The sequence below is a fragment of the Podarcis erhardii genome (assembly GCF_964252035.2).
Source record: "Podarcis erhardii genome assembly, chromosome: 1".
In the NCBI taxonomy this organism is placed as follows: domain Eukaryota; kingdom Metazoa; phylum Chordata; class Lepidosauria; order Squamata; family Lacertidae; genus Podarcis; species Podarcis erhardii.
The window spans coordinates 54,563,415-55,716,847 of record NC_138497.1 but is presented as its reverse complement, the minus strand read 5'-3'; the positions used below and the strand labels follow the sequence as shown (position 1 = coordinate 55,716,847).

The 1,153,433-nt window shown below is 41.4% G+C and overlaps 1 protein-coding gene and 3 long non-coding RNA genes across 10 annotated transcripts; 1 reads left to right on the top strand and 3 right to left on the bottom strand.

Moving 5' to 3' along the window:
* Nucleotides 1-197,656: 197,656 nt before the first annotated feature.
* Nucleotides 197,657-199,901, bottom strand: LOC309327584. The gene is made up of 2 exons (XR_014150581.1): nt 199,414-199,901; nt 197,657-197,806 (listed from the first exon to the last, which is right to left on the bottom strand). It is a non-coding gene; the product is annotated as an uncharacterized lncRNA (long non-coding RNA).
* Nucleotides 199,902-237,600: 37,699 nt separating this feature from the next.
* Nucleotides 237,601-852,380, bottom strand: LRRC4C (leucine rich repeat containing 4C). 7 transcript variants are annotated; one of them, XM_081835048.1, is made up of 6 exons: nt 851,606-852,379; nt 617,532-617,621; nt 527,201-527,371; nt 390,747-390,833; nt 329,928-330,100; nt 237,601-243,602 (listed from the first exon to the last, which is right to left on the bottom strand). In XM_081835048.1, exon 6 carries the CDS (start codon nt 243,558-243,560, stop codon nt 241,650-241,652), a length of 1,911 nt encoding a protein of 636 aa, XP_081691174.1. In that variant the 5' UTR covers nt 243,561-243,602; nt 329,928-330,100; nt 390,747-390,833; nt 527,201-527,371; nt 617,532-617,621; nt 851,606-852,379; the 3' UTR covers nt 237,601-241,649. The 7 variants fall into 7 exon arrangements, with proteins under 7 accessions (XP_081691174.1, XP_081691177.1, XP_081691176.1 ...); XM_081835051.1 differs by lacking the exon at nt 329,928-330,100 and having other exon boundaries at nt 851,606-852,380; XM_081835050.1 differs by lacking the exon at nt 617,532-617,621.
* LOC309327544 lies at nt 288,474-300,019 on the top strand. Its single transcript, XR_014150559.1, has 4 exons — nt 288,474-288,545; nt 290,719-290,863; nt 295,006-295,052; nt 299,639-300,019. It is a non-coding gene; the product is annotated as an uncharacterized lncRNA (long non-coding RNA).
* On the bottom strand, nt 719,639-745,073 carry LOC309335739. The gene is made up of 3 exons (XR_014153691.1): nt 745,005-745,073; nt 739,960-740,029; nt 719,639-719,784 (listed from the first exon to the last, which is right to left on the bottom strand). It is a non-coding gene; the product is annotated as an uncharacterized lncRNA (long non-coding RNA).
* Nucleotides 852,381-1,153,433: the final 301,053 nt, after the last annotated feature.

The following is a 1,153,433-nucleotide window of genomic DNA, read 5'->3' as shown; positions in this document are numbered from 1 at the left end:
CACTTAGTTTTGTCCATCCTGAATCTTCCAACATTCTAGTATTATGTCTTTTAATGTCTGATGCTGTATTGTTTTTAATATTCGGTTGGAAGCTGCCCAGAGTGGCTGGGGAAACCCAGCCAGATGGGCGGGGTATAAATAATAAATTATTATTATTATTATTATTGAAAAGGAGGGGGGATCCTGTCCACCATGCATAGTTTCATACAGCTGTCTTACTAGCCTTTCCTATAAATTAAAGAGCCCCAAAGGTTGTAACATTTCCTGATAGGGAAGTTGCTTATCTCCTTGATCATTTTGGTTGTTCTTTTCTGAACCATTTCCAGCTCTACAGTAGGAGGGCGCCCAGTGCCAAGGACACCCACAGAACTGGAACCAACCTTGCTTCTATCATATCACATTTGTCTTCAAGGGGGAAAATATTCTCAGGGGACAACTGCAAAGATGTGGGTGTTTCTTGATTAGTGTACAGGGCTTTATTTCCACTGTTTTGCCAGACAAGATTTGGTTTTCATCATGTTTTGCCTCCAGACCTTTGCTAGAACAACTTCTTCCCTCTACTACCTTAATTTTATTTTTGTTTCAGAAGTGTTTTTTTGCCTCATAAGGAAATGCATTCTGACAGAGAGAAGACAATAAAATAAAAGCTTCTCCTTGAGAACATAGCGCAAAGAAGCAGCTACCTTGTAAAACAAGAAGTCTGTGAGGATTTTTCAATCTCTCTTGTTATCACTGAAAGTGTAGAACGAGAGTGGGGAGTGATCGCTCAACAAGAGCCATTGATGACATGAAAAGTCAAGAGGAACAAGGACATAACACTGAACTACAGATAGTTACTTTCTCTTATCAGTCTCAGTCTTTTAGCACCCTCACTGTGATCCAGAAAAACACTTGGACAAATGCATTTGCCATTAATACACACAAGTCCCATATACAGGCCCAAGCTCCACTGCTGGTAAGGTAGTGGTGCTGACAGTATATCTCCCCTTCATTTCATTCCCCTCCCCATCTCCCATTATGATTTAAATAGAAGACTCTCAATGTGACACTAATGCAATTGTTCTGACAGTGCAAGTATTTCTGCTTTCCAGACAGAATGATTTTCCTCCTCCTCCTCCTCCTCCACCACCACCACCACCACCAGCTGTTATGGGGGTTCTCCCAATCCCACAGAGCTGGTGGTGAGGGAAATTAGGGCATGCAGGGGAGCAAGGAAGAAAAGCCACAGTGTGCTAGCAAAACAACGTGGTGGCTCCCACTATTTAGTTGAATCCAGCCCTTAGTCTCCGTGACACTCAGTAAGAACACTTGCTGGTGGTATGCCAGGGACATTTGCATGACCAGCTTTAACACAAGGGGAAGTGAGACAGGCCACCTCAGCAGACAAATTCTGGAGTATCAGCGAAGGGCAAATTGCCACCTACATACTTGGTTAAAAATAAAAACAAATACTAACAGGAAGAGACCAGTTCAAATATCTATGGCAGGAATAGGATACCTTAGGGGGTGAATGCATCCCTCCAGGCCCCTCTGCCTAGCTCCTGGGGCTCTCCCCAGGCCACCATCACCCACCAGGGGGCGTCACCTCGTCCAAAACCTATGGAGGCTAGGGCCTAAAGCGCGCTCCCGAGCGGTAACCCCTTGGGGAGTGCCTAGGGATGTGCATCTCGGGGGCTCCCCCTGTTGGTGATTAACCCTTCCCGGTTTTATACCGGTTAGTCTGATAGGGCCAATGCCTAAAGCCAATACCGCTCTTACCTGTAATCAATAATGTTGTGGCCATTTTTCGCCCATTAACCTAAATTCTTGTGTCTGGTGTCTTTATTTATTCCAACTGTGGGAGGGGCTTGAATTGAAGAGTGGGGTAGAAGACCATCAATAACATCACCATCCTCATCACATGATGGAATCCAGTAAATACTAGGGGCAAACCTTCAAGATACAGTTGCTTCAAGAGACAAGAAGTGACCCGCTGCCTCTGACAAACAGAACTATATATTGGAAACACTTTCGCGTTCTGCCTGCCTGATGTGGGAAGCTTCTTTGTTGGCACCCCAAGAGACTGGAAAGACACAAGGATGCATTGACTGTTCTGCCACAAGTGGTGATGGGAAGACGAAACAAGCTTAAGGCAGCCACATACTTTCCTGGGTCTCTTTCCTGTGGTGACAATGAGCTGCCTTAAGCAGTTTAGAACAGGGTAAGGCCAGACAATCAATTATTAAGGTAAAAAATGAGTACAATGGTACTTTGGTTCTCAAACGTCTTGGTACTCAAACACACAAAACCCAGAAGTAAGTGTTCCTGATTTTGAATGTTTTCAGAAGCTGAACATCTGATGTGGCTGTTGGCTATTGTTTTCAGGGTACCTGCACCAATCAGAAGCTGTGCCTTGGTTTTCGAACATTTTGGAAGTCAAACGGACTTGTAGAATGGATTAAGTTTGGCCTTTTTGTTTCTGCTATTTATTTTGTGTTTTTGTTTTTGAGGCTTTTTTGGTTAATTTGTTTTTGTGACTGTGTGGAACCCAATTCAACTATTGATTGCTTGATTGTGTGACTGTAAATTGATAAAAGCCCCCCATACAAACAATGACTATAATCAGTGCAGGTAAAAAAACAAATTAATTAATTTTTATCATCTACAATACTGTCTTATTTTATAGTACAGTACATTGATTATTGCTTTCATTTTATGGATCAATGGTCTCGTTAGATAGTAAAATTAATGTTAATTTGTTTTTTTAGGGGTTGTTTTTAAAAGACTGGAATGGATTAATCCATTTTGCATTACTTTCTATGGGAAGGCGTGCCTTGGTTTTGGAATGGACTTTTGGAAAGGATTAAGTTTGAGAACCAAGGTACCACTGTATGCTTGATTTCCCTTTAACATGGTCAGATGAAGGATGCCTTCTGTGGGGATGGTGCAAGCTATACTCCTTCTCTTAATGTCTATGTCTCTCCATTTCTTTTCCCACTAGCACCCCTAAAAAAGAACCTAGACCACAAATAAATGGCTGTCATGTGAGTGATCCACATTAGGTCAAAGCATAATCTACTCCAGGGCCCCAAGTTGTCAACTGAAGTCCAATGCATTACATTGCGATCGGTCTGAGTAATATTTGAGATTTTGTCATTTGATGCAGCAAATATTTCTCTCTTACAAGGCATGGAGAAAGAGCAGTCTATGGGTTGGTTTTGTTTGCAGGGAAGCAGAGATTTTACTTTTCAACTTGTTTTGTACGGCGGTGTTCAGGAGGCATAGGTAACCGCAGAGATTGGCATCATGATTTCATAGAAATAAGTCAAATGAAATAGATTTTCTTAGACAGATGGAAATTAGTGCTAGGTAGAAAATGAAGATGTGAAATTGGAATTTGACATTTAAATGAGAAGGAATTGCGTCTGCGATGATTTGACAGGATCTTGGATAAAATGACAAGTCATCTGTCTTCATAATACAAGGTAGAAATTGGCCATCAATTTGGATCAGGAATATGCTTCTCTTTCCTACCCCTTGCTGGGGAATTGTACAATGAGGTGTGTTGGGATTTTACATTCCTCTCAAGCATCTGCGCCAGAGGCAGGAGGACAGATTAGTTGACATCCCACTGAGTTGCTTTGGTATGATTGCCCCATGTAAGAGACAAAAATATTTCAATCCTAATTTATCAACATGATGTTGGTACAACAGAATCTACTTAAAAGCTTATGTATCCCAAGAACAATATTCATTGCTGACAATGGCACATGGAAGGCTAGGTATGACTCAACCACTTTTGACCTCAAATATAGCAAAACACAAATTGAGCAGAGGAACTTTGTAAATCCATAGTTTAATTCGATACCTTTCTTTCTTTCTTTCTTTCTTTCTTTCTTTCTTTCTTTCTTTCTTTCTTTCTTTCTTTTGAAGTGTAGAGGAGGAGGATATATCTGAACATGGGTTGTCCTTGGATAACCTTGACAATTAAGTGTAATGCAATTCTAAATAAAACAGGGGTGAACTGCTTAGGATACCAAACCAACAAACTAACAAAAAAGCCTATAAGTAAATGCAATAAATATAATTAGATAAGAATGTAGGGAGATGCCTTATACTGAGTCAAGCCATTGGTACTTAAAGCTCACTATTGCCAATGCTGACTGGCAGTATTTTTCCAGGTTTCAGCCAGGAGTCTATCTCAGCCCTGCCTGGAAATATCAGTGATTAACCCTTTGTATGCAAAGCGTGTGCTTTCCCTCTTGAGCCACAACCCTTCGCCTAGTAAGTTGGTTTAACTATAGAGTCAGGGTTCACGTCACTGTCTCCTGGTACTTACCAAATCTGGTGATACACTGACATTCTCTCACCTAGGAATGGAGGAGGAAATAATTTAAACAGAATTTGGTTGCTCCAAGCCAGTTGGGTTTTGCTGGCAGCAGACCACCTCCTGTGTCCAAACTGAGCACCTGCTTATGTCCAAACTGTGCATGATTGCACAACTAATTGTATTCAAACTTAAACAGTAAAAAATGTATATGTATACACAGAAATATGGATATGCATCATCCATATAAAAAAGTCAGGTGCCATGTGGTACCTAAATTTCTGCATGACGAGTTTATAAATATTAATAGATAAATGTTTTTAAACAGATAAAGGAATTTTTATTTTTTATTTATTAAATTTATATACTACTCTTCATCATAAGATCTCAGGGTGGTTCACAGGATTAAATACAAAATAAAAAGACAAATAAATAATTAAAACAGCAAAACAATAACTGCCCTCCTCCCACAGGCACACATTAAAAGGCTGTAGAATACTAACAAGACTGGTTGAAGGGGAATTGTTGTTTGTATCTGTTTTTGTGCAGATATACATAGAGGTCACAGGCAGAACTGGTAGAAAATAACTCACTGGTAGAAAATAACTCACTTCTTATCCACATGAAGGAGCAAGATTGGAATGGGGAGGAATCTCTGCAAATAAATTGAACATTGATGTTATCAGAAAACCCCACCCCTACCGTCGCTTTCCATGGTGCTGAGCTGACCATTCTCTCATGCTTTGATAGTGCAAAAGAGTTGCAGCTTGTACTGTTACAACCTGACTCCTCATTCTCAGCTGGAAAACACCATCTGGAGTGAGTAATTTGCAAGTGAGACATGACAGTAGGGAGTGGGAAAGCGTTCAGTTTAGTTTACAGTTAAATGTGAACCTACCAAATTTGCAGTTGCTGAAATAATACAATAAGACAACAATCCTTTGAAATTTGCACTTTTACGAATTTTTGCAATGCAGTTCTCCAGACAAGTAATGTGCACAGAAATTACATATAAAATGTGCATATATTAGTGAAAATAGCATACAAAAATGTATTCTACTGGTTTGCAAACATGAGTCTGTTTGGCAAAAATTCAACGTATATTGTTGTTGTTGTTTAGTCGTTTAGTCGTGTCCGACTCTTCGTGACCCCATGGACCAGAGCACGCCAGGCACTTCTATCTTCCACTGCCTCCCACAGTTTGGTCAAACTCATGCTGGTAGCTTTGAGAATACTGTCCAACCATCTCGTCCTCTGTCGTCCCCTTCTCCTTGTGCCCTCCATCTTTCCCAACATCAGGGTCTTTTCCAGGGAGTCTTCTCTTCTCATGAGGTGGCCAAAGTATTGGAGCCTCAGCTTCAGGATCTGTCCTTCCAGTGAGCACTCAGGGCTGATTTCCTTAAGAATGGATAGGTTTGATCTTCTTGCAGTCCATGGGACTCTCAAGAGCCTCCTCCAGCACCATAATTCAACGTGTATACATTCGGAGAACTTAGCAGTAAAATGCTGGTGAACGGTGAGAACATTTTTACTTTTTAATTGCAACCGGATATGGAAATGTGGAGACTTGAACCTAAGATCTGAAAATGAGAAACGAAGAGAGACCAAAATGGATCAATTTGCCCATGAACAGCAGGCAAAATAAATAAATAAATAAATAGTGGGTGAACTCAGTGACCACTTTCTCCTTGCAACTACCTCAGTCATTTCCTCTTTTAATAAAGGATTCTGTGCACCTTATCTCACCAACAGCTTTTTATCTTAAAATTGCCTCCTAGCGTTTAGTGACAAAGGTTGTGGGCAAGCAAGATAGTTCCACCTTTAGATGCTGGAGGACCAAGCTGGTGGACAATGAACCATTTTTATGGAGACACAAATGAGGAGAATCATTTAAAATTTAAAATCCAAATGAACTCCATGCTCTAGGTTTCCTACACTATTTAATGGAGGTGAAGAGCTCTCTAGAAGTAGACAGTATGCTACTTGAATACAACACATAGGTGAGTGTGATAGTCTTTTGTTTTTTTTTAAATTGGATCAGTTCTGAAAGTGAAGCTTTTCTCATCTATGCAAAAATAGTGGGAGCATTTGATGGAGTTCAAATATTTGGTACAGCACCAATAGGGATATAAGAAGGAAATGATTGGGCTCATATGGAATATTTTCTCATCTGGCCAATTTAAATTAGCCTGTGCAACTCTTCCATGCATTTACCATGTGCCCACACTCCTGCTAACTGAGTGCTAACTGAGTGGGAGATGTGCCATGGAACGAAGGCAGAGTTCATTTCCTAATGGTCTGTCTGATAAATGTCATTCAGGCTTTATTGACTTGTAGAAGGGAACTAATTTGCTTGAAGGAGGGTGATGGTCTTACATCACAAGTGGAAGATCTTAGGCAATCACAATTGCCTATAAACAATGGACAAATGTCATGACAAATTCAGTCTGCAGGCCTGTTTGCAGTAATTAACAGGTGTGAATTTCTATTTGCTAGTACAAACCTCCCACTGTGCAGGCTTCTGCTGGGTTTCAGCTGCTTCCTGACTGCATTTTGGCTTCTAAAAAAGTAGCTGTCACCTCACTGTTATTCCTTCAATACGTTAACTCAAATGCCTATTTTAAAATCATTTGAGACGTGTTGTATTAAGGACTATGTATTAATGGTACTGTGTGTTAATGCAATTATGAGCTTATAGGGGCTGTAAATGAATAAGTTTATATGCATTTTAAAAACATAGTAGCCTGGACATGTAGCTATAAAGTCTGTTTGCCAGACTATTTTACATGTTCTACCCCAATCACCTCTGCATAGAACATTTGCTTGGGTTACTGAATGGAGTATTATCAGGTATATTCAAAGATATCATTTATACTTGTTCTTCTCCTTTCCTCCCACTTCCATTCCTTTCCTAATTCCCTGGTGGACAAAACATGATGAATCAGCTAAATGAGCAACAGTAATGGCACTGTGATCTAAACCACAGAGCCTAGGGCTTGCCGATTGAAAGGTCGGCAATTCGAATCACCACGATGGGGTGAGCTCCCATTGTTCAGTCCCAGCTCCTGCCCACCTAGCAGTTCAAAAGCATGTCAAGTGCAAGTGGATAAATAGGTACAGCTCCGGCGGGAAAGTAAACGGTGTTTCCATGCGCTGCTCTGGTTTGCCAGAAGCAGCTTAGTCATGCTGGCCACATAACCCGGAAGCTGTCTGCGGACAAACGCCAGCTCCCTCGGCCTATAGAGGGAGATGAGCGCGCAACCCTAGAGTAATCCATGACTGGACCTAATGGTCAGGGGTACCTTTACCTTTTAATGGCACTAGAGTAGAGCTGGTGAGTTTCTTAGAAGTGTTCAATCACAGAACAGAAATATGTGTGGGGTTGCTGCTTCAAAGGAGAAAGGCAGACAGTACCTAAACATTGGCAAGACAAAGGGGATGGTGTTGGACTTTCAGAGGAAGAGAGGGGAACTAGCCCTGTTGTATATCAGGGGGGCTGTGTGGAGATAGTCTCTTGCTTTAAATTCCTGGGAGTCCATCTTAGTGAAGACCTTACTTGGAAGGTCAATACAACTCAGGTGGTTAGGAAGGCCCAACAGAGACTGCATTTCCTTAGGGTCTTGCAAAAGAACAATGTTAGACAGCAACTGATTATTTCCTTCTATCGGTCCACGGTAGAAAGTGTTCTCTCATACTGTATTACGGTGTGGTACACTGGTTTGACAGCCATGGACAGAAAGTCCCTACAGAGGGTGGTGAAGACAGCACACAATATCATGGGCTGCCCCCTGAGTCTGCTAGATGTCATCGTAGGAGACAGTTGCCTCAGAAGAGCGAGGAACATTCTCAGGGATGACTCACACCCTGGCCAGCACCTTTTTAATCTCCTGCCCTTGGGCAGGAGATATAGAAGCATAATAAGCCGCACCAACAGGTTAAAGAACAGTTTCTACCCATGAGCCGTGAGGCTGTTGAATGGAAGACAGCAACATTGCAGCTGACGTTCAGGGTTGGTGGTCATACGACAGCACACAGAGTGTAACAAGGACTGAGAGATTGGGGGGGGGCCTCATTTAATCTCACTGTAAACAAGTGGTACAGTGACATAAAGTATTTCTATTTCTATAGAACAGTTTACATACTGCAATGGGAAAAGAAATTACAACCACTTTGCTGCTCCCAAGGCTTTTTAGGAAGGATGGCAATTAGATTGAGGTTTGGCTTAGTGTATTATCTGAATTTAGGATTGTGGTTAAGATCCTTCTTAACCACAATATGTAGCCAAGGTTTGTTCTATGATTACAGACCTTAACCATGAACCGAGGTTTGGATAGCATAATCTGGCTTGCTGTGGTCTCATATGTACCATACATTTAAAGCAGTATTAAACCACTTTGACAGTCATCACTTCTCTCAGAGAATCATAGGAACTGTAGTTTGTTAAGGGTCCTTAGAGTCAGTGCTTTTTCTCTGGCGGTATACAACAGAACACAGTACTGGCATCATGGTGGATGCACCTTGCTGTCATACACACTGCCTTCCCACCCTTTAGTTGCTTCTGGGTGGGGTTCAAAGCTTTCAGTCAGTGTGGAGGGAGGGAAAAGAAGAAGCCTGGGGTGCAGGGGTGGGTTTGGGGTGGATGCGGCCTGTGCATGCGCAACTGGGCGATGGTGCAGGTGTATTGCAGCCTGGCTGCTGTGAGGGAACGATACAGGGCAAGCTGGCAGCTGGCTGTCTGGCTCCTTCACATATTCTAAGGTTGAACTACCTGTTCCAGCAAAGTAGTTTCTGAAACTTCCCTGGCTCAAATTCACTCTACCATACTGATTGGGGGGGGGGGATAGGTTAAGATATCCAGGATGCTTAAATTTCAAAAACAGCTAACTAATTAAAATTTCAGGGCAGGTTTCTGTGAATTTGTTGCCACACAATGCACCATCTATGTTTTTACTCATTCATTGCAAGTTAAAATGATCAGACATACCAGGTTGAAACTGTAGAGGTGAATCTCCTCCTGGTGTGTGTGGCCTGTTCCTTCCCCCACCCCCATAAGCAACCAAAAGAATATCCAATTATCTGCTGGCTCAGTGTACCTTAGTGAAGGAGGTGAGAGATGATGTGGTAACTTCAGACTGCTTTTAATAAAGGAGTGAGGCAAAATAATAATAACCCTGACATTTTATGTGTGATGGGTTTTGCTAATGAGTTTTCCTTCTGCCTTACTAAAAAGGATTAGATATAGATGCATCCCTTTGGTGTAAAGATTATCTGTAATCTGTGGTGCTGGACAGTTTGATGTTTTCACAGCATGCCTTCTGACATGCCTTTTAATGCAAAGCCCATGATGCTCATTTCCTTGCCTTGGTGTTACTAAAGGTTGGTACTACACATGCAGTAAAATAAAGGGTTAGAATGGACTGTACCATTTTGAAATGCATGGTTGGGATCCCAATGTTGAATTTTCCCCGTGAGCTTAAAAAAGAAAGAAATATGTTTTAAATGTGTATAAAACTAGCAAGCTGGGAGAGGGTAAACTAGAATCTCCCTCCCCAATGTGCTTCTTTTTTTAGCTGCAGGAGGTTTGGAAACTTTCCACAATCGGGGCCAGAAGTCTGAAGTGGAACAATTTGCTCTACCACCTCAGGACCTATTCTGTTGTATGTGTGGATCAAAGCTTAATCTACTGGTGTGTGGCTGCATGTTTTCCTTGGTTATTCCCAGTAAAGGATAAAGAACACATAAATAGCCAAGCTGAGAGATCCATTTGCTCAACAATAGTGGAAGAAATGCCACACTGAAGTGCATCAAGCCCATTAGTCTATGTCATATATTAGGTATTTTGCATCAAACACCATTATTTGTGAAGCAGTGCAGGAGAATAAAGAGCACGACTTCTTATAATTGCAGGAGAAAGAGCAGCAAGCTGCTCTCAGTTTTCTAGGTTTCCTTTTCTTGAAAGAAAAAAGCACTACCAATTATCAGTGGACATTGTGCAGTTTAGTTATAAATTAGCAGAAGAGAGTAACCCAGACAAAGCACTTAAAGCTCCTTAGCAAAACAGAGTAAAAATGTTGATCTAAATGAGGCCAGAGATATTCAATTAGAGAGCTTAAATCCTCTTAAAGGAGAAAATCTTGTTGCCTTCAAAGAGGCTTTGGGCTTTGTTTGGGCACATTTGAGTGTAATTGTGTTACTGGATCTTTTATATATTTATTAGTATAGAAGATACGGAAGACTTGTATATGATTTTCTTTTTAAAGCTCCATTATGCCTTCCCTTCCTCCTTCTGACCATGAACAAAAGTTTAAAATATTATTCAGGTAGATGGTTTCACTCCTTTTCCTCTCTTTTACTGTCCATTAGTTCAAAAGCTGCAAAAATGCATGGGCTTAACCATGCACACACTATGCTCACAAGGTCAATATGATACTCATTAACTCACTCACTTCAAATCAAGAAACGTGTTCCTTGTTAGTTTTCTTTTTTTTCTTGTTTTTCCACTCGTAAGTTCAGCTCTCCACATTTTCACATCAGTTTACTCTTTTTTTAAAAAAAAGTCTTCAGGAAAATTCATCAGCATTTTGGTGTTTCTTCTAATATACTTTCTCTTTTTCTTTTTTCTTTTTGCAAAATGGCTACCTTTAATACAAGCTATGTCTGTGGTATTTTCATTAATAGATGCACTTTACCCTAATATATGCATTTTTTTTTACGCATTATGTGGCTGGAGAACTCCACTGCAAAACACAGAGAAATGTGAATCTTGAAGGATTACTGTTTCGGGTCATATACTGATGTAGAAAGAGAACTGAATGTGAACTGAACTGAATTTCTCCCCCATCCTTACTGATGGTGAACTTCTGTAAATAGAGCCTAGCCACAGTTCTCCATGCTCTGGTAACTTTCCATTTAGATAACTTGTGACATATATTTTAGATGGTGCAAAATGTGACATTCATAGTTTTGATTGGGAGTGCTGTGTCTGACCATATATTGCCAATTCAGAGATAACACAACTGCCTTCCTGTCACAATCTCATTGGCTCCTTGGCTTAATTAGGCAGCAAGCAAACTCCGTCAGGTTTCAAGTAGTTTCATTATACACCGTATTGGCCTGGATATAAGCCCCATCCTCCCCCCCCAATTCCGGCTGTGAAAAGTTAAAGTACGGCTTATATTCTCGACCTTACGGTATGCAGCCAAGAGCTGGGAAACAGCACCAGGAGCGCGGCAAAGTGGCGCCCACCCCACGCATAGTTCCCCGTCCTCTCCCCCAGGGCCAGGAAGGGAGAGAGCAAGGAAGGGGAAAGGCTGCCGGAAATGCAGTGTGGCTCCACCCCCCTCCCAGTATGCAGCCAGGAGCAGCGAGGAAGGGAGCGGTTTATATTCAGGTATTTTTTCTTTCCCTCCTCTGATTTTAGAGGTGTGGCTTATATTCAGGTGCGGCTTATATTCGGGCCAATATGGTACAGTAATTACACTCAGAGCCGCTCCCACAGCTACCGACTCCTTTCAAGACATTGAGGCATCTGGGCATTTCACCGCTAACAGGAAGTCCTCCAGAAGCCCCCCTTTCGTTTATTTGATTGACAGCTTTCCTTGACTCTCATTAACCTACAAGCACAGGGGGATTCTGGCTGGCATTCTACTCCTTCCTCTGATGAATCATCCTTCTCTTGTGTTGTTGCTAGAGACCACTGATCAGTGCCTTGGCCTCTCTCCAGCCCTCTCTCTCTTCCCTGAGAACTTATCTCCTCTTCTCCGGCAGAGGAGAAGGGGGGTTGTGGGGAACTGTCTTCAAATGGCTGAGAAGGAAGGAGAACTATTCCTTCCTCCTCTAGCTCTCTGTCTCTCTGGGGAGCCCTGTCTCTGACACTTCCTTATTTGCTTTTGTAGGCTTAATTCAAAGTGCTGCTGCTTACATTGCAAGCCCTAAAAAGTTTTGGATCCAAGTAGTTGAGGGACCAACACTTCACATACCAACCTGCCCGCATGATAAGCTCAAGGTACAATGCCCTGCTCCAATGACCATCTCTGTGTGAGGTGTACTGTTCCTCAATATGGGCTTCTCCAGGTGTCCTGCCCAATTTGTGGATTGTCCTGGTGCCGGCTATGGCCACTTTCGCACCATACATTTAAAGCACTGTGATACTTCTTTGAACAATCATGGCTTCCCCCAAACAATCCTGGGGAATGTAGTTTGTGATTTTTGCATTTCTGTATGCTTGCTTTGCTGTTGTTGCTGTTCAGTTTTAAATTAATTATTTGTATTTTACACATTGTGACCAATTTTGACAGCTTATGGCTTTTAGGAATAAATATTTCATTCATTCAGTGTGTTAAGACTGCTGAAAGTTCTTAGGCAGGCCCTATTACCCACACAGGCAAGATGAGGGGAATAGGGAGCTCCTATCAACTCTCAGCAGCCACAACGCACTACAGCTCCCAGAATTCTTTGGCGAAAGCCATGACTGTTTAAAATGGAATCTGTTAAGTTGTGGGTGAACATATCAGACGACACAGCGATTCTTCAAACAGTTCTTGTTTATTTAGAGACCAGAACAGAACTGAACTGAAGGGCTCAGTCAGCCTGCTTATAAGAGCTCCAGTACAATGTTACTGTAGCAACTTTCTAAAACTATCCAATCACTGAACGCCACTTTCGATCCTTCATTTGCATAACTATCTACAGTATCCCCCTGCTGGCCCAGGGTGAGAACTTCAGTACATAACAGAATCATAGCATTTTAAATATATGGTATGAAGGAGACCCAAGTTATGTTTCAGGCACCAGGAAACTGCTATTTTATTCATCCTGGCAACTTGCAACAAGCCGCTGGCCATGACTGAAGAATACCCAGTGAAGAAAGATCAGGACAGAAGCAGTGCAGAAATAAAACATGGAAACCCCGCTCCCAATACTGAGAGTTTTGTATACAAAACCTGAATTAACATTGCATGGCACTCTGACAATTGGCTGGAAGCAGCAGCCATCTATAACAGTGACTGTCAGTAGCAGAAGAATGTGGTGGTCAAGCCTGGCAGAGACAGCATGCTGGGAGACTGATACATAATCTGTACATTATCAGGAAAGGCCGAGATTTTTGTGTACAATGTGCTGCAGCTTAACAGTCCCTTAGGATCAAGCAGTTAGGAAGAAATTGAAAGCAAGGAGGGGGCCCCTTTGGATTTTAAATAGAGAGCATTATCCTAATATTTATTTCCTATATGACCTGGGAATATGCAAGACTGGATAAATGTGTCAACAAGCATTTAATAGCTGGATCCAGCTTCAAACCTGAAATGGGATGGGGGTGGGGGGAAAAGAAGCATTCTGATTGGACTGCATCTCGGGGAAAAGTCTAAGAATTCTTTGGAGAGTCTGTATAAGTTGCCAGCTTGTTGTCATATTTGTAAATAAAGGGAATCTTTTATAATAATTCAGCAGCATGTGACGTTTATTCCAGCCATAGATCTCACACGAGCTCAAAGAACAGCTTTAGGGCTGAGCAACAGCTGTATAAATATAAAACCGAGACAAACAGGCAGATTTCTTCACTATATCACTGGAGCACAGATTCTGCGCCTGCACCAACAAAGAAGGCTTTATATATGCCAGCAGAATGTACTTTTAAAATGACGACCTTATGAGCCTCTGGCATTCTCGATTCATTTGATGAAGAGATGGTCTCACTCTTTATTGTAGGGAAAGTCTGCACGAATAATCACTCGACACACCCATTCCTTAAAGCTGCCGTTTTGCACTACAGGAAGAATCAAGTGTTTCATGCTAATCTGGTTGGTTTTAATGCACTGATAGAAAGCATCCATTATTTCTTGGATCCTAGGCACAAGCAAGTAAGTCCTGTTGATTGCAAATTGAACTTACTTTTGCATAATTGCTGTGATTCAGAGGACACTGGGTTCGGATTATATAACCAGCAGAGTTCAAGTATAGAGCTGGAAATAAAGAGGTGAGGTGTTTGTGTGAGGTTAACTAGGGCCTCAACTTTATTCAACCTAGCATGAAGATCTGCATTATTTAAAACTGTGTGGGTGCTGTCTTAAGTCAGGAAATGCCTTTCTTCAGTTACAGGCAAGCTTGCCCTGCTGTGCTGTGTCCAGAACCAGTGAACTTGCCCACACCAAAAACTCTGCCTGGTGTGTTGCAAGCGGCCTACATCATTCACTAGCATCCCTGGTCACTGTGATCTTACATGCCCATATTTTTGAACACAAGCCAATGGCCACGATTTAGCAAAAAGTTAGGCATATTTAAAACTAAAAAGAGATTAAGATTGCCAAAACTTTATACTGGATTGTTGCTTATGTGTTTCAATAGAGTACTTGGGGTCTATTGAAATCAGGACAAGGTAGGTGTGGTTTTTTAATCCAACTGAAGTGAGTCAATAGTTTCAAAAAACGTTTTTTTGTGGGAGTGCATTTGTGGGAAATGTGAGAAAAAGAAATGCCCCCAAAGACTGGGTGTTTGTGGAATTTCTCCAAAGTATTTTTTTTAAGGGTGAGTTTGCTACAGGTCCTATAATTATATGGAAAAAGAGATCATTGTCCTCATAGGTGCATGGAGACAGCCATCTTTTTCGTCTATATAATTACCCAGGAAAGGACTCTCATTTTCAGTGTCCTTAGACCTCTTCAGATGTTCACATAATTGGTTAAGCAAATATGCGGGGGGGGGGGGTGCATATGTGTGACCATCACTGTTCCTGTTCATCACAACCAATTTGGAGGGGTGGCTGTGTTAAGCAGGGAGCTTGTGGAAGCATTCTGCATGACGTAGAACCCAGTCTTCCAGCTAAGTAGCTAAGAGTACAAGATGCCATCAGCTCAGATGCTTGCCCATTGCCCCCAAATTTTGGGTGATGACTGGGAATGACAAAAGGGGACAGAGATGGCACATTCATCCTTGCATCCACTCATATACTGAATGCTTAATGTGATTATTATTTCGATGCCTTCCCCACCTACATAGTGGGAGTGAAATTTAAAGTTGTATATAAGTTAAACTATGACAAATGGGATTGAAAAGAGAAACCATTAAGATTGCCTCCTGAGTTTCTTGTTATTGAATCACAATCAGTCTTGCCTTGGCCACTAGTTAATGGCTTGGGGTACAGGAATCTAGTCTGAGTGCAAGGCAGATAAATTTAAGTTAGGCTTGCCATAAGTCTGGAAAATTCCTAACATGTCCTGGTGAAAATGCATGGGGGAATTTTGCTGAATTGGCAAAATGTCTGGGAAAACCCAATGTATGGCAATGTGATGGAAACAGCAGTGGAAACAGCTCCAAAAGCTTTTTTTTGAGGGGAGCGCAACATTTTGCATGTGTCAGGAATTTTACCTTTTGAAATATGGCAACCCTATTTTAAGTTCACATTCTGTGCAGATTTATTTTAGGAGTAGGAAGAACTTTCTGAACTGATTTTTGAAGTGGGGGTCAATTTCATCTTGATCCCCTATCCCTAATTAGTAAACCCATATTTAATTTATTTTCAGTTGTCTTCTGCTCAGCTGAAATATTAAAATACACATACAGTCCAATTCTCTTTTTGACTTGGTGCAATTTTATTTGCGCCCCCTTGGACTTGCTACTGTTGTAGTGAAGTTTCAGGAATTAGCCAAGCATTAGATACATCTTTTTTTTTTTTTTAAATATTTTTATTAATTTTACAAAATAAAAAAGAACAAAGAATAAAATACAAAAGTTTCATAAATCATATTTCTTTTACAGAATCTTTTGGACTTCCCCACATCTTCCCGAATCTGCATTATTTATAATACCAATTTCAGCATTTTGTTATCTTATTTCATCACTTATTGTATCTTTCATTTTGTCATGTTACCCTTTTCAATATATTTATAACCCAATGTTCATAATACAAAATCTTCAGCTATTTATTATCTTATTTCATTACTTATTGTATCTTTCAGTTCATTATTGTATCTTTCAATTTCATGTTACCAAAGTCAAAGTTATTGTGACCATGATCTTATATATTGTGATTAAAACGTAATACAATAAAGATTTTTCTTAATTTCACCTCTCTTTTCTTGTGCCTTAATTTTAATTTCACCTAATTACCATTGCTGGGGCTAATATTTCCTAAAAAGTGCATTTTCTTAACATTCATACAGCTTATAATATTTTTGTAAATAGTCCTTAAATTTTTTCCAGTCCTCTTCCATTTTTTCTTCTCCCAAGTCTCGGATTCTGCCAGTCATTTCCGCCAGTTCCATATAGTCCATCAACTGCGTCTGCCATTCCTCCAGTGTGGGTAAATCTTGTGTCTTCCAACACTTTGCGATGAGAATTCTTGCTGCTGTTGTAGCATACATAAAAAAAGTTCTATCCTTCTTTAACACATTCTGGTCTACAATGCCCAGAAGGAAGGCCTCCGGTTTCTTAGGCAAGGTATATCTAAATACCTTTTTTAACTCATTATAGATCATTTCCCAAAAGGCCTTCACTTTCGGACATGTCCACCAGAGATGAAAGAACGTCCCTTCCGCCTCTTTACACTTCCAGCATTTATTATCAGACAGGTGATATATCTTAGCAAGCTTGACTGGGGTCATGTACCACCGGTATATCATTTTCATAATATTTTCTTTCAGGGCACTACATGCCGTGAATTTCAATCCGGTGGTCCATAACCTTTCCCAGTCCTCAAACATAATGTTATGTCCAATATCCTGTGCCCACTTTATCATGGCGGATTTGACTGTCTCATCCTGTGTATTCCATTTAAGCAGCAAGTTATACATTCTTGAAAGTAATTTGTCTTTAGGTTCTAACAATTCTGTCTCTAATTTCGATTTTTCCACCTGGAACCCAACCTTTTTGTCTGTTTTGAAAATTTCCCGAATTTGAGCATAATGCAACCAGTCTCGCACCTTACTTTTTACATTTTCAAAACTCTGCAGCTTCCAATTGTCACCATCTTTTTCAATTAGTTCCCAATATTTTGGCCAGTAGGCCTCCATGTTAAGTCTCTTACGTGCCTTGGCCTCCGCCGGTGAAAGCCACCTTGGTGTTTTACTCTCCAATAAGTCTTTATATTTTGTCCAGACCATAAAAATTGCTCTTCTAACAATATGGTTTTTGAACATTTTATGAACTTTAACCTTGTCATACCACAAATACGCATGCCACCCAAAAGCGTTATCAAACCCTTCCAGATCTAGGACATCGGTGTTCTCTAACAAAAACCAGTCTTTCAACCAGCAGAAGGCTGCAGATTCATAATATAACCTCAAGTCTGGCAGGGCAAATCCCCCCCTTTCTTTCGCATCTGTTAGTATTTTAAACTTAATTCGGGGCTTTTTGCCCTGCCAAACAAACTTAGAAATATCCCTCTGCCACTTTTCGAAGCATACCACTTTGTCCACAATCTGCAGGGTCTGAAACAAAAATAACATTTTCGGCAAAACATTCATCTTTATAGCTGCTATTCGGCCTAACAAGGAAAGTTTTAGTCTTGTCCAAGTTTCCAAATCCCTTTTGATTTCTGACCAACATTTCTCATAGTTGTCCTTAAACAAATTCAAGTTTTTAGAAGTCAAGAACACCCCTAAATATTTTACCTTTTTAACCACATTTAATCCTGTCTCTTTCAAAAACTCATCTGTTTCTGTAGACGTTAGGTTCTTAGCTAAGACCTTAGTCTTTTGCTTGTTCAACTTAAATCCCGCCACCCGACCATAATCAGATATTAAATCCAAAACTCTTTTTGTGCTAGAAACTGGCTCCTGTAATGTTAGTACCAAATCATCTGCAAATGCTTTCAGTTTATATTGTTTCACTCCGACCTCAATGCCCCGAACTGACCGGTCCCTTCTAATCATATTCAAAAGCACCTCCAGGACCGAGATAAACAATAATGGGGATAGAGGGCACCCTTGTCGTGTCCCTTTTTCAATATTGAATTCCTCCGTCACCACATTGTTTACTATCAATTTAGCTTTTTGGTCTGAATATATTGCTTCTATACCATTTTCAAACCCCCGTCCCACTCCCATCCCTTCCAAATTTTTCTTCATGAACATCCAAGAAATGTTGTCAAAGGCTTTCTCCGCATCAATAAAAATTAACGCCGCTCTAGTGTTAATATTTGTTTGTAAGAGTTCCAAGATGTCAATAATGTTTCTCGTATTGTCAAACACATGCCTACCCGGGAGAAAGCCTGCTTGGTCCTTGTGAATCACTTCATTCAATACCTTTTTAAATCTATTTGCCAAAATGTCTGCAAAAATTTTGTAATCCACGTTTAGGAGTGAGATGGGACGGTAGTTCTTAAGTTGAGTCTTTTCAGTTTCTGTTTTAGGAATCAATGTGATGAAAGCTTCTTTCCACGTTTCTGGCGCCTTCTTACCCTCCATAATCTGGTTACATACCTCCATCAAGGGTTGTATCAAATAGTCCTTCAAAACCTTATAATATTTGGAGGTAAGTCCATCAGGGCCTGGAGATTTGCCTAATTGGAGGTTCTGTATGGCACTCTCGATTTCCTGCTGTGTAACTTTAACATTCAGGGTTGTTCTCATTTCCTGAGGAATTTTTTGTAATCCGTTAGTTTTAATAAATTGATCTATCTCAGATTCTTTCTGCGGCCCTTGTGCATAGAGATCTTTGAAATATCTCTGGAAACATTTCCTAATTTCTTCAGGCTTCTGAACCATTCTTCCTTCAATCTCTAGATTTGTAACTGTATTTAATTTTTGTCTTTTTTTCAACTGCCATGCTAGCAGTTTCCCACATTTATTTGCTGAATCGAAAGATCTTTGTCTCATTTGTTTAATTTTCCACTCCACTTCTTGATTTATCAGTTTCATATATTGGGCCTGGAAAAATTTCACTTCTCTCAGCACTTCCTTAGACTTGGGCCTAGATCTTAATTTCCTTTCACCCTCACTTATTCTCTCCAATATCTTCTGCTTCTTTTCATTCCAGAGTCTTTTCTTTACAGTGTTTTGTTGTATTAGAAACCCTCTCATCACCGCTTTACTTGCGTCCCAGATTGTTCTTTTTTCCACCGTAGTGTTCAGATTTATCTCAAAGTAATCTTTCAAAGTTTTTTGGGCCTTCTTCACAATCTCCTGATCTCTGAGTAAAGTGTCATTCATTTTCCATCTGAAGGATCCGGTTATGTTTAGTCTCAATTCCATTTTCAAAGCATTATGGTCGGAGCAAGTTTTTGGGCAGATTTCCACTTTTCTAGTTTTAGGTGCCAGTCCTTTAGTTATCCATATTTGGTCGATTCGTGTCCATGACAAATGAGCTTCAGAAAAGAAAGTTCCTTCTTTTCCTAGGGGGTTCTTGACTCTCCATATATCAATCAAATCCATATTGTCTGTCATTTCAAAAAAAGTTTTAGGTAGTCTGCCTTCTTTTGTTATATTTACACTCTGCGACTTATCCATATTTACAGAGACAACCCCATTCATATCTCCCAACATAATAATGTTGTTATAATCCAGATAGTCCAGTAAAGTCTCATGCAGCTTCTTAAAAAATTCCGATTTTCCATCATTTGGCGCATAAATTCCTAATATCAAAAATTTTTCACCATGTATGTAAATTTCAATAGCCAAAATTCTGCCTTGTTCATCTTTAAATAGAAATTTCGGTGACAGGCTCTCCTTTGCGTAGATCACTACTCCTCTTTTCTTAACTCTGTCCGAAGAAATAAATTCTTGGCCTAGCCTTTTATTGATTAGCACTTTCCGATGAAGCCTTGTCACATGTGTTTCTAGCAGACAAATAATGTCCAATTGCTCTTTCTTCAATATATGGAATACTTTCCTTCTTTTTTCTGGAGAATTTCCGCCATTTATATTCCAACTAAGAAGTTGCAGAGACATCCTGAGTCAATTTGTAGGCCTTACAATGGGGTGTCTAGATCTCCCGTTCCCGGCGGTGGCAGTGATGGTCCAGCTCCAGGCTGTTTAGTTCCTGGTGGTGGAGGTGGCCAAGACGCAACTGCTCCTTTCTGGAGGTCTTCCCCGTTGTCGTGAAGAAACTTCTGCTGGTCCTCTGGTGTTCTGATTCTTGTTTTCCTTCCTTTATAACTAAATGATAGTCCTTGCGGGAACTCCCACCTATAAGGGATTGTGTTGTTTCTCAACAACTTTGCCAGTTCTAAGTATGAGGCTCTAAGATCCAATAACAATTTGGGTATATCTCTGTAAATTTCAGCCTTTTTACCTTCTATCTCTAGAGATTTTTTGAAATGTAGGCCTAGTATCTTGTCTCTTTCCTCTCTTGATTTCAGAATAACCAAACAATCTCTGGACTTGTCTTTCTTCACCGATCTGCCCAGTCTAAATGCAGTCACAATTTTAAAGTCTTTATCCTCTTCTATTCCCCAAAATTTGGAGAATAAAAGTGTCAAAAATCCCTCCAAGTTGCCTTCCTCCAATTCTGGGACAGCTCTCAACCTGAGGTTATTCTCCTTGTTTCTCAATTCCACCATCGACAGGTAGGCCTGTTGTTCCCCTACCTGTCTTTGCAGAGGCTTGATTTCGCCTTTAATCTCATCAACTTTTTTACTTGCTTGCTCCGCTTTTTGATAGGCTTCCACAGCTAATTTATGATTTTCAGCTGTAGCTCCTTGTAGATTCTCAATTGCCTGTGTGTTCTGAGAGACCTTTTCAGAAAGTACGCCAATAGTAGTTGTTGCTTGGTCTATTTTTAGTGATTGACTGTCCACTTTTTGATTTAAAATTGCTAGTTGTTCTAAAATTTGTTTCAAAACTGTGTCAGATCCTCCTGTTGCCATGTCCTCTTCAGCAGGCTGTTCGGCCTCCACCTCCTGTGCTATCAGGACGGTTGGAACAGATGATCTGCGATGATGAGCTAAAGTTGTTTGGACAAGTTGCACAGGCTTCCTTTCTTTTTCTTTTTCTTTTTCTCTTTCTTTAGCTTTGGCTGCTCTTGTTTTCCCTGTGCCACTCATTCCACACCTGCCTCTTGTTCAAGGTCAAGTTATCCTTTATTCCATGAGAAAGCAAGTCCGGAGTACACACAATTAAACCACAGAAATTCCAAACAAAAAATGTTTCCCAGGCCTCTATAGCTCCACAGTCCTCTAGGGGGAGTATCTTAAAATTTCAGGGAAGGAAGAGGTTTTTCCGCCATTTAAAGTTTCTGTAATCTCTTTTTTAGTTTGTAATTCCAAGACAAAAAGGAAGATTCGCAGAGTCCTTTACTTTTTAAGCTAAAGCCACTAGGAGCCAGACTGGTAATTGCAACAGTATTTCAAACGTTTAAAGTTTCAATATATGTAGCAACTTAAAATCTTGTTACTGTAGTCCGCAGTTTGACAGCTCAGTTACATACTGACAGCCCGACGACTTGCGTTCTTAAAACAAAGTCCCAGATATAAATCCCATAGGCAAAAATAAAGTCTCTCTTGGTCTTTTAAATAAGAAGACTGCAAATTCTGTAAATGCACGATAGTTCCACTTTACAAAGTTCCCATTAAGCGCCTCAGCGCTCCTCTGTACTTTTGCTTTTGATCTTGTAAGCAGTATCGGGAGACGGACTTCCTTTTACTCGTCACCCGTTTTCAAACCCGGAAAGAAGGTATTTAAAGTCCAAATTGTAGTTCACTTTACTCACGGGTATGTTACTTGCCAAATTGATGTTCACAGGAAGAAAGGTCGACGCTCATCAGCAGCAGCTGCGCGGCTTCGCCTCCCGCAGAAAGAGCGATGAACTCACAGCGCCGCTCCCCCTTTCGCGCTCCGGAGCCCCTTACGGGGTCCCTTCCGCACTTCTGGGGAAGTTCCTGGCGCCCGCCGAGTCCCACGGCCACGGGCTCCCTCTGCCCGTGGTTTTTTCAAGCGGGTCGTCGCTATGCCGCAGCGAACGACCCTTTTCTGCGGAGCCCCTCTTCAGACGACGAAGAGGACCGCCATCGCTGTTTCGCGCCGCCTCCGGAAGATACATCTAATATAGCTTTGGCAGGTATAAGATCTGCATAGTAGCCTAGGGCCAAATGGTAATATGTACACTGTACCTCATAGTATCTTAGCACAGCAATCTCCAACATACACACGGTTAAAATTCCCTATTCTGCAATGAATGTAGATAATGAAGTCCTTGGACATCACTTGCATGCTCCATAATATATGCTCAGGTGATAGCAGACTACTTAATTGAGGTGAGCGAGGTTGAAAAAGCTTTTGATCCAGTCTCTTATCCACTTTGATTCCTGAATGGCGCTAGCATACTTGGTAGGCTGTTTATGTTTGTACTGCTAAATGCCTGCCCCCCCTCTCTCTCTCTCTCTCACACACACACACACCAACCAGCAGTCTCAAGAAAGACTGTTCCTCCTGCCCTCTGGTGCCTGTCATATCACTGCACTCATCCTTACAGAGGGCTGTGTGCACATTGCACAATTGAGCTAGTAGCATTGAAAGATTATCTGTCCTAGAAGTGATAACTCTTCAAAGAAAAGGAAAAAAAAGAGAGGAAAAAAGGTTTGTGCAGCAGCCTTGCTCACTGCAGATGACATAAATTCCTTCATATTTATTGAAAACAATCTGAGAGGAAGGTTGATTCTAGTCATATATCAGTTAAATTGGTATTTTTGTGATTGTAGCATTGGTCATGGGCACGGGAGTTTCTTTGCCACGCAATACCATTTGCCTTAGACCCTCAACATGGGACTAGAGCTTTGCATCCTCCTACATCATGTTCAAGGGCAGGGGAGACAAGAGCTTGCCATTCCCTTCCCAAATAGCACTGTGGCAGATCTTTGTTGGGCTGATATCGCATGAATATATGAAGCTGTCTGCCCTGTACAGTGAGGGGTATTGGCTGCTGTGATACACTTCGATCTTTCTGATTTGAATAATGGTATACATTTTTATTATTGATTAAGTGTGTGTGTGTGTGTGTGTGTGTGTGACCATATAGGCCACTACAGTAACCCTTCAAGGCTATTTCTCAGCCCTCTCACCTAAGACATTTCAAAATGCAAAGGCAAGGCATTGAACCAGGAGTATTCTTCATGCCAAACATGTATTCTGGTACATGTTTTATATGTACATCTGCTTCACACATTCCTCCAGCCTGTCACAACAGCCCTCTCTGTCTCCCACTGTATGCCACAGCCTGGATTCCCTAAGGAATTAGCACCTAGCACAGCCTTTCCTCAACCTAGTGTCATCTGGATGCTTTGAACTACAACTCTCATCTTCCCTAAGTATTGGTTGTGCTGGCTGGGGTTGATGGAAGTTGTAGCTCAAAACATCTGGATGGCACTAGGTTAGGAAACAACATTTTAGGTGGGAATTTGGCTACTTAAACCAAGCATTTTTACAAGCAAAACTGGGGGTCCAAACACATGGCGTGCTAGATCACTAATTCCATGCTTTCTTCACCTGGTATTGTAGGCTGCTGAAGGTGAGCAGACAATTTTTTCAGTAGGCACTTGCTGACCCTTGTCAAAGGAATAGGACAAACGAACAGGAACTCCACACACACACACACACACACACACACACACAGTCCAAGGCAGGATCATGTTGCTGCTGGTTTTGGAGGAATGGTATCATCTCACAGAGCGTGCCTAGAGTCTGTTTCGTCCTTCTCACCAACTACTTTACTTTTTAAGGATGGTTATTATGCCATAGTTCTTTGAGCTCCGTAAGTAGGAATGTGGCAAACACATAAATAGGCATGTTCTTCTAGTGTCTGAAAATTCATTTAGTAAGTTCTGGGGTACATAGATATAGATTCGCTCACACATTAGCAGGGATTTTAGCATTCAGGACTTGAAGCTTGGAGAATGTGATGTTTGCATTCTTAACCACACCGTTCCTCACTTTTCATGGACTCATTGCAGGGCATCTTTCCAAAAGAATGTTCTCTTTTCCTCTGCCGTGTTGCTTTTCTCTCACAGTCTGTGTGGGTGGGAAGCACTAGCCTCAGAGATAACACCTGGATTGCTCAAGTGAGCTGAATGCAGTGATTGCAACTCACAGATGTCAGAAGCTTTTTGGTATTTTAACACTTTGGACTTCAGGTTTTTTGTTAATGACCCAAGGTATAGCCTTGGGGTTCTGCTGTTCCCTGGAGCTATCCAGTGTGGGGTAATTTGAGTTGATCAAATGACCTGTCAGGGAACTGACATCGGAGCCAGAGGTGGAGGCAAGGCTCTCAAGCGATGCTGGAGAGGGGCCCAGCAGGGAAAGAGGGATCTCATCGGCTGGGGAAGGAAATCAGCGTGGCACCAGGGATAGAGGAGGGCAGATGGGAGAATCGGCGAGGGGGCTCCAAGACTCTTCGCTGGAGACCAGCGGGGAGAGCACGGGTCCTCCGCTACCCACACCCACCCTGCGCAGAAGACTTCCGCGCAGGGAAAGTAGGCGTAGACTTGGCGTCAAAGAACTTCTTTGCTGGAAGAAGTTCAAGAAACGCCCACTGATGGATTCTGCTAGCGACTGAACAGCCACGAAGTGAAGGGCTGTCCAGCCAGAACAGGTTTAACCAGGCTACCTAGCCAGGAGTGGCGGTAACTTACGCACAAGCAACCCCTTATAACCATTACATGACCCTTAACTGAAAACAGTTGGAGATGCGTTCTGCAGCTGAAGCTTGCCATAATAATATTGTTCAAGGGATTCATGCTGGTGGTCTGCTGAGCATTTGGGAGAGATTGCACTCTGATGCTGGCCTGAGATGAAGGAAATTCTTAAGTCATTGTTTCATTTTCTCTTCATTTAAGACAGTATTTGCATAGAATAAAGCCGCCACTATAGACACAAAGTTGAAGCAATCTTATTGTGCAATCCCTGGGAGGACATCTCAAGGACCATTTGATTTTGTGAATCTCCCTCTTTATTGACTGAGCAGGAATCTCCCTCTTTATTGACCGTTTGCCTGCTCTGAGGGATAGAGGGAGGTCTATCTTTGGAAGTCCTCTCCAGCTGCCATAGAAAGGACTTTTGCCATTGGTGATGCTCTGATGGCACAGGGGCAGGGTTTTGTGGGCAATCCACTAGATCCAAAGATCTCCTATCCCATTGCCATGTTCTCCATCCCTCACTGGCTGCCTAAAACCATTTGGCAGGTTCACCAACACAGATTTGCATGTGAAGTTCGTGATGTGTGTGTTCATACACCTGCTTTTGAAAGGCCTAGAATAGTTGCCATGAATCTCAGACTGCAACTTGTCAAAGCGTATCTACTAACCCCTCTTCTTTGCAACCATCTGTTCCTGCCCTTTTTCTGCTGGCCAGCTCAAGCTACATAGACAAAGAAACTGAAAGGCTCTGATGTCCTCTTGTGTTCATGTTCAGAGCATAATTTTATGGCAGAGTGAAGATGACAGGTCGGAGCATAGCAATCAAGTTTCCATTTAAACACAGCTTGAAAAGAGCTAAATTAATAATGAGTAGCTTGTCTGTCACCTATGAAGCAATTTATAAGAAATGTATTAATAAAAGCCTAAATCATGGCCTTTTATTGGAAACTGCTCAACATCAACATTGTGCTGCTACAATTCAGTACAAAGGAAATGATAAAAGATCATTATTGGCCATTTGCAAATGATATTTCTGCAGTCATATGCCAAACCACATAGTGCAGGATTCTGGACACCAATGATATAAAGGATTAATTGCATGTGCATAGCATCAGAAACAAATGCCTCCAGAAGCCTAAACAGAGTGGGTGGGAGTTGTAGATAATTTGATCCTTTTTGTTCTTCAGCATTGCACTGGTGGCAATGAAGCCTCTGAGATGGATTGGTTATGCTGGAGCGATGGCATGGATTGTTTACAAACTTCCCAAGTGCTCATGGAATCAGGCTGTTGACTGCCCTGTGTACCTGTGAGGGAAGAGAGGTTGTCATTTGGCTGGAATTAAAACCCCACCTAGGGCCTAAGAACAAAAGTACTTTTGTGGGGCATTCTGAAGATGAAAACTGAGCATGGATGAGAGTGGAACTAAGGAGCAGGAAGTCATAGACAAGGCTGCTGAAGGAATGGTTCAGAATAGGCAACAGTAAGAAGCAGGTAGGTGAAAGAGAAGATTTCTGGGGAAAGGCAGATAATGGACACGGGGGAGACTGTCAGTGTCATATATTAAGGTCATATTCACACAAAACATAGAAAGCACTATACTACTTTAAACAGTCATGAAAGAAATCCTGGGAACTGTAGTTTGAAGAGTGATGAGAGTTATTAGGAGACTCATATGCTTCTCACAGAACTACCATTTCCAGAGTGGTTTAACAATCAATCCCCCTTCTAAGGGAACTCTTAAAACTGTAGCTTTACAGGGGGAATAGGGGATTCCTAGCAGCTCTCAACACCTTTAACAAACTGCAGCTAAGACGATTCTTTGGGAAAAGTCATGACTGTTTAAAGTGTTATCATAGTGCTTTAAATGTGTGATTGTGGCCTAATTTGAACTAACCAACCTAGCATTTGGCTGCAGGCTTCTAGTAACTTCTGTTGATATATGTGAGAAAGTTGCTGCATTAAAATGTTTGTCAGCTAGGAACTATTACAAGTTATTTGCAAGTCTAGAATAACTTTGAAAATAACATTCAAATAAAATTGTTACCTAGTCAATGCAAGGCCTGTTAAAGATAATACCATTGGAGGATTTTGATACAAACACAACTAGCTCCTCAAACCAGTTGCAACCTACCATCAAAAAGATTTATCCTTGTATTAAATTGTCACTTGAAATTCTATTTCTGAAAGTGTTGTCTTACTTAAACCAAAACAAATATTTTCATACATTAAGTATGAATGTAGGAAGCTGTTCTTACCAATCCTGCTTTAAAATAGACACCATTGTCCAAATTACTGTTGCTCTAACAGTTGTCTAGGCAACAGGCCTTCCTCAAATTGGAGGGGTGTGTTGTACATCCCTTAAATAGCATAGCAGCCCACTTCCTAAAAGTGTTATTTCAACCTCAAACTCCATTGACTCTAATGACAGTAGGGTAGTTTGAGATTTTAACCTCAAGCCACTATCTAGTCTCTTAAATTCAATCAGTAAATTTTATGTATCAATTTAATTATAATAGATTATTTGCTTCTGCAGTTGCATTAAATGTACCAGCAGGAGGTCCAATATATTAGTATACATTCTGAATAACTAAGCATGTTATGCAAAAGCATAAAAGATGAGGTTGCATTATCAGAACTTCACAGCAGCTGTGGCTATCTTATCTGGCCAGCTGTTCTTTCTTGCCTTCTGTAAAATACAAAAGCAATATGTTTCTTGACATATATCAGAGACTTCAGCTTCTTGGACAGCGAAACCACTGACAAGAGCTTTATTTGCTAATAAATATTTATAGCATTTATAGCTTTTATACCACAGTGTTTAGAATACTGGAAAACATCACACATGTGGCAAATTCTGTCAGCTTGGGCCTAGGAAAGGGCATTCTGTGGGGCTCTTTTCAAAGAAGTTTTTCTTTTCCATGACAATCAATTCTTCAAGGTCAAGATCATAATGAAATGGAATGAACAACATGACTTGCTTTACTGCATATGTGAGTTAAAGGTGCACCTAGATTCCACATTGAAAAATGGCCTGAAGATAGATGAGATGATAGTTAGATAGATAGATAGATAGATAGATAGATAGATAGATGGATGGATCAAGATATTCTCAAATCCCTGAAGAGTTATATTTTGGACCCTGTTGGAAATGTTATGTGTGTCTGGCATAATGAGCTGGTGGCCATTGGCCAAGGCAGTCCTAACTGAAGCATGTATAAACAAAGTAGTGAGTAGTGTTCTAGAGTATCATGGGATATATTTGGGGTGCTCTACAAGGCTTGAGGAGACTCTTGAGAGTCCCATGGACTGCAAGAAGATCAAACCTATCCATTCTTAAGGAAATCAGCCCTGAGTGCTCACTGGAAGGACAGAGCCTGAAGCTGAGGTTCCAGTACTTTGGCCACCTCATGAGAAGAGAAGACTCCCTGGAAAAGACCCTGATGTTGGGAAAGATTGAGGGCACAAGGAGAAGGGGACAAGAGATGACGAGATGGTTGGACAGTGTTCTCAAAGCTACTAACATGAGTTTGATTAAACTGTGGGAGGCAGTGGAAGACAGGAGTGCCTGGCGTGCTCTGGTCCATGGGGTCACAAAGAGTCAGACACGACTAAACAACAACAACAACAAGGCTTTCACACATGCTCAGAGCCTTCAGCACAGCCAAGAAGTAGTGAAAACACATCTGCTCACTGCTCAAAAATGTGATCAGGACTAAATTTGAATGATCACAATTTGTTCCCATAGTCTGTCACACACTTAATATTTAATCTACTTTATTCATGTTTTCATTACTACCACTTTGTGGGATGTAACATTATTAAACCTCCCCCCCCTCTCTCTCTATATATATCCTCGTTAAAATTAGTCCAAGTCTGGCCTGCAGGCTGTTCCCCCACAAGCCACAGTCACCTGCCCCTTACCTGACATCATATGTCAGCTGTGATGTCACTTGTTAGGTATATATTGAAACAACTACAAATGAAGAATTGGAAGTTTCAAGTGAGCTCTGATTGTTCCTTAGGAAGCAGTCCTAACTGCTGGCACATTCCCCACCCCTGCTTTAGGAATGATCTACCTGCATGAAAAGTATAATAAGTGTTCTGAAAGTTCACAGGTAATCTACAAATTCTGGAAGTTACATTTGGACAATTCGGAGATCACAAAATTTTCTACAGCTGACATCTGCTGGGAGGAGGCCACTTTCATGAGTAACAATGACTCCCTGACAATGAATGACTAAAACAGTAAAAAGGAACCTGGGAGTCCTCAGCTAGAGAACCACAGGCCTGTTCTAGTTTACGGTATCAACAAGGAGAAGGGGACAAGACACACTTTTGATAAGCCACAATATGGTTCCAAAAATATTATATCCAGACTATCATGTACTGGGATACATAATTTGCTCCTTGTGGTTTAGTACATGCCATATGGCTCCACTGGGTCAGAAGAGATATTAAAATAACTTCTAAAAAATCCCACATTCTTTGGTAATTGAAGGCCATGCAGGCATACAGTTGTGACTTAGAGAAGAGTCCAAATGTGAAAAAGCCCATGTTAAACTGTTCAGTGTACATTAATGCAAAAAAAGTTTGCCCTTTTAGTAGAAAACAAGACATGGCTGAAAGGTTCATTATGAAAGTGTCATGTTGATGTCCTGATCCCTTCTGTCTTAGCAAGAAAAGAGAGATGACAAGAGAGGGGGAGGGAGAACCGTCACTAACCTAATGCCATAAGAAATTCATTTAAAAGACTTTTCATCCCTCGCCAACTTCTCTAAAAGAATGAATTTGTTCTTCACAAACCAGTCCTGTTCTACTCAGCAATATTATCTCTGTCCCCAGGGTTGTCTCTGCCTTTTAGAGCATGACAGCTTGATCAAACTTTTCAAATTGCATTTTTTTCCCTAATTCAAATAAGATTTTGCTAACATATAACTGGATGGGGAAGGGGGGAAGGAAATGAAAACTTCTTCTATTACATCAAGAAACAATAATTAAGCACAAAGGTCTAGTTCTAATGTCTAGTTCCCATAAAGAGCAGGTGTGCAGTTAACTGATTCTGGGTTTGGTACCAATATGAGCAGCAACTGGACACTGACGTGATTGAATGTTCCTCCATTTAACAAATATCTCCAACAATTAGAAAACCAGTATCTCAGGGAGAAACCTAGAACCCTTCTACCCAACATCTAATTTTCAATGTTCTAGACATAGGAGTATTGGGACATGTGACATGCCCCCTAAAGGCTGGCACGATACAGTCTAGAAAGAGCATTACTTCCTCATCTGCTATTGTTGTGAACAGGCCAATGAATCTGAGTTTTCAGATAACTTTGCCACATCCTCTTTGCACTGTGGCAGAATATAGAAATAACTTTATATTGAATCAAGGACACAAGAACCGGAGTTGTTGTATCCCTGAAAATGCTACTGCTGGAGGCAAATGCCCCAACAAACTGAACATAACCAAATGTGCATGACCTCAGTTTACAGATCACTTAAACTAGTGTGGTGCTAATTATTGCAACAAAATGTCCAGGCAGACATGAAATGTTTACAATGGCTTGTCGAAAATAAGGTGTTTGAAAGATTTAGGTGTCAGTTGGTCATTTTAAGTTGCTTCTTAGAACACGTAGGAGAATTGGCTTCACTCCATGGATATATTTCCAGTGAGCTGATGTCAACTGCCACTTTAGTGAAGCCTTTAGTGAAGGATGACCACCCTCCTGTTCCCCAAAAGTAGCTACACTAGGATTTATGCATATTCACAGGCACCATCTCTTCCACCACCTATCTCTGCCCCAGAACTTAGCTGGTGGCAGGTAGAAGATGAGGGAGCATCAGCAGAAGGGTTTGAGCATAATCAACTGTGCCCACTTTGATTCAACTTGCAATAAATCACTTATGGAAGCACCCCTGGTTGAAGGCCCATGCCACCCCTAGTCATTGATAAAGGTCCCACTCCATAAAGGAGGCACTACAGACACATACTTATGTATCTTAGCAAACAAGTGGATTGAAAAAGCCGAGTCTTTCATATGTAGTGAGATATATGGACCTTCTGTCTGGAAGACTGCCTCTTCAAGATGAAGTCTACAAAAATAAGAAGGCTGCCTCTTCAAGTTGAGGTCTACAAAAATAATAACAATCTGACTCAAGTGGAATAATTCTGAATATTACAATTTCCAAGCGGGCTGGAGTTTCATGCACAGGGATACTGCAGCCAGATCTGTGGGGCTGTGGAGCTGCAATGCTGCTGTAATAAGAAGGCTGCCTCTTCAAGTTGAGGTCTACAAAAATAATAACAATCTGACTCAAGTGGAATAATTCTGAATATTACAATTTCCAAGCGGGCTGGAGTTTCATGCACAGGGATACTGCAGCCAGATCTGTGGGGCTGTGGAGCTGCAATGCTGCTGTAAGACTATGTCTTTCATACTGTACTGAGAGAGAGATAATAGTCCATCTTGGTAAGAATAGGAGAGAACAAAGAGAACATTATCTGGAGAAAGGAGAGAAAAGTCCATGTCAGAGAGCAGGAAAGGAAAATAAAAAGAGCAATTTTGAATCTCTTAAAATAACCCAGTTACAGATAGGTAGCCGTGTTGGTCTGCCATGGTCAAAACAAAATAAAAAAAATCCTTCCAGTAGCACCTTAAAGACCAACTGAGTTAGTTCTAGGTATGAGCTTTCGTGTGCATGCACACTTCTTCAGATACACTGAAACAGAAGTCACCGGACCTTTCTATATAGTGAGAAGGTGGGGAGGGGTATTACTCAGAAGGGTGGTGGGAATGGGTGATTGGCAGATAGCTGCGATGAGCCTGTTGACGACTCTTAACGACTGCAATAGGTCTAACAGGAAAAAGCAAGGGGTGAGAAGGTGAAAAATGGCTTTGTCATGTATAATGAGATAAGAATCCAATGTCTTTGTTCAAACCAGGTCTCTCCATAGTTTTAAGTTTGGTGATAAGTTGCAATTCAGCAGCTTCTCTTTCCAGTCTATTTCTGAAATTCCTTTGTAATAGAATAGCTACTTTGAGATCTTGTATAGAATGTCCTGGGAGATTGAAGTGTTCTCCTACTGGTTTTTCTGTCTTGTGGTTGAGCCAGACTGATACCCAGAGAGAACTTGCTGCAAGACAGACCCAAAAAAGAAAATAACAGAACACCTCTAGTCATCACATACAGCTCCCAAGTTAAAACAGTACAACGCATCATCAGAGATCTACAACCTCTCCTGGACAATGACAGTTCTCTTTCTCAAGCTCTGGGAGGAAGACCTTTCATTGCCTCCAGACAGCCCCCCAATCTTAAACAACTCCTAACCCACAATAATACTATAACCAGACTTAACACGGACACTGGCACCAGAGCCTGCAATAAACCCAGATGCCAACTTTGCTGCCACATACACCCGGACAACACCATTACTGGCCCCAACAACATCACACATACCATCTCGGGACTATTTAATTGCTCATCGTCTAACATTGTGTATGCCATAAAATGCCAACAGTGTCCTTCAGCTCTCTATATTGGACAAACAGGCCAGACCTTACGCCAAAGAATAAACGGACATAAATCCGACATCAGGAACCACAAGACAGAAAAACCAGTAGGAGAACACTTCAATCTCCCAGGACATTCTATACAAGATCTCAAAGTAGCTATTCTATTACAAAGGAATTTCAGAAATAGACTGGAAAGAGAAGCTGCTGAATTGCAACTTATCACCAAACTTAAAACTATGGAGAGACCTGGTTTGAACAAAGACATTGGATTCTTATCTCATTATACATGACAAAGCCATTTTTCACCTTCTCACCCCTTGCTTTTTCCTGTTAGACCTATTGCAGTCGTTAAGAGTCGTCAACAGGCTCATCGCAGCTATCTGCCAATCACCCATTCCCACCACCCTTCTGAGTAATACCCCTCCCCACCTTCTCACTATATAGAAAGGTCCGGTGACTTCTGTTTCAGTGTATCTGAAGAAGTGTGCATGCACACGAAAGCTCATACCTAGAACTAACTCAGTTGGTCTTTAAGGTGCTACTGGAAGGATTTTTTTTAAAATAACCCGTTTGTTGTACCTGGCTTACTTCTTCTCAAGGATATGTGGCTGGTGATCAGCCTTGGCATTTAGGTTGTTTGCACATTGCAGTCCTTTAGAATTAAAGTGCTGCTTTTCCTCAGTTACCTGCAAGTGCAATTAAAGCAGAGGTTCCACACAAGAGGTTAATATAATATTATATTATCCAGAAATGTCCTCCCCGTGCCATGACCTTTCTATAACAAGCATGACCAAGTAGAAAACTTCACCAGTCTGCATTTTTAAAAAAAGTATTGCTTTTTATTCCCTGCCCTGGGTTCCTTTGGAGGAAGAATGGGGCACAACGGTAATAAATAAATAAAGTTTCTCATGTGGAAGGGCTGTTCATCAAAGGTCATCTTCAATCTTAATCAAATGTTTCCTGTTCACAGGTTCTGTCCATGTGGGGTGGGGTTCCAGTTGATCAAAATTAAAGTATTAGTATGAATTATGCTACTGTTACTTTCCTTTTCCGTAAATGGCGAATACTGATTCTCCCCCTACCCCCCTTTCCCAACAAAAAAAGAAGTATATCCTTCATTCTCAAAGAAAAAGTTAGAGGAAATCAGTACTTAAAGCCTCATTCTCCACAGACACAGAAACAGACACTAGGGCAATTAAGTGAGGCTATTCAGCTGGACATTTAAGTGATTATTCAAGATTAATGCTCAAATGATGATCAACAGGACACAATAAAGCCAGCAGAGAACCTGGAAACAAGAAACAGGACAGGCAACAGTGGACTGCAATGATTTGCCAACAATCAGAACATAAAAAGAGCCTGCTGGATCAGGCAGTTATCACAGAATTGGAAGGGACCATGGAGATCATTCTAATCCAATGTCTGCAATGCAGGAATTTTTCACTCAATGTGCCGCTCGAACCCACAAGCCTGAGATTAAGTGTCTCATTTTCTACCACCTGAGCTAGGCCAATAGCCCTGCTAGTGTTATCTGGAATCTCCATGAAAAGTGACTGAAGGATAAGGATGTTGGATAAAAGAGTGTTTGTGTAAGCAACATTGGTGAGCTAGCTGGGGGCGGGGGGCTTCCTACATATATGTAGATCTTGAGGAGAAGCCTGCCCCTAGCTGGCATGTAGGTCTGGAGCTTGCTAATACCCCACCACCACAAATGATTGTTCTACCTACGCTGAACATCTGAAAAGGATTATATAAACTTGGGTTTTAGTGGAACGTGCTGTAAAATAAGTTTGCTTAGGAAAGAAGTCTTACTCTTTAACATGGAATTCAATAGAATTGCAGCAGCCACACCAACAGTGGGCACATTTATTTATTTATTTATTTATTTATTTATTTATATGAAAGCAAGTCCTCGATTTAAATGAAATGTACTTCTACATAATGTGTTCAGGGTCAAAGTTCAACAGTCCTTAAATCCAAATAAAGAGGCATGACTCACATTTGGATTATGATTTGTGCTTGTAGCAACACCCAATAGAAAACCTATCCAGTATGAAGTGGGGAAACATTGTGAGGATAATTAGTGAGCAAGTTGTATTTCAGTTTGTCTTTCTTGTACTGCTGAATCAGTGTTTCTCAAACTTCCAGTGACTGAGACACATTTATGTCCATCACCTGAAAAAGTGTACATTTAGTGAGGAACTGCAAGAAGTACAAAAATAGTATTTCTGCTTTTCCTCCATGAACAAATTCCAGCAAAACAAAAACATCAGAGAGCAGACAAAGAAGAATATGCTCTCCCTTTCCAGTATACTTTTTTCTTGCAAGGTCCTCATAGGTGTTTTTCTTTTCTTTTCATTCAGACATAAAGCTCCTACCTTTATCCTGTTATGTACAAATATTACATTTGAAACTGGCCCACATCTTGCATCAAGACTTAAGAAAACAATGACTCACTGGGCCTTAAAACTTATTAATCTTCCCCCCAATTAGTTACATTTTTCAAGGGAAAATATATACGGTATCCAAAAGCATTGTGGTGCTAAATAAGCTTTTGAGTTTTACCAGCACAAAGTTTGCTCTATTGCTGTTAAGGCATCTCGGCACATTGCTGAGTGCTGTACAAAGGGCGAACCATAACAAGCAACATGTCCCTACCTCAAGTAGATCGATGTCTAAAGGCAAGGGAAGGTTCACTGAACCCACACTGCTGTGTAGAAAGCACATGCTTCTCATTACAGCAAGAGAAGAAAATAGCATACAGGAAATTGCTCTGTACCATTATTTTTGCCCTGTGTCTTCCTTTTCTTGTTTTGATTATTTTCGGCAAGTTCTTTTCTTTAAAACAACATGCATCATGGTGGGTGTGGACATGTACATATGTATGTATACACACAATTGAGGACAGCAGATGAAAAGAACATATATGTGATTTTCATCCACTGCCCTCAGTTTAGTTGGGCTTTGAATACAAGTCAGTTCTGAACATACCTGAACTTTTGATGTGTTTCGTACATGCAGAAGTCCCTGTCCATCCTCATATGACTGACTTGAAAGGTGAGCACCAATTTGCTAATGTACACATGAAGTTGCGCACAAAAGTGGAGGGAGAGAAATGTAAACTCTTTGTAGTGTGTGCTTCTGCGACCATATCTTCTGTTTCTACTGGTGACTTGGTTTTCACCACTTTCATATTTGAAGCTGGCATGTCTTAACTCAGTGTCTTTTTTGTTTTGTTTTAGTTCACTGGCAGAGCATCTGCTTTGCAGGCAGAACATCTAATGTTCCATCTCTGGCATCTCCATGTAGGGCTGTCTGAAATCCTGGGACCCACTGCCAGTCAGTGTAGGCAGTACTGAGCTAGGTAAAGGTAAAGGGACCCCTGACCATTAGGTCCAGTCGTGGCCGACTCTGGGGTTGCGGTGTGCATCTTGCTTTATTGGCCGAGGGAGCCTGCGTACAGCTTCCAGGTCAATGTGGCCAGCATGACTAAGCCGCTTCTGGTGAACCAGAGCAGCACACGGAAACGCCATTTACCTTCCTGCCGGAGCCGTACCTATTTATCTACTTGCACTTGACGTGCTTTCGAACTGCTAGGTTGGCAGGAGCAGGGACTCAGCAACGGGAGCTCACCCCATCGCGGGGATTCGAACCGCTGACCTTCTGATCAGCAAGTCCTAGGCTCTGTGGTTTAACCCACAGAACCACCAGTACTGAGCTAGATGGGCCAATATTCTGTCTCAGGGAAGGCAAACGTCTGAATCAGGGATTCACCTCTGTGACTAGAACATTCCCATGTGATTCAGAACCCTGGCCAATCTGGGTACAATGCACATCTGAAGAAGTGTGGGACAGTTAAGTTTTGATTTGCAAACTTTAGCATGGAATCGGATCATTTTGCTTCAGAATTCAGAAAGATTGAATTCCGCAAGCATCCCCGATTCCTAGAACTGCGAGACTCAATCCACCTAAATTAAGTACTGGTATTTAAACTGATTGACATCCTACTATAAAAGTCAAGTCCTACTGTGACAAAATAATTCCCAAAAGAGATATATATCCCAGTTATAAGATTAAATGTGAAGGTTAATTGTAGAGATAAAACCATGTTTGTTTTATCTTCACCATTATCCTTCCAAAATGAAAAGACACAAGTAAATGGATTTGGGAATTTCACAGTCCAAGATATATTGAGCTGGATTCAACTAAGTAGGTGTGCTAGCTTGAGTCAGGGCAATGAATCCCCCTAGCGCAACAAGGCATCACCTTCTCTCCTCCTCCTGTCCCCAATCAGCTGTTGGGGGTCTGGAGAAGTCCTAGAACATAGTGAGGGCAGATCATTCAACTGGGCAAGCTCAAATATCTGTGCTGAAAAAAGCAATAGGAAGAGTGTTATGTTGAATTACTCGTATTATTTTTCCACTGACATCAACAATGTAAATATATATCCCCAGGTATATAGAAAATTAAACAGATGAACTTCAGTAGATATAATAAACACAATGCTCACAATATGGCTGATCTAGAGCAATGCATCCTCAGTTACTATCCCCAAGTTCCTCCTTCTACATGTTGAGATGCATAATTTGGGCCCAAAGGATGGAGGACAAAATTGGTTGGTGATGCATATGCTGAATTCCTGCCAGACACCCCTCAGGCCACCATTTCACAGTTTTCAGTGGGCTCTGCTTCTGACACTAGACTATTTCCTGTGGATGCTGTTTTGCACCAATTCAAATAACATCCTATTTTTCTACAATTAGTCATCAAGATTTCACTGTTTGGTCATTATGAGATTTGAGTTCCACTGAAGTACAATTCACAAGCTCCTAAACTGCCAGGCCACATATAATTCATCTTCCACCGTTAAGATGCTGCGTGTTTCTCTTTCTAAAATGATACAATCTATTTTCGTAATTTGCCATCTCACAGAATGAGTCAATATTGTGAAATAAGCACACCCACAAAGTGGGTGAAAGCCCTAGAGCAGCAGGTGCTGTTATTAATAGAACCAGCAGAGTTATATATACTTGCCAGTCACAGTACATGACAGCCAGGGCTTCAAGCTTATGTTCCTGTGGCTATAAGTTTAGGAATTTGTCCTCAGAAGTTGGAGGTCCCGGCTGTAGTCCTCCTAGCCTGCCCCTTTTCCATAGCCATGGATTTGTTGAGTTCATTTAAACATGATCGTGGCTGCTTCCCTGTGACTGGAATCTATTACAATGCTATGAAATGAGCTTTGCAAAGCATATAATGAGACCCAGCACTATACATAAGCCTGATGGGAAAGTAAGGATAGAATAGTCAACCCCAGGAAGTTATGGAGAACCCAGCTGAGAATCTACTGACATAGGTAGAGTACAGTGATGTAGCAGAAGCTCATCATGATATTTTCCGATCGCTACACCCACAAGGAGACTCCAAAATTCAGGCAGCTATGTTGATCCATTATTGTACATTCACACATAATGAAATAGCAGCATTATATTTAGCACAATATGAAACATGTGCAGAGGAAATCAAGCCATATGAGGAACGGTTGAGGGAGCTGGGCATGTTTAGCCTGGCAAGAGAAGACTGAGAGGAGATATGAGAGTCATCTTCAAATATCAAAAGGGCTGCTACATGGAAGATGAAGCAATCTTGTTTCTTCATGCTCTGGAAGCTAGGACCCAAACCAATGACTTCAAATTACAAGAAAGGAAATTACAACTAAACATCAGGAAAAACTTTCTGACAGAGCTGTTCAACAGTGGAACAGACTCCCTCAGCAGAGTGTGGACTCTCCTTCATTGGAGAGAAGGTAGCCATTTTTAAGCAGAGGTTGGGTGGTCATTTGTCATTGATACTTTAGTTAAGATTCCTGTATTGCAGTGTATTGGACTAGAAGATGACCCTCAGGGTTCAACTCTACAATTCTGTGGTTTTATTTTATTTTATTTGGTTCAGAACAACTGTAATCCTGTGCATGGTTTCCTGGAAGTAAGCTTTACTGAACAATGTGGGACTCACACACTTATAAATATATCACTTCAACTTGTAAAAGACATTGAGCTTCTGTTTTCAAAAAAAGATTTTCAGCCAGCTGAAAGGCAACCTTTACTTTTTAATTATGAGTGCAAAAAATCTCACACAGAATTGTTACTTCTGGCATTTAAACCATGAATATGAAGTGGTTAGAAAAGGAAGAAGACAGCCTCTGCTTGATTATTTTCTTTCTTCCTCTATGTTAATCTGTCACAAACAAAAGCAAAAGCCTCATTATCATCACATTTCTGGGGCAACAGCAAGAAGGTGTCAGTTACCCCGCCACTTTAGCAGATGACTTTACTGTTGCTGCTGTGCAAAAACTCTAAGACCTGTACACTGAATTGTCCTTCCATTGCACCACTGGTATGGTAGCCATGCTTCTTACTTGGCAGAACACTCTCTTTTATTTCTTTTTTTACCTACTTACTTACTTAATTTTATATCCTGCCTGCCTTCTACCATGTAACCCAAGGTGGCATACATGTGGTTCCCAGGTGGTCATCTAATCAAGTAGACCTACTTAACTTCAACAAGGTGGCGGGCTCATTGCCTTCAGAGTGCACCTTGGCACAATTGAAAGGGACCTCTATTTGAAAGGCTCTCCAGTTATTGTGATTGAAAGATGAAGAATGGCAAAAAAAGAAAGAAAAAGAGGAGGGGCCTTGAAGATGTCTATCAACAGTTAGCGCTTGGACAGCACACACCGAGGAGGCACACAGGTTGCCTGATCCCATTCTTTCCCACTACGGTGAGATGCACTTCTAACTAAATTATAATACTTCTATTTAAATGTGTGTTTATGTAAAAAATAACATATGTAAATATATTCCCTATTTTGTCATCATTTTTAGTAAATACAAGGGGCAGATGTGGAGGGATCACTCTTTTCCCACTTTGGAAAGGCCCCTGAAATGCAACTCAATTTCAGCTGTGGCCTTGGGCTTCTACTTGAAGAGTTTTGGTGAAATGATATGAAAGACTGTCCCTGTATTTATACCATTCCAACATTTCTTATGGATGTTGAAAGCTGATATCAGTCAGGAGCAATGAAGCACAGTTCATGCTTTATCTGCCCTATACTTCTAAGAGAACAGGCTGAAATAAGCTCTTAGGAAAACTAGAGTTTTGTACATCTCCATGGCAGTTTCTGCTGCCTTAGGTATATCAAGCTATTCCTTAGTCTTGGTATTTTTGCCATAGGAAGATCAGCACAAGGGGGGGGGGAATACAATGGGTTAATCAGTTTAATCTTGCAGCCTCCTCCACATTACTGAAAGCTGAGTATAGGGAAAGTGATGCAAGCTGCACAAATGCACACATTTACACTTGTCATTGTTCCCACGTGTGTCTGTTGCTCAATGTGGGCAGTAAATCTGAAGATATTTCCATACAAGCACGAGAAAAGAACAAATGGAATTCACACACATACACTCACATCTCATAAAAAAATCTCCCAAGCATAGAACCTTTTTCTTGCAGCCAGGATCATCTATTGCTCTTCTTTTTCTGTTTTATTCTTTCTTTTTCACTATCAAGTATACAATTAAAAATGAAAGACACTTGAAGCTGAGCTAATGCTCCCAGTTTGGTTCCTTCCTATACATGTTAACTATTTACTTCATATATTTATATACTCTTCTCCTTCCTTCGGCAGGTGGGTGGAGGGCACCCGTGGAGACACCTCTTGAATTTTGCCACCTGAGGCAGCTCCTTCAGTCTGCCATATGGACAGGCTGGTCTGATATGAAGATAAAGTAACAATACATATACATAACAAACAATGAAAAAAATGCATTATGTGACCCATGAGAGCAGGAAATAACCAGACACTAAAATGGTGATGGGATAAAATCAGGCCAATTCTTTATTGACAGCAGCAGGCAGGGCAAGGGTTGGCATGGCATTCATCATTCCACAAACCCCAGATTGATTGATGGAATGGCTCTGCTGGTTTTAGACCACCCCAAACCCATTCCATGGGAATTTGCCAGTGTTGAACCTTGCTGTGTGAAAGCCAAGCAAGCAAGGTGTCACTGGGCGACCAGGGTACAGAATCAAACCAATCCTCCCCACAGGACCCTTATGAGCCCCCCCCCCCATTACTATGTTGATCCTGCCATTTTCCTATGCCATTTCCCTCAACAAACCATGTTCTTCCACCTAACAAAGGAAGGCCATAATTTCACTGAGGGAAAAGTGAAGAAAGCTCAACCAAGTACCAATCAGGTTGAGAGAGGAAAAAAATCATTTCCAGCCCGCCAATGAGTGATGCAAAATTGCTCAGTGAAGGCTCTAACTCAAGGGTGGGAAGTGGGAAGCTCTTGAGGGGAAATTGCCCTGAGCTCCAGAGGAAGCAACTTTATAAAGGCTTTTCCATCCCTTTTGCAAAGGCTCATGGGACAGCTTTTTCCTATGAACCCATTGCATGAGTAAAATGGCAAAACTTTGTCCAGTATATTGCTCCAATCTGTGGGCCCCAGTGTTGCTGGGCAAAGATGTCCCCACTTACTGGTTTCCATCACTGTGTTCTTTTGCATCAGAGGTGGTTTAGTCATGACCCGGAAAGCTGTCTGTGGACAAACGCCGGCTCCCTAGGCCTGAAAGCGAGATGAGCACCACATCCCATAGTCGCCTTTCACTGGACTTAACCGTCCAGGGGTCCTTTACCTTTACCTTTAGGTAAGTAGAATATAGGGATGTATATAGGGTCACCACACATGTACATACAGTTTCCTAATGTCATCAACCTCTTTTTCTCACTTGAAATTCCTCAAATGTTCTGCCTTCAAAGGAACTCCTAGTTTGATTTCAAATTTCACTTGCAGTAAAAATTTCAGTAGCTACTTTATGGCAGATGGATTGGACACATTTTTCTAGCAGTCATGTATTTTCTGAGTTCTTTTCTATTTTCTGAAATCCTGCAATTTTATTAGCCACTGGACTGAAACAAAGATTTTTTTTTACTGCTTATCATAAATTGAATGTGTTTAGCAACTCTGCCATATAGTCAATTGCATACAAATTGAGAAGCAGCTCCATTTATATCCATTTCATGAGTATGCAAACACACTGCATCAGCAGGAACTCAGCTTTTTAATATACCACAGAAAAGGCTTTGAGAGCATCAAAGTCAGTGGAAAGATAGGTGTAGATAACACCTGTGGTTTTTTGTTTTTTTTAAACAATACCTAGTTTAAAATATCAAAATAACTCTTGTAAATTTCTCAGGGGACAAATGCTTTATGCTTCAAATTTTCCTGGCATCATGAGTCAAAAATATGAAGGCAAAGACGCACAAAAGAGAGGTATGATAGTACTTGTCAGAAATGAGCATATAATGTACTATTAAGAGACAGTATATTAATGAATCATAAAGCTCAAGCAATATGAGTGGGTAATCTCCAAACTTTCTTTCAGAACTGAACTGAGGATTCATTATGACATTGTTTCTCTCTTTTTCTTTCTCTTTACATATTTTTGCCTCCTTTGGGTTCCTCTGTGTTCTTTTATTGTACCCACCTCCCAGTTTTGTTGTTGAGGCAGAGTAGGCTGCAAGTATTCTTCAATAAATAAATGATGGGTGGGATTCAACTAATGGGTCCCATTAGGGGAAACCCTGCACAAGGACTGCCACTTGTTCAGTGAGACTCCCCCATCTTTCCTTATGCTCCTTGCCCCTCCAAAAGTTTGCTCAGGGGGGTGTCAGGAGAATCACCAGAACAGTACAAGGGAGAGAAGAGGGCAATGCTTTTCCTGATGAATTCCTCCTGATTTCTGTAAGAAATGAATGCCCCAGCATTCATCCCTATGGAGGGCAGCTCCAGCCCACCATAACCACTGAGCTGAAAACCCCACACAAAGCTTTCCTTTTTTCCCCCCTAAGTCTCACTCAAAAACTGTATTGCTTCCTTCATCTTTTACTAGGGGAAAGGAGAGAAGCAAACTAGCTTTCACTTTCCAGCAGTGTTTCCAGCTATTTCCTAGTTGGCCATGTACAGTGGTACTTCGGGTTACATACACTTCAGGTTACAGGCGCTGCAGGTTAAGAACAGACCTCCGGAACCCAGAAATAGTACCTCGGGTTAAGAACTTTGCTTCAGGATGAGAACAGAAATTGTGCTCTGGCGTCACGGCGGCAGCAGGAGGCCCCATTAGCTAAAGTGGTCTTCAGGTTAAGAACAGTTTCAGGTTAAGAACGGACCTCCAGAACAAATTAAGTACTTAACCCAAAGTACCACTGTACCTAGGGACGCGGGTGGTGCTGTGGGTTAAACCACAGAGCCTAGGACTTGCTGATCAGAAGGTTGGTGGTTCGAATCCCCGCGATGGGGTGAGCTCCTGTTGCTCGGTCCCTGCTCCTGCCAACCTAGCAGTTCAAAAGCATGTCAAAGTGCAAGTAAATAAATAGGTACCACTCCAGCAGGAAGGTAAACGCCGTTTCTGTGTGCTGCTCTGGTTCACCAGAAGCAGCTTAGTCATGCTGGCCACATGACCCGGAAGCTGTATGCCAGCTCCCTCAGCCAATAAAGCGAGATGAGCACTGCAACCCCAGAGTTGGTCAGGACTGGACCTAATGGTCAGGGGTCCCTGTACCTTTACCACTGTACCTGTAATTTCCCTGCCAAAAATGTGACAGGCATGTGTTGCCAGTGTACATTTTAAAAGTCCCAATAAGTTGCTCTCGCTTCATTGACCCTCTCCCATTCAGATTCCCAAACACTAAGTAGCATTTCCTCTACCCCAAAGCATTTTTAAGCTAGATATAGTTTTTATATATAGTGTTCTTCCAACTTCTGATAAGTAAGAATCAAACTATTAACATGAAAAAGAATATGCAACTACAGGTGAGATTAATAACGTACAGGACATTTCAGTTGGCACTGTATGAATAACCAAATATTCATAACTTGCCTATCGTGCCTTGCTTTGGATTTATGTATATCAGAAAGAGAATAAAGCTTTTGGATGACATGGCTCACCAAAGGCATGGAACATTAAGCTTATGAGACCTTGGCGGCTCTGCAAGGTGAATTGAATGCTGTGGTGATTTTTCTCTTGGCCTCCACAATGAATCTTATTTCACTTTGATGTCTCTTCTTTTCTCTATCGAAAGGAAGAATCCAGAGAGCCTCAATTCAATTTTCAAATTGTACAAATTTGCCCATTAACTAATTTGTCATTCAGCAAGGAAACCAATCAGTTTTTATTGCTCCTATTGATTTCACTGTGATAAGAGTTTTCAATGCATTTCACTTCAGCTGAAGGAAAATTGGGCATGCCTTTGCATTAATGTTCAGAATTTTTCTCACGTACGCATGTACAGGCATGCAATATTTGGAATCAGTAGAGTTATGCCAGAATTACATTGATTTTAATGAAATTAGCTCCTGGCTTTGCTGCTACAGGTGGCCTTTTACTTATGCAGGTATTCTGGGTGAGTGATTGAAACTTTTGAAGAAAAGAACCCATATCATCTCACTAATTGTTGTTGAGCCTATCCCTTCAATGTTAACCAGGAATACCAGGTTCCTGGAAACATATGTCCTTCCTATATTTTGAGGACGTTGTCTTTTTTTCCATTACCCTCCCCGCGCCAATCAGGTTACCTTTAATAGGTAAAGTATAACAAATGACAGGTTCATTACCATGGTAACATACTTTTTTCTTACATGTGATCAAGCTGCCTGCCTCCCCCCCCCCCTTTATTCTTTTTTGCTTTGTTTTAGAAGAGTAAAGATCACAGATGTAAGGAACGTGGGTTCCCTTTGCCATTTAATACATGGAATAAACACATTTAAGGAAAGGATCTATACCCTAATAATAGAATATGCTTATACTTAATTACTCACTGCTGTTATTTTGAAAGCATAGTGCTGTTGACAAACAGGGTGACTCTCTGCTCCATGGAGTAATTAATAGTGTTGTTTATTGTGCTATAATTTTTCTCTTTTTGTCAGACACAATTTGTTAAGTAAATTAGAAGCTGAAATGCATATGGGCTTAAAATATAGCAAATAATAAAGCATTACCAAGGATTTAATGATACTAAAATAGCTTAAGGGAAAAATAGCATTCTGATGAGAACAGTTGCCATGGTAATGAGTTAAAACCTCCAACATATTTAATATGTGCACAATTTTGGAGCCTCTAAATTTCTACCTATGTTTTCAGAAGCAAACACAAACAGATGGGAGAACATGAATTGATGTTCCACTATGGACAAAGTATCACCATCTTAATCCCGACCCAATCCACATTATTTAGAACTTGCACTGAAAAGCATGAAATCTGTTCAAAAGAAAAAGTGTTTAAGACTCGAGATCAAGATATCTTCATGCACCAAAGCACAGACACTTGTAAGCAGCTATATCCTGGGGTCATTATGTGGTATAAAAGTCCCTACAGGAGGTCAGCTGCAGTCTGATTTTTCCGTGTGTGTTTTTTATTTTCATACTTTAGTATGGATTTTATTAATAGGTAGAATTTACTCATTAAACAGACAGAGTGCTAGATGGAAGCTAAATTTTCATCCTGGGGCAAATTGTTAAATACTAGTGCTGTGCCAAAAGGTTCTTTCACATTTTTTTACCTGCTACTGCCCTGAGACCTCTGGGTATAGGGCAGTATATAAATTCAATTAATAATAAAAATTAATGAGAAAAGAGATTGCAAACAAAAGTTATCAAATGAAAGATAATTTTGGTGCATCATTGCGGATGGGATGCAGGATTTTCATTGTTGTTGTTGCACTCACTTTTCTTTGGGGGTGGCCAAGGGACTGTGAGAATGTCCTTTCCTTCTACCAATATTTTCTCAGGTGGTCTGGATTAATTAGTTTGTGTTAGCTAGATAGGTGCATATGAAAATGCAAACCAAACTGAATTTCTCTCCCATCCGTATTGGTTTTTGTGCTGCACTGTGGAAAAGGGACTCTACATCCTCACAGCACCTTACAAAATCACTCAAGGCTTTCTCATGAGAACATAATCAATAGTTGCTCCATATAAACAGAGCAATCACTTTTGCCCTTAAACACAGAAATGCTGTTGTAAAATGTTTCTGTGGATGGGGATATATAAATATTCACCTTCATTTTATTCCACGCACTTAATAATTTTATTCCACGCACTTAATAATTGCAATGTAATTGCTCTTTCGCTTCCATAAAGGAGAATCGAGATTCCACCCCACGCCTCTGTTGTTCCAAACACACCCAGGGTATCTCAAATGGACTTATGATACAATAAATAATGGCCAATAACTGAGCATCTTTATAATAAAATTTCAAATTATTAATGTCCATACCCTGCTAGTTCTCTGCTGTAATACTCTCGCCCATCATTTATAAATTTACTCAGGTTCCCACAAGCATCTATTTTATATATTAATTGGTACTGACAAATAATAATAATAATAATAATAATAATAATTCAGCCAGAACAATTGCTGCCAATCTTACTATCTATTCTACCTTGTTATCTTTCTCTTAATTGAGTTCCTTTTATTTCCTTCTTGTTACCACCACACACAGAGATAAAATTAACTGGGACAGGGGTCCAGTGATTAAGGCTACAGTTTTACAGCAATTTAAGCTGGGTGTTAGCCCTACTGAATTAAATGTAACTTACTTCTGAGTACAACATGTACAACAACGAAACGATATGAAGACAGGTTTATTTTATTATTTTAAAGATAACAGCAGCAGCAACAACAATACTTGTGCTTGTTTGTAAATTTTGGGACCATGTTTTACAGGAAATCAAGGATATAGTGGGCATACTGATCTATTCAGATCCATAACTTTGTTTGCTGTCCATTTTCACAAATGAATTTGCTTGCAGCCACTCAACTAACCATTGCCAAGGGATGGAGGATTAATTCGGCCTTTTCTCTTGATACCTGGTTCAAGAAGGTCTTATTTATTTATTGAAATATCTGAAAAACTATTACTAATTGCAGTATCTGAAAAACTCACTCATTATTTTCCAGTTTCCAGGAGCAAAGCCAAACCTATGGATTATGCAGCTATATGGTGGTCATTCCAAAGACAAGCTTATGGCTGATGAGTTCTTGCAAAGTATAGGTTTGCCTGTATTCCATGACTTATTATTGCTGCTCCATTGTGCTCCCATGGAATCATGACCATATTATTGATACCATTGTTATTATCTCTCTGCAACATAGGAGCCAACCCCTAGGGTCCCTTTGCCCCCCATATAATATTTGAGGGGGCCACCTTCCCAATGTGGATGGGCATTGTCAATCAAATGGTGTGTTTGTGCTGCATCTTGCGATTGATTCTTCAGGGCAGGGCTTAGCTATGCCCCACCCCCAATATTTTATTCAGGTTGGCACCCCTGCTCTGCAATAACCATTTTTCCACTCTGCGCAATTTTCTTTCTTAAATTGTGGACCATATGATGTCAAACAGGCAAGCCATTGTTCATTTTTGTCAAACATTTGTATTGGTATATGTAGCAAAATATCATCATCATCATTGTTTTGTCTACAAATGGATACAGGAAATGGCACAAGTTAAGAAGCATAAGCTGCTTTAAGGGAAATCAAATAAGGTAGAAGTGAATTATTAACATAACAGTTGCCTAGGGATGAGCATTTACAGATTCTTGGGCAAATATAGATACAGGTTAAATGTTGTGTGGAACCATCAGTTTAATCCCATGGAGAAGCAAAGACTCTACAGAACGAAAGGGACTAGTATTGATCCATCCGACTTCCGGGTTGGCACCTCCAGGTAATGCCGGAGTTCCTCCAATCGGGAGGAATTTGCTCCATGGAAATTAGGGTCTGACCGCCATGGCGAAGGCGGAGACCCGTTGAAATCACAGGCGGGAGAAGCTTGTGAACTTGGGATTCGGCTGGCACCTTTTGTGCCTCCCCTACTCGCGGGGAAACCCTGATTTGGGGATCCGGAGCGAAGTGGGGTAAGCGGCATGGTGCTTTGAATCGACTGCTTCTTTCACGGAGTGAAGCCGCATTGCTGTTGCCGGAGAGCGCTTACTTTTTCCTGTGGACAATTTGACTTTAAACAACTACCCATGAGTAGAACGGAAAATTGGATCTTTAAATTCATTAATTTGGCATCGAAGCAGGAAGGTTTTAAACAGGAAGTCCGCCTTCCTCTTTTGTAAATAGATTGAAGCAAAGACGTTGCAAGTTAAAGCCTTGGAAAGTATTTTGTAAAGGATTAAATCTCCATCAGTTAAAGCTGTTAAAAACCCCCCTTGGAAGCAGGAGAAGAGGGGGAAAATTTTGGACTTAGTGAGCCTGCAGGAGAGAGTGAAAAATTAAATTACCACTGCTCTGAACCTGGAAAAGGGCTGCCAGCAGAATTAACGTTTTGGGAGAGTTCATTGACTGTGAACGGATAGCATGTTGACAGATGGCTATATAAGAGAAATATATTGTTTCCATTGTCCTGCGTTCAAAAAGGAGAAAAGGTAATTGAAAATTGAAACTAACTTTATATTTTAAAATGCGCATGAAAAGATCAATACAAGTGGAGACTGTTTCCCTCTAGAGGGAGCTTTTGAAACTTTTACAAGAGTGGGGTTTTTCCAGCTGCAAGATAAGAGCTGTGAGAATCAGAGATTGACCTTGGACTTTAAGAATGTTGACAGAAGGAGCTTTAGTGACTGTTTAATGTAAGATAAGCTACTCGCTGGAACAGCTTCACAAAAAGCGGATGTTATGAATTCCAAATCTGAGAACTTGGAACAAAAAGTGATAAATTTGGGACAAAAAGTGACCATTAATACAAATTGCTCAGGATTTGATACAGGAAACTACTTTGACAGGACAAACTGGGGAGAAGAAGGAGAAAGTTGTGGTTGTTGAACCTAAAGTAATACAAGTGGAAGCCCCAGCCTTTCAGAGGAAAATCGAGGACTGTAAGTGGAGGCCTCTTTTGAATGAATATAGAAAAAGACAGAATTTGAAGATTGGAGCCCTGCCTGCACTGGAGAAGGAAGGTTGGATAGACTCATTCATGCAGGGATTTATTGACCTTTGGGTTCTGAATCTGGGTCAGGAGGTGATTGGAGTTGTGGGGGTCTTTGGATCTGGAGGAGTCTTGAAACATGATTTGAGATATTGTATGGACCCTGGTTCTAGCTGTGGAGAGTTGGCTGGCCTGTCGAGAAGGAATGGGGGCATGGCTGGGTTGGGGCCTCCCCGAGACTTGCTCTTCAGCATTTTCAACATCAAAGAATATGAAGAAGAATTGCAGAAGGGACTTGGAAAAGATTTAAGAGCCTCGGACAGAAGATCTCCAGGTTGATGAACTATATGGAATGGATGGAAATGATTGGCAGAATCCGAGACCAGGGAGAAGAGATGGTGGTAGAAGATTGGGAAAGTCTAAAGTTTGTACATAGAAATATTGTGAAATTAATGAGTGTTTGAAAATTGTTGGAATGAAACTTTATGGCTTTAGCAGAAATGCTATAAGGAGTTAAGTATAAATAAGTATTTTAGTATTAATGGAAAATAAGGTTAAAAATATGTTAAGACATTCATAATGATAAAGATAGAGAAAGATGGAAAGGATTTGCTGAAACAAGTAACAGAAGTGGAATACAAAAAGGGAGGTGAGAGGAAGTTGATGAAATAAGGGAATGAAAGATAGACTAATGAAATGGTATGCTATATGTTTTTTATATTGTTGTTTTGTTTTGTTTAATTTAGTGTTAAGGTTGTGTTTTGTATTGTTTATTGTATTGTTTCTTCTTTTGTTCTTTTTTCTTGTCTGCCGTAAGTTTGAAAAGTAATAAAGATTATTAAAAAAAAAAATAGTATTGATCCATCCTTCCTCATAATGAAACTTGCATCAAGAGGTTACCATGTTTATTGTTTTTTTTATTTATTAAATTTCTAAACCACTCTTTATCCAAGGATCACAGGGCAGTTACTTTATCCATTAAGGTTTCATATGCTACAAATCCAATACCCTTTTTGTGGTGTCCAGACCAAGCAAGTTGCCAGGCCCCTGCAGGGGTGGGGCCAGGTGGGTACATTTGTCCTGGGCATTGGAGGGCTTAGCTGGCATGTGGGGGGGGGCTCCCAGGGACCAGCTGCTTTTTTGTTTGCGTTCATGACTTTATCGTAACAAGACTCCTGGATCAAGCCGCAGACAAGCTCTGCATGGCCCTGCAAGTTGCAGTTAGTTCTCATGGAAATCTGTGGAACATGTCACATTGATTTCCATGAGAACTAACTGCAACTAGCTGATTTAACACAGGACCAGGTGAAGATGGATTAAGTAGAGGTATCCTTCTGCTTACCTCCACTGGCTGAGCCAGTCACCCATTCCTCCTGTCCCACTATTGCCTTCTGCCTCAGTCTCCATGAGTGGCTGGTCTGCAGATGTGGTGGTCACCCCAACAAGCATCACCAGCATGGGAGGCTAAGTGATTCAATTGTGCTCTAAATCTAGCCCTGACCCTAACCCTTTTTCTCATTTTGGAATTCCCTTTTTTAGCTGCATCCTGTAACGTGGGATACACACACCCACACAAGTGCACACCCACACCAAATTTCAGCTCTAAAGACAACTCTAATGTAGTAGACTGATGTAGAACCAATTCACAGCAACGGTATCAGATCCTGGGATTTCTTTCCCAGTAACAATAAAGTTTAGCCTTGGGTTGTAAGTGCTTTCTTGAAAATATTTGTGTTGAATTGACATGTTGGTCATTGCACAGTCAATGCCAAATTATTTAATAACTTTTAAACTTTTTGCTTTAGGGTTGAATAATGTCTCAGCTTTAATATAGTCTTCCTTGCCAAGGGTTTTATTTATATTTGCTCATTTTCTCTTCTTGTAGCAAAACTAATTCATTACAACAGGAAATGCTTGGCTAAAGAAGGATGCTTTTGAAAAAGAAACTGAATTAGAGGCCAAAGGAAGCCCTGATACATCAGTAAAGAGCACACCATCTGCACTGCTGTGTCCCACTGGCTATAAAATATATAACCACCGTTCTTCAACTATACCGAAAAGGCTCTGCCTAACGGTCTCCAAAAAATATGCTGCTTTATCTCAGCTGTTTTACAACCTTAAACAATAGGGCAGTCCTCCTGGGAAAGTGAATGCCAATATGGTATATGATTACTGCATGAGTTACCTAGGCAGAAAAATGTCAAGAAAAATATAATAGGCTTTGGGGGCAATGGATCTTTTTTTAAGTAGAAATGTACGATTGCTTCTTCTGACTTACCGTATTTACTCTGTAACACTTTCCTGATTTAACAGCAACTAGGAAAACAGCCAATCAGTTACAAACAAAACTCCAAACATTCTGCCTTTAATAATAATAATAATAATAATAATAAGGGTGTTGTTGTTGTTGTTGTTGTTGTTGTTGTTGTTGTTGAAAAAGTGACCCCTACAACATGTTGCTCTAAAAGGGATGTTAAAGATACTTTTTCATAGAAAATCACCACCACCACCACCACCACACCAGTATATATGCTTAATGCTCAGGTAGATATCTGTAACCAGGGAGAGATATTTCAAATCAACATGTGAAATTCAAGCTGTTTCTCCTTGCTTTACACTAACCCTTACATCATTAGGTCAGTTCCTTCAACATTTGGTCTCTTCCATCTATCCTGCCCTCATTTTTCCCTGCTGTGATGCCTCAACGCACATTATCAATTGGTTTCTACATCTCCTGAGCTTCCCCCCCCCCTTTACTCCTTCACCCAACTGCCCTACGTTTGTGAGATCAAAACAGAATATGTTTGTGTCTACCTATCTATCTATTATCTATCTATCTATCATCTATCTATCTATCATCTACAGTGGTACCTCTGGTTATATACTTAATTCGTTCCGGAGGTCCGTACTTAACCTGAAACTGTTCTTAACCTGAAGCACCACTTTAGCTAATGGGGCCTCCCGCTGCTGCCACGCCGCCGGAGCACGATTTCTGTTCTCATCCTGAAGCAAAGTTCTTAACCTGAAGCACTATTTCTGGGTTAGCGGAGTCTGTAACCTGAAGCGTATGTAACCTGAAGTGTATGTAACCTGAGGTACCACTGTATCTCTCTATCTCTCATCTATCCATCTTCTGTTGTGATACATCCTGCTAATACATGTTACATCCACTCACACAAAATATAAATGCAGTCAAGGAAACCAATTGTTGCATTATGATGGCTTTAAGGAGAGCATTTCATAACTGTACACAATATAATGAATCAGGAGGCAGTGGTATACTTCTCAGCTAAAGATTCAGGGAAAATGTATGCTAAAAGATAACTTGGTCCCTGCCCCCCTAGCAGGAGCAGGGAACCAGTGGCCCTTCAGGTGTTGCTGGATCACATCTCCCATCATCACGTACTGTTGGCCATGCTGGCTGAGGCTGATGGGAACTGGAGTCCAACAGTTCCCATGGGGGGGCCACAGGTTCCCCATTCCTGCTTGGTAGGATTATTAGACAGAAACGTTGAACTAATCTTATATACTAAGAAAGCAACTATATTTTGAGCCTTATGCACAGAAATGTAGGAAAACAATATTCTCAAGATGGGAACCTGATTTAATGGGAAGAAAATGCTTTTCATGGGACACTCTCACTAAAGGCAGGGAGGAGGTGGTTTTTACCATTCCCTCCTTTCCCCTATGATTTCCTGAACCTCCTAAAAATCTACTCCAGAGGTTTGAGAGTTCCATTGGGACAATGTGGGAGGTGGCACTGGAATCTGAGGGAAATTGTTAAAAGTAGCCTCCTCTGCCATCTTTCCTCCACCAGAAGCCTGTGCTGAATCTCAGTCCCTTCCACAAATAGAAGACCATCCATTCCCATAAGGACAAGTCTATTTGATTATAACTTTCTGAAGGGTATCTTCTGCAAACAAGGTTTGACTTCACTGAAATGAATGAAGAAACCTACATGCACACAGAGGTTCCAGTGTCTTCAATGAGTCACTGGATCAGGATGCCTTTATGCAATAGTGAATGCCTTAGTGCAAGTGATGACTTTTTCATTAAAAGATACTGGGGAGACAATACCTTAGATTGCACCTTACGGTCACCATGCACTAGACCAGGGTGGTCCAACTTTTCATACCAAGTGGGCCACAAAAATACTTTGACATGGAACCCATGGGCCTCACACTGCCTTGACATGTAGTGGGGGAGCGAGGCCAAAAATTGATGCCTCCACCCCCAACCTCACACTGCCTTCTGACAGCTGGGAAGGTGCTATCTTGGCTTTGAGAAGGAAGCAGGGGTACTCTAGGACCCTGTCAAAGCCCTTGTGCCTCCTTCCCAGAGCCCAGCACTTTACTTACCCAGCTTTGGGAAGACAACATGAAGGCTGGAGGATAGGGGTATCAAATGTTGCTGAGGGCTGCCAAAAAAGGCCTTGAGGGTCGCATGGAGCCCTCAGGTTGTGCCTTTGCCTAGACATTTCTCAGACATTTCTCAGACGCATTCAAAATGGTGTCAGTTTGAGAATAACATCAGATAACAGTTTAGTCATTGAAACAAGTGCCAGAATAAGACATCAATAAGCACAGCAGCTGGCCAACTGTTTATGCTTTTAGGACCAGCTTTCTCAATCAAAAGCACAGACAAAGGTAGAAGTGCATGGTGCTTTTTCAGTTCACTGAAGAAAATGATTTAAATGCTGCTGCCAGATTTCTCAAAGGAACAAATAATGCTGCCAATACTGTTTATACCAAAATGTATGATATAGGATGGGGAACACTAAACCTCATACTTCAGAGATTTCTTGTATTTTCTTCAAGAAGCGAAAAGTAAATTTCCACCCTACTCCTCACATACAGAACTGCAGATGGACTGATTTTATGATGGGGGTGGTTTGTTTTCTTTCTTCCATTTTTCTTTGCTGAAGTGTTAGGTATTGATCACTTTCGGAGACAGAATACAGAACTTCATGGATCAATGGCCCAATCCGATATTGTATCCTATGGATTTATGTGTCTTTCACGTTATCACTTTGCCTCCTAAGATTTAGTGTGTCATTTGGGTAGGTACAAGTAGGTTGTTTGATAATTTATAATGCAGTGCAGGTAGGGTGAAAGTAGGATATGAATCATTATGGTTTTCCCAAGTACTGGAATACATCTAAGAGAGGCACAAGAATTGCTTTCCACCAGGTCAGGGGCAGGGAGATTCAGGAAGGTGGGCTTTATAAATATATGTAAATATAGTTAATGTAACCCAGTGAGGGTGAAAATAATAAAAACATACAATTCAAAACAAATAGAAGAAGAAAAATCTCTTTGTACAATGATAAGAAATAAAGAAATAGAACAATGACAAGTAAAGATTTATAATTAAAAAAAAGGTAAGGAGGGAGAGATTGTAAAGGTTATAGGATTATAAATGTGTGGAAAGGGTGAATAGGAAGAAGCTTTTCTCTGTCAATGAAGCTGAATGTTGGAAGTTTAAGGATATATATATATATATAAGACCTTCACACGTCATACCATTAAACTGTGGAATTCACTCCTGCAATATGTTGTGTTGGTCTCCAAGTTAAATGGCTTTACAAGAGGATTAGACAAATTGATGGAAGATTGCTACAAAAGTTGGGTGCCACCCCCACTCTCTGCCAAGTTTATAGCAAGAGTGGAGATTATTGTAGCTTTAAGAAATATGGTTTATTCACCAATTTACACCTTCAGTCTGCATGGCGGGAGTCCAGATCTTACAGCATGGTCATTTCAAAAGGGGCTTGTGCCCCACAGCAGTGCAGCCGTAGAATCCAAGACATCTCTCCAAGCCATCCTTCAGCCAGCCTGCCCAAGATGAATCCCAGTCTTTGTTCTTCCCTTTTTTAATTCCCAGAACATCTTGCTCAAAACTTGTCTGTCAAACACATGCCCTCTCAAATTGGCAACTTCTGTCTAATTAGTATCGGGGAAATTACTAGTGGGGAAAGTGATGACTCTGATCCTATTTACAGATTCCCCATGTCTGGCCTCTGTGAGAACAGAATACTGGACTAGATGGGCCTTTGCCCTGATATAGCTTGGGAATAAATAAGGCCCATGTGCTAATTTATGGGGCACCCAAATATGGGAATTGTGCTGGACGTGATGTGTACAGAGATCAATACCTGTTGTGAGATTATACTGCAAAGAGGAAGCTTTTTGAAACATTCATAAAAGAGATTGCTAAGGAGTATATCAAGAAATCCATAATTATTTATTGAGTTACTATGCAACAAACCTTCAATTTTGTTAAGAATCAGCTAGGAGTAAAGCAGGTTTGTGGATTTGCATGTATGAAGTCCAGGTCACTGTGTACAGTGGTGCTTCCCTCAGAACAATTTTCTTAGCACTGATGCATTCAAGCAATGTTGACAGGGTGCTACACCTTTACACTTTACAAGGATGGTAAAGTGGCTACGCTGGAACAAATGAGCTGTTCTGTTTTTGTTTTGCATTGTATTATGCAGTGCATGGAAAACTGGAAGCTGGTAAGCACGATATATGTATTGTCTATAGAAAAGCAGCATATCTTAAGATGACAGGAGGCTGGAAATCAGTTAAGACAACCTAAATTGTGGTCGTATAAAAAATAAAATATCTGACAGATCATACAGAGCCAGAGACGCAATAAATTTATTGGGTCAACGACTGATCCTATTTAAGCCAGTGTTAAAGAGGTAGCTCTATGAATAACAGTACACTTGAGCCTAGATTAACCTTAACATAAATTGTAGCACATTCAGTTTGCAGAGTTCTTACTGGTAATTCCAAAGTAAAACATTTGAAATAAGCAACTGCATCAATGTTGCTGCAGAACTCAAACAGGGAAATTGGAACTGTTAAATCTATGGAGACTAATATACTGTCTAATGCAAATTGCTACATAAACTCTCCCTAGGGCCACCCCAGGATATATTGCTGCTACATGAAAGGAGATATATACAGAACTTTCTGGTCTGACAGTGGGTTGCACTGGCTTGGAAGGTGGTAGATTTTCCTTCCTTGGAGGTTTTTAAGCAGCGGCTGGATGTCCATCTGTCATGGATGCTTTAGCTGAGATTCCTGCATTGTGGGGTGGGGGTGGCCCCTTCCAACTCTACGATTCTATGATTCTTCTGGGCAAGTTCAGCCTTCCTCTGTATTTTATGCACAGAAGGTAACTGGAATGGTGGTTGAATCTTAATAAAACACTGATGACTGGAGAACATCTTCCACTGCTGCCACTTGGCAAATGTTGTGTGCATGATTCCTGCTGGAGTGCATTGCCTGGGCCCCTTCTCTCTGCTTGTTCACAGTTGGTGTTGTGTTGGGAGAAGGTTATGAAATGAGAAACAAGGGCAGCTCAGAAGGTCTGCAAAAAGTATCACCATTTCTGGAGTGCCAGCTAGCGACTGCCAGAGAATGCACCCCTGAAATAGCTACTGGTGGAGGCAGTGGCACAAGTAAAGGGGGACTGAGAGAGAAAAGGGTGGGAGACAGACAGAAAGCCCAGACCCAAGCTTAAAACTAAATAATTGTTCTTCTAACAACCAGCTGCACAGGTGCAGATGATGCCAGATAGAGCTGAGGGAATTAGCCCTGCTTCTCACCTTTCCCACTTTTTTTCACTGAGGATCTCATTTTGAATTTCACGTTTTCTTGACGAGAGAGTTGTCAGTGTAGCCTTTTCAAAATGTAATCAAATTCAATTGTTGAAACACCCTTCAGTTTAACACATTGTGTTAAAACATTTCCATTTCCTCAAGAGCTTCACAGTTGGCGTTGTTTGATTGTTAACAATACAAATCTCATTAAAACAATACAGTAATGAAATAGAAGATTTGAGCTGAGAGATCAAGAGAATGAATGCCTGTATGACCATGGGTGTCTTCAGAAGCTGGTGGAATGCCAATACAGATGGGGTTGTATTTCATCAGGGAGTGTATTCCATAATACTACTTTTACCAGTGGAGGCAGTGCAAGACAGGAATGCCTAGCGTGCTCTGGTCCATGGGGTCATGAAGAGTTGGACACAACTAAACGACTAAACAACAGCCAGTGGAAAAGCCTGCCTCTGCGTTTTCAGAAGCCAATAATCATCAGACTGTGGCAAGGCTAAATGGGTTTCATTTGCTGATCTTAATGCCCTTACTGGGCAGTGGAAGAGGACATACTAACATTGGCCATTGGTTATCTCCACCTCAGTGCCATGCACCCTGTTATGAACCCCATGGCCTGGACATTAACCGCCTTGCACCTTGCACACCTTGTTATGTCCAAGGCTTTTACCTAATTAACAGGTACCCCTACAGCAACAGTTCACAAAACCTGCAGCAGAGGATGTAAAAAGAGAAGTGCAAAAGAAAACTACATTGCGGCATCAAGAGAACACCTGAAAGAGCTTGAGTATTTATTTAAAGCAGAAACGTTTTATTTGCAGTTTGATGAATTATGTATTATAAACAGCTTCAAATCTCCGAGAAAAGCAAGGTAAAATGCTCTAAATAAAGAAATGCACATAAATCATTCCTGTTTTAGGCTCACTTTGCTGCCACACAGTGGCAGAGATGGCAACACTAGGAGACAGGACGCAGGTGGTAGGACAAGTTCAAAGATGGCTCGCATGATATATATTACAAGTCTAGTGCAAATTTACCATGGTTATACTGGAGATGTCTGATAGCAAAGGTGGGGTTTTGGAATGTCCTCTGCTCTTTTCTTGTGAGGTAAACACGATTCAGAACAAAATCCATTGAGAAGACCTTGCACTGTCTTGAAATGTGGGACTTTCATAATTCTTTTGGGATTATTGTTTCATTTTTATTATAAAGGGAATGGTCAAGATTATAAACATCTTAGCTATGATTTTCTATCTTTCTTCCTTCAAGTTTGTTTCTGCATTTCTTCATGGTGTGTCCATTTGAAAACAGATGGAAACAGATTTGGGTGAGTGGTCCTCACCCAAATTGGGCCACACTTGCCCAATGACATTGTGTATACCAAAATCACAATAATCACTTCCTTCTTCATTCAGCTGGGGCATAGAATCATAGTTGGAAGTGACCACAAGGGTCATCTAGTCCAACCCCCTGCAATGCAGGAATCTCAGCTAAAGCATCCTTGACAATCGGCCATTCAACCTCTGTTTAAAAACATCCAAGGAAGGAGAGTCCATCACCTCTCGTGGGAGTCTGTTCCACTGCTGAACAGCTTACTGTCAGAAAGTTCTTCCTGATGTTTAGTTAGAATCACCTTTCTTGTAACTTGAAGCCATTGGTTCAGGCCCTACCCTTAACAGCAGGAGAAAACAAGGTGACAAGGTGACAACCCTTTAGATATTTGAAGATGGCTATCATATCTCCTCTCAGTCTCCTCTTTACCAGGCTAAACATAACCAATTCCCTCAACTGTTTTTTTTATAAGGCTTGGTTTCCTGATCCTTGATCATCTTGGTAACTCTTCTTCACACCTTCCAGCCTGTCAATATCCTTAAATTGTGGCTCCCAGAACTGGACACAGTACTACAGGTGTGGTGTGACCAAGGCAGAATAGAGTAGGACTATTACTTCCTTTAATCTGGACACTATACTTCTGTTGACGCAGCCTAGAATAGCGTTAGCTTTTTTTGCTGCTGCATCACACTGTTGACTCATGTTAAGCTTATGGCCCACCAAAACCCTAGATCCTTTCCACTTGTACCCCATCCAGGTGTCCCCCATCCTATATTTGTGAATCTGGTTCTTCCTGTCTAAGTGCAGAACCTTACATTTGTCCCTATTGAAATTCATTTTGTTAGCTTGCGCTTGGGGGAGGGGAATCAGACAGCCAATAAAAGAAAAGTGATGTTACTTTTAATTAGCAGGGGTGTTGAAATCAGAACAAACTAAACAGCAACCCTGGAAGCGAACCAGCTACCTTTTTACTATTAGACTGTAACAATGTTATATATTGTATAAATAAGGTTTCATGACCTTTGGAGCCAGCTCAGAATCCAATAAATGACATCAATCCTGGATCTGTCCATGGTGCTGTTTATTGGCACATATACTGGACTTCCATAATCATCTATAAATTTTATTTTTATACACAGAGACTGAATTATTCAATCCTTACATATTTACCATATTTTAAGAAGCTAGTAAGGAAAGCTAGCTGCCATGGTGAGAGGCTCTGTCTCTGAGCAAGGCCAGTTTTATTGTGCTTGATCATACGTTTTTGCTGCAAAAATATCCACATTTTCTTACTGAAGGGCGGGACTTGGGGAGGTGTGATTCTATTTCCCTAAGGTATACCACCACTTCCTCAAGGTGTCATTAAAGAGTGTAGGACCTTGTGAGGATATCATGTTGATGGGAATGAAGTTTTAATTTATATGGTATAAAGCAATGTACTTTATACATTTGGAAGTTTTCATGCTAGCTCAATGAAAGGGTGATTTAACTAGGACTGGGGCCTTAACAGACAGCTCTGAGGACAAGTTGGTGGTGGGATACTCAGCATGCAAAAGAGGGGTTGAAGTGATGCATATTTTGATTGGTGGACGTAGATGTGGAATTTTCAGCATGAATGGCTGGGGCTGAACTAGTGGAGGCAGACAGACAGACAGATAGAGTCAGATGCTGGCCAACAGGAGCGTTCAAGGAGTTTGAGCGTTGTGATTAAACAGGAAAAAAGGAGCCAGACAGAAGTAGACTGGGGAATATGAGAGAAGAAGGTTGAGTAGTTTGGTGGCTGAGGATTAGCTGAAGATAGCCAAATCACTTGGCTCAGACTGAAGAGACAAGGAGAGAATCTGTTGTGACAAACTCCCCCACTGAAATGAGTAGTGGGGCAACATGACTGAGTCTGTGTGGGGTTTTTTTAACCTTAGTCACTCCCTGTCTACAACAAATGAAAATTCTGAGTTTCTCTATACAGTGGTACCTTGGGTTAAGAACTTAATTTGTTCTGGAGGTCAGTTCTAAAAGGTCAGTTCTGGAGGTCAGTTCTGAAACTGTTCTTAACCTGAGGTACCACTTTAGCTAATGGGGCCTCCTGCTGCCACCGCGCCACAGCCACACAATTTCTGTTCTCATCCTGAAGCAAAGTTCTTAACCCGAGGTACCATATCTGGGTTAGCGGAGTCTGTAACCTGAAGCGTCTGTAACCTGAGGTACCACTGTATGTGGTAGCATATATTATGAATCCTCAGCAAGGACACTTGATATTGGGGGTTCCTATGACAACTTACCGTATTTTTCTGTCTATAAGACGCCCCCATGTATAAGACGTCACCTATTTTGGGGGACTCAGATTTAAGAAAATGGGAGGAGATGTATCCGTGTATAAGACGCCCCCTAATTTTTGACATTTTAAAAGAAATAAACCTGGTCTTATACAAGGAAAAATACGGTATTCCCTGAACTCAGTATCAATGAAAGCTGAGACATGTTGGAAAATGAAAACTGTATTTTTATTAACAAACACTGCATGAGGGAAAAAGCTGGAGTGTTTCAGTATTAATGACACAAACTTATTTTCTGTCAGAAGTACTTTTACTTCTAATTCTTTGCTATTCATTGAATATAAGCTGTTGGTAGTAAACTTGACAGTAGCAGGTTTCTCAATTTTAGAACGGCTGGGATGGTTCTACAGTGGTCATGTTACATTCTCTGTTAAAACCTGAAAATCTGCGTATTCAATTAAAATACTGACGACAGCAACAACAACAACAACTTGTATCTATTCATGACCTTCAATCGGATTCCCAGGGCAGCTTACATAAACATGGAATAACAAGTTTCAAAAATGTGGCATAGAATAAAAGCAACAGCAACTGTGGATATAGAAAAGCAGCAGAAAATAATTTGGCAGAGATTTGCCTGGAGAGATGGCTTAGTATATATAGCAAGGAGTTAGGACAGAGCCAGGGAGAGTCCCATAAAAACAAACAGGTAAGATTTATTTATTTAAAATTATTTGCAACTCACTGTTCCTCCCTAATGAGATCAGGGCAACATACAGTAAAATAATGCTATAAAATACAAACAAACAGTAGAAAACCCAGTTAATGTTTGGAAGAAAGGTTTTCTGGGTGCTATTGTAAATGTGCAGAGGCAGGGAGTGATGATAAACCAAAATGGAATAGAATAGATAATATTTTTAATTCTTCATTGCTCATACCTATAGCATCTTTAAGATAATTCTGCAGGGCTTACAGTGCAGTCCTAATATTGTCTACTCAGAAGTGCTATTGAATTCAGTGGGGTTTATCCCAAGGTAAGTGGGGTTAGCATAGCCATCTTTATTGTGCAGTGGGGTGAGGATAGACTATATTATTAGAACTAATTCTGTTTAAGAGATTGTTCTCAGATTTACAATGGAAAGCAGGTATAGGAATGAGAAAGTATGGGATAAAAGAAAGAAAAAATGTCATATAAAATTAAATCAAAACAATTATCTCTTTCTTAATGGGTATTCTAGGATCTGAAAATCTTTAAAAGATGAGCTGATGCTATCTACAAACACTGTTCAAAAATCATGGAGGCACCAAGTTAACTTTCCTGCCTTAACTTCCACAATATCTTTGCAATCGAGGGACATAGCGGCTGGACTCTTGCCGAAGGAGTGTGACTGCCCAGCTGCCAGATGACAAATGTGGTATTTCTAAGAGCACAAATTAACATCTCTGTGAGCATAACACAAAAGATAGAAATCTGATGTGGAAGAAAAACAGTAAATGAAAAAGAAAGGCAATGCAGTTGTGGGATAAAAAAAAGAGTTTGTTGGTGGGAAAATGATGCAGGGGATATGGAGATCATGGCCCTGACTAAGGATGGGTAAATCTGTTGGTTTTGGTTTCTGTCTGATTCTCATTTCTTCCAGTCCTCAGTGCAGTTCTCCTCATTTCCAAATCAGATTGTGATTATTATTATTTAGTTCTAATGAAAATTTATCAACATTTTAGTGCTCAAGTATCACATTATTGTGTGCATTTGCTTAATATACATCTTTCTGCAAGAGATTTGGCCTGATATAATGGATTGCTATTTGTTATGTTTTGAGGCACACTTTACCCTAGTATATGCATTTTTGTTCACATTCCTTGGCTGGAGAACTGCATTGCAAAATGTGGAGTATTGTGAATTGTTTCAGGAAGCAAAAATTGGGCAGGTTCACTTTTAGATGTTGACTGTTCCAAATTTCTCCTCCATTTCTAGTCCTTAATCTGATCTTCATGGTAATTGTGGATGCTTGTGTTTAGTTAAAAAGAAAAACAAAGAGATGGGTAATTCTGAGAATAAAATTAAAAAATGAATTTCAAGTTTTTGGCCTAACAACCAATATTCTGATTTTTTTTTTGTTTTAAACAGATTGCAAACACCACATACATGGCTGGTAAATTGTGTCAATGAGCAGAATTAAAAGGGGCAGAAGCTTAACTGGACCAACAACCAATTAAACTGTGACCCACAATTTGGTTACAATTTGAATTTCTAAAGGTGCTCTAATGTTCCAGGACCCTCTTCCCTTCCCCCTCAAAAAAAAAAAAACCTCAGGAAATTCCTTCCTGTTTCATATAAAGAGAGAGAAAATTATGTATTTTTGTGCTATTTGTGTTAGTAAACTATCCTGTGATCCTCAGATGAAGGGCAGTGTAGTAGTAGTAGTAGTAGTAGTAATAATAATAATAATAATAATAATAATAATAATGTGTGTGAAACATGGGCAAAAAGTATTCAACATTTAGCACAGAACTATTGCCTGAAAACCTATTGCTACTTTGTACTGAGAAATGTAGAAACTGCTACACAGCATAGAACAAAGTATCTCCTGTGCATACATGACAGGCATCAAATTCCCCTATTTTATCCCATAAATCTACCACTACCACATCCATTTCTGTCTCCAGAGTAACAGCAATGCTGTAATTCTGGAAAATGGCTTTTGTCTGTGACATTACCCATTTGACAGTTCCATTTGATCTCCTGGTTCTGTCAAGCCCAACTTCTTTCTGGAGCCAACAAACTTACCTGTAGAATCTTATTGTAACTGAAGAACAATTTCATCTATATTAACTGCTTCCTAAAAAGCTCACCACATACTAATCTGGCACATGTTTATGGCGAGGAGGATCACAACATGAGATGACCCGACGGTTCATTGATCGTTTATATAAATGTTCCCTAAGTCTCTGAAATATGCCCTAGACACTTGCAGTGATTTATTACAGTTTATAACTGTGTTGACTTTAAAACAGAAAGCTTGGCTCACAAGTTTTTTCAAATGTCAACATGTCTGCCAGGATGATGAACATAAATTTATATCACTGCATTACCTCATGGTCCGCACTGCCTCATGGTCTGCACATTGCATGGTGGAAATAAAAATTTTCCTCACTACAGTTCCTCCTACGCCATGGAAATCACAAAGCAAACTAGCACTGAAAGGCATTTTAAACCTCATTTTTATCACATTTCTCATTTATGGACAAAGGAGCAAAAAAATCTGTTCTTGAAAGCCCATGCTGTACACACCAGCTCCATAAATCTGCTTACCCATTCCACCACCCCCGATATAGGAATAAATGAAACTGCTTTATACCACAGGTCCATCTACCTCATAATATTTGGGTGAGGAAGCAGTGGTCCTCCAGATATTGTTGGGCCGTACTTCCCATCATCTCTGACCATTGTCCATCCTGGCTGGGCCTGATGAGCAAAGTCCAATATCTGGTGGCTTCAACTTCTGGTCTCCACTGACTGCTTTTAGCTCTCCAAGGTTTCAGACAGGGTTCTTCCCATACGCTATCAAAAGGTGTTAGAAATTTGAGATCTGGGTGACTCTTGATGTTTTATTTGAAATATTGTCAGGGTACCAAAATGTTTGTCAGACATGAAGAAAAAGACATTTACCTATAATAAGAAAAACCCATTTCCACAGACCAATGCTTTGGTGCATATCAGTTGTGATTCTCTGTGTTGGTCTGTGATGGAGACATTACTCCTGTTATTCTCCAATAAGTAAGAATGAAGCTTTCAGAAGCCAAAGCTTAAGCTATTCAATATTGAGTGTGTTCATTACTAAAAAGTGCATTAACATGTGAAATAAAAACATTTGGGAAGCTTTAAACATAGCACTAAGGAGAGATTGCTCCTCAGCACAAGCATTTCTGTTTTCTGGATGGAACAATCTCATGTCTATTTCCCCCCATGGTGTTCTGGGGGTAGTCTTTACCCCTCCCCCCAGGGCCATTTTGGGGTGGCTTGGGGGCACAGGGGGAGGAGAGGAGGAAAGCACTATTGCACTAGCAGAAATCTTTCTTCAGGCTTCTGCTAATGAGACCCATTTGTTGAATCCAGCCCATTTTGTTCTAATATACTCATTTTCCATGCATTCTGCACTTTTTATATATAGCTGAGAACTGCGTTGCAAAATACAGGAAAAAGGCAATGGCATTCTGATCCATGTATCCAAAAGGAACAAATTAGGTCAGATTGCTCTACAATATGGACTGGAAAAAATTCCCCATCCTAACTGTAAATTCCATCTTAATTTTGTGGATTTTTTAAAAAATAGAAATCATGTTCCTGAGCATCCAGCCCCGGTGACATGTCAGCTGGACAGCCAAATAAGAGTTCTGCTCTGATGCTAATGTGAGCCCATCAGGGAAGCGGGCCTGGCAATGGGAGTGTGCTGGGCAGATAATACACCATAAAAACCAGAGGGATAAAACACCTTACAGCCGCTGCCTATGCTTTCCCAATAAAGTCAGACAGAAGGGATGGAAATGAGAAAAGGGTGCACTTGCAAGGCAGTCATTCTTGCTTTCAGCAGCCTTTATGGCTTTTCAACAGGCCACAAAAGGGCATTCCTCTAGAATATGAATCAGATATAGTCAAGGCTTCAGACAGTAAAAGTAACCAGCACTAGACCTCCCTCTTTGGGCCCTAATAGCTTTTTCCACCTCAGTAACCTCTCCTGGTAAACAATGCAAGTGATTTTAAACAGCATTTCCCTTCTCTCCCTTTGATTATTATTCCAAGGGGGAGGAGGGTCTTGAGTAACTGTCAAAGATTTAGCAGCCATAAAGCAACCTCCTCCCCGCCTCCCCTGCTCCCTCTTTGGATTCACTTCACAAACACCATAGCTTGGGTTTCTGTGAGGAATACATGATTGACACAGAACTGGAAAGAGTAAAAAAGGGAATTCTAAAGCTTGGGTATTCTCTCCCCTAAGTACATCCCTCAGACACACAGGGCGATGATATTAGTTGGGGTGGGGAGAGGCATTTTATCACTGTCTCCGGAGAAAGTGTAGAAAAGCCCATTTGATTTATGCCATACTAGCCCGTTCCAAATCATCGCCCTTCAAGCGCCTTCAGTTGAATGCATTTGCAATCTAGATACAGGCTTTCCCAGGGCAAAAGAATATATCCCAATGTATCATGCCTCCACTATCACTTGCTCAGAGTACTTGAATGATGGATACTTGTCAGTCAAATGTCTTTGAAACGTCTAGCAGCAGAGCATTTATGCCTGCCCCTGTGATTCCCATGGCTACAAATCAGCTCTGAGGTTGTGAACTGGTACAGCACGCATACAGGGCAATGGCAGTTCTTGCTTTATCAGCATTAATCTGCTCCAGGATCTGTAAAGGATTGGTAGGGGTAGCAGCCCACATACATACTCTTTACAGTGGATTGGTTCAGCTCATTGTTTATTATTTTGCCACCATTTACATAAAGTTTGGCAACACCTGATGGGGAAATCTGCTCTTTTGCTATTAACAGAAGCCTTTCGGAGAAAGGTTCAGCTTGTGTGGCTTCTCTTGTTCCTGGGCAGTGTGAGAAGAGGAGAGCATGAACACTTCCTGATTTTGCAGCTGTAAAGGGCAGAGAAAACCACACTGGTTCAGCTCATTGGCATCCCTGATTCAAATATTCCCCCCCCCCCCCAGAATACTTAGATTATGTGTGTCAACTTGAAAGTATTTGGGGTGGGGACTAGAATATAATTTGCTTATTTTTATGTCACCTTCCACATGAAAATGTTGTTATATTTACATTGTACTTTATATAAGAAGTGGTTCTAACTTGTTCTAACTTGTTGATCCAACTGGATTGTATATAAAAGAATATATATATATATATATATATGGACAGAGTGGATTAAACTGATACACACAGTGGGGGGGCTATGGATTAAGGAGATTTCTGCAGGGTGAAAATCCAATCAGTTTATTTCTACTAACTGAACAGGGAAGAGTAGAATAATAATATTGAAAATTGAAGAAGGGAGGAGTTACGTCTTTGCAGAAAATCTTATTGATATTTCTTTTCTGTATGGACACTGGCACAGGACTGACTTTACAACTAGTCTCAGGAAGCAAAAAAATAGATTTCTCTCTTAGCAATATCTAGCTGGTGTACTCAGGTACAAGAAGATGTGAATTTAGGACAGATCTGGATAATGTATAGTTAATAGTCAAGGAAATCCAGTAGTACATACATTTTTTTTCCTGGAGTGCTTTTTCTGAATTAGCTCAACTTTATTTCACAAGGGGGGAAGTGCTTTGAGGTGGCATGGAACCAGCACAACAAAGCTTTCTATTTAGCTGGCAGATAAATGGCATTTTGTGACCTTTGAAGGTACCAAAGGAATAAGGAGAAGGGCTGGCTTCTCCATTTGCAAAAAGTTCTTGGAAGAGATTGCTAGTGCAAAAAAGGAGCAATAGGTTGCTAATGCTGCTCATAGGGTGGAAGAGCTCAGGAGCCAAAGCTCACAAGTTGGCAGTCACATTTTTCTACAAATGGAAATGGAATTAACTGGAAGTTTGCAGTGTGAGGTGTTTTACTGCCCCTTCTGCTCATAAAATTAAGTGATATCAATAAATGTTATTTTAATGGAAAGGAACGTCACGAAGGAAAGCTTGGCCCATGGAAATTGAAGAGGGCAACCCAGATGATCCAGGAGATGAAGCAGCTCCCCTCTTTGGAAAAGTTGCAGCATTTCAGACTTTTTAGTTTACTGAATAGGTTAAGAGGTGACAATATAAAAGTAGATATCATCATGCTTGGCATGGAAAAGTGGATAAATAAATGTTTTTACCTCTCTCTCATAATGCTAGAACTCATGGGCATCAAAAAAGCTTTTATTTGGTAGATTCAAGAAAGATAAAAATTACCTCTTCACAAAACACACATTTAAGCTACGGAATTTGCTCCTGGAGGAAGCAGTGGTGACCACTGTCATGGAGTCAGCTTTGCCTGCTGAACAGCAGCCTGAAGGGGGAGAAGGAGGAGTGACTCCATGTGCAGCTGATCAACCTTCAAAGACTCAGAGGAGAAGGCACTGATGAGAACCAGCTGGCTTCAGCCTTCTTAAGCAGAGCTTCCAGCAGCAGGCAGATGCAGGTAACAACGCTTGTAGATTCTGACCTTGCCTTGTTGCTTCCTGCTCGTCTTGACCCCATAATCATTGGATTCCCTGACCCCGGGACCATCTGACTATATGGATTGCTGTTCGCCCGATCCTAGGACTGGGCCTGACTTCAGATGTTGACTCTGCATCCAGGCAAGTACACCCCAGAGACTTTTCAGGCTCGCTGGCCTCCCAGTCCACTGAGCTCTGCACGTTGTTGCTCAGCCTGAGACTATGATAGCTGCCAGCTTGGGTGCTGTTGAAAGAGGATTGGACAAATTCAAGGATGACAGAGTTAGCAATGGCTGCTAGACATGATGGCTGTTCTCTGCTTCCATGGTCAGAAGCAGTCATGCTTCTGAATACCAGCATCTGGAAACTGCAAGATGGGAGAGCATTGTTCTGCTCAGGGCTTGTTTGTGGGCTTCCCAAAGGCATCTGGTGAGTCACTGGCTTGATGTGGGATGCAGGACTAGATGGGTCATTGGCCGGATCCAGCAGACTCTTCTTATGTTAATTGCTATGGGGAGTGGAAAGATATATGCACCTGAAATAGTTTACATTACAAAGGAACATAATGCTTTATTTTCTGGTGTTCAGTTAAAAACATAGAATCCATCATCAGAAGTGTGGAATGTCAGCAAATGATAAGAAAGGCATATCTATTATCCTTGCCTTACAAACTTCTAATTTTGTTCTAGTGACATTTTTATGCACGGACTGTTTTACTACATTTTTTTGCACACCCACTTCCTAGAGAAAAGGCCTATAGTAAAACTTAATGGGAACTTGTAAAACAGACTAATGACCTCACAGGTTTGGGGAATATGCTATTCAGATACCAGCTGGATCCCTCCACAGCAAGCTCAAAGTTTACTAACACTTGGACACCAGTTCACAAAAGCATGCCTTTCTTACTGTTTAAATGGCAAAAAATCTCATTTACCTTTTCCTTCTTTTTGGTGGGTGCTAATTAAATAGGTTATTCTGACAGAAAAGAGAGCCAGCTAATGTTGACTCATCTGTCACGGTATCCTGCAGCTTTTTGCTTTCTCTACTCTAACAAAGTACAAAACCAGAAACTCAACAATCACAATGTAGTTATTGAACGAGTTGTCAAATTTCAGAATTACACACACAAAGGCAACTCATTAGGTGTCTTCTGCTGTAGTAAATAACTTGCTGACTGAATTAGCTATGCACTGCATGTTTCAGGGAATAAGCCTGACATCTACTTCCTTCCAACTTCTCTGTAGGAGCACAGGATTGTTTTTCTTGTTGGATTTGGTTTCTGTGAGCATCTCTTGAAGGAGCTGACAGTTTTAAACTGCCTTTCAAGGGTCTAAAGTAGAGGGGGTGGGGAACACAATGGTGTCATCTCTGCAACAAATGAGGGAGCCACCAGTCCTTTTTCCTTTAAAACACCAAAGAAAGCAGGCTATGGGGATGGAGGGGGGACTGGAAGCCCTCCTAGATTAAAATGTTAGGGAGACTCTGTGAGTCTTTAGGAGTTGATGATGTCACATCAACAAATCTACCTTACATGTAAGGAGTCAGAAGTGACTTGCTGGGTAGAGCGCCTACACTACCTTTCTCCTTTCTTTTAGGAGAAAAGAAGTTTGGAAATGAGTATTTTTCACACCAAAAGAAGTCTAGATTTTTTTTTACAGGAAATGCTTAAAAACATTTAAATGCAAATATTCATGCAAATTTAAGGAATAAAAATAGAGAATCTGGTCCTGCACAGTTGCATCCAATTGCACATCACAATTAATGGAAGGCTCATTGTCCCAGTAGGAGCTTTCACGAATGAAAGGGAGAGGGAAGTGACTTTTTGCAAATCCTTCCTTTCTCCTGCAGCATCCCCACCCACCCCAGGCTCATGCCACTTCCCTAAAAATTCGAAAGGATCTCCAAATCCTCTGGAGCAGATTGGAGAAGAGCAGAACCATCCCTCTCCTGCCATTTACGGAACCCTTTTCTGGATCAAAGAGCTTTCTGTGAGTGGGATGACACCACTGGACACACAACCCATAGAGAGATGCTGTGTAATAATCTAACTTTATATGACTTCTTCCAGGTTGCCAAAGATGCAAAACACAAGCACTTTACAGCAGAATCATGCAAAGAAAGCAGTTCATTCCTCTGGAGTAATTTCTGATTGGGTCTTTTATTTCCTTGTAGCCCAATGGCCCTAATAGCCCTCTAGCAGGATTTCTGCATCTAATGTACTCTTGAAAATTGCTGTTTGTTTTGGTTGTTCACTTGCACAGATTTAGAATTTCTCAGGAGGGCCCAGAACCTTGTGAGATCAGCTTCTATATCTCCTTTATAGCCTGATTAAATTGTCTTTGCATGCCATGTTTTCTAATTCTGTTCTCATTCAAAGTGCTGTTATTTGAATGCTATCTAATTTGTCCGATGCCATTTATATAATGCAAGGGCCATTATTTGGAAGAGAATTACTTACATCCAGCTTATTAAAGACTCATTTGGTTGCATATATACCATTTCCCTCTAGGTTTCCCTGTGTGGTTATTAGCCATAACTGGTCTTTTCTGGTGTAAACAACACCACATATAAAGAATGATCTGATTTCCAACTTGTGCATTCCAATTTGTTTCTCTTATTCCATCTAATTCTTTTTAATGGCTTTCCCTAACAGCTTATGTAAACATAAATACTAACCTTTTGAAAACATTTTATGGACTCCCATTAATTCCTGAAAGCCTTTTCGACAGAACACACACCAGAGAGGTGCGTTGTGCTTTCTGTTCACCGACGCAAATAACACCACAGAGCACCTTCATTTTAAGAGGGTTTTGTTAGCCTTAATCTACTTGTAACAACTTGTTAACAAGTTACTGAGTGGTGTGGTAGTTGGGGTGAAACCCAGTGCTATCATTCTGCTCACATAATGGCTTTGGATCCAGCAAAGCAGTCTGCTGATGTAAAAGAAGAGTAGGTGATTTTCTTCAATGTGCTGTTCACTCTCCCATGCCCGCAACACTCTGGATGAGATTTTGGGGCATGTGGATGGTTGTAGTGGCAAGAGGGACAAATGGGTGAGAACTGCCTCCCTTTCTTTGTCTTTAAGCGAGCACGTTTGCTGTATCAAAAAAATAAAAAATGCATTCACAGAACACTGGATTTCAACCCACACAATAGCCAGTGTGATATCTTTAGGACAGTCACTATCACTCAGTCTAATCTACCTCACAGAGTGAGGCGCTGACCATTAAAAGCCCTAAACAGCCTCGGCCCAGTATACCTGAAGGAGTGTTTCCACCCCATCGTTCAGCCCAGACACTGAGGTCCTCCTCCGAGGGCCTTCTGGCAGTTCCCTCACTGTGAGAAGTGAAGTTACAGGGAACCAGGCAGAGGGCCTTCTCAGTAGTGGCACCCACCCTGTGGACCGCCCTCTCACCAGGTGTCAAGGAAATAAACAACTATCTAACTTTTAGAAGACATTTGAAGGCAGCCCTGTTTAGGGAAGTTTTTAATGTTTGATCTTTTATCGTGTTTTTAATATTCTGTTGGGAGCTGCCCAGAGTGGCTGGGGAGGCCCGGACAGATGGGTGGGGTCTAATTATTATTATTATTACTATTATTATTATGAACCATATATACTGCCTTGTATTCCTAGGAGGAAAGGTGAAATATAAATATATATTTTTTTGAAGTGTCAAGAAAACAGGCTAAACAAGTAAAGCATTGCTAAGCAAGAAGAGCAAGGTTAAGCAACAGGATAAAGAAAGAGAACAGGTTAAAAAAGCAGTTCAAGTTGGACTAGTTTTCAAATTCCTGGTACTATCTTCAAATTTACAGGTGCCAAGTGCTTGACATTTTTTCCAGACCAGTAACCGCAGTGGCTTTAACTAAGTGTCTGGAGGGCAGGAAACCTTGACTGACAACATTCATTATTATAATTGCTATATTGACAGCAGCAATCAAAGTGGTAAGAGCTGAAAAAGAACACAATTGCTGCTAGAGAATTTACTAAGGTAAATGAAGGCTAGGATAGACATGACTGTAAATCATATTTCAACAAGGCAGTTCTGTAAAGTTTTCTGTGGTTTTTCCCAACTAGTGTCATTACATCAAGCCGTAATGATATAGCTTGATGTAATGATTCTAGCTGGGGAAAATATACATCCTGTCATATTGGCACACAAAATACCAAGCATTCAATACAGAAAGATCCTATGTGAATTTCTATTTGAGAACATGCCTATTTAAGTAAATAGCCAGGGAATATTTCAAACATCTGGATGCTCAGAGCTCTAGATAACTAAAGGGGCTGTTTATATGGGTGAAGAGGTTCATAGTGAGGACACTCTGTGACTTAGATTAACAGGAGGATTTGGATAATCAAGATTTAGATAAGAGGGTTTCATTAAATTTAGTAGATGGTGTACAGGAATCATTTAATCTATACTCAACAAAGGCAGTCCATGATGGAACACCAACAGTACTTTTTAAAAGGAACTTTGAAATGAAATAGAAAAAGTGAGGCAATTCTAAAACATGGTGCAAACGTCTTGCAAAAAGCCTAGTAGGGGAAATATAGTCTGAGACTTTGATTTAAAAATTGCTTTTGAGTATTGTCTGGCAGCCTAATTGTTTATATGCGGATTTTAAAAAATCAAGCTACTACTATCAGATATTAGGTGCATGCTGGGTATGGAATTTGATATGTTGAATATGGAATTTTCTATAGCAAAATGAGATTTTATCTCAAACATGTAAGATTCCATTACAAACTGCTTTAGGGAAAGGAGTTATTGCTAAGACAGACTTCTGCAACCTGAGTTGGCTGGAGCTGGTGGGAATTGAAGTCCAAAACTTCTGGAAGGCACCAGATTTGAAAAAAGATGAGCTAAGAAGTAGCTGAGGAAAATAAACCTCTAGTTTGAATTGAAATCACTAAGATGTTCTCATGTTTATCTATGTTGTTTCCTCATAAGTATGCAGTAAAAATGTAGCAGAAAAGTCATCAAAGGCTTCATTGCTCCTAATTCTTTTTAAACATCTAACATAAATCTTACTAGCACATTTTATACATGCCAGGTTCCATTTTTATTGAGACTGAGTAGATTTAAATACCAAAGATATTAACTAAGAGTTTCGCTTAGCTAGTTCTAAACAAAATGAAAGAACTGAGATATTTTCAGAATTATTCTCATTGCATTTCAAGTCACTCAGTATGAAATTGTGATTAGGTCATATAGTAAATAGCATTTTTAAAAAGCAAATACAAAACCTTGCAATTCTCAGCTTGCACAAACAAGTCATCTGCTATTATTTCTCCGTCTGCATTCATTCAGCTTCATTACCAAAGCGCTTTGCAATGATGGAGGAGGAGGAGGAGGAGGAGGAGGAGGAGGAGGAGGAGGAGAAGAAGAAGAAGAAGAAGAAGAAGAAGAAGAAGAAGAAGAAGAAGAAGAAAAGATAGACATAGCAGTACGTTTCCGAGCAAAATTCAAAGTGTTGGTGCTGACCTTTAAAGCCCTAAACAGCCTTGGTCCAGTATACCTGAAGGAGCGTCTCCACCTCCATCGTTCTGCCCGGACACTAAGGTCCAGCACTGAGGGCCTTCTGGCAGTTCCCTCACTACGAGAAGCCAAGTTACAGGGAACCAGGCAAAGGGCATTCTCGGTAGTGGCACCCACCCTGTGGAATGCCCTCCCATCAGATGTCAAAGAGAAAAATAGCTACCAAACTTTTAGAAGACATCTGAAGGCAGCCCTGTTTAGGGAAGCTTTTAATGTTTAATAGGTTATTGTATTTTACTGTTTTGTTGGAAGCCGCCCAGAGTGGCTGGGGAAACCCAGCCGGATGGGCAGGGTATAAATAATAAATTATTATTATTATTATTACATAGCTGAACTCTGCCACAATGCTATTTGAATCCCAAGGCAGCCTAATTAGTTAGGTCCCATTGTAAGAACAACGTTTTGCAATTATTTCAGCCTATGGTTGCTCCTCAAACACCTGATGAATGTACAGTGGTACCTTGGTTTAGTAACTTAATCCATTCCAGAAGTCTGTTCTTAAACCAAAACCGTTCTTAAACCGAGGCACATTTTCCCTAATGAGGCCTCCCACCGCTGGTGCCCTTCCACCATTTGGCTTCCATTTGTAGCTCAAGGTAAAGTTCTCAAACCAAGACACCATTTCTGGTTTTGCGGAGTTCGTAAACCAAATTGTTCTTAAACCAGACTGTTCTTAAACCAAGGTACCACTGTAAATGTAAGTGCATTGGCACAGCTTGTGGTACAATCCAACTCAATCCATCCTAAGCATTTTGATGCCAGCAAAGAAAGACTTGGAGAGCCAATCTATGTATCTCTCTTTGTGTGTTCAGTTGATAATTGAAAGTGGCTACTTCTGTTACTAACAACTTCTTTTGTCAGTAACATGCACCTGGAAAAGAGGAGAGTGAGATGAGATATGAGAGTCATCTTCAAATATCTTAAGAGTTGTCACATGAAAGATGAAGCAAGGTTGTTTTCTCCTGCTCCATAGGGTAGAACCCAAACAAATGGATTCAAGTTACAAGTTACATCACGAAAAACATTCTGACAGTAAGACCTATTCAATAGTGGAATGGATTCCCTTGGAAGATGGTGGATGCTCCCTCCTTGGAGGTTTTTAAGCAGAGCTTAGATGGTCATCTCTCATGGATGCTTTAGTTGAGATTCCTGCATTGTAGGGAGCTGGACTAGATAAGTAGGTCAACCTTAGAAGTCTATTATTCTATGAACATATGCTGAACTAAAGAAAATAGTCTTAAACAGGTAGTCTACTACTGTCTGGAATTACAATTTTATGCAAACCTTCTCCAGCAATATGTTAAATGCTGCTAGGGCCACATTGTTAGTCCTCACCCACAACATTGCACATGCCTCTGGTCCTAATTATTGCTGTTTTGTGTCCAGCATACAGTACATACCTACGTACATGTCTACAGCTGTACATGGGTAGGCACCTCACACAATCCAGACACTTGAATGATTGTTGGTTGTCATTGAATGGTGCACCTACATGCGCACAGTTGTACATGGGCAAGTGCCTCTTTGCAAGATAATGTGCTGTGAAACATTTGAAGGGGCATGGTCACAATGTACAAATGTCAGGGAAGGGACCAGCAATGTGATTCCACTTCCACACACTTTAGAATACTCCTGGTCTGAAAAACCAGGGCTTCAGCTTCTAGCATGAGTCATGCCTTACAAATGCAGAGAAGTTGCTTTATTAGATGATCCAGCATTTAGATAGGGTGTGTGTGTGTGTAATATATTGAGACGGGGAGGATGGAAGAGTTATCATTAACACCCATATGCCCTTTTTGGCAAATACCTCATCAGTGCTGAATACTATATTAAACAATCACAGATGCATTATATTATTATTTTTATTGAACTGGTAATGTGTCACAGCTGGGCAATTTGTGCCTATGGGCTGTGATAAAGAGCCTTCGTAGAGGACTTGTGCCAAAAATGATATGATTATGGCTGCCATGTGCCAACTCTAGCAGTTGTCCATTTACTCAGTTCCACAACCCGCTCGACCTCCATCATTCTGTTTCTCCCCCCTCCCTTTTTGTCAAGACTTCTGGCCTAGCCACTCAGAAATTAGGCACATGCTGGAATTGTGTGACATAACCATGTATGGGTTGGCTCTCAATCCGTAATGAGAAGATCATATGGATCCTATTTTTTTCAAAGGGAGGAGGGCAAAGGTGACAGAAACAGCATGTGCTTTGCAAGCATAAGGTGACTGGGATTTCCAGTTGGGTAGAAGGGCTGCGAAAGATCCCTGGCAGAGATCCAGGAGATCTGCCAATCAGAGAAGACATATAGTGGGATTATCAGGCCAATGGTCTATATAAGGTAATTTCATATACCTAAATCCCCCCACATCAGAGTACTTACTAGGGAAAGTCACATTTTCAAGCTAAAAGACTCAAAAGAAGACACATGTATCAGACTTTCAAAGTGCAAAAGAAGGGAGGAATGGTGCAAATGCATCAATATATTAAGCACGTGGCAGAGAAAGCCCTGGAGGTTGTGTTGGGGAAGAAAGCAGAAGAAGTGGGTGCTGGAATTATGGTACAACATGCCTCCAGGATTGTTTTGAAGCAGGACTGATGACATCATAACTATTGTTAGCTACCCTGGACACTTTTTTAAGGAAGAGAGGGTTGTACAGATGTAACTAAGGCATCACTTATCAGCAGGTGTTCTGAATGAATTGATGGGTTAGCTTTGCTCTGGCAAGTGAATGAGATGATAATGAGGCTTTCAAGTTTGTGACAGATTGGCATAAAGAGAGTCAAAGAATGAGGAAAATAATCAAGTAGAGGTTGTATACTTCTTTCCTTTTATTTGACGAGGTTCCTGTTTCACACCAGCAATTTAAAGGGTAATGTTTCTTTGCAAGATTGCTTGCATTTTTAATTAAAAGGTAAATGTTACATTTCAGTTGGCTTTTGTTGGAGCTCAAAGTGCTTTAAAAGTTGAATCTAAGCAGTCAGAAGTAAACAGGAGGCACAACATCACAGTCCTGCTGATCCTTATGCTATGTTATACTTTGCTTTTCTTTGGTGTTTATGTGTGTGTGTGTAATAATGGCTCAACACAACACCTTTCATTTTTGAACTTGTAAGAGAAGCTTTCAGGGCTACCATGATGAACTCCTGCAGTTCAAAATTTACCAGTAAACAATTGCATGTTTCACATATTACATTCAGAGAGTGTGATAATCGGTTCAGCTGCAAATTTGTACAGTGATTCATGTGCAACATTCAGTGAATGTATCCATGTATACAAAGCAAACACTTCTATGGTGTGTAGAGATTTCTTGTACCTTTGTGTTCATTGTAATATGTGAACAAATTTATTATTTTTAACTGCTAGCAGATGAAAAAACCCCCAGTAAAGTACCCTTCCCAAAAATTAAATATGGGAATAGCAAAAAGTTTATTCTTTGCTATATTAATCACATTTACTATAGGGGTGCTGATTTTTTTAGTAGTGGGTAAGCACCCACCTGCTATAACCAATGACTTAAATAGACTTCTTGAATTGTGCAGCATAACCTTTCTATTTGGGGCTCATCAACATAATGTAGATCAGCGATTGCCTGGCCCCTGGGAAAAGTTCAGAAATGGTTACAAATCAAAGGTTAAGCATCCTTGCCATCTGATATAATTCTAATGAACAGAAAGTTTGGCTCATCACACATGGCTTTGACTTAAAAGGGGGAGGAAAAACCCAACTTATTTCTACTTTAGTGCCTTCTTTCCCATTTGGCTTCTCATTGCCCTCATTTTAAAACCACTTGTAATTTATCTGGTGGTTCTAATTAAGCTGTTCCTAGGGATTGTAAGCCTTATTTAATGAAATTCATTAATGTATTTATCTATATAATAAAACCTAACCTACTCACCGGGCTAGCTTTCCCAGGCTCCCATGGCTCTAATAGGGGAGAAAAATCAAATGTGCACAGCTTAAATTTTAAATACATGCCTGCAGCATAAGAAAGCCACAAGGTTCCTGTAAGAAGCTTAGATATTTGCAGACTCTGAACTTCTCAATAAATAAATCTAGACCTGATACAAAAGACACTGATCCTAGCAACCTAAACTACAGATAATCCACAGTGTCCTAGTAGACTGAATGTGTGTGCATTTTAGTGCTCTCTGCTCATGCTGCTCTGAACCCTTCAGGAAACCTTCTTGAACTTAATCCTGCCAGACATTGCATGTGGTAGCAGGATGCAGGTATTACCACAGGTCTACACTCAATGCCACCTTAGAGCTTATATTATTTATATTATTTAATATTTATTTCTACTCAAGGCGGCTTCAAGATAAAAATAAGAACAGCTAAAAACATAGGAAAAGCCAATCATATACACATTAAAAACAACTAATAAAACCATACACATAATTACCCCAACACCTCCAAAACAAAACTAAACTAAAAACCTAGCATGGGACCAGCTCTTTCATTAAAAACAGTCAGTTCCCTAAAGCCTGATGTGACAAGAAAGTCTTCTTTTTGCAGGCAGAAGGACAAGGAGGTAGTCAGTCTAACTTCTTGAAGGAAGGAGTATCAAAGTTTGAGAACAACCACCAATAGGCCTTTGCTGCATCCCTAGCAAATTCCTAAGCATGAAATAAAATAGGTGAGTCTATTGACCCAAGTTCTATCATATTGATAGAACAGCAAGGACAGCCAAAATGGTGCCTTAAGCAGAGCCTGCTGGATCAGTTCAGTGGCTCATCTAGCCCAGTATTCTGTTCTCACAGTGGGTAACGAGAAGCCTATGGTGAAATCTGTATGCTAGACTTGTGGGGCCACAGCATGCTCACCGCTTGTGATTCTCAGTAAGTGGTCTTCTGAGGTAGAATGCTTCTGACAGGCGAGGAGGAACATAATCACTAGGGTTAGGGATCATGGACAGCCATGCCTTCCACAAATTTGTCTAATCCTCTTTGGAAGTCATCAAAGTTGGTGGCCATGATTGCCTCTTGTGGGAAGACTACAACTACAGGGTTGGACTGCAACTCCCATAATTCCTGATCATTGGTCATGCTGACGAGGGCTGATGGGAACTGGAGTCCAACAACCTCTGAAAGTCCCCCATGTTGGCAGCCCCTTACTAAGCAGATGTCCCTTCCATGGACCATGACTTTGAATTGTTTGCTTGAGAGCAGCCTGAACAGGCCCGAATTAAACTGTTCTTAAATGGATGTTGAGCATCATGGTGGGAACAACAAAAGAATTTGAATGAGTGCCGGCCATGAAAGCTTCGTGACAGATGTGTCCATGAGGTAGTGAGATAAAAGCGAGGTCTGATCAGAGTACACTGGCAGTCAGTGAACATCAACGCCACGTACAAGGGCACAAACGGCAAAAGGAGACATCAATCACTTGTAGGTTTGGTTAAAAGTAGAGTTGGGTTGCCTGAAATAGTTGCTTTCCACTCACTCTGTCTCCAGCTATGCTGCATCTAACCAGTAGTAGAGGCATTTAAAAGAAAAGGCGCACACACCCCAAAAGAGAGAGCGAGAGAGCTTCTAACTGCAACCTCGCTTATGTGCGTCTTGCACTGGGAACTGCATTAATCATTTCCATCAACACAGCAAAGAGGTTATTAAGTGTTTGCCACACAAAAAGATTTAATTTCTCCAGCTGGACTCTCTTGCTGCTTCCTCCTAGCACACTGCTCCTGTCACAGTGGTTTAGCACCATTTTAAAATGCATTTATTTCAGCCTCGGGCTAGCATATGCAGCCATCGTGCTTGTTTGTTCTTCCTTCATCTTCACTTCCTCAGTAATTGAAGAGGGGTACTGAATGGAAAGGTCCTGATGAGCCGTGAGAAATCAAGCTTAGCTTAGGTGCGTATTGATGTGAAACGATTCATCTTTCCAACCATTTCTAATGGGAGAAATAAGACTTGATTCATCATGTTGCCTCTCTATCGCCCTTCTTTTAAAAATGCCTTTGATCAATGGCAGCTCTATAGATGAGGGGAATCAAAAAAATACTGTATGTATTTATATCCCACGGAATGAATGCATTCTTTTATTTGTACATAATAGATACGTAATTGCCTGTTGTGACATAGGCCATGTGTTTAGGCTGCTTTGTTATCAGGTGTACACGCTTGAAATATACTCAGAGTCGAGAGTGGATTTCATGCTCTTTATTCAGCTCATAGTGGTGAGGAGGAATGAATGTCCCCTCAAACTATCTGCTTTATATACAGTGGTGCCCTGCAAGACGAACGCCTCGCAAGACGGAAAACCCGCTAGACGAAAGGGTTTTCCATTTTGGAGGCGCTTCGCAAAACGAATTTCCCTATGGGCTTGCTTCGCAAGACGAAAATGTCTTGCGAGTTCCTGCGGGTTTTTTTCCCTCCCCCCCTTTTTCTAAGCCGCTAAGTCGCTTATCAGCTGATCCGCTAAGCCGCTAAGCCGCTAAATGCCGCTAAAAGCGCTAATCCGCTAAGCCGTCAATGGGCTTGCTTCGCAAGACGAAAAAACTGCTAGACGAAGAGACTCGCGGAATGGATTAATTTCGTCTTGCGAGGCACCACTGTACATTATTTACACAATGAGCTGCACTTGATTGGCTAATTCCGGAATTCTCCTGTAGGCCAATCAGGTTGTAGATTCACTTCCATCTGGAGCCGGATTGGGTGGCTCCTGCAGACCAATCATACTGCTGCATTGTTCTAGGACCAATCAGACTGCTGCATTCTGAATCCTATTGTTCTAGGACCAATCCGACTGCTGCATTTTGGATCCTATTGTTCAAGGACCAATCAGACTGCTGCATTTTGGATCCTATTCAACTCAGTACATAACAACGCTCAAAGCTGCAAGGAAAGGGCCTCAGCTGTGTGGTAGAACAGATGCTCTGCATGCAGAAGGCCCCAGGTTTCATCCCTGGCATCTCCAGTTAGGGGTGGGAGAGGCTGCTATCTAAAAGCTTCACCAGCCAGTGCCAGTCAATGCAGGCAACACTGAACCAGGGGGAGGAATGGTCTGACGGGTATAAAGCAGATTCTTGCATTACAAGCATCTGCTTGATGCAAAAATAAGACATACACAGATCTTCAGACAAATACATCCCTGCCATATACCTGCCAGATTCGTGAAATACAGAAAATGATAAGCACTGTCTGAAATTCATATGACTGTGTCCCATGCTTTTTCGTTACATGGCAATTGAAAATCAACAATTTGCATTCACATGAGAGTGCACACATACCTTCCAAGTGTCTCAAATTTTCAGGGACAGTTCTGGGATTGCAGAAGCCATCCCGCTTTCTGATTTGTTTATTATTATTATGATGATTTTCAGTTTTATAAAGTTCAATAATTTTACAATCATTTTAACATTTCTAAACTCGATTTCCTTCCCCCTCTTTCTGTGGTTCCTTAAAATTATTTTTAATATTTTCTGCATAGCCAAATTAACTTAATTTGCTCATTTATTAATCTACTTTAAATACATACTCTTATAAAACTGCAGGTTATTACAATAATTCTGCCAATGTTCTTATCTGTTTACAGTTTATTTCTAAATATTCAATAAACCATTTCCATTCTTTTCTAAAAAGTTTGCTCTCTTGGTTTCTTATTTTTCCAGTAAGTTTTGCCATTTCTGAATATTCCATAATTTTTTGTATCCATTCTTCTTTCGGTGACACTTCTTCTTTCCATTTTTGGGCAAGTAACAGACCTGCTGCTGCAGTCAAATCCCCGTTTCTGATTTGATCCTGGAATGTCCTGGGTTTTTTTCCTTTTTCCTCCTCTCCACATCTCGGAGAACAATTAAAAGTGGTGTGTGCGTAGATGCAAAAATGAAGTCCTGTTTACACAGAAAATCCCTGCACAAAATGAAGGAAATGTTGAAGCTGGCATACGAAACCCTTCCTATAATTTCAAAGAAAAAGGTCACCATCCCACTTTACTTTCTTTCACTGTAGTGCTTCAGCAGTCAGCCATTTCTTAGGAAACGTGTGGAGTTTTTGCTCCTTTTTTGTAAATGGAGCTCTAGTCAAAAGTAAGTCCCACTGTATTCAATGGAGCTTAGTCACAGGTAACTGGGTATAGACTGGGCAGCCTTACACTGCAGCATTTTTACACAGAACTAGGTCCCACTGAGTTCAATATGATTAACTCTCTGGCATGTTCCTAAACATTCTCTCTAATATTTTATTTTATTTTAATATTTCTAATATTTTCTAATATTTTATTTTAGTTAATATTTTATTTTATTTTATTCTGCCTTTCCCCTGACAGGGACTCAAAGCAGCTTACAGCTAAAATTTTGTTTCATTCCCTTTATCTGTGGAAGGTGTTGTACACAATCCCTTCCCTCACTTGTTTTTTTTCCTTCTTTATAACAATCCTGTGAGGTAAGTTTAGCAGAGAGGTTGTAATTGGCTAAAGGAGACCAATGTATATGATGTCTGAGTGTGCAGCGAGATCAAACATGGGAGAAGATTCCTAATGTAGAATAGCTTGTCCCTATTTTCATTGAAGAAATGTTGGAGGATATGGTGCACAGGGATTTTTTCGTCCCCGTACCTGGTTGTGGGCATTTCATGAACTCATAGAATTGCAGACTTGGAAGGCACTTAACACCCTGCTATACTCTCACACGTCTTCAATGAACAGAAGAAATTGTGCATGCAAAGAAGAGTTCGGTGTTTCCGAAGTCTGAAATGTCTGGTTGAGGAGCCTGGATCTTCTCCCCTGCCAAATGAGTGATCCCTTGATTGGAGTTTTCAGCCTTGGAAAACATTTATGTGCATCTTTTTTGGGGATCTGTTTAATAGTCTTCTTCCATGATGCATTCATGATCCCTGCAACAGGTGGAGTGCCCTGATGACAAAATGAAAAAGTTGCACAAAACTCAGCAACCAATGTGTTCTAAACCACTGAGCCTCTTGGGCTTGCCGATTAGAAGGTTGGTGGTTCGAATCCCTGCAATGGGGTGAGCTCCCATTGCTGTGTCCCAACTCTTGCCAACTTAGCAGTTCAAAAACACGCCAATGCAAGCAGATAAATAGGTACCGCTGCGGCAGGAAGGTAAATGGCATTTCTGGTTTCTGTCACGGTGTCCCATTGCACCAGAAGCGGTTTAGTCATGCTGGTCACATGACCAGGAAAGCTGTTTGTGAACAAAAGCTGGTTCCCTCAGCCTGAAAGTGAAATGAGTGCCACACCCCATCGTCGCCTTTGATTGGACTTGACCATCCAGGGGTCCCTTACCTTTACCTTTTTGCATTCTCCAGAAAGCCCAAACCGAGCCCTCAGACTGAAATTTTCAAATAATTAGCCATATTTGCCTATTACCTTCCCTATTTGTAAGAAATAAACAGCAGCATTTTTCCCCTGGCGTCAACGGGGCAGGGCGGGCGCGGGGGGGGGGGGAGGGAGTAAGAAAACGGATTTGAAATGTAATTGTGCCCAGTTGACTATAATGCAGAAATTAAGGAGCTAATCTTGAAATGAGACTTATCTTTCTCTAATCTGTCATTTACATTTCCGATGCAGGTTCAACAAGCAGCTGAGGTGCTTTTAAAATAATAATAATAATAAAATGTAAACCTCTTTCCTTTCCTTATCTCCACCCCCCCCCTTCGATTTCTGTTCGTTCAGCTACATCCTGTTTAATTTCACTAAAAATAAAGGACTAACTTCACCCAGTGATTTATGTGTAGTCATATCACCTTAGGCTTGGAGCTAAAGAAATCTGATAAAATTAGCAGAACAAAGCAAGGTTAAGACGTGAAAGGAATGAGGATGCTGGCAACCAGGCCTGCTAGAGCTGGCACTGGAGCAATGCAAAAAAATAAAAATGTATGCCTGCTGTTCCAGAAAGATACCCATAAGAATGCTGGCCACTCAATGCTAAAACATTTCCTTGGAAGTAAGACTCTGAGATAGCAATATAACCTACTTCCAGTGAAACATGCTTAGGACTACAGAGCTATGTTTTGGAGTTAAAATGGTAGACTGAAAACTCATCCTCTTTTCATATAGATACTACATGTCCTAAGTTGCTTGATAAAAGGGTCTGCTGTGCAACTTTTAGAAAATGGTATGTTTTAAAATTACAGCCACCTAGTGGTGGGAAAGAGAAATTACCTGGAGAATTGAAGGCACAGCTGGGTGAAACCAATTTATGTTTATTTCAAAATGATGTTTTAAATAAATATATGTAGAGCAGTAAAGCAAATTGGGAAAGTAAGAGATAGGCTTGTAACCCTTGATCAAATATTATTTAATATGGATTTTTGTTTTGGTCTTGTTCTATAATTAGCTGTGATTTAAGTGTTTGCTGTGAAATGACCTATTCATTCTGTTTTGCTTGCGCTAAGCTTATACAGAGGTGAGGTTATAGCTGGAGTTTATGGATAATTTGTTCTGAATTGTTTGTAGGGCAGTTATATAAGTATTCATCCTCATTTGCGAAGGGCATGCCATATTTTGCTTATAAAAATTCTCTAAGAGATTGCATTAGCCCTTCACGCAGCTTCAAGTTTCTCTTTTGTTTCCTTGATTACTTAATACACTAACTAAATTGGATTTTGGATTTGCTTGTAGGGTGTTTGTACACTGTCCCACTTGTTGTTCTGTCCACGCTCATCAATACATTTTTCTATTGCTTTTTTTAACCACAAAAGCAGTTTCTTTTAAAAAGTTAAATTTGTTGCACTAGGGCAACACAGCACTTAAATTGACCTCAATTGCACAAACCTTGTTCCAGCATGCACTTCAACCCTTCCTGCAGAACAATGTCAGTCTAGAGAGCCCCTGGATTATTGCGAGGTAGAGATTCTAGCAAGTATTTTTTGCTGGTTGTGTTCTTGTAAGTGCTACTTAGCATCAGCTCTCACCTTGCTATATTAAAATTTTAAATGAATTTCTACGTTGAAATATCCAAAGCCAGCAGCATCTGAGCTCTTCTGATGCCACTATGCCACTATGACTGATAAAAAAAAACCTAGCAAAAATCAATCCATCAGAAAGGGAAACCAAGCTCGCTAATGACAATTCACAGTATATAAATCACTTATCGCATGTAACGTTCCCTTTTACCACAGAAAGAGTTCCAATGTAAAATGTAGTAAATCACTTGCATCTAAAATATTCTACAAGGTTTAAACCAGGCATCACAGAGCTTACACAGAAAGAGAAAACTTGACGTGATGTAATGTGAATAGCTGCATATAAAAGAGAGGTCAGAGATATCTCTGACAGAGGAGGGGGTGGGCAAAGATTTTCATTCCCCCCCCCCACATTCTCGCTGCTCACACTCCTAGCTTCAAGCAGAAGGCTGAGGTCGAGTAAAATCTCAAAGCCAAATCAAATGTCTAGCAACTGGGGCATTTGCTAGTTCTAACCACTTGCTAGGTAAACTCTTCTTACTATTTTACTTTAGAAAAATAAAAATGTCTCTCTGATGAATCGCTTCCTGGGTCACTCAAATAGTTACCCCTAAGAAGGGGAACAATGATTTATTGTCTGCCTTTGCAGCACAATCTTATACATATTTAGCCAGAAGCAAGTCCCAATGTTTCAAAGTAGTTTACTGCCAGGTAAGTAGGCATGGGACTGCAGCCTGAAGATACAAGTCCTTTTGAGGCAACTTAGCATTAAGGCCAAATTCAATAACAAAGCCACATAAGACAACATAGGAACTCCTCAGAGAAGTCTGCATCAGTTGACAGCTGTAACTTAGGTCACAGCCACACCATACATTTAAAGCAAGTGGCTTTCTCCTAATGAACAACAGAAGCATAGAATTGCAGAGTTGAAAGGGACCCCAAGAGTCATCTGGTTTAACCCCCTGCAACGCAGGAATCTCAACTAAAGCATCCATCCAAACTCTGCTTAAAAACCTCCAAGGAAGGAGAATCCACCACCTCTTGTTGGTTTCTGTTCCAAAGACTCCGGGGGGCGGGGGGGGGGGGGTAGTTTGCCCTTCACAGAGCTAAAATTCCCAGAACCCTTAACAAACTACAGTTCCCAATATATAAATGTTATTTAGATGTATAGTGTGAGTGTGACCTAGTCATAGAGTACCTGCTTTGCATACATGTTCTTTTTTAAAAAAAATAATTTTAATTAACAGGCCAATCAAATCACATTAATTCCAAATCACATTAGTTCCAAATTATACAGCCAGATTTTTAAAATTTTATTGGGGGTTCCCATACTTCGAGCTCCGAAAGGGATCCAAACATCACTCTTGTTGCTGCTTTAATTACACAGTTCTGTCGAATTCTGTCCAGATAGTCTCTTTGTTATTTTCCTCATCTTCTTGTTGTTATCATATATTCCTTTCTTTGTGATCTCTGATAATCTTCACAAGCAGGTTGAAAACAAACATAGCTTTGCATACATTTTCAATCCTTGGCACCTTCATTTGGGGCTCAGGAAAACCACTGAAATCCCAGAGACCATGTTGAGTTGGATGGTGTGACTCAAGAATAAGGCACCTCCCTATGTTCCTATGTAGTCCTGCTGATGCAGGCTCTGGTGTCCTTTTTGGGCCTCTGTTCCTCATGCTCCTGTTTCTTATCACAGAGAAGTTTGCAGCAGATGGCCTTGTGAATGGGGGAATGGGGCATTCCAGCAGCAGCTGGATGCACAGCTGTCCCCTGCTAGCGACACAAGCCTATGTAAGTCATCCCACTTAAAATGCCACATGAGGGCAAGAACCGCCATAATAGGTCTCAATCACTTTCTAGTACAGGGCCATGCTTCTCTGTGCTTTCAAAGCTGCATAGATTTTGGTCCTATGTGCTGCTGTGGAAGGAGAGTGACTCATAGAATCAGGCTGCTAGTTGCATAAATATTCACTAATTAACCAATTAAAAATGACACATCTGTTTAAAACATAGTTTTTGTGCATTTACAATCTGAACATTTCCAAAGTGAGTAGAGTGTGTTATCCGGTTATAATGACAGGAAATTCACTATTCTGTTAAATCTTTAGGCTGCAGACTACCGTAAATCCCTCTTTGCACTTCTAGTGTCCTCTGCCCATGGGGAAATGTGGCTTCCATCCACTGTAAGGATGAGCCATCTGCTAGCTAAGAGCCAGAAGAGGAGATCCAAGAAAGAAGTCTGAAAAGAGAAGGAGGGGGGAGATGGTTGCGTGGCTAGCCCTTTGATATGGTCAGCTAGGGTGATTACCATCTACCTGGTCATACACAAGGGGAAGAGGCTTCAGAGCAGGTATGCCAGGAAATCCTCCCTGTGTGGAGCCACATTCCCCTGTGTGTCCATTCTAGGCAACAGGAAAATGTTGACTGCTTCAGTGATGATACATCCCACAAGTATTGAATAGAATTGTACATAAATTCATGAACCTCTTAGGGTCCTTATCTGCTGTTCCAGAATATTTCTGCCAAGTAAAGATTTCTGCTCAATTTGATTGGAAAGCAAAATAAATAAATAAATTCCCATCTATCTTGCAGACTCAAGTGATGCAACTTTAGCACTTAGGAATGACTGCAGTGCTGAAGGACAGCCATAGGCCAAATATGACTAAGAATGTATCTCTGCGAAGGGTTGGTTGGCATCCATCTATCTTGGGAGACAGTGGAGCAGTGCACCTTTGAGGGTGAAGTCAAACTGTTGGAGACTTACGGTGCTTGTTGTGGCTGTAGAGAGTGATGCAACAGAGACATGTTTTGTTGCAGGTGGGGGAGATGAAGGCATCCAGTTTGTACTGATGCGGGTGTACCATGGCCTGCCTTCTGTCTGCAGTCCTCCTAGTGGTCATTCCTCCTCTGGCTACTGCTGTAGTCACATAAATCACAAACATGCTGGGAATGTGGGCTTGGGAGAGCACATCTTTGTTTGAGACTGTCCTGCTGGACGCGGGTGGCGCTGTGGGTTAAACCACAGAGCCTAGGGCTTGCCGATCAGAAGGTCAGCACTTTGAATCCCCGTGACGGGGTGAGCTCCCATTGCTCGGTCCCTGCTCCTGCCCACCTAGCAGTTCAAAAGCACATCAAAGTTCAAGTATATAAATAGGTACCACTCCGACGGGAAGGTAAACGGCGTTTCTGTGCACTGCTCTGGTTCGCCAGAAGCAGCTTAGTCATGCTGCCCACATGACTTGGAAAAACTGTCTGTGGACAAACGTCGGCTCCTTCAGCCAGTAAAGCGAGATGAGCACCACAACCCCAGAGTCATCTGCGACTGGACCTAATGGTCAGTGGTCCCTTTACCTTTACCTGCCGTGGGATGCCCCAAATCTTGGCATAACGTATGACTGCTACAGGTTGCCTTTGTCAGTGGGAGAAATAATTGTGTCTCACTGGTTAGCTACCGCCTGTCTTAAGCTGGGCAGCCCACAGTCAATACCATTTTGACCTGCCACTGTCCACTTGTTTCAATCAGTGCTTGGAGCTCAGGGTACCAGAAAAGTTGGTGGTTTTTTGTTTGCTTCTGTTTTTGGTGGGAGAGACACATGCTTCCCCATCCCTTGGAAAACTAGCTTACTTTCCTCACCCTCATCACATTACTGGAACCCTACAGCTACCTGAAGGAAAAGTATATAAATGATTGGTTAATAACCAGCTGGGAATTCAAATAAGGCTGCAATCTTAAGCATGCTTCCTTGGAAATTAACTCCTCCAAAATCAATAGGATCACTTCAGACAAATATGTTCAGTATAACAGTTTTAAAGTGAAATATACCATTATTTCTCTTCAGAAATCTAGCATGCGGATCACTTGCCCCACCCCTTATATTACCTTTACCCGATCTGTACCTCCCAAAAAAAGATTTTCCCTTGCTGTCCTGACACTCATTAAAATTGTATTTTTCATTTAGTTGTTGCCACTTGCAAGCTCACAGAAACACATACTGTTAAGAGGTGTAGCATATAGCAATTTATTCTTTTTATCATTTCTGTTAAATAACTGAGGCCATGTGTGCGGGAGAGACATAGTATATCCATCATCTCCTGAATACTGAACATTTAATGCAGATCTCCTATCGATCCTTTTTCCTTCAAATACTAATTTTTATTTATTTCCCGTCCCTGAGGGGTTTAGCAAATAAAATATGATATCCCTTCCAAGAAGGATTTATAGAGCCTGAAGGGAGATGAAATAAGTAAGCCTAGCTTATTTCATCAATTCTTACTCATAAGCCCCTTTCAATTATTAGCTGCCTTAAAAAACAAAACAAAACCATCCTCTTTCAAAACATGCATTGCTGTGGCAAAAAGGAACTGTCCAGGGTGAGAACAGAAACTCCATCTTTACCTACCATTATCCAGAATTTTCCAAATGGAAATCTGCTGTGTAAAATGGTCTAATTAGCATGGAATTTGCATGAATGAAAGTTTGCTATATTGAGATAAAGAATGAAACCTAGTCAAGCCCAAGGAGAACTTGGTTCTACTTTATGCTTTTCAGGTCTTTCATTGAATTGCACCCTTTCATGCTGTTCTATTGATTTTATGTCAATATACTGTCTAAAGTTCAGTCTGTGGAGATGAGATGACACACGCACACACACAAAAGATGAAGTTATTTTACATTTCAAGAGGCTATACCAAGACTCTCTTCTGCTGTTAAACTGCCTATCAATCTATTCATTCTGTCATTCTCATTTATCTCCTATTTTGAGAGGGAACTCATTTAAATGAAACTGGTTTAAAGACTGAAGCAAGAGATTGATACAACCTTGCTCTTACTTCTGACTTTGGAATGGTATCAACTTGTTGCATCCGCTTGACATTTTCTTAGGCCAAGTTTACATTATGCTGGCAGAGTGGCTACCACCAGGATCCCAACGCACATGTCAGTATGCATGACAATCTGTTGATATGTAGACAGGCACTCAAGTTGTTTGGGCTTATTATAACTACTCCTGGGAAGCCCTGAGAAATAAGTTGTTTGAGTCAATTATGTAGCAACGCCTTGGAAACTCTATTAATGCAAGCAGGTAACCCCAAGAGAGGTAACTGGCTATGCTGCCAGCATAATGTAAATTTTGTGAACCTTACATCAACTCTAATAATCAATGGAAGCAATGTTATCTGAAATACATACTGTTGTATCTACTTCTAAAGTTACTAATACAGAAACTATTGTTGCCCATGATTGCATTAGGTACAATTCCAAATAATGATGCAATTCTTTGCATGGATAAGATAAGACAGGAATATATCCAGGGACTGACATGACTTATGGAGAAAGGACAATAAGATGCCAATGGAGAAACAGGGGTGATTGAAGCAGGATTGATTCTGTACTAGTGAAGAGCATCTTTGACATGCATCTGGGAATCAGTTTAACAGTTTCAATGATATGCATAGCTCAGAATAAGTAAACAACAAATATACCACGGATCTCAGACTGGTCTTACAGAATATTGCAATTTGTTCTATTAACTAAACTGATCTAAAGGTGAAGGTAAAGGGACCCCTGACCATTAGGTCCAGTCGTGGCCGACTCTGGGGTTGCAGTGCTCATCTCGCTTTACTGGCTGAAGGAGCCGACGTTTGTCCACAGACAGTTTTTCCGAGTCATGTGGGCAGCATGACTAAGCTGCTTCTGGAGAAACAGAGCAGCACATGGAAATGCCGTTTACCTTCCCGCCGGAGCGGTACCTATTTATCTACTTGCACTTTGATGTGCTTTCAAACTGCTAGGTTGGCAGGAGCAGGGACTGAGCAACGGGAACTCACCCCTTCGTGAGGATTCAAACCACCGACCTTCTGATCGGCAAGTTCTAGGCTCTGTGGTTTAACCCACAGCACCACCCGCATCCCATCTAAACTGATCTACTTTATGCAAATTTTTTTACAGAACTTGAGCAGATTCACAGGACAATAGTCACTTATTTTTATTTGTTTGTTTTACTTTTGAAGCTTTTGTTCTGATTTGGACAGTACAGTACAATCACCTTTCTCTCTAATACTATATTTCTAACTTTGGTAATGTTAGCTTTTTGTCAACAATGTTCCTTTATAGTAAAAATTATTTTTTATATATAGTGTAATAAAAATACATGGAAAAGTGTGGGTCCTGAGATAAGGTTTAAAAGAATAGGAAAAATTGCTTTAAGTGTATATTGCCTTTTCCCATCATAATTCTCAATTCGTTTAGAACAGCCTTTCATTTCCATGTTATAACACTTCAAACAGATATGGCTTACCCTGTGCTATTTTTCTAGAAAAATAGCTTCTGGAACTCACTATGAACGCCTCCTTCTTTCTCTTAGAATGGCAATGGCACCCACCTGAGAGGGGTTTCCGTGCGCTGCCCTGGTTCGCCAGAGGCAGCTTAGTCATGCTGGCCACATGACCTGGAAGCTGTACTCCGGCTCTCTCGGCCAAAAAGCGAGATGAGCGCCGCAACCCCAGAGTCGGCCACGACTGGACCTAATGGTCAGGGGTCCCTTTACCCTTACCTGAAGGAATCCAGGAAGCTGCAGTTATTTAAGGGTGCTCACAGGGCTACAGTTCTCAGAGTGGTTTATCAGTCAATCCCTCTTCTGAAGGTCATTCTGGAAATGGTAGCTCTGTCTTGGGAATAGGGGTCTCCTAAAAACTGAGCACCCTTAACAAAGTTCAGGTTTCAGGATTATTTGAGGGAAGCCATGGCAGTGGTATGCTACTGCTTTAAATGTATAGGACGCAGGTGGTGCTGTAGTCTAAACCACTGAGCCTCTTGGGCTTGCCAATCAGAAGGTAGGCAGTTCAAATCCCTGTGATGGGGTGAGCTTCTGTTGCTCTGTCCCAGCTCCTGCCAACCTAGCAGTTTGAAAGCATAGCAGTGCAAGTAGATAAATAGGTGGTGCTGCGATGGGAAGGTAAATGGTGTTTTCGTGCACTCTGGTTTCCATCAATGTATTCCGTTTTTCCAGAAGTGGTTTAGTCATGCTGGCCACATGACCCGGAAAGCTGTCTGTGGACAAACGCCGGCTCCCTCAGCCTGAAAGTGAGATGAGCAGAATACCGCACCCCGTAGTTGCTTTTGACTGGACTTAACTGTCCAGGGGTCCTTTACATTTAGCTTTTTACCTTATAGTGCCAATGGGAGAAATATACGTGGACCAATCATTTTATGCATTATGCATTATGCATTATGAAAGGACTGAGAAGAGTTTTTGAGTGATTAGTGAAGAGAAACAGAGGTGCAGAGATTTAGATAGGTTAAAATCCAAGGACTAAAAATTTGTGCAGGATAGTGCAGGAGCAAGCATAAGATGTAAAGAACAGGTGAGAAGATAACAGAATGGAACAATGACTTTAGAAGAAACAAAGCAAACCAGGAATAGAGGGCAAGAAATCTTAAATAGCAGAGTTGGTATAAGGACATATCAGAGATGGAGACCTATGACTCTCTGGGTGTCATTGGACTTCAATTTCCATCAGAGCCTCCCAGCATGGGGAGGGACACACATTCCCCATCCCTCACTTAATCAATAAGTTTAGGAAGGAATGGGTCATGAAGAAATTGCAAAAAAGAAGTTGTAGTGTGTGACTGAACAATGCTTTGGGTCGTCTGAAGATGACCCCATTGTATTGTCCTAGCCCTGATGAAGAAATTATAGCATTGCCAAAAACAGGATCAAGGGATACAAACTTAGCTCAGTGTCTTTTGCATCTATGCACCTTCGTGAGTCTGATTCCTAGCGTGGAACAATACTGAAATTCCTATGTTTCTCCCTGGTGCTTGAACATTTTACTTTTTTCAGATTTCATATTGGATTTGAAACTCCGCATTCCATGCATGGACAAAGTACAGGATTGGGCTCATGCAATATGCCACCACTAGTTACCTCAGCTTGCAGTCCAGAGCTGGAAATTTATCAGGCCTGAAATCAGTACAGAAGCTTCATTCGCATGACAAGTGCATTACAGCAAGAGGAGGAGGAACATGGAAGTGTGCTTCAGCCTCATAATCTCTCTATATATAGCCAGTGTCAGCCACTCTAAGGCAGAGAAAGAGAGTCTTAATGGCAAGCCTAATGAACACTATGGCAATCTTGGACCACTTAATCTGCCAGCGGCTTTATGAACCTGAATAGATTTTGCTTATGCAAGTGTTTATTTCCCCTTTACTCTTCCAGTTTTGCTTTTATATATTTTTAGTCAAGCCTCCTGCGTACTCGAGCTAAAAAATTGCTGAGGTTTTCTCTCCACACAAATTTAGGACATTTCCACTCATTGCGCCACATGAATCAGCAAACCTTCCTCCTTAAATACCAAGAAGGATATTCATTCTCTCTCTCTCTCATGCAAGAGCGAAAGCAGAATTGCTTGACCTCCATATAGACGGCAAACTATAGAAGTCCCAATTTCTTTCCTCCTGTTATGATTATTTATCCCTTTCTGTATAATACTATAAACCTACTAACTTACTTCTGAGGACAGTTGATCTAGAATGCAACTCAACTTTTTTTTAGTGAAACTGTCTTCTTTCCTTATACAACATGTCTTGAGCATGCCAATATGCTGTTGAACTATTTAGTTGTAAAGCTCATGTTAGCATACCTTAACTTATGTATGCCTTTCCTGAGGAAATCATCTTGTAGTGTTCAAAGTAGGACTGTTTCACTTAAAAAAAAAGTTGAGTTACTATACATGTTGTCATTTTTTGTATCTGTTGCCAGATACAATCCAGTTCAAGTCAATTAATCTTACATAACCGTTACCCCAGTGGTGCAGCCCTCCATGCCTCTCTATCTGCCCCTTTAAGCTCCTCCTACTCCATACTACTAGCTCTACCTCATAACCACAGTGAGAGTTTTTGCCTGGCTGGAACGTGTCCTTGCATTGCAATAACTTCTCCATAGTTGGAGGCACTAAAGAACACCAGTTGCTCAAAAACCTCAGGAATGTATTTTCCCAGGCTGGAACAAAACTAGGCTTTATTTCACCCGGGTCAAAGATCCAGTGAAAGAGGAGAGTGCAAAATATGGTCTGAAGCTCAACATCAAAAAAACAAAGATGATGGCCACTGGTCCCATCACCTCCTGGCAAATAGAAGGGGAAGAAATGGAGACAATGAAAGATTTTACTTTCTTGGGCTCCATGATCACTGCAGATGGTGACAGCAGTCACAAAATTAAAAGATGCCTGCTTCTTGGGAGAAAAGCAATGACAAACCTAGACAGCATCTTAAAAAGCAGAGATATCACCTTGCCAACAAAGGTCCGTATAGTTAAAGCTATGGTTTTCCCAGTAGTGATGTATGGAAGTGAGAGCTGGACCATAAAGAAGGCTGATCACCACAGAATTGATGCTTTTGAATTGTGGTGCTGGAGGAGACTCTTGAGAGTCCCATGGACTGCAAGAAGATCAAACCATTCTTAAGGAAATCAGCCCTGAGTGTTCACTGGAAGGACAGATCGTGAAGCTGGGGATCCAATACTTTGGCCACCTCATGAGAAGAAAAGACTCCCTGGAAAAGACCCTGGTGTTGGGAAAGATGGAGGGCACATGGAGAAGGGGACGACAGAGGACGAGATGGTTTGACAGCATTATCGCAGCTAATAACATGAGTTTGACCAAACTGTGGGAGGCAGTGGAAGACAGGAGTGTCTGGCATGCTCTGGTCCATGGAATCACGAAGAGTCAGACACAACTAAATGACTAAATAACTAAATAACAACAACAACTCACTGTTGGAACACACAAGAAGGAAAAAGAAGTACACTTTCTCTGCTGGGAAGGAAGGGAGGCTTCATGTATATAGGTCCCCATGCAAACTGGAACTTTGGTTGCTCATGGTTCCAGATCATGTTGAAACCTGTACATGAGAAGAATCTGTCCTTCAGACACGTGCTGTACACGTGGATGCTAGAGAAGGGGCTACTCGGCTCAGCCCTGCATTCATGTTAACCATGAGTAGAATGCTTGAATAAATATTTAAGGTTAACTCTATTGGATCTGGGTGATCACTGTAAGGCAAATGTGACTGCACACCAACATTTGTACCAGCGCTGGCTAAGCATGAAGAAGTGAATTCACCACTTTAGAGCAGCCATCCTACTTGGCACACTCATGGTAAGCTCAAGAGAGCATTCCCAAATCAGCCTTGGAAGTCATTCTAGAGCATAGTTTATGAAGGGAAACTAATATATGTCTCTTCACTGAATTAGATGTATTCACAAGAGAGTATTGGGTGTTGTTGCTGTTCTGAAGGAAGATAGGGTGATATTTATCAAAGCAAAAATAAATTTTACATCAGATATAACTTTTGAGTCCAGCAATTGTTGCCTTGTTTCTTGCTTCTTTTCACATTTAGCTGCACTCTCTGCAGCCACACAAACTCTCTGCCTATCTCCTTTATAATCATAAAGCTACAGCAGGTACAAGCCTCTGCTTGGGGCCAGCTAACTATATTAACATTTTTCCTTCCCCTGCAGCTACATTGAGAAAATGCAAAAATATCTCAAGGAAAGAGAAGTTGTCTTTTTAAAAACAGCAACAACTGCATAACCAAGTCAAATCTACCATTTGGAATTCCATGGAAATGGAAGGAAAATAAACACAGAAATTGCTCTTAAAATCAAGCATTTTGTTACTCCTACAGGTCTAGAATTCTCCAGAGTCTTCAACACAGTAAATATAAAACATTGAACACTATAGAATCTTTAAGCACATCATAAACATAGTGCTTACAACATTTTATGGTAGAAAACTCCCCAAAAGGCAACAAGTATAATAATTATCTTAGTAAACCACTACACAGAAGCTATATCTATTTTTGCAACCACTTGTATTTGGAAAGAGCAAAATTACTTGCAGTGGGTAATTAATGGAAAGGACCCCACTTTTTTTAAAAAAAACAACTATAAAAAAGATACTTATATAAATTGTTGTTTTTTTTCCTGTGCAGTGCCAATAATTTCCAGTTCTGTAATCAAATGATGTAGGCATGTGTGAGCAAGCTTGCACGTTTCCATACATCATGGGGCAGATGTGGGTAACTTTAGCCCTTCAGCTATTGCTGGATGACAACTCCTTCAGCCCCAGTATGCATGAGCAATGGCCAGAGATGTGAGGAGTTGTAGTTCAGCAACAACTGGAACTGCAAAGTTTCCCTCACACCTGTCACAGAGAGTACAATACACCCAGCCTTGAGAAGATCAAACTACAATTAACATTTGTGCATATAGTACTTCCTCTAGAGTGTTCTTTCTCTTGTATCCAGAGGAAGTACTTTATGATGCACTTTCATTTTTATTATATGTAAGGTTAGCTGAAACTCAGGTCTAATAACTGAACAACTACAATCAGTATCTCTAGCCATAAAGTTTTGAGAAAAGCTTAGGTATTTGCTAATATTGAGAATAGCATTAGTGCAACCTTGGTATCAATGAAAACCTTGCCAGTTGAAACCTATGTGCTTAATTAATGAGGAAGTGTAGCAGAAACACAGTTGCCAATTCCCAAATGGCTATTCTCAAATGGGGATGAGAATGCAGAACAATAACAGTTTCATCCTTATGGCAGCATTTAATTGCTGGCTGTTGTGCAAAAATGACAGAGAATCTTTCTGATGGACTTCCTATTTATGGGTAGGGGTAATAAAATTAAGAATATTGGATACATTTGCTACAATGGTCATTAGTAAGAACCTGATTCTCTCTCTTCCCCCGCCCCAAGTGTTTTCTACTTTCAATAGGGAATAAAAAGTATTGAGCAATGTATAGATACTGAGTACCTTCCAAGGCACAGCCCATTATCTGACTGCTTCAAGTAAAGCGGCAAAGCTAATTACTATGCATTGTCTCCTTCCTTGGCATTTGAGTTGATGTTATCTGTCTATAAACCTTATCTGATCAGATCAATTTCAAACCAAAACCCTGGCAGAAAAACAAGTTCAAGCTTTGTATGCATTTTGCTCAACCAACTCTCTTCCTCTAATTGAAAGAATTTGCATATTATGTACTTCTACTGCAAATCAGTTTTTAGTCAAGTGATCACACATAATATATCTGAAAAATTACCACTCCGCCATGGAAAATCAACAGGATGACTATTGATGAATTTCATTGATTTAGGCAACGCATGTAACAGACTGAATGTGTGATGCTCACAAAGCTAGAACGTAACCAATGATAATTAATTTTTTTTTTATGCTTTCAGACTACTCTAACATCAAGCAAGGAAGCAGAGCAGTATCATCACTACTGTAGAATGAGACTTAGAAGAACCATTATCCCTTGATGAATTTCACAGTAGCCATTATCCTATATGCTAACTGCAATTTATTCTCTGTATCTCTGTTCTTTTTTTTGTTGGCATCCATCTGTCTCAGGAAACAACAGAGGAGTGCTCCCTTGTGGATGAAGCCAAACTGTTGGAAGGTTGCAGTGCCTGCTATGGTTGTAGAGATCAATATGAGAGGAAAATGTTTTGTTGCAGCTGGGATAGATGAAGGCATCCAGTTGTGCTGTTGCAGATACACCATGCCATTTTTTCCCTCTTCACTCCTCCCACCAGTCATTCCTTCTCTTGTCACTCCTATGGATACACAACCTGACCATTTGTCTCTGGGCCCTGCAGTCATCTGCAAGGGGTGTTGCCAGCCTTCATTTCACATTGGATAACATCCTTGTAAAACAGAGTTGGTCTGCCAACCAGCCCGGGGCCAACTCCCTGCAGAGCACATCCTTGGGGATCCTGCCTTCTTCCATTCTGTGGACATGACCAAGCCAGCATAGACATTGCTGGGACAGGAGTGTGAACATGCTGGGAATGTGGGCTTGGGAGAGCACATCTTCGTTTGAAGCTCTGTCTTGCCATAATAATAATAATAATTTATTATTTGTACCCCGCCCATCTGGCTGGGTTTCCCCAGCCACTCTGGGCGGCTTCCAACAAAGATGAAAAATACACTACAATGTCACATATTAAAAACTTCCCTGAACAGGGCTGCCTTCAGATGTCTTCTGAATGTCAGGTAGTTGTTTATCACTTTGACATCTGATGGGAGGGCATTCCACAGGGCGGGCGCCACTACCGAGAAGGCCCTCTGCCTGGTTCTGTGTAACTTGGCCTCTCGCAGTAAGGGAACCGCCAGAAGGCCCTCGGAGCTGGACCTCAGTGTCCAGGCAGAACGATGGGGGATACCCAAAATCTTCCTAATGCACCACATGTGGAAGGCATTGAGGCTTCGCTCCTGACAGTTGTAAATTGCCCACGACTCACTTCCATAAAGCAGGGTGCTCAACAAGCAAGCCTGGCAGACGTTGGTGTTGGATGTTAGCACCACACTCTCCCATACCCTTTTGTCGAGGTGTGCCATTGCTATAGCTGCCTTGCCAATACAGTCGTGTTGCGTAATCTTCGGGTTACAGCCGTGGCAAACCTGGAAGTGTATACTTCCGGGTTTCACCACGTGTGTGTGTGCAGAAGTGCTCTGCGCGCCACATGCATGCGCAGAAGGGTGCCTCTTGTTACAAAGTGTTCAGGATACGGCCGGGCCTCCGAAACAGATCCTGTTCATAACCGGAGGTACCACTTGACACTTCTCCAGTTCAGCATCATTGGAGAGCTTGCTGGTTATGCTCAAACCCAGATAGGCAAAATCTTCTACCACCTCAAGCGTGTGATGCTGATGATGTTCTGACCCGGGATGTTGCTCTTCGCCATTCATTATTTTGGTTCAATATCATGCATTCTGAAATGACAGCATGGGGTAACAAATGGGTGTTAATTAGTGTCAAGTTCTCCTGTGATTTTTTTTTTTCAAAACATCCTCCATCAGTTTATGAGAAAGGAAATTGCATTTGAAAATTATGAATGGACTTATTGTGTGTCAAATTCTCATTGCCCTTTTTGTTGTGCATAACTTACTTTCACAGTGGCCAAGGGGTACTTGTGAATGACCTTTCATTCATTCTGCACATCACCTATCCACTCTTCTGAATTGTGCTTTCTTGGATGCCTACATTTCCTGAAAAACCCCTTGGCATCCTCAGCTGAGATCTCCTATAAGCACCTGGAGGTGGGTAGCCTCCCTGCTGTGCACCTGGCAACCATTCATTGTTGTTGTTGTTGTTGAAGTGAAACCTTCCTTTTAAATAAATCAGGGCAGAAACACAAAAATCAGCGACCGCACCTATCACAGAAATTCAGTAGACAGCCTCTCCATGCTCTTCAATTAAAGTTCAGGGGCAGATGTCATAAAGTATCTTTTCTCATGAGGATTTTTCAGATCAGAAAAAGCAGGTAGCTTCTTCACAGGCCACAGAGGATTGATGAAATATTTAATGGAAAATACACAGAGACACCATTCATAGCTAGGTTCAGCACCTTGAAATGCTAAAGCACTCTGAGAAAGAGGCAGAAAAAAATGGAAGCCTCTTTTGCAGGGAAAGAAAACTTGAAAAATTGGAGGTTCATTTTCAGTATAGCAGTAGTATGAATGAGCATATGTTTCATTATGTATATGCAACACAGCTACACTATGAAACTCACACTTCTCTTAATTGTGTGATGCAGTGTATAAAAATGTGTACTATTAAGGGAAAGCGTGCTTTAAAATGCATATATCAATGAAAGTAACATACAGTACAAAACTGCATATTGGGGGAAGATGCATGTTAAAATGGGAAGTGTGCACTAACTGCTGGTAAATTTCCATGAGGGCATAAAAAAAAATTACAAAGCAATGCAGAAATGTGGTAAGGTAAACTTAAGTTGGGAAAAATTGAGAAATGGAAAGAAATGGAAGATTTCCCCATCTTTCTTCAGTCATAGTTATGCAATTACCACTTCATCAGAGGCAAATTGCTGGATCAACACCATAACAAGTGAAGTGGACAAAGTTAGGCTGATGAGGAGGAGTTCATACAGATCCCTCCCCTTTAAATTTTGGAAAATGCATAGTATCCTTGTCTGTGGTACTCTGAACTATCCCATGTAGCTCTCTTGTGGTTGTCTATAGAAGCCCTAAAATCCATAGCTGTCATAGTAAGCTAATGATTGTGTTGATAGTGGCGAGGAGGGGGGGGGGAGGAAGAATTTGCCCCTCAGCTCACTCCACTAACTAAGAAGCTTTACAACAATGAAAAGAGGCTTTCTTTCCATTATCTGAGATTTATTTTCCATTTCATGATACTTACACAAAGCTACTGACAACTCAGCTCCCCTCTCAGGACTGGCATTTCTCTAAGTGATAGTATATTTAAGGCTAAGTTTGAGAAACATCATTTGCAGAAAATAATAATCATAAATACTTCATTTCATTCCACACCCTCCCCAAAGAAATAAGAGAAATGTTGGGAACATTTAGCAACCAATTGCCTAGTAAGAACATGGTTTGTCCAGTGATGGCAACTGCCCCAGTTTGTTGTAGCTGCCAACACTCTTTAATATTCTGAGTCTGATGCCTACACAGTTATCAAAAGCAGACACTTGTTCTTGCTCAACCAGGCAAAACAACATTTGAGCTGATTTTACAGCCCCCTCTTCCTGGGCTTTTCAAAATTCCTCCAGATAAATATGCATGTTGTCAAGTAAGGGGGGAGGGGGGACCAAACAGCAACTTTTTTCACTGACTAGGATTTTATTAATTAGCATTTAATAAACCCTGCATTTTTGGCAGAATATTATTTTGCACCTCCTGCATAGAAGAAAACAATCTGACCTGCATGGAACACTACTGTGTCTTATAGAGGGTTTTTTTCATAAATGGATAAAAAGATGGCAGGAAATCTCTAACTCAATCCCGAATTACTATATGGAGGATGTTAAGTCATACAAAAATCAAGATCTAATCAGGCTACAAATGCCTGATAATTATACATTAATTTCTCTCAAGTATAAAGGCCCTGATCCAACTGTTAGCCATAACTTCTGTCCCATTAAAAGCAATGAGGCTTTAATTGGTTGTGACTATTTTTTGTATTTGACTCAATTAGACACCAGATGCAGACCTTCTAAGCCCATCCCAAGATAAATAGATTTTCCTGGCAAAGGAAATGTTGCTTCTATGGACAGTAGCAACATCCTTATTGACCCCATGGTCTAGACTGGTGCTGCACCAAGTAACCTGAAGGACAGAGCTGAGGTAGACCAAGGCCACCCAGTCACTTATACGACTCATTATTACATGCCAGGTCTGCCCCTTCATCCACAATCATTTCAGGGATGAGCTTATTGCATTCAATAACAGGACCACCAAACCAGTGAGCTTAATGGATAAGCTACCAGTGGAGTAGTAGTAGGGCTGAAATGGGGGACAGGGACCAAACCTCTAGGCCTCCACCCCAGTGGGAAGCCACTTCACTCCAAATATACATTCCCCAACCCACCACCAAATCTCCCTGTTACATGTCCACCCAGACACACCCTTGTACCATTATCCAATGTCATACTATAGAGTTGGGAGTTTAGTGCCATAGGAAATTAAAAAGGTCAAGGAGAAAGAACATCCCACGCTGCCAGGCGGAAGACAGTAATTTCACTACAACTCTCCTACACCCATCTCACACTAGGAGAACGCAGAAAATCAAACTCCCCCCTTCCCCAAGGCTCTAGTCTTGAATAAGGATCACAGGCCTACAATTACATACTTTGACTGTTGGCATGTTCCACCTGTACTGCTCCAAGGAGACAGCAACCCTCCACCGCATGGACCAGTATCTGCTACTGTAGGAAGGCAAGCTCTGGACCACACAGGCATCCCAGCTGTATATACTTGGCCAATACGAATCATTGCAATCAAGCACAAATACTCTCTTGCTCGCAGGCAGAATCTATCAGCACAAACAAACTGGTACAGGCAGAATAGACATGCATAAGTTTGTAGTTGGTGTGATGCATCCCGTTTTGCCACTTGAGGCTCTGCTGTACTACTTGCCGCACCACCTCTGCTGCCATGCTGCTTCTGCTGCTGGTGGAGAAGGGGTGCCAGTGTCAGTGATGATTTCTCACAGTTCATGAGATTTGGGTGAGATCTCATCACTAATCCTGGTGCTGCTTCTCTGCCAGCAGTGGCGGGGCAGGTGGGGTACCTGAAGGGCTTCTCCCTCAGGGGCTTCTGCTGCCTCAGGCAGCTGCTTCACTCTGCTTCATGTAGTTACAATAGTTCAGTGGATCATTTCCCCCTGGGGGAGCCACCTGGCATTATGCTCACTGGATAAACTTGACACTATCGCTAACTTCCCAGGGACTTTGTGAAGATAGAATGGCCTCTTGTGTATGCTAGCCTGAGCACTATGCTGCCGCTTGTCCTTAACTTCCCAAAAGTTTTCTTCTCTTATGAAAGAAGCTTCGAGTTCTCTTCCCCTTTCTCGGGGAGTTTCTTTATCATTTCAGCAGGTGCAGGACTGAGCTCATTGTTGTGAGATGGTGGCGGGTGGTGTCTGTGTTGTTTTGTATTTCTAGAACTCTGCAGCCTCCCCAGCTTCTTGATCTGAAACAGCCCATGCTAGTGCCAAGTTATCCTGGTGACATTTCCCACAGAGCTTTAATTAACACTCAGGAAGCCAGAGAGGTTGGTTACTGAGCCCTGAGATTAGTGTAGCCTCTGAGTTTGTTTCAGAGCAGTCCCATGGTGTGTGTGTGTGTGTGTGTGTGTGTGTGTGTGTGTGTGTGTTTGTTTGTGTGTGAGTGAGTGAGTGAATGCTGATGTATTTGCACTTTTAGAAAGGTAGTGTCTTTTTTTAAGTCTGTAAAGGTTAAAAAACAATTAACAGCTGTTAAGCACATATTATTTTAGCTTTCCCATGTGTAATGATTTTGGAATGAGGAATGGCTTGAAACAACTTTATTCTCCAGAGCCTCTAAGACAAATTTTTAGGTCTTGGGTTTACCCGGGTGATATGAACTTAGGGCAAGTCTTCAAATTACCAACTTCTTTATACTAAGAGAGTGTCTCTAAATTAAGAACACCAATGTTACTGCATGTTTAGAGGAAAGCCCAGGTGATGATGCCATAGGTATCTTTCCAGGAAACATGGGCACCCAGGAAGCCTCCTGCTGGCAGACAACTAAACAGGTAAGTTGAAGAATGAAAGGAAGGAAACTCACATGTGGCTCTTGGCTACCTGGAAAGTGAGATAAGTACAAAACAACAACAACAACACACCACCATGTCCCATCCAAACAGATCCCCCCCCACACTCCCCTTTCATAATTTTCCAAATACAATTTCTGATTTCATAAAGAATGGTCAGGTTAAAAAAAACAGAAAAGCTACAAGAGAAATTTTGGTTCAGCAGTGGTTTGAGCTCCTTGGAGAAAGAGGTAGGGTGCAAATGTGATAAAGAAGGAATATATCAAGAGATTGAGGTAGTTATTACTGTATCAGCCTTCATAACGTGTATTTAGTGCAAGGATTTCTTTTGGAAAGATTAGCTAAGCAGGTTGCTGTTAATGTTTAACCATCCTTGAATTTCGCAAATGTGCTGATCCCAAAGGAAACTTCCTTTTCAACTTTTAGTTTCTCTTTGTGCCTTGCTGCTCTTCTCTCTCCTTTGTGCTTTACTCTTGGCATTCCAAAGCTAATCTGCATGAAGCATAGCAAGTACTCTTGAAAACCTTAAAAGAATACTGATATAATCCAAACATTTATAATGCTATTGCTTGCAGTGAGAGGAAATTAAATCATTTTTTCCCTAGCAAAACTAGGCTCCTATTAGAACACCAGCAAGCATGTAATGTTGATTACTACTTAGAGACTTCAGCAAATGTCTTTTAACTGAAGTTGTTTTGAAGCTGTCCCCTAGCAATTGTCTTTCTTTTTCAGCTGTAATTAACAATTAGCCACCCAGACAGTAGCTGTATTGTTGTTGTTTTCAGTGTGTTGAAAATGTGTTTTTTTAAAACAACAACATGGCTGTCCTTTTAAAATTAGTAGTAAACTTAACAGCTTTTCTAAAAGCAGTTGTTTGCAGTCCCTAGAGCCAGGGGTGGGAAACTGTTTTCAGCTGGTTGATCAGATACTAATGTCCCCCCAACCTCTGCGAACAATTTTGACGTATAGGTGGGACTGTATGTTTGCAACCATTGATGTTCATGGTGATGCTTGCAGAAACATAGAACTGTGCAGGCATTGCCGATAAGATGATAAGGGGTGCTGGCAGACCCCGCTTCTGCCAGGTTTATTTACCTGCCACACACTTGATGTAATACATAGTGTCAAGTGGGAATGGTCTGGAGAAAATGGCCTGATGTGCCAAATTTGGCTCCTTGTCAGGTCTAGACCTCTGGGTTCCCCACTGCTGCCTCAGGGGATGTTAGTCAAACGGAGCAATAATTATGTTTCTCACTATATGTTTCCAATGGAGGAGCTCAGGTTCTTCCTAGACTGTCTTGTAGTTCTAAACAACTGGGACAATTCTTGGATTGGGAGAAACGACAGCATAGACTTCTCCTGTGTGGCCAAGATCTCCTAACAAAGTTTTGCAACATGGAAAAGAGTGTTCTGTAGAAATTCTCATGACTGTGGGGTGAGAAGGGACCAACAAGGGTGACACCACTCCAAATTTGACTTCTGTTTCCAAGTGTGCATTTGATAGAACAGAATCCAAAACCTTAACTCAGATTTTATAGGCACCAAGATTTGCTTGCTGGCCGTATCCAGTGCAGGAGGAAGTCTGACTACTAAATCACATGGAAGGCTGTTTCGCGACGCTGTGTAATGCTCCATTCCAACACTAGAAGGAAATGCACAAAATAGATTATTATTCTTTAAACAGCAAACTGAGGTGATTGGATGATGGCAAGATTGGGGCCAAAATAGAGCCTCTGGGAAACAAGAGGTTGGTATCAACATGTTCAGGTTATTTACTCAGATAAAAATCTTTAAATTTAAATTTCAACCACCCCCACACAAGAGGACTGATAATGCTGAACTGGACAAGAAAAATGGGATGGGGTGAAGTAAACTGGCCTGTTTGATCCCCTTACAGCTTAGAATATCATGAAGGAAAGCATAGCTAGCTGGAAGTCTGAACAGGAGTGCTTCTGTTAGGCATTAGGGATAAAATGCCCTATTTTGTTTCAGGTCCACTTTATCTAGCCTAGGCTGTGTATGCACATTATACCTTTAAATCACATTCTTTCCTTCAAAGAATTCTAGGCATTATAGTTTGTTAAGGATTGCTGGGAATTGTAACTCTGAGGACTAAACCACACTGCCCGAATCCTTTGAGGGAAATAATGCACTTTAAGTGTGCTTTAAAGGCAATGAAAACTGGGAGGGAGAAGAACCTTTCAAACTCAACCTACTCTTCACATATAGCACATACAATCCAGCCCTGTTTTTGCCATTTTTAACTTCCATACAGAAAGTTGTTTGCAATCTGTTAAGTTTCTTGAGCAACTGCATATTCTAACCCACCACCAGCTGAGCTTTTCCATTACAGAGGTTTTTGCTGCCAGAAGTACAAAACTATATAGGCAAATCTTGCATATGGGCACTGCTTTTCAAGTGGTCCATTAATACAGTAATGTTGACAGCTGGGGGAAAAATCATATTATAATTTCCTGCAGTGCTTTGGAAAAGAAAAAAAAAATCCCCTTTCAGTCAAGTAGTGATTGAGCAGCTCTGTTTTTTTGTGAGGCAAACACAGCCTCTTGCTCTGCTGTTGCTTTTAATTTCTGCTAAGTCATTTCTGTATTTAGCCACCTTAGTCACCAGTTTTTCAAATGCACCAGCTCAGTAACAAACAAAGATGATTATATTCTAACTACAGCTTGACACCTGATTAGTAGACCAAATGTTTTAATCCTGCTACTTGAGCCACTAGTAGAAAATGTTGTAGAGTCTGGGAGACTTGAAAAGTGGAAGAAGGGGAAAGTACAGTTGGAAGAGTACAGTTGGTCACTGCAGCAGAAAGGAGCCAGGAGATGTTACCTCATGATGTCTTCCCATGAGACACCAGGAACCTAGGAATGCTGACCCCTAAGTACTAGAGTAGGCTTCCTCAACCTCAGCCCTCCAGATGTTTTGAGACTACAATTCCCATCATCCCTGACCCCTGGTCCTGCTAGCTAGGGATCATGGGAGTTGTAGGCCAAAAACATCTGGAGGGCCAAGGTTGAGGAAGACTGTACTAGCGAATGGTGCACTAACTGATTTGTTTTTAAGGAAAGTTCTCCATTTTACTTTTTAAAAATTATATATATATATATATATATATATATATATATATATATATATATGCTTTCGTAGATTTTCACGGGTACAGGAATGCAGGTTTTGGTGTCCTCGGGTGTCTTCCCGTGTAAAAGTTGGGGTGTCTAGGCGACGTTTCGACGAGGTCTCACTCGTCATCTTCAGGCTGGTGCTTTCGGCTTCTTGTTACTGGAACAGAGCAGGATCTCAGTGTTTGAGTTCCTATAAATACTGTAGAGGGGGTGTGGTGTATAGCCTCCAATGTTCTGGGCAGAGAGGAAGTTCCCAGGCTAGTGTGCCTTTTCTTCTTTTGTTCCTTAATTACTTGAGAGATATCTTGAGTGATTTCTTGAGTGATATCCTGAGTACCACTTAGGTGGGTCATTAGGTGTGGATTAGTTGTTAAAGTCTTTGTGTCTTGACCTCTTGAACTTTGTGAAGAGTTTTCCTGAGAAGATGGCTGTACTGTAAAAGCCTCTCCTATCAGTGAAGAAATCCAGCTAAGAATCATCCCCAGAGAAAAATCATCCAGATGCCCCAAACTCTACGGCCTCCCCAAGATACACAAAGAAGGAACACCACTCAGACCAATAGTCAGCTCCATAGGCTCACCTCTACAAAATCTCGCTAAATTTCTCGCCAAGCAACTTCAGCCCTATGCAGAATCCATCTCTTCACACGTACCAAACTCCTTCCAGTTCATAGAAACAATAAAGAAGCAAAACCTACATCCTAATGACCTACTTGTGAGCTTCGATGTTGTATCTCTCTTCACACAAGTGCCCATTAATGAAGCCTTGACAGCTATTCAAAACAAATACAATCCCCCCGAATACATCTTGGACCTGACCAACCACTGCCTAACCAACACGTACTTCATCCACAATGGACAAAGATACAAACAGATAGAAGGAGCACCTATGGGATCACCCCTCTCACCGGTCATCGCAAACCTGTACATGGAACACTTTGAAACCAATGCTTTAGACAAGTCAGAACACAAACCCAAACTTTGGCTCAGATATGTTGACGACACCTTTGTAATTTGGCCACACGGGAAAGAAAAACTGGATAGCTTCCTCACACATCTCAACAACTTACACCCCAAAATACAATTCACTATGGAAATAGAAGCCAACAACCAACTTCCCTTCCTTGACGTCCTAATCTACAAAAAACCTGATGGCTCCCTAGGACACACTATCTACCGGAAAAAAACACACACCAACCGCTACTTACATGCACAATCACACCACCACCCTGCACAAATAAACTCCGTAGCCAAGACTCTCATCTCCAGAACCAAACGCCTGGCTGACAAAGACCACTTGACAACTGAGTTACAGAATCTCTCAAACGTGTTAATTGCCAATGGATACCAGCAAAACAGGATTACGAAGCTAATCCAAAAGGAAACACCCCCCAAAAACCAAGACACAGAAGAAAACAATGGCATGGCCCTCCTTCCTTATATCAAGGGCACTACAGATAAAATTAGCAAAATCCTCCATAAACACAATATCAAAACAGCCTTTTGCACCAACCAAAAAATAGCCAATATCCTCAGAAACCCCAAGGATAAAATCCAGTTGGAAAACCAAGGGATCTATGAAATACCCTGCAAAGTCTGCCCAGCCACGTACATTGGACAAACAAACAGACGAATAAATGCACGTATCGCAGAACACAAGAATGCCGTCAAAAAAGAAGAAAAAACTTCCTCTCTTTTCCAACACATGAAAGAAACAGGACACGAAATTAATTTTGCAGATTCCAAATTGCTCTTTAACACGGAACATCACCACAAGAGAATAATCATGGAAGCCATCGAGATAGAGAAACACCCTCACAACATGAACAAGCGTGACGACACATCCCGCTTGCCAGACATCTGGAAATTAGCCCTCCCCACAAAAACTGACACCAGATCCAGAGGCACACAGAACGCCAACACCAATCAACCACACCAGACCCAAACCCAGACCCTCTCCACAGATGAATTACAGACACCATCCAGTAGCCAATCCATGGTGGCACCTCCGGATGCTGCACCCCCCTGCAATCCCTACACAGATCTGGCTGACACAAGCCACAAAACCACAGCTCGCCCCTATACACGAAGCCAAGCCAGAGCACAACTAAGTACAGTACAGCCATCTTCTCAGGAAAACTCTTCACAAAGTTCAAGAGGTCAAGACACAAAGACTTTAACAACTAATCCACACCTAATGACCCACCTAAGTGGTACTCAGGATATCACTCAAGAAATCACTCAAGATATCTCTCAAGTAATTAAGGAACAAAAGAAGAAAAGGCACACTAGCCTGGGAACTTCCTCTCTGCCCAGAACATTGGAGGTTATACACCACACCCCCTCTACAGTATTTATAGGAACTCAAACACTGAGATCCTGCTCTGTTCCAGTAACAAGAAGCCGAAAGCACCAGCCTGAAGATGACGAGTGAGACCTCGTCGAAACGTCGCCTAGACACCCCAACTTTTACACAGGAAGACACCCGAGGACACCAAAACCTGCATATATATATATATATATATATTCACTTGTACTTCTTCAACAGTAAAAATAATTTAAAATAAATGAACAGCTCTCAGGCACTGTTACTGCAGCATTGTGACTTATCAATCCTAAAGACATACGAAGGGCCAAAACGCATGGAGTAGAAGCTGAACTTCATACCTAATCTGACTTTAAAAAATATTCTTTGGCTGCAAGCTTCAAGTACACAGAAGCAGTATAATGAATATATCTCAGTATTAATCTGAACACTAGGTAACATTTTGGGAAACCATAAGGAGAGCATGGAGACTGAAGGCAGCTTTAGATGCTTTTAGAAGCAAGGACACTAGGTTGCTTGGGTTATTTGTGCATTCAATTTTTTGCTTCTGACATAAACCCACCCACCTGCAACAAAAAGGGATTTTAAGTTACAAAGATGTGCAAGGTCCCATTTGAGGTGTTAAAGCATCAAACATTGTGCAACATCCAACACTTCCTTAATAAAGTCAAGTTATCATCTTTTGTATCACTGGCCTGTAATAATGGTGTGGAACAAGTTCCAGCACTTAGTTTTATTCCATTGATGGAATATCTTGAATTCCAGTATTTCCTCCAGTACTGATTTTGCTGTTTACTACTACCTACCGTAGTGTATTACCTACAGTCCACAACTAAACTCTGGCTTGCTTCTTGAATCTGAATATATCAAGACACTATGGTGTAGTTTGGGGTGTCCAATAGCATTCTGGTCGGTGTATGGACCCACTGAGCATGCTCACATCAGTAGTTCCATATCACAGCTATATAATTATTATTTTTTTTAAAGTGGTTGCACTACAATGACAGCGCCTGCAGATCTGAAGAATTATGTGCCTTTTGAGAGAGTTTATGTCTTTAAAGTGTGCCAACATAGGAATAAAGATCCCAAGCCAGGATATGTAACCTAATACAATTCATCTGCTTCTGTTTTGCGCTATGCTTCAGTAATCTTCCATAGGTCTTGAAAATTCATGCATGTCAAGGAAACTAGAGCTGGTTTGGTAAAATAAATCAAATCTTCTTTGCCTAATCTGTTTCATGCCATAGAAGCAACAATATAGCAGAACAGCTATAGTCATACCTTCCAACATTTCTCCAATGAAATTAGGGACATCCTATTCCGTAATAATAATAACAAAAGTAATATTTACACCCTGCCCATCTGACTGGGTTGCTCCAGCCACTCTGGGCAGCTTTTAACATGTATAAAAACAGAATAAAAAAATTTAACTTTAAAAACCTTCCTATACATGGCTGCCTTCAGATGTCTTCTAAAGGTTGTATAGTTACTTATCTCCTTTGCTTGGAGATCACATAACTCTATACCCTCCAACATTTCTCCAATGAAAATAGGGATGGCCTAAGGAAAAGTGGGACATTCTGGGGTCAAATTAGGAACTGTAACAGCTTCTGTAAATCTGGGACTGTCCCTGGAAAATAGGCACACTTGGAGGGTCTGGCTACAGTTGCTACTTTCACTACGAAAATCACTGGGTATTGTCTTCGCAGCAGTGTTCACTTGGAACTTTTTTAGTAGAAAATGTCAGTTGTGTCTCAGCAAAGCTCATGCCATTCCTTTGTTGCCTGGACACATGCATGGTTGTTGTAATGTTTTTTCCTTAAAAAATAATAATGAATAATTGCTTTTAGGTAAACTGGCATGGCGAGAAAGAGGTCGAATGGCCCTACCGGCCTGTTATTTATCCTTCCCCTGGGCGTGGTGCCAAGCACTGCTAGTGGTCAGTAGGCACCGTGCCCAGGTGACACCTCCTACATACCTGGTGCCATTGGCCAATTTGGTGGCAGGGGTACAATCTGGCCAGCCATAGGCTGGTTCATAGGGAAGACATGGTGCCCGCCCATGAAGCCGCCCACCTAGGAAGGGCCAACAGACCTACCCTACTCCTATATCCGGTAAACTATTCACATGTAATCTTCAGGGATATGAGATAAAAGGCACAATATTGTTGAGAATGGATGGGGAACCTCAGGCTTGGAACCCAAAGTTGGCCCTCAATACATTTCTGTCAGGCCCTCAAGACTCTCACCTGGCCTGCTATTCAGCCTCTTTGTGGGCTTTTTCTTAGCAGGAATGTGCGCTGTGGTAATTTCTCTTACTTGCCTGGATGAAGAGGTAGAAGGGCACATGTAATCCTCTGATTTTGCATGGGTTCAGTCACATCTATTAAGCTGCTCACTTTTGCCTCTGGCTTTGACTATCACTTGTATGTGGCCCCTCAAATGTTGCCCACAGGGGAATTCAATCCTTTGCCCTAAAAGGGCTCCCCACTACTGGTTTTAGAATATACAAGCCTCTTTGGGGTAACAAATGTTGAAGCACAGCCCAGGCAGCCATTTTGCTTCCTTTTGAATCAGCCTAATAGAAATGAGATTTTATTCAGTGTTTTACTGATGCTCCCATTATACACCATGACAATCAAGAAATGTCAACGACAAGAGAATGAAATGAATTCAATCCCAAGCTCCAGTTCTGAAGCTGCCTGTCATTGACTCTTTGTTAATATATAAATCATTTAGTGAAATGCAGGCATTCTGAGGAGGCTATCATTTGTATGCACATGAGTGTCTGCCTGTTTTTGCCAAGAATGAGTCATGTTTGATGAACATCAAACAAATACTTGGTCAAAAATTGACATTTCAGGCCCCAATTCTGATTATAGAATCAGTATCTTCAAAACCATCACCAGTATACACTCTGTGTAACCTGCTAACAGAAAAATTATATGTTAATATAATATGCTGTAAAATTTTCCAAAAAATGGGATAATGCAGGGAACTATTACAGATGATTTGGATATAGGCAATTTGAGAGAATGAAGAGGAAAATGGTAAGCTTGGGTGGGGTTTTGTTTAAAAAACACTTCTGTAACAGGACTGTCTCCAGGTATTATTAATTTTTATCCATGTAGGGGCACAAAGACATACCCACTATCTTTGCTCACTCACACCTTACATTTCTGCATTGAGTAAGGTCTAAAGGAGAAATGTTATGAAGTTTGACTGACTGTACTTATAATCCTTCCAGCAGTTAGAATCCTGACCATACAGGGCTCCTGATTGTTAGTACCATCTGATCCTCCCTACATGTTTGTTCTTGTCCTATCAGTGCTCTTGACCTCTAATGTCAGGAGGTATGTTCAAGGAAGCTACATCTTAATCTTCTATGTAGCAGGATCTCAGAGAATAACAATGTTCTCATAGATTCCCTACATAATAATGACTGTGCCTTCATACCAATGATATTGATACTTGGAAGCTGAGCATTGAAGAGCATTTCTCATGTCTTTGAATTAGAAGACAACAGGTACAGATCAAGGGTGTGTATTGTGATATATTTCTCCATTACTAACATTTTCTATAAACTCGCCAAGCTCTCTGCTGACATGAACTGAAATATCCCCTATGCCGACTTCCACTCTTCTGAAAGATTTGAAATAGCACTTCCTCTTGAAATTCATCATCATTTTCTGCTAAATAAAAACCTGAGGGGAAAGAAAAAAGATGATAAACTTTGACTCCTTCTGACAGCTGACCTTTCAGGATTTAAAAAGGATGATAATAACAATGCAAAATAAGTCTTGACTTGGTCAAAACATTATCCATCATGTCAGCCAAGGTCCTTCTTGGATTGCCAGTGTTTAATGTTCTGTGTTCCATAACCCCCATAATTCAAAGATAAAGCTAGGTACACTCACTTGCCTCTTTTCTTCTCTTCTTCCTTCTATTGGTGTCACCAAGGGTTACTGTAATTAATACAGAACTCCCATTCAAGGGAATCTTGCAATGGTTGGGATATGTCACTAAAACAACTAAACTTGAAAAAAATAAATGAAGAACCAACAGGGCATCAGTCCTGCTCAGATCAGTTTGTAGGCAGAAAATTACCAAACAAACAAACAAACAAACAACCCCCCCCAAACTCCTCATAAAAGTGTTCATTTTCGTGACTTGACTCTTAACAAAAAAAAAATCCATCCTAAATGTCCTACTGACTAGGAAAGGAAGCTGCAGCAACCTTAAAGTTATTGCCCTGAACACTCACACTTTCCACTACATCCTCTCATATACATGATCACAGAAATATGAGAAAAGGTACAGCAGCAGTAATTTGTGAGTGTTGTAAATAATAATAGTGTGAAGAGGCAAAGATGTGCCTCCATGGGTCCCCACAGGAGACTCCACTGACAAAAAAAACACACCAAGGCAAGGCTGGAAGGCACAAACACCAAGAGGGGTGTAGCATCTTGAGCAGGAACACTGACTTAGGCCCCAGATGGGTGCCCAGTGGTGTGCGTGAGGTAATGTGACATCATGATATCACATTGTGTCGTGACGTCATGACATCATGTTACGTCGCGTGCAACAAAGCGCCACCTGGGAGTCCCGGAAGCCACCTCGGAGGCCCCGTGAGGCCTCCTGCAGCCCTGCAAGGTCTCAGATGCAACTTACAGTGCTTTGAGAGGACCTGGAAGTCACGTCAGAGACCCCACAAGGCCTTGGACACCATCTGTGAGGCCCTGGACATGACTTTTGGTGCTTCGCGAGGCCCCAGAAGTTGTGTTGGAGGTCGAGGTACCGAGCACCCACAACAAAATTTTGTATGTGCCTGGCCCCCCAGGGCCCCCTATGGTTGGCACCAGTGAGCTTGAGGGAGAGAGTAGAGGGAGAGACAACTGCAGGAAAATCCCCAAAACATTTGGAGCTTACTACAGGAGCCAAGTCAGGTACGGACAGGCAAGGATTAAGATGGTCCCTTCTATCTCAATGCTGCAGAAGACCAAATGTTGCAAAGCTAAGTGCTGAGGGTAGCAACATAAATTCCTAAAAAAGGAACACTGGGTGCATATTGAAGGGTGGCATTGAGGGAAGGAACAGTAGTAATTTCTGAAATAGTAAGTTGGCACGGGGGTGAACCTAAGAACAGGAAGCTAGGAGGAGTCCATAACAGGGTTCTCTGGTGAACCTGATTTCCAAGTTCTAAGAACTAAGAACCCACCATATCAATTCTGAAGCAAGAGTGGCATAGCATTCTTAGGAACCTCAAGGTTAGAGGGGAGACTATTCCATTGTGAAGTGTAACATAGAACTACTTCTACTAATAATTTAATATTAACATAATCTTTTTCAACATTTTCTCTTTTTTTCTAAGGTTTCTTAGATAATACGTTGCCATGCTTGAAGGCCATGCATTTCCCCCTTCATTGTTGCCATCTCACATCACACTTTGACTGATTTAGGTGGCTAGAGCATCACATGGCCTATGGCTGTTTGGCAACTGCTTTCAGGTGGCCAAAACATGCAGGAAGAAAATGCCTTTGGAAAATCAGTTGGATTTGAGCCATAATATCACTCGAGCACTTTCAAAAAGCCTACACTGTTTGTAAGCCATGTTGTTGATGCTGTGTGCAGAGAATTCCCAGTACTGAGCATATTGTGAATGTCTTGGCAACATTTATAAAGCAAAAGACAAAACTCTAAACAATTCAGTTCGCTGAACAAAATGCACCTCCCATGTTGCTTGCTGTTGCAGGTATGTCATGCTCCATTACTGCTTCAGTAGAACATCAATAGAACACAACAGCAGAGAGAATGCAATGGAAAACAAGCTGAGAATGTTCAATAAACCCATAGCCATGCTCTAGGCTGTGGTCAATAAAACTGGATGGGAGGCTTTCCTATTCTGCTTTTCTTTCCCTCCTCCTTTTGAATTTGAGAGTCACTTCTCCCTAGGAGGTCAGTCTAGTTCAAGAAACATAACACACCTTCAGAGCAGCAGTGCCAAAATTCTAGAAAAGGCAGAACTAAAATGTTCATGGGATAAAGTTCTCTGTGCCAAATGCTGCAGCCCATGAGGTTGGAATGACATGCCATGCAACATGTTATATTTCCTAAGCTACACTGCAAAGCAGAACGTGGGTGGCATTGTGGTCTAAACCACTGAGCCTCTTGGGCTTGCCGATCAGAAGGTCGGCGGTTCGAATCCCCATGATGGGGTGAGCTCCCATTGCTCTGTCTCAGCTCCTGCCAACCTAGCAGTTTGAAAGCACCTCAAGGTGCAAGTAGATAAATAATAATAATAATAATAATAATAATAATAATAATAATAATTTATTATTTGTACCCCGCCCATCTGGCTGGGTTTCCCCAGCCACTCTGGGCGGCTTCCAACAGAGATGAAAAATACACTAAAATGTCACATATTAAAAACTTCCCTGAACAGGGCTGCCTTCAGATGTCTTCTGAATGTCAGGTAGTTGTTTATCGCTTTGACATCTGATGGGAGGGCATTCCACAGGGCGGGCGCCACTACCGAGAAGGCCCTCTGCCTGGTTCCCTGTAACTTGGCCTCTCGCAGTGAGGGAACCGCCAGAAGGCCCTCGGAGCTGGACCTCAGTGTCCGGGCAGAACGATGGGGGAGGAGACGATCCTTCAGATATACTGGACCGAGGCCATTTAGGGCTTTAAAGGTCAGCACCAACACTTTGAATTGTGCTCGGAAACGTACTGGGAGCCAATGTAGGTCTTTCAAGACCGGTGTTATATGGTCTCGGCGGCCGCTCCCAGTCACCAGTCTAGCTGCCGCATTCTGGATTAGTTGTAGTTTCCGGGTCACCTTCAAAGGTAGCCCCACGTAGAGCGCATTGCAGTAGTCCAAGCGGGAGATAACCAGAGCATGTACCACTCTGGCGAGACAGTCTGCAGGCAGATAGGGTCTCAGCCTACGTACCAGATGGAGCTGGTAAACAGCTGCCCTGGATACAGATTTGACCTGTGCCTCCATGGACAGCCGTGAGTCCAAAATGACTCCCAGGCTGTGCACCTGGTCCTTCAGGGGCACAGTTACCCCATTCAGGACCAGGGAATCCTCCCCACCTGCCCGCCTCCTGTCCCCCAAAAACAGTACTTCTGTCTTGTCAGGATTCAACCTCAATCTGTTAGCCGCCATCCATCCTCCAACCGCTTCCAGACACTCACACAGGACCTTCACCGCCTTCACTGGTTCTGATTTAAAAGAGAGGTAGAGCTGGGTATCATCTGCATACTGATGAACCCCAGCCCAAACCTCCTGATGATCTCTCCCAGTGGCTGCATGTAAATGATAAATAGGTACTGCTCTGGTGGGAAGGTAAATGGTGTTTCCGTGCGCTGCTCTGGTTCGCCAGAAGTGGCTTAGTCATGCTGGGACATGACCCGGAAGCTGTACGCTGGCTCCCTTGGCCAATAAAGCGAGATGAGCGCCGCAACCCCAGAGTTGTTCGTGACTGGACCTAATGGTCAGGGGTCCCTTTACCTTTACACTGCAAAGCAACATCAGAAAGGATTGATTTGGGGGGAGGGGCGGGGGATGTGGGAGCTGGAAATACTCTTATCACTCAGCCTGCCTGCTGCTCCCCCTTCCCACTTTGCCACCCTGTGAGGGTTATGTCTATGCAATGTAAGCCTCCATGAAAAATCTCAACTTGGGGGAAAGTAGTGGGCATGGGAGCAACTAGATAAACTCCCCCCTGCATGCCAGTTATCCCCTGGAAATTGCCAAAGAACACTGGCAGCATTCATAAGAGCATAGGAAGAGCCTGATGAATCAAGCCAAGGACCAATGTAGCCTAGCACTCTTTTCACATATTAGCCACCCAGATACTTGTGGGAAACCTACAAACAGGACCTGAACATAAGAGCAGTCTCTCCTGCTTTGGTTTCCAGCAACTGGCATTCAGAAGCATACTGCCTCTGACTGTGGACACAAGGCATAGCCGGCATGACTAGTAGCCATTGACAGCCCTCTCCTCCATGAATTTGCCCAGTCCTCTTTCAAAGCCACCCAGGTTTATGGCCGTCACTGCCTCCTGTGGGAGCAAGTTCCATAGTTTAAGTATGTGCTGTGTGAAAAAGTATTCTTTTATCTGCCCTGAATCTTCCAATGTTCAGCTTTGTTGAACCTTTTCTCTATCTACTTTCTCCATGTCCTGCATTTTTTGAAATAACTTCTATCATGTCACCTCATACTCACCTTAAATTCCCAAATGATGCAACCTTTCTTCATTGGGAAGTCACTCTATCCTTTGATCATTTTCAAACAAGGGTGCTTATAAGCACCCTTGTTCCTATACTTCCAAGGAGGATCAAGGACAACAGAGCCCTTCTTGTTTTTTTCCTGTGGACACAACTGTTTACTCTGCTCTCCAAGATGCAGAAAATTTACCTCAATAAGAGAAGCCAATGGGGAGGACTTTATTCAGGGAATTGATGTCTCATTTTGTGTAGCAAAACCAACGAGGAAGGTCTTTTCCAGACTGGACATGTCTTTTTTTTCTAAACTGAAGTGCCACAAATGTTATATATAACCTTTCCTCATAGGGAGTTGTACCATCTTGCTTACATTGATTTTCACCTGCCATTCTACTGCCCATCCGCCCAGTTTGGAGAGCTCTTCACCATCCCTTTTGTTTTATTCACCCTGAACAATCCGGTATCATTGGAAAATTGGGTTTCCTGAATTTCAATCCTAGCTCTAGATAATTTATGAACAATTTAATAAGCATAGGTTGTCTAGGCAACACACTGTTTCCTCCAATGTTTTCAAATGGCAGTGGGAATCTGCACATATATTAAAAATTATAAAGCAAATTGTTTTTTATTTAAATTTTATTAGATTTTTCAAATGTGTACAATTTAAACAACTTACTTACCTCCCACATCAGCTTACATGGTTGAAAGAAATCACAAATTCTCTGTCAGATCCATCATTGTTTTCTCAGTACCAAAAACTGAGCGCACCTGAGAGTTACAGTCTCAGTTAAATCAATGTAAATGAATGTTCTTTCCAGAGTGAAAGAGAAATTGTGAAAACCAGCTAATTGTGTCCAGGGTCAAGTAGATGTTGGTGGAGATGACAGTCCATGATCTGCTATGCTAACAAGCATGTACCAAACAGATTTAAAAGTTTCTTTTTCTTTTTCTGCCCACAAGCAAACTCTTAACTTGTGTGTTAGCTTTTCAAGCAAAGCCATCTGCTTCTAACTCAACAAAATAAAGTTTGAAGACCTGGTCATTTAAAAATGAAGAATAATCAGAGAACACATTTCAACCAGTTGTGCAAGATTTTGATTGAGTTCATCAATTGTGTAAAGTAGCAATCTTTAAGAGTAAAGAAATGAAGAAACAAAAACATTGCTTTCCATCCACTCACCAGGCAAATTCTATGTGAAAAGGCACCTTGTTTTCCTATTTCATCTCTGCCTAGTGTTCTCTGCTTCATTGCTGGTGTCACAATTTTTGCTGTCTAGGAGTTTCACCTTTGTAATCCTCAGGGTTAACAACAACCAAAAGTGCAGCTTGACACAGGGGCTTTTTCTCTCTTATCTGTTCCATTTCCCTCTGCTTAAGCATATGCTTCTTGTTTTAGAATATAGATTTCTAGTCATTTTGTCCCATGATGGCATTATTAGCTGTCTCAGAGATATGCTATCTCTTCTATTAAATCTAACATCTCCCAGGCATTCTTCTCTTGCACACATAGACAAAGCCAAATATTCTCCAATATATTCTTATTGCCTTTCAGCTGAGCAAGCAATATAACAGCAGAAGGGGAGGGAGGCTGGCAGCAGACAATTGCAGAACCTGTTCTGTGTTTAGAAACATCATTGCAATTGCATATTGTGGGTGATAGGCAAATCAGTGGTGCCCAGAGTAGACTCACTGAAATCAGTGGATTTAAAGGGTCCTAAGTCTAAGTTGGTTAAATTGTGCTGTTTTACTGTATTTTTATTTATTTATTGCATTAATAATTCACCCTTCATCCCAAAGTAACCTAAGACAGCAACCATATCAGCATAAAACCATTTTTAAAATCTTTAAAAGAAATCCCAATACAGATGCAGACTGCGAAAGAGCTCTAGTTGTAAGGCTTGTTGGAAGAAGAAGAATTTCATTAGGCACCAAAAAGACAACAGAGATAGCAATAATCCATTATATTCTTCTCAAAATCCCTGGGCCTGCAATTTGGCAGGTTTAATCCACTCTTGAGGGGCTCATGTGCCTGCAAATTTAATCTGCTTCTGCCAAATAGGGGGAAAAAAGTTATGCTGTACTTATTTTTAGATTCCTCAGAAGAGTGAATGTGGTATACTAAAATAGGTTGCCATGCAAATAAAGTTTGAAGATATGATCATTTAAAAATGAAGAATACTGTAATCAGACAACGTATTTCAACCAGTTCTACAAGATTTTAATTGAGCTCATCAGTTGTGTAAAGAGGCAATCAACAGTAAAAAGTCAATAGTCTGTGGGCATTATTGAATAGACAAACCCTTTTATATGAGCTGAGGAGCCCCATAGTCACCAGAGCCCCTGAAATCAAGAAAGCTTGCTGTAAATATTATGTTAAGAGAATGAGTCTCAAAACATCAGTACGCAATGTCAAGTTATATGCACATGTATCAGAGTGGAGTGCAATCTTCTTTCTATATGTTGGTTATCCATATGCTCATCCCACTTGTTAAAGTATATCACATCTGAACTCTCTCATGCACATATTATGATATGTAATATGTGCATTTCTTTTAATGGTGGCAGAACTGACAGTCAGGAGATCTGAGTGTTATAATTATTCTGGCTAAACGCAAAGCAAACAGTTTCCTATTGCTACTGAAAGCACTTGAGCCAATTAATACAATAGTAACATTTAATCACAGGAGAAAATTACACCATTTCATGTGCTGAGAGCAAGCCAAGGAGAAAAACAACAACAACTGTGCCATATGGCTTATCATGATGCTTCCTGTAGGTTTCACAAAACACTGCAGCATTAAAACTGCATGCTCTGTTTAAAGATGATAAAAATTAAGGATGCCGACTATCTTAGATGTTTCCTCTGTTCATCCACAACAGTGATGGGGGAACATTGGCCCACCAGATTGTTTCTGAACTACAATTCCCATAATCCCTGAGTACTGGCCATGCTGGCTGATAATGATGGAAGTTTGAGTCAGACAACATCTGGTGGACCACAAGTTCCCGATCTATGAAGTGAATTATACCTGTGGATTCTGCACTTTAAAAAATAAAATAAAATTTAAAAACAACCACTACATCTAATTAAACTCAACACAGTGGCCAAATATTATGTTCCAATTACTCTGGGAAGCAAGTGAGAAGTGACATGCATCTTACCAGTGCAGTGAGGGGTAATAATAAATAATAATAATAAATTTTTATTTATATCCTGCCCTCCCCAGCCAGAGCCAGGCTCAGGGTGGCTAACACCAGCAAAATTACAATAAAAACATAATGGGGGGAGAAAAAAAGGAGGATTAAAATACGGATTAAAATACAATTTAAAATGCAGCCTCATTTTAATAGTAGCCCATAGATCAAAACCATAAGGGGAGGGAAACATAAGTCCAAACCAAAGGCCAGGCAAAGACAGCTTTGTCTTGCAGGCCCTGTGGAAAGATGTAGTGCATGTAGTTACGATAAGATGGATAACTCCCATTTCTCAGAATTTTTATAACAGTAGTACCATGAAACACAAGTCACTGTATTTGATGCAGGGTCTGTCTCAGAGATTCAAGCAACAGAAGTCACTATTGTGGATATTCTGATGATAATCACTTCCATGCCCACACTGCGGCTTCAGCAATTATTGGCACTGTTCGCAGATCCTTCTGATATATCACGATTTATAACTTACAAAGACTGTTGGAGTTTCATGAATGTATTGCTAGCTATGTGAAAGATGTAATTGCAACAAGGTCTTTCACAGTATCACTGTGTGATCAGAAGTTCTCTACACGACCCTAGGAATATAGTAAAAATGTGATGGGGTTGTTGGTAGACACTTTTAAAGGGATAACTATTGACAAAATCTATATTCTTATTGGAAGGCAGATTTATGTCCCTATTCTCTCTGCTTTCCTTTTATGCAGAAGTTTAATTGTGTGGTTGTTTTTCTATGCTGACTATCACTGATTATACAGGTCGTATAAAAAAGAGAGTAGTGTAACATATAGGCTGTAGTTAGCAGCTCTTCTCAACTTCTGTAAAGCCAAATTGGAGGACATGAGCTGTTGCAATATACTGGGGTAGCAAGGGCTTTTGCTTCTCCTTGAATCAAGTTTTAGGAAGCAAGGGTGAGGCTCTGAAGAAGCAGAAAGGTAGCCTTAGAAAGCACATTGAAGCACTGTAGCTCAGTGGTAGAGTAGGTGCTTTGTATGCAAAAGGATTTCCATGTAGGAACGGGGGAGACCCTATCTAAAATATTGGAGTGCTGAAGCTGGTAGGCATAGGTAAGCCTTCCTCAGCCTCATGTTTTGGGGTACAACTCCCATCACTCCCAGCCAGCATAGTCAATTGTCAGGAATGAGCAGAGCTATAATCCAAAACATCTGGAAGTCACCAGCTTGGAGGAAGGCTGGTGTTGACAATACAAATATATCTGGGTGAATGTTCTGACTTGGTATTAGACAGATCCCTATGGTTCTGTTGCAAGACACCAGCCTTGCATTATAATATAAATTATATAAGATTAGTAATATAAGGGTTTTTATAACCTCCCTGTTCTGTTATGTGTGATAACTAGATGGAGTGGGAAGTTTCATATGTCTGACAAGGCAACTTTCAACCACTGGTCATGAACAGAAACAGTGGCAGATGGTATCACTATCTTATAGATTCAGCTAATAGCACCTAAAGGAGCTTTCCGCTGGGTGCATGAGTCAGTGTAAGATTTGCTGCTTAACAAATAATAATAATATTGACTGTGACAACCAAAGTACCTGGAGATAGACAGTCAGGTCATGTATCCACAAGAATGACCAGAAGAGAAATGACTGCTAGGAGGAGTCAGAGAGCTGCCAACTTGATTATAATGGAGTCTATGGACATCTATAACCTTTTTGATCATCTAAGAAAATTAAAGCTGTATATCTTCAAATTTCTACTTCTCAAATTCAATAATTTATTAAACTGCATGTAGTGTTGTTGTTCAGGGGTTGGGGTTTTTTTTGGGGGGGGTCATTGCTATGAAAAAGAAAAACATCAAGGATAGAATATAATTATTCAGAACAGAAAGTGCTGAAGCCATTTTGATAATCAATAGCCTAAACCAAAGGAGATCAGAGTGTAACAATTTAAATGTGTTCAAAGTAGATTCAGAACTATTGATTTGATTTGACTCCAGCACTGCGGTTCTCTTTGAGTCATATGGTATAATTATTCTGTCCTTCAGGAGATTGCATTGGTTAAAAAAGAGACCACACAACTCTCTCTCTCCCCCCCCCCTTTAATTGTATTGTCACCTAATACTGCGTAGGAAGGTGTGTTTTTCCCCTCTCCATCATTTGTTCTGCATTCAAGAAAGAAGAATGATTGCAAGTGGGTGGCTCTTGACAATTTCCAAGTAGGCTTAGTCTCTTACAGACTGTGAATCTAATGCTTTTATATAAGCTTCAGAGAAGCATTTAGTTGTCAGGGACATCCCTAGCAATGTTGACACAGGTAGAGTGAATAAAACTCTTTCCCGATCTAAAAGAGAGAGTTCTAGGCAGTGCTTACTTACAAAAGAAATATATGAGACAGGTAATGGAAAACCTTGATGGTGCACACTTGGGTGAATGTTCCATTTGTCTGTCGCCTGCTGGAACAAGTGTTGTCTACATAACAAAAGTGTGAAATCAAGGAACAGATGATGCTAGAAAGGGGAAAAAAACAAAAAAACCAACCCTTGGTGGTTTCCAGTTGTGTCCCATCAGCACAATGAATTTCCCCCTCCATTCATGTGCACCTGGTGCCCTCCCCAAATCTGATATCTAGGATTGTGGAAAGTCTTCATTGCAGGGGCCACATGTGGGGAGAGTACTGTTGTGGAAGCTGAAATCCTTGCATTGATGGGACGCATTAGTTGGCTATTGTCCCCTTCTGTATATAGGAGAAAAAGAAGCAGGGACACCATCCCCTAGGGCAGATATAGGCAAATTCGACCCGCCAGATGTTTTGGGACTACAATTCCCATCATCCCTTACCACTGGTCCTGTTAGCTAGGGATGATGGGAGTTGTAGTCCCAAAACACCCCCAAGTCCAAAGGTCTCCTGAGGAGGCCAAGCATGGAGCTGAGTATGGCGTGGCCTCAATGGCCACAGCTCCCCCTCCGCCTCCTGCCTCATCCTCTCTTGCAATTTATTTATCTACTACACAGCCTCACAGGACTCAAGACTTCTTTAAGTTAAAAATAATAATGTGCCAGGGAGAATGTAATTCCCCTCTGCGTGTAGCATCTAGGTTGGGCCCAACTATTTGCATTCTTTCCTTCCTAATGAAAGGGAAGGTGTGTAAGGAAACAAACTTAAGTTGTACTTCTGTTTTGGTGCAATGCAGGAATAAAGTGATCCGTATTTTTAATGAGGATTTAGCTTTCATTCTCAAAGGGATCTTGGAAGCACAAACAACAGGAAAGACAGAGGTCTAAAACAATAGTAACAAGGCCAAAATGACTTTCTACTTCATGAATTTCCAAGAGCCTACTTAGTAGGTAGGGATCACTCCGTTCTCTTTGTTTAGTAATGAGCAAATGCCAAAGCCTGGCTAGTTTTGCCAGTAGACAACAAGCAACCTTCCAAGAAGCAAGTGGGGAGAGTTTCAGAAAGATTCCAGCTTCTGTTCTACAGGATCATTTTATTAGCCAAGTCCAACTCTACAGGTGCTTCATTAAAGTCTCTCACACCTTGATGTGTATCTGAGAAACTCTCATTGCAATTGGCAGCATTCTTTTTCCAAATGTTGTGATAAATGGTGAGAGCATCTACGAAGAAAGAAGAAGAATTTCAGCAACAGATTAAATAGGAACTGAAATTAATGAACTACTCAAGTATTTCCAGCAGTATTCTGGCACTTGAGCAAACTGTGTTCACAGAAATAGGGTCCTAGAGAGCTTCTGTTTTCCAGTAAACGTGTTGCCAACACACCTGTGTCAAAAGACACTGAAAGCCAAAGAGCAATAGAAAGTCCCCACAGTGAAACGAAAAGCAGCTAAAGCTGTAATCTTATGGCCACACATATGGAGAAGATCCTAGTAAAGTATCATGCATAGTGATGGGTAGGGAAGGGGGGGATTAAATTCAGTTTGTATTTGAAGGTGAATGGAAAGGCGAATCTTCACTTTCTAAAACAATTCACGAACCAAAACACAGCCGTCATTTGAAATTTATACTTTTCTGAATGTTGCAGTGCTGTTGTCCAGCAAGTAATGTGTATAAAAATGGATATATGAGGGTTATGTGTGCATCAAAATGCATAAATTAGTGAAAATTTCCTGCAAAAATTAGAGGTGTGCAAGGTCATCTGCTTCACTTTCAGGGCCCAACTCAGCACTTTGGATTGGACCCCTATTGAGTTCAGATTGCTTCAAGGGGGGGGGGGTCGCCTTTGTCCTTGAATATGAAGCAATATTCCAAAAATTGAATCTCAGATCCTCCCAATGAGCAGCACTAGGAAACCCAAATGGCCATGTAGGTGCTTCCACATAGGTGCATGGAACTTGCAGATGTGATAGCCTGCAAAGAAGGGGTTAGTAATGAATTTCAGACAGGTAGATCCACAGATGGTGGTGCTGGTGCTACTAGTAGCAACTCTACCAACTCTGCCTGTGGTTACACCATGGTTGCTTCATGGAGGCTCCATCATGCTACTAGTGCAAACTTTTTGAGTTTGCTTTGGGAATGTGCAATGGACTCAGCCAGCTCTGAAGTCACAAATTAAATCAGGCAGATTCAGAGAGATTTGGGTGTCACTTCATTTGCATTGGGACAGCCTCAGATTCTTGCAGGTAGGGCAGAGTAGTCCAGATTCAGGAAAATAGGCATCAGGGAGGAGGGGAGTGGCTCAACCTAACTAACTATTATTGCTAAAGACTAACAATAACTAAGATACCAACAAGAGGCAACAAATGATGTCTAAGATGGAAGAAAGAAGGGAACAGAATAAATTGGGAAGGGTGGGAAAGAACTGAGAGAAAGCAATCCAACCCCAACTGGTCTTTGCGATATTCAGAGGACTAGTCAAAAAGTGAAGAAAACAAGGTATTGGCTAAAGGTTTTATAGAATCACATAAGTGATCAGTTTATGGACCTTGCTTGTTTGAAGCTACACAATGATACTTATCATAGAACTGTCTTTTAGAATGTGTAGCCATACTATGAGTGAGAGGGAAATGTGGAGGGTGACTGGAACAGGAACACAGGCAAACATCTAGCACCCTCATCCCCACTACCCCATATCATGTGTCCACTCCAGACCCCCTGCATTTTGGCCCTTTTCCATACAATATTCTATATGCTGGGAAGGGCTAAGCCATATGCTCATTGCAATTGTAATCACCAATTAAAGTATATCATATCTGAACTATGGGTATGCATTAGCAGTGACTAAACAGATATATGGGGATGCAGGTTGCGCTGTGGTCTAAACCACAGAGCCTAGGGCTTGCTGATCAGAAGGTTGGCAGTTCGAATCCCCACGACAGGGTGAGCTCCCATTGCTCGGTCCCTGCTCTTGCCAACCTAGCAGTTTGAAAGCACGTCAAAGTGCAAGTAGATAAATAGGTACCGCTCCGGTGGGAAGGTAAACGGCGTTTCTGTGCACTGCTCTGGTTCACCAGATGCGGCTTTGTCATGCTGGCCACATGACCCGGAAAAACTGTCTGTGGACAAACGTTGGCTCCCTCGGCCAGTAAAGCAAGATGAGCGCCACAACCACACCGTCATTTGTGACTGGATTTAACGGTCAGGGCTCCCTTTACCTTTAAGCAGATATATGACCACAGAGTTAAGCCCAGTGCCACCAACCCTATTTATCTGCTTAGTTATGGGGACTAGTAATGCAGTTTACCACTTTCTCATGCCACCATAAATAATCACATTTATTTATTTATTTATTTATTTATTTATTTATTTATTTATTTATTTATTTCATTTATCTACAAGGTTTATACCCTGCCATTCATCACATACGATCTTACACTGGGTCACAGGAAACAAACAAATATAATTTAAAGCCAGAATTCATAAAATGTTGCCACCCCTCAAGCAGAACATAAGTGATCAGTTTGTGGACCTTGGTTGTTTGAAGCTACTCAATAATTCTTATCATAGAACTGTCTTTTAAAAGGTGTAGCTGTACCCTTAAAATTGTGTCATACAGACTTAGCTTTCTTTAAAAACAACTACTACTACTCTGTGCACCCAGTTACTTGCATTGAGATGGATTTGGAGCCTTATTACAATGGTCACTGAACAGTCTAAGTCGTACTGAGGTCTAAATAATGGCATGAGTATATACAGCCAACCCTTTTTCTTTTCTTTCTTTTTTATCTGCAAAAAAAATAAAAATGGATCTCTTTATTGCCTAACAGGAAAAGAAGAAACCACCAGAGCTCTACACAGAAGCTTCTTTTATTCTTTTTATATTTTGTGTAATTCATCTGTTGTGCTACAATATAAAGCTGACTGAGTCTAAGTGTGTCTTATTTGGGATTTTGGACCTGAGCATTCTGGGAGTTGGGATAAAGAACCAAAATCTTTATTCCCACATGGCTCCATCTTTGGATCCTCAGGCTTAGCTTTGTGTTCTGTTTGGTGTTTCTAGGCTGAATCAGTGAAAATAAAACTGTTTGAGAAAACGGTAAACCAAAATGTGGGCGCAAACATACCAAAGCAGAGGTTAAACATATCCCACAAAGGACAGTTTTAGATTTATTACAGCAAAGTTAACTGCAAGTCTATTTCAACTATACTATCAGACCAACAAAAAAATACCAATAAGGATACAAATATGGCACCCATGGATCAATAATGTATCTTTGTGCCAGGGTTCAAGATTTCTTTATTTATTTAATGTATAGCCCACTCTTCCTCCTAAAGCAGCCCAGGGTAGCAAACAACAAGTGAAAAAACATTAGAAATATCTTTAATAAAAATCCAATATAAATGCAGACTGTGGAAAATCTTAATTTAAAAGGCTCATTGAGAGAGAATGGGTCTTCACTACGTGCCCAAAGCAACACAAATGTTACCTGTCTAATATCAAGGGGAGTGCATTTCAAAGGGTAAGTCCGACAATGCTAAAGGCCCAATTCCTACCTTGCGCCAAATAGACCTTCTGATAAGATGATATCTGCAGGAGGCTCTCACCTGCAGAGTGCTATGTTGAATTGGGTATATAAGGGGTAAGATAAAATTTCAGACTCATCCAAGGGCTTGACAGTAGTTTATTTTAGTTTATTTTACTTTGATACCCATTGCATATTCCATCAGACTACAGGATATAGAGAGAGATGGGACGTCAGGGCTACTCTATCAGCTCTGCCAAGATACCAGCTATGTTAGACTTTCCTCTCAACTGTAATCTAGCACCAGTCTTTTCACCAGGGAGAGATAGGACTGTCAATGCCTCTCGATAAATTCTTCTTAAAGAAAAGCTCCATCAGGCTTCTCCCTGAAATGTTGTCTAGTAGCAGTTGTTCCATTGGATTGTAGCATATCTCCATTCACTCTGGTAAAAGACAAGCAACTTTTGGCTCCTTCTCCCCCAAATCCTTAAATTCTAGCTGGTCAATACAAGAATTTCATGACTAAGAATGAGTTTCTGAGCTTGGTTCCCCACTGCCACCGCATTCTCCTCTCCCAATCCCTTTTCTTTTTAAAAAAATCTATGTTACAAAGATTTCTGCAAACTTGACGTGAAGGCTGAAAACATCAACCTTGTCATGTGGGAATCCCTTGCAGATGACTGCAGTGCCTGGAGACAGTCAGGTCATGTATCCATAGCACTGAGGAATGAGCGCTGGGAGGAGTGCAGAAGAAATGCCGTGGTGCATCTGCAGCAGCACAACTGGACCCCTTCATCTGCCCTGGCTGCAACAAAACATGTCTCTCCCATAACTGTCTCTACAGCCACAACCTTTCAACATTTTGACCTCAATCCCAAGGCACACTCCTCCATTGTATCCCAAGACAGACATGCCAATCAGCCTATGGGGGGGGGATCATGCTTAGTGGATTAATTGTGGTATTATCTTAAAAGCAATATCCTTAAAAGAAGCATTCTCTTCGCTAGAATATAAGGTGTGCAGTATGTTATTTGGCTTGACGAAAGCTGAGGACAGCTAGCACTGCATCATGTCACAAGCATACAATTCCACTGTCTGAGTTTGCATGAGATGCAAGGAGCCTTTCTTCTCTGAGTGTTTTACATTTCTGCAATATTAAGTTGAAAGCAGATAATGGAGATTATTGAGCAAGAGACTGTAATTAACATGTTCTGTCAGACCTCAGCACTTCAAGCAATTAAAGTAATTGAATAGAAGGATGGTGTGTGGTTTTTTTATCCGAGTCTGGCAAACTTGAGCAATGCATACTGTCAACCAAATAACATACACAGCAGCGGCAAGGAAATTGGACATCAGATGAGGCAATGAGATGATCGCTGAGGATTTCATATTTTGATTTGGGCTTTAACCAGAAGGTTAATTTTGATTCTTAATACAGTGCTGCCAGCTGAAAGGAATCCAAGGCTCTTGAGAGTGTGGGGAGAGGTAGGGGAAACCCGTCCTGGACACAGCTTGGATTAATTGTGCAAACTGAAGTTCATTGACGTTTAATTAGGTCACATATTTTTACAAGAGAACTCAGAAACTCTGTTGCTTTATTATGAGCTCATAGTAGGGATGGAGGAGAAATTCAATTCAGTTTGCATTTAAATGTCAACTTACCTTATCAGCACTTTCTGGAACAGTTTGTGAATCAAAACACAGTCATCTTTCAAAATCCACGCTTCTCTGGCATATCCTAGAGGACACCCTTGTAACTTTCTGCTGAATTAACTGTAGTGTGCCAGGTGGCACTGTGGTCTAAACCTCTGAGCCTCTTGGGCTTGCCAATTGGAAGGTGGGCAGTTCGAATCCCTGTGATGGGGTGAGCTCCCGTTGCTCTGCCCCAGTTCCTGCCAACCTAGCAGTTCGAAAGCATGCCAGTGCAAGTAGATAAATAGGTACCGCTGCAGTGGAAAGGTAAACAGTGTTTCTGTGTGCTCTTGCTTCCGTCACAGTGTTCCATTGTGCCAGAAGCAGTTTAGTCATGCTGGCCACATGACCCGGAAAGCTGTCTGTGGACAAACACCAGCTCTCTTGGCCTAAAAGTGAGATGAGTGCCAGAATCCCATAGTTGCTTTTGACTGGACTTAATCATCAAGGGGTCCTTTAGCTTTTTTACCTATCTAAATCTACATACAGTATATACATTATCCTCTAATGTTTGATCCACAGACAACTGAATTTTGATTTGATAGGGGACACAAACTGTAAATGGTAATATGTTAATTTATATCAACTGACAATGTACATGAAGACTGCTTTATACTGCAGACTGCAGACATGCAAATGAAGTCCTTTCAGGTGCCGGGCAGTTATATGGTGGCATCAAGTCCCATGATGAAGAAGCATAACAGTGACTGGTTCCTCATCTTTGTAAATACAACCCCCCCAAGCACTTACCTTTAAGGCAAAACACAGAGGTTCTTTGATATGTCGGAAACAGGAATAAATAGAAACTAAGCAACCTTTATAGCAGAGGTGGAAATGAATTTTAGGTGGTGTGTCAGGTCAAAAAAAGAAAAGAAAAAACAAGAGGAATCAAACTGGGTAGTTTTATCTAGTGTTTGGGTGGAATGTTCCCTTAGATAAAATCTTCAAGTGGTATAAGATCTTCTTCCTCCAGTGTAGGATCCCACGGTTTAAATTGGTATTTTCTAAGTAACACAAAAAGTAATGGTAGCTGTGTGGACCCATAAGCAATCTGGAGAGCACTCTCAGGTCACCTTTGGTACTACATAAGATTAATTAAAATCAAACATATCACTGATTCTTTCCAGGAAAGTGAAGAAAGAGGTGTGCATATAGCAGCAACAGTCAGCAGCTAGAAAAGGAGAAAGAGTGAGAGCACCGAATAAACTAAGGAGTGAAATAGACACTGTCAGTAATATTTCTGTAAAAGTTCTTCATTTGCCTTTTTTTCAGAATTGTTCAATGAATCATGCATGTCTGTTATTACCAATTTTCTGGGAAGTTTGCAGCAAGATCACTGGCTCATACTTAGAGTTGTGGCTTGGGAGCACCAAAGTACATCTCTAGATCTGTTAAGCTGGTGTTATGTGCAGTGAGACAGAAATTGTAACATTTTTCACCAGGATGATTCTGATGGGCGAACCTAGTTTCATTAAGCAACTGGAACTAGCCGAGTGCTTTAGGAGAGTGTCAGTGGAGATTCATCACGCTGACTGCTTAACTGTTCAATTCCTCTGCCGTTTGCCGTTTGCTGAAGTGTATGCAAATAGATAGATACCGTGTGTGTATATTTTTCCTCCTAATATTATTGCATGAAATATAATATCAAAGGGAGCTGAGGGTTCTGCGAAAGAACAAATAGATTTGTCTACTGCTATTCATTCATGAGCTTTCTGGTTTTTTTTAAATGTTCCAAGCAAAAGAAACAACACCATGTGATTTAAGAGGCCAATCCAGCACTGTAAATAACATACAAAGAAACAGCTTTTGTGAACACTTCGCTGATAGCCCAGGGGCTGAAATGTGTTTGCTCAAACTGTTCATTAAATAATCATAAATAGGAAATAAAAGTCAGAGTGACTAGTTCATCTCTTTCTTGTACAACATGCAAAAGTGAATGCAGAACTCACACAGTAAGAATAAGGTATGTGAACCATTTTAAGGCTTCCTATCCTATGATGGAGGCTTGCTTTTCAAAAATAAAGCAGTATTTCCCAATTATACCAATCATGTTTTTTTTTAAGTGAGTAAAAGCTTTTGGCTAGTGCTTATTAATGATGTGCCCTGCAATGTGATTTGTTTCCATTATTTAAATTTGCACTTATTCATTTTTACAAATTACATTTATTCTGTTATTTTATTTGTTTTCATCACATACATTTTCTTTCTGCTAATTTTTTAAAAATAATAGCTTTATTTTCAACATTATAAAGAAAGTATATAATACTAAAATATGCATAAATGAGCACACTTCTAATGCACAGATTTACTAATAAATATATACCAGTAAATACTGTAGCATACCACCTTAATCTCTGAGTGGTGTGAGATTCCAGGGATTCCAGGCACTTACCCAAGGTCCGTGTTTCCCTTCAGAATGAGATGCAGTGGAAACTGTGTTGTCTTTATGTTATATGGTTTATTTACTCATATATATAAGTTGAGCGGATGGATGTGTTCAGAGCACTACCACCCCTTGCTTCTCTCACAGCCACAGCCTTGGATTCAAACAGAAATCAACCATTGTGCTCTGACTCTCTCTCTAGCTTGCTGCTTTCCCTCTAGTTCACATCACAGCCCAAAAACTCTACTCCTGACTTTGTCTGTTGAGGGAGGAGCTGCCACCCATTTTCCATCTCACAAGAAGCCCCTGAATACAAATGGACCGTTACCCAGGCGATCACCTAATCAAGAAGCCAGCCTGGATTATATTTTAACATTTGCTGGATCCAGGGGTTAGAGGTGTCATAACAAATTCATAACAAAATAGTCGAATTATACTTTATCAAGCCATTCTTAAGTAAAATGTGTGGCTGAGCAGTATGCTATACTTTCAGATTCTAATACTATTTCTGAACAAACCCATCCTTCCTTACTTTAAGAACACAAGAGGATCCTGCTGGATCAGACCAACGGCCAATTTAATCCAGCACCCTGTTTTTACAGCGGCTAGCCAGATGCTTATGGAAAGCACATAAGCAAGACTTGAACTCAATAGCACTCTCTGCTTCTACCGTTTCCAGCAACTGGTGTTCAGAAGCAACTGCTTCCAACAGTGGAAGTGGAATACATCCCTTAGAGTTAGTAGCCTTATTTTCCTATTTGTGCAATCCACTTCTAAAGCCAAGTTGGTTGGCTATGATCAGCAATTCAGGTTCCAAGCACAGTCTATGTAAAACGAAGCTCTGTGTTCCCCATTCTTTCATTTTGGACTCGCTTTTTGCAGAGTCCATGGACCTACAGAAACAAAGAGATGAGAGTGGAGTGTGGGGTGGAGATAGAGCTATAAACTACTGAAAGACAGAAAGAACAGGACTTCTGGGAATGCTGCTCCATCTCAGGGCACTTTATTGACCTTACACTTCATCTTGATAGATGGGGGTAGCCAAATCACCTTGCTTCATGTTACAATTAAGTATTTTTGGTACAATATTTTGTATACCTCTAAATGGTGAACAACCTTGAGAAAGGTAGCTGGTAAGGCATCTAAGTAAGAGATTGTTAATTAGATGTGTACAAAAGTATGAGCAGGGGTTGAAGATAGCTGAAAAGATGACTCCTACTAGGCATAATGATTTCAGAAGAGAAATAGAATTACATTTTTATAATGGGCCGTTTAAAATAAAACTTTTCTGAGGTCTTGCACTGTTGGTATATCATTGGTAAACTAAAAAAACAAAACAAGATATAACTTGATGTTAATAATAGCTGTTGGAAAGGATGCTGACTCCATTCACATACAGTAGTCCTCTTTTAAAAAAAAGATAGCAACTTTTAGAAGAATGTTGTAGAACAGATAATGCGACTGGACACTCTGTCCCCATTCATCCTTTGTACAGTCTAATTTGGGTTTCTGAAAGAAATAATAAAAAATGAGAACTTAGAGCCTCTAAGCAGTAGTATATAATTACTAAGTGGCTACAATCTAGCACTTCTGCTATAAAATAACGAATGAATGAAGTATGTTACATAGCCCCTATCATTAAATTGAGATAATGTGTCTACCTACATGAAGATAAGGACAAAAGGGAAAGGGTGAGATCCAAAATAATGTTAGTGTAATTAGCTGGAAAGCATTGTTGCTGCCACCAAGTACAATACAGTGGTACCTTGGGTTAAGTACTTAATTCGTTCCGGAGGTCCGTACTTAACCTGAAACTGTTCTTAACCTGAAGCACTACTTTAGCTAATGGGGCCTCCTGCTGCTGCCATGCTGCTGGAGCACGATTTCTGTTCTCATCCTGAAGCAAAGTTCTTAACCTGAAGCACTATTTCTGGGTTAGCGGAGTCTGTAACCAGAAGAGTATGTAACCTGAAGCGTATGTAACCCGAGGTACCACTGTAGTATTAATGGTTGTGTTAGAAGCTGCAACACATCTCTTGAAAGCACAATACACCACACTAAGTATAAGGCTCCTGCTGACCCAGGTATGAGAAACCAAAGAAACAGGGGCAGAATGTGGCCCTCCAGCCTTTTCCAGCTCCCCTTTGGAACTCATCCAATTCACACACTTTTCCTCACCAGGCCACCAGAATGTGTCCTTGGACTCTGGTGTCCTTGAGCCTCTTACTTGTCTGTATTGGAAGACAGAGAAGGCTGTGCAAATGTGTGTAGAAAGTAGCCTATTGTGCACAGGTGAAATTTACATTCATTGTATATCAGAAAGGCACCACAGTAGAAACAATCAAAAACACCCCTTGGCCATCTTGGAATTAACATCAGTGCAAGTAAAACCATACACACCACCTATGAGAATCTACCTAGAATGTTATTTCCCCTTTAATATTTTAATGAAATATATTTTCTCATAACTGATAGAATGATTGGAAAAGAAGACAGTGGAAATGTTGAGCACAGCATTATTTTCAACATACCAGCATACCTATGAGGTTATTTTTACTTAGTATTTTATTTTTTATTTATTAAATTTGTTTTTCACTCTTCACCCAAATCTCAGGGCAGTTCACGGCATAAAAATAGAAGTTAAAAACACAAATACACAATAAAAATAAGAACAGAAATAAGACAAAGCAATAACCCCTTTCCTTTTGCCTTCTTATGAAATTTGTTCGTTTTTAAATATCTCTGTTACCCTTTGGAATGCTGTTTCTGCTATATCATTTCGCACATCAAATCTTTGAGTCTTCCACATGCTCTTAATTCCTAAAAGAAATGTCATACACACCACCATGCAGATTTAAATCTTGTGGTGACACTGGGGGCTGTGTTTGGATTTATTTGCTTCATCATATTTCTCTCTCATGATACTTGTTTTTAAAAGTCATTGGCAATGCATGGTGTATGTGTGGGAGATGCTTTGCCATTTATTTCCTGAGACAGGAAAAAAGTGTCGACACTTGCTATCCTGCAGGGTAAAGCACCCTGCTTTGGGCGACACCCTGAGAGAGGACAGAGGAAGGCAGGAGGAATTGGTGTAGCAAGACTTTGCAAAATGCATTTGGCTGACACTGGATGTAAATAATTCCCATTTTTAGAAAAAGTGAAAATAGATGAGATCATCGTTAACAAGGGTCCTGGTTGTGCACGGGCCCCTGAGACAACCCCCACCAGGTTGAAGGTGCTGGGCGTTGCCCAGGCCTTATCTGTATGGCCCCACAATCACACCAGGCCATTTGAGCCAATCAGTGCAGGTGGCGCGATTGGCGGGGGCCTATAAAAGTGGCAGCGCGACGTGACTGAGACACTTGCTTCATGCTGCTGAACACCTGCCCTCCTGTCCTTATTTGTAGGTGTTGCTGCTTTGGCCTTGCTTTGGATATTGGTTGGTCGCCTGTTTTGGAACAGGTGCCGGATAGGAATTTTTCCATTTGGCAAATTGGCAGTGGCCACTTGGTTTGCACCTACCCCCTTAGCAATCGTCACAACTTTGTAAGGTTTGGCGATTAGGCATTGGCTTAATGAAGTGTGTGGGAGGGGAGGTGCGGCCATCACCTGCCCCTCCATGAATAAGGGTATTCCAGTAAAGGAATCTGGGGGTCCTGGATCTCGTGCGAAGTCTGCTTGAGGGGCTAGGTCCATGCCAGGACCATAGGAACCGCGGGGTGAGCTTCAGTTGGTTGCCATCGATGGAGCTCCCTCATTTGGTGTTTACCCTTTCAGACTACCAGCCAGAGAGGCAGGAGTCAGTTATAGTCTGTTGCCAATGCCTAAGCCAATACCACTCACTTTGCCGTAATCAATAAAGTTGTGGCCTAAATTTTGCCCATTAACTTAAACCAAAATTACGTGTCAGTGTGAAGTTATTTACTTGGGAAAGGGCTTGGGGGCCTTGGGGCGCAACATTGATTATACAGTGGTACCTCGGGTTAAGTACTTAATTCGTTCCGGAGGCCCGTTCTTAACCTGAAACTGTTCTTAACCTGAAGCACCGCTTTAGCTAATGGGGCCTTCTGTTGCCGCTGCACAGCTGGAGCCCAATTTCTGTTCTTATCCTGAGGCAAAGTTCTTAACCTGAAGCACTATTTCTGGGTTAGCGGAGTGTGTAACCTGAAGCGTATGTAACCTGAAGCGTATGTAACCCAAGGTACCACTGTGTGTATGTGTGTGTGTGTGTGTGTGTGTGTGTGTGTGTGTGTGTATATAATCTGCACATCCCACTGTGATATATTTGAGTGTATTTTTAAGAGAATAATTTTCTGTCCCCTTCCCAAGTTCTCTGGGAAGAGTGGAATTGTGGGTATGTGACACAGTTTGAATGTCCAGCGTTTTCCAAGCAAGCAGCACCCTGGGCAAACTGCTTTTTAGTGCACAACTGCAGCAAAGGGCAATTTGGTTTCCTGCAGATTGCAGTTTGTTCTGATTTAAAGCTAAAGAGTGGGTTTTCCCTGAGAAAGGAGTGGTTCAAAGGGGAAAACATTTTCACCCATGCCTAGAAAGCTCAGGTCAAACAGAAAACCGTTGGCATGGGAGAAGCAGAAGTGTGGAGAAGCCCATACCCTCTGAAGTGTGGTGATGGGTTTTTTCTCTTTAAAAAAAAACACAAACCAAAATCTCCAAAATGGTCCAGATATATTTAGAAGTCCTTTCTCTGTTTCAAGGTGCTTCAGACAGTGGCGGAGCTTCATGCTCTGGCACTGGGGGAGGGGGCAGATAGCAGGCGGGGGCAGGGCTGGCGCATGTCCTGGGGGCGGGAGGTGCTGCCTGCAGGGGCGTGGAGCCCAGCATGGGGGGCAGCCGTGATGGAACCCCACCAGGATCATGTTGTCAGGGGCAGTGTGCTCCTCCCGCACTCCTCTTCCTCCGCCAGTGGCTTCAGAAAGACACTAACCCTCAATCTGTCCAAAGCTGCCCACTTAGGTATAAAGGTAAAGGTAAAGGGACCCCTGACCATTAGGTCCAGTCGTGACCGACTCTGGGGTTGCGGCGCTCATCTTGCTTTATTGACCGAGGGAGCCGGCGTACAGCTTCCGGGTCATGTGGCCAGCATGACTAAGCCGCTTCTGGCAAACCAGAGCAGTGCACGGAAACACCATTTACCTTCCCGTTGGAGAGGTAACTATTTATCTACTTGCACTTGACGTGCTTTCAAAATGCTAGGTTGGCATGAGCAGGGACTGAGCAACGGGAGCTCCCCCCCCCCCCCCGTTGCAGGGATTTGAACCGCCGAACTAATGATCGGCAAGTCCTAGGCTCTGTGGTTTAACCCACAGTGCCACCTGCATCCCTCACTTAGGTATAAGGTAAAGGTAAAGGTACCCCTGCCCGTTCGGGCCAGTCTTGCCAGACTCTAGGGTTGTGCGCTCATCTCACTCTATAGGCCGGGAGCCAGCGCTGTCCGCAGACACTTCCAGGTCACGTGGCCAGTGTGACAAGCTGCATCTGGTGAGCCAGCGCAGCACACGGAACGCCGTTTACCTTCCCGCTGGTAAGCGGTCCCTATTTATCTACTTAGGTATAGGCAGTGTTTTTTTCTACTCCTGTTGAAATACTACCCCTCAATGAGGCCAAACTTAGATTCACAAAATGTTTAGGGGTATGTGTACTCCTGTGTTCCCCCAGAAAAAAAAGCACTGGGACTAGGATTTATCCAAATCTGATGCACACCCCTGAACTTTAGCAATTTAAAATGTTCTATATGCTGTGCCACTCTGAAAGGTTTATATATGCAGATGCATAGCACTGAGAGCAAAATGCATTATGGTTATTAGTGTTATGTAAAAAAATGTGTGTCCATGGTCTATTCTTCACTGTTAAAAGTTTTGGATCGCATTAGCTCCCGTGTCTTCTCAGAGCAAGCTGTTCTTTTGGCACAGATCACAGTACATCTTGCAAATGTAACCACTTATTTTTCTCTCCTTTTTTCCTGCAGTGACTTGCTTCACAGCAGACCTGTAACACTTAATTAACAAGCCTAATTTGAAGAACAACACAGCCATCATCCTTTTTTTTTAAAAAAAGGAAAAGTGTGTGCAGGAGGGAGACAATCAAGTTTTCGAGAGCCAGTGTGGTGTAGTGGTTAAGAGCGGTGGACTCGTAATCTGAGGAACCGGGTTCATGTCTCCGCTCCTCCACATGCAGCTGCTGGGTGACCTTGGGCCAGTCACACTTCTCTGAAGTCTCTCAGCCTCACTCACCTCACAGAGTGTTTGTTGTGGGGGATGAAAGGAAAGGAGAATGTCAGCCGCTTTGAGACTCCTTCGGGTAGTGATAAAGCGGGATATCAAATCCAAACTCTTCTTCTTCTGTTAAGCGTAAATGGATTTCCTTCAGTTTGTTACACTGCATTCAAAGAGATCAGTGAACATTAGAGAGGATCATAGGCACCAGTTCTAGGATGCCACGGTCCCTTGCCCCTCCTAATAATTTTCTTATTCTCAGCCCTCTCAACATTTTCTCCCCCCCCCCCATCTGCCAACCTTCCCACCTCCCTCCTTCTCAGCTAGGCACCCCCTCTGATTATGGCTTGCTTCCAGGAGGAGCAAGGGGGGCACAGCAGTGGCAGCAGGTGTGTGTGTGTGTCCATTGCCTGCCTGGCTGCTTGTCCCCCCTTCACCCGCTTGCTTGCTCCCTCCATGTGCTATGACATGGAGCATCCCAGAAGGAGTGCACAGGCAGGTGGGAGAGCCAGCAGAATACCTGCTGGTGGTCCTGGGAGAGACCAGCTTGAGCTTCTTTCAAATTCACAGGGGTGAGGCAAATGAGTTCCCAGTGAGAGCAGGCGCATCAATGTGAACTCAGTACTCATGCAAGTTTTCCTGCAACATCTGCACAGTCATTCTCATCAAAATGCCATCCCGTATTCTTTTATCCCATTTAATCATTTCTGTGTTGTTGTTGTTTTAAAAAAAAAATATTGGATTTTCTGTGGAAATGCTAAATCCAGATTTAAGAAATATGAGATAGCATTTTGATGAGGATGACATCATGTCAATGTTATGCAAAACTTTCAGGCATGAGCATCACTGGGTCCACAACAAACAACTGTGTAGTTGTGCCCTGTGTATACACCATGCATTTAAAGTACATTTAAAGCATCCCCAAAGAACCCCGGGAACTGTACTTTACACCTCGTAGTCACCAATCTATAATTTCCAGCACTCTGCAAAAGCTACAGTTCCCAAGATTACTTGGGTGCACTTTATATGTCTTTTACATGTACAGTGTGAGTGTACAGTGTGTACACTCACAAAGGTGCTATATAAATATACACAGTATATAAATATGGGCACTTTCATGGAATAAGGTCCATGGATGACTGCTAGACATCATAACTGCGGGAGCTGATTACTAATTGCACTGGAAGAAGCAATGGCAGAGGTCTCTCCTCCAGGCCCTTCTTGCAGGTATTGCAGAAAGCATTTGATAAAAACGGTATGTTGAACAAGATGATACTCAAGTATGATCCAGCAGACCTTTTGCCATGGTATACAACTTTAATTCTCTGTGCAGATACAAAAACTGATACACATGCAGGCACACTGCTGGAAACAGGGTGTCTCTGAATACCAGTTATTTGGAATCAAAAGCAGTGAGAATGAATGTTGAATATTAGTCACTGGGATCAGAATTAGGGAGAGTTTTGTTGGATTCATGCCCTGCTGGCGGGCTTCCCATTGCATTTCGTTAGCCACCACGAGAACAAGGTGCTGGGCTAGATGGGCTTTTGTCTGATTCAGTAGGGCTCTTACATTAATATGATTCTTTGCTGCATAATTCTTTGCTCCTCGAGGGCTTATTGCCAATTGAGAAAGGTGCTGGAGAAGTTCTCACTACAAAGGAATCAACAATCATGCAAATGCCAATCACCATTTCACTCCTTAAATTTATTATTATCGAGGTCCCACACTTCAATTATTTAGATCATTGAGCATTTTTGCTCCAAAGGGACAGTTTAGCCATTTCAATGCAATGTCATATTGTCTGAGGAAATTAAATGACATGAAATGAAATATTTTGGGGGCGGGGGGGGGGGGAATCACCCTAATAGAATGATTGAATTTGTTCAAAGAGTCACTCTGAGGACTGCTTTTACGCATACTTGCAGAAACGCACATGCTTATATGACAGTGTAATATAAATAAAAACAGCAAAAATGCCTGCTTCTCAGTTTTTTGAAGAAGTAAACATTCTTTAAAGTACAGTGGCACCTCAGGTTAAGAACTTAATTCATTCTGGAGGTCCATTCTTAACCTGAAACTGTTCTTAACCTGAGGTACCACTTTAGCTAATGGGGCCTCCCGCTGCCACCACACAATTTCTGTTCTCATCTTGAAGCAAAGTTCTTAACCCGAGGTACTATTTCTGGGTTAGCGGAATCTGTAACCTGAAGCGTCTGTAACCCGAGGTACCACTGTATTCCATCAAACAGTTTCACTGTTCTTTAATCCCTGGGACCTTGAAACTGACATCAGGACACTGACCATCTCCTTCAGGCCATAAGTGATGAGCACCCCCAGATTCTAACATCTTCTTGCCTCTCCTCCCCGTACAGTATATTGCTTTATGGACTAGGAAATTAACATGTATACCCACATTATATATATAGACCAATGGATGTCAGCAATAACAGTGACTATAATTTGAATGAAAATTGAATATGCTTCACCTTGGTGGGAACAATGGTGGACTGTGTGCCTGCTTAGGCTACTGTCCAGGTACTGACTGTTGATGGTTCAGTTCAAGGTCCCTGTTCTCCTTTTATTAAGGTTATTTCTCTTTTAAGCAGACTGAAAGCAGAGGACTTCTCTTTTAAGCAGATCTTCAAACAGATATCTTCTTCAAATGAAGAACTCTTCTCTGAAAGCCCTTCATATGTGAAGTAGGACACTAACACCTTAGGGCAGGTGGGTAGGTCTTCCTTGTAAACACCCGGGAGAGAAATGAGAAGGATACGGCACCATTTCTGAGGAAGGACTTGGAAGCAGCGGAGACATCACCGATGGAGAAGACAGATGGAGCAGCAATTAAATGGTGCTGGGTTCTTAGTTGCTGCCCAGCCATTGTGCATTCTGATTCTCATGTGCATGACCTCGGCATAACCATTTATGTCAATGAAGGGAAATGTATACATGGTGCCATTATGCTGTTAAAGTGAATGGGGAATCTGCATGAATCCATTATAGTTTGTATGTCTACAAGATATCACAGCATTTGTTTGTTTGTTGAGGGAAATGTATGAAAAATATGGTTGATGTCAGGGGCTCAGGAGCAGAGGCACAGGGGAGGGAGGAAATGGAGAGCGAGGGGGAGGAATCCGAGGGGAGCGTAGGCGGTGACAGTGGTCAGAGTGATTCCATGAGCCTCTCCAGCGAATCGGAAGATTCACAGAAGGGAGCGCCGATGGCCAGGGCAAGGGGGGTGCCAAGGGGGAAACACCAGAAGGAAGGGGCCAGCGGGGACTCCCAGAGCAGCAGTTGGAAATCAGGACCAGCTTCCCCACCAGAGCGCAGTGGGGGGGAGGAGTCCCAAGCATCGGGACCAGTGTTCTCACCACCAGAGAGAGGAGATGAGTCAGGATTGACCACGCCTCCATCGGAGAGCGGGGAAACGGTCAAGAGGAAAGTTACCGGCTGGGCACGTGCGCCAAGTTCAAATGTACAGGCGAGCGGCACAGCAGGTAGCCCGGATAGGGAGCCAGGTCCTAAAGCCCGCCGGAAGGAGGGGCAAGACTCAGGGGGGTCAGCGTCAGAAGAGTCCAGAAAGGAGGAAACCCCAGGGGGCAGAAGGACCCAGAGGAGGAAAGAACAACGGAAGAGGTGGAGTAAGGCTAGAGTCTTAAACTGGTGTCTAGGAGGCGGAGACTCAGATGGAGCTTCGCCGGTCTAGGTTCTAAGACGTGGAGTTGCACGCTGCGGTTTGGAAATGGAAACTAATCTTCAATAAAGACTTTTATAAGTTATTACTGACTAGCGTTGGTCCTCTGTGAGCTGGGACCTAGAGGCAACTCTGACAGTTGCATATATAAAGTAGTGTGTAGAATGCATTGCTGTAAGAAACTGAGGCTTCTTGGGTTCCTATCACAAGGGTGCGCATCTCTTAAATGCAGTGAACATCATGCTTTCCTCCTTTTCCTATGATCATCCATTTCAAAGGACAAAAGTTGCACAATTTTTCCAATGTTATGCACCCAAATAATGGGAATAATTTGTGAGAAATGATCCAGAAAACGATCTGGAACTTCGACTATCTTTTGTCTTTATTTTATCTCAGTGGTTGGAATGCATTCTTCCAAACAGATCCACATACTACATGAAAGTGTTCGTGCAAATATTATTGCCTCCAAACATCACACCAGGCAAACGGAATTCATAATTCACTGTGTTCCTGTTCAGATTGTGAGCCCTTCTGGAAGGGGCTTGCCTATTTCATTATTTGTATGAAGCTTAGCAGAACACTAAGTGCTTAACGTATTATAATTATAATAATCTTTTTTAATGTATGAAACTAATCAAGTAGTGAGACAATGCCCAGTCTTTGGTATGCACAGGTAGAGAGCAGGCAATGAGACAGAAAATGTGAACAATTCATAGGTTGAACAGTATTTTGACAATGTTTATAACACTAAAAACTTTATCAATGGTAGGCTTTGCAAACTGAATACAGAACTTCAACAATGCAGAATTACAGTGTGTCTGTGTATATTGTGGGTGGGGAGGGAGGGATATCAACCAAAATGGATGTGAGCATTATGTACTTCTTTGATAGACTTTGGGTTGCAGTCCTCATAAGAAATAATCAAAAGATAGACCTTCCAGTCACCAAGCAGAAGATTCTAAATTAAGTTGTCCACATAGTTACAAATTTTGTACCAAATGGATTGAATATGCAGGCATTCTGCACTCTGGAAAATTGTTTTTAAGTTTACAAATATTTGTTCTTCTGTACCTGTGCCCTAAAACCAATGATATTTCCCCCCCACCGTTTGATATGGAAGTTGCCAAAATATTTCAGTATCAAATATGGGCTTTCACTGTGGTCTTAGTTAATGTTTCAATCTGTGTATTACTGTTCGGCATTTGGTTAATATTAATTGTTCTGGTTTACCCATTTGGTATTGATGTATGTCATCACAAATATATATATATATATATATATATATATATATATATATATATATATATATATATATATGCAGGTTTTGGTGTCCTCGGGTGTCTTCCCGTGTAAAAGTTGGGGTGTCTAGGCGACGTTTCGACGAGGTCTCACTCGTCATCTTCAGGCTGGTGCTTTCGGCTTCTTGTTACTGGAACAGAGCAGGATCTCAGTGTTTGAGTTCCTATAAATACTGTAGAGGGGGTGTGGTGTATAGCCTCCAATGTTCTGGGCAGAGAGGAAGTTCCCAGGCTAGTGTGCCTTTTCTTCTTTTGTTCCTTAATTACTTGAGAGATATCTTGAGTGATTTCTTGAGTGATATCCTGAGTACCACTTAGGTGGGTCATTAGGTGTGGATTAGTTGTTAAAGTCTTTGTGTCTTGACCTCTTGAACTTTGTGAAGAGTTTTCCTGAGAAGATGGCTGTACTGTACTTAGTTGTGCTCTGGCTTGGCTTCGTGTATAGGGGCGAGCTGTGGTTTTGTGGCTTGTGTCAGCCAGATCTGTGTAGGGATTGCAGGGGGGTGCAGCATCCGGAGGTGCCACCATGGATTGGCTACTGGATGGTGTCTGTAATTCATCTGTGGAGAGGGTCTGGGTTTGGGTCTGGTGTGGTTGATTGGTGTTGGCGTTCTGTGTGCCTCTGGATCTGGTGTCAGTTTTTGTGGGGAGGGCTAATTTCCAGATGTCTGGCAAGCGGGATGTGTCGTCACGCTTGTTCATGTTGTGAGGGTGTTTCTCTATCTCGATGGCTTCCATGATTATTCTCTTGTGGTGATGTTCCGTGTTAAAGAGCAATTTGGAATCTGCAAAATTAATTTCGTGTCCTGTTTCTTTCATGTGTTGGAAAAGAGAGGAAGTTTTTTCTTCTTTTTTGACGGCATTCTTGTGTTCTGCGATACGTGCATTTATTCGTCTGTTTGTTTGTCCAATGTACGTGGCTGGGCAGACTTTGCAGGGTATTTCATAGATCCCTTGGTTTTCCAACTGGATTTTATCCTTGGGGTTTCTGAGGATATTGGCTATTTTTTGGTTGGTGCAAAAAACACCCGAGGACACCAAAACCTGCATTCCTGTACCCGTGAAAATCTACGAAAGCATATATATATATATATATATATATATATATATATATATATGTAAGGAAAAAACATAATAGTAAATGCCAGTGTGAAATGTGTCCGCTTGGATGTGAAATAAATTTTTATGTTGAGTTTTGTAAATTGATGATTAGATGCATTCCTTAGAAGGCCGAAAGATAACATTTCAGTATTTGAAATGAGAGAGGAAAACAAGATAAACTGATTGATCTAGATATTTTTTCCTTGTATTCTCCAGTGGTAACACACATAAATGCAGTAGAGGATAGATTACAACAGCAGGTCAAGTCTGCCAGCAAATGCCTGTTTAAACTAGTACAATTTCTGAAAACACTGAAAGAAATATACTACAGTCTTTGGGACCAACTTATTCCATTGTTCCTTTCCGCCATTTCTAGTCTTTTGGAACCATTTCTAGTCTTTCTAGGTTTTGTTTTTTTACAAGATAGCATCCAGGTTTTCTCCTGCTAGATCCTTTCAGATCCTTAATCTTCCCTCAAAATGCCCCTGGGAATAACACTATTGTATTGTATTCATTTGTATTGGTAGTTTTATTGTATTATTATTATTATTTTGAAAGTGTGTATGTTTTTATTTACTACACATTTATTGGAGGTATTTTATATATTAAATAGAATAAATAAACAAGTAAAATAGTAGTAGTAGTAGTATTAGCATTTATATGACTTCTACATTTATACCCTGCTTTTCCTCCAATGAGCTCTGGATAACATACATGGTTCTTCGCTTCTGCATTTGATCATCACAACAACACTGCGAAGCAGCTTTGTGAGGTAAGTTTAATAAATTTAAGAAATAAATAAATAAGGCTAAGAGACAGCAATTGCCCCAATATCATTCAGTGAGTTTCATCAGTGAGTGAAGATTCAATGCTGGTCTCCCAGGTCCTTGCCCAATACTGTACTTCCGCCGATATACCACACAGGCTTCTTCCAGCAATATTCTTGCTATTCCAGAATATTGTTGTTGTTGTTTAGTCGTTTAGTTGTGTCCGACTCTTCGTGACCCCCTGGACCAGAGCACGCCAGGCGCTCCTGTCTTCCACTGCCTCCCACAGCTTGGTCAAACTCATGCTGGTAGCTTCGAGAACACTATCCAACCATCTCGTCCTCTGTCATCCCCTTCTCCTTGTGCCCTCAATCTTTCCCAGCTTCAGTGTCTTTTCCAGGGAGTAGCCAAAGTATTGGAGCCTCAGCTTCAGGATCTGTCCTTCCAGTGAGAACTCAGGGCTGATTTCCTTCAGAATGGATAGGTTTGGTCTTCTTGCAGTCCATGGGACTCTCAAGAGTCTCCTCCAGCACCATAATTCAAAAGCATCAATTTTGCGGCGGTCCAGAATATTAATCATTAATAATTCAGACAGGCATCTACTTCTTTTAAGGTTCATCATTTCTCCATCTTTTCATACTCAGACAATAAAGATTTCTCCACAGAAACTGGGTTTTTCCTATATTTCTCTCCCTCCCTCTCTCTTTTTGTTTGTAAGATTTGCAATTTTGCTTCTTGTATAACTTGTTTCTGAACCTGCCAGATTCTCTTGAGTTTTCTCTTTCCCCCACCCTGCCCATCCCCTGTTTGATTTTGCTTATCTCTTCACAGGGCATTGCTTACTAACTCTCTGAATTTGTTGATGTTCTGCAGCAATCTATATAAAAGCCAACCTTGCATTTTCTATTGATATTTGATCAATGGCTCTGACAAAATATGTGAGTGATTATTCATAGCCTGGCTTGATACAGTGATTGATGTATGGCTATATTTAGATCATAAAGATGAAACAGTGCCCAGATAGACTGCATCTTGATATTGCCCTGAATTTGGAAAAGCAACAGATTCATATTTCAGCGACACAACTGAGCATTGCAAAGGCTGCTTTGGAATCAAACTAAAATTACTTTGCAAGGCGTTTCGGGTGGCTCCATTTCCTGAGCACCAGATTTTGGAATGGCTTCACTCCAACCAAGTTTCATTCATGTTCTGCCCCATTTCATACTACTGGGATGACTGTGTTGGGAGTGCTAGAAGTGAGGAATATGCAGAATTGTGATTCCTCTTTCAAGAACTGGCTCACCATCTGCATAGAAGCATATGAAAAGATAGAAAAGAAGACTGCATAACTGACCATGCATCCCATTGAAATCAATCAGCTGACTTTGTAAAAATGAATTATTTTGCAATGAAAAACATTTTGCTAAACTAAAGCTTTATATAAGGATATGACTAACTGTTGACCTAGAGATTGCTAGAGAACAACAATTATCAACCCTGACTATAGGCAATGTTGACTGGGCTGGTGGGAATTTTAGTCAAACATCATCCAGAGGGCCACACTGCTTTAAAGGTTAATTTGTCTGTTTATAGATGTCAGGGATCGTGCTGAGAAGGGCTGCACTGAAGAAGAATAGTGGGAGCCACCTCCTCCCCCTGATCCTGAATCTTCTCAGGAGCAGGAGGACAGTATAGATTTGGAAGAGTGGTTTACAGAGGGGCATAGTTCAGAAGGCAGAAGCTGGGAAATACTGGATAGGGAATAGCTAGCAGAAGAAACACTAGAAGAGAGAGAGTTAACAGATTCACAGTCTCTGGACAGCATTCACTCACACCCTTCCCCACAGAGAGCTCAGAAGATGTCAGAACAGAAAGCGCAGAGGGTACAAACTCAGATTACAAGACGTAGGAGTGACATAGATTAATAGGGATGGGGGGCGTGAGCCTTAACTGGGAAAACCGCCATTTCTAGGTAGACGTGCTCTTTTATCTCTCACTGTGATTATTAAAGAATCTAACTGGTAAGACGTTCCTTTTGATTGATCTCCTTATTTACTGTCAATTCCCCAAAGCCTGATAATAGAATATATACCACTAGGATGGTCTATTAGAACATATATTTTCAAACTGTTCAGATCCAGGATCCACTTTCAACCCAAATATGCATTTGGTGACTTGTTTCTTTCCTTTGTAAGATTTTTTATTAAAGCCCCCCCCCCCCCCCGCATAATGCCGTTTTTTAATCTTTTCCATTAATTTGCATGGTGGTGCCTCTGTTCTAACCCACCTTGAATCAGACCACAACCCACCAATGGGCCCCAAGCCACCAGTTGAAGACCAGAGTGTGAAAACACATACAGTGGTACCTCGAGTTAAGAACTTAATTCGTTCTGGAGGTCCATTCTTAACCTGAAACTTCTTAACCTGAGGTACCACTTTAGCTAATGGGGCCTCCCGCTGCTGCCGCACTGCCGCCACACGATTTCTGTTCTCATCCTGATGCAAAGTTCTTAACCCAAGGTACTATTTCTGGGTTAGCGGAGTCTGTAACCTGAAGCGTATGTAACCTGAAGTGTCTGTAACCCGAAGTACCACTGTACATATATATATCAAAACATCAACAGGATAATGCTTTTATTGGAAACAACAACAACAACAAAATCACCCAATAGTCAGCAAGTTTTGTTCGACTTGGCTTCAGGCTAGATGTTATGTTAAACAAAATAAAACCAAAATAAAAAATAAACAAAACAAAACAAAACAAAACAAAAATAAAAATAAAAATAAATGTTTCTGTGGTGGCGGCAGCAGCAGCAGCATTAGGTCGTGGCAATAAAGCCCCAGTGTGGGTGAAAGTATAATTTCAGAAATATAGAGAGGGTAATTTCAGAATTAATTTATTCTGGAGATGACCCGTGAAATGGTACTGTAGGAAGAACTTGTGACACAGGGGGGGCAGGAGGTCCATATTACAAGTTTGACAAGATTTGAACCCCGGATCTGTGTGTGGAAACGTGAATCAACACCTGTCCAAAAATAGCTACGCAACAGCCTCAATATTTCTTGTTTGCAAACGGAAACCGTCTACATGAAAATATACCTATATAACAAAACAGATATTAAATTCATTTCTAACATAACAAAAGATTTTTAACATCAGTTATACATCTTTAAATGTAGTCCATAGGGCTTAGTGGAGAGGCACATGTGGAGAGGCAGTCCTTAAAGTTTGCATGTTTATGTGGTGTGAGGAGTTGTCCTGAGGGGAGGTTTTATGAAAAAAGAGATAGAGCAAGAGGTGTAGATTTTGGGAGCAGACATTGATAAAGAAAGGATCCTTTGTTTACTGCAACTGAATCACTTACTTCCCTGGAAGATACCCGCTTGGCTGAGTAGACAGAGTAGGTTTCAAAGCTACTTAACACACTCTACTCTACAGGGTAATGCTTGGCAAAGCCTTTAAACACAGTCCCACTGCTACTGGCTGAATAACATGTTTTGAACAGGATCTTCAGCTGAACAAAGACCAACATTATCTAAAGACCCTCTGCCAAAATTGGTTTGAGAACAACTGAAAGTATCAAGTTTGTATCAGTCACGAATGTTGGGAATGACTTTGCTGGTGCATTTGCACAGCACAGACCTCCCCACCACCTTGCCCCTTCCACTCTACCTTCTAGTAAACAGCAGGGACTCCATTGTCAGGAGGTCAGGTAAGCACTGCCTTCCCAACCACCCACTACATGTTGTGTTCAGCAACAGGCAAGGGAAAGGTCTTAGCTCTGTTGCAGAGCACACAATTTGCATGCAAAAGGTTTTAGAGCCAATCCCCGGTGTCTGCTGGTAGGGTAAGGTTTCTCCTGAAACCTTGGTGAGCTTCTGCCTAGGCAGAAAAATGGTCTGGCTTGGTGTAAGGCAGTATTTTATGTATTATTTGAACATATTATTTATGTTCAAATAATAACTCTTTGTTTGCAAAAGTGATTCGGTAGATGAATATATTCTACTAATCACTCCTGTTTCAAGGAGAGGATGTGTTATAAACCTGAAAGCGTCACATCATGTTTAAAAGGATAGAAAGGTTGAGCCAGGATTGCTCTACCTCTTAAAAGGTTATCCCCCCCCAGAAAAAAAAAAACATTGTCAGATGAAAAGGAATTGTGTTCTAAATTAAACTGTCATTCTGCTGTTGTTAATAAAGGTTTAGCTTCCGACTGTGCCTCCTATTTTATTAATACTTTCAAATTTCACTTTGATTTTGAGGAACAACCAAACACTTCCTCATTATTCATTGCTATTTGCCATTCTTTAGATGTTACAGAGCTTATTCCTGTCATATGCCTTTGAAAAGAGATTTCCCTCCACCCTTCAGCATCAGATATGATGAAGCAGTTCAGTTACAGCAGCACACTTTGACGAACAAAGGGAAACTTCTCTTTTACCACCTGTCTAATAATTGTTCCTTGCACCTTCAGCATGTTTAGGGTTCCCCCCCTCTACTGTGTGAACATTGTTCTTTTAGTTTAAAAATAGCATCTCCCTGCTTTTTGCTTAGTTCCCTGCTGTTTTGCAACAATGTGAGGCTGCTGCTATTGCTAGAAAATAGACAACAAAGCATTTGGGCTTAGGTTTCATTTATCTCCAGGAATTTTAATACATTTTAGAGATTAACCTTGAGGCACCTCGGTTGTATCAGTTGTCTCATGCGATAGTAGACTAATTAGTGACTCCTACATAGAAATGGACAATCTGTCAATGTTGGTTTCTATCATTTTCCTGATCTTCAGTTCTTTACTTTCCCATAAAAAAAACCCTGTCCTCATGAAAAATTGTCAACATTTTAATGTGAATTTATCCTAATATTCATATTTTTGTATGCAATTTCCCTTAACATAATGCATTTTTAATGCTATCTGCAGGACCTACAGTGGTGCCTCGCAAGACGAAAAGACTCTGTTCCGCGAGTCTCTTCGTCTTGCGGTTTTTTCATCTTGCGAAGCAACCCTATTAGAGGCTTAGCGGATTAGCGCTATTAGCGGCTTAGCAGCTATTAGCAGCTTAGTGGCAAAGCGGCTAAGCGGCTAGTAGCGGCTTAGCGGCTTACAAAAAGGGGGGGGCGAAAAAAATCGCAAGACTCGCAAAACGTTTTCGTCTTGTGAAGCAAGCCCATAGAGAAATTCGTCTTGCGAAGCGCCTCGAAAAACGGAAAACCCTTTCGTCTAGGGGGTTTTTCGTCTTGCGAGGCATTCGTCTTGCGGGGCACCACTGTATTCTGCTATATGAACCTACATGGGCTTTGAGTTGGTTAGAGGAGGCCCTTCGCTTAGTCCCACCAACCTCACAGACACAGGGAACACAGATGAGGGCCTTCTCAGTGGCTGCTCCTGGGCTTTGAAACTCCATTCCTAGAGAGGCTAGATTGGCTCCCTGCTTGTTGTTCTTCCTCCAGTAGGTGGAAACTGTTTCATTCCAGCAGACTTTGGGGAACTGACTGCTTTTAAAGAAATGGTTCTGAATGGGGTATTGTACTGTTTTCCCCATCTCCAAAAAATTATCTGCATATTAATAGATTTTGTTTATATTGCTTTCATTCTCTAGATTGCTTATGTATTTTTTAACCATAACCTTTTATACGTTTTTAGCTAAGTTTTTATTTATTTATAATTGTTTTAATTTTTGTGAACCACCTTGAGTCCTGGTTCTGAGAGAGATGTCAATAAATGTAATAAAATAATTAACATAATGCATTTTTAATGCAAACTTTCCCCTAATATACTCATGTTTGTGCACATTATTTGGTCAGGGAATGATACCACAAAATTAAAAAGAAGTGTGGATTTAGAAGGATAGCTGCGTTTCAGCTCTCATATTGTTTGGGGAAATACAAATTACAATGGTACTTTGGGTTAAGAACTTAATTCGTTCTGGAGGTCCATTCTTAACCTGAAACTGTTCTTAACCTGAGGTACCAATTTAATTAATGGGGCTTCTTGTTGCCGCCGCACTGCTGGTGTGCGATTTCTGTTCTCATCCTGAGGTAAAGTTCTTAACCCGAGGTACTATTTCTGGGTTAGCAGAGTCTGTAACCTGAAGAGTCTGTAACCTGAGGTACCACTGTAGGTTTGCACTGACATGCAAACCAAACAGAATTTCTCCCCTTTTACTCCTACAGGTGCCTCTTGTGTTTTCCCAGACTTTCTAGTTTCCCAGGAAACCTCTATCTTGTTGCTATGGCCAGCATAGATCCTACTCCCTTCAAAGATCTTCCCTAAACTAGTCAGCATGGTGAAATGTAGTCAGCTCTCATGGGAGAGCTTTTTGCAAAATCTGCAAAATGATACTTTGAGCAGGAGCTTCTACAGAACTAAACATTCCCTGATGAATTACTGCCTCTCACTTCATCAATGCATTAGGTTTCCTGTTTTGTGATATATTGAATTCGGAGGTATCACTACTCTCTTCTGACCTTTAGTGATCAAGCATTACTGTATTTTGTGCCACACCAACACTAGATATGCCAGCTCTGCCATGGGCAGTGTCTCTTAGTATTATCAAAAGGATTAGAGCCATCTTTAAAACTCTGTGTGGGGCTTTCCTTGCACGTGGACGGGAAACTGTGGTTGATGCAGAATGCGGCAACGTAATTACTGACAGGATCAAAATTCAGATACCATATTTCACATCTACCTGAAGAGCTGTAATGGATGCTAATTATATATATATATATTTTACTTAAGTTCAAGGTGTTACTATTAGTGTGCAAAGTCTTCTGTTTAGTTGAAGGATCATCTTAGCCCATACGTGCCCATATCTGTGGAACTTGATTTGTTTTGTAATTCATAAAATTTACATACTGTTTGACTGTAAAAAAAGAAAAAAACAATACCCTCAAAGCATCTGACAAAAAGTTAAAACAAGAAAATCAATTCACAACCCTATTTTAAAATGTACAGAAGTTAAAATGCTGTAACAGATTAAAATCACCTCAACTTTCTAAGCATTTGAGTAAAGGTAAAGGGGACCCCTGACCATTAGGTCCCGTCATGGCTGACTCTGGGGTTATGGCGCTCATCTCGATTTATTGGCCAGCATGACTAAGCTGCTTCTGGCGAACCAGAGCAGCACACAGAAACGCTGTTTACCTTCCCACTGGAGCAGTACCTATTAATCTACTTGCACTTTTGATGTGCTTTCGAACTGCTAGGTTGGCAGGAGCAGGGACCGAGCAACGGGAGCTCACCCCGTCGCGGGGATTCGAACCGCCGACCTTCTGATCGGCAAGTCCTAGTCTCTGTGGTTTAAACCACAACGCCACCTGCTTCCCATTTGAGTAGGCTTACCTAAGTAAGGAGGTTTCTGGCACAGGCTGAAAAGAGTACAATGAATATGCCTCCTTGATCTAAATAAGCATATAATGTTTGTTTTGCACTTGTGAGAAAATTATCTTTTTTTAGTGTGACAGCACCCATTCTCTATAACTCCTTGCCTATTAACATTAGATGTGAGTCATGGTACAGTTTTCAACATACTTCAAAAGGGTTTTGTTTTTGTTTTGTTTTGGCAAGTCTACCAAGGCATGTAATTTTATTAAGAATTCTTTTTTTAAATTGTGTTAGTTTCATCTATTTATTTATTTTTTGATAATGTCATTATATATACTTGTATTTAAATTTTGTTAACTTTTGTGGCACCTTTCTATAAACACTATTTTATGCAAACTGTTTAGAGAGTTTTTACGGAGACTCCATTATACTATCTATAAATTTAGTCAACTAAATGAATAAAATTTATATATGACACATTCGATCTCCAAATGTCAAAGTTTTCTTTACCTGTCAATGACTTCATATTTGAAAATATGAGAGGAGAAGATGAGAATACAATTGATCTGCACTTTCTATTGTTCATTATTTCTGAATAAGTAACCAAAAAATAACTTCATGTTCTGTTATTTATAACAATCCTTTCCAAACATCTCTAGATGCCTGTCTTGATACATTTATACTGCTGAGAGCTGCATCACAACATTTGGAGAAGTGTGGAATCTAGTAGCCAAGTTCTGATCCACATATTAGTTTGAGAAGTAGAGATTGGGTCATTTTGGATTGGAATTCATTATGGATAAATTATTCAAGTATCCTTGCAAGATATGAACAAGACTTTCATGTGTCAATAGTCACGTTCTATGCTTGTTCTTAGACCCAAAGCTATTCTCAGTGGCTGGAAGGGCATCAAAGCCAGCTGACAATATGAAATTTGGGGAAACGGGTTGAGATAAAGGGCCTCTCCAGATTGGTGTTTTATTGTGTACATTTTCTGAAACATATTCTTAGCATAATAATAGTGCATTAGTGGTGGATGTAGTCTGCTTTAGTTTGTTCTGCAATGCTTCTCCAATGCCACTCCACTTTTTCTGTCCAAAGCAGGGCAAAAATAAACCAGAACATCTGTAGCATAAATGTTATATGATTTAAGGCAGAAGTTATAGGATATGCACTGACTGGAAATGAAGGATCTGTATAATGGAAATGAAGGATTTGTGTGAATCTATGCATATCCACAGGCCCCTAGTGTATACATATGCATGCAAGGACACACTTCAAAATCACTCCCTCTCATGCAACCACTTGAAATACCATCAGTGAAACAGAGTGCAAATATTCTCTGTGCTAATTTAACTATTCAGATGGAACGGGCAAGGACATTTGCAATGCGCATTGCTCGGCAGTCAGTGGACATGGATTACCAAGCGACAGGGTCATTAAAACAGTTCCTAAGGAGAAAGGAAGAAAATATACCTTACATTAGCATTAATCTCCAAAAGATTTTTTAAAAATAATAATTTGGCCATAGGCACTGCCTTCTCCTATTTTTACAAGTCATTAGGAACAAGTCCTGAATTGTTTAAGCCTGCAAGGGACAATGGACGCATTAGCGATAAACTGTCGTGGCTGCGGGAAGAATGAGGAAACATAATTGTAGCTGGGGGAAGCCCATGTTTTGCAATAGTAATTCCACTCCCATGCTTGCCCGTTTTTATGCATGCAAGGAAGATAACTGCAGACAAGGAAGATAGGTGTTGTGATGGTTTAAAGCAGGGGTAGGCAACCTAAGGCCCGTGGGCCAGATGCGGCCCAATCGCCTTCTCAATCCAGCCCGCAGACCGCCCGGGAAACAGCGTGTTTTTACATGAGTAGAATGTGTCCTTTTATTTAAAATGCATCTCTGGATTATTTGTGGGGCATAGGAATTTGTTCATTCCCCCCCCCCCAAAAAAAGTCTGGCCCACAACATGGTCTGAGGGATGGTGAGCCGGCCCATGGATGAAAAAGGTTGCTGACCCCTGGTTTAAAGCCCTAAACGGCCTCAGTCCAGTATACTTGAAGGAGCGTCTCCACCCCCCCCCCATTCTGCCCGGACACTGAGGTCTAGTGTCGAGGGCCTTCTGGCGTTTCCCTCACTGCGAGAAGCCAAGTTACAGGGAACCAGGCAGAGGGCCTCTTGGTAGTGGCACCTGCCCTGTGGAATGCCCTCCCACCATATGTCAAAGACAACTACCAGACTTTTAGAAGACATCTGAAAGCAGCCCTGTTTAGGGAAGCTTTTAATGTTGGACTTACTATTGTAATATTGTAATATTTTATGGCTGGGGAAAACCAGCCGGATGGGTGGGGTGGTTGTTGTTGTTGTTGTTGTTGTTGTTGTTGTTGTTGTTGTTGTTGTTTATTTCAGATCAAGCATAGCAGGTAAGAAATGATGTCACAAGGTACCATCCTGCACATGTTCCATTAAGTATTGGGGACTATGGACAGTTCAAATACAGCAGGATATAAGCTCTCTAGATACAGGGTTTTTTTCTCAGGGGGAATTTACAGGACCTCAGTTCCGGCACCTCTCTGGTAGGCACCATTGCCATTCTAAGAGAATGAGGTAGGTATTCATGGTGAGTTCCAGCACCTCTTTTTCTAGAAAGATAGCACTGTATAGATAGCTAAGTAAATAAATATGTGAAATGTGAAATATTTCCTCTGTCCTTGCTTGCTTGCTTGGTTAACATTCATCTGCCTTGGGAGACAATGGAAGAGTGGACCTTCAGGGGTGCAATAAAACTGATGGAGAGTTACAGTGCCTACTGTGACTGCAGGCACTGCTAAGGGAGTGACATGCTTTGTTGCAGCTGGGGCAGGTGAAGGCGTCCAGTTGTGCTGGTGCAGGAGTACCATGTCATTTTGTTCCTCCTCTGCTGTGGATACATGGCCTATCCTCTGTCCAGGTCTTGGGATGCCTAAGAAAACTGGATATTTATCAGCCTTAGGGTTGAATAATATTTCGTGGCTGCAATATCTGATTGATTGTGTCTACCACGATTTATCATTTTTGTTCATGTGCTGCCTTTCAATAAGAGCAGCATTAATAACCAACAATAAGCTCACATTTTAAATGAGCTGTTGTTCTCCAAGTCTGGCACTCTTCACTCCTTTATTTTAGTAGAGGATGTTTTGGTTGCTAGACAGAGGGGTGGTTGGGTGAGGAATGTATGATACACACTGCCATACAATAGAGTTGCTGAAGGCTTCTTGAAGTAAGAGGAAACAGTGATATTTTACCTATTCACCAGTACTTCATATCTGAAGAGAAATTTGATGGGGAGGTGTCTCCCAGATGACTGATTGCTGGTTCCCCAAACACAGTCTCTTCCCTTGCCCCTTCTTTTAGCTTTCAATTACCCCTATCCATGTCAATAAAGCTCTTCAGATGATGGCCAAACAGCACAAGAGGTGGCTCATGAGCACAAGAGGATAACAATCTATCTATATGGCCCTTTCTGACTGCTAAAACATGCAAAATCTGTGATAATTATAGCCATATACCGTAGGCCAACAAAATCATCCCCATATCACACAGACAGGGCAATGACTAAAGCTGGGAGAACATATTGTCTATGGCCTCTTAGCATTCGTGGGTCAGATGAAATTCAACCGAGTGCTCATTATTATTTTTATTATTTGACAGTAATTGTACTGAAAAGACTAGTCCAAAAGGAAAAGTGGGGAAGGCAGAAGGCTTCAGTAAGTTCAGAAACTACCTAACATAGAAAAGAGATATCACCAGGGCTTTTTTCAGCCAGACCTCACCTGAAGTCAGTTCCAGCACCTTTCAGATGGTCACCATTACCATTCTAAGAGAACGAGGGAGGTGTTCATGGTGAGTTCCAGCACCACTTTTTCTGGAAAAATAGCACTAAATGTCACTAACCTGAGTAAAGGCATCACAGATCTATGCCCTCTAGGAAAGTTTCCAACAGAACGAGTCAACCCATTTTGAGAATATTTTATGTTATCCATACCCATAATGTCTAGATATTAAATAATGGCAATATTCTCCTAATTCCACATGCTGTACATGTTGTTTCCATTAAAAAAGACATGTTTTGCTCTTCACAATGGGAACATGGTCAGTTGATGCCTAACTCTCATGCTGTACAATGAGCACAATTCTCTGTGTTGCCTCATAGCTGTGTGAGCGACCTTCAAGGCAAGATGGACAGAGGGTTACTTACTGACTTACCACTGAAAAATGCACTTTTCAAATTAGTCATCCTCCACATCTCATGGTGAGGAGACCTAGGCTGCATACATACCATATATTTAAAAGCACCTTTAAAATGCCCCCCCAATAAAACCCCCATGGCTGCCTCATAATAGCAAAGCTGAATCATGCACCTATTGAATTAGAAAGAAGCACTAAAGTGCTGTGCAAAAGAGGCAGGAAAATGTAAGCTCTTTTCAGAATACCTTTGAGAAATTGGAGGACAGGTTTCAGTACAGCACCAGTCTCTGTTTATATGCAGAATGCTTCATAGTGTTCTCCTGTTTTCAGCTCCCTCTAAAATTCCTCCTACATTTTTTATGATGGGATTTACTTCCTTATCTTGCCAACTAAAGATCCCCACGTTGGAGTGGATGTAAAAGTGGGTAGCCTGGCTATATACAATCCTAACAGAAAAAAAAGTGGTAGCTTTCTTCAAGCGATGATCTAATCACTGAGATTGTACTATGGGTAAACCAGGTTTGAGGACAATCTTCCACAGAATTAAAAGACAAGAATGAAATATTGCAGATGGGCAGATAGTAAAAAAAAAAAAAAAGTCTATGGAAACAAATTATCTCCAGATAATCCAATTGCCTGTTGCTTGCAGATATCCAATCTGTTAATTATTTCCATTCATCCTGAATCAGATATCTGCTACAGAGATTCATTAAAAGCCCATCCAAGTCTGCAGAACTATTCAGCATCTTTTATTTCCATCAAAGCTCCGCATCATCTTCATGCTAGGAAAGCCCTGAAGGCCGAGTTGCCTTCCTCAGATATATTGGCATAAATCTTTTTATTGAAGTCAGTGGAGCTTATTGGTGTGCATTTCCCAATGCCCCCTGTCACATCTGCTGCACCTCATCTGGAGGCAAGGAAGATAGCTGGGGCAGAGGGACTCAGAAGTCTACCTTACAATAACAAGATTCCACACCTGGATCACCTGCAGCTTTGTCTGCCCCAGCGTTTGCCTCTGCCTTTTTCAAGCCAGAAGGTAAAAAGGAAGCACCAAAGAAACTGTGGCTATGTACATATTAGCAGCTTAAAATGCAATGAGATCCCCACCACCACACACACTGATTTCAAGTTGCATTTTCATGTTGCTTTACACACCGGAGAGAGGGCAGGGATGTCTTCACCCAATGCATATTACCTGTTTTGTTTCTTCATGCCTGACCCTCACACCCTAACTCCTATTTATGAAGCTGTTATCTGCCCATAAGTCGCCATCTGCACATGTGCAATGGGTATCTTGAATGTACACAGCTCAGCTTAACAATGAAGTGAATGTGGCTTTCTTTTTCATATCAGAGACAGCCAGTGCATCATGCTCAGTTGGAACAAATTGCTTCTCTTACACTCAAACTGGAACCCTGTACACCAGTCGCTTCCTGTCACACAGAGCATCCAGTCCTCTGAAACCTAAATTTGATGGAGAAAAATCACAAAATCACATTGATATTAAATTCAACTTCTGGACTATTTTTATTCTAATAACATAGCTGCTGAAAGATCAATTGGATTTTTTTCTGAGGTCAAAAAGGGCATGCATTGCTATGTAAAAAAGCTTGTGAAAGTATATCCCAAACCACACCCTTGTTAAGTTGAAGTAGGGAGATTTAAGATGATTTAACCGCGTTGGCATTAATCTGTTTAAATTGACTTAAATCAAATTATTCTGATTTAATGGATTGGGGATGGAGTGTGCAAGTAACAGCCACAAAGGAGTGCAGAACCACAGCTAATTTATGGTGTCTTTCAATATAAATGCAAGGCTAGGGCATACAGGGCAGAAATCCTGAGGCGCTATTCCCTGATGGAAAACACTAGAACACTGTCAATTAGAATAAGGGTTCAATTCCTTTAAAATAACACACAGACTCTCTCTCCAGTCATATCCAGTGCTCAAGTGTGATTAGTTAATGACCACAGATCCATTGCCTACATGCTCTTATTTCTATTCACATTTCAGCTGTGCTATAAGGGAAAATTGGTGACCCTTGTTTTAATAGGTTAATCAGCACCTGAAAACCTGATTTGTGGACCTTTTTTTTTTTTTTTTTTTTTTTTTTGCTAAATGAGAAATATGCACAAATTAAACATTTCAGCGTAAGGTTTGTGTGTATGAAAATAAAGCTGGAATGAAAATGCCCAGGGGTGTCTCCAAATGGGCAGTACAGTATGGGAAAGATCCGAGCACATACTAGAAAAAATAGGTTGGTACATTTAAAGCAAAAAAGTACTTGTTGGCATAGTGCAGGAAATTCACTTGGGGGAAAAGAAACAGATCTTTTGAGGTTAGGAAAGGGATTGAGGAAATGCATTGTGTGATGAATGAATGAATGAAAAGTATGGCTAATAGTTTGTGGAATGCTCTCCTCAGGGAGGCACACTTGGTTCCATCCCCATTAGCAGTGGACAAAGCAAGGTCAAGTGGTACCCGGTGCGGAAAATTTCTTGTCACCCCCACCCCCCATTGAATATGGTTTGATTTTATTTCGTATTTTTTTGGGGGGGAGCCAAAGTTGATGAGCTTCTTTTGGGGAGATCACGTGTCTTGGACTACTGCAATGCGCTCTACGTGGGGCTACCTTTGAAGGTGACCCAGAAACTGCAATTAATCCAGACTGCGGCAGCTAGACTGGTGACTGGGAGTAGCCACCAGGACCACATAAAACAGGTCATGAGAGATCTGCATTGGCTCCCAGTACGTTTCCGAGCACAATTCAAAGTGTTGGTGCTGACCTTTAAAGCCCTAAACGGCCTCGGTCCTGTATACCTGAAGGAGCGTCTCCACCCCCATTGTTCAGCTCGGACACTGAGATCCAGCACCGAGGGCCTTCTGGTGGTTCCCTCAATGCGAGAAGTGAGGTTACAGGGAACCAGACAGAGGGCCTTCTCGGTAGTGGTGCCCACCCTGTGGAACACCCTCCCTTCAGATGTGAAGTAAATAAGCAGCTATCCTATCTTTAAAAGACATCTGAAGGCAGCCCTGTTCAGGGAAATTTTTAATATTTAATGCTGCACTGTTTTTAACATTTGATTGGGAGCCGCCCAGAGTGGCTGGGGAAACTCAGCCAGATGGGTGGGGTATAAATAATAAATTATTATTATTATTGGGATGAGGAGTCTGCCTGCCACCCTACAGCTGAGGGGGAGATGGCGGGTGGACAGTTTTGACAGTGGGAAGCCTGTGCGTGCCATACCCACCCACAGCATCTCTCACAGACGTTGAATGCTGCACTGCATTTTGTCACCCTCCTCGGAGGTGACTCCTGGGGCGGACCACACCAACCTTGCTCCACCCCTGCCCCTTAGTGGAGTGAAATTGAGTTGGTAAGCATTTTAGTTTGTTCATATACTTGTGTTTGATGTTTATTTTAAGCTCACCTTTCTTGCTGGGGGGTGGGCTAATTTATTGTTATTATTCCTACTGCTACTTCTATTACTACTTCATTACAGTTGCCTGTAAAATCACTGATGACGATGTATGAGCAAAGGCAGTTCATGAAGTGCCCTAATCCCCAACTGCATTTCAAATTGAGCCCAGAAATAAATAGGCAATCAGTGCAGCTGGTACTAAGTGACTAAATTCGTTTCTGAATCTCCAGCATGAATCTATAATCCTATGGTACCCGGAAGGATGTCCCAAAGGTCATAGGATCAGTTAGAACAAGCCAGCTAGGAAAATCCAGCCTCAGGTGCTTCCTCTGTAAGGCTACAAAGAGGCCTGCAGTTATTCCTCTCTAGTGTCAGAGAGGAATCCCGTTGGTTCCAAAGGAAAGAAATCTGAATGGGAAGAGAAAACGAAAACAAACAAGCCTTCTCTCCTTTAAATACAAAACCAGGAGATTATTGCAAAGGTATCTTTCAACCTTCAGTAATTTCTGTTTTTTGATTGCCTTACCCATCAGTGAAATGCAATAATTGTTGCACTTTGGATTGCTGTTTGCAGTTAGACCAAATCTAAAACTGCAGGATACAATATTTGTATAAGGTTAATGAAAACGTCAATATGCAATTAACAGCATTACCTTAACAGATCTGACCTATAGTAAGGAGACAAACGGCCAAACGGGCAGCAAAAATGAAAACTGGTTTTATTTATTTTTATTATTAAAAACATTTATATATTTATTTCCATTTCCAAATAAACACCCAAGGTGGCTCAGATTTTTCCTTTTAAAGAACAATAGTAGATAAGAAAACAGCACTACCAATAACTTGACAATAAAACAAATTCAAAGCCACAGGCATGATAAATTGATCACATACTAAGGAATAACTCTCAGTGAAATAGGTAGGATCTGCTTCCAGATATATGTGCATAGGACTGAGCTGCTAATGTGGAAGAACATGTCCCTTCTTGTACTGATTCCTTATCCACTGCAAGCTTCAGTATCTGCATCTTTAAAAAATAAATCCCATGATTTATTACTTCTATTTAACTGCCAGCTGTGGTTGGTATGCCAGCTTCATCTGTTCCTGGACCACAATAGCCTGACCCAGTTGGTAACCCCAAGGTTTGATTACTGTAACATGATTTAAGTGGGGCTACCCTTGTACATGGTGCAACAGCGGCAGCTAGCACAGAAAACAGAGGCCAGACTGAGAATTGTCTTTTAATCAAGCAGTGTTTAAGGATTTCTAAAATGATGCTTTTATCGATGTTTTCTTTATCACTGTATAGCTTTTGTATAGTCCACACCAGTGGTTCCCAATTAGTGATCTCATACCCTCAAACATTTCTCCAATGAAAATAGGGATGTCCTATTCCTTTTATTGTGTTGTGTTGTTGTGTTGTTGTGTTGTGTTGTGTTGTGTTGTGTTGTGTTGTGTTGTGTTGTATTTATATACCCCACCCATCTGGCTGGGCTTCTCCAGCCACTCTTGGCGGCTTCCAGCAGAATATTAAAATACAATAATTCATCAAATATTAAAAGTTTCCCTAAACAGGGCTGCCTTCAGATGTCTTCTAAAAGTCAGATAGTTGTTTATTTCTTTGGCATCTGATGGGAGGGCGTTCCACAGGGCGGGCACCACTACTGAGAAGACCCTCTGCCTGGTTCCCTGTAACTTGGCTTCTTGCAGTGAGGGGATCGCCAGAAGGCCCTCAGCGCTGGACCTCAGTGTCTGGACTGAACGATGGGGGTGGAGACGCTCCTTCAGGTATACTTCAGGTATCCTTCAGGGCCAAGGCCATTTAGGGTTTTAAAGGTCAGCACCAACACTTTGAAATGTGTTCGGAAATGTACTGGGATCCAATGTAAGTCTTTCAGGACCAGTGTTATGTGGTCTCGGTGGCTGCTCCCAGTCACCAGTCTAGCTGCCACATTCTGGACTAGTTGTAGTTTCCGGGTCACCTTCAAAGGTAGCCCCACATAGAGCGCATTTCAGTAGTCCAAGCAGGAGATAACCAGAGCATGCACCACTCTGGCAAGACAGTCCACGGGCAGGTAGGGTCTCAGCCTGTGTACCAAGTGGAACTGGTAGACAGCTGCTCTGGACACAGAATTCACCTGCGCCTCCATGGACCGCTGTGAGTCCAAAATGACTCCCAGGCTGCGCACCTGGTCTTTCAGAGGCACAGTTACCCCATTCAGGACCAGGGAGTCCCCCACACCTGCCCTCCCCTGTCCCCCCAAAAGAGTACTTCTGTCTTGTCAGGATTCAACCTTAATCTGTTAGCCGCCATCCATCCTCCAACCGCTTCCAGGCACTCACACAGGACCTTCACTGCCTTCACTGGTTCTGACTTAAAAGAGAGGTAGAGCTGGGTATCATCTGCATACTGATGAACACCCACCCCAAAACCCCTGATGATAATGGAGAAAGATCATAAATTGTATCCATTCTTTCATCCTGGCCAACTCTATTATGCTGGTGTAAACCCTGGTGCACCAGGAACCCAGAATAACAGCAAATAAAATCCGCTGATACGTCAGCGACTGATAAGACTTGTCAACCTGTTATTCCAAAGTCTTCCTAGATTATAAAGCTCCAAAATACAGGCCAAAAGAGAGCAGGTCTGGAAAGAGCGAGCCATACAATGGGCACCACCAGTGAAAAGGCCCTGCTTTGTGTAGCTCCTGCCTTGTCATTTTATAGGGTGCCCACTTGCCCTCCTTCTTGACATGGAATGCTCTCTATTGGAGTCTCCACGCCCAATATAAAGACCATAAAAAGGGAGAGCAGGGACCTTGAAGTTCCCAACAGCTGTTAAGCAAACAAGCAAGCAAGCAAGCAAGCAAGCAAGCACAAAGCTCACCTTTGTCGCAAGTGTGTCACACATATGTCCTGGCCAGGCCTGCACCCAATCTTGTTTCTGTACACTCTTGCTTGCTCTAAGTAACCAAAAACATATTATCAACATATACAAGGCGAACAGTTGTTTTCCTTCATTTGTAAGGAATTGTACAAAACAAAGTGGCACTAATAAAGAAAAGTTCCAGGGTGGCAACAGAAAGCAAACTAAAAATGCTTTTGCAGTTCATCAGAACTATCCAGCAATATCAAGTTATAGGAAAACTGGTGCTATTAACGGTAACCCTAGTTGGTTAATTTATTTGGCAACTTCCATGCACATGACGTGTGGTGCTAATTCCCCCCCCCCAAAGAGTTAAATGAGATTCAGGTGTGGGTCAGATGCCTTGTCAATCCCAGCAGGTATATAACAGGAAGACCCGATGGTCCGCCCAGGCCGATGGCGCAAAAATGTGGTTACAAAGCACAGATCCACATGGATCCTCAGGATTTTTACATTGGGTCACCCCAAATTCACCATCAGATCACATAGCATCCCCATGGCTACACCTGCACCAAAAAAATCACACATCCACTGTTTCATGGGGCCGCAATGCCACAAAAACATGGTTACAAAGCACGGATCCACATGGACCCTCAGGATTTTTGCATTGGGTCACCCCAAATTTACCATCAGATCACATGTCATGTCTGTGGCCACAGCATGAACCACAAAAATACATTCACTGTTTAGTTCAGAATATTTTTTTTTCTTGTTTTCCTCTAAAAACTAGGTGCATCTTATGGTCAGGTGCATCTTATGGGGCGAAAGATACGGTAACTGGGAACTATTGGTCAACACCACTTTGTCGTGTGTGTGTGTGTGTGTGTGTGTGTGTGTGTTTTCATAAAAGTGCAGTTTAGAAAGAAATAAATCAGCATAGAGGTAGTGGCAGCATCACCTCCCTATCCTAGCCAGAATTGGTCTGGAGCAGTAGGGACTCATTAGCAAAAAGCATATGAGAATTTTTCCGTGTTTGCAAGCCCTCCTCTTTTGCAATTGTTCTGTTGGCAGACTGTTAATAGCAACAGTGCAGAGGTCTGACATCAGTGCTGCTGAGGTTAACAGCATAGTAATTAGTTGGCAGGTGTGCATAAAGCAGAGGGCATGGCAGACGTGGAGGAGAAGGCACTGTCGGTGGAGAGGCCGCATGGATTTTTTAAGCTCAAAAGAAATGCAAGTTGAACTTTACTTATCCACATCACAGCCTTTGTTGGGAAATGGGAGAAAGGCTGACAGCCCCCTGCCAAGTAGTTGTATTCTGTCTGGTCTCTTTAAAAAATGCAATTAGCTGGAGGGTGAAGAAAGCAGAGAAAAAGAGGCACACACGAAAAGAGTTTCCCCATGCACATATTCTGGAATGGTCTTCTCAATTTAGTGGTGAAGATTCGAGATCTTCAAGGTTTTCTTGATATAACTATACAGTCATACCTCGGGATAAATGTGCTTCAAGTTAAGTATTTTCGGGTTGCGCTCCGCGGTGACCCGGAAGTAACGGAGCACATTACTTCCGGGTTTCGCCGTGCACACATGCGCAGACGGTAAAAATGGTGTCATGTGCAGAAGTGGCGAAACGCGACCTGCGTATGCACAGACGCGGGTTGCGTTCGCTTCAGGATGTGAATGGGGCTCCGGAATAGATCCTGTTCGCATCCCAAGGTACCACTGTATAGCCAGGAGGTGCATCACATCTAACTTGCAATGCGGTCTTAAGTATTTAATAACCTGAGAAGAAATGGATGGATCTAGACATAATTTGATCACCATTTACAAGCTAAGAGTGTAAATGTCCATTAGTTGTGGACATAAACTATTGGTGATGTTCTTTATTTTTCTTTTATTTAAATATTTGCTTAGTTCCCAATATCCAAAAAGAAGAGTGAACGTTGCTTTAACAATAATAGCAATAGCAATAGCAATAGCAATAGCAATAATACACATGGACAGCAGGGGGTCTTAGTAACTTTATGAACTGGTTAGGTATAAGAAGTTCATGGGTTATCTATTCTAACATGCATGTGATGGCTTATGACAATTTGTTGGTTAGATGAATTTGTTTTCTTGTCCAAGCTTTTGCTGCTGTTTCCCTAGTTTATTGTATATTTCTATTGTAATGTGTTATTGTTTATCTTCCTGATTGGTTTTATGTTATGCTTTATGTTTCAAAAGTAGCTTAGACCTTTTACTAGGGCTATGCAGAGGAAATGTTGTAGAAATGGGCGAACTAGGTATCTTCATGTAAACTGACTACATTTGTGTTCCAGTCTCGACAAACAAGTATAATGTATTGAAACACCTAAAATGACAGTGCCCAGAACAGCAAGTCATAAAAATGACCAGAGAAACAGCACTCTAAACTTATTCATGAGTGGTGTCTGGGACCTGGTATAAGATGTAAATGTTGTTCAACTAACTGGGAGCAGTGGCCATAGTGCTATTAATTTAATATACACATATAATAAATATACACATAAATGTCCAATTGTCGAGAAAATCTAACATGGTCCCATGAAGAACTGTAACAGTTCATGGGTGACTACCCAGTTACTTGTGAAGTAGCACCACACAGGTATGAATCCTCTGCTCAGCAGCTGTTACATAGCAACTAATAATAGCAATAATATTAATAATACCGGTAATTTCCCCTAATCTCAGCCTCAGAAGTATGCTGTCCGTTTGTGATTCTGGGCATAAAAACCATTTGGCTAAGAATTATTTCTAGCCCTGGTGACCGGCAACTTCAAAAATGTGAACACAATTCCATATATTCTTGTGTAGTGTAATACGACAGGTCCTTCTCTAATATTCAGCAAATATTCAGCAAAGCAGGAAATTGGTTGCTGCATTTCCAGATCAGTTATTCCACAAGAGTTTAAGAAGAGACTTTACTCTGTTCACTGAAGTTTTGTCTCCAGCTAACATGGTAATGCACCCCACATCAAGCCTTTATCTACGCGCTTCATAATATAAAAGTTCATTTACTGCACTGAATAATGGGCACATTATATTTCTAATTAAGATTACTCATCTGTTCACACCCACCCAGATTTCCACAGCTTTTAATTTATCATTGCTTAGTTAAATATACCAGGTTTAATCACAGTAATGCCAGGAATAAGGTTATTATAACCAAATCTGTAGTGAATCAGTATATTCTTTTGGAAGAGATGAGTAGATTTGGAAGATCCCACCCCACCCCCCACATAGTGTTACTCACCCAGCTCCTATTATATCCAAATGCTAAATTACAATTGTCACGCCAAAGTACATTTCACTGTTTTCTTTTTTTAAGTTTAACTTTCACTTCGACGCTGCATATTAGTTTAAACGTACAATGTAGGGTTCCTTAGTAGCAATGAATCAGGCTCTGTAAAAGCATCCTTCCCTTACAGAACTCGTCACATGGGAAGAACAAAGAAGACCAAAAACCGTTCTCCATCCTTCTGTAAAATTCTTTCCTTGAACTGATGGAAATGTTCAAGAATCCCTTCTAAATGTTAATACTCCATGTTTGACTGTATCATTTACATGGTATGTGCATGGAATGCTTCTTGGGAGTGCATATGGAGGGTGTCTGTTATAAGTATTTTCAGAAAAATAAAGTTAAGCAAAGAATCCCTTCTAAATACATTTTGCAAAATAAATCAGCCGTGCTCAAGAAGTAGGTTTTGTGTAGATTAGTTGTTGCGCATGCTGAAGTGAGTCATAAGCAACCTTTTGAACTGGGAAGGGGGAGAAAGCCTGCTATCAAAATTTAAAGAAAAGTGCTTATGGGGGTTGGCATATGGCAGCAGACAACATCCTGGATGGCCACAAAAGAGAATTGGGAAAATTCATGGAGGCTAAGGCTATCAAAGGCTACTAATCTTAATGCCTGTGTTCTACCTCACCTGTCAGAGGAAGTCTGCTTTTGAATACCAGTTGTTGGAACCACAGGAGTGCTGTTGTGCTCTGGTCCTGCATCTGGTTGGCCACTGAAAGAACAGGAAGCTGGGCCACTGCCTCACCCAGCAGGCTCTTCTTATATTCCTAACATTTCCGATCTACACATGCCCATTTGTGTGCACAGAATGCCCATGCATACAGAAGGCTCACAGTGATGCTTTCTCAAGGTTCCTGAGTGTAATGAGAGAGCCTTCCGCTCTTGTAGGCTCTCTACACCCACCATCCATTTGATTGTGGCGATGTTACAAGCACTGACATCATATATAACTATGTTCAGGCAACTAGCAATACAACTTGTCATCAGGTAAATGTTCTTACAATTTTAGTTAAACACAGGTGTCCAAAATTCTGTTCACCACTCTCACCTTGATAAGTGTTCTTTCACCCTTTAATGAGAAACCCAAGCATTTTCCTCCAGGTTAGAGCTGACGAAAGGGCAGGGACTGTCCCTGAAGCTTGGCTGAACTTCAGCATAACCACATAGAAGAAGAGCCTTATTTCCTTCTCTAAAACCGAGTTGGAGAAGAGCCCTGGGCTTGCTATTTTAATACAAAGCTATTGAGGTGCATGGAGCACTTCAGCTGTCCAATGCCAATAATAATAATAATAATAATAATAATAATAATAATAATAATAATTTATTTATACCCTGTCCACCTGGCTGGGTTTCTCCAGCCACTCTGGGTGGCTTCCAACAGAATATTAAAATACAATAGTCTATTAAACATTAAAAGCTTCCCTAAACAAGACCCTGTTTTCCCTACTGACTTCAGAAAGGAAGGTTGGAGCTGGTTGTTGTCATCTAAAACAAAGCAATTGGCAATCTAGCACCTTCTCTCTCCCCCCCCCATTAAGGTCTAAAATTGGAGGTGCAGAGGGTGTGGAAATCATCTCACATTTCTGCTGAGCTTGTGATGTTCTAGCACTTTTGAAGTCTAGTGCAACTGCATCAGCGATCTCTAGGATATTTGCTAGTTCCCACCTTGGAACAGTGGAATGGGAACAGGAGAGTATCCCGTCTTCACATGGAGATGCACCATGTGGTCAGGTACAAAGGATAAGAGCAGGGTTACAAATTTAGCCTTGCAACATTGCACTTGCAAAGCCAGCTAAAGGTTGTGGCCCATTAGTTAAACACAATGTGGAAAAGCAAACTTAGCAAGGCCTCAGGACATGCCAATGTATAAATTTCCAGCAAGGAATGAGAGTGGTGCTGTAACTGGGAGAGGATATTTGACTTGTTCTAGAATGGTTTCCAACACAGCTGGGAGTTTTCGTTAAACTTGCCCGATATTTACCTTATCACCAACTCTTAAGGTATTAATTAAAGGCTTTCAGACACCCAAAACTATAGCTATCTGCATTCTTTTTTCTTCAGGCTTTGCATGGTCACTACCCTTAGCAGCAGGCTGCTCAGCCACCATTGGTTCTCACACTATCAAGCTCAGTCAGCGTTAATTACTTATGGTAATGAATAGTTGTGTTCCCTCAGAGTTATTTCCTCTGGGTTCTTCCATGCTTGTTGTATCTGTATTGAAATCTCCTTGGCTGTGTAATAGTTGCAATTTCCCACTCAGCTTGTGACTTTTCCAGCCAAAATACATTTGGCAGCATCTGGGCCCAATGAACTGGGACTTTTGTTTTTAAATCCCCCATTGCAGATGTTCTTCAACCACTGGAACACTTCCAAAAGTCCCCATTAAAGCATGACCAGAAGACTTCACTTCTGTCCTTGGCAGACATGTGACGACTCTTGTATGATAACAGCTACATTTTTTTCCTGCTTTGAACCACTCAGAACTCAACTTCAGGATCTACGTATGCAGAAATATGGTAAGAATGGCATGGAAGAACAAGGTGGAAGAGCCCTGAAATAGCACAAATGACTGTGCAGAAATAACAGAAATGACTGGCAGCAGCTTACTAGGCTTTCTAGCAGAAGTATTCCCCGTTTTCACCTGAAGAAGACTGGAGTTGAACCTGTGACTTTCTGCAAATGAAACATGTGTACTACTGAATTATCACCTTTTCCCAAAGACAGTGTAGTGTGTTAGACAGCTTTGACCGTATCTGGATCAGGATAATCTGACCACTGTCATTCATGCATTGGTAACCTCCAGGCTGAATTACTGCAATGCACTATATGTGGAGCTGCTCTTGAGCTTGGTCTAGAAGCCGCAGCTAGTGAAATGTGGCTAAGATGGCTGCATGAAATTAAAAGTTGGCCTTTAGAGGAGACTCTTATGGGGGGGAGGGGTGCTAGCTCCACAAATATGAATACATACCCAAATCACACAAGTGAATATTCAATTGGGTGGGGGATTTAACTGAATTGCATGAGACAAGGGAAGTAATACTGAGATGGTGCTAATTATAGTGCATTGTTTTAGTGCTTTCCATTTTCGGAATGCAGACGTACAGGATGGTTCAGTCCTATTGTAAGATAACACAGTTGACAGAAATATGCATTGAACCAGCGTAGGATAGGAGTTCAGCACAGGCACAGCTCATGCCTTGCAGCAAAAGGTACTCCAGAATAAGCGGAATCTGCTTTCCCCCCGGGACACTTCCTCTGCTTCTGGCTGTGTACAACAGAAACCCAATTAGGAAAATCATAAGCTGCCAACAAGATAGGCCCCAAGGCCTCATATATATTCTTCCAAGAGAAGTGCTTTCCAATTCCAGGTGTTCTAGGCTGCAGGCTATTGATCAGCTCTGATGGTAATGATAAAAAGATGGTGTATTTTATGAAATGTGTTTATGTAGAAGTGTGTTTGTGGTAGAAAGAGGCCATTCATGTATGCTTTTTGTTTTACATGGTTCTTTCCCCCTTTCCCTGTTGCTCTCTTTTTTAAGAAAAATAAATTTTTATTAACCGGCCAATCAAATCAAATTAAATCACATCACATAAATTCCGAATTACAAAGCCGAATTTTTAATTTTTGTTGGGGGAACCCATATTTCAAGATCCGAAGGGGGATTCTGATCATCTTCTTGCTACTGCGTTAATGTCCAAATCAATCCAAATCAGTCCAAACAGAGTTCATAATTCTATCCAGTCTTATCTTGCTGTTTCCACATCACATCTTGTTCATATATTTTCTCTTTTTTCTTTATGATCTCTTCTGATAGTCTCCTTAAGCCGATAAACACCATTAATAATCCTGTGTGAATTTTTCTGTTCTTCCAATCCTCAAATTGAGATGGTTTCCATATATCATCGCCTTCATAAATAACATCGCTCTTTCCATCATTAATCTCGCAAAACTGTCGCTCTTAAGTCCCTTCTGAGGAGTTTCACCCACAATATAAAAACAGCTCTATTTCTCTATTTCTCTTCCCAGACTCAAGTCCTCCGACAGAACTTCCCAATATGGCGACGGCATTTTTAACTGCGTCATTCCAAAGCTCTTATACATTCCACGCTCTTAAAACATGCTTTGGTTCAAAAGTTTATCTCCACACAGCCTTAAATCCACAGCTTAAGTCCTTAAAACGACAATTCTGACTCGTGAGGGGAGGAGATTCTTGTTTAATCACATAAGGAAAGAAAGGAAAGTTTTTTCCCCCTTCCCCATCAGTCATTTGCCATACCGTGTCTTGGCATATCTTCTCATGATTTAATCTTATCTTGTTTTATCAGAGATCTCTTCTGTTAGCAGTCTTTACTCCCCCTCCTTCCTTGAAATATGTGCATTCCTTCATCCAAATTGTTTCTTTTGAAGTTCTTGCAGCTAGTGGCGCGGATCAGGGACGGCGTCCAGGAGTGCCTTAATCCCACAGGAGGGCTTTGTGCCTAGTGCCCCCATCCCCACAAATTCGGGGGTGGTATAGGGCACAGCAGGCAAGGCAGTCCCCCCACCATCCTGGGGGGGTAGGGAGGCTAATTACTCCCATCATAGCCTCCAAATTACCTCGTGTGGGTCGGAGAGATGTTATTGTCAGCCATCTTCCGATGCGCCCCCTAGTGGCCCCCTTTCCCTGTTGCTCTCATTCCCACTTTTCACATCAGGTTGGAATCAAATGAAAAGGCCAAATCAGTTTGTTTGTTCTGGGTTTCCTCCCTTGTGTTGAGGAAACATTAGCTCCAATGAGCTAACCGTGGGGTATATGGTCTTCCCCTGCTTTGTTTAATCCCCACAACAATCCTGTGAGGTAGGATCACATCACTCTGTTCCACCACTGCATTAGGAGTGACTGAATGTTTCAGGACTTCCAGTGTAGAGAGACACCAAATTTACCCAAGCTGCGGGGCCTGCAAAAATACAGTCAGCTGCCTCCCCTTTGGGTTGCTGGCAGTCACTAGTTATTTAATGTATTTGCTTCTCCTGGTGTTCAGGGGCAGATCTCTAATAGCATGTGTGTGTGGCCTGGCAAATACATCCTAGGACTGTCTGCATTAAAGACTCGGTATTCCACATTCCAGGTACCTGCAGAGATTTGTGAGTTCATAGCGTACTGTAGAAATTGTGATGATACAGCTGCAGAAATACTGTGCTGCTGCCAACTGCATCATTCCATCATTTTGAATGGTACCCACGGAATTAATAATCATTTGAATGGTTTTAGGGCAGGCCCAGTGTATCACTTTAAAAACCCAAAAACCTGTGGATTTTAAAATCCCCTCTAGGTTTCCTATTGCTTAAGTGCTTCTTGATACCAGGAGCTTGGTTAAATTGCTTATATGGAGAGAGCAGTGGTAAATTGCAAGTTGCATTAATTCCCCTAGCTGCTGAGGGATCTGTACCATAAGGGGGAAATAAAATGTCATACAATAAAACCTCAATACTAATAAGAAGCAGCAAGAGATACTTTCAGTAGGTTTGGTGTTTCATTCTTCCATTTACACGTACATGTTTTATCACTGACTTTGTGTCCTTTAGTAAAAGTTGCATCTCTAGACAACGTAACCTTTTATTGTTTTCTAACACTTAATGATTCTCTGCCTCTTCCATTAGGAGCTGGTGTTTATGAATGACTCCTGTATCTCACCAATGTCGTACATTTCCAGATAAGCAGGCAGAACTATTCATAGGCAACTGGACATGCTGGTATATAACAAAGGAGTGCAGGTACAGTAACAAGATATCCCAAGGGCTGTTGTTTCCTTTCAAGGAAAGGGTAATGAAAGAAAATTGGAAAGAGGAGACTGAAAACATCAAATAAGAAGCTAGGAGTCCAGAGATGAAATAATACCTATGCTAAGGGAGCGTGCATGTCACTGAGGCAAATTAAGAGTGGATTGGAACCATAGCAAAGTCAAAGCAAGCCTGGAAGATCAGATGCAAAAATCCCAACAGAGATTTCTATATCAATGTTGTTTACTGCTATAAAATTACCCATAGCTGTATTCCTGCTGAGTCAAGAACTTAATTAGGATACCTAAGCTGGTCAAAGCTCCAAAGGAAAAAAAGAGGGGGTGAGATAGAGTCTAAATAGCCAGGGAGAAGTGGGGGACATACTTAGAGCATATCTTGCTGCTGGGTTGGAAACACTAGAAGGTTTGCAACTCCATGATTATCACTAGTGCAAGAGGAATTCTCCCTCTGCTACCCACTGCACTCCTCCCACCCTCAAATCTGGTTGTGGGGAAACTCATAATGGATTTAGAGGGCGCACAGTGTGGGAGAACATTCCGCTCCATGAGGAGATATTATTGCAAAATGTTCACCCTAGCACTATATTGAATACAACCCAATGCATCATACAGATATAGGTCAGATCTTGCCTTTAAAGTATTGGTAGTTGGTGTGTGTGTGTGTGTGTGTGTGTGTGTGTGTGCATGTAATATCCTTGATTGCCGCTTGTTTTGAAGTCCAATAGCAAGTTATTGTTACTTCATATTTTAAATTTTGCAGTACTCATAAGCCGTCCAGATTTTGATTTCAGATATCTACATATTGACATGCAAAGGCCTAAATAACTAGGGCTTTCTATATATGTAGGAGGATTTCCTTCTATTTAGAGCTGCCCAGGGGTTTGCATATGCAAGGGAGACCTTCTCGGCAGTTGCTGCATACCTGCCAAATGCCCCATTTTAAGTGGGATGGCTCTGCTTTCTCTAAAGACACCCTGGGCTCCGCCTTCATCACAGAGTGCCCTAGTTTAGCACGTTGGGTAGGTGAAAAAGAGTGGCTATCATGTCGGTGGATGGGTGGGAGAAGGAGTGTGGAGATTGGGGTGCCGATGGTGGTGATAGGAGCACAGAGTTCCGGCAGGTGTGCAGGGCAAAAGAGCATGGAGATTGAGCAGCTCGGTTGGAGAAGGAACACAGAGATCAGGTGTGTGAGTGGGGGGAAGAGTGAGAGAAAGGCAGACGGGATGGCGTGAGGAGGGATTTCCCACTTTGCCTTCCCAAAATGTTGGAGGGTATGTTGCTGTGCAGTTTGTGGTGGTGTGTGAAATGGAGAAGACCTTCTCTCTGGTGCCCCCTGGGTTGTAGAATGCCCTCCTTTCTGAGGTACATCTGGTTTCATCATTGTATTCCTTTTGGCATCAATTCATAACATACATTTTTGCTCAGGCTTGTAGGGTTGGAGGAGATCAGAATATTCCTACCATTGTAGTGCTGTTTCTATTTCTGATTGTAGTTCAGTTTCTTCTATAGGCTACTAATGTCTCTGTGTTACATAGTTTACTTGTACTGAGCTAAATGTCACTTTCTTTGAACTCCATGGTGAAGGATGGGAAAGAGTCCCCAAGCACTGTTATCATGGTGAGGAAAATGAAATTCCATACAGTGGTACCTCAGGTTAAGTACTTAATTCATTCTGTTGGTCCGTACTTAACCTTAAACTGTTCTTAACCTGAAGCACCACTTTAGCTAATGGGGCCTCCTGCTGCTGCCGCACCGCCGGAGCCCAATTTCTGTTCTCATCCTGAAACAAAGTTCTTAACCTGAAGCACTATTTCTGGGTTAGCGGAGTCTGTAACCTGAACTGTATGTAACCTGAAGCGTATGTAACCTGAGGTACCACTGTACTAGTATGTAACCAAAGTTCTAGCTTTCATGATAATAGCAAGCCAACTTCTTTTATTCTACCAACCTCTTAAGGAAAAAAAAAAACTTTTAGCAAGTCACCTACATATGTAGACATCCATATAAGCTTCCATGATTTAGTCTATTGTCCCTTTAGTAGTTTTATCATTAATTCCCAGCAAGATATTTTAGTCTGCAAATGAGATAATCTACTTTTAGACTCCAATTATCTCTTAATATCTGCAGTAATTTTGGGGAGCCAAGTTCTACATATTTTTTTTATTCAAATGTGATATTCAATATACCATCTGTGATAACTTCAGCATATCTTTTTGAAAAGAATTTAGGGCATGTGAACAGTGTGTGGGGGAAAGTGTTTCTGCAATTGCAGTATTCCAAACTTCTTTTATTCAAGCAAGAGCAAAGAACTATCTGAAAATGTTGTTGCTGGCATCCATCTGTATCTTTGTCATTCTATTTGGAGGTATTCTTCCATTTCCCAAGTTTGTTATATTTGGCATGAGAATATTTATATCAGCTGTTTTGACTGCCAATAAACCAGCATCTATTCTGGCCTACTGCTGTAGAAAGACAACTAAAGCAGCATCTTTTTTTCCAGTTTTGTCTTAGTTATACAGGGTGGAAGTCAATGTAGCACTAAGTGGGATAAGTGTCTGTGGAACAAGTTCCATTCACTCAAAGGGACTTCCACTCCTCCCCCAGCATGCACCTCCACACCTCCTAAGCCTGTTCTATGTTTCCCCCCAACCATCCAAAGAAGATATAGGGATGCAGAGGAAGGAACAGAGGGAAGTCATGTTGCACATGCAAAAATATAGTTGACTCCTGCCCATAATCAATGAGCTTTGTGGGAAGAGATCCCATCCATAGCTACTAGAGAAAGATAAAAATGCCCATTTCTACAAATTGAAGTCCCAGCTTTTGGTGACCATATGCAAAGTTGATCAAAGTATGCATTTAATAATTGCATAGAAGAGAAGGCATTTTGGCCAGTGCAGCTTGGGTTGCAGGTGTCAGAACATCTGCACGTACTGAAATTATATTTCGTATCCTTTAAAGATAGGCCCAAACTGATACCTACACCCAGTGTTTTTTTAATGGGGATGCAGAGGCACGCATACCCCTAAACATTTGGTGAATCTAAGTTTGGCCTCATTAAGGGGCAGTATTTCAATATGAGTAGGAAAATGAGAGTACCCCTAAAGATTTTTTTTAGAAAAAAGCACTGCCTATACCAATGAAAAGAAAGAGTGGTTCTCTGCTGCTTTCAGGGCTGTTTGGGAGAAATGTTCCCTGTATATTCTTGAGATGAGGAAAGTAGCTGCTTACCTACTAACATTATGAAGTGACCTTTATCTATCATCTATCTATCATTTATCTATCTATCTGTTATCTATCTATCTATCATCTAGTTCCCGCCCTCCCACCAGATGTCAAAGAGAAAAACAACTACCAGACTTTTAGAAGACATCTGAAGGCAGCACTGTTTAGGGAAGCTTTTAATGTTTAACAGACTATTGTATTTTAATATTTTGTTGGAAGCTGCCCAGAGTGGCTGGGGAAACCAGGCCAGATGGGCGGGGTATAAATAATAATATGTTGTTGTTGTTGTTGTTACACATTTTTCCCTGACAGGGTCTCAAGGTGGCTTACAAATTAAAAATAAGAAAAACACAGAAAAAGCCATCATTAAAAAACAATTAAACATTGAAAGAATTAAAAAGTGCAAGACTACTTTCCCCCACTCCAGCTTTTTAAACTAAAAAAAAAAAAAAAAAAGATCACAACCCCTTACAGCGACATGAGACTTCCTCACCCACTCAGCACTTCCTGGAATGCCCATGAGAAAAAACACTACATCATATTGTAAAGCTACATAAGGCAAGCAACAAAGCGACTGCTCCAAGAAAATTATGAGAAAGAGAGAGAAAGAGAATTTTCTTGCCTCCAATGTTTGGGGCAAGGGGAGGCAGTGTCATCTTAGAATGAGTGGCTGAAAAAACTGGGACTAAAGCTTCAGCCCAGCTCTAGTTATACTATCAAAGGTAGAAATGTCTTATTTTCCTTTGCATCTGCTTTTTTATGACCTACATTTTATACAAAGAGGCCAGACTACTCCCTCACATGAGCCTCTAAGTCAAACGTCTCCAGCCCGGTGCCTTCCTGGTGTTTTTGACTACGGCTCTCCTCAGCCACAGACATCAGATTCTTAGTACTAAAAATGTCAGAATACTTTTTGTGGAGTTCTGGAAGTGTGCCATAGGATGGACTGGTAGCTGCAATGCTCATCATGGTGTGAAGGGCTTAAAGATGTGGCAGTGAGCGTTTAGGATTTATTCTGTCCTCACTTATTGGCAACTTCCCATGGCACTGCCATTTGAATTTTATTTTATGTGAAACCGTGAATCTTCTGTCTCGCCTTAGCCACAATTTGTGGCTTTTTTACACAATGTTTGGTATGATCCCTGTTGTCAGAGGTGCAGAGTGGAGGGTGTCGTGGCCCAGGCACAATTTTGAGAGGTGGATGTAAACAGATGTCCCCACAGCAGGCTCCTTCATCGGAGCCTGGTTTCACACCAGAAGGACCTGCGCCTTGGCTGCAGCGCTTGTGCCTGGCGCAGCTCTGCCTCCGGGTCAGGTTTGCTGGTGATAAGGGAAATCTAAAACCAACAGAAGACATAGGTTGTATTTGAGTAAAATGTCCATTAACTAAACAGAGAGAATTTCATTATTATGCACTTGCACTCAGGAAAGTGAAGAGGCTTCACTTGGTAATGCAAAACTTAGCATACAAAGGCTGCAGCCTAGCCGTAGCAGCTCCGCTGTTGGTATATACATTGGTGTATACATTGAGTCCACAAGGTTTTAAAGAATCAAGACAAAATAAAGATTCTTTGAATATAGATATAAAAAGGATAGTTTGCTAGCATGCAAGCAGCATCCCATTTTAGCAAAAGAACAGAATAAGGTTTAAGTGCAAATCCTCTTTCCTTGTGGGCAAAACTCCCCATTGCGTTGCGACTGTTCTTCTCTATAAGAACTCAGTATGGGCTCCTTGACACTTTTCTCCCAGGCCTATAAAACCTTTGTGCTCATCTGAGATCCACATTAATCTAAACTCTCAAAGGCAGCTACTCCCAGAAATAGCTTCTGGTATGTGACTTTCAATACATACACACAAAAAACAACAACAACAAGGGAGATAGAGGTTTTCCATTCACAACTCCAGATAGCCAGCCCCCTGTCTATCCAGTCCTCAATGAAATCCACCATCTTCCAGTTTGTTTTTGTTGCAGATAACAAGTTAATCCCATAACCCCCAACCAACAAACATGCAAGATATTAGATTGTCTTATAATACATAACAGTTTATAAAAGTAGAATCCATTCACATAGCCCATATAAGAACATTTCCTCCACAATCCCCCAAATTAATGACATCTGTCCAATACAGAAATGATAAGAGTTGGAAAGTCTTGGTGCAGAGAGAATTGCCTTCTTTTGCGCTGATGCTCAGCACATTTCCGTTGGGATTTTGCTGTGGAAAAGAAGAGTGCTTTTTAAAAGTAAAAATAATAAATGTATATGTAAACCAGCCACCTGCCTCCTCATTGTATACTTTTTGTAAGTTAAATTAGTGTTGTGAGGGATTTTTTTTTTGGGGGGGGAGAGTTAGGCTGTATGCCTGAGTCCCTTCTAATTCATGGATCCAGCAAATATTCAATTATTGAATTAACCAGGCATGGGGAATAATAGCTCCCTAAAGTATGTTAAGGTAACAAACAAAGTGGCTCTGTACCAAAAGGCAAATGGGTGGGCCCCATTCCCTCAGCTGGCTGGTAGTTAGGAGGACAAAAGCCAGAGTTGAGTTGTGTGAGGGAGCTGGAAGCTAGAAGCAGGCTGTAGGCTGGGTAGCTGAGAGACAGGGCCATGCATGCCAGAACCCAAGGCTGTGGCTATGGGAGAAGCAAGGCCTAAGTGTGTTAGTGCTGTGAGCCCCTCCATTGTAGGTTCAGGTTGTTTATATATGTAAATAAACCATACATCCTAAAGACACCACAGTCTCCAGTGTACCTCATTCCAAGGAAATTGAACCCTGAGCAAGTGTCTGAAAATTCTGGAAACTTGCACCGCTTGGAAATTAGGATGCTGTGCAACATTTTAATATAATTAAATTGAAGAAGAAGAAGAAGAAGAAGAAGAAGAAGAAGAAGAAGAAGAAGAAGAAGAAGAAGGGGAAGAAGGAGAAGGAGAAGGAGAAGGAGAAGGAGAAGGAGAAGGAGAAGGAGAAGGAGAAGGAGGAGGAGAAGGAGGAGGAGAAGGAGGAGGAGGAGGAGGAGGAGGAGGAGAAGAAGAAGAAGAAGAAGAAGAAGAAGAAGAAGGGATGATACAGTGCTCAGAATCTGCCCCAGAGGGTGGGACCAGATGCAGTTGTCGGACCTGTTTCTTACTGACCCTGCTCATCTGCAACTCTCACAGTGGGCATTATGGGGGTGTATTAGGCTGTGCGGCAGTAGACTTTAACCACAAGCTCCAGCTCTATCTGTACAAGTAAATATGAGCCCTTAGGCTTCATTTTACAGCCCACAAGGTCATTGCATTTATAAAGAAAATAAAGGCTTTCATCCCAGAAGTGCCAATAGGTGTTACATGATTCCCCCCCCCCCTTTCATTTTTCACGATGAGCCACATAATCTAAATAAGAAATGTGCAGGGCACATGATCAGCAGGAGGTTTGCTTAGTCAGAGACCAGAACAATCCTGCTGTTCTGCTTCTAACAGCCCTTTCTATCCTTTCCTCATTTTGACTCTTTCCACAGCTTGCAGCTGTTTATTTCCACGCTCTGGGTTTGGGGTGGGGGTTGGTTTCATAATGTTCAATTTTTAAATTGGTGTTTTTAATCTGTACTGTTGCTTAATATTGGATATTTTTATATTGTTTATCACCTCAAGGGTTCTCGTGGACAAAAACAATGTTTTCTCCTGATAATCTAATCAATGTTTTAAAAGTCTACCAAAATTGAAATGGAGGAAGGGAACCAATTTTTAGGATGCTGTATTTGACCATTACTCCAAATGAGATGAACTGAAGAAAAGGCACGTAACTATAATTCTGCTGATGCAACTACAAGATGAGCAAACACTTATTGACAGAATTTATACCCAAGATAGTATCTTGAATGATATACTTTAGGAAAATCATAGACACACTGAGAAAACAGATGTGTAATGGTCTCTTAACTTTTTCCATTATAGCTTTAAATATGCTGGAAATAGCAGAAAGATGTATGAACATAAACTGAACTTTCTCTCACTACCCTCATGTCTATGATAACATACTTACGTTATTGTATTGCTGATACTGTATTTTGTTTTGATGCTTCTTGCTTTATGTAGCTACCATTGTAATGTATCCTGGAGTCCATAATCATTCTTTCAGTCATATTCTGAAACAGCTGGAGTTCCTTTCTTTGAACAACTGTCTTCAAAGGCAGGCCCCAACAAACCATGTTACAATAATCTAGTCTGGACAGTTGGACGATGTTAGAACCAATCAATTCTTTTCAGTTGAATTTAGTTGATTACTGGGCTCTGCTCTACCCAAATGCATCACAGCAGGAATGTAGTACTGCAGAAATAGTTCACTTCCCAATTTTGGTTGCTTGTCCTGCACTGCAAATCAAAGAATTAGGGAGTAAACCAAACACAATATCAATTTGGTCAGCTTGCTCACATGACCTAGGAACCCAGCTATTGGCACAAAATATGGTTTAAGACAAACTATTTTATTTTATTTATTTTTTGACTAAAGAAAATTATACAGACAGCAAAACGAAGAAGGCTGAATTAACAATGCCTTCTACTGATATGAAATAATAATAACTGTTACAATAATGAAAATACTAAAAATACATTTACTTTTTAAAAAAATATATTTATTGAATTTTCCAAAAATTAGTTTTTTAAAAAACAAAAAGAAAGAAAAAACACCAAAAATACAAAAAACACAAAATACACCAAATTAAAACAGATACAATTTCAAAAACTTATTTCCATTAACTTGTTTCTCAGACCTCCTCTCACCTCCCCTTCCTGTATTCCAATTTAAATTTTTCATTCAACAAATCCTTATATTCAAAATTAGACATCAAATACTTAAACAACATCGCTCGTTACATTTTTCCTAAAGTCGACCAAAATATCCCTTCCATGGCTTTCCCCAATTCCAAACAAATAGCAGAACATAATAAAAATAAAGCAAGTTATAATTCTATACCCTTTGGATTCCCAGACCCCACCCACCCCTTTCCCGGTTTCAGTCCCCCCCCCCCAAAAAAAGTTCATCAATTCAATATCTTGTCTAGCCTGGAGATCTCACGTCCGAGGCTTTTAAGTCTCTTTCAGCCCCTCTCTGCCGGCCTTTTTGATAGTCCTTAATGTTAAACCCCAGATTTCGAAGAGGCTTTGGCCCAACAGGGTCCATATTCTTCCCAGCCAGCCCTCAATACTTGAAACCTCTAGGGTACCCCAACATACTCCTATCGAGTCCAAATGTCCCCAAAATCAAGTTTGTAATCCTTCGGTCTTCAGATCTCCACAAAAGGGGATCTCTTAATTTCAGGCTCACCAATTCAGGCCAGGCTTTCCACATCAGATTGTCATTCTCCTTTGTTGCCTTCATGTCAGGCCACCAATTGCAGCTCTCATAACAGCTTTCCTTTAACATCTGGGAAGTTACAGCTCCACCTTCCTTGGCTCCAGAAACCGCACATATCTCCTCTTCCATATTCTCATAACATTCAAGTTTGCCTAAATGTTCAAATATATGAGCTTCCTGCTTCAAATCCTTATCAGCTCCACCAGCATTGTTTACTGTTGAGGCCAGAGTTGTGACACTTGTAGCCAAAACACGAATTTCCCCTTGTAATTTTCCCAAGAGAACAAATGCTCTTTCCAGTTCAGTCTGGATTTTCCCTTCTCCAGCCATTATTGTAATGTCCAAAACCCCCTCTAGGGGGATTTTCGTTTGTTGATATTTCTCAGCTCCAGCCCAAAAGCCAATTTATTTGTATCAGTTCTTCCTTGTTCGCAGCAAATTATAACAAAAATAACCAGCAGAAACAACAGAAACAAGGTTTTCTTTTTCCCTCTGACAGTCAATTTGACAGCTGTCAAAGTCCTCAGTGCTTCATCAGCAGGCTCTCTCGCGGGACACTCCCAGGTCCAGGGGGGTGAAACTTGAGCTCCCACACTTTAGTCTTATATCCTCCGGTAAAATTTCTTATAATGTCAAACCATAAGGGTTGAAATCATTTAATTAAAAAAAGAAGATCCTCTCGACCTTAGGTAATAAGTTCTTTGCTTTAAAATTATCTACATAGAGGGGGGGGCGGACTTCCTTTTTAACCCTTCCCCGCTCGTTCCTGATTCAAAATAAATTTTTTCTTTAAATTCCAAATTCCATGTTACTCATGGGTTTTTAGTTTAAAGTCCAATTGATCCAAGGAAAAAGTCAGCGCTCTCCGTCAATGGCTTGCGGCTTCGCTCCGCAGAAGGAGCAGTGGACTCACAGCACCGCGCCTCTCCCCGTCTCCGTTCAGAAGCCTTTAAAAAGGCACCTTCGCGGTTTGGGGGGGCGCAGATGGTGCCCGCCGAGTCACCAAGTTCACAGGCATCCGCGCCTGTGATTTCTGAGGGTCCCCGCGTCGCTGCCGTGGGCGAGACCCGATCCTGCGGAGCCGATTCCCTCCGGAGCTCAGAGGGAATCCGCCATTAAACGATGGCGCTAACCCCTTTTGTACTTCTATTCTGGTTACAATATATTACTATTCTATAAGAATCTATTATATCTTTTGCTGTCCCATATATTATTTTATTTCCCAAATTCAACCTAACTCTCCCCTCCTCCCCACTGCTTCCCTTCACCTGTGTGAGATCTTCCCATCACAATATTTTTTCTAGTTGCTTTAATAAAAGAATAACATGAAAACTGTTAAATTATAATTACTTACCGGTATTTTGTCCTTACACACTTAGCAATTGCCTAATAAGAGTTCTGCTTTAACACAATATTTCTTCATGTATTCCCCTATGCATTCCTATTCTGTATAGAATTTTTGATTGGAGCAGCCCCTGACTGATGCAATCATTTTTGCCATCTCAATTCGGTCAGCTTGCTCACATGACCTAGGAACCCAGCTATTGGCACAAAATATGGTTTAAGTCAAACTATTTTAAAGACTTGTTCCCTCTGCTAGACTTGGGCTAGCTCAGTCAGCAATAGCCCTACTCTTGAAGAGAGTTTGGAATTGGTGTAAGCTGTCGCAGCATAAATTTCACTGGCTTCCTATAGTTTGGCTTGCTCTGCGCATGAGTCAAGCCCTTTAAAAAAATGCTAAGTGGACTCCAGCAGCCTCATGGAATTTGCATTTAGATGCAGAACCAGGCTAGACTTGAATGAGTCATTCAGAAGTCTACTTCAGATGATGAACAGAAAAGAAACGATCCTGAATTGTCAGATAAATATGTTGTGCTCTCCAAATATTGGACTGCAACTTCCATTATCCATGAAAATTGACTATCCTGACTGGGGCTGATGGGTGTTGGGAGTCCAAAATCCGGAGAGCACCTTTTTGGCTACAGAAAGGAACAGAGCACAACCCCTTGCCTGGCTGCTCAAAAGTAAAGCAAGACCTCACATAAATCACCATCAGCTTCTATGTGTTTGGTTGGGCAGGGCAGTCAGGTTTAAAAGGAACAAGGATGTCTATATGAGAAACGGTACTTCAGATACAGTGCATGGTGGAGAACATGTCACACCTTAGTTTTTATGGAAAGACATAACTCATCCTTCCTTTTAGCTACAGCAGGTTTGCTGGTGATAAGGGAAATCTAAAACCAACAGAAGACAAAGGTTGTCTTTGAGTAAAATGTGCACTAATTAGAGAGAGAGAATTTCATTATTATGCACTGGCACTCAGGAAAGTGAAGAGGCTTCACTTGGTAATGCAAAACTTAGAATACATGGGCATCTCCTGACCCATAATATTATGCTCTGTTGTTGTTGTTGTTGTTGTTGTTGTTGTTGTTGTTGTTGTTGTTGTTGTTTTCGGTATGAATTCCCTGAATTTCTGTACTTGTTTGTTTTTATATGCCTTTGTACTACCATATTACTGGCTTTATGTGATATTTTTGTTTAATGGCATTGTTTACTGTTTTTATGTTGTACATCACTTAGAGATTTCTAAAATATTAAGTGGATCATAAATATTTTAGAGAAATAAAATAAGTATTATCAAGTGCAAAACATTGTGCAGCACCCTACAAAAGGAAGTCCAAAGCAAAACATTATCTGACAACTCATTTGATAATCCTTTTTTTTTTTTTTGATAATCATTTGATAATCTTCCCCCCCCCCCGCATATTAATCAATATAATATGCAGGATATATATAATGAGCTACTCTGATGAAGACACCAATAAATTACCTTCAGGAACTGTTAGACTATACTGCCCTTCAAAATTTCTGTACACACAGAGAGAAAAATAGGAAAAGTTTGGTTCAGTAAGATACACAAATTTAGGATCAAAAAGCAAGGGTGGGCAAGATCAGATACTCATTTCACTATTTTGGGATCATGAATTGAACCTTGGTGGTTGAAGGTGTTTAAACAAGCAAGCCAATATTCTCTTTCCCCACATTCAGAAGGCTATTTAAGTAAATGGCCTCTAGAAAATGAACTGTTCATTGATCTTCTGCAGACTGGTTTGTACTCATTTAAGTGGAACTAGAAATGGTGGGAGAAAATCTGTTAATGACTGCAGCTATATAAATCTTTTGAGAATCCATTTAAGGACTCTCCTCCATGAGCAATTCTCAGATTAACTCAGAGAAAAATGATGTGCTAGAACCTGGATATATTATTTAGGCCTAGATTGACATGAAGGACTGCCTCCTTTCATATCAACCTGCCTAAGGTGTTAAGTTCAGCAGAACTGATTCCCTCTATAGTACATTAAAGTGTCTTCTCTATGGTAGTCCTCAGGTTGTGGAATGACTCCCCTCCAAGGTGTGCCTCAGATAATCATTATGTGGAGTTGTCTTTTTTGATTGGTCAAAATACACTTCGTCCCCCATGAGTGGATATTTTCCCACCTGCTGTTACACTATTATCCTGTACCACCTGTTTTGTTGATTTTTTATTTGTTGTTGTTGTGTTCTTTAGACGTGTCCGACTCTTCGTGACCCCATGGACCAGAGCACACCAGGCACTCCTGTCTTCCACTGCCTCCCGCAGTTTGGTCAAACTCATGCTGGTAGCTCCGATAACACTATCCAACCATCTCGTCCTCTGTCGTCCCCGTCTCCTTGTGCCCTCCATCTTTCTCAACATCAGGGTCTTTTCCAGGGAGTCTTCTCTTCTCATCAGGTGGCCAAAGTATTGGAGCCTCAGCTTCACGATCTGTCCTTCCAGTGACCACTCAGGGTTGATTTCCTTAAAAATGGATAGGTTTAATCTTCTTGCAGTCCATGGGGCTCTCAAGAGTCTCCTCCAGCACCATAATTCAAAAGCATCAATTCTTCGGCGATCAGCCTTCTTTATGGTCCAGCTCTCACTTCCACACATTTTTAATTAGTTAATAACAATTCTAATGAGGATAACAATAACAATACTAATGTAGTTTTGAGGTGGCAAATCACTGTCTTGACTGCACAGCTTCAGACTAAGGAGTTGTAGCCCACTACAGAGAGAACAAGGGTCTTAGTGGCTTTTATGTTCCTAAAACAGATAACGGAAGGGTGATTGTTTCTTATCAAAAAGCTGATAACTCTTGTTGTCTGCTGCTTCAAGATTTAAATTACACAAGCGTTGGAAAAATGTGAAGGGGCTTGAAAAGTGGTTCTCTCAGTCAGCACTTTCTATGTGGAAGCATTGACACAGACACTGCTATGAGCAATCACCATTCAGGTTTGCAATTGCTGAAAATGGAAGGAAACGCTACTTATGCGTCTAATGTAACCAAAGACTCTGTGCAATAACTAGCTCAGGTCTAAGTAAATGTTTTTAAACTGGAAATACAAATGATGATGATTAAAATTTGTATACCACACTTCATCCGGAGATTTCAAGGTGGTTCATAGCATAAAAGTACAAAATAAAAACACAAAATACGTAATAAAAACAATCACATAAACAAAGCAATAGCCCCCTCCCACAAACACATTTAAAAGGACGTCGAATTTTAATCAGCCATTGACATGGTTGAAGAGAAATGTTTTTGCTTGATGCCTAAAGATATGCAATGAAGGCACCAGGCGAACCTTCCTGGGGAGAGCATTCCACAAACAGGGAGCCCGTTCTCATGTTGCTGCCCTCTGGATCTCTCATGGAAGGGGCTCGTGAAGAAGGGCCTCGGATTATGATGGCAGGGTCCGGGTCATTTCATATGGTTCACAGAGCTGGAATTGGTATTGAAGATTGTGTATTGCAGTTATAGGATTCTCTAGAGCTAAACCTTAGATGGCAAGCCAGTGTGATACACATGCCCACTATGACGGAAAGTGTTGGGTGCATTTTTTCAAAGCCATGAACACCTGCATACAATTAAGAATACCTTACTCATTTGTCCCCTTGCTCATTAAGTTCTGCTGTGTTGATTCTCCATTCTTCCATGTAGTTAGAATGAAGAGCAGGGACTTCCGTGTTGTGGCCCTTTCATTCATGTATGTTGCGTGTCGAGGTCCCCAAGCCACCCCCCAAATAACTCACAACACACACTTAATTTTTGTTTAAGGTTTTTGGCATAATTTTGGCCACAACTTTATTTAAATACAAAACCGTGAGTGGTTGTTTAGGCATTGGTTAAGACTATCTGTCCCCCCGCCTGGGGACAGAACTGACTTCCGGGCACCACTGAAAGACAGTGTGGGGAAAAGCAAGTCAGGGAGAAATGGAGCTGAGTCACAGACCCTCAATTCTCATCCGCATGCTCCCCGAAGGCTTGCCGGCCCTAGTCCCATTCCAGGGATTGGACGAAAAGATGGCAAGCCCCAGGATTCCTTTAACGGAATTACCCTTTCCGCAGCAACCATGGAGGGGCAGGCCCAGCCTATCCTAACCCCTCCTTCACCAATTTATAACCAATGCCTAACCGCAACCTTACAAGTTGTGACGATTTGCTACGCAGTAGGCAAAAACCAAATGGCCCAGCCAATCAGCCAGATGGACAGAATTCCTACCAAGCCCCTGCCCCAACGGCAGACAACCCCATGACAGGCATAGCAAGGTCAATGCAACAACCCCTTACTCAAGGGCGGGTGGGTGGGTGATCCGTTGCACGCAGCAAAGAGAAAGCTCCAGGCTGCGTGCAGAGTATTTAAACATTTTACCCCTCCCACCAAAATTACCCCAGCAACCCAGTGAACCAATCACTGCCCCAGGCCATCTTTAGAGACCCTGCCTGGTAACAGAGGGGTGGCTCAGCAGACCCCACCGCAACACGTGCTCTCCATGAAGGAGAACACGCTTTTCAATAACAACTTTGGAAAGCCTTTGCCTGGTATGTCCTGGGGAGGTTTATTTGCTGCTTTTCAACTCTGCCATTGTTTCACATGATGATGGTTTGTTGGAAAGTGAGGACCATGGGATTGAAAAGGGTTCGTACCTTCAGCAATTGCTTCAGAGTTCCGTTTGGACAAGGCCAGTCAGATTCTGCTAGACTCAATCCTTGGCATCGCTCTTTATACCCAGAGTCTCCCTATCTTAAAGAAGAAAAAGAAAAACCAGTGAATTATGAGTAGATGCCATTAAATCTTGAAGCTCTCACCTATTCTCACACTGCATGTCTTTCAATGGCATGCAATATCTTCACAATCTCTAGAAACTGTCTGCTAGAATTAAGCAAAAGGTCTTAAGGGTTTTTGTGGGGGTTTTTTTACTCCTGCTTGCCTAGGATAGTGAACTGAACCTCGTTATATAATGAGCCACATTTGTTACAGTTCCAACAAAACGGAACTGAAATATCTTTTGATACCATAGCTTTAAAGGGAAGTGACTTCTGACTGTCGAGTTTTAGCCCCCTTGCCTCCTGGCCATTTACTGAGCAGCAGCAAATGAGTCATTTTGAAGAAACCAGATTCACCTTGCCTTTCATTAGCTTGGATTATTTGGATGGAAAACATTTGGGATGCAAATGCTAGGACGGCAAAAGCAAGCAGATAACCCTGCGGCTAAAGCAACAAGATCAGCGCCACATTTTGAAGTCCTATTTTCCTCTTTTAATACTCCGACTGCTGGTTCCCGATAATGAAGTTCTACCTCCTTGCATTTGCTTTTTAAAAAACTCATGAAATGGTGGTAGCTATATTGTCAGGAAGCCTACATTGTTGTGTTGTTGTTGTTTTTTTTTTAAAAAAAAGGGTTATCTCGTAGAATTTATAAATCTTCTGTTTAGAAAGAGTTGATGGGAAAACCAAGTCATTCTGTAAACAAATAAGTCAATATTTATAGCACGGGCTATATCCAAATTCAAAAGCAAAGGCTCGCTCTTTTTTTGGCTTTTATAACTTCCCATGAGTATTTACTAACACAAAAGCACACACACACAAAGAGTGAGCAAGTGAGTGAATGAGTGAGTGAGTGAGTGAGTGAGTGAGTGAGTGAGACAGGCGGGGGGGGGGGTTAAGTAGAAGAAATGGAGGAAAAACAAAAAAGGAACCCCAGCAGACTCAGTATATAAGCCCCACTGACAAAGTATAAAGCCACGGTAAGAAGTGAGTTAAGCAGCTGAGCAAGTTTTGGCAGTGCGGAAGGGAGACCAGGGCAGATTACTCCTTTCTGACCTGACAGATTTCAGACTTCCAAGTAAATTAAGAACAACAACAGCATTGATAGCTGTGGTGCCATAAAAGATATGTAGGTAGAGACAGTGGGGTGTGGAGGCTACCTAATTTATTATCCAGACTGTCCCATGTGACTACTGAACATGGTGTAATGAGCTCCTGACTCCCAGGAAATGAGTTCATTCCCTTGAGACCAAAGTGGCTGACTTGGAGAAGCTGGGAGAGGAAAAGAGGTTGACGGATAAGGCCTTTGGGGACGTGAAAGCTGTGTCACACTTTCAGAGGGCAGTTTCCACACTGCTGTTGAAAATAAGAGTCTCTGGAAAGGAGGGAAATGTTATCTTAATAGTGACCCATTCCTTGAAAGAGAGGTAGTTATCCCCTCATGCTAAGGATGCTCATCTGAGGGGTAGAGGGTTCTTAGTGATTTTATCATTATGGACATAGATAGCTGGGTTTGTGGCATCTACTTTGCAGTGGCGTAGAAAGGGGGGGTGCAGTGGGTGTGGTCCACCCTGAGTGTCACCACTGAGGGGGTGACAAAATGGCAAAAATATGTGTTTTTAAAATAAGAAATTTCCATCGCGAAAAAAGGTTTTAAGTGCTTATGCTCACAATGTTAAGTAAATAAACCAGAAAATAACACTTGGAACTGTAAGTATCTTTTTTTCCTTCTTTTAATAATTTCAGTGGAGGGCATGACAAGAAATTTTCCACACCGGGTACCACCTGACCTTGCTAGGCCACTGTTACTTTGATGAACGTGGAAGCTATGGCCATTTTTAAATTCCCCATTATAATAAATGAGGGAGGCAGATCTTCATTATATTCAGAGCAGCTTAGAAGCCAAATTGCAGATTAAAGGAAAGATAGAACAGAGCAACTCACAGACAGATTTGTTTTGTTGTTGTTTTTTAAAAAAATTTCTGAAACCTCACAGATACAAGGCAACACCAATTGTGAGACCTGAGCACATGTCTCCCATGTACACATATGGCATTAATTATGAAGGAGTCTGTGTGCATAGGTGCTGTTCATGTAATAAATGACCTTGCCAAAATCTCACACTCTTTTCAAGTTATACTGTAAAGGTAAAGGTACCCCTGACCGTTGCCTAGTAGCGGACGACTCTGGGGTTGTGTGCTCATCTCGCTTTATAGGCCAAGGGAGCTGGCGTTTGTCTGCAGACAGCTTCCGGGTCATGTGGCCAGCATGACTAAGCCGCTTCTGACGAAACCAGAGCAGCACATGGAAACGCTGTTTACCTTCCCACCGGAGCGGTACCTATTTATCTGCTTGGACTTTGACATGCTTTCGAGCTGCTAAGTTGGCAGGAGCTGGGACCAAGCAACAGGAGCTCACCCTGCTGCGGGGATTCAAACCACCAACCTTCTGATCTGCAAGCCCTAGGCTCTGTGGTTTAGACCACAGTGCCACCCGCTATACACATGTACAAAAGGACCCATCAAGGACAATCCTACTTCTTGTTCTGGATCCTTTAGAACATGCTGCACTTGAATATTTGTGGAATTATATCTGAGATGTTCCACCCACACAAAACATCATTTAATGCTGCTTCTAAAACTGATGGATGTGTATGTGAGATGATAGTGATAATTATATTATTTGTACCTCTCCCATCTGACTGGATCCGATGAAGAAAATAAATATATCTAGGTGGGATGATCAGTTTGAAACCTCATTCCAGGTTCTGATTCCATACATACTTACCTTTGAGTAAGTCCCACTAAACTGAATAGGACATACTTCTGAGCAGGCAAGCATAGGAAAACACTATAAATAGCTCTGAACATTTATTTATTCACAGCATTTATATGCCACCCTTAACAACAACCACAGTAATCTGGGCAGCTTACAACACAAAGATAAAGAAATGTTTTAAAATGCAAGGCCCACCACAGTAAAAAAATAAATCATATGCACCATTAGGACTCAAACAGTGGTGAATACAAAATGTGCCTGGCTATCACAGATTTAAATAGACCAAGACACATTTAAAAGGTTAACTCCAAAATAACTCCATGGCCTCACAGTTACTTTACATATGCATCAACCTAGGACAGGTGAGCCTCATAGGAAATATGAGGGAAATCACTCAGCCTCCCTCTTTGGGAACATTTTCTAAGAAACTGAGTAGATTCATTTGAGATAGCAACCCCACAAATGCCACTCAGGTCCTACCATTGTAATTTCCAGCTTTTCTCATAATTTAAAGTATCAAAAGACACTGAAATATCTATGAGATCAATAGAGACCCCAAATCCCTCTGTTGATTTCTAGTTGAAAATCATTGACAAGGCCGCAAGAACTATCTTACTGCCAGGGGCCATGAGCCAGAATGTTAAGTATATAACAGCTCAGTTTGCCAGAATGTGAATGGGGGCAAAGGAGACAAAGGGGAACTGTCAAGTAATCTCAAAATAACCAGATATTTGGATTTGCAAATAAAATTTGTGGAAGAGTGAAGTTCTGCAGCAGTCTACCACACTGACAAACCAGTGTGGCCTAATAGTGACCAGATATGTTGCCTGTTTAATATTTAATGGAAGAGAATTCCAAAGGGTAAGTGACAGGACACTAAAGGCCCAATTTCTATAAAGTATGGAATAGACCTCCTGATAAGATGGTATCCTCGGGAGGTCCTCATCTGCAGAGAGCAGTATGGTTGACTGGTTATATGAGAAGTAGGGCTCTATACATCCAAATCAGTACCTTAAACTTAACCCAGTAACTAACTGGCAGCCCCTGCAATTCTTTTCCACAGCAATGACATCATATCCCAGTGAGCAGTCGAGCTACCACTTTTTGCACTAGCTACAGCTTCTAAACCAGTGGTGGCCAAACTTGGCCCTCCAGCTGCTTGGGGACTACAATTCCCATCATCCCTGACCACTGGTCCTGTTAGCTAGGGATGGTGGGAGTTGTAGTCCAAAACCAGCTGGCGGGCCAAGTTTGGCCACCACTGTTCTAGACCCAGGACACCATGTGGGGGTAGAGTAGCACATGTTGAGAGAAGGTGTGTGACATTCCTCTGAAGAAGACTAATGGAATCCACAATTGTTTCCTTATCTCTCTATGGTTGATGCCATGGGTCTGTTGACAGAGGATCAGAGGGACAGCAGTAATGCAATTTTTTCTCATTTTTAACTAGCCTCATCATTTCACCATCAATTTAAAAATTTCAAACCAGTCAGGTTGGCAGTGGCAACAGCAAGAGAAATTATTCCAAATATTTCAGTATACGCTTATTTGCAAAACCGTAGATACTAGAACATTAATCTGGAAAAACGAAAAGAAAAGAAGCAAAGCCATTTGGAATGATAGGTTTGAAAAGCCTCTGTGTTCAATGTTAGTAATTAAAATAATACCGTAGGCACGTTAATATTAAGCAGTAGCAGAGCACGGAGAAACACCACTGGGAACATTATCCTGTGCTATTTCTTGCTGCTTATGTTTTGCTTGAGAAAATTAATGCTAACATTGATAAGCTAGACTCTAAAAGGCTCATAACAAATTCAGGTCAGACTGAGCTTTGCAGTCATATTCTGAGAGTGGAAATCATTTCAAAGACTTAGCAGCTCTTTTCTTAACATTCTCAGAAGCCTGAATAACACCCAAGGCGATCAGATAGGTGTCAACAGGGTTTCACCAATGGAACTTCAAATTAAGCTTTTATTGTAATGCTGATTTGGGAGGGGGTGGGAAGAACGTGATCATTTTACTTGATGTTTGGTTTCCGTAAATAACAAGTGGATTCAGCTTTTGTTTTTTTCCGAGGTAATTTTTGCTTTTAAAGTTGGGCTTTCAGCAGTTTGGGAGAATTTATCTTCCTTTAGAGGTTCACTCAATGGAGAGCAAACAGATAAATCTTTTCTTTGTTTGCAGACCCATCCAAAGAAAGCACATCTCTCAAGGTAAATAATTTCTTGAATCACAAATGGATTTTGCTGGGGTAATCTTAGGGGATTGGTAATAGGATTTGGAGCCTTTCACTTCTAGGATGATCTTGCCAGTGGCACAGGTGAGCAGTCATCAAAAGTAATTTCTGGCTGATAGCTGCCTGGTGGGCAATTCAAAAGGAACTGGCAGGGCTCTGGTAGGCTGTGAGGCACAACAGGGACAACCATATAAAAAGACGACTGCAGCAGTACCCTCACAACCACTTTTGAATCAATGAAGAATTGAGTGCTCAGAGTGCAATAATGATGAGTAGTTTGCTTAAGTACTTTTCAGATGTTACAGGATGGAGAGGTTTGCCTGGTTGCAAGTCCCTTTGCTTTTCCTTGGGCCAGCTAAAGCGACTAACAAATTTAATAAATAATTAAATAATAGCAATAACCATGAGCCCAGAGGCCAAACACAGCCCATTGTGCATCTCTGTTTGACCCTTGGGACTCCTCCCAGGCCATACCCTCACAGACATCCTTTCCCCAGATGACACACTGAGTATCCCTGCTTTGCACTCTCCTTCAGGGCTTTTACCTGGCTTGAAGTATCTATGAATTCTGATAATGCTTCTTGTTTGCCTGGATGAAGGATAGAGGGGAGATACGAGTACTAGTTTGCTAAAGAAATCACATTGATTGCTCTGCCCATTTTTGTGTCTGGCCCCATCCACTTCTGGCATCTGGCTCCTGGCAGGTTGTCCAGAAGTGAATGCTGAAAAGTCTTCTGTTACCTTTTTGTGTCGGCTTAAAACAAACATATATGAGAGCGAGCTGCTGCAGAGAACTGTTAGGAAACCCCTATTCCCCTCAGAGTTAACAGTTCCCAGAGTTCCCTGTGAAGAGGGATTGATTGTTAACCTCAGTCTGGGAATTAGCCCTGAGAGATGAATAGGATGTTCCTGACAACTCTCAGCACCCTTTACAAACTACAGTACACAGAATTCTTTGGGGAAGCCTCGGCTGTTTAAAGTGCTATCAGTGCATGAAGCAAATGTGGCCCATGTAAGAACACAAAATAGCCTGCTGCCTCCGGCCACTGGCCATATAATCCAGCCTGGGATGTGGGTGGTGCTGTGGTCTAAACTACTGAGCCTCTTGGGCTTGCTGATCAGAAGGTCAACGGTTCAAATCCCTGCAACAGAGTGAGATCCAGTTGCTCTGTCCCAGCACCTGCCAACCTAGCAGTTTGAAAGCATGACAGTGCAAGTAGATAAATAGGTACTGCTGTGGCAGGAAGGTAGACAGCACTTCCATGCACTCTGGTTTCCATCACGGTGTTCCATTGTGCCAGAAGCGGTTTAGTTATGCTGGTCACATGACCCGGAAAGCTGTCTGCAGACAAATGCTAGCTTCCTCGGCCTGAAAGCGAGATGAGTGCCAACCCCATAGTCACCTTTGACTGGACTTAACCATCCAGGGGTCCTTTACCTTACCTAATCCAGCATCCTGTTCTCACAGTGCCAACTATGTGCCAAGGGGAAGCCCGCAATAAGAACCTGGGTGCAGCAGTATTCTTGCCCCTTGTGATTCCCAGCACCTGGCATTCAGAGGCATGCTGTCTCCTACAATGGAGGTAGAATATAGCTATCATAGCAATTTGAAAATGTTGTACATTTGTGTGAAAATTATTATCTGAAGAAAGGAAAGAAAGAAGCAGCAACTGACTCCATACTGTTAATATAAGATTATTGCCTGTCTGGGTAGAAACACTATATACTTACAAGAGTGTTAACATGCCTTTGAAAGGGTTTTTGTTCAAAAGGTAAACCACAAAATACTGATGAAAGTTGAATGGAAATGAATCATCTTGCTTAACCCTTTGATTATTGGCATTTGAGAATCTGCCAACAAGGCAATTGCATACCAATAGCAGAATTAAAGAGCCCAATTAGGAAGTGTGTTGTGTAAATAAAATCCCACGGGAAATCAGAACAGTATTAGTAGCTGCTCTGTTGGCAACTCCCACAGTAGTTTTCCCCCCTTGCAGTTCACTTTATTTTTTATTCAAGACCAGATTATTACAGAGTAACTTCTGCATTTATTTATTTCAAAGTAATATTTGCAGAAGTTTCTGAATGAATCTGTGATATGAATGCCCCAAACAACAACAATGTCTCTTTTCAAAAACAAACTTTCTGAAGCAAAAACAATGGCGAGATCAGAACACGTCACTTTGAGAATACCATCCTGAGTCTCCAAATGAAAGGTAATTGTACTTTTTAAAGCAATTGCAGATTGGCCTGAAGCCTGGGCACAGCAAGAATTTCTGTGAATGTTGCTTAATATTATAGATAGAATGACTGGCACTCAGGTATTCTTAACAGACAAATCACATTCCTTTGTAGGATTATGTAGAGGTGATATTTTTCAAGCAGCATCATTGTTCCTAGAGCCAGTGTGGTGTAGTGCTTAAGAGTGGTAGAGTCGTAATCTGGGGAACCGGGTTCGTTTCCCCGCTCCTCCATATGCAGCTGCAGGGTGACCTTGGGCTAGTCACACTTCTCTGAAGTCTCTCAGCCCCACTCACCTCACAGAGTGTTTGTTGTGGTGGAGGAAGAGAAAGGAGAATGTTAGCCGCTTTGAGACTCCTTAAGGGTAGTGATAAAGCGGGATATCAAATCCAAACTCCTCCTTTTCTGATCTGCATGTGACCTGGCTTCATATTGTCGTCTGGGCACAATTCAAGATGCTTGCTTTAATTAATTAAACCCCAAACACAACCAAGAAATTGGAACCACTATTATATCCCAGTGTGACTGACAAGCATTAAGTAGTGATAAGAGAGGATGGAACTACAGTACATATGAAGTGTGGCGTGACCCTTCAAATACAATACCCTTTAAAGGCGTCAGAGAGAAAATCCCAGCAGGAATGTGCCTGATGGGTTCTGTTCCTTCATGTATCTGTAAAAACTTATAAAAGGTGCGGGGGACATGTGACAGAAGGAGAAGGTGAAAGACCTATTGTGCAAGCAGTAGTCTTCCACTGACAAGGCTGTTAGGTGAAACCAGCCCCCTAATTTTGGCAAGGTCCCCAGTCACATGGGGACATAGAGTCTTCCATAATTTATGCCATATATGTGTATGGGCTGCGCTTGCATAGAGCACAAGTAAGCACACTCCCATCTCTAGACATGTTTAATTCTTCCATATTGCTGTGGATCATCAGGCATGCAGTATTAGTATCTGCTCATATGATGCTTAAATTCCTATACAAGCTCCCTGCCTGCTACCAAATCCAGAACAAGCAACTTGTCCTTCAGCATTCTTCATGGCTCCCACAGCCATGTCTTCCACTCTTATATCCCTATAAATCCCCATCCATCCTTTTCACACCTCCAGTACCACTACCCTCCACCAGAGTGCATCTTCTTTTTAACAACAGGAGCAATGGAAGCTTTGCCCATCTAGATCAGTATTGTCCACACTGATTGGGAGAGATTCTCAGCATTTCAGAGAGGAGACATTTCCAGCCCTTTCTGTAAACACCAGGGATTGAACCAGAGACCTTCTGCATGCAAAGCAGATGTTCTACCACTAACCAATGGTCCTTCCCCCAAATGTTATACATGACAATAAGGTGCACAAAGATGGATTCTTGGTGCATTTCCTGCAGATATAGGAATCCCTTCCTTCAGAGGCCTAAAATCCAAGCAGGTCTTCATAGTATGCATTTATTCCACCCTCAGCCCTCCTTTTTAATGCATGCAAACATTCTGAATATATTTACGCTCTCCAAGGTTGCTTGATTCAGTGAACTTACACTGCAGCTTGTCCTTGTTTAGCATCTACCCACTCGTTCCTTGAGCTGTGTATTATGAATGTCTCACCCATCAATGAGAAATACACGAAAAATCCTGCCATTGTAAGCCAGGAATGCCCTTATTAGGATGTTGGCTTTGTGTGGGGAAACCCAAAGTTCAGTTCCTCACTCAATGGCAAAACACATTGGTGTTTTTCTAGGCCAAACCAACATCACAGACCAGATGCAGGGCCAAATATTACCCTGACACCCTTGTAAAAAGGGCAAGATATCAATTTAATAAATACATACAGAAGAATAAGCTATGGCTATGTTAGCTATTAGCCCATTCTCCAGAAGGGTAAAGCAGTCTCACCACACAGCATAGGGCAAGACATGTACCGTATTTTTCACTCTATAGGACACACTTTCCCCCCTCCAAATATTAAGGGGTCAGCGGTTCGAATCCCCGTGATGGGGTGAGCTCCTGTTGCTCAGTCCCTGCTCCTGCCAACCTAGCAGTTTGAAAGCACGTCAAAGTGCAAGTAGATAACTACCATATTTTTCGCTCTATAAGATGCACTTTTCGCCTCCTAAAAAGTAAGGGAAAGTGTGTGTGTGCATCTTATGGAGCGAATGCAGTCTGCACAGCTATTGCTGAAGCCAGAAGAGCAAGAGGGATCGGTGCGCAGCAATCTCTCTTGCTCTCCTGGCTTCAGGGATAGCCACACAAAGCCTCTTGAGCGCAGCGGGAGTGCTCCTGCCTCTTCGCTCAAGAGGCTTTGCGTTGCTTTCTTGTTTCTTGTTTTCCTCCTCTAAAAACTAGGTGCGTCTTATGGTCGGGTGCGTCTTATAGAGCGAAAAATACGGTAGGTACTGCTCCAGCGGGAAGGTAAACGGCGTTTCCGTGCACTGCTCTGGTTCGTGGCTTAGTCATGCTTAGTCATGCTGACCACATGACCCAGAAGCTGTACGCTGGCTCCCTCGGCCAATAAAGCGAGATGAGCGCCGCAACCCCAGAGTCGGCCACCACTGGACCTAATGGTCAGGGGTCCCTTTACCTTTACCTTTAGACCTACACTAGGATGAAAAGGTAGCTGGGTGAGTGCTGCAAAATCAAAAAAAGAGTGGGTCAGGACAGAGTGGACTTATGCAGCCTTGTAGGCTCTGACCCTGCCCAGTGCCAGTGTGGCATACATTTGCATTCTAGTGCCAAGTGTACCACACCCAGTTCCTTCCAGATTCGTCCTGACTTGAACCCCACCCAAACCCTCCTGAGATGGGCAGGCAGACCGGCTATGCTGTTACTTTCTCATTATGCAAATCTCTCTGTCTTTCTCACTCTTTTTGTGCCTAATTAAGTCTTTCCTTGTATGTCAGCCTAAAGCAAGATAATCTCTACTTTATAAAGATTAACCCCATTTATACCAATTAACACATGGTAAAGAAGGCTTTTAATGTTTTACACCAACAGAGAAAGGAGAATGCTGTGGAGCAGGATTAGAGTGGATCACCTATTTCTTTAGTTTGAAACGTCTTATTAAATAATATATTATATCTGCCAAATCTTTTGTACTTTGGAAATTGCAAGTGTTTAAAGCTGCAGAATCTATTGCAAGGGAGTTAAAGAGAGGAGAACACATAGTCACAGCTGCTATTCAGGAGTGGGAAGATGTAGGAGGGATTGCACTAAAACGTGATGACTGCAGTTCAGCATTCAGGATTCTGGGTTAATGGGGTGCCGCTACTCCATTTTGAAAGATGTATGCGAACTAATATTTCTTAGTGATTTTTACCAAGGTAGAAAGGGTAAGACTCATCCCAATGTGTGATATTACACAAATTTAGATAGCTAGACTCAGGTGTTGAGAATATTTCCAATAGTTGTTACACAACTGTGGAACTTCCTTTCCTTGCAAGATACCTAACATATAATGGCCTTAAATGGTCAAGAATCAGCCAGTAGTTAAGCAACGATGCGGCTATGTGAGGAAATGATTATGATCATATGTTTGGAACCAGAGCGGGATAGCTGATTTTAAGAAATTAAATTAAATTAAATTGGTTTGGTTTGTAATAATTTGTAAAATTAATAAAAATAATTTGGAAAAATAATCAGCCAGTAGTTGTGAGCATGTGTGTGGGAATGGGGCTCAGTGTGAGCAATTGTCATAGTTTTACATGTTCTTCAACTCCTGGTGAGCCACATATGGAACTGGGGCACATAGAAATCTACAGTGTTTTATATTGCCAAAATACCACGTATCAACAATCCTGAGATTTGCCAAACATGTTTTATTTTGAGCATCTCAAGTACATTTTAACAAAATACATATTTACTTATGGGTAGATATGGGCGAATGCATGCAGCATCCAGCCTTATAACAGAACGCTCACTTCAGTAGTGTTCATCTCTTCTGAATGTGATTCCATGCAATGGTTGGGAAGCTGTATCTGCTGGTCCCAGTTCCATCTGTGTCTCAACATGAACCGTTGTTTTTTTAACAGACTTTGTAGTGTGATAAAAATAAAACTAGCCTTAGGCTGCAGCTTTCTAAGAGGAAAGGGTTTCTGGACTAAATCTTGCTTAGAATTTGTGAGCTGCAAGGTCTAACTGTGTGTGTGTGTGTGTGTGTGTGTGTGTGTACTCTTGTGTACACATATTGTGTACTCTTGTGTACTCTTTTGTCACTTGCTGTGGTGCCAATGAGATATATCTATATCATCTCTATCATCTCTATCATCTCTATCTCTATCTCTATCTCTATCTCTATCTCTATCTCTATCTCTATCTCTATCTCTATCTCTATCTCTATCATCTCTATCTACTATATCTATCACTGGCACCACAGCAAGTGACAAAAGAGTACACAAGGTTGTTGTACTTCAATGCAATTATGAATAAAGAGGTTATCTGAGTGTCAAGCTCTGGAGAGAGAAATGTTTAAAAAAAAAAAGTACCAAGGTGGCTGAAGTTAGTGGCAAAGTGACCAACTCAATCTAATGGGAACTGGGCAGCTAATTGTTCTTTCTCATTCCTTTGAAAAGCGCTGTGTTCTGGCAGGAACCTCAAGGTCTTAAACCTCTTGGATGGAAAATGAGCTTGACTGTGTTAGTACCTGGCAGCATATTGACCGTTATTAATCAGCAGCATTAGTAATGAAGATGCTACTTCATTATGTTGACAAATTTTCAGTGCTGCATTAGAAACGCAAAGGGCTAAAAGCGTAATCCAATCCATGCAGATGTTGGGAGGTGAGAGGTGAGGGGCTATGGGTATAGTCCTCTCTCAGGACTGTGGTGCTTTTTAAATGTTACATTAGCAACTATGGGATGTGTTTTCTCTGGGGTTTCGTCCCACATAATTACTGCACTGCTGAAAAATCAACAACCTCATGTAGTCTTTAAACACTACAGAATATAGATGGAAAAGCACATTCACTCCTTTAATGTTTAAGGGGCACCTCAGTATGTGGAAGCACTTGTGCCTGAAAGCACTCTTGAGTCAAAGTCTCTGTCCTGACACGGGAATACTGTCTAGTGAACAAGTCACATCAAATATCCCTGTATTTGGAATTTCACCACCACCTCTGCTCCTGAATGCTCTGAAACATAGGAAGTTGACTTAGACTGAGCCAGACCCCTTGGTTCCTCTAGCTCAGGAGTGTCTACATTGACTAGCAATGGTTCTCTAGGCTTTCAGACAGGGCACATAACTAGCTCTACCAGGAGATGTCAGGAACAAAACCTTCTGCATGCAAATCAGATGCTTTACCAATGAGCAATGTGACCCCTTCTTTGTCTGTGGCCACTTGTATAGGAGGAGTCACAAGTATTTTCAAAAATATTGATACACTTCAGCTTTAATTGTTTTCCCAATAGTGCACAATACTTTAGCTTTATGAAGGTAATGTTCATTGAAAAACAAAACTAGAGAGAAAAGCTATGTGCCTGGATGATGATTTTCACCAAGTGCCTCTTCTTAGACTTTTCACTCTTGAAAAAGCTCAGTGTCAGTGTCATCTGAACCAGTGAGAAGTTTTCCTGAAAAAGGCATCTCATGGATGGTTTAAACATGCATGTTAGTTACTTGGCCTCACATCAGGATATTGACCTGCATATGTGAATGAACATCACAGGTCATCATGGAACATTACCTCACAATTCCTCCAACACTATGAAATTTGTTCACTCATGCAGGTGTCTGACATTCACATTTGAACCATCTTTTAGTTCATGTTCTGCTCCATAGTTATCTCTGTCACCAGGAAGAAGCAATGGCTCAAACAAGAGAATGAGAAGCAGGTTTACGATTTCCCAAATGCTGGATTGAGTTTGTGGTGGATAGGAATAAGAGTTTTAGGTCAGCAATGCAGGGACAGGAGCCTCAGGACCATGGACAGCAATCCTGCTACTGAGTGAAGAAGCTGCCTTATAGCAGGTTTGTTGCAACTGCTAGAATTTTATAGTGTGGCCTAGATTTATCAAGACCAAACCCCTGCCTGAATGCTACAAAATGCCAGTTAAAATGCTATGCCCTTTTGGGGAGCAGTTTGCTCCTTCTAAATGGCAGCTGTGGAAGCATTGTAAGACTTCACTGACCACCAGAGAAGTTGGTATCATCCATTCCTCAGGTTAGAGGTGCACCCTCAGGTTCAGGCTAATTGTACTTGTGCTTGCGGGTCTACTCATGATGGTTGTGGGTCCATCTCTTCCTTTGAACTACTGATATACATAAGCAAAAGTTTGTGCAATTATTTTTCTTCTTCTAAGATGAGTAGTTTCTACATGGAGTGATAATAACAGTAGGATATTGGGAGGATATTACCAAAACCTTTCTCTTCTCTCCTCTTCCTGGAAATGTAGTCTGTGTGTAGATCCTTGTTGTGCCACTTCCAAAAATAACTGGTATCACACAAGTATCAGCAGTCAAATATGCAAACAACTCACACATGAATAAAAAAAGGATACAGTCACCTGTTGGTTGTTGGCACATTCTACCTCTTGCATGGACAGTTTTATTATGGGTGGGATGGCAAGTATGTATTGTGTGATGTGAGCCAAATTTCCACTCCCCCTTTTTTTCTCTTTCTCTGTCTCTCAGGTTATACCAGAGCCCTTGTTTACCATCTATAGAAAAAAGAACAAAAAACCTGGTTATTGAAAGTATCTGGTTACCCTTTCAGTTTTCTGCTTAGACTGGTTGAGTTCTAGTTCAGGTTGAAAGTAAATACAGTGGTGCCTCGCAAGACGAAATTAATTCGTTCCGCAAGTCTCTTCGTCTTGCGAGTTTTTCGTCTTGCGATGCACGGTTTTCCATAGGAATGCATTGAAAATCAATTAATGTGTTCCTGTGGAAACCGCCTTCCCCCGACCTCTTCTGGCGGCATTTTAAAATCGCCCGGGACAGCGAAGGACTTCTCCGCTGTCCGGGCGATTTAAAAGCCCCTGGGAAGGCAAGCAGGGGGGACGAAGCCTGGGCGCTCCTTGCGGAGAGTTGCCAGCGCGCCCAGGCTTCGCGGCCCCACCGCCCGGCTTCGGGACATCGTTCCGATGCCAGGCGGCGGGGGGAGGCTTTCTCGCCCCGCCGCCCGGCATCGGGACGATGCCCCGAAGCCGAGCGGCGGGGGGAGGCTTTCCCGCCCCGAAGCCGGGCGGCGGGGGGAGGCGTTCCCGCCCCGCCGCTCGGCTTCGGGACATCGTTCCGATGCCAGGCGGGGGGAGACTTTCCCGCCCCGCCGCTCGGCTTCGGGACATCGTTCCGATGCCGGGCGGCGGGGGGAGACTTTCCCGCCCCGCCGCTCGGCTTCGGGACATCGTTCCGATGCCGGGCGGCGGGGGGAGACTTTCCCGCCTCGCCGCCCAGCATCGGGGCATCGTTCCGATGCCGGGCGGCGGGGGGAGACTTTCCCGCCCTGCCGCCCGGCTTCGGGACATCGTTCCGATGCCGGGCGGCGGGGGGAGACTTTCCCGCCTCGCCGCCCGGCATCGGGGCATCGTTCCGATGCCGGGCGGCGGGGGGAGACTTTCCCGCCCCGCCGCCCGGCTTCGGGACATCGTTCCGATGCCGGGCGGCGGGGGGAGGCGTTCCCGCCTCGCCGCCCGGCATCGGGGCATCCTTCCGAAGCCCGGCGGCGGGAGGAGGTGTCCCCGCCCCGCCGCCAGGCTTCGGAGGAGGTCCGAGGACAGCGGGGAAGACGAGCTGCGCTTCCCCGCTGTCCCGGAGATTTCCCTATGGGCTGTCGTCTTGCGAAGCAAGCCCATAGGGAAATTCGTCTTGCGAAGCGCCTCCAAAACGGAAAACCCTTTCGTCTAGCGGGTTTTCCGTCTTGCGAGGCGTTCGTCTTGCGGGGCACCACTGTATAAGATGCTAGGTTTTGGTCCTGTCTGGGTTTCAGTTCAGATCCTATTTGAGATGGTGCTTAAGGATACATTGACACCAGCTTGCAGAGAGGAGACCAAAGCAGAGTCTTGGATGAATAAGACTTTGTTAAAGGGATTTGAATGAGGACAAGGAAGTGGTCTGATGGACAGGGGGAACCTATCTCAGACAAAATGGCTCAGAAGCAGGAGCAAGAGAAGGAGATCAAAGGCCATACAGAATGCAAGATTGCCCAGAATAGGGGACTCAGAGAACCAATGTTAGTGGAGACAGAAAAGGAAGCAGATGAGAACAGAGAGCTTCAAAGATCATGAAAAGTAAATCTTAAAAACAAAAGTGAAACCAGCTTATTCACCTAAACGTGCTGTACTCTTCAATATCAGCAGAGGGGTAGAAAAACAGTCTTTCCCCTCCATCCTTTGAAGTTACTGAGCCATAGAGCTCTGATCAACAGCTGCTACTAGCTGTCCACAGAATGCCTGCCATTGTTCCATTTCAATAACAGTACGAGTACTCATATCACAGAGAGGCATAGAACTCATCTCTCAATAAGAGCCTTGAAGGCCCCAGGGCAGTGTTGCTTTCATAAAAGGAATAGATTTGATTTACTCTGCTATTTTTAACAGAATTGAAAAGGAGTGGAGGGAGAGTGTCTCATCACTGTATCAGTCCTGACATGCTGACACCCCAAGCTTCATTCGATGAACAGCCCTCAGTCAGCTGGCGTATGTCAAGAAAGCATGCAGAGTGGGGACATTTACCTTCCACTCCCATCTATTTTGCCTAAACTAATATCATAGTTGTTGACACATCCTTATTGATTCAGACCCAGCTTGGTCTATGACAAGCTTCCTGTTGGTTGCCTGGTAACCAAAACAATCTTGCAAAGGTAGCCAGGAGCTGACATTCCAATTCCAAGATGTAACTTTTAAACTTTTGTTAAATTAAGCATTTGATTGCTTTTGGGCAAACCACACTACTGGAATGTGTTTGTGGGGTATGTGTGTATTTGTGCATATTTATTTTTAATGACTGGAAGAACGAAATATATAATTCCCTTATAGGTACAGAACAATGCACACAACTAGAGAAAGAGCATTTATGCCTATTTGTGCAATATTTCTTAGGTAGAATTAATCTAATTTATCTCCACTAGCTCCCTCCCATAATTCCCCTGTGATTTTTGAGTTCAGTGAATGATCCAAGTGTCACATTGCATAAGGGGGCCTCTTGTGTTATAATGGCTAGGGAAATAGCTATGAGGTTTCTTCTTAAAGTTTGTGTTGGGGGTTAGAAGTTCATTTGCCTACACTTGTAGTATTGTTCATATGAAGGACATACATTTGTCAACTGCACGAGGGGAATGTGTGGTCATTTTGGTACTTCCTACCCACCTCAACTTACCAGTAGTGGAGAAAGCTGGGAAAATGTTTTGAAGCCAAGGGTCCCAGTCCTCTCTAGGCAACCTCCCCAGATAAAAGAATGGATGAAAAGACAATCAATGGCTACTAGCTATGATAGCTATGCTTTACTTCAACCGTCAGAAGCAGCATGCCTCTGAATGCCAGTTGCTGTGGAATCACAGCATTCAGGGCCTGTTTTTACCCTTCCCATAGGCATTTGACTAGCTACTCTGAGAACAGGATGTTGGACTAGATGAGCCACTGGTCTGATACAGCAGGCTCTTCTTATGTTCTTGTCCCTGGTCTATGCTCACAAGCTCATAGCGCTTGCAGAACATACAGAAGTAAGGGTGAGGGCTGCCTCTGCTACTGTGATTCCTCTTTCCCCCTCCTTCATCCAGTCAGTCAGTGAATATAAGAAGGGGACCTGTCTGGAATACTCTCCGGTGAGCAGCAACAATTCCGTTGATGAAATGAGTAGTTCTCTATGAATAGGAAACCCAGAACCTGGTTTAATTACCAGTCATACAGAATTTACCTGGAATAGGCAGAGCAAGAGAGACCTGTAAGAAAATGTTGCAGTGTGCTATGCTCCTGACTGGGGCACCAGCCATACTGGCTTCCATGATGCTCCATTCTATCCCCCCCCACACACTATTTTCTGTTTTCCTTTCCCTACAACAGTCAGCTAGCATTTTGTCATGACTAAGCATGCACATTCTATATTGGGCTTGTGTGTGTGCATGTGTGTGTTTGTACTTCAGCAAAATCTGAGGTTTTCCCAAGCCTGCTTCTACGCCCTCTTCTGTGTAGACGGTGCCATTCTGCTTTTCTAGGAATCAGCACTCAGACAATCAGTTCCCAAAAAGTATTTAGGGTTAGCTTGAGAATAACATCTACTCGCAAAAGAACAGAATGTACTGAACCTGACTATTGATGTGACGAGACAGGATTGAATAGTAGGTTGCTCGAAAGTGGTTAAGCCTTGAGCCTAATGAAAGTTGCTTGCCTTGGAAGTTACACTCTTTGTGCCCGATGTGGTACCAATACAAACTCTATTTGTAAAAGGCAGACTTTTTTCAAACCACCAAAAGTTTCCAGAGGTATTTCTTCCAAAGGAAATCAACCCTGTAAATCAGGGGTCAGCAAAAATGTTTAGCCGCGGGCCAGTCTACTGTCCCTCAGACCTTGTGGCAGGCTGCAGAAGTGGCATCGGGGGGGGGGGGCTGGAAGAAGAGGCAAGGGGGGCAAGTAGTCCTCCTTCTCACCCCCCAGCCCCAGCCCCAGCTGCTGTGCTTACCTTCCCACTACCACCACTGCTGCTGCTGCTTCTCGTGGGTAGGCAGAGCAAGCTTGTCCGCTCCACTCTCTGGCCCACAGGAGCACCAGGGAAGCGGTGGCAGAGGGAAGATGAGTGGCGCAAAAGGGCTGGCTCCAGAGAGGGGCTTCTTAAAATGATGCTCAGCCAGCCCCCTTCCTCCTCTAGGCAGGGCGGGGAGAAGCTAGGAGGAGGGAGGGAGAAGGCGCCGCTGCAGTGTCTGTGAGGGGGGGGGGAATGGAATGGTGCAAGGGGGGAAATGGCACAGCCCGAATGAACAGAATCCCCATGCCGATCCAAACACAGTCCGTGGGCTAGATCCTGAAGGCAATTGGGCTAGGTCTGGCCCGCAGACCTTAGTTTGCTGACCCCTGCTATAAATGTTCTATGTATATGATTTTGTTGTTGTTGTTGTTGCTGCTGCTTTTCACAATAACATTTCAGGGTGGGTTAACATGATAGAATATAAAATTATAAAATCAGATAAAATTTTTCCATTTCTACAGCTGGTTCCAAATGGGACAGAACAGTATAAATTCAGCAAAAGAGGTGGGTACCATAAAACAAAATATCTTGCCTGTCAAAGGCCAAGGTAAAATGGTGCGCTTTCCAGCATATGGCAAAATCTGTGCAGTGAAGAGATTTCCACTGTTCAGGAAAGGAAGAGCCAGACAAACTCGTGGGTGGTATTCAACTTAAAAAAATATGAGAGAGGGAGGATCCACCCCTGTGTGTATCCTGAACTGCCCCCCAAATCTGTTCCAAAGGGTTGGGGGAAAAACAGAACAGATTTCAGGCACATTGGAGGTGGGGGTGGGAGTTGTGCATGTGGAAACTGAGGGACAATCATATGAAGAATCCATTCATTATCACTTGCTACTGTGGCAAAACAAGGTACTAATGGATAGCTATGTAGTTAATTTGCTCTAATGCTACTGGTCACAGAGACTGTCACACTATGGACCAAATGCTGTTGTTTCTTCTAGACTGGCATAATGAAATTTGCGGCAATGGGGAACTGAAGCTAACACAGGGCTTTCCCCAGTTTTTACTCTTGTCATCATGTTTTGAAGGCACCTCCACTGCAAATCCTCTTTTAAAGGATACTCTCATGTTTCCTTTGCACCCACTGGTCTTTATTCCAAGTGCATAGACTGTATATTTATATTTAGTACCAGTTCTTAGAAAGTGACAAAAGGTTAAGTGCAGATAAGAACGTATGGCACTGTTTGCTTAAAACAAACATCATCCATATGTATCACACTGGTCCATGCAGTGTTCTGTTCAAGTTTACTTTCCCAGGCATAATGATTAGGTCTAAGTTAAATGGCATCTTTGCAGGGACTAACACATTATGCTGCTAATAATATTAATCCATAGCACTCTGGAAGAATTAAGTATTGTTATTATCGTCACTGCCTGAATTTGCGAATTGTGTGTTTATTCACTAAAGAGACTAAGCATATTACCACCAGTTAACACAACATTCCACAGTCTTTCCATCAGACTGTTCTTCTACCTTATTTCAAGGGAGGTGACTCAGACATTTAAAATAGCAAGATGTGGGAGGTAGAAAGTTTTGCACCTCAGAGCTCATGGTAACTGTGGCCCAGACTCAACTACTGGTAACCAAGTGCACTAGCAGAAGTCAGTGCAAGGATTCCCACTAGTGCAGCAGGATCCCCCCTCCCTGTGCACCCCCTCCTCGCCCCCAGACCTGCTCTTTAGGGTCAAGCAAACCCATATACCAGTGTGTGGGAGGAGGAAAGGGAAGGTTGTTCCACCAGGCAAACAGAAATGCTTGCACTGACAGAATGATCAAATTAGTGCTGTGACAAAAGACCTATGAGACACCACTAGAAACACAGCTTATATCACAAATCTCAAAATGTGGGTCCACCTCACTGTCTTTAGAACTATCAATGCTAATGTGAGGCCTTTGGTAATGGAGGACTTGGTGAAAGAGAGGCTTGCACAAATAGTAACCAGCTGAGGCTAATAGCAAGACCATGAAGAGCCAACAAATAATGACTGCTTTTTCAGAGCCCTTTGTTGCCCTCTGCTTTTATCCCTTAGACACATACCAAGATGCTCAAATCCACTGTTGTTATTGGGCTGCAAGGACAAGGCAAACACAAATAAGCAGTGGTGAGAGGAGGAGGAGGAGGAGGAGAAGACGAGTTTGGATTTGATATCCCACTTTATCACCACCCGAAGGAGTCTAAAGTGGCTAACATTCTCCTTACCCTTCCTCCCCTACAACAAACACTCTGTGAGGTGAGTGGGGCTGAGAGACTTCAGAGAAGTATGACTAGCCCAAGGCTATCCAGCAGCTGCATGTGGAGGAGCAGAGACGCGAACCCGGTTCACCAGATTACGAGTCTACCGCTCTTAACCACTACACCACACAGGCACATCAGGGAATAAATCAAAGTTATACGTCAGGGTTAGGATACATTTCTGTATCTTTTCCACTGCATGCCTTTCCTCCAAAGTTCTGGCACAACTGGTGGCAGGGCTCCAACAATGGAATGGCTAAAGGGCAGATGTTCCAGAAAGTGATTGGGATCCAAAGGATCCTAAGCACACCATGTACCCCAAACCAGGGGGAAATCTAGGCATGCTTCTCTATGTTGTCTAAACCTGCTCTTCCCCTTTCTCTAACATTGCTTCCAAAGGGAAGGAAAACATCAAAAAATAACAACAGGGAAACAAAAGAGGAATGGAGCCTTGTTCTTCTACCCTGCCAGCCTGATAGGATAAGGTGGTCAAATTTCCTTCATATTTCTACCACTTCCTTAGGATTTCAAGATAGTCAGGGTTAGGATAAACTGTGGATAAATGGCTCCAACCCACTATATATGTGGTGTGTGTGTGTGTGTGTGTGTGTGTGTGTGTGTGTGTGTGTGGTATAATTTCTGTGACAACGCTGTGGATTCTTGATGATCACTGCATGTTGATTAATGCATTCCATGCACGGGGGAATTATCAGCAAGCATGGCTGTGCCTGGTGGATGGTGCTGGAATTTTGAAGGAATTTTGAAGGACAGTTGTCAATGTTACTATGGTGACTTGTTTCTGCTGTAAATTACTAGCTATTCTGTTTAGCTTCTGAAAGTGCATAGGAGGTCTACTGTTATGGCCATACAGTGCTGGCTGTGGGACTAGCCTGTTAATATGTTCAGTTTTAGGTGGGGGAAAATAGCAACAGCACACAAGTTGTTGACAATTTTCAGATATTTTCATGTCTGAACAAACAGGAAACAGGGTGGTTCTCTAAACACCTGCTTCCTTCAGGCATTACACATGTAAAGAAGGAAAGTATGCAAAGAAAGGCTGTAGCACATGTTTTGTTAGGTTTTTTATATTCTGATGGAAGCCACCCAGAGTAACTAGGGCAACCCAGTCAGATGGGTGGGGTGTAAGTAATTTATCATCATCATCATCATCATGTGTTTCACATCACCCACAACAATGCACAGCTTCTCCTATTCCCTCTCAACATTTGAGGAAGTGGAGTCTTTCTACACGGATCTCTCTGTAGATTTTCCCGGGTCCTGAAATTCTCTGTGATCAGGTTTGCAGGATATGGGAAAGCCTTACACATGTTAGAAGTCTATGCATTAAGGCCTCCTTGCTTCTGACATTCATTCTGACACATGGATGGCTTGATTCCATTTCCATTTAAAGGCATTTACACTTTCTGAAGTGAAATAAAAGCAGAGCTTTCCTTTGAAATTCACACATCTTTGAATTTTGTAGTGCTGCTCACCATCCCCTGTATTTGTACAAAAGTGCACATTAGTGTAAAATGTACACTAAAATGCATATGTTAGTGAACAATAACATTCAAAACTGTGTTGTATTAGGGGGAATCTTTTACAAAAATGTGTATATTCGGAGAAGTTTACCGTTGAATTGGAAATAATTTTTTTAGAGGGGGGAAATTCAAACTGATTTGAAAATGTGGGGAACTGACATTTGAGAAACTGAGACAAACCAAAACTGACAGTTTTGTCCATCCCTAGCCAGGAGTGGAATCAGAGGGGCAGGTCTCCACAGACCAAGTTTACAGGAAAGTTATATGTGGAGGGGGCTACCGTTGTCTAAACTACTGCTTGAGGAAGCCAAAAAAAATTGTTGGGTTTTTTTTTAGTCTTTTGAGATTTTTTTTTTTACAGCCTTCTGGCCTGTTCTGTTCTATCTGCCTTCTGTCTTACCTGTTCCCTGTTGGCCTTCTGGGAAAAGAGTAAGGCCAGTCTGTCACGGCAGCTAAAGGAGGCATGGTACAGTGGATCCTTCATTTTATCCAGCATTCTAAAATATTTTTGTTCAACTCATCCCTTATGGAGGGGAAATTGAATGCAGCTAACATTGAGCTTGCAGCAGGGCAACCTGGGAATAAGTTCCAAATGTTCCATATTACTAAGTGCTTAAATTTTTATTCATGGTCTTGGTCCACTGAACTAGTGGAGGTAATCAGAAAGAGACACGAGTCAGACCAAATATAATTAAAAAATTGAAATGATTTATTTAAATCAAAGCAAAAATATGATGAAAATATCAAAATTCTGCAATATCTAAAAGATAAGAATAAAAAGAATGTACAAATGAACTATAAGAGAGCATTTCATAAATGTAATATGATATTCAACTGGTAAATAAAAATAGGTAACCAAATAGATACTGATAACGCATACTATTTCTAAGCTCTAAATTGTATTCTCTTAAACTTAAACTAGTTCAAAGCTTACTAAATTCCCAGCCTTATAGCAGTTTATACTAATGATTAATTTTGTAGCTGGGGTAGGCAATATTGGTCCAAGGAATTGACTTCTGTGCCCAAAGTGGGGAAATGATTCCAAGATCTAGTGCATAGGCTCCAGACTGGTTCAAATGGGAAATAGGTTTAGGTATAAGTACAGTGGTACCTCGGGTTACATACGCTTCAGGTTACATATGCTTCAGGATACGGACTCCACTAACCCCAAAATAGTACCTCAGGTTAAGAACTTTGCTTCAGGATGAGAACAGAAATCATGCTCAAGTGGCGCAGCAGCAGCAGGAGGCCCCATTAGCTAAAGTGGTGCTTCAGGTTAAGAACAGTTTCAGGATAAGAACAGACCTCCAGAACAAATTAAATTCTTAACCTGAAGTACCACTGTAGAGGGAAAATTGTTTCAAGTTGGAATAGTGAAATAAGAGCCTCACAAGGGAATAAACAGAAAGTAAAATTAAGATTAAAAGTATCTGGGGAAAGTTAAAAGGCAGGATTCTACATCTGTTCAAAACTGTTCATGAGCCAGATATTCAGGTCCAAAAAGACTGGCTCAGTAAAAATGACTTTAGAAACTGAAGGAGGGACATGCTCAAAATTAGAAATCCTTTCTTCTCTCAGAGGGCAACCAAAAACCTTTTAGAAACATTAAGCATAGAAGAGAGCAGTCAGGAGCACACACCTGTAAAAACAGAGGTTTTCTTTCCTTTTTAATTAATTATTAGGATGGATTGACATATTCCCAAGCCTTATCAGCGTACAAAGACTCTCTTAAAGGTCATTCGGAGCTGTTAAGAAGTCTTGTTCCCTTTTCATTCTGGTACATGATCTCAGCTTCACTAAAGCATTGCCAAGCCTTCTGTTTCTCATGTTCCAGCAGGGTCCAGGCAGACAAGAGACGCTTTTGCCCTTAAAGCAGACATCCAGGCATTCTTAAATCATGAGCCAGAGTTTGTTCATTTTTTTTTTTTTTGTCCAGAGTTTGCTTCCATTTCTCATTGTAGTTCTCTGTGACGAACATCTTCGCCATATATGCCAATTCGCTGCCGCCACCCTCGGAATGAGCAGAGTAAAATCTTCCAGGAAAATTCATGATAAAGAATAGCATTGTTGTTGGCATTTGCCTGTCTCAAGAGAAAACAGAGTGCACCTCCGAGGGTGAAGCCAAACCGCTGTGTCATGAGCACCAAAGTGACCTCCCTGGGGAGCAAAACTGGGCAGTGTGTATGGAGGATAAGAGTTTTCCTTCTCCTAGATGGGCTATATTCCCAGGTTGATGGGCCCCATCTGCTCCTCACTTCCCTCAATAGCATATGCAGAAACTGCCTTCTCGAACTTTGGAACCGCAATTGATATTGTCCACTTAATCTGCCAGAGCCTGTCTCTGCCTGCAGGGGACATCCCTAACTAGTAGAGGGTATGAGACTCATCAGCTATCCTCACCTGGTTTAGCTGACTAGTCAAAGTGTTATGTACATCCTAGAACAATAAGCAGGTAGGACTGTAGAATGCAACAACTGATTGGCCTGCAGGAGAAGACCAATCAGGCTCCAGGAGGGAAGCAGAATCAGCCAATCAGACAGGACTCATTGTGTAACTAATGTATATAAAAGCCTGAGGTTGGGGGGGGGGAATTCAATTACTGTTTTACAAGCTACAATAAAGAGCATGAAATTACTGCAGGACTCTGAGTATATTTCACAAAGCAAACATCTGAACATAAGAAGAGCCTGCAGGATTAGGCCAATAGCTCATCCTGTTCTCACAGTGGCCAACCAAATACCTATGGGAAACGTCCAAGCAATTTCCCTTCCTGTGGTTTCCAGCAACTGGTTCTCAGAAGCCCACAGGATCCTCAGCCCTGCTCTATAGATAAGTAAGTGGGAAGGCAGAAAACTAACAAAAGGAACAGGTAAACAGGGCTATAAATATATCTTAAACATATTTCCGTCTTAAACCCCGCTAAGAATTAGCTGGTGCCATTATGCAGGCCTTTTTAACAGAATAAATTAAATTTAAATTGGTTATATGATTCCCCCCAAAAAACAAATTTCATCAAAGTTTCCTTTAAGGAAAACAATTCATTGTTTCTGTGCTTCATATCTGGCTGAATAGGACTCGCGTGGCTGGGTATGATGTAAAGCAAGCATTGTACAGATGACTGCAGTTGCCAAGGGGATCGTGATGCAGGCCTTTCTTCTCTTGGAGGTGTATAATTGCAGGTACTCAGAATAGATATAAATCCTTATCCTACTTTCAGTGGTGCTCAGCAACCCACCACTTTCTTTGGAGACAAAAGTAGGAAGATAAAAAAAAAAATTGAAATTCAAAGCGGGCGGGGTGACATGGCAGGGCCAACGTGCAGAACCATCCGGTCACATCCCAAACATATTGGAAATGTGTTAAGTCTCTGGGGGAATTCAAAGGGTCTGCTCATACTGTCACTTTCTCCCTACATCCCAGAAGCCATATGCTTGCAATAGCATGGAGAAATGTTCTCGGGAACCAGGTTGAATAAGGATACACTGAAGAGTGATTCCACAACAAAGTGTTCCCTAGCATGGGCATTGCTTCTGGCAAGGCTCATGCTAACTTTTCCTCCCATTTGATCATAGCCATGTGCAGTGCCAATGTCAGACAACTGTTCGCACTACAAAAACTCAGTGTTTGAATTGGCCTAAAGATGTACGATAGAATGAATCTATTTACCATGTGTTTCCCATGAGGCAAATTGGAGCTACACGGAGGGCAACAGAGATCAGGAAAGCTGTGTGAGGAATGAGAATGGGGAATAGATTCAATGCAGTTCACATTTAAAGGCAAAATTATCTAATTTACACTTTCCAAAACAATGTGATACAAAGCTATCCTTTAAAATTTGCACTTCTCTGAATTTTGCACTGCCATTCTCCAGCCAAGTATTGTGTACAAAAATGTATCTACTAAAGTAAGATGTGCATGAATGTAACTTACAAAAATGTATTCCAGGGGAAATTGCTCTGAAAAAAGACATCTATTAAGATAAAGTGATGCTAAAATGCTGACAAGTTTTCATGTGGATTTTAATTATGAAAACAACATAGACTGATGTAGAAATATGGGTAACAGAACCTAGGATTTGAAAAATGATAATCTTAGAGAGATCTAAATTGATAGATTTACCCATTCCTAGTAAGGTACAGTGGCTAAACTCTTTTCTTCTTCTGAGATGGCCAAAGTATTGGAGCCTCAGCTTCACGATCTGTCCTTCCAGTGAGCACTCAGGGCTGATTTCCTTAAGAATGGATAGGTTTGATCTTCTTGCAGTCCATGGGACTCCTTAGGGTAGTGATAAAGGAGGATATCAAATCCAAACTCTTCTATGTCTCATTCTTAATTTGTATTGAAAAGCAAATATTCACGTTTTAACTAAATAGCAAGCTAGTATAAGCGAACTCTGTCTAACTGTTACTGGTGAAAATGGTATCATAACTGCTTTATAATATGCAGCTATTTCTTAAAGCATTGTTTAGTACAGTACACTGTACTTCACAGAAGAAGAAACAGAAGAAAAGCCTGTTTCAATTGAGAGGTACATTGTCTCTGTGTGGGTCTTTTTGAGATCTGTGAATGCACACCACCCATTTTAAGGCCTATCTGGTGGGAAACGCCATTTGAAGGAAAGAGCATATATGGCCTAGATTTGGAAAAGAAAAGAAAAAGCTGATAAGCTACTGAATATATCTTGCTTTGTTCATAAGACCTGGTTATAAATTACATTGTTTGAAATTTTCCCTTTCAGTCTCTTCACCTTACTATAGAGGTGGTTATTTTATTTTATTTTGCTACACTGCCCCTTTCCTTCTTCACATGTCCTTCTCCTCTCCTTCCCTACCTTTCTACTCCACTTGTTTCTTTTTTTCTTGACAAGCAAGGTTGTTTGATGTTGTTTGGCTCTGAAGTGTAATAATAAACACCTGGATAGCTCAGTTGGTTAGAGCATGGTGCTGATAATGCCAAAGTTGCAGGTTTGATACCGTTTGGGACAGTTTCCTGGTCCTGCATTGCAGGGGGTTGGACTGGATGATCCTTAGGGTCCCTTCCAACTGTATGATTCTAGGCTAATATAACATTCATTATTAAAATAAAATAAACTGCAGCAGGGGCTGGAAGAGCATGGCTGAGGTGGTTTTGCTGTACCAGCTTCCCACCGCCATGATTCGTTGCTGGTTACCAAGAAGGGAAGTGAGGCTCTGCAGGCATGGTGGCAGATCCAATCCAATGCTCCCAATGCTGTACCTCCACTGTGCTCAGCTCCCCACTGCCTTGTCCCTTCCTCCCTCATTAACTGGCAGTGACATGCAGCTTGTTAAATAGCAACACAGTGCCACCCATGGCATGGTGACAGCAGCCCCTGTTTACTGGTGATAGCAATTATTCCCTGGCCTGAAAGGTGGGTGTCTGGTCAATTCACAATGCCTGTGAACACTCAGATTTCATCATGTTAATTGTCTATGATTTCCATTATGCAGGGATATGTTCTTCATGCAAATAGGTGGGCTACGGTGTCTTTACTGTGTGGCATTATGACACCTTCCTGGCTTGACCTGGTCCCATTTTCCCATATTAGTTGGCTTTGTTTCTGACCTCATCGTGAGGCGTATTAAAGTTATGAAAACACATACCTAGAATAATTTGACTTCGGAATAAACCTATTATGTTCCTTAGGCAGAACTGGTCATACGCTCTCAATAGGAGAAACTTTAGTACAGTGACTTTGGAAAGGATTTCTTCCCAGCTGGCTCATAAACTTGTGGAGGGAGAAATTCTTTCCTTTCCTCATTTGGATACTTCCTCCTCGCTTCTTGATTTGTAGCATTCATTTGCTGGCTGCCATAACCCACCTTGTCCTGAAAGCTCCTGCTAAATAGCACTATGCGTATTAAAACAGCAGCTCTGTGATAAGTGTTCTTCAGCCAAGATTCAGAAGCTTTCAAAACAAAGTATGGCCCAAAATGCCCAGTAAAATCAAATTGTAATAGGGCAGAATAAAATGCCAGCATAAAACAATATAAGCATACTAAAGTTTAAGGGTGTTTCCAGATGGATTCTTCTATTGCAAGTTGGTCATTCAGATCTGATTTTTCCTGTGTGCGCGTCTGGCCTATGAGCTTCCAATACATTCCCCTTTCCTGAAATGTAATATTTATTGCTATTCTGTTGCTTGCTCCTCAAACCAGTGGGAGGAGCTTGACCAAATGTATCTGAGATGCATTTTCCTATCTTTTGCCTCAGACACTCCTCCCCTGCCCTCCACTACCTTCTTCCACTCTGGAATTTCAGTGTCCAAGTGCACAATAGCTAACTACTAGCCTTCTCAACAATGCACACAGTAGAAGATTGGGTTCTTTTTTCCGGGGGGGGGGGGGGAATAGCCATTTGCATTTTTTAATACTGAGGTCTTGTGCAGTATTCAAATCCACATGTACTGTGATTATACTTTCCAAGTAACCTCCTACATTTACTGTGTAGCGATCTTGAGAGAGTATCTTGTCTCTTCCAAACTTGGCATGCAGCAATCAACGGAAATACTATAGGTAACAAGTTTCCACTCCAGCAGTGACTACAGATGTAAAATATATTATTTTCTACTCAAGTTTCCACATTAAGGGGAAATGTAGATTAAACATTTTTAAAATTAAGGATTATCATTTTAATGGCATTGACAAAGGGTAGTATTCATCCCATCAGCACATGAATTTTCACTTGCACAATGAGACACCCCTCCCCCCTACACCCCTCACAAATCTGCTCCAAATGGTAGAGATTTAAGAGTAAGTGGGGAAGGAGGAGAGGTGAATATTCCATTGCTCAAGGGGAAATCGTTCTTCTGACAGAAGGTTCATTGAGTGCTACATTGGATTCCACTCACTGTGTGGATGCCACAAGAAACTTGTGAGAGTGAGTGGTATTGATTACACAATAAGTTTCCATCTGGAAGCACCTTAAAAAGATTGGGTAGCTATAGCTATATTATAATATATAATATACAACAATACAATACAAAACAATACAGTACAATAATACAATACAATACATTCAAAGACAGTTTACTTATTGACTCTTTTCTTCCAACCTGCATGCTACCTTCAGTGAGAGACTGTGGCAGTCTTCAGTATCACATAAGAATGTAAGAGCCTGCTGGATCAGGCCAAAGGCCCATCTAGCCCACCATTGTGTTCTTACAGTAGTCAGCCAGGTGACTATGGGAAGCTTGCAAGCAGGACCAAAGCTCAACCTCACTCATCCCATTTATAAGTACCAGAAACAAGTATACAAAGGCATAGGGTAGAGGAAGAACACAGTCTCCATGACTAGTATGCATCAATAGCCTTATTCTCTAGGAAATAGAATATCACATTTATAGGAGACATATAGAAAGCCAATTATCAATTTAGCTTCATAAAATGTGTGATATAATTGATTTCATTTATTTCTGTACCACCTTTTCACAGTGACCTGTGATCAAAGTGACTTGCAACAAACATATATTTATCAACATACATTATTATTATTATTATTATTATTATTATTAGGGGGGAGAAAAATCAGTTTACAAAACATAGTAATAAATTAAAATAGGGCAAAATCAACTATTCAGAAAACATAAAAGAAATTGAATATCACAAAAGAAAACTATCTATATTTAACTATATACAGTAGGTACAGAGAAAAAAGAATGTTAATAGGCAATTAAGTTAACATTCAGGTTTGACTATTGTACTGGTAAAAAGAGACCAACACATCTCTCCTATCTTTTCTTCACCCACAGCTTCCGAATCATTCCGCCTCAACAGTCCTGATGTCACAGTATATGCTAGGAAGCTTCATGCTAGAATACAAGGTGAGAATGAAATGAAGGTGTAAGAGTGTATCACTGACAGGCATAGAGAGACGGTATCAAGGGCAGGGATTTCTCTGCTCTCCGCAACTTCGGACAACTTATTTTGTTGTTTTTAAATATAACTATTCACATATTGCGCTACAAAAATACTCTAGGTGTCTTAAAATGAAAAAGCAAAATGCTTACAAAAGGACAACCAAGAGAACATAGATAGCTGTCAGGGAACCGCCATCAGCTCAGAGGCAGGAGGTGGAAGGGCAGTTGGGTTACAGGGAGCCGCCAAAGATCGTGAGAAGCGGCTTGTCCTCCAGGGAGGAGTGAAGCCACGCCTCCAGTGGGTAAGGGATGCAGGGCTCGGAAGATGCAAGGGAGAGTCGCAACACCGAAACTGAGCAAAGCAGGGGGGAAGCAGGTCCCCCTTCGCCCACGCCCTCTCTGCGCAGAAGGCTTACACGCAGAGAGGGGAGGCGTAGGATGGGGGTCAAAAAAAGTTTAAGGGCCTCCCACTCCCAGATTCTGCTAGCGACTGAGCAGACATGGAATTGAGTCGATCTGCATTGTGATTGTTGTGGACAATCACATGCATAAAGGCTTAAAAAGCTTAAAGGCTTAAAAAGACCAAAGGGGAGTCTTTCCTGATTGCTCTTGAGCAACCACGCCGGCACACATAACAATAGCCATTGAAATTCAAGCCAAACTAACTAACCCAACAGAGGAGAATAGTGAGTCTCTTGGTCTATTTAGCCCAGTGCTATCAATACTGACAGTGGATTTCCAAGGTTTCAGTCAGAGACCTTTCTCAGCCCTACCTGGAGATGCCATGGACTGATCCTGGGAACGCTTGCATGCAAAGCAGATACTCTGCCACTCATCTTGTTTCTTCATCTTCTTGTTCTAGCAGTAGCATATACAAGCCATATATATTGTTATGGGTTTGGAGGAGGGGGAGCAGGCTGTATGCAAGATTCTTCTAATGGTTAGGCTGGGCACCATCCATTCCACTTCACTGTCCAGGCGACTTGGGCATTTAGTGTCTTCTGTATAGTTGGCAATGTTTTGTGAAACAGGAGGAAGACATGTAGAGAAGACCTGTCAGGAAAGTGAAGGAGACAGCAAGACCAAGCTCCCTCAGAGGCTCTAGGAAGCTTCGTTTGGTCAGGGTCAAGTTTACACTTCCAGAGTTAACACTAAATACATGACTTCTGGTAAATGAATCACAATAGCTGCTAGAGGGCCATGAAAATGTGTGTCCTGTGCTTTTTAGACTTGTCTACCCATGTACTAAGGGATGCGGGTGGCGCTGTGGGTTAAACCACAGAGCCTAGGACTTGCCGATCAGAAGGTCGGCAGTTTGAATCCCCCTGATGGGGTGAGCTCCCATTGCTCGGTCCCTGCTCCTGCCTACCTAGCAGTTCGAAAATACGTCACAGTGCAAGTAGATAAATAGGTACCGCTCCGGCGGGAAGGTAAACAGCATTTCTGTGCACTGCTCTGGTTCGCCAGAAGCGGCTTAGTCATGCTGGCCACATGACCTGGAAGCTGTACACCGGCTCCCTCAGCCAGTAAAGCGAGATGAGCACCGCAACCCCAGAGTTGGTCACGACTGGACCTAATGGTCAGGGGTCCCTTTACCTTTACCCATGTACTATCTGAAACCAAAGGGACACATTGGTTGCCAGATGTGAAATATATTGGCATTCTTTTCAGCTCTCCTACTGCAGTAAAGTGACAGAACTCACAGCCTAAACATAGAAGGAAATAGGAGAAATGATACAATTATTCTGCGAACTAACATAACAAGTAGGAGAAGACCAGTTATGTAATGCTCTCACTATCGCTATGCAGTCGCCCCTAGGAGAATTATCAGCAGTTAGTAGTTAACCTTTGCCCTACTACAGCAATGAGTCCCAGCCAGCAAGTGGTCAGGCATGATGGGAGTTGTAGTCCAGTAATATCTGGAGAGCCACAAATCAGGTGAAATTGTATAACCAGTGCTTTTTTCTGGGGGGACGCGGGGGTATGCATACCCCTAAACATTTTGTGAATATAAGTTTGGACTCATTGAGGGGCAGTATTTCAATAAGAGTAGGAAAATGAGAGTACCCCTAAACACTTTTTAAAGGAAAAAAAGCACTGTGTATAACTCAGTTGCAAATTATACTATTATACTTTCCTATTAGATGCCCAGGGAGAGAGAACAACTTTTTCCTGCATGGCAACTCACAATTTTCTTGTACCCTCTTGGGCAAAGATTACATATATGAAACAAGCAATAATGGATTCTTATCACTCCTCCCCATTTTCTATCCATAGATTGAAGAGGATGTGACATAATTGTGTTATTTCAGGCAATAAAACAAATCATCCACTGCAGAGAAGTGATCATGCAATTTCAAATGGCTGATTAGGCACCTGGATTTTGAAGCTTTTTTTATGTTTTAAATAGATCCTACTGTATTTCCCCTTTCAATTGTGAAATATATCTAAAGAGATGTGGGAAAAAGAGGCTTCACATAATTATATATATTTGTTTTCTGTGGGAGGGAAGATATTTTTTCTGCCCTGTGCATGTATTTTTATCAATTTACAGTGTAATTCTATGCATATTTGGAAGCCAGTCCTACTTGGATTCATTTGCAAGTAAGCAATATACGTAGGTTTGCAGCCTGTAAGGATATTGGTGAATTGAATTGTGCATGTATGGTTATATGAAAGAATTGGAAGGAACACAGAAGGTGAGGGTGGGAGGAAGTTCCTTATGAAACTTTTAGGAGGAACAGATTGAGCTTCCCTGCCTCCTCCCTCCTTGCTTTCCCTTTTCTTTGTCCAAGAATTTCATACTGTGGGCTCTCTTGTTAATTTACTGTGATACTTTAAGAAGCAAGGAAAGCTGTTATAAATCCCACAGACAAAAGAGGAGCTGTAGGAGGCTGGAAGACAGATGATGATTATATCACAGAGTAGTGTGCAGTGTGGCAACCTATTTATATTATTTTGAAAAGCCCAAGGCAATGAGGTCAGATCAATTTGATTCAGTCTACATAAGGTCAGCTGTGAAGTTACGATCCACATCCAAATTCATCCTAAACTCTTAGGGCTGAGGGTTTCAATCCTAATTCTTATTCATTTGCACTTCAATAAAAATAGTTTTTTCATGTTTGGGATTGAGTGGGAGAGAGGGAGAGGGAAATGGAAAGAGGTGAAGTGATTGCCAACTTGACCATACAAAGGCCTTCACGGAAGGTTTTTTGGTCTAGAAATGGAATAGTAGCCAAGGCAGTGCCCTCCAGATATTGTTGTACTCCAGTTCCCATAGCCCTTGACCATAGGCTGTGCTGGTGAGGGTGGATGGAGGTTGGAGTCCAGCATCATCTGGGGAGGCACCACATTGGGGCCTCTTGAGCAACAACAATCAGCAATAAAGAATTTCACATAGAAGAAAACTCAGGACTGGGGTTATGAAAGTACAAAGCTGTTCTGTAGCATGACAGGTTGTGACTGGTCCCTCTGAAAGGTGCATATATTCTGCCAAGGTCATGGCACGGTTCTGCCCATAAGACAACCCAATGGTTCTTTGACCTCACGTGACAATAAATACTTCCAGGTCAGATTTGAAACTTTGTTTTGACAGCAGCCAATCTCTGGCCCTCTTGTGGCTGATTGGTCTGTCTGTCTGTCTGTTTCTCTTGTATGTCCTTGTCTTCCTGAATTATTGCTCCACAATTTTTTGCTGGATTTCAGACCGTGACCTTTATTGAAGCTCTTAGGGATCTGCCTCCATAACTCCATCCATTACTCTCTTGTCTAAATTCTAGCAAGATTCACTTTTCAGCTTGCTCTGGTGATAGTCATTAAGGCTGCAGATGAAAAACAGCAATTGTGGTGATCAGATTGGAATATAGTTAGCTTGCTCTTTTGCACGCTTCAGATCTTTCCCCCTTTGCACTTGAGAGCTGTAGACCAAGAACAATTATGTGTCCCTTCCCCAGCAACGCATATGAGCTAAAAGCAGGTCTCAACAAAAGCAAAGCATTTTTAAAAAAATCATTGAAATGATCTATAATCAAATTGTTACAGAACAACAACACCATATCATATCAGTAAAACAAAGAACAAGAACCCAAGAACAAACAATTCAATAAACAATAAGTTGATATCCATGTATTAATTAAGAGCAATCCTGGATCAGTTAAAAGGGGATAGTGGAGAAAATTTTCCCCCTTTCCCAGTTCATCAAATGCTAGTGGCCATGAAGAAGCAGGCTGGCAATCTAATTTATACACCTGGAAGTAATATCTTGGAATCTACTGTTTGCGGAAGAACTACCCATGGCAAAATTAAACAGTGACTGCTGTTACTATATCTGCTGGGCATGTAGTAGCCTATTCATAATTAATTTAGCCATCCAATTTCATGTCTAATAGACCCATTCAAGAGTCATCAACACGTCTGCCACTAATCACCTCATCCCCTCAGTTGCCCAAGGTCAAAGCAGAGAAGGAATGGAGACTGAGTTCCTCTCTCCCCTACAGGTGCTTTCTTCAGGTTAAACCAAAAAACAATTCTTTGGTGCCCATCAAACACATCAGTCATCTTTGGTTGGCAGTTAGTTACATTCCATAGAAACATCAGTGTCTATCACAGTTATATCCTTAAGGTGGTGTACAGTTGTGTTTTTTCTTCTTTTTCATTTTATCCTTACAATAACCCTGGTAGTGACTGGCCCAAAACTCACTTCATGAGTTTCTTGTCTGATCAGTAATTCCAATCACACTCTTTGGTTCTATGTCCAACAATCAAACCACTACATCACTTTTTTTTTTTAATAAGTAATAAGCTGAAGGAGCATCTCCACCCCCATTGTTCTACCCGGTCACTGAGGTCCAGCACTGAGGGCCTTCTGGCAGTTCTCTCACTGTGAGAAGCCAAGTTACAGGGAACCAGGCAGAGGGCCTTCTTGGTAGTGGCACCCGCCCTATGGAACGCCCTCCCACCAGATGTCAAAGAGAACAAGAACTACCAGACTTTTAGAAGACATCTGAAGGCAGCCCTGTTTAGGGAAGCTTTTAATGTTTGATGCATTACTGTATTTTAATATTTTGTTGGAAGCCTCCCAGAGTGCCTGGGGAAGCCCAGCCAGATGGGCAGGGTATAAATACATTATTATTATTATTATTATTATTATTATTATTATTATTATTATCCTAGAATCCACCCAGACATCAAAATCATTGGCCATATTAAATTAAAGTAGGCCTTGGTTATAGATCACAACAAATACGGTATGGTGTGCTGATTTCATTGCAATTGGTGTGTATTTGTTAACTACTAAGATATTAAGGGTGGAATTTAACATTGCTCTAAGGAGATCGTTCTGTCACTGGAAATGTGTTGTGGGCGTGGAAGCCATGTTGCATAATTCAGTTGAATCCAGCCCTTAGTAAACAGAAAGGGGGAGAATATTATCAATGCACAAAGAAATCAAATGATGCAAAAGCACAAATGCTGAAATGAGAGTGACTGAAGTTGTGATAAAAAAACCATTCAGATTATTACCTTATGTATTGCCTTTAGATTATAATCAGAATATACAGCTAACAAGCATAGAAGTTGTATTAACTTAAGCATTTGCATTTTCTTGCCAGGTAATATCTCTGTAAGGATAAAATACTGCACCTATTTATTTGGGAATGAATCTCAGTGAAATCAGTAGTAACTGGCATGTGCCCTTGCCTAATGTAATGGATGGATTCCTATGTAAATTTTAAGGTTGGCATGTTGTTGCTTGTGGTGTATTCACACGCAGTGAATTAATGGTGCACTTCTATTAGTAGAAGACCAGACCAGCTTCCAGACTCTACCTATTTCTACTGGTTCTTTCCTTCGACTAAGTAAGAGAAACCCTGCTGCAGGCTAATGATGTACAGCCCTGCCAGGGGGAGGTATGTAAAACCTGGTTTATCAGAACAAATAAAAAAATTCCTTCCAGTAGCACCTTACAGACCAACTAAGTTTGTTATTGGTATGAGCTTTTGTGTGCATGCACACTTCTTCAGATATGATATCTGAATAGATATCTGAAGAAGTGTGCATGCACACGAAAGCGCATACCAATAACAATGACCAATACTGGAAGGATTTTTTTTATTTCATTTCGACTACAGAAGACCAACACGGCTACCTACCTATATCTGGTTAATCAGGTGAGTTATGGAAACCTTTGAATAAACAACATTCATCAAACATCTCTACTAATCTGCGAAAGCTGTAAACCTTACTTTTAAAATACCAAGGAGAGAAGAGGTAGATTAAGAAAGTATATTGATTTGATTGCTGTATGTTAGTCTAGTCTTATTGGATATAGAACAACAAACAACAAACAACAACATAAAAACTGCTAAGTGAAATGCTGGTGTGACAAATTCTGGCATGACAAGTAAATATGGATCAGGATAAGCTTGAACTTCATGTATATGTGCTTACCTGTTTTGTTTTTTTACAAAAAAATTTTTTTGTAAACTTGCTGGTATTGACTAAAAGCTATTTTGCTCTATGTGAAGTGTCGCTGCTGCTACTTGTACACCTAGACATTTATTTAATACCAATGTTTTAGACACCAAAAGAATAGTGATCCTGTTGTCCACTAGTTTATAATCTACATTAAGTGAACAAAATAGGGAAGGGGATGAGAGCTCTGATATTGACAAATGACAGGAGGAAGTCATATGACAGTGGAAGTGTAGGAAATTGAGGCCATACCTGAGAAGAAAAGCTTTGCTGGAAAAGTGGATCTCACTTTGAGGAAGGGCATACAGGAAGTATGGGGCATCATTTCATGAGAAGTAATAGCTATGGGAAAGGAAATTGATGGTGAATGAGCTTCATACGTTTTTGGCAGTGATAAGTGGTCAAAGGGGAGACAGTCTGGACTGCAAAGCAACACACTTAGTTTTACAAAATCTATCAAGGGTTTTCTTCTGGTTTGTAATAAGAAAATGGGTGCTTCCAATCACACATTGTAGCAAATGGTTATTTTGCTATTAAGAGACTGGGCAACTGCTTCTTTCTTCCTTGCATGTTGACTAATGAACTGACATGAGATTGGGTATTCTGAACAGAGAATTAAAGAAAATAGATGTAACAGAGGAGATAATAGACATTCAAGTACTGATGGTGCCCGAGTGCAGCCCTAACCAGAGAACCATTTTCTTTTTAGAAACTGCTTCTAGGTAAAATGTCAGGTATGGTGCTCTTGCCATCGGTGGAACAAGACTGACAATATTAAAAAGAGACCCAATCTCTGAAATCAGAGACCTTTATACATGTGCTGATAGCAGGCACCCATCTTCAAAAATTAATCCTATCATAGGAATAGATACAGAGGTCTAGAAAATGTTGATTGTCCCTGCAGTTTCTATCTTGAAGGTGTGGTCTTTAGTAGAAAAGGATATTTTGTGACCTAAGATGGACATGGTAAGGAGGTAAGACAGGGTAGGGAAGAGGAGTAGGGAAATAAAATGGAGAAAAGCATAGGAAGTGCAATTTCCTGAGAGCAAAATCAGAATATTCCTGAAGTATAATGTACCATTTAGCAATAAAGCACATGAAAGACTAACTAGATTGCTTTTTTGACCAATTTGCAAAATCGGTGAATCATAAAAATAAGAGATAGGAAATGTCTATTAGATCATCTACGTCATTCCCCCTCCAATGTAGGGTGAAATTAAGAAATGGACAATATATGCTGTATGTTTGGAGAACCTTTCTAAAAGTTAGAACTAAGACTGGAACAATGTTCCGTGGGAAATGGTGGAAATGACATTGTTTGAAATAGCTAATGTTCTGTAGAAAAAGAGAGAGGGAGAGAGAAAACAGACTTGCAGATCAGTCCGAAATACGGTTCCCAAAAGAACTTGAGGAGTCAGTATTTTGCTCTATGTGAAGTTCCCAAAAGAACTTGACTTCAGTATTCCTGTGTAAGCCAGCCCTGCCCCCTATTCTAAACATCAAATGTTGAGCTTTCACCTGAACTTGGCTAGAACCCTCCTTTCCAGTGGGAATCTTTTTGCACAGGCTCCTAGTGGCAGAGAGAATTCTAACCACATTCAGTTAAAAGAATCCCCATTCAGACATCAGTGCATGAAGATCAGGAGCATAGAGCCAGCATATGTGGGGATGTTAGGAGTGGGAGTGGTGCATGCATGGTCTTGTCTCATAGCTTGAGTCCTCCCATGTTATTTTCCATATGCCTGAATAGAGGTAAAATTTCAATTTCAATTCAATACAATTTACTTTTAATGTATGTTTTAATGTATTCTCAAGGTTTGCTGCCTTAAGATATTACACTAGTCTGCCAGAGATTGAGGAAAGGGGGATTGTGAAAGTGGGATTGTGCGATTGTGTTGGTGCAATCCAGAGAATCATGGGGAAGTATCCAACCAAATAGTTGAAGACTATCACAATGATTAGTGCTAGCACCAGTGGGTTTTTTTCTTTTTCTGGGGGTACGCAGGGGTACGCAAACCCCTAAACATTTTGTGAATCTTTGTACTTTTGTCCATTTACTGTATTTACTTTTCCCGATTTAAACTATAAAATGGTGATTTTCTTGAGTCAAAATGAGAGTACCCCTAAACATTTTTTTAAGAAAAAAGCACTGGCTAACACTGTGGGATTTTCCTGTCCCTCCCCCATATGTGCCCTTTGCCATCCCCAAATCTGCTCCAGAGGAGTTGTAGAGCTGCCAGAACAGATTTATGGGGTACACAAGAGAAGGAGCAGAGAAGATTGTTCCATTGTGCAAGAAGAAATCTTTGGGCTGATAGAATGTTAGCCTTAATGCTACATTGGATAAAACCCATAAACATTAGCCAAATAATGTTGCAAACAGCCTGAGCTTCCTGTGAGCATTTCCCCTGCAGTCGGTCCCATTTAATAATAATAATAATAATAATAATAATAATAATAATAATAATAATAATAATAGAAAGCTTCTTTTTCAACTCGTTTTAAGGAGCTGGAGCTCCTTTTGAAAAAGTTTCAAAGACAGCTCCCACTGTTTTTGTATAAATGAAAATCATTGGATCGTAATAATGCAATAATCATGAATCATGGATCAGACCATTTCTCCATCTAATCCAGAATCCTGTTGTCATAGTGGCCAACCAGGTGCCCCTGGGGAATATGCAAGCAGCATCTGAGAACAAGAGCGCCCTCCTCTCCTACAGTCTCCAGCATTCAAAAACATGCTGCCTCTGATCAGGGTGGCAGAATTTAGTCATTGCATAGCCATAATATTATTGCACTATAATACTATATTATCCCGTTTTGGGGTCCCATTTTGCAAGTCAGTCTAACATTTACATTCTACGGTTAGACTTAGGCTTAAATTAATTCAAGCCTAAACCTAAGGAGAGACCCTCTTTTTATTAACATGGGTTTGAGTATGACATAGCTATTATTTTCAAACATAACATGCTAATGAACTCTTGTCCTCATGGGAATAAACAATTGCACCATTTCCCATAATGTGAAGTGTAAAGTGTTGGCACATGGAGGAATAGATGACAATAAAATAAAAATATTTGAGTTCCTTCCGCATTAAACCTCAAATTGCTTAGCATAGTTTACAAGATGTCCTTATTTCATTCTAGTCCCTCAGTAATATTTGCTTACTTGTATATAAATATTTTTGTAAATAAATATATAAGTATTCATTTAAAAAAAAATGGAGTGGTTGACAACAAATCATACACACACACACACACACAGAGAGAGAGAGAGAGAGAGAGAGAGTATACTTTTCTCTCTCTCTCTGTGTGTATATATATATATATATATATATATATATATATATATATATATATAACATATATATTTAAATGTAAAAATTGAGAATCAATGGACTACTAGGAAAAGATTTAATCAGTTTAGAAGCTGAAACAGAAGATTTCTGCTGAATCTTTATTGACACAGTATTTCAGAATACTGAGGACAATGACAAATGCTCAGTTTTTTGTTCTCAAATGAACATCACCAACTCAGGAAATGGCCAGTGATGTTACTGCAGATGTTCTCAGTGAATGAGCTGGGATACAATATCATAAGAGAAGAATGACACAGCAGAACAAGTCCTGAATCCAGGTCACACTGAATTCACTATAGCAACTGGTATTTAAAGGAGAGATGTAGCCAATCCTTTGCACATTAAACAATTTTCAGATGAGCAGTTAAAAATGCATACCAATATCATGTAATTGTTGGTTGCTTACACACCTAAAACTGAATTTCAAAAACTTCAAATAACTAACAAGCTTTCTAACCTTTGTTGGAGAAAAATAAACTTAAGTCTGCAATTACAGATAGGTAGCCGTGTTGGTCTGCCATAGTCAAAACAAAACAAATTCCTTCCAGTAGCACCTTAAAGACCAACTAAGTCAGTTCTTGGTATGAGCTTTCGTGTGCATGCACACTTCTTCAGATACTTCAGATGTATCTGAAGAAGTGTGCATGCACACGAAAGCTCATACCAAGAACTGACTTAGTTGGTCTTTAAGGTGCTACTGGAAGGAATTTGTTTTGTTAAGTCTGCAATGGTATACTTAACATTCACATTATGACAAATATAATGGATCAAGGCAATGGAAGACTGCCTTCCTTGAGATGTACTTACCCATGGAGCGATTCTGAGGGTGTCTCTGACATCTGAGGTGTTGAAAGTAAACAAAGACCAATGGGTTAATCAAAAATAACAGTCAACAGTTTCTCAATTGAAAGACCAACTCTTTCTCAACAAAAACACATATTTGATGACATGTACATTGTGCTGATGTTTCTGCTAAATCTAATTTTGGTGATTGCTGTCGGGTTGGGAGGGATATGCCATCCCTAACATGTATTCTGTGCTAGCTGCAGCTTCTATAGTGTCTTTAAACGTAGCCCCATATAGAGTGCACTGCAGTTATCTATTTGGCTGGTTACCAGAGCATGGACTGCTGTAGCCAGGCTGTCTCTGTCTAGGAAAAGTCCTAGCTGACCTAATGTGCTCTAAGCCACTAAAGCCACTAATCCCTTGAGCTTCAAGGGATAATAAGGTTGAGCCTAGGAGCACTCCCAGACTATTTATCTGTTGCTGCTCCACCTCTTTGAAGGCAGCATATACCACTTTTGGCACAATGAGGCATTACAATGAGGCATCACCTAGTCAATTGATCCACCTGCTAGCTCTTGTCAGCTGTGAAAAGTCAAGTGTGTGAATGGATTCCAGCATCTTGACTAGTTCCTCATGCCTAAACAAGTGAAACTGAATATCAAGAAGCCTGACTGGATAGCTCTCAAGATACTGCCCCCAGTTCTGGTGTCAAGTTGAAGTCTTATTCACCAAGGAGTTCTTTCTGAAGAAACAAAAACATCATGGCAGCTGTAGAGTTGTCTCAGCATTCCCTCCCTCCCTCCCTCCCTTCCTTCCTTCCTTCCTTCCTTCCTTCCTTCCTTCCTTGGGGTTGACTTCATTGAAGTGACTGAATGGGATGAGTGCATGTCTGTTTCCTTCACCTCCTTGGCAGCATGTTCTGCTTCATCCTGTTTCTGTCAGGCCCTAATCCTATCACAGATTTTTAAGCTGAGGTGGGGAGAAGAAAACATGGCTACCTCATTTAATAGTAAAGCAACCATACTCTGATCCTCTGTTGCAGCCAACCAGGCCGTAATGGCAAAGAGACCCCTGGTGCAGGCCCTGGCCCAGATGCAGGGCACCAGAAGTAAGGCAGTGGCCAATGGTTGGCACACAGCAACAGTGGGGGGATGTAGGCCAGGCACCCACACAAATTGTTTTATGGATGCCCAGGCCCCCAGGACCCCCTGGAGTTGGCGTCCTGTTTGTGGAATGGTCTCCCCAGGGAGGTGCAGCTGGTGCCTTCATTATACACCTTTAGGGGCTGGGCAAAAACATTTCTCTTCAGCTAGGCCTTTTGCTGATTCATCTTTTACCCCTTTTAAATATTTGTGGGAAGGGGTGGGAGAATGGGGGTATTGGTTTGTGGTTTTGTTCTTGTTTTTATTACGTATTTTGTGTTTTTACATTGTAATTTTATGTTGTGAATCACCCTGAGATCTACGGACAAAGGGTGGTATGCAAATGAAATAATAATAATTTTTTTAAAAAAAAAATCACTGCCACCCTGAAATCCCCCCTACCCCACCCCACCAGGCCCCCATAGTAGCAGAAATCACCCTGCTCTCTCATGGGGAAAGGGGGTGGGAATGATCCCAGGAAAGAGTCATCTTATTTTTCAGGAGAGCGAGAGTTGAAACAGCATCAAGGGCATCAACTATTTATCTTAGGTTGCAATTCATACACATTTACTTGGGAGTAAGGCCCCTTTTCTTAGTGGAACATATTTCTGAGTAAATATATATTTTGCCACATAATCCTTCACTTTTAATATTAAAGTAGGCAGGCTATGAGGAGATAACTGCTCATTTCCTTTCCAAAATAATTAGATTTAGCGATGTATGTTTTAGAAGTCAGATGATGGGGAATTTTTTGTTCACCAGTGTGGACTTCAAAGGGAATGCAAAGTGTGATGTACCAGTTTCCTGGGTATGTATGTTAGAAATGCAGAAAACAAGGTTACACGTGTAGGAGGGGAGGGCATGTTGTCAAGGGAGACATCTGTGTTGTTATGGAAACAATCCTAACACAGCATATGGACATAGAAAGATACAGAGCTGCTTTATACTTCGTCAGACTGGGACATAGCATACCCACAGAGTTTCACTTCCTCACAGCTTCATCCCAAACCTCCCCAGCAATCTATGCAATATTTAAACCACATGGGAAGGAAACTCTTGTGCAGATTTGGGGCACATGATGGGGAAGGAGAAAAGGAAAGCCCCACAGTACTAGCAGGAGACCTTGCACTGCCTTCCACTAGCATGCCAGGTTAGTTGAATCTGAGACAGTGAATCTAAGACACAGTAGGAAAAGAAATGTGTCAAAATAATTTGAATAAAACAGATCAAGAAAAATTGAAGAGAGTATTCCAAGCTGCAACACCACTGGTATCCACCTGCAACACCTCAGAAAACCCAGTTTCTTTGGTTCTCAGGGAAATGTGAACAAAACAGATGAAAGGGAACTATTTCAAATGCAAAAATGAAATTGTTGTTGTTTAGTCATTTAGTCATGTCCGACTCTTCATGACCCCATGGACCAGAGCACGCCAGGCACTCCTGTCTTCCACTGCCTCCCACAGTTTTGTCGAACTCATGCTGGTAGCTTCGAGAACACTATCCAACCATCTCGTCCTCTGTCATCCCCGTCTCCTTGTGATCTTTCCCAACATCAGGGTCTTTTCCAGGGAGTCTTCTCTTCTCATGAGGTAGCCAAAGTATTGGAGTCTCAGCTTCAGGATCTGTCCTTCCAGTGAGCACTCAGGGCTGATTTCCTTCAGAATGGATAGGTTTCATCTTCTTGCAGTCCATGGGACTCTCAAGAGTCTCCTCCAGCACCATAATTCAAAAGCATCAATTCTTCAGTGATCAGCCTTCTTTATGGTCCAGCTCTCACTACCATACATCACTACTGGGAAAGCATAGCTTTAACTATACGGATCTTTGTTGGCAAGGTAATGTCTCTGCTTTTTAAGATTCTTTCTAGGTTTGTCATTGCTTTTCTCCCAAGAAGCAGACATCTTTTAATTTCATGGCTGCTGTCACCATCTGCAGTGACCATGGAGCCCAAGAAAGTAAAATCTCTCACTGCCTCCATTTCTTCCCCTTCTATTTGCCAGGAGGTGATGGGACCAGTGGCCATGATCTTTGTTTTTTTGATGTTGAGCTTCAGACCATATTTTGCACTCTCCTCTTTCACCCTCATTAAAAGGTTCTTTAATTCCTCCTCACTTTCTGCCATCAAGGTTGTGTCATCTGCATATCTGAGGTTGTTGATATTTCTTCTGGCGATCTTAATTCCGGCTTGGGATTCATGGAATTAGGTGGACAAATTATCATACCACCAATCTGCACTAAATAAATTGGTAAATCTTTTTGGACAAGGCCCTTATGTGGTATTATGAGATTCCTCAACTAAACAGATTAAGAAACATGACACAGAAAGTATTATATATGAATATAACTGGTGGATGGTTGACAAGAAGCCATCTCACACTGAAGCAAAGGAACTTGTTTGCCTGAGTTAATTATGTATTACAAACCTCAACCGGCACAAAACTTTACCCATTTGCTTTCCCCTTGTTTATGAGATGGCTAAACACTGAATCATGGGGATAATGTGGCCTAACAATAAATGTGTTGAACTGAACATCACAAGCAAATAGAAAAGTGGCACTTTCACTAATGCTGCGCTCATATTAGTGAAAATAATGTAGAAAAAAATACTAGGGAAATTTGCTTGCAAAAAAGGACATGTTGGGCAAGATTGTATACAAGAATGATTGAATTAGGTAAAATGAGTATAGAGCCCAAAGTGGATTAAAAGGTGGCAGGTTCAAAGGTTTATTCACAGATCCAGCAGCATAGTTTAGCTTAAGGAGGAGCATAGTGATTTCAGCCAGAGCTTTAATGCAAAGGTTTCTTGGAGGCAAACACTTTTAAAAGGGGAACTATATAGCCATTTGCTTTTCAAGCAACTGGTCAAAACACAATTAAACAAACAAATTGCTGGGGACACTTTTTGAACTGTTAGTTGTAAATCGAGAGGAAGGACCTTCTAGGTAATAGCTATCCCACACATCGTCAGAGACAGTATGCTTCTGAATACCAGTTGTTGGAAATAATAATAGAGGAGAATGCTTATGGGCTTCCCATAGCATCTGGTTGGCCACTGCAAGAAAAGGATGCTGGATTACATGGGGCATTGGTCTGATCCAGCAGGCTCTTCTTATGCTCTTAAGCAGCGCTGTTTTTCTAGAAAAAAGAGGTGGTGGAGCACCTTCCTTGTTCTCTTATAATGGCACTGGTTCTCACCTGAGAGGTGCCAGAACTGAGTTTGAGTGAGTTCCAGCTGAAAAAAAAAGCCCTGCCCTTAAGCCAAATGTGATTTGATTATTCAGATCAAGGAAGTGCCGTGTGCAGCTATTCTGAGGGATAAATATGACTTCATTGATAGTCTGCATACCTGTTAAATTACAACCAGCCCTATGAATGTAGAGGGGAGAGACTTGAGACTGCTAAATCACATGTTCACATTGTTCTACTACCACTATAACACTTCTTCTTCTTCTCTCTCTCTTTTTTTACAATAAAACAAATTTCTAATTCAATACTGCAGTTGTAGAAATACTACAGTGAAGTTTGCATTTTGTAGCTTTCCCTAAATCTATGTCATGCAGATGCCATAGTAAATAGCAATATAAAAACGCCTCTCTGATACAGTGGTGCCTCGCAAGACGAAATTAATTCGTTCCATGAGTTTTTTCGTCTAGCGAGTTTTTCGTCTTGCGAAGCACGGTTTCCCATAGGAATGCATTGAAAATCAATTAATGCGTTCCTATGGAGACCGCTTGCCAGGCTGGCGGTGTGGAGAAGGGCTTTTCTCCCCACTGCAAGCCTTCAGGACAGGTACGGGAACAGAGGGGAAGGCGCGCAGCACTTCTCCTCTGTTCCCGGGGCTTGCGGTGGGAGGAGGGTTTTTCCTCCCCACCGCCAACATTCAGAACAGCATTCTGAAGGTTGGCGGTGGGAAGGAAAACCCTCCTCCCACCGCAAGTCTTCAGGACAGCCATCCGAAGGCTGGCGCAGGGAGAAGGTCTCTCCGCCCCACCGCCAGCCTTCGGAGCAGCCATCCCAAGGCTGGCGGCGGGTGGAGGTCTCTCCGCCCCACCGCCAGCCTTCGGAGCAGCCATCCCAAGGCTGGCGGCGGGAGGAGGTCTCTCCGCCCCACCGCCAGCCTTCGGAGCAGCCATTCCAAGGCTGGCGGCGGGAGGAGGTCTCTCCGCCCCACCGCCAGCCTTCGGAGCAGCCATCCCAAGGCTGGCGGCGGGTGGAGGTCTCTCCGCCCCACCGCCAGCCTTTGGAGCAGCCATCCCAAGGCTGGCGGCGGGAGGAGGTCTCTCCGCCCCACCGCCAGCCTTCGGAGCAGCCATCCCAAAGCTGGCACGGGGAGAAGGTCTGCCTTCGGAGCAGCCTTCCGAAGGCTGGCGGCGGGAGGAGGTCTCTCCGCCCCACCGCCAGCCTTCGGAGCAGCCATCCCAAAGCTGGCGTGGGGAGAAGGTCTCTCCGCCCCACCGCCAGCCTTTGGAGGAGGTCCGAGGACAGTGGGGAAGCGCTTCCCCGCTGTCCCGGAGATTTCCCTATGGGCTTTCGTCTTGCGAAGGAAGCCCATACGGAAATTCGTTTTGCGAAGCGCCTCCAAAACAGAAAGCCCTTTCGTCTAGCGGGTTTTTCGTCTTGCGAGGCGTTCGTCTTGCGGGGCACCACTGTATATATCTTTCCATGACAAAATACATTTGATCAGGAAAAAAAGAATAGAGCGTCATTCTGGGTTTTGCCTTCCTGTTTCAAAGTCAGGAAACAATGGATTATTACACATGCCAAATATTTTGCTGCAGAAGATGTGCCTCATAATTATTTGATCTCTTCCATCTTGTGCCATGACTTCCAAAACATAATTATAATATAATATCATTATAGGGTCTTCATTTAAGAGACTGATTGACATATGTTTGGTGATGTAATATACCCCTGCCAAGCACCTGCAAAACCATTCATCCAAAAAAAACCAGTGCCGATTGCAGGATCAGTCCATCGCAAGGCTACACTAAATTGCCCATGCAATAAACTGAAAAAAGCATAGCCCAAACTATTTTGGCTGTCATTGGTCTGTGATTGTGATGAGTCCAATCATCACTGGAAGCAGATGCTGCAACAAATTTCACATTTGATTTTGGCAATTTTGGAAATATCGGCATATATTGGCAAGCATAGGTAAAAGTGGAAGTGTGAAAGTTCCATTGGGTTTTGGGTTTCTTTTTTATGTAGATGTTATATAGGTAGAAAAAATGGATTTGTCACATGTGGAACAGGCTGTCTGCAGCAGATGGGTCCCACAGTTCTTAACACCTCATCAGTCTTGAAATACCATGACTAACCTGGTCTCCCAGGTTCTAGTACAACTCAAATGTGAATTTGCTGATATTCTAATAAAATTAGGTAGGTTGTCCCAAAGATCTAGACTCTAAACCAGAGGACTGTAAAGTGGCTTATGTAAACAGAGAGAGATCTGGGGTGATCTCGGAAATTAGATACTAGTTAGCTTAACATCTGTTCCAAGAAAATTGGTGGAAAGTATTATTCAAGGTAGACTTGCCAAAATAAAAAGGGAGTGTGAAGAAATGCCCAAGGATGGATTGACATTAAGATGACAAGTGCAGTTCAATATAAACAAGTGTAAAGTGATGCACAGTGGGGGGGGGGGGGAACCCACCCCTAACTTCACATATATGCTAATGGGGTCTGAATGGGTAGCCAACCCAGTGAGTGGCAGCTGTGAAGAAAAGCCAATTCCGTGTTAGTGGCTATGAAAGGGACTGAAAACAAAGCCACCACTTTAAAACAAATCTGTGGTGTGACCACATTTGGAAAACTCTACAGATCTGGTTGCTACACATCAAAAAGGAGATTGAACAGTTGGGAAAGATCAGAAAAGGACAATCAAGATCATCAAGAGGCTGGAGCAACTCCCCTCTGATGAAAGGTTGCAACATTTGAGGCTTTCTAGTTTAGTTACAGAGGACATGATCGACATATATACAATTTTGTATGGCATGGAGGTTTTTCGGCCTGTCTCATAATAATAGAACTTGGTGTTGTCCAATGAAGCTGAGATTTGGAATATTCAGGATAGTAATTCTTCACCCAGCACATAGCTATGAACAGTGGAATTCACTACCACAAGCTACAGAGATAATCACCAACTTGGATGGTTCAAAAATATCCATGGAAAATGATGGTTATCAATGGGGACTATCATGAGGGTTGTCTACTACATCCAGTATCAGTTTCAGGTGCACATGGTTAGGGTGAGTCCTACCATACTCATGTCCTACTAGCATATCTCCCCCTGATTGGTCACTGTGAGAATAGGTTAGATTTTGATCTGATCCAATGCAGCTCTTTCTCATGTTCTTATGTTGTAAAAATGAGGTTGACATTCAAGAATGGTCCATTTTGTACCACTGCTCCAGAAAGGCCACAAGTGGGGCAGAGAAATGTGCTGATCTTCTCACTGCAAATTGCTTCCTCTCAACTGACAAATTAGGTTCCACTGCAATATGCTAATTGAGAGTCAGCTCTCAGACAGTGCACACCTGGCTACAGAAATGGTCCCCAGGTCCAATAAATAAAACCCATTCTGGGGAATCATAGTATCTCAATTGTAAACACATATGTGCATAAAGATAATCCCAGGTTCATTCTTCAGCATGTGTAGTTAAAAGGATACTGAGCAGCTGATCCTTAGGGATTAGCTGCCAGTAACACTACATAATACTGGGCTAGATGAACTAGTAATCTGATTCAGCCTAAGCAACTCCTTGTGTCAATATGTCTATTCACTTTCATGGTATTCTTTGATGCTTCTATAAAAACAGAACTTTGTTGAGCCTATGGGAAATTCAAGGTGAAAATAAAATAAAGCAAATAGAGGAAGTCTTATCTCACTTTCATATATATATGTCTATGAGGCAAGGATAGAGCAGTCTCATTTTCAAGTTAACTTTGTCTACTCTGTCTCCAATGTCTTTGTTCTGAGTACTACATCATGACAGCAAGTCATGAGCTTGTAATGGAGGGTGGGGGGTTGCATCTCTTTAGGGTTTCTTTGTCCTAGAAATAAGAGGTTTGGCCCTTCAGAAAATGTATTTTGAAGCATGGATACACTTTGATTCTCATACTGTTTAGGAAAGATCAGGTAGATTCATCTTTAAATGTGAACTAATTCCAATTTCTCTTCCATCCCTTCCTCACATGCACAAAAAGGCGTAAGAAAACTTTTAGAAAATATAGAGTCTAGCCATATTAAAAGAAAGAACTTTCTGAAATGGCTAATTAGTTAAGAACTGATGAACTGGAGTGAATCTCAAAAGGTAATATGGTTCATCTACCTGAAATTGGGATATACAGATCCATTGAAGTTTGATCTGCTCCAGTTTTCTAAGATTTTTTTTTTAAAGAAAAGATCCATAGAAATCTACACAGCACATAATGGGTAAAAATACAGCACTTATGATGTGGTCTGAGGCGTGTAGTGCTGTTTCCATTCCTTTTCATTTTTTAAAAAGACAATCCAGCTCTTTAGAACTCCAAAAGGTTAGTGCATTTATCTCCTTGCATAAGGTATGTAAGAAATGCTCCAAGTCCCTTTAGAAGTTATGGGATTTGATAATGAGCTGGGAAACACATGCGGACAACATGGCTGACAGTGCTACAGCTCTCAGACCACCCCATAAAAGGATCCAGAGGACTGGGATTCAGAAGCAGATTTATTACCTGTTGTAATTTCGTGATCTGACCAGATGGAGTCAGGTGAGTCCTCTTGAGTTTGGCAGATTCCTTCCACATCCCCAAACTGAAGAAAATTCAGGGTTTGTTGACTGGAAATAGCTCCTACTGAAATGTGTAAACAGCAACAGCATTGCCCGATTTTCCAGTTGATCTGTCCACCAAGCTTTCACTGTTCCACAGACCATAGTGAAAGCCCCTCATTTTAGTGCACTTCTCCACCATGGAGTAGTTAGTTGAGCACAATATTTTAAAAAATAATATTTCACTCTTCATTTTTGTAGAGAGAACATTTTTCCTGGGACACCACGAGGAGCTTCTCTTAGGACCATATAAAGATACTAGTAGTACATATCTCCATTCTTTCTAATCCTATGATGCCAAAGCATTACCTACCAAAATGCTTTCCCATACGAGGTGGATGCAATACTGGGTGAAGGTATCTTTTCCACAGTAGGTCAAAACGAACTTGGGAAAGAGAATTCTTAGTATGCATTAAATACTTCATCTACTGCTGGTCCAATCAAATTTGGACCACACCACACCATTAACATGTCTGTGTGTGTGTGTGTGTGTGTGTGTGGTTGGGGGCGGGGAATCAGGAGATATACTTCATGTGCCCCTGACATTTCATCTAGTTTGACCCTCACAGCACCCTATCAAGTTCCAGAAATTCATTTTAAGGTCCATCTCAAAGGTGAATTGATGTTCCCATTCCCATTTGCACACTGAACATCAATTGATGTTAAACATGAATTTGTATATTAGTGATGTTATTTGAAAATGAAGTTTCAGGGCTACTTTATTATGCTGTTCCTTCTGTCACATAAGACAGTCTGATGAAAATAAAAAGCAGGAATCTTTAATTAATTATAATGATAATAAAGAAATAATAATAAATTGGGAGATAAAACATTGAAGATTTCCCTTTCATTTTCATCTCAATGAGACCAGAGAATATACAATTCAATTCGAGCTACAGAAATTTATTATAAGTTATTACATTTTTTTCTACCTTAGCACAGCCGCTAAGAGATAGGGAATGAGTCTGAACTCATTCAACTGAACCTGTCAGGGGCATCTGCTCACTTGCACTTGGATAAACCAGTAACATCATTTGCCATATACTGGCTGCTAGAACCTCTGGGCAGACACTGCATAATTGTAGCTGAACTAATCCTGGGCCACCTCTACCCATCTTTGCACTTTGCTTTCTTCTAGTGGTGCCATTAGGTTAGGACTTTGAAGTACAAGCTCAGGGTCACACTCACAAAAGTGAGCAGGGGAACCCCCAGATGCAGCAGGACTGGTGTACCGCATTTTGAAGTAAGTGAAATGGATTTTCTGCATCGACAGGGGGCTGGACTTTGAGGTTCCCTCCAGCTCTTACAAGTTTAAGTAAGGTAACAACCACACAATATAATTAATGCACATCTCATACACATTTAAAGCACATGGCTTCCCCCAAAGAATTCTCATATTTGTTAAATGTGAGGCCATGTCCTTTAAATGTGCATCAAATAGATGGTGTGGGCAGGACCTAATACACATTACTATCAAAAAAGAGCACATTGAGTCCTAGGTCTTAAATGACTTCACAGGACCACCATCTCTTCCTAGTGGTTGAGCTAAATGCTTGGACCCTCACTGCCCTTTGGGTTGCTGTTTTAAGATGGTTTCTGAGAAGAATATCTGCAGATACTCCTCCTCCTCAAGAGATGCAGTTGGATTCTTATGTAAGTGGCTCTAAATGCATTCGTTGTGTCTCTTCAAAATGCCCCCTAAAGATCTTTCTCCACAACATGGGCACATTGTACACATTAGAATTTTCTGCATTTTCTCAATTCAGCGTGAGCTTGTATATATGTAGAAAGAGTCTGGAATGCTTAAGAGCACCCACAAACTTAAAGGTGCCTGACAGAATCCAAGCATTAAATATTTTCCTGATTGTTAAGAAACAAACAGACAAAAAACCCTTTATTTCATTCTCACATGAATAATAGGAAAATTAAGGAAGCAATGGCAATTTAGACAGAAAATGGTTGAACTAGGACAGGGGTCAGTAAACTTTTTCAGCAGGGGGGCGGTCCACTGTCCCTCAGACCTTGTGGGGGGCCAGACTATATTTTTTGGGGGAAATGAACGAATTTCTATGCCTCACAAATAACCCAGAGATGCATTTTAAATAAAAGGACACATTCTACTCATGTAAAAACTCCAGGCAGGCCCCACAAATAACTCAGAGATGCATTTTAAATAAAAGGACACTTTCTACTCATGTAAAAACCCCAGGCAGGCCCCACAAATAACCCAGAGATGCATTTTAAATAAAAGGACACATTCTACTCATGTAAAAACATGCTGATTCCCAGACCATCCACAGGCTGGGTTTAGAAGGTGATTGGTCCGGATCCAGCCCCCGGGCCTTAGTTTGCCTACCCATGAACTAGGAAAAAGGTTTAAAAGGGAGCGGTGATGGTATTTTTTCCCTGGAAATCTCCCCGGTGTTGGATAATGCAGCTCAAAGTACATAGCCTGTCCTTTGGTATAAATCCAGTTATTTGGACAAACAGCAGCCCTGGGATGAACCAGATATGTTGAACAAACTACATCTGCACCTGCTGAGTAGACTACATCACAATGTTCTATTGATTTTGACTGGGGCTGCAGGAAAAATGTTAGCAGTTCATTTTTAATGGTGAACCAGCAAATAGACAGGTCATAGGAAATCTCTCTACTGAGGAATTAAATACATTGATTCATATGTCTCTCTCTCTCTCTGTGTGTGTATATACACTCTCTCTTTCTTAAATTCCCTTAGTCTTTAATGCTATTTCAGGAAAAAGAGAAAACAACGACATTTTGCAAAACGTTCCTGGGAGAGTATTACAAATTATATTTCTTGTGTCCCACACAGAGGATGCTTCATGGTAATCCACACTCAGGGTCCTTTTTACAGGTTTGCCCTTCTGCCTGCAACAGTCACTTGGCAGTCTTAGGAGCAAATGCAGCCCCTATCACAGCTGTGTTAAGCGTTTCAGTTTGCTCAAGAGACCTTCCACATAACAAGCAGGTCAGTTCTTCTACAGACTGTTGATCTTGCTCACTCTTAAGACTGAGTAGTGTGAATTAAAACTCTTTAGCAAAAAAAAAAAAAAAGTCATAAATTATAGACTAGATTGAGAAGGAAAAATACTTAGATAAATAAATTCTGATTTGACATACAAATCATTATCCTCAATTAGTTTATTAGATTTTGTTGCAATAATTTACCGCATGAGGAAGTGAGCCCATCATATGTAGATAATCCTACATCATTGACAGGCAACATTGGGTCTCAGCATTGATTCAATTAAACTCTGCGTAAACCCCATCAAAGGCATTTGATTTCAATTAGAAATGCATCAGACTCATGTTTGTAACTGAGCTCCATTTATACACTTTTGGACCTCTGAAGACTTGCTCAAATTCTGTTTTTAATATATCAACCTCTTGTGACCAAACTCATGGTTCTATAATTTGTAAATATAAAACAAACAAACAAACAAAGTTCAAACTAAACCTATATTAATTACATGGCTTCATCAGCAGCCACCTCAGTTTCTTTATTTAAAATTTAATCCTAAATGGGAACTAATTTTTGTAAGGACTGCAGTGAACAGGGATAGGTTAAATCTTCCCCGAGCCAGCCATGATCATGGAAAGAAAGAAAAAACTCCCAATAAGTTAATTATCCTTTAAAAAAAAGCACATAAAAAACCTCAATTTGTGCCAATAGGAGCTTTTCTTCTTAAGGTGAACTGCAACAAAGAAGGGGAGAGTAATGATTGGTTAAGCCTGTTTTCCCTGTGTGCTATGGTCCCAATGAAGGTCATCCTAATCTGTGCCTAGGATTAAATGTTTTGAAATCTGACATGGATGTTAGCTACACCATTACAATAGCATCTACTTTGGCCCCCAAACAGAAGACTTGTGAATGGCAAAGCCACTTCTCAAATTTTGTTCTTCATGGGTATCCCATGCCAACTTTCTTATAAGAATATAGTGATCCAGTTGAAAGTAGGAATGAGATCCTTTTACTTCTTTCATGCTGTAGTTTTGGATTCCACTCTTCAGCCAGAGCTCCAAATCTTTAAAATATGGTCCAAAATAAAATATTTTGCAGTGGCATGGGGGATAAATAAGATTAGCATACTTCTGCAGACATGCAAAAGATAGACAACATTAACATATACTGTTTGGTCTTCAGTTAACTTTACCAGAGTAGCACAAAAGCCAGGCTTACTTCTCCAAATCCATCCCCACCAGCTGTTGAGAAAGGGAATGCGACAGAAACTCTCCAGGAAAAGATACAATAGAGACAAGAATGTGGGAAGCCTATAGGAAATGCATATGGGAATGTCTCTTCCTTTTACCTACCCCTTTCCCCTCTCAGCTGGAACTCCCCTTCTCCAAGATTTCAAGTTTCCAGCCCCTAATATGTGGCGTTCTTTAGACAAATGAGCAAATACCCAACAGGAAACAATGTCAACACGTATTCATTTTGTCTGGTTGCAATCAACTCACAGTAATGCCAGTAACTTTTGACGCTATTAATTCAGTTAACAGTACAATACATAAAAAACCAGACTGCAAAGGTATTTATTTCAGCAATTGTAATGTTGACTATTTTATTAGCATCTCAACCCCAAATCAAGTTAATAAAAATGTATCAGTTAAACGGGTCATTCACGAGCCACTTTCTGGCTCCCATATTGGGTCTCAAAACCTTTCATTTTAAAACTTGCAAGTGGTCTGGACTCTGCTACAGACCTGTGACATTTTTGTTGTTTTAGTCACCAGCTTGATCCTCCAGTTCCTATTCTTAAACAGGCCACCAATTTATCAATATATGCAACAAATGGTCCAGCTCTACTTAAAAGGTGCAGATATTACATTTCTTCTGTCTGAATCCTGTCACGGGGAGTATGCTATGGAGTCGGCCACTTTACCTGCTTGCCTTCTGGATTTTTTCTCTTCCATAGATAAAAGGGCTAATCCTTAGGCAGATGGAAGCTGTCCTACTCTTAATTGGCTGATCACATCTTTTATCGTTTGTTTGAGGATCTCTCAGCTACCCATTAGACTGTGACAAAAAGGTCTGGATGTGGTCTACCAGTAATGACTGTTTGCTTTGCAAAACAGCAGGACACAAGTCTTCATGGAAGTTGCATTGCCTTTCTCCCTAGCTGCTGTCTTCCTGAGAGAATTCACTCCTAGTGAAGTACAGAGTTTTCCTGGAGTTGCCCACATCCCAGATTGTATACATCCATTTTGAAATGGCTCCCTCTTAACTTTTGGAAATGGCTTGAAACCGAATGATGCTTCTAAGACTACCACTTTTGAGGACTCTGGTATTTCAGCTTTGCCAGCCTGTGTAGAAATGCATTTGCACATATAACCTTTTGTTGTACTCTTTTAATGCTATTCCCAACTGCTCCTTTTCTGTAACAACTCTCTTTTGTTTTGATAAGAAACTGTCTGTTGGCACCCACCTTCTTAACGAAGGAGTCTGCCTATCATTTGGCTACATATACTTTTCTTAAGAGGAGTTGCTTGCCCAGACAAACAAGGAGGACCAAACATTCCTACCTCGTGGCTTGTGTTCCTTTCCCTTCATTGTTTGGAACACCCTGAAAGATCTCCAAGCTGTTGAAAAATAGTCCTTGCCACTTGCATAAGCACTGGGCAGGCTGAGAAGCTTTTCTCCCATTTTACACCCACCATGGGGGTAAAAGGGTTTCAACGGGCTAGAAACCCTTAACAGATGTCATGTACAAGTACCAGAAGGGGATCCTGACAGAACAACCCTGTGTAGTGCTTTGTCACTAGGATAAACTCAGAGACATGTGCTGGTAAGAGGTATGTTAATGGCAGCTGGAGTTGGTGTTAGACATGGCAGTGTCCTGAGTCACCTCAGACTGGCTTGGTTTACTACCAAATTATGTATTTAGAAATAACTTTATTTTCAGAGGCTCAAAACATAACTTCCACTGTCCACCAGCTTTCCATTCTCCCAAACATCTCCCAGTATACTCTCACTTCCCAAAATACCCCCTTTCCCTTTCATTCAAAGACTTACATGGAATGTGGAAGAGATACATTCTTTCCACTCCCCACCACCCAAGGCATCCTGGAGTCTGAGCTCATCAGTGAACTGTGGATCAGCATATCATTGTGCCCTGTAACCCATGGGAGATGGAGTTCTCCCAAGAGCTACTGCTGCAATTGTAGTACATAGCATGCCTGGATGGTTGGGCTCTAGGACACTGGCTGTGGTGAGTAGTTGGTGGGTGGGGAGATATGCAAAAAAACTCCTTACTTCTGCTCTTGGTACACTGAGTCATCTAAGCTGCTCCCCGTTTCCCCATTTTTAATGCAGGATTATTTCACCAGTGGATGATTTCCACTAAGATCTGCTTCCCACATCACAAAAAAATAGATCCACACATTTCCACCAACACGTTGATTGTATCACTGCTGTACAGCTGGGTGGGAAGACACGTCTTCCAAAATGTTCCACAGGGACTCCACATCTGCCTTCTCATTTGGGAACTGTAGCACTTATGGCTTTTACTTTTTCCATTCGTCTGACTCTAACCAAAACAATTTGTTAAAACATCTTAATTTCTTTGTTAACCCCTTGATGTTGCAAGTTGCTTCCTGAAAGTTATCAGTACCTTGATTGCATTTTAGCTCATCATGCTCAGACATCTTTTGATTGTGCTGGCTAGTTAAACAACATTCATATTTGCTTCCGTGAGTGTTTTCATTCAACCAAAGTAATGACCTGAGTGGATGTTTAGTTCTATATCAGTGATAGTAAGTAAGCCTAGTAAGCTTAGGACCATTTTTCAAAAATATTATACAACCAGCCCTGTCAAATCTAACTCCTCCCACCCTCGTTGCTGCCACATGTCCTCTTCCCATTCTGGAAGATGTCCCAAAAGCCAGAAAGAATTTAAAATGTATTCTATGGTTAATTATCTTTATTTGTTGCAGAAGGCACCCAGAAGTATGGATAAATCTTTGGGGGATGAAATTTACACACTTTTGGTTGGGGGTTGGCTTGCATTTAAGTCAAGGTGGATTAGGGGTTTGCTCTCTTTTATTTGACATGGGGGAGGGGAATACCAATGGGAAGCCCCCAAGAATCCACTTGTGATTGATGCTACATTATGACATAATTTTGCTCTACCAGGACAACTCTGTTCCAAATTTCAAAGGGAAGACTTCCAGGCTGCTGAACCCATCCAAGCTTCCAATGGAAATGGCGATAAAGCCTGTTTGTTTGTTTGTTTGTTTGTGAAGAAAACCCTCAGCCACCTCAACTTTAAGGTTAAGCCCAGCCACCACCCAAGCATTCTTCATTTTGTCTGTCACCCAAAAGCCACTGATACCCAGCCTTTTTTGTGGGGGATTAATGGTCCCATGAATATGGAGCATGGAGATCTCTGGCTCAGCTTGAGTTAAGACCCCTTTCCATGATAGGCTGGTGTTATGGCAGTTGTTGCATGGCTTCTTCCTGAACTGTTTAAGAAACATTAAAAAAACCCCATATGTGGAGAGAAGCCCATTCTGCAAGCCTTTCCCCTTGACAGTGTAGGTGTTTGAAGGGACCACAGCACGGGCTCCTTCCATGTGGTCCAGGACTTTTCACATTATCTGAGCAGGGTGAGATGAAATTATGCTGCAGCAGGTCACAAACCACCAATACAATATGAACTGGGTTGATTTTGGCCACTATTCTTCACACATGGTATGCTAATGTTTACATAGGCTAAAAGTAAATATATTACTAATGATGAGTTAAAATCCAAACTGTTGTAAGTTATAAAGTTTTCTTTTTTTAGGAAAATGCAAGAGAGGGGAATGTAGAATTTTTAACCACCTTTTGACATCAGAAGCCACACTAAAAATGATTTCTGTCCAAATACAGAAAAAACCAACAATATTTTATTTATAATCTTATTTTAGTGTTTGAACTACAAATCCTGGTTCTAGAATTGTTTAAAAGATCATGGGTTTTATAGATGCTCACATGAAAATTAATTTCTTGGATTGTTTTTGTTTTTGTTTTCTTCTTCCACAGAATGGTCCCTTCAGGAAATACAGAACAGGTCATTATGTGAAAAATAAAAATAAAAATAAAATATTTTGTTATTTTTGCTGTTGTTGTTCCTTGATTGTTCTTATGAATCTACCACTAACATCCATTTCCCTGTTGAACCATTTCAAAAAGGGCATGAGAAGAAAATGAAATGAAGAAAGACAAAATAGACCGAATCTCACCACTAGAATTCACCATAAAAATTCCCAAAGCGTTAACAGAATTCTTACAAAAATCCCTAGACCAGTTTTTTTTAATCTTTTTTTTTTTAGAGAATCAAGTTGTTCTATGAAAAATATGGCAAATGGGCTTGGGAAGGGGGAAGAAGAAAGGGGAGGAAAGAAGTAGGGTAAATAAGTGCAGCAAAAAGAGGTTCTGAGGAATACACATAATTTTGTCTGCTTTCTCTCACAATAGAATTTTTAATAAATAAATTTCTTTTTTTTGTAAAGACACTTTTTTTGAAACAGTAGATTTAGCCCAGTCATTTGTGTCATTTTTTTTTAATAAACTGTCTTGTGTTTTAAATCTGTAAATGTTTTAGATCTGAGTCTCTTGCACATTGTCTTTCGAGTTCATTCGGATCAATAATGGTTCATGCACTGAACTGTGTATTGAATTTATTGTGTTAACTGTTGTTGTGTGGTTGAAAGGAGACTTATAAGAGTTATAGTGATTTAGGTGCTCATGCTCTATTGCTGGCATGGGCAAATGACTTTCTATAGGCGTGTCACCTGTAAGCTCATCATCCACATTAATGATCTCTACAGTTCGTGTTGGAGCATGGTGGTTTTGCCGGTGATGTTGCTTTCTCATTTTGTAGAAAATGACCAACATCACCGCTGCCATAAGAGTGATTGCCACAAAACAACCAATTATGATTTTGGTAGTCTTCATAACCTCATCTATTCCTGGAATCCCATTGCTCAAATCTGTCACAGCAATGGTGAACGTTTTTTCCGTTGACCTTGTGCTCTGTGGTGTGAGAGAGGTTGTCACATTGGTGGTGTCCCATTCAATGACCGGTGTGGGCCAAACCTGCTCTGTTGTCCGCGCCTCATCCTGAGAAGGTTCCACAGTTTCTACTGTGATGGTTGAAAAATAAGTAATACACTCCTGTGCAGTTACATTGAGTGTTGCAGAAGCTGTGGTATTCCCAACAGAGTTACTCACCAAGCATGTATACAAGCCTGTGTCTTGCGCAGTCACCCTTGTAAAATTTAATGTGCCATCGCTGAGCACAGAAATCCGAACCCTATAAGCCCCATGTGTTATAACAGACCCATTTGGAGTAATCCAAGATATAGAGGTCAGGGACGTCGATGCTCGGCATTTCAGCTCTGCAGCCATGCCTTCAGTGACGTTGAGGTCTGTTGGTGGCTCCACAATTACAGGAGCGTAGCACGTGAAGTAATTCAGGTCCAGCTCACCAATGTACCTCCCTTTCAAGCTAGGAGGCGTGTTGCAACGGGCACAGCATGCAGTGTTCGAGGGCGCTTTGTCTTTAATCCACCAGCTGAGCCACAGGATGTCACAGTTGCAGTTCCAAGGGTTGTGATGTAGGTGGATCCTTTCTAGACGGAGAGGTGTAAAGAGGTCGTGAGGCAGTAGTGTTAGATTGTTGTGGGCCAGGTTGATCTCCACTAGCGACTGAAGGTTATCAAAGGCATTCCTTTCAATCACTTGAATCTGGGATTGGATCAGCCACAACTTCTGAAGGTGCATTAATCCTTGAAAGGACCCAGGCTTGATAGCAGTTAAGTGATTCCCAGAAAGGTCTAGCTCATCCAGTTTTACAAGTGGCGTGAGGTTAGGGATCTCCCGAAGGTTGCACATAGCAAGGTTCAAATACCTCAAATTGGACAGACCTTCAAAGGCACCTTCTGAGATATATGAAAGCCTTTTCAATTCCCCCAAGTCCAACCTTCGCAGGGAAGGGATTCTATTAAAAGCATAAGAAGGAATACTCTCAATGGGGTTGTTTCGCAACCAAAGCTCCTTCAGTTTTGACAAGTACACAAAAGCCCCATTCGGGATGGTGCTAAGACGATTGTCAAAAAGTTCCAAAGTATTGAGATTAGCCAGACCATTGAAGGCCCCTATTTCAATTGTTCTAATGTGATTTCTGCTCAGCTGCAAGACTTCTAGATGTCTCAGGTGTTTGAAGCTATTCACCTTAATGATTTGGATCTGGTTCTCATGGAGATTCAATAACCGTGTGTTTGTGGAGATGGCGTCAGGGACCTCTCTCAGATTCTTCCTCACACAAATTACTTTGCTAAACTGATTGCTGCAGGAACAGACAGACGGGCAAGTCTGAGCTCTGACCAAACCAGCCACCACAAGAAGTTGAAGAGCCAGTAGCACCACAAGCAAGGGGTCAAATAGGGCCCTGTTAAACCTAGGACCTATCATTATCTGCTGTGGATGTAAGGTCATCTTGTTCAACATTCATAATTTATTTGGTGTTGGTCCTTCAGGAGTTCCAATAGTCTGAAAGAAAGAAATAAAGAAGGATCATGTTAGCTCCAATTGTTAATTTGCACTACAATTTCCTCAACTTTATATATTTTTAAAATGGTAATTTTATGAAATACTTGATACACATAATTTCCCATTCACCTGCCTACAAATTTCTGGGGAATGCATCTTAATATACTAATGGAGGCTTAAAATTGCTACTTGAGCCTTTGAACTCTCTGTTGAACTATGCAGCCTAGTCACCAAAAGAAAATAACACATAAAATGGCATACAATTCTAACTGAAATATAAGATCGTTTCCAGTGGTGCCAATTCTTCCTCCCTTTTGCAGCGCTCTGCACCCCTTCCCACACTGTTCTGAAGGGCCATTCAATCTTCTGGAACAGATTTGCAGGGGCCACAAGGAGGGGAGAGGGAGAATTGGCAAGATTCTGCTGATGGAAGCCTCTGCTGTTTCTGGCAGCAAAGGAACATGATTGAATACAATATTGGAAATCATGAAAAAATTCTGCAAATGAATAATAATAATAATAATAAATGAAAATGCAACACTATCGTTGTTGTGATATATGTGATATATGAAACCATGCTTAGAATGGAACTGGAATGTCATAGCCCATGTTTGTTTTTCACTTGATACAGAAATTCTAACAATGGGGACCCAACGTGTCAGGGAATAAGTTCAGAACAAGAACCAAGAATGGTACATTTTGAAACTTCATTGCTGCTTAAAAACATGGAAAGAAGTCGAGACAATTGTTTGAATGTAAAACCAAAAATGTGGCCAATGTAGTTTACCAAGAGCAGTGATTAAAAGGCAAGCATGAGTATAGCATTGACATGCATGTATGGTCTATGTGACACAGTCAAATCTGCAGACTCCTTTACTTCTCATGCTATTTCCCCTAAAGGACAGTCACCATGGTGTACACAACATAGAACTGAGGAATGGTGCAAGTAAAGCTTTTACTACTTGAATAGAAATGCTCCCCAAATGCTTATTGTTTGCTTCTTTCAGGAAAGCAGATAAAAAGGAGTTTCTGTGAACTGCTGAGCTGAGCATCAGCTCTGTCCCACCATTAAGCAGACTCATCTGATTTCCTGATACACTCTCCACTATCTTTATATTTGGCCATAGCAGCAGAGAAAGTCTCATTAGTAAATGTGTGCTGAACACAGGAATAAAGAATGGCTATTTAAACGACAGAAAAAAATATATCTCCCATAGCTGCAGGGTTAGCAATTTCAGTGTTACCTCCAAAAATGTTTCTTTCGGATCTTAGTGTAAGTGAAAAAAGACCTTTCGACTCTGCAAATGATCATTACTATTCAAAGTCTCTCAGTGCTGATTCATTTGTGGTAGCTTCTAAAAAACCCAGCCCTGGCTTCATTTTCAATCTGCTACTCACTGCAAGGTCCCTGTGCTGTAGAGATTAATGAAATTTCCTATAAATCAGCCAAAAGTGAAGTCTTATAAATTACAGCAAGCGCCAAGCACATTTATAACCCAAAGCACACAGATGCATAATACATGCATTTAGTTGAACAAAAATACTATCAGCCAAAGGTTTTCCATTTTAAGCTTCAAATTGTTTCATTTTGTAGTAAGGAGGTGGAGGTGGAAATGGTATACTTTGAAAAACAGGGTGAAAATATATTATTATTCACATAGTAGTCTATTTAGTAAAAGGTGATTTTTATAATCAGATAATATATATTTATGAATTTACTTATGCATGTTTGACACTAGCTTCTTGCAGTAACAGAAAACTATTAAAGCTTTTGTGCAGCACTGTGAAGACTGTATTCCATACGTTTCCTCAGAGACGAGAGGTTAAAAGCACCGGGTTAGAATGAAAAAACGGAAAGCAGCACCAAAGAGCAAGAGAAAAGAGCAGAAAGAAGGAACCTCAGCAGGTGCTAGGACGCTGTTTATTGAAATGAATCTGGTGTGTTTTGCCATTTCTGACACTGCAGTCCTACACGTGTTTACAATGAGCTGGTTTGCAGAGCCAAACTATGGCTTTGTACAAATGCAGGAGTATGCAGGCTCCCAGAGAGGAAAGAATGGCCACGTTTCTCCTCCTCTGCGTCTTCTGCTGCCAGTTAAGTCTTAATTTGGTTCAGTGTGTTGCCCAAACCCAGGCTAATGGTTTATATTGCTTCAGCAAACCAAGGTTTGCCCCTGGGTTTGCCACTCATGGTTTGTTCTGAGCAAGACAAACCTTAATCCACAACAGTACAGCAGCAGCAGTTGCTATCTCCTCTACAGGAAACCTCAGGTTTGTGTGGTCACACCAAGCCATTGTTTGGCTTAGTGTCACATGGGAATCAGCTCTCAGTGTCCAACAGAGCTTACTCTCAGGCAGAGGTGGATTTAGGGGAGCACAACCGAACCAGATGCAGAACCTCAGGGGTGACACAGGGCATTCCACAACTATGAGGTAGAATGGAAGGCGAGAGGCGGGAGGGGAGGGTTAGCACTGCATAGGGGGCCACTGAAATTTGAGTCCCCCAGATTCGACACCGTCTCAGGAGTATTGTAAATGTGTTCTGGTATGTGTGTTCAGGAACACTCTCTTAGTGTCTGCTGATGTACCCCTGTTTATTATTTTGTTTTAAAGCACAGGTTTAATCATCAATAAACTTAGTTCAATTTGTTTTCAACCAACTGTATTTTTATACAGGGGAACAGGGGGCGGGCAGGTGGGGGGGCTACTCCCTGATCATGAATGAGGCAACTGTGCCCCTGAAGTACCAGGTGCGTATCCTGGGAGTCATTTTGGACTGTCCATGGAGGTGCAGGTCAATTCTGTGTCCAGAGCAGCTGTCTACCAGCTCCATCTGGAATGCAGGCTGAGTCCCTACTTGCCTGCAGACTGTCTCATCAGAGTGGTGCATGCTCTAATCTGCCGCTTGGACTACTGCAACACGCTCTACGTGGGGCTACCTTTGAAGGTGACCCGGAAACTACAACTAATCCAGAATGTGGCAGCTAGACTGGTGACTTGGAGCGACTGCCAAGACCACATAACACTGGTTTTGAAAGACCTACATTGGCTCCTAGTTCATTTCTGAGCACAATTCAAAGTGTTGGTGCTGACCCTTAAAGCCCTAAATGGTCTCAGTCCTGTATACCTGAAGGAGCATCTCCACCTCCATCGTTCTGCCCAGACACTGAGGTCCAGCACTGTGGGCCTTCTGGTAGTTCCCTCACTGTGAGAAGCGAAGTTACAGGGAACCAGGCAGAGGGCCTTTTGGGTAGTGGTGCCCGCCCTGTGGAACATCCTCCCATCAGATGTCAAAGAAATAAGCAACTATATGACTATTGGAAGACATCTGAAGGCAGCCCTGTTTAGGGAAGTTTTTAATGACTGATGTTTTATTGTATTTTTAACGTTCTGTTGGAAGCTGCCCAGAGTGGCTGGGGAGGCTCAGCCAGATGGGCAGGGTAGATATAAATAAATAAATAAATAAATAAATAAATAATAATTTTAACAGGGTTATGTGAGAGCTGTTTCTGACCATGACACCAATCTAATGTCTGGCTCACCTGTATATGCATAACACTTGATAGGTCATCATTCAACAGTAAATCTCTCAATCATTTCTGCTAAATATTTGAACCGCTTCTGTTGAAAACTACTATTTGAAAAACGGTATTAGGAGATCTGGAAAATGATTTGTGGTTTTTGATCTGTTGCAAGCAAGCCATTAAATGATGAACATGCATATGCAAATTATTAATAAAGGTACCTGCTGTACCCACCAGATATATGTCCATTTTCTGTTAACTTTTATACCATGCCTCAGGGAAGAGACTGCAGCACTTTGTGTGAAAAAGTTCTCAGGTTCAAACACCAGTGTCTTCAGGCAGGGCTGAGAAAGGCTCTAATCTGCAAACTTGTAAACCACTGCCCCTAGACAATACAGAGGAAGAGGGACCAGTGGTCTGACCTGTAATACAGCAACTTCCTCATATAAAAAAGGAACATCCTTACCAGGGTCCAAACCCATCCTAGGGTCAACCACTAATAATTAAAAATGAATATTTCATATGATCTTTCTAAAACCCAAGCAGCTCATTCCAATATCTCAGCTGCAGTCATGTCTACAGAGGAAGGATGGTGAAACTGTTCATTTTGGTTCTCTTAGTATCCCACATTTTCAGTCTTAAGTTCCTCAGGCATCATCAAAATTCTTTTTGTGTCTGTGTGCAAATTTCTCCTATTATACACATTTTTAATACATTTTCCCCAATATAGACATTCATAGTATTAATGCATTTCCACCAATATATGATTTTGTATGCAATATTTACCCCAGTATATGCATTTTGAAGGATGGCTGTGTTTCAGTCCTCATAATATTTCAGAAAGTGCAAATTAGGTAGATTGGCCTTTAAATGTGTTTTGAATTAAACTTTCCTTCCATCCCTACTACAAAGTAGTGGCCAAGCTCCAAATCAGAGTGCCTCTCTGAGCAAAATTGAGATAAGTGAACTATTTCTTAATTTGCAACACTTGAAGTGAGATAAAGGTTGTGCTTGCTAAGCCCCAGAAACTGTCTGGATGGCCATACTTATCTAGTCCAACCCCCTGTAATGCAGAAATCCCAGCTAAAGCATCCACAACAAATGACCATCTGCTTAAAAACCTCCAAAAAAGGAGAGTCCAGAACCTCCTGAGGTAGACCGGAACACTGAAAATTATCAAGCGTCTCTGTGCAAAGTGTTTTTGTTTGATGTGTTCTTTGCTTTGACATGTACATGCTCAACACCATGGCTGCAGTAGCATCCCTTGCAAGGTTGCTGAAATAATAATTGTAGTTAATAGATAATTGTAGATAATTGTTCTGGGGCGATAGTCATGGTTCCTGGGGCACACATACATGGTGTGTTGTTGTGTCCCTGGGAAAAGAAGGGAGTGTTGTTGTTGTTTTTGGCATGGAGGTAGAGATTTAACACTTCCCTCCTCTTTCATGATCTTGATGAAAATCTCCCCCCCCCCCCCCCCGGTGCTGCAGTTAGGTTTAAGGGGGAAACTTCCCATTATTGTCAACCAGAGTTTTTCGAGTTTTCTGTGTCTGCATATAAATTGCAAGAGGGGAAATAAAGGTCCAGCCTCCCCTGCAATTTAATAAAAGTTGAGCTCCATGCCTGAAATTAACTACAGAAAAACTAATAATGTGATTGCAAGTGACACAATTAGCATCATGTCTAGTTAGGTGCTGGGAAGAGTAGGAGATCTATGGTTGTATAAAGTGCAATCCTTGGCACAGGATGACACATTAAGGCTACATTTGTAAACACCCCACTTTTAACAGAATGGACCTATTTCCAAGTAAACACACACACACACACACACACATTTGTGCTGCACAACTTTTATGTTGAAAGACTAGCAGAGAAGCAACTAAAAAGAATGTTGCTCATTTGTCTTTTTGTTTTGTCTTGCCTACTCTTTTCCCCTAAAGGACTATGCTTGAATAATGAATCACACTAGCTAGTGATAAAACAGATAAAGGAAACATGGGACCAAAGTCCTCTCTCAATTATTCTATATTGTTTCCATAAAAACAATAATGTAACCAAACCCAGCTTGCTACAGTTCATATAAGAGCTGGGAACTAGCAATCTTGATATGATACATCTTATCATTTGGACGGGGCTGTTATTCAGTAATGTACGTTACATGTAAAAGGTTTCAGGTTCAACTTTTGACATGTAAAGTACATTACTGTACTGAACAACAGCCCCGTCCAAATGATAAGATGCATCATATCAAGACTGGATACAAGATTGTGGGAGGAATTATGGAAGATGCAGAGGATACTTGTTTTCCTAGTGAATTGGGGGTCTTTAAATGAATGGGTTCCACAATATGAGTAGTGCTTGGCTGCCAGGCAATGATGGAATTCAACATAGCAGTAAGGAGATTGTTATGCTTCCACTGACCTATATCCGTGCCTGATGCAGTAACCTCCCTTCCTCTCTTCCTACACAGAGTGGATTTCCCAGAGTGGATCCGTGGGAGTCAAGGGGGAAGAAGAGGAGAGGTAATCCCCATCACACTTGCAGAAGTCATTATGAGGGCTTCTGCTTGTGGAATGGGTTAGTTGCATCTGGCCCCAGGAGTTTCAAGTAGTTAGCACGTGGTAAACTAAATTCTGGTGTGACATTCATTTTTGTAACTACCAAAGATGCTTATTTATCTAAAACTATAGTAAGCGAGGAATGCAGAATGCTGAGGACCTTCACTGAAGAAGCCATAGCACTGTTTATTCCAGTTATAAGAATATCTATAACAGAAGATATAACAACACTTTCAAGATGGTGAACATAAAATGGGGAAATGTATATGTATTTAGGTTGTGCTAAGACAGGGGTCAGCAAACTTTTTCAGCAGGGGGCTGGTCCACTGTCCCTCAGACCTTGTTGGGGGCTGGACTATATTTTTGGGGGGAGATGAACAAATTACTATGCCCCACAAATAACCCAGAGATGTGTTTTAAATAAAAGCACACATTCTACTCATGTAAAAACATGCTGATTCCCAGACCATCCACGGGCCAGATTTAGAAGATGATTGCACCAGATCCATCCCCCAGGCCTTAGTTTGCCCACCCATGTGCTAAGGTCTACTAACTTATACACTTCCCTAAAGGGAAATGAGAATTCAAGTATAATCATCAGGCAGAGTTGTGCCAAAGGAGTTTAGGTTTTAACACTGTTTTATGATCTGCATTTTATTCTATTTCTGTACACCACTTGTGTATTCTCTGAATCTAGAGTCGTTTATAAATTCTAAACTAAACTAAACCAAACTAAAATAAATATTCTCCCCTCCCAGCATTTTGGAGTTTGAGTGTACACAGAACACCTTTAACAGAACATGTTCAATGGAAAAGTTATTTGCTAATTGAATACTATTTAGGGCTTATCCACACTTCTTGTCTTGCTGCTTCCCTCGGAGGAAATCTGCCAGAGTAGATTGCAATCAGGTTTTCCATGGACTGCCATTTGTTCTGATTTAAAGCTAAAGAGTGGGCTTTCCCTGGAAAAGGAGCAAGGCAAGGGGAAAACAGCTGATACTCATAGCTGTCAACGTTTCCCTTTTTTAAAAAGGGAAATTCCCTTATTCCGAATAGGATTCCTCACAAGAAAAGGAAAAAGTTGACAGCTATGCTGATACCCATGTCTAGAAAGCATGGGTCAAGTGGAACAACGCTGCTTGCACTCATGCTTTCTAGGCATGGGACAAGTCCTTAGAGTTTGACCTCTGATAAATTATCTATCATTCCAACTCATAACAATCTAGCCAAGTTACTTTAAATCAAGAGTTTCTAACTTGAAATTTCTACTGACCACTTTAAGATACAAATCAGTGGTTTAATGACACAAGGTTTTCTAATGGATTGTTAATCCTTGAGCTATCTAAGCCTCACTTCAGTAACTCCTGAAGGGAAATTGATCTTCTGAAGGCTTTTTGCTGTTTTTGAGTTTCCTTATTCTCAAGGACTACATCATAAGGAACAAACAAGAGGGAAATAAAGGAAGACCAGACAGCTAATCAAAGAAAAATCCAAAGTAACTCAGGAAACAGAAACCTCGTAAATATTCAGACCACCGAGTTTATAAACCACGTGTGCTCACTGAAGAGAATATATCAAAATCGCATCAGTGTATTCTGAATGCAGTGGTTTCATGCCAAGGAATATTTCACCTGGTAATGATTAAATAGCAACACCTCTGTAATTAAAGGGAGCTTCAGATACAGATTTGCTTTGTAAACAGTTATCAACATATTACTAACATACCTGCAGGTTCGTTTCAATCTGAGAAAAATAAAAATAGCCTAAAAAATAGCATAAGCAAATAGGTATGCTATCTCATCTACCTCTCTATCCAATGAGTGTATTCTGAAAAAGTAAATGACAGTGTATGTATCTATCTATCTATTATCTACCATATCTCACTGAATCAGCCCTCAAAAGTACTATCAAGGTACCTCACACGAGCATTAAATTAAGTACATATCAAAAAGAAGCAATGTCTAATTTCTGAATTTCTTTTTTGTTTTTGTTTTACTCATTAAACCAATATTCAGAAAGGTTTGAACACATATGCATGAAGTAGCACATAAACACAGCCATCCCACTCCACAAATAGTTAGTGTTGCTGGAGAGCACTATTCTGTCTCCATTTGTGAGTCCCATCATGAACACCTTGGCTGAAGATGTTGTTTTTTTTCTGAAAGGTTGGTTGGCAAGGATCTAGCAAACCAGGACAATGTGAACTGGAAAGTTTCCTGCCAAACCCTCTATTAAAATGGACAGTAGAGTGGAACTTCCTAAAATTGTTTGTGCTCAATCTTACTCCAGTTCCTAATTTAATCAAAGCCTTTTGACTGGCAATGGGGAATGCTGCTATTTTGGATGCCCTTTACAAGAAGTTCTTTAAAAGTCCACCTAAAGCATAGAACCAGTCTTCTCTTAAGCAAGAACAGAAGACTTTAGTCATCCAGGGCTATAACTAGTTTTTGATCTATGAACTCAACTAGTTTCTCAGTGTAATCTCTCTGGTAAAGCCCTGGCGTGGTTGAGGAAATCACCAATGGAATTGGATTTACCAAAATACACACAGCACTAAGGATATTGCTGTCCTCACCTAGGTTCTGACAAAGCATAAGGAAGTAAAGTTAAAGCTCTCCAGCATTTCAGTTCACACTGCAGCACCCCTCCCTTCCCTTTCTCAGCATCCAAGGAATCACCATGTAGCATCTGTGAGTGGCAACCCTGAAACCCCTCCCACTTCTGCCTTCAAAGTCAATTAGTAAATGGCCATTTTGTTTCCTTTCACAGTAGAACTTCATTTCTGTAATAGCTGTAATTTTTGTCACTGCCGCTTCCCTTAGTACCTTATAAGGGCACTCTGTTATTTTGATTAAATGGTCCAAAGTAATTCACATAATGTTCCTTTGTACTTGGAAAGAGTGTTCCTTTGAGGGCCAGCAATTCTAGACTGACAACGGCCTATCTTCTGGCAGAACAGACCTAGGGTCGCAGTGGGAAACAGATTTAGCACATTTGAACCAAATCCATCCAAGTCATTAATGCTCCAGGAGTTAGTCCCTTCCTTCTGTACTTTTGCTTCTAGGCTGGTTAAGAAAGCATCCTGCAGGGGACTGATTTGGCGTAGGTTCTCAAATAGCAAAGGTTTTCAGAAATGACTGGGTATTTTTGTTCACTTATGCCTTTCCTTTTCTACAAGCAGCTCAAAACAGCAGCATATATGGTTCCCCCTTTTTATTTTCACAAATTCTTATGAGGCAGGATAGTCAGATATAGTGACTGGCCCAGTGGGCTTCATTGCTGAATGGATGCTTGAGTTTTGGACTCTCCAGCCCTAACATGGCATTCTACTCAACACAATACACTGAGTCTCTGTTACTTGACAAATAGCTTGTTCATCTAGAAGTGCAGTTTAAAATGACCCCTTTGTGTTGGCTCTTCATGTGCAGCCAGTCTTGAATATTTAAGGAGTTGTGAAAGTTATCTGAATTTGATTTCAAACTAAGATATGTAAGTAACAGAGGTGGGTCAAAAGGGTTGTTTTAAGAGTATGCTGTTGAGAAATCAATGCTGAGCAAAAAATATATGTACAACATAACTTCAGTGAAGCCTCCAAAGCTTTGAACTCAGGAGTCTAAAGTTCATTTTCTGCATTCAGATGATGAGAAACCTTCATAGCAGGAGAGGGAAACATTTCAAGCAGAGGGCAACAATACCCCTCTGGCAAGTCATCTGGGGCCACATCCCAAAACTGGACAGGGCTACACACACACACACACACACACACACTACATCCCACAGAGAAATTGTCCATGGACATGTAAAAAGTCCTATCACTGCCAAGTAACTCCATCAGTGTCCATGCATTTGCACTATTTATTTTTATCATCATCTTCATTTTCATATCTGACATTCATTGCGAGGTTACAAGGCTGCTTACAGTGCTATAAAATACAATATTAAAGCCAGCTAAAACAATTTACAGAAGAATAGGGTTGGTCCTAAATATATATATCTGATGTCAAAGGTAAGAACAAATAGGTGCTTAGTCAGCATTTTCTGAACAAATGGATCATCCACACGTTCTATATTTACTCAAAAATCAAAAGGAAAGTCTCAATGTGCTCAATGGTTAGCTTGTAATAAGTTATCAGTCTGAAAATGCACACAGTTAGCTCCACACTAGCCCTAACTATTTCATTGAATTAAACCTACTCCCAAGGAAGCATATGCAAGTGGACTGGAGTCTGTCATGTGTGCCCAGTTGCGTGTGGAGTCTTGCAGAACATACACGAGGCCAGTTCTCAACTCACAGGAGGAGACTCTCTCCAGGTTGCAGGTTAAAGCTGTCAAAGGCTACTAGCCACAGTGGCTGTACTCTTCATTGATGATCAGAGGCTTCTGAATACCAATGGCTGGAAACCACAGGAAGGGAGAGCACTGTTGCACTCCAGTCCTGCTTACAGGCATATGGTTGGCCATTGTGAGCACAGGATGTTGGACTGGATGGGTCACTGAGCTGATCCAGCAGGGCTGTTGTTGTGTTCTTATGCACCAGAAACTGGGCTAATGCTGCTGCAACTGGGATGAGGCTGAGCAAGTGAGCAAGGCCAGAAAGTACAAGAAATGTGTGGGTAGCAGGAAAGAAGGGGGCCATCTGTGCGTTCTCCCAATAAATCAGATTCTGCCTTGGCTGGGGAGCTGCATTTCTCCTGCTGCTGCTTGAACATCCATCCAGGCAGTCTCCAACTGCATACTCCTATGGGGGAAAATCTGCATATCCCCATTCTTTTGAGCCATTATTTATGCTGCATTCTCACTTGACATTTGAATACTACTCTTACTACCAATTTAGCAACTCTAGAACCAGCCCCTGTATACAGGGTATGCCTCTATACAGGTATACCTTCTCTTTGCCCACTTCTTCAAGTCTCTTTCACACAGTGTGAGCCACCTTTCCCACGGTAGCCCCAGGTATTTCTCCCCAATCACTGATTATGCTGACTTCATAGCAGAGCAGAGTTTCCCCCATAGTTTGAGAAACAATAGTCTCATAAGAAGGGGGAACGTGAGTGGAGCACAGGAATATTTCCAAAAGTATATGTTGTTGTTGTTGTAAATTATTACCTGCCCTTCCCTCTAAGGTCCCAGGGTTTGTTTAAAAATGAACAATTAAGAATCGTATCTGAAAAAAATCACAAAAACTAGGGTGAATGCTAGGTCAGGGTAGAGAGGTGTCTCTTCAGCATGTGCTAAAAATTGTATAATGAAGATGCCAGACACACGTCTGTAGGGAGGGAGTTCCACAACTTAGGGGCTGCCACAAAGAATACCCTCTCCCAGGTCACCTGTCTCCTCCTGAGCCTCTGAGGGAGTGGAACTACCATAAGGGCCCTCTTTGCCCATCTTAGCACCTGTGAGAGGATCTGTGGCAAAGGAGGCCATTTTTCAGATACTTGGTGTGTGAGTTATTTGGGGTTTAAAGCTTTAATGTGAGCACCATGAACTGGACCTGAAAACATACTGGCAACAAAGTAGAGAAGAATACCTGACTGGGGCCTTACTGTGTCAGAGCACTTCTGAACCCTGAAGTGCTTCCTAGAGAGGATGGTAGCACACAGTGGGCAGACCAGAGCATGGATGGAAGCAACAACATACCCTCCACCATTTCTCTGATGAAAATAGCGATGTCCAGTTCCATTCTATTTATACCCCACACATCTTACTGGCCCAGCAATCAGGGCAGCTTCCAACATATATTTAAAAAATAATAAAACATTAAACATTAAAAAAAACCCCTTCCCTATACAGGATTGCCTTTAGACGGCTCAGGGGTTGGATAACTCCATTTCTCCAATGAAAATAGGGACACCCTAAGGAAAAACGAGATATTCCAGGATCAAATCAGAAACCCAGAGGATGGCTTCTCTAAATCAGGAATGTCCCTGGAAAATAGGGACACTTGGAGGGTCTGCAACAGTAAAACTGAGTAACAAACAATTCTTTAATAAACAGCAACCCATTCCTTTATCAGTAAACAAAAAGTTGGGAGCAACATTAAGCAGGAGGACAAAAGTTTAGCATGTTTAACTGAGAGGCACAGCTGGATGGAAGCAAACTCTCATGCCACTGCTTCCCTGCTTTACAGTCTTGGGAGGCTGGTAGGGCTGCATGTTAAGCTGTGTGTGGCAATAATGTCATGAAAAGAATAAAGGGGGAGAATATTTTTAGGGTTCAATCTTATAAACCAGGATGGCTAACCTGTGACCCTCCCTGACTACTGGCTTTGCTAGTTAGGGCCAAAATGGGAGTTGATATCCCAACCACATTTGGAGAGCACCTGCTATACACACATATTTGGGGAAATGAATGAAATTTGCTTCCAAGTATACATGCATAGGTTTACTCTGTGAGAGAACTGTACTTGCTAAGTGCATTTTGGAATTTACACGAGGATCACCCAGCAAAGAATGATGGGGTGGATAAAGTTAAGTCACCCAGGTTATGAAATTCTGGTACATACTAGAGTGAACTAACATAGCAAAATACTTCAGATCTGAAACAGTCACCATTCCATTCTATTACATAATGTCACATTATCGAAGCACCCAGCCTGGAAACTCATTGTAGGGTAGATATACTTGGGGGTGACGACCCTATATTGCATGAAAGGCCATGGATGGGAATGCTTAAAAACCTGCTGTCCAGCAAACAGTGACTATACCTCTTGTCCTTGGTAACTATGGAAACGTTCTGAATGTAAGATTGGAACATAGACATTTTGTGGTCTACAGTTTACAAGCTGTTTATGTAATTATGAATGAGCATTCGACTGTTAGGAGGGATAAAATTATTATACCGCTATGGCATTTTGGAGACAAAAAATAGGTATGGAGAAGCAAGAAGTTAATTTTTTGGAAAATTACTTGTTTTATTGACGTTTTATGTAACAGCGACACATTGTTGTTGGTTTTTATATTGGGATTTGGGGATTTTCTTTCTGTAGGAGGGACTTGTAAATCCAAAATTAGCAATATGACATTTTGAAATAATGTCTCTCAGCAGCTTCACGGCAATTATGTCCTTTCTATGCCCAGTGAACAAAACCAAGGTCAGAGTGTATTTTCAATTAAACTCCGGGTGTTACGAAGTACAGCACAGCCAGAATTTCAAGCACATTATTACCAGATCTATCACTGCTGAGCAATGAATAGGTCACAGGCACTCCTGCGTACAATATTTGTATCTGTTTCAATATTGCAACAGGGAAAACAGCTCAAGTTGATTTTAGAGGTGGCAAATGACATAAAATTAAGAAAGCTGTGTGATGACTCAGGGGGGAAACTAGCAGCACTCAACATGGATTTTGTGAGTTAAAAGTTGAAGAGCCATTGACACGGTCTTAAGGAGTTGCACAAGAGACAGTATTAGCCACTGAAGCCAGTAAGAAGCTTGGCTGTACAAAGGTTGAATGAAAAAACCAGAGCTCAGCTATTGTTTGTCATTTCTCAAGTGAAGTGGATAAGTTACAGCAACATGGAAGCTAAATTCAGTCCTGAGGACCTAACCAAAGGCTATATGAATGGCATGGTTATCAATTACCTTGTGGCTTTTAAGTTAAATACCAGGCTTGGGGAAGGGGGAAATGACCCATGAGGGGTTTGCTAAGGCTTCCCTCCCTAGCCACAATATTGACGAAAATCTGTCCCCTGTGGCAATTTACATTAGGAGAAAAGTTTCCATTAGCACCAATGGGAATTTTTTTCCTAATGCAAATTGCTTCGGGGGAATTTTCACTGAGAATGTGACTGGGAAGGGAAAATGTAAAACTCTCCTAGCCTGAGGACAATTGTACTCCTGAGGACAATCCTGGCCCTGTGTCTGGTATTTGATGCTTTAAGCAACACAACATGATTGCTAATCACATCATTCACATCAAGTGCAGTTACTAGGCCTTGACTCTCAGGACAGAGACAATAAGAAAATTTTCACTGGAGCCAACTGTTTGCTGGAGCAGCAAATTCTGATATGACAAAAATGAGCAGAAGCTTTAAATCATTAAAAAGCAGATGAGCACGTTACTAGATGGATTCAACTGCAGAGCTAAATAGGAATGCAAGGCTAAAGGATGAGAAGAAGTGACTAAGATCGTGGAGAGTAGGGACCTGGGCAGGTAGTAGCAAGAGAAGAGCCAAGGAAAAAACAAGGGCATTTGAGCAATCACACATTACCCCATTATGCTTCTCACTTACAAGAAAGGGGAAAACAAAGGGTTGCATCCAACAAAGCCTATTTGCACAATGACTTCCAGTTGAGAAATGAAACTCCTGCTGTCTTCTCTCTGTGGTCTCTAAGCATCCACCCCATCTGTTCTGGAGGGTTGAAGAAAAGCCCAGAACAGATTTGGAAGGTCCATAGATGGAGAGTGTGGTGTTTACACACCTTCCCATTAATTACGTCTTAACTTCATATTTTCCTAACCACAAAAAGTCTGATTTATTTATTTTTGGTTTTGTTTAAAAAAAGTTATTTAACGGTCTGAACCTAATTTTCTAGTGTTTATTTATTTAATATAATGTATACATCGCTTGAATGTAAAAAGTCACACATATATATATATATATATATATATATATATATTTGCTTTCGTAGATTTTCACGGGTACAGGAATGCAGGTTTTGGTGTCCTCGGGTGTCTTCCCGTGTAAAAGTTGGGGTGTCTAGGCGACGTTTCGACGAGGTCTCACTCGTCATCTTCAGGCTGGTGCTTTCGGCTTCTTGTTACTGGAACAGAGCAGGATCTCAGTGTTTGAGTTCCTATAAATACTGTAGAGGGGGTGTGGTGTATAGCCTCCAATGTTCTGGGCAGAGAGGAAGTTCCCAGGCTAGTGTGCCTTTTCTTCTTTTGTTCCTTAATTACTTGAGAGATATCTTGAGTGATTTCTTGAGTGATATCCTGAGTACCACTTAGGTGGGTCATTAGGTGTGGATTAGTTGTTAAAGTCTTTGTGTCTTGACCTCTTGAACTTTGTGAAGAGTTTTCCTGAGAAGATGGCTGTACTGTACTTAGTTGTGCTCTGGCTTGGCTTCGTGTATAGGGGCGAGCTGTGGTTTTGTGGCTTGTGTCAGCCAGATCTGTGTAGGGATTGCAGGGGGGTGCAGCATCCGGAGGTGCCACCATGGATTGGCTACTGGATGGTGTCTGTAATTCATCTGTGGAGAGGGAATAATCATGGAAGCCATCGAGATAGAGAAACACCCTCACAACATGAACAAGCGTGACGACACATCCCGCTTGCCAGACATCTGGAAATTAGCCCTCCCCACAAAAACTGACACCAGATCCAGAGGCACACAGAACGCCAACACCAATCAACCACACCAGACCCAAACCCAGACCCTCTCCACAGATGAATTACAGACACCATCCAGTAGCCAATCCATGGTGGCACCTCCGGATGCTGCACCACCCTGCAATCCCTACACAGATCTGGCTGACACAAGCCACAAAACCACAGCTCGCCCCTATACACGAAGCCAAGCCAGAGCACAACTAAGTACAGTACAGCCATCTTCTCAGGAAAACTCTTCACAAAGTTCAAGAGGTCAAGACACAAAGACTTTAACAACTAATCCACACCTAATGACCCACCTAAGTGGTACTCAGGATATCACTCAAGAAATCACTCAAGATATCTCTCAAGTAATTAAGGAACAAAAGAAGAAAAGGCACACTAGCCTGGGAACTTCCTCTCTGCCCAGAACATTGGAGGCTATACACCACACCCCCTCTACAGTATTTATAGGAACTCAAACACTGAGATCCTGCTCTGTTCCAGTAACAAGAAGCCGAAAGCACCAGCCTGAAGATGACGAGTGAGACCTCGTCGAAACGTCGCCTAGACACCCCAACTTTTACACGGAAAGACACCCGAGGACACCAAAACCTGCATATATATATATATATATATATATATGTAAAATCAAGAAAGATTCACAATCCCACGTTAAACCATACAAAAGTTAAAATACTAAAACAACTTTCTAAGCATCTGGGTAGGCATGCCTAAACAAGAATGGTTTCAGCAGGCACCAAAAAGAGTATACAGGGAAGGCACCTGTTTGATCTCAATAGGCAGGGAGTTCCAATGTGTAGGTGTTGCCATACTAAACAACCAAGTTCTTACAAATGCAGAACAGGTATCATGTGGCACCTGTAGTAAGCCAGTTCCACTGACTGCAGAAATTGAGTGGGGATATGTAAGGTAAGCAGATATTATGGCTAAACTGGTCTCAAGTTGCTAAGGGTTTTATATACACAAAGTAACATCTTGAACTTGGCCCAGTAACAATTTGGCAACCAGTGCAGATCTCTGAGCACATGAACTACTGCGGCAAGGCCTCTTGGGTCCAGGAATTGCGATAGCTGTGGAATCAGATGCAACTGGTAAAAGGCACTTCCAGCACCTCTAACCTGAGCTTCCAGTGACATAGCCAGGTCCAGAATCACCCCCCAACGTGAATCCCTTCTGCCAATTACTGACAGCCTGGAGATGACCACGGTTCTTTATCACGGAATAGTACTTGGGCCAGATTGTCCTTCAAGCCTAGGGCACCTTCAATTCTAAGGCACATAGCTTCTCCACATAATCCCAGGAACTCCAGTATACCCATCAGAGAGCTACATTTCCCAGCACTCCTAACAAACTGCAACTCCTGGGATTTTTTAAAAGTTACATGTTTACCGGTAAATATGCTTTAAATCAGGCTTCCTCACTCAACCTTGGCCCTCCAGATGTTTTTGGCCCACAACTCCCATGATCCCTAGCTGGCAGCACCAGTGGTCAGGGATGCTGGGAATTGTAGTCTCAAAACATCTGGAGGGCCAAGGTTGAGGAAGTCTGCTTTAAATGAATGGTGTAAACACAGCCTAAGTAGGACACATGGCCACCTTTCCTTGAATGATGTAAAAAAAGAAGAAAAACATAAAAAAGACAGAATTGTAGGTCTTAAGTATTCCTATCATGCATTTCCATTTTAAATTATTTTATCATTCATGTGACTAAAATAAACTTAAAAACTTAACATTCTTAATATATATTCTTCAGCATAGATTGTATGGCTGCAACATCAGTGAAGTCTATCATTTGGGCTTCAATACGTGCTCATTTTTAGAGATATAATCAATCATATCTAAATATAAATCATTGGGGGGGATTTTGAAGTGTCATATTGTCTCTCAAATCCAGTGATTAGACAAATAAAGAAAAGATATTAAAGAATGGTCTCTGTTATAGTTAACAATTATGGAAAGAACTGGTGCTATAAAGCTGTTAGCTTTGCCAAAATTAAAACCACTTCTTTCAAACATTCGCCATAACAACTGATTCAAAAGATTTGGCACGATGGCAAAAAAAGTCACAAAGTTCATTTATCAAGGGAAAAGACCAACACTTGCAAAGAACCTGAGGCAAAAGCAATTAGATCAATGGGGATGAGGAGAACTAAGTGTCCATAAATATTATGAAGCAAATAAATTAAGAATCATGGTGTCATAATTAAGAGGCAGCTTTAGAGAAGCTGTGTGTAGGCATGGAAGTAATGGGGACACATTTACAATTAACTGAAATGAATTCCAATGGGGACAAATAAGTTCTGGACTCATGCAGGAAGAACCAGATGCACAAGCATAAGATGGGGGACACCTGGCTAACTAGCAGTACAGGTGAAAAGGATCTAGGGGTCTTGGTGGACCACAAGCTTAACATGAGTCAACAGTGTGATGCAGCAGCAAAAAACAGACAGCAAATGGTGTTCTAGGCTGCATCAACAGAAGTATAGTATCAAGATCAAAGGAAGTAATAGTACTACTCTGTTCTGCCTTGGTCAGACCACACCTGAAATACTATGTTCAGTTCTGGGCACCACAATCTAAGAAGGATATTGACAAGCTGGAATGTGTGTAGAGAAGAGCAACCAAGATGATCAAGGGTCTGGAAACCAAGCCTTATGAGGAGCGCTTGAAGGAGCTGGGTATGTGATCAATTTATCATTGAAAATAGTTACTTCTATTACTAACTACTTGTTTTGTCAGCACCTGGAAAAGAGAAGACTAAGAGGAGATGTGATAGCCATTTTCAAATATCTAAAGGGCTGTCACATGGAAGATGAAGCAAACTTGTTTTCTCCTGCTCTGGAGGGTAGGACTCGAACCAATGGCTTCAAGTTACAAGAAAGGAGATTCCAACTAAACATCAGGAAGAATCTTCTGGCAGTAAGAGTTGTTCGACAGTGGAATGGACTCCCTCAGGAGGTTGTGGACTCTCCTTCCTTGGAGGTTTTTAAGCAGAGGTTGGATAGCTATCTGTCATTGATGCTTTAGCTGAGATTCCTGCGTTGCAAGGGGGTGGGCTAGATGACCCTTGGGGTTCCTTCCCATTCTATGATTCTATGAACAGAATTTTGGAGTGGGGAAAAAAGTAGATTTCAAATGGGGAGCAAACCCTTTGGAATTTTGGAGTGCTAATCAAAGAATTAAATACAAAATATGGATGACTCAGTGAAAGAAAACTATATCAACAAATCCTTAGGGAGAATTTAAAAGTATTACACCAATGGCATGTTATGCCAGTACATCTGGCAAGAATAACAAATACAAATAATACAGAATGTTGGTGAAATTGGTATCAATGAGGTCTATCTTTCTATCTAGAGAAAACATTTTGTGGTAATTTTGAGTAATCAATGGCAGGAAAAGAAATGCTTAAATAGTCTGCTAAATCCGACACTATCCACAGTGATAATAGAAACAGAAGTAAAGTACAACATGTCCCATGTAGTTTCTCCTTTGGAAGACATAATTAAAATATGGAATCCAAAATTTCATGGATCACTGTCAATAAAATTAAATGCTCATGTGCACAAAAATAGTCTTGTAACTACTGTAGTGTGTTAAACATGGGGTTATCTTTGTTGGCTGCTTATGAGCTTTACAGTTGCAAAATAGTGGCACCAGTGACATATCTTACCAATCCTAAAACAGCTCCACTGGCTTTCTGTTTGTTTCCAAGCACAATTCATAATGCTGCTGTTAACCTTGAAGTTCTTATGTGGCTACAGACCAGGATATCTAGGAGGAGTACTGTCTTCTGAACCTGCACAAGAGTTGATATCATCATCAAAGTCCCTTGGCCAAGCTCCTCACCACACATCGGAGATGCCCAGTTGCTGTTAGTGTCCTATTTACAGAATACTCTGGCAGGGACCCCCAACTGCTGCCTTCACTCTCGAGTTTCAGCCTTCAGGTCAAAACCTTTTAACTGATTCGGATATTTTCAATGTGTGTTTTTGTTTTCTTCATACATTGAGTGATTTATTTCCATTATTTATAAGTGATATTTTATATCATGTGCCTCTATTTTGCTGTTTAAATCTGCAGGGTGTTTGTTTGTTTGTTTAAAATGATTTCCTTGTTCTTATTTGTTGTGAAATAGTCACTTTTAGATTGTTGTTGTCCAAATTAGGCATTTTGTCCACATATTACATTGATATCTCTATCTATAGATAACATCTGTAAAAGGTTAAGGGATTGTGTGGAATCCTAGTTGTCAAACATTAGTTGAAATGGTGCATCGCCCAATACTCTTTTAGTATTGTTGACAGGGTACCCCATTGGAGGGGTCTCCTATCCAGAAGCCAAACATAGGGCAGATGAGCCATAGGGCTTCCAGCCGTAGCCTTAGGATGGCCAACTCAGTAGATCAACATATTGGGGAGGCCCTAATCCATGGCATGACCCTGAAGCAGTTCCAGCCCTCTGGCAGGAGGGTGAAATGGATATACACCCAATGTCTGAGCCCAAGTTCCACTTATACCTGTAATCAATAAAGTTGTGGCCAATTTTTATCCAGATTGTTGTCTGCTTGTGTTTGTTCTGTCGCACCTGACATAGTATTAGGCCGGGGAGGGAAGGCACTGTGACTGCAGTAGTTGCCTTTAGATTGTTGTTAGGTATGTGGACATTAGGCATTTTGTTCACATATTGCATTGTTAATATCCATATCTATATATCATATCTGTAAAATGGGGATTAAATATCTCAAAAACAAACAAACAAAAACCTCATGGTGATGTTAACAGACCATACATTGTGAGGTTATAAAACTTGGAATATACCTAAAGAAGTCAATAATTGACAAGTTTACAGCTACTACACTTAGGAAAGCCACAATCAGTAGCTTGGTGAATGAACTGTTGACTATGAAGTTCATTTCATGCTGGAAATCAGCAAGCTGGACCAATTCAGTCCTTCATAAATATGGAAATAATCTATGAAACTGGCCTGGCATTTACCAGCACAAATTACACTGCTGTCCACATTATCTCTTATCTCCTTTATGAATTTCTCAACAGTGAATCTTTACGGCGAGTAAAAAGCTGAAATGTAACTGCTACTTTTCCATTAACGATAAAAAGAAAAGGAGGAAATGGGTAATTTAATGCGCAGGGTCATTCATGTGCATGGCCTAGCTGGCTGGAGTCAAAAAATAATATAGACAAGTTGAAAGAACAGTTTATGCAGAAATTGAAAATTACAAATTTTTTGAAAGAAATTCAGAACCATGAAAGGGTGGAACAACAGTGCACAACCAATCCATGCAATATTGATTTTTTAAAAGGGAAATCTGTTTACTTGCTTGAAGATTACTAATATAAAGCAACTATTCTGCTGTTATTTTAGTCATATTTAAGTGTGTGTGTGTGTGTGTGTGTGTGTGTGTGTGTGTGTGTATCCAAAGGGGGAACTACAATGACTACAAAACTGGGGGTGAGGGAATAAAACAATATATTAAAACCATATACATTTTAAAGCATTTTGCTACCTAAATAAGTAAGCTGTAATTCCCCCACTTGATTTTATCACAATATGTTTAACAAGACACCTGCAATTTAAAGTATAGCAGAGTACGCATTTCCATGGATCATGTGCAGATCTTTACATGTACTTCATAGGATCTTGTCTCTCTAGCATGGGCATTTACAGTGCAGTCCTAAACATGGCAATTCAAAAGATAGTCCCATTGAGTTTACTTCCAGTAAACATATATATAGCATTGCAGCCTGAGTGGACTAATTGATAATAATGACTTTCATTTATAGAGCCTTCTGAATCTGGACTCTTCTCAGTGGACTTGCAGTTAACAAGCATGTGGGACATAGACACAGCATGAATATCATGTATCGACTGCTCAAAATGCTCTGAGATGTGCTACCTGAAACTAATAATAATAATAATAATAATAATAATAATAATAATAATAATAATAATATTTTATTTCTACCCCACCCATACAACTTACAGGAGCATGGCAGGGCTTGATTAAAAATATAGGGTGGTATTCAACTAAGTTTTATTCAGAGAAGTCCCACTGAAGCTATTGGACCTCACTTGGTCATGTTCATTAATCTCAATAGGTCTACTCTGAGTTAAATGCAGTTGACTATCACCCATAAGATAATTTGTCACAAATGTGTTAACAACTTAAAGCGTCTAAGGCGCTGTCTTTGGGTCTCGTTCAAATAAGTAGCCCTTCCGATGGCACAGTGCCCTCTGGCATGGAGCTACAGTGTTGGCTAACTAATAGAAAATGGGAAAGCTGCACTTAATGAATCAACAAAGTCATTTCCTGCAACTGTCTGCATTTCCCTGGACACCTTCCCCTCCAAGTGCTGACCAGGCACAATGCTGCTGTTCAGCACATGACAAATAGCAACTGCAGGATTCAAGGCTTTGTGACCACAATTCCATTACATGAGAGCAGGAGCAACATGCACACACCATGTTACCTAATCTATCCATCAGTATCTGCAATGATTCTTGACAGCTGGCCTTTGCTATTATGGCATTTGTCTTCATGAGCCCAGAGACAAAGGATTAGCTGAAAGTGGTTTGGCTGTGAGTTATCCCGTCTCTTATCACAATTGTGTTAAGATAAATTGTGCGGCAAGTCAGCCATTGTGTACTTGCAGGTTCTGTTCAAACCCTTACAGTAACATTTTTGGGGGTACCTCTATGCCTTTGTGGGACGCGGGTGGCACTGTGGGTTAAACCACAGAGCCTAGGACTTGCCAATCAGAAGGTCGGTGGTTCGAATCCCCGCGATGGGGTGAGCTGCCGTTGCTCGGTCCCTGCTCCTGCCAACCTAGCAGTTCGCAAGCACATCAAAGTGCAAGTAGATAAATAGGTACCGCTCTGGCGGGAAGGTAAACGGCATTTCTGTGTGCTGCTCTGGTTCACCAGAAGCAGCTTAGTCATGCTGGCCACATGACCTGGAAGCTGTACGCCAGCTCCCTCGGCCAATAAAGCGAGATGAGCGCTGCAACCCCAGAGTCGGTCACGGCTGGACCTAATGGTCAGGGGTCCCTTTACCTTTCCCTATGCCTTTAGGAAGGCTGGCAAGCCTACTCCTTTGACAACCACAGTTGACCACATCCACATGCAGTTACAAGGAGATTTGGTCCTAACATACCAGCTTCATTTTAGTAAATGAATAAATGCTTTCAAGGGCTCCTCCTAAGTGTCCTTTTAAACAACATTCCATTGATGTAGTCTACAGGAATAACCAAATAACCTGATAACCAAAGCAGCTATTCTTTACCTCTTTTGACCACTAGCCAAGCTCTCTTGAAGTTCTATGCTATGAAGGGCCAGATATCATTGCAGCAGAACTGAAAGATTATCATTTACTATAGCCACATAAATTTGGTGGCTTCCCTATAAGGTATCAAAGCAGTACAGGAATGTACCTTTCAGTTTAATTAATGGTATGTCAAGCATTTCTAATCTAAAACCTCATTTTTCTCCCCAAAGGGATACTAAATCTGCTGTTTTAAATTGCATTTACCTGCAGTTTGGTGTCCAAGTTGTCAGCTCTGGTACGATTTATTTTTTTCCTTAAACACTGTACAAATTACCTAGCCATTTTAAAATTATATAGCAGCAGGAAGCAAAGTTGCTGGGTTTTTTCTTTTTTAATGATTCAGGGTGCTTTATTTCACGCTCACTTACAGGTACACTAAAAACAACTACATTTTTCAAAAATGAAATTTAACAAGCAACACTTAAGAGTGAGAAAAATGCTCGCTAGACTAAACTTGATCACACTTCGCTCTCCTTTTTTCTTTTCTACTTAGAGGTGAGGAAAGAAGGAAAGGCAAAGTGTGAAAAACAACTGTGGGGATTGGGAAAGTCAATCCAATCCCAAGAGGGCTGACTAAATGCCTGCATGCTCTAGTTTAAAACTTGCCAATGCTGTATCTCAACAGTGCTTGGGATTGCAATAAAAGTCTGTTTGTGAAGTTAAAGAAAAACACAAGTTCTTTGAGGTATGTGATATTAATTTCATGGCATGTGGTAGTATTTCTTTTCCATCAACATCATGATTTGTACAAGCTATTCTGTTTTCTAGTTGTTGTTTTTTGCAGTATTAATACAGACAAACATACATTCAAGTACATGTGGTGCTCTCCTCAGTTAATGTTGGACCTCAGCTATCACATAAGTTACTTGAAAGTTGAGGATAATCATGCTTTGATTTTTTTTTTAACCCACCAGCAATATTTCCCTAAATCCATGCTTGATGTACAACTTATACATATGACACAGTATAGGTTTGTCACAAGTGTCTCTCTTTATTAGCCAGTGCAACATCAAAAATGCCTAAGATATCCCTACATCAAATTGCTTCTCCCCCTCTCTCTGTTATTTATGACTAATTACATTAATTCAAAAGAAAGAAATGTCCTCCCTTCTAAATTCTTTCTCAAGGCTTGGATAAATGATTGCAAATGAAAAATGAAAAGAACCCATGATCTTGTCTAAAAAATGATATCAATGATCCCCATATAGGACACCTGCATATTCCTGCACTTCAGGGGGTTGGACTAGATGATCCTCAGGGTCCCTTCCAACTCTACAATTCACTGATTCTTTGATATATAGCCAGGTAAAGCCTTTTCAGGGAAATTTGTATAACTTTGCATTTATAAAGTGACATTTATGAAGAGATTTTACTTTATTGGGCTTCATGATCACTGCAGATGGTGACAGCAGTCACGAAATTAAAAGATACCTGCTTCTTGGGAGAAAAGCAATGACAAACCTAGACAGAATCTTAAAAAGCAGAGACATCACCTTGCCAACAAAGGTCCATATAGTTAAAGCTATGGTTTTCCCAGTAGTGATGTATGGACGTGAGAGCTGGACCATAAAGAAGGCTGATCGCCGAAGAATTGATGCATTTGAATTATGGTGCTGGAGGAGACTCTTGAGAGTCCCATGGACTGCAAGAAGATGAAACCTATCCATTCTGAAGGAAATCAGCCCTGAGTGCTCACTGGAAGGACAGATCCTGAAGCTGAGGCTCCAATACTTTGGCCACCTCATGAGAAGAGAAGACTCCCTGGAAAAGACCCTGATGTTGGGAAAGATTGATGGCACAAGGAGAAGGGGACGACAGAGGACGAGATGGTTGGACAGGGTTCTCAAAGCTACTAACATGAGTTTGACCAAACTGTGGGAGGCAATGGAAGACAGGAGTGCCTGGGGTGCTCTGGTCCATGGGGTCATGAAGAGTCGGACACGACTAAATGACTAAACAACAACAACAAATATTTACCTCTTCCAATTTCCCTACTCTAAACAAGGCAATTATGTACTCTTTGTTCAGGTATATGATAGTGGTACTTCTGAAAAAGTAATGATTAAGTCTTTCAACATATTAATAACAAAGAAATACTAACATTCTCCCCTCACCCTGCTATGCAGTGGGCAGAAAACTTTAGTCTAGTTCAACTTCATAGATTTAACTCAAACATGAATTAGCAATACGTAGTAGAAAAGCAGGGGTGAAAGAGTTACCCATTATGCTCAAAGCTTAATCTTAATAGGGTCTGACTACACATCAAACGCGGTGGCACTGTGGGTTAAACGCGGGACGCGGGACGCGGGTGGCACTGTGGGTTAAACCACAGAGCCTAGGACTTGCCAATCAGAAGGTCAGTGGTTCGAATCCCCGCGACGGGGTGAGCTCCCGTTGCTCGGTCCCTGCTCCTGCCAACCTAGCAGTTCAAAAACACGTCAAAGTGCAAGTAGATAAATAGGTACCACTCCCGCGGGAAGGTAAGCAGCGTTTCCGTGCGCTGCTCTGGTTCACGAGAAGTGGCTTAGTCATGCTGGCCACATGACCCGGAAGCTGTATGCTGGCTCCCTCGGCCAATAAAGCGAGATGAGCGCTGCAACCCCAGAGTCAGCCATGACTGGACCTAATGGTCAGGGATCCCTTTACACATCAAATGAGTTATAACAATATTCATAAAGCTATCAGTACTTTATTAAAATCTGGAAACTGCAATCCTTGATGTTTTGATTCCTTTTTTATTCATATAAAGGGAAGAATAAGTGAACAGATTTTCCTCCATTTTACATATAGTGACAGACTGCAAAATCTGTCTGGAAAAGTTAAGGAAGCATTTTACCAAACTATATCTTAGGTATATGACTGATTGTAGGTGTGAAGGAAACTGCTCCACCATTTCATTTTCTCTCCTTTATTACAAGAACATTTTTTTCCCTTCTTTGCTTTTTGTTAAAGAAAATATGTGTCTGTTCTAAGTTAACAGAAGAAAAAAATATGCAGCCCAGCAACTTGGTAGTTAAGGAAACATGTATCCTCAAGATTTAAGGGAGAGAAATTGAGCAGGCTGAAAGGATGGAAACTTATCCACAAGTGTACTCCCCTTCTAACTGACCATGAGGTTCAGGGGGAGAGTGGAAATAATGTGTATAAGGAGACAGTTGAAACATAGTATGATCATAGTGGAAGAGAGAGGAAAAGGGAGTATTTGTGTGAATGCTGAAACGGTGGTGGTGGGGAAACAAATTGAAACATTGTGGAAGTATGTCAGTTTGCATTTCTTAGTACATAAAGTATTGATCCAATGTATCTTTCCCATTCTACTAAATTCAAGAGAAGCTTCTCTATGTGAAAGAAACAAGCAGAAGGTTCATGATGTTTGGGTTGTTCCTTCAGATAAGCTGAGTACAGCTGGTTTAAACTGGTTCTGTTATATTTTTGTCAAGGTCATGCTGACTATAATAATAGGCAAGAAGGAGCCTGGGTTTCACTTTCTCTTTCTGTCTCTCCTTCTGGTGTGGTGTTCTGTATATAGCATGCCTATTGTTAAAGTTTTAGACTTATTATAAGTTATCGTAAGTGTCAGAGCTGCCTCTAGGTCCCAGCTCACAGAGGACCAACGCCCGGTTGATGTAATGTACAAGAGTCTTTATTGAAGTTTAGTTTCCATTTCAAACCCCAGAGCGTGCAGCCCTACGTCTTGGCCCTAGACCGGCGGAGTCCCCTCTGAGTCACTACCCCTTCCGCACCAGTTTAAGATCCTAGCCCGGCTCCACCTCCTGCGCTGTTCCTTCCTCCTCTGGGTCCTTCTGCCCCTGGGGTTTCCTCCCTCCTGGACTCTTCTGACGCTGACCCCCCTGAGTCTTGCCCTTCCTTCTGGCGGGCTTTAGGACCTGGCTCCCTATCCGGGCTACCTGCTGTGCCGCTCGCCTGTACATTTGAACTTGGCGCGCGCGCCCAGCCGGTGACTTTCCTCTTGACCGTTTCCCCGCTCTCCGATGGAGGCGTGGCCAATCCTGACTCATCTCCTCCCTCTGGTGGTGAGAAGACTGGTCCCGATGCCTGGGACTCCTCCCCCCCACTACGCTCTGGTGGGGACGCTGGTCCTGATTTCCAACTGCTGCTCAGGGAGTCCCCGCTGGCCCCTTCCTTCTGGGGTTTCCCCCTTGGCACCCCCCTTGCCCTGGCCATCGGCGCTCCTCTCTGTGAATCTTCCGATTCGCTGGAGAGACTCGTGGAATCTCTCTGACCACTGTCACTGCCTACACCCCCCTTGGATTCCTCCTCCTCACTCTCCATTTGCTCCTTCTCCTGTGTCTCTGCTCCTGAACCCCTGACAGTAAGTTTAAGTTAAGTCTGCTGCAACTGGATTTCTTAAGGACAGTGCCAATCCTGAATGTATTAGATTTGTGACCATTATGCTCATTCAGTAGCAGTAAAGCTCTGCTGGATGAAATACAACTGCCTCTCGTCTATTTTGTGGGAATCCTGCAATGTGTTTAAATTTTTACTCTGCTATCTATACATTGGAGTTCTGCTCCGGTTCAATATCGAGCAGGATTTCAATGACAAAGTAAGGAAGCACAGTGGAAGCACTGCACAAGGAAGAAGCCAGGAAAGGAGGCTGCAAATGGAGCTGGAAGCTCAGCTCTGAGAAAGTATTGAGCAGGTGAGAAAAGTAATCTAGTCTAGCTTGAGGTGCATACAATTTCTTCTGTCATTTTGATTTTGCTCCTAGGTATCAACATTCAAAGTGTTCTTAACTTTTTCCTTTTTGAGATTTCCAAAACTGGAAAAGGTTTAGTTTTTTAAAAGTTTTTGTTTTTGTTGTTGTTGTTAAATTTGTCATTTTATTATTCACCCCATACCTAATTGCTTTCATACTCTACTGAGGATAGAAAATTGGCTGAGCCAGTGGGTTTTTCAAGTGCCAGAAGCATAGAATTGTATAGTTGGGAGATACCCTAAGGGTCATGTAGTCCAACTTCCTGCAATGCGGGAATTCTGCACACAGCTGTCCTAGGTGGGCTTGAACCACCAACTTTCTGGTTAACAGCCAGAAACATTGATCCACTGAGCCACATTTGGGGGGGGGGGCAGTTGGCATGCACACTATACCTTTAAAGCACCTTTGAAACTCATTTCGCTATCAAAGAATCCCGGGCATTGTAGCTTACTGCTCACAGTAACAGATAGGTAGCCGTGTTGGTCTGCCATAGTCAAAACAAAACAAATTCCTTCCAGTAGCACCTTAAAGACCAACTAAGTCAGTTCTTGGTATGAGCTTTCGTGTGCATGCACACTTCTTCAGATACCTGAAGTGTGCATGCACACGAAAGCTCATACCAAGAACTGACTTAGTTGGTCTTTAAGGTGCTACTGGAAGGAATTTGTTTTGCTCACAGTAACAATACCTAGAAACACTAGGACCCTCGTACCTACGGGACCACCTCTCCTGGTATGCCCCGTGGAGGACCTTAAGGTCCATAAATAGCAACACTTTAGAGGTCCTGGGCCCTAAGGAAGTAAGATTAGCCTCCACCGGCCTGGTGGAATGCTCTGTCTCATGAGACCAGGGCCCTGCGGGATCTGATTTTGTTATGCAGGGCCTGTAAGACAGAGTTGTTCCACGTGGCCTTTGGCTTGGAACCAGCCTGATCCCTTCCCCTTCCCCCTCTTTCCTTTTCCTTCTGTGATGGAACCCCTATTTGGGGACTTCCCTGGCTTTTCTGGCCCACGTAGGACCAGTCTGGATAGTTGACCTTGGTGAAGATTTGACGTCCCCCCCAAAAAACCAGTTTCTGATCTGAGCTTCCATTGAAATGAGCCTGCATTTTAAGTAGTATTTTAATTTTGTTTTTAAGTTGTATTTTAATCCATTGTTTTTATACCTGATGTTAGCTGCCCTGAGCCCGGTTTTAGCTGGGGAGGGTGGGATATAAATAAAATAAAATAAACTAACTAACTAACTAACTACAGTGGGCCTGGTTAAGTAAACAAGGTGGCGCAGGGATAGCTGGTCTGCTTGCCTGCCTTAAGGCAATATAAAAAGAGCTTGATGGCTAAGGGCAAAGGCCCATCTGGTCTAACTGTGTTATCACAGTAGCAACAAGATGCCCATAGGAAGCCCACAACCAGAAGCTGAGCACAGCAAACACTGTCCTCACCTTTAATTCCATGCAACTGGAATTCGGAGACACACTGCCTCCAACCCTAGAAGTGGAACATCCGTCTTAAAGGGCAAGTTGCAATCTTTGCCATCACAGTAGGCCTAAACATTTTGCTTTCTTTAATAAAAAAAAAGTATTCCTCAATTTTATTGAACCTCATAAATAAAATGTCATTCATATCATGTGCATGGGGAATATGTTAATTGAGAAAGAATATGTGATTTTGCAGGATCAAAAAACTGTAGTTAAAAAATGAATATAAACCAAAGTCTTACGTTTATACATATCAGTCAGTGAAATTAATTGATCCATGTATAACTCAGGTTAAAATAGGCCCTTTTAAATCAGCTTTAAATAAGATCTATCGAATGTGGGAAGGCATTCATTGGTTAACGTATTATTCCCTTGATATAGGAAATATTGTAAAGTTGATTTTTGAAGTAATGAATTGCCTGTGATTTAGGTGGAAGTTATACCCTTGAAAATTAAAATTACATTGAGACATTAATTTTAGTAAATTAATTAGGAAATAGAGTAAATGAAAGATAGTTAATTTGACTGAAGTAATGTAACAGTAAGAGAAATTTAACAGTTTAAGTTTCCCTTCTTATTATTCACAGAAATTTGTGTCTTCTACCACTCTACAGCATCTATTAATGACATCCACATATTTAGCCACACATGGATAGCATGAGAGTGTTAGAATTCCTGCTCCATGATTGCAGTCATGGGATTTTTGTCTATCACATGATGGTGTATGTTTTGACTCCACAGAGTGGGAAGTGATGGAGACAGGATGTTTGTGTTACTGTGTTCTGTGAAGTGGGACTATTGTCCTTTGTTCTTTTTTTCTCTTTGCTGTCTGATGCTAGAGAGAGAGGGAGTCGTGTTGCAGTGCTCAGTTTGTGTTTATACGTAAATAAAATAGATTAGCCAAAACGCTGAGTTGCTGAGGTCTGTCACGCATGATGCGCAAACCCTGTGGATCCCTAAGTGTGCCGGTGTTGGTTGGCATCGGTCGCTGTGATGTTCGGGCAGAAGAAAGCTTTTGAAGCTCCTGAACTATCAACCAGGAGGGAGGGAACATGTCAGTCGGGCATGTGTCTCTGCCAAGGTCCTACTCGAGTGTAGGCTGAACTCCTGACAGAGAGATCTCATATTTTCCTCATATTGTTTGTGCACTGTGTGTCATTCTCATCTCTGAGAAAGCTCTCTAGTTAGTTAGTTAGTTAGTTAGTTAGTTAGGTAGTTTATTAAATTTCTATACTGCCCTTCATCGAAGGATCACAGAGCAGTTTACAATATAAAAACACACAATTGCATAAACAAATACAATACCCCCAACCTACAATATTTTATTTATTAAATTTATATTAAGGGCAGGAAAATGACTTCTGAAGGGCTGGCAGTTTATGTATAATTATGCATCATAATTATGCCAATATATGTTGAACAATTTCCCAAAAAAGGGGGGGAGGGAGGGAGTGCAAACCTGAGCATAATAAAAGTTAACAAAGTGATATTTGAGTCTTCTGCGAAGATTTTGACAGAGGAGAGACCACTGTATATGAACCACTGGAGTACTGCACCCTGCTATAAGAGCACAGAGTCCAATCCCTCAAGATGCTGCACATATATGAAGTTCCCCCCTTACAATCCTGTTATTATTATTCTACAGTGCTTTATACAATTTTAGGCATGATCATCATATAAGTACTTTTGTCACCATTTGGCTGGATCAAAGCAGAATCCAGAATAGTGTGACCTACCAGTTTCTTTCACTTCCTTGGCCTGGCCTGATGGCCCAATTTTAATTTTTTTTTAACACAGCAATTTTGCAAAGGATCAAATTTCCCAAAACAGATGTATGAAAAATGAAAATGCAACAAATATCTCAGCAATCAAGTTCTCCCAATATCGACCACATCTGCCACTGCAATTAGTCCTCCCACAGGGCACATTGGGATTTACAGAGAAGGTGCACAGGATAGGACACAGGAGCAGCCTCCCGTCCCTGCTCTCACCCCACACATGTCCTTATGCTGAAGATGAAAGCTGAATGAACTAAAAGGGGCACTTTATGGTGTAGAGAGTGTTTCAGTTAATTGATGGGAAATGCATGATGGCTGGTGGGGAAGCTGTCTTAGATCCCTGTCAGGGAAAAATACAAGGTATAAATAAATACATAATAACAATAATTTCTCCACTACTTTGTAGGTTTTTTTTAAAAAAAATGCACAAGTCAGAAACACTTAGCACGTCATTTATGGTTTTGGTGTCATAGACTCAACCCTAACTCTGTTTAGGATCACTGCACAGACTGATCAGAAGGTATTCTAGCTTCAAAAGGCCACTCAAGAGTTAATCTCACAGCCAAAGCCAACTCAGTTGACTCACGTGGTGTGGAAACACTGTTGGAAAAACTTCCATAAACCATCTGAGAACACCGAACAAAATGCTCTTTAATAATCGTGAATGAAGTACAATCTTTGATTCACTGTTAATTACCTGTTTGACCCACCAGAATTATCTGCAATTTAACAGCATGGCAGGTAACAACTGGAGAGTCCTAAATGCCTGCCAGAAAGATTGATAATGTTTTCTTCTTAACAGACAGACAGACACAGTCCTCAGTACTATAAGCATGCTTTTTTTGGGGGGGGGGTACACAGGGTACGCATACCCATAAGCATTTTGTGAATCTTTGTACTTTTGTCCATTTACTGTATTCATTTTTCCCAATCTGAACTATAAATGATGGTTTTCATAGTATTGGGTTATAGAATGGAAAATACCATAGTGTGCATGCCATTCTTTTATACCATGTTGTACAGGATTTTAAAATGTTATGGCTATCCTTGTATTTCAGTTAATCTATGGATTTTAATAGTTAATTGTACCCATATTACTGACCTCTAGAAGATGGTTTGCAACATGCTACTGAAATGATGCAAGTGTTAAACAAATGCCAAGTGTTTAGGACAAACTCTCCAGAGAACCTAAGATGTCACTTTTATTCAACACTGCATGGTTTTACAGGGATGCAAAAGGTGAAAGAGTCTAATAAAGGACTGGGAGAAGCTTATATACTGCCAGGCAGCTTTGAAGAGGTAAATAATTAAAGCTCCAAGGAAAGCAAAAAAACAAAAAACAAAAAAACAAAAACCAGTTTAGAGGGCTATCAGAGGTCTAGCAAAAGATATATGATGGGCAAAAGATTAAAGATAGGATGAACACAGATGCTCAATGGAAGTTCACACAACCTCCCATGTGTTAAAACAGGGATCACTAATGTGGTGCCCATGAGCGCCCGTGCACCCATACTGGCCTTCTCTGGCAGCCACAGGGTCCCCTCCTGCTGTGGAAATTAAGGTTGCATGAAGTGCTCCGTTGTAGTCAGTAGAAGACATTCTGCTGTGTGTTTGGATGTGTATGCATACACACAGTGCCCAGTCCCTTATTTGCAAATGTGCTTATGGGCCCCCCAAAAAACTGGCAATGCCTGTGTTAAAAGGAAATGTGAAGGATCAGCTTCATTCCTTCATTCCTTCACACCTGCCCTACTGGCTACACATTTGGCAATGATGAAAAGGAGATGTACATGTGCACTAATGTATTGTGCAAAGTGCCTCCACTGTAGGGGGAATCCTGGGCTAACATGTTTGTTGGTATGTGTGTAGGGCCCTTTCTCAGGGCTGCCAACCATACAGCTCACAGAGGTGTAGCCAAGTGGACGTGCTGGAAGCAGGTCTCACACCCCAAGTAATTTATGGTTTCCGTTGTTCTACTCCTTGTTACCTATGAAGCGAAGAACTGTTTCTAATACACTAATGTTTTGTCGCTACACCCTGTTTGTTCAAGAAAGGAGTTGGTTAATATTTTCACATAATCTTAAAAGTTTATTCAAACTATAGTGCTATTGTTTCAAAGGGGCTGAGTAAAACATCAACAATCTCCTCCTCCTCTTCCTTGGGTTTTTTTCCCCCCTCTCTCTCCTAGGACAAATGCCTGACTCTTTAAAAAGAAGATTACATTGCTTTTTTGCCTGAGATTTCTTCCATTATGCGGCTTTTAAGCTTCAGTTTTAAAGCCTGAAAATCCATCTATTGTGTGCAATTTCACACCTTGAAATTAAGATTAGTCATATATATGTGAACCCAACACAGCTCCTTCATCACACAGATTGCTCAGAACTATAACCTCAGAGATATGACTACAATCTCTGCTTTAAAATAAATCCCTCAATGCCAGTACAGTGGTACCTCAGGTTAAGTACTTAATTCGTTCTGGAGGTCCGTTCTTAACCTGGAACTGTTCTTAACCTGAGGTACCACTTTAGCTAATGGGGCCTCCCGCTGCCGCCACGCGGCCGCTGTGCGATTTCTGTTCTCATCCTGAAGCAAAGTTCTTAACCCAAGGTACTATTTCTGGGTTAGTGGAATCTGTAACCTGAAGTGTCTGTAACCTGAAGCGTATGTAACTCGAGGTACCACTGTATTATAATATGAACATCATGGGGTTAAATTTAGAACCTGTCATCATCATCTAGAACACTGTGCCTTCCTGACAGAGGGCCTTCTCAGTAGTGACACCCACCCTGTGGAACGCCCTCCCATCAGATGTCAAGGAAATAAACAAGTATCTGACATTTGAAGGCAGCCCTGTCTAAGGAAGTTTTTAATGTTTGGAGTTTTATTCTGTTTTTAATGTTCTGTTGAAAGCTGCCCAGGGTGGCTGGGGAAACCCAGACAGATGGGTGGGGTATAAATATATTTTTTAATGTTGTTGTTGTTGTTGTTGTTGTTGTTGTTGTTGTTGTTGTTGTTGTTGTTGTTGTTGTTCCAGATGTTGTTGGGCTACAATACCCATCATTACCAGTCAGCATGGTAATACCCATCATTACCAGTCAGGGATGATGGGAACTGAAGTCCAGCAATATCTGGAGCGTACTGCTCTATGGACAGATTCTACGTTTAGTCCTCTCTGTCACCCCCCCCCATTCTCTCTCTGTTTCTTGTTTATACATAGCCTACAAATAAAGTGGGTATTATATGCATTTTAAGATTCCCATTCAAAACCCAAGCAATTATTTGAAATGGCTTATAAAATACCCCACAAAACTGCCAATATTTAACTCCTTCAAAATATATAGACCAACACTTAGAATATAAATATGACATTTGAAACTTAAAATATGAAAACTTTGGACCAAAAACAGTGAAGACAAACTATTCCTCAAAGCTACTCTGAGATACTCTATAGCAGATGTTGTAGGATACACATCCCATCAGCCCCAGCCAACATGGCCAATGGTCAGAGATGACCAGTCTTGCCCAGTCTGATAAAAAACAACACTGCTTTTACTGAATGTATTCCATTAGCCAGAATTAGATGAAATAAAGGTTTCATGAAGAAGTAATTCCATGAAAGAGTGATTTCTATGCAGCCCACTCATTTCTAGAGGAATGCAGCACCAAGCCCTTTGAAACAGGCTATCTTCCTGCTGAAGACAACAGCACAATCAATTTGATCTTGCGCGACTGATTTAGTGAGTTAATCTATTCACATATTTTACATATATACATATGCAAAGCCATACATACAATGCAGCAGAGATTGGAATTAGGGCCTCGGGAGAGGAGAGGAATCACTTACCTACTGAGTCACCACAGTCCAGCATTGTTCCAGGGTAGTCATATGTAACCCATTAATTTAAAATATAATTATGCTCCGCTACTAAGTACATATGCACAGAACCTTACACAGCCAAGGAGATATTTTCAAAGCTTTCTCCTCTGCAGAAACATCTGCAGTACCTATTTTTAAACCGAGGACCTAGCATTATGTCTTCACTGAAATTAAGCTAATCTCGGCACACTGAACCAAAAGAGCATATTTCTAATTAGTAGTGCTGCATAAGGAAAGAAAGAGAATTCCATTCAAGTCCCAAGGTAGAATCCAAATCTCCAACAGATATGTCTAATGTTTGCTGTGAGTGATTGACAAATGGATGTTTCAAGAAAATGAGCCAATTAGTCCAAAGCTTTAGTTACTGTAGCTGCTGTGGATCATAAAATGCAGGTTCATCTCTTTTATATCTATACCATAGAATGGTGTGTGCATTGAGGGAATGGGAGGTAAGTGGGGAGATGCCTGGGCAACATTAAAAATTCCATCACCTTGGCATGGATCTTGATGCTCAGGAACTACTTAAAGGGCAGAGTCAGCTGGCCTACAGATTACCACTGTTTTCACAACAGCTTCTTGTTTAAAAGAAAAAGAAGGGCTGACCTTTAGGGAAAGCATCAGAGTAGCGCTACAGGAAATACCTAGACGATTGCCAAACAAATACTGCAAGGAATCTGGAAATACAGAATGGAATCTAACCCAGACACTATTAAACACGTGGAATCAGCTGCAAAGCTGCCTGTAGTAAAAAGAAATAGGAAAATAGAGTCAACGATGAGCTCTTAACCAATGGGAAGGGGAATACAATGTTTAACATTTTGTACTCTCTGCTGGAAAGAGACAGCAAGATGTCTTAACTAGAATATCATATTTACTAAGAATAATTTACAATCCCAACAGGTTTCTTTTCTTTTCTGGTGCTCCCCCAATTTCCTGGACTTGATGTCTTCAGTTAAGTGAAGCTTGCCTAAAAGTACAGCTACAGATTTTAACTGCAGTGCATTACCCTTACACAAAGTATAATACCAATGTGCATTTGATGTTCAGACTCAGTTCTGTGTGGCTTTTCACATTCATGGAATGTGATTTGGCTTTCACACTGACATCTCACTCACCTCACCCTATTAATCTCCAAGTATTTACGTAAGTACCTGGCTGATATAAACAGGAGCCAAATTGATTTGAAATCTACATGCTTATTTCTTATTTAACAATGGGGACTTCCCAGCCTCCTCCGATACTATTAATTGATGCAATCTATGTGACAGTAAAATCATAGTATAATATTTACAACTAGTCAGTGTTCTGAATTGTCTGATCAGATTATACTATGGCATGCATATCTTAATCCAAAGGGAAAACCTGCTGTTGTCTTAAGAATCAATGTACTTATGTATGCTGCTTAATTAAAAGAAAAGAGGAAAAGGGGAAAGATAACAAATTGATGGCTGAAACAGAAAAAGTTTGATCCTCAAGTTTCTACATGATATATAGGCTACAATCCTAACCTCGATTACCAGAGAGTAGGCTCAACTGAATTCAATAGACTTGACTTCTGAGTATAAAGTACATTTTTAGCACTGTATGTTATTATATTGTTATTAATATAATACAAATGTTCATGCAAAAGATCCTCAAATAGCAATTTTTCCACGAAGGTGTAACTTCTGTCTTCTTGGATTCCCCCCGTTCTCCCCCCACTACAAAAGACCACAGACGGTCTGAAGCAGCAGGGCATTGCACTATGTACAATTTATTATAGCCGGCTTTGCCTGGTTAGGAAATCTTCATTAGCATACACTTCTCAACCAAAATTAGTAAAGCTGAAAAATGGCCATGAAAATCGCCATTTTGTGAATAACCATAGGCATCAGAACACACAATTTGCTATCAGTTTCCATGAGCTGCCTCAGGGTGGACAGTGCTTTTATAACCCATTACACTATCTTAAACTTGTACGTCCTTATCAAGGTTTTGCAGTTTCCATAAATTGGTTCAGAAATGTTTTATCTGAAGAACCAACGTCCCATACTACCGGGCTTGCAATAAGCAACCATTTATAATGAATCTATATTAATAGCTCAGTGTTCCTGCCTTAAAATTATACCTCATAATAAAATTCAGTAATTTTCCTAGGGTCAATGCCACTCCCATGACTGGTACTGTCTTTATCTCTGCTTTCAACTTTTTGGGTTAATACACGTCAAATCATACTGCCCAATTCCTACTTTTAGTCAATCTGAAGCCAAAGAGTTTAATCTACTGGTGAGACTTTCCAAAACAACCCCCTCCTCCACATCATCATTAGGGAGGTCATCCAGGTCCCTTTTTCAAGTTTATAGGGCATTTTCCATTCAAACTGAATCTCCCCATTCTCCCAAGTGCACAAATTCAAAATGATAGCCTTTATCTTGGAAATGTTCTGAAATTCACCATAAATGAAGCCTGCTTTAATCACACATTTCCCACTCAGTATTTTCAGCTATAGCAACAGCAGTTCTTGGCAAGGTGGCCAGATGGAAAAGAGGGAAAGGCTCCTGTACCTTTAATAACTGGGTAGTGCAGTGACTCACCAGGCCAATCACAGTGCTGCTTAAAGCAGAGCTCTTTATTAGCCATGGTTTCTGGGACCATAATCATTCCGCAACTTAAAACAAACAGAAAGCAGCAGTTGGTGGTTGGCTTAAGAGTTGGCAGGAAACAAGGGGTAACCAGACAAAGCTTTCAGATCCTTATACATAAAAGTCACGCTTTTTTTCGTGAGCAAGTGGCTGTAAATATAAAGGCGGGGGGGGGGGCTGCATTATGCTAGAGCTGGAAGCACCAAGACAGGTGTCTCAATGCTAGAGACAGATTTCCCCAAGCCTGCCTTCCTAGTGGACACCTGTCCCATGTCCTCTTATCAAGCTCAAGTTTCTGCTCCAGATTCCAAGGTGATGCATTAAGAATAGGTATCATCTCTCTTTCTCTCTGGACACTATCAATTCGTGAAGCACATTCTTGAATGGACCCTAAACAGAAATAATACATAGAAGGGTCTGGTGACTTCTGTTTCAGTGTATCTGAAGAAGTGTGCATGCACACGAAAGCTCATACCTAGAACTAACTTAGTTGGTCTTTAAGGTGCTACTGGAAGGAATTTTTTGATTTTGTTTTGACTATGGCAGACCAACACGGCTACCTATCTGCAACTGGAACATTTTGAATAGTCAGGACAACCATGACCAAATCATCTCAGTACGAGAATGATCAAATTCTTTGGTTCTTCAAAGACAACACTTGACATCCTTTAGGATCTCTTTCCTGGAATAAACCAATAAAATAGGGCTGGAGTTACCATAAACAAAAAATAAAATAAAATGGGTTGATAGATGGACTGAAGTCTGAGAAAGACATTTCTTAATTGAAATGTCAATATAAAACTACCATTGAAATGAAGAGAGATTCTGATTTTGGCCCACAGATTTGAGGTTTTCCACCAATCTAAATCAACATCGACAACTACAAGATCACCCCTTTATAATAAAGCTAAAAAGTAAAAGCTGTACTGTTGCCAGAGTTATCCATGGAGGAAATAAATATTTATTAAGATTTACGTGGATAACTCATATCTAAAATATTTGAAATGCTAGAGGAAATATTTGAAATGCTAGAGGAAATGCTAGAGGAAAATCTACCGGATTGAGGAAGACTGGAAGAAATTTAAGACGTATTTACAAAAACATTGTAATTTGGTTGAATGTTAAGAAGGATGCTAGATTATAAAAAATTGGCCACCACTAAACTAGATTTGAATTTGATGATAAGTGAGATTAAAGAAAACATAAACCTTTCGGAGAATTGCTAGATTATATTTAAATGAGTGGATATAAGATCGTAAACAAGTTGATAATTTGCTTGGAAAAACCTTTTAACGATGTAAATGGGAGCGGGAGACGTGAGGGAGTCCAAAGAAGTGATGAAACCACGTTATGATATAAGTAAGGTTGTTTATTATTTGTGCATTTGTATCCAAAAAATTTTAATAAATATTTATATATATATATATAAAAACAAAGTGAGGCATCTACCAACATATGCATTTCAGATGCTCATTAAGAAGTTGAGGAACACAAAAAGAAAGCTGAGGACTGACTGCTCAGCCTATAAGGAAGTTACCAGTGAAGATAGAGAAAAAGACAACAAGGAAAGCAGGTCTTCTTAAGCAAGCAAAGTAGCCTGGGTGGATAACTGCTAATGACATACGCACAAGTTTCTCTGATACGGGAAGGAAAACTTTGTATTGCTCTAAAAGGCAACAGACTTTTTACCTTTTGGATCTGAGCAAAGAGACAAATATCCTAATATGATGGCAGGCTGTCCTAATTCTGTGATTTCACAGAAAGCTTTAACCAAGTACTGTAATTAATTTCTACAAACTAAGGTTTGATTTAAAATATTTTGAGGGGAGTGTTGTTGAAGCTGCAAAATAAAGTAATCATGTAATTATCTAAGATCTTAATTACAGAAGAGCTTCTCCTTAATGCCAAACACTTGTGCACATATGCTAACATCTACTGCTTGTTATATGTAGGAGCAAAATAGCTTTCCCATGGGAACTGGGAGAGGGAATGCTGGTTGGAACTTTCCATTAACAAAGAGGAATCATCTAAGTTCATTGTTCACAAGCAAAGCAGCAATATGAGAAGAACCCAGACAGCAGATCCATAGACTTTCATCTTTACTGAAATAGTTTTTATTTCTCACATTTACATGTCACTGTTTACTCTCTCTTCGACCCAGTATTCATGTGCTTCCCAGCAACCTCCTATCTAGGCACTGACCAGACCTATACCTGCTTGGCTTTAGCAAAGTAGAGGCTTTATATGCCATGGAATCCTGTTTGTAAGTATATTCCAAGTTGTGGAACTATTGTCATGCATTTAACTCAACCCACATTGGCAAATATATTCTTTAGTCCACTTTCATTAGCCTTCTGGTGTTATGTGATACAATATAGGAATCATGCAAACTCTTCTCTATCTGCTAGGGGTGGGGTAGCTCTGGCCTATAGGCTAAATCCAGCACAGCACAGATTCCAGCTTGGCCCATGAAACTGTTTACCTTAACCTCCTGTCCTGGACAGGTGTGGTGTAGGTAGAGATCTGGCTGGATTGGCAGTTGCCATGGGGAACGTGGTTACGCAGCCAATCCCTGCAGAATGCAGAGGTGGAGTCACCTAATTGCCATCAGCTGATGGACAGAGAGTTCAACATTGCTGGATTGGCTAGGCAACAGTCACAATTTCTGAACACTGTAGTAGTAGATATGGATACAGTGGTACCTCAGGTTAAGAACTTAATTCGTTCTGGAGGTCCATTCTTAACCTGAACCTGTTCTTAACCTGAGGTACCACTTTAGCTAATGGGGACTCCCACTGCCGCCGCCGCGCGATTTCTGTTCTCATCCTGAAGTAAAGTTCTTAACCCGAGGTACTATTTCTGGGTTAGTGGAGTCTGTAACCTGAAGCGTCTGTAACCTGAAGCATCTGTAACCTAAGGTACCTGATAATCTGCTTCAGATAGTTCTGTCCAGATAATAACTTCTTGTTGAGCCTTACTGTTGCTCAGCCCAGCACAGAACAACCCAGACTATTTGGAGCTTTGTAGTGTTGCAGTTTTGTAGCCCACCAGGTCTATGAGCTATCAGTATAAGCAAGCTTGAGCTTGTGCCACCTAAAATAGTTGAGCTGTGCTCACATAAACTATTGGCAAAAGGCTATTCATTCATCAGCATGCTTGTCTCTGGTCTAAACCTTTGTCTGCATAAAGGATGCTCAAAAATATCAAATCAGTGGAGGAAAGGAATTAGCTATGAAGCAGTACACTTTAATGAGAGCGCTCACTACTGTTGATTAGTAGGCCAATGTCCCAAAGAAGTAATCCTCCTTTACTAGCCTTAGAAATCAAGGCAACATGCAGAAAATAATCTCTCAGTTCTGAAGGGCTAAAGATGTTGTCTATAATTCACAGGCAATAATGAATTCTAAATCCTAACTTTCCTGAAGGCAACTCTTGCTCTCACCACTAGTCATCAGTATGTTCTTGCTAAAAATAACTCTTCAGCTCAGCTACAGTTTTCCATAGTTGTGCATCATTCTGCCTCCCTTTAATGTGCTCATTTAGTTGCGCTAAGTGATGGCAACTGGGAAGATTGCAAAGATGCCCATTATAAAAGCAAAACATCTATCAGATGACATTTTTTTCCCCTAAAGCAGTCATTAAACTGGATTACAACCACAGCAGTTCAGCCTTGGGCTGCTGAAAAGCAAATTGGACATTAATTGCTGCATTTGAGTGGTTTCTCCTGCACGATTATCTATAATAATATTACCATAAAGGCCTCGTAAAAGGTGCAATCCACTGTCTCCCACCTACTAAGAAAATAAACACTTTGCTCAGCAAGTAGCATCCAATTATAATGTGCCCAACACTTTATATAACCTCGAGGGTGTAAAAAGAAGGCAGTTGGTCTTTGTTGGTGAAGTTCAAGCTCCCTTGTCTGGTGGCTTCAATTTAAACTGACCTACGAAACACTGAAGTAGCCCAATCAATCTAATACACCCAGACTGTACACAGTTCTCTAGCCATGCATTGTCTCTCAGTGCTTTGCTTGATGTGTCTCCTCTTTTACAGCCCACCATGTGATCATCTGGTTGGCTGTGATATACGGCTGATGTGTTGCATACAATATGAGGAATAGAGTAAAATGGTGTGGTGTAACATACTTAAGAGAGTGATCCTCTAGACCAGCAGTTCTCAACCTGTGGGTCCCCAGATGTTGTTGGACTCCAACTCCCATCATCCCTGAGCTCTGGCCTTGCTAGCTAGGGGTGATGGGAGTTGTAGTTCAGCAACATCTGGGGACCCACAGGTTGAGAAAGGCTTCTCTAGAACATGTTACTGTACTGTGAAATTGCCCTATTATGTACAATCTGTATACCAAGTTTAAACTGCAGTGGCACCTTCAAGCATAGTATGAACCAGCATTCCTGAGAGTGCAACATTCAAACACACACCAGGTGTCCTCTACATGTGTGTATGTGCTCATATGTGTGAATGGATGGCAATTTGGAAGGTGATAGTTAATGGCATGTTCAAGCAAGTGCAGCCCCTTTTTTACCTTCTTCAATATGCCCAATACTTTCTGTGGTGTTTTCATTTGAAGCCTCCACTATTGGCCACTGCCAGAGGCAATGGATGAGGTTTAATGGCCCAATGGACTGATCCAGTGCGGGAATATTTCTCCTCCTGTGCAGCATCCTGTGAGATCTCTCTATCTCACCAGCTGCTGCTGCAGTACAAATCATATTGTGTGTAATGGCATGTCTGCCTTGGGAATTTATGGGTATGCACTGCGGGCAATGGTGGCGATGACGACAGATCAGCCAGAATGCATACACATTTCAAATTGCTGGAAATCCCCACTGGGTTGTACTGCAGGAAAAATGAGAAAGCCTGCTGGCTGCTGCCAGCCCACACACTGGATAATCTGTTTCTCTCTGCAATGAGCAAAGTAAAACAACACTAGGCAATGATGAAAAGAGGAAAAGGAGCAGCCTTGAACTATCACTTCCCTCAATGTTCCAGAGGATAGCTCCGTACCAATGGAAACCAATCATCGTTGTTTGAATTCTCATTTGTTCTGGCAGAACAGCTGAGAAAGAAGGAAGGAGGGAGATTTTGCGGTGGGCAGAATTAGGGACGCCAAAGTTTCCTGTCATTATGTGACAGTGACAAGCAATTTATGAGCTCAGAGTTCAACACAGAATTATTACCCCTCCAGAAATAACACAGATACATGCATTTCACTAATTGCAGTTGTGCCGTGGCAAATTCATTTTATCTGCCATAACAGGGAAGCAAGCAGAATTCATCAGGCTTGCTCATAGTTAGAAATGGGAGAGAAATTAGATGCAGTTTGCAGTTAAAGGTGAATCCGTAAAATTTACACTTTCCAAAATACCATGAGAACCAAAACACCACCATCCTTTGAAATGCACACATATCTGAATTTTGAGATATAGCTCCCCAATGAACCAGTGTCAGCACAAATGCATCTGTTAGGGGAAAGTATGCATAAAAATGAGTATATTAGTTGAAAATAACGTAAAACGTGCATTATAGTAGGAGAAATCACTTGCAAAAATATGTACATTTGTCAAATGCTGATGGGTTTTCATGGTTTTTTAAAAAATAAAAAAGTTCAAATTGCTGCAGAAATGTGGAAAACTGAACTTAAGATAGGAAAAAATGAACCAAAATGGACAGCTCCTTCCATCCCTATCCATTGCACATTTTCCAGGCAAAAGATTGCTCATGTGAGTTATATGCTGTATTCTATGAAGCTGCAAGGATATGTTATGCAACTGAACTGCTTGCTTTTTTAACAAGAGAGTAGAAGCTGTCTGGTTCTGCAGATTACAGGTTTGAAATGGAAGTCATTCACTTGTGCAATATGCTCACACATATGCTCATGAGGATATTTTTTTTCCAGGAACAATCCAATAACTAAAACATGAAAACTATGATTTCATTCTTGAGCTATTGCCATCTTTATGCTTCAGCAGAAGCATAAAGTAGAAGCCTTTGATGATGACTGCAGTGTCTAGGCCGATTCATGTGTGGAAAGGCAGTATTTTGGGTCCTGGGGTCCTGTGGCTTCAGAGGTCACAACTAGCACTTTGAATTGAGCCCAGAAAGCAATTGGCAGCCAGTGCACTTGGGCTAGAATCTATGTAAAATGCTCAGATCTTCTGGTCCCAGTTAATAATCTGGCAACCAAGAGATTTCCAGGGCATAGGCGACTAAAACCATGTTATTTCTGTCCAAACAGGGAAACTAAGCAAGGGTCAGTAATGGATCCATAAGTATTCCCCAAGCAGAGGTAAGCTGAGTGAAACTTCTTCCGGAACAGATAGAACAGGATCCCATAAATATGTTGCTTCGGGGGCACTATGCTGGGCAACATATTCTTTCAGACAAAGCAGCACATTCTGTGTTAGTAGATGGGGGGGTAGGAGGAAGGGAAGGGAAAACATTGTTGATCTTAGTCCCCCTAGTTCCCTTCCCTTATCCAAAACTTCAACTTCACTTTCTTCATTTTTATTGCAACTTCTAGAGTCTGACAGAAGTGCCCTGCCTGTGTTGCGTGATGACAGGATTTCATTAGTCTATAATGACATTTTAGTGCTTGTTTTAATCATTTCAAGTGCTATTGCGTCCTGCTGTGAGAGATTGTTTTAAATACCAGAAGGTGCACTGCTGGGGTAAGGGCTTCCCTTTTCACATACCAATATATGCAAAAAGAAAAAGAAAAGCAGTTGGGTGATATTTTGCATGGTTTATGAGGAAATATTAAAAGCTATAAGACAATATGAATTGTTTTCAGATTAAAACCTGGCAATGGGTATGATTTACAAAACGTTAACATTACCAAAGCCACAGAATGTTACCAAAGTCACAGAATATGGGATATAATCAGGGCTTTCCCCCCAGCTGGACTCACCAGAACTCAGTTCTGGTACCTCTCAGGTGGGCGCCATTGCCATTCTAAGAGAACAAGGGAGGTGTTCCTAATGAGTTCTGGCACCTCTTTTTCTAAAAAAATATAGTAATATTCACCAGAGTGTCATGGAGCATGGCATAGCACTACATTGTTGCTGTTGTTATGTGGGACTGTGGCATAACACATTATGGCCATTGTACCACTCAAAACAGAAGAGTGTGTGCCCACTTCTAGCATCCAATGAAATGTGGCCATGTTTGAGGAGCCATGTTCATTGTAGGAGAGGGTGAGCCAACGGTCTCTAATTCACTGTGGATTTTTGAAGGGATATTTATTGAGATATTTTGTGGGTGTCATGTTGATGAACCTAGAATAACATGTTAAAATCAATATCTTATCTGTTCTGGAGAAAATAACATCACAAGGGGTGAGCGAGCAGAACCCCAACCCCCAACCCTCAAATATTTTGTCAATAAAATAGTGGGGCTTGAGTATCCTGGGAGAGTCAGGTCTATAACAATATTAGCAACCCAAAAAAGCCCCAAAAGAAGTTATGGGAACTGAAACCTAGAGCACGAGTCATTTTCAGATCAGTTGTAAGAAGAATTACACATCATCTCCATTTCCTGTAGCATCAATTGTAGTTTGCAACAGCAATTTTTGCATGCTCTCTTCATTTTACCCTTTCTTATTCTTTGCCCTGTCCTAGCAGTTCATAACATAAAAATCACAAGGGCTAAAGATTGAAGATGAGTTCAACTAACAGTTGACAAGGAGGCACAAGGTAAATGTAGTTTATAATAGGGCAGACATACGTCCTGAATAACCAGACGTAGATGGAATGTGGGAGTTGGAAACAGTGTCTGGGCAGAAATCGCTGAAATGTCCAGGAAAATGTCCATGATGTATGGCAACCCATGTTAGAAGTCTAGATTTTGGCAAATTTCCTTTACAACTAGCTCAATAACGTCAATATTTTAAGATTTTGCAAAGAAAGCTCAACAACTTTTGCATCCGGATTTTCACTTTCTGAAATACGGCAACCCTGGTTTCTAAGCACATTAATTCAATGAGTAGGAAGATGCTCACAAATCAAAGTTCCCAAGGAAAGTTAGGAAGCAGGCCCAGAGACAGAGGGAGGGTGTTTTGAATGATAAAGAACTTCTAAGTAGCAGCCAACTTGGACTAACAAGTTCCAGGCATGGAATGAGTCATTTTTATCTTCTTACCAGGTCTCCTGCCTTTATTGGGTTATTTTCTTTTTAATTGGTTTTTACCAATGATTTTCTTGTGTAACAAACAAATAAACAAAGAAAAGTACATATGGTGTCTCCACTTTTAATTCACAGTCGTTTTCACAGTTCGTTTGCATTCGGTATGAGACACTGTTGTCATATACATTATGCAGTTTTATGTCTTCCCTGGTCAATGTAAAGAAATAGCATCTTAGCCTGCAGTCTGGCACTTCATCATTCTTCAATATTTTCCTGGCAGGACTAGTGGAGCTGTGCCAGAAGACTGGAGATTTGTGTATATTGCATGGCAATTCTTCAAGAGATTTCATGCTTGGTGGCTTTGGATATAGGTGGATCTTCAGTCAGTCTGAGGGTCCTACCTCCCGAATCCTAGGTTAACAGTGGCTAAGGGTATGATTAAAGGGACACGGGTGGTGCTGTGGTCTAAACCACTGAGCCTCTTGGGCTTGCCGATCAGAAGGTTGGCAGTTTGAATCCCCGTGATGGGGTGAGCTCCCGTTGCTCGGCCCCATCTCTTGTCAACCTAGCTGTTCGAAAGCACGTCAAAGTACAAATAGATAAATAGGTACCGCTCTGGCAGGAAGGTAAATGGTGTTTCCATGCACTGCTCTGGTTTCACCAGAAGCGGCTTAGTCATGCTGGCCACATGACCCAGAAAAACTGTCTGTGGACAAACGCCGGCTCCCTCGGCCTGTAAAGTCCTGGGATATGTATATTCCTAGGAACCTGAAATCTCTATGAACAGACAAGCACCCTGCAAAACTACACATTCACAGGCATGCTGACAACTTTGATTTACATTCTGAGCGCAAGCAGAAACTGTCTGTGGACAAATGCCGGCTCCCTCGGCCTGTAAAGTCCTGGGACAGTCATTCATGATTAGACTTAACGGTCTGGGGTCCTTTACCTTTACCTTTTTAAGGGTGTCATTAAATTTCAAAGCTCATACCTAATTTCTCTGTATAAGACCTCAGCTGAATCAGAATCTAAGAAGCAGCTTGACATTGGAATTATAACACTCTTATCTTTACATTACGCCTATGTGGAGTTTGGCTGGAGCTGTTCCAAGTCAGGGGTCAATCTTTCACTATATCCTGAAAATATCCTAAAAAGGGGGCTATCAAATAATCTAAGCTTGTGGAGAAAGTAGTGATCTTCTTAAATTTCATAATTATCTGGCCCTTAATGCTCAGGTGAATTATGAATTATCATTTCCCCAAGAGATTCTGCTTGCCCTCAGAATGTAAATCAAAGTTGTCAGCATGCCTGTGAATGTGTAGTTTTGCAGGGTGCTTGTCTGTTCATAGAGATTTCAGGTTCCTGATACATATCCCAGGACTTTTTGGAGTTGATATGCTGGGGAGAGCATGGTCAGCAAAAACACAGGCAAAAAGAACACTTTGCATTACTTGGGGTCACTCTGCAAGAGAACATCATTAGGCACAAAAGCTTGTGTTGGTTCCCCTTTTGTTCTACCCTGACTTGCTACAGCAACCCACACAGGACATATGCTCTTTCTCCTGCTGTCTACTCCATATGCATCTCAAGATGGCTAGCTTTGATTAATTAAGATGATTAATCTGCAATCAAATGATGCCCCAATTTATCACAGTGTTTATTCAGTTAAAATGTTCATTCCCCAAAATCATCCTGTAACTCTAACATCTTCTACCTCAGTTTGCTTGTCAAATTTGCTTCCAGGGATCATGAGTCATATCTGGGGAATGAACATGACTGGCATTTTTGAGTCAAAGGGTTACTCCTCTGACCTACTTCCAATAGGATCAACAGCTGAAGGCTGGCTATGGAATGCACAGATAAAACACCGCTAGACAGTTATATGCAGGTAAGAAGTTTGGTTCCAGGTTTTCCCTCCTTAAAAATAGTAACAACAACTCTCAATTGTGCCTCTTACAAATGCTAAGATGAGCAAACATGCAACGTACTTGCACATCAAAGAGATATAAAGTGGCAAAATTTGATCAGTGCAGATCTTTTTTTTTCATTAGCAGATGAGGGGGGAAATAATCAGTTGAATTGTATATCTGAAATTGAAAGAGAAACTGAAAAAGAATCCTGCAATGAAAAGCCACTTCTCAAACCCCTGTCCACCACAATAATTTCACTGACTCATTTAAGCAACAATAGCAACACACTCCATTTACAACAATGCCATACAAAGAAATGCAATTTTATTTTTATGCTGTTGAACAGCCAGTAACCTTCTAAGACTATATTGTAAATTTCTAACAATAAAGTTTCCAACTATAAAGGAGGAAATTCTTTTGGATTGTTTTGATATGTGCAAAGGCTACTTTTTATGTACATATTTGATTTGCATTAAACATTCACCACTCTAATCATGTTACACATCTGCTAAGATGAAGACTGGCCCAGTAAAAGTTGCTGGCTGAGATAGAACAGAAAATGCCCCCTCCACATCAAATTCCCTGTTACTAAGACCAGTCAACTTATTTTGACACCCGATAAAGAAAATCTCTTGTCTCTACCACTTCCTGGCAGTAAAAATTTAATAATCGTAAATTGCTCCCTTTCATGACACCCAAAATCAGCTGTCCAAGGCAGCCACCTCACTCTACTTAATTGCTAGGCCATCTGTGGCTAAGGCTTCCCTTTCCTCTTTATTATCTTATTTACTTGCTACAGGTTAGTGAACAATAGAAAAACATATCTTCCTTAGCAACCTAGTATTTGATTTAGTGGTTGCAGCTTTCAGAAACAATTTAACATGTCGATTTATCCTGCATCCTCCTTTGCATTCAGTCCAAATCCATAATAATTTCTCAGACCTGAGGGTACATCTTTGGATTGTCATTGAGACGACAGAGCAAATTTATAAGAGCAAAATGCTGTAGGAATCATGGCATCTATTTATAGCCAAGTCCCCCAATATCTCTCCCATAGATAAACATTTCTACTTATAAAAACCCTTCCAAATATATTTGGTTCATGGACAAATATATTTGGTTCATATCTGGGCATTTTGCAGCATCTGCATTGATGGCCTAGGAGACCAGGCTCTGAAATCAGCCCAGTAATTTTGTCCCAGAATAACTGATGACAGGCTTCAGGGGACTTGAGCTCTGCTAACAGTGAAATCTTAATATCCTATACATGTCTGCTTATAAATAAGTTCTATTGTGCTCAGTGGGATTGGAGTGCACTGGATTGTAGCCAATATTAATGCTTTAGCTTAAAGGTGAAGGGCGCTGCGATACAATGTACTCTGTCTTTCTAATTAATAGTAGTGGTCTACAAGGCTGGGGTCATGGGTAGCTGTGCCAAAATCTTGGTTTACAACACTTCAGAACCTGGAGCATGGAGAGAAAGTTTTTAGATTAGGCCTGGCCAGAAAATTAATACTATCTGCAATTACAGAAACCTAGGCAGAAGAACTCTGTTATCTTCTGAAAAGGCCCCAAAGGCTGAGCACATGCATTTTATGGGTGCTCACCAGCCTCAGCCTTTAACATTCCCAGCCTCAGCCCTGGAACCATTCACAATATCATTCAAACCTATTAATAAAATACCCCTTTCAAAACAGTCCTGGACTACTGAAGTTTGCTATATGGGGGGCTGTCCTTGAAGACTGCTGCTATAAATGTGGATGCTAGGCTAGTAAGTGGGGCAGCCCAATGGGACCATGTTTTGCTGGTCTTTAAAGCACTGCGCTGGCTGCCAGTGAGCTACTAGGCCAAATTCAAGGTGGTAGTATTACCATATAAAACACTAAATGGCTTATGACACAAATATATCAAATTAGGTCCTTCCTCTGTATCAACCTTCTTGAATCCTAAAATAATCAGGTGAGGCCTTTTTGGTGCCCCTACCAATAATTGACCCATGACAGGGCCTTTTCAGTGGTGCTTCCCTGTTTGTGGAATTCCCTCATTATTGACTTTCAGGAGAAGGTAAGAACATTCCTGTTTAACCAGGCATTTGATGGCCAAAAGATGCTGTGCTTGGCAACCCTGAAAGAATGTTTCAAACTATTTCTAGAATGTTTTGAATTGTTGTTGTTGTTGTCATTGCGTTTTCTACCCTGTGCTCCTTCAGGATGAATGTCGGATATAAACTGAATCAATAAATACATAATATTCTATACCTTAACTACTGTATATTCCTCCATTAAAATAGAATTTCCTCCTGTCCACATTTTTATCTGTGATCCAAGTACATCTGCTCCCTCAACTTGGCAGCAGGAAACCATTCCCAACAGAGGGTGAAAAAGTGCTTATTCTAGACACACCTTTGTTGACAGTAAAGGGCACTTTTTGCAGACAGCCTGTGAGTAGGGAATTTTAGAGGCTGCCAGTTTGACGTTCAGGGAAAATAAAAACACCAGTTTAATAAAATGCTCCAACAGTGCAGGCAAACAGTATGGAATATTACATTTGTCCTCTTCGAGGGAAAAAAAAAAGCCCAACAAAAAACTTAGTAACATCAAGGTTTCAGGGTTGCAGAAAGTTTGTTGAGAAAGAGGAGCTTTGCTGGTCTTAAATGCTATCAAAGAAAAAGTGAGCATCACCTCAGAAAATAGTGTCCAGGTAGGAATGATTTTTAAATGGTTTTCTAACGGGGCCCAGCTGGTTCATTCTCAGCTTTGCAACAAAATACTTGTGTGTATCTGCACAGCTGATTTAATCTTGCCACACTTTGGTTTTACTGTTATAAATTGATAATCACACCAGAGCCCGAATTACAGAGGAAAGAAGAAGAAGAAAATAAGAGGACTTAACTCATGAAAGGCACTACAGAGGGGAGGCGGATTCCTTCTATAGTTAAATCCTGTATACTGTAGGATAAATATTTTGTCATTTAACACAATAATTCACTACACATTGTCTTGAATGCTAAAATGGCAGAATAGTAATACAACTCTATACAAACAATTACAAAATTATGGGGTAAAAAAAAATCTCCTCAGATGTTAATAGGTATGGGAACTTGAGTAAAATGTTTTTCGCCTAGTGCTGAAAATATATTAATGAAGTTAGTAGTACCAGGTGAGCCTCCTTGAGGCGAGAATTCCAATAAGTGACTAAGGATACTTAAGGAACTTGATCATGGTGAATTCTGGTACAAACTAAGGCACCATGTGCACTATATATTTAAAGCAGTATCGTATTGCTGTAAACAGCCATGGCTTCCCCTAAAGAATTCTGGGAACTGTAGTTTTTAAGGGTGTTGAGTGTTGTCGGCATGATTGTATTACCCTGAGAGAGCTACAATCTTCAGAATCTCCTGGGAAGCAGGTTTGAGTGTTAAACCATTCTAGAAATTGTAGCTCTTTGATGAGAATAGGGGGTCTCCATGCTCCCAGTTGCTATTGTAACTAAGTTAAAGTACTTGGAAATTAAGTAATCACTCATTCTTCTCCTGTCTACCCATGCCTCCAAGTCTCTCCTATGTCTCGTTTCAGTGAGTCTATTTTATATTGTGTGCATCTTAGGACTGGCATCTGTCATACTGGTACTATGTAAAGTCCTACATACATAAATATAATAGCAATTTGGTGTAATCTGGAACTTCTTTATAATTCAAATACCCATGAAAAGTGAAGGTGCAACACCATAAATTCTGTAGCCACATAATAATGATGTTTACGTCAGATGGTATTTTCAAGAGCACTCAAATATTGATCTAACTCTGCTCCAGTGGTGAAGTCAATGGGAATTTCACCATTGATTTCAGTAGGAGGAGAGAAAATCAATTCCCAGCACTTGTGAAAATTTCACAGTCGGTCATTACTGATTGAGAGAATATTCAAAGAACTAATGATGGGGGTTCAGTTTAGAGCTTCATATCCCATTGCGCACCCCATGAGCCACTTGACTCTCTGCTTTGTTTGGAAATCTATATGTTTAGCATTTAAAGCTTTTTTGCTTTCCTTGCTTCGCACCTAGCAAAGGCTTTCCCCCTATGTGCTAATGGTTTAATTATATTCTTTCCCCTTCATTTCTTTAGGAGTCATCACTAAGATTAAAATTCTTGTTCAAAGCAGATCTACGCAAGTAGGTGACTTTAGGGTTCATTTTCTAATTGATCAAACAAACTGCTAATTAAATGCATCTGTGCCTAATCAAAACATGGCTACATAAGCACAGTGTATCATTTAGCTGGGTGCATGAGATTGTATTCATCAAGGGGAATGAAGACTCAGCTTGATTAGTAAGTGGTGAAACACATTCAAATCCTTTATTTAGGCCAACTTATACCAGAAGCCATGTTTAATTATTTATGCAGATTTTTAAATAAAAGATATACAAGTTTTACTCCTCAATATGATGTGTTCCGAGTAGCCCAACAATGCTGCTAATGATGCTCTTGCCATTTTTAGTCTTTGCACCCCTTTGTTAAAGAATAAATTTCTCCATGTTTCAAAGAGTCATATCTATGTATGTGCAAGCATAGAAAAAACAGTGAGGGAGAGGCGTTCTCTTATATACTGGAAAGTGTTGTGTGGAACTATCTGGGCCTATTCTTTTGTGTTGCTGCAACTTACCTGTTTTGGTGCAGAGACAGATCTCCTGCATTGCAGAGACTGGAGAAACACAGGCTATTTAGCTTCCACTTTCAAGCTTGCTTAACTTTACTCCTGCATAGCTGTCTCTTGGTATCTTCTATTCTACACCACCCTTTCCTTTCACTTCCAAACTGCATGGGCAAATGGCTGGTAACTTTTGCCTTTGGCTCTGCCATTCTCCCCTTGGCTATCTTGACTCGTATTTTTACTAGCACTCTGTTTTTTAAAAAAATCTTCTTCTTCTTCTTAAACTCTTTTAAAGAATTCACTGCGGAAAGGCTTTGTCTTTTAATTTATTTATATTTTTTAAAAAAATGGTGAAAGGAAATACCGGTACTTTCCTTTAAAACAAAATTGATGAGTGCGTCGATCTCAGATCTTCAGTACCCACCCTCTTTGGCTTCCTTCACTTCAATTAAGGCACATGGGAAGGTGTCACGAAGTAATGTCTGCTTATTTGTAGTGATATGTAAATTGCTATACTATGGGAACCTTTTTAGTTGAAGAGAGGGATTTTTTAAAAATAACAGTATTTAAACAAAAAATACATATAGAAGAATTCCCGCAGGGCTTTTCAAATTATGAAGAAGTGTTTTATTGGGGGGGGATGTTTTATGGGAAGAATAAGAAAAGCCCACAAACACAGTGAGGTAAACTAAGTTGAATCCCACACCTATCAAAATTTTAAAGAAATTCTTTTTTAAATAAATAAATAAATCCTGAAGTGCCCCACAAATGACAAAGAAAAACAGAAACCTCTTTTGTGATGGAATAAAACTCTCAAGGAATTAGAGAACAGGTTTTTGGTACATTAGCGGTACAATTTCATCCTTTAATGGACCTGTTTAAAAGCACAGGACACTTGCTAGGAATTCCCTGACTTCCACTCTATTTCCGCCAAGATTCCACCCACCTTTTCTCAGACCTCTGCTTTCTCTTTCCCTCCAAAGTTGCTTCGTTTTATTCCTCTTTTGCAGCCAGCAATATGCAGTTTCTCCTGTCCTGAAGAGTGGAAGTTTGTGACCTTTCATATATCGCAGGGTGTGTGTTCCATGCTTGCTGCCTGTGCTCTGTGGGAAGCTTCAGACTGATGCACAATGTTTGAAGCTGCTTTCAGAACACTTGAGTGCATAATTCAGGGTGGATAATTGCATGTGTTGCAGCAGAAATAGCAAAGAGTCTGGTAGCACTTTAACAGATTTATTGTGGCATATACTGTAATGCAACAATTAATCTGTTAGTCGTTATGAAGCGGCAAGTCTCTTTGTTGTTTTTACCTTCACATAACTATGTCTGAAGCCACTTTCTAGTATGCATGGTGCTTGTCCTTGTCCTAAAGATAAACAAGTCGTTTTCATTTATCCACCATCACTTTGTTTTTCTCATTGCTCCTCTGCTGTTTTGTGTGTGTATATATATTGCAGATGTTCTAGTTACTGCTTATTGATTCTGGTTTGTTTCCACCTGTTGTTTCGTTTATTATATTATTTTGACAATACCAGAATAAAAGGGGGAAAGACACAAAAACCACAGACATACAAAAATCAAAAGTATAAAGAAAGTCAATTATTTATGCTATTTACTCTAAAGCATCTGTACCATATAAAATCTTAAAATATTCCAAGGCCACATTTTGATTGGAAAAGCAATATGCTTTTATGCAATGTCCAAAAAATGGTTCCCAATTTAACATAAAGGTATCTTGTTGCTGTCTTTTGTTTTTCCCATATAGTATGTCCACTTTGCCATTAAAGCAAAATCCCAGCTTTTTTAAGCAATTCTTTTGTTTAGTGTTCTTTGTGATCTCAGTATGCTTGACACAATTAACATATGAAACCCATTTTGTGTGTGTTTGTCATACTAAGCCCTCTATATAATTTGATAAGGAGAAAGCATGGAAGATAATGTTGTGTAGAACAAAATGCCCATTTTCACAATTACCTGATGCAACGTCCTTGCCCCCTCAGTAATAGCAACCTAGTTGTTGTATTTCAAACATCCTCTGTGTCCTGACCAGTAATTCTCTCCTCATGGCTCTGTTTTTCCAGAAATAGTTTGAAAGACTCTTTTACTTTCTGGGTGGTTGAAAGTTAACAGCAGACCATTTTCCTCTGTGCACATGTTGGATATGATGTGCTGTTGTACAGAATGTGTTATGATTGTCAAAACACTGCCCTAGAAGTGTGACCATGGGTACCCAGGGCCGCGCGCCATCACCAGGTCACATGCACACACTGAGGGAGGTGCGCACTATGTCATCACATCCCCCGGCATGTGTGTGCTATAGCATCATGCCGCCAGCATGCTCATGTCACTCGCTCACATAGCAGGTCATGGTGACATAGTGTGTGTACATGGGGGGGGCATGATGATGTAGCACATGCAACCCACGCCATGCACATGTAGCTGTGCTGCACCTTGTGGGTACCTGGCCCCTCCTTTAAAATGTTGTGGGAGCTATGGCACCCAGGGCCCCTTGGCCCCGGCACCTATGCTAGAAGGGGACCTAAGCACCACATGGCCACACTTGAATGAGGAATCCTCTTTGATATTCCTCTTCAGTTTAATTAGAGAATAAACCATTTTACTTTATTTTTATGTAACCTACCTGTTTTCTTTCTCATTTATAATATCAACAGAGCTTCTTAATATGGACCATAGGTTTGAATGTATTCCTTCTCTCTCTCTCTCTCTCTCTCTCTCTCTCTCTCTCTCTCTCTCTCCCCCCCCCCCCCCCGCAATGAGGTTCCTACTTTTCATGGCAAATTAGCCTCTAATCCCATACTGGCTGGGTGGCGATTGTGGCCCCTCGAAGGTCAGTCACTATCACCCGGGCAGCCAGGGTGTGGGGCCACTCCAACTGGTTACATTGCAGGGTGGGATTGCCTGCCAAAAGCCTAGTTTTTGAACCATTCAATCAGTGGGTCACTAGTAGGCAGAGTCTTGTGGTCGGACCTGGAGTCAGAAGCTTCCATTCTGGTCTGCCGGGCAATTTCATTACAGTGGGCAGAAGAGCACCTATGGTTCAAAGTGGTGTGGTTCTCTTTTTCATATGCGGATTTTACACTTATTCTGTTCTTTGCGTAGTCCAGCTCTTAAGCACAGCATTGGCAATCTCATTACTAGTGCTGTGTCAATAAAATCTGATTTTTAAAACCACCATTTAATGAGAAAATGAATTGTATTTGCAAATTATCAATGGGTCTAGAACATTTCACTGAAATTCTGAAGGCTTTTGAAGTGGCTGAGATTTTTTTTGTGATGTTTAAGTGTCTCCTTTTCATTCTACAATTCTCCTCTCTGGTGGTCTACGCTTTCCTAAGTGCCTCCACTTCTGGAAAATTCTAGGTGTCTTCTGATAAACTTTCCTGTAATGTCAGAAAGCTAAGGAGACTGAGTTCTTTTTAAGGAAAATGACTTTTCTTCCAAACAAAATCAGGGAGTGCACCAGTTTCAAGCATTTGATAACCACACTCCTCACCTTTCTTCATCAAAGGGGAAGGCATCCTCTTCCTATGGGTCTATTTTAGACCAGGAAGCACAGGTAGCTGGAGAGACTGCAGAATGATAAATATTTAACAGAGAACTGTTTTAATGAATGAAAGTGGGGAGGGAAACACACCTCTCTTGGCCACCTTGAAACAATAACGTAAGCCCAACATATGGAAATTATATAGTGCCCTGCAAACAAGGCAGGAAAACAGAAACATCTTTGGGGAATACAAAATCAAGGACTGTTTTCTGTACAGTATTAGTCCTTTCAGGGTTTTGGATAATTGTTAGACTGAAGTTCTTTGTTCTTGTTTTGTCAGCAGCACTGTGTCACTGTCTACCATTCACTGGGAATAGCAAGTGGGAAGAGTACTGTTGCATTCACATCCTGCCTGCAGACTCCCATAGGGATTTGGTTGGCTACTGTGAGAACAGAATGCTGGACTAGACAGTCCTTCAAACCATTCCAACAAGGCTCTTCTTATGCGCACATCAGTACATTTTTACTTTTCCATGTCGAATAACTTTAAAGTTGTTGCCATAGCTACAATCCATATTTTGCTATGTGTTCTTTCTTCCCAGAATTGACTCCCTTTGCCTTCATCCTTCAGACAGCTAAGATGCAACGCACACCTTTCATACCAAACTGGCTGTGGCGGTACAAGAGGCAAAGCTGTAATCACATAGACACTTCCAAGAAGACATGGCTGGTGCTCTGCAAACATGCCCTTAGAAAAGTACAAATGGGGATGCCAATTCTGAATGATTTAAAATTGTAGAAACAAACACCATGTGACCCACAGTATACATCTAGGTTCCCCAGCTACTGAAGTGTTTTTACAACCTACTTTCCAATGTTGCTGCTTTCCCTGTATGCCTCTGCACGGTAGACATAGCTGAAGGGCAAATAGGCTATGTTTTTCAAAAGGCTTATTTTATAATTAAAGACTCAAGTGCTTCGTGTGGAACATGAATAATGTATCTTATAAATCTTCTTTGATATATGTATACACAATACTGAATCGTTATTTAGTGGTAAAACTAAAACATGAAATAAGTAAAATATGGCCTAAAATGAATAAATGTGCATATGTGGGAGGAAAAGAGGCCTCCAAGATATGCAGCTCATAAAATTGCAGGAGGTTATTATTATTAGGTACAGCACCTTTCGAATGAACACTTTAAAGTCATTTTCAAATAATTAAGATTGAGACTCAATATTCCTGAGAATGAGTTCTCATGTTTTTCAAAGACTGATTCAGAGAGGTAAAAGTGGCACTTTCAGGCCTTTTTCAGTATGGTTTGAGCCTCCTTTACAAAGTTAGCCAAGGGTTTGCATCAATTGGGGTCACAATCCAACAAAAATGAAAACATTTATGCTTAGACACATGACCACAGCAAAGTGTTTTCCATAGGTTCACATTGGTAGGGAAACAAGAACTCATTTTTTCCAAAATATGCCGAGCAGTCCTAAGTAATTTCTATTTCCTCCTTCAACTTTCTGACACAAAGCAACAGCAGGAAGTATAAATATGCCTTAGGTGGCCTTCAGACACATAGTTCTGCAGTGCATAACTTAGCACATCTTCCTGTCAATAAAATGTTCACACACAGTTTATGTCCTCTCCAAATGTTGTATAACAATAGCTCAAAAGTTTTCATATAGAGTAGCCAAAACCAGTTATATATACAGCTCCGAAGGCATAAAAATAGCCACCCCTACAGAAATGCACAGTACTTTTGAGACAGAAAACACAGATACCATAATGACTTTTACTTATGCAATGTAATTGCTCATGGAGCCAGTATTATTGAATGGACAATATCTTAATGACTGAGTTGTTGGGCAAAAAATAAGTCCATATTCAAATATGTAAGAATATTCAAATATGTAAAAATAAAACAGTAATGAGAAAGAAAATACTTGATCAAGAATAGTGATTAGTAGAAAGCCACTAATATTGGTATAATGGAATCAGTGTAACCAAGTAAATGTTAAATCTGTTGGCACAGTGATAGATGAGAGAGTGGATAATCTTTGATAGCCTTGCAATGCAGGCTGCAGTCAGAGTTGAAGGATCCATCCACCAAATTCAGCCTTTTTATTATAAAGTAAAATGGATGCAATTAAACCTGCAGAATGCCCACATGCTAGGTTATCTACTTGGCAATTCTACTTATCACTTGATAACCTGCATTATATTTTGATTTTAAAAAAATAATTGCAAGTGCTGGAAAGTGACATAAAATTGTCGTATAAATATTAATATGGTTTACAAAGTTACAGCCACTGGTAGATTGTCTTTTGAAGATCATAGCTTATTTTCCCTTCAACTATGTCCTTAAAACTTTGTGACTAGCATTCTGTACTATTTGCAGGGTCTGAATGATATTCAAAGGCAATCCCCACCTAAAAAGTATTGCAACAGTCTAATATGGAAGTTGCCAAAGTATGGATCCCTATGCAGGAAAAGCTTTAGCTGGCGAAGTGCTGAAGCTGGAAACACACCCTCCTAGCCACTATGGTCACCTTGGTCTCAATGTGGATCAATGAAAAGCTGATTCTCTTGCATATATGGAACTCATTTTTGACCACATAAAAACTGCATGAATCTTGGTACAGCTGTTACTTCAAATGGAGGGTTCCTATTACTAGTACAGAGCTCAGGAAACACACGTGTAAACACTTTATTCCAGATTTCCCTAAACTGTTGCTTCTAGATGTTTCGGACTACAACTGCCATACGTCTTGATCGTTGGAAAGACTAGCCTATTCATGCAACGAATGAAATGAATTTAAAGGAAAGGCAGAAATAGGAGAGATTGAGCTGTTTGACAAGAGAATTTCCAAATTTTTGGTAGTGCAGAAGCCTAAAAGTTAGAATTTCAGTAGATCTGAAAAGTGGGAATTTGGGAATTTGAAGCATTTACAAATACTTGTCATAATGTTAGAAAGGTAGACCTTTTCTAGGTTAATGTATCCACATTCTTCACAATTCAACAGATGCAGAGAGGGTGCTGCTTCACCAAAATGAAAGAAATGAAAAGACTTCAAAATTCGTAACAATAGTGAAAGAAAATGCTAAACCAGACTAATAAAAGCAAACACCATGATCACAATATGATCATGATAATATCAGATTTTAGTTTCACCACTAAAACATCTATTCAGCATAGCCAATTATATGTTGAAACAACAGTGCTGATGTTGTCATGTAGCATAAGGAGCAGTGTAAGATTTAAATGAGACTCATCTGCAATCAGAAACCTGAGCACTGAATGTGACATGGAACCAGGGATGGTGTGAAATTTTCAAGAAAAATTCATCTGTCTTGCAGAATTCCCATTTGGATGTCAAATGATTCATCTCAAATGAGCTTTCTTCCAGAGTTCCCACTGCATGCTGCACAGAAAAGGATTCTGAATTGGACCTCAGGGCTTATTTTTCACATATCAGTGATTTGGCACAAAGAGAGGAAACTGTTGCCCAATTCCTGGATATATGAACATTCCACTTCTACGCCTTTGGATGCATATATTGTCTGATATGAAAATCCAACAGATGCCCAAAGTGCAGTTTTTCAGCAGCCCTGGAATAGGCAACCTGATTGTTTAAACACAAAAAGGATTTGGATTTTAAGTTCTGAAATGTGTTCAGCAATTTATCAGAGTAGTGGTCATGTGGAATATCCTTTTTACAAGGCTATTTTACTACTTGTATATTGAGGTTGAGAGTCACTTTGTGATGCCTCCATCACTTCAAAAAAAAATGGTTGCAATGTGACTCATTCCACAGTTGGCTAACCGCTATGAGATGGCTAACCAGCTGTAGTAAGAAATGAGGAGGCACATGCTACTGTTCTCTTTTTTGGGTTTAACACATCAATTTAGGAGCTGAATAACAAATTGAATTGGAATGACACACAGCAGCCCTGAAACAGGTCATTTTGTTTCCAAACACGTCAAATACAGACAGAAGTTGAATCTGGTGGTCACTACATACCCCTAGTATATTGGAATATCTGCTATCATCGTAGATAAAATGGGTGTTTATTATATTTCTGGTTTCCTACACAATATTTATGATTCTACTACATGAGCTTTACCTATATAATGGGAAAGGAGCATAACTCTTTTGAGACAGTTAGCAGATGAAATGGTCAGTTGAGAGTGGTTCAGAATTCTACTCATTCACTGTAGATCTGTCAAATCCACACCTGATCTGAAAATTCTGGAAGCCTTTCTGAAATTCAGTCAGTTTTCAATGTGTCATGCTTACATGAAGATGCATTATGTAATATCACAATATCCACATGTCCTGATTGTTTTCATAGCCAACCATCCTTATTCCGCAATATTTTAACTATTTTATGCCAAACACCCTTGAATCTCACAAGAGATGCTTGCATCTATTAAAGTGAAGTGTCTAAAGCTATACTTCAGGGACAGAACAGAAGGGTGGTATACAAATTTAATAAATGATAATGTTAATAATATTGAGCATATTCTATGCAGCCAGAAGCTGCCCTCAAATGTAGCACGAGTTCATTTATTGCCATTAATTAGCATTGGAAGTTTGTGGTGAAATGGAAGGCCATTCATGTCACATTTCTTCCCACATCTGCTTTGTGCCAGTTTGAAGAAGTGTACATCTGATGTGACATGGATGGATACACATCCAAAATACATACAACACAAGCACACCTCACCACAGGCTTCCAGTATTACCAAGAAGCATGGCAAAGCTTTTCCTGCAGATTTTCCAAATGGTAAAAAAGTTATAGTTTCTCCCTCCCCACCGAAAACTTGCCATGCGAGTGAATAGGGAAAACAAAGCAGATTGGAACCCAAATCACAGACTGAAGCAGTCTGAGCACATAGCGACTTGCTAAATGTAACATGAATAAAGGGCAATTAGAGGAGGAGAAAAACCAGTGTATGCACAGCTTGGAAGTAACAAAACCTATTCAGATCTCATGAGCATTTGAAAAATGGCAGACTTGAGCTCATTAAGTTGTGGACACGGAGCTATCTCACAATGGATCTGATAGCACATGCAAGAAGATACCATATTTTTCCATGTATAAGACATTGTTGTTTTATTTAAAAATTATGCTAAAAATTGGGGCTTGTCTTATACACGGATAGTGGAGAGTTGGGATGGGCGATTGGTGGCTGCAGTGAGTAGGAGATTGTCAGTTGCCTTTTTGTGGGTTATTGGTGGGTGTATCAAGGTCCTCTGGCAGTTGGCAGCTGCGGCAATAGGGCGGCTGATTGGTGCTTGCTCTCGGCAAGAGTTCAGACGTTTGGTGGCTTCGTGGGTGAGCGATCTTCAGCAACCCCCTCCCCCCCAAAGCTCAATGAGTCTGTGCATTCCCCTCCCTGAAAAAAAAGCTCAACAACACTGGGCAATTTCCCCCATTTTCTCAATTTTTAGTCCCAAATAAAGAGGGGGTGTCTTATACACGAGGGTGTGTTATACACGGAAAGATACAGTACCTTTGAATGCAAACAACATATATAATATACTTTAAAATATAACAAATATACTAAAGTTAGAGTCTAAGACCTGCAACATTATGTGGAGTCTAAAGGTGGGATCATGCAAACAGGCAAAGGACATCAGTCTGCCTTGCCATTAGCGTCTCCATGTGACAGCTCATTAGACTGGCTCCTAGCAATGGAGTCAGGACCTAAGTACATTTGTGTTAGCTGGAACATACAAAGCAAGTAGGAAACTCCTGCTGGGAACTCAGGGAGAAAAGCTCTTAGATGTCTCTGCACAGGGCTAAAGAAGTGTTCGGGGATAGGTTGCCCCATAGAGTTCTGTAGCAAAGTTGCCATTAAACAGCCAAAAGAAAGGCACCATCTGAGGTGAAAAACAAAAGAATAAAACCGGTAACTGGTATGAGAGCAGAATACCTGCTGCTAATAGCAACAACGGCAGCTCTAGGTAGCATGGCCATTAAAGATATACAGGGCTGCCAACCCAATTGTACAAAAATCCCAGCGAAAGAAAAAAGTCGTGCTTTAGTCATTTCAGCGGCTATGGCTTCTACAGGGGTGGTTCAAAAGGGGGAGGGTGTTGTTTTTCCTGAATATGTTTTGCAGAAGATGGGAACTGAAAAATGCCCCTGAAAGAAAGGAGAATTCACACCTCTCTAAAGAGGTAAACAGGCACACCTTTCATAAATTCATTAACAGTTTACGGCCATATTCCAGTTGGCTGCTGTTCTTCTAAGCTTGGGAGTACTTATAAACTGTGTGAATGAATCTGAAAGCGCTATTAGCAAAGCCTCTTGCACTGGCCAGATGAGAAGCTATTCTCCCCTTAAAATTTTGGATTAGGGAGCAAAGGACAACCAAAATGACCAAGGGGGTACAGGGGCTCCCCTATGAATAAAGGTTGCGGCATTTGGGACTTTTAATTTAGAAAAAAAGGCAAGTAAGAGATGATATGATAGTAGTTTATAGAATTATGTGTGGAATGGAGAAAGAAGGTAAAGGTTTTAGAAGAGGTGTAGAAGACAGATGGAATGATGACTGAACAACAGCTAACAGAAACAGAATAAAACATTTTTGGTAGGGTGTGTGTCATATTTTCAAACATAACCTAAATGCTGTACTTTTGTTCAAATGTGTTCACAGGCAAAATTCAGAGCCGCTCCATGATTTTAAGTATGATTTTCAAATAAAAATCCTTCCTCCTCTCTGCCCCACTCTGTGTGGTCTAGAAACCTGTTTCATTGAAATAAGTCCTCAGCCCTATTACTGAAAATATTGAGGAAAATGATCTAACATCTATAATGAAGATATTTACACTCTGAAATACTTCAATTATTGTTATTTTTTTTCTCCATTCAGAAATGAGTGAAGAATAAAGAGTAGATTATCAACTGAAAAGGAAGAGAAACACCTGTGGAAGGACAATTCAGATTCCTGCCAACATGTAGGTTGGAGCCAAATGGATGCTACTAGACAAAGGTGACTATTGAAAGCAAAAATAAAAACAAACCTTTTCCTCTGACATGACATTCCCACACCTGTTAAAAGCTACCTCTGAAATAAGAAAATAGATTATAATATATTTCTGTATGAATTCTGTGTGAACCTTCTAATAACATCCCAAAATTAAACTTGCATCCATTGCCCTAAATCAGCCAGTGTCCACAGCAGTCTGTGATATTGTCAGCTGGACTTCTGCCCCTTTTCAACCTGACATATATTTAACAACCAACCGCTCAATTGGCTCATTCTAAATGTTTCTACCTATACAGTATATGTGAATAAAGGCTGCCTTCCCCCCAACCCAAACAGGGAACTCACTTCTTTGAAGAAGATGCAAACATGGATCTTCATCACCTGACTCCGCCTGAAGAAAGAGAGTCAGTACAATTCAACTTCTTCTTTCACACAAACTACAATGAACATTTCAGTTCTTTGCATCTATAGCCCAAATCTTGATCTCAGCAGCTAAATACCAAGAGAACGACTGAGGAGGAGTCACATCACTGTTGGATCAGAACTGATGCTGTGAGGAGGAGGAAAGAGGAAAGCTTTGGCACACTTCAAATATATGAGCGTACCTCCCCATGCTGTCCTCTTCAAACATCACAAAGAATATATCCTTATTCCTTCATGCCACAAGATGAAGCACAAAACACTGCAGAGGACTCCAATGTGTTTTTAGGGAGATGACAGGAGAAAAAAGATGTTCCCTTTGCTTGCTACATGTGTGTGGTATAGATATATACTGTAAAATGTATATTGTCATTATATACAGTCATTATAAGTCATTATATTGGTTTTCTCAGTGCACTATGCATCAAACTTTCAAGGCTTAAACAACATACTCTAATTTGTTTCTTATTGAATTTACAACAGATTTTAACTTTGCTGATCTGAAAATCAAGCCAGTTGTCCATGTCATGCATTGAAAGGGTACTGACAATTCCTAAAATGGCTTAAAATGATATTATAGGTGACAGGAAATACTTTATATGCTGAAGTAAACTCGGAGGAGATACAATAAACTTTTGCATTCCTTCATCCTTGTTGGTACAGTATGCATCTAAATTATGCACCAACCCAAAAGGATGAAGCCAAAGGGTTGGAGTCACCCTTATCAATAGTCTTGAACAACCTAGAGTACCTTGGTGTTGGAGAATGTATCCCATGCCATTTCAGGGCAACTTGCTAAACTCTGTGATAGTTCCATCAGAATCAGGCTCAAAACTCAAGGTCAAAGAGAAAGGCCAGCAGATGCTATGTAACAAAAGATTAGTTCTCAGGGCAATGTGTGTGCCAGGGTCTCCAGACACATCAGTGGTGTCCAGGGAGATGCACAGTGGTTGAATTCTTGCTCCATCAGTGAAGTAGTGGTCATATTTCTGTGAATTACAACTGCTCTGGGATGGCAGGGCCACCCAAGTCTGGGGAGAAGGCAATGGGCTAAGAAGCTTTATCAGTGGCGTAGCGTGGGGGTGCAGGGGGGGCCGGCCCGCACCGGGTGCAACATCTGGGGTTAGGGCAAATCCACGGGTTAGGGGGCGCAAATCCACGGGTTAGGGGGCGCAAATTATTTGCCTTGCCCCAGGTGCTGACAACCCATGCTACGCCACTGAGCTTTATGTATTGGCTATTATGCTATTTCAATGAATGGAATGGGCTAATACACAAGAGCAATCAACTGCAAATGATCCTTGTACCACTACCATAGTAAATTGTAGCACAAATCTTTTTGAGGCAAATTGCAAGAACACCTTTAGCCAGTTAAGTTAAAAAAAAAAAAAAACTCAAAAGGGTTAGGACTTGAAAAATGGCTAAGCAAACAAGCATATATTTTTTTCTTCCTGAGGTACCATAACTTTGGTGTTAATAAAAAAAAAAGCTGAAATGAAATAAATGACACTTAAAAGAAGAGACCAAGCTTCTGGAGGATGAGTCTCCCAATGAACCACATGCACCACTTAATTCTGCAAGGGATGTGCATTTGGAATTAATGATGCATTCAGCAAATAAAGGATGGATTCAGATGGCAGCATCCTTCACAACTCATTTAGTGCTGTACACTGGAAGAGGGGCAAGGACTCACAAGAGGATATAAGTGGTGCGCATAGGAAATGTGCTCGTGTCTCCCTTCTGTGTGGTGTTACCCTAATTCCTGCATTCTGTGACATCCATAGCAAGCACAACTTCTGTCTCCACCATTAAATTGAATTTAAATTTAAATACTTTATTGTCACTTGTATACAGTGAGATTACATGAGCACCCCCCACTCAGCTCTCTTAGTCTTAATTCCCCTCGTTTACTGATGCACACCACCAAACCCAAAAGTCAGTTACCCTGTTGTTATCTTTTCATTCAGCAGCCTAACAGCCCACAGATAGAAGCTCTTCTTTATTACCCTGTTGGTGGGACTAATCATGTTTCTATATCTTCTGCCTGAGGGCAGGAGATCAAGAAAGTGCCGGCCAGGGTGTGAATCATCTCTGAGAAATTTCCTCACTCTCCTGAGGCAACGTTCTTCCGCAATGTCATCCAGTGGATTCACAGGACAGCCCATAATATCTTGTGCTGTATTCACCACCCTCTGTAGGTACTTCCTATCAGTTGATGTCAAACCAGCATGCCACACTGTGATGCAGTATGAAAGGACATTTTCTATTGTGGACCGGTAGAAGGAGATCATCAAATGTTGATTGACATCATTCTTTCGCAATACTCTGAGGAGATGGAGTCTCTGTTGGGCTTTCTTAACTACCTGGGTTGTATTGATTTTCCAAGTAAGGTCTTCACTGAGATAAACTCCTAGGATGGTAATGAAACCATGAGACAAGATTTCAGACTCTTGGGGGACAGGGGCTTTCTCCTGAAGGTTTGACCCTCTGGTCAATGTGTCTCCTGAGGTTTCCCTTTACAGTGCAAAAGTGCAAACTCCTCTGCCAGCCCATTTAGCTCCTTCTCTTCTCAACTGCCAATATTTTGCTTGTGATATTTGTAGGGGCCAAAATCATGAACCTACTAATCCTTGTCTAGCTTTCATTTGGATCAGCAAGAAAGGAACTGCACAATCTCCCTGTGGTTTTACAGGAAAGCTCTCCTTTTTTGAAGATAAAACCCTCCAAAGATAGCTCAGTTTCTCTTTAAAATAACAAGATGTAGAAGGAATCACTAGGTAAGAAAATGTAGTGGACTATTTCTATGAGACGGACTTAGAAGGATCTGAGATAAGAGTATACAATTAAAGGGGAAGGTAGAATATTAAGTACTATGTGAAGGAAAAGGTATATAAACATGAATAAGACAGCAGTCTCAGATACAAAAATGCAGTTTTTTTCAGTAGAAATGGGGGAATGTCAAATGATGAGGGTCACTCAGCAATTATGGATGGATGGATGGATAGATAGATAGATAACCAATAAATCTAAGCAAAGTGTTTCTCTGTTCTCGGATAGCTTTTTAATTGGACACAAATATGATGGCGTTCCCAAGTCAAGGAAGGACAGATCTAAACTGTTGGGGAGGGGGAGCAATTAGAATATTTCAAAAGAGATCAAGGGTATAAACCTCAGAGATGGCAGAGAAAGCCAACAGAAGGTTAATCAATTCTCCTTTTAACTTTCATAAATAAGATCACGTTTAAATAGAAAATGAGCTTATGGAGAAGACCATATGTGAATGGCATTTGGCGGGTGGGGGGAGGTGGACTGAAGGTTATGAAATAAGCAATTAGCTTTTCTAGTAAAGAGCATTTGAAAACTGAAATGCTTAATTATCTTGTGTCATTCTTTTCACTTTGCCTTCATATGGGGATTGGGAAGTGAAGGTAACTAGACAAGACAGTGCCATCATCCTGCCTCCTAAGTTATTAAGCAGCTACTGGTATAGGCATAAGCTTCTCCCCGAGTCACCTCTATATATAACTTTGGAAAGATCCACATATAGACAGATGTAATGCCTGTTTTATGCATGGGAATGTCAGTTTCAAGTAATCTAGGAAAAGAGGCAAGCTTATAAAATGAACAGGTTATGAATGCATGCTATTGCTGATTTCAGCACAGGCATTATACTATACTGCTTTTTTATAAAGAACTCACATAACTATGAAAGATTCCAATTAACTTTTGAATGATATATCCTTAGAACGATGTCAAAATCAGAATCATGCAGAAAGAGTATGATATATATTTTATTAGGCTAAATGCTCATGTGTCCATTTGCCAGGCACCAGCAAAACCAGTATTGGCAATATTGCTACGAGGACTATAAGCATCGTTTGATTTTAAATGCTGTACTGTACTAAAATTGGAGAATGTCCTGCATTTGTCAGAATCTGACTGTGGCAGCATCAGGCTGTAAATGGCTTTAAAGTCCTAAATGGCTTAGGTCTAGAATACCTTAGGGATTGTCTCTTTACATAACATCTTATCCACTCCTGCTTTTATTTTTGGATTAAAATACTAGATTTTTATTATTTTTCAGCTGCTGAGAGTCTGTTTTGTTTTGTTTTGTGGTGCTCTAATTACATTGTATTATTTAAAATATATATGCTGTAAACCACCATGACTAGCATATTTACCCTGGATAAATCAATCAACCAACCAACCAACCAACCAAAATCAAAAGGGGGAGGAGAATAAAATAAAAAACCCACTGACCCCATTTCTAGAAACCCCAAACCAGCCACCATGCCAAAATCCTGGCACAATGACTGCTGCTTCAGCATTCATTTTGTACAATACTACTGTACAATAAGCACTGTATTCAGTAGCATACTTCAACTTTGGATGAATGATTTACACATCATCTGCATAGATTATATAGAGTTCTAGAGGATGGGAGTTTAATACACACACACACACACACACACACACACACACACACACCCCTACATATATATGTGTGCAATTCTTTTCTTTTGGCATTTTGCATTAGGCTGCTTGTCAGCTAGTTTGAGAAAAATCAATGAGGCAAACAATGCAATACTAGCCTGAGTTATGCCTGCTGGACAGAGCTATAGGATCACAACCAAACTGATAGTAAACGTTCATAAAATCATGCACAACAATATCATTGTGTCAGAGCAATCCTGACCCAGCAAAAGCTAAACACTAGCAGGACCAAAAGTGGGATAGTGGCGCTGGGAAAACAATTAATGATGCTACAAAGTAGTCAACAGAGTCAGAATTTTTACTGTTATGAAATTAGCATAGGTAAAATTAGCTTAGCTAAAAACAGCCATCCACTAAAGTCAGGTGAGAGTCTTTGTGCCAAACACTTTACTTCCCACTTATCCACTTTACTTCCCACTTAACACACTGCTGAATGTGATTCCAACTAACTCATTAGTCTATCAGTGCATTAGGGATATATCAGTCCCAACAAAGTTAATACAGCTCACACTTAACAGACAAACAGCATCACAGTGCCCTGGGGATGTTTGCCTATCTGACTCCAAAGTATATGAAAAATGAAAATCTCCCAAAACCCATTCAAAGAAAACGGGGAAAATGCCCATGAACATCTTCTCCCTTGTATGTCAAGCAATTGTATTGCTGGGAACATAACATATCTCTACAGAAACATGAGTTTATAAGGTTAATTGCAACTGAGTACTTTGGCAGCATTCTGCAAATCATTTATACTTTAAAAAAAGAAGAGATAGCTAAACAAGAGATTTTTCTCTTAACATGCAGGGTTATATGAGCCCCAACCATTTTCCCCTGTTAAAAAAAGCACTCTAATCGTACTCATTAGCAACAAGATTTAAATAAGTAATTGGTGTTTTCACTTTGTGACCTTGAAGGAGAGCACAGCTTTCATGTACTTTGCATTCATTATTGCTAACAGAGTTCAGGGTCATCTGGCTTCCCCACCTCCACCCCCCGCTTTTCTTTTTTAAACCCACTTTTTATAGGGATACTTCCGTCCACTGTGATCTGTGTCAGAAATCTCATTTACAAGAAGCCAGCCGAGCTCAAAATTGTTCTGCCTGCTCTAAATGTACAGTTTAAACCTTTTCAGCTCTGGAGATTTGGCCCATTTTATGGCTTAATAAAGATCAGCAAATAAAATGAATTTGGGGTCTCAGCACAGTTGCTTGTGGATTCCTGCCAACATCACATATCCAATCATTCAATTAGTGTTAATAGCACTGTTTGCTTAGAATCTTATATACACAATAGGAGGGAAAGTTTTAGGTCATAATGTATTGGCAGAGGTTTAGGGACAAGCCTCACAGCATCATATATCTTCTATATGGCTGACAAGAGCTATTACCTCATTGATCTAAGCAGCATCAAATTCATCCTTATTTAAAACAACATGCAAACAAGCATTTCCAACGTGTCCACATAATAACTGCCACAAAAGATTTTTTTCCCCTCTGGCATATTCAAAAGCTGCCCTACTTTTCTGGATTACATGATAACCAAATAGTACAACCACTGTTTTGTTTTTGGAGCATTTGGCATAAAATGTCTGAGCTTTGTAGACAAATCAAATAAATTCACTGTTTCCACACAAGATTCTTAGGGTGGAATTCAATCGTGAACTATTACAAATGTTCTGTCTGCACAAGCATATCAGCTTGCCAAATGGAAAAATCCCCCCGCTGCTCCTCAGCTGTTGTAGGGGTTATCCCACCCACCCCCAGCCAATTTCAGGGGTGCGGGGAGAGGGGGGGGAAGCTTTATTGTGCAAGTGAAAACTCTCGTGAAGAGCTTCTACTGACTGGGTTCATTAGGTGAATCCCACCAGTTCTACTGGTGGCAATTTGTACTCTCTGCATAGCACTGATGCAAATTGTACATAGTACTGATATACCCTAAGGGTCTAACCAGATATGCCATTTTTCTCACCTATAGCCCTGATGGTCTTGCCTATTTGATCATAAAGAACTGGTGCAGCACACCACCACCATCCCTCCAGTTAGATTCACAGTCATAGAGCTTAGTTTGTATGGTCTTTTATTCTATCCCAAACAAACAAAACAAAAAAACCCACTTTGCCTAGTCTGTGCGGTAAGTTTTATTTCCAAGGCGATGCACTTCTGTCTTTCAGGAGATGAATCTTCTGGACTGTACTTGCTCTTTGATGTTAGGTTGGTTTGAATATTTTCAGTTGCCAGAAATCAAGAATGTACCTGGACCTGTATGGTGTATGTATGTGTTTATTCTACTCTTGATTGTCCTTAAATAGTCGTATCTTGAACTTTTGGGTCAATATCTGTTATACCACTAGTCCCAGGGTATCATCAAAAGTCAGCCAGAGGTTATTTCTCCTTAAATTCTAAACCTATTCCAATAGCATTTGATATACTGATGGCAGTTCAGATGTTTCAGTTGATGTAAAATGTTTCAGAAAGTTTATTTATTTATTTAAACTGCTTATGTGCTGCTGCCTTTTAGGGCAAAGCCCTCCTGAGGCAGCCTACAAAAGATCATTAAAACCTTTAAAAAACAAAACAAAACAAAAACACACACAATAAAGTAACTAAAAGCAGCAGCAGTTCAAAAACCCAGCTCAAAACATTTTAAACAGGACAGTTTGAAGCACATATGTTTTAAAAGTCCATTTGGTACTGTATAATTTTAGAAGAAAGAAAGAAAGAAAGAAAGAAAGAAAGAAAGAAAGAAAGAAAGAAGTAACAAATCTACAAAATGTTCCAAGCAATCTGATGAATATTGGCTCAGGAAACAGGAGAGGTTTTTCACGAGTTCTCTGTAGGGGAATTCCATAAAGAATAAAACAGCTCTGGGTTGTTGCAAGCTTTTTCCCTTTCAAAAGTTCCATTTTATTTCATGCTAACATTAAGCTCTGTAATGCCTTGGAAGTAGAATGTGAGAAATGTAAAGAGAAATAAGGCTTCTGTCTTTAATCTGTGGTATTTACTGTTTGGGATATATCTGGGCTGCCTGAATAACTTTATAGAACTCCATAGAACACAAATATAGAATGTATTATAAGCAGTCTGTAGCATTCATATTCATATCTCTATCTCTATCTGCATAATTGTATACACACCTACTCAAACATGAGCTCAATTGTGTATTGGATTGCAGCCTTAAACTGTTATATTGAAACATGACAATTGAATTTAATATTGTTTTCGACCTGGTATAAGGCAGGGGCAGCCAAGATTCTGCTCTCCAGATGTTGTTGGGCAACTCCTTTAACTCTAGACATTGTTGGGGGATGATGGGAGTTGTAGTCCAGTAACATCTGGAGGGCACCATGTTGTCTACCACTGGTATAACTTTCTTTTCTTTTCGAATAGTTGAGGTACTCTGTACATTTGTTGAAACATGTATCAGAAGAATGAGTGAGCAGTTGACTTTTTAATATGCTGAACTTTCCATTCTACTTATTTGTAATCTATCGTTTGTTCATTTTTTCATTTTATTTCTCTAGAAAGAATTTTTAAAAAATGTTTGTTTTGTTTTTTCACTTGATCAATAGCACGTTGTTGTTTTTGGGAAGTATCATCACAGTCAACATGCTCCCCACCTCCTAGGGTGATGCAGACAAATCTATATTACTTGCCTTTTTCTGTGACTAGAAAAATGTCAAGATGCCTTTGTTCTAGTCACAGAAGTGGCTGCTGCAATCAGCTGTGTGTCCCTGCTTCAGACACACAGAAAACCAAGGAGAAAATCCATCACAATGTTATGTTAGCACCAGCTCTCTACTTCATCGCTTATGCTAATTATTATATTTAGCCCACTTGAAAGTAGATCACGGTTATTTCTATCCCATTTTCTTTCAAGCTGTATACTTAAGGTTGGGGTGTTCATTTAATTTTGTAGATCAATAAAGTTTCAGTGTCCCTGGATGACATAGGAGATTATTATTCTGCTTTGATATATTTTATTTTAAGGATTTTCTTAGATAGTAAATATTTAATGCATATTTAATCTATGTGTGCTTAGATAGGCTTGTGATGAAAAATACAGAAAGAAATACACTGAATTAAATCAAGACAACAATCTATGCATTTCCAAATGAACACAAAGTAGTTAATAAACAGAAGGGATGCATCCTATAATATATTTTCCCCTAATAAATAAACAGGACATTTAAACATACCATTTATTTCAAAAAGTTACACACGGTGTTCATTTTAGGAGTTGCTTCCATGTATGTTTAATTTGTTTTTAAGAAATCAATCATATGCTAGCGTGGTTACCTATAATAAAGGATTGAGGTAGAAAGAGGTTATTTTGGGATTGAAGCAACAAAAATCCATCCAACTGTAGTTTCCCATCTTGAATTTAGCAGGGCTGAGTGACTCTCACATGTGGGGCATGTTAAAGCACCATCTTTTAGAAAATACAGAGAACTACAATGTGTATAATGAAGCTCTGTTTCTGCACTAATGTCCTCATCCAGTAATCCATATTTGAAAGCGAGCTCCTGAACATAGATTTGCATTGAGAAATCCTGTCCCCGATTTAGTGGCAGAAGCTGTTAGTTCACTGGTGAATTGCCTCATAAATTGCTGCTGTTGCCATGTCAGCCTGGGGGTTGTGCCAGGCTGTTTTAAACCAGCCTGCTTCAACCTTGGGTCTCCATATGTTGTTGGACTGCAACTTCCATCATTCCTGATCACGAAACAAGATGGGAGTTGCAGTCCAACAACTTCAGGTACCCAAGGTTGAAGAACTCTGTTTTAGATCCTATGCATGTGGTAGGTCATAGTCCTCATTTGGTGTTTGCTGTTGAGTAAAATGATACTGATGACTAAATGGGGGATATGCTAACAACTTCCTTGCCAAATTCTAGGCAACTCACTATCTTGCAAGTTTTAGAATCAGAATGTCAATAAGCCTCTACTTGGGTGTTGGACAACTGGTTTGGTTCACCCCCAGAAACTGATGGTTTTGAAGGGATTTCTAGCAAACAGTGACAGTGGCTTGGCTGAAGAATTTTAAGTTATAGAACTGTGGCAACTCCCTTGCATGCTTTATCTATGCCATCCCTGGCTCAAACAGCATTCCCCTACCTGTGTTGACCACAACTCCCACCAGTCCCAGCCACCATGTCTGCCTATTTAAGAGAAGAAATAGTCCCCAGGTGGCTTAGGAATTGCAGTTGTAAGACTGCTTCTGAAAAACGTTCTCTAATCCCGACATGTTACATAATTATCATTCAATCATCAACAAGGTTCTTAAGTGTACCATGGCAGCCCAACACCAGGGATTCTTGGATGACACTGATGATCTGGAACTCTTCCAGTTAAGCTTTTAGCCTGCTTTGGGGAATGAACCTGCCTCGGGCCAACTATTGTCTGAATGACCCTGTATGGTTTTTCACGCCATAAAGCATGGTATTATTTTGGATCTCCTGCCAGGGTTGGTAACTGGGGACATCACTTTGAGATGGCTCAGTCAACCTGATGAGATGATTCAAGTGATGGTCTTGGGCATTTCTGCTCCTTTGCTCAAGGGGAGCTGCATGCTTCTGTCTTGTCTCCCATATTATTTGATATAGAAAAACCTCTGGTAGTGTGCTAATCAAGTCATCCTTTAGGCACGCACAACCTAGTCACCATTAATTATCCTGCAAAAATGTCAAGGTTAGGTTCCTGCAATGAGTTTGATGTAAGGCTGCATGGTAGACTTATCTGGAAACGGCAACTGGTTCAGAATGTAGCAGTCAGACTCTTAGCTGAAGCCACAATGAATGTTTTATTCCAGTACTTTGAAACCTACGTCAGCATTCACTTCTTTCTGGGCACAATTCTGGGCACAAAGAGAGTGTGTGGGAGAGAACAAGCTGGAAGGTTAAGTAAAATGACCCATACTTGTATTAAAGCACAATAACGTGTGTATTGTTAGCATACAACAGTTTCCAGCCCTGCTTCCTAATACAAAGAACAGCACAGAAATGAACTTTAAAATGGAATTTCTCAAATAAAATTAAGACTGCAATCCTTAGTGCTCATTTAAATAGCAGGGGACTTTATGGCCTGTTTTTACATGAAGACAGCATGACATTTTTCCCCCAAATGTGGCAAGATGGAGTTGGGCCACGAAGAAGCCATTTCTAGCCATGCAGAAATGTTGGAGGCCCAGAAATGGTTCATGGCTCCCCAATGATGAAATTTTCCCCAGTTGGAGGTATGTTTATTCCACTTGCTGGCATCCTTTGTCCCCTACTGAAAATACATCTGTTCCATTTGACCTGTGGGGGTTGTAGTGCTGACAGTGCTTTTGTTTGTGTCTATGTATTCTGCTGCCACTGGTTATTCTTATTTTTTATTAGATTTATATACAGGGCAATTCACAAGATAAAAAATACAGGATAAAAGCACAAAATAAACAGTTAAAAACCATACCCCCACAAGCACATTTAAAGGCCACAGAATATTAATTAGCAAGAGGTTTGGTTGAAGAAGATACTGTTGTTTTCATTTTTTTATTGCTGATGTTTTATTTTGTATTTTATTGCCAAGTTCTCACTGCTCTGCGAACTTTTATAGAAGGGTGGGGGAGTCTACAACTGTAACAAGTGATGATGGTGATGATGGTGATGATGATTCAAGATGATGACATATATTTTCTTCCTATCAAATGCTTGTAAATGGAGGCCTTGCTTTGAGCACCTCACCATTAAAACATAGGACTGAACACTGGGCCTTTTCACTGACGACTGCTCAGACCTCTCAACTCAAAGGTGTTCTCAAAATGGAGGACACGAAAAATAAATAAGCCCCCAAACATTAAAAAAATCAAAGAAAATGCACACTAAAGGGAGAGTGAAACAAAGAACTACAAGCCATACTAGTCCACAGACACAGTAGAGGCCGATAGTCCTCGATCCTTCTGCCTCATGCAGTCTTGGAGAAGTGCCACGGCACTGTAATTATCTCTCCTCCAGCTTTAACTACAACTGGGAGTCCCAGCTATTCATTATGAGGTGATGATGACAGCTCCAGGAGGGCAGGCAGTAACTGACTTGCTGAAAATCACACTGAATATATAGGGTGGGATTCAACATCTCACGCTTCCAGTCCTTCTATCTATGCAAGCATTTCAGCTAGCCACCCTCCACTCCTCCTCCTGTACACTGTTGACTTACTGGTACAGGAAAGAGCTTTGCTGAAGCATCAGCTATATCCTAGGACATGGGGGTGGGGGAGGTTTCCATCCAGATGTTACTTTCAATTGGCTACACTGGCTTTAGGTCTAATAACACCTGCAGGGCCTCAGATTCCCCACCACAGTCCTGTGCCTTCTCATGTGACGTGTAGCTTGAGCCATTCGATTCCATCATCCCAGACAGTTTGCATGCATCTTTTATGCTCCTTCTCATTGCATGAAATACAGTGTGATACATACTTTTCAAATTAACAGGCAGGTTGCTATTGCTGGGATAAGAACTACCTTGCTGCATCAGATCAAGAGGCCAGCTGGCACTCTACAGAAAGCAGAGATCAAAGAAAGTCACACAGGTATGAAACGAGGGAGGCAGACATTTCCTGCTCTCGTCTCTAGGATCTGGTAATATGTACAAGGTACACTTCCTCAGAACAGGGAGGATTCAGTTTTAGCTAGTGCAGTTAGCAGCCATTAATAGACATCTGAAAGCAAACAACTATGATCACAGTTTGTGGCAATGAGTTCCATAAATTAATGCATTTTCATTGTCCAAATCTGCAGTATCTTTAACAAAACAAAATAAGAAATTGAGCTGCAAGAACTGCACACAGTATTCTAAAGTGGTCCTAGATTTATATGGGAGTATTAACTTACTTCCTTTTTGGAAAAAAAATCAGTCCCTCTCCTAATAAAGTTGCCTTTTTTTCCCCTGATGCCACACACTGAGCTGATATTCTAAGGTGACTTCAAGCTCTCTTTCCTGAGTTGCTGCAGCCAATTTGCACCCCATCATCATTTGTATGAAGTTCAGCATTTTTGTTCCACTTTTCACTTTGGGTGGGGAAATAGATATAACTATCTTCCTGGGTCTCTTAGCAGGCTGTGCGAATGGAGGTTAGAGAGAATCAAAGGCTCCTATTTTTTGTGATAACATATTTTATCCTCTGCTTTTTGTACTTCTAACCATGGAAGGCAAAAAAACCCAACAAAAAACAAACTTACAGTAACTTTCTCTTCTAATATTCTACATTAGGGTCCCCACCACCGCCACCTTGATAGGAGCTTTCCTTTCCTCTCCTTCTCACACAGCCTGTAATGCTTCTCCCTTAGCAGGTATTAAAAGTCACATTAATGAAATATGAAGAAGGCAAGCCAGTTTGTCAAATGTTTCCAAAAGCACCTGAGAATTAATTTTGTCTAAAATTGAAATTCTATATGGTGGGGTAGCTAGCATAGTGTTGACTGGGAGCCTGAGTGCAGCAACCTGTGTAGGGTACTGGGTTGGCTACCCCTGCTATATGCACCTACATGGGAGTAAGTCCCATTGAAGTTAGTGCTTGGACTAGCTGAATATTACCTAGCTTCAAGTGAAAGGTATTCTTCCCATAGTGCTTTATTTATTTATTTATTTATTTAAAATATATTTTTATAAAACCATTTTAACAAAACAAATTATCAATCAAAATAACCCATTACATTTCCCCCCTCCCCCTTCCCTCCCTCTCCCACCCCCTAAGGACTTCCCTTAGCTCTCCTCTCTGATTTGTTTGTACATTTTATTCTCTGCATGTTAAAATTGTACATATCATTGCCTTTTCTGTCACATATTCGACTAATAAATTTGTGGATGTTTATTCAAAACCTGCCAAGGAGTCCAAATCATTTTGTTTTGTTTTTTAGATAGTTTGTAAAAAGTTCCCATTCTTCCTTGAAGTCACGGTTGTCCTTCTCATTCTTCCATCCTTGTGCTAACAAGACTCCTGCCACTGTTGTTGCATACATAAATAAATTCTTTGTTTTTCTTGGCAGGTCTTGTCCTAAAATCCCTAGCAAAAACGCTTCTGGCTTCTTTGCAAATGTCATTTTAAACATTTTTTTCAATTCATTATATATCATCTCCCCAAAATTTTTAACTTCTCTACATTCCCACCACATATGATACAAAGTACCTTCTTCTTCTTCTTCTTTACATTTCCAACATATATTTGACCCGGTTTTGTACATTTTTGCCATTTGTACTGGTGTAATATACCATCTATACATCATTTTCATAGAATTTTCTTTCAAGGGAGAACAATCTGTAAATTTCAAATACACCTTCCACAACTTTTCCCAATCCTCAAATTGTATATTATGTCCTATATCTTGTGCCCATTTGATCATAACTGATTTGACCTCCTCATCTTTTGTTTCCCATTCTAGAAGAATACTACAGTATATGCTTTCTTCAGCAGCTTCACTTCTTCTTCTATAACCTCCTTTTGAAATCTGGAGGTCATGTATCTAAACCCTTTTTTATTATCTTCTTTGTACATCTCATATAATTGTCTATAATGCAGCCAACTCTGAAAATGGTCTTTAATTTCTTCATAATCTTTTAATTTCCATTTCCCTTCTTGGTCTCTCAGTAAATCTCTGTATGTAGGCCACTTCCCCTTTTCCCCAGCTGAATAGCGAAGCTTCGATTGGTGATAGCCACCAGGGTGTTTGTTGTTCTATTAAATCTGTGTACCTCTCCCACACCCTCCATCCCCACAGTACTTTAAATAACATTTACAAATTATGGTTGGACCAGTCTAAAGATCCATCTAGTCTGGCATTCTGTTCCCAGTGACCAACCAGATGCCTATGGGTAGGCTTCAGGCTGGACTTCAGTGCAGTATCTCTCTCCCACTCATGTTCTCCAGCAACTGATATTCAGAGGCCTGCTGCCTAGTAACCACTGATAGCCTTATTTCTCATTAATTTATCTAATCCCCTTTTAAAGCTGTTCAAGCTGGTGGCCATCACTACATCTTGTTATGCTGAATCCCATAATTTAACTATGTTCTGGTGTGAAGAAATACTTCCTTTCATCAGTCCTGAATTGACCTTCATTGGAAGACTGTGTTCTAATATTATGAGAATATTATGCTACTTTCAGTACTCTTTGACTAATTTTACAAATCTCTATCATGTCCTCTTTCAATAGCCACAAGATACTTGGATGGTGATACACTGGTGGTCTTCAAGGCTTTTGTTGTTCTTGGTTTGTTTTCTACTTATTTTTTTCAGACAGGAACATTTATATAAGGTGTGTTTGGACTGTACTCATCTTGAAAATGTGCTAGACAGCCCTCATTATAACATCACAATACAAATAGCAAATGTATCCAAGAACAGAGTACTTATGGGGCCAGTGAAACCATATAGGATCCCTAGAGTTTTCAGAGACTGAACTGCAAATTTGGAGGCTCAACCTTACTGATGACAATGTATACATTTTATTACATCAGGAAAGGTCAAATGAACAATTCTTATCTTTTAGATTGTGTTCCATGGCACCAACATTCAGTAGGCAAGAAAACAACTAGGCTTCATTTGCCCAGGCGAGATCTGGGGACTGGAATGTGTGCAAGGGCTGGTAAGCAGCTGATTTTCCCTATGACAAAGGTGTTCCCAATCAACCAGAAAAAAAATAATTATTTCATTAAAGGATTCTACCCCAAAGTGCAAAGGTACATCATGGTATGTAGGCAGTTAATGCTGTTCAGTTGACTAGTGTAAAATAACAAAGCCAAAACACACATCAGTGGGAAAAGTAAACTAGCATATTTATAAGATCAGATTCCTCTGTGTTGAACAAGAAGAGAGGTACAAAAACTTGCCTTTCAATGTTAATTGCCTAAAATACCCTCCCGACTAGCTGAAGAAAGCTGCATCCTTCATCTATTACTAGCAACAAAAGACAACAGAGTAAGCAATGACTCCAGTTAACCCACAAGTCACTGGTTCTGTTTCAAAGCCTCACTTGCTTTCTGTTCCTCTGGCCACTGCTGCTTAGCAACCTCAACAGTGCTTTCATAGTCTATATTTATTCTAGAGGGATTTCATTCCCCCCCTCCACTTCTTTTTCTTTGTGAAAGTCTATAACGGAGATTTTTATTTTTTTTCAAAGAAAAGAAAAAAAACGCTTGTTTTTCATCTCTTAACTGGGCATCCCAATGTCCTCTTTTTGTAATAAAATAAATACAATCAGATTGTGCTTGGCCAATAAAAGAAGTGCTGGACATCTTCTATTTACTTGGGATTAGAACCACATCTCACTCACCCCCTCCAGCCTTTGGTACCCATATCAGAAGTGTGCTTGGGCTTTGAATTCCCTATCTACAAATCATGGTCCCTTGTGGAAATGGACATGGGTCTTTTGTCAAACTCTCTGTTTGAACAGATAGCTCCCGAAGAAATCTTTTCATTGTCTTGGGGAATATCCTGTGCTCTACTTCACTAACGCTTTCAAGTAGTCGTGCAGTTTCTGAGTAGTTGGCATTGGAGGAGAGAGGGGGAGAGATTGTGCCGCATCACTGACTCACCGGCAGATCTTGCATCATGCAGAGTGGAGAGAAATGATATTCAGAGACCAGTTTTCACTCTGTCTATGCAACAAAAGGCATAGGTTTTTCAAAAGGTTTGTTTGTTTGTTTGAAGGGAGGGGGAATACAGTGGTAGAGGCAAATTGAAATGAGAGGAACTTCTCTTGCTTCACTGACCTGGGGGAAAACAAGGAAGATGACACATGGCAATATATATATATAGAGAGAGAGAGAGTGTGTGTGTGTGTGTGTGTGTGTGTGCAGGGAAAGTAGTGAAGGGCCCCACAATCCTAGAGTGTTTCCACACTCTTTTTCATGCATTTTTCTCTATATAACTTTGTCCAGCCTTTATTTATAGCAGGGGTAGTCAACCTTTTTATACCTACTGCCCACTAATGGATCTTACTTGATGGTAAAATTTCTTGGCGCCCACCAGTGCTCGATAGAAGGAGGATTCAGCTTGTGCCGTAGAACCCCATACTGCCCCCCCTAGAATCCTGAAATGCCCACTAGTGGGCGGTAGGGACCAGGTTAAGAACCCCTGATTTATAGGATGGGCACCAGGACAGCACAGCTATTGCTCTGTCATCATAAGATATGGGGGAATGGAAGACATGAAAAGGCAGCGTAAGAACCTGATAACTCTACATGAACTCTTGTCCACTTAACAGGATCATTATGTGATCTTGAAACCAGAGTTGTGACTCCAAATGTCAGAGAGCCCTGCCACTGGGAGCGTAAGAGGAGACACTGTTTATTTATTTGCTCTGTCTCACTCACTGGATCATCACCTTGTCATGGTGAGTTGGACTTACACATCACAGGAGAACTAATGCCAGTGTACTGGAAGAAGCAAAGATTGCCAGTGTCAAAGCAATGATTCTTCAACATCAACTTCGTTGGACTGGTCATTTATGAGGATGCCTGATTATTGTCTTCCAAAGGAACTATTCTACTCTGAACTTTAAAAAATGGAAAGCGTAATGCTGGTGATCAACAAAAGAGGTTCAAAGACTCTCTCAAGGCAAATATTTAAAAATATAGTACAAACACCGACAACTGGGAAACACTGGCCTGTGAGCACTCCAATCAGAGAACAGCCTTTACCAAAGGTGTCATGGACTTTGAAGACGCTTGAACACAAGATGAAAGGGAGAAATGTGCTAAGAGGAAGTCACGCTTGGCAAACCCTCACTGTGATCAACTCCTGCCCACAAACCTATGTCCCCACTGTGGTTAAGATCATGTTCATGGTAGACAATCTTACTTGGCTACGAGTGATCACCAAAGAAGAAGAAGAAGATTTGCTCTGTGTATCAGATGCTTTTTCATACAAAATGCTCAAGGCAGCTTACAACATTTAATTGAAAACAATTAACATGCTCAATTCAAATGCTAAGTATACAAATCCAAGGCCATAAAATACTGGAAGAAACAAGCTATTTCATAATAAAACCCAGAAAAACAGAACAAAACCCATTTAAAAAATATAATTGAAAACCAAACTAGAAATGCTTTCTCAGTCACTGGCAGTATTCCAGCAATGAAGAAAACGGACTAGTCTCCCTCAGGGAGGTTGTTTTATAACGTAACAAGGTAGGAGTGCCCTACCTTGTACACTCACTCACACACTGCACACTGTGTGCAAAAGTATTGCAGAGTCACCCCTCTGGCAGATCTAAATTGGTAGACCTAGTGTCCATCTACTGGTGGAGCTACATCCAGAAAACACCTTTCCACTCACTTTGGAGACTCTCAGTCCTTTCCTCGGCTCCTTTCACTTCATCCAGCCCTTAATTGATTTCATTACGTCCACAAGCAACTTTACAGCACCTTCCTCACTGCATCCCTAATCCCCCCAAAAGTCAGGTTAACAGTACTGGACTTCAGCATTGTCATGTATTACTTTCCATCTCCCTTCACCAAAATGGGTATAACAACACTATGATATTTTGCAGGGCTTCTATGATCCACGCTTGCTTAACCATAATCCTGCCCCCTGCAGTATGGATGTGATAATGATGAACTTTATTTGCATTGGCATTAAGAGAATACATTTCAAAAGATTTACAAACTCAGAAGAAAACCTTTTTTTTTTGTTCGTTTTTGTTTCTAATCCCAAGTTAAAAAGATCACAAGCCCCTACCTTTGCTACTACCTGTTGTTTAGTTGACATACTATTCCACAATCACTGCTACACTAAAATGCTGGATACCTGCTTTGGTTTCAATGGGGCGGCAATCACTTCTCCACTAGGAAAGACCAGCAGAAAAGGATTAGCAATAAGCCAAGAGTCTAGATAATGGAAGTTTCACTTGAGCTTTCATTCGTTGGTTCAAAACCACTGAAAGGTGGGAGTAGGCTAGTTTCTCACACACAAAAAAGGAATTTGTCCTCATATCTTAGGTTCTACAAATGGTAGAAGCACTCCTTTTCAATGAGAGTTGGGGAATTATGGTTCATCGAAGATTCTGAATTAGAGAAAAGTGAGTGATCTCTTGCTTTGGTGTGCATTGGCAGGATGCGATGGCTGCATTATGTGGCTGTACAGTATTTAATTCAAATCCTACTTAGTACTTCATATTAAGGCTAACAGTGTGTGTTAGTCATAATGAAGCAACTAACTAGAAAATCATTTCTTGATTATCTCAACTTTCCACAATAGATTAGTATTCATTTTGAAGAACAAAGGAACCGGGAGGCTTTCCCCACTGTATGTAAAGGCATATGATAATATATTACCCAATTCACACGTGAGAGAGGTGAGCTTTATGATCAATCTGGGATAATGCTGCTGAATAAATTGAAAGCGAAGCATGCATGAACAGGTTTAGTTGTTTTGTTTTTACCACATATGGTTATGAATGTGCTTCATTGCATAATGTAGAAAATGGGGTTAGTACCAAGCCAGATATTTAAAATAGAATAAAATGGAAGAAAGCAAGAGTCAAATTAGAATAGCTGACACAATAGCTGAAATTAAGATGCATGAAACAGGACTGATCTTCTAGGGTCAGGGAAAGCCTGGGCAAAAAGATAAGACTTCCCAAGACATTTGAAGTACGGTAAATGACAATTGGTGCTTGACGCATGACAGAGGGAACGGCATTCCGCAGTATGAGGCCAACAGCAGAAAATACAAGTTTTGGGGTCACTGACCTATGATTTTCTGTAGGGTACTGAGCCACAAATAGAATTTCCACAGATTATCTATATGATCTTACAGATCTACACAGGGGCAGGTGATCTTTCAGGTAACCAGTCTCAAATTTCTCATGACTTTAGGTTACGAAGACCTTGAGTATGGCTTGGTGACTGACCATAAGGCAATACAGTTCCCTCAGCACAAGTGCAATGTTTGTGTGTTCAGGTCCTCCACTCAACAACCAGGCCACAGCAATATGTATCAGCTGCATCTTTTGAATCAAACCTATGGAAAGCCCCCAACAAGAGGGTGTTTCCTTTTACTGTTGCTGTTGCCCCCAAAACAGGGAAAGGAGAATTCCTCTTCTCCTGCTCTCCACTGCAGCCATAGCAGCACTCATAGCAGCAGTGGGGAAGAGATCTGCCATCCCTTCCTCCTCTCTTGTTTCTCAGTTTTCTCACATGGAGAAAATTTTATTTATTTATTTATTTATTTATTTATTTATTTATTTATTTATTTACCACCCTATACCCAGAGGTCTCAAGGCAGTTCACAGAACAGGATGAGGTTTGGGGGAGAAATCTAGAATTTTGAGACTCAGAATGGAAGGGCTCTATATACAAGGGTACTGCCAATTATCCTACGCTTGATGAAAGGAGTTGGAAACTCATTTCAGATATGCAATGAATATCTATGAAGTAAACACTGTACTCTCTATACTCTCCTGAAGTATTCCTGACCCTTTGAAGATCTACCTAGACTCTGCATACCACATACAAGCATGGAAAGCACTATGGGTGAAAGTGCTCTCTTTAAGCAATTCTAGCTGCTCTGAACACCATGCAATGCATAGAAACTGAAATGTGGAATATATGTTTGGGGAGGGGAACCATGATCAAAGCGACATTCACATTTAAATCCAAACTAAGATGTACAGTGACAATGACATCATTTTGTTATTATTATACAGCCTTTTTCCATACAGGGAGGTTACCACAGCAGTGGATCATAACAGCTTCCCATTTCTCTTCCTGCTGTTAGGATTGCACATTTCCCCCCATTAAAAATTCCTGCTGGACTCAGCACATTTGCCAGGCCTGTTCTACACTAGAGGTTGGTTCAGGAAAACATTAACCTATGGCTGCTAAGAGCAAGGAAATCAATACTGTAAACACATAACGTAATCTCCACAAAGGATGCAGCTAATATCACATGTGAATAATGACAAAACCTTTATCTCTACAGGTGTATGGACCTTCTTCCCTCCCTCTGCTGCCTCTGTTCAGTATGATTGGTGGCAGATGCTTTATTGATGAAACCGCTCTGAGTTTCATCTGGTGGGGGTTCTCCCCGCCCTGCATCTTTCCCATAACTATAGGTTTTCTGATGATTTGAAATTTAAGTCTTGCCATTCTGCAGTTCTCCCAGCTGGTTTTGGCTTATATAAGAGCTCAGCTACAGCGCTGCTGAGCAAATTCAAAGAGGTTAGTCTGCTTTCTGGGGCTTAGGAGATAAGCTGCACAATTGTTCAGAGTTCATGGTGTTAACTTTCATGTATAGAACGTGTGGTGGGTGCTTTAACTCAATTAACTAATTGAGTCCATACTTCAGTGTCCCAGGGTCAGGGACCATCCCTTTCCCCCTATCTGTCTGTCTGTTTCTTCTCCTTACAATGAAGCCTAGCCTAGCAATGCCTTTGTACGTCACTGATTAACAGCAGCAGCAACAAGCATAATAAATCCAGTGCAAAAGAAAAGCAATGGCAATGGAAGTAGACTTGTATTTTGGGTCTTCAGCAAGAGAAGTTTATTAGCATATGCAAATGTGTTTCCACACAAAGACAAGGGCTTGGAGACAAGTCCAGTGCATGAGCTGGGAGATACGTGGGGGGGGGGCGATTGTGCACAGAAGCACTGCTCTCCTATTAAGAAAGCTGAGAATGGGGGGAGCACTAGTGATCTGGGCTCCATTTTTGTGTCCCTCCTCCCCCACCGCAAGACCAAATAGGTAATCAATATTGGCCAGAGTATTGGGCAGCACAGGTGGCTGATGGGAGTGAAGGAAAAGTGCATAAACTGAGATTAGATGTTGAAAGGCAAATTGGTAAGTCACACAGTGGTGGCTGGGATAGGGCAGGTGTTCAGCACAGGCATGCTTGACTGTGCCATTACCTCTGCTTGAGTTGCTGAAAGGAGTACTGAAGCAGTCACAGTTCATCTCAAATAGCCCTTTCACCTCAGTCCTGTTCACATTTGCTACTTCCAACAATAACAGAAGAATCCCAGATGTGTGTTTCCTTGAGCAGCAAATTACACACAGACCTTTTCTTTTCCTTCAGGGGCTGCTGCTCAGATTTACTAACCACATGGTACCTGCTCAGAAGTTTGAAATTGCCACATTTCCTCCATGGTTGACACAGAGTATTAGTAATGTTGTGTACAACTGAATGATCAGAGGCTTCAGAGGACTCCCCTGCCCGTAAACACACAGACTGAGGTTTCTGTCATCTGAATTCAGATTCAGTGACAGGACTATCAGTGTGCAGAGGCCTGGTGGTGAATGATCCTTCTGAGTACTCATTGGTTCATTCATTCATTTTTTTAGAAAAACTACCCTTCACTGGTTAGGATGCGAGGGGGTTACAAAATACCATTCAATGTTTTCAATAATAATAATAAAAAATTTACAATCTTAACAATGATTTAAAATAATGGTTTTAAATTCACACCATCCCAGCACTACAGCAGAAGGCAACACCCATGGCTGAAAACATATCCACCTCTTCCAAAAGCCCCGAGGAAGAGGAAAATCCACAGATAGGATGCCACCACCAAGAAAGCTCTGCCCTGAATCACAAGTCAATGAGGTTCCCCATCAGAAAAACAGCCTGGTACAAAGGTGGCCTGGTAGGGAAAGATGGGTCTCTATTGACTTGGGATGGTGTTGCATGCCAGTGTGTTTTTCTGATGGATTATGGCTATTATCACAATTAATGGTTACTTTAAGAATTGAGGCACATCTATGCTATTAAAAGACCTGGGCATTCACAGTGGGTTTCTGAGATGGACTGCTAAAATTCACATTAATAGGTTGGAGAGAAGACACAACTTTTTTTTGCTTCTTGGGGTTTTCTCACTCCTGCTATGCTTGTCTTTGTACAACACTGTGAAGTTCACTAGTGAAAGGGGGAGCAATGAGTGAGGAGTATTTAGGAGTGGTTTGTGGTCCAGCATGTTTAACCTAGTGAATTTATGGGACAGCTTTGCACCTGTCTTACTAACTCCTCAGTTCTGACTGGCTGATTTGAAAACAAGTAAGAGGAAGAAACAAAGAAAAATAATTTCACAAAATAAAATGTCAGATTTTCTAAGACATTATAGCAATATTTATGTACTCTCTGTTTCTCTTATAACAGGATCTTTAGAGAAATCCATCCTATCATCATCACCACCACCACCACCACCACCACCATCATCATATATGCCTCCATTTTATTTTTATTGTTTTTGCCTTCTTTCAGCAGCTTTCTGCATTCCAACAGGATCTCCAAACCTAGAAACTCAAATACTGAGCTCACATTGACAATCACAAAGAATCACTATCCCAAAGCTAAAATCACCAAGAATGATAATTCAGGTGGTAGAAACTGCACGAATTAAGAGGTTTTTGTATTTCATTTTTTAACCACCATGATCCTAAAGCCCTCTTTATATACAGTACTGCACTTCCTTATAATTTAAACATAAGTGTTATCATTAAAAATGAGCCTTCATTTGAAAATAAGTCATAAACAAGAGGGTTCATTTAAGCCTGCACAGAGTGTTTTTCCCCCTAACTTCTAAACACAGTTGGATAAAAGTGTAGGACTTCAGCAGATTGTGCATTCCTAGCAGAGATGAGCCTGGTGCTGTTACCACCACCAGAACTTTAATTGCTGAAGAGTCACACAACTATGTAGCAAAATGAAATAGCTGCTTCATCTTCTTGTGCCATTTCAAAATGTGCCATATTCCTGTCCAGCCAGAAACTCCATGGGGCTTACTTCCAATTCTGTTCACACACAGGATTTGTCTGCAAAACTGGACTAACCAGTTTCCGCGATCTTCTTCTCAAGTTGTGGTAAAAGGCTCTAAAGCCAAAAAAATCTCGCTCAAGGATTCAATGTATGATCATAAACACTCCTTCACAAAGAACATTCCTAGACACTGCATTTTTTGCAAAGCAAAAATGGATTTCACATAAATAGTTAAGAGATGGAAAATAAACCTACCAGAATACCTAGTCCATCTTCTGCCCTTCTCCATTCCTGGCCAATAATGCAGGTGCTCTAGTGGTTAGTCTATCTGCTTGAGTTACACAGACAAAGGACTTCTTTCTTGGGGCCAGCAAAATAGAAGCCAACCCTCTTGTTACAAACTGCCAGTCTTTCTTCATAGTCTCAATCTGTTTAAAATATGAAGAGAATATTTCATTCAGTATTATGTGGGCAGCAGGGGCACTGAATGACTGCTGCATTCATTCAAGAAAAGAGGAAGCTGTTGTGGAACCCATAGCAGAGCCCCCTCATGACAAGCGAACTCAGAAGCTGTGGTGGCCTTTCAATCAATGAGATAGCTCTTCACAAGTAAAACCTACCTAAAGGAGGTGGGAGTCATACAGAACTCAATGGTCTGCAACTCATGGATTACCAGGAGAAACCTGTCTGAGTATGAAAAATATAGAGGCCATGGAGTTCTGAGAAAAAAAAATGGGGGTGCAAAATGACTGCAATTTTTGTCTCATTAAACCCAGCTTGCAGTCGTCTTACTGAAAACTCGAGATGCACAGATCAGGTTAGGTCTGTCCTGTTTCATTTTTGCTGGCATTAACAAATAGGCCTGTTCTGTGTTTGAGGCTTGGAACTGATTTTGGAAAGTTTGCATTTAAACTGCATGCATTATTAACTGCATAATTGTACACATTTCACCCCAAATCCAGATTGTTCAATGGAGAATGACTTCTGTTCCCACCATGGAACTTCCCTTCCCTCTCCTCTCCCCACGTGCCCCTGGAGGGGAGAGAGGGAGGGAAAGTTCCATTGCGTGATTGCAAGTTGTCCAGAGGGAACAATGACTTTGTCAGATGCAACTCATAATTTTGAGAGCAATTTTTACACACCAAAACGGCATTGCAAACTCTGACTGGGAGTTGCACTTCCAACTGCAAGCATTGGACTGAGTCAATCTGCTGCAAAAAGCCTACCAAATTCCTCCTCCATCCTTATTGGGAACTGCTTTATTATTTTCAAAGGAGAAAAGTTGTCATGGCAGATCATTGGTGCCCATCTAATCTGAACTGAGCTAGTTTCATACATGGGATTCTCTAACATAGACTCTTCTCTGGGTCTCAAAAAACTCTAGTGGTTTTAGGGTAATGTTAAACCAACACCAATAGTGGAAGAAATATGACTTTCATTAATATGACTTCTGAATTCTCTGTGTCTATAGAATCCAAATGGATATGACCAGAACCTGCTCCCATTAAAGTCTGTAGAACAAATGTCACAGCATAATTTTCTCAAGACAAGTAATACAGTTTTTTAACAGCTTGTCCAATAGAGGGCAACAGTAGACACATAATTCTGAAAATTCCACCAGTCTATGAGTAGAAATACAACAATGCTTAAGGTATTGTATTTTTTGTTTTACACACAGCATGTTATGGGAGTTGCAATGCTGGGGCATGGTCCCAACTGGTCCCTTCATGTTGGCAGTAGGACTGGATTACTACTGCTTTACCAGTTGTCCCACACAAGAGTATTACTTGATTCCAATGGTGTGAGACAAAGGTGAGGTATTGTGGCATATCTGACACCCAACAGCCCAAGAATCCTGATGTAGGGTTGTAGTTCAGTGAAATCTGGTTTTCCTATACTCTGACTATGACTTTGTCAGATGCCAGACAAGGGGAGCCTTAGGGACATGAAGGTCCTTATGCAAATCTTGTATGTTTGAGCCTTGTAGAGACATAGCAGTTCTATCCTAATTGTCATTAAACTTTGAGCAAATTAAAGGGGTTTCGGTATTTTATAGAAATTAATATAGGGATGCTTTATATACCATAGGCTGTAACAAAAACTGCTTCTTTACATCAGTGCAGTTGGTGAAGATCCATAGGATTGATCTGTAATACACTTAGGCTTTCCCCTCACACTATATACGCAGTAACTGCTTTACTGTGGAGCACAGTGCACATCTATATAAGAGTAAAATAGGTATTTTAGTGGTGGTGAAATACAAACATATTGCTATAAAAAAATACTTTCCCCCACCATTCTCATGTTGTGTCTGAAGATCCTAAACCAAATTAAACATCACCTTAACAGCCAGCCTGGTTCCATTTAACTTTTGGAAGGAACTGAGCTAATAATGTGGTCAGATGAGCAGTTTATGGATGTGTATAAAGGACTGTGGCCTTTTAACACCTCCTAAAAATAAAGCATCACCAAACATGACTAGGTCAATTTCAGGAGGTCTTCAACAACAGTAGCATCAAAGTTTAATTTAGAAATATACATGATGAACTTTTCTCTTTCAGTGCAAGGAAGAGGTGAAGCAGAAGCCATTAAGAAAACAAAACTTAGATAGATCTTGGTCACTGCAATGTTGCACTACAAACAGCACAGAATACTGCTCTTATACAAAAGAAATGACAGGCTGGAAGAAATAAAAATGGTTTGAGAAATGGTCTATAAATACTATAAAAATTTGCAGGGTGCTTAAGAGCTAAAAAGGTTGTATTCAACTAAGTCTTGCTCAGTGTAAACCCATTAAAATTAATGAGCCTAAGTTACCTATGACCATTAACTTCAATGGAATTTAATACCACACTAAGGTGAACGGTGCATCAGGGCAAGCATTTTGGCTTGCCAGACCAACCAATTTCCCCTCTTCTCCCCTTCACACTATTCCAGGGGATCTCATGGCCCCTCTAGAGCCAATTTCAGGACATGTAAAGATGGAGGAGATGGGGGGGAATCCTCATTGTGCAAGGGGAAGCCCTTGTGACAGCTGAATCCTGCCCAGCATCTCCATATGCCTGAACATCTTTCTGTGTCATTTTGCTTCAGTAGTCTGAGCAAAGTAATCAAAGTATTTATGCAATGAATTCAGCCATTTGTCCCGGTTGATGTGTTTTCATGAAATGATCAGTTATAATATCCAAATATTATTCTTCATTTGTAATGACTTATGAATCATTTGACCAAAAATTACAACTTATGGAGGCTATGCTGGCATTTCTTAGTACAATTATTCATTGTGCATGGTTAGTCACAACCAGGCTTTCGACAGGGCACACTAGATACTTTACGGAGATGCAGTGAGGGGGGTAGGAATACGCCATATGTTAGTACATTTGTGTCATGGGAGCCATGTGCATAACTTGAGAAGCACCAGCCATATGGGAGGAGCTCAGTTTTACCTCATGTCATTTTTTAACATTCTAGGTCACACCCACAATGTACATTTAAAGCACCATTGTACCACTTTAACAGTCATGGACAATCCTGCGAACTGTAGTTCATTAATGGTCCTGACTTTACAGAGCTACAGTTTATAGCACCAACTCTTAGGGGTAAAGGAACTGTAGTCAGAAGAGGAGGGCACATCCTGTTCACCCAGGACCCACTGGTGCTCCCATAGCTAGCAACAGATATGTCCCCCTGAAACAGTGAACATCTACATGTTTAACTGTCCTGCAAGACATGAGAGTATAATGAGTAATCTTGCCTTGCAACATCTTTAGAAGCTTGGTGAGTGGATGTGCCAACCTGTTCGGAGAGCTCCATTGCTTCTGTGCAGTTTTAAACACCTTGTCCTGATCTTGGACTACACTTTCATCACTGCCTCTAGCCTAGCTGTGACTTGATACCCATGGCTGAACTTGTATCTCTTCTCTGTCTCAATAAAGATCTCTTCCTTACTCACAAGTAAAAGCGTCTGTTGTGGTGGTCTGGGTTGGAGCCATGGCAAGCTTCAAGCTTGAAATGTGTTGTAAAGTTACAAAATGGGTTAAAAAACATTCTAAACTTTGGAGAATAGGGTATAACCCTAAAGCATTTTAGGTGCAAACTATTCAAGTTCCGGTCAATAGCTTCCAAATTCAGGACATTACTCTTTCCTCAAAGGGACAGTTTTTAATTCAGATGCTCCTGACCATGTAGAGATTCAGGTTACACTATCACTGCAGCTATTCTAAAGTTACAAAAGCAAGGGAAAAAAATCATCACCTTAAGAGCTGGCCTGGTTCACTTTTCCTTCACATTAGTAGGAAACTGAGCTAATGATGTGGTCTAATGAGTGGTTTATGCCTTCTGACAAACCAAATGAGGTTTGTCAGCATAGGCTCTAGGCAGCATGGAACTGCTGCAATTTTACATCTCATTGATTACCAGAATGAGGATTGCAAAAACATTCATACAGCATCAAATATCCTTCACAGACCACAGAAATTCAAGCCTTCGCAGAGAAGAAATAAAATGAAGCAACTGGGTAGCACATTGTTTTCTATGTGTATATTGTGGCAAACTGACCTCTATATAAGCTAATAATAAAACAATGAGGTAGCAAACTATAGAGGCTGAAATTTCATGGGTTACATACAGAATTCCATGGGTTCTGGACTGGGTTACATGTTAACAGGCAGTTCAGGCACCAATGATACGCTTGCTTTTCATGAAAAGCACTAGAGTGTTTATTGCACAGTCACAGAGAATGTGCACTACACCAGCAATAAGGGTATATAACAGACAAGTAACATTAAAGAGGGGTCTACAAAATTAATACTATGATTCTAAGACTTTTATGGTATTCCTGCTATATAAATAGCAATTATTAGTCTTAATTATAATAAAGCAAAATTAACACCCAGGAGTTGATTTTTGGGTGAAAGGACTGTGAGATCAATTCAGTTTTTGCATTGTAAGCCATATCATATGCTCAGAGTGTTCTCAGAGGCACTCCGTTCTTTAATCCTAACTGTGGCTTTTGCACCTGGCTCTAGTTGGTAGATATTGAAGTTTTAGCAAAAAAATAAAGTAGATCTGTCAAGCCTGAAGTCTGCCCAAACCTGTCATAAAGTATGCCTCTGAATAAAAATATAAGAACATAGAACTGGCCTGCAGGATTAGGCCCATGGCCCATCTATCACAGAGGCCAACCAAATGTCTGTAGGAAGCCTGCAAGATGGACCTGTTCCGAACAAAACAAAACTTGGCCCACCTGTGATATCCAGAAGATAATGAATGCCTTAGGAACACAATTGCTATTTCATTCTTTTAATGGTTATCTCCAGTGTGTTTTTTCCTGGGGGTATGCAGGGGTATGCATACCCCTAAACATTTTGCGAATCTTTGTACTTATGCCCATTTGCTGTATTTATTTTTTCCAATTCGAACTATAAAATGGTGATTTTCTTGAGTCAAAATGAGAGTACCCCTAAACATTTTTTTAGGGGGGGGGAAAGCACTGGTTCTCTCAATTACTTACCTGTTAAAAAGTAAACTAACTAAGGCTACAATCCGATAACAACTTGCCAGGGAGTAAGTCCCATTTGACTCAATTCATGCATATGGTTGCTGAGCCACCTGAAATGAAAAATTCTCTTCTGCCACAACATTGCAATAATGCATTTTGTTATTGACCACATCAACTGATATACACAGAAAGCTTCTGTTGAGTTAGGTAGGAGCTGATTTGTAGATTGCATCAAGGGTGTGTGTGCAAAACAACAATGGAATCCAGCCATACACTGGAGGAGCCAACAGAAAACACAGCTACAAGTGCTCACAAGTCTACCACCATCATGGGAAAAAACCTATATGATACAAGGCTGACAAAGACCAACCTCCCCACAATCCATACCGCCAGATACAAAAACTAAAACCACTTAACTCAATCAGATGATCTCAGAGACAGACCATTGGTTGTCATCTGTACAACCTATTTATATAACACATGAATTCAGCATTATAAGATACTCTAGAAAACTATTTTACAGATGGAAAATACTGGGGGGCTGAGGGGGTCTTGGTCTAGAAAGGCAGTCCATCTATGACAGAGAACTCAAAACCTTGCAAAGCAGAAGTAAATGAGCCAAGTCCTCAGATCAAGGAGAAGCTCTATGCTGGAGACCACTCCAAACAAAGATCAAATCACTCAAATAAGCATGCCAATTTAATTACTTCTTAGAGGTAATAATTCTATGCCTTGCATAGTAGCCCAGACACCGAATGCCAATAACTTATGTTATTATCAGGGAGTAGTTGACTATATGAGCGTCATGACAATTGCTGGAAACTGGGCCATATCAGAGAGGCAATAGACAAAGGTAGTCATCATAGGTGTGGTAACCTCTCACATGGACAAGGCCTTTAGCTTCTTTGCAAGTGTAACTAAATCCAAGGGAAGGGTGCTGATCTAAATTAAAACCTCCAGCAAAAATAGCAACATCCTTTCATTAAGAAGCCTGAGATTGAGCAACATATTTTTAGAGGGAAAAGAAACAGGTATCTTTTTCCTTCAGAAAAGGAAAAAATATAAAGATGCATAAAACCAGGATACAGATTATAATGGGTATATAGCTCATAATGTACGCAGCTGAACAAATAAAGGGGCAAAAATGAAATCCCGTTTTAACTTTGACATTTGAGGCCTCACCAGCATATGCAGACTTAGGCAGTACAATCAACTATTGCACTTCAGACTACAGGCAGAGATACAATTTTTAATATGTAAAAACCTTTTTTTTGCAAGCAGTAAATAAAGATCAGTATATCAGGAGCAAGTATCAAAGCCCTCTTGTGCCAATTGTTTACGAGCAGTGTGCTGTTTGGAGTCACACAGAAAGCACACGAAATGTGACACCTGACTCTGTGCACTGACTCTGACTGAGCTGTTATTTTGCCAAACCCAACTGCGGAAAGAGCCACACACTGGAGAAAAAGAGGGAATTAAATTTTGGGCTCCTCTCTGCAGTAGAAGTCATGGAAATATAAGTGACCAAGTGACATAAATGCATATGTGACTTTGACCATGCTCTATAATACTCCAATACATGGCTTTGGAAAGGAATACCCCCTTTTCTTCTAAGAAGAGCTGGGGGGGGGGACAGAAGGGGGTTTGCCCGTGCTCACAAAATAAGGATGTTTTAGAAATATTGCTTTCTTGCTCCAACCCCTCCTTCCCCTTTTAATAAACTTTGCATGACTACGCTGTTTATCTTACTCATGTTCACAATTTTCACAAATCATTCTTTTTAGGGTGGTGGTGGGAAATCTCTAATAGAAATATTCTGTGATACATGGCTTTGGCATTTAATATAGTTGAGGGGTTTTTTTAATTAAATATGTATATAATAATAATTTATAAGGTCACACATCACACTGGCATCTGGGTGACCTTATAAAAATCTAAGCAGCAGGTAAATAAAGACTAAAGATACGTGTAGGGGATAAAATGTCAGATGTCATATTTCCCATCCCCCAATGTACATTTGTTAAACCTAAAACACAAGTTAAATATATATATGGCATTTATGGATGGGGGGGGGGAATCCCATAAACAATCATTGTGGTTACCCTTTTTATGTGAACATTTTATTCTGTATTGTAAAAATAATTTCATACGATAATTTCTGGCTTATCTGTGAATCTTTCAGAGCTCAGATATATTCAGCTGCATTGTTGTGGTCTTGCTATTTTATTGGCTTTCACTGATTATTACTTTTGTACTCATTACATTATAAACCACTCTGTAAAGAGCAATGCAACTTCTGTGAATAAATAAAGCAAGAAACTCATGCACAGGACTGGGCTAGACAGCACTTAAATCCACACGTGCCAGCAGTACTTTCCAGCTGCACATTTTCAAAATGATCTAGCCTGATTTCTCCTTTAAAAATTATGCTGTTCATTCACATTTTTCCTAGATGCTTACACATTTGAATTTATTTGAATTTATTATTTATTGAATGCTCCAGGGCCTATAGGCTATGTGTTCAGTAAAGCCCAGAGTGATATGAAAGCCCAGAACTAACATTCCCTGAAAAATACCATCTGGCCCATGTCACTGGGCATGTTGTTCATCCAACATGTGATAACAGCTTCTTTTTTCTTTGTGACAGTTATGACTGTTCTCTTTTGATGCTCCCTCAGCAGTGCAGCCTTATAAAACTAAGCATTTGCTTGAATCTCTGTAAATGCCTTTTCTCCTGAGTTGAGCAAAGATCTTAGAGTGCCCTTTGTCATTCTTTGACCCAAACAAATATAGTGGTACCTTGGTACTCGAACGGTTTGGCTCCACTGGCGGAGGAACAGGAGTGCAGAAGGAGAGGACCGCCCCCAGGCCCACTATTCTGGTAGGATGCCATTGCGGCGCCGCTCCCCGGATACGTGCTGTGCCCCCCCAAGCGCCAGGTACCACGCCCCCGGGGTGCACGCCATGCCTCCATTTGCTCTCCACACCCAGTAGTGGAGCATGCAGCTTTGCCATTGCTTGGCTCCCAAACAAATCGGCTCCCAAACGCTGCAAACCCAGAAGTAAATGTTCCAGTTTGTGAATGTTTTTCAGAAGCCAAACGTCCAACGTGGCTTCCGCTTGAGTGCAGGAAGCTTCAACAGCCAATTGAAAGCTGCACCTTGGTTTTCGAATGGTTTCAGGAGTCAAACGACTCCCGGAATGAATTAAGTTTGAAAACCAAGGTACCACTGTATGTAATGCAACCCCTCCAGATCTCCTACCGATGACAACTTCTTTTATACCCTTGCTTTTGCTGTCCACTTACTACTGTGTTTTGCTTCCTCTTCCATTTCTCCCCATCTTGGGAGACTGGCAACAATCACAAACTCTAAGGGCACTATTACCAGCCAGCAAATAGTGCAGCAACATATTTATTCTCCAAAATAAAATGCATTCTGACAGAGTTTTAGGACATTTGGAGTTACCAAGAGTGAATTCACAGCAATCAGCTCATCACTAAAACATTTATATTGCTACACATTTATGGACAGCTGCAACTTCATAGCTAAAGCGATGCTGCAGAGAGTATAGCCATCTGGATTTCACAGTTGCAGAGAGACTAAACAAGAAGTCCTACACTTCCAAACATCTGATCAACAGGGGACACTTATGAATAATTTCCATTAGCTGCACAGCACAAGCTTTTGTTGCTCAAGATTCCATACAGTATCAGCAATGATGGGCATACTTCTTTGACAGAACCATTTAGTACTGTAAGCAATGATTCATTATAGAACTCAGTGTATGGGCAAGCCTATTTATTGTGAACAGCAGGCAAAAGTTTATTGACTTCAGTGATTTAAAAACTGCAAACAGGATCTTGAACTACTTTAGCTTGCAGGGAAGGGGGAGGGAGAGGGAGAATCACCCAACACTTTCCATATAAAGTAAAATAGAAACATTTTAGCATCTCATTTCAGTTTATTAGTATGAATGAATGGTGGTTGTTTTGGAAATTCTTACTTGAATGTAGCCAACAATATGCACAAGTAGCATATAAACAAATATTATGTGAAACTCCAAATCCTGCACTCACTGAAATTTGGAATAGATTTGGAAGTGCCAGAAATGAAGCAGAATACGTCTCTTTTGTGGAGCAAGAAAAGTTCCAAGAAACTAGAGGGCAGGTTTTGTCAAAGTACTAATCCATGCTGGAGTTTATATTTTCCCATCTTTGTGTTAGAGTCCAGCAATGAATTTCAGTAAATGGAAAGATCCTCTCTTAAGCACTGATTCACTCTTCAGAAGTGGTGGTCAATGCAATTATTCACAAAAAAGGATACAATTATTATTTTAATTTTATTTATTAAATTTCTATACCGCCCTTCATCCGAGGATCACAGGGTGATTTATAATATAAACATACATAACCACATAGCAAGGCAACAAACCAAAAGAAGAACACCCCCCCCACACACACACACCATTTAAAAGCCCATAGATTGTTTAATTAGCCAAAGGACTGGGAGAAGTGGAATGTTTTTGCCTGGTGTCTAAAGATATGTAACAAGGCACCAGGTGAGCCGCTCTAGGGAGGGCATTTCATAAGTAGGAAGCCACCACAGAAAAGCCTAAACAAAATAAAAAAATTCCTTCCAGTAGCACCTTAAAGACCAACTAAGTTAGTTCAAGGTATGAGCTTTCGTGTGCATGCACACTTCTTCAGATACACTGAAACAGAAGTCACCAGACCCTTCTATATAGTGAGAAGGTGGGGAGGGGTTTTACTCAGAAGGGTTGTGGGAATGGGTGATTGGCAGATAGCTGTGATGAGCCTGTTGACGACTCTTAACGACTGCAATAGGTCTTACAGGAAAAAGCAAGGGGTGAGAAGGTGAAAAATGGCTTTGTCATGTAGAATGAGATAAGAATCCAATGTCTTTGTTCAGACCAGGTCTCTCCATGGTTTTACGTTTGGTAATAAGTTGCAATTCAGCAGCTTCTCTTTCCAGTCTATTTCTGAAATTCCTTTTACAGATAGGTAGCCGTGTTGGTCTGCCATAGTCAAAACAAAACAAATTCCTTCCAGTAGCACCTTAAAGACCAACTAAGTCAGTTCTTGGTATGAGCTTTCGTGTGCATGCACACTTCTTCAGATACACTGAAACAGAAGTTTCCAGACCCTTCTATATAGTGAGAAGGTGGGGAGGGGTATTACTCAGAAGGGTGGTGGGAATGGGTGATTGGCAGATAGCTGTGATGAGCCTGTTGATGACTCTTAACGACTGCAATAGGTCTTACAGGAAAAAGCAAGGGGTGAAAAGGTGAAAAATGGCTTTGTCATGTATAATGAGATAAGAATCCAAGGTCTTTGTTCAGACCAGGTTTCTCCATGGTTTTGAGTTTGGTGATAAGTTGTAATTCAGCAGCTTCTCTTTCCAGTCTATTTCTGAAATTCCTTTGTAGTAAAACAGCTACTTTGAGATCTTGTATAGAATGTCCTGGGAGATTGAAATGTTCTCCTACTGGTTTCTCTGTCTTGTGATTCCTGATGTCAGATTTATGTCCGTTTATCCTTTGGCGTAAGGTTTGGTTTTTATTTTGTTTTGACTATGGCAGACCAACACGGCTACCCATCTGTAACAGAAAAGCCTGTTATTGTGTTGCTACCCTCCAGACCTCTCATAGAGGAGGCACCCAAAGCAGGGCTCTGTTGATGATCACAGGGTCCAGGGCACTTCATATGGGCAGAGCTGTTCCTTACATAAAACATACTGGTGGTATGTTCATAACAGGTATTCTATATGTTGAAGATAGATACGTTGAAGATAGCTTGCTTCCTTTCCTAGGACCTGAACTGTTGCCTGGACACATTGATGGATTGCATGTGGACTTCATCCAGTCAATTCATTGGTGCTGTTCATCACTTCAATGTAGGAGAGATTACCTAGGTTTGGAGTTACGGTTTGTGCTGGATGGCTTATGCCTGGACCTTGTGTTTGCTCCTGGAAGTCCTGGTGGATGTCCTGGAGATGTTTATCAGCTCCTTCCTTTCCCCAGTCTTGCAGATTTGAACATTGTCACTTATGCTCTGGTCACATCCAGATTGGACTACTGTATGTGGGTCTACATTTGCAGATTGTTTGGAGTCTTCAGATCCTGCAAAAAGCAGCAATCCAAGTGGTTCCTGGTATATCACTTTTTTTCATTTGTGTTGGCTTCCAGTTAATTTATGGGCACAATTCAGAGTGAACTTGCCCAGGCAATGCATCTGAGGCCATGCTCTGTGTTCCACTACATTCAAAAACATGCTTGGCAGAGACACAAGAGCAGTCCTTCTTGGTCGCAGCACCCAGATTGCAGAATTTCCTCCTAAAAGAGGTTCAATTCCCCTCTCTCAAGGTGGATGACTTTTTTAATTCCTCTGTGTTTCAGTAATCAAGTGAAGCGTTTATTTTTAATCTCATTGTTCTTATTCTTATATTGTGATTTTAATCTGAAAGCCACTTTAAGGGCTAGAGAGCAGAGTAGAAATTGCCTATATTTCTCCATGGTTATGCCCCAATTATGGGACTCCCCCTTTGGCAACATGCATTGTCCCCACATACATACACACTATACATTTAAAGCACCCCCTACCAAGAATCCTGGAAACTGTATTTTGTTCAAAGTTCTTCTCTGTGAGGCATAAACCACAGCTCCACAGGGCTGGGATAGATGTGATTTAAATGTATGATGTGTACATAGTCTCAGACTAAATCTAAAGACATTCCTGTTCATCCAGGTATTTAGTGCTCAGATGTGATGGGTTTGGGCATCTTAGAACTTACGTGCTGTGCTTAGATGTATTTTCAAAAGTTTAAAAATCTTCAATGTTTTTAACTGTGTATGGCTGCTCTGTTTGCCTTTGAGAGGAAAGGCAGGATAGAAATTTAATAATAAATAAAACATTGCTCCCTTCTTGTTAACCTATCCTCAATTTTCCAGTTTCTTTGACTTAGGCAGATATCAGAATGGATAAATCAGTGGCCCTTACATATCAAGTTACATATAGTTTGCATTTGAGGAAATGAAACATTAAAAAAACACACAAGCTAGGTGACTAGAAATAAGAAATTCTGCACACAAACATTGTGAAAGCGTCCCTTATGTTATCAGGGCTGGATTGGGAGGCAGCAAAACTGTTGCCTTTATATAAAACAGATCTAGCCATGCATGCAACTACACAGCTAAGCTAAATCACATTTATTGATTGGAAGGGAATGTGTGTCGCCTCTTGTATCAGAAGGCTATGCAGATATCCTCCATAGTGAAATCTGTCCAAGCAGACTGAATAATCTAGGTTTAATATTTTAAACCACACACAAAAAAGGTGTGTGTGTATGTGAAGTCAAGCAAAATAACTGCAGGCACAGGAACTGGGGAGTGGGGCTGGAGCTTCTTAAAATAACTTTTTATTTAGCTATTTTAAGGAGGATTCAGTCAGCAAATTTTAATTCTCTGAAATGTGAACATCTCACCCTAGTTCCAGATCTCCAACAATTGACGGCATTAGACCCCAATTCCATTATGCATGATGAGTATTTGAAGTAAGAAATTACTAATCAAGCCACTCCAGATTTACAGTCATTAACCACTGACCTTGAGTGCAATGCTATTAAGTCTGCGCCTTTGGAATTCACCCCAGTTTCATCACCTAGATATAATAGAATTTCTTCTGTATTAATAATTCACCTTAGCTTGACTGATTTTGGCAGCCAAACCCTTCTGAAAATTTCAGCCTTGAGTTTCCTACCTTGCTTTCTGGAGAAATACCATATAAGCAACACCTGGATTTAGGACTTGTAAGCTCTAGCACACATGATGGCAACTGCAGCACTGTTGAAAGTTACCGTTTTGTTTTGTTTTCTGACTAAGGGCTGAGTAATGACCTAGATTTAAATCCCAGCGTATTCCACTGATCAACCTTCTTTTTCCTTCCAGACAAATTATCCCAGCTCCATCTCAGGTGTAAGACCCCCATGCAAATGAGAAGCACCAGATTGATTCTGCTGCTGCTGCAGTGGTAATTTCACCCCCTCCCAAGTCAGCTTTCATTTCATAGGAGAAAACCATTATGGCATGTTTGAAACAACTTCTAGGTATCTGTGATGCTTACACAGTAAGCAAAATGTAAGGAGACTGCCTGGTTAAGTGCATTGCCAAACAAACAAACAAAAAATAGAAAACTCCATTTTTAAAATTTATTTTTGGCACATTGCTCGGGTCTCAAAGACAGAATTTAAACCTAGTTTTGGACTGCACTACTTCAGGTTGTGTGTGAGGGATTTACTTGTCTAAATGCTCTTAAATACCATAAAGCAATCCCCTGCATATAAGGTTGCCTTCTCTCTGACATGCTAGTTATGTTTGTTGCTGAGGGTGGAGATGATTTGTAAATGGATAAGCATACATGCAAGCATCTAAATATGGTGTAAAAGTACTATATTACTCTGGAAATGGTTTTATAAATTATCTGCTTTGTTGTATATGTAAGAACCAAGTCTCATGGAAAAGCTAAATAGTAATAATCAGCATTTTTTCAAAGTCTTAGGGTTCATATGTCCCTGAATTTCAGTTGGAATGGATTGGATATAGCCAATCCAACAATTCTAGAAAGCCCAGTTATCCATTTCATTCCCTCCCCCCCTTTCTCAACATCACTACAGTATGCCACCCCACTGAATCATCTCACATACGGTAAGAGGCCTAAGCCTCTTGCATGACACCTAGTGTGGACTCTCAGGATATGATCCTCTATATCATACATGAATGAACAGAAACAATAACAATACATAAAGTACTGTACACAAGTGTTAAAACCAGTGTTCTGTCTTTCTCCCTCTCTTCTGCAAACCAAATTTCTTTAAATATTATGTTAACACAAACTGTAAACTAACAGGTGGTTACAGGCTAATCCTATCATCTCCACGGGCTTTTGTGGCACAGAGGCTTGTGTGCTATAGCAGTTACAACAACAATGTATATGGTGAAAGTGGGACAGAACTCTTTGAAATATGTACATTTTTCTAAAAAACAATAAATAGTTGATCCAGGAACTGTTGGCACTAGACTAGGCACTAAGACCCAGAAATTAACGCAGCCCCTGAACTGTACAGTACTGAATGCAACAAGCAACTGTCCTTATGGTAGGTGTGATCCATCCAGCCAAGGAATAATGCTCGTAATAAGTCCCATTGATTTCAGTGGTGGAATTAAACACATGCTTAAGTCTCTCCCACCAAAATTAATGGTTTTTTTAAAAAAGTGATTAACTCTGGCTGCATAGATGTTATAAAGGTAATTTTTATGGACTGATTTTAAAATGCAAAAGCAACTACACAAGGGATGTAAAATGCCTTAGCAGTGAAGACTGGGTAATTTTTCTTTTTTGAATGAACTACTAACCGCTCTGATACTTTCCCCATTTTTGTAGGGGTGCCCTGAGAATGGGGTGGACTAGGGAAGGACGGCTGGTAGGGTAAACTGGATATATGATTGTCACATTGTTACATTGCCCCCAAAATCAATTAAAATTACAGATTAAAAAATGAGCTGAGAAAACTATAAGAGGTGTTAGAAATCAAGACTGGAAGTCAAAGGATCAAGCCCTTCCATCCTCATGCCTCAAATTTCTGGACCTTAATCTGTCAGAAACAGGGGGCAGAGTACCACATAATTGTTCTGTTCTCCATAGCATCAGATAATGGCCAATATTGGAAAAGGACTGCTTAAGATTCGGTACAGCTGTTTGCAGCTACTTAGGCTTTCCTAGAAACTTATTCCTTTCGTCTTGTGAAATACACAGGCTCTCCTGCACTGAAGATCTGAAGACATAATTATGATGTTAAAAAGTTCTTTTAACCCCCAGCACAAGTTACTGCCAACAAGCAATGCCTATTTATAACATTTGTATTCCACCCAACCCCAAGGATCTCAGAGGAGTGTATCTGGGGTCACTCCATTTCAACCAGCACTCCATTAGGCAGGCGAAAATAAGATTTTGGTTCTCCCATACCAACTATTTACCCTGCTTAGAAAACAAAGGTGTTGGTCACATCTTGAAAGTAATATGAAGGAGGCATTTTCACTCGAGTGTAGATTATTATTACGCCCAACATATATCACAAGCACACTTCTATAGAGATCATTCAAAGCACATTTTTCACCTCTTAATTATCACTTAGGTTATAGGCTTGTGAAGAAATATGCTAGCACATTAAATGTCCTTCTGAGGCTGGATTGCCTGACTTGCCTCTGGCTTCTAATAACCTGAACTGTTGCAAGGACTAAGATGGAAACACACTGATTAACAGCATGCAGTTCTGTAGAATACCTTGGGACCTTAACATTTCACTCGTCAGTTGGGATTCTTGTTATTCCTAATCACACCATCGACCTGTCCCTTCAGGCTTCATAGTAATGTCATGATAAGCTATCTCTTCCCTCTTTCTTTTTGTATTTCAGTTGCTATGTACCTCAAAGAGATTAGCCATCTTTTACTTATGACCTCATAGGACGCATCTATATATTATCTTTTTGCTTAAAAGTTCAGATACTATTTCTGGCATCCAGGCAGAAGGATTGAGCAGGGTACATTCAGAACACCAGATGTGGTGTTCTCTCTGATCTAGGAAAATAGGAAGTTAATCAACAACTCTGATACAGGCTAGAAAAGGATTCATCTCTATTTCAGCACATCTCTGCTCTTCCTCTGTTCTCTTCCTCTTCAGACTTCCTCTTAGGACTGATGAACAGAAACATGTTTCTGATTGGGTTCCCTCCCTCCCTCCAGCATTCATTGACTCATTCAGCTGAGCTGGGATGAATTTACATGAGCAGAACTAATCCAGCAAAAGAATATTAGAGGAAGTTCAGATATTTAGGAGAGAAAAATGCGATCAGTCCTGCTAGGACTGTGTCCATTCAGAAAGTGACTGAATGTTCTACCCAGGTTGAAGATTTGTTGTGCCTGAGATGCTAGCGCATTATGTTCTAACTTGGCCTTCTCCATATTCTGCTAGATTTTCCAGCTTCCTTCAACATTAATTGGAAATGCCCTAGAGTTGTAATGTACAACTACACATTAAGTTCAACCAAGGGAGGATTTTCCATCCAGTTCCTGGTCTCTCAATCAGTTTAGGTAAGCCAATATACCACAAATAGAGACCAGGTGTGCCAGACAACACAAAGCAAATAGATGGCTCTCTCACACATAAGTCACACACCACCCCAAAAGTCAATTGTTATGAAAAATTATCAAGCACATTGATAATTACAAATTACAGTTAGGGATTCCTATTTGAGCCAAAGGCTTAACCAAACATCTCTATATATGTCTAGCCAGAAGCATGTCCCATTGTTGTGATCAAATCAGTCCCTGGTGAAGTTTTGACTTCTGTATTTCTGCATCTTCTTGTATTCTTAAATTTTTAATTGCAATTATTTTCACTTGCTCTTGATTTTATTTTATAAGCCTTTCACAGAAATTTGTAAGGGGGAGTCTTGTATATAAGCCCATAATCAAAACTTCTTTGTTTATGCAGAGGGAGGAAAAAGAATTTGTGATAACAAAAATGAAAAGCCAAAAAAATACAAAAGGAAAGGAAAATCTCACATACTATTTTCATTTTGTAGAGCCACAATTAGAGAGGGATCACTGAATGAGAAGTTTCAAGGATGATATAATATGTAGAGGAGCAACCATAAAAAGAAGTTGAAGATTCTGGCAATAAACTGACTACAAAGGTTGTAGGAATGCTCCAGGCATGCCATATATATTGCCTTAGGGAAGGAGAAAGGGCTAGTTGGCTCTCTTCAGCTCTAGCAAAAATCTAGTGTCAGGAAACAAGCATATTTTCTTAGCTCTAGCAGGTGACAAGACGCTAATATTTAAGTAAAATACAGTCTTCCTACATACACACAGTATAATTTTTCTCACATACTACATTAAAGGAAATTGTTAGAAGTGATGCCCTAATGGTTGAAAGACTATAAAAGACAATTTTTAAGGGTTTGCCAGAATGTGTGTACACTAAAAGTGGTAAAGCAGCGGGCCCTGCACCAAAACCCCTGGCATAGAAGCTCCATGTCAGAACTCTCACTGAGTAACGTGGATCATGTAGCTCTCCATGGTACTCCAGTGACCTGCATGCAATGAAACGGGGGGCTGGCAGCTAGAACACAGGTGGTGTAAATCTGAGGTATTTATACCACATGGGTGGGAACTCATGTTTCTTGTCTGGCTGTATTAAATCTAGACACTGCTTTGGAGATGTGTGGAGGATGACATGGAAGAAATATGGAGACATGCTTTTTTCATCTGCAGGTAGTGTGTTCAGATATATATATATCTCCACATTTCCTCCAATGAACTCTAGGGGCTTTACATGACCCTCATTTTCTCCCCACAAGGAGCTTGTGAAGTAGGTTAAGCTGAGTGAGACTGGTCCATGAAGAGAGCTTCATGATGGAGTCGGGTTTTGAAGCCTGATCACCCCAGTCGGAGCCCAACTGCCGACCCACTGCATCACATTGTCTTTCTTTTAATCTTGTGCAGATTTGAAAGTTCTTATTCTTCAACCTAATTAATTCCTTAAACAACCAAACAATCAAACAAACAAGCACAAGCCAGGTTGCAAAACAAATCAAGCTAGTCAACTTTAAAACCTAACAGATGGGAAACAAATGCCAAAGAAAACATGTCGTACTGCAGAATTTAGAGAGAGACTGCTAATCTTGAAAATAAAAGACAAATTAATTTAAGTACAAATTAACCATTTCTTTTGAATCATGCCAAGACAGAAAAATGCACTTGTATACTGGCGGTGTTAAAATTAACGCATTCTAAATCTCACCCTATTATACATTATTATTTACTGATAAGAACCAGCAGAACACTGTCCCACCCAGTAAGTATAACAATGTCTTACATTGTGTAACTTATTTTCCTGGGTTTGGTTATAAAAGGGCACAGAAAGCTGCCTTATACCCAATCAGATCATTGGTCCACCTAGAGCAATTTCATTTTTACTTTCTGGCAATTTTCACTGAGACTTTTCCAAGATGCCATGAATTGAATCTGGGACCTTTTGCATGCAAAGCAGTGTACTACCAGTGAGCTACTGCCCTTCTCCATTCCTGTTAATCTGCTCACTAAGCATTTCTGCTGAGGAACAATGATGGAGGTCATTTTTACCAATTATTCACCCTCTGCAGCCCACCCCCCCCAAAAAAACCCTACTTTGGAAGGTTGGAACACTCTCTGGAGCAGTGTTTGTGACCAAAAGGGAAAGGGGCAATCAGCCAAAATCACCTTCCACCACCCCTTTCTCCAGTGTAAGCCTCGGCGAAATGTCAGCCCCTTCTATTTGCCAAAGCGTCACAGTGGATGCAACTAGCATTGTCCTGATTCATGAACTGAGAGTAATTAAGTTGTTCTTGTTCTTTGGTACAATATACTTTTATTGTGTAGTGGAATGTTGAAAACTCAATATGCTAATGAAAATTGGTTACATAAATTAAGAAATTTGAGATGGGTATCTATAGAAGAACAAGAATCTCTTATTATTATCCCCAAGGAATCAGCTGACCCCCTGTATCTCATGGTGATGCTGAATAACTGTGTACGACATCCGGGAAGAAACAGCACATACAGAAATTCCATGGCAGATGCTATCAAAGTGTATAACTCATTTTTTCTGGAGACAAATTTAATCACAAGCTATCTGTTTGATCAAATGGCAGATGATTCAGTTCAAGAAAGTGCGGACTAGAAACTTACAGCTTTGCCTCTTTTAAATGTCTCCTCGGGTTTTGGAATTCCAAAATACCTTATCTTGTTGCCAAAGAGAAACCAATGGCAATAGCAATTCTCCATTAATCCACTTTTGATTTCTGAACCCAGTTTTGATGTATGGATTTTGTATTTCTGAATTTTGTTTGGCCAAAGTTTGTCCCCACTGCCACCGCCAATTCCTCTCACAGAAGTTGAATAGACTTGGGGTCAGCAATTTTTTTCAGCAGGGGGCTGGTCTACTGTCCCTCAGACCTTGTGGGGGGCCGGACTATATTTTGGAGGGGAAAAAATGAATGAATTCCTATGCCCCACAAATAACCCAGAGATGCATTTTAAATAAAAGGACACATTCTACTCATGTAAAAACACACTGATTCCTGGACTGTCCGCAGGCCAGATTTAGAAGGCGACTGGGCCAGATCCAGCCCCCAGGCCTTAGTTTGCCTACCCATGGACTAGACTGACAATTGTTTCTTAATTCAATACCACATTCTTTAGCACACCTACCCTCCCAGCATAGGCCCCTGAGGTGGCTATCTCACTCTCTTCTGTCCTGGTGTGGGGTGAAGAACCTGTTTCCATGTAGCAGTGTATGCCCTATCCTGAAAACACCTGACAAGTAACAAGGGGAGGCATTTTCCTTATCAATTCATCATTAGGAATACAGAAGCACAAATGGGACACTCACAGTTTTTATTGCACACTCTTAATTGTAGGCACAGTAAGTACTGACAGCATCACTTACAAAAAAAGGAAAAGAAAAAAGACTGCCAAACTTTTTGTTCTTGCCTGGCCTTTATGCCTCTGAAACAAGGCAGCTTTCCCCATCATCACATCCATAAGCTAGGCAATGCTGTACTTCATCAGTTGCTTTCCTATCTGCTATGCACTTCTGCAACTAGTAGGAACTAAGGGAGGTAAAAGAAGGAAACCCTGATAGGATCAGCTGGCTTCCCATTGGTCACTGCTGCTGTAGGTCTTGCTTGTGTGGTGTGCCAAGGGAAAGAACATCCTTGCCTCAGCAGGTTGCCTGTAGAGAGAAAGGAAGACGATGAGGAGAGTCCTGAATAATGGCTAGCAGCTTCATGTGAGTGAGGTTCACAAGTGTGTGCTTAAGAATGCTGCAGCCCAAGAGCTTTCCCATTCTGCATGCTCTTCCAGCCCCAATCGGTGTGTCAAAATAACGTACCCAGGCAATACTTACTCCTCAAGTTCAATGGAGGAAGTTCCACTGGAATGGTCTTCAGCAATTTTGTTCTGCTCCATTATCTCCTCATTCTGAGCCTGCAAGGGGGGGAAATAATAATCATGTGTTCCTGATCAACGGTAGCAAGCAGTGAAGATGTGCTTGATAGTCCCTAAGCAAGGCTACCCAGAACCTTCCCTAATGTGTGATGAAAACTTACCTGGGTGTATGCGAGTTCTGCATTCCCCACGGCCGACATACCCCGTTTTGCCATATGAGGCAACTTGGTTAGTACCATCCCACCCTGCCACTTCTGCACCGTCGTGCCACCACTGCTGCAGAAGAGGTGCTGGCATTGGCACCGATTTCTAGCAAGATGTCCCCAGAAATTGATACCAATGCTGGTGCTGCTTTCTCCCCAATGGCAGAGGTGCCAGCGAGGCAGGGCACTGCCTTGGGGACTTCTGCTGCCTGAGGCAGCTACTTCACCCTGCCTCATGGGTCAAGATTGGCATTCTCCAACAGCATTGCCTTTCCTGCACAGTAGTTATTTGCCCAATATGGGAGATACTTTCCACATTGTAGGAGGACAGAATGACCATGCATGTGTGAGTGCTCTAGGCACCACTTGGAGCCAAGGGAAGGAATGAAAGGTGTCCAGGGGTCAGTTCTGGGGCATAGGCCTCCCCCAACCCTGCTAAGCCCTTATTTTGCTTACCTGTGTGTAGTATCTCCGTTGGGCAGTCCTGGTTGCAGTGGTGGAGCTGGCATTCCTGCTACTTGCTGGTCTCACAGTACAGCCTCTGTAAGTATTCTGAGAGGAATGTTATTTACCTGCTCCCACATCTTTGTTCTTAGCCCTGGCTGTCTGTTATTTGTACAAAGTAATCCCTTTCAGCAAATTGTTCAGGTTCCCTGTTATAAGAATTCTCTGTTGTATGCTGCAGCTTGCAAGACAAGAGGGTTGACTGGTGTAGAAATGCACTTCACATCTTGACATAAGAACTGTGCTCCTTTGTGGATCCTTATATAGTCCCAGAACTGTGCCATGATGGAGTTCAAGTGAGTCAGCATCCCACCTTCAATAACCCTCTGCATGTGTTGAGATTCTGCGTTAACACATGAGGGAGGGCTGCAGGGGTGAGTGTGTGGTCTCCAGTCCACCACCAGCGATCTTTGCTTTCTCCACAATTCCTGAGGGAAACTGTATAAAGCAAGGAACCTTCTATATCAGACTTCCTCAAACTTGGCCCTCTAGATGTTTTGAGACTACAATTCCCATCATCCCTGACCATTGGTCCTGCTAGCTAGGGATCATGGGGGTTGTAGGCCAAAAAACATCTGGAAGGCCGAGTTTGAGGAAGCCTGTTCTATACCCATGAAGACTCATAACACATTTTACAACTCTGGAACAAAACAGGATTCTAAAATGCACAGGGAACCTAAGCAGGTGGAGAAGGCTCTCTGCTTCACACAGTCACTCTTGAACACATGGAGAGCAACAAGATGGGCAATGGGACCAGAGCTGACACACTAGTCTCCTTGTCCCCTTGTTTATTACATTGACCATGAACCTGCGTGCCTGAAGAGGATTAATGAAGTTGGTGGTTGGAAGGGAAAATGTGAGTGGAAGTGTTGAGTTCTCCATTGATTACAACAGATTGTTTCTACTTAGTGCATCACAGTAATGCTCTTGTCAGACTGGGACTGACAATGAAGTGAATATAAGCTGCCAACTGAGTTTGCCACAGCCCTAACATTCTCCCACCGTACTAGCAGTTTCTGCCAGTGCGTGCCACAGGACTACCGGGTGTTGTTGGGCTGCAACTGCTACCAGCTCTAGCAAGCATGGTCAAGAACCATCCTGTACTAAATTATTACAAATTCACTGTGTTGGATCAGTGCAAAGAAAATTACTAATGAAGTCATCCCCATGCAGCAAGCATAACTCAATTATAAAATATGCACAATTAAGTAAATAAATATTACAACCCCCCCCATACACCATTAAACTTTAGGGCTGCGGTCCACAACTCACCTATGCTTGTTTCATCACATGCTTCCACACAAACAAAATTAAGTACATCATTTCAATTGGTTTGTGGATCATATACTGTTCATTGATATTTCTTGATCTAATGCACGCTGGGGGGAAAATGTTTTGCAGATCATTTGTCAATTATTCTGCTGAAAATTCCTGGAGAGCCATGGAACTGACTCATTCAGTTAGTCCATTCAATAGAAAAGGCCCCAGTGGGAGTAGCAGATTGCAAAGCTCACCACAAACATCATCTGCCTGGGACATGTGATCCAGCCAGGGCATGCAAAATAATGCTCCTTTATTTTTAGTTCTCTAACTGCAGGGAAGGACTTAAATCCTAACCCTGAGTCTAAAAAGCTCACATCAAGACTTGCAAACTAACATGAATCACACCCTGGGCTTTTAAAACACAAAAAGAGAAATGTGAAGAGACAAACTACTGAATACTTAAGAGTGCAAGCAATTAAGCAAGTCCAAAATGCTTTCAAAAGGACCTTGAAACCATCACAAAACAAATGGAAGATACTACATAACAATCAAAATTGTGAAATAATAAAGTGTATAGAAACCAAAGGTGACATGGCCAAGGTAATACAGGATGCTGAAAAAATCCCATTGCACATGACATTCTAAAGGGTATAAAATGTTTCTAATTTAGGAGTAGGCCAAATGTTTTCCTCAATTTTGTTGTCAGTTCTTGGTGGGGAACATCTTGGTAACTTACAGGGGGACAAATAAGGCCATCTCCTCCTCCATTATTTCCTCTGTCTATCTGTCTGTCTGTCTGTCTGTCTGTCTGTGTATTCGAGCTTTTCCAACCCCAAGAAAGTGCTAGATAATCTCTCCTCCCCTTGGATAATTTACATAAAATGGCTTCCCCAGTTTCTCTTTGGAAAATTTCAAGTTGCCATTTTCACACATATCTAGTAGGGACCACTGCAGTAGTCCAGTCTGAAGAAGGGTGCTCAATTAATGCACAGATAATGGAGGCCAAGACCATCCTCTCTAGAAAAGGCTACAACTGAGCAAAGCTGGAAGAAAGGCATGACTAGCAAACATCACCACCCAGGTATCAGGGGGAAAGCACTGGATTCCAGAGCTTCCCAAACTGTGTACCTGCCCCCAACTTTTTTTTTAATGGAAATTTATCTCCTGAGCCAATCTGAGGCTCAGAAAATATGCTCACACCCTGCTTTCAAAATCTTTCCTTGAAGAAATAAAACTCTGCTGCTTTGCAGTAAAAGCTCACATCTCATGGGGGACCCTCTCGTTTCTAATGGAATTATGCCTCAGGGCCAAGGAAAGGAGCAGAAAAATCTCAGTGAAGCATCTGCTTTGAAAAGCTGATTCCTGGAAAACAGGCTGCAGGAAGGAGGGGGCTGCCAAAACTACAAGTCCCAAAGCTTCTTGCACCAACAACATCTAGCATCCAAATTGCTCAGCTACCCTGAGAAAAGTTCACGTCCCAGGGTCCTGGCACCTGGGCTGCAAATGAATCCTTCGGGTCCAGAGGGAAGGAAAGAGAGAGCCTCCAGCAAAATCTCTCTACAGCCACCATCAGAAAATGGGGGAAAGATTGGCAGTTGTGGAACAGAATATTCAGGGACTCATGGTGGGAGGCTGAGAGAGCTCATGGGAGTTGGGTGGTAGTGTGATAATTTTTTTGGAATTGTGCAAAAAATATTTGTGAAGCCAGTGTGAGATCTAGACCAAACACCACCCTGCCCCCACCCATCTGAATACAGATGAACTTACTAGAACTTTTATTTCTTATTACAGGAGATATAAAAAAGAAATCGTATGACACTTCTTCATTATTTGAATAATACGTGTGATATGGGGGCGGGGAATCTCTCCATTGCATTACAATACAGTGGTACCTCGGGTTAAGAATTTAATTCGTTCTGGAGGTCTGTTCTTAACCTCAAACTGTTCTTAACCTGAAGCACCACTTTAGCTAATGTGGCCTCCTGCTGCTGCTGCGCCGCCACTGCACGATTTCTGTTCTCATCCTGAAGCAAAGTTCTTAACCTGAGGTGATATTCCGGGTTAGCGGAGTCAGTAACCTGAAGCGTATGTAACCTGAAGCATATGTAACCCAAAGTACCACTGTACTTGTTCAAAGACATGTAAATCCGCACTGGAGGTAGAAACTGCAGGGGGTGGGGATCTATAATATCTTCCAGTAGTGAGAAGCAGTGATGCAGTTGTAGGGTCTATGGTTATCCAGTGCTTGATTAGACAACATTTAGTTTTTCATCTTACATTGCAATTGCTATGTAGCTTCACAAGGCCTGAGATAATCTCTATCATGAAATGAGACTCAAATGCATTCTACCTATACCTCCCCAAAATGCATTATGAACCTAGCAGGCAGCATAGGAATGTACACATGACCTCAAACAGTACTAGCATACAAGAAGGTGCAGCACAAAACTTTCTCAATCAATATTATTAATGTGATAGTATTGGATTTGACCTCTTCTGTCCTTGGCAATCATTTCTGGAAAGGCAGGTGTGTTACTGGATTCTGCCATTTTACCCATTCATGTCCTACAGTCCGATTCTGAACCGAAAAACAATAAATTTCCTAATGAAGGCCATAACGTAGGAAACCCTGCTCATTGCTTTTAATCAGCTGTAATCACTCCTCCATTGAGAAACTATGGCAGAATCAGCAGGAGTTCTTTCTCTATCTGCACATGCCAGTAGCATTATTTAATGAGCTTAGACTAACATCAGCCTTGAGTTCTCTGCAAATATGGTGTTGCGAGTGAACATCTTACTAGGAAACCTAATTCAGATCTCTTTCATTCCCAAAGAAACTGAATGCGCTGAAATACGTTAATTACTATACTTTAAACTATTATTTATTATTGAAAGGGCTTTAGGCATTTCTTGCAATAACTGAGCACCAAACCTTAAATATACTCTGCTTGTCTTGCTACCCATAAGACAATCTTACCCACATTTAAGAATAACTATGTGATTGTTGACCCCAAATGGTTATGTTCACATTTCAGGTAATTCTGAGTAGTGGATACAAAACATATTCAATAGTATAGGATGTTCCATTCACACCAAGGTGTATGAATCCTGAACTAGTCAAGTTAGTGGATTTGCTGAAAGCACACCCTATGTGTATGGAATCCAAATAGTACACATTTATTTGGTTCAACATGAAAAGAAGCTTGTGATCAGCAGCCTGATTCCTGTCACCTGTGGCAAGTAGGTTTGCAAAGAACTGCCTACAATACACATCCACAGCAAAAGCAGAGTGCACAGTAAATAGAACCTACTGTATAATCAAATATCCCGAACAGTGCAATTGAGGCTGGCCTTGGACATAAAAGGAAGCAGTCAGAAACAGGATTCTCAAGCGATTCCTACACTTTCCCAGCTACGCTTCTGATGTAATGCCCAACATATTGACTTATGCATCTCTGCCGTGTGGGATGAATAAAGTAGACAAGCATCTCTGCTGGGGGGGTTTACCAAGCTGCTGTTTCAGATGTTACACTGAAACTGTCGAAAGAGGGTAAAGGCTTGATCACACTTTCACTTTCTGTCATTCCAATTGATAAACCAACACAGTAATCTGCAATCTGAAAATCCCATTTAGCCATGCACCTCTCTACAGGAGATGTTCAAAACTTTGTTTTGTTTACATCCTTAGATTATTCAGAAGGAAAGGAGCTGGCTTCCTCCCGATGGCCCTTAAAGTTTTCCAGGCAAAATCGTTAGCCCAACTCCTGTATGGCTCTCAAATTAGCCCTTCTACCAACCTTAAGACCCTTGAAACAGTACAATCAAAATTCTTAAGATCATTATTTGCTACCCCAAAGTGTACACCTAATGCAGTCTTAAGGCAAGAGGCAGGACTGCCCAGAGTGGAATTAAAAGTCTGGGAGCAAGCAATATCCCTCTGGTCGAAAATCCATTACAATCCTAAGGGACTGTTACCTTACTTCCTGGCTGCAGTTCCCTATCCTCCTTGGCTTATGCAAATAACTAACAAGATCAAACAAATTGGCCTAAACCCTGAAAATCTCCTTATTGGAACTCTGAACAAGGCTAAAGTAATTATCACTCAGAGACTCTACGATGTCGAATTACAACAAGAAGACGCCCTACTCCCGGAGACGTATAGATCTTTAAAAGCTTGGTCTAATTTTTCAGCTGCCCCTTACTTAACTAACATCACTAACGAAGCTTATAGATGGGCTTTCTCCAGAGCCCGCTTTGAGACAATGCCCTCAGCAGTGCTGTACGGCAAATTCACGCGGGTACCAACGCATGCGCGTCTCTGCCCCTGTATGTCTAATAAGGTAGAATCTGTCACTCACATCCTTCTATTTTGCGAATTTTATAGTGAAGAACGAGTTCAACTTATTTTGCCGCTTTTATCAAAATTTATACCCCTTCAACATTATTTGGAATCCTCCCCCGAAATTCTACGAAAATACCTTCTGGAAGATTCCTCAAGCTCAATATCATATGAGGTGGCCAAATTTTGCACTTTAGCAATCAGGAAGCGTAAATCTCTTTTGTTGAGTGGCACACTGCGAAGTTCCCTTGTGTAATCTCTTTCTTCTTCTTCTTCTTGATGTTGCTGTTGATTTCCTTTTGTTTGATCTTGTGGTGTTCTGTGTCACTGGCTTTTGCCGCAATAAAACTTGACTTGACTTGACTTGTTTTGTTTATTTATTTCATAAAATCAATACTTGATTATATTTAAAAAACCATGAAAGTGGCTTACAAAATTTATACTATGAGTCAGTGACCCTGGCTTTCGTGAATGGGGAATGCTCTTTGACATTTCCAAGGCCAGAGCATGAAGCAGAGCTGCCAACTGTCTCCCCTGCTGTTTGCCTGGCCATAGAACCCTAAGCTTTGGCACTGGAAGCAAATGATAATTGTAAAAGGTTTCTATTTATCTGGGGGAAAAAAAACATCTTATCAATATGATCACAGATGATGCTGTGCTATTCCTTTCTGTTCCTGAAACCTCATTACCTGCTGTCATGCCTCAGCTTGCTATATATAGCAAGATATCTTTCACTGTTAACTTCATCTAATTTGAGTGAGTGTATATAAACCCTGTCAAACCTACAATGGCAAAGTCAGAAAACGACTAACCTGAAACTCTGTACTACCTACCCACCAACTTTCCAATCAGCAAGCCCAAGAGGCTCAGTGGTTTAGACCACAACACCACCCACTCCCCTGAAGTAAAATGAGCACCACACCCCATAGTTGCCTTTGACTGGACTTAACTGTCCAGGGGTCCTTTAGCTTTTACCTTTACTACCTACTTTAAATACCTGGGAGTGAACATACCTAAGAATTTATCTAAACTATAAAAATTGAACTTTATGCCCTTGATAAAAATAATTAACAACTAAGCTTAAAAAAAACTGGTTAATGCTAACATTCTCATGGCTAGGCAAAGCTTCTATAGGAAAAAAAATGATGCTATTACTGCAGCCATCTTTACTTATTCCAAGTCTCACCAATAAGCATACCCATATTTCATGTTAATAGCTGCCAAAAAATATAGGGTCAACGACAGGAGGTGGCAACCTAAGGCCCATGGGCCACAAGCAGCCCATGGGGGTTGTTTAACTGGCCCATGGACCCCTCTCAGTTGGCTCCCGTGTGCCGTGCTAAACCAGCGCAGAGCAGAGTAGGGACCGCCTTCCATTATTCTGGCCAGCTTCCCATTGGCTGCAGGAAGCTCCTGCAGCCAATGGGAAGCTGTGCATGCTTCCTCTGCACTGGAAGGAGTGCCAGAAATAGTGTTTGCGCATGAATGCCTGCATGTGTGCATGCACACACTCCGGCCCACTGCAGAGTCTGCGGGACTGTGAACCGGCCCAAGCCACAAAAGCTTTGCCAACCCCTGGTCAAGAAAGAATGGTCACAAAAGGAGGAGGTATAGTGATACCTATCCTAAAATGGTATAAAGACTCTGCTCACTTTCACAATAACCTTTTGATTTTCCAAGGCTTATGCCAGCTCCCATGGTTAAAACTGGAGGATGATAGAGGTCACGGCATTATGCTTTTATTCCCTTATCAGAAAATGGACAACAAGACACCAGCAGACATTATTAACCCATTTCTAAAATCAGATTTGACCATATGGAAGCAATGGAGACTGAAACGTTTACCTTTTGATTCCCTTTTGGTTTCAATAACTCTTTCTTTCACACAGCAGCCAAATCAACCTCATTTGCTAGGTGGGAAATGGTGGGAATATATAAACTCAAAGACTTCTGCACTGAACAAAAGCCCCTTGCAGCTCCAAAAATAAATTTTATATTGGGAGGTAATATGTCTCTGGTTATAGATACACCAGATTATACATTTTCTATATCCAAATATAAAGACTCAAGCATTATGCAACTTAGTTTTGAGCTACTCAACAGAACAAACCCACTGGGAAAGGAAATCATCTCCCAACTATATAAAATCCTCACAAAATTGGCTACCCTTCCTCTCACTTCATTAAAACTAAAATGGGGAAAATATTTTTTTGAGAAGAATTAGAGGAACAAATCTGGGAACAAGCCTGGAATAAACTACCACTTGGATCAATCTCCATCAGAACTCAAGAAAATACTTTAAAGATAGCACATTGCTGGTACATGTGCCCAGATAGATTATATAGAATTAGTAATAACACATTCAACCTTTGCTTGCGCGAATGCAATTTATCTAGTACACACGTGGTTGCTTTGCCCCAAAATTATTCCCTTTTGAGAAAAAGTTTTTCAAACAATTAATCAAATGATTGAACAATTGCTACAACCAGACCGAAAATTAGCCCTGCTATCTTATTTTACTCTTCAGATTAAGAACATAACCAATAAAGACATTGTTCTCCACTTACTAACTGCAGCCTGAGTAGCAGTTGCAAAAAATAAATAAATTAAAAATTAAATGTTGTTGTTTTGAAGCCTGGATTTCACAAGTATGGGACATTGTGCTTAAGGACTAATTAACCATTTCACAAAAGGAATATTGATCTGGAAGGGAAAAGGCTCACGACTTCTATACAACATGATATCCTTTTATTGACTTTGTTAAGACAATCAAACATGGCTTTCACCCTCCATCAGCTCCTGAAACCTTATGGAGAGACACTTTCATTTGATTGCCTTTCTTGGAACGTCTCAAACTACAACCATCAGCCACTACTTTTCTTTCTTTTCTGTACAACTACTAAGCTCTGGTTTCCTAATATAGGTATGTTTTGTTATTTGAAAGTAACTATCAATTTTTTTAAAAAAGATAAAACAGTAAAATCAAGAAAAATCCACAACTATAATTTTAAAAGCATGCAAATGTAAAAATACTGAAACAGATTGAAATTGCCTGAAGTTTCTAAGCATCTGGGTAGGCTGGTCTAAACAACATTTTTAGAGTTCTGTGAAGGCCTGAAGAGTTCTGAAAGAGTTCTGTGAAGGCCTAAACCAGGTCTGTGTGCCAAACTCCAGCTCTTTAGTCCCTGTGCCACAAGCAGGGATGAGGAGATCAATCTATTCCCATATCAATCTGCAATTTTTCAAAAAAAAGCATCATGACTACTGAAAGTAAGCTGGTTGATACAGTAGTGTCATTAGCCAATATTGACTGCTCTCAGCAGCCAGCCAGCCCCTGACAGACACACAGAGAAACAAACCACATTACTTTTTATCAGAATTTGGAAGGCTATTATGCACAGAAGTGGGAAACAAGTTCTTCCAAATCCTTGGTTAGAGGAAAAATAAGTTTTGGCAGACACTCAGAACCACACACAGGTGCTGAAATGTCCTGCCTAAACAATTTACAGGACTGAAATATAGGCAGACAAACTCTCTCATGCACACATGTTCAGAGTAATTAAGTGGATTATATGTTTTTCGATACTCCCATAATGTTATACCAGTACGTGGAGTGGGATATCAGAGCCACAAATTCTTCCACAAAGTCTAACAGCTCTGAAATCCATGCCATGGAGTAACTGAGTCAATAAATATGACAAGTGTGGAGCAGTTCTTCTGGGATCTGTACTAAGAGACATCCAGGCATCAATGAAGATGAGCCAAAGTACTAGCATGCAGCCACCACTGCATGTGTGTGTGTATTTTTTTTTAATTATTGCTTTTTAGCTGTTTCTATTTTAGCAGTAAGCTACCTTCAGTTGAAAACAGTATGGGTGATGAAACAATGCCACAGGTCTGTCCTAATCAGGAGAACTTGAATAGTCGCATTTATTGCTGAACAACAGAACTTACTATACAGGCACCCCCTTTGATGGGTTCCAAGTCACATTCTTATACAGTACTGCTCAAAAGACCAGCGAGTGGACAGAAATGTCTCCACCCAGTGCCCATTACCTGATTTGCTTCCACATGCTGAACTCCACTTCACTGGAGCTGCTATCTGTCACTTGCTCGTGTGCAACTGCTGCCTGAAATGTACACACCTCAGCTTAAGTTTTCTAATCAGAAGAAAGCTGGTCTGAGGTATAGCTCATCAAACAGGACTACTTTTCAAGAAGCTACAAGATACCCAAGGATTGTGGCTACCATCATGTGTACTCAGCTTCAAATACCAGCAGTCCAAGGTGGAGTAAATGGTAATGTGTACACAGCATAAGATTTCAACTAGTCCCCATTGAATTAAAGATGAAATCACATGGAGAAGGGAGGGGAGATCAGGCATGGCTCTTAAAGAGACAGTTGACACACAAGGTCCATTCAAACCATACCCAGGGCTTACTTACTTAAATATTCCTACACGGCCCTAATTGATCATACTCTACTTAAAGCAATTACTTCATTGCCTGTAAAGTGCTTTAATATAATGGTGCATGTAAAGGCTTGCTACTGCTAAAGTGCATGACACTATTTAAAGAATGCTTTAACAGCCTTATTGCGGAGACAACCCATGAGAAGAAAGCAAGCAAGGAAATCTGACAACCATACAGAAGATACTAGAGCTTAAATTGTTCACCAGCTTTCCCTTGGCACTATTTAGATTTAAGGAAGACACACATGTTTGCAATGATGCTCTCCGTAGTTTGCATTTACTTTGCGTTATGTAATGCAAAATGTAAACACTCTGCAGCTGCAAAGGCAATAGAAAATTAGACCCACTAAGGTTCCATTGTCCTGTTGATAGCAGAATGCTTCAGATAAAGAGACTTAGAGTACAGACTGCAGCCCATTTGTCTTGCTTGCTGCAGTATTTAAAGAGATACAATTACATTCTACTTTCACATAAACAGTAGGGCTAAGCCAGCCAAGGAAGCACTTTTAAGCCACATTGATGTCAATAGGGAAATTGGGCCTAATGAAGTAGTATCTCTTACACTGAAACCCATGGGACTTCAGATTGTTCTCTGGATTGTGCCTAGCATGTTTTACGGATAGTTATTATTTTGGGGTGATGCAATTGGATAGCAATAAGTAGATAGCAATCGGATAAGGAAGATAAAGGATGAGAGCAACAACTCATATTTCTCCTAGTACTGAAAATCACACACATTCATTAGAATAATGAAGAAATATAAATTGTTATCCCTACCACATTGTTCATCAGATACATTGCCAAATGTGAGCTAGTGCTCCAAACATCTTAAGAAGCTCAAAAAGTAATACAAAGTTTTGGACAGCATGTAGTAACAGCAATAAGCTAGTTCCATCAACTAGGAGTTAGGGAAAGAACTGTGCAAAGATGTAAAGCATGAGTAGGCAAACTAAGGCCCAGGGGCCAGATCCAGCCTGCGGACGGTCCGGGAATCAGCGTGTTTTTACAGTTTTTACATGAGCTTTTATTTTACATGTGTGCTTTTATTTAAAATGCATCTCTGGGTTATTTGTGGGGCATAGAAATTCATTCATTTTTTCCCCTTCAAAATATAGTCCGACCCCCCTCAAGGTCTGAGGGACAGTGGACTGGCCCCCTGCTGGAAAAGTTTGCTGACCCCTGATGTAAAGCATAGCATTTGAAATGGAAAGGGAACCTTTAGAAGGAAGTATGGATAGCAGCTGATGGTTTGGCAACAATTGTGGTCTGGCCCAGTTCTGATCTGTGACTACCAACAAGAAGAAATGACATATGTCACGTTACTTTTCCCAAAACCAAAGATGCTTCACACATGTAAGCTCACTGCTTATGTTCAGTAATGGAAGCTTCAAATGCTGACTAACAAATGTTAATGAGCCATTGTAGTAGCTCTGTGGTACAGCACATGGTCCCATGTTCAGTCCTGAGCATCTCTAAGTAGGACATGAAAAACTCCCATCTGAAACCCTAGAGAACTGCACACAGTGCAGTGTATTTTTTTTAAAAAAGCAATAATTTATTTCAGTTATTTTTTAACAGTATCTGTATTTCACCCAATAACCAGCTTCTCACATTCAACTACAAGAAAACCAAGTGACAAATGATATTTTGACTGTCCCCCAAGTGGTTCTTTCCTTCCATTTCAGCTGATTGGTGCTTGTTTTGGCATCAACAGGCAAGTACAACAAGCAGGGAGGGATACTGGAATTGACTGTCCTTCTGAGCATTGTATGGCATCAACATGGCACTGGGGCACTCTTACCTCTTATTGCCAGCCAGCTTAAAGGATGGAGAAGGGTTGCCTTTTCACCCTGGAAGCAAACAGGTGCTTCCTCGGCCTGCATTTTGGTGAGCAGGCCAGGTACAGCAAGAATCAAATAAGGTTGTGCCAGAGTGGTGTCATTCAGAAATCATCATTATTTATTATGATAGATGGTGTTTCATTCCTACCTCTTTATACATTCTGGAGTACTAGCAATAAAGTTGTGGCCCTTTAAACCCATATCTTGTTTCATGGCCTTATCTCAAGGCAAAAGCAAAAGCAAGGGAAAGCAAGCATCAGTGAGATTTTGATTAGTTTACCTAAATGCAGCTATGTTACATAAGCTTAAAAGGAATTACATAGGGTTCCCTATTCATTACTGAGCCCAGTTCAGGATCTTAGTGCCTTCTGCTGGACTAATCTTCTCATAGCCTAAGATTGCAGGCAGAGTTCCTTTTCTATGTTCCACCTTTAAGAGGAGTGTATTATATAGAGAGAGCCTTCTCGGTGGTGGCACCACTCTGTGAAATGGCCTCCTGGCACTGACAATAGAATCTTTTCTTTTTTCTTTATGCTCTAGTTAAAAACCTTTTAATTTGCCCAGATATTTTGGAGGATAGTATTTTAGCTGATTTGATGGTTTTATTCCTCTTAAGGGTACTGTACTGCTGGTTGCTCGGTCCCTGCTCCTGCCAACCTAGCAGTTCGAAAGCACATAAAAGTGCAAGTAGATAAATAGGTACCGTTCTGGCGGGAAGGTAAACAGCGTTTCTGTGCGCTGCTCTGGTTTGCCAGAAGCGGCTAAGTCATGCTGGCCACATGACCCGGAAGCTGTACACCGGCTCCCTCGGCCAATAAAGCATGATGAGTGCCGCAACCCCAGAGTCGATCACAACTGGACCTAATGGTCAGGGGTCCCTTTACCTTTACTGTTGGTTTGTATTTCAACCCAACATGTCACTGCACAAAAACATGTATCATATTTCAGCCTATGCAATAAGTATTTTATTGTTTAGACCATCTTTATTCCAGACCTCACAGCTTAATCTTCTTTCCCCCCTCACAATAACTCAGTAAAAGAATAGACGTTTAATGGAAACCTTGTAAAAGATGACTGAATGATCAGAAATATTAAGCAAACTGTGCTCAAAGAATTTAAACTTACAGTCTGATCCAATGCATATCATTTATATTGATGTCAGTAGAATTTACTGCCTAGTAGGCTTAGGGCTATTGCCTTAAGACTTCAAAAAATGAAAGATGCTTGATAAACAATATCAGAAGCAACTGCCAGACACAAAGGACAACAGAACTTCGATATTTTGTGTGCAGAGGAAGTGATTTCCATGGATGCAGCTTTCTTTCTTTCTCCTAAATCTGCTCGACAAAATGCACCTGCAAAAACTTCTTCTACTGCAAAGCTATGTAAAATCTAAGAGCACAAAATAAAATATTGGGGGAGGGGGGACAGGTAAGTCCCACCCACATAATCAATTATGTGACAAGGCGCATGCAGACTATTTGAATGGCAATGCCCATCAACTTTGAGGGAGGCAGCCCCCTCAAATATTTTATTGGGGGCCAAAGACCCCTCGGCCCCTAGAAGTTGGCTTCTATGGCTAAGAGTCCTATACACCTGCTTCCCCCGACCTGGTGGACTCCTGTACAGCTCCCACCAGCATGATGGGACTCTAGATGGGTTTAATGGGAGCTAAAGTCCCAAACATTTGGAGGGCACCATGTTGGGTAAGTCTGCTATACACTGTCACATTCTAATTTCTAATAAATCAAGGGTCTGAGATGTTTGTTACCGATGGGTGCGTAGTTGAGGCATCACCAAACTGCAGCACTATACGTTAGACTCCTCATAGAAGTATGAAGAACAGTCACCTATCAAGATTGTATCGAGTCTTTGATATCCCTTTTAGCCCAGGCAAGATGAATATACACAATCTACGGTACTCATCTGCTAATTGCATTATAAAATAAGCCCTTCCCCACAAAAACTCAGGCCGCAATGAATTACTCGGTCTTCATAGATGGAAAATGTGTTTCCCAGAAAGGAGTCAATTGGAAAGAGAATTGAATCCTTCTTAACAACAGGATAACAGGGAAAGGAAAGCAGGATATCATGATATGGAAGGGGGGGCAGGAATAAATCCACAAACTAACCATAACTATTTTATTACAATCCTATAGCATGCCACGGCAACAGGAGAGCCTCTATTACTACTGCAAAAGTAGTAGTAGTGCCCCATTAAGATATGTAGTAAGATAAACACCAGGAGAATCCTCTTGGTTTCGGCTGCAGAAAGCCTCTTTGCTTAATATTATCACTTTAGCAGATTGCATTCAGGTCAATGACATTTGAATGTTTTCCAGTCTAGCATGCAGAAAGCCAACTGAAATCTCCAAGACCACCTGATATCAGCTTCCTCACTCTCAGACCTGACAAGGGAATTAATGAGCCTCTGCCTCGCATCTGGAGGTGATGACCCTGCTGATTGCATCGCACATGAGGGAGCCTTGTGTGCTGGGTCAAGGCTTGACACCTGTGGATGTAGGCAAAGGGAAAAGGACAGAACTGCCTTTGCCTAAGCAATAAGCTCCTCTTGTTGAGGGGTCCTCTGGTTTCCCATGTAGCACCTCATATATGCAACATGAACTTTTCAGACATTTCTTTCTGAAATGTGTAAGGAAGAAGATGCAAAATGAATTTGGGGGTGTCCCAGAACACTTCTTATGCATAATAAAATAAAAACTGAGAAAAAAACCTGCCAGTTGTCTTTAGGCTTTATGGGGTGAAAATCCCATAAATTGCAAGCGCTGCATCATTAAAATGCTTCCTGGCTTCTGAAAGTTAAGCTTATACCAAGCTGCATCAATCCTGCTACTGCAGGATAAATACTGAGAGATCCATTTGTTCAACAGCTATGTCCAGGCTCTGAATCTCTGTGGCTTTTCAAGACAAAGAAGCATTAATGGTTTCCTGTTTTTCATAGCTATGATTATAGATTAGTGGTTCTCAGAGTAAACCAGAAACAAACAATACAAAAAACTCCATTAATTTTAATTCTAATTTTTAAAAAATGAAACAAAAACCAGTCAAACATATTGCAGCAAATGATAAATGGACTTTCCTTCCATCTACCAGTACACTTTCCCATTCCCCCAACCCACAGTGATGGTTTTGTTCCTTGGCTTGCAAAATCACAAGTGAAGGATCTTTTTATACATGTTTCTGAATCTGCATTAAGCCTGATAGGCATTGTAGTCTGCCCAGAAGTTACAGGGATAAAGATTCTTCCCACGCAGGTTTGCTGTTGTTTCTAATTGTCAACAACAGCTACACTTCACTCGCCTGGAGCAATCCAATTAACATACCACCACTACAGAAAATATTGTAATATTTTCAGTGTCTCAGCATGAGGAACGTGTCTCATACTCCTCTTCTGCTGTGGAACTTGAGCTCCCAGTTAGGGCTCTAGTCTAGAACATTAACAGTTTGGGATAGAAACAGGAAACAGGCAAGCTTTTCTCTTTCTTCTTTTTGTAGTGAGTTCTGTATAAATATTTGTTGTTGTGAACCAGATTAAAAAAGACAGGAAGAAGGGAGACAAGCTCTTCTAGAGAGTGGGACACACACACAAACACACACACAAAAACCACACAACATGCCCTGAAATATCACTATGGCAACATTTATACAATGCACAGAAAAAACTGCAGCTTTCTGTATTTGCTTCCTTGGATACCAAATGCAAATTCCCCCTCTCTTGCTGTGTGTATGTCTTTAAGCCTTTCTTTAGTCTGCAACAACATTATTTCCCATCCCCTCTCCTTTAATCAGTACAAATGGATCATATACATACTTCTGCCACATTAATAATCAACCACATATTAGGTAAGCAAACACACAGCCATCACTGCAGGAAAGTGCAATGAACAGCTTAGAGATTTTCTAGTAACATGTGTATCCTTTCTTGCTGTTGCATGAGGGTTATGCAACACTATGAAAATTTACCAGTCAGTGCATAAAATATGTTGCCGGTCCTTTGATCAGTCTAGGAAAGTCAACAATTACCTTTTCAGGGAGAAAAGTTGCTTCCTTTTGTAAGCTTAAGATAAATCACAGCCCAACATCACATCTCTCAGCTTTTTGCAAAGTGAAATAAATCCTGCTTAAAGAGAAAATGGGCTGTCCACACTAAAGGGTCTATTGCTATAAATAATGGCTTGCAGAATCAAGATCCCCATGGCTAGTAAAGCACTGCCATTATCAATTAGCAATGTTGTTTCTCTAAAAATTAATTGAGTTGGTCTTTAAATAGGTACCCACATCTTGAGAAAAGGATCCACATTAAATTCTGCTTACAGGATTTTGCATCACTGGTTATTCTTATTAATGGACCAAAAACCTCTTTAATGTGAAGACACATTAGTAGAAAGATATATTCTTACACTGCAGTTCTGCAGACTATACTTTCTCATTCAAAATGCCCTGTAGATAATTTTAACTCCCCCAAAATGCATATTTAATGCCTTACAGCAACTCATTCCTTATTCTAAAGGAACAAGAGGAGAAACCTTTGCAAAATTCAAGTTATAGCCTTCAAGTCCCTGATAATACATGTACATATCAGCATATATTGTATGCATACACTGTTTTTATACTGCCAATTTTTATGGAATGGAATGTAGAGCTATCTCATCATAAACTGTCCACATTTCCCCATAACTCAAAAGTATCAGGACAGAGATATGTAAATGCTATACATATATAGGACACACACAGAGAGAGAGAAGGGAGAAAAGGAAACTTTCTAAGATATATTCATAAGATAAACATATACTGTTATGATGTTGGATCTTTCACTGGCTTTCTGAAAAGGCAAAGCAAAGGACTAACCTTCTACCCAGCAGAAACTACATACACCTCAGAAGTGTGAAACCATTGCTTCCAAGATTTTGATGGTAAATATTTTGCATCATTAACTATCAGGCGGCTAAGAATCATTTTCATTTTACCTAATCTTGGATCGTCCAAGACCAAGCACAGCAAATGAAACAAGCCTTTTAGAGCCAGTACTTGTTCCTTTTCACTGGCAATTCATGCATTTCTTTTTTTATACACAAAATTGTTCCCTATTCACACACTCCAGGCTGTCACTTTCCTAGCTGCCTGATGTAATTGCAGAATTGCTTACCCCTTTATCCTGAAAAAATAGGAAGGCATCTTGGCTAATTATCAGATTCTGATGAATGTTGCACTTATATTCTGACACAAGCAGTAGAAAACAGAGTCAGCCACATAAAATTTCCACTCAGGCGACTATGGAATCAGTGTTGCTCATCCAACATAAGGGGCAAATCAAGGTTTTTGAGCATGTTTTAGGTGCTTCCAACATTTCCCCTGAGCAATACTGGAATGCACACCTGAATGTCAAAGTCCCTCCCATTACAAGATGGAGAGTACTAAACTCCAGCCTGAGCCACATGCTTTTAGCTCCCATACTAACTGGATTTAGCATCTCTGCAAGCGCGCAGTCACTCCTACACAGCAGTGAGGTTTGTTCCTGTTGCATCCCCAGTTTGTGACCATTCCCCCACACATACTTAGTGACATTTCAGGGCTTAGGTATTATCCTTGTAGCTTCTCTGGCCCAGCATGAAATAGTGATGGCAGTGCCCTACTGTCAAATGGCAGGGTGGCTTTGCCTAATGATCTCTGATTTATGGGATAACAGCAGAGTGATCCTGTGGCAAGAGGATTGATTTTTCCACAATATCTTTGCCTTCTCCATCTCCTTTCGGGACTTGTTTGGCACCAGCATAATATCCATTCATGCTCCATCATTGCTGCCGCAAGAAATGTCCATAGCAGGACAGCAATTTATGACAGAATATGCACAAGCAGAATAAAGGGGAATCAACCAGTTTCCTAGATTGACTAATATATCCCCCCCCCCATGGGCACCAACAATAAATAATTGCCTGATAACACAATTCAACTTGTTTAATTAAGGGAAATATGTAAAGAATGGAAGTGACTCTTTACTGGGTGTCTTGTTAAAGGCATTGCAGGATTAGGACCCGATTCACAATTCCCTCCATGTGTATATGTGTGTTTGCGTTAAAAAATATCAGATGGACACAGTTGGAAGCTGGGTCAAAGGTTTGCTGCTTTCCAAGTAACTAACACTCAAATCAAGGGCCAAAGCAGGGGGATGCCTTTGAAAAAGAGATGCTCTGATTTCCACCCCCATCTTTCTAGCAGGTGATTCGAAGTATATCTCAGAATTATGTCTAATGCTTATGCTGCTGGGTAGGAGGGTAGGCAGTTGGTGAAGCAACTTCAGAAGTGACTGTCCAAATGGAAAGAGGAGGAAAAATAATAATGAAGACTTCCATCTTCCAGTAAGAAAGAAACAAAGGACTGGGATTGGAGGGAGGGGTGAAAAGTTCATTGAAGTACAATATTTTCCCTTTGCCCCCTACATCCATTTTTATTTGATTTGCATTTTCACCTGAAGTCTTTCAGGGTTATTCTCTGCACATGGAGGCAAACATGGTAGTATGAGTCACATGTGAAAAAAGGAGTCACATTTAGCAAGAAGGTGGTGGTGCACACAGGCAAGGAAGGCAAAGCAAAAGAGACGGATCCCTTTATGGAAGAAATAGCCCCCAACTTTTCTTGCCATTCCACCGTAAGTCAAGCTAAATCCTGGCTCTTTTCTGATTTTGCTTCCGCGCTCTACATCCACGTACAGATGAGATCTTATCCTTTGGGGAACAGAGAGTTAGTGTACTTAAGTGGACAGGTTATCCAGCCTATGCTTCCCAGCTTCAATTTCCCCATCAAAGAAATAGGCCACAATTATTGGCTCCCCCACCAAGTTAGGTGAAGACCATTCAACACCAATGCGCTGTTGGCATTGGCACAGTGAGGGGTGAGGTTGCGATCCAATGCACACTTACTTTGGTGCAAGTCTCCTTGAACACAGTAGGACTTATTTCTGGGTAAACATGCTGGGGATCAAGCCGTTGCCCCCTGCCCCCCAGTCCTAAAGGACCCGCTGAATCCAATGGGCCTCTCTTCCGGCTAGAAGTCGGAAAGCTGAATGAGCTGCAAACAATCACAGAATTACTAATAGTAGCTGAGATCAGATAGTGACGTCTCTGCTGATGGACCCATAATCTCGCTGCCAAAGGAATGTCCTGGGGGAGCAGGAAGGATTTACCCAGCAAACCACAGCCAAAATGAGCTAAGAAGTGGAGAACGGAGTGCGCTTGTGGTGTGTGTGTATTTGGGGGGCAGCTCCCTAAATTCTCTTCCCTCAATCGCCTTTTGTAAGCCATGGGATGCCAAAGGCACAGGCTCCCTTTTCCCACCTGCTCGCCTTAATACCATATTTCCACGTTCATACACCATGTCTGCCCCGCAAGGTCTGCCAGGATGGTGCCCTTTACATAGGATCCCTTCGATTTCCAATCTCCGTCTTCCCCAAGTCTCTCTCTCTCTCTCTCTCTCTCTCTCTCTCTCTCTCTCTCTCTCTCTGTGTGTGTGTGTGTGCGCGCGTGTGTGTGTACATCAAACTCCTCAGGCTGTCAAGAGAGACCTGGCAGCCTTCGGCCAGTGAGCGAATCAAGCAACGCACCGTCACACACTGCAGGGGCTTTCCGAAGGCAGAATCCCTCTCAAGGCACAGGCATCACCCAGAGAGCCGCAACGTCGGAGCAAAGCTCGCTGGCACAACACCCCCCCCCCCCCGCAAAGAGACAAAACATTAAGCTAGGATGGAGTTTCGCGGTTCTCCCTTCCAGCCCAGCCAACCACCCCCAACCCCAAGGGGGGGAAAAAACCCAATTCAAACTCCATCACATGTGTCTAATGGCAGGCAACAAGACACGGGAAGCAGAAAGCGAGAAGAAGAAAAATGGCACTCACTGTCTTTGAGAAATCGCCCAGAAGGAGGGAAATATCCAGAATGAAATTCCGATGGGGGAAAGGGGGGGAAAGAAAAAAAGAAAAGAAAGGTGTGGGGGGGAAACAAAGGGGGGGAAACAGAAAAAGACCACGGAGGGCAAAACTACATCATTTCGGCAGCAAATCCAATTTGACGGAAAGGAAAAAAGAAAGGAAATTCAATATCCATCTGCAATTTTCCATCTAGAGTTCAGTCCAGGCGGGCTCGGGCTCCAATCCACCGCGAGTGGGCTGCTTCCGCGGCACCTTCCTTTACATGGTGCGGCTCCCTGCTCGCCTCCCCCCGTCGCTCTTAAGGACGTGGCTGCTGCTTCAAATGTCCCCGCGTCTCTCAACTTGCGCCTTCGTCGTCGGGGACCGAAGCGAGGCGGGCAGCTGGTTTCTCTCTCCCGCTTGCTGCTCAAAAAGAGCAAGCGGAAGGTCAGGTCTCTCCGCGCCGCGGAGGGGGAGTCTTTCTCCTCGGAGAAACTTTTTTATTCCAGCCTTGGATCTTCTCCGGGGATGCTGGATCCTCCCCGCCCGCCCCCCAAACTCCCCCTTTCTTCCAATCCTCAGCCACCTTGGAATCCCTCTCGGTGGGAGAGAAGCGTTTTTGGCTTCTGCGGAAGGTTTCCCTTGCCGCCGCCGCCACCACCACCAGCAGCGGCAGCCCCGTCTGTCTGAAACGGCCGCTGTTTGGTTTAATAACACGATTTTGTTATGTCTGCTCAGCTCCGGCCAAGCGGCTCCTTCTCTGCGAGCGGATCCATGTGCGTCCACGTTACATCGGGGGTTCCCACGGCCGCGCTTCCCGTGTCTCCCCCTCCGCCCTCCACCGAGGCGCGTCCCCTTGCAACATATGAAATTATTTTCTCAGAAACGCCAACTTTGGGGCTCTTCTTTTCTTCTCTCCCTCTCTGCCCCCCTCCGCTGCTCTCACGCTCTCCCCCCTCGCCGATCCCAGGATCTGATTAGATTTCCAATCACAACCCAGTGCGCAATCGGATTTCTGATTTCAGCCAGGAGCAAGCCAGCAATCCGGAGCATCCGCGTCTTCTCCTCGCCAAACTCTCCGCGTTATTATATCCGTTCGCCTTGCATCCAACTCCTCTGCATTCCCCCCTCCCAGAATCGCACATCAAATGCAAAGAGATGCTGATGGTGGCGGCGGCGGCGGTGGCGAGAGGAGGAGAAAGCAGGAAGAGAGAGAAAATAAAATTCCCACCAGCTGTTAAGAATCCATGATCATCATTTATTTATTTTTAAAGGAGAGTCCGCTCCCAGGGTGGGTGGCTTCGAAAGCCCCTCTCTTCTCGCACGTCCTGCTATTGCTTCCCGATCCTTCCCGGCGTGCAAACTCCCCCTGCGGGAGGCGTCCTCTTCTCCTCCGCGCTGGATTTCACCAGCCCGGGGCTTCCCTTCCTCTTCATTTCGCCTCCCTCTCCATCTTTGCACAGCCAGCCTTTCCAGGACCGACGATGCCCGTGATCAAGTTGTTCTTTGGAAATATGGGATGGCTGGTGGGGGGGGGTGGTGAGGGGGAGAGAGAGAGAGAGAGAGGCGCGCGCACACACTCCGAACACCCTTAAAATAAATGTAAAGTGGGGGCGGCGATGATGATGGCCGTGATGGGAGGGGGCTGTGTTCCCTGGCACCCCCTCCGCTCCCCGCCCCCCACCGCCGCCTTCCTCCTCCTCTTGCAATTTCGCGGCAAGCCAAGCGAGGAAGGCGATCTGGCGCCCGGCTCTCTATCTCAGCTCCACAAGTTGGACTCCGCGCCCGCGCAGCGGCGCTGGGCGGTTCTCCCCGCCTTCCGGCACATGTCAGTCCCGCTGGCACATTCCTGGGAGGAGATCGGACGCGGCTCCTTGCAGCCCTTCCATCACTCGGTCACACAATTGGGCGGCTCGCTCTCCGCCCTGCCAGCAGCTCCGCCTTGATCTCTCCCTCCCGCCTCGGGGAAGGAAAGGAAGAAGCCGGAGATCCAGTTGCAGGCAGCGCGCTCGCGCTCTTTCGCCTTTTGCGCTATGCAATGGCACCCCGAGATTTGGAGAGAGGGCCCCGGGCCAGCCTTATTGCTTACAAGCTTTCCTGCTCTCCGTCGATCTCCCCCCCCCCCTTTACCTTCATCTCTCTACATCGCCCCCCCCCTTGTGATCAGTAAAATACAATTACCCAATTACCTCCCATCATCTTCGCACTGATTGGTCAATTGCATTAGCACTTGATGTCAGGACAAAAGGCGCTCCTGCGATAGGGCACTGCTGCCACCCGGCGGAGAGCTGGGAAACAGCCTTGGGTCTGTTAACCTCAAGGAAACTTCCGAAAGTGGGGAAGGAGTAATTGAAAAACAAGGGCTCATCTTGAGGAAAGGAATGTCAAAACTCATTTTCTTAAAAGCCTGCCTGCAGTGTTCACAGGTGCACGCCTAGCCACGGAAGGGGGGGGGGGCAGGGGAATTAGCCAAGGAAAATGAGAGTGCACAAGGCATGTTGATGCTTTTCTGCCAGATCTCTCTCTCTCTCTCTCTCTCTCTCTCTCTCTCTCTCTCTCTCACACACACACACACACACACACACTTTATTTACAGCCCCATGCCGTGCATGTTTACTCAGAAGCCAGCCTCAATTTCTTCGACAGGAGTTTCAAGTAAATGCACATAGGACTGCAGCAATAGTCTCATTAGGGTTCAGTGGTTTCACATCCACCTCTACCCAATGTAACAACAAAAAAATAAAAAATAAACCACCAAAATCTCTTTAAAGGCCTTCAGATCGTGGAGATCAGTGGTAAGTTCAGTAGGGAAGCCAATAAAGGTGAGATTGCATGTATGCCCCGCCCCAGGGACTGCAACTCCCATTATCCCTGACCATTGGATATGCTGGTTGGGGCTGATGGGAATTGGAGTCCAACATCTGGTGGGCAACAGGTTCTCCTCTTGGGATCCAGATATGAGGAAGAAGAGAAGTGACTTGCTCTAACTCAGACTTCTGGGAGTAAGATGACACGGTACTGCATGTTTCACTGCAGTTGTTACAAAGAAGGAGACCTTCAACACAGAACTGGTGGACTTGTTCCCACCCCGATGTTTGCTCAATGAACTCCCATCAGCCTCAGACAGCATGGCCAATTGGTGGCGATACTGGAAACTGTATAGTCCATCAACATCTGGAGAGCTACAGTTTTCTTATCCAGGACATGATCACTATCAGAGTAGTACAGCATCTCCCCGTGTTCCCAGTTAACATTTAAAGTTTTCTTTCTGAATATATTACAGGAAATATACATTGAATGGTAAATATGCATAACAGCTAGTCGTTGTGCACATTCACCGGGCCTCACTGAAATTGTGCATATAATTTTTCCATGATGAGGGAATGTTGCACATTTTCCAGTCACCATAACACAATCCCCAAAAGGCTTTGAGGACTGTGCATATATTGATGAATTTTGTCCATTCTCTGGCTATTTTGCATAATTCCCAACAGGGCTTGGGCAATGCACATGTCTTAAATGCTTTTTGTACATGCTCTGGGCACATATATTTAATTATTATTTATTCAAATTATATCCCTCTTCCTCCAAAGGAGCCTTTTTTGCAGCTCACTCCCCTTTTCACCACTTCCAACTGTTCTCTGAATTATTTATTAAATTTAATAAACAAGAAACAAAAATATTTATCTGGAGCCCCACCTTTGTTCCTGCTGATCATTGGATGGTATGTTGTGGGTAGTGTAAGAAGAAGAAGAGTTTGGATTTGATATCCCGCTTTATCACTACCCAAAGGAGTCTCAAAGCGGCTAACATTCTCCTTTCCCTTCCTCCCCCACAACAAACACTCTGTGAGGTGAGTGGGGATGAGAGACTTCAGAGAAGTGTGACTGGCCCAAGGTCACCCAGCAGCTGCATGTGGAGGAGCAGGGAATCGAACCCGGTTCACCAGATTACGAGACTACCGCTCTTAACCACTACACCACACTGGCTCTTACACTAGTGTAAGTTTACGCAGTGGGTCAGAAGCAGCCTGGAGAGTGCAGATTCCACTCAACAAGAAATAGAAAAAAGCATGCTTATTGGAGACTATGTATGCTCACTGGAGAATGAATATACTGCCCAACGAGTGTATAAAATGCAGTCGAGATATGCACCTTCCCCAAAGCCTGTTGGGGGATGGTGCATAATTTTCAGAGAATGGACAAAATTCAGTCAAAAAATTGGAGATTATATATTTTGACTGGGAAATGTGCACAATTCCCTGTTCGTGGAAGAATAATTTACACATAATCCATGAAAGCAGATGAAATGTGCATAGTGGCCAGTTTTATGCACATCAAACACTCAATTTACACATGAGAGAACCAAGTGAATGATAACCAAACAAATATATTGGGTCCTCCCCCCCCCCCGCTTTCTCCCAGCCAATTGGGATCAGGCAAAAACTGATCCCAGGAGGCACATGCCAGCTTCCTTCTCCTGACACAACACACATGGCTGTTGGGCTTCATCTTATTTACCCCAAACTTGGAGCAGAAAAACATTTCAAACACCCCCACATTTGTGTTACTTTTTCAGGAGTGTGTGGGTTACTGCTAAGCTGAAGTCTACTGAAGAGGGGTCTGAAGAGGTAGGGAGTTGTTCCACAGAACATAGTTTGCCCTAAGCATAAATTGTTCATCATAGCAGGAAGTTCCAGAGCCGCAAGCTTCAGAACTTCTTCTCTTTTTTAATGTTTAACATTCAGCATGCAGAAACAATTGAAGACTGAGTATCCAAACTTGATGAAGTTTCACACATCGTTAAAGTTTTCAAGGGTGGACAGGGACTGGGCAATCTCCCAGTTGACTCATGCATAGGGGAAGTCTTCAGAATCAAAAGCTGCTGCTGAAAGCCAAGCATATCTGAATATGATTCATTCCACTCCTGCATGCTTTCCTCTCAAAATTAAGCAGCCAACTTTTCTCTTTCTTCCCAACTCCTGTTATTCCCTGGAGTTAAACCAATGAAAAAAATATTATATGCTATATATCATTCTCTTTCAGCTCCCCTTTAGATAGATAGATATAGGTAGATATGTAAATATGGTTGATAGATTGCTATAAGAGTCACTGGATCTATGCCCACTAAGTGCATTGAGTTTCAAAGGAATTTACTCCCAGGTTAAGTAGGCATTGGATTTCAGCTTTGCTGTTTGAATTCTTCCCAGCTACAATATTCCATGTTTTCCTAGTATTTGAAAGCAACTAATGTTGAGGTGAATATGAAGTTAATGGATAGAATAAATTAATAAGACATCATCAAGGGAGTAGTCATTGTCATACTCCAGTCCAGATTAGATCACAGATTTATGCATAAACCATTGAAATAAATGGGACTTTAAAATGTTAAATCTTGCTTAATCATGCTTGGGCTGCAATCCTAACCATATCTCCTTAGAAGTAAGTTCCACTGAATGCAATGTTTCTTGCACCCATGCAGTGGCGTAGCGTGGGGGGTGCAGGGGGGGCCGGCCGCACCGGGCGCAACATCTGGGGTTAGGGCAAATCCACAGGTTAGGGGGCGCAAATCCACAGGTTAGGGGGCGCAAATTACTTGCCTTGCCCCGGGTGCTGACAACCCACGCTACGCCACTGCACCCATGTAAGTGGGGTTAGGATTGGAGACCGGAAAATTTGTCTGTGTTTGAGTGCTGTCAAAATGCATTTGTATGGCATTATAAAAAGAAAAAAGGGTTGAGGGAAAGAATTCCACGTGCATGTCCATTTCTCTTGAAAACAAGATAACAGCATTTAATTTGGAATATTTTATTACAGAAAAATATATTTTGCCTTTTTTCAAGTTGCAGTTAGTTTAAACACTTTCAAGTGGAATTGCTTTGAAGCTATGATCTAAGGGGCTAGTCATTTAACTTTCTCTGGTTTATTAGTTGATAAATTATAATAGCCATATTAAAAATAATAAAATTTAAAAGTGGAAATTAAAGCCTTAGTCTCAGCATATTAGAGCTCTGATATGTGTTTAATCATATCTATTTCGTTGACTATATTATCTCTATTTTTCAGTGTATATATTCCAGAACTAGTTAGAAATTCACACTCTAAAGTAAATTGCAGCAATATTAAGGGTTCCTAAAATGTATATTTTTGGCAAAGTTAAAAGGAATATTAAACTGTATTCAGAGCTGTGCTGTAAATTTGAGATTTAAACGAGACTCCTAAAAGCTGTGACTCCCTTTAAAAAAAGAAAGTTGCTGGGAATCACAAGTGGGGAGAAAACTGTAGCATTTATCTTGAACTTTGGCAGTATTCATCCAATTCTGCCCCCAAATAGCCATTTCGTTTTGGAAATAAACATTTTAGACGTGTCCAGGACACACATGCAAACACCTATTTGCCTGTAATTTGGCAGGCTTTCTCCACTTAGACAACCAATTTAGCTGAAACTTTCATCCACTTCTGTCAAAAAGAAGTGAAGTTATAGTCATATTTTTTTATTTCTCTGTAGTGAATGGGTTGGGTGGAATGAAGCAGTCTCAGACCTCTGAGTCCAGTCAAGCTGCCTCTGAATGCTCTGAGCTGAGTCATTTTTACAAAGTGTGAAACTGGGGCATGATTTCAATCTCTTGGTCATCTCACACAGCCCTTGGTCACAGATTTATAAAGTGATTCAAATATTATAGTCCCCCCCCCCCATGGGGAAAATCCACATTTAAAACTGAATTTTATTTAAGTGCCATGGCTTCCTCACAAATAATCAAGGAAATGTTAATACTGGTGGTATACGGATGTATGGGATAATTATTGTGGAGGATTTTTGTAATTTTGAGGAGATAATGATCTGACATGGTCAACCTTTCCTTCTTTGGTCTCTTCCTAACTCTCCTATCTGTGTTTCATTACTTTCAATATCCCTTGTGAAAAGGTCTTTGATGACACTGGTCAGCAAAGCCTTTTATGTATAGCCTGGCATTTTTGTCTTTTGATGTAAAGTAGCTCTGGTTGAGCCTGTACTAGCCCAACAGGACACAGGTCTATAAAATATCTGGTTTGGGGGCATGTCAGTCAGAAGCTCAGCAGTGGCCACAGTGCTTCTCAGTGGCAGATTGAAGTGCTGCTTGGTAATGTATATTTTGCTTGCTATTTGGGAATAAAATCTTTAATCATCTCACCCACTTGCATTTGTATTGCTTCTGAATCTAACTTTAAAAGAACCACCTTGCCTTTGGCAAAACAATGGGGTGCGGGGGGTTACTATTACTTAGGTCAGAACTTCCCAAACTTTTCCTCTTCTAGGCAACTTGAAAATTGCTGCCTGCTATAGCTACCATAACATACTGTGTTAGAAGCTGTATGACTTTTATTACATGTTTACAGATATACTGCAGTCTGGGAACCCCTAGTTTACTGCAGGTAAAATCTATGGTTTATTTGTCTGGTTTTTCTTCCTAGAAGCCTTGGGAAGAAGGAAACAACTTTGGGGTCTCCAACTGCTGGAGTGTAGCAGATAATTGTCATATAAAGCATTCTGATGTTAAACTTGCCAAATACTTCCATTGTATCCTATAGTGTCACTAGGAGGTTTTGCCCTTCAAATCAAAGGATTTTGGATCTGGGCCACCCAGGCTGTATCCTATTTTTTCTTCCCTCAAGACAAGAGGCAAGTACTGTAAAGGAGCTACTTTCCTAGGAAGCTGCACTGGGGATGGGCAAATGTTCAGAACTCACACACATTGTGGAAATCTTTCATGAACCAGAGGGCTTCAGCTTTTATTATACATTATTGGCCTATGAAAACTGTAAGCATATTGCAAATGCCAGTCCTCATATGGCAGATGCAATTTCTCTGTGATGTCAACTTTTCGAACAATCAGAGAATGAGCTGAGGAACTGGGAATGGAAGAAAACACCACAAAGGGCTTCTATTTACATGGAATTCTGCCTTTAGAACATGACAGAAACTTATTGCCAAGGATCAGGCTTACTGGATAGCTTTTCAGGAAGGAACCAAGCAAGTCCAGCAATGGGTTTCCATGCCCAAGACAGCTGTAGGACAGAAACTTGCCCTTTCCAATAACTCTCAGTGACTTCCTCTCTCCCTCTCTCCATATATATATATACCTGGCTTTACAACTGATAAGCTCAGTTAAAGGATTCGTCTCCCCGGTCCTGATTTGTACCTGCTAAGCTCTATAAGTAGCTTCTTCCTAACAAATGCTCTGCTCCATGAAAAGCTTCCACTCTCCAGCTCCAATCAATTATGTTATCATGTGATTGTGGCAGTGTTTGTGCAAAAATCTCCTTCCCTTTCCCTTCTCTGGATCATGGCATTGCCACGGTTTCCCAAATGAATGTAGAATAATGAGGATGAGAAGTTCATTTTAGAATAAATTTGCTAGTTCCAGAGCTCTGTGCAGAAGTGCCTGGGAAGTTGCATGTGACTTGTATTTCATCTAACCTTGAATTAAGCTATTAAGCCCCCATTTCAGGTTTTGTCTGGTTAGGAACAGAGAACTATTTCCTGGGAAGGAAAATATTAAAATGCTGCAGATGCTCCTTGTTAACTTGATTCCAATCCCCACAGAGCCTTTTTCTGTTTGTTTGCTTTTGCAGCCGTCCAGCTGGGTTAACAGCGCAAGTCTCAATCAAGAGCAACAATTTGTGATAGAAGATGCCTGCATTTTACATGCATTCTTTTCAATAGGAGGCAGATTGCTTCATTGAAATGTCTGATGATCGTTGGAAAAGAAGCTAGTGGCATCTGTGCATCTTTTGAAACTGTGGTTGATGGAGCATCTCACAGTGGAGAACAATCAGAAGCTGTGAACGTTACATTCCAAGTTCATTCTTCATATATGACAATGGTCACATTCCCCCTCTACATGGGAATAATCTCACCAGTCATATATGGGGAATATCACATTTATACAGTGCTCCTTACTAGTTGCTTTATTTTTTAATAATGAAAAGGAGTATAGCTGGTGATTGAAAGAGTGAAATTACCGTTGTCTCACTTCATGTCATGCTGGTACTGTATAGATGTTTGGATTGTGATCCTCTCCTAAATTATTCTGCCCTAATTTCTTCCTTCAAGGCCACTGCTGTGGGAAGTAACCATGGCTGTGCTCACATTAGCATCTTAAAACACACTGAGGTTGGGATTATTTATTTTGCTTGTTTCAAATCACATCCATTTGTCATTGTACACACCAGTATGATTGGATTGTCTGCTGTCTGTCTACACCGGGGCAGAGAGGGAGCATAGAGGTCTTCATATATGGTTAACATTTACAAAATGGATTGGAGCTCATTTGGGGGCAACTGCCTCCAAATGCAGTATTTCTTCTTCTTCATCATCATCATCATTATTATTATTATTATTATTATTATTTACTTATACCCCGCTCACTCTGGGCAGCTTCCAAAAGAATATTAAAACACAATAAAACATCAAACATTAAAAACTTCCCTAAACAGGGCTGCCTTCAGATGTCTTCTAAAAGTCAAATAGTTGTTTATTTCCTTGACATCTGGTGGGAGGGCATTCCATAGGGCGGGTGCCACTACTGAGAAGGCCCTCTGCCTGGTTCCCTGTAACCTCACTTCTCGCAGTGAGGAAACCACCAGAAGGCCATCAGAGTTCGACTTCAGTGTCTGGGCTGAATGATGGGGGTGGAGATGCTTCTTCATGTATTCTGGGCCGAGGCCGTTTAGGGCTTTAATGGTCATCACCAACACTTTGAACTGTGCTCGGAAAAGTACTGGGAGCCAATGTAGGTCTTTCAGGACTGGTGTTATACGGTCTCAGTGGCCACTCCCAGTCACCAGTGCCGCATTCTGGATTATTTGCAGTTTCTGGGTCACCTTCAAAGGTAGCCCCACGTAGAGTGCATTGCAGTAGTCCAAGCGGGAGATAACCAGAGCATGCACCACTCTGGCGAGACAGTCTGCAGGCAGGTAGGGTCTCAGCCTGTGTAGCAGATGGATCTGGTAGACAGCTGCCCTGGACACAGAAACTACAGGGAGGGATGTGGATAGTAGTTAACATCATATACACAGCTTCACAAGCCAGTTGTGGGAGAGCACTGAATGAAGAGAAAATGGGAGTGTGTACAAAACCCCAGAGATCCAGGTTCACCCTGTCATCAAAAATCTCTCTGTGTTATGGGTGCTGTAAATAAGGGCTAAGTTAAGTGTTACATAAAATGCTAGGCCACTGGGAAAATGCACTCCCTAGATTGAATTGGTTGGCGAACTGCATCACAGGATTTTGTGATTCACATCTGATTCACCAGCTGTGGCCGTTCCTGAATAGAGATATCCTGGTCTCAGTAATCCATGCTCTGATAACCTTATAATTGTATTATTGCAATGTGCTCTCCAAGAGACTACTCTTGAAAATGATCCAGAAGTTCTGGTATCACAGAATGCCACTGCCATGAGGCGGAGTGAGGTGAGGCCATACAATGCCTATGTTGAAAACACTGCAGCCGTCTGTACTGGGTAGTTGCTGGGATCAATTGATTTAAGTATGCGAAGCCCTAAATGGCTTGGGGTCCAAATACTGAATGTTTCTCAAGATTTTGGAAATTGGTTTGGAAATGGGGGGAGATGTTTTTTCTTTTTTCTTTAAGCAAGGATACAGAATCATGGCCAACAGGAAATGGGACTGAAATATGTGGAATTGGGTATAAAGCAACAAAGATCTAACAAATAATTATGGACTACCCTTGGAGAAAACTTCACCATACTGGATCAGAGAAGGACAATGATTGACATTTAATGAAAATAAACACTGAAGAGCTTCTTTTGGCCTTTTTTGGGGGAAAGATGAACGTGAAAGGACTGGGAAGTGATGGGTTGAAGATGAAGGCCCTGTGCAAGAGGCAGGGTAAAGAGGATCTCTCAGGCTGAGGGAAAAGGGCAAAGCTCCCAGGTGAAAGTTGGGAGGGTTCACTCTTCCATGTGTGAAATAAGGGTTAAGATTTATATTTGACAGAGGCCTTTGCCATTTCCTTTTATTCTTATTTCTCTTCTTCATTTCTTTCTTTTCTTTCTTTTTGCTTTTTTATTTTTCTTCTCTAGATTAGTGTGATTTTTATTGTATTTTATGTTGAAAACTTTAATGAAAAATTCATCATAAAAAAATAATCCAGCAGAATGTGCTCAACACTGGATTCACTTATATTCTTTTTTCTTTTTTACAAATGCAGTTGCAATTATTTTCCTATTAACTGAAACTTAAAGTGAAGAACAAATCAATATAAATAATAACCAGAGTTTATTTCAAAAATATGTTTATCTAACAGTAGCAATGAATTGTCTGATAAAATATTATCACAACTGTAGCTAAGGAAGGATTTGCATGCCCTGGAACAGCAATAAACCAAGCAACACTTATCCCATGAAGGAAAAGTTCTCAGTGGCTGGATTATGATAATTCAACAGAATGCCATAGCAATTCATTGCACTGATTGGAAGCAAAGTGCACCACAATTTCTGTATAGCATTGGGGGGGACGACTCCCCAAACCCTAATAATACAGTCCTAATAAGATCTGTAACTGTGACATCTGTGACTCCATGGATCTCTTCATAAACACACCCACAGCCCAACTGGTAGTTTAACCAGATGCCTCTTATACAACTGTCTGTCTTCTCTCTTTCTCTCATATATATGAGTGTGTGTTTGTGTGTGTGTGTGTGTGTGTGAGAGAGAGAGAGAGAGAGAGAGAGACGTAAAATGGAATCACCCACACACTATATCATCTATCTATCATCTATCTGTCTATCTATCATCTATATATCTATAATCTTCTGAACAGTGAACGGAAATAAAAAGGAAAGGAAAAAAATTCAATTCATTATTGAATATGATAATACTGCTTGGCTCCACAGCATATCTACACAAGTTTTACGGCAACACAACATATTCCTGCTGCAGGAATTGTATGGATAAACATTTGCTGTCTCCTGACTGGGGAGGGCGGGAAGTAGTTTTCAAACTACAGAAGCATTTCTTCCTACTATCCTTGTATCCTCTGAGCTGAAGCATAACAATCTAATATAATAATAAAGATGTTCCCCACCCTTCATCAGTCTTGCCATCTTCACTATTCACTGAGGTACAGGGATGGTCTGAAAATTGTTTTGGTGTGTTCTCTTTGGTGCACACAAAAGATTATCCATGTTTTGATATGTTGCAGGAGTGTGATGCATTGTCAGACGGCTTTTGAAAATTTAAGTTTTGTTAATTTTGAAATTTTCCAGCTGACAGCAAGCAATCTATTGATTATTCCCTTTCTCAATGCAGTGTCGGAGTGAGGGCAGAGTAGAAGAACAGAGACTGAGAGTGAAAAATGTGGCTGAAGCTTATGTTGGCATTGCAGAGAGCAAAGATTCAGATCCCCAAAAGCCTGAATTGAGGCAATAACCTAGCCCATATGCTGGTGAAATATTAAGGGGTGAAAGGCAGAGTCAAGCCCACTGCTATTGATATGCCTCAATGCCATCAGTGAATGCCTTGCATTCCTGGTCAGCAAACCACAGAACCCAACCACAATAACAAGTTCACTCCAGGATTCAGTTGGTTACTGTTTCACCTCCCCTGTAGAAAACTTTGTCTTCTTAGATAACAGCTTACTTCACACCAGTAGGAGATGGGGACAGAAGATGAAGAGAAGGGAGGTCTAAAGTGAGGCAGGTGCCCCTGTTCTAACCGGGATGCAGGTGGCGCTGTGGGTTAAACCAAAGAGCCTAGGATCAGAAGGTTGGCGGTTCAAATCCCCACGACGGGGTGAGCTCCTGTTGCTTGGTCCCTGCTTCTGCCAACCTAGCAGTTTGAAAGCATGTCAAAGTGCAAGTAGATAAATAGGTACCGCTCCGGCGGGAAGGTAAACGGCGTTTCCATGCACTACTCTGGTTCGCCAATGGCCCGGAAGCTGTATGCCGGCTCCCTCGGCCAGTAAAGTGAGATGAGCACCGCAACCCCAGAGTCGGTCATGACTGGACCTAATGGTCAAGGGTACCTTTACCTTTACCTGTTCTAACCATTTTAACATGGGAGTGTCTCCACTTAGACTGGAGAGGGATGCCTCTTCTCAGCCATCCTGCATGATGGGGGCAAGGACCAGTGAACTGACTGGAGCAATAGCCGATGATGGGACCACTCTCAGCCTCACCATATGGCTAAACTGCAGGCTTCATGACAGGTGGTTAGGCTAAAGTGTGAGCATCTTCGAGACAATTGTGGCATGGATTGGCAAACAAATTCATTGGGTAACTGGAGAGCAGAAAAAACGCACGCATATTCTAACACCTCTAGCTCAGTTTGCTGTAACTGTATGTAAAATAAAGGTTACAACATAATTTATTAACTCTGATTCTGGCTTCTTCCCAGTATATATTTCCATAGCTTCCTTGCCATCTGCAAGCTTACAGTTTCCTTAGCAGAGTGCCCGAGACGTTTGTAAATTCTGGTAACCAAACTGCTTTCACAGCATTTGCTAGCTAACACTCTCCAGAATAGTTGCACACTTTCTTTTGTTTTGATGAACTGCAGCCAGTTTGTTTGTTTGTTTGTTTGTTTGTTTGCTTGCTTGCTTGCTTTTAGAAGAAAAAAAAATCTATCAAGACTACAGGGTATAATGTTTGTAGATACAGGAAGCTGTATGATAAAAACAAATATGTATCCTGAAGGGCAATTAATGTGAGCCTACAGACACATTGGAAGCGCCATATAGTATTTGGGAAATCAACAAGCAGTGATTCCAACTCTAGGCTTGTTGATCCAAGAAATAAACCTATGTTCAGAAGTGTTTAGGTGTTTGGGCAATTTTGCAGAGTACTCCAGAGGATATTCCATAAGTTTTACCATGAAGCTATTGAAGGGGTATTCCAGTGGCGTAGCTAGCTGTTCGAGTGCCTGGTGTGGCACACACGTCCTGCAGCCAGGGGCGGGGTGAGCCACCCATGGGGGTGGGGCACTCTGTGTGGAGCCTCTCCCTCAGCTTTAGGGTGGCTGAGGGTGAGGCAGTGGGCAGACGTAAGCCCCACACTGCCATTTCAGGCAGCACAGAGCCTGCAGGCGCCCAAGCCACCACGTTACTCCCAGGAGAGACGCGTAGCTCGGGCACACTGCAGACCCCGCTGTAAGTGCCAGCCATGTTTTGTTGTGTTTGTTGACTGAACTAAAAAGTTTCATGAGCCCTTTTTAAAAAAAAACACACACACCCACAACTCATATTTTTGTCATTTTGTGATGATACTTGGGCACCCACTGCACCCCCCCTTCCTCCACCACTGAGGTATTCCAGGACTCTGCAAAGTGGAGAGAAAGCAGCCATCTTTGAACCACATGACATACAAAAGTACTGTTGTATAGGAGGCAGGTTCACCCATATACCCAGCATTGTGGTATATTATAAAGTCACACAGTTGTACTTTCCCTAGACAGTTAGGGAAACCTCCACTAAGAATGGGAAGGGAATGCTTTTCTTTGCTTTGTTCTGGTTTTTTCCAACATATGTACATACCCTAGCAGACATTCCTGAACTTGCTTGCAGATCAAAATGCAACTCCAAGTTAGATTTCACACTTCTCTGGATTTTACAATGCAGTCTTGGTGTTCAAAAGGTGCACATATAAATGTGTATTTTATGTAAAATATGCATACAAAATGTAAATTTTATACAGAGTGCAAGAACTACAAAATTTACTTTGTACAGTGGTGCCTCGCAAGACGAAATTAATTCGTTCCGCGATTTTTTTCGTCTTGCGATTTTTTTGTCTTGCGAAGCACGGACTTTGGAAAAGCTTCAAAAATCACCAAAGTCTTAAAAAACCTAATATAAGGCTACCACACTGCGTGCTATGAGTTGCTCCTCGAAGTGAATGAACGGTTTTAAGAAAAAGGAAACAAACTTGCAATACAAAGGAAACAAACTTGCAAGACATTTTCGTCTTGCAAAGCAAGCCCATAGGGAAATCCGTCTTACGAAGCAACTCAAAAAATGAAAAACTCTTTCGTTTTGCGAGTTTTTCGTCTTTTGAGGCATTCGTCTTGCAAGGTACCACTGTATCTGTGTTTGAAAGCAGGGTGATCTGTTTTGGATATAGTATCATAGACAAATAAGTCCAGGGGCTGTTGTGCTATGTGGCAACAAAGAAAAAGCCTTTCAGTTGTGGCTCCCTGGTTATGGAATGCTCTTTCCTTTGAGCTCTCCAGGGACATTGCCTGGGAGTTTGTGTTGGGCCTCCGACGCAGCTTCTGGTAGAAAACTAGAAGCTGTGTTGGAGCCCTGTGGTGTGGGGCACAAAAAAATTGTGGGGGTCCAGGCCCCCAGAGTTGCACCAGTGTTGTAGTCTAACAACATCTGGAGGGCAAGACATTTGCTGCCTTTGACAGAAATTAAACCGAGGTGGTAAGAAAAATGTAGAAAATGAGGACTCCAGAACAGAAAGGCAAAAATAAAAATAAAAATAAAATGTGCCAAGCACCAGGAAATTTATTCCAGGAAGAACTGAACATTTTGTGTGTGTAAGACAAACACACACAAAGATATCAGAAATAGTAGTTTTGGAGAGGTTGGATGAAGGAATACAGTCAAAATAGAACTTAGTTGAAAGTTCAGAAGAGAGATGCAAAAGTGATGATCACTCTAAAAAAAGTAATGATCTGTTGTCTTGAAATTGAAGATGGCTGAACTAGTAAAAGCACAGTAGACACTCAGGAAGAACTCAACAAGAACTTGAAAAGTAAGGCAGAAGTTATAATGGAATAAAGACAAAAGTGAGAATTTGGTTAAAAAAGGAGATAGCATGACTATTTTGAAAGATTGCATTTAAAAGGCACAATCCTATGCAGGCATAGGCAAACTCAGCCCTCCAGATGTTTTGGGACTACAACTCCCACCATCCCTAGCTACAGGACCAGTGGTCAGGCATGATGGGAATTGTAGTCCCAAAACATCTGGAGGGCTGTGTTTGCCTATGCCTGCCTTAGGGGCTTCTGAGTGCGGTGCAGTTGTGGCTGGTGCTCACTGGGACTGGTAGGGTCGAAGGCAGAAAGGCCAACACCAGGTGGATCCAGAGCGAATAGCGGCTTTCTGTAGCAATCCCCTCCTCACCAGCAAACTCTATTGCAGCAACTCAAGAAATCAGTAGTTGCTCTGTTGTTCTTGCTGTCAAAGCCCTTCATGCCATATACAGCCTCCTTTGTTCTTACAGAGAGCAGGTGACAGGCAGAGCCAACTAAGCCTAGTTTTGTCTCCATTCCGTTCCCTCTTGAGGCAACACAGAGATAAAGGTGGATGAGGAAGATAACATCCTGTCCTGGATGGAAATAAGCAGCCAGCCAGGTGGAGGCTGGCTGAGGGCAGCCAGCGGTTGGCAGGGCAGCACCCTGTTTGCACGAATGGTCAAACCTCCACTAGTGAAGGGAACATACAGCCCATAAGCAGAGATGAAAGTATGCCAGTAGGATGGTGCTTACCTCCCTAGTCTTCCAACAAGCTAATGGGAAGCTCCAATCACATAGCTCCCCACTGACCATGTGCCACTGACAAAGCAATAGAAAATGGGGCATACTGGGAGTGAATATGGAGATACTACATTCTCTCTGCCCCCAAGCCTCTCTTCCCCACTGACATTCCCCAGGAACCGGTATGACTTTACATCTGTCCTAAAGCTGGCATAGTTGATTACTTTTCCTTGCCACTGCAGCAAATGGGAGGTAAAACAGGACATGCTCCCATCCAACAGCAAAACAGCAGCACAACAGATACTACAGTTCCTCTACTAATGGTTCTTCCCCTCCTCAAAATAATCTCCTCTGTAATCTTTTTTAAACCATTACTTCATTAGAAGCCTTCAGCTAAATTATTTTTCAAAAGTAAAATGGCAATTAAAAAAGGGGGAAGTGATATATCAGGCACAACATTAAATTCATGAAAAAACATTGAAAAGAAGTAAAGCAAAAGAATTAGGAATGTCTTTTTTTAAAGGGGGTGTTGGGAAAATGTGGAATCTCAGCTATTTATTTATACTCACTTTATTCCTTTATTTCCTCCCTCTTCAGCCTGAATTTTAATATAAACCAAGCCAGTCAGTTTCAGGATGCAATCCTACATTCACTTTGCAGCACACAACCTAAATGCACAGCTGCATGTTCTTGCTCCAGACTGAAGAAAATGGATACAGCACTCTCCAAGGACAAGGACTCTTCCGCTAGAAACACTACATACTACAATTGAGTAAACAACTAGATATGGAGGGTTATTTATATATGTTAGAAAGACAATACCTGATTTTTGGCAATGGAACACCTCAGAAAAGTGACTTGAAGAGAGACAGGACTACTTCCAACCAGTGAAATCATTAAAGTCATTCCTGAACTGTATTACTTCAGACTACAAAAGCAGGGTTGTGTGAGTGAGGGCTCTTTCATGTGCACATATTATGGGTTAGGTTTAGAAATATTGATGTTTCCTTGCCTATTATTTCAACAATAAGTGGTCTCAAATGCTTTCAATAAACTGTTGTCAGCTCGCAGAATAAGAAGGAACTGCGCCAACCTATACAAGTCTACTCAAAAGCAAGTCTTGCTGAGTTCACTGGGGCTTTCCCCCTTTATTTCCTTTTACGTTTGTGTGTGTGTGTGTGTGTGTGTGTGTGTGTGTGTAAGGGACTGCAAGGGTCATTTACTCCAACCCCCCTGCAATGAAGGAATCTTTTGCCCAACATGGACCTCAAACCCACAACCCTGAGAATATATTTGCTTATAGATATATGTGGAGGAGCATTCAGTTATGCTGCCTAGCATCTACTGCAAGCAGTTCTACCACTTCATTTGCTGTTTGTGTGAACTACACCAGACAGAATGAGAGACAAAGAAATGGGAGGAAAGGTGGAGGGAAAACCTCTGTGAATATGTGTCTGGGGAAACCTGACAAAAATACAGAAGAACCCTATCAAGAGAAAAAGGTTCATGGCACAACCAGATAATAACTTCTTCTTCCACATATGCTGTAGGTGCAGTTTCCTGTATTCTTTTCAAGTATTCACAGATGAAAGTTGGTGCCGTTTCACAGTAGTTTTAAAGACACTTTCATTTCAGTCCTCTATTTTCGGGTGCTTATAGATTTTGAAATAAATTACCCTCTAGGCTTGAACTTTCTTCCTCTTATTCTAAGCCCCAAAGGTGGTAACAGTTTCAGGAGAGCTGACAAAATTCCATTTGGCAATTTTTTTTCAGAGGCTCTGATATGAGGGTAGAGAAGGGGGATAATACTGTTTTCTCAGCATGTCAGATATTTGGGAGCCTTTTCTCTCTTTCTTCTCGTGTAAGAAAAAAGTGAACAAACAAAAATTGTGTCCCTTTTTGAACTGCGATACTTGGCACATGTTTCATCCTCATCAAGTGCCAACACAAACCTGGGAAACAACTTGGTTTGTCATAAATAGCTTCATGCTCAAATCAGTAGAGTAGGCATGTGGGCTGCTTTTCAAGGAATGAATATGACAGCAGGCACAAAGTCAGTTCTCAACTATGGATCTCCAGGATGAGGAAGAGTTGTAATCCAGTGATAGAGCACATGGTTTACAGGCAAAAGGTGTCTATTAGCTTGGAAAGATCTCACAGTTGGCCCTATCCATCTGGTTTTAATATTCACATGTATTTAACTATGGCATGGGGTCTCTTAATGGGGAACTGCTTCTCATGCTGCTGTATGTGTGTGAGAGAGGGGAGTGGTTGTCAATATCTGACTGAACAGAAACAATCATGATGATCCATTATTTTTTTCATTTCCTTAGGCATGCCTGAGTGATTCCTTGTTATTCACAATGTTACTAGGCCATCACATACAAAGGAACGTAATGACAACTCAGGTATTTAGCTGTGGGGGCGGGGGGGGGGGAATAAGAGATACCTATGCAACAGCATCACAGTTTAAATTTAGTGTGTTAGTGAAATCATTCCTAGGCAAATTGTTCAGATACTGTACAGTTATTTTCCTCTCAGTCTGCACATAATTCCCCCAATCCAAAGAATGCCATCTCCCCAGGCTTGCTTTCTTCTCTGTGTCTCATCCTACAAAGCACAACTGTTGTTCATCTTTGCTCCACCACCACTACCATCCTCAACAACACAACAAAAGTCTCCTGCTCTTCAGCCAGTCTTCTTATTCTCCATTGTCACCGAGTCAGGCTTGATAACACTGTGCCAGATCTGTCAACTAACTCCAGAAGCCTCATGTTGTGTCCATCTATAAATGCACTGATCTCATGAAAGGAACAACAACACTTATTCAGACAACACACAACATTTTCCTTCCCCTTTGTTGAATGTATTTACAGGATATTTGCTATTTATTCCATGCATCTAGTGAAGAAAGTTCTGGCTTACATATAGAGCATACCGCAACAAATGTATTAACACTTTTAAAGTGCCATCGTTGTACATGTGTACTCAGAAATGAGACCCATCCAGTTCAATGGGACTTGCTCTTAGATGCACAGGACTGCAGCACTAGGTTATCTCAGTATGCAACAGATGAACACAGTTACTCTCCCAGAATTCATGAATTCATCTTCTCTTAATTCATCTTCTCACATTATGGTGTGCATGCTGCTATTTCTTTCTCAATGCGACAAACTTTCAGATACACCTTCAAGACATAATTGTTGTGATGCCAAATAAAAATGCCAGTTTAAAATGTTTGCACAGAAAGAAAAGCCATCATCATGTATCACCATCGTTAACTGTAAAGAGGGAACACAGATATATTCCACACCCAGAAGATTTTTGAGAATAAGATCTCAAAAGTTATGTGGGTACCATCAGAGGCTGTTCAAAATAAAGTTGTGCCCTCACATATCCCTGAGAATGGAGCTGAGATTTTATGTGGGAAATGTGAGCTCACCTTTATATCCTTCCCTGTTGGTTTATTTTCAAATTTAGATCAGCCTTACCTTAAGAAATCATTTTGGATGCTTGCACTGAAGTGACAGTCGGCACTATAAAAAATATGACGGCTGGTGATGAAGGTGACATTGGTCCTGCAGGAAAAGAGACATGGATATTACAGATTATCAAAAATGTATGTGTCTTGGGTAGTTAAATGGAAATCAGGGAAGATAGATACATCTGTTATATGAAGGTATGTCAGTTTAGTCGAGGCAGAAATTGTGGGTTGGAGGCAATGATGTAGTAGGGTGTATGGGGTGTTGGGGGAGTGGCAGTTCCACTGGTGGAGAATGCGTCATGCTCCTTCTGCCATAGTTTGTCCACCATTGGTCCCCACCCTGCACTCAGCTCTCACCTGTGGTTCCTAGAAGCCATTGGCATGAGACAGCAGCCACACCCCAGGAAACAGCTTCAGCTGGTGACTAAACCAGGTGAAGCATACGCACTGCCCAAGCTTGCACCCCAAGGAGGTCATTTTGGTGCTGCTAACACAGCAGTCTGACTTTTCCCCCTGGAGGCACACTCTACTGTTTCTCAAGACAGACAGATGCCAACAGTGGCAAAACACAGTCATTGCTCAGTGTGGTAGAAATATGGACCTACATACAAGATACATGTTGATCTACCCACACGTAGGTGAGGAATCATATAATTATTTGCTGCCTTAGAGTTTTTAATTTGATTCAACACATGTAATTATTATTAATATTGATTATTTTCAGTTGTTATCCCTGAGAAATGTAGAAAATAACAGGATATATTTATCTGAAAGTTTTCAAACTTACACGACCCTTTAAAAATTAGGTAAGGAACCAAATGTTATATAAATGACCATCTGCCCAATAATAAATGCTGGAAATGTAATGAGACTGAAGGTACCTTCTTTCACCTTTGGTGGACCTGCCCAAAGATTAAAGCCTTTTGGGAAATGATCTATAATGAAATTAAGAAGGTACTTAAATGTACCTTCCACAAGAAACCAGAGGCATTTCTTTTGGGCATGGTCGGCCAACTGGTGTCAAGGAAGGATAGGACTTTTTTTATGTACGCCACTACAGCAGCAAGGATCCTTCTAGCAAAGTATTGGAAGACACAAGAACTTCCCACACTGGAAGAATGGCAGACGAAAGTGATTGACTTTATGGGATGGGCAGAAATGACTGGCAGAATCCGTGACCAAGAGAAAGAGACGGTGGAGGAAGATTGGAAGAAGTTCAAAGCTTATCTTAAGAACTGTTACAATATTGATGAGTGCTAAAATGTCAAGGGAAAGGAAGATACAGAATTGCAGCTGAAATTGTTTGTGGAATTAAGATGAAATTGAGAAAGATAACAAGTTTTAATTAATTGGAGTAAAGGGTTGCTGAAAAATTGTAAAATAAGGATGCAAAAAGGGTGAGGTATGGGGGAGTCCGAGAAAGAAGGCTTATGAAAATGAGGTTATGAAACTATATGTGTGTGTTTGTTTTTGTCTGATGAAGTGTGTATGTTGTATCGTTTTAAAATTGGAAAATTAATAAAAATTATTTTTAAAAAAACAAATGTTATATAAATGATATATAATACTGTTTTATAATTTATGACTGTTTTGTAGTTTATGATAATTTAGAATTTAAATGTATTTTCATGTAATATTTGATATGTCCAGCTGATGAAGGTGAATACATCGAAACAGGGCCCTGTCCTGTTTTCTGACTTCTGCTCAGTGATTGAAACTAAGACCTCCACGCCGAATCTGACTACGGACAAACATAAACTTATCTCTGCTCATAAACTCTTACCTCTAATTCTGTAACAAATTATTGTGTTATACATATCTTTATGAGTTTGAGTTTGTAATCTCTATTTGAATTTGTAATCCTTGTCAGAATACATACTTTTGAATGGATTAGTTTTTGTTACTATTGACCATTGATTTGTGAGTAAGGACCACTCCCACTGGTGAAATTTATTGGCCTGAGTTCTTGGTGTGCTTTTTTCTTGATGCATAGCAGTGGTCGGCAATTTGCCCAGCAAACTGCCTCACCACTCCAATTTTCAATAGCTCGGGTTGTTGTAAGATGCAGCTTGTTTACGAGTTCTGCCTTGCAGCGAGCCTCTCACAAACCAAATCTACATTCTCATTTTTCATCCAGAGTTGACTTCAGCATATGGTTAAAGAGACATGAATATTCCAGAATATCTCCATATGTCAATTTACTACCACAGGCTAGGCTCAGACAACTTCTGGAATTTTTTTAAAAATATGTGATGAATCATTGTTTGGAGAACTGTTGAGACAGTTGCACCACCCCACCCACACAATGAAATCCACTTGGGTTGACTTCACCCTGTCAAAATGGGTTTGTCACTCATCAGATGTAAAAAGGAAGAATGCCCTTGACAATTTCTCCACCCAAACCAAGTGCCATAGCATCTGACAGCAAGGGGGAGCAATGTGTAGAGTAAGAGATGCTGCACTTCTTTGATAGTCAGCTGTTGAGCAGTGTAGGAGAAGGCAAAGAGATTTTCCCCAATAAAATGAAAAATGTTTATTTTTATAGAAAAGGAAAAGAAACAAGAAACAAGGCAGCACAGTGAAAATAATGCAAAGCATGCATACTATATATGTAATTAAACTTGTAAGACATCTTTTAACTCTGCGCTCTCTGCTACTGACATGATAGAGGCTCATTAGTCCACTCACAAAAAATGTGTGCCTGAGGTCAGGGCATCAAGGACTTCCTTGGAAACCTCTGGAGAAGCAAACGTTTAAGCAGACTTTCTCATGCAATAGGTTTGGTTTCAGTAGTCTAATATATGTGATTTAATCTTGGGTACTACTAAGTGAAAGGTTTCATTTCGTTTCATTTTGTTTCATTTCACAGGGAGAGCAAAGCTTCCCCACCCCCATATTTTAGTGCTGGCTATAGCTCGTACTTCTGAAACACAGATTATCTCCTTTTCAATATGTAAACATTATTGACACAAACAACCACAAGGAAGGTTTAAAGATGCATGAGTAAGAATATATACATCGGCTACCTCTTCTTCTTTTTTAAGGTAAGAAAAAGCTAGAGACAAGGCCCCAGCCCACCCCTCAAAAATATGAAACCAAAATGGATTTTGGTGTTTTAGCTGGCCCAATAAAAAATATTGCCCTGCTATTGATAATGGCAGTTCTCTCACAAAAGCCACTGCATCAGCAATTTGGAAGGCTTAATTCAGTCTGGAAGGGTTTCTGCACCTGTAATTTTTACCCCAAGTGGGGGGGATGTACAGCCACTTTTAGATTTCCTGGTTATAGTGAATGGGTAACACATTTTAGAACCCAAAACACAGGCTGAAGGTAAGGGCAGCCAGGAAGACCTGACAAGTAATGTGAGTACAAGACCAAAACATTTTACTGTTGAAAATGGAGCCCAGATGCCTTCTTCCTGCTGAACCCAACATTTTGAAAAGTCTTGGTGTGCCAACAAGACTCCATCCTTGCATTCATCCATCCTCTCTCATGGCACCACCTGAAGCAGATTGCTTCACTTTACTCCGTGGTAGAATTGGCCAAGTGTGAAACATGCTGGTCCTGTGGAATCCTTGTCACTACTCTGTTTCTGAATGCATTCAAAACACAATAGGAGATATAGGTCTCATGCTGCGCATGCTGAACACTACCTGAGTGTTTCTGAATGAATGTCAGCACAAACCATATCACCCTAATGACACCAGTCCTGTCAAGGTAAGTTCTCATTTTGTGAGGATATCCAACTAAACAAGCTGCTAGCATGCCAGGATAAGTGGGAGTCCATGTACAATGAGATTGTGATTCAGTAGTTTTACCACTGGGGGTGAGCAAAGGGACTTGGCATGTCAGACATGTAGCAGAACCTTTTCTTTGATACTGTCTTGGAAGATTCAAATTTAATTCAAAGAGCCTGGAGCGATTTAAAGATGGAAAGAAGGTCAAATACTAAATGTCCCCTTACCTGCATGAATTTTTTTTTTACAAGCACTATTATCACTGTGCTTTCTGGCTGTAGTCAGATTAATTAACAACTATGTCATGTGTTCTGTCCTGTGGGGCTAGATTGTTCCCATATATGCCTTCAAAGAAGAGAGAGAACACTCAGATCCTACACCAAAGTACCCCAAATCCTATTCATTATTGAAAGACCTCAAATCCTATTCATGACGACAAGAATCACCACCAACAAGCTATGTATAATGCAAGGAAATTTGTGACGTACGTGACTGTGGTCATGGATTCTGTTTTCTGCAGTAGGTAGATAATTTATTATGGTCAAAGACCAGCTCACATAACATAACACAATAAAAACAGCATTAATAAAGATAAAATATACAATCGGAGCAGATTGCAGCAATAGCTCATGAGTTAAAAGTGATATATATAAATACACCCGTACAACTGAGATTTGGACTACCATAAAAAATTGACCCTGAGGCGCCCCAAAGGGCGACCAGCATTTCCCTAGTAAGCTATTTTATTCTAGAGGATGATCTGTGCCTACAAATCTGGGTGCAGAATCTGGCTACCAGCCAGGTCATCTTATGATCTTTGCCTAAGAGGAGAGAATTAAGTTTAGACTTGTCTGAAAGATCAGCGAGCCTCTTCAGCAAAGGATCAGTGGTGTCTCTATGTATCTCAACATAAAAAGGACATCTAAAAAATATATGTTTGAGGCTTCCTATTTCCCCTAATGGGCAGGCGCAAAGTCTCTGTGTGTATGGGACCCTTCTATATGTCAGTGTTTGTAAAAAGCAAAAAGCAAAAAAAAAAAAAAGAAAAGAAAAGAAAAAAAGAAAAAAAAAAGGAAAGGGTTCTGACCTCCCTTTGTCTCCTCAGCCTGGTCCTCGGACCCTTGTCGGCACAAAAAGAGTCAATGAGAATATCCTTGCAGAGTTTTATTCTTAAAAGTCTTTGTGCAAAACACGACTGAATAAGAATACACACCAGCACCAACCAACCCAAACACCAGCCACAGCAACAAACTAACATTTCTCACTTATATATACAACTTGGTGCAGACCGCTGAGTCATGCTGACCCAGCTTTATTCGCATTAAAGAAATAGCAGCCATTTTAGCTGTGACACTATAGGAGCCTTCCAGAACCAGTGAGGGCAAGGCCGAGCTTCTAGCAAGAGTAAAAGCCCTTCTTAGGTTTCTGGATGTGAGGAAATAGAGATATGCTGCTGGAGCAGCTACGTATCTCCTGTTTTCTCCAGTAGTTAAATAGATTACTAGACAAGCAGTTTCCCGCTTGGTTGTTTGAGGCCTGCAGAGATGGGACAAAATGTACTGGCACCAGTTGGAATCACACGGTTTGGCAGGCAGCAAAAACCAGCAGCTAGACAACTGTAGGAGAATGGGAGAAGGCCATCTGGAGACAATAAAGATAAGAGAGGAAGCATTCCCTGGACACAGTCTGCAGGACCACAGATAGCTCCAAGGCAGACACCTTGCTCTGACAACTTTCAGAGCCAAATTGAAGCCTTATGTCATGGTGTACATCCTGATGACTGCACCAAGGCTTACCACTCATAAGAACAGGAGTCCTGCTGATTCAGACCACAAAGGCTGATTGAATCCAGCATTCTATTCCCATAGCGGCCAACCAGATACCTATCAGAAGCCCACAAGCTACAAAGGAGTGCCACTAATATTCCTCACCAAATGCCATTAAGGGGTATTCTTAGTCCAAGTTGGGACTATCTTTACACCTTGTGGTAGCAAATTCCATAGTTTTGTCTGACTTTAACTCCCACCACTGTGTTTCGCTGGATGAGCTCAGATTCTAGTATCATGAAAGGGGGAAACTTCACTTTCTACACACCATGCATAATTTTACGCACCTCTCTCATGTCCCTCATTTGCCTTTCTTAAAAGCTTAAAACTCAACAAAGGTTATAGCGTTTTCCTCATAGAGTTGTCGTCCTTTTCTGCATCTTTCCCAGCACTGCAATATTTTTTCTTTACCAGAAGTGCACACAGTATTCCTCACTACTGAGGGAATTAAATGCAATATTAATTATATGTGTTTGTAGAAGGAAGGGTTATTGGTTTTGTATTGTTATTGTTCTCATTTTTATTATGCATTTGTGTTCTCCTTTCATCTGTTGTCAACCACTCTGCAGTCTTTGAATGATGGGCGGTATACAAATTTGATAAATAATAAATACTAATAAGAAATGTAAAGGCACAGGGGGCTGATTCTATGGTAGAAAGTGAAGATTCAATGTGTAGCTGATGACAGCGGGGAGGAAAAAAAAGGAGAAATTTGCCTCACTCCCCCCCCCCCCCCGTGCATTACAGTGGATATGAATATGTGAGGGCACAAAGGTCAGAGAACAAGGCCTTGAGCAGTGAGGAAAACTCCAAGAAGTTGATAACTCTGAATGATGAGACTAGTGAGTGACAAGAAGTAGGTAAAAGAGGTTAAGTGGTCCTAAGGATATAAGCACATTTTGGTCCTTTCCTACAGAACAGTGTGGGAGTATAAATGATTGCAAAGCAGAGAGTGAGGAGTGAGGGGGAGACAGTACCGCAAGAATAATTCATTCCGTGATCTGACATTCATCAGTAACTGTCAAAACAACACCTTGTGCACACACAACAAAACAACACAGAAGAGGGAAGGAAGGCAGAGAACACGTAAATTGCACTACAGTCTACCATTAAGCAAGAATAAGCAGGGCAGAATCACACTTAGCAAGAAGCTCCCACTTGTTCTCTTTCTGTCAATCATGGCTGTTGCTCCTATGGCCCCAAAAGAACTCAAGGATGCTCTCCAAGTAGGCTGGAGGGGACCACGTGCCCATCCCAGAAGAGCCACGCTGCAGCAGGACAATAGTGTAACAATGGCAATAGAACTTTCTGGGGCTGGAATTGGAGACCAGCGCTAGTTCCAGGTAGGAATAAGTTTCTTCATTGTACCAATGCTCAAACTCTTATCTGGGATCCCTTCAATGGAAGGCCTCAGAAGCTATGTCACAACTATGTTTCATCACACATTTTTAATGGTGTCAGATTTGAGGCTTCTATAAGCTCTGACAATTCATTACTTAAATATCAAGCAATGGTGGCAAGGAACCTATAAGCAAAATGGAACCCTCCCAACATGCTTTTAAATCAGTTTTATTACTCCCCATCATAGCTGTCAACTTTTCCTTTTTCTTGCGAGGAATCCTATTCGGAATAAGGGAATTTCCCTTTTAAAAAGGGAAACATTGACAGCTATGCTCCATAGCTCCTGATAGTAGCCAGGTCTGAAAGTGGGGGATTAAGCTTCAAGGTGAGCTGTCAAATGAGTCAAGTGAGAAAGTGAACCCTTGTCCCTGTTCCTGCTAGAAGACATGATTGCAGAATTTAAAGGCCCAGAGGCTCCATGGAATTTTGCTGAAGGAAAAGCAAAAATGAGTATTCAAGGTCAAGATGAAAAAGGGGAAGAGTCAACACACAACAGATCAGTAGATGGGATAGGCATAAAAAGGAGAAAGGGTAATGACTAAGAACTGTAAAAGCAAAGGTTAAAAACCATTGTCAAGAAGTCAAGTAGTATGGAAGGAGGTTACAAAGAAGAGGATAAGGGACTGGTACTGTGTTAATGTGAGATATAGAAAAGGATGCTGGATGCTGGGGGAACATACTGCCTGAGTTTGTTGTGCAGGCTTGAAATGGTCCACTAATCAACTCAACCTTCCAAATTTTAAGGTAATGTTTAATTATGGAGACACACAAAGCGCAACATTAATAAGTAAATATTCACAATTCATCTCCAACTTGGAATGGGTTCTAGAAAGATTCCCGTGCTTTGTACATACTGGAGCTTTCTTTCCATCCAAGCACCTCCATGCAATTGCTTTTGGTGGTAAAAGGTATGAGCTGATAAGTCTGGCACTAATAAATTTACAGTGTGGCTTCCCAAATATATGAAACTCCCTGAGCTGTGCCAGTGCAAACAGCATTATGCTCTACTCGGTACAGGCGGTGGGGAGGGGGGAAAGCCTATGGTTATCTGGAGACACATAGGACACTGAAATCATGATTAGCTCTGTGCAAGGCTGCTGGCAAAAAGGAAGGTGGTATTATGAAAATCCCCATGGATCTGAAATAATTTTCCAAGCCTGGCATGATCACCATTCAGTTTTGCCCTCCCCATTTGCCATGCAACTCCCTGACAATAAATAATGAAATTATTCAGCAGCACTTTCCCATACAATCCTGGCTCCTGTTTGGTCCATTTGGATGCTCCATCCATTTCCTGACCTTTTGCATTTTTTGCAGCAGATGTAGGCTGCTACAATGGGTCTAGCTGGAAGAATCCCCTGAATGGTTGTATTGCCCTAATTTCTGAGCACTGCAATGCATAGAATATGTTCATAAGAACCCCAAGGATTTCATTTAGGATGCAAGTCAATTCTTTTTTTTTATCTACACTCCTTGCCTAATATTTTCATGCTTCCAATAAAGAAGTGCATGTACATGGGGTGGGGAGTCATAGTTCAATAGCATTAAGAGAAAATGATTCAAAAATATAATCAGCAGGTCAGCAAGGCATGCTTTTGTCAAATAATTTAGCTTGCCCTAAGTGAAGTTCTCTGCCCCCAGCATCTGATGTCAGAGCTTCCTGTTCACATCTATAGTTCAAGCTGTCCTAATTTGGTTTTATGGTTCTATTTTGCATAATATGTGAAAATTACCCAGTTATTCTTCCCTTCTCCATCAGAAGAAATGCTCTAGCAGACAACTCTTCTTTATTCATCTCTCCATCATTCAGGCATTTAGCTATAGATTCATGATCTATATTTACAATAATATATATATTTACTCTTAATATATAAAGAACACAAAAAGCCCCCAGTCTCTCAATTTCAGTTTTTCAGACACTAGTTCAAGCTTCCAGCCTGGGCTAAATCAACATATAATGGGGTGCTGGAGTGAGTCTGTGTCTCAAACTTAGGGGAACAATAGGGTGATATTTAATTCAGTTTTACTCAGAAAAGACCCACTGAAATTTTTAAAAAATTGTTAGGTTCTTTAATTTTAATGGGTCCGCTCTGAATATAACTTAGTTGAGTTTGTTGTGTGATTTGAGATCTAGAGGCGTACATCTATTTTTACATGTCCTGTTTGCATGATTCTTGGCTCTCAAAAACAGCTGATAAATCACAAGGGTGGAGAGGGAGGAGAGAGAAAGAGAGAGAGAGAGAAAGAGAGAATCAAGGAAGGATCATGCCCACAAGTATGTTAACTCAGTAAACATACTATTTTCACATTTCTGTTTCTCGTGGCTGTTTTAAGTTGCTGTCTTCCAGCAATGTTGTACAACTTTCAACTTTTTACTTCCTCATGTCACAAACAGAATACCAAAATATAAGCATATATTATAATGTGTAAGCATTCCATCATTTCCTATTACATACCAATACAGTACCATCAAATTAGGTTAAACTTGAGGCAGAAGTTCCAATGTGTATGATTTCTCCTTTGCAAACAAAAAAACATATCACATCACAATTGCCATTTCTACAACATCTCTCTTTTTCCTGGTAGGTGTCTCCAAGCACAAACCTATTTCATGTGTAAGTACTGGCAGTGGTAATGAGATAGTATTGCTCCAGGCTCCAGATTGCTTCACTAAGCATGGGGAGCTTGACTGGAAACAACAGACATTTTGAAAGAATGAAATGCCAACAACCCATCTTGCTAAAATGAATCCTTATTGTTCCAACTATAAACTTTGTAAAAGGTCAGCATGGAAAAATCTGTGAGTTTAAAGCGTTCACAAATATGCCAGAATGAGATCTCCTAGTGGTGCAGCAATAAAACTGCTAGAGCATTTGCAAAGCTAAGCAGGGTCCAGCATGGTTTCAAATGAGATTCCTGCATTGCAGGGGGTTGGACTAGATGACCCTCAGGGTACTCTCCAACTCTACAGTTCTATGATTCTAAGGCACATGTTCACAGAATCATAGAATTGTAGAGGTGGAAGCGACAACGAGATTCATCTTTTGTCCAACATGGGGCTTGAAGCAAGTTTTCCAGTTGTACTCATGGTTATATATATACTTATTATTACATTTACTGAAGTGTTTTTACAGAGTCCAATAGTCACTTATGAATTAATGTACCTGGACCTAGTAGAAAGAAAGACCATGGCTGGATTTCCTTCGTGTGCCTCCTCCTTGAGATGTCCGGAGGGTGGCAACACGAGAATGGGCCTTCTCTGCAGTGGCTCCCCCTCTGTAGAATGCTCTCCCCAGGGAAGTTCACCTGCTGCTTCCATTATACATCTTTAGGCACCAGACAAAAACACTCCTTTTTAACCAGGCTTTTGGTTGATTTGATTGACATACTTTTTTAAAAAATGGGGGGGGGCTATTGGGTTGTTGTTGTTGTTTATTAGGTATTTTGTGGTTTTACATCTTGATTTTATTCTGTGAACTGCCCTGAGACACACTAGGTATAGGGCGGTATATAAATTCTAATTCTAATTCTAATTCTAATTATTATTATTAAAAACCTGAGCATTATGCAATGTAACATTCCAGGAGTTTCTTACAGGGCTATGGCCCCTATGGGTCTCTGCATCACTCAGGGAGCTGGAAAGTCCAGATTTTCCTCAATCCTCCACAGTAGAACTTGCTACCACCACCTGCTGATTAACAGTGAGAAGTAGGACCCTTTTTTTATTTGGTTGTGTAATTCAGTACCAGCATGTAGAGTGAAACCAGGTAATCTAGAATTGCCCAGACCATTTTGAAACCAGTACAAATAATTATTTTTGGGAAACACTGTTTCAGTTTGAGTGTGGAACGTCGATGCTACATGAGTGTGGTAACCGTGCCCAACCTGGTGGTTTCCAGACATGGCTACACTCCAACCCTCTTGAGTCAGACAGAGTGGTCAAGGAGTCAGGGATGCAAAACATCTGCAAGGAACCAGATTTGGAAAGGCTGAGCTATAGGGCAACAGTCTGAAGCTTGGGGGGAGGGGGAATTGCTATCAGAGTATGTAATGCTGTAATGATAGGACCCTGATTTATTCATTCTTCTTAAACTTTATGAAGGGCTTAAAAGCATAAACGTGAGACTAACTGAAAACAGGGCTGCTGAGGAAAAGCTCAGGATTGTGGCAGATGTTTTTTGCTGTCCTTGGTACTGAATTTACTGTTGCAAAGCTTTGGGCTGAAGCTCTGTGTGGGGAATGTAACACAGTTTGCGGGGGGGGGGGGCAAGGATGACATTTTCACTAATCCATATACCAAGGATGTTTTATGAGGAAGACGCTTACCATTCTTTTATCTACAGTGTGGGTGGGGGATGCAACACACAGGAATTTTGAATACAGAAGAGGAAGGAGCAACATGAATTCTTTATTCTAATAGGAGGAAATAACATCTGTTAACACAATGCTTACTGACAGCAGTGAAGATATCTCAGAAATTATTAGCCAGGTGTGAGGATGTTTCTGAAATTCTGCAGGTGAAGGCAGTGTACTGCTGCCCTAGCCACATTCCAGCTTCGATAATATCATACTTTCAAAAACCACATCTTGTGAAGTGTAAATTTCCCTGTCAATTTATGCTAGTTAAGTTATGTGGTGTAGCACAGCTGGTACATTATATCTTCTGCTTTTGCATTCCAGCTATGATGTGAGTTACATTTAGGGATGCTGAAAAACTGGACATCAAGTCCCTTTGATATCTCTGCACAAGGCGCCTCTCCATGAGTGCCTTCTGGAGGCTCTGCACCTTCCCTGATTAGCATTAATGCTGACCATTCTGGCAATGTATAATGACAAAGTATTGATTTCACCATTCAGTATGTATTTATCTATCCCTAACCCATCATTTTTCTGTGTTACTGTATTGGTTATTTTAAGAATTGACTTGTTCAAGTACAAACTGAATGGCATTTTAATAAGGGAAAATTGGTATTTTAGCACAGACAAAATGAAGGATATGTTAATAATAGGTCCAACTATCTTAATATGAACAAATTCCTTCCAGTAGCACCTTAAAGACCAACTAAGTCAGTTCTTGGTATGAGCTTTCGTGTGCATGCACACTTCTTCAGATACCTGAAGAAGTGTGCATGCACACGAAAGCTCATACCAAGAACTGACTTAGTTGGTCTTTAAGGTACCAAGAACTGACTTAGTTGGTCTTTAAGGTGCTACTGGAAGGAATTTGTTTTGTTTTGACTATGGCAGACCAACACGGCTACCTATCTGTAACTATCTTAATATGAGATACAGTACAACTGAAAAACAACAACACTATATAACTTGATTGTTAAGAATTTTGTTAATACCGCTTCTTTTCCACTGCTGCTAGTTTTGTCTTGATATCATAGTCTAACCTGGAGGAGAAAGAAAACCTGGCCTATGGCTCCCATAAATCATCACCAGGATCACCATTGCCACTTGCTGCCTACATTGCACATAAGCAGAACAGTTATCACCAGAATTTAGATAGAATCTTTCCTCTCTAGACTTGATAGCTAACCCGTTAGGCAAGAACAAGTAGAAATTCCATGTTTTTCAACTGTTGCTGTAGGGCAGGCATCCGCAAACTCAGCCCTCCAGATGTTTTTGGCCTACAGCTCCCATGATCCCTAGCTAGCAGGACCAGTGGTCAGGGATGATGGGAACTGTAGTCTCCAAACATCTGGAGGGCAAAGGTTGAGGAAGCCTGCTATAGGGGAAATGTTGTGCAAAATGGACTCATTTTTTTATTATTTACAATTAGCTCTCTTTTAGTACCCCAAAGGTAAGATGTGTCAGGACATGTGTGCTGGCCTCATCCCATCCACCCCAACTTTCATGTGTTCATTGCGAGGCAAAGAGACATGCTTATAAGCCCCTTTAGAACTGAGTGCTCAATGCCCCACACCTTCTATAAGCTTAGAACTTTTTAACTCCTGAAGATGGTTATTGTGTATTGAGCTGCATATTACCTGTGTGCCAAATGTCACCTTTCTGTGTTGCACTGGATATGCCTTAACCATTGGGGTTATATTTTGGTTCTTTCTGTAGTCATAAAGAGTTGTAGAAATGTCCATTCTTCAGATTTTTTGCCCCAATAGTGATCAGGATTCCTTGAAGCTCTCTAAGTATTTGTCTACCTATCCTCTGTGAAGTAATATGTATGCTCTCGGCAATGGTTCAGTCCAAGTTCCCTTATTTCCTTTTATCTCTTGCAAAGTTCTGAAATTGGATGCAGTAGAGGCAAGTCTAATTTCCCATCCTAATGCAAATTCCTGTGAAACAACTGAATTTGCATCAGGACTTGAAACTTGAGAATTTTTACACCATCCCTATTTTGTATGCAAAAGCTTTTGGATCCTTCTGGATTAAAGTGAACCCATAAATATGCATTGTTATTAGACACAAGAGATTTTCTTGAATGACATTTAAGGTCATGCCAAAAACAAAGATAGATATAGCGTATGTTAAAAGTAGACTTCAGAAAGAAGTGTTGTAATTTCTTTTCAGTTGATGCAGATATCTTAAAGGTCTCATATATTGGTGGGTAATACTGAAAGTGAATCTCTTTTTATTAAATAAAAATTCCAAATGAAATCCAAATGAAATGTCAGAAATAACAAGATGCTTTTGGCTCTAAGGAAATGACACAGCACCCGTTTAAGATAGCTGGACTGTGTTATATCGTGCTGATAGTGAAATGTGTTAGTTCAGTTTTACAATGTTAAAATTAGAAAGAATTCATTATTTTTTATTTTTTTTGCAAGAGTCCTAGAGAATCTAGTGGTAAGATCAGGAATAATGAAAAGGTTGGGCTGCCTTAAAATTAATCCATGCATTATTAGAAACCAAAAAAGAAACCAAAAGAGATTAGAACTACAAAACTGAGAACAGCTACATAATACTCCCTTTTCTTATTGTCACGGCCTGAGAAGGGAGTTTGTCTATACTGGATGGCATGATGTCCATACGATGGCTTATGACATGATTAAAACAACAATTCTCAGTAATGTGTACATAAATACAACCCTAATATGAACCATAAAACAGTCACAAAGCCTCCATCAAATTCACTGACAGTGGTGGCTAGAATAACCTCAAATTTTCCCAGAGGTGAGACAATGGGAAGACTTCCTCTAAAGACTCAGGCAGGCTGATACAGGAAGAAGTGTTCCCCCCCCCCATACCTGGACCCTGAGTTGTTTAGAGATTGTATGTCAGCATTAATGCCTTACATTCAGCCTGGAAGCAAACAGGCACCTTTGTTGCCTCCTCATGCAGTGCCAATGGAACTCCACTGACTTTAACTCTGAAACTGGATTATTATATTTAAAGATTGCCAAAATGTTGAAAACACTGTAGTTTGCATAGTTTCTCCTCCCCAAAGAAGGGAGAAAACCTATTACTACTTTATGCTATCCAACCAAAGAAGTCAAAATTGATTGGGAGAAAATAAAAAAAAGCAAATATTCCCTAAAGGCAACCTGAAATATCAATAAGCTACATTAATACTTTTGAATACTAAAAAAAATAAAAAATCAATGTGTTTTCTAACCTTGGCCAATGGTTCCTCATCTTTTGATTACTCTCAGAACATTATACAACACCTTGGAGTAAAACACAGAATACCTTACACTCCTGAAATCAAAGAGAAACACAAGCAGATAGAATATAACTGTCATCATAACACATATATGTTCTCCTAAGATTTATTTTTAAGAAAATGGCAGAGGGAAAAGTCAAATTTTGAATCTTTGTGAAAAGATGAAGCTTCAAAGCAGAACTTGCTAGATTGATAACATAACAGCAAACCAATGTTCTTCTGTGAAAAAACTCCATCTTTCAGCACATACATCCTTAACTATACAAAAGTATGAGACAACATGACTACCATATTAGCTTTGCTTCCTGAAAATACACGTTGCTTTACGTTATAATTTCTTTTTTACATGAATGAAAAGTGTACAGTGGTACCTTGGGTTACAGACGCTTCAGGTTACATATGCTTCAGGTTACAGACGCTTCAGGTTACAGACTCCAGAAATAGTACCTCAGGTTAAGAACTTTGCTTCAGGATGAGAACAGAAATCGTGCTCCGGCGGCGCAGCGGCAGTGGGAGGCCCCATTAGCTAAAGTGGTGCTTCAGGTTAAGAACAGTTTCAGGTTAAGAACGGACCTCCAGAACGAATTAAGTTCTTAACCCGAGCTACCACTGTAACTGGAAATGGTGACACAATTTTCTAGTCTATACATTTGTTAGTTATTCACATTATTGTGGGCCTAGGCCTTGCAGGAACCCATCAAATATCAATTTCTGATGGGAAGCAGTTCACATGGTCAAGAAGATATTGGATAGTGTCTAGCTGACAGTCATGTGCAAAAAAAAAAGAACTCAGGTAAAACTTTGGAAAGGTTGTCATGACTCACAGAAACTGGGTCACCACCAGTATTCCAAACACTAGAACCGGGTAGGAATAAAAAGTATATAGCAGAGTGGAATAAACAATAGTGTTCCTCAAGGATCTGTGTTGCTACTGGGGCAGATTAAAGAACAACGAGGTGAAGAAGTTGGAGCATGGCACTCATGAAATGATTATTTGACAGTAAAATACCAAGCAGGCTGTGAAGAGCTTCAAAAGGATCTCTCCAAACTGTGGAAATGGGCAACACAAGTGTAGATGAGATACAGCCTAAGTGAAAAATGATGCAGATTGGAAGAAAAGATTGACATTCGCTTAACGCTCTCTGTTAATCTGCTTCCTATGAAGCTGTTTAGCTACTAATTGCTCTACAGAGGTTTTGATAGTCTTATGGCCACAGTCTGGCTGCTGTTTTAGTTGATTAATTTATTTTAATTAGTTCTGACTTAATAATGTTTAATAGTTTGTTAGTTTTAAACTATGTTGAAAGCCGTCTTGAACTGGGAGAGAGATGAATAGATTTGTAAGAGAGAGCTGGGGCGGGGGAGACTAGTCACATCCCAGATACACAGCAACTATATTAAATTATCCTTGAAAGAGATATTAAAGCCAAAACAAACAGCTCACCTACACAGTGTGTTCTGTCAACTCTCAACAGTAAGTTGAATGTTACAAATTATCAGAGAAGAAAACAAAATAGCAAGTCATTTAATGTCATTTAAGGGTACAAACGGTTCCAATAGGAAGAAAAATATATACAGATTATACCTATAGACCAGGCATAGGCAAATTCGGCCCTCCAGATGTTTCGGGACTACAACTCCCATTATCCCTGACCACTGGTCCTGTTAGCTAGGGATGGTGGGAGTTGTAGTCCCAAAACATCTGGAGGGCCGAGTTTGCCTATGCCTGGTATAGACATTCCAGATTTCCAAAAGTTATAGCACATAAACAGACACATTGAATGATCCATACAACTGCAAACAAATGCTCAGTGATTTTTTCTGGGGGGACACAGGGGTACACATACCCTTAAACATTTTGTGATTCTAAGTTTGGCCTCATTGAGGGGCAGTATTTCAATATGAGTAGAGTACCCCTAAACATTTTTTTAGGGAAAAAAGCACTGCAAATACTTCTGTTTTTCCCCCTACCATTTTACATATAATTAGTCAGACTTCTTTTTAAAAAAACAACCCATAAACCTGTCAATGCTCAAGTGGTTCAGACATAAGATAGTTGATACCAGCAAAGCACAATCTGGCCAGACCCACCAAATTCTGTGTATATATCTGTTTAAATCAGATTCCTCCTCCATTCCTACCAGCCGGATAACCAAAGGTGATGTTTTTCTGGCTAGTTCCTTTGTGGGCTTATTTACAAGTCGTGCTCTGGAGCAAAGCACTCAACATTTCCCTCCCACATGCTCCTGGGAATTTCTTTTTTAAAATTAAAAAAATAACATTTTTACTTGGATGGATTATAATTTGAATTAAAACAGAATACTGATTTGGTATCAGGGAATGATACTTTGCTAAGCTGGGTGGCCAGTGCACATCAAAGCATGAATAATTTTCACTGGTCTCATCCACAGCCTGCCCCTTTGCACCAGTGCATGAGGAACTAGGAAGCTGAGGAGAGTGCTGTTGTTGTTTAGTCATGTCCGACTCTTTGTGACCCCATGGACCAGAGCACGCCAGGCACTCCTGTCTTCCACTGCCTCTAACAGTTTGGTCAAACTCATGTTGGTAGCTTCGAGAACACTATCCAACCATCTCGTCCTCTGTCGTCCCCTTCTCCTTGTGCCCTCAATCTTTCCCAACATCAGGGTCTTCTCCAGGGAGTCTTCTCTTCTCATGAGGTGGCCAAAGTATTGGTGCCTCAGCTTCACGATCTGTCCTTCCAGTGAGAACTCAGGGCTGATTTTCTTAAGAATGGATAGGTTTGGTCTTCTTGCAGTCCATTGGACTCTCAAGTGTCTCCTTCAGCACCATAATTCAAAAGCATCAGTTCTTCAGCGATCAGCCTTCCTTATGGTTCAGCTCTCACTTCCATACATCACTACTGGGGAAACCATAGCTTTAACTAAACGGACCTTTGTCAGCAAGGTGATGCTACCTGTTTACAAATGTGACACTCGTAGTTCAAAATCTTTTCAGGTGGGTTCCTCTTAACAGAAGGTACATGTGGATTACCACGAAAACAAGCAAATGGAAAAGCTCACTCTGACCTCAACAACATGTGGAAATGAAGGGTTGGCAGGCACAGTAGGGAGTTGTTTTTTAGATCCACCCCACCCTAGAGCATTGCTCCTCCTATGAAGTCTTGCACAAGCACATGAGAGTAAAAAAGAATAAAAAATAAGGTTGCTTGCCAAGAAACATTTCACTCCAAGTGGCAAACTCCTCCCCTCCTTTGGCAGTTTCCCTGTGAAAATGGTTATTAAGCAAATAACTGATATGTAGATTGTTATTTTTTGCCTGTTTGCTTTTTGTTCTACCAGTGCTATATGGATATGGATTCAGAAAGATTTACTTTCTTCCTTATAAAGCCTGAAGAATAACTTACAAGGAAAAACAAAGAAGGAATATGCAGTGAAATATGGTTATTTGTACCCCACTATGCCTTCATCTCGGCACTTTCAAATATAGAATTAACAACTGACAGCCATCAGCTGTGAGTCATACACACTGACATTTTCTCTCTCGTCTTCACTTCTTGCTATAGAAATTGCTCATATTTCACTCCTGCCCTCCCACCTCATTTCCAAATTCTAACCATAAAATGAGTTGATATAAGAAGGGCTGAAGAGAATAATGTGTCTTTCAAAAGCAGAGGGTGTTAAGCTACATCGTCATAGCCTGATATGTCACATAGCACTTTTCTACTCCTCAAATGGTCAAATTTTGGATGGGGGGTATGATCAAATGTAGCAAAGGAAATATTAGAAAGAAAATGTTCATAAAGTCAGGACAGTGAATCATTAGAATCAATGGACATATTGCTGAGTGATTTAAAATGGATCAACAGGCATCACATCTAAATATGTTTTACCTTGGGAATTAGATTAAGTATTAAGGAAACACATATTTTCCCAATACACAGAAATGTGAAATTTGGTGTGCAGCTAAAGTCAACACAGCTGGATTAAGGTGGCTGTAAATAATATTTTTTAAAAAATCTTACTCCATTAAAACACAGGACATATGGACTGTTATAAAATAGAGACCAGGTGTATGTGTGAATGTGTTTGTCTGGCCATACCTACACATATCATTCAGAGTGACATGAATGATGTATATTGATGGTGTTATATAAATAATAGTGTATTTCACCTTGTTCTAAATAATAATAATAATAATAATAATAATAATAATAATATTTATACCCCGCCCGCCCATCTGGCTGGGTTTCCCCAGCCACTCTGGTCAGCTTCCAACAAAACATTAAAATACACTAATTCATGAAATATTAAAAGCTTCCCTAAACAGGGCTGCCTTCAGATGTCTTCTAAAAGTCTGGTAGTTGTTGTTCTCTTTGACATCTGGTGGGAGGGCGTTTCACAAGGCGGGTGCCACTACTGAGAAGGCCCTCTGCCTGGTTCCCTGTAGTTTTGCTTCTTGCAGTGAGGGAACTGCCAGAAGGCCCTCGGCGCTGGACCTTAGTGTCTGGGTAGAATGATGGGGTGGAGACTCTCCTTCAAGTATACTGGACCGAGGCCGTTTAGGGCTTAGCACCAACACTTTGAATTGTGCTTGGAAATGTACTGGGAGCCAATGTAGGTCTTTTAAGACCAGTATTATGTGGTCTCGGCGGCCGCTCCCAGTCACCAGTCTATCTGCCACATTCTGGATTAGTTGTAGTTTCCAGGTCACCTTCAAAGGTAGCCCCACATAGAGCACATTGCAGTAGTCCAAGCGAGAAATAACCAGAGCATGCACCACTCTGGCAAGACAGTCCTCCAGACTGAGGATCAACAACAACTTGACTCAAATACTTTGTGCCATTTATTTCTGCATGGAATGGCTGTATGAACTAATAGAAAGGAGGATCAGCAGACATCAAAATGAGGTGTGAGTCATGGCACATGTCATTACGTAATGCATCAATGTTTGCAATGGAAGCTGCATATACAAGAAATCAAAGGGGCAAACTTGATATAATGCCTAATGCATTACTTCCACCGAATATGGTAACTACACATCTAGTTCCTCTTTCCCTTCCATAGCATCTGATACAATCTACTTATGCCTAGCATTCCAGTGTCTTGCATCCTCCTTCACTCTTCCTGTTCCACCCCCCCCCCATCCAGCAGCAGCCAATGAAGGTAGAACAGGCAAATGAAACACAAAACTTTATAACATCACCTCATGCAATGAACTGCACTAGGAAGTATGAAACTGGAGGAGGGATGGAGTTGTCATGACTGGGACAGGGGCAGAAGTCTGAGGTCTGCTGGGAGTCAGAATCCATGGGGCAAGCAAGTAACCAGGACTGGAAAAAAGAAGTCGGAACCAGGGGAGAAATAAAGAGAAAGGAACAAATTAGTAGTCAGGTCAGAAGACTTAAAAAGGATTCAACAACATGCTGAAGTTTGGAAGTACCATGCTGCTTAAGAAAGATTGGGACAGGAAGCCTTATTATACTGCTTCCTGTCCCTGATGGATTATCATGACCAGCTTGGTGAGCAGATGTCCAGGGCCAGAGGGAGTACTACCCTGAAACACTTCCACCTGAAGTTCAGTGGCTTACTTCACAGGGCAGCCATCCTCAAATCCCAGCAGCTTCTGACAGGAGCTTAGCATGGAGCTGTTATTGTCAGGTCTCAAGTACCACTTATTAACCTGAGGAAAAGATGTCAGTTCAGATAAAGTGAATCATGCATAACTCCAGTTCAGATCAATGGGTTAGGTATAACTGATTCTAATGGGATTTAGGCATAACTAACTTCTGGATACGGGTGGCGCTGTAGTCTAAACCACTGAGCATAGGGCTTGCCGATCAGAAGGTCGGTGGTTCAAATCCCTGCGAAGGGGTGAACTCCCGTTGTTCAGTCCTAGCTCCTGCCAACCTAGCAGTTCAAAAGCATGTCAAAATGCAAGTAGATAAATAGGTATCGCTCCAGCGGGAAGGTAAACAGCGTTTCCGTGCACTGCTCTGGTTCGCCAGAAGCGGCTTAGTCATGCTGGCCACAAGACCCGGAAGCTGTCTGCAGACAAACGCTGGCTCCCTTGGCGTATAGAGCGAGATGAGCGCGCAACCCCAGAGTCGGCCACGACTGGACCTAATGATCAGGGGCCCCTTTACCTTTATCTAACTTCTGGGTCAGGACATCAGAAACCTGTCCCATTGTCTTAACTGAATTCACTTTACAAAAAAAATGTGCCTCACATTGAAACTTAAAATTCATCTTTCCTCATTCATCTATGAAATCAGAAATCTGTGTAACTGTATACACAAAACCTGCAATCAGGGCTGTTTATTTCTCAGTGGCTTAAATGTGATTTCTTCAGTATAACTGAAAGACTGAAGCCTGAATATGCTTTTTTTCCCCATAAGAACAAAAAATAAGTAAAAGCAATTCTCAAAATTCTGTACAAAATTTCACAACTTGGTTCAGGAATTAAGAGAGGGAATGGAAAAGTGCAATCTTTGAATATGCTATTATTATTTTTCTAGCTTTCACATTTCCCTAGCTTTTTATGATACATTGTAAATCTGTTGGATTTCCTTTAAAGAAAATGTGAACAGACTTATTTATACTCATCAGAATTCATGATTCTCAACATGTCACTTAAATTTTTTTAGTAATAATACATGCTTCTATTTCTGCAGCGCGTGATAGATTCTCACCATCCCAACTGTTTTCTCCTAAATCTTAACAGCCTCTCCTGTTTTTGTACAACAAAAATCATCAGAGAATAAATTAATAAAAGTACTTACTTATACCCATGATCACTTGCAGGAATGATTTGCCAGAGGTAAATAAACTGCTAATGTTTATGACAAACTCAACTGACCATTATGACGTTCAGCTATAACAAACCGTTGCATTATATGAGAATTGTGAAGCTTTTGCTGAACAAAATTAAATCATTGCATTTCTGTGCTTTATTTTATATGCATATAAGAAATGTCAGTCTGACCACTATGGATCACTGTTGGTAAGACTGAGAGAGTTCTTAGTAATAAAATAAGCTCTTAATTGTACTGGAAAGGTCCTTTAATTCAAAAAAAGAAGTGGTTGCTTTGTACAAAGACCTGAAAGTGCACATATAATGCCAACACATTAGACCATAAGGTAGTATGGAATGTTGTCCACCTGCTGGTGGAAGGGGTGTCAATTTTTTCTCTTCCCCCTCCTACTGTTAGTCCCTGGCACATCCTCCTAAACAGGTTTATTGGCAGCATTTTATTTCAATACAAATGTGCATCAAAAATGGGAGGCCGAGGAAAGTTGCGAGTGAACTAAAGAAATCAAAAGGTGAACTAAACTGCAAATTCTCCAGTTCCAGAACTAAGGACCCCTCAAGATGTCCTTTTTATTGTGCATTGATGATTTGTACTTGTCATGGTACAGGGTGGTTATATGCAATCCTGCTCTCAATACTATTTGTGCCTGCACATTTACTGCTTCATTTCCAGTCAGGGGATGTTCCATAAATTCCTGCCGAAATCCTGTAAATTTTCATAACACAAATGATCCAGGACATTGCTGCTTTGTGTGTGCCATTTTTGTTGCACTATATTGGAAGAATGGCTGGGGCAACCCAGCCAGATGTGTGACATAGGGTGGAGCTGTGGTCTAAACCACTGAGCATCTTGGGCTTGCCAGTCAGAAGGTCAGCGGTTCAAATACCCACAATGGAGTGAGCTCCTGTTGCTCTGCCCCAGCTCCTGTTAACCTAGCAGTTCAAAAGCACACCAGTGCAAGTAGATAAATAGGTACATCTGTGGCAGGAAGATAAATGGAGTTTTTGTGTGCTCTGGTTTCCATCACATTGCACCAGAAGCGGTTTAGTCATGCTGGCCACATGACCCTGAAAGCTGTCTGTGGACAAACGCCGGCTCCCTTGGCCTGAAAGCGAGATGAGCATCACAACCCCATAGTCGCCTTTGACTGGACTTAACCATCCAGGGATCCTTTACCTTTACCTTAACAAAATTCTTATTGTTATTGTTATGAGTGTCTGTCCAGAAAACAATAATGCACTAACAGCAGTGACAAACTGAAGAAAAATTAATAAAACAGAATGATTCATGGGTGGTCCCATATAAATTCACCAATGCACAATTGTTGTGTCAATGAAATATTGCAGAATATATTCACGAAAACATACCACTCTGAAGGGACCTTAACTTTTTGGAAGTCTTCAGGTGAAACTGTCAGCATCGCCCTTGAGCCAGTGTCACCAACTGGACTCATGCACTTCAACCCCGACTGGGCTAGGCGAGCTGGGTAGCACTTCCAGAGACCACCTTTTACACAGGAACAGGTCAAAGTGCTGTGGACTCACAGCTTAGAGTTGTGAGCACCGGATTCACTTCCACAATACAGTCGTCGCACAGCAGAGTATAGCAGAGTCTGGCAGTGTATAAACGACTCGGAGAGCAGCTCTGTAGAATATCTTCTTTTATTCTATAACTATAACTATAATACAAAACTATATACAGAGCTAAATAGGTCTAAGCATAAATGAATGCTGCACTGAGTGTCTGTAGCTGCTCTTAGCAGCAACCTTATCTCTACACACGATCTCTAACACTCAGTCTCTCTCTCTCCGACAAACTGACTGACTGACTGACTGACTGACTTGGTGCTGAATAAGTAGAAAGCAGAACACTGCTCCTCCTCTCTGGAGAATCAGCAGACTCATCAGGAGATTCTTGGATATGGGAGGGGTGAAATCTCCTCAGAAACCAGGATTCATGTATTGCAGACCACAATTAACTCATGGAAAGGGGAGGAAAATCATTCATTTCCAATCTGAAACTAAGGTTTTGGCAAACCTTAAATTAGTGCATTGGTATTTCAAAAATCAAAAGTATGCTATTAAGAAATGGATGCACTTTGTATTGCGTCCCATGCCTGTGAGGCCTAAAAAGTATTTACAGGAACAGAAGTATTTACTTGTGTCTTTGTGAATATGACATTGCTTTCTTTTCTTTGCTTTGCTAACAAGCTCTTCGTCTACTTGACTGAACATGTCATGCATGAGGACAGTTATCCAGTACTCTAAATGAGCCGAATTGTCACATCTAAAACTGCAAATCCCAACAGTCTATTAATGTACCCCTGCATTAATAAGTCTGCTTTAGGAAAGTCTTCAAAATGTTATCATTCCAGAAAGTGTCTGTTTTGCTCCCCGTACAAACTTTGGGAGGAAGGCAGGATAACTGAAGTCCCGTGTATTTATTTACAGTGCTACCTCGGGTTACATACGCTTCAGGTTACATACGCTTCATTTTTTTTTTTTTATTTAAAATTATATTTATTACTTTTAAACACTACAAAAAAAAGAGAAAGAGAAAAGAAGAAAAAAGAAAACAATACAATACAATGTATAAACATTACACAACATAACACTAACACAGCAAACTAAACAAAACCAAACAAAAACAATTTAAAACACACATCTTACCATTTCAATATCCTATCTTTCCTTCCCTTGTTTCAACGACCTCCTCACACCTCCCTTTTCGTATTCCACTTCTATTAATCATTTCAGCAAATCCTTTCCACAGGTTACATACGTTTCAGGTTATAGACTCTGCTAACCCAGAAATAATGCTTCAGGTTAAGAACTTTGCTTCAGGATGAGAACAGAAATTGTGCTCCGGCGGCGCGGCAGCAGCAGGAGGCTCCATTAGCTAAAGTGGTGCTTCAGGTTAAGAACAGTTTTTCAGGTTAAGAATGGACCTCCGGAACGAATTAAGTACTTAATCTGAGGTACCACTGTACTTCTCTTTTCAGTTTACAGAGTGCCCTAGGACAACAGTTCTTTGCTTGGCATACCAAGTAAAACACACACAATGCAAAAGACATTACAGTGACATACTGTATACTATGATTATGAAGTAGGGAAACTTAACAAAACCAAGACAAATCATTTTAAAATTGTGACAATGGAATCCTGCACAGTTAAGTACACAGTCCTATGGTCCCTGGAATCACATCCTAGGGGGTCAAAGGATAGCATTGATCTCTCCCATCTCATGGAGGGTGGGGGCACTGCAATGAAGGAAGAGGTCTGCTCTTTCAGGCCTCCTAGCTGTGAGCACAGACATTTCTGATGCCCTTGCAGGTCTGTTGTCAGAGCTTTGGCAGAAGTAACAGTAGACTGGTGGGAGATAGGGGGAGATTTTAGATTAGCCAGAACCCCAGATGTCTCTTCAGCTCTTTGAGATTGAGGTGCAAGAATTCCATCCTTACAGGTTAAGTACAAGATTGCCTTAGTCTGAGATACATGTGCTGATGTAGAAAGATGATTTTCAAAAAGAAAATGCAATGCCAATTCTTCAAAATGTTTTCTGGCTTTCTTTTAATATCTTGCAATTAGAGGGATGGAGTGTAGAACAGTCAAGCTGGGCTGCAATCAAAGTACAATTTTATTTTGTGTTTATGTGTGAGAGAGAGATAAAGAGAAGTTATTTTTCCTGCTCTGAGAAACTTATTCTTCATTTTACCTTGCCACTCATCTTGAATTCAATTAAGCTAGTCCTTGGCAGATTTTGCTGCTGTGTGAGTCATATTTAATTGCAACTGTACATTCACATTTTAAAAAAACCGACACTAGTCCAAATACAATCTTTACACAGTGAGATACTAATATATGAACACTCCAGGCCTGCCTCTGCTTCAGAAAAGCAATAGTAGAAATAATTCCATACCGACGCAATCTTTCAAAATATAATGATCAGGGTGTGGGGAGCTGGAATCATTTATCTGCAAGCATGTTCTTACCCTGAAAGGTGTAGTGTACATCTTTCAATACATCAATTAATTAATTGCAATTACACAACCCAAACAACTCTGGAATCCAGACTGAAATTTTCAAGCTTCCATTTTACCATTTTGCTCTTGAACACGCAGCCTTGCATTTGCCCAGGCAGGAGCATTATGTGACCCGTGAGAGCAGCAAAATAACCAGCTTCTACAAGGGTGATGAGATAAAATCAGGACAAATCTTGATTGACAGCAGCAGGCGGGGCAAGGGTTGGCATGGCATTCGGTCCCAGGATCAGTTCATCATTCCACAAGCCCCATGTTGATGGAATGGATGTGCTGGGTTTGGATCACTCCAAACCTGTATGATAGGAGTTGGCTGGTGTTAAAACTTCCCATGGTGCAAGCCAAGCAAGCAAGGTCTCACTGGGTGACCAGGGGGCAGATTCCAACCAGGCAGATAGCTAACCCACACTTGGGTTTGCCATGGTCTGCAGGTCCCTTATGGAGGCTGCCCTATACTATGCTGATCCTAACCAATGCCATTTCTGCCCTCGTACAAACAATGTTCTTCCACCTAACAAAGGAAAGCCACTGCTCTGAGCCCTTTCTGGCCCTGTCAACCAGTGCCTCCAAATTGCTCAGTGAAGGCTCTAACCTGAGGGTGAGCGGGCAGGATGCTCTCAAAGCAGAATGGCTGTGAGCTTGAGGGAAAGCAGCCTTATATAGGCTTCTCCTTCCCTCTGCAGCAAGGGCTCATGGGACATCTTTTCCCCACGAGCCCATCACACAGAGAAGATACTGGGAAAAACCTTGCCCAGTATTCTGCTGCAATCTATGGGTCACAGCACTGCTGGGCAAAGGCGTCCCCTGCTTATTGGGGACAGAACAGGGCTTAAAGGGGAAAGTGGCTTTGGGAGACTTACGTACATATTTATATTTATTACATTTATATCTCACCTTTCATCCAAGGAGCACAACGTAGGACATGTTCTGAATGAATCACTGCATTAATGGTCACAACCTCCCCACACCCCCGGGTTGTGGTTTCATAATAATTCAGACTGCTATCCTTCCACTTGTTAAACATTATAAAGTACATTATGAATGAGAAACAGACTGGTAAAAAGGTAAAGGTAAAGGGACCCTGACCAATGCCATTGGTAAAGGGACCCTGACCAAGTCCACTCGCGGATGACTCTGGGGTTGTGGCACTCATGTCGCTTTACTGGCCGAGGGAGCCGGCATTTGTCTGCAGACAGCTTCCGGGTCATGTGGCCAGCATGACTAAACTGCTTCTGGCGAACCAGAGCAACACACAGAAATGCTGTTTACCTTCCCTCTGGAGCGGTATCTATTTATCTACTTGCACTTTGACATGCTTTTGAACTGCTAGGGTGGCAGGAGCTGGGACCGAGGAACGGGAGCTCACCCCCGTCGTGGGGATTTGAACTGCTGACCTTCTGATCAGCAAGCCCTAGGCTCAGTGGTTTAGACCACAGCGCCACCCACATCCCATACTGGTACCAGGCTGCAATACAAGTGTCTAGAATGGTAAACTCAAATCCAACACATACAAAGATTCTGACTAACTGGTGTCAAACCAAGGAGTCTCTCTAAAATGGACGTCAGAGGATTAGGTGGTCTAGACTCCACTGGATTAGAGTTGATATTTTGGGGGTTGTTTTTTTAAATTTTTTTTTTAATTCTCTTTATTAAGTTTCATTCTTCACATACTCACAAAAAAGTAAAACACAGAACATTAAATAAAAGGTAAAAGGGCACCATCACAAAAAGAAAAAAGGGGACAGGTCAAAAAAATAAAAAAATAAAATAAAATAAAATAAAATAAAATAAAATACAAAATAAACATTAGACCAATACATATCACACACTATCTGACTTCCTTCCCTACTGATTTCGGATTTCTAATTTTTAAAATATCACTTTAACCGCTGATATTGGTTATTAGTTTGTACATCGGAAGTCTTATATTAAACCTGCTATAGTTGGTAGGTTTTTAAAATTAGTTTCTATATATGCCATGAATTTAGTCCAGTCGTTATTCAACTTTGTATTCTTTTGATTTCTGATTCTCTGCGTCATTTTTGCCAATTCAACAAAATCATATAATTTTGTTTGCCACTCCCTCACGGTTGGTATATGCGTACTTTTCCAATTTTGAGCGATTAACATTCTGGCCGCTGCTGTTGAATATTGGAATAAAGTTTTATCTTCTTTCCTAATTTCCTCCCCAATCATACCTAATAAGAAGGCCTCTGGCTTTTTAGGGAACGTGTATCTAAATATTTTTTTTAACTCATTATATATCATGTCCCAAAATTTTTTTATTTCCCCACATGTCCACCACATGTGTATAAAGTTACCTTCTTTTATTTTGCATTTCCAGCAGGCCTTATTACCAGTCTTGTACATCTTATTTAGTTTCTCTGGTGTTATATACCATCTATATATCATCTTCTCTAAGTTTTCTCTGATTGCAACACTCGCCGTAAATTTTATTCCCTCATTCCACAGCTTTGACCATTTTTCATATTCTATATTGTGCCCCAGGTCTATCGCCCACTTCACCATAACTTCCTTAATTTCTTCGTCTTTTGTATCCCAATCTAATAATATATTATACATTTTGGATAGTAACTTAGATTTGCTTTCTATTATTTCTGTCTGAAATTTCGATTTCTTGTCATTCATTCAATTTTTTTTGTCTTCTGTCCATATTGCATTGATTGTTGTTGTTGGTTTTTTTTAAAAAAGGAATCAGGTATAATTTATTGAAAATTATTTCTGGTCAGAATTGCATCCAATTTTTTTGAGGGCATCAATCCTACCAAATTTCAGGAGAATAGGTGCACCAGTTTTCCTGCAAGGGCAGCTGTTACTGTTTCTATGTGTGTAAGAAAGGAATAAATTAATCTCCGTAAGTGTTTTGACGGTAAGTGGTCTGAAAATTGCAGACATAAGAGAGTCACCCTCTCAAAAGCCAAATAGGTATTTTGTGCAAGGCACCTTTAAAATTGATTTTGAGGCAGGAGGAACTGAAAGGAATTCATTTTCAGATAACATCACTCCCTCCAATTATAAACTAGGCCAATCCTGAACCTGGTGTTTTCTTAAACTAGAGACATAAATTTCAGTTTTACAAAGCTGATGTCTCCCTCTCTTCTACTCTTACATACTGACCTTTTTCTTATATGGTAAGTTTAGAGTCATAGTTTCGCTTTTAGTTAGATGTTTATCTGCTGTTTTTTTAGAAGTCGCTGAGATTGCTGAGATGCCGCAGTGCAATTCGGGGATTCCTACTTAGATCTTGCACAGATTCTGTTCTCCTTAATAAGAGAATTTTCATATGGTGGTCTGTGAGTTTCTTAAGAAAGCATAATTAAAGTATGCTGCTGATTTATCATGTGCATGTGTGCTTGTTCGTTTCATTTCTGGCATCTGGGTGAAGGCACAAGAAGCAAATGCTGGGCAAGGTAGACTCACAATTCAGTCAGTCAAAATGGGAGTGTGGACAGGCATCCTGTTGAGTCAAGCAATTTAGAAGTGGAGTGATTTGAGCCAAGAAAAGCTATTTGCGTAAATTCAACACTGTTGGCAGGCTCTGTCAATAGCAGCAGTAGATTAATGGATTATGTTTGAATAATGAAACTGTTTACATCATAGCACTTGATTTTTGTAGGCATTGTATACATGTTATACATTTAGTTCATTGTTACGAAGATATAGAAGGCTTTGTCTGCATATGTTAGGTGCTATACAACGATATGCATGTCAACATATCCACAGTTTGTGCATCTCTATTCAAGTAAAGGCATGTCAAGACATCTATTCATTCATTTTTAAAATGGAATCTATCTGTCTGTCATTTTCATCAGCTATCCCAAGGGATAAGTGAATCTAATTCTTGTCTGTTTTTTCACTTTAATTCTGTTCCCTTCCCTGTCCAAATTAATCTGTGACAATGAGAATAAAAAAGGTGCTCAGTTTCAAATATGTAATTTTATGGGTGCTTTCTTTTAAAATGTGAATTTAGAATCATAGAATCATAGAATCATAGAGTTGGAAGAGACCACAAGGGCCATCGAGTCCAACCCCCTGCCAAGCAGGAAACACCATCAGAGCACTCCTGACATATGGTTGTCTAGCCTCTGCTTAAAGACCTCCAAAGAAGGGGACTCCACCACACTCCTTGGCAGCAAATTCCACTGTCGAACAGCTCTTACTGTCAGGAAGTTCTTCCTAATGTTTAGTTGGAATCTTCTTTCTTGTAGTTTGGAACCATTGCTCCGTGTCCGCTTCTCTGGAGCAGCAGAAAACAACCTTTCTCCCTCCTCTATGTGACATCCTTTTATATATTTGAACATGGCTATCATATCACCCCTTAACCTCCTCTTCTCCAGGCTAAACTTGCCCAGCTCCCTTAGCCGTTCCTCATAAGGCATCGTTTCCAGGCCTTTGACCATTTTGGTTGCCCTCCTCTGGACACGTTCCAGTTTGTCAGTGTCCTTCTTGAACTGTGGTGCCCAGAACTGGACACAGTACTCCAGGTGAGGTCTGACTAGAGCAGAATACAGTGGCACTATTACTTCCCTTGATCTAGATGCTATACTCCTATTGATGCAGCCCAGAATTGCATTGGCTTTTTTAGCTGCTGCGTCACACTGTTGGCTCATGTCAAGTTTGTGGTCAACCAAGACTCCTAGATCCTTTTCACATGTACTGTGAAAATGTGTGTGTTTTCTCTCAAAAGAAATATTTAAACCCAAATTTTTATATGTTTACACTTTTGAAAACTGTTATTATTATTATTTTAATGGGAGAAATCCAGTGGTAAATTCTGTTTCAATCATCACATGAGTCCTAGACATGTGTAGACTCTTCCTGAGAAGAGGAAGACAGTTCAGAATTACAACAGAGGTTTGCGGGAGGTCACAGCTCAGAGGCAGATGAGCAGAAAGGTTGGGAAATAATGGGAGAGTAGGAGGAAGAAGAGAAAGCACCATGGGGGTGACAACTGATGGACACAGTGTTTTTAGAAAGCATTCCAGACCCCCCCCCCAAACCCAGTGGGCCTTGAAAGTAGGAGAGCAAAGAGCTCAAAGGCAGTGGGTACTTAGGGATGACGCATGAGAGAGTGGGAGAGACGGAAGGGGTGGAGATTCACTTGGGACAACACCATTATCCAAGAGCCTGTGTTCCAAAGCCTTTCTCTCTAAATGCTGAATAAAAAGTGGATGGTAAGAAACTTTTCCTTGTCTTTGTACGTTCCTGGGCAACTGGCCATGGGAGTTGTTTGCAGCCACCTGACAGTATTTAGTCATTTCATACTGGAGTTCAGAAAGATCAAATTCCTCTAGGATCCTTACATTTCCTGGACAAGGATGCTGCCACTTCAACAGCTGCTGCTGGTTGAACATGACATATCTTATATGGCAGTATGGTGTTTTGGCACTCAGTGTGGCCAGGGCAGAGGTGAGAACATTGTAATGGGGCAACAGTCATTGAGCTCCATTTTAATTTTTTAGGAAGGAGGAAGTGAAACTTTCATAGTTCAAGAGAAAGATTAGCATTTCCAACTGAACAAGTAACACACACTCATGTCTGGCTCTCTTGAAAATAAGTGCTAGGATCAAAATGGTGCTTTTGTTTGTTTGTTTTTTACTTAAAATGCAACTTAGTTCATGATTATGTGTGTTAGCTTTTAATTCAATGTCTTCATGTTCAAGGGATACGTGATCAAAAAGTCACTTTTTTGCGTTTCCACCTCCACTTTGCTAATGTAATGCAGAAAGGTGAGTCACAAAGCTATTCAGTATTGAAACATATAATTGTGCCCTGAACACATATACCGAATTTCATTATTGTATTTTAATGTTCAGTGGAGTTATTGCATTACAAACAAACTGACCAAGCAATTAAAGCAAATGTGCCTGTTATTAAACCAAAAGCCTCACTTCACTTGGGATGATCAGAAATCCTAATTCTGTGAGCAATGCCTATATAAAATATACAAAAAACAACAACAACAACCCCATTGTGGAGAATAAGTGGCTGAAATGGGAGACTATTAATGCAACTGTTTGCTGTTAACTAGAGTGGTCTGTATTCATTCTCTTTGCCTTTGAGTCACAAATGGAAAAACTAACACGAAACTAAAAACAGAATAAATAAATCATAATGCTTACTAAAGAAACAGTTCAAGGGAACTTGAGCACTGAATTCCTGAGAAGTGATTCTAAAATTCCATATAATGGATGCATAATTCGTGATTATTTCAAGAAGTCTTCTTTATATGAAACATATGGCATGAATTCAAATATATATAAAGATTTGTTTTCTTGCTTGCTAACCAATGCTAGGAGAAAAACACAAAATGGTGAAATATGGAAGACTATTCCCTGTAACGAAATACAAAAAATGTCAGTATATTTTACGTCCCTTTTAATATACATTTAAGCATCTGTACACATATCAGCTGTTGTCCTTGCAGTGAAAGATGGGCTGCCCTGCAGAACCCATGTCTTTGCAATTCAGTTTGGACTGCCCAGAAATCCTGAGTCCTTCCATGCGTGTCAGAAACAAAGCTGGAAGGCTACAGAGAGATGTGAGCAGGAAAGTGGGGCTACAGTGTGCATTGTGTCTGACTGGAGCACTTCTTAGTGCAGAGAAGAGGGGAAATGCTCACCATCTCATAACATGAAGTAAGCTATGGAAGACACACATACACACTGACCCCTGAAAACACTTCCACAAACTTTTCTTGCCCCCTCAAAGTAGTTGAAAATTGTCCACCTGCTCAGGGTCTCCTAAAAGCAGAAGGGGGTTTTCAGCTCATCTCTATAATCTGAATGAGAGCCAGATAGCTGTCAGAAACAGTCTACCTGTGTGTCTGAGGGGCTGCAATTTGTATCATTATTTATACATGACAGGGACCATGCCGAGGAGTGCTGCACTGAAGAAGAATGGTGGGAGCCGCCCCCTCCCCCTGACCCTCAATCTTCCCAGGAGCAGGAGGACAGCATAGATTTGGAACAGTGGTTTGCAGAGGGGCATAGTTCAGAAGGCAGAAGCTGGGAAATACTGGATGGCAAACAGCTAGCAGAAGAAACACTAGAAATATCTGGATAGCATCCGTCCCCCCCTTCTCCAAAGTCATGAAGAGCTCAGAAAGTGTCAGAACAGAAGCACAGAGGGTACAAACTCAGATAACAAGTCATAGGAGTGACGCAGATTAATAGGGATGGAGGGGAGAGTGTCCCTTAATTGGGAGCACCACCATTTCTAGGAGATGTGTTCTTTGTTTTCTCACTGTGATTATTAAAGATTCTAACTGGTAAGGTGTTCCTTTTGTTTGATGTCTTATCCACTGCCATGTGGGGAGGAAGCCGATTCCTCGAAGCCTGACAATACAATTCTGTCAGCGATTCTGTCAGGTTTCATTTTCTCCTTGGTGTTTTCTAAGGAGGTTTTTCTTCAGTTGAAGGAGTGACTGGCAAGAGCAGTTGGTGACTTGAGTGTGGGAGGTGTTGGAGTGATTGAGTGGGTGGTGCATTTGCAAGTATTGGCGGTTGTGAGTGAGTGGAATGTGATGAGCGTAGTTGATAGTGTATGATTTGTGTAGATGTAAATCAGAGTGTGGTGTGTAACGTTTTGTGAGTCAGTATGCGCCTTGGTAAGAGGGAGGCTGGAGAAGAAAGGGCTTGCCAGTGTGGGGCAGCTGTGAAGAATGCCAATTCCATGCTATGGATCATTAGGAAAGGATTTGAAAGCAAAACTGTCAATATCATCATTTCGTCATACAAATCTATGGTGGGAGTACTGTGAACAGGTCTAGTAGCATCACCTCAAAAAGTATATGGTTCAGAAAAAAGCTACCAAAATGATCAAGGGGATGAACAACTCCTCTATGAGGAAAGGTTTGGGACTTTTTTGTTTAGGGAAAAGGCTAGTTAGAGGTGACATGATGTTTTACAAAATATGCATGGTATGGGAGAAAGTGATCAGATAAAAGTTTGTTGGGATATTATTTACTTGTTCTATTGTACTGTAGATTTATTTAATACGGCATTGCATTGCCTTACATTGCAGTTCCTCAGTTTCGCTGTTTCTTTCATATCTGTACGTATATAGTGTTTGTTATTTTATAAACTGCTTATAGACTGTATTGTGCATTGTATGGATATATTAAGTAAATAAATAAGATCAGTTTCCATGCTTGTAGACCAAGAAAACAAAATCAAATCCCAAGTTAAAACGGTTAACATGGAGACAGTACCCTGAAGGTGTGTGACTTTTCCCCCCAACCCATGAACATCTCAATCTCATCCCATAATGGTAACCTATCGTATTTACTCTTAGTTAGTCAGCTCTTATCTATTTAAAATTTAAACCTGAAAAAGAGACTGAAATACAATAATACATATCTGAAAATCCAGTTCAAATAATATTTCGCAGCACAATACTTGTTTCTAGTTTTATTAGTTTTAGCAAGTATTTTGTAGTGCAGTTGTTGACCCATCTTTCCAGAAGAAGAGTTTGGATTTGATATCCCGCCTTTCACTCCCTTTAAGGAGTCTCAAAGCGGCTAACATTCTCCTTTCCCTTCTTCCCCCACAACAAACACTCTGTGAGATGAGTGGGGCTGAGAGACTTCAAAGAAGTGTGACTAGCCCAAGGTCACCCAGCAGCTGCATGTGGAGGAGCGGAGACGTGAACCCGGTTCCCCAGATTACCAGACTACCGCTCTTAACCACTACACCACACTGGCTCTCCAGAAGCAAAACTATCTATATTTAATAGAGAATACTCCCACTAAAGTGTGCACAGATTTCCAGCCTTCAACACTCCTTATATTATTTCTAAAACTCCATCCTTTTAAAGCTTGTGGCCCACCAGACATTGCTTCCCACCAGCCCCAACTAGTATGGCCAATAGACCAGGTATTTCTTTCATTACTTAAAGCTAAGAGTCTATAGGATTGCAACCTGAATATCATGGGTGGTGAGATAATTTTCATATAGGTTTTTTGTGGTTTTAGGAAAAGGTTACATACCACCATGACATTTTCCTGTTCAAAACACCTACAATTCTCTTATGGAAATAGGTGACTATTGAATTTTATCGCTGATGGAAAAATAGTTAGCTGTTAGGAAAATTATATTATTTCATGGATGTAATTTTACCTTATTATAAGTTTGCTCTGTTGAGTTTTATTTTTAAAAAATTGTAATTATGAACACACTGTGAAAACAGAACAAGGGTGCCAGCATGTTCATTTTATGAAAAGAATCTTTAAATAATGAAAGAAATACCTAGAAACCCTGTTATTATGCCCTTTTATATTAAAACAAATCTAAACTTATTAAAAGACCTTGGAACACAGCTTTTCCACTTCTGCTTTCCCTTACATTGTTTGAGATGATTTGCTGTATTTAATTTTAATTATTTGAATTAGCACTGCATATTTAATTATAAAGCACTGAATGTGATTAATGCAAACAGTAGGAACCTTGTTGTAAAAAGACAAAGAAATAGGCATTTTCCACGAACGCAAGAAGTGGGGGCTTTTTTTGGTTTTTTTTACTATGCTCTCTCTGGCTAAAATATAACACACACCTGCACCACCAACTTAAACCAGTTTAATAGTAATTCCGGCTCCTAGAGAACCCAGTGAACTGTGTTTGTTTAAAGGGTGTCAGGATGCTAGACAGGAATTGCATGTCTCCAACTTGAAAAGAACAGATACAGGAAATACCTGATACAACAAAGTCCGGTGTCATTTAGTGATTAAAACAAAAGACGCCACTATTGTTGAAAAAACAAATAAATCTGTAATGGTAAAAAACATGTCGGAAGACTCTACCATTTGACAAAGTAAGGAGACTACCTCAGGTGGCAGGTACAGTGGAATGCAGATTGGTGATAGGACATTGGGTAACTATTATTATTATATATTTATTTATATCCTGGCACTTTCCCTAGCAGGGACTCAGGAAACAGCTTATGTAACACACAGCTTGTCCTTTGCTAGCTTGTTTACACGCAGTGAATTACACTGCCTCATCACCAGTGTTGAGGTAAGATCCAAATTCATGTCTGGTGAGCTTTGATACATAAGAATGTTAAGAAGAGTCAGTGGCCCAACTAGTCCAGCACCTTGTTCTTACATTGGCCAGTCACATACCATAGGAAGCATGCAAGACTGGCCAGTCACTTACCATAGGTAAGCACTTCCCCCTTCTGTGCTTACCAGCAAATGAAATTTGGAAACATATTCTCTCTGACAGTGGAAGAAAGCTATCAGGATTAGCAATCACTGGTAGTCTTATCTCACATGAATTTTTCTAATCCTTTTTTAAAGCCATCCAAGTAGGCAACCATCACTACCAGTGGGGTGAATTCCACAGTTTAATTATATAGTGATCAAAAAAGTACCTGTTTTTATCCAACATTCAGCTTCATTGGAAGTCTTTGAGTGCTGTAAGAGAGAGGCATATCTACTGTGAAACTAATGAAGTTTAAGCTTCAGGGCCCCTAATCCAGGAGGGGCCCCAGAACTGACTTTAGTCCACATTGCATCATCATCATCCATGGGTTCAGTAGACCTAATTGGAGTTGTATGGATCAAATTGATCTTTGTTGTTGTTGTATATATTTCAACAATCCCAAAGTTTGAGAGACAGTAGCACAGATGTTGTGAAGAGGGTCTTAAGAACCCCATGGACAAAATGACAGTGGTTACCCAGACTTGGTTGCTGGTTGAAAAGGGGGTCCCATAACAGTTCATGCTTCAGGGTCCAAAAAATGTAGTTCCGCCAATGTGTACAGAATTGTATAAACTTCTGTCATGTCATCTCTTACATTTTCTGTAAACTAGAAAGCCCCAAACATGACAACCTCCCCTCACAGAGTAACTCTATCCCCCTGATCATTTTGGTTGCTCTTTTCTGATCTTTTCTAAAGCATTCTAAACTTTGTTGCTGCTGCTGTTGTTGTTTTTTTAAAAAAACAAATAAAACAGCAAAAACTATATGCCAACAGCAGTTATATGATATAAAACATATCTGAAAAAAATGAGAGAGCACAAAAATAGCACAAGATCACTAAAATTTCAACCATTCATATTTCCTGAAAGGAAACAATGAAAGAAACAGCGGGTGACTTAAAACTAAGAGGAGGAAAGAAGAAGAATTTATTGAAGTGGGGGGGAGAGGGGAAGAAGCAAGGTGAATAATTCAGAAGGGTTTATAGTTCAAGGTAGGAGAGAGAGAGAGAGATGGAATAAATTAAATGAGTGGTCCACAGGTGAGCGAATACTCAGACAGTGACAGCCCTGAGCAACGACAGCCCTGAGCTGGGGTCATTTGTAGATCTCTGTCTCTGTCTGGGGTACCAACTTGAATAAAATATTGAGGGGGGCAAGTAAGCCCCACCCCACATAACTGATCACAAGGAACAACACACACTATTTTAATGGCAATGCCAATCAACTTGGCCCCCTCAAATTTTTTATTGGGGGTCCCTTCAGCCCTCTGGAGTTGGCTCCTATGGTCTCCATCACTCTAGCCCTATTTAGGAACTATTAAAAGGTATAAGTTAATGCTTAAATTACCACCAGCAGTGAGCACACTACTTCTGTCCCCCATGCCCATTTTCATCGGAAGTGGAAAATGAATGTTGGCAGCAAGCAGCCTCTTGTATCCATACAATGCCCCACACATTTTGAAATCCTGGAAAATCCATAAACAGGGATTTTTTCATTCTCCCTGGTTTATATTTCCATAGTTACTCTGCAGTGTTCTCAGTCTCTCTTTCCTCTCCCAATCTCTTCAAACAACTCTCAAAATATCACCAATCTTCACACAGAGAACTTTTCCGGACTCTAAAGACAGTCCTATGGGCCACATATGGCTGTGCTTTCAGGCATCCCACAGATGGTTACATATAAATTGTCTTATGAACTCAGTAGGGACAGAGAAAGCATCGCATTCTCAGGCCATATTTTATTACAATCTCTACTCCACTTTACCTGTGGAAGTTTCAATCAGCAAAAAGAAAGAGAAAAACGAACTAGGCAAGCTTGAGGTGTTTGCTGAAACGTCGAGAAACTAGAGTATATGTCCCAGCTTCGAAAGCTACAGAAGTTAAAAGACATCTGGTATGGACATATTTTTATATGATAGTTTGTCATGGATTTGAACCAACATCCCCCCAGAGAGATTAAACAGCTTAACAGCCAGATGCAGCAGATTGGTATTTGGCATATGTGGAGCTGATAAAGTTACCAATTTCAAAGTGAGCAGAAAGGATTGCAAATGTTCCAGCCACCACAATCAAAAATGGGAATTCTCAAATTTAAGTTTGTAGGTAAGGCAAGTAGAAATCTGTTTCAATCAATTAAGAGTTGTGGTCCTTGAATTGTTCCATTGACCCATGATCCATTGCTTTCAACAGAGGACTTTTTAAAGGTGGTGTAAGAGACAGAGGATACTTATAAGGTTCACAGATTGAATTTTGCACATCATTTTAGTCTTCTGGCACAACAATGCACCTCTAAAACAACCACAATAAACTTTGTTCTGACATTTGAACAAGAGCTTGTGTATATAGCCTTGACTGCATTAAAACAATGAGAATAAGAGTCATGCCTCCTTTTTCAATTCTCACATCCTCATACTGGTTTAACTTGTTACTTCCATTCTGTTACAAAGAAATCAGTTTAGAAATGTTTTTATATCATCATCTTTAAACTTCTATCCCACCCTTCCTCCAAAAGGAACCAAGGGCAGCAAACATCAAAATATTAAACCAGTACAATTTAAATTGGAATATAAATATATTTATAACATTTAAGAACAAAACCATAAAAACACATCAAAAAAATGAAAAGAACATCTAAACACATTTAAAAGCAGAGTTATTAATTTCATGGTTGCCATGGCCAGTATCTGCCATCAAATTCCAGGGGAAACTGGAATGTTTCTAAGTTATTTCTGAAAGCCAATAATGAGGAAGATAGATGCACCCCACCCACGAAGGCATTCCACAAATGAGGAGCCACCATCCAGAAGACCATGTGATGGGTCAATGTCAACCAGCCTCAGCACCAAAAGGGCCCTTCCTGCTGATTCTATGGCCCAAGGTGATTGATACTGGGGAAATGGCTCTTTTAGATATTTGGGTCCCAAGCTATTTAGGGCTTTTTGAGATAGCACTAGGACCTTGAATTGGGCTCAGGAGCTTACTGGCAGCCATCACAGAGCTTTCAGGACCAGCAATACATGATCCCACCTTCCAAACTATCAGCTGCATTCTGCAGTACCAGCAGCTGTTGGACTATCTTCAAAGGAAGCCCCATGACACGAGTGGGAGATTACTAGAGCATGGACAACAGAGGACAGACTATCCCTGGCCAGGAATGGCTGTAACTGGTGAATAGCCTAAGCTGGGTACAAATACCCCAAGACACAGAAGCCACTTGAGACTATGAACCTGTTCATTTGGGGGAATTCAACACTTCCAAGGACAGGGTATACACCTAATTTTTGGACATGGGAACCAACTATTCACAGCTCCTCTTTCTTGTTAGGGTTCAGCCTCAGTTTATTAGCTCCCATCTAGCACTTCACTAGCACTATGCTTCAAATCCTTGGGCAACAGTCCAACAGTTTCAGATAGATGTTAAATAGCAAAGGAGATAGAATGCACCCTTGTGGGACCCTCACAATTCAAAAGCCCTGGGGCTGAGCAATTACTTTTTGGTGACAGCCCTGCAGTAGGAACAAAACTGTTCCCTCCCTCTGAGTAGTCCCAGAAGGATAACACAGTCAATGATGTCAAAAGCAGCTGAGAGATCAAGAAGAACCAAAAGAATCACACTCCACCTGTCTCTCTCCTGAAAAATTACTTCTTGAGACATTTTCACAAAGCCCTTTTAAAAATATAGGAGATGGACAAATTGATATATTTAATTTCTACCATATACTTCAAACAGAGAAATGGTGCTGATAAAATAGCTTTTACATCAAATATTCCCCACCTTTTGCTATAAATTATTTGTAGCAAATTCTTTTATAAATTATTTTATAGCAAATCTTTGCTACCTTTTGATATAAATTATTTCCCCCTGTAAACAATTCTTCAGCTGATGGCTAATTAATTAATGCTAATTAATTTTGTCATATGTTCAGAAAATTCTGGTAAGCTTCTGATGGCCTGCACATTCACCTCCCCTGGATGTCCTGTGATCTGAAAATTTCAATGCTCTGTCGGGCTCTACTCAGCAGAAAGAATCCTGCTGACAAAAGTGCCACGGGCTGTTCTCACACCTTCGTTCTGTCAGACAGACTGCTATTTTAAAGAACTGTTGCAATCCCTCACTTTGCGTGCTGTGTCAAAAGCCTTTGCACGTTGTGATAATTCTTCAGTGTGTACAGAGAGGGAGGCCATATCCACATTATACGTTTAAAGCCCTGCTGTACTGTTTCAACAGTCATGATGCTCCCGACAGAATCCTGGGAACTGTGGGCCGTATTTAACTAATGAGTCCCCTCTGTGGAAGCCCACCCAAGGACTTCCACTTCTGCTACGGAGCTTTCACCCCTCTTCTCCCTCATGGAATTGGCTCTGAATGAAGTTCTGGAGAACCCACAGAACAGCACACAGTGGGAGGATTGTTCTGTCTGGCAAGCTGAAATGCTTTTTCTCATGGAGTGTGTTGAAAACACGCCCCTGGGAAGGCTACCAACTTCCTAAGTCTTTGGAGTGTCTCTCCAGTGGCCATAGCTGTCAATGTTTCCATTTTTTAAAGGGAAATTCCCTTATTCCAAATAGGATTCCTCGAAATAAAAGGGAAAAGTTGGCTGTAAATCTCCCTCAGTCCAGAGAGACCGATGATAAGCGACGCTTCTCTCCTGAGAAGAGCACACCAATCTTCTGGCATATCATAGCAGAAGAAAGACTCTATTGTAGTTCCTAAACTACTTTATTTACAGTCTTATAATACGGAGACTCCATCAGCACGTCTGTGCTCTTTGAACACCAGTACAGAAAACTGTGACACATACAGAAGTGAAACTAACTTCCAACAGTACAGGTCCATTCTAGAACTCCCAGAAAACTACAATATGGTGCAGTGTTTCTTATTTCTTGGGCACTTCCATTTGTTAATACCTTTATTACAGACCTAGCCTAGTTATGAAAAGCAAGTGGGGAGAGAGATATTTGATTGCCCATTCATGGAAAAGTGCATTGTCCATGTTGTGTTCTACATTCTGATCTTGGCAGAGAGGGGGGGGGGAGCATAGTGGCTGAAAGGGAAAGTCAGTGGGCCATTCCCTCTCATTTTTAGGCATGGTGTGGGGGAACTTCATCTTAGACACTTGTGGCTTGCAGCTGAGAAAGGCAGAAATGGAATGGTGAGGGTAAAAAAAAGAGGCAAAAATATACAAGCAAGCTGATTTATACCAAGCATACTCTTCTTCCCACTTGGCTCCAGCACTCTCTGATGCTGAATAGACAGCGGCTGTTTGGCTTTTCTATAGCCATCTGACCTTTCCCCAGTGTACATTAGCCTCCAGCTGATCCAACCTCAGTGGCCTTTTGGGGCTCATGGACTTTGTCAGGTTTATTGGACCTTCAATAGTCTGAGCCTCAGGAAAATCCTTTAGTGCAGCCCTTCTTATCACAAAGCAATTACTAGATTTCTTTAGACTTGTTGAAATTCAGGGACAGAACTTACCACAAAGGTTAAGGAGTCAAAAAATCAGATTAGATCTTGGTTTCAATCAGTTCTCCTGACTTCACCTCCCAATCAGGCATTCAGCTTCTCAGGGCACATGACATCAGCAGGCAGTGATGTGTGTGTGTGTTGCAGGGAATCAATTTGACATGTAAAGGTGTCTGAATGTGGAAAATATGTTTGGTCCAGATTTAAAAAGGAATTTTTGGCTTTGGAGTCATCATTATCATCATTTTCCATGCTAAGAGGACAGGTTATCTCTATGGTTTTAACTGCTTTTAATGCTGTATTTTTATATTGCTTGTACAGTGGTACCTTGGTTCCTGAATGGCTTAGTTGTCAAACAAATTGGCTCCCGAAATTGGTTTGTGAACACTTTTCAGAAGCCGAATGTCCGACGCAGCTTCCGCTTGAGTGCAGGAAGCTCCTGCAGCCAATTGGAAGCTATGCCTTAGTTTGTGAATGGTTTTGGGAGTCGAATGGACTCCCAGAATTGATTAAGTTTGAAAACCAAGGAATGAATATATTGTAGTAATCATTAAATACAAAAATAAACCCTCTCACAAACACCTTTCACCCTGGCTGCAGCATGCCATCAGGATATTGGATGTAAGGATTGTTTTGCTATGGACTCTCTCCATCCACACCTACCATAGAATTGCTCTGCAAAATAATATTATTTGGGAAGCCAAAAAGCTTTCTTCTTCATACACCTCCCCCAATATGGCTGCTAAACCTGATGACTATGTTCTACCTCTGCTATCAGAGGTGGTATGTTTCTGAATGCCAGTTGTTGGACACCACAGGACATGGGGGTGCTGTTGTGCTCAGGTCGAGCTTATGTGCTTCTCATGGGTATGTGGCTAGCCACTGTGAAAAACAGGACAGGCATTGGCCTGATTCAGCAAGTTCTTCAGTGTCCCACCATGGCTAACCAGATCCATGTGGAAAGCCTCAAAGCAGGTCAGGAGGGCAACAACCTGCTCTTTCCCCCCAGCAACTGGTAGCCTTTGATCATGGATGTGGTATATATTAGCCATCACTAGTACTAGCCATTGATAGACAGCATTCATATTCAGAACCCCTATTTGCTGATATGCACAGAGATTATAGCAAGTGACATTGATATGCAAATGGAAGCTTGGTTGTGAATGCAGGACTTATAGGAAGCTCCAGTATATTGAATCAAACCATTAGTCCATTTGGCTCAGTACTGGTTCATGAACCAGCAGTTGGTCTCAGATAGGAGTCTCTTTCCGAATCCAACCTGGAGATGTGAGGGACAGAACCTGGGGCCTTTTGCATGCTGTACCATTAAACTCCAGCCCTATGCTGGACTAGGGTGTATGTATTCCACTCTGATCTAGGAAGCTCAATTCCTGGTCAAGTAGCCTTGCCAATATCATTGTTTAGGAATCAAGCAGGAAGATGAATCACTGGAACAAAGTTAAACATGGCAGAGTATACTAGCATCCTAAGCCAAGTGCATAAACCATGATCCATAACCCCTCTGGTGCACAGGATTCTCTCTGTGGGTTATGGCAGAGAGAGATTCCATGGCAGTCAGGAGGCTGTGATTGTGTAGATCACAGCCATCAAGTGGAAATAGATCCTGGACCACAGCCATCAAGTGGAAATAGATCCTATAGATCCCAATGTTTCTTAATACCATGTAACAATTGAGAGGCATTAAGATTGCATTATAAAATATTTTCAGCTAAATTTACACAGCAATAATTACCATCTGGGCCCTGTGAAGTTACTATTTAACTCTGAATATTTGAGCTCTGCTACTTTAATCTTTTAGCTAAACCCTCACAGCTGCTCAGCCTGATATACAACTCAGTCCTTGGGATATTTTTCATGCAACTGACTCAAAGTAACACTCTTCCAATAACTGACCTTCTGCTATGCCACACAATCACAGATGACAATGGTTCATGCCTCGAGCTGTTTCAACAAGTAGAATAATCTGTATGTTGCTTTGGCATTGTGTGCAATGATCAAGCAGAAGTTTACAGCAAGATTAAACAGAGTTAGATAAAACTGGATTTCAGTGGCAGAAAAAATTGGTGTGCTGAGGAATGAGATGATCATTCACAGCGTTATAGTAATACCTCTGCAAACTATATGACAATGTAAAATGTGTCTGTGTTTGTATATCTGTGTTGTTAGTGCTCCACAAAGTTCCACAGTACAGGAAAAAAACAACCCACTAGGTTGGAGATAGCACAGATTGAACTCATCAGATTGGAGATAATTTACAATTTCTACCACCAAAAAGAGGCAAGAGCCCAAGTAAGATGGAGATTGGTAGTCCTGGGGCTGCAAAATAGAATGGAAAGTACGGCAAAGGTAAGACCCTGGGCAAGGACTAAGGTACTTATTCAGAGTTCAGCACCATCAGAAGAGTTCTGAAGCAGAAGCATCAAGTTGTCTTAGTACTGGCCTCAAGAAACTGCCCAAGTGTTTATATTCTTGGCTACATAGTCAAGACTCAGCCTCCCCCCCCCCCCCCGAGCATTGTATTTGGCTAGGTAAAGGCCTGTTTTACTTTTTCTGAAGCCATTGTTTTCTTTCAGGAACAAGGGTTTCAAGTTGCAGGGTCTTCTTTGGGAGAAAATGCCTCAGATCTCTCCAGAACCTACAAAATAGGCCAATCATTGGAATCTGGTGGAAAAAATGCCTCCACAGTGTTCTATGTCCTCCACAGCCTACTGTTGTGTGAAACCCTGGTATCTAAGGATTATTGGTCCAGACCCATGAGAGCAACATAAGCATCACTCAACATACTTCACAACACACTTTGTGTTTATTAGACCAGAATTAGATCTTTTATTGCCTGGGAATAATGCTGAACATCATTTCCTGAAAAGGATGATGAGACTTGTAGTCTAACACCATTACTCACAATCAGAAAATGTCATTTTTTACCAGAAAGGAGACCAGATGAGGCTCTCTTATCATCACTAGACTCTACTCCCTATCCTCCTACTCTCCTAACATTCAAGGTCTTTGTGAGATGGGAACAGGTAGTGGGTAGACCAGGGTGCCTGGGTGCAAAAAGAATTAAAGCAGGAGACCTATTTAAGGGGGACAGGGCCTCCCTGGGTTCTGCCTGTAGCAATTCAATCAGTGATGCTCACATAGTTGAGTGCCCACCTTTGTTGAATGCCTACTTCATTTCCACTTAGGATTGATGTATATGGAAGTGACAACTGACCTCAGCGAAGCCACTGGATATCTAGTAATGACAATAAATTCTTTAGATGGAGTTAAAAAGCTCCACCGGCTGTTTTATCTATTTAATGCTAACATTCCAATTGGGGGCTGGCTGTTAGAAGGTAGGGAATGTTGGCAAATATAAGCTAGCCTCTCAGATAGCAATTAGAGCAGTCCTTGCCAACCTCACTAATTAATTATCTATACAACTAGCTTCATAGAGAATGTACTCAACACACACTGCTTTTTTTGAAAACATATCTGAATGAACGTGACATCCAGTGAAAGGTAGAATTTAAAAATAAAGCCTCAGCAACTCAGTTAATAGAATATCCTTCCCAACATTAGTCTATTCACTGGTTACAACAACAGACACCTCACCCCAAAGAACCAGCTGCTTCATACCAATTTCTTAGGGGCCCTGTGGAAAATATCAGTTTTGTGTTTGTGTGAATTCTTAGAATAATTGTCGCCACTTTAATAAGATCAGAATCTTATTAAAGTGGTGGCAGTTATTCCAAGAATTGGAATAGTGGCATGTACTATGATGATATAATTAAGTTGACAATATAACATGGACTTTAGTGAATTTCACCCTGAAGCTGTCATACATACTTGGTTGAAAGGCTCTCTCCATCTTGGCCAGTACAGGTCCTGCAGACTGCAGGAGAGGTCTGTTTTTTGATCTCCTCAGCAAGTGGAACTCATGATGTGGTGGCACACGACAAGGCTTTCTTGGTAGCACCAACCACACTTGTTGAACTTCCTCCCTATGGAAATCAAACTGTCTCTTCATTCATGTTTAGTCATTAGTTGAAGACATCTCTTAACAAGGAAGGTTTGGTGAATTAATATTGTATTGTAGCTGCTATTTGATTGTTTTGTAGTATTCTTCTTCCGTATATTGGATATACCGTACAGATGTTATTATTGCTATTGTTATTTATTAATTGCCTTTCATATACAGTATGCCCTGAGACAATATAGAAAATGTAATAAAACAGCTAAAAAAAAGTTATTGATATAGTAGAAGTTAAGTTTTAAAATAATACAAAATGGAGACCTATTCATCCAGTTAGGAAAGCTTCATGGCTCAAATGTCTTCCATTGTTTCCAGAAAGTGCAAATAATGGGTGCCTGTTATATCTTGACAGGAATGCTGTTCCACAGAACAGGGGCAACCATGCTAAAATCCCTTGTCCAAGTTATAACTGTATCTCTTAAATGGATAGTTTTGACTCACTAATGTATGTGTTGACTGAATTGTTACCATCTAGCTTCATGAATCTGCCAGTAGACGTGACTGATCAATTGGTCATGGTGCAAATCCATAGCAGAGAAACAGTCAGTAGGGGTAGCTAGCTCACAGTACAATGCTAGACATGTATGCTCACTTCTGTGAAGGAGTTCTAGGACTCCACATTTTAAAATACAATATTCTTTTCCAGCATGTGTTTATATGTAAAGGTTGTTTTATTGCTTGTACGTTGCTTTAGGGCCAAACTAGGTCATGTAAGAAACTGCATGATCACATTTCACACACAATGTTTTACTTTTTGTTGATGTTGAGCAGCAACTTGGGCGGGGTGTTGCGAGTCAGGATTGGAACCACAGTGCATGTTGATTTAATTATTCCTCCCTATACATTGAAACTGAGCTTTCAAGGCAATCTGTCAGCCTGGAAAAGAGGAGACAGAAAGGAGATATGATAGCCATCTTCAAATATCTTAAGGGCTGGCACTTGGAAGAAGGAACAAGCTTGTTTTCTCCTGTTCTTGAGGGTAGGACTCAAGCCAATAGTTGCAAGTTACAAAAAAGGAGATTCCAGTTAAACATCAGGAAAAACTTTCTGACAGTAAGAGCTATTCGACAGTGGAATGGTTTGGAGGCTGGATGGCCATCTGTCATGGAGGCTTTGGAAAAGATTCCTGCATTGCAGAGGGTTGAACCAGATGACCCTCAGGGTCCCTTCCAACTCTAGAGTTCTATGATTCTATTCTGACCTGACACATAGCCGTGTTTTTAACAAATGAAAAATGTGCTGACATTAGGAACTGTCAGGCCAGTCTTCAGGTCTTAGCCCATAACCCTGTCCCTTATTGCCTCTTTCATATCCTAAGAAGGCATTTTGTGTGGCATTTCTTGCTTTCAGCTATGCCAGCTCTCAGAACTTGTGTAATAGCATTTGGGCCCTTTTTGCAAGTGATGGTTATAAGTAAAACGCCACTGCATAACAATGGGCTAGGCTCTTTATGTATCGGCTAAGTGAGAATGAATCATTTTGTTCCCTTTTCACCTTGAGATTTGAAATCTCAGTGATGCAAAAAATATCAGAGTGAAACAAAGTCCATTTTTAATAGCAACCTGAGCAACACCTTCAGACTGATAAAATCAAATATTTTTGCATGCTTGACTAATCCAAAGAAAAAAGAAAAAGGATTTGGGATACAGACACTCTGGGGTTAGCCAAAGCTGGTTTAACAACTTGACACGCACAGAGAACAAAGAGCTGCAGCAGGAGACTTACATAAGGCTCCCAGGAGGGTATTCCACCAGAGTTATAACATTTCCAAATATGCCGTATATTGCAAGTATTACCTTTGCTGTTGCATAGGAACAGATGCACTGAAAGAGACCCGTTTTTAATAAAGCAATTTCCATTTTAAATAACATGAGGTAGACACTGTAGAAATAGCTTCCAATCCCACAAGAGCCAACTCCAGCTATTAAAATGCAGTGGTGTCCCTGCCATACAAAAAGTGGCTGCTGTGGCTCCTCAAGCATGGGAATTGTGGAGAGCAGGAACGGTTAAAGCTTCTGCTGCCAAAAATTAACACTGTTAATTAAGCTGTTGCTTTTGTGCGGTGTGTGTGCTTGGTTCCAACATCTTTTCATTTTGCTGCAGGCATCTCCCTTTTATTTGCTTGAATTTTACACTTAGTAATAAGATGGAATGTCACCCTCACTGAACTTGTAAGAATGGTTTGATTGCTTTAAAAAACTGTTTTTTGTTTATTTGTTTTGCCCATTGCTTTATTGTCTTGTACACTGCTTTGATAGCTTCAGGATGCAAAGTGGCACAAACATCTGTCATCATTTGCAGTCATGCAGAATTCCTTGTAATTTTTGCTGTGCTTCTCCAGATAATATACTATGCATCTAGGCTATATAGTACTGATCATTCACTCTGAACACTTTATTTTTTGGCAGGGGAGGGGGAGGCAATACTGATGCCAACCTTCCACCTGAGTATCCAGGAGCACTGAGAGATCAGGGGCGGCTTGCAGTGCAAACTCCAGAACCAGTGTGGAGGAGCAGTTAAGAGTGGTAGACTTGTAATCTGGTGATCAGGCTTCACGTTTCCGCTCCTCCACATGCAGCTGCTGGGCAACCTTGGGCTAGTCACACTTCTCTGAAGTCTCTCAGCCTCACTCACCTCACAGAGTGTTCGTTGTGGAGGAGGAAGGGAAAGGAGAATGTTAGCTGCTTTGAGACTCCTTCGGGTAGTGATAAAGCTGGATATCAAATCCAAACTACTACTACTACTACTACTACTACTACTACTACTCCTCCTCTTCTTCTTCTTCTTCTTCTTCTTCTTCTTCTTCTTCTTCTTCTTCTTCCACATGTAGTGTGGCATATTAATCAAATCAGTTATGTGCCCTTTTATCTACTAGGTGCTACACAAACGAATCACAGCAGGCACCAGAGATTACTTTACAATGAAAAATGTCCACCCCACAGCACATGCAACATTCAAAGTGTTGGTGCTGACCTTTAAAGCTCTAAATGGCCTTAGTTGTCTCCATCCCTGTCACTCAGCCTGGACATTGAGGTCCTCCTCCAGGGGTCTTCTGCTAGTTCCCCCACTGCAAGAACTGAAGTTACAGGGAACCAGGCAAAGGGCCTTCTTGTTAGTGGTGCCCTCCCTGTGGAATGCCCTCCCTTCAGATGTAAAGGAGATAAAGAATTACACAACTTTTAGAAGACATCTGAAGGCAGCCCTGTATCAGGAGGTTTTAACACTTTATGTTTTTATTATGCTTTTATTATGCTTTTAGATTTGCTGTAAGCTGCCCAGAGTGACTGGGGAAACCCAGCCAGACAGGCATGGTATAAATAATAACATTATTATTATTATTATTATTATTATTATTATTATTATTAGCCAATGGGTGCACTTATACCAGAATGATAATGGAGGCAAATGCAACTTGATCTAGAAAGGGTTGTAAGCTTGTGATCCATATGGAAGAGTATGCAGTGGAAACAACTGTCTAAGATACAAGGCCTCCCAAAACTCTCCATGGAACCACCAGATCCTTTAATCTTGACTTTGGGTTTAAGCCCAAGGCATTTACAGCCGATTCTCCATTCCACGTACATTTTGTTCAAAGCAGTTTTAACTAGTGTTGCCTCTTTCAAGCACCCTAAGCTTGTACTGGAATCTAATTTCTCCTTTGGTCTCTGCTTTAGAGATGAAGTTAGATTTCTTTTATGATGAAAATTATTCAAAAATATAACCTTATTTAAATTGTTCAATATCAGTGACCGAATACAAATTATAGCTATGAGGCCTTACATCCCAGAATGTTGATTCTTGTGATATTTTGGCTGTTAGCCAAGGGGGAAAGAGGTTCAAATTTAGGGCTATGGACAACACAAACTTCCCAAATGCCAGAGAGTTCAGTTCTGGTTCAGTGAATGTCCCATGCATGTATGCTGGACTGTAAGGGCTGTGGAACCCTTCAGGATGAAAGATCTCTGCTGTAAATCTATAAATGAATAATGCCCATTATATACTAAATGGTTTGAGATAGAGGAAGTTATAAAGATGAAGGGGATGCCAAAGATACAAAGGAGCTATTAAAAAAGAACATCTTCCATCAGTCATTTCAAAGCATGACAGCAGACATGTGCATTAATCCAGACAACAAGACAGGACCCTGCAATGCAATGCTGGGATTGTGCTGTACAAAAATGTTAGGTAGCATGGTTTTGTTTAATGAGTCATGAAGCTGGAAGGGACCCAATGGATCTTGTAGGCCAATCACCTGTTCTAAAACAAGGCATCATCTATCTAAAGCATCCTGGAGCAATAACTGTCTAAACTTGTACTAAAAAGCTGGGAGAAAGAGATTTCACAGTTTCTCTGGACAACTGATGCAATTGTTGAACTGGTCTTATATGCTTGGAAGTGTTTCCTAACATTTAACTTAAAGCAATGTTTTTTTAAATTGGCTGGGTAGGACACAGAAATTTATGTCCCAGCCTCAGGGGTTAGGGGGAACAAGAGTTCCCCTCTGTACCCCAAAATCCAACACCATATCTGAAACTTGTTAAGACATCTCCTTTCCAAGAATTTTAATTGCAGGTGGAATATATCAAGGTCCTTCATCCTTTCTGCTTAACATATTATTGTGGTTCTCTGTGTAGTCCCTTCCAGTCAATATTGTTCTAAAATGTTAACAGTTGGTGTTCGGGTTCATCTAAAGCAGCAGAGCGGAGCCTCTGACTTTCAGGCCAAGCTTGGCCTGGCATGAGTCCCAATTTGGCCCAGAAAGCCATTTTTCCAAAAATCTGGAAAATGCTGTCAGGTGTGGGGCAGATACAGATGAAACTAGATAAGGAACTTATTTGTAGGAACTGAATCTGCAGCCAACTCCTTCAGAAAGGGGACTTGGAAGTCACCACAAGCCGAGAGGCAACAACTTCAAGCCTGCTGATCAGCGGAGCTTCATGACACTGAATATGCTTTTTACAAGCTTTGTGTGGTGCTTTCCCCCTTATCTCAGGTGAATGACCCCACCCAGCTGTCAAATTCAGCCCATGAAGGGAAGAGGACATAAAGATCTGGACCAGCAGCCAAATCAAGTCCCCAACCCCGAACTAAAGATTCAGTTTGGTAGCCTTGATTAAACCACTGCAATGTTGATAGTGATTGCAGAATCACACAAATGTGCACAAACTGCTTTAAAATAATTCTAGCTGTGTGTTCCTGTATCCATGCACTCACCAAATTAAAGTGATCTAACATACCAAGAAAAATAGCAAGGAAGCACAATTAATATTTGTAACTTACGATTGTTAATTACATAATTAACAATGTACTTTTCTGTACTTCACCTCTCACTGAACACACTGTTTACTGTCTCCCCGGGGGAAAACCCACTGTGTGTAATACTTTACATAGCTGATGAAATGGGCTGTCCTCCACAATAGCTTATACCACAATATATACGGTAAGCTTTTAGGGTTCCATAAAACCCTTTGTCCTTTCTGCTGCAACAAAGTAACACAACCGAGCCTTCGGAAATCTCCATATTTTAGATGGAGCAAATATGAGAACAAGCATATGAACATCAGAAAACAGTGAGATGATTGTAGTAAAAACAAAATAAAAAAAATTCCTTCCAGTAGCACCTTAAAGACCAACTGAGTTAGTTCTAGGTATGAGCTTTCGTGTGCATGCACACTTCTTATTTGGTATAAATATAACCTGTGCCCAGTATTAGTGTTTTCTAATATCTGTAAAAGAGAAAGGAGCCAGTCTGCCTCTGCTAACAGGTATATGGATGTAGTCCAGAGTGCCCTTTTTCTTATTTCAAAAAAGGCGATTGCTTCTCTTTTGAGTACCTCCTTGGGTAATTGGCAATGTTTACAAAAGCAGCCACCGTTTTACATTAGAGGTTCCAGCGGGCGCATTGTGTGTTGATTGCTTTCTCTGTCGATTCATTTGGTTTGCTCCGTAATGAAATATAAATGAAACTATCAAAAACATGCAGCTCATAAAATTTGAAGGGAGATGGACAGCCCTTTTTCAAGCTGACCTGCTCACATTCAAGTTTCCATTCAACCTTGATAGGTTTAGCCTCTTCCCAAAATCTCTGTGATAGGGCAACAAGATAAGAAAGTGAGGAAGCATTTGGGGGTTTTCTCTTAATTTGAATATAAATGTGCTTATACCAATCCATTTATTTTGCTGGAAAGTGTGTTTGGTACATATAGACTTTGCCAGTTTGCATGCATTAGAGGGGCTTTAACACATAAACCGTACTATTTATGTGTTAAAGCCCCTCTAATGCATGCAAACCAGCAATATCTATATATACCAAAAACACTATAGACACATATGGAGCTAATTTTCAGTAAGTGGAGATAGCAAGAAATTTTATCATATGGTATCTCAAACTTCCTTCTCTAACATGACCCTACAGATTCCTTCCAGTAGCACCTTAAAGACCAACTAAGTCAGTTCTTGGTATGAGCTTTCGTGTGCATGCACACTTCTTCATCTGAAGAAGTGTGCATGCACATGAAAAGCTCATACCAAGAACTGACTTAGTTGGTCTTTAAGGTGCTACTGGAAGGAATTTGTTTTGTTTTGACTATGGCAGACCAACACGGCTACCTATCTGTAAATGACCCTACAGGTTCGACTCCTTACTGATTCAGAATGATGAGCGGCATTTTATCAGTATTGTAAGAAGAGTTTTGCTCTTGGGGAAAACCCTACATCCTTCCCTACAGACTTCAACTACAGCATGCTATCACCCACAGAGGCAGGCATCCACATGCAGATTTGTCTGTCTGGATTGGATGCGGTGCACAATCAATGGTGTGCTGGGGTCGGTTTGGACAGTACTGTAGTGAATAGTTCTTTGAGAAAAGACCTGAGGTGAATTGTGTCTTAGCACTAATCTATACCTCTTGGACTAGCATGCAGATTTCACATGTTTCTAAATGTTTTGACACAGTTCTACAAATATATCAAAATACGTCTTTCAGTGTGTTTTTTATGGAGAAAATGCACAGATAAAAGTGGAAATGGAATAGAATTATGGCTTAAAACATGCGCCAGGGAAAGAGACCAAATCTAGGTGGAGCCATCTACTTCTAAACAAAATCTTGACCTCCTGATGCATTATTTGCAGTAGCAGAAACGTAGATGGCTCCAACTCACCTTTCTACATAACTTGTGCATAGTTAACACCAGGTAACAAGATTCTCAGGGTGCTGTTTTTGACAAAAACAAACCTTGTTGGCATGAATACAATTTGTTTTGGGGGACCAAGACATTTCTTCCATTTGCTTTCCATACAAAGCCAGACAATGATTGACCTTGTTGCAGAGCAATGAAATGCAACACCATTAACACTGGGAGAGAAATGAATATTGTCATTAAACAGAATGGAGTACATATTGGGAAGTGTGAACTGAGAGCCAAAAGAGAACTTAAATATTCTGAAAGTTGCCCACTCCATTCTCTTCTCCAGGGATTTATTATCGTTAGCTGTTGTTCTTCCACCCTTAATAAATTGAATAATAGGCTAACTAAATGCAGAGCAATCAATTGCGCCAGTTATTTATATGAAATGTTATTCATCCCACAAAAGGACCTTGGCATGTTTTTCTTTTCTTTTTTCATTTGACAAAATCTCTACGGGGCTTTGGGTTTTTTATTTGCTTCAATGAGCCTCAGCTGAATTGAATATTTACCATGCTGCTTAAGTGGTCATGTTCCATTAACTACTTAAGTGCCTCTACCCCAATTGCTTCAAGTTCAGCAGAACCAGTCCCCAAGGAAGGAAACAAACAAACCATTGTCGTGCCCATCCTCCTTCCAGAGCAAATCATACTGCGGCGTAAATCTCACTGCATTATAAAGAAAATTAGGCCTGATTCTCACATGGATAAATTGAGGGATTCCACGTGTAGCTTGGTTCAGGGGTGTACACACCCAGCATTGCACATACTGGCTTATCATTCATTGAAGATGGAAGGAGCATGGGAAACAAGGATGTCACAGTTACCATGCATGATGCCTGACCACCAGTTGAAAATGTGCATGGATTTCTTATGATCCGCTGAACATAGAGAACAAAACAGTCTGCATCAATACTGGAATGGTTTTAATGATGCAATAAGGATATTTATTTTTTTTAAAAAATGTTTTATTGCTTGTTGCTTGCCACTCTGGGCTACTTTGAAGTTAGGTCAGGATATATGTTTAATAAACACATTTAATAATAAATAATTATTAAATTTAGTTTAGTTCAGTTCACCAAAACATGAGTCATTCAGTTCCCCAAAATGTGAGTCATTACTGTGAGAGCTGGATTTAACAATATTGGAGTTTTGATAGAGAGAAGCAAATTATATACATATTGTTTTGTGGTACCAAAATGTAATTGCTGCATCTACATTTAGGCAAATAAATTTTGCCCAGGAGGTAGTTCAAATATGAAAAATGTGTTTGTTTTTTTAAAAATGTAGTTATCAATGAAGTGTACATTATAGCTTTTCCTAGAGTGCAGGTTTTTTCTTCTACTCCAAGATATACACACTCCTTCTGATCGGTATATCCTCATTTTAGCAATTAAGTAAACATACATTGCTATATGCAACTATCTCCCAACTAAAATTATTAGTGCTTATCCTCTGTCAGAGGAGGCGGCAAGGAGAAAATGAATGGAATTCTCATCCCGCCCTCAAACATTTGTTTGTATTTGTGGTGCAAACCATTTTATTGCCCTAATCTAGGAGGGGGTACTGTGTATTCACCAGAGGTGCCACTTTCTCTGGAGGATTGAGGGGGGCCTGCCCTGACATTGCCTGACATCAGGACATCGTGCGTAGGGCCCTCTGAACATTGAGGGGTCCCAATTCCCTCAAAAAAAGAGATTGGGGGTGCCCACAGAGCCTTGGCTCCCCAGGAGCCAGTGCCCTTGCTGTGCACACTTCCATGTGCTGGGACAAGTGTAATTGCTTTACTTTGCTAACAAATAACTGCTTGAAGAGAAAGATTATAGAAGCACAAAGCCTGGATTTGCTTTTGAAAGCATCTGAATTATAATTAGATCTTCTATGTATCTTTCCTAGCTTACACTTTAACTGGCTAGAAATTAGTGCTTATTTGCAGCAAACAGAAATTTCCAACAGGTACAAGAGCAAATTCATTGGCCAGGAGCCTTAACCTGGTTAAAATCAATCAGAAAGCCAATAAGCTGGATTTCATCAATTTGCAGCTGAGAAAACTCAGCCTGAATCCAGATGAACGTTCCACAAAATGCCATCCTCTTTCTTTAACACTTCTGAGTCATGAAACAAAGAAGACAGTGATTCCACATGATATATGCATGCCTGGGAAGTAGGGATATACTCTATATAATAGAAAAGTGGCTATCTATCTAAATATCATTTAGAACAGGGTTGGGAGAATCAGTGGCGTGGCTAGCCACCCGGGCACCTGATGCGGAAGCCATGCCCTGCGCCCAGGGGCGGGGCGAGCTGGGGATGGGGGTGGGGTGAGCCAGGGATGGACGCACTACATTAAGCCTTGCACTTCACAGAGGATCTCGCTCACGCAGAGCTGCTCCCGGCCCACACGGCAGTGGCGCGAGCAAGTGATCCCACGTAGAAGAGCAGCGCCCTCAGCGGGCACGAGTGCACTGACCCTCTGCTGCCTACATGCACAGGGACCCTGTGTGCCCTGGGAGGATCCAGCTGTGCCCTCGCCTCCTCCGCCTCCCACTCCTTGTGTGGCTGTGGCTCAGCAAAGAGGTCCCGGGTGAAGGTCCCCAGCAGTGCCCGCAGCGCCGGATCACCCTCACGTGTGCCACCCAGCAGCAGCCCCGCCCTTGCAATCAACTTGTGCAGCAGCAGCGGAGCCTCCATTGAGTCCGCCCACTGAGGGGGAGGCAGCTGAGGGGGAGGTAGTGGCTAGACGCAAGCCCCACACTGCCATTTTGGGCAACGCAGAACCTGCACCCAAGCCACCCCCCAGCATTTTGTCACCCCCCTCAGTGGTGGCACCCGGGGAGGCCCACATCCCCTGCACCCCACTTCCTGTGCCACTGGGGAGCATGAGGTGTCAGTGCTAAATGTAACCATCTGGACTCTCTCGCCAGCCCTTGGGAATTTTCCTTGGCCAAACCCTCTTTTACCATAGCACAATCATCCATGCCCCTGCTTCATGACTTCTTCAGGGTCTTCTGCCTGACTGGAATTGTCCTTGAACTATGATGATGAAGGATGGATGTGTGTGTGTGTGTGTGTGTGTGTGTGTGTGTGTGTGTTTGTAAGAGAGAGAGCACTTCTTGCTTTTACATGGCTGGAATGTGGCCTACTGTACAATTATAAAAGTCTCATCCTTTGCTCCACCCCTTTTTTGCCTCTGGCCCAGCCCACTACTAGTATGCACCTTCCAGGAAATTGTTTCGGGAGGAAAAAGCCGTGGTCAGAATGGAAATGGTTCCACCTATGATTTAGAGCAGCACAGTGGGGAGATTGTTTAAAAGTATGGTTCTTCCTAAATCTAGATGCATGGAAAATTAAAATGTCTGGTACAGTCTCAAGACATACCCAACTACCCAAGAAAACTCTCATCTTATAGCTCAGAACTTAGAACGGATGACAAAATCCTGTTTTCGATATTGTGTAATACATGACCCACAGCATTCTCCCTTTGTTCTTGATAAGAGTTAATCTGATTGTTGGCAGATGCAAGCCACAACGAGACATGAAATATATTATAATTGTGAAGCTTTCGACTAGTGTCCCAAGTGAAACACAAATGATCAATTTCAGTTGTTTCTTTCTCCCTGCAGGCAAGGAAAAGCAAAGCATGTGTTTGTGTGTGATACACTGAAAATGGATGGCTGGATGTGGGACACCTTTATTCCCTCATTGCTTGTTTACCAAGGATTATTTATCCCACTCTCCACCTAAGGGTCTTCTTCTATGTCTTAATGATTTGTGGGTTCCTTTTATACAGTTACATTCACAAGAGACATCCACTACAGAAACAGGAGGGAAAAAATGCTTTGGGTTTCAAATTCCAGACAAGGTAAAAATATAAATAGTCACCCTAGAAGTCAGGCTATTCTAAGACTGCAGGTATTTAGATTTATGCAATGTGGAAAACTATTATTATCTGGGTAGGATCTGGACTCTGAGTACAAGCAAAGTCTCAGCCTGTCATATTGATTTTCCTGTTTGTCATCATTTCAGGAAAAAGAAAAGAAAGAAAAGCTCTCCATTTTTACTTCCACTTGCCCTTGGGATATTTAAGTTCCTTTGATTGATTTAGAGCCATTGCATTTATTTCTGGATTTCTTCTAGCTAAACTGATTCTTCAGAATGTAATATTTCAATGTACTGGGATCAAAGGAGGCCTCTACAGCTCATCAATTTAATGAGGACTGGTCATTCATTTTTATGAGTTTTCTTCATCTCCTATAAAAAAGGGGGGGGAGCACAAGTGCTATAGATTTGTTATCAAAAAGGAGAAAACACAGGAAATGGCTGGATGGTAAATGAAATTAATTGGTATCTGTTACAAAAACAAGTTAGCTATAACATTAACCAACAATCTCATTAATTATTAATTTAATTAATAAATCATATTTAACATTGAAATATGGGTTTCAGACAATTAAATAAATTCAAAAAGCCCCCCAAAATTGGGCCAAATTATTTAACTCTGATCCTTTAGTACGTAGAGGATGGGAATAAAGAGATACTAGGTAATCCTTATGTAAATACTTCTAGAGATTAATTTTAGGTTTTAAAATAGGTATTTTGAAAGCCAATGGAAGTCAAATTGGGTAACTTTACCTGGTGGTTGGGGAGAGTAAGAAGTCCTATTTTCAGATGGTATATGCTCCTCATCCTCATTTGGGGGATAATCTTAAAAAAAGCTATATATAGTTATATAGCAAATGTCAACTAACCTTAAAATAAACTTACATTAAAATGTATTTATACCTTGTCTAAGAGACTAGAAATAAATTTATATCTTTCATGTTTTTATATTGTAAATCACCCTGTGATCCTTGGAATGGTAATATAGAAATTAATTGACTGAACAAATAAAATTCTAGGAATTATGTAGAGAACCCCAGTCCCTCACTTCTGAGAAGATCTTAGGTGTGTGTTGAAAGAAGTGGAACCTTCTTAACCTGAATATGCCTAGACACAGGCACTAGAATGAAAATAAGCATGCTCACAATCTAAGAAGCAAAATGTGTACTGTCGCTGATGTTCCATCATAGCTGTTAATACAACAGTGAAAACCAATATGAAAGATGACAAGAAAAAGTATTAATTCAGTTAGAGATAAACATCAAAGATGAACAAAGGAGTCAATACACATTCCTGAGAGTTGCTGAAGAAAATAATAATAAACAGTTATTCATTTTTTTATCTCTGCCCAGAAGAATTAAGTGGCTATAACTGACATATGTCAATATGGATTGGAAAGTAATTTCAGTTTGTGTCAGGGAACTAATTTAAAGCCCACAAAGCCTTGGACACAGTTTTTCCCTATTCAACTGCCCCTACTGTCTACCACCAATCATTTTGTACCCATAAAATATAAAGATACGGAACATGGCAAATCTTTACTGTATAGACTCATAAGCCCTATCCAGTTGCTGTCCCTCCCATACCAATTATAATCATGCAAGAGAGCGGGAATGGGACTTTTGGCCCCACCTCTCATATTTGTTCCTACACCCCAGCTTAATGTGTTGAGGCTAAACGTCTGCAGCACGGAGACTGATGTACTCAAATGGATACGTCTGCAAACTGAAGAAACTGTTCTGAGCGCACACACACCTCAACCAAGCACACAACAAAACCTATTATTTAAGCTACAATAGAACGTTTCAACCCTAATTTCAGGTTTGTGGGGAGACCTTATGTGTGCCAGGAAAGGCCTCTGCGGGCACATGTACACCCAGAGGCACTGTGTCGAGCCTTCAGTCAAAGTCAATCATGTCATATCTCCATATACAAGGCCAACAGAATGTTCTACCAAAAGCCCCACTTTTATGCTAGATGAGACCTGCCCACCACTCACTGATTCAGGGTCAAGATTTAGAATACTGTAGTTCAGTGGTTCTCAACTGGTGGTCAGTGGACCCTAGGGGTCTGTCGCAACATTCACATAATAAAAAAGAGAAATCAACATTTTTAAGAGTAGGGGTCCATGGCTTGGCTTTTGAAAAATAGGGTGTCCACCGTACTTAGCTAATTGGGAAACATTGCCATAGGTGAAATAGAATATTTTACAAAGTAGAAAACTGAACCAACAAGGACTGCATCATGGTCTCATTTGGCTTAAGGGAACTAATAATTTCATGTATTGTTAGCTCTGTGAAAGAGCCAGTTGAGGAAAATTAAATCTGCACCCAAGCTAGGGGATCACATATAACATCACCCTTGAACTTTATTATCTTTGTTTTTCGACCCTCCTCTTAATATACTACAGTCCAGGCCTTAGGTACAGCTTTCCCTTGATTCTATTTACAGCCAAATAAATCATCCCAAATAACTTTTGACATTGTGAAACACATTTTTAATGTTTTACCCTTTCTGTTGTCTTCTGCGTCGTCTTTTTGTAGAAACTCACTACACATTGAGGTAATGGTAGAATGAAACTTCATTCTTGACATGACATCGGAACCAGCAAAGCATGCTAATAACATTTCTCGAATGGCCATACCTCTGAGTCAGCTCTCCCAGAGTTGGCCTCTTGGGTCATAGCTGTGTCTCTGAAAAGGGCCACATGCCAGACAAACGAGAACACTGTGCAGACATTCAGTGAAATGTCCTTATGATCAGCTCTATCTTCACTCTCAAATGAAGAGAGTTCAGAAACTGCAGCTAGTTCAAAATGGGTCAATTGCTGACAGGCTCATGGAGAGCTGATCACGTTGCACATCTGCACTGGCTCAGTCTGGCTGCTTGAATGTTTCTGAACCCAATTCAAAGTGCTTGTTTTAACCTATAAAAACCCTTTATGGCTCGGGACCACAATTTCTCTAGGAGGACCTCTCCTGGTATGAACCTACCCAGAAGCTGAAGCCCTCTGCTAGATACCCGCTCTGAGGGAGGCTCAGGGAGAGGGTCTTTTAGTTGTAGCTCTCCATCTGTGGAATGCACTCCCTGATGAGATACACCTGGTGCCATCATTAACATATTACTGGCACCAGGTTAAAACCAACCTCTTCCCCCAGGCATTTGACAGATTATATCTATTTGGGTAATGGCCTATTTGATGAATAGTTTGAAAGCTTTCTTGCTGCTGCCTCTGTTTATAGATATTGAAATGTATTGTTTTGGTTCTCTGCTATGCCTTTTTGGCTCTTCACTTTTTTGAAAGTTGCTTACAAACGTTGTAATAAGTGACTAAAAAGACATAGAATGATAGGAGTGTGGAGCCCAATTGTCATTAATCCCTTCGCAGCACAGGATTAATAACAAGTCAAATAAATAACTAAATAAAAACAACAGCAGCCATTCCCTCCCACAAAAGAAACACAGGAATGTTATTAATTAGCAGTAATGCTGATTTTCAAAACCCCATTCAAGCAACAGTGATTTATCTGTGGCTCCCTACTAGAAAAGTCAATCTGAAGGATCTGGATGGTCAACTGGACTCGGCGCGCTACTGGAGGCTAAATGGGTAAGACATGAATAAATCTAGATATAAAAGCCATTTTGGTTCCTACACTCTGCCCTCTTTGGACCTGTGAGAAGAAAATCAAGGTGTGAATATCTTCCTATGGATCACATGATTCTCTGTTATGGGGCATTTCCCTTTTATTTTCAAGAACCTTTCGAAAGCATGAGCCAGCATCTAAGAACTTTACTAAAAATAATCTGGCACACTGTTGGTCCTGTATCACTAAAATCCATCCTTGTTAATGAAATGTCTGCAGTGCCCACTTTGTTGGAGGAAGCAAATGCATTTTCATAGCTTAAAGAGATAATAATAAATCATCTTAAGGTCCAGGTTTATTAGAAATGACTGAAATACATTACAGGGCAGCAATAACTTGAATGGTTGGTTTACCAACCAGTGGGGTGGAATTAAAAATGCATTAAAATTTATACAAAGGAAAGTAAATAGCAGAGAGTTAAGATTGGTTTTGACATAGTTAAATGAAGCATTATTGTGTGTTGTGTGACTAATAAAATAAAACAGGAGAAACATTCCATTTTGGATGCTGAGAGATGGTGGGGGGGAAAACCCCATTATTAATTAGATGTTCTGCTTGTTTCTCTCATTCTGTGTCAGCAGTGCATTTCAGAATGGGGAGCAGTGTGGGGGTTGTTCTCTCTGAGCTTGTGGCACATCAGAAATTCATTCAGATTTCACCAAATGTGAAAATGAAATCTATACACCAGCCTTGTAAACAAGCCCATGAATGTTACTAGCCTGGGGTGGGGGACTTCCCTATTAGTCTGCAGGGGAAAGATATGCAGTTCTACTCAATGCTATAAAAAGAGGTGCCAGAACTCACCATGAGTGTCTCCCTTGTTCTCTTATAATGGCAATGGTGCCCACCTGAAACGCACCGGAACTGTGTTCCAGTGAATTCCAGCTGAAAAAAGCCCTGGTTCTGCCTGTCCTTCATCAACCCTCTATGGTTCCTCTGGCAGTTCAATTGTTTTCACTGGTAGTGAACAGAGTACTCCATCCCTTCTGCCAAAGCCCACACATTTTCCATTACCGAATTCCATCCACTCACCTTCATGCAGTTCCTTGTTGCCCATGGCTACAGATACAATGCTGCTTTACGTAGTAATCAGAGAGACGCCTTCACAAAATGCAATAATATGATATATAGTCAAAAGACTACCATTGTACAGTCACACCTATTATTTCCTTAAAGAGTCAACTCTTAGGCCAACTTCTGTGTTGCAGCTCAAAACACACAAGAAGGGGTGAGATGAGAAGGTGGTAGACACCAAGTCTGGAAACGCTGCATGTTCAGAGGATGTACACACAAAGTTGGTCCTTTTGTTAAGAAAAACTCAAAGATGGAAACAACCATTCAAAGGACTGAGCTGCAAATAAAACGTTTCAAGTGTGTTTTAAGTGCAATATACAATGTGACACTAGATGGCGAGCCTTATGGAAAATTCAATGTATTTTTAAAAACGCTTTTAAAAAGCATTTTCAGAACAGTTTTTATATGTGTGTGGATTCCCCCGAAATTTGTTTTCCTACTAAACCTTTACTATAAAGAAAATTCTTCCTGGCTGTTTAATCAGCAAAGGATTGCAGAGCGAATTAATACAACTTATTCCAGGTAACTACTGACCGATCAGCTTGACGTTGATATCAAGAAAGATCATAAAGCACATAATTAGACAGTTGGCCTGTGAACACTTAGAAAAGGATACTGTGATTACTAAGGCAAGCATGAGTTTCTCAAAAAAAACAAAAACAAACAACAACAACAACAACAACAACAACAACAACAACAACAACAACCATGCCAGACAGATCTCATTTCTGTTCTTGATAAAGTTACTAGCTTGGTGGATCAGGGAAATACTGTGGACGTACAGTACCTTGATTTCAGTAAGGCTTTTGACAAAACCCCCATGATATTCTTGTGGTGAAGTTAGTAAAATGTGGACAGGATGAGGTAACTGTTAGGTGAATTTGTAACTAGTTGACTGACCAAATCCAAAGGGTGCTCACTAATGGGGAAAAGTGGCAAGTAGGGTGCCACAGGGGTCTGTCCTGGACCCATTGTTGTTCGATAACTTTATAAATGACTTGGTTGAACAAACTGGTAACCAACTCCTTCAACTTGGTTGAAGGAGGACAACCAAGACGATCAAAAGCCTGGAAACCAAGCCTTATGAGGAATGCTTGAGGGACTTGGGTATGTTTAGCCTGGATAAGAGAAGACTGCAAGGAGATATGATAGCCACCTTCAAATATCTAAAGGGCTTTCACAAGGAGGATGGAGCAAATCTGTTTTCTCCTGCTCCAGAGGCTAGGACCTAAACCAAGGGCTTCAAGTTACAAGAAAGGAGATTAAATCTAAACATCAGGAAGAACTTTCTGATAGTAAGACCTGTTCATCAGTGGAATGGACTCCCTCAGAAGGTGGTGGACTTTCCTTCACTGGAGGTTTTTAAACAGAGGTCAGATGGCCATCTGTCATGGATGCTTTAGGTGAGAGTCTTGCATTGCAGGGTGTTGGACCATATGACCCTTAGGATACCGTCCAACTCTACTATTCTATGATTCTATGATTTAGTCCACTATAGAGCCTTCAGCATTATAATAATTATTGAATGGGGGCATGGGCAGTGATCCTTGGCTAGGGTGTTATGTTTTCTTACATTCATGTGGGCTGATATGATATGATATGATATGATATGAGAGAATCAATACAGTGGTGCCCCGCAAGACGAATGCCTTGCAAGACAGAAAACTCGCTAGACGAAAGAGTTTTCCGTTTTGGAGGTGCTTCACAAAACGAATTTCCTATGGGCTTGCTTTGCAAGACGAAAATGTCTTGCGAGTTCCTGCGGTCCCCCCCCCTTTTTCTAAGCCGCTAAGCCGCTTATCTGCTTATCCGATAAGCCGATAAGCCGCTAAAAGCTGCTAAAAGCCGCTAATAGCGCTAATCCGATAAGCCGTCAATGGGCTTGCTTTGCAAGACGAAAAAACCGCTAGACGAAGAGACTCGCGGAACGGATTCTTTTCGTCTTGCGAGGCACCACTGTATCTTTAATTGACCACTACTATTGCTGTTTCTGCACAAATTGTGAGCATGTCCCCAGTGGTATCATCACTGCTGGTCCCCACATCTCTCTTGGCCTCCATGTGCTCATTTCAAAGTAGTAGCAGGACCTGTGGATAAACATAGGCATATGTCTGTAGGCTCTGGACATGCTGCCTGATGTCTCCCATCCTACATACAGAAGGCAGGCAGGTTGTCAGTTGAATCTATGGAACGGACAGCACTTGCGGCAGCAGGGTAGCTTAGGTGTGCAGGGTGGGACATATGGGTTAAGTAAGCAGCACTAACCTGCAGCACCTCACCCTGCTCCCTTCCTCCTAGCATCTGTCACCTGACGTGACCATTTCACTATCTCTAACAGTATGCTCCCAATTCCCTCCGTCTTCTACATGTTCATTGAATAGGCGAAACAGCTTGCATTATGCCACTTCTCCAGCAACATGCTGGAAAAACAGTGCTTAAACTCAAAAGGATTCTGATTATTTTGGAACGTGTGGGGTGTTTTATTTAGACCCATCACCACAACCAAGACATAACACAAAGAAAGCAACTGAAACCCAAGATACATCCATCCATCACAACAAGGTATCAGAGAACACTATGGAGTTTTGAAAATGTGCTAACAAAAGTGAGGTTGTTACGCCAATGATTTGCCCTCTACAGTGATTCCAATATATTTTCCTTCTGCTCAAACTGCCAAAGGAGTCATCCCAAGAACAAAACAGCAACATTTGCATAGGCAATGTTAATATCGCTTGGGTGACTCACTCTCTGAGGCTTTCCCAGGCACAGACAGCTGTGAAAAACATCCTCCGCTCAAGACCTGTAATCTTACTTCTCAGGGCACCATCTGCAAGGAACATTTTTAATGCTCTGTTTAATGCAACTGATCCTCAACTGGAACACAAAAGCAGTGGAGTGGGGGGCACTATGTTGAAACCCAGCTTGACTGTATTGCAGATGAAGAGTACCATGGGGTCAGTTTGGAGAAAATGTAATTTGCCCACCATATAGGGCATGGCAGCAGAGTGGGTTCTTGTGGGCCCAGGCACAGTGAGCCCATGGGTGCCAGGGGAGACCCACAAAAGGAAATAAACATATGGCAAGCCATCAATTGGGATCAAATAGGCCACAACTTTATTGTTTACAGATGTACGTAATATGGTGTTGTGAACTGGCAGGACACCAAGGAAGGAAAAGAGGATCCCAGCAAAGGGTGTAGCCACAATTGGTGCACACCAGGACAAGCTGAGGATGGGGAAGGGGAGGTTGGGGACTTAGGAGGTACTCAACGGAGAACAGAGGATGTCAGAGGGGCAGCCAACAGTTCACAGGAACCAGGGGAAGTAGACACATCACCAGAACCAGAGCTGCCCACTTCTCCATGAACAGGACAGGCTCTGAGGCATCGTGAACAGCAGGAAGTACACTTTAAGAGACCGAGACAGGCAAGAGAACACACCCCAGCTTACAAGTTGATCAGATGAAGATCAAGGGACTCGGTAGGTCCAGGTTTGTGGTCCCTCAGCTTCATTGAGCTCAGGGCAGGTGGCAATCACATGCTTCAGTGAGGGGAGAGACACAGCTACACAGTTTGAGCAAGCTCAGAATTCTGTAAGGGACCTTCCATCTCAAATTGGAGTGGGATTGAGGCATTTTACACTCTGTGAAAAATAGTGATGGTTCCAAGGTCACCCTGTGTGCTTCGTGGCTGAGTGGAGACTGGAACCCTGGTCTCCCAGGACATAGGCAGCACTCTAACCCAGCCTTTCTCAACTGTTGACCCCCAGACATTGTTGGATTATAACTCCCATCATTCCTAGTGAGCATGGCCAATGTTGGGAATGATGGGAGTTGTAGTTCAAGATTTCCCGGGGACCCAAGGTTGAGTGAGGCTGCTCTAACTACTATGTGGTACTGTCTCTTCTCACCTCACTGGTTCTTACACTGCTTTTTTATATGTATATCTTCAGCATGACTGAGCTGGCCATTACGTCGTTCACTGATTTGTAGTCTACCATTGCTGAGGTTTTTTCTTTCGTTCAGTGAATTAAGTTTTTAGAAGAAATATATTCGGATAATTTTTTTTTTCTTTTAAAAACTGGGTAATGCAGATGGTTCACATGTCTATAAATATACATGTATGATATAGAGCGTGGGCTGCAGTTACACTAATTATGCTACATGAAGGCCAGCCACTGGGGACCAATTTCTGCTGCAATGATCAGAAAGTGGTGCTACAAGATTGTGTCAATTTCTGCTCCTTGTACTGACCATTTTCTTACAACTCCAGACAACTCAAAACATTATCACTCTTTTCTTATAGCAATATTTTAGCGCAGTGCCAAAACCTTTTCTCCAACTTTTCAAAACGTTTTATTTCCCTGTAAAATAAGACTTCCATTATGCTGCCTTATTCTCAAGGTACGGTACTTCAGAACATCTTTGGTTAGCGGGGAGTTGCAATTACCTTACCACCATGAGGTAGCCAACAGTGGAGGTATGTCTGTGTTTCTTCCCATTAAACTTTTTTTCCCCTACAGTTGTGCAGCCTCCCCAGCTACCAAAGTTTTCTATATGAGAGAGAGAGAGAGAGTGCGCGCGCACTCAATGGGAGCATTTACTTCATAACACCTTCCTCTAAGCTTGAACTGCAGAACAAGAAGCCAGCAAAACTCGTTGTGGAATCAGTGGCGTAGTGTGGGGGGTGCAGGGGGCCCCGGCCACACTGGGCGCAACATCTGGGGGTTAGGGTTAGGGGGTGCAAATCCACGGGTTAGGGGGCGCAAATCCATGGGTTAGGGGACGCAAATTACTTGCCTTGCCCCGGGTGCTGACAACCCATGCTACGCCACTGTATGGAATGCCTGAGATCAGTGTTCACTGGTTTTGTTTTTAGAGAAGCTCTTCCTTTTCCCTTAAAAAAGAAATCAAAAACTATTTCTTTAAATGCAAAATGACTTCACTGTTAAAAATAACAATGAAGAGCTGCCAGGTTCACAGAAGGGAGCCTACCCACACCCTCATGCTTGCAGAAAATCCGAGCCAAGGATGTCATGGGGTTATCAGGATGCCCAGGTACCAAGGAAGGCTGGGAAAATGACTTGTAGAATTAAATAATAGGCACTCACAAACACTCCTTGGTCACCTTGAAAGTTAGGTATCTGTTCCAAAAATCCTGCACCCAACGCTTGAGAATTTCACCGACATTTTTTCTCTCATTTGATAATTTATGAATTTCTTTTCTCATTAATTCATGGAGAAAGGTCAAAAAATGTGGGAGAAAGTTTGGGTACAGCATTACCATATTATTACTAATGATGACTTAAAACAATTGAAGCCTGTCCCGCATGAAGGCAGAAGTAACATGCTAATTTATAACCATCACGGCTTCATCTTGTGAATTTTCCTTTTTCCTTACTTTTGTTGTTTAATTTTTTAATGAATAGGAATAATAAGATGGCTAGCAGCCTAGTCTAAAGGGGCATGACTACAGAAACCACCAAAGCCTAAATATCAGAGAAATTCTATATACAAGAAACGTAGGATGGCACATCCTATGTTGCTTCCCATACAGTTGTAAATGGTCATTCACTCTTCTGGAGCAGATCTGGGGCAGGGCATACAAGCTACAGGAAGGGAGAAATCAACAAATTTGCCTTCCCCTTTCTGTTAGTGAAGGTTGGGAACTGGAAAAAGGGGGATTTCAGGTACTTGAAAGAATGGAAACAGTAACTAAGCCATTATTCCTAAAGCTGAGTCTAATCTATTACTGTGATGATGATTATGACTACTAAGATGACTAATAATAATAATAATGTGGTATTGAAAAATATTTCCTGTTTGTGACAATTTTCCAGTATGTTGCAAGGATCAGATATATTGAAATATATATTTACATTGTCCTAACATGATGAAATGGCACAACAAAATCAGATTGGTTGTAACTGCAATATGTTGTACTATTAACTACATGAAACCCAGTTGTATGGCTTTAATTAAATTAATTAAAGCCAGTTGTATGGCTTTAATTAAATTAATTCAGATAGAAGGAAAGGGCAGCAATCAAGTCAGGGTAAAGATGCAAAACAGGAATAAGAAAGGTGAATATTTGTGGAATTTAGAACTTTGGAAAGGTTTAATCTCTACTCCACTGAAATTTTTCTCTGGAAATTGAAACTGAACAATATCTAGCTCTAATTGTTTCCATCTCAAGTACTAGAACAAGCCTATTACCACCTCTCTTTCTGACAATCTGAATTGCTCTCAACTCAAATGAAACTTTAACACTTCAAATTCAAGGTCACGGGGAGTGGGGGAGGAATGAGTCTTCAAAAAGTCATGTTTTCTGTCATTGGAACAATTAAGATATCTATCTAGCTGTCAGTGTCTAATTTTGCTAATGCCTTTAAAAATACATTGAGATGCATTGATCTGTGTCATAAGTACTTTAGAGATGGAAATAATTATGATTTCATAGAATGTAAACCCATTACATGAAATCATGATAGAACAGAGAAAGTGAACAGTACCCACCTGGTCAAAATTGCCTTCCAAGTCCCCCCCCCCCCCAATACAAACATGCTAATTGGAGCTGGCAACCTCAATTACATTGACCCTTGACAATCTTTGATTGGTAGAGGAATCCTGTACAGAAATGCTTTGGAGTTCACAAATGCATTGAAGTGCTGACTTGTGTATGGTACATTGCTGCATATGCAGCATTTTTTTTTTGACATTAAAAAGACCAAAATATGCTAATTGAAATATTGAAGGTGTGTGCTGGACAACAAAAGGAAGCTGATTAAAGATTAAAAGCCACAGGATTCTCTTTCAGTCTGCTAGTGTGATATTTTTCAGTTTTTCAGTTTTCAGTCAACCCCTGGGTTTCTCAGGTAGAGTTATAAGCTTGAGGAATGCTAGGGACATAGTGTATCTTGATTTCAGTAAGGCTTCTGACAAAAAGTCCCCCATGATATTCTGCATCAACAGAAGCAGTGTCCCAATCAAGCAAAGTAATAGTGCATCTCTATTCTGCCTTGGTCAGACAATTCCTGGAGTACTGTGTCTAGTTCTGGGCACCACAATTTAAGAAGGATATTGACAAGCTGGACTGTATGCAGAGCAGAATAATCAAGGGTCTGGAAACCAAGTCTTACAAGGAATGGTTGAGGGAGTTGGGTATGTTTAGCCTGGAGAAGAGGAGACTCAGAGGAGATATGATAGCCATCTTCCAATATCTAAAGGGCTGTCACATGGAAGATGGAGCAAGCTTGTTTTCTCTTGCTTCAGAGGTTAGGAACAAATGTCTTCAAGTTACGAGAAAGGGGATTCTGAATAAACATCAGGAAGAACTTTCTGACAATAAGAGCTGTTCAAGAGTGGAACGGTCTCCCTTGGAAGATGGTGGACTCTCCTTCATTGCAGGTTTTGAAGCAGAGGTGAGATGCCATCTGTCATGGATGCTTTAGTTGATATTCTAGAATTGCAGGGGGGTAAACTAGATGACCCTAAGGGTCCCTTCCAACTCTACAATTATATTATTCTGCTCCAGACTTTCAAGTATTGACAATTCTCCTGTTGTTGTACTTAAATGCATGCAGCAAAACAGGAGCCATTATTATTATTAAATTTCTCAAAATGTCTCAAAGCAACTTAGCAAAGAATTGAGCTACTCCTGATGTTTTGTGTTTTGCTTCATAGGCCAGAAATTGTGCAGACATGGTTTTAAATAGTCCCAGGCTATTAGACCTTTACAACTTTGTGGAGTGTGTAGGGCAGGCATAGGCAAACTGGCCCTCCAGATGTTTTGGGACTACAACTCCCTTAATCCCTAGCTAACAGAACCAGTAGTCAGGGATGATGAGAATGGTAGTCTCAAAACATCTAGAGAGCCGAGTTTGCCTATGCCTGGTATAGGGGAATCAAACAATTAAGTGTAGTAGAGAGGTACTCCACCCCCTGCCTTTCTTTCCTTTCATCCTTTTCTTTTCTTTCTAGTAGCCTAGCAACATTACTGAACAGAATGCTCCATGGAAATAATGTTATGTCACAACACTGTTACCATTAGGTATTATTTCAGAAATGCTGCTGAGGGATTCTTCTCCATTAGTGGTTTTTAAGCAATGGCTGGATGGCTACTTCTTATGGATTTTGGTGTAGCAATACATTCCCTGCACTGTCAGAGGGTTAGATTAGATAACTTCTGTGGTCCCTTTCAATTCTATGTTTCTATTAAGCTCACCCTTTGAACATTCTCTCAGCCTCAGTCTGAACTACTTCATAGGACTGCTGTGAGGGGACATGATAACCATATAAGCAATGGGAAAGGCTACAGTTGCAAGAAAAACTTAGCCCCTCTCACACTACATTTTTTCTGACATGGGCTTTGCCCAGGATATGAGATAGACAGACGGTTTTAAGTAATTGTTAATATTATTTAAGATACTTTATTGAATATATGTGCTTTGCTCTGGGATCTTTCAGTGAAGTATGGCCAATTTATTTATTTTTCACTAATATTATAATGAGTTACACTTTCCTGCAGAGGATTGTCTAATCCTTCCCAATAGTGCAGGGGTAACCAATACGGTGTCCACTGGTTGTTTTTGCACTACACCTGCCATCAGTCTCAACCAGCATGGCAGTGGCGTAGCGTGGGGGGTGCAGGGGGGGCCGGCCGCACTGGGCGCAACATCTGGGGGTTAGGGTTAGGGGGCGCAAATCCACGGGTTAGGGGGCGCAAATTACTTGCCTTGCCCTGGGTGCTGACAACCCACACTACGCCACTGCAGCATGGTCAACACTTAAGGATGATAGGAGTTTTGTTGCACACTTCAAAGGCATCATGTTGACCAACTCTGTGGATCTTGGGATTCTTTATGGACTTGGCAGATTCATAAGGCTGCAGGTAGTCTTTCAGATGACCCAGTCTTGAACCATTTAAAAGTCCAAATGAGTGTCTTAAAGTGAACTAGATAATGGAAGATTGGTGTAAGAGAAGACTTTCTAGCTTCTACTAATATTTTCTAAAACTGCAGTTCCCAAGTAGTCATAAAAGGTAGCCCCACATAAATGTTTACATAAGCATGCAGCCCCGTTTTTCTTATCCAGCAAGTTTGCACAGTTGTGAGGCTCTGTCAACCTTTCATAAGGACAGTAAACTGAATGTAATACCATGGTGTATGTTACAAGCCACCTGATGTACTCCTGAGGCAGTTTGCAGCCATCCCGTTGCTTAACTACCCTATGTATTGCCAGATGTTCTGATTAGATATTATGTTACCTATTATTTTTCATGAACTGGGATAACTAGAGGCAGCTGGATGATAGCATTTTAATCTTCTTTATTCATTCCTTCCCCTTCTGTTAAGGGCATGCCATATTAGCAGAGTAAAGCAGATAAGGATAGTGGTGGCTAAGCTAGTCTGTGTTAGTCTCTCCTTACTGGCTTCTCCAGAAATACGTATAAGGAAGAAATTGCTTGTAAAGGATAGCTTCCTTTTATCTTACCTACTCAGCATCACAGAAGCCTTAGATGAAACAGTCTCAGGTGTATTGTCCCGTGGGCATGCTTGCAAAAATCCCATTACTGTTGAAGGGAAGTTACACAAATGCTTTAGGGCAGAGAGAAGCTTTCCTCCTAATTTAACAGTGAGCTTCACATTTTTATGAATCTATACTCTGCTCGATGAGGATCAGGGAAACGGGATTTGATGACCAGCATGCTGCAGCACCATACAGAAGTAAGGGATTATGCTCACCCAGAGAATGGTCCGAAGGTACACAATATGGTTAAACAGCTGAAGGGGATCTAGTCTCTAGCCTAGGAGAGCACTTGGAAGCGACATGAAGAAGCTGTTCTGAGCAACTTGGAAGAAAAATAAGGCCATCACAACAACAACAACTACATACATACAACAACATACATACATACATACATACATACATACATACAGCAAAGTGGAAATGTTATCCATCTTAAACCAGGCAGAAGATACTCTTAAAGCTATATGTATTTTATTAGTCTTTTTTTATATATAAATATTTATTAGAGTTTCCAATTTAATACAAGCGTAAATACCACAAAAAAGAAACAAATAATACACACAAAAAAGGAAAAAATAATAATATCAAAAACACACAATTTTGAACAAAATAAAACAAATATAATTCCAATCACTTATTTCCGTTAACTTATATCTCGAACCTCCTCTCACCTCCCCCTTTTGTATTCTAGATCAAATCATAATTCAGCAAATTCTTATTGTAACTTAATATAGATTATTTTAACTTATTACTGAGCCTTTGCATTACAGCTGGTAACCACTTAATTTCAATCCAACATCATTCTAACATTCATTAATTTTACAATATTTCTGTAAATAGTCTTGAAATTTCCTCCAGTCCTCTTCCGCCGACTCTTTTCCCTGGTCTCGGATTCTGCCGGTCATTTCTGCCAGTCCCATGTAATCAATCATCTTCATTTGCCATTCTTCCAGAGTGGGTAAATCTTGTGTCTTCCAATATTTTGCAATGAGGATTCTTGCTGCAGTTGTCGCATACATAAAAAAAGTTCTGTCCTTCTTTGGCACCAATTGGCCAACCATGCCCAGGAGAAAGGCCTCTGTTTTTTTCAGTATTATATTAGTCATCCCTGCTATAACTGGATCCAAACAGATCAGTGTGTGTAATGGGAAAACTGCTGTGCACTGTTTATTCAAAACATGGAACACAGTTTCACGTGTAGGGCAGGTATAGATGTGGTTAGAAAGAAACAGAGTGCAGAGTGAAGACTGCTGATGCTTCCATCTTGCTCTGCCCATGAGGGCATCTGCTGGAGAGAGTGATGAATAAAGGTCTGTGGACCTTTGTAAGGATTGAGCATTGCTATATTTCTGAGGGTTTTATTTTCTCTGCTGACCTCAGACAGCATCAGCCAAATTACTGTTTATTTCTCCAACAAGGGAAAGTAGAGCAGAACCAATCCTATACTGCTTTTCTTAGGTCAGCTTGGATGCTAAACACAGCAAACAAAGAAAGCCAACATTTATGCAGAGCTGTCAGGACAAAGGGGGTGGGGGCGGGAAGCTGAGTGAGAAAGTGCCTCCTTGCTTTCACTCCTACAGCAGTGGCACACAGCAATAATAGCATGATTCACAATTCAACAAGTTTCCTGGCTAGAACTCCATTTCTCATTTTGTTTTTCTATACGGGTGCTTATCTAGACAGACACAGCTTCTTACACACCTCTCTCATTATAATCTTTAGAGTTATACAAAACTATGGGGGGAGAAGAGGGACAACAAAGAAAATGATCCCAGGGCATATTAGGAAAGGAAAGCAGAACATCAGGAATTGTCCAGCAGGTATCATAATCGGGCACATGCACAGAAAACACGTAAGGGAACTCTGTGAGAATAATTTTTAGCACTGGTACAAAAATAGCCAACTTGTTTTCCAAATTTTAATGTTAAGCTATGCACTGCTGTGCTAGTAACATTTTATTTAAAAACAAACTACAACACCCATTCAGTTGACATACTCCATTTATAATAATAAAAACAAAAGATAAAGTTAACAACTCTGTAGCTTTCTGTGGTTAACCACCATGAGAGTACTGGAAATGACAACCAAGTTCTTGCCAGTGACTCAGTGATGACTTGAAAGAACCTATTTATGGGTTTGACGGCTGCATGAAATAATTCATTCTGGTCACTTTCAGCAAACTTGGAGCTGAAAGGAGCCAGCAAGAATTATGATGACAATATCTCCAGAGGAATAGCAGACTACAATGAACATTCATTCATCTCACTGTAGTTAATTAAACTATTTAAATGAGTGCAAAATATACATGTGAATTGGGAATGTTTCATTGCAGGTCTAAGCCACTAGAACACCACTCCTGGAAATTTCACATTGCAATGAATGAGGGTTATATAAGAGCAGTACACAGTGGATTTTCTCCTGTGGATTGAGCACAGACTTTTAATGAAAAGATATGTAACTTTGAATTTCACTTAGAGATGGATGACCCTCCAATAAAAACATATGCTTTTTTTTTACTTTCCAGTACTAACTGATTCAATAGTTTCGTATTTCTAAAATCACTTTTTTAAAATAAAAAAGCTGAATTTTAGTGTAATTTGAGATTCTTTTAATGGAAGATGCCAGACTGTTATTAAGCCTTCACAAAACTAATGCCATGTAGGGATGACACATTAAAAACAAAAAGATATCAGGCTAACATACACCTTTTTTCAAATTTCCATCTCACACTTTGATCTCAATTTTACTCGATTTATTTTCCAGCTCTGTTTATATTTTTATATGAACAAACTCGGTGCCTAATATTTCAGCAATAAAACAGGTTTTTACTCTTGGGGGGGGGGGAGAGGAGGACTGCTACACTCACCATGTTCCCTTCCCTCATTACATGCACAAATATATGAGACTGAGAGAGAACTTCACCAGTGAATGAGAGGCTGAGGAAATCCAGTTAGTGAGCCAATCCAGAGAACTGCTAAGAATTTATTAACTCCTTTTGGCATTACTCACTAATCTCTTCCATCTCCTAGTCAGGACTTTCAAATTGACCAGATCAACTTTAGTCAAGACTGAGTTTGAAATAAACCATCCAGAAACCCTCTGAAAAAGCTTCATTTGATTCTGCAATTTGATTCTGCAGACAATACAAAATGTGCTGGCAGAGGGAATTGAGCAGACCATCCTGCAGATTGCAGAGCTCAGTGTGAGGAACCCTTTTGTCATTGATGCTCAGTCCCTGCCAGAGCATCTCCCAAGAGGACTTTTTGGAACTCGGTGTAATTCAGTTGCCAAAGAAGAATTCAAACAATTCACTTTGGGAAAGATTTGTTTGAATTAACAACTTTTACACCCCAAAACAGGAGAGCAGGTTCTACACATTGTCCATTTTCATCTGCATGCCTTCAAGAAGCTGCTTTTTCCTGCTATAAAGGTAAAGGTACCCCTGCCCGTACGGGCCAGTCTTGACAGACTCGAGGGTTGTGCGCTCATCTCACTCTAGAGGCCGGGAGCCAGCGCTGTCCACAGACACTTCCGGGTCACTTGGCCAGCGTGACAAGCTGCATCTGGCGAGCCAGCGCAGCACACGGAACGCCGTTTACCTTCCCGCTAGTAAGCGGTCCCTATTTATCTACTTGCACCCGGGGGTGCTTTCGAACTGCTAGGTTGGCATGCGCTGGGACCGAGCGACGGGAGCGCACCCCGCCGCGGGATTCGAACCACCGACCTTTCGATCGGCAAGTCCTAGGCGCTGAGGCATTTACCCACAGCACCACCTGCGTCCCCAATTTGCCACTTGATTCCTTGTTATTAAGAGGAGATGCCAGGGATTGAACCCAGGACCTTCTGCATGCAAGGCAGGTGCTCTGCCACTGAGCTATAGCTCCTCCCTTTCCTGCTATAATGGCTATTAAAACAAAGTAGTGCAAAAGACTGGATTTTGAAAATGAACTAAAATGTGCTCTTTGATTTGGTTTTATTAAAGGCTCCCAAATATTATTTATAATTAGAAGTTATGGTATTTTAATCATTTTGAAAATACAAATAAAATAATAAAGGGAGTAAGGTTTGAAGGGGGGTATAGGATTTTTATATTCACCAAAAAAGGACATGGGCTTTAAAAAGGTTAAGAAACACTGCTTCAGAGGCTCATAATTGGATGCACATTAACACTCTTATTTTTATTTTATTTTATAGAATTCATATTATTTATTTATTACACATACATCAATTGATAAATAAAACATACATTAAAGCCAGCCTAAAACTAAAACAGAAAAAACTTATCCATCTATCTATCATCTATCTATCTACACCACTTAATCATCAATAACCTTTAAGGGCTGCATATGCCAACTATTATAGTCTTACAGCAGTTAGGACTTTTCTGTATACAAATACAAGCAAGCCTTTTGACACATCAGTAAAGGTTAAAATGAAATCATATAAAAATGAAATCTTCCATGCAATGTCAATAAAATTTCTTATATACCATAAAGTGAAATAGTTTAATTTTTAAGGATTTTGTGGCAGTCAGAGGGCAGGATCCCTAATGATACCATCCCCATAACTCATTGTTTCCAACACTGAATCCACATTACCTTCAGCCGATCTACTAAATTCACATTACTGTCAGCAGAACTTTCCATACAAGAAAAGAAATGAAGCAAACGGCTATTTAGGGAAATCCTTCAGGATCCAGAGAGCACGGCACTCTGGTCAAGCAATAAATCATCATGTCATACCAATATAGTGCTTATGAATCATGCACACGTTCCTAGAGATCTGCAGATACTGTTTACCGCCAGGCATTTTGCACCAAGAGGTCAGTGAGATAAAATCAATGCTGCCATTCTTTTAATAGCTACCTTAGGCCAATGCTTCATTTCTTAAAAGAAAGTGCAAGAGTTAATGTGTGTCTCGAAGCTGTACTTCCTTCTCCTTAGTGCCAGATATGAGGGATGGATGTGCTTATTCAGTAGTGTGAGAGATGTGTTCTTAACATTCTTAATATTCTCAGAGATATCATCGTGTGCTTACCTCATATACCCCTTTTTTCTCTTTACTTATTCCCCAAATCTTCCTCATGAGTTGCTGTGATGCAAAACGGACGGCTGTCTTGTCACAGCCAATATAATATTCTACTGCAAATCAGGTTTGGTAAAACAGTACAGATGTGACCATTTACTTCATAAATGCTTACCCTTGTAGAAACAGCTGCATGGTAGCACCTAGGGACATTGTATTACCCCTGTCTATGGCCTCAGTGCAGGAGCAAGAAGGCAAGGTGGCCCACACATCCCAATTATAAAATCTACTGCCACACATACTGTCCATATGAACTTTCTAGCTGTTCTTTCAAACATTTCCCTGTGAAGCCTTTTCTCTTTGTGATGCCTCTGCTCTTTCCCTGGCATATAATTGAAATAAATAGTGCAGAACTGTACTTGGGGTGTATTTTTTGTGTCTCTCTCTGCTGGCCAATTCATTTTAGCTGCAAATTTAAAGCTGCATAGTGATGAATATTAATGGCACTATTAGTATGTAAAGGTGGCATTGGTATTGATGCATGGCTAAATGCACAGAATATAGAAGAAGAGAGAGTCCATCTATTTGTTAATTCTATTCTCTGAACACCTAGACTCTCCCTTTGCTTCCATATTAAATCTTGAAATGGTACAGAATTGTCTACAACACTATCCATTCCTATGCTCTCTTCATTGCCATAGATTCCATAATACTAAATTTAGAACCAAACCGGGGGGGGGGGGGGAGAGAGAGAGATGGGACCTAGATTTGCATAAAATGTGTATATGATAATTCATCTGGCTAGGTACAAATTATAAGTGAAACAGAAACACAATATATCTCATCCACATGAGGAAGACTTTGACTAGGTGACCTGTGTTGCTGCTCAGTCTACTGCTCAGGTGATATTTATGGGCAGTTTCAAGGTCCTCCTCTCCCTTGCATTTTTTATTATTATTATAAAAAACCTATCCTTAAAGAGGACTTGAGCTAGGCAGTCCTTTCAGTAGAAGTCTCTTTCAATCTGCCTTTTCAGATTGCCCTTCAGATGGAGGACTTTTGCCACATGGACACTTATTGTGGCCCAAGCTGTGATCTGAAAGTACATGAGACAGCTACCTTTCTGAAGCGAAGCATATCTGCATCTGGTCAGTGGGTGGCCACCTGGGAATCATATGTGTGACACCTTGTGTTTCATGAAGGAAGAAATGAAGATTTTATGATCTCCATTCATAAATCTTAAGGGTGGTCCAGCAACACTTCCTTGTGTGTATGCTAGCTCCCTTGCATAGCAGAGTGATGATCGCACAGCTTCGCATTGAAAGAATCAAGTTGCACATGGCCGATGGCAATAAAACCCATGGAAGTGGTAAACCTCAGTCCAGCATTGTTTACTTGAAAGGCAATATCCAACTTGACGCTAGAAGACTTTTTACAGCTTTACTACCACACAGATTAAAAGGCACACTTCAGTCCTACATGCTGCCAGCACTCAGCTCAGCAGTCTCTCCTCTGCAGGAATCATGCAAGTCCACAGATATGTGCTCCCCAGCTATTTATAGCTGCTGTGGACTAAACAATCTTGCACCTCAATGCTTCAAAAATCTTCAAAAATCTTCTCTCAGTTTCTGGAAACAGATGGTTCTTTCTCACTTACTCTAACAAGAAAAGCGTGCTCAAACAAAACAAAAAACACAATTAAAAACAGTTTGCATCCAGATAGCAGTACCAGGGCTGTCTTAAGCATATGCAGCGCCAGGGTGCAAAGATCCATCCGGCGCCCCCCCCCCAGGTTGCCCAGTCCCAGGCACGCAGGAGGGTGCAGCCGGCCGGCTGCCTCAGTGTCTTGCTCGACTCTGAACTTGTGGCATAGAGCTGCCCACAGCAGAAGAGCACACCATGGCGCTCTGACCAGTGGACGGGCTCTTACCTGGACTCAACTCTTGGGCCCCAGACTCTTGGCCAGGCGTCCCTGAGAGCCTGGCGCCCAGGTGTCCTACACCCCTAGTGCCTATGGGTAAGACAGCCCTGAGAAGTACTATCTGCAGTGTAGGCTGAGTGACACAAAGCTGATCAAATTATGCAATGGGGCACACAATGCTACCCTCTCTCAGACCAGTAGTAGCTCAGTGTCATGAACACGTCTGCCTAAAGTAGAGAAGTACAGCATGAGTTAGAATGCAGTCAGCCACAAAGAGGCTTGCATTTCTCTCAGACAGCTGGAAGCAGTCGGCTGTCAACTCACCCCCTTCTTGACAATGCAAGGAATGCAGAAAGAAGCACAGGCAGGCTCAGAAGGCAGGAGGGGAAGCATTTCCTCACTGGAAGAGGAGGTAGTTAACCCCATGAGCCCAAGGCGCAGACGAATGAAGAAAGTATTAGACAGAAAACAAACCCAGAAACGTACGGGTCATAGGTTCAGGATATTCTGCAGAAGCAGGAAGCACTCTTCAGAAGGGTCAACTGAATCGTAAGACACGGATGCTCGGCTAGAGCATCAGAGGCTAATTGTTTGCTTTGCAATAAATCTTCAAGCTAATTACAACTCGCGTGCTGTGTTATCAAGACGGCAGCCTGGGCTCCTGACACTCAGCGTGCCTTTGGTGAAACACTTGCTTGAACTTTTCCAAACTGGAAAAGCTCCCTGCACAAAAGATACTAACATATCTAAGACATGGTCTCTGGCTATCTTTCTCCAAAAATTCCAAATACTAGAAGACTTCAATATCGGGGATAGTCACATGGCCTGCTGGGCTTTGGCCTGAAAGCGATGACTCCTCAATAAAGGTCTCTATCCAAGAAGCAAGAGGTGGGCATACCAAGAAGAGCACATCAGGCACAGACATTTCTTAACAACCCCGACATCCAATAAAGTTGAATGTTGGGAGTTTCAGGTCAGACAAAAGAAAATACTTCAGTGGACAGTAAAACTATGGAATTTGCTCCCACAAGAAGTAATGATAGCCACACCACCAACTTGGATGCCTTTAAAAGATTATTAGACAAATTAATGAAGGACAAGACTAGCATTGGTTACTAGTCACAACGACGATGTTCTATACCCACTGTCACAGACAGTATACCTCTGAATGCCAGTTTTTTGGAACTGCAGGCTTCCTATAGGCATCTAGTTGGTAACTGTGAGAACAAAGTATTGGACCAGATGGATTCTTAGCCTGATCCAACAGGGCTCTTCTTATGTTCCAAAGCCCCCGTCCACACACACACCTGCCCAAATGCCTTCGGACTCTTCCATTTCAAATGGATGGTGGAAAAAGCATCCCAGATATCATTTGCTCCATATCCAATTTAAAAATCTGCTTGAATCAGAATTTTCCTGCCACTCTATTTGACACAGTGGTACTTCTAAACAATAAATCCCTCCCACATGTTAATAAAATGAGAATTGTTATGCCCTTAAGTTTACCGAGGTTTATCTTGAAGCTGTTGAAGAAAGTCTTACTTTCAAAAGTATTATAATAGTATCATTTGTACAGTCGTGCCTTGGTTCTTGAATGTCTTCGTACTTGTACGTTTTGGCTCCTGAACGCCGAAAACCTGGTTTTCGAACGTTCTTTGGAATCTGAATGTTTGACATGGCTTCTGCAGCTTCTGATTGAGTGCAGGAAGTTCCTGCAGCCAATCAGAAGCCACACTTTGGTTTTCGAACATTTTCGGAAGTCGAATGGACTTCTGGACTGGATTATGTTCGAGAACCAAGGTATGACTGTATAAGGAAAAAAATATTAAGTTCCTAAAGTGCCCCTTTTTGAATATGCGGCAGTGGGCAAGAACTGGGAACAAGAAAGGTGCTGTGACCACAGATGGAAATCACTGTGCTGACTTTGTGAGGTCACCATTCATCATCACACATTTTGTACTCTAGTACATAAAATAAAAATGTAAAGTATCTTCCTTTTGTTCTCCATTTGCTTCTGTTAACTCAGAGATCAAATAATTGATTGCATTTAAACACTCAATTACATTTCTCTTAGAAATGTCATACAATTTATTTTAAATAGCCCCCATTTTCATTGGCACAGGATTGCAGAATAATCCAATTCATTTTTATTTGCAGCACAAGCACCAATTTCCAGTTCTCAGAAATCTGTCAGTCTTCCTCTGTGTCCTAGGCTCCATTAGAAAGTGACAAAAGGAAGCATTATGCCTCATTAAGCAACACTGTAAATGGCTTCTTGCCCTAATCTATATCTGAAAATCATTTAAAAATAAAATGTAATGTCTGCCTGTAGTTTTTCAAGTATCTTCGCATGCCATTGGGTAAGAAAATTAGTGCTGGTGATTTTCAACCAGTTTGTACTGGAATGAACTTCAGGGTCCCTTCTATTCTATTCTATTCTATTCTATTCTATTCTATTCTATTCTATTCTATTCTATTCTATTCTATGAATAAATGCCACAACTGTTTCACATAAATATAGCACATACGAATTTAGGGCCCCCTCTTCAAAAAATGAGAAAAGAATGCAAGCGGAAATAAAATGTGCCCTGTGGAAAAAATGCTAGCCAGAATTTAGTCAAAACACACTATTCCCATTACATTAAGAATTTCATTTTCTTTATCTTTTTTAAATGGAGAGAATATTTCTTAATTAAAATAGTAAGTAATTTGACCTTGGGCTGGTAAAGCGTGTTCTCCATCACGGAGAGCACGTGTTGTGGTTGGGGATTCAAAGACACCTTGCTGTTTCTGGGCAGATGGTTTGGCCAACTCGTAAGTAGGGGCGGGCTGTTACTGGGGAAAATTACATGTTGCCATTTAGTGATTGAGAGCCCTATTTGTTAAATACAAGGCACGCAGCAACGGACGTCCTCTTTCGCTGCGTGCTTCAGATCACCCACCCTCCCTTCCCTAATGTTAGGCTGTTTGCTTGACCTTGCTATTGCCTGTCATGGGGTCGTCTGCTTTGGAGCAGGGGCCCGGTAGGAATTTTGCCATTTGGCTGATTAGTGTGTGCCACTTGGTTTTCGCCTACCGCGTAGCAAATCGTCACAACCTGTAAGGTTTGTGGTTAGGCAATGGTCTGGAATTGGTTGCTGGAGGGGTATGGATTCGGCTGTGCCTGCCCCACAAAATGCTGCTGCTGGTGGAGGGGTATGGATTCGGCTGTGCCTGCCCCTCCAAAATGCTGCTGCTGCTGCTGAAGGGTTTTACCGTTAAAGGAACCCAGGGGCTCCCCCATGCTTTTGTCCGAAACCCCCTGGCAAGGGGCTAGGGCCACGCAAGCCCCTGGGAGCATGCTGGGGAGAGGTGAGGCATGGTTCCCAGTCCCGTCTCTCTCCCCAGGTGACTTACCCTTCCTGACTTCGCGGGGGGTGCGAATGTCAGCGCTGTCCCCGTGCGGGGGCAGTTAGTGCTACCAATGTCTAAGCAACCTCTCACATTGCTGTAACTGAATAAAGTTGTGGCCAAAATTGTGCCAAAAAATTTAAACAAAAATTAAGTGTCAATTGTGTTTTCCTTTGGGGTGTATTGGGGACCTCGACACGCAACTTAAATGCATACAAGAACTAAAGATCTTCACAACAAGTAATGTATTAGGAAGAAACCCCAATTCAGTTAAAAGCTGAGGAAAGCAACACAGATTGCTGGCTGCCTTAGGCAGAGTCAACCTGCCACTCCAACCTACCAGTCCTTCTACACTAGTATTGTCTGTGTTGCCTTGAAATGGCTAACCAGGGTTTCCGGGTTTCCCCAGACCTATCTGGAGACTGAACCTTTTGTATGCAATGCTTGTGCTCTACCACTGAGCCACAACTCCTCCTTCCAGTACTGGGGGGATAGCAAAACTTCCTGTTACCTTTAGCATCTTTTGGTGCACTCCGCAAGTCCCCATTCATTCATTTGTCCATGTTATTCAAGTATTCAAAAGTTATAAGGAGGACCAAAGGTATACATAGATACAATTGCAGTACTGTGCTTAAGAGAGGCCATTCAGATTCTCAAAGTATTAGAAATAAATGATGCAATGTCTACCAAAGACGTCTTGCTTCCACAGCCTGCCCTGTCATATTTCAATACTTCCTTGTTACACAATTCATCATTTCAAAAAGTGCAAGGATATGACAGGATTCCCTTTGGGAGCAAAGCCACTGATTCTAACCGATTTGGGGACCATGGGAAAAAGAAGAAATAACTGCAAATTTTAGCAAGGTTGATTTCATGAACCTTATATGAATTCCTTCAAAAACTGAAGGCTGTTTCTCCCCCCCTCCCTCCCTTGAAAAGTAAATTGAAGCCGATAGGAATCTAGCTGAACGTTAATGCATCATCAAGCAGAAGGGCAGGATATGAGCATATAAATTATCCTATATTCATTAGGTAAATTAAACATGACACTGTCAGGGCTGTGACTTGAAAGCATTACAGTGTAATCAAGATAAATAAACAGGATGTTTGTGGGAGGGAAAGAAGCTAGCAGAATAGTTCATGCACATCTGCTTGATCAGAACAAGGCCAAGGCAGAAAGCTTATGAAACGGCTGGGGAATAAAAGAGCATCTTAGTCCCAGCCAGACTAAGAGGTTAATCAGATGTGCTCAATTCCACACTTCAGTTCAGCCAGGATCACTTATTTTATATCTTTAGACAATGTAAACCCCAGCCTCCCAAAGTCTTGATTAAGACCTAGGGTTGTGAACAGGAAGACAATGGCTTGCTTCACCTTGGGTCCCTTTGGGCACAGCCTGCTTCAGCTTAGGTCCAAATGGAAGCATTGCTTCAGATATATGATGCTTGGGCATGCCTTCCCATTGATCTGAAGAAATGGCTAACGGGGGAGGAAAGACCAATGTAGCAACAGATCACCTCCATTGGCTTGCATTTGGATAAAACTTTTCTGCACCTCTGGAACCAGCACTCAAAATGGGATATGGGACTGTGCAGATACACATACCTTTTCTTTACACATTTGATTAAAGGTAAAGGTACCCCTGCCCGTACGGGCCAGTCTTGACAGACTCTAGGTTTGTGTGCTCATCTCACTCTAGAGGCCGGGAGCCAGCGCTGTCTGCAGACACTTCCTGGTCACGTGGCCAGCGTGACGAAGCTGCTCCGGCGAACCAGCACCAGAGCAGCACATGGAATGCCGTTTACCTTCCCGCTATAAAGCGGTACCTATTTATCTACTTGCACTTAAGGGTGCTTTCGAACTGCTAGGGGGCAGGAGCTGGGACCGAACGACGGGAGCTCACCCCGCCGCGGGGATTTGAACCGCCGACCATGCGATCGGCAAGTCCTAGGCGCTGAGGTTTTACCCACAGCGCCACCCGCGTCCCCTACACATTTGATTACTTATATTTTGATGGGGTAGCCTGAGGGCAACCTTTCAATGTGTGCTTGTATGTATGTATTTACAATGCAATTTAAGGCTACAATTCAGAATGCCTTCCCCACAGAGTAAAAGTGCTTCTGAATATATTCTAGGAAGAGGCAGCACATTTGGATATGCCATCACTTGTTGGGTAATTGTATGGGAAAATATGGCTGCTCCCCATGTACCAACAGGGGCAGCCATCTTTCCCCCATACAATGCTCCTATGACACTACCAGGAACACTGTACAGAAAAGAAGGTGGCTGTCTTCAGAAGTACATCGGAAACAGTCATTCTTATCCCAGAGAATTATTGAAAAAGGGACAGTGTCATAATATGCAGACATATTTTGGAGCATTTACTTACTTACTTACTTACTTACTTACTTACTTACTTTGTGAAATAGGTGATGTACTCTGCAGCTTCTCCAAGCAGCCTCAAGCTATTCAAAACACAGTATTTTTCCAAAATGAAAAGTTAGTTTTAAATATATTAGATTTTCCCCCTAAGAAATCCACACAGAAATGGGATGGAACAGACTTGCTTGCATATGGAGGCATGGGGTGAAAATAGACTTAGCGCACACACTGTGCTAAGTATCCAAATAAAATGAGATTATCTGTCAATAAATTTAGCATGTATTTTTCTAGACAAGGGGGGAAAGTTACTATCATTTTGGAAGATCTGCTTGTCATGTGTCTGAAACACCCTGTTTCCATGGCTAAATAGGTTTCACTATATACATCTGGCTAAGTAACAGTATGTCTAATACAACCTGTAATCATGGCTAAGTAGTTTTCAGCATATGCAATCTGGCAACTGTTCTTCATCATGAAGTGCTGGCACTCTCATTAAGCTCCTCTTAAAACAGCAGGCGAGCTAGTTTACTCTTGGAATACAAAGAACCACACTCTGCAACCTGCTTTCATAAATGGGAATGCTGGTGATTGCTAAAACGGTCATAGGATATAGCAGCGTGGAAATGTTGACTTTACCTGCACAGACCAAATCAGTATTTCATTAGAAGTACAATAAAACTGCGTTTACCTTTTGTACATCAGGATGCCTAGTTCCGTAGGTAAACAGACCAGCGTTGTACAGGTGTTATCTCAGTTCACATAACTCCGAGTTTGTCAGTACAACAAGCTCAAGGCTGTTGTACTGTTAAATCAAGCCTGTATCTGGGTGGGAAAATGCCTGCCCAAATCACACTCTGGGAGCATTCCAAAGCCCTGGCCAACAGCACTAGAGCTTAACAGAGCAGGCTACCCCTGCCACTCTTGCCAGCCAATGTGGAATGGGGGGTGGGAACACAGAATAAATGCCTCTTTGTAATGGCAGCTCCTGGGCTGGTGCAGCAAAGAGACTTGGATGATGACTGTTGCCAACATGTGACAGCAGCAGGGAGGCCTTAGGCAGGGCCATCTTAAGCATATCCGGCACCGTGGTGCAAAGATCCCTTGGGCACCCCCTCCCCGTTTCCTAGAGTTGTCAACTTGTTGACCTTTTCCCAAGTCTCTGCGGGGATTGCTTTCCTCCTGCGGAGACTTGGGAAGGAAGCTGCAGCCCGCCAGCCATATGGTTGATGGGCACAGCTGGCAGGCGTTCAGGGAAAGGGGAGGCCGCCAGCAAAGCCGTGCAGCTCCCCCACTCGCTGGGGTGCCCCTGAGAGACCAGTGCCCTGGCGCAACGTGCCAGTAATCCCAATAGGAAAGACTGCTCTGGCCAGAGGACCCCACTCCTCAATACCACATTTAACTGTTTTCCACTGGCTACCACTGGTGGTAGCTTCTGCTTCCCTCCTGTTTGAGTAGCTGCATTTGTATGCCTCTTGCTGATGGGGCTCCTCCACTGGGAGTGGACCTCCACCACCAGCAGAGACTGATGGTTCCAGGCACAGCTTGGTAGAGGGATCCCTTCACTTCATCCAGCTCCGCTCCAGCATGGCAGATTGTTTTGTCTGCCATACAAAAATTCAGCAGGGATAATCATTCCAAAAAAGGAGTAAAATAGGATCCAACATCCTCTTTGGTCAATCGAGTCACTTTAGCTAGTTAGGAGTTATTTGAAAATTGACATTCAAGTGCCATTTTAAATTTAGAATGGTTAAAAGGCACAAACAATACCAGAAAGATAGCCACATGATTAAAGAGCTTAATCAAAGCATTCTCCATTAACACAATGGGTGGAATCATAGAGGCAGAAAACGCACGTCATTAGTTAAGTGAAAAGCATACTTTATGGAGAACTAGTCCTTTGTAGCCTTCAGCTACACACACACGAGAAATAAACCCCCTACTGGAATCACAAAATCAGTCCCAGCTGAGTCTTTGCAGGGAGATGTAGCAGGGCCTCATTAATTTATAAGAATAGAACTGCACGTTACAAGAAACGCTGCGCTGCTGCCAATAATGGCTACCTCATGTTGAGTTCTCCTTTCCCTACAGGTGTGTTGTACAACTCAAGCCAAATCCTGATGTCATTGTGTTAAGTATTTCTCTGTCCCCACTGGCTACAGCCAATGATGTGGATCATGGTGCAGTTCAATAAATACACAGTATAACTATGTCAGGACATAATGTAAGATGTCCTACAGGTAATGAAGAGGGACAGGAAAGCTCAGCATGGAGAGTGAGGGAACTATTTTGGTGACATGTTCATTTTAATGTAGAATTCTGCTATAAAACAAAGAGGAGACAGTGTTGGTGACTTCTGAGTCCCTTTGTAAGACATTATTTGAATGTTATCAGTGCAGTGGGGATAATGTGCATTATATGTTCATAACCGTTACCACCATCCTAATCAGCTGGGGCAGAAGCTTCAAGTAGGCAGGGGAAGCACAAAAGCAACAATGTGATAGAGACTGTTCATGTTGGGCCTAAGACCCAAAACAAACATTTGGGTTTGGACATATATGGAAGAATCACTTGCCCGAAAGCACCCTGGGATCAGAATCTTATTCAGAAAGTTTAAATATCATGTTAAATGTTTTCTATGTATTTGGTGTTTTCAAAGAAGCAATTCAACTTCTCTCTTCTGAAAGCAATGGTCATATGGAGACCTATGCCATGTGCCACCCTGGGTTAAATAAATGGAGCTGTCTATATTGCCTTAATAGAGATGGGATTAAATATCATTCTACCTACTCTATAATTCATAAAGAGGAATATATATTTCAGGGATGTCTGCTTCTGGTAAATGCTGAGATTGCTTTGGTGACAGCATACCATAGGCTTCTGTACTGAGTCCTGATTAATATCTAGCTCCCTGGTCTTGTGCTGATGTGTGTATGAGCTGCTGCTGTTTATGGCTTACTATATACTGGTGCTTCTCCTTTTTAGTTAATATGGATAAATGGTTGCTTATGGATAGCAAATGATTTGCACATGCATTCAAGTGCAATCCTGAATGCTCATCTTAAAAAAAAAAGAATGGAGCAATGAAGAGGAAGGTAGGAAGGAAGGAAGGAAGGAAGGAAGGAAAAGAAAGAAAGAAAGAAGTCCACCACCTTGGGAAAACAATGCTTATCCTGGCGACTAAGGAGTCTGATGAGTAAAATGCAGAAGAAGCAAAAACGAAAGAATGTTTTTGTTAAAAAAATATTTGCTTACTTACTTACTTACTTGTAGCTCAGGGTAGTATACAGTATATGGTCCTCCCTTCTCAATTAATCCCCACAGCAATTTTGTGAGGAAGGTTAGGCTCAGAGGCAGTGATTGGTCCAAAGTTACTCAGTGAGCTGAGTGTGGATTTTAACCCTGGCCTCCCAGGTCCTAGTCTGAAACCTTAAGCGCTACAATGTCACAAAAACATGAAGTTCTTCATCACACATAGAATTTGTGAAACTAACCCATGGAATTCATTTCCACAGGCTGTTGTTATGACTAGAAGCACAAATAAAAGAAGTCGATAAATTGGTTGAGTATGGGTTTATTCATGTGTATTAGAAATATTGTGATTTGAAGAAATTTAACAAAACAAAAAAATGAATTAGTAAATAAGTCTAGTGCCACCTCAAGGAAAATCTAGTGCCACCTCAAGGAACTGGGACCAGGAGAGAGAGAGAGAAAGGGGATGATGATGATGATGATGATGCTAATAATAATAATAATAATAATAATAATAATAATACACTACTCTAGTTCTCATTGTTTTAAGAGATAAAGTGGCAGTGAAATGAAGAACACAATACATTGAAGCTGAGAAAATGCAGTTTAGAAACATTAAGTTAAAGATACATTTTCCCCTTTTTCTCTTTCAGCAGTGTTTGGCCAAATTCCCATTAATCTCTGGGTTATTATTAGATAAAACATTCGGTCTGCCTTTTCACCACTCCTACCAGCCACAGGCATCACCTTAAATACACTGCAATTGAACATGACATTTAATGTCAAGCTCGAAAGTACTAATGCAATTGCAATTGTCTCTGGGACAACCTGTAGCATGACCTTCCCTCTGATGTATTTGAGCCACATATCCCTCCGCCCTTTTCTGTCTCTTCCCTGCACTACCGACTCAAGACATTCCGTTCCAGTAGGACCGATACATTCCCCACACCACCTCATCCAAATTAATTTGATCCACCATCTTATTTCCTGGCTTCCATGCCATATTAGACAGAAGACTTTGTGGAGTCTCAGGTGTGACAGTAACACACCTACAGGATGCTCTGCCGCATGCTATTGGAATTTAAATTGATGTTGCAACTATGTGGATAGCATTTTATTTGGTTATTTAAAGTCCCTGAGGCCTTAAGGTAGATGTGACTATCCTTTTTTGGAAGGGGGGAGGACACTGACAACCACCCCTCTGGAGCCTGCATGTCGGTAGTGGATATGACCAAAAGCACATGCATCTGCCAAGCCCACAACACACATGCAACACACTCATCACAAACACAAACCATCTCTCTCTCTCTCTCTCTCTCTCTCTCTCTCTCTCTCTCTCTCTCTCTCCTCTCTCTCTCCCACACACACACACACAGCTCTTCTGAGATCCTTCCCTAAAAATCAAGAGCTTCTGAGCTGAGCCACACTTCCCCATTGCATCCTTTCAGTGGTGAATAACATCCCGCTTCATTTTCAAATAATGATCTCTGAAGAGCAAGAGGACAGTGATTTCTCTCCTCCCCATTATAGCAGAAGTGAACTGAAGGGAGCACTACTGCTTCAGTTGCACTGGGTGCGGAGCCTTGGGGACACCAAAACCATTATGTAAAATGGAAGGCAAAAGGGAGGGGGGCAGAATTTTGACATTGCACAGAATGCCACTGAAATTAGAGACTCCAAGGTATGCCATCATAGTACAATGTTTGAAGATGAACCATTTCTAGACAATCTTAGCAAGCAGGAAACCAGAGTTATCCTTCCTGTTTCCTACATGCTAATATCTTTTAGCAATGGTGCTGAGCCAAAGGGAGAAGAGACATATTTGTGAGTGAATTGTGGGTGAGCAGCAGAGGACTCAATTTTGGGAGAGCGCGGGTGGACCATTGGGAGTAACTTTATGGGCTGGATGTAGCCCTCTGCTCTTATGCCAGGACAGGAGAACCTGTGACCCTCCAGATGTTATTGGACCTCGTCTACCACCAGCCCCAACCAGCATAGCTAATGGTCAGGAATTATAGAAGTTGCAATTCAACAACATCTGGGGGCCACAGCGTCCCTGGTTTAAGCCTTTGGCAGCTGCTCGTTTGTGTTGGGGGAGGTTGCTCCTCGCTTGGAAAAAATATCATCATATTCAGTCACCATGCACCCTGTGATCTTTGGATGAAGGGTGGTGTACAAAATTAATAAATAAACAATAACTAAATAACTAAAGATTTCAGGCTACACAAGCCTCTTCTGTATTGTATAAATGGAAGTTTCTGTTGCAGACAATGAATTTGGAACTTGTTTATTGCAAGCAGGCAACCTTCATAGACCAAGGGTGGAGAAACCTTTTCAGCCTGAGAGCCACATTTTCTCATGTACCACTTTCTGGGTGCTGCATGCCCAGGGCCAGCTCAATACATTTTGAGACCTGAAGCAAACCAAAACATGTAGGAGGGCAGGGGACCTGCCAGGGGGAAAGGGGTGAGTGAATATCTGCACCAGGAACAAGCAGTGAATAAAGATCAATGGTGGGAACAAGGAGAGAATAAAGATCTACAATAGGAACAACTGGCAGATCTGGCCTCAAAGGAGCACACCACAGCCGTCAGTGCCACCATGGCAGCAACAGTGGGTGATGCATTCCTTTAGAGACCAGATCTGCTGCCCCTGTGGATCCTGTTGCTTAAGGCGTTTGCCTCACCTTGCCTCATGAGTGGGCCAGCCCTATGAATGCCAGTGGTGTCAGGAAAAAACATGGGTGGAGCAATGGATATAACTCTTTCCTTTGTACAGTGGGCTACATTTCAGCTCCACAAAAGCCATAGGCTTCTACACAAGTCCTCCATTCAAGCAAGAAAGAGGCCTCATCACAGTTCATGGACTGTAAAAAAGAACTCAATGAAGGGGTGTGTGTGTGTGTGTTCCTGGGAAGAGGCATCACCTGTAGAGAGTCCTCAAGGCCACATTGTGGCACCTAGAGGGCAACATTTGATTCCTGGGCTTGAGGATTACAAATGAATGCCGAGCAGATTATTATCTTGACTTACTAGTTTTATTGCATTGTTTTTAAATAATGCATGGTTATGGTTTTGTATTTTTATAATGTTTTACTGATTCTCATAATAAATCACTCTGCCTTGCGGAAAAGTGTTATAAAAATTTAGAAAAAAAAAAAGTCCAAGGGCACCATCTGAGTTCTACTGCAGCTACTTTAATTTAACAGAATGGGGGGGAAATGATGCTTTAAGACAGGAATGTAAGAATATGCAAAACATTATTGCATCAGGGATAATGTTTGGCTTTAACATTAAAACCTGGGAGTTAGGAAAGGAGCTGAATAGATGAATTGCTAAAATCAAACAAATCTTTTATTATACAAATACCTATTAAACAAAAGTGATGGAAGAGGATTCTGCTGAGGCAGAACTATTTTCGCAGAACCAATAATGTTTTTCAATTTTGCGTGTGTTGGATCAAGAGGGTTGTTATTTTTTGTAATATTAAAAACACTGGAGAATTAAACTCACTTCCATACAGCTACAGTTAAAATCTCAAAGTGCATATCCAAGATACATTAGGAGCCAATATGTATGACTCCATCTTTGATCCAAGAGCGCTACTCTACACCCAATGCCCTTCTAAAAATTCTGCAAATCAGCTGTTTGGAATAACAGTAGATCAAAAATGGTACTCTGCCTTTTGTTCAGAAAATTCATTCTGTTCATGATTCAGAGATTCTTTAGCTGTGATTTCTGCACTGCAGGGGCTTGGGATTTTGTGACCCATTTCAGATAAAGTAAACCAATGCAGGAAAAAATTAATATAGCAAATTTGGCATGAATGAACACTCAGCAACATAGCCTGCATCTGAATTCACTGGCACATCAATAAACCTCCATAAAGAAACAAACAGTATGAACAGGTTATGAAAAGTATGGTTTCAGTTTATTCACTTGACTAGAAACTGTCATCAATGAGTTAAGATGCAATGAGTTCACACTTCAGGCTATTTTAAGTCGGCTTGGCACTGGAGACTCTCTTCTGGAGGATTATGGGGAAATGAGGTGTCAGAATCTGGCAGAGTTAGTACAATAATACAGAATCTGACAGTGGTCAAGTGAAGCTCCTGGCTCTGCTGTCCAAAGAAAAGATTGTCAAGACTCTTGATTCATTTGGAAGAACTTCTCGAAATGGCCTCTGGACACTAGGAAAATGTCATTAGAACACCATTCTGCACAGTAGTAAAAAGAAGAAGGTGCTGCACTTTGAAGTATATCCTCTTCAATCAAGTCAACCTTAACAACGGATCTGCAAATAATCAGTAATAATCACTATGCAGTCTCTTGAGCAGAACTTGACACCCCAAGGCAGCCAGCTTTCATTATTTTAAAGCAAGTTTCTAGCTATCATTGTTTCTGATATAAAAGTTTGGAAAGGTGCATGTAATGAACCATTGTGCTGGAAGAGCAACTCATAAGGCTGGCCTTGCTCCTTATACAGCTGAAGAATACAATCAGTACCAGTAAGTCCCTGAAACCTGCAATCACCACCCACTGAAGGACAGCTATGCAATATATAGGTACCCTGGTCAGGCTGGAAAAGTAAAAAAAAGAAAAAAGTATCTCAAGTATTTTTGCTTGGCCCCTCAGAACTGAAGACCCACAATCTTATGTTGAGCACTTCCAACAGGAAAGATGGTGATAAGGATTCCCTTTCAGTTTCCTGTCTTACTGGTGGATTTCAGTATGTGACTTATACTTAGGCCCCATCTGCATTATACATTTAAAGCAGTATCGTAGTACTTTAAAGAGCGATGGCTTCCTCTTAAGAATCCTGGGAACTGTAATTGTTAAGGGTGATGAGACTTGTTAGGAGATCCCTATTCCTCTTGCAGAGCCACAATTGTTGGGTGGCATCTAAACAGAGTGATGTATTAAAAATGTATTGAAGCAGATTTGTCCGCCAGGTAATTCATGTGTACCAGGTTTCTATATAAACTTCAAATAACTGCTTCACATTCCATGGGTTCAAGCCCCTCTCCTGGAATAAAACACATTTATTTAAACGCTCTGGAAACTAAAGAACATTTTGTAGCCAGGTTACTGTATATGCCAAGAAATCAGTGTATGTCTTGTGCAACTTGATTCAGTTCATTGGCTTTGGCCCTGCTGCACTTCATCCACATGTCTCTAATGCCTGGCACTGAAGTATAAAAAAAATATATAAGAACATGCCTCTGAGGGAAGGCAAAAAGTTCACATATTATTTCTGAGAAGTTCTGTAATAGCACTGTAGATCCAGCCAGTTCTGATGCAAAATGGAGACGTGCCAAGGGACAGATGAAGGGCAGAAGGGAAAGGAGGGAGTAAGGAAGGGGAAAAACAGAAGACGAAATGTATGTTGGAGACACCTTTCAATGCATGGATGGATGGAGGAGATATAGGACAGAAAAATGACTTCCTTCCCCCCCAAATACCCCCCCAGCATTCTCCATAATTACTACTTTTAGAAACCTATGTTGGAACATTCACTTACTTTGGAGAGATCCTTTCAAAAGTCTTCACAATGCATGATGAACAATTTTGTGTCATTAGCAAATCTGACCATCTCACTGCTCACCCATAACTCCAGGTAATTTATGAATAAGTTGAAAGAGACAGGTCCAAATACTGGTTCTTGGGGATCCCACTACTTACACCTGGTCATTGTGAAGAATATCAACTTGTTCCTACTCAATGTTTCCTGCTGTGCTTGATCTCTAAGAGGGAGGAATCTCATGTTATGCAAGACAGCTTCCTCCCTCCTGTTGGCTACCTAAGGTGGTGTGATGAGTAGTTTAGTCCCCTTCTCTGCCAGAGGTAGCCACACAAGCCTTCCTCCTGTAGATGGGGTGGAGCAAACTGTAGGATAACCATGCTTAACCCTAATTAATTCATAAAGAGTAGGTTGTCCTGTCAGGCTTTCCTCAACTTGGGAGGAATTAGGTCAGGCATAGGCAGCCTTCAGCCCTCCAGATGTCTTGGCCTACAACTCCCATGATCCCTAGCTAACAGGACCAGTGGTCAGGGATGATGGGAATTGTAGTCCAAAATATCTGGAGGGCCGAAGGTTGCCTATGCCTGAACTAGGTAATCAATCTTTGTTCCTCTTCAGTATACCTGAGAAGCTCAAACAGGAGGTCTGAGCTGGTTGGTCCAAGTTCATACCACAAGCCATTATTGAGTTCCTATAACAATAATGTAGGAATTTTAACCACTTTGTAACTAAACCACGTTTTACTGCCTATGCAACATTTTCTGAATGCTGTATGGGAAAGCACATGAATCTGACCTTTGGGGAGTTTGTAAATAACCAATTTTTAACTTTCCAAACGTGTGGTCTTTTTTATGCTAGGGGAAGAGGGAACTTCTGGAACTCACAAGGGGATATTTTAAAGCCTATATTCCCATGCTTTACTTTGCTGTGTGCTGCATGATTTTAAATCTCTGCTGATGTTCTCTCACCAAAGAGCACTTGTCCCAAACTTGGATCTTGGCATACATGAATTCTCCTTTTCTTTTTATCCAACACAAACTCCCTTCACTGTTAATAAGTGACAGAATGGCCTTTTATCCATGTTCACTGGTGATGCTTTTATATGGTTTCTTTTTCTCCTATAGAACATATAGTGACAGTTGTATTATTAAGATGCAGCGTAGGGATGCAGGTGGCACTGTGGTCTAAACCACTGGGCCTCTTGGATTTGCCAATCAGAAGGTCAGCGGTCTGAATCCGTGCGATGGGGCAAGCTTCCATTGCTCTGTCCCAGCTTCTGCCAACCTAGCAGTTTGAAAGTACACTGGTGCAAGTAGATAAATAGGTACTGCTGCAGCGGGAGGTTAAACAGTATTTCTGTGCACTCTGGCTTCTGTCACAGTGTTCTGTTGTGTCAGAAGCATTTTAGTCATGCTGGGCACATGACCCGGAAAACTGTCTGTGGACCAACACCGGATCCCTTGGCCTGAAGTGAGATGAGCGCCACACCCCATATCACCTTTGACTTGACTTAACCATCTAGGGGTCTTTTACCTTTACTTTACCTATTATGATGCAGCACACCCAGATTTGGCTACATGCTCTGTCACTAGATTCAAGGAAAGCCAAGTCATGTTAAATGGGTGGTCTAAGCCAACTGGGGCAAATGAAGCTGATTTAGGTAAAAGTAATGGTTCCCTAGATGTGATTCTAGCTAATCAGGGTGAGATAATGATCCAATAAAATCATGCAGGCAAACGACACAGGTTCTGGACAATGCCTGCTGGATATGTGATGCCATCTTTTCTTTTCGTTCCTGAAAAACGGTCATGAAAACCACAGTTTTTTTCTGCCCACAGTGCTAAATGTAACCTGTCCCTTTCAGCACTTAAAATACTGAGTATCTGGCCATTTTTAGAAAAGAATTAAGATTTAAGATCCAAAGCAATTAACATGATTAACATGGTGTTTGAATCAGTCCATCCTTACTGCAGCAAAAATGGAAAACACTCTAAGAAAACATATGTGGTTTTTCCTTTGTCAAGTTATAGAAAGTTGTGAATAGAAAGACTTTGCAATTTCACAGACGTCAATGCGAGTCCTTTACAAATACAGAGCTCTGAATAACAAACATATCCAGTCTATTTCTGATGAATTACAACATTTGGTTGAAGCAGCACAGTACAATTTCTTTTAAACTATAGGCTTACAATGAGATTCAGAAGTCATTAACATGAAGATTATGTGAGTTGTTTGCCTTCTCTCTGAGTCAACGTTAAAAGAAGCAGGCAGGGATAAAGGGCAAGGGAATTTACAGGGGTTTTTTTGTAATTTAATTATCATGTTTTGTTGCATGTAAATTTCTTCTAGTATCCAAAGCATTTGCTAATGAAGATGATGTGGACATTGTTACTCCAGCCTACATTTGGATTGCTAGTAATTTTGGCAGTGCTATTTTTCTAGAAAAAGAGGTGCCGGAACTCACCATGAATGCCTTCCTTGTTCTCTTATAAATGGCAATGGCACCCACCTGAGAGGTTCCAGAACTCAGTTCCGGTGAGTTCCAGCTGAAGAAAAGCTCTGAATTTTGGTAATCTGTGAATCAAAATGTGTGGTTTAAATTAGGTTTTTGTTGTTGTTGTTATTGTTTAAAAAAAAGAATACAGTTGCAATGTGAATGCTTGATTTGCTCATTCTCCCCCCCCCCCCACCATTGTTGAGAATGAACAAAATTGCAGCATTTCCCAGTCTTATGATATGAGACGATTATTATTCAGTTTTGCATTTTTTATTTCAAATTACTTTTTAAAAAAATACCTGTGAGTTTCTGGGACCACCCCATCTCAACAGTGTTATCTGTGTACCTGTATGCCATGTAGCACACAGACATATTTTTAGCGGTCGCTTTTTATTTAAGTTAAACTGTGGGTTTTGAATTAAGATAGTACAGAATTGAGACTGCAATACAGATCAGGTTTTATTTGTTCCATAAGGTTATATTAGACTTCAGGACTATAGGCTACAAACAGAACTTATAATTATGCTTTAATCCGCATCCAGTTGCAAAGAGCAATGTTTAAATGCTGACCTAACATAACAATTTGTTGAGCTCTGTCAGCTGAGAAACACTGAAATGCTAATGAATTCCCCTGACTTAATATATATATTATATTTAGAAAGAGAGGATTTAGTTCATAAACATGCAGAGAATTCTAATCAAATTCTAGTTAATTGGCTGATGCTAAGAAATGTTTCACTTCATACTAATAATTTTCATTCTTCATGGAAATCAAAACTTTGTGACTTCTGGCTCAATTGCTAACACATGAAACTTGGATCCAATCATGTAAAATTGGACTGAGTTGTATCTTCTCCCACAAACACAGCTAGGGAGCAAGAATCCACCTCCCCACCCTGACCTAGTTGGTTGCCTAGCTGTAACATTTGAGCAAGACATACACTTGTAAATATCCAGTTAGGAGCCCTGAAAAGTGTAATTGACTTCCCTCACTGTGCATTGAATATTTTATAACCTCCAACATTTCTCAGATGAAAATAGGGACATTCTCTTCTATATCAGTATCACTGCTTGAGAATTTCTTCCTGGTCAAGTATAAAAGTTATTAGAGGAAACTGTAGTATTTTAAGCACAGAAATGTTTGGATTTATGTAATGCATTTAGGGACGCCTGAGGAAAAAAGAAAACCCCAGATTAATAAATACAAATGACTATGTGCGTGTGTGTGTTAAGGCTATGTAATGTCATGCATTTATGAGTATACTGAAAGCATGATAACTGAACAACCATCATTGTTCTGATTGTGCAGGTGTATGATATGTGGTATCCCAATATTTATTTGGGCATCCAGGCAGTGCCAGATTTATATATGAGCTAAACAATCTATAGTTTAGGTGGGGGCCCCCAAAAAATTTAAAGGCGAAAAAATTGGATGTACACTTTCAAAATATAAGATAAAAAACAAGTAAAATAAAACCTACATAGAGCAATAGTGTTTTGTGTTTTGTAGGCTCCTATGATGTATATGATGTATATGATGTATATGATGCTAGCCTGCCACCTAAAATATCACTGGTTAGATACCTAGTAGGTCCATAAATTACCATACAGCATATATTCAACACAAAAAACAGCAACAATTTGTTGTTGACAAAGGACAGCTGGACATATAAAGGGCCCCATTACCTTCAGTAGCTTAGGGCCTCATCAAACCAAAATCCGACCCTGGGTCCAGGGACATACAAACATGAGTTTGGGGATACATAAACTTCCCTTTTTTAGTGTTTCAAACTTCTGAGCAAATTAGAAATGCGTAAGCAACTGCAGTGGTGAATCCTGGATGGATCAGTTGCACAGAAACCCACCCCCAGGGATCCCCTTCCATAGCTGCTCTGGGATTCCCCTTCACCCAAATGCACGGATTTCAGAAGGAGACACAAATTCAGTTACTGGGAGAGATTACTGTACTGTCTTTTCCCCATCCATATAAGAAGCCAGGCAAGAAGGTGCTTTGGAGGGAGGTGTTTTTTGCTCCAGAGGACCCCTCCCCATCTTCCCAAATCTCCTTCCTCTCTAGGAATCTATTTTGGTTCATTTTAAGCCAAGTGGTAGGATAAGATCTCCCTGCATCTCTCAAAGCAGCAGCCAAAGAGCAATCACCCGCTACACATGTAGGTGGTGGGGACTCAGCGACACTTACTTCAGGTTCCTAAACAAAACTGGCATTGAAAAGTGAGGCAGTAATGCAAAGAAACTGGGCAGGGACCTAAGAGGTTTGGACACAGAGCAGAACCTCCCCATTGTGTGTGATGTCGCTGAGGAAATGGTAAGAGTGTGCAATTTATTTATTTTTTTACTTTTACAAATTGTGTTACTTTTATTGTTGTTAGCCGCTCTGAGCCCAGCTTTGGCTGGGGAGGGCGGGATATAAATAAAAATATTATTATTATTATTATTATTATTATTATTATTATTATTATTAAATGAGAACCCAAAATAGTTGCTGCTTCTCTCTTTGCCTCGCCAGGAGATGGAAGGAGCAACGAATGAAAAGGTGGAAAAAAGTTTGAGGTTTGTTTGTTTTTAAAGAAGGGGGGAAAGGCCTGTATTTGGGAATTCCAGTCTCTGCATGACAAAGTGATAACTGTGATGGCTTAAGTTAAGGGTCTTTGTGGTGGTCCTGGCATTTTGGGGGCAGCTAGAGAGTATGGTATTTCATGCAGCGGTGCAACCACTGAGCAGGATGGAAAGTGTGATCTCGCTTCCCATATGCATAGGGAAAAGACTGAGGACAAAACATCTTCCAAACTGGATCTTAATCTTTTAAAACCCAGGCACACTCAAACATAAAACTGCAAATGTATCATTATCACCTCCAAAATAGGGGATTTTCTGCTGGGTGAGGAAATCAAGATCCCAGTGATCAGGCCTGATTTGCTGCCTGCAGAGTTCAAGGCTGCTCTGTGCTGTCCCTCCTTCCATCCCGCCAGCCTCAAAATCCTCCAGCCACCACTGATATATGGGCAACTGCATACTATTTGTTCCACTTGTAATTATATAATCTTCAAACCTATTTGAGCTGCAGAAGTATTGCACAGAAACTTTCCGAGTCCATCTTATTATGGTAAAACACTCAATACAAACACACACTTTCAAGCTCCTCTCAGTGTGATTTCTTTCTGCCCTGTGATTAATAAGGTAGCTCAATAAAGAACATATACAGAAACCAGATAGTTGCAAAGCTTAAAAAAAAGCAAAAACCACCAAAACTGTTGATTTGCTCTAGTATTATTTGTTGGCTTTGCTTTTGCACAATACGTTTACTTTTATGAGCCAAAAGAACTGTTAAATGTGCCACAGATGGGAAGTTGAGTTCTCTTTCTCTGTTCTGTGAATAGTATGAACAGGACTAAAAGACCACTTCTTCATTAGTGAGATTTAATAAGAAGGGGTCAGAATGCCCACCCATCCATGTTCTACGCTAATGTTTGATGTGTTCTGAAAAGCCCAATTCTTTAAATCTCCTTCTTGTCAAGTTTATATAAAAAAGAATCTTCTCTAGACTATTCAAACATTTGCTTTCTTCATTTATTTTGACTTTACCATGAGCAAGTGAGGTGGGTGATGTTGAGGGCAGAGCGACATTGCCATCCCCACCTGCCTTCTGCCATTAAATTATTAACATATTCATTATTTTAATCCTAACCACTTTGGTGGGGGGGAAGGCCAGGTATATCCAGGTAAATGCATAGGGTTGCAGCCTTGGCTATAATTTGCTTTTAAACATCTTGACCCATCATTTATTTCTCATTAAAGATCCCCACATTTTCAGCTCACCGAATTTCCTAAAGTAGAGTTGCCATATTTCAAAAGGTAAAAATCCGGATACAGCAGTTGTTGAGCTTTTTCTAGTTTGGTCCAAAGTCGCTGAGCATTTTTGGCAAAGTCTCAACATGGGTTGCCATATGGCTGGATTTTCCTGGACATTTAAGCAATTTCTGCCCGGACACAACTTCCGAATGCCAGATCCCAGCAATGTCCGGGAAATTCCAGTCGTATGGCAGCCCTACCTAAAGAGGTTCTATTTTTTATTATTCAAAGATTATTGTGATTTCTGTCTGCAAAGTTCCATGTAAAACAGTGTCACACTGAATAGTTCCTAGTATGCCATGGGTGCTACATAATTCTATAAATAATTGTCAATATAGTGGCAAAATAAAGCTGTATCAGAAATGTAATGGTTCTAGGGGTTGCTCATGCGTAAGTCGTTGCCACACCTGGCTGAGTCACCTGGGTGAACCCTTTCTGTCCAGACAGCCACTCATCCGTGGCTGTCTCAATCGCTGGCAGAATCTGTCAGTGGGCGTTTCTTGAACTTCTTCCAGCAAAGAAGTTCTTTGACACCAAGTCTCCGCCTACTCTCCCTGCCCATGGAGCCTCCTCACTGATTCCCCCATCTGCCCCCCTTCCCCACTGGTGCTACGCTGATTTCCTTCCCACTCAGATGGGCTGCCTCTCTCCCTCCTGGGACGCTCTCCGGCATCCCTCTGGAGCCCTCCCTCCTCCTCTGGCTCCGATGGCAGTTCCCTGACAAGAAACCTCAGTCTATTATTCTCACTGTCTGGCATCATCTGCGCTCCCAGTTTCTCTTCCTCCACTTCTGTCCATTGCCGCAAGGCTAGACTACTAGACTGCTGTAAATTGTTCTGCACGGAACTGCAGCTGGGCCAGAAAGCTGCTACTTCCCGACAGAAGTCATTCATGGGGAGCATCTCTCACTAGCATTCAAAAGGATGCAGTGGCTACCTATAGTTTGTCAAGTTCAATATAAGTTGCTGGTTTTCATGTGTAAAGATAAGGTGGCAGGCATCCTACAGACCTAGCTTCCTTTGCTATAGTCCGTTTTGATCTCTAATATCAACTGACAGTAACTTCTGGGCTACATCATCTGGGAACTGAGTCCATTTAATGAAGGCATAGAGAAGGGCATTCTTGCAGTCAGCCTATGCGTGTTTACTTACAAATACCTTCTGCTGCCTTTGGTGATCCTTCCTCTTAAGTGTGCATAGGCTTACATTGTTAATGGTGTGTCTGCCAAAGCAAAAGTCACTTCCCAGGAGGCTAGCCATGCTCTAACCTGAAAATTTATTTGGGGATGTTGCAGGACCTTCTTATTTGAGCTGACTTTTATTGGCCAATGGCATATGTGTAACTTGACTTTATAGCATTTAATGGTGTTGTAGATACTTTACTGTGCAATTTCTTCTTCTTCTTTTTCCAGTACTATTGCCTGTTTGAATCTCTGATATAGATAAGCAACAAAAGCTATATAGATGCATAAATAAAAGAATGGGACCCTTCAGTAGCCTAGATCATACAGCAGTGATTTTTAGAGTAAGCAGGGCCAAGAAAACTGGGAGTGACAAGATGTGTATAACAAGAGACGATAGTAAGGGAAAGATTTCATTATTATTTTTTAATTAACTGGTTTGGATATGTGAACCATGCAGAATGTAGGTGACAAATCCTTTGAGCTGAAAGAAAATCCATTCCAAAGTAATGCTAGATCTTACCTATAAATGGAAAGAAAAAAAAATGTCCATTGTCCTTTCACAAAAAAAACCCAAGGACTTAATGCTAGTGCTAATCCATTGTGCCTGATTAAAATGAGAAAATCTATTTAACTCAGAGAGAAATTTGTAGACCTGAAATTCTGCAAACCTGACAGTTATTCCTTTCTCCGTGGAAATGCAATTTCTCTCAGAACTAAAACCTTTTTTAATAAAAACAAAACACCACTCTACAGATTCCTTCTTGTAAATAGGCCTCAAAGGAGGCTTGGTGCTTACGATGGATCTGATTAAAAATTTTATGGGGTCCATAACACCTTAGGATGCACTTCTAGCTTAGTGCATTAATATTTTATATACTGAAAACAAAACTGCCATTACTATCAATGTGGTATTTTGTTTTATCTGAGTCCTGCAGTGCTCAGGCTTGCCTTGTAGGATTTAATTAGTATGTCAGAATGGAATTGTTGCTCTTTTCATTCTCTCCTGCTTTTTATTTGTACTTACCTGTGAAAGATGACATTTTAAATAAAAATGTTTTCATTCCATTTCTTCAAGAAAAGAAATAGCATATTCACTATTAAAGCATAGTATAGTGGGGGGATGGGGCAAGAAGTGAGGAGGTGGAGAAACTGAGAGGCTTAAAACCCATATTGGGATTAGGACTATATACACAGGAATAGCTGCAAATTACTCAAGAACTAATGATAAAATATTGCATTTATGGCCGATCCAAAGTTCTGGCCAGAAGAAACTTCTAAAGGAAGTTTGGGGTGTATGAGTAGTATGAAATTCCCTTTGAAAAAAACCAACTTATCTCCAGTTTTATGTCAAAAAGCTGGGTAAATCCTTACTGCTTCCCCCTCTAGTGTTGTGCTCTGCAACACAGTACAAGATAACAAGGGGGAAAGCATCAACAAGTTGCCTAGGTAACGAGGCAACTCTATCCTGTTTTCTCTTCTGGCACAGTAACAAGAAAATGGCTGTTATGATCACGGCTGTGAACAGTAACTGACAAAATGAACTTAAAGTTTAGAGGAGCACTTGGATGAGGGCGAACGTTGTTCCCCTATCAAAGTATTGACAAAATTGAATGAGGGGAGGGCTGAAAGTTCACAGACTGAAAAGTTGATAGAGAAGTTTTGACACAGCTCTAAGTTCATATTTGACAGGGGCCAAGGATGATGGGGATTGTAGTTTAGCAACATCTGGAGGACCAAAGTTTCTCCACACCTGGTCTACTGTTATAAGGGACAATTGAATGTAGTATAATAATAATAATAATAATAATAATAATAATAATAATAATTTATTATTTATACCCCGCCCATCTGGCTGGGCCTCCCCAGCCACTCTGGGCGGCTTACATAAAAACCAAAAATACAGTAAAATATCACATGTTAAAAACTTCCCTGAACAGGGCTGCCTTAAGATGTCTTCTGAATGTCAGGTAGTTGTTTATCACTTTGACATCTGCTGGAAGGGCGTTCCACAGGGCGGGCGCCACTACCGAGAAGGCCCTCTGCCTGGTTCCCTGTAGCTTTGCTTCTCGCAATGAGGGAACCAGAGCATGCACCACTCTGGCGAGACAGTCCGCAGGCTGACAACTGGGAAGCACTGGCCTGCGAGTGCTCCAGTTGGAGAACAGCCTTTACCAAAGGTGTCATGGGCTTTGAAGACTCAGGACGCAACGGAGAAACGTGCTAAGAGGAAGGCATGTTTGGCAAATCCAAACCGTGATCAGCTCCTGCCCGGAAACCAATGTCCCCACTGTGGAAGGACGTGTGGATCCAGAATTGGCCTCCACAGTCACTTACGGAGTCATTGTTAAAACCGTGTTTATGGAAGACAATCTTACTTGGCTTGAGTGATCGCCAAAGAAGAAGAACATGAATATCCATAATTCTGCAAGTCCCCAAGTTTACATATGTTTCTCTATGGCAGTAGGGATTGGCAGCCAGTAGCAATTATGAAATGTGTGGGGGGCCTCATTGTTTTCCCAGCTTCCCAGCCCATAGGGTTGCTGCCACCAGAGAGGTCTGAGGCATGGGGAATTCAGTTCAATACAGCACATGGTAGCTAGAGCAACATATTGGCTCTCCAGCCACACGCCATGCTGAGCTCCTGGCACAGCACCCTTCCTCTCTTGGTAAGCAGCAGCGAACCCCTATGTAGGTAAGCTGAGAGAATAATGGAGCCTCACCATGGGTGTAGCCAAGTGGAGGCAGGGAGGGGCAGCTGACCCCAATCAATAAAATTCAATAAAAATACATAGCAAACTGAGGTTCTGCCCCCCTAACAGAAATACTGTCTATGCCCATGAGCCCCACCCACACTACTCTCTGGCTGCTGCTACTACTGTCAGGATCCATTATCACCACTCATAAGAACATACAATGAATTTCTCAACACTGGTAAGAGCTAGACTCCATTTTTTCAGAGTCATTTGCAGTTATTTGAGCTCCTATGGGTATAGAAGACTCACTGGATTCAAATAGCATGCAGGGATTCTTCAGAGTTTATAACTGCTGGAGATACAATTCTTCTCCATGTAGGATCATATTAGAATGCTAAACAGTGGGGTTGTGGCGGGCGGTGATTTATTTTTACTGTTTGAGCGGAACAGTGTTGATTTTATGTTACTAATCATCGCTCTATTTCAGGCCAGGAAGAGCAGTGTTCCACCTAGTCAGAACCCAATGTGATATCAAGTATATGAGCCAATAAAGTTCTGAGCCGAAACGATTTTGCATGAAATAATTGGGAAAATTCTCCTATGCAAATGCTGCCATTGAATGTTCACCAGATCTTATCTGAGGGCTTGAAAATGTTCCAGTCTCTGTGAATATGGGATATCTGTATTTGACATGCAGCAATATTTGATTGCACCTCACTTTCTCTAGTCCTGCTGCTTTCCTATGGGGAAACTGCTCTTTAGCGCTCAATTGGAGCAAAAACAATTCAGGTTTTCTCAGGATTGATGTTTGCTCTGATTTCATACTAAAGAGTGGGTTTTCCTTAGGAGAGGAGTGGGGCAAGGGGGAAACCATTGGGATTCACGGTTTTGAGGTATGGGACAAGTGAGTGAGCCCTGAGTATCACTTTGTCTATGCTCATCTGGTCAATTATTGTAACCAAACGCTTGTTCAGGACAGCCACACCAGCATCTGATGAAAAAGAAAGATAAAGTTGGGTATTATCCACATAGTGGCAACACTTCAGACCAAATTTCAAAATAACCTCTTTCAGGGGGTTTCATGTAGTTGTTAAACATCATGGGAGTAAAAATAGAACCCCAAATCATGACAGCCAAGGAGTAGCATAACCTCTTAGCATCAGTTTCTGGAAACTTCCATCTAAGGAACAGAGTTATCACCAAATAGTGCCTTCTACATCTAACCTGGACAGTCTACCCAGGAGAAACCATAGTCAGTGGTACCACTAAGTCCTAAATGCTGAGTATATAGCACAAGCTTAGATCTTGGTGATGATACAAGCCAGGTTGGGCCCCCGTGCTCATAATTAAATCATGGGTGACATATGCACCTGGTATTCAGCAACAGAAACAGCAGTCCAGGGAACAGGTTGGTAAGGTAACCAGGAACCTTCCCATTGGGACAAGAGTTGAAAGAGGGACTAGGTAGATATTGAATCATCATTTCCTCTCCCAACTTATCTGAACCTCACCACTATATCTTCACCCTTATGGGTCTCTTATACAATGCGTTATAAGCATAGCCATTTTATCTGTATGCCACATCTCTGTGTACATTTTGCTCAAAGCAGTACACTACCAACCATGAAGCAAACAACAATAATAAAAATGCATCAACAGTAAACCAGTATCCATCATATCCTACCTCTGAATAAACAAACAAACAAAAACCCTGTAACATCCTGCTGGGAAGGGTTTTTTTTTTTTTAACTGACTCAGTTTTATGCCCTGCTCATGCTGCTAATGATTTAACTGATTATAAAATTCATTTTAAAGCTCTTTTTTATTATTAAAAAACCCAACATACTTTTGTGTTTTTAATTTGGAAGCTACCTTATGGATCATTTGCGTGGCTGAGAGTCAGGGTAGAAAATTTCTAATAAAATAATAGTAATGAATACACACAATTAAACGCCCTTAGTTTTAGGCTCTATATGATAGCTTGAGGTGCTTCCTCATTCAGTGATATCAAAGAAGCCTAGGTAGCTGTGGGGGTGATACTGAGATTTACAGCATAATTCAAACCCATATTTGGAGCGGTTGCTGAACAATTTAGTGGATTTCTGGATGAAACATCAGCTCTGGATCCATTCTAGCCTGGCTTCCACTCTGGTCATGGGGCCGAGACGGCTCTGGTCACCCTAACAGATGACCTGCGTAGGCAGCTGGGTCAAGGTGGGTCAGAGCTGCTGATTCTTTTAGACCTGTCAGCAGCCTTTGACATGGTCGATCATGAACTTCTGGACCACTGCTTTGCCGACATGGGGATCCAGAGCACAGCCCTTCAATGGCTGCACTCATTTCTCTCTGGTTGGGGACAGAGGGTGGCACTTGGGGAGGGGGGAACTGTTGTTGTACCACTTCATGGTGTGTGTAGATGCTTTTCAACATCTTTACGTGCCCCCTTGCACAGCTTGTCTAGAGTTTTGGTTTGGGTTGCCATCAGTATGCTGATGACACCCAACTCTATCTGTTGATGGACAGCCATCCTGACTTGGCCCCAGACACACTGACAAGATGCTTGGAAGCTGTGGCTGGATGGTTACGTGGGAGCCGGTTGAAGTTAAATCCTTTGGCTGGGTCAGGACGATAGGGGATTTGGGGGGCCAACTCCCATCTCTTGTGGGAGCACAATTAGTGCCAGCGCCATCCATTAAGAATTTGGGTATAATCTTTGACACCTCCCTTTCTATGGAGGCACAGATTGCAGCTATAACAAAGGCGGCATTTTTTCATTTCCGCCAAGCTAAGCAGTTAGCTCCTTACCTCTCTCACTCTGACCTAGCCACTGTGATCCATGCAACGGTCACCTCCAGGTTTTGATTATTGTAGCTCACTCTAGTTGGGGCTGCCCTTGAGACTGATCCAGAAACTCCAGCAGGTGCAGAATGCGGCGGTGAGACTCCTTACGGGGTGCTTGCCGCAGGATCACATTCACTCAGTGCTATACCAGCTGCACTGACTCCCAGTGGAGTACAGGATCAGATTTAAGGTGTTGGTTTTAACCTTTAAAGCCCTATACAGCCTGGGACCCTTGTATCTATGGGACCACCTCTCCTGGTATGTCCCACAGAGGACCTTATGGTCTTCAAATAAAAACATCTTGGAGATCCCGGGCCACAGGGAGGTTAGAGTGGCCTCAACCAGAGCCAGGGCTTTTTTGGCCATGGCCCCAATCTGGTGGAACGCTCTGTCATAAGAGACTAGGGCCCTGCAGGATTTGACATCATTCCACAGGGCCTGCAAGATGGAGCTGTTCCGCCAGGCCTTTGGCCAAGGCACAGTCTGACCCCCTCTCTCCTTCTGTAATCCTCATAGAACTCTAACCCAATGGTTGCCATTAATTTGATTCTAAATTGATTTTAGAATGTATTTTAATTAATCGACTGTGTGATTTTATGTACACTGTGCTATTTTTACTTGTTGTTAGCTGTTCTGAGCCCAGCTTTCGTCAGGGAGGGTGGGATACAAATAAATTATTACTATTATTATTATTATTATTATTATTATTATTATTATCCAAATAAGCCAAGATGAGCAAACTGGGAATAGATGAGTCTTGGGCTGTCCAGGATGAGGCTGTCCCTCATCCTGGTTCTGCTGGCATAACTCATCCTGGCTTAGCCAGCATAATTAATCCAAAAGTAGGCATTTCAGCTGCAGGATGGGGCAAGGAGCTACCCCTATTCTACCCCTTTTTCTGTTCAATCACTAGGCTTTTAGGGATGTAGATGATAGGGCTTGTGTGTTTTGGGTTCAGTATAAAGATAATCTATTCTCAGAAATGCTTGGCATGTCTATGCTGTGGCTTTATATATTAAAATACATTTCATTGGGGGACCCACACAGAGAAATCTTTTAAAAATAAATAAACTCACTAGATTATTTAATGAATATTTGTTCAGGCTGCATATTGGAAGGGCTCTTTTCACCACATTAAAAAACTGTCAAAACCACTTTGCACAGATTGGATGCTGATGTTAAACTGCAAGGGAATTCTGGAGGACACCTCATGATTGATGTTGCAAAGCATGCCAGAGGAATTAGTGATTTAGTGCTTGTTGCAGAGCCCTGCCCAATCTTGCAAGGTTTGCAAAGATGACAGCTAGTATCAGCTGTTTGCAGCGGTTGAGGCTTCACTGCTTCTGGCAAAGGGAGAGAGAGGAAGAGAGAGGAAGAGGGAGAGAGAGAAGGCCGTTAAGAAGAATAGTGTGTTAGAATTGGAGGGATCAAATAAGGTTCTTTTCTGTATGCTCTTTGCACACACACCCAGAGTGATCTGCATATTTTTAAAAGAAAATTGACAGCGTTTCATGAGGGCCTAAAGCCTCTGGGCCAGAAGCTGCCATGTTGGTAAACAGAGAAAAGAAGGAAGGGAAAGGGGATGCAGAACTTGTATACACTGTCCTTTTCTGCGTGCAAAGACTTTGACAAACTATTAAGCCTAAAGTATCTTCTATGTAGATTCTGCCAGCTGTTCCTGCAAAAACCATCATAACATCATATCACACTGCACAAGTGATTCTACATAGAGAACCACTTCAAGCAAAAAACAAACAAAAAGAGTACTCATACAAAGAACAAATTGATGCTGAATGCCAAGCATCCAACCCTTAAAATGAAATAAACAAAGCAATAGGAGCAAAGAAATAACTACATTGATGAGAACTTGCCAATTTTAAATTAGCCGGTGGAACACATCACCCAGTGGACAGCTATCCCCTAATCCAAAAGTGGACAATCTGGCTTAATGAGCCTCAAGCAAAAATATCCCACAATTGGGAGAAGTGCTGTTCTGCCTGACATGATTAGGTGCTTCATTTTACTCAAGAGAGTTTTGCCAGACTGTCTGATTGAATCAATGGATTGATTTCTGCCAGCATAATCAATAAAGCTATGGGCTTCTGTTAAAATTAGGGATGCTTGAGGAATTTGATCGTTGTGATTTCCAGTATGAATTGACTTCATCTGCACCTCCTGAGCTTATGTGTGAATTATAAAATGGTTAGCCACACACAAGCTTTTGCATATCCTGAATGTTTTTTGCACAGTTCTTCTTCTTCTTCTTTTTTAAGGAAAAAGTGGTAAATATCTAGTTTTGAGAGAAATATATATATTTAGAAATGAGCATTTAAAGAAACTATGTTAAATATGTAATGGATATTTATTTATAAATGATTAATATGTATAATGGAAGGGACTGTCTTATTGAGTGAACTCATGCAAAAGGAACACAGATTGCACACTGTCTATACCTAGTTTAAACAACCATGGATGTTTCCTCTCATGACCCCAGGTTATGACACTCCACTTACAGGAAATGAAGCCATGGATCAGAATTAGAGATGAAATTGCCCTCAGAACCAGCCTACTATGTTCTTGTTACCACAGGAGTGTCAGAGTAAGAATAACCTGCTGCGCCAGCACCTGCACAGGGTGCATTGCAGTAATCCAGGGCAGCTAAATAATGTATACTGGAAGGAGTGTCTCCACCCCCCATTGTTCAGCCTAGACACTGTGGTCCAGCACCGAGGGCCTTCTGACGGTTCCCTCCCTGCGAGAAGTGAGGTTACAGAGAAGCAGGCAGAGGGCCTTCTCAGTAGTGGCGCCCGCCCTGTGGAACGCCCTCCCATCAGATGTTAAGGAAATAAACAACTATCTGACTTTTAGAAGACAGCCTTGTTTAAGGAAGTTTTTAATGTTTGACGTTTTATCATGTTTTTAATGTTCTGTTGGGAGCCGCCCAGAGTGGCTGGTGAAACCCAGCCAGATGGGCAGGGTATAAATAATAAATTATTATTATTATTATTATTATTATTATTATTATTATTATTATTGTTTCACATCAGTGCAAGGATTTCCACTTAGGCAATGGAACTTTCCTTCCTCCCTCCCCCAATGTGTGCACCCCGCACCCTCCCCAGATCTGCTCCAGAGGTTTGGCAGAGCCCCTAGAACAGATTTAGATGGTATGCAGGGGGAGAGAAGGAGGGGGAAGTTCCATTGCTCAAACAGAACTTTATGGAATGAGTCACTTAGAGTCACTTTGGATACAGTCTCCAGTCCTGAACATACCAGTGCCTGGACCACTGTGGTCAAACTAGCCCAATCCATGATAGCTATATGGCCTTGGCCTTGATCTACATTGCTGGAACTAGGATGGATGCCTTGAACATCCTGATTAGGCCTGGAGCAAAACAGTCCCCATTTTCATTTAAGATTCACAGATAATTATTATTTCAATAATGCACATTCTCTTTCAGTTGTACAGAACCTCCCCTCCTCCATGAGTAACAGATTAGAATCATAGAATCATAGAGTTGGAAGAGACCACAAGGGCCATCGAGTCCAACCCCCTGCCAAGCAGGAAACATCATCAGAGCACTCCTGACATGGTTGTCAAGCCTCTGCTTAAAGACCTCCAAAGAAGGAGACTCCACCACACTCCTTGGCAGCAAATTCCACTGTCGAACAGCTCTTACTGTCAGGAAGTTCTTCCTAATGTTTAGCTGGAATCTTCTTTCTTGTAGTTTGGAACCATTGCTCCATGTCCGCTTCTCTGGAGCGGCAGAAAACAACCTTTCTCCCTCCTCTATGTGACATCCTTTTATATATTTGAACATGGCTATCATATCACCCCTTAACCTCCTCTTCTCCAGGCTAAACATGCCCAGCTCCCTTAGCCGTTCTTCATAAGGCATCGTTTCCAGGCCTTTGACCATTTTGGTTGCCCTCCTCTGGACACGTTCCAGTTTGTCAGTGTCCTTCTTGAACTGTGGTGCCCAGAACTGGACACAGTACTCCAGGTGAGGTCTGACCAGAGCAGAATACAGTGGCACTATTACTTCCCTTGATCTAGATGCTATACTCCTATTGATGCAGCCCAGAATTGCATTGGCTTTTTTAGCTGCCGCGTCACACTGTTGGCTCATGTCAAGTTTGTGGTCAACCAAGACTCCTAGATCCTTTTCACATGTACTGCTCTCAAGCCAGGTGTCACCCATCTTGTATTTGTGCCTCTCATTTTTTTTGCCCAAGTGCAATACTTTACATTTCTCCCTGTTAAAATTCATCTTGTTTGTTTTGGCCCAGTTCTCTAATCTGTCAAGGTCGTTTTGAATTGTGATCCTGTCCTCTGGGGTGTTAGCCACCCCTCCCAGTTTGGTGTCATCTGCAAATTTGATCAGGATGCCCTTGAGTCCATCATCCAAGTCGTTGATAAAGATGTTGAATAAGACCGGGCCCAAGACAGAACCCTGTGGCACCCCACTAGTCACTCTTCTCCAGGATGAAGAGGAACCATTGATGAGCACCCTTTGGGTTCGGTCAGTCAGCCAGTTTCAAATCCACTGAGTGGTAGCACAGTCAAGTGGTAGCACAGTCAAGTCAGTCAGCCAGTTTCAAATCCACTGAGTGGTAGCACAGTCAAGTTACCAGCTTCTTTACAAGAATATCATGGGGCACCTTGTCATTAGCCGAGTCCAATGAAAAATATACTATTTGAATGAATGAAAAGCACAGATTTCCTTCATCTTTGCCGCTTTTACTTCTCTGAAGGAAAATGCATTCAGAAAGTACATTCTTCAGTAAACACAGACATGGCTGACAGAGCCCAAATAGTTATGAGAATCAGCTGGAAAGATAAAAGAGATATAACTTGCCGCTAGACAAGAGGTTTCCCCACCCTTACCCTAAAGAGTAACAGAGAAATAAAAATTTCAGAGAGATTCATGGAAATGGAATTGAGGCAATTTACAGATATGCCAGTCTGTGGAGATGTGTACAAAAGCTGATGACAGGGAAGGAGACAATAAGATAAAAAGTAGGGCATTTGGAGAAGAGACAGAAAAAAGACAGAATAATGAAATGTAATGTTTTGTGATATAACACACTGTATTTTCTTTAAGCTGAAAAAGAATACGAAGGTAGCCAAATGCAAGACATACAGTCTCAATTTATGTCTTCATCCCAAGTTCCAAAACTGTGAGGCAGGAACAGACAGTCCCTCTCAGTGTATGGATGGTCTGATTAAGAGGACATTCTCAGTTGATCTGTTATGGGAGAGACAATGGAGGAAGCAAAACAATTATAGGAGAGAAACGTGAATTGCCTCTCAGATTCTGGTGGGAATTAGCGTAGTATTGGAGGCACTGGTGGGATATGGTTCTTGAGACGAGCCTAGAAGAGACCAACTCATTTTGTTCAGGCTGCCATTTCTGAACAGTCTTCACAAAGCACATTTATATAGTCAGGCCTCCAGCTTAGAAAGGCAAGAATAAGGTTAGACAATGGGAGAGAAGTTTGTAGCCATCCAAGCAGTCACAGATGGCATTCATGCCAATCTTCATCTCTGTAATGATCATGCAAAGGGTAGCAATGAAAGCAGTTTTTGTTCTCTCAGTTTCTCTTTTTTCCAACCTTAAATTCAGTTCACATTTCTGCATCAATTAGCATTTTTTTTAAAATGAAGAAAATTCAGCATTTCAGTATTAATTTCACTTAACACATTATTATGCAGTTTTGACTAATGTACACATTTTTTCAATAAACATCACATAATATTATGCATTTTTGTATATTATTTCAACCAATTTTTATACACACTCCCCCCATATATATGCATATTGTAAACATTGGTTGTAAAATTGGATCACAATATTTGAATTAGTGTGAATTTTGAAGGATGGCTATGTTTTGATTCTCACATTGTTTGGAAATTTCAGCTTTGATAGTTTTGACTTTAAATGCAAATTGAATCATATTTATCCCTGATCCCTAACACAGGATTAAAAAACACACAAAAAATTGAATTCAACCAAATGGTAGTTTTCATTCATACATTCTTTTCTTCAGACCTGGAATAAAAGCAAGTAAGTTTCTGGGTTGCTAAACTGGCTCTATTCTCAAACAGGTTTAGGGGGTGTTATTTATAGAACAGAAATGAATGGAATTCAGCTGACGGTAATCCTAATAAACATGATGATAAATACGGTAAGCAGTTTTCAGCCAATGTCCCACATACTGAAAAAATGAATGTGGGAGGCTGCTAGGCTGTACTATCTAGCCCTGTGCTACAAAGAAATGGCATTCATTGTTGCTTAAGGTCCCATAATGAGTACTGGGTCAAAACATATTGGTTCCTATAGCAGAGCCCAAACATCCTCCCTCCTAGGCAGGGCTGGATTTAGGTTTGATGAGGCCCTCAGCTACTGAAGGTAATGGGGCCCTTTATATGTCCAGCTGTCCTTTGTCAACAACAAATTGTCACTGTTTTTTTTGTGTTGAATATATGCTATATGGTAATTTATGGACCTAATATGTATCTAAAGCCATTCACACATAACAAATAGGAGTCTACACAAAACACTGTTGCTGTATGTAGGTTTTATTTTATTTGTTTTTTATCCTTATATTTTGGAAACATACGTCCAGGTTTTTTTTTCTTTAATTTTTTTTTTGGGGGGGCCCAATAGAGTGGGGCCCTAAGCTATAGCTTGTTTAAAACATCTTGCTGCACATGTGTGCTCTCATCTGGTCCTACTCACAGCTTTTCTTGAAATACTTTAAAGGCCTGTGGAGAACATAAGCCTCACTTCAAAGTAAGATACAGACTGGGATGCAAAACATGTCACTGTAAAGCCAAATGCATATCAACATACATGGTGCATGTTGTTCAACTTTATGAAGCACCTATTGTGCTGGTCTGCACCAAACTTACTCAAATCCTGTACCACTGACACATTTCACAGTCAGAATTTTCTTAAGGCCTCTTGTCACTTCACAGACACACACAAAAAATGCAACTGATCTTTAAAAATAGATTAAAATACCATCATGGATGCTGCCTAGGGCTATGCATTTACTAACATCACTTGGTTGCTCAGTTCAGTGAACTGGTTCACTTTTTTATGCCTGACTTAGCAAAGATGCTACGAAAGAAAAAAATCCAATATATCTTATACTTTGATCAACTGACAATACTTCCCATTTAATCTAGTGCTGAGTGAGTAAATCATTAAATCACACCCTGACTTCCAAGGGTAATACAAATGCTGTAAATAAATCTATTCAAAAAGGCATGGCTAACAGAAGAAAGCAGTAAACAGCAACTCTACTGGCTGAGCCAGAGAAAATTGTTCTTATCTACCTGATGGGTCTGGTAGAAATAGCCAGATATCACATCTTTTGCAGCAGATGCTTTGATTTACAACTGTTCTTTCCATCCACAATCCATGGAAGTGTGAAGAGTGAGCTAGACTCTGATTAGACAAATAATGTCACTTTGATATTTCCAGCGTATTAACTGGAAAGGAGGTAACTCCAGGTCCAGATAGGGGGCGGGAGGGAATTGCGGTCTGCCCAAAAAATTCAAAACTAAAGCCAGATCATTCCCTAAATAGTAAAGATTTCAGTGGTTTAGAAAGGTGTTAGAGAAGTGAGCCTCTGACGGGACTTGGGAGATTAAAAATGTAACTGTATTCTAGAAATAAGGGAGGGAAAGCAAATAAAGTTGATTTGGTTTGTATTTAAAAGTGAATTTACCAAATTCGTACTTTCTGATACAATACATGAACTGAAACACAGCCAGTCTTCAAAACTGGCACTTCTCTGAATCTTGCAATGCCATTCTCCAGCCCAGTTTCAAAAATGCAGCTACTAGGCTAAAATATGAATATATTGCATATATTGTTGAAAATAACATACAGAATACATTATATTAGGGGAAATTGCTCTGTACAGAAGTATATATTATTAGGGGGAAGTATTTTGAAAAAAATGTGTATATTTCTCAAATGTTTATAACAAAAATGGTTTTATTAGAATAAATTCTCACTAAAATGCTAATGATTTTCATGGGGATTCCTTAACAACAACACACACACCACCAAAAAAATTACAAATTGCTGCAGAAAAGATTGCTGGGAGAAGATGAATTGATAAATTCATTCATCCCTAGCAGAGGGGGAAAGTAACAGAAACTCACAGCAGATGATTTGAGGGCGGGGAGTTGGTTTTAGCAGAAGGTTCTGGTTTTCAGACATCTGAAAGTATTGATAATCATTTGATCCTTAAAATTCTACATTATCCACTTTTTAGTATTCTATACACTGTGGTAAGGAACACTAAAGAGTACATCAATTGACTGTAAGCCATTGTTCTAACCCTGGTCACATAGATACGTTATTTATTATCATTAATGTTAATGTCATTTCATTAGAGAAGGAAATATTTAACTTTATTGCCTTCAGCAAAGAACAATGCACTTAAAAAAAAAACCCTCAACAGGTGCTTATGGGAAAGCAAATATCCTAACCTAATCATGCTTCCTGTGATGGAATGCTTAAAGGCACTTTGGAGAGGAGAATGACAAAATATATTTGCATAGTTTGTGCTGCAGATTTTATTTAATTTAGCAAGAACGACCTGTGAGGTTTAAAGCATTGTCAAGAGCTGTAAATATAAAGTGCCTTTTGATATTTCTTAATGCAAAGCAAGTGCTAAGTAAAAGGTCCTCTGGATTCAGAGCTGAAGCCAGAGTAATGAAGTCAGGCTTCACAGCTTTGAGTGTAAATCTGTAGAGGGAAGCTGTGATGCGAATAAACTATACTAGCTTGGATAGAGTATACCAGCTGATTCATTAAAAAAGGAACAACTCATTTAGCTAATGTTGCTCTTGACTACACAAATCCAATTTCAGGTTATTACCCATCCACAACATGCAGGAGTCGCTTCTTTTTAGGTGTAATATAAGCACACAAATACAAAAAGAGAGAGATGCTATCTACATTTCTGGGAGAGGCAAAGCTAGGACTAAGCAAAAATAACCTTCCAAAATTCTCCACGCTATTTGTGGGTGGTGAAATGCAGGAGGAGAAATGCAGGTTCACTTAATATTATTGGAAGAGAAGTGAAATTTTGAATCACTTAATGCTGAATGAAATGTTATTAGTTCACATTGGTGAAGGAAACAAGCAGTAAGCTGAGAGTTGAGAACTGGAAGAAATAGGGGGCAAGACCACTGCTTGATTCAACAATAATAAAATAATATAAACAGTACTAAAACTGGATGCATGGACGGGATGTTTCCCCCCATGACAATTCTGCAGTAACACTCGGGTTCTCCAGCAACTCAGGGGGAGCTTTGAAAAGGAGAAAACAAAATTGTCCAAAAATTCTTTTCTCAGACATTTTGACACAGCCTGATGAAAGAGCTGCTGCTGTATAAATGCTGTGTGAGGATCCAGCTGCTGGTCAACTCTTCTCAAAAAAAGATATTGTGGAACTGGAAAGGGTTCAGAAAAGAGTGACAAAAATGAACAAGGGGTTGGAGCAACTTCCTGTTGAGGAAATGTTAAAATATATAGGGCTTTTTTAAAAGAAAGGGTGATAAAGATGCACATGACAGCAGATAGGGAGAAGTTTTTCTCCCTCGCGAATAATACTAGAACTTGGGAACATCAGTGTTGGAAGAATCGGGATAGGCAAATGAACATACTGAAATAACAGTGGTCACCAACTTGGCTGGCTTTAAAATTCATGGAGACTAAGCTTATTAATGACCACTAGTCATGATGGCTAAGTTCTGCCTCTGGATACTAGCTATTGGGAAGCAGAAGCGGGGAGAATATTGTTGTACCTCAGGTCTAGCTTGTGGCTTCCAAAGTCATTGGTTGACCACTATGAGAACAGAATACTGGACTATACAGAAGCTCTTAGGCCATGGGTAGGCAAACTAAGGCCCAGGGGCTGGATGCGCCCCAATTGCCTTCTAAATCCGGCCCACGGATGGTCCAGGAATCAGCAAGTTTTTACATGAGTAGAATGTGTGTTTTTATTTAAAATGCATCTCTGGGTTATTTGTGGGGCACAGGAATGCGTTCATTTTCCCTCCCAAAAAATATAGTCCGGTCCCCCACAAGGTCTGAGGGACAGTGGATCGGCCCCCTGCTGAAAATGTTTGCTGACCCCTGCGGCTTAGGCTGTACTTGGCCACAGGCTATACATAGGCTATACAGTTTGAGTCTGGGCCAAAGTGAGATATTTAAAGGCAAAGCTGATCCTCCTCATATTGGCAGGTTCAGCCTGAGTGAAAGGCATGGGACTCTCCTCCTGCCACACACAGATACTTCAGCATCTGGTTACTAATAAGTGTGCTTAGCATTATGCCTGTGAATGTTATAACTCTGCAGTCATAGAAGATGGCATTTTTATGAATTAAAAATTTATGGGATGCCTTTGAAAATAACGGAGCTAGCTTCTACAGTTTTGATTGAACTGGGTTACAATCAGGATAGCTCTCATGTTATGAATCTGAAATTCACAAGTTCAGTGCGTTTAACAAGGTCCAAATGCAGTCTTAAAGGCTATGGAGGGAATGGTGCTTCCCTGCCCATATACATCTGGCAGAGGTGTTAATGCATACATAGCATTTTATGTTATGCATATGAAATGGAATTCACCACTAATGCTTATTGCACCTTTCACCCACCCAAATACAATAACAACTGATAGACTTTTGTTCTGTGAGAAGACTTAATAATGATAATAAGATGTGCATACTAGACCTCAGATATCAAGCAAATATTTATAACAGTCAACAAACCATTATATATCTATATCTGTATCCAGATATCTCTATATATAGGAAGATATGTGCGCCCCCCCCCCCGCTGCTTTTTAAAAAACAACAACAACAACATGGTGCTGGTACACTTCTAACATTTGAGGGAAAAGAGGTGCTGGTGCTGTGTACCCCTAGAAAAAGTACCCTATATATTTAAAAAATTAACCATAACCTCAGAAGAACAAATGTGATAAGTTGGGAGCTAGCAGATATTACAGCATTCAGATCTATAAGGTAAGGAATTTATTAGACCCCTCAATGCCAACAAAATGACACTTGCCTGCCCAGCCGCAGAGTCCTGGTGCGCCCAACTACTGAGTGATAAATAAATGAACACAACTATCTGAGATTTGGAATAGCCACAACTTTATTGATTTCAGATATAGGAAGTCTTTGCACAGGCACTGGGCTTGTATCCTTCTTAGCTCCCCCTACTGGGGGACTGAAGCATGAAAGGGTCTATTCCGGGGTGGATCCATTGCAAAACACAGCTTTATGTGGATGCCTACCAAATGCTGAGGGAAGCTCTTGGCCTGCTAGCCCTACGCAACTGGCTCTTTGGACGGAGACCCCTCTAACGGGGTACCCTGTTATCGCCACAGCAGGGAACAGGAGGTGGGTGAGTCACCACTTCATCACACCCCAATTGGATGAAAGACTATAGGATTCCGCCAAAGGCCTAAACCGCCAAAGTTGGGACCAGTGCTACGGGGAAGGCGAAACCTGCAGAGCAGGGGAAATTCCTTCCTGGTCCCGAATATGGCAACAGTCCAAAGACCACAGCAAAGGTCTCCTAGCTGAAAAGGAAATGGTTAGAACAGTAAAAACTATTAATGAAGGGAAGGAAGGGTGGGTGACGCTCCCAGCCGACTGGGAGTCAGCCAGGCTAGGTAGATGTTGGAAGGACCTGAGCAAAGCCTGCCTCCCTTAGATCCGCTCGCCATGCCCCGCCCACTCATCCCCGTGGCCGCCATGGATTGGCTTGTTTGAATAGACAGGTTTTGGCGGGAACCTGTGAGCCTCTGTGGCAGCTGAGGGAGACAGGGAGACAGGCAAAGATGGCATGGCGTGCCCAAGTGGAGAGGAGGTTCTGCGTTGGGCCGCAACCACTGGGAAGGGCGGTAAGCAGCTGTTCTGTACATGGTTATTTTTAGAAAATATAAATGTGGCATACATTGATTAGGTAGACCAAGTGAGTGTGATGTACATGGTGTGTTGTCTGATGTAAGCAACTCTAGTACATCCAAATCTTTTATTCTTTGCTGAGCAATAGAGTTGGCTTGCCCTAGGTTGAAGGACAGCCCATAAGGAGGGGGAAAATACAAGAGCACAAATATTTTCCATTAATGCTTCCTCTTGCCTCCCAAGCAGACACAAGAATCAAGCAACACTTGATATGCCAGAGACATTAGGAAGGCAGAGGAGCAGATTTAGAGCCAATAATGAATTGAATAGAAATATAAAGATAAGTTTTGCAATGTTTCAGTCCTCTGGAAAATAACAACTAAGTTGCATGTTCCCTGTGCTTATATAATATGCTGTAATAAAGTCAGTCATAACTCATGCTGGGAGCAGTAGTGTGTACAATCTTTCATGTGGCCTCAATATGATATATAGGAGACAGGAGATCTCCTGCTGTGAGCAGCAAAACCAGACATTTCAAATAAAAAGGAGAAAAGGGGGTAGAAAGGGGAATAAATCTTGGAACTGCCAGTCCTTCACTGGAGTAAAAATGTGGCTCGTCTAGTTTTGGGGAAATTATCAGCTGTTTAACTGTCACAAGTGACATAAATTTTTACATAAAAGTGGGTTTTCCATGTGTTTCAATAGGCTCTGCAGTTGAATTGATCCTCCAGTGACTGTGTATAAATCACATGATGCCCATTGAGGCTGGGATTTGAAATTGAGCTGGAGGAACTCAGTGAAAAGGAACAGTCAGCTTCCTCTGGGATCTATAAATCTGCATGAGTGGCATGGAACAAAATAGGAGGGGGAAAGAGGGTAAAGAAATAAGTGAAGTATGAAAATAAAAGCAAGAGATGGTTTATAGAAAACATAGTTTCCTAGTTTGGGAAAGGAAATTTGATCCAGTAGTAGGTAGAAAAGGAAGTGATGGATGATGGCATCACATCTGATGAGTTTGTTTAATCATTTAATTAATATCTGTTGTTTGAGCATGAATAAAGGAAGTGAACTTCTTGGGTTCCATCCCACTTGATTAAAGAAATAGAATTGATTTTTTTAAAACAAGCATTCAGCAGCATGATGGGAAACTGTAGAGCTATTATATTCAAGGCTTAACATCGGCTTAATATAAAAAAATGTTATATTTAGGACTTAATACCTTGTTTAGAATTTGAAACCTTTTTTAAAATTTACGTGAAAATGCATATCCATTTTTGAATCAAGTTATATTTAAGTAAGAAAATTGGTTGATCTAATAAGTATTAAAGATATGTGAGTGCATTTAGGCTGTTTTGTGGGTTTTCTGCTGGTTATTCCTGGTGGTCATTTATTGCCCAGTTGGTTAGAGATGGAGCTTCTGCTACCAGTGGAGGGGACACTATGTGCTATCCTAACCCTACCCCCCAGCCATCAACATCAAGGGGATTAGAACTGCAGCATTATAGAATTAAGCTCTTTATAAGCATCCATGCTTAAATGTTCTGTTGTACTTCAGGATTTATATGAGAAGCTGAGAAAACCCATTTGAAGTGGTGGCAAGAGTCAGCAGGGACAATGTGTGCAATTGTGATTTCCCTCCTTTTCTCCTATACACATCCACTGAATATCTGAAAAGGGCTTGTGTCATGCTGGGAGAGAGAAACGATTTCAATATGATATATAAAGCAAGAAGACACATGAACAGAGGGAGACAGGAACAATTGTTTCAACTATAAAAAGTTCTGTGTGAAGCATGCAATCTTCCCATTCATCTGTAAGGCAGAGATCAAGCTAATAGGCTGCCTCATTTAGGAAATGGAACATTAGGAACTCAGTTTTGAATGCTTTTGCTATTATATTCTTTTATGACTGAAGCACTATTGTTTGATGAAGCATTTTATCTGAGATGGCATCTTTCAAGAGATTAATGAGCTACTAGACCTAGCAAGCTTAAACGAGCATTCTTCCAAGCTTTAAATACATCCCAGTTAATATTAATTAAATCACAAGGAGCATGAGAAAATAACACTTATATGTCTATAATAACATAATATTATTGTGAAATTTTTATTCTGGCAATAGTCCTGGAATTTGGATAGGAGCAACTTAGACAGGCACAACGTAAGGTCACTGAGGACAAACACCACCCACTAGGCCGTAGGGTTACCAGACGTCTCTGGTTCCTGGGGACAGTCCCCGGATTTGCAAATCTGTCCCTGGACAAATTCTGTCCCCGGAATGTCCCCAGATTTGCAAATCTGTCCCCGGGAAACGTGGCAGCAGCCTTCTCAGCACCCCGGAGCTAGCCTGGTAGCGCAGCTGGCTCTGACTGGCTCCAGGAGCTGCTCGCTGCTCGCTGCTGCCACCACTGCCAAAGGGGAACCGGGACGTCTGGTGGTACAGATCTCCTGCCCCCTTCCCCCTTTGTTTTGACAGATCGGAGGAGGCTCAGGAGTCGTGGGCAGGCAGCCGTTGCCCAGGAGGGGCGCAAGGCGTGCGGTTTCTCTGCCAGGCAAGGTGCAAAGCCCTTCTTTTGCACCCTGTGAAACATAAATGCACAGAGTTTCTAAAAAAAAAAAAAAAAGGGCAATGGCCACCCACCTGCGACTCCCAAGCCTCGCCCGATCAGACAAAACAAAGGGGGGAGGGGGAAGGAGATATGGGGAGGCTCGGGAGTCGTGAGTGGCCATTGCCCAGTTTTTTTTAAAAAAACGCTGCCATTTATGTTTCACAGGGTAGGAAAGAGGGGCTTTGCATGTGTCCTTGGGTCTTTTGCCTCACCATCCCCACTACTGACTTCCTGTTGCTACTCAGCTTCAAAATAAATAAATAAATAAATAAAATGTCTGACTGCCTTGTGTAATGAGATCTCATCAATGTCTCTTGAGAGAGCAGAGTTCAAACTGCGATCTTTGCTACTTTATAATACCTTTATGGCCTGATTCCCACGAGGAGATTCTGCACGTACCTCTGTTGCACAGAGAGAAATCTCTAAAGCCATTAGCTATCCCTCCCTCCTTTTTTTCCTTCAAGGAAGAATAGTAACAAAAGGTGCTACGTTACGCTGTTATTACATGGAAAAGTTGGGTATTTCGACCCAGCCATTCCCTTGCTTGCAAAGAGTGGAAAAGCACTTTCAGTGGAAGTGCGTTTTCTTCCCCTAGAGCACACCCTCTCCACTCTCCACTCATGCGCCTTTGCTTTGATTTGCCTGCGTAAAGTCAAGAAGAGGCCAGATGCTGTTTACTAGGTTATGAGACATGAAGAGAACACGGCCCAAGGTGATGGATTTCATTTGCAAAAAAGCTATTATGCTGCTGTCAGCATTTTGTCAGCTAGCTGCCAGCAACTATGACCAAGATGTGCCTCTTTTCCAGCATACCACAGCAGGATATTCTTACCCTTTTAAAGGGATAGGAGGTATGGGATGGTAGAAGCGTCACAGGAGGCAACTAGAGATGCAAAAGCCACATTAGTTGTTCCTACTGTTGCACAAATTTAGGAAATTGCCACCAAGTGTTTCCCCAATTGAATTTGGAGGTTCCTGCTCCAAACAGAAAAGGAAGAAAGAAAACATTTTCAATTTCTCAGTACTGCACAGTCATGTGGTATTTCAAACCCTATAGTAAGCGTCAATTGGCACAGCACAATCTTGCTTGCAAGTAAGTCCCATTGAGTTCATGGGCGGCGCTATGGTCTAAACCACTGCGCGTCTTGGGCTTGCCGATCAGAAGGTTGGTGGTTCGAATCTGTGTGATGGGGTGAGCTCCTGTTGCTCTGTCCCAGCTTCTGCCAACCTAGCAGTTCAAGAGCATACCAGCATGAGTAGATAAATAGGTACCGCTGTGGCAGGAAAGTAAACGGCATTTCCATGTACTCTGGCACTCATCATAGTGACCCGTTGTGCCAGAAATGGTTTAGTCATGTGGCCACATGACCTGGAAAGCTGTCTGTGGACAAACCCTGGCTCCCTTGGCCTGAAGTGAGATGTGCGCCACACTGCATAGTCGTCTTTGACTGGACTTAACCGTGCAGGGGTCCTTTACCTTTATGCCTACAGCCTAAGGTTGTAATCCTTAACAGACATACTCCATTGCAGTAAGCCCAATTTTCTTCTATGGAACTTGGAATCATGTAAAACTCTGCATTGTCAAGGATCCCTATTGTAGGACTAATTAAGGAAAGGTGACTGAGTGAGAGGCTCAAATTTAAACAGTTCATTTGCCTTGAGGACTGTAATTCTGTTAACAGACTTGGGATCACAATCACATTTTGTAAAGCTTATGCAAGGTATGCCTTTAGTTTTTTAAGGCATTTCCATATATCATATTCCAGTATATAATATCCAGTGTGCACTATGATGTGCATTCAGAACTCTTGCACATATAGGCTTCCTAATTCACCCCAGTGGAGAATACAACTTTTGGACTCTAGGCACACAGAAATGTTGCCTCTATTGGAGAAAGCAGATAAATATGTCAAGGTCAGGAGAGCTATAACCTGAGTCTCCATGCTCCACAAGAATTGTTGTTTTTAGAGGGGTTGTAAGGGTCTCCTGGTGTATTTCAATTGAATGTTCTGCACAAGCCATGACTTCAACTGCCATCAATCCCTGTTATTTGCATAGCAAAAGGAAGCCCCAAAATCATGGTAAGGTTGTTCAAGCTTCACTGTCAGCAAGACACAAGTAGTATTAATAGTGCAAGGTTTTCCTGTATCACAAAAGTCCCATTGCTTTAGCAAAATCTGCCACTAGCTTTGAAATTTTTGCTTAATAAAACAACAACCCAGAACATATATTTTGTTTGTCAATACTGCTTTTACTGGTTCACCCGTGGGCGCATACATTTTGTAACAAAAGCTCCTACTGGACTATTTGATTTTAAACAGAGGGTGTGTGCCAAGTATATGTCAAAAATATGCCTACAAAACAAATGTGATACAACCATTGTATTAGACTAAATGGTGGGGAAGTGATTGGTATGCTCACAACAGATGCCCAACCAAATATGGAACATGTCCCTACCACAGCTTCAAAAAGAAAGCCACTAAGTTGTGCTCTGTATTGTTCAATGCACTTGCACAAGAACAAATTATCTTAACGTCTATCAGTATAATATAAAACTACCTTTCCAATCACATTCCACTCAGTCTCATATTCTTCTTCTTACCCTACAAATCACGTTAGCAGTATGATCTCATGGGTCTTAACAAATTTGAGGAGGGCTGTATGAGTAGGAGTGGGGAGGGCTGAAAACATACCAAAGCAGGAAGAGAATTAGTTAGCTTAAACCCAGGAAATCATTCTAGCACTTAAGCTATATACTATGATTGCATTGGCACCTTTCCTAATTTATAAGTGAGTTTAATTTGGAGCAGTGCTACATGGAAGGTGTGAAGATATGAACCTTGAATTTTAATGGAAAACATTCTGGATAATTTTCAGCACAGGCCATGGAAATTAATGATGCACACATTCACTCGGCTGCTTCCCAAAATCAGAGTGTGCATGTCTCTGTGTGAAGGTTTGAGCAATTCAGAAAATGAATGACCCTCCGGTGGACATAAGAAAGTCCTAGTGAATTAGTGATTCCAGGCAGAAGACAGCATGCACAGATTTATTGCAAACCTGAGACTTTTCTCTTCCTTGCCAAGCAATACCCAGTGCTCTAAAGAGAGCAGAAGCTAAACTCTGGCATGTTTGCTCTGCAGGTGCAGAATACCAGACTTTACACTGCTGGTTCATTCACTTCTTTTTAATTACTTAATTCAGTACTGATGAATACTGCCCAAGTTAGAATAATGGAGCAGGTAGCTGAATAACCAGACTGACAGTACAAAACAACTTCCCCCTCCATGGCATTCTTCAAATGTTTCGGACTCCAATTATCCCTGATCATTAGCCATGCTGGCTGGGGCTGATGGGAATTATAGTACAAAACACCTGGAGGCCACAATATAGGGATGGCTGGCACAAGGAGACCATCAGACAACTCCCTTAATCATTGCCTTTATCTGATTTACTTCATCAATATCATCGGCTAGTTAACCCTGATCTGAAAGACCTACTGTTTGTTTTCCTTGTGAGGGTATATCAAGATACGGGACTTAAACTGCTTCAAATCATTCCATTTGCCAAGGAAATCTGGGAACTTTAGTCCCTTGAGACCGAGACCAACACTTCTATTTCCAAGGTCATGGATACAAGTCTCATACTCAGAGTACTCACCTCAAAAAAGAGAAGACCATTATAAGCCTCAAATTCAGAATCAGAAGTGCCGGTATCTTTATTTGCATCAGCCACTAGCCATATCAATAAAATAAAATAAAATAAAATAAAATAAAATAAAATAAAATAAAATAAAATAAATAAAATAAAATAAAATAAAATAAAATAAAATAAAATAAAATAAAATAAAATAAAATAAAATACAATACAATGTACCGAAGATAGAGGTGAAAATTTAACTATACAAAATACTTGTTAGGGATTTTCTTTTCTGGCTTGTATTTCAACCCAACCCTGAAAATAATCCCCCTGTAACTCTTCTGTTAAGGGGGAATGGCACTAGATTTTTTTCTTCTTCTTCATAGTGTGAACTGATCTGAATGTCAGTTGCTTCTAACACTATCATTTATCATTGGTATCTGAAGAAGTGTGCATGCACACAAAAGCTCATACCAATAACAAACTTAGTTGGTCTCTAAGGTGCTACTGGAAGGAATTTTTTTGTTTTGTTTCGACTGTCATTAGCAATCAGGTACTCCCCTACAAAGCTATGGGAGGGACCAAAGCACAGTAGTACAGTGTGTGTTTCGTATGTAGAGAGTCTTAGGTTCATCCTCTGAAACCTAAAGTTTAAAAGGACCAGGTTTCAGATGATGTGAAAGACAACTGCCTGAGATCTTGATGAGTCACCATCAATCAGAGTAGACCCTATAAGATTAGATAGACAAATAGTTCTAACCCAGTACAAGAGATCTTCCTATGATCTATGTGGAAATTCACCAACAAGTTCATGTCCACTGTTTTGAGGCATTCCATTTCAGGGTTTGCAGTGCATGAAACCCCATTTTATCTTACAGAATCTAATGAGATGCACGAGGGATATTTATTGCAATATAGAATCCTGAAACATTTTCATTTTTAGCATAACCATGTACCTCATTGAATCAAGAGAAAGAAAAATAAATCATTCATAAAGATATGGATGTATTAATTTCCCTTTACCTTCCTTGCTGTTCTGCTCTAAACAGAGGGAATAGTCAACCAAAGAAACCAGCAAGAAAAGGAGAGTTTTAAGAGTGTGTGTGTGTGTGTGTGTGTGCGCGCACACACACATGCATTTAAAAGTATGAAAATGTTAGGTTATCAGCCTGAATATGCCACGTTTCATCTCATCATTGCTAGATGTGAGCAACAAAAACAGAGTTAATGTTCCATAGTCAAAGCAGAAGTGACAGTAATGCCCAAGAATGGACTTTTACACAAAGAACTCCTCAGCAAAAAATAATAAATAAATAAATAAATAAATAAATAAATAAATAAATGAAAATGAGGAGGGAGCTCAAAATGTCAAGTGCAACAGAAGTTTACATTATTCCAAGTCCTTGACTTCTGCCCTGCTTAAGCTTCTTAGTTCTCTATGTGTCCAACATAGTGGACTTGCAACATATTGTTGGCAAATCACTGATTTCCCCATGTTAATCACTAGAAAAATCAATAGAGCTAACATCGCTTGTGTGAAAAACACCTCTTCCTTGCAAAGAGAAGGAAATCATCCTCATGAAAAACATTTCTCCCGGGGAATAAATGCATGAATAAATAACTTATTAGAACATTTGGGAAATGCAATAGCACTGAGCTTCATCACTGCAACTTGTTCACGGTAAAACCTCCTGTTTTTTCACTCACAGCATTGCGTTCGTCATTAGTGATGCTTTAGCGAGGTGGATTGATGGCAGGCTCTTGTACATTAATGTATGCTTGAATGGGCAAAGATGCTCTGGGCCCATACTTGGAACCAAGCGCTAATGATAGCAAAAGCATACCACATTGATGGCAATCCTGCCCCTCATCCCCACAGCAGTTGTGGAAATACAATAATTGAATGCATTCAGATGAAAATGTTCTGAGCAATTCTCCCTACAGGGGGAGGAAAGTCAGCAGCTAAACCATTGCAATATCCAAATCCCTGCCAGTTTACAGCAGCCATAATGGGGAGCTGCAGCCAATCTCATTACAGTCAACAGGAGAGAATTAACTGTGCCAGCTCCAGGGCTGGGGTACTTTAAGGGCCTATGTTGGGATTCTCAGGAGAATAAGGAGGAACAGGATCCCATGGATCCATGGCTTCACTAGACATGCCCCATTCCTGGATCCACTACCAGCGGAGCATCTGTAGGCCAGTATTAAAACTGGCTTGCCATTTGTTTCTTGAACTTATATACTGCTTTTTATTCCAACAAATCTCTGAATAGTATAACTCCTCCAACAACAAAAATCAGTACTATATAAATATATATAATGTCCATGTTCTCTGCAACCAATACTAGTAATTAACAACAACCCGCATTTTAAGTAATACAATTAAGCAATAAATGTCTCTAAACAGTAGACATAAGTAAAAATGAAAATGAAACAAGAGTGAATAAAATACAAAATAAAGAATGCATCAAGATATAGCTCCAGAGCGCAACGTATAGTAATTACAATATATGTCTTGAGAATCTCAAAAATGTCACATGCACAAACAGCATCCTCACATGTAAGAGCACACACAAATCAGGAATTCAGGAAGCAAGCTGTCAAGACTCAATGACCACACCCTTCACACACAGCCTACATAACTCCACTCCACTCCGCAGTTCTCACTTAAAAAAAAAAAAAAAAGGAAACACTAAAAAATGCAACAAGTGAAACTCATGTACAATTCCAACGGCAGATGAAAAGTCAAATGCACACACACACAAATTCATTTCCACCCTGTCTCTGTCTCACCTAAGTTTTGTTTGAATTTGGAGGCCTTCAGGAGTCAGGACTACTTTCACACGTATTGTCTTCTGACGGAGGACTTGATTTACATGTTGTAGTGGGGTGCATTATAGTGTTTTAAAAGGAACTCACGGCCTTCTTTGATTTTTGCCTTAACTGTAAGTATTTACCTGGGGGGTTGCGTTCTGAGGCATCGCACAAGTCAGCCCACCCCGTTCCGCCCCCTTCCAGTGCTGAAAATGGTGTGTGTGTCAGCAGTCGCACACAAATCGGAAGTTCCCTGTTTATGTACATGTTAGCAAGTTGGTGACTGTTGGCATTTGCCAATAATCAAAAAAGCTACATGAGGCCCAATAGGAAATATAGGAAATCTCTGTGTCAAAAAGCAGAGTAATGACACACAATTGACATTGTAAATAGTTTTGTCTGGAACAGATAGACCTTTGAACATGTATTGAAGGCACTCATTTGGTTGTAACATTTACTGAAAATGTTAAAATGTTATAATATTTCCAGTGGACTTTACAAACTTTTAAGTTTAATGGTGATTGCAACCATTCATCAATGTGAATCATATAGCTCCTCTTGTTTGTTTATATGCAATGATAGGTTAAACTGAGGTGCAGCTTGGTCCAGAAAAAAGAGATCTATGACAACAAAGAGGCAAGTTTGAGAATATACACAGATACTTTCCATTACCTTTGAATAATCATTAATAGTCATCCCCTATTTGAAATTAGACAGAGTTGAGCTCAAGCATTTTTATCTTAAGGATGTTACTGAGAAATTCCAAAAGAACTTCTCTTTTCACATTTCTCAGCAATGTGCAAAGAGAGTGCTTATGTTTACAGCACCTCCATCGAACTAATTCCTGGATCGGTTGTGAGAAGCTGGTTTCAGGCACTAGGCCTGTTGGCAGACCAACTCTACGTTCCAAAGATGTCTGCAAACATGATGTGAAGGCTAGCAACATTAACCCCGCTGTATGGGAATCTCTTGCAGATGACTGTCTGTCTGGAGACAGACAGGTTGTGTATCCACAGCAGTAACCAGTAAATGACTGACTGCTGGGAGGAACGCAGAGAGAAGAAATGGCATGGTTCTTCTGCAGCAGCAAAACTGGATGCCTTCATCTGCTCCACCTGTGATAAAACATCTCTCTCCTGTATTGGGGTCTACAGCCACAGCAGACACTAACTCTCCAACAGGTTTGAATTTGCTCCCCCATGATCCACAATGGATATGTGCTTTTTCCTCCTTCACACACTATTCTTCCTTCAGAACTGCCAGGGAACTTGAGAAGCCACCCTCAACTGATTGTCCTTGGGGCGATTCTGTTAGGGTTTTAGTTGAGTTGAGTTTTGAACACCGCAGAAGAGAAATTGCAACAGGCATTGTTCCTCTACAACGCTTGCTGATGAGACCAAATAAAAGTCAAAGCACCAAGGAAAACCATTCACATCTGACTCTTTGATGCCCATCATGAGAATAACCTCTAGGTGTTATGCTGTCAGCCTGGAACTAAATGTAAGGCGAATGCAGACAACCCCATTTACTATTTGATATTTGCCCTATGTACCCTTACTCCCATTCACCAACCTGTCATTCTATGCAGCACATAGCATGGGCACTCAGCTCCTCCCTGTCTCTTACTGAAGAAGGAAAATGTTTTTGACTTGATGTCAGTGCCTACAAAATGCAGTCAGAGAGTGATGAGATCAGCTTGAAAGCTTTCTGTTATACAAACAAGGAGAGAAGGCATTTCTCCCTCTTGCCATCAAATTCACACCCAGTGAGATGGAAGGTGACCTCCATAAAAAGGGGGCTATTTTTTTGAATGACAGAAAGAGAAGTCAAAATTGAAAGGGCTTGAAATGACTTTTTCCCCTTAGTCTGCATTGTGCTTTAAAGTACCTGAAAGGATGCGTAAAACTATGCAACTATCCCTGTCTTGCAGAGGCAGCCCTGACATTATGGAAAGAGAGGGGGCAGTCTCAGGCAGCAGATTGGGGTTATAATAAAAGGGCATCAAACTATTACTTAATTTGTTGTTATTGGGTTGATTGTTTGCTTGTTTTTACGCCCAGTAGTGAGTGCTTGTGGAATTCTTTACCTCGGTTGTTGAAGTAATTTAACTGACTGCACACTAAGTTGTTGCACTAACAGAAGCCAGAACAAGATGCTGCTTTTGGTAATTTAACAACAACAGCAAAAAATACCCACATGCAAACATTCATGGCACTCTGTGCTTAGGAAAGAATGGTGCACAGATGCAGAAGGATGAGAGAAAGAGTGAGAGAGAGGCCAGATGTAAAAGAGGAAAATGACCCTGAAACTTTAATGCCTGTGTAGAACAGAGACTTCTGGAAGATATAGCTTGCCCTTCCACATGTGTCAGGAGGATTTTGAGTGTCACATGGCAGGACAGAGTTTCAAACAAGGATGTGCTCTCCCAAGCCCACATTCCCAGCATTCAAGGATGTGCTCTCCCAAGCCCACATTCCCACATTCCCAGCATTCCCAACACTCCTGACTTAGAAACATCTATGCTGCCTTGGTCATGTCCACAGAATGGAAGATGGCAAGGTCCCCAAGGACGTACTCTACAGGGAGCTGGCTTCAGGCACCGGGCCCCTTGGCAAACCAACTCTGCATTACAAAGATGTGATGCAATGCAAATGTGACATGAAGGTTGGAAACTTCAACCCTGTTGTATGGGAATCCGTTGCAGATGACTGCAGTGCCTGGAGACAGTTAGGTCATGTACCCATAGCAGTGGCCAGAGGAGGAAATACTGCTGGGAGGAGTGCAGAGAGAATAAATGCCATGGTACACCTGTAGCAGCATGACCAGATGCCTTCATCTGCCCCAGCTGCAACAAGGCATGTCTCTCCCACATCAGTCTCTACAGCAGAGCCTTCCAAACTTTTCATGTCGGTGATACATTTTTTAGACATGCATCATTTCACGAAACAGTAATTCAGTTATACTAGCAAATTGGAGGTTAAACTAACCTCTTTCCAGCCCCGGGAGGAGCACAAAGAGTGTTCACGTGACACACCTACACACTGCAGCCGACACACCGTGTTGTGATGCACAGTTTGGAAAGCTCTGCTCTACAGCCACAGCAGGCTCTGTAACCTTCCAAGAGTTTGACCTCACCCCCTAAGGCGCACTCCTCCATTGACTCCTGAGACAGATAGATGCAATCAATAGCTTGCCCTCTTCTACATAACTAGGGGCAGGAGTCCTGTCCTTTTTTGTATCTGGCCATCTAAGAGATGGGGGCAGAATATATAGAACAAATCCTATGTAGGTCTACTTAGAAGTCCCATTGTGTTCAATGGATTGGAAAGCCTGTACTCAGTTTCTTGATCCACCTACTGTTATCTGTGGCTGTACCTACCTCTGGTTCTGCACACTATTAACTGCCCTGCCCTGCACCCTACCAGCCCCCACTGACACTAGCACATTATTTCAATTGTCCATTTTATGTTCAACTCTATAATATCCAGCACTGTACACAGTAGTCCAGATGTAGCTGTCCCATGTTGTTGTTGTTTAGTCATTTAGTCATGTCCTACTCTTCGTGACCCCATGGACCAGAGCACACCAGGCACTTCTGTCGTCCACTGCCTTCCGTAGTTTGGTCAAACTCATGTTCGTAGCTTTAAGAACACTGTCCAACCATCTCATCCTCTGTCGTCCCCTTCTCCTTGTGCCCTCCATCTTTCCTAACATCAGGGTCTTTTCCAGGGAGTCCTCTTCTCATGAGGTGGCCAAAGTATTAGAGCCTCAGCTTCAGGATCTGTCCTTCCAGTGAGCACTCAGGGTTGATTTCCTCCAGAATGGATAGGTTTGATCTGCTTGCAGTACATGAGACTCTCAAGAGTCTCCTTCAGCAACATAATTCAAAAGTATTAATTCTTCGGCGATCAGCCTTCTGTATGGTCTGTCCCATAGATATGTATAAATGAATTACAATACACCCTCCCCCCCCCAAATCACCTTCCTAAGATTCCCCATCATGGAATTTGCCTTTTTTGAACATCATTGTCATTGCACAATCCCAAGAGTTTATCCAGGCTCCATCAGTGTTTACTTAAAGTCCAGATATTTGCTCCATTTACCATTTTTTTGCTTATCTACACAGTTTATGTGAAGAATACACATCCTTTCTTTGCATTCAGTAAACAGTTGTGCCTCTCACTTTAAGTACCTCAAGGAAGAAAATTGGCCATCAAACAAAACATGAAATATATGGCTATATTTGCTTTCAACAAGCTAAGACCCTTGCAGAATGTGCTGTGCTGTGCTGTCCTGTCCCACATAAGAAGTATTCGTTGAGTATGCAGTAATTTTTCACTAATGTATATATCAGCTGTGCAGAATTTATCTACTGGAATAATTTGCTCTGCAATTCCAAAACACCCCACTCTCCAGTCTGATACACAAAGTCATTTTCAACTCTAGAGTGGAAGTTTCCCAAGGACTGAGCATTTGTCAGGGTTTTTAGTTTATCAGTGCTTTCCAGGAACAAGTGTAATAAATCCAAAGTTGGATTAAGAATACAAAACCCTTCAAATAAGAACTCTTATTTGCAATATTACTGCTCAACTTCCCCTGGGTTATGTAATTTAGAGACTCATCATAATGGGTTCCATGCAGTGACAACACATGTTCAGAGATTGCTTGTTATCAGCTATTGGGCAATTTCACACAGTCAGAGTGTGATCAAAATAACTGCCAGAGAGATATATAACCATCTCCTAATGGTGTCATCTTATCTGTTTAAAATGTCATCTCACAATGTCAGAGAAATCATACAAGCACTTAAAATTCCCCCGTAATACTCTGTATAAAATTCAAAGTTATTATCTTTGGATAAAAGTGAAGATATTTCTCAAATCCAACAAAACTTCACAAAGGTCACTTTTTAATTTTTTCCTACATATTTTAGAACTTGGGTAAAAGGTAAAGGTAAAGGACCCCTGACCGTTAGGTCCAGTCGCAGATGACTCTGGGGTTGCGGTACTCATTTCACTTTATTGGCCGAGGGAGCCGGCGTACAGCTTCCGGGTCATGTGGCCAGCATGACTAAGCCACTTCTGGTGAACCAGAGCAGTGCACAGACTTTTAAACTGCTAGGTTGGCAGGAGTAGGGACCAAGCAACGGGAGCTCACCCCATTGTGGGTATTCGAACTGCCGACCTTCTGATTGGCAAGCCCTAGGCTCTGTGGTTTAACCCACAGCGCCACCCGCGTCCCCCTGGAAAGTTAAGTCAAGTCAAAGGCAACTAAGGGGTGTGGCGCTCATCTCACTTTCAGGCCGAGGGAGCTGGAGTTTGTCCACAGACAGCTTTCTGGGTCATGTGGCCAGCATGACTAAACCACTTCTGGCACAACGGAACACCGTGACAGAAACCAGATCGCACAGAAACACCTTTTACCTTCCTGCCACAGCAGTACCTATTTATATACTTGCAGGAGCGGGGACAGAGCGCAGGTGGCACTGTGGTCTAAACCACAGAGTCCCTTTAGAACTTTGATGAAAGCTCTCACTATAGATGTGTTCCACTTTTGCTACCTGATTAGTATTTGAGGAACAAGTCTATCAAGTGGTTCACATAAACAAATGACTGATTTTTCTTCCCTGGAAGATTATTCTTGATTGTCCAGAAGTTTCACAGAGTAATTGTATGAAGGCACATCAGTTTAAATCCCAAAATTCTGGTGGCTTTGTGGGGGAGGCCTCTACTAGTTGAAGAGCTGTCATGTTTCTCACAATGGGCATAAGATGCTGTTATATCATGACACACCATCATACGAAGAAGGACATTGTATGGGGGAGAAATGGTGATGGCAAAATATGTCACAAAACAGAACAAAGAGCTCATGTTACTACCTAGTCAGGTCTTGCCTGCAAAGCCTACATGGAACACCACCACCACTGCTATTTTCTATAAAAAGAGGTGCTGGGACTCACCATGAACACTTCCCTTGTTCTCTTATAATGGCAATGGTGCCCACCTGAGAGGTACCAGAACTGAGTTCTGGCAAGTTCCAGCTGAAAAAAAGCCCTGACTACCACTAGTGAAATGGACAAGAAATTGGGGAGGGGGGATATTGCCTCAGTGCTAGTTAAATTAACGAAAGAACACATAAAGGCAAATATATGTTTGCATTGGTAGAAAGTTTTTCATTTCCAGGAGATGAGTGAAGTCTGGATCTTCTCATAACGATCCCACAACTAGTGAATGTTTAAATTGACATGGGGAACAAACCAATGCATTAAAAAAAAAAAAAAGTTGTAAATGTTCAAAGTCAGAACCACTTTTAATATTCTAGTTGCAGGCTTTTGGAAAATGTTATCTGAAGTGAATGTTTAAAGACGAGGCTTCTCAGTTGAAATTCAGGATCTCTTATGCAAAAGCTATACTGGATCTAATGACTGTGTCTCATTCAAATGTGATACAAATATATAATTGAATAGAAGGAGACCTAGAAGCTAGATTGGATTATGACACAGACCACAAAGTTATTTTTCAGGGCCTAAAAGTTAACAGACCATTCCTTTGTGGGGAGGGGGTTGCAATGCTACACAGGTATCACCAGTAGTTCATACATCTTTTTTTAAAACACACATACACACACAAAGATGCAATATTTTCCTTAAATGGAGAAGTTGTAATGATAAAATGTACAGTACTGAAGTTGTCCATGCCTGTGTGTGCATGGCGGAAAGCAGTTCTGGGAACCATCAGTCAAGATGAAGCCTAAAACAGCAGCTATTTTGACAGTTAATTGTAGTAAGACTTTCAGTAATAAGTAATAATGCCCCCCCCCCAGTTTCTTGAATCATCTCCCTACGTTTGCCACAGCAAATATTACCTTGGGATGAGCCAGAAAATCTCAATGTGTATCCATATGTAAAAAAAAGCAGGCCCTCTCCTTGGCAGATTCTACCTGGCAGCCATGAGCATATAAACCTGTTCCAGAATTTACCGTATTTTGCCCAATTGCTTCCCAGCCCAGATTCTGATGTGCTAAGGTTGATGAGATTTGTAGCTACACATAACGAGTTCTTCAAGGTCAGTTGGAGGAGTAAAACTGATTTTCCAAAGTTGGTAGATATATTTATTATCTACCCCACAAAAGACAGAACAAGACAACAGTTGCATGAATACACACTTGTGGGGTCTCTGTTCATTTCAGTTAAGGCATTTAAGCCACATGCATAGTCAAATCCATGTTTAGACCGCCTTTCTCCAAATAAATGAATTAATGCATCTGATCCATTTAGGAGTTCTTAGACTAATGTTACAGGGATTCCACTCATGCAACATTATTATTATTATTATTTTAACCCAGTAAGCATATCAGCTAATGTAAATGGAGGAGGAATTTATTCAAATTCATCCTTTGAATCAGCCCATCTGCACTGTTTTGTAAGTTCCTCCAACCCTCTGGAACATATTTTGGGGAGGGAGCTATAGTAGGACAGGGCAGAGAAAATCTCCCCTCCTCTTACAATAGTCATGCGTCTGAGGGGTCCATTTCACCTGTAATCGAATTTGAGCAAAGTGCTGTACAGTGGAGGAGAAATTGTGGGAAGCTTTACTTTACAGACTACACTTTTATCCTGTGTGAGCCACATAAATTGTATAAGGATAATAAGAATGCCTCCCTCAAACAAAAATATCTTTTCAGCCTTTCCTATAATTTCCTCCTTTTTCTTACCCACAATGAATAGATGTTCTCAGGTTGAAATAAATATATACATATACTCTCACTTTGTACTACTAGGTCCTACCAAATCCTTGATTATTTCTTGGCATTAACTATGATTGGTGACCTTTATTTTCCAGGTACAGTTATTATTATTGGTTTGCACCATGCATTATCCTACGGGATATCGCCTGGCCCATATGTCTGACTTGCTCACAAGGCTGCATCATGCTGGTTACACAATTTTCTGTAATCTGTGGTCTTTAGAAAGAATAATAATAATAATAAACACATTCTGGACCTTTTTGTTCCTTCTTTTTCACAAGGTATTCTTTAAATGTTTTTTTCTTTTTTAGATCTTCACATAAATTAGAGCACAAAATGTTCAACTCACATAGGTTTGTCAGATGTATCTTATTGTTTAAGTCTTCTGTCAACAAATTATTTTACTTCAAATTGTCATGTCCCATTAGAGCAACAATAGTCACTGTAGGCTCAATAAGCCTCATCATACATTGTTAATTACGAGAGTTATTCAAGCATTTGTGATCCATTGTGTCAGCAAAGTTTGAAGCAACTACAAGCAGGTAAGAACGTACCATAATAAAATCCTAATAGCATTAAAAACATGAAAATCTAGATACCATTAAAAACATGAAAATAAAGTAATCAGTATTACTAAAAAAAATAAAGTAATCAATGCAACAAATAAATGAATTGCAATAAAAATCAATCAAAAGGTTGGCAATACAACTGGAGGACAACAAAAAGTCTGGAATATTCCCACATTGTGCACCTTATCCAAGAAGGTAACCAACGTCCCAATGATCAAAGGTAATCCTATTTCTGCAACATTCCCTGACTTTCCCACTGACATCACTTCTGGCTGGTCCAAATGACAGTTAAGAATGACCTGATTCTGTACAACCATCACTCCCAGATAGTGTCTCAGAAGAGAACAATATGCTTGCTAGGAACTGATTAGATAAGGAATTGCAGAACAGTGTGTAATAAGCATACTGATCAACCCTAATTTCAAATTTACAGTCAAATTATTTTGGTGGCTTCATGTAGACAATGAAAAGATATGTGCCAAAACAAAACCATACATAACTGCACATAAGCTTCCAAACTAGTGAAGAAGCATTTTCGAGGAGGGCTACCCTTTGGATGTCTTCTCCAAGAAAAGAAAAGAAATCAGTAGGCTTCCTACTTGGTGCCAACAAGGCATTCCAACTTCTCAGTTCATATAAGAAGATCAATACAGATTTGTACTGCACAGCGTAAAGTGCCAGTGAGGAGTTCTGAATAATCAGCAGGGGTGAATGGCTGCTTTGATTTCTTCCCCACCCCCAGTAATCCACTAGGGCCACTGAAGCTGTTTCTGTCATATCAATGGATAGTTGTCATTTGATGGTGAACACTAGAGAGTTGGCTTTTCATCATATTTAGGGAGTAGATTCTTAAGGTGCTAGTTTTCTATCATGATCACTTGTATCGACCCAAATTTATTTTGGGATTTGTCCAACAGCAGGTGGAAGAAGCCAATGGAGGGTTTCTTCTTTCATAGCTTGGGAACCTGGGGAAAAGATTTGTTGTCTCTTTGCGGGGGGGGGGGGCGATGAGCTACAGTGGTACCTCGGGTTAAGAACTTAATTCATTCTGGAGGTCCATTCTTAACCTGAAACTGGTCTTAACCTGAGGTACCACTTTAGCTAATGGGGCCTCCTCGCGCTGCCACGCTGCTGGCACACGATTTCTGTTGTCATCCTGAGGTAAAGTTCTTAACCTGACGTACTATTTCTGGGTTAGCAGAGTCTGTAACCTGAAGCGTCTGTAACCCGAAGCGTCTGTAACCCGAGGTACCACTGTACATTCTTCTTTAATGCAACATGCTAGAATGGAAATCTACTGTGCTGAGATGATGACAATGTAATTTAGTAGGCTTATTTTAGATTTATATAGTCTTCCAGCCTCAGCTATCCTGACATGGTTTGGAACTTTGATCAAAGTTTTAAAATGGTATTGGGATGTTCCTGTAGTCCTTTAGAAGAGCATCTTACATTCTCCCGAGGGTTTGAAATACACAACCTATGCATGTGACTATTCACCATGCCTACTGGATCTGGTCCAAAACATCAGGATGACAGCAGCTTGGGGAAGGCTGCTTTAGGATGTGTAAATGGGTTGCCTCTGGACACACCAGTTTGAATTCACATATGGAAGAATGACTTTGAAAGTTATCATGGCACTGAATGGAATGCAGCAAGTTCTCTTCCAAGCTAAATACAAAATAACTTCATTTGATTGCAGCATCAAGCTGCCAGAGCCAACTTTAGAGCTCACAAAGGGGGGTAATAGTCAACTTCCCAAAACACTATGTTCTGTGATAATGTCACAATTTGCACCCACATTCACAACATGGAACGCTGTCAACAAAGTCAGACACATCCATAAGACTCATGCAGAAGAGCCTGTCCTACTGCTATTTCAACTTCACTGAAGTGTCCAACATCATCAATTTTAAGGTCAGCTTAACATCAATTCCCAAAAAAATAAATCACCATCAGCAGTAATATTTTTACAAGGTTGTTTTCCTCCTCTTTGTAACAGACTACTAAAAACAAATGACATGGATGAAATAGAAATGGCACTCACAGTGCAGCTATGCACACATTCTTGGAAGAGAGAAATGTCATGGAACTTGAAATGAAAAAATAAATAAATAACGGATTACCTGTGCAGGATTCTTCATTGGAAAACATCCCAAATTTCCAAAATGGAGTCCATTTGCTGGTTTGTTTGTTGTCTCTTACTCTGTATGTCTCTTCATCAACAGATTGAATAGGGCAATTTGCTTTTGTTCTTCCCTCTGACCATTCCCCACTGTTTTTCTTTTCACTTGGACCTGGGTAGGAAAATATTGACATTGAAATAATTATTTCATTCTATATAAACAGTCTTTAAAAATACTAAAACATTTCAAATGCTTCACATTTTCTCCACAAAAATAGCTGCAAAACAATAATAGATTGCTACAGTTGCCAAAAACATAAACTCTTCTTAAATTTAAGAAGAGGTGATGATGGGGTTTTCTGGTGGAACTGCACGTATTTCTGTTCAATTATGAAAAGCAATATCGAAAACAGAATATTCAGCAGCAATCAGTGAAGCAGTTTGTTAGGCACAACCTGCCAGTAACTGGTCATGAGTGCAACTGAGTGGGAGCAAAAAATTATTTCTCACTGTTATCTATGACTGCACAGCAGTGCCTGTGGATGCGGGCAATACCTCAGAAACCACCAGGTAACTCAAAAGTGTATCCCCCTTCATAAAATTTATGCACTGCTTGATTGTAAAAACCCTCAAAGCAGTTTTGCATATATATAAAAATTAAAATTAAGAAAACAGTACAACCCAACTTTAAAGCAACAAGATCCTGGGAATGTATAATACAGTGGTAAGGTAAAGGTAAATGTACCCCTGCCCATACGGGCCAGTCGTGTCCAACTCTGGGGTTGCGCGCCCATCTCGCTTAAGAGGCTGGGGGCCAGCGCTGTCCGAAGACACTTCCGGGTCATGTGGCCAGCGTGACAAGCTGCATCTGGCGAGCCAGCACAGCACACGGAAACGCCGTTTACCTTCCCACCAGTAAGCGGTCCCTATTTATCTACTTGCACCCGGGGGTGCTTTCGAACTGCTAGGTTGGCATGCGCTGGGACCGAGCAATGGGAGTGCACCCCGCCGCGGGGATTTGAACCGCCGACCTGACGATCGGCAAGTCCTAGGCGCTGAGATTTTACCCACAGCGCCACCCTCGTCCCTAATACAGTGGTACCTCAGGTTAAATACTTAATTTGTTCTGGAGGTCCGTTCTTAACCTGAAACTGTTCTTAACCTGAGGCACCACTTTAGCTAATGGGGCCTCCCGCTGCCGCTGTGCCACTGGAGCACGATTTCTGTTCTCATCCTGAAGCAAAGTTCTTAACCCGAGGTACTATTTCTGGGTTAGCGTAGTCTGTAGCCTGAAGCATATGTAACCTGAAGCCTATGTAACCTGAGGTACCACTGTAATAATAATAACAATTTATTATTTATACCCCATCTGACTGGACTTCCCCAGCCACTCTGGGCAGCTCCCAACAGAATGGATCATTTCTTGTCCTCTGTTGTGTGCATTTCCAGAGACAATATGTAACCACCTTGTATAATTAGACCAGCTCTACAATTTTATGCTTATAAAGGTACACCTACTATAAAACCGCAGGCAAATCAGTCTAGGATTGTTGTTTTTACTATGTACCTTTAAAACTGAATTTTGGGGAGTAAATTTGCTGAGCTGGGAAAATAACCTGGAAAAAAACCTCAGAAAGATAGAAGCAGTGGCTAAGAAGTTATGGTGAACAGGGGAGATGCTTCAGGCTTGTATTCTGCTTAATTGGCACCAAAGGTCACAGAAACTAAGTGTAAAAATGTTTTGACAGGAGTGGATATGTGGCACAGAGGCAAATGGATTTGAATGTTCAGCATTTTCCAAGCAAGCAGCACTAGCAGAACTAGTGGTGAATATACAACCAACAATAACCAAGTGATAACATTACATCAACACCCCTGCCCCCAAAGTACTGTGATTGGAGAACCCTGGTAAAACCCTTCCTTCTCACTGGAAGCTAGATCTGTCAGTCAGTCCCACAAGAGCTTTTGCTCTCCCTCATCTCTCCAAGTTGGTGTTTTTCATTTATGACAAGTTTGGGGAGAAATATTCTGCACATTTTTCATTTTAAACAATCTGAATTTCTGAAGTGCTGCGAGCCACTTTGGAGCTTCCATTTCAGTTCAGGGTTATTGTGAAGAGATACCACTTAAACTCAGACAAGCCCTGAATCTGCCAGAAGAGACCTTGCTTTAGTTCTTGAGGCATGATTTATTCTTTCAAAACCTTTGCATACCCTGTAGTACACTCACATCCCAAGACTTTGAACATAAGGTATACATAAAACTATGCAAAAAGGACTCTGTTTACAACAGGCATAGGCAAACTTGGCCCTCCAGATGTTTTCGGACTGCAACTCCCATCATCCCTAGCTAACAGGACCAGTGGTCAGAGATGATGGGAATTGTAGTCTCAAAACATCTGGAGGGCCGAGTTTGCCTATGCCTGGTTTACAGCTTGCTTTCTGCAAGGATCCTGGCCATATGGAAGTGTATTTACATATGAAGGGATCTGTTCAGACCTTCCAGTGAATGCACAGAAGGTTGGATCATGAATAGCATATATGATACCACTCTCGTATATTTTTGCAACCTATCTCATATTGAAGGTATGGGCAGGCATATCTCCTTCAAATTTATGTAATCTAGCTATATTCACCTTTTTCTTTTTCAAACACAAACCATCAATGCTTGTCAATCTTCTGAGTAGACAGTCTATCTGATGAACGTAGCAGTTTCATAAATTGATTTTATCAAGTTAAACCTATGGTAAATCTGAGCTACCATCCTTCTCAAACTGTGGACAGAAAAAAGAATCATCAAAGCCAGTTTCTTTCTGTAGGGATTAATTTAAAAGACAACTGCACTGATAATTAAAAATTCCAAAACTTTCAGTAATTTCAAATATATTTCAAATCCTTTTTTCTTCTTTTTTAAAAAGTAAATACATTGAATGGTATTAGAAAATAATCCTCAAGCATACATTATGTTTAATGGAAGCTATGGAAGCCACTATGTCAGAAGAGTTCAGGACAGTATTTTCAATCTCTCAATATTGTTTTATTAAATCTCAAATGAATTTCATATCTTTTATTACTTGTACCAGCCATCACTATATTTCATTTTCTGCAAGGAGGTTACATATTGTCTCTGGAAATGCACACAACGGAGGACAAGAAATGATCCATTCCCAGGCAAGATCAGATATTTCTATTCTTCAGAAAGCTATTAAAAAGTACTACCCAGATGATATTTGTCCTTGTCTTTCATTTTCAAGATGACAATATGATAGGACAGGGTGGTACGCTATTTGGATCAAAACATAGTGCTCCCAAATCTTTTTTCCTGACCAATAGGGAACCAGAATAAGTGGCTAAGAGTAAAAAAAAGATCATATTTTGGACTCCCCACTTAATAGCAGGGGCGAAATGTTTATTGGGAAGACTGTAGTCCATCAGTGGATCATTTCAGATACTTATCTAGACTGAAGATATATTAGCAAGTCCTCATGGAAGTGCATACATGTGAACAAATTCTATCCTTGTAAGGCTACCAGGGACATTCTACGGAAAAAAAGATGGTGGCCCACATAGGTATATGGGAGTGGCCATCTTTCTTCCCATATGAAGGGTCCGCATATTATGAAAGACAGTTACTTCTTGAGAACATTTTAAAACAGATGTTTTAGTGCCTGGCAACAGATCTGCTCTTAGCAACTTCAAATGTTAAGTGGGAGAAGAGGCAGCCCCTAGACCATTCTCATTAAAACTTTATGTACCCATTTACAGTTTGGTTCATTGGTTATGCAGCTTAATCTATTATCAGATCCATGCATCAAGGGCAAAATTGGAAGGTTTGCTCCAAAATATAGAGAAAACTGGATTCATCCCCAACCCTACATGCAACATCACTTCCATGAAAGTGATAGTTTAACAGATGAACATTTGGACAATGAAATGTGGCAGATTATGCAGGTTTTGTTTGCTTTGATTAAACACACATTCAGTCTTGAAAGGAAAGGAAAAATATTTTTTAGCAGGTTAAAGTATTTTGATTCATATGTAGATGAGGAGGGGGAAAATCCCTCACCGAATACAGATGTTTGATAGTCAGATCCTCCTGTCCCAACTTCTGAGAGCGCTGATCCTGGTTATGATGTTCCCACATTTCTGGTATAGCAACCTTTTAAAGGAGGTGGGATCATCACATACATGTTTGTTCATTTGAAAAACAACAAAGCAAAACCTCATCCTCCATTATGTTTCAATCAGGTGTGCTTGCGGTGCCAATCATTTCAGCTTGTTTTGTGGCCCTCACATTTTAGATTCTGATTGGGCTGCATTTCTTGTCAGGTTGACGAAAGGATGTCATCCATCACCAGCTTCTATTTTCTGCTTTATAAATTTTGATGCCTCAAAATGAATTTTGCCAAGACTCGTCTTTTTGCCTGCTCTAACAACTGCGATTATTACCATGTTTCAGAAAACAAAACTGCACATTCTTTCCTCTCAAATGCTGAGCACAACAACTTCAAACTGCTGATTGGGATAACCTCAGGTAACTATTGGTAATCTAATTTCAAATATCCTTTTTCTAATAGAATGAAGGCTAAACTGAATGTGACCCAATACATTGCTGGGAGAAATCTAGACATTTCTGCCTAACCCTTTCAAAGTCTCCACCTGGGACTCTCAGTTTCTGTGAATAAAATAAAATACTCCTTTTAATTTAATAACATATTTTTATATTTATATACACCTCCTATTCTTTGTGTTCCATAATGACTTGAAGCAACAAAGGAAGAAGCACTATTATGGCAATGATTTTACTAAATTACACAAAAACTAAATAGCCCTACCCCTATTTCTTAATGTCAGAAATATATGGCCACAACAGTCTACAATGCCACAGGCAGTCATAAGAGTCTAAGCTCTGCAAAATACATATTTTTGAAAAGAAAAGAAACTCCCCCCAACCTCTGTTAAATTTATAATACATAATAGATGTCAAGTCCCAATAGTTATTTCCTGGATTCATATGCATATTTTTCTATGGCCTAGAGAATGTCTAGAAATATGTACATATTAAATATCTGTGTACCACTCATTGCTCAGTTCTTCTTCTGTGTAGTTTATGCCATTGCTATGGATATTACTTATACAAGTGCTACTTATTTTACATATGTTTTATTTTATTGTACCAATAGGAAATATGAAAGTGTTTTTGGGCTTTGTGTTTTTGCTTTATTACTACAATTTAACAGCAGTGTTGTAGAACACATTGTTTTTAAACATATATACATGAAGGAGCATATCCTACAAAACCAATTGCCACGTACAACAAACTTATCTACACCTGAACAGACTTATTTCCTTAGGTGTTTCTCTGTACTCCTTTCCAGATGTTCATTTGACCACACAAATCTATTGCAGAATAGGAAGCTGCCTTATATCAAGTTAGACTTTCGGTCCATCTAATTCAGTATTGCCTACACTGACTGGCAGCAGCTCTCCAGAGTTTCAGGCATGGATCATTCCCAGCCCTACTTGGAGAGGACTAGGACTGAACCTGGGCCCTTCTGAATGCAAAGCAGATGCTCTACCACTGAGTTATGGTGACTCCCCAATTATTCCTTCCATCCACCATTCTAGGAGGTTTGTGCACTCTTTCTGATGCTCAAGCAGGACCACCTTTCTTCATTTGGCGTGCTGATCGAGTAATGGACAGGAACAAGCAGGAGGATGGTGGTGTTTTAAACACTCAGGGAGCTGCCACTGCTCACCACACTGCTTGCTCCCTTCTTCGTTCTGTTGACTTCATCTTCTCCTGTGACTGCCATGTCTGATTTCATCACAACTGCACAGCTTGAATGGACAGAATTGCCTGAAGTGCTGTTGGGGACAGGGGTGGGACCTGTCTTTTAATGAGGGGAGATGGAAGTGTGACCCAAGTGGAGGACACTTGCACCCACCTAGAGGCAAGTTTAAGAGAAAGGGGAACTCCCTCAGGCACCTGCAGATCCACAGAAATATGGAGTTAGCTCTACAGATTATTCCCAGGAGTATAAAGAACATGCAACTGAAATTGTATAAAATAGATCTGGACAAGAAACATGCAACAGCACCACTATTACTTTTACCATCCTCATAATCCTGCTGTTTAGCTGCAAATAACTCTTGTCAGTAAATATCTATTAGATGAACCAAACTTAGTTTGCATATTTTCTGGAACATAAGGCAGCCACCTAGTGCTGCTTCAACCAGATGTTGTTATGATGCCTATATAGCATCCTCAACAAATGGCTTATCTACATAAGAAATGAAAATAAATTTGGTTCCAATCCAGCAATTGTGCTTCCATAGAACAGATTTTCCTGCATAGCAGAGGGTGGGAATAGATGACTCTCAGAGTCCCCTCCAACTCTACAATTCTATAATTCTGTGATTTAGTAGGGATGTACATTGGATCTGAATGTACCCCAAATAAAAAGGCAAAATTATGTTAATTTGGGACAGACTCAAATTCCTGAACAGGATCTTGCTGTTAGCAAGGTATTTGAGGAAAGGTCAGGAATGCCAACATCTTCTGAGTAGCTCTGTCGCCTCTGTTTTTCCAAGTAATTTAAATGCAGAAACACTTCCCATCTTTTCCAAGAAATGAAACCAAGCTGATGGGGGAACTTGGGATAGAAAGGGGTAAAGGGTGGGGGGAAGCTGGTTGTGAAGTGGGAGGTATCTTTTGTTATGACATTCAAGTCTAATCAAAGTGAATTGTCCCCCGGGCAATGCAGTCCAATCACAGTGATTTAGGGGAGAGATGATGAAGTAAATAAATAGAATTGCTCTCCTCATGGGTTGTCACTTTTCTCCAAGTTTTGGCCATGAGGGCAAGGCATATCCCCCCCCCCCAATTGTTTGGTTTCATAAGAGGAGATTACAGATCTATGAATAATACTTCATTCTGTCTTCATTCCAGATGAAAACTTCTGGATGGATCTGCCTGGAACTCAGCAGGGTTAGTCAACTCTGCCTGCAAACTTCATCCACTTACACGAAAAGGAAAACAGATACAGTACTTTTTCTTTTCTTTTTTTAAGAGTCTCCATTATAGTCAATGAGGGCAAAACACAGCTTCAGACCTCACAGATCAGATTTTGACCTGAATAATAAATCACATCAAAATGACAGAGAATGAATCTGAAACATATTGGGCTGCTTCTAAACAACAGAGATACAAGATTAACCTTGTGGTCACTACACATCTCTCCCAGTTTTGGATGACAGGGTACCATCAACCCTGCCATAGTTCAGACCACATGAGATTCCTGCTCCATGTGCCTTGTTAATTTAACTAGCAGTTGACCTGCCAGAATTGGTGTAAGGAACTGAATCCTGCTAGCAGGTCGGATTCTTATCTCACCCCCTGTGGACCAACCTGGACAGGTGACTGACACCGGTCAAAATTAAAAGGTGGAAACTGTAACAATTGGTGATTAGAGCAACCTTGTGTTAAAGGAAGAGAATTGCACAGAACTGGTGCCACAATACTAAAAGCACATGGTCCAGTCACTGTTGTGCACTATTCCAATCCAGATTAAACACATTTTCAAAAGGCTCTCTGAGAAACTCTAGGTGTCCACACACAAAAAAATTCTGTTTGGTATTATCTTTCTGTTTATGTTAATAATTCAGAATATAAGCAATCCCCACAACCAAGAACTTATACATTGACCACTAATAATAAAACATATTTTGTAGATATTTTCCCACATTTATTATGCTATATTTGTGATATACAAATGACATGAGAAAACTTAGTATACTTATTTGTATAACATTATTCTTGTTTATAAAACCCAATAAAAAAAAATAACCAACCCCCCCATCTCCTATAAATGGCTGTGGCTAATACAATAAAAAAGAAATACGGGCAGAGCTTCAGAAACTATGGTCTATCGGAAATCCAACTGATGACCCTGGAAAATAAGGGATATCCATGTCTGTTGTATTTCTGTTTTTATAGACTTGTTAGAATTATATCCAAAGTCAGGAATGTATTACTGATGTCTCTGCCCCCCCCCTTTGTATCTGTTAAACTATTTCAAACCTGTTTTCTGATATGATTTTGTTCTATGTTTGATTTTGCATTTTAATAAATAGAAATCAAAACTAAAAAGTATAAAAGGGTATCTGGTAATTGTTTGCATGGCTGTGAAAACAACTGATACATCTCTCTCTTTTCAAGGTTTGTAGAACTCTGTATTTGACAACATTCAGTGAATTCTTTGTCATGATCTTCTGTTTGCCTCTTTGCTAATTCTTCTCAGTGGAGATGGAAAGAGGTTCCCTTTGCAGCTTTGGAAGGTCTAAGTTAGGCACTAGCTTGCTGCTGATAAATTAAAGATTATAGAAAGTCCAATTTACCAACTGTCTATTGCTCATAGCATCAAAGATCTTGGGATCTTACAATCACAAGCAAGTTAAGGAAACAAGATTGGATGACTTGAGTAATGAAGTAGAAAAATTACTTTTTTTTTTGAAAAATTGTTTCCCATTTATCTTCTATATCAATGTTAACACTCCAAGCCAGAGATATACAGGGTCATTTATCCACTGTAAAATGATCTGTTTTCACTGCTTTGTTTCTGACTTGACTGTACTAGTATATAAATTGTATTCTTGGAGGAAGAGGGGTAATCAAGATGCAAGCATTTGCCTAATGCCTTTTTAAAGGAATATTTAGCTTCCAAATTCTATTTGGCATCTTTTTAATCACATCTTTGTTTATGTTTTACACTGTTGTATCCAGAACAATTCCACACACCCCTGTAAAATTCAAGTTAGAAAGGGGGAGAAAGAAGGAAATGGTGAACTAGAGATGGGCGAGATGAAACTGCAGTGTTGCATGCTTCAATTAAGAGGTTCACAAAGACACAGATAAATTTTTATCACCTCCTTTTGTCCTTGAGTCTCCACTGAAGAGAATTATTATTTCAGCAGTTGGAAAGCCACATAATCAGGACGTTTGCATGATGCAGATGAACAGAGGATTAGACATTAGCGTCTCGAGGAAAATGAACTCAAGGAAAAGATCGGCATACAATGCATCGATTCCCAGGGCAGTCAGCAGAAAATGAACATATATTGACCAATGAGTGGAATAATAGCTTTGTTGACAAGCTCATAGGAGACATTCAATCTCTACACCAAGTGGGCAGAGCAGTGGAGTTGGAAAGAAAATGAATCATCTGCTCTCTTCCATTCACCATGGCCGCTGTGCTTTGAAATATGGTTCTCGCTAGTTCCTCTGGCCATTATTCCCAACCCCAACCTATCAGATGTAAGAATCACCAACTGATAGAATAGTCCCAACAGGATGCCTTGGTATCTAATTGCAGTGCTTTGAGTACTCCTTTCTGTTTGCCCGAACTCAGTTGTGCTTAGAAATTCCCATTAATTAAAAACAGTAATTGAAATACCACCTCCTGGGAAATAAGGCACAATCCTGTAGGGGTTCTGGATGCATTTAAGTCAGGAGGGGACGTTGGCTAGGGAAGAGGGAATCAGTAGTTTATGGACTGTGTCACTGTTGGTTTAGATCTGAGATATTTTGCCAAACAGCAGATCCTTACTTTCCCTAGTTTATTGGGGTTAATGCCCCCCTATTTTCCACTGCTTTGGGTTAATTTCTCCAATTCCTTCTCCCTGCATGGGGTGGAATCTATACTTAGCAAGTCCTTATCTTCTGCAAGGTGAAGAAAACAAAAGCCCTACTAGGAATGGGAGAGGAATTTGATTCAGTTTGCATTTAAAGGTGAACCTAATTTGCACAATATGAGAACCAAAACACAGCCACACATTGCTCTGTACTTTGCAATATAGTTATGTAGTCCAATTATGTGTACACATATATGTAAAACTGCATATATTTGGGAAAGCTGCTTTGCCAAAATTGCATACGAAATTGCATACAAACTTGTGTATATTAGGAAAAATGAGCAGTAAAATGCTGGTGGATTTTCATGAGAACAACTCATTCTCTCTTTCTCTTTGTGCTATTTTCTGATGAAAAAAGAAAGAAAAAAACTATTGAAAATATAAATAAATAGCAGTTAAATGCAAACACCACAATGGACACCCATGACAGAGACCATTTTTCTCAGCTGAGAAAGAATGTCAGAACAAAAATGTCTTCCATTGTTTCTGGAAAGTACAGATAGTGGGTGCCTGTTGCATCTTGACAGGTATGCTGTTCCACAGAGAAGGAGAAGCCCCACTGAAAGGCCTGGTCCAAGTTACTGATATCTACAGTGGTTGCAAGAGATGCTTTCTTGCAGACTGTACTGACCTAGTACTTTCCCCCCTGTAACCACCTCTTGTACTGTTACTTTGCAAGTTGGCAGCAAACATTAAATTGGGAATACCAGTACTGTCATTGACAATCTACATTTCCTCTGTGTGGTGTAGGGCTTATATCACACAGAAAGAATAAAACCTAGACATATTGGTTGTGTATGTCTGTGTGCTAAAAAGGAGAGCTTTTACAAAATAACAGAACTAAAGGAACAACTTTCATTTTGAGCCTCACAGCTCCTTCTTAAAAAAGAAAAATAATAGTAAAAATTGTAATGAAAGGGATTCAGTTTAGAACGTTTGGTGCAGAAAGATAATGAAGAAATATGACTGGAGATTCCTACTCCAAACACATTAAAATGTAAATATTCTTAAAAGATTCTCAAAATAGATGCAAAGATGGAATCTTGCCATATGCCATTACTCCAGCTAGTACTTTTATTTACTTGAATAACTCCCACAGCAAGTCATTCTTCATCACCCTTAGCATTACTAATGGGAGCTGTTAGAGATGGAAATAACGATGAACATGCACATTGTGTGGGCGCTGTTAAACTTCATGCATTTTTTTTCCTTGTCACTGCTTACATGACAAACTGCTAAAATGGAACGTAGAAAGATATTATGTGGTCTGTGTATCCATACCATGTAGAATGGGGGAGAAGTGATGCTCACAAATACTTTTGTCAGTAGTGAAAACCACCATGTCTCTCGCTGAGCTCAGAACAAATGGGAAAATGTAAGATCAAAAATGAATGTTCACCTTAGGAACCGCTGACTTGCTTCAAAAGGACAAGATTACATGAGCTAAGCACTCCTTTTGGCAGCCTTCGACAGCTAGTGGCCCTCAAGTTGTGAACTCCTTTAGCCACAGCCAGTAATGGTCAAGGTTTAAGAGAGTTTGGTGCAACACCATCTGATTGGGCCCAGGTTCGCAATCCCATTCTATGGGTGGTGTGCAACCTTCATGTCCCTGCTGGTAGCCAGGTTTTCAGTCTACATGGCCCATGTTCTGCATTATTTCCTATTTGGGGATCCAGTGGGTCTACATGATGCCATTTACCTACGTAGGCATTTGGTCTTAGAGCTCCTGATCTGTTGGACCACTTTGTTGGAGAAAGAACTGAATTTCATTGAAATGCAAACCTGAAGCGCAATGCAATTTCAAGAGCATTCCTATCCTAATCAAGCTTTTAAAATGTGGATTGGCATTGTTACCTTATTTCCTGAATGTAGACTTTGTTGATGTTGGGGCATGTGCAGAGTGTCCATCCTAATTCCAGCAAAACACACATGAGGCAAACAAACTCATATCTAAGATCTCAGATAAATGCTACATTTTTGTGATTGACTCCCAAAGCACAGCTTGTAATCATTTCCGAGTATTTCTGCCTTGCTTTTTAGTATAGAGTTAGCTTCATTCCTTCCTTAAAATGTGGGTTCCTTTTTTAGATGCTTCTAGAAAAAAGAAATAACAATCTTTCATGCAGTTAGCTTCTGGGGAAAACCAAGCACAGGAATAAAACACACACCAATGGATTATGCTCTCACATATCTGTTCTCCCTGCCAGCCTTCTTCATGTGGTACGTGTGCTTACTTTGTTGATTAAATATATAAACTCAGTTGCTGTGATGATGTTTCAGCAAACAGGTGTGCACTAGACTATTAAATCAACTCACTCTCTCTCCCCCTCAAAAAAGATTTGGAATGAGATTCTTAGAAGGCATTATCCTAGGCTGACTCGAGAGAGAGCCAGTTCAGTCAGTTGCTGAATCTCAACACTGTGTGTCAGTAGGGGAGGGGGAAAAGAGAAGGGTGAAGAGCAATTTCTCCAGGTCAAGGGAGGCAAGAGGAAAAATATGAGATGGTGAAATAGAATGACAGGATGACAGACTTTGCATTCTGCTGCAGAAAAAGTGAGATGTTAGCGCCAAAAAGCCCACTGTGTCATGACTGGTTATATGATTACATTTCTGTAGTTAGTGCCCATGTAGCAATTCCAAACACTTTGAGCTTCTTCCAAATCTGTACCGTGCAGGGTAAATTGCTGATATCTACGCATTTTATGACTGGGGTTGGGGGAATCTACACAATTACCTTTGCTGGTTGAAGTATTAAGTGAAATGTCTTTCCACTACTCAGCCTTGCATACCATCATCTTTCCAGTAAACTGATACAGAACAAAGTTGCTTTAAGGGAAATCTTAACATCTTTAAACATAATGAGGCACCCAAAACAAAATTAAACAGGCTTAAACCCAACAAAATGAATGGATTCAAGTAACCTTAAATTTGTGTTGGATTGAGGGCAACACATTGTGCAGAATGAGATAGCAGACAGAGGCTGAGATCCAACTGCACCTGTCTACTAGCAGAACAGACTTCCGCTTGTGCAACATGACTTACTCTTCCTGTCCTCCCCCCTGCAGCCTCTTGTACATTCACCAAATCTGCTTTGAACACTTGGGAGACCTTCTGGGCAGGTCTGGTGTGGGGTAACAGTCTGTAGGAGACGAAGGAGCTATGGAGACTCCACCTTCACAATATTGGTTACCATCCGAAAATTGTAGAGTTCTGGACTGCAATTTGAAATGGTGGGTTATGGTTTAAATTCTGACATGCTAAACTACTCTCTTATGTACTAGTTTTATTTACAGCCATATCACTTATTACTATATGCAGGGAAGTGCTTGTTTTTTGCTGTAAAATTTTACCCCTACCCCCACACTTTAGTTTGAAGTAGTACAGTCCAACAACCAACTAGTACAAGTAACAGGCAAACTATTCCTGGTTAGATTCAGAATTGGTCCAGAAAATGTATCTGTACTCACTGGAAATTAAGAAGGGGATATTTCCCATTTCAAGTATAATGTGCAGAACAGCTTCCAATCCCACTGAAGCAATAGAAGAGGGAACAGTTGTTACCATCTTGCTCAGGGGCAGTTGTATCTGACATACATCTGAACCTGATTCTTATTCTTTTTTATAAATATGAGTGATTGGGGAATTAATCTGGCATCCAAAGAAGTACTTTACTCCAAGAGCCCCTGGATTTATTCCTTCCAAAGGACTGATTGTTATGCGACTGGTAAAGCTGACTCAGAAAGTAGTACATTAACCTAAATTAACAACAGCTTGCTGGCAGTACATTAGCTAAATGAGCAGGAGTTCACACGCAAACCTTCGGACCCCTGGGTTTAGATTTTCTTATATATTATTTATTTATTTCATAAAATTTGTACACGGCTTGATGGTAAAAACAACAACAACCTCAAAGCGATTTATAAAACATAAAATAGTAAAATCAAGAAAAAATTACAAAAAAAAAATAAAGCTTACAAAAGTTAAAATACTGAAACAGGTTAGGATTACCTCAACTTTCTAAACATCTGGATAGGCTAGTCTAAACAGGAATGTTTTTAGTAGGCACCAAAAACAGTACAGTGAAGATGCCAAGGGAAGGAAGTTCCGAAGTATTGGTGCTGCCTAGATGGTAGAGTGTCGTCATAAAGTTTCTGGGAAGGGAATAGTTACAGTGGTGCCTCGCAAGACGAAAAGAATCCATTCCGCGATTCTCTTCGTCTAGCGGTTTTTTCGTCTTGCGAAGCAAGCCCATTAGCGGCTTAGCGGCTTAGCGCTATTAGCGGTTTAGCGGCTTTTAGCGGCTTAGCGGCTTAGCGGATAAGCAGATAAGCAGCTTAGCGGCTTAGAAAAAGGGGGGAAGGGGGAAAAAACCGCAGGAACTCGCAAGACATTATCGTCTTGCGAAGCAAGCCCATAGGGAAATTCATTTTGCGAAGCACCTCCAAAACGGAAAACCCTTTCGTCTAGCGGGTTTTCCATCTTGCGAGGTGTTCATCTTGCAGGGCACCACTGTATTTTCTTAAGTTTTGGCCCTTCACTAAGTAAAACATGTTTATTAATAGAAAGACAAAAGAAGCATCCGTTTAGGAACAGTTCACTCCAAGATAAGAGTTTGAAGGCACTTCCAAAAGAGATGATGGAATGAAAACAGGATGCAGACCATGAGCTGAGGGGAAGAAAGAAGAGGATAAACATGGGGAAGGGGGAGAGAGGGAGGATTTGTTAATCTTTCTGTCATGAATCTGAAGCTGGACTTTCCATCTTTAGGAGATGAGGCAAGGAACTGAGAGCAGGAGAGAGAATGGCCTTCAGCCCCCAATGCCCCTACTAACTCAGAAGGACTTAGGCAGGGGGAGCCCACTGTGCTATCTCTGTGGCCCACCTCCTGCTCAGAAGCCCGATGGAACCACACTCTGCTCTGCTCTGCCAGAGCTGACAATTGCTAATGCCAGCTGGGTCCCACAACATGAAGAGTCTCCTGTCACAGAAGGCAGATAGAACTGCTGCTGCCACTTGAGGCTCAGTATGAGGTTGACTTGCTGCTAAAGTGGCATTTGAGCTCTGCTCTCATGGAAACGGCAACCTGAGCCCTGCACTGAGCTGTCCAGGCTGAAACCCTTTTAAAGAAAATGGTGCAAAAGGTATAAAGATAGAGGTAATTTACATTAGACACAATTCAGAAAAATTAAAAACTTTGAGGTCTCAAAACAGAGGAAGGAACTCAATATGTGTATATGTACGTAAAGATTATTATGATGGCATGGTTTTCTTTGTAGGTGTGGGGTTTTGTTTGTTTTGCTTTTTTGGATTTTATGTTTGTAGTTTTTGTTGTAATTTTGCATTTAAAATAATAATAAAAAATGAATCCTGAAACCCTTGCCTACGCTTGACTTATACCTTGTTCACCCTCTACTTACCTTTTTTGGTTTTGCCAAACCCCAACACTTATTTTGGGTTAGAACTCCTATGTTTCTACTAATTTAGTTAACAGGATTTATATGTGATTAATCATAAAAACGCGGGTGGTGCTCTGGGTTAAACCACAGAGCCTAGGAGTTGCCAATCAGAAGTTCAGCGGTTCGAATCCCCACGACGGGGTGAGCTCCTGTTGCTCGGTCCCTGCTCCTGCCAACCTAGCAGTTCAAAAGCACATCAAAGTGCTAGTAGATAAATAGGTACCGCTCCGGTGGGAAGGTAAACGGTGTTTCCGTGCACTGCTCTGGTTCGCCAGAAGCAGCTTAGTCATGCTGGCCACATGACCCGGAAGCTGTACACCGGCTCCCTCGGCCAATAAAACGAGATGAGTGCCGCAACCCCAGAGTCGGCCACGACTGGACCTAATGGTCAGGGGTCCCTTTACCTTTACTTTAATCATAAAAAACCTCCTAGACTGCATAAAATATAAAACATACATTAAATTACCAGTAAAATCTTACATTAAAAATAAAAAATAGCTTAAATATTTTCATCATTAAAGATACATTATAACATTACATATTAAATATATGTTAAATTTACGTGTTTTGATAGGTTTGCCTAAACAGATTATAGTAAAAACAATACAGCAAATGTACCTGCGTAAATATCAGTGGCAGGCTGGTCCAAAGTGTAGGTGCTGCCATACTGAATGATGCTCAAGGAACTGTCCTTGCAAAATAAACATTACATGGCACTTACAAAAATACTGTTCAAGGTGTTAATTAATTAAAGAAGAACAGGGGAAATTGAAAAAGAGCAGGGGTAATCCTCAATAGGACAGATTAAAATAAAATAAAATTGAAAATGCTTGAAGGTCAAGTGTTCCCAGGCAATAACATAGCCTTTGAGAAGCACATAGCAATCGGATGCAAAGACAGATGCCCGGCCTGGGGTTATAACAGGCTTCCTTGTCTGGCTTCCTTTGGGCAGGAATATGGAGTAATAGGACACAAAACCATGCACTCAACTCCCAGAGGAACTGGGGCAAATAAACTGTCAAGCAAACTAAATTTAGGAAACCAAAAGCAGAAAACAAATGCTAGGCATCTCAACTGCAAAATATGTTCCACACGAAACAAATAAGGGGAGAGGTGCCAGAATTTCTGACAAGGGGGTTGTATAGACATTTGATGGGTGAGCCAATACCAGATCAGACAGTCACAAAGAATCACATGTCTCTTAGTATTGTCAAATAAACAGGTGTCAGGTTATTGCTCTGATTGCATTTGGGAGATGCAAGGGAGACTGGCTTGGCTCATCTTTTAGAAGCTCTATTGCTCTCAGGCTAGGACACTCATTTCCATTTCTATGCTGCTAAGTCCTTGCCAGCTATAAAGAAAGAAAATGAAGTTTGGGGGATATGCATGCATTGTTATCACATAAAATTTCCTGTGCTGTCCCTGACAAGAAGAACAAGGGCACAAGGGAGAACCATGTGCAGCTGCTTGCTCAAACAAAGCTTTTCCCTTTCCTTGAGGAGTGGAAGGCCTTGAAGGAGCAGTCCTCTCTCACTTGAAGCCTAGCACCCGACTTCTTGTCACACAATTTCCTCCTTGTATAGAGGGAGTTGTTTTCTTGGGTGTGCATAATCTGAGGGTAGAGACTCTAGAGGTCCCAATGCATGATTTCCTTACTCAAGAACCTCCCCACTACTATCACCATCCAATGGCTTCTGGCTTCAGCTCAGTCATGATGGTTGGAAATAGGTTGGGCAAGTGTTAATGGTTTGGCAGTTCTGGCCATGCCTTATCCATCTGCAACAGAGCACTGGCTGCTGCTCAGGGTGGGGTGGGGATCAACACATACACACATACACACCAGAGACACACAAAAGTGAAATGATATCACCTTTCAATACAAGTGTCTAATTAATTAAGATTCAACTTGCCCCCGTGATAAATGTGAAATGATTTAATTATAATCAAAATGATCTAAATTGAATAGCTTGTGTTTCAAAGAGTCACTCGTGTAGTGCTAAGAAGCTCATTAAATTCAATTTGCAGGAATGTATTGCTGTCATGTTTCTTTCCTGAACCACAGTATTATATTAACATTCTTTGATTATTTCCCAGTAGGGTAGCATTTATACGGCACACTATGTAAAAGAAAAGCTCAGAAGAGAGGTTGAAAGATCCATTTACCTTTCCCCATATCTTTCGACACTTATTCTGAAAGAGAAATATTCATGCAAGAAAGTGTTGTGACATGTCCTTTGTGTCAAGGAAAAAAGGAGGAGTGATAATGTGCTGTAGCTGCTGTTGCAAAGTTCATGTTTGCATAGCAGTCATTTCACATTTGTGTGGTCCTATTTTGTTTATTTAGTTGAGTTGTGGTCTAAACCACTGAGCCCCTTGGGCTTGCCGATCAGAAGGTTGGAGGTTTGAATCCCCGCGAGAGGGTGAGCTCCAGTTGCTCTGTCCCGGCTCTTGCCAACCTAGCAGTTCAAAAGCATGCCAGTCAATAAATAGGTGCCACTGTGGCGGGAAGGTAAACAATGTGTCCATGCGCTCTGGCACTTGTCACAGTCTTCCGTGCACCAGAAGCGGTTTAGTCATGCTGGCTACATGACCCAGAAAGTTGTCTGTGGATAAACGCCAGCTCCCTCAGCCTGAAAGCGAGATGAGCGCTTCAACCCCATAGTCTTCTTTGACTGGACTTAACTGTCCAGGGGTCCTTTACCTTTACATTTACCTATTTAGTTGAATTTATAGAGATGCAGTGGTAAGAAAATTACGGTGTAAAGATTCCATACCCAGAGATGCAAGCATTGTAACCTGAGTAAAATTTCAACTGATTATTTGGTAGGCTAAATTTTTATAGGTGCAATGTCATGCCCCCCCCCCAGGAGGATCTGGCCAATGATTATCTGGAGCTCCCAGAAGCTCAGGACGAGCTCAGAACAGGTGAGAAAGAACCAGGACCCTCAGGGCAGACTGGCAGAGGTCAATCCCCATAGAAAGGGAGTTTGGCACGTGAAGCAGAGGTAGAACAACCTCCAAGATCCTAGGAGCAATAGCATCTCAAGAGGCAGAGACCCTCACTATCAGGGGGAGTGATCTGGTGCAGAAGATGCTTCCATGTGAGTAAAGGGCTGCTCAGGAGTAGGGTCTTTCTCACGATGAGAACTTTCTGCAGAAACTTCTAGGAGGCTACAGTTCACCCCAGGGTAAGATTCTGGTTCAAAAGCTTCAATGTGAGGCTGTAAGAGGTGCTAGAACCATGTCTTGCTACCAGGGTCTGGGTCTGGGTCTTGGACAGCCCCTCAGCCTGCCTATTGCCTGAGCCCCTGTTTGAACCTCTATTTATCTTGACCCCAGACTGTCCCTTAACTTCCCTCTTACCTGAGCCCCTCTCTTGGAGCCTTTGAAGGGGGCAGTGGTAGAACGGAATGGTATCTTCAACATTTTTCAGAACGCTTGAAAAGAACATTCTCAGAAAAAGTTTTCAGACAATTATCTTCTGATACATTTCAGTTAAAATGGTATTAAACTATATTGCTAGTTCATGCTGGTGAACACTGAGCTAAGAAGATAGAGGGGGAGGACAGAGGCCAAACCCAATGCTTCCTTCAACAATATTAAACAATAATTGCAACTGGATCCACAGCTGTGTCACTTTATTCATGGACAGAGAAGTTAATGGCCACAACTTGCTCTAGGAAAGTAGCACATGATAAATCAAGCACTAGAGAATATTCTGGTACACATCTGAAGTACGAGCCTCATACTTCTTTGCAATAAACCAAAAAAACATGAATTTCCTTGAAGGAAATCATGCTAGGATTTGTGTCCTAGTCTTCAAAATCCTTCACCAGTCTGCCCTATTCAATTCAATTTGTTCTGCGGTGGCAGACAGCATTGAGAAGTAGTCTGTCAGGCAGGCAAAAAAGATAATTAAAAACCTAGTAAGCAGCTCAACATGAAAGATGGCTTCCCGGGAAAAAATGACCACCAAATCAGTAAAACTATATAAGTAATGACAAAATATGCTAGTGTGAATGATGGGGGGAAACCTGCAAGGGAAAATAAATAAATAAAGGCTTGCCTCATTTAGTTATTTATTTATTGCCACTCTAGTTCTTCAGGCATTCATTTGAAGCTCACGTAAAAACAATTTCTCACAACCCTCTGCTGCCTTACACACAGGTGTAGGTGTGATGGAGGAAGCATGGAGCAGGCCACAGGAGCATGAATAGAAAAGTGTTAAATTGCTTCTTTATCCTTGGATGTATGGCTTCAATTTTTCAGTATGAATTTCGGAAAGAGCATGTTCCTTTTCAATGCAGCTGAACAAAAATTGGGTCTATCTCTAGCTTTCTTTCTTTCTTTCTTTCTTTCTTTCTTTCTTTCTTTCTTTCTTTCTTTCACCTCCTGGGGTTTGCTGGTTGTTGTGGATTTCTGGCCCTAAGGAATGTGTCACTAATGATAGCAGGCAGGCCAATAGAAAACGAGCAGAGAGGAGAGGAACTAAGGACACCAACAAGACTATGGCGAATAAGGGACAGATACAGTAGGAGTAAATAGCGCAGAGTGTATTCTGCAGCCAACCTAATGGATCACCTCCATAACATGTCACGGGATAGCAAGAAACTATGCCCTCAGAAAAATGCTGGAAGGTCTGGGGCCAAGGAAGGCGTAGATAAAATTGCTACCATCTGTGATTTAGTTCACAGTACATCACAGACTTGCTGTCTACTACAAAGGCATAGTTGGATGAGACATCCAAGCAATTGGACATTTTGAATCAAGATAGAGGATTGCACCTTTCAAAACTGCAGTAATTTTAATCAATGATTTCAAAACTGTACTGAGTTTTAGGTTTGACAGAATTGCCAAGCAACGCCAGGCATGAGGCTGATAATTTTATTTTTATTTTATTTTATTTTTAAAGAATCAAAGCCAAAGAAAAATATGGACAATGGAAAACACCTTGTGTTTTAAACAAGTATTACAAGTTGCCAATGTCTGTAGCCTGAGCCAAGGAACCATAGATTTCAGTAACAATTCTAGTTTCATATACCAAGAGCTGAGCATTTACAATATCTGCATAATATGCTAGATCAGTTAATACTGTTTTGCTGGCTCACAGTTCATAGAGAACTTTGCACAGGTCACCTTACACAGTGTTTTCAAGATGATTTAAAAATAAGATATGTAGGTTAATAAGTAATTTATTTTCTAAAGGTAACATTAGGCAGAAGATCGATACATGATAGATAGATGATAGATAGATAGATATAGATATAAAATGTGAAAATATTTTATACTGTTGTCATGGGGACAAAGACATTTTAGATATAAGTGCTGCTGAATACTTAAAGGATCACAGGAGGTTAGAAGTCCCTGCTTTATGGGGTCTCTGGAGAGACATAAATATTTTATTCAACAGCATACAAATGAATATATAACAGACAATTCTCTCATTGTTCCATAGCAGGAAATCAGGGAAAAGTGTGCCATTTGGTGAATTCTAAAAGACTCATATTGACAAAGTTATCTTCTTGATTTGACCCTAACTTGCTTTACAATGTAATAAAAGAAGGGTTAGTAAACGCAGTGTTGCCATTATCACCACAAAAGTGCTAACGAGACCAGATATCACACATTGGAACATGCATTTCATGTGTATGCACACATCTTATGAATTCTAGTATGAACATATGCATTTAAGACTAGCCTCTTGACTATCAAGGAAATGAGAAACTGCTGTATTCCCTTTGCCCAGCCACTGGGAAAACACCAACTTCAGTCTTTATAAATACATTCAATAAATAAAACAAATAATTCTAAAATAATACCAGAGCTCAGAACCCTCTCTGTACATCTCTGTGTGTCTTAGAAGATAAGAGGAAAGAAAACCTGGGCGGATTCCAATGGATATCATTTCCCTGCTCTGCTGAATGCTGGAGTCAGCATATTAGAAAAAAAAAGACACTGCTGTAGTATCAAACAGGTCATGCTTGGATATGAGACTGAACTAAACTACTCACTAGGAACCGTACCATAAAATCTTTCCAGTAAAACTACAACTTATCTTACTGTCCTGTTTCCAGGTTTAAGGACTTCTCTCCCTCACCTCCTCTCTTTGAAAGAGAAGCCAGAAAAAATGAGTAATATAACTAATTTTGGAAACACCACATCTAAGGTCTGCTGTAAGTCGGTTTCCTTTTACTCCATTTTCCACATTTGTTTCCCCTAATTACAACCAATTATGTTACAATGGTAATCTGATAATACACACACATAACGATTTGGATTTTTTTATATATTTTTTGCATGGGTCTGACTAAGCGTGTTCTCCTTCATGGAGAGCATGTGTTGCAGTGGGGGCCGCCAGGACACTCCAAGTTGGGGGCTAATTGATCGTTGGCCACTGATGTGATTGGAGCTTCCCTTGTTGTTGGGAAGAAGTTAATGTTGCCATTTGTTGATTGACAGCCAGAAATGCTAAAACTCCTTGCACGAGGCTAGGGCTTCCTCTTTTTGCCCGTGCATCAGATTGCCCCTCCCCCCTTCCCTAGAATTAGGGTTGTTCGCTTTAACCTTGCTATGCCTGTCATGGGGTTGTCTGCTTTGGAGCGGGGGCGTAGTAGGAATTTTGTCCATCTGGCTGATTGGCTGGGGCCATTTGGTTTTTGCCTACTGCGTAGCAAATCGTCACAACTTGTAAGGTTGCGGTTAGGCATTGGTTTATGGTTTGGTTGGTTGAGGGGCAAGGATTGGCTGTGCTTGCCCCTCTAATGCTGCTGCAAGGGATTCCATTAAAGGAATCGGGGGCTAACTATTGCTTGTCCACTCTGTCAAGGGGGCTCGGGCCATAGCAATGAGCTCCTGGTTGCATTTGGGAAGGCCTGAGGGCAGGTTCCCTGCTCCGTCGCTATCCCCAAGTATATTCCCCTTTTCTGACTTTCGCATTGTGCGGAATGTCAGTCTGTCCCCCATTGTGGGGGTAGATAGTCGCAACCAATGCCTAAGCAACCACTCACATTTTTGTATTTTAATAAAGTAGTGGCTTCCCGTGGAGCGCGATCCTGCCGCAAGCGAGGATTTTTCCGTGAGGAGAATCCTGTGCTATTTCGGGCGAAAAGGGGTCACCCGGAGTGACAGGTTCCCAGCGAAGCCAGGAGCAGCCCGCCCGGCCGTCAGGTAACTCCAAAAGGAGCGAAGAGAACGGCGGAGTGGGGCTGCGGGCTACGGGAAGCCATTTTCTACACCCGAATAGCGAAGCCCCGAGCTTGCAAGAGAAGCGCTCCATTCTCAAATAGAAGAAATTCGGACTTAATTGGATTAAAATTTAATGGTAACAAATCAAGGAAAGATTCGAAATACAAAGAGAGCTGGAAAGGGAAAGTGAGTTGCCACTGGCGGTTTCTGTTTTCTTTCTCTCCTAGAACTCTATTTAAAAGTATCTCTTTAAGAAGCTACAAAGTTATAAGTCTGTTAAAGTCAGAAAGGGAGAGCAGAAAGTTAAGATTGAAGAAGTTTGAGGTCTTGGATGTAACGGAGGGAAATATAGAAGGCTAAAGGGCTGTATTACTTTCACTTTTAAAAGAACAAAGAACACTGAAACGGAAAAGGAGCTTCCGACTCCATTATTAAAACTCTGTTGGAACGACGGTAAGGTGGAAACAGCGGATAAAGGTCTTTTTAGACTTTATTATGGGAATCCTGAATGCTAAATAGGATTATAGCTGCCTCTGTCACTTAAGTATATTAATTACAATTGGGAAACCCCTTTTTCTTCTTTTCTTTTTTTAATGAATTTGGGAACTTTTAAATCTAAAACTGCGTATATTAAAGGAACTGTTTGCTACCCTAGTGGAAGGAATGAGATACTACAATTTGTTTTTCTTTGATTTTTTCCTGGTGAAGGAATATAATACTGAGGGACATAATACTGAGAAGTGACCTGTGCCCTTTTAGTCCGGGGAAGGGCTCTGCATTTATTTTTATTGTTCTTTTTTCCATCTTTTTGGAAATTTTGCCTCTGAGATTTTGTCACTTGGATATAATTTTGGACCTTGGTCATTTGGATATAATTTTTTTGGAACGTGATTAATTGGATATAATTTTGGAAAGGGTTTTTTATGGGAAGATTTTTGGGAAGCTTTTTGGGAAGATTTGTGGAAATTTTTGGAAACTCTTTTTCCTTTGGGCGATTGGGTATTGGATTTATCTGGGAAGCAATTTTTTTCTGAGGAATAGCCTAATTGGTGGCAAGAAGATTCACTTTGTTTTGTTCCGGTTTCTACTCTGATCTTATATTCTTCATCATCCTCATCATCCCCAAACTACGGTTGAACTATATGATTAATTAGAAATTGGAAAATTGACAAAGTGTAAAAATTGGTTTAATTAATATTTGAAGTTTGTTTGAATAATAAAGAATAATTAACAAAGATGTCACACCAGCAAAAAAAGGGGGCAGATGGGGGGACACCAGTAGAGACGAAGGGGTCCAAACAAGAAACAGAGTTTAAAGCAGAACTTTTGAGAATGTTTGCCGAAATAAAACAAAGTGAAAAGAATTTAGAATCAAAACTAGAATCAGTAGATAATAAGATTGGGAAAAAAGATAAAAAAATTGATGAGACAGTTAATGAACTTAAAGGACAATTAAAAGAGGTTTCTAAGAGAACTCAATCGTTGGAGGAAGGATTTAAGAGGACGAAACAAGAAATGAAGGAAGTGAAGTGAGAGGAAGAGAGGATCAGAGTGGAGATGTTGGAATTAAATAAATCACAAGAAGAAATTAAAGATTCAATTGCTATGAATGAATTGTGACAGAGGGAAGTTAATCTGAGGTTGAGAACCATTCCGGAAATACAGAATGAAAAAATTAAAGAGAGACTGATATCGGAATTAGCCCAAAGGATGGAATTACCAATAGAAGAGGTAGCTAAAACAGTACAAAATGCATCTAGAATGAGAGTAAGAACATCAAAAACAAGAAAATTCCCAGGGAAGTTTCTGAGAAGATATAAGGAACTAAAAGCAGAAGATGGAGAAATTGGAGAAGTTAAAGGAGCAGAAAAAGGAGCAGGTGCCAAGGATGAATTAGAATCGGGGGAAGAAGAAGAAGAGAATGGGGGGAAGAAGAAGAAGAAGAAAAAGAAGAAGAAGAAGAAGAGTCAGATAAATTATAAAAGAGTAAAAAGCAAACAAAACTTATTTAATTGGAAATTAGCATGCCACTAAAATTATGGAATTGGAATATTAATGGGATGAACGAGGAAAAAAACGGAATAAAATTGAACAATTTCTAAAAAAGAAAAATCTGGACATTATATGTTTACAAGAGACACACGTCACAAGGAAACATAGGAAAATTTTGATTAACAAGAGATTAGGAAACAAATTTGTATCTTCAGACAAAGAGAAAAAAAGAGGGGTAGTTTTATATATCAAAAGTAAAATTGAATCACAACAAATCTTCAAAGATGAAGAAGGAAGGATGATAGCAGTACGGATCAAATGGCAAGGAAACCAGAGATATTTCTTTTAGGGATTACAGGAATGGAAATAAGAAGAAAGGACTTTAAACTTTTCCAATATGCAGTTACAGCAGCAAGAATCCTATTGGCCCAGAAATGGAAACAAGAGGAAATACCGATGGTAGAAGAATGGAGACCGAAGCTGACAGACTATGCAGAACTGGACAGACTAACTGGGAAAATCAGATATCTTCGAGACCAAAAGTTCATCGAGGACTGAGGGAAATTTGTTGAATATTTGAGAAGAACGTGTGATGTGCAAACAACGCTAGTGGGGTTCCAAGAAGCACTGTGAAAGTTGAGATATATTGTTTGAACAGAAATAGAAGTGGGAGGGAAGGTTAATGGCAATATAAACAGAAGAAATGCGTAACTGGGAGTCAAATATGGATGATTGTCAGAGAAGCTGAAGGAAGTCCAAATAGAGTTAAATTTGTGGAAATTCTGATATGATTGTTTATTTGTGTTGGAAAATTAATAAAAATTATTATGAAAAAAAAGTTGTGGCCAAAATTATGCCAAAAACCTTAAACAAAAATTCTGTGTGATGTGTGAGTTATTGGAGTGGCCCTGGGAACCTCGACACACAACACTAAATATTATGTTTTGCATTTCAGGGACCAATTCAAGGTGCTCAGATCATTAAGGGTCATCCAGCAATAGAGCCCTCATACATGCAACTCTTGTTACAGGCTGTTACACTCTTCAGGAAAGCGCTAGAGGCAAAGGTACTTGCTGCTTCCCTGCTTCTGTGTTGATGAATGCTCCTGACAACATAAACACCCCAATATGGCTGCAATTGGGCTTGCATATAAGCAAATGTGGCAATAATTGTACTGTTGCATGAGTACTTACTTGATATTATTGATACTCTCCTCTTACAAAACTTGTGACATTGTGAGATAAAGTAATTCTCAATTTTTGTGAAACACTAGCCAGCTTCAGTGTTTGATTTTGCTGCTCCCCATTCCATTCCCCCCCCCAAATTCCCGCTGATGACCTTGAACCCTGATTCAACCATCCTGAAGTCCTAGCAGAAGGCAGCTTTTGCCCACTCCCCACCCCCTTGGCTCCCTCAAACTTTGGGGTGCTTGGAGAATGTGCATATATTTCATATCTCATTTAGCTGTCTAAAGTTAGACCCTGAATCTTATTTTGAACACTAATAAATGGTAATAAGAACAAAATAAAAATGTGGCTTCCTATGAGACTGCAATCTGCATTTTTTAGTGTTCTCGGCTTTATTTTATACGTGTTTTTCCTAATAGTAAAACAGTGATAATGGCAAACTACCAATGCCAGCAGGTTATTGATTTTATTTTCTCTGCTCTCAGGTTAAACCTTGTCACCCATTTGTATACCATTCCACTCCTTTGCCACACACACACAAAAATATTAGTAGAATAGTCAAAAAACGTATCTGATCCTGTGTCAAACCTACAGTATTTCAGCGGCTATAAGCTTTGGCAAAACGAGTTGTCTCTTTCCTACAAAAATAAAACAAAATCCCATTGGTTGCTATCAAAATTGCCTTTCATTGTTAATGATGCTCTTAGCACAAAAGGATCCTCGTAAGAAAGAAAAGAATGGAATCAATGTGGGTCATAAGAAGCAAGGGTACTGGCAAAGAAAATGAAGTCGCTTTAATCGGCTATACTTAACTAAAATAAACTGTTTCCTTTTATTGAACTAAAAGGCCCACATTGCATTTTGAAAGATCCTTTCTATTACGAAGCACATCACACCATTAAATATTGTTAGATGTTTGCCAACGCTTACGCACACAAGCCTTTATGTAACCATCTCTTAAAATCAATCAGGCACCTTGCAAACATGTGGTTTCTGCAGAAAGCAGATTAAAATGACCATCAGCACAAAATATAAGTGAGCAAAGAATTGAATTCTCTGTGCTTGTAAGGGGGAGGGGAAATCCTCACCTGAAAGCAAATACCAAAAAGTGAACACTGGAAATCCACGGTGTTTAAGAGCTGATGCAAACTATCTGAAATGAAAGGACTTGCCCTCAAACATTTCCCCCCCTTTTTGGCAAAGGAATGCAAAACAAATCCACACACAGTCAAAACAATTTGCTCTGAAAGAACTTTGAGTAATTGAGTGAAAGAACCACAGACTAAAGTAGTACAAGATTTGAAGACTAGATTAGAAGCCCTGCCAAACCTAAAATGCAATTGGTTTCAGCTTCCAGAACAAATGCAAACACAAATCTTCTCTGTATCCTCTTATAGTGTCTTTTAAAAGACGTTTGCTACCTGTCACAGTTAATACTTTCAGATAACTGTTCTATATGCAGTCTGAATGTTACCAATGATGAACCATTTTCAAATAGGGTAATTATCACGGACCAGTAAATTAAGGTGCTGATCTCTTTATTGCATTTGGATGTCATTATGGATACAAATCTCTCTAGTCTGATTTATCAGACAAACGGGAAGGCAATAATGATTTTTTGTTTTCCAGATTCCCCACCAAACTCAGTTCCAATGCAATTATAAAAAAAATAAAATTGTCCTGACATTTAATTTGTGAGGTAAATAAACAGAAACCATTAATTCCCAGTCGTATAAATGGTTTCTTTGCACATTTTGTAGAACTAAACATTGTGGTCACAGTAGATAGATTAATTGTTCCACCAGTTCTTTTGATTTTTGCAAGAAATTGCTTTGCTGACTTGTTATCTAACCCCTTTTGATGAACAGCTGTAGTTCAAGTGAAAGGGAACCTGGGACTTTGGTTGAAATTAATTGGAATGCTTGTTAAACACAAGGCTTATTGGATTTATAGTGCAATCCTATGCGTGCTTGATTGGAAGTATCTCCAGCTGTGTTTGACGGGGCATACTTGTGTTTTGCAGATTGAAAACGTAGTCTGAAACGTTAGAACTGTAGAGCAATGGGATAAAGATTTAATAAATACTTTTAATAAATAAAGAAATTCACCAAAAACCACTGTCAATAGGATCTAAACCAAGTCTATAGCCTGTATACTTGTAAAAGGTCTTGCTTGCGAACAGGAGTGTGTGAATCTGAACTTATTTCTATGGTTTGTCTTTGTAGATTGTAGCATAAGTGAAGGTTGACATAACTTAAATATGACATGATATTCTCCATCATGAACCTTGGTACAAACCTGATACAAGCCTCATCTCAAAAATGTGTCCTGAAGGCATTCAGTGAAGTTATCCTGAGCTCCTCACACCTTGTAAAAGTCAACTCATGCAAAGGGTTGTTCGCTCATCTCACTTAAGAGGCCGGGAGCCGGCGCTGTCCAAAGACACTTCTGGGTCACGTGGCCAGCGTGACGAAGCTGCTCTGGCGAGCCAGCACCAGCGCAGCACACGGAAACACCGTTTACCTTCCCGCTATAAAGCGGTACCTATTTATCTACTTGCACTTAGGGGTGCTTTCGAACTGCTAGGTGGGCAGAAGCTGGGACTGAACGACAGGAGCTCACACCGCCACGGGGATTCAAACCGCCGACCATACGATCAGCAAGTCCTAGGCACTGAGGTTTTACCCACAGCGCCACCCGCGTCCCTTATCCCTCAGATAAGGATGCATTAATTCTATTTGAGTGACACGGGTGGTGCTGCGGTCTAAACCACAGAGCGTAGGCCTTGCCAGTCAGAAGGTCAGCGGTTCAAATACCGGCAACGGGGTGAGCTCCCGTTGCTCGGTCCCTGCTCCTGCCAACCTAGCAGTTCGAAAGCACACAGTGCAAGTAGATAAGTAGGTACTGCTCCAGAAGGAAGGTACACGGCATTTCCGTGTGCCGCTCTGGTTCACCAGAAGCGGCTTAGTCATGCTGGCCACATGACCCAGAAGCTGTCTGTGGACAAATTCCGGCTCCCTCGGCCAGTAAAGCGAGATGAGCGCCGCCACCTCAGAGTCGTCCGCAACTGGACCTAACTGTCTCGGGTCCCTTTACCTTTTTATAAAGATAACTAAGCCTGAGGGCATTCTTCACCCATGCTGGTTAAGTGGCCATAGAAATAGGCTGGTTAAGTGGCCATAGAAATAGGCTTGCACTATTAATAGCCCTCAGAAGAGGGAAACATGACAGATGAAACCCTTGCCTCTCATATCACACTATGGCTTGAGAGTGCACCTGCATCTTCTTCACTGCAATAGAAGATACAGGTGTCTGGTCCTTCTGTTGCACTCGATAACCTGCCTTGAAGGGTCTCCAACCAAAGCAGTTACATTTATTACACCTGTTCCACCAACTGATATCTGTATTCACAAATACATACAGCATCCTCTTATTTTAGGCCCGCTTGTTTGGCATGGTTCTTTGGAGCCTCAGGGATCAATCAGTGACACTGAAAATCTAATTCTGAAATCACTGAAGTGACTTTCCATAATGAGTTCTCACTTCCACACTCCTGAAAGGCATGGCTAATAAAGTCACAGATCAAAGTCGTGGTCAGTTCAGTTCAGCAAGGGAGGGAAACGGCAGATCTTCAATACTGTAATTAAGAGAGCCATCACTTAAAGGTTTGCACAAGAATCCACAAATGTCATTTATAATTTAAAGCAAAGGATCCATTAGCACAGCCCACCTTTTACTGCATGACTGATTCACAGCACTCAATATTAAGCTGACTGGCCAGGACTGAAAGAACTGCACAACGAGTTTGGAACAAGGGAGCTTTGAGCTTCTGTTTCTCAAACAGCAGTCACACACACCACAACGTGCACATAACAAATCAAATAAGAATATGCTAGTGAAGGGCCTGGTCCCTTATACAAGCTTGGCTAGTTTGCAAATCTCTCAAAAACTAAGAGGCAAATGTGACCTCTTTCTACATTCTCTCTAGCCACAGTCAAATTCCCAACACCCCAGGGAGGAGAGCCAGCTTTTCACAGCTCAGGAGTGCCCTCCACAGAGGAACTATCTTGGCCTGAAAGAAAATTCTTTGTGGCTAGAGTTCAGTGCGCTTGAAAAACACCCTGCTGCCTATACCTGGAAGACACTAAAATGCCTGGTGGGGAGGACACAGACAGACAGACAGACAGAAACACAGCACTGAAGATCCTTGGCTTTTCAATCATTGCGATTGCAAATGATACAACTCCTGCCTGAATTCTCTGTTGACACCACTCCATTAGATTGTGTAGGACAGAAGCACATGGCTCTCCTTAATACCTCTGGAGGAGGTGAAACACCCCCTTCAGGCAAGAGAATTCTCTAAGTGGGTGGGGGGCAGTGTTCCTGCCCTACTAGAATTTTATTGGGATGGCAGAATTCTTACTCCCGTGGAGTAGGGATGTTAGAAGACAGCAATTTCCATCTCATCCTGGGTTTGTCAAAATCAGTGCTGTTCCCATTCCATTACAGTTCAACTTCTGTTACATAAAACCTCCATTATTCACCTCACTATCCAATATGGGGGGGAAACATACAGAATTTAAATGCATTTCAATGGAAGCGAAACTTTTTTTCTTTTTTCTTTAAGCAGGAAATAACCACTTGCATTTGCTTGCCTGAATTCTGTTGCCGACTTCAGATGAACATGAGAATTGTAGCAATTTCTGCTCCTGCTTCTGTTGGAATTGTCCAACATCCCTACTCTGGAGTGCAGTGAGTAGCATATAACATCTTTGCACTCCCAGATTTTGAGTGCTTTGAAGTGACCATGATCTCAGCTGAAAAAAATAACTCCACACAGCTCAGGGGAAGAACTTCCCCTAGGGAGCCTCAGCTGTCTGCCATATCTTTACATTCTGTGATCATCGGCCCATTACTTGAGGTTCAAAATGATGCTTGTCCAAGTAGCAAGTTCTCTCTGTGGAGCAGTCATCTCCAACTGAGGATTGTGGGGTCTTGCAACTGCCCATGATCACTGGCTGCAAATGAAAGCACTGGAGGTGGGTGGTTAGATGGGTGCTGTGGATAGTGGACAGAATTTGGAGCAGGTCTGAAACAAACTGTTTCTTCATAGTTGTGAAAGTAGCTTGCCTGTTTCTGAGTGAACCTAGGGAAGGGCAGTCTGCTTTAATCCACAGAAAATGCACCTGTAACTAAACTGAATGACTTTTCAAAAGTTGTTGCTATTTGCCTTTAAAGATCTTCTGGTGAAAGGGTGGGAGCCTCAAATATTAAACACTTGGATATGTCTAAAATAGCTCTGTAGTTCTCAGTGACTGAATACTTTCTAAAGTGCTTGGAGGTCTTCTGTTGAGTAAGCAGCATGTGTGTGTGTGTGTGTGTGTGTGTGTGTGTGTGTGCATGTTAATTAACTGAATATATATTGTTTTCCTCAAAATGCATGTTCCCAATTTTGTTGTCAAACTACAATATTGCTCCAACCACTTTTCTTCTCTCTCATCAACATCTTAATAGGCTTGGTTCATAAGTACTTCCAGTTGGCTTATGTTTTTGGCAGAGCTGCTTTCATCCCCATTTCACTGCACCACAATTACATTTTGCAATGTCCCCTTGTTTAAATAACACAGAGGAGGAATTATTCATTGTCCTGTAATCCTCTCTCAGGAAGTCTAGAGGGCTAATTCCTTGGTGACTGTTTAGAAAACTGGTCAAAGCTTTCCTTCCTATCATTTTAATTTTTTCCCCCTCCAGAGTTTCGGAACATAACAGTGCTTTGCCAATACACATTACAGAATCAGGGAGACTGATTCACATAACAGCATACTCCTCCATAAATAAATAAATAAAATGCCTGCACATAGAAAACTTAGATATCCACCAAAAGGTTTCACTGGAGCCCTTCTCCCTGAAATACTAGTTTTCTCTGTGTTGCAAAGATGTGATGGCGTAGCGTATTTTCACAACACAACTCTATTAGCATAATGTTACAGCAGTGTAACAATGGGTGGGGTTGGGAGCATGTGGGGGAGACATAATCTGAAATACAATTACGGTACATAGTTCATAAAATGGTCCACTCAACCATTATTGTCCAGTGTTACACCACCACCTCTTTTGAAGTCTGCTGGTTGATTATTTGGCAGATTTGGCCAAGGTTAAAGGCGTACATCAGGGTGACCCCCCTCACCATATTTGGGGTGCTATGGCCATCAGTCCCTGTCTGGGTGTCCGGACAGAAGCACCTTTCCCTGGATGGGTTACCCTGATTCCTTGGGGAGGTCTTCCACCTCACTTTTACCTAGACTAAGGATCCAACCCAGTGCCTTATCCACCATCAAGTTGTGGCAATTGCTATGAGGTAGCCATGTTGTCAGGGGTTCAGGAGCAGAGACACAGGAGAAGGAGCAAATGGAGAGTGAGGAGGAGGAATACGAGGGGGGTGTAGGCAGTGACAGTGGTCAGAGAGAGTCCACGAGTCTCTCCAGCAAATCGGAAGATTCACAGAGAGGAGCGCCGATGGCCAGAAGGGAGGTGCCAAGGGGGAAACCCCAGAAGGAAGGGGCCAGCGGGGACTCCCTGAGCAGCAGTTGGAAATCAGGACCAGCGTCCCCACCGGAGCGTAGTGGGGGGGAGGAGTCCCAGGCATCGGGACCAGTCTTACCACCACCAGAGGGAGGAGATGAGTCAGGATTGGCCACGCCTCCATCGGAGAGCAGGGAAACGGTCAAGAGGAAAGTCACCGGCTGGGCGCGCGCGCCAAGTTCAAATGTACAGGCGAGCGGCACAGCAGGTAGCCCGGATAGGGAGCCAGGTCCTAAAGCCCGCCGGAAGGAGGGGCAAGACTCAGGGGGGTCAGCGTCAGAAGAGTCCAGAAAGGAGGAAACCCCAGGGGGCAGAAGGACCCAGAGGAGGAAGGAACAGCGCAGGAGGTGGAGCCGGGCTAGGATCTTAAACTGGTGTGGAAGGGGCAGTGACTCAGAGGGGACTTTGCCTATCTAGAGTCTAGACGTAGGGCTGCACGCTCTGGCTTTAAAATGGAAATTATACTTCAATAAAGACTTTTGTACATAATATCAGCCTGGCGTTGGTCCTCTGTGAGCTGGGACCTAGAGGCAGCCCTGACACATGTGTTTCCCAAACTTGGGTCTGGTCCACTTCTTACACCATGCCCCCAAGCTCGTCCATGATTGGATGCAGCTGGAAGATCGCTCTGCTGCCACAGCTGCACTGGACCACAACTGCCTCTCCCCCCTAGGTGGCAGGTAATAAGCCATTTTATGGCTCATTTTAACTGCTTTCATCTCGAGTGTATTTTTTTTTTTTTGTAATCTTATTGTAGAACATATAGAGCCTACAGTGTTCAGCAGTGTAGAAATTGTTGAAATAAATCAATATAAATACATATTTCCATCAAAATACACCTAGCATAAACCTAACTTAGTTGCAAACCTAATAGTGATTTGTTCACCACTAATAATCACAGTTCTGTTCTCACAGAAAATGAATAGGGTACAGGGATTCCTCTTGGCAACATAATTTTCAACATATTAGAAATTCATTGATTTCTGTCTGCAAAAATCAGCTTTACATAGTTGCCCCAACTTACACAGAACTATGTAAATCAATGCATTATTTCTCTTGATATAGTGCTTTTACCTGCAACTAAAACACTGCAGTACCAATGAAATGTGATTTATCCCAAGGTGTACCATGGCAGTATTCAGGTCTAAAGATTTAAAGCACTTTATTTTTAAAAAAACACACATAAAAATCCACTACATTATTATTACTGCTTTTCTGTGCTAAAAGGTAATAAGAAAAACATATCCATAGAACTTTTATCCCCCCCCCATTCTACTTTGGGTTATTAAAAAAGATAATTTTTAACATCACATCTACATTAGATCCATCGAAGACCACACACTTATTTTGGGATGTGGTTAGTACTATTTTGGGAGTGAAGTTAAGCACATGGGATACAGGATGTCTGTAATGCAACCTGCACATTTCCTTGAAGACTTTGATATGTGTACCACATGATCTCAGATATCCATGGAAACCAGAGTGTCTTTCAGAAACAAATGATGGAAATCAAACATGCAGTGGAACACTGCCCTGAATGAACACCAAAAGATACACTGTCTATTGCTTTCAATGTGATATATGTCTAAATGTTCACCTCCATATTTAAATCATAGGGAAACTTCCAGTATTAAAATGTCTGTCTAAGTTAACCCAAGGGTTTGTGAATTCAGCCACCTGTGCCTTCCCCCCACCCATGGAAAGTGAGTAGAAAAGAAGATGGGTTCACAAGAATTATCCATAAAGCAGCTATAAAATCTGAGTCAGAGAATTTTGGAAACACATTGCACATTTCAAAAAACAGAATACCTCCTAGCCCATTTGGACAATTTTCTTTTGCCACCTGTGTTCCCTTTGTGTGTCATTGACAGCACAGTAAAATAATAATAATCAGCAGCAGCACATATGAACAGTTGGGATTCAACTATTTCCTGAAGATATTAATTCTGTTTTGCATACAAGTTCAAATGTATATCAATTAACTGACTTTTCTAATTTTACTCTACAGATATAATACATCATGTAGAATTTTGTAGAGCACTGTCTAACCTAATGTCCAATATCCTTTGATTTTCTGAAGAAACCAGCTAATATTATCATGTTGATTTCAGAACGGGATGTTACACATTATTTATCATTTTACTAGTTATCTATTCCTCCCACTTCTGTTCTCTATTAAACACAAATGTAAGTGCCCATTTCTTCCTCCCAAGTACAACTCTATCCATCAGCTAACTCAGCAGGACGTTGATCATGCACCAAGACCCCTAGGCACAAGAGTAACATGACAGACTATCATCATAATAGAGCTTTGGACTTTTAAACTCTTAGCTTTACAGTTATTTGACATGTTAATTGGAACCATCATAAAGTATAATTATATTTAAATTTTGCTTTAAGTGACATCATTAAAAGAAATTATTGCAGCTCTTATTGTGTCAAAGAAATAACAGCATTCTGCTATAATTTATAGAGGTTAGACTTCATATTTCCTAAATAGAGGAAGTACATAGGGAAAAGCAGGAGGCTTATTTTGTTTTGCTAAAAAATAAGCAGGAAATTAAAGAGTGATTGCCATCCCCCCCCCCAATCTATTGAACAGATTTCAATTTCTATAATGATTCAATCCCTTCCACAAAATTCTTTCTCCCTATTTCTGCATCATGGCTGCATTTGCATGTAATTCAGATACGTTTCAAAACAAGTCAGTTAAAAGCAATGAGTTACAAAGCTGACTTGCATAAATGACCAGAGTTTGTTGTAAAATAAAAGCCCTCCAAGTGGGGCGGGCCAGTGCACTATATCTGATCCCACGTTCTCCCATGCTGGACGTGCTTTTGTTCTGCTGGATAAGATCCAAAGTCCATTGATAGTGAGCTGAGGGAGGCTATCCCCTTTCACCTCTTAAGTGTCCACTGGCTAACTCCTTCCACTTTGAGTAGTCTATGCAGTGGAAGAAAAGTTATTGAACGATTCAAGGTAAGGTAGGGGCCTTAAATTTGTTGTAAATGTCCTGGCAATGTTGCAGTTCACCCAGAAGAACACTCCCATGCCCTAAGAGTGAGCAACATGATGGGGAAAGGGAACATTAGTCCGCAGCCATGTAGGGAACCCACCCCGCTCTGCGCCTTGCTCTTCAGGATCAGAGGAAGAAGGATTGCATCCTTTTTGCATCCATTTAAATACAATGTAGCATGCTTTGCCACAGTGCTGCTGTAAGATGCCATCTTGCTGCTTCACAGATGGAATGTGTAGATTAAGTTATTAATTACAGCCAATTTTCCAGTCCCATTACACTCAGCAGTGGGATTGGATTCTTGTCAGTTCTGCAGACTGCACTTGTAGCTCATATTTTTCAAAGTCAGCACAGGGATGGCATTTTAATTCATTTGTAATGAAGCCCTTGTCAATAACTGCATATTTTAAGGGTGGGGAATAATCTGAATTGAATGATTTCATTGCTTTAACTGAAGAGTGTGACTGTTAATAGCTGCATAGAACTTTGTCAAATCTGCTATCTTATATTTAGGAATGCTGGATGGGGGGAAATTCACAGAAACACCAGGCTGTGTGATGCTGGGCCTTTGGATGATATCTATCAGAAGCAGCATTTCCTGTTGACACAAAAACCAAAAACAGTCATGTGAGCCTGGTGTACATAATCCTTTCTTCATCACTTTTCCTCACTTTCTGTAGCCCATAGATAGGGCATATCTGTCTTTATTCATACCCCTAGTAGAATGCAAGAAGGCATCATTCTCTGTTCTGTTCTGTTTCTATTCTGCTACAGTGCATCTTCTGCCAAAAACTACATTATTTGTCTCATTGTCTGCTATTGTGAAATTATGTAGCACATGCCGTTAGTTATGCACATTATGTTGTCATTATATTAGGTAAAGTTAAAGGTAAAGGTGCCCCTGCCCATACGGACTAGTCTTGACAGACTCTAGGGTTGTGCACTCATCTCACTCTAGAGGCCGGGAGCCAGCGCTGTCCGCAGACACTTTCGGGTCACGTGGCCAGCATGACGAAGCTGCTCCGGCGAACCGGCACCAGAGCAGCACACGGAATGCCATTTACCTTCCCACTAGAAAGCGGTACCTATTTATCTACTTGCACTTAATTGTGCTTTCGAACTGCTAGGTGGGCAGGAGCTGGGACTGAATGACGGGAGCTCACCCCGCCGTGGGGATTTGAACCGCCGACCATGTGATCGGCAAGTCCTAGGTGCTGAGGTTTAACCCACAGCGCCACCCGCGTCCCTGTCATTACATTATTCTACCCCATTTATTTCAATGCCAAGGAAAGGCAAATGGTGGCTCCCCATTTATGGAAATCTCTCCCCATGGAGGCTCCCCTAACACCTTCAATGTATACCTTTAGGTATATACTGTTTCTGTTTTGGTTGGAATTCTCTGACATCCTTAAACATAAGACCTTCTTCCTGCAACAAGTGCACATTTTGTGTGGTTCTCTCATGTGTGGGGACACTGCGCAATCAGGACTACTGTACAATAGGGTTTCTCCAATGGCTGAATGGTCAAATAGAAGCTTGCACATTTGAATTTCTCTGCTGACAGTTGTGCACATCATGTGGTGAGTGAAGGAACAAGACCCAGTGATAGGGATGAGGTTAACAGTATAGCTCTGCTTTCAACAGGGCAATGCCCTACATGCAACAAGATTTAAATAGCATTTACAGCAGCTGTCTCAGTATGACAAGCCATTCAGTACAATTTGCTCACCTTCTAAACCAAGCATTTTTCCTCATGCCACTACACCAATGGGAGATTTGAGAAACAAGGTTATAGAGAAAGGGTGAAATACGGTAATCCTGGCAGAGTTGGAATAAGGTAAGCAGGCGTGCTAGGCTGAGCAGTAACAAACAGGATGGGATTTATAGCCCCCAGACATTGAGGAACCAACCACTGGGGATTTGGGAGTGGAACAATGAGAAACCTCTCATTTCACAGTGAGCACAGAGCAAGAATAAGGAAGGGACTTTTAAACGTTGCAGATCTGAGACATCTCTTCCTCTTCCACAATAGAACAGGTACCATGCTGTACATCTCAGCATGCTAAAGTTAGTTAAAGATATCATGGAAACTGGAAAATGTTTATTGCTTGGTACTTCCCCTGCCCCCTCCATAGACTGAGTAAAAGAGTTCCATTTGTCTAGCTTGATTCAACAAAGGATGCATGTGGCAGCAGCAAAATTGTTGCACCTCTTACCTCCAAAATGACTGTGGAAGGCTCAACATCATCCTTCTCCTTTCAGGAAGACTATATTCTTGCAGTTCAAAGTGGGTGGGAGACCCTCTGCAGATTGGCTTTGCTTCTGTTGATCAACCTCTGACTAATTTACCAGCCAGAAGCTTAAAACAATTACAACACATGCTTTGGCTGTCAAGATCTTACTTGCTCAATTTTCTAGACATCAGCAAAGGAACATGATTGATACACAGAGTGTAGGATTTGCTTGTTAGGAAATCCAGTATTCCACCACCCTCCCTCTGTTTTATTATGAGACCATTCTGTTATTTTTATGTCTTTCAAATGTCTTTCACACTGTCTTGGCAGGAATATGCTTCTATTATTGAAGTACATTTACCACCACTGGGCAGTAAATTTTGAAGAGATTTTTCAGGAGATGATTTCACATAGATTAGTTACCTCTTAAGCAATGCTTTCCCGCCTGCCCCCCACATGCTCGTTTTGGTTAAATGCACCGGAATAGCTGAAATTTGTTTTAAGTCTGTGTTTAATAATCCTTAGGGTAATGCTGTATTTAACATGTAACATTTTCAGCTTGCACACGCACGCGCACACACACACACACACACACACACGAATTTCAGGGAGCTTGTAATATTCCAAGAGACACACAAAACCACTGGTATCATCCAACATCACACAGGAAGACTTTGCTTGTGCAACAGAACATCATCCAGTGGAATTTCCTCTTCTACTCTTTCTCACTGTACCCGCAAGAGAAGATTTGGAGAACACTGGTAAATGGGGCTGTGCATGGGGGGAGGAGAGAAAGGAAAAGTCCGGTGTACTTGTGCATAGACACCACTGTATATAACCACATCTCTCTCTCTCTCTTTTACTTCTGTTCACTGCCTCTCTCAGTTTTTGACATCCATATGTTTTGAGAGACAATGGAGTGCACCTCCGGGGGTGGGGAGGCACTGAAGTGACCATCCAAGGTGCAAGCACTGAAGTGACCATCCAAGGTGCACAAGCCTGAGGAGAGTGTATGGAGCTCCTGGGCTGCCTAGACGACAAGACCCCCCTCTCAGTCTGGCTGATGTGGTCCAAAGGAAAGCCCTGTGGAACACCCTCCCATCAGATGTCAAGGAAATAAACAACTACATGACTTTTAGAAAACATCTAAAGGCAGCCCTGTTCAGGGAAGTTTTTAATGTTTGATGTTTTATTGTGTTTTTAATATTCTGTTGGGAGCTGCCCAGAGTGGCTATAGAAACCCAGCCAGATGGACGGGGTAGAAATAAGAAGTTGTTGTTATTGTTTATTACAAGCTTGGCTGCAGGAGTTGCTGGAAGGAGGCATACAAGGGGCCATCCAACCATCTAAGGACTACACTCCTGATTTCTGTAGAATTTACTCATTAGCATTTTCTTCTCCCAAAAATATCCTTCAAGGCAATGGACATTTAGAACCAGAATCCTGAAGGAATCCTGCATGGGATACCTTCCCAGGGTGATGAGCCCCATCTGCCCCTCACTTTCCTCTACAACATATGCAGAAACCACCTTCTTGATCATTGGACCCACTAGATTGAACTGGTGAGATTAATCAGATCAGAGGAAAATTTGACCAGCATCCTGCCTTGACCAGCCAGATGCTGCTTCCTTTGCATGAGGGCAAAAGCTCTTCTCTGTTGATTGCCTTCCAGCAACAGATATTCATGTAGCATTTGTTTAGATACCATTGCCATCACTAAACCTATTCTTCCCCTAAGGATGGAGAAAAGAAATATATATTCAGTTCACATTTTAAAATGAACAACCTTATTCACACTTTCAAAAACAATAAATTATTTTGGAAACCTGTCTTTATCTGTCATATTATATTTATATTGTTGTACACCAGCATATTATTTACTAATATTTAGCTGTGTATAAATTTCCCAGTTAGTTAATTAGTGGAGAACCACTGCCAATTTAGCTACTGAACAGCATTTATAGGTTTTCAAACCTGTTGTTTAGCTTATACAATGATAAGGTCACTCACCAATTGTAGCTAGAAAGAAAGGCACTGTGGTGTGAAAATTCTCAGCCATCTAGCTATGTTATTTGCTTTGAAAATTCTGGAAAGGTTTCTTTTAGTTTCAGAGAAAGCGCTCACAAAGCAGATAATATAGCTAATAATTGGTATATGTGGGAGGAAGTAGGTAGCAATGAGATATGTACACTCAAAAGTCTTCTTTGCATTACGAGTGTAATATTTGCTGCTGGGAATCATGACACAGAGCTGGCTTGTAAAAAAAATAAATTAAGTGCCAGCCTTTTCATTGGCTTCTGATTGTTCGTCCTAGAGAGTGAGTAGAAATACCAGTGTAAAATAGCAAGCTTGAATACTTCCTTCATTCTTTTGTGGATAGTTCACTCTATTGCAAAGTAGCCAATTCATTGTATAGACTCTCTTCAACTAAGCTTACCAGCTAAGCCGGAAAAGGAGGAGTTGCAGCATTAAGTTCAGTTTGCAATAGGATTATTATTATTGCTGTAGAAAGAAATTCAACAGATGACAGGTGGTAAGCACATTGGGTGGGGGTAGACCTCTAATTACCCAATAAATAGTGCTTTTCCAGGAAATGGATACATGATGATACTTTAATATCGCCAAGATTACAGACATACTGAACCCAAACTAGACTTGTTGCCTCAAGGCATCATGAAATATATGGGAGAGTTCTGGAATATTATTCTAAAGCAAACAGAAATTTAAAGGACATTTTGGAACAGGCATGGATAATAAATCAGGATTGGGGGGAAGTTTGTTTTGGTTCACATTTTAATGTGAAACAATCCTAATTGACATTTCCCAAAATGATATGCAAACTGAAACGCTGCTATTCCTTCAAAGTTCACACCCCCCCCCAATTATATGATGCAGTTCTATGATGTATGCCTCTACATACAAGAAATATTCTACAAACATCTGTCCTTTTACAGCAGAAAGTATGTTGCAAAGAAGGGTAAAGGAAACAAAGGGGAAAAAGAATGGGGGGGGGGGGACTTCTACCACCACTGTTTGTGTAAATGTCAAAGGCATGTCATTGATGTGGTTGCACATTGGTAAAAATAACAGGCACTAACAGCAAACATCCCAGCACACAATTTAATTTTCTCTCATCATAAAAGCAACTTCTGTGGATAATGAGAAACCATAATTGCAGACATTAGAATAATCAAAGATTAAGGAACCAAAGGGCAATGGGAGATTTCAATTACCTATTTATTTTGCAGCACATCTACAGACCCCTTCTGTATATAAATACTTCTTGATGAAAGAGTACACATCAAAGAAAGAGACAATACGGAAGAAGGAAGAGTCGTGGGAAGGAAAGAAAGAAGCCAATTTCTCCTAAATGCAGCTGTATTCAGGTGCTCATTATTTAATTACATATATTACAACTGAAGCTTCTCAGTCAGGAATCAAAACCTCCAAATTTCCAAGAGGCACCCTTCTCTGCATTCTCTATTGATGAGGTCCTTGTGGTCAAACATTGATATAATCCAAGGTCTTTCAGATGTCAACTAGTGCTGAGCCACCAACCATTCTGATTTCATTTTGTTGCTTGGATGAAAACAAAAATAGATAGTTGTTTTCAGCAACATTTCAATCGCCTCTTGAATATTTTCAGGGTTTACTTTCTCGTTTCTGCAAGTGGGCTTTGCAGCATGGCCATATGAAGAGCCAAGCTGGATTCATCTAGTCCAGCACATCACACTTCTAATGAGGAGCACTCACATGCTATAGAGAAGCGTAGAAGCAGGGGGGGGGGGAACTATACCAGGCCTGCTTCAGAACATAGAGATTCCATTTTGCTGTTATGGCTAATAACTGTGGATACTGAATTGCATCCAGTGTAGCACTAAGGTGAACATTCCATTGGCTCAAGGGTTTCTCCTTCTGCAATGTAATATTCTGCCCCACTAATCCTAGGCTCACACAAAACGTTAATTGAATATTGCCACTTGTTGTCTAGCTCTGCTCTAAGACTGTCCAAGCCAATGAGGTAGAGGATTCAGAAGTGCTTCATTTTATGTGCTTTGAATCAATCTCAGTCAAATTCTTAAGATGAACCCACACTTTGGAGAGAAAAAAAGAGATTTATCTACTTACACAAGATGCCAGTACCCTAAGACCACCTGTCAGGCAGTCAGAGTCATGTATCCATTTCCTGGAAAAGCACTATTTATTGGGTGATAGGCAGAAGGGAGGTTTATAAGCCACCCCGCCCTCCCCAAAAAAACCTACATTGAAAGCCTGTGTGAAAGGGTTATGAGGCTGTATGGCTACCCTGCCCCTTCTGTGCCCACCAGTTACACGTTCAGTGTATGTGTATGTGAAGGAACCACCACCACCCTGCTTGCTTGGAGGATGTATATGTGCATACCTTGTTATATGTTTACCAGATGCATGAATGGTGGATGAATGGGGACATGGCTGGGAGACCCAAAGTCTACCAGGAGTGTGGCGAGCCATAGAGGCTAGCACACTAAGCTAAGACCCTCTTATTCAGACAGGTCTTGTGTTTTAATGCACTTTAATCGTTGCTTGAAACTAGTTTTGTAATGTTGGTTTTCTAAGATGCCCTGAATCTCAACTTGATAGGAAGGCAAGTAAGTAAGTAAGTAAGTAAATGTGGCCAAGCTCTTCCATGTCCCTCAATGCACAAGTGATTACATTTGAACATCCTAGATCAGGCATAGGCAAACTCGGCCCTCCAGATGTTTTTGGCCTACAACTCCCATGATTCCTAGCTAACAGGACCAGTGGTCAGGGATGATGGGAATTGTAGTCCCAAAACATCTGGAGGGCCAAGTTTGCCTATGCCTGTCCTAGATCAAAGACTAGTCATGTGGAATGGCAAAGAAAGGTGCTGGTAGCCTCCTCTCTGCAACAGGTTGCCCAGACGGATAAAATACAGCAGAACTGATGTCCTCTTCAGGCTTCTCTAGTAAGAGCGGCACTCACAGCTGGAAGAGCTAGGAGACTGAGGAAGAGGATTTAACCAGCACTGCCTTCCCCAGCATTTCCTAACAGGAGGCAGCTTGCAGTTCTCCCCTTGTGCACAGATAGCACAATTATATGATGCAGTTCTATGATGTATGCCTCTACATACAAGAAATATTCTACAAACATCTGTCCTTTTACAGCAGAAAGTATGTTGCAAAGAAGGGTAAAGGAAACAAAGGGGAAAAAGAATGGGGGGGGGGGACTTCTACCACCACTGTTTGTGTAAATGTCAAAGGCATGTCATTGATGTGGTTGCACATTGGTAAAAATAACAGGCACTAACAGCAAACATCCCAGCACACAATTTAATTTTCTCTCATCATAAAAGCAACTTCTGTGGATAATGAGAAACCATAATTGCAGACATTAGAATAATCAAAGATTAAGGAACCAAAGGGCAATGGGAGATTTCAATTACCTATTTATTTTGCAGCACATCTACAGACCCCTTCTGTATATAAATACTTCTTGATGAAAGAGTACACATCAAAGAAAGAGACAATACGGAAGAAGGAAGAGTCGTGGGAAGGAAAGAAAGAAGCCAATTTCTCCTAAATGCAGCTGTATTCAGGTGCTCATTATTTAATTACATATATTACAACTGAAGCTTCTCAGTCAGGAATCAAAACCTCCAAATTTCCAAGAGGCACCCTTCTCTGCATTCTCTATTGATGAGGTCCTTGTGGTCAAACATTGATATAATCCAAGGTCTTTCAGATGTCAACTAGTGCTGAGCCACCAACCATTCTGATTTCATTTTGTTGCTTGGATGAAAACAAAAATAGATAGTTGTTTTCAGCAACATTTCAATCGCCTCTTGAATATTTTCAGGGTTTACTTTCTCGTTTCTGCAAGTGGGCTTTGCAGCATGGCCATATGAAGAGCCAAGCTGGATTCATCTAGTCCAGCACATCACACTTCTAATGAGGAGCACTCACATGCTATAGAGAAGCGTAGAAGCAGGGGGGGGGGGGGAACTATACCAGGCCTGCTTCAGAACATAGAGATTCCATTTTGCTGTTATGGCTAATAACTGTGGATACTGAATTGCATCCAGTGTAGCACTAAGGTGAACATTCCATTGGCTCAAGGGTTTCTCCTTCTGCAATGTAATATTCTGCCCCACTAATCCTAGGCTCACACAAAACGTTAATTGAATATTGCCACTTGTTGTCTAGCTCTGCTCTAAGACTGTCCAAGCCAATGAGGTAGAGGATTCAGAAGTGCTTCATTTTATGTGCTTTGAATCAATCTCAGTCAAATTCTTAAGATGAACCCACACTTTGGAGAGAAAAAAAGAGATTTATCTACTTACACAAGATGCCAGTACCCTAAGACCACCTGTCAGGCAGTCAGAGTCATGTATCCATTTCCTGGAAAAGCACTATTTATTGGGTGATAGGCAGAAGGGAGGTTTATAAGCCACCCCGCCCTCCCCAAAAAAACCTACATTGAAAGCCTGTGTGAAAGGGTTATGAGGCTGTATGGCTACCCTGCCCCTTCTGTGCCCACCAGTTACACGTTCAGTGTATGTGTATGTGAAGGAACCACCACCACCCTGCTTGCTTGGAGGATGTATATGTGCATACCTTGTTATATGTTTACCAGATGCATGAATGGTGGATGAATGGGGACATGGCTGGGAGACCCAAAGTCTACCAGGAGTGTGGCGAGCCATAGAGGCTAGCACACTAAGCTAAGACCCTCTTATTCAGACAGGTCTTGTGTTTTAATGCACTTTAATCGTTGCTTGAAACTAGTTTTGTAATGTTGGTTTTCTAAGATGCCCTGAATCTCAACTTGATAGGAAGGCAAGTAAGTAAGTAAGTAAGTAAATGTGGCCAAGCTCTTCCATGTCCCTCAATGCACAAGTGATTACATTTGAACATCCTAGATCAGGCATAGGCAAACTCGGCCCTCCAGATGTTTTTGGCCTACAACTCCCATGATTCCTAGCTAACAGGACCAGTGGTCAGGGATGATGGGAATTGTAGTCCCAAAACATCTGGAGGGCCAAGTTTGCCTATGCCTGTCCTAGATCAAAGACTAGTCATGTGGAATGGCAAAGAAAGGTGCTGGTAGCCTCCTCTCTGCAACAGGTTGCCCAGACGGATAAAATACAGCAGAACTGATGTCCTCTTCAGGCTTCTCTAGTAAGAGCGGCACTCACAGCTGGAAGAGCTAGGAGACTGAGGAAGAGGATTTAACCAGCACTGCCTTCCCCAGCATTTCCTAACAGGAGGCAGCTTGCAGTTCTCCCCTTGTGCACAGATAGCAAGCTTTTAGGTTCTAAGTTTATATCTGCAACATCATGAGCTCATTTGGGTGATAAGTAAATGCTCTTCTGTCTGCTGCTTTTCATTGTGAAGAGTCTGTGATTGCCCTCAGTTGGAGACCACTGTATTTTACCAGTCAAACATGTTTTATTTCCTCTGTGGTCCTTTTATATGTCTTCTTTCTTATGATGCTAATTTATGGCTTATGTGCTTTCCTGACAGTACCTGTCTCATTAAATTTGGCTCCCATGGCTTTGGCTGCACCCAGCTTCCATGTGAAGAGTACCCTTATGGTCTCCCTCGGCTGATTCCTGCATCTTATTACTTATTTCTACATAAATGAGATTATCAAGAAAGTGAATGTATTGTAAAAAGGAAAGGGGGAAGACACTTTTATCTACATAATTTGAATAGAGTATTTTAAACAGCGATATAACCTACATTATAACTTTCCCTGTGTATAACAATTAAAGGACCTACTTAATAGAACATAGGCATCTTTCTGCTTTTAAAAATAACTTGATGCAATTCAAATGAATGCATTCCTGCAAAGACTACATGGAGTAAACACACAGGATTCAATGAAAGTAGCGGCTGATTTCAAGATGGCTGCTTGGATTTTCAAACAACGTTATCTGCCATACTTTCCATTTCTATGCATTTTTGAATGAGTTCTGCTCCTACGCATCACATTTTCAGAATGCCTATCATTGGTCTAAATCGGTGAAGTTACAGTTCCCCCACCCCACCAATTTCTAGCTACAAAATGTTGAATGGTAAACAGTCCTATATTCACAATGAGCAGAATCCAAAAAGCTTTAACTAATTGTTGTTATCCATACCTGTTAATGATTGTTCTAATAATAGCTCAGAACAAATGAAAATCTGTTTTGGAACAACATTTAATTCATCTGTAGTGGTCAATTGGCAAACACAGTAGTTTGCTGAACATGACATCAAGTACAGAGAACAAGTCTTACTGTAGAATAATCAACATGGCTTTTCCAAAGACAAATCTGTCCCAGTAACTTTTTAGATTTATCTAAGAGTGCCAGCAAACATGTGTATGGGGTGACATAGTATATACCTGAACATTCAAAATGGAATAAGAGTATAACTTCTTTTCTCAGACTTCATTATTTTTTTCCAATTGTTTTAATAATGTACAAATACTGGTATTTCACTTTATGCACATCACCTTGGAATTTAGTTTTGGATGAAGCACATGCTTCAAAATAAAATAGTAATGCACAATAGATCCACTTATGGATTGGTAATTACTTAAAATACAGTTCTTATAATGAAAGGTTGTAAAAAGTGGTGTCTGTCAAGGATCTGCATTTTTGACTGGTGATTTTTGACTTTGTTTAGAAATAAAAGTGGTGAGGTGAGTAGCTAGTTGGACAAGTTATATGATGATGCCAAATTATTCCTGTTGTTGAAAACAAAAGGATCTCTCCAACCTGAGCAAATGGGCAACAAAATGGCAAATGTGGTTTAATGAAAGTAGAATAATGGTTGGAAGGCCCCCAAAATTATCCAGTTCAGCTCTCTACTAATGGATGAAATCCACTACTAAAGCATTCCTGAAAGATGGCCTCCCAACCTTTGCTTAAATAGTAAGTATAAAGTGATGCACATTTTGGTAGGGGAGAATTCCTAACTTCATATATACCAGGCATAGGCAAACTCAGCCCTCCAGATGTCTTGGGACTACAACTCCCACCATCCCTGACCACTGGTCCTGTTAGCTAGGGGTGATGGGAGTTGTAGTTCCAAAACATCTGGAGGGCCGAGTTTGCCTATGCCTGATATATAAAGTGAAGGGATTTGAAAAGGCAGTGCCAGCTCAGGAAAAGCTATCTTTTATTTATTTAAACAATTTATATTTCCCTTAACTACTACGGTCTCTAAAGTGTGTACAAAAAAACACACACAACACAATACAGAAAATCAGTTAAAAATATAAAATCAAAATTTAATCAAACTGTGAGTTGGAATTTAAAAAGTATCCAATAGGCACCAGATGTTCAACAGGGAGGGTCTGTCTGACCTCAACTGGGAGGAAGTTCCAGAAAACTGGACCCACAGCACTGAACACACAGCTCTTGGTGGCTATGAGGTTGCTCAGTAATAACGATAACAAAAGCTTTGGTCACCACATTGCAAAAAGAACAGCATAGAGCTGGAAAAGGGGCAGAAAAGGCAGCAACATTGACGAAGAGTCCGTAGCAACTCCCCTATGAGGAAAGATTACAGTCTAGGGATGTGAGTAACCGGGAACATGATAGAAGCCTATACACTTATGAACGATGTAGAGAAAGTAGGGTGGCACCAATGGGATGTTTTCCTAATGGTGATTAGCATGTATAGAGAGTTCTACCTAACTGGGGAGTGAGAACTTATACCTTTCCATGTCCTGCATTCCAAAGGATGCACCTTCTTTTTATTTATTTTTTAGAAAACTATATCATGATTGCTAACCTATATTAATATCACAAGTAGGCCTTTATTTAATCCCAGTCCTGGTGTATTGCAGACATGTATTGTATTCTCCAAAGCTCCTAAGGTGCATTGAACAGCAAGATTCCATTATTTATCTCTTTCTAATCCAACAAGCAGCATATCTGCCTAGGGACATTTCCTGCAGTTCAGTATATGGAACATGCCACTGAAGTCAAGGCACACCACACACACACACAAAAAGCACATTACTGCTTAACGTCTCCTTCCATCTGTCATTACCTTTCCAGCCAGTAATAACTTGGTTCTTATGACAACACACTAAAGGAGGTGAAAAGGCCAACGGAATTTCAAAATAAGATGTGCCCACTCTGCATCTGTTCCTCAACACGGTGCAGAAGTTGCATTGATGGAGTGAACCCAACCGCAAAAGACAAGAACATGTTACAAAATGCCCATAGGCAGGAAGGCAAATAAAAAACAACAACCAGATGCTTTATCCAATACTAGCAGCAGATTCCCAGAAAACACTTGCATACAGAGCTACATTGTGTGAAGTTATTTTAACAGAATGAATGAGGTCAAGTCTTCTTGTAGGTCACCACTAATTGAATACACAGACAAAAAAGGAAGATATGTTTAAAGTGCATGTGGTACTGTATTCCATTCCTAATTGAATTTGCTATTTATGGAGTGACATGCAGTATAGTATTGCTCATTTCCAGTCTCTGAAGATACACATACAGGGTTCCAGCTGATTTTCAAAACACAGATGATTCTTATTCCAATACCCTCTTCATAGTCAAATAATATTTCTAAACATATAAGTGGACCACTTTTCATGACGGAAAAACAAAAGTATGGGAAAACCATAAATGAAAATATGACTTAGATCATAAGGTAATATAAGGAAGATCAGGGAAGGACATTTTCCTGTCCCTTCCTTTGCCCTATAGCCATCTGTGACTCCCCAGAGGTTTGGAGACCTTTCTGAACAACGTGGGATGAGACATAGGAGACAGCTTGTGGAGGGGGAAATTGCCCCAAATCAGGCTTCAATTCTGGGATAAGTTACAAAGCATCAAGGAAGCCCCCTGCACTTCTTTTGATTACCCTTAAAATGCTTTTTTAAAGGGTTTGTCCTTTTCCTAAATCAAGGGTAGAGAGCCTTTGGCTTGTGGGCCTAATTTGGCCCAGCACGTCTCCCCATTTTCACCTGCAAAGAACTTCCCACATGCACCCAAATCCTGCACAAAGCAAGAATGAATTACCTAGGCATTAGCTGATGAATGTAGTGTTCAGTCCTTGGTCACTATCTCCCTTCCTTCCCGGCCACCCACAGGGCAGGGGACCAGCCAGGACAAAAACTTTCCCCACCTCTGGTTGTAAGGTTAGTTTCATGTGGGTATCTTTTGGGATGGAATGCCACAGAGAGGATATCACAATCAAATTTCGCTTGCTCTTTACCCCCCCCCCCGGACTTCACGTGTACTATACTATACCCATCCATCAAGATTCACAAATGTTTGTTTGCAGTTCCAAGGCAATGATGAAGGAAACTTGGTTTCAGTCTGAAGACCATGAACTGTAAGCAGCAAGGTAAAGGTAAAGGGACCCCTGACCGTTAGGTCCAGTCGCGGACGACTCTGGGGTTGCAGCACTCATCTCGCTTTACTGGCCAAGGGAGCTGACGTACAGCTTCCGGGTTATGTGGCCAACATGACTAAGCTGCTTCTGGCAAACCAGAGCAGCGCACGGAAACACTGCTTACCTTCCCGCCAGAGTGGTACCTATTTATCTGCTTGCACTTTGACGTGCTTTCAAACTGCTAGGTTGGCAGGGACTGAGCAACAGGAGCTCACCCCATCACGGGGATTCGAACCGCCGACTTCTGATGGGCAAGCCCTAGGCTCTATGGTTTAACCCACAGCACCACCTTAATTACCGGTATGTTCAATTCATTGTTTAGATTCTTACAGGAGGCAGTTACCACTTCCCTAAATGTGTCTGATTAAAAATGAGGTTTTTTTTAAAAAAAACTCCTTTTCTCAAAAATCTATGCACCTCTCATTTCCAGGGACTATTAGTCAAGAACATAAAGCAGTTTGCCCCGGAAAAGATATTTCAGTTTAGGTAACTGTCTCATGTACTGGTCTGATGTGTACAACAATGTAAAGTTCAAGTTAATTTTGTAGTTCATTACTTACTAAGTCTTATTTTAAATGCATCACAGAAGCACAATTACTGACTAATCTGAATGAGAAATCCATTCTGTATTTCTTCTTTTATGATAAATTACTTCCTTTCTATGAGACCCCTCCTTTACACCACAGCCTCAGGAGATCTCTTCCCACAGCAGGAGGACTTCCGAAGTGCATGTCAGATAATAATATTAGTAGTTTCCTTACCTTGTTCAGCAATTCACTATTTCTGAGGAATGCCACGAGTTGCCCCAGGGTGTCTCCATGCATGGGGGAAACCATGCTGGCAGCACAATCTATTGTTTTTTTTGTCATATTAGCTACAAAAAGGGAAGGAGGGGGACTGGTATTCTTTCAGTTGTCTTTTCCCTACTCCCCCCAGTCTTGTCTTCTCTCAATAAAAAGAGTCAGATGCAAATGCCATTAGGATTTTGTTATGTACTGAGTTGAATAGGATCCAAACTGCAGCAGTCTGATTGGTCCTAGAACAATAGGCTCCAAAAGGCAGCAGTCTGATTGGTCCTAGAACAATAGGATTCAGAATGCAGCAGTCTGATTGGTCCTAGAACAATGCAGCAGTATGATTGGTTAGCAGGAACCACCCAATCATGCTCCAGATAGAAGTGAATCCACAACCTGATTGGCCTACAGTAGAATCCTGGAATTAGCCAATCATGTGCAGCCCATTGTGTAAATAATGTATATAAAGCAGATACTTTGAGGGGACATTCATTCATTCCTCCTCACCACTATGAGCTGAATAAAGAGCATGAAATCACTTTGCGACTCTGAGTATATTTCACTGGCGACGAAGGTGGGATCCCGCTGAGCTGACTGCCACACACAGCACCGCAGCACCGCCACCTGCCGCACCGCTGCCTCGCACCGTGTATCCAGGCTTCCGCTCCGGGACACAAGGAACTCAGAATGGCAACTGACAGCAGCTTCTCGCCATTCAACCCAGCATCTGGAGACTGGGAAGCGTACGCCTCCCGTTTCACCTTCCTCCTAGAAGCCAAAGGGGTCACCGATGAAGAAGACGCCAAGAAGAGGGCAATATTCTTCAGCGTCTGCGGAGAGGAGACATTTGAAATCGCCCGGGCTCTCCTTGCGCCTGAAGACGTCGCTACTGTTCCATACAAAACAATAATGGAACAGCTGAAGGGGCACTTTTCGCCACAGCCCTCAGTGGTGGCTCGTCGAAATGCCTTCTACGCAAAGTGGCAAGCCCCTGGGGAAACCATAACTGGGTTTGTGACCTCTCTCCGCCAAGCTGCCCGGTTCTGCAACTTCTCAGAGCTGGAGAACATGCTTCGTGACCGCCTCGTCGGTGGCCTGAAGGATGAGAAGCTGCAACGACGCCTCTACGCTAAGAAGAACCTAACGTTCCAGGTCGCTCTGGAGGAGGCCCTGGCAACGGAAGCTGCTGAGAGGTCGACGCAAGAGGCACGGCTGAGCCAGCCGTCCCAACCGAGGGTCCACCACGAAGACCTCACCAACGACTCGGGATCCGACAGGGAGGAGGTGCACCGAGTACAGCAGCGCACTCAAGCAGCCCACATACCACAGCTGCCTCGACGAGAAGGAGGGAACTGCGCAAGCTGTGGAGAAAGTCACGAGAGGAGGACCTGCCGTTTCCGCAACGCAGAGTGCAGGCAGTGCAGAAAATTGGGACACATCGCCCGGGTGTGTCGGGCTCGGCCCACCCGAAGCCAGGCATCAGATGACCAATCCAAGAGCCCCAGGTCCCGGGGCCCAACGCACCAAGGCAACTCGACGGAGCTCACAGACTTCCAGGTATACCAGTTGCCCCACCCCAACGTAGAGAAAATTTATGTAGAGGTACAGATAGAGGGGGCCCCATGCCGCATGGAGCTTGACACGGGTTCAACTCTATCCATAATCTCGGCAAGGACCTTAAGGAAACTGTGTCCTACTGGGGGTCCCAAACTCAGGCCGGCCCCATTCACCCTCCGGGACTTCCAGAAACGTAAGGTCCCCACAATGGGGGTGGGGACCTTCAGGGTGCAATACCGAGGGCGGACGCGGCAACTGGACTTGCTTGTGGTCAAGGGCCCCTACATTAGCTTACTGGGGTTGGCATGGTTTGGACCACTGGGACTAGCCATCACCGGGGTGAACCACATGAGCTTACAAGTGGACGTGGACGCCATATGCAAGGAGTTTCCGGGGGTTTTCGATGGGAAATTGGGACAGTATACGGGCCCCCCCATTGCTCTACAGCTTGACCCCGCAGTACGACCAGTCAGGCTCAAGGCCCGCCGGGTCCCATTCGCCCTGAAATCCCGTATAGACGAGGAATTGGACCGACTCGTGGAGCAAGGAGTGCTGGAGCCGGTGCCTAATGCCCCCTGGGAAACCCCAATCGTCACACCCGTCAAGCCTAATGGTTCGGTCCGCATCTGCGCAGACTACAAATGTACCATAAACAAGGCCCTCATGGCCCATGCATACCCAGTGCCAGTGGTCAGCCATGTCCTTGCCACCCTGGCTGGGTCGAAAATTTTTGGCAAGCTGGACTTGGCCCAAGCATATCAACAGCTGCCAGTAGATGAGGCCACAGCAGAGGCACAGACGATTGTGACGCACAGAGGAGCGTTCAGGGTAAAGCGGCTGCAATTCGGGGTCAGCGTGGCACCAGGCATATTCCAGAATCTAATGGACTCTCTCCTTAAAGGGATTCCTGGTGTCACCCCCTTCTTTGATGATGTGTTGATTGCCGGGCCCACACCAGAGGAGTTTGAGGACCGCCTCCGCACTGTTCTGCACCGTTTCCAGATGGCGGGTCTCAAGGTGAAGCGGGAAAAATGTCTACTAGGAGTGCCTCAAGTGGACTTTCTGGGATTTATGGTGGATGCAGAAGGGGTTCACCCGACTGGGGACAAGGTACGGGCCATTTGTGATGCCCCAGCGCCCAAGAACAAGACTGAACTTCAGGCCTTCTTGGGATTGTTGAACTTTTACCATTCCTTCCTTCCCCACAAGGCGGCGGTAGCGGAGCCCCTACACAGACTCCTGGACAAGCGGGCCCCTTGGGTGTGGGGCCAGCGCCAGGAGGCCGCATTCCAGGCAGTCAAGGACTTGCTTGTCTCAAACTCGGTCTTGGCACACTTCGACGAGAGGCTGCCGGTGGTGCTAGCATGCGACGCCTCGCCCTATGGCATCGGCGCTGTCCTGGGACACCAACTCCCGGATGGAAGAGAGGTACCGGTAGCATACTTTTCCCAGACACTCAACGAAACCGAGCGGAACTACTCGCAAATCGACAAGGAGGGTCTGGCAATCGTGAAGGGAGTAAAAAAATTCCATGATTTCTTGTACGGGCGGCCCTTCACCGTGGTGACTGACCACAAGCCGTTGCTTGGCTTGTTTGCCCCCGAAAAGCAGACCCCCCAAGTGCTGTCTCCTCGCGTCCTCAGGTGGTCAATTTTCCTTGCCAGCTACCAGTATGCACTGATTCACCGCCCTGGAAAGGCGATGGGCCATGCAGACGCCCTCAGCAGGCTACCACTACCGGAAACAGGCCCCGACCCAGCACCTGCACAAGAGGTTATGAGCCTGGAGCTGCTTCCTGACCGCCCCATTCAGGCACAAGAAGTTGCACACCATTCCAAGAAAGATAGGGTCATCTCCTGGGTCCTGGACTGGGTGTGGAGGGGATGGCCCAGCCGCAGCCCCGGGCCAGAATTCGCCGGCTACACAACCCGCAAACATGAACTGTCAGCCCACAAGGGGTGCCTGTTATGGGGAAGCAGGGTCGTTGTTCCCCAGCCCCTCCGCAAAAAGGGTCCTCACAGCCCTACACGAGACACACCCAGGGGTAGTAAGAATGAAGGCCCTTGCCAGGAGTTATGTGTGGTGGCCGGGGATCGACGGAGAGATAGAGGCCTGGGTCAAACACTGCCAGGCCTGCCAGGAATCCCGCCCAGATCCCCCAAGGGCCCCAGTCCAGTCCTGGGAGTCCGCCCGAGCACCATGGTCACGCCTGCATGTGGACTTCGCTGGCCCCTTTCAGGGGAAAACATTCTTCATAGTGGTGGACTCCTACACCAAATGGCTGGAAGTCGCACTGGTACCGTCCACTTCTACGTCCGCAGCCATCCGGGTACTACGCAGGCTGTTTGCAACCCACGGGCTCCCTGACACTCTCGTCTCAGACAACGGGACTGCATTTACATCAGGAGAATTTCAAACCTTCACAGTGCAGAACGCCATCCGCCACATCCGTTCGGCGCCATTCCACCCTGCCACCAATGGCCAAGCAGAACGCATGGTGCGGACCACCAAGGACACCCTTCGCCGCATGACGCAAGGGGAGTGGGAGTACCGCCTTGCCACATTCCTTCTAGCACAGCACAGCACCCCCAGCTCAACGACTGGCCGGAGCCCCGCTGAACTACTAATGGGTCGGCGCCTTGCAATCAGATTGGACCGCCTTCACCCCGATAGAGCTCAGGATGAGGTAGTGGTGGGGGAAGGCAGGAACCCCCGGACCTTCGAGGCCCAGGACCCAGTGTACGCAAAGAATTTTGGGGCAGGCCCTGCATGGGTACCTGCCACAGTCACCAGGGTCACGGGCCCCGTGTCGTACGAGGTGCTAACAGATGGGGGGCAATGCTGGCGCCGCCACTGCGACCAGATACGGCGACGATTCCCGGGAGAAAACCAGGAGGAGGAGGACAGGTCAGAGGAGTCCCAAGGGAACAGTGGGGCAGTGAGGCCCATAGAGCAGCAGGGGCAAGCAGGAGAGGCAGAATCAGTAAATACAGAGAGGACCCACGAGGCCGAAAGGACACCGGAACCAGAACCACGACTGAGCGAGCCGGTTGCGCCAGACCAAACAGCCCCATCCTTGGAACACGAGCCAGAACCTGAACCCCGGACCAGGGAACACCCCAGGCCGCAACGCACACGTAGGCCACCGGCGTACCTTGAGGACTATGAATGCGACCTTCCGGGCAGGACTGGAACTTAGAGGGGAGGGGTGTTATGTACTGAGTTGAATAGGATCCAAACTGCAGCAGTCTGATTGGTCCTAGAACAATAGGCTCCAAAAGGCAGCAGTCTGATTGGTCCTAGAACAATAGGATTCAGAATGCAGCAGTCTGATTGGTCCTAGAACAATGCAGCAGTATGATTGGTTAGCAGGAACCACCCAATCATGCTCCAGATAGAAGTGAATCCACAACCTGATTGGCCTACAGTAGAATCCTGGAATTAGCCAATCATGTGCAGCCCATTGTGTAAATAATGTATATAAAGCAGATACTTTGAGGGGACATTCATTCATTCCTCCTCACCACTATGAGCTGAATAAAGAGCATGAAATCACTTTGCGACTCTGAGTATATTTCAGATTTCATGGTCCAGAGATCTGTGGTATATGATATAACATATCAGAGAATGCAATGCCCCAGTTTCAACAGGGCTACAATTCCTACCTATGCTAGGCCTATGAAGCAATCCATGTTTACCTCAACCCGACATGATCACTAAAGCAAGCCTCTGCATACAGCCATCACATGAAATGGAAACAAGATGTGACCTGGAGGCACTTTCCCCTGCCAGACCTGATGTTCCCCACTTTTCAAGAATGCCAAGCTCCCCTAGTGATTTCAAGAAGAAGATGAAAGAAAACCAATGCCCCTTTAATGTATATTACTAGCTACCACAACATTCCATCAGAAGCACACACCTTACATCAGGGGTCAGCAAACTTTTTCAGCAGGGGGCCGGTCCACTGTTCCTCAGACCTTGTGGCGGGCCGGACTATATTTTGGGAAAAAAATATCAACAAATTCCTATGCCCCACAAATAAGCCAGAGATGCATTTTAAATAAAAGGACACATTCTACTTGTGTAAAAACACGCTGATTCTCAGATCATCCATGGGCCAGATTTAGAAGGCGATTGGGCCTGATCCAGCCCCCAGGCCTTAGTTTGCCTACCCATGCCTTACACTTAAATACTGGGTGGAGAGAGATTTCTGTTTTCAGTCAACACAAATGACCTTAACGATGTGGTGGCATGCATGTTGCCCACCTCAAGTTCTCGTCTGGCAGGACAGTTTTCGGTTTCAAATGTCTGAAAAGTAGAAACCATCCCAACTTTTGTTCTCCTCATGCTTTTGGTGCCACTCATAGTTAAGTAAGATGCTTCTACTGTCAGGCTACCTGGTGGAACTGTTTGGATATACTAGAATAGTATCTATATAAGGCTGAACTGAAAGCTCCTATCAGGCTTTTGGAAAATAACAGGAGCTCTGTGCACTTCAAAAGTACCATGCACTTGTAATACTAGTAACTGAATATCTGAAAGGCTCAGTTCTTATATTTTAACACTTGGAGCCACTTTCTCATGCAAAGATCCAACATTCATGTGTCAATAAATTGATGGGTTACCATACCAAGTAAATCTGGACTTCTGGGTTTCCATACCAAAAAGGCTGGGAATTGCTGCTATCTCACACCTGTGTTCTACTCTTTAAAGAAATTATCATCTGCACTTGGCTTTGTGCACCTGGACATAAAAAATAAAATGCTGCTGATAACACTGATAGTTCAATAGTGTCTCTTGCATGCAGATGGTTTTAATAAACATATTATATACTTAATCTGTGCTGACTTACTGAATATCAACTTTCAAACAATTTGAGCAGCTGAATATGTATGTGCTGCTGGGAAACCATTGATTTCTCCACAAACTGCCTGCTAATACTTTAATAGCTAGGTAGAGAGAAGACATTCATGGAAGGCATTTGTCAGTCAGGTCCAACTGGAGAATAAGCCCACCACCTCTCTCTAGTTGAAAACAGGTGAAACACCAAGGGTTCCGGATACATTTATAACAAAATACTCGATCCACTCAAGTCGCCCAGGCTTTGCCATCTGGGCATTCAGATAGCAGCATGCAAATTCCTAAGCACACCAAAAAGCATTATGAATGTAGATTTGTTTTGAAGTGGAACCCCTGCTGCTACTTCAATAAAAGCCCTTGGTATTATTTTGGAATGATGGAGAGAAAAAAGAAAAGAAGCAGAGCCTTTCAAGGCAGCAAAACTATTGGGTTAAAGGCATTTACATCAAGATTTCTAATGTTTCATTTTTCATTGTGTGCAAATTATTAAAGATTCAGCTGCTGAAGGCTGTGAAATGCATCTTGTTTAAAAGTGGCTCTACTATTAACATATCATGCAGCTCTTCATTTCTGAAACACAGCACTCTAACCATCACTCTAACCATTGCCCAGACGATTGTTTAAGAGCTCTTTCTTTTCTGATGGCTGGGTGTTTACTGTTTCTCTGAGCTGTAAAATATTCCATCCTAGAAGTTGCCTCTGGAAGGAACATCTGGAAGCATGACCATCTCACTTGCAGGACTCACTGCTGAAAAATGTGGTGGCAGCCACCCAGGGCCATTTTTAGCATATGCGCTGCCTGGGTGCAAAGATCCGCCCAGCGCCCCCAAATTTAGTTTAGATGCCTCCAAATTTTTTTTGGGGGGGGGGTCCAAACTCAAAGTTGTTTAGCTTTCTTGGGGAGGGAGAAAGCCGAAGTTGTTGACCTTTATGGGGGGAGGAAAATCGCTCACATATAACAACGACACAGTGGAAATAACTGCTTTTCTTTTGTTTCCTGTCTCGTCGAGAATATGGGGGGTGGCTTTTGCTCCATTGCTTTTCACTGCCGCTGATCAATAGTGACAGGTATACAGTAGGTATACCTTTGGCGCCCTCCAGAATTCGGTGCCCAGGTGCCCTGTACTCCTTGCACCCCCAGGTAAAGGCAGCCCTGCAGCCACCAGCTTGACTGGCTTTAAAAGGGGATTAGACAAATTAATGCAGAACAGCCTTATGGTCATGATGGCTGCACTAACTCCCGATTGAATTGCAAAGTGTTTGAGGACCAGGACATTCATAAGGAAATCAAAATGCTTGTTTACAAAGCTATTGTACTACCAACTTTACTGCATGCTTGTGAAACATGGACCACTTATAAACACCTCTTCAACTCCTTGAAAGAATCCATCAACAGTGTCTTCAAAAAATTTTACATATCACTTGGGAAGACAGGCGAACTAATGCCAGTGTACTGGAAGAAGCAAAGATCACCAGTGTCAAAGCAATGATTCTTCAACATCAATTTCATTGGACTGGTCATGTTGTGTGGATTCCTGATTATCGTCTTCCAAAGCAACTACTCTATTCCGAGCTTAAAATTTGAAAGCGTAATGCTGGTGGTCAACAACAGGGGTTCAAAGACTCTCTCAAGGCAAATCTTTAAAAAAATGTAGTATAAACACTGACAACTGGGAGCTGCAATCGGAGAACAGCCTTTACCAAAGGTGTCATGGGTTTTGAAGAAACTCAAACTCAGGATGAAATGGAGAAATGCACTAAGCAGAAGGCACACTTGACAAATCCACACCTTGATCAACTCTGAAACCTATGTCCCCAATGTGGAAGGACATGTGGATCCAGAATTGGCCTCCACAGTCACTTAGGGACTCACATTTAAAACCATGTTTATGGAAGAAAATCTTACTCAGCTACGAGTGATCGCCAAAGAAGGAAGAAGACTAACTCCAGTGTCAGAGGCCATATGCTTCTAAACACAAATTTAGGAGGAACAACAGTGAGAGAGGGCTACTGTACTCATGTCCTGCTTGTGGGCTTCTCAAAAGGCATCAGATTAGTCATGACTGGAGACAGGATATTGGACTAGGACTACATATATATTTGATCTCACCCAACTAGGCTCTTTGGTACATCATTTTCTCCTCACACAGGAGTGAGGGAAGCCTTGGCTAAGAATGTAGAGGACTTCCCAAACCACCCCTCAAACAGACACATAAATGTTCAGAGTCCAAAGAAACATCAATAGTCTTATAATAATATATTATAATAATTTATTATTTATACTCCGCCCATCTGGCTGGGTTCCCCCAACCACTCTTATCCAACCTCATTAGACTCTCTGAAATTCTTCTACTTGTTCACCTGCATCCAAGTCTACCTCAGCATTTTGATATGGGGGGAAAGCAATATCAACTCTAGGTTTGGGCTTTGAGTTCCTCAGGTCTTTGTAAAGCAATGACAGGGAGATATTTTACACTGGAACTGCATGTGCATCCCCCTGAAGCAGTTAATTCAAAGTTATTAATATGTATAAACCAATATCAATTCATTTCTCTTCTGACATATCCTCACTTTCACCTCCAGGTTCTCACCCAGGGTCCAAACAAACTCTCAGCTCACCCACAAAAGTCTCAGAACAAGAAGAGTTCCTGGAAACAGACCGTCACCTTACTTTAGGTTTGCTTTTCATGAGCAGGCCCAGGGTGGATGGTACATACTCAGGCTGCCCACACTCGTGTCCCATTCAGATGCACTCACCACACCCAGTTCCAGGTGCAGCAGGTTTGTTGAGTTCCCCAGGAGGTCCAGAAGATGGGGAAAGGGCCTCCCACCACTCACAGCCTTTTCTTGACCCTTCATCCTTTCCTTATCCTCAACAACTGCCCTCACACCAGCAGAGTATTGGACACACAGCGCTGCACAGCACCACCCAAGATCCCTCTGTCATAATGCAGCCTGTTAGTCCAAGGGCCAAAGACAGCAAGTAGACTCCGCTGGCTCCCAGCATGGTGAGCAGGGTTCTCTGCAGCCCAGGCATAGCGTACAGAATGCCTCCCACTGAGGCTTATAGAATGCATGTAATGTGCTTTTGAAAGCATTTATACAGCACTTTTCAAGTTAAATGTTGTTAATATTATACCTGTCTTTAAAAAATAAAAAAATTTTCCTAGGTAAACCTTTTGTCATAGCTTAGGATGTATGTGACCTAGCTACAAGCCCTGCTGGGAAGAACAAAGCACCACTTTATGACACCAAGAGACTTATCACATCTAAATAATGCTTAGAACTATAAAGGGACCTTCCTAAATCACTGTACGTTTGATATGCAGCAAATATGGGTCAAATTTTCACTCTTCTCTTTCATCTTTCAGCATACCTGCAAAGTGAGCCATGTCATGGCCTTTGAGGTTTTCAGTGCAAGAAGAAGGCTTTTTTTGCATTGAAAAACCCAAAAGCCATGACAGCAGCAGTATGCATTTTTAACACTGTTTAGTTATTTTGTTTTAAGTTGACTTGTAGATCAAAATTACCTGGTAAAGCCTATTCATCTAAAAATACTCAAGTTTGAGGCAGATGCTTTAGGCCTTAAAGCTACAATGAAGTACAGAACAATGAGATGAGGGCATGACCAAGTGATACTAGAGATACACAGATATTATTTCATGTGATTACATATAGGATTCTTCTGTTGCATTGCTAAATTAAACCCAGTAGATTGCCATATTTTTTGCTCTATAAGACGCACCAGACCATAAGACACACCTAGTTTTTGGAGGAGGAAAACAAGAAAAAAAATATTCTGAATCTCAGAAGCCAGAACAAGAAGGATCGCTGCGCAGCGAAAACAGCAATCCCTCTTGCTGTTCTGGCTTCTGGGATAGCTGTGCAGCCTGCATTCACTCCATAAGATGGACACACATTTCCCCTTATTTTTTAGGAGGAAAAAGTGAGTCTTATAGAGCAAAAAATACGGTACTTTTGACATAGCAAAACACAGTTCACATTAACAATTCTAGATTAAGTGTATTTTTAAAAGGGTAATCTTTTCCCTAGCTATGGTTTCATTAAGTCATATAAAAGCATAGGCAATATTGTTAGGGCATTATCCAATTAAGTATTTCCATTAGCTCAAGGACTTCTGAGTATGCAAAATACTTCTCGACCGTCTCCCCTCCTTGCACTCCCCACATGCCCCCTAAATCTATTCTGGTGGTACTGTAAGTCTCTGGAGCAGATATGGAGAGGGGCTGTATGGGGAGAAGATAGGGAGGGATGTCCCACTGCAAAATGGAAATCCTTGTACTAACAGAACCATTTCATTGGATGCCATCCTTAGGTAAAGGTAAAGGGACCCCTAACCATTAGGTCCAGTGGCGGACTCTGGGGTTGTGGCGCTCATCTCGCTTATTTGGCTGAGGGAGCCGGCATACAGCTTCCAGGTCATGTGGCCAGCATGACTAAGCTGCTTTTGGCGAACCAGAGCAGCGCACGGAAATGCCGTTTACCTTCCCACTGGAGCGGTACCTATTTATCTACTTGCACTTCATGCTTTCGAACTGCTAGGTGGGCAGGAGCTGGGACTGAGCAATGGGAGCTCACCCTGTCGCGGGGATTCAAACTGCCGACCTTCTGATTGGCAAGCCCTAGGCTCTGTGGTTTAACCCACAGCACCACCTGCATCCTTAGTTTGAAGCAATTAAAGAGAATGAATGAACTGCATTCCTCATGTGAATGGTACATTTCCAGTGCAGACCTCAGTACAGAAAGGACTGCCCAGTCCTATATCAGAAAGTCAGCCTCCCTCATTCAGCAATCTGATTGCATTTGTGGCAGGGATTTTGTACACATGGAACAGCTGTTCCATTCATTCTGTTCCATTCATGCAAACCTACAATAAATAATTGTTGAACACAGAAAAAAACTCAAGAGTCTATCAAAAGACTCACCTTTTGCACATGGATACCAGCAAAGGAAGGCAACAGCACAAATCAGTAGTCAGCTGCTATCTGTCCCTACAGTAATATTTGCTGCAGCAAAACTTTGGAAAATTATGAATGCAATTCATTCATTAGTCAGTCTCAAGTGTGGAACAAACTTTCTTAACAGTGCACAAATCTTACAGCAACTGATCTCATAATAGCAGCTATCCTAGACGTCTATTCCCTACTAGTTTTTCCCATAACTACTTCTTTCCATGCATCTGTAACAGGACACTTTGGTTCCTTCTAGCATTATTGTTGTAAGAAAATTGATGACAAGATCCAATTGATCTTCTAGAAAGGGTGCAGAGTGAGTCACTAACCTTTCAAAGGTACTGAGTTTGAGACATGTCTCAGGCTCAACTCTGCATGAGGTGTTTTTTTCTTGATGTGTTTGTCAAAAAGGTAATGAGTGATAATACAACATGCTAGATATAGTTAGTATCTACAGAAGTTCCACAGGCTGGAATTAAAAATAGGCTGTGTCTACTGCATTTATTCACACCAGCATCCCTGCTCCCATTGATGGCAGTCTAGATCCTTCTGTGAACAATCCACTGCATCTCCCCAAACTATTTTTGTAAGAGTGAGCTCTGATAAATGGTTGGACTCATGACAATAAAGGCTTCCTGGCAGCAGAGAGTGTCAACATCGTATGGGTCAAAATAAGCCAAGCCTGAACTGAGCTCATAATGACTCATTGTACAAACTGGAGGAGGGTTTGTTTCCCTAACCCCCATCCCACCCCTAGTTTCAATTTTTGTTGTCACCCCTAGTTTACCCCTGGTATGGAGGAGGTTTTCAGACAACACCCCCATATTGAAATGACTATTGAACATTGGCCTGACATTTTACTCCGTTCAATATTTGCAACCTTGATGAAAATGTTTCCCCGCTTAGTCTCTTTGCCAGATCATGAAAAATTTATGTTCCCTGTTGAATCCAATATTCTGAAATGATACCACCTGGATTCTATTTATTCAAGCACACCTGGTGCTGCCTCTCTTTTTAGACCCTGATGCAACTTTTGCTTGCCATGAACATGAATCATAATTTCTGGATCAGCTGTGCAAATGAGCCTTTTTGCTGCTTTCCCAAAGTGTTGTATACATTCCATTAGGCAATATAGAAGGGAATGGCATCTTGGGCGGAGGAAATAAAGAGGAGTGCTGATATGAACTGCCTACCTACCATAGTTTAGAAAGAAATGGGAAGGGCCATAAACATTTAACACATTTTTGTTCTTATTTGGTTAGCTTTTAAATTATTAATGGAACTGTGAACAATAGAACAAAAAAATTGAAGGTTTGCATTCATTTATCCATCATAATAATAAGATGTATGAGTTATGCCCTTGCATGGCACACATCCCGCTAAACACATGATGGGCAGTATCTTTTCATAGACCCAATCACCTGCTTGAAGGGAAGGTTAACTGATTACAGTCAACTCCATCTCTCCCCTTCTTCTGCCAATTGATGCCCTTCTTCTTTTCAATTGATGCTGAAGCTCAGAGACCTTTCCATTGCTTCAGCAGGGATGGCACCCAATAATGGGAACAAGCATACAGCCCAGAGTTGTACACAAGGTGTCTCTTTCTGAACTAGGGCCAAAGTCTTTCATAACAAATATCAAAGAGAAATGGGTGAAAAGCTACACTAACTGCCACTTAAAATGTACAATATTTTATATGGTGAAATTAAAGTAATGTTCTATAAATGTGAGAGCTCCAACCTTCTTTTAAAAATGGAATCAAGCAAAGATTTTATGCTCAGAACACTACAACAGATCCGCCAATCTTACATGTTTGTTGCAAGGTGGCCACAAATAGTGTGTGTGTTTCTCTTTCCGTTATACATTTTACCAGCGCTCTGCAGCCACTCCAGCTGCCTCTACTTCCTGCTCTGAAAAACACACATGTAGCATCTTCATGGCATCTTCCCCTGAGCTTTCACTGAAGCTTGGGAAGCCAGGGAGGCTGGCAACAAAGTGTCTGAGCTTGGTGTTGTTTCTGATTTTGTTTGAGAGAACTCCTTTTTTTTTTTTACCATAACAACAACAAAAAAAAAATCTGTAACTTTTTCTTAAAAGGACAAGACTTTCTAAAAAATAAATAAAATAAAATCTGACAGTTGGCAGTGCCCCACATTTCTGTGCTTGCAGGACAGTGCACGAGTGCTTGAGATATAAAGCAGCACTTATAGTAAGAGGTGGTCTGATTTAGACAAACTCTCTCTTTTTTTCTTTTTTTCATTTCTATTCCCTTGTCCGGTTTCAGTAAATTGCTCTTTCTTTGTCTTATCCTATTGTCAGCTTCTTCAAGGTAAGTGATGGCAAAGCACAAACTCCCTGCCAAGTATTTAAAGGACACCTCTATTGTCAGCCAAATGAGCCATGGCAATAATTCAAAGAGTGTGGCTGACTTCAACAGCGAAAGGTAGCAGGCACAAAGGGAAGAAAGCAACAATCTGTGCCTAATAACAGGAGGTGGCTTCTGCTGCTGCTGTGCTCTCTGTCCAAAGTAGTCAGTCAGTTGTGCGTGCAATGCCTGGGGCAGCTTAGACTCAAGAGCTAGCGGTATTATGCTAGTCATAGAAAACAGTGTTAAAATGGAATGTGTTGGCAAGTGCGCATTATTCCATTATACATGGGCTTCTTTAAGATGATGAAATAATAATAATCATAAATTTATTTTTATACCCCGCCCATCTGGCTGGGTTTCCCCAGCCAGTCTGGGCAGCTTCCAACAAAATATTAAAATACAATAGTCTGTCAAACATTAAAAGCTTCCCTAAACAGGGCTGCCTTCAGATGTCTTCTAAGAGTCTGGTAGTTGTTTTTCTCTTTGACATCTGGTGGGAGGGCGTTCCACAGGGCGGGTGCCACTACCGAGAAGGCCCTCTGCCTGAAAAAACAAACAAACAAACAGGAGGGGAAAACCTCCCACCTACTGGAGGGATTTGATTCATGCAAATGAATACCCAATCTAGCATTGCTTGCATAATATCCCTTTTCCCATTCGCTGCATATTGCATGATGGATAAGTTTTCTACTTCTGCTCTCTGAAAAGAAAGAAGGGATCTGTGAAGGTAGGACAGAAACAACACCTTACAACATTTTGAGGGGGGGGGAGTGAGGTCAAAGGAGAACAACCACACTGCCCTGTGTTTTTTAAATTAAATATGCAATGGTGTAATAAATAAATATGAAGCCTTGTGCAAAAGGAACTTCTTCCTAAGGGAGAAAGATATTCACTCTGTGAGCATGTGTGTTCGTGTGTGTGTGTGTGTGTGTGTGTGTGTGTGTGTGTGTGTGTGTGTTGGAGAGAAAGAGACCAGGGGGCAGGAGAGGATGCCTGGGCATCTGAATGGCAGATCTGGAACCTAGACAGATGGGTTTCAACAGAGGTATACACAAGTAAATTCTGCCCCAGAAGAATGGAGATGTAAAATCCTTAAAGACACAGAAAAATATTTTAAAGTATGTATTTTATACTCCTGCACTCCAATTACTACACCATATGGACAATAAAGAAACAATTTCCTTTTGGTATAACTTCTATCAGGTGGGTTTACTATCCCTTGCCGTTCAATATTTTCCAATATATTTGTATTTTTTGACATGCCATGCCCAGCACACACTATTTTATATGTACCTTGTTGAGCACATCCAGCAAGCATTATCTCCACTCCCTTCCCTTCAATATTCAATTCTTTTCCAAGTTGTAATTTTGTAGTAAAGGTCATGAATGCTTACACAGGAAGAGACTGATGAGCTTCTATACCCTCTCCCAATTTATCATTCCCAGTTCTCTTTTCACTCAGTTGTAACAGAAGTTATTTTATGTTATATACCACCTGAATTAATATTCTGAAGAGTGTTAATACCAGGGAACTAAATTCTTCAGTTAATACTACTTGTTAAAATGGTGTTAAGTTCTGACTCTAGCACTGCTAATAATATGAATTATGGGTTAACTATACTAAAAACTGAACACTTACTGAAGCTGTCCTTAATTATTATTTTAAAGACATCCGAGACTGCAATGTTCTACACACTTACCTGGTAGAATTGGGACTTACTTCTGAGTAGACGTGAATAGGATTTCAATGTTAAAAGAAGGATTGATAATTCCATCTTGCTATGAAGCAACTGAAGGTTGGAATTATGAAATAGAACACATCCACCCAAGATGAAGTATTTAGGAGCAGGCTTATTCCAATATACGTGACTGTTTGTCATTTTGCTAGGAAAGGATTATAAGTAATGGCAACCAATCTGTATTTCTCATCAAGACACATTATATAATGAGACATTTCAAAGAAAGTTTGTGCAAGTAGATCTACAATTCAGAAGCTACTGCATATGTCCAACTACTTAAAAAACACACACCACACATTTAAAATGTGTAGTTGCAAAGCATCCTAAAATCCATAATTTCCTTGACATGTTATGCATATTATGAAATGTAAGGCTAGTCTTATTATTTTGAATATAAAAATGAGCTTCAGTTGTAACCACATCCTGCCATTCTACAAATTGACTGTTGCACAAATGATCAATCTTGTGTGCATCAGAATACCAGTACATGCTGATTAAACCAGGCCAGCTAGACAACACACACACACACACACACACACACACACACACACACTCTACCCTATTGGAAACACTCCCTATGTGTGTATATTGTGCTATTCTTTCAACAAGGTTTGCTATGAGGTCAAAGTCTTGTATTGAGGTTAGCATTATTGTACTAATTGTGTCTAATACCTGAATTATTTTGCTGCCTTTTATTCAACACAGTGACAGATAAGTACACCATATATCTGCTCAAAAGACATTTTCATACTCTGTATTTTTTAAAAAGAGGATTAATGATGCATCCTGCTGAACATCAGGAAAATGTACAGTGACCTGTTTCCTGGGCAAAATGCCACGTTAGGGGACATTTTTACCTAACAATCTTCCTGTTAGTGCAAAGAAAGAATATGCAAAGAGTGCTATACATTTTTGCATCACCTACTCACCAGTGGCTGTTGAGGATGCAATATAAAGGATTCACAAAATCTGCTGCTTTGTTTATTATTGAGATTTACACTCTGCCCTTCAAGCATATTATCAGAGGGCCTTACAATAAACTATTAAAAGCACTATAAAATAAAACAAAAATACATCAAAGCAAGCTGAAAGCAGCAAATGGATACAAACAGCATAAAAATAACACCAAAATAACTAGAGTAAAAAGAGATGAAGAGAAGTTTCACAACTTGAAAAAAAAAACTTTTTAAAAAAAGTATTTTGTTATTGAAAGATGTTGTTTTTCGAAGATGTCACAATGGGCTCCAGGTGAGTCTTTCTGGGGAGAACACCAGGCCTTGACACTGAGAAGAATTTCTCACTGATGTGTCCATGGCACTTCAGATGGCAAGGAAACCAGAAGAGGAGCCTCTGCTCTGTAGGTGCCCATTGGGCTCAGGAGACAGAGACCAGAACCCTTGCCTCACCCACCCAAAAGTATTGGGCCCAGGGACCATGCCTAAAGTATTCCTCCATCAACACATCCACAGCTGTGGGGCACTGAAGAACTAGAAAGATTTATGGCAACTGCTCACATGCTTGGAAACAGCATGGGATTCACCTATAACAGAGGTGGGAGTGGGAGACAACATGCAGATGAGGTTTGTATTTATCCCACTGAACATCCTGCATAGATAGTTAATAAAATGCGGTCCTTCAACTTCAACGAGCTTGCAGGGCAGCAGCTGAAGAAGGAGCAAAAAGGGTTTCCTCCTGTGTGTGTTTCTTTGTGGCTGATTAGCTGCTCTCCCTGTGCAAAGGTCAGAGGGGGCAGGGTTTCTGTTGAGGTAGGTGATTAGCTGTGGGAGGAGCTTATCAGAGCTTGCAGGGCAGTGGTGCGCGCAGTTTCATCCATCTTTAGATTTAGGGGAGCTAGTCTCAAACGTTTGTTGGGGGAGACCTAGGGGTTTTTTTTTGGGGGGGGGAGTTATTTGTCCTGTCTGCACGCTTCTTATGATGGAGGACCGCTGTAGCCACCCCCAACGACACGTTCTCAAGATGGAGAGTGAGGGAACAGCTGCAGTCGCCTGCGGTTCCTGCACAATGTTTGCCATCTTGCCAAAGGTTGCAGGCAGCTTTACCTGCAGCAATTGCATGTTGATTGCCCTCTTAAAAGACAAAGTCCAGCAACTGGAGGAACGTGTAGCTACGCTCCAAAGAATTAGAGAGCTGGAGCTCTTCTTGGAAGCAACAGAGCACACCGTCTCCACCAAGGAGGAGACAGGGGACTCCCCTGAGAAGGAGGCTAGTTCACCAACACAGGAGCCAGATATATGGAGAAACGTGACTCAAAGAAGTAGGAAGCCCAGGGTTCGCTCTGATTGTTTAGAAATACACAATCGCTTTGAGGTCCTCTCCCCTAGCATGGAAGACGAAGAGCAGACTCCATTTGAGGATCTCTCCCTCATTACAGTCGATCAGGTATATGAAGACGAGCAGCAAAGTCAGTCCTCAGGGAACGTGCAGGCGACCTTGGAACGAACAGCTCACGGAAGAACCCCGACCAAACCTAAGAGGAGGCGTGTAGTGGTGATAGGGGATTCCCTACTGAGGGGAACAGAAGCAGTGATCTGTGGGCCTGACAAGATATCTCGGGAAGTGTGCTGTCTCCCCGGGGCTAAGATCCAAGATGTAACTGAACGACTGCAAGGAATCATAAAACCCACTGACAAATACCCCTTCCTCTTGGTTCATGTGGGAACCAGTGACACTGCAAGCAATAGCCTCCAGAAGATCAAAAGAGACTATGAGGCTCTGGGCAGGAAATTGAAGCAATTAAATGCACAAATTGTCATCTCATCTGTCCTCCCAGTTGAACGACGTGGCCCAGGGAGAGAGAGAAAAATAGTGGAAGTGAACAGCTGGCTTCGCAAATGGTGTAAACAGGAACGGTTTGGATTCTTAGATCACGGACTGCAGTTTCTTGAAGACGGACTTCTGGCAAGTGATGGGCTGCACCTCACAACGGTTGGGCGGAATGTTTTTGCCAAAAATCTCAGAAACCTCATCAGGAGGGCTTTAAACTGACTAATGTGGGGGAGGGAGACAGTGCTCCTGAAGGTAGGAGTCTATCAATTGATGAAGATGATCATCCAAATGTCATAGACCAAATGGAGCAAACAGCACGCAGACCTAGTGATGGGAGGAAAAAATCCTTAAATAAGAGACACGGGGGAATGATTAATGGACTTCAATGTCTGTACACTAATGCGCAAAGCATGGGTAATAAACAAGATGAGCTTGAGCTCTTGGTACAGCAAACTAAATATGACATAATAGGCATCACTGAAACCTGGTGGGATAAGTCCCACGACTGGAATGTAATAATGGAGGGATACAATCTATTTCAGAGAAACAGACCAGAAAGAAAGGAGGAAGAGTGGCATTATATGTCAGGGATTTGTATACCTGTGAAGAGATCCAAGATTTAGAACCTCAAAGCCAAAGTGAGAGCATTTGCGTCAAAATTAAGGGAGAGAAGAATAATAGGGACCTCATTGTGGGAGTTTACTATAGATCCCCAAGCCAAACGGAGGACATAGATGATGCCTTCCTGGAACAGATGGCCAAGCATGCAAAAGGAAGGGAGATAGTAGTAATGGGGGACTTCAATTACCCGGATATTTGCTGGATGTCAAACTCAGCCAAGAGCATAAGGTCAAACAGATTCCTCACTGGCCTTGCAGACAACTTCATTGTCCAGAAAGTGGGAGAAGCAACAAGAGGAACAGCCATTTTAGATCTGGTCCTAACCAATGTTGATGACCTGGTTAGTGGGGTAGAAGTGGAAGGATCATTAGGCGAGAGTGATCATGCTCTTCTGAAGTTTACTATACAGCGGAAAGGAGCAGCCAAGCATACTAGGGATCAATTTCTTGACTTTAAGAAAGCTGACTTCATAAAACTTAGGGAAGTGCTGGGTGAGATCCCATGGACAGTAATACTAAAAGGAAAGGGAGTTCATGATGGCTGGGAGTTTGTTAAGAGGGAGATAGTAAAAGCACAACTTCAGGCAATACCAATGAGACGGAAACATGGAAGGTGCCTAAAGAAGCCAGGGTGGCTATCTAAAGAACTTTTAACTGAGTTAAGATTAAAAAAGGATGTGTACAAAAAATGGCAAAGGGGGGAAACCACCAAAGAGGAATTCAAACAAATAGCCAGCACGTGTAGACACAAAGTCAGAAAAGCTAAAGCACAGAATGAACTCAGGCTTGCTAGAGATGTTAAAAGCAACAAAAAAGGCTTTTATGGGTATGTTCGTAGCAAAAGGAAGAACAAAGAAACAGTGGGGTCACTCAGAGGAGAAGATGGTGAAATGCAAACAGGGGATACAGAAAGGGCTGAACTCCTCAATGCCTTCTTTGCCTCAGTCTTCTCCGATAAAGAAAACAATGCCCGACCTGAAGAATTTGGAGCAAATGATTCAGCAGAGGAAACACAGCCCAGAATAACTAAGGAGATAGTACAAGAATACTTGGCTAGTTTAGATGTATTCAAGTCTCCAGGGCCAGATGAACTGCATCCAAGAGTATTAAAAGAACTGGCAGATGTGATCTCAGAACCACTGGCAGTCATCTTTGAGAATGCCTGGAGAACAGGCGAAGTCCCGGCAGACTGGAGGAGGGCAAATGTTGTCCCTATTTTCAAAAAGGGGGAAAGAGAGGACCCAAATAATTACCGCCCAGTCAGTCCGACATCAATACCTGGGAAGATTCTGGAGCAGATCATTAAGCAAACAGTCTGTGAGCACCTAGAAAGGAATACTGTGATCACCAATAGTCAGCATGGATTTCTGAAAAATAAGTCATGTCAGACTAACCTGATCTTGTTTTTTGACAGAATTACAAGCCTGGTAGATGAAGGGAATGCAGTGGATGTAGCCTACCTTGATTTCAGCAAGGCATTTGACAAGGTGCCCCATGATATTCTTGTAAAGAAGCTGGTAAAATGCGGACTTGACTATGCTACCACTCAGTGGATTTGTAACTGGCTGACTGACCGAACCCAAAGGGTGCTCATCAATGGTTCCTCTTCATCCTGGAGAAGAGTGACTAGTGGGGTGCCACAGGGTTCTGTCTTGGGCCCGGTCTTATTCAACATCTTTATCAACGACTTGGATGATGGACTCAAGGGCATCCTGATCAAATTTGCAGATGACACCAAACTGGGAGGGGTGGCTAACACCCCAGAGGACAGGATCACACTTCAAAACGACCTGGACAGATTAGAGAACTGGGCCAAAACAAACAAGATGAATTTTAACAGGGAGAAATGTAAAGTATTGCACTTGGGCAAAACAAATGAGAGGCACAAATACAAGATGGGTGACACCTGGCTTGAGAGCAGTACATGTGAAAAGGATCTAGGAGTCTTGGTTGACCACAAACTTGACATGAGCCAACAGTGTGATGCGGCAGCTAAAAAAGCCAATGCAATTCTGGGCTGCATCAATAGGAGTATAGCATCTAGATCAAGGGAAGTAATAGTGCCACTGTATTCTGCTCTGGTCAGACCTCACCTGGAGTACTGTGTCCAGTTCTGGGGACCACAGTTCAAGAAGGACACTGACAAACTGGAACGTGTCCAGAGGAGGGCAACCAAAATGGTCAAAGGCCTGGAAACGATGCCTTATGAGGAACGGCTAAGGGAGCTGGGCATGTTTAGCCTGGAGAAGAGGAGGTTAAGGGGTGATATGATAGCCATGTTCAAATATATAAAAGGATGTCACATAGAGGAGGGAGAAAGGTTGTTTTCTGCTGCTCCAGAGAAGCGGACACGGAGCAATGATTCCAAACTACAAGAAAAAAGATTCCACCTAAACATTAGGAGGAACTTCCTGACAGTGAGAGCTGTTCGACAGTGGAATTTGCTGCCAAGGAGTGTGGTGGAGTCTCCTTCTTTGGAGGTCTTTAAGCAGAGGCTTAACGACCATATGTCAGGAGTACTCTGATGGTGTTTCCTGCTTGGCAGGGGGTTGGACTCGATGGCCCTTGTGGTCTCTTCCAACTCTATGATTCTATGATTCTATGATTCTAACCCAGTTCTGTGTCTTATAGTCCGCTGTGGTGCAAAACAGTGTTCTTTTGGCCACCAGCAAATAAAAATATACCCGTGCATGCTGGGGTGTGGCATGGACTAATAAAATCTGCCACTGTGGTTTTCAGATCAAGCTCAAACAGTTGAAATCGTCTGCAAGTTCATTTTGTTCCCCTGTGTAGTTGCCCAAGGTAAACAAATGTGATGCTATGGAGAAATCATTCTGTATTGATTGATTTGTACAGTCCATTTCACAAGCTTAAAATTGCTTATTTAATTGAATGTGAAGATTTGATTCCACAAATTGTTATGCATCTCAATAGTAGGGCTTGAATGGATTTATACTTAATAAGCAGGAGACTATAAAAATTCACCAGACTCATCATCCTAAACTAAGACCTGCTTTGCATGCCTTCCCATCAATATTCACACCTTGCAGCCTCTCTTTTTGGTCACTCATTCATGATGCCAGACTCTACATCAATGGGGCCCCATGCATACTTCCACCAGATACACATGGTATATGGATATTAGCCAGATGCAACCATATTTACATTTATGTATCCTATTATATTTTGAAAGAGCCCAGGGTAGAATTAGCCTGATTTAGTGTAGGTTAGGCTAGGGGAAGAGACATCTTGCTATTTCTAAGGCAAAAGAAACAAAGCAGCTCTCTGTTATTTGTTTCAGAGACACAATAAATCATTAAACTGACCATGTTTTGTCCTGGGAAACAATACTACTTCATTTATTCAAGTTATACTCTGACTCACCACAAGAGCTGTTAACTTTGTTCTTTTTAAATGAAGTCTCAGGCAGTTATCAGTTCAAACCATGAAGGATACTCATGTTACCATGGTGATAGTTGCCCCCAAAATAAAATAATTTAAAAGGCAAACCCCTAACATTTCACGGCAATTCCATTGCTAAGCAGGAAGGCAGCAACACAGCTTGTGGACTTAGCAGCAAGCTGAACGGTTCTCTATATTTATGAAGATGGGAGCAGAATGTGAAGTGCTTTTCTTCTTTTTTAAGTGAAAGCCTACATGATTATCCAAAGTCTTATTAAGGTCTTTGTTTAGTTGATGATGTCTTGTACACAGAATAATGGCAGGCATGTGGTGTGAGGTTATCAGTCCTTCGTCATGCTGTTCTATAGCATAATAATAGGCCTCCAGCACCAAGTCGAGAATAAAACAAAATATTTTCTTGACACTTTTGTGCCCCATCATATCGACCAGAGAAAGGAACTGTGTGCCAAAAGCACATTCTCATTGATGTAGCACTGTGCTGAAGGTTTCACACAATTTTAAAAAAATAAAAACTGGAGAGGAGAGGGCAAATCAAAGTGGCCTCTGAAATTCCCATGACAGGGAGAAACTTGGAGAATTTTCACAGGGGGTGGGGTGGACAGAACAACTGCTCTTACAATAGTAAGTGTACAAGGTGCCAGGTGGACTTTTTTGTGCTCCATTCTTTAACTCTTCCCCACATGCTCATTGTGTTAGACATCTCACAAAGGCTCACTGTGACCACAAAATATTGTGTGGCCACAGTAAGGGAGTGCTTCCTTGCTGGAAAAAATTGGTGCACCTCAGTGAGTGTGTCCTGGTGGTTTTGTTTAGCTTGCATGGAGAATAAAAAAGAAACCATTTAATATAAAAAGCACAATCTTCACTCATGTAACCAATGAAAGTTTTCCTGATTTCTTGAAAGAAGCAGGAAAGCCAAATGGCTCTTTGGAGTTTTGCCAAAGCAGGACCTGTGCTCAACACAGCACTAGTTTGAGAAGCGGATTTCAATTTAAGCAAGTGCTGGGGGATTTGTGAGCCGCCAAAAGAACACATGATACAAGAAAGAGTTATTAAATAAATATTAGAAACCACGAATGAAAACAGAGGGAAAGCATCCAGAAGCTTAATTTAAAACTGCTGTCATCAATATTAGTGTAGACTTGTGGTCAGGCTTTGCTGAAATCAATGGAGTTTAATGCTTGTCCAATGACTCAGTAAACTAGGTAGTAAATTTTTCAGACTGAGCCAAGAGCAGTCACAGTTAATCAACCTAGCTCCACAGGTTGAAATTCACAAAGGAAGATGGTTGTCTTGTTCTCCCACACACATTTCTAAATTCCTCTTTGGGAAGGATGGAAGAACCTGACATCCATTTTAAGCTTCCACATACTTAGGAGAAACTTCCACATATTCCCCACCCACCCACCTTCAGTTAAAAAATGAAGCAACAGCAACCCAGAAAATCAAACTTAATGTCTCGGGGAGGGGGATTCCATATATATTTAGGCTCACCTGTACTTAGTCATATGAGCTTCATGCATCAAGAAGAAATATAAATATAGCTTGAGAGTAGGAACAGGCAGATCCACCGATTTCAGCTTCTTTGTCATAACACTAGAATTTGTGGGCATCAAATGAAGCTGGTTGCTGAGAGATTCAAGACAGCTAAATGAAAGTACTCATTCATGCAGTGCATAGGTACAGCCATGGAACTTCCTCCCACAGGAAGCAGTGATGGCCACCAACCTGAATGCCTTTTTAAAAAGGACTATGCAGAGAGAAGCAATGCCATGGTGCATCTGCAACAGCACTACTGGATGCCTTCATCTGCCCAGCTGCAACAAAACATGTCTCTCCAGCTTCAGTCTCTAAAGCGACAGCAGGCACTGTAACCTTCCAAGAGTTTGACTTCTCTTCCAATGGCGCAATCCTCCATTATCTCCCAAGACAGATGGATGCCAACAACAACAATTGCAGGGACCCTCTGCAATTCTATGGTTCTATGGTTTTCTGAAATAGCCTTTGCCACAGGCAACCTACTGCTTGGAGGGAAGAAGAAGCCTTTCACAGCATCCCAGGTCAACCAACAGCTCTTCAAATTGTCCCATTCTTTAGCTTACTCAGAAAATTATGACATCCAGGCAGCTTCTCTTATCAAAGGGAAAGTATGAGTTTCTGCTATAAGGATAACTCCACAATTAGACTGCACCATCTGAACATAACAAGCCCGTCTGTTCCCCTTTCCTGCTTTGATTGCCTATGTGTGTTTTGAGGGTGGAGAATAGATTAGAAAATTAAGCTTGTGGAGAGAATGAAAATTACAGGTTGCAACTAATTAATATAACAAACATGTCAATGCTTCAGTTAATCTATTAAGTCCTTCACTGTAACTGAGGAAGCACAAATGGGTGTGGTTTTTTGCATTACATTTTCTGCAGAAATAACTGAGCAAATCTTAAACACAAAACACAAGTGAGATAGCCTGGACATATTCACTAAAGGTCTGGTGATGGAATCTCCATTTCTAAATCTCACGGGTGTGTTGTGTACATCATTAGAAATGTAAAGCCTTCTTCTCCCAAGACCCAGCGCTTTTTATGTGGCTGCCCCCATTGTCCTTGGCATTCTCCATATCAGGAGGATGAATAAACCACTAAGCAGTTTACAAGAAAAAAAATAGCAATAAAATGTTAAAAACAAGCTATTAAAAACATTTGAAAGATCATTTAAAATCTGGTTAGGTTTGCTTAAACAAACAAAATTAAGCAGGCACTGAAAGGAGCACAGTGAAGACAGCTGCCTAATGTCCATAGGTTGTTGTTTCTTACAAGTGTGGAACGAGTATTATGTAACACTTCTAACAGTACCAGTTCCACAGATCAAAGCAGTCAAATGGGCACATAAGGGGTAAGGAGATCTAATACCACCGTTCCTTCCTTAGAGCAGTCCTTCCCAGGATGCCAGCAGTTGTACCACTGTGAGCATCACCTGTTCAAAAAATGTGTGTTGGGGTCATAGGTTCACTTGGACTATCTCTAGAACTGCCACCCTGCAGCCTTGCTCTCTACCAAACATGTTGATATATGCACACAGAAGAATCCTGATTGGCTAGAATTTCTCATGTGGAGGAGTGCTATGCAACACATAGGTCTTCTACACATACAAGGACCATGTGCATCTAACATGCAGCCAGTAGAGGCTGTGGCCAGAGCATGGTGGCTGCATGGATTGTACGGTTGACAGATGTGATCTCACTCCCAACAGGTGAGGAGTATTTATACATTCCTAGGGATTTTGAAACATTTCCCTGAGCAGCAGTGCTCAGGAAAGGTAAACTATCTGTGGTATTGAATCATCAATATTCTTGCATGTTGCTTTGTTTCCATATGCATTACATTTCAGTAAATCAATCTGAAATACATTTATCTGTGTATTTAAATAAATAATACCATAAAAACCATTACTATGAGACTTGGGCAAACAAACAAACCAGCAAACCTTCAAATGACAGGGGTTTTAAGATGGGGCAGAGAGGAGAGGAAAAGAAGAGGAATGTACAGGGAGCTTTGCAAGTGTCAGAAGTTTGTCAGTTTCATTCTTCTTCAAAGTGAAGGATGAAAAGGGTCACTTAAATCACATTTCTGCCTCCTGAACTTTTCTAAAATAAAAACAAATGAAGGCAATATGCAGCAAGCTGCAGTGGTCAGCCAAGATACATAACATCTTCCCGGAATGACAAATGATAGCTGTTGAAAAGGATAGTTTGATAAAGGGACAAATATGTTAACCCTGTCTCTGTTTGCCAGTTACCATTTACCCATGTGTTTTTCCAGCACCCAGTCCTGAAACAGTATCATTACAGAGCTTGGAAGAATTAAAAGGAAACTTAATCTATAATCAGTACCAACTCCTCTCCACATTATGGTCTTTATTCTTCATGCCACATAGCAGTTTTGTTCAGTGGCACAGAACATTTTGATCCCCAGACTGTCTTTTGGTACAAATGCAAAATCAGCTGTGTGGGCAAATTAAAAATTGAATATCTGTAAATATTCACTTATATGTTTTGAATTTTCAACACACTCCAAGCACACACACACACTTTCTTATGTTGATCTGTTTGATCTCATGTTGAAATAGTTGTGGAGCATCCTAGAACTGCTGGTACGATAAGTTTATGTTTAGTGTCAGAAAGATTAAAGCTAAAGAGAAGATGTCTTGAAATTTCTCCCCCAATGGGTGTTTTTTTTCCAGATCACGAAGAACAGGGGAGCTAGGGAGGCAATGGAGTGTTCGATATATGTTAACTGGAAATAAAAATACACAAACAACCCATGGCCATCTTGCAACAATAAACCAAGCTCAATCCTGCCTCTGCCAAAAATCTGAATAAATTCTAAATAGGAAGCCTCTTCTGCAGGGAAAGAAAACTTTTGAGAAACTGAAGAGTGGGTCTCGGCACAGCACACTTCCATTTAATTTGTACAATAATCTATAAGGGACGTGGGTGGCGCTGTGGTCTAAACCACTGAGCTTCTTGGGCTTGCCGCTTGCAAGCTCAGTGGTTTGAATCCACGTGATGGAGTGAGCTCCCGGTGCTCTGTTCCAGCTCCTGCTGATCTAGCAGTTGGAAAGCACGCCAGTGCAATTAGATAAATAGGTACCACTACGGTGGGAAGGTAAACGGCAGTTCTGTGCACTCTGGCTTCCATCACGGTGTTCCATGTGCCAGAAATGGTTTAGTCATGCTGGTCACATGACCCAGAAATCACATTTCTGCCTCCTGAACTTTTCTAAAATAAAAACAAATGAAGGCAATATGCAGCAAGCTGCAGTGGTCAGCCAAGATACATAACATTTTCCCGGAATGACAAACACCGGCTCCCTCGGCCTGAAAGCAAGATGAGTGCCACAACCCCATAGTCGCCTTTGACTGGACTTAACAGTCCAGGGATCCTTTACCTTTTACCATACAATAATCTATAGTTCTTCAATGTAGAAAAAAATGTGAGCAACTATTTATTAGGACCTATAGAAAGTGAAGGCAGCAGGAGCTGTAGAAAACACCATCACCCATACCTATCTTTAATTGTAAAAATAATTAAAATCCTTCAGATTAACACTTACAGTGCTTCCAATTTATTTGCATGTCCTACCATCTGCCATCCACCTCCCCTTGGGAATATTTGCTTTTTTCCAGCATCCATTCATTTCTGAAACAGATCCAGCTCTTTACCTTGCTCAGATTATTTTGTGCATAACAGGTTGCCAGAATGCCAGACAATTTGATTCATTTGGGGGAAGGGGCGGGCTGCAGCTGGCTTGCTTTCGAAAAGGCTATTGAGTATTAGAAATGTTAATATGCTTGTTAGCAACATCATTTGCTAATGAGTTACAGTAGCTACATAGACATATCGAGTGAGTGTCGGAAACTATCCGGAGCTGAGAAGAGTTGCAAAATGCCTACTAAATCATGCATATTAACAATACATTGCCACCATATTTAGACTCATCCAACAGTTCCGAGTGAACAGAACCCTGCCTTAAGGTTCCCACAAACACAGAGAGATATTGAATGAGCTGAAAATGTCACCTCTTGTCTAAAATGCTTATGCACTACATTCTGTAACGTACAGTGGAGATAAGAAATCCAGTCTATAGAAACCATTATCAACATATATAAGTTGAATATTTCATCTACCTGCTTTCAGCAAAACGCTTTTAACCTTTTAACACTGGGCAACAATTTTTTACTTTTTGAATGTTGTCTAGATTTCTACAACTGATTTAGGGTATTTTTGCACTGCTGAATCAGGAAATGGCATCCGTTTCTCTCCATCAGGTCAGGTTTACTGTAGACTGAATGGTGGGCATTGATAAAGGTAAGTACACGTAAATTGCATGTTGCTTCACCATTTTTCAAACTTCAGGGCTTAAACTTCTGTTTCTTGGAACTCCTGGAATGCTCAGCGGCAGGGAGGTCTCTCTTCAGAGTCCAACAGTAGTCAGCCATCATGACTGCGTCCCAGCGACCTTGATAACTGGTTTCCATCTCTTTCATGTCCTGATGGAATCTCTCCCCCTGCTCATCACTCATTGGACCCAGGTTCTCAGGAAACCGGTCCATATGTGAAAATAGGTAGTGCATCTTGACGCTCATGTTGCAACCCAGGTTTCTGAAAGCAGTCAGCATGTTGTTGACAAGTTATGCGTAGTTTCTGGCCTTATTGTTGCCAAGAAAGTTCTTCACTACCAGAACAAATGCCTTCCACGCTTCCAGTTCCACTTCGTTCATTGAGTTTCCAAACTCTGGATCTCTGATGAGCTGACAGATCTGAGGACCGTCAAAGATGCCAGGTTTCAACTTCTCCATGGTCAATCCTGGAAAAGCCTGGCACAAGTAAGTGAAGCAGTTACCATCCTTGTCCAGAGCCTTGGTGAACTGCTTGATTAAGCCAAGCTTGATGTGCAGCGGTGGGGAGAGTATTCCGTCTCTGGCCACCAGAGGGTTGTTGATGACGTTCCTTTTTTTGCAAGGCACCAATTCCTCCCGCACAGGCCAGTCCTTCTTTGTGTAATGCTGAGCACGGTCCCTACTATCCCACATGCACAGAAAACATGGGTACTTGGTGAAGCCAGACCAACAAAAAGTTCACCATCTTCAGGTCAACACAAATAAACCACTTATGCTGATCATAACCAATTTTCTCCAGCACATACTTCACTGCTTCATAGTTCTCCTTCTGTGTAGTTGGGTGAGCCATGGGTATAGAGGCAAACTGGTTGCCGTTGTGTAGCAGAACACATTTCAGTGATCACTTGCTGCTGTCAATGAACAGTCTCCAATCAACTTCCGGGTTAGCGCCATCGCCTAATGGCGGATTCCCTCCGAGCTCCAGAGGGAATCGGCTCAGTAGGAGACGGGTCCTGCCGCGGCGGCGATGCGGGGACCCTCAGAAACCACAGGCGCTGAAGCCTGTGGACCTGGTGACTCCGCGGGCACCATTTGCGCCCTCCCCGACCCGAGAGGGAGCCTTTTTAAAGGCTTCGGAACAGGGGACGGGGAGAAGCGCGGTGCTGAGAGTCGACTGCTACTCCTACTGAGGGAAGCCGCATGCCATGGTCGGAGAGCGCTGACTTCTTCTTCTGAACATTTGGACCTAAAGTAAAAGCCCGTGAGTAATACGGAAATTGGATCTATAAAAGAAAGATTTTTTCTATCTGAATCTGGCACGATCGGGGAAGGCGCAAAGAGGAAGTCCGTCTCCCCGTCTTGTAAACAATTTGAAGCAAGGACTAAATAACTAAGATCGAAAGAATATCTCCTTTTTATTGGATTAAGTTATTAATTGCACGGATTGATAGTATAAGTAATTGTGCTGGAGGGTAAGAGCTAACTTCGAGAGCTAAAGTGCTCCCCCCCCCCGGGACCCGGGAGTGATCCGCAAGAGGAGCCTGCTGAGGAGACATAGAAGATTTTGACAGCTGTCAAACTAGCTGTCAAAGTTGGAAAAAATAGAGAACTTTGTTTCTGATGTTTTTGCTGGTTACATCAGTTACAATATAGTGATAAATTGTTGAAAATAAAGAAGAACTGAAACAAGTTAACTTGATTTTTGGGCTGGAAGTGTAAGGAATACTCAATAACCAGAATCCCTCTAGAGGGGGTTCAGGGACATTACAAGAATGGATATAGGTCGGAAAATACTAGCTGATCTGGATGAGGTTGCTTTTCTCGTGAGAAAATTGCTAGAGCAAAGTCATGTTTTGTCTACAGTCCAGACAGCTGAACAAGAAAAGAAACTTGAGAAATTTGAGGAAGTGGAGAAAGAGACATTTGCTGAACAGGAGGAACAGGAAGGAGAGGCTGAAATGCTGCAGAAGGCAAAGGAGAGCCGGAGACCTGTCAAGATGGATATAAAAGAAAAAAAGGACTGGATGATGAAAATTTGGTTTGAATTGAAGAAGGAGGAATGGAAAGATCTCCTTTTGTGGAGATCTGAAGATCTAGGGACTATCAACCTGATTAAGGTGGAAGTTGGAGCTTCTGGGACATTCGGACTTAAAGGGATTAAGAAACAAGTTTTGAGCTCCACCTTTAAATATGGAGGCCCGGCTGGAAGGAACATGGACATTTTCGGGACAGAGCCCCTCCGAGTGGTTAATACAAAGGACTACCCAAAAAACCGGCAGAGAGGAACTGAGAGAGAATTAAGAGCCTCAGACGTGAGGAATCCAGGCTGATAACAGATGGACTAATGGACAATGGTTCGGGGATCGAAACCGGGAAAGGGAGGGTGGGGTTTGGGAACCCAAAGGGTGCACAAATATATTCTGATCCTTTCTATTGTTTTCTTTCTTTGCTTTGTTATTAGTATAAAAATGGGGAATTCGTGGAAGGGAAATTGGGTCGATCTTAGAAAAAGTCTTTAAGTACTATGATCAATGTATATAAGTTAAAATTTGATATATAAATTGAATTAAATACAATAATAAATTAAGGTTAAAAATTAGGGATAAGAACTTGTTGAACAAATATTTGGACATGGAATACAAGAAGGGAAGGCGAGGGGAAGTTGCGGAAAAAAGTTATTGAAAATAAGGATTGTAAATGTTGAATGTCTTTTAATTCAAATGTTGAATGTCTTTTAATTCACAGGGAAGAAGCATGAGAAAAGTGATCACAATCCTGAAGCGGTTCTTCAAGTAAGCTTCTCAAGTAAGACCTTTGCACAAGCTGTTTTCAATACTTTGAATCTAGAATCTTTATGACAGAGGAGGGGTGGGGAAACTTTTTCAACTCGAGGGCCATGTTCCCTTCTGGTCAACCCTCCAGGGCTACATGCCACTGGTGGGTGGGGCCAGAGGCAAAAGTGGCCACATTTAGAGATCAAATCAGAGCAATGAATGTGAATCGTTGTAACCATATTCAAGTTTCCTTGCCTTTAAGCACCCCTCTTTGTTCTCCATCCAGGCAAACAAGAAGCATCAATCTATCTGAGACCCTGGAGAGCCTTGGTCAGTCAGTGGAGACAAAACAATAGGACCAATGGTCTGAGTCGGTATAAGGCAGCTTTCTATGTTTCTCTCTTCTATGTTCACATGGACAATGTTTTTAGTAATTTCTTACAGGTATCGCTTGCATGAAAGAAGCCAATTCTGTCAGCCAATATGCCACTTGATCAATACATTTTCTCTGCATGAACACACACAGAATGAAGACTATATCAGAGAGGAAGAAATATTTGATCTGTGTAGCAAGCTAACAGCAAGAACAAGGAGCAACTGAAAGTGGCCTCCAGGTGAAAACCAACTTGTCTGCTCCAGCTTCTAGGCTTCGTTGCCTAGATCCTCATGACTTCTAAAGATATCATTCCTTTATACATCTCATAAGGTTCATCCAACTCTGTGCTTTGAAAAGCACACTTTCCACAAGGAAAAAATGCCCTCTGTCATTGCTTTGATATACAGTTCATGGAAAGCAAAGCATGTCGGCATGATTGAGGGCACTCGCTGATGATTAGCGGAGGAACTATGCTGAGGTCTGCTACTTCCAAGCTTAACATGGTATTTCAGATATTTCACTTATGTTGCCGTGAGAAAGCTAGTAGCAAAGCTTGTCCAAGTTGTTCCACAAAGAAGTTAAGTGATCCAGTGTCCGCTTCATTGTATGCAACTGAAAAAAAAATATATATGAAGCAATTCTGCCAGTTTGATTAACAGGCAAGACTCTACAGGGAGACAACTGTAATCATGGCTGTCAGAGCCACAGTTTACTGTGTCCAGCATTCAGATTATTCCACAATCCTACCAAGGTGGAAAATAGGGATCAAACTTTCTGAAAATCTCAGTGTTGAGCTTGTTAACAAAGATTCTTGCTAATTCTCGTCTCCCTCCTTGATTTTGACTTTTTCCTTCTTCTAGGATCTTCTAAAAGTAAAATGACTCCTGAATATTTTATGCATTATTGTATACCATGGTCTTTGTCCATGGAGTTTTCTTGGCAGGGATACTGGAGTGGCTTGCCGGTTATGGTGCTGGAGGAGACTCTTGAGAGTCCCATGGACTTCAAGAAGATCAAACCTCTCCATTCTTAAGGAAATCAGCCCTGAGTGCTCATTGGAAGGACAGATCATGAAGCTGAGGCTCCAATACTTTGGCCACCTCATGAGAAGCGAAGACTCCCTGGAAAAGACCCTGATGTTGGGAAAGATGGAGGGCAGAAGGAGAAGGGGACGACAGAGGACGAGATGGTTGGACAGTGTTCTTTAAGCTACAAACATGAGTCTGACCAAACTGCGGGAGGCAGTGGAAGACAGGAATGCCTGGTGTGCTCTGGTCCATGGGGTCACAAAGAGTCGACTAAACAACAACAATACCATGCTCAAGAAGGTGGTTTCTACATGGGCTGTACAGGGTAGTGAGGGGCAGATGGGGCTCATAAACCTGGGAAGGCAGTCCATCTAGGAGAAGGAAAACTCTAATCCTAAATGTCCACTGCCTTGTGTGATATCTTCGGGAAAAGAAAAGGCTAAGGAGCAAACCCTACACAGATCTGAAGTGGAGTCCCTAAGATGACTGGCTGGCCCCTCCTATGCCTCTTTGCAGCAGTGGAGCATGTCTCCATGCTGGGTGGGGTGGGGTGCACACGCCCATGCAGGGGGTGCGGCAAGCTGTGGAGGTCAAGTGGAGCCCACCCAGCACCCACCACTGTTGGAGCAACACCAGCCCCAAGCAGCAAGGTTGTTGCACCTTTCTTGCACCACACACCTCAGATCTGAGCCTTGCAAAGCTGCTTGGCGAGGGCAGTGTGGGGATGCAGCAACTGTGCATCTGAGCCACTCCTGGGTACAGTCAGGGAAGTTTCAGCAATGAGGGAGGCAGGTGGGGATCCTCCTGGCAATGGGCCACTGGTGAACTGACTGATTCCGTCTGAGGGGCCCCTGTGTCAATGGAGGGTAAGCAAACAGGTGGGTCTCTCCCTGACGTGGATTTTGCAGCAGGGCTGGTAGTGCGCTGGGGACTCTAGATAATGCTCTGATCCGGATCCAGCTGCTGCTCTGCCCTCGTTGCCTTTGGTAGAGACCAGCTGGCCAGGGCAGCAGCAGCAGCTGCCCCGTGAGAGAAGGTGCCTGGGCTGGAGCTGAGAGGCTCACTCCTCAGCAGGTTACCACTATGAGGAACCTGTAGCTGGCTGGCAACGAGGAGCGCTGGGGGCACCTGTGCCTCAAGCAGCTCAGCGGCATCCTGAAGCTCCAGTGGAAGTCGAACCAAGAGCCTATCAAGCAGTGCCTCAGTGGCTGCCAAAGCTCCCATGCGACCTTGGCGCCCAGCAAGGTGGGTGCTTCTGATGGGCCCCTGAAGCCAGTGGCAAGGCAATGAATGGCCTATCATGTTCCCACACAAGCAACCCCCAGCAGCCTTGCAAGGCTGGGATCTGGGGAGAGTAGTGACAGTGCAAGAAAGATGCAACAACCACATGCTGCCTTTGGTGCCCCACCCTCAAAGGCACCAGGATCAGAAAAATTCCAGGATCCAAGAGCGGCAGTTTGTTTTTTTTTTTAGGAATGCTCGCCCCACTAGTAAATGCATTTATTGTCTATTTTTAAATTCCGTGTACAAGCTCTACTTGTCCACCCAGCTGACACAGCACTTGAGTGTGAAACAGGTGTCCCAATGCTATCGCCCCCAGCGCAGCCCAGCCTGCCCTCGTGCTCCTCTCCACGAGTGTTGCTTCCTGCAAAGCTAGGAGAGGAGTGCGGGGCTGCGCCACAGGGAAGGCACTTGCGTGAGGTCGCCTGTTTTGTGCCCTCTCAGAAATCTGCACCCGGAGCCACAGCCCCCTCCCCCCCCCCCCCGTGGCTTGACTAGGGCTGAAATGTTTAATTGATTCCTCAGATAAATCAATTAAAGCTACTTTTAACTTCAGTCAAACATTTCAGTGCTAGTCAAGTGTAGAAGGCTGAAATTCTGTACACACTTACAAATGAAGAAAGCAGATCTGGATCATGCCTTTCTCTAGGGAAGAAAAATACTTTTATTTGTTAGAAAAGACATCCCTCCCAAACACTTATGAATCTAGGAGGCAAGCATAAATCCATACATTAGTAGCAAGAGAACATATAATTACTCCTGCCAAAAATATGTGTTTGGAATGCAAGGATTCAAAATCACTTTTATTTCAAATTACTTTTTTAAACAGTATGATTTGCTGAATGTATTATTATGGTCTCTTCAGATGAAAGAAAAAAACAGATTAATAGCAAAGAACATATTGATTGAAATGTAATTTCTATTACCACTGCTAAAAGGTGTTTTTGCATGCAAGTTGGAGTTTCAGTAAACAAAGCTTTTGTGCATGTTGCTATAACATATTGTTGCACATTTCTATGCTATGTTTTCACCCATTTATACAAAACGGTAAATAATAGTTCACAATGTTCAAGTGCAGCATTTGCTGCCTTTTAATTTATGGTTACCATAAATTAAACATCCCCGTTTCCCGGGGACACTCCACGGATTTACAAATTTGTCCCCGGACAAAATCCATCCCTGGAATGTCCCTGGATTTCATTTAATGTCCCCGGATTTATATTTTAAGTGATGTAGATTTATTAGTAGGGAATGAATGTTGTGTGATTGGTTCAACAGCACAAGACACATCATATGGGGACTTCTGGCAAGGCAAAATGGCAGATGCCACAGCAGTGAGCAGCTCCTGAAGCCAACCAGAGCCAACTACGCTACCAGGCTGGCTCCAGGCTGCTGAGACTTCTGCTGCTGCTGCTGCTGCTGCTGCTGCTGCTGCTGCTGCTGCCGCCACTGCCAAGGGGGGACTGGGGATGCCCGCCACATCAACTGGGGGAACCGTTGCCCCCCTCACAACCCAAATCGAGCCAGGATTGAGAGCACTTGGCCACCCAGCCGACTGCCCAGCAGCCCTCTGGGGCCAAAGCAGGAAGGAGGAGGAGAGGAGGAGGAGGAGAGAGAAAGAGGAAGGAGAAAAAGGAGGGGAGCCCCGACCTTGCCGTGCCACTGAGGAGGAGAGGTAGTAGAGCACTGGGAGGGCAAGGACACGTGGTCGAGCCCAGGCCCGACCTGAGCCTACTCCACGGTGGCTAGCACTCCAAGAGAGCAAGTCGGGGCCCAGAGGAAGGCTGTGCGACAGAGGAGACCACAAAAGAGAAGATATTACTTCTTAATTTTTTTAAAAAAATAACTTTTTTTTTTAAAAAAACTATTTTTCTTTTTTCAAGAAAAAAAAGTGTCCCTGGATTCTTTGAAAAAAATCTGGTGACCTTATTTTAATTAGAAAATGGCTCTTACAAGACGAACGTGCAGGCTCAGAGTGACTGCTTCTCATATGGTGCATATGATTTTGAAGACAAAAAAGTAACATATAATATGTTTTCTGGATCATGTCTCTTCCCAACATCAGTGTAATAAATAACTTTATAAATCCCAGATTCAATTAGACTTGATATCAATTAGATATCAATTAGATATCAATTAGACTGCCATATCAAATGTACTACGGACCGGTGATGTGTAAAATAAGGGGCATACAAAGCCACCACTTTATAAATATAGGCACACTTGAGCTAATTGAAATACATTTAATTTTGAGCTCATTGAAGTATGTTGAATGTTGAAGATTTATATTTAAATCTTCAATAGGTTGTTGAAGTATATTTATATACTGTTCTTTGGCCAAAAGCTCTCAGGGTATTGAACAGCATGTTAATACAAAAGAAAAATACAATAAAAGTAAAATAAATCAATAGAAACAATGTAAAATAGCAAAATCAACGATGACATGCCATTCACATTTGTGCCCATTTTATTTCTATCATGGAAAGGGGAAAATCCATTCCCTTCTGCAGATCTGGTTATGTTCTACTATGGCATGGGTTGCCAATAGAGTGGCCATGGGCACAATGATACCCATGAGGTCTTCCATCATTACTCGCAAAAACTCTGCCAGAAACCAAGCTGCTGTCTTGGTCATGATGTGGTGAGATGGTTACCTTTTTACCTCTTAAAAAGTAGATAGAATTGAAGAAGGAAATTGGAAGAGTGACACTGTTTCCCACTTCTCCTTTCAGCTCTATATACTTTTCAAGGCTCAGATTAATTCTATGGGGTGCAACTTTTATGCACATCCCTTGGAAAAGCTGTGTGTGTGTGTGTGTGTGTGTGTGTGTGTGTACTTAATGTCTTTCAGGGGGCTGCGGCTGCTGATCTGGGGAAGTAGGAAGAGCTGTGTCAGACAGCACCCACACCACTCGTTCACAAATCAAAATATGCCTATGGATATAAAAAAAAAGTTGCTGAACCTTGTATATCCTGTAAATTGAAGGCCATCTCTTTGTATTGGTAATCAATATGATCTTTACATGGCATCAGGCAGAATTTGTATCACATATGACAAAATTTTGGACAGGTCTCTCATTTCAAGTGTGTGGACATTATGCATTTAATTCTATGTGAAATATGTATAAATGCATTTTGGTACTCATTCCCTTAAGGCCTTATTAGGAAAGCAGGTGTGAGCAAACTTTTTCTTTTGGGCACTTTGTGAGGTATGTGGCATCCATCCAGCCACATGCAGCAAGGGCATTTAGCTATTGATATGGAGACTGAATAGCTAATAGCCCGATTCTGCTTGTCACTGTATCTGCAAACAAGCATATAGGAAGAGACACAAGGTCTGCTATGCCATCACATCACCACCGCCTGTGTCACTCTGCTGTTGACACAGGCAGATTCAGAAAACCCAACTAACACAGTCAAATGGGTTGATGTTACTCTATGAACAAGAACCAACACCTCCTGTGTGCTGCAGCAGCGATACGAAACCTTGTAGAGGAATGGAAAGGAACATGGGTGAGATAGGAAGGATGCAAAAACTAGGATATCCTAGGTCAATTTCTTGTGCACCATACTACGGACATTTCAGTTGCCCCAGAGTCAACTAAATCATGGTGCACACATAATGATTAATCATGGTTTAGGAATATAGGTTCCCATACCCAACTAGAATTTAGTGTTGCTTAGACAATACATAGTTTTAAAGAAAGAATTTGAAATAGTGGTGCCAAATGACCATACAATTCAAGAGATACAGTCTGTGAGACTTGTATTTCATGGGATTTTGGCCCCACTGTTTATGTTTTTTCTCTTTGTGTTTCTGACAACCGAGGATAACACTTCAAGCATCTGATGAAGTAGGCTCTAGTTCACGCCACAATAAATTTGTTAGTCTTTAAGGCACCAGAAGACTCTTTGTTATTTTTGCTGCAACCAACTAACACAACTACCCTTTAAAAGTTGCAGGGAACAAATAATGATAAGCAACAAACAATGTGCACAGGGCTCTACAGCACATTTTCTAGCTTGCTTGGGAATACATAAATAGCCACTCCTCAAAGGACATCAAAATGACAGAATTAGACATTCATTCAAAATCCAGACATGGTAAGTGAGACACCAAAATTGTAGTATTCATCCCAGAAGATCTGAGAACTCTCAGTATGAAACAGGTTTTGGCTCTCAGCAAACCCATCCAACTTTTTGGCAAACAGGATCTGCAATGTTAAACATGCTTCTCAACGTCAGGACAGCATCACTTGGGATGTTGCTACAGTAGAAGCTAGAGCAAAAAGCCTCTTGTCCTTCTCTTGTGTATTAGTGTAATACCTCTGTGCACATCATTAATATTACTTAGTACGTTCTCAGTGCTAAAAGAGATGTACACTTTGATTAAACCTGTCTTTGGCTCTGTAGTTTAATATGTGGCATCCCTGCAGCATAAAGGTCACCATGATGCTATTTCTGGGGAGAAGAACTGATCAGACACCAGGTCACTCCACTGATTATCTGGGGCCTTTATAATTTTCTTTGCTAAGCTTTATTAATTATCATCAATCTTGGTCTGCGATGCCCTTTAAAAAGTAAAAGGCTTGAGTTTTCCTAGATGTATGGATGTCTACTGAGAAACAGTTCTGTGATAGAGACTAATGCTTCGAGTTTAGGAGATTTTTTTTAAACAAAACCAAAAACCACAAAACCCTAAGGTGCCTGCAACAAAGGCAGACATCATACTGAAACATGTGAGAATCCTAGATCTTTGCCACATGCCAATGAATAAGATACTGACAACTTTTTTGGGGGTATAAAACCACAGATTTACTAATAAGTAAGCATGAATGTGCAAGGAGCATGAATTAAAACTAATTATCCCCCTGTGAGGTTGACTAACTCTAGGTGCCCCAGACTTTACTTTCTCAGATGGACAACACCGCTGGTGTGCTGGTCCCGGTGGGTTACTGTGTGGCGTGGTCCTAGCCCAGTCCGAGGTTGGGGCGTGGTATGGGGGCTGTTCAAGGTTGAAGCGGGGTCCAAGGCAAGGAGTCGGGTGAGGTCAGGAACTCTGGTAGAAGAGCAGGACAGGGTGTTGGCAGGAACAGGTTACCAACAATGTTGCTCCCGCAACCTGGGACTGGGCTGACTGGCTTTTATCTCCTCTGAGGCATAGGGTGGCCCCGGTCCACAGGTGACTCGCCTCTCCTGGCCTGGAGGCGAGCACTCCTCCTGCGAGAACTTAGTTCCCTCCACCTCTCTGCCCTCAGCCTCTGCAGCTCGGGAGAGGCTGGAGGGTGGAGGGTTACTCAACCCAGAGGCAACCTCACCTTGCCCTGACGGGGCTGAGAGTGGAGCACCTGCAAGCAATGGGTCCTCGATCATCTCCGGAGCCAGAGCAGATTCAGCTGGTGCCTGCTCCTGAGGATCCGGCACAGGTGAGGGCCCTTCAGGTTCAAGCCCCAGCCCTAGCTCAGCAGGTCCTGGAGGCAGGGACTCCTGTGCAGGCTGGGATTCCTCAGGTTCAGCCTCTGAATCTGATTCCCAGGCCATCACACCCGGGCTCCAGTCCACAGATTCATAAACTGGCTGATGTGTAGCCTTTATTGTTAGCCAGCTTTAAAAGCAAGCAGATTGAATCCTTGGCTGTTCCCCACTGGACAGTGTTCACAGGGAAGAAGCATCTGGGATTCAAGTGAGGTTACTCTCCTTAACCACACTAAGCCAGGCAGCATTAAGATTCAGTGTTGCAAGGCAGCTCTTCACCCAGATGATGCCTTCAAGTGCTCATCTAAAGTAGCTCTAGACCCTACTCTGTTTGGCCCAACCTGGCAGCTGTGACAAAAGGAGAGACCACAGAAAGCATAGGCAGCAAGGAATACCACATCCTAGTCAATCATATAGTATGAAGTAGGTGAAAAAGGAGAACAGGGACAACCAATCTCAAAACCAACAAAAACCTACCCCTTGGCTCCCCAAAAGGCAGGGAGCAATGAAGCCCACTGTGCAAAGGGAAGGGTGGAAGGGGGGCTGTGCCAGGTATTAAGAGAGCAGGGATTAAAAGGCACACGACACTACCCATCATTGGCTGTCCCATGATACATGACTCAGGCCAACTAAAGCCAACCAGAAGTCTCTCCTACTTCCCAAAGCAGATGGCACATTCAAGGCTCAGTGGAGTGGCATTCTCAGTTTATATCCAAACTAATTCCGGAGGGGAAAACCCCCAGAGAGAAAAAACAAAGTAATACAAGCATCCAGACATTCTGCCTCCATAATTTCTCTGGTTGCCTGCATTTCATTTCATTTCATTTTTCTTTTCTTTTTCTTTATATATTTATAGACCACATTTCTAGACAAAGTCCTCTCAAACAAGCAAGCTACACTATATACATAAAATTACAATGTTAGATTGTATTAAAAACCAACATTTCAAGAAGTACAATACAGTTTAGCTGGTATACTCAGAGATTTGAGAAATAATAAACACCCTTCTTATGGAAGTACAAAAGTCTTTCTTTGGAATTGTCAGTTATTTATCTTCTCTGAAGGTGGACATTTTAATTATGTACTAAAGGAGATTTGTGGTTTTCTGTTGTTAAGTGCTCTCTCAAAGCACTGCAGTGACCTAGCCCAGCACAAAACACCTATCTTACGAAGCTACAGAATAAAGCACAATGGAAATATATGGGTGGAGATGTACAAAAGTCTATGGAAAATCTTCCCAACACCTTTTCAGAAGCCTTCGGAATTCCAAAACATCTCTTTACTCTCCACTGATTTCGAAAAGCAATTTGGAGATTTGACACCATAAGATGCTAGGCATAAAAGAAAAAGGTTACACTTCTCATTTACCAGTAAATGGCTTTTGGAACTCATGAGTTTGAAGAACAGCTTGTGACTTCTAGGAAGTACTTTCGCAAATCACAGTTGGGGGAAAATGAGCATGTGGTCCTAGCCTTGCTATATATGGCTTGGTCTCATGTTAATTTGACAGCTGACATCAACTAGGAATGCACAGTAGGGTATCTTTCTGATGAAAACCAAAATGCATTTGCTAACCAACATTGACAGCAGAAGTTCCACTATAAAGCAATTAAGCAGTACACTCACACAATATTCAGCATATCCAGTCAAATGACATCTTCTTTGGCCTCCATATCTTTAAGCCATCATGATCTTTTGTATGAGAGAAATTCATTTCTGAAGAGAAGAAGAAAAACCAAAAGTTAAATAAACTTAAATTGTCTTATAAAAGATCTTTGCATGCTTCACTAATTTCTGTGGGGCCTGAATGTTTATCAGCTGGCACCCCAAGAACTAAAAAGCAAGCAAGCAAACAAACAAAAATAGAATTCTTAAGATACCAAAGTTACAAATAATGAGTGGGCTTCAACTGGTGCCCTAATATTCACGGAAGGGCCTTTGATCCAATGGATGTGTCCACAAATGGGAAAAGAGAAGAGGGAACTTTTGCCAAATACTCTCTCCACTGCACTCCCAGTGGCCCCACCCAGCATGAGCACCTGAGAGCTGGGGAACTTTCCAGAAGAGGGTGAAAGATGGCATGGGGGTTGCAGAGGGAAATGGGCAAAAATTGCCTTCCCTCTTAGGGCACAGACCAAAATCCTTCTGTTGACTCAAGTCATACTGTGAATGACTAAGTGCTTTCATAAAGAAAATAAAGGAAATAGTCTAGTGTCATCAGTGAAAAACTTCAGGTTATTTAATACTTTTTTTAAAAAAAAGACCAGTACGAAAATCCGATCATTTCCCTAAGAAAGTGGGATATATTAATATATTTTAATTGCTTCAGTGATTCAAAGCTCATCAAGAATACTAATAAGAATAACTATGAACAGAAAGGTAGTATGATAGGTAATTGAATAAAGTCCCTCTTTTTGCACAAAGACTTGAGTACTTGAAAAGATACTGGTGTCAACATGTATATCTTCATGAAGTGAGAGGAGCTGATATGATACAGCCTTGCTTTTTCCTGCTTTTCATGGAGCAATGCATATGACATTCTATATCTGTGTATTTGTGAAGGCATAATCTCCTGCATTTTTGCAGGCAGCAAGGAATAATGGGTAGGATTCATACTTTGTCATTCTTAGACTCCCTGCTGAAATAAGTGAGGCCCCACCTGTATTGGCATTCTGATAGCATTCCCTTGATCTTTTGGCCTACGTGTCGTGTTTTAATTCTTGTGCTATTTTAACTGGCTTGTTTATCACATGTTTTATTTATAGATGTTTATAAATGTTTTAGTATTTTGTTTTAGTTTTAAGTATGTTGTTCATATTTTAATGTTTACATATTTTTGCATTAAGTAGTATGTGCATATGATAATAATAGTAATAATGATCCCACTGAACTCACTTCAGACTTAGTAAATTAGTAGGTTGTGTCTACTCTAAGCAGATAAAGTATGGAGCTTTAGTCTCACCAATGAAATCAATGGGACAAGTTAGTAACTACCTCGGTTTTCGAACGTAATCCATTCCAGAAGAGCATTCGACTTCCGAAACGTTAGAAAACCAATGAGCAGAGGGCGGCCTGCCAATTCAATAGAGAAAATTGTGAAAAACAACAGATACATGAAGTGGAAGCCATTCAACCTCCAAGGAATGTTCAAAAACCGAAACATTTGGCAATGGAGACATCTGAAAACTGAGGTACCACTGTAATTTCAATGGGAATAAGGATGTTGAGAGTTGTTGGGAGACCAACATTTTTCTCACAGAGCTACAATTCTCAGCACTGTTTAACTATCAATTCCTCTTCATAAGGAACTCTGAGTTGCGGTGAATGTATGGTGTGAATGTGGCCACAATGAGAACCCAGCCAATCTCTCCTCATTCTAAATTGACAGAAGGAACAGCTAGTTGCATGTAATGTGGAGCAGCCATTGTGCAAAGTAACAGATATATTGATGATTGAGGGGCTGGTAATGGCTCAGAGAGCCAATAGTGAGGAAGGCACCATTCACAGAAATCAGTATTTCAGGAACCAAGAAACCATAACTGGGGCTTTGTCCTGTGAGGATAGGAAGCTTGTAAAAGAAAAGGAGACTGGCCAAATGGGACCCAGGCTTTAATGTGAAGCTGAAATGGAATAATCCTGGGCAAAATAGCAGCCAAACTTATTCTAGGCAAGGTCTGTTGGTCAGTTGAAATTCCCATTGTCCCCTGCCCATCCCTGCTTCATCTACATTAAGAATGCCATCCAAGCTTGAAGTACAGCCATTTTTAGATAGTTGAAGTTTAACTTCATCTATCAACCTTGCTCTATGGTCTAAGCAGTGAAGCAAAGAACACTTTTTCAAATTAAACATTAAGCAGTTATTTATGGAGTTGGAACACAAGTGCTAATGTTGACATTTGGTCAGAACACAATGGCAAAGCCCTCTGCTGTTTCATGAAGAACATAATGACTAATGAGGTTTGTAACTACCACAATTAGTCTGGTTTTACATCTTATCCGGAAGACTAAGCAACACTGTGGCTCCCAAGCATATTTTCTAAAGGATGTGGTTAAGCGTTGCCTCAGATGTGAAAAATGAAGCCTAGGGACCACCTTGTTTTGAATTGTAGACGTCAGTTGGCCCATAACCTGAGACTTGGGCCCATCCTCTGTTGTTGGTATTACTCCACATTTCAGCCAGTGTGATCAGAAGAGCATGCACAGTTCCAGCAGAGTCTTCAGCAGAACACCAGAGTTTTCCTGCTTTCCAATAGCTTTCTCCAGAGTTCCTGGTTAAGAAAACTCCTTACCCATTCAGTTCAGTTTAGAGTCTAAAGTGTTTATTGTCACATGACACAAGACAAGCACAGACACACTAGCTACATAAACTTTAAGAGATGACGGTACACCATGATCTACTCTACTATAATACAGTTATTCTGGTCTTAGAAGTAAACCTTGTGAAAATATAAGCAGACAGAGAGATTCACTAGCACTTTAGCATACTAGCTCACCATGCTAAACTGAACCATATAAGATTGAACCTTCAGCTTTTCCACATCAATTCAAACCAAATGCCTTCCAAATAAGTCAGAGGGGAAATGGTTCACCATGTCTTTTGTTAATGTTATATCTCTGCTGGGGTTCTCTCACAAAAGATTACTTGCCCCAAACTTGGGTCCTGGATTCTAACCAAAAGTGAGGTAAATATGTTATCAACAACAACAACAACATTATACTGCAAGATATACGTTCCCCCCCTGCTGTAGTATCTTCCACAATGTGTGATGCCACTTCTTTTACTTCAAATCCCCTCAAAGCTGACCTTTTCCTCAAAGCTGTTTACGCCTGTCTCCACTTCCACTTTTCCTTTGTGTAAGATTTTAGATTGTTGGCCTTTAGGGGCAGGGATCCAGCCTTCTTTACTCTGCAAAGTACCCTGCACACTGATGTAACAACAACAGCAACAACAGCAACAATAAACAGAAACGTTCTCTTAAATCAGTGAAATTTAGCCACTATAAAATATATCAATTTGACCTAGAGGTGTGTACAGCCTCTCAAAATACTCCATACTATTTGTAGGTTAAGACATTTGGAGGGACATGTGAGAAAACAGATGCAGGGTACAAACTTTTTTCAACAATTTCTCAGAATTGGGGATTCTTTCTTAAGAGATTCTCTCTCTCTCTCTCTCTCTCTCTCTCTCTCTCTCTCTCTCTCTCACACACACACACACACACACACATGAGTGTTGGAAGTCTGGACAACATTTTGTATCCTCCACAATATCCTCCACCAAGCATTGGGGGCTAAAAATGCCACACACACTATGTCATTCATCTATCAGCAAAATACTGAGCATTCTCCTTCTTCAGTATCTATTTTTCTTCAGTATTTTAAAAAGCACAAATTCCTGTGTGAGGAAAACAAACCAGCTCACTTACGGACAATTCCTGGGCCTGGATCAGCCAAGAGTCTCCTAAATTTAACAGGAATGTCTCATGGGAAGTACTCAGCAGAGATCTTAAATCAATTTTGTCAAGTTACCTAATTTGTCAAGAGGAAAAAAGACAGTTCTCCAGAGATAAGTGATTGAAATACATCAGAACAGCAGAATCAGGTGCATCTTGGGAAATATACTTTGTGGGCTTTGATTTGAGCTGTCACTGAAAACATGATTCTGCAATTCTTTTTTTGGCAAATAGGGAACTTGTAAAAGCTTTGCTTAGACTAACAAGGCTGTATTTCTTTCTTTTTCTTTTTTGTTCTCAGACACAAGCCAAAGATCACAAATCAAGTGAAAAGAAGAGAAATTAAATAATCAAAACTGGGGACTGGGTTCAAATATTAGAACCTGCATTTGCCTTGGTAATGCTTTTTGAATAAAGCATTTTAAGTAACACCTTTAGCAACTGAAACTAAATTCTATTTGTGTCTGTCTGTTTAGCTATCTAATAGTGGACTTGAACCAATAGATCCAATTTAGTCATGTGAAGACAACATGATAAAGCTCCAGTGTTTGCCCATCTTGAGCTTCCTGCAGCAAATGAGAGGGGGAGGTAGGTAGATATAAAAAATGAGATTTCCAAGTGATGAATATCTTTTGCTGTCTCCTATGCTGAGATAATTAAAGCTTTACTATGCCCTTTTTATTTGAGTTCATAGCAAGCCATATTACCAGCTCATTGTCTCATTGTACATAACAACCCATAACATAGCAGAAAGTAAAATATTGAATACAGATGGGCACAGCAATCCTAGCTGGAGAATAGCAGAGCAGCAGTGCTCCTGTCATATCTGAATCCCCCTACTGGCTGCAGCTGCTAGGAGACAGCAGGGACGTCTGGTAACCTTAGGCTATACTGGAGACTCCCACCCCTTCAACCCATCACAGCACACCAGCAGTGCTTTTCTCTGTCAACAGACAGGGGACTAGGTTCAGGTAGGTAGCCGTGTTGGTCTGTCGCAGTAGAAATATATATTAAAAAATATAAAAAAATTGTCCAGTAGCACCTTGGAGACCAACTAAGTTTGTTCTTGGTATGAGCTTCAGAAGAAGTGCATGCACACGAAAACTCATACCAAGAACGAACTTAGTTGCTCTCCAAGGTGCTACTAGATGCGGGATTGAGCAGCATACTAACCCATGCCCAGCCATCAAGGGGGCTAGAATCCTAGCCTAAGTAAGTTGTGCTTTAGTTCTCCAGAAATAATTTAACTTAGTCATTGTTTATGTCAAGAGACAAAACTATGACTCAAATCTAGCCCAGTACATTTAATTTCCTCCTTCCAGTTGGTACTTGTTGAGGGATAAGACCCAGGCTGCCTTAAGCCTGTAAGGGGAGAAAGTCCCAGGAGTTTTATACATGCCTTCAAAGTTACATTGGAATATGTAAGATAGGCTGCTCTCAGTCTCTAGCTGTTTTAGTGGCTGGAGAAGGGAAGGACGAGCTGTATGCAAATAGCCTTCATACTTGCATAACCTCTAATGTTATGGATGTTCCCTGTGTGAATCAGATAAATGAGGCTATACCGCTTTTGATATCCTTGAGAAAATAAAGCAAATCGCTGTTTTAAAATTAAGTCACAAAAAAGATTAACGGGTGCAAGCTCTGTGACAGCAATGGGTGGGTGCGGGAGCTTAGACTAGTGGAAGGAGTGATCTGAAGGGCCTCAATGTCACCCTCCATTGATTTGAGTGATGCAGCATGTCAAGGATAAAGAACGTCATGTGGGAACAGCAAGGAAGCAACAATGCATGGTATTTTACGGCATCACTTCCATTGTCAGTTACAATAAAACCTGGGGACAGACCTTGGGAGGTAAGCCATACATTGATTTGTTCTTGAAGCTTTGATGGTGTGTTGGTTGCTGTGTAATCTTTCTTAAACCCTTCAATAAAAAAGTACAGATTGTTTTCAGAAGACCCTGCCAGTGGCTTTGACATATGCATGATTGATTGTTCACACAGCCTATGTCTCCGTTGTTTGTTATACAAATATTTTCAACCTTCTTTTAAACATGGGAGCAACCCAGCATGAAGCTCCAGACAGCCAGGATTTCTGTTACTAAATCCCCGCTCTAGAAAGCATCTCAGCTGAAGGACAATTTGCCTGGCTTGACACCTTAGATGCAAAAAGTGCTACTAGGAATAATGGCATGGATTTAGCTTGCTGTACTTCCAAGTATAAGGCAGGCAAAACTGCTGCCTTAGGAGTACCACAAAGCTTAAGCAAATACGCATTTTAATCAGGCAAATTTGTTTTGATGAAATTCTCATCTCTTGCATCTTTCTTTATCTCACTGGATGTATTCAACATACCTTGTCTTAGTCAAGCAAACATACTTTTGATCTAATTTAATGTATTAAATTTTTGCATCGGTAGAAACCTTTATTTGAACTACCTGCCAGCTATAATATGAAGAAAAGTATTATAACAAATGTATTGGCTGTATTTCTACATCCATAATCGCACCCCATTGTGATAAAATGCTAAAAATTAAAGGGGAAAGGAAGGTGTTTTAATTCATTTATTTAACAACATTTGTAAACCACTTGATTGTAAACAAAACCTTGAAGCAGTTTCCAGAAAATTAAACAAACGTTAACATTATCAATTAGAAATATCAAAATATTTTTGGATATGGTAAAAGGTAAAGGGACCCCTGACCATTAGGTCTAGACGACTCTGGGGTTGCGGCGCTCATCTCGCTTTATTGGCTTACAGCTTCCAAGTCATGTGGCCAGCATGACTAAGCCACTTCTGGAGAGCTAGACCAGCACACAGAAACGCTGTTTACCTTCCCGCTGGAGCGATACCTATTTATCTACTTGCACTTTGTGCTTTCAAACTGCTAGGTTGGCAGGAGCAGGGACCGAGCAACGGGAGCTCACCCCATCGCGGGGATTAAAACCGCCGACCTTTTGATCGGCAAGCCCTAGGCTCTGTGGTTCAACCCACAGCGCTGCCTGCGTCCCTCTTTTGGATATGGTAAGAATGCTATAAATAGGACTGAAAGGTATGAATGTTATATGTAAAGCAGGACACCATGACTGAAGGAAGGAAAGGGGGCAGGATATATTTATCATTGATGTCAAAAGCCCTGAACATCTAATTGGGACTACTGTGTAATCAAATGAAATGGCACACACAGCTCTGTAGCTGTGGGAAGTTGGAAGATCCTCTGGCACCAGTCTTTTATGCCTGCACAGGACAGTCCAACAAGAGATATACGTGTGGATGCCTGATCCATGTATACATCATTCTGACCTGGAACATGGCACGAGATTCCATGAACCATCTAATTTTTCCCCCCTTTCTTTGTCACAGATTCATTGGGGGTGCAGTCCAAAAGGTCCGGTCCGGAAGATGGAAGCATGGTTGGAAGTCACAAAATCACATCATGACAAAAACTGTAGCTGTGATTCCTGCATTGCAGGAGATTCGACTAGGTTGCCCTTGGGATCCCTTCTGACCGTACATGTCTGTGATTCTACACTGAACTGTAATAGCCAAAGTTCTGAAGTAAGGGGTAGATAGCCATCACCACACTCCTCCATTTTTATTTTATTTTTAAAGGTCGTTACCCCCCCCCCCACACACACAACTATTCCCCTGCCATTGGGAACACTGGAAAGGAAATTCAGCATATTCCATACAAGGCTCGCACAGTTTCTTCCCTGGTCTGGAGGCATGCCAAGGAACTAGGAGAGCTATGGCTCCTCCTGATTAATCCACCTCCAGAATGCCTGATTTTGGCTCCAACATCCACAGGCAAAGGCCTAATTTGGGCAGGGCAAAGGGCCATGGAGGCTTTCATGTAGGCAGATAAACCTCACTGAAGCTGGATCAACTTTTCTGAGGTCAGATCTCTGTCTTCTTCAGCAAGTGAGATCAGATGCTTCCTACAGCCCCTGGGGCAGCCTTCCAGAGCCGTAGGATTGCAGGGTTAGTTAGTTATTCTATTTGTATACTCCCCATACAGCTTAGTTTTCTGGGCAGTTTACACAAACATTATATATATATATATATATATATATACACACACACACACACACACACACACACACACACACACACACAAATGTTGTCCAAAATGTCGCATGGTAAAAGCATTAAAACAGCCATAAAAAAATCACAGCAGCAACAAACCAACGTAAGCATCTAAAGCTTACGCAAAACAATTTAAACGCAACATAAAACCAACAAAGAATGAGAAAGGATTCAAGCTAAACTCTAACACACCATTTAGATGTACCCACTATGATTCAGGGAATAACAAAAGTATTTACCTGGCACTTAAAGGCCATCCAATAGGCTCCAAGTGAGCCTTTTGGGGAGGGCATTCCACAAACGGGGTGCCACCACCAAAAAGGCCCTCCCCATAGAAACCATGCATCTCACTTCATTAGGTGGGGGGACCTAGGGAAGAGTCCTCAATTCAGATTTCAAGGACTAGGCAGGTGGTTGTAGAAGAAAGGAAGGATACTCTGGCCACATACTCTGCCCAAGAAGAACAAATGGAAGGGTATCCTCCCCCCCCCCCCCGTTCTCAATGCAAAATCTTACATAGTTCTGTAAGCACTTGGGATGAGCAAGTTGTCTATCAATCAAATAAATAAATGCGCTACATACATCAAAGAAAACATGCACAACCACCTAACACAATGGGGGAAAATGAAACATAATTAATGGTTTGATTAGGAATGACTAAAATCACGAATCATTAATAATTGAGTGATTAAGGATGATTAGTCATTCTTGATCAACTAGACATTCATCATTTTAAATAACTTGGTTGATTTCATCCTGTATGTCTTTTTAATGTGAAAAATAACTTCAAAGTCCCAGACTAAATATGCAAGCAGTAAGTATTATTTACTCAGCCACCCTTTCCAGAAGCAGAGTGCAACAAAGATGTTAATGAAGAAGCATTGTGGAAAAAAGCACAAGCCTTCAGAAAAAGATGTGGGCTTTCGCCTAAATAATGTATAATCTAATTTAGAAAGATAACATGAATAGAGGAACATTTCAAGATTACAAGATGTTCTATGGGGAAATGTCCCATCTTTCTATGTCACCATGATCTTTTTAAAAAAGCATTTCAGATGTCCATCAAGTTATAGAACAGGGTGGCGGGTTTTGTTTGTTTGCTTGCTTGCTTGCTTGCATTTTAATCAGGATATTTTATTACACAAATGTAAGACATTGACAGAACAATTACAGGCGAAAGTCCTTGAAAAAAGATGAGATTTTAATGAAAATTCAGGGAGGAAAAGAGGGGGCAGTTTGTAGAAGACAAGTAGGACATTTTCAGCAATGTTGTGTTGATTCCCCCTTCCACCAAACAATGATTTTTTTTTTTGGTCCATTCTCCATTACATAATAAGAAACGAAAATGTGGTGAACATTGTCAAAGGGGTAAGGAAATTTTGACAAATTCTCATGGGTGGGATTTTAGTGAGGAAGTTGCCTTTGACCAGTGGCGGAGCTTCATGCTCCGTCACCAGGGGGCGGAGAGCAGGCGGGGGCAGGGCTGGCACACGTCCTGGGGGTGGGGCACACATCCCAGGGACAGGGCGGGGCGCGTCGCCCGCAGGGGCATGTTGCAGGTCCTGGGGCGTGACGCGCGGCCTGCAGGGGCGTGGCACGCAGCGGGGGTGGGGCGGGGCAGCCGCGATGGCACCCCACCGGGATCGCGCTGCCGGGGGCGGTGTGCTCCCCCCACACTCCTCTTCCTCCACCAGTGCCTTTGACTCATCTAGTTCAGTATTGCCTTCACTAATTGGCAACAGCTCTTTGGGATTTTAGACAGGGTTATCTCCCAGTCCAGGGCATCAATCCTGGAGATGCCTTGGATTGAGCCTGGTATTTCCTGATGTCTCAAAATGGAGTGTTCTGAAGGTGGAACAGGGCTGACGGATGCTGAGCCGCTTCCACAGTGAGCTCCAGCTGGTGTCTGGCTCCATCCCTAGGTCCAGTCTGCCTGCCCCCCACCTCCATGGCTGCTGCCATGAGTGGCTTGAATGTGGATGTGCTGTTGGCTCCACCACTCTTCAAAACATCAGTAATACCGTATTTGTTAGCAATTTCACTCCTCCAATGCTGCAGGTGAGATTGTTGTAAATCACATGCCTGTCTGGGACGAATCTGTGGAATGAAGACTGTCTTATCTCTTCCGCTGCGGGTACTGTTACACTTTACTTTCGCTTTTATTTCTTTCTGTTTGTTCTCTTGGAGCTGGAGAGAACGGACACCATTATGCTTTTGCCTGTACATAGTGTGTAAATAAATAGTAGATTAGCTCTACCATGTCTTATTGCTGTTATGCCAGAAGATTAGTGTGCTAAAACCAGCTGGTATATGTTGCTAGGAAGTGCACTGGAACAGAAGGGAGATGCCTTTTCCAGAGCTGCACTTACCGGAGGATGCTCAGAGATTGGGGGGCTTGCAGGCACCCCCAGGGCATTTTTCCAACAGTATTGGCCTGAATATAAGCCACAACTTTGTTCCAAGTTCTAACCATGGCTTAAAGTGTGGCTTAAATTTGCAACCTTACAAAAATGTGGGCTTTTTTTTTACCTTATCACTGCTGAAACAGACATATTGTAAAACGGAACAGGTGTGAGTGCCTGCATAATTTTAAGGGATCGGCTTATATTCGGGTATTGACTCTCTCCACCCCCCCCTTGAATTTTAAAGGTGCTGCTTATATTCGGGCCAATACGGTAATAGCTCTGCACCAGCACTACAAAAGCTCATATTCTAGACCTAAGACGTCTAACACAGACAATTCTAGCTGGGTGGGAACCGTTGTTGGACAGGTCACTATGGGGGAGTTTGGGTTATTTTTTTCCCTGGCCCTCTGTTTTTTAACAACAGCCTGACTTACAGCTTGAGGAAAGATTTTCTGACACAGAATTGAAACCCCTGCCCCCAAACACTCCTCCCGTTTATCATGCTTGCAAACAAAAGATGGCCATTTGCTTCCTTCCATTATTAAAATCATGTCTCATAATAATAGTAAAATTGAACATTGTGAATGTAGTTCATTGTCACCCTTGCAGAAAGGTATGGCTATTTCATGGCTCACTCATGGTTCATGATCAATCCACTTAACACATTCCTTTGTCTGACGTTTAGGTTATCTTTCTTGTGCCATGCCTTCACTCTGAACTTATCTAACCTCTGGTTTGGTTTGTTTCCCCCCACCCACCCTCAGCTGTTCTGTGTTTCCTTCAGGCTGAGCCCTTGAACTGAAAAGCAAATCAAAACACCCTCTTGCTGGATCAGCATTACAAATGCAAATGCCTTCTCCAGGCATTCCTCTCTGCAATACTCCATTATGACAGCAATTACCACCCCATAAATCTAACTCCTTTCTGTACAAAAAAACAAACAAAAAAAACCAGGAATGTAAAAGATGCTGTCCTTACCAGACAATACAGACAATGCATATTATCTAAGCAGGTACTTGATATTTAAATGCAATTACACATTTGGGGATTGAGAGGGGAAGTGGTGTTGGTGAAACAAAACAAAAAAACCTATCCACTATATTTAACCTGTAATACCTTGGTTTGAAAATGAAAGATAAATGATGATAGAGAAAGAAAGAGGAGGAGGATCTGTCAAAGAACCAGATGCATTTGAGTCCCAAACATAGTATACATGCACTAGGAGGAGCGCTGGATTTGAACATTAGCTGAGCCTAATTCAGAAATTGCAAATCCAAGCAGGTTTGTAATGCAAGCATTAAAACTCTGAAAGTTCTTCTCTAACTCAAATTAAAGTCCAAGCCATAGCAGAAGTGAGCTTTCCCTTCACCCTTCTTTCCACCCTCCTGCTCATCCACACACAAACACACAGATACATACCAAATCCTTCCTTCCTTCCTTCCTTCCTTCCTTCCTTCCTTCCTTCCTTCCTTCCTTTCTTTCTTTCTTTCTTTCTTTCTTTCTTTCTTTCTTTCCTTCTTTCCTTCCTTCCTTCTTTCTTTCTTTCTTTCTTGCTGCTGCTCTGGCACTGGCACATGCCAAATGAAAGGAGTGCTGGGAAATGTTATTTTCTAGTACTGCTGCTCAACAATTCAAACAGGCTTGAAGCTGGGTTCAATAGAACTGAGCGTATTTTCTAGCTTGAGGAAAACTGTTTGGTTTTTAGAACCCCATTTATTCTCGGAGCAAAAAACATCCTCTACCCTAAAACTTGAATTGCTGCATTTTAAAAATATGGATGTTATAACAGAACAAGACCCAGATCCCTCTCCCCCTTGCCAGGGATCGATGAATCTGTCAATTTCATTTTCTTTCATTTTCTTTCCATTCTGCAGTTCAATTGGCCACATTTCCACAGTATTTGCCTTTTAACCTCCACTCCACACACCCTTCTCCTGGAAGTTTGTCCATATTTAAATGTATTTCTCCCCAAAGTACATGCTTTGCATACAAAAAGTCCCAATTTCAATCCTGATTCTCTCCAGGATGACAGATGAACCAAGGGCCTGACTTAGTGTAAGGCAACTACCTATCTACACTGTGAGTAATGTTGGTAGTCTTAACCCTCCTCCCCCGCCCTGATATTAAGTTCAGTCCAACCAGGGCAGCTGTGACAGAGAAGCCAGATTGTCCCTTTCCCTCTCTGTTATACATCACAGCCTTCCTTGTTTGCTTCTGCTAATCCCATTGACCCCTTTTGTACACAGCACACATTGTCACTGGCATCTTGCTGCTACACAGCTCGCTGTAGAGAGGATGAGCCTTGCAAAGTCCCAGCTGAAGCTGTTAGCTAAGGAACCTAACAGGACAGCTTTCTCCTTAGCATGCCTAGAAACATAGCTGTGAATTTGTACATGCCATTATAACACAATCTTTTTGAGGGAGAGAAATTGTTTGGATTTTTAATGCCTTTAGAATATAATGTTGGACCAAAGCTGATGGAGGATGGGAACCATTCAAATTGACACCCACCAGAAAGCTGGAAAAGGTTCCTGGGAAGAATGACTTGTACAATTATCTATTCATATCACATATATTCTTGAACTCCTCTCCACTTTTTCGGAAAAAAAACTTTTCTCCAAAGGCACTTATGGAAATGTTGCAGTGACTGGATAAGCAAATGCATTGTCCTATAATGCAGACAGGCAATATGTGGCTCTTGAGATGTTGTACTGCAACTCCCATCATCCATGACTATTGACCATTCTGGCGGAGACTGATGGGATTTGGAATTCAACACCATTTATAAGGGCCCCATCTGGTTTTATGGTTTGTTAACTTGTAAGCAGAGGGTAGGAGCACTGTAGAGCTCCCTATGGATCTGCTATGAAACCAGTACTATGTAACTCGTTCATAAGTTAGCTGGGCTAAGGGTTAAGCAGTGAATTAACCAAGTAGGTGAGCCTAGTTAACCAGGATAGTGAAAACTCAGCACCCTGTAAAAAGTGTCAATTTGTTGCTTATTCATTCAGTTTTGAGAGACATTCAAATTATGATTGTTGTCAAGTGGGTGAATTGGCAACAAAATGGAAATGAGATTCAATGCAAGTAGGGGTAAACTGATAACTATGTTAGAAAAGAAAAGAAATCCCCTTAATGTTCATATCCAGTAGCAGTTGGGGTGGCATCTCCTGGCAGCTGAGTCAGTGCTGGCTGCTTACTGGGAGGAAGAGAGGGAGAGATCAAGTTGGCAATGAGGTCAGTGCAGTGCAAATGCACCTGCAGACCCACTCCAGTGCTCCTTCTGCTGTTGCTGCTGCTGTGTTTGCACTGCACTAATCTCCCCTTTGCTTCCCCCTCCCCCTCTCCTTCCAGGTAAGCAGCAGCAACTAGGCTATCACATCACAACATCAGTGTTGGGACCTGAACTTGCTGCAAGTGTTCCTTCTCAACTTGCAGATTCAGCAACTGGTGCTTTAAGAACTTTCAGGACTCAGAAGGGAATCAGAGTAGTTGGCAATCATGCATAAGTTTCCTATAACACGGAAAACCTATTAGTTCATGATGTGGACATGCTCTCATTGTGCCAGCTCACAGCTTTTCTTCCCTCATCCCTCCAGTGTTTTGTCCTGGTCTTTAATCCACATTGTAGAACATCATTTGCCTTAAGTGACTGTTCAACAATCTAATGACTATTAGTGCTGTTGAAGGCATTTCCAGTATCTGCCAAAATGTCTTTGTGTAAAAACTCAACCCAAACAATTTGCAAAATGCATGTGCAGTGCATTACCTCCTCCAGTACCATTAAACATGTCAAGAAAGTAGACTCATATTGCTTAATTATAGATGAATTATATTGTAGCAACCGTATCATAGCCACAGTGATTGTAGAAATTGACAAGTGTGCCTGTAATATATCAGGTTTCATTTTCATCATTTTCTTTCACTATCTGGCTATAAACTAGTCTTTTAGAATAATGATTAAATGATTCAGGAACATATTTAGCTGCTATTATTATTATTATTATTATTATTATTATTATTACTGACAGAAGAAGGTGCCTATTGTGAATCAGAGCATGGGTTCATCTAACTCGCAACTATCTATACTGACCAGCAAAGACTGCAGTAGTTCAGATTTAGATATTTGCCAGCACTATAAGAGTCCAGAGGTGGACCTGTATCCTTATACATGCAAAATGGCTGCTCTCCTTCCTATATAGCTTCAGTCCTTCCTAAAACTAAATCCAGCATATTCATCACACATGTACAGATGAACCATTTTTAATATACTGCTTCAATTGCTGCCATTGTTTAACTGCCCCCCATGGGTGGGTTCACTGGTGTAGGAAGTGGCAACAGTTAATTTGAAAATAATCAGATAACGTGTGCAACATTTAACATGCATCAGAATACATGATACTGCTGGAAATTGTTTTCACTTATTGACAGCTCCATTTATAGCTTTCACATTAAAACTATCACTGGGATGACCCACACACCCCCAATCCACATGGTGGTGGTTTTACAAGCTACTGTAAAGAAGGGATCAGGCACCACAGCAAAATTATTTTTAACAGGATTCGGATAGCAAAAGTAATGCATTTCAATATCAAGGGTACTATGGACTGCATTTTCCCTGATAAAGATTTCTCTTTGTGTGTGTTGGTGCATGCTCAGTGCTCCTGAACAAATCAGCTTCCCATTTCTCATTCCTTTGCCAGTGGAAAACTGTCCCACATTGGCTAGTCAATTCTTTGCTGACACCAGAAACGAAAAGCAATAACCTGGAATGGGATGAAATAGCTATTTGGGTCTGTCATTTAAATAGGGAACTGATGAGTAATAGCCTGACACCATGAGAAATAGCCTGACACTGCACAATAGCTAACTGGATCTAGGCTTTGAATGAGGAACTGATGACAATAGCTCAGATTACACAGAAAAGCTAGATGAATCTCTGTCTCCTATAATTGGGGAAGTGATGAGTAATAAGCTCAGCATGAAGCAAAATAGCCAGTCAGTGCTTTGAATCATGAACAATGAGCAATAGCAAATACCAGAACTCTGTGAAAATTGACCGAACATGCAATGCAGTCTTAAACAAAGTGAATGGGATAAGGGGGAATGTTTTCACAAAACCCTACTTCATGGTTATAGTGGAAGTGGCCTACATGTTGGGAAAAACTGGATTGCGATGTATATATCCCCAGTAGAAAAATGATAGGTTTTGTTGTGTGTGTGTGTGCATCTAGCATAATGGAAAAGATGTCCATTACTAACTGTATTTATTGCTATGCTTTGAAAGTGTCTGCACAAGACAGGTAAGGAAGCAGACCTGGGCATGTGCTGAAGTCTGGAAGTTGTTTGGAAACTCAGTGGATGTCTGAGACATGCTACAAATTTGCCATGAAAATTCAGTACTTTGTGATGGAAGAATGGAAAACTCTGAATAAATAGATGGGAGAAATTCTCCACATCTCTAGGCAAAACATTACTGGGCTAAAGTTATCTGGCCAAGAGCCAAAGTTGGCCTGAGGGTCCAGGCTAAAGATAGCAGACGGCTGCAGCCTGGCAGAAATCCATAAGAATGATAAAAACATAATTAAAAAAATAATAATCACATGCCATTTTACATCTGGAGTTTGTCAAAGACAATAAAGAGAACTCTGATCCATAAAACAGAGGAGCAGATGTTTAAAAAACTGTTTGCTGTAAACTGACGGCCAACGATGTAACCATCAAGTCACATGCTGCTAGTATATTTAGTGTTGGTAGGTGGGGGGAAATAACACAGCAGAAGAAAGTGGTAAAACGAAGTCCAACAAACATGTTCACAGTAAATAGGTAATTGCTGCATACCCTGGAACTGCAACACAAAGCTGGAATTCAGATTCTCCAGCTCAAAAAATGTAGGCCATAGTACTGGAATGCCTTAAGGGAATGGCTAGCAGCATGTTGAAAGAGGAGTAGCATGTAATCTATTGAATTATTTTGCAGTCTCAGTTTATTGCATTGACCCCATGGACCTCAGCAGACTGCTTCTTGACCCTGGCTGCACCCTTTCAGTGCTCATGTAAGCAGTTTATTTGAGTTAAGCAGCAGGAATGCCAGAGCAACTAACTTGTAGGTAATGCCATTCAAGTTTGTCCCTTAACTTCTGCAAAAAGGAAACTTCTGTACAATGCAGTAAGACTTGGCGCTGTCTTTTAAATGCAAGGACTGGTCCTTGAGGAAGGATTACCAAGCTGATTGACCATTAGATCCAGTATTGCGGCAGAAGGTGTGGGCAACGCTCGCTTGCCGGTAGCCTTTCAAACAAAATGAAACAAAACACCACACACACAAACACAACTTTGAAGCATCTCTATTTGAGGTCATCAGACTCACCACACTGAATGAGATATTTGAGCTCATTAGGCTGGGAAGGGTAAAATATGCAAAATGGCTCAAGGTCAGGCAACTGAATCATAGGGATGGATCTTCTGGCCCCTTACAACCCTTAAGCCCTCTTTATATGACTCCTTGCAGAGAAGGAAGCAGGCTTGCACTCACTAGCTCTGCCCTCAACCCCTGTGATCCCCTTTTATTCTTGAACAAGTGGAGGCAAGGTCAGCCAATCCTATTTCCTGCCTGTCGCATTCTGTACATGCATAGAAGAAACAAATGTAAAAAACTTTAACTAACAATGGCATATACGGGGCAAGGCATTTCACAAGTAAACTGGTCCCAAGCTGTTAAGGACTTTATCTACAAAGAGTAACACCTTGACCTTGGCCCAGTAGTTGATTGGCAACCAGGGCAGCTTTCTGAGCAGAGATGTTACATGCTGATAAGGTCTCACTCCTGTCAGCAGTTGTGCCGCAGCATTCTGCCCTAACAGCAGCTTCTCAATCAAGCACATCTCTTCCAAGTTGTGAGCTCTGAACTGGATAAGAGCAGCAGTGCTAGGAGAGGGGTGCTTAATCCTTTTCTTCTTGTTCTTCCTCTTCCTCTTTCATGCCATGGTCCCAAATTAAATTGATCCCTGATGCTATATGTCTTGCAGCAGAAAACACAATAGCAGGACGGGTAACTTTATTTCCCCCCAACATGACAAACAGCATCTTTGTGGGAAACGGTGATTTACATTGGGAAAATGGCACGCCACTGCTCCAGTCCAATTCAGAGTGCCAACATCCACATAGCTGCTTTTAAGTCAAAGCTAATAATACAGAGATACCTGATCATAGAACCCTCATGTCAGCATGTACAGTTTTGATTTTAGAGGGAATGGTAAATTGCCATAGACAGGTTGAAGAAATTCAACGGTCAGAAAGGACTCCTCCTGAATGCTGTTGCTTGAGGCTAAATGTCCTCTCTCCACCAGCAAATGTGTGTTGAATAGTAAACTAAAAAAATGAACTTTTTGGGGGCAGGGGGGAGGGAGTGTCTTTCTCTTCCCAGTCTTATGCTTTTGTTGATCTCATTAAAATATGGCCTGGTTTTTGTGTTATATCCGATCTTTTGATATCCGATCTTCTCTGATAGCATAAATATTTGGTGAATAGTCAATAGATATTTGATATATGAATTTAACACTGAATGATTTCCTTTCCGTGTTTGATATTGGAGCTGATATTGAACAATATTGAATACAATTGTGGCTAGTGTCAGGGAGCACTTATATCTAATACAAAATTATATATTTGGGGTCCCCCCATGTGTTCAATCTTCATGGAATGTTTCCCAGATTAACTTGTCTACACCCCCATGCATATTCCACAACAAATAACATGCAATCATATTTAGTATCTGACAGCATCTGATCTGATAAATAATAAGCAATGGTAATTAGCGTTTGACAGTGACAACTTGGGAGATTTCATAAGTGAAAATGTATGAGATTTCATATGTGAAGCCTCCTGAAATCAAAGCAATCACAAGATGACAAAAAGTCATTCAGATTTTGAAGTAAAAATTGAGCATTCAAATACTGAAGTGAAAATTGCACATTCCGGCTGAATGTTCAAAGGTCTCAGAGTTCAAATGGCAGATTCAGAAATATCACCCCCCCCAAAAAAAATATGTATGATAATTTATTTTAGCTTAGCTAATACCAATCCTCTTTAGCAGTACAAGGTTAATTTGCTTGTGTCATCTATAACATCCCCTATTAGCAGAGTGTGAGCATTCCATTTTGAAATAATGTTGGTCTTTATTGTCTTCTGCATTGCCTCTCTTTTGTGTCTTGGGAACTACATATATATTACTTTGGATTCCATGGCAGAAGAAAGGCAGAATAGAAACATGAAAAAAAAAATTTGTTAAATCACTGGGTGTAATTTTGAGTACTCTGAAAACCCATGGTTCTTACAGCTGCCTATTTTCCTTTGAAACTACCCAGGCAGGTTCAAAAGGGGAATGGGTGTCTAGAGGATGGGAATGCAGCATTCAAACCTGAAGCAGAATTTAGGAATCTATTCAGGATTTCCAGCTAGCAAAGCATTCTTACTCAAGGACAATGTAACACTGGTCAAAAAAAGGAAGCAGCAGTAGATGACAACACACTGTGTCTATGATGCACACCAGCACAGTCACTCTTGAGCAAACAGCAAGAGGTTTTATTAATGCAAGAAATGACAGCTGTGTCACTGAGTGGCTTTCCCTGTCTGATTTGAAAGAATCTGCTCAGTGACTGCATGGCTTCCTGATAATTGCTTGAAGTACTATTAAGGAGAGAAAAGAGATGGGGCATGATTTATTTATTTTGCTCTACCTAGACTTCTTAGTTCGAGGGACACTGAGACATACAGAGATCACCCCTCTTTTTTAAAAAAAAAACAAAAAACTTTTATCAACATCCCTTGAAATATTTTAGAACCTGAAAATTCACCTTGAAATTTTGCTTTGGACCCATCCAATAACTCTTTTTCTTTCCTCCCAATTCCTCAGATGTTTTGTCTGGGCTGGAACCTCCTGATTTTCTTTGACATTTTGGTTCAGAAATGATATTTTTGGCAGAAACTCTCTTTTAATTCACTGTGATAATTCCCCACTCCTAGGTACTTTGGGGGGAACAATTCAACTACAGGAATGTGCAGGCAAGCTTCATTTCATTTCATTTGAAAGGGGGCTGTAACAAGGGAGATACATTCCTCTTGTCCCATGAGACACTGGATCATCTAATGGGAATATTGAAGATAAAACCCCTATTCTTAGGTTCAATGCTTTGGCTCTAACAGTCATAAAAACAGAGCACTAATTTAAATTTTATTTATTTATTTAAACGATCTACATACTGCTCAACTACAATAATCTCTAAGCAGTATACAAGAAATGCAATACAGGAAAGGTAAACATTGATCAAAACTATAAAACCAGACTTCAATTAAAATGTGTGCTGATTCAATAGGTACGGACAGTTCTATGAGGAGGGGACCTGTCTCATCTAAACTGGAAGGAGCCCAGTGCAGCATTATGGAATACTAAAATGAAAGTGAAGCCCACTACAAAATATATTCCTGGTGTGTGTCCTATCTGAGCATGGTGTTTGTGTTGCCCAAGAGAGCAAAAAATAAGGCTTATCCACACCTCTTCTTGTCTGGCTGCTTCCCCCCAGGGAAAATTACTCTTTAGCATTTAGTTGGGGCAAGTGGCAATTTTGGTTTTCTCTAAAGAGCAGGTTTTCCCTGGCAAAGGAGCAAGGCAAGGGGAAAACCACTCAGACCCATGCCTAGAAAGTAAAGGTCAAGACAAATTCCTGCTCTAACTTGGGTCTTACTTCCTGTGCAAAATTTGGAAAGGGTTGTATCGGTCAAAGACTTGTGCAATGAAAATTCTATTCCTTCTCCTCTTCACATACAGCCTATGCCCCCCTCAAATCTGCTCAAGGGTTGCTGTCAGAGGAACCCCAAAACAGATATGTGCTGAAAGAGGGGAGAAGGAGAGAAGTTCCACTGCACAAGCAGAAGTCCTAGTAGAAACAGAATGACTTGGCTGAATACATCAGAGAGAGAGAGAGAGAGAGAGAGAGAGAGAGAGAGAGAGAGACTTTCAGATGTGCAATCAGTCTGTATGCAAAACAGTGGAACAGGAGGTGGTAGTAGTAGAAGAAGAGGAGGAGGAGGAGGAGGAGTTTGGATTTGATATCCCGCTTTATCACTACCCTAAGGAGTTGTCTCAAAGCAGCTAACAATCTCCTTTTCCCTTCCTCCCCCACAACAAACACTCTGTGAGGGGAGTGAGACTGAGAGTCCTAAAGTGGCTAACATTCTCCTTTCCCTTCCTCCCCCACAACAAACACTCTGTGAGAGACTTCAGAGAAGTGTGACTAGCCCAAGGTCACCCAGCAGCTGCATGTGGAGGAGCAGGGACACGAACGCGGTTCACTACATTACGAGTCCACTGCTAGATTTATCATGAATGAAATCCGAGAGGACAATTTAAGTAGACTGACTTTTGCTGCAACAAGGTATCTATGTTAATAATGGACCACACTTCAGGGCTTTTTCTCAGAACAGCCACTCCACCAGTAAGAGGGGCGTAACACAAAGTGTACTGCATGGTTGCTGTGTCCTACTCTCTCAGACCAATCTGCAATGTGGGGTTAAAAGCAAGGGATACCACTGTAGAGAGAAGGGGATATAGTAATAGACCCCTGGGTTATTTCCTTAGTCACATGTCCATGAACACTGGGGCTGAATCTTTTAGATAAAGGCTGCAAACCCATGAACACTTTCCTCAAAATAAGCTCCACTGAACACAGTTAGACTGAGTAAACATGCATAGGATAGCGGTGCAAAATAGCATTTTTCATCTATTCTCTCCCCAGATCTTATTGCTGATAACCTTGGCAGCAGGTACATTATCACTGGTATTGTTTAAGATTCTCTTGAGGTTAAGCTAGCAAATCCTAGCTTTGCCTTTCTATGTCCTTCATTTCTTAAAATGCTCAGAAATTATAGCATTTTGATAAAGCAGCATGGCCAATCTGCAGCATTTTCATGCCCTGGCAAACTTTAGCGAGGGAGTATATTTGCATGCACATTTTTTCCTGATGTGTCCTTTTTAATCATGCTTTTCATTTATAAGCTTTAATATGAAATGTGAAATTGGCTCTTATTACGATGACTTGCAGTAAAGGCCATATTGTTCCTATGCGATTGCAGACTTCATTTCCACAGAAAGCACTAGAGGTTCCCAAAGGGGATGTGGAACACAAGTCAAATTCTGGAGCAATAGAAAAAGACACAGGGGAGAGTTATGATTATGTTACATTGAAGGGGAACATGTGGTTATACTGTAGTCTAATAAAGCCCCAGTGTTTGCAGCAGACATGTGACTCTGACTGGAATAAATCAATCTAGCAAAATATATATTCTTCTAGCAAGATAAAAAAATAAATAAATTTGTTCATCTCTTTCAAGAATTCGCTCTTACTGAATCTGAAATATTGTTTTTATTCTAACCAGCAACACTGCCACTAAGACTCTTGCTGATTTCAACTGCCAAAGACAGATTGGCACAAGGTCCTTGTCATCACATCACTGGCATGTTGTAAGAGCACTCATTGCTGGAAGGAGGCATACAAGGTCTTAGGGACTCCAGATTTGTGTAGAGTTTACTCCTTAGCATTTTACTTCCTCCCAAATATATCTCACAAGGCAGTGGAGGTTTAGGATCAGAGTTTTCCTTCTCAGGGCTACCTTCTCAGGTTGACAAGCCCCATGGGTCTCCTAACAATTCTCAGTGCCCTTAACAAATTAAAACTCCCAGAATTCTTTGGGGGAAGCTATGACCAATTAAAGTGGTATCGTAGTGCTTTAAATATATGGTATGAATGTGACCTCTGCAAAGAGGCACACAAGTAAAGGACTCTTTACATGCTGACCAAGAACACTGTGGTGCTAACTAGTATTACCTGGGATAATCTTTAGAGGATTCAGCACGTTGCAGCCCCCACCTCTTGCTCCCCAGCAGCAGAAAGATGAGCACATCCAAGCCACCTCCAGCAATATACTGCTGTATTTAAAGGCAACTGGTCTAATAAAGAAGAGCATCTAATCACCATGACAACTGATGTTTCTTGGCAGGCAATGAAGCAAGCCTCTGATCGGAAACTGACACTCATTAACACTGCTCTAGCTGTGCAAGGGGCTTGCTTGTTCACTTGTTTTGGATTTTTGTTTATAGGTCAGACACAAAAGAGTAAAAAGGCATATTTGAGGTTTTTAGAAAATGTAGTGGTTTGTTCTATTGAATACCCCAGTTATAACAATGCACAGATTTATTAATAGCTGATCTTTTCAGCTCTCTTTATGTATTGATAACATTTATTCATTTCATTTCAAATGGGCTCTGAGAACTATGCATTCACTCTAATCACTAACAATAAGGTGGTGGGAAAGTGTATGTATATATATAGAGAGAGAGGAAAGTAGAAAGGTTGCCTTGTTATGGTAATCAAGGTAGTTTATTTTCGGGTTTCTTTCTTTGTGGAGTTCTGTACACAGGTTTTCAGCTTTGAATAGATACTGAAAATCTATCCCAGAAAACAGCATCCATGACAAAAGAAAAGGAAGCCAACATGGTATCCTAGAATAAAAGTCACACTTCTTTCACAGGTACTTCAAGGGATACTATTTCTATATGGCAACTGTATGCTGTACAATCCATCAAGTGACAGGATGTGTGTCTCTTCTGCACCATTTCTGAGATTCCATCCTTGGCATCTGCATTTCAAAGGATCAGGATGCAACTGATGAGCAATATGGAGAGCCTGGTGAGCTGTTGACCATCAAAGAAGAGCAACAAGGTGACCAAAGGTCCACATGTGCCCCCAAAGGGTTTGAGATTGGGGATGAAAAAAACATTCTATTGTAGCCAACGTAATAGGGTGCAATGTGCACTTAGCTGTGAGGTGTGTTTGGTGCCCACAATGGTTTCTTAGGTTTGCAAACACACCAAAAGTTTGGAGGAGGCCATACTGCACTAGATGGACAAATATTCTGGCACAATATAATGCAGCTTGCTATGCATGTGTCATGTGTGATCATAGCAGAGTTCTTAAGCGAATAAAGATTGCTGCTCAAATAATCCTTCACACAGGCAATATAGGAACGCAGAGCGTTTCTACTATAGATCAGTTATTTTTGCTGCCTTGGACTCCTCCTTGCATTTCCATTAATGAAAGACGATCAATCCTGCTGTGAGGAGGCAAACTGCCAAGTCAGTCCTTTCCTCCAATAACTCTCAACCCCTTAACGAAAAGCAACAGGTCCCAGTAGAAATTAATATTGAATCAAAGGAAGTTGGAAGTGGAATGGGGGGAAAATTATAAATAAACTACTTAGCCATTACAGTTTTGAAAATAATTGGCAATTGTCTCCTTTGCCAGAGCATTATCACATTTAATCATAATCTGATTTCCCATGCAATTTGAACTCTAGCTGTTCTCTCTGGTAGCTGGCCTAGAGCCCTGGAAGCCTATGGCACCTTTTTTTGCAGCGCTCTTTGTCCTAATGTGCACACTGGATGGATTAAAGGCAGCCAGGGTGCCTTGGAGTAATGGTCATAGCTCAGTAGTTCAGCATCAGCCTAGTATGCAGAAGATCCTAAGTTTGATCCCCAGCATCTCCAGGTAGAGCTGGGAGAGACTCCTTGCTTGAAACCCTGCAGAGCTGCTGCCGGTCAGTGTAGAGAGTACTGAGTAAGATGGACCAATGGTCTGACTCAGTATAAGGCAGCTTCCTATACTCCTATGCTATGTTTTCCGTGCTGCTTTCCCAGCCTCATGATATCTGTTTATCCATAAGCAGCTGCTGCCACATGGAGAATATCCACATGCATTCATTTGTTTGGCATGTTTCTAATCTTCCCCTCAATGAATCATCAGGGTGTCTTTCATGATGAGGTCTCTGGGGTGGGGCCAGTCATGTGACTTGCATGATCCAGCCAATTAGGTTGGGGTCAGTCATATGAATCTTTGCAACATAATTTCCACTGCTCCAGGTGGGTATTGCAGCAAAGATCCACGCAGATGACCACACATAATCAGCTGGGTCATTTACGATTGTCAGTGCCATACATATTTTATCATCATCACCATTGCCACCTATTCTTATAATAATTTATAACAGTACTAATTGATTTCTGAACCTTATCCCAATTGACCTGAATCTGTGTGGCAGCATGTTATAGATCATAATGCATTAGACTCTCTTGCACCCTGCATCTAAAGTCTGTGCTTTCCTGGGTTTGAAGAATTTATTGAGATTCAGGATACCTGGGAGAGCTCATCTAAAAATATATGTATATGAACCTAGAAATCCTGTGCCGTTTTAAACTTCAACTGATTCAGGTGTATAACTTCCCTATGCAAGTAACAGTCTTCCAGTTCATTGTCAATCATCTCTTTCATGTTAAAACCATCAAGCTAGGAATGAGGTTTAAGTGGAACTGCTCAGAGGGGAAAATATCCACTTGTTTACACTAAATGATTCTGAAAAATCATTGGTGTGGAATGATGGAAATGCCTTACCCTTTTTCTGCAGAGGGTCTGGCTGCAAATATTTGCTGACATAAGTATTCTGGTTTCAGTTCTGTCTATTTGGTACTTCACTTCAATTTTTAATCAAGTCACTTTAACAGATATTTCCTTTCGGACTTTTAAAATCAGGGTGTGTGTGTTTTTTTATATAAAAAAATGTAATTCAACATTTGTTGACAAAAATATTAGCAGTCAATGTACTCATCTAATGTGCCTTTGTACAAGATTATGTTTTGGGGGCATAAATGCTGAAATCTAAATATGTTCATTACTGATGTTAAACCTGGAAAGGCAACTATAAAAGCCTAGGATGGTGGACAGGGAGAATGCACCTGTGACCTCTTTCATATGCTTACCATAAAGTACCTTATGAGGACTGAGATGAATATTCTTTTCTTCTCCATCATCAGGTCTCATTACAAGACTTCACAGTGAGTGGAGTAAACACAGGGTTGTGTTCCACTTGTCCTCCAAGTCCTGGAGAGTAACTGTCTACAGTGGAGAGGATTATGCCAGTGCCGTAGCAAGGGAGGGGTGGGGGTGGGATGCATCAGGTAGTGGGGGGGCTGTAGGGTGGCCAGGGGGCTGCTGTTCATCCTGGGGGGCTATAGGGCTGCACATGTGATTCATGGTGGCATAATCACTGTCCGTTCCACAGAAAGTTGATGTTCCTCAAAACAGCTCAACAACTTCAGGTGCTCTTCTAACAAAAGCTGAACAACTTTGGGTGATCATCCCAAAAAAAAAAAAAGAAAAAAAAAGCTCTGCCCCAGGAGCCGGTAGAGATGGCTATGCCACTGGCTTCTGCACTTTGGGAGACCCTCTGCATATTTTAGTAACCCTTTTCCCCGAGTTCTAAAGCACATCGGGTGGCTCCCCAAATGCCGAACATGCCCACTGCAACACTCACCCTCCACAATTTGGAGGGTTCCCAAAACAGTGACAGGTAGGGATGGATCGAGCATGCTTGCCCCTACTGCCCCCCCCAAATGTTCACACCGATTGCAATACCCAAAGAGGTCTCTGGTCTCTGGTGCTTAATGGTCATAATCACTTTTATGATTCCATATGGTTATTCTCTAGAAAAAAAATATACAGTCTAAAAGCAAAGCAAAGCTTGCACTGGTGGGTGCTGCATTGTGGTTTAGCATTACAAAATTAATTGCAAAATTTCAAATTTCAAACAGTATCCCAGAATGTAGGATGAAGATCCCTACACAAATGGTTTCAACCCTGTCTATTTGATACACAGCAGTCCTTCTATTGTGTAGTATAAGAAGCGGACCTTATGAGCAATAGCACAGAGATGAAAGGATTGCTTTTTACAGATATAAGCAATTTGCCATTACAAGGTGTACCTAGCCTAAGTGGAATTTGTGTCAACAATAATATTGCTCTAAGGTCAGTAATGTTAAAAAAAAAAAAAGCAAAAAGGAAGAAGCAAGCATGCATAATGGGACAGAGGAATATAGAGTAATCTACAAAGCTATTGAATTAGTATCATGGTTAGATTGTTGTAAAGGGTAATGAGGGCTTGACTTGATAGACAAATTGAAAGTTTCTCCAGGAACTGTATCTAACCAATGGTTCTATCCCAACAGGAATCTTTTCAGCTATTCTATTTCTAAGGCTTCCTCGGTGTAAAGTATGCCCCTGCCTAATTTTAGCAAATACAATTTTTAAACCCTGCAAGGGAAGAAATGATGGATGAGGTTTACATTAAGCACTCTCTCTCTTCCCCCAAGTGACTTTTAAAACAATAAAAATAGGCCATCCGGGTATAGTTGCAAACATTTGCATGTAACGTGTAGATTGCCAGGCAATGCGTAGATCAATTCCAAGTGAAAACATACTTGTGTCCTATTTATTGTGCTTTCCAGTCCTCTCTTAATAAGTTGTTATATTATCATTTAAATTACCATATTTTTCGCTCTATAAGACGCACCAGACCACAAGACGCACTTAGTTTTTGGTGGAGGAAAACAAGAAAAAAAATATTCTGAATCTCAGAAGCCAGAACAGCATGAGGGATCGCTGCGCAGTGAAAGCAGCAATCCCTTTTGCTGTTCTGGCTTCAGGGATAGCTGCGCAGCCTTGCATTCGCTCCATAAGATGCACACACATTTCCCCTTACTTTTTAGGAGGGAAAAAGTGAGTCTTATAGAGCAAAAAATACGGTATTCTAAAATGGCATTTTAAATTGTGTACAGAAGCTATTGGCAGAAGAAGGAAGAAAACGGCTGCCGAATATGCTCTCTAATTCATCTAGCAAATTAATAGATTAAAACATAGCAAGGGTTAGAGAAATCTCAGTGTCAAGGCAAAAATAGCTATTATTATTTTAAAAGACAGAGAGAGGATGAAATGGGGAAAAAGGGGAAAAATCAGGCATGACATTTGAGCTTCTTGGACGAAAGAAGGGATGTTAGAAATCACAAATTAAAGCCCAGTTTGTGTCCTTAGAAGGTCAGTGATCCTTTCTCCATGGTGAAGGATCAGTTGTGTGTCACATCCCAACACATGATGCAAAGGGTGAACATATGCATGTAGATGCCCAATTGCATGGTTGTGTTCCTCTTAGGAAGGAAAGCAGGGGATGGGTTCTTATTCATCCACAGGTCTCTGGATGGAGTGCTTTACTGACCAGCTATATGCTGAGTGTAGATGCATGGGGGGGGGGGGGTTGGAGCTGTTCTTCCACTCCACACTTTACTTCCTTGGTGCATCAAAAGGCAAAAAATAAAATAGAAAACAGCTATATCTTGTGTAAGGAGTTTCTTCTGTATTGGTCCATATATGAAGGGATCACCGTACTGCAGATCCTGCCTCAACAGAATTTCACTCTTTTCAAAAGAGCTCTTGTGGGGCAGAACTCAATAGGTTGCGTCTCTCTTGTGCAATATGGTGCTCCTGGCCTTTGCATTGCGTTTGCGGTGGCAACATTTGCAGTGTGTTGGAAATGCATGGTCAGCTTGTTTGCTTGTAAAGCTCATTGTAGAGAATGTGTGTGCCTGTGAAAGGTCAGTTCTAATCAATCTATTCATCATCTAAATAGAACCAAAACAAAATTAAGGTGGCTGGAAGGCCTTATGCACTCTTTCACATTTCAGCAACTAAGTTGATGGAGAGGCGCCACCAATTTGCTATCTCACACAGAGCCCGCTTTCATTTGTTCTCTTAATGGCCCGTCACCCAGGTAATTGCATATATAGCCTGGGATATATTTAAACATTTATGGGATCCAGGGGTTAGAAGGACCTGCATGCAGCTTACTTTCTCCCTCTTAAACTCACAACAAGATTAAGAACAGACACCAAATAGTACAAATGGCGTACCTCAGAATTTATGTGAAGTCCTATGATTCTTACTATGCACCCTCATGCATATATTACTGGTATACATCATGCACAATGCTGTGTTAGTATGCAGTATTTATTCTGACAGTTACTGCAGCAAAAACATTCTTCCATTGGCTCCTTGCAACTGTAAAGTCATATGCACTTTTATTTATTTATTTTGAGTCAAGAGGGGTATTTTGTGAAAGGGTTGGGGGCTTGCCCATCTGACAAACCCAATCAGTTTGGCAGCTTTCATTTTGGCAGATTTCATTCTGGCAGAAGCCGTTATCGATATAAAACCACTCAAAAAATTCAGAAGTGTAGTATTTTCCATAGAAGACTGCAGATCAATAAACACAGAGATGTCCCTGCTGCCCTGCTAAGATTTCTTCACTGCACATCATGACAACACATCGATACAACTGTCTGGGCACCTGGACTTTTCTACAAACTATAAATCCCACAGTGTTATCAGTCACTCTAATTTAGTTTTACTGAAGGTTTGCTTTTGATTAAAAGCTCAATGTTTCAAACAGTTGCATCTCTGGCGAATGAAAGGGCTACAAGCAAGAGTACTCACAGGGATTAAGGGCACTGCTCAGGGTTTCTTACAAGCATTCCTACAACAGTAGATTTGTCAGTCTTTAACAGATAAATCACATTTGGTGCAATAGGTAAGCATAGCTAAGGTCTTTAAATGTGAGCATCACCCTTGAGAAGTGGTGCCTGTTTATGAGAAAAACTGTCCATTAAATTATGGGCGACATCTAATGATCTGCATCCACTTACACAATAGAAATTCACTTGTGCAATGGCAGGTGGGGGGGGTGTGTCTTAACCCACAGAAGATTTCAGGGATACAAGAGGCTGCAGGGGAAAGAGAGGAAGGAGCGGACGTCTAGTTGCACTACACTGGATCTCACCCTAAGATAAAATAAAATATATACAGTCTTGTACCCTAAAATAAATTAACTTAGGGAAGTTCATAGAACAACATTTTCCATCCCGCGCTCTCTCTTTTGGTCACATTCACCTCCTCAAAAGAAAATGTGAGGTGGGCTGTGGGGGTCTCTGGGGAGAAGGAAGGCAAGTTTCCCATTCTCACCTTTTGCCCACCCCCCACACCAGGCCACATTGTTCAGATTCAGGAGACCATCTCCTAGGGACTGAGCCCTTTAGGGCTCCCCCAGTATTTTTGGGAGGGGCCTAACCCGCCCCCAAGTCCGAAGGCCTCCTGAGGAGGACAAGCACGGAGCTGAGCATGCCTCCATAGCCATGGCTCCTTCTCCTCCTGCCACAGAGGGGCAGGAGGCTGGAAGCAGCCCCAGGTCAGTGGTAGTGGCAGGAGGAAGTGAAGCCATGGCCATTTCCACTGTGCTGCCTGCAGCTGTGCTCGGCTCCTCTCAGGCTCCTCCCAAGGAAGCCAAGCACGGAGCCAAATGTGGTGCAGCCTCAATGGCTGCAGCTCTAGCTCCTCCTCCTGCCATGGAGAGGAAGGAAGCTGGAAGCAGTCGCAGGCCAGTGGCGACAGCAGGAGAAGACTGTCGTGCTCTTAAAAGAAATAGCAACCAGGCTACCCAGGAACTTCCTTTTATTTCCCCTCCCCTTTTCAGATTAACTTCAAAAGTGAATTTTGTTTGAGGTGGAAAAAATAGTTCTACAACAATGGATCACACTTGCCAACTTGGATTCTTTGCCAACTTCAATTCATTATCCAGAAATCCCGACATCATCAGAGTCTGTATAGTTGGCAGTCCCTCAATAGCTGTAAGAGTAACTGAAATCAAGCGAGATTGTAAGCAGATGCAGGTAAATATTGGCAACGTATGTAGAAATGCTTTTAAGATCAGGGAAGAACTGTCCACTTAAAGTGATTGACTGGTTGCTCAGAGAAAATGCACATATTTGACTCCCAGCCAACTTCTATGCCAATTCACTCGTCTCTCAATCCATGCAGTTTTTGTACTCTCCATAGCATCAAATTCATTCAGCAACACACTTATGGGCTTCTTTGATTTCTGTAGCAACCAATTAGCATGTCACTCCTTCCCATCCACTTGTTCATACTGGACTTACCTAAGGGGGGAGGGGGAGGAGAGGCTGCAGGATTTTTGAAACTGTATTTCTGCCTATTGAAAATTCCTGTAATGATAAATAGGAATACCATTTCATGCGGCAAAGACAGGAGTGCCTGGCATGCTCTGGTCCATGGGGTCACAAAGAGTCGGACACAACTAAACAACAAAAATTTCATGTGGCAGCTAAACCATCATCATCATCATCATCATGGGGAAGGGGAGAATGCATTTTCGGCTGCCTAAGAATTTTGGCCAGAAAAACATTTTATCATACTCCTTTCAAAAACTATTGGTTCGACCCAGTAATCATACTCAGAATACATCCATTGAAATATAATGGGACTTAAATTTGTCAGGACTGAATGGGTCTGCTTTGAGCCTAAGAAAGCAATCCCATCGCAAGTTCTGCCAGGATGAGCAGGGCTAGGATCAAGTGGATATCTGGCTGAGCTGGGAGGTTATTGGCACAGCCAAGGTGCATTGGCATAACTCCCATTCTGTCACTCAGTCAGAGATGCACCAGAGATACTCTTCATCCTTGGCTCAGCCCAGTGGATCATGAGCCAGCACTAAGCCTGGAAAATGGGGCATTCTGGAGGCATGACAGAAGGGTGGGGGACTTAGGCGGGCTCCTAAGCGTGTTCAGGTTGGTCTTGTGACCTCACAACCAGTAAAGGTTAAGTAGGCAAAAAGGGTAGTGTAACTCAAACACTATTTTAAAGGCTTGTTGTCCCTCTTCCAGGCTTTGGCCAGTTCAACCAGCTGTAGTCCCCCTGCTGAGTGGAGTTTGGATCTGGTGTATTTTATGCCAAGTCAATTTATGCCAGATTGCTGTATGTCAACTGCTTGTGCATAGGACTGCTCTCCAAGCCGGAATCCAACCCAGCAGAAGTGATATTTTGAAGGAGTTTGTCTATTTTCCGGACAGAGTTGTGTTTTTATTTCAGCATTGTCCATGAAAAGGCCTTCAAAAGATTTCTGTCCTTTGAGAAGAACAATAATAGGACTCGAGCCATAATCCAGAAAGACTGCAGACTGTTATCCCTAGTTCCCCAAACCCACCTTTGCCATCCTGAGTACGTCCAGATGTTTTTGACTACAGCTCCTCATTGTTGTGGTTGTGGTTCATGAGAGTGGAGGGTACCAGGTTGTCAAAGACAGGTGCTGGGGGTTGAGAGATGCCTTTATCTCTACTACCTGCTTCTAATTGTATCGAGTTTCTTCCATTACATTGTTAAGGCTCCTTTGCTGCCTAGTCCTTCTTTCTGTTAACTTCTTAAACTTTTGTCTTCCTGTTGATCTAGTTTCCTGTGCCTTTCTGCCAGCAGGGAACCAGTAACCAACAAACCCAGAACCAGTTTCTCTCTGTGTGTGTGTGTGTGTGTGTGTGTGTATTACCCTCCAACATGCAGCAGAGGAAAATCAGGATGCTCATCTTTCAGAGCCATGCTCTGTGGTGTAGTGGTTAAGAGCAGTAGACTCGTAATCTGGTGACCCAGGTTCGCTTCCCCGCTCCTCCACCTGCAGCTGCTGGGTGACCTTGAGCTAGTCACACTTCTCTGAAGCCTCTCAGCCTCACTCACCTCACAGAGTGTTTGTTGTGGGGGAGGAAGGGAAAGGAGAATGTTAGCCACTTTGAGACTCCTTAGGGTAGTGATAAAGCGGGATATCAAATCCAAACTTCTTCTGGCATGAGTCAGGGCCCCCAAAATATGCAGCTTTTGAGGATGCATTCCCACAGGAACCAGGTGACTTGCGCCAGAGCATGCTCCCCCAAAATGGGCATCTTTGGGGGCCACGCTCTTGTGGGAGCCAAAACAGGACATCCCAGGATCCAATCAGAAGCCTGGATGACTTCTGTAATTCTGGGATGTCCCAAATGAAGTGGGACAGTTGGGGGATATGATGTAAAAAAAAAAAAAAAGTATTTGTAGGAAGAGTGCTGTTGTGCTTATGTCCTGCTTGCTTGCAGACTTCCTATGGACAGGTTGTTGGCTACTGTGAGGACAAGATACTTTGTATTATCTTTGTATTATCATCACATACAGAAATATCACAGGAGATCTGACTGGGCTTTACACCAAGCCCAGAAGGGGCATTTATCTCAATTTTGACTTCAGCCAACCCCTTTCCCATGTATTTCAGTTACTTGCCATAAACAAATGAAATAGCCTTAACCGTTATGAGTGCAAAGACTCCTTTCAATTAGGGACGGCGCTTTCAGAGCAAGCTTCCTCACCAGTGGGAATGATGGAAGAAATATATGTGCTATTGAACTCCTCGACAGTGCTCTGCTTGGGGATATTTATTTAAATAAACGCAAGGTCGTTATGCTGGCATGAGGACACCACAGGTTCTCCCTAAAGTGCTGCTCTTTGATTACATATTATCAATCTTGCTATTGTATCTCTGCCTGAACTTTGTCAGCTTCAAGTGAGCAGCTCCTGTTAAATTTAGGGAAAAACCCCGAGGGACGCCAGTCTCATAAATACAAGGCTGCGGTTCTGGACAGTTAGCAGAAAGAACAGTATGAATTCTTCTCTGTTGCCTGCTTCATGAAACATATGTCATTGTCTGAGAAATAGAGCCGAACCAACACATTAAGCACAGGTGTACAGCTGGTGTTTTAAGTCATCTTTTCACACTGTTCATTATAAATAAAATAAGAAAAAGAGGTATTGCATATATAGGAAGAATTTTCAGTAAGAATAGAAAACAGTCAACATATTATGATTTATGATTTACATTACACAATTCTAATGTACACAATATTTTACAGTTATTTATCCTCGCATTGGCAGCAACCACAAAAGGTAAGCTTAATATTTTAATATTTTGCAAATTAAGCTGTTTTAAATATGCATTTTATATTTGACTTCCTTTTGTGTGTTTTTTAAGTTTGCTAACTTTGTTGTGTTGAATTTTCATTATGTACTTGACCTCTTTTGTATTTTTTTACTTTGAAACCTTTAAGGTAATATTTTTGTTTCCTATTTAATTTTGTTGCTTTAAATGTATATTTTATATCTGATTTTCTTCCGTAATGTTTTATTCAGGATTATTCTATTTGATGTAGGTCATAAACCACTTTGAAGTTTTTTTCTTAAAAACAAAATAATAATTTTGTTGTGTATTGAATAGTGTTAACTAAATTATTAAATTTTTTGGTATCAGTTTTAGTATCAGTTGTGGTCATCCAAAAACCTGAAACGATGGTCTTTTATCTTACAAGCTTGCTGTGAGGTAGAAGCCCATCATTTTAGGTTTTTGGATGGTAGTAGGCAAGTGATACTTAAAAAAGGAAAAGTAATTTGGCTCCCAGTATTCAGTAGGTTTACCAAGACCATGAACCCAGATTCCCCTGATAAAGGCCTGGACCATCTGCCTTAAAAAACTTAGGTTGTTATCAGTCAGAGAAAATGGCTCTGCCTTGAAGTACCAGGATGATTTTGAGAAAGATACTATTTAAAAAAAAAAAAAAATTAGGAACAGTTTCCCAATTGTTAAGTGGAATAGCAGTCAGGGCTGATTCAAGTGTGCATGTATTGATATAGCACATTCTGTTCATTGAAACTATTTTGGCTTCTGGGGGAAAAGAAAGTTCCTATATCTCATGGTTAAATAACTGAAATACCCGAAAACATTTTGGTTGCACCTGCCAAACTCTGAGAATGCAATGAAATTCCACTCTTGGATAGCTTTTTGTGTTCTCCCTAGCAACAAGCCACACAGATATTTCCTCATGACCTCATAAACCAATGTTCCATTTTGTTTATGTTTCAGTGCCACCTTTTTTAAATTTACTGACTGTTCAGTTCCCACAAAAAGGATTGCATTCCTGGGGGGAGGGGAGGCAAAATCAACCCAATTGTGTTAGAAAATAAAACATTCCCTGTAGATCCACTTACATTGGGCTTTAAATTTTGGGTGCAGATTTTGGGACGTATCGAGAACAGAATTTCAGCACGTGCATGTGAAGTACAAATAACACTTCTAAAAGTTACGTATTGCACAGACTATTCATAAGGAGGAATGCGAGCAGGCAATCTTGTTATCCTCCTTCAGCTTTAGGCACAGCAAGGACCATAAATCTAACAAATATTAGTAGCAACCACAACAACAGTATTAACATGAACCGCTGGCCCACTGGCGTGCTTATGCAGCCCAGTGTAATCTATTGTTCTAAATCTTTTTGCTCCTTATTGGCTTTGAGGATAGAATTATATTCACCTGTGAGACTCCGCTAGAGCTTGCATCATCTTTCATAAATTATACTATGGAATAAAGAATATTTCTGGTGCACAATAAACAATAACATCCAAATGAACTTTTCTCCCTAAAGAAAATGTAAGAACACCATCTGATGAGTAGCAAAACAAAACCAGAGGAGAAAACAGGAAAACATCTTCCTTCTTGAAGACATAACTTCACCTTGGCTATATGAAAATGCAGATTTATATTAGCCTAATTTGTTCTTATCTTTTAGAGTTAGTCCCAAAGGCTCAAATCCTTATTTCTGCAGTGGAACATGCCAGTTTTCAGAACGGAGAAGCTATTCAAGGGACCACTCAGCCAGTTTTCAAATTATGGGGGAAGAAGAGAGAGGCTTAATGGTATCTACAAGCCCTCTATTACACCCTACTGCCCTATATATTTTACAATAAATATATAAAAAATAAAATCTACCTGACTCCCAACAAATTTGGAACAACAGTAGGTAAAACAAGAACATAGCAGCATGGTACACCAAATGTCATCTTTAAAAATGAAGCATTTAATGAAAAGAAAAAGAGGTCCAATCATGCAAATATTCAAGAACAGGGTTCTTCTTTCATGGTCTCAGCACCACTGTAGAATCAATGTTTTCCAAGGTACTCAATCTTGCTTCAGATGTTCAGTTTTAATGTACAAAGGGGCAAGCTGGAATGTGTGGAGTGAGCTGTTGCAAAATGCCCTGGGGGTGGGCTGCAAGCCCCCAGAACTTTTTGTTAGAATTCCTGCTCCATGATTGCCCCTGACTCTGAGCATCCTCCGGTACGCACAGCACTGAAAAAGGCATCTCCCTTCTCTTCCAGTGCGCTCAGCGACATATACCAGATGGTATATGCACACTACACTTCTGGCATAACACAGCAAGAAGCGTGAGACATCGTAGAGCTAATCTGTTTATTTACACACTATGTACAGACAAAAGCATAATGGTCTCCATTCTCTCCAGCTCTAAGAGAACAGGAAAAAAAAACCAAGTAAAAGTGAAAGTACATTACAAAGAACATACAGCAGAAAAGATAAGACTGTCTTCCATTTCCCACACTCTTCTCAGACAGGCGTGTGATTTACACCAATCACAAATGCAGCATCAGAGGAGTGAAACTGCTAACATGAGCTGTGCTTACTTGCTGCTACTGCTGGTGTGTGTGTGTGTGTAGCATTCTCCCCGTCCAATGCAAAGACCCTTCCATTCTGTTTATACTGATATCACTTGCTGCTTGTTCTGATGGCTTTTGGAACTGTAGTGAACTTTACCCACCATCAACCTGATGGGGTGTGTTCCAACTGAGAAAAGTTCTGTACCTGTAGTCACACCCCTTCCATTCTCTTGTCCGCCAACCAGTAAATGTCAGTGTTATGACATAGTATACTGAGAGCTCTTTTTTCCCCCACATGGCACCTAGTACTGCAGAATTCTGATCCTGTAGGATATTGCCAGTCTGTGCAATCCACTTCACTTTAGACTACAGTGACAGACCCCCTATTAAAAGGAAATAAGGAGAAAAGGTGCAGAATGGAAGTTGGTTAACTTCATGGTGTGGCCTGGAGAAAGGGGTACAGCTGTACCACATACCCATATTTACTACCAAAACAGGTTTGCCACTCTAGTGGATGGAGGCTTCACCTGATATTTTGGAGTTAATTTCTGCACTGATGGTTGTTTCCCCTCTGCAGGTGTTTATTGACTTAAATGTAATAAAGTGGTCCAAGTTCCACCCAGCCAATGTGTCCGATTCTTTACTCATCCATCAGGCCACGATTACCAAAGCACTTTGCAAATTTTGCCTTGCAAATCTCCCTTTAGTTAACTATTAAGTATAATAGATTTTTCCCCTCCCTTACTTTTAAGGCATCACAGCTCATCAATTATTAAGCAAACCTTTTGAAACATACTATACTAAGTGTAAAATGTAATTGTCCCAGTGTTTTGCAGCTTGTTGTGTCAATTATGTATGCTCCTTTTCTGTCCACTATAAATTATTGGGCACATCCAGATCTTCCCTTCCTGCTCATTTATATACTTGCAGCTTTTGAAAAAGTGTGCAACATAAATCTTACAAAGGAAAGAAAGGCATGAATAAGAAAGAACTTGCCATCGAGCAACTAAATCTTAAAACATCAGTGTAACTCTATCTTGGGTGAATATTGCTATTTGCACTTCTCTGTGCTATATAAATGTTGAACTTGCCTAAATCGTTAAACCCCTTCCAGCAAGCATGCTGCACAGTGTTTGAAATTCCCACTGTTGTGTTTGTCCTTCAGCAGTAAAATGGCCTACTTTGAGATTTTGATTATCTTACTTCTCCAAAAGGAAAAAAAGAAGAAAAGATTGTGCTGAACTAAGAAACAGATGTATTGTGGGAAAGGCAGTGGCAAAGCTTGGATTATATACAAATGAACAATTTTAAGAGCACAAGTTCCAGTAGTCAACCGTTTGCACGTTTCTGCATTAAATAGTACAGCATATGCAAGAAAGAAAACCAAATGCTACCAAATGATGACAATGAAATGAATTCTTACAAATAAGCATATTTGAGCTGGCTCTAGGCACCAGCTGCCATTAATCCACCATGCTTCCAAGTTGTTTATTTTCTGTGGAATGGTGCAGATGTAACACCCCCAATCTGTTGAACATTTGTCCAGACTGGGTTTTCTTTTTGCAGAGAGGAATGGGGCTTTGAAGATCATTCTGTGAAGGGAAAAACTGCACTGCTAACCAGCTGGAATTATGATGCAGATATGGGGCGTTCCCTCAGGGAAAATCATGCTTCCTTAATTCCAAGTGTCCAAAATGTTTCCTCAGATTTTGCAGTCTCCCAATGGGAATGTGCCTTAGCCAAGCCCAGTGGCAGCATGGTGCAGCAATGGTGAACCAATACAGAAGCCAAGTCTCTAACTGGGGCTTACTGTATGGAACATATAACTCCAATCTATTAATGTTTAACAAAAATTATATACTGCTTGATTGTAATAAAACCACTAAGCAGTTTATAAAAATAAAAAAATTAAAAAATGGTGGGAATCTTAGGTGACATACCCATGCAATGGAAGTTGTCCTCAGTTCCAGTTTCCACACAGAGGCAATTTAAGGTCCAAAATCGTAGAATTATAGAATTGCAGAGTTGGAAGGGAACACAAGGGTCATCTGGTTCAACCCCATGTGATGCTCAAATCTTCTTTGCTCAACATAGGGCTTGAACCCATGACCCTAAGATTAAGAATTTCATGCTCTGCTGACTGAGATCCTACCCAAAAGTTCTCTGAGCAGCTTACAATTCCATCAAAAAATTAGAGAGAAAACTATTGCTGCAGAAGATCAGGCTTCAGTAATACAGTTCAAGACATTGATTAATACATCAGGTTGTAGGTACACGTATATAGAACAACAAAGAATCTCTGCTGCTCCAGTTTCAAGATATAACACAGACTCCAACCCACTTCACAAGACTCACTGACTGATTAATGAGCTGACCTGCCTTAATCACTTATATAGGCAGCACTGAGCCATTGCCATAGCAACCGCCTTGGCTGACCCTGCACCTGTTGACTTACCTCATACCATGGAGTGATCTATGCTCAGGAAGGAATTTCTCCCCTGAGAGGCTTTATTCCTGATCCTCTCCCATTTCCAAAATATGTTGTCATCAGTATCTCAAAGAACATAGAAATAATTGCATTGCTACATACAACATAGGCTGCTGTGAAGCTTTTTGAACCAAAACATTGATTCCCAAGGCATTTATTAAGAGGGAGAACTGATGGCATTCTCTCTTCTCATTTAATGTCATCAGGTGAACTGCAGGATGTATCCACTCATTAACCTTGGTTTCAAAACCCATTGCAAGAAACAGCAAGGCATGTTCTGGGAAATGATGTAATTCTTTTACAGACAGAACAAAATGCAAGATACTTAAGTAATAGTTTTATAGGTCTGTTATTATTGCTGTTCTTACTATTGCCATTATTGGAAAGAGCCCATAGGCAGCACACAACATTCAATTCACTGCTAAATTTGTACATCTGAGAAATCCTGGTAATTGTAGCAGCACATCCCTGGAACCTTATGCTGATTTTATTCAGCCATCAGGTTGAATAACAGAGACATACACACAGGTTGAGTTGAACTAGTGCCATTATATTTAAGTCTAAACTTATACAAACACCTGCAGAAGGAAACAACTATTGGTGCAGGAACTAACTTCAGCATAGATCGAAAACTACAGCCACCAGGGTGACCAATTCCCTATAGAAATAACATAATTTATAAGTAGCCCCAACGAGAGATTACAAATTTCTAAATATTGTTGCACACGTTCACCCAGTAACTCAAAACATATTAGGTAACCTGCTCAATGCTTTATTGCATTTATTTTGCAACGACCTACCACTTTCCCCCTTGTTAAATATCTTGTTTTATGCTGAGGTCCAGAAGTCACCAAGCAAATGGAAATAATATGGAACATTAATCTGTATAAATCAGTAATTCTTACCATTGAAGTGGAAACAAAACTCTTCAGGTGTTATCCAAAAAAAAGAGAGGAGCTAATTAAAAAAAAATACAATGCTTCAGGCTCAGTATGTATACACACACACACACACACACACAAGCACAGAAGTATAGTTTGAGAATCAACTGTCTAATGAAGTTTGCAGACCTGGGCAACTAGGAAAAGCAGAAAAAATTATTTTTGCTTGTAAAGGGATGCAATGCTCACACAGAAGGCATAACAGCCAATTTTATTGGACTGGTATTTGGGCTATAATTGCACCTGAGCAGACAGCATTTCTACCAAATGAGATGAATGAAATACCTGACTGCCTTCTGGTAGGGAAATAGGCACGTTACGACTCCATTAAGTTGGAGTTCCATTTTTGATCCCCCCCCCCCATTTCTCCTTGGGCTATTCATTTGCCTTATGCATATTTTAAATAGTGTGGTATGGTCTCACATGGAAGAAAAGTTAATTACTTCAGATTAATCAGCTCACGGAGCTCACATTTCCTCTCACTCCGCAAAGGCGGCTCTGAGCTCCACACAAGACAAGTCCGGTTTAGTACCTTTGGACAACTTGAAGGCTACCCTTCACAACTAGAGTCCTGGGACCAAGGGAAGGATTGTGTCTACCAGGGGACATGCAATTATCCAGGACAAGGCAAGACAGCACACATGTAAGCAAAATGTCACACTGAGATTTTTGTGGAGCTGGGGAGGTTTAAATGATAGTGACATTTTTTTTAAAAAAGTCCTAGGATGGAGAAACTTTTTCCACTCAAAAGCTACATTCCCTCATGAGGGAACCTCCAGGGGCTGCATGTCAGTGGCAAATGCGGCCAGAGGCAAAAGTGGGTGAAACATTGGATGTAACTTATACTTTTGTACAGTAGGGTACATTCTAGTCACACAAAAGCCAGGTTTCAGCCAGAAGTTGCTTCCCACACCATCTAGGCAAGCAAGTGGTGTGACTCATTCCAGTCAGGCAAGAAAACAAGAAGGGTGTAGAACATGGCTTTAGGAGAGGCATGTGTTCCAGGGCCTGGGATCCTTCCCTGGGTCCCCACACCTCTAGGAACAACATTTTCAAGAATTTATTCTGCTCTCAAGAATATCACCCAAAATACTTCCTCACTGTCAAGGAGCTATCAACAAGCCAGGGCAGGCACACGCATGGAAGGCATGGAACACAGCAATGTCCCTGGTACATCTTAATGAAGGCATTGCTGAAACTAAGCTCTAAGCACACCCTTCCCCCTCTAGCCTCTCACTCTGGATCCCTCCTAAGCAGACGAAAGCTGTGTTGAGGGGGTGAGCTCCTCCTCTGGGCCTGTCTGGCTCATTGCTCAGCAATGTGCAGGACCCTCCTCCAATGGGAGGAGAGGGGGAAGGAGAGTCAGCAGGACTGGGACTGTCTGCGTGCACGCTGTAACTCTCAGTTTCTAATCCTGTCCTAAAATGCCCTCCTTGTTTGGACCCCCCCCCCCGATTGCTCAAGTCTCTTGCTTCTATCAGATCCCAGGTTGTCCCTTCTGCTGCCTGCACCTCAGTGCCCTACCACCAAGCTCCGGGTCCTAAAGTGTCCTCTTTGGACTCCTCCCTGGGGGGCTTTTGGGAGGCAAGTTTCCACCATTCAACCAATTGCTGACCCCCACTCTTGCTGGTGGCAAAAAATGAGCCATTGAAGTGAAGAGCCATTTTTTGTGTTGGGCTTTAGTTATTAGTACAAGTCTTCCATCTTTATGGTAGACAACATTCCCTTACCCCTCCCCTCTTAAGTAAACAGCAACATTTTCACTGATTTCTTCTTTTTAAAACAAAAAACAAAAATAATTTTTATTAACCGACCAATCAAATCAAATCAAATCAAATCACATCACATAAATTCCGAATTACAAAGCCGAATTTTAAATTTTTGTTGAGGGGACCCATATTTCAAGTTCCGAAGGGGGATTCCGATCATCTTCTTGCTACTGCGTTAATGTCCAAATCAGTCCAAATAATGTTCATAATTCTATCCAGTCTTATCTTGCTGTTTCCACATCTCATCTTGTTCGTATATATTTTTTTTTCTTTATGATCTCTTCTGATAATCTCCTTAAGCTGATAAACACCAGTTATAATCCTGTGTGAATTTTTCCGTTCGTCCAATCCTCATATCAAGATGGTTTCCATATATCATCGCTTTCATAAATAACATCGCTCTTTCCATCTCGCAGATCTTTCGCTCTTAAGTCCCTCTGAGGAGTCTCACCCACAATATAAAAGCAGCTCTATTCCTCCTCCCAGACTTAAGTCCTCCGACAGAACTTGCCAACATGGCGACGGTATTTTTTACTGCGTCATTCCAAAGCTCTTATACTTTCCACGGTCTTCTTAAAACATGCTTTGGTTAGAAAGTTATCTCCACACAGTCATAAATCCACAGCTTAAGTCATTAAAACAGCATTTCTGACTTGTGACTTATGGGGGGGGGGCGGATTCTTGATTAATCACATAGAGAGAAAAAAGGAAAGTTTTTTCCCCTCCCCCATCCAGTCCCTTTGCCATACTGAGCCTTGATGAGTCTTCTCATGATTTATTCTTGTTCCTCCGACTCGTCTTGTTTTTCAGAGATCTCTTCAGTTAGCAGTCTTTACTCCCCCTCCTTCCTTGAAATATGTGCATTCGCTTCCTCCTAATTGTTTCTTTTGAAGTTATTGCAGCTAGAGGCGCGGATCAGACAGCGTCCAGGAGCGCCGAAATCCGCACAAGGGCATTCTGCCTAGTGCCCCCACCCCCACAAATTCGGGGGTGGTATAGGGCACAGTAGGCAAGGGCAGCCCCCCCCCACAGACTTGGGGGGGGGTAGGGAGGCTATTTACTCCCATCACAGCCTCCTAATTACCTTGTGCGGGTCGGAGAGATGTTATTGTCAGCCATTTTCCGATGCGCCCCTAGTGGCCCCTCCACCTTTTCACTGATTTCATTAAAAAATATGAGTCAGATCCTACATACCAAAGGGGGGAAAGATGGGAAATAATGATATAATTTTATTTATTTTTTAAAAAACCCTTGTTATTTTCTTAGCATCTGTGATAAGTTATTAGCCCAATTCACAAGTCACACTGTATTTCTGCATTTTGTTTGTAACTGAAGTATTCCTATTAAATTTAATTATGTTATTTATTTTAAGTGCTGTTTGGGAATCCCTCTTTGCTACTAGTTCTTCATACAATAACAGAGTGCATAACATGGTTGTTTACTGGTGAGTTCTTACTGCAGTCATCTGTTGCTATAGGCAACTGGATCCGGAGCTCTGTTGCAGGCACCTTCAGGGATACCAAATGGAATGGATTTCTAAACAGTACTTTCACCTTGAAGCAACACCAAATCATGTTTACTTTTAGAAGTCTGACTTCTGACATACCTACAACAGACAGCTATATCAGATTAGAGTCTATGATATGTTTCCCAACAGATCAGGGTCAGAAAAGTGAGGAAAGATGATTTACACTTGCACTGCTAAACAGAATAGTGCTTTAGGGTCACATGGGGAAGACTTAACAGGAATTTTCCCTCCTGCTGAATATGGATTGCTGCACCTCCTCCAGCTTCTGTTTAGAATCCCATGGCTGAATGCAAAACTTAGGAAATCAGCATGATTTTTCAACAGGGGTTGTAAAATCTGAGACTGAAAAAGAAAGTGCCATTGATACCTAATGATATCCTTCAGCACCAGACATCCATGTATGTATTCGTGGATAGAAAGTTACAATTGTGCATTTTTTTTGGGGGGGGGGGCGGGGGAGTCTTCTCAAAGTACCAAAGTAGGTGTAGGAGATCTGAGATGACACAGTAGATCAGGGCCCAGCTTGTGAGAACTTTCCCTGCTATTCCCATCAAACAACCATTAGGACAATCTTTGCTGATGAAAGATGCAACACAACCTAGCAGCTAACACTAATACATCTAATACGAAACTCCTGCACCTTCCAGGCAGGAGTGCATAAAAGCTCAGTAGTAATTCTTTGCTAATCCTAGAGAAATGTGCCTGTCCATGTCCTGACCCACCCCTGAAATTCTTTGGACAGTTTGCCTGACTACAAATTGTTCTAAAAAGATTTCTGCAAATGAAAATCAGTATCAACTGTAGCTGCTTCCAAATGCCAGCTTTTTGAGTTAATGTAATGCTAGAGCTCAGGTAGAAAGTAAGAGAGGTGGGTACCTCAAAGAAGAGGTACCTGATCACAGGACTTCAGAAATACCATCACTGGGTTTACATGATGAATGGTTGCAATACCAGCTATACTGATCCTGCTAATATGTTTAGACTGTGGGTGTCAGGTGTGTTGATCTCTCACAAGCATTGTAATAACCTGGGAAAGTTGACATTTGGAAGTAACCTAAGATTGCGCTGAAAAGGAGAAAGCCCTTTATCCCACCCTGCATCAAAATGCCACAAAATGTCACCATGAAGATATTACAGAATAGGCACCAAACAAATATCTCAGTAAAGAATGATTTATTAATTTTTTTAAAAGAACTTCAGGTGCTACCTTTGATGTTTCTTAAGTTACAGTTGAGGAAATGGTAGACTCTGATTTCCCTTATAGGCATTACATTTTTTTTTTTCAAGTAACACAAATTAATTACAAAGAAATAGTGGCCTTTAAAAGGTGTTAGTATGGGAAAATAAAACAAAAATGGATTTAGTGAACAATAGCAGTAATTTCATATAGACAATGATTTAACCTAAATAGGTCTAACAGCATCCAAGTGATGAAACTACAATAAGAAGTACAGTGGTACCTCAGGTTACATACGCTTCAGGTTACATACGCTTCAGGTTACAGACTCCACTAACCCAGAAATAGTGCTTCAGGTTAAGAACTTTGCTTCAGGATGAGAACAGAAATCGTGCAGCAGCGGCGCAGCGGCAGCAGGAGGCCCCATTAGCTAAAGTGGTGCTTCAGGTTAAGAACAGTTTCAGGTTAAGAATGAACCTCCGGAACGAATTAAGTACTTAACCCGAGGTACCACTGTACTAGTTCTCAAAAAGCAAAAACCCCATTCCCAAATGTTCTTGAATTCAAGAAACACAGGAAGACCTAAGGTTTGTTTCAAAACTGTAGCTGCTATTGTGTGGACAACAGCTAAATTAGTACAAAGAATTTCTCATTCCGTGACACCAGCTGATGAATAGTTTAATACCATACAACCAATTCATTTATTCCAGAGCAGTAGGAGTACCTGGCCCTTGGTTTACTAGGAACTGCTGCCATTTATGAAGGTGGAGTTGTGGGTTTTCATGAGATTCAGCAGCCCCCAAACAGTTCTGGAGCTGACAAATCACACCACAGTTAAGATATGCAAATACGCCCCAGCACACATTTAGAACTTAAAGCTTCCCATGCCAAATTACAGTTTGCATTTGAACAAAAGCAAAGAAACACATTTTGTGTCTAGGCAGTAATTATATTTCCTCTGCCTCCATTCTGCTTTTTTCCCTGTTGCTTTCTCCATTACAATGCAGTGGGCTTCTCCCACACCAGAAACCTCTGAGGAATCTGGATGCTTGTGCTGTTATCTCAAATACAGTCGAATGTACACACCCACATCTGTGCAACTTTTGGAAAAAGCAGCTTCTTAAATCTACTGAGTGACTTTCATCAAAATCTCAATTCAGAGGAAGAAATATCTGCATTTGATATCAACTCAAATTAATCTTAAAAGCAAAGTTTTTTTCCCCAAATTGTTTTTCGGAAACAAATATATTTTCATTGGTCGTTAGAGTTTGTGGAACACTGCCAGAAGTTCTCAGGAGCCAGTCCAATTGATTTCCCTCATGTGCTTCAAATTGCAATGGCCTTTTAAGTAAAGCAGCTGGGTGATCGGATAAACTATTCTTGGACACCTGTTTTTTCTTTTTGTTTTTACACTTCTGACCGAGTTTGAGGCAGAGACTCTCAAGTATTCTACTAGAAGCTTGATAAACTTGTGGCTTTGGCAACAGCAGCTGCTATATATTTGTTTATGAACTGGTCTCTGGAGTATCCTAACTGGGCCATATGTCTATAGACTGCCACAAAGACATATATTTGGCATCATGCACACCTTGGCCCTATAATTTATTGGTGATACCGATTTCTGCTCATGTCAAGGCTCAGCCACTTTGGAATGCAGGTTGAACAGACTCCCTGTGAACCTGAACTGTGGCCATTCAAGAGCAGTGCCATTAATTACCAGGTTCCCATTGCTTATTGGACTGCTTCTGAACAGAACTTGCATCCAGAGGCTCAGGTGTGCATATTAAGTGTTCCTAACACCCACAAGTCACAGGTTCTCAATTCATGCACCTCCACGACCCTTTGACAGCTGCACACCAAGAGAGAAAGTCCCAAGTTATGCACAGTGACCACAGCAAGTACATGTGAAGTTACAGTTCAAGCAACTACACCTCCTGAGTCACCTGCCTAATCCGGAAAACAAAGGGTTATATCAGTTATCATTGCAGAAATGGAAATAATAGTACTGATTCAATATAACTTACCTCCCTCTCTTCTCCTCATGTGCTACTGCACCTCTCCCCCCCCCCCCCCGCAAAAAAAGAAAATCTACTTTGGGTTTTCTCTTCAACCCTCCAGAGTCGAAAATCAAAGCTCATTGTGGATTGATTCTATATTACCCCAATGACTTTGCGGGGGAACATATAACAAGATTGTAATCACCCCTTCCTTCTTCATTCAGCCAGAGCATGTGCAGAGAAGAAAAGGCAGGGATAATCTAAACAAGGGAGGATTTTCAACTGTGGATCAAGTAATCAATCCAACCCTTGTAGATGGCAGGATCCAGCATCAATCTAGATTGAAAGTGGCACATTGAGGACAAGTATGAACAATTCTGGATTGAGAAAAACACCCAGGGAAGTAACAACAGATCTGGGGGAACTGTACGCTTTGCAGAAGTGCACTAAAAAAGGGGAGAGCCCCACAAGAGTCCAATAAGCATAGAGTAGGATCAGTGGGCACAGAATGCTGCTGTTCTGTTAAGGAGAGGAGGGACAGAAAACTTGGAAGCAGCAAATGTAATGGAGTCTCCTGAAAGAAATTGTGGCCGGCTGGCATTCTGAACAGAAATGTTCCACTATTTGCCACAGATCACACTCATCATGGTTGTCATTTATAGAGCTTTCAGTCATACATAGGGTGTATATGAAGGATTCCTTCCAATGTATTTGAACTGGTTTGCTAATACTAAACCAGAAGCAAGGACAACAGCTCCACACTCACCTTTCGTCATCAAAAATGTGCATGCTGCATTTTTCTAATAGTCTGGGAATCATGTGCGTTATCGAGAGAAACATTGCCTTAGCACATAGCACTGTACATTTCCTCTGTTCTATGGCAAAATTGCCCATGAGGAATTGGTGGGGGGATATATCATCTCCATATATTTGGTACATACAAGTATCACTTCTCTCTCATCTCACCTTTTTCAATGGGTATTAGGTCAGGCTGTAGTGAGTCACCAAGGAGCCAGCAAAGAAAACCGCTCCTATCACAACTTCACACCGCTTGACCTTGGGAAAAAGCTTAGTGTTGACTGGTGGCACCAAAGGGATTAGCAACCGCTCCATTTTTCCTACACTGTCTTCAATTACTTTGATGAGCAATTAAAATGCTAATTAAAAAAACAATCCAAAACCCTGTGCTCAGAAGGTTACGAAATAATAAGCTCTTATACATTTGCCACAATTGGAACCGATAAGGAGGTCAGAATGCAGATGGAGTAGAAAGGTGTTAAGGAGAGCAGCTGTGTCTCCATAATTTATTTTATTTTTTATAATTTATTGGAGGTCATTCTATTTCATTTTGTTACTGTATCACTATGCCTAACTAGCTGCCCTTCCCCCTCCCCCCTCCGCAATTAACTTTTTCTCCTCTTTTCTAACACCCCCCCACACACACTCATGCACCTCTTTTCCATTCAAAATTAACTGGAGAACCACAACGTATATGCCTGTAGCAAGAGACAAGCTCTCTACCACTACACACACAAGCAGTCAAGCTGTTTTGAGTTGAAAACTGCCAAACTTTAATCACCATTTCAGGACTAGACATTCCAAGCAAAATCATTGCAAATGACCCAACCAAAATAAATTAATATTGCAAACAAACATTGCAATTGATTTCATCTGGCTATCACCTGCAACCATAGGAGGGACTCGAGTGAGCAATATTAAAAACTGGTGGCATGTTCTCCTTCTCAAACCCCATTAAAAGAGGACAGGACCCATGCAGAGCTTCCCAGTGGATCATGCCCTATATTCTGTGCATTTATTTTTTTTTGAAATATTTAAATGAATAAGTATCAGCAGAAATGTTAACAGAATCACTGCTGTAATTAGTGTTTTAAATTCCTCTTCTGAGATGTCAGCGCCTTCACTTTTATTTCTTTCTAAAACCCCTTAAGCCTGCTAATCTAGCTTCCTTCCGCTAGATTCATTTGCATTCTGCATGCTAATTTTTCCTACAGGTTCTGGCCATTCCAGGAAAAGTATTTCCTTGTGTACCATTTCGGCTCACTCTTACTTCATTTCTCCTCCCCAACTCCCTATAATTCCAGCTTGAAATAGTTGCCTCTCCTATTAGACACTCAGATTGCATTGTCTAGGTGAAAGTGGCTTTGCCTTAAGTAAAACAGAACTGTATTAAAGAGGTAAGACCAATTGGAATAGATTCTTTAAAGAAAAGAAAAGTGTAAAGGAAGTAAAATATAATAGATTGTATAATTAAGGTATTTAAAGAAGCGGTGATGAAGAAGTTGCAAGGTATATCTCCCTGTATCTGTTGCCTCTGACCACGATTTAATTTGAACCAGACTTAACTACATCTTAGCTACAGAGCCTGTATTCAAAGTCAGGACTTAAGTGTGCCCATGGATAGAAGATCCATAGTGTTGCCTCAAAGTTTTGATATATCTTAAAATCATAGAATTTTAGAGCTGGAATTCTACAATTGTTGGGTCATCTAGTCCCAACTCCCTGCAATGCAGAAATCACAACTGAAGCATTCCTGGCAGATGACCATCCAACTTTTATTGAAAAAGGAGAGTCCACCACCTTCCAAGGATCTTACTGTCATAAAGTTCTTCCTAATGTTAAGTTGGAATCTCCTTTCTTGTAATTTGAATCCACTGGCTTGTGTCCTACCATGTGGAGCAGCAGGAAAGAAAACTTGCTCCGTCTTCCTTCAGATACTTGAAAATGGCTATCAGATCACCTCTCAGATTTCACTTCTCCAGGTTAAACATACCCAGTCAGATTTGTCAGACCAGAGGCTCTGGAAGGGGAGATGCTATAATGCCTGAATGCATCAGATTGGGACCTAGGACCCTGAAGAGGGACCTCAAGAGACTGTACGCTCAGAAACTGAACCCCCAATGAACTCTGCAACATGTTGGTCTGTCAGTACAGCCAACAAATCTGGAAGGAGATGTCTGAAAAGGGAGACTAGAGGCCCACTTTTTGAAAAGGTCTTCCTCTGCTCAAAGAAGGGGAAGCAATTGTGAAGGATATTCTGGTCTTGAGAATATAAAAGGATTCAGTCCAAGTCTAGTCTTATTCAGAAGTTGGTCAGATGGGGTTTTCATGTTGCTGCAACTACTGGCATGCCTTGCCTATCACACACCATGGATTTTTTGTCAAGATCAGAACAGGTCACCACAGCACATCTTGCTTGTGACTCATTATGTGGACTGTAGCTTTATAATACCTTACAGAGGATAGTCATAAATGAGTCCAAATGGTTTGTTAGATGCTTTTACACCTATTCTTGTCATCTTTACTTAGAAGTAAGTCCCACAAGTGCAATCAAGTTATATAACCAGGCCTTTGGCTAATTAAACATTATATGACCTTTTAAATGTGTTGTTGTATGGGAGATTATAAGGTATTGTTGTTTGTTATGTATTTTGTGTCCTCATCTTTTATTTTTAAGTTGTGAACTGCCCTGTGATTTTTGGATGAAGAGTGGTATACAAATATTATTATTATTATTTCCAATTAAGCAAAATTAGGATCATAAACTGCTGTTTCCCTGTAACTACATTCTCCAGAAGAAAACCAAACAAATGTAAATGAATTGTGAAAAAGACTCTACAAATTTGAAGTGGGGAGGCTATATGTATTTTTCCTTGTTTATTTGCTTTGTAACATAAGAATTTTAAAAAATAAAAGCACTTTTAAAAAAAAATGAAATAAATCCCTACGAGCAATCCCAGTTTATCCAAAGTCCCTTTTCTGTAGATTATTATGAAACTTTGAAGCTGTAATCATGGTTCAATCACTGAAGACAGACAAGTAAGAAATGATAAAAAGAGCCACATGGCAGCACCATAAGGAGTGTAGGTAGAAAGATTAAAACTGAGACATCATTTATTGCCTAATGCATATCTCCTCATTGCACCTCCCAGACACTCCCTTCCATCACTTCACTCTAATATTTCTGTGCAAATCACCCACATAATCTGTCTTGGAGTGTTCTTTAAAAGGTGCTGAGTATAAATGAAGCACCCTGTTGCTAATGGACAAGAGAATAATCCTAGCAATTGTGTGCTGAACAGTGTGTGTGTGTGTGTGTGTGTGTGTGTGAGTGAGAGAGAGAGGAGTATCCCCCTTTATAATTAATTTGTTCACGATTTGCTTGAACAGAAAAAGAAACAAAAGAGTAATAGGACACACCATGGACGGAGAGCAAAGGTATCCACAATCATAGCCTATATGGAACAGAAGTAGAGTAAAAGCTTTTCAAAGGCACAGCTTGCCTCTGTCATGAATTCCACATACATTGCAGCTGTAGTACCTCTTCTTACCCACTGCCTTATGGGACATCTTTTGAGAGAAGAAAAGACAAAGGAGTAAAGCCTACACAAATCCAGAGTGGAGTCAGTGGTGGAGCTTCATGCTCCAGCACCAGGAGGCGGAGACCAGGCAGGGGTGGGGCTGGCGTGCGTCCTGGGGGCGTGGTGTGGCACCTGCGGGGGCATGGTGCCCAGCACGGTTGGGGAGGGCAACTGCGATGGCACCCCACTGGGGTGACGCTGACGGGGGTGGGGCGCTCCCCCTGCACACCTCTTCCTCTGCCACTAAGCGGAGTCCCTAAGGTGGTTGGCTGGTGCCTTGTACACCACCTTCCGGCAACTCCTGCAGTCAAGCTGGTGCCAAATGTAATGCTTTCCTTTCCTTTGGACCATGTCAGTGCAGCCAAGAGGGAGGTCTTGTTGTCTGGGCAGCCCAGGACCTCCATACACACTTCCAAGGCCTTTTCCCAAGCAACATCACTTCAGTGCTGCAAACACAGCAAAAACAATGCAGCAGTTATGAGGCAGCTCTTCTAGAGGGATTCCCATCACCTGCCTGAATAAACAGATGAAGGAAATGGTCAAAATGCACTGTAAAGGCACAAAAAGATGGGATTAAGAGTTTGGGGGAGGGAATCAAAATAGTCATGTGGACTACTGGAAAACAAGTTGCTTGGGCAATAATTCAGACTGACAGATGGCTTTTGCCCCTCAGCTGGCTGGATGCGCAGTGACAACCATACTTGTTAAGAAGATAAGAAGGAAGTGAAAGACTGACAAATGGCCATGTAATGAGTCTAACAAGAAGTGGGCAGCATACTCCCAGGTGGGAGCATAGCCTTGAGTGTTACACAAAATCATAGATGCCATCTAAAAAGAGTGCAAAAAATAGACAGTTACTATAGCTGTATGCTTATGCTTCACAAACAACACGTACTCCCTTGCAAGGTAAAGAGTGGCTTAAAGAAGGTGATTTTGATAGTTGAATCTTGGCAAGAAAGGGTTAAACATACCCCTGATAAAATGAACAGCCCCAAAGGGGTACTTTGAATTAAGAAAACCCACAAAAAAACTATGGAAGATCCTCTTACAGATCTGATGCAACTTCTTTTGTCGAGCCACCAAATTGTCAGGTGAGACTAAGACAAGTAACTATAATGGTAAAGGAATAATACTTTGAATTTGCCAGAATGAATTTGCAGTGCATAAAGTACTTATATTCTGACTACAATTAAGGATGTGTCAGCCCACACAAACAAAGATTATGGAGAAGAATGGAAATTCACTCATGTTTATATTTTTTTCTGTAATTCTCGTTTCCCATGGAAACACTCCATCCATTTTTACAATTTACTAATTGTTATTTGAATGGTGATTGTGTCGGAGTGTGTGTGGGGAAATTAACTGAACACAACATTAAGCTTTCATTTTTAACATCTCTTAAAAATTGATCAAAATTATACATTTAATTTGAATTATGTAGCTAGTAAAATGAAAGAGTTTAATGGGCTTGTCAGGGGGAAATGGTCGATGTTAACTGCACAGAAACAGTTTACTGGACTTCTTGGGGAAAGCTAGTTGCTGTGGAGATAGCACATTCTTCTACAAGCGTACTTCAGTTATGAGAGGTAAATGCAACTTTCCTACATTAAGTAAGTGACATAATGGGGCATAATGGCAACCATCTTGTTTAGTAGTCACACATCGCTAACTTATCACAGTTTTGCACATTAGTCTTGGACTTTGTATCACAATGAAAGAGGATGCACTATGGCATCATGGAAAGCCAACATGTGATACAAAAAACCTTTAGCATGTTGCACCCCCTCCTATAAATACAAACGAGCCATAGCTTGCTTTGATATCTCTACCATTTTCAATAATGTTAGACCCAGGGTGCTTTCCCCCCCCAACCAGAACCTGCCGGAACTCAGTTCTGGCACCTCTCCGGTCCTGTGGGTGTCATTGCCATTCTAAGAAAACAAGGGAGGGGTTCATAGTGAGTTCCTGCACCTCTTTTTCTAGAAAAATAGCACTGGTTAAACCCCTGTGCATCTTTGTTCCTCCATGAATCCAGCCATTATAGTAAAGTTTAACCTAGCCTATAGCAGTCAACTTCATACATGTCTCTAGCTTTGTGTGAACACACATACTGCTTTGCTTTTAATGTTAGTGTTCCAGCACACACTTAGATATGGTCATGCAATTCCTCTTATTAATACTGGTAAGTTAGAAATTAAATCCCCAAACTAAATTCTATTTCTTTATATAGATTTTATAAATGTGTTATATCTCAGGACCCTCAGGGCTGGTGATGCTGTCAAAGCTCTGGTCACTCTGAATTGAGCACAATCGCTCTGAAGCAACTTCTTCTGAATTTCCAGAGCTCTTTAAGCTCCATGGAGTACCAAGGAGCACAGCGCAATGAAGCAGGGATAGAGGCCGAGAACTTAGAGTAATGTGAAAGCCCACCATGAAGCCTACTTGCTGGCAGTAATGGCAGTGAACAAACAGTACATCACCGCAGCCATTGCATCCTGAGTATCATGTACCTTAACTTTTTTGAGAGATGTGGACCCAGAGAGTTATAATAATTATCAGCAAGCATCCCCCTTGGGGGAAAGGTAATAGAGAGAGTGTGATGGCTGGTTTACTATGTGGTCTTGAGTGAAACTGTTTTACTAGATCCAATTCAGTCAGCTTTCAGGCTTGGTTTCTGCCTTGTTCACCCTAATGCATAACTTGTATCAGGAGAAAAACAGGGGGACCATGACCCTGTTGATTCTCCTGGACTTCTGAATGGCTGATGATACCATTAACCATGGTAACACCGTGAACTGTGAGGGTAACCATGAAGTCAGTCAGGGCAGTCATGCAGTTCTAATCCTATTTAGTGGCTTGGGATGGATTACTCAAATTCCTGTTTCTGGTAGTATGGGGTTCCACAGTATTACATCTTCATCGTACTATTTAACATCCATATGGAACAGCTAAGAAAGGCCATCTGGGAATTTGAAGTGAAGTGCCATCAATAGGCAGGTGACAACCAGCTCTGTTTCTCTCCGTGTCATATGGGGTGTCAACCTGAATAAAACATTGGGGGAGCCCAGGTAAGCCTCACCCCGCATAATCAATCACAAGACGCGGCACATGCACACCATTTGAACTGCAATGCCCATCAACTTTGTGGGGGCCCAGCCCCCTCAAATATTTTAGGGGGCGGCAAAGGGAACTTAGCCCCTAGGAGTTGGCTCCTATGGTGTCATCTGATGAAGGGGAGGTGGTGGAATAATTGAATTGTTTCCTGAGTTTGGCAATGGCCAAGAGGAGGAGGGTTGGAAAACTGAATCTCAATCATGACAAGACAGAAGCAATATTAGATGGATAATTCCTCGATACGGAAAGTGGAATTCAACCTGTTTTGGAAGACCCACATCCCTTAAGGACCATCTTCTCTCATACCAACCTACACAGGAGTTAAAATATTCCATGAAGTCCCTTATCAGAATACCACTATCAAAAATAAAGTAGCAGCAAAAGGCTGTCATTGACTGTCTCCTATGTATGGAATTCTTTCAATAAGGAAGCTCATCTGATTTCTCTGTTGTCTTTCAGATACTTGGAGGTTTGAGACATTTTTATTATCTTCAGGAATTTTAAGTTATTTTTTAAAAAAATCAAAAAATCACTAAAACAGGAAGCTACATTTTAAAGACTGTAGCTGAGTCATTTATTTTGCTGCTTAAATTGGTTTTGATGTTAACGTGAATTTGGACAGTGTGTTTGTTTTAATTATGTGGGAGTTCTTTAGTAGTGTTTAATTATGCCCCTGATTTCATTGTAATTTGTTATCATGAACCACCCTGTAATATAGTTGTATAAAGGGTGGTATACAATATTAAATAGTATGGGCGGTATTCAACTAAATAGTGCAGTTTGTGCAGTTTGACTTCCCTTCCCTTGTCCCTGAATCTGCCCCATACAGTCCCCACATCTGCTCTGGGGGTGTGGAGGGGAACCCAGAACAGATTTAAGGGGTGCATGAGGGCAGAAGAGGAGATGAGGGGAAGCCCTTTGCTCCAAGCATAAGTAGTTCAACACACACAAAGAGCTCCATATATCTAAGATTTTAAGTTGTTTAAGCAGTTTTTTTTAATATTGTGTTTTAATTGTTAAAACTCACCCTGGGGCCTTAGTGTGAAGGGTAAATAATAATACAACACTTAGCACAGTTTGATGACAACCCATGAATTAATGAAAAACATCTTTGTGTGTGGAAAATAGGATTAATCATAATTCCATTAGACATTCTAGGTGGAAGTACATGTTCCTTTAGCAAACACATGCTCCAAAAATATTTCCTGATGCATGTGGAGGGCAAAGCAGAGAATCAGTAGGTGCTCCTGCATGTACCCCCTATCAAGGAGGGGGTCGCTTTCCTGAGTCCTCCCTCCAAGCTACTAATCAATCACACGCAGGCACCGAACAGGTTACCAGACTTTATTGGCTTTTTCTCTGGCATCAACTACAGAACATCAACAGCAAGTCTAAAACACGGTGTGTCCTCTCTCTCCCCATGCAGGTGAACTTGAAGATGTATAGTGACTGGGGAATGCTGGCAACCAGCCAACACTATCACATGCCCCCACTTGGGGGACTAATTGTTACCACCTGGCCTGAGAAACCCCACCCAGTGGTACTTGCTCACAGGATCACTACTTCATGACACTCCCTATATTCTTTTCCTCACAGTGGGCTTATTTCTTGTGTCAGAAAAAGCGTGTTCTCCCTAAAATGAGAGCACGGGTTGCGGGGTGGGCTACCAGGCCAGCCCTCTGTTGCCAGGCAGGTTAATGATCATTGCCTGGTGCAACAATTGGCTGACCAGTTGCTGGGGCAAATTGGATGTAGCTAATCGGGGGGGGGGGGACCATAGTCTTTAAATATTGGGGCACTCTGGCTTTTGGTTTCTCTTTTGCAGAGCGCATCGGATCACCCACCCTCCCGCCCTGTGTTGCGGTTGACCTTGCTATGCCTATCATGGGGTTGTCGGCCATTGGGGCAGGGGCCTAGTAAGAATTTTGCCATTTGTCTGATTGGCTGGTGCCACTTGGTTTTTGCCTACTACTTAGCAATTCGTCACAACTTGTAATGTTGCGGTTAGGCATTGGTTATAAAAAACTGGTGGTGGAGGGGTCAGGATAGGCTGTGCCTGCCCCTCCAATGGTGCTGAAAGGGAATTCCGTTAAAGGAATCCTGGGGCTTGCCACGATTTCGTCCAATCCCTGAAATGGGACCAGGGCCGGCAAGCTTTGGGGAGCTGGTTGGGTGAGCGGTGAGGGACTGACGCTCAGCTCAACTGATCCCCAACATTGCCTTTCCCTTCACTGGCTTCCAATGGAGTTTGGAATGTCAGTTCTCTCCCAGGCAGGGGGACAGACAGTCTTAACCAATGACTAAGCAACCACTCACAGATTTTGTATTTTAATAAAGTTGTGGCCAAAATAGTGCCCCAAAACCTTAAACTTAAATTATATGTGATTTGTGAATTATTTTGAGGGGTGGCTTGGGGACCTACACACGCAAATGGAAGGAGATAGGAAAAACTAGGTAGGGTACAATTCCTGCGGAGAATCTATGGACAGGGAAAGTTGTGTGGTTAGATACGGAGGTCTGGAGGGGCCCATGGACTCACAGTTCCCCATCCATGGTTTAAACACTTTCTCCCATGCATATGCCCCCTTCAAGCCATCTTAGAGTAATGAATAATAATAATGTATTATTTATACCCTGGCCCATTTGGCTGGGTTTCCCCAGCCACTCTGGGCAGCTCCCATCAGCAGCAGCAGCATGCGACAAAACATCAGACATTAAAAACTTCTCTAAACAGGGCTGTCATCAGATGTCTTCTAAAAATCAGATAGTTGTTTATTTCCTTAACATGTGATGGGAGTTACAGATAGGTAGCCGTGTTGGTCTGCCATAGTCAAAACAAAACAAATTCCTTCCAGTAGCACCTTAAAGACCAACTAAGTCAGTTCTTGGTATGAGCTTTCGTGTGCATGCACACTTGTGTATCTGAAGAAGTGTGCATGCACACGAAAGCTCATACCAAGAACTGACTTAGTTGGTCTTTAAGGTGCTACTGGAAGGAATTTATGTGATGGGAGGGCATTCTACAGGGTGGGCGCCACTACGAAGAAGGCCCTATGCCTGGTTAATTACAATATTACAATTAATTGGGTATTCCTGCATTTGTTGTGTAACACATAGTGCATGCCTGGCATCTTCGGAGGATGTGCATGGATAGCATAAACAAAAGCCAACACTGAAACCCACAGTGTTAGTAAATGCATACTTAATGTTAATATGATGATAACAGTTCCACAAAACACCACTTTATTCTGTTGAAAAGATCCCCTTAGTCACTATGTGCAGGCATCTAATCAATAAAGACAGTAAGGTAATCAACACTGTTTGAATCAGCATGCCTTTCAAAAGAGAGAGAGAGAGAGAGAGAGAGAGAGAGAGAGAGAGAGAGAGAGGAAAGGAGGGACAGGAATTTCAAGATGCCAAGTTCTCTAGTTATGAAAGCCCACTTCACAAACCCACTTCACAAAACAGAAGACTTTTAAGGCATGCTCTGCATAACCATTGTGAGGAAATGAGACCTTCAAATATTTCATTAAATGCTCAACAGTTCTTATGTTCAATTTAAACTATATACCTTTATACATATAAATGCTCCATCCAGAATATTTGACAATAAAACACATTTTGGAATGGCTCCCACTTTCCCAAACTGAAAGGTACTACTTACTATATATCACCCTATATTACAGGCTCAGACAATGTGCAATTCTTAGTGTAGAACCAGCTAATAACAGTGAGCCACTTTGTATAGTTGAAAAATGCATCTACTTCATTTGCAAAGACGCTCCAAAACACATATAGCTGTTTGCTTGTTTTTAAGACCAGTATTGCAGTTGGTAAGATTTTATGCGTGCGCGCGCACACACACACACACACACACACAGAGAGAGAGAGAGAGAGAGAGAGAGAGTTCTTTACATAACTAATACAGAAATAGAAAATTTAGATTGCAACAGAAATGAGGACACAAAACATTTGGAATTAAAAGCCAAAACATTATTAAAATCAGGAACTTGCAAAGCTGGGGGGGGGGGAGGATAGTGAAGGATGAAAAAAATCTCCAATCCCTTCACCTGTGTTCCACAACCTGGGCTCAGAGGCACTGAACAGGTTGTCAGCTGTTCATTCCCTCCATAGAATGCCTGCTTAAACAAAACTGGAAGCATGCCAAAAGACCCTCCCCCCCCCCACTGTCTAGCAGATGCTCCTGCCAACACCCAAGGTATGCTCACTTCCACTCACAATTTAGGCTGGTCAGTAATAATGTGAAGACTGTTTGAACAATCCCACTCCCCATGTTGGTGCATTTGGATGGTCACCGTGGGAGTCAAGCTAACCTCCCCCCTTTGACTGTGTTGCATGCAAGTTATGATGTGAAATGCCATCGCTTAAGGACTTAATTCTGTTGAAGAAGAGATAAGTGACAGATCCTATGGGAACTCAGAAGTAAGTTTCATCGAGTTCACTCAGGTAAGATTCCAGCTGCAATCATTATTTATTTGTAATGCCAAGTGCTTGATAACCTCCAGCAAACCAGCGATGGGAATCCATGTTTACCTGGAAGCAAAGCTAGCTAAGATCAATGGGACTTACTCCAGAGTAAGTGCCAATGGGAACGTAGCCTTAATTCCCAACCATAAATTAAGTTTGGCTTTTTGTTCCCCTGCTCCCCAACAGTAGCTCTTTCACCAGAGGCCAATTCTGAGATGGATTCAAAATTTAGTTGCAGTTTGCTAACTAGCACTCAAGTTTGGTTGCTTTTGTTATTATGTATTTAGTTCATAAAATTCATTTGCCACTTGACTGTAAAAAAATAAAACAACATAACATAACCTCAAAGCAATTTACAAAATATAAAACTGTAAAACCAAGAAAAAATTACAACCCTGCTTCAAACACGCAAAAAGTAAAATACGGACCCAGAATCCCTATTCAATGCACTGAGCTAGCTACTTCTTAATAAGAAGGAAGTTTACCAGCAGATGCCTAACCTTCCCTTAAATGCTCATATCCAGGAATTTCTAAACAATTGCCAAGTCTGTTCATTGGTCTACCTTGTTCATCAAAGGTAGACAACCAAAACCCCTCCAGATGCTGTTTGACTCCATCTGCCATCAGCCCCAGTCTGCTTCCCAGTGTTCAGGGATGTAAAGAGAAGACTATGTGGAGGGCATATCCAGAGTGCATTACATGGCTACCTCTGACCTATTCTGACTGGCCATGGTTATCTATGGTTTCAGACTGGAATGCAAGTTATTGAACCTGGAACCTCTTGGGTGCAAAGCATGTGCTCTATCAATGAGCTTCACTCCTTCCTGGAATCCTGAAGGCATTTGCAGGTCGTCAAGTATCCTTTGCACAGGTTCCTAAGAGTTGTGTATGTCACAAAGTATGTGTAGAAGAAAGAATTAAACGATTGGAACATTAATGATAAGGAGCTAATGCACTGACCTGTGAATTTGGCATTCTTCTGATACATGCTATGTTTATGGAATGCCATCCAAATTAAGGAGATTAATGCTAAATTGTGGAGTGTTCTATTAATCCTAAAGAGGAAAGCTGTTTAAAAAGTTAGCCAGATTGCAACTTCAGCTCAGAACTGGATGTTTTGAAGAGTTGAAACATTGCCCATTTTTTGTGATGATCAAGACCTGGGCTGTGATCCAAAGAATCTATCATATGCCTATGAGTGAGAAGTGAACCATACAAGAGGCTGGGGCTGTCTGAGTTATTTATTTATGGCTATAGCAGCTCCAAGAGCCATAAGGGACAAGCCACTTTTAGCTGAAGAGCACCTTGCATCTGGAAGCTTATATGTAACTCCTCTGGATATTGGAATCCTGGATTAGGCCCTCATTCTTAGATTGCTTTTTACGAAAACTCTGGAATGTTAAGTCCGTGGCAGAATGAATCTACTGATCAGTGCTAGAGGGGTCAAAGAATGAAATCAACTGATGCTTTTAACTAGTTGGAAGAGCTCCTCTCTTTTTGCTTTTTTGGATAGCCCTCAAAAATTACTAAGGTGATTTCCCATGTGCTCTTGAATCTACTACTAACTCCAAATCCTTAGTTTCAAAACCTTTCATGGCTTTTGCTTCTCCCCTCTTATGTATAGATAAAACCCCTGATGTGAACCCCAATTTAAGCATGAAATATAACCAACCCCCAAGGCCAATTGCTATAAGCTGTGGAAATAGGCTATTTTGTTGTTTCTACCATACAGATGGAGTCACTTTACAATTACAGTTAAGAGTTCACAGAACTATCTCCAGTTTCACAACACATGTCAGGCTTGCCCTTCAAGCATGCCCTTAATTAGATATTCTGGAGGGCTAGCTATACCCCATCACATGGGGTTTGCGAATGAGTCTTATTTGTGTGTGTGATTTTGGACAATTTTGCCCTGGCAGGCACATTATGAATCCCAGAAGAGCAGCAAATGAACAGCCAGGGCACCAGGTGCTGGGATGAAATTACACCAAAAGACTGCAATAGGCAGGGTATGGGTTTCTATGCCAGTAGGGTTATTCCACTCACCCCCTACTGGTGTAATGGGATCTGCTGGCATTGGAACACGCCAGTCCCATTCCATGGGAGTCACCCAGTGCTGAGCCCTTTTCGTGGTGCAAGCCAAGCTGGCAAGGTCTCACTTGGCGAAAAGGGCAAGGATTCCAGCCAGATATGGTGGGAGGTAGTGGAGAAGATAAATTAGTATCAATGAAATAATTTGAGTTCTCAGAGGAAAAGTAAGCCTTGGAAAGGAGCTCTCTGTCTCAAAAGGTCTCATCTTTTTCTATCTGACCCCTCTTTTCTTTTCAGATTCAGATAGGTGGCTTTAAAAAGCTTCCTATCCCTGTAGTATTCAGCACATTTCAGACTGTACTGTCTAGAAAGAAACTTTGACCTCATATCAAGCAAGTTGAACTTGAATGACAATGGAGTGGCTGATTACCATTACACACTTTTGGTAGTAAGACTTGATGTTGTTGTTTTCAAATGTGTGTGATGCATTAGCATGAAAAGTGAGCTGTTTGTTGCTCCCCCCTTTTAATTAGGGATACTAAAAATAGCCAAGTACTAGTTCTGCAAGGTGTCTCTGAAAGATTCAATAGAGTGCATTCAACAGAATGGAGAAGTAGCAGCCTGTCTACAGTGGCATGGGTTTAGTTCATTGTAAATCAGAGAAATATAGAAAAAAAGAGCAAGATTTCCCAAGTACTTCCACATAAAAACAAGAATCTAGTCTAATTCTTAAGCAGTAACAAGCGAAACACCTCTAAACCTTACTCACTCTATTCTTCTTTCAGCTGTGTTGTCACTAGTAACCTTTAATTCAGACAAATAAGTTTGAGAGTGAGCATTTGTCTTTCTTGACCTTCCTGAGAATGCTAGACAGGGATAATGCTTTTTATTTTACTTGATACAATGCCTAGAATATTGTCAGGTATAAATATTAACATTAAATGGAAGGCTTTTATACAATACTGTAAATTGTTTTCCTTTACTCTGCAACAGCTCTTATATAGTAGGTTTTCACGCTAGCGCAGCCACAATCCAACTCTTAACAGTTTACTGCTTTAAAAATCATAAGTATGCTACACAGAATGTTTAATCTCATTGTAGATCTGGTTGTACATGTTGTAAAATGGCTGCAACAACAAAAAAAAGTCAACAGTTACTATTTATATAGGTGGAAGGGAAGCAGTGGAGGTAGGAGTTGTCTCCTAATAACTCCTATTCACCTCACAATTCTCAAGAGTTTCCTGGGAAGAGGGATTGACTATTAAGCTACTCTGAAAATTATAGCTCTGTGAGAGGAAGAAAGGTAAAGTGACCCCTGACCATTAGGTCCAGTCGTGACCGACTCTGGGGTTGCGGCGCTCATCTCGCTTTATTGGCCAAGGGAGCCAGCATTTGTCCACAGACAGCTTCCAGGTCATGTGGCCAGCATGACTAAGCTGCTTCTGGCGAACCAGAGCAGCACACGGAAACACCGTTTACCTTCCCGCCGGAGTGGTACCTATTTATCTACTTGCACTTTGACGTGCTTTCGAACTGCTAGGTTGGCTGGAGCAGGGACCGAGCTCACCCCGTCACGGGGATTCGAACCGCTGACCTTCTGATCGGCAAGTCCTAGGCTCTGTGGTTTAACCCACAGCGCCACCCGCGTCCCTTGTGAGAGGAATAGGAGTCTCCTAATAACTTTCAGCACCCTTAACAAACCGCAGTTTGCTGCAGTGGACAATGAGACAACTATCATGTTTTTGGGAGGAATATGCAAGGCATCGTCTTTGTGCATTACTACCTGAGTCTTCATCCCACTTGCAGTTCCCAGCAACTGATACTCAAAAGCAAACTACCTTAGAAAGTAGGGGTAGAACATAGCTCTCAGGGCTAGTAGGCACTGATAGCCTTGTTTTCCATGGATTTGTCTAATCCAAGTCAATAAAACTAAAACTACTAAAACACAGCAACACAATAAAAAGTACAATAAAAACAACAGTGAAAACAATCTCCAGTAACAGCAGCACTATTGCTCAAAGGGGCTAAGTAAACAGCCAGGTTTTAACCAGGCATCTGAAAGCTATCAGTGAGCCAGCTGGATTTTAAGAAGGAAGAAGTTCCAAAGATATCAGAACAGAAAAAGGCTGCCTTCGTGTCACCCCCAGACAGACATACCATTCCTGGTGGTTCCTAAGGAGGACTACTCTCTTGGACAATCTTCACTCCTAGGCAGCAACAAACAAGGAGAAGTGCAACCTCTGGAATTGAGGTCCCAAGTCACTCTGGACTCTATAAATCATCTGTAAACCTTGAATTTGGCTCAGAAACATATAGGCAGCCAGTGCAGATCTTTAAGAAGCATGTCTCTGCGGAATAGCATATTACACTGTTCTTTCTAGTAGGCAACCAGAAATATAAAAGCAAAGAACCAACCTGGTTAGTATTCTGAGTGTGCTGAGGGGTGTTTACTTTGCAATCCATGCTGCTTATTTACTGTCTAATGCTGAGGAATAAGCCAACACTAATGGTTGTTACTAATTAGTTTTTTAAAGAGCCCACTGGGAATTCTAACTAAAAATTACTGTGCCAGACTCGGAAGATTTGACCATATTTTAACTGTCTGACTGTGTGGCTGAGGCAGGCAGGAAAAAATAGGGGGTGAAAATAGCTTTAAAATGTAGCATTATTATTCAGATGTGTTAGCAGCTATTACTCAGCATCAATTATGCATTAAAGATGAAGAAGTTTATTTATGACTGTTTGGTGCAATATTTATTTATACATACTGTATTTCTAGACTTCTTGTAAGAGGGCTACTTTACTACCCCACTTTATTCTCTCAACAACATGCTTTTGAAAGCATGATAGTGAGCTGTGTGAAATTGGTCCTGTCCTAAGACACAAAGGAGACCTGTTGAAGCTGCTACCGATGTAGAACATATTGTTACAAAGATGAAACATATGGATAATGTGTAGAAATAGGAAAGCGGCAGAAATGCTTTAAAAAATACCTGCAAGTTAGAAGACTTCACCAAACACACAGGGAGGGAACTAAATGTTTCAAAAGGCCTAGTGCTAACTCCCAAGATTGTCCCACCAAGTCATCCTATTTGTAACATGCAGTGCTGCTTATGTTATTCATACCATCTGAATTCTTTCACACTTGTCTTGCTTTTGGCAGGAAGAGTGAAAAACAAAAGGCAATCATGCCACAGCATCGGGTAAGTGAGGTGTTGCTACGCGTTGTTAGAGAAAGTATGTACCACAAGGATGCCATCTTTTTGTATAAAATTATGTATGGCCTGGAGAAAGTAGATAGAGAAAAGTTTTTCTCCTCCTCTCATAATGCCAGAATGTGCGGACATCCAATGGAGCCCAACGTTAGAAGATTAAGATTCAGGATAGACAAGAGGCAGTGATGTCCACCAACTTGGATGGCTTTAAGAAAAAGTTGGACAAATTCCTGGAGGGCAAAGGTGTCAATGGCTCCTTGTTATGATGGACATGGAGGCAGCAATGCTTCTGAATACCAGTTGCTGGAAGCCACAGGAGGGGATGCTCTTGTGCTTGGGTCCTGCTTACCAGTTGCTCACAGGCATCTGGTTGGCCAGGTGTGAGAACAGGATGCAGGACTATTATTGGCCTGATACAACAGACTTTCATCTTCTACTGGAGGAGATTCTATCTCCATCCTGACCCACAGCATCAGTTGTACAGGAAGTGAGGCCCACAACAAAAAGTTGTGAGAAGGTGGTGTTTCTGCCTTCTGTGCACCTCCAATCCATGTCTTCTCTTCCCAAGCAAAACGTTCTTCCCACTGCCCAACTTACTTTCTGCCTTACACCCCAAATCTTTTCATGGCTCACTATGATTTCTCTGAGGCGGACTCATACCTGGACACTGAGAAGTAGGAAATGGTCTTACTCACAGCAACAGCTCTTCCAAGCCAAACATACCCAAAAGTCAGGGAATACGATGATCATGAGGCCAGGTGTCACGACAAACAGGAAGCAGCAAGGTGGGACCAGGAACTACAAGCATTGCTACCGGCATCTGATTATGGCTGGAAACTCTGCTTAAGAAAGCTGAAGCCAGCTGATTCTCCTCAGTGCCTTCTCCTCCATGTCCTTGAAGGCTGATCAGCTGCAAGTGGAGTCAATCCCCCTTCAGGCTGCTGCTCAGCAGGTGAAGCTGACTCCTGGCCCGTGATACCAGGTCTTGTCTTTCTTTCTTTGCTGCCTTTATACTTCCAACCCCCTTCCCCCTGGTGGCCTCAGGACCACTGCATTTGGGTCCACAACTGCTAGCCTTTATGATTATCAAAAACAGAGATCAGCAATTGCTTCTTTATCACAGAAATCTAGGAGCAGCCTGCAGCACCTGGGAGAAACTAATGCAATTAAGTTGCTCACTGGGGCAAGACGGTTTGAGCATATTACACCAATCCTGGCCCAACTGCACTGCCTGCCAATTAGTTTCCAGATCCAATTCAAAGTGCTAGTTTTGACCTATAAAACCTTAAATGACTCAGGACCACAACACCTCAATTTAAGGTTGGCTTGAGGTCTTTGGGGGGGGGGGTGAGTTCCTTGTCTTTTAATGTATATTTACAGTATATAGTTCATCTTAGGTGGAGGTTTCCATCAGTAGTGGCTGCTCTAATATCCTGACTGGTCTGATACAATGCCCTGAGTAAAATGTCATAATATGAAATGATTTTGCATCAGTGACCATATCAGAAATACAACACATGTCAGATTGCTCTATAAGGGTATAGCTATGCATCCTGAAATTATTGTGAGAGAATGGACATAGTCCAGCCAAGGCACACAAAAATGTGCTGAGAGGATCACTGAAGAGGAAATATATACCCATTTCAGAATCTCTCAGTGCTTTCTATTTTTAGGTCCATGTTTCTAAGCCTTTCCAGGAATGTGGACAGGTTTTATTTTTCCTCAAGCTTATTTCAAAGGAAGTTTCACTTTAATTCTCAAAATTGCTACAGAACAGTCTCTGCTGACAAGTCACTGTGAAATTCTTTCACCAAGGCTGCCACCTCTCACCCTCATTGAGGCAGCAGCGGCAAATTCTGCTTTATAGCTCTGTTTCCATATCTTTGTGCCAAGCGTCGACACTTTTGAATAATTGGAGACTTGGGCAAATTGAGATACTAAAATGAGTGGAGGGAGCTATCCCATTTCAGTTATTATTCATCCTGTCATATTGTTCAGAAGCAATGCAAGCGAGCTCCTTTGAAATCCTGGAAGCAGATCATACTCGACATGCTTCCTGGGGACATTGTTTCCTGCAGGGTTAAGTTCAAGTGCTGCCAAACTTGTGACATCAAAAGAGTTTATCCTACACAAGCATGTCATTGATTGGCCATATTTTGGAGCAGCACACGCTGTCTTATGCCGACTCTCAGTTCAACTATGCAATATGCAAGAAACCATCATTTCTCCTTGGCTCATTAGGGACTTTTGTCCCTGTGTTGGGGCAAGCATAGTTAATTGTCTGCATCTTCAGTTTACCCATTTCCTTATCTAAATCAAGTGCAACACTTGGCTCAAGAGTCTGTAATTAAATGTCCCAATGAAAAGCCACTACAGCATTGCAGATTTGAGTTGAATGGCTCAAGATTTGCATCAGAGCGGATGTAGCATTAATCCTTCAAATCTGACTGGCATAGATGCTTTAGTGCAAAGCATTTTAAGGAGGAATCCAAATAGAAAGGTGTCAGAATATAAAACATGTTATACAAATTACCATGACCAGGAGGCAGGGGAAAGAAGGAAAGAGGCTTTAGGAAATCAAAGCAGGTATCCAGTTTATGTGTTCCCTGGACACTTTCATTTACTATAGGATACAAAGCTGCAAGATGATTTTCAAATCCTAGCATCACCTAAGTGCACAATGCATGCACATTTAGAGTACTGTATGCAATTCAGCTCATTTTGTCTTTCACGCAGTGAGCAGGGAATGCAGCTAGAATGATCTAGGAGGAGATTTCTTTCCACATAAAAAGCTTGAACAATTGGGGATGCTTAGCATAGGGGGGAAATACTATAAAGAGACAGGAGAGTTAAAAACAACAATAACCAATCTATGGCATAGTATTTGCCGTTTCTCAAAAATGCAAGGTCATCTACCTCAAAGTGAGTATACCTCCTATTTCCGGAATTTACAGAATGTTGATATATCATCATCAATTCTTGCTGGTGAAACAGCTTTTTTCTTCTTGAGCACAATCAATAGGCAAAATGTTGAACTGGATGGACCTTCTCTATTTTTATTCTGCTTATGGTCATCTTTGACTACTCTACAAAGGTCTGCTTGAATTTAACAATGTTTGGTTATTAGTCTATAATGACTTCCTTCTTTCACAGGGAGGAAATGTCTGGTCTTCTTTAAATAGGGGTCTGGAACAGACCAGATGTCCAGAGTGCCTCTAAACTCTATTATTTCATTTTATTTTTTTTAAATGTAAGAACCTAGTTAGATCAGACCCAAGTATAGACCAGCATTCTATTCCCACAGTAGCCAATTATATGGAATCAAACAAATTGAATTTCAACAGGAACAAATGTAAAGTTCTACACTTTGTCAGGAAGAACCAGCTGCACAAATATAAGATGGAGGACACCTGGCTTGCCAGTAGTACAGGTGAAAAGGATCTAGGGGTCTTAGTAGGCCACAAGCTTAACATGAGAAAACAGTGTGATGCAGCAGCAACAAAAATAATGCTATTTTAGGCTGCATCAACAGAAGTATCCAGATCAAGGGAAGTCATAGTACTTCTTCTGTTCTTCCTTGGTCAGACCATGCCTGGAACACTGTGTCAGATTCTGGGCAGTACAATTTAAGAAGGATATTGACAAGCTGGAATGTGTGCAGAGGAGGGCAACCAATATGATCAAGAGTCTGGAAACCAAGCCTTATGAGGAATGGTTGAGGGATTGAGAGGACTCTCTCGGAAGGTGGTGAACTCTCATTTCTTGGAGGTTTGGAAGCAGAGGTTGGATGGTCATCTTGAGATTCCTGCATTTCAGGGGATTAGACTAGATGACCCTTGGCATCCCTTCCAATTCTACTATTCTATTATTCTATGTATGGTGGTCATGCACCCTGCAATACAAATGGCAGTCCTCTAATTAGAGAATCATCCATTTGAAGGTGCCCTCTATTTGGGGGATTGTTGAATCCAAGTGCATTTTAAATATAAAGAACATTATAAAAAGAGAGATTAAGAGCCTTGACGTTGGCCTACGAGTCAACTGATCAGTTTTTCCCAATACAGCAAGATGCATTGTATTGTTATTTAAACTAAAGGAATAGTTTCTAGATGACCTACACACATCAACTAGGATGTGCATATTATATGCCCTTTTTGTCCTCTTGGCAGGGTGGGTGTGCAATGCATTTCCTCCTTTTTGGCAAAGTGTAAGTGGGCACCCTAACCATGTGCCCACAGAAAGCCCACAAGCAGCTGCCTAATTTCCCCCAGAACAGATCTTGGCTTCAGAATTTAGGCTACAGAGCTTGACAGCTTCGTGTCCGCCATCTGATCACCACCCAAAAGCAATGTGTTCCTGGTTCACACAGGCACTATTTATCTAGAGCTTCCATCTGGCAGTAGCAACTATTTCCTGGCAAGTACCACACTCAGTTGAAAAGCACCTTCTCAGCATTCACTTGGTACCACTACTGGTCCTCCTGCACAACTTCTAACAGTGTGAAGATTCTTCTGTCAGTACCAGAAGAAGTGAGTTCCCAGAATGCTTTGATAATCTAGTTCCTTTCCAGTGACACAAAAAGAAGTGCTGATTGATGTGAGCAAAAGAATGCATGGAGACAGGGCCAGAATGTCCCTTTCTGTCTGACTATACCACCACCAATAGCTGCTGCAGCTACCCAGAAATTTCTGACAATATGTAAGAACTTTCGAGGCTTCCTGTGAACCAGACTACATAGTATGGCTAAGTCACAGCACAGTGGGCAGTGGTGACTAGTGTGCCTTAGGGCTGGTAGGGCAGGAGACCAATGGTAGGTGGAGGCAGAGCCAACAATGAATAGAATCAACTGGCGGTGGTTTTGTCCCCTCTTTCCTACAAGGTGCAATACTATGATGAAGGAGAAGGAAATGGATAACCAGTCTAGAGATAACCAATTCTAGATTGGTTGCAAGTAAGATGGCAGATTGAAGAGAGCTGGCAGAGGGCAAATGGAGGTTGATGGGGCAGTGCCCAACTTGGACAGTGGGCCTGTTTTCCATTCATCACAGCAGATGAATTGGTTTCATGTTTCAAACGCCCAAATGTGGCTTGTCTGTGTGGCGCCATTTCACTGCCAACAAAACACACACATGACGAAGACTGCTGCTATCTGAGATTATTTATCCCAGACTCAACCATTGCCGTAAAGAATGGCTGCTGAGTTTGAACATAAATGTGTTCTGCTTTGTACTGAAGTATTAAAGCAAAATCCAGATCTTAAAATGCAGGTAAGATAAGAGCCACATTTTCTGCAGGCCTTAGTTCTGCAGCAGTTTCTGTTGATTGGTCAAGAGCAACATGTATATATTTTTATTTCATTACAAAACAACAAGTTGTATGTGCTGGGGAGATGGATTACAGAGTACGTCCAAATGCAGACTCATTTCCTCCCCGCCTGTGAATGGACAGGCAGTTTGCCATTCTGGGTTCTGTGTCATTCACTTTCCCTACATATGCTGCAGCTTGTTTTATTCTTTCCAGTAATACGGCATGTCGAAACGGCAACAGCATCTCTGCCAGGAAAGCTTTCAGAGAGGCTTGAAAGAGCTGTGACAAGAGAAAATGCTAGCCATGAAATTATTTAAATAAAATAAATAAAAATGTTAACACTGGTTGTTTGGGAGAGAGAAAGAGAAAGTAAGAGACAGAGAGAGAAAGAGAGAGATCATGCCAATTATTTCTTTTTTTCTTTTTTTTAGTGCCTCTGTACTCAGTGTTTGTCAAACAATAGCAGAAAACTAATCTCTCCAAGGGCACAGGGTAAACACACTGGATTGAAATTCATAGCTCGCACTCACTGCAGCTCCGCTGTCCTTGAACCCTGCCACTTTAACTATCAAAATATTAACCACAGATACTGGATCAGGAGGAAAACACATCGCAGGGTCAATCCAAAGCATTTGCAAGCCTTTCATGCCAGGGCAAGATGCTGAGCTGGTGCTTTAGTCAAGCCATCTGAGTCACAGAAGCAATCAGTTTTGAGGTCAAGCATGGCGGCTCTCTAAGACTTTCCCCTCTCTGATTTCAGTCAATTGGGTCTTGTGAAATGTGTTACACATTTAACAACTTGACAAAAAAGCAAACCACAGGGCCACTCAAGATTCTGCCGCTCCTGCATCAAAGGGAGTACGCTGACCTGCAAGCGTCCTCTAGTCAGAAAGATGTTTTGCAGCTGGGATCAAAATGATACACAAGTTAGGAGAAAGAATGTCTCACTATTTACAGCCTTAGGAAGGATGTGAAAGCATGCCCTCTTCCTTTCTGAAACATTTTATCTCCCCCAAATTTGTTTTGCCTTGAAATGTTAGACAAATCTGGTGTCAGCTTTAGACATATCTGGAGAACAATACCACTACCAGTACTCAAGAAAAAATTCAGTGTTAGCTACCATCAAAGAAAAAAAATGCTGCTGTTTCCATTACCTGAAAACACTAATATTCAAATAGTCTTAAAAGGTTGGAGTCCCATTGAAGTGAGTCCTATTGAACTTGAGAGGACATATATTTGAATAGACACGTAAAGGGTTGTACAGCAAAAGTTGTAGCAGGATCTGGGTGAAACCAGAATCTTGACCTTGTGACTGCCATCTTTATTTTATGCTGCCAACTAGCATCCTTGAGTACTGCCCTCCCTTGTTGATCTTAATGTATGACTCCTTAGCTAGGTCACAATTTTGAGCTGAATCAGAAGGGCACCATTGAATACAACCCTCAATGCAAGGCTGGCCAACATTTGTATTTTTGATTTTGCAGGTGTTTGCTCTGGCAGATTGGCACCACTTGGTTTTTTGAGTGCACATGATATAGCAATACAGTGAGGATTTATATGAAATATATACAGAGGGAAATGGAGTGATTTTTTATTTTATTTTATTATTTTTTTACTGTACCTTGTGAAAATTTGCAAGACCACTGGTGAGCCAGATATAAAAGTGTATTGCATTCTGGGTCTGTAGGTCAGGAGTTGTCTATACCTGCTGGAAGAGATTCATTTCCCCAAAATCAGAAAATGTTAAAAATAATAATTGCAAGGTGTTTGATATGCAGTTCATTTTTTATCCTGGGGGGGGGGAGCCAATTGCCTAGTGAAAAATCTTTACTTTCTTGTTGTGCTCCTATAAAACAGAAATATAACCACCATTGTAAATTTGTTCTAAGCTCCCAGTCACTTGAACAATAATGTAAAACATGGAAAATGACTTTCACAAATGGGACTATTAAACCTGGCCCAGGAATGATAATCTAAAACCTTGCAATCCTGGGTTTCTGCTACTTGCTTCTGTATTAGATTGAGTCTCTAGACATTTCGACTTGTAAAGCAGCTATGATGATTCAAATGCCAATAACATTCTGGTCTAGCCCACCCCTTTTGGTGACAGGAGGGGTTTTGAAGAGAGGACCAAGGAACATATATAATGGTGGCGAGAAAGACATAAATTCTATGAAAGCAACACAGGGAATAATCATCAGTCAAGACTTTAATCATCACAAAAAGCCAGTTCAGAGAATAAGGAGGATTCTAGGGGTAATAGCTTTAAAATGAAAGCGTCCGCAGAGAGCATTTGTTTCATTACAGGACAATTGAGCCATTCCTCAACCCTGTTTATCTTTAGCTTTCCCTGTTAGACCAGAGAGTGAGAAAGAGAGAATTTCTTGCTACAATAAAACTGCAAAGTAAAAGAAACAAAGTTAAGACAATGTTGCCTAGCAGGTCTGGCATGAAGCTGCTACAAAGCATTCCGTACTTTGGCACCTTGTTACTTTGCAAAACCTACTAAATTTGAAAGCTATATTTTAGAGTAATTATATATCTACAATTGCTAGCTCACAGGTGGGCTATTCCCAGCTTCCAAAGAACAACTATGATATTGCTATGGGTTTGTTATCAGTTTTGTTGGAATAACAGAATATACATAAGCTTTGCTTTGAGTGACTGATCACACTGAAAAGTTCCCACCAGCGTGATTTGCCCAGAGGCATCTCAAAGTAAAAGTGAATAGCACTGTCACTGCAGCTTTTATTTCAAGGGAGAGCTGGGAACCCGTGGCCCCCCAGATGTTGTAAGACTCCATCTCCCATCAGCCCCATCCAGCAGAAGCACCTGAGCCTGGGACATTGAAGTGATGTCATTTACTGAGAAATAATGCTTAGCAATTGCTACATTGGACTATTCTGAATAGGGAAAATAAATTAGGATAGGAGGTAGGGACATGCATCCTCCTCTCCCCCTAAGCCTTTCTGAGTTTCTGAGTTTCGGTTAAGAAAAAATAGAATTGCCCCAAAACATCCAAGTTTCTGAAAAACTTGATCCATGATCAAGTTGTGGATGGGCATGGTCTTATTATGGAGTGACCAGACATCCAATAATTGCACCACCAAATCAGAGGGTTAATGTGCCTCACAAGCAGCCTTACTGATGTTCAGGCCCTGCATTTTCTTAGAAGTAGGAAGAGGAGAAAAACTCTGGCTGTGGCTTATCAGCACCTGCTTTTCTTTTGTGCTTGTTTTTTGCTCTGTGCCTTCTATGGACAAGAGGCAACTTTCTTGTTATGGATGCTTGTGGGCAACAATTCATACCGCTCAGGGTTTAAGAGTATGGAGAGAAAGGTGTTAAGTTGCTCAGAAACCGCTGAGTGAGAGTCTGTTGGCACAGAACAGAGCTCTTTTTCTTTGACTGTCTTGTCCTCTACCTAGATATTTGGATAAACTGGAAAATCTCACTGTAGTTTTGCTTGTTTAACAATGCTGTCATAAGGTAATTTGCTGTTTACTGGACCTCTATATGATTTTGTATTTTTTTTGTAATTGTTTTCTTCTGTTTGTTTTTATTACTTTCTTCCCTGATCTGGGATAGGAAATATTCAAGGGAGAGCAGCCTATAAATATTGCAACTAATACACAAACAATTACAGTATTTTTTGCTCTATAAGATGCACCAGACCAAAAGACGTACGTAGTTTTTGGAGGAGGAAAACAAGAAAAAATATATTCTGAAACTCAGAAGCCAGAACAGCAAGAGGGATAGCTGCACAGTGAAAGCAGCAATCCCTCTTGCTGTTCTGGCTTCTGGGATAGCTGTGCAGCCTGCATTCGCTCCATAAGACTCACACACATTTCCCCTTACTTTTTAGGAGGGAAAAAGTGAGTCTTATAGAGCAAAAAATATTGTACACAGGGTAGCGGAGGCATTCTAGGGTTTCAGGCAGAGGGATCCTACCTGGAGATGCTGAGAATCAAACCTGTGACTTTCTACATACAAAACAAATGCTCTACCATTGATCTTAACTGTAAGACAAATAAATTTCACTCCTTGTGTATGTAGACATTTGCATCAAGCAGAGAGTGTCAGGAAGGAAGGCAAAGGAGTACAGAAGGCTCCTACTAGCCCTACCAAAGGGCTGTTTGCTCCATCATTAAACACAAAAATTTGGAGCCGGGTTTCCAAGAGATCAAGTTCGCCAAGTTCATTCAAGAGCAGTAGTTTTTCAGGCACTTATTGCCATGCTGCTGCCCACAATTGTTCTGTGGCAGGGTCATGGCATTAATTCAAAAAGCAGGAGACTCAAAGTGTTATCTAAATGTGACACTTAGTAGTAAAGCCAACAGTGGCACCTTGTGGTAAACAGTCATAGAAAACGTATCCTGGAAGACTGCTATTTAAGAGAAACATTGCACAAAAGCAACATTTCGGCACCACGAATGCGCTCATTCTGAAAGCCAGCTCTGAACAGGTCTATGTTCTACATGTTCTATACGCTAAGGAAGTCTAGCTCTGGTCAAGCAATGCCCAAGTGAGAGAATCTCTCAAGAACTTAATGTACGTTACTGAATTCATCAAAGGGAAAGGCAATGTGGATATAATAAATATACAAAATCTTCTTTACAGGTTTGGAGAGCTGGAATTTTGAATGTTTGGACTAAATAATGTCCAATAAATATGTATGTTAACGAAGCAGTGAGATTGTAATTCCTGTGTACTCATACTTTCCATAGCACTCTAATATTAGGGAAAAACATATGAGAGGCAGTACATATGCTTCACCCCATGATACCAATGACTGTCACTACAAACAAGTCATATGTCATTTCTATGTTGTTTTAGCATTCCATGCATTACTAGAGAAGTGCATGATGCTATGTTAGCCCTGTGCAAATATTCTACATGTGAACAAATATACATACAAAGGGTAGGACTGTACTTAATGGCCTGACACCAAATTTCCATGCACATCTGCACAGGAGCTGCATGTGTAGAATTCAATGCACATAGGCTGTGAATACCAAATACCTTTTCTGGAAAATGGAGGCTACAGATTTGTGTGTACAGTGCCTACATTCATATTGGCATATATACAAATATGAACCTGTGCAGATGGAGTTATGGATATCTGGAGGCTGACTACAATAATGAGACAGAGTCTGCAGGTGCAATCCTGATCCCATCTTTATGCCGTCCATCTTTATGCACAGGAAGCACACCATTTGGGCAACAGAGGAATCCACTTTGCAAGGAATCAAAAGGCTTGATTGTGGGTTTTAATTGGAATTGGGCTTTTCCCCCCCTCAAGCCCACCATCCATATCTTCATAAATATTTTCTGTAGCAGGCAACCGTAGAGAAAGGAGGGTGTGGGGAGAGAGCTATTGCTGTTTTTGATGACATTCTGCCCAGCTGATTGCCCAAATGCATAAATATCTGAAACTAGAAAACCAGACTGAATGGCTGCTCAAAGTGCTAGCAACCCCAGTACAGCTATCCCTCTCTCTGCCTCAAAGGCTTCACAGTGCCACAAAGTCACTTTCTTTTAATGTTAATGATACCCATGCCTCACTGACTCCAGGAGCATTCACACCTATGCTTGAACTTTACTGTCCTGCAGCAGAGCTGTTCTATTCTGTTTGCTATCACTGTAAAGCAATTGAGAAAACAAAAAAGGCCAGTGGCCAAGGTCCCGGTACAATTCCTCACTAAAGGCAAGTCAGGATCTAGTGCCTGTGCTACTTCAAATGAAGCCTAGCTTCATGCAGATTGATCTGGTCACCATGTCAGAACTAATTTTGCACAAGCCTCCAATCTTCACTCTGGATAGGTTTTGCCACAGTGCCTGAGGAGTAATCTCTATCACAGCTGTTAATAGCGGGCATTGGCTGTGACTGTATTTGTGAATTTCCCTTAACTTTAATGCCTTCTGAAAGCACTGATGTGCTATATTCTTGAAGCGGGAGGCTTGTTCCACTGATCCATTACCAAAATACTCCTGGACTGGAGCGGTGCTATGAGAGTCTGCTGGGAAATATGCAAGATGGAGCACCTCCCGTGAATAATAATCAGCTTGAGTTAGATGCACAGTAAATAAAAAAATGCAGATTAATCTTCTGCTATGTTGATTCCTAAGTGACTTTTAGAAGCAGCTTTGCCTGTGGCATAGTGCAGTCAAAGCCATTATCCTCCCATACAGTACAATAATGACAGAACACATGCATCATAATGTAAACTTACAACCCAGTGCTAGGCAGACACAATTAGTCTGTCATCTTTTCCAGCAGAAGCAAAGGCATCAGTTATGGCCTTGGCGAGGAAATAAAAAATAACTAAAGAAAATAGTCTCATTCATATTTATCAGATGACTTTGCATTGTTCAAAGCTTCCTCATGCAATTGACATTTTTTTGTATTCCATTTCTTGGCTCACTTAGTGGCAATCCAGTTCAATCTAATCCATATGTAATCTAAAAAATAATGTGACCTTCACAAAGAAAAAACAACAACCCCTCTGCCATGGATCACTCCCACAAATGCCTGGTTTTTTAAAATAAGCTCTCACTCTCTCACTTTCCTTTTTTTGCTTTTTGAAGGGGGCATTGCTAATGGTACACAGAAGATGACACCCCGTAATGTTGATTGTAAACCTGTTTTTCAAAGCTTCTTGGCAACAGTTAAAAATCTTTTAGCTTTTTTTTTTTTTTAAAAAAAAGTACTTTCATTGTGATGAAATTGCAATGACTTGACTTGAGGAATTCAGATCCCTTGGGATTAGTGGGTTATAGGATGATCCCTATAAGATTGGTTTCTGTAAAATGGGTTTAATAATTTATTGTTAAAGTATGTGCACCACAGGAACACTGTACTGTCAGTGTGGTGATATAAGTAAAAAAAAAACCCTGCTCCTTTCACCTTATTGGGTACCCAAGAACTTATATAGAGTCCTTTTGTAGGTTCTCTATCGGTAGGAGAAAATAACAGAGACCAACTAGAGAACATTGAGAAGCAAAGCAGCTAGTAAGTCTGATCTTTATTAACTGTTGCAACAGGGTGCTCCCCCACACACAGGAGAGAGGAGGAGGACCCAGAGCCATGCGTGCAAGCCCTTATATAGACATTTTAAATTGCCTGCCCTGGAGTCCAAGACCACCCCCAGAAACATCATACATGAATCACAGAAGGGGTATAGCCCAAGACCACCCCCCAGATGCAGCATACCTACATCACAGAAAAGGCGGTCTACAACAGAAATCTGAGTGCGGTGTTTATCTCCTGTCTGGTAAGTTACCTGATTGCATTATCTGGGTTTTGGCCACTCTTTTATTATTATCACTACTTAATTCCTGAATCTAGGTCATAGGTCACAGGCTCACACCCTGTTCATATCTTGAATGTGCCCTTAAGACAGGATTTGTGAGGGCAGGATTTGTGAGGAAAGAGATAAGGCGAATGTTTCCCACTTTGACCTTGCAGAGAAATATTTGAGGTCAATTTGTTCACGACCTAGTCTGTGGGGTTTCAGACATGTGGTTTATATATACAGTTATGAACATATGTGTGTGTGTGTGTGTGTGACCTTAAAATTCTTATAACAGTGGCTTGGTAGGTAGAATATTGATATAGCTCTGTGATATAGTGCCATTTTAGAAGTCAACTCCTAGGGGCAAAGGTCCGTTCACCTCCCCAAATAAAATATTGGAGGAGCCCCCCCCCCCCAAGTTGATGGGCATTGTAATTCAAATGCTATGTGTGATCAATTATGTGGGGCAGGCTTACCAGTTTCCCAAATACTTTATTCAGTTGGCACCCCTGAGTCCCATTATTGCTTGGGGGGGGGGGAAGGCTCTGCAGAAGTCTAGATATGAAAGAAAAACCAGTGGGCTCAGATCAGTGATTTTTCTCCCAGAGGGAAAGTTACCCATAACATGAAAATTAATAAACTGGATAAAAATGTACCTAATTCTGAAAGAAGATTGCACATTTTCCAGATAACAGGTCAAATATTATATTTTCAAATGCTTATCTTTTCGATACAAATCAGAATTAGACCTGCCACTGAAATCAAGAGGTTTAAGAATATTTAATTCTGTGTTGAATGCATTCACTGAGACAAATTAAAATTAGCTCAGTTTAGTACAAGGGAAATGTATCTTCCACTTTGTCCTTTGCAAAAGTAACATTATCATCAAACCTTAGCCAGCATGTCTCAGCATGTGTCACTTAATTGATAACAACCTGCTATGCTTGGTTTATGTGGGTTAAAGGGTACTGATTGCTGCTGATTGAAATGAAGTTAATGATGAGGTGGGGCAGGAGGAAGACCACTGTTACACTCTGTAAGGCAGAGCTTTGTGTTTTCTTCTCCTGAATGTAAGCTGAACAAGAGGCATCGAGCATATGCATTTGATGTTGGAGAGGGAAATATGCAACTTTTAATCAAAGCAATATCAACCACTAATAGCTATCGTGTAGGAAAGGCAGAAATGCTCTGGGTATCTTGGCTTGTGAGTTCAGAATCTTTCCAAGCCCTGCAGTAAAGGACAGAATTTCCCAGAACTGAAGCTACAACAACATCAGCAGTGTAATGATGAATGGCTGTATCTGAGTAACAGGTTTATATGCCTCAGGACAGTTAGGAGAGCATGAGTAAGGCAGAAAGTGTGCTGAGGGGGGAATCATTCTCCCTCCTTAATGCTATGTTGCTTTCTGTTTGCTTGTTTCCTTTGTTTCATAACACCCACTTTTCTTTATAAATTCATCACTATGACTACCATATAGGGTATTTTTGAATTAGGGGTTTAAAATGCAGGAAGGTCATTTCCCCCTGCTGCATTTCAAGAAATGTTAACATGATACTGTTTACACCAGAGAGATGTGATATCTTCACAAAAAGCACACAACCCTTTTATCCATCCCTCTAACGCTCCAGAGCACCTACGCATCTCGTCTGCGTGTGTGCACTCATTAGTGCACGCCCAAAAGCTGCCTCAAATAATCACACCATTCATAAGTACAAAGTGAATGTGGTTTAAGTTTTCTAGTCAGTTTGAAGCCAACCAGACTGAGAAAGCCACTTCCACCCTTCAGAGGAGGTGGAGTTGTGGGCTTCACGGCCCCACCAAGTGTGCGGCGGCTGGAACCGAGCCACTGTACGACTGGGGGGATTCCTGGCCATGTCACCTCCTGGCCAGCCAATCGGCTGGCTCTGGGGGTGTGGCCTGCCTTATTTAAAGCAGGACGCATCCGGGGATCTTCCTCTTTGCCACTTACCAGCTGTTCCTGCTTTTCCTGCCCTATAAGGTTTTCGTTCTTTGACCTTGCTATGGACCTTGGTTGGTCGTCATTGAGGGGCCTGGTAGGAATTTTTCCACTTGGCAAATTGGCACCAGCCACTTGGTTTTCGCCTACCTCGTAGCAAATTGTCACAACTTTCTTGGTATTGGCGGTTAGGCATTGGTATTGCTCTGTAGATGGAAGAGGGGAGGTTACGCCATCACCTGCCCCGCATGTTGAAGGGTAGTCCGGTAAAGGATTCCGGGGTGTGTGGCCCTGTCCGAAGCCTAAGGAGGTGAGGGCCTAAGGCACGCCCCCTAGTGGTGACCCCGGGGAAGTTTCTAGTTGACGTGCATCAGCGGGACTCCCCCTACTGGTGGTTAACCCTTCCCGGACTTCTGAAGTTGGATATAATCAGTTAGGACCAATGCCTAAGCCAATACCACTCATCACCTGTAACCAATAAAAGTTGTGGCCTTATTTAGCCCATTAACCTTAATAATTGTGTCGTTTGTCATTATTTCCACTGGTGGGGGGGGGGGAACTCGCCACGCAAAAATAAACATATGAAATAACAGGATTGTGGCTAACGTCGTGTCAATGTGTCTTCAAAAATCAGCAGAGGAAGTGCACTGGATGCAGAATAAGCGGTAATGTGAACAAGCATTTGACCTAAGCAGAGTTTTTTGACATTCACTTGAAATTTCATGAAGGTGAAAGTCAGTATCCGCTCCTAGTTTTCTTCTAACTTAAAGACACTCTACCACCGTGTACAGGGCTGGCTCCTCATACAATAGGGTGATGTGACCCCAGCGGCGTAGCGTGGGTTGTCAGCACCCGGGGCAAGGCAAGTAATTTGCGCCCCATAACCCGGGGCAAGGCAAGTAATTTGCGCCCCTAACCCCTAACCTGCCGCCACTGGGGGCACGGTTGCAACGCAGTGTGGGGAAGAGAAGAAGAGAAACTAGCAGGAGAACCTTGATTTCCCTCTGCAGCTCTGTGGGGAAGGAGGGCGCAGACTGGGCTCCTTCCTCGCCACAAGATCCTGGCTGCGGGGCGCAATTCGGGAGGCTCGGCTGGCCGGGCCCAGGCCCCGCGGGGCTCCTCCGCGCTCCCCTCCCCCGGCCAGGCGGCGCCTGCAAAGGCTGCGGGTTCCGCTGCGCCTCCGTCTCTCTTTCCACTGGTAGCGAGAGCGGGTGGGAGGAGGCCACCCAGGAGCCGGAACCGGGCGCCAAATAAGGAGAGCGGGGCGGGCCTGGATCCTGGCCTTGTTTGGTGCTTCCCCTCGGCCGGCGGCCCAGCCAAGCCCGCGGCGGCGGCGCGGCGATGCCCGCGCAGGGGGGCGCCCACCCCTCGGCCCCCGCCCAGCGCTGCCGCCCCAGCACCTGCCCACTCCTCCCAAGGGGCCTCCTCTCCCTCCCGCCTCTTCGCAGCAGTCCTCGCGGGGGGGACAGGCTCGACTCTCCCCTCCCTCTTGCGCCCCGTCCTGCGCGCGATCCTGGCCAGGCTCCGGCTCCGGACCTCCTTGCTGGCGCCTGCTGCTCCCCCTGGTCGCCCAGCCCGACCCCTCCTCCCAAAGGAGCTGAGCCCCGAGGCTCTTCGGCGACTCTGGAGGCGGCGAGTGCGCCCCCCCAGATGTTGCGCCCGGTGCGGCCGGCACCCCTTGCACCCCCCACGCTACGCCACTGTGTGACCCTCCCCTAGAGTAACTATATAGAAGGAAGATAACTAAGAACAGGAAGTGATGTCTGAATTGCGCAACTATTAAAAGGATTGGCAGTATGTGTGTGTATAGGAGAAAGAGGTATCTCTCCAATTTAGGTAGCAAGTTGTCTAAGGTTGGCATTGACTTTGTACATTCCCTTTTATTGCTCTTGCATTGAATATTCTGATCAATAAATTCCTTTTTTGCTTACACAATACCATTATATAAAGCAATTAAGTTCACCAGTGTGAAGGTTCTTTAATTACATATATTGCAATTCTATGCCACCTAAATCATTCAAAATTCCAGCTGCCCAACCCCAATGAAACCATTGGGATCTTTTGCATTTTCTAGAGAAAGCCATAGCTTTAAACAAAACCATCCTTCCTGGTCTACTTTCAACACTGTCCAGTATGAAACATTTTTGCCTTTGAACAACAATTCAAAGGGTGCCTTTATTTTAATGCTGCCATTCATTGTCATGTTCACTTCTGATGAGATATACTATGTTCTTTGAAGAAACCGACTTTTGTCTCAATGCCCAACCCTCACACAAAATGTTATAAATTCCTGAAACAGATTCCTTCTTTCCCCATTATAGAATTACAGGAATGGCAAAGATAGCTTCCTTTTCTGAAATACATTGCTATAATTTACAGTCTTGCAGAGCCTCCCAAAAGCACATGGGGAGTGTGACATGGCCTAAATTGGTAGCATCAAGAAGCTGCTAAAAGGAGATAATTCAGAGAGCTGGAGTCACAGCAGCAAACACCTTGAACTTGCAAGGTGCCTGACAAGCTTCTGCTTCCACTTTCTGTAGCCACAAATCTCCGCTTCCTTTAAATTAGGATGTCTTCAACGGGAGCAGGTTAAAGCATCTCCATACAAACCTTCTATTTTGTTCCTACTAGCTAATTCCTAATATATATTGCTAGAGTGGAAATCAGACAAACTGAGGGCATAGTGCTTTGTAGGAATGAATAAATGAATGCATTTTGGTTGGGCACTATCTGCTATTCCCTTATTGTTAGACATATCTGAGAACCTTAAATTGTGGAAATAATTGTTTCTCATAACTTCTGTGGTGCTTTTTTATGTATGTACACCCTTCTCTGATTCTCTTAGGTTCATCGAATTATCAAGGAGTTATGTGCAAGACAAATAGAAAGGAAATAAAATCAGAGGTATGAGAAAACTGGAAAGAATGTATCAAGCCAACGACTAATGAAATCTAGTTATTACCATATCCTCTACTACAAAAAATAGACAGCAACTATTCTCAATATGATCTGCAGTGATCTCAATATTCACCGTCTCCCTGTATCTGTAGTGTTTGAAAGCAGTCCAATTTGTTTCAGATATGATCTGTGTTATTTTGATTTAATTCATTAATCAAGTATGAATCTGATCTGTTAAATCCAAAGCCCTCTTTTTCTTCCCATTCACTATAATGGGGAATTTAAAAATGAAAAACTTCATTTACTCCTTTTCAATGAAAGTTACAGACAAAGGAGTTCTTCCAGAGTGGATCAAATCTGCCAAAAATTGTCAGTGCTCCACAGGCAACGTTTTGGACAGCCTCATTGGCTAGCCCATTGGCCTAGCAAAACAGGAAGTTATAAGGAACAGAAAAGTACAGAGTGATAGAACAACACAAGGCTTTGGGGTGATCTGGTTTGGGGGATTGGCAGGCATCATGCTTCAACTCAGGAAGGAAGGGAAAACCTGCAGATAACCTCAAGTCACCTCATCATATGGTCAATGCACAAAGCCAATGCACACTGCTGGCACATACACCTTATATGTGTAAAGTATATGCTTCATCACCCTTGTGCCCAAAGCATATTACTTCCAACTCTCCTTCAACTTCTATATGCAACAGCATCAGGTACCATAAATGGTATTTCCTTGCACTCTGGCTTCTGTCACAGTGTTCCGTTATGCCAGAAGAGGTTTGGTCATGCTGGCCACATAACCCAGAAAGCTATCTGTGGACAAACGACGGCTCCCTCGGCCTGAAGCAAGATGAGCGCTACATCCCATAGATGCCTTTGACTGGACTTAACTGTCATTGGGTCCTTTACCTTTACTGATACTATATGGCAGAAGCTCAAATAATTCTATTCCCCCCCCCAAGCCAATACCTTTCCCCCTACAATGACTAGATTGTAGCTGTTAAATGAATGCAAGATAATTGATTACTATCCTAAATTGCTTCTCCCTGCATCTTACAGAAACCATGTCTGTCAACACTCTAGCTGGCTATTTTTCCTAAAACCATTCTGTTCATGATTCTTAAATTACAGGCAGTCTTAAACAGTCTAATCAGTATGGGTTTATAACCAGGGTTGTGTATGATCATAAAATGAACATATACTGGAAATCATTGAGGAAATATTCATGTAAGCACTATCAGGAAATCCTAACTTTATGTCTATATTGATCATAAAATTAAGAGGTCTAAGATCTGCTCAGAGAAATAGGTAACTATTTCTAACCTAGTAAGTTTAACAGGCAATGGGTAGTCATACATACAAAGACAATAAAAGGGTCATGACCTAGTGGCATAGTTGCCAATCTTCTCCCCCATTTATGAGCTGGATACTACCTGAGAACACCTGAGGCCCTGCTTCTGTGATACCCTTCTCCTTTTCTAAGGAAGATTCCAGTGACTTGGAGGAGGAATAAAGCAGTTTAATTCTTCACACAGGCAAGCACAAACCATAGTATACACAAGGTAGTATGGTTTGCTGCTAACAAGAAAGGTAATGAGCTAGTTGTAGCATATGTTGGAAAGGAGGAAACACGCAGATTCCAAACCTAATTCACATGCCTTGTCTGAATATATCTTGTTTCTCAAAGAACATTGATAAGGGAAGATTCTGACATGGCTCAGCAAAGGTTAGTGCTGGGTTAAGTATAAAATCATACTCTGTGAAAAATAAAGAGTGAAAACTGGCCAGTTGAGCTTCTGTCAATGTGTGACAATAATGTGAGAAGGTGCACATGGCAAACATTTCCCCTTGTATCCATGAACATTGCTTTCTACGGAACTTGAAATCCCTGTCATGTGTCTTTCAGCTCCTTTTAAACTGTCCATATATTTTTCTAATTCATAAAGAGAAGAATTTTTAAAAAATTTTTTTAAGAGGATTGCTACATGGGGCGGGGGAGTATTATGGCTAGGAAATGCTATCCTCAATCCTTTCCTGAGAGAATTCAAGTTATACTTTGTAATTAAACTTCCTTTGAAATTGAAACAAAGGAAGAACTTTTCATGAGAGACTTCTAAGGCTCTGAGAACACTTTTTTCTCTCCAAACAGGCATGGAAAGCATAGCAAATACAATGAGATCAGGAAGCTGAAGAGCTAACTTTGAACTAAATTTCAGTCAGAAAATATACAACCTTAAATAAGTACAACCCAACCCACCCTCTAAAAAATGCTAAATGCTTGCTGCATACAACAAAAAATAAAAGTACACGGCTTCCCTCAAAAAATATATTCTTGCTATCTGTTGTGATGAAATTCCATAAATGACATTATGCTATTCCACCCCATTCACTTCAGTGGAAAAGAAAAGCAATGCAAATTTGGGGGATGGGGCCAGAGAGTAATCAGTTACATATTGTTTGCGGAGTGAAAGCAACAACAGCAAATTCCCAGCATATTCACTGGATGAATTTCCATTTGTGATATGGGACAAAAAAGCAAACACCAGCAATTTCCATTCCAGTTTCCGTTTCTGGTGGAATTCTCCAACACCCCTACTCTGACGCACTGGTGGAGGATGAGGAATGTGGGGGCAGCGCACTGCCCCCGGCAGCATGACCCCGGTGGGGTTCCATCACAGCTGCCCCCCTGCCCCCAAAATGCGCGCCCCACCGCTTTGGACTGCACACCCCGCCCCCAGGATGCGTGCCAGCCCCACCCCCGCCTGCTCTCCGCCCCCCGGTGCTGGAGCATGAAGCTCCACCACTGCTCTGACGGGATCCTATCAGGCTGCTGCAGCCTTCAGAGGCTATAAAACACCAGATTTTTACAATATGTAACCCAAGTTAGCTAGGGAGTCCATGTTCTTAGTAACACCTGTCTGATTTGGATCCCAAAGTGGGAAAGATTAAGTATTTGAAAACAATGAAAGCAACTTGTGTAATTAATTTAAAAGGTCAGCGATATCTAAAAATTTGACACATGCCTGAGATGTTCATACTATGATTCAACAAGCTCCAAACTGAAGTGGTTTTACCATCACCTTTGCAGAAGTTATAGTAATATTAAAAATAAAAAGCTCAAATTAGAACAATTAGTTTGAGAATCAGGCTATACATTCTCGTAAGCAATTTTCTTCTGCCACATTTTCCAAAGTTGATAAACTTGTTCTGTACTGAGGAACAAGTATGGCAAATGGTTCCAAGAGGAATTTTCTGTAAATATTGTATGCTTTCTCGTGCATCTCCATGGAGATATGTGAAAGTATGCTGGTAGCCTAAATTAGCAACATTGTAATAAATTTCTTTTCTTGTATTGAGCCTTAAGAAGAATATCATAATGAAAAGCAGGTTTGAAGTGAATGATATCGAATATTGCCCCCAAGCCCAAATGAAGAAAAGTCTAAATTGTCTAGAAACAATGTATGCTTAATGTCTCATTTTCCTGAACATTATTACACACAGCACTCCACAGCAGCAATGCCTTCATCATTTGACATCTCACAGCATTATTTGTAAGCTGCTCTAAGGCACATTTTAAAGGCACAAAAGCACCCACCCATCTTTCTCAATGAAATTGATTTACAGAAAAGCAAACAGAAAAACAATAGTACACTAGTACAAATGATGAAACAGAATAATTATTTATTACTCTGTGATCCTGTGAGTGATGATGAGTCAGATTAGCATGCTGATGAATGACAAAGACTTGATAACTCCAAACTCATTTGCGTCTTCACTTTTGCTTATTGAATTCTTAGCAGTTCAGGGGCTCGTCAGCTCGAATCAATTTGTTACAAAACAAAGTTTAATTATTTGCTCAAAATCAATGCAACTTTTAAACTGATCTAACAACTTTCCAGTGGGCATTGGGATTTATTTATTTATTTATTTATTTATTTATTTATTATTTATTTAAAAAAACCTTTCCAGAAGCTAATAAAGTGACCAGGGCTTAAAAACTAATGTGCAAGAAGAGAGATGAGGGAACAAATGTAGATAGTCACGGGGGGGGGGGGGGGAGAATCACTCTGCATGAGACTCTGTGGATAGGATTATACAAACAGTTGTAGATAAAATATATGGCCAATAGCAACCATTACATAAATTATCTAGAGCCAGAGCCATTCTGTGATGGAGATGGAGACACCAATTACCAAGAGAATTAAGAATTATAAGATATTATTTTAAAAATTAATATTGATTTTTCTTATTTTTACAATTGCTGGAGAATCATAAAAAAGGATTCAGTTTGCAGACCTTTGTCCCTTGCTATACCAAGTATCCTAGATTCCTCTAGTCAAATATATTCTATAAGTCTGAGGCCAACACCAGATGCTCAAAGGAATCTGTAAACCACAACAATGACTCATGCCACTTCCCCATTCCAGACCGCAGATGGTGATCTGATCATTCTCTGAACAGAAGGATTGGAAATTGTCACCATTTTATCCTTGTTAAGACACCAAAAGCGTAGTTTCCTATTTTAATCAGGATAACTGGCCAACGACTTCAGTGAATGTAAAGTACGTGTGTCAGTGTGTGCTTGGTGAGGACATGTTGCAGAAAGCTAAATGGGTATATGTCCACAGGATGGTGATGACGGCAATGATGAGATCTATTTATTTTGTCTTTTTGAAATATTTCATAGTGAACAGAAGTATAACTGATGCATCTGAAGAATAATAATGTCTCAGTGGAAGTAGACCCAGCAACAAAAGATTGCAAAGTGTTTAGGGTTTCAGACGGAGAGACAACTAGCCATGCCCTCTCCTAGGATGTTCAATTCTATTCCCCACTCCCCAATTTCCTGTTTGCTCTTCCAGTTGTCAGCCCACATTTTGTAGCCACTGAGCATGTTCAGTCCTTGTTGGGCTGTTTTGTGCCTCCACCCCCTTTAGGGTTCTTTGTAAATTAGGTTGTTGTTGTTGTTGTTGTTTGGGTTCCCCCAAACTTGCAAAAATGAAGTCACTATTAATATAGATTATAAGACTTGAAGGTGAAAGTGGGGACCAAAGCCTTGCCTTTCTTTTATGGTATTTGTGAAACTAAGATACCTATTATTCTCCTTCATCATTTATAGACTACCAACACATTTATATATCATTTATAGACTGCACAATACAAGAGGCCATGTACCTGGTTCACATGCACATATCCCTACTCATAGGACTCATTCCCACAAAAGGGGGCGAACAATTCTCATGGGTTGTGGTTACAGGTGTGCACACTTTGGCCTGTAGATTACCATAGGTTACACTCTCTATGTGTAGTGGAGGAAGAACAAACCCTCAAACTTACATTATGCATTCACTGGCTATACATCAACTAAACATAAAGAGGAGGTGACCATTGCATGCTCCCTAGCACAACCCCCCCCCATATTTAGAATGTTTTAATAAATATGAATTTAAGGCTGGGTTTCTACACGCATATACTAGAAAGTAAGCCGATTTGAAAATGGTGGACTTACTTCTGAGTAAGTATGCATAGGATTGCACTATGAAATCTCTGACAATGCTAAAGGTTTGCTAAACTCGTTTATTAAGAAATGAAAGGGTAGAATTCATTGTTGTGCTTTTCCACACATTATGTTTGCACAAGCATTGCAGCTTGCCAGATGGAACAATCCCCCCTCTCCTCCTCAATGCATTGCCCTGGGGATTTTCCCAACCCCAGAAATTTTGGGCATGCAGAGGTGGCAGATGGGGAAGTTGCATTGTACAAGCGAAAGCTCTTGTGCAGGACTTCTCCTCATGGGACTGGTCAGGACCCAATCAAAGAGTTTCACAATTTACTTAAGACAACAGTCAACAAATAATTGGAGGGAACATTATTTCTCACATGAGGAGTACATATGAACAACAGCATCTTCATTGTCATTAGCCATAAGGAATGAGTTCAATATTCTGCTTGGTCAGATAGTTGTCATTGACTGCCAAATACTTTACAAAATGACTGATAGATGGCCTATAATAGGTTAGTCACGGAATAAGTTTATGGATGCATAACCACAGAAATACTCGTTCTATTATTCAGTTTTGCAACAGCCGCACTGAGGATCTCCAAACACCTTTTAAGAATTCATAAAATCTCAGTTATTTTGAATCAATTCCACATAACAGAATTAAATGGGCCTTAATTCCTTGTAAAACCAGGATAGAACAAACATGGGAAACCAGCCAAAGTAAAGCATGCCTAAGCTACCTTTATTTCAGTGAGGCAGTTACGCATACGCTTAACCCTCTTCCTTTTAGATCAATGGAACTGGAAACTGCTTAACTTTGGCTGGGTCACATCCATAATTAGGCCCAACTAAGTTCAAAGACCAGCATTCTAAATTATACACACATTTGCACATAGATTAACCAAAGCAGCTTTTACAACTTTTCCCTTTGCCATTAATCATTATGATCAAGTCTGTTGCTGAAATGTCCTACTATAGAGAAAATGGATTTTGTCTCTTTGTACTAATGATCTGCAGCCTTGATCTGAAATGACAGCACTTCACTAACACAGAGGGTTTAGGATGGCTTGCCATCTGTTCATCCTTGTGCAACTTCAAAGCATACACAAGCAACTAAGCCTAATTAACAGTTTTATGATCTCAACCCTTCTTGACTTTCATCCATGAGGGGTTAAAATGTGGTGAAATATAATTACTTTCAAGACCCATTCTGAAACTATTTAAATGTTTGTGTGTGTGTGTGTGTGTGAGAGAGAGAGAGAGAGAGAGATCGTGAAAACATTAGGGATGCTCAATAAATTTGATCAGTTTATATTCTAACACCATCTAACACAACCTGAACCTCTGAACTGCATGTACTGGAACATACTTATCAGTTGGTTTTTACATTTCTGCAACTCAGGACAAGGACTAACTTACACTATTATGCGGTGATTCAAGGATTGCCTTTTAAAGAATTTCTTGCATTACAGGTTATGCCACTTCAAGCAACCATTACCTGTTAAACAAGAAGTGGAGTTGGTGGCATTTAAATGTCCTCAGATCACCTCATAACAGGATGCATAATTTGATAATAATTTTCAGGCTTAAAAAAACCACAACTGTACATTAATGTAGAAGTGGAATGTGATGGAACAGACCTATGGTAACAATGAACATGCAACAAATTGAAACTAGGTTGATCTATCAATCCCTGGAAAGCGTTAGAATTCCATTTGTCAAGGACACATCTTTTAATTGTTTACAACAACTCCTTCAAAAATGTATAAATAAGTGCTTTCAAAAGTCACCACGGATTCTTAACTCCTAGTATACATTGTTAAGGCTTGCCTCACTCGGTTTGGCAGGAGGAGATCTGGCAAGTGGCCTGCTGAACACCATACCTGACTCTTCACGTGTTACAAAGTCATCTCTGTGTTGTTGCTTATCATCGGCCTACTTCCCTCTGTGCCTCTTAAATTGTGCATAGGGTTAACAAATTTTAGCTTTAGTTTCGGTGGCAACTATCCATTTAATGACTCACCAGAATGTGAATCAAAAGCCGAAGCACAGAAAACAACATGGAAGAATAATAAGAAAACAGTCATGTGAAGGAAGACCTTTGTGATTTCCCAAGTCACATATACATTAAAAAAAAAAAGAAAGAAACTGACACATCTCTGTGATGATATTGCTCCATCTGGCATTTCTTATGTTCACCTTCAAATGCAAGAATTTTTGTGTGTGTTCTTTGCTACTCTAAAATTTTCTGTTTTGGGAGAACTCATTTTCTCAAGATATTGCATTTCCTTGTTTCACACATGGCAACAGGTGACTGTTCATGCATATCTTTAAGACCCAAAGCTCTCTGATCCTAACATAACTATGTTTTCTGCAGGACTAGTGTATGGTATACAATATGTATGGTGTATACAGTACATGTAGTAGACCACATGACAGCTTTGTCCCTGACATCCACACTCACCTGCCCCCAAAATCAGCGTCATCAGAGGAACACCATCAAGTGTACATATTCACATGGACTTTCCGTATGATCAGGATCCCTGAGTTCACAGGATTCCCAAGCAAGTGGAGAGCATGTCTACCTACACTTGAAGGTTCTGTTGAATGGATGGGCCTTAGTGTGCATGAAGGTGGAAGGCTGGTGGACACTGGGTGTGGCCAGTGCACATGGTCCTCTACCTCCTTCCATGAGTAGAGTATACATGTGGTGGACATACTTGTGAACAGCTATTATGTCAGCCTGTCAAGTGGAAAGTAGCACTTCTCCACATATCTGTTTCATTTTATCATAATGTATGATAAAGTAGTCGTATGTAGGTACTCAAGAGAATGATCATCCAACATAATTTTAATTACCTGAATTTCCAAAGACAATTATGTTAATGGAAAACCAGTTGTTTTCCTCACCTAACATAGCATATCCATCATAGTCAAAGCCCACACTAAGGATAAAAATATGCTCTTTCCATCACTTGGGAAAACAGTGCCACCATATTCATTCAGGCTCATTTGTTTATGTAGCATATTTTTCCCACAGTATGATCAATTTACTTATACATTCATATGAGTAATATGATGTGCTAGGTGCTTGATGCTGATGTCCAAGTTATTTCCAAGAAAACAGAGCACTTCTGGGTTAGCGCCTCTGGTAATGGCGGAATTCCTCTGATCGGGAGGAATTTACTTCGTGGAAATCCGGGTCTGGCCGCCACGGTGAAGGCGGGTGAAGCCTGTGAATGTGGGATTCGGCTGGCACCTTTTGCGCCTCCCCTACTTGCGGGGAAACCCAGTTTCGGGGATCCAGAGCGACGTGGGGTGAGCAGCGTGGTGCTTCAAATTGACTGCTTCTTCCATGGAGCGAAGCCACATAGCTGTTGCCGGAGAGCACTGACTTTTTCCTGTGGACAATTTGATCTTAAAGCAACTACCCATGAGTAGAACGGAGAATTGGATTTTTAAACGTCTTAATTTGGTGTCGAAACAGGGAGGTCTAAAACAGGAAGTCCACCTTCCTCTTTTGTAAATAGATTGAAGCAATGAGGATGCAAGCTGAAGCCTTGGAAAGCCTATCGTAAAGGACTAAATTTCCATCAGTAAAAAATACTAAACCCCCTTTGAGGGCAGGAGAAGAGGGGGGAAAGTTTTGGACTGAGTATACCTGCAGGAGAGAGCAAACAGAGTTAAAATACCACTGCTCCGATCCTGGAAACGGGCTGCCAATAGGACTGACGTATTCTGACCGTGATTAGAACGTTCACTGACAGTCAATTAAATAAGAGGAACACATCGTTTCCACTGTCTCCGTCTGCGTTTAAAAAGGAGTAAAAGTAACAGAAAATTGAAACTAACTCTATTGTTTGAATTGACTTTAAAGGGACTAATACAAATAGAAACTGTTTCCCTCTAGAGGAACTGTTTCCCTCTAGAGGAAGCCTTTGAAACTGTTACAAGAGTTGAGCTGGGGGAATTTCCAGCTGCAAGATAAAAAGCTGTGAGATTCTGGGGACCTTGAATCGGTTAAGAATGTCGACAGAAGAGGCCTTAGTGGTTGTATTATGTAAGATAAGTGACTCACTGGAACAGCTTCACAAAAAGGTGGATGTGGTAACTACCAAAATCGACAATTTGGGACAAAAAGTGAACACTAATACAGAAACTATTCAGAAATTGATACAGGAATCTACTTTGGCATGGCATACTGTGGAGAAGGCTAGGGGAAAAGTTATTGCCGTTGAACCTAAAGTAACACAATTGGAGAGAGAGAGAGTCCCAGCCTTACAGATACAATTTGATGACCATAGGCTGATGCCTGCTATGATTGAATCTAAAGAAAATCAGATTTTGAGGATCAGAGCCCTACCTGAACTGGAGAAGGAAAGTTTGATAGATTTCCTCACACAGGAATTAGATGATTTTTGGAACCGGGACTTGGGTCAAGAAGAGATTAAAATTGTGAGGGCCTTTGGACTTGGAAGAGGAGGGGGAAAAGAGAAGAACAAAATAAGAGACTGTTGGAACTACCAGAAGAACTTAGAAGAACAACAGTCAAGAGTGGAAATTTTGAAAGACGTCCTGAAATATCTTTTGGATCTTAGATTTAACTACGGAGATTTGGTTGCCCTGTCGAGAAGGAATAAAATCATCTTTAGGTCGGAGCTTCCCCGAGATCTACTCTTTAACCTCAAAGGAAGAAAAATAAAAATAAGAACAGTGGAAGACAAAGTAAAGTTCATGTATAAATATGAACAAGACTCACAGAAGGGACTTGGAAAAGAGTTAAGAGCATCGGACAGAAGATCACCAGGTTGATGGACTATACGGAATTGGCGGATATGACTGGCAGAATCCGGGACCAGGGAGAAGAGTTGGTGGAAGAAGATTGGAAAAAGTTTAAAGACTATTCATAAAAATATTGTAAAATTAATGAGTGTCAGAAAAATGTTGGAAAGGAGTTATATGGCTTTAGTAGAAATGTTATAAGGAATTAAGTACAAATAGATTATTAGAGTATTAAAGGGAAAATAAGGTTAAAATATGTTAAGACAATTATATATTCAAGGGAAAAAATAAGGTTAGAATATGTTAAGATAAATTACAGGACAGAAAACTGAGGAAGATGGAAAGGAATTGCTGAAACAGTTAATTAAAGTGGAATACAAAAAGGGAGGTGTGAGGAGGTCGTTGAAACAAGTGAATGAAAGTTAAGATACTGAAAGTATTAGATGTGATTTAAATTGTGTTTGTTTGGTTTTGTTAAGTTAATATTTTGGTGTTGGTGTTGCGTGGTGTTTTTGTTTTTGTATTGTATTGCATTGTTTTGTTTAATTCTTTTTCTTTCTTTTGTAGTCTTTAAAATGTTAATAAATATTCTGTTTTAAAAAAAATATTTCCAAGAAAACAGCATCTAAAATATATGGTGGAGAAAATAAAAGCTAACTTCTTAAGTGAGTGATTTATTTATTTTTTACTTGCTACACAAATTAGAAAAAGTAGTTTTCTGCCTGGATGAGTGCTGTATGAGAATAAAATAGGTCTGCTCAGATGACCCAGATCAGGTCATTTGACTCTGCAGATTCAAACATTGATAATCGCCCACATTAATTGTTCTGAAAACAAGTGTTGTCTATACCTTGAGCTCCCACTTTGTCATACCTTGGAGGTGATCAGTTACCATGGCAACTAGCACAGCATAACAAGCTGGCAGCATGCTTGAAAGGCCATCATTCTGGTAGATGGTGATCTTAATGAGAAAAGGTTAAGTGGGTTGCAGTGCCTCAGCAAGGTAGCTTACCTCACTTGTCCCTGAAGATCACCTAGGACAAAAGTTGATTGTTTTGATAGACATATCCAGAGAACATGAACAGTATTTTTTTAAAAAAAAATAATCCCAGAAATCTCAAATAAATACCCTGCATGTGTTGCTTCAGTTCCTGAAAGAGAATGTTGTTGATATATGAATGTCTATTATGTATGAGAAGAGAAGACTCCCTGGAAAAGACCCTGATGTTGGGAAAGATGGAGGGCACAAGAAGAAGGGGACGATAGAGGACGAGATGGTTGGATAGTGTTCTCAAAGCTACTAACATGAGTTTGACCAAAGTGCGGGAGGCAGTAGAAGACAGAAGTGCCTGGCATGCTCTGGTCCATGGGGTCACGAAGAGTTGGACACGACTAAGTGACTAAACAACAAAATTATATATGTGTCTAATAAGATCACTCACTCCAAAACCATGCTCTCCCACCTTCTTTTCACCACCAAAATAACAGTCCTTTGGCATGATTTGGTGTAAATTTTTATAAGGTTTTGTTCCCTGCTCATTGCCACCTGCTCATTTCCCTCTAAGCAAGCAAGTGAGCCGACAAAATGCTGAACCAAGCTTTTCATCAAAGCTTTTTTCAGCCATTATCAACGGGAAGAGAAACCAAACTCATTGAAAGAGTATAAGAACTTGGATAGAACATTCAAGAGGTTAGAGCCAGGTGGTTGTGTTTACCTTATAAATGGTATAAACTGGTCAAGGAGTCTCTGTTGCTCTTTAAAAAGAAAAAGAAATAAAAGAAATAAAGCCAGTCCAGAAGAATATCCTGGAAAATGATACTGCATTGGCCCATGGGCATTCCAGAAAGTCCTCCCTGGCTGCAAGTGCATCTAAGAAAAGTTTAAAGTGCAGTGAAGATCCTTAGCCAATTTATATTATTAATAAGGTAAGCTCAACACACACACACACACATTTTTTCACTTTCCCCTGCCGCATCTGCAGAGAAGAATTGGCCAGAGAACCAAGGGAGCATCTTGTCTGCTATTAGTCTTATTGTGTGGGAATCAGGTGCTGGGGTCTAAACCACCGAGGCTCTTGGGCTTGCTGATCATAAGGTTGACAGTTCAAATACGTGTGATGGGATGAGTTCCTATTGCTCTGTCCCAGCTCCTGCCAACCTAGCAGTTGGAAAGCACACCAGTGCAAGTAGATAAATAAGTACCACTTCAGCGAGAAGGTAAACAGGATTTCTGTGCACTCTGGCGCTTGTCACAGTCTTCCATGTGCCAGAAGCTGTTTAGTCATGATCCGGAAAGCTGTCTGCAGACAAACATTGGCTCCCTCGGCCTGAAAGTGGTGGTAAGTGCCACACCCCATAGTCAAATTCAACTGGACTTAACTGTCCAGGGGGTCCTTTACCTTTTTACCTTTACCTTATTCTGTAAGCTGCTGTGGGAGACTTCTCGCTTGAGGAGAAGGGTAAACATGTTTTAAATGTTGTTGTTGTTTAGTCGTTTATTCGTGACCGACTCTTCATGACCCCATGGACCAGAGCACGCCAGGCACTTCTGTCTTCCACTTCCTCCCACAGTTTAGCCAAACTCATGCTGGTAGCTTCAAGAACACTGTCCAACCATCTCATCCTCTGTCGTCCCCTTCTTCTTGTGCCCTCCATCTTTCCCAACATCAGAGTCTTTTCCAGGGAGTCTTCTCTTCTCATGAGGTGGCCAAAGTATTGGAGTCTCAGCTTCGGGATCTGTCCTTCCAGTGAGCACTCAGGGCTGATGTTTTAAATAAACAAATACAATTTAGATATTTTTTATATAAAAAACACCACTACCATTTATCTTTATTAGATACAGTTTGGACGTTGTCTTGAACAAGTGGTGCAACTTTTCAGCATTGTTAACAGTTAAAGTCATTCAAACTTTTATCCAACACCACTGGGTTCAGAAAGATAGTACAAGGAAGAAAACATGGACTTTCATCATGACCAGGAACGTGTGGTGGGGACCAATCTGGCATCAATGCAAAGTGAATATACCTTTTTTGGTGACCAACAAATAAGGTAATCATTCATTATGGGAAATGTGTTTTGATAAAATCTTAAGTTCCACCAACACAAAAATCTTACTAGTTCCTGTGCTGTTGCACCATATCGTACCACGAATGGCCAATCACTTTAGTCTGAATGTGTTGACAATAAATGAAGGAAACAAGAAGTTTTGAGAAATACCTAAGACACCCAATATATTCTTCTCTGGAGCTCACAAAAGGAAAGAACATGAAATACTTATAAATTCTCCTCTTTCCTTTTATCACATGATATGTGCAAAGTCAGGCTCTCTGCAAGGAAGGCTACCCAAATTCATTATATCGCCACTTTATTATGATGGCCCTATATTTTTGGCTGCCATTAAAAAACATTTATTGCTATAAATGGCAAAAGTGTTGCAAAATGAAGCAATGATCTGTTTCCAGCTTAATAACCAGATTGGCTGAAAGAAATAATGATAGTCAGACCTCAGTTCAAATATCCATGAGTCTGTAATGATCAAAGAAGTGCTATTCCTCTTGACTGAGCTATGCAACTTTCTCCTTTGGGGAGCTCAAGAGAAACACACTTAGCATTTTCACATTCAGTTATGAAATGCAAACTAGCCAAACAATGAATCTATTTCTTCAATCAACCGTTCAAATCACTCTTTCCCGGTCTGCAGTATTATGAAGGGCTGCACAAAGCAGAACTTGATTATTTCAGTGCATCTTCATTGGCAATATAGCTTCTCATTTATTTTAAATAATAAATGAGCAGCCAAATCAAGCGCATTCACTGATGTGATGATGCTTTTCTTATTCAGAACATTTAGGACTGGGGTGGGAGGAGAATTAGCCTTCATATATTGTATTATACCAATTTATCAAAGGGACACAAATGGGCAGCTACTGGGAACTGAACTTAGCTTTGGAGTTCTCAGTGATATAAAGGTCCTCTAACTAAGCAGGCACACAACAATTGTTTAGGGGTACATATTTCCATACACACACAAGAACTGAAATGAAACTCTTCCAGCATCTCCCATCAAATTTTATGCCTGTGGTGGTGTACATTAATTTTGTTTGGAATGTCAAAACATTTTGCGGAAATCTGGTGACAACCTTTAAACATACCAATCACCTCTCCAATCTTTTGCTAGATTATTTAATAATAATTTGAGCTTCCCTGAAATTCAAACTAAGGATAACACACACACACACACACACACACACACACACACGAGAGAGATATGTTTTTAAACAGAGGTTGGATGGCCATCTGTCATCATGGATGCTTTAGTTGAGATAGCAAGGGGTTGGACTAGGTGATCCTTGGTATCTATTCCAACTCTACAATTCTATGATTCTAAGACAGCCTTGTAAAAGGAAGGCCAGAGCTTGCCGATGTCACAACCACATCTTCCCTAGCAAGTGGGCAAATGTGAGTGAGGAATAATCTGCACTCTCTCTCTCTCTCTCTCTATATATATATATGAAAAAAATGAATGTAAATGTGCCTCTAAAAATACGTTTCAGGTATATATTTAAACATGTATTTTATTGTGATGTTTGCAGCATATTTTGTCGCTGAACATACGTTTTAAATTAACGCAGCTTTGGCATGGTTTTGTTTGTTTGTTTTTTTACTATCGCATCATTCAGAAAAGCGCAAAATCCAATGAATATTTATTGTGGTCTAACCCGCACATTAGTCTTGGAGAAGAGGATGAGGTCAGTTTGCACTGGAGTGCCAAGACACCAAATTTCTCAGGCATCTCAGTTCTGAGTCAGTTCTTCCTTCTCATTCACAGCTTTTTACTATATCTTAGACTTGTTGCATCTCCTTGATTTAGAGCAGTGGTTTTCAACCAGTGTGCCATGGCATGAATGATGCTCAGGGATGCCATGGGCAACACTGGCCTCTGTCTCTCTTTCCTTCCCTCCCTCCCTCCTCTAATGCCCTCTTGCATCTCTGCCTCCCCAAGATTTGCACAGCTGTTGCAGCAGCCCTGGCTACAAGATCCACAAGTGAATGGTGCCTCTGGGAGGCACCTCCAAAACCAGGGGGGCAGCAGTGGCTGCCCAGAAGAATCCCAAGTAGAGAGGAGAGGAGGATGTTCAAAAAGGGGTTAGAGGCTGCCAGCTCTGCAGGCAAGGGGTGACATAACTGGGCTCCTGAGCCCCACAGGAGTGCCGCAGAAAGAATGTAGTTGCTCAAGGGACCTGTGGACTCAAAAAAGGTTGAAAACCTCTGATTTAGAGGTTTCCATGAAATCATGACCAGAAGCATATCCAACGGTCCAAAGGGATTCTAGCAACTGCAAATCAACACCTTTCTATGCTGTTGAATAAAATATCCACAAAGATAGGTGCGGCAACACTTTCTGGTCAACCAATGATCAACAGCAAAAGAGGATGGAATAATATGGGTCACACTTGTCACTCATCAGGCGGAATGAGAACTTAATATACATGGAGACCAAATTGCCAGGGCAAAAACTCCAGGTGGAAAACAGCTTATTCTTGAAGCTCTTTTTAACACAATTCTTTCTGTCCTGCTTTCCTGCCTGCAAGTTGGGAAATGCATTATATATCCATTTACTTCTTACACAAAACAAATGCCTTTTCCCCCCAAGTCAACAATCATTCACTCAGAAATACCTCACAGATAAGAATGCCCGCATTTGTGAAACCATTGTACTTTAAAAACCCCCATAAAGTAACAAATTGGCATGGAGTGAGAAAAAACTCCTTTATGTAGGAATTCACATTTCTGAAGGTCACCAATGGGTGCATTGGCTAGTACAGGTAGATTAGAATGAAATACTGGTGAGGGGACCTTTAGATAGTTAATTCAATGGATTATGGATACAGTATCAGAATGCAGCTCATAATGCACCATTTAGTATGCCATATCAATATTCAGCAGGATATCTACAAAGGTGGCAGAGCCAGTGAGTTTCTAAGGGGAAGAAGAGAGAATTCTCCAGCACTATAGCTTAGCTGCAAAGTCAGTAATGAATAATGAATCCGAATATTCCTGTAAGGAAGGGACAGGAGAAGACAAGAATATGGAAAATGCATTGGCCTCCTGAATGTTTAAGAAATGGAATGTTTCTGTAATGATACCTGATAGCAGATATTAGTTGTGATACTCTGGCCCTCTTGTTATACATGTCAAGGTCAACACCCACTGATGGACAAGCCGACCATTCAGAAAGTGGACTTGAGCTATGCTTCCTGAGCCGCTGCACCTCTTTAGGAAATATGACTTCATGAGTCAACAGCAACTTGTTTTCTTATGTCTCAAAAATGAATAAAGTTTTCAAAACGAAACCTTACGAAGAAGACTAAAGCCCTGTCAACTGATCCTTGTTGTTGATAGAGGAGAACAATGCATGATGGAAGGTTCTAGTTGTTTTCTTTTCCTTTTGTACTTTCTTAGGATTCCCCCCCCCCATAAAGAAAGACAGCTGCGGCTTTGAGACAACAGTCTAAAGATGGCTGGAATCTGACCACATTTTCTGAAATATGATATTTAAATATTACTGACATCAGAACTTGATATTTTCTTTCAAGGACAAATCCAGATACAACTTTACTATATGAGCCTGGCCAGATTCTAAAGACCCTCAAGAGATCTCTCTCTTCTCTCTGTCCTGCCAACATCTGAAACATCTTTAGTGGGTATTCAAGGGGAAGACTTCTCATTGATTGCTCTGAAGCTCTGAAATTCCTTGCCATGACACAGTTGAACTTCCACTTGGGAGGCAAAGGCATATTATTTAGGCAGGTCTTTTGTTCATGAAGTAGTCTGATAAGAATCATATAAGGACATCCCCGCTTTTAGAAGAAATGCCCCTTATATTGGTATCAGTGCAACACTCTTCGCACCCTGTGGAGCCAGATGCAAACACCATGAGATATGCCACTAAAATAAATAATTAAATCACAACTTGTTTTAACCGGTTGATTCTGTTGATGTTTTACCTGCCTACTTGTTTGGTTGGTTTTGCATTAAATTTTATGGCAATTCTATTTTATTTTCTCTTTTATTGTGAGCCCCATTAACGTTTGGTGGAAGGGCTGAATACAAATATAACAAATAAATTCGTAAACTGTCATCCAAAGCTTAAATGAGCCTAAAAATTGGTCTTGAAAATAATACTTTTATTTTGACTGATGAATACAAAATTATTTATATAAGTATTTAGTTTTGCACAATGCATAATTAACTTTGGAATGCCCTAGCTAAATATGTGGTGATGGACAGTTCTTAGATACACCGATGTAGTTCATGGATTCTCCTGCTATCATTGTATATTAGCCATGACAACTCAAAATGGAACATAGACTAGATGAACCTTGGGTCCCTTCCAACTCTGAGATTATATGAAATATGCAGAGCAACCTGAGTGTCAGTTGCCATGGACAACCAATATAGTTACTAGCCACATGCTTGGTTTGTGACCTGAACGACACAGACTATTAGCCAGGGAAAGTGATTTGTTTGTTCAGAACTGATTCACTGTTTTACCTTCAGGTAGGTAGCCGTGCTGGTCTGATGCAGTCAAAATATATAAAAAAATAAAAATAAAAAAATTGTCCAGTAGCACCTTAGAGACCAACTAAGTTTGTTCTTGGTATAAGCTTTCGTATACAGTGGTACCTCGAGTTAAGAACTTAATTCGTTCTGGAGGTCTGTTCTTAACCTGAAACTGTTATTAACCTGAAGCACCACTTTAGCTAATGGGGCCTCCCGCTACCGCCACTCCGCCTCCGCGCAATTTCTGTTTTTAACCTGAAGTAAAGTTCTTAACCCGAGGTCCTATTTCTGGGTTAGTGGAGTCTGTAACCTGAAGTGTATGTAACATGAGGTACCACTGTACCAAGAACAAACTTAGTTGGTCTCTAAGGTGCTACTGGACATTTTTTTTTAATTTTTATTTCTTTTACCTGTTTGTGCATATGCATTTTTAAAGGAAAAAGATATATCCTTATAAAACTATGCTTCTTTCACCGTTGTTCTACTGCTCCATCAGAGTTTAACACTGACAGTTTTAGTAAAAAAAATTAAGCAACACAGAAGAGGGGCAAATGACAGGACTCTTTTGCACTGCTGCGAAACACTTTACTTCAATTCTCACAAATGGCTTTTAAAAAAGAAAAAGACCCCAATGATTTTCTTCTGCACTTGAACTTCAATTACTTTTCTCAGGTGCCAAGTTCCATTATATGCTGAAAATCAGAAAACCCTATTAAATTGTTAATTCTTATGGACTTGTCCATACTGCAGAGAAATCACCCTTTCCATCTATTCATTGGATGGACCAGTTCTGCCTGGTGGGGGAAGAGGGTGTAGTGGCATGGCTCCAGGATGCCTGATTAAAAACTAGTACAGAGGAGACAACTGATTGGGTCAGAGAGGTGATCAGCTCCTCTATAAAAGAGGGAATGATCCCTGCCAGAGGAGGTGGTAAAGCCCACCCTAGATCCAGAAAATTAAAACATCTACTGATCAGTCACTAATGTTCCCTTCTTGAGCACAAGTTCAGTGGTGCCCCACAAAACGAATGCCTCGCAAGACGAAAAACTCGCTAGATGAAAGAGTTTTCCGTTTTTTGAGGTGCTTCGCAAGACGAATTTCCCTATGGGCTTGCTTCGCAAGACAAAACGTCTTGCAAGTTCTTGCGAGTTTGTTTCCTTTTTCTTAAAGCCGCTAAGCCATTAATAGCCACTAAGCCGCTAAGCCGCTAAGCCGTTAATAGCCGCTAAGCCACTAAGCCGCTAATAGCCGCTAAGCCGCTAAGCCGCTAATAGCCGTGCTTCACAAGACGAAAAAACCACAAGACGAAGAGACTCGCGGAACGGATTAATTTCGTCTTGCGAGGCACCACTGTGGTTGCTAACCAGATCCAAGCTCTCCTAGCTGAGACCAATTTTCCAGATCCATTTCAATTGGAGTTTAAGCCTGGTTTTGACATGGAAACCATATCTCCCCTTCATCAGAAAGCAGATTCTCCTTGATCTCTTCACAGTTTTTGATGCCATTGGCTATAGTATTTTTTTTTTTTTACCTATAAAGGCAAAGGGCCCCTGGACGGTGAAGTTCAGTCAAAGGCGACTATGGGGTGTGGTACTCATCTCGCTTTCAGCCCGAGGGAGTCAGCATTTGTCCACAGACAGCTTTCTGGGTCATGTGACCAGCATGACTAAACCACTTCTGGCACAACGGGACACCGTGATGGAAACCAGAGCTCAGAGAATGGCTGTTTACCTTCCCGCCACTGCGGAACATATATATCTATTTGTAATGGCATGCTTTTGAACTGCTAGGTTGGCAGAAGTTAGGACAGAGCAACAGGAGCTCACCCCGCCATGTGGATTCGAACTGCCGACCTTCCGACTGGCAAGCTCAAGAGGCTCATTGGTTTAGACCACAGCGCCACCTGTGCTTTATGTGGCTCAGAACTTCAGTATCCAGTGCCTCTGTACATGAACCTACACAGATCCTGTCTTTGTCAACGGAGGCTCTTCTTTTCCTCCATCCATGCACCAAGGAAGATGCAGGGGCCTTTTGTTGTTGGCTCCCAACTGTGGAATGCTCTTCCCAAAGAGAGGTGACTGGCACCACCAATTGCAACTTTTAGGCACCAGCTAAAAATGTACCTTAGCATTTGATTCTTAACTGGGGTCACATGGTATGATGATACCCAACTCTGCATTGGCATTCACATTTTAGTAGAGTGGGACAAGATTCATCCTTTTTATGATATTGCAGGATGAGCACATTTCACAAATAACATTCTATTATCTTTTTGTTGTTTTAAATTTTGTACTATGTCTTTCCCCCATTGGTAATTGCTTTGAGATTTTATGCAGTGAGCAACAGATAAATAAACAAATAAAACAATAATGTCAAATGAGCTGCCAAATCCAAAACCAGCAGGTTAGAATGTGGGAGGGAGGGATAAATATCAATTTTAATTAGTGAAAATCTGGACACACAAGTTGTTGAGTTTTTTTCCCCAAAGAAGTTTTTGAGCTATTTTTAACGAAATTCACCAAAATTTACATTTCTGACATGGGTTGCCTGAACGTTTCAGTGATTTCCGCCTGGACACTGTTTCTGACAGCCGAATCCCAGCTATGTTCAGGAAATTCCAGATGTATGGCAACCCTAATTTAAGCCTCCTTTGCAATATTTTTATCCTAGCTTTCAGAGTTTGATAAGGAAATAGGACGTGGCTGTCAACTGCCCAAACTGATCAGGACACCACAAATTCCAGAGTCCTTCCTGGCTTCTGTCTGAATCCCAGGTTGTCCCATTTTGGCTTTAATGAGAATGGGTGGAAGGGAGGCTGTGCTCTCGTATGAATCACCTGTCTCCTGTGGGCACACAGCCTGAAAATACACATGTCCCACTTTTCCTCTGAGGCATGTTGGAGGGTATGATAGGAAGGTTTTGTCTCCAGTGGAGCCAACACTTCCTCTGATTTGTCCTTGGCATGCCCACAGAATACCCAATACCCCTCTTTTTGCCCTCTCTGTTACCGGAGCAGCAACAGCAGAGAAGCTGTAACAGCAAACCTTTCTGCTGCTATTGCTCCAGGGAGACCTCTTTAACTAGACCTCCCTCTCTAAGGGCAGAAGTTTCTGCCACCCACCCATGGAGAAGGAAATGCACCATAATATATATATGCTACCGCAGTGACACGAAAAAATAACTGGTTTCATTTCTTGGTTTCTCTTTATATTGTTCTCAGTCTGGCATCCATCTTGGAAACTCTCCCAAAAGCACAAATCTGGTGAAAATACAATTTTAGCTTTTCTAAATAAACACTTTTGCCTGTGGGCCACTCGGTGGCAACCATATAGACATCTCCTTGTTGTTGGCATCTGTATGTCTTGAGAGACAGTGTAAGAGTGTGCCATTGGGAGTAAAGACAAACTGTTGGAGAGTTACAGTGCCTGTTGTGGCTTTAGAGATCAGTACAGGAGAGACATGTTTTGCTGCAGTTGGGGCAGATGAAGGTGTCCTGTTTTGTAAATTATCTAATGAAATACATTCTCAGGGACCATAGGATTGCAGCCTCCCTTAAATCTATGCTATAGATCCCCCCATCTTTAACCAATGGATGAAAACTCAATGTTCAGCTTTGTCCTAAAAGAGCTTGAGAACTTTCAAGTAATGACTTTAATGTCATCATTAATATACTGTTTTCTGAAGGCTTCTAATGTAACCTTGTAATCAGGCTCCAAATTCTAATTCTAAGTTAGAATCCATCTCAATGGAGTTTTGTAAACGCTTCATTGGCTTCAATGATTTTTGTTTTGTTTTGATAAAAGCGTTCGTATCACAGCACATCTCAGATTGTTGTAAAGAGAAATAAATTCTATTTTAAGAAGCATTATTTTTGTAATTGAAGTTGTCCTTCTATCCATAAATGGGAAGCTTTAAATAATTTAAAATGGTTTCATGCCTGCTTCTCAACTGATTCTGTGATGTCAGGCATGCAGCACATTTGCTAATGAGTAGTCTAACATTATACAGCGACATTTATTATGTAAAAGAAACAGTGTTTTTAGATTAAACATTTAATTCTGGGTTGCTTACAATAGCAGGAACTCACATTAAAATGGAAGGGAATAGAGGTTGCACTTCGGTCAAGCGTATTAAAGTAAGATTTTAAAGAGAGTCAGCGAACTGGTGCTCAATTTGGCTGCCAACATTTCTCTCTCTGCTCTTTTCAAGTTCAGGATCTATGTAAGAAGAAAACAACAAACGGAATAATGGATTTTAGGGGGTGGGGGGGAATAAAGCAACTTCATACACATGACCTTTGTTAGCTGATCTGTAAATTGGTGCAATATTTTCATTTTACAGCTCAGTGATAATATAAGGCTTCTAGCGCCTTCCCCATTTTACAGCTGAACAATCAAACAAACTTTTAATACTGAAAGCATTTGTCTGATATTAGATCTGACTATCAGGTGAAGGCTGTGTTTGGAAATGGCCTATAAAAACTAAAAGCAAGAATCTTCGGCCAAACCAGATATTCAGGTCCCTCTCATGTTTGTTAAACACATGGCTGCCTCATTCAGAGAGTTGGGGGGTGGGGTGGTCTATTTAGCACAGAAATGAAGTGTTGAGGAGTAAGTAAGCCCCCGCCCACTCCTTTTATGACCTTGCTGCACACTGTCACTGTAAGCAACCCTCCCGCTTTGTGAGTTCAGTGCAGGAGTTGGAAAAACTGCATTTAAAAAAGAATGAAGCACAAGCAAGTTAAAGTGGGAGGAGGTTTCATTTCTCTTCTCCTGTGTGCTACATTTTGTGAATGGGGGACAATATTTGAGTGTCAAGGTCCCCAGGGCAGGTGGCGCTGTGGGTTAAACCACAGAGCCTAGGGCTTGCCAATCAGAAGGTCAGCGGTTCAAATCCCTGCGACGGGGTGAGCTCCCATTGCTCGGTCCCTGCTCCTGCCAACCTAGTTCAAAAGCACATCAAAGTGCAAGTAGATAAACAGGTACCACTCCGGTGGGAAGGTAAACGGCATTTCCGTGCACTGCTCTGGTTTGCCAGAAGCGGCTTAGTCATGCTGGCCACATGACCCGGAAGCTGTACGCTGGCTCCCTCGGCCAATAAAGTGAGATGAGCGCCGCAACCCCAGAGTCGGTCACGACTGGACCTAATGGTCAGGGGTCCCTTTACCCCTTTACCTTTATACAGTTACTTTGCACAATGAATCCAAGGTTGGATCTATACAGATATAAAAAATGCTATGGAAAAAAATGCTACTGGGGGGGGGATATGCCATGGACTTTGGATTCTGCTCTACAGCGCCATCTTGTGTCACATTTTTAATTACACATTTTAATGTTATGAATTGACCTGTGTAGCTGAGTCCCAAGTCGGAAACTGGAATGGCTGGCTTCAGCCCCTGCATTGCAGCAAGGGTCGGAGGGTGGCAGCAGCGGCGTACAATGGGCGTGGGGGACTGTGGAAGGAATATTGCGCTGGTGACTGCACTCGCTTTTTGCATTCTTCCCCAGTAACATGGTTTTTCAGGTCTGCCTTTCAGGCTAATTTTCCTTTAGAAACTCATGCTATTATCATTTATAAGTGTACAGGTGGAGCAGGTCCAATGTGTCAGGAGCTCATCCTACACTAGAGTAGGACCCTGGCAGAGACACATGCCCGACTGGCATGTTCTCTCCCTCCTGGTTGATCGTTCTGGAGCTTCAAAAACTTTCTTCAGCCTGAACATCACAGCAACCTATGCCAAGAGACAACGGCACACTTAGGGATCTGCAGAGTCTTCGCAGCTTGCATAACAGAACTCAGCAACCCAGCATTTTGGCTAATCTATTTTATTTACATATAAACATACACGGAGCACTGCAACATGGCTCCCTCTCTCTCTAGCATCAGACAGCAAAGAGAAAGAACAAAGGACAACAGTCCCACTTCACGGAACATCCGGTCTCCATCACTTCCCACTTTGTGAAGTCAAAACATACACCGTCATGTGATAGACAACAATCGCATGACTGCAATCATGGAGCAGGAATTCTGACACAATGGTGGCATTGAGCAATTTTGGATGCTGAAGTTAAAGGTCTTGGAAGTTTCTCCTGCTCCCTTTAGATTGCAATGAGTTGCACTTCACTTCAGTTGGCAGAATCAACAATGACAACCCTTTTAAATTGCTTAGGAAAACACATATTTAAAATAAACTTTAGAACATGAGCATCTATAGCCATGCATATAGGGGTTTTTTGCATGGAAAGTTTGTCTGGTTCATGATACTAATGATTACTTTACCTGGTGGGGGGACTGAACTATTTATAAATTAGTCTAAGACCAAGATTGTGATTTTTTGCAAGCACAGTCCTACAGTAGGTATAGATGGTGCTTGGATCAGCAGGCCATGGAACAAACTTGCTCATTTAGATACCTGGGTATATTCTTTAATTAAACCTTCTCTTGGAAGTGTCTTATGGAGGCAGTGAAAGGAAAGAAACAGAAAACCACAGGGGCATTGATGATGTCTTATTACAATAGGGGTGGGGAACTGAAGATTGCTAAAAATATTTGGTAGCGTTTGGCAGGGTGAAGGGGCCTTCAGAAGAGTAACAGTGAAAGAACATCAAGGAAAGGCAAAATATTGCTGGGACAATGCTAACAACATTTATTCAGAGAGTTTCACACGTTGCTAGGTGGTATCTCAAATTTATAGATCACTTGCTTCTTTCTTTTAGCTGCTAAGTCATTATGATCTATAACTTTCAGTCTCTGTGCTGGACAAGTAAAGAAAAAAATGTTCCTATAAAGCAAGGTATTATTAATGTCAAACCAAAGACCAATGAACCATTAGTCTCCAAAGGAACTGGAGAAGGTAGCAAACGTTGTTGAAACAGTAGAGCTCGCAAAGGTTACTTATCTTCTCATCATTACGTGGAAAAAGAGAACTGAGAATAAAACTGATATATACCTTTAAAAAGAAGGTTTGCTATTCTTGAGAATAAATTAATGACTGTGTTCAGGATAAAAATATTTAGCACTGACCTCTGCAATATGTCAAGGGATACTTGTATCATATCTTATAATGATTCACTTCATTGCTTTGGATATTTTTAAGCCACTGGATACCCATATTTTGCTAAATTTTTGTAGCCAACATTTCCTCAGGTTCTTTAGGTTGCAATCTTATACACACCAAGTCCCATGAAATTCAGTGGAGCTTACTTTTAAGCAGACATGCATAGGAATGCTCTATAAGACTAAACCCTTTCCAGCCTTGATGTATTATAACAGCAGTGTTTCCCCTTGTCTATTAAATCAGTGTGTCCCCCCCCCATGCTCAGTTTCCTTATCTGCGCATTCCCAGGTTTCCTGATTAATAAGTCTCAGCAAACACTATTAACCTAGCATTCTCGTTAATAATCAGCTGCATTTCCTATAGACCATAAAATGTGCTGTAATTGACAGGCAGAGAGTTGCATTTCTAATAATATAATCTCATTTGACAGCTGTCTCTCTGAAATCCCTTCTCCCGCATTCCCACACTTAGGTTCAGAGCTGCAATTGTTGTTGCTGACCATTTGAATCCTGGCAGAGAGACCTGACTTTTAAACATTTCAAATAAGTCTCTTCAGCATGCCGCTAATATCAAATGTTATTAGGATGGACAAGCTGCTCCTATACCTTACAGTGGCACAAGGAGAATGAAAGGACAGTGTGGTTTTCCTCCAGTCTCCCCTTTTTTCCTCATACTTTTTTTGACGGATTTAATCTATTTGGATACTGACTAATAAATAAATAAATTTTAAAAATCCAGCTGCAGAGAATTACAGAATGGAACTAGAGTATGTTATTTAGTTTTTTTTAAGTTTTAATTTTAGCTCAATACAGTTCTAAGTTTACAAATACAGTCATACCTTGGAAGTCGAACGGAATCCATTCTGGAAGTCCATTTGACTTCCAAAACTTTTGGAAACCAAAGTGTGGCTTCTGATTGGCTGCAGGAAGCTCCTGCAGCCAATCAGAAGCCCCGTCAGACGTCCGGGCTACAAAGAACGTTCACAAACCAGAACACTCACTTCTAGGTTTGCGGCATTCGGGAGCCGAAACATCCAAGTACCACGGCATTCAGAATCCAAGGTATGACTGTAAAATAAAATAATATAAATGATTTAGGTAGGGCAAATTCATGGCCACCTACAGTTAGCAGAAGTAGAAATGGTTGGGGAATTGGAGTGGCTTGTGTGTATTCTTCTTCCCAACCTCCATATGTTGAGTGAAGGGCTGACTGGGAAGTCAACTTCATTCCTGCAAACTTGTCCACACAATCAGAACCCATAAATACGCTGGGTCCTTCTTCAGATCTTTGTTTGGTGCCTAGTGGTCTTGAGGGTGGAACCAGGAAGAGGCACACAGGGCTGATCCACTTTAGTCGCATGGAGTTCCTTTCACAATAAATTAATCTACCTATTAATTTTGGCAAGTGCTGTGGGTCAAGTACTTCACAGTGAAGGTATAAGGAAGGGAAGATCATGGTTTTGTGACAGAACACATGCTTGGCATGCCAAAGTTACAATGAAACCATCTTATCATTGGGTCCATCTTGCCCAGTATTGTCTACAATGACAAGCAGATGTCTGACCCGAAGATGCCAGAGATTGATTGACTGAGGACCTTGGGTATTTTTTAATTTAATTTAATTAATTTATTTATTTTGCATGCAAAGCAACTGTTCTATTCCTGAGCTAAACCCTTTGACATATTGGCATTTCTAGTTGAAAGGCTCTCAAGCAATATGGCTCAGCCTCTTTGCACATCAGTTGCACTATAAAATACTCTATACTCTCCCCAAAAAGCTGCTCCAGGGGGTGGAGAACCTTCTAGAACAACACAGGAGGTAGTGCAGGAAGCTGAAGGGGAATTTGATTAAAATGGCATTGCTTGTTTTGCTTGATATTGGCAAACAGCAAGACTTGATTGGCTACACAGCAGATTAAGATGATCCCATTCACCCCACAACCCCTGATTAACCACATGAAAATCCCAACCAGTCAAGGAAATAATGGTGCTGAGAAAGCAAAATGCAATCAGAGTAAGAATAAAATAAAAATAGTGGATGGTTGAGAAAACTGTTTTGTTTCTTCAGAAGCAGCCCATTTGGCAAAAAAGAAAGAAAGAAAGAAAGAAAGAAAGAAAGAAAGAAAGAGGAAAAAACGACCATAGAAAAATTTAGATGCAGCCAGTAGTTTTAGGTTATTTTAATGGACTATAATTTAATTGAGGAAAACTAAGCATCTTGACCCAATAGACAGAGAAAATGCATTTGCTATACCTAAGACAGAGGAAGGAATACACACACACACACAAACATGAGCGCGCGCACACACACACATACACCCCCCCTAATGTTCAGCTTCTGAAATAATATACAAAACAGGTGTGTTTTTCTAACCTGTTTACATTGTTTTCCAGCTTGACAAGCTTCAGAGTCTGCTGTGCTTTAAATTTTTTCAGATATATGCCTCTCAAGCAAATAAAGACATCATTCATTTTTATCCCCCCATATATTTCGAGCACAGCTTCATTTTCCTTTGGAATCTGTCTCTTTTTCTAAATGGAAAAAAGGCAATTTCTAGAGGACAATTACTGAGCCCTGTATGTGAACCCAAATATTCTGAACTTTCACAAGTTGCCATACAGTATTAAATACAGCTGATCACAAGAAGCAAAACAAACAGAAATCTGGACCTGCGGCACCTATCCCGCTGTGATGACAGCCTGCAAAGTCAGCCTGTTTGGATGAATTGCAATGGAAACAAAGAAAAATAGTGAGAAATGAACCTTCCAACACAGATCGCATCCCCCACTCGGTATTTCTAAAATTCCTTGGCCTGACCCTCAATAAATGATGTCAGTGTGACACCTAGTGGCAGTTACCAAGCTAACCCTCCATAAGAGTACAAATCATTTTTGCTTTTCAAAAGATTTGTGACGCTTTTCGCCAGGGAAGGGCAGTTGAACTGATGGAGGCAAAAGCCACTTGCACTTTTCTGTTCAAGTTCTAGTCTATAAAATATGGGCAGCTCTCTTATCAATGTGGTCTTCAAAGGTCAGTTACCTATAACTTTGTTTTGTCTCTGTTTTGGCTCAGCATCCTTAGCAAATATAAGAATATGGTTCTTATGTACATAAGAACATGGGAAGCTGCATATACAGCTTAGGTCATTGGTCCATGGAGCTCAGCATTGTCTACTACACTAACCGGCACTGGCTCTTCAGGATTTCAGGCAGGAGACATTCTAAGTTCTACCTGGAGAATTTAGAAGAAGAAGAGGAGTTTGGATTTGATATTCCGCTTTATCACTCCCCTTTAGGAGTCTCAAAGCGGCTAACATTCTCCTTTCCCTTCCTCCCCCACAACAAACACTCTGTGAGGTGAGTGAGGCTGAGAGACTTCAAAGAAGTGTGATTGGCCCAAGGCCACCCAACAGCTGAATGTGGAGGAGCGGAGACGCGAACCCGGTTCACCAGATTACGAGTCTACCGCTCTTAACCACTACACCACATCTGGGACCTTCTGCGCTTGCAATGCTTGCAAAATGGAGGAGGAGGAGGAGGAGGAGGAGCAAGAAGAGGAGGCAGAGGAATTGTTCTCAAGCTTGGTGTATGAGCCTGGGTGGGGAGAGAGGTTTTGGTGATAGGTTGAGCTTCTAATCAGAGGCAATGATTTTATCAGAGTTCTGTAATCATAGTGCTTTGGGGAGGGATGTTGAGATGATGTGTCACATTGTTCTTGAGTGTTCTGTGGTCTTTGCTAGTTCTGCTAGTGGTGTTTGTTTGGATCATGCTGAACATCCAGTTCCCTCTGCCTCTGTGCCACATGCCCACATTGCACTTATTTCTGTGAGTTTTTGTGCCAACTGAGCAGAGCACAAGCCATAAACCATAACTCTCCACCTCCTCTCCCCATAACTCTCTACCTCCCCTCCCCATTCTTCTGGCAACTCGCAGATTATTTTTCTAGGGGCAATGTACGCCATTTTAATGCTAAAATTGTTGCCCAGAAATGCACAGGGATGGGGAAAAATTTCTTTCACTTACAACTCTAAAGGTGACACCAGACTTAATTTGACAGGTGTCTTACTCATGTATTTCTCTCACACATATGCCTGTTTTCATAAAAGTCTCTATATAAAGCAACAGGAGTGATTAAGTGAATCTTTATCAAGCACCCCAGAACTGTAAAGGTTGTCCATGCAGAAAAATTACTGAGGATATTCTTCTGAAATTTGGCAGCCTCAAGGTTATCAATGCATGGATGACAGTGGTCAGGCTATCGCTGTCTAGGAATGGCTACAGCTAGCAAAGCAGACAGGCCTGGTAAAAGGCCTAGCCACAAATGACACTTGGGCTTCAAAGTGACAGAACTTAATCTAGTAATACCCTCAAGCTATACACTTGTGTCTTCTTCTTTTTATAATTTTTAAAATTAATTTTCCATTTTATAATATTTATAACAGATCTTTGTTATCCACTTTACTTCTTTTGTTCATATGAGCCTGTTGATTTCCCTCCCTCCCACCTCATGGTTTTCAAAATTCATTTGTATATCATAGCATTTATACATTTTCCATTCTACGTTTCACTCATTCAGAATCTCACAGTTTTAAAATAAAAATAAAACGGTAGTGACAATTATCATTACAAGTCTTCTTACAACCCTGCTAGTGTTGTTAATTGTTTACAATAGTCCTTCAAGTATTATATAAATTTACTCCAGTCTTTTTGGAAAGCTTGATCACATTGGTTTCGGATTTTTCTGGTCAGCTTCGCCAATTCCGCAAAGTCCATCATCTTCATCTGCCACTCTTCTTTCGTTGGTATTTTTTCTTGTTTCCATTTTTGGGGCTAAATAGACTTGCACTTTCAGAGGGAGTGTAACCTCATCCAAATTGGGTAACGTGTCAGTCTCTCAGAACCACCCACCCCAAGAGCTTCCATCTGCCTAGGATTCAGAGGGTTTGTTGACTCTCATCCAGTCCACCACTGCATTCAGACACCAATCTGGAGCTTTCACAGCCTCTCCTGATTCAGATATTATGGAGAAATAGAGTTGTTACAACACCAGCATACTAGAGGAATGCAAGAGTAATTAAAGCGATTCCCATGTTCCCAATAAAGATCAGTGGAATGTATTTCCAAGTCTATGTACATAGTCTTGGGCTGTAAGGATGGGGAATCTTGCTGTGGCATTTAATAGCTATGATATGAGATTAAATAGTAAGCACTCTCCCCTCCTTACAAGTCTCATATTTCATTTATTAAATTAATTTAATCCTTCCACAATCTTTTCTCTGTCATACTTGTTAAAATATGCTCTAATCAAAATCTTGCTAAGAAGAGTTAGATTGATCAGATATGTTGTATTTTTCATTAACTCTGCTACAACCTCATTTCTTTGTGAATGCTTATTTGCAGAGCTTTTTCAGTACATACAAAAGACAACAAAAAGCATGTGAATTAGGAAATGATGTTTCAGGAAAGCCATTGCAAATCAATGAAGAGAAACATATTTAGTTATATGTCTCGATGCTCCATACAACATTCTATATAATGTATTACCAATATACAGTGCCCATCATAATCAGCTGTCTCCATTCATTCTTGCAATACATCCATTTTTTCCCATCTTTGAAATAAATGCCAGGTAAAATTGGCAAGTAACAGACAACCTTCTTTGCTTATTCAAATATATTATCTTTATCTTGATCTGAGTTCTGTTTTTCCTTGATTTCAGGGCTTGGAAAAAAATATCTTTAAAAACTGGACCAGTCGTTCCAATTCCAATCCCTTCAGAATTAACTAACCATGTTTAGTTAGTCAGTTATGTCAGAAAAATAGGTTTCTATGGTAACAAAACTAACACAGTGAAAATATCAGTTTTCAGGATGGGCAGTGATCTCATCAGAAGCTCTTGGTGAGATTTGTATCTAGCAATGGTCAGCCAAGCCAGGTGGAAAGACAAGAAGAGTACAAGGAGGGATTTTAGTTCACCAACTTAGACTCTGCTCCACTGAGCACTCACACATGGCTTGCTCATCCCAGCACTTTTATAGGTTGATAGTGTTCACTTTTATCAGTAAGCATGATATATTTCCCCTTAAGATTTTGCAATTTCACCTGTGGAATTTCATCCTCAGAAAGAGGAACTATTGTGACCTTAGCTAGCAGTCTTAGGACCACCTGATGATATTGTTGCATTCAAATGTAATTCTAGGTAGGGTATTTATTTTCTACACAACTGGCAAAGGCTAATAGATTAAAATAAAAAGGCAAGGGTTGCTTAGGAAGTAGGAAGGGAAAATTCGGTATTCTGGATATAGAAAGTTACTACAGAGTGAATGTTTTACTGTTGCTGATACATTGGATTTAGGAGAAAGAAAAACTTTTAAGACTTATGAAGGAATCTTCAGTTAAACCAAATATTCAAAACGTTTTACAGATGTCCATTGTTGCTGGATTCGTATCTGTCTGTCTTGGGAGACAATGGAGGAGTGCACCTTTGGTGAAATTACCCATAGTGGACAGAGCTATCTAACAAATATCTATCCAGCAATTTGGGATGGGCATATACAAATCCTAGCCAGTGAACCATCATGTATCACATCTGTGTTTGATGAAGAAAGTTTCAATTTAAGCAGACATTTAGGGGAAAATGGAGTTAGGAATATACCAATAGTGGGGATAGCTAAAAGCTTTTGAGCAGACAGGAGGTTTTAATCTGCATACTTCCTACTATCCTACGTGATCTTCAAATAAGGAGTAACTTGAGTGGGACTTAAACAAAGACAAGAATGAGGGAATGAGAAGATGGACTTACTGAGAGAAAATGAAACTAAAAAGGTTTCCAAAATATATCCTGTTTTTAAAAGTACTATACGGTAATGATAAAAGTTGTTTGATAAGGAGGGCAGGATTACAGAGATGCCAAAGAAAACTGTATTAAAAAGGCAATGCAATAGACTCAACCCTGTGAAAATACAAAGTAAATAAGTCAAACAGGGGGTGAAAAATGTTAGTTTTGCAAATAAGACAATGGGGATCTCTGCAACATGAGGGGGGAAAGTTGGCAGTAAGACAGTTTAGGTCAAAGGCCTTCATTATTACTTGGGATGCGTGTGGACACCAATATTCATCTTGTATCTGTGCATTTAAAAAAACCCTAATAATCTGTTTCTGAGTCACACTGCACTCCCTTTGCATTAGTCTGTAATTTGAGTTCTGAGTCACTTGGTATAAAATAAACTTATTGTTCCCCATTCACAATCATTCTTCAGAAAACTCAGGTTAACAAATAGAAGTAGCTGCATTCAAGTGACAGAAAATACATGAAATATTGTGCAATGGCCACAAAAGTCACCTTGCATCTGTAGCATTTGGAAGCATCCCAGTTTGTTTCAGATCTGCTCTGTGTTGCTCCAATTTAATTCATTATTTTGGTTCACATCTTACCTGTTAAATAACTCTGTTTTGTCCCCATTCATGATAGAATGGCTATATCTCCGCACTTCCTTTTCATATATGTGGATTAAATTTGCAGACAAAGAAACTCTGAAAAATGAATTAAGCAGAAAAGTCTGGGAGGGGGAGTTGGCCAGAACTGGATGCAAATTTTAAGCATGGTCACTCCTTCTGAAGGGCCGAAACCTGCCACATTTCAGAAAGATAGTTGGAGTGGTTCTCCCATTGGATCAGTATTTATTCTCTTTGCTAGGAATGAATAAAATAAAATAAGGAGAAACCAGAATTGAAATATTCACTCATTCTTATTCATTTGACCTTTTGCAAAATTGAAGCCCACAAAACAACTCTGAAGCTTAGAAAGTCCCTGATCCATCCTGTGATGCCTTATTAATAGCACAAGCCCCCTCTAGAACATAATATTACAACCCAAATCACCCCAGTTCAGGATACACACAAGAGTCAATGCAGACCCCTAGTAAATGTAACCGGTAGCCATTACTGAAAGAACCAGCATCTCAACTGAAAATGATATATCAACACTTGAACTAATATCCGAAGCTTCATCCAATATATACCTCAGAAGTGAATGACAGTTGTTCCTCAAGGAGATTTAATCTCACTCAGTTCAAAATTTTATACTGGTGTAAGTAATAACTGACATATATTCTGCTCCCTTAGGACCTGTACATCTTCTGACAAGCTTTAGTACTTTCATAAATGACACTTCCATTCAAATAAATGGAAGGAGTTTGTACCGGCAGCATAAGGGGACAATCAAGTATCTTTAAGAGACAGAATAACAAAAATAGCCTATTTTAGGACAACTCGCAATTAGTAAAGAAACTTACAATGGGAATGAAATAAAACATGATCACATTTGACCTCTGTTCCCAGCAGTGTCTATTTCTGACTTCCAACAAGATGCAACAATTAACACTTCAGATATATGGTGTCCATTGAAGGTTATGTTAGTTGAATCTTATAAGTATTTGGCATCACAAAGGTTTTCAATGTATTTAGTGGAGATGAAATAGCATTTCTGTTTCAGGAAATGTCATTATAACAAACTTTCAAAAGCAAAGCTTTTCTTCACTTGCTAATGAAAAAGAGGATATCCATTGCTATATTATTCCACATCTGTTGAATAAGAGGAGCAAGGATCTCTTTTTGAAACTGTTAGCAACAAGAGTGGGGAAATGATGTCTCAACTCTTAATGCAATTTCCATGTTCTCAATATGAAATCATTTTCTTGAAGTTAAATGCAATGTCTGCTACAATATCCTCTTCATGTTGGACATTTGTATGTATATTAAAAACATCTTTCTAGATTCCTCTCAATGATCCAATTGGGATTCTACCCAGCATCAACTACTATTAACAGACTATGTGAAGAGTATGGATCCTCACCATGGACCAATTATTATCCAGAATCATTAACGGTAAGTTCTGAAAAAGATACAAGTTTCTAGTACAAATACTAAGGTATTTTTGTTTGTGGTATGTAATTTTATGACTGTTCTTTGACCAGGAAATTTAAAGGGCTGTCATAATAAAAGTTAAACAATTGTGGATAGGTATATTCTTAATTGCATGTGTGTGAATCTGAACTTATGATATGGTTTATCTCTGTAGATCATGGCATGAGTATAAGATAGACATAACTTAAATACGACATGAGATTCTCCATCTTGAATCTTGCCTGGACCTGGCGCAAACCTCATACTGGCCTCATCTCAGGAAATACTTCAGATCATGTAAAGTTCAACACATGCAAATAAAGTTGCTGTTCAAATTCCTGAATGGAAGCCTTCAAGCTAATGGTGGTACAGGAGGCAGACAAAGAGATGGCCAGGTTCAGTTAATGCCTCATTATCACAGCTATTTCACCCTTTCGTTAAGCGAAACACACAGAGAGAGAGAAGCAAAAAGGATGACCAATTTTCATTCATTTACTCACTAGGATGGGCAAGGTGAGAAAGGGGCAGGATCTGTTCATTTCAAAGCCCCTCCCTTCCCCAGCAGTCCCCAGAACTCAGCACACTTCTGCTACACTTCAAGTGCAGGTATCCCCCCTCTAATTCTAGTGTGTGTTTATGGCAAAATTGTCGTGCCCACGTTTCTGTAGGCTTTTTGAAATAGGGAATCTTTCACATGTGAGAGGAATAAACAGCTTTCACTAAAAACACGGAAACAATGTCGATGAATCTATTCCTCAACAGCAAGGGTCTCATCGGTTTATACAGCTAGCACCCCAAATGCAAGGCCTACGCAAATCCCACTGAAATCAATGGGATTTGTTTCCATATGATAAATATAAGAGTGCAGTGCATATGCTTGGGTATTTCCAAGTGAAAGGCACCAACTCTTTGAAAATGTTAAAAAGACTAATCCATCTGGGGGCAAATTATAATCCATTTGCTTAATTTTCTCTTTTGCTTAGAAAAACATCTTTTAAAAGGCACAGATTTAATAGCAACACATTCTTTCATTCTCCAAATGCAGGGAAGGGACGTTAAAATTCAAATTACCAATTGTGCCATTTTATTGCATTTTCCCCTAAAAATAATTAGAGGTTCTATGGTCACTTGGTTGTTAGTTCTCAAATGGCTTAATTATCTTAATTGCCTCAGAAGCAACAGTAAAAGTTGTGCTTTTGTTTCTTTAAAGGAAAGGGAGGGGAAATAATAAAGTTACTATTTAAAAAAAACCCAGGGTTTTCACTAGGTTTCATTTCAATTAAGTGCTGAAGTAAATCAAACGGGAACAGTGAAACCATGCCACTGTGGTATGTCACACAGCCTTTCAGCTAAAGGAGGTGAGTAACTGCTTTACAGAAAATGTGCAGCGGGGAGGAATTTCAGTTAATCAAGCACTAATGCTATATACAGGCTCTTGAGGTTGGCTGTGGTACACTACTGGAACACAGAGGACTCTTCTGTTGGCAAGAGCCAGTGTTCTCATTGCACTCCATGGTTCTGCAACATGCAAATGTATCAGAGAGAGACCACTCTCCACTCCTAGAGGGGACAGTGGGGGGTTGGATTCCAGCTGCACTTCCTTGCATAAGAACTCCCTGTTCACTAGACAGGGAACAACCATAGCATCACATTCAGAGGAAGTCTGCACTTTGCCAATTTGGCATGGACCCTGAAGGGGAGGAAACTAAAGAAGAGAGGGGTGGGAAACACAAGTATCTAGCATTATAAAAAAATTAAAGGAGAAACAGAATATGCCCCAACTGAGAGGAACCTCAACAGCTTCCTTATCCACCACTAGCAAAGGCTTTGACCTGGATGATGTGAGTGGATGCAGATTTGAAAAGTGAAGAGTAGAACTGCTAGATGTTAAGGTTTGTGCATGGCTGTGTCAGGAAAGGCTCCCAAAAGAGAGGTATTGCAGGGGAATGGCCATTTAACTACATAGATGTTAGATAGATATAGCTACACACATCCCAATTCCCTGAGTGCAGATTGTGCATAGATGGAGTTTAAGCACTCCAACAGATAGGTCAAAATCCATTGATCCCACATTAGATTTCTAGGAAGCAGGTAACTTCCTAAGATGCATCTAGAGACCAAAAACTTCAGTTCTCGGTCTCTGCTTCAAACTACCTCAAACTGCAGTTTCCTTCCTCAGACTTCTTTTCTTTTAGACACAGAACTGGATTACAACCTACCTTTGTTGAGAGGGGTTCATCTGCCCACTTCTCTGATTATTCTTACTATTCAGAACAATTCAATAAATATTTGGCACCAAGAAGCAAGTCACTATTTAGTTCCCATGGCAACATATCACTTGAAGTTTGGCTAGCAATGGAATATGCCAGGCTAGATCTCACCAGCTGGTATTATTAACATTATTATTGATAATAATAATAACAACAGTGATACATATCTTGTGCCAGTCTGGTAGGGTAGGCCCCTAGCAATGAGTAAGCCGTCTTATTGGTGGTGGTAGGCAAAATATGGGTGTCGGAGGCTTGAGTCAGGATGGTGTTGTTCATTTTGGAAATTTTCCCTCCTCAGGGCTGATTTTATTATTTATTTTACAAATTTATAAACCACCTCACAGTCTTGAGCCATCATAGTGGTGTGCAATGAAAGAAATTAAACACATTTTATATAAAATACAAATAAACCATTTTTACAGATGTCCAGTTAATATTTGATAAATGACTAGATCACGGCTCAGGGAAAGTCTTCTTAAATATGTCTGCTGGTAGCCATGATTAAATTACTCTTTAAATGCTGCAGGTTCTCTAAGAAGATAGATAATATTGTTGCCATCATTTAGCCATACTTATTGCCTTGTGCCTTCATTTCAGATGTTGGGAAAAGTAAACCTGGGACCATCAAATGAAAGGATACCAGCAGAGATATTGTGATGGGGAAGGTACCACAAAACTAAACAGCATAGTCAAAATCTACCTGAATGCTCAGCTATCTATAAAATATCGCATCCGATTATTGTCAAGGCCAATGTCATATGAAGTCACTTGCTAAAATTAACTGGATAATGGGGTGGGGGGTGGGGCTAGCATGTGGGCAACTAAGATTAAAGCAGGCCTAGCAATGCAAGACTTCCCACAACAATACACAATATTCTGGGGCTATAGACCTGAAAGCAAACCAAACACAGTGCAAATTGCCTAACATCTCATATGTCTATGAACCTGTGCAGTACTTGTGAACATCAATACAGCAGTTGCAAGATTGCTGAAAAAACGTCTTACATAACAATTCCTATTTTGTTTTCTTTCCTTAAAAACACACACACAAATTAATATAGCAGCTAAATTAAACCTGACATTGTTTAAAACGTGAACCAATGTCTTTACAATTGGGCAATCACTCAGCACCCTGGTTTTATTAAGTCTCAAGACAGAACAAGCTTAAAATATATTAACTTAGTTTAAGGAAGTCTGTTATTATGACTGAAATGTCACTGCTCACAATTCAGCAGGTTTCTTTAAATGTTATATGACTTACCTATATTACCCTAGTCAACAGTGATGGATATTTTCCTTTGATGCTTTTTTCATTAGGAAATCCCAATTTTCTACAACATGCTGCCATGTGCCTTCACCTCCTTCCTTTCAGATCAGAAAATACTATCAAAGATCAAGCTCCTCTGCTTCAGAATTTTCTTACAGCAAGGTCTCACATACTACCACAACAGCTTAAGGGATACATGCTACAGCACGAACCAGTGCCGGATTTATGTATAAGCTAAACAAGCTATAGCTTAGGGCCCCACTCTCTTGGGGGCCCCAAAAAAATTTAAAGGAAAAAAACCTGGATGTACATTTCCTGAATTTAAGATAAAAAACAAATAAAATGAAACCTACATAAAGCAACAGTGTTTTGTGTTGTGTAGGCTCCTATTTGTTATGTGCAAATGGCTTTAGATACCTATTAGGTCCATAAATTACCACATAGCATATATTCAACACAAAAAACAGTGACAATTTGTTGTTGACAAAGGACAGCTAGACATATAAAAGGCCGCATTACCTTCAGTAGCTTAGGGCCTCATCAAACCTAAATCCGCCCTTGGCACGACCATTGTGAAGGAACTTTCATCCCTGGAAAAAATATGAGTGAAACCTAATGCAAATTTAAACTGTTGTAGGCTGAGGTTCAATCACCAGTGTCTCCTGGAAGCATTGAGATAGACTCCTCTACCATCTGAAACCCCAAAAGAGTTACTGATGGTGTAGACCAAGGATAGGAAACCATTTTCAGCCTAAAGGATGCATTTCTTGATGGGGAACCTCCCTGGAACAACATGCAAGTGGTGGGTGGTGCCAGAGACAGGTGGGTGGAGCAACGGATGATTGTACAGTAGGCTATATTCTAGACACACAAAAGCCAAAGGTTTCTGTACACACACACACAGCTCCATCCTCCACCCAACCAATAAGTATTATCAGAGTCCAATGAAACATTCCAGCCTGATAAAAGCACTCAAAGAGGGTGCAGCACAAGGCCAATGATGAGTGTGGCCTGGGGAGAGGTCTGAGGGTACATAGAGAGGCCAGAGGGGCAGCATGTGGCTCCTAGGCCTGATGGTCTCTACCCTAGTGTCAACAATACTGAACTAAATGAACCAATGGCCTGACTTCATATAAAGCTATTTCCTAATTCTACTGCATGTTCCCCAACCACATCCCCACGAATCAAAACAAATAAATTGCCCTTGAGTAATTCCTCCCCTCAGACATATGCTTATGATGCTCCTACCCACGCCGACACCCTCCACACCTTATGCTTGTAAACTTTCTTTTGCTGAGGAGAATGGAGATAGTGGGCAGATCTCCTTCTATGTTTCAGATCACATATGATGGTGCCCAGTTCATGCAATTCAGCTGTATGGATTTATTTGTTTGAAATAATTTCATTAGGTTGTCATTACTTTTGTTTGTCTTCCAATGTAAACCTTATTAACGAGCTTTGTCTTAAAGAGGGAAAGAGCAAGTACGCAGACAGTCCTTAGATCACATCTTGCCTCAGCTGTATACACGGCAGGTATATGCTTTAGATATTTACTTCCATTTGCTATGTGGCTAATAACCTTAGAGTCATCCTATAAAGCAGAAGGGTGAGATGTTCAACACAAAAGAAGTATTTCTTCACAAAGTGCACAGTTATGCAGTATTATATTTGCTTCTATGGGATGTGGTGGTACTTCCACAATATGTAGTGACTGCCACCAATTTAGATGGAGGGATAGCTACTAGTCAGGATGGCTTATACCAAGAGAGGAAACATCAATCTATCTCCCCACACACTAGGGCCAAATGGGAAAGGTGGATGGGGTGACTGACTGTAGGGTCGCAATATTCCAAAGAGCAAAAACCTGGACACACCATCGCTCACCTCTGTCGCTCACCACTTCCCTTAGGGTTGCTGGCACCTGGGAAGGTGGCGAAGGGGCTGTGTGAGCAGCCCTGCACTGAGAAAGAGAGAGGAGGAGGGAGGGAGGGAGGGAGGGAGGGAGGGAGGGAGGGGAGGAAGGGGAGGAAGGGGGAGGGGGGAGAGAGAGTGCAACACTGGAGGGCACTGGGGAGCGAGGCGGCTGTGAAAGAATTAATGATTTCAGCAATAAATCACCCCTGTTACAATGTGCCCGGGTTTCCATGGACATTTTGCCAAGTTTCAAAAATTCCTTCCGGATGCCATTTTCAGGAGTGGAATCCCGTATATGTCTAGGAAAACCAGGATGTATGGCCTTAGACCCGCTGTCAAGAAACAGATGTATGTCACAATGATATTTTGCCCATGTGGTTTGAAATCAAACCACATGGCAAAGCCACAGGGCTGTGCAAACATGGCATCAGCTGATTGTCAGGGGCTTGCAAAGTGTCATGCACGGGTGTATGCAAACTCCAAGCATCAGGTGCATGGGTCAGAGGTTCCCCACCCTGCTTTATACATGACTTCCAAGATGAGAGGGCAGACAATACCTGTCTCTGGACAGCAATGCAGAGAGAGTATTATTGTCTTTATGTGAGTTTACTACAGACATCTGGTTGGCCATTGTGGGGAATGAAATGCTGGACTAGATAAGCCTTTGCCTGAATCCAGCTGGACTTTCATTATTTATTTAAAATATTTATATATCGCCCTGTCCAGGGTGGCATTGGTGCAATGTAAGTGGAAACTAAAAAACTCTGCATGCTATTTTAATTTACACAGTGCTAGGTATTATAATTACTTTACATGAATGAGTGAATGAATAAATGAATGAATGGAGGTGTGATCTAGAGAAAGCACCACTAAATCCTCTTAACTTTGACAAGAGATAACAAAGCGCATGCCAAAGCAAAGGGGCTTACATTGGCAGAATGATGCTCTAAATAAATATATACAGACCTAAGCAAGTCAACATTTTTGCATATTAAACAGGCACCTGCAAAGCACCCGAAAGGTATTTTAAAGTCCCTTTGCCAGAAGTTTAACATTACAAAGAAGTTTGCAAAGCATACTTTAGTTACTTCACATAGACTTTGAATGGGTACACTACACTGGGCTTCAGCCAGGGAAATAAAAAATAATTAGTCACATAGGGAGGCAATGAAAATTTTAAATGGCTTTGTAGAATAAGAAAGCTACCCCAAATAGTATAAAAAGCTTCTGCTGCAGTACATTTTTTTATTAATTTATGTTATTCATTTAGAATTACTGTTTCATCCTATTTGAAATATACCTAACATTGGTACCAGCCCCTTAAGGGTTTCGGGATCCAAATTTTGGAACCTGAAGTGTTTTAGAAAATGTTAGGGAATACTTAACTTTGGCTGACTCACCGCTCAGTGATAGCAAATTTGTCCAGCTTCCCAAAGGACAGAAGTATTGAAGAATACAGAGGCAATAACTGAGGTTGGGGCGACAGAATTAGAAAAATACCGAGCTGTTAGAATCTCCCTCTTTACATTTGTTTTTGCCAGTAGGGATGGGGCAGAAATCCAGTCTGCTATCATTTTAATGAGAACTTAACCACTCCATACAACCTGAAAGAATATATGGAACAAAGCATAGAAGTGGTTTGAAAGCCAACCTTCCATAACCAGAAACCATGCATAATGTGTATATTCAAGAAAAGTACACACATAAATATTATTATAATAATAATTATTATTAATAATAATAGGCAACAGTGCATTAGTGAATATGTGCAAAAATGTGGGCTGTGGTAGTGGTGGCAGTGGGTGTGTGTGTGTGTGTGTGTGTGTGTGTGTAAGAGAGAGAGAGAGAGAGAGAGAGAGATTTCCAGCAGAATTACACCAATGCTTTTGGGGGGAGGGATTTATACTATCGTTCCGCAGCATTCCCATAGAATCTCAAAGCTTTGGAAAGGAAATATTTGTTTATTTTATTTATTTCATAAAATTAAATATTCTGTCAAGTACTGAGTTCCTCAGAATTCTTGTCTGGATACAGATTTAATGGTGAGTCTACCAAATTCACACTTCTTGAAACAATATGTGAACTGGAAGACAGACATTCTTTAAAATGTACACGTTTCTGAATTTTGCAATGCAGTTTGCAGCAAAGTAATGCCTATAAAAGGCATAGATTAGACTAATATTTGTATAAAATGCATGTATTAGTGAAAATAACATACACAAATGCATTATATGTGGGGAGAATGGGTCACAAAAATGTGTTTATTCAGAAAACTGATCAAAATGGTATATATTAGGAGGAATCCATACTAAAACAACAATGAATTTTCACGTTGACTTTTTAAAAAAAGAAATCACAAATTGATGTGTAGAAGTGGAGAATGAACAAGACTGTAAATATGAGAAACTTGGAAAACCAAAGTTCACAAATTTGTCCTACTAACCAACAACCTTCCCATTGCTACTGGTTTAACTGTGCGAATTACCTTGAAAATAACTCCAGCCACAAATAAATATGATTATCAAAGAATTGAAATAATTCAAAATCTCACATTTTGAGCAAAATCCACTGCAATAGTTAGGCATGCTTAAACCATAAATATAACTCTGTTTTGGACTGAGGCTTCTTTCTTTAGAGCTACATTCAAAATAATCCTATTTCAAATAAGTGGTGTGTTACTGTGTACCCCACATATTGGATGAGCGTAACTGTCCTGGGCAAGGCATAGATATGGTGATATGGAGAAAGAGAAAGTAGGGATGGCTGTGTGTTGTGAAGGTTAACCATAACTGTAGCTGACGTTTTTGAGTTACGATCCAAAATAACATTGGGCATGTTTAAAACAGCTGATTTCAACAGGCTTCAGATGCCAAGCACATGTGTTGGACTGTGGCTACTGTGTGCTTCAGAACTGAAGCAGAGGAGCAAGTAGACTTTGAAGAATGTATAAAATAGAGAAATGGGATGCAGGAACAGCTCACCAGCTGGTAGGGTACTTCCACAGATTGGGAGACAGCCTTGCTCAGTTTCACAGCTTTGTTTTTAAAAAAGCTGTAAAGATACAATAGGGGAAAATGTCAATCTCTAAGTAGTAAAAAAAGGAAGCAAAAAAGAAACATAGTAATGGTGGTTGTGCCACTCATCATTTGTGGTGTCAAAGACTACTTACTGGACATACTGTTCATTACGTTTGCACAAGCTTGTTCTATACAGCACTAACAATTGCTTTTGATGGTTTCCCAGCTCAGGAAAGATAAAGTACTGTGAGTGCTGAGAAAGACAATAAACAGAAGCACTTCTACCTTCTGAAAAGATAACTTGATCTCCCCCAACAGTGTGCAGAAAGTGCGCATTAATTGTGCTATAAAATGATCCTCTAGAAAGGCTCTGATGGGGAAAAAATATTTGGCTATCTTTCCTATGAACAGAGCATGCTGCAGATGGCTCTTTGTCCCCTGCTAACCAGATTAACTTTCCCCAAACATTTCCCTTTAACCTTCAAAAGCTTCCTCTACTTATTACCCACATTGTCAGAGCACTCCACAGAGTATAACTCATTTTTAAATAGTCACAGTCATTTGATAAAATAAGCCCACTGTGGCTGGAGCTTACACCAAAGAAGCTTGAAAGTGCTCAGGAACAGAGAGCTGGACCACAATGAGAAGCCTAGCTGATTCTGACCTTTTCATGAAAGGCAATAAATCAAGGGTTTAGACAAATTGAGGCGTATTGAGATTAGGCTAATCCATTGGCCTTTGAACTCCTGGACTTCTGCATGCATTCATTTTCCTGTTCAGAGCAAAGGCATACTCCAAATGTTGAGATACTGGGTCATTGTGGAGTGGGGATCATTAGTCAGCCTATTGAAACAGCTCACTTTGTTTACTTCCAACAGCTTTCCCCAACTAAGCTTGTGAGCCATAGAAAAGGACACAGATGGGACTTTAAAAATATATTGTTTTATATGACACAGAGGACATCAGCTGTGGAGTCGTCTTCCAGCAGTGCTGTTATCAGAACTAACACATTTGTCCAAAGCCTGAAATGAATTTCAGATCAGCACAAGCACAATATTTTACTGGAAAGTTTACTTTAAAACAAAAACAAAAACCTCAAAGGTGTATGGAACTTTGGTAATTAAGCAGTGTATAAATAACTTAGAGAAAGAAAGTAGCAAATGTTCTGTATAGAACTCAATTAGCAATCACTTTTGTGTCAATAACCCCATTAATAATCTGCTAGGATACTTAACATAGTCTGATAAAATTATATTAATTTAGGGAGATGCTGCTGGGGTGCATCTTTTGTAATCCCTCAGAACAGATTATTCAACAGCCTTCCTTGCATCATTGACATGATGCATGACTAAGGTTGCTGCAAACCTTAGTATGAGTAGGCCTGTTGAAGTAAGTGCAGGAGTGATGTAGCCATCTGTATGATGTGATCCTGATCTAATGGGTTCAACATGCTAAAGATTTCTGGTTTAATGATTATAGTACCCTGGGTCTTTGAGCAGTCAGTCACCAAGCATAAAAGTGAGCCTAGTGTTAGTTAATTCCAACGAACAGAGATCTGGGGGTGTCAGCCAGTTTAGAGCCTTGTCACTTCCCATTCTTAAACTTCTTTCCTCTGAAACAGAGAAATCGGTAGTCTTAGACAATCACTGACTTGCCATCCTGCCAGAAGTGCCTTGGGCAAGTTACAAATATGTCACAAGCCTGTCTCATAGCCATTAATGGCTGGCAGGTGGAGCAAACCTGCTTTCCCAACATTGGTGTTGCTGCAAATTACCTGCAACAAGGCCAAGGTTGTGTAGATGCGCTGGCAGGAGCCTGAGGCTGGCTCCACAGGTGCAACTATCTGCATGGACCCGACCTCATCACCTCCCAGCCCTGCCTTTTCCAGGTAATATGCAATAATGCTGGCATCAGGAAGGCAGTTCTACTACCCCACACCAGCTCTTAAGGTATCCTAGGTCTTCAATATAGTAGTATGAGTTTGGGCTGTCACAGTTGTTACTGGCTTCCCCTGCATACCAGTCCTCAGAATGAAAGCATTGTAGGAATTTACACCACTCTTTCTGGTATTCTAGAGGAGACATATTCACTGGGCAGAAAGAAACTGACATGTCAAGAGGTCTAACTGCTATATATTGGGTAAAAAAATAGTTGGTATCCCCTGTCTTGAAAGACAATGGAGTGAGCCTCCAGGAGTGAAGTCAAACTACTGTGTTATCAGCACCAAAGTGACCTCCCAGGGCGCAAACCAGGGTAGTGTGTATGGGGGTCATGGGCTGCCCACAAGACAAGACACACACACACACACACACACACACACACACACACACGGCCTTGCTGATGTGGTCCAAGGAAAGCAGAGTAATACGTTTGTCACCAGCTTGGCTTCAGGGGTTGCAGGAAAGAGGTGTACAAGATGCCATCCAACCCTCTTATGGACTCTACTCTGGATTTGTGTAGGGTTTACTCCTTAGCCTTTTAGTCTCCCACAAGGCAGCAGGGGTTAAAGACCAAAGTTTTCATTCTCTTAGATGGACTACCTTCCCAGGTAGATGAGCCCCATCTTCCCCTCACTTCCCTCTACAGTATGTGCACATGCTCCACTATTGGAATTGTCTGCTCAATCCACCAGAGCCTGTCTTTGTATGCAGGGGAAGTCCCTAACTCACCAAAGATTTGAGACCCTCACTTGGTTTAGCTGTTTCCTGGGGTATGACCCCAGAAGGAGCATTATATGTACCCCCACCAGAGGTACTACCTCTCCCCTAACACCCTGTACACTCCAGAAAAATATAAAATGAGCAATATTAAAAAGAAAAGATATTTTTAGCTATATAAAGCAGCAAGCACACTCAAATTGACTTGCATATTCTTAAAAGAAGATTGATGAAGCAAATATACATTTTTATATTAAAAATAGACTTCCTTTGTTACATTTTTGAATGAAATGTATTAGTAATCCCTTGCAATAAAAAGATAAATGTGTGTGACATGCTGAGTAATGTTTCAATTGTGATAGCTACATTTGTTAACAAACTTAATAATATTAAAGCCAGTACAGATAGTTATCTATATGCAATCAAGGCTTGTGAATGTTTTACCAATCTAGTAATGTGTGTGTGTTTGTGAGTGTACACACACAGTACATAGATTAAGAAAAAGGGAAGATGCAAATGTGACAAATTGCATACAAATTGACAGGGAACAGTCATAGCTCAGTGGTGGAGCAACTGTTATGTATGCAGAAGGTTGCAGGTAGGGCTGGGAGACAATGCTGAAGTTGATGGAACATTGGTGCGACACAGTATAAGGCGGCTCCCTATGTTCTATTGTAATTGCTTATGGAAGAAATGCACTAACTACCTACTCCCTGGGTCACTACCCTGCTAAAAAATTGTTCACTGACACAGATTATAATTTAATTTAATTTATGATCTAAATGCCATTTTTACTTAATTATTATTCCCCTCCACACACACACTTTCAGCAAATTTGAAATTGTGCCTTGTCATGGCCCTAGCCTCAAACAACAGCCAATGCTCAGAGACAGAGGTGGATCAGCCTGTGAAGTCCAGGTCTGTCTGAGAAATTGGACCAGGTTCTCCATTCCAAAAGGATGGTCATGAACCTGTGGGCTTCAGATGTGGGCCACCACCAAAGACTTCCCCTGAGCTCCAAGCAACAGGCAAAAAGCCACAGAAGAGAATTGGCTTGCCCTTTTAAAAGGTCACACTCTTCAGGCATGGGCTTGAACTAAGAACTGGTAATGTAGCTGGAGGAATTTAAGACCTCAGCCATCCTTCAGCTGTTGTCAAAAGGAGCTGTGCACATGGAGCTGTCAGAGGTGCTGAGACTCTGCCTCAAAGGTTCTTGCTTAGGACAGGTCAGACCACTGCGAAACTGCAAGGGGAAGGAGACTGTCAACAATTATTAAGAAATATTCTTCCCCTGCTCACCACTTACTATCTAATAGACTGAAAATCTGATAGAATTTCCAGACTATATTTTTTCATATAGTAGTTGCACTTATTACACAGGATTTTCTCCATTTGAAGTTAGCTCTCTGCCCCATCATAGGACTATAAAGCTAGCCAGTAAAGGAAACTCACATGCCATGTGATCAGACTGTTATCACACAAAGAGAGCACCAGAATCTTCAAATTACCATGAATTATCTCTGACTTTCAAGTATTTTCAGGCTTTAGGTTTCTCTGATAACTTGCTAAGTAGGGGAACCTATTACCTCAGATAACACAAACAGGGTAAATTAAGAGGTTGCAATTTTTACTTGCTGGAGCAGGACTGGGGTCTACAGGATAGAACAGAAAGTACAAAAATGCAGCCTTTACACAAGTATTGGAAAGCTGTGGCCCTTCAGATGTCAATTGACTCCCATCAGCCCTAACCACCATGGCCAATGGTCAGGAATTGTTGGGAATGTAATCTAACAATATATGGACGGTTAAAGGTTCCCCATCCCAGTTTTATGAAAGTAACCCCCCAAACAAGTTTTAATAGTGGTGTAATTTCACTGTTTCAGAGTTCTACTCTCACATCAATGATTTATTAGATCCTATGGAAAATCTTTAAATCTTTGTTAAATTAAGGTTTCAATCCTAGGCATAAATTCCTAGGATTAAGACCCATTGAAAGATAATGCATACTGCAATCAAACTAGCAATATTGGTAACATTCCCACTAGCACAAATCTTGATACACTAACACTATGCAACTGCAATGGAGGAAACGAGGTGTGTTTATTCTGATGTTATTCTCAGAGATTGTGTCTTGCTTAGAGAGCAAGTTAGAGAGATTGTGTCTTGCTTAGAACTTCCACCCCTATTTTTTGATGAACTGGTTCAGAGCATTCATAGGAAAAAGGAGTGGTGAAAAAAAAATCCCTAAAATTAGAATGGGGAAGAAGTAATTTATGAGGATTTCAGCTTCACAGACAAGGTAACAGAAAGCTACCCCCCCCCCCATTTTTCACATTAAAAGCAAGGCCTCACTGGCTGCTGATTGTGGACAATGAGACTCTGCAGTTTTCTGAAATCCTTCTGGCTGTGTTCCTCTTCCTGTGCCAATCAGATTCCCATGGTAACAATGGTATATAGTGTTATTTCCATGGTGATCTGGCACAGAATGAGGAACACAGCCAGAAGGAATTTAGAAGGCTGTGTAAAAAGAGTCTTGCCCACCATGAAGTGGGACTCCCCATCTTTACAGCCTTCTGAGATACTTCTGAGGCTGTGTTCCTTTTTCTTTGGCAATCACTAAGGAAGCAATACTATAGAGGACCTTTTCCATGGGAATCTGAGTGGCACAGGAAGAGAAACATGACTGAAGGAACTCAGAAGGCTGTGGAGACACAGCATCCTGCCAGCTGCAAACAGTGGTTGCGAGATTTCAAAAAAGTGTTAATGAAATAAAAACCCCACCCTTACTACTTCATCTGTAATGTAAGGTACAATATCTGTCCCCCACATCCTAGAAATCTGATTCTTCCCTATGAGAACAGTCAAAATTCCCTCCCTACTTTTGTGGGTGGATAGTCCTACAAAAAGGGTAATTTGACATCCATACTCAGACATCTTCTTTCAGCAAAAATGATGCAAACATTGACACCAGACGCATATGATGAGCAACCCTATTTAACCAGCAACAGTAGATTGTGGTTTGGATCAGTGCTGTATTTATGTATAAGCTAAACAAGCTATAGCTTAGGGCCCCACTCTCTTGGGCCCCCCCAAAAAAAATTAAAGTAAAAAAAACCTGGATGTACATTTCCAAAATATAAGATAAGTTCAACAATCACTTTGATAAAATACATGTTTTGTTATGTGCAAATGGCTTTAGATACATATTAGGTCCATAAATCACTATATAGCATATATTCAACACAAAAAACAGTGACAATTTGTTGTTGACAAAGGACAGCTGGACATATAAAGGGCCCCATTACCTTCAGTAGCCGAGGGCCTCATCAAACCTAAATCCAGCCCTGGTTTGGGTGCTGCTCTCCCTAGGACAAATATGCTGACCTGGACAGATGTGAGTTGTGCAAGATATGCAGAGAGCATCAGGTCAGTGAAGGCTGCCCTGCAAGTATGACCTTGAGGAAATATATCTATATCCCCTGCAAAGAGTGACTTGAAGTCCCAAGATGTGAATCCTGCAGAAACATCCGCAGACACATAATTGGAAATGTCAAAATTGCCAAGATAACAAATTATTTCTCGAAGAAACCAAATAAAATGCATGCAGTTAATAAGACTAATAGAAAATTATCTATTTGGGGTTTTCATAGAAGAAGCAGCTGAAAACACAAGAGACTTGCAAGTGGTTGTCTACACACTTGCCAGTGGGCTGCTTTCTTTCCATACCTTCAGACACACTGAGCCTAGGCGGAGTATTAAAGGCCCTAACAAGCACATTCAGTGCATTGGAGAAAAATGTATTCCAAGCACTGAACACTAGCATCAAGGAAGCCAAAGTGCTTTTTTAAAATGCCATGGGAATCCCTAGCAGCTTTCAACATGGAGATGTAAGGAATTTTTCTATTTCAGCTACATTCACTTCACTTTTCTAGTCCAAAGCTGAGACTGGAATTGTGGCAGTGTGTGTGTGACAGAGAGGGAGGCTATGTGATTTTGCTTTGTGATCATAGTACTGCATTGGTGATATTATGGTAATTCATGAAGCCCCCATGATAAGCCACCCATGAAGCCACTCCTGCACCACCCATGATAAGTCACAGAGAATCAAATAACAAGCATTACATAGGATGCCAGCAGGAAGTCCAATATTATATTATATTATAATTAAGAAATATTGTAATATTTCTTTATAATATTATAAAGAGGTGTATTCCACCTCTTTTCCTTCCATTTTAAACAGTGCAATTCCCCCCCCCAAAAAATGTAATCTGCATCTTTTTCCAACCATTCTCCACCAATGAATGAGAAAACAACTTTCATTTGAAAAAGATCAAAAGGGACAGAACATTTTGGAGAAATGCGCATAAGTGGAGTGCAGGTTTTTTGTGGTGCCTTTGCTTACTTTAAAGGTGGCAAACGTGTCCCTTCTTTAATTCTGAAAATTATATTTCTGGTGGTTTGCACTCTGCAGCCTTCACAGGTACCCATGCTAAAACATCCATGATATTGTCAGATGGGCTTTCCTGTAAATGAAGAAGGCAGGGATTCTGCCTAACATCTACATGACTGTTGGCCATTGTTATTTACCATATGTAATATATTTAAAAATTATTAAAACCAAAATTGCCACACATGTCAATCTCAGACAATTAATAGACATCCTCCTCAGCTTCCCATACCTTAAATGAAACCCTGGAAAAGACATTAAGCGGTAGTTCTTTCTGTAGGGGGTTTTCAGATCACACTCACCCACCACCCATGGCTACCTCACAATGATAAAGAGAGCACAATCCCACATCCACTGAATTTTAAAATAAATTCTAAAGCACCCTGCAAAAGAGGTGGAAAAAATGGAAGAACACTTTGAGAAGTCAGGTTTTGACACAGCTCTAATTTTAAAAGCTAGTACATCTCCTGTTGTTTTCCTAGGTACACACTGTCTCTGCTTACAACATTGTGTTTTACATTTCCTGTGCTATGATAAAATATGTGCCTCAAACAACTTATCCAACTACAAGTGCAGCCAAGCACTTGAAACTCACACCATTATTTTCAACTGTAACCTAGCACAAATCTGCACTGAAGGTATGTAACTTTGTGTTTGAGAGCTAACAAGGGCTTGCTCTGGAAAGCAGTCTGTGTTAACAAAACTGGATGGAAGCCATTAACAAATACTTTTCTATCGGAGATATACTGGCAACTATTGAACCCTTTTGTGTCATTAAGGTTAGAACAAGATGCAGACACAGTTGAAAACTAATCCACAAATTAGCCCCATAGACCATGATACAAAACAAAAATGACCTTGTGCTGTAGCATTCTATTTCAATCAAAACTTTTTTCTTGTTCTTTTGAGGGTCACATTTCTGGAATCTGGAATCTACAGCTTGTATATAGAAAGTCTGGATATTTAAACTATGGGTTCTGCTCAGAACCCATACTTGAATTACTTGAGTTAGTAAAAGATTTAGCCTGGGCAAGAGTTCAAGAATCTGGAACTTTGATGACTCTGGGTGTGGCAGCTTCCATTGCTAATGAAATAAACTGCTATTTAATGTGAACAGAATCTTGTCTTTTTAGCATTTGGAATGGTTGAGACAAATGTAGCAAAGAAAGAACTGATTCCTTTATTGAAGGAGTAGCACAGATCCTACTTTCTTGTGACTTCATTCCATTCTGCTCTAAAAGTATAAGAAACTGCTAAAATAAGCTTCTGCAGTAAGTGTGGTTCTGGTATTTGTATATGTTGGCTATCTGGGATCCAGCTCTACAGGAACATTATACCCCTAAATCTGGTACTGAGGCTTGGGATGGAGCTAAAATAAAGCAGAACCCAGGCCACCTCTTCTAACAAAAGAATCAACCTGAAGTCAAGTTCAATTATATTTTCAAAGTTTGTGTATCAAAGGCTGGATAGACATGTTCATTTCTGAGCAGCACACTATATCTGAAATGTACTATAGTTCATAGTTGACCAGTTGTATTAAACCTCTGACTGCCCAGTTGTATATCAACCCTTTTCATTAGCCCTTTCTTGCATATAAATATTGGAAGTGACTTTGATCAACAGAGTTAAAGCATGTTCTGGTAACTGGCATGAGTCTTCATAGCTTTTCAGAACTCACTTTCATAGAAAGCTACCTATTTATTTTGTAGAACTTAGTAAGCCTTCCCTACATATAAACCCACATTCCATCAGTTGCTTACTTGCCTGATTGCTTTCCCAATCCCATTATATTAACATGCGGCACCACTCTTTAATGTCACATTTTAAAAATATAGTTGCTAATGAATTGCATTTACTTTCTATGCTACGGGACATGGAAGTCTCAAGGGTCCGACACTTTCTATTATTCCTAGTATACTAACAAGCTATTTCACTAAACTAGAAATGTGCTAATCACTGCTGTTGAGTTTTAAAACATCTTTGGCAAAGACCGCATTCAAATAATTTATAAGTACTCTCAGCAGCACCTTCATTCCTTTCCCTCCTATTACTTTTTAGTACGAGCTGAAAATTCTCAAAACTAGTGTTGTTGCAGCGCAGACTAGGGATAATGGTGGCCACAACAAATATTGTTTACTGTGTTGGTGTTGCCAGTTTCCACCTATAAAGCCCTTCAGGAATGCTGTATTATGTTAATGGGAACTGTATTTTTCCTGCCTTTTGTAATTGTACATATTTTACACACATTGCCTGAGAGATAATTTTGCCTGGGGACAAACAAGGGAAGGCAGTGGTGAGCTAATCACAGAGGAGGATCTCCAAACTCAAAACATTCTCTCTTTCTCATGAAAACAATGAATAAGTATATAAATTCTGGAAATAAAACTCATCTACTCAGTTTTGCTCTCTTACTGAGCCTGAACATCCAAAACCAACCTTTCTATCCTAAATCCAGTGGGAGAGATTGAGGTGGGACTGGGTGAGAAGTAGAAATGGAGTGGATGTATCTGCAAGGAATCCAGAGAAGGCATTGGGGAGTCATGCCATCTCCTGTTCTCTTTCTAGCCATTAGTTTCTATGGCAATTAGTCACCTACTTGGCGCACTAGAGATACATAGCAGTTTTTGCTAGCTCCACTTACTTTACAAAGAAAGTGGAACGTGGTTGACCATTTTAGCCCCTCTCCACTTCTGCATACATACAATAATTGAGCACATTGTTCCAATTGCTTGCATTTTATTGGAACCAATGCGGGTGGGGAGAGCACCTTGTGTTAAACCAAGTTCAAGGAGCAAGACTGGAATTGGGGGGGGGAGAGCCATGCAACTTTGCTCACCATCAGGATTTTTAGAATGTCCCATCCTGACTGATAAATATCTCTTTCTACTAGATGAGGTGAAGAAGGAGAGGAATGCCAATAGCTGGGATTAAACGTATCATAATTTAACTGAAAGAACACAACATACAGATATAATATAAAATAGGGTACACTTTCTGGGCATCTTCTCTTAACCTGTGTGCAGAAAAAGTCTATTATGTTTTCTTAGTCATATACAAACCTCCCAACCTGCAGGAAAACTGATTGCCTTGATCACTTTCATACTGGAGTTCTTGCACATGAGTTGACTTACTTTTTACATTGGATCTGTACCCTCCCAGAGGGGTGAAAAGCAGCATAAAAGCAGCATAATACCTTCAGTGCAGCACCTTTTTACAACTAACTTCCAAAAGTCTGGATGCTAAGAACCCCCTGTCTGGGGTACCCAATCCTTGTTACCAGTCCTATCAGGAGGGCTTCGCTCTCTTCTGGGCACCCTCCTGCGGGGCACATACTAGCGGTGGGCCAAAGGGGGTGGAGGAACAAATGTAAATGTTAGCTTTGCACAGTTGGCACACTCTCACACCCTTCTCTATCCTCTGTCCAGCCATTCAAGAAGCATTACAAGGGTTCAATGGCACATTCCAACCTGGCAACAACACTTAAGAAGAATGTGAAGTGGGGTTGTTGAGGGGCATTGCCTGAAGAGAATGAGTGTGGCCTGGAGAGAGTCCAAGGGGCCAGATAAAGAGGCTTGGAGGGCCACATTTGGGCCATGGGGTTCCCCATGCCTGTCCTGAACCGAAGATGCAGGAGAGCTTGTGGCTGCCAAGCTGTGGAACTTCAGAATACTAGGCTTACATCAAAAGTTATCCAGAATGTTTAAGAATGCATCTTCAGTTAACAATTATCTCTAAATTAATTGTCCATGTGTGCATGTGTTGGTGTGGCAGAGGGAGAAGTCCAGTAAGAAACAGGGACATAATTTTTTAGAAATGATTTATTTTAATGCCTATCATGAGATACTTTAGTCAATAACAACACCAGCAAATAAAGAAAAAGGAAGCAATTATTTAAAAGCTCTGGGCTTGGATCCAAACTAAATTAGTTTTACTTAGTTACCACTGAAATCAATGGGACTTAAATTAGGTAATGACTAACTTATCCCATTGATTTCAATGGTATCTAAGTTCAGCTAACTTAGTCTAGATCCATTATGAGCATGAACCTTTCTAGACTTGTTCAGTGGCTAAAGGTTGGGGTTTGGATACACAAAATCATGGCTCAAATCTTTATTCAGCTATGAAGTTCACTGAGTGGTTGGAGTACCAGTGCAGATATATAGTGACATATTCACCATGTTAAAGAAAATGGGAATAAGTCACAAGGTAGAAAGGTAAAGGACCCCTGGACGGTTAACTCCAGTCAAAGGAGACTATGGGGTGTGGTCTCATCTCGCTTTCAGGCCAAGGGAGCCAGCGTTTGCCCACAGACAGCTTTCCATGTCTTGTGGCCAGCATGACTAAACCACTTCTGGTGCAACTGAATACTGTGATGGAAGCCAGAGCACATGGAAATGCCATTTATCCTCCCGCTGCTGTGGTACCTATTTATCTGAACTGCTAGGTTGGCAGAAGCTGGGACAGAGCAACAGGAGCTCAACCTATTATATGAATTCGAACTGCCGGCCTCTGATCAGCATGCCCAAGAGGCTCAATGGTTTAGACCACAGCGCCAAGATCACATATTCACATACATTTTTTTCTACACCATTAAACTATTTCAGTGTTCTGTTTATTGCCAACATCTGTATCACCCAACATCTGAATAAGTTATTAAAAAATATATCTTGTATTCTAACTAGGGAAGAATTGAAATGACCTGACACAAGCAGAGGTGAATCAGGCACTATTACAGGAGATTGGTTGGGTAATAACATAAGACAGCTCCACGCTTCATATGCCTAATATGTTTCCAAGCAGTGTTAATTTATAGATAGTGGTTAATACAAAGCTACTACTGCATAATAGCCAAGGTTAGAGACCCACTGTAATTTTATCATAATGTTGATATGGCCAAGCATATTGATAGTGAGCTTTAATAAAGATGTTTTCTAGTCTTCTGTTACCTACAGCCCAAGACAAAGAGTGATAAATGCATGGAGGGCATTTCACCTCTTAACAAATATCTGCAAGTGGCTCATGTCATATTCCCAATGAAAGAATAAAAGGATCTGCATCATAACTGGGTATCAGTAAAACAAAATGTCCACACTAGCTTTGACCCCTCCTGGACAGAGAGAGCTTAGCCACTGTTATCTATACTCTGGTCACCTGCCAAGTAAGACTACTGCAATGAAACGTTTGTGGGGCTGCTCTTGAAGAAAACCAATTGATTCTCGCTAAATCAAGCTGTGATCTGGGCTGTGATGCCAAGTTATTGTCAACCATGGAGCCCCATTGCGCTAAGCTGCCCCCCCTCAATGTAAATGGTGGCAAACTGAGATTTTTAAATAATATTGATGAACAAAGTTATGACCAGCACTCACAGGCTGAACCAAATTACTTATTTTTATAGTCTTCCAAAGATAGATATAAGTTGTCCAATTGCTTTCTGTCCACAGTTTTACATTCATAGAAGTGGGGGTGTTTTCAGGTATATAAGAGATGAGGAAAACACATTTTAAACCAGGCTTCCTCAACCTGGAGCCCTCCATATGTTTGGAACATCAACCATCAACACTGACAATAGCTGGAGCTGATGGGAGTTTTAGTCCAACAACATATGGAGGGCACCAGGTTGGAGAAGGCTGCTGTAAACCAACTCACAGCACAACTGTGTACTTGCCTATTCAGAGGCAAGTTCTATTGGGTTCATTGGGTATAGGATTGCAACCTTAGAAACATGCAGGTTTTCACTGCAAAAGCAAAACAAGAATGGTTCTAGAGAAGATTCAGCTGTTGTGTTCTACATTAATAGGAGGAGAGTGGGAAATAGAGTGACTTGTAATACACTGTGCCTGGTTGCTATGGGAATGTATATATTAAAAGGGCAAGAAGTTTTTGTGTGCTATGGATGTGTCAGACAGTGAAGGATTAAAACTACCTGATGCTGATTTTTAAATGAGGATGGAGTGTTACTGTTTTCCTCAGTGCTGCTGTTATTAGAGTGAAGAATGGAAGAAAAGTGTTGCTTATTAAGTTTTAGTTCCTGATGGAAATTAAGCTCTATTTATTTTACTTTGTCATCTATAACTGTAGACATATATACCCATATTGAAGTTCCAAGTATTTTGCAAAATTTATAGTGAAATACTATGCATGCCTACTCAGAAGCAAGCCCTTACTCCCTCAAAATCATGGCCCCATCTGTGCTATCATATAACTTTAAACAAGAATGGCTTACCTCCAAAGAATTTTGGGATTATGTAGTTTGTTCTGGGTGCTGAGAGTTGTTAGAATACCACTATTCCTCCCAAAGAACTGCAATTTGCAGAATGGCTTAACAAATCCTTCTCTATAGGGAGCTCTGGGAATTGTAGCTTTCTGAGAGGAATAAAGGTCTCCCAACAGCCCACAGCACCCTCAATTAGCTATAGTTCCCTGATTCTTTGGGGCAAACCATGACTGTTTAAAGTGGTATGATACTGCTTTAAAAATGCATAGTACAGTTGGGGCCTTATTTTGGTAACTGGAGCAGAGAATACTACAAGCAGCCCACCAAATTCCTGGCATTGACAATGCAATCATACTACACAAAATTAGTTGTGTCAAAATTAGATGGTGTATATTATACTAAATTTTGTATATCTTTTGGAATGTGATAACTATGTGGGGATGCACAAGGCGAAAGGTGGTTTTGAAAACATGCAAAAAAGGGGTAGCAATATATAATATTTGAGTTGTGGTTTGTACATGTTTGTACATATTTCAAGGCTTTTTGTATCCATGTTGACAGCCTGATGCAGTCTGGTACTCAAAAAGCGTCAGTGTCTACATTCTACACATAGTCCACAGTTCTTACAGCAACTTGGGTGTAATGTGCCAACATTGAAAAAAATATAAATATGGAAGAACTAGGCAGAAGAGTGAACTGAAATAGGAAGAGCTATAAAATTTTAAAAACAAAATGAACATGCCATTTTGAAACAGACACTATACCCTCTAAAACAAAGTCTAAATCAGGGATGGGAACCCGTGGCCCTACAGACACTGTTGGACTACAACTCCGACAACCCCTGACCATTAACTATGCTGGCTGAGGCTGATGGGAACTGTAGTCCAGCAACATCTGGACTTCCAACTCTACAATTCTATGACAGTTGGGCAGTCTTTTTACCATATGAGAGTAAAATGACATTTCTTTTTAGAAACCCTGATAATGCTACTTGAACCCTAATCATGCTTTTTGCTTGCTCGCCTAGAAGGAGGACACAGAAGTGTGTGTGTGTGTGTGTGTGTATTACACTTCTGTACAAAGATCAAATCTGCATGCATTGCTCTGCCCACCTTTGCCTCTGACCCTAACCCACCATGAGCATGTGGCCCTCAGAAGCTTGCTGAGAAGGCAGTTTGGCCCTCAGACTGCAGTGAGTTCCCCATGCCTGATACACTGCAATAGCCATTTGGCAATATTGGTAAAGTGCTTCAAGGTGGATAGTAAACCGTCTACAAAAAAACTTAAATAAATACAAAATAGTTATTAGCAGAACACCTAAGGCAAAATGTTGTATATTTTATTTGCACGGTAAAATATATAATCCTGAAAACAATTATGAGCACATCACTCTGGCAGAGGGAATATTATTTAAGAAACTAAACTGGTGGTAAATTAGAGATTAGCAAAACAAAGTGTTATTGGCACTTTGAAAACAAATTCTTTCTGAAAATGAAGTATTCAGCTCTTTCCCACCTTTCACCTTTCCGACTAAATGATAAAAATCTTACCCTCCATGTTTGAGAGTATTAGCGACATATATTGAAATAGATGCAGACTGCCTCCCTTCTCCAAGTCATCAGGTTTTAAATAGTAATGAGATAGTAAACTTCTGCCAGCATTACACTGTACGTCTTCTTTGATTCAGTGCCCTCATTCATCTTGCTGCTCTCTAATTTGTAAAGATGTAGGCAACATATAAATATTCATGGCAGGTCTGAAAATAGACCATACAGCTTTCCCTCTTTGTGCTAGGAATAAACACAACATGAAATAGGGTTACGGGCAACTCTGGGAAATGATACACATCAGCCATCCCTCAAGGAGAAAGAAAGGAATGGGGTAATTGAGACCCTGCCCTGCAAATTAATCCCAGGACTGGTGTAAGCTTTAACAAACAGTGCCGAGAGGTGAAGAACAAAGCAAAGATTGAATACCTTACTGGAACTCTCACTCAAGCTTTCTGATGTCCAAGTAAGAATCTCAGGCTTGACAGAAGATGCAAGCCTCATCCTATTCATATTGTAAAAGAATATTCAAAAGCAGTGGGCCTATTGTTTTACACGTGCTGCCATATTGAGGTCCATAACTCAAGAAATTAAACTTTACTACGGTTGCCACTTGATTGGCACTGAAATTATTCCATGTTAAAACTATTCCTTCTGAAAATTATTGGACACATGCCGACATATGTTCGTCTCTGCATGCTCATCTTTGTCCATAAGGAAATCTGAGCACTGTACACAAGACACATTAAAACAATATAAACAAGCAACAAATCCTTTCCTTTCCTTAGGAAGTGTGTATTCAACTATCTATGCCTGAATTGGAGAAACTGTGGCTAGCCAGATGTTGTTGGCCTCCAACTTCCATCAGCCTCAGCCAATATGGTCTGATGGTCTAATGGTCTGAGATGGCAGAAAGTGTAGCCAGACAACATCTAGAGAGTTCCCATCCCTGAACTATGCTAATTCTACAGCCGTCAAACTATGTGAAGGATGGTTTGGTCACAGCTGGATGAAGTTCATTTCAGGCATATGGTCTGAGGATAGTCTTACATTCACAGCATGTGCAGATATAAAAACCCAAATAATCACTGAACTGATATATAGTAAATAGACTATTCTTTGGTGTCACAAACATGAAGGATAAATTTCCCTAACCTCCAAACATGAATACAACTGCTAAGCATTAAATATAAAGCTGTATGCTTATATTGTTTCCCCTTTGGAAGAAGATAAAGAAACATTTTCTTTCTACCCCAGACTTTTGGCCTTTTCTTAAAGCACATAGTCATTAAGCAGAAAGAAGTCTCAGAGGAAACCTGGTAAAACTTGCTGAGGGGAAAAAGTTTAGCAAGACTAATGAGGAGTATGATCTCTCAAGCCATGTGACTAAGGATATGAATAGCTAAAACTTTAACTGGATGATTTTATGATTATGCACATTAGAAGAAATGATATTAAATTATTTTTGCTGTAATCTCTAAGGTCAAGGTGTCATATTTGACATATCAATCAAGATTATTCATACTGTGTTGAAGTAGTTAGAGTAGTAAAACATATTCTCCCAGATCGATAGATCTGTTAATGCAATGTTACTGGAATATACCAAAGCAGAATACTGTATTCACAGGTAGGAAATTGTTTTAGGAGTACACTATGAGAGGAAGATGTGGGAAGAGTTTGAAAGCACAGCAGTCTATGTACTGGGGCATCCTCCTTCACATGTGAATGTCCTTCTGCTGGTTGTGTGTGAATTTGTATCACTTCTCTACTACTAGGTAGAGAGAGGTGGCCACCTCAGGCAGGTGATGAAGGAGATGGTGGTGAGATAAAGGACAAAGACCTGTGTATGCCACATGACTTATTGTGTACCTCCTAAACAAGCTTGCTGCTCTTCAGTGAGGTGAAGGATGCTATCCCATCATCCAGTCTAGTTGGCTAATGTGCATGGAATTGCGGGAGTGGGGAGCTGCCAGCTCATCTTTCATCTCAGGCAGCAAAATGTCTTAGGTCAGCCCTGATCACCTCACCTCACCTCACCTCACCTCACCTCACCTCACCTCACCTCACCTCACCTCACCTCACCTCACGTTGTGTATGAAGAAATGAGCATCTACAGGGTGGAAAGTGTATGCGTGTGTGTGAATCCCACATGACTGGACTGAGTAGAATTTTGTCAAAATTCCTGGCACTCCCTCCAGTTCTCACACTAGAAAAGAGAGTTGTCTCATACAAGGAGCCATTTTTGAAATGTGAGATTCCAGAGTAGACCTGATGCTTCCAGTGGGGAAGGAATTTTTCAAAATGAACAGAGAGCAGAAGAATATTGTCTGGGAATTCAGAGTTCTGGGAGTTACAGTGTTCATTCCATTGCACCTGTCTTCTTTAACCCCTTTAACCAATGTTCAGGAGACATTGCTTGATTTGCTAAATTCTTGAGACAGAGAGTCCTCTTTCACTGTAAAAGCAAACCCAAAGGAGTGTCGTGTGGTAGTTTAAATATGAACAGAGTTATTATAGTATACATTTTCATGGACTGCAGCCATGAAGCCAAATGGAGTACCACAAAGTTTTAAATTGCAATAAATCTGTTTAGCTTTAAGATGCTAAAGGACACCTGGGCAGAGCAAGCCTAGCATGTTGGGGACAGGAGGAAGAAACTGAGGCAGAGAAACTGCCTAACCAGTACCCCTCCCAGAAGGGCAGAACATGGGGGGGGGAGGCAACATTTCTCAAGTTTTTCCTCTTTGGGCTGGTGCTTGCTGCCCCAAAACAATTTTCCCTCCAAGTACTTCAGGACTGAAATGCTCCCTGTTTGCTTTCAGATGAGTTTGGGGGGAATGCGAGGGTGGAAAAATGCTGGATCCAATAGATACAACACCTTCCACAATCTTCCCTAGTGTGCCCCATTTTTCTATTATCACCATTGGTTCCCCATAAGTGTTCCCCAATAAGTGTGGCAAAGATTTCCATACCCTCAATGGGGACGCTTGCAAGGGAAGACCTCCTTTTCCCATGGCCCTCCCTCTCTGCAGGTCTATGTCCCCCCCCCAAAAAAAAAACCTTTCCCTCCAAATGCCTGGTCTTAAATCCATTCTGTGGTGTGGGAGGACAGACTACATTAGCAATGTGTAGTGGAAAACACATTCTGCATTTTACTCCCTTTTGACACCCCCCCCACATCCATCACCCTCATTGTTATAGGTAAGAAGAGGTTATTCTGCTGGCAGTTTCCTCCACCTCCAAGAAAAGCAGGGGGAAGATTGTGAAATTTCACAGTGTAATCAAAAGAGTCAATACATGTTTCCCATCTCATTGAGAATTCAGGGAGACAGCTGGATTGTATTTGAAACCGTAGACTGTGACATTTTAAAGAGTTTGTGAGAACAACATATATGTTGCTTTGTCAGTGACGTGAGTTCAGTTTGGTCCAAGAACATAAAACTAAAGCACAAATATGTTTTAAATGGATTTTTAGGGACGGGAAAAATCAGTGTATCTTGAAGAAGGAGGAGGAGGAGGAGGAGGAGGAGGAGGAGGAGGAGGAGGGAAGAGAATCTTGTCCCAAGATCACTGGAATGGTGTAGAAATTTGATCCAGATTGCATTTAAAGGTGGAACTACCTAATATGAACTTTGTGAAACAATACACAAACTGAAACAGTCATCCTTCATAATTCGCACTATTCTGAATTTTGCAGTTCTTCAACCAACTAATGTGCACAAAAATGCACAAACTAGAGTAAAATGTACATATATTACTGAAACTAACATATAAAAGTATATTATACAAAGGTATATTAGATCAGGCAAAAGTGCATACAAAATGTGTACAATAGGAAAAAAATCACATTAGACTAATGATCAATTTTCTTGAGGACTTAAAAACAAAAACACCCTACCAAATTGTTGAGGAAATGTGGAGAACTGGAGATTCAGAAAAAAATGAGAAAACAAAACCTGACAAATTTCCCCATTGCTCCAAAGGCCCACTGAACAACAACATACTTTGGGAGCAAGGAGAGAAAGAAACAGGACATGGCTACATGGAGCTTTGCACTCCATGCTGGTGCCAGTGAGGGTGAGGGCTGCAGGGCAAGTTAAGGCTGCTCCTTTATCCCTGTCCTCTTCATTATTTGGCATCCATCTCCTCTCACTTGGATGCAGTACCAGTTTGTTACTGGTCACTGTGGGTCAAGTAGGAATTTTGGGCTTGCCAGAAAAGCAGTATGAACAATTGCCTGTTTGGGGTTTTTTAATCACTTATTAGGCCAATTATTTCTCACAGAGGTGGAGAACCAGCTTGTCACTGGAAACTAGAACTCTTTCACTGGTCAAGGACCTGGTTCTCAAGCTGATGAGCTTGTGACTGAATAAGGCAGCTTATGTTTACACAACCTTCATCACCAATAATTGATCCACAATAAGCATTTCAGGCATTGCTTGAATAGCAGTCTTGGACAGTCTGTCTAAACATGGCCACTCTATGGGCCTTGCTGGTCCTTTACAACAACAACAACAAAAAGTGACACTGAAATTGTTATTACAGCTATTATTCTCTGCTAAAGGAAAGGTGAAAAAGATGTAGGATCTAGTTTTGACAGTTCATTTTGTAAAAGAAATACAAGGAAGTATTGCTTGTTTTGATTTTCAAATTATACATCATATTTTAACCATTCACACCTTGTACAGAGAGAACCAAAACATACAAATTTTGAAAAACCACCACAAAGGAATGCGCACACACACACACACACACACACACACACAAATTCAAGAAGACCATTCTCCTTTTATCATCCTTCATGAATCTTACACATGGATTCATACAGCTTAGGGTCCATATGTTCCCTGTAATAGGCAGTTATTCTTTTTAAAGCTGAAAGAAAACAAATGTGCCCATTTGTTTTTATAATGAAAATTAAGGGGAAAGGCAAACAAAACCCATTTGTTTCATATTCCCATTCACTTTCAATTGCTTTGTACTGGAGGCACCATTTTGAATTGAGTACATTGGCTTGGATCCCAACTCTGATGCTGACAGCAAAAGGGAGGGGATTGCACTGCTTCCCCCTTCCCTCCACAGTCACTTGCGCCTTCTTAAAATCTCTTCCAGAGAAATTGAGGACCCTCTGGGACTTAGGGGTGGGCTGCAAGGAAGAGGGGAACTAGCGAATATTCTCTCTTCTCCCCACTTTCACCTGAGAATATTTCAGCTGCATCCAAAGCCTTCCATGCTATTAATGGAAAGTTCAGATTACAACCTTAAGCCTGGACTACAGTGTGCAGTTCAAGGGGGGGGGGAGCAGTAAAACTGACAGAGGTAATTGAGCAGTTATGAAATTTAATCATATGTAACAGCAGCTTCATCTCTCAACACTTTTAATCCCTTGAAGACTCACATTTTCATCATGACTGTCAGTGGCTGATTGTAAATAGAATTGTATAGATTGTGTTGTGCTTTGGTTTCTCTAAGTTCATATTAAATTATAGTTTATTCGGTACGTTTTAATATGTATTTAAGCTGGATATGTATTGTAATATGTATTGTGAAGAATCTTTCCATAAAAAGGTTTGACTTTCGGTTAGTCTGTCAGCCCAAGTCATTTTAGAATTTACCTTAGGAATGAAAGATAACCAAAATTGTGAACTACGTCTCACTGAATTTCCACCACACCTATTCCAACTGGGATAATATTGTGACTGCAGCTGTGAGTACTACGTTAATAAACATTAGCATCCTGACCTATGTGGAATATTAAAAACGACAATAGGCATTAGCCTCCTGACAAATGAAAAAGAGCTGTATTTGAAGATAAATATATAAGACCATGAAAAAGTAGTGTGGCAGTAAAAGAGTGAATAAAGATACAGAGAAAATAGTTGGGCAGAGTACCTGTATTAAGCTGCAGTCCTAACCCTACTTAAAGTTAAAGGTAAAGGTACCCCTGCCCGTATGGGCCAGTCTTGACAGACTCTAGGGTTGTGCGCTCATCTCACTCTATAGGCCGGGAGCCAGCGCTGTCCGCAGACACTTCCAGGTCACGTGGCCAGTGTGACAAGCTGCATCTGGCGAGCCAGCACAGCACATGGAATGCCGTTTACCTTCCTGCTGGTAAGCAGTCCCTATTTATCTACTTGCACCCGGGGGTGCTTTCGAACTGCTAGGTTGGCAGGCGCTGGGACCAAACGATGGGAGCGCACTCCGCCGCAGGGATTCGAACCAGTGACCATGCTATCGGCAAGTCCTAGGCGCTGAGGTTTTACCCACAGCGCCACCCGCGTCCCAACCCTACTTACCTGGGAGTAATTGAAACCTAAATAGAGATTAATAATCAGTTTAAGATAAAACTGTTATTTTCTTTTTGCCATCTGCAACTTGAAATATTATGGCTATTATTACAAATTTTCACAAGTAAGTGACTCCCCCTTGTATTTTCCTCTAATATTAAAGGATGTGGAACATTCCACTTGCATTTGCTTTTATCTTCCAGGAGCAACCAACACGACACAAAAATGAGACATGATCCATGGCTATTTGTGGTAGGACATGTTTCATAATGTATCCTAATAAAATTACTATAGCACAGAAGCAACTTAACAAGACCGAGGGTAATTGAGCTGTAATACACACAGTGTATGGAGCTAAAATGTGTTTTTAATCATCATCAGTATCATGGCTTTTTCAAGGTTCTCTGTAGATATTATCCCCATTTTGTTGAGGAGGAAACCTATGGTTTGAGAAAAGACTTATCTTGTTAGAAGAATTAAGGCTAGACTAACATGTTGCTCTGTATTAGATTAATTTGTTTTCCCCAGGACATAGCATCACTTTACCTTTACACATGAGTTTGCCTATCCAGGAAAATGATGGTTGAATACTAAGTTACTTGGAGAATCATGCAGCTGCCTAACAGGGAGATCAGGCAGATGTACTTTATTCTTTGGTCCTGTTATCCATCTCTCTTCCTTTCAAACATTCCTCCCCCACCAACTACAGTATACTATATGCCTGGATGGGGATATAAAAAGGCACTGTTTCCCTTCCATGCTATTTTGTCGCATGCAGCATTGCTTCCATTCCCCTGCACCCACAACTATGTTATTTTTCTCACTTTCTGCTGTGAAATTACACAAATTTGGTTGTTAATTATGTAAATAATGTTGTCATTACATTATTCTGCCCCACTCATTTAACAGCAAATGAAACACAATGCATTTTTTGGGGGGGGGGGTGTAATAAATTACAATTTGGAAGCAATAATAACTGCAAATATCAATCACATTCACTTGATTGATTTCCATTCCAGACATGGGATGAATAAGCGAACAACGGCAATTTTCACTCCCATTTCCATTTTTGTCAGAATTTCCCAATTCTCCTATACCTGGGTACTTATCCATACCTCAGATTGGAAAGGTGGCACCTGGACTAGTGTTGCTTAGAGTAGGTGAACTTGGAGCATAGATGACAACACTTAACAAGAAAAGGCACAGGTTTTTTGTCCCCTCCCCCCCCCCCAGTTTTTCATTCTGCTGTGGACTAAAAACGGTACTGACAAGTCTCTGCCTCGCAAACTGGAAATTCTTGGGAAAGAATTTCTGCATTAAGAATCTATCAATGTCCTGACAATGTTGTCAATTTCTTAGTAGTATACAGACATCTAATCAAATATAACAGAAGAAACCCCACGTTGCTTTCTAAACATCCTGTGAAATTCACTCTTAGGATAATTAAGTACAGTGGTACCTCGGGTTACAGACACTTCAGGTTACAGATGCTTCAGGTTACAGATGCTCCAGGTTATAGACTCCGCTAACCCAGAAATAGTACCTCGAGTTAAGAACTTTGCTTCAGGATGAGAACAAAAATCGCGCTGAGGCAGCGGGAGGCCCCATTAGCTAAAGTGGTACCTCAGGTTAAGAACAGACCTTCAGAACAAATTAAGTTCTTAACCCAAGGTACCACTGTAGAAGTTTTAAAAGAGAGAGAGAAAGGGGAAGTTGTTGTTTCCAATTTTGCATCTTTACTCCAAATATTCCAAGAAAATGCATAGCATCACATAACAAAATGTAACATCAAGAATGCAAAATTCCTCTGAATTCTAAACACAGAACATTTTCCAGCTGATGACAAAGCATCATAGGATGTCCTACTATTTCCTTCAGAGGTAGTGGGGGCACAGAAGGACAGAGCAGCAGCTATATCATAAGTAGGCACTGGCGCAGTCTGACTGCCAGGCTTCCTGCACTTGCAGAGAGCTGTCGTCTGTCAGCCTTGGCAGCTTGTGGAGGATCAGCAGCAGGTGCAGCAACAGGCTGCTGAAGTGTACCAAGCAGCCTGAGCTCAAGGGTTCTTCTCTGTTGTTGTTTTCTGTTTTTAAACTCCTGCTGGGAAATTCAAATACTCCAACTCCCACTTATGGCTTGCCTTTGCTTTGCCTTAGGATGGTCCTAGATGCAGTTCTGACCCTTGAAATACAATGATGTGGAGGCTGGCTCCGCTCTCAGAAATCAATGATCACTTTGCACCAGTGTTTTCCCCACTGCAATTACTTTGAAAGACAGAAAGTTATCCCCTACTGAAGGGATCCTTTCACACGCTTTAGCTATTTAACTGATTGCCAGTTCTTATTTGCCACGAGACCTCAAATCTGGTTGTCTGGACATTTATTTATTTTTGGAAACACATTTACAGTTTGGGTGAGATCCACTTTCACTGACAGCTCCGGGTCAGGTCTTTTCTGCTGCCCAAGTCATTCTAGTCCGGGTGCACCACTAACAAGTCCAAAGGGGCCCTCATGTACTGCCCTGAAGTCCACAAAGCAAGGCAGAGGCTGATGGTGGAGACTGCCAGCCCATTTAAAGGGCTCACTATGCTGCCTGGACCTGCTATGTTGCCTAGCTCTGTGAGATGCGGAATCCCCAAAAAATCTCTGGTGCAGGAAGAGGCCTTGCCTCTATCCTGACTATGGCAGCAACTGAACCACCCTGCTATCTGGCTACTACTCATCTGAAGGCAACCCTGTTTTGGGATGTTTTTAATGTGTGGTGTTCTGTTGTATTGCTGTTGTGTTTTTGTATACCCTGTTGGAAAACCCAGAATAGCTGGGGCAGCCCAGTCAGATAGACAGGGTACAATTTTTTTTTTTACCACCACCACCACCACCATTACTACTACTGGGCTGTTATTTGTTGCTAAAGCATTTCTCCAGTTACCTCTTTGGTATAGTCAGTTCTAGTGCCATGGTTCTAGTGCCATCATTTCCAGCTGCAAGCTCAGAGCTGGTAAACCAAATCACCTGTACATTCCCCTGCTCATTCTTGCATCCCCCTTTCCACCAATTTCCAATGATTTAAAATACAGTGGTACCTCGGGTTAAGTACTTAATTCGTTCCGGAGGTCCGTTCTTAACCTGAAACTGTTCTTAAGCTGAAGCACCACTTTAGCTAGTGGGGCTTCCTGCTGCCACCGCGCCACCGGAGCACAATTTCTGTTCTCATCCTGAAGCAAAGTTCTTAACCTGAGGTACTATTTCTGGGTTAGTGGAGTCTGTAACCTGAAGCATCTGTAACTTGAAGCGTATGTAACCCGAGGTACCACTGTACAGCAAAACACAAACCACATTAGACAATTCCATCTATGCACGTTAGAAAAGGACCCAATGCAGACCAGTTCATGTTGGTTCTCAGATCTGACTCTCCTAGTTCTGCTCCCAAGGCTGCTATGGCTACAGCCATGTTCTAGAAGAAAAACCTGTTTTCATTGCTGTACAATTTACCAGCATGTACAATTTACAAAACTCTGAATCAGAGGTGCTCAGGTCCTGCTTGGCCCTTGTGAGAAAATGATGCTGGATTAGATGGGTGATTGGCCTGATCCAGCAGGCTCTTCTTATGTTCTTGGAGGTGGGAAGAATGTTAACAGGGGCAATAGACTGATATAAGGAACAGAAGGGGCAATGGAAGAAAACAGCACTTTGAGGACAGTTCCCCTACTTTTTGTTGTTTTTTGATGCCTACATACAAATAGTAGAGACACACACCAGAGTATTAGCTTCTGTGCAAAACATTAACCTCAGGCACAGGCAAGCACAGAGTACTTGAATGCTGAAAATGCTTACAGCGAAAATGCCTACAGAGTGTAAATGTTTACATTTACAAATGCAACACACTTCCGAAATGGTGCAAACAAGTGGTAGTCACATAAGTAAGGAAGCAAATGTGCCGGCATTGCTTTGAGATAAGGCAGAAAACTCAGCTTGGACTTGCTGTTCCTTAAATTGAAATGGGAAGAGATGTTTGGGCTCTTTAGCACTATTACTACAGAACAACACATTCATTATATTAGAGGGGATTTTATGAGGAAAAGATGTGAGGCCCAAACTACATGTGATTTTATATTGTGGTTCGAGGACCCGACCCCCGCAATGTGAAATGAAGACACAAGGACACGTGATATAAGGTTAATGGGCAAGGAAAGGCCACAACTTTATTGGTTACAGCAGTGAAAAGGTATTGGCTTAGGCATTGGATCTCTAAAACAAGTGGGTTTATTCACCAGTGGGTGGAGCCTGTTGATGCTAATCCAACTATAGGCTCACCCCTGATGTCACCGAGGGTCGTGCCATGGCCTCCCGCCAAGCAGGCATCGGACAGAATACACGACCGCCAGATTCCTTTAACGGAATACCCCAAAATTGAAGGCATAGGCGATGGCCACATCTAGCACTTCGACACACCACAACACATTATTCCAATGCCTAACCTACCCACCAATACCACAAAAGTTGTGACGATTGCTACGAGGTAAAAAAAAACCAAAAAGCCTAATGCCAAATGGAAAAACTCCTACCAGGCCCCCTTTGCAACCAGGGCGACCAACCTAAGGTCCATAGCAAGGCCAATGACCTAAGCCCTAACTCAAAGCGAGTGGAGGGTGGGTGACTCGCGATGAGACGACGGCGAAGAATGAGGCCGGGGAGAGGCTGGCGCTGTAGCAAAAGGCTGCTGAACACGCCCCCTCTGTGGCACCTGGTTGGATGCCTACTGGGGGGCGTGGGCGCCAACCAGGTGAGGTGGAGGCAGGGGGCTAACACCCCCTGCTAGGGGCAGTGCTCGGGCTCCCGCCCACAACCACTCCCCTCTCTTCCAGGGAGAAGAGTCTTTAGGAGCTATTTTCATTAGCTTCTTCTCTTTGGATAAGGCAACTCTAGAAACTTCAGTGCTGCATCCCATCTATTCAAACTAGGGGCATGCAGAACTCCCCCCCCCCATTTCCCCATTTATATTTGCATTTAAATCCTATTTTGTCCCATTTTACAGTCATTTTTATTGATTCATTAATTTCTGTTTCCCATCCTTCGTTTCAATAAATGATCAAGCCAGTCTTATGCTACGTTTGATTATTTCCATCCAAACAACTTAATATTTACACACATTCCAACCTTCCAAGGACAATTTCTTTTAAAAAGAGGAATTTTCAAATGTGCAGTCTAACTAAATTAAAACTAAAAGTTTCCACTCTATTAGTTTCACTGCTCTCTTGCTTTCACTCTTCCTGTGACCTTTCCCTGACTTCTTGTCTATTTCTTCAATGCAAAACAATGACTTCATAAGCAGAGCACTGCTGGATTAGGCTGAAAACCCATCTAGTCATATATTCTGACTAATCAGATGCTTATGAGAAACTAGCAAGCAGGACCAAAACAGTTTAAATGAGTGAATGAACACAATTTTGTTTTTATTTATTCAAATAAAAATGAATGAATAAATGGGGCTGTTTGACAGTGGACTCCCATGGAAAGTGGAATCTCCTTCATTTGGAAGTTTTTAAATGGAGGTTGGATGGCCATATGTCTTGGATGCTTTAGCCGAGACTCCTACATTGTAGGATGTTGGACTAGACAACCCTTAGGGTCCTTTCCAGCTCTACAAATATATGATTCTATGATCAAGGATTGGAAACCTGTCACACTTCAGCTGTTGGATTACAACTCTTTATCATCCCCAAGCATTTGTCCTCCCCGCTGGAGCTGATGAGAATTGGAGTCCAATAACAGCTGGAGGGTCACAGGTTCCCCATCCCTGCTAGAGAGGTTACCAAACACACACGGCAAATCTCATGTTCTTAAATTGCATTTTGAAATGAATTCTAATGGCTGAAGTATGCCAATATGCCACATCTCCCTTGCTTAATAGCATTGTGCTGGGTTTGTGCACAAAGACGGACTAGAGAACAGATTTCTAATGTTAAATCCTTGTGGTTTTTATTATCTCTGCTCTCTCAAGACAGTAAACAAAAAATAAGAACTCATGACTCTAAAACCAACCTCAAACCCAGATTGTCAAAATTAGACTGAGCTTGTTTGTCCTTTGGCTTTAACAAGGGTAACTACACATGTAATTCTCCCATAATTTGATATTTAAACATGTTCAGAAGGAACCAAACCTATCAGGCTTCTAATCCTCAAGGGAAAATTCTCTGTGGAGAAAATGAATCAAATGAAAGGCATGGAAAACAGATGAATTTCTAAAGTCAGATACACACAGAGAGAAGGCTAGAGGCTTGGTGAGGGGGGTGGGGGGTGGAATGCATTATCAAGACTCTCGGAGCTGCTGATTTTGGTTTTCAAACCAGGGCATTTTCATTAACAAACAGGACACGTTGGGGGCTTTATGAAAACATTTTCTTCTATTTGCAGGAGGGAGAAGTCAAGTTATCATGGATTCCCCTCCAGTGAATGAACCAAGTCATTAAAGTGACATTTGCATTGAAAGGCTTTTCACTGGGCTTTTTGTCAGGCTTTTCAAACAGGAATGGAATGAAATGAATGGGGGCCAGCTTACAAGTGATGCCTTGTTGAATATATGTGGGAGCAAACAGCCACCATTGTGGGCGCAGGTGGGAAAGAAAAATGAATGGACAATGAGGGTTGCTGAGAGGGACAATCTCATTATTGATAGACTCTGTGTGTAGCTTTAATGAGGTTTAGGAGGAAAGCAAGGACCCAACATAAGATGAGCTTTCCTTCTATTTTCAAACATAAAAATCTGTAACAGTAGAACTGCTGAAAGAACTAAAAATGCATTGTAGTTGCTGAAGTATGATACTTTGGATGAAGGCCGGATTTTCCTCTTAGGGTGTGAAGCGGTGTTATGGAAGAGCTAATTCATTTTGGAGCAGTTCCACTTAAGCCAATACCAATGGTCCAGAACAGGCCTGAAGCCAGAATAACAGACAATAAGAGCCAGATTGGGGCTGTGGGTGGGAGAAGGAATGCCTCACCCAAAGAACTTGAAAGAACACACAATTGTATAAAATGTGTATATACTAATTTATATGTATAGGTGTGACGTTTCAAATAATTAAATCCAAAAACATCTCACCATACTAGGTGACCAGTGTGCCTGCCTAGGTGGGAAACTTCAAGGCTCGTATTCTTTCCTTCTTCAGATTTATCATCTTTAAGCCAGATTTGGCCAGAGAGCCCCTTAAAAAACAGGACTGACCTCCAGCAGCCCATCAAATTGAGGACTGTCATCTGCAAATCAGGACTCGTTGCCAATGTAAATTGCCATGCAAGTTATGCCTGCTAAAATTTCCCTTTCTACACAGATATTAATGGCATTCTCTTTTCCATCTTACCACCCTAAATTGAGAATTGTAGTCATAGTCTGTTCAGAGAACCAGATTCCCCAACATGTGGGCAGCCACGGGAATGCAAACACAGGGACAAGCTAGCCTGTAGACCATGTGCTATCTGTTATTCTAAAGCAGCAATGCTGCAGCAAGCAAAGGCTCTGACAGCTCAGACAGCTGCTAGTGGCTGCAAAGCCAGACAGGATGTGTGTGACTGCTGCCATGGAAACAAAGGGGCAGTCCATAATAATAATAATAATAATAATAATTTATTATTTGTACCCCGCCCATCTGGCTGGGTTTCCCCAGCCACTCTGGGCGGCTTCCAACAGAGATAAAAAATACACTAAAATGTCACATATTAAAAACTTCCCTGAACAGGGCTGCCTTCAGATGTCTTCTGAATGTCAGGTAGTTGTCCATCGCCTTGACATCCGATGGGAGGGCATTCCACAGGGCGGGCGCCACCACCGAGAAGGCCCTCTGCCTGGTTCCCTGCAACTTGGCCTCTCGCAGTGAGGGAACCGCCAGAAGGCCCTTGGAGCTGGACCTCAGTGTCCGGGCAGAACGATGGGGGAGGAGACGCTCCTTCAGATATACTGGACCGAGGCCATTTAGGGCTTTAAAGGTCAGCACCAACACTTTGAATTGTGCTCGGAAATGTACTGGGAGCCAATGTAGGTCTTTCAAGACCGGTGTTATATGGTCTCGGCGGCCGCTCCCAGTCACCAGTCTAGCTGCCGCATTCTGTATTAGTTGTAGTTTCCGGGTCACCTTCAAAGGTAGCCCCACGTAGAGCGCATTGCAGTAGTCCAAGCGGGAGATAACCAGAGCATGTACCACTCTGGCGAGACAGTCCGCAGGCAGATAGGGTCTCAGCCTACGTACCAGATGGAGCTGGTAAACAGCTGCCCTGGATACAGATTTGACCTGTGCCTCCATGGACAGCTGTGAGTCCAAAATGACTCCCAGGCTGCGCACCTGGTCCTTCAGGGGCACAGTTACCGCATTCAGGACCAGGGAATCCTCCACACCTGCCCGCCTCCTGTCCCCCAAAAACAGTACTTCTGTCTTGTCAGGATTCAACCTCAATCTGTTAGCCGCCATCCATCCTCCAACCGCCTCCAGACACTCACACAGGACCTTTACCGCCTTCACTGGTTCTGATTTAAAAGAGAGGTAGAGCTGGGTATCATCTGCATACTGATGAACACCCAGCCCAAACCTCCTGATGATCGCTCCCAGCGGCTGCATGTAGATGTTGAAAAGCATGGGGGAGAGGACAGAACCCTGAGGCACCCCACAAGTGAGCGGCCAGGGGTCTGAACACTCATCCCCCACCACCACTTTCTGAACACGGCCCAGGAGGAAGGAGCGGAACCACTGTATGACAGTGCCCCCAGCTCCCAGCCCCTCAAGACGGTCCAGAAGGATGTCATGGTCGATGGTATCAAACGCCGCTGAGAGATCCAGCAGAACTAGGAAACAGCTCTCACCTTTGTCCCTAGCCCGCCGGAGATCATCAACCAGTGCGACCAAGGCAGTTTCAGTCCCATGATGAGGCCTGAATCCCGACTGGAAGGGATCCAAATGGTCCGCTTCTTCCAGGCGTGCCTGGAGTTGTTCAGCAACCACTCGCTCAATCACCTTGCCCAAGAATGGGAGGTTTGAGACTGGGCGATAATTGGCCATCGTGGCCGCATCTAAAGATGGTTTTTTAAGAAGCGGTTTAATAACCGCCTCTTTCAGCGGGTCTGGGAAGGCTCCCTCACGGAGGGAAGCATTCACCACCCCACGAAGCCCATCGCCCAGTCCTTCCCGGCTAGCTTTTATAAGCCAGGATGGGCAAGGATCCAGGAGACAGGTGGTTGGCTTCACTCGTCCAAGCAGCCTGTCCACATCCTCGGAGGTAACAGATTGAAATTGATCCCACACAACTTGACCAGACAGGACTCTAGCACTCTCCCGCCCCGGCCCTGCTCCCACGGTGGAGTCTACTTCTTCCCGAATCTGAGCGATTTTATCTGCAAAAAAATTTGCAAAATCATTGCAGGAGAACATGTGGCCCGTACTGGGCCCCGATGTTACAGGTGGTTCCGCTAAATTGCGAACCACCTGAAAGAGTCTCCTGCTGCTGTTTTCTGCAGATGCAATAGAGGCGGTGAAGAAAGTCTTCTTCGCCGTCGCTATCGCCACTTGGTAGGCTCGACGTTGAGCTCTAACCCGTGTCCGGTCAGATTCAGAATGAGTTATCCGCCACCGGCGCTCTAGCCGTCTCAACGATTGTTTCATTGCCCTCAGATCCGTGGAAAACCACGGGGCTCTCCGGGCTTCATGCAATCGGAGAGGGCGCTTCGGAGCCAAACAGTCAATAGCCCTGGTTAACTCCACATTCCAGCGGGCCACCAGGGAATCCTTATTGAGCACAGGATATGAGCTCAGTGTGTGTCATATGACCTGTACAGGATGTACATGGGTGGAGTTTGGAGTTTCTCTCTGTTTGTTGAAGAGAGCAGACATCTTTTACTGTATGACTGCTAAAGACAGGAATAAAGCATGTAGATACATTTCTGTCTGTGTCTGATTCCCCTCCCTGGGGATATGCAGGGAGGAGGAGAAGGAGGAGAAGCAGTTGGTGTGTTTTTCTCACAGCCTGAGGAAAATCGCCGGAACGGACCTCGTGTGTTTTTCCTGCCGGGAGTCGCCGGAGGGAGGTCAAAGGAATTCAGCCGGTGCCTGCAGATAGGCACATACCTCTGACCGAGCCTGAATTCCAACACTATCAACTGGGCATCTATGGATGCACATGTATCTCTACAGGCATTCCTTGGTGTTCAGACTGCATCTTGGGGAAGCAGCCAAGGTAGAGAACACAAATATTCGCCTTAAGTGAGTGGTCCCTCCTATGACAGCTACTGGAAAATATTGTCAGTTTTTCTTTTGTTGGGCAATGAAACATAGGCGTCGACTCCATGGGGCCTGAGGGGGCCCGAGCCCCCTCAAAAATTCGTTTGGGGGGGCTCAGCCCCCCCAATAATTTAAAAAAAATTATTACCTTAAATTTCGCTCTATAACACGCAGATTTTTTCTCCTAAAAATTAAGGGGAAATGTCTCTGCGTGTTATTGAGCGAATGTGTGGTCCCTGGAGCTGACTCCGGAGTGCAGGGGCAAAAATAGGCAAAAATCAGGCAAAAATAAGATCGGGCGGTCGGGCGGAGGGAAGGCGGAAGCTGCTGCTTTCCTGCATTCTGCCTCAGGGTCTTACTGCCCACCCGCTTCTGTTGCTGTGTTTGCTCAAACTCAACAAAGAGCAGGGAATCCCCTGCCCTCCTGGCAAGCAGAGGGTTAAGGAAAGGATCGAGTCCTTCCTTCTAATTCTTTCCTAGTCACACTGCGTGCCGGCTCCAGCCCACCACCTCCTCCTCTCCGTGCTCTAGGGACTCGCAGGTGGGAGAGAGAGAGAGAGGGCTGGCTTGGGGGGACCGGGACTTTTGCCTTCCTTTCCTCCCCCCACCCCGTTAAACTCCTTCCCTGCATTCTTAGCCAGCTGCTTCTCCGCACACCCCTCTTGTGCTTCTTGTCCCTTCTGTGTTTTTCCTTCCCTCCCCATTTAAAACGTGGTGACAAAGCATGGATCCACATGGATCCTCAGGATTTTTGCATTGGGTCACCCCAAATTCACCATCAGATCACATTACATGTCCATGGCTACAGTCTGTACCAAAAAAATCACGCACCCACTGTTGCCTGGAGCTGCAATGGTGCAAAAACGTGGTTACAAAGCATGGATCCACAGGATCTTTGCACTGGGTCACCCCAAATTCACCATCAGATAACATAGCATGTCCATGGCTACAGCCTGCACCAAAAAAATCACGCACCCACTGTGGCCTGGGGCCACAATCGAGCAAAAACGTGGTTACAAAGCACGGATCCACATGGATCCTCAGGATTTTTGCATTGGGTCACCCCAAATTCACCATCAGATCACATAGCATGTCCATGGCTACATCTTGCACCAAAAAAATCATGCACCCACCGTTGCCTAGGGTCACAGTGGTGCAAAAACGTGGTTACAAAGCACGGATCCACATGGATCCTCAGGATTTTTGCATTGGGCCACCCCAAATTCACCATCAGATCACATAGCATGTCCATGGCTACATCTTGCACCAAAAAAATCACGCACCCACTGTTGCCTAGGGTCACAGTGGTGCAAAAACGTGGTTAGAAAGCACGGATCCACATGGATCCTCAGGATTTTTGCATTGGGTCACCCCAAATTCACCATCAGATCACATAGCATGTCCATGGCTACATCTTGCACCAAAAAAATCACGCACCTACTGTTGCCTAGGGTCACAGTGGTGCAAAAACGTGGTTACAAAGCACGGATCCACATGGATCCTCAGGATTTTTGCATTGGGTCACCCCAAATTCACCATCAGATCACATAGCATGTCCATGGCTACATCTTGCACCCAAAAAATCACGCACCCACTGTTGCCTAGGGTCACAGTGGTGCAAAAACGTGGTTAGAAAGCACGGATCCACATGGATCCTCAGGATCTTTGCATTGGGTCACCCCAAATTCACCATCAGATCACATAGCATGTCCATGGCTACATCTTGCACCAAAAAAATCACGCACCCACTGTTGCCTAGGGTCACAGTGGTGCAAAAACGTGGTTACAAAGCATGGATCCACATGGATCCTCAGGATTTTTGCATTGGGCTACTCCAAACTCACTGTCAGATATTAAAAATCTTTATAAAATAGAGAATTAAATACATACAGAATGTTAAATTTTCAGTTTCGAAATATTAGTACTAGTTTAGTACTGTATTTCTATATTATTATAGTACTGTAATTGTTATTTTTAAATACTTAAACATTTTTAGGGTGTAAGACCCAATTAAAGCCCGTTATTTACATACAGTATTACAGTATTTACATACAGTATTAGGCATACTGTATTAACTTTATTAACTGTATTAAAGCATTAACTTTGAGATATTATTTTTATTTAATGAACCCTCAGCCTTATTCAAAGTAAGCTTAAATTAGCTATTTCACTTATTAATCAAAGTGCTATTACTGTGCGACAGCAATATTTTGTTTTATTCTTTTAATGATAGTTTAGGATTTATTTAAATATCATTTCAATCTTTTCAGAGCTATATATTCACTTCTCTGTAATAGTCTATAAGCATAATTGTTACTGTAAATTAAATTAGCTTTTTACGAAAATACCGTGCGTGTTTATGTTTTGTTTCTTTTTTCAAAGCCAAAAAGTGTTTCAGGCTTGTCGAGTTTCCCGGAGTGTGGAGTTATAGAGAGTCGAGTTTTCGGGGTTCTAATGTTGATCATATGACTCTAAAATACTTTTAAAAAACTTTAAAACTCACTAATTTTCATCTAAAATTTAGAAAACTTCCCGGGGCAGGACCCCGGTATGGGCCCCCCCAATATTTTTTATAAGTCGGCGCCCCTGCAATGAAAAGCTGCAGAACATCACAAACCAAACTAATAATCAAACAAGAAGAAAACGGCTGCTGATGTCTCAACAGTATCAATGGAGCCGAATTTCTCTTTCAGCAGTGATGGCTCCATAAACAATAATATTCTGTTCTCTTCCTTTATTTTTCACGGTGGCGGCAGCATGACCATTATGCTTTCATGTGCCTCACTGACAATCTTTTTCATATCTCCTCTCCAAACCTCTTTCTTGCCTACCCTCCTTGTTTCCTCTGTCCTGCTGCTTCTGGCCTTATGACTGAATGCACTGATTAATTCACTAGGCAGCACTTTCAGCTGAAGGTTTTGTTGCCATTTGTAACATTTGCTACCTGCTGTCTCCTGTGCTTTAACCCCACAAAGTACTTTTGTGATATGCTTTTCAAAGCAGTAACTGTCCTCTTGTTTCAACCTTTTAAGACAGACACACAGCATCTACTTGTCTAGTGAGGAAAAAACATAGTCTATCTTTAGCCTTATCCAGACTCATGTTTTTCTTCCCTCAGGTGTATTTTGCAGTATGTCACTGATGCAATAACAATAGTGTGTTAGTGGTGGATTTATATTGGACTATCCATACACCATTGTATTTTATGGGTGCATTAAGATGTGGGGATTATTGCATTCGTTTTCCTGGTTATAATGCCAACACTTCTTTCCTAGTTCCTAATGTTCCTTTCACACTGAATTACCTGATATATTGTGGAACTGTGGTTTTCTGATCAATATACTGCCATGTCTCCCTGAATTTCATTCACACCAGTGGCCATTGCATGACACAACAGTGATCATTATTGGACATGCTATCACCATTTATGCAGACAGGTACCTTTGTTCCCTCATGAAAATGGTGGGGAAAGAACTCGAAACTCTAGGCCTCGAATTTCATCAGATGGCATGATCCATAAAAGCAATGGGGAAGTTTTGTTGAGGGTAAAATTGCTTGCATCCACTGGGATCTTGACACTGCTGTTATAGCAGATTAATCTCAAGGGGTGTCCAGAGCGTTGTCCAGTCCTGTTTTGTTGGATGAATTTCAGTTGGTGAGGCTAGATGATGTGAACAAGGTGCTTGGATCGATCAGGGCAACCACTTGCACTCTGGAGCCCTGCCCCTCTTGGCTGATAAAAACTAGCAGGAAAGGTACAGCTGACTGGGCCAGGGAGGTGATTAATGTTTCCTTGTGATAATGAGTGCTCCATGTCTGCTTTAAGTAGGCAGTAGTAAGACCACTTCTTAAGAAACCCTCCATGGATTCAGAATATGAATGTAATTACCAGAAGGTGAACAATCGCCCCATCTAGGGCAGTTATTGGGTGGTTATCATGGACCAGATCCAGGTGCTCTTTGAGGAAACTGATTTCTAGATTCATTTCAATCAGGCTTTTGGCACAGAAACTGCTTTGGTCACCCTGCATTATGACCTCTGTCACAAAAGAGACAGAAAATGTGTTCCTGTTAATTCTCCTTGACCTCTTAGCAGCTTCTGATACCATCAGTGCTTGTTTTGATCTATAAAGCCTTCAACAGCTCAGGACAGCAATACTCCAAGGACTGCCTCTCATCCAACTCAGAGCTGTGATCATCCTCTGAGGCCCTTCTTTGTGTGCCTCCTTCACAAGAGGTCTGGGAATGGATCTTTGCCTGGTGATTCCCTGTTTGTGGAATGCTCTCCCCTGGGAGGCTCGCCTGGTACCTTCATTACATATATTTAGGTGCCAGGCAAAAACATTCCTCTCTCCTAGACCTTTGGTGAATTAATCAATCTTAGGCCTTTTAAACTGGTGGGAGGAGTTATTGTTTTGCTTGCTATTTTGTTATATTTTTGTGATTTTATACTGTAAACTGCCCTGTGACCCTAATAGTAAGGGAGATATATAAATTTAATAATTAAAAAAATATTATGACTGGGCCATTGAGTAAGCCCCTTTTCAATAGGTTGCATAAGTGGAACTGCCAAGCTGATCATGAAGGGACTCAAAATGGACACAAAATGGCGCTCTCTGTTAACATCATAGAATAACACGTTTATTATGATGTAAGTTTCTGCAGGCTAGAGTCCAATTCACCAGACACAACTGACAGATTGAGTTCTAGTCCATGAAAGCTTATGCTGTAATAAATTTGTTAAATTATTCCCAAGTGACTGTGAATAAACAGCCATGGACTATTAAGCACACAGCAAGAAAAATGCTCTATTCCATAAATATCTAGAGATGCTCACAATAAGGAAAAGTAAAACAAAAAACAACAATAACAGATAATGTTATATTAAGGTAGCATTTGTTAGTGGGCTCAGTAAAGTGTCTTCAGGATTAGGCAGAGAAAAGGAGGCTGTATTTACCCAAGTTCCCACTTAAACGTTGTTATAATCCATAATCTGTCAGTGCATCTTTTAGTAAGGACTCCTGTTATTCATAGGGAATAAAGCTAGTTCCGTTACTGAGTAATAAATTGGCATAAAATATCAGATTTCAACCAACCATATTTTCCCTTTTGCCTGAAATCGTATTATTCCAGAATTTGTCCTTGACGACAAATAAAGTGAGACAATAACAATCATTCCAGCTGAAGTAACAAGCTTCTCTGGAGCTTGAAAATGCAAGCAGCACCCATCAGCATCTTCTGCTAAGTGAGTCAGACAGTTCTGGCAGACATTTTGCATCATTAACTTTACAGGTTGCCATACTTGCAAGGCTTTTCCCTTTCCCCACCACCCTTAAGTGGGTGGGGGCAGATCCATGTCTCTCCCCCCACTACTCTTAAGGGGAAAGCGTTGACAGAGATCCAATTTGTTACATTTTAGCACTACAGGGTTTGCATTCAGCAATGTAAAAGAAGTGATGTGGCTACAACCAGAGAAGAGTTCTCAATCTGAACATATCCCGTGCAATCACTCTCTCAAAAACCAGTGACCTGCAACCAATGGTGTGAATGGTCTGCTACAATTTCAATCCAAAAATGAACAGCAGCTACATCACTACAAATGGTGTGTGTGGAAGGACCCATCCATATCAGGAGCTAAATTTCTGAACATTTAATAAATAAATTCTGGCAACTGGATAAAGTTGCTTTGATTTCTAGCACCAATTCTGTTTCTGTCTAAGAGAATTCAGAGTTAAGCAGGAGCTAATATTTTTCCTCATCCCTATATATCGGTTCCATTTTTGTTTACCTTAGCTTTTCCTCTCTCCATTTGAATTACATTTGAGCTTGGAAAGGTGAAAAGGTTAGACCAAATGGTTTGACCCTAGAGTTGGCTCAAAGCTGTAGGAGGAAATTACTGAAAAGGCTTTCGTTAGTTTCCTGTTCTTGGACATTTTTTTTGCTGCCTCAAGGCAACTGAAATATTAAAAGGGGAATAGTCTAGCTGCATCTCATAGCGTGTTTACCAGTCGATAGACATCTAAGCAGTTGTACTACAAAAGCTCCACAGTGAATTAGTCCGACAAAGGAGCAGAGCAGAGCTCAGGTTCATTCCTTGCATTCACTACCTATCCCCTGAACTGCTTTTGAGTGCTACTGTGAGGATTTCAGACCATTTCCCCTCTTGCTTCTGCTGCAGCAATGGAAAGCATGTGCACAGTCATGTTTTGTCTCTCTTACCATCCCCTGCACCAGTTTGAGGCAAGGCTCATCAGTTTTCCATATGAAACCAAACAGTTTGGAAGCCGGGTCCCTAAAAGTATGCTAGTTCCACCACCCACTATTGCTACAGATAGGTAGCCGTGTTGGTCTGCCATAGTCAAAACAAAACAAATTCCTTCCAGTAGCACCTTAAAGACCAACTAAGTCAGTTCTTGGTATGAGCTTTCGTGTGCATGCACACTTCTTCAGATACACTGAAACAGAAGTTTCCAGACCCTTCTATATAGTGAGAAGGTGGGGAGGGGTATTACTCAGAAGGGTGGTGGGAATGGGTGATTGGCAGATAGCTGTGATGAGCCTGTTGACGACTCTTAACGACTGCAATAGGTCTTACAGGAAAAAGCAAGGGGTGAAAAGGTGAAAAATGGCTTTGTCATGTATAATGAGATAAGAATCCAAGGTCTTTGTTCAGACCAGGTTTTTCCATGGTTTTGAGTTTGGTGATAAGTTGTAATTCAGCAGCTTCTCTTTCCAGTCTATTTCTGAAATTCCTTTGTAGTAAAACAGCTACTTTGAGATCTTGTATAGAATGTCCTGGGAGATTGAAATGTTCTCCTACTGGTTTCTCTGTCTTGTGATTCCTGATGTCCGATTTATGTCCGTTTATTCTTTGGCGTAAGGTCTGGCCTGTTTGTCCAATATAGAGAGCTGAAGGACACTGTTGGCATTTTATGGCATACACAATGTTAGACAATGAGCAATTAAATAGTCCCGAGATGGTATGTGTGATGTTGTTGGGGCCAGTAATGGTGTTGTCCGGGTGTATGTGGCAGCAAAGTTGGCATCTGGGTTTATTGCAGGCTCTGGTGCCAGTGTCCGTGTTAGGTCTGGTTGTAGTATTATTGTGGGTTAGGAGTTGTTTAAGACTGGGGGGCTGTCTGTAGGCAATGAAAGGTCTTCCTCCCAGAGCTTGAGAAAGAGAACTGTCATTGTCCAGGAGAGGTTGTAGATCTCTGATGATGCGTTGTACTGTTTTAACTTGGGAGCTGTATGTGATGACTAGAGGTGTTCTGTTATTTTCTTTTTTGGGTCTGTCTTGCAGCAAGTTCTCTCTGGGTATCAGTCTGGCTCTGTTGATCTGTTGTCTAACTTCATCTGTTGGGTATTTTAGTTCTAAAAAGGTTTGCTGTAGATCTCTTAGGTGAGAGTCTCTGTCTGTAGAATTGGAACAGATGCGGCTGTAACGTAGTGCCTGGCTATATACAATGGACTGTTTGGTATGTTTGGGATGGTAGCTAGAGGCATGTAGATATGTTTGTCGGTCAGTTGGTTTACGGTATAAGGTGGTGTCTATGTGCCCATCCTGTATTTTTATAGTAGTGTCCAAAAAATGTATTTCTTGCATAGATTGATTCATTGTTAGGTTGATTGTGGGGTGAAAATCATTGAATTTCTGGTGGAAGGTGTCCAGGGTCTGTTGACCATGTGTCCAGATGATAAAAATATCGTCAATGTATCGCAGGTACAAGAGAGGTTTGAGTGGGTAGGAGTTTAGGAAACGTTGTTCTAAATCTGCCATGAAGATGTTGGCATACTGTGGGGCCATGCGGGTGCCCATTGCTGTGCCGCTGATCTGAAGGAACAGGTCATCACCGAATTTGAAGTTGTTGTGGGTAAGGACAAATTGGCAGAGTTTGGTGGCAAAGTCCGCTGTGGTTTTATCTGAAATGGTGTTCCTTATAGCTTGTAAACCATCGTTGTGTGGGATGTTGGTATACAGAGATTCCACATCCCACTATTGCTGTTTGTCTCCTTCTATCTCATGGAAGTCCATTGTCCGTGGAATCTCCTCACATAATATAGAACCCTGAAAATCATCAATATGAGGAGGGAGAGTTTGAAGTGATTCAAAATTCTTTAGGGGGCGGGGTAATGGGGGGGGGTCAGGATAATTGCAACAGCACCTTTACTCCCACTCTTATTTTTGAAGTGTTCATTCTTTCATTTATAAATTTGTATTCCACTTTTCTTTAGAAAAATTAAGCAAAGCTATCTACAACATAAAATTCATATAAACACATCAGTTGCAAAAAATGTCAAAACTGCTAAAAAAAAAAGAACCACTTCATTACATACCATGAATAAAACCAATAACAAGATAAAAGTATTCAAGTACAAGTAAGGGGAAACTTCATTTCCCCATACTTCAGTGATGACACTCGTTTTATGGGCTGAGGGCTGGCTTCCAGGAAAAAAAATGGTGCTGACAGAAACCCATTTGGACCATCAACTTTTTTTGGGGGGGGTGTCCTTCCTAAATCATTCTCAGTTTTCCACCTCCCCACCCCCCCAAAAATATCCCTTTGACTCAGCCCTAAGCAAAACAAAAAGATGTATGAAGGTGATGCTGGAAATCTGGTTAGTGTGGCTGTATTTTGCATATCAATAAATCTAACGCTGCGCTCCATCACAATTAAGAAAAAGCCTGGTAGCCAATCGAGAATGTTCATAATATATCACAGCAGACATGGCACCATAACATTCTCTCAGATTACATTGTCAATCATCATATCTAAGAAGGGCAGGAAACCTATTGCCTACAGTGGCCTTGTCAGTGTACTGATCCCAAGGACTATTTATGAGCTACAGAGGCCAAGAGCAGAAGAAGATAAAATAGAGCAAGTACTTAATCAGGTCAAAAGCAAAAGACCTCATTAAATCTTTCTCCCCTGCTTTTACTTGCAAGAGAATGCATTCTGGGGGTGAGTGGGAGAGACTCAGGGTGTCTTCTTAATTAAAAAGTGTGTCTTTATTATTAATGCCATTAATAAAAGTTAAGGATAGCTGTAGGTTTCTCATCCTAGACAATGGCCCTTCAGCCTTCTCTGTCTTGGTCATGGAACTCTCCCCAGGCTATACACCCATCCCAGTTACACCTCTCACTTACTCCAATTTACCTAGTTAGAGGTTGCATCACACTCAATGTTTAACTTGCTGGCTAGATTCCAGCATCTAGGATAGAAGAGGTCAAGAATCACTCCCTCTAATAGTGAATTTGGGTGGCAAATAATTGCAGCCAAAACAGGATAGCTAATAAACAAAACAGATTCATTTGCATCCTTAGGGGAACCCCAAGGCATGCAGACATCCAGCAAGTATTGGGGGGGAGGGGCATCCCACCTCCAACCCCACAGCCTCATGATAGGTGAGAATCCTCAGTAGCCATGGAATGCTGAATGTCTGTTGTAGGGAAACAGAAAATTGGGAGGGGAGAAGGAATGGAGTGCACTATTCTGGAAGAATGGACATATCTAGATGGAATCTCAAAGAGGCGAACTCTACATTGAAACGCTTTGTTGCTGTTCCTACTATATTGACTGAAACAAACAGTCCTCTGCTACAACTTTCCCTTACAACATAGCACTTAACGGGAATTGAAAAGACGGTTCATTTTCCTGAGTCTTGAGTTGACACAGAAAAAAAACCTATCTTCCATTTATTCTTTTAGAGGAACTCATATCATTTTTTCATTTTTGTAAAGTGAACTGGGTAGAATTTGCCCATCTCTACCATGCAAGCAAGGTATTTCATTTGTTCTCACCAAGCATTCTCATGATACTGTATTTCAAACCTTTTCTAATGCAGATTAAACCATGTACATTATCCTCTCTCACACCTACATCTGAACATTGTGGAGGAGAATTGCTGTTCTATGACAGTTCATGCAACCACATGAAATTCTTACATAAAAACCAATGAAATGGAAGGACCAAAAAGGCATTAACTCACACACATCTCAAGATGGAATTTTTCATACACCAATTTTTGCAGGTTTTATCTGGATAATTCAAGCCATGGGATAGCACCCCAAAAAGTTGTTTGACTTCTGGCTGTGCAATGAAACTTTCACACCCTCTTCTCATGCTCACTCAACCTCTAAATCTGGAGGGGTTTCCCCTCCACCCTCTGGAGTAGATGCAGGGAGCGTGTGGGGGGGGAACAAAAGCAAATTCTGTTGCACAAACAGGAATCTTTCACCAACATTATGTATATGACCCATGGTATGCCACAAGCAGAGAACAGAATTAAAGAAGGAGAATGACCTCCAAATTCCCTCGAGGACAAAGTGAACTGAGCAAGCTACAGGTCACTCAGAAGCAGAAAAAGAAGTGGGAGTTAATAAGAAGGGAATTTTTTTCTTTCTCTCAAAATATAATGAATAAGAATATCTGGATGCCATGGAAAAATCCATCCACTGCTTTAACAAGTAGACTTTATTTTTGTTTCTTGTGAAATATTCATGGCATATTAAAGCTGATCTTCAGTTTTTGTTTTCTTCTCCACAGGCTAATTTTCTTCTCTCCCCACAAACAAACATTCACAATTGTTCATTAGATGGGTTCTGGTTTATTGCTACAAAGTGAAGAAATGAGGAGGCAAGTATGCCTTGCCCCCACCCCCGCCGCCCCATTTGCTCAAACTGCTTAAAAACACAATAAATTTTTAATTACTTATTTCAGTCATTTAAAATTACTTCTCTCAAAAACTGCTGTCCTTACAAGACAGCGGGCAAATGAAAAGCAAAGAAAGGGAAAGAAAGAGCTAGGGTCATGTAGCCACAATTAGTTTTTGTTTTACCAATTTGCACCCCTGTTCAGTCCGAAGAACAAGCAAATATAAATTCAGATAGCGACTTCATTTTCAAATAAGCTTCAAAGTGGGAAGGTGGTCACCTGAATGATGAGTTATTACTTTAGGTTTCCAAATGAAAACACTTTTAAAAATATTGTCACCATTTAAAAAAATAAAAAATATATAAAACTAGAATATTGGCCTGCAGTATGTCCTGGCCCACCCCAACTAAGGAAGGAACATACCTGATAGTTAAGTCTTTATTGACCAAAGAAGCACTTACAGAAGCCCACGCGGTGCTCTGGACACACACACACACACACTAGCCACTAAGCAACTGTCCCTCACAGATCTGTGCCCAGCAGAGCAGTTGCAGCAACAATGAGACTGCCACCCCTCTGCCAGCTTATATACCCTTCCTTGATGGGTCGTGTGCTTGCAACACGAGACTTCTGCATGGGAGACGTAGCTACTCATCCTGCTTCAAACCCTACCTGGTTGTAGGAGAAAGTGGGGCAGGTGATGGTGGGGTGTCTATTGACCCATCTGTTGCCTGAACAGCATATTCTTCTTTTGCCACATCCTGACACCTTCTTCCGTCTCAGACTGTCCTGACTCTCCCTCCTCCCCCTGCCCTGGCTCCTGCCTTGTAGGCAGCATCAACCACCATAAATTGCTGGCCACCTCTTTTGTCCCCTGCCTCCACCATACTGCCAGTCCATGACACAGTAGAAGCTTCAGAAGGTTTCCCATGTTTTCACTCCTGATTTGCAGTGGCCCTGAATCTCCTTCATGCTTGACCACCCACTCTGCTCCTGTGGCCCGGAGGGATGTTTTGATTCAATGGCTTTTCTACATCACTGGCAGCAATGGATTGGGTTCCAGGGCAGGGCAGGGCTAAACCCTAATGACTCTGCTCAGCAAATTTCCAGACTGGATTATCTTGGTTTTGTACCAAACAGCACAGTTCAAAAACGATCCCTCATCCAGACAGCTTGCATGGCCAAACTACCTCACAGAAGAATGTAGCATATGCTTTTACACCAGGGGTGGCTAACCCTTTTTGGCCTGAGCAACACAGACACCCTTTGCCAATCATCCGGAGGCCACTTAACACTCTTGTGTGCAGGTGGGCTCACAAAAGACAAACAAACACACAGTTATCCCTTCATCAAGTAATTATTGGAAGTCAGCTGAGGAGGGAAGTTATTGCCTCTTGGCCATTTGTCAAACTTTTTTGGGGGGGAGGGGTTATTGGGTTGTTGGTTTTGTTTTGATTTTATGTATTTGATATTTTATGTGAACCGCCCTGAGACCTTTGGTTATAGGGCGGTATAGAAAATAAATAAAATAAAATAAAATAAAATAAATATGTTTGGGGGCCTGGATGAGGCCCCTGAACTGGAGGTTAGGTGCCCCTGCTTTGGGCTACCCTCTGAGTTTAAACCATGGGGCTCTTAAATCATACCAGATATTCTGTATCAGAGCTGATACAGTACAGTTTCACAGTAGGCTGAAAATAATGGCAATCAGTACTCCAGAGAGTTACTATTATATTATTAGTAAACAATGAATAAATGAGAAATTTACATGGAGCAACAACAACAGGAATGGCCCAGATCATCAAACTGATTTATTTCTATACAGACTCGTCTTGTATATGCATGGATAATGAAACCACAGTGCTCATGTCCTGTCCCACATAGCTAAAAGAAGACTGTTTTCATGTAATATGCACACACCAGAAGGCATATCCAAACATAAATAATACATGTGGCTGTGTACCACCACCTCACTCCTTCAGCTTTCTGGGATCAGCTGGGCAGGACCTGTGGTCAAGTCAGTTATATTCAGTGCTCCTTAAGACAAGAGTGGCATATGAATAGCTTTGCTGGTATGGCAGAGACACATGGGACTAATTATATCTTATTAGAAATTCTTATGTTTTCTAACCTGAAATGTGGTATAAGAAATACATCTGGGGCTGAGATACTGGTAATTCTAGTGCGTGTATCCCACAACCTTGCCTATGAAATGTTAATTCCCTTTGTGTGGGTTTGAAATAATGAGAGGGTTTTCAAAGGAAAACCTGTCAGCCTTGAATAAAACATGCCAAATGCTTTAAGTTAGCATCAGGTGGTTTTGTAAAACAATGCACAATTTGCATGATCAAGAATAACAATTCTTCTAAATGTCTTGAAATCTCAACACAAGCACCAAGGTAATCCTTTACTTTCTCTTTGATTTATTGGTGGAATGAGGTGGGCAGGTAGAAGAACCAGCAAGCGATCTTTCTGATTGTTCGGTGACTGTCTCTCTGACTAATTTCTGATGCATGATAATATCATGAATAGATGCTTCCTGGAAACATCTGAAATCTGGATCAAGCCAGTAGTACTGTTTTGAATCTTTGTGATATTCAGTTTAATGCTGTGCCGGAAATTTCTTTGGCACTCTACATCTACCATTCTCTACCGCGTAACGAAGAGGCAAGACCCAGCTACCTTGTAGTACAAAGTATGGGTTGAACTACATTTTATTATTTACATGGATCTTTTCAGAGGGAAAATAGCAGTGCAGGAATCTCACCAAATTTGAACTACCTTGGACAACTGTATTCTGGCAAGAAGCAGGACTAGTCATGTCTCCTAAGCCTGAGCTATACTATTAAGCTCAGTAGGAAGCCTTTCCTGCCTCAAAAGCTCCTGATGCCCTGGGTTAGGCAGGTCAACCTCAAAGATGTTCAGTATACAGCCCACAGAATACCACGGCCCTGAACAGCTGGCCTCTGGGCAGACTGATCACCCAGAAAGTTGATGAACTGTTCTTATGAACGTGTGAATATCTGATGGTTTGATTGTTGATTGTTGTTAGCCGCCCTGAGCCCGGCTTCGGCTGGGGAGGGCGGGATATAAATAAAATTTATTATTATTATTATTATTATTATCCTTACCAGCACCATTTCTCACATATTTCAGCCAAGATATGATGAGTTTGACCTGTTTAACTGCAACCTCCTCCTAACAGCAGCCAATAACACCCAGCATAGATTAGGTGAAAAAGAACCTGCCCCCGTCCCCAGAAAAAAAAAAATACATAGCCCCCAAGCAACTGGTAAAAATGTGTACTGCACCTGAAGTTTAACTGGGTTTTGGAAATTGGGTTGGGAAGGGTGACAGAGTATGAGCTTAAATAGTCCCACAGTCCCAGCACCTTACTTTTGGTACACAATAATAGTTCTTTTCTCAGTAAATCAACTTTCAAATATGGAACCAACCAAAGAACCAACTTTGAGATATGAAACTGACATTTCCTGGGTGAGGCATCTGACTGCAAGACATAAATTGAGAATTCTGTATCCCTGTGTTTGCTAACATAAAGCCGTGAAGTAGTTAAAGGGAATGATAAAAGGTGTTTTCATGACATTTCACAGTATGAATTGACCCTGCTCCTGACTTTTACAGAAATGAAAGGCTGCAATTTACATTCTGTACTTTACTGTATAATTTGTTTTCCCAGAGTTACATTAATCTACTATCTGTTAGCTGATGTTATGCAACCAGTTGCAAATGCTAATTGGAAATGTGTGCTTCATTTGTCAGTGTGTGACAATGAGCAAGCTAGAAAATATTTCTGGCGGGGTGGCAGTTGGTTGTAGAATTCATCATTGTTCTTCTGGGTTTGTGTTGTTGTTCCTATTTGTTTTCATTGTCCTTTTACCGGAATGCTGTTTACCAGAAAAAAGAGGAGTCTCTTCCATTCTGTTCCTCAGTCCTTGGCACAGGACATGTTCCAAGGGGAAATCGTTGCTTTACTAAAGACATAAAGGCACACTAAGATTATTATACCTCTAGAGGGATAAAGGAATGAGAAGAAATGAGAACCAACCAAGTATATCTAATCCCTCGGAGGTGAATTTACCTTCATGATAACCACACTGCCTTGAGTGCCTTTGTTATCATCTGTATGTAAAAATACACAAGGCGACAAACAGATTTCAATTTTTGAAAGCACATGGAGCTGTTTAAAAGTGGCATTAAAGCTGCAGGAAGGAAAGCCATTCTGATGAGCTGGCTCCCACAATTCATTGTTTTTCAGGGGAGGAAATCCACTACTGGTCCATACTCTTACCTCAGATAGGGTCATCACTCTGCATTCTATTTGGGATGTTTGCTTATAGCAGGAGGAGTGGAAGGAAAGGGAGACAGAAGAGATAGTAGGGAGAGGGGGGAAAGGCAGCGAGGGACAGGGATCAAAATATATGGTGAAATAAAATAAAATAAAAGTGGACTCCATGTTACATGTACTTTGGGTTAAAATCAGGTTTTGGTTCTGATACTGAATATTTTTGCTGTGGCTTACCAACTCATCTTAACTATGCAGCTTTTCCATATGAGAGATGTTGCAGTCATGGAAAGATAGGAAAATCCTCATGGAAATTAATAATAATAATAATAATAATAATAATAATAATAATAATAATAATTTATTTATACCCCTCCCATCTGAGCAGTTTCCAACAAAATATTAAAATACAATAGTCTGTCAAACATGAAAAGCTTCCCTGGTAGTTGTTCTTCTCTTTGACATCTGGTGGGAGGGCGATCCACAGGGCGGGTGCCACTACCAAGAAGGCCCTCTGCCTGCTTCCCTGTAACTTGGCTTCTTGCAGAGAGGGAACCACCAGAAGGCCCTCAACGCTAGACCTCAGTGTCCAGGCGGAATGATGGGGGTGGAGACGCTCCTTCAGGGGGCAATGTAATACTCTGTGAGCCCCATGCCAGAAATGTTGTTGTTGGCATCCATCTGTCATGAGAGGTAATGGAGTGCATGCCTGAGGGTGAAAACCACTGGAGAATCACAGCACCTGCTGTGGCTACAGAGACGGGTAACTCGGAACTGCTGCCTCCCACATTGTTTTTGCTATGTTAGCAGCACCAAAGTGACACAAGCCTGGGCAGTGTGTATGGAGATTTTGGGCTGGCCAGAAGACAAGTCTTACCCCCCCCCCACACGCTTGGCCTTGCTGATGTGGTCCAAAGGAAAGCAGAGCAATACATTTGGCAACACCTTGGCTGCCAGAGTTGCCAGAAGGAGACGATGCCATCCAACCATCTTAGGGACTCCACTCTGGATTTGTGTAGTATTTACTGCTTAGCCTTTTCTTCTCTCAAAGATGATATTAATAATATTTAAGTTAGTGAAGAAAGAAATAGGGGATTCTTCAAAATATCAAAACCACATGATTACAGACATTTAAGTCAGGATTTGCTACTGAGGAAAGAATGAAAACTTCGGGACAAACTCTTATATGGAATGCTAAGAAAAGTCCCTACAGGAATTGTTTCCTGGAATTCTATCGTTGTTGTTGTTAGTTTTCAGTTATATACTTATTTCATTTTCCGTTCTTATACAGTAATTCTTTTGGACTTTATTTTCAACCTTTTCATGTCCTTTATATTGTCACTGCTGGTCAAAAGGTATCCCCTACCTGGAATTTGTATTTAAGACCGAACTTTTGTAAATATTCGCCTAAATATTCCCACTCACTCCTCATCTGTTTATCATCTACATTTCTTATTTTGGATGTCATTCTTGTAAGCTCAGCATATTCAATCAATATATTTAACCACTGTTCTTTCCCTAGGGTCTCTCTTTGTTTCCAGCATCTAGAGTATACTATCCTTGCAGCTGCTGTTGCATATAAGAATAAGTTACAGTATGGTCTTCTTCTTCTTCTTCTTCTTCTTCTTCTTCTTCTTCTTCTTCTTCTTCTTCTTCTTCTTCTTTTGGTATCTCATTCCCAATTATGGCAAGAAGGAACGCTTCCAGTTTCTTAGGAAATGTATTTTTTTTTAACTTGTTGAACACCATTTCCCAAAATTCCTTTGCCCGATTGCATTTCCGCCATAAGTGAATAAATGTACCCTCAGCTTCTAGACATTTCCAACAGAGTTTTGCATCTTTTTAAATACATTTTGGCCAATCTGTATTGCATTTTTTTCATATTTTCTCTTATTTGGAAACATGCAAAGAAGTTCATTGTGTGGCTCCATAATTTTCCCCACTTGTCAATTTCAACATTATGCCCAATGTCAATGGCCCACTGAATCATTGCCTCCTTTATAAGTTCATCTTTAGTTTCCATTCTAGCAATAGCTTATATATTTTAGTGATTAGTTTTTTATTAGGCCCCAGAATCACTTTTTCAAATTCTGAACTTTCTTGAATAAATCCTCTTTATCTTTTTTGAACTTCTCCTTTGTTTGGAAATATTGAAACCAACCAGGTATCCAATTAGAAATCTCCTCCCTGTCCCTTAGTCTTATATTATCCTCTTGGTATTCAAGGAGATCTTTATACTTCCCCAAAATCCTATCCATAGCTCACCTTTTTACTACAACTGCTTCCTTTCTAAAATGTCATTGTGTCCAAACCTTAAATAAACTTCTTCTAAGCACATGGTTAAAGAAACCCTTGTGAACTCTGGTTTTTTCATACCATGCATACGGATGCCACCCGTAAATCAGATCAGCCCACTCTAAATCCAAAATATTTGCATCTTTCAGTTCTATCCATTCCTTCATCCAGTTTAAGCAAGATGTTTCATAATAAAGTTTTAAATCCAGGAGAGCAACCTCCCCTCCTTTGTTTCTCATCTATTATTTTATATTTGATCCTTGGTTTTTTCTTTAGCCATAGAAATTTTTGTATGTCTTTTTTCCCCAATTGTGCAAAGGTTTAGATATTACGGGACGCGGGTGGTGCTGTGGGTAAAACCTCAGCGCCTAGGACTTGCCAATCACATGGTCGGCAGTTCGAATCCCCGCGGCGGGGTGCACTCCCATCGTTTGGTCCCAGCGCCTGCCAACCTAGCAGTTTGAAAGCACCCCCGGGTGCAAGTAGATAAATAGGGACCGCTTACCAGCGGGAAGGTAAACAGCGTTCCGTGTGCTGCGCTGGCTCGCCAGATGCAGCTTGTCACACTGGCCACGTGACCCGGAAGTCTCTGCGGACAGCGCTGGCTCCAGGCCTATAGAGTGAGATGAGCACATAACCCTAGAGTCTGGCAAGACTGGCCCATACGGGCAGGGGTACCTTTACCTTTACTTAGATATTACAGGTATGCCCTGAGAATGCCCTGAGAATTGGGGCACCAGATGAGGCCAACCCAACCTCCCCTAGACATGGCCCCAAATCAATTTTGGTCTGGGGTTAATGTTTGATGATAAAAAAAACTAATAGCAACAACACTGAATTAAATGTTTGGGGGTAGGGGAGGAGTGTCTCCATCCTCCTGTCCCAACCAAGAGCAGCGGTGTTAAATTCTGTGGGGTGCTGCTTTGCAAGTGGCTTCCCTACAGATAAGGTGCTCATGAATGAGCTCTCTGTACCCTGAAGAACTGAATCAACAGCAGGTGAGCAGAGGATTTGGTCCTGTGACATGCTGATTTAGGTGTTGGGGCACTGGGCAGGACGCAGGCAGGTGTAAGGCAGGAAGAAGGGAAGATAGGGTGGGAAAGCTACTTGCAAAGGAGCACCCTGAACCCCACATCCAAAGGCGAGCCCCCTGCACCTGCTTCTGAAGGCATCCCCCAACATTTTTGCTTTTCTCTGGGAAGATGCACCAGGCCCAGTAGATCCCTGTTGTCTCCTCCTAGACCTTTTTCCTGCTTCTCCTTTTTCCTGTCTGACTACTCCTTCTTTCTGTTTGATGCCTGCCTCTCCTTCCTGGCCCACTCTGGCTAAGCCCAACCCACAGCAAAATCTGGGGCTGTCTCCACCTGTGTTGGGTAAAGCCTGTATTCCCCTTCCCCAGAATTGGCCTGATTCTGTTGTTGTTTGGGAGTCAGCTAAATCTGGCACACAGCACTACTGAGAATGGAAAATGGAAGCCTCTTTCATTAAGGAAGAACACTTGCAAAAATGGAAGACAGATTTTTGCCACGACAATATTATTATTATTATTATTATTATTATTATTATTATTATTATTAGTGGCTTATACCCAGAGGTCTCAGGGCAGTTCACAGAACAAAATTGAAATATAAAACCACAAAATATATAATCAAAATAAAAACAACAACCCAAAAAGACACCCCCCAAAAAAGACCACATTTTAAAAGAGCATAGGATATCAAATTGGAGGTGAAGTAAAAAGGACTCTGTTGGGTTTTAAGCAAGTAGGCCGGCCTCTTAAACAGTGAGGCAACTGAGTGAACATTTCTAGCCTGGAAAACTAACATTTACTATGGGATTTTTTAAAAAGGTGTTATCGAGTGAAGATAGGGGAAAGGAAATGAAGGTGGGCATGGGGACTTGTATGTGTATTAATGAATATTCATCTTCTCATTTATTATCATGTTTACAGCCAAAACTGCCAAGCAAATTGTATTCTACTTTGAGTCCCAAGGGGATTTTTGTCTCCACAGTCTGGACTGGTACCAAAATAAAGCACATTAAAAAGAGAGATATGGCAAAGAAGGTTTTTAATGTTTAATGTGCTGTAGACAAAATGCTTATCATCATGGCCAGTGGGGAAAGGGCAGCAAATGAATCAAGGCCCACATAACGCTGGTGTGTCACAAACTCATAATCATTTGAGGAAAATGAGAAGTGTTTTGGAAAGTGGCTTGTGAGGGTGGGGGGGAGAAGCCCACCAAGAGCATATTCCTAAGAGCATGAAGTAAACATATGCCACAGTTCATTCCATCTTCCAAGAGCTTGAATCAGTGACAGCTGCATCCTGTTTTGCTGCTATTAATAAGAGCCATAAAATTTATATCCTACCCAACTAGGAGACTGATTTCACTCCATTTTGATTAATACACAGAGTTTAGCATTGTTTATCTTCTTGTTTGTTTGCTTATAGATCGCTTAATGCAGAAATAGCCTTCTAAGCAATTTACAATGTATAAAAACTGCCTGTACGTACGTGTGTGTGTGTGTGTGTGTGTGTGTGTGTGTTCTACAATTTAGAATAAAACAATCCCATTAAAACCATAAAGCAATTAAAACAGGAGGCTCAGGTTGAGAGATCAAGGGAATGCCTGTGTGAACAAGTCGACCATCAAGAGCTGGCAGAATGCCAATAAGGATAGGGCCTCTGGTATTTCAGCAGAGAGTACATTTGGTGCCCCTGGTGAAAAAGCCCACCTCTGCATTATCTTTGCCATTCAAAGGACACTTCAAACAATTCAGATGATCAAACAGACATAGGTTGAACAAATAGTGACAGAGTAGCCTTTAAGCTGACACTTTTGGAACATTCAATTTAACTCAATGAACCTATATTGCAATGTGCAGATTCACTTGATTTGGACATAAAACTTATTTTGAAAAGTTTGGTCAAGACAATGGTGTTAAACTGAAAAGCTTGGCATTTCCCCATCACAAATACAGATTTCATCCACTGGTGCTCACAAGCGGACCTGTGTCATCACAGATCAGGGGTCCCTGTGGAGCTCAGTGCATTTATTCATAACTCTCTCCCTCTGCCCAAAAAAATTATTGGAGTCAGAAAGAGAGAGATAATTATAAGGTGAAGATGAACAGCCTAATCCAGTGCCTTGAATCACCTCATTTTTCTGCATTATTCATATTTCTTGGCTGAGTTCAGCAAATGCAGGCTGAATGCTAATGTTTGTGATGCTTTGCTGCCTGCCTGCTTCCACCATATTTCTCTCCAGAGAGATATCTCCAGCAAGTACCTATTCCCATAGCTCACAATTTAAGAGTTTTACAGCATACATCACCAGCTTTCATTTATTCCCGTCTTTTCCTCTATACTTTAGAACTATTGCTCTCAAAGGGTTGGGGAGGGGAATCTTGTTTCTATGTAGGGATCTTTCAGTTTCTCATTTTCCCAATCTTAAGCTCAGTTTGCCACATTTCCACATCAGTTTATGTTGTTCTTGTTGTTGCTTTTAAGTCCTCATGAAAATTTATCACCAAATTTGCAGAGTATAGGCATTTTGAAAGCATTTCCCCCTAATATAATGTTTTCTTGTATGTTATTTTCACTAATGAATGCATTTGTATGCACACTGTCCCCCAATACATGTGTTTGTGGACATATGTTGTGGTTGGCCCTTAGGGAAGGGAATAATAATAATAATAATAATAATAATAATAATGGGAGAACTGCACCACAAAATTCAGAAAAATGTGAATTTAAGTTAGCTATGTTTCAGTTTTTTATCTAAAAGTCTGCACAGGCCCATTTAGTTGTATTAAACTAAATGTATTAACTAAATGTATTAAACAGGCCCATTTAGATGTATTTGTGGCACAGCACAAAAACCACACAGGTGCTCCTAAATAATCGCATCTGAAACACGGAGATACTACTCCCAGCTCCTTAAATATCACTATTGTAACATATGTTATTATTATATTCACAAGACTCATAAAATCAATTCTCTGGGTGCCATACAAATAAAAAGAGAAGAAAAAAACATAATAAAACTACAATAAACTAAGGGTGACATCCAATGATGATATGACAGGCTTTTGCCAATCCATAAGAATGGACCTGTTGTTACTGAATTCCTGTTTTTAAAATGCTGTTTTTACTGAGTTTTATGTTCTAGCTCTGTTTTATGATGGCTGTTTTATTGTTTTTATGTTGTATTTTTCTATACTGCTTGGAGCTTCTTAAGTATTAAGTGGTTTAGAAGTGCCTTTAAATATATAAATTAAATGAAATTGTGCAATGGAAATCTTCACCCAGTCCCTCGTGTACCCCTAAAATCTGTTCCAATGTGTGTGGGGAGCTGGTAGGAAGAGAGGAAGGAGAAGACTTGTGGCACAGGTGCACCCCCTTTCACACCGCGTTGTATCTCACCCCTAAGACGACAACCAGCATAAAGACTCGGGTACAAAGCGGCAAAAAACCCCCAAAAGAATAAAATCTATATATAGCATGGAACTAAAAGACACATCAAATGCATATAGGAACTTAAAACCAAATTTTAAAAGAGCTGGAGCAGTGGCAGATCTTGGGGTCTCAAATTTCAGTGGCCAGAATTCAGCATCCCTCTGCCTCATTCTAAATCATGGTTGCAGTGTTCCCAGTGGGCCCCCTGTGGCTGCATGCCCAGTGCAACCAAACCAGTTGTGCTCCCCTAAATCTGCCTCTGTCTGGAGAACCAAAAAGTATTTAACTGGCACTGGGAAAAATCCCGCATGCACACCAGGCCTGCAGTCCATAGCTGGCAATATGCAGGAGGCACCATTAAAAACACCATCTTTCTCATGCTCACCCTCTAAGCTTTAGTTTGAGGGAGCACACAGAGAAGGTCCTCTGTAGATGACCTTAGAGTATGGCTAAGTATATATGAGAGGCAGTGCTCTGTAAAGTACTGAGATCCCAACCCATATAGGACTTTATAGGTCATAACCAGCATGTGAAATATCTCATTGCTCAAACATGATTATAAGTACCTGTGATTTGCTAGAGGCTCCTGCAACCTGGATTGTCAAAACACTCTGAAGAAACTAGCATCAAGGCCAACGTTTCCCTAAACGGTCTATGTACCCATGAGTAGAGAGTAATTTTCTGTCACTTATTAGAAACAGGCCTATAAGCAACCAAAGCTTTGAATTTCAAAATAGATGGATCAGAAGCCAAAATATCATGAATCAATTGAAGGAGGGGGGATTAGAAAGTCAATCTATGGCAGCTGAAGACTGAGCCTCAGGCTAGGAATGGAATGATATGAAGGTGAGAAAGAATGAAAAATCTGTAATAAGATTTCAAGATTGCAGGGGGGGTTTTTTGGCAAATTTACTGAGATGATGCATAATTTCATGCCATCTGAGAAAAAACTCTTAAAGTTATTTTCTCCTCCCTTACAACATAATAAAATGAATGTTTTTGTTTTCTTTAAGCAAACTTTGGCAAAGGAAATGCAAGGTTATGTTTCTTGACCAGGTGAAGAGCTCCCACAACTGCAAATAAATCAAAAGCAGCACTCAGTTTATTCCCCAAATTAGAATATTTTGTGCCATATTCAAAAACCTCATTTAGTAATCCCCTCTTCAGCAGAGTCTGAAGCCATAGCTCTCAAGCAGTCCTGCACAGAACACTTATTACAGCAACAGTCAGATGAGAGCATTTTGCTAGAAGGAGACTTCAGCCAGTCCCCCAATGCTTTGCAATCACTCCAGGTGAGAATGAAAAGCAGAGCAAGACCTGATGCCTGCAGGAGACATGTGGAGCATCGCCTGGTGATTTTGTTTTTTCTTCATTACAACCTTTGATGAGAGGCTTCAAACTCAATCAAGAACAGCACCAGAGTGTGGGTTATTAACACTTTCCCTGAAACCTTTCAACTTTTCTTAAGAAAATTGCTAACAGAAAGGGGAAGGATCTGTGTATCTTCCACCCGCAACAAGACACATAACCTGGGGACAGAATTTTTATCAGGAAAAGAGTGCTGGATCTAAGGAGCAAAAGAGGGCATGTGGCCCTGGCTGAAGAGGGGCAAAATTTCAGGCTTGTTAATGTCCCTGCTGCTGTGTGTGTTTGTGTGGATGTGTGGCCCCACCCCAACTTGGGAGAATGGATCCAGTGAAGCCAGGGACTTGACCCCTCCCACAGCACCCAGGCCTAAAGTGCTTCAATTTCTCCATAATCAGAGGAGAAAAGAGATTAAATGGATCAGTCAGGGTTGGGATTTCCAAGTCTCCCATGAACAACCAGAACTTGGAAGAGTGGGGGGAATCTTGACAAACCTGCCCCATGCCGATCTGTGTTGAAATGATCAGCACTGGGTACATTTTTCAAGCATCCTTGCACCTCTCCTTTAGGTCTCCACTGAATTCCCAAGCCCTGTTTATTCTGAGCAGGAATATCTCAAGTTGCCTTTAAATTTTTGCTTCAGGCAGCGTTAGGTAGCAACTCTGGTCCCATAAATTTCCCATGGTTTACCCCATAATTATGTGTGTATTACACACTAGCCCTTACTGATCCCTTCCTGGGTTCTTTCATATCTGGTCCTATGCTCTTGTGTTTCTTAAAAGGTAAAGGTAAAGGGACCCCTGACTGTTAAGTCCAGTCGTGAACGACTCTGGGGTTGCTGCACTCATCTTGCTTTACTGGCCGAGGGAGCCGATGTTTGTCCGCAGACAGTTTTTCCGGGTCATCTGGCCAGCATGACTAAGCCGCTTCTGGCGAACCAGAGCAGCACACGGAAACACCTTTTACCTTCCCGCCAGAGCGGTACCTATTTATCTACTTGCACTATGACGTGCTTTCGAACTGCTAGGTGGGCAGGAGCTGGGACCAAGCAACGGGAGCTCACCCCGTCACGGGGCCTCAAACCGCCAACCTTCCGATTGGCAAGCCCTAGGCTCAGTGGTTTAGACCACAGCGCCACCCGCTTGTGTTTCTTATACAAGTACAATGTACCTTTGCATCCTAAATGTCAAAATTCTAAATATGATTTTAATTTGGCCTTGTGGGGGCTTTGTGCAGAGAATGTTTTTGACTCTGCATGGCTAGGGAACTGGACTTGTGCCAGCTGCAACTGGTGATGACTGTCATGTGAATTGTCTCGCCCATGTGATCACACACAACTCTACACAGTAAGAGATGTATAAATGAATGTGTTTTCCCCCAGAGAGATATAAATGAAGCTTTCCAGTACTCCTTATAATAATTAGGAGATGCCAAAGCATGTGCTCTCAAGGCTGTACATTGTAACCGCAAACCTGTCCTATGACACAACCATTACCAAAGGACTCTTCCTTGTCAAGTCTAGTGTCATTGATTTTTATATGCATAGTTACAATGAATCAAGCAGGAATCATTCTTCAAGAGAATCTCCCTTTTAAATCATAGTCTAACAAGGTTCCTTAGAGACAGTGTCTTTCGTTTTAATAAGAGAAAGCTGGCTTGCCAAACTGATTCTGGCAAAGTGCCAAAGAGCGAAGGGTGCACACATTCTCACCTGTAATATTCTCTCTGCACATTGGTAAAAATCTAGAATTACACAAATGGATTACTCATCTCTGATTCCCTACTTTTGGATCAATTACTTGAATTATCAAAAGTTAAATAAAACACTAAACCAGAGGAAAAACCAATCAGCAAATCCATCCAGGATAAGCCTTTGAAAGTCTGTGTACAATATGAACCCCCAATTCAAACATTCACAGAGTAGCAAAGGACTTAGCTATGTTAAAACAGTACCCTCACTGCAACACAACGTATGAACCTACCATATGGATGTGGAGTATAAACAATACAGGAACTTATTCTTCAGTTCTTCACTTGTGCTATATAGCTTTGTGAATATATCACAGGGCTGGCCCTTCCACTAGGCAGGTTGATGGAGTTATCTTAGACAGCTGATTTTGTGTGCCATGAAATAACAGGTATTCAATTTTTTGTTGTTGTTACTATTATTGCCAGGAAGAAGAAGAGGCACTTGCTGAATGCTCTGCCACAGGTGCCAAAATAAGTTGTGGCCATGGATACCTTGATCTGGGTACCTTGACTTAAGTGGCCTTGGGTAGCTTGACTTCAGGCAGCAAAATGTCTTGGGCTAGTCTCTTGAATGTGTAGCCTAAGGAAGCTGGCTGTAATCTATGAGTCAGAAAATTTGTTGCTTTATTGCTCTTCTTTTTAAAAAAATGAAGTGAAGAGAGATGGAAGCCGACATGAACAGTTATTCTCATTTCACTTTAATTCTGGATTAAATCTTCAGCACTCAAGCCGGGGTTTCTTTTGCTTGTTTTTGAGGAACGTCTCTCCCTCGTTTGTCTTTGGTAGCTCCAGGCAGTGGTCATTGAATTTTACTGCTAAGAATATATTTTCCACAAGGAGTAAGAGAAAGCATTGTTTTGTAGCCTAATAAAGATTTTATATTGTGCATTGTGGCATATATCTTATTTCTCACAAATGGTGCATTTAATATATCTACAAGCAATCAGTATAGATATATATTAGCAAGCTTCATTGTCCACTTGCAATTGGCAAGCTCCCCCCAGCTGGGCTCATCTCAGCTGAGTTAATTTTGACTCAATTCACATCAGGCTCAAATGAACTCATTTACACCCAGCCCCATTTTGAGCAAAAGCCCAATGGCACTTAAAGGGTTGGAGGCCTCCCAGTGTGTCTCCCCCCCCCCCCCGCCGCTGCCTTTTTGAGGCTGGCACCAGGATGCTCTCCCAACCTCACTTAGCCATGCTTGCCAACATGTCAGAGAAGTGCACACTTGAAATTTCCCCAACTCATCATGACACATTGCAGAAGTCTGTGCTCTAGTACCTGTATATCATATTCCTTTACTCTATAGCAACCTGCCTTATGGTTCTATAAAAGCCAAGGTTTTGTCTTTTCTTTAGATTAGAAATGGGCTAGGAAAACACTCGTCTTATAATCTAAACAGCAAATGAATATGCAGCTCAGCATAACGAATGAGCCTGGGATGTGCCGTTCCAAATGTGTTGTGGCCCAATCCATTCAGCTGAGAAGCACTTGCCACTACATAAACCAGGGACAATGGGCACTTTAAATGAGCAGTTTTGGAAGTGTCCATTGCTACCAGGATACCTGGGAAATGAAATGGATTTAATAATAATAATAATTGTACTCTACCCATCTGACTGGATAACCTCAGCCACTCTGGGCTGCTTCCAACATATATAAAAACATAATAAAACATTACACACGAAAAGGCTTCCCTATACAGGGCTGCCTTCAGATGTCTTCTAAAAGTTACATAGTTACTCATTGCCTTGACATCTGATAGGAAGGTGTTCCACAGGGTGGGTGTCACTACCGAGAAGGCCCTCTGCCTGGTTCCCTGTAGCTTCACTTCTTGCAGTGAGGGAACTGCCAGAAGGCCCTTGGAGGTGGACCTCAGTGTCCGGGTTAAATGATAGAGGCGGAGACGTTCCTTCAGGTATACTGGGCCGAGGCTATTTAGGGCTTTAAAGGTCAGCACCAACACCAGCACTGAATTGTGTTCAGAAAGATACTGGGAGCCAATATTGGTCTTTCAGGATCAGTGTTTTATGGCCCTGGCGGCCGCTCCCAGTCACCAGTCTAGCTGCCACAGACCAAACATTATAGTCCTCAGAGTTCATTAATAAAGCTGGTTATTATGAACTTCAGCATTTTTAAAAACTGTTATTTCTATATTGCTTTTCAGATGGACCTAACAAAGCAGTTTATAGAAGATTATTACAACAGTAGGCATTGATTTTTTAAAAGTTACAATAAAATAGAAAACACAGTACAACTTCTTTGTTTAGAAAAAGCTGTTGCTGATTCTTCTGAATCTCCTCAGAGCAAGAAGGTTCTGGGGCTAGAATAAACTCATGGACACTCATCTGGGGTAGATCTTGGAACAAGAAGGATGCTACAGTGCCCTTTGTTAGGCTGTTGTAGTGATGGTTTTACATTACGTAGAATTTAAATAAAACATTGCTTTTACTGTATATTACTGTTCTTTCTCACTCTGGGATTTTTGAACAATGAAGCGCAGGTTAGAAATAATGTTTATTAATTAACATTAGCAAATTTTATGCAAATCTGTGTCCTTTTTTGCCCCTTTCTTCTGTTCCATGGGTGGCTGATGGGTTTCTGTTGTATGGGGTGATGCAGAAGTAGCCACCCTATTCCCCACAGCCTCTTCTATCCGCTGAAAACCTATTTCTAAATACTTGGAAACTCTTTGGTAAAGCCAAAAGGAAAAATTGGCACAATGCTATATGGATCCCAGGTATGGATCCTGTCCTAACCTTTGTTTCTACACCTAGTATACCTGAAGGAGCGTCTCCACCCCCATTGTTCTGTCTGGACACTGAGGTCCTCCTCCGAGGGTCTTCTGGCAGTTCCCTTGCTGCAAGAAGCCAAATTACACAGAACCAGGCAGAGGGCCTTCTCAATAGTGGCACCCACCCTGTGGAATGCCCTCCCACCAGATGTCAAAGAGAAAAACAACTACCAGACTTTTAGAAGACATCTGAAGGCAGCCCTGTTTAGGGAAGCTTTTAATGTTTAACAGACTATTGTATTTTAATATTTTGTTCGAAGCCGCTCAGAGTGGCTGGGGAAACCCAGCCAGAAGGGTGGGGTATAAATAATAAATTGTTGTTGTTGTTGTTGTTGTTGTTGTTGTTGTTGTTGTGTGGCGAGTTCCCATCCTCCCCCAGTGGAAATAAAGACACATGACACAATTATTTAAGGTTAATGGGCTAAATATGGCCACAACTTTATTGGTTACAGGTGATGAGCAGTATTGGCTTAGGCATTGGTCCTAACAGACTATCCGGCTTCAGCCCGTCTGCTTCAAGTCCGGGAAGGGTTAACCACCAGAAGGGGGAGTCCTGCTGATGCACATCAACTAGGAATTCCCCCGGGGTCACAGCTCGGGGGCGTGCCTTACGCCCTCACCTCCATAGGCTTCAGACAGGGCCACGCCCCCCCCATAATCCTTTATCGGACTACCCTTCAATATGCGGGGCAGGTGATGGCGCTTCCTTCCCTCTTGGCTGGGGAAACCCAGCCAGAAGAGCGGGGTATAAATAAATTATTATTATTATTATTATTATTATTATTATTATTATTATTATTATTGCAATGGCAGAGACCTTTGCGTAGGAGCAGAAATGCTGCCTCACTTTCATGAAGGACCAACTCTATGAGATTCTCTGAACTTCTTTAGTATTTTAGCAAAGCAATTCCCTTCAGGTTGCATTGTTAAGTCAAAGATGATGGCTATGAAAGCTTTCCCCCCAAAACCACTGAACCATGAACAGCTATAAATATTTATGGGAAGAATAAACTGCAGAAGCATATCAAAATGTAGCTGAGCAGGTGAGGACATGCACCCTTTCCAAAGACCCTGCTAGACAAGCTCAAGGCCCGCTGCTTACAATATATTAACATTAAGTTATGCCACATTGCTACTCACAACATCAATACAAGTTGTGTCTCTAGCAAAAGAATCTCTCTGAAGGATACAATATTTGCTGATTTTTTAAAAAGTCTTATGCAAAGGCAGAAGTGTCGAAAGGCTAACATTATCTGAATAATGTTTCATCTCCTCCAAAAGTGTGTTGGGAAGAGAAGAGAAAATGAAGCCGAACCAAAGGAAAATGCCAGATTCAGGAAAAGCAATAGAACATTCCTTTTCTATCCCTGGTCAAAGTCAATATGAAGACCATCTCCAAACTTATCTCCTATTTCCCAACATTTTGCTGGAGGGGGAGAAGAGGTGGAGCTGAGGATGATCATACTACAGTGGTACCTCGGGTTAAGTACTTATTTCGTTCCGGAGGTCCGTACTTAACCTGAAACTGTTCTTAACCTGAAGCACCACTTTAGCTAATGGGGCCTCCTGCTGCTGCCACGCCGCCAGAGCACGATTTCTGTTCTCATCCTGAAGCAAAGTTCTTAACCTGAAGCACTATTTATGGGTTAGCGGAGTCTGTAACCTGAAGCGTATGTAACCTGAAGCGTATATAACCTGAGGTACCACTGTATCTCCTTCCCCTACCTTGCAAGGAGGAAGGATTACTCAACCAGGGACCCTGTTCTATTCACATAAGCTACCTGTACAACTCAAATCCCTGGAAAAGCAGGGTGTGAGGGATGAAAATAGTAGTAGAGCTGGTGTGTTAACACTCTCTCTCTCTCTCTCTCTCTCTCTCTCTCTCTCTCTCTCTCACCCACACACACCCACACACACCCACACACACACCCACACACACATTAATAAAGCCTGCTCAGCATGAAGTTCATGTGATAAATCAAGATCTCCGAGTAGTGAAAAATCTTCACGTGTTTCTATCAAGAAAGCAATATTAAAAGGGCCAGAAGCTCCGGGCTTTCCTGCCAAATGTTTAGAGACTCTGATTTATTTATTTATTTATTTATTTTGTTCAAATTACAATGACATGGTAGAAATTTTTCACTGGAAATACACTGAGCTCGGCACAGTAACATATCACAACATTGCTGTGCAATGCCTCCTCGTCCCTCATTCATTAGATAATATGATCCATAGCCATGCGCAGCATTGCTGCTACATGGGCCTATTATCAGAAAGTATGTGATAAAAATGCCTGAGTCATTCTTGCAAGTAACATTGGAACTTTGCTTGGCACCATGCTGTAGCTTTGATTAGCTGGGAGGGACATCTCTTCTGGAGAGTGACGAAGTACCTCTTCAGAACAGGCTCTCACAGCTGCACTTTTATATATGACTCAAGCATTATTATTTTTAAGAAAATACATGTGTCAGGCAGATGCCAATATAGAGATGAGTCCCCCAAAGCACTCAGGTTTAATAAGATTTTGTGGCGGTATTTTACCTCACGTAGGCTCTCCCCCCCCCACCCCCGCCACCCGCATGTAGCATTCACCCTTAAGAGCAACAACAACATTGCCTTTGTTGGATAAAATTGGGCTGCATTAGGATACAATGCTAAAACATGTTTTAGTGTTACAAGAATGTACTTTGTGATGTCTTCACTTGGGCAGTAATTGAAGGCTACAGAATGCAGACCCTTCAGCCACCTTGAAATTAAGGCAACCATAACAAAAATCCTAGTCCCATTCATGAAAATTCATGGGTATTTTCTCTCCCTTTTGATAATGATCAGATGCAGTTTATTTTATCATTAAATAATGGAGTACAGCTGTAAAAAACAACACCACACACAATTATTTTTTAGCACAGCACTGTAGGCAATATTTAGCAATTTCCAGGCATACCCTGCAGCCATGAAACAACTGCTGGGACTCTTGCAAATGGCTGAAGCAATGACAATTGCTCCGAGCCAGAGACCAGGCACCATCAGCTTATAACTCTTAGCTGTGAAGTGTTGTGACTGTTTCCAACATTTCTCAGCAGTGCCAGAAGCTGTTTCACAATTTGCAAGCCATGGAAGATTCAAATCGAAAATTTGTCTGATGTTAGCTGGGCCTTAGCACACAGCTTTCACACTACAGGCATTTCATGATCCTACCTTGAGAGAGCGAGAGCCACGCTTCAAACAACAACAACACCCAAGATGCACATTATTATTATTATTATTATTATTATTATTATTATTATTATTATTTGTACCAGGAGGAGGTGCTGTGATGGCCTGGGAATCTGATTCAGAGGCTGAACCGGAGGAATCCCAGCCTGCACAGGAGTCCCCGCCTCCAGGGCCGGCTGAGCTGGGACAGGGCCTTGATTCTGAAGCACCTGCACCTGTGCCGGATCCTCGGGAGCAGGCACCAGGTGAATCCACTCTGGCTCCATAGGCGATTGAGGATGCATTGCCTACAGGTGCGCCTCTCCCAGCCCTTTCAGGGGAAAGTGAGTCTCCCCCTGGGTCCAGTAACCCACCGGCCTGTCCTGAGCTGCAGAGGCTCAGGGCAGAGAGGCGGAGGGAACTGGTTTCTCCCAGGAGGAGTGCTCACCTTAAGGCCAGGAGAGGCGGGTCACCTGGGGGCCGGGACCGCCCCTGGCCTCAGAGAAGATAAAGGCCAGTCAGCCCAGTCCCAGGTTGCGGGAGCAACGTCGTTGAAGAGCTGTTTCGGCCAGCACCCAGTCCTGTTCCTCCAGAGTTCCTGTCCTTGCCCGGCTCCTTGCTTTGAACCCTGCCTCGCCCGTGGAGGACAGACTACCGACCCTTGACCCAGGTCCTGGACCTCACCCCATGGTAACCTCCCTCCGGGACCAGCACAGGTGCATTGTTGCATAAAACTCCAGCATGAGAGGGATATCTGAATTTAGATGGAAGAATCTTGAGCCATTGGAGTACTGCTACATGAAAGAGTCTACTCAATTTCTGGTGAATGCTGCATGTTCAGCAGTTCCAACCACCTGGGAAAGCTTTTGGAGGTTCAAGGGTCTAAAGGGTATGGGAAGAAAATGGGGGCAGGGAGCTTCTGCATCCTGTCTGTGCTTCCACTAGCATTGAATGTAATCCCGTGAGATAGTTCTTTCTCAACACTGTATCTGGATGAGTAAAAGGGCCACATGTACCAAGAAAATAAAAATATATGGGGCTTTCACCCTGAGACTGAGACATAGTGGGATCCAAATAACATTTGCAAGCAAAGCCTGTATATATATTTCCATTGGCGTGGATCCACACATAATGCTAAGCTACAGTTTGTTTAGTTATGATTTGTTTAGCAAATCCTGAGTTAACCATGAGTTGTCCCCACAGATGGCCAAACCGATCATGGATTGCTTCTCTAAAATTTGGTTTGTTTTTTAGCTGCTCTCATCTTACGGCTTCACAGACGAGGTAGCCCAGCAAACCATGGTTAAAGAAGCATGTTGGGTTAACATGTAATGCCAAGCTGAAGTTAAAACATACCAATGTTTTGTTTTTTTTTTTAAAAAAAAATTATTAAAATTTTTAAATACAAGTGTAGACATAATAACCAATATAACATGTATCGTAACATAGTTTCATAACTTCTTTGGACTCCCTCACGTCTCCCGCTCCCACTTACATCATTGTAAATTTTTTACCAGCAATTTATCATCTTGTTTACGTTCTTGTGCCCCGTTCATTTAAATATAATCTAATAATTCTCCAGAAGGTTTATATTTCTCACTTGTCATCCCAATTCCATCTAATTTAGTGGTGCTCAATTATTTATGATCTAGCATCCTTCTTAACATTCAACCAAATTACAGTATTTTTGCAAATACATCTTAAATTTCTTCCAATCTTCTTCAACCCTCTCCTCTCCCAGGTCTCGGATTCTGCCGGTCATCTCGGCCAGTTCCATATAGTCTATCAGTTGCATCTGCCATTCTTCCAGTGTGGGTAGATCTTGGATTTTCCAATGCTTAGCGATGAGTATCCTTGCTGCCGTTGTTGCGTACAGGAAAAAAGTTCTGTCCTTCTTTATCACCCTAAAACATACCAATGTTATTCACCAACAGCAAACAATGGTTTGTTGGCTGTAAGCAAACTAAAGGTTATTAAACCACTACTTAGCATGATGTGCAAACCAGACCATTGACTTGTAAGTTTCTTTCATATGTGCTTCATCTTTAAAATAAAATAAGGTCTGGTATTAGATTGTGGGAGAGGGAGGGGGGTTATTGGGGGTTTTTTTGGTCTTGTTTTTAATATGCTGTATTTTATTATATTGTATTTTTATATTGTGAACTGCTCTGAGATCTATGGATGAAGGGTGGTATATGAATTAATAAATTAATAAAAATAATTAATAATAGATATGACTCCTCTACAACAACCTTGATTGAAATCAGTCCATAAAATATTACTCCCCCAGGTGAAAAAAAACTAGCATCCTTCCCCACACATCATCTCTATTAACTACTTGTGACACACTGAAGGAAACACTCTCCAGTTTACCAAAGCTTTCCATCTTGACTGCTTGGAGGCAATGTTTATTTATCATACATGGCCGGGAGACTTGCTATTATTTACAAGTCTGCTCTGTTTATTTTCTTCCATATAGTATTTCCCACGATACAAGGATGCAGCCACAAAAGACAGCATTATTTTTTTAAAATAGGAAAGAATTGAAATTGTATCATATAAGTCAATTCTCCCGTCAAGCTCAGTTTCCACGACTTCTTGCAGAATGTGTGATTTCCAGAGGCATATTCTGGAATGGGCACTGTATGTATGCTAGGTATAACGTCTTGTGAAACTTGTAGATACCCTGATGCAGGGTAGCCAATCCCAGAAGCGGCTCGCTGGGTGGGATGAAGGTCAATGTGCTGCACTGGCAGGACCAAAACAACCTTCCTACTGCCACATGCTTCCCACTTCTCCCTCTCCTGGGAATATAGCATAATGGCTCCATCCCACCTGGAGAGTTGCTTCTGGCCAGTCCTTGGAGGTTTGTAGAGCGGGCGCAAAAAGATGGTGCCTGCACTCAGTACACGTAGACACACAAGCCACCCTTCTACCTTTCCCAGAAGGGGATTAATGATAAAATGCTAAAGCAATTACCACGTTGCAAAATATATGAAGATTTGGACTCACACTTGCCTCCTTAAGAAGAGAGTTAATAATTTCAAGCTAACATCACTTCTGCAGTGGTTATATATAGCTTGCATATGGCTCTAAACAGCTGGGATTTTTACATTTATGCAGAATGCACCCTGAGTTGCCATGGTTACCAACACCTTCCCCCCATCCCCCTGAAAGCCCAACCTCATATATTTCTTTTCATGAGTGGAAAAGGAATCTTGGTTCTTCTCACCATCCCTCCTCAAGCTTCTTCCCCCCACTTGCAGACGTTTGCATGACTGCTTCGGAAAAGGGCTGCAGAGGGACCTCCTCTGCCATCAGTCTTCCAATCAACGCTCTCTGCTGAGAAAGGAGGTCAAGGAGGTGATTCGCAGGATTTGTTTAATGGATTAACTCAAGGTGTTTGAAGCTGCCAAGTGGGAAATCATTTGGGCTAGCCAGAAAGTCAGAGAGGAGATCGTAAAAATAAAGCTTTCCCTCTTTTTCCTCTCTCTTTTTTTTTACTCTTATGAATTTCTCACAGTATTTTTTGCCCTGGTTGTTCCAGCATTGGGGCTTTAAAAAAGAAAGGAGGCCACTTTGCATTCAGAAGAACCAGAGGGCACAGCAGTTGCCATGCAATAGTTTGAATGATGCCTTCAAATAATTAAACGAGTCCCATCTCTTCCTAATTATTCTCAGTGTGAAATCTGGTTCTCTCCTCCGTTCTTGGCATCTAAAAGCAGCTGGGCTTCCTAGATTCCAACAGAGAAAAACACAAAGAGAGCAGTCGCCCCACCGTTGATCTCTCATTCAATTCACTGGTTCACTGAACAGAGGGGTGTCCTTCTACAGTGTCAGGGAGCAGTGCCAAGGGCTGCTTACACATGCTCATGAACAGGCAGGTGAAGGTTTCTCAGCAGAGTGATAAAATGAAGTTTATAAGTCAATGAGTGTCAGAAAGTGGGCTGGGACCCTCCTGTGGGCCTTGTGCTACTTTCAGGGAGTGGCTCCTTGCCACAGCCTGTTCAGTGCCTCTGTGCCCCCCTCCCTCTGACATGCCATAGCCTTTTGGATGGACCAATGTCAGCACCAGCAACTTCTGGGATGCTAAGTAAAGGTGGTTGGAAAACAGAGATGCTCGGCACAAGATGGGCGGCCAGGAAGGAATTTTTTCCCCCTCAATGAGGAGAAAGGGCTAGAGGAAGTGCTGAAGAAAATGAGACAGATAGAAGAAGGAGGAGGAGCAGCAGGAGGAGGAGACAAAATAAATTGGGAATGGATAGGATAAGGTAAGTGTGAAACTGTTTATAGGAGAAAGAAGTGAACGCAAAAGGACCTAGGAGGAGGGATGAAAGAAACTGGCAGTGAGAAGATATCTTGAAAGGCATGCAGGGATAGGGAGGGTATTATAGCCTCCCTAACAGTATTTTGAAAAGTATTTTAGAATTGTCCAGTGAGTAAAGAGCTTGACTTGTAACAGAGCTGGTGCCAGGACCAGGCATTGTCAAGGTCCACATTGCTGTTGGGTGGGGGCGGGAGGGGACTACCATTCTCTGGATACTCTCTCATCCTGTGGACTCCATCGGTGTTCACTTGCTGTCTCCAAGCATGCAAGCAACATCAAGAGTCCTCTAGGTGGTTGTATAGATTGAGCCCAGAGAAAGAGCGAACAAGGAAGTGGGCAACAGTGCCTCGAAGAGGAAGATGGAAACTCAGTGAGGGCAACTTGATGAAGGGCTGCCTAAACATGGAGATAGCAATAAATTTCAATCGGGAGGACCTACATCTCATCACTCTCTTTTAGCCTTCCTTTCCCATTCACAAACGAAAATTCACAGGGCATTAGTGAGAGTGAACACACCGACTGAAAAAGTTCTTATACTGTAGCTGATCTTCACAGAGCTTTATCCGGTAGTAAGTGGATGTTAGAGTGGTACTTCTAGGCCAGGGGAAAGACAGTGAAACCTCTTCAGCCACATGGGCACTGCCTACAGCCTGATCTTGGCTGTGGCTCCTCTGATGAACAGAGGGTTTATCCTGCTATTCGCTTGCTTGCTTTTCTGATGTTTTCATTGCACTTTGGCTCTTTGGCTCTTTTAAAACCTGCAGCCAACCATCAATATTTTTGCCTGTGAGTGGACAAAGAGATAACATATCTTTTCTAGCTCACTCTTTGCTGAGCTTGCCCAGTGACAAATGAGATGTATTACTATAGAATGGGCACTAACTAAACCTCTCTGCTGTTCCAGCCAGTCTGTGGTAATCTGAATGTTATCAATAAAAAACTTACTGCGCCCTTATAAATCCAGTACCAGGCTTCCATTTTTCTGTCTCAGATGGAACTAGGGCACTTAGAAAGAATAGATGTGTGAAAAGTGAATATGGAATTGAGAAGGAACTGTGAGGATGAAGTCTCCTATAAAAACATTGCCTCCTTCAAGTTTATTTTCTAGTCCCATTCATAAATCATTGACTGCATATCAGTTTCCACAAGCTAGTGAGGAAGATCAACCAGACATTTTACAAAGCTCTGTAGGACAAAAGCAACATGAACAATGAATGAATATTCATTTTCTGCCACAGGATTAAAGTATGACAGCAGCCTTCCCCAACCTAGTGCCCTCTAGTGATTTGGAATACTTCTTCCATCATCCCCAATAAGAAGCAGCAGGAGAGAGAAGCCTAACTCCATAATTAATGACCACCGTCCACTGCCAGCAAAACTTAATCCCCGTTTCATTAATTCTCATATCACTCTCTTCTAATAAACAATATTGCATGCCTAAAACAGCCTGTCCTATACATTTTGGGAGTTCCACATACAAGAACATGGTTACACCAAAGACCCAATAGATTCAACATACATGACCATGTACACAGCCATGTATCCCTGCTTAAGGAGACTATTCCAACACTGATGACATGGGCCCCACCTCCTTCCTCCACCTATACCAATGCATCATCTAAAACAGGATGCTGCAGTCCTCAAGGTGTTTTTGGGCAGTCCTCTGCAACATTTGAAGCAAACGCCCCCAGCTTTTGTGCTGCTTTCCCCAAGCCAGGTAAGCGAGGTGCTAGGCTTTGGGAAGGAGGCCTGAGGGCTCAAACAGGGTCCCAGAGTCCTCCCTCCTCCTTCCCAAAGCCTAGTTAGCACTTTCCAAGCCTTGGGAAGGAGGCAAGAGGGTACTAGGACCCTGCCAGAGCCAAGGGCTGGGGGGGGGAATCAAATATTGGCCTAAATCCCCCCTGCTCCACATAACGAGGCAGTGTATGGCCCATAGGTTCTGTGTTGAAGTACTCTTGCACCCCATGTGGTATGAAAAGTTGGGCTGCCCTGATCTAAAGTATAATAAGGTTCAAATATATTTGCGCCTTGACAAGGAAGCACTGAAAAAAAGAAAGTAGACTGAGTTGGATATCCTGTAAGGATGTGTATTGGCTCTTTCTTTACTCCAAATAATGAGGCAAATTTGTGAGGATAAAGATATTGTTCTGAGTCAGATTGCACCATTAAAAAGGAATGTTAAGGCGGATCAAAGAGTGCCCAAACTTCCAAGTAGCTCTGTTGTCCAGGTTATTCCATGAAGTTAAATAACAGTCAATGTTTCTCCCCCCTCCCCCCAAACAACAACAACAACAACAACAACAACAACAACAACAACAGCAACACATCCCACTTTTTCTTTTCTGATTAATGATACCCAGCTAACAGGGGAAACTCCTTGATGAGGGTGGGAGTGGGATACAGATTTTTTAAAAAATGCATTTTGTTAATTTTTTAAAGCTAAAAACTGTTCCATAAAATTCAGAGCAGCGTGAAATCAGTAGGATAATTACATTCCAATCTGTGCATTAGTCCGAGGTGCAAATTAGGTTGGTTTGCTTAAAAATTGAACTAAATGAAATTCCTTTCCATCTCTCAGACAGTAAATGTGAAAAGAGGGGGACAGCTAGTGATGTGTATACATGTTCAGGTGGTCCAGATCTGATCAGTTACCATCAAAATTCACAGCATGCCCATGTACTGTGCATAGCGAAATATAAGGTATAATAAGCACCCTTGTGTGTAAATATGTTGCCTTCCATATGTATTTATCCAGAATAAGAATATTAACTGTGACAGCCATTCCTATCTACTTCCCATAATGCGTCAGTTTGATACTATTATTTCTTAAGTGGTCTCAATATAACATGTTAGGAGACCAATCTGTCCAGTTTCTTAGATGGCTGTTCAGCCACACAGGTGCTTATCATCTTAGGCACCTTTAAATGAGCAGGCAGTCTTAATTCCTATCTGCTGTGGCGTAGTGATGGCATTTCAAATGGCTAGATAGCTAATCCATCTCCTCTGGATAAGCAGAACACATTTAGTAAGTAATTGCAACTCTTTTGGCATGAGATTCTCCGGGCTGGTTCCATACATATATATATGCGCGCGTGCACACACACACACACACACACACACACACACACACAGATATTCTATGCAACTCACTTCCACTGTCTACATTCTTTTTTCTCCTCAGGGGATGAAATTGTTCTGCTGCATTCTTCCATCCTGTAGATGGTATTTAGACATTAAAGCCAGTGATTTCTTAACAGTGTGGGGGTATAACTGGGAGGTAGGGGTAGAGAGAAAGCTGTCTGCACTTGACCTCATCAGTGGTAATGTTTGTGACCTATTCTGGAAGGACATGTAAAGAAGTCTGCCCAATGTGAGTTCCATTTTGTTTCCAGTGCTAATGAGTCAGGCTAGTCTCTCTGTCTCTAATCTACCTACCATATACAGTTGTACCTTTGATCTCGAACACCTTGGCTCCTGAACAAATCAGCTCCCAAACAATCAAAACCCAGAAGTGAGTGTTCTGGTTTTCAAACATTCTTTTGGAAGCCGGATGTCCGATGGGGCTTCTGTGGCTTCCAATTGGCTGTGGGAGCTTCCTTTAGCAAATCAGAAGCCACACCTGGGTTTCCGAACATTTTGGAAGTCGAACGGACTTCTGGAACGGATTCCATTTGACTTCCAAGGTATCTTAGAAAGTGATCTGCCTGTTTGTGCTATATACATTTGATGCCACTTGAGATTTCAGAGAGAGTGTAGTGAAGACTTTTGCATTTCATTGTCTCATACAGCCATAAATTAATTAATAAGAAAGCAGATATACTAACTCTTGTTCTCAGTAACTAAACGCTTCCCATATCCTGTGCACCCCATTAAAATGAATTGCACTGTCATTAGTTTTGATCCCGAAAGGGCAAAAAGTCTATGGCAAAACTGCCTGTTTTTCCTTACACCATATCCACTACTTCTGTTCCTAATGTTAGCTTTTGTAAGAAATGTTTAGCTCCAAGGAAAAAGCTACTTATACAAAAAGAATACCAGCTTGTATTGTTGTTATTATTATTTTACATTGATACCCTAGGGATCAAAATAGTCAATTTCTCCTCTATGGCATTTTAGTGGAAAGCACAATGAAGTCATTTGACAAAACAGAGACTTTTGAGAAAAAGTAACATTGTGGAGACTTAAAATAAATGTGAGCTGATGCCCTTTAGCAACACTAGCCAGACGTTTACCCTTAAATTGTATCTAATTAACATAAATCAATATATGATTTTCATAAATACATTAATTGCTAAGGTAGATGAAGTAGCTGGTTTTTACCATTGCCCCTCTGACATTTGCTTTCTTGTTTGAAAAGCTTGAGCTTGTCATTGAAAAATATTCATTCCATTAACTGAAAAAATATGTTGCATGGGTGGCAGTGGGGAGAAGAAGGAACACACCAACAATTGGGATAAAGCAAGGCATAACTTTAGTAAAGGAACACAGCATGCGAGCTATATGGAGAAGATTGTCATTCACATGTGTGGCGATCACACAGGGTCCCCAGACGGTCTATTGATCCCTGTGCCACCACTGTGATTGCTTTCCCGAGGCCACCAACCCATTTCTCTCGGGTACACACAGAGTCCAGACAGTTGTTAACATTAAATCAAATAAGCAAGTTTATTTTATAAGCCTTAACAAGTTTATGGTTTCAGATAATTTTTCTTGTCAGTTTCTTAATCTTAGTTTCTATGCCGGCTTATACCTTTCCTAATAACTGCTAACTAATTATCCCAACTGTCTATCTGACTCCTCCTATCAGTTTCTCTCACTCTCTCACAACACAACTCAACCAACCCACAGACTTATCCTCCCTCTTCCTTCTCCAACTCCCAACTAACTTCCACACAACTCCAACTCTAACTCATAGAATCATAGAATCATAGAATCATAGAATCATAGAGTTGGAAGAGACCACAAGGGCCAGCGAGTCCAACCCCCTGCCAAGCAGGAAACACCATCAGAGCACTCCTGACATATTGTTGTCAAGCCTCTGCTTAAAGACCTCCAAAGAAGGAGACTCCACCACACTCCTTGGCAGCAAATTCCACTGTCAAACAGCTCTTACTGTCAGGAAGTTCTTCCTAATGTTTAGGTGGAATCTTCTTTCTTGTAGTTTGGAACCATTGCTCCGTCTCCGCTTCTCTGGAGCAGCAGAAAACAACCTTTCTCCCTCCTCTATGTGACATCCTTTTATATATTTGAACATGGCTATCATATCACCCCTTAACCTCCTCTTCTCCAGGCTAAACATGCCCAGCTCCCTTAGCCGTTCCTCATAAGGCATTGTTTCCAGGCCTTTGACCATTTTGGTTGCCCTCCTCTGGACATGTTCCAGTTTGTCAGTGTCCTTCTTGAACTGTGGTGCCCAGAACTGGACACAGTACTCCAGGTGAGGTCTGACCAGAGCAGAATACAGTGGCACTATTACTTCCCTTGATCTAGATGCTATACTCCTATTGATGCAGCCCAGAATTGCATTGGCTTTTTTAGCTGCCGCGTCACACTGTTGGCTCATGTCAAGTTTGTGGTCAACCAAGACTCCTAGATCCTTTTCACATGTACTGCTCTCAAGCCAGGTGTCACCCATCTTGTATTTGTGCCTCTCATTTTTTTTGCCCAAGTGCAATACTTTACATTTCTCCCTGTTAAAATTCATCTTGTTTGTTTTGGCCCAGTTCTCTAATCTGTCAAGGTCGTTTTGAAGTGTTATCCTGTGCTCTGGGGTGTTAGCCACCCCTCCCAGTTTGGTGTCATCTGCAAATTTGATCAGGATGCCCTTGAGTCCATCATCCAAGTCGTTGATAAAGATGTTGAATAAGACCGGGCCCAAGACAGAACCCTGTGGCACCCCAGGTTTGCTTAATGATCTGCTCCAGAATCTTCCCTGGTATTGATGTCAGACTGACTGGGCGGTAATTATTTGGGTCCTCTCTTTTCCCCTTTTTGAAAATAGGGACAACATTTGCCCTCCTCCAGTCTGCCGGGACTTCGCCTGTTCTCCAGGAATTCTCAAAGATGACTGCCAGTGGTTCTGAGATCACATCTGCCAGTTCTTTTAATACTCTTGGATGCAGTTCATCTGGCCCTGGAGACTTGAATACACCTAAACTAGCCAAGTATTCTTGTACTATCTCCTTAGTTATTCTGGGCTGTGTTTCCTCTGCTGAATCATTTGCTCCAAATTCTTCAGGTCGGGCATTGTTTTCTTTATCGGAGAAGACTGAGGCAAAGAAGGCATTGAGGAGTTCAGCCCTTTCTGTGTCCCCTGTTTGCATTTCACCATCTTCTCCTCTGAGTGACCCCACTGTTTCTTTGTTCTTCCTTTTGCTACGAACATACCCATAACTCTAACTCCTCCCCTTGGATTCCCACTGGCCAATCACTTCACACACATTTAACCCTTTCCTTATGACCCACCTAGGAGGCAAACACCACAACATGAACAAGGAGAAGTGGCTCATCCAGATAACTTTCCTTTGGAGCATCCATCCAGATTTACTTGCACAAAGCTTATGCAGACTTAGACTAAGGACCAATCCCCATTATACATTTAAAGTAGTATCATGCCACTTTAGACAGTTGTTGCTTCCCCCAAAGAATCATGAGGGTTGTAGTTTGTCAAGAGTGCCAAGAGGCCATTTCTTTTCCCCTCACAGAGCTACAGAGTGCTTTAACAGTCAATTGCTCTTCACAGGGAAATCTGTGCAACAGATCACTTCATATGCAGATACCTACATTTCCAGGGCATGCTTTAAACCACCCTTCCCCACCACCCAGAAATGGCAGCCTGGTGATACCCAAGGGCATGGTCTGTGAGCTAAGATACTCCTTGGAACAACTCAGCTCACTGTGGAGATGAGACTTTTCTCAGAGCTTTTCCTTTCCCAAGGATATTTGGGAAATTTGAAAAAGAAGTGTGAATTTAGGGAACTTGTGAACAGATGGGAGCACCATTTTGTGACAGGCATTTCAAGCAGATTCAGTCTAAAATTGTAGTGCAGCGGGAGGGGGGGTTCAGTTCTCCTTTTACACACACTTGACAGACACCACTCAGCATGAATGCTCTTGACTACTGCGGAATGTACATAGAGAGTGACTGAGGTAAACAGGGCATACTGTGCTACTGGTGTACCACGGGGAAAACACCTGCTGTGTAGTTATGTCCTTACACGGTGATGAAAAGACTGCTGAGAACTTATATGATATTAGACAAACACATATTGATTTAAACAAACAAAAAACTTAGCCGAAGAGAATCCAGAGAACCAATATGAACATAACAAAGCGTGCATTACCATGACAGATGGTCACTAACAGAACACAGTGGGTTTTGTGATTCTCATTCAACTTGTCCAAGAAAATTTCACCAAAGGATAATGCTTCCCCTTCCAAGAGATTAAGAAACACATATATCTCCCTTTATCATTCAGAGCATGAAGAAGGGTATTTATTTTCTCAAGGATGTGTTTGGTTTGGCACTGTGACAGCTCAGATTTGTCCAAATGGTGCAAAATGTTGTGACATTTCAGTAAAACATTGCTGTGCATAGTGAGAACCATCTCTTTGCTCTATAGAAAAACAATGCTCTCATGACAGATATGAAATAAGATTCCAACATTCATGGGGAAAAGGTTTTTTTTAATTTCATACAAAGGCATAATTTATTGGGGGGGGGCGGATTTTCAGGAAAATGTAACATTTCTTTTAAAAAAATATTCTTCATGTCTCAAACATCAATATGTCATATTAGGAACATGAAATGCATTATGTATAACTCAGTTTACCATAGAATTATCATGTCTGGTATATTAAAAGTACAGTCAGATAATAATTACAAATTACATTGGCCTAATTTTCAACATCAGGCCCTAAGTGTGCTATTTTATTTGTAATCCAGGAAAATGCAGAAGTAGACTGCAGCTAGACTGGCGACTGGGAGTGGCTGGAGAGACCACATAACACCAGTCTTGAAAGACCTACATTGGCTCCCAGTACATTTCCGAGCACAATTCAAAGTGTTGGTGCTGACCTTTAAAGCCCTAAATGGCCTTGGTCCAGTATATCTGAAGGAGCGTCTCCACCCCCATCGTTCTACCCGGACACTGAGGTCCAGCACCGAGGGCCTTCTGGCGGTTCCCTCACTGCGATAAGCCAAGTTACAGGGAACCAGGCAGAGGGCCTTCTCAGTAGTGCTGCCTTCCCTGTGGAATGCTCTCCCACCAGATGTCAAAGAGAACAACAACTACCAGACTTTTAGAAGGCATCTGAAGGCAGCCCTGTTTAGGGAAGCTTTTAATGTTTGATGTATTACAGTATTTTAATATTTTTTTGGAAGCCGCCCAGAGTGGCTGGGGAAGGCCAACCGGATGGGTGGGGTATAAATAATAAATTATTATTATTATTATTATTATTATTATTATTATTATGCTGTCATCACTTACATTTCTGCTTTTGAATCTTGGACCCAACAGAATTGCAGCAGCACCAATTGTATGGCAACAAAATTATGTACTTTTTCCCAAACAAACCCACCAACTATGTTGACAAGAGGAAGGTCACAAGCAAACAAAGCACTGAATCCTTGTTCTCTCTCCTGTGACAATGGTAGTGTCCTCCAAGAAGCAGAAATGCATCTTGCTCTTGCATGTGAGAGTAATGTTGTCATGTGCAACTCAGGACTTGTTTGTCCTCAGTGTACAAAAATTGTATTGATCAGATACTGGTACTTGTTACACAGTTTTAGAAATCATTTTGGGGAATAACTATATGGACACCTTGTTTTAAACATTCTGGTCAACCTAAAAGAATAATAATAATAATAATAATAATAATAATAATAATTTTCTAGAAAAACAAAAAATGGCTTCTGGGGAACCCCTCCCCCCACACTCCAGAATTCTCCCGTTTTTTCCATTCCCCCCCCCCCACTATGTTTTCCCATCTCTAATGAGAGGTGCAGTCCACTCTACAACATATGCATGTTCATAAGAATGCCTGAACAGAGTCCTGCATCCAGAGGACTCTACACTTCACCGGCCTCTGTCCAGCAGGCTCCCTACCCAGCCTCTGTCAAAAGTATTCCTTTCTTTCCCACATCAAACTCAAAGGGAGGATTATCTCTGAACCCTTCACTCTCCTTGACTATTTTAATTGTGCTTCTGCCACTTCTTGTTTCCCCAAGTCCCTGCTTTTCAGCCCATTGCGTGGACAGGTGGAGTCCCCAGATCCTGCGCAGTCCCCCCCGTCATGTGGAATAACGACTCAAGACAACGTGCTATGGGATTAAATTGGCCACAACTTTATTAAATTTCAAATGTGGGTAGACCTTGGCATTGGGCGTTCTCCCTCCCCAGTCCCCAGCCGGGGGGACCTGGGGGGGACCTAGGGAGCATCAGGGTTATCCAGTGTGTGTGGGGGGGGGGGCCGGCTCTGGAGAACATATGTTCAAGCAGAGATAGCCACCCCTGTTACGCCGCCGCCGCAGGGGAGAGCAATGATGACCTTTCGGCGTACGGTCAAAGCCTCCCTTCAGAAACCCCTTTAACGGGGAACCCTGGTATCGCCGCCGCAAAGAGGAAGATGGACTAAAGGATTCCGCCCAAGGCCTGATACCGCAAAAGTTGTGATGTTTTGCTACGGAAAAGGAAAAACCTGCCAATGCAGGGAAATTCATTTCCGGCACTTTAACAGCGACCTTAACGTAGCAGTGCCCGCATACCTGTGAAGAAAAGTTAACCTGCAAAATAAGACATTAACTGAGGGTGGGTAGGGTGGGAGAAGCTCTGGAGCCAAGTGAGGATTCCCAGGTAAGATCCTCCCTCTATTGTGTGGGCAGGTAATCCCTCCCCTACCTGGCCTGGTCTCCTTGGCAACGCTTCCCCCAGGTGGGATTGGACAACTGACTGAGGTAGGCGGAGACCTCCAGGTATCCCACCTGAGGGAAGGCAAAGCCAAGCCTATGCTGTTGGAGCCGCTCCAGATCTAGGGGCTGCACGCGTCCACGCAAAGGGCGCCCCCCGTTTTAGGCGGGGAGCGGTCATTGCGTGGACAGGTGGAGTCCCCAGATCCTGCGCGGTCCCCCCGTCATGTGGAATAATGACTCAAGACAACGTGCTATGGGATTAAATTGGCCACAACTTTATTAAATTTCAAATGTGGGTAGACCTTGGCTCAGGCATTGGGCGTTCTCCCTCCCCAGTCCCCAGCCGGGGGGACCTAGGGAGCATCAGGGTTATCCAGTGTGTTGGGGGGGATGGGCCGGCTCTGGAGAACATATGTTCAAGCAAAGATGGCCGCCCCCGTTACGCCGCCGCCGCAGGGGAGAGCAATGACGACCTTTCGGCGTATGGTCTGGTCTCCTTGGCAACGCTTCCCCCAGGTGGGATTGGACAACTGACTGAGGTAGGCGGAGTCCTCCAGGTATCCCACCTGAGGGAAGGCAAAGCCAAGCCTATGCTGTTGGATCTGCTCCAGATCTAGGGGCTGCACGCGTCCACGCAAAGGGCGCCCCCCGTTTTAGGCGGGGAGTGGTCATTGCCTAATCTGTTCTTCTTTTAAAATCTGTTTCTTGGTCATAGTTTCATGCCTTTTTATACACTGCACCTGCATTCACTCCTGCCCACCCCAACTTCAAACATTTCTTCTGGGCTACCTCTCATTTCTGTATACAGTGATACCTTGGGTTACAGATGCTTCAGGTTACAGACGCTTCAGGTTACAGACTCCGCTAACCCAGAAATAATATCTCAAGTTAAGAACTTTGCTTCAGGATGAGAACAGAAATCGCATGGTGGCGGCATGGCGGCAGCAGGAGGCTCCATTAGATAAGTGGTACCTCAGGTTAAGAACAGTTTCAGGTTAAGAACGGACCTCCAGAATGAATTAAGTTCTTAACCCAAGGTACCACTGTACTTTCTGCTGCCCTGTATTTAACTCCCATTTTCCTTCACCTACTATTTTGTCAGGTGTCTTAGTTTATTGCCTGTTTGAATTATTCATTCAGCCACTTGGTCTCTTAGCTCCCTATCATTTACCGTATTTTTTGCTCTATAAGACACACCAGACCACAAGACGTTTTTGGAGGAGGAAAACAAGAAAAAAAAAATATTCTGAATCTCAGAAGCCAGAACATCAAGAGGGGTCGCTGCGCAGTGAAAGCAGCAATCCCTCTTGCTGTTCTGGCTTCTGGGATAGCTGCACAGCCTGCATTCACTCCATAAGACGCACACACATTTCCCCTTACTTTTTAGGAGGGAAAAAGTGAGTCTTATAGAGCAAAAGATACGATAGGTCCTATACTCCCTGTGTATAGGTCCTCCTTCATGTATTCATCTTCTTGCCCCACAAAACTACTCCTGTTGCTGGAGCCTGTGTGAAATTGTAAACCCAGACAAACAGATAACTTTCCCAGAAGTTGAACTGGAAACATTCTGACAGTTTTGTTCCCTGATAGTCACAACATTCCATGACATCACAGCAGGTCAGCCAATCTGTGCCACACACTTCATAACAACGAGCACAATAAAATATAGATGGGGCGCACACATCTGAAGATCTGTGCAGTATGAATTCCCAATTTTCCAAACCAATTACACATGATGAAATTCATTTGCTGTCAGGACATTAGGTACTAATCAGACATGAAAAATGTTACAGAGATGGAGACCCAGCTAATTGCAAGTATTGCTTTGCAATGCTACTGCAATTAACACTGACCGGCAGTACCAATATCTCACTAACCCTACACATGAATGTTTTAGGTTATTGGAATAAATTCAATAATTAACATACTTAAGAAATTATAATGTGTTTATTATGTTAATAAGGATGAGAACTGCTGAGCTAATGTGCATGTGCTTTGATAATGAACAAATAATCTTCTGATGTGCATGCAAAAATTCAATTTTATTATTATATATATATCCGATCTCCCTGTTACAAGACAATAATAGGACTGTATTGAGTGTTAGCTGTACTCAGACAAGACTCATTAAAATTAACAGACACAACTTAGGTCTATTAATTTCAATGGGTCTACTCTGAGTAGGATTTAGTAAGATGCAGCTCATAGTTCCTCAGAAACATTTGTTGTTACATTCAGTTGCTTATCTACTACTACTTTGGCTGAATATTTGCCAGTAATAAACTAACATGTTTTGGGGACTTTCAAATACCTCTCCCCTGTGGGCAAAAAATACATATACTGTAACATGTGCCTAGACTTCTTTCAGCCTGACCAATCTAAACAATGCCCCAACCCAAGAGTCTGTTCAGCCACCTTAGCATTTGTAGCTGGAATCAGTCACAGCCCCAACTTCCCAGGCCAGGTGGTCTCATGTGAGTCAATATCAGCATATAACACAGGTTCATTCTTTGTTAAGAGGGCAAGAATAATGTAAGTTGAGTCTCAACTTACTGCATGTGAGTGGATGCACTGAAATGAATGCATGGAGATTACAGTACATGAAAACAAGAAAGAAAAACTGCTTTCAGAGTGACAGGTTATCCTGCACGGAGAACAGAAAACCAATAATGTATGCCTGCCAGGATACCATAAACCATGATTTAGCAAGCAAAGCTCTTCTAGATTATATAAATTGAATTCAGCGTGAAGTATCTAGAAATACTTGCAAAATCCCCCCCCCCATTCCAATTTTGTTACAGATTTTAGAATTCCATTTGTGTATGTTAATAAGATGTGCCTTGCTGGATCAGACTCATAGGCCCATCTAGTTCACCATCCTAGATTCCCCCCCCCCCCCACACACACAAATGGCTAATGAGATACAAATTGTCTCTGGAGGTCACATAGAGCCATGTTAACTAATAGCCATTGACAGAGTCATCTTCCATTATTATTTTCCAATCTGCTGCAAACAAATCTAATCTACTGCCTAGCACAATGTCTTTTTGCAGTGCTCCCCAACTATTAATTATGCATTGTAGGAAAATGTACTCTCTTTTATCTCTCCTCAGTTTACTGCTATTTCTTTGGATGACGAGAAGTCATGATACAGAGAGGGAACTACTTCATTCTGATCTTGTTTGTGGAGCATCACTCAACGTGTTAACGATCCAACACATTCATTTTAGATTTGGGGACTGTCTCCCTTTACAGGTTACTGAGGTAATGTGTCACAATGTGCCATTCCCTGATGGCTCAATATACAAAGTAATGTGGTGGACAAATTAGCCGATCTGAATCTTTCTACACAGTCAGTTATTGTACAGTATCAGATGCAAACTTTTAAAGAAGCGGAAACAGTAACTGAAGAGTTTAAGCATATTTATTCTGTGCCAAGAGTGGACCTATTCATTTCCTTGAATATTAGAGAAAGCAACATCTGAACATGCAGAAAGATGGCAGGGTTTCGCTGTTTTGTCATGCCAACCACGCATGCTACACAGGTGCATAAAAAGATCACATGAATCATAATCAGTCTCAGGTTTAATTGCTAATGTATTACAATTTAGGAGGCTCAGAGTCAGGCCTTGTTATGCATACAGGAATTCTGAACAGGCTAGATTTGTAGGGTGGAATAATTATGAGTATTGGTGACATCACTAGCACTGATGGGGTTGCTATGTGCAAATGTGCCTAATCCACATATGAAACAGAGTTGTGCGGATGCTACGTTTGACACAAAAAGCTTTCTATGTAGGATATGGATGCTGGATATTATGTGGCTAGATAATTTCATAATTATCATTTCATGATTGTCTATAGTTTAACAGCACCAGGTGGTCATTGTCAAGAAGCCTAACCAAAGCAATTAATATTAACGGTTCTGTGGCAAGCATCTATAGCCTGCAAAATTACTTGTAGTCTCCACATCAGGTTCCATAGGTGGATTTGATATGAACTCCCTGCAAAATATTAGCATATTAGAACTGCTCTAATCCATTATTTCTAATCTAAAACAACAGAGGTGTTATCAATGGCTCCTGACAGACAACACAGGCAGTTGTCAAGAGCGTATCTTGACTTGTCAACCATATTCAGTGAATACTCAAATATCTGATGTGAGGCTTGCCTTGCACTTGATCCAGAAGCTATGGTTAGTGAACAATTCTGCACAATTACTGGTATGAGATTGTCTTCTCCATATATGCCTACTTTACCACTTCAATCAGCGTATCTGGCACTATTACAGGTACCACAATACCTGTTCAGCATTTCTAAGAAATTGGTCTTTTATTTAGTGTGACAGCACCTACACCAGGGGTCAGCAAACTTTTTCAGCAGGGGGCTGGTCCACTGTCCCTCAGACCTTGTGGGTGGCTGGGTTATATTGAGGGGGGGGGGGATGAACAAATTCCTATGCCCCACAAATAACCCAGAGATGCATTTTAAATAAAAGGACACATTCTACTCATGTAAAAACACACTGATTCCCAGACCATCCACGGGCTGGATTTACAAGGCGATTAGGCCAGATCTGGGCCTTAGTTTGCCTACCCATGACTTACACCTTGGTACTCCCTGCCTATTAACATCAGGCAGGTGCATTCCCTGTATTTTTTTCAGAACCTAGTAAAGATAACGCCTAGTAAGATAACGCCTATCCAGACATGTGGAATGTAAATGTAGGTTTACATTTGTTCTTAGATGATTGCTGAGTTATTTATTTTTTTGAATGTTTTAAATAGTTGTGTACTGATAAAACCCCTTGTACTGATAATTTTATTTTTATTTCCTTTCTAACCTGCTTTGAATTTTGTTGTTGTTGTTTTACAATCAAGTGGTGTATAAAATTTATGGAATAAGTAAATGAAGAATAAATGGTTAAACTATGGAACTCGCTCCCACAGGGGGCAGTTCAGGCCTCTAGATGTCTTTAAAAGAGGATTAGACAAATTCAATGAAGGAGTGAGTTATCAGTGGCTACCAGCCATGATAACTATGCTCTGAATACAGTAATGTTTCTGAATAAACCACAAGAGGGAGAGTGCTCTTTTGTTCTATTCCTGCTTGTGGGTTTCCTGTAGGCATCTGGTCAGTCACTGCGATAACAGGATGCTGGACCAGATGGGCCATTGGCCTGATCCGGCAGGCTGTTCGCATGTTCATATGTTACTTGCAAACTGGAGAATCAGTCATGGGACCACATTATACCCTGCTGCAATACAACATTTCTTTCAAACATAATTTTAGTGTTGGGGGAAGACCATGGGGGCACCAGGTGGGCAGAGGCACACTCCCCTGTCAGATCCTTAAAATAAAATAAAAAATCTTTTTTGAAAAGGTTTTGGGGGTTTTAAAATAATTACTCCCTAAGCATACCTGGATAGGGACGCGGGTGGTGCTGTGGGTAAAACCTCAGCGCCTAGGACTTGCCAATCGCATGGTCGGCGGTTCGAATCCCCGCGCCAGGGTGCGCTCCCATCATTCGGTCCCAGCGCCTGCCAACCTAGCAGTTCGAAAGCACCCTCGGGTGCAAGTAGATAAATAGGGACCGCTTACCAGCGGGAAGGTAAACGGCATTCCGTGTGCTGCGCTGGCTCACCAGATGCAGCTTGTCACGCTGGCCACGTGACCCGGAAGTGTCTGCGGACAGCGCTGGCTCCCAGCCTATAGAGTGAGATGAGCGCACAACCCTAGAGTCTGGCAAGACTGGCCTGTACGGGCAGGGGTACCTTTACCTTTACCTTTTACTAAATAATTACTCCCTAAGCATACCTGGATGCATATTGCTCGACTCCCAGCAGTGAAGATGACAAATGATACAGAGCTGAGAAGCAAATTGCTGAACCTGTCAGATGACATGTCACGGTGACGTATCCAGCATGAGATGTTAATTAATTTAAACAACTTGACAGTGTTATCGAAGTGGAGAGCACGTACATCACTCACACCTTTAGCTTGTTCATTCTCTAGCAACACATGCGTACTTCTAAAAAGAGTTAGGCCTTGTGCATGCCAGCCTGGAGCAAAATGTTTGCTGACTAATAGAACTAAATGGAAGGATAATCTAGAAAGCCTCCTCCTTAACAGTCAAGAATTATAGAGATAAGACAGACACCAAAAGCCTATATAATCTAAGGATATCCTGCCATAAAGATAGCACTATCAACTACTCTGAACACCCTGCACAGTTCATGCTCCTGACTTGATACACATCCAAAGGACAGTTGCACCAGTTTAAAGGGACAGTACAGTTGCATTAATTTTTTAAAAAAATACCACAGTGCATTTGCTACAGAGCACTCCTACCCCCTGCTGAAGTCCAGTTGAGAGAGAGGTTAGAATAGGAGGGTGGAGATCTGACAGCTGGATGTTCTGCCGATTTAGAAACCCACCAGAAAGCTCCATGCTTATACATGTACACAATAGTTGTCTTTTGCCCTGATCTAAGGCATTCTGGAGTGTGTGGGATGGCCTTAGGTCCACTGAATCCAAAATCTACTTGTTCGGGCAGTAAATTAATTCCCCTCTCATTGGTTTCAAATAAACAACAACAGCAAAATATTACTGAAGCTGTCGGTCACTCGTTACACAAAATAGTCTCCAAGTAACTTACACCATATTTAAAAGCTTAAGTAAAAAATACATTATAATCTAAACACATTTATGGAAAACACATTCACAGAAAGCCACATGCAATTCATAAAAAAATAAAGTGATCCCTAAAAACAGCAGAAAGACTTTGGCAGAAAAACAAAAAAAGCAAATAGCATCAATGTAGTCCATCCAAAACTTTTGGGAGGGGGAAGAGGTAAGTCTCTATCTGGCAGCAAAGACACCAGGTGGCCCCCACTGAGAAAAGCATTTCACAAACAAGGCCACCACTAAAAAAGCATGTGGGTCATCAGTTCCTTACAACATGACCCTTTATCATTTTCTTCAAATATATTTAGATGTTCTGGTTATGAGGTGGTCATTATGCTACTATTTGTGATGGTGATATGAAAGTCATAACTTTTGTAAATTTCCACAATCCCACCAGAGATGTCTATAGGTACCCACTTGCTGGCATCCCCTCCAACAGTATGGCAAAAGTGTAGAATTTATTTAGGATAACCTCTGAGGTGTTAAGTCCAACTCATGAAGCATTTTAAGTGCCATCTCTTTATTTATAGCTGAGATGGACCTAAATGGAGAGTTTGTTCCATCTCGCCTGCCATTCCTGCTCCTCCAGTTTCAAACCCTGTTCTTGCTCCTGCATTATTTTAAGACTTTTACCATTCGCTTCTGATTTCAATGAGGTTTTTAAAAAATCTTTGAAAAGGAAAGGAAATTTGTATGCAGAAAATGCCAAAGACTGAACTTCACTGCCTTGTCATTTCAGTAGGGGACACAGATGGCCAATCACCTTGTGCTGAGGCAGCTCAGAAAATGCTTTTTCAACTATTATACATATAGATGGGTCATGTCACTTTTCTTTAACGCCTGCAAAATTCCATTGCCATTACTTCAGCTGTTTTCTACTCAAAGGAAAGCTGCAAGAATAAATAAATCTGCGGATGTGTTACAATATGACAAACCCAACTGCGTTTTCTTTTCTTTTCTTTCGGCAAACATTTAAGAGTTTCAAAGAAGACTCCAGGCTACAGATCAGCTTGTACTGCAGAACAGTAGTGTAGGTAAGGGTACTTATTTCATATCATGATGCATCTACATTGACTATATCAGTAGGCAGCAATGTAAGACATGTGAACAGTATCTGGCCCTCCAAAGAATTTGCACAGCTTAAAATTACGCTGCTGGGCCAGGCATGGCCAATTTTCTAGGTCACACCCACATATCCTCCAACATTTCTCCAATGAAAATAGGGACGTCCTATTCCATAATAATAATAATTTTACGATTTATACCCTGCCCCTCTGAGTGGGTTGCCCCAGCCACTCTGGGTGACTTCCAACATATATAAAAACATAATAAAACATTAAACATTTAAAAACTTCCCTATACAGATGGCCTGGGGGTCAGATAATTCCATACCCTCCAACATTTCTCTGATGAAAATAGGGATGTCCTAAGGAAAAGCAGGACATTCTGGGATCAAATCAGAAACTGGAACGGCTTCTGTAAATCTGGGACTGTCCCTGGAAAATAGAGGCAATTGGAGGGTCTGCACCCACCACTGATTCTGCTGTAGAAAGCTCCTTGCCCTCAAGTTGCAAACGTTACACACCTCTGAGTTGTGCAGATGAGTTAATGGCAGTTTCTTTCTCATAGCTCACTTGCAGATAATTTAAAGCAGTATCACGACACTTTAAACAGTCATGGCTTCCCACAAAGATTTCTAGAAAGTATAGTTTGTTAAGGGTGCTGAGAATTGTCAGTTGACCACTATTAGCCTACTATTTCCAGAGTTCCCTGGGAAGATTGTTAAGCCATTTGAGGAACTGAAGGTCTGTGGGGGGGACGGGGGCACCTAACAATTCTCAACACCCTTAACAAACTTTGCTTCCCAGGATTCTTTGGGAGAGAAGCCATGACTGTTTGAAGCAGTATGATTGTGCTTTTAACTGTATAGTGCAGATGGAGTCCTTCGACTTAAACAACAACACCCTGAGACATCCCAAAATTGTGGCTGCAATCCTCCTCTGCACGTTTACTTGAAAGAAAACTCACTTGAACTCAACACCATTCTCTTCCAAGGATTAGCCTGCCCGGCATACGAAGCCCACAAACTCTGAGGCCAGCGTTGCAGTGCCTTTCAGTTCAAAACTGACTTAAGGTTAAGGGATAAAAAACAAGAAGAAAACAAACCATGGGAAGCAACCTGTTTACTCCCATTGTTCTTGAGTCAAACTGTTTCCTTTAATATAAAGACATTTCTTTATACTTTTTTTTTACAAGGCGCTTGAAGGACAAAAGAGCCCTGCTGAGGAAACTTATTGCAAATGTGACACAAAACAGCAGCTTGGAATCTAAAGTGGCAAAACCACCATGTCAGAATTAGTAAACAGCATCAAAAAGCTCTTGATGCCCTCCCAGCCGCTAGTTAGCATTCACTGTGGTGCAGCTGCTGTCTTCGCTCCCTGACACTTCCCGGCGAATGAAAGGGGGAAAGAAAGAGCCATTTGTTTTCCTCCTCTGTCACCACTAGGGACTCCAGAGCTCTTTTCAAGCCCCCTTCAGCATCTTGACACTTGACAGGCTCAGAGAAAACAAGGCCCTGTTAAAGAGGACTGCCACAGAGCAAACGAAGCAGCTACAACAGGGCAGCCAGCAGGCCAGCGTGGGGCGAGTCGGTGGGGAACCGCAAGAGGCATTCAGAAGTCGTGCAATGCAGCATCAAGAGTGCTACTTAGAGTGGGGAGGGAACACCAAGCAGGGTGATTTTGTTGGAGTTAATTAACAAGAAGACAAGGAGCCACTGGGAATTCAGCTTTTATCTTCCACAAGGGATGGAAGATTCTATAAATTTGGGTCCTCTCAGTTCTTCATTGTTCCAATCTTAAATTCAGTTCTCCACATATCTATAGCAATTTGCAACATTCCCCCCCCTCAAAAAATGCTCAAGAAAATCCATCAGTATCTTAGTGTGAATTTCTCATAATAAACACATTTTTTTGTATGCAGTTTTGACTGATGTTCCCATTTTTGCAAGCAATTCCCCTCAATATAATGCATGAGTTTCTGTTACTTTCCACTAACATATTCATTTGTATGCACACTTCTCCCCAGTATATGCATTAAACATTATTTGGTCCAGGAACTGCATAACAAAAATTCAGATAACTGTGAATTTTGGAAGATGGCTGTGCTTGCTTCTCATATTGTTTGGTAAAGTACAAATGTGATAGATTTGCCTTTTAAATGTGAACTGAATCAATTTCCCCCCTTTGTCTCCCACATCCTCTATATCCACTTAATTTTGGAACAAATAATCATGCCATTGATCTAGTTGGATTGGCTATTTAGGTGAAGGCCCTTCTGGAAAAATAATAATGAAAAAGCACACACTGTGTTCTGCAGAGACAGAAAATTGGACTCGCAGTAAGCCAGGCATTTTCTTCAAACAAGGTTATTTCATTGTGCACGTTTTCCCCCCATGCGTTGATATCAAAGTGTTGCATGGTGCAACAGAGATGCTAATATGAACCAAGCAGCCCAGGCTAATGTACAAAGGAGAATACTTGGGGTTTTAGGGTTTTATATCTCCAATATTTGGGACAGAGAAGGTGTGATAGTTGTGTGTAGCTCTGGGGGAAACTAGCAGATCTTTTGTCACAGAAGACTGACAATGTTTATCTCCGCGTGTTTGCTCAGAACTAAATCTCACTGATTACAGTAGAATTTACTTCCTGATAGGATGCTTAGGGGATATGACTTAGGTTGCTTGAGTCCCATTGAAGTCAAACAGATTAAAGCAGCCTAGCTTTACGCAGCTATAGAAATATTTTCACATGGCACATTTTGAGACAAACCTACAGAAGAGCCCTGCTGGATTAGGCCAAAGGCCCATCTTGTCCAGACAACATTCTGTTTCCAACAGTGGCCAACTTGTGGGAATGCCTATGTGAAGCCCACCAAATAGGTCACGGTGGTAAAAGTCCTTCTGAGTGCCTGGTATTTGGAGGCAAATTGCCTTTGATCCTGGAGATATTGTACAGCCTTCAGAACTAGTGGGGATGGCAGCCTTGTGGTATGCCCTGGCAACTCTCTCCACTGGAATGGAGGTTACAGGACATTGCATTAATCCCCAAGCTGGTCCAATCATTAGGTGAGGTGACGTCACTGCCTCAGGCCACAGAAGCCTCTGACGCAGCACCCTGCCCACTATGTTGCTGGTAGAGAAGCAGTGCCAGCATCAGTGCTGATTTCTGGTGAGTTTTCACCGAAATCACATGAGATCATGCGGAACACATGGGATCTGACTGGAAATTGACACTGACAATGAAGGCAACAGGGTACAGGCGGCAGCAGGGCAAAGCAGCACTTCCCCTTTTGCCTCAAGCAGTGAAATAGGATCTGCCACCCTAATTAATCCCGACATATATTTTAAATCAAAAACAATACAATTCCCTTCCAAATAATAAAGCTCAGTGCCTAATTGTTTTACTTTAGGCACTGTGTGATGGCCTGGGAATCCGATTCAGAGGCTGAACCAGAGGAATCCCAGCCTGCACAGGAGTCCGTGCCTCCAGGGCCGGCTGAACTGGGGCAGGGCCTTGATTCCTCGCTGTGGACCCCGCTTCGCCTGTGGAGGACTGTCTGCCGACCCTCGACTCAGGTCCTGGACCTCGCCCCATGGTAACCTCCCCCCTGGACCAGCACACACTGGCAGTAAGAAACCAAACATCTGCAATCAAAGTTCCACTTTGATTTTCCTCCACCACCACCTTACGTTTCTTAACACAGGTTCCGCTAAGTCCCTCCTTGAGCAGAAATTTCTCCTGTAATCTTATGCTCGTCCCCAAAATCTTTAATTTGTCACTCTAGGATAAGTGATAGCCACCGAATTGGTTCCCCCTCAGTTCTTTATGCCACCACCAGCTCCCAAATTCTAGAAAGTCATTTTTTGTGGGGGAATTTAATTCAGTGCCTTGAACAGCCAGTGAAAATGGAAATGGTTTTAGAGGGCCAGATCATTCAACAGAGATAATAAAAACTACAGTGATGTTTTATTAAGTCCTTGGACTGAAACTGAGGAGAAAACAATTGAAATATCTATCACCTGAAAAGTCTCCAAGAAAAAGGCAGAAAAAACATGTAATTGCATCCCATTAAAGCATACTAAAATTTTGACAACTGCAGAATATATTTAAACAAACAAACCTATCAGACCAATTATTGTATAACCGACTGTTATACAATTAAGCAGACACTTCATTATAAAAACATTAGACATCTCCCATCTATCTAATTACCAAAGATCTCTGTTATTCCCCGAGAAATTAATGCGTAGACTTATAACTGGAGCTAGACTTATATGAGAAGTTGTAAATTACAAGCATATCTAAATGCACATAACATAGTCCTAGCAGGTTATTGTTTTTCTTATGAAAAGTTACCATAGCAAGTTGACTTTTCCTCAACGGCCATTCCTCACCCAACCCATTTATGTCTATCACCCCCAACCTGGGTTGGGTTCCAGTCAGATGTGTATTATTTATGAAGCAAAATCCACATTTGGTGCACTCCCGCCTCAAATGTTCAGCTGCAATTTGGAGGCTTTTATGTTTTTAAATTCTCATCTAAATAGCTATAGAGAAAATAATGAGAAATTCAAGGCGTTTTCTTCATGTTCTGTCAACTTAATGTACAAGTGGCACAAAAGGCACTTTGGACATTTGATTCCTTTTCAGCCACAAGAGCCAGGTAAAATAACACAAATAGCTATTTCAAGGTTCCTGACTTCACTATCATTGTATACACATTTTTAATAAAAACAAAACAAAAAAACATAGAGCAGGAAGTTTTACTATATTCTCTGGAAAGAATAATAAAGCAGGCACTCCTCAATGAACTTCTTTATATTAGTGATTGTAACGTCTATGCTGTTATTCAGCAGGTGCTTTTAGCATGCAAAATAAATTGCTCACTGACATCTGTCCACTTCCTGAATTGCTCACGTGATCAGCCTTGCAAAATAGAAAGACAGGTGCTCAGAAATGTGGCGTAAAAATAGTTCTCTCTCTCATTCACAGGTGCTCACTCACCCACCGGCACCATCAGTCAAATCTGTTTAGAGAAGATGTGGAGAACCTTCCCTGGTCCCAGGCCCACATTCCATCCTGGGCAACCTTCTGAGTGTCATATGTCGGTGATGGATGAGCCAGGGGCAGAGGCAAAAACTGGGTGAAGCAATGGATGTGACTCTTACCTCTCTCTGTTCACCATGCTACATTTCAGCACTGCAAATAAATATTGTAAGCTCTTCATCCTCCATCCAGGCAAGCAAGAAGTATGATCAGAGCTAAAGGAACACATTTCAACCCTATGTAGTGCATTTAAGCACAACTGGCTAACCTCTCTCGTGACTCTGCCCTTTTCCTTAAGGAGTAGAAAGCCTGAATGGGTTGAGCATCCAGCTTGGAGCCAGGAATGCCTCCTCCTCCTTTCTGACAATTCCCTCTAGGTGTGCTGTCTCCATTGACCAGTCAACATTGGGGTGCAGGTCCCTGGCATGGAGGGACTGGGTGCCTCCACAGATACAGACTCTGGATGTCCTGATTCAGGAGTCCTTGGCTGAAGAGCCCATGATATAATAGGCTGAGACTCTGGATCAGGCCTAGGTACTTGGGCTGGCTTCCACCCCTGCAACTCTGCCTCCAGTGCCACAAAGTTTGGATCTCTTTGACTTAGAGAGCAGGTTCTTGTTCAGGGTGTGGGCCCAGCAGGGGCTTACCATGATGATGACTAACAACAATACTCAATATCAATATAAAAAACAACCAAGCAGCAAATGAAAACAAAGAAAATAACCAATAGTATGACTCATTAGTAACTTGTATTGGATTATAAGATGATGTTTACCTGGCGTCAAGATGGACACCAGGCAAGGATCCCTGAGAAGGCTGTTCTGAAGTGTTGAAGGTGCCACCCAAAATGCTCTTGTGCTGGTCAACAGCCATCTTACCTCAGCCGGTGAGGTTATCCATATGGAGCTGCAATTTATAACACAATCTCCTAACTGTGAGCTAAAGATACATGTTTACCACCTCTGTGACACTGAAGCAAAACAAATATTATATTTCAAGTTATTCACATATCAGAACAGTATATATATTACACAAACAGACAACCAGATAAACACACAAACAAAAAGCATAGTAGGCAGCTGAAGTCAAAGTGGTACCTAACCATTTGCGCATAGTCATCCTTTTCCATTTTTGGATTTTTAAAATCCCCTTTATTTTTTAAAACATTTCTTAGCTAGGGCTCATTTGCATTTATAGTATTGTGCTGCAGTTTACTGAGGACCTTGATACTCATGAAATATGTTGCAGAAATAAAGGAAGAGAAAAGGAGTAGAGAGAAATATTGTCTAATTAATTGAATTAAAGTCTGTCTGATTAAAAAAAACACCATTTTCTTGTTGCAGAGCTGTCAGCCTGAAAGTACATTATGGAAAATATAGCAAGACAACTGTCCTTTTCAACCTGTTCAGGGTAATAATAGCTCTTATCAACCTGACATTCTAACAAATGTCCCATACTAAATGTCGAGTGAGATTTCTCGAGTGACAAGAAAAATAAAATGCCTCTTTTCCCTTGCAAAATACAGGGAAAGGGTTTGGGGTTTTTTAAAGGGTGAAAATTAGCAGGGTTTTTTAAAAAAATAAATTCAAGCAAGCACAAAAATTGAGCATGAATTGCTTGTGATCTGCAATAAATGGGGAGGCTTGGGATGATAAAAAAAATTGTGTTCCATTTGCCTTACAAAAGTTCTCCCTCTTAAACCTGATTCAAACATATATTCATATGCCATTACATGTTCTCTGCTCAAAGTACTTATCTATAATTGTAGTGCTTAGCTGCTAATGTTAGGCCTGTGCACCAGCTCTGACTGAATCCTGGATCCCAAACCTAATCAGGCTGAATCAGGTAGATCGGTGACTTGGCTGAAGCAGGTTGAGGCAGCTCCAAATTGCCCCAGGTTTGGTCTATCCACCTGGAGCTATCTGGGGCTGTCAAAAGGGGTGGTAGTCGAGTGCTGAGGGGACAGGGAGAAGGAGATGCGGTCTGGGTAGACTCCTCATCACATGTTTAATTAAGGTTTAAGATTCTGATCAAACAGGGACTAATCTGACTATTGAGCAGGGATTGGCAACCTAAGGCCCATCGGCCACAAGTCATGGGCCATTTAACCAGCCCATGGACCCCCGCTCAGTTGGCTCCCGTGCACCGCACTAAACCGGCATGGAGCAGAGTGGGGACCACCTTCTGTGACACTGCCCGGCTTCCCATTGGCTGCAGGAAGCTCCTGCAGCCAATAGGAAGCTGCACATGCCTCCTCTGCACCAGGAGGAGCACTGGGAATAGCATTTGCACATGCGCGTGAGCATGCACGCCAGCCCACCGCGGCGGCTGCGGGACCGTGAACTCACCCAAGCCACAAAAACTTTGCTGACCCCTGCTATTGAGTGTTCCACCTCAGAACTGTTGGGGTCCTTCTAGGAACGGAACAGAGTGAGACAAAGCACACAACCAAGCAAAACAAGATGTACCTGGGCCCCTTTGCCAGCATTCTTAAACATTTCACATTATGTTCTTCAGTTGAAGATAACACTTCCAGGTATTTCAAGCATCAAGAGATTAAAGTGAAAAGCACCTCTGAAGTAACAGACAAAGTTTCCCTGATGTTTATTGGATTGATGTTCTCGACTCCAAGCCAATTAAATCCCATTAGCACATGCGGCTAATTAAGTAATCAGTTGTTAGAACAACTGCCTTATGTTTGCTCAGAAGAAATCTGATTTAATGAAGTGAGGCACTTTGATTTGGGAGGAACCATCCTTTAAGAGTCACGATTTGCTTGTGCTGTGGTGACGTGCTTCAAGTCACAATGTAATGCAGATCTAGAGCAACACCTAGCGGTCACGATGGAGCACAGCACATCAGGCATGCTGCTTAGAAATGCCACTCGGTGGCCTGTGACCTCCTCCTTCTTTGTCCCCACCCTCTACCCCTCCAAGGGCCTCTTGCTGCATGTGTGCTGCTTGAAAGTATAAATTAGGCAAGAGACATGATGCTGGTGCTTCAAGAGCTACCGTTGCACTAGTAATCCCAACTTTATAATGTCTTGTGATGTGCACAGACAGGGAAGAAACCTTAGAAAAGCAACACGTCACGTACAATTCACAACATAGAGAAAAAATAGCAGATCAGGGTTACTCACGAGATAGAAAAGAAAACAAAAGAAAGTGTGAACTTTGAATTGGCGAGACATTAATGGTGGGATGTGCCTGAACTGGAAAAAAGTTATATGGCTGTAGTATCAACTCTTATAAACCCTTGTCCCCATGCTCCTCTAGCCAGGAAATTCTGGTGTGATGAACATGTGCACAAGGATTACCCTTTTACAGCCTTGTTGGAGGGCAGGGTATTTAAAGCCTAGTTTTCCAGATTTCTCATTTTGTGGGAGTATATAAGATTAGAAGAGGAACTACACATCTACCCAAGCCATTGCAAAGCTGGTTATTGTGGTGAAATTTTGTATGCAGCTAATGACTGCTGCCATATTTATTTATGTCATAAAATTTATATAATGCTTGATTGCAGAAAACCTCAAAGTAGTTACACCACTATACTGGTTAAACCACTATAAATGATAACTGCAAGAAAAGTTGAGACATATGAATTTTCTAGATTATATTCTCTTTTATGATTCCTGAAATGACACAAGCACAGTTAAGACGGAGAGAGTGGGAGACCAGGTGTTTTCTAGGCATAAATTGTGAAGGTTTAGTTACGCTGTAAGCAGCCAGGGTGGAAGTTCTTAACGGCACCCTTCAGGGTGGAAGTGCATATTAACAGTCGTAAATTTGGACTCCCATCAGAAGTTGTGTGCAGTTTTCACTTGGAAAGTGATGTCATTTCTATTTAGTTTACTATGTGGTACATCTTCCAAAACAGGTGTACCTCAAGATGGAGAGACTTCAGTCTTCTGCATTAGAACATCAAATATAGTAAAATATATCACTTTGTATCCTGATACTTATCCTTGAAAGCTATATCAAACCAATTTGGTTAACTGTATTGCTGGATAATGGATTATTTTAAAGAAAGGCATAACTGAAAAACCCACCACCACCTCTGGGTTTTTCACCGTTCTTCCTTCCTTCTTAATGTATTCCACCATGAACACTTAAGAACTTGAACTGGTCAAGAATGTGCTTCTCACTCCTTTTAAAACAGAATGAAGAATAATCTTTCAAAGAAACCATAGACTTTCCCAACCTTCTAAAAGCCATACTCCTTATGACTCATTTGTTTTCTTCTCTTTTATTGTTACAAATGACTTTAATGATATTTCAAAATTCATTATAATGCCTTGAGTGCTTTTGCACATTGAATTAATCTTTTTTACTTGTCAGACCTTGGAATTTCTACGGGCTGGTGCTGTTACTGGTTTGGAATGTTCCACTCCATTCCTCTCCTACAGAAGAAAAACCGAGAAGAGAATGCTCTTCTTGGCTGACATGATGATCACAGAAAAAGTGAGAGTTGCTAAATGCCATCAGGGTCAATTTTCTGGCAGTGTCCCTGTGCCTTGTACATCTGCCTGAAAGGGAGAAACATGGCACATGGTGTTTCCCTGGCATAAAGATGAAGTAACAGTGAATAATTTAGCATCCCCTGCAACACTTCTGCATTTGAGGTAACTATCTGAAGGCCTAGGAGATCTGCTTGTGCAGGGGGCACAGTTGCCAGCTCTATTGAGTCATGTCAGTGATTCAGATTGTACTAAGCACATGCATTTTCTACTGCCATCCATTCATTACTACTACTATTTGCAATTCACTTTGTGATTTTACTGTTTTATCCTCAATAAACCACAGTCTTCCACTGGATTATTATCATCTTCACTTTCCTCTCAGTCACTCCAGGACGTCTTCCAGATTGGATTATTGCAACGTGCTCTATGTGGGGCTGCCCTTGAAGATGACTGAGAAACTTCATCTGATCCGAAAAGTAGCAGCCACACTACTGGCTTGAGTTGCATTTAGAACTCATGTAACTCCTGCTTGGGGTTAACATGGCAAATGGCAAAGATTTAATCAGATGCTTTAATTTAAAGATTTAACGGGAAGATTTTGCTATATTAGTTCCTTCAATCTTTTCTATTTTAATTTTCTTTTCTTTTTTACCTTTTGCTTATCATTATTTGGCATATATTTTAATGTAAAGGCATATTTACATTCTTGTTTGGACAAGCCTACCCAAATATTTAGAAATTGTAACATCTGTATGTTTGGAAGCACGGTTGTAATTTTGATTTTTTTAATTATTTTATCTTTCTGTAAATCTTTGAGGTTTTGTTTGTTTGTTACAATCAAGTAGTGTGTTAATTTAATGAAATGAAATAAGAAATATTTTACTTGAAATTTTCTTTAAAAAATTGTATTAGTGAATTTCTTTTTCTGTGGTTATGACTAGAGCTTGGAAGATTCAGGACAGGTGAAAGGAAGTTACATAGTACCTAGTTATGGACAAGAAAAAGTGGTGTCAACCAGTGGTGGAGAAAGGGGGTGGGGGGTGCGGTGCACCCCAGGTGTCATCACCGAGGGGGGTGACAAAATGACAAAAATATGAGTGTGCTTTTTTAATTAAAAAAATGGGCTCACGAAACTTTTTAGTTCAGTCAACAAACGTAACGAAATGTGGCTGGAACTGGGTACCACACCGTGGGGGCCGGCACTTACCGTGGGGCCTGCAGTGTGCCTGAGCTATGCATTTCTCCTGGGAGTGACATGGTGGCTTGGGTGCCTGCAGGCTCCGCTCTACCTGAAACAGCAGTGTGGGGCTTACGTCTGCCCACCGCCTCTCCCTCAGCCATCCCACAGCTGAGGGGGAGGCAGCAGAGAGGCTACGCCATTGATGCCAATAAGCTTTGCTGGCTTTCAAGGAAGATTAGGCAAAGCCATGGAGGATATTGATAGCTACTAGCCGCAATGGTATGTTCTACTTCCACTGCTGGAGGCATTATGCCTCTGAATGCCACTTGGTTGGAACCACTGATCGAAACAGTGCTGTTGCACTCTGTGCTCAGTGTTGGTTTTTGGGCTTCCCACAGGCATTTGGCTAGCCACCATGAGATGAGGATGCTGGGTAAGGTGGTTCATTGGCCTGATCCAGCAGGCTGTTGATGTTATCAAGTAAGGTTTTTAATTTGTCATTAATCAAACTTTGGTTTAATCCAAAGTTCTCCTGGTCCAATGACACCCCTGCCATGCTTGGGAAAGGTTCAGATGTGCTTCTGAGAATATTTAAAGCTCTCTCACCACTTTCCTTCCCTTTATTTTTCAATGGGAGGAGAAACAGACCAAAAGTGCTTTAAAAAAAAAAAATAGGCCTGCCAAGTTGAGCAAGGTTCTGGATAAGATGGTAAAAGGCATTGGAATTCCCACTACCATTACCTTAGGATTCCAGACATTCCGATTCTCCCAGCCCTAAAAAAGCACCCTTAGAATTTGAGGTGGTTGTATCAGACATATGCACATTTTTGTAATAAAGTATCCAGTGAAATATCCTGGTTTAAATTGTCATTATATGTTTTGTCAATTTCCAGCCCACCCTTGGTCTTCAAAAATGCCCTCAAGGTGGCTCACATGAAAACATAAGGATTATTAAATGCAATTATATGCCATTTAAACACAGAACAGAATGGAGGGATAAAAATAAAGTGGGTTTCTGTTTTCTTTTTCTAATAAAATTGTTACAAAGCCATGCAGCTTTGCTGAAATAGTGACAATAAAGTCAAGTTTCAACATAATTGGACACTGAAAGCTCATGCAATCACTTGGATCTTTAAGAAGTAAAAAGGAACAGTAGCAAGTTCTTATATATTGCTGCAGTCCTTTAATCATCTTTCTCCTTTGCACCTTTTAGATGTTCCTTTCTCCCATATTGCAGGCGGAGGCAGGGGAGATGGATAGAGATGTGCTAAAAGCTAAGCTGTTTCTTTCTGCTCACTGGTTAGTTCAAAAACCAGCACCAGGCTGTACCACAGCTATACCACAGTTACTGGTGCTCATTTGGATTGGAATGGCAAACTTTCTGCCATACCAGCACCCATGCCTCAAATTTAAAAGGGGTCCTCCCTTTTATTTTAGGAACACTGGTTAACTTCTAAGGATCCTTGCTATCCAACCCCCATGCACACTCCTATATGTTACCCTCCAAAAATGACAATTTGGGGCAGATACCTGCCTGCTGTTTTGGCCTTGCAAGTCCCACCGGCCATGCTGGCAGTGGCAGCTTGGAGTTGTAGTCTAAATAATTGCAGGGAACCAGTTTTGTGAAAGCTGGTCTAAGGTCTATCCCTTGCTTCCACCAAATAGCAACAAAGCACCCCCACCTAGAGACATAGGAAGTTGCCTTCTACAGAATCAGGTCGGTCCACCTAACTCTGCATTGTCTTTTTATATATATGAACATGGTGTAACATTGGAAAATGTTGATTACTTCTCCTACCTGGGCAGTTATCTTTCGACAAGGGCCTACATTTTGTTTACAAAGTTATTGTACTACCAACCTTACTGTATGCTTGTGAAACATGGACCACTTATAAATTCCATCTCCAACTCCTCGAAAGATTTTCACTGGTGTCTCCGAAACGTTTACACATCACTTGGGAAGACAGGCGGAACTAATACCAGTGTACTGGAAGAAGCAAAGATCACCAGTGTTGAAGCAATGATCCTTCAACATCAACTTCGTTAGACTGGTCAAGTTGTGTGGATGCCTGATGATCATCTTCCAAAGCAGCTACTCTACTCTGAACTTAAAAATGGAAAGCGTAATGCTGATGGTCAACAAAAGAGGTTTAAAGACTGTCTCAAGGCAACTTTTAAAAAATGTAGTATAAACACATTTTTGGGGAAACACTTGCCTGTGAGTGCTCTAATTGGAGAACAGCCTTTACTGAAGGTCTCATGGGCTTTGAAGACACTCAAACTCAGGACACAAGGGAGAAACATGCTAAGAAGAAGGCACGCTTGGCAAATCCACATCGTGATCAACTCTCACCCGGATGTCCCCACTATGGAAGGATGTGTGGATCCAGAACTGGCCACCACAGTCACTTACAGACTCATTGTTAAAACCGTGTTTATGGAAGACAATCTTACTCAGCTACGAGTATTTGCCAAAGAATATGGCAAATGCTTTATTGGTTTTAAAAACTGTGTAACATAAGTAATAAACAGAAAATGAAAATGAAAATGAAAATAAACAGACATACATTTATTCCATAGTTGGTGCTTGTTGTATATAACATTTTGTAGTTGGATTCAACATGACCTCCGGTCCCCCCATTTTGGTTCCCAGATTATATTCTTTATCTGCACACTAAACTTTGTCTCCTCTAGGTTGTTTCAATTACATTAATTTTACAAGATTCTCCTACTATTACATGCAGAAAGTCATTCCAAACCTGCCAACGGATTTATATTTTTGCAATGTTCTTTTGAATAAACTCTGTATACATCCCACTCTCTGTTGAATTTTTCATTGGTACCATCTTGGAACCTTGCTGATATTCTGGCTAGTTCTGCATATTCTCGCAATTTGTTTTGCCAGTCTAATTTGGAAGGGATAGCTTCTCCTTTCCAACCTTTTGCAATTAAATTTCTCGCTGCCAATGTGGCATAGATGAAATCTCAAAGAAATTAAACTATGCATTGTCTACACTGATTGGCAAGCAGTTCTCCAGGGTTACAGACAGGAAACATCCCTAACCCTATCTTCAGATAACAGGGATTGAACCAGGGACCTTCTGCATATAATGCTGACACTGAGCTGCGGCCTACAGGTGATCATTTGGTTTTAAACCAGGCCTGTCCCACTGCTTTTGAACATAAAATAGGTTATGTTTGTCTTTCAGTACAGCCTCCTTTGAGCTCAGGGTTGTGAGTTCTGGAGCCCCGTACAATGTGTATCTTAGGGCTAGGCAGAGGGGATGGTCCATTTGCCTGCTGCCCTATACTCTCCATCTCTTCTCTTTTGTTTAATTGCCATTTCATCCCCCATGCTGCAACAGGTCCACGCCAAAGCACATTTCCCTCTACATCTTGCTCCAGAGTGCTGATTCTGCCCTATGGAATCTCAGAGCTATGGTAAAGCAACATCATTCATGTGCAACCCAGACACCAGCCTGTCTCCCCTCCTCCTCACAATCACATTACTTGGTGCTTTGATCAGTGATTGGGTTTTTCCCAGGAGCCAAAGAAGCCCACAACAAACAGAAGTGTGTGACCTTATTTCTGTAATTGGAAGTTGTTCAGAACTGTTTTTAATGCAGTGTTTTAATGTTGTGTTTCAGTGCTCAGTTGGAAGGCTCAAACTGTGCTGATTCAGTAGCCTTGTCAGATTCAAGGCATCATTTGATGAGACGGTCATCAAGTGAAGAGCATGCACTTGGGAACTCATGCACGTAGGAATTATCTTATGTGCTGTGCAAATGTCTATGAGATTTTGCCCAAAATGCTGTTTGTAAACTTAAGAAATCAATGCTAAGGCTGAGCTAAAACAGCTTCCCATTTTAAATTGATTTATTTTAAAGATGTATGCCTCCTCTCTTGGTCCAAACAAATAATGTATTCTGCAAACCTTTCATCACTGTTCAAAAGCATCCCCTTAACAAATTGGAACAATACCCATGTAAAGGCTCTTCTATTCATTTATACAACCATATTTTGCTCTGCCTCCTTGTGTCTTAATGTGCTTTGTTTTCCCTCCGTTACATTGTTACATAGACAAACCTATATGATCTTGATGTGATTACCATTTGTGATTTTAATGTATTTTTAGTATTGTATTTTTAGTGCATTTTTATTTAAGTGATTTTGATTTTCAACTGTCGGATGCAATTGTGCATAGGGATTAAAAGAATGGAATATAAATGTCTAAAGAAACAAACATATAAACAAATATAGCAATCCTAGGCAGGCATACCAACTCAGAGCAAGGTCCATTGAGTTCAATGTCCCAGACAGTGCTTTCTTTTTGTAAAATACAAGGTGCTGGTGGTACTCATAGCTTGATAAAAGTGCTGTTGGTGCCAGGACAAAATGGCTCACCTGTGTCTCTTTTAGAAACAGGATTACTTTCCATAGCAACCTTCATTCATGTTGCACATGCACTGTATTGACTGAAATTACCATCTTAACCCCCCCCCCCATTCTTCCTAGAACTGTGAACTTCAGCTGAAAGCTCTTGTGTAAATTCAGGTAGAAGTATTGTCATACCTCAAGTTGCATTTGCTTCACGTTGCATTTTTTCAGGTTATGAACATGGCAAACCTGGAAGTGTTTACTTCCGGCTTTGCGCATGCACAGGAGAGATCTGCATGGTTCACACATGCGCAGGAGCGCTCTATCATGTCATGCGCACCCGCAGAAGTGGCGCTCTACTTATGGACTTTTCAGGGTGTGAATGCCACCACGGAATGGATCATGTCTGTAAGCAGAGGTACCACTGTACTCTGTAGACTTATGGGATTAATATGGAAGTTCCATATACCTTCTCTTCCATCAGATTTACATGGGTGTAGTTTTTTTAAATCCATCTTTATTCCAAACAGTGGGACATCTATTCAATCACACAAATGTCACACTCTACCTAGTACCCATTATATAAAACGACATTTGGTTTGGAGCAATACTTTACAAGCCTTACTGCAGCTCCTTAAAACAGAAATCTTCATTCACAGCTTTAGGGTTTCCGGGTATGCCCTCTGCCTATTTGGATGGGAGGTTCAAACAACATTCTACCTCAGCAAAGATTTTGTATCTGTGAGTCCAGTGTTGAGGATATCTCACACTACTTACTATGATGCCCCCAGGTGTCAATTTCTCACCTGTATCCTCTGCTCCTTTTGTGTGCATGCACACTTCTTCAGATACACTGAAACAGAAGTCACCATAAGGGTAGTAGGAGATGGGTGATTGACTCAATGGCTATGGTAAACCTGTCCATCACCCATCTCCTACTACCCTCCTGAGGAAAACCCCACCCCACCCTCCCACTATATATAAAGGTCTGGTGACTTCTGTTTCAGTGTATCTGAAGAAATGTGGATGCACACACTTAGTTGGTCTCTAAGGTGCTACTGAACAATTTTTTAAATTTTATTTTTATATATTTCGACTGCGTCGGACGAACACTGCTACCCACCTGAATACTTAGATAAGTCAACCAAGGATCTGACTCAGTTTAAGTCTGCTGAATGGTGGGGGGGGGGAGTTTAAGGAATGCATTCAGAGCCACATAATAACTAAAGATCTATTTGTTCTCATAGAGTTAGATAGTTAAAGCTGTCACTTCAGGACTATCACATTATTGTCTGGAAAATTCCCTCTGGACCAACACATGAGAGACACACTGTTTTCTGGTAATCATTCAAAGATAGAAATTATCACACCTGGTGAAGCTGTTACTAGGGTCAAAAGCAGCAACTGTGAGTTTTCCAAATGGTTAATTTTTTGTTGTATTGAATCATCACATATCTTCCTTATTCCATCTTATTAAAGTGACAGGATTCCAACAGATTGAGAATTGTTCTCAATGTGACTGCCTGGCTCCACTTATTCTATCCACCTCTATGTAGCGGTTTGGAATATAATGTTACACCCAGGGACATGGGTGGCATTGTGGTCTAAACCACTGAGACTCTCGGGCTTGTTGATCAGAAGGTCAGCGGTTTGAATCCACGTGGCAGGGTGAGCTTCCATTGCTCTGTCCCAGCTTCTGCCAACCTAGCAGTTTGAAAGCATGCCAGTGCAGCGGGAAGGTAAACGGTGTTTCCGTGTGCTCTGGCTTCCATCACAGTGTTTTGTTGCACCAGAAGCAGTTTAGTCATGCTGGCCACATGACCCGGAAATCTGTCTGTGGACAAATGCCGGCTCCCTCGGCTTGAAAGCAAGATGCGTGTCGCACCCCATAGTCACCTTTGAATGGATTTAACTGTCCAGGGGTCCTTACCTTTTCCGTTTCTAAAAAACTATGTGCATTGAAGGGAAACAATAAGTAAAACCTTGAATGTGGGGCAAAAAAGAGAGAGCAGTAGTGAGTTATTTGTATTGATCGGAAGATATTTGCATTTACTTTGCAATAAATACTGTGCAGTGAAACATACGGCTCCTCTGTGTTTTAATTAAATCGTCTAAAAGGCAAACTTCAGATCAAGCAATCTATTTAATAGTTAAATTCTCCGGCATAAGAGATCTTCTACACACACACACACACACACACACACACACACACCAGAATCTCACACTCTCAGTGTGTCTGGGAAGCATGCAGTATTAGTCATCAATGCACTTAGATACTCTACTTTGGCACCATCCTGAATAACTGCAGGTATGCAATAAGTGAAGAGGATTTGTCTTCAGGATTCAGGTTAGACGATCCAGGACTTTTAGTGCTTCACTTGGAAGAAAGATGCTCTCCCCAGCACAATGTCAATGACAGGCTGCATGAGCTGCATATTAATGTACTGCTGAACACTGCCAGTTTTCTCAGAGGCTCTTTTGTGAATAGAGGAGACTACACTGGCAGACAGGTGGGGAAATGCAGCTACTATATTGCCAGTAACATGTTAAGATCATCAACGTTTCCTTGATGAGAAAGTCTTCGCCATACATAGCACTATTTCAGCTGAGAGCTCAATCCCCAACAAAGTATGAGGAAAGCCAACAGAGAAAACAGAAGGCGCTTCTTCACTCTTTGACTAATGTGGATGAATGAAGGGGTGAGATCTAATAAGGCATTGCCAAAGAGGATTTTGCATTCCATTTTGTTCCTGAGGAATACACAGACAGAACTAAACATGGGTTACAATGCACCTTGACTTTTTTGCTGTTCTGCTTTAGGCATCAAAATGCACATCTACTCAAAAGTAAGCCTCACTGAGTTCAATGTGACTCACATACCGGAAGATGTTACATATTTCCAACATAAGAAGCACAATTGAAGGTCTAGTTCTCAATGGCTAAGTTACCATTACTAGGAAGTAGGTTCTTTCCTCAAGTTATTCCCTATACTTCAACCCACATAAGTGAAAGTTAGACATTCGCAGAGATGGAGAAGAATTCAAACATCATATTCAAGTGCACTGGAATTTTGAGGATAAGAACAGATCAACAACCTCCAAATCATGACCCCATCTTCACTGCCAAGGAACCCAGGATATGGCTATGTGTGCATGGCTTCAGTAACACAAATGTGTGCCCATGCACAGAGCATTATCAATGTTCCTTGTAAATACAAGCCTTCCCTCCATGCATAACCACACACACCTGTCATAACAGCAGATATTTTGCTGGTTGAGAATAAGTGGTTTCAGAGTTTGTTAAAAGAGGCACAATGCTTTTTATGTGGCTTTAGCCTGTGAGTGACATTTCATTCATTCATTCACAAAGTGCACAGGGCTAAAACAATAATGGGGAACATGTGACAATCACCTCCAGCCAGCATGGGCAATGATAAGGGGAAATGGGAGTTGATCCAGCAACCAGTCCCGTCCCCCCATCACTGGCCTAGTCACAAACTTAACAGGAGTAACTAGAGGGCAAATGCAACACAGCACTGCTTTGTATTCATGTGGTGGTAACAACAACAACAACAACCCTATTCTACTGGGTTGCCTTACAATTCACAAATAGCGGTAGAAGTCTCATTAACCTTAATAGGGGTTGTGCATTGGAACTTTACAACATCTTCAGAACCAACCAAAAGCAGAAAATAATTTGTATTTTTTACAAAGTGAAGGAGACTTTTTTTTAAATTAATTTTTATTCAAATTTCCAATAAACCAATTCATTTATAATTTAACATCCAATTTAACTTATACATTCTTTTTGACTTCCATCAGCCTATCTGACAATTTTCATATTTATCACAACTTCTCACATTTCATACATTTATGTTGCACTTTGACATTCCCTATTTTATCATCTCTTTTAAGCGACATTTCAGTTTATTTTTTCACAAAGCTTCTTGAAATCCAACAAGCGTTATTTCCTGATCACACACAGTTTTCATATACTCTGTAAATTTATTCCAGTCCTCGGTGAATCTCTGATCGTGTTGGTTTCGAATTTTCCCAGTTAATTTATCCATTTCTGCGTACTCCATCAATTTCATTCTCCATTCTTCCCTCGTTGGCATTTCTTCCTGTTTCCACCTTTGGGCCAACAAAATTCTGGCTGCTGTTACTGCATATCTAAATAACTTCACATCTTTCTTTCCAACATCATTCCCTACTATACCAAGTAAAAATGCTTCTGGTTTCTTTACAAAGGTGTATCTCAACATTTTTTTCATCTCATTATAAATCATTTCCCAAAAGCATTTCACTTTCTTACATTCCCACCACATGTGATAAAATGTCCCTTCTGTGAAGGAGACTTTTAAGTCTCTTAAAATCAACTTGCAAATGCCAACTTCTTATGAGCAAGGGAGGGGATGGGTAGTTACCATTCTCCTCTGTCACTGTTCTCAGGACTGGGAAAAGCTGCTTATTCTATAAAGCTGATTGCCAGGGAATCCTGGTTTTGTGAGTACTTTTATGGTTTCTGAGGACTAACCTCCTACAGAATAAGGGTCACAAGGTTATCCAATAGATGTCAGTGGCAAAGGAGGAAATAAAAGCAGGCACACCTCTGTACTGGGTTGGTTGTAAGGTTCTTTGATGGACTTCTGCATTATATCCAACTTAGGGACTTCAGTAGGTGTTGCCCTTCTCTCCAACCATATGACTGACAATTGCGGGACCAGGAACAGCTGTGAAGATGTCATGGCTGACTTCCTACTATTGGTATTTGGGCTTTTAGTATTTCCATAGATTTGCTTGTTGTCGTACTTCACATCACCTTACCAAAAATACAGGCACCATCCTAAGACATGGCCTAGATATACATGAAGCTACTGCTGTGCTGAATCTAAGCAAGTCTGGATCTAATTAGTACCTGGATAGATGACTCCTTGGGAACTAGATGTATAACTTGGGTTCCATGATGGAAAAAAATGGAATATAAATGTCAGAATATAAATGAAAATGTAATGGATTGACCTTTGCATATGTAGGGTTGGTATGCATCACTGAGTGCCTGCCTTTTCTGGCATTCCAGACCACATTGACTCAGCCTATACATGCCCAGATTGTATGGTGTGGATACTACATTTTTGCTCTGTGAGCAGAGGGGGCCTTCCATTCATGGAGCTTATGTGTGCAGGGCCTTCAAAGTTACGCTGAACTTTCCAGAGTCTGCCGTCCACCATCACCGGCCACCAATATACATGTTAATGTAATATGTGAAAGAGACCTTGTGTCTCCTCGGTATAAAAAGAAAGAAAGAAGAACACTGGTACAAAAGAGGCAATTATGGTTAAAGATTCCTGCAAAGTAGCCTTGAAATTCAAGCATCACAAAAATAGTCTCTTCCAAAAAGCTGGCACAAGAGGCAAAGAACACACAGTATTCACCATCTGGTTTCCAAAGTCTGTATTTAGTACAGTTTATCCTCATACTGAGCTTCTTCTAACACAGCTTAATAATACAGAAAACTTTTCCTGGGCTACCTTCAGCTTCTGACTTAAGTAGACTTTATAGTGTTTAGTTTCATCCTCTGGCTGACTGCATAATAATGAAGAAGTCTTTCCAAAATACAGAGGTCTGGAGAGATTAAGAGGCAAGGAGTATGCAGCCTGATTTTAGGTATGTGTCTTCAAGCAATTCCTATGAACCTCAGTGATGCTTACTTCCATACAGCATAGCATTGCATCCTTGGTGAATTTTGTTCAAAGGAAGGTTTAATTCTAAATAGAATGTATACCTATTGTGATCAAAGGCTAAGGCCAGCAGGTCTGTTTTGTAGCTGGACATAGCAGATTTATCCAGAAGGCTTTAACCTACACTCAACTTATTTGATGGTGCTCCCAAAATAATTCCATGATGGGGATAAATATTCATGTTCTGCAAATCAATAACTAATGTGTAGCAAGTGCACACCATTCTGCAGCAGTGCTGGGGAAGCTGCTGCCTTCCAGATAATGTTGAACTACAACTTCCATCATCTCTGTCCATAGGCCATGCTGGCTGGGAATTATGGGACTTGAAGTACAACAACATCCGGAGGATCACAGGATCTCCACCCCTGTTCTGCACTCAGGAGCACATTAGTACTTGCATTTTTAGTTAATTTTCCTGTGCCTGACTGTTTTGTTCTGAAGCGTCTGCAATTTCACATTGCTTTTGTTGTTTTTGATGATTTATTTAAGTATGCCTCTCATTTTGTTATATTGCTTTATTTTAAGATATTGTAGGCTGCACTGAATGGTCCTCTTGCCTAGAAAACCAAGGTTAGGATATAAATAAGTAGCAACTGCTGTAAGAAGATGGAGTTAGCAAAATAATCATTGATGGGGAAGGGATTAGGCAGCCTCTGCTAGCATGGATTACAATTTCTACTACTGCATTTTATGTGTGTGTAGAGATAGACACTTTGGACATCACATGCCATTTGCTCTGAATAGAATCATTGCATGTAGTACAGCAATGTCGGTCATGAGTTCTGTCCTAGACTGGCTTGCTCTGGTCACTGTTATGCTGTTGCTACTTCCGTACTCTAAGAAGTTAAACACATAGCCAATTTTCTGCAAATGAACTCTCTAAAATGTTTCAGTGGAAAAGCATTTTTTTAAAAAAATCCTGGGTTCAAGAAGGAATTCTGTTTAAACAACCTCAACAACAGCACATTTACAAATTACATAAACACTGTTAACAGATGATTGAACACATTTATTTTTTCACTTGGGTCAAATGAACTACTGATATTACCAACTCATCCTTGTTATTTAAGACTGTTGGATTTAATAGGGCTTACTCCCAGGTAAGCAAATAAGTCTAGGATTACAGCCTTAGGCATGTATCACACTGATACAGGTGGGAATCTTTTTAGGCTTGTTCAATTGACAGGTTATAGTTAACATGCAGGTCCTTTTGGACCCAGAATGTGGAATAGGGAGGGCAGAATGGGGTGGGGTGCACTTATATGCACTCCACCGACGCATACTGGGGCCAGGAATGGAACCCCCATGCAAAACGGTTGCCACCTGTATACTACTTAATATTTGAAAATTTCAAAGGAGTGTCCCAAACCCCATATGATAATAAAAAGCCAAATAAAAATGATACAATACATAGTAGTAATATAAATTCCTCCAGGGTCACCCACCTAAAAACCCACATCAAACAATAGCAATGATCCGGGAATGCTTGAGCAAACAGAAAATACTTTGGTGTGTGCTAGTAAGTGCATGCCTTAGTTTAAATGGGAAGTAATTTCACAAGGCAGATGCCACCACAATAAAGGCCCTACTTCGAGTGGCCTTGGGTTTAATTTCAGGAGAGTGTGGCAACACCAGCAGGGCTTCTGAAAATCTCAGTGACCCAGAATGCTGTTGTGCATACTGTATCTAGAACCTAAGTAAGTAATTTCTAAGTAATTAAACCACACCTCAGAGGTTCTTCATTGTTCCTCACATCTGATCACAGTCAGATTCATCGGTCATGGATGGGCCCACATTCTGCTTTGACAGTAGTGCCACACTTTTCAAGAAGCTGGCAAAGCAACATTGTTTGAATGAACATAAGGGCATAGTAAAGACCAGTCTGCCCCCATCTATCAGCCAGAAAAGAAGCAGCTTTTCCAATGTTTGCTTTTCTCTTTCCTCCCCATCCCCTTTTCATTTTGTAGCTCATCTATTAGACTGTGAGTCTTCAGGCAGGTCTGTCTTATTTTTAATGCATGTACGGTGGTTAGAAAATTGTAGGTGCTTTATCAGTTTTAAATGATCATTATTTATTATTTTCTTAAAATGCAATTCTGCAAGAGCAAGGATGATTGCTTTTACTTCTTTAAAATAACCATAATTTGAATGTGTACAACTCAAATGAGAGCATCCCATGTTTCAGCTTCCCTGCCATTACTCATTAGATTCATGAAATACTGTTTGATGAATAGCTATTAGCCTATTCAATAAATTTTCCTCACTGTACATCATTTTAGAAGCTTAGAGTTTCAAAGTATTCTTGCAACCAAAGCCATCTACTAATATTGCAATGACCCAAAACACCAAGAATGAGTAGATGAGAAAGTGGTGAAACTACCACCAAATTATAAATAAGGTTTTGTTTCTATTTTATAAAGCAACAGTGTGTACTTGGGACCCTTTTCACTTTTAAGAAACTTATCTGGTATCTGCTCCATGATCTTCATGTGCACATTTCTTAAGGAAGTGTCTTGCTGAACCAGGCAACGGTCCACTTTGTCTTCCATCCCTTGCAAGAATCCCAGCAACCATAAACTGCTAGATATCTCATGTGGTTTACATTCTTCCATCCCTAGCATAGAGAACCATTGTTACCATTGACAAGATGACTTGGACTAGTCAACGAGACAGTTTTAGAGCAGAGCAAACAAACAGTGCTAGAGTTAGGCATTTTACACCTGATGTGAAAGGTCCAGGTCACACCCTTTGCTTTGGGCGGGAGTTAATAAATTCAGATGGGGGTGGCTAACTTTTGGCTCTTCAGATGTTGTGGGATTTCAACTGCTTCACCTTCACCCAGCCTGACCTATAGTCTGGGATGATTGGAGCTGTACTGATCTAAGGCATCACTGATTTAAGAAATACAAAATGCAGAATGATGCTTTCCCTTTGCAATCTGATGCTTGAAGCAACTGCTTCTTGGTAAAACTGACCAGAAAAAGTTTTAAAAGGTGTAAATGCATAGGTCCAAAAGTCTCTTCAGGAGCCAATTGGAGTAAAACGGACATACACTTCATAAAGGACAAACAGCAAAAAGGTGCTCTAAGTTCAGAGAGCTCAAAGGGGGTTTAACAAACTAGGTACCTAGGTCACCAGGATGGTGTCCTTATGGAGACTGCTGTTTCAAGGAGTGGGAAGATTACATTCAGGCTCTTTAATAAGCTTTATCCTAGGCATCTGCTGAAGGAAAGAAACACGAATAAGTTGGCTGTTCTGAAATGAGCAGAAAGTTATGAGGGGAATTAAATAATTCTATATGTAATAAAAACAATTTCCCAGTGGTTCTTATTTTAACACCCATTTTTCCCCATTGGCAACCACACCATCTGCATAATTTGATTCACTGCAAGGGAATTTTATTGTCAAAAAAAGATGAGCACAGTGACTTTAGGTGTAACTCCTTTTTTAAAAATAAAAATAAAAATTATTAACTCCTTCAACTATCACAGCTGTTCAATTTGTCATCAATTCCACCACCATCACTTCCATGGGACATACTATTCCATACTAAGAAGACATAACTAACCACTTGGCTGTACGCATCATCCTCAGCCCACACAATTTATGCTTTTGGTAGATCAATGTTTGTTTGTTTCCTATTTAGCATTCCAAGATGACATTGCCAGTTGTCATCCCAGCATGTTTCAGAGGAAAGGAAGAATTCATGTGTAAAGTGCCTAGGGTTTTCGGATGTGGAGCAAGAGTCATAGGGCCTGGAGGGCTAAATGATTTCAGCAGCAAAAGGAACAACTGAGTGATCATACCTTACTCAAGGAGGAAGAAGCAAACTTTTAAAAAATTGTTAACCACATTTCTTAAAATGTTTGGATAATATGTTTTCAGATTTCCATTTCACCTACATCTTTGCTGAGGACTGTTCACTGCAGTATCACTTTACTTTGGTTTGTGCCATCTCAGAGACTTTCCCATAGCAACACATTGACAAGTACCAGAATATAGAAAGGTGCACTTTTACATAATACTTGAAGCAATATACCCACAGAATGAACTGTGGTATCTTCTGCACTGTTGAAATGGGGAAAAAACATACACACTTGAAAAAGAAAATACATACCTATAATAAACCAAGTGAAACACTCTCTGAGACCATATAGAAGTTTCTATTTTACTTCCAAAAATGCTCCTGGATTTTCATAAATCAGCTAGTTTGCCACAGAATATGTCAGTACCGCCTTTTTATTGGCTGAGGTGTAGTTCTGCAATACAGTCTAGCTCTGCTGGATTTTAAAGGATAATTGAGTAGGTGTGGGGGGGGGACATCAACATTTAAATGTACCAACACAGTTTTGTTGGGTTTTAATGCTACATTCTCATTGGCACATTACTCTGGAGTACGTCTCATTGAACTTAGCAAGCCTTACTTCCAAGTTAATATGTTTGCTATCTGACGGTGAGTTATGAATGTCTAGATTTGAAATCCTATCCAGTATGACTTTCAGATAACTTACACTGATTTGAAATCCAGGTTGAAAATGGAAATAATGCAGTGTTACAAATTGTTTTTTTAAGAGGCGCCCAACAAATACTAACGGGCAGACAGCATTGCAGGACAGAAATGCTTCTCACTTTCATATGATAATTTCATGCAATTTGGTCCAACTACAAATGACAGCATCATCTATTCACCTATTTAGCAACTCAATGATTGCCTCATGTCAAGTAGAAAGTCTTTCCAAACTCCTGCTGAGGACAGCTCGACCTCAGTAAGTAAAAGCACAAGACTGTCTCTTGTTACCTCTCTGCACCTTTAGATTTGATATCCTCAGGGTATCCCATGCAACATCAGTTTCCTCCATCACCTTAGATCTTTGTATCTCAAAAGACACTGTTTCGAAGATGTATGTAAAATGTTTTCAAACCCAGAAAATGAATACCGTCATGAAGCATTTGCAATCCTTGTGTTGAATGGAAGGACAGGCAGTTTGTAGAAGAAATGCCAAAGCAAAACAAATCTAAAGTAAATGTCATCTTAACTAGAGAGTGATTGGAATGTCATATTTCAGAGCAGCAATGCGAATGGCAGGCTGGCATATTGCTTTCGGGAGATGAAAAGGAAAATGCATCTGGGTTTACCTTACCTTCTTTAAACACCTCCCCCTCTTCAATCTATTTTCTGCAAAAACAATCACTAAACCTTCAAGCAGAAAGTGACAGGCAAGCCACACACACACACACACACACACACACACACAGTATCACTAGGCACTTTGATTTGTGCTGTGACAGAGCCTTTTTATTAAGTTTTCAGTTTAACTGTACCACAGCCTTTAAGGAAATAAAACTCTCTTTATTGAACATATTAAATAAAAAGGCAATCAAGTAGTTTTGCCTTTATTGATAGGTTAAGTATCAAATATCACCATTTAAACATTATATGTATATAGACTTGCATTAAAAGATCGCTCGTGACATGATGCAACCTCTGCCTTTTCCTAACTGTATACATCTCACATCCAATGAGTGTCTCAAACTGCATCCAATAATTCACATGTATGCACTAAGATGGAGCAAGATATTCCCGGCAAGCCCTCTTGGGAACCATTACTCCTGTATTTACAAAAGGTCTCGCAGCCTCTTGAAAAACCAATGTGATGTCAGTGTGGCAATCAAAATACTCCGGTGAAGGAGTCCTTTCGTGTCACTCCACTGCAATCACATTTCACTCTGAAAGACTAATTGCAAGGTGGAAAAGGCTAAGAGAATCTCAGATCCTTCACTTCAACACCTGTACACGAAGCAAGGATGAACATGAAAGCTAAACCACCAGACTCAGGGAAACAATCTGTCACAGTAAACTACAGTGGTCCAAGTGTTGCTTTAGATATATATATATATATATGCATCTCACCTTTGCACAAACATTGAAAGGGGCTAGGAAAATCAGATGTGGCTAACATACTGACCTGGCAAGAAAAAGAAAGACAGCCTATGAAGATAAATCTGTGTACCCAAGTCCCACCAGCGACACAGACATCACAGAGAAACTTTATATAAGAAGCAGCAGCTCACAAACCCTGACTAATTCCCATTTTGCTATCAATCTATGCTAGCCAAGAGTAGCAAGAGCAGCTTTCTGAACCCACATATCCATCATTTCAGCTGAGCAGGCAGAAATGCACAGAGGAGAAAGGGGTAAAAAAACAACAACCCAGTACCAGGTAAAGGAACACAAGGACTCAAATCCAAGTTAATGCCTCAATAGAGGTAGGCTATAGGAAGGTGGGCTATTAGTGTATACTATACACTATTTTTTTCCACAAGCCACAGAAATCCTCTAAAACAAGCTTTCAAAATACATTTTCAAAACATTGTACATCAGCAGTATGCAAGATTCTTTGAAAGGTGCTATCCTGCCCCTCAAAGAAAGAGCAAAGGAGTTGTAAAAGACAAGCACTTGAACCTAGAGGCAACTCCAGCATGGCATTAGGCACTGTCTCTATATATCCAAATCTCTTTTTCAACCATGGAAAAAAATCTCATAGAACAGAAAGGAAAAGGAAGGAAGGAAAAGGTGGCAACACCTCTCGACTTACCTTTCTGGTAGTTCCCCCTGTGAATAAAACTTCTCCAAGGGCAATTAAAATTCCTCCAGCTGTACCCGAAGTCACACAGGAGCACAAAAATTAGTTTTCAGATGGTCCATCATTTCCTGATCATCCAACCCTGGGGAGGGGAGGGAGAGAAAAGGTGTCCAAGAGACTTTGCCAAAAGTAAGTCCAGAATTCAAACACTATGGGGGGGGGGAGGAATCAGTGGCCCAATGACAGAAATCCCCCCTCTGCACGATACACCTTGCTCCTTGCTCACCAAAACTGTATAGCAAAACTGTCAGTGGTAAGCCTCCAATAGCGGCTGTGTATGCTGCAGATGGTACGTCTCACTGTTACCTTCCCTGATGGGTAGAGGTTTCAAAGAACGGCAAATGCAGGCAGCCCCCCACCCCCTCAAAAAAGCCAGGTGGACTGCCAGCCACTCACTCACACTGTCTAATTAATCAAGAGAGGGACGGATTGGTCACCAGAGGCACCTCCTGCCAGGGTGCACGGGATTATGGCAAGGTTATTAATCTTGCTTTGCTGCATCCCCCCTCCACCCCCTACATCCAGCAGCCTGCATTGAGATGATTGCCAGCTCTGTCTCTGTCCCTGTTCTACTGCATTTTGCTCAGCCCTCCCTTGCTGCAAGTGAAACACAGTGGAGAGAGGAATACTAATAAGGTGGTTAGCTACAGTTTCTTCAAGGCATTCTACGTAGTCTGTGTGCCTCTCTCTCTCTCTCTCTCTCTCTCTCTCTCTCTCTCTGTGTGTGTGTGTGTGTGTGTGCGCGCACAAGTGTGTGAGGAAGAGAGCAGGTCTGTGCCTGCATGTTTTCTAGGGGAGGGGGGAGCACTCTGTGAATTCATTTGCACTTGCTCCATGAAGCTTCCACATTTGGCAAAGGAAGAATTTATTTGGATTACTTCTGTTAAGGAAGATCAGAGGCAGGGATCTTATTTGATAGATGATATAAAGGAGAGTGAGTGCTCAATTCCCTGGAAGCCTACAGCCATGCCTTGGCAGTTAAGAGAGAAAGAAATGTTCACTGAAAGAGAGACGAATTAAGTAAATAAGGCTCTGAAGAGTCTGGGGCAATCTTTAAGGTCTGCTGGCTCCACACCTGAAGCACTACGTGGAAATGGCCATTCAGTGCTGTGCTTGAAATCATCTCTCTCTCTCTCATATCTATATCTATCTATCTATCTATCTATCTATCTATCTATCTATCTATCATCTATCTATCTATCTATCATCTATCTATCTATCTATCTATCTATCTATCTATCTATCATCTATCTAGCTATCATCTACCATCTATCATCTATCTGTCTATCTATCTACCTTTTCAAATGGCTATATCCTTAGGAAAGAAATTAGAAATATCACCTGGCGCTTTGGGGGGGGGTCTGGGGGTGTGGGGTTGGAGTAAGAGTGAAAAACTGCACCAAGACTAGTCAAAACTTGGTGCAGTTTCTTCCATTCCACAGCCCAGTTTCATTCTCAGCTGTTTTCCCTCAGTGTCAATGGGATATTTGCTTCTACTCTTTCGTCCCCCAATTCCATAAAATAAAAGAAAACCAGGAATGTGAATGTGAAGTTCATCATACAATCCCTTGGCTTTAATGAGATGCCTTGGAGCAATGAGGAGAGAGTAAAAAGTTGGCTGAGCAGTGGCTGTCCCCACCAGTGCATTCATCTTTGATCATCCATGTACAAATTCATGTGTAGAGCTGCACTCAGCGGAATTTGTTCCCTCAGAATATCGAAGCCACTACTGCTTGTGCCAAGCTTTGCTCGGCGTTTGAGCAGGTAAATTATTCTTGGCTGCAATCCCAGATCTATCCAGCAGATGCTGCTAGATATGACTCAGTCAAGAGCCACGAGAGGAGAAACTTATGACAAACAAGCATACACATACTTCAGGGAAGTCTCTGCATACTGGTTTAGCTATAAGGCTATAAAGTGGGACAGGATACCCCAACAGAGGTCAGTGATTCACATCTAAGGTAAGTTATTTGTAAATCATTGAAGTTAAGAGCACAGGTTACAGAAAGCTGCCCACTCTCTCGGGGCCCCCCCAAAAAAATTAAAGGGGAAAAAACCCTGGATGTACATTTCCAAAATATAAGATAAACTTATTCTTAATTGTATTTCAGTTCAACAATTACTTTAATAAAATACATATTTTGTTATGTGCAACTGGCTTTAGATACCTATTAGGTCCATAAATTACCACATAGCATATATTCAACACAAAAAACAGCAACAATTTGTTGTTGACAAAGGACAGCTGGACATATGAAGGGGCCCATTACCTTCAGTAGCTTAGGGCCCCATCAAACCTCAATCCGGCCCTGGCTCTACCATGGAGCTATGGGCCTTCCAAAGTTGAACGTTAGTTAACTGAATAAAGGTGACACGTTCAACACATTGACCAGAAGACACTTGTTTTTGTCATATATTTATCTCTCCACATTCCAAGAGGCAGCTCAAGGTGGCCTATTCAGTTCCTCCCATTTGATCACCAACAAACCTATGACACAGATTAGGTTGAGAGATATCAACTAGTCTAAAGTCCCCTGGTATGTGTCGTGGCCTAATAGGAATTTCAATCTGATACTCTCACTGCCACACCATACTCTCTTTTTTGTAAGGTGTGTCTAATGAAACTAGTGTTAGATGTTCTGGTTCAGGAGGAACACAGCAAGACTCTGAAGGCAGGCAGTTGTGCAACATAGCTTAAATGGTACCACTGTACCTTGGATGAGAGAGCTCGAGTTCTTAGATCAGGAGTGAGGAAGTCCAGGCCCAGGAGTCTACAGCGATTTTCTCTGTCTGGCCCTCAGACCTCTCCTTAGCCCTCACTGTCTCACCCAGAGGTGGATTTGGGGCAGTGCAACTGGTTCTGTGCATCAAGCCTAGGGGGCACTGCAGAGTGTCACAAATGTGATGCAGTGAATTGAGCAAAACGGAAAGCGAAATTTGAAAGACCAAAGTCCTGTCACATCCCTCCCTGGCCCTGCTCTACCCCCTGAGTGTTTTTGTCCGGCTGAAATGTTTCCTTGAACTACAGTAATGCTTCTCACTTGCGTGGATGGAGGACTGAGTAGGGTATGTGAGCATGTGTAGAAAATAGCTGACTGTACAAAGATTGCTCCAGCCACATTTACCTCTGGCCATACTTCAGAAAGGAATGCAGCTCTATGGCTGAAAAAGGTTCCCCACCCCTGCCTTAAATATACAAATCCTGCCAAATTGAAAAATAGTTTAGATATTTTCTAACAAAAATGTCACATCGACTGTACCAGGCTACGTCCTCTGAGGCAGTGGAAGCTACTACTAAGTTGAGATAGGATGATGTGTAGAGTAGGCCTGTTCTTGGTCTACGTATATCTGATTCTTTCCTACATTTTTTTTTTCTTCACAAAGAAGCCCAATCATACTAATGGACATATTTAGTATGGTTAAACCTTGGTTGTTGAACGTATTCTGCTCCGGAAGACTGTTCCACTTCCGAAACATTCAAGAACCAAGGCGCAGCTTGCAAGAGCTTCTTGCACTCAAGCGGAAGCCATGTCAGACATTCAAGTTCTGAAGAATCTTTAAAAACTGGCGCATTTATTTCTGGGCTTTCGGCGTTTGGGAGCCGAAACGTTTGAAAACGGAGCCGTTTGAGAACCAAAGTTTGACTGTATTAGACAGGAACCAGGGGTGGGGAGGAAAATTGATTCAGTGCACATTTAAAGGCAAGCCTACCTAATTTGCACTTTCTGAAACCACACATTCACCAAAACACAGTCATCCTTTGAAATTTGCACTTCTCTGAATTTTTGCAGTGCAGTTCCCAAGCCAAGTAGTGTCTACAAAAATGCATATGCGGGTCACATACAAAAGTGCATTATATTTACGGAAATTGTTTCCCTAAAATGTGGTTGTTTGGCAAAATTGCATACAAAATATGGATGTAAGGAGGAAATCACAGTAAAATCCTGATGAAGACTTAAAAAAAAATGCAAGGTGATATGAATTGAACTCAAGATTGGAAAAATGAAAAACTGAGAGAAAGAGAAATTGACAGAATCACCCACCATTAAAATGACCTGTTCAGCTTAGTTTACCAGAAGACAGTATTTTGTTTGTGCCCTTGAGAGCATAGATCGGTTTACTGATCTGCACTATTAGGGTGCCACTTTAAGTAAACATTTTCTTTCTATAGGTATTCCACAAGTATGTTCACCCCTGTGGCCCGCTTGGGGTACCATGATGGGGAATTGCTTCTAAAAATCATTCAACTTTGATTTGAAGCAACATTTGAAGTATCAACAAGTGTAAGCTTGAAGGAGGAGGAAGTTAATGCCAGCACTGAGAACTGCTGGAATAATATTGAGGACAACGTTCGTCAGTGTAGAAAGTGAGGAAGTTGGATGGAGCAGATGATGCACTGGAGAGTTAGGCAGTCTGCCTTATGTACTAGTGCATACTAACAATTACTATGGAGATCCTATTACTATAGAGGTATAGCTTTTATAACAATTTTTGAAATCTGATTCATATGTAAAATTATTATTAGTTATTTGTGGCCAGATTTGTATAATGGCAAGTGGCCATATTACAAGTAAACAACATTGGCTCTTTGCCAGTGCCTGATAAGCTCTGAGTAGAGACCATAGTAGCAAATGTTGGCAGGAGTTGGGTGGAGGCTGTTTCCCTTGAACTCTAGGATTGGCTATTTTAGCCAAGCCCTCCATGGTTCTGCAAGCGGAAACAGCAGGAGTAAAAACCAACACTGGCATATTGAGGACTGCTGGATAGCTACAAAAACAGCAGACCCCCCCCCCCCCAGTGCCTCTAAATTACAACTCAAACTGAAGCGAAAGAACTTCAGAAGGCTGCTTGTAGGCTGATAACGTGTCAAGGGTCAGTGTCTTGGAGGAATGAGAAAACTATTGGGAAGTGATAATAGTAAACTGGCTATTTTTATTTTACTCTGATGCCTTTTGCTTGTCTGGATAGAGGATAGAGGAGAGTATGTTAGTGTGTGTAGAAACTAGCCAAGTGCATAATGCTAAAACTTACATTTGTTGCTCCACTTTTGACTCTAACCCATCTGGCCCTCAGAAGAATGCATAAAGGGAATGCAGCCCATGAGTTGAAAGAGGTTTCCCACACCTGTCTTCATTTCTCCACAAAATACATTTTTATTCTTCAGGTAACATGCTCATTTGTCCTGCACTTCCAGGCTACTTCCAATGACACTCAGAGTACATTATTCAGCTTAAAGTCAGACTACCCTGTCTTGCGAAGGAGAGTGAAAATAAATCCTGTAACAGATAATGCAGGAGAGATTTTAAAAGTGTATTTACCTTAAATAATTATTGCATCAAAAGTTGAGTGTATAATAAATGCAAATGAGTGACTCAGAGCTTTTTGGCCACACTTGAATACTCTAATGAATTGCCAGATATAAGAAGCTTAATATCTGCAGGATTTCAAAAGCTGTAGCAAAAAGAAAAGACTAAATGTTCTTTTTTGACATAATCTGCAGAAGCGCCAAGGACCTGGGTCGCCCTGACATGAGGGATGCTTGAGAAAATCAGTTTTTGGGAATTCTGCTATGACCTGGTCTGGCACCTTCTGGAATAATGTGGAAATTGAAATTTAGATTTCTACCAACTTTTGCAACTTTCCTTTCTCTTCCAACCCCATTATCAAATCAAAGAAGCATCAGTCATGCATATTTTGAGACAACATATTTTTTTTAAAGAAAAGACATTTAAATGGAAATATAAATACAAATTCTTGTGCAGTAACAGGACAGAATGGATTTGTGAGTTGAACACATGCAAAAAGACCTAGACCCAATGTAGACTTATTCTTAGATCAACCCAACAAAATTCCAGAAAGATGTGGTCAAGTCAAATGAGAGTATGAAATACAAGTGTGATTAGTAAGTGTGTGAACAGGCAAGTTTAAATACTAAGAAACTGGTGTGTTTTTCATGTTGCTTGCAGACACATTGGTCACTTTAGTTATACCAAATGTCAGTGATTAAATAGGATAATTCTAGTTAAAGTGACTGGTTAAAGCGACTCTCTACTGACTTGCTATATTCATTTCCAGTATTAATCAAGCCTTCATCTCCCCTTTCCCATACTTGCCCCCTCATTCTCCAAGAACATATGAAGTCCCTACTGAACCAGGCCAATGGGCCAGCATCCTCTTCTCTGACCCCAGAGGAAAAGTATGACCATCATGGCTAGTAGCCTTTGATATCCTTCTCTTCCATGAATTTGTCTAATCTTCTTTTAAAGCCATCCATGTTGATGGTCGTGACTGCCCCCTGCAGGAGTGAGTTCTATAGTTTAACTGTGCTCCCAAATGGAGACTAGAACCTTGCTCTCCCAGCCTACATTGAGTGATGCTATCCATTAAGCTATTCTAAAATGGATGCTATTAATTTCTCTGCAATTCAAACAGATGCTCCTTGAAGGAAGCTGTAAGGATTAGTTTCAAAATATTTAGCCATCTTAAGAACATGCCCAAATTAAGCCCAAACTTTACTGTGCTACAGAACTGAATTTCAATTCCCTTTTTCATCTGAGGGGCAGGATTCAATCACGAATTCGCAAATTCAAGTTACAGTTGGTTCTTGAGCTTTTCAGCAACAAAACCGCTTCTGCAAAGGACTCTTTGTGATAAGGAAAATGATGAAGCAATGCACTGGAAAGTGTGGGAAAACACTTTCTTTTTTAACCCATCAGAAAAGCTTGTAAAACATAGTGCTACACAAATGTCTGTCGCAGAACTGATGGTGACAGTCACTATTTTTCAGGAGGCAATATTGAAATGCACATATTGAAAAGTTAGACTTGCACAATTAAAGTGGATTACAGCTTCCTGTTGGCCTAACACTAAAAATCCACTTCAAAAAGTAAACACCACCACAAAGCACCATACTTCTTGTGGTTAGTAAACTGACAGGGAAATGTGCTGAAAATTATGGGATGAATGAATGATTAACAGAAAGACATATAAACACCCTGCAATCAGATAAGTATAAATGCTCATTGTCATAAAACCCCATAGAAAACCAATAAAAATAGCAAGGAAAATGAAACTGTTATAACATTATTCATTATTCTTTATTATTATTATTATTATTATTATTATTATTATTATTAGCATAAAATGTTGGGACACAGAGAGTTCAAAATCCAGATCACTGACATCAGTTTGGAGAGATGTGTATGCAAATAAAATGCAAATAAAGTGGCTGTAGCAGAAATAAAAGCCAATGGGATTTCCCTGGGTAAAATAGGCCTGTATTAATGCAACATAAAACTTTCAAAGATTCAACAGTCTGACAGAAGGCTTGTTGCTCTAGCAAACAGAAGTGAATGAATGTAACTCAGAACTGGCAGAACTTTCCATGACTTTAACAGCCTGATGAAAGGCTTGCTGCTTCAGAAAATAATACAGTTGGATATGCCAAATGGTGCACCAGCACAAAGAATGTCACACAATCAATTCCTCCTCCAGTGATGTAACACTTCTATTCTAAACAGAAATGCCAGGTATATAAGTTTGGTTAGTGACATTAGCAGTTGTCTTAATTTGTAGTATGTGGCCTGGCTCACTACCTGAATCTTCTGGAGCTATCTGCATGCCATGTCTGAATCATATCATATACAAAACAAAATAAAAAAAAAAATTCTTTCCAGTAGCACCTTAAAGACCAACTGAGTTAGTTCTAGGTATGAGCTTTCGTGTGCATGCACACTTCTTCAGATACCTGATGTTCATATCATATACATCAGGGATGTCCAACTGGTCGATCATGATCAACCAACTGACTGCGGAGCGACCCTAGTCGATCTCGTGATCCTGATATATCAACCCCCCCCCCAAAAAAGGCTCAACAACGTTGCTGAAGCCTCCCCAGAAGAAGCTCAACAACTTTAGATCACTGCCAATGTTTTTATAGTGGGAGTAGATCACAGTCTCTTGGAAGGTGGTCATCCCTGATATACATGATAGCCAGTGCTAGTCATATCCAGAGGAAGCCCAGTGATTTGAGTACATCTACCCTCAATATGACTTAGTTGGCTATCTATGGGTGGAATTTACCTAATAAGTCCTGGCAGCCCTGCTCAAGGGCTTCCACTTGCACAAAGGGGCATTTCCCCTCTTCCATCCATCAACAACACCTGAGTAGCTCTAAGGGGGTCAGGAGAATTCCTAGAACAGCATGTTGGAGGGAAGAGGACGAGGTTGTCTGTCTGGCAAGGTGCAACTTAAAGGCAATGTTCACCACAGTGAGGTGTTCAGTTCCACCATATATATCTAACTTTACATGACAATATGTGCCAATTACAAATGTCTACCTCACACAGTTAGTATTAAGGCTCATGACATTCTATGATCAAAGAAATGGTGTTTCCTAGTAATGGTGACAGACCAAGAAAGGAAAGGCAGAACCAAGTGTCGGTGTATGCTAATAGTGGGATAAACTGTACTGTCAGCTGATAATGTTCAATATCATAAATACTCCTCTCCACTTCTAAGGAAGAAGAAAAGCCTTGTCATTTTAAGAAATTTTGCCTCCAGTGCCAGAGAAACATTTCATCTTGCTGCTTCTTCAGACATAGATAATAGCACCGTGCCCTTCATAGTGACATACAAGTGTTAAACACCAATCAAGTTGTGTGTTAACCTATGACAGTTTCGGTAGGGAGCAATTCACTCAGCACTGACGTGTTGCCACTCACAGAGAGAAATGTTGCACCTGTTCATTCTTCTGCAACCAGAAACCAAGCCACCGCAGACATCAGCAGGGTCAAGATGGATTTAACTGTTCTGTTTCCCTACAATAATCCTTGGGGATCCCAAAACATTGCAGTTTCTTTTCAGTGTTCCAGCCAGTCAGCCTTACCTGGAATAAGTGCATAGGAGCAGCTGTGTTGTCTCTGGCCTGTGGCCCATCTGGTCTAGCATCCTGTGGCTTCCCAGCAACTAGTATTCAGAAGAATACTGTTTCCTGCGGTTGGAGGTAGAACATGGTCAAGATTTGTAGCCACTGATAACCTTATTTTTCATTAATATATCTAACCCCTTTCAAAAGCCATCCAAATTAGTGGCATCGGTGCCTCCTGTGGAAGCAAATCCAGTAGTGAAGAACATTTTGGTCCATCTAGCTCAGTATTGTCTACTGTGAGTGACAGCAGCTCTCCAGGGTTTCAGAGAGGAGATTCCCACTCCTATGCAGAAGATACTGGGAACGCTGATGCTCTGCCACTCAGCTATGGCCCTTCTGTCATTATGAATCCATTTCCTTCCTCCTGAGAGTTCACATCTCCTCCTGTTTCTGGGTCTTAAGTAGAGCTTTTGCCACATTCTATTTTCTTCCACTCAGTATGATTATGACTCCTTGTCCCAGCAGGCCCCTGTTGTCTGTTATTTGCAGATACTCAGTGATAACCCCAGTGCCACATGGTCATCATCCAATCATCATTATTTAGAGTTTGAAGAGTTTGGATTTGATATCCCGCTTTATCACTACCCAAAGGAGTCTCAAAGTGGCTAACATTCTCCTTTCCCTTCCTCCCCCACAACAAACACTATGTGAGGTGAGTGGGGCTGAGAGACTTCAAAGAAGTGTGACTGGCCCAAGGTCACCCAGCAGCTGCATGTGGAGGAGCGGAGACACGAACCCGGATCACCAGATTATAAGTCTACCGCTCTTAACCACTATACAACATTGGCTCTCAAACAGAAAATGTCACAAAAGCAAGCGCCAAACATCTTTAAGTTTTCAGGACCACTTGAGCTGATCTTGTAAACATGTGGGAAAGCTTTCAGAAGGATTCCACAGCCAGTCTTCTGCATAAGAGAATTTAATTAGATTGCTCTAAAATAACTATACTGTGAAATACATCATTATCTACACATGGTACGAGGGACATTTTTCAGCCATGGGCCAAATGGACTAGATGACCCTTGAGGTCCCTTTCAACTCTACAATTCTATGGTTCCTTTCTGGGTAACCTTCTGAGGGTGACATGCCACTGGTGGGAAAAGTGAAAGGAACAACTAACTTTACCTTTGTAGATTAGGCTTGTTTCTACATTTGCTCCCACACCCCTCTTTATACATTATCCAGCAAAGCAAGAGGCAAGATCAGAGTTCAAGAAAACCTAGAGTTGCCATATGACTGGAATTCAGGATTTGGCTGTTGGAATCTGTCCAGGTGAAAATCACAGAAATGTCTGTGAAAATGGCAACCCGTGTCGGAAATGTAGATTTTGGCAAATTTCCATTAAAAAAACAACTTAACAACCCCCCCCCAAAAAAAACCCCTCTCACTTTTTGAAATGTGACAGCCCTAAGCAAACATTCCAGCCAGCTAAAAAAATACTTGGGGTGTGAAGCAGATCTGGTGAGCAGTGGGGCCTGGGGAGAGTTGCAAGGGCCAGATAGAGAAAACTGGGGGCCACAATCTACCTATGAGCCTAAGGTTCCCCACTCTAGTCTGCATGCTTATTGGACAATTCTAATTATTTAGTGTTATGTTCATAATCTAGTCAGTTGTATGAATGAAAAGGCATTGAAGGCAGAGATGTATTTGTATTCTATGAACATTTCCTTTTGGAGCTTGACATTTTGAGAAATGGCATATCAGTGAGAAAGAATGACTACTGCACAGCAACTACGGGGGAGAGGGATGAGACAGAACTTAAAAGTTTGCTTGTCTTTTGGCACAATGATCCTATTCACACTTACGTCCCATATGCAGTAAGTCCCATTCAACATACTTCTTGGCACAGAATTGCAGGTGCAATATTGGCAAAACTGAATCCTTTGTACCATATAATACTACTCTGGGGAACACCTGCAGTTCTGCAGATATCCAGTAGAGGGGGAGAAACACTATACTGTGGGGATCAATTTGCATATGAGACTCCATGCTTTAAATTGTGAATGGGCAAGTGAACTATCCAGATGAGGGGGGAATAACACATGTCAGAAGGAAGGGAACAAGCACAGTTTTATTTTTGATGTACCGAGATGGGCTTGGCAGAGAGAGAGAGAGAGAGAGAGAGAGAGAGAGAGAGAGAGAGGGAGAGAGAGAGAGAGGGAGGCCTGGCTATGCATGGTCAAGCCTAGAGATGTGATATGTGTATTGTGAAACGGTGAGAGAACATTAAAGCTTAGTAATCAAAATGAATCACCTGTGAGTCTTGAATAAATTACCCACTTCTCAAAGCTATTTGGCACACTCACTCTCAGATATCCATTGCCAGTGCCTGGTGGGACTGGTATTTTATTTTATTTATTGGCCTTTACGTAGCATTCATTACCGAGGTGTCTGAACTCCTTAATGAATTTACCCTCAGCATACATGCCCCTTTGAGGTAGGGGGAAAGAAATATCCGATAGAAAAACACTGAGCCTAATGTACTAATTGTGCTTTCAAATGTGGCTCCTTGTCTTGCTTCATGGACACCTGGTGTGATAATTGCTCTTCCTAATGCATGGACCATAAAATGATACGTTGCCCAAATTAGCGATCCATTTAAAATATTTAAGCCAAAAGAAACACCATGCTTAGGAATTAAGGACAGAGTCAGACAGCTGGATCCTGAGAAGGATTCTGTATCAAAGGCTGAATTCACACCATATATTTAAAGCACTGTGGTACCACTTTAAACAATCATGGGGAAATAATTCTGGGAGCTATGGTTTGTTAAGAGTTGCTTAACAATCTCTCTTCCCAGGGAGCTCAGTGAGGGGAATAGAGGTTTTCTAATAACTCTCAGCAACCTTAACAAATTACAGCTCCCATAATTCTTTGGAAGAGCGGAAGCTTTTAATGTTTGATTTTTGGGTGACTTGGCAAGCACTGCCAAGGCTACCTCAGATTCATCCTAGGTTGGGCAAATTCTTCCCAGTATGCACCAGGTTTGCATAGTCCCTGGGGTCAGTTCAACACAATAGTGCCGATCAATAAAGTCCTTAATCATCCTCTTACAGATAATCTTTAAATGTTTTAACAATCTCTCCACTGCAAGAGCAAAATTGTGATTTCATGGGAGGCATTTGTTTTCTCCACTAACTTGTGGCTGTGAACATAATCACAAAACTTGACAAAGCAGCTCTTAAAACAGACTGGTAAGTAATGGTGCCTCTCAAGCATAATCTTGGTCTGTCCCCCATAGTGATTAGGGTGCTGTGGGCTAGTGTGTTGTACATGCTCTCCCTTTTTACTAATACATATACACATCTCTCTATCACATTTACACACCCCTGACTGTTTGGCATGATTGACAAGCAAGGGAAGGATCCTCTTTTGCAGCTGTCACATGCTTCCATTTCTTCATCCATGGGCTCTTTATGTCTTGAACTGAATTGAACTGTTTGCTGGAGGCAAGCATTCACCTAATGGTCCTGTTACGTTGTGGGCGAACATATCAGACGACACAACGATTCTTCAAACAGCTCTTGTTTATTCAGAGGCCAGAACTCAACTGAACTGAAGAGCTCAGTCAGCCTGCTTATATAGAGCTCCAGAACAACGTAACTGTAGCAACTTTCTAAAACTATCCAATCACTGAACGTCACTTTTGATCCTTCATTTGCATACAAACTATCTAATCACTGAACGTCACTTTCTATCCTTCATTTGCATAACTATCTACAGTATCCCCCTGCTGGCCCAGGGTGAGAACTTCAGTACATAACAGGTTCACCTGTGGTTATGTAACCAAGGGAGCAGTTGTATCCACTCAGCTGGATTGACTTAGTTGCGCTAGAACTGCTGTGATGGATTAACAACACTCTCTGATACCCACACAGGGTTGTATCCAATGGTAGTTGTATTCAGAATAGAAAATAATAAACATCACCAACTTAGGTCCATAAATTTCATAAGGTTTACTCTGAGTATAACTTCATTGGACACAACTTATAGCTATATTTTTCATCACTATATTTTACAGTTGGACAGCATGATGATATCTAGCTAGAGAGATGTGTTAATTAGGGCTGCCACATGCCCAGATTTTCCTGGACATTACTGGGATTTCAAAGGCAGAATTGACTTCTGGAGGGAATTTGTGAAAAGTGGTGCTTTGTCCTGGATCTTAGGAAAGTCAATCAAAAAATCATGGGTTTGGGGCATTTTTGTATAAAAGAGCTCAACAAATTTGGGGAGTTCCCCACCCCCCAAAAAAGGCTCAGAAATTTTCAGGGTGTCCTGGTTTTTACTTTTTGAAATATGGTAACCCTATTTGAATTATTTAATGGGAAAATGCTTTGACTTTGAGAAATAAATAATATATTGCAGGTAATTCACAAAAGCTGATTTGTGATCACAGAAAGCATACACAATGCTGCTTAGTATTGTGTTGTATAATGTCACACTGATCTGATGGTTTTATCAGGGTTCGCCCAAAGGACCCTCATGAGTCAATCAACTAATTCCCTCTCTGCTAAAAAGTGCCATTCTAACTAGCAAATTCAGGACCTTGTGTGGTAAACAGAAGGTATCAGCTATGCAAACCCTTATTATCTTCACAACACTGAGGTATTTTACAAGTTGATGAATTTACAAAGGCAAATAAGACAGAAGAAGATGCCCACAACTAATTAACAGTCATAATTCTTATAGCATTATGTTTGCACCATATTTCCCCATGCCAATTTGTTCACTTAGATTGTAGCTTAGAACACTGCAAGGAGTTTCCATTTCCTTGAATTCCATTAAAATATTTGGCTTTTAAAAACACACATCTCTTGGACCCTGTCAGAGGACCTTAGGACGTTCGATTGACAGAACATTGCAATGTCACAAAATACTATTTTAGGTCAGAACTGTGTGAAAATCTCTGAGAGTAACCAGGGACTACAAAATGTTAAAATATGTTTATACCCACATACAGTGTTATTTTATCACCTATATATTTTATCAGCATGATTCTGCAAAGTTAAGGATATTTTAAGGACCTGGCTACATATTCTACTAAATGTAATTTCAGTCACAACCTTAAAAAAAAATGTAATCCCTGGTGTGAGCATTTCCACTGAAATTCACTTACTGCAATCGGCACCAATGAATGCTCCCTCTGTCCTACTTTTGCAATGGCATGGCGGTGATTTTCATTGGGATCACATTATGAATGGAAAAGCTTACAGCTACTCACCCTATGTGCTGTGGTCCCAACAGAATTCCCTCACCCCAAAGCCAAGGACTTAATAATAATAATTCCCTGATATGGTTTTAAGCCACACAATTAATATGTTACATAGTTTGCTATGCCCTTACAGATGGTGAAGAAAGGGATAGATAGAGTGCCTGAGCTTTGAGTCCATAGCAAGCCTGGAAAGGAATCCAGATTTAATATAAATATTTTCTGTATCATGAATTATTTTCTATTGTCAAAACTTGAAGACAATATAGAAATTAGAAAGCAAGAGGAGTAAACAAACTGCACAATCTGCAGAAGGGAGTAGAGACATTAAAATGAGAGGATATCATGGAAAAGGTACAATATTTATTGAGGACTTGGCATTTTATTAATATACCAATAGCCCAGAGTCTGGCAATATGACCTCTTACACATTTTTAATTCATTAATGGAAGATTCTGCCCCACCCCTGGTGTTAAAAACAAACAAGCAGTATACTGGTAGAAGAATCTACAGGAACTTTGGAGGGACTTAAAGCTGAATGAGAGAAGGATTTATAGATATCTAAATTTATCTGAAATTTATCTAAGGTCCGTATAGTTTAAAGCCATGGTTTTCCCAGTAGTGATGTATGGAAGTGAGAGCTGGACCATAAAGAAGGCTGATCGCCGAAGAATTGATGCCTTTGAATTATGGTGCTGGAGGAGACTCTTGAGAGTCCCATGGACTGCAAGAAGATCAAACCTCTCCATTCTTAAGGAAATAAGCCCTGAGTGCTCACTGGAAGGACAGATCCTGAAGCTGAGGCTCCAATACTTTGGCCACCTCATGAGAAGAGAAGACTCCCTGGAAAAGACCCTGACATTGGGAAAGATTGAGGACACAAGGAGAAGGGGACGACAGAGGACGAGATGGTTGGACAGTGTTCTCGAAGCCACAAACATGAGTCTGACCAAACTGCAGGAGGCAGTGGAAGACAGGAGTGCCTGGCGTGCTCTGGTCCATGGGGTCACAAAGAGTCAGACACGACTAAACGACTAAACAACAACAACAACAACAAATTTATCTGAAGTCATCAAAAGATAAGTTATGGAAGACTTTTAGCAAAATGACAACAAAAATAAGAATATTTTTTTTTAATTGTTTTGCTGATATCTTACTGCACCAAAGGTAAGCCACACCTATAAACTATAACAGCTGAAGGGGTAATAAAATAAATGGAATGTGGTGGGAGTGTAATATAGTAAATACTTTTTGGTATATTGTTAAAGAAGAATGTGAAACAAAGGAACCAAAATATTGATAAAGAACAAATATTATTGTTATCAATACTTGATGGAGAGATCAAGAATTTAGTAAAGGTAAAGGTAAAGGACCCCTGGATGGTTAAGTCCAGTCAAAGGAGACTATGGGATTGTGGCGCTCATCTCTCAGGCCAAGGGAGCCAGCATTTGTCCACAGACAGCTTTCCAGGTCATGTGGCCAGGATGACTAAACTGCAACAGAACATCGTGATGGAAACCAGAGTGTATGGAAATGCCATTTACCATCCCACCACAGCAGTACCTATTTATCTACTTGCACTAGTGTGCTTTCGAACTGCTAGGTTGGATTTGAACTGCCAACCTTCCGATTGGAAAGCCCAAGAGGCTTAGTATTTTAGACCACAGCACCACCCGTGTCCCTTATCTTATCTTACTGATAAGCAGGGCACTTGGCAGTGGCAAACAGGTGGATGTCAAGTTAACATATGTCCATAGAGTTAGAGTATTTTAAGGAAAATCACCTTGCAGATGCAGAATGCTAGAGATGAAATATATGCTGTGCATGGTATGCTTTTATTGACTTTGTGAACAAGAGAAACAACAGCTGGAGATCACCAAAAACTCATGGAATTATATGAGAAACTATATGATTAGAGATACTATATGATCAAGTATTTTTATTTCTGGAAAAAAAAACAATGAGGTCATTTATTTAGAAATTACTTTTGTGATGAAGTTTTTATGTTGTTTTATGTTTATTTTGTTACTGATTATGCCAATAAAGGCTGAATGAATGAAAGTATTTTGTTTCTCTCTCTCTCTCTCTCTCTCTCTCTCTCTCTCTCTGTTTGTGTGTGTGTGTGTGTGTTTGTGTGTGTGTGTGTGTATCTCACTGTCTACAGTGCCAGCCGGATCACAAATAGTTTTTGAATCGTCTTCATACAAGTTTCATCTTTATTCCTTCAAGTCATCAAGTTTCTATCTCTTTTCCCCTCCCTTTCTTTAAAAAAAAAGTTATAATTACCATATTTTTCGCTCTATAAGACGCACCAGACCACAAGACGCACCTAGTTTTTGGAGGAGGAAAACATGAAAAAAAATATTCTGAATCTCAGAAGCCAGAACAGCAAGAGGGATCGCTGCACAGTGAAAGCAGCAATCCCTCTTGCTGTTCTGGCTTCTGGGATAGCTGCGCAGCCTGCATTCACTCCATAAGACACAAACACATTTCCCCTTACTTTTTAGGAGGGAAAAAGTGAGTCTTATAGAGCAAAAAATATGGTACATTTCTGCAATGGATTCAGCCATTACCCTTCAACATTTCTCCAGTGAAAATAGGGACATCCTAAGGAAAAGCGGGAGATTCCAGGATCAAATCTGAAACTGGGACAGCTTCTGTAAATCCAGGACTGTCCCTGGAAAACCCGGACATTTGGAGGGTCTGACAGTCATCTTATGAGATCCTAGTTTACAGCATCTGTTAATGATAGGTGCTGTTGGAAATGACCCTGAAAACGAGCTCCACTGCCACACAGACTGTATAACTAACTGCTGAGGTCAGTTGCAAGTTATCTGCTTCTATATTTTTCACCCAATTATCTAACAGCTCAATGCACATGGACAAAAAATTGAGTTGTAGTTATTGTATTGATAAACCCAAATGGACTTGGGGCTCTGAGAACATCTCTTGTTAATATAATGACCAAGGCCTGTTTGTGTAATGGCACAGAGAGTCAATCCCTCTTGCATGACACCAACACTCTCAGAAGAAAGCTGGTGCTGTGCAGTCGGGGAACCATTTCTTGGAATGATAAATGCGTATTCATCTTACACTTACCATAATGATGTTGTCTCACTTTGTTCTGTATAATAGATGACATGATCAGTCAGGTTAAAACCAGTCTTCTACAACCTGGTGATCTCCAGGTGTCCAACACAGCTGTGAGATCTGCTTTTATCAGTTGCTGGAAACATAGGAGGGGAAAGTACTGTTCTTCTTGTGAGCTTCCCATAAGCATTTAGTTGGCCACTGTAAAAACAAAATGATAGACTAGATAGGCCACTGGCCTAATCCGGCAGGGATGTCTTTTGTTCTTGGGTTGGGAAAGACTGCCTTACACTTTGCTCTATTCTATTATATTTTTCATATTTCTATGCCGAATGAGACTAAGATGCAAATCCTTTTTAGTCACTTAATCAAGCTCTAATTTCTTCAAGCAACTGCATCCTCCTGCATCAGTCCAACTGATGTTATTGACCCTTCATCACCGCTGTCGTTCAGTCACAAACCCAGCTTTCTGTTCAAATACTGGATATGTAGTATGAGTCCTGCGAACAAAAAAAGTAATTTGGTCCTGATTAAAATTTAATGTTAAGGTGATTGGGTTTCCACACTGACAGAACAGCAAGTCTTCATCAGATCAGCACTACATGGAACGGCTCCAAACAAGCCATCCATTCTGCAAAAGTGACAAGTGCATTTATTAAAATGTCCATGGCTTATAAATCAGAGCAAGAATTGAAAGAAATTTCTGTAGGATTGATATAGAAATATATCAGAGCAGGTGCCCTGAAGGCAGCCACAACTGCAATTATGGAATGTTTCCTTTCCAGCTCCTTGTTTTTAAGCCACTTATTTTATTTCCAGTTTCTTATGCTGGAAGAAACAAGGTGAGGAGGCATACAAGGTGATCTCTGCTCCTGTTTATGTTATCATTCACCACCAGTATAACATACAACCTTTTGGGTTCGCAGAGTATATCTACAGGAGGAATGGGAAAGTTTTTAAAGGAAAATGCAGTACTGCAGATGTTGGGGCTAAACTGGAACATATCAAGTTGCCTTATCCTGAAGATGGTCAATCTAGCACAGAATTGCTTACTCAATTCTCCCTTGGAGGTCTTGGTTAGCCCTGCTGTATGATTTGACAGAGATTGACCATGAGACCTCATACCTTATGGGAAGCACTTGCACAGAAATGTTCAAAGTAGTGCTTGAACCCAATTTGAACTTATACTTGCATATAAAATTGCATTAACTGAATTAATGTCCAGTGCACTAAGAGATGCAGCCTCTGTAACAGTTTTACTAACTTAGAAATACTGCCCCGGGAGCAAGTCCCATTGCACTTAATGGAACTTACATTTTGACACCCCTAGTTTTGCTCTATAAGTGCTCTATATGCACATAATTCAAATCAAATATATGTGTCAAAATCCAGAGATTTACTTAATCATATTGCAAGTGATTCAGAATGACCTGTGGGTGTTCTAAGATTCTTTCAAAAATAAATAAATGAATACCAGCTTATTGTAACAATTTTTTAAAGAATAAAAAACACCAAAATACAAAAATGCTACCATGTGTCTAGGGTAATATGAGCAATCTAGACCAGTGGTTCCCAAATGCAGGTCCGTGGACTTCAAGGGGTCCACATAACCCACCCAGAGGATCCATGGCACCAGTCACATAAAAAACCCTGCAGCTTCAGGACTCCCTGTTTGCTGAACTGAAGGGAGAAGCCAACTCATGTAGATGTACTTACACATCTGCCAGGCTTTCAATCAGAGGCAGTTAATTTCTTTAAATGAAAGTATGGCTGCTTCACTGTGATGTTCCATGGAAACTACAGAAAGTTTCTGCAGGGGAAGCTAGTTGTACAAATCAAGCTGAAGGTACTTGGGTTCTCTGAGAAATTACCCCCACATGTAGCAGATGGTATGAACACTGGGTGAGAATAGCAGTGGGAAATATGTCAGCATGATCACGTTTTTTAAAGGCTTCATCTAATTAGCAGATGCTCAACCCACTGGATGAGTTCAGGATGAAGAAGGCTTTACAGTGTTCAGAAAACGAGCCCATCCAAACTGTAATAAGAACTCTTCCAACATACGGTACTAAAGTCATGCTGGGCACCTAACTGTCAACAGAATGTCAACAGAATATGCTAAAAGAATTCTGACACCAAGGCCAACATCATTTCTTTTGAACCCTTCTCATAAATATATTACATCATTGTTTCAGACTAAAAAATTAATTATCTCGCTACAATTTTCCACTTAATTAACTTTGCTGATAATCAACTGTGTTACTTACATCTGCCATTCTACACACACACACGTCCTAGATTTTTATTAAGGCACGGAAACCAGAAAGGTCATCACATCAGCCTGTGCTAACATGCCACTGAAATGGCCAGTCTGGTGGCTGAGCAGTCAGCAACAGAATATGCGAAGCTTGTTTGCACTGAAGTCTCAAACCCTGCACAGCTTTCACCAAAGTTGGCCTGTACAGTTGGGTGCAGAATTGGAATAAATCGATCAAAAGCAAGACATGCTGGGAAGAATATTGATTATAAAGTGGGCATAATCAACCAGAGATGTTGAACCAGATATTTGCAAAGATTTGAAAGTTACTGAATTGTCCAATTTCATCATTCACATAAAGCAGGGTGGTCCAACATGCAGCCATCGATGGCTTTTTTGGCAACCCCAGCAACATTTGATACATCCACCCACCTAGCCCTCATGCTGCTTTCCTGAAGCTGGATAAGCAAGGTGCTGGACTTTGGGAAGGAGGTGTGACAGGGTCCTAGAGTCCACCATTCTCCTTCCTGAAGCCTAGTTAGTGCTTTCCCAGCTTTGGGAAGGAGGTGGGAGGGCTCTAGGACCCTGACATAGCCTCGTGCCTCCATTCCAAAGCCCAGTGCCTTACTTAGCGGGCTTTAGGCAGACAGCACAAGGGCTGGTGTGCATGTGCCAAATTTTGGGCTTGCTTCCCTCCCTGTGTTACGAGGCAGTGTGCAGCCCACGGGTTCCATTTTAAAGTGTTCTTGCAGTCCACTTAGTGTGTAAAGTTGAACCATCCTAACAGGGGTGCCGACTTGCCCGTAATGCATCATGTGACACATCACATGACACATCCTGACCCCGCCTAGTGGACCAGGCCAGGCCACACGGGTGTCTCACCCCCACGATGCCGATGCTTGCACACCAGGTGGAGAATGGGGGACAACAACTATAGCACAGGGTAAAAGGAAAAAAGAAGGTGCCTTAAGCTGTTTACAAAATGTCAAAAGGAAAGGGCCATGGCATGAAGGCCATGGCAGGGCAATCTGCAGTTTCAGGGAAAGCCTTGCTTCTTGTGGAGGATAATCTGGCATATAAAAAATGATGGAACCTGAGTTGGCTCATCTAAAATGTGTGGCCTTCCATACCTTGTTGAACTCCTACCCCCATCAGCCACAGTCAGCATGGACAATGGTCAGAAGCAATGGGAGGTGTAGAACAATAATGTAGAACTTCCCTGAACTATGGAGAGGAAGACATGATAGAAGGCATGTCCAGGAGCCAGATGGTTTAGAGCTCTTCTTTGACAATTAATAATCTCAAGTGGAATGTTGTTAACTGAATTGAATACAGTTTAGGTTGAAGCATCCTGGTGCTTCTTCAAGTAGTATAAAGTGACCAATGAGTCGAGTCTCCACATTTTGCAAGCCGCTATTGAAAATGAAAGAAAGGGAGGGGGGATAATATTTCATTTGTTGACAATTTGTTCCTGTCAATGCAGACTGTGCCCTTTTGTAACAAAACAGTTCCACTAAGGGACCAATAGTTTCCTCCCCAGAGGAGATATGTTTAGAGGACAGGGTGTATCAGAGTAACTGAAGCATTCCTTAAGCCTTTTCAAGCCAGACATCTGACCCCATCCAAGATAGATTCAGGGGTTCAAAATGGAACTAGACATATGTTCAGTGGCTAGACCAACAGGATTCCCATGCAGGTCAACATAATTATGGCATAGTTCACAAGTGGGAAAGCAAATCTCTTAGCTGGACTCAAGACAATGCTGGGCTTTCTATTTATATTCCTTTACTCCATGACAGAAAAGCTTGAGTTAGATGCTGGATGGCCTTGCCATAATGAAGCTGTCTGTTAGAATGTGACTCACTCATGTATGACCTACAGATCCACATCACACAGCTAACACTGCATTAGTTGCCATTGATTGTCTCCCAGCTCTTTCCTGAAAGCAGTGGCTAGGAAAACATAGGGCACAGCAGCAGATCACCTCAGAGAGACAGCAAAGGCAAACTGACAGTATCAAAATGCATATGCACAGCCAGGGAACGCATCCTTTGAGATCCAAACCTGTCAGATGTGGTATTTAAATTAAACTGTCATCTCCCCCACTGCACATGCTGATGGGCTTAAAAGTGCCCTTTAGAAAATTGTTTTGAACAACAGCGTAAGGGCTTGATGTCAGCCTGCTGCAAATGGTTCTAATTTGTGCTGGGGAGTATGGAGGGTGTGATGAAGAGGAAATACTTATGCATGCCAACTTTTGAACAATCCAGAAGAGAGCAGCTGAGGCTCCTCCTCTGATCTGAAAGCCTCCATCCTCAGTTTTATTTTATCCACAGCACACAAAATTATAGGGAAACAATGCTTGCTATTTAAATATAGGCTTTTATTCCAGTGATATTTCAAAACGTGTACTAAAAGCAATGTCATTTAAGACTGTTTTATACAGTGGTACCTCGAGTTACAAACGCCTCAGGTTACAAACTCCACTAACCTGGAAGAGTTACCTCAAGTTGAGAACTTTGCCCCAGGATGAGAATGGAAATCGTGTGCCAGCAGCACAGGGGCAGCAAGAGGCCCCATGAGAGAAAGCACACCTCTAGTTAAGAACAGTTTCAGGTTAAGAACGGACCTCCAGAACGAATTAAGTTCATAACTAGAGGTACCACTGTATTGGGAAGTTGCAAGGCCAAAACATGTTAAGAGTCATCCATAAGAAGGCAGCCTTTGGGGAGACAGGCAGGACTCTACTGGATCCCAAAAGGTTCTGTGGAAATATAGAAGACAAGCATGACCTCTAGGCCTATTCTAGTATAGAATGGATGGATAAAAATACAGAGTTACCTGCCCTCCCTCAGTTTCTCTCACTCTGCTGTACATACACAATGACAGTAGAATGAGCATATACTCTGCAGAGGTTTGTTTTGGAGGTGGCTAACCTTCTTTGACTGAGGGTCACATTATCCTTGGCCAACAATCACCCTTCACCAACCATACCACATCCAGTGGTGGATGTGACCAAACGTGGGTGGCCAATTTCACATACAGAACACATACTGACACAGGACACAACAATACAAAATTGACCAGATCACTCGGCACGGTGGAAATTGCCCAGCAGAGGCAAAGTGGGAAGCAGAAGCTGCTGCTGGGGTCTTTCTTCTTTTGATGTTTCTTTTCATGCTGCTAATTAGGAGGCTTGCCCCTCCTTGCATTGGTAAGAGGAAAAGAGCTTTGGTCACCACACCAAAGACTCCCCCAAGCTGGAGTGAAGTGGTTTAGAAAGCTGATGCTGGGCATACCACCCTTCAGATGTGTCACCGCCAAAAAATGTTGGAGAGCCATCAGAAGTAGTTTCAGAGGGGCTGGATCAAACCCCTCAGCTGGGGTTTTGTCCCTACTGCTATACAGTGGTACCTTGGGTTATATATGCTTCAGGTTACAGACTCCGCTAACCCAGAAATATTACCTCGGGTTAAGAACTTTGCTTCAGGATGAAAACAGAAATCGTGCTCTGGCGGCGCGACAGCAGTGGGAGGCTCCATTAGCTAAAGTGGTGCTTCAGGTTAAGAACAGTGTCAGGTTAAGAACGGACCTCCGGAACAAATTAAGTACTTAACCCGAGGTACCACTGTATTTAAAGGGATATCAAAGGACAATTCTCTGTTGGGAGGAGTCCTCTGTTGGAAGGGTTCTTTGGGCCATGTCCAGTTTAAAGATGAAGATGGGAGATCAGAGACTTTGAGGTTGCCCATCAGCATTGGGCACCAGGACAGCAGACTGAGTGCGCACATAGGTCATCTTTCCCACTATGGTGAGATGCACAGTTGTGTTGTTGTTTAGTCGTGTCAGACTGTTCGTGACCCCACAGACCAGAGCACGCCAGGCACTCCTGTCTTCCACTGCCTCCCACAGTTTGGTCAGACTCATGTAAGTCACTGTCAGGAGCAATAGGCTTCTGAATACAAGTTTCTGGAATCCATTTTTTGAGGGGTGAGAGCAATGGAGCTTTGGCCCTGGTTGCAGGCTTACTACAAGCATCTGGGTGGCCGCTCTGAGAACAGGATGCTGGACTAGATGGGCTGTGGGCTTGATCCAGCAGACTGTTTTTATGTGCACTAGGGAAAATTACAAAATTAAAACAAAGGCTGTATAGTGGTACCTCAGGTTGCATACGCTTCAGGTTACATATGCTTCAGGTTACAGACTCCGCCAGACCCAGAAATAGTGCTTCAGGTTAAGAACTTTGCTTCAGGAAGAGAACAGAAATCGTGCTCCAGCAGCGCAGCAGCAGCAGCAGGAGGCCCCATTAGCTAAAGTGGTGCTTCAGGTTAAGAACAGTTTCAGGTTAAGTACGGACCTCCAGAACGAATTAAGTACTTAACCTGAGGTACCACTGTATTAGGATAAATTCACACTAAAATTACCGGTAATTTTCATTGTGACTTCTTTAAAAATAAATAAATCACAAACTGATGCATGAACTGAAAAATGTGTGAGTTGAAAAATGTGAAACTAAGAGAAATCAGAACTGACAGGTTTGCCCATCCCTCCTTCCCAAATCTGTGCATTCTCGTCTAGGCATATTAAGCTTTGTATGCTGGCAAATCAGCTAATTAAGAAACTTTGTTAAACATCAGCAGCTGGATTGCTTAAAGCTGGGTAAGTTCTTTTAATAAACCCATAAACATGCTGCAAAGCTTGCAGGACCTGACAGAGAGCTGAGCTGTTTTCAGCAACTTCAGCCCATCACTTTGTTAAAACACCTTAATTGACTATTAATTACTTAGAAAACCACAACAAAGTTTCCTCCTATAAGAGAGGGGACAGACAGCCAGGGAAGGGTTGAGTCTCAAACCAAAACAAGAATGTTGGAAGGTATGAAATAAAGAAACTGCCAGAACATTGTGCATTTAGATATTTATTATTTAAAGCATTTATAACTCCATGGCATGCTATAAAATAAAAACAACCAACCAAATCATAAAATATAAATAACAGCCCATAATAAAATACACCACAAAAACAACAACAGTTCTGGATCTTATATTCTGAGGGCCAAACAGCATGTTATGCTGAAGCAAAGCATGCCCCCACCTCTTCCTTTTTACTTTCATTTATTACAGGGATCCATGAATTATCCTTATTCGAAATGCAGCATTCAAGAAGAAAATACATATCTCCTCCATCTCAAGTGAAATTGGATCTAAAACATTTCCCCTGCGCTCCCATGTGGCTGACATGGTTAGGGGAAATCAGCATCAGTGACAATGACCACATCTGCTTACAAAGTGATGTAAAACCTATATTGACCAGATTATGTAAGTTATCTGAAAATGGCTCTTTCTCACTTACTTTTGTCCCACTTTAACAAGGTTTAGAAGTAAGGACAAGCATCACATTACAGATGAGGAATTAAGTAAATAGGGCATGATCCCACTGCATTCTCCTCCTATATGCACTGCCCCACATGTGGGAATTACTTCCCTCCTGCCAATGTCTTCCCAGTACTCTCATGAGCAGAAAGCATGTAGGAGAACTGCACACTTAATCTTGGCCATAGTGGACCCACTGGTTCATTCCCATGTGTGAGAGACAGTCCTGTTCTCCAATTTTTTGAAGTATTTATCCTGAAAAGGGGTTCTATTTTTCTGCATGTTTCTCAGGGCTCTTTAAAATTCCAGTAGATTGGGGGGGGGGTTCTGCTTACTTTATTGTTGCAAGGGGGCTGTGGATGGCCTGTGTGTCTTCCCACTAAACATTCTGCCAGCAATCTGCAGCCTCCCTAGCTGCTTGCGTTTCTTGATCTGAAAAATCCCCATGCGAAATGTTGCTGACAACATCCCCTGAACTTTCACTGAAGCACAAGAAGCTGGCTACCAAGCACCTGAGAATGCAAAAAAAAAAAATGTCAAGCACAAGGTAGGCAGCTTCGAAACCCATTTCTGTGCTTACAAGAAAACCCAGCTAAAGGACATCATGGGGTTTTCAGGAAATGTGGGCACCCAGGAAGACTGCACTGTGAGGGAAACTTGAGAGATGATTTGGTGAATGAAAGAAAGGGCACTCACCAACACCCCTTGCCCACCTTGAATGGAATAATAATAATAATAATAATAATAATAATAATAATAATAATTTATTATTTGTACCCCGCCCATCTGGCTGGGTTTCCCCAGCCACTCTGGGCGGCTTCCATAGAAACCAAAAATACACTAAAATATCACACATTAAAAAGTTGGAATGGAAGTTTCACGTAACAAAAACTTTGCAGTCTTCAGAATTTCAGTGACATTTTATCTTCTCCTTCATAATGTTCAAACACAAATCATTTTCTTGTAAATTGAATGGGTTTTTTTAAAAAAAAAAAATGGCACGGCGCTAGTGAGAACACCCTAAAAGAGCCAAAAGAAATGCAAGAATACTAAGAGTTTCCCTCCTTATACCTTCCCCATTCCTTTGCTTCTTTGTACAGCCTATTCATCACCTCTTTTCCCCTCATACACCATTTATCTACCTGACTCTCCAGCATTTTCCTCTTTCATCCCTGGCTGCCTGGGAATTAGCCAAGGTCTTCATATTTGCTTGTAGAGAAAACCATATTTTAGAGGCTGCTTTAACTTTTGGTACAAAATTATGGATATTGAGCTATATTTGCATCATCATTAATTTATTCTGTTCCTTTGTTGGTTCAAAAATAGAAGATCAGCAATTAATCATTGTCACATCATAAAAAAACCCCCCAACCGTCTGCCCTTAATTAATGATTCACTATGCTAATATTTTTAAGACTTACCAGCTCTTCCCCCCCATTGGAACAAGAAGGAACAAGATTAGGCTCATGTCTTTCACTTCCTCTTTTACTTCCCCTGTTTGATGGGATCCTGCATCCATTGGCAAGTGGAAGCTTGCATCTGGTGTAGGAGGAAGGAAACCTCAAATCCCTTATTTACAAGAGTGTATTTGGGCCATAATACACTTGGCAACAGAACCTCAACATTTATAATTGCATCTAGATTGTAATCAGGCTTATTTTGTCCACATGGGCATAGTTGCCTGTGTCTATGCATTGCAGTTTCACTGATGTATGCACCTCCTTTTCTGGAAGGAACATTAAATAAGCTATTAGCAGGAAAAGAAATCAGCAGGCTATTCTTAAAGAGGCAGATTCCAGTGACCTCTTCTCCCTTGTTGTGCCCACTTAGTGGAGGCAGGCAACGCCATTTAAAGAACATCGAAGTCCGGTTTACACCAGTCACCCTACTAGCATTACAAGCACTAAAGAGCATGAAGCTGATGAGTTGTGAAGTGAGCTGATTAGGGATTTTTGCTATTCACTGCCGCACCTGGCGGAACAAACATGCCCGCTGGTGCATTGCCAAGGTATTCACTGGACCTCGGCATTTCGACAATGAAAAAGGGGCCGCCTCAGGAAATGGTATCAAGTGGTATATGCAAATGGAGCTGAATGGCAGAATAAACAGAAATAAATGCAGATGCCATAAGAATAGCAGGTTGTGATTAAAGTGGGGGAATGTTTTCAGCGTTTGGAGGGAGGGAGGAGAATCCTGTGCACGCCAGCACTTTCTCCTACATGCAGTCAGTCCAGCTCTGTGACTGGATTGTTGTGGAGAAGTTAAATATATAATGCACCAGTCCTTACGTTAGCAGCAATTTCTATGTGTGACATTACTATGACCATTTGTCATAGTAGGCCACGTACAAGAACCCAGCTCCATTTCACTAAGCGATTGCAGGCCTTTGCAGATGCTCTGGGTGGGGTAAGAGCTCAGTGCTGTTTGTATTGTAGAACTTCCTCTGAGTTGTAAGATACAGTGTGCCATCTTTGGGTTACATTGGGTGCATGTTACTTCAAAAAAACTTTTACCAGCTTTCATGGCTTTTATCCTCCTTTGGCAATCCCCTTTATGTCTATTAGCTTCGTTTGGCACCATAAATAACATTTTTCAACATGAGATCTAGAAAGGATGACCAAATTCTGTACCAGGTTCTAACCCTAATGTATTCATGTACAAATGCATCACTGGCCATATAAGGCTATTTGCTGCATACTCAGACATCACAGAGGAATAATATTACTAGTCCAGTGGCACATCTGGACTAGCTTAGCCTGCAGATGTCCCTAAGCATCACTGTCACCATTGCATGTGGTTGGAGACCTTTCAGATCCATCAAATCATTCTGCAGCAGAGTTCAGCAGTTGAGCTCACCCCTAGTGATTGTTTGTAAAATAATAGAGAGAATCGATGCAGGTATATAACTCTAACAGGACTTAAAATAGAATCTCTTCCAGGGATATACCCTATGCCCTGACACTCACTATGCCTGAATATTCACTATATGCTATAGAGGAAGTTGACATTAGCTGGCAAAACCACAAACAAGGTAAGCACATCTAAATGCACTAGGCATGAGTAACTTAAGCAAACATTTGTAATTCTGTGTATGCACATTGTTAAAGAATAGTTTTCAGTGAAGATAATAATAATAATAATAATAATAATAGTAATAATAATAAATGTTATTTATATCCCGCCCTCCCCAGCCGAAGCCAGGCTCAGAGCGGCTAACATCAAATGTATAACACATTAACATAAAATCAGACAATCAATTAAAATACATCCTCAAATCAGATCAGGATCAGAATAAAATCCAATCAGATGGCAACCCGCAGATTAGGGTTGGGGACCTTAAATGCTCACCAGGCCCAACTGTTTGTGCTGAACTTATATGGGCCTGTGAGAAAAATTGGGAGGCCACTTTCATGCAAGTTCTTATGAAAGGGGAGAGGGAGTCAGACTGAACCCCGACCAAAGGCCTGGCAGAACAGCTCCGTCTTGCAGGCCCTGCGAAAAGATGTCAAGTCCCGCAGGGCCCTAGTCTCTCATGACAGAGCGTTCCACCAGATTGGAGCCACAGCCGAAAAAGCCCTGGCTCTAGTTGAGGCCAGCCTAACCTCTCTGTGGCATTTTAAATATGCTTGCAAAGTTCAATGTACCAGTTGTTTTATTTATAAAAGAAACCAGTTTGTAAAAACTCAAATACAAAAGCCCCACTGCCTCTAGCTTGGGGGAGGGGAAGTATGTTACAATTGAATGTCATTTGGCATCATGCTGCCAATGACCAGCTGCAAAAGAACAGCTCCCAGATGTATAACTTACCCCTGCTTTCTGACAACCAACACAAAGGTAACTTGCAACCCATACTATACCAAATCCACAGGTCTTCTAAAGTGCTGAACTCAAAAGCAGTCAGATTGGTTCTGTGGTGTTCGACACAATATTAACCAATATTAAGTGTAAATTGGTAGAACTGAAGTGAGAGAGTGCAAAACATGTGAGAGGGTATAAAATGTGTGTCTGAAGTGAGAGGTTGTCTTTGAGCATGCTTTGCCTCCTGTCCCAGGACCCTGATAGCCCCTAAGAGTACGGAAGAGCTCTGATCTTGTGCGTGCAATTAGAGACATTGCCTGGATTTTCTTGGCCTGGCACAATATTTGTATTCAGCCCACCCACCCTTCCTTTTGAACATGTGTTTGAATGATTGCTAACTAGAGATGCCAACTTGTTAGAAATCTAGCAACCACTGCTCTGTGACCTATTGGGAATTGTAGTCCCTTCATCTAGAGTTTGCCTTGGTATGAACATGAAAGGAAACTGCATATCCCAGAAGACATTTCCCTCTTGTGATGTATGTGCAATAACAAAGAAAAAAAGAAGCCCAGCTTTCAGCCTTCCTATTCTGACATCTGGCTAGGAGGAGAAGAAACTGAGGGAGGGCTGCTCTTTCTAGCCCCTGGGTCCACTCCCAAGAGCTCTGAAGCCCTCACTCAGTGTCTGAAACCTTAAGCCTTAGATCTGGTTTATACATTTCCTAAATTGACTAATGTGCACAGTTAACTGCCTGAATGACTGATCTAGTCATCTAAGCAGTGCCACATAGGAGGAGATGAGGGATTTCCAGGTTTAAAGCTCTGCCTGCCCTTGGATGCTTATCTGCATATGTACCGTATAAAGCGGACCTTGTATTATGCATTTTTGATACTCATACCAACCATAGCCAAGTAGGATTGGGTTATGTATTTTTAATTCCCAGGCATGACACTTGAAGGTTATTAAATTAATGTACACCTAACCTTGAAACATAACCTTCTTGCAGATCGGATGCTTTTGCTGCTGTTGTTTCAGGAAGAGAAAGACTTGAGTCTTTCAATCATTACAAAATAGTCTGACAGATTAATATATTTCCCTGTTCATTTCTGTCTTTGATAAAGTGCAAAAAAACAATAGGTAAGGACATATATTTCCCTGACACATTTGTGCATCGAGTCCTGGCATCTCTGGAGTGCTCGGCCCACATCACCTTGCAGCACTATTTCAGGGCTCAGCAGATGTTACCTCTATGCTTCCGGTGTCCATGCTTGCTTTCCATATGTTCTTCTTGCGTAAGTGCAAATGAACAGATGCTACAAAGATACCAGAAATCTCCAGTGCTCCCTTCCTTACACACACAAAAACCCCATTTCCTTGTAAAGCTCCCTCTGGGATTTTCTCTACTATCTGGAGAGCTCAGAAGTGCAAAACAGTTGACTGTGGCTGAGGAAAAAGCACCTAGGATAGTCTTAGCTAGTAGCCCTCTTTGCGCCACTTAATCTACACTTCCCTCCACTGTGCAGTCAAATTTAATGGCAGCTTCGTCTCAGGGCATAGAGGAGGGGTTAAAAAGCCAACATTGATCATCTATGCCTTTGCTTGGTCTGTAGCCTCTTGCTCCTTTCGCATGGAATTTATAACTGTCAAAGGCAGGGCTGTGAATTACACAAGAATCAATATAGTTATAGGTAAGAAAAATGTGAAGTCCCCTTACTGCAAATCCCACACAGTTAATGGATGGTGTTTTACAACTGGGAGTTGGGGGGGGAGAGAGAGAGAGAGATGAAAGAGAAACAGAAACACTCCCAGACTGCGCCCCCCCCCCCATAAGATCTGGTAAAGGAAGAGAGGAACACAGTATGGCACAACGAATGAAATACTATCTTTCCCTGGTGCTTGTGGAACAGGTGGAGGAAGATCTAAGCACTGCCTCCCATTCACTGCTTCCCCGCAGCTAATCATCCTCCTGCAGTGAGTTAGGGAGTCCAGACCTATGCTTTACACCTCCAGTGTAGTCCCATCAGAAAACACGCTAGGAAGGTATAGGCTTCTGATTTGGTGGATTTTGAGGTGAGAAAGTATTTAAACTAATGCTAGATTAATTTACCGCTGAAGCTAACTGGACCATTATTCTAGTAAAAGAAAAAAAAAGAAAAACTACTAAGCTTGCACAGAAGAGCTATGATGCAAAAATGCTTTCCCATTGCTTAAGCAAGCTTTCACACTTTGGACCACAGTAAATTCTGAGTTGCTGCATCAGAGCTCTTTACAAAACCTCAGGTACTTTGCATAATAATTAAAATCCATTTCCTTGTGGGATTATGGCATGTTTGAAGGAGGTTCTCCCTTAGGTGTACCTTGGAGACTAGTGTCTCTGTTAGCTTCCAGCCTCATCTCCCTCACCTTCTTGTCAGTCCCTGAATATTTGTAACCTGTTACAGTAAAACCACCATCAGTGAACCATCCTTTATGAAGGTGAGGATATTTACACTCTGTCTTCTCCCTTCACTTTTAATGAGAAGATGCTCTGGGGCAAAGTCTGTGACAATTCTCTGTGGACACATCCAGAGTGGGAGTTATTTTCACCTGTCTCCAGCATGACAGGTGAGAAGGTGGTACTCACTTACACAGCAGGGCACCTGCTGTAAATTGTCTAGTTTATTAGAATACAGCCAAAGGCAACACTTTCTTCTGTATTAAAATTTTCTCTTCAGCCTGGTGTTTTGGTAAAATGAAAGCTCCTCTGCTTCCCTAGTCCTGACAGCTCCAGATTTATGGGAAACTGTCATATTTGACTTATTTGCTTCTACCTCTGAACTGCCTGCTTAACTAAACCAGCCTGAAATATTTGGTACCAAGCCAGGCAAAATCAGTAATGTCCCATGAAACTGATGAGACATGCTAGCCATGATTAACTTAAGTCTTATTGCTTTCGATGGAACTCAACACTGCAACTCTGTGAACAGCAGTTAATGATCAACAGTCAGCAGTTAATGCTCTTGTTGAGTGGGATTTACTCTCTGTCAAGTGTGTTGAAAGTTTCAGCCTTAGTCATGATGCACTGCAGATGGGCTTGGACCATTATCTTGAAAGTGCTTAGATTCAGGTGTACAGAGATCCTTATCAGATAATAAGGGCCATAGCTTAGTCATAGAGCATTGGTTTTCATGCAGAACGTCCCAGGTTCAATCTTTAGTATCTCCAGATAGGACTGGGAATGTCTGAAATCCTGGAAGGACATTGTCAGTTATTGTAGACAATACTGAAATAGATTAACTCAACCTTTGGCCGTCCAGATGTTTTGGACTACAATTCCCATTATCCCTGACCACTGGTCCTGTTAGCTAGGGATCATGGGAGTTGTAGGCCAAAAACATCTGGAGGGCCGCAGGTTGGGAGTCCTTGGTCTAACTCAATACAAGGCAGTTTCATCAATTCCTAAATGCTAAATGTAGAATAAATATTTGGATGTAGCTTCACCTATGTACTCGTAATAATACTTCAGGCCTTTCAAACACTCCCCAAATCCTGGTTTTCCTCCAAAACTCAACCACAAGTCAGTCAAAAGAAGCTGAAGTGATAAAAAAAAATAGATGGTAGAATCAAGATGCTTCGGAGAAGAGCAATTGTGGTTAGTTAACTTTCTGTCAACCTGTTACATCATGGTTAGTCCAAGTGGTGCCTTCTGGGTGTTTTAGACTGCAGCTTCCATTATCCTTGGCTGTTGGCCATACTGGTTGGGGCTAATGGGAGTCCAAAACTTCTGAAGAGCACCAAGTTGGCTTGTCCTGTGTTACACAATAATATTTTTACTACCCGGTGACTGCTTAGTAGAGGCAGAGTGAAGGAAGGAAACTTCCCTCTTCTACTTCACCAGTGCTGAGAGACCAACAACAGAACAGGGGGAGCAGTGCAGTTCTACTTTCTTGATCTTTGGCACTACCTACAGATGCAAGAACCAAAGAAAAAGAAGGGGGAAAGAGTAGCCTCTATGAATGATACATGAAGTCCTTCAAAAGAGTCAGCAAACACAACTTGGAAAGAAAATGGAGGTGGGGGGACCGGCTTGTGATTTCAAGAGCACCAGAATAAAATAAGGCAAAGTTACCTTGACATAGCACAGCAGGTGCTAAAAGCAGAAGACTAACTCTCACATCAGAGGCTGAAGCTATGTGAGCCAGGTCTGGCTGATATTGTCAGCATGTGTCTCTACGAGAACGGCTCTGTGAGACTTGCTCTTTTCCAAGTGCTGCTTTACCAAATCTTTCTTGTAGATCGCTTCCCAACTACTCCTTAAACAAAACAAAGCAGTGCCGGGGGGGGCAGGGTGGGAGATACTCTGTCAGCTTGAAAGAGACGAGGGACTATTTAAAATCTGTACAAAAGTTTAATCGATTTCTAAATAATATATCAACTCCGGTTGCTCTTAATAATCTTTGTGTAACACATTTCAGTCCAGATGCATTACTTATTATTTATCTTTAATGAATAATAAATGGGACACTGATATTGACTGAAGAAGTGATTAAATATTCCATCAGTAACAGACCACAGAAATCATTTTCAATTATTAATAAGCTATGCATTCCACCTGTCAGGTGCAATAGTCTTTTGACATGAATGGCTTATTTCCAACACCATTTTCCTAAGGCAGGTGAGTTCTGCCAGTTAGGCCAAATATTGTGCATGGTGCACCCTATTTTTACCATTCAAGGTGCAAAGTGCAAAGGTCTTTCTGAAGATGAGACTGATCACCGAAAAGAAGTTTTCAGGCGTATACTGCAAAACATACAGATTGACAGAATATGTTGATCTCAATGCTTAAAGTGTGGAACCCGTAGTACAAAAACATCTGGATGACTAGAGTTTCTCCACCCCTGCTTAAGGAAATCACCTGGCTAGTCGGACGATCAGCTCATATTCACATGCAAAAATGACATTAAATAAAGAATAGTGTATAGCTGGCAACCTAGATTAGGACTGTGGGATTGAGAGGTGTCCCGAACCCCTGGCCTACCTGGCAGCAAACCACTATGTCAAGTTCCCAGTCCAGGGTCAATCCATGTGCCTAAAGTGAAGTACAGTGGTACCTCGGGTTAAGTACTTAATTCGTTCCGGAGGGCCGTTCTTAACCTGAAACTGTTCTTAACCTGAAGCACCACTTTAGCTAATGGGGCCTCCTGCTGCCGCTGCGCTGCTGGATCACAATTTCTGTTCTCATCCTGAAGCAAAGTTCTTAACCCGAGGTAATATTTCTGGGTTAGCGGAGTCTGTAACCTGAAGCGTCTGTAACCTGAAGCGTATGTAACCCGAGGTACCACTGTACAGTCCCATAGAGATCCTGGAACATCCAAGCTGAGGTCCACCAACATGGGCAGTTGAGTAGACACAACATCTCAGCAATGCTGCCCTTTTATACTTTGCCTGCTGATTGCAGCATCTTGGCTTGATGAGGCATGGGACTTTGACTTGTTCTAAGCCTACCTCTTCCCAGAGCTTTGAGATCACCTAGCTAGCTAAAAATATAAATCTCACATGTCAAAAGCCTTGGTAAAAATGTGTGTACTTCCCTTTGCTGAGGGGCTGCCACAGAATGCCCTCACCTGGGCCACTGCTAACCCTCTGAGCTTCTGAGGGCAATTGATCTTAGCACCTGAGAAGGACTGTAGGGAGGAGATAGCCTTTCAGGTATTTGTGTCCTGAGTTGTTTGGGCTTTAAACACTAACATGAGCACATTGAATTGAAATAGGGAGAGACAGATAGATAGATGTTAGATAGATAGATAATAGCATTTGTAAAGTTCGAAGTCTTTTGCAAATAAACAGTGGGGGAAATGTCCTGAATAATTCCTAGTATAGAAAATCAGATCCAAAACATCTGAAATTATTGTCAACATCGAATGTTGGGCTTGCATGCATGCTTCCTCCCCCTCCCCCCATGTGTAAGTATTAAGGTTCTTCCCATGAGTCATTTAGTTTATGCAGATGACATTTCACAAATTGCTGATCACAACCTACTCTCATCCTTATGAATGCTATAAACTCACAGATTGAGGGGATAAGGAAAAAGGTCGTCTGCTTCTCGTGTCTGTCCCTGGAGATCTTTTATAGAGTTTATAATACAATTGTTGTTGTTGTTTTAACTGTGTTAAATATTTTGAGTAGAAATATATCAGTAAGATCAGGAAACTAATTTGCCAGAACATGTTATCAAAATAATACCCTGTACCATCTCTATCCCATTTTGGTATGGGGAATAGAGGACGGGAAGAAATTCATCCAGTTTGCATTTTAATGTGAATCTACCTGATTCGCCCAACATCCCCAACCAATGCTCAAACCAAAGTGAAGTTCTCCTTCAAAATGTAAACTTGTCCAAATTTTGTGATGCAGTTCTCCAATCCAAAACTGGATATGTTAGGCAAAAGTGCATAAAAACATAGATATTAGTGAGAACAATGAACAAAAATGCAATAAATTAACAAAAAGTGCTTGCCATGTGTGTGTGTGTGTGTGTGTGAGAGAGAGAGAGAGAGAGAGAGAGAGAGAATTTCATACAAAAATGTGTAAATTAGGAAAAATGAACATGAAAATATGCACAAATTTTCAAGCAATTTTTCTTTTTTAAAAAACTGAAAAGTACTACAGGGATGGGATGAGCTGCTCTTAAAATTGGGGGGGTGGGATGAAAAGCAAAGAAGCTGGGAGACTTCCGGGTTAGCGCGATCGGCTAATGGCGGATTCCCTCCGAGCTCCGGAGGGAATCGGCTCTGCTGGAGACGGGTCTTGCCGCGACGGCGACGCGGAGACCCTCAGAAACCACAGGCGCGGAAGCCTGCGAACTTGGTGACTCGGCGGGCACCTTAAGCGCCCTCCCCGACCCACGAAGAGCCTTTTTAAAGGCTACGGAGAGGGTACGGAGAGTGGCGTGGTGCTGTGAGTAGACCGCTACTTCAGTGGAGCGAAGCCGCGTGCCATGGCCGGAGAGTGCTGACTTTTTCCCCAAAATTTGGACTTGAAAACAAACAACCCGTGAGTAGAACGGAATTTGGACTTTAAAATTCTTACCTTTGAATTCGGTACGAACGGGGGATGTGCTAAAGGGAAGTCCGCACCCCCCCTACCTACAAACGATTTAAAGCAAGGATCGGAGAACTAAGGTGGAGAGATCATTGTTTTCTCGGTGTCAGATAAAAGACAATAATTCCATGAATTTGACAGAAGAAGTTTTTGTGCTGGAGAGTAAGAGCGGAATTTTAGAAGCTTTTGTGTAAACCCCCCCCCCCCGGACCCGGGAGCGTCCGGTGTGTGAGCCTGAGGAAAAAGAATAAGGAGTTTGACAGCTGTCAAAGGAGCTGTCAAACGGGCAGTTAAAGTTAAAAATTTTACTACTTAATATCTCTCTGGACTAAACGTGTTACATTTGAATCAAAGTGGTTGGGAACAAAGTAGTAATAAACAACAAAGTAACGGATTGTTGGAAAAGGATTAATAAGTAATTAGAATCCCCCTAGGGGGAACTTTGAGACATTACAATGGCTGCAGATGGAAAATTACAGGCAGAGATAGAAAGAATGTTTTTTTCTCGTGGGAATATTGCAAGAGCAGAGCATGGCTATGAACAAAGAACTTATGACCTTGACTTCTAAAACAAGCAACTCTGCTGAATGCATAAAGGACCTGACTGGAAAAAAATCTGCAGCTGAACCAGAAGAGATATCTTTGGAACTGGTGGAGAGGGAAGAAGGAGTGGAGAAAGTACAGGTGGAAAATACCAACCAGAAGCCTATATTGTTAGAATATAAAGAAGATCTTTGGATTACAAATCTGCGAAAGATGCGAAAGATGAAGGACGAAGCCCCCGGAGTACTTGGAATACTGGAATTTAAAAGAGATAAGAAATATGATCGGGACTTCCTCTTTGAGTATGGGAGATCAGTCGACCTTTTGCAGCAGCTGCTTTCAAGTATTTTGGATGGAAGAAAATTTGATGTGACTGTGACAGAACTCCTTCGAGACCTGAGGACCAACGAAAAGGGTTACCAACAAAACCGGCAGAGAGAGACTGACAGAGATTTGAAGGCCTCAGATGTGAGGAATCCAGGCTAAGAACTGTTTTTGTGGACATTTATTTGGGAAGGGACGGAAACCGGGGTAGGGAGGGAGGGGAGAACAGAATTTCAAAATTTTCATGACTTTTGTGTTTGGCCATTATGACCTATACTTAATATAAAAAGGGGGAAATTCGTGGAAGGGAATCTGGGTCGACCTTAGAAAAGGATTTAATATTTATAAGAGAATTGGATAAGTAAAATTTGGCCAAGTAAAAAGAGCTAAGCTTCAAAATAATAATAATATGTTAAGGATGAGGGACAAGAACTTGCTGAGCTAACTATTAGAATTGGGATGTATGAAGGGGGGTGGGGGGAAGTCAGGGAGTGGGGTTAAGAAAGTAAGGATATGAAATTATACATGTTTTGTCTTTGTCTTTTTGTGTGTTTGTGATGTCTTTATAAAATGTGAAAATCCAATAAAAATTTATTTTAAAAAGAAAAAGAAAAGAAAAGAAGCTGATTAAGGTAAAGGTACCCCTGCCCTTGCGGGCCAGTCATATCCTACTCTAGGGGTGTGCGCTCATCTCACTTAAGAGGCCGGGAGCCAGCACTGTCTGGAGACACTTCCGGGTCACGTGTCCAGCATGACTAAGTGGCATCTGGCAAGCCAGCACCAGCGCCGCACACGGAAACGCCATTTACCTTTCCACTATAAAGCAATACCTATTTATCTACTTGCACTTAAGGGTGCTTTCGAACTGCTAGGTGGGCAGGAGCTGGGACCGAAAGACAGGAGCTCACCCCGCCGTGGGGATTCGAACCACCGACCATGCGATCGGCAAGTCCTAGGCACTGAGGTTTTACCCACAGCGCCACCCGCGTCCCTTTAATCCATTCCTAATGGGAATTAATCCATTCCTAATGGGGAGCATTCAGATCTGCAAAAATACATTACAATAGAGAATGGAGAATGTGTAAAATTATGATTAATCCCTTCATATACCTAACTACAAGAGAATTTAACAAGTCTTGTGTAGGGATGGATTCATCTTTCAGTTTAGTCTGAGTTTCTCATTTCTCTACTCTTAAATTCAGTTCTCCACATTTCCTCCCATAGTTTACAAGGTCTTTTCTTAAGTTCTCATGAAAATTCATCATCATCGCTCCTAATATACACATTTTTAATGCAATTTTGCCTAATATACACATTTTCACAAGCATTTTTCCTTAATGTAACACATCTTTCTATGCTATTTCCACCAATACATTCATATGCATACATCATATAGGTTGAGAACTGCACTGCAAAATTCGGAGAGCTGTGAATTTTGAAGGATGCCTGCATTTCAGTTTGCGTATTGTTTGAGGAAATGCAGGTGACGTAGATTTGCACACACCCGAGCACAATTCAAAGTGTTTGCTCCCATCACCCAACTGTTCCTACCTATTTTTGCCTCCTCATTAAGAGACAGCAAAAAACATAGAGTGTCAAGGTGTCAGATGCAGGTCAGCACTCAAATGCAGAGACAGGCAGGAAGTTTAATTCTTTAGCCAAGAAAACAGCAAACAACATAGAGAAGCCTCAAGGCACGACCAGCTTCCATAGCACAGTTGCCTGGACCGACAGTTCTTGTTTCCTACTACCCCTTAAGTCCCCTCCTCTGAGGGTGGCCCACGTAGGCATAAACTGTGGTGGGAGGGAGCTCTTGCTCATTGTTCTGCCACATGCATAGCTCTTCATGTCCTTCAGCAGCCAACCATTCCTCTCCTCACTTCATCCTCTGACCTGTCTTCAGCATTCTACCACCACTCCCCGGGCTCTGAACCTTCCTCCTCTGAGGCTTCCCTAGGGGGTTAGCTAGCTGGTGCCTCCTACCCCTCCTTGCCATCCAGCCAGTCCATGACACTAGGCCCTATGAATTGTACATTTTATCCAAAAAATTATCCCCCAAATTAGAACCACAGCAATATATGGCACAATGTATATAAAAACAGAGGGGCATGGATGAAGCCTGCATAGGAACAGGTCAGATCATTGGTCCATCTCATTTAGTATTGTCTATACACAGTGGCAGCAGCTCTCTAGGAATTCAGGAAGGAGTTTCTCTCAACCCCACCTGGAGATGCCAGTGGGGATTGAGTCTTGCAGGGCAGACACTCTGCCAGTGAGCTCTGGCACTTCTCCAAGCCAGTATATGAAGCCCACTCCAGCTGGATTCTCCCTTTCCCCCTATAGGTCCGTTCTACTACCAGCTACCCAATGAGAAAGTTCCTTATGCTTTCTGTTGCTTTTTTAAAAAAATGTAGTCTAGTGTTTATTGCAAACCACCTTAACAGCATTTGTTTTTTGAAAGACGGGATCTTTTAAAATTATTTTTTGTTTAATGACTTACTTAATTAATTCCAACATGTAATCAAATATAAATATCAAAATGCTATAATTATGTATTAAGTACCCAAAAGAATTCATTCATTTCAATTTTGCAATAATTTAAAAACCAAATTAATATACTTTACTCAGTCATTGCAATAGACTAGAGCGATTTAATTATTCAGCCAACTTTTTTTACATTTTCCAAATTTCAGAAAGATTGGACAAAGGAGCAATTTTAAAAGGGCTTTGACACAGCCTGACTCATTTTTAAACTAATAAAGCTTTCATTGCTCCCCTTTCCACACTCCTTGGAATCTTTCTGTAACCTATTCAGGTTTCGTTCAAAATAAAGCTTTCTACACTTTCACTTTCATTGTTCTGTCTTTCTTATCCCTGTGATATTTGTGTGAGCTGTACACTTAGTCCAGACTATACTGAATGTAAACAAGCACCAATAATGCAAAACTATCAAAAATAAGGAAAATGAAATGGATTGGTATTTTTATTTTGCTTTTCCTAGTCATCTTTGTTTATCCATACATTTTCAATATAAAATTGAATTGGGTACTATTGTTTTATTTTTCTTTCGGCTACAAAATGAGAGCACATTCATACTGCTGTTCCTAAATTATATCTTTAAAAAGATCAGATCATGTTCCTAAGACACCAGTGAACTAGGATCTTATGACAGCACCCATAATCACACATTGATGAAAATCATGGGACCTTCCTTCCATATCTGAATCCAGCATGAGACCTCAACTGGCTTTTCTTGGGCTCTGCTTCAGGCTATGCCTTAATTTCTCCAGGAGCCCATATCAGTCTGCATGTATGCATGCAGAAAATTTTCCTGGACAGCACATCTGTATGGCTCATATGACTCAGAGGAGCCTGCATTTCCAAGTAACTGGGACCACTACATGAAGTCAACTTGTTTCTCCTTTAATTTTGCTCTAGTTGAGCATTTCTCCTGACCAAAGTGTTTAATGCATTCATATTTTCTTTAGTGTTCTACTATTTATAATAATTATGATGGATATGGGTTAGAACTAGGTATGCTTGGAATTAACATCCCCAAAGCCATGCCTTGGAAACCATAACAAGCGGTCCGTTGTAGAGATTTTGTTTAAAAATGGACACAAGTAATGGAGTGCACATGTGCTCCATTCTTCAGTTTGATAAATTTCCTTTCTGCATTTAAGGAAACTGAGTGAAATGATGAGTGAAATGGACAGAACTCATGAGACTGAAGAGGAAAAGAGCACTACTTCAGCCCAAATAGACATAACAATGCTCCCTTTCCATTTTTATTTAGTTCAGTAGCCTGATCTGCCTGACAGATCCTAGGATGGTGCCCAAGAATACAAGGCAAGCTAGCCTGCTGTAGCTTATTTGACTCCTTATCCTAAAAATGCTGAAATGAATCTATTATTTGTTTGCATTACATCAATAGTATTCCAAAAACAATTTACTCAATGGATCTGCAAGAATGCAGGGCTTCACCTTTTCTGAACTTATTCCTTCCAAACAACAGCTCCTTGTGCTATGGTGACCTTTAACAAGGCTTTCAGAGTGCTGGGGTAGTTCCTAACCCAATGCTTTGAAATGACTTGCTATTATACACAGGAAAAGGCCATTTTATACTGTGTAACTGCTTAAATGGAGAGGTGCTGCTTGGTGAATTTATCCAATGCATGTGTTTAGTCCTTGGTGCTGCCTGGCCACTAAGGGTGGCAGAGAAACCTACTTTAGTTTGCATTTTTCAAGTCACACTTCTATGAGTTTTGTAATGCAGTTTTCCAACTACAAAAAGTGTAGGAAAGTGCATGTATTTGAAGAATGCATAAAACTCCATATATCAGTGGAAATATCATACTATCACACATTAAATTGGGGGGGGGAGTACTTACAGAAATGTGTTTTAGACAAAAAAATCATACAAAAATCTGTATACTGGGAGAAATACTCAGTAAAATGCTAACATGTTTTCATGAGGAAAAGAAAGAAAGAAAGAAAGGCAATCTGATGTGGAAATGTGGCAAACTGAATTTAATACTGGGGGGAAAGGAGAAAGAGGGAGAAACTGTCATTGGCAAATTTGTCCATCCCTACTGGCCACTCTATGAGTCTTTCTAACCACATGAAGACTTGAAAGTTGGAGTTTCCAATCCAAGGCTGACTCTCTTTCCACAGCCCCAGGCTGCTTCATAGTCAAGGTCCTGGAGATTTATGGAAGTATGTAGAAAGCTGTTTTTCATGGGCTTCTGACTATTAAGGAACAGAATGGCTACCCAGCTGCTGCCTCCGCCACTACTGTTCTTCAGTATGCCTTAATGTGACCAGAAGTGCCTTCTGGCTTCTCCAGTGGCAATTCCTATTTGTCCATAGCTCCCATTCTTGAGAAAGCCACAAACAGCTGTTCACATCCTACTAAAGCAAAAAGTACTGGCTTTAGAAGAAGTAGAAAAACCCACAGATCTACAATGCATAAATGTTACTGTTTGAAAGTACTGTCTACATTTGTCACTTGCCAATAATTTAAATTCCCTTTATGCATCTGTTCCAAAAATAATTAGGATTTTAAGCTGCAGTAAATATGCTTGTTCAACCATTAAAGCAAAATAGAAAATTAATTCATCACCATGAGCATCAGAACTATAGGACTATATAGTTACAAGACTAACAGTCACAGCTGAGCTGCCTACAATACTTCAATAAGTTTTTTAAAAAAGTGTAGCTGAAAACAACAATTCTCTTTCCAACTAGGAAATGGCTGTCCAATTACATTTGTTGCAGTTATCATCAATTAATGAATAGATGTAACCAGAAATAGTAAGGCCAGTTTCTTTAAAATTGCCATATTAAGGCCAGTAAAGCTTATGACTACCTTTAAATAGCATTATGACCACAACTAGGTCAAATCAGCTGCTGTTTACCATATTTTACCATGTTGTTTACCTCGTGCCAGGCAGACATCCGCAGCGTGGGGAGCTGTGATGGCCTGGGAATCCGATTCAGAGGCTGAACCGGAGGAATCCCAGCCTGCACAGGAGTCCCCGCCTCCAGGGCCGGCTGAACTGGGGCAGGGCCTTGATTCTGAAGCACCTGCACCTGTGCCGGATCCTCAGGAGCAGGCACCAGGTGAATCCACTCTGGCTCCGGAGGTGGTTGCCGACTCAGTGCCTACAGGTGAGTCTCCCCCTGGGTCCAGTAACCCTTCAGCCTCTCCTGAACTGCAGAGGCTCAGGGCAGAGAGGCGAAGGGAACTGGTTTCTCCCAGGAGGAGTGCTCACCTTAAGGCCAGGAGAGGTGGGTCTCCTGGGGGCCGGGACCGCCCCTGGCCTCAGAGAAGATAAAGGCCAGTCAGCCCAGTCCCAGGTTGCGGGAGCAACGTTGTTGAAGAGCTGTTTCGGCCAGCATCCAGTCCTGTTCCCCCAGAGTACCTGTCCTTGCCCGGCTTCTCGCTGTGGACCCCGCTTCGCCCGAGGAGGACTGTCTGCCGACCCTCAACTCAGGTCCTGGACCTCGCCCCATGGTAGCCTCCCCCCTGGACCAGCACAGGAGCCCTGTGGGACATCCCGCAGGGCTCCCCACGCTGCGGGTAGAAGCCTGCCGCCCGGCGGGCGAGGCGCCCTGAAGCAGAGTGCCCCTCGCGCCAGGCAGACATCCGCAGCATGGGGAGCCCTGCGGGATGTCCCACAGGGCTCCCCACGCTGCGGATAGCAGCCTGCCCTGAAGCAGAGCGCCCCTCGTGCCAGGCAGACATCGGCCAGCCCCACAAGCTCGGGGGACAGCGGGGAGGCGGAGCGTCGCCATACCGCTGTTCCACGACCTGGTTTTGGGGGGGGAAATAAAGGGGGGAATTTCCTTTATTTCCCCCCCCCCCAAAAAAAAACTAGGTGCGTCCTATGGGACGGAGTGTCCTATGGGACGAAAAATACGGTATATAATGGCTGATGGTCACAGTTTATGATTTCCCCTGCAGTGGGTAGCTTTTTGATTTCTTGGCACGGTTTGCCTTTATTTTGAGTTTCTTGAATGTGTATCAAGTCCCCCAGCCATCAAGGGAGATCCATACAAACAGCTCATGCATGTCTCAATGTGCATCTATAACCACATCACAATACTCATCTGAGTTTCACTGAACTATCTGGGCAGTCGGCTACTATTTCCGACACAGTGCTTCTCTTTTTCTTTTTTTTAAATAATATTTATTCAAATTTTAAAAATTACAAAGAGAAACAATAAAAAAGAAAAATAAGAAAAAACATAAGAAATACAAACAATTAAAAAAGAAAACAAATCAGACCTTTACATAACTTTCTTTCCTTTACTTATTTCCTTGACCTCCTCACACCTCCCTTTTTGTATTCTAGTTCAGTTAGATGTTTCAGCAAATCCTTTCCAGCTTTGTTTTTTCCTAATAATTTATCTTAATATACTATAATTCTCGTCTTTCACCAATTAATAAATCAATTTTAACCTAATCCTTTATAACATTTCTGCTAAAACCACATTACTTCATTCCAACAACCTTCTAACATTCCTTAATTTTACAATGTTTCTGTAAATAAACTTTAAATTTTTTCCAATCTTCTTCCACCGACTCTTCACCTTGGTCTCGGATTCTGCCAGTCATGTCCGCCAGTTCCATATAGTCCATCACTTTCGTCTGCCATTCTTCCCGGGTGGGTAAATCTTGTGTCTTCCAATACTTTGCGATGAGTATTCTTGCTGCTGTTGTTGCATACATAAAAAAAGTTCTGTCCTTCTTTGACACCAATTGGCCGACCATGCCCAGGAGAAAGGCTTCTGGTTTCTTCTGAAAGGTATATTTAAATACCTTTTTCATTTCGTTATAGATCATCTCCCAGAAGGTCTTAATCCTTGGGCACGTCCACCAAAGTTGAAAGAATGTACCTTCAGTCTCTTTACATTTCCAACATTTATTGTCGGGCAAATGATAAATGACTGGTGTTATGTACCACCTGTATATAATTTTCATTATATTCTCTCTTAAGGCATTGCATGCCGTAAACTTGGTACCTGTGGTCCATAACTGTTCCCAGTCAGCTATCATAATGTTATGTCCAACATCTTGTGCCCATTTTATCATAGCAGATTTTACCGTTTCATCCTGAGTATTCCATTTCAACAGCACGTTATACATTCTTGACAAATTCTTAGTTTTAGGATCTAACAATTCTGTTTCCAATTTTGATTTCTCCACCTGAAAACCAATTTTCTTATCCAAATTATAAGTTTCCATTATCTGATAATAATGAAGCCAATCCCGTACTTTATTTTTTAATTTTTCAAAACTCTGCAGCTTTAATCTGTCTCCTTCTTGTTCCAATATTTCCCAATATTTCGGCCAGTTGGCCTCCATATTGAGCTTTTTCAGAGCCTTTGCTTCCATTGGTGACAACCACCTTGGAGTTTTATTTTCAAGCAAATCCTTATATCTTATCCAGACATTAAACAATGCTTTTCTGACAATATGGTTTTTAAACGCTTTGTGTGCTTTGGCCTTATCATACCACAAGTATGCATGCCAACCAAATACATTATTAAACCCTTCCAAATCCAATACATCAGTGTTTTCAAGAAGCAGCCATTCCTTCAGCCAACAAAATGCGGCTGACTCATAATAAAGCTTAAAGTCTGGCAGGGCAAATCCACCTCTTTCTTTAGCATCAGTTAGTATTTTAAATTTTATTCGGGGCTTCTTGCCCTGCCAGACAAATCTAGAAATATCTTTCTGCCACTTCTTGAAACATTCCATTTTGTCCAAAATTTGCAATGTTTGAAACAAAAACAACATCCTTGGCAATACATTCATTTTTATCGCAGCAATTCGGCCTAGCAATGATAACTTCAAATTTGTCCATATTTCTAAATCCTTTTTCACCGACACAGTGCTTCTCCATCTGGGGCCATTATTTGCTACATGTGCCTACTTGCATGCAGACTGGGCCCAAAGAACATCATTTGTGTCCTTTATATCTCACACATCTGCGCAGTGTTCTAGGTATTAACATGGACAAAGTGGCTTTCTCTAGAAACATATACAGATGGTAGACCAGCTTTAGTCAGACAAAGGCTTCCTTGGAATGCCCATAGGAGAATGTCATAATGCAACATCCTCCCATGGCCATTTTAGGAAGTGCATTGACTGGGGACAGTTCTGGCAAATGGAATGAGGATTCTGGAGAAGGAGAAGGAGGAGAAGGAGAAGGAGAAGGAGAAGGAGAAGGAGAAGGAGAAGGAGAAGGAGAAGGAGAAGGAGAAGGAGATTCTGCACATGCCTCAACAAACAGAACTTTAATCATCAGAGTAAGTGTTCAACTTCCCAACCCACCTGGTACCTTCAAATTTGCCAAAATTTCCCCAATGCTGTGAAGAAGGAAGAAGAATTACTGGTGCAAAGAGTTTCATGAAATCACTGGGTGGGGTGTAGCACAGCACTAGATATAATCTAATCACTCACAATTTAATGGAATTCAGCAGTGTTCCGAGCTATTTGAGGGGTACTTGCAGACACACCAGATCTTCCTGATAGCTTAGGTGGTAGCACATAAGATTCTTAATTCCAGGGTTGTGGTTTCGAGCCCCACATTGGGAAAAAAGATTTCTGAATTACAGGGGGTTTTACTATATGGCCCACATGGTCTTTTCCAGCTCTATAATTCTATGATTCTATGATTTGAGCCAAGCACTAAATACGTGAATGAATTCCTGTCAAAGCCCACAGCTCATGATATTATGTCCCTTAAGATGTGTTGCTTCTGTGTATACCTGCATCTGTGTATACCTGGTGACGCCTTGCACTTGGCTAATGACTGACAGCCACAGGTTGTGTACACACACATAGTGATTGATTACGGAACACATTCCAGCTCTCCAAATCCAGGACAGGGTTTTTCATTAAACAGAACCCATCCATGCAGAACTTCTCCCTGGCTACAATGCACAATATGATGCATTATGCATCACAGATAGCAAGAGCATTTATAAAATAACACTTAGGTTGTTGTTGTTTTTTGTTGTTTTTTGCAAAACAAAATCACTTTGGACGAGCGGACAAAATACAAAGTAAATAAATAAATAAACCTTATTTGGGCTCTGCATTTATGAGTCACCATCAGCTGAGCCGCTGTCATGACATATGCAAACACAAATCACTGTGGAGGAAAAAAGTGTTCATAGGGAAATTGCCGGTGATGACAGAAATACACTTTTAGCTCCAGTGGTCTCAGACTTAACAGCACTGCACATTCATTCTGAAAAATTACCTACCGTAGTCCAATCAATGTTAATGAGGCAGCAAAAAATAAAAAATAAAACAAATTCCTCACACCAGACAGTGAGAGGAATGTCATGATGAGGTTCATTATGCATTCGTGTAGCATACCATGAGTTGGCTTCAAAAGATGATTAGACAGATTCATGAAAGATAAGGCTATCAGTGACTACTAGCTGCAATTATAATGTTCTCTTTCAGAGACAGTATGCCTTTAAATGACAGCTGCTAGGAAACACAGGTGGGGAGAACACTTTCGCACTTGTGTCTTCCTTATGGACTCCCCATGGACATCTGTTTGGCCACTGTGAGAACAGGATAGTGGGCTAGATGGACTGTGGCATAATCTAACAAGCTCTTCTCTTTTTCTGTTCATCCCAATTTTAAATTGGAAATTTACAGAAACCTTTGTTGAAAGACATACCCTTTCATTTACCCTTTTAGGTAAGGACAGATGGGGAGGGCTGTGTTGATAACACCAGACAAATATATCCAAATAAGGCATTCCCTGGCAGACAATAGGAAGGCAGCAAGAGTGACAAGGGAAAATGGGAGATGGGAGTGAAGGAGATAGGGCATCTCAACCAACGGGAGTCGGAAAGGGTCTTGTGAACTATCTAGACCAGTTTCCTGCTCCAGGCCTGAAATCCACAGCTACATCATCTCAAACACAGGCTGCCCAGATGCTGCTTGAAGACCTCAAGCAAGAGAATTGCTTCCATTATCAAACTGTTCTTATCACTGCGAACTTTCTTCTAATGTTCAACTCTTGGGCAGGGGCGGAGCTACCTGCCCCGGCACCCGGAGCAGGGTGGGGGCGGGGGTAGCCAGCCTGCGGGGGTAGGATTAGCCGCCTGCATGGTGCGCATCCCTAGCCGCCTGCCACCCGCACGGAGAGCGTCAGGTGTGCCACTAGTCACCCGCAGCAGCATCGTCCCTAGCGGCCCGCCACCCACGCAGTGAACATTCGGGGGCATCGCCCATGCAGTGAGCATGGGGGGGGTGGCGTGGCAATGTCACCCGCCCTCATGGCTGACACCCAGTGCGGAGCGCACTCCCCACACCTGCCTTCCTCCACCAGTGCTCTTGGGCTACAATATTATTTAGGGAGGTTTGTTGGAGTTTTTTCTTGCTGTTCTTCATATTAATCTTTGTATCTTTTTGATATTATTATTATTTATCATTATGTGGAAATGGTTCAGTTTCGTTGTGTACTTTTTGGCATGTTTTATTTACTGTTTATTACTACTTTTGTAATTATCTAAATCTTTTCATGGTACTATAAGTTTTTAGGGGGATCTCCCCAAACCCTAGAAATGAATAAATGATAGGATTTTGATTATTTGGATATGAAGGGAATATGCAAGCTGCAGAGGAATTCCTATGCAAAATGATCTGGCCAAGCTTGGGCCATTAAGAAACAATACAGGGCTATTGAGGGCCATTGGCAATGCAAAAGAACTATTCTTCCCCCCTGCCTTGAAATGTGAGCAGAGACTGGGGATTTGGAAGGTTGCCAAGGTAACTCTGTGGTGGTGACAGGAAAAAGGTGACTTGAACAAGGCAGAGAGAGAAAAGGACAAAGATGTTTCTTTAGCAGGCTACCTGAAGGGAGGCTGGGAGAGATGCCTTGGGCTCCAGTTCTATACTGCTGCGAGAAATAATCCCCTCTTGAGTTGAGCATGCTGTAACTACATCTAAATTCATGTGTAAATATGTGAATACTGTAAATCATATTCCTTAAAACTACAGTACGTTTCCGAGCACAATTCAAAGTGTTGGTGCCAAAGCCCTAAGCGGCCTCGGTCCAGTATACCTGAAGGAGCATCTCCACCTCCATCGTTCTACCCAGACACTGAGGTCCAGCGCCGAGGGCCTTCTGGTGGTTCCCTTGCTGCGAGAAGCCAAGCTTTTAATGTTTAATAGGTTATTGTATTTTAGTGTTTTGTTGGAAGCCACCCAGAGTGGCTGGGGAAACCCAGCCAGATGGGCAGGGTATAAATAAATAATAATAATAATAATAATAATAATAATAATAATAATAATAATTATTATTATTACAGCAGCCTCTGCTGCGTCTACATTTCTCTGAAGGACCACGGATCCTGGTTGAAGGTCAAGCCCCCTAGAGTCCCATGCACGGCTCAGCAGGGATTGGGGTGGCCTGTAACAATATGGTAAGCTGCCTTGAGAATAGTTTTAGCTATGGAAAGTCAGCATACAAATAAAAATGATTGTGTTTCTGGGGTGGGGTGGGGGCAAGGAAGAGGTGGAGCTGGGCCAGCTAAGGGTCTGCAGGATTCTAAGCTAATGCAGCTGCTGGGCCTCTCTGCTACATGAGCTTGGAGCTGGCACACCAACATGGGATGAAAATGCACTGATCAGCATGAATGGTAGGGCTTCTGATATGTAGGTGGTTCTGCTCCTTGGTTCAGACCCACCACTCCCAGTTAATATTGCTCCTTTAACTATTTACTATTGCAACATGTAATAAAGGGATGGGAGATAGTTCAGTGGTAGAGCACTGGTTTCAGTCCTGGTATCTTCTGTTACAGCTTAAAAAGACTCCTTCTTGAAACCCTGGAAAGCCCCTACCATCCCTGTAGTCAGTACTGAGTGAGATAGACTAGTAGTCTGGCACAGGATAAGGCAGACTCCTGTGCATCTATGTGACTTCTACAAAATTAAGTGGGCACTGTCTTATCAACCATAAAACACCATGTAATGCTGAAATTGTACATTGAACAGAAATGATATATTTCAAAATCATAATTGTATGTAACCATTTGTAGTGTTCAATTAATGAATGGCTTATAGACCCTGCCACAGACCTCAGCTTCTTTTACTACCACCAATTGCTACTCAAAATTATACCCCATAGATATTGTCTTTCCTTCAACGCTTTATTGATCTTCTGATTCAACTGTACAAAGTCAAATGTTTTAGTGGAAATGCTTCATAACTAGACTGATATCAGAATTGGTTTCATTGTACGTTGAAGGAGACCTATATGTCTGCTAATTAAAAGTACAGTTCTCCTGGAACACCTCCAGGCTTGGAACGATTCAGAAGCCATAAGCAGTTATTGCCGCTCAAGGTGCATAGTTTCTATTTAAGTGACTCTGATGAATTACCAACTCTTTCAAATGCTAAAACCAATTATTCAGGGCTCAAGACAAACCACTGCCTCAATCTTTCTCACTAGGAAATATAGAGCTAACAGTAAATATCACAATATGTAATTGGGGGGGGGGCATCTTAACAGGAAAGCAGAGAATCAGCTATACTATTTCAAGAAATGCGATTGGTAAATTGGCCATGAATATGGATCACTCATATCGAAATCCCAACAAAGTTGCAATCCTAGACACACTTGCTGGTGAGTTAGCTCCATTGAACACAATAGGAAATCAGATTCCATGGCTTTCTGTGCCACCTTTGTACTGATCACACCCAGCTGTATCCGTTAACTTTTTCCTTCCAACCAAGCCAGCACCTCCAACTATCTAATGTTTCCGTTTTAAATGCTTCACTAGCAAATTAGGCTCAATATGTTCAAGAATAAAGTTATCCACTTTCCTCTTAGTCCTTTTTCTCATCCGATACTGATGGATCCAATGTGCTGATCAGCCACAAATCCTTGGCTTTTTATTATTGAACTCTATATCCAGAATGCCTGCCACCAAAACAACTGACTATTGCTCTCAAAGGAGAAAAGGGAAATTCAGTGCCCGCGTCCAAAGTAGCATGAAGAGCTGAAGCTCCCTTTTTCTTTTCTTCTTCTTCCTCTTTTTAAAGAGACACTAGCTGACTCCAGAGCTTAGCTGAGCAGCATTGTCATACAACTGTTATATAACTCTTGTCAACCTTCTTAGAAGAGAAGGGGGAAATTCAGTCAAGTCAATGTGAGTCAAAGATGTGCAAGATTTTCTCACTCTCCCTGCTTCTTGCTTACATGATAGAATGTGTGTCTTTTTGCTTCCCACTTTGTTTTTGAAAGGAAGGTTCTAAAAAAGTGAAATATCTGAGTACCTGGGGTACAATCTTTCCCTCCGTCCCAGCCACCCCACTGTGAAATGGTCAGCGGAAATCAGTGCAATTCTTTCAGACGTTGTGTACCATGATGGTGATATTCTGCCTGTCATGGGCCAGGAGTTGGCTTCACCTGCTGAGCAGCAGCCTGAAGGACCAGAAGACAAAGTGATTCTACCTGCTTCTGATCAGCCTTCTTGCTCCTGATGAGAACCAGCTTTCTTAAGCAGGGATTCCAGCCTCAGTCAATTGCTGGAAACAACATTCGTTGTTCCTGGACAGACCTTGCTGCTTCTTGCTTCCTGTGGCTTTGGGCCATTGGCCTTCTTGACCCCTGGATCAGAGGCGTAAGATCAAACCCTCCTCCCCATTGAAATTATTAAAAGAAGGAAAAATAAGATACTTAGTCGCAAGTGTTATTTTCTGGTTTATTTACTGAACATTGTGAGCATAAGCAGCTTTGGCTTAGTGGCCCAGGATGTCATCCGCGGCGCTTGCGCACACCAGAGCCCAACGGCTGTTGACAGGGGCTAAGGGCGCCCAGCAGCCTAAGAGGTCGTCCATGGCGCCCATGTGCCCTGGAACCCAACTGCTGTTGGCGACCGCCTCAGCCTCCACAGGCACCCTCCGCCTCCATGGTGTCCACTGGCCTCTGTGGGCGGCCTTGGCCTCCGCAGGCCACTGCTTCCTCGGCAGGCCACCACAGCGGCCCAAAAAACCCAACCACTGCTGGCGGAGTGCTAAGGAAGTCAGCCTCGGCTGAATCAGCCCTTTCCTTGCCTTCACCCCGCTCCCAGCCTGCAGTCGATTGGCCAGCTAAGTTGGGGGGCGGGGCGAAGGTTCCAAGGCAAGGAGGGCGGCATCGGGGACTCAGGAAGCCGTGCCCACCGGAGAGGAGAGGAGCTTCAATAAGTTTTTTTTTTAAAAAAATAATACTTATTTCTTCCAGTTTGTCACCTCCCTCAGTGGTGACACCCGGGGTAGACCACCCCACCACACTTCCCTTCCTCCACCACTGCCCTGGATCATCTGACTTTTTGCACTAGCTGCAACTTCTGGGCCTAATTCAGGGTCAGCCCACATAGAGTGCATTAAAGCAATCAAGTCTGGAGGCTACCAGAGCATTCGTGACAGTACTCAGCCTATCCTTCTCTTTCTTTCTACTCCATTCTTTACTTTCCCTTTTCTAATTTTGTCTCTTTTTTGGTCTTTTGCCTTGGCTTCTTTTTGGATCATGCTGCTTGGCTCTTTGCATGAACCAGAGCAATTATATATGACTCTGTAATAGCCGAAAGGTTGGAGACCCTGCTGTACATGGGGAACAATGTGCTAGCACAGCATTATAAAGGAGTGTGGAAACATACAGTATAATGTAGAATTAATTTATGAGAGCGCTATAACACAAGATAAGGTGATGAGAGAGAAAATGGAAAAAATGATAATTCCATATTTTAGAAAATGCAATGTGATAGAAAATCGATAATACATTGAAGCCCATTTAGACAAATGTCTTGTAATAATAAACCTGTTCAAAGAATAAATGCAATGTGTGCCAGTAATTTCTTCTTCTTTTAATTTTTACTTTGGAGCAAAATTTCTTTTAAATGAATATATTATGATTTAGTTTATGGGGCTCTATTTAAAGAGGAACAAAAAGCTTTTAAATGTGTATTCAAAAGTTCAAGAGCATTGCCAACAAATGTAATATATGCTAGTAGTAGGGAGAAGGGTGGGCATAGTCAAGTTACCAAGGCTGAAAACCCTTATGGCGTTCTGCAACATGGTAGTTGGTGAATGAAGAACAGGTCGCAGAATAAAGAGAGGCCATGTAATCCAGTGGGTATGTAGTTTAAGGTCTTGGTTAAAATCCCATCTCAGCTGTGAACTGTTTGGGAGTAATTATTTGAAAGCTCAACTCCCCCATCCATGAAATCTGACTAAAAGTGTTCCGTCTTGTAGCTTTCTTGTAGAGCTTGAATTAATTATGAAAACATTCACTCACTAGGGCTAAAACTCAGAATGGCTCATTCTGCTGATCAGGTCTTCCAGCTCTGCACACCCTCCTCCATCTTCAATTCCTTTTGCTGCTTTGAGCTGACAGGGATAGTGACAGTGAGATAGTGAGGCAAGTGAGTTCTGAGCTATTACCTAACAGGGCTAGAATTCAGCCTGGAGTCTGCTTTAAGCAACATGCCTGAGTCCGAGAATGGTGTGCTGACTTGATCTTCAGTCCTGGCTTCTGGCTTGCTTCTCAGGTTACTTCTTTGACTCTGACTGATCCTATGACCCTGATTACTGGTTTGTTCCATGGCTCCTGCTCTGGGCTCAATGAGTCTGTTGCCTGACAGGTAACTGCCCCAGACCAACTGTTTATGACTGCCCCGGGCATCCCTTAACTTTATTCTGACCTCCCAATCCTAGCACTCCAACCAGGGCCAGGTGGCTGGATCTAGCCACCCTTTTAATTTTCCAAAATGCCCTGACCTTGTGATGATTTCTGTGCTGACCAACCTTCTCAGGTGTTAAGATCTGCAAAGTTTTGTCATCCTCAACTGGGGAGAAGGCTTTCTCTGTGGCAGCCCTGTAACTTGTGAAGCTCCACTTCTACAGAGGGGCTTCCAGCATCTTCATTGTGTTCCTGTGTTATGTTCCACTCAGAATGGTTTTGTGTGTTCTATTATTGTAATGGTTTGTTTAAAAATAAATACATGTTTTGTTAGGCCGAATTGCTGCTATTAAGATGAATGTATTGCCAAAAATGTTGTTTTTGTTTCAAACACTACAGATTGTGGACAAGACGGAGTGCTTCCAGAAGTGGCAGAGAGATATTTCTAAGTTTGTCTGGCAGGGCAAAATGCCCAGAATTAAGTTTAAGATATTAACTGATGCGAAAGAAAGAGGGGGCTTTGCCCTGCCAGACTTAAAGTTGTACTACGAGGCCACAGCTTTCTGCTGGCTAAAAGATTGGCTACTTCTTGAAGACACTGATGTACTGGATTTGGAAGGTTTTAATAATGCTTTTGGTTGGCATGCATACTTATGGTACGACAAAGTTAAGATCAATAAGGCCTTTAAGAACCATATTGTCAGAAAAGCAGTGTTTAATGTCTGGACAAAATATAAAGACTTATTGGAAAACAAAACTCCAAGGTGGCTATCACCTCTGGAAGCTAAGGCCCGAAAAAGACCCAATATGGAGGCCAAGTGGCCAAAATATTGGGAAATATTAGAAAAAGATGGAGACAATTGGAAATTGCAGAGTTTGGAGAAAATGAAGGATAAAGTGCGAGACTGGTTACACTACGCTCAGATTAAAGAAGTCTTTAAAAACGACAAAAAGTTAGGGTTCCAGGTGGAGAAATCGAAATTGGAAACAGAATTGTTAGAACCTAAGACTAAGGTAATTTCAAGAATGTATAACTTGCTGTTAAAATGGAACACACAAGATGAAATGGTTAAATCGGCTATGATAAAGTGGGCACAGGATATAGGCTATAACATCATGTTTGAGGATTGGGAAAGGTTGTGGACCACTGGGTTGAACTTCACTGCATGTAATGCTTTGAAGGAAAATGTAATGAAAATGATATATAGATGGTACATGACCCCAGTTAAACTTGCCAAAATATACCATTTGTCTGATAACAAATGTTGGAAATGTAAAGGAAATGAAGGAACATTCTTTCACCTCTGGTGGACCTGCCCTAGAGTGAAGGCCTTCTGGGAAATGATATATAATGAGTTGAAAAAGGTATTTAAGTATACTTTCCCCAAGAAACCAGAGGCCTTCCTCCTGGGTATTGTCGGCCAGAGGGTGATAAAGAAGGACAGAACTTTTTTCCTGTACGCAACAACGGCAGCAAGGATACTCATCGCTAAGCATTGGAAAACCCAAGATCTACCCACACTGGAAGAATGGCAGATGCAACTGATAGACTATATGGAACTGGCCGAGATGACTGGCAGAATCCGAGACCTGGGAGAGGAGAGGGTTGAAGAAGATTGGAAGAAATTTAAGATGTATTTGCAAAAATACTGTAATTTGGTTGAATGTTAAGAAGGATGCTAGATCATAAATAATTGAGCACCACTAAACTAGATGGAATTGGGATGACAAGTGAGAAATATAAACCTTCTGGAGAACTATTAGATTATATTTAAATGAACGGGGCATAAGAACGTAAACAAGATGATAAATTGCTGGTAAAAATTTACAATGATGTAAGTGGGAGCGGGAGACGCGAGGGAGTCCAAAGAAGTTATGATGCTATGTTACGATACATGTTATATTGTTTATTATTTTTACACTTGTATTTAAAAATTTTAATAAATATTTTTTTAAAAAAATAATAATAAAAATAAATACATGTTTTATTGTTATAATCCATCTCAGGACATTACGGCGAAGGGTGAGTAACAAATCGCAGAATCACAGAATTGAATGGAACTCTAAGAGTCATCTAGACCAGTGTTTTTCAACCACTGTTCTGTGGCACACTAGTGTTGCCTGGTGTGCCGTGGGAAAAGGCGGTCCGCTCTCATCCGATTCCCCATAGAGAGCAGCGGGGCTCTGACATCTCCCTCTCCGCACACAGTGCGGATGACGGAGCTGTCATCCGCCGGCTCAGCGGGGATCAGCGGATCGATCCCCGCTGAACCGAGAACGGTCCGCAACGTATTTGATTCCTATTCAAGAGAATTACTTTATATATAGTCAATATAGGCACAGAGTTGATTTTTTTAACATTTTCTAATGGTGGTGTGCCTCGTGATTTTTTTTCATGAAACAAGTGTGCCTTTGCCCAATAAAGGTTGAAAAAACTGATCTAGACCAATGCCTTGCAATGCAGAAATCTCAACTAAAGCATCCATGACAGATGGCCAATCAGCCTCTCCTTAAAAACCTCCAATGAAGGACAGCAAACCACCTTCCGAGGGACTCCATTCCACTGTTGAATAGCTGTTTGCTATCATAAAGTTCTTCCAGATGTTTAGTTAGAATCTGCTTTCTGGTCTCCTCTCCACCCTCCTTTTTTCTCCCTCACCACCTTCAGCACACCAGAGTTTTCCCCAGGCCATCTTCAGTCACCTCAGGAAGTGGTAGTGGAGGAGGAGGCAACAATGGGGGGGGGGGGTAGAGAAGATGCTCCATTTTCTGTTTTGCCTCAAGTGGCAAAATGTCTTGAGCACTATGCCTAGTGCTCCCTCAAACAAGGATCTGACCGTGCAGTCATAGACCCTTCACAGCACCTGTGGTCTCATGAATCATCTGTGAAATTGGAACTTGAATCACTAAATAATATTATGCCATTTTCCTTCCCCGCTGAACTTGTTTGCTGTTTGGACCCCAGTTTGCGGAACTCCCCCCACCATCCTTGTCCAGGGCCTATGTATATCAAATTGCTTTTAAGCTCAGTCATAATTTAGAAAACATTTTAATTAAGCATAAGTCACTTTGGCATTCATGCATTTGCCTCTGATGTGTCGACATCGGCGTGAGTGTCAAAACAAGTGTATATAAAAATGAGAGCATAATGGGGAAAGGTCCCCCTTTGTTTTTCCTTCTCTGTGCACACAACAGTAAAGGTGCTAGCTCCACACCTTTTTAGGAGTGCTCTGTGGGAGGTGTGATTAGCCCCGCCAAAGTGCTTGCTGCCTGCTGAGGTCAGCAGCTTAAAGGAACAATTGCAATGGTAAATGGCCAGCATTTAAAAGCCATGAACTAACAGTTCAGAAACAATCAGCTGCCAAGGGGCTTCTAGAGACAACCTTCCTATGAAATATTGAAACCAGGCTGAAACATTGCATGTTCAACAGATAATGGAAACAAAAGCTTCCCCCACCCTCTGCTGCCAGTCTTTCTGAGAACCCAGCAGAATGCAATGTCTTCTGGTACAAATTCCAAGTGATCAAAGCGGAAGCTGTTTAAAATCTGTGCCGGCTTATAATCTATTTCCTTTTCCTTTTCAGAGTCCGTCTCCTATAATTTTACTCTCAAGCCTCATCTGCACAACTCACAATATAATTTCACCTTCACTGACCCCCAACATGTAGGTTTGAACTCCTGCAAGAATTTGTAAGATCAAGCAGCACAATATTGTGCAAACATAATCTAAACAGGGAGAGGACATTTGCTGTCACTAACACCTCCACGCCAAGCCTTTGTAACCTTTCACTTTTCACTTATTGTCAGATTCCTTGAAGGCCAGTTGGAAAAGTGGAATATAAATATAGTGATATGGCACACTCTGTATATTACTTACTTACTTAAAAAGGTAAAGGAACCCCTGACCATTAGGTCCAGTCATGACCGACTGGGGTTGAGTGCTCATCTCGCTTTATTGGCTGAGGGAGCCGGCGTACATCTTCTGGGTCATGTGGCCAGCATGACTAAGCTGCTTCTGGCGAACCAGAGCAGTGCACAGAAACGCCGTTTACCTTCCCGACAGAGCAGTACCTATTTATCTACTTGCACTTTGATGTGCTTTCGAACTGCTAGGTTGGCAGGAGCAGGACCGAGCAACAGGAGCTCACCCCATCACAGGATTCGAACTGCCGACCTTCTGATTGGCAAGTCCTAGGCTCCACGTCCTACTTACTTACTTACTTACTTACTAGTAATTATATTCCACCTTTTTCTGCAATGAGCTCAAGGTTGTATGCAGCTTCACCCCTTCCTCATTTAATCTCTATGGCAACCCTGTGGGGTAGGTTAGGCTGAGAGGCACTGATTGGCCCAAGGTAACCCAGTGAGCTTCATGGCAGAGTAGGATTTGAACCCTGGTCTCTTAGGCCCTGATCTAACACACTAACTATGGCACTGTCCCTGGCTTAGCTCCAGAAAGGTCTTTCATCAAGCAGAGTCTCTTACTAATGAAAGAAGCTGAAGCAGTGATTCCCCCCGCCCCAATTTCCCTATCTACCTGCACTCCTGACAGCACTCCTATGCTGTTTTGAAGGATCCCCACCTCCCACCAAAAAAAATCTGGAGCCTATCTTTGAGGTACACAGAGGCTAGAAGTTCTGCTCAAGGGATCACTCGATCCAGGGGCTAACTAATGTGTTGCCCTCCAAATGTTGCTGGACTCCATCAGCCTTCTCACCATTTTTCACTTTGCTGGAGCTGATGGGAGTTTGAGACCAACAACACTTGGAGGACAACAGTTTGCTTATTTTGAGATAAAGTGATATCCCACCCCTGGGTATATACTCATGCATGATACTGGGAGCTGATGGTGGTTTTGTTTTGTTTTGTTTATTTTCTTTAAAACAAATAAAATGAAGCATGTTTTCCTCTGCTCTTCTGCTTGACTTCTGCAGGCTTCTCTTCTACTCTCCTGCCACTCAGGCAAAATAATTCCTTACCCTTTCTGCTTCCTTATCTAGCTCTGTGCACTTTTTTAACCTTGGTTTTTCTCATTTTCTTCAAGAGCCTAGAGCATCGCTCAAAATCTCCCAGAGTTCATCTCCACAGTGGTGTTACAAGCTCACTCTGTCAGTGCCATAGTGTGGGGAGGGGGGGGGAGATCTTCTGTCAGCCTTACATGTACGGATATCTGATGCATTTCTCTTTAAATCTCACCTCGCTATTTCTCATTATGTCTCCTGAATTCTGCTGATTTGAGACACCAAGGAGAAATTCCAAGGCATTAAAGAAGATCTATTTCAGCAATAAAGGAGATGCAATCTCTTCCATTTCTCCAAGAGCTAAAGAAGGAAAGGATGAGAGAGAGAATATTTCTTTATGGGGTTGACAAAAAAAGGGTAGCTAATTAAACATTTTTTATGAGAGTTACAGCAGTCAGACTTTGCACTTCCTCGTCTGTTATGTGTTCTCCTGGGCAAAATGGCATAGAATAAAACAGTCCCTGTAGCAAAATACACCTGCTATTTAGTCAAAAAGGCATGCTGCTTCAACATGCTGTCTGATTTATCTTATTTTTTAGGCCTTCTCATAGGGCTCAATGTGTACTGCAGTTTTATCCAAATGAAACCATCCAAAATAACACTTCTTCATATATATCTATTGCAGGAAAAATGCTGTGTTATTATATAATATTGGACTTCTTTTTTAACATACCATGATTATGAACATGAAAAACAGCTGAAATACAGCTTTTCTGGGGGGGAGGAGGTCATTGAGCAGTTTATAGGTGATGAAAAGAACTAGTTCTTTCAGAAAGAAAGTCCAAGCTTGTAGGCAGAAACCAGAGACTTGCCCCAGGGAAATCCTTCCTGTTCAGTCTTGGGACCTGGGTACAATATTCACCAGGGCATTCACTGACATCAAGAGTGACAAGAAGGCCATAGAGCATCAGAAATTGTATGTCTTCTATATGTATGTGGATTTTTGCTCAAGTCATCTAATTTCTGTTGTTTTGTTAGTCTTGGATTAGCCTTGGATCTGCCAAGGGGTGGGCAGTTGATCAATGGTATGTGTGAGGGAAAGGCTGTTTTCCAGTGTGGGTGCAATTTGGTGCACTCTGAATAACACCAGAAGAAAATGCCTCAGAGCTTCAGGAACTGACTTACTGATGTTATCCTGGCAGGGTGAGTTGCTACTCATTAGCATGATTTAGGGTTTTTATTTTATTTTCTTCAAAATAACAGCCATTAATGGGTCTTAAGGGAAGATACGAATAAAAGTAAAAATTATCCCAGGTCATCTGCTTAATCTGTCTTTTTATTTCTCTTTTTGGGAGAGGTGGGGTGAGGGAAAAGCTGTATCAATCATTTGAAAGACACATGATATATATATAGCACTTCTGAAGCTGTGTAATTGTGAGGGTGCAGTGGAACAAGCTGGGATTTTTAATTACCTCTCACACCAGCAGACTGATTTTTAAAAAATAAAAAATAAATCACCAACCCTAGTTCAAAGAATCTGTAAATGCCTTAAATTCTTAAATAACAAGTACAGATATATTTGCAGTGATTGCGTATATTACACCACAGCTTTTAAGCATGAGGAGGTAGCGTGTTGCTGCACTTTTTTGTGGGTTGCTTTTAATTGGATGAATATCTGGAACACGTCTGAATGTATATTTCATAATTACTCTTAAACCCTCAGCTAGATTGAATTTTCACCTGTAACTGCTTATCCTTTCTTTTTTCCCAGCAGAATGCAAATTTGATAGAATCATACCTAAGGAGGGATGAAGATAACAGGGCACAACAGCAGAACCTAAATATCCGGATCAGAAGTCAAACCTATCCAATTACTGACTGATCGTACCTGCAACTCTATTGCATCCCCTATCGAGAAATATCCATTAGTGAAAATGAAGGGTTATGGGCGAAAGAAATGTTGCCATGTCAAATTTCTTCATCATTTCCTGACTGGATGCCAGATCGTGAATCCTGGCTGGAGGCCAGATATGAAACCACAAGAGGAAATAAAGAAACTTATCTGGATAAGATACTACATTTTAATCACTTCAGCAAACATTTTTGATGAACTGATTGAAGCTCAATTGAAGTGAAACCTCCTCTGCTGTTGTTCAAAGGTATATAAGCCAAATATTTGTTCAGTCTTTTGGGAAGGGGATGCTTTGGGAATCGATGGGTAATAGATAACAGGAGGGTTTTTTGGGGGGAGGGGGTTGCATGGTGATGAGGCAAGTTAATAATTCCAAAATCAATATTGGGAAAATAGCTTCATTGCACAATCAAAATGTCACAAATTGCAGTAGCTGTCAGCAGTGAAATGCAGGCAGGGCACAGCATTGCTCCCCTAGTTTTGTAACGTTGAATGTCACTGTCAATTACTGAGAGGAAGAATAGGTAGAAAGCAAACTAGGTTAATAATAATAATAATAATAATAATAATAATAATAATAATAATAATAATTTATTTATACCCCGCCCATCTGGCTGAGTTTCCCCAACCACTCTGGGCGGCTTCCAATCAAGTGTTAAAAACAATATAGCAAGGTTATGACCATTCAAATTCACTAGTAGAGCCAATCTGGCACTCTGACCGGTGAACCAAAGCTTTCCTGCTTTGATCTCCACCCTCCCCTGCTCACTCACAATCCTGGTACACAGCAGCTGTTAGGAGGCCAGGGCTATGGTGGTGCCCCTCCCTGCTGGCTGCTCCTGCCGTTGGCCATGTAAGAATCTTAAAGATGGAATGCAGGGGGAGGCAGCAGACATTCAAATGAGGCCTTTTCAGATGCTTTGGCAGTTTCAAGTTGCACCCAGACATCCCAGGAAGAAAAAAACCACCTGGTGGCTGATCCCCCATATCTGCAAATACAAAAACCAGCTGTCACTCAGATTTGTCTCCTTTCTTATTTAAAAAAATGTTTCCTAATAAAAGTTGGGCTAATAAAAGTATGGTCCTATTTTGCAATTTCCCTTATGGTCCAGCCTGGCTACCTTTACTTTTTGTCTCATTTTAATGATGTATGTGTTTAGGGAAAATCCAGGATGGGAGGTACAAGTCACAAGTAGTTTAAGATTTATTCTGTGGCAAAGAACCCTTGAGTTTGCCTGAAGTCACAAACCAGCTAAGGGTACTTGATACATTTTCATCCAAGTGCCCAGAACACAGCTGACAACCACTCTAAGTCAGAAGGCCTTTTATAGCTTAAGAGAAGGACACTTTTCATTGATTGCTCTCTAGTTTGTTCCATTTTATAATGGCACTCATCAGATTGGGCTTGCCTGACATCCTTCACAATCGGTTTTCACTCATTTACAAAAAAGTTACCATGGTTCCTCTGTTTCTGCAGGCTCCCTCATTTCTTGAAATAACACAAGAAAAAGGATATCATGATAACATTTCTTTTAAAATTGTTCTGTACTAGTCAGTCATACAACTTGGGTTCAGTTCCCTGCTCAACCAAGAATTTGACCAGCTAGTCTCTTATAGCCCAAGCTGAAGCCCAGCCTCCCTCACCAAGTTCTGCAGTCAGGTAGCCACATAAGTAGAAGGCTCCCAAATATTTGTAATGGTGAAAGTGCAAAATCCAAGAGGATGTCTTTCCCTGAATGAACAGTCACTTACATGCCAAATGTGAAAGGAATAGAACAATCCAATTCCCCCCTAGGTTAGGCTCTGGCGGTAGGGTGCTGGATTGAGAGATGATGTCTCTCCACTGCCAGCTAAGCTAGCCTCCTATTGACTGCCACTGATGCCCCATTCCACCTGCTAAATGTATAGTTGGATGGGAGAACCACTGGTGCCATCCCCACCAGCAGGAAGCCCTGAACAAGGATGTTCTGTGGGTGGGACTGAGCTGGCCCAAGATTCCTTGGACCCCAAGCAGGTCTCACTGTCACAGCTGGCTGAATCAGGTTTGATCCAACCCATATCCCTGTGGCAGCTTGGAGATGGTTCAGGAATTTGGACCCATTGTCCTACTCATCCCCCACTTCCCTTGCACACCCTCTGTTATTGTCATTATGAACAGCCAGTCTGCAGATGTGGTGTTGGCTCCACCTCTCAGCAAAGCTGGTTAAGATGTAGGCTTAGGACTGCAACCTATCCGTTTAATCCAAACAATCTATTCTACAATAACAACAAAGAACAAACAAGCCTGGCTTCACAGGTACATTGGTAGGATATGGAATGGCTGGGAGGGAGAGTCCTGAAAAAGCTTCTAGGCCTGTCAAATAAGTAAGAGAGAATTGTAAGACTTGAAGATGAAGACATTTGTTATATAGATGGGAACAGATATCCCATTTCACAAAACCTTGAATTATCTCCATAAGGAGCCCTTAATTATCTACACCACAATGACTGTTCCCCAGAGGTCAAATGCGTTCTTCACCTATAGCATAATCCAGCACTTTTGTACAATTGTATGCAAAAAAGTTTTAGGAAAACAGCACCACTAAGCATATTGGTTTCCTGTAATTCCTGCCAGACAGTGAGAAGCTGGAGGACAGTAAAAAGGTAAAGGACCCATAGTCCAGTCAAAGGCGACTATGGGCTCACTTCAGGCTGAAGGAGCTGGTGTTTGTCACAGACAGCTTTTCTGGGTCAAATGGCCATCATGACTAAACTGCTTCTGGCACAACGAAACACCATGATGGAAGCCACAGCGCACAAAAATGCTGTTTACCTTCCAACCACAGTGATACCTATTTATCTACTTGCACTGGTGTGCTTTTGAACTGCTAGGTTGGCAGAAGCTGAGACAGAATAACGGGAGCCCCATTGTGCAGAATCAACTGCTTGGAGGATGGTAATGATATTAGACATCATGTCTGCCTTCAAATTAGTGTGGCAAAATTAAGATGTTGTGTAGAAATATCTTATTTTGAAACAGTGTTCCATGCATGTGACTTTCTAGCTTTGAAATTCTCCTACCGCATATACAATCCTTCAGAATTATTTAAGTCTTGAACTGCTGCCAGGACAGCTTGTGTTCACTACCTAAGTGCTGTGGATGTCAGCACAAGGGCTGATTAATTAATGCAGGAAGAAATTAAGTGTTGAAGTCAAGAGGGTTTAACAGACCATTGCTGTTGAACAAAGTTTTATAGAATGGATGACTGCATTGACTAAGCATCTACATTTCTATCCAGATGGCTTGCTGGTCTCGTAAGGTCAGAATTCCAGAGGACAATGCTTAGAGATCATGCATTTTCTGGATATGTTATGCTGACAAAGATACTTTTAAATCAAGGTGTTTAAATCAAGTTATTAGCAATGAATAAATCACGTGCAAACACAGCCCTGGCAAAATAAATATGCTTCAACTATGCTTCAACTTCAACTATGGCCTTGGCATCACCTGCATATATCTCATTTTAGTCACACCCAGCAAATGTGCCAGGCCTATGGTTACGAAATGAACACAGGAAAGGCAAACTGTATGACACACAGACAGAAAATTGCATCCTTGATTAAAGACTACCTGTTGTGTCCAGGGTGGAAAGTGGCAGCGCTGCACTATAAGGTATAGTTTCTTCTATTGGTGGCAGAGAACCCAGGCCACACTTGGCTTTTGCTGCAACAAAATAATTATTTGCCAAGGTACAGAGTCCAGCCTCATGATTAGCATAACATGATCTCCCTCTGCCCCCCCCCCCAGGTTTGGAGTGTCAGAAAAAGGACCCTTTGCCTATATCAGGGGGCCAGATGTTGCTTGAGAAATCACACAAGACATTTTCTCGCTACAATATGATAACATTGCTTGAGGTTAAAAGAATCCCGCAGTCATTTGTTAGAATCAATTGGTTTTATTGGGATGGTTTTTGCCTTGGGTGCTTTTTGTTTATAGAAATAAAACAAAATGGTAAGTGACTAAAATTTGGAGACATTGTTTAGTACTGTGCAGGTGACAATCTTTCAGAAGGATTATGTCGCAGATCTACTTCTGTGTAAATTCTACAATGAAAAGTGCACCCAGCGTTAATCTCAACCCAATTTTTAATATTCACACACACAGTTAGGGAAAAGAAAGTCTTTTGCAGATTATTCAGGTCTTTGTATATTCTCAAACACACTAAAAGTATTTGGAAGATTACTCTCACTCTCTGTCTTCACCCTATCACCCATATTCTAGTCAAAGCTCTGGTGCATGCACACCATTGAAGGCAACAGAAAATGCAGCCCCATGTTCAGTAAGTTTCAAAATTTTAATGAAGTTTCTGTTTAAGTCATACTGAATTGTGCTTGTTATGGTGGAATGTTTTCTGTCCAGTTCAGGAAATCCTAGTTACCAAGGGGACTATTGTATAAATGTGAAGGCATTCCTCTGACTCCTTTGACATCTATCACTCTATGGAAGTTCTCCAGGGATTCCTGAGCACTGATAGGTCACTTTCTAGAACGTAAGTTAAATGCTGTCTGTATGGTTTGTGCTGATTCTTTAATTACAAATTAATTATCTCCATCTGCTCTACAATTTTCTAGTTAATAGGGTTGTGCATGTGCAAATCAATTTGTTTGTGACCAAGGTCAGGCTATACTAAAGATGCCAACAATTGCCTTGTAAAGTAATGTACTTCCATTCAGGAAGACTCCACTGCCCTGTTTACGTTCCTGGCCAAAAAGTTTATAGGCCAAAACTAAATGCCTTAGTTTGCAAGAGGTGCTCTTGTTTCATTTATTTCTCTTGGCTATGCCTGCTGCTGATTAATGGGAGTAATTTTTAAAACGAGAGGTGTTTTATTCTTATTTTTTTAATTTAAGATTGACTGACTGTTTGATTAAACTTCCTCCAGCTGGGTTTTCATATTGATGAAGTATCTTTCCTACACTACCTGGTATAAACGGGTGAGGGAGAAAGAATCTAAATTGCCTGGACATAAATACCTGGCAATATAAAAAATCTCTGCTGACAAGACAAGCAAAACAGCACTCTCCAATTCTATGATTTCATGCAAGTGGTATTCAGAAGCATTGCTCCCTCCAACTGTGGAGGCAAAGCATAGCTATCATGGCTAGCAGCTACTGATGACTTATCTTCCACCTCTTCAAAAGCCACCAAAGTTGGATTTCAAGTGCCCTAGACAAGTACACCCCACTCAGGCTGGGATGGTAGTGAGGCAGGGGGCTGGGACCCAGCAATGCTACACTGGAGGTCCATGCATTCCTTGAAGCATGGAAAGCTATAACCAAGTCTTCAGTGATGGGAGACCTGAGCAACACTGCTGAATTCAAACCACGTGTACAATAACTGGGGCAAACCCACTGATATGTTACCTGATAGAACCACAGTGCACACATATTTCAGTTGCACAAAAGAAAAATTGAAAAATTAAAAGGGGAAAAAAGAAATTAGGACAATTGTTGGGCAATTTATTCACCTGGATTCCTGGAACATATTTGGGAAAACCATGTCTTTCTCAGGGAAATGGGGACTGTTGAAACATATGTGTATCTATTTATTATTATGTAAACATTTTGCATTTACACATAGCCTTAGGGAATTAATCTTTTCTCTACACTGAATTGTAAATTTGCCCAGGAAGCTGTCGCTCTGAAGTCTGATGCAACCAATCTGTTTAGTTTCTCTTTCAGTTTCTCTCTTAAGGCAAGAGGTGAAATTTAAATGGTGGGGGAATGAAATTCAATCAGCCTTCAGTCGACAGCTTCCCTATACCATGAAATACACCAGGGGATTGGCCCTCTATAGTACTTGCGACTTGCTGCTCAACAGCATATACTGTTTGAATTAAATTCTGGGTTTTGCAGGCATTTCATCCAATAACAGATACTTTCTTCCCCTGGAAGAATTACAGACTGAGCTGTTATAATATTTCCCTTGTGTCTAATTTTTAATTCACAGTTGCCCGTAGTTGGAATGAGATTCTCATTCCATTCTCAGAGCTTAGTTTTTTTAATTCTCTGAATACACACCCTTAATTTTCATTTCATGAAGAATGAATTTAAGTATGATATTAACTTGTGCCCCAGCATCTAATTTGCCATTTTTGATTATTTGCCTGGATTCTAGCAAAAAATTGCTTCATTTTGGACTAACATCTTTCCAGTGAGGAATACTGTCATCAGCATTGTGTAAAGCAGGGGTTGCCATTTGGCATGGATGGGGTGGCAGCAAGCAAATCTGGCATTTTAAGAGAGTGCTGTGACCACCAGTTATGAAATGGCTGCCATGGAGATGTGGAATAGCACAAAATAGCTGCCACATCTAGAAGAGCAGAAAGATAGACTGAACTTCAAAAAGGTGCAGGCTTGCCCTCCATCAATATAAAAAGGCACTTATACTAGCCTCCACTGTGCTTGCTCACAGGAAGAATCTCTTTGCATCTCTCCCCATTCAAAATGGAGGGTGCTCAATCCTGGCATCCACTGACATGGACATCTCTGAGGGGGCATGTTCCATGTAAAAGAGGCTAGGTAGTCTCTGTAGTGCATTAAGCACCTGTGATCTTCTTGTCCTCTCCATGCCCACTAGGTCTGGCTTATCTTGCAGCATTGCAATATTGTATTCCACCCACCACAGAACTTCGGATGATTCTGAGTTCATTTCCCAATAATACGTTTTGTCTCTGATCATGGTAACTTGATGCCAATTGCAAGTGCCACTAAGTCTCCCACTTCTAACTCCCTCAGCTTTCTGTAACTGCAGTTATGACACGGCACTGTAAAAAAAGTCTCTCATATCTTTAAAATCTGCCTTTTTTTTAATATACCTTCTTCAAACTACCTAGTCATTATATCATCGCTTTCCTGTTAAACGTAGTAAGGGCTTTCTGAGCAATAATTTCCGGGAAAGAAAATAGCTTGACTCTCATGGCATTCCTCCAAGAAATATAAAGAATTGTAGTTCTGTGAGGAGCGGAGAATAAGGATATCTGACACAGGATTCAGAGTACTCTTACATATCTACAATTCTTATTTATTTCTGGAATATCTTACACATCCTTCATCCTAAGGTCCCAGGGTGAGTTAACAGAGCTTTGACCAGCCTCTGCTATAGGCTGGGCATTTAGGGTCACTCGTCCCATGCTGTGGAACACTCTTCCAGCAGAGATTTGGCAGGCAGCCTCACTTTTGACTTTCAGGCGTCTCTTTGAAGACTTTTTTGATGCCAACAGGCCTATGAAGTTGTTTAGAATTTTCCTGAGTAGCCTGTCATTTTAATTATTGTTCTGTACTGCTTGTGGGTTGTTGTTTTTAAATGTTTTACATTGCTGTCTACTGCCCTGATATTTTGTGAGCGGGCAGTGTGTGTGTGTGTGTGTGTGTGTGTGTGTGTATGCTTTTATAAACAAAGAAAGAGAAAGAAAAGTCGTATCACAAAGAATGAAAAATCAACAAACTGTAAAAGTACAACTGAAGTGATACAACTCATAGCACTATTTCTAGGGAGTGCAACTAAAAATCTATACTTTAATGGTCAGGTAAACAGGTGAGTTTTAAGTAGCTGGTGAAAGATGCCAATTTTTGGTGCTCTATACGGAGCGAGTGCCACAGTTTGGGGGCTACCACTAAGAAGGCCTATGGACATCGAGGGAAATCAAATATTTTAAAATGTACTTTAAAATCAAATGGTTTACCCAACAAAATAGTTTGTGCTGTAGTTCCCTAAATATGTGTAGAAATGATGTTTTGGAAATGGAGACAAGACAAAGCAAATATTAAATTGTCCATGTTTCCTTATGAAGAGTTATGGTCTTCAACATAAGCCCAAGACCCTTTCAGAAAATAGTAATTGGAGTGCCAGAAGGAAGGAAGGAAGGAAGGAAGGAAGGAAGGAAGGAAGGAAGGAAGGAAGGTAAACAGCAGAAGGTCATCATTATTACAGATCAAGTACCATGCATATTAAAAACTAGAATCTTCTCTAATAATGAACTCAGGTGGTGGTAGTTTCTATTTGGGGAACTTCCTGAGTATGCAGAACTATAGAGGCTGGTAAATTAAATGAAATCCCAAAATGAATAGACAATAATTTGGGAGCTTCCATCTTTGAGGACATAAAAATAATAAAAGACTAGACTAGATCATCACCCTGTAGATGGATCTATTAGTTTGACATTGAATGCCAAAAATGCTGTTTTTGATGCTACTTGGGGGGTGGATTGGGTTAGGAGCAGACTTTTATCCAATCCCAGCTGCACTAAAATCCTCATTTCCAATCTGGATTAGAATTGTGGGGGGGGGGGGGTGTTCGGGAAGAAAAGTTTGGGAGGGCACAACCCTATGCGGGTATTACAATCCAGTATAAGTAATCACATGCTAGCTCCATTTTGCTCTGTTGCCAATTCAGTTGCCTTCCATGAACTGCCAGTTGTAAAATTCACACTGCATTTTGAAATATCTGTGCAGTACTCTGATAAGATCGGATGAACAGTATTTAGAAGTTCATTACTCTCTGGAACAATTCCTGAAACTGTTTCTGAATTCCTCACATTCCATTCCAGCATGTGGTATGTTCAAAAATGAAGAGCCAGGCAATATTCGGGCAACAAAATGGTATATGTTTCAGCTAGGTCCTGCATCCAGTATCTACAAAACTTTCCATCTCCTCCTAAGGAAGATACTTCATTCTCATCTTCCCCCCCCCTATATAGTAATTAAGCATGATTCTCAAACAAACTCAAGCTTACCATATTACAGACGCTTCAGGTTGTACAATTTCGGGTTGCGCACTGCGCCAAACCCAGAAGTAGAACAGGGTACTTCTGGGTTTCAGCGCTTGGGCATGCGCAGAAGCACCGTATCATGACCCGTGCATGCACAGATGCGGCGCTGTGGGTTGCGGACGCTGCGGGTTGCGAACGTGCTTACCGCACGGATCACGTTCACAACCCGAGCATCTACTGTATATGATGTACAGTGGTACCTCGGGTTACAAACACCTCAGATTACAAACACTTCGGGTTACAGACTCCGCTAACCCGGAAGTAGTACCTCAGGTTAAGAACTTTACCTCAGGATGAGAACAGAGATTGTGCCGCAGCGGCACAGCAGCAGCGGGAGGCCCCATTAGCTAAAGTGGTACCTCAGGTTAAGAACAGTTTCAGGTTAAGAACGGCCCTCCGGAACGAATTAAGCGCATCAGTGATGTGTTAACACAATACATTTTTCTCTTACCTAGTTTAAGAAACAGGTGGTGTTCTTTCATCTTCTCCTGCATGTTTCTTCTAAACAAATCACACTCAGGGGAAAGCAGAAGAAAATAAAATACTGTCTTGAATCAGTGCTAATAGTTGGTAGTCTCCATCTCTGAGGAGCACCTTCCAACACACCCTGCAGCTGTAAAAGCTGTTCCCAGGATTCCTTTTAATGAACAATTTCAAAAAGATTTATTTGGTGCTTATATTTTTCAGAGAAGGTTAACAGAGGATTTTTCCCTCTCATAGAATGAGGCCTGTTGTGATGTTCTTCCTGTCTGTCACATATTCAAGGGACTGGGGGGGGGGGAGGCGAATGCATTTCCAGGGGAGCTAAAATGCACTGGAGTCTCTGATTCTATCGCCTCAGTGATAACAAAATATCTCCAAAGGGAGAGAAAGAAAGAGATTGGGGTCTCAGCAAAACCCAGGAGGCATAGGGATGAAGTGATGATAAAAGCAGCAAAATGTTACCTGGAGATTTGAAGTGGATATACAGATTAAAACTAAAATAAAATAAAAAAGCCTTCACATAATAAACTTCAGTGGGAACTTCAATAAAACTTTGAACTCCTCTGTGAGAGCTAAAGCTTTGCCGCTTATCATTTTAAGCAAAAATCCTGGTCCTCGTACCGTACACAGAAAGAATAACATTGTCAGTTGGGCAAAAATAATGTGCCATCTTTCACATCTGCTCAAATACTTCTACAGCTTCTGAACAGCTAAAAGCACTTGAGAATCCACACCTGGGAAAGTTGTGTTGGAATTTAGGGAGGCCTGGTAGAGGATTTCATGTTTCACTACCACTGACTACAATGTTTTACTACAATGTTGAAACAAAATTGCACACATAAAGGTTTTCCACTCTGATATAGACTTTACCAGGGATCCAACCTCAGATACACATTCCCTTCCTTTATATGATTAGAAGCTTCATGGGCTATTCTAATGGTGTACCTCAGTGAACTGGAGTAAAGTTTCTCTCTGAGTCACATCAGGGTCTCCACAAAGCCCTGCGTCATTCTGTTACTCTGTGCAATTTAGTCTCTTCATTTCTTTTTTCTTTATTTGATACATTTATTTTATCTTATTATTTGTCCAAGCATAAAATCAATGCCTTGTCCTGAAATTCCAGTTTCTCTTTTTACATATGCAACATTATCTTGGTTGTACCTGCAGCTTCTCTTTTACATCTATTAATAACGTCTCTAAATTTGTCTCTAAGCATCACTGATAATTAAAAACATTTAATTGCTCTGATGGTTTCCTTAACCAACATAACTGGTTGGGTTTACAATTGTTTCTACAACTTAGTTATTTGTTTTTCAAGGTCCATGGGCTTTCATAGAGGAGAGGTTCTCCAAAACATTTCCAGTAGAGGACTGAAAACCTCTGGAATTATTATTATTATTATTATTAATAATAATAATAATAATAATAATAATAATAATTACTATTATATCTTAAAATCACAGCAGTAAAGGTATTTTTCTTTTTTAAAAAAGTTAAAAGTATAATTTAAGCTGGGTTTTTTTATTAAAAAAAAAATCCTTCATTGTTTTGCTTTAACGTACTGTAAGTATAGTGTTCAGATCCAGGAAAGTAATAGTACCACTCTATTTTGCCTTGGTCAGACCACACCTGGAGTACTGTGTTCATTTCTGGACGCCACAATTTAAGAAGGATATTGACAAGCTGGAATGTGTGCAGAGGAGGGTGGCAATGGTTCAAGAAAATGCATGTTAAACTATTCACAGCTTGTATTAAGAATCTACTTAACCAACGTGTTTAGCATAATAAATGTATGCTGTGTTAGTTAAACAGAAAAGTGAACAATCTTTGTGTCTCCAGTGGCAGCCGTTGTAAGATGTTGACTGTATCACCAAGAAATGCCTAAGGGAAAGACAAATTTGGGAGGAGAGATAATGCGAATGAGGTTTTTGAAACCTGAGAGCCTTTCTGTGGGATAAGGGAGTTGATTCAATCTGTCAATCTAGCCATAACAATTTAATGTCTTTGTTAGACTCTGGGAATCTCAGAGTCTAATATGTTGGTTACGTATATTCTTAATACAAGGTGTTAATAGTTTAACATGCATTTACCCAGGGCTTTTTTTCAGCTAGAACTCACTGGAACTCAGTTCTGGCACCTCTCAGGTGGGCTCCATTGCCATTATAAGAGAACAAGGGAAGCGTTCATGGTGAGTTCCAGCACTGGTTTTTCTAGAAAAATAGCACTGCATTTACCTGAATCTAATGAAGAGCACATCTGTTGTAGAGTTCTTCAAAGCTATACTTGTCCACCTACAAATGAAGTGATATAAAAAGTGTGTTCTGTTTTGTTAACTGGTGCAACATTCGGTCTAAAGAGCTATGCCCCTTTGTGAAGTAAACATCTTAGTTTGCCTTGCAAATAGTTGATATTGCAAATAGTTTGGTTTATCAGTAAAGAGGAAACCCATCTACTTGAAATATATTCCAAATAAACACCAAAGGAGGTTCATGGAACAAGTGGTCACAGTAATCAAACACCTGGAGACGATGCAGGTACAACCAAGATAATGCTGCATATCTACTCACTCATACCTCCAGCTGTTAAATATTCCCACCCGTCTAGTTTTTAGAGGATACTGAATGTCACTGTTTCAATTTTCTATTCAGAGAGTTAGAAATGTTCAAAATGCTTTGAAAATTGCCTGAGCAGAAATGTCCTTCCTATCAGCTCTGATAAAACAGTTTGAAGCAATATCCTTCTGGTCTCTAAATGTGAAAGTTATTTCAAATTGCTGATAAATCAGTTTGTTTGCTATACTCTGTGGGGTGAAAATGATAAAATATGTGCTGGATCTCTCCCCCCCCCCCAGGAAGAGTGTGAGTTTCAACATTTGGAATCAGGAAAAAATGTTTTTATTTGCATAAAATACTCAAGTGCTTTATCCTGGCATAATTCTCAAGTTGTGTAAACTTATTTTTAGGCAATCTGGGTGTTGCTACTAAATAATCTTTGAAATAATATGTTCAAAAATATACATTCATCTACAATTCATTCACCTTCATTGATTCACTACAATTCATTTAATTCATTCCACAATCCCACAATCCGTTTACTTTTAATTCCCATATAGTTCCACACTTTTATTGCCACACAGAATCCTATCACTACAATAATAAAAGTAACAACATGGGGCCATGCCAATAGAGTCCAATTGGCACAACAGCCTCCCTCTGGGCTCCTCCAAAATCTTCTGTGGAAAGCCTCCCAAATTTCCAGCTTTGATTTAGAGAGCACATAGGGGAGAAAAGAGAAGGGGGAAATCCCATTCCTTCGCGCTATCAGAACAGGAGCGTTGGATACTGCCACAGACTCAACAGGTGCTCAGACTGAACACTGAAGGGCAAAGAAAAAAAAAGTGTTTGGGAAGAGGAATCCATGCTTCCTCTGCCTTCAGTGTCTCATGTGCAAAGGATGTGCCTACTCCACAACCAGCCTTCCCATGTTGAGTGAGAAAAACTGAAAGGGACTTCTACGTCGGCTTTCCTGAATGCTCTTAGAAGCCTCCTCACAATTGGAGGGGATGGTGGTATTGTTCACCATTAAACAGATTCATAGACCACTTCACAGCATAAAGCCATCAGAGGGATGTACACAATCCAAACAGAATAAAACACAAGCTCTTAAAACAAAATCAAGTCAACAATAAAGTCAGTTCAAGATCCTGATAAGACAGTTCAATGCGTTTAAGAATGTGTTCAGCAGAATGTTCTTAGAAGCCCATTTCAGACCTTCACACTCAATATGTGCAAATGCCAGAAGCACATACACCTCTCCAGCCCCTTACTTACTTTTTAATCTCATGTGTCAAAGCTGAGAGCCTAAATTTATCCATGAGTTCTAGTGTTTTGAGAGAGGAAGGGGGGGAATTATCCCCCTTTTCATAGCATGCATCATTTCATAAACTTCTATCAAGTCAATTCTACCTTTTTTTCTAAACCCAAAAGGCCCAAACATTGCAATCTTTCCTCGTAAGGGAATTCCTCTACCTCTTTGATCATTTTGATTGCCCTTTCCTAAATCTTTTCCAACTCATCAATATCTTTTTTGAGATGTGGTGACCAGAACTATATAGCTATATGCAGATCAGCATTGTATTGATCAGGCATAGGCAACCTCAGTTCTCCAGATGTTTTGGGACTACAACTCCCATCATCTCTGACCACTGTTCCTGTTTGCTAGGGATGATGGGAGTTGTAGTCCCAAAACATCTGGAGGGCTGAGTTTGCCTATGCCTGGTTTGCTGGTATGAATTCCATTCAGGGCCTTTAGTTGCTGCCTGACTAGTTGCCCATGACTTGGATTACATGCATGGCCAACTCTAAGGAAGATCCTCCTCCCACATGATTACTCTTAGCCTCCTATATCATCTTGTGCAAATATCTATCCTACAGATACCTGTACACAAAATATGGCAAGCAGTCTCTCTGGCTTGTTGGATCCAGGCCATTATCTGCTTTAACATCCAAATGCATCATCTTCAAATGTGACCCAAGGCTGGATAAAGTCAGTGCAAATGCTACAGTACCAGTGGTTTTGCCCAACCAACTCATGCAAGACTCTGCTTAGCAGTGGCAGTGGATCAAGGACCAATCCTGCACAGACCACTTTTTGATGCTGGGGCTAGTTGCCACTGCAGCCTGGAGCTTTAAGAGAAGTGAGGCTGGTCTCACTGACAATGGGAATCTTTGCTTTTCTACAATCACAAGATTTGCTGGCCATCGTTATCTGCTGTAGACTGAAATTGATGCATTTGCTTTATAGAATAGCTTATTCCAAAAGTTCAGGTCAAGTAAAAAATGTTAAAGCCACAAAGCTCCACTATACTTATTCAAATCATCATCCTCTCAGCTCATCCTAATCTATCAATGGCCAACTAAAACATTTCATACTGCTTTCGGGGTTAGGGGTCAGAATGCTAGACCAAGGCTTTGGGTATTCCACAGCTGAAGAACATATATGAATAATGCTTCTTTGAATGCCCTTACAGTCTTCATGAGACATAGTGATCCTAAACTAGTGAGTAGATTACTGTTCCACTTGATCAAAGTGGTCATTGAGTGGCTCATAAAGTCATTACTGGAAGCTTACATTGAAGATAATAGGGCAGGTGAGTCATGACATAACCCTCCTGCAATGGCACACCTCTGTCAGAAGGTGAGCTGCGGCACTTTGCAGCATCTGAAAGTATCACCAAGGGCAGCCTCACTTAGCATAATAGTCCATTGCCAATGAAAAAAATGCATGTTTCTGAAATAAAGCTCACTAAGGAGAAAACACCATTTACAATGACCAGCTAAACTGGCAAACATTGCAGTGCCATCAGTCTAGGAGACAGCTGTTTTTGGATGTGTGTTTTTAAGCACTTGCTTCTTAATATTCCAAGATAAGGCAGATATTTATCTCTGCTGCATCCAACTTCCCTAAAGTGAAATAATATAATTTATGCATGTATTAAAATATGCAACTGATCGGATCCTAATTTTGCTTGCATTGCTAACTACCTTGGCCAGTTGCTTTAATTAGAAATGGTCTTGAGCAGCTATAAATTCTCCAATGATCGTGGGAGGCTGCCAGTCATATATATGCACTTTATACTATGTCACTCTCTTGGGCTATAATCCCCGCATCACTTATTCAACAGTAATCTAATTGAAGTTAACGAGACCATTTCAATATCAGTGACTTGAGGATAGTTGCCTATCTCCTACTTGGAATGTAAGTACCACATTGGCATATGGCATATGTAGGACAACTGGAGGAGGAGGGCATTGCACACTGACAAAAGTGTGTGTAGTGAAGAGAGACAAAGGGAGAGAGATGGCTGATACACTCTACCAGGCCAGATCCATTCCTTCAAAGGTGATGTATGGCCTCATATGAGAAAACTCACCAACAGTTTAAACTTTTCCCCTGTATCTGCAGTTTTTATCTAGAAGTAATTTTCAACCAAGGAGGAGAAAGATAACATCTTTTAATCTTGCCACGCTTCCTTCAGCAAAGCTGGTTCTGGTGTCCCAAATACACCCAACAATTTTCTTTTTTCAAAAAAAAAAAAAAAAAAAGGCAAAATAATTATCAATTAATGCCACCCATTTATAAAGCCCTTTTTGTCATGATCGAAAGTCATGGCACATCCAAGGCTTTCACTTGCTGTTGATAGAGCTGCAAAATGTATACTAAGGGGGAAAAAATCACTTTATCTGCTATAGAAGTGTAACTGTTTACGTGGGGGAAACAAAAATGGTTTAATAGACTGCAACAATGCCACACAACAATTTAAGAAAAGAAGCAGCTGAAGAATTGAGAAGTTAAAGAAGCATGTGGGAGATTATACAGAAGCAGAAGGTAAAATATCCCAAATTGCTTCTGCTGCTTTCTTAAGATTTACCTCTGAGAGATGTTTAACCTTACGGAGAAAATTATGAATATGCAAATCGTTTGTTAGTTAAATAATGATGTTGGCTTGATTTCCAAAGAACGCTTGCAACAAATACATTTTCTCACTCACTAATTACATATAACCCATGATTTTCTAAGTTGAATTACACAAGCCAAATTAATAGCTTGGTCTTTTGCTCCTGGAATTTGTTGCATAATCGTGCGTCATCATGTATTGAGCTTCTTTTTTAAAAACAGCAACAACAACAACAACAACCTGGAAACGACACGAAAAGGACTAATAACAAATCTTGAGAGGCTGAAAAAATACAGGCTTGCACAAATGGTTGGTGTAAATACAATGGATTCTGTAACAAAAATGTTGTCTAAAGGCTCAATCTCAATAGCCTGATTTAAAGCCCAGTTTATATCATAAGTGTCACCCAAAGATGTCCATGCAGTTGCACAATGGAAATCCACTTGAACAATAGGACTTCTGGTTCTGCCCCCAAAATTTGCTCTCAAGAGTACCCCAACATTCTGGAGCAGAGTTGAAGGATGTGGAGGGGAGGGCAGAAGGTGGAAGAAGAGGCAGAAGTGCTATTAGGCAAGTGGATGCCTGCTTACATTATGTTGGTTCTGATACCATAACGTCTTCGTGGGCCATATCGATTGTCAGACTGTGAGTGGGAATGGCATGACTAAGGCTACAATCCAAACATCCCCACCCAGTGGATGGCTTTGTGGAGCAATAGGGCCATCTGCAGTCCAGGTGTACATAGTGGCCAGGGCAGGTAGCAGGAGGGGGTAAGATGGTTGTATCAGCCTGGAACTGTTGCAGTGATCAGACTCTGCAGTTGGTCTTCATGTCATTGCACCATGAGACTGGTTTGGGATCCAACCAATCTCAGCCCAGCTCAGCCCATTCCCACCTCTGGAATTCAGTGTTTTGGGTTTTTCACTGGGTACTGCCAGTAGATATCCCACCAGTAGTGCTCCTACACACCCATATGTTCAGCAGGTCGGCAAAAGGGAGAGTCCTGCATTGATCAAGTGAGTCTTAGCAGAGAGAGCTTTGTGGAGGGACGCATCCGCCTAGTCCAAACACCACCTTCACCAGTTTAGCACAATGGGGAGCTTAGATTGCTCTGTAAATACTGGATTACAACAAAACCCCAAAGAGATTGTCCAAAATAAAGTAGAAAATATCAAAATGTATGTCAATGTATTTGGCATGCTTCCAAGTCAACAGGATTTTTCTTGGGGAACTGCAAACATATAAGAAAACGTTTTTTTTTTTTTTTCAACAATGTGAATGTTATCTCTCATTGGGGGAAAAAGAACATTTTGGAGTATGGAAAGGTTTATATGCTTTCAATTCCAAAACTGCTTATTTTAAAACAGCAGAATAATTTAAAAATGTCCCCGGCTTGTACGAGTTCAGACTTTTTGTAGGGGATGACCAAATACTTTCACCATAGGTATTTATGTATCAAAAGAAAAAGGGGAAAATGTTCTAGTAAGAGAGGTATCCTGTATTCAGTGTCTTCCTAATATGTTAATTCCAACTCTCACTCAGAAAAGTAAGCATTCAAATATCAAATCTTCTACCTGCAATCCAAAACAGTACAGTTCTGGAAGAGTATTAGCACATAAACTTATATTTATATGGGATATGAGAAGAAGTTATACCTGTTTCTATAGAAATCCCATTTCAGCAGCCTATTAATGTGAAAAGCTGCTGTCAGTTAGCACACAGATTTTCCATTGTTTTGTTTCTTTTATTAATCCTACTGAGGCCTGCTGAGATCAGCCAGTCATTCATTCTTTCCCTACATATTTATACTCACCCTTAAAATACTTGTAGAGCGTCACTCCACTCCATCTCACATCAACATCTAATTTATTAAACTCTTTCATCTTGTCGTCGGAGGGTTTTGTTTGCTTCTCATTGCCTTAACCATGGGGACACAAAGGGTTTTGTTTCAGAAGATAATTTCTGAAGGAAAATAACATTTGCCTTCTGCATTCTTTTAAAAGTGTTTTATTTATCATTAACTAGAGATGACAGCATTTTAAGAAAACACACCTCAGACAGCAGGATGAGAAACTGTTGGCTGAAAGAAACAGAAGGAGGATGTCAAAAATGAAAAAGAGAGAACATCTGGGAATTTCCTTACTGATGAGACTGGCTCTCCAGCAACATAAGGCATTTAGCATGGTGTTCATATTTTAAGCCTTGTTTTGTGGATTCATTTTTCAGGCAGATCAGATTAGCCAACTATCATGAAATATATTTTTCACTTATTTTGTGTGGTGTTTTTTCAGTTCCCTCAAAGTGCTTACACACTATAAAGTTCCTTTCCTAAAAATATTAAAATTGGGGAAAAGGTTAGAAGAAGTGTAGGAAGATAAATTAATACTATCATGTCATCCAGTTCAGGGAAGATCACTCCCATTAGGGGTTCTTTTTTTGGGGGGGAGGGGGCTGAATCAATATTAAAGAGCAGCATCATTGTGCCCCTTCTCAGTATACTCAAAATCCCCCATTCCCCAGTGTTTCCCTTTCACACACACACACCCCTCCAAAAAGTGTGCAATGCAGGCAGGGGACACTTTAAATACTGATTACAAGTATGCTCATTGAAAACAATCTGAAGGCAACCTATCTGAAGGCTCATTGGTAATCATGGGAGTTGTAAATACCCATAGCAGGGCTCCATGGAAATAAATGGAGATGTGAATGCTAAATGGGGTGAAAACCTGGAGAAACATTAAATGCCAACATGAAAAAAAACTTTGTCATTGTTTTCAAGGAGAATAGCTGTTCCATGTGAAACACTTTCTCTGGTAGATGGCTCCAAAATAGTACTATGCAGTAGGTTGGCTGAGGTTGATGGCTGCTGGAGTTCAGCAAGAGCTGGAAGACAGCACACTGATGACTCCTGCTTTCAGCTGTTGTATATTTGCTGCTTTATGTAGAGAGTCTCTACACCACTACTGCACATTCTGAATGGCTGTTGCTGACATGGAACTTCTGCTTAACATGGTAGAGTTCAACCAGTGGAGTTGCCACTATTTGAATGTTTTATTGTGCCCTATGGGGATTTCTCTCTCTCTCTCTGTACACATGTACCTGACACCGCAAAAGCAATTTTGTCATCTATTTCAGTTCATTGGGAGACGCCTATTAAAACAAACAAACAAACCATGGCAGTAAAATGACAGCAGTCAGTGTTTATGGTGCATTAAGTTCACATTGAGCAACACCAAAGCTCAAAAGGGATTCACTCCTGAAACTTAGGGCCTTAGAGTGCCTCATTCTAAACTTCCAACTGAGAGTCGGCCTTGTGCTTCTGCACAGAGAACTTTGTGTGACTTGAAAAGCCATGGCAGGTATTAGGAAACTTTGATTTCCCCCTCCTTTTTCCTAATGCTCCATTAACCTCCAACATCTGTTCCCTCTCTGCACAGTCAGCAGCTCCACTAATCTCTCCCTGCGCTCTCTTCCTTCTTCACTGAAACAGTCATCTTTAATAAAATGGTGCTCCTCTCTGCGGCTCCCCCTTGTTGCACTCAGCCCAGCCACAGGGAATCCATAGTGCTGTCCAGGCAATAGCTTTTCTTTTGTCTCAGCAGTTTAGGGGCCTAAATGCACTCACAGGTCCATTAGAAACTAATGCACAAACTTCTGCATCCCACTGTTGTGCATTAAGCTACTTTACTTTCTGTAAATAGCAGCTATGTGGTCTAAGCTCCCTGCAACTTGCAGATGGGAGCTAGAGAAGTTCTTGTCTTCTCAGGAGGTTTGCATTCAGATGTGTTTTGTATGTGTTTCATGGTGAACAATCACCATGTACTAGTACGGTGTGGTGGTTAGAGTGTTGGACTGTGACCTGGAAGAATAGGGTTCAAATACCTATGGACATTCCTGTGCAACCTGGGACCAGCCCCAGTCTCTCTCAGCTTAACCTATCTCACAGGGCTGTTCTGAGAATAAAAGGGAGGTGAGAAAAGTGAGATATAAATTTAACAATAATATAAAATAAAAATACTGAACTTTGGACCGTATACAGATGCTCAGGTCAGTATAGAGCGTTCATAATCAAAGGTTTATCACAGAGATATGGTAAATCACAGGTATATAGAAGTTGATGAAGTGACAGAAATGTAATAAGTGATAGAGAGAGAGAAAAGGCAGATCTGTCACACTCTGTCCAGTGAAAGTATACTTGATCAAGGCTTTAAGAATAGTGCTAGTTCTTTTTCTGTCTTCTGTCATAGCTAGGTATGGAGAAATTCAATTCAGTTTCCATTTAAAGGTGAATCTACCAAGTCCACACTTTCTGGAAAAAATACGCAACCCAAAACATAGACCTTGTTCGAAATGTATATTTCTTTGAATACTGCAGTGTGGTTGTCCAGCCAAGTAATGCATACCAAAATGCATATGCTGAGACAAAGTATGCAGCGAAGTGCGTATCAGGGTAAAAAGCATAAAATGTGTTATATTGAGGGTATTGCTTTTCAGGAATGTGTACATTAGGCATAATTGCATAGAAAAATGTGTAAGAGAAAATTGCACTGATATACTCCTTTTATGCATACATTCCCCTAACGCATACTGTCAGAGCTGCCCCTAGGTCCCAGCTCACAGAGGACCAACGCCAGGCTGTTGTTATGTACAAAAGTCTTTATTGAAGTTTGGTTTCCATTTCAAAGCCGCAGCGTGCAACTCTACGTCTTAACCCCTAGACCGGCGAAGCTCCATCTGAGTCCCCTCCCCTTCCACACCAGTTTAAGACTCTAGCCGTGCTCCACCTCTTCCTAAGTTCCTTCCTCCTCTGGGCCCTCCTGCCCACTGGGGTTTCATCCTTTCTGGACTCTTCTGACGCTGACCCCCCTGATTCTTCCCCCTCCTTCCGGCGGGCTTTAGGACCTGGTTCCCTATCCGGGCTACCTGCTGTGCCGCTTGCCTGTACATTTGAACTTGGCACGCGCGCCCAGCCGGCAACCTTCCTCTTGACCGTTCCCCCGCTCTCCGATGGAGGCGTGGTCAATCCTGACTCATCTCCTCTCGCTGGTGGTGAATACGCTGGTCCCGATACCTGGGACTCCTCCCCCCCACTGTGCTCTGGTGGGGAAGCTGGTCCTGATTTCCAACTGCTGCTCTGGGAGTCCCCGCTGGCCCCTTGCTTCTGGGGTGTCCCCCTTGTGGCCCCCCTTGCCCTGGCCACCGGCGCCCCCTTCTGTGAATCTTCCGATTCGCTGGAGAGGCTCATGGAATCTCTCGGGCTACTGTCTTCTTCTCCTACGCTGCCCTCGGATTGCTCCCCCTCGCTCTCCATCTCCTCCCCTCCCTGCGCTCCCTCTGCATCCCTGACACATACATTTTTGTACACAGAAATACTTGCAAAATATCACAAAATATTGGGAAGTGCAAATTTCAAAGGACAGCAATGTTTCTGTTGACATATTTTTTTCATAAAATTAGAATTAGAGACTTTTGCATTAAAATGCAAACTGAATGAAATTTCTCCCTATCCCTTGCTGTCTGTACTATTGCATGCAGAACTGCTTCTTATAGATAAACCAAAAGCACATTTTTTAAAGGAGTCTTCATATTTTACATTAACAAAAAAGCCCAAGAAATAGCCAAAGATGCATTGATTTGAGTCATAATGTTTTAGGAAGAAAGCCAGAAAAATGGATGAATAATAGATCCTGCAGAGGCATTGGAAGCCAAAGTCATATTAGAAATGCCTGATCAAACTTTATTTGATCAAAAAGGAGGCCAAACAGCATAGGTGCAATCCCTGGATGCCACAGATAATAAATGAAACTTCTAACATTCTTTATTATGATGATAGTACTACCTCATTGACTTTTCTGGTTGCAGGAACATCTCCCTCCCCTGCCTCCCCAAATTGCTCTGTGAAATAGCATCATATCTATGGTTGTCTCTCTCTTGAACAGGGAGAAGTTCCTGGGGCAAAAGTATCCACATTTGGCTTCATCTGGAATGAGAGGCTGATGAAAACTCAAATGGTGTTTCAGAACATTTTGGTTGAGTAAAGATGGAGAAAAACAACTTTGCATTTGTACAAGCAGCAAATCCACTGCTCTATGTCACTTTGCGTGGACAGGCAGAATCCCCCAAAACCCTGAGTGGCCTCTGTGTGGAATAAAGACTCAAGATGATGTGCTATGGGATTAAAATTGGCCACAACTTTATTATGTTTCAGGCTCAGGCATTGAGCGTTTATCCTCCCAGTCCCTACCAGGGATCTGGGGAACATCAGGGTTATCCAGTGTGTGTGTGGGGGGGGGATAGGCTGGCTCTGGAGAACATATGTTCAAGCAGAGAGAGCCTACCCTGTTACGCCACTGTCGCAAGGGAGAGCAATGACAACCTCCTCAAACGACCCATTTAACGGGGAACCCTGATATCACCACCGCAAAGAGAAGGGGGGGTGTGAGTCACCGCTACACGCCCACCCCCAATTTAGGGAGGGTAGATTAAAGGATTCCGCCCAAGGCCTGATACCGCCAAAGTTGTGACTTTCCTGACTGAAAGAGGTACAAAAAGTGCCTTCTGGCCTACAGGTCTCAGTTCATCTCTTCCTTTGCAAGTATCGAAAACTATAGTTTCTTCATTGTTCCAGAACCGTCTTCCCTTGGTTCTTATCCAGCAAGAGCAGCAGTTCATTTCTGTGATGTGGGCTCACTTTCTCAGAATGGAACACCCCCAAGCAATCTCCAGTTCTTTCCTTGTCATTCTGGGCCTTTTGCCTATATTTAGTTTTCACAAAGATGCATGCCACTATGTTTCTGCAGTGTTGACCATTAAATTGTACAGCCAGCATGACAGACAGTCAGAATACTACAATTGTGAGAGACAATGGGCACATCCGGGCAACCTGTTTCTTAAGCATTCATCCCATTTTGTTTGCAGGGAGGTTAGACAACATTGGCTATTTTTAAAGACCATCGTTTGTGGGGAGGTTATATGATTCTGCATCAAAGCAAATGTTATTTCACACTTCTCGGGGCATTTTCCAGTCACTTTCTTTATTGCAAGAAGTCCGATCTTTAGGGAAATGGGTTTGTTGCTCAGTACTTTCCGGCCAACTTAATTGTGCAAGCTGCATCTTCATTATGGGACGGAATCCTACCAGTAAATAGCAACAGTCTGGAAACACCCAAGTACTAATTTAATCAGTACTTGATCTCACAGGAGCCCTTTCTTGCCCTGAAAGGAAAACAGATGTATTTATTATTAAATTTATATGCCACTTCTTCCAATCGTTGGATAGTCTGAGTAGTTTCCTATATAACTTTCTCTTAATGCTTTTGCTGGTATAAAGGAAAGCTGGCAGTCTCTAGGGTATGTAGGGCTTATGCTTTCCAGGCCCTTGATATGTACTGTGAAAAGAATGGGCAATCCATTGTGTAACAATGTCTCTATCAAGAATCAGCAACACTTTGGCGACCATAAGTAATAAATTCAAAAGGGAATTAAGACAAAAGCAAGAGTTGCTTTTTGAAGCCTTATAAGGAAAGTGGATGTGCCAGGGTTTTTTTTGTTTTTGGGTTTTTTTAAGCAGCTTCAGCCAAATTAGTAAAGAGCAAAAAAGTGCTGAGTTTTTGCATGAATTTTGGATCACTTTTCAAATTAGCTACAAATTACTCTGACTGCTGTGTTGCATAATTGTGATACTTTAATAAATTGATGTTCTTAATACTTGCTCAGTATTTACTTAACATCCAATCACTATTTTATTAGCTCTAAATGAAGTGCCGTATGAAGTAGGGCACTTAATATAAAGTGCTGATCATAACTACTGGTTACCGAAAGCAAACAAAGCTTGCCTTCTGTATAGATTGGATATCTTGGCCACCTTCTCCGGCATATGCACCAGCTCCCGAGGTAAGACCGTCATATATTACTGTATAGAAATAACTCTGTAGTCTGCCTTGGAGGTGTTTCAGAAACCAAAGCCCACAACTACTTTGCAGCATAAATCACCATCATCATCTAATTAAAAAAAATAAGAATGTGAATTATTCTTAATTAACCAATCTTGAGCTATTTCTAAGATGTTATCAAGCTTTAATCCAGAAATATGTTATTTTATGGAGCACTGGATTCAATTACTTCCCAGTTTGTGATGACTACAGTCACAGGCTTATTACCAGTAATTGAATATACTGCCTACCTCCATTACATCATCATCATCATCATCATTATTATTATTATTAATACTATTATTACTATTATTATTATTACTACTAGTAGTAGTAAGATCTAGAGTTCTCAAAGCAGCTAGCAACACACACACACACACACACACACACACACACACACATATATACATACACGCAGATACATCAAGAAGAACATACAAAACAAAAGAACTGGCCCCACAGTAGCTTATCACAAGGCAAATGGTGTCAGTTGACCCTGTGATGAAGTGGGGACTCTGTGGTGAAGTGGGGAGCAGGCCTTGATGTTCCTTTTTCTGCCTCTTTTACCTATTTTCCCTTCCCACAGGGCAGATGGTATTGGTCGGCTCTGAGGTTGGAGTGCACCTTGATATATACAAGTTCCACATATTCTGCTTCTTCCATTATATCATTGATCTGCCTTGTGAGCTTTTATTGACCCAAGTCAGTACATACATTTAATAAACAAATCCAACTAAATATACAATCTCCACTAAGCACAAGCAACTCTTTAAAATCACATTATTCAACTGTGTCTGATTTGGGACACAGCTTTGACTTCATTGGGCAATGTGGTTAACTGCTTATATTTATGTTTTGCTCTTCAAGCAACTCCCCCCACATCTGTCTTCGACTTTTTCTAGACTAGTCAGACTGTTTCCACGCTATGTGTTTTATCCAGAACCGCAATCCTTTTCTTCACTTGTTTTTTGTTTAGCCACTTTCCTTAAAAACAGTCAAACCAAATGCAATCCTGCTAAGATTAAGTCATCAAACTCTCACAGAGTGTCCACACCAGTACCTGGTTACAACGTTGTTATTCTTCCCAATGAAGACAATTTTTCTTGCTGGTTCATTTTTATCCTGGGTAGACATTTATAATGCTCTCACAAAATTTAGCTTTGCTGGCATAGAAATGACTGTTGCCTGATCAAGTCAATTTTAGCTAAAAGATCCCACTGAGTTAAGTGTAGCTTTTTCATTCAAGGTTTGCCATCTTTGGGCATGTTCAATGGGAAAATCCATTTCATAAGAGGCTCTCTGTGTGCAGTACTTGCCCTTATTAAGGAATTAAGTTGCTAGGGATGGGAAGAAAAACAGAAAGCCAAGGAGAGCAAGCCAGTGTTCAGAGCTAGCAGGCTTTTCTTTTGTCATCATCCTTCATATTTTCGAAGGGAATGAGGCAGTGCATGAATGGGCTTTATGATGCCATCTAAGGTTACGTAAGCTAGTGTGCATTCCCGGAGAGAAATAGCTTTTTAGCACCCTTTATATATAAATTATGTAAAGCTAACCTGAATTGCTTCCTAACATCCTGACTGCTCTACAGCTGGACTCCCAGGACTTGTCTTCCACAAAACTGTTCCCATCCTGATTGGCACCGTGCTCTGCACACACAGAAGTACAGTTGCAGCTCAAGGAAAGGTTTTTCTACACATACACACAAACACACGCACACAAACAAACACTTGATAAAACATGAAAAGGCCACTATGAAGAATCTGCTGGTTCCTGGAAATTGTGTGGACTATCAGGACTATTGTCTAAGAATATAAGAAAAACCCTGCTTGATCAGCCCAGCTAAAAACTTTTTTGTATCAGCTTGTGATTTTGACAGGTAATTTTAGTATGTTTTAAAATTACTGATTTTGTTTTAGTGGGGTTTTTAAAAGTCTGTTTTTAATGATTTTTCTGGGATTTTAAATGAGTCTTTTAGACTGCCCTGTAAACCACTTGGATGGTCTTTTGTTCTAGTTCATGTTACTTTGCTAGTTAACCACATTGCAAAACATTGAGGAAGCTTTAATATTTTGTTTGAAAGTATTTTTGGTTGCTATTTGCCTACACCAATAGAAAAGGAAGTAAGTTTTCTACGAACAAAAATATCCCCCACCCCCACTGAAAACCCCCCACCCCATGAACAATTTTTCAATGGATGGTTTTGAAAGTCTAAAAAATTAAAAAGGCCTTCTTTGAACCATTTATCTTCATCTCCTCTCCTCTCATGAACTTCTGTCTTCTTTCTCCTTATCGCCGAATCCTCAGTGTTCAAGAAACGTACTCATTTTATACAAAATCCCATTATGCCTTTGTGCTGTGAAGGTCAAGGGTGAACGTTCCTTGTTAATGTTGTGCTAAAAAGGAGATTGGTTTTGTGGGACTCTTTTTATTGGGCTGTTATTTTCTATTGTCGGATACAGCATTTAAACAGGCGAAAATGCTGGATTCTCCAGCTGGCACCCCTTTATTTAAAGGAAGCCATGCAATAAGCCTCTTTTTATTGCTCACATGCAGGCAAACACTGCCCTGGTGTCACGCTCTATAGTTTGAGCCACCACAACCACCATTCCATTCAGATGTATAGTCATACCTCGGGTTGAATGTGCTTCAGGTTGAGCGCTTTCGGGTTGCGCTCCGCGGCAACCCGGAAGTAACGGAATGTGTTACTTCCGGGTTTCGCCACGCACACATGCGCAGACGCTCAAAATGACATCACACGCATGCACAGCAGTGGCAAAATGAGACCTGCGCATGTGCAGACGCACTATCACATCTTATGTTCTATTCAGGATGTGAACAGGGCTCTGGAATGGATCCTGTTTGCATCCCAAGGTACCACTGTAGAATACGAACGCCAAGAGAAGGAGGCCTCTATGCATGCAGCATAGCCCCGCTTCTACCTCACACCCTAATCCAATGTGTGAAAAATACTCCTGAAGGAGGCAAATAGGTTTTCGTGGCTTGCTTTGCAGACCCTAGTGCTCTCCAGATGTTCTGGACTACAACTCCCATCAGCCCAACCCACTACAGCTGTGCTGCTTGGGCTTCAGGGAGTTGTAGTCTAACACATGAGGAGGGCTCTAGGTTGAGGAAGCCTTACAAATGGAACGTATGTGTTTAAAAACCTCCCCATGCCAACATTTCTATTCCTCACGTTGAAATGTAAACTGTGATTTGTTAAATTTGCTCCAAGATCTAAATGGTTTCAGTTGGGGGAGGGGGGGAACCAACCCTATAAATGGAGCTCCAATCACTTTAAGTGGCAGCAGAGACTCATTAAGAATGACAAGTGGAGTACTTTTATAGTATATTTAGAGAAGTCTTGAGTGCTGATGAGACCCTTCAGCCTGTGAAACTGCTAAGCATTGCTGATGAGGCTGGATGCAATACACTTTCTTCCTCAGTGAAGTATTTCAAGAAGGGAACACAGCCTCTTTCTCTGCTTGAAGTATTGACTTTGCCGTAAATGCAATGACAGAAAAGAGTCGTGGGTATTCTTGGGTTTGTTTGTTTGTTTCGTTTTGTTTTGTTTTTGTGGACAGACTTTAGCCTATTCTACTTTGATAAGTAGCAGTTGCACACATTAAGAATGTTTCTGTCTTGGTGTCTGAATCACTATCTGTAACCTATGTAACATTGCAGGCCTTGGCTTGCATGCACAATTACTGAAAGCTTTCTTTTTCATGTGTCATTTGTTAAAATATTGTTTGTTTTTGTGATTACAGTCATTAGCATTCCACTTATCCCAGAGCTCACAGTTATCTGCGGGTGTTGTGGGTTTCCCTGGCCCATTTTATTATTATTTTGTACTAATTTTCACCATTGTCTGAGGTAGTGGCAACAGCAGAATAAACATTAGCAGCCTCTCCTAGCAGCAACCATTCTGTTTCTCTCCAGAAGCCACTGGACATCCCCTACCCACCGTAATGCTCCATAATACAGTGGTAACTTGGTTCTCAAATGCCTTGGTTCTCAAATGCTTTGGTTCTCAAACTCCGAAAACCCGGAAGTAAGTGTTCCGGTTTTCGAACATTTTTCAGAAGCCGAACATCTAATGCAGCTCTCAGCTATTGTTTCCAGGGCACCTGCATCAATCAGAAGCTGTGCCTTGGTTTTCAAACATTTTGGAAGTCAAACAGACTTCCAGAACTAATAAAGTTTGGCACTTTCATTTTTGCTATTTATTTTGTGTTTTTGTCTTTGAGGCTTTTTCGATTAATTTGTTTTTGTGACTGTGTGAAACCCAGTTCAGCTACTGATTGATTGATGTGTGACTGCGGAAATGGATAAAAGCCCCCCATCCAAACAATGACTATCATCAGTGCAGGTAGGAAAAAAAATGTTTTTATTTTTTATCATCTACAATACTGTCTTATTTATTTTATAGTGCAGTACATTGATTATTGCTTTCATTTTACGGATCAATGGTCTTGTTAGATAGGAAAATTCATGTTAAATTTCTGTTTTAGGGGTTGCTTTTAAAAGTCTGGAAAGTATTAATTTGTTTTGTATTACTTTCTATGGGAAAGTGTGCCTTGGTTTTAGAATCCTTTGGTTTTGGAACGGACTTCTGGAATGGATTAAGTATGAAAACCAAGGTACCACTGTAATGCAGCAGCTAAGACAAATAAAATAGTTGCCACAACTGCCACTGTGGCTGTTGAAGGCAGCTCCTGCTGCCACCACTGTACTAAAGGAAATACCCCATCCTTCTAATCCATGAGTGAAAATGACAGAGCATTGAGTTCTGCTTCACAGGAACTTAGGCTTACTGTCGTCTGCTTCTTGCACAGACAGTCAAACAGACAGTGGTTGTACATGTAGCATACTCCAGAAGTGCTTGTACCATCCATGGTGTCACTTCCAAAACTAGCATCTGCAAAGATTTCAAGACCTCCAGTCTTCTGACTGGTGAACCTCAGCCTGTAGTGCAAAGTCCCTTTCAAATAGTGGGTTATGCGCTTCAGAGCTTTCCAGTCCTGAACAGTAGGATTGTTGGCATGTCTGCTAAGCAGGTTAGTGCTTACAGCTATGTCAAGTCTTGAGCATCTAGCAATGAAATTCAACTTGCCTAGAATGCATCTGTACAGCGTAGTGTCAGAAAACGCTTCAGTAGTACTATCTACCTGGTAACCTGTCACCATCGGTGTGTCTGCTGGGTTTGCATCAACCAAATTCAACCTGGTTAATACATCAGCAATTTTCTGTGTTTGGTGTACCAGAAAATTACCTGCTTGGTCCCTCTCCACCTGCAGAGAAAGATAGTTGGATACCTCACCAAGATCCTTCATGTCAAAGTGCTCCTTCAGCTGAGCTAGGGTGCTTTGGTACAAAGCCTGATTCTTCCAAAACATCAGAAGATCATCAACAAAACATAAACAATACAGTTTGTTTTGCCCCTCCTCCTTGACAAACACACATGGATCAGCTTTGCCCTAGTGAAAACCTAGAGAAAGCAATGTCTCAGTGAGTTTTGTGTTCCAACACCTGGCACTCTGCTTGAGACCATATAAGGATTTCCAAAGTTTACAGACCATTTCCTTCTGTATCTGCATTCCATCAGGTGGAAGCATATACAGCTCCGCCCCCAAAACCCCGTACAAAAAGCTGTATTAATGTCATGATGGGAAACATGCAGTTTCTCCTCTGCAGCAATCTTGAGCATTAGCCGAATGCTCTCATACTTGACAGTGGGTGAGTAGGTCTCGTGGTAATCCTGTCCTGGTACCTGTGAAAAACCTCTGGCAACCAATCTGGCTTTGTGTCTGACAACCTTGCCATTCTGGTCTGTCTTGGCCTTGAAGACCCATTTGCGGCCAACCAGTCTCATTCCTGGGACTACCGGTACCAGCTCCCAAGTTTGGTTCCTGTTTAAGGAATCAACTTCAGCCTTTATGGCATTAAGCCATGGCTCAGCATCTTTAGAGGTTAACTCCTGAACCTCTTTGAAGCTTGAAGGTTCCCACACCTTCTCTGAGCTACTAAGAACAGCAGTTGCCATCTTAGCAAACTCCTCAGCAAATCTCTTTGGAGGCCTGCCTTTCATGGCCCTTTCAGATCTGCGAACTAGACGCAAGTCTTCTGCACTCATCTCCTCCTTCTTAGGAGAAAAGTGACCAATGGTGAACAGTGGTTCTTCCAGTTCATTGTCAGACACATCAGATGGTCTGACTGAGGCCTTTGCGCTCTTATAGTCTGCTGTGTCATCACTGTCGCTGACATCAGCAGCAGCGCCGCCCACTGACCTGGAATCCAAACTCTGATCATCATCATCATCATCCTCAGCTTCCTCAGCTTCCTCAACATTATCTGGTTTTTTCACATCACCTTCATCCTCCTCTGGGTAACTCTGGAAAATTCCCACATTTTCCCTCCACTTAGGATTGTACTCAACACTCTTTGTGAACTTAATGGACTTAGAATCAGTCATCCATACCCTGTATGCTCCTTTTTCATACCCCATGAACAAACCATGTGCCCCATGCTTCCCAAGCTTGTTGCTCTGTGGGGTGTGTACCCACATGTCAGAACCAAAGATTCTCATGTGCTTGACGTAAGGTTTCTTACCAAACATCTTCTCATAGGGAGTACAACCAATAGGTGATGACAGTCTGTGATTATAAGTGTAAACAAACGTTGACAGAGCCTCCCCCCAATACTTCTCAGGGAGATTGGCATCATGCAACAAGGTTTTCAAGCCTTGAAGCAAAGTCTGATTTGCTCGCTCCGCAAGTCCATTCATCCATGGCGATTGACAAGTCATGCTGGATTCCCTTCTCAGTCAGGAAAGCTTCAAACTGCTGAGAAGTAAATTCCCCGCCTTGATCAGTAAAGAGACAGCCAATACGTTTACTGTGAACATTCTCCAACCAAGCACAGAATGCCTTGAACCTAGGAAACGCTTGTGATTTCTGCTCGAGCATAAACACATGAATGTACCTGGAAAAAGAATCAATTAGAACCATGAAGTACCATGCTCCACCCAAAGAGGGCGCAAGTGGACCAACCAGGTCTGTGTGGACTAGCTGGTAGGGTTTGGAAGTCTGCCTGCTAGACTCCTTGCCTCTTGGAGCAACCTTCACCTTGTTCTCTGCACAAGATACACATTTCATGTGAAACTTACAGGGTTTGATGTTCAAACCCTGAACCAATCCAGGCATCTTGGCCAGCGCCTGCCAAGACATGTGACAAAATCTTCGATGTGCTTCATGAATACATCCTGCATGAAGAACTTTGTTAGTTTGTGCAACACAACAAGAATCAACATTAGACACAGCAACACCATTGTCATCATAAGTTATACAGAATAAGCCATCCATAAACTTTGCATGCAAAATGTCCTCTTTGCCTTTCCTGATGACACAGACGCTCCTCTTGAAGGAAATCTCAAAGCCACGCCCAGTCAGCTGTGGGACACTGAGCAAATTGTCTGCAGCACCTCTCTCGCAGTCTTACTCTCCTGTAAGTGCCGTGAATCTGGGCCCGAAACCTGTTGTTGGGATACTGCCAGGGAGACAAAGGCCATCATGACCCCACGTCGATTCCGGACGATCCATCGATCTCCCGTAGACACGCAGTATCATTCAATTAGCAACACGAGCTCCAGAAATAGCTTGCCACATTCCAGAGCTGGTGCACGCTCTATCAGCAGATAATGCACAGCGAAAGATGCACGCAGGAGAGCATTATTTACAACTTTTTTCAGCGTTGGTCAGAACAAAGAGAAAACATGACTGCCTGCTTCAATGTCTCAGGCACAGAGAGAGAAACGAAAGCAAAGACACAGCAGAAACATCCTGTGACCAGGAAATACGCAGGCTGTGACACAAACATCCTGCTCCCTTTTAAGGTGGAACGGAAATATCCTAACAGGTAGTGAGTCCAGGGGGCAGGACAAGTTGCCCACAGGGGCAGGGTGAGGATGGGGTGAGCCACCCACAGGGGCAGGGTGCACCATGGGGCCTCTGGAGTCTGCCTGCCTCCTTCCACTCAGCCGCCCTACAGCTGAGGGGAGAGGCAGCGGCCGGACAATTTAGGCATTGCGGAGCCTGCGCACGCCCAAGCCACCTCATGTCTCCCAGGAGACATGCGTGGCTCAGGCGCGCTGCAGACCCTGCAGTGAGTGCCGCCCGGCATTTTGTCATCCCCCTCAGTGGTGACATCCGAGGCAGGGAGGATCGCACCCACCGCACCCCCCTTCCTCCGCCTCTGCCTCTCATGCTTAGACAGCACTGGGGAGGGGACAGTGCAGGGTACAATAGTGGAGGCCAGATGAGTGTGGAATTCATTTCTCAGAGGTTATCATTAGAGTCTTTCTGAATGCAAACAAGAATATGGTACTGAAAAATATGTTCCAAGTATTTTGTTCATTTTCTGATGCCACTTGATCTACTGTGCCATGTGGATATTGCTCTTTTTTCATGGGTGTTTTAAATTCTGATCTTATTCATAAAGAACTTGGGCTGCTTATTTCTCTGTTTGAATTCTTTTTATCTGCTAATATCGTTTAATTTTCTAAATGTTGAAATGCTTTTTAATTATTATGGTACTCAAACTGTTTATTTTCTCCATTTGAGATGGTTTTTCTTTCTGTTAGCTGCTGCTATCTTTTCAATGTTATTTTAATGTTATTAAATTATGATCTGTTATATGATTATGTTTCCACACTATTTATAACTGTTGTAAAATGCCTTGTGAGGGCAGAAACTCTGAAAGGCAGGTTAGAAATTCGTTAAATGAATGTATGTTAAAACCAGACTATGGATTCAAATTGCCAATATTGGAGAAGATTGGAAGAAGTTTAAAGACTATTTGCAGAAATATTGTAAAATTAAAGAATGTTAGAATGATGTTGGACAGAAATTAAGTGGTTTCCAGCTGTAATGCCTTAAGAGATATGGAAAATAAGGTTTTGAAATAAGTAAAAATGAATGGTGAGGATTTGCTGAATTAATAATTTGAATTGGAATATAAGAAAGGGAGGTATGAGTCGGTCCGGAAAATAAGTTAAAAGAAAATAAATAAAGGGAAATTTTATGTGGTTTTTTAGTTTTTTTAGTTTTATTTTTTGTATTTTTGTATTTTTGTTGTTTCTTTTCTTTTTGTTTTACAATGTATTATTCTGGAAAATTTCAATAAATATTTTATTAAAAAAAACACACAAATTGCCAATATTGGTAATATATGAATATAAGCAGCAGTTCTCGACAAGAGATTGCTGGCAGTTGGGTGGTAAGTGCAGAGTCCAATTCACATACAGTCTACCAGAGACAGGGAATCCTGTTGGCAACTCTTGGAGTGCACTTGCAAATTATTATTATTATTATTATTATTATTATTATTATTATTATTTATTTATTTATACCCCACACACTTGTTTGAGTTTCCCCAGCCACTCTGAGGGCCTTCCAATCAAGTGTAAGTACATGTATTGTTCTTTGGATCCTAGTTAAGGACGGGTAAATCTGTCCATTTTGGTTTATCTTAGTTTAGTTTCTCTCAGGTTTCTCTCATATTTTTCCTAGTCAGCTCTCCAGATAGCCCCAAGTGTTTCTGATTTAGTTACTTATTTTTAAACAACCTCATGAGAATTCTGCAACATCGTAGCACACATTCATCCTAATATACACATTTTGCAATGCAGTTTTCCCTAATAGAATGTTGTTATGTATGTTATTTCCACTATTCTATGCACACTTTACGCAAGTATGTGCATTTTTGTACACATTACTGGGCTGGAGAACGGCGCTCTGAAATGTCAGAGGATGGCTGTGTTTCAGCTTGCAGATTGTTTTGCAGAGTAGAAATTCAGGAGGTCTGTCTTTAAGGTTTTTTATGCTCCCAGACCATGTGAAAAAGAAGGAAACAGCAACACTGCTGCACCTATCCTCAAACATTAAAATCTATTTGTAAAGGATTTGAATGTGTTGTCATGTGGGATGGGAGTCTTACATTGCTTGTGATACATGCCCAAGCTTAGCTTTCAATGAGCCTTTAAACCAAAGGGGAATTTCAGAGCTAGGAAGCAGAATCAGGTTTGCTTCTCCATGTATCTTCAGTATGTTTCTTTGAGAAGGGGAAAGTGAGAAAAGTGGCATTGGCAGACTGACTTAGAATGTTTCTGACGGAGGCTGGGGAGAAAGCAGTCTGTGTTAGCTCTATCGGCATTGCTCTCCTTGCCACCGCAGAGTACAAACAGTCAGTAATGCAACCAGTTCATTCTGAGGAGCATTCCGTATTTGGTGAGCGAGTGAAGCACGCTGTCACAGCCACAGCGAAAGCGACGAGAAAAGCTGGAAATCATGCAGCAGCAAAGCAATAGCCACCCAAAATAGAAATGGTGCATCGCTGTTGTCAGAGCAACCCTTCATGATGATTGTTGTCTAGTGCAGCAGGCTGTAGATGGCAGTGTGACTCAGTCTCTCGGTGACTAAATCCTGCAGCTCTCAGCAATATGTAAAAGGGGGCTGGCTGATCCACTGTACACAGTTTCTTGGAGACATACAGCTTCCCCTTGGACTCGGGAAACAGTTGAACTCCGGCATCTGAAATGGTGAACAGTCTCTTGGGATACCTGTTTTTTTCCTTTTGCAAACCCATTCCTTGCTCCTTCCTCTTTGTAGCGTGACAAGCTGTGGGTTTTGCACCTTACGTTGTAGTTTCTATTATCACCATAGTTGTTTCACATGACATATAAAGGAGACAATTGCTACGGTACACGTTGACATGTTTCTGTTTTTAGGCAGCAGAACTAATTTTAACAGCAAAGATTGAAAACATCACTTGTTTGTCTCACGTTAAACATTAACTATACCTGATGCATGGTATCTGGAACAGACTTCAAAACTGTGTGATCGCTTCCCCTATTTCACACATGAAACTATAAGAAGAATCCTGCTGGACCGCTGAAATATCCATTTAGGACAGCACCCTGTTTCCCAGTAGCCAGTCAGATGCTTCTAAGTGCACAGGTACTTTCCAGCAGCTATTAGTCACAGATACACTGCCTCCAAACATGGAGGTTCTATTTATGGAGGCTCCAGCATGGTGAGCTGTTGATAGACCTACATGCATTTGCTTAGTCCTCTTTTCAAGTGGTAGTGACCACCACCACATCCTATGTCTGTGGATTGCATAAGGGGAAGAGCAATCAAATGAGGATGGAAGAGGGAGAATCAACAGCAGTGGAACTGTCAAATCATGAGCCCTGTCAGTCTCACACCTGCTCTGGAGTAAGGTGGAGACTCAACTGGAGGGAAATGTACAGCAGCTCCCGGGCTGGTGAACTCCTGCTTCCATCATGGGAACATGTAAAACGGAGGGGAGGGCCTCCGCCCTGCATCCAACATGACTCTGGAAGGCCCCCATTTTGCGCAGTCTGCCATTCGAGTGCCAGGGCAGCCCTTTCCGCACAGGCTGGGCTGTGGGGGGCTTCCAATGGCAGATGTCCATCTCCACTCACAGCGAAGGCGATTCTCAAAATCCTATGGCTTCTGGAACACACTCCCAGGGATTCTGGTCCCCTTTCATAAATTACATGAAATAGGGGGTGGGGTGGGGAATAAAACTACTTAAAGTTTTTTTCACTGTTCCCAAGGAGCATGTGTAGTGGCAACATATTTTCTGTCAGGTGGATGGAACAGACTATCCCAAAAGAAGACATGGCTGGCTGTGACACTGAAGTAATGTTGCAGCAGGGACAGCAACATTGTGCAGGTGTGCTGCTATTGACTGGCCAGCAGCACTCCCTACAGGCCCCTAACCCCATGCACCTATCTAGTGTGTGTATCATCACCCCAGGTGAAACAACTGCTAAGATTTGCCCTTGGAGCTCTCATAGCAATACCACACGTCCGAAGTTTAGGTATACAGTATTTTAGGCCCTCTGATTTAGGGACCCTGATGATTCTGGGTAAACATTAGGAAAAACTTTCTGACTGTAAGAGATGTTCAACAGTGAAACCTCAGGAGGTGGTAGACTCTCCTTCCATGGAGGTTTCTAAGCAGGGCTTAGATGGCCATCTGTCATGGATGCTTTGGCTGAGATTCCTGCATTGAAGGGGGTTGGACTAGATGGCCCTTGTGGGTTTCTTCTAACTCTACAATTCAATGATTCTATGAGTATGGAGAGGGAAAGGAGAACAGGCTGGGACAGCCTTTTTCAAAAACATCAGTGAACTTTTACTGTGCTCCTTGGTCACAAGTGCTGCTTCAGGATGACAGAAATATTATTCCTCTGAAATTAGTTTGAAGCTGAGCTGTTCCATTCTCTTTATTACCTCTGTCAATATATGTGCCTTCCATACCACACAGTTAACTTCAATATGGAGTCTTTCCCCCCTCCTCCTTTAGAACTGGAGTGTACCATATCTTTGAAGAAGTTCTCTCCCCCACCCCAGCAAAAATTGATGAAAGCTTCTTTTGTATGGTGCCTCCTTGTTGTAAAGGCACCGGGCTACAATCAGATGTGGCTAATGACAGATATAATTGTGTGTCTCTCAGACTAGAAGTTTGCACATCAAAACATCCATACCCCTAGAAACACACAAGCAATCTTACCGAGCAGAGCTTGGGTAAGTAGAGGTTTCCTGCAGCAGCCGTTGCCAATGCTAAAATGCTATGATTGGACTGCAAATGATAGTGCTTGACACAAAGTAGCTGTTGTTAGAACAACCTAATTTCTGCTAAGAGTGGTGGCATCTGCTGATGTGCTATTCTGTCATTTGTCATGGAGAAAAAGGATGTGCCAACGTGAATACATAGAGAGGGATTTCATAGCGACTAAAAGGAAGTATTTCCTGTTCTGCTCTGCAGCTCTCAAGCTGACTAAATATACTGCTTGCCCTTTCTACACAGTGTTCATCTGAACCACACATTCAGAAGACAGACAGCTCACTACAGTCCCCAGAGATCAATAATCGGCTGACTGACATCAACTTGTCAGCAAGTGAGCAAGCACACTGTACTTCCCCTACCCGGGATTGATAGAACCACAAACACAGTGTGAAGCAACCACTATTCAAGCGCTACAAAACACAGGCCGTCACATTCATTTAAAGGGCAAACCATTAATATCAAACCTAATATGAGTGCCTGAAATGAAATGATCTATAATATTTTGTGATGGTGATTGATTCCCACTCACAGGCAGAGGACAATTCATCTGTCTATAGCATGAACTAGTATGTGTAGCATTTGCAGGCAGCTGCCGATGTTGGACTGTTAAATGAAAAAGGAAGAAAACATTTCAGAGAAGGTTCTTGGGTCATCAGAAGTGGCCAGAAATGCTAACCTCCAGCATCAAAATCTGCATCTAAACTAAAAGACATGGTTTCACCACTTCTGCCACCCTATGTCCCAACAATCTCTTCTGCTTTTACTCAAACTCACTCCTACTTCAGGAACTTGACTTGCTCCATAAACAGAACAGGGGATAGCAGGCCAGCAATGCTGGCAAATTACTCTTGAGGCCCTTCAGCTCTGGTGGGAGCCGTAACAGTGGCTTTGGGAAACACTTATTGGAACTGTGTTTACTCAACAGGTCCCTTTAATACCAACTCTCACACCATGTGAACAGCAAGAGAAGCTTCAACCTAACTCTCTCCTAATGCACTTCAGAAGTTCACTCCAATTTCCTATTAGCCCATGGATAAGTGGCAGGCACAGGAGTGCAGAAGGGGAAGAACTCTAAGAACATTTCACCAGGTTGGGGAGAAAATAGGCTAAAGAATCCTTTGCCTATGTCTTGGTTCACACAGAAGGAAGTGTGGTGCATTATGAGAGGCCTATGTCTACACATGGAACTACAGATGTTGCAGTGTGCAGTGCTCTTGTTTAGGGTTCCAGCCAGCCAAAATTGCCTTCTTTTAGGATACTCCATTCTATTCTCCTATCAGATTTTCTGTTTTCAACACTCAGCAGTCTGTGCCCACTGAAGAGGCTCAATTCTCATTGGTCTGGATTTTTTTGGGGGTAGGAGAGATTGTCCCCTTAGGTTTCATTTGCATATATCTATCCTGCAGAGCCTCTTTTGGTGTTTCAGGATGAGGAGAGGCAACAATATAAAGCCCACAGTGCAGTCTGTTGTGGCCATGCTCATTAAGGGCAAAACGACTTAAGACCAATGCTATTTTTCTAGAAAAAAGAGGTGCTGAAACTCACCATGAACACCTTCCTTGGCAATGGCACCCAACTGAGAGGTGCCAGAACTGAGTTCCAGTGAGTTGCATCTGAAAAAAAAAGCCCTGCTTAAGACAATGTGATGCTTTTCTCAAAAATGGCAGCCACCCTAAAGAGATGGAATAACACGAATTTCACTCTCTCAGACAAAATAGCCATGATCAAAATGATCACACTCCCAAAACTAACTTACCTATTTCAAACCCTCCCAATCTGGATCCCCTCAACACAACTTCGCAGTTGGCAGAGAAAACTACACTCCTTCATCTTCTCACATAAAAAACCAAGAATAAGCCCCAAATACCTGCACCTCCCCACCTCAGAAGGAGAATGGGGAATCCCCAACATAGAAGCATATTACAATGCCAACCAAATACGCCATATAATCCCATATATACTAGAAGATGAGACAAAACAATGGGTACACCTAGAGAGAGACACAATTGAAAACACCTGCACCACAACATACCCACTCCTCCCAAACAAACTAAAGAAAATTCCCACAACACTTAACAGGTACACACAGACCATGCTCAAAGCATGGAAAACACAAATAGGCAAACTCTCCCCAACCCCATCCCCACTAATCCCCCTGGCGTACCACCCATTATTCCACCATGCAGCACAAAACCTCCAGATAAAAACCTGGCGAACCAAAGGCTTATATCGCCTAATAGACTTTTATAAAAATAACAAACCCTTGTCAACACAAGAAATACAAGACAAACTAGAAGACACCCAAATGACCTGGTTAACACAACACCAACTACATGCCTTCTTAAACAACCCAACAGTAAAATCAGCAGCAACTAGGCCCCTGACAGCCTTCGAAAACCTCCTCCTAACAACAAAGGGAAACGGTAAAGGGACGGTATCCGCAATATACAAAATACTACTCCAAAATCCCGCAAATCCCCTAGACACAATCAAAAAACAATGGGAGAATGACATAGGCTATGAGATTAACCCCACTCAATGGACCAGAATGTGGTCTAAACCCCCCTTTAAATCCATATCAACAAAAAGAAAAGAACTCACACTGAAACTCACCTACAGGTGGTACCTAACACCAAGGAAACTAGCGCTAATACACCCAGGAACCTCACCAAAATGCTGGAGAGGGTGCACCTCCTCAGGCACATACCTCCACATGTGGTGGGAGTGTCCCAAAATTCAACTATTCTGGACAACAGCCATACGAGAAATATGTAAAATAACTAAGCAAGTAATAGACATCACCCCAGAATTGGCCCTACTAAACATCTTCCAAGACAACAATGCCCATTTACACCACAAAGAACTCATAACCCACCTGCTCTCAGCAGCCAGAAGCATCATAACCAGACACTGGAGAGACCTGTCAGGAGTAAGCATGGACCAATGGTACCAAATAGTATGGGAAACAGCCCTACTAGAAAAATTAACTAATAAACTGAAACTGACACGGGGACAAACAGAAGAAGACGCCTTCACCCCGGTATGGCTCCCCTTTATCACATACACAGCCCAACAGGACAATGACAATAATCCACCAACAGCATACAAATCAATATGGCTAACCTGATCCAAAACACCCACCCACCTCACTCACACACGAAAACAAAGATCACCACAGCCAATCACAAGCAAACAATCACACCCTAAGCCAACCCCAACCTCTCTCACCACCAAAGGAACACAAGTGAACAACACAAGCAACGCTGACACCAAACTCTACATACATTAAACATAATAGAAACACCGCCACCCGACCCCACCCCCATCCATCCCCCCCTCTCCCCACCCCCCCTTTCTTTTTTATTTCTGTTTTCTTCTCCCCCTAATGCCTCAACAAATGAAACGGATTTGTAAAAACGTTACATGGAAGAAGAAGAAGAAAAAAAAATACGAGGCACTACCCTTCTGTAAAACAAGAAAATCCTTAATTAAAAAAAAAAAAAAATGGCAGCCACACATCTGGTTGCCGCATATCCCTCCATAACTTACTGTCAAACTTTTCTGCATTTTCCCCACTAGTCATAAGCAGATAATGATGGGGGTGTGGAATAGGGAAGCTCAGAATGTTATGACATCAGAACATAGTTAATGAGAGCTGGAACAGAGATAGTCAATATGGTGCCCTCCAGAAGTTTTCGACTACAACTTCTTGCTGGCTTGGTCATATCCACAGAATGGAAAATGGCAGGATCCCCCAGGTCATGCACCATGGGGAGCTGGCTTCAGGCACCAGGCCTGTTGGCAGATGAATTATGTCTGCATATGTGACATGAAGGCTGGCAACATCAACCCCGCCGTGTGGGGATCCCTTGCAGACAACCGCAGTGCTTGGAGACGATCAGTCAGGTTGTGAATCCATAGCAGTGACCGCTTCGGGGGAGCACAGAGAGAAGAAGTGCCAAGGGGCATCTGCAGCAGCACAATTAGACACCTTCGTCTGCCCCAGCTGCAATAATACCTGTCTCTCCCATATCAGTCTCTACAGCCACAGCAGGCACTGCTACCTTCAACAGTTTGACTTCACCCCAAAGGCGCACTCCTCCATTGTCTCCCGAGACAGACAGATGCCAACCAAACCAGAGAATGCTGACTCAGCATGATGGAGCTTATAGTCCACAGCAGGCGGAAAGGCACCATTTTGACTCCTCCTTTACTAGATGTAATGGAAGTAGAAAAGAAATTGGATGTGCCACTACCACTTTCAGAGGCAGTTGATCATTCCAAGATTTCTTTAACCTAAAAAGTTTCTAAGTGATGTCACTTAATTTCTTTTGCCACTATAAGCCAGTTTTTAAAAGATATTAGAAAATAAAAATCAAGCTTAAAATATCATTACTTCTATGACCAATCTTTATGCGATGTGGGGAAGGTACAGTGGTACCTTGCGTTAAGTACCTAATTCATTCTGGAGGTCCGCTCTTAACCTGAAACTGTTCTTAACCTGAAGCACCACTTTAGCTAATGGGCCTCCTGCTGCCACCGCGCCGCCAGAGCTCGATTTCTGTTCTTATCCTGAAGCAAAGTTCTTAACCTGAAGTGTATGTAACCTGAAGTGTATGTAACCTGAGGTACCACTGTACAAGGATTCATTTCTAGCATGTTGAATCCAGCTAATCATAGAACAAGAATGTGGTGGGAAATGTAACAAGCCCACCATTATAGACACATCCCCCATCCTCCTCCCCCACAGTAAGTGAAAGGTGTTTTACTAGTTGGATATGTAGCTTCCACAAACTACTTTGTTTTGCTTTGGTTTCAACTTTTCACCCAATCCAGGGGCCGAATTAAAAATAAAAGCTTAGAAGAACATAGCGAGGAAGAAAGGTCAAAACTTTGTTCTCCTAAGTTATTTATTACTCTTTTCCTTTAACACATAGCAGTGAAAAGCTTTTAAGTAACTTTAGGTACAGCTCACAGAACACAGTAGATCTACTCAATGGGATATATGAAAGTAAAGTAACACAGGCATATTTATATCAGCAACTCTTCCCTGTTAAGTAATCATTCTCTTAAATATTTGATCATAAACTCAGCTACCTTGTCCATTTGTCTTTTCCCTGCTCAGGTTATGACAACTTTTCCTGCTTTTTACCTAAGTTTTACATGTAACTTCATCACCTAGCATTAATTGATTCGGATGGCATTGAATGTCCCCAATTTTCACATTTGCATTTTTAACGTAAATTGATTACTGCCAATCCTAATTCCATAGTTGTGTGTAATGCTTAAAAAAAAAGCACAGAATTTCTTTCTCTCACCCCACTTCATTATAGCAGTAGTTCTGAAGGCCCAGTTTGAAGGAGATGCTGGTGATATGGAACCGGCAGTGTTTCGTGAGAGGGTGATGGCAGTGCTGTATTTACTGAGACAGAGATGGGGCAGAACAAGATGGAAACCCAGCCAGATGGGCAGGGTATAAATAAGAAATTATTATTATAAATTATTATTATCCTGCAGGTGTACACAGCTATGGGCCTGCAGCCACCAAACAGGGGTTCCCCTGACCTCGCAGTGCCACCACCAGGAGGATGCAATTGCTGCACCACATGCACCACAGCTGGAGAAGGGAGAATAGAAAAACAGGAAGAGTGCAATGGAATACAGCATCTTGGAAAAGATGTGGACTGGAACCCTGAACAGGGGCCCTCCATGCTGCAACATTTTGCTGCAACTCTCCTCCCTTGATAACTTGATATTTGCTAAGTCAGACCATAATGTATGGATTTGGTGACATCTTAAAAATAGATATGACCTGAGACACGTCCTGCTCCAGTTACTCCTTAATAGTTTGAGGGATTTTTTAGAATGTACAGAAGGATCATATGTACTACAGAAATAGCAAATGAACACATCTTTCAGGGGAAGAACGATATGTAGAAAATACTTTGTTTCAAATCTGCAATAGTGGGGCATATGGTGAACATGTGCTCCCCATCCACTGTTTAAACTATTTATTTCCTCTCATTGGGTCCCAGGAACATGGAAAAATGTAGCCAAAACATCCGCTCAAACTTAGGTTATACGTTTAGGATAAGGTTTTAATCCCTGATGGTACTGGGAAAGACCCCTGAAAACCACTGCCAGTCACTGTAGACAAGGGACAGGGAACATGTGGCCCACCAGATGTTGCTGGACTTCAATGCCCATCATCCACGACCATTTATCATGCGGTCTGGGACTGGTGGGAGTTGGAGTCATCTGGAGGGCCACAAATTCTGCACCACTGATGTAGAAAATACAGAACTATGTGGACCATTTACTAAGGCATCTTCCTATGTATATGACCACAGCCACAGCAGTGCAGAGGGAAGGGGGGGAAAGACTGCATGGTTTTATCTTAAGTAAAGATGTGGAAATCTATTTTCTGTATGCAAATCCTCCTGACGTGATGAAGCACCTCTAAATCTTAATAGGAGTTATGTCCATTTGGAATTTAGTTATAATGATACTGTGCTTGCGTTTGAGAGAGAGAGAAAATATCAATTGTTAGGTTCAGCTAAATTAATAAAAACCTATTCAGAGACAAAGAATGAATATACTTTAGGTATACTAGTCATAGTGGATGCGAATGAGAAGGCTGATAGCTTCTGGCACAAATAATAAATCTTACAACCCAAGTCTTTTCATTAATTTCAAGGTGTTTTGGATTAAGTTGTTACTGCTGCTGAAGTGCATCCCCAGGGACATAATAAGTGACAATTTTCTCAGTTATGCAGCATTTTGCTACGGCAAATAGGATGAGTGTGGTGTTTGTTTGAAACTTTAAAGATTTTCCAAGGAATCCTCTGGGTACTTGAGACTCCTGTTTCATTTATTATGATTCTCTCTGCCCCCACCTGCGACCCCCTCCATTAGCCATCTTGGCAAAAGAGTGCTAGAGGAGGTAAGTACATTCAGTAGATTAAAACAGCAATAACTAAAACCACCCTGTCATTTAGTTTATGAATAAGTCACAGCAGAAACATTTTTTAAAAAAAGTAAACCAAAATAAAATCCAACTTTTTCAAAAGATTAAAATAAATCTTTGACAGTTCATTTTTAACAGAGATTAAAATGATTAAGTTCCATGAGATTTATCCCAGGTATGTGGGGAAAGGATTGCGTCCTAAAACACAATTAAAATCTGCACTAGTGATGGAATATTCTAGGCAAGACAAATGACATGCCTGTATTAGCAGACCTTGCAGCTTGGGTGGATTAGACTGGAATAATCACTTATAGTTTCTGGCATTCAAAGGCTTTATTCATGCAGGAACTATTTACAGGATAAGTGTTGAGAAAGAGAAAACAACACGCATTTTGTCTCAGCAAGTCGTAAGCAAATAATCAACAAAAATTTTCATCTTTTAGGGATGAATTTAACTAAATCAAAGAGGCTACAAGCAGGGGGGTATGGTTAGATCACTAGACAAACAGTTTTCTCTGGTGGTTTAATGTAACACATGCATTAACCATGAACCCAACATCAAAATTTTCTTCTGTGCACACTTGGTGCTAAAGAAAAGCCCATTGTACTCTGTTTCCCAAGGGGGCAGGTGGGTCATGTTGACTACTTGCTCTTTCAGATGGCCTGACAGTTTGATGGCCTGTTTCCCAGTTCCCTTTGAATAACCTCATGAGACCCTGGTTCCAAAACTCTGGTCTTCCACAATTTCACCACATACAAGCCTTAAACACCACAAATGTGAGACCTCATAAGACTGCCTCCCTGCCTTCTAGTTTGGTTTAGCCACAATGGACAGGGACCCTTTTCCTCATAGTGATTGGTTTCATCTGCTTTCAGAACTGCCCTTATGAGATTCACTTGTGCCCTGACAGGCCATGGTTCTTCTTTCTATTCACTCTTTGCCATTTAGGACAAGGAAGCTTCGGGCAAGCTGTTTCCCTCTACCATACCAGTGTGCAAACACAAGTATTATCCTGACTCAGAGGGATTTCCAGATGTAGCCCACACTTAAGCTGACAGGCAACACAGAATACCAGAAATCACTGGCACTCCACTATGCGTTATACATATTGTATACAACTGTGTGTGTGTGTTATTTAAAACATGCTAAGTAGGAAGGCACATCTTATTTTCTTAATCAGGAAGAATATAAATACTATACAGGGTTGAAGGTAAAAACTAGCACATGCACATCTGTGTGGGCACACACACAAATATGAAAATGAGGTCCAAGTTAAGAGAATACATTCTTTTCAGAAACAGAAACAGCTCAAGCAGGACATCTTAGTGCTTTGTCTTGTCTACTTTTATTTATATCTAACTCTCTGTCCCACTCCCGCAAAAAGGTAATCAACTTCTTAAAAAGGTACACAATAATTTATAAGTTAAGAGCTGTCAAACCCATATGGGGCTAGACTGGTGAAACTTGTCCCCAGTTTCTTCAGAAATCTGATGACAATAGCAAAAAAATCCATTACAGGTCTGTCAGTCATGATAAAATGCATTATGCTGACGTGATTTCTTTAAGGGGGGAAAAGATGAATGAAAAATACAACAATAGCAAAGAAAATGGTCTGTGCAGAAACCCTTCTCCTGCCTTGCCAATAGATGTATTAATGAAAATAGATTTGCAAGGTGGGTCATTTATTGTGGCAGCTAGTTAACAAAACAAACACACACACAAGATTCCCCAGTGTGATGGAAGCGGTTAGTTGAACAAGAAAATCAGAGCATGAGGTAATTTTCAATGATAACTCAAGATTGGCCAGCTTCTCCCTCTTGCCAATACACTGGATACTAATTTCAGTGGAAATCCAGGGACTATATCCCACATTATTCATACCTGTCAATATTTGAAACACACACAGAGGAAGCACCCATGGCTAATCTTGAAGTGATATGGGAGAGGATTCATTTCAGTTCACATTTAAAAGCAGATCTAATTCACACTTTTCGAAAACACACAAGAACCAAAATACAACACACATGCTTTGAAATTCACACTTCTCCAAATTTTGCAGTGCAGTTTTCCAGCCAAGTAATGTGTACAAAATGCACATAGTGAGATAAAGTGCCCATAATGTACATATTAGTGAAAATAAGATATAAAATAATTAGGCAAAATTGCTTTGCAAAGATCTGTGTATTAAGCAAAATTGCATACAGACATGTATGCTTTTGCATACAAACATGATGCTTTTGAATTGTGGTGCTGGAGGAGACTCTTGAGAGTCCCATGGACTGCAAGAAGATCAAACCTATCAATTCTTAAGGAAATCAGCCCTGAGTGCTCACTGGAAGGACTGATCGTGAAGCTGAGGCTCCAATACTTTGGCCACCTCATGAGAAGAGAAGACTCCCTGGAAAAGACCCTGATGTTGGGAAAGATGGAGGGCACAAGGAGAAGGGGACGACAGAAGACGAGATGGTTGGATAGTGTCCTTGAGGCTACCAGCATGAGTTTGAGCAGACTGCAGGAGGCAGTGGAAGACAGAAGTGCCTGGCGTGCTCTGGTCCATGGGGTCACGAAGAGTCGGACACAACTAAACAACTAAACAACCACAACATGTATATTAAGGGGGAAATGCACATTAAAATACTGATAAACTTTCATGAGGAAATTGCAAACTGATGTGGAAATGCAGAGTAGCGAACTTAAGACTGGAAAAATGAGAAGGTGAGAGAAGTAAAACTGAAAAATTTGTTGGCCCCTATGCTGCAATCAGCCAAGATGGGAATCATGTTGCCAATAAAGGGCTAGACCCAACTAATGAGTCCCATCAATGGATTCTGATTGCACAACAAGGCGTCCCCCCTCCCCCATGCCTCCCAATGGATCTGAGGGGGTCAGGTGATCCCCCAGAGCAGCACATGGTAGGAGGAAGTAGGTTGTTCTGTCGGCAAGCTGAAATGATCGGCATAGTGTGCCGTTGAATTCCTCCCAATGTTTCCTTCAACCAGCAGCCATGCTCAAATCAAAGCATCGCTCCAAGCATAGGATGAACAGGGGGTGGTGAAATACTTGACTTATCAGATGGTTTCTTAACCTTTCTGCCTCTTGTGGTCTTCTCACCCTCCTAAGTGGGGGCACTCAAACTCTTTTCAAGTGCTCCCTGACGATGCTTGAATGGAGAAGTAAGTTGCTGCATTCAAGATCCTTCTTGTAGGCTTTCCATTGGTAACTAGGCCCCTGTGGGAAGAGAATGCTGGACTTTATGTACCAGCAGAGCTTTTTTTATGTTCCTAGGCTTGCAGGTGCTAACCCTGCCCCTAACATCCCCATCCCTGCTGGCGTCATCCCTGGCCTTGCAATGAACTGGGACGATTTGAAGGGGGACTTGTCATGCATTCTTCTTCATGTGGCTGCAATCTGCCATGCAAGTGGGAACCCCTGTCATGCTAGATTCCCAAACATTTTGGGGATTCCATGTGCATTCAGATGACCACACAAAGATCCCCCGCTTCAGATGTTCTGCTCAACAGACTAAGGTCTGAGACTGCAGACCAGCAGGAACAGGGACATTGGCAGTGAATCTAGCAGACATCCATCCTTCACACATCCTGAGAACGCACATAAATGAATGACTGAACAAGGGTACTATCTTCACTCCTGAGAATTACATATGGAATTTGTGTAATACGTTAATAGGTATTAATAAGCATTAAAACATGTTATGTAAGACATAAACAAGCTTTCACAGCTGAATGAACAGGTCTCTGTCATGGGGATCTCCTATTGTTTTTCAATTACAGTATTTTTCCATATATAAGACGCCCCTATATATATATTTTTTCCCATATATAAGATGCCCTCCATGTATAAGACTCAGATTTAAGAAAATGGGGGGAGATATATCCGTGTATAAGACACCCCCTAATTTTTGGCATTATTTTTTAGGGAGGAAAACCTAGTTTTATACATGGAAAAATAACATAATTTGCTTTTTTTCTGAGTTGTTTTAAACTGTGTGGGTTTTTTTTCATTATGCTATGTACATCATTTAAAGACATATATGTGGAAGGTAACAACAACAACAAAAACAACCATGAGTACTCTGACTCTCCCTACTACATTTTTATATTTTCACATATTTTCAGGCAGAACATTGGAGTGTCTGAGAAATGTTCTTATAAGAAAAAGCCCTCACTACGGTTACCCATAACTTTGCAATCTGGTGACTTATTGACACCTCTCTGTAGTTCAGCTTTATTCAAGAGAGTGGAGCAACATTTCTTAACAAGCTACACATTCTGGTCATATTCTTCTGTACAAAGAAAGCAACTCCCTCTCCCAGATACTAAAGCAGTTCCATTAGCTGTAAGGGATGGTGCCCTGATGCAGTGTCGCCCCCTCACTGAACATGCTTATTCAGGATTGGGAATAAAATTTCAACACTTTTAGCTACATTAACAGGTGAAAGCTTCCTTATGCACAGAAGGAATCTGGAGTACCTCCTGCACAATCCCAGTTACACAAATGGTGCTTTTCAAAAATAGCACAAATCTGTTCCTGCAGATTTCACTTCAACAGGGCTTATACAGAAGAGGTTTCTGATGGATTGTTCCAAATATTCTTGAAAAGTGCGAAAAAGCAGCAGGATTAATGTTCTTACAACACTCCTCTTAACTTTAAGAAATAAACAAGAATAGCATCATTAGTCGGTACATTTGTAAGCTGAATCACTAACGCATATTGTCTTCTCTTAGACTAAAATATACATATTTTACAAAAGTCTTCAGAACTTCTCTCAACTGTAATTACATTGCACTCAACAAATCAGTGTTATTATTCTTTTTTAAAGAAGAAAGAGACACATAGATGTCAACATAAAATGTATGTTCTTCACAATCATTTAGTGGGAAGCTGTGATTAACATTCAGGATGAGCTTTTTACAAATGACAAGTGTTTGTTTCAAACATGAACTGTAAGTGTTTTGCTTTAGGATGAAAATTTAATTGGCTATGGTGGGTATGACGAGAAAAGCTCTTATGGCCATTGTAGTATATTTTGCAATGGTTTCTCAGAGTTGTATGGCAGGCCAGAACACCTTAGAAACACAGATAGCATTTACTCAGGAAGCAAATGAAATCCTCTTTCAAATGACAAATGAGCCAATTCATAAGAAACAGAGCAGGTGTTTTAACAGAGATCAATGTAGTTAAAGAAAAAAACACCAAACCATAAACCTGAAATACTCTGTTTTAAAACAGTGATGCAATTGAATGTAAACCTATATTCGCTTTGGCGATTCAACTTACGTTGAACATTTATTTTTTTGCTCACATCTCCAACAGATGTGGCCCTTTCAATATTCCATTAGAATGAACAAAAATACATGAGTGTTACCTAGACTGGAAAGTTAATGGAGAACAATTTGGAACTTGGATTGGGGAAACTCTGATTCAGATATGCAGAAATATGTGAAGCTCCCTGGGTGAGTGAACTTGGCCCAATCACCCAATCATAGGGTTGTTGTGAAGGTAAAGAGACACCTCCATAGATGTTTCCTTTCTTTGAGGACTAAAGAGATACTTTGTTATAATGAGATACAAAATTGAGGCTTTTGTTTCATAAAGGCACTTCCACACCTTGGCGCCAACCCAAAATGGGCAAAACCACTTGGTTTAAACACTTTGTCTTTAACTTAATACATCAAGTAGCCATCTGATTCAGTGTCTCAGAATCTTTTTATCACACCAGATGTGGATCGGACAGGTCTCCTTATGTTTCTAAAACTAAACAAGCTTCAAGATGACAATGAGCACAATTGACACTGCAAGTCAGCTGCAGAGAACACTGACCAGGTAGATCTCTTAAGGTGCTTGCTTGAGGAAAGGGATACATTTCAATGTTGGCCTTTGCAATTCACTGGACACAGCCAGCATGCAGTGCTTAGATTGCCCTAGCTATTTTAGAACAATGATTTGAAAGGACTCCAGGATGACATATTTGGCACTGATAGTGAATGTAAGTAAATTACAAGTGTACAACAATGCTTGCCTAAGAGTTCGGAGTTATTCCACTTACAACAAAGGGGATGGCTTACATGGCTTCTAGGGTGTTCCACAATTAAATCTACTACTTCCTTTGAAAGGGGACACGGGTGGCACTGTGGGTAAAACCTCAGTGCCTAGGACTTGCTGATCGTATGGCCGGGGGTTCGAATCCCCGCGGTGGGGTGAGCTCCTGTCTTTCGGTCCCAGCTCCTGCCCACCTAGCAGTTTGAAAGCACTCTTAAGTGCAAGTAGATAAATAGGTACCGCTTTATAGCGGGAAGGTAAACGGCGTTTCCGTGTGCTGCGCTGGTGCTGGCTCGCCAGCTGCAGCTTCGTCACGCTGGCCACGTGACCCGGAAGTGTCTTCGGACGGTGCCGGCTCACAGCCTCTAGAGCGAGATGAGCATGCAACCCTAGAGTCGGACACGGGTACCGTACGGGCAGGGGTACCTTTACCCTTACCTTACTTCCTTTGAAAAGTTTGAGAAGTTCAGATAAGTCCCATTATATGCCATGAAGGCAAATAGACCTTTTGTAATAGAAGTACCACTGATCATTTCTCTCACCCTGAGAAGAGAATATGTCCTGTACATTGGATTTCCAGGTGCACTTCTTAAATTTTACAAGAGGACTGGATATTTCTGGAATATGAAACATAAGACAGTTGACTTATACTGAGTCGGGCATTGGTCTATCTAGCTAAGTATTGTCTGCACTGACTGACAGAGGCTCTCTAGGGTTTCAGACAGCAGACATTCCCAGCCATACCTTGAGATGTCCAGAATTGAAACCAGGACCTTTGGCATGCAAAGCAGGTGTTATACCACTGAGCTGCAGCTCTTCCCATATACATGGAGTATTGTTAATGGATTGTCTTGAATAACTAATGAATATCTGCCAATATTCCAAGGCTCTTTGAAGATGCCATCAAAAATGCATTCACCACCTCAACTTATATTATTCTTATTATGTGTTAGTAGTAACATGGGAGAATGCCACTCATGCAAAATCTCAGGAACTACATGATATACTGTTCTCTGAAGCTGCTGACAAACACAGGTGAGCCTGTGAACTTACAATGTGTTTCATGCCTGCTGAGAAGTAAGTATAGGATTTCAGTTCAACTTTCATCTGGTTGGTATGCATTAACTGAGTTGTACCAGGAAAGGCAGATACAAGTATGAATAATATCACAGTTTTGCTTCAGGCGTACAAAGGGTAGGTTGACAAGTCACATATGGAGACAAAATGAGAGGTAGCATTTGTGTCCCTGAAAATTATTAATACATTAGTCTTATGTCCCTCAAATAATTTGGAGTTATTTGCGGGGTTCTTTTCCTTAGAGAAACAAAAAACAAACAAACAAAATCGTGTTCTGTGTGATGCACTAAAGTAACAAACGAGGGAAGGCCTGTTCGTTGGCTTTGATAATCCAGGTTCATGTTGTTGTATGCCACACCAATTTCTAAGTGGTGTAAGATTCCAGGGTTCCTGGCCCTTACCCAGGGTTCAGGCAGAGGCTGTGGTGTTTTTAAAACATATGGTTTATTTATATACACAACCTGAGCTTATGATGGAGGGGTTCCCAGAATTAACACGCCAAAAGGGTCGTGTTTCTCCAATAGCTGTAGCCTTGGATTCAACCAGAAATCAAACATTGTGCTTTCTCTGTATTTTCCACTGTGCAACCTTTTTCTCCCCTAGGTCACATCACCATTAACTCTCAACTCTGGCTTTTGTCCTTCACACCATCTAAGAGCTAGAGGAGGATCCCACCAATTTACAGTATGGCACAGAATCCCCTCTCCATTGTTTTCTTAATGGCTCATCCCTCAAGGCACTTACCTCATCAGGAAATGAACCTGGCTTATATTTTAAGACTTGCTGAATCCTGGGGTTCAGTTTCTGACACCCAGTTTAACACCCCAAGCCTTGATTAAATTCTAACACTTACTGGCTCCAGAAATTTGAAGGAGCCTGCCACCCAGAAACTTGTAACAATATGAAATCAAGGCCTGGATATAAATGTTTCTGGACATCCCAGTGTATTCTGGGACAGTGCTTAATTGATGGAAGTGTGCTGGGCTCTCAATCACATAATGTACTGAGAGTCTGTGGTGCTCTAAGATAAAGTTTAAAACTGCTCATTACTGGAAGAGATCATGTTGTGAGCTCCTGGATGCAGGTTTTGTTTTGCCCCATGATGAGAGCTCAAGGGATTTTCTTTGTTGCTAGCTGCATTTGCTACATAACACGTACTGCCATAAAGGCTAATTGAGCCAAGGAAAAACACAAAATGCTTGAAAAAGGTATCATACTATGGGATGGAGGGAACATTTGTTCGAGCATTCAACACACAGGCACCTTTACAACTCACAAGTCATTACTGAATAAATTTGGGATCAGAAGAGAAATCTAACATTTATTATCTTGTCTAGCAAACTGATGGATGGTGCTAAGTATTTTATTACATAAAAATTTCTGGAAGAAAGAACTGATACTCAGATTTCATCACAGACAAAAAAAGAGGTTTGTTTTGGAATAAAAAGAATCACCACCAAGTCTGAATAAATGACAGGGAAAGTTGTTTCAAATATTTTCAAAGGCTTGTGGCAAGGTCCTCATCAGCTAATGTACCATGTGCCTTTGCTAAACATTTGAATCAGCTCTTAAACATCACACAGACAGTATCATGCTGCTTGCACTTGCAGGGGGAAGGAATTAAAGAGGGTTATAGCTGGAATCAAACTGATTGAAACGTTAGCAAACAAATGGCATAGTAAACCAGTTATCAATGCCATTGCAGGCGTTATCCCAATCCCACTGAGATACCCAGGGCATCAGGCATGGACCACCAGCCAAGACATCTCCCAAGCACAGCTAAGCTTATCCAGTACTGCACCTGGTAAATTATTCTTTTCATCTTGCAGAGAGCAGGAGCTTTCGAAGGGGACCGGGGGCTATGTTAGGATCGTCCTACTCGCATGTAGGACCCCGGCAGAGACACATGCCCAGCTCTCCCTCCTCGTCAATCGTTGGGGAGCTTCAAAAGCTTTCTCCAGCCCGAACATCACAGTGACTGATACCAAAAGGCATTAGCACACTTTAGGATCCTGCAGAGTGTTAGCAGTTCACGTAACAAACTCAGTAGCACAGCATATTGGCTAATCCTCTTTATTTACATATAATACACTCAGAGCATTCTGACTCAGCTCCTTCCTCTTTCACATCAGACAGCAAAGAGAGAAAGAGCAAAGGACAATAGTCCTACATCACAGAACCCAGTGATACCAAAATATCCTGTCTCCATCACTTCCCACACTGTGGAATGAAAGCATACACCGCCATGTGATAGACAACAATCTCATGACTGCAAACACAAAGCAAGAATTCTAACAGACTACACCCATCCCACCCACCCCCCGGAATGGCCAGGCAGAGGAAGAAAATGCTGTTGCATTTAAATGTAATTCAGAAAAAGTCAAGAAGTAGAGGTGAAGCCTGTTTTATAGGACCCAACAACTGAGTCTACCATCTTGCTTGTGGTGTTTTGGGAGCAGAGTTTGCTGGAGGATTGGAGCACTAATGTGAGAAGAGAGAAGAGACAGGGTCATATAGTGTTGAGGTTGAGAGTGAAGAGGCCAAACTCTTAACAGTGAACCTTTCATTCATCTGCTGTTCTAGAATGTCCATGAGCTGTCTTTTCAATCCAAAGGGGGTGGGGTTTGATTTAATATTGTTTGATTTAATATTGCATTGTCATATTTCTTCCTCACCTTAAAAACACTCTTGGGTTCCCTGAGGGAGAGAGAGGTAGGCTGTAGTTTTCCAACCGGAACAGTTTGCTCTACAACACTACAATGTCACCCAAGGAATACTCCTGCTACCTCCCCCCCCATCTCACCTGAAATTCTTCAGATGTTTCACACAGACAGACTTCTTTTCAAATATACGTCAGGCAAAATCCTCTGATGATTCTTTTTACTGTATGCGTGAACAAGAATCTCCTATTCATCTCCCAGGTGAATTAAAACAATCTTGGCCTGCAGTGCTAGGTACATGTAGTGAAGTGACCTATGACCCATGGAACACAACCGGGCTTGTTTCCTAGTGCTTTCAAACAATGCTTAAAGCTGTTTTTGAAATTGTAAAACATACATTGGCCAGAAAGCTGATTTGTCTCACAAATTACTCTTGCCCACTCTTTGCAGTCTCATGAACAATAGTCAAACCTTAACAGCACAATGTGAAAAAATACACTTATAGACTGATCTCATGCATTTTTACTCAGAAGTAAGCCCTGCTGTGTTAAATATGGTTTACTTCCATATTACTTACTTTACTTTAAATATGGTATGTGTGCACATGACTCAAGCCTCAGAGTGCAATCCTATATATGCTTTTAAGTATGGAGCCTTAAATCACCCCATGCTATTTATGTTAAGGTCTGATTACAGAGAATGGGGAAAGCTGATAATTACAATGTCGATGCACACCAGCATTTGTTTGACATATGAAGGAATACACACACATATATATTTCAAACGAGAGAATTCACAAAGTTCACAACTGCCACGCTGTTTTTCTTGACCCAGTACAGTCACTTTAGGAAACATTATTTATTGCAGCATTTCCTGGTGGCTGACTTACCGTATCAATTAACCTGCCTGGCCCTTTAATGATGGTGGCATATGATGGTACATAAACTTCAGAGTGTGATTAGCAAGCTATTCCAGACCAGGAAGGAAGGAAAATAAATAGATGAATGTATGTTGTTTATAACTTTTTTTATGGTGCCATTTCTTTCTCTGCTAAGAGAGTTGAAGCTAGGATTTGGAAGTTAGTCACTCTTAAAAAAAAGTCTTTGTTGCAAGAGTTCTGATGACAGATAGGTACATTAGGATAATCCACCAGCAGGTGGCACATAGCGTCTTTCCCCATCAGTATCTCTGTGGTGTCTTAGGCTTTTCATGCCTATCTTGGCTGAGACTGAATTGTTTTGATGAATTACAGCTCCAATATCTTGAGCTACTTTTGTGCCTGTGTTTGTGTGTGTGTGACAATGCAATCAAGCACAGTTTCAGCATTGTGAGAGAGGGCTTCTTACAGTTTGTGTTTGCCAGCTTGCCTTCAAATCAAGGTAACAACAAAGAATCACCGATAGTAATTTCAACTTGTCCACAGATAAAGATTGTGTATTCATTTGCTGCATTTTGAATCAAGCAAATAATATTCAGAAAACTGATGTTGATGGATGCCAGTGTACACAAGCAGGACCACGTGCTTGCAATGGCACTCAGCATTGTGTAAAAGCCAGCAACCCTACTGTATGGACCGTCTGTTCTGGTAAGAGAAAAATTCTCCTGAAGGGCTCACTCGAAATATTTTTCTTACCTCCTCCCCCTCCACACTTGTGTTCATTGCAGTAATGAGGAAAACAGACCACAAGAAGCCCCTGTTGGTTGTTGTTTCAACCCCTCAGGTTGATACTATCCCTGCTGGGAACTTTAATATTTCTTTCACCTAATGAAATATGGTATTGTACCTAGACTGTTGCTTTGTTGGCTATCAATCTTCTGTGAGGAACCTCTAAAGAATAGCCCAATAGTTCCATTTTACAGTGTCCTTTCAAAGACTAGAAGAGTAATGGCTTCCCCAGGGGATTGCATGAAGGCTTATTAGGCATTCTGCAATAGATCACCTGAGAAACAATTACATTCTTCAATATTACCTGAAAAGATAGGTAAGAACAGTTTGGAAGGATCTCTGCTTGGATCAGTTGGAGAACATAACACTTTATTAAAATGTAACTAAGAAAATAAAGTTGTGTTGTTTTTATTGGAGTAATGTTGTTGTTACATGTATCCTTTGCACCAGGTGCTTGTTTGCATGGTCAGATAACCTGCACTGTTGCAACATTGTAAAGTAGTAGTAGTTATGTCTATTTTGAAAAGGAAAAAATCAGCAGGTTGAAAGTTTGGCTGTATCCTACTAATGATCATAGGATGCTATCAAGTGATTGATAATTGATTTGATGTCTTCTGGGGAGATCCTGCTGATATTTCCACCTATAGCTGTGGCAAACTCTGCAGCAATTCCTAGCAGGACCTTCTCAGTTTTGGCACCCAAGTTGTGGAACTCCCTCCCATTGAATAAACACTTTTCTTCCACATGGATGTCTATTGAAGACATATCTGTTATGCATGGCCCTTGGAGACTGGCAGGATTGTTGGTTTGTTTTCTTTCTGTTGTAAAGGATGTACCAGTAGTATTTTATGATAAATTTCACATTTTTATTGTTGAAATTGTACGTTTACTGCCATGGGAACTCCGGTTAAAGGGCCTTCTAATAATATAAATAATAATTATAGAATAGCTGCATTACACTCTTCAACTAATGTGTTATTCCTTCTTCCAAATAGGTCTTAGAAGCGGCAGCAAAAGCCCTATTCAGGTGTTCATTATACTCATGTGTAAGCAAACAGGTTAATTAAGAACATTCTCTCTGACACATCATTTTTAACCAAGATACAGGGAAACATAAATAAGATGTAAGGATCAAAGAACACACAAGATTTAGGGGTGGGGTTGTCTGAAAATCTCAGTATCAACTTTATAGACACTCCCCGCCCCCCAATTGTTTTGATAAATGGTGGTGATTCAACATCTTCTGAGCCTGCCGCTTCAGTATTGGTGTGTTAAGGAACCCAAGTTGCTCTTTGGACGCTTCCTCAAATTGCTGTTCTGCCTATAGCAAGCCAAGACATGATATGGGATTTCTTTGACTGGATCTCTCTGCATTGTTTTCTTTGTAGCTGTGAGGCCTGATTGAGGCTTCGGTGCTGAAGTGGGCAGGGTAATTATTTCCCCACGCTGTTCCTCTAATATAAGATCCCTTCCAAAACTGCTTTTAGCTGAGAAATGTGGGGAAAAGGAAGAATCAATACTGATACAATATGGATGTCGGAGATTTCCACATCATATCTTGTTTGGTCCTCAGAGTCTTGTGTGCCATCTCATTGAATGTTTAGATTGAGAGTCTGGGGGATAACCTAGCAGCCATTCCCTATGACTTCTTCCCTACTTCAGAAAGAAATAGGCATAGGCTGTCTGAAGATGGAATATCATTGCACACTGCCTTAAGGAAGAATTTCATAGTTTCCAAGTAGTACAAAGTGCAGCCACCTCAGTTCTTCCATTCCCATTTAATTCTTTGTTTGCAATTGCCATTGTCCCAAACTTTGTTGAGGAAGCAGTTCATGGGCTTTCTCATCCTCCTTTGTTTTTCTTCTTTCTGCTGATCTTTCTGTTCTGCTTAATAGGAATGTAAGTCTTCTTTGCATTTGCCAAGGGAGTCATGTGGCACATTTTTGTTGTTAAGATTTTGTTTTTGCTGGAACAGCAAATAGCCATCTTCTAATTAAAGCTAAATGTGCATACACCTGAGCGTATCAGCATTACTTTGTTTGCTTCAGTCTTGCTTTCTGAAACTCTCTTCTAGTCCTTGTTAAAGTGGAAACATCCCCCCCCCTTCCTTTAAATGTAATGTAGGCTTGCAATACCTTACCAGCCTAGACCTGTTCAATCTGCATGCCCCTGATTCCCACCCCCACCCCTGGGCAAGTTTTCTCACCCAGCAATGCTAACTAAAAAAAGGGGGGACTCTTAGTCTATTGCTTCTATTATCCACCACTATGTATTAACAATATACCGTAGTTTCATTCAGAAACTTAATCAAGATAAAAGAAGAGAATTTCCCCAGAATTTTCTTTTAGGATTATCCCCAAATAGCAAGAGAATTCTGCTTGCTCCCAGAGAATAGCTGGTACACCCCAACCCTGCAAAAACAGTGATGAATTTTGGAAGCCATTTTTACTCTGCCCTGGATTGGGAAAATACATCCATCCATTGTCGTTTCAGAGGTGGAAATCAAACAAGGGACTGGATCTTATGAACAGCCTTCTAGGCTGGCTCCATCTCTACATTTCTACATCTTAGGTTCCATTTTAAAGATCATAGAGTGGGATTCAGTTACTGAATCCTGACAGTGAAGTCCTGAACAAAGACTTTCACTTGTACAATGAAGCTTTGTCCATCTTCCTCCTGTGTGCCCCCCCACCAACAGAAATTGCCTGGGGGGAGGGGTCAAGAGAACAGCATAGGAGGATTGGGAGGAAGCCAACTCCTAGGGGCCAAGGTCCCTTCGGCCCCCACAATAAATTCTTTGAGGGGGCTGCCACCACCACCACCACCCCAAAGTTGATGAGCATTGCCATTCAAATGGTTCACATGTGCCGCATCTTGTGATATTATGTGGGGTGGGGCTTACCTGGGCTCCCCCAATATTTTATTAAAGTTGTGTGACATTGCCTTAGTGTGACATTGAATTCTGCCCATAGTCACAAAATCGATAGGCAATATCCAAAGAACACTGCAGCTAGTACCATGAGCTCACCATTTCCACCATGTCTCATAGTGACATCTTTTGAAGCTAACTGAATTTTCAAAGAAAAAGGACAAAAATGTCAGCAGACTAGCTCAAAGTCCTTGAGTCAGACCATTGGTTCATCTGGCTCAGAATTGTCTATATTGACTGACAGTGGCTCTCTAGAATTCAGACTGCAGTCCCAGTCCTACTTGGAGATGTTGAGCATTAAACCTGGGGCTTCCTGCATGCAAAACAGATGCTCTACCACTCAGCTATGGCTGTTATTTTAACTCTGAATGCCAACAGTGAAAAAGGGATGGAAATGAGAGGGAGGAGGAGTGCTGGTAGAAACATGATGGAGCAACAGCAAAATATTTCATCCACTATTGTCACTAATCTTCTGGGGACCAGACTAACATTATGGGAGTTTGGGGAAAACATGTAATCCACTTTTCATCTCTGCTGAATACCCTGCTGCTATTGGTACAATTTGTGACTTAGGCTTTTGTCTTGGTGCCAGAAGGAGAATAAAATTTAGTAGTAGGGGGAAAATGAATCAATTCGCTTAATCTGACTTTAATTATTTCTGTAATGAGGGTATAATTTCATCCTTCTCCAGTGCAGAACATGGTATTAATTATGGGAACAAAAACAATGGAATGAAAGCAATATTATTATAACTGTAATTTTCTCCCCCCTTTCCCTCTCTGCATCAAATGCTCAATAAAGAAAGCAAAATAAGGTAGCAATGAACAGCTTTTCAGCTGGCACGTTGGCTAGACAGCAAAACAGCAAAGCGGGGAAATAGCAAAACATAATTAGAAAAGCACAGAGTACATTAATTTTTGTAATTTAAACCCTTACAGCTTTAACTTGTCTGAGGTTGTTTCTTGGACACTAAACTATTTCTGTTATCTCAATCATGTATTTTGCCCTTGTAAAAATGTCACTCTTGCCTCAGGGGAAGTGAAGTAATGAGGCATAGCTAAGAACCCGAGAATAAACAAAATTAGAAGGGGGGAGTGGAATGGCTCTGACAATCAGATTCTGTTTGCTGAGGGTGGAAGGCAGGATGTTCCAATTGCAGCCAATTCATACACATTCCTCACCCCTAAAGTCTCAGCCGCTAGCAACAAAGCTTACAGGCATTTCATCAATATCCCTGCCTTGTGCTACAAGAGTTTGTGGACTGAGCAAAGCTTTAGTGTGCACCTTCAAGGTGTAAGACAGTCCTCAAAGCGACGTGAGTGTAGGCCTCAGCTGCAGACTTGTCCAATGTGCAGCTAGTAGGCCTCAATGCAAGAAGTATTATTCTTATTCTTATTTTATAATAAGTAGGTATCACAGTAGCCCACCTAGATGATAAAATCCTGCTAAGACAAAGATATCATCTATTGGCTGAGCAGAAAGTAAAGTCAGCATATGTCTGATGCTGCAGAGGGCACATTTTTACTTGCAAGTCTGACAGTCCTCTATTTGAAGGGGTCCTCTATATGAAGGGTGAAACATAATAAATCCTAAGGAGGGAAGGCGTTGTAACTGCCCATAGCATACAGGTCACATCATTGCACTCTTCTCCGCTGTAACAAGATTAGTGCTGTGCCCAAAATTGTCTTGTTTTTATTTTTGTCATTCTCCGAAAAATTAATAGTGCAATAAACTCCATTTGAGAATTATCAAAGAGAATGGAAAATATTGGTAACATTATCATGAGAGGGGTGCAGGATTTTGTTGTGCTTAATGTACTTTCATTGTGTCCAAGGGCTGCTTGAAAGTGTCATTCTTTCATATAATCGTTCCTTTAGTTTGTACTCTGAAGTCTCCCTGGGTGCTAATCCCTCCTGAGAACCCCACAACATCCTTAGGTGGCCTATTGTGTACCTGGCAGTTGTTTGCTGTCATTTCAAAGGAAAACTTTCACGCGTGCGCACCTTTAAAGAACACAGAATAGGAAGGTTTTGTTTGCAAAATGTAAAACGAAGGACTTATTTTAAAAGCAAAAACAGTGAATGCACTGATTTCAGACCAGCTTCTCTCACTTCAATTAAAGTTCCTCCTATGGGCTTTCTCCAGATCATGACGTTCTTGCAGTCAGGGATCTTGCAAAGCTTGGAGAAATGCTTAATGTAAAGAAAGCAAATGCACACCACACAGGGTCACACTGCAATGATAAACAAAGCTCAACCCACACCCACAAAAAAATTGAAGAAATTCTACAATTTGAAAAAGCCCCAAGAATGAGGCAGAAAAATAGAAGCCTCTTTGAGAAGCTGAGAAAGGACAGCTAGAAGGACATCCTTTAGCACTATACTAGGTGAGATATATTGTCTTTCTATTTAAAGTATAAAATTATATTTTGCTTTTATAAATATAAATTCAAACTTACAAATTTGATGTGTCCCCTTTTTAAGTGATGCTTAAGTGAGCATCCCCCACAACTGTCTTGGGAAAACTGGGACATCCCATATTTTCATGCAAGAGCACCGCAGCTATTTTGGGCACTGCAATCTCAGCCTGAAAAAACACAGCAATCTCACATGGGTCATGTGACTTGCCCAGTACTGCGGCCCAGTATTTGGCCTAGACTGTTAGTTTCTATTTCCCTCACTGAGCAGCAACTGCAGTCACGGGACATTGTTTTGCATTCTACAGTCAGAGTTACTGTTGGGTTCCCACGGGAATGGGAGACTGGATGTGACGTTCACTGGTTTCCGGTTTTTCACTGTTCTCTCGGTGTTCTTTGTTTCCGAGAGGAGTTGCTTCTCTGCTCTCACAGAGGCAAGATGCATGTTTGTATTCTCTCAGCATAGAGTGTAAATAAAGTTGAGAATGTGGCACATACTGCTTATCCTTCTGCTGTGTGACGACGCTCTGCTTGGGCTCAAGATATGACGAGCCTATATCAGCTTCAGCTTCAGATGGGCCGAAGCTGGTCAAAATCTCACATAGACATGTTGGAGGGTATGCAGAAAGGGTGCGATTTTATCGCTTACACCAGTGATGGCCAAACTTGGCCCTCCAGCTGTTTTGGGACTATAATTCCCATAATCCCTGACCACTGGTCCTGTTAGCTAGGGATAATGGGAGTTGTAGTCCCAAAACAGCTGGAGGGCCAAGTTTGGCCATCACTATCTTACACCTTCTCTCAAGTAGCAGACTGAATGGCATCATCACTTTTATAACAGGGCTATTTGTGTACATCTGTTTGTACATGGAGTGTCTCACAAAATTAGGGGGTGCATGGAAGACTATATGCTCTCTAGTCTGATTGAGGTGAATGGTTCTATGTCTTTTTGTTGTTGTTAGAGGCTGGTAGAATAAATCCCACCATCCTTTTTGGTAATGGATGGATGTTGTTGTTGTTAAAGATGTGAGCACTGGCCTACATTTTGAGAGAGAGAGTCCCACCAGCAGTTGTATAGCGTGGGATTTACCTAATGAACCCAGTCAGCAGAAGCCCTGCACAAGAGTAGTGGCTCTGACCCAGAAGAACATGTGGGGAGGAAGGAAGAGGTCATTCCATCTGGCAAGCTGATACACGTATGCAGGTGTTGTTATAGTGCAACATTGAATTCCACTTTTATTTACTATATGTTCCTCAGAATGTATGTGGTACCCGACCACATCTCACCCACTCAGACAGACAAAAGAAAACTTTCTGTTACAATTATATATTTTTCAGGACTTCTTCTAAGTCTTTAAAAAAAAAAAAACCTAAATGAACTCACATGCCCTGCCTTGCCATCCATTTCTGGGGGCTTGAAATGCTGTTTTCACTATTGATAGTGTTGACAAAAAAAAATGTACTGTGATAAGTTCAAACTAGAGTTACACGCATCAGAGTGAGTTTTCATTTTCTGAAGGTGACAAATCTCTTCTGGACCGTTATCTATGACATTTGGAAAATGGAGGGAGGGAGAAACCACTCAACACAATGGTTATATTTTGTTCTTTTTGACCGAAAAGGGAGTAAATTGTCAGGAATTATTGATGATCTGATAGCACTCTGCTGCCCCCACCCCTGAAAAAAACACTGAAGAGGAAAGAACATGGAAGAGGTAAGTGTGACAGCCACCTCGAATGAGTACAAAGCTCAAAAATCAGGAGGGATAAACAAGACAAATGGATTAATTTATCTGCAAAATTCTACAAGTATTCTTTTTCTTTTTCTTGGTGAAGGTAAAGGGGGTAAGCCACATCCTTTTTTAGGACAGTCACCCACACAATAGCAGACTGTCATCTCATACCAGGATATATTGAATCCAAGTGACAAAACTGACATAAAGACTTATGTGGTTTTGTGTTCTGTGGTTCTTTATTGCTCACATTAGTTGTTAGGAAAGGCAGCTGGGAGGGAATAGGGTGTTCAACAGCCCATAAATCTTCACTGACTTTCCTCATGATATTGTCTCCTTCTGTTAGGGAAGCTGAAGGTGACATACTGAACCTTCCATTGTAGTGTGTGAGCCTAAAGAAGCCATTGCACCTACCTCACAAGGTTTATCAAACAAAGGAAATAAATAAACCATCTTTTAAAATATATAAATATATGTCATTCTTTATGGCTCACCTGTGGCCCTTCCAGATGTTGCTGGAGTTCCACTCCAATCATTCCTGACCATTGGTTGTGCTGGCTGGGATTCATGGGAGTTGAAGTCCCCAGATCATCTGGACGTCCACAGGTGAGCCATCCCTGCCCCATGGCCTGTCTTTTTAACATTGGTAAAGTGTTATCACAGAGGCGAGGAACCTTTGGCCCTTCAGATATTGTTGGACTATGGGAGTTGGAGTTTAGCAACAACTAGATGGCCACAGGTTCCCTATTTATGAGTTTTTACTCAGGTACCACTTCTAGAATGAGGTGATCACAGGCTATATTCTTTATATACACAGAGAGTTCTTTCCTCATTTAAAGCCACCATGGACTATATGGAATATCTCTCTTTTTAATTTGGCACATTGATTAAAACCACAATGCACATTCATCTCCCACAACTTGGCAGGCCGCTGGAGAAAAAAAATAAGACTTTTTCTTTTTTTAAAAAAGTGACAATTGGAATAATCTAAACTGCCAACATTGCAGACTACACAGTGGCGTAGCGTGGGTTGTCAGCACCCGGGGCAAGGCAAGTAATTTGCGCCCCCTAACCCGTGGATTTGCGCCCCCTAACCCGTGGATTTGCCCTAACCCCAGATGTTGCGCCCGGTGCGGCCGGCCCCCCCTGCACCCCCCACGCTACGCCACTGAGACTACATTAATATACGCAAGTACCACCAAGTCAATCAGACAACCCATAGGACTTAATAACTATAGAGCAGTTTTTGTGAGCTTAAAATGCTTCATGTATATTATCTCAGTGACATTTTCTAACAACCCTAGAAGTACAGCATCATAGTGTAGTGGCAAGACAGACTGATCTTGTTTTAGTGTGTTTGAAGCCAATCAGTGGCGTAGCGTGGGGGGTGCAGGGGGGGCCGGCCGCACCGGGCGCAACATCTGGGGTTAGGGCAAATCCACGGGTTAGGGGGCGCAAATCCACAGGTTAGGGGGCGCAAATCCACGGGTTAGGGGGCACAAATTACTTGCCTTGCCACGGGTGCTGACAACCCACGCTACGCCACTGAAGCCAATACTAGATCTGAATCAGCGATTGGGGAATTTCTGGTTCAGAGCACACACTCTTTTTTTTTTTATGCGTAATTTTTATTGGTTTACATTAATCATAACACAAAGCAAACTATAATAGTCCACTTAATATTTCACAAATTTTTTCAGAAGAGACTTCCTTCAACCTTTCCACAAATCATCCATATAATAAAAACAAATAGTTCCGCATTTCTTATTTTGTAATGTCATTAATCATTCTAATTCACCTGTTTTTCTTCAGACAGTACCCTTTGCTTCTTACAGAGCACCTTTAAAACCTACTAACGTTATCTGTCCATCGCTTAGGTTTTCCAGATATTTAGTAAAACTTTCCCAATCTTTTGTAAACCTCTGGTCTTTTATATATCTAATTTTCCCTGTCATCCTGTCCATCTCCACATAGTCTAGTAATTTTGATCTCCAATCCTCAATTGTCGGCAGACCCTCTAGTTTCCAATTTTTAGCCAATAGGACCCTTGCTGCCGTTGTTGCGTATTGAAACAGCTTATGGTCTTTCCTTTTTATCTCCCTTCCTACCAGTCCCAGCAGGAATGCCTCGGGTTTTTTAACGAAAGTATAACTTAAGATTTTCTTTATTTCATTATACACGCTCTCCCAAAACCCTTTAACTTTTTGGCATTCCCACCACATGTGGTAGAAGGTCCCCTCTCTCTCCTTACACTTCCAACATTTGTTACAGGATCCGTACATTCTGGCTAACTTAACAGGGATCATATACCAACGATAGAACATTTTCATTAAATTCTCCTTAAGTGTTACACAAGCCGTAAACTTGAGATGTTGTTTCCATAATTTTTCCCATTCTTCAAAGTAAATGTTATGGCCAAAATCTCTAGCCCAGTGAGTCATTACCGACTTTACTTCCTCATCAATTAGGTTCCAGTCTAATAACTGATTGTACATTTTAGACAAAGTTTTTATATTATTTTTCAAGATCTCGGTTTGAAATCTGGAGTTTTTATCAGCATATCCTTTATCTTTAAGATCTTTCCTAAACATATCGTTTGTCTGAAAGTAGTGCAGCCAGTCGTAGACTTGGTCCTTAACCTGCTCGTATGGTCTCATTTTCCACTTTCCTTCCTCCTTCAATAACAGTTGTTCATACGTGGCCCAATTGGCCCTCATATTGGTTTTTTTAACAGACATAACTTCTAATGGTGACAGCCAGTGGGGTGTTCTAGGTTCTAGCACGTCTTTATACCTTTCCCAGACCTCGATCAGTGGGCCCCTGAATATATGATTTCCAAATCCCTTGTGCGTTCTCCTCCGCCCATGCCACAAGTAAGCGTGCCATCCGGATCGGTTATCGTAGCCCTCTAAATCCAACACTTCTCTGTCCTCCAAATTAATCCATGTCTTTACCCAGCATAGGCATGATGCCTCATAATATAATTTCAAATCTGGCAGGGCGAAGCCTCCCCTTTCCTTCACGTCTGTCAACAGTTTGAACTTTATTCTGGGCTTCTTCCCCTGCCAGATAAATTTTGAGATCTCCCTATGCCAGACTTTAAATATCGATGTGCCTTTGATCACGGGGATATTTTGAAAGAGAAATAATAATCTTGGAAGTACTGACATTTTAATTGTAGCTATTCTTCCCCAAAACGACAATTTGAGCCTGCCCCACGTTTCTATATCTTTCTTAATTCCTTTCCATACTGTTTCATAATTATTTTTAAATAAGTCTATATTTTTTGGCGTTACCCATACTCCTAGATATTTCACCTTCTTGGTCAACTCTAATTCCGTTTCTCTTTGTAATTCTTCGACTTTGTCCTTATACATGTTCTTAACTATCATTTTTGTTTTCCTTTTATTTAATTTGAAGCCCGCTACTTTTCCAAATTGGTCGAATTCATCAAGTACCTCTTTTATTGAATCTGTTGGGTCTTCCATTGTTACAACCAGGTCGTCTGCGAAGGCTTTGATTTTATATTCATTCAGACCGACCTTTACTCCTTTTATTCCTTTATTATCTCTTATAGAATTAAGTAAGACCTCTAGCACCATTACAAACAGTAATGGGGACAGTGGGCAACCCTGTCTCGTTCCTTTTGTTACTATTATTTCCGCAGTCTCTACGTTATTTATTATGAGTCTTGCCCTTTGATCAGTATAAATTGCTTTTATCCCGTTATAGAATTCAGTGCCCACTTCCATATATTCCAATTGTTTTAGCAGGAAATCCCAACTTACGTTATCAAACGCTTTCTCAGCGTCCACGAATAACAGCAAACCTTGTTTGTCACATCTATCTGTTAGATATTCTATAATGTTTATTATATTTCTTATGTTGTCTTTCATTTGCCTGCCCGGCAAAAAGCCGGCTTGGTCTTTGTGTATGCTTTCTACCAGGATGTCTTTTAGCCTCTTTGCTAGGATTCCTGCAAAAATCTTATAGTCAATATTTAACAAGGAAATCGGTCTATAGTTCTTGATCTGCTGTAAATCGGAGTCTTGTTTAGGAATTAGTGTGATCAGTGCCTCCTTCCACGTCTCTGGTATTTCTCTTTCTTTAAGGATGTTATTCATTACTTCTTGCAATGGAGTCAGCAGGACTGGTTCCATCTCCTTATAGTATCTGCCAGTAAGCCCATCTGGGCCCGGAGCTTTCCCATTTTTTAAATTCTTAATTATTACTTTGATTTCTTCTATCTCAATTGAAGCATTCAGCTTCTCTTTTTCTATTGTGGAGATCTTGTTAATCTTCTTACCTTTTAAATATCTTTCTATTTTTCTCAAGTTATTCCTTTCTGTATTTTTGAAAAGACCTTTATAGAAGTCCAGAAAGGCCTTCCTTATTTCTTTAGGCTTGCTTGTCACTTGTCCTTCCACCTCAATTTTGTTTATTGAATTCTGCTCCTTCCTTTTTTTTAATTGCCAAGCTAGTAGCTTCCCTGGTTTATTAGCAAATTCGAAACTCCTTTGTCTTAGTTTTTTGATTTTCCATTCTATCTCTCGATTTATCAGCATCGCGTACTGGGATTGTAGAACTTTGATGTTCTCTTTTATTTTCTTATTTTTAGGGTTTTTTGTTAATTTCTGTTCGTTCTCCAATATTTGTTGTAAAATTTCCTTTTTCCCTTTTTCTCTCTTTCTATTCTTAATTGCGTTATGTTGGATAAAGAAGCCCCGCATTACCGCCTTGCCTGCATCCCATACCACCTTTGGTTTTGTACCCTTACCTAAATTATCTTCGAAGTATTCTTTTAACCTATTTTGAGCTTTCTCTATTATCTCTTGGTCGTCCAATAGATAATCTTTCATTTTCCATCTGTTTAATCTCTTTTCCAACCCTTTTAATTCCATTTTTATTGGGTTGTGGTCAGATATTGTTTTGGCCTGGATCCCCACCCTTGCGGCTCTTGGGATTAATTCTGCCGAAATCCATATCTGGTCTAGTCTTGAAAATGAATCGTTGGGTTCTGAGTGAATGAATCGTTGGGTTCTGAGTGCCACTGCACTGCCCCAACTTTCACAATATGTCCCATCTTATGTTTTAGTATACTAAATCACATTTTCTAGACCGAAAAAAATGGTGTGTGTGTGTTGTATTCTTCCTTTCCTCTTTCCACTGCCACTTTTGACTTCCAGCCTGTAAATCTCTACTGCAGCGCATTACACTTCAAAAAGCATTAGAAGACTGATGAGGAACAAAAGCAAACACAAAGTCATTTATTAAAGTAATGTACATATGTCTCTGTATCCCAACCTATTGTTTGGAAGTGTCTTTACTTGGGGGGTGGGGAGTCTCCACTTGCTTTTTCAAGTGGCAAGCTAGAACTGGGCAATATTTCTCACCGTGTCCATCGTGACATCTGTGATTGAAGCTGGGGTGCCTACTTTTGAGAGAGCGCCCATTAGAAGTTAGAAAGCATAGGCAGAACACCATAGAAGAAATGAAGATAGTTGCGTCTCGAGGCCCCAAGACCTACCCCGAAAATAAATACACACTGACACTTATATTAGTTAAAGTTTTTGGGCAAAATTTGGGCAAAACAACTTTATTGGGCAAAACAACTTTATTGAAATACAATCACGTGAGCGGTATTGGCTTAGGCATTGACTCCCCACTATAACTGGCTCCACCTCTCAGGGTGATCATCAAATGGGGTAAACCAAACGAGGGAGCTAGGTTGATGAGTACCAACCTAAGCTCACCCCTGTGGTCCTGGCATGGCCCTAGCCCCTCAAGCGGACTTCGGATGAGATCCAGGACCCCCAGATTCCTTTAACGGAATACCCAGTTCCTGGAGGGGCAGGTGATGGCTGCACCTCCCCTCCCCACAATCCAACTGAGCCAATGCCTAACCACCACCTTACAAGTTGTGACGATTTGCTAAGGGGTAGGCGGAAACCAAATGGCTAAAGCCAATTTGCCAAATGGAAAAAATTCCTACCCAGCCCCTGTTCCAAAACCAAAGCAAGGCCAAGCAACTCTAACTAAACTAGGGAGGGTGGGCGGGTGTTCAACAGTGCGAAGCAAGTGCCCCTCCTTGCATCACACTGCTGTTTTTAAAGTCCCTGGGATCACGCCACCCACTGGCTATTGGCTAAAATCACCTGGTGTGATCCCAGGGGAATGGCCAGGACTTCGTGCTCCAACCCCCCCCATTTTAACCCTATCAGGTGAGCTCTTGGGTCCCGCACGCAACCAGGACCCTCTGTCATGAGGATCCCATAAAGTGAACCAGCCTAGAAACTGAAAATTATTGACTTGGTAGAAAAACAGCCCACTTTTTAGCTATATACCCACTTGGTCACAGAACAGAGAAGATCACAAGGAGGAGAGGCTACTTGCCTCCTTTCCTTTTCGTTGTGAAGCCCATGAAGTCACAAGTGGTGTTTGGTGGTTTTGTTTATGCATTTAATCTTGAAAATATCCAGGGTTTGAGGGGGCTTTGAAGCTTGTAAATCTTGTTCCCACGATAAAAAACCTTTTCCTCAGATGACTAAAGCAATGCCCCTGTTACCCAGAAGAAGAAACTCCCCCCACAGAGTCCCTGGTTAAAGCCTAAATGAAGAGCTAAATGATGGGATTCAGGGGAGGCAATTTGCAAGCAAAGGTAACCTAGGACACAAATAATTACAGCTTCACTTTTTTGCTACTGACCCCATAAATCTTAAGGGAAACATTTGCCACTAGTTCAAGTTTAAGAGTAAGGAATTCCTTAGCCCTTTCTTTATTTGTTCAGATGGAGGAGAGAAAAAAATACCCTAAGCAATATAGTCATATTGCCTTCCTTCTCAGCTACAGCTTGGTTTAATTTCAATCTGGTTCATGTTTCAGTGAAATCCCCATTGTGATGTACATAGCAAAAAACAGTCCTTATGCTTAATCTGAGATTTGGGGTATTGCAAAACATATTCCAAACATGCTTTGCGGGGGTGCAATTAGTGCCAGCACCATCCGTTAAGAGTTTGGGTGTAATCTTCGATACCTCCCTCTCTATGGAGGCGCAGATTGCAGCTATAACAAAGGCGGCATTTTTTCATCTCCGCCAAGCTAAGCAGTTGGCTCCTTACCTCTCTCGCCCTGACCTAGCCACTGTGATCCACGCGACGGTCACCTCCAGACTGGATTATTGTAACTCGCTCTACGTGGGGCTGCCCTTGAGACTGACCCAGAAACTCCAACGGGTGCAGAATGCCGCAGCGAGACTCCTTACGGGGTCTTCGCTTAGAGATCACATTCATCCGGTGCTATACAAGCTGCACTGGCTCCCGGTGGAGTACAGGATCAGGTTTAAGGTGCTGGTTTTAACCTTCAAAGCCCTATACGGCCTAGGGCCCTCGTACCTACGGGACCGCCTCTCCTGGTATGCCCCACAGAGGAACTTACGGTCTTCAAATAAAAACACCTTGAAGGTCCCAAGCCACAGAGAGGTTAGGCTGGCCTCAACCAGAGCCAGGGCTTTTTCGGCTGCGGCTCCAACCTGGTGGAACGCTCTGTCACAAGAGACAAGGGCCCTGCAGGACTTGACATCTTTCCGCAGGGCCTGCAAGACAGAGCTGTTCCACCTGGCCTTTTGTTAGGGCGCAGCCTGACTCCCTCCTTTGGCAATCTTTTCAAGACTTTAGCTTATGGTTGCCATTAATTTTGTTTTTAACTCATTTTTATAATGTTTTATAATGTTGTATTGTTTTAGTGTTGTTAGCCGCCCTGAGCCCGGCTTCGGCTGGGGAGGGCGGGATATAAATAAAATTTATTATTATTATTATTATTATGCTTTCTTAGACTCACCCAGGCACTACTTTGTAGAGTTACTGCATGTATATTTTATGTCTATAAATATATAGTGGTGAATAATTCAAGGAACTGGGTACACTTACTACAACAGAATGTGATGTTTTCATTTGATCTGCTTTGGTTAAAAAAAAAAACCCATCAGAAAATTTACAGCACTGATGTGCTATTTAAATATTTAATAATATTGGAAGCATCAGAGTCTATTTTCTTTTGAAGAGTGCTTAATTATGTCACTTAAAAATGAAGTGATGCTAAAGCCAGAATTATTTAAATTAGGTTTAACTTGGGCTAGGCAGTTACTGTAGAATTTAATGCTTTCAAGTATTTTATGTACTGCATACTCTGTGTACTTCAAAGTGCTGTGGTAGTCAGAAGTGAATCAACTAATAAAATAGTATCACAGTATTATTCTGATATTTTGTTTCCATGATCAACAATGCTCAGATTTTAAATCAGAGGAATACTTTTGTAAAGTGTGCTTTAATCCTGTATCTACTCTTTCACTTACATTACATCTTTTGTACACCAAAGTAGAGTCAGGATTCCTGACTCAGGAGTAGATAAACTCACAACTGTAATATAGATATTAACTATGCAAGGATCAGATTCCTTGCTGGTTGTATACACATACATTTCCATTTCAGGAAATCAAACCATTATCTTTAACAAAGCATTACTGGATATTGCAGTCTTCAGGTGAACCAACTGTAATTTCTGGTTCATCTCAGCTCTAGTGTCAAGTGAAAGTGGGGAGATCTTTTGTACAACCTGATTCCCTGATTATTGACAGTTATGGTCAGTCAATGATTCTACAGCTAGCTGCCTTTGTTGGCTCAGGGACCAGGAGATATTTGATGGCCAGGAGAAGTTTCTTTGTAGTTGTAGGGTGACAAGAGTCTAGGGTTAGCATCTGGATGAAAGTAAGGAGGGCTCCTATTGGATATAAATACTGTTTGTCTTGAGGGCATCTGATATTGTTTTGTAAAGTCTCATTGCCTGTGCCTGTGCTTATTTGTTCCCCTTTGCTCAACAGGTATACACTACTGTAAGACCTCCCATCTAACTTCTGGTTGTTTATGTTGCTGCTGTTTACTGGTAGGCAGAGGGGAGAAGTGAGGTGCTGGCAGGGTCAGCAATGTGAAGGCACACTTAGCAGCACTGGATTTGCTCTGCCAGTGTTTACAGTGCACTGATCTTGCTGTCACCCACCCCCTCTGCATCTCGGTAAGCAAGTGAAACATGACTGACCAGAGGTCAAGTGAGCAGGGCTGCCTGATAATTAGGTAGGTAGGTAGGTAGTTGGATAATACAAAACTCTGGTGAAACCCAACTGCTGTGTCTGGAAAGAGACTCTGCATTGGTTCACCTTGAAACTTCCATCTGCTCCATCCATCCCATTCAGCCTTGATTGAATTGTGCCCATCGTAGCAATCCCTCAAATACCATTCCCAGTATACAGAGCTTTAAAATCCCTGATAGCTTTCTCCTCTCTCTTTAACTCTGAGAAAAATGGAAGAGGTCAGTGAGGAGAATGTGAATAGATAGATGATAGATAGGTAGATGATAGATGATAAATAGATAGATAGATAGAGGTATAGATAGATGATAGATAGATGATAGATTTTACAATTTCTTATTCCTCCTTATTTATTTTACACTTCAATCTCTCAAGCTTGCAACATTTGTCTTTAAGTCTAAAACAATTGTCCACTTTTCCACTTTTTTGGCAATATCTTCCTTCATCTTTTTGTTTCTTTTCTTTTCTTTTTTCAGTGGGGTGGGAGAAGGACTCCACAGTCAGTCAACACATTTCACAAACTGACAATACTTTTCAGGCTTTGCCATCCAGAGACACATCTTGAGATAGCAGTATATGAACTGCAAATGTAGCATTTAACTTTACACCTTGTTGAAATGGGCTCTTAGCTGGGAAAGGGAGGGATCACTAAGTAGGAGAGAGGCTCTATGCCTTGGGAGCGATTATAGATTATAGACGTTTTTGTCTTTAAAATGAAAGAGGTGGAAGCCCAGTGGAAAGTAGTTATGGATTTCCCTCCCCCCCACCTCCAAAAAAAATATGTCATAATTTTTGCACTACAGTTGAACAACCTGACTACCATCAGCATTGCATTAGCTACGGAGCACAAATACCTTAGTCTTAGAAATAAACATCTGCAATAGCATACAGAATGGAATATCCTGCTATGTCTACAGGGGTATCCTCTGCTTGATTCAGAAAGCAAGACCAGCAAGCTCTCTTGTTACAATAGGCCACTATCTATCACATATCAAATATATCAAATAGGCCACTATCTATCACATATCAAATATATAAGCTTACAGCAGAATAAATGCCTCTTAAACTGCTTTGCCTCCACTTTTTGCTGCGGGCTGTGATGTCAGCAGAGCCCCTTTTGGTGCTGAATAGAGGCCATTCTCCACCCCTCAGAATGGCAACACTAGATCTGTTCACTTCCCAAGGTGTTTGGTAGAAGAAGGTGCTTGTGGTAGCATCACTTTTCAAAGCCTTCCTATCCTTCCCCCAAGGTGATTTTTTTCTACATAGGGGAAGAGTAAAGGGCATTGGATTGAATCAGGCTCCCTCAAGGTTCTTTGAACATTCAAATGAAATACCAGGGGCCTAAATATTTTTGCAGGGCGAGTACAAGGCTGCTTGCCCATCTATACTACCATCTTATAAGTTGTCCATCTTATTTGAGAAGGTGAAATTTATACTTTAGTTGATTTTCATATGTAATACAGCATTTAGATTCCTGATGTTTAGATGATAGTATGTTTAGGTGTTTACTATGAATTGTCCTTGTATTTTTGTTTTTTTTAAAAAAATAATATTTATTAAAGTTTTGAAAATTATAGAAAGAAAAAAGAAAAAGAGTTAAACATAACAAAACCATACAATACAATACAAAGACAAAAATATTACATATACATAACAAAAGTAAAACAAAAACAATTTTAAAAAAAGAAAAAAGTAACACAACCAATACTTTCAATGTTATTAACTTTCTTTTACTTGTTTCAGCGACCTCCCCACACCTCCCTTTTTTGTATTCCACTTCAATTAATTGTTTCAGCAAATCCTTTCCATCTTCCTCAAATTTCTGTCCTAACATTTAACTTAACAAATTCTAACATTATTTTTTCCCTTTAATCCAATTACAATCCATTATACTTAATTCTTTATAACATTTCTGCTAAAGCCATGTAACTTCATTCCAACATCTTTCTAACATTCCTTAATTTTACAATATTTCTGTAGATAATCTTTGAATTTCTTCCAATCTTCTTCCACCAACTCTTCTCCCTGGTCTCGGATTCTGCCAGTCATTTCTGCCAATTCCATGAAGTCCATCACCTTCATCTGCCATTCTTCCCGGGTGGGTAGATCTTGTGTCTTCCAGTACTTTGCAATAAGTATTCTTGCTGCTGTTGTAGCATACATAAAGAAAGTTCTATCCTTCTTTAACACCAATTGGCCGACCATGCCCAGGAGAAAGGCCTCTGGTTTCTTCAAAAAAGTATATTTAAATACCTTTTTCATTTCATTATAAATCATTTCCCAGAAAGTCTTAATCCTTGGGCATGTCCACCAAAGGTGAAAGAATGTGCCTTCGGTCTCTTTACATTTCCAACATTTATTATCGGGCAAATGGTAATTTTTTTTGCAAGCTTGATTGGTGTCATGTACCACCTGTAAATCATTTTCATTATATTCTCTCTTAAGGCATTACATGCCGTAAATTTCATACCTGTGGTCCATAACTGTTCCCAGTCAGCCATCATAATATTATGTCCAACATCTTGTGCCCATTTAATCATAGCTGATTTTACCGTTTCATCCTGAGTGTTCCATTTCAACAGCAAGTTATGCATTCTTGACAAGTTCTTACTTTTGGGATCTAACAGCTCTATTTCCAATTTTGATTTTTCCACCTGGAAGCCAATTTTTTTGTCCAGATTATATGCCTCCATTATTTGATAATAATGGAGCCAATCCCGCACTCTATTTTTTAGTTTTTCAAAACTCTGTAGTTTTAATCTGTCTCCCTCTTGTTCCAGAATTTCCCAATATTTCGGCCATTTGGCCTCCATATTGAGCTTTTTCTGAGCCTTCGCTTCCATTGGTGACAACCACCTTGGGGTTTTATTTTCGAGCAAGTCCTTATATCTTATCCAGACGTTAAACAGTGCTTTTCTGACAATATGATTTTTAAACGCTTTATGTGCTTTGACCTTATCATACCACAAATATGCATGCCAGCCAAATACGTTGTTAAAACCTTCTAAATCCAGCACGTCAGTGTTGTATTTTTGTAACTGATGTTTACATGTAATGTTTATTTTGATACTAAAGAAGCTGCTCTATTTGTTAATTGTATCTTGTAGAATACAGAAATTCTCTGGTATTTTTTGAATCTGTTGTTCACTTAAAATGTTTTAATCTATTACATAAACCACCAATTATCCAAATACGTACAAATACAGTGGCACCTTGGTTTTTGAACATCTCTGTTGACGAACATTTCAGTTTTCGAATGCTGTAAACCTGGAGGTAAATGCTTCGTTTTTTGAACACGCCTCAAAAAGCCACACAGAACACGCCTCAGAAAGCCACACGGCTTTCACATGCAATCAATCTGTGTTCAGCTAATCTCAGGAGCTCTCTTGCAACCAGTTTGTTTTTGTGACCGTTGGTGCCTTGGTTTTTGAACGTTTCAGAACTCGATCGGTCTTCCAAAATGTATTAGTTCGAAAACCGAGGTACCACTGTAAAACAATTATATTAGATTTATTTCAATTTGTATTCTATCAGCGCTAGCAAGCATGGTCAACGGCCTGGGATGCTGAAAGTTGTAGTTCAGCTACATCTGTAGGGCCAAAGCTCCCCCACACCTCTTTTAAATGTTCAGGGAGCAAGTGATGGAGAACACCTTTCTACCTGAGACCTTGGAAAGATGCTACCAGTCAGACAACACTGGGCTAGATGGACAAGTATAAGACAGCTTCTTCTGTTACAGTATATGACCTATGTGGAAATGCAGAAGCCTAGATGGCAGAGAGAAAGTAAAAACATTTTTCCTTACAACAACAAAAAAGTTGCTTAAATGAGTTAAGTGCCACCCAATCACCCACCCAATATTCAGTTATGAGTTCAGGGTGAACCATAATAAACTGAGAAACTTTCAGCATAAGAACACTGTGTTCCTCCTTGTGGTAATATAATTGTTCCATTTTTGCTTTTAAATGAATACATCTGTGCACAAGAGAGAAACAGCGAGGGCAAAGGCAGAAAAGGGAAGAGATGCGAGTACTTTATTTAAAATGATAGATGCCTCCCCAAAATAAAAGGAGCATCCAGAGCTGAACTCTTAAGTTGGAATAACACTGTCAAACACTAACTTTCTTTCTTTCTTTCTGGCAAGAGGTAATATAGAAAGATAATTAAATCTCAGAGGCCCTTTTTCATCTCATACAGTTTTTCTCTGAGTGGAAAGAAAGCATTGAAGCTGCCCCCAAAAGACACCTTCAAACCTGCCATTGCCCTGAATGTAAAGGCAAGAAATGAAGGCACTGCATTGATTTGTTCATGTTTTTATGACACTTAATGTGCATTGGGGAGGAAGCAAAGGATGAGGGCGGGGGAGATGCAAGTGCTGTTTTTAAAAGAAATACAACGGTTTCATGTTTGCAACCAAACTGGGTTTTTTTAAGGCTTACGGGAATGGCTTTGTTTGCGGTTGGGGTTGCTAACTTTTCAACTGGCAACTGTATTAAACTTCTGTGAAAGGTAGAAAAGTATGCCCAGCTTGTTCCCCCCGCCACTGGCCAGGTGTGAACATTATTTACAATGGACTCTGCCAGCAGCTGCTATTTCCCATCATTACTATTTTTGCAATGCAAAATCAAAGAAAAAAGGGTGATTATTTGGAGAGCAGAAGATTTAGAGGCTGTTCTCTCACATATCTGATCTGATAGCCACTTTCTGGCCATAGGCTCTGTTCTAATTGTTTTAACCACACATTTGAATGCACCCAAAGTATTACTTTGAACAGACACAGTGGACTGAATGGAGCTAGGTTAGTAATCTCTATTCATTTCAGTGGGTCTACTCTGTGTATGTAGGACACTATGCTTGGTTTTAACTGAATCATGCAGATTCTCTTATTTCTAAGAAGGTTTCACTTCCCTCTGGGGCCAAGGAGGAAAACCTTTAAAGATTGCTAGTTCTTTCTTGAAGTACCGGTAGGTCATAGAATCATAATATTGGAAACAAACCCAAGGGTCATCTAGTCCAACTCCCAGCAATTAAGAAATCAAAACTATGGTTGCTAAAGAACATCCCTTAGCAGTCCCCTGAGTTAGGCAAGAATCTGACGTGAGCTCTCTTCTAATATATTCCCCCTTACCACCCTTCTCATGCCAGAACATAACTGCATCATGATTGCCAGAATCATGAAGGGAAAAAAATTGAGGGTGGGTTTGCATGCAGCATCCTTGTTGGCCTAAATAATGCTGGGGAATGTAGCTTATTATTTAATTATTATACCGTAATATTGGTAACGTATTGAAGGAAGCTGAATACAGTTAAAGTCAATGGCAAAAGAATCACTGGTTTAAGTTCTATGCAAATTAGAGACTGAGTCATGCACATAATGCTGATTCTTAGACATGATTCATATTATGTCATTTATAGAGTTCTTCCACCACTTCAAGCATCATTGTTCAAAATCATTCTGCTACAATGTGGAAATCCATTTATATTATGTTCTAGCCTCACAGATCACTAAACCAAAGTGCTTATATATTATAGTTTAGGAGACACAGGATAATACTGAAGATGGAAAATATGTATTTCAGGGCACTTCAAAGTTTCAGTTTACCCAGTTGAAGTAAGAACTGCTATGTACCCAAATAAGTACAGTGGTGCCTCGCAAGACGAAAATAATCCGTTCCGTGATTCTCTTCATCTAGCGTTTTTTTCGTCTTGCGAAGCAAGCCCATTGACGGCTTAGCGGCTTAGCGCTATTAGCGGCTTAGCGGCTTTTAGCGGCTTATCTGCTTAGCGGATAAGCGGATAAGCAGCTTAGCAGCTTAGAAAAGGGGGGGAGGGGGGAAAAGTCAGAAAAACTCGCAAGACATTTCGTCTTGCGAAGCAAGCCCATAGGGAAATTTGTTTTGCGAAGTGCCTCCAAAACGGAAAACCCTTTCGTCTAGCGGGTTTTTCGTCTTGCGAGGCATTCGTCTTGCGGGGCACCACTGTATGTGCAATTATGATTCATAGTTTGATTATCCAGATATTACATGATATTTCATGAACTCATATGTCAGTCAAAAGTTGATTAAATCATAGCATTCCTTTTGCTAATATTTTTAAATCTCTAATAACCATTACAGTGGTACCTCGGGTTACATATGCTTCAGGTTACAGACTCCGCTAACCCAGAAATATTACCTCAGGTTAAGAACTTTGCTACAGGATGAGAACAGAAATTGTGCTCCGGTGGCACGGCGGCAGCAGGAGGCCCCATTAGCTAAAGTGGTGCTTCAGGTTCAGAACAGTTTCAGCTTAAGAACAGGCCTCCGGAATGAATTAAGTACTTAACCCAAGGTACCACTGTACTGCAAATACGTATCACAATGTGCATGGAAATCCTGTATATTTGAGTCTTCCTCATTGCTTCTGTGGAACACAGTTCTGAACAGGCCTATATATCACAGATATTTATTTATTTCCAATAGTCATAGACCACTTTTTACCACAGATGGTCACAGATAGTAGTTTACAGAAGAAATGATAAGGCAATCCATCAATCCAAATAATAAGTTTAAAACTAACGGAAACCAAATATGATTTCAATAAATGGGCATAGCAGAGCATACTTAAAATACCTGCTGAAAGAGAAATATCTTCATCGAACAGTTTTGCACTTCTAGTGAATTTTCATGGATATAATATAATGTAATATAATGGTGCACAATATTATGCAAAATTGCATAGAAACATATTGCTCACTGGAGCAAGACGTTCTGAGCATATTACACCAATCCTAGTCCAACTGCATTGGTTACCAGTTAGTTTATGGGCCCAATTCAAAGTGGTGGTTTTGACCTATAAAGTCTTAAATGGCTCAGGACCGCAATACCTCAAGGACCGCCTCTTTCCATATAAACCTACCTGGACCCTGAGATCATCTTTTGAGGCCCTCCTTCATGTGCCTCCTCCTCAACAGGTTCAGAGGCTGGTAACACTCCCCATCTGTGGAATGCTCCCCATCTGTGGAATGCTCCCCATCAGGCTCCCCATCTGTGGAATGCTCTCCCAAGGGAAGGTCTCCTGGTGCCTTCATTACACACCTTTAGGTGCCAGGCAAAAACATTCCTTTTAAACCAAACCTTTGGCTGATCTGTTTGACATCCTGTACCCTTTTAAAATGTGGGGGAGGGGGTTGGATGGGGGTTATTGGGTTGTTGTTGTTTTTATTTTGATTATGTATTTTGTTTTTTTGTATTTTGAATTTGATTTTGTTCTGTGAAATGCCCTGAGACCTCGAGGTATAGGGCGGTATATAAATAATAATAATAATAATAATAATAATAATAATAATAATAATGGGAGAAAATAGCACACAAATGCTTATGAATTTTTATGAGAATTTAAAAAAAACAACAACTTGCAAACAGATATAGAAATGTGGGAAACTTAAGATTTTGGATAGTGACAAGAAACCTCTGTACCCACAAGCAGTCAAGCATGGGGCCCATGTTTATAGCTTAAATTTCTTGCGTAACAGAAATTTCATAGCACGAATGTGCTGTTTGAATGTTGACTGCAACATTATGGGAAGAATCTTTTTCTGTGTTGCAATATGTTAGATGTTCTGCATGCACACGCCCAAGGCAGATTTCTAGGGGTCCTCTTCTTTTTAAGATTTCTCCTGTAACCTTCAAGCTAGTCATGCCTGCCTTTCTTCTTGCAAAATGAATTCCATAATTGAACACATTTCTATTGCTTTATGTTTGGGGCTTGGTGGGTATCCCCCCCCCTACATTTTAGCTACTGGGGAAAAAAGGGTTTATCAACTTTTGGAAGCACAGAGATAGCCTCAGGGTCTCTGTCAGTTGGGTACAGCCTAGACATCAAAGGACATTATCATTGTGTAAAATTGCCAGAAGGCAAATACTATTTACAGACCCTCTGGCCCCCGTTATGCTGAAATGATAAGAAATGTCAGCGTGGTATATTGAGCTGAATAATAAACATTCCTGCCAACCCCTTATAAAGTCTACAGTGTTGAAGCAGCTTGTTGTCTTTTTTTTTTTTCCTCTTTCTTTTTTTAAGGAAAAGAAAATTCCTGCCCTTTCTTGTTAAGAATTTATTGGAACCTTTCCTGTTAATTATGTCTGTGGTATGGCAAAAGAAGGGGGGAAGTTCAGAGAAGATCTGTACTTTTCCTGTGAAATATAGGTTATCCATTTTTAATTAAATAAGGTCTAAATGTAACCCACTTTAATTCCACAGCTAATTAAAAATGAAATGACTTAACAGTGCTGGATGTCATCATTAACCAAATTGTTCATATAAAAATGCAAAATGGAAAAGTCTACAGGAAGTAAAACCAGTGTGTTCTAGGGCCCACCATGGTGTTTACAACAGCTGTGTGAAGCGACACACTGTTTAAGCAGAAAGCATTTGAAGGTTATTCTCACAACATTGGAAGTGCAGTGGTTTATTATAAATCTCCCATCGACACCAAGTCCAATGTGGTGATAGCCGAGGCCCCAAAGGCTTCACCTGAGCAATGCCTGGTGGCTTTGTTTTCTTGCTACTGTCAGAGGTAGGTGCTGGGGATCATCACAACAGTGGGGCTATGGGACTCAACTGACCACTGTGTGGCTGAGCTGCTGCAGTGTACCAAGACAGTGTGTGTGTGTGTGTGTGTGTGTGTGTGTGTGTGCGTGACAGTGACATGATCAGTGCAAGCGTGCCATATGGTGTACCTGATGGGCTCCACTGATGTGTTTGCACCTCACTGATCCCACTCCTTCTCTGTCTCAGTATGCTGCAGCATGACATTGGCTGTTGCATACATTCCTACCTCAGAAAGCCAGATATATGAGACACACAAATGATGGGGTCAGAACAAGAGAACTGGTAGATTAGTAAAGCAAAACCTAATCAGTTACTTGGAAAAGAACCTACTGAGGAGAATGTATCTAAACGTGCATCAGGCAAACATGTGCTCGGTGAATATTGTGTTCTGCATTTATTGATCAGGAGAAACCTAACAGTCCCACCATTTCCTGGTCACTTTTCATCCTTGTATTTTTGGAATTTACTAGCAAAGTTCCTGTCACTGTTGCAAGGGAACTGGGAAGGTTCATTCCCTGTCAGCGAGGGTCAGACTATAGTCAGAGCTGAAAGGCATGCTTTGCCCTTGTCAGAACATTTATTTTTAATGCCATTTGGAGAACTATGAGATTTGATGCATAGCTACATTGCAATCTATACTTTAGTCCGGGTCAGTTCCTATCAGGATCCACAAATATCAACTTTTTCAAACATCCTTGGACTGTGGCTTTGTATAAGGATCTCAACTCCTTTAATGTGGCTGTATCAGCATTGTTCTCACCACTTGGCAGCTATGATGATATCAGCGCTTTCACACAAATGGCTACTACTTGTTGACTTCATCTGAATTCACACACACCCTTGCCAATTAATGATGAAAAGGTAGAATTCAGGCAAAATTAAGCACACTCAAATCCAATTTATTTCAAAGGAAGCATTAAACAATGTGATCAGATTTTCCCCAGTGAAATTAACAGGGTTTAAAAGTATTTAGCTTGGGTTGGATCAATGCCCAGAGGGTTATGCTGTTGTTCTTTGTCTTTTGCACTCATTCCTTCTAGATCAATACCAAACTGGTACTGTCATTAAATGGACACAGGCAGAACACTTCCTGAAAATGTGAACACCTGGAGTGCTTGTTTCCATTTTAGTGCCTGGTGATAATACATCATAGCTTTAACCACAGTTCATGATTTTCCCCAGCACTAGGCAAACTATCGGTACAGTTTAATACAGCTTCACCAAAATAAAAGATACACTATAGTGATAAATAATCCCTAAGCAGCATGTTATGGCCCATTTGCCAAAAAGGAAGAAGCAATAATGACATACCAACCTGGGAAATAGACCTGTAGAGAAGGAAGCTGGATGTCACACTAATTAGTCAGCAAAACTCTATAAGGTTTGGTAAATTACAATCAGCAGATAATGGATACATAAGACTACAGGAAGCTACCTTCTGAACTAGAACTGAGTGAGGTCATCAGAAGAATTGGAGTGAGTTGTCATCAATATGCTGATCACAATCAGTCCCCCCCCCCCATATCACCTGAGTCAAGTGTGACACTGCAGGTGTTTAACTGGTGCCTGGATTCAGTAATGGGCTGGGTTAATAGCAAATAAACTAAAGCTGAATCTTGAGACCAGGATGGTAGTTGATGTGGGGTGAGTGGCTCTCATCCCTTCTATTCTAGATGGTGTTGGTTGCACTTCCTGAAAAAACAGTAGCTTGGAGGCACATTATCACTAGCCTGGCTACTCTGCTACTGTATTTGGAGTACAAAATGTGGCTGCCAGATTTTGACAGGTAAAGCTAGGATGGATCCTAGTAAAGATTCTAAAATGTTGCATTGGTTACCTATTTACTTCTGATCCCAGTTCAAGGTGTTGGTGCTTCCCTTTCAAGACTAAACTGCTTAAGACCCAAAGAAGTGTCTCACTCTATATCGTTCTGCCTGTTGTTGTTGTGCTTGTGCTCCACACCCTTATTTTTTTGTGTTTTGGGGGCTTATCTTACTTTTGATTCTGAGAGAAATGAAAGCTGGGGGAAGGGTAAGCCTTGACCCCACCCTACCCCAAACCCTTTCTATGTTAGATAGTTTCTTGGTCTGTTTTGTTTTTTTCAAGTGTTTCCTCTCCCTGGAGATAGGGGTGGGGAATCTTGTTTTTGAGTTCTATGACTAGCTAAGAAGAGGACAGAAGCTTCTAGAAAGCCTCTGTCACTGAATATGTGTTAATGTGATTGTGGGTGACAGGAAAAAGACTGAACATGGCTTTGGGGGGGGGGGTTCAGAATCTCAGCAGGGCTATGTCCCACTTTACCCATGTGAAGGGCCTCTCCTGTATGGAATGGCTAGGAGTGTTGCAGTGCATTCAGAACAACATTCAGGTCCCACAGCCACAACACTTGTTATGTGAAATTTCACTTATCTGAGCACAAAGAATTATACCCAAACATTGATACATGAACAGCTGATTCATGTATCCCACTTCCTTACTTGAATGATTTCCTGGGAACATACATTCAGGACCTGTGTGTACTTGTGCCTGACTAATGGTTGTGGAGAAAAGGAGGGAAAGGGCTAAATTGTGTCCTATTGGGATCCCAACCATATGTGCATGTGTGTCCACGAAAAACTACACACGGCGCACTGAATGGCTTTCATTCTACTTTTTTTAATGTTTAGGATGAGTTAAAAACAAAGGCCTTTTTGCATAATCCACTGCTAGCTTTACATGGACCAAGCCCTATTTAAATAAATGTCAGTTGACTTGGCATTTTGGTTCTAGTTTTGGATGGATGCTTGAAGATTGGATAAACTAAAAACTTTTTTTAAAAAAAAGCTATACTTTTTGCTGCATATCTTAACTTCGATATCCACCACACTCGACATCTAAAGCGGTGGAAAAGCTTACCAGCGCTTAGAATGGCAGCCGCTAATGCGCTTTTCATGTCCATTGACTTAAATGAGGGGAAAATTGTTTCCCATTTGATGTTGTTCCCCCAAATGTTCAGGATTTTCTGCTGAAGAAACTGATTGTGAACAGCTGGTCATGGAGCACATTGCCAGATTTATTAATTTTCTCTGAAGGACTTAGAAAGTAGCACCAGCAGCCAGGGACAGACTGAAAGTAATGCACTATTATAATGAAAGCTGATTTGAAGGGGAGGGGTATGTGTAATGAATGCAAACCAAGGGACGATTCATCATGATAAAAAATGCACCTAGGTTTCCCTATAAGTCTCTTTTATTAAGGCAATCTTTGGCATAATGTTGTTTTACCTTGGCTTCCACCTCTAGCGAATCTATCCATGTTTTCCACCTCCACAAATCTTGTCCCCCAAGGACAGCTCTGTAATGAGAGTGAAGTGTTTTTATTATTGCTTTTGTTAATCATGCTTCCTGCATCCCATGAAGTGTGGCTTATTCTTCTAGGCATAAACTATGCCAGAGTTATTGGGAGATTAATCAATACCTCTTATTAATCATGATCACAACTGGTAATCACAGCTGCAATTACCTGGTGATTCATTAGCGTAGCCCCGTTGAAATGTCAGCAACCATTAAATTTTCAGAATGCGTAATTTTCAGTTGACTTCAACAACTACATAGCTAGACAATTGTGTGATTTATTGTATATGAGATTCAATATTATATATATGGACTATATATACACACACACGCATACACACACACACACACAGAGAGAGAGAGAGAGAGAGAGAGAGAGAATAGTTTATTAATAACCTTGTAGGGTTTATATATATGTGTGTGTGTGTGTGTGTGTCTCACCCAAGCACAAATACATTCCAATCTATTAGAATTTATTACCATGCCTAATAATAAACAACAGAAAGTTCAATGAAAAGTCCAACCTATGCATGTTTAGGGACCTCATTTTGAATGATTCTTTCAGGGTGATAAATGTTTCAGCCAAAAGAACAACATTTGGGTGCATTCCAGGCACTGATAAACAGAGGTTATTTGCTCTCTCTTACTGGTGGACGCAATTTGTATTAGCAAAGCAGCATTTCATTTTATTAACCACAGCACTTTTTTATTTGCTGCTGGACTCTGCAGACCATCTGACTGGCAGTTCATCTACTTTTCCACTCTAAAGATCTAAAGGGGGGGGAGAGAGAGAGATTGTAACCAAATGGTGAGCGATTGTAGCAGAGTGAAAGAAGGGCGGGGGGAGACCAAGAGTTAGAAAAGAATTGCATTTTCCTTATTTCCGCTTGTTGTTAGATCTCTTCTTGCTAAAATAATGCCAGAAATGAATGAACACACTCTTCATCAATCTCACGGCAATTCTTTTTGCCCTTTCCATTCCCTGGATGCTTTCCTCACTAAGGATGCAATCCTAACCCCACTTACCTGGGAGTAAGACCCACTGAATTCAACAGTACTTCCTTCTGAGCGGACATGATTAGGCTTATTTTGCCTTCTTTTTTTTCCTAACGTCAAGGCTCCAGATTTCTCAGCAATCATTGATCATTTAGTATGTAAGTACTGTAGATTAACCAGTGCTATTTTTCAAGAAAAAGAGGTGCCGGAACTCACCACGAATGCCACCTGTATTCTTTTAGAATGACAATGGCATACCCTCCAACATTTCTCTGATGAAAATAGGGACGTCCCATTCCATAATGATAATTTATACCCCCCACATCTTACTGGGTTGCCCCAGCCACTCTGGGCAGCTTCCAACATATATTAAACATAATGAAACATTAAACATTAACAAAAATTCCCTGTACAGGATTGCCTTCACATGGCTTGGGGGTTGGATAACTCCATACCCTCCAACAGTTCTCCAATGAAAATAGTGACATCCTACCATACCCTCAATATTTCTCCAATGAAAATAGTGACATCCTAAGGAACAGTGGGGCATTCCAGGATCAAATCAGAAACCTTCTCTAAATCAGGGACATACCTGGAAAATAGGGACACTTGGAGGGTTTGCAATGGTGTCTGCCTGAGAGGTGCCAGACCTGAGTTCCGGAAAATTCTGGCTGAAAAGAAGCCCTGAGATAAACCATGTTGAATCCACTTTAGCCCCTTTCATTCTTTCCCTTCACATAATTCTTCTGGTCATGTCCCTGACATCTGTGTTTTCACTTAAATATGTGAGTGGGCTGCTAAGCACCTGTATAGATTGGTATACATGTAGGGACCACTTCCACTGATTGACAGGGTCATGGGAGCAAGCTGGCATGGTCCCACTCCTCCCACCATGAATTTAGAGAACACGTGAATGATAACAAGCCTTATGAGGAATGGTAGAGGGAAGAGGGTATGCTTAGCCTGGATAAGAGGAGACTGAGAGGAGATATGGTAGCCATCTTCAACTATCTAAAGGGCTGTCGCGTGGAAGATGGAGCAAAAGATGGAATTTTATCCTGCTCTAGAAGCTAGGACCCAAACCAATGGCTTCAAGCTACAGGAAAGGAGATTCTTGCCAAACATCAGGGAGAACTTTCTGACAATAAAAAATGTCTGAAAGTAGAATGAACTCCCTTAGAAGGTGATGGACTCTCCTTCCTTGTAGGTTTTTGCACAGAGGTTGGATGGCCGTTTATCATGGATGCTTTAGTTGAGATTTCTGCATTGCAGGTGGTTGGACTTGATGACCCTTGGGGTCCCTTCCAACTCTACAATTCTATTATTACAATGAATAATAGTTTTATTAATCCTATGTGGGCAATTCTAATTCTTGATAACAAAAAAGGGATGTAACAGGGGAAGTGATATAGTTCAGTACTAGACTATCTGCTTTGCATGCAGAAGGTTTGATATTCAATGCTTGGGATGTCCAGGTAGGGCTGAAAATATCCCCTTTGTTTGAAACCCTGGAGAGCTACTGCCCATCAGTTTAGACAATGCTATGCTAGATGTGCCAATGGTCTGACTAGATATAAAGCAGATTCCTTTGTTCCTGTGATTTTCCTGTAACCACAGTTGTTAGAATTCACTGGCTAATGTCTGGAAAGTGAGGGGGGAAATCTATATTTATTTTTGGATTTTCCTGACATTTTTGTCTGTGATTTCAGCATTCATATCCTGTACACCTGTCCCAAAACATGAAATGTTGTTTTTGTGCAAAATAAGAACAAACTCTCTGGGAGAAATAAAATGAAAAAAAGAAATGGTGGCAAAATTTCATCCTGACTGAATTTTGTTTGTAAGGCACCGTAACCCTGTAATGAAGAGTTGTGCAAGATTCTCCCTGACAAATTGTCATTCTACACAAAGAAAGCTGAAACACCTGATAACGAGTGGCAAACAATTATTACTGGCTTTGTTAGTCACTGACACACCATTAATCATGAGGAAAATTCCTCTGACATGTCCCTTATACTGTAACTATAATGTGTAATCCTACGGGAGGTAGCTTCTCAACACTTGTTATTAAGAGAAAGAGGTGATTACTTTTTAACCAATATCTGCCAACAAGTATGTTTCTTATACATCAATCACCCTGTCTAGGAAGAATAGTGTGATAACAGCCAGAGTAGAGACCTGTAGATATGATGCTATCGCCAGCTCTTTAATATATTTGCATGCACAACAATCCCCATTTTCATCCATGCTCAAGTATTTTGTTTCACCCATACTCAAGTAGAAACCAGCAATGTGTGCTGTGCCACCACTGCCTCCAGAGCTCCCACCTGTGTTGCTCTCTCCATCAAAAAGACAGACAAGAGGGGATACAGACCTTTCAACAGTGAGGGTTGCAACCAATGCTAGAATATTCAGGGTAGACCCACTGAAGTTAATGGTCATGATTGGATCCATTCATTCCAATGGGTCCACTGTGTTGGACTAGTACTTTGCCTGATCATTCTTGAGCTCCTTCTCCAGAGGAGTGGAGGCTACAGGGAAGCAATCTGGCTTGTTTCTCCCCTTGTACCCGACTTCCCTCCAAGCCATTGCACTGCAAAAGGGAGCGTGAGCAGGGGGCGGCTCCAGGAAACTCTTTTATATCTCTTTTTCGGCTAGGCATTTTTCAGACAGATCTCAAGAGGCTGTGTTGCTAAAGAAAACGATGCCAGCTCTTGAAAGTAACTCCTTTTACAACACTTGTTTTTGAACAATGGAAGATGGCTTTTCCAGATGTTCTGCATGTGTACAAGGGATGTATTCCAATGGGGAGGAGGAATGTGCTCCTCCTGGCTCCACTTCCTCAACATCTGCCTCTTCAGTGTGACATCTGCAAAATGTTTGAATGTGCAATCAGGAACGAGCTCTTCCCACTCCCACCTCCACCCCACCCCCCGGACAATCCATTTGTGTTCAGCTGAGGATGTATAAGCCTTCCTTTGCAAATATCGTTCCGCACAAATACAATCCATTCCTAGGTTCCCCACAAGCTTTCTTCTTCTTGGCAATCTAATTTAGAAGGAAAAACAACTTTTTGGGTTTGCGATCTTTGAAACAGTTGGGAGTCAGATGCTTGCTGATCTACTGCAAATCACTCAGAGATCTACCAGTAAGATCTCAGTCTACCTTCTGCTCCCCGCCCCCCATTATAGAGAAACTGGGGAAACTGCAGGGCAAGCTTCTCTTATATTCTGCCTGGCTTTCAACTTGAATTTAGCCTGATCTTTTATTCCCCTTCCTTCCCTCCACCTGCCTTTTTTATGAAGATTGCCCGCTCTGGGATCCCACAGCTAATTCTCCCCTGGTCTCCATGCTGGCCCAGATAGGACTAATTTAGCCAGATAGCCCTGGTGATCATCTAATGTTATTGGATGGATTTTCCCCCTAAATTGATTTTTGAATTCTGAATTTATCGTTATTCATGTTTTATACCATATTTTATGCTGTTTTTTGTTGCAACAATTAAGTGTTTTAAATTTGTTGTTAGCTGCCCTGAGCCCAGTTTTTGAACTGGGAAGGGCGGGGTATAAATAAAAAATTATTATTATTATTATCTATCATCTATCTGCAAACAACATTTTTTGCTTTTCGAATGCTGCAGTTCTTTATCCTGGCCCCTATGCCTTCAAAAACATTCACATTCATGAGGTCCACTGCTGTTCAATTGGACTGAAATGCTGGATGTTTTATTTATAGGGCTTACTGTAACTCCATATTAGCAAACACCGAGGGGATAATTAGATGACTAAGAAACATGTAACAAGCAAATTATCTTGGTGATATGCATGGAATGTTTAGGTTTCCTGGCAGCACTACACCAATGATATGAGCTGGTAATTAACCGTTGCAGATAAGACTACAACAGTGCATGCCTATGCTTGTCTACTCAGAAGTAAGTCCCATTAAGTTCAATTGGACTTACTTCCATGTAAGTGGAGTGGATGCAGCCTTGGAGGACTTTCCCCACAATACACAAAACGTATGTTGCTTTCCACAGATTCCACATTGTAAATCAATATTCATTTAAGTAAATCCGAAATCCAAATCTAACAAGGATAGGAGGCTGAGACAAGTAACAGTGATTTGCAGCCACATTTTCAACAGGGCCTACCCAGTCTTGAGGCTATATGAGACAATTGTCTCAGCTTGAGGATGTGGCATGGTGAATTTCTGCCCCTTCTGGACCGCCTGCTTGCTTGCCCTGCTGCCGGCTGAAACCCACACCCTGCTACCACCTATGTGAGCTTTCCTTATCCCTCTGCCATTAGCCTTGCTCCGAGAAAGAGACAGGCACCCTTCCTCAGAGCAAAGTATCTATAGTTGTTGTTTTTAATCAAAGTAAAACTTCTACCTAGTGCAACCTAGTGGCAGTGGCACAAGGAATTTTCCAGCCCCTTTGCCCAAAATTCATTGCTCAGAGGGAGGACCTCCACCCTGCCATTTCTCAATGTGCAGCCGGGAGGAAGGGAAGGAGGCCGGCAGCAAAAGGGAGGTGGGGAGAGATCCAGCCACTAGCAGTACCAAGAGGGGAGAGAGGAGGCGGTGGCAGCAGTAGTGGAGTGTGTGAGTGGCAGTGGTGTCTCTTCTCCTTACTTCAGGCTGTTGTTGTGGCTTTGATTTTCACCTTTTGTATACTATGAAAATTAATGTTTGACCTAGTAGAATCTTGTATATGTGGCCACAGCACTACTGAAGCAAAACAGGCTTGTTGTTTCTCACTATTTGTCAGCTTTTCTCTCTAGCAACACTATTATATGAACAACAGGGCTGGTCTTACTTCATTTCATCTTGGGTTTTTGGTTGAAATTGAGAGGCGGGGAGGTATTTCAGTTAAAAAGAGGATAGAGAGGGAAGTTCTCTCTGTGTTGCCATCTTGAAAGTGTTTGGTTTCACACCGTCAAGACCAGAAGCATACTGTTTCAGAAAGGCTACTGGTTGCAGAACCCCTTGCCTTGCCTTGCTGCAGCACCTATAACACTTTCCAGTTAATTCTGTGGTGTTTTCATATTGTGAGCAACATGTTGCACTGCATATCTCAAGTAAATATGTTTGGCTCATTTTATGTATATATATTAAAGTAGAGAAACGAAAATAATGTCCCTATGCTCTCCCTGTTCACACACATGCTACAAGTGTTATGAAGCCCATCACAAATTGCTATTACCACATTCATATCATCTCCTATTATCTCTGCTCAGTGACTGTGAGAAGCCCTAATCTATTCTTCACCACACCGAGCATTTCATTCTAACAATCAAATAGCATTTCCCATTTGACTTCTCATATCCAGTGATAGACTCATTCATTTAGACAGACTTCTTGCATGGCTTATTTAAAGCTGACATTTTGCAAGCATGAAATTTAAACTCTGTCTCTCTCCCTCGCCCCCCCCCATTAGCCTTGGGTTTGGGGTTGGTTGGCTTGTTTGTGGCTATATAAAAAAACACTGATGACTTTGTAGTTTGATAATAGGCTATATAGCTTTTGCCTATTATCAAACCCCCAGTCTTGACCCCAGTCTTGAAGCATTTAGGATGTGCTCAACCTTTAATTGTAGTTCAGTATAATTTAGGGTGTTGTTGCTGTTGTTTTAAATCTTGGTATGCTGAAAACTACTGTACCCCAAGTCACAACAGCCTTTTTCTTTATAATGAAGTTTGTTTTCTATGTAAGAACCAAGCAAATTATAGGAAGAGTAGACCATTGCAATGGTCTCAGGTTACTTACTTTAATTTCTTTCAATAGGTTGACTTTCAGTATAATTAACACTGGGTATCGCCTTACATGATTGTCAAATGCCAAACATGTTATTGCTATTTTGTGTTTTTGCTTTTGGTTCAGTAACAGGTAGTTTGTTGAATGTGTCAAGTATTTTAAGGTAGGGCAGGTTTAAACTTTTACAATTGATCTTCCTTCCTTATTAAAGCCCAGCCAGGACCTGTTGCTTTGCCTGTCAGATACCCCCACTGGCCTGTCAAAACCTCAGTCGAAGATAGAAATGTCTGGATGCTGCTTGAGCACAGCAAGAGCGGTGGCTGCAAGAATGCTAGGGTTGAGGCATCTAGGGGGAAGAAAGGAAGATTGTATGCAGAATCACAGAGCAAGAGGTTCCCACTTCAGATAATAGGGATTATTATGCATTTTCAATTTTTGAAAGTTCAGTATTATATTTGCTTTGGGTGCTTCAGCATTCACTCATTAAAATCTCTGCCATGACTGCCAGAGTCTAGCAGTGATCAGAGCTCCAAGTCAGAAGCCGCAGAGTCTCCAGCTAAAGAACCAGACCAAGTGCAGGATTGTGAGCATGCTGTTGGAGAGACAAATAAGTCTGATCGACATGAGCCCCTCAGAAGAATCTCTAATACCTGTAGGGCCAGAACCTTATGGGCGCATTTCCCTGAACCAAATGTCTTCCACAGGCAAGAGCATGCTAGGTGGGAGAGTAGGGAACGGAAAAGGCCAGAGGATTGGCCTTTTAAGAAGCTGTCAAAGTCCATAGTCTCAAGCTGCTGTTTCCTCTGCCTCTCTTAAGAACAGTTCATTTTAATATAAAAGAAATCCACTAGCAGGTAAGGGTGTTTTCACACTCAGCTGAGGTTAAGGTGACCCATACTTCAAGCAGAGCCCCCACAGCTAGTCAGCTTGTTGTTTTTGAAGGCCGTGGTTCTCCCAGCCACATTTTGAGCTGATCACTAGGAGCTCAACTCAGATGCACAAAAATCTTTTCAACAATTTTTGGACTTATCAGAAAGCAAAGCATCTGCTGCTAGAGCAGAATGGGGGGAAACTTTCAGGTTGGCTTCCCAACATCAACTAATTGGGTTGCTGCAATCTTAACAAAATGAGACTTCCTTTTATTTTGGAACAGGCAACAGCCTTTAATTCATATCCAATGTTTTGGGAAGAAAAGGCCACTAATGGGTTAATGGGTCTGGGAGCAGGGGCTTGGTGGTTTTCCTGAGTTGTGAGCTTAGTTTCCATTTCCCCTTCCTTGTTTGCTTCTGTATGGAACATAAAATACCCAATCATTTGCCCCATCATTTGGGGAGGGGCTGTTTTGCATGCAGAATGTGGTAGGCCCAATCCCCAATAATCTCCAAGTGGGACTGGGAGAGAACCCTGCATGGTACCATGGACAGCTACTGCTATTCTGGGTAGACAATGTTGCATTAGATTGACCCAGTGGTCTGGCTCAGTTTAAGGCAGCTACCAATGTTTCTATCTTAAGGTTTAAACCCACTAGAATTAATTCTTAAGCATATATATTACTGATCTTTACAATCCATCTGTCATGTATGTTTCAGTTGAGATTCCTGCATTGGGTTGGACTAGATGACTCTCTGGTTCCCTTACAACTCTATGATTCTATGATAATATAAAATCTATTTTTGAACGATTATGCTATATGTGGTCAGCTGCAAATGGTGCCTTGATTTGCACAGCTGCCCAAAAACGCCACAGTCATTCTGTATAAATGGTATGGTTAGTAGTTGCTGAGATAGTTTTGTGTGCATACTTATTGTTGGTATGTTGTGATGTTTTCACTGGCACCTTCTGCTTGATATTTTTATAGCCTTATGGCTTGAACAATTAATACATTATTTGCTTTAAAAGGGTAGGGCAGTACATTTACATGGATAATTGATCAGGCAACCATTCAATCCATTCCTGTTCAAGTAATTATCCAATGATTTACCTGAGAATATCACTTATTGCAGTCCAGTCTCCAGTTACAATTGATGGCCCCTTTCTGATGTGGGAATTAACAGCTAATAACATTCAAGGTAATTTGTACCAGGTTTTCCTTTATTTTTTTTTTTTTTTTATAAATATTTATTAAGGTTTTTTTTTAAAATATAAATGCACACATAAAACAATCTTACTTTTATAACAACAAATTCTTCACTTCTTTGGACTCCCTCACGTCCCCCTCTCCCATTTACATCATTAAAAAAAAAAATTTTCCAAACAAATTATCAACTTGTTTACAATCTCATGTCCACACATTCCAATATGATTTAACACTTTTTCCAATAAAATTTTTATATTTTCTTTAGTCTCACTTATCATCAAATTTAAATCTAGTTTAGTGGTGGCCAGTTTTTTATAATCTAGCATCCTTCTTAACATTCAAACAAATTACAATGTTTTTGTAGATACATCTTGAATTTCTCCCAGTCTTCCTCCATCTTTTCTTCTCCCAGGTCTCGGATTCTGCCAGTCATCTCGGCCAGTTGCATATAGTCCATCAGCTGCATCTGCCACTCTTCCAGTGTGGGTAAATCTTGAGTTTTCCAATTTTTTGCGATGAGAATCCTTGCTGCTGTTGTTGCATACATGAAAAATGTTCGATCCTTCTTTAACACCTTCTGGCCGACAATACCCAGAAGGAAGGCCTCTGGTTTCTTAGTGAAGGTATACTTAAATACCTTTTTCAGCTCATTGTATATCATTTCCCAGAAGGCCTTCACCTTAGGGCATGTCCACCAGAGGTGGAAGAATGTTCCTTCATTTTCTTTACATTTCCAACATTTATTGTCAGACGAATGGTATATTTTGGCAAGTTTAACTGGGGTCATGTACCATCTATATATCATTTTCATAACATTTTCCTTCAGAGCATTACATGCAGTGAAGTTCAACCCAGTGGTCCACAGCCTTTCCCAGTCCTCAAACATAATGTTATGCCCAATATCCTGTGCCCATTTTATCATAGCCGATTTAACCATTTCGTCTTGTGTGTTCCATTTTAGCAGCAAGTTATACATTCTAGATAGTACCTTGGTTTTGGGTTCTAACAATTCTGTTTCTAACTTCGATTTCTCCACCTGGAACCCTAACTTTTTGTCATTTTTAAAAACTTCTTTAATCTGAGCATAATGTAACCAGTCTCGCACCTTATCCTTCATTTTCTCCAAACTCTGCAATTTCCAATTGTCTCCATCTTTTTCTAATAATTCCCAATATTTTGGCCATTTGGCCTCCATATTGGGTCTTTTTCGGGCCTTAGCCTCCAGAGGTGAGAGCCACCTTGGAGTTTTGTTTTCCAATAAGTCTTTATATTTCGTCCAGACATTGAACAGTGCTTTCCTGACAATATGGTTCTTAAAGGCCTTATTGATCTTAACTTTGTCATACCATAAGTATGCATGCCAACCAAAAGCATTGTTAAAACCTTCCAAATCCAGCACGTCAGTGTCTTCGAGAAGTAGCCAATCTTTTAGCCAGCAGAAAGCTGCGGCTTCATAGTACAGCTTTAAGTCTGGCAGGGCAAAGCCACCTCTTTCTTTCGCATCTGTTAATATCTTAAACTTAATTCTGGGCTTTTTGCCCTGCCAGACAAATTTAGATATATCTTTCTGCCACTTCCGGAAGCACTCCGTTTTGTCCACAATCTGTAATGTTTGAAACAAAAACAACATTTTTGGCAATACATTCATCTTAATAGCAGCAATTCGGCCTAACAAAGAAAGCTTCAATTTTGTCCAACTATCCAAGTCTCTCTTAATTTCAGACCAACATTTTTCATAATTGTCCTTAAATAGACTCAGGTTTTTTGCTGTTATGTTTACCCCTAGGTATTTTACTTTTTTAACCATAGTTAGTTCTGTTTCTCTCTGAAACCTTTCCGACTCTGTATCTGTCAAATTTTTTCCCAACACTTTAGTTTTCTGTTTATTTAATTTAAATCCTGCCACCCGACCAAAATCCTGTATCAGTTGTAATACTCTTTTCGTACTAGATTCTGGCTCCTGCAGAGTCAAAACTAGGTCATCTGCAAAAGCTTTCAATTTGTATTGTTTCGCTCCGACCTGAATCCCTTCCACCAACCGGTCCCCTCTGATCAAGTTCAAGAGCACCTCCAGAACCGAAATGAATAACAAAGGGGAAATCGGGCAGCCTTGTCGTGTTCCTTTTTCAATTTTGAACTCTTCTGTAACCACATTGTTAACTATCAGTTTGGCCTTTTGTTCTGAATATATTGCGTCAATCCCATTCTCAAACCCCCGTCCCACTCCCATTTCATTCAAATTTCCCTTCATAAATTTCCAAGAAATATTGTCAAAGGCCTTCTCCGCGTCTATGAAAATTAACACTGCTTTTGTATTTATGTCTGTTTGCAAAAGTTCCAAAACGTCAATAATGTTCCTAGTATTTGCAAACATATGTCTACCTGGGAGAAAGCCTGCCTGGTCTTTATGAATTACTTCATTAAGCACTCTTTTGAATCTACTTGCCAAAATGTCTGCAAATATTTTGTAATCCACATTCAAAAGGGAGATGGGACGATAGTTTTTGAGTTGTGTCTTTTCAGCTTCAGATTTTGGTATCAATGTGATAAAGGCTTCCTTCCACGATTCCGGCGCCTTCTTCCCTTCCATAATTTCATTACAGACCTCCATCATTGGTTGGGTCAGATAGTCTTTTAATGTCTTGTAATACTTGGAGGTCAAACCGTCTGGCCCTGGAGATTTGCCCAGTTGCATGTTCTGAATAGCTTGTTCAATCTCTTGTTGTGTTATTTTGTTGTTCAGGATTAATCTGTTTTTTTGTGACAACTTTGTTAATCCATTTCTTTCCAGAAATTGTTTAATCTCAACCTCATCTTGCGGCCCTTGAGTGTATAATTTTTTAAAGTATCTCTGGAAGCACTTTCTAATTTCCATGGGGTTCTGGATATTTCTTCCTTCAATTTCTAGGTTTGTAACTGTATTTAATTTCTGTCTCTTCTTCAACTGCCAAGCTAGCAGTTTTCCACATTTATTTGCCGATTCAAAAGTTTTTTGTTTCATTAATTTAATCTTCCATTCTATTTCTTGGTTTATCAATTTAGAATATTGGGCTTGATATAGTTTAATTTCTCTCAGAATCGGCTGTGACTTCGGGTTTGATCTTAATTTCTTCTCCAATTCTTTAATTTTCTGCAAAATCTTATCTTTCCTTTCATTTTGTGTTCTTTTCTTTACAGTGTTCTGTTGTATCAAGAACCCCCTCATCACAGCTTTGCTTGCGTCCCAGATAGTTCTTTTTTCCACCGTAGTGTTCATATTTATTTCAAAATAATCCTTCAAGGTTTTTTGGGCCTTCTTGACAATCTCCTGATCTCTAAACAAGCTATCATTCATCTTCCATCTAAAGGAGCCGGTTGGCAATAGTGTCATATCCATCTTCAGCGCATTATGGTCGGAGCAGGTCTTTGGGCAGATTTCCACTTTTCTGACCTTGGGTGCCAGACCTCTAGATATCCATATTTGGTCGATTCTTGTCCAAGTCAGTTGGGCTTCAGAGAAGAATGTTCCCTCTCTTCCCAGGGGGTTCTTAGTTCTCCAAATATCAATCCAGTCCATATTGTCAGCCATTTCAAAAAAGGTCTTTGGTAGTCTGCCGTCTTTTGTAACGTTTTGATTTTGTGACTTATCCATGTTTGTCGATACGACCCCATTCATATCTCCCATCATAATGATGTTGTTGTAGTCCAGATAGTCCAGCATAGTCTCATGCAACTTCTTGTAAAATTCCGATTTCCCGTCATTTGGTGCGTAGATTCCTAATATCAGAATCTTTTCTCCTTGATGTTGTATCTCAATTCCTAATATTCTTCCATGTTCATCTTTGAATAAGAATTTAGGTGACAGGCTCTCTTTTGCATATATCACCACTCCTCGCTTCTTTACTCTGTCCGAAGATATAAATTCTTGGCCAAGTCTTTTGTTTATTAACACCTTTCTATGGAGCCTAGTCACGTGTGTTTCTTGTAAGCAGATAATATCCAATTGTTCTTTTTTTAGTATATGAAAAAATTTCCTCCTTTTTTCCGGGATATTGCAGCCATTAATGTTCCAACTCAAAAGTTGCAGAGACATCCTGAATAAATCTGGTTATTTTTCAAGGGGTGGTATCTTGTTCAGAGAATCTTCAGAGTCCAAGGGTGCAGATGCCTCTGGTGTTTCAGGCCCTGGAAGTTGGTCAATTCCTTTGTGAAGGTCCTCTCCGTATACGTTCAGAAATTTATCTCTGTCTTCCGATGTTCTGATTTTGATCTTCTTCCCTCTAAAGGTAAAAGATAGTCCTTGAGGAAATTCCCACCTAAAGATGATTGAATTCTTCCTTAGTAGTCTTGTCAACTCCAAATAGTCAGATCTAAGATCTAGCAGTTGTTTAGGAATATCCTTGTAGATCTCAATTCTTTTGTCCAAAATGTCCAGTGACTTTCCGTAGTGTAGGCCCAAAATCTTATCCCTTTCCTCCTTTGACCTCAATATTATCAAACAGTCTCTGGGCTTCTCTTTCTTTAGAAGTCTTCCGAGCCTAAAAGCTGAAACAATTTTAAAGTCCTTTTCCTCTAAACTCCAAAATTTGGAGAATTCTTTAGTCAGAAACTCAGCTAAGTTGCCTTCTTCCACTTCTGGTATTGCTCTTATCCTTAAATTGCTCTCCCTGTTCCGCAGTTCAAGCATGGACAAATAGGTCTGATGTTCGCCTACTTGCTTGCAGAGTGGTCTTACCTCTTGTTCTAAATTTTCAAGTTTTTGGCTGGTATCTTCAGCCAATTTCCGATTTTCCCCTGCAGCCTCCTTCAATTCTCCGATTGCTTGAGTATTCTGTGCGACTTGTCCAGATAATTTATTTAAACATTCTATGTTCTGCTCAATTTTATATGTTTGCTCATCAGCTTTCTTGTCCAAAGATTCTACTTTCTTATCCAAAGATTCTAATTTTTCAAAAATTTTCTCTAAAATAGTAGTGCTTGCCCCTGAGGCCATATCTTCCAGTTGTAATTCCTCAGTTTCTCCCTCCCCTGCCCGTGGCAGAGAAACAGTTTCGACCTCAGAGGGCAAAGTAGGCACAGATGATCTACGTGCCTGTGAGGCTGCGGTTAAAGTTGTCAAAGTTGTTTGTTTAGTTCTTCCTCTCCTTCTTGTACCACTCATTCCAAAGTTATCTAAAATTCAAGGTCAAGCTGAGTTGTTCCCATGAGAAAGCCCCGGCACAGATGGTCACAGTCAATAAGGGGCCGGGAAAAAGAAAGTAAAGTAAAAGTCACTGTTATAAGTCCCAAATCCTCTAGGGGGAGTTTAAAATATTTCAGGGAAGAAATCAATTTCAGTTAAAATAAAGTCAAATTTCTAAGTCCAAGAACCTTCAATAAAAAGATTTTTCAGCAGAGTTAAGGTTTAGTACAACAACAGTATTTCTGATGGTGTAAGCTGGTAATCCAAATGCTTCAAAGTAACAAGTTCAGACTCTCTCAGATTGTTTCAAAGTTCAGATTCAAAGTATCCAAGCTGCAAACTGCAAGCTGACAGCTCAGTTTCTCAGGCAGTTCCAGCGCCTGGGGTTTTTAGTTAAAATGTAGCTCCAAAGGGAGAAAGATTAAAATATAACTAAAATTCATAAGAGTCCAGCACATGAGGTTATTTATTCCACTTAAAATAAAGTTCAATGGGTGCTCAGATCAAATAGTTTAAAAGGTCTCTCTTTGCCTCCACTCCTCCACGCTCTTTGCGTTCAAGTTCAATGGGAGCGGAAGACGGACTTCCTGTTTTTCGTCAATCCGCTTTCAGCCAAATTTAATGTTTTAAAGTCCCGAATTACATACAGTCAGTTGTTTACTCACGGGTTGTTGTTTTTAAAGCATAAATTTCAGGAAGAAAGGTCAGCGCTCACTGGCAACAGCTACGCGGCTTCACTCCGCCGATTGCGGAACGACCCACAGCGCCGCAGCCTCCTCCGCGATCCGGAGCCCCTTACGAGGCTCCCTCAACGTTTCGGTGGCCGCTTCTGGCGCCCGCCGGGTCCCGGGACCGCAGGCTTCTACTGCCTGCGGTTTTCCGTTTTTGGGTCTCCGCTGCGCCGTAGCGGACGACCCTTTCTCGTGCGGAGCTTCCCTTCCCGTTAGGAAAGGGCAGCCATTACCCTTCGCGCCGCCTCCGGAAGTCTCTGTACCAGGTTTTCCTTTAGAGGTAACATCACCAGAGAAATATGATGTATATGTTACACATATACAGATGGAGAGTAGGTAGAGACAAACAGCATAGCTTAAAAAACATTAGAACATCCTTCTGGTCCAGGTCAGTGGTCTATCTAGTCCAGCACTTTATTCTTATTGTGGCTAACCAGATACTAAGAGGAAGCTTGCAGAAAGAACTTGAGCCTAGATGCCATTTCACCTTCATATACAATTACAAATGCAAATGCAAACCTTTCCTTAAGACCAGTGAAATGAAAACTGGACATCGCCTTAAGTCCAAGTAACACAATTTGAGTGGTTAAGCTGAATAAACTCTGCTTTTCCAAAAAACAAACTCCTCCCCAGTGAGGCACTGGAGGTGGGTGTAAAGATTAAATAATAGATTTCCCTAAGAGAGATGCTTGATGCCTGATTCACTGCAGGTAATTACATGCTAAAAAGCATGTATCTGTGAATAATGGGTACCGTCATACTTCCCTGAGTGGAGAGCAGAGAGCTGGCAAAGTGGCTTTTTCTCATCCTTGCACATCTCTGACAGTAAATGGATGTAAGTGGCTCAATAAAGCATATAACAGGTTCCATTAAAACACCTACAGAGCCGAGTAAAAACAATTAATCCCCTATTTCCAGCAAGACAATGTAAGTTGGCTTCTAGTGACTTAAATGTAGTTGTGGGGGAATACTGGCATATCACGTAGGCTGAAGAGACAAGGAGGTTAAGAAGAAGAAAATGAGTAGGGATTGCAAACCGCCAGGGTGCTTAAAAATAAAAATAAAGCACAGAATTTGTACTATTTTTCTTCTTCCAGATACTAAGCAATTAGATTGTGTTAGGTAGAATACCAGGAATGTAAAAGAAAAGAAGAGGAAGTTGGGTTTAGTTTGAAAGGAAGCTCACATAGATTGTGTTGTAATGTGTGAAACTATTTCCTTTCCCCACTGCTTGGCTGCTTCTCCTCTGACAGCATCAAGGCCCCGCTGCTATCCAGTCCTATGAGTTACTGCCATTTCTCTGTGGCTGAAAGGAGTATATGAGAATTGCTTTGCTGGATTAGACAAAGGTCTGTCTAAGCCAACACTCTGCTTCCAATAGCGGTTAGCCAGTTGCTTCAAAAGCTCACAAAGGCATGAAGGCGATGCCTTTTCCCTGTGGTTTATTCCCAGTGGGCACTGAAAACAACCAGAGGAAAAACTTCAGAAGATGGAAGGTTCATTAACTATAGTGTGTGTCTCTCTCTGTGTGTGTAATCCAAAGTTATGCATGAGTCCCATTGATGTTAGTGTGAGAAATAAAGCACATGCGTTGCACTCTTTGTGAAATCTATCTTTTATTTTTAGAATAAACCTGACATAATACTTTGGTTACTGTGTCAGCAGTTATCACTGTAAGGCAATTTTTTTTTTAAAAAAAAAAAATTCAACTGCTACATCTTTTTTGCGAAACAGTTTCCAGCTTTAACAATGAAGTGCCTCAGAAGTGTGATTGTAAGGGCTGAAGCCCACACTGTGAAAAGGAGGGGAGGGGAGGGAAGCAATCAAACCAGGTAGCCCAATTTTTCCTTCATAGAATCATAGAATTGTAGAGTTGGAAGGGACCCTGACGGTCATCTAGTCCAACCCCCTGCAATGCAGGAATCTGAACTAAAGCATCCATGACAGATGACCATCCAACCTCTGCTTAAAAACCTCCAATGAAGGAAAGTCCATCACCTCCGGAGGGAGTCTGTTCCACTGTCAAACAGCTCATGCTGTCAAAAAGTTCTTCCTGATGTTTAGTCAGAATCTCCTTCCTTATAACTTGAAGTGATTGGTTTGGGCCCTACAATTCGGAGCAGGCGAAAACAAACTTGCTCCATCTTTCATGTGACAGCCCTTCAGCTATTTGAAGATGGCTCACATATCTCCTCTTTTGCAGGCTAGACATACCTAACTCCCACAACCGTTCCTTTGCAACCCCACCCCTGACATTGCAAATGCCAGGAGGGCATGGCTAAGGAAAGAGCGCCATGGTCTAAATTAGGACTGTCGCCTGGCGTGATTAGATGTGCAAGCTGGATGTTATAATTGGTATGCCAATTAGGCATGAATAAAAAGGCCTCAGACCAAGTTAAACCCAAACCAATTTGGCTTTTATAAATGTCGTCTTTTCTTTGTATGCCAGTCACTTAAATTGTTATTCTGAATATATATTTTGGAGGAGGGCAGGTAGACTAATTTTTAAGCTAGTTCTAATTTTCTACCACCTCTGAGTACAACTGCATGCAACTTCACTCATGTCCTGTTTGCATGCTTCTTAGATAGACAGGGCCTTTTACAAGGATATGAAACAGTCTCTCATACTATACAACCCTGTTAACTTCTAAGAATTTATTTCACAGTAGTGCAAATTTAGTCAGTAGTTTCTGTAGTTGTTTGGGGAAAGAGTGGTAGTTCTGCAGTAAGTTTTGTTATATCTGCACTGACTACCCTTTTATTTCCAGACTCAGTTCAAGTAGCTTTTATATACAGTATTCACCCCTCCTCTGGGAATGGAAAATTCCTCATTTTCAGACCACAGTGTTCAGAGTTACAACCTTCTTGGATGAACAAGGGGATGCAACAGAACTTAAACAGGATTTACAGTAAGAATGTTCCCCTGAAAGAGAGAAAAATCACAAAAGAAAAACTGAAGCAATTAGGGGTTAATAGCTGCCATCCATGCATATTCTTCAGTTGGTTTCTGAAGAAGCACAAAATGAGGTTCAGTCTTTGAGATCTCATCTGTATTGTTTGAAGAATTGCTGTGTTGTGCTCTATGTACTGTGTTGATTGGACAATTGTGTTGTTCTTTACACAGTGGTGTTTGCTTGTCATTCTGGCTTATATCTTGTGCATATGTTTATATCAACATCACTCTTACTTGGGTGTCTGTGACTTGGTCTTTTTCCTACTATCAAGGTGCCACCATTTGATCTCTCCACCGCTGAGTTCAGCATTGTAGGCTCTGCTATAGAATCATAGACTATGTGTCTCGCACAGCATATGTTTTGGATGCAAAAGATCCGAGTTCATCTGGAAAGACTCCTGTTTGCAGAGGCACTGGTAGGCCTTGTTGACAGTTCTGAGCTAGAGGGACCAATGGGTTGCCTTTGTATAAGGCAGCTTCCTATGTTCCACACATACAGCTCATTGGTATTGAAGCAGAGCCTTTTCTGTTGTGGCACCCATATTATGGAGCTCTGTCCCTCAAGAAGTATGGTTAGTTTCTTCTCTTTTAACTTCTTCAGGCATGCATTATGACCTTTTGTATTGTGCCATTAAAAAAACCCTTTTGGTTTAATGTTTTTATCTGTCTACTTTTAAAACATTGTCTTCCCCTGCTCTTATAAGGTTATTTTAACCGTTGTATTTATTGCTTTCATGTTTGTCAGTCCTCTTGTAAGCTGTTTAGAGAAGTAAAGGTAGAAATTATTAAAGAAAGAAACTTCCACATTTGAAAAAGCATCTCAGCAATTTGGTAGCTCTCCTTGAGGTAAAGTTTTTTTATGGAGGCTCTTAAATGGGCAAATCAGCATCCCTAGTCTACTTTCATACTTCATTTACTCTCATACTGGCTTGTTGAAAGGTGATTAGCAGAAGGAATTTTAATATCTTGTTTGCAAATGGAGCTACTAGGAGAAATTATTACATATGACTTAGTTTATGATTATTCTGCTCAGGCTTGTTCTAATATTTTTTACGAGAGATTATAAACAAAAGATATTGCTACATATTTCACACTGGAAGTTTTTTTTTTAAAAAAAACTCTCTCAACCCAGGAGTGGGACAGCACACCAGTGCCGCAACAGATATTTTTCAGCTTTATTTATTTAGAAATTAGTCTCACCTTGCAAAATAAAAACAACTTGCTATTCCCTTCAGCCATGACCTAAAAAAAGTGCAGCAAATAAGCCTTCTGCGGAAACATTTATAATGCAATCAAGCATACTTTTGTGACACTTGTTTGTTGCTGAGAAGGGCAGAACATGCCTGCAGGGAAAGGAATAATACTGTATAAGCAGTATGGAAGTCTGCATCAGAGCAGACTTTCTGTGTAGGGATGTATATGAGGAGCTGCCTTGTCCAACAAATTGAAAGGAGACTCTGACTCTTGGAGAAGTTCCATATTTTGATGGGAGCACACACAAGGCTCTTAGCTGATGCAACAATAGTTAGATTTGAACAGTGGCTAATTGATAAGTTGTAAGTCTTTGTTGAACCTGGGTGCCTGCTTCAGAGCAGATAGTTAAACAAATAAATAAAACAATGCTGGCATTTATCAATCTGAAAGTGGTGAAATAAGGAGTTGCTCACACAAGCTTGAGTACACAAGCTTGAGGTTATGTGGAATCTATATCTGTGGTGTTGCACTTCTGATAGCTCACCTGATATTTAAGTCACCAGTCCTCATTGCACGATGATCATGAGTAATGGAATTGTGGCTGGGACGCGGGTGGTGCTGTGGGTAAAACCTCAGCGCCTAGGACTTGCTGATCGCATGGTCAGTGGTTCGAATCCCCGCGGCGGGGTGCACTCCCGTTGCTCAGTCCCAGCGCCTGCCAGCCTAGCAGTTCGAAAGCCCCCCCCCCCCGGGTGCAAGTAGATAAATAGGGACCACTTTATAGCGGGGAGGTAAACGGCGTTCCGTGTGCTGCTCTGGTGCCGGTTCGCTGGAGCAGCTTTGTCACGCTGGCCACGTGACCCGGAAGTGTTTGCGGACAGCGCTGGCTCCCGGCCTCTAGAGTGAGATGAGTGCACAACCCTAGAGTCTGTCAAGACTGGCCCGTACGGGCAGGGGTACCTTTACCTTTACCTTTATATCTGTGGTGTTGCACTTCTGATAGCTCACCTGATATTTAAGTCACCAGTCCTCATTGCACGATGATCATGAGTAATGGAATTGTGGCTGCCCACGAGCCTTAGGTCCTACTTCATGTGGTGCTCGCAATGTATGAGGCATTTATTAAAAAGCTTCCCCTTCTTAAGAGTAAGGTTGTTTGCTAAGCAGTAGAACATCTGTTTTGGCTCCAAGCCCTGGCATTGCTAAGTAAGGAGATGTATCTGAAACCCACTGCCAATCCATTTATAATAATAATAATAATAATAATAATAATAATAATAATAATAATAATAATTTATTATTTGTACCCCGCCCATCTGGCTGGGTTTCCCCAGCCACTCTGGGCGGCTTCCAACAGAGATAAAAAATACACTAAAATGTCACATATTAAAAACTTCCCTGAACAGGGCTGCCTTCAGATGTCTTCTGAATGTCAGGTAGTTGTCCATCGCCTTGACATCCGATGGGAGGGCATTCCACAGGGCGGGCGCCACCACCGAGAAGGCCCTCTGCCTGGTTCCCTGCAACTTGGCCTCTCGCAGTGAGGGAACCGCCAGAAGGCCCTCGGAGCTGGACCTCAGTGTCCGGGCAGAACGATGGGGGAGGAGACGCTCCTTCAGATATACTGGACCGAGGCCATTTAGGGCTTTAAAGGTCAGCACCAACACTTTGAATTGTGCTCGGAAACGTACTGGGAGCCAATGTAGGTCTTTCAAGACCGGTGTTATATGGTCTCGGCGGCCGCTCCCAGTCACCAGTCTAGCTGCCGCATTCTGGATTAGTTGTAGTTTCCGGGTCACCTTCAAAGGTAGCCCCACGTAGAGCGCATTGCAGTAGACCAAGCGGGAGATAACCAGAGCATGTACCACTCTGGCGAGACAGACCGCAGGCAGATAGGGTCTCAGCCTACGTACCAGATGGAGCTGGTAAACAGCTGCCCTGGATACAGATTTGACCTGTGCCTCCATGGACAGCTGTGAGTCCAAAATGACTCCCAGGCTGCGCACCTGGTCCTTCAGGGGCACAGTTACCCCATTCAGGACCAGGGAATCCTCCACACCTGCCCGCCTCTTGTCCCCCAAAAACAGTACTTCTGTCTTGTCAGGATTCAGCCTCAATCTGTTAGCCGCCATCCATCCTCCAACCGCTTCCAGACACTCACACAGGACCTTTACCGCCTTCACTGGTTCTGATTTAAAAGAGAGGTAGAGCTGGGTATCATCTGCATACTGATGAACACCCAGCCCAAACCTCCTGATGATCCCTCCCAGCGGCTGCATGTAGATGTTGAAAAGCATGGGGGAGAGGACAGAACCCTGAGGCACCCCACAAGTGAGCGGCCAGGGGTCTGAACACTCATCCCCCACCACCACTTTCTGAACACGGCCCAGGAGGAAGGAGCGGAACCACTGTATGACAGTGCCCCCAGCTCCCAGCCCCTCAAGACGGTCCAGAAGGATGTCATGGTCGATGGTATCAAACGCCGCTGAGAGATCCAGCAGAACTAGGAAACAGCTCTCACCTTTGTCCCTGGCCCGCCGGAGATCATCAACCAGTGCGATCAAGGCAGTTTCAGTCCCATGATGAGGCCTGAATCCCAACTGGAAGGGATCCAAATGGTCCGCTTCTTCCAGGCGTGCCTGGAGTTGTTCAGCAACCACTCGCTCAATCACCTTGCCCAAGAATGGAAGGTTTGAGACTGGGCGATAATTGGCCATCGTGGCCGCATCTAAAGATGGTTTTTTAAGAAGCGGTTTAATAACCGCCTCTTTCAGCGGGTCTGGGAAGGCTCCCTCACGGAGGAAAGCATTCACCACCCCACGAAGCCCATCGCTCAGTCCTTCCCGGCTAGCTTTTATACACCAGGATGGGCAAGGATCCAGGAGACAGGTGGTTGGCTTCACTCGTCCAAGCAGCCTGTCCACATCCTCGGAGGTAACAGATTGAAATTGATCCCACACAACTTGACCAGACAGGACTCTAGCACTCTCCCGCCCCGGCCCTGCTCCCACGGTGGAGTCTACTTCTTCCCGAATCTGAGCGATTTTATCTGCAAAAAAATTTGCAAAATCATTGCAGGAGAACATGTGGCCCGTACTGGGCCCCGATGTTACAGGTGGTTCCGCTAAATTGCGAACCACCTGAAAGAGTCTCCTGCTGCTGTTTTCTGCAGATGCAATAGAGGCGGTGAAGAAAGTCTTCTTCGCCGTCGCTATCGCCACTTGGTAGGCTCGACGTTGAGCTCTAACCCGTGTCCGGTCAGATTCAGAATGAGTTATCCGCCACCGGCGCTCTAGCCGTCTCAACGATTGTTTCATTGCCCTCAGATCCGTGGAAAACCACGGGGCTCTCCGGGCTTCATGCAATCGGAGAGGGCGCTTCGGAGCCAAACAGTCAATAGCCCTGGTTAACTCCACATTCCAGCGGGCCACCAGGGAATCAGCTGAAAGGCCATCAACATGGGATAAAACATCCCCAACCACTCTCTGGAAACCATTTGGATCCATTAAGTGGCGGGGGCGGACCATCCGAATCGGTCCCACCTCCCTGCAGAGGGGATGGGTCGCAGAGAAGTCCAGTTGCACCATTTAGGATAGCCACGTGGAAGCCTCTCACCCACAAGCCAGACTAGGTCCAGAAGGGGTCTTCATTTGGTCTGTGAGGGAGTCTTCCACAAACTGTGCCCATCTGCTCTGCACCAGACATAGTTGGTTAGAGCATGGTGCTGATAATGCCAAGGTTGCAGGTTCGATCCCTGTATGGGACAGCTGCATATTCCTGCATTGCAGGGGGTTGGACTTGATGGTCATCAGGGTGCCTTCCACCTCGATGATCTTATGATATGTGGTGATGGGTGAGGAACAGGTGAAGGTCCAGCTGCAAAGGAACAACCAGGAGCCATTGTTATTTTACAACTGGGGCTTGCATTTGGCACCTTTTTAATTTGGTGCAAAACAGAAGCCCAGCTGGGATTGATGCCCCTTGAGTGCAGCAGCGTAGCTCGGGTACAGCCTGTGCATCCTGCAACTGGGGGGAGGGTGCGGTGTCCATGGGGGCGGGACATGCTGCATGGAGAAGAAGAGTTTGGAAGAGTTTGAGATCCCACTTTATCACTACCCAAAGGAGTCTCAAAGTGACTAGCATTCTCCTTTCCCTTCCTCCCCACAACAAACACTCTGTGAGGTGAGTGAGGCGAGTGAGGCTGAGAGACTTCAAAGAAGTGTGACTAGCCCAAGGTCACCCAGCAGCTGCATGTGGAGGAGCGGGGAAGAGAACCCGTGTAGTAAATGTAGCCCCCCAACCGCTTGCCCCTCCCTTGCCTGTCTCTGCTCTCCGGCCAGACAAGGCTTCCTAGGGCAGGGTTGGCAGGTACATTACTTTTTGCAAAACAGAACAAAACGACCCGGTAGGGCTGCCACCACTCCCTCTGTTCCAGGGGACCCAGAATCACAACCCAGGGAGAAGGCTGCGACCCGTTATCCTGGCTATCCCCCACTCCACAAGTTGTTTCCACAAACTTGCAGACAGAAATTCTACGGTATAGCATAACCAAACGTAAGGCTAGGACTTAGCTATTCCCCCGGGAAGGCACACAAAACTAAAAACAGTTTCTCTTTTAAAAGGTTTATTTTAAAATAACATAAGTAAACATGCTAAAAGAAGCAGGCACATCTTTTGAGAATTACAGATAAGAAAAATAAAGACATTGCATAGTCTCACTAACTTATATACTCACAAAGTCAAACACAAATAGGATAGTTAGAGTCCTTTTTGGGAATCCGCAATTTGAAGGCTTTTGAAGATCTCCATTTCAAAAGACGAAACGACGGCTATTAGGTGGAATGTCACAGCCGGGCATCCATGCAGATTGCAGTGAGCAATGGCAAAGAGCAATTCCTCAGACAGTCCCCTGATCTTTTATTCACAATTCGCACTTGGCGTAGTAACTCTCTCTTTTTTTTTTTATTAAAATTTTTATTATATTTTCAATTTACAGAAAAGAGAAGAAGAATAAAGAAGCGAGAAAAAAAAGAAAAAAAGAAAGAAAAATAATCCAACTTTCAGAGTACATTTTTAAGTTATTAACTGAACTTCCCCACATCTCCCTCACCCTGCGTTCTTTACAATAAAACATATCAGCAAATTGTTACCTTGTTTCGTGTCTTTTTTACATCTTTCAGAATATTTTACTTCTAGATTTAAAGTACCTTTTGTCAAGTATTTATACCTTAAAATAATAGATATAACAGCTTTAAATTTCAACTTTTCTTACTTATAACGTAGCTTCCTGTTTTCTCAATCTAGATGCAGGAGCTAAATTTTCCAAATCATGCAGATTCTTAACATTCATACAACTTATAATGTTTTTGTAAATAGTCCTTAAATTTTTTCCAGTCTTCTTCCATTGTCTCTTCTCCCAAATCTCGGATTCTGCCAGTCATTTCAGCCAGTTCCATATAGTCCATCAACTGCGTCTGCCACTCTTCCAGCGTGGGAAAATCTTGTGTCTTCCAATATTTTGCTATAAGTATTCTTGCTGCTGTAATTGCATACATAAAAAATGTTCTATACTTCTTTAACACCCCTTGGTCCACAATGCCCAGGAGGAAGGCCTCTGGTTTCTTGGGAAAGGTGTACCTAAACACCTTTTTTAACTCATTGTAAATCATCTCCCAGAAGGCCTTCACTTTTGGACAGGTCCACCAAAGGTGAAAGAATGTCCCTTCAGCCTCCTTACATTTCCAACATTTATTATCAGACCTATGGTAAATTTTTGCAAGTTTGACTGGGGTCATGTACCACCTATATATCATTTTCATAATATTCTCTTTCAAGGCATTGCATGCCGTGAATTTCATTCCAGTGGTCCATAACCTTTCCCAGTCTTCGAACATAATGTTGTATCCAATATCCTGAGCCCATTTTATCATGGCTGATTTGACTATCTCATCCTGAGTATTCCATTTAAGCAGCAAATTATACATTCTCGAAAGTACCTTGGTCTTAGGTTCTAACAATTCTGTCTCTAGTTTCGATTTTTCCACCTGGAATCCTGTTTTTTTGTCCATCTTAAAAACCTCTTGAATTTAAGCATAGTGAAACCAGTCTTGCACCCTATTCTTTAATTTTTCAAAGCTCTGCAGTCTCCAATTATCTCCAGTTTTTTTCTATTATTTCCCAATATTTTGGCCATCCGACCTCCATATTGAGTCTTTTTCTGACCTTGGCCTCCACTGGTGATAACCACCTTGGAGTCTTGCCTTCTAATAAGTCTTTGTATTTTGTCCAGACCATAAATATAGCTTTCCTGACAATATGGTTTTTAAACATTTTATGAACCTTTACCTTATCGTACCACAAATATGCATGCCATCCAAAAGCATTATCGTACCCTTCCAGATCTAGGACATCAGTGTTCTCAAGGAGTAACCAATCTTTCATCCAGCAGAAAGCCGCAGCTTCATAATATAACCTTAAATCTGGCAGGGCAAACCCCCCCCTCTCTCTTTGGCATCTGTTAGTATTTTAAATTTTATTCGGGGCTTTTTGCCCTGCCAGACAAACCTAGAGATATCTTTCTGCCACTTCCCAAAACACTCCACTCTGTCTACGATCTGTAGGGTCTGAAACAAAAATAACATCTTCGGCAATACATTCATCTTTATAGCTGCAATTCGGCCCATCAAGGAAAGTTTCAATCTTGACCAAATCTCTAAATCTTTCTTAATTTCTGACCAACATTTTTCATAATTATCTTTAAATAAATTCAAATTTTTGGCAGACAAGTTTACCCCTAGGTATTTTACCTTTTTAACAACATTTAATTCTGTCTCTTTCTGAAACCCATCTATTTCCAAAGGTGTCAAGTTTTTCTCCAGAACCTTAGTTTTTTGCTTATTCAATTTAAACCCCGCTACTCGACCAAATTCATAAATTAGTTCTAACACTCTCTTCGTACTAGACTCTGGCTCCTGTAATGTTAAAACCAAATCATCTGCAAAAGCTTTCAATTTAAATTGTTTCACTCCGACCTGTGTAACTCTCAAGCCAATCATAAGTCTTAATTAATATTTGAATTCACCAATGACCGGCTTGCTAGTCAATCAATCTACCCCTTGGCAGCTGGGTCAATTTAGCATTCAGAACTCAAATCAAAGGGGTTCCTCCCTTCCGCAGAAACTTTCCAGATACCCATTCCCAAGCAATTCAAGGACAGATAACATCATTGGGGGGGGGGGATATTCACACTCTTAAACCCAGGTGTCAGTCCTTTCATTAAATCAAGGCTTCCTTTATCCCAATAAACCTTTCACGCCAAGGAACCTGCTAGTCTAGAGTTTAAAGATACACAACCTCTTTCCCAGGGTCCTTGTGGCCGATGAAACTCCCACAAGGCTTCACTCCTTTTACTTGACCAAAGAATAATTTCTAAATAGTACCAACTTTACTACAACCCGGCTCACCAGATTATGAGTCCACCGCTCCCCCTCGACTGTAGCGCAACTGAGGGAGAGGCGGAGGGCAGATGCAAGCCCCACGCTGCCTTTTCAGAGACGCGTGACTTGGGCACACTGCAGGCCCCGCTGTAAGTGTCAGGCCCCGCGGTGTGGCGCCCAGTGCCAGCCACATTTCGTTACGTTTGTTGACGGAACTAAAAAGTTTCATGAGCCCATTTTTAAAAAACCTCATATTTTTTTGTCATTTTGTCACACACCCCTCAGTGATGAGACCCAGAGTGGATTGCACCCCCTCCGCACCCCCCCTTCCTCCACCACTGCTTGGGTGCTCCCAACCCAAGCTCCCAAGTGCAGGCAATACCTACTGAAATCTGCCACCCCTCTCACTTCACCTGAATCAGCCTAAATTTGGTTACAAACATCCATTGTGCCAAATGTTAATTGAACTGAATTACTTCCAGAACTACCTTCGTCTAGTTACTGCACCAAAGAATGCTTTTTTTTTTTTTTTTTTTTTTTACAGTGGGATTCTGAGCACATCTACTCAGAAATCAATCCCATCAGGTTCAGTGGCATTTATTCTCTATTAAGTTTGCTTCACTTGAAGCCCTATATAAAATTTATTTTAGTGACCAGACATAAACTGCTGTAGAGTATATTGCAGTGTTGGGATTCAACCTGGATTGCATGGGCTCGTCTTGATGGTTTATATGTGATCTTATTACTTTGTTGTTATTTATAAATATATTCGTATTCACCCTGAGTCTTTATGATAATGTGGGATGAAATACAAATAAATGAGATATTTAATGAAAGTCTTTACTGATCCTCACAGCCATTCCTTAATTTATCTTCATCACCCTTCAGTACCTTGCTATGAATAGTGCTACTACGGAGTATTTATCTGCTTCTTGGAAACACAAGTGCACAGCTTCTGTTTTATAATGTAGTGTATCCACTCTATTAGATTTGTAGCATTGTTCTTGTATAGCAAGCAATCCAATTTGGTACTGTATATTTTGATTTGTGTTAAGAGCCTCATACACTAATCTTCCTAATATCCTTTACATTTATTTTGGGCTGTAGATCTTATTCTCACCCGGTCATGAATTGTTACTGGTTTTCAGCTGTATATTATTATATTACATCGCCACTCTTTGTTTTTGTTTTTAGTGGATATTTATTTTAGGCTGGTTTTAGTTTTGCTTTACCAAACGTTTTATATTCCGAAGTGCTCTCTAAGCATTAATTTTGTGTGAAAGATTCATTATGACAAGTATTACAAACCCTTCACTGTCGAGTGTATCTTATTTACTCTGTTAGGTTTTACATCATTTTCAAAGACATGCTGAACTCTGAAAGCCCACACCTCCTCATTGTGCCACCAATCAGTGATGTCTGTTATGGCATGCCCATTATCAGTATGAATATCATCTGTTACTAAGAAAGATGGAAGTACTCAGCTAGTACCAGTGGCTGGATTCTTTAGAAGGCAGTGCTCTATTTCTTTATAGAACAGACTGGAAACCAGAAAAGAAGTACACTTTGATATATTTTATTGATCAGAGGACCTTGTGCCCTAACAGGCCACTCCCCTTGTCTGTCAGTAATCACAGCTATTGATTGACGGATTTTAGTTTATTTTATATACTGCCTTTCCACAGTGAGCTGTGCCAAACGTGGCTACAACAAGCATTCAAGATACCTAAAATCCAAAGCACTGGGAATGGGGAAGACAAGACAGTTTACAAAACATATCAACAAACTGAAATAGGGCAAAAGCATCCATTTAGCAAATGGATAATAAATTCAATATTACAGTGCCATTATCTAAGAGAGACCACATTCCTTTGTCTCTCTCTGTGAATACTGAATAAACTACTTGATAAGAACTCCTCTTGTTTTTCTGCTTCTTGGCATCCCACCATGAGAGGACTAGGATTCCCTGAAGCCTTGAAAGGCAGCAATGCAGCGGGAGAGCACCTGCATTGCATTGTAGAAGGTCTGGGGTTCATTCTTCAGCATCTTCAGGTGGGATAAGAGGAGCAGCTAATATGAAATTCTGAAGAGTCTCTGCCAATCAGCGTAGAAAATGCTGAGCTTGATGAACCAATGGCAGCTGCCTATGTTCCTGTGTTTGCAATTGTGTTATTTGTTTCATAATGGTATATTTTATTGTTGTAAACTGCTCTGGGTCCTTGCAGGGATGGGTGGATAAATCCATAAATAAAACACTCGGAATGTTTTAGAGTAATACAGTGGTACCTCGGGTTAATTCGTTCCAGAGGGCCAGTGACGTAGCGTGGGGGGTGCAGGGGGGCCGGCCGCACCGGGCGCAACATCTGGGGATTAGGATTAGGGGTAGGGTTAGGGGGCGCAAATCCACAGGTTAGGGGATGCAAATGCACAGGTTAGGGGGCGCAAATTACTTGCCTTGCCCCGGGTGCTGATAACCCATGCTACGCCACTGCAGAGGGCTGTTCCTAACCTGAAACTGTTCTTAACCTGAAGCACCACTTTAGCTAATGGGGCCGCCCGCTGCTGCCGTGCCTCTGGAGCACAATTTCTGTTCTCACCCTGAAGCAAAGTTCTTAACCTGAAGCACTATTTCTGGGTTAGCAGAGTCTGTAACCTGAAGTGTATGTAACCCAAGATACCTCTGTATCAGTTTTGTCTCTTGTTAATGTACTGCAAAATTCAATACAAAGCAACAACAAGCAGCTAGGTGCTTGGACATATGGACTTCATATATGGAGCTGTTTTTGCAAAGTACATGATCAGAAGGTCTAGCAGGAGACTGTTTCCCCCTTCCCTCCTCTTTCCCCACTTCCTTTTATGTTTGAATGGCACTGTATTTATGGTCTATGTTGGGTTTGCTCATTTTGTTTTTGTTATTTGAATTTCTAATTGCGACGTTATAAAATGAATTTTTTTTTCATTTGTCACATTGCAAATGTTCAATAAGTGGGGTGTTTGGGCTCAAAGTCATTAAAGAGGGCCCCCAGAAGCTTCTTGGCAACAGAGTGGCAGGCAGGAAAACGGTTTTGACAGCCCTGCCTTGCCTTCCTAATTACTGGAAGGATTCCACAAAACATCTCCTCCCAAAGCAGGTGTACTTTAATTTGCAAAGAAGAAAATCCAATCAGGTGTAATGGCAGCTCTTTCTTTCGACTTTTCTTTCTTTCTTAACATTGCCACTTGGTTTGAAGTTTTCATGCCTTTAACAGAGTTTATTATTTAGACAGCCATGTTAATGGTGGTTTGGTATTGCTTTTATGGTGTTTAATGTTTTGTTGCATTTGTATCTATTGCAGTATAGCACTTCCATGTTTTATGAGACAGTGATATATAAATACTTTAATAAATAAATAAATAAATAAATAAATAAATAAATAGGTCTATTACCTGCCCTTCACTATAAGGTTCCATGGTCCTCATGTAATATAAGCATATGATATGATTATATAATATAATCAGACAATTAAAGCAAGTAAACCATTCTAAACAAAGGCTGCAATATTAAACTTGCCTTGTTGTTGCTGTTTAGTCATTTAGTCGTGTCCGACTCTTCGTGATCCTATGGACCAGAGCATGCCAGGCACTCCTGTCTTCCACTGCCTCCCACAGTTTGGTCAAATTCATGCTGGTAGCTTCGAGAACACTGTCCAACCATCTCGTCCTCTGTCATCCCCTTCTCCTTGTGCCCTCAATCTTTCCCAACTTCAGGCTCTTTTCCAGGGAGTCCTCTCTTCTCATGAGGTAGCCAAAGTATTGGAGCCTCAGCTCCATGATCTGTCCTTCCAGTGAGCACTCAGTGCTCCTTTAAAGCCACCCAAGTTGGTAATCATCACTATACATATGAACTGTGTGAAGAAGTACATCCTTTTGAGTTTCCTCAGTCTCCCAACATTCAGTTTCATTGGCTGTTCCCAGAATCTAGTATTATGAGAGGGAGAAAAGACCTCTGTCCACTCTTTCCATTCTCTTATACACCTCTATCATGTACCATCTTTCCTTGCCTCTTTTCTAAACTCACTCACCTTTCCTCTTCAATCCTTGTTGCTGAACAAATTACTAAGGTGTAAGCCCTGGCAAGGCTTACTTTCAAGGGGTGGGGGGTGGGGGAAGCCTGTAAATCTTAGATGAAGGAGAAGTGGTTGTCAATAAGCACATGGGCACAGTTGTTAATTTTAAGAGTTTGTTTACTGGAGCAATTTGCCAGGATTGCGTGGTCATTTACAGTTGATAAGGTCTTTTGTGGCTCAATAGGAAGGTACCCTATGATCAGAGTTCAGTCTCAAAGAGGAAGGACAGGTACAACAGAATATATATATATAGGCGCTGTTATACATATATATACACACAGACACATTCATATACATACACACAATCTCTCTCACACACACCCTTTGAATATATGTAAATTATTTGCTGAAACTGATTCCCTTGTTTATACCTTAACAATGGAATTATCAATGTAAAGGAAACTTAATGCAAATAGGGGGGGGGGGAATACCATCAATTATGCATCATTTGCAGGCTGAAAGTAACAACAGCATTCCTCTTGGGAATGGCAACAACAGAAGTCCCTAAAAAACAAAAGAATTTATTATTATATGCCGCCACTGCAGCTTTAATCTTATTGGCACAAAGGTGGAGAACGAGTACGGTACCCACTAAGGAAGAGTGGCAGTTTAAAATGCTTGAATATGCTGAATTGGCAGGTATAACGAATAGGATAAGAGAAGAGGATGATAAAGAATATAAGGAGGATTGGAAAATGTTTATTGAATATTTTAAGAACCCTAGCAGGTCTTGAGTAAATCCAGCAGAATAGGAGCTAACAAAAATTATCAGAGGAAGAAATTTGAAGGCTAAAAATTTGGAATACAGTGGTACCTCGGGTTAAGTACTTAATCCATTCCGGAGGTCCATTCTTAACCTGGTTTAAGTACTTAATTGGTTCCGGAGGTCTGTTCTTAACCTGGGTTAAGTACTTAATTGGTTCTGGAGGTCCGTTCTTAACCTGAAACTGTTCTTAGCCTGAAGCACCACTTTAGCTAATGGGGCCTCCTCCTGCTGCTGCGCCACTTGAGCACGATTTCTGTTCTCATCCTGAAGCAAAGTTCTTAACCCGAGGTCCTATTTCTGGGTTAGCGGAGTCTGTAACCTGAAGCGTATGTAACCTGAAGCATATGTAACCCGAGGTACCACTGTACGTGACTGAGGAGAAAAAGAAACCAGGAAGAGGGTGGGAGGGGAGTCACTAGGTATTTAGTTGTATGGTGTGATTGGTATGAAAGTTGTATAATTGGTGGGTAGAGGAAAGGGGATGTGGGATGTGTGTTTTTTGTTTCTGTATTAAAAGTGCAAATAAAAAAATATATTTTTATAAAAAGAATGGACCTGCCCTACTCAGCCCCAAAATGTCATTAATAACATATGTGTGTGACTGGGAACAACAAATAATCATTCTCAAGTTCAATTTATTTACTTGTGTATCTATTTATCAGTGTGGGCAACTGTTATTGTTTCTAGTAAACAATTATAAATTGGGGGGGGGGTACTCATATTATCTGTATTGATTTCTGTTCTGGATGTGGGACATCCGCTCCTGTTTCTGTTGTTCCTTGAATTCTTCAAAATTCCACTTCAAGTATAAAACTCAAGTACACTTGTTTAATGCAACATGTGAATACCCCTTGTAAAATGCAAGTATCTGGACTTCAAAAAATGCTTAGACTTAGTGAGGCTCTAAAGTTGGTCTGCTTTATGTCCCTTGTTTCAGTAGTAAAATGACACACATGTTTAGTGTGGCTAAGCACTCTTTAAGATATATGGCATATGCTGCATATAGAGCTTGTGACAAAGTCAACCTTTGCATCTCATTCAGTAAGAGATGCACTAACATGCGCCAGCCAAGAATCAAAGTATGTGGCTGAATATCTAACAAATTCCAGCAGACTTGTTGACATAAATGCTCGCATAAATCTGATGTTAACGCTAGTTTGCTCAACATCATTTTTGCTGCTGGAGAAAAAAGAAGCTGATGATTTACATTGCCCTGTAATCACAACAGACTTTATTAATGTGTGAGACAGCAGCTGCCAGCACATCAGCCTTGGCAAAACTTGTTTCTAACGCTCCTAGCAGGCTTGGAGTGAAAAGGAGGTAAGAAGATGCAAGAAGAGGTCAGTTTTCAGCTTCTCACCTGTAATAATAGCAGGCCTAGTTATACCTCTAGGGCTTTGGCAGCAGGGATAATACTTGTGAATCTGAAACATGAACTTCTGCCGTTCAATACACAAACCCTGTTTTATGGGTTCAGGCCAACGGGAAACAGCTTTCTCTCTTTTTCTATCCCACAAGTGGAGTGAGATAAAGACAATTACACACTCTCATATCCATTTCCTATATTCCTTTTGTAGCATAGGAGCAGCTACCCTGTGGTCTGGTCACACATTCTGTGAGCTGTGTAATGTTCACATGGGAAGATCATTCACTCTGCTACATTGTTCCAATAGGCAGAGAATATTGGAAGATCTAGGGAATGCAAAAGCAGCTTCTGCTCTGCTCTGCTATTGTTGAATGGGGTTTTGTAAATGAATAGCCTACTTCTAGAGCCTATAGCATGCTCTAGTCTGAGGGCCACATTCCCTTCTGAGAGCCACCTGCCAGTGGTGGGTAAGGCAGAAGATGCTGCTTTTACCGTTGTACAGTTGAATACATTCCAGCCATGCCAAAGGTTTCTGTGTGCACCCACATCCCTCTGTCTTGCATCCAAAGAAGAGATATGATCATTGTTCAAGGACACAATCTAGCTAGGCAAAAACACTTCAGGGCATAAAGCAGCCTGGTGAGCAAACGGCCTGTGAAGGGGCCTTGACTGAACATGCTGGGAACCTTCAGGGAACCTTCAGGGAAACATGAAGGCCTTTCCAATCAAGGCAGAAAGGGCAGGCCTGGAGCCAATGGGGTTGCCTAGTGTGTATTCCTACATCCATGAGTTAGAGGTGAATGCCTGTATGGGGGTGAGAAATAAAGATACTGAGTCAGACAATAGGCCCATCTAGTTCAGCATTATCTACACTGACTGCCAGTGACTCTCTAGGGATTCAGGATGAGAACATTCCCAGCCCTACCTGGGGATGCCAGGGATTAAATCTAAGACATTCTATGTACCAAGCAAATTATTTACCACAGAGCTATGGTCCTCCCTCTACTAGAGAATTGTGGAATATATCTTATCTGGTTTGTTTGCATGAATGAGAAATTAGAAGAGCATTTCCCAATAGACTTTATCACACCACTATCTGGAAATGGTTGTGTTCTCATTGTCATAATAGCTGGTTACCTCATGATATTTAGTGCCTTACTCAAGGCTGTTCAGATTAAGAGCAGCACAGCCACTTATTTTCCCAATAAGTGCACAAGATGGTGGGTGGATAAGAAGATGTAAGTAGGATGTAGGCCTTGGGTTGTCCTGCCTTACAGCTGAGAGGTTTGTGTGCAGCAAATAAACCATTCTCGCCTCAGCTTTCCCTGCTTATTTAAATAACTTGCCAGCAAGGATTACCAAGAGACAGATCAATATATTTCCTTCCCCCAGAGAGATGCTGTTTTTCACAAGATAGATGGTAAGGACCACAGGGAAGCATGTACTGAGTAATTGGAAGTGAAGACTTGCATGGTAACATAAATAGAATTTGCCTTCCTGGCACCCATTATGAGAGCATCCCACTCTAATATTAATTTCATTTCCTAAAACCTGCACTGACGTCAACAAGATTACACCCAACGCTCCAGTTGTTAAAATGTAATTCACAAGAATGTATTCGTAAAACAATTCTTGAAAAGATTCTTCCAAGTTGTTTTTGTTATGTATCATGTTATGAACTTTCCAAGTCTGTAGAGACTAAGATTTAATGCTAAGCTTATTCATACATTCCTTCCCAACTCCAGCCTTGCTTTGTAAGTTTCCAAAAAAAGGGGGGGGGGTTTAGATTTCTCAGGATATATTGTGGAGAAACTCTTCAAGTGCAGAACTGGATCTTTATCCTACGAATGATTGCAACCAACCTCCCTTCATGTTCATGCATTTATCTTTAAATGACAGCAGAAATGTAGAGAATTGGGCAACCCAGTTTACTGGTGGCGGATGACAACAAATGTGGTTACCTCTTTGGCCTTCTTCAGGATGCAATCAGAACAAGAGCTCACACCCTTTTAATGTATTTATTTGGGCACTGCTGTGTGGTTGAAAACTTGTGTTGGGTTTTTTCCCTTGGGGGAGTGCTGTTGTATTTTTTTTGTCTCTGGGCCACTTCAAGGGTGAGAGACTGGAGTTGGCCTGGAATAGCAAGAGTGAGAGACTATTGCCCAGCTATGCCTGCCCAGGCCCTCAGTGCACCATCAGCACAGATTGGAGGGTTGTGGGGATTGCTGTGGTCCATAACACTTCCATCTTGCTCACCATGTGACCTCTCTATTTGGTGTTAGGTCAAATCATTTTCATGTTAGGTTCTTTCAACAGTTAGGTTCTATCAGTCTCGCTCCCAACTGGAGCAGTGCTTAAATGCAAGTAACTTCATTTACTCACATCCATCCATTGTTTATTCTTGCTGCTTCTTCTCTCCTTTTGTTGTTACCCAGTTGTAGAAATTGGTTGTAAGTGCCTCAGGGCGCAGACCTGTCCTTTTTACTTTTGTTTTAAAACAGTAATTGTGTGGAGCTTGACCGAGGGATATGAATTTTGAAATGGTATGCAGCTGAATCTTACAAGTTCATTTTAAATAATGCCCAAACCAATCTAAAGTCTAAAGGATGTTTGAGAATTTCTTTTGGTCCACCTATTTAAATGAACAACCCAGAATCAGCCAGCAGATCTTGGAAACAAGTACCACTGATTTCAGTAGGATTTTTACTTCCAAGCAAGTGTACTTAAGAATGCTGCATTCTTTAAAAAAAAAAAAAAATGTAGGCACTAGAATTGCTCATTCCTAGCCTTCTGGGATCACTTAAATTTTCCATGAGTGTGCCTATATTACAGTTAATGTTTCTGAGATTTGCTCAGCCAGTTCCTTTGGGATCCACAAGTGAATGTGAGTAGACCCCGATGCCCTGAATTTGTTCACATTGCCAAGTATTCCTTGGCAGACTCTTTTATTACCCTGACCTGTGCCCTTTCTTCTTGCCAATTCTTCTTGCCAATTTCCTAGTTGCCTTATCACAACTCACTTTCTTTATCAAGAATGAAGCAAATCAGGTATTGAATAGTTGCTTGTTCTACCAATTACAACTGGATCAACACTGGAAATCACATGCAGAGCATGATGCTAAAGCAAAATTACATGGTATCCCATGTGGAAAAAATGTGATGATCTACATGAGTGGTGTCATAGCCATTTAAATACATCCCTTATGACTGCTCTTTCTGCATTGATGGTTTATACATTTAAGTTAGCCACCCTGAATACTTAGTTTTTAAAGTGGAAGGGCAGGGAAGAAACCCCATAGTAATTAATCAAATAATTAGAAGTATTTTATCATGCTTATTAATTCTCACAATTCCTATTTTTCATAGGGGTTCATATTAGTGACTTTACCACTCATTGAGTATGAATCAAATATGAATTTAGAAAAGAGAAGAAGGAATCCCACCTCAAATTCCAGCTTCTTGCCTACATGAATTCCCTTAATTACATCCATATATTCCCTCCAGTATGCAACTAAAAAGGATGGTTGGATGTTGAAATCCCTCATCTCCTCTCCTTTACATAACAGTACTATGGGGGAAAACCATGATGTGATGTCATCACATCGCAAAGTTCCCTGCCACCACCTCACTTTATGGCTGCCACTGTTTTTGAGAGGGATTGGGGCCTGCAAGCGAAGAAGCAGCCAATTTGGGTAAATCCAGGTGAAAGCAGATCAGGTTCAGTTAAGTAGGTCATATGAAAGACAGTCAAGCTGAGGTAGTTTAGGCATAATAATAATAATAATAATAATAATAATAATAATAATAATAATTTATTATTTATACCCCGCCCATCTGGCTGAGTTTCCCCAGCCACTCTGGGCGGCTCCCAATCAGTATTAAAAACAATACAGCATTACATATTAAAAACATCCCTGAACAGGGCTGCCTTAAGATGTCTTCTGAACGTCAGGTAATTCTTTATCTCTTTGACATCTGATGGGAGGGCGTTCCACAGGGCGGGCGCCACTACCGAGAAGGCCCTCTGTCTGGTTCCCTGTAGCCTCACTTCTCGCAATGAGGGAACCGCCAGAAGGCCCTCGGCGCTGGATCTCAGTGTCCGGGCTGAACGATGGGGGTGGAGACGCTCCTTCAGGTATACAGGACCGAGGCCGTTTAGGGCTTTAAAGGTCAGCACCAACACTTTGAATCGTGCTCGGAAACGTACTGGGAGCCAATGCAGATCTCTCAGAACCGGTGTTATGTGGTCCCGGCGGCCACTCCCAGTCACCAGTCTAGCTGCCGCATTCTGGATTAATTGCAGTTTCCGGGTCACCTTCAAAGGTAGCCCCACGTAGAGCGCATTGCAGTAGTCCAAGCGTGAGACCAGGCCAAGGCCAAGGCAAATCAATTCACCACCCGCCATGTCACACTGTGGGCTCAGCCATATTGGCAAAGAAAAAGTACTTTATATGTGTTGTATATGCATTGTAACACTGTGGCACCAGATGGCGCTTTGGAGTTTCTCATACAAAGTTCACAACGTGTTTAACTGAAACGCTTCTTTGATGTGTCTAGATCCAGCCTGCATCACAGCAGTTTCATGTGAGCAGCAATAAGAACCATGGATGGTTTAACAGTCAGCACCATGGACAGTCCCCAAGTTCCCTCTGCTAGTTGAGGTAAAAAGGTAAAGGTAAAGGACCCCTGGGTGGTTAAGTCCAATCAAAGGCGACTATGGGGTGCGGCGCTCATCTCACTTTCAGGCCGAGGGAGCTGGTGTTTGTCCGGGTCATGTGGCAAGGATGCATCACTATCTCTGTATCAATAATGAAACAAAAAATATCCAACAATCCAAAAAGTTCTATCAACTTTTCTGCCTCGGTTTTAGAGGGGGTATGAAAACAGCTTCTTATTGAAATTTTACTAGCCTCGTTACATGCGTCAGTGCTGATCACTGTATCAGATGCATCCAGCTAATGTGGGTGGGTTAGTGGGTGGGCAGACCTCATCTGATCCTGGCTGAAGTTGCATTGATTTCAGTAAATATGCTATAAAAGGCACAACCTTAACATCACACTTCCTTTAGAATTAATTTACACTGAGATCAATAGAAATTGCTTCCAAGTAACTGGGGTTTAGGACACAGGTAAAAATCTGCAAGTTTAAAGTACACAGACTAGAATACTAAAAATGCTTTCTGGAGAGTTTTATAACTCTGTAAGTTAAAGCAGAAACATTAAAATCAATTTGGCATCTTTGAATGGCAGCGGGGGGTGGGGGGTTACCAGATGAAGCAGAGAGGCAGAGTCTTCCTGCAGAATCAATCCTGCATCTACTACTTTCCCTCTCAGGGGCTTAATTTCTCAAAACTGAGGAGGAATCTGAAACTTGAAGAACAGCAATCCAAGTATATGACACATTTTTTAAAAAAAAATATCCCCCCCCCCCAAACCTCTTCAAAAAGACAAAGGAGGGGTCAGATACAAGCACTTACTATAGATACCTGAAAGGGACATTTCATAGCAAAAAAGAAAGAAATTGAGCATGGTATACCAGATTTCAGATAGATGGCTGATGAAGGAAGCTACATTGTTAGATAACACAGACCTAGCACCACTCTAACTTCTAAAAATGTAAGTCCCTTACTGATAAAAGTCTTCAGAGTGTCTGAAGTTTACTAGCATTCCATTTTCTGTCTACCCTCTCAATGATGTTTGAGCCCTAAGTAAAGAACACAGTGACTTTTCTCAGTGGCTGAAGCACTAGAACTCAAAAAGGATACTGAAAGTGGCATGGAATTTGACAGCTTTTCTCTATGGCCCTCAATTGAACTAAAAAGTGGGTTCCTTTAAAGCAAGACAATCATTCAAATGGCAAACAAATAAAAATTAAAATAGGTTGAAAAGATAGTGATATTCTGGATGTTAAGAACCTTTCTGCTGTTTGCAGTGCCAGTCAGGCAGCAACATCTGGAGGCTTAAAAGGGGCTTGATGGAACACCATACATAATAAGTTATGCTGGGCATGCCCCTATGTATGCACATAATCAAATATGCCACATTTATTGGTCACTCATTTTCTTGTGAACACAATTGGTTTGTCTGTGTAGGTCAGCCACAAATTGCTACAAAAGCCTATTTTGTGATTCCTGGCATCATTGCAGCATAGACTAGATTTTCTCCACGTTGCTGATTATATTTGGGGATAAGAGAACACAGAGGGAGGTGGAAAGCTCCCCTTTCCTTAGGACATAACTGATCTAACAATAATTTCCTTGCCCTGTCCCTGTGAGAATTAATGTCCAACATTTTGATGACACTACAGCTTAATGAATCTGCTAATGGGAAGTATGAGGCTTTTGAGTGAGAAACTATTGACCAATATGTGCTTAGGCAACTCAATTTTCTTTGCACTGTCAGACAAAGGTCCTTGCTGAAGATTAAATGGAGACTAGAAGCTGAGGATTTATGACTCTATATAGGATTCTTTATCATTCTCAACTCAAGATGAAAACCTAGGATGCTATGTTTTATTGCAGCTATGTCCTAGAAACTTGCCTGACAGAGCTCCTTCTGTGGCAGAAACATTCTAGCTTTGATTGGTGAACAGGAAACTTCTTTTTTTTCTTTTTCTTTTTCTTTTTTGCTCTTTAACAGATAGCTTTTCTCATTTCTACTGTCAGTATTTCACCTTTGCTGTATGCAGGTTGGATCATAAGACTAGAAGGACATGGCTGTGATTCCTTAAGCTGGCCTGGTATAATGCCGGAGAGACTGTTTAGGCCATGGAAAATCAAACTTGGAAGTCAGAGCACTGAACACAGATCACACAGACCCTCCTCCTGATTTACTTGTTGCCCTAATTTAAGTTTTTCTCCTGGTCTCAGTTGTGTCCTTGTGACAGACACTGCCAAACATTGGAAAGCCCCCCCCCCCCTGCTTGCATTCTACCTACATACTTCTTTAAGTAGTTTATTGAGTTTCTTTATTAAGAGCTTGGGTTATTGTTGGGTCAAGGAAAGAAGCAACGGAATGCCTTGACCTCCTTCCTTGACTGTCAAACCTGTTCATCTGTTGTGGTGCTACAGTCAAGCTACCACATGAAGTAGTGGTAACTACAATGGGAACACGTGTGTTAGCTCTACCCTGCTTTTGCCATTCCAGGCAGCCTTCAACTCATGAAAGGCAACTGTCTAAAGTGCTCCTCCTCTATACATCTATACTTCTGCACTTAGGAGGTCTCTATGAATGCGGGAGGCTCCCTGCTCCACAAGGTCACCCCACACAAGTAGGCTAGCCTGCTGGTCCCCATTGTACCCTCACATAGTAAATTTACACTCTGTTATAATGCTGCCTGGCTCTTAAATATTGGGCTCCTTCTATTGCAATTTCTTCAATATTGCCTTAACTGTTATCTTAACCCCACTATAATCATAACCCCTGGGAGTAATCCTTATTGAATTAAATAGAATTTACTTCTGAATAAACAGGATTAGAATTGCATTTAAGTTTTCTTGGCCCTTTAAGAAAGGCATTGATTATATGCTTTATCACAAAGTATCTACATACTCTTTCATAAACTTGGCTATCTATTAGGATCTTAACAGTTTGCCTCAGGTTGTACCATCCTTGTGATTGACTGGTGACAATTTCTTGGTCTTCTTGATCCTTTCTTTGTCTCTGCCTCATTTCACACAAACACAATTACTCAAAGAACCAAGAAGGGGTTATAATCAAAACAGGAAAACTGGAAGTAATTATGGCGTGACAAGCAACAAGGTAAACAATACATAATCCTGCACTTGCTGTAAAACTTTTCAAACATAGCTTGAATGGGCTATTAGATGAAATTTCTATAATCCTTTAAATCACAATACAATCAATACAACCATTGATTGCCTGACCTAACCTATTTTTCTGTGCCATTCTCCTGATTCTCCGCTGCACTGAACATTAACCTGTAAATCTGTTTCTTTCATTGGGAACTCCAGTTCCAGAGGCATATCCTACTTACATTTCCACATAACTCTGTATTACAGCATAGGCTGGGTTGATAGTAAACAGGACATCATTCCTTCAGCTCCCTAAATAGTAAAAAGAGTAAAGCCAGACCCCGTACACTTCCACAGATAAAGTTATTTGCTGGGCATTACTCCTTTACACCGTGAAGAAAGCACAACAAATCCAAAGTCCAAGTTTCTAAAACACTGTAATGGCTCACGGTATTTGCCCATTTTCTCCCCAGAAATCTTCATTTTTGGCAAACTATGTTGGTACAGTGGTACCTCTAGTTACGAACTTAATTCATTTCGAAGGTCCGTTCTTAACCTGAAACTGTTCTTAACTAGAGGCGTGCTTTTGCTAATGGGGCCTCTTGCTGCCACTGCGCCACCAGCACACAATTTCCATTCTCATCCTGAGGCAAAGTTCTCAACTTGAGGTAACTCTTCCAGATTAGCGGAGTTTGTAACCTGAAGCGTTTGTAACGTCAGACCTAGTAACAATTATATTAATTTTCCCCTACTTCGCAGGTATATCCTGCATACCCTCCTACATTTCTCCAGTGAAAATAGGGACATCCTGTTCAATAACAATAACAACTTTATTATTTATACCCCACCCATCTGACTGGGTTTCCCCAGCCACTCTTGCCTATACAGGGCTGCCTTCAGATGCCTTCTAAAGGCTGTATAGTTACTTATCACCTAGGCTCGGGAGACACATAACTCCATACTCTCCATCATTTCTCCAATGAAAATGGGGACACCCTAAGGAAAAGCGGGATATTATAGAATCAAATAAGAAACTGGGGTGACTTATGTAAATCCAGGACTGCCCCTGGAAAATAGGGACACTTGGAGCATCTGATCCTGTATCTTCTAGTCCTTTTGTTATACTCTGATTGACTTTTTTTATAAAAAAAAGTCCCTTTATGACTGTCTTTTATTTACTTGTTCTCTCATTCTCTGAAGCATCCCTTCATCTGTCCAGCTTAGTGACTGAGGCTGAAATACTCACCATTTTATTTTTTAAAAAATATATTTTTTATTAACCGACCAATCAAATCAAATCAAATCACATCACATAAATTCCAAATTACAAAGCCGAATTTTAAAATTTTGTTGAGGGGACCCATATTTCAAGTTTCAAAGGGGGATTCAGATCATCTTCTTGCTGCTGCGTTCATATCCAAATCAGTCCAGATAAAGTTCATAATTCTATCCAGTCTTAGCTTGCTGTTTCCACATCTCATCTTGTTCGTACATTTTTCTTTTTCCTTTATGCTCTCTTCTGATAATCTCCTTAAGCAGATAAACACCAATTATATCCTGTGTGGATTTTTCCGTTCGACCAATCCTCATATCATGATGGTTTCCATATATCATCACTTTCATAAATAACATCGCTCTTTCCATCATTAATCTCAGGGTCTGTCGTTCTCAAGTCCCACTGAGAAGTCTCACCCACAGTATAAAAACAGCTCTTTCCTCCTCCCAGACTCAAGTCCTCCGACAGAGCTTACCAATATGGCGACGGTATTTTTAACTGCGTCATTCCAGAGCTCTTAAACTTTCCACGCTTTTCTTAAAACATGCTTTGGTTAGAAACTTTATCTCCACACAGTTGTAAATCCACAGATTAAGTCATTAAAGCGGCATTTCTGACTTGGGGGGGTGGGTCTTGTTTAATCACATAGAGGAAAGAAAGAAAAGTTTTTTCCCCTCCCCCATCCAGTCCCTTTGCCATACCGAGTCTTGGCTGTCTTCTCAAGATTGATTCTTGTTCTTCCGACTCGTCTTGTTTATCAGAGAATTCTTCAGTTAGCAGTCTTTACTCCCACTCCTTCCTTGAAATATGTGCATTCGCTTCTTCCTAATTGTTCCTTTTGAAGTTCTTGCAGCTAGCGGCGCGGATCAGAGACGGCGTCCAGGAGTGCCAAAATCCACAGGAGGGCATTCTGCCTAGTGCCCCCATCCCCTCAAATTCGGGGGTGGTATAGGGCACAGCAGGCAAGGGCAGCCCCCCCAATCCTGGGGGGGGGTAGGGAGGCTATTTACTCCCATCATAGCCTCCTAATTACCCCCTGTGGGTCGGAGAGATGTTATTGTCAGCCATCTTCCAATGTGCCCCTAGTGGCCCCTCCGCAATCCTCACCATTTTAACTCAGAAGTAAGGTCAAGTGAATTCAATGGAGCTTGCTCCCTTGTAAGCGGGTATAGATTGATGCTGCTGATGTTGCTGAACCACAACTCCCATCTTTCCTAGTCATTGGCCATGCTTTAAGAACCTGATGGGAACTAAACACCTGGAGGGCCAAAGGTATCCCATAGTTGATGTAACAGTAGGCAGCTATGGAGTAGTGGGAGAGAGAAAACATTACTCAGCAAAAGATTCCAAGAGCAGGACTAAGCGCTGACAGGTTTTCAAAGAGATATCAAAGGGTTCCAGACAAGGGAGAAAGATGCCATGACCACCAAGGAAAGCAGTACACACAGAGAGACCTGCCAAACAAACCAAAGACACTGACGCAAGAGAAGCAAGTGTAGCAATCGGGCTGTGAGTTACCAAGAAGCAGTTACCAGCACTGCATAGCATGTTGTCAGTACTGTGGTACCTCAGGTTAAGAACTTAATTCGTTCTGGAAGCCTGTTCTTAACCTGAAACTGTTCTTAACCTGAGGTATCACTTTAGCTAATGGGGTCTCCCGCTGCTGCTGCTGCCGCAGCCGCCACACAATTTCTGTTCTCATCCTGAAGCAAAGTTCTTAACCCGAGGTACTATTTCTGGGTTAGCAGAGTCTGTAACCTGAAGCGTCTGTAATCCAAAGTACCACTGTACTGGGACTGATTTACACATAATTTGTTCATCTCTTATGACTTGTATATGTGAATAAGCCATTGTAGATCTCATCACAGACATTGTCTAATGTCACCTTACACCAGGGAGGAGAGATCTGTGACTCTCCAGGTGCCATTGGGCTCCCAGTCCCATTAGCCCCAGCCAGCACGACAATGGTCAGAGATTCTGAGAGCTGGAGTCCAACAAGATCCAAAGAGCTGCAAGTTCTCCACCCCTGCCTTGAAACACAATATTTTTCAATGAAGGTTGCTCACATGGTCAGCTGTCAGTAGTGAAGCACAAAGTGATTAACCTATTAGTAATCATGAAAGACATATGTTGGAGCCAGTACTGAGTTTTCACTTGTGAACATGTTATATATGGATAATATATTGTAAATACTGCTGTGTTTAACCCTATAGCTTTCATTTTGCAGTTTTATAGAATTGCTTCTTTATTCCTTCTAAAACTTCACACCTCAATGGTGTGTAACTGATGTTCAGTTCATTCCAGCACTCTTTGGTATGCCAGCCAAGATAAGTATATGTAATGACAGTCTAGCTTCTGACTTATCATCAAACAAATGAATACTTCCCAGTGGGCATGTGTTTATACATACATTTTTACAATCAACATGACTGCTTCATTGATTGTTTCCCAAGAGGAGGTAAGATTGATGGGGCAATGGTGGCATGGTGAATAAATTCTTCCTCTTCCTCCTGAAAAGTCCCATTTAGCAAAGAGCTCTCAGCATAAATAAAGAGTATGAGAATTTGACCATATTTGAGTTTTGTCTTCCTATGCTTTAAAATTAAATTTGTCTACTAGACTGTGTCTGGATATTTCTTGTTTTAGAGGATAAGAACTGATTTGTCAGCTGAACAGAGATTATTATCTACGATATTCGAAATACCCCAGTTATTACCCCAGTTATTGCCTCAAGAGCATGCTTCTAACTTTACCTTTGATAACCTTTTAATATTCTTAGGGGGAAAACAAACCATAGAAGAGATAGCATTTACCTCTATGAAACACAATGTCCTAGGTTCTCAGGAAGGACCATAAGCCAGAAAGCATCCCCTGATCTTCTTTTCCAGTATTCAGAAAGCAGAGGTATGCAGTCTCCAAATATGGAACGCTTGATTCTTTCATAATCAGAGTAGCCTGTGACAAATTTATATAATATTTTTCTAAAGCCAATTATGATAATGGCCATTACAACATCCTTTGGCAACGTTAGTCCAACGAGTTATTTGACATTTGTTAAGGTATGGAAATACATTTAGCAGAGGATGACATCATGAAATAAACTTGGGTGGGATCAAAAATTGGAATTACCATACACTAAACTGTATATGTGCTATTAAAACCCTAAAAGAAAGAGAATAGCAGCTAAAAAGATTTCTTCGCTGGCATTTGTTCTGTGTAGGTCACATTGGAATGCGAAATCTTCATTTTTATGAAGTTACTGATTTCTGTAATGAGGATATGAAGTGTATTCCCTTCTTAATTAACTAGCTATTTCCAATTACTTTAGAGAAGTGCCTGACACAAGCCCTGCCCCATTTTAAGTGTTTGTTTATGACACACAAAGCCTTTTTTTAAAAAAATCTATCAGTGTGGAAACTAGATGTGAGTGAGTGAGTGTCTGTCTGTCTGTCTCTCTCTCTCTCTCTCTCTCTCTGTGTGTGTGTGTGTGTGTGTGTGTGTGTGTGTTGGTGGAGATCTTTAAAAAATATCTGTGTCAGATAAGTGACTTCTCTATTTTTGTTTCACAGTCCCTGAGAGCTACTTTCACAAGATTCATAGACTTGACCTGCTCCTTCAGTGCCATTTGTTGCCTAGAGCTATGGAGTTATAAAAATGCTGTACAAAACATGTTGACTCTGCTCCCTTGGACCTGTGGTCACACAGAGTGATTAAACCATTTGCCCCCAAAGACTGAAGAATCCTCTTAAGCTTTTTGTCAGTTGGGGGGGGGGGGGGACCAATCACCCACTCACTGCGATAGCAGCAGACAAAAGAAAACATTGAGAATGTTTTTTTTAAAAAAATAAATGAGGAAGATCCTTTTAACAAATAATTTATGCTTTACAAAACTTCCTACATGCAAAACAAAAACATTTGCCTATAGCAATTTAATTTGTGATACGGTTCTTCACAGCTAAAGATGTGCAATGAAGTTAATTAATTGTGTTAAAACAGAAGGACTGGATGCAATCCCTATAGCTATGGAGATATGAACCATGTAATAGCATATTTGTTCTCTTATTTTTATATTTTAAAAATGAGAACAAATCTCAAGTTCTTGAGTTTTATGGAATGAAACTTCTTTCAATATTTTTAATTAAAGAAGCAGCTGGCCTCTTTGATCAGGTTTACATCTAAAAATTCAGTTCCAAGTAACGTTCTGATGAAAATCTTAAACCCTCTTCCTAAGGAGTAAGAGGAGTACGCCTCACTGAACATAATAGGACTTATTTCTACCTAAACTTGTATAGGATTGTGCTGTAAATTTTTTATTTATTTATTTTTAAAAAAACCTTCCATTTTAGTATCTTCTCACTACCTCTTGAAAAAATATTTGATCATTTTTTTTTGCCTTACTTGTTTCCAAAGGTTCACTATGCATCCCACAATGCAACAATAGAATCATAAGGTAAAGGTAAAGGGACCCCTGACCATTAGGTCCAGTCGTGGCCGACTCTGGGGTTGCGGCACTCATCTCGCTTTATTGCCCGGAGGGAGCTGGTATACAGCTTCTGGGTCATGTGGCCAGCATGACTAAGCCGCTTCTGGTGAACCAGAGCAGCGCATGGAAACACCGTTTACCTTCCCGCCGGAGCGGTACCTATTTATCTACTTGCGCTTTGACGTGCTTTCTAACTGCTAGTTTGGCAGGAGCAGGGACCGAGCAACGGCAGCTCAACCCATCGCAGGGATTCGAACCACCGACCTTCTGATTGGCAAGTCCTAGGCTCTGTGGTTTAACCCACAACAAATTGGAAGGGACCCCAGGGGTCCTCTAGCCCAACCCTCTACAATCCAGGAGTTTCAACTAAATCATCCATGACAGGTGGTCATCAACCTCTGCTTAAAAACATCCAAATAAGAAGAGTTCACCACCTTCCAAAGTGGTCCACTCCACTGTTACCATCAGAAAGTTCTTCCTGTATATACTTCTGTTGCTGCAGCCTAGAATAGCATTAGCCTTTTTTGCTGCTTCATCACATTGTTGACTCATGTTAAGCTCGTGGTCAACTAAGACCCTTAGATCCTTTTCACATGTGCTACAGGCAAGCCGGTTATCCCCCATCTTACATTTGATTCTTCCTGCCTAAATGCAGAACTTTACATTTGTCTCTACTGAAATTTGTTTTGTTAGTTTTGGCCCTTTTCTCCAATCCATTAAGATCATCTTAAATCTTGATTCTGTCTTCTGAGGCTCTAGCTACCTCTCCCAGTTCAGTGTCATCTGAAAATTTGCTGTCCATATTAGGATTTAGATCCGAAATCAGAAGTCTGGAGCAAATGAGTGACAGTGTTTGGTGAAAGGAGGAGGTGCCAGTTTCTGACTTGGAGGCCAGTGAAGCTGTGCTCAGCTTAAGTTCTGTCAACAATTAACTCAGAATTCCAGAATGAGGTTTAAAAATGAATTGCTGAAGTTGCTAGGTGTTGTTCTGGGGGAGCAAGTTGGCAGGGGGCTGGAGAGGGAGGGGGAAGCCCCATTCTTCCAGCAGGAACACTTGTACTTACTCCCTTAGTTGAATCCAACACACAGGGCACTATTCAACTAACTTTACTCAAAGTAGACCTATTGGAATTAATAGATTTAACTGAGTCTTGCTCATTAATTTCAGTGGGCCTATTTTGCATAAAACTTAAGTTAAATACCACTGATCCTTACCGACTCACATGGCAGAGGAGCAGCCATGTGCACTTCACCTCCATCGTGCCATTAACATACCATGAGAAGCAAGTGCTCCATCTGGAGGTCCAAGTGAACACCAACCCAGTTAAGGACCCTTGGTGAAAAAGGGGACAGGGACCCCAACACCGTTGTGTTGTGCTGAATACTTGTCATGAAAATAAAAGCTGCTGGAATCCTCTCTTCTATACAAACTATTAATGGAGCCCAGGGCTTCTGTTCAGCCGGAACTCGCTGGAACTGAATTCTGGCACCTCTCAGGTGGGCACCATTGCCGTTCTAAGAGAACGAGGGAGGTGTCCATGGTGAGTTATGACACCTCTTTTTCTAGAAAGAGGTGGTCATTTTTTTCACTTGGTCATCCTAAACCCATTTTTTAAAAAATCTCTCTCTTTTGAAGGATAGAATTGAACAAAAATGGGACCTCACATAGAGGGCCTAAACCAAATAGCACTCTAGATCAGGGGTGAGGAACTTCTTTCAAGCCAAGGGCTATATCCCCTTGTCAGCAGCCTTCCAAGGGCCAGGGGTTGGCAGGGCCAAAGAGGTGTGGTCTGACCTTTTGTATAGTAGACTTCATTCCAGTCATGCAAAATTCTGAGGTTTCTGTTTCTCTCTCACACAATCTCTCTCTCGCACTGTTTCGTTCAGGCAAGCAAGAGGCATCATCACAGTTCATGATGTTAAACATTAAAGTAACCACCTAGTATTGAGTCCAGAAGACAAGGGAAACCAAAGTTGCTGTTTGAAGATGGGGTAATATGCTCACAGCCTGCTAATCCGGCTGTTCCTAACTTTGTAGATGATGCTTCGCTTTTGCAACCAGCTTCAAACAGCCTGTATTGAGCAACCCAATGTGTTTTGAAATAGGAGTGGGCAGGGGAAAATGGGAATGAAAAGCAATTTTAAGAAATGATCAGTTTAGATAAGAGTGAAAACTCACTGAAATGCCTGGCACCGTCCCCGCTTTCAAATTCAATGTTAAAGAAGGCCAAACAACCAATACAATATTAAGGCCAAACCGTTTTATGGATAGAACAAAAATGTTTGTTTTAAAGAGGGGGTGCGTCTCTGATCAGAGAGACTAAGGCTGCAATCGTATGTATGCTTCCCTAGAAGCCTACTCTACAAGGGTTACTTCTGAGTAGGCCTTCTTTAGGATTTCACTGAAGGCTCATTTCTTCAATCACCCCACCCCACCCCACCCTGCAAAAAGCTTGTATCTCAATCCCTTGCATGGGCTTTGCTGGGGGGCGGGGAACACACCAAAATCCAAGCTACAGATTTTCCATCTAAGCTGTTTCAAGACCAGTCAAGTGGATGCGCTCGAAAATGTGTCTCTTCTGTTAGATGTTAAGCCAAATTGTCCTGAAGTCCCTAAGTGATTCTGTGAAGCCACTGGAGTGGAGCATTTGAATTGTGCTGTTTGAAAACAGCAACACCAGCTTCTCTGGGTGAATCTATTACCAAATGTGCTGCCTGTAATTGTCGCGCTGTAACACACTACTCTGTTTTGTTGACCAAATGGTTCAGCAGGTTGCAGAAGAACATCAATAGTAGCAAACAGGTTTGATCACCCCAACTGGCTTGCATCTACAGCATTTAATCAAGGCATTGATCCATTCAATATAGGATAGTCTGTCTATTACTGTGAGATATTGAACTCCTGTCAGCTATCACCTTCCTGAACTAAACTGCTGGAGCATAAATGCAAAAAGACATTCAAAGCAGCTGGCTAAGGCTTCCCTTCTGCACAAGGATTTTGGGGGCTGTGTTCTACTTTCCATTGCTGTTTCTTCTCCTTCTATGGGCAGTTGTCTTATTTATTCATCATGCGGCATAGCCAATGAAGTTGTCTCATTCTCACAAGGACTTCTGCTTGTACAATATAACCTCTTCTCCCACCATGTGCCTCCCAAATCTGTCCTTTGGGTTCTCCCCAGGTCAGATTTCAGGGTGCCTGAGGTATGCCTGGGGAAGATGTGGCTTCTTGCACAAATGACATGACTTTGTGGGCTTTGACCTCATGTTTATAAACTGTTCTGCTTTTTTTCTGGGGGTACCCAAGAGTATGCAGGACCAGCACCTTTTTTTTCTAGAAGAAAAGCACTGGTTAAAAGTTTGGCACTTACCGTAACAACTTCATGACACCTTTTTATCCTAGAAGAAAGGCCCTGATAGTGCCCATGTATCCACAGAAGCTTCTCTGATGTCCACAGGAACCATGACTCCCACTGAAATTAGGCTTGTATGGAGAATTCTACTGTAGCAAATAGACTAGGTTGCATTGTGTGATGTTGTGGTATCTATGACAGTTTCTCAAGTTGGCAAATGTGACCAAGGAACCAAAAAGCTTGATCGCCCCTGAACTATCGGATAGTGTATGCAATTTCACTTTGGGGAAGGAACACAGCTCAAGCCCCCACATCACCCTTTTATGATCCTCTTAACATTATTTTGGTTTTACATTTCTGTAAAGATGAGAATGTCACCACAATAGTGCTCAAGTTTGAGAGAGCTTATTGTGCCATTTAAAAGCAATTTAAAATTCCTAAACGTTGGCAAGGCTACGTAGGCTGCTGTAATGTCCCCACAGGAAGCTCCTTGAGTTCTGCTGTAGTTGTGTTCTTTAGAAACCCTGCGTCAGGCTTATAGAGCTTTGTAATACAAGTTCACTACCACTGTTGCAAGGATTATGAAGATCAATGCACAGCAAAGAATAACCTCATGCTGATCTATCAAATTTTTAAGCAGGAAGACTCCTTCTGTTGGTTTCCTCGATCAGAGGAATACTTGTTCTATCACAAGAAGACTCCTTCCATCAAACAACTCTCTCTCTCTCTCTCTCTCTCTCATATACACACACACACTATATATTCAAGTTATGCAGACTGAAATAATTGTATGATGTGCTCTTACAATCCACACAGAGTATCTTACATTCTAAATGTTCAAAAACTCCCAGAGTTGCTTGAATCAATAATTCATGGGTTAAAACCACAGTGATCCTAATTCGTATTTAGCAGCTTTATGCCAGCAACTACAGAGAAGGTTAATGGTCCATGAAATATTGAAGTGTCTCATATGCGTCTACTGAGATTTTAGTTTTTTAAAGGAAACTGCCACACATGCACAAGCTCAAAACATTAACAGTAGGAAAAGAAGAAATTATCTTTTGTGTGTCATGCACAATTAGCCTTTGGGGTCTACTTTCATATGTGCAATCTCTTTTGACCCACCTCAGAACTTTCAATTCCCTAGCTTGGACAAAGGGGAAAAAATGTTAGCCCAAGTAGAAATCTTTTTTAAAAAGACAGTTGACAAAATTGGTATTTCTGGGATGGGATGCTTAGAAATACTTTTCAGTGTGCTACTAGTATCAAATTGGATTCACAAATATTAAAACAAGTGCATGTTGTGTTTAAGGCCACAGGAGTCCCAGAACATGACATCAGTGGCCCACAGGCTCCTGGTCATGTCAACCTGGGGAACAACCGACTTACAAATTCATGGAAGATAGACTATTAGTGATTACTAGTCAGAGGCAGCAAGTCTCTGAATACCAGTACTGGCAATCACAAGCAGGGTGAGCATTCTAGTCCTGTTTGTGGGCTTCCCCAAAAGCATCAGGTTGGCCACTGAGAAAAGAGGATGCTGGACTAGATGGGTCTTTGGTCTGGTCCAGGAGAACTCTTTATATTTTCTTAGGATATAGCAAAGAGTAAGGTAAAGGTAAAGGAACCCCTGACCGTTAAGTTGAGTCGCAAACAACTCTGGGGTTGCAGCACTCATCTCGCTTTACTGGCCGAGGGAGCTGGCATTTCTCCACAGACAGCTTCTGGGTCATGTGGCCTGCATAACTAAGCTGCTTCTGGTGAACCAGAGCAGCGCACGGAAACACCGTTTACCTTCCTGCCAGAGAGGTACCTATTTATCTACTTGTACTTTGATGTGCTTTCAAACTGCTAGGTTGACAGGAGCAGGGACTGAGCAACAGGAGCTCCCCCCATCACAGGGATTCAAACCGCTGACCTTCTGATCGGCAAGCCCTAGGCTTTGTGGTTTAGACCACAGTACCACCCGCAAATACACATATACACATTAATGACTTTTCCCAGACTTCACTGCAGAGCCTGGATCTTGATGCTCACTCTTTTTCTCTGTTGTTGTTTTTTTCTCCTTCTTTTCCACAGCTGGAGGACTTATTTTCAACCTCATGTCTCCTGTAGCTCTTCTCTGTGATACCTTCTCTTTGTGTTCTTTTTCAAAATTAATTAAGTAGCTAGTGGCCCATTTAAAAAACATGTATGGTTGCAAATCTAACCATGTATACTCAGAAGTAAATCCCACTAAATTCAATGGGGTTTGCTCCAAGGTAAGCAGGGTTGCAGCCCCTTTGGATACATTGTTTTCTCAGTTCATTAAAAACTTTGTTATCCTGTCTCAGGTCCCTCACTCAGGGAGGGACAGTTTAGCTATAAGTCAAGGAAACTTTTTTTGTGAAGGAAGGTTAGGAATTTCCCCCTTTTAAATGAGGGTTTTGAGTGATCAAAAATGGGCAATCAAATCCAGATGGTTCTCATTTGACAAAAAAATTAGTACGTTAACTGAGGATGAAAGATAAAATTCACAGGTAGCAAAAGAGATAGAACACTCCAGAAACAAGAAAAGGGAAGAGGTGCTTCTATTCATACAGCATTAAATATGTAAATGTACATATTGTAAAGCAATATATGTCTCTATTTATGTATAATGTGTCTATGTTAGAAATCAACAACACTCGTTGTAGAGAACTAAGGCAAATAGCTTTCACAGTAAGAAGCCATGCTGCAATTGGGTGGGGGTGTCTAACAGATGAACAGAAGGAAATCCACTTTTCTGTGTGTTCCTCCACCCTACCCACAAACTTCAAATCAGAGTAAATGCTCAATAAACAGATAACCTATGAGCAACCAAGGAATCTTCTGGCACCATATAAACTAACAGGTACATTGTGTTTTTGCTGCAACAATATACCCATTCACTGTGATACCCAAATGTACTCAAAATCTTTGGATGCAGATCCTGAGATTTGACTGCATTTCCCATCATTTTAAGAACCTTTACAGGCATCAGGTTCATTTCTTAGTGAGGAAACACGAGTTTGCAGTGAAATTTGCCACTGGCCATTTTTTTGCAGATGTTCCAGATCAAATTAAAAGTAACGAGCCACAAAGGGCAAAGCACAAAGGGAGGCTGTGCCATTAGTAATCTGTAGTGATGATTACTGAGAATGGCAGAGGGGTGTTAACTTGAGCTAAATGCAGAGAGTTTCAGGGGAAAAGAGAGAGAGAAGCAAGAGACAGAAAGAGAATGAAATTCCAAGGAATCTGAGCTGAACATGGAAAAATTTCTTATTTCTAATATTCAGAGAAAATTATGAGATAGCTTGACTACTCTACGTTCTCCTACAAATGGACCTTGAGCTTGTTTGGAAGTTCTAGCAGGTGAGCGCAGCTATCGTATACCCTTAACCGAAGAACGGCACACTCCTTCTATCTGGGATGGTCGTCCTCTTCCACCGAGCACGCAGCTTCGGGAGGGACGCACATGGAGCAGTGAGGGAGGAAGGGGACACCCGCCTAGCCAGCCAGATCAGCCGAATCAACCCTGATGATCAATGGGGTGACAGATGTTGCAGCCAGATCCCCCTCACATCCTACCTTCTGCAGTGTTGGATGGCAGGTTGAGAGGAGTTCCCTACCAGGGCAGATTTTGCTCGTGTGCTCAAGACACATCGATTCCATAAAACATATTTTGTTGCACTGTGCAAAATATGAGCAAGCCAGGGCTGAACTGATATTACCCTTGCTGGTACCTTTCCCAGGAAAATCAGAGGCTCACTATGTCAGGTTCCTATTGGAAGACTGGACAATGCTAGAACACTAGCAGTGGCCAAGTTTCTATCGGTGGTTGCAAGAACCAATGATCCCTATATTCTGAACAAAATGCTTGTTTAACCTGGAGGTAGGCTGTATGAATTGTGTATTGCTTTGTAACAATTTGTTGGGTCTCTGGACCGTAATAAAGATTGATTGATAATGAGATAGGAATTTTCTTTAGTAACTAGGCAGCAGAGATGGAGTTAGTAATAGAATATGTTTCTATTTTCTGAGGAAGTTCATGTTCCACCAGAATGCCAATTCCAAACCACCATGCTAAAATGGGTACCTGTTCTATAGGGCTGAAGAAGTTATAAAGTGGATTTTTAATTGCTACCTCTCTCTTCTTCCTATAAGTTCCTGAGGAAAATGTTACTCCAAGTTTTACACATCTCAGTGTTTCTCATCCCCATTGTTATATGATTCCTGTGAAAATATGGCATCAGCTTTGAATTGGTGGGTGAGTGGGAACTGTTTAGCAAGGGAGGGGAGCTGTTGTTTGGGTACAAAAAGCAGAAAGAGATGAATTTGGAGAGAGAAGGGGAGATGTAGGGGAGGGAAGGGAAGAAAGCACCAACACTTTCAGCCTCCCAGCATCCTACTGGATGCTGCAGGCTCCAAACACCTGGGGACTTCCCCTCTGCATAATATATCCATGGATGGGGACAGAAGACAGGTAGCCAAGCGATTCTTAAAGGGGCAATGGGCAAAATTGCAGCTAGGCTAAAACTGCAAACTAGCAACAAGCCCATTACCCCTTTTAGAACAGCTTAAATTGGGATATCTCAGGGCAAAGGAAGAATCTGTGATGGGTTAATTGTTTCTGTAGTGGTCCTGGCAAATGTGGGGCAGTTGAGGGTTATGAATGCATCAAGGCTCTGATTTATTTAGTGCCAAATGTGCTATTCACTGTACAAATATTCCTCCCCCAGTAAAATAGCTGAAATCACATCCAGTGGCTTCTTTGGTTCCTCATTTAAGATACCCAAGAGGATTCAAACTTTTTTATTCAACTCAAGATGACCACTTTCCCCTGAACTTTTTAATAGGTGAAATATATACATGGGAAATTGCTCAAATAGGCCTGTCTCACTTGGACCAGAAGTTTCAAATCACCACCTGACATTCCAGGCAAGATGATTAGATGCAGAACTATGCACCATTTAAAATCATTAGTGGAAAATCAATATCTCTAGGAAATAATTACAGTTTTCACCATGACTTTGCCCCCTGTGGTACTCCATTCTCTAGGGCTATTTAATTAAGACCCAAGATGGATGGTTTTGATCAGTGATTCTGCTTGAAGCACAGTTGACATGAATACACTGAAAAATTGTCTCCAGGCGCATCAGGATAAACACATGCACGTGTCTGTGTGTGCAAACACACACAAACACACTAACCCCTTTGTACTTGTTTCAGCTTATGGGAAATGAGAGTTTTTACTGTTTACTTGCCTTTTATACATTTAGGTATATTATTGTTATATAAAATTACACATTGTCATTTATGTAACCTTTCTCCTTGATGTATTATGATCTGCTGTATGTATATGAATGGTGGTAAATCATTCTCATGACTTAAAAATACAAGGTTGCTGTTTTCTGCCATTAAAACTTAAGTCAGCACTAGAAAGAAGTGCATCTCATAATAGCTTAGTTGATAGAGCATGAGACTCTTAATTTCAGGGTCATAGGTTTGAGCCCCATGTTGGGCAAAAGATTCTTGCATTGCACATTAAACATGTGGAGCGGGGATTCTTTCCTTCCTGCAAGATTAACACCCCGACTTTCCCTCAACAGGGTTTCAAAAGATGCTCACAATAGTGTAAAATTTTAAATATGACACAATGGTGTAGATAAAAATTTCAGAGTTTAATTCATTTAAAACAGATGGATCTAAGAGGGGAAATGCAAAAGCTTTTCTTTCAATTGATCATTCATTCATTTTATTTATATGCCAGATCTCCAAAGTTAAAACCATGCTCAAGGTGGCTTACAACATATAAAAAATTACATAACTACAAACATAACAAAAGTAGTCATAAACAGTAAACTAAACATCAAAAGGTGCACAACCAAAATGAACAAATCCACACAAATCATAAAATCCAAAATGAAGATACAAAAAATTAACAGCAGCAACAACTCCCCCACCAAAAAATAACAACCCATAATACCTCAGCCCAAGATTCTGTTCAGCAGCTGGAGTCAGTCAGGGCCCCAGCCTCCCAGGCAAGGTAGAAAAAGGCCTGCAAGGCAGGAAGCAGGTCTTCCAGGACTCACAGCCAAGAGCAGCAAAAAGAGAACAATGACAGCAGCAGGGGAATCTCTCTAGGGGGAAAATTTCAGAGACAGGGTGGCGCTACTGAAAAGGCCAGTTTCTGGTCCTACCCAGCTTTACTTCTGATGGCTGAGGACAGCTAAAGGGAAGAAATTGTCCATCCACTCCACCCTGGACAACTTCAAGTAGGACCAGAGTGAGGGAACAAACTGTGGTCTCTATGGACTTGACAGAACAATGAAGAGGAAGATTGTTAAGCAGGAAAATATTGATATACTACCTAGAAAACTTTGGATAGTTAACTAGACTATGGGTGGGTACCAGTGATATGGTAGTGGAATAAATTCTGTTGATGGTGCTGTTCTACAGACTGTTGAATAGGAGCTATTGGAAGATCCAACAGAAAATGGGACTTAGTGCAAGCAAGCGTATTGAGCTCTTGTGTTAGCACAAATCTTGAGATGTGCAAGGTATTTCATGAGGTCTTATGCAAGAGGTTGTGCATTTTGCATCCTGGATGTTGTACAAGAGATTGCACAAAGTCTTGCCAAAACAAAAGCATATCACTGAGTTTCAGTTCAATTTCCTCACCAAATCCACAAGTGGAACAATGAAAACCAGATATTGGCTCATAGCTCAGGAGGAGAACACATGTTTTGTGTGCCCAAGGCTCCAGGATTGATCTCCAGAAGCTCCAGGGAGAGCTGAGAGAGAGACACTATCCTCTGAAACCCTGGCCAGCCACTCACAGCAACATTGAGCTAGACAGATGAAAGATCTGACGATATAAGGCAGCCTGCAATAATTCTGAATGTGAAGCGGGTTACAAGCTTTGACTGTTTTGGTGCAGCATGTCACCAGTAAAACTGATTTCCCCATGCTCTTTTCCCTTTGCAGTGAGGCTTAATAAATACAGACAACAACTACATGGAATTAAGATTTCATAGCAGGGCGATTCAGTTTGCTGACTGGATAACAACCTAATTAATATACTACCATTAATATAGAACAAGCTGAGTTTGGAATGCAGGTTGTCTCAAAGAAAACAACAGAAAGCATCTCATCTATGATTTGGAAGTCTACTTAGTCAGCATTACCATTGCCCTACTACACCCTGTGTGGGAGTAGGCTGAAAGAACCTAGGAGGACAAGAGGAGGGTTGAGGTTGCCATGCATCTTTTACATCTCCTTCAGAGCCCCCTTCAATGCAGGAATCCATGGCAGATGGCCATTCAACCTCTGCTTAAAAGCTTCTAAGGAAGGAGAGTCCATCAGTTCTCATGGGAGTCTGTTCTATTGTCAAACAACTCTTATGGTCAGAAAGTTCTTCCTGGTGCTCAGTCAGAATCTCTTTTCTTGCAACTTGAATCCATTGCTTTGGGTCCTATCCTCTGAAGCAGAAAAAACAAGCTAGCTCCATGTGACGGCCCTTTAGATATTTGAAGATGGCTATCATATCTCCTCTCAGGCTCCTCTTTACCAGGTTAAGCATGCCAAATTCCCTGAACCGTTTCACTGTTCCCCATAAGGCTTTGTTTCCAAACCTTTGATCATCTTGGTTGCCCTCCTCTCACATATTCCTTGCACACATAACTTGTCAATATCCTCCTTAAACTGTGGTGATTGAATCTTGATTCTCTCTTCAGCGACATATACCTGAAGGAGCCCATCGTTCTGCCCAGACACTGAGGTCCAGCGCCGAGGGCCTTCTGGCGGTTCCCTCATTATGAGAAGCAAAGCTACAGGGAACCAGGCAGAGGGCCTTCTCGGTAGTGGTGCCCGCCCTGTGGAACACCCTCCCATCAAACGTCAAAGAGATAAACAACCACATGACATTCAGAAGACACTTTAAGGCAGCCCTGTTCAGGGAAGTTTTAAATGTATGACATATTAGTGTATTTTTGGTATTTGTGGAAGCCGCCCAGAGTGGCTGGGGAAACCCAGCCAGATGGGCGGGGTACAAATAATAAATTATTATTATTATTATTATTATTATTATTATTATTATTATTATTATTACTATTATTGACCCATTTCTGCATCAGTTTGTATTTTTAAAGATGTCCATATGAAAATTCATACCTATCTTTTTACTAATTTATCCCAATAGATACACTTAAACACTTTGTTTCTAATACACACATTGTTCAAGCTATCTCCCTTAATATAATGCATTCTACATCATTTTCAGTAATATATGCATTTTGTGCAAACTTTCTTCTAATATGCACATTTTTGGTATGAGAACCTCATTACAAAATTTGGAGCTATATGCATTCTAAAGCATAATTGCATCCAGGAAGTATGTATCAGGTCTGTTTGCATTAAAATGTGAGCACATGTCTTCCCATTCCCTACTAGGAACCTGTTTAGCAAACACTGCACCTCCAGGCAAAGTGTCCACAACTCTGGTAAAATGAAGGACTGGACGAGATAACTGTTAGGTGGCTTTTGACAAAGTCCCCCATGAAATTCTTGCAGATAAGCTTGTAAAATGTGGGCTTGATGGGGTAGCTATTAGGTGGATTTGTAGGTGGTTGAACTTGGAAAGATTGGAAAAATGAGAAACAAGAGTAACAAAAGTTGATAGATTCATCCATGTCTTGTTGCTCATTACTAGGGCCATTGTGTACCCCACTGGTTAAGATTGTTCATAGGGCTGGTGCCATAGACCAATAGGGCGCCCATTGTGAATATAGTCTTTATGCATAAAACATACATAGAGTCAGACCAGTAGATTGCTAGGTAGGAGAATGTGGGCTCAAAGCTCCATTCATCCATTAAATTCTTTTGTGTTTCAAGTGTCTTGTCTTGTCTGCTTCTCTCTCTCTCAACAATAGGTTTATTGTGAACATAAAATGAGAAAGCTGCACCTATGCTACCTGAGATGAGAGGAGGGCCAGAATACAAACATGACAAATCAATGAATTTACTCTAGAACTTGATTGCTGAAACAAAAGTTAATAGTGGATCAATTCCATATCCACGGAAATCAATAGCCATTTTCCAGCATTGATTTCAAAGGGTTACAGTTTGCACCAGCTAGTTTATTTTGTTGTTGTTGTTGTTGATGATGATGATGATGATGATAAATAAGAACTTCAGAGTTTTGTGGCATGTATCAATTTGTGTATTTCAGCCTCTTCAAAACTGCCTGAGTGGCCATACTATGTTTGAAAAGCTGCTCCAACAGTACAGACAAGTCATGCCGGTATGCTTCCATAATGGAAAATTATGAGGGTAATGGACCATTTTCACTTGTAATTATATGATCAACTTATTTTCAGTCACTGAACATTCAAATTAGGCATAAAATCATGCGCTCAGGCATCTGAGGAACATATTCTTTTGGTGCCTTTTATGGGAGGGAAATAAGAGCTCACTTTTAAGTTGTCTTTAGTGATTCAGATACCTAGAAGAGTAAACAAAATATCAATCTATGCAGGTTTGCTAAAGAAACAACAACCCCATAACTTGCTCTCTAATGCTTTCTAATGACCTCTTCACACAAGACAGTTTTCCTATATGGATATATGTTCTGTGCAGGAAAATGGCATTCAGCTACAGCATACACAGCAGAAACCCATAGGCTCCAAGTGTCTCGATTTTCCAGGGACAGTCCCAGAATCACAAAAGCAATCCCAGCTTCTGATTTGATTCCAGAATGTCCCTATTTTCCCCAACAGTACTTCTGTGGCCAAGCTCGGGGGGGGGGGGGGAGGAGCTGGCACTTATCCCGAGTGGCAGTGGTGAGGGAGCACCCTGTTGCCTCTCCATGGCTGCTGCTACCAGCCTTCCCCCTTGAGCAGCTCATAGCAGCTGCTGGAGTGTGGGTGAGGAGGAAGAGAAGAGGCTGCTACCACTGAGGATCAGCCCAGCCCTGCAAGATGCATTGGCTCTGAAAGGCAGGCAGAGGGCAGGTCCACCCTGGGTGGGAAGAAAGGGGGAGCAGAGTGCAAGGATTCTTAATTTAAAATAAAAAATAAAAAATGCCTTTTCCTTCCACATCTAATCCTTCCCCTTTCTAAAATTTATTTATTGGTGTGTTTTTCTCCTTTTTTTGGTAAATCTACCAAAGAATAAAATAAAATTTAGATTGAGGGGTTTTCTCAGCACAGTGGAGGGGGTGTGTATTGTGCCCTGTAGTGGGGGGGGGGCACTCATTCTTCTTTTGATAGGAAATGCTCTGTGGGGGAGGGGTGTCAAAGAGGATCAGTTGTGGGGGTGAGAAATGTCCCTATTTTCATCTGAGGAATGTTGGAGGGTTTAGAAACTGGTCCTTAAGTCATTTATTCCACCTGGTATTTTTTTCCTTGCACAACAAATGTGTTCCAAATTGGAGGCAAACTGAGAGCTAGAGTTTTCTGCAGTAGTACACATTTGTGGAGAATATGGTAGCCTCATTTTTAGCCCAATGCGCCACCTTAGTCAGAAAACACACTTTCCTTAACTTTTAGCTTCTACACATTCTCTTCGTCGTTCTGGTTTTTTTCCCACTATTTTGCCTGCTTCTGCTTCTTTTGAGATGGTAGTGGTGGGAAGATACGAATATGCTGTTTGTGTTATGCATGATAACAGGCACAGACCAACACACATGCCTTGGTTTAGTCATGGCTTCTTCTCCTTTATAAAGGCCACAGAAGACGCACCAATAGATAGGGAGGTAATATGTTAAATCTTTAATACAAGTCGAACGCTGTGTCAGCACTGACTCTAGTTCCTCTCCTTGGTGTTATTAGATACACATGGTGAGACTTCATTCCCATCATGTTTATAGCTCCCACATTGCCGAAGGGGGTTATAAAAACTAGTAGTGTCTGTGTAATTTTTTCCTGGCATGGCTAAGAGAACAGCCTTGGAACTTAGAGAATGATCTTTGGTGTAAAGTGGTAATAGGCTATCATTCACTACTTTCTTTCTAGGCTGCATTAAATAATGCTTTGGTATTTAGTCATAATTCACCATTGGCAGAGCCCGTGTCAAAGAGAAAGAGGAAAGCACATTCAGTGTGAATTTAAATTCAAGCAAAGAGGGAAGAAAGGAAAACTTCTGATGAGCCTACACAAAATTATGATGCCAACCACAGCCTTACAATTTGTACAGCTCTTTTCAATATGCTCTGCGTGTGTTTAGTGACTATAGACATTTATTTGGGGATATGAAGAGAAAGGTGATTTCTAAGCAAGAAAATAAGAGCAGAATAGAAGTCATGTATACATATTGCTCAGTGTGTGTACCTAACTTTTAGACCTGATAGAATAATATCCAGAGCATGTGCATAGTGGAGAGTGAGAGCACACTTTTATTCAGTGCCCACCCAGCATACTTGAAAGGTCAGCCCAACCAAGAATCACATGGCAGGTTAAGAGGTCATGCACTCTCTAGCCCCCATCTGCTGGCTCAGGGTTATTGAAAAGGACTAGCTGGCTAGCCCACTGCCATTTCCACCTGTTGGCCCGCTGCTTCTGTTTCCTGACATTCCTTCCTACTGCTCCTACCTCTCTTCCCACTTACTTACTCACTTGCTGCCAACAGTGGTGGTGATGGACACTCGATGCATTGCTCTGCAAAAAGGGGCCTTCCTCAGTGTGAGGCATTGTGAGTTAGGTTGCTCAGAGAAAGCATGCACTTACAGCACATTGGCAGCAAATTGCTGTTTTGGGTGACCAAAAAAACCAACAACATTTAATGTGGTGCAGGTGCTCTCCAGCTGACCTCACATTCAATGCCTCTTCCTGAGGAAGGGCCTACTGTCACCAGTTTGTTGGCAGCTAACAGGTAAACAGGTCGGCGGTTCGAATCTCTGCAACGGGGTGAGCTCCCATTGCTTGGTCCCTGCTCCTGCCAACCTAGCAGTTCAAAAGCACGTCAAAGTAGATAAATAGGTACCGCTCCGGCGGGAAGATAAACGGCGTTTCCGTGTGCTGCTCTGGTTCACCAGAAGCGGCTTAGTCATGCTGGCCACATGACCTGGAAGCTGTACGCCGGCTCCTTCGGCCAATAAAGAGAGATGAGCACTGCAACCCCAGAGTTGGTCACGACTGGACCTAGTGGTCAGGGGTCCTTTACCTTTAACTTAACAGGTAAACAGGAAAAAGTCCAGCATCAATGTGTTGAGGGGAGGAGGACAGAGGTGGTGGTGGTGGAGGAGGAGGAGGAGAAGCTGGCAGGAACTGTCATCTTCTCATCTTCATATGAGGCAATTCAAACATTCAAGTGCAACTTATCATATGTCATAAGTCAATGGATGATAATGGTATCTTGGGGTTGAGGAGATGCATGCATAGATCAGCCCTGAAATCCTGGTCCTAATCAGTTTACTGATTAGTAAAAACCGTAAATCACAGATGGGGCTCCCATAGAAGAAACATGTTTAAGATAAGGATGCAAGGCACAAAGGGCAAGTACATATTCATGGGATCATATTCCAAACATCAGGTTTGCTATTGCCTCAGAGTCTACACCCCTCAAGGACAAGCAACAAACCCCAGCTCTCTGATATGTGAATTTCCATGAGACAAGTGTTTACAAACCTGTTTGTCATATTCAAACTTTATATGCTTGGATTCTTACAAGAATGTAAGTTTTGAAGTGTCCTTTAAGTGTTTTACACTGGAAATGGCTATGAAAATGACAGAATTTACTTCAGTCTCCCGCTCCCAAACACACACAAAGAGACACTCATTGATCATGGACAGAAGGAATTATGAGCAAACCTCAGTCACGTACAGTATCAGTCAAGCACTGTCACAAAATTGACTTTTCAGTAAAATGTGTTTAGGAATCAGCTACATTGCATGCCATTATAAAACATTAGTTGAACTTGCCTAGTATAATATTAACCAAGAACTGCACAAACTATCAGCAGCTTATTTTGATATTTTGTAAATATATACACCAGCAATTCAACATACCAAGCACTGATGATTTAAGCTTTCACTCATCAAGAATAGCAAAAGGATCTTTGCACTGTAGGTAGGATGTCCCCCGGGGAAAAGAATGACTGTTAGTGTTAGGGAAAGCATCACATTTATTATGAAATGCAAATTTACCTTGGAAATCAATTTTGGAAATCTTAGCCAGAAAGTGTGCTAAGCAATTATTGATTTTAAGCAGAAACATTAACATACACATCAAAACAAAATTACTTAGTTGTTCCCAAATGCCCAGCCTACTGTCATACAAAATACTTTCCATAATGCAAGGCTGCATTGCTTAAGTGCTTTCCTCTGAAACAGTCTTATTTAATTTCATAAGGCTGATCGGGAATAAATAGTTGTGATCACACTGAAACTATTTTTTATCATTGTAGTTGTTGCTATTGTTATTATTATCAGGAAAGCCCTGAGTCTTCACTGTACAGCAGTGGCAGGGCATATGCCCATGGAGCATGGGGCGCACATGTGCTGGGGGGGGCATAGGGTGAAGAGGACGAAAGGAGCCCACTGCAGGTCAACCCAGCCATGCCACCAATGCTACCGAAGCAACACCAATCCCAAGCTGCTTTGCGAAGCTGGGATCTGATCAGATTCCAGCCTTGCAAATCTGCTCAGGGAGGGCAAAGTTGGGATTCAAGGACTCATGGTGTCCTTTTCATGCTGCCCTCTTAGTGTCATTTCCTTAGCACATAAGTATACTCTTCCTATATCAGTTTACCCTAGAAGAATTTTCTGGGATACAGGATTGATTTTTGAACCTCTCTGGAAATAGGGGGACAGAGGTCTCCTAACAATTCTCAGTACTCTTAACAGACTACAGTTCCCAGGACTCCTTGGGGGGGAAGATGTGACTGTTTAAAGTGGTACAATACTGCTTTAAATGTATAGTGCTGATGGGACCTAAGAAAGGAGGAGTACAGCCTTGGGGAACCAAGAGCACCTCTGTTACATTTACTGGCAGATCAAGGCTAACACCCTGCTGATTACTCTGTGTTGAAGAGTCTGCAGCAGAGGGCTCAGATGCAAAAGCAATCAATCAATTGCCCCATTCCGCTTCAATGTCTCTTCTTACATCCATTCCACTCTGTCCCTTAGCAGTTAAGCAGTGGACTGGATGATTGTCAATAGAAATCCTCCATTTAAACCGAGATACACAGCACTTGAAAGAGATGCAGGTTGCCAGCATCATGAAGTCTTTCTCACAGCCACCAAAAGTTAATCAGCTCTGTCAATTACCTTGAGGGGCACACACACACTTGCCTGGAAGGAAATATGTTTGTCTTGTAATTTTGAAGCATCTTGTTTATGAGCTTTAATCTAAAGTCATTAATGATGAAGAGCTTTTTAATCCCCAGTTGCAGGGATACTGTAGCATCTTACACCGGTCACTCCCCATGTTTAGACACTTCTTAGCATGGCTCCACAATTTGCCGAACAAGCAGGGCTTTGATTTTGCTTACTAGGTGTCTCTTAAGTCATCAGCCAGATACTTCCTGGCACTGTTCCTTCAGCAGAGCTAATAATTTATGACAGCTCATCTCCACTTGCCCAGCTCAGACATTTAAGTGTCCACCACAATCTACCAATGAACCCATCTGACTGCCACTGGGGATCAGTAGGAGAAACTTATTAATACACATAAGTTTGGCGGCATGTCAGGGTTAATTTATCACAAACGATGGGATAATGCACCGGTGACTTCTCCCTCCTTGCTCCCGAGAGCGATGGCAGAAGTGTCATTTTTCTTCCGCATGCCCATTTTAGCCCTGCCTATCTTAAAGATACCCAAGCAAATGACATCTGAGATCGGCTTAATTGATGTAATGTATAGAAAGCAATTAAATTATTAGTGAATTTGGGTGGGCAGTAGGAGAGATGTCCTGTGTCAGACAAGACCAAGGCTCTGCCTCTCTTTCCCTTCAAATTCCTTATCAAAACCTGGCTTTTTAATGAAACACCAGTCCAAATCTCCTATTGAAAATAAGCCTAAATACATGTAACTTAGCAAAATTTATATATTTCCATGGTTTAAACTTGCTCCCATATTCCTCTCCTTGCTCTATTGGTGCCTCTGTGCTTAATTATAGAGCAGGCATAGGCAAACTCCGGCCCCCCAGATGTTTGGGACTACAACTCCCATCATCCCTACCTAACAGGACCAGTGGTCAGGGATGATGGGAATTGTAGTCCCAAACATCTGGAGGGTCGGAGTTTACCTATGCCTGTTATAGAGTGTACAAAGACTTGGGAGTACGGAATGTTAGGGGAGGGGTAGTACCTCTGGTGGGCCCATGTTGTGCTGCTTCTGGAGTAGTTTGCTCACCTGTGGCTCCTAGAAGCTTGTGACAGCAGCCACACCCCAGGAAACGGCTTTATCTGGTTGGCTAAATCAGGTGAGATTAGCCGATGGGTATCAAACCCTCAGTGACTTAAATACTTCCCTTGCATGTGAAGGCAAACTCCAGTGGAATGAGCAAACAAGACCAATAGTGGATCCAACGGTGAAGACGGCAGTTTCTGCATGCGCTTCAGAGAAGAAGAAGAAGAAGAAGAAGAAGAAGAAGAAGAAGAAGAAGAAGAATAGTAGTTTGGATTTGATATCCCACCTTTCACTCCCTTTAAGGAGTCTCAAAGTGGCTAACATTCTCCTTTCCCTTCCTCCCCCACAACAAACACTTTGTGAGGTGAGTGGGGCTGAGAGACTTCAAAGAAGTGTGACTAGCCAAAGGTCACCCAGCAGCTGCATGTGGAGGAGCGGAGACGTGAACCCGGTTCCCCAGATTACGAGACTACCGCTCTTAACCACTACACCACACTGGGAAGTGAGGGGCAGATAGGACTCGTCAACTTGGGAAGGTAGCCCATCTAGGAGAAAGAAAACTCTGAACCAAAACTTCTGCTGCCTTGCAACTGTACCCATTCATGACAGTAAACCTCAAAGAAAAAATAATACCCACTGCCTTGTGGGATATCTTTGGAAGAAGAAAAGGCTAAGGAGTAAACTCTACACAAATCCATAGTGGAGTCCCTAAGATGGTTGGATGGCATCTTGTACACCTCCGTCCATCAACTCCTGCAGCCAAGCTGGGGCCAAATGTATTGCTCTGCTTTCCTTCCGGAGGCGGCGCGAACGGTAATGGCGGTCCTCTCTCACTTGTGAGGGGGAAGCTCCGCGGAAAAGGGTCGCCCGCTACGGCGAAGCGGGGACCCACATCGAAAACCCACAGGCAGCAAGAGCCTGTGGTCCTGAGACTCGGCGGGCGCCAGAAGCGGCCCCCAAAATGAAGAAGGAACCCCGTAAGGGGCTCCGGAACGTGGAGGGGGTAGCGGCGCTGTGAGTCGTTTCGCAATCTGCGGAGTGAAGCCGCGCTGCTGCTGCCGGTGAGCGCTGACCTCTTTTCCTGGGAACTTCTGATTCGGAAAAGCTTCTGGGAACTTCTGATTCGGAAAAACAACCCATGAGTAAAGAAGGACTTTATAATAATAGAATAGATTCTTTATTGTCATTACACAAGTGCAACATTGCACAAGTGCAACGAAATTGGATGCCATCCCTTAAAAACAACAAAAGCAAAACAACAACAACAACCAAACAAACCACATTCCAGCCACACCCACACCCACACCCATCAAACTCCCAGGTCACACTATCGAGTTACAGCATTTAAGAAGGCCACAGCTCTTGGGTAGAAACTATTTTTCAGTCTGTTTGTCCTTGACTTGATGTTTCTGTATCTCCTGCCAGAAGGCAGTAGTACAAACAGACTGTATCCCGGGTGAGATACATCCTGCAGGATATTGTTTGCTTTCCTAAGACAACGGGAACCGTACAGTTCTTCCAAAGATGGGAGGGGATGACCAATAATCCTTTGGGCTGTGGTTATGACCTTCTGGAGCACCTTCCTCTTCCTAGCTGTACAACTGGAGAACCAGGCACAAATACAGTATGTAAGAACGCTCTCTATGGAACCTCGGTAGAAGGACACCAGCAGTCTCTCACTCAGATTGTTCTTCTTTAAAAGTCTGAGGAAATAAATTCTCTGCTGGGCCTTCTTCACCAGAGCAGTGGTATTTGCGCTCCAAGTCATGCCCTGATCGATAGTCACTCCCAAAAACCTGAATTCCGCCACCCTCTCCACCCGTTCCCCGTTGATATACAAGGGCTGAATGTCCGCCTTTTTTTTCCTGTAATCCACCACCAATTCCTTGGTCTTAGCCGTATTAAGAGCCAGATTGTTCTCTCCACACCAAGCACAAAGCCGCTCCACCTCGTCCCGATAGGCGGACTCATCCCCTCCTGAAATGAGCCCCACCACCGTAGTGTCATCAGCAAACTTGATGATTTTGTTGCTGGAATAAATGGCTGTACAATCATACGTATAGAGAGTATAGAGCAGGGGACTCAACACACTTTTAGATTACTCTGGAATGAGTGGTGCAAGAAAAAAGGGACAAAAAACCAGACAAACAACCTTAACAACTTTAACTGCAGCCTCACAGACACGTAGATCATCTGTGCCTACTTTGCCTTCTGAGGAAGAAGCTGCCTCTCTGCCACGGGCAGGGGAGGGAGAAACTGAGGACTTACAATTGGAAGATATGGCCTCAGGAGCAACTGCTTCTATTTTAGAGAAAATCTATGAAAAATTGGAATCTTTGGATAAAAAAGTGGAATCATTGGACAAAAAAGCTGATGAGCAAACTGCTAAAATTGATCAAAACACAGAATGTTTAAATAGATTAACTGGACAAGTGGCACAGAATGTACTGGCAATAGGAGAATTGACGGAGGCTACAGGTGAAAATCGGAAATTGGCTGAGGATACCAGCCAAAGACTTGGAAAGCTAGAACAAGAGGTAAGACCACTCAGCAAACAAGTAGGTGAACATCAGACTTATCTTTCTATGTTAGAACTTCGAAACAGGGAGAGTAACTTAAGGATAAGGTCCATACCAGAAGTGGAAGAAGGCAACTTGGCTGAGTTTTTGACTAAAGAATTTTCCAAGTTCTGGAAATTAGAGGAAAAGGACTTTAAAATTGTATCGGCTTTTAGGCTTGGAAGACTTACAAAGAAAGAGAAGCCCAGAGACTGTTTGATAATATTGAGATCAAAGGAGGAAAGGGATAAGATTTTGGGCCTACATTACGGAAAGTCACTGGACATTTTGGACAAGAGAATTGAACTTTACAAGGACATTCCTAAACAACTGCTTGACCTTAGATCTGACTATTTGGAATTGGTCAGACTGCTGAGGAGCAACTCAATTATCTTCAGGTGGGAATTTCCCCAAAGGATTATCTTTTACTTTTAGAGGGAAGAAGGTTAAAATTAGAACATTGGAAGACAGAGATAAATTTCTGACTACATACGGAGAGGACCTTCAAAAAGGAATTGAATTACCTTCTGGGCCTGGAGCACCAGGGGTACCTGCACCCTTGGACCTTGAAGACCCAGCGAATAAGGTACCACCCCCAGAAAATTAACCAGATTTATTCAGGATGTCTCTGCAACTTCTGAGCTGGAATATAAATGGCTGCAACATCCCGGAAAAAAGAAGGAAAAATTTTCACATATTAAAAAAGGAACAATTGGACATTATTTGCTTACAAGAAACACATGTGACTAGGCTCCACAGAAAAGTGCTAATAAACAAAAGACTTGGTCAGGAATTCATATCTTCGGACAGAGTAAAGAAGAGAGGCGTGGTGATATATGCAAAAGAGAGCCTGTCACCTAAATTTTTATTCAAAGATGAACATGGAAGAATCTTAGCAATTGAGATACAACATCAAGGAGAGAAGATTTTGATATTAGGAATCTATGCACCAAACGAAGGGAAATCAGAATTTTACAAGAAGTTGCATGAGATTATGCTGGATTATCTGGACTATAACAACATCATTATGATGGGAGATATGAACGGGGTCGTATCAACTAATATGGATAAGTCACAAAGCCAAAACGTTACAAAAGATGGCAGACTACCAAAGACTTTTTTTGAAATGACAGACAATATGGATTGGATTGACATTTGGAGAACAAAGAACCCCTTGGGAAGAGAAGGAACATTTTTCTCTGAGGCCCAGCTGACTTGGACAAGAATCGACCAAATATGGATATCTAGAGGTCTGGCACCCAAGATTAGAAAGGTGGAAATCTGCCCAAAGACCTGCTCCGACCATAATGCACTGAAGATGGACATGACATTACTACCAACCGGTTCCTTTAGATGGAAGATGAATGACAATTTGTTTAGAGATCAGGAGATTACTAAGAAGGCCCAAAAAACTTTGAAGGATTACTTTGAGATAAACATGAACACTATGGTGGAAAAAAGAATTATCTGGGATGCAAGCAAGGCTGTGATGAGAGGGTTCTTGATACAACAGAATACTGTAAAGAAAAGGATACAAAATGAGAGGAAAGATAAGATTTTGGAGAAAATCAAAGAACTGGAGAAGAAGTTAAGACTAAATCCGAAATCACAGCCGATATTGAGAGAAATTAAACTTCACCAAGCACAATATTCTAAACTGATAAACCAGGAAATAGAGTGGAAGATTAAACTAATGAAACAAAAAACTTTTGAATCGGCAAATAAATGTGGGAAACTGCTAGCGTGGCAGTTGAAGAAGAGACAAAAATTAAACACAGTTACAAATCTAGAAATTGAAGGAAGAAACATTCAGAACCCCGCGGAGATCAAAAAGTGCTTCCAGAGATATTTCAAAAAATTATATACTCAAGGGCCGCAAGATGAGGTTGAGATTAAACAATTCTTGGAAAAAAATGGACTAACAAAATTGTCACAAGAAAACAGATCAATCCTGAATAACAAAATAACACGACAAGAGATTGAACAAGCCATTCAGAATATGCAATTGGGCAAATCCCCAGGGCCAGATGGCCTGACCTCCAAGTATTATAAGACATTAAAAGACTACTTGATTCAACCACTGATGGAGGTCTGCAACGAAATTATGGAGGGGAAGAGGGCGCCGGAATAGTGGAAGGAAGCTTTCATCACATTGATACCAAAATCGGAAACTGAAAAGACACAACTTAAGAACTATCGTCCCATTTCCCTTTTAAATGTGGATTACAAAATATTTGCAGACGTCTTGGCAAGTAGATTTAAAAGAGTTTTAAATGAAGTAATTCATAAAGATCAGGCAGGCTTTCTCCCAGGTAGACACATGTTTGCTAACACAAGGAACATTATTGACATTTTGGAACTTTTGCAAACAGACATAAACACAAAAGCAGTGTTAATCTTTATAGATGCGAGAAGGCCTTTGATAATATCTCTTGGAAATTTATGAAGGGAAATTTAAAAGAAATGGGAGTGGGACGGGGTTTTGAGAATGGGATTGATGCAATATACTCAGAACAAAAGGCCAAACTGATAGTTAACAATGTGGTTACAGAAGAGTTCAAAATTGAAAAAGGAACACGACAAGGCTGCCCGATTTCCCCTCTGTTATTCATTTCGGTTCTGGAGGTGCTCTTGAATATGATCAGAGGGGACCGGTTGGTGGAAGGGATTCAGGTCGGAGCGAAACAATATAAACTTAAAGCCTTTGCAGATGACCTAGTTTTGACTTTGCAGGAGCCAGAATCTAGTACAAAAAGAGTATTGCAACTGATACAAGACTTTGGTCGGGTGGCGGGATTTAAACTAAATAAACAGAAAACTAAGGTGTTGGGGAAAAATTTGACAGATACAGAGTCAGAACGGTTTCAGAGAGAAACAGAACTAACTGTGGTTAAAAAAGTAAAGTACCTAGGGGTAAATATAACAGCAAAAAATCTGAGTCTATTTAAGGATAACTATGAAAAATGTTGGTCTGAAATTAAGAGAGACTTGGACAGTTGGACAAAACTGAAGCTTTCTTTGTTAGGCCGAATTGCTGCTATTAAGATGAATGTATTGCCAAAAATGTTGTTTTTGTTTCAAACACTACAGATTGTGGACAAGACGGAGTGCTTCCGGAAGTGGCAGAAAGATATATCTAAATTTGTCTGGCAGGGCAAAAAGCCCAGAATTAAGTTTAAGATATTAACAGATGCGAAAGAAAGAGGGGGCTTTGCCCTGCCAGACCTAAAGTTGTACTATGAAGCCGCAGCTTTCTGCTGGCTAAAAGACTGGCTACTTCTCGAAAACACTGACGTACTGGACCTGGAAGGTTTTAACAATGCTTTTGGTTGGCATGCATACTTATGGTATGACAAGGTTAAGATCAATAAGGCCTTTAAGAACCATATTGTCAGGAAAGCAGTGTTTAATGTCTGGACAAAATACAAAGACTTATTGGAAATAAAACTCCAAGGTGGCTTTCACCTCTGGAAGCTAAGGCCCGAAAAAGACCCAATATGGAGGCCAAATGGCCAAAATATTGGGAAATATTAGAAAAAGATGGAGACAATTGGAAATTGCAGAGTTTGGAGAAAATGAAGGATAAAGTGCGAGACTGGTTACATTATGCTCAGATTAAAGAAGTCTTTAAAAATGACAAAAAGCTAGGGTTCCAGGTGGAGAAATCGAAGTTAGAAACAGAATTGTTAGAACCAAAGACTAAGGTACTTTCAAGAATGTATAACTTGCTGTTAAAATGGAATACACAAGACGAAACGGTTAAATCAGCTATGATAAAGTGGGCACAGGACATTGGGTATAATATCATGTTTGAGGACTGGGAAAGGTTGTGGACCACTGGGTTGAACTTCACTGCATGTAATGCTTTGAAGGAAAATGTAATGAAAATGATATATAGATGGTACATGACCCCAGTTAAACTTGCCAAGATATACCATTTGTCTGATAATAAATGTTGGAAATGTAAAGAAAATGAAGGAACATTCTTTCACCTCTGGTGGACTTGCCCTAGGGTGAAGGCCTTCTGGGAAATGATATATAATGAGCTGAAAAAGGTATTTAAGTATACCTTTACCAAGAAACCAGAGGCCTTCCTTCTGGGCATTGTCGGCCAGAATGTGTTAAAGAAGGACCGAACATTTTTCATGTATGCAACAACGGCAGCAAGGATACTCATCGCTAAGAATTGGAAAACTCAAGAACTACCCACACTGGAAGAGTGGCAGATGCAACTGATGGACTATATGGAACTAGCAGAGATGACTGGCAGAATCCGAGACCTGGGAGAGGAGAGGGTTGAAGAAGATTGGAAGAAATTCAAGATTTATTTAAAAAAACACTGTAATTTGGTTGAATGTTAAGAAAGGATGCTAGATCATAAATAATTGTGCACCACTAAATTAGAAAGAATTAAGATGATAAATAAATTTGAGAAAAAATTATAAACCTTTTGGAGAATATTTAAATGAATTTGACACAAGAGTGTAAACAAGATGATAAATTGCTGGCAAGAATTGACAATGATGCAAATGGGAGTGGGAGGCGTGAGGGAGTCCAAGGATGTTATGAAAAGATGTTATGATATTTGTTATACTGTTCTTTATTTTTGCATTTATGTTAAAAAACCCAAATAAAATATATTTTAAAAAAAAATGTATTGCTCTGCTTTCCTTTGGACCATACCAGTGAGGCTGAGGGGGTGGGGTCCTGTCATCTGCACTGTCCAGGACCTCCAAACACATTATCCAGGTTTGTGTGCCACAGAGCTAATATCAGTGCCGCTAACACACATGGGAGGCAGCAGTTACAAGCTACTGCTCTCTGCAGCCACAGCAGGCACTGTGATTTTCCAGCGGTTTGACTTCATTTCTGGAGGAACACTCCATTGTTTCTTGAGACAGAGGGATGGCAACAGCAAAGATTGAGGTAGGAACTCAGTTGTTACGATGGAAAGCATATAGGAGGAGGAGGAATGAATAATACTTGTGAAGGGCTGATACTAATTTCCCTAGTAAGAATCTGTAATATTTATGATAGTGTAGACATTGTTATTGCAGAAAAAAATGTTTCGGTATGAAATGCCCCTTAGTTCACTATAGTAACCATTTGGAATCCTGCCTGTGACTGGAAGGAAAAGTTTGATTTTGACTTTTGGAATGAGAAGAATGGAACGGTTTAAGCTGCTTCGCCACTTCATATTACCCCTCCCCTAACCCCTTTCCCCCCAAGGAGTGAGGGTGGGAGATGTCAAGGGTGCATTACAAGCATTTAAATCTTCCCTAACTCGTCCCTAAAATGTGCTTCTCTTAGTTGTTTTTTTCTTACTAAAACTCTTGAAATGTCTATACTGAAACTCACAAAACTTCCTTCCTTTTTCTAGTTCGAGTTCATCTTTATTCCATATATTTTAGTCCCGTTTCTCATTTCTTTTAATTACCCCCTCAACAAAGATTCCTTAAGATATACTATAGATCCTTTAAGATGTTTGTCCTTGTTGAGAAAGATATATCCTCACATTGTCCCTTGTTTTACTTTTAAATCTGGAGGGCTCTCATTACAAGCCAGTCAAAGAGCTTCCTGAAATATTTATACTTTGCTCTGAGGCACCAGAGATCTTCTATCAATTATTGCCTTTAACGGAGTTGCAGTGACAGTCTGTTATTGGCTGTGGGTTAATGTTTTCAAATTCTATTATTGTTACGACTGTGTCCTGAACTCCCATCTTACTAACACTCAAAAGTCATTTGGAGATGGCCTTGAGGTAATGCTCTTAACTTCATGGCTAGCAATTATTGGCAGATAGAATATTCTTCATTTAATTTAACATAAATTAAGGGTTGGCAGATGGCACTGGGTCTGTAGCCCCAAACAGAAGAGTACTTTGATTTATTGAAGGGGTAAAATAGCTCAAAGAAGGTAGCATAGCAGCATAAACTCTCTCTGTATTGACTACCCCACTCTTTCTACAAGCAAATTCAAGTTTCAAATGCTGTCAGAATTACGTTCAGTAGAAAAGCAGGAAGAATCAGCATTCTTGGGGATCCTGCAATAGTAAAATCTTTACAAAAAGAAATAAAAGATAGAAGGAACAACCTCCACCCAAACATAACCCAGTAAGGATTTTTTGGTGGTCGGGGAATGCTGAATGAGTATTGTAAAATGAAACAGAAAAGTTTGAACTTGGAGGTAAGGGGGTTGGAGAAATAGAAACCCCTTATTAAAGAGAATCACTGACTGGAACTCTGAACAGGAGCCCTCCTTTTGGACGGGGGATGCACTGCAACATTTCATTGCAGATCCCACATGTCAGTACTAATCCCACTCAGAACACACAAGCGAGGCTGGAAGCTGCAGCTTAATTGGACAGTAACCTTGTATAAATGGCCCTGATGATATTTATGATGAAGGGTGGAACAGAAAATGATTGCATAAATAAATCATGATAGGACATGGTGAGACTGGAACTAGTATACTTCCAGAGTCACCAGAAAACCAAGACAAAAATGGTAGAATCATCACTTGAGCCCTGAGGACTGAAATGAAACTAAACCACGGTCCAGGCCCCAGCTAAAGTACACCAATGTGTTTCATCCAAATAGGATAGAAGAAGTGTGTGTGTGTGTGTGTGTGTGTGTTTTCGCCTGTTAGTTAACCCATACATGTGGCTCTGTAGAGGGTGAAATGTAATTCATATATCCTCTTACAATGACCATCGGAATGATCAATGCAGAATGCTCAGTTATTGAGTTATACACTAAATCAGAGTTCTTTGTAACCTGTACTGATGGCCTAGCTGCATTGAGCTTAATTCAAGGAGTTGATGTTGACTTATATGGCCCTTTTTTGAAGAAGGAGAAGTAGCCCTCCCAGTATGTACCAACCGGGCTACTGAGATCTGCAGAGGGGGCATTTTTGGTGGCTTGGCTGTTAGGCAATGTCCAATGTACAGTGACCCAAACTGGGCCTTCATGGTTGTAGCATTCTTTTTGTGTGTGCATCTCCCTACCTCTGGAAGTGCATCATGCATTGTCAGTAGTTCAGATTTGCCATTTACTTAAGACATACCTAGTCACTCAAGCCTTTTGAACCTCCAGGTATTTTAGCTAGGGAATCTGCATCATTTAGGGCAGCTTTCATCTACCTGGTGTCCTTCTGACACTTGGCACTACAATTCATATCAGCCCCAGCCAACATGGCTGCACAGATTGGGACTAATGAGCTCTGCAGTCCAAAATACCTGCAGGGCACCAAATATTAAAACATTAAAAACTTCCCTAAACAGGGCTGCCTTCAGATGTCTTCTAAAAGTCAGATAGTTGTTTATTGCCTTGACATCTGCTGGGAGGGCGTTCCACAGGGCGGGCACCACTACCAAGAAGGCCCTCTGCCGGTTCCCTGTAACCTCACTTCTCGCAGGCTGCTTTAGGGGGTAACTGGAATTGTATCTCATGGGCCTTGTGCCCGGTGCCATATCCAAATTCCTATAGTGCCAATACTGTCTCCAGATTTCCCCCAAATTGTTTGTTTGATGGAAGGTTTGCTAAAATGGGGAGCAAACTAACATTGCAGCCCTATACATATCTACTGAGAAGCAAGTCCCATCAACTTCAGTGGAACTTACTGCCAGGTAACGTGAATAGCATTCCAACTCTATTTAGCTATAATAATAATAATAATAATAATAATAATAATAATAATAATAAATAATAATAATACCACCTCACTTTTCTGTGTACAATAACCATAACTTACACTACAAAGATAAGTGTAAATAAAAAATAAAACTTTTTTTTAAAAGAGAAATTAAATAGACAAACATACAGAATTACAAGCACTGCTATTTTGCTTGTACAACAGACTTCCACCTGTGCAATGGAACTTCATCTTACTGTCCAACACACTCCCTGTACAACATTAAAATTTGATCCAGAGCGTGGGTGGGGAGACATGGAGCAGATTTGGGACCTACACAGGGCAAGGACAGGAAATGAGAGGAATGGCACTCACTCAGTGTTGGGTACAACCCATAAAGAATTGGTGTTGTGATGAACTGCTAACTTCCTGGCTCACTTCTTACAATCGACCACTAGGCTTATACCAGCTATCAATTTTCAAAGCAAGAACCTGCAAACAAAGCTTAGCAAGCTGTACAGCCAATGCCTGACTTATCTTTCTGGTTTTTATCTTTAGATGTGGGCAAAGGGAGGTGGGTGAACAACACAGCAAAGAGAAGTTTTTTAAAAAGCTGTGTCCCTATCCATTCTCTTTTATAGCAATGCAGGGGGGAAACAGAGCTAGTAAAAAAGAGTGACTCAGGGAGATTATTATTTTTTTTATGACAAAATTAATCCATGGCTGTGACAGATTTCTCAGTGCTATATGGCTGAGGCCAAGGGTTTAGTGGAGTGGAGTTAGGAATGGCTAAAAAGCAGGTTTGATTTTTGCTTGCTTGCTTGTTTTTTAATGTAACATAGAATCATAGAATCATAGAGTTGGAAGAGACCACAAGGGCCATCGAGTCCAACCCCCTGCCAAGCAGGAAACACCATCAGAGCACTCCTGACATATGGTTGTCAAGCCTCTGCTTAAAGACCTCCAAAGAAGGAGACTCCACCACACTCCTTGGCAGCAAATTCCACTGTCGAACAGCTCTTACTGTCAGGAAGTTCTTCCTAATGTTTAGCTGGAATCTTCTTTCTTGTAGTTTGGATCCATTGCTCCGTGTCCACTTCTCTGGAGCAGCAGAAAACAACCTTTCTCCCTCCTCTATGTGGCATCCTTTTATATATTTGAACATGGCTATCATATCACCCCTTAACCTCCTCTTCTCCAGGCTAAACATGCCCAGCTCCCTTAGCCGTTTCTCATAAGGCATCGTTTCCAGGCCTTTGACCATTTTGGTTGCCCATCTTGTATTTGTGCCTCTCATTTTTTTTGCCCAAGAGCAATACTTTACATTTCTCCCTGTTATAATTCATCTTGTTTGTTTTGGCCCAGTTCTCTAATCTGTCAAGGTCGTTTTGAAGTGTGATCCTGTCCTAGCCACCACCATTTGCAGATGGTGTCATCTGCAAATTTGATCAGGATGCCCTTGAGTCCCTCATCCAAGTCGTTGATAAAGATGTTGATAAAGATGTTGAATAAGACCGGTCCCAAGACAGAACTCTATATGGCCAAGAACAGGTGTGTGTATTTTGCCACCTCACCTAAATCCCAATACTCCACCAGAAATCTGAACTGGAACCTCTGCTAAAACTTGCTTACCTAGTAAATCTTAATTATTTCTATTTATTACTATTTATTTATTACATGCATTTAAATATCCTGCCTTTTAATATAGGATGTTCAAGTCATACCTATTTTTTATTTTTATTTTTTGCTTCTACTATAGCAGGTTTGTATAGCTTATAACGATCCACCAAACTAATTGCAAAGCAGCACCCAATTACAGTGTGTCTTGGCAGGTAATTGGGACTCTGTCTTTATGTGCAATCCACATAAGTTGCATTTATATTGTGAGATACACATTCACAGGGCTGTTCTATAACTCTCTCACACACTCTCAAAAACAGCATTTCAGACAAATTTGCTCTGGATCCTAGAAGGGTGTAGTTAATAACTGTATTACCGTGACTAACAAAATTGAGATATTAAAGTCTTAAACAAAACCTTTCAGCTTCCACCTTCTTCAGCTGTGAATTAAAGGATTGTGTCATCACAGTGGAAGTTATATGACACCAAGGATGAAATATTCAGATGTGTTGCATTTGCTGCAGCTGAGTAATTCAGATACTTCCTCTAAGGTTGAGGCCACGTGTTCGTAAGCTGTTGAGTCAACAGACCCAGATGTTTTCTCTTGTCTCCAGTGTCATTGAATTAAATGTCATCTCAGTTGCAATGACTGATAAATCAGAGAGGCTGTGATTATCTGAATTGAAATGCTTTGCAACTGGTTGATCCATTTTTATTTGGGTGAAGGTATCGGGGTTATGATTCTATCACTCCCACCTTTAAAGTGAGTGTGTGTTTCCCTCCCACCCTTCAGAAGAAGGACTGGAGAGTTTGCCAATCCTGGGGGGATGGGGTGACAGGAACACTTGAGAACATTTGGGCCAATAAGGGAATGAGGGTTCTCTAAGCCAGCTCTTGCCTTTGGATGGTTTGCAAGCTCACTCTTGAGCTTCAGGCAAACACCAAAGCCTACTTCTAGTAGTGCAGAGGCTGCAGTAGAAAGAAAACACCTGCCTCCTTGCTGGACACATGGGATTTGGAACAGTGGACCTGGGGAGAGGATTGGATGCAGCAGCAACTGTGCAGCTTGTGGCATCCCCCACAATGCCATGCATTGAAGGATTCTGCTGGCTACCACTGCCAGGAATGTTTCCAGCAGATTCTTTCACCTGCCTATCATTGGGGCAAGTGCATTAGAGTACTCCTTGCTGGCAGATCTTCCCCAATGGGTGTGGCTAGCAAGGCCAGGCAGGTCTAAATGGAGGGACACCATTGCCCCATGCAACCCCACCTCCAGTGTGACAAATGTGGGCTGGTGGATTGCTCTGTTAATTATCCAAAGCTTTTCTTTGGATAGCCACAGACTATCATCAGTGTGTTGTTGTTGTTTAGTCGTTTAGTCGTGTCCGACTCTTTGTGACCCCATGGACCAGAGCACGCCAGGCACTTCTGTCTTCCACTGCCTCCCGCAGTTTGGTCAGACTCATGTTTGTAGCTTCAAGAACACTGTCCAACCATCTCATCTTCTGTCGTCCCCTTCTCCTTGTGCCCTCAATCTTTTCCAACATCAGGGTCTTTTCCAGGGAGTCTTCTCAGTGAGAAGTGAATTCAGGGAGTGAATCATCAGTGTAGGTCCACCTAATGGGCTGTTTCAGGATGCCCTTTTCATGTTTCCCCATTAGTAGATTTGTGTAAGATGGAGCTTGTGAGTGCCCAAAGCCATTCCCCGCAGTTGTAAGTAGTGTTCTCCATTTAATGTCAAGCTATCAAAAGTAAGATCTAGAATAGGTAGAATCATTAGAAAATCCATCTCAATGAATAGCAACATGTTCCTGCATGAAGACACAGAGATGCTAAATGGAAATGGATCCCCAAAGAACTCTATAGTTCTGTGCCCTGTGTGTAGTACACAAAAGCAGCACAGCACAGAATTAAAGGGAAATGGATCTGATCTCTACAATCAACTGTTCCTTTCTGCCTAATGCAATTTATTGGGCAGAGAGAAGAAATGGACTCTGTCACTAGAGGTGAAATAACCTTTTGAATCCTCCTACTGTTGAATCTCTTAGCAAATGCAAGTGTTATTTTTACTTTTCTGAGGAATATTTCATGAACATCAAATATTCATAGAGAATAGATAATATTTAAATGACATCCTTAAATGATTAAAATTTGTGACTCTCTGTTGAGATGTAGGCTGCATTAAGAGGTGCAATACATTTTCATTAAGCACTATCTATCTTGGAGAGGGTATTGTGATGAAAAAGGACTCCTTGAGTAATGTCTGTGTGCTATTAATAGGGGAGTACAAACCTAAAGTCTTTTATGACCTTAGCAAAGGAGAGAAGGTTGCAAACTATCCACACTCAAGTATCATGTCCCCTTTTGTGGTATATGGTATATAAATAGTTAAAATGAACAGCAACAAGTGCTTCTGTTATGACTCAATGGGCAGGATTGATTTTTATGTGCATGTGTGTGCTTGCTTACATGTGTGCTTCAGCCCTCTATCAGTTCAGATCTGTGTAAGCTGGCCTCAGACCTAGTCACCTAGTCCTGTTTATCCTCTGTTCAATTAATCAACTGCTCTGCTGTTTTCTTGGAGTCTGTTGCAGTGTTCAGTTAACAGGAAGATGGGTAACCATGTGAGCAGATGCATGAGAGAGACTTCAGTATATAAACCCTTTATCTGAGAGGTTTCTGAGGTTTCTTTTCTTTTTCTCCTGGATCCCGAAAGGCACCTGAAAATATCAGGTGGTATGCTACTTTTAATAAAAGTAGGTAGAAAATCACAACTGTCTGCTTTTAGGGTTCCAAAAGAATGGAATCAGACATATGTAATACTCTTTGTGGCACACAGGTGTGTGTGTGTGTGGCTTCAGGAGGGTGGAGGAAAGGTCTCAGGTTTGGGGATATCAGCAACCCTATGGCCAAATGTGAGCCAAATGTACTTATGGGATTTCTGAAGAACAAGAAAAGGTAAAGGAGAACTTTCCTTTCCCCCTCTCATAAGAACATCCTGCTGGATAAAGCCCACAGGCCACCTGGTCTAGCATCCTGTTCTCACAGTGGCCAACCAAATACCCATGGGAAGTCCACAAGCAGGAATGAGCACAAGAGCACTCTTCCTTCCTTCAGGTGGTTTTCAGCACCTGGTTTGCCTCTAACTGTTGGAGGCAAAGAGCTCTTGGTCATCAGAGCTAGCAGCCATTGATAGCCTTAGTTTCCATGAATTTGTCCAGTTATCTTTTAAAGCCATCCAAGTTGGTGGCCATCACTGACTCCGGAGGGAGCGAATTCCATAGTTTAACTCTGCACTGTGTGAAGAAGCCCTTCTTTTTATCTGTCCTGAATCTTCCAACATTCATCTCCATTTCTCTTGAAACCTCCCTGTATACTGCACAGAAGGAAGAGTTTTGACATAAAGTTATTCCCACCAATTTGTGGTGGTTCTGAGAAGTAAAGGAGAGAAATGCAACTCTTTTTAAGTGCAGAAAAAGTGGGCTACCGCCACCCAGCTCATAGACTTATCTTAAAGGCAACATCCCACTTTGAAAATTCCAGACAATTTTTTCCCATCACCCCACAAACATTTGGGCACTGTTTTACACAGCTCCTATGAATTGCTGAAAAAGTGGGGATATATATATATATATATATATATATATATATATATATACACACACAAAAAAACAACAACAACAACAACAACAACACACACACACACAGTGCTTTTTTCTTGGGGTACACAGGGGTATGCATACCCCTAAACATTTTGTGAATCTTTGTACTTTTGCCCATTTTCTGTATTTATTTTTCCCGATTTTAACTATAAAATTGTGATTTTCTCGAGTCAAAATTAGAGTACCCCTAAACATTTTTTAAAAAAACTCTCTCTCTCTCTCTCTCTCTCTCTCTGTGTGTGTGTGTGTGTGTGTAAGCAAGCATGAGATTTTTAACCTCACAAAATGCATTTGCATGGGCTTAATACCTCTCCTCCATATTACCATTCTCCTTTCTTCAAAAAAATGAACACTGATATCACCAGTATTCTCTAGCTAATTGAATCTAACATCCCATAAGTCCTCATAGGTTGAACCTTTCTTTGAAAATTATTGTTCTTGTAATGCACAAACTCCCTAGTACCCGGAAACTACTATGTTATTTTTGAGGTATCCAGTTTTGCTGCCAAATCAAAATAGACACAGGGCAGCCTACATTTGGTATTGGATAGAAAACAATTAACAGCATTATGTTTGACTATATGCTGAGCATATGTTGAGCATAATGTGTGCATAATAATAGTCAACAGCCCATTTACAGTTAGTTTGGAAACTGGAATGTTGGTTTCAAAACCTTTTTTAGTCATGGCCATCTTTCATCAAAAAAAAAGCAAAGTGCAGCAAGAAAAATATACTTTGAAAATTGCTAGTGAAAATTGCAGGAAGAATAGTCAGGTGTCTAACAAATGACCAAATGTATCATTGGTTGGATATTAAGATAGAAATATTAGCTAAAGGGGATGTTCTCAGGTCCAGCTGAAATGGGGAGATAATTCCTTTGCCTCTGCTTAGATAGCCAAAGTAAGAGTGTACCCTCAACCACCTTTCAATTCCTCTCCCTGCCACCTGGAGGGAGGGAGCAGGCAAACCTAGATACCAGGTCAGTCCTGGGGGGTTGGCAACCCTAAGTACAACATGTTAGGCATAAATAGCTTCTGGAATCCAAAAGAGATATCACCCATTGCACTAGGGATTGTGAGGAGCCTCACTGAGTGTCCTCTGTGAGGAACCTCAGCCACTCTGGCTATCACTAAGACTATCAGTGGCTACTAACCATGGTCAGAGGCAATATGATTCTGAATGCAAGCTGCCAGTAATTGCAGGAGAGGAGAATGCTTTTGCACTTAGACCCTGCCTTCAGGCTTCGCCCAGACAGCTGATTGGCCACTGTGAGACCCGGATGCTGGAGTCGATGGGGCACTGTCCTGATCCAGCAGGGCTATTCTTGCTTCTTTATTGCATTTCCCCTGAGGAGCTCAAGGTGGCACACATGGTTCTTTCCCTCCTCATTTAATCCCCACAACAACCCTGTGAGGTAGGTTAGGTTGAGAGGCAGTGACTGGCCCAACATGACCCAGGGAGCTTCATGGCCGAGTGGGGATTTGAACCCTGGTCTCCCAGGTCGTAGCCTGACACTGCAACCACTACACCACCACTGGCTTTCTTACAGCTATCTGATAAATATACCTCTATGATCTATGTGGTTGAAACAGCTAATCTTTGCCTTTACCCTTTACAGTTAATGACCTTGCTGGTAGTTGCCGCCTAGTCGTTAAAAAAAGGAGATGGGCTAATTTTTTTGCATTGCTTCTAATTATGCATGTGTGATGGGTTTTCTTTTTGCGTACGATATGTATTCATTACTTGGTTTTTGCAAGCCACCTTGATCTGATAAGAAAAGCAAGATTTTTTTAAAAAAGTAAACAGCGTATGGCCTTCCATATTCAACTTATAACCAATCACAAAGTTCCTAAACAGTTGAAAGACTCCAGAAATGAATCATAAGAGAGAATAAGTTTTTATTTCCTTCTGTACGTGACAGACCCAGAGGGAAGCAGGGGTGAAGAGGGCAGGGCTTGAGGCCTCCTGCAGGAACTCTCAAAGTCTCTCTTCTAACCGTGTCAGAGGCTGAGAGTCTCTGAAGGGTCTTGTTAAGTGCTTGTTTTCTGTAAGCATCAGAGAAACAGAGGGAAGCAAGGACGGAAGAGCAAGTAGATTGACTTCCAGCTGAGCACCTCTAAGTGCACGCAGTACTGCAGTGTCTGTGCTCTCACCTTCAGCACTAGAAAGAACCTTATTAGCAGCCACCAGAACATTACAGACAGTGGAGGGAGGAACTGCATCAACCTGGTTTGTTGTAGGGTGCTTCCGGGAGATTATACAGGGCACATTGATTTTCTTGGCACACCCATGTCTCTCACACTGGGTAACAAGGCTTTTCTGAGGCTATATGGACTCAGAAAAGCAACCACACCTTTCATCCCATCCTCAAAACTAAGCAAAATTGTTTGGTTGTGGCTGGTTTTATTGAAGGAGAGTCTGGGAAATTGCTCTAACTGAGAGGGGGGAAACACCAGTTAAGGATATGATAAAAACATTCTGTGACTGTCAAAGTATTGAAAGTTTATAGCCACAGGGAAATATGAGGAGGTGGGGGCATTCAGCTGTCAAGTTCTTCCCTATAAATAAGTCTTGTGTACCAAGATAATAATGCTTTATGCAAGCCGAATGAAACATTTATATACTTGCGATAGTCCCCCAAAAGACCTTTTCCCCCAAGTGCCAGGAGTAATATTATGGCTTTACTACTGACCTTTATAGAAGCAGTTGGAAAGCCTTCAGCAATAGTAAATGTCTTTCCTAATCAGTTGTTTGAAAACCAACAGCTGAAAGGAATTCTATCAAACCCAGCAATAACACTAGCTTCTGGTGTGTATTTAGTGAAAGTGGTGTATCATCTCTGTAATGTAGGTGTTTTCTACATCGCTCAACAATGATAACCTTAGAGGGATGACTCCGAGTTCAGCACCTACTGAAGATACTGGCAAAATCTTGCTCAGGATTTACAATGGTAAGGTGGAACGTGTGAGGCTACACAGCACAACACAATCCTTCTCTTTCATAACCAAAACATTCCAGATCTAGACCAGGATTCCGCTAAACAGTATGCCAGTGGCAGCCGCCACAGTAAGTGCCACTATTTCAATGGGCTTTCCCCCCTCTCCTTCCCCAAACACATCCAGATAGGTTCTGGGCAGTCAGGTGAACTCCCCCAAAGAGCATATGAGGGAGGGAAGAATGTTCTTTTGGCAAGCAGGAGTGATTGTGCTGACAAAACAGCCATGCTGGTGTGATGTTATTCACAACCACTAATGTGTCTGTCTTGGGTAGAGCCCTCAGAAAGTGGAAACTAGTGATGCCTTGGTGACCACAAGCTACACCAACATGGAACAGCTTTTGACTGAATCAGTGTGCAGCCAGGCATCAACACAAAAGAATGAAAAGGGATAGGCCACAACACATGTGGCAAGATTGTAATGTTGAGGGGACTGCCACCTTTAGGCCTGGAACTGGTGCCGTGGAGGAAGAGCACAGTAGTCACTGATAGCTTTATCCTTTGTGAATTTGTCTAATCCTCTTTTAAAGCCAAGTTGGTGGTCTCTGTAAGAGCGTGTTCCCTAGTTTAACTGTGTGCTGTATGAAGAGTCCTTTATTTTTCCCTGTCCTGAATCTTCAACTATCCTGCTTCAATGAATGCCCATGAGTTCTAGTGTTATGAGGGAGAATACCTTTTCTCTCTCCATTTTCTCCATGTCACACAAAAATTTACTGATTTCTATCACATCCCCTCTAACTCACCTTTTCTCTAGACTAAAAAGTTGTGTAAGCTGAAACTTTTCCTCAAAGTGGGCTTGCTACACCCCCTTTAACATTTTGGCTGTTCTTTTTCTTTCTGCTGTTGTTGCTCTTGGCAGAATCACTGTTTTCCTTAAGCGAAATCACCCACACCCATGCTAAACGAACCCTTCTTCCTGAGTGCATTTGTAGAACACTGTATCCCAGTACGTTTCTGAGCACAATTCAAAGTGTTGGTGCTGACCTTTAAAGCCTCGGCCCAGTATACCTGAAGGAGCGTCTCCACCCCCATCGTTCCACCCAGACACTGAGGTCTAGTGCCAAGGGCCTTCTGGCGGTTCCCTCACTGCGAGAAGCAAAGCTACAGGGAACCAGGCAGAGGGCCTTCTCAGTAGTAGCACCCACCCTGTGGAACGCCCTCCCACCAGAAGGCAAAGAGAACAATAACTACCAGACTTTTAGAAGACATCTGAAGGCAGTCCTGTTTAGGGAAGCTTTTAATGTTTGATGGAATAGTGTATTTTTATATTTTTTGGGAAGCCACCCAGAGTGGCTGGGGAGACCCAGCCAGATGGGTGGGGTGCAAATAATTTATTATTATTATTATTATTATTATTATTATTATTATTATTATACCACTTTATGCCTGCTCAAACAAGTCTTTCCAGAGAAAGTATGGGTTAACATTTGGAAAGTCAAGTATTTAAAATGATGCTTCTTCACAAACCCTCCCTCCTCCCTCACAGTAATGATTCAATGGTTAGCAGAATCATCTGCTAGGCGCTGCAAAAATTCTCTCACTCTGATCATTCCAGTCATACTGAACACAAACTGGAGAAAGACGAAGCTGTCCCTAGCATTACAGATAATGATGAAATGTGGGGTGTCCCCCCCTTTCCCTTGTTATGCCACTAGTGCTGCTGCTTGCATTCCCTGCTCTGACTATAATCATCTCAGTCCAGCTTTGGGTGCACTGTACAACCTAAGGAAGCATTGCCTGAAATGATAGGATAATCTTTGTACATAATGGACCCAAGAAGGGGATTTCTCTAAGCCCTTGCTATACCTGCAAGACTGGCTGAATCATGTGAAGAGTGCCCCTGGGCATCATCGGTAGGGCAATACTTAACGGTTCGCATTGCTCATCCCTCACAGCCAGCTGCATCTCTCTTCTGGGCTTAAACCAGCATTGCTGCAGCTGGACTTATTTGAAATGACACCCGAGGATCCAGATTCTCCAACTCAGAAAATTACAGCCTTCTGTGCTATAATACAGATCCCAAAGATTTTCAACACTTTCAACGGCAGGTTCATGGAGTGCAGACATTAATGCGTAGCATCGAGCCGATTATTGTCAAATGCAGCCTCCAGGAATGTGAGGATCAGGACGGCTCAGCAACATTTACATCAGGCTCAGGCAGTTTTGTCAGGACTTTTTTGTATCCGTGTCTCCAGGCGAATTGGGGTATTAAGTAGGTCTGACGTTCTGGCACGTCTACAATATTATTTTTTTAAGATGTGTCCGATGTTGGCGCTATTGCAGTTGCTACCTTTTCAAAGGCAAGTGTCCATTTTCTGTTTGTGAAATAAAGATAGCCAGGGTGCCTTTGAGTTGGGTTGTGAGAACACTGGAGAGATTCTCTATCCATGTTCTCCTTGCCATGTTACTCTTTGATAGACTGGCTGGAGCAACAAACCCAATATTGCCTAATTGGGAAAAACATGGCAAAGTCTTAGAGTGAGGCCTTTCCTTTCACTGCTATGTAAGACGCTCCCAGCTAGGATCAGACCAAAGTTCTATTTCCAAATGCCTCCACAAAGCCCAGTATCTGATATTCTATATACATCTAAAACACTGAGGTTCCTGTTTAGCTTTCAAAGCTAATAGCTGATAATAAGTCTACTTGCTATGAAGTTGACTTTTTTAAAACAAAAAAACCAAAAACCCACTTAAGCTAGTGATCATAACCTCAGCTTGTGGCACTGAATTTCATTATGTGTTGTGTGAATAAGTGCTTTCTTTGACTCTCCTGAACCTACTGCTGATCATTTCCACTGGGTGACTTCAGTACGAGCATCAAGATAAGCAATGAAACGTTTCTCTTTGTCTATGTATATTCTTTAATTAGGGATTCAGATGATGAAACCAGGAAATTATGCATGCAAAGTGTGTTCTCTGCCATTGAATTTTTTGTCCCTCTTCATAGCACTTGCCTATACCAGACAGGGAGATTTTACAGCAGTACTGCCAAATGTATTAATCAGTAACAATATAAGAATTGTGCAGCGGACTAATGCTTAGCTGGTAGCAAAGATGGCCTAGATCAGGACTGGGCAATCACTATCAGCTGCCAGGCCAGATCCAACAGTGGTGAAATGGTTACTTTGCAGTCCCAGCTTAATATTTGGTGATGCATACATTTGGCACCTTTCCCTGTTGCACCATTTTTGGCAGGGGTCAGATGCACTTGGGAACTCCTGATTGCTCCCTAGGGTATCCAAACCTTGCCAACTCGGCACAACAGGACAAAGTGTCAAAATCATACAGTACCAAATTCAGGCCACAGCTGCAAAGAAGCATTCCTTCACAGCCACAGCTTCACCCATTCTTTTCCATGCTAACGATTCCATGGTGGCAGCAAAGGGGCATCTGACATTGGATCACCCTTTCTTTTTCGGAGAAAGAGACCCAACACTTCCACTGGTCCATGGGACACAGCCAAAGACCATAGGGTTGCAGAACTAATACGCATTATTTCTTTTAAAGTATTTTAAGCCAGCTCTTTATCTAAAAAGGGTTCAGAGAGTGGCTTAGATAAGATTGATAACAAGCAAATCATGCTTCTAAATTGGCCTTGAAAAGGTCTCTTGCTGGGCTGGATTTAATCCAGAATGGATTTCAGACACGGTATGGTATGAGTATTTAGCAGAAAACCAGAAGGAAATCAAACTGAACAACAAAAACCACAGACTATCAACAGCCATGTTGGAGTGTATATTTTAAAGAAGAAGAATCTCACCAACACTTTACAAATTCGTACAGCAAATTTTCAGCAACTGGTATTCTGAAGCACACTGCTTCCAGCCTTGGAAGCAGTCATGAAGCCTATGCTCTGTCTCAACAGTCAGGCACAGTCAGAATACTAGCTGCAAGAGGGGAGAGTGCTCTTGTGCTCAGGTCCCATAGAATCTGGTTGGCTACTGTAAAAACAAGATGCTGGACTAGGTGAGCCATTGGGCTGGTCCAGCAGGGCTCTTCTTGTGTTCCTATTTTATAGTTGTCACTTGTTGCTATAAAATGTTTTAAATTAATTTGTAAAGTGCTTTTGAAATTTATTGCTGTCACTTGTTGCAATTGTAATTTTGTTCCTACATATCCCAGTTTGGCTGCTGACAGTATTCAGTCAATGCAAATGTGATGAGAAGACACTTGAAGGGGAGTAGCTCAGGTGCAGAACGCATCCTTTGCACGATAACATTTCCAGGTAGGGCTCGAACAGACTGCTGATGGAAACCCCAGATAACTTCTGTCAGTCAGTGTAGGTAATGCTGAGTTATATGAGCCAATGATCTAACATGGTAGAAGGCACCTTGATATAATCCTGTGACTGCAATCCTATACACACTTACTAGGGAGGGATTCCCATTGAATTCATTGTGGCTTAGTTCTGCCCATCTATGATTGCACTACATGTCCTTAGCCTCCCAAGAGTCAAGATAGTACTTTAATACTACTCTTCTAGTCTAGCTGTTTGCCTTCTTCTCAGCATGTTGCTGAAGCCTGAGTCAAACAGGGAATGTAAAAGAAAATAGACATTTCGTTTTTAGCAAAATATGTGCATACTGGAGGAAAATAGCAAGTTTCCAACCTGTTGGGGAACTAGTTCTATGGATTCGAGTGGGGCTTGCTTGTCTTGAACAGCAGCACCTCTTGGCACATGAGTTTTGAAATGGAAATGAGTTTCAAAAATGTAAGGGCAGCCATCATGTTATTCCTTGGGAACCACCCTCAGTCATCATGTAGCATCGTTTTACACACACACACACACACACACACACACACACACACACCCCTGGTGGAGGGAAAGTTGTTCCAGGAAATATATTCCCTATATTTGCCTCTAATTAATATTCTTTCCTTTTTTGGGCAGAAATTAAAGCTATATAATTGAATTCAAAAATATGTTCTGAACATCCTGCTTTCATTGAAGACTCACAATAGTTGCTACATCACAGACATAATATTTTAATTAACTGTAGGATAATAAATAAATAAATGCTCTGAGAAGCAAAGGTTACCCCAAACAGAAAGCATAGAGAGCTGTGTTGTGCTAAGTCACATCGTTGGGCCAACATCTTTGAAATATGTTCAAGCTAGAATACTAGCAAACCTACAGAAGCAACAAATTCTGTAAGTGTGGATTAGCTGCTGCTGCTGCTGCTGATTGTCTCTCTAGCCTCCGCATATCCCTAACAAATTCTGCACACAGATAACATAAACAGGGCTTTCAGGGATCATGACAGGATATAGGGAAGGAATTGATCACTAAGATAGATGCACAGCAGGTTAAGGGATTTCTCATCTCCATGAAAGTGTCTCCTAGATGAGATTCCCATTCTTCACTGCTACCTGGAATTAGCCATGCTGTCAAATACCTTATCTATTTGCTTAAATCCACTAGCATTAATCAATCTCCTTAGCATAGCGGCCAACCCCAAAGGAGTCTCTACAGATCTTTCTGGTATAAATCTCTGCTTGGCTAGGAAGCTCAGGGCAAAGTTATTTAAAATCAGACATTAATAGGATCCTTCTAACCTATAAGTGTTATGAGGACAAGTGATATCCTGCTCTCTTTGGTAATTTCCTACAGTTATATTTTACACGGGGAGAAAATTATGATGTCTCTGTCATACATACAACCACACACGTAGCACATTGTGCTTCTAACAATGAATGCTAATTCATGGTGAATTGGAAGCTTTCTTCAAGCATTCAAAAATACACACCAGGGCTCAATATGCACAGAACTGATGCATGGAACTTTGGTCTCTCCAGATATTGTAGAACTGCAACTCCCATCATCCTCGGCCACTGGCTATTCCAGCTGGGGCTGCTAGGAGCTATAGTTCAGCAACATTTGGAGGGCCAAAGGTTCACCACTCTTAGCATAGAGGGTACTGGGTGTGCACACTCCCGACACTTCCAATATCCCCGTGAATGCAACATCCCTTCTTTCCCAACTTCCATGTGTTCAGTGCGAAGTTCCTCAGGGAGTTTCTAACCATGTTCTGTGGGTACAGTTTGAATCATCCCTTGGATTGTGCAGGATTTCCTTTCAGGGATAAATGTCTACCTCTGTCCTGAATGCATAAGGTTTGGGAGAGAAGCAAGCTTGATGGGAGCACTGGGATGCAACTTGCTTGCACATCTCCTTCCCCTTCCCACTTTAAGTCCAAACATGTTTCCCCCTGAATGCCTAAGGAGAGCTAGAGAGAGGAATCACAATGAACAGATCGTAACTGCATGCTAGTAGAGTGGCCAGGTAAAAAGGGGTACAGGGCTCCAATAGCTGTGGAGAAAAGGGGATTTCAACAAGCATAGCTGCACCTGCTGAAAATTCCATTTCTGCAAACCAAAGAAGAACCAGTGACCTATCTAGTCTAGCATCCTGTTCTTACAATGGCCAACCAGATGCCTACAGGAAGCCCAGAGGCAGGACCTGAGCACAAGAGCATTCTCATCTCCTGCAGTTTCTGGCAAGTGGTATTCAGAGGCATACCATCTCTGTCTCTGAACTTTTAAAGGGTTCAGCAAATGATAATCTGAAGAATGCTGCCTCTGAACCTGGAGGTAGTGTATACTCATCATAACTAGTAGCTTTTGTGGTGATCACAAAGGGCCCCCGGACGTTTGACAGCTATTGACCCTGTACCACCACTGTGATTGCTTTCTTCGCTGCCACCAACCCGTTTCTCACGGGTACACACGGAGTCCAGTCAGTTGTAACATTAACAAATAATCAAGTTTATTTTATAGGCATGAACAAGCTTATGGTTACAGTTAATTTTTCTTGGCAGTTTCTCAATCTTAGTTCCTTAACTGTCCTATTCGTTCCTAACAACTTCAAACTGATTATTCCAGCTATCTATCTGACTCCACCTAACAATTCCTCTCACTCTTTCACCACACAACTCGACCAACCCACAGACTTATATCCTCCCTCTTCCTTCTTCAACTCCCCACCCTCAACTGACTTTCACACAACTCCCCCTCTAACCCTAACTCCTCCTATCAGTTTCCACTGGCCAATCATATCACACTCATTTTAACCCTTTCCTTATGACCCACCTAGGAGGCAAACGCCACACTACCAATTGCCTGATACGCCATGAATTTATCTAACACACACACCCGATCTCAGTTGGTTGCTGCCACCACATTTTGCAGCAGTGAACTCCAGGGTTTAATGACATATTGCTTGGCACCTCTTAACATCGAATGGGCCTTTGGTGTGGTGCAGCAATTCAATACTTTCTCCCACTGATGTGCTTCTGTTCCAAAAGCGCAGGACTAAAGAATGTTTTGGATGAGTGCTGCTGCATGACAAAGCACCAACTTGCTCCTGGATCAAATAACCCCACAATAACGTTACTTGTAAAGAGCAATACTTTTTTAAAAAGCTCTCATTTACTATTTGCCTTCCAACTGTACCTGCCACCATTTAAGAGATGTCCCCTTAGTGATGTGTTGCCATTGGGTACCCTTAGGATGGCAGTGAATGGCTCCGATTTGCAGCTTGAGCAGTAAGTTTGAGAACCCACACACACAAAAATGGAGTCGGATGCTACTTGACATCACTTGGGGCAACTTTCACTGCCATGGAATGAGCGGATCAGGGAATTCCCTTACAAGGTCTCTCTTTGTGTTGTTACAAATTTCCTTTGCCGTGAAGGCAAGGTGAAGAAAAACAATGTATCCTTTCAGTGTTTCCAGAGCCTCTGTGATTATTGTGACATCAGTGAAAGGACAATGCTAAAAGGAGACAAGAAAAGAAGGACCTGAAATTGCTTCTAGCATCTGTTCCCTGCGAAATGAGGAACTGCATTTCTCCACATTTATATAGCAGTGCAATTGCAGACTCATTTTCCATGGGGCTGAGCACTTACGCTTTCCTTTTGAGTCCATTGCAGAGACATTTATACCCTTGATCTGCACATTATGTAGCACTGAATGATTGAGCTCTACATAGCAGTGCAGCAGCCTGTAGGTGAGAGCGAGAGGTGATAGTGTTGAATTCTCCCCCACATAGAAAAATAAAAGGTAGCCCTCTCTTACATTTTAAAACATGATGTGATGCAGCACTTCAAAGAAGCTTTATGGAGCTGCTAATTTGCTCTTTACAAGCAACATCATTATGGGGCTATTATCCTGCTGCACTTCAGTCGTCAGAGCCTCGTTTGTGTAAACAGTATATATTGAGTCTGGTGTGGACAGCAGGTGAGGCTGACATTTGAGTAAGAGATGTTATCTTTTGCACTTCATCAACCCATTAATACCCTTCTGATAATGTTGGATTACTGCTCTCATCATCCCTTCCTACTGGCTATGTTAGCTAGGGCTGATGGAAGTAGTAGTTGGACCAGCTCTGGAGAGCCACAGGTACCTCATCCCCAATTTTTAACATGGTTTTGCATTTTTACATGGGGGAGCAAACACATCTTCCTCCTCACCTGCAGATATATATATAATTCTACAATCTTAGGCTGCAATCCTGACCCACTTACCTGCTAGGAGTAAGCCCCATTGAATTCGGCAGGATTCTGAGTTAGGATTGCATTGTTATTCTATGCAATGTGCAAAGATTAGTTTTTTTGGGGGGGGGGATTACAATAACTGTTTTCTTTAGGAATGATGCCTGAAGGAGAGGTTGTGTCTGAATTAGGCCGCTGCTCCAAATGTTTTGGGGTTGGTTTTTTAAAGGATTAGGCTTCCGAATAAATGTTTTTGTTTAACTATTGTACATTTAACTGATTACGTAAGCGAGTAAAAAATACTTTGGAGGATCTGAACACAGATGAAACCAAGAAGATATTTAATTAAGAAATGGTTATTTCATCTACTTGACACCAGTATTGCATTATGCAGAACATCATCATAACCACTGAAACCTGCTCTCATGGGCCAGCTACAATTAAAATCTAATTAAAATACCATATTTTTGATATCTGATTAATGAATTAATCATACCAATTAACTGGTTAGAACTTCTGGATTTACATACTAAGCTAACTGAAACTGATTTTCTTAGGACATATTTACAGCAGCTTTTTTGCCCCTCTGAAAAGTTGGCGTCATTTGCACCAAATCCTTTCTATAATCATAGAAAAGTGTTCTGGTTCTAAGTCTGGTTGTGGCTACAATGTTGCTTGAGAAATGCTGCCCCCCCCTTTGCCTTTCTCCCTCCCTCTCTTTTCTGCCCCTTATGCTTATTTGAAAGGGGCAGCTGAGCATTCTCTGCTGACACACAAACACACCATATTTTTGGCTGTGGAGGTTGCTTGGCAGGCAAAAATTGGATCCCTGTGACAGTGGTGAAATAACTAGACAGGAGTCAGGGTTGGGTAAAATCAGGCCAAATCTTTATTGACCACAGTAGGAAGAAGAAGAAGAAGATTTTGGATTTGATATCCCGCTTTATCACTACCCTCTCAAAGCGGCTAACATTCTCCTTTCTCTTCCTCCCCCACAACAAACACTCTGTGAGGTGAGTGAGGCTGAGAGACTTCAGAGAAGTGTGACTAGCCCAAGGTCACCCAGCAGCTGCATGTGGAGGAGCGGAGACGCGAACCCGGTTCACCCGATTACGAGTCCACCACTCTTAACCACTACACCACACTGGCTCTCCTTTTTTAAAAAAGAATCCTTTTTTTAAAAAAAGAATAATTTCGTCTCTAGCACAGTGAATCATCAGTTCTGTTGCTACCCCTGATGGAGGCCTCATTTCCTGTCACGATGTTTCCTGAGTCTCAGACGACATTTACTGTGTGAAGTAGGAGTTGGAATCTAGTACGGTGACTGGTCAGTTTCATTGTTACCACCTCCCATGGCGGCTTCATCTCCTTACCTGGTGTAATGCATGTTCTTTGTATAGTTGTCCATTTACTGTATTTATTTTTCCTGATTTGATCTATAAAATGGTGATTTTCTTGAGTCAAAATGACAGTACCCATAAACAGCTTTTTTAGAAAAAAATCACTGACTGTATTGATCCTGCCCAGTTCCATTTCCACCAATATACGCAAGCCCAACAAATTTCAGCTTTAAGTCACTGAGGGAAAGGCAATAATAATAATAATCCCAGACGAAGGAGACAAATAATGTTAGGAGAAAAAGAAAAGAATGTTTGGACACAGAGCTTTAAAGTGCAGGTCATGCCTGGAATGTATGGAGGAAGTGTAAAATAAGCCCAAAGATTTACCCCTAAGTAAGCCTGCCCAGGACTCTCTCATTTCTCTTCATCAATGATCTTTCTGACTGGCAGACTAGCTTTTTCAGTGATCAAAAATTACCTCATTCTTGATTCAGGTAGGTAGCCATGTTGGTCTGACGCAGTCAAAATATATATAATTTTTTTAAAAAAATTGTCCAGTAGCACCTTAGAGACCAACTAAGTTTGTTCTTGGGATGAGCTTTCATGTGCATGCACACTTCTTCAGATCTGCACACGAAAACTTATACCAAGAACAAACTTAGTTGGTCTCTAAGGTGCTACTGGACAATTATTATTATTATTTTATATATATATATATATATATATATATATATATATATATATATATACTACCTCATTCTTGTTTCAGTTGGCAATTTACTCCTGTTTCTCTTCCAATGTTACAGCTGCACTGGGATTCTTCACTTACACAATAATATCTCATTGAGCTGGAGGGTCTGGGCTACTTTACCCCTATTTTTTAAATTATTATCCTTTTAAATCACTGAGCTAATCTCCATGAAATGTACTTAAGCATGCCCTACTCAAACAGAGGGCACCTTCAAACAGAGAACTGGCCTCTGTAAAGTAAGGCGCACAGACATTCTAACACAATCACCCAGTGGTTCATTTTCAAATGCAGGGATGGAGGATTGGAAATCCACGGTGTCAACAGCTCGAAATAAATATGTCAAGTTGCATTTCTGAAGACGAATGCTTCCCCCAAAACTTTTACAGAGCTAGGGGACAGAAAAGCACCCTTGCTACCCTGGGGACGTCTTCCCAATTTAAATAGCTACCTTATTAAAGCTGCAGGGTCTATGAAAATAGCCTGCAGCCTCCTCCTTTGCTGTCCTTCATTCCCCTTTAATATTTAATTGTTTTGAACCTCCTATTGGTCTCCAGTGCATGTAATTGCAGATCTGCAGTATGTCAGACTCCCAGCTGGTAATTACTGACATTCCCAGCAGGCTCTCAGATAGGTCTCCAATATTAAGAGCGAAAGAGTTGTGCACACATACATCTGTATTCAGCCCCGATAAGTTGTAAATCATGTTCCGGCTTTTAATTCCCACCTCCAGCTCTTCTGTCTCCCTCCTCACCTGAATGCTCAGTCTGATACGATCAACAAAAAAAGGGGGCGGGCAGATTTCATGTTTCATAAATCTTGTTATCCCATGATACACATCTCTTGCCCTTTTTGATTACTTAGTCAAAAGGCACTCTATAAATCAAAAGGTGACAGAATCTCGCCTGCTTCTCTGGGGGCTATAAAAGCCACAAAGTATTTTCCCCTTCAAGAAATAGCAGCATTCCAAAGCAAGCCACAAACAAACTGACAGATCTGGCCCTGCTCCTTTAATCCTATGTGCGGCCAGGCTTTAAAGCAATTTGGAAATATTACTTTGCAGAAGAAAGAGTGGGCCTTACTATCTGGGGGTTAATTTGAGCCAGAGATCACAAAGCTCCTGCCTTTCATGAGCAGCCAATGCTTAGGGCACAGCTCTGAAACTCTTTATCCAGCTCAATCTTTTCTCTTCCATAGTGAGTGCCCAACCACATAGCTGTGGAAGAGATAGAGTTATCACACACAACCAAGGGGTGAGCCTGTTTGCACACACAAGACTGCCCTGTACATCTAAGGCAGGCATCCCCAACCTTCGGCCCTCCAGATGTTTTGGACTACAATTCCCATCATCCCTGACCACTGGTCCTGTTAGCTAGGGATCATGGGAGTTGTAGGCCAAAACATCTGGAGGGCCACAGGTTAGGGATGCCTGATCTAAGACAAGGATAGGAACAGTGGCAGACTTGGGTTTTATGGTGCCTTGTGTGAGGCCAAAATTTAGCACCCTCCCACCAGTCTTCAGACTGCCGTCCCAAAGGTGGGTAAGGAGGTGCCTGGGGGCACAAGGGCTCTGGCAGGATCATAGAGCCTTCCCTCCTTCTTCCCAAATCTGGGGAAGTGCTAACTAGGCTTTGGAAAGGAGGGTGGAGGACTCTAGGACCCTATTAGAGCCTCACGCCTCCTTCCCAAGACCTAGCAACTCACTCACTTACCGGGCTTTGTGATGGCGCCCCCTCAGCTCAACACCCAGTCCCTGTGCACTATGTCAGGAGCTCGTCCTACTCTCGAGTAGGACCCTGGCAGAGACACATGCCTGACTGGCATGTTCCATCCCTCCTGGTCGGTCGTTTGGGAGCTTCAGAAGCTTTCTTCTTCCCGAACATCACAGCGACCGATGCCAGCAGACATCGGCACACTTAGGGATCTGCAGAGTCTTCGCAGCTTGCGTAACAGACCTCAGCAACTCAGCATTTTGGCTAATCTACTTTATTTACATATAAACACACACGGAGCACTGCAACATGGCTCCCTCTCTCTCTAGCATCAGACAGCAACAAGAAAGAACAAAGGACAATAGTCCCACTTCACGGAACACAGTAACACAAACATCCTGTCTCTGTTACTTCCCACTCTGTGGAGTCAAAACATACACCGTCATGTGAAAGACAACAATCCCATGACTGCAATCATGGAGCAGGAATTCTAACACACTGCTCACACAGCTCTAAATCTGCCCTGATAGGAAATCTGTGGCTCTCCGTATGTTGTTGGATTCCAACTCCCATCAGCTCCAGCTCAAGTGAGCCCAGACAATGGCCAAAGATGACGAGACATTGAAGTGTGCATTAAAATGCATATATCAGTGCCAATAGCATGCAAAAATGCATTAAAGTGGTTTGTAAAAATGTGTTCATTAGAGAAAACTGCATACCAAAAAAAATCTGTATATTAGGAGAAATGTCACACTAAAACGCTGATAAATTTTCATGTGGACATTTTCTTGTTGAAATATGGAGAACTGAACTTAAGACTGAAAAACGGAGAGAAAGCAAAATAGATAGATACATCTGCTCCTAATTAGCATATTACATGTTTGGTGGTCTATTTGGTGTTGAGCAGCCTTCCCCAACCTAGTGCTTTCCAGATGTTTTGCACTACAATCCACATCAGCCCCAGCCTGCCTGCCCAATGAGCAGCTGGTGGGAGGGCACCAGGTTGAGGGAGGCTGAGGCAGAATGTTGTGCAGAATGCAGTAGCTTGGTTTCAGACTGTTGGTCATACAATAATAGAATTGGAAGGTACCCTGGAGGGTCATCTAGTCCAATCTCTTGCAGTGTGGGAATCTCAACTAAAGAATCCAAGGCAAATGGTCACCCAACTTTGAAGATGGCTATCATATCTCCTCTCAGTCTCCTCTTATCCATACTCTACACCTGTTGAAATCAAGGGGACAATTTGTCACGACTAACTTCATTACTATTGATTTCAATGGAACTAAAACATGGCCAACCCGATGATCATTCAAGAGCTGCTGAAGTGTCTGCTGCAAATTAGTCACAGACACTCTGGACAAGCAGTGTAAAATCATACAATTTTGTAAATCATCATACATTGAAGGGGGGTAAATGACTTAAGATCTATATTGAAAATAATTGTTTCTGTACAAATAAATTCAAAAAGAGATTGTGAAGAATGTGCAGAGACAGCAAACTGGGATAATTTAAAAGAGCAATTACTCTCTAATTAAATCTGAAGTTTGCAACCATTACCAGGAGCAAGGCCTTACCGAATTATGTTGAAAGCAACTTTCTGTCAAGTTACGGTCGTTCAATAATGAAACTTTTTCTTTTCTTTTCTGCACAAGACACACATTTTAAAAATAACTTGCCCAATAATGGATGGCTTCTCCTTACCCTTTCTAATCTCTTTATCTATATTGTCTATGTGGTATTTAGTCTTTGTACTTAAATCAACAGTAATTGTTTGTGGAAGCATGAGAAATTTTTGCCCCATTGATTTCCCATAGCAGTGAAATGTCATATTAGTTCAAGGTGAAGAAGCTAATGGCACATGAATAATAATAACAACAATCAGAATAATAACAAAGAGAATGATGCGGCCAATTGAACATTTTTTTAAAAAAAACGTTGCAATTGTATCTCACAGCTCTGATGGCAATTATAAACTCAGGAGAACAAAGTCAAAATGCTTTGTTAATGGCACTCAAGCTGTTACATCAAATTTATTTCTATACCTGCACAATTAAGTTATCTGTGTTAAGGGGATATAAGTTTAGCAGTTAATGTGCCTAACAACCAGCCATTATGCACATTTATCAGGCCTCAAGGAAAATGTGAACATACGATTGCCATGAATTGTGTACATTCCCCAGTCAATATATATAATCTCCAACTGGCCTTGGGGAAAGTCCATATACTGACTGAATTTTGTACATTCTTTGGCCACTATGTGTAATCCCCAACAGGCTTTATGGAATGTGCATATCTGGTCTGAATTATGTACATTCTCCAACCATTATGTAATTTCCCAACCATTATGTGTAATACACAATAAATGTTGTGTAACACGGGTGGCGCTGTGGGTTAAACCACAGAGCCCAGGGCTTGCCAATCAGAAGGTCAGTGGTTCGAATCCCCACGACGGGGTGAGCTCCCGTTGCTCGATCCCGGCTCCTGCCAACCTAGCAGTTCGAAAGCATGAAGTGCAAGTAGATAAATAAGTACCGCTCCGGTGGGAAGGTAAACAGCATTTCTGTGTGCTGCTTAGTCATGCTGGCCACATAACCCGGAAGCTCTATGCCAGCTCCCTCAGCCAGTAAAGTGAGATGAACACTGCAACCCCAGAGTCGGTCACGACTGGACCTAATGGTCAGGGGTCCTTTTACCTTTAACATGCATATATCGACTGAATTTTCTACATTCTCCAGTCATTATGCATAGACTCCAAGAAACATGCATTTTTTCTATTTCTTGTTCAGAAGTCTGCAATCTGTGCTTCTGAACCATTAGTGGCTCACTCTTCACGACCCATAGCATACCCTCCCATTGATTAGCCAAGCAGCAGGGGAGAATGATGGAAACTCAAGATGAAGATCAATTTCCTTCTGTAGTCCAGCCTCTTTTTCACTACTCTCAGATGTTCCCCGGTCAGGGGATTGCAGGGAGATGAAAGTTTTATACCATCCCTCTCCCCATTTTGACAGAAATCCCCTCCCATCCCATGGGGAAAAGCTTAATAGAAGCATGGGGTCAATCACCATGGGAAGCACAGGGGAGATGGTAGTTGAGAGAGCACTGCTCACTTGGTTTCATGATTTGTTGGCAATTGTCTGTCTTGACAGACAATGGAGTATACCTCCAGGGGTGAGGTCAAACCGCTGTTAGCAGCACTGAAGTAACCTCCCTGGGGTGAAAACCTTGGCAGTCTGTGCCCAGATGATAAGACACCCCCCCCCTCCACTGATGTGTTCCAAAGGAAAGCAGAGTAATATGTCTGACACCAGCTTGGCTGCAGGAGTCGCTTGAAGGAGACATATAAGGTGCTATCCAACCATCTTAGGGACACCACTCTGGATTTCTGTTGGATTTACTCCTTAGGCTTTTCTTGTCCTGGAGATATCCCACAAGGCAGTGGAGGTTTCGGATAAGAATTTTCCTTCTCCTAGATGGGTTATCTTCCCAGGTTGACAAGCCCCATCTGTCCTTTCATGACGATAATGAAATAAATTTGGGCTCGTCAGTACATGCATAATCATTACTGGAAGACAACAACATCACATAATGACTTGAATGCGTGAATGGCCATCACGGGTCAAGAATAGCACATGACACATTCAGTTAATGACACATTCAGTACTGGACTGAAAAGGATGGGTGGAAGGTGATGCCACGTGATCAGACAACTGGTTCCACTTGTGGAAGGAGCTTCCATTCAGAATGCAGGCCACTGTCTTGTGGTGCTATGTATCATCTGAATCTACTTAATGAAAGAGAAATCAAATGATAAACATAGCCTTGAATTAAACTCCAGTGACATGAATGGTAATGGTTTTGACTGAGAATGCATAGCAGGGCGGCCAAACTAATTTTTAGTGTCAGAAAGCAATTAAAGCGACTAATTACCAAATAATTTATGCAAATACTCAAAAGGCGTGCAAGTGCATTGATGGATACACTGATGAGTTTCCATCTTGCAATAAAAATGTCTTTCTTTTCTTTCTTCTCCTCCCTTTGCCCACTGGGTATTCTCAGCAGTTGTATGTTTATCAAGGACAAGCTCAAGCCCAATTCATTTCACACTGAATGACTATTTTTAAGTGTTCATCTCCCAATCAAATGTGGCAGTCGAGCATTTCAGAACTTCCAGTTCAATAAGCAGAAGCCAGATACTTAATATAGGTGTGCAGATATTGTGATACTTACGGTGATTATAGCAAACTTAGAGCTGGTTTTAGGCTCCCACAGTACTGATGGTTCATTTGGTTGGGACTTTCTGTGCCTACCAATGTTTTCATGGGAAACTGACTAAATTTCAGAGAAAAACAGGAAAAACCAAACTGGTCCATTATGCATTTTATCCCAGTTGGTAATGCTCAGCTGTATTGTAAATGTATTGCAGAACTAGTAATTTTGCAAGTACCACACAATGTCCATTGCACACTGGTGAGGAATCCATCTTTCACTGAAGCAACTCCTACACTCTGGAAATCCCTGTCTATGGACATTAGGCAAGCACCTTCACTGTATAGATATTGGCACCTGCTAAATAACTTTAGACGAGCCTACCCAAATATCTACATTTGACATGCTTTTTTAGGTCAACTTGTTTTTAACTCCTGCCTTCTGTTGATAGTTTTCAGGTATATTTTATGTTCTTTGTAAACTGCATCAAGGTTTTAATCATTAAGCGGTCTACTTGTTGTTGTTTAGTCGTTTAGTCGTGTCCGACTCTTCGTGACCCCATGGACCAGAGCACGCCAGGCACTCCTGACACTCCTGTCTTCCACTGAAGCGGTCTACAGATTTATATGTATGTATGTATGTATGTATGTATGTATAAATAAATAAATAAATAAATAAATAAATAAATGCTGTTCTTTCACTTCCTTCTTCCTCTGCAGTGATTCCAGGCTGGATAGTTTCTTTAGACTCAAATGAAGCACTCTAAAAAACAATCTCTGGTTTTTTTTTTCCCTTACAGGCACTGTATTTGAAGATCCACCACCCAGCCACATTATAAAACAACTGACATCTCAATAATGTCACAGAGTTAGCCAGTCAGCAAATCACACGGTTCAAAGTTGGAGTTAACTCACAGCGTTTCAGGCCTTGTGAGCACAGCAGTTCATTCCCTGTCGGGCTTACTCCATGAAATCTGTTGCTTAAACTAAAGGTCCCCACCTCCCTACGGCCATCTATGTCTCCTCTCCAGGGCTTCTTCCAAGCAAGCAGAGACTACTCCTGTGTGCCACCTGTCTTTGTTCCTCCCATTTCAGGCTTCTTCTTGTTCTGGGAGTCAGGGGGATGGAAACTTGTTGGGAGACACTCATGACTCTTCATCAGCCTGACTCATCTCTTCCTCTTGACCTCCCTTGTCCTACTCGCTTGCCTCTGATTCTTGACTTCTCTCTGCCACAGACTCTTCCAACACTTCCTCTCCCTGGTCTGCTCCCTCTTCCTTCTGTGACCATTCATCATTGTCCCACCACCACTCCCCAGGCTCTGAGCCTTCTTCCCTTGGTGATTCCCCAGCAGGTTGCTCCCACCATTCCTCTGCATCCAACCAGTCCATGACAATTAACCCCAATTTCATACATAACCACCAATTTTCACTTAGATATTCAGAGTAACCAGACATCAGATCCAGAACAGAAGAGCTTCTTCTGCCCATGGAAGGCTTTTGATCCATTAGAGCAGTGTTTCTCAACCTTGGGTCCCCAGATGTTGTTGGGCTACAACTCCCATCATCCCATCATGTTGGGAGTTGTAGTTCAGCAACATCTGGGGACCCAACATTGAGAAAGGCTGCATTAGAGGATCCTGCTGCTGGAAGTGGGGAGGTGACTGTGGCAAATTCCCACCTCCACCAGGAAAGTCCTCCAAACTTATACTGAGATTTGGAGAGGCACAAGATGTTGGAGGGGGAAGGTGACATTGATAAAAGTCATTTCACCTCTTCGGACAGTAGGAGCATCCCTTGAGTGGCAGCAAAGTTGGCATTCAACCCACAATTTATTATATGTTTGTATTGTTTGTACCTTGGGGAGGACCCAGCTTTCTTACAGCAATAAAGAGTGTGATTGGGTAACCTTCTAGTTCTGTGGAATTCATCCCAAGTTCTTTACTAAAGTAAAGCTGATAAAACTTATGATTACATTTTTTTAATCCAAGGAGCTCCTAGGAGCTCAAAACATCTGTGTGAAGTAGGTTAAGCTAAGAGACAGCAAGTGGCCCAAGGTTATACAGTGAGCTTTATAACTGACTGGGGATTTGAACCCTTGTCTCCCAGATCCTCATCTAACACTTTGTCCCCTACTCCACACTGGCGCTCTGTTTGCATTGCATATTTAACTTGAAACCAAGAGCAAGCCTGCTTGATGCATTGGGATCATGCCAGGAGCCCTGGGTCTATGGATTGCTTCAGTCTGCCACACTACAGAGCCAACATGGCAGCAGTTTTCCAAACAGCTGGTTCAAGACATAAATGTGATGCCTGCCAAGATCAGAAATGAGACTGAATGAAGTGACAACGTCTTTGTGCTGGACATTTAATTGAACAAATCCATATATTCCATATTTCCACAGTGTCGCATGAGCAAAATATATTTTAGCAAATCCTCCTATGGTTCTGTTCAAAACAGGTACAAAACCATTTTGATTGCTACCAGGGAACAAAAGAAAACAGGCTTTTGTGGGAACTGATGAGATCAAAGGCAGAAGCCTGAGGCCTTTTCAATGTTGAACAGTTTGGATAGTAAATATGGGAAGAAAAGAGTCTCTAGATAAAGAGCAGGCTCATGTATAGAATGTGTTTCTTCTGGGAATTCCTGTCTGAAGGAACAGAAAGAAAACAAATGTACATTTGGAATGTTATTTTCTAAAATATAACTGCTTCAATCATTTGTCTGTACGTTATTATTTTATTTTTTATTTCTGGAAATTCAGCAAGTAAGAAAGCATTTCATTTAATGGCAAAAAGCATTTAGTTTAATGGTATGCACTTCTCCCCACCGCCAGCCTTCAGACCAGGTCAGGGGACAGCGGGAAGGCATGCTGCACCTCCCCTCTGTCCCCGGAGCTTGTGGGGCTGGCGGCAGGGAGAACTGCGCTTCTCCTCGCTCCCAGCCTTCAGACCAGGTCGGGGGACAGCTGGATGGCGGCATTCCGCCTCCCCGCTGTCCCTCGAGCTTGTGGGGCTGGCGGTGGGGAGAAGCGCGCTTCTCCCCACCGCCAGCCTCCAAACCAGGTCAGGGAACCAAAGCCCGGGGCACGCTGTGCAGCGTGCCCCAGGCTTCAAGATGCAGGCTGCTATCCGCAAGCCTAGGGAGCCCGACAGGAACTCCTGAGGGCTCCCAAGGCTTGCTGAGAGCTTCCTGAAGCCTGGAGAGTGAGAGGGGTCGATGCACACCATCCCCTCTCGCTCTCCAGGCTTCAGCGAAAGCCTGCATTCACCCCATAGGACGCACACACATTTCCCCTTCATTTTTGCAGGGGAAAAAGTGTGTCCTATAGGGCAAAAAATACGGTAATATGGTTTTATGCTCCACCTCCCTCAAAGTAGTGAGCCTTCATGGGATATTTATCATTATGTTATTTATTTACAGCACCCATTCCCTGCTTTTTATTCAAAAAGGCTCTCAGTGTGGCTTACAAAAATCAGTTATAAGATGGCCCCTGTCCTCGGGCTCACAATCTAAAAAGACATGTCCTATGGCATCCTCCTAATAACCTATGCATTCACAGGAGCACAAATGTAATATGAGAAAGTCTTATGGGATTCACTTTTTCTTTCCTATAGCTTCAAACAGCAGCCAGTTGGGGGCGGGGGGGGGGGGCTGGTGATGATCATCAGGAAGCGTTTTGATGAATCTGGTGGCTCTTGCATACCTATTTATCCTCATCTGCTTTTTTCTCGTACTCGCTTTATCTTGCTTCAGCTTCAATGTGGTGTATCTTATGTAAGCCTTTGAGGGAGAAATCTGTTTCTAACGTGAACATAGCATACCAACAGGTGCCAGATAATTTGTCCATCTACCCAGCCTTATCTGCTCTGATTGGTGGCGGCGGCGGCGGCTCTCCAAGGTCTCAGGCAGAGATGCCTTTCCCATCAGCAGCTACCTGATCCTTTTAACTGGAGATGCCAAGGGCTGAACCTGTGACTGATCTCTTGCATATGCATGAGAGAAAAGGCAGCTTCTACAGCAGCTTAGAAAATGCTGTAATTCCTTCCTTCCATTTCAGCAAGCAGTTCAGGTACATGCCAGCAGAATGTAAGGATTTGACTGCCTGACCCAGGCACCTGATTTCCACGCATGTGAAAGTGAAGGTTGGAAGGCTACCCTATGGCATCCATGTGTTTTGTCAGCACTTAGAGGTTGACAAACATGTCGAATCCCATCTTATTTCACGAGAGAGCTGGCTTGCGCCCAAACTGGGCTTTAAAAATGCAGGCAGCGGTGAGGGGAATTCATTGTCCCACATTTATCTCTGGCATTTCCGAGATACATAACCATGTATTAGCTTTATCACTGTGTCTCGCTGCCCCCCCGAGACAAGACCGTAAAGATTAGAAGCCTTGTTTATGGGAACTGCAGTGTGTTCCTTCCCCCCTTTCTCATCATTCTGTGCAAGGAGAGGGATGGGAAAGTGAAAAGAGCTGTTTTCTGCATGCCTCACTAGATCGTTTAGAAAGCTTTGAGATGAAACTCTGACACTACAGATTCATAACTAAATCATCAAGCTGCACACATGCCAGCTCCTGAATAAGTGGAACAAGTTTGTTTCACTGCTCAGACTAGCCACCATATGCAAGATCAGTGTAAATATATAAATGTCTCTATAAGCACAGAATTGTGATCAACGGTACAGCTAGAAAGGACTTTTCGCTTTGCAGTCATACAGTATGCAATAGGACATGATAGGTGACATGACATGTTCCAACATTTTGTTAGATATATGGATATGACATTTCTGTCTCCCCAAAATGCATATGAGAAGAGAAAGGCTAAGCAACATTCATTAATAAAGGTGGAAAGTTGTATGTGTTTCATTGCTACATTTTTTTTAAAAAAGCTACTATTCCTAATTTTGATGGCATTGGATCAAGGAGCTTGTTGTTGTTGTTTAGTTGTTTAGTCGTGTCCGACTCTTCGTGACCCCATGGACCAGAGCATGCCAGGCCCTCCTGTCTTCCACTGCCTCCAGCAGTTTGGTCAAACTCATGCTGGTAGCTTCGAGAACACTGTCCAACCATATTGTCCTCTGTCATCCCCTTCTCCTTGTGCCCTCCATCTTTCCCAACATCAGGGTCTTTTCCAGGGAGTCTTCTCTTCTCATGAGGTGGCCAAAGTATTGGAGCTTGTAGGACATCAGAAAAGGGAGGCTGCATACAAATGTATGGTAACGCAGATACATATACAGTACATCTGCTTGATCATTCTGATCGGCCTTAAATTAACTTCCAGATTTTCAAATCTGAGATAGAGAAGGAACTTTCCAAAAATATCGATGACTTGTTTATCTGCATGGATTTTTCTAATTCCCATCATGCCCCTTGATGTCAATAAAAGGCAATAGGAATTTTTTACTGGTTCCACTAAATATTAAAACAATTATTGCATATTATATGCATTATTCTGCGTACAGTGGTACCTCAGGCTAAGAACTTAATTCTTTCTGGAGGTCCGTTCTTAACCTGAAACTGTTCTTAACCTGAGACACCACTAGCTAATGGGGCCTCCTGTTTCCGCCGCACAATTTCTGTTCACATCCTGAAGCAAAGTTCTTAACCCGAGGTACTATTTCTGGGTTAGCGGAGTCTGTAACCTGAAGCGTCTGTAATCTGAGGCGTCTGTAACCCGAGGTACCACTGTATAACATATGGATATTAACCCTACACACAATCTAGATTCCCTAAAGTTACTGGCACATACAGTAAAAAGCGACATACAACAATGCAAAATACTGAGAAAAACACTTCTGCATTTATCCTTATAAAATTATGCTTCAGAGGTATAGTGCCGTATCGGGCTTCACACTTTAATATGAATAATGTTTGTAATTCTGGTTTGTAATTTTAGTGTATAATCTTGCATATAATTAATCAGGCTTTAAAAAGTCTGACAATGCATAAGCAGCTTGGACATAAGGGGCTGCAAGAAGTGGTCTGCTCATTCTGGAACCATCAAATTTTGTGCTTAAATCTATTTAGACTGATTTCTCTTCCATCCTTATTTGGAATTCAAAATGTGATATTCGAGATGGGAGTACAACAATGAAAATATAGATAAAGGAATCTGGAGTCATGAGCTAATGCTCAAAATCAGAAAACATCTGGCCTCCAAAGTTGCAGACCAAGAAAAAAGAGGCCAACTGACAACTCACCTATCTCCACGTGTAGCCCTCAGGACAAAAACAGTTGCCCACCCCTGATTGAAGATGTTCTAAAGTCCAGAACATGTTTGATCTAATGGGATTTTTGGAATGATAATATAAGGGTTCATATTTCTTAGTCTGTCCTGAAATTATCTCTGGATTCTGGTTTTATAGGCTGTACATGGAAGATGTCATTTAAATCTTAATTACCAGAGAGAGCCATGAAATATTCACAGAGATTTATTACTCACCATTTGTGATGTATCTTACTGGTGAAGTTGTTGGCGAGGAAACATATTGTATGAATAACCATTTAATGAGGTACTGGAGGCTGAAGAATCTCCCAAGTACACTTCATTTTAAAGTTATTTTTATTTCTTTTCTTCTACTATATATTTTGAAAAGTGGTCAATCTGTCTGCTCTGTATGCATGTGGATGCCTCTTGAGTTATTGTCACCCAATTAGACATGGCTGTTCTCAAGATGGAAGAGCTGGTTTTTATCTACACTTGTTCTCTGTCAGATGCTATTTTAAATCAAGATAGTAGACCAAAATGCTCCAAACTGCACTGATTCAGATGCCTTCAGAGTGAGAAGGGGGATTGGGCCTACTTTTTGATTCTGTGGGACACTATTTTGAATCCAGATGGTGTACCAAACTGTTCCAAACCATTCCAAGCTGGAGAAATTCCAGAGAGCTGGCTTCTGTAGAATTCTGATCCACAATTCCAAAAGAATTTTTCTGAGACAGGTGTGTCTTTTTAGAGCACATTAGGTTTCAGGTTCAATTTTAGGCTGCCACTGCCTCCTACTGCCTAGAAAATTAAATACTGCTCATTTAATTGTATCCTATGCACATCAGAAACCATGACCCCTTATGTCAAGGCCTCTCAGAAGTTAACTAACGGATAGTATTATGGCATAGTGTTCAAAAGGAGAACAGAAAGAGTGACTCATAGAATGAAAGCACTTTCTAAAATGAAGAGTTTATTTAATTTATAGTCTTGAGTTATATAAAATTATCTGCATGGAACCTACCCTAGTTTAAAGAAATTATTTTTGATGTGATTCTGCAAAACACTGTAACAATGTTGGTAATCCTTTCATGTTAATTCCATGGAAAGGTAAATCATGTGTGATCCAGTGATTCATCACTATCATCTTTGTTTAGAAAACATATCAAAAAATATCATGCGTTTCCAGTGAGACTGTTAAGTTTTTCTCAACTGGATTGCAAAATCCTATATATTTTGGAAAATTGTTTGTCTATTTTTCTATTTCTTTTGTTGTCTAAGTGTTCAAATGTCTCTCAAGATATCATCATCAAACTCAGTATGAAAGTTCCTGATGTGGGGGCAGCCATTTTTGTTGATTTTGGGCCACTGGCCATCATTTTGAATCAAGATAGCCATAAATTCAGTTGCTTCTCAAGGTATCATGGCCAAATTGGCTTAAGGATTTCCAAGGTGGGGTTGATGGACTTTGTCACTGTTTTGTGTCTTTCTTACATCATAGCAGCTTACAGTGCCTTGACAGGATTGTAGGGAAAGTACCAGTGTAGCTGAAGGCTGTTCCTACATTGTCCTAAGATTCTGTAGTTCATACATTTACCAGACTAGTGATTCTTTTCTCACTGTCCCCTTCACCAGACATGGACGCATGATTCATGCAGCATCTATGCTACTATTCTCCCTGACCCTCTGTCAGGCTTCAGGGAATCGACTTCCTCCCACTGTGGCAGTAGATAAGGAGATCAAACGAAGGAACGTCTTACCATTTAGAATTCTTTAATAATCACAGTGAGAGAACAAAGAACACATCTCCTAGAAATGGCAGTGCTCCCAATGAAAAATGACACACCCCTACATCCCTATTAATCTACGCCACTCCTACTTCTTGTAATCTGATCTTGTACCCTCTGAGCTTTCTGTTCTGAGACTTTCTGAAGTATTCAAAACTTTGGGGAGACCGGAACAATGCTTTCCAGAGACTGTGAATCTGTTGACCCTCTCTTCCAGTGTTTCTTCTCCTAGCTGTTCCCCATCCAGTATTTCCCAGCTTCTGCCTTCTGAACTAAGCCCCTTTGCAAACCACTGTTCCAAATCTATACTGCCCTCCTGCTCCTGAGAAGATGCAGGAGCAGGAACAGGGGGAGGGTGGGACTCCCACCATTCCTCCTCAGTGCAGGCCTCCTCAGTACTGTCCCTGACACCCTCTCAACTAAGGAAAGGGAATAGTTCAACCAAGCTATGTGTACACAAATAGAGACTCCATATAAAATGCCTGGCTAAAATGGTGTGCTATGGTATGTACATGCTGGAGCGGGCAGCAAAGAGGAACACTGGCCTGGTAAAGGCATCCTCCAGGCCTAGGTCAGTTCACAGCATGAGTGAAGGATATGCCACTTGATGCCATACTGATGCCATACTTACTGAATCCTACATGCTCATGAGACAAAATATATGATTAGGCTGTTAAGGTATATGTTGCCAAGGTATTGTCTGCTCAAATTCTATTTGCTTCAGTAGAAGCTATTATGATATTATGAGAATGAGGCTGTTCACCCCTTTGTTTTATAGCAGATCAGAGTGGGCAAGCATAGACAATCCTTCCCCTCTCATATCTTGCAGAATATTGCTCTAATTGGATCAGCATGTCCAAGTTTATCATAATGATTTGCCTCAAGCGGGCATTAAATACCACTTTTTCACTGCAATCTCTGCATCTCAAGCACCAAAGCAAGATTTGATTACTTTGGCTGAACCTCCTGTTGGAAAAAGGCCTCCACAAAGCCCAAGCAAACCTCCTCTTGAGTGAACACACAAAATGAGATCTTCATCAAATGAAATTCAATCTCACTTCCTGGGAAAGGAATTTAAAAAAACAATAAATGTGCATGTATTCACATCAGGTCAATGTCCTGCATGTTCTTACAACTCACGGCCTTAAAAGCCAGATTGCTGTATCTCCTGTAGAAAGCAAGTCTCAAGGGTGTGACTTGCCAGAAGGAAACTCTGGGTACAATGAAGGCAGAATGGTAGTAGCCAGTCATGCAGCATCTCTGGAAATGTAAATAATTTTTGGCTGACACACTTTCTATCTAAAAATAGATCTATCACCCATATTTGTTGTTGTTTAGTCGTTTAGTCGTGTCCGACTCTTCATGACCCCATGGACCAGAGCAGAGTAATATATCACTCATATATTAGCTGTCTTTTCAAAAAGCTGCTTTAGGTCATGGTAGGAGAATCCTGTTGCATGGCGAGGCCCCAAGCATCACCCCATTTCTTAGATAATGAAACACATGGACACTAATATTTTGGGTTAATGGGATAAATAAGGCCACAACTTTATTGGTTACAGATGTGAGCGGTATTGGCTTAGGCAATGGAACTGCACCAACTATATCTGACATCTGCCCGTTATGCAGATAGTCTCATAAGGGTCAACTATCAGTAGGGGAAGCCTTGTTGATGTACATCAACTGTGAGCTCCCCCAGGGTCCCTGATGGGGGCGTGGTGTGGCCCTAGCCAATACCCAGGCTTCGGACAGGATCCACACCCCCGGATCCCAGGGGCAGGTGTAGGCCACAACCTTCCCTTCCCTCCCCTCCCCTCTCCTAAACCAGGTAGTGGTAGTAGAAGGATTCTGTTACAACAGAGCACTATTCCACTTCTATTTTGGGTGTCCACACCATCATCTTAGTTCAAAATTATCTATTTTGTTACCAAAGGTTAGCTGGCAAGTTATGCTTTATTGAAGCATTGAATCCAGGTTTTCTCAGCATTCCTCCCAAGGAACGGCCATTTTCAGGGAACAGGAAATGTTCTTCAGGGGTCAGAAGAAATTTATGCAGTGGCCTTGCTTCCGAATGCAGTGAGTAATCTTCCACTGAAGAGACCTTGAGGTTAGTGATCTTCAAAACTGTCCTCTGATGAAGAAGATTGCTTTTGACAGTTGGCCCAATCTGAGCCTTCAAAGGCGATGAGTAGAGTCAAACAGTAGCTGGTCTTATCCACACTTTCAAAGATCTCCTTGGCTGGCCCAATAATCTCCACTTCCAAAGGCATCATTCTTGGCTTTGCTAAAACTCAATCTACACTTCCTAATTCAATCAAGGCAACAATTAGCTGTTGAGAGTCCTGAGTACTTGTGTGACCTGTGAATTAGAACTGAAACACATCCATCTAGAATCCAGTACTTCTACTAACCCTTTTGTCAAGAAAGATAGATAATCTTTATGCACCTGGAAATCTTCCTTCCAGTTTATTTTCCAGAGAAGTCTTGCTGGGTAAAACTAAGTCTGACTAACTCCTGGAGCTTCTGGCTTTAGGTGTCCATCTTTGCACCCTTTCCACCAGCAAAGGTTTGCTATGGCCAGGGGAAGCCTACATTTCCTTCATTCTTCACCATGAAGATTTTCATTCATTCATTCCAGCATAGTGTTAGACATGCTGTGCTCCTGTATATTATAGTAAACATGCTAGTCTGGGCCAGCTCTACTTGACAGACAGCAGCCTGTTCTCTGCAAAGCCAACAGAAGGGCTTCCTAGCAGTAGAGCTAAATTTCCAATCATTTGTGTACCAGACAGGCATATTTCCTGGACACAAATAAGCAAGTTTCAATGTGCTCTGAGCACCTGTAGTAAGAATCCTGGGGCAACGAGTTCTACAGTTTAATTATACACTGAATGAAGTATTTCCTCCTTAAGGCTGCACCACACCCATATCCCCTGGCTGTTGCTTCTGTAGGGATCGAGGGGATAACTGCCCATGATATGGCAGTTGGACTGAAAGGTAGAGGCAACCAGATCACTGTGTCAGCCTGGAATTGGTGCGGCAATCCAGCTCAGATAGATACCCATGCCATTGTGCAATCTACTGAAACCACTCAGTCCTACCCTATCCTTAGGACATCCTAGTTTGGTTCTTTCTTCTGGCTGCTGGTTATGGAGATCACACCAGTGGTCCTCCTGCCCATTCACTGACTGATGGGCAGGCGGCTGGCTTAGTTGGAGGAGCTGGGCATAGAGACCCATCCACTCATTTCACACACATACATCCCAATTTAAGGGAGATCTGAATGGCATTTGACCAAGACCAGTGGGTACGTTTCTATTTTGAGAAAGATAGTTTTCTTATTATTCATGATTTGCATCACTCCCTATTGATCTCCCACCCCCACCCCCATAACTTTACTGGCCTATGTCAAGGATCATAGCTAAATGAGTTTGGTAGGGAGTGAAATGTGCTTCCTTTATTCCTCAGTCATATCAAGATGCTCCTTATTTTATCATTTCTGGGATTTGTTTTTGTTGAAGAGGTGAGTAAACAGCAACAGATCTACTTGGTTTTACAATCTAAAAAGTCCAATCTATTTTTTCTTTAAAAGACAACCATATTTGCATAGAGTAATTGGGGAGAGGGGGGCTTCTCTCAGTCCAAGAATATATTCAGAAACTGAAAATTAATCAGATATCATGAAAGCTGCTCTCTAAAGTGACTTATAAGAGAAGAGAAGAAAGTTGAGGCGAGTGCTGTGTGTGTGTGAGAGAGAGAGAGAGAGAGAGAAGAGGCTAACACACAGTCTTTCTCATTTGCTATCCACTGCATCTGTTTTGCTAGGTACTGCTCTGTACATGTCAAGTTGCTATTAGGCTGTTGGACTGGAAGAGGCTGAATGGCAAATCTACTCCTGCTGTTCTAATCAATATAACACAAGAAAATAAGTGAGAAGCACAGTGTATGTCCCATTAGCTGATGAACCACCTCTCCTCTCTGAAGGCCTGGCATGGAAGTCAAATAAAATCACTCATAACATCAGCATTTCTGCATTTTGGGAAGGGCAGTGGGGAAAGTTCTGTCAGCCAGTTAGTTCTATGCACAGTAGGTTTCATTGGAAGCAATCTAAACAAAGCAGAGAGAAATATGTATGCATGCACCTACATACACACACAAAATCCCAACAAGAAAAACAACATTGGGTTCCCCACTGAGAAGAAATTTACTCTTACATTGACATTTATGTGAATGTTTCCCTTTCCCACGTTTGAGAACATTTCAGTCTTCTTTGGCACTTCATCACATTTATTTATTTATTTCTATTTATATGGAGAGCATGCCTGGTGGAATTGGGATGGACAAATAAATCAATAAGGAATACAAATAAATCAATAAGGAATACAAATAAATCAATAAGGAATACGGTCCCTGCTCCTGCCAACCTAGCAGTTCGAAAGCATGTCAAAGTGCAAGTAGATAAATAGGTACCGCTCCAGTGGGAAGGTAAATGGCATTTCCGTGCGCTGCTCTGGTTTGCCAGAAGCGGCTTAGTCATGCTGGCCACATGACCCGGAAGCTGTACGCCGGCTCCCTCGGCCAATAAAGTGAGATGAGCGCTGCAACCCCAGAGTCGGCCACGACTAGACCTAATGGTCAGGGGTCCCTATAAACACATTCAGAGCCGTACTTATTCTTCCCAGGTGTTTTCTACTGTGCTGTTCCATGAAAGCTTAAAATGGATCATTGGATGAGAAGATACAAAATGGTGGACAGACTTTGGCAGTACCTAAGTGGTCACTTTGTATGTTAATGTTAGGAACCTAGGAAGCTGCCTTATGCTGAGATAGACAGATGGTCTATCCAGTGGAGGATTGTCAACGTGGACTGACAGTGGCACTCCAGGATTGCAGACAGGAACCTCTTCCAGATTTACCTGAAAATGCTAGACATCAAACTTGGGGCCTTCTGCCTACAAAGCAGATGCTATGCCACTGAACATCTGATGCTCTGCCCTTCTGAAGTTAGTGACCAGGAATCCCATAGTTATTCACCAGGGATGTTAGTAAAGGCTACATCTTGCCTCTTCCTTCCAGGTGTGGATACAAATGCATCTCCACCTCCATTCTGGCATGACTGGCCATCCTAACACACCTTTCTTGGGTGTGAATGGAGTTCATTTGGGACACATGGCTTTTTCGGCCTGAAATGAGCAATATTATTTCTGTTGTGGTTGCTTTTGTTTCTTCTCTGTAATTGCCAGTTAATTCCTGAAACAAGAAGGTTAACTAAATGAGAGAATTGCTCATAATTACCCCAAGTCATGTCATACTTAATATATTACCTTCTAATTATTTGGAATTGGCACATGTGGTACATGTAGCTATTGCAAAATGCTAAACAGAAGGTTAATTCTACGAATTGCACTTTAGAATGGCACCATAACTGTAATTTAACTATGGTGTAATTACCATTCCTGCATCATGAAGTGTAGTTATTTTATTTTACAATCAGTAAAGAATAACAATTCAGGGGGCTGGCAATCTTGTAATACATGTTGATTTACGGAAAGCTTTTGGTCTTTAGAACTAACTTGGCTGTGAGTTCTGGAAAGACCTGCTTGCTGCCTAGCAGGCCTTTTTCCAGCTGGTCTGGGAGGGTGGGGCCCTGACTGACTCCAGCTACAATAGCTGAGGCTATTGAAGAGGCCAGTCTCTCGAGCTGTCTCTCAGGAGCCCACTTGCCAGTTGCAATGCTGTCTCCAACTGTTGTTGTTGTTAGAATTTATATACCCAGAGGTCTCAGGGTGGTTCACAGAATAAAATCAAGATGTAAAACCACAAAATACCTAAAAATAAAAATAAAAAAACCCAATAGCTCCCCCCCAAAAAATTTTTTTTAAAGGATGTCAATCAAATCAACCAAAGGCCTGGTTAAAAAGGAACGTTTTTGTCTGACGCCTAAAGATGTATAATGGAGGCACCAGGTGAACTTCCCTGGGGAGAGCATTCTACAGACAGGGAGCCACTGCAGAGAAGGCCCATTCTCATGTTGCCACCCTCTGGACCTCTCGAGGTGGAGGCACACGAAGAAGAGCCTCAGAAGATTATCTCAGGGACCAGGTTGGTTCATATGGAAAGAGGCAGTCCTTGAGGTATTGAGAATGAGGGCTATCAGACATGGCTCTCATTCTGGTGAGGATATGGAGAGGCAACTGTGGATGAAAAGGGACCTTTTTTACATTCAGTATCTTGCAGGTCAAGTAACAACTATTCTTGTTTTTCTTTTTCTTTTCTTTTACTTTTTAAAAGTCTGTAGGCTGTTGCAGGGTCCTCCAGGTGACCTCTTTATTGAACATTCATCCTGATTTGCTTGCACAAAGCTTAAGCAGAGTTTGGACTATGTCCAGTCTTTCTTTAGTCAACATTTGTTCTGATTTGGTTATAGGGTGATTATACAACATTTATCCTGATTTGCGTGCAGGTTGTTTATACATCTTCCTGGACATCATTTGCTCATTTCACGTTTCATTGCATTTTCCCATCACTCTTTAAACTACAAAAAGCCAGGGATGGGGTCTTTTAGGGGGGAGGGGCAGTGGAATTGTCATGCTAGAGAGACAGAGCACACGAACTCACTTTAATGGCAGAAGCCTGAATTTTCAGCATGTGCTTCTGTTCCTCCTGCAGTATAGTGATGGTCTGGAGACATCCTAGGATTCTTTCTATGCCGCCAGAACTGCAAATCACCTGCTTGCTTCCATTGCTTCTCATTCAATGTGACAACATTTTTTTCTGCAACGACATTATCCAAACAAAACAAAACCCAAGCTCATTTTGACGCTATTGATCTCCAGCTCCTCAGGTGAGTTGCCAAGACTCCAGAGTCATTGGGCTGAGTGTTTATTTGTTATGAGGCCATTTGTGCATATCTGGCAGGTGTTAAATGGGCTTGGCACTTGTACCTAGACACACCAGAGCAAAGTTGAACCTTTGGTTAATGAATGTGTTGACAATTACAAGCAAGCACTGCTTCCCTAAGGCAAAGGGACAGGCTGATGTAAAGGACCATTAAAATCCTGAATGAATCTGCCCTCTTCCCACCTCTCCACTGCCCTGGTATTCATTATTTAAATATTACATTGTCACTGGCTATTATCTTCTACACCAAAGCAGGTGAAAGAATGCTGGGAAAAGAGAAGAAATTTGTGAGTAGCATTAATAAATCGTTTCAGTTAAGGCTGAGCTGAAAACTTTGCTCTTGCAAAATATGCCCCCTTTGGCAAGCTTGTTTATCTATATATCTATCTAATGCATTTATGCCTCACTTTTTGAGAAAGCTTCTCCACAAAGCAGCTCACAGCAAGAGGATTTCAACGCATAATAATAAAATACTGATTCCATGACTCCTCTAAAAATAAAACCAATGCCTGCAAAAATGTATAAATAGATACAAGGCCTAGTCTGAAACTCCAATATGCATTGACACCCTCCTCTAAGCTCAGCATGGGAAATAAGTCTTCAGTGGCCCCTTAAAGATGGGCAGGGAAGAGGCCTGCTGAGTCTCGGAAGCAACTGAGTTCCACACTTGTGGAGCCACTGCTGAGAAGACTCTGTTTTGAGTGCCGATCAGTCTGATTGTCTTTACTGATGGCTCTTAAGCAAGTCCTCCAGTTGAAGCCTCAAGGTACAGGCAGGTTAATAAGTTCATATGTTTATTGTTCTAGCCAAAGACCATGACAAATCTGTATCAATAGTATTAATAAAACAATACAGAGCATACGTCCATAAAATAAGCCTACATCCATCATGAAGGAGAAGATACCAGAGACACGAAAAAGCTTAAATCTAGCTTGATTTCAGATTAAACCTTCACACAAAAGCTATTTATAGCAATTTTCTCTAACTCCTTTCTCCTGATTTTTTTCCAGCCATGGCATAAAGGGCCACTCTATATGTTTCAAAGCTATTATTGTCCTTCAAAAGAAACCAAACCATTTCTAGTAGGCTGTATGTGCTTGCTTGTATGAACAGAGGTTTCTGAAAGCAATCTCTTGGGTCTCTATATAACGGGCAAGCTAATAGATGAGTGAGGCCCTCCATCTGAGGTTGACCACATATACAAAGTCTGTCTGCATATGGGACCTTCCTATAGCATCCATTCAAGACTGTGGTGGGCATCACTTGGAAAAGTACCTCAATAAAGGCCTTCCTTAAGGAAACTGGTGACATAATCAACTCAAGAATGTTCTGTTCTCAGGAGTGGATACTAAGGGGAAATTTTGGTGTTTCTAATTAGTTACAGGTCCCTTCTAGATTCTATCCAGACCTAGTTGACACTTATTCAAGCTCAATGCAGAGCTCAGGTATGGAGAATAATAATAGTCTAAAACATATTGACAAGCTGTTTTCCAGAGTTGGTTCTTGTCCAATTTCACACAGCATAGCACAGGAAAATGCCCAATTGATTCTCACCCAATTGCATATAGCACTGCATGGGAAAATGCTCAACTGGCATAGCAGAAATTCTTTTAATATACTTTAACAGATCACATTCAGTTCTTGCTTCAGCTGTTGGACACCTGGATTCTGTACAATGAAGAGCTGCTGATATTCATTATGGTAGAGCATACAGCTTCGGGGGGGGGGCTATTCTGCACAGTTTCAAAAACTTTAATGGAGTTCAGATCACTGCTCCAGATTTCAATGACGTAGAAAATGTCATTAAGCCATTTGGTATCAAATATCTTTAGGGCAGGTTCAATCAGTTGCCTTGCAGGTTCATATGGATGCAGATTGTCTATCAATTAACCTGGTCTCAAACTGCTCGTAATTATCATCACCAGCACTTTGAATTGATCCTGGAAACAGACCAACAACCAAAGCAAGTCATATAATATAGGTGCAATATGTTCCATTGCTCAGCCCAAAGTGAAAGGCGAATAAACGAATTTTGTACCAGCTGAAGTTTCAAAACACTTTTCATAAACAGCGCCACACGAAGCACGTTACAGTAATGAAGCTTGGGAAAGCAGAACCAAGGCAAGATTAAATATGTCTAGGTATGGTTAACATACTTAGCATGCTCTAGCCCATGGGGTCACGAAGAATCGGACACAACTAAACACTAAACAACAACAACAGTATGGTTAACATTGAAATACCAACTGAAGCAGGTAAATAATATTCCTTGCCACAGCTGCCCCATGAGCTTTCCTCCAAAGTGGCAAGTCTACAGTCACCCAGATTGTGGACTTGGTCAAGAGACAGTGATTCTTCTCCCCACTTCACTTCCATCTTGCTTGTATTCTGTTTCAGATTGCTCAACTTCATCCACCACAAAACAGTCTCCAGGGGTTCCACACCCTCCCTGGAATACACAGATGGAAAAGAGGGGTAGAGGCAGAGTTGAGTGTCATTCATATTGCTTGCCCACAAAGTTTCAAATTGGAGCAGATGTATTTACCTATTCAGAGAGCTAGCAATGTTGACCAATGAAAGACTCATCGCATCTACATTATACAATGAAAGCAAGAACCTTGGGAATTGAAGTTTGTTAAAGGTGCTGGAAATTGTAGGGAATCCGTGAGGGGAAAACTACAGTTCTCAGAATTCTTTGGGGGAAGCTATGTGCTTTAAGCATGTTTTAATGTATGATGTTTTGTACCAGCTGAAGTTTGAAAACACTTTTCAAATCCTTACTCTGGATTACTTTTATTTGCCCGGAGTGATGCTGCTTTAGATTGTGTCAGATTGTGATTGGTTACATCCCTGCTTCTCTAGAGATCGCCTGTAAAATTATCCCAGGAAAAAGATTCATTAATCACAAGCAAAGGAATATGTAGTGTGTGCTAAGTGGCAGCAACACAGCTGGGGAAAAAGAATTGTAAACAGGAATGAAAAGAAGAAATAAATACTGGGGTACCTGGTCCATCCATCCATCCTAGCAATCATTCTGGCACCCTGAATGAAACAGAAAAAACATTTGATGAAACCCTAGTACTAATCAAGGTAGTCACAAGATCCCTGACAGTTGGATACTTGATTATTGCAGAACCAATTATGTCAATTAAAGTGCCTTGTCAGGCTGCATTAATTGCAATGCGCTAACTGTATGCTAAGTACCAAGTATGCTATCCAAGCTGGATCAAAATGTATTTTTTTCCTTCTTGGCTTTCTGTCACCGTAAGAAAGCCCTCAAGCTGTACCAGTATAAGCTCTCATTAAAGGTTCTGATTCAGACTGAAGGGAAGATGGATTTCATCCATTACATTGTGATTCTCTCTTCCCAAGTCAGTTACAATTCAATGGATGATGTGAATTTTTTTGCCAGTTTTGAGTCCTGGGGTAAATTCAGTTGTCTTGCAGCATTCACTCAGGGATGCCAAACACGGTTTGTCTGTCTCAAGCTAGTCTCACAGCCAGGGTTCCTGAGGTATGCTGAAGCAGAGAGTGTGGAGTACATCATTGCTGCCTTGTACACTATTCTTTATAATCAGTCAAATTATATTGCTACCCAATCAGTTAGCCAAGATTGTCACTTCTGATTATTTGAATCAGCAGGATGTAGTGAGGTAAAACAACAAAGCATGCCATGATGAGCTTAAGCTAATATAACACTGACATCTTGGAAGGCATGCATGTAGGCTACCCAGCCCACATGGAAGGAGAAATAAAGTATTTTCTTCTTCTTTTTAACCATCTTTCAGAACATCTGAAGGACTGCCTTGCATTTTTAGGTGAACATCTAAGATGTTTTAACTGGACAATTAAAAATGACTGAGGAAACGGCCATGTGACAGGATCTTCCCAGGCCTCTTGGTCTGGACATTTTCACCAGCTTTGCTTCTTGCTCTGATTTGGAGGGGAAAGTGTTAGAACAGGAAGGAGTGATGGAATAACCACCAGTGTCCCAAAGTCCTTCAGATTGACCTTAAAAGATAGTAGTGCCCAGACTAAGAGAAGTAATAGTACTGTTCTGTTCTGCCTTGGTCAGACCCCACCTGAACTACTATGTCCAGTTCTGGGCACCAAAGTCTTAGAAGGATGTTGACAAGCTTGGAACATATGCAAGGGAGGGCAACCAAGATGACGAAGAGTCTGGAAACAAAGGCTTATGTGGAAAGGTTGAAGGAGCTGGGTATTTTTAGCTAGGAGAAGAGAAGACTAAGAGGTGACATGATAGCCAAATATCTAAAGGACTGTCACATGGATGATGCAGCAAGCTTGTTTTCTGCTGCTCTAGAGGGTAGAACCTGAACCAATACATTCAAATTACAAGAAATGAGATTCTAACAAAAAGTTAGAAAGAACTTTCTGGCAGCAAGAGCTGTTCAGCACGAGCATGGACGGCCTCAGAAAGTGGTGGTTTTTCCTTCGTTGGATGTTTTAAAACAGAAGTTGGATGGGTATCTGTCAGGGATTGTTTAGCTGTGATTCCTGCATTACAGCAGCTTGGATTAGATTTCCCTTGTGATCCCTTCCACCTTTACAATTCTACAACAGGAACAACTAAGGCAGCCTCAGTCCCAAAATGTGGGGCTAGAACCCAGATTGGAAAAGATATGGGGTGGTGTGTTGAATATTCTTATATTAGCAATGGAGCCCACCAGAGAGGTGCCAGAACTGAGTTCCCATGAGTTCCAGCTGGAAAAAAACCCTAATCAGAACCAAGTGTAGATTCTCATCTGCAGAATTCAACAAATTAGGATGTTCATATGAAAAATATATTTCCTGGGATACCCTTGCCCAAGCCTGGTTGGATCTTTACTTTGAACCGGAACTGGAAGAGCAACCACTGCAGAGAAAAGGGAAAAGCCAAACACCCTGATGTATTACATCCCCAAATACAGCCATGTTCTGTAGCAGCTGCCACTTCCAAAGTCATTTCAGTTGCAATAGCTGATCTGTAAAGTTACAAAGCATGAATGGCTGTATAGTAAGCTTCTTCTTACTGTTGTTAGCTGGCTTTGGCCAGGGAGGGTGGGATATAAATAAATTAATCATCATCATCATCATCATCATCATCATCATCATCATCTAGTTCTTTTTTAAAAAAAAATGTTGCTGATGATATATCACATAGAACCAATGTAAAACTCTCCTGACCACCAGCTGTGTATTCATTCATCAGCAAAGTTGGATGCAGACAAATCCTTTAGTATTTGAAAGATGTGGGAACAGAGAGATGGGGGGGGAGTCATTCTCTGTGCTAGGTAATTCTGTTGGTTCTTATTAGAATCAGTCTGCTGAAAAAGAGGGCAGGAACAAGGGGAAAGTGTGCCACTAAAATACAAATTTTGAAAACTTGGGAGAATCATGTCTTGTCCCTTTCATAGGAATTGCTTGACGATTCCAGCCTAACGTACATAATGAAGCATAATGATAAGCCAGTTCAGACAGTACTTTTCTCCCAAGTCTATCCAGTGCATGGAGAGAAGCAAATGAATGAAGTTCCCTGGTGGTAAGTCTCCACTTTTGTGATGTGCCCCTGAATGGTGTGAATGATGCCTATACTTATATAATCCAATCTGGGTATCCCTCACATACAGGTGGGGATGGCAGAGTAGGCAAGGAAGAACTGTGGTCACTCACTTCCTCCATGAGTTGGACTGGATTGAGGGAGGGATCTAATCTGAAATGGTCCAATGATTTTCACCTGTTTTCTTTCCAAGGAATTTGGGAAGTTGGGCAATTGGGCACCTCCACTGCATATACTCATTTAGCAAATGACAGATATATTTAATGCTATGCACTTCAGCATCTTTCCTTGTGTCAATGGTCGGTTTAGCTAATGATGGATATACTGCAAATTTATCTAAGTGCACCTCAAGAATACTATCTCTCTGATCTCTTTCATTTGACTCCAAAACAGTAACTCTGAAAGGCCTTAATTTCTGGGCTAGCCAAAACTCATTATTGTATTAAGATAGATTGAGATGTCAATCCTTGACCGTCTCCAATAAAAGCCTACATAATGCTTCTAATTATATGATTGGTTTTTGGCTTTGTGAATGACGTATCGGTACGAAAAGTACTGCTTAAAGTTTTAAATATCAACAGCAAACAAAACCACTTTCTCAAATCAAACAGTAAAAGCTTCCAACAGCCAGGATGTACTTTCTCGAAAATCCTAATTATAGTGAATTAAATGACTAAAATGCTACTAATTACTTTTTAATTTCAAGAGAGATGTTTACAAAGCACAGTATAATGAGTAATACAGTACTTCAAATGATTACTAATGTTGCCGTTTTGTCTGACTTAATCTCAATTAGTATAAATCACATTGTCATCATTGCTAATTGCCATACCATTTGAGCAAAATGCTTAAGTTCTCCTCACAATTGTACAATTGCTGTTTTTGTTTCCCCCTAAATAATTCCATTTGGAAAGCTCCTTCACATATCAACAGAATGGTTACAGGCCTTGTATTTAATTCAGCTCATGATGAGGATACTGTAGACTGATTGTTATGTTTTTCAAGTTTGCTTGAGATTTATTTTTATTTTATTTTTGAAAGACCAAGATTTCATCTTTTGATACTCTGTCAAACAAAATATAAATTCCTTCCAGATTGTACTTTCAACGGATATCACTTGCTTTACTGTCAGACATTCTTTTCAGTATTCAGATAAAAAAAAGTTTGATTTCCTTTCACCCGTGTGCCTTAAAGAGACATAATCAACTGTGTCCCTCAGGTCCTATATTTTGTAAGTCAATACCTTACCTTCCAAGAAAGAAAACAGCTGGAAGAAGTGACATAGGATGGATCTAAACACAGGAAAATTGCTATAAATAAGTCAGAAATTAGGTTGTTATAACAAAATAAAAAATCTCTATGGAAAATCGTGTTTTAAAATTTCCTGCTCTCTGGTGCCAACTCTGTGGTGATTATAACGCTTTCAAATCACTGTTTCTTTACTAATGTAGCTGAGTCCATACTCTAGGTCAAAAACTGAGACATGTTATGTTGGAAAGCTGCAAATAAATGTGTTTTTCAAAAATGGTGTGCAAGTCAATTAAAAAAACACATTTATTTATCCTACAGGCAAAATTCCTGCAGCAGCACTTTGCCGCATAAAATTAGGGTGCCCCTGGGACAGAGCTTGGGGTGCCTTTTTTAAAAAGTGGGGTCATTTCGCTTAAAACAGGTGATGGTGTATCAGAAATGGAAGAAAGGGGAAATCTCAAAGGAAGAGTATACACGAGTAGCCAACAGCTGCAGAGAGAAGATCAGGCAGGCCAAAGCTCAGAATGAGCTCAGGCTTGCAAGGAAGGTTAAAAACAATACCAAAAAAGGGCAGTTTGCCAGTTCCTAGTTTTTAAAAAAACACAATTAAACAAAGTAAGGCAATACTTAAAATAAATGAAAAAGCCATACAGATAAAACATAAATTCAATAAATGGGCATAGTACCACTTACTTAAGATGCTTGCCAAAATAGAAAGGTCTTGGTCAAGTACTTGAAGTTCAGCAGAAAGGGAATCAGTTTGATCTCAGCTGGCAGGCAGTTCTACAGAATGAGACCCACAATACTGAATGCTGTGCATGGTTCCAGGTGGATACAAATATGTTCATGGACTTTGTCTATAAATACAAGAACCCTGAACTAGACCTGGTAGTATATGGACACACAGTGCAAGCTCCTAAGCAGTGGAGTTATGTGCCCCCAAGGCAGTATTTGTGTATCGAGGTCCCCAAGACACCCCCCAAATAAAACACAACTGACGCATAATTTTTGTTTAAGGTTTTTTGGCATAATTTTGGCCACCACTTTATTAAAATACAAGCAATGTGAGTGATTGCTTAGGCATTGGTTGCGACTATCTGACCCTGTACGGGGACAGGCTGACATTCGCCCGCCCGCGAAGTCAGAAAGGGAAAACATTTTGGGGAGAGAGAGACAGAGTTGGGTGCCAGGCCCTCACCTCACCCCAAATGCTCCCAGGGGCTCTTGCCTGGCCCTAGCCCCCTTGACAGGGGTACGGACAAAAGCATGGTGAGCCCCTGGATTCCTTTAACGGAATACCCTTGCGGCAGCAGCATTTGGAGGGGCAGGCACAGCCAATCCATACTCCTCCACCAACCAATTCATAAAACTAATGTCTAACCACAAACCTTACAAGTTGTGACGATTTGCTACGCAGTAGGCAAAAACCAAATGGCACCAGCCAATGAGCCAAATGGACAAAATTCCTCCCGGGCCCATGCCCCAAAAGCAGACAACCCCATGACAGGCATAGCAAGGTCAAAGTAAACAGCCCTGAAAATGGGGGGGGGGGGGTGATCCGATGCATGCAGCAAAAAGAGGAAACTCAACGCTGTGCGCAGGGTATTTAAAGGCTATGGCTGTCAATCACAAAATGGCAACATATAAAGCTCCCCAGCAACAAGAAGCGCTCAATGATAATGGTGGCCAACCTCTTTTCCTGCCCAGCAACAGTGGGGTGTCTTGCTAGCCCCCACCTCAACACATGCTCTCCATGAAGGAGAACACGCTATGGGTTAAATCCTTAAAAAAGCTCAACAACCTCAATCCTAAAAGCTCAACAACTTTGGGGTTAAATCCTAAAAAAAAAAGCTCAACAACTTCTTCAATCCTAAAAGCTGGACAACTTTGGCCGGCCCTCACACATGTTCACTTCATCAAATCTGGCCCTCTTTGAAAAATGTTTGGGCACTCCTGAATTAGGCTATCTGTAAGAGGATTAGTGTGATTGTTGTTTAAATACACCACACATTCAATCATGTTTGCTATACTTTCCTTGGGCATTTTTAATACAATATATAGCTGATCTTTCACACAGGAAAACAGGAGATGGTTACTAAATTGTAGCCTTGTTTTCATTCTGAATGCTTGAATGCACTTTGTTCTACTTTTGAAAGCAGTGGCATGTGTTGTGTTTTTATGTTGTGAGCTGAATGTTATGCATACTTGACAGTGTAATGTAAGCTAAAAAAAGAAGTTGGGTTTAAATTATACTTGGGCAAGTCACTCACTCTCACCTATATTTCAACCATCTTTGAATCAGAAACATTAACAGTTTCCCTCTGTGGCTTGATACGACGTTGGGTAAGATGAATTCCTGGGATTCTTTTGATGGCAGCCATGAGAGTTAAATTATTTAAAATCCTGAAATGTTTAGATGTGTACAGATATGCCAAAAATGATGAGTTATATAAATACCCTGTATAAATAGAAAGATCTGTATAATATTCTGACACTGAGGAAGTTGAATTCTCATCCCAAGACATCTCCAGGACTGAAAGTGTCATATGTGTGATTGTATTTTGATTAAAAGGATGAAAAAAAATGACAGATCTGTTGAAGCTATGGAATATTGGTTTATTGCTTTTTCATGCAATCACTCTTCCAATGGGGTCAGGATGCAGAAGAGAAGCCCCGGATTTACTTAGCTACATTTTGAGAGATACCACTGCCACCATATTTATCTCTTTTTAAAGAAAAGTTGGTGTATCATATAGAAGTTGGAATGTTGTAAGGTGCTCCTGGCTCTCATTATAATGCAGTTAAGTTGCCCTTCAAGATTGCTTTTCAGCGCTGATGGCTAAATGTGACCTTTTTGTAAAAGTACATGCAAAGCCGCCAGAACTGTGCCACTGCTGACTAAGAGAGTGACAGAGATGGGATTAAGCAGTAGCCGTACATCTAATCACTTTGCATTTTACAAGCTTGCACAATAAATAGCATAATCAATCTTCAGAGCAAGTGCAGGCCCTGGAAAAAGGAACAGCATTACTGAGTAAATATCACTGATTTTATTACACTTGAATTTGGGTTACCTATTTCCTATCTGTAGAGTCTACCACAGTGACACAAGCATAGTGCATTTCTTAATAGGCTATAAGGAGCTTTCTTCTCTTGAGTCAGCCCACTAGTATTCCTACTGCATATCCTCCAACATTTCTCTGATGAAAATAGCTCCTAAGGAAAAGCAGGACATTATGGGATCAAATCAGAAGCCAGGAGAGCTTTCGTAAATCCAGGACTGTCCCTGGAAAATAGGCACACTTCTGGGCCAAAGATTTTGGGTATAATATACAGCTGAATGATTGGGTGAAATTAAATTAGGGAAGGAAGGTTTAAAATTTACTGCATGCAATGCCCTAAAAGAAAATATGATGAAAATGATGTATAGATGGTATATTACACCTGTCATAGAATCATAGAATCATAGAGTTGGAAGAGACCACAAGGGCCATCGAGTCCAACCCCCTGCCAAGCAGAAACACCATCAGAGCACTCCTGACATATGGTTGTCAAGCCTCTGCTTAAAGACCTCCAAAGAAGGGGACTCCACCACACTCCTTGGCAGCAAATTCCACTGTTGAACAGCTCTTACTGTCAGGAAGTTCTTCCTAATGTTTAGGTGGAATCTTTTTTCTTGTAGTTTGGAACCATTGCTCCGTGTCCGCTTCTCTGGAGCAGCAGAAAACAACCTTTCTCCCTCCTCTATGTGACATCCTTTTATATATTTGAACATGGCTATCATATCACCCCTTAACCTCCTCTTCTCCAGGCTAAACATGCCCAGCTCCCTTAGCCGTTCCTCATAAGGCATTGTTTCCAGGCCTTTGACCATTTTGGTTGCCCTCCTCTGGACACGTTCCAGTTTGTCAGTGTCCTTCTGGAACTGTGGTGCCCAGAACTGGACACAGTACTCCAGGTGAGGTCTGACCAGAGCAGAATACAGTGGCACTATTACTTCCCTTGATCTAGATGCTATACTCCTATTGATGCAGCCCAGAATTGCATTGGCTTTTTTAGCTGCCGCGTCACACTGTTGGCTCATGTCAAGTTTGTGGTCAACCAAGACTCCTAGATCCTTTTCACATGTACTGCTCTCAAGCCAGGTGTCACCCATCTTGTATTTGTGCCTCTCATTTTTTTTGCCCAAGTGCAATACTTTACTTTTCTCCCTGTTAAAAGTCATCCTGTTTGTTTTGGCCCAGTTCTCTAATCTGTCAAGGTCGTTTTGAAGTGTGATCCTGTCCTCTGGGGTGTTAGCCACCCCTCCCAGTTTGGTGTCATCTGCAAATTTGATCAGGATGCCCTTGAGTCCATCATCCAAGTCGTTGATAAAGATGTTGAATAAGACCGGGCCCAAGACAGAACCCTGTGGCACCCCATTAGTCACTCTTCTCCAGGATGAAGAGGAACCATTGATGAGCACCCTTTGGGTTCGGTCAGTCAGCCAGTTACAAATCCACTGAGTGGTAGCATAGTCAAGTCCTCATTTTACCAGCTTTTTTACAAGTAAAAACTGTATAACGTTAGCGAAACTGTATAACGTCAGTAATAAATGTTGGAAATGTAAAGAAAAAGAGAGAACATTTTATCACATGTGGTGGGAATGACCACTCCCCACCTAAAACGGGGGGCGCCCTTTGCGTGGACGCGTGCAGCCCCTAGATCTGGAGTGGCTCCAACAGCATAGGTTTGGCTTTGCCTTCCCTCAGGTGGAATACCTGGAGGTCTCCGCCTACCTCAGTCAGTTGTCCAATCCCACCTGGGGGAAGCGTTGCCAAGGAGACCAGGCCAGGTAGGGGAGGGATTACCTGCCCACACAATAGAGGGAGGATCTTACCTGTAAAAAGGTGAAATGCTTCTGGGAGATGATATATAATGAGTTGAAAAAAATGTTGAAATATACATTTATAAAGAAACCAGAAGCATTTTTATTAGGCATTGTGGGGAGTGATCTAAATAGAAAGGAATGTAAGTTCTTTTTATATGCAATAACAGCAGCAAGAATATTATTGGCCCAAAAATGGAAGCAAGAAGAGTTACCGACGATTGAAGAATTAATGGACGATTGAAGTTAATGGACTATGCAGAATTAGATAAACTGACAGGAAGGATTTGAAACCAGCGAGACCAGAAATTCACGGAAGACTGGAGTAAATTTACGAACTACTTGAAAAGTAATTGTGAAGAACAGACAACATTTGTAGGGTTGCAAGAAGTTTTGTGAGGAGTATTATTAGAAGTAAAATGGACAAGGGGGAGGATGATTTGCTAAGAGATGTAAAGGCAATATAAAGTTAAGAAATGCATAAGAAGTGGTTAAAACGGTGGAGAATCAGAGGTGTTGATGGAAGTCTAAAAAGATTGTGTAAGTGATAAGTTTTGTGGTACATTTTATAATTTATGTGTTAAAATTAATAAAAAATATTATTAAAAAACAGAAAATAGGCACACTTGGAGGGTCTGCTACTGTGATGGTCAACAGCTCTCCTTAGGACTTGGAGAGAGGTCTTTTCCATATGTGTGTGTGTGTGTGTGTGTGTGTGTGTGTGTGGTTTTCCAATTTTTAACATTTTTATAACATCTTATTTCCTTTTACAATTTTTTTGCTCCAGGGAGCCACTCGACTTCCCTCCATCCGGTCATCTGATTTTTATATGCCTACATCATATTTCCACACATTTATACTGTCTCACTTCTACCTTTTCCCATAGTATTTTAGTCTTTAACCACATGTAGAAGCTTCCTTCTATTAAACATTGTGAGATTTATCTCAGTGCTGCTAGTGTCTTTATGTGTTTACAATAATTGTCTATATATTGAATAAATTTACTCCACTCTCTCTGGAACCCTTGGTCACTCTGGTTTCGGATTTCCCCCATCAGCTTTGCCAGTTCCGCATAGTCCATCATCTTTGTCTGCCACTCTTCAACCGTCGGTAATTCGGAGATATGCACGCGGCAAACACAGAAGTATATTTCTGGGTTTCGCTGCCATTCTGGGCGGCTCCCAACAGAATATTAAAAACATGATAAAATATCAAATATTAAAAACTCCCCTATACAGGACTGCCTTCAGGTGTCTTCTAAAAGTCAGACTGTTGTTTATTTCCTTGACATCTGATGGGAGGGCATTCCACAGGGTGGGCGCCACTACCAAGAAGGCCCTCCCTTTCACTTCACTCAGACCCTGTCTTCCCATCTCCTAACATCTCCCAAAGCCCAACCCAATTGGAAAAGGTTTACAACGCTTCTAGGAGATGTCCGGGCTTTGGTTTTGGAGGAGCTTGAGAGAGGACTAGGCAACCTCACTTTATGAACTAATCTGATACCCATCTTTGAAATCAAAACATTACTAGACTTGCTTTATTACAGAGTTGGTAGGACAGGAAGCGCATGATGACTATTGCAGTGCATTTTCTGTATTACATTTGATCGATGGATGAATGTCAGGTATGTTTTGGTCACAAGCAGCCCTGTAGCTAGCCTCTATTTTTAGGTGGGCAGCCACATTTCTAGGTGTGGTCATTTTTGTGCAGAAGTACATAGCACCAGAAAATCTCGCCCCTGTCCATTGGTGATGATGTGAGTGCCAGGGAAAGGAGAAGATAATGGATAATGACCTTCCCCCTTAGTGCTCCTCCATGCAGAGACAATGTAAAGGTTGAGTTCACCGAAAATTTAGCATGAACACGACAAGCTGGCATTTAATTATATATTTTGTTCCATGAGAAAACAAAGATGTAAAAGATAAAGGTATAATACTATACTCAACACTAATGCCTCACAACAAATGTAACTGATTTGTATGAAAGACTGCGTTTTTTTAAGTCATAATTAGGAAAAATTGTAATAATCACATATAAAAGAAACAGTATACAAGAAGTAAATGAGGAGGCCATTTACAGGATAAAGGAAGTCTTTTATTCTTATGTTATGTTTTCTTTGTATAAGGGGATAGGAGTTGAATCTTGATAATTAAATTGTCAGTGGTGGTGGGTTTGTTTGTTTGTTTGTTTGTTTGTTTGTTTGTTTGTTTGTTTGTTTGTTTGAGTTGTTGTGGACCATGTTGTAAATAAAGTATTTATTTAAAAAAATGATTTGTAAGAAAGACTGTATAACCTGAAAGAAGAGACAAGGCATGTACTTTTGTAAACCAAGAAAAGCTGCCCTGGGAAAAGTTGTGCTTGCCCTCCCTTTTCTGGAAATGTATCTTTTACAATTTTAGCACTCACAATGACAGCCTCTATTTAAAGAATGACAGCTTGTTTTAAGGACAGGCACAAATTACAAATTGAATCCTTTCTCTTTTTTCTTGATGTATATCTGTGACTGTTTTTGCTGTTCTGTATCTTTCTGATGTTTCTTCTTTTTCTGTGAAAATAAATAAATATATTTTAAAAAAAATATATGACGTACTCCCCCATGGACATGCTAGGATTATATTCTGCATATGTTCTGTTAAATAGTCCTGATTGATTTCCCCAGCTACACATGCCTAGAAAAGCCTCCTCTGCTCTGTCCATAATCATCTCCCCATCATCCTTTACAGCTTCCGATGCCATGTCTCCCACAGACCAGCCACAGACCACTATAGCCTTATAAACCCTGTGCTGTTTGCTTTCCTTAAATTGATCTGATCTCATGCTTGTCAATTCTTGATCAAATTCTTTGCTCTGTGTTGTTGAGTAGGTTGTAAGCACACTGGATAGAAAACATGTGATTTCTGTATTGTGTGCAGTACCTAGATAACTCACCCTTGAATTTTATATTTAAACTTTCCAGTTCCAGTATGCTCCAGAGTGATTAACCACTAAATGCTAATGGAAAGTGGAACAGCCAAGAAAAAAATCTTTAATTACCAATCAAGTGAAACTGAGCTCACTGTGTTTTAATCAAATGCAATTATCTTGTAAATCCTTAATTAAGAATGCATTCTCGATCTGCAGCAACAGACACCAAATTCAGATTTTCCTTAATCTGACAGATACAGCAATTGCAAGAAGACTTAGTAAGGAAATAAGACTTCCCATGAACTGTGCTCTGATCTCCAGTAATCCTGAAGCCCTCAATTTTGTATCTTTGGGGGCTCAGCCAAAAACGCAATCTTAGTTCACAAAGGTGGGAAAATAACTAAAGAACATCCATACGTTTGGGTTTCTGTTTTACTAATCCTATCAAATGCAACACTGCAATTTATGTAGAATGATAGGATTGCAGATTGCTGGGCCATTGTATTGGGCCAAATGAACAGAACACACTTTTTATGTCCAGAATGGGCAGACTTTTTTCATTCAAAATTAAATTTGCTGATAGATCATGCCCAAATGCATGGGATTGATACATATATTACAGATGCTGGTATGGATTCAAATAAGAATTAGCATAGGCTCTGATGGAGCCATCTTCACTTCCATCCACTGCCCTGGTGACCCTTACAGTCAACTGGAAACCAATGTGCTTTTCCTGCATAGCCAACCAGCTGTGCTATTCCTCCACAGAGCCCCAGCCATTTTCCTTTCTTTTTGGCACCCAGTTTTTTAGTCAAATTTAGCAGTACTCTTTTGGTGCTACCAACTCAACTTTGGCAATAAAATGGAGAAGAGTCAACTCACACATCATCATTCAAGGCTTGTCAAAAAGATGCTTCATTATCTACTACAGTGGTACCTTGGGTTACATACACTTCAAGTTACATACGCTTCAGGTTACATACGCTTCAGGTTACATGTGCTTCAGGTTACATACATTCTGCTAACCCAGAAATATTACCTTGGGTTAAGAACTTTCCTTCAGAATGTGAACAGAATTGTGCAGCAGCAGCGCAACAGCAGTGGGAGGCCCCATTAGCTAAAGTGGTGCTTCAGATTAAGAACAGTTTCAGGTTAAGAACGGACCTCCAGAACGAATTAAGTTCTTAACCCGAGGTACCACTGTACTGGAGGTGATTTCTAAATAGAACCTTATAGCTTTGCAAGTCTCAAAAAAGTAAAAATATTGAAAGGACATTTATTCTGACTCTGATAAGGCATACAGCAGACATCATCTGGTCTCTGATCTTATGTCAGTTCATTAACGGTGAAGGCAAGGATTGGAAGAAATTATTCCTCCTTGCTGAGAGAGCCTTGGGCATGTGAACCTAACAAGCACACTGTGGCCCCTGATGCACATTGCCAGTGCAAAAGGGCACTCGCAAGCACCCACAAAGCAATGCAGTGTGGGTTGACCAAAGAGTGTCCTTAACCCATTTAGGTGGCAGGTCTTTTACTCCCAAATATCTTAAATTTACTTTTGCTGTAAACCCCCAACTAAAGGCCACTGTAGGTGTTCAGCACCAGCTAGTCCTCCTTCTACTAGAAACAAACAAGAGCTCAAACAAATCATCTCTGCAGATCCTCTAAAAATAGGTCATAACCTGACTCTCAGACATGTGGGCCACATCATCCTGATACTAATGTTGGGGACTGAACCCAATTCTTCTATGGGGAATATAAGTAATAGACTAAAGTCTGGGATTATTGGCCTGCATTTGTCAGGAACAGGAGGGGAATGCTAGTTTCAACCCTCAAGCAATCTGAAGTCCTCTGTGAAATCCTCTACCCCAGAGGCCTTTGAAAAGGCTAAGGCAGAAAGGTACCTGCCCATTGTATTCATAGCCCTTCTCTTTTACCAGGACCAAGAAGAGCATCAAATGCACTATGGGGATCGGCCATCAAGACAGGAGCATGGCTGTGACATTTGTGGATCGCACAAAATCTAATTTTCATTTGGATTCTAAGTTAGGAACATAGAAAGCTGTCTTATACTTGGCCCATTCAGCTCAGTAGCAGGGTTTCCCAAACTTGGGTCTCCATCTGTTTTTGGACTACAACTCCCAACATTCCTAGCTAGCAGGACCAGTGGTCAAAGATGATAGGAACTGTAATCCAAGAACAGCTGGAGACCCAAGTTTGGGAAACCCTGGGCTAAAGTGACAGGCAGAAGATCTCCCGGGTTTCAGGCAGGAAACTCTCCCCATGCTATCTAACGATACAAGGGATTGAATCTTCAGCATACAAAGCAGATGATCTACCATTGAGCTATGGCCCTTCCTCAGTTTTGCTAATCTTGCCTAGTCCTTTGAAGAATCACCGTTTGCATATCAGATTTGACAGTTCTGCAATCGGCTGTATTTCATCAGCCAGAGGAGGGAGGAGAAAATATATTCTCAGTACAAATGTATATGCATGACATACCACATCAATGCTGGGTAATTGAAAATCCACACTGAGGAAAGGATGTTCCAATTAAACTGTTGTTGTTGTTCTGTGTGTGCATGTGCTTTTTTAAAAAAATAAAATAAAATCCTGGTACAGCCCTTGTAATTGCAGCACTCGTATTATCCTGAGTATATCTGACTGATTCACTTCCATTAAATGAGGCATTAAAAATAATTTTCTCATTTAATAGCAGAAACATGTCATGGAATTTAAATATGAATATCCCTGACACTCATTAACAAGTAAACTTTTGCTAGATATATTATCAGCTGCTCGAGGGGAAGGGAGTTCAGAAATAGCCTCCTAAATTATTATTTCTATCATCAGGGATGGGCAGCTGAACAAATGATCCACAGACCACTTTTCTGTGAAGTCCGCGTTAGGAACATGGGAAACTTATACCAGAACAAGCTATTTACTTACCTAGCCTACTGTCTACTTCATCTTAAAGTGGACTCCAGGAACATAGGAAACTGCCTTATACTGAATCTGACCATTGGTCCATCTAGCTCAATGATTGTCTGAACTGAGTGGCAGCACCTCTCTGGGGTTTCAGGCAAGAATCTCTTCCAGCCCTGCATGGAAATGTTGAGGACTGAACTTTGAACCTTCTGCATAACAGATGCCCTAACCCTGAGCTACAATCCTTCTAAATTTTTAAATAATTATAAATAAAAGATAAGCACTGTAACACTCATTTTAGCACTATTCTGTGAAAAATTAGATTTTTAAAGTATTGCCAACAAAAAAGCTTTTGTTGTTGTTGTTTAGTCGTGTCCAACTCTTTGTGACCCCATGGATCAGAACATGCCAAGCTCTCCTGTCTTCCAGTGCCTCCTGCAGTTTGGTCAAACTCATGTTTGTAGCTTTGAGAACACTGTCCAACCATCTCGTCCTCTGTCATCCCCTTCTCCTTGTGCCCTCCATCTTTCCCAACATCAGGGTCTTTTCCAGGGAGTCTTCTCTTCTCATGAGGTAGCCAAAGTATTGGAGTCTCAGCTTCAGGATCTGTCCTTCCAGTGAGCACTCAAGGCTGATTTCCTTCAGAATGGAGAGGTTTGATCTTCTAGCAGTCCATGGGACTCTCAAGAGTCTCCTCCAGCACCATAATTCAAAAGCATCCATTTTTCGGCGATCAGCCTTCTTTATGGTCCAGCTCTCACTTCCATACATCAATACTGGGAAAACCATATCTTTAACTATACGGACCTTTGTTGGCAAGGTGATATCTCTGCTTTTTAAGATGCTGTCTAGGTTTGTCATCACTTTTCTCCCAAGAAGCGGGTGTCTTTTAATTTCATGACTGCTTTCACCATCTGCAGTGATCATGGAGCCCAAGTGCTTTAGTGCTTTGGTGCTAATTAAAAGATCTAAAGTAGAATTGTTGATAAAACAGTGCCCACTGCAGATGTGATAGTAAAATTTCACATCTCCTGTTACTCAATTCTCTCCTAACGGGAGAGGCCAGAGATTGAACCCGGGACGTTATACCTGGAAAACATTTAATCTGCCCCTTCCTATTGCATTTGGTCCACTCCACACATGGATGTACATCACTTGAGTGAATTTCTCATTATTTGTGAAAGAGGAATTTATGAACTGACTGTATGAAGAAGCACTGTCTTCTTAGATAATGTGAAAGAGATATGAAAGCTCTATTTGTTGTGTGCTATAGTTTTCCATTGCAGGTACAGATCCCTGGTGCTACAGTCTTCGAAGTGCTGAACATACATATGAGAGTTTATGTTTCTGTGTTATAGTGATTTAAGAAATAATAATAAACTAAAAGCAATATTTCACCAGTGATGGCCCCAACTGATCTGGAAATTTGTACAAGTCTGTGTCAGGCAAAGAGGAGCCAACCTCCAGTGGTTACTGCAGAAAGATCTTTATTGTCGTTGCTCTACATGTTTTAGAGTACAAAACTCCTTCAGGAGCTGCAAACAAAGATAACGAATGGTATTGTTATCAAAATTCTTAAAAGCATAAAACCACATTCAATTTGAAAGTGTATAAATTCAAGCTGTACTAGTGATTCAGTCAATATGGCAGATGTGAACTGGGTTGAGGAATTGCCTCACGGGGTGAAAAAATAGGCTATTTTCAAGAGGTTTTTTTTAAAAATATGTTTTATTGATTTTCCAATATCATTCCAATAGCAGCATCATTATAACAATATCAATTTTATCCAATTTATTTTCAAGAGGTTTTTTTACCCCTGGCTTATAATTAAAATGAGCTGAAAGTTCTGGTGTGAACTTCAACAATTAGAATCAGGGCCACTGGGGCAACAGGAAGGGAGAAATCTAGAAAATAGACAGGATGAAAACTGAGAAATGTTTAGAGGCTTACTGTGAAAAGTAGTGGTGGAGGCTACCTTATACCAAGCCAAACCATTGTGATCTTTTGCATGCAAAGCATTTGCTCTACCACTGAGTTATGTGGCCCATCCACAGGAATGAGAAATCAGAAAATGCAAGACTCTCCAAAGTTAGTTGTTCACTCAGTCTTACAATACTGGCGGTTGTAGGTCACATGTACCAATCTGTATGCTTCATTGGCATGAGGATGTGAACTTTACTTTTTTGAACTTTATTATTGATCAGTTTGCTGTTCACAAGACAAGCATTTTCTTTTCCTCCAACAGCAGGACTTGTGAATTACTGGTACTTTAAAGGTCACATTCATATGCTGCATGCCCTTGGGGTGTCCCTGGCTTTTTCAAACTTGGAAATACCTGGGCCAATTGATTGCTCAGACGCTAAAGTATTGTTCAGTAAATTACATCTCCATTAAAAAAAAAAAGTTTACTCTAGTCAGTTTCAGCAGTCAATTACATCTGGAGTGAAGGGTTAAAATATCAAATTCTGATCATGTGACAATATGGACGGCTGGCTTTGAGTGTTGGGCCTGATGACTGCAGACTGCACAGGTGCAAAATCAACACATAAATTCATAATAGTCTCATTTTGCAATACGAGTACAGTAAGAATTTTTGGTCAATGGAACTCCGCTCAGACTACATTACAAATTTCACACACACACACACACACACACACACACACATATTCACAGACCATTACTTCTGTACTTAATTTTTTTATTGGTTTTCAATAGTAACACCATAAACATAACATAAAAACAACATGTGGAGTACATTTTATTGGATTATAGTTCACAAAAAGTAGCAGTAAGGCACACACATAATAGGTTCACTGATGAAATAGTCCTGTCCATAGAGATACACGGGTTGTAAGGGCTTTCTGTACTTGTTTGTAAATGAAATTGCACCAACATCTAGATCTTATACAAAAGCCTGGTGCCTCACTTTGGGAAGGCAGCGTGAGGACTGGAAGGGTGTGTGTGTGTCAAATTTTGGAATCACAGTGTATGCCATATTACCAAGGTCTACCCCTGCCACTGTGAAAACAGGCTGCTGCATGAGATCCAGCAGGTTCTTATATGTTCTTGCTATTGCTCACACTGTAGAATGGTTAATAATGTGAATTGTCTAAGCTGTGCTTGGCAACTTGGGTAACATATTCTCAGCAAGTTTCATGCAAAGATGCCAGGCATGCAAAGGGTATCTCAGCTGATTGCTGATTTTGTGATCAATGCTAGTGGAGATAATGAAAAAACACTAGTTTATGGTAGGGTTGCCATACGTCCAGCATTTCTCAGATATATCTGCAATACACCAGTCAGAAGTGGTATCTGGGCAGAAATATGGCAATGACAGCTCCCCACATAAAATGGGGGGCGCCCTTTGCATGGACGCGTGCAGCGTCTGGATCTGGAGCGGCTCCATCAGCATAGGCTTGGCTTTGCCTTCCCTCAGGTGGGATACCTGGAGGTCTCTGCCTACCTCAGTCAGTTGTCCAATCCCACCTGGAGGAAGCGTTGCCAAGGAGACCAGGCCAGGTAGGGGAGGGATTACCTGCCTACACAATAGAGGGAGGCTCTTACCTGGGAATCCTCACTTGGCTCCAGAGCTTCTCCCACCCTACCCACCCTCAGTTAATGTCTTATTTTGCAGGTTAACTTTTCTTCACAGGTTTTGCAGGTTAACTTTTCTTCACAGGTATGTGGTCGCTGCTACGTTAAGGTCGCTGTTAAAGGGCCGGAAAGGAATTTCCCTGCATTGGCAGGTTTCGCCTTTCCCATAGCAAAACGTCACAATTTTGGCAGTATCAGGCCTTGGGCGGAATCCTTTAGTCCATCTTCCTCTTTGCAGCGGCGATACCAGGGTTCCCCGTTAAAGGGGTTTCTGAAGGGAGGCTTTGACCGTACGCCAAAAGGTCGTCATTGCTCTCCCCTGCGGCGGCGGCGTAACGGGGGCGGCTATCTCTGCTTGAACATATGTTCTCCAGACGGGGGGGGGGGACCGCTCAGGATCTGGGGACTCCGCCTGTCCACGCAATGCTAGTTTATGGTTATATATGGTAACTTTGCATAAATTGAAATTGCAGAGAAATTATTTCCAGCTCTTTTGAACATTGGTAAAGAGGAATGAGGTTGAACAACATTCACAAACAATTGCAACAATTGGATCCCAGATGAGCAGGTTTGAAATTTGCAACAACTTTCTCCTGCCATCAAGAGGAAACATTTTTAGCTGAGCAGGAAAAAATTATTTATGAACATCCTGATGAGGAACGTGCAATCTGACCCTCATTAGAATCCCCATGAACACACCTGTCAGCCCAAGGGAAACTGCAGAAAATGTGAACCTTGATTAATAAAACTACTGATTAAGTGTTATGAATAAAATGAAATATTCATGTGCACACTCTCTCCCTCTCTTTCTGGAAAAGCTGTTTCTGAAACTTGGAGCAAGATTCAAGTTGTGGCTAAAAGAAGTTTTACACTCTAGAATGATTTGGGAAGAAGGATTGCACAACACAGTGTCATTTTCATCTTCAATTGTGTTTTGAGAGAAAGCTAAGGCTTTAGCAAATGGGTATTCCCAAACCTATTCTTGCTAAAATGGCAGGCTTGTGGAGGGTGAGAAACATTCATAGGGGTGGATCGACCCTATTCCCCACACAGAGGAGCCAATCAGTGGTTGCACAAAAGAAGACGACACATCAGAATTTCCTCTATTTGGCATCATGTTTTTAGACTGCAATCATATCCACATTCATATATCAGCCAGTCTCTTCTGAATAAACATCTAAAGAATTGTGCTGTTGGTCCACTTTTATTGTGCCACTCTTAGAAACATGTAATTAAGTCTAAAGGCTGATAAATATCATTGCTTGTTTTGCATTTCTGATACATTAACTTGGGTTGCTTTACAGTAAACCTGCAGTTTAGTGTCAGAATTGCTGTACAAATACATAGATGCTCTTGGTTGACAATTAAATGATAAGACATGACAGGCATTGCTGCGTTGGCAGACAGTATGCTCCAGTTGTGTTCTTGGAACAGGAGGCCAAAGTAGCAACCTGGGTGAAATTACAAAGTTCTTTACATCAGCAGCTTCTGCCTGATAAAACCACAGGTTTATACAAAACATAAGCATCTTCTAGAACTCATCTGCTCCAAAAACACACTGAATACCAAACATTTCTGAAAATGTTCATGAGTGTTAGTAATAAAGAAAGACTAGCATTAAAAACTGGATTTTAATTTGGGGAGAATGCTGCTGATTTTGTTTAGTGTGTTCCCATAATTATCTTTAGGTACAGACAGTGGATCTTTATTTCTGAAGGGAAGAAAACAAGCTTTGGAAATATTGCTGTTGCTTATTAGTACTGGAGCATAGTGCCAAAACATTTCACTTCTAGCTGCATGATGTAGGTGGAAATTGTATGCATATGGGCATTAGTAAATTACCCAGCAGACACCTTTTCATACAATGAAGATGGAGCAGGTAAGCAAGGACCACTGAGGTCAATGTGGCTACCCATGAATACATTTGCAATAGCCGCATCCCATCATACTTGGAATGTCCTGAAGAATTTTTGCAGCATAAGCTAGGCAGATGCCATCACTGATGGAATTATTTACAGAGGAATCTTTTGTGGCTTAGTGGATGCCACTTTCAAAAGTAGCACAAACGTTTCACAGAGCCCTATAAGGAATGTGAGAAGTTGTTATTTCTAAAGGGTTGATGCGTCCAGCTCTCAAGCTTGGACACTTGGAAGAATCTGGATAAGGTGGGATAAATGAAAGTGGAAAGAGGTACCATGCAGGTACCAGCTTTCCATGTAGACAACCAGGCGTTGCAAGAACTGCCCCATTCCCAATTAAACAACTGTTTTTCATATTTCATTTTGATATACTTGTTTCTTTTGTTAAAAAATTCACTGAATGTGAAATATCCTTCCCCTACAAAATAAGTCATTTCCAAACTGTATGGCCCTCGTGTAGATGGGGCACAATGCTTTATGTACTAATATATGGCAAAACAAAAAATTCCTTCCAGTAGCACCTTAAAGACCAACTAAGTTAGTTCTAGGTATGAGCTTTCGTGTGCATGCACACTTCTTCAGATACCACTTCTTCAGCATGCACACGAAAGCTCATACCTAGAACTAACTTAGTTGGTCTTTAAGGTGCTACTGGAAGGAATTTTTTGTTTTGACTATGGCAGACCAACACAGCTACCTATCTGTAACTAATATATGGCAATCAATCTACATCCAACAACCTTTGAAATTATTATTTACAGCTGAGTTATGTGAGGTCAAGCGAAATAAGCCACAACTTTCTAAAATGCTAGGAAGTTTCCTTCTCACCTAACAAGCCCAAATGAAGACATGAATTTTCCCAGATCCAATTAAAAACCTATTTATTTAGTCCAGTACTCTATTTTGCAGGAGTGAAACTAGAGATAGGGGGAGAAATAAATTTAGGGTTGGTAGTTAACAAAGTTTTACTCAGAATAGATCCATTACAATTAACAATGCTGACATAGTAATGTTCATTAAATTGACTGGGGCTACTTTGAGTAAAACTTAGTTGAATACCACCCATAGATTGCATTTTAATCCAAATAACCTAATTCATACTTCTCAAACAACTACACAAACCCAAAAGCAGGTGTGCTTCAAAAATTATCCTTCAGTGAATATTTCTAAAAGCTCTTCTAGCAAAACATGCATACAGAAAAAGTGCTACACACGTACAAGAAAGCATTATACTACGGGGAATTGATTACAAAAATATGTCCATTAAGGTATGTTGTATACAAAAATGGATATACATTTTAATGCAAACTTTTTTAAAGCAAATTGAAGTGAAGAACTGAAACCACAAGTTGACAAATTCATCCACCCCTATGCAGAAAACAGAGAACTCTGGGAAGTGCCCAAGCAGGACATAATGGCATAACCATCTCTTGCTGAAATTGGAAATATGCTGTCTCTGAAAGCAGAAATTCTATTTTATGCTATGATGGTTTAATATCCATTGAACAGTCTAGACCGGATGTAAGCAATCTGTGATCCTAGATGTTTTTGGACTCTTACTCCCATCAACCCCAACCAACATGATCAATCATCAGGGATAATGAGAATTTCAGTCCAACCTCTATGGCTACAGGTCACTCTTCCTCAGACCTGGTAATTTGGGTTATGAAGGCTCCATGTGCATATGCACATGTTTTATCAGACATATGTGGTTCAGAAATGCAAGTTATCATGCTGCTGAAAACACTTCACTGATCAATGAAAGCGATGTAGATTTTGGTAAGTCTTCCAGCAATTTAAATGATTATCTTCCTGAGTAGAACAGTACTCTACAGCTGGTATAGTCAACAGCGCAATGTATGACATTTTAAAACTCACTTTTAAAGAGAAGCAGTGAAGTCCTGCAGTAAAAAAGAAGTCTTTCTCGTCAAAAGGCATAGGCTTCACATTTGCTCACCTTCGTTGTCTTCAAACAGTCAAAGGTTTAGAGCTAAGCAAGAACTGCAGAAAAGATTTTGCAGAAGACTGACTTGTGTGTGTTTTTGAATGAGTTCTCCAATTTTGTTCAAGTCCTCTTCCCTGCAGGACACAAAAGATAAGAAGGATTACTCAAGTCACTGATCCGTATTGCTGGGACTTGTGAAACGAAATCCTATATTCAAGCTGTAAAAAATGGAATGAGCAATTTGCGGGAACACCCTTAAATTTCCCTCGTTCTGTCCAATTCTGTCTAATAACTGTTTTAAAAATATATATTTCTTGTAGAGAATAATTATCAATATTATGAATTGATGGAACTACTATACCTGAAAGGAGACTGAATTGGCTGAAATATTAAGTCTATAGCAAAATGTATCTTTATCACAACATAACCTAGTGCATAGATTATGTAAAGATTAGTCTCTAAAGATAAAAATATCTGCATTAAAAATGAGATGTATTTCTGAAATCTAAAATTCAAATACAAATTGACATTTGCAGTTGGCTGATCTTGAAAACTGAGAACTGCAAATCCTGCTGAGAGAGCTCAGATAGATCTCCACGTGTCAAAGCAAATTTGCAGGTGGTATCATTTAAACTCCACCCATCAAGGTTCACTACTAATGATAACAACAAATGCCTCTATTGTCATGGGCACATCAGCTGCCTCGCAACCATAGCAAGATGTGTTGCAGGCTTCTTTCAAGCATACGTGGCCTCAGTATTCTTCAACAGCTGATGGGGAAAGACCTTTCCACAAAGAGAAATTGAACCCCTTAGCAAATCCCCCCCCCAGAAAGTCTGCTTGCCCCCTTTTAGGGGTGTGGTGCCTTTGCAGGATGACCAGCACCTCACCCACCCCAACAACGATGCAGGGCTATGTGTTGAAGTCTCTCCTTGCCAGAGCGTGAGCTTCACATCAGAACTGGGCTCTCCAGAGGTGGGCCCGAGGGAACAATCAGGCTTCCCTCATGTCCACTCCCTGGGGATTTAAAACAGCCCACACCAGCCCCCAACACCTAGCTCTTCTTCATCAGATTAACCTACCCACCCACTCCAGTAATTGGGCATTTTCTCATTGAATTGATCTTTCTGTGGAAGCAGTGGTTGCCGTATTTTTGGAGCCAGGTAGGAATTTGCCTATCAGGCAAACTGGCTATGACCTGGAGGTTTTGCCTACCTCATAGCAATCGTGACAAGTTTGGTGGTTTAGGCATTGGGTAACCTTAGCCCTGGTGGTTGTAGCCTCGCTTTCCCCTCCAGAAATATGGTTCCCCATTAAAGGGATCCATGATGGAGTTGCTTCTGTCCATTTGCCCAGATGTGGGGCTTGGGCCTCAGCACTCCTAGAGGTGACGATCCCTGTAGGGATGCCCCTATTTGATGTAAGTCATAGGAATCCTTGCTGCCAGGTTGACCCTGGTGCAATTTCCAGTAGTAGCCCAGAAATAAATGCTTACCCAATGCCAATGCCAAACCACTTCATCTGTAGTCAAAAAAGTCATGGCCTAATTTGATCCCATTCAATCAACCCTATTGGTTCTGTACTAGACTAAGTAGTTGGCTGGGACACTCATGCAGCATTCTAGGTAGGGAAAGGAGATAATATGCAGGTTACACAACTGGTGCTTAAGTGCAATTAAGGAAGTATAAATTGCCATCTTACTTTTCAATAAAAAAAGTAGAGTGCACTAACAGAAAACTCTGGAGAGAAAGAAAGAAAGAAAGAAAGAAAGAAAGAAAGAAAGAAAGAAAGAAAGAAAGAAAGAGGCAGAGCTTGAAGTGGGCTTTGAGTTGTGCCAAGAATCAGAGGTAAAAGAAAATGAAGACCAGGAAATCTAGCCACAGATTAGAGATAAGGGGGACAGAACAGACCTGAGAGATCATGCTAGGGGGCCAAAGGCTAGAGGGTGCTATTATTGATATTATATTATCTACCTCCATTGCTGGGGACTGTATGCTTCTGATGAATACCAATTGCTGGAAACCACAGGAGGGAAGATTGCTATTGTGCTCAGTTCCGGCTTGCGGGTTTCCTGCAGGCATCTAATTGGCTACTATGGGAACAGAACGATGGACTAGATGGGCCATTGACTCTCATTGTGTTCTTGTTCAGCCTAGACCTTCCTATTGAGGACAACCAATGCTCTTGATGGGAAGGAGTCACTCTAGTGTATAGGGATACTCAGTGCTTTTCTTCTAGAAAAATAAGTGCCGGTACTCGCCATGAAGTTGTTACAGTAAGTACCACAATTTTTAACAACAAAAAAGAGGTGCTGGTACTGTGTACCCTTGAGTACCCCCTGAAACAAAGCACTGGCAATATTTCTTTGCTCTGTGAGAGGCTTTGATCTCTAGCCCTGGTACCTCACCACATGGAGCAGCTGTGATTAAATACTTGTATGCTGCTTTCCCAACAGCAACGTTGAGCTCAAATCAGCTGATAACAGTATTAAAGATAAGCAAACAACATTTCCATATCAAAAAACACAGTAGCATATAAGTAAAGGGGGAGGACCCAATTCTATTAAACAATGCAGTTCAATGTGAACTCATAATAATCCCAAAATAATTCAAATGTAGGGCAGCAATTTCTGCTGTCCCATAATCTAGATCCTACAGTGGGAGAAGGGGAAGAAAAGAGAGGCTGAGTTTGCGTCCTCCCTCAAATCTGGGTCTGATCACATCTCCTGGCTCTCATTCGAAACTGACCGTCATCTTCCTTCTCTTGCTCCATGTCACCACCACCAAATGGAGAGAAACCAAACAAAAACTTATATTTTGCTTGACTGCTCTTCCCCAGTTTCTTATGGGTGGGTCAGTTTCAACATCAATGCTACTACCAGTCCAATTTATGGGCAGCCAGGGCTTGTATGTTGTTGCCAGAGCAGGCACCTCTCTCATGGAAAGTAAGAGTGTGCATTTCGAAGTAATCTTATATCCTCTGGGATCAATAGCCTTTTTGAGGAATAAAAGCTTATTCTTCATTAGCATTACGTGTACTGAAAGTGAGAAATATGCTGTGCAAAAGGGGCTCTGGCACGCTCAACTCATATTCGAATAAAGAGATTTTGATAGATATCATTTCATGCTTCAGCAGATATTTGGGGTTGACATCTTGGTTGTCAATGATCACCACCATTTATCACCCAATAACTGCGAGTCACCTTCCATTTCCTTGCAAATGTATTGTGCTAAATGCTAAACCGAAAGGAAGAATAAAAGGTGTATGGCTGGCCTGATTTGCAGCAAGCACAGCAGAAGAGCCAGTGAGGCTTAGTTGAAAAGGCCATGTTCAATCAGGCTGATCTGCATCTTCAGCTCAATGTAGGTAATAATAAAACAGGTAATTTATGAGCTAATGGCTTAGCTTAGGCTGCATTCCTGAACACACTGGCCCCAATCTGGAGAAAGTCAGTCATGTCCTTAAGTCAAAGACAAATTAGTTGTGACCACCTTGTGCCATTAATGCGATTTAAGCACACAAACTTCATTTAAGCTGCAGCCACATGTCAGAAGAAAAGTCCCACTTACTTCTGAGTAAACACATTTGCAATCACATGGCAAGTCCCTACACTGATGGTTGTCCACGCTTATGTACGGATAGAAGAACTGTTCTTAAAGGATTGGAGGGATGGAGGCAGCCATGTAGGCCCCAACGCATAAGAATGTCAGAGTAAGAAGCCCAGAATAAAATTTAAGATATTAACTGATGTAAAGGAAAGGGGTGGATTTGCCCTGCCAGACCTCAAACTCTATTATGAATCAGCAGCATTCTGCTGGTTGAAAGACTGGCTGCTTCTTGAGAACACAGACATTTTGGACTTAGAAGGATTTAATAATGCTTTTGGGTGGCATGCATATTTGTGGTACGACAAGGTTAAAGTACATAAAGCATTTAAAAACCATATTGTCAGGAAAGCATTGTTTAATGTTTGGGTAAGATACAAAGACTTATTGGAAAATAAAACCGCAAGGTGGTTGTCACCAATGGAAGCGAAAGCTTTTAAAAGACTCAATATGGAGTCCAAATGGCCAAAATATTGGGAAATTTTGGAGCAAGAGGGAGACAAATTGAAATTGCAGAGTTTTGAGAAACTAAAAAACAAAGTGCGAGACTGGCTTCATTATTATCAGCTAATGGAGGCTTATAAATTGGACAAGAAAATTGGATTCCAGGTGGAAAAATCGAAATTAGAAACAGAATTGTTAGAACCCAAAACTAAGATTCTGTCAAAGATGTATAACTTGTTGCTGAAATGGAACACCCAGGATGAAACGGTGAAGTCTGTTATGATTAAATGGGCACAGGATGTTGGACATAACATTATGTTTGCAGACTGGGAACAGTTATGGACCACCAGTTTGAAATTTACGGCATGTAATGCCTTAAGAGAGAATATTATGAAAATGATTTACAGGTGGTACATGACCCTAGTCAAGCTTGCAAAAATTTATCATTTGCCCGATAATAAATGTTGGAAATGTAAAGAGACTGAAGGTACATTCTTTCACCTTTGGTGGACGTGCCCAAGGATTAAGGCTTTCTGGGAAATGATTTATAATGAAATGAAAGAAGGTATTTAAATATACCTTCTTGAAGAAACCAGAGGCCTTTCTCCTAGGCATGGTTGGCCAATTGGTGCCAAAGAATGATAAAACTTTTTTTATGTATGCGACAACAGCAGCAAGAATACTTATCGCAAAATATTGGAAGACACAAGATCTACCCACTCTGGAAGAATGGCAGATGAAGATGATCGACTATATGGGACTGGCAGAAATGACCGGCAGAATCCGAGACCAGGGAAAAGAGTCGGCGGAAGAAGATTGGAAGAAGTTTAAAGACTATTTGCAGAAATATTGTAAAATTAATGATGTTGGATAGAAATTAAGTGGTTTCCAGCTGTAATGCTTAAGAGATACGGAAAATAAGGTTTTGAAATAAGTAAAAGAACTAATGGTGAGGATTTGCTGAACAAACAATCTGAATTGGAATATAAGAAAGGGAGGTATGAGGAGGTCTGGAAAATAAGTTAAATGAAAATAAGTAAATGGAAACTCTACGTGTTTTTAAATTGTTTTCATTTCTGTAGTTTTGTATTTTTGTTGTTTCTTTTCTTTTTGTTTTACAATGTATTACTTTTGAAAACTTTAATAAATATATTATAAAAAAAAGAATGTCAGAGTATTGGTTTTTCTAGTTCAGCAATGCAGACACCAGCCTTCTCCAACATAGGGTTCATAAAGAACATAGGAAAGGAGCAAGAGCTTTCCCCAAAGAATCCTGGGAACTGAAGTTTATTAAGGGTGCTGAGAATTGTTAAGAGGCCCCTGTAGGTCACAGACCTACAATTCCCAGCATTCCCTGAGAAGAGGATATGACTGTTAAACCACAATGAGAATTGTATCTCCATGAGGGAACAGTGCTCTCCTGAGAGCTCCCACCATCCTTAACAAACTAAAGTTCTCAGGATTCATTGAGGGATGCCATGATTGTTTAAAGTGGCATGATACTGCTTTGAATGTATAGTGCAGATGGAACCTTAGTAATGGAGTGACGATAACTTAAATGCACAAGCATGTTCTCTTTCGACTAAAACAAAACAAAAACCTTAGAGCTCATCTCCAGTAATTGTGAGACTGGTGTTAGGAAGAGGCTTCCTTGAGTAAATGTCTGAGGATGAGAAATGTTTAACAGCAACAAAAACCTGTGGAAGTTTCCCCTCCAGCTGCCATCCTCACCTTTGCACATTTGATTAATAGGGGAACAATGAAAAAACAGCGCTGAGGGACAAGCGTGGCAAAGGATTGCGCCTGACAATTTACTGTTAAAATACATAGTCCCCAGCAAAAACCTATTGATTAATGGAGTCTTTCTAGCAGCGTGAAAACACAGGCACCCAGGAGGAGAGGGAAGCAAATTCAAGTAAATGCTCTCATTAGCGAGGCTCAGCACCATGCAGCATTTCATCAAGGCTGCTGCTCAATTACAGCAACACCTTCACAAGTAACTTTTCTCCTTCCTTGTTACTTGTGGTGCAGTGTTAATCATCAGCAACTGAAGACGGCAATGACAACAAGCAGAATGAAGTACGGGGGGTGGGGATGAAACCACGTGAAGAGTGCCCCTTTGCTTTCTTGTTGTCATGAAGGTGCTGAGGAAAATGTTTACTGAAGAATTATTAAAGTGGGGTGGGGATAAACAGCTCTCCATCTACAAGTCGCAGCTGCAAATTTATCATTAGCAGGTCACGCTAACTAATATGTCAGTCACCTTTTCACCAGCCTCCAGTGTTCTTAGTGCAGCACTGCCATCTACAGGCAGTTAAGATACTAATCATATAAGATCTGTGGCTCTGAAATACTAGCAAATCTGATTCACAAACCTTAATCCTGAAGAGTAAAAGAATTCCTAACCACCCAAAGCCTAGGGAAAGTGAGAATAGAGAAGTGTGCCGCAGTACACACAGTAAAGAAAATAAGGAAGGGAAGGATTATTCCTAATTTTGGAGTCTGCAGAGTGCAAAGTCAGGTAACATAGATCTGTGCCTTCTGCAGGAGTTAAGATTTCCCCTTCCAAATACTATGCCAGCAAGGCAACAGGGGTGTCTTACCCATTCCTTGGATCTGTGGTCCAGAGAACCATAGCAGTGGTTCTTGAGATCATTGATGAGCAAAGAGGGAGTACCACTGGAACTGTGTACTAACCAACAACTGAAAAACTGGAATTTAAGTATATTTTGACTCTTAACTTTTTTTGAAAAGGGGGAGGGGCTTCTTGAAGGAGTGAATGACATGACACCAAGTGCTTTCAACTGCTGGTTGTTCATTTTCGTTTACTGTTATGTTTTTGGAGTCTGAAATGAAGAGGGGAAATCTGATGGCCGACAATTCAAACTGTGGCCTCCTTTGCACCTGCTGCCACCAGCTCTTCTTCTCCTTATGTTTTTTCCCCTTCCCTCTTTCTATGCACACACATTTTCCAGCTGTTATTTCTCTGCAATCACTTCCATTCTGACAAATGTGTTACTGGAACCCTGCAAGGAGGACGAAGCCCTCTGGGAATATTTAGAGCACAGAAACAATGGGTGCGAAAAGAATCGTTTCCCCCTACTCTGATTTACTCAGTTTCCCTATCCCAAAGTGGAACAACAACGTTCCACATGGAATGGACTCCCTTGGGAGGTTGTGGACTCCTTCATTGGAGGATTTTAAGCAGAGATTGGGTGGCCATCAGTCTTGGATGCTTTAGTTGAGATTCCTGCATTGCTGGAGTTTGGACTAAATGGCCCTTGGGGTCCCTTCCAACTGTATGAGTCTTTGATTCTATGAACAACACTGTAATAGGGATCTGAAACACCCTGAGCTTAACAGGAGAAGTTGTTCAATTGTAGCCTCTGACCAGTTAAGTGGCGTGAAAGGATGATAATGCTGAAAGATACAGGATCCCATTTCCATACATGGCTGCAGGAACTAGTGCACAAGTAATCTTTTAAGCAACAGCCGCATGGATCTCAGCCATCTAAATCCACTCTCTGGGAGAAAGTGGGGGAAATATAGTTGTATATATATTCCATAACATAATATGAAAGCACCTTGAGATTGTGTAAAGAGAGGAGACCAGTGATCACAAAGAGAGCTAAAAAGTGCAAAGACTGTCAGTTGTCAGCTGACATAAGCTTTAATCGTTCCAGGAATAAAAGGATTGTGCAGTGTAAAACTGTCACCCCATAATTGCTTGTCACCAGAATTTTGTGTAGGTTGCAGCAATGTCCACTGCACTCTGGCTTTCAAGCTTGAGAAAGAAAAAGACAAGACCACGCCATGTGTTCCCTTAGTCTTTGTCCAAGCTGAAAACACTCCGTTTCATCACACAGCAGGTGCATTCACTCCTGTTATTTCCCCACTGGGTCCAAGAAAATAGAAGATGTTTTATTCCTTTCCTCACTGTAGCCTGGCACCTGTGATTCGGATATTGTTTTGTGGTTTTAGGAAAAGAAAGAAAAATCACAGTATCATGAGCACATGATTTATTTTATTTTATATTTTTAATCTCCTGAGGTTTAGTGAATTTGAGATTTGCTGTTCTGAGAGATAAACTATGAAAATTTGTGTCAGTAGAGTAAGGGGCCAAACTCATGGTTCTTCCTGTTCAAGTACTGCTCTCAATAAACCCATATTGGGTGGCCCCAATATTGAATGTTTTTTCCCCTTGCCTCCATCAGAGTTGGGCAGCCTCATCTGTGTTGGTGCGGCAGCAAGGCCTCAGTGCTTGTCATCAAATTCCGAATGGGCAGGGATGGCCTAACTTCTGTTGTCTGTGTTCTGGTAACCTCTAGGCTAAATTATTGCAACACATTATACACGAGGCTGTCGGAATACACTGGGGGGTCCACACAGCCCCTGAGATGAGACAAACCTCTCCAGGTGTCTTCCTGAAGTTGTGTAGCTCCAGGACGTCCCATAAATCTGCTGCACACACACTTAGCAGAGTTTAGCAGAAACCAAGTGGTGATTGGTGTGCTCATTCTAAGCTTTTATTAAGCAGTATATACAGCACAAAGCGATCATGGCATTCTCTCACTTCAGCTCCGAGAGAGAATAGAAACTAAAAAGTACAAAAACACAACAAAGTGGAAGAGATAAGGCTAACTTCCATTCTCAGGCTTTCCAAATCTAGAAAGTAAGCACAGACATGGGATGTAACAATCACACATCCTGCAACGGAGGAGTGAAATGCTAACAGAGGCTGCCTCTGAAGATGGTTCAGAAACTTCAGCTGGTGCAGAATTCAGCAGCCAGCTCGCTTCCTGTGGCAAGATTGTTCAAGCATATAATGCCAATCCTGGCCGGACTGCACTGGCTACCAATTAGTTTCAGAGCCCAGTTCAGAGTGTTGGTTTTGACCTATAAAACCTTAAATGACTCAGGACCACAATACCTCAAGGGCTGCCTCTCCCCGTATGAACAGACCCAGACCCTGCAATAACCATCTGAAGCCCTTCTTTCGGTGCCTCCTCCATGAGAGGTCCACAGGGTGGCAACACAAGGTCAGGCCTTTTTTGCAGTTGCTCCTCACTTGTGGCTGCTATCTCCAGAGAGGCTCACCTGGCGCCTTCATTACATATCTGTAGGCACCAGGCAAAAACATTCCTCTTTTCCCAGCCCTTTATCTAATTAAACTATCTCTGGCCTTTTAAACTGTGGGGTTGTTGTTTTTGTTTGTTACGGTGGTCTGTATTTTTCTGTTTTCATATTGTAAACAGCCCTGTGATCCTCAGGTGAAGGGTGGTATAGAAATTTAATAAATGATGGTGATGATTCTAAAATGGATATCTGTGTGTGGAAAGGGTCTTCCTTGGGGATGGGAAGAGAAATTTTTATTAGGTTCAGATTTTGATGGAAGCCTACCTAATTCACATTTCCCAAAACACTATGTGAACTGAAACACTCCTACTCTTTGAAATTCACATTTCTCTTTATGTTGTGATGCAGTACTTTGACCAAATAACGTGTATATAAGTGGAAAGTGTGAAAATAACATGTGCATGCATTATATATGAATTAATGTATTTTAATATTTTGTTGGAAGCCGCTCAGAGTGGCTGGGGAAACCCAGTCAGATGGGCGGGGTATAAATAAATAAAATTATTATTATTATTATTATTATTATTATTATTATTATTATTATTTTAGGGAAGTTGTTTGCAACAATGTGTATATCAGTCACAATTGCATGTAATTTGGAGAGATTTGATCAAGTTGTTGATGAATTTTCATGAGGAGATAGATGATAGATAGATAGATAGATAGATAGATAGATAGATAGATAGATAGATTATCAACTGATGTGGAAATGTAGGGAATTGAATTTAGGATTGGAAAAATGAAACTGAAAGAAACAGAAATTGACAGATTCACCCATCTCTAAGTGTGACAGGTTATTTTTTTGAAAGGAAAAGCTTATGGCCAGACAAGGAGTCATGGCCTGTGATCCATGTTAACTAATTTCTGTACTTGGCATTTTCTGTAGCTGTTCATGTTCTGTTTTTACACACAAACATACATATCTCCTTGCTTTGCTGCTCCTTTTTCTCACTTCCAGGGCATTTCTGATCATGGCCCTCTGAGATTTACTTCAAGACAAACAACTTCAGTGATCACAGATCACATAAAATAAAAAAATAAAAAAGTAATGAAGCATCTGAGCCGCCTCTAAAGCAAAGCCCACCAGAAAATGAAATATATTTGAAAGTATTCTAAGGGAAAAAGAAACAGCACATTTTGTTCAGTTGATTTCAAAAACTGCCACAACAAAAGTTTAATTTTTAAAGCTGTTCAATTCTAGTGGGAAAATCATTTGTGCATCTGCTACATTTCAGGTACTCCAGCTGTCATTGGGTGGGGAGGGGAGAAACTATTTCAAGCCTCCTGCTGAAAATCCAGACAGAACAGATAGTTTTGACTTTTAATGCTTATGAAATAGGTGTTTAGCTTTGTTTTCAAAAGGGAAAGGGAATTAATTCAATGGAAAGTAACATTTTGCAGGAATTAATTGAGCTGAAAGGCAGGGTGCCTTTTTGCAAGCATCTTTGCCAGCATGAAAAGCCTTCAAACACGTATAAACCTGGGCAATTTCCCAAGGTTTTCATCGAAAGGGGGCAGAACTTTTCACAATAGCAATCAGTAATTTGATTGACTGGGGTCATTCATATGACTAATGCAGAAAGCATTGTCCTCCCTCTCAATTGGCTCTATTTGGACTAAGTGATGTAATTCTGTAGCCAAATCTGATTGGCTGCATAGCATTATGACATTATCATGATCACTACAGTGTCCTTGTTTTGTTGGAATCACTCGGGGAGGTGGGGGAGGAAGGCCCTACCCAGAGAAAAATACCAGGAAAGAGAAAAGTAACAAGAATGAACACAGCTGGAAAAAGATTACTATAAACGGTTCTGGTTCTATCTTGATCCATGTAAAAATTGAAATGGGTGGAAATACAGAAGTATTTTTTGATATATATAAATTTCAAGCCTCTAGCTTTCAAGTTAAAAAGCTATTTCCTCTGGTGATTTGCCTCCAATATATATAGTGTTATATCCAAAAGATTTTAAGTAGGCATAGATTACTCATTGAGTGCCACAAATCTCCTGCTTGCTTTCAGGATGCTTGTTTTGATGATTTGGGTAAACCCCAAGCCTTCAGCACAATGAACATACCCTATTCGTTTCTGGCCTCTCTCCGAAACCTGTTATATATCATAGACTACTGGTAGGCAACTGTCTTCCTGGGCTCTTAATCCAGATCTTAGCATAGCCCCAAATTCTTGGGATCCACCCCCATTATGCACCTTAGTTGTGTGAGCTCCTGATTTATGTCCATATTGGAAGGAGATCTGCAGGGTGACTGCAGGTTGGAGTTCATACATCTATACCCATGCTACTTCTTCACTTTTTCCTTTTCACACCAGAGTGGGACTGGCTGACTTCTGTGCTGTATCAGGAGCAGAGACATTGTTGGGGTGGAGGGGGGAACTCCATGAGTCACAAGACAGTATCCCAGCTCTGCTGCAGTGTGGAGTAGCAGTGCTGTTGCTCATAAATTGCTCATAAATCCTAATGAATCACTCCCTGCAAGGGATAGGGCATAGGGAGAGAGCCACAATAGCAAGGAGGGGGATTAGCTACTGCCTTCTCTCTCCCTTTGTTCCTCTTCCTCATTCCTATAACCTGACAGGTCCAGCATTGTTGATAAACTGTCAGAGATTCAGATCAGCAGTGGCCACTTGCAATGGTAGCCTCCTATACTGATGTTGGATCTATTCATGAACCAAGGCAAGCAAAAGGGTTTTTTAACTCCATCTCCAAAGAGCGTTTTCAGCAACAGAGGATTTAGCAGGGTTTTTAACTTAGGGGCCTCAGCTATTGACTTCTAGATGGAAGAAAGAGACTATGAGTTGTGTCCAGAGTTTACCTTCCATGAATGAAAGGGCTCCTTCTGTTCGCGAAAGGGACTTAGATCCTGTGGAGGCTCCTGCTGGAAGGAGCGGGGAAGGCCAGCTTTTGCTTGATCCCCCTTCAGTCCTCTGTGCTACCTTCAACTCTCTTCCTGAGGGTCTCCCAACCTTCTGGAGCAACTTTTCAAGAAGAACCGAAGGTTGCAAAATGGGAAGAAGGTGTTGGTGGAAACCACTCCCTTCCTCCAGTTGCAGTATGCCATGAACAGAGTTAGGAACTTAGGAAGCTACCTTATATAGAATGAGACTAATGGCTCATCTAGCTCAAAATTGTCTACACTGACTGGCAGTAGCTCCTCACAGGGTTTCAGAAAGGGAATGTTCCCAACCCTATTTGAAGATGGCAGGTGTTGAACTTGATATCTTCCATATGCAAATCAGATACTCTACCACTGAGCTATAACCCTTCAGTGCACAGGAACTGCTGATCAAATCCAGTGAATAGGAATACATAGTGGAGGAGTTGAGAAAGATGGTGACTATGTGGCCCAGCTGGGGCAGTTGTCAGTAGGTGAACTGTTGTCCGTTTAGCACAGGAGTGGGGAGCCTTTTCAGCCCAAAAGCCACATTCCCATTAGGCAACCTTCTGGAGGCCATGTGCCAGGCAGAGGGGGAAGCAGAGGAATAAACAAAAGTGGGCAGTACAACAGATGTTCATCTTACCCTTGTACAGTAGTCTAGTTTCTACACACACACATCTAGCCTCCATGCGGGCAAGCAAGAAGCATTATCATAGTTCATGGACACATTCTAGCCAGGCTAAAACACTCAAGGAAGGTGCAAAGCAAGGCTGATGAGGGGTGTGACCTGGGGAGAAGGGGTGTGGCTGGGAAGTGGGTGTGGTCTGGAGAGAGTCATGAGAACCAGAGAGAGAGAGACCTGGAGGGTCACATGTGGCCCCAGGCCTGAGGTTTGCTACCTCTGCATTGGCACTGGTTTGATCCAAAATATGGCTCCCTCTTAAACATATTCAATCAAAATCCCGGACTGAATACCATTTAAAAACGCTGCAAAAAAATTTGAGCAAGTTCAAATGCTAAGCATTTTTGGGGACAACAGTATTGTGAACCAATTAAGAAATGGAACATCAAATAGAAAACATTACACTAACCTCAGGAAGTTTGTAAAGGTCAACAGAATCACTTCTAGAGTTAAAACTAATGACAGATTGTTTTTAATGTGAACTGTCCACCACCAAGGCCTAATCATGAAGAAAGTGTTTGGAGATAAAAATCATGTTGGAACCAGCAATTCTTCTTAGTCCAGCGGTGACAAAAGCACTTTACTGTAATCTAAAACAAAGATGAAAGTCTTGAGGGGCTATGCAAATGTCTCCTTTCAAATGTTTGTCAGGAAAAAATGGACAGCGGCAGAGTTAATTGTATATTGTAAGGCATCAAAACTGCCTTAAGAAAAAAGGTGAAGGATAGAACCCCTGAGTTTCTAGGGGTCTTATATAGCTCAGTGTGTTTCAGTTTCTCTTCCCAAGCCTTCGAATAGATGGAATGGTGGCAGCAGTGTTATGAAATGCACTTCCTTCTCTAATCATAGAAGCCCCATCTGCATTGGCATTCTGCCGATTTTTAAAGAGGCACCTATCTACACATTCCTTTGATCTCTCAGGCTGACTCTTCTGTTTTAATTATTGTGCAGTTTTCATTGAGATTGTTTTACTGAGTATTTTAATTGTATGTTTTAATTATGGATGTTTATATTTTAATCCTTGTATAATTGATATTTATACTTGTAAACCACTTAGGTGCCTATTCTGTCATCAGATGGCATATAAGTAATGAGAATACTAATACTTCATCAGATTGTTGTGATGGAGAAAGAATCAACATTATGAATCAATACAAATTCTTTTTTTTTCAAAAATGAAAGTTAACACTATTTCACGTTGTGTTGTTAGGGTCTGAAATTTGCAAAATACAGATTTGTGAACAGCCTTGTGGTGTTCAATTATGAGGAGAAACCAGTCCTAAGGTCTGTCTAAGGTGGTTGCTGCTTCACTTTCACCAGTGCCATTCACTATAGCAATAACTGCTTGAAAAGATCAAGAACTACAGCAAACCCTATAAAGTCCTAAGCAAAATGCCTTCCGAGATAACTCTTCTTGGAAGCAAACAGGTAAAGCACTAATTAATATGCTTTCACATCATGTTTGCTATGGTGACAGTACTAATGAGGGCTACAAGAATAACAAACAAAACATTATGTATGATTTCATGATGTTCCTCAGTTGTTTGGAGGCCCATGTTAAGACTCAGAAGACCTGTGCTCACAGCTTGTCCCAAATACATGCCTCTGTTTATCCTCTCAGACTTGCAAGCAAAATTATCTGCATCAGTGAAATAATTCTTCTTTCATTGATAATTTCTGGTTATGTTGATAAGAAAGCACAGTCACTCAAGAAAATGAAGAGGCATATAGTCTTTGTCCTGATGCCTTGAATGGTGACTCAAGACTGCCATTTTAGGGATTTATAATAATAGAATTGCAGAGTTGGAGGGGACCCTGAGGGTCATCCAGTCCCTGCAATGAAGGAATCTCAACTAAGCTCAACGAAAGCACCCATAATAGATGACCATCCAACCTCTGCTTAAAAACCTCCAAGGAAGGTTTCATCTTATTCAGGGACTGTTGGACTATTACTGTAGATGCTTTTCTAATTGGTGGAGTATATCCCGTTCGTGCTTAAGCCCAGGTTCAGGCTCCAGTTGAAGGGGGCAGAGCTTGGGAGATACCTCCTCTATGGCCTTTAAATGAGTTAAAGAGTCTACTTATCAAACCCTATGCATATCTCTGTTCATAAGAATGCTCACCACTGAGGACAGGTCTTGGCCCAAGCAAGGGGATGGTTAGTAGTCCCAGGCAGACAGGTAGGTGAGGCAAGGCCAAGGTGAGAGGGGGCAAGGCCTGGGTTTCAGGATGATAGTTAATGATCCTGTAGCATACAAGTTGTCTCAGCAGTGTCCTGGTGTAACTGGCAAATATTTATAGCTTGGACCAGGCATTCACTGACTGAAGGCTGCACTCCCCGAATGCTGCATCTAATTTGCTTTTTTTGGGACTTCCGGTCGGCGCCAGCGTTCAATGGCGGTCCTAGCCTCGAGCTCCGAGGCAGGACTGCTCTGTGAGTTCGGGTCTTACCCGCTACGGCAAGCGGGGGACCCCTAAAATCACAGGCGCTGAAGCCTGTGAGCAAGGAGATTCGGTGGGCACCTTTGCGCCCCCCGGTATCGTAAAAGAGCCTTTTTAAAGGCTCCGGAGCGGCATCGGGGCGAGCGCGGTGCTGAGGATCGCTACCCAGCTTGCGGAGTGAAGCCGCGTCGCCATTGACGGAGAGCGCCGATTCCTTTCTGAAACTAACGATTGGCAACAACAATACCCGTGAGTAAGAACGGAAATTAAGGAAACGGGACTTTTAAAATCTAGAAGATTTGGCTGAAAACGGGAGATAAAATTAAGGAAGTCAACCTCCCGGATCTGCATGAGTAACGAAGCAATAAAAAGACTGAGCTGTACTTAAAAGGGAAATTATTTTGAACTTTACCAGACCAGACATCGAAAGGATCCCCCCCCCTATAGAGCAGGGGAAGGGGGGGGGAAATAGAATTAATTTAACCTGTAAAAGAAAGAAAGAGTAACGAACGGGGAAGCTTCTGCTGCCGACACTTCTGGCCAGGCTGCCGGAGCAGCGATTGCCTAGAAAAGGAACTGAAAAATGAGCTGTCAAAAGATAGCGGTTACAAAATAAGATTTATTTGAAACATTTTAATGGGACTTTGGTGGATTACAGTTTTAATACTATAAAGTGCTACAAAGTAGGGACTTTTGGTTGGACTTGTGCCTTTGGAACTTTTCGTTTCTTTGTAGCTGTTATCTCTACTTGGACACAATTTCTCCCTCTAGAGGGCTTCAGTTGCATTACGGTGTATTCAGCGGGATTTTCCATTTGCAACTTTCCTGTGTGAATGACCTTGAGTTATGAGCAACCCGCAGGAAGAAATTTCAACAAGAAGTAAAACAAAGCAGGCTCAAAAACAAGCTAAAAGAGGTTCTATATCAGGAGCAGCAGCTGCACAAGAGAAAACAACAGCAGCATCAATGGATTCAATGACACAGGCTCTGCTCAGAATAAATCAATCTCTAGAAGTACTTACTAAGCAGTCTGCAGAGCTTACTAAACAGTCTACAGAGAACTCTAAGAAACTGACGGAGCTGACAACAAGACTAGACTTGAACACAACGACAATATCATCTAATACAGACTCTATCAACCGTTTAATTCAAGAGACTACGGAAACAAGGAAAATAGCTGAGAGTGCCAGGACCACTGCTGAAGAAACCAAGGGAAAATTTGCGCCATTTGCAAAAAAAGTACATGAACATGATGCAGCTTTAGCCCTATTGGAATTGGAAAGGAAAAGTAAGAACCTGAAACTGAGATTGGTACCAGAAGAGGAAGAGGACAAGCTTGGGGAATTCCTTACAGATAAATTTCAAGACTTCTGGAATGACGAGCTAGATGGAGAGGAAGATGAATTTGTAATAACTACAGCCTTTCGGATCGGCAGGAAGCAAGGCAAGAAACCAAGAGATTGTTTAATCACCCTGAGATCAAAGGAACAAAGAGATAAAATATTGAACTTACATTTCCAGAAGGCCTTGGTCATTAAAAATTCTCAGATACAGATCTTCAAGGATATTCCTAAACACTTTTTGGAGGTTAGAACTCAATTTAAAGAATTAGTGGATTTACTCAAACAGAACAATATCCCATTTAGATGGGAATTCCCACAAGGGCTGTCCTTCAACTATAAAGGGAAGAAAATCAAAATAAAAACAAATCAGGATAAAGAACTTTTTCTGGAAAGAAACCTAGAGGATCTTCAGAAAGGAACTGTTAGTGAGAGGGAAATACCGGACATTTCAAACTTATCATTTGGATTGAACCAAGCACCGACCGAGGAGGAACAACAGCTGGGTGCAGTCGGTGGAAGAGGTACCCAGTAACAAAAATGTCTCTGCAACTCTTGAGCTGGAATTGTAATGGTCTAAACCATCCCCAAAAAAGGGGTCAAGTGTTTCATATTTTAAAGAAAGAACATTTAGATGTAATCTGTTTACAAGAAACCCACATTGCCAGGACACACAGAAAACTCTTAACAAATAAGAGATTAGGAATAGAATTTATTTCATCAGACAAAGTCAAGAAAAGAGGAGTAGTGATTTATGTTAAGGAAAAACTCGAGCCAAAAATGATCTTTAAGGATGACCAAGGAAGATACCTGGCAGTGGAAATTCAAACTCATGGAGAAAAGATTTTGATTGTTGGAGTTTATGCACCAAATGAGGGGAAGGCTGAATTCTTCAAGAAGTTGCATGAGACTTTAATGGACTTTTTGGACTTCAAAATTATAATGATGGGCGATATGAATGGAGTTGTCTCCACAAACATGGACAAGGCCCAAAGACAAGTAATATCTAATGATGGAAGACTACCAAAGACTTTTTTTGAACTGACTGACACTATGGACCTGATTGACATTTGGAGAACTAGGAACCCTCTGGAAAGGGAAGGGACCTTTTTCTCTGAAGCAAAAATGACATGGACTAGAATCGACCAAATTTGGATTTCTAGTAATTTGGCATCAAGGGTTAAAAAAACAGAAATTTGCCCAAAAACCTGTTCCGACCATAATGCTGTGAAGATGGAAATGAAACTGACAACATCTGGAACCTTTAGATGGAGAATGAATGACACTCTTTTTGGAGATGAAGAAATTTGTAAAAAGGCCCAAAAGACACTTAAAGACTACTTCGAGATAAACCTGAGATCAGATGTCGAAAAAAGAGTAATTTGGGACGCAAGCAAAGCCGTGATGCGCGGCTTCCTAATACAACAGAATTCAATAAAGAGGAAAAAACAGAATGAGAGGAAAGAGAAAATTTGGAACCTAATAAAAGAAGGGGAGAAGAAACTGAGATCTAAGCCTAACTCACATGAGATTTTAAGAGAAATAAAGTTTTATCAAACACAATATATGGAACTGATGAATCAGGAAATAGAACGGAAAATAAAACAAATGAAGCAAAAGACCTTTGAGTCAGCAGATAAATGTGGGAAGCTACTGTCATGGCAATTGAAAAAGAGACAAAAGCTAAATACGGTGACATCACTCGAAGTAGATGGGAAGTTTATTAATAAACCAAATGAGATAAGTAACTGTTTTCAAAGCTTTTTTAAGAAACTGTACAAACAAGGGCCAAAAAATGAACAACAGATAGAAGAATTTATTGAAAAATACGGCCTACCAAAAATTTCGGAAAAAAACAGAAGGAGTTTGAATGAGAAAATTACAGACCAAGAAATAGAGAGTGCCATTCAGGATATGCAACTAGGGAAATCACCAGGACCAGATGGACTAACTGCGAAATACTATAAAGCACTGAAGGAATGGCTAGTACAACCATTGAAAGAAGTTTGTAACCAAATCTTGGAGGGGAAAAAGGCTCCCGAATCGTGGAAGGAAGCATTCATCTCACTTATACCGAAGACAGAAACTGAGAAACATCAAGTTAAGAACTACCGCCCTATATCACTTTTGAATGTGGATTATAAAATTTTTGCAGACATTTTAGCAAAAAGATTTTAAAAAGTTTTGTTGGAGGAGATTCACGGGGACCAAACAGGCTTTCTACCAGGTAGACAATTGTCAGACAATGTGAGGAACATTATAGACATTTTAGAACTTCTGGAAACTGACATAAATAGAAAGGCTGTTTTGATTTTTGTGGACGCAGAGAAAGCCTTTGACAACATTTGTTGGAGTTTTATGAAGAGGAATCTCCAAGGGATGGGGGTAGGCAAAAATTTTGAAAATGGTATAGGTGCAATATATTCTGAGCAAAAGGCTAAACTAATTGTAAATGGTATGGCTATGGACGAGATTCCAATAGAGAAAGGGACACGACAGGGATGCCCAATATCCCCCCTATTGTTTATATCGGTACTGGAGGTTTTCCTGAACATGATTAGAAGGGACCAGATGGTTAAAGGAATACAGGTCGGAACTAAACAATATAAGTTAAGAGCATTTGCAGATGATCTAGTTTTGACACTACAACAGCCAGAAGCCAGTACAAAAAGAGTTTTGGAACTAATTGAAATATTTGGTCAAGTAGCAGGTTTTAAATTAAACAAACATAAGACAAAAGTCTTGGGAAAAAATCTAACGATGGGGGGAAAAGATAGCTTTCAAAGAGAAACCGGTTTGGAAATTGCAAAAAGAGTAAAATATCTGGGGGTGAACTTAACATCTAAGAATGTGAACTTATTTAAAGATAATTATGAGAAATGTTGGTTGGAAGTGAAGAAAGATTTCGATATATGGTCTAGGCTGAGACTTTCCTTGTTAGGCCGAATTGCTGTTATCAAGATGAATGTACTGCCGAGATTGTTATTTCTGTTCCAGACATTGCAAATTTTAGACAAGATGGATTGTTTCAAGAAGTGGCAGAAAGATATATCTAAATTTGTCTGGCAGGGC

Excerpts from the sequence above, each read along its gene's own strand:
- LRRC4C (XM_081835051.1), bottom strand. The coding sequence starts at position 243,560 with ATGTTGAACAAGATGACCTTACATCCACAGCAGATAATGATAGGTCCT.